Source organism: Stenella coeruleoalba (assembly GCF_951394435.1).
Source record: "Stenella coeruleoalba genome assembly, chromosome: X".
Classification (NCBI taxonomy): Eukaryota; Metazoa; Chordata; class Mammalia; order Artiodactyla; family Delphinidae; genus Stenella; species Stenella coeruleoalba.
In genome coordinates this window covers 26,653,403-27,806,835 of record NC_137152.1, presented here as the reverse complement: position 1 = coordinate 27,806,835, position 1,153,433 = coordinate 26,653,403, and the positions used below count along the sequence as shown (strand labels likewise).

At 38.0% G+C, this 1,153,433-nt stretch overlaps 9 protein-coding genes and 3 pseudogenes across 13 annotated transcripts; 10 read left to right on the top strand and 2 right to left on the bottom strand.

Annotated features, from left to right (window-relative positions):
• Positions 1 to 198,176: 198,176 nt before the first annotated feature.
• Positions 198,177 to 200,866, top strand: LOC307180284 (melanoma-associated antigen B16-like; the record flags this gene model as incomplete). The annotated part of the gene is given in 6 exon segments (XM_079910460.1): positions 198,177 to 198,276; positions 198,620 to 198,695; positions 199,684 to 200,324; positions 200,386 to 200,770; positions 200,773 to 200,829; positions 200,831 to 200,866. Coding segments are annotated over 6 exon segments (1,227 nt in total). The 5' UTR covers positions 198,177 to 198,244.
• Positions 200,867 to 206,414: 5,548 nt separating this feature from the next.
• On the top strand, positions 206,415 to 722,689 carry LOC307180283 (uncharacterized protein). 2 transcript variants are annotated; one of them, XM_079910459.1, is made up of 6 exons: positions 206,415 to 206,537; positions 213,966 to 214,068; positions 233,540 to 233,650; positions 409,897 to 409,939; positions 596,605 to 596,696; positions 721,431 to 722,689. In XM_079910459.1, exons 2-5 carry the CDS (start codon positions 213,973 to 213,975, stop codon positions 596,664 to 596,666), a joined length of 312 nt encoding a protein of 103 aa, XP_079766585.1. In that variant the 5' UTR covers positions 206,415 to 206,537; positions 213,966 to 213,972; the 3' UTR covers positions 596,667 to 596,696; positions 721,431 to 722,689. The 2 variants fall into 2 exon arrangements, 1 of the variants encoding a protein (XP_079766585.1); XR_013825714.1 differs by lacking the exons at positions 206,415 to 206,537; positions 213,966 to 214,068; positions 233,540 to 233,650; positions 409,897 to 409,939 and adding exons at positions 575,822 to 576,131; positions 576,838 to 576,956.
• Positions 554,585 to 555,063, bottom strand: LOC307180177 (ubiquitin-conjugating enzyme E2 variant 1-like; annotated as a pseudogene). Its single transcript has one exon. The product of its transcript is annotated as a ubiquitin-conjugating enzyme E2 variant 1-like (transcript).
• Positions 699,388 to 699,666, top strand: LOC307180825 (small integral membrane protein 12-like; the record flags this gene model as incomplete). Its single annotated transcript, XM_079911336.1, has 1 exon — positions 699,388 to 699,666. The coding sequence occupies one exon, from the start codon at positions 699,388 to 699,390 to the stop codon at positions 699,664 to 699,666; it is 279 nt and encodes a 92-aa protein (XP_079767462.1).
• Positions 722,690 to 761,234: 38,545 nt separating the features above from the next.
• On the top strand, positions 761,235 to 763,784 carry LOC307180725 (melanoma-associated antigen B16-like). The gene is made up of 2 exons (XM_079911115.1): positions 761,235 to 761,510; positions 762,319 to 763,784. The coding sequence occupies exons 1-2, from the start codon at positions 761,400 to 761,402 to the stop codon at positions 763,417 to 763,419; spliced, it is 1,212 nt and encodes a 403-aa protein (XP_079767241.1). The 5' UTR covers positions 761,235 to 761,399; the 3' UTR covers positions 763,420 to 763,784.
• A 23,473-nt stretch (positions 763,785 to 787,257) lies between these two features.
• LOC307180366 (large ribosomal subunit protein uL4-like) lies at positions 787,258 to 788,635 on the top strand (annotated as a pseudogene). The gene has a single exon. The product of its transcript is annotated as a large ribosomal subunit protein uL4-like (transcript).
• Positions 788,636 to 865,602: 76,967 nt separating this feature from the next.
• CFAP47 (cilia and flagella associated protein 47) lies at positions 865,603 to 1,147,504 on the top strand. Its single transcript, XM_079910450.1, is given in 28 exon segments — positions 865,603 to 865,695; positions 936,646 to 936,788; positions 938,892 to 938,944; positions 961,834 to 961,986; positions 965,672 to 965,787; positions 971,291 to 971,429; positions 973,616 to 973,844; positions 974,197 to 974,357; positions 976,368 to 976,492; positions 979,094 to 979,329; positions 1,047,893 to 1,048,082; positions 1,048,818 to 1,049,031; positions 1,051,908 to 1,052,060; positions 1,052,643 to 1,052,826; positions 1,052,927 to 1,053,023; positions 1,057,873 to 1,058,089; positions 1,058,389 to 1,058,396; positions 1,058,399 to 1,058,629; positions 1,069,717 to 1,069,847; positions 1,072,879 to 1,073,001; positions 1,074,274 to 1,074,405; positions 1,078,415 to 1,078,492; positions 1,081,718 to 1,081,862; positions 1,093,450 to 1,093,544; positions 1,105,853 to 1,105,994; positions 1,117,804 to 1,117,898; positions 1,123,538 to 1,123,697; positions 1,147,345 to 1,147,504. Coding segments are annotated over 25 exon segments (3,591 nt in total). The 5' UTR covers positions 865,603 to 865,695; positions 936,646 to 936,788; positions 938,892 to 938,944; positions 961,834 to 961,852; the 3' UTR covers positions 1,147,401 to 1,147,504.
• LOC307180277 (melanoma-associated antigen B4-like) lies at positions 980,365 to 994,555 on the top strand (annotated as a pseudogene). The gene is made up of 2 exons (XR_013831748.1): positions 980,365 to 980,683; positions 993,380 to 994,555. The product of XR_013831748.1 is annotated as a melanoma-associated antigen B4-like (transcript).
• LOC307180280 (melanoma-associated antigen B3-like) lies at positions 1,002,829 to 1,012,207 on the top strand. Its single transcript, XM_079910456.1, has 2 exons — positions 1,002,829 to 1,003,208; positions 1,010,991 to 1,012,207. Exon 2 carries the CDS (start codon positions 1,011,045 to 1,011,047, stop codon positions 1,012,074 to 1,012,076), a length of 1,032 nt encoding a protein of 343 aa, XP_079766582.1. The 5' UTR covers positions 1,002,829 to 1,003,208; positions 1,010,991 to 1,011,044; the 3' UTR covers positions 1,012,077 to 1,012,207.
• LOC307180281 (melanoma-associated antigen B4-like) lies at positions 1,018,808 to 1,019,631 on the top strand (the record flags this gene model as incomplete). The annotated part of the gene is given in 3 exon segments (XM_079910457.1): positions 1,018,808 to 1,019,379; positions 1,019,382 to 1,019,417; positions 1,019,420 to 1,019,631. Coding segments are annotated over 3 exon segments (612 nt in total). The 5' UTR covers positions 1,018,808 to 1,019,015.
• Positions 1,021,645 to 1,022,291, bottom strand: LOC307180282 (ubiquitin-conjugating enzyme E2 D3-like; the record flags this gene model as incomplete). Its single annotated transcript, XM_079910458.1, has 1 exon — positions 1,021,645 to 1,022,291. The coding sequence occupies exon 1, from the start codon at positions 1,022,011 to 1,022,013 to the stop codon at positions 1,021,645 to 1,021,647; it is 369 nt and encodes a 122-aa protein (XP_079766584.1). The 5' UTR covers positions 1,022,014 to 1,022,291.
• Positions 1,027,349 to 1,032,668, top strand: LOC307180278 (melanoma-associated antigen B4-like). The gene is made up of 2 exons (XM_079910451.1): positions 1,027,349 to 1,027,372; positions 1,031,123 to 1,032,668. The coding sequence occupies exon 2, from the start codon at positions 1,031,181 to 1,031,183 to the stop codon at positions 1,032,225 to 1,032,227; it is 1,047 nt and encodes a 348-aa protein (XP_079766577.1). The 5' UTR covers positions 1,027,349 to 1,027,372; positions 1,031,123 to 1,031,180; the 3' UTR covers positions 1,032,228 to 1,032,668.
• Positions 1,147,505 to 1,153,433: the final 5,929 nt, after the last annotated feature.

Here is a 1,153,433-nt window from a genome sequence, read left to right as displayed (position 1 = left end):
CTGTGGTATACAACAGGTTCTTATTAGTTATCTGTTTTATACATATTAGTGTACATACGTCAATCCCAATCTCCCAATTCATCCCACCACCTCCCCCCACCCCGCCACTTTCTCCCCTTGGTGTCCGTACCTTTGTTCTCTACATCTGTGTCTCTATTTCTGCGTTGCAAACCAGTTCATCTGTACCATTTTTCTAGATTCCACATATATGCGTTAATGTACGATATTTGTTTTTCTCTTTCTGACTTACTTCACTCTGTATGACAGTCTCTAGGTCCATCCACGTCTCTACAAATGACCCAATTTCATTGCTAGTTCTTATGATTATTTCTCCAAAGAACTGACCTGGCGTGTGTGTGTGTGTGTGTGTGTGTGTGTGTGTGTGTGTGTGTGTGTGTGTTTTGAGTCGCTTAAGAGATCATAGAATGTACTCTCTAAAGAAAGGGGACTATACAGCATAAAAGGAGGCCCCAAACTTCCTGGCAAATGTGTGTATCAGTTACAGTAGAGCCTCCCAGTCCTGCTCCTGCATTAGCTTCACTACTAAGGGTTTGGAGTCCTCCTAATGGGCTCCTGTGCTGTGGCTCCTACAGGGCATGTACAGCTCTACACAGAGAAATATAGTGAGACTACCATCTCCTTTTCCACCCAGGGATAACCATCAGTCATCAGATTAGAGTTATTTCTGCCTCCCAGGACACTGTAAATGTCCAGATGCCCAAAACATAGCAATGTTAGGGCCATGCTTTGAATGGAAGCATGTTGTATTAATATGAAAAACATATAGACATGCAAAAATTCCAAGAGATTTAGAAAACCTTAAGGAAAAGACCCAACAGTTGGGCTTCTGGATCAGTGGGAGGATTTAGAATTTCAAGTTTGTACAACTAACTTCAATATTATTATTTTTTTCTTTTTTGAGAACTTCTTGTGTATATGGTTATTTTCTCTCTCTCTAACTCAGATTGTAAAATGGATAGGAAGTCTTAAACAGAAACAAGTTTCCAAGAGCCGAAGGCACTTGGATTTAAAGCTGTGCTTTTAAGCTGGATTTTTTGTTCATTAGCACACTAATGCCTGAGGACTTACTGGGCTGGTTATGGCTAGATCAAGGAGGAGGCAGCAGTAAAATATCCATTTATCATAGGGATACGGTCTCCTTCCTGGTTCCCTTTCAAATGAGTTCAGAGATTGTCCCTGTGAACAGCACTCCATCCATCTATAGTCTCCAGAGCCTGATCCTTAATTTTGGCTAATCCCAGAAATATAGGTATGGAAGGTGTAGGTCCAAAATTGTTTCTATCTCATACGGAGGCAATGAGTTTTCAAATTCAAGTTAATCGCAGTCCTAAAATTCTTTTTGAGAAGCCAGTAGTGTCTGAAGCTACTCAAAGTATCTAGAGCTTCTTTGGGACCAAACCCAGTCCCAGATTTCCCCAGGCAAGGGTGTACATATGTTTGTTTTTGTTGGAAGAAGCATGGCAAGGACCTTCATGCATTTGGGCCAACTCCAGATCAATAAAAACTCTTTACTGTATATCCTGCCTGGCAGTAACAGTGGATCAGAGATGGTTTAATCATCCTGTGAGACATAATTAATAGATGTTGTTCTAAAGGAGTTTGCAGTCTCAATGCCTATTAGGAAAGTTTAATGCTGATGATAGGGGAGATAAGAAATTCTTTGGAAAATGGGCTAGAAAGCTAGATGATCTTTATTTTGAGATTTATTGGGATATATCTGAGTCTGAGGGAGTAGAAAGCCACCTTTCAATTTGAACAGCAGTAACTTTGGGAATGCATGTTAATCAAGCACAGCCCATTCATCGCAGGTTCTACAGCAGTTTTGGAAAACAATTTGGAAGCCTTAGTAAGCACTGTCCCAAAACAATAACTTTAGCCAATGCCCAGAGGCAAAAAACAAGACAATAGATGTTGCTTTAAAACAATTTATCTCTTCTTTTGGTATGAAAATAAGGTAATGAATGGGAAGATTTTCGTGAAATAGTGATGGACAGCTCTAGTCCCTTATGCATGCTGTGAGGAATCCCCCAACTGAGGAGTTTGATATTTCCACAAGAGGCCATACATTTTCATGCCCCATTTCAGGGAGGGAGGTGTCATGTTGGATATTCCCCACTTGTCCTTCTAGATCCATTCTCCTCCCTTCTCCACCATGCTGTGTTCTGGAGGCTGATCACAATGGACAACATCAATTGGGCACCATAGCTCTCTGGTAAAGAGAGACACCAACAGCAGATCAGTGAATTTATTCTCTCAGCCCCCTCCCTCCTGGGCCAAGAATTGGCAAGGGTTGCTTCCTCTCCCAGGGACTTCAGTTCCTGTTGGGTGTCCTTCCTCTATACCTATATGCTTTATTTATTTATTTATATTTAATTTATTTTTTTATACAGCAGGTTCTTATTAGTTATCCATTTTATACATACTAGTGTGTATATGTCAATCCCAATCTCCCAATTCATCCCCCCACCCCCCCACCACCCCCTGCCGCTTTCCCCCCTTGGTGTCCATACATTTCTTCTCTACATCTGTGTCTCTATTTCTGCCCTGCAAACCGGTTCATCTGTACCATTTTTCTAGGTTCCATCTATATGCATTAATATATAATATTTGTTTTTCTCTTTCTGACTTACTTCACTCTGTATGACAGTCTCTGGATCCATCCATGTCTCTAAAAATGACCCAATTTCGTTCCTTTTTATGGCTGAGTAATATTCCATTGTATATATGTACCACATCTTCTTTATCCAGTCGTCCATCGATGGGCATTTAGGTTATTTCCATGACCTGGCTAGTAAATAGTGCTGCGATAAACATTGGGGTGCATGTGTCTTTTTGAATTATGGTTTTCTCTGGGTATATGCCCAGTAGTGGGATTGCTGGGTCATATGGTAATTCTATTTTTAGTTTTTTAAGGAAGCTACATACTGCTCTCCATAGTGGCTGTATCAATTTACATTCCCACCAACAGTGCAAGAGGGTTCCCTTTTCTCCATACCCTCTCCAGCATTTGTTGTTTGTAGATTTTCTGATGATGCCCATTCTAACTGGTGTGAGGTGATACCTTACTGTAGTTTTGATTTGCATTTCTCTAATGATGTTGAGCAGCTTTTCATGTGCTTCTTGGCCATCTATATGTCTTCTTTGGAGAAATGTCTATTTAGGTCTTCTGCCCATTTTTTGATTGGGTTGTTTGTTTTCTTAATATTGAGCTGCATGAGCTGTTTATATATTTTGGAGATTAATCCTTTGTCAGTTGATTCATTTACACATATTTTCTCCCTTTCTGAGGGTTGTCTTTTCGTCTTGTTCATCGTTTCCTTTGCTTTGCAAAAGCTTTTAAATTTCATTAAGTCCCATTTGTTTATTTTTGTTTTTATTTCCATTACTCTAGGAGGTGGACGAAAAAAGATCTTGCTGTGATTTATGTCAGAGTGTTCTTCCTATGTTTTCTGCTAAGAGTTTTATAGTGTCCAGTCTTACATTAAAGGTCTCTAATCCATTTTGAGTTTATTTTTGTGTCTGGTGTTAGGGAGTGTTCTAATTTCATTTTATACATGTAGCTGTCCAGTTTTCCTAGCACCACTTATTGAAGAGACTGTCTTTTCTCCATTGTATATCCTTGCCTCCTTTGTCATACATTAGTTGACCATATGTGCATAGGTTTATCTCTGGGCTTTCTATGCTGTTCCATTGATCTATATTTCTGTTTTTGTGCCAGTACCATATTGTCTTGATTACTGTAGCTTTGTAGTATAGGCTGAAGTCAGGGAGTCTGATTCCTCCAGCTCTGTTTTTTCCCCTCAAGATTGCTTTGGCTATTCAGGGTCTTTTGTGTCTCCATACAAATTTTAAGATTTTTTTGTTCTAGTTCTGTAAAAAATGCCATTGGTAATTTGATAGAGATTGCATTGAATCTGTAGATTGCTTTGGGTAGTATACTCATTTTCACAATATTGATTCTTCCAATCCAAGAACATGGTATATCTCTCCATCTGTTTGTGTCATCTTTGACTTCTTTCAGCAGTGTCTTACAGTTTTCTGGGTACAAGTATTTTACCTCCTTAGGTAGGTTTATTCCTACGTACTTTATTCTTTTTGTTGCAGTGCTAAATGGGAGTGTTTCCTTAATTTCTCTTTCAGATATTTCATCATTAATGTATAGGAATGCAAGAGATTTCTGTGCATTAATTTTGTATCCTGCAACTTTACCAAATTCATTGATTATCTCTAGTAGTTTTCTGGTGGCATCTTTAGGATTCTCTATGTATAGTATCATGTCATCCGCAAACAGTGACAGTTTTACTTCTTCTTTTCCAATTTGGATTCCTTTTATTTCTTTTCCTTCTCTGATTGCCATGGCTAGGACTTCGAAAACTATGTTGAATAATAGGGGCAAGACATCCTTGTCTTGTTCCTGATCTTACAGGAAATGCTTTCAGTTTTTCACCATTGAGAATGATGTTTGCTGTGGGTTTGTCATATATGGCCTTTATTATATTGAGGTAGGTTCCCTCTGTGCCCACTTTCTGGAGAGTTTTTTTTATCATAAATGGGTGTTGAATTTTGTCGGAAGCTTTTTCTGCCTCTATTGAGATGATAATACAGTTTTTATTCTTCAATTTGTTAATATGGTATATGACATTGATTGATTTGCATATATTGAAGAATCCTTGCATCCCTGGGAAAAATCCCACTTGATCATGGTGCATGATCCTTTTAATGTGTTGTTGGATTATGTTTGCTAGTATTTTTGCATCTGTATTCATCAGTGATAGTGTTCTGTAATTTTCTTTTTCTGTAGTATTTTTGTCTAGTTTTGGTATCAGGGTGATGGTGGCCTCATAGAATGAGTTTGGGAGTGTTCCTTCCTCTGCAATTTTTTGGAAGAGTTTGAGAAGGATGGGTGTTAGCTCTTCTGTAAATGTTTGATAGAATTCATCTGTGAAGCCATCTGGACTTTGTTTGTTGGAAGATTTTTAATCACAGTCTCAATTCCATTACTTGTGATTGGTCTGTTCATATTTTCTATTTCTTCCTGGTTCAGTCTTGGAAGTTTATACCTTTCTAAGAATTTGTCCATTTCTTCCAGGTTGTCCATTTTATTGGCATAGAGTTGCTTGTAGTAGTCTCTTAGGATGCTTTGTATTTCTGCAGTGTCTGCTGTAACTTCTCATTTTTCATTTCTAATTTTATTGATTTGAGTCCTCTCCCTCGTTTTCTTGATGAGTCTGGCTAATGGTTTATCAATTTTGTTTATCTTCTCAAAGTACCAGGTTTTAGTTTTATTGATCTTTGCTACTGTTTCCTTCATTTCTTTTTCGTTTATTTCTGATCTGATCTTTATGATTTCTTTCCTTCTGCTAACTTTGCGGTTTTTTTGTTCTTTCTCTAATTGCTTTAGGTGTAATGTTAGGTTGTTTATTTGAGATGTTTCTTGTTTCCTGAGGTAGGATTGTATTACTATAAACTTCCCTCTAAGAACTGCTTTTGCTGCATCCCATAGGTTTTGGGTTGTCGTGTTTTCATTGTCATTTGTTTCTGGGTAGTTTTTAATTTCTTCTTTGATTTCTTCAGTGATGTCTTTGTTATTTAATAGTGTATTATTTAGCCTCCATGTGTTTGTATTTTTTACAGTTTCTTCCTGTAACTGATATCTAGTCTCATAGTGTTGTGGTCAGAAAAGACACTTGATGTGATTTCAGTTTTCTTAAATTTACTGAGGCTTGGTTTGTGACGCCAGATGTAATCTGTCCTGGAGAATATTCCATGTGCAGTTGAGAAGAAAGTGTAGTCTGCTGTTTCTGGAAGGAATGTCCTATAAATATCAGTTAAATCTATCTGGTCTATTGTGTCATTTAAGGCTTGTGTTTCCTTATTAATTTTCTGTTTGGATGATCTGTCCATTTGTGTAAGTGAGGTGTTAAAGTCCCCCACTATTATTGTGTTACTGTCGATTTTCTCTTTTATAGCTATTAGCATTTGCCTTATGTATTGAGGTGCTCCTATGTTGGGTGCATATATATTTATAACTGTTATATCTTCTTCTTGGATTGATCCCTTGATCATTATGTAGTGTCCTTCCTTGTCTCTTGTAACATTCTTTATTTTAAAGTCTATTTTTTTTTTTTTTTGTGGTACATGGGCCTCTCACTGTTGTGGCCTCTCCCGTTGCGGAGCACAGGCTCCAGATGCACAGGCTCAGCAGCCATGGCTCATGGGCCCAGCCGCTCCGTGGCATGTGGGATCTTCCCGGACCAGGGCACAAACCCGTGTCCCCTGCATCGGCAGGCAGACTCTCAACCACTGTGCCACCAGGGAAGCCCTAAAGTCTATTTTATCTGATATGAGTATTGCTACTCCAACTTTCTTTTGATTTCCCTTTGCATGGAATATCTTTTTCCATCCCCTCACTTTCAGTCTGTATGTGTCCCTAGGTCTGAAGTGGGTCTCTTCTTGACAGCATATATATGGGTCTTGTTTTTGTATCCATTCAGCGAGCCTGTGTCTTTTGGTTGGAACATTTAATCCATTCACCTTTAAGGTAATTATTGATATGTATGTTCCTATTACCATTTTCTTAATTGTTATGGGTTTGTTTTTGTAGGTCCTTTTCTTCTGTTGTGTTTCCCACTTAGAGAAGTTCCTTTAGCATTTGTTGTAGAGCTGGTTTGGTGGTTCTGAATTCTCTTAGCTTTTGCTTGTCTGTAAAGCTTTTGATTTCTCCATCGAATCTGAATGAGATCCTTGCCAGGTAGAGTAATGGTTGTAAGTTCTTCCCTTTCATCACTTTAAATATATCATGCCACTCCCTTCTGGCTTGTAGAGTTTCTGCTGAGAAATCAGCTGTTAACCTTATGGAAGTCCCCTTGTATGTTATTTGTCATTTTTCCCTTGTTGCTTTCAATAATTTTTCCTTGTCTTTAATTTTTGTCAGTTTGATTACTATGCATCTTGTCGTGTTTCTCCTTGGATTTATCCTGCCTGGGACTCGCTGTGCTTCCTGTACTTGGGTGGCTATTTCCTTTCCCATGTTAGGGAAGTTTTTGACTATAATCTCTTCAAATATTTTCTCTTGTCCTTTCTCTCTCTCTTCTCCTTCTGGGACCCCTATAATGCAAATGTTGTTGTGTTTAAAGTTGTCCCAGAGGTTTCTTAAGCTGTCTTCATTTCTTTTCATTCTTTTTTCTTTATTCTGTTCCGCAGCAGTGAATTCCACCATTCTGTCATCCAGGTCACTTATCTGTTCTTCTGCCTCTGTTATTCTGCTATTGATTCCTTCTAGTATATTTTTTATTTCATTTATTGTATTGTTCATCTCTGTTTGTTTGTTTCTTAGTTCTTGTACGTGTTTGTTCTTTAATTCTTCTAAGTCTTTGTTAAACATTTCCTGCATCTTCTCGATCTTTCCCTCCAGTCTTTTTCCGAGGTCCTGGATCATCTTCACTGTCATTATTCTGAATTCTTTTTCTGGAAGGTTTGCTATCTCTACTTCATTTAGTTGTTTTTCTGGGGTCTTACCTTGTTCCTTCATCTGTTACATAGCCCTCTGCCTTTTCACCTTGTCTGTCTTTCTGTGAATGTGGGTTTTGTTCCACAGGTTGCAGGATTGTAGTTGTTCTTGCTTCTGTTATCTGCCCTCTGGTGGATGAGGCTATCTAAGAGGCTTGTGCAAGTTTCCTGATGAGCAGGACTGGTGGTGGGTAGAGCTGGGTGTTGCTCTGGTGGGCAGAGCTCAGTAAAACTTTAATCTGCTTGTCTGCTGATGTGTGGGTCTGGGTTCCCTCCCTGTTGGTTGTTTGGCCTGAGGCGACCCAATCCTGGAGCCTACCCGGCTCTTTGGTGAGGCTAATGGTGGACTCTGGGAGGGCTCACGCCAAGGAGTACTTCCCAGAACTTGTGCTGTCAGTGTCCTTGTCCCCATGGTGAGCCACAGCCACCCCCTGCCTCTGCAGGAGACCCTCCAACACTAGCAGGTAGGCCTGGTTCAGTCTCCTATGGGGTCACTGCTTCCTTCCCTGGGTCCTGATGCACACACTACTTTGTGTGTGCCCTCCAAGAGTGGAGTCCCTGTTTCCCCCAGTTCTGTCGAAGTCTTGCAATCAAATCCCGCTAGCCTTCAAAGTCTGACTCTCTGGGAATTCCTCCTCCTGTTGCTGGACCCCCAGGTTGGGAAGCCTGATGTGGGGCTCAGAACCTTGACTCCAGTGGGTGGACTTCTGTGGTATAAGTGTTCTCCAGTTTGTGAGTCACCCACCCAGCAGTTATGGGATTTGATTTTATTGTCATTGCACCCCTCCTACCATCTCATTGTGACTTCTCCTCTGTCTTTGGATGTGGGGTATCTTTTTTGGTGAGTTCCAGTGTTTTCCTGTCGAAGATTGTTCAGCAGTTAGTTGTGATTCCGGTGCTCTCGCAAGAGGGAGTCCCTGTATGCTTTCTTGAGATTTGAGTGGCTGACTCCCCTTGCCTCTTCAGGCCTAGCTGCTATTTGTGCTCTCTTGTTACTAGTACTCCTTATTAGTTTCTCTTAACTCTCCCATATATTCCCTTAATTAATTCTCTTCAATTACCTTTTGTAGGGGAGCAAAGTTTGCCACCCCAAAATGTGCCACTTTGGCATGTGGATTATTTTGAGCTGCAAACAATCAAGGCCCAAAAGATTTAGGATTAACCTTTGGCTTTCTCCCTATCTGCCTAAAAGAATTTGGATAGAGGACCTGCTCCAGGAAGGGAGCTATCACCATAGATAACCATAGTATAATATGAACTAGGTGTGGTGGGTAGGGAGGAACCCAGCAAAATCTGATTGATAAAATTCCTCTCTGTGTCCCATTGTTTCTATATGACCCGGCAAACATTTGTTTACCAAACGTTTGCTTTTCCATCTCCCTTTCAATTGCCTTCCTCCCCTTTGAAGTCCCAGACTCCTACTGTGGCTCCTTAGCTCAGAATAGCATATAAGCCTCATTTGCCTGACTGTCCTTTGAGTCTCACATTCTTATGGAGCCCGTGTATGTACGTAAATTTGGTTTTTCTCCTGCTCATCTTTGTCACGTCAATTTAACTATTAGGCCAGGCAGAAGAACCTAGAAGAGTAGAGGAAAAATTTTCCTTCCCAACACCTTCTATGCATGTAACATTCACTTGCTGCCAGGAAACCTACAGATAGCCTTCATTTCATAGCACACTATATACCCCATAATCAGTGCTTAATAAATGCTTCTGTCTATTATTTTTTTTTTTTTTTTTGTGGTACGATGGCCTCTGATTGTTGTGGCCTCTCCCGTTGCAGAGCACAGGTCCGGACGCTCAGACTCAGCGGCCATGGCTCACGGGCCCAGCCGTTCCGCAGCATGTGTGATCTTCCCAGACTGGGGCACGAACCTGTGTCTCCTGCATCGGCAGGCAGACTCTCAACCACTGCGCCACCAGGGAAGCCCCTATTATTGTTTTTACATGCACAACATGGTTACTATTTAAATCAGAATTTGTCCATTTTCAAGCCAGGGACATTTTCACCTTATAGTATTTCCAGCACTGGATACTTTCTAGTTGTTTGTCTTTACAAAACCTCAGTTTAAAGAATATGATTATGAAGACTTGAGGGGCTGATATATGGTTGTGTTTCTGAAAGTTCAAAGATGAGAGCTGAAAAATCCTAAAAATCACATTCAAATCAATTCTAGTAAGTGTCAACATTTTATTATTGTAGCAAAATATATCAAAATCACTTTTACTGAGAATGTATGTCCAGTTGGCCAAGGTCTGAAATTCTTTGTATTTTCATTTTATTTGTTTCAGTGACATATTTATTGCTATAAGATCTAGCTTTGAGCTTCTAAGACCTCTGTCTATATGAGCCAGTAAAAGAGGCTTGGCCTTAACCACGGGCCAAAGTTGGCCTTTTATTCTATTATCTTCTGAAGGGCAGTGATGAAAGAAATCTTAGTTTCACCAACTTAGAAAATTACTTGACTTAGTTACACTTGGGGAAGAAAACTAGAATTTCAAGAATTGTTGCATGTAATTAGTCCATGTTTATCAAAATGCTTTCCAGAGACAGCTGACACAACATAATTTGAAGAGTTTTTCAAAAATGTATATTATCTGGTTCTAAGAGGACCTACTGAATCCAAATACTTGGGAGTATGGCCTTGGTAAACTAAATGTTAATTTTACTAGCTGCCCCAGGTTATACCCCTGTGTACCAAATTTGAGAACCATTGCAGTAATAAGCCATTTTAAAAGATCCTTTCTATGGGGGTGGGTCTTAAAATAGATTTATCTAAATATAATATAAGGGAAAGGCTAACATATAAAATGAAGTTAAAAAGTGCAAAAGATTTTGGAATGACAATTTTGATATACCTTGTTATGTACTTAGCATAAGTTATCAAATTTTAAATTAGCAATTTTTAAAGTTTGGGTTGATTACAATTCTGTAACAAATAAAATCACCGAGGGGTGATTTCAAGAAATTTAAGGAATGGCCCCTCCTTCTCCACTTACTCATCATGACATAGCACTTTCTACCTCCTGTTAATTTTTTTTGCATGTGCCAAATCCGTACTGATAAGTTGTGATCTCCTTGAAAGCAGGGATCATATCTTTTACATTTTATATGGTTTAGAGTTGTTAGCACCTGACCCATGGCAGGATGGTCATAAATATTTATTGAAATAATGAATGAGTAGAGAATATTGTATTTCGGGATAAGATTAAGAGTGTGTGTGTGTGTGTGAAATGTTTACGCAAAAATAAAAGATTCAGTAACAAAGTACTAAACTGTGTGGTACAGCGTTCTCAGGGAGAATGCTTCTTCGGAACTAGAATGGTCATATAGACATTAAATGTCTAAGGAAATAAAAAGTCAACCTTGGTGAACCTAAAACAACTCTAAAAAAATAGTCTATTAAGAAAAAGTCAACATTGAGCTGCACCTTGCAGTTTGTAGGAGATCTGGCTAAGAAAAGAGGTCCAGGCAGGGATTGACATGCAATTGCCTGAAGATGGTGGTTCCAGGTGAGTCATATGTAATGAAAAACGTGTGGAGACAAATAGCAATGAATAAAAGATGTGGGACTGAAGAGGAGAGAGAGAGAGTCGAATAAATGAATGTTGTTAGGGTTTGGAGAGTTCAAAGAGCCTGGGGAGTCTGGGCTTGATCCCCTAAGTGCCTGGCAACCACTGTAAGTGTAGGGGACAGGATGGCTGGGTTGTAGTTGTCTTGCCCCTTGATGGGAGGGCTGTAGGGCTGGGAGGCCAGAGAGGACATAATAAATTTAAGATAATACAGGCTGCACGGTCTCTTTTTCCATCGAGTCCAAATGAATCAGAAAGTTCTTCATGTCTGCCTTCTCATTATGGGCCCTGGGGCATAAACCAGGCTGTGGACCAGGTTTGGAGTCTAGAAACTCTGTGGGGAAGTAGAGACAGTTCGAACTAGCCTTTAGTCTGTACTACTTTGGAAACCCCTGTCTTCCTCTAAATCCCCACAATTCACAACTCTCTGTGGACAGAGACTTCTACAGAGAATGATTTTTTAACAAAAGAAAACCATTCAGGGACTTCCCTAGTGGTCCAGTGGGTAGGACTCTGTGCTACCAGTGCAGAGAGCCTGGGTTCAATCCCTAGTCAAGAAACTAGATACCACATGCACGCTGCAACTAAGTCTGCATGCTGCAACTAAGGATCCCGCATGCCGCAACTAAAACCCAGTGCAGGCAAAATAAATAAATAAATAATAGCAGTTACAATTGATAAAAAGAGGAAACCCTTTATTATTTTGAGAGAGGCACAGGGAGATTGTCTTTTGCCCAAATACATATCTCTACTTTATTTTAATCAAATGCGCGAAATGTGGTGAGATAGTTGCACAGAGGAAAGTGGCAGTGTTAAAATCATGATTTTTTTTTTCCCTCGATCAACCCCATCTTATGAGTAATGTGAGCCTGACTAAATGGCAAACACGTTCTCTTACTCGAGAGGACCAAGAGCATCACACATCTTGAATAGGAGCACAAGTTGTAGAGCAAGATATGCCACGGTGAGGGTGGGTGACATTACGGAAATAGAAAGTAGCAGTTATCTGCGTGGGCTTGCCACCCTAGCAAGATGTGATTGCCCTTCTTTCTGTCCTGCCTACTCCCAGATTTTCACACAGTTTCCACTGCACTCGCCAAGCTCAACTCCTAAGTCAGGCCCAAGATATTCTATTACTAAACTGTTTTCCGAACAACAGCATAACCACCTGCATGCTACAATGCTGCCTGTGCTGCTGTCTGGCTGATGGGAGCCAATAAACAGCCCAAGCACCTGTGTTTCCACAGTCATGAGGCAGGAGAACGACAGTATTTCCTAGGGGAAGAGAATAAAGGCAGAGGTGTCACCAATCCAGCTGTGAGTGAGGTTAAGTCCAGGAAAGGAGCCTTCTAGGGCCGCGCGGAGACTCATCTCTAAGGATCTCTGAGATCAGGAAGTCCCCTCATTCCAATTCGCAGCGATATCTGGTGACAGAAGTTTCTCGCATTCAGGCAGTTGAGGGAACAGTCAGCCAGACGATATGGGAATGCTCGCAACGAGACACCTGCTGCCGAGATAACGCCCAGCTGTGATTTTTATTTCTCTCTGTTTGGATAACACGACTCGTTCTTACTGCCTTCACTGAGAGAGACTGCCAAAGAAACGGCCAGTTTGGAAGAACACACACTGAAAAATCAACATTCCCGACTCATCTTGAGATCATGGCAGCCAACGGGAACGTATTTCCAAAGAGCCAGAATAAAACAGCAGCAAGTCGAGGAGAGATGTGGTCTTGCCAGACTGTGGCATCATCTCACACAAACACACAGAACTGAGAGGATGAGGGCGGGCATGAGACTTTCACCGCAATATTATGGATTTCTTGGAAATATCAAATGTCAAGCACAACACGGTCCCCACTGCAGCCACCGATCTTTCAGTAACTTCCGTTTATTCCTATTTCCCTCCTCTGTTCATTTTCCACTTGCACAAAATAAAAAGATGCCAAATTGGTTTCATTTTTAAATCCTAATATTAGTCAATATATATGCCCCTCAGGAAATGGGTTTGGCTCATAAATGCATAGCCTTGCTCATTTTTCCTCTTAATGTGGATGTGATTACTCAAAATGCAGTGTTCTTATTGTCATATATGTGGCAGAGCTGTTAGTGATTATTACACAGCTGATTCCTGCAACATAGTTTGCTTCTTTTTTTAGCGTGTTATTTCTGGCATGCCAATGTTTCAGGAGGGTGGATGACATGCAGAAGATAGGCAGAGACAAGGATGAAAAAACTTCAGGGTTTTCAGTGATATTTCACCATTTGAATTTCATCTATTTCTAAAGCATATCCAGTAGCATTAAGGTAGGAGATTCCTACACCAAAGCCTGGCCACCTATATCTTATCTTTAATATGAGCAAAATGATGAAGGAACCTTACTTAGGATACTCATCATTCCTTCATGGCATGAACCCCTGCAACCCTTCTCCCCACTCATTATTCATCTTTCAGCCATGGTTTTTGCAGATGAGGTATAACTTTTAAGTGCTCCACATATGGCAAGAATGTCATGCTTTTCGACCATGTAAAGGGTTTTTTTTTCCTGATCTTTTTCATGGAAAAAATAGGGAAAAGAAAACATAAAATGTGAATAATGAGCAGAAATATTTATGGTCTCTATACTGCTACTCAAATATTTTCTCACACATCCTCAACTAACTCTGTATTTCACGTTATCTGTCAGAAAGTTATAAATTTCCCATGTAAACAGAGAGAAAAGAAGATTAGCATTTCACTGTACTGAATTTGAAAATCTAGAATTTACATTTATGAATTGATATAATCTACCTACAAAGGAACAGGTTAACAGGTTCCTCAAAAGCAAAAGAATAACATGAAAAGGGAACACTAGTGTGGTTTATTTCTTACTCTTTTGAAGTATGACTAAAATATGACTCATATTTATAGCTCATAAAATATGGCTCATAGCATCTTACCTTGAGTTCCACAGAGCTGTTAACTCCTGGAGTTAACGTTCAGTAAGACTCTGAGGACAAGGGAAGAGGGTAAACACGTGACAGGTACAGGACTGTTTCTTCTCTTACAGCATCACTAATCCCTGACAGGGCAGTTACAGATCACAGCTGCCTCATTTGCACCCTTGTCATTTAAGCAGTGGGGACAGGCAGTTGACGAGAAGAAGGAAGGCTTATATCGAAGGGATCCTGGATAAGCATAAGTTTGCTTGATTCTAGCCTATCAATAGATTTTTTTTTCTCTGTTAGTAACACCTAGAAAATTTAGCACAGTGACATTTTAAAATCAGTGAATCATTTTCTAAAGCAACACGGATGTGCATTCAGTCACTGAAGATAGCAGTTTCCCCCATTAAAGAAAATCATCCTGCCTCTCTTGTTACTTTATTTCTTGGATGCTTCAGCTGGTGCTTTCAGTCTCTGTCCACTACTCCAGTGAGGGGCACCGGAGCTGAAGACTCTGGTTTGTAATCCAAGACTCCAAGCTCCAGCTGCTAGGGTAACCAAAGGAGGGTATAAGGATCAAAGAAACCTACTCATGCCTATTAGATGGGAATGAACAGCTGATTCCCAGAGCGAGAGCTGGGCCACCTCGAGCTGGAGTAATTCATCGAAAGAAAGAGCTGCTGTGTCAGCCAGGATAAGGATAATTGTAAAGATAAAAGGAATTCTCATGGTCAAGCTGAACAGGAGAGCAGGTACCTCCTCAGAACTGGGCGGAACTCAAAGGACAGATTGCAAACAGAAGGGGCTGTAGCTCCACAATGAACAGGTGGGTCATTCCCCACTGGGTGTTGCTGAAATAATCCTGGAGTAAAAGATTCCCCAAAATAAAATAGAAAAAAAAAAAAAAAAAAAAAAAAAAAAAAAAAAAAGAGGACATTAAGAGAATTCCAGTTATTCCCTCTGCTTCCTTATTTCCTTTTTTTCTTTGAAACTATCATGAAGGTATAATTCTTTCTCTGCCTTTTTTCTGCTTTTTTGGGTTGTTGGCTTCAATTTCCCCAATAAGGAAGAGCGAAAACTAGTGAAAAGGAATTCGAAAGGCTTTTGCCCAGGTAACTTTGGAATATTTTTGCCATCCATATATATTTTTCCATTTTATTCATTTTTGAAATATATAGACAGTAGAAATCATATTGTGCATTTCTAGGAATTTGACAAATGTATACAGTTGAATAACAATCACCAGAAATAAAAACAAGAGTTGTATCAACCCCACAATTTCCCTTGTGCTGCCCATTTAAAAATCAGTTCCCATACAGCCCCTAGAAAACCCTGAATTTTTAAATGTTTTTCTACATTTACCTTTTCCATAATGTCATATCAATGGAATTATACAGTTTGGAGCTTTTTACAATCTGGCATCTTTCACTTAGCACTTGAGATTCAGCATGTTGTTGTGCATATCAGAAGTTGTGTCTATCAAGAGATCATTCTTTTCATGGATTGAGTAGTATTCCATGTTAAGGATCACAGTTATTTTATTCATCTGTTAGTTGAAGGACATTTGGGCCTTTTCCAGTTTTTGGTGATTGTGAGTAAAGCCATTTTTTATTCCATTAAAATATTTTATGGTTTTCCTTGTGGCTTCCTTTCTGAATTATTTTTTAGGATTCGAAATATTTAGTCATTTCGTCCTATCTCTTTCTGTTACTCTTTTGTGGTTAATTCCATTATGATCAGAGGATGTACTTTGTTTTATTTTTGTATATTTTTTATCCTTACATAGTCTTCTTTATTCATGCATACTTGCACTTATCTACAATAGAGCAGAGGTAGAATTTTCCTAGAAGTGGAAATTAAAAAAAAAAATTATCTCCAGGGCTTCCCTGGTGGCGCAGTGGTTGAGAATCTGCCTGCCGATGCAGGGGACACGGGTTTGTGCCCCAGTCTGGGAAGATCACACATGCCGCGGAGCGGCTGGGCCCGTGAGCCATGGCTGCTGAGCCTGCGTGTCTGGAGCCTGTGCTCCACAACGGGAGAGGTCACAACAGTGAGAGGCCCGCGTACCGCAAAAAAAAAAAAATTATCTCCAAAATGGCTTTACTAAAAATACAGGAACTTGCCCATTTTTTCACCTTTACCAAAACTGGTTCTTAATATTAAAAAAAATTTTTTTCTCATTTTTTACTAAAACATTAAATCTTATTTTAAAGTTGTCTTAGCCTGATTCTTAGTGAGGTTGAAACATGTCCTTGTGTTTGTTGGCTAATTATATTCTTCCCTGAGTTACTTTTTCTTATTCTTTTCTCATTTTTCCATTGCATTGTGTTTTTCTTTTTGATGTATTCTGATTATAAATATTTTGACTCTTCAATGTGTTGAAAATTGTTTTCCTAGTTTGTGCCTTGCTTTCTGTCTTTGGCCATAATATCTTTTAAAATACAGAAATGTAAAAATTTGGCCAAATATATCAAATGTTTCCTTTATGGATTTTGGAGTTTGTCAGAAGCTTCATTTTTCTGTAACACATCTCTGTAACATGAAAAAGCAAATTATCTTAGTATTGTCTAAAAAACTTAGAAGAATAAAAGGGACAGAGTCTCAGCAAGAGTTAGCCCCATTAAGGACATTCAAAATAGGTGCTAATCTACAAATTCAGTGCAATCCCTATCAAACTACCAATGGCATTTTTCACAGGACTAGAACAAAAAATTTCACAATTTGTATGGAAACACAAAAGACCCCGAGTAGCCAAAGCAATCTTGAGAAAGAAAAGCAGAGCTGGAGGAATCAGGCTCCCTGACTTCAGACTATACTACAAAGCTACAGTAATCAAGATAGTATGGTACTGGCACAAAAACAGAAATATAGATCAGTGAAACAGAATAGAAAGCCCAGAGATAAACCCACACACATATGGTCACTTTATCTTTGATAAAGGAGGCAAGAATATGCAATGGAGAAAAAACAGCCTCTTCAATAAGTGGTGCTGGGAAAAATGGACTGGTACATGTAAAAGAATGAAATTAGAACACTTGCTAACAACATACACAAAAATAAGTTCAAAATGAATTAAAGACCTAAATATAAGGCCATTCACTATCAAACTCTTAGAGGAAAACATAGGCAGAACACTCTATGACATAAATCACAGCAAGATCCTTTTTTGACCCACCTCCTAGAGAAATGGAAATAAAAATAAACAAATGGGACCTCATGAAACTTCAAAGCTTTTGCACAGCAAAGGAAACCATAAACAAGACCGAAAGACAACCCTCAGAATGGGAGAAAATATTTGCAAACAAAGCAACTGACAAAGGATTAATCTCCAAAATATACAAGCAGCTCATGCAGCTCAATATCAAAAAAACAAACAATCCAATCCAAAAATGGGCAGAAGACCTAAATAGACACTTCTCCAAAGAAAATAGACAGATTGCCAACAAACACATGAAAAGATGCTCAACATCACTAATCATTAGAGAAATGCAAATCAAAACTACAATGAGGTATCACCTCACACCAGTCAGAATGGCCATCATCAAAAAATCTACAAACAATAAATGCTGGAGAGGGTGTGGAGAAAAGGGAACCCTCTTGCACTGTTGGTGGGTATATAAATTGATACAGCCACTATGGGGAACAGTATGGAGGTTCCTTAAAAAACTAAAAGTAGAGCTACCATACGACCCAGCAATCCCACTACTGGCATATACCCAGAGAAAACCATAATTCAAAAAGAGTCATGTACCACAATGTTCACTGCAGCTCTATTTACAATAGCCAGGACATGGAAGCAACCTAAATGTCCATCATCGGATGAATGGATAAAGAAGATGTGGCACATATATACAATGGAATATTACTCAGCCATAAAAAGAAACAAAATTGAGATATTTGTAGTGAGGTGGATGGACCTAGAGTCTGTCATACAGAGTGAAGTAAGTCAGAAAGAGAAAAACGAATACCATATGCTAACACATATATATAGAATCTAAAAAGAAAAAAAAGCTTCTGAAGAGCCTAGGGACAGGACAGGAATAAAGCCGCAGACGTAGAGAATGGACTTGAGGACACGGGGAGGCGGAAGGGTAAGCTGGGATGAGAGAGTAGCATTGATATATATTAACTACCAAATGTAAAATAGATAACTAGTGGGAAGCAGCTGCATAGCACAGGGAGATCAGCTCGATGCTTTGTGACCACCTAGAGGGGTGGGATAGAGAGGGTGGGAGGAAGATGCAAGAGGGAGGGGATACGGGGATATATGTATATGTATAGCTGATTCACTTTGTTATAAAGCAGAAACTAACACACCATTGTAAAGCAATTATAATCTATAAAGATGTTAAAAAAGACATCTACATAAAAATTATATGTACAGAATACATACATTGTACTTTAATACCTAAATGATGAGACAAGATAAAATAAGAATTATATTCCTGTTGAAAAAAAAATAGGTGCTAAGAATCCTAATGCTATCTGTTCTTTTTTTTTTTACTTTGTAGTTAATTCTGAATTATGCAGTTTTCCTTTTTTTTAATAGTTGATTTACATTGTTGTGTTAGTTTCAGGTGTACAGCAAAGTTATACATATACATATATCAGTTATACATATACATATATCCACTCTTTTTTGGAGGACATACTTTGGATGATTTCAATCCTTATAAAATTGTTAAGGTTTGTCTTATGACTTAAAAAATATGATCTAGCTTAGTGTTTGTTCCATATGACCGTGAAAAGGATGTGTATTCTGACGCTGGATGCTTTATTCTATAAATGGCAGTTAGGTCAAGTTGGTCGATTGTATTTTTCATATTTTCTCTATCCTTATCTTTTCTTTATCCTATACTTACTATTAATTATTCTGTTGAATGGAGTGGAGTGTTGAAGTTTTCAACTTTAATTGTGATTCATTTCTCTCTCCCTTCAGTCCTCTCAATATTTTCTTACTGTATTTTGAAGTTCACTTTTTAGGTTCATGCATATTTAGGATTGTTACATCTTTTTGGTGTATTGACCCCCTCATCCTTACTAATAAGAGATATATTCTGTATTTAAGTCACTTATCTTTAACAGAGAAGATAGTTATAGAGATACCATAACCAATGACGACATATTTTTAAAAAATCCTCACATGTAACATTATAGAAGTATAGAAAAGGACTATAAAAAAGGGGAAGCTGAGAATAAGTCACAGAAGTAATAGCATTTAAGCTGATCCTTAAAAGAATAGGATTATAACACCTTCAAACAGCTTAGAAAAGAACTCTAAGCGGAAAATAAAAAGAAAAGAAAAGAAAAATACCACATGAAGAAAGGAAGTGAGAACTCCCAGCATACGAATGTCTCTGTGTAAAACTATATGGAATATTTTCCTGTCATTAAAATTATTTTACAACACTTTTAAAACTATTTAATCATATGGAGAACCCATCATTTATAGAAGGAGGCAGGAACATAATTAGATGATTTTGGAAGTGACCACAAGAGGGTCGTTGTAGTAGGGAGGCAAAACTTGATCCAGTTGTACACTTCAAAATAGTTAAAATGAGAAAGTTTATGTTATACACATTTTACAACAATAAAAAAGAAGTATTTAGGAAATCAGATCCTCAGAACTTGGTGAGGTTTTAGTTGTGGGCAGTGTGAGACTAATTGAGAAGGGCACACAGATATGGGGTAGTGAGTAATTTCTAGAGCCACCCTTTGAAATATGGGGAATCAGAGGAGAGGCATATTTCAAAGTTTGAAAAAATTGAAGATTGAACTCTAATTTGCTTTATAATACTTCTTACTTTAATTATGTTTATTTTACTTTAGTTCATAATTGAGGAGCTATTGGAGTAATTCTCTAAAACTTGAATAAATATTTAGAAGGTCAAAGTTGTATCCTTGATTTTACTTCAAGACTGCTTTCATCATGTTGAGAATCATGGTGCCCATTTTTTTTTTGGGCATAACAAAAACTATCAGTAAGACCAAGTGTGTTTATGAATAATTAAATCAAATGTAAGGTTAGAAATGAAGGTGAGTGAGACTTTCAAAATAACTCAGTTTTCACGGTAACAGAGAATACAGACTCAAAGACCCAATGCAGCCAAAAATAAATACATTAATTAATTAAAAAAAAAGAATTGTAAAATATGCCAACATTGGAGATTAGATCATTATGGCAAGCTGATTATACACATGCACTTTTTTACCCATGTATTATTTCTTAAAATGATAGAAAATAGCAGACACCAAAGAATGCTGGTAAACAAGAATTGGTGGGATAGGTGGCTCATAAATTTAGAGAAATTTCTAGAAGTTGGAAAAAGGGAAGAAATTGATTAAAGAAGACACTACAGTATGTATTGAAAAAAATTCTGGGGAAATAAGAACAGATACTGAAAAATAGCAAAATCAAATTAAAAAATAAAATAATGCAGTAGATTCTCCAGGGCATTTACCAGGGTAATTAATTAAAGAACTGCATTCTGAATAAAGAGTGAAACCTTCCTTTTCCATCTTATATTGCAGTTCAGTTAATAATCTGAACCTTGTTTCTCATTAGAAATACTAAGATAGTTTTAAAAAATACTGATGCCTGGGCCCGTCTCCTAGAGATTGTGAGTTAGTTGTTCTGGATTGAAGCCTGGGCATTGGGATTTTCTTACAGTTTCCTAGGTGATTCCCATGCGCATCCAAAGTTGAGGTCCACTGCGCTAAAGGGAGTAAATCACTCTTCTGGACTTTTATTCCCCAGAGAATGTAGAGTTTGAGAGAGAGGAGCAGAGCAAGAGGTAATTCAGAAACCCCAAAACACATGCAGAGGAAGACTGAATGGAGAGGCAGATCTTCTCAGGAGGTATATGCACTGAATACCTCATGTGTCAGAGTAAGATGCTCCTTCTTGTAGCAAGTGAGGCTCTTCATGAAGTTCCCTACCAGAACCTTTGTCTGACTATTGACACTTTCTGCCTTTGCACACCAGGAGTGACGTTATCCCTGCAGGTGGGGAAGCAGACCTGTGTAGCTGCAGAAACCTATATTATTGTCTTTTACCACAACATAATCTTTAATTCATAAAAATTAATCAGAAGTCAAGAATCACGGGATATGGAGCAAAACCAACAGCATTAAAAAGAAAGACCTTGAAAAAACATTAAAAAAAAGACCTTGACTCTAAAACAGAGTTTAGATTTAGAATAGAAATTCTAAACTGCTTATTAATACTGTGAGAGCGATTTTAAGATATTGAGTGGATACAGGAACAAGCTGCAGTAAAATGAACAAAAATAAAAAAGATTTTCATAAAGTATATATGAGCAGGTATATGATAATAAGATTGAAAATACGATAAGTAGAATGAACATAGCTGAAAGAAGAGTTAGGAATATGAAGATAAAAAAACTCATAGCATGAGTAAATAGGAAAAGGCATAAAAATAAGAAAAAAAATCCAAAGTAAACAGACATGGAGAATCAGCTGTGGACTTTCAGAATATATTTAAAAGAAATTCCAGAAGGCAAAAACTAAACCAAGCCTAAACAAAACAAAATAAAGAAGAAATACTTTATTAATAAATAAGAGAAAAGCATTTACAAGAGCTAGAAAAAGGCAAAATCCAGGGTTTAAGAGTCAGTCAAATTAGGGTGAATGTAAAAAGACCCACTGCTAGTGACATAATCTAGCTAAATTTTAGAACTTCAAGAAACAGAGAAATTCTAAAAGCATGGGGAGGGGGTCAGGAAAAAGCTTACCTATAAAGTTGTGGAAACCCATTTGGTATCAGACTTCTCATCATTAACAATAGAAGCTAGCAGACAATTATCCAGCATCTTCAAAGTCTGAGATAAAATGATTTGGCACCTCTTATTCTATACCAAACCAGTTAAGCAAAATAATAGCATTTTTCATCAGGTAAATATTCATAAATGTTAAAACCATACACCTCATCTGTAAGAATTGCCCCAAACATGTAAACATTCAACATAAGAACAAAAATATGGGAAACAAGAAACAGTAGTGAGATACACACTGGTAATTAAATGTTAGTTAAACAATTACTGAAGCATGATGTTAAAAAATGACAATCATGAAACAAAAATCTTTTATGAAAAATAATGAAATTTGCTGGTGTGAATTTAAAGAGAGTGATAGTATACCATGACTATTGCAGTTTTCAGAAGGAAAAGATAGCTATTTATCTTGTCATCATTTTGATAGTACAAGTGGAAGATTAAATATTAGTTCAAAGTAATGACATAGGAAATGAAAACGATGTCAGTATTTGTTAAATCTAATTGGTGGATAAATGGTAATTTGTTGAATAATTTCATGTTAGTTTTTTTGCATAGTTTAAAATGAAAATATGTTAATTTTAAAATAAGAAAAACTGAAGAACAATCAAATAATAAGTAATTACTAGAAGAAAATAAGATACAAGAATTTCAACATAAAGAGCTCAAAATGGAAAAAGTTAAAATTGTTAAATATAAAAGAACCACAAAATATTTACTCTTGCTTGCAAAAGGAAGATGGATAGTACAATACTGATCTCAGAAAAGATAGAACTCATGGTGAATGCATTAAGTGGACATAATAGTTTATTTCACATTCATGAAAATTTCAGTCCAGGAAAGCACAGTGGTCTTGAATCTCTTTGTTCCTAATAATTTGTCTTCAAAATATTTAAGGCAAATTATGAATAATAATTTTAAGGAGAAATGAACAAATCTACCATCTTAGTGGGACATCAGTGTGCCTTAAAAAGATAAATTCAGTAGACCAAAGAGAATTAATGATATTGAAGCTTTAAATAATGCTAGTAAGAAGGATGAGTACTGAGAATAAGAAATTTTCATACATGTTTGGAAAAGTCAACTCTGCAGTAACTCAAAACAATCTCAAAAAAAATTAGAAAAAAGGAAAAAAGAAAGGAAAAAGGGAAAACCTCTATAAGTAACAATCACTAAATGTAATGCAATAAAAATGGAAAATACAACAGGATAGCTCTAAATTCTGAACTGTACTATATAAAGGTTAATAATTAATAATAATAATGACAATACAAAATTAAATATTTAAATTATTTATTATGGAAATTATAAATAATATGAAAATGAGAAAAAATGAGAATACTTCATATGAAAACTTTAGAGTGAAAGCAAAGAAAATTCAGGGAAAAAATGTATAACTTAAAACATATATTTTTTAAAATTGTAGCTTCAAATGCATATTAAAATATATTTCAAGTATTTAAAATATATATAAACAGAATGAAAACAAAAAAAACAAAATATTAAGACAACTAAATACGTTAATTATTGAAAAAAATTGATAAGGGAGCCAAAAGTTGCTTCTTTGGAAAGATTAATAGAATAGTTTTGTTAGGTTAATTTTGAGAGCAGGGATGAACAGAGAAAGAGTGAGAAGGGGTGAGAAGGAGAATGAGAGAAAGAAAGAACATGCACACAGAATGAGAAAGGACTCATAGTCAAATGAATTGAAGATACTATAACATTAAAAAAAAAGTTCCTTCTGTTACATCATCAAGGCATGTGAAAATTTAGAGAAATTATTTTATTTTCTGAGAAAATATAAATCACTCAAATTAGGCCAAAGTATTACAAAACTTGACTATGTAAGCCACCAGGCAATAAATGGGAAAAAGTTGGTAAAATATCTTCCTTATATAGACATTAAACACAGGCAGTGTTTAAAGATCGGTCCTACTAATCCTTTAATGAAGTTGATATATAAATTTTTTTCAGAGCATAGAAAAAGTGATTGACATTTGTCACACTTATTCTTTGAGACTTGACTGTAATTAAGACATCAAATTGATAAGGACAGATCACATACAACACACACATAAACACAAACACATGCACACTCAGACCTATACACCAGTCAGACAATGACAATAAAGGAAAAAATTTCCAAATTAAATACTAACACACTGCATCCTCTCTGTATTAAGATAAAAAAAACTTTATTCTTAGAATACAATACTGAATCAACATTGAGAAATCCATTAACGTGCATTATTACATTTTCAAACAAAAAGAGGGGAAAATAAGTGTTGAAAAGCATTTTATTAAAAATCCCTTATCTCTGTTTTTTGAAAAAAGTTTGGACAAATTAGCAATAAAGGAAACTTCCTTAATTTAATCAATGAAATCTACCAAATTTGATCAAATGACACTATTTTTTCAATATTAAAGGATGCTTCCCCATAAAAATCAGGAACAAAACAAGGTTAGCTCCTCATTAAGTATTACATAGGTAATCCATGGAAATAAAATATAATAAAGAAAGTAAAGAAGGAACATGCAGGTTAGAAAGGAAGAGAGAAAACTATCATCCTTTGTAGATTATATGATGTTCCATGTACAGTTTCTAAGAGAATTAAATGAGAAAATAGTTACAACTCTTAAAAAATTTATTAGATGCCTGTGTGCAAGATAAATTTACAGATCATCTTTTCCTATATACTAGCACCAGTAATTATTTTAAAATGTAACATGGGATAAAAATAATAAATATGATGTACATAAGAATAAATTGACCAAAATCTGTGGAAGACTTTTATAGATATATGGATAAAGCCCTAGTTTGGAGTGTAAAGGAAGAACTTAAAAGCAAACAGAGAAAACATAGCTATCTATGGGAGTCTTGCTGTAAGTAGGCTTACCCCACTGTCAAAAAGCTTCTTGGCTTAAATGTGCTGCAGACATCACGATTCTTATTAAAATGGAATGGAAGTGAAATAATTGAATCAGTATAAAATTAAATACAATTTTAATAAAAATATTGTACACAACTTGATAGGATTCTCAAATTATCTTGAAGAAAGATTATATAAACAGCTACAAACTCATATATATACACATATACTTGTATATATATATGTATAAATTTTTAAAAAACAATTTTGGCTGCATTGCACGGCATGTGGGATCTTAGTTCCCTGACCAGGGATCGAACCCGCACCCCTTACAGTGGAAGCACAGAGTCTTAACCACTGGACCATCAGGGAAATCCCTGAATGTATATATTTTAATAAATGGTTAAGATGTTACTTTATATCAGTGAGAAAAGGAGGGGATATTCAGTGGTGTTGTAAAAATTTGGCCATATACTTGGAAATAAAGTGTTAGCTATTTACCTTATCCCATATATGAGAATATATTTTAGGTAGATTCTAGGCCTAAATAATTTTTATTATTAGATGAACGTATTGGAGAATGTTTTTACAATTCTTGAATTTGATTTCTCAAGTGACATTCCAAATCTCAAAGACATTAGGAAAACCAAGAGTTAAACTTGATGCTATAAAAAGAATCTGTTTTTCATCAAAGTTAAAAATTATGTGTAAAATAGAAGAAAATATTTGCAACATATTCAGCAAAGAATATTCATAATATTGTTGATACATTATTGAATTACACTGGTGAAAACAGTACAATTAAATTTAATTTCATAAGGAAAAACAATATACAATTGGTTGAAGTATATGATCAGGAAAGAGATCAGCAGAAAGTTTCAAAGGGTCAGTATATCCCTGGGAAGATGTTTAACAACACAAGTAAGACCAGGAATGCATATTTATGTTTGCCTGTCACACAGTAAAGAGTTAACAGAAATAGAGTCACAAATGTAGAAAACAAACTTATGGTTACCAGAGGGGAAGGAGGGGCGTGAGGGATAAATTGGTAGATTGGGTCTGACATATACACACTACTGTATATAAAATAGATAACTAATAAGGACCTACTGTATAGCACAGGGAACTCAATACTCGGTAATGACCTATATGGGAAAAGAATGTAAAAGAAAAGTGGATATATGTATATGTATAACTGATTGACTTTGCTGTGTACCTGAAACTAACACAACATTGTAAATCAACTATATTCCAATTACAAAAAAAAAAAAGATTGACAGTGTGGGCGAGGGGACGAGTATATGCTGATTCTCATACACTGTTGATTTGAGTGTATCCTGGTACAAACCCTGTGTGGGAGAGTGGCACAATTTCCTAAAGTTTTAAATGTGTGTACTTTGATCCAGCAATTCCAGTTCTGGATACCTACCTTAAAAAGTCATTAACAGGGCTTCCCTGGTGGCGCAGTGGTTGAGAGTCCACCTGCCATTGCAGGGGACACGGGTTCGTGCCCCGGTCCGGGAAGATCCCCCATGCTGCGGAGCGGCTGGGCCTGTGAGCCATGGCCACTGAGCCTGTGCATCCGGAGCCTGTGCTCTGCAACGGGAGAGACCACAACAGTGAGAGGCCCCACGTACCACAAAAAAAAAAAAAAAAAGTCATAAACAGTGAGTTTGGTGATGCATAGGTTGTTTTTAATGATGTTCATCATAAGATTGTTGCAGTAAACATTTTGACTGAAATGCTGAGTTGTTACTGTGAAGAAAGTGTGATTTTAGATTTTCCCTCCATCCTTAATCTGTTCTAACTTTTAAAAAGCCTTTTGAAACAATTTGACATCTCAAAATACATCTGAAAACCTCTTATTATCTTGAGAATGTGCTCAAGCTGGATAAGTGGAATACAGTGGATTTCACCGATTTTATTGCTTTTCTGTAATTTGTTGCTGGCACTAGGGAAATCAAAGTAAGTGAAAATATTATCTAGAGTGCTAGATATTGACATTTATTAAAAGGATTATTTAAATGATACTATTTGTGCAGGAGTGTTGCAGTTTTTGGAAACGCCTTCTGTGCCAGAGAGAGATTCCTCCTTTGTCAAGTATGAGATCTTTTACTTCTGTTAATGTCAGAGGCTGCACAACTAGAGGTCTTGCTACGGTATCACACACAGAATGACTTTTAGGATGGAAATTAGAATAGAACTGAAAATGGGAAATGGTATCTTTGACAAGTGAATATTTCCAATTTATGTACTGTATTCTGGAACTAAAAGAAAAGTAATGGAAATTTCTTTCAAATTCAGATTGGTTTTTCAACCACGCTTATAAAATTACTACCATCATAATCAGTGTTAAGAGGCAGAATAATTTTGTAGATAGAAAGCAGGTTTAAGCACTTGTTTTAAGACCTAATTACATTCTATTCTGACTTGTGCATTATTATTGTAAAGTATGTGTGTTCATAACATTTAATAGTATTTTATGTTTTGGCCACATTATAAATACAAGGCGATCATAAATAAATATCACCTGATTATAAATATCAGGTGATTTGATTTTAACAGTAAAGTCTAAACAACTCTACTCCTCACATTCACAAGTGTAAAATTGCTAAAGGAAAAGAGACCTCAAGAGAAGGCTGAAAGTGCAAGACCAGAATACTACCTAATATTATCTTGTGTAGCAAACAAAACAAGAAATGTATTTATAAATCATTCTGATTGATATCTATATCTTAGAATTATGAAACTTGTATTCCCTGCTTTATAAGAACCTAATATTTAATTTATGACTCAGAAGGGAGAAGCAGATCTTCCCTGAATTTGGGCTATAGATTTTATAGAACCACCATGTTACATTCCAACCAATAACGTATGGGAATTTCTCGGTTGCATTTTCCTGCCAACACTTGGTAATATCAGACACATAAAGTAGTGGATATGATCCATTAAGTAGTGGATCATATGGATATACAATGACATGAAAATTTTATTATAATTATTATTTTTTTCTGGTTAGTGGGGAAGTAGAATATCTTTTTTATGTTGTGAGCCATTCAAGATTTTTCTTCTGTTAAACACACGCACACACATACAATAAATATTATCTACATATATATCTACGTCTTTGTTTTGTATACTAATGCTGAGTCCATTAGAATTAGAATCACTCCAAGCATGTTTTCTTACACTGTGGCTCATATTTTAACTTTATTTATGGCATCTTTTGGAGGAAGATTATAATTTGCTAAAGATAAATGCATAGTTTTTTTTCTTTCTCATTTCCTCTTTTGGGGTCTTTTTTCTCTTCTCCTTTACTGCTCCAATGTCATAACATATTTCCTATATTTTATTTTAATATTTTAATTTTTTTCATCAGGTTTCAGTTCATATTTGATTTGTGTAGTGTATGCAGTGAAACAAGAAGTTTTTCCATATGAATGCAAGATGTATCAGTGACTTTTATAGAATCAAATAGCACATTCTCTTCCTCATACGTTCATAATCTCTCTTATACCAAATTCTTGGTGTGTATGCATATGCATACATGCATGTTAACATACTTATAGACTCGATTTTTGATGTTGTTGTATTGATTATCCCTAAATTACTGTCAACATCACATTTAAAAAATGACTATATGCTTTTAATAAGCCTTAATGTCTTAGAGTATCCCTCCTAGAGTTCTTCAAAATTATCTTACTATTATGGCCCTGTTAAATTTCCACATGCATTTTTGGATCAGCTACTCAATTCCTAAAAAATATTTGTTTGAAATCCACTGAACTCATAGATTAATTAAGGAAAGGAAAGGTTGACATCTTTACAACATGTGATCCTCTTATCCATTGTAGATAGATAATCTGTGCATCTAAAAATGTTAGCTCTTCCCTTGTCTATAACAATAAACTTTTATTAATTTCTCCATTATTTCTGACATCTTGTATTAGATTTATTCCTGGGTGCCTCTCAAATATTATCGTTTATTTTTTAAAAGAAAATAATAAGCCCAGTTGGTTGTGTACATTTTCTAATGCTATAAAATGGCAGTTGATTACTTACAAACTTGTAAATATGCTTTAAGCAAAGCAACATATGATTGTGCAGTACCTCTGGGCTAGAGTGGGGAGCTCATACTGCCACAGGCTTGAAGGATATGAATACAGCTACTTGAGAGGAGCTGTGGATTCCCATAGAGGAAAGCAGGAGTCAGTGGGAGGGAGGTTAGGGGGGATGATTCAGGAAAATCAGTACTCTGCTTTCATACTTCTTTTGCTTTTCAGTTTCTTACTAGTATCTCTCATTGACTGTACTCAACTCAGAGCCTGAGGGCTAGGGAAGCTGTGAATTCAGTCTGTAAAGAATAGCCTCTTAGGGCACAGAGTAGAATGGGAAAGGATCTAGAGTAGATCTTGGGGGCAAACAGAAGATATACAACACTCTTCTAGCTATTTTTATTAGTTAGAGTTCTCCAGAGAAGCAGAGTCAATAGAATATAAGTATTGGCTCATGCAATTGTGGAGACTGAGAAGTCCCATGATCTGCTGTCTGCAAGCTGGAAACCGAGGAAAGCTAGTAGTGTAGTTTGAAAGCGTGAGAGTCAGAGAGCTGATAGTGTAGTTCTAGTCTGGGTTGGAATGCCTAAGAACCAGGTCAGACAGTCAGGCAGAGAGCAAATTCAACCTTCTTCCACCTTTTTCTTCTATTCAGGCTTTCAATAGAATGGATGATGCCCATCTACATTGGGGAGGGCCATCTGTTTACTATGTCCACTAATTCAAATGCCAGTCTCTTCCAGAAACACCCTCCCAGACACACCCAGAAATAATGTTTAGCCAGCTATCTGGTCATCCCTTGGCCCAATCAAGTTGACATAGAATTAACCATCATAGTAGTTTACACATATTAACTCAATCTTTACAACACCCCTATGAGATAAATGCTTTTATATTCATTTTATAAATGAAGAAGTTGAGGAACAGACAGGTTTAGTAATTTTACTGAAGTCTCACAGTCAGTAAGTGGTGGAGCTGGGCATTTGACCCTAGCTGACTGATTGCCAAATCCGTACTCTTAAACATATTCCCCTTATGTTTTATCTGGTAATGGTGAAATAACATTAATAACATGAATAAATATGGTACTATTCTTTCATAGCAGATGAAATTTTGATTGAAATTAAGTTGAAACTATAAAATAATGTGGGGATAATTTACATATGTCTTCCAAATCAGTCTATCTAGTCATGTAGGTTTTCTTTAATAATAAGCTTGGTAATTACCTCTAAAAAAAACTTGCACAACTTTTATTAGATTTATTCTTAGCTATATTTTTGTTGCTATTGTAATGTTTTTTAAAAAAGTAACTACATGATCTATCTGTGTAGATTGGGTTCCTCTTAATTTTTGTATATTAATTTTTTCTAGCAAACTTGCTAAACTCTCATATTAATTATGTAAATTTAACTGTAGTTACTTTTTGGTTTCTATATAGACAAATATCTTCAGTGAATAATGACAATTTTGTGTATAGCTTTCCAATTATTCTATTTTTAATTTGTTTTTTCTTACATGTCCTCCATTACAATGCTAAACAGAAGTGGTGATAATAGATATTCTTGTCTTATTCATTATCTTAAAACAAATATTTCCTTCATTTCACCGTTGAGTTTTATGTTCGCTTTTTTTTTAGTTTTTTAAATTAATTAATTAATTTTTATTTATTTATTTTATTTTTGGCTGCGTTGGGTCTTCATTGCTGTGCATGGGCTTTCTCTAGTTGTGGCGAGCAGGGGCTACTCTTTGTTGCAGTGCGAGGGCTTCGCATCGGGGTGGCTTCTCTTGTTGCAGAGCACGGGCTCTAGGTGCACGGGCTTCAGTAGTTGTGGCACGCGGGCTCTAGAGCGCAGGCTCAGTAGTTGTGGCACACGGCCTTAGATGCTCCACGGCATGTGGGATCTTCCTGGACCAGGGCTCGAACCCATGTCCCCTGCATTGGCAGGCGGATTCTTAACCACTGTGCCACCAGGGAAGTCCCGCAAGTGAATTTTTGAGAGAGTTGTCTACAGGAGGGAGGGGGACAGATTCAAATGAAGATGTAGTCTCAGGTACAGTTTGGTCTTGGAGTACCCCTCCAGAGATTTCCTGCTTTGAGGCAAATGGGCTAAGCTTTTGTAATTAATATCAGTTCATCGGTGGCTGCTCCCAGTAGGACAGCACATGTGTAGGGCATGCAGATGAGGTCAGTTCTCCAGAGAAGCGTTACAACAGCTGGAGGATGTGTATACCGACTGGTAAAAGGGATCTGATCAGGATACCAAAAACAATCTATACAATTTATTATTATTTTAGTTAGAATTGTTTGTATCTAGATCAGGGGTCTGAGGGCCAAATCCAGACCACAGCCTGTTTCTGTACATAAAGTTTTATTGAAACACAGCCATGCTGTTTCATTTACATATTGTCTATGGTTGCTTTTGTGCTACAAGAGCATAGTTGAGTAGTTGCAATGGAGACTGTCTGGCCCACAAAGCCTAAGTTTTTGCCATCTGGCCCTTTACAGAAAAAGATTGCAAACCTTTATCTAGATTCATGTTGAGATTGGTCATTCTTTTAACACTTCCTTTTGTTTGTTGGTTTGTTTTATGGTATCAAGTTTATAATAATTTTGATTATTATAATCAAATGCACTGTTCTACATTTTTCTAGACGTTGGAATATTTTGAGTAAGTTGGTAAAATTTTTCTTAGAGCTCACTGGTAAAACTTGCTAAGTGTGGAATCTTATTTGTGGGAAAGTTTTAAAGATCTGATACAATTTCTTTAACTATTTAGCTATTTTAAAAGGCTATTTATATTTCCCATATCCTTTTTTATCAATATTATTTAACAATATATATATATTTTAATTTATTTTAATTAATTAATTTATTTTTGGTTGTGTTGGGTCTTCGTTTCTGTGCGAGGGCTTTCTCTAGTTGCGGCAAGCGGGATCCACTCTTCATCGTGGTGCGCGGGCCTCTCACTGTCACGGCCTCTCTTGTTGCGGGGCACAGGGTCCAGACGCGCAGGCTCAGCAGTTGTGGCTCATGGGCCCAGTTGCTCTGCAGCATGTGGGATCTTCCCAGACCAGGGCTCAAACCCGTGTCCCCTGCACTGGCAGGCAGATTCCCAACCACTGAGCCACCAGGGAAGCCCTAACAATATTTTTATAAATATGTTTACATGAGCTAAGTTTTATGTTTCTTGATGTGTAGTTGTTTATTTCATCTTCTCAACTTTTAATTTTCTGTGACATCTTTAATATTCCCCTTTTTTATCATGTTTTATTTTGACTTTCCTATCTTTTTGTCACTTTTATTAGTCTTTTCAAATAATCAATATTGCTGATTTTTCTGTTTTTTCACTGTTTTCTTATTTGTTTCTAATTTAGTAAGTTGTGCTTGTACCTGTATTATGTCTTCATCTTACTTCCCTTAGATTCTATTGTTCATTTTCAAATCTTTTCCGTTATGTTTGGTTTATAAATTTCAATCTTTCTGTTTCTCAACATGAATGCTTATTTTAAGTATTTTTCTATGTATCTGTCATCTATGTATCTTTCTAGCCTGGTTAAGTCATTTAACCATGAGTTATCTGAAATGGGTTTTATAATTTATAAATATACAAGGCCTTTCTAATTATCATTTATTACTGATTTTAACTTAATTGCTTTGTATCAAGGAACATATTGTGTACGATTGCAATTTATTAACATTTTTGTTTGCTTTATGATAAAATGTATAGCCATTAAAAAGTGTTTCATGTATAATTGAATGACTTTAAGGTTTAGTATATTTCCACAATTCTGGTAAGTTCTCTGCTAGTAGATCTCTAATTGGATTTCCAGCAGGAGAGGATAGAGAAAATGGAAGATTGTTTTTCAAAGATATTAGTCCTTCTTAATCTATCTTCCATTTCTCTCTTTTTTTAACTTTTAATAAGTTTAACATTTCTCTTAATCTCTAATATACTTGCTACCATTTTTCCTCTATTATACATTCTGGATAATTTCTTTGTATCTATCGATTATTCATTTTTCCTCAGTTCTATTGAATCTGTTGTTTAGCTGAACTTGTGTATTTAATTTCTCAACACACACAACACACACACACACACACACACACACACACACACACAGATGGTAAATATGTGAGGTAATTGATGTGTTAACTTGACTGTGGTAATCATTTTGCTGTATAGTCATATATCAAATCATCACATTGTATACCATAAATATGTACAATTTTATTTGTTTTACCTCAATAAAGCTGAAAAAATAAAGAAACGTTAACTTGATTGATTAGATCTCGGCCTATATAACACATGAACTGATATTGCATATCACCCAATTTTTTAAAATAAAGATTCCATAATCTATTGTATATGTATATTTAGAGGCAGAAAATATACCCTCAAGAGAGGTACAGTTCATAGTTTTAGATACTTTAGTAGTAAATCATGACTGTATGACCTTAGCAAGGTGAATTAGAAGCATGTAGATATTTAGATATCAAGTCAGCCGCAGCCCTTTATTTAAAAAAAGGCTGTGTGGTACATTTTGAGTGTCAAGGATTAATACTTTTCCATATGAACTACATCTGTTGGGAGAACACATTAGTGGTTGAATACTAATAAATCAGCTATTCTTTTGAATGTATTTTGTTCTGTGTTGCATTTATAGAAGAATAATGTCCACATCAGGGAACTGATGATTCCAGAATGCTCAGTATTTTGTCAGGCCATGTGTGGCATGTTGAGTTCAGTTCCGGATACCACATTTTAGGAGGCTCTTTGAAAGACTGGAATATGTTCAAAGGAAGCTGAGTGGGAAGGTGAAATGGTGACTTAGGAGGAATTAGTGAAAATTTGGGAAATGTTTAGCTTGGAGATCAGTACACATAGAAAGCATGTAAGAGCTGTCTTTAAGAATTGGAGGGAGGACTTCCCTGGTGGCTCAGTGGTTAAGGATCTGCCTGCCAATGCAGGGGACATGGGTTCAAGCCCTGGTCCGGGAAGATCCCACATGCCATGGAGCAACTAAGCCCGGGCATCACAGCTACTGAGCCCGTGCGCCTAGACCCCATGCTCCACAACAAGAGAAGCCACTGCAATGAGAAGCCCACGTACCACAACAAAGAGTAGCCCTGGCTCGCCACAACTAGAGAAAGCCTGCGCACAGCAACGAAGACCCAATGCAGCCAAAAATAAATAAATAAATAAGTTTATTTAAAAAAAAAAAAGAATTGGAAGGGTTGTCAGTCATTCAGTTCACAGTCCTTGAGCAAATATCCCACATCAGATATTGAGTATGGGGCCCTAAAGGGAGCAATTATGAATAACAAGGGGGTAATCTTTTCCAGAAATACACAGGATAATTATAATCCATATTATAATTATGTAAATTCAACCAAAAATATCACCCTGAAAAGTGATAGGGCATCATATGAGGAAGGAATTATTGAACCATATTTTAGATTGCTTCAGATTTTATAACTAGGGACAACGGGTTAAAGGAATAAGACATATATTTTCAAGAACAGTATAAGGAAAATCTTTCTGATGATTGTATTAGTTCGTTTTACAGAGATTTTACACTGAGGTAAGCCTTATTAACTCATAGAATCATCACAATCATTTCAGTTGATAGTATCATTTTCACAGATGAGGAACCTGAGGCACAGAATGTTTAAGCAACTTGCCCAAAGGTCACACAACTAGCAAGTAGATTCACAGTTTGAATCCAGACACTCAAGCTCCAGAAACTATGCTCTTAACCACTAGGCTACACTGCCTCTCCAGATAGATTATTGGTCTCGATCTCTGGAAAGTTTCTTGCACAGTCTCCATGAATATCTGTCAGAAGTAATACTGCCTAGATTGAGAGACTGTTCTAGTGATCTTTGAGAACTTTCTGTTTGTTATGAGTCTGTGATGCTGCTGAGATAAACTAAGAGCAGTCAGTAGTCATTAGTTCAGAAGCTAAGAGTAATACATTGGACCTTTATTTTAAGCAGAATCAGGAAATTCTATTTTTTGTTTTGTAGTTAAGATAGATAGCTGTATATCCCTATTGCTTGGCAGTTAGTCTTTTTATCTTCTAGACAGCACAGCCTTTCTATGATCAGCGAAAACACTGCGTGTCTTAATATTCTACACCCTGAGAATAAACTCCTCATGCCACACAACAATGCTGCACTCCTCATTGTTCACCAGTGTGCTTTCCTACAATTTTCCTTTTACTCCATGTGTTAACTGAAGTCTCTAAGAGCAGCTGTTCATGTAGATTCCTGACATTCATCTCCTAAAGGAATATGTTTGAAATTCATTGAGCCTGGTTGCAACAAACTTTTTCTTGTATATTGATGGACGAGCACTCTTTTTATTTTTTTAAATATTACTGAAGGAAATTAAAAAAAAAATTATTTATTTATCTATTTATTTATTTTTGGCTGCATTGGGTCTTCATTGCTGTGTGCGGGCTTTCTCTAGTTGTGGTGAGCAGGGGCTACTCTTCGTTGCGGTGCACGGGCTTCTCATTACCGTGGCTTCTCTTGTTGCGGAGCGCGGGCTCTAGGCTTGCAGGCTTCAGTAGCTGTGGCGCGCAGGCTCAGTAGTTGTGGCTCACGGGCTCTAGAGCGCAGGCTCAGTAGTTGTGGGGCATGGGCTTAGTTGCTCCGCAGCATGTGGGATCTTCCCGGACCAGGGCTCGAACCTGTGTCCCCTGCATTGGCAGGCGGATTCTTAACTACTGCACCACCAGGAAAGCCCAACACTCTTCTAAGGACAAATCACTGAAAGATTTTAGTCTTAAAAGGGTGCTTTGTTTTACCTGCTTGGTGAAGTTTATAAAAATATTCCATGTGACAATTCACAGTGGCAGATCCATGTGTCATTTGCAGAAAGGATGCCCCATCACTGCACAGGAAGTTCACCAGTTTGTCCTGGAGCTTATATGGTTTTGGTGCCCTGCTCAACTCCTCCTCCACAATGGTTGTCAGCTGAAGACCTTGTTTCCCATTTCAGTAAATGTGAAAAGTCACTTCCACAAAATCCCGTCGCCATTATTGACATCTGTGCTCACATGCCCTGATTTCCTTTTGGTCACTATGAACTGACTGTTCGCCCAGCAGAGATTAACATTCAGTGTGTGCACTAGATCTAATTTTCTTTCTGCTTATTCGAGGACATTGATGCAGTAATCTCTCCCCTTTTCTGCAACTTAAATTTATTTATTAAGGTTGGAAAGTGTTAGGGAGGAGCAGTTATGGTACAGGGTGAAATCAAGAGTTCCCTTTTGGTGGGAATTCCCTGGCAGTCCAATGGTTAAGACTCTATGCTTCCACTGCAGGGGCACGGGTTCCATCCCTGGTCAGGGAATTAAGATCCTGCAAGCCTTATGGTGTGGCAAAAAAAAAAAAAAAAGTTCTCTTTTGGAATGTTCTGTGAATTGCATGCCCAATGCAATATCCAAGTGGTTATATCAAATTGCTAGATGTATACATAAGTCTGGTATACCAACTAGGTAGGTCTCAATCACAGGCAGTAATTTTGAAAGTAGAAAGTACATAAATGGTATTAAAAGCTGGAAGTTGTGACTGAGTGGATACAGAAAAGCAGAAGGTCACTGATTGAGTCTTGGAGACGTCATAGAGAAGCCAGCAAAGTAGAGTGAGTTGGAATGGCCCATGGGTCAGGAAGAAGTGCAGTGTAATGAAGGACAGAAAAGGGAAGTGTTTTAAGAAGGAAGAGGTGGACAACCATACTGACTACTGCTAAGAAATATACAAACAATAACAGATATGAATGTTGGATTTAGCCAACGAGCAAGTCATGTTCCTTTGACAAGTGAATTACTGAGGAGTATTAATGACACAAAGTCCAAATTTTTCCAAAACTTTTCTGTGAAGAGGGAAAGAGAAATTGCGTGGTACATAGAGGGGATATCTGTTGTCAAGGGAAGGCTAAGGAATGCATATGTTTGGAAAACACTACAGAAGTTGCAAAGCAGTGAAGAAGTTACACACGATATTCAGATGGCAAACATAGATGACATTGTTAAAGGTAATACTGAAAGGACTGGGACTTCCGTGGTGGTCCAGTGGTAAAGAATCCGCCGTCCAATGCAGGGGACATGGGTTTGATCCCTGGTTGGAGAACTAAGATCCCACATGCTGTGGGGCAACTAAGCTCCGCGCGCCACAACTACTGAGCTCGCGCGCCTCAATGAGAGAGCCCTCTTGCTGCAAATTACAGAGCCCACGCACCTTGGAGTTCATGCGCCACAACTAGAGAGAAGCCTGTGGGCTGCAACGAAGAGCCCACACGCTGCACGGAAAAGATCCCGCACGCCTCTACGAAGATGCTGCGTGCCACAACTAAGACCAAAAAAAAAAAAAAGGGGGGGGGGGAAGAAAGAAAATACTGAAAGGGCTAAAAAGTAAAATAAAATATCACACCTAGATTAAGATAGCTTTAATAAGTCAATCTTTATAAAATTGACAGAATTTTTCAGAACTATGGACAGAGAAGTGATCTGAGTAATATTCCCTGAGATAGGTAGAGACAGACTGGTTTTCTACAAGGACATCAGTATTACTGATGTCTCTAAAATCTATCTTCAGCACATCTGTTACTAAGGAATATTATGTCCTTTAATTTAACTTTGGGAAAGGATAAATACCTTCTTAGATCAGACATTTATTTCCAAAATTTAAAAAAATGTACTGGGAGTTTAACATGAAAAATTCATAGAATGGATTCTTCCACCACTATTTTCTTTAATGGAATTCCAACTACTGATAATGAAATAAAACTCCCACTGGTTCATCTGTTGGACTTCAAAATTTGCAATGATCACTGCAAACTACTTAAGCCACTATTTTCTTTTTCACTATAACCTGCAATTATTTGCTGATGAAAATTTTCCCTACTTCATAGCTACAAGTTAAAGCCATATCAAACATCATGGGAAAAGTCAAGATTCAGTAGATCCCAAGGTTAGATGATAAAACTTAATTTTATCCTAGTTTAGCTAATTATGAACTTTGATATAATAATCAGGAATTTATACTATTTATATTGTTAATTAACATTATTGAAACCCAACAATGATGGTGATTATTATTGTGTGAAGGACAGTTCTTTGTCCTACATAATAGATGAGCAATAAAGATCTATCATTTTATTTCAAAGGAAGTACTTAGAGTTCTTGCAGAGACATTTTATGTTCACTTATTAGGAAACACTTATTTGTTGCAAGTTAGGCCTCTCTAAATAGTGAACTATTTGGGCTAATGTAAATGTTAGAAATTGTCTTGAATATACAAGAAGTAGGGTGAAACCTATTTTCTACTCATACTTGGAGAGCTTCCTGGGTTAAATTGAATAGTGAAGGATGGAAGTTGATTAGTGAGGTAGTTATAGAAATGTAACTAAAAGACTCTGCATTGATATTGAGCTGCATGAGCTGCTTGTAAATTTTGGAGATTAGTCCTTTGTCAGTTGCTTCATTTGCCAATATTTTCTCCCATTCTGAGGGTTGTCTTTTTGTCTTGTTTATGGTTTCCTTTGCTGTGCAAGAGCTTTTAAGTTTCATGAGGTCCAATTTGTTTATTTTTGCTTTTATTTCCATTTCTCTAGGAGCTGGGTCAAAAAGGATCTTGCTGTGATTTATGTCATAGAATGTTCTGCCTATGTTTTTCTCTAAGAGTTTGATAGTGTCTGACCTTACATTTAGGTCTTTAATCCATTTTGAGTTTATTTTTGTGTATGGTGTTAGGGAGTGTTCTAATTTCATACTTCTACATGTACCTGTCCAGTTTTCCCAGCACCACTTATTGAAGAGGCTGTCTTTTCTCCATTGTATATTCTTGCCTCCTTTATCAAAGATAAGGTGACCATATGTGCATGGGTTTATCTCTGGGCTTTCTATCCTGTTCCATTGATCTATATTTCTGTTTTTGTGCCAGTACCATACTATCTTGATTACTGTAGCTTTGTAGTATAGTCTGAAGTCCAGGAGCCTGATTCCTCCAGCTCTGTTTTTCTTTCTCAAGATTGCTTTGGCTATTCAGGGTCTTTTGTGTTTCCATACAAATTGTGAAATTTTTTGTTCTAGTTCTGTGAAAAATGCCATTGGTAGTTTGATAGGGATTGTATTGAATCTGTAGATTGCTTTGGGTAGTAGAGTCATTTTCACAATGTTGATTCTTCCAATCCAAGAACATGGTATCTCTCTCCATCTGTTTGTATCATCTTTAATTTTTTTCATCAGTGTCTTATAATTTTCTGCATACAGGTCTTTTATGCAGCTCAATATCAAAAACACAAACAACCCAATCCAAAAATGGGCAGAAGACCTAAATAGATATTTCTCCAAAGAAGATATACAGATAGCCAACAAACACAGGAAAGGATGCTCAACATCATTAATCTTTAGAGAAATGCAAATCAAAACTACAAAGCGATATCATCTCACACCAGTCAGAATGGCCATCATCAAAAAATCTACAAACAGTAAATGCTGAAGAGGGTGTGGAGAAAAGGGAACCCTCATACACTGTTGGTGGGAATGTAAATTGATAACAGCCACTATGGAGAGCAGTATGAGGTTCCTTAAAAAACTAAAAATAAAACTACCATATGACCCAGCAATCCCACTACTGGGCATAGACCCTGAGAAAACCATAATTCAAAAAGAGTCATGGACTACAATGTTCATTGCAACTCTATTTACAATAGCCAGAACATGGAAGTGACCTAAGTGTCCATCGACAGATGAATGGATAAAGAAGATGTGGCACATATATACAATGAAATATTACTCAGCCACAAAAAGAAACGAAATTGAGTTATTTGTAATGAGGTGGATGGACCTAGAGTCTGTCATACAGAGTGAAGTAAGTCAGAAAGAGAAAAATAAATACTGTATGCTAACACATATATATGGAATTTAAGAAAAAAAAATGTCATGAAGAACCTAGGGGTAAGATAGGAATAAAGACACAGACCTACTAGAGAATGGACTTGAGGATATGGGGAGGGGGAAGAGTAAGCTGGGACGAAGTGAGAGAGTGGCATGGACATATACACACTACCAAACGTAAGGTAGATAGCTAGTGGGAAGCAGCTGCATAGCACAGGAAAATCAGCTCGGTGCTTTGTGACCACCTAGAGGGGTGGGATAGGGAAGGTGGGAGGGAGACGCAGGAGGGAGGGGATATGGGGATATCTGTATATGCATAGCTGATTCACTTTGTCATAAAGCAGAAACTAACACACCATTGTAAAGCAATTATACTCCAATAAAGATGTTTTTTTAAAAAAAGAAGACTCTGCATTGTACTAATCCTCATCTTCCTCTTACTATCCTCTATTTCTATTATCCGTATAGTCACTGTACCTGGAAAACAGGGCTGGTGTGAGAGCCTCACCCTCCCCTCCAGTCTCCCTTTCCTCACCTTTGGAGTATTTATGAGGGTAAGGAACCCCTTTATCATACACAAATTACACCAGAATTTCCAGGAATACTAGTTTAGAGCATCTGCTGGGCATGTGTGGGCTTAAAAGATGACTATCTGGGAGATGGTTCCAATTTCTTCTGAACATGTTAATTTGGGGAGACAGTTGTCCATCCTTTAAGGTAATGTCAACAATTACAGTCAGCTCTATTTGTTTATACTTCTTTCATAACAGTGATGTGAAAGCAAGTGAGTGTACTTGCAAGTACTTTCTAACATATAGATAGGAAGATATATGATTACATAATTACCTTAAATTCTGTTCCAATTTCCTCTGGAGCCGAGTGATACAATTTTCATACTATATATTACAAGTAATTCCATTCACAGTTCTGTAACCTGACATTGATCATTGGACCAGATATCAAAGACTAGTTTTTTGGTTATTCCCGTTCTCCTTTTTAATATGTGTACTTTGGGGAAGTTATGACATTTCTCTTAGCTTCATTTGCCCCATCTATGAAATGGAGATAACATACGTGTTTTAACTAAGTCTCGGAGTTGTTGTAAGGCTCAAACAAGTTACTTTGTGAAGAGGTGATTTATAACTTATAAAGCATTAAAAATATAAGGCCCTATTTTTATTAACACTAGATGGGTTTAGATTTTTCTCTATTTTACAAATTGCTTTAAGATGTTAATCTTATGAAAGATGAACTTAAGCTAGTTTGCCTAGCTTTTACATCCGTTTATTTATTGTGAGGCAAGTGATGTTCTGTAAAAGAGATTTAGGGTCACTGCATTTTATAAAGGTGAGAACACGTTGTAGAAGCATCATAATATTAAACAACCATATAAAAGATTTGGAAGTATCTACTGAAATACATTGCTGTGTCTCTGAAACACCCCTTACCATACTTTGAATAATTAATAGATGTTTTAGAAAAAATCCTGACAGCAATGTGAGGCTCATTTATGCCTTTGGAGTTCCTGGGGATAAATGAATGCAATTCTAAAGAAGTATTAGAAAAAGGAACTCATGCAGTTTTCAGTAAGTCATCACTTTGTAGGTGAGAATATTTCATTTTTGTCCCAAGGAAAGGTTAATAGGAATATGGTGTGCAGAAAAAGAAAAAGCAGCAGTGACCAAGCCATGCACTTATTCATGATACCACATGTGAGTGCAAGTTCACTGGATGAGTTATCTTCTCAGGAAAGGTTTTTCATTTCTAGGAATGAGGATGACATTGAGGCTTAACGGAAAAGATCTATTTGACTTTATCTGATGAAAAATCTTCCTTCTCACCCTCCACAAATAGGTATCAATTATATATTAGTGCAAATACCATTATTTAGTTATTGCTAAGCTGCAAGTAATAAGAAATTTGACCAATGTAGTAGAGAAGGAAGGGATTCCAAAAGAGGAAGCAGCCCTTCCTAAAGGGATAAAAGTGACCAGAGTGAATGCAGAAAAGCTGGAAACCTCAAGCAAGTCACTATTTAATTTAATTATGCACCTTCACCATGGAGAAGATGAAGTGCTATAAGAACTGTCAATGGCCATGCATTTTAAATCCCTGCCTTTTGACTATGAAGTATTATAGTATTATCCCAGTGTTATAGATGAGGCAGCTTAACTAAGAAGTGGTTGGAGTCCCAAGTTCACAAATTAAGTGATGGAATGTAAAGTGATGAAGAAATCAGCCTATGGATGTTTAGAGAGAATCTGAATTCAGTAGTTGGAGATACGCTGTGAAGTGTCAACTAAGGCAATTAAGGATTTCCCGCCCTGGGCAAGTAACGCCCACCTCCTAGATCCTGATGTTCTACTGGACACATACCATGAGCTCTACACATGTATGTTATTGGCTCCCTTTAAAACAGTCTTTTGAAGTTTTGCTTCCTTATGACCTACATAGTTCCAACCTCTTTTCTCCTGCTGAGTATTCAGAATATCCTCTCCTGGTCTGAGTCTCAGAAGAGATCCCCTCTACTGCTGACCACAGGACCAGTCTCCGGCCATCTTTCTGTGCGAAGTGAAACCTGTGATTTTGGTGTGTTAAGGATTGGTGTGTGGTGGGTCCAAGCCTATGGCTGGAACAGTCGATCTCTTTTTCCTTCCTACAATGCAACTTCTTTTTTTTTTTTTTTTAAGATGACTGTATAATCTATTATTTTAATAGCTTTATTGAAATATGATTGATATAGAAACTGCACATATTTAATGCATACAATTTGATGAGTTTGGATATATGCATACCACACTGTGAAACCGTCACCACAGTCAAGGTGATAGACATATCCATTACCTCCAAAAGTTTCCTGTGCTCTCCCTCCTTTTTTTTGGTGATAAGGATGCTTAACATGTGATCTGCCCTTTTTATATGCAATTTATTTTCTTAATAAACTTTTTATATTTTGGAGACTTATTATTATGGTAGTAGTAGGGTGTGTGGTAGGGAAGCTTTCTCTAATTCTGATTAAACCCTAGTTTTTGGAGTGTGCTATGGGCCTGTACCTAGGGGATGTGGCTTTTACAAGAGTTTCTGTCCCTTCCCTAGGGGTAGAGCTTTTTCACCCCACGCCCTCTAATCCTTCACCCTTGCAGTGGTTGTCCTGCAGTGTCCCCAGTATATATAATTGAATTTCTCTCCCCTGTACATTTAATTTTTCTTTTTTTTTCTTTAAGTGACACAGGGAGGCTGTGGTAGACCAGAGTTCCCTTCACCCAGCTTGAATGAGATTTCCCTGATGCCAACTGTCAGTGTCAGACCTCTTGGAGATTAAGCCTTTTGTTGCCTAAGAGAAGGGTCTGGGTGGATTTCACAATGGTTACTCTTCCCTTCCACCAGCTAGGGTCCTGTGGCTAGGGGAGGAGCTTTCTTAGGATTTTGATTCTATGAGAGCCTGGTGGATTCCTGTAAGAAAAACCTTTAAAAATGTAGGCCCTTCCCCATGACTTCAGCTCCCAGGATCTTCTCAGTCTCATGATAGCCTATACCCAGCTTCTAGCAAGTCATCAAATTTTCTAGTTTAATGTACCTTCCAGTTTATATGGCATCTGCCCAGCGGCTTCAACTCCAGATAAGTAAATGACAGAGTTATCTCCCTGGAAAAGCTCACGTCTCTAGATTTTGGGATGGTAATTTGATGTGCAATCTCAGTTCTCTGATCTGTCCAAGAAAAGTTGTTGATAATCAGCTTGGCTATTTCTTATTGTAAGGATGGGAATGATGATTCCAAGCTCTTTATACGTCTGAGCTGAAACCAAAGTTCCCGTGATACCGTTTTAATAAATGATGTCATGTTATTTTAAAATTGTCAGTGGTTCCTTGTCTAATTCAGATTCTACTGTCCTCTAAGATTCAAACATTCATTATTCCAAACATCCACATTTGTTTATCAACGTTTGTATATACATCCACGTTTGTATATAACATTCACAAAATATTTACCTGTCATCAGATTAGTTATTATTAAGTTGAAAAGTGAAACAGATTTAGAGATTATTTCTCCCATCCCTTTCATGTTAGAGACTTTCAAATTGATTTAGGCTGTAAGACCCACTAAAGGTCATTCAGAGTTCATGACATAGCTGAAAGTCTGACTTACTTCCTGGTCTACTAATGGTAGGGAAGACTAAAAAACACATTACCTACCATTTCCATTTATCCCCAGAAGTTGTCATTTTAAACAAAATTATGTTTAGCTCCCTTATCAGCCTTCTATTGTACATAGGAATTATTTTAATAATGATGTCTTACATTCATATAAAAACACTTTTATATATGCTGTAATTTTTTATCCTTTTATAATCCAGCCATAAAGAATTATTATTTCCAGTGAATTTTGAATTCCTCTTGGAATTCAAAAAAGGTAAATGATTTGTCCAAGCACATGAGGCTGAAACAGAGGAAAGCATTAGGACTAAAACTCAGTTTTCAGAGTTAAACCTCATAAAGACTCTTCAACACTTGAGAAACCAGCTGCCATTAGCATGATGCTGACAATTTGATGTAACTGCCTGCGCTATTCTTAGTACAAAAGAATGCACACCTGCTTCTCAGCTTTATAAGGTGTCCTTCCCAGGGCAGCCTCCTGCAGAAAGTGAGTGCTCAAAAATGTTGTCCATTGATCAACTGTGCCCTTCACATGCAGTTACTTTTAAAAGCTGCAGCTGCTAAAAACAATAGGAGCAAGCAAGAATGTATTTTGTAATATTTAGTATCATTGGGCTTTTTAAGAGTAGTAGACAAATATTTATTGGAATTAACTATGTGTACTAAGTTTTATGTTACCCAGTTTGGACATAATTACATTTCCTTTTTTGCTCACCTAACACATCATTTGTTCTTCTACTACAAATTTGTCATCTCTGTTTTGAATTGTGGTTAATTGTGGACATAGTTACTTTCCAGGACTGGAGATACTTTAAGGAAAGGTATCATGTCATATTCATAGGGATTAATAAAGTGACTTACTCAGCATGGATATTCACTAGTGCTGTGGCTTTGGGGAAAATGTGTTAATTTGTATTATATTTAATAGATGCTATTAAGTCTTAATTCTCAAAAAGCTGCTTCTGACAGTGTAAGACCCTTTCAGCATTAAATGCTTGAGTTAATTTCTGCCCAGGTAAATTCTGGTACAGTAGGGAAAAAAAAGTACAGAAATCTTGAAAGTTTCATTTCTTGCATATTTAGCTCAAAGACTTAAGGGAGTTAGGGTAAACTCACCAATGCACGTATTCAAAGAACTCTGGCTTTTCTTCATTCTGTTTCAGATTTTTTTTTCTCCAGCGCACACTGTCGCTTCCCTTATCAGCTGTCATCTGATAAAACCCTGCAACTAAATAGTCTTATTAATCTTATTCCTCCCCTTTTTCCCCAGAAAATATGTGACCACTTTAATTTCATGCTTCACCTGTAGCCCTGGCATGGAGTGGGATATTGTAGAACTGAGGTTTTCATATTAATTCAGTGGGAAAGAGCACCTGGAAATCACAACACTATCTGCAGAACACCATGGAATATTCTTCTACTAAATTCCATTAGAGGAATTTAAATAGTTTCACTTTCTTAAAATATTACTTTGCACACATAGAACATATAAGAAGTGTTATTATGTATATTTAAGAAATATTTTTTCAAAGTTTTGCCATTAATATGCGTTCATTACTTGTTTATTCAGTTTTTTTCACCCACCTTTATACTATGATGCATATCCAGACCAAACTATATAAGGGAGCATAAGTACCTGGATTGCCCCTTCTAATAGTCATCCAAGTCTACTCATTTTAGGAATCTTTATGTAGGAATACTTACAACAGTTTTTTTTTTTTTTTTTTTTTTCGGTACGCAGGCCTCTCACTGTTGTGGCTTCTCCCGTTGAGGAGCACAGGCTCCGGACGCGCAGGCCCAGCGGCCATGGCTCACGGGCCCAGCCGCCCTGCGGCATGTGGGATCCTCCCGGACTGGGGCACGAACCTGTGTCCCCTGCATCGGCAGGTGGACTCTCACCCACTGCGCCACCAGGGAAGCCCTACAACAGTTTTTTAACTCAATATTTATTTAGCCCTTGAGGGTAAGTTTTTATACACACACACACAACTATACAACTTTACATGAATGTGAATGGTATATATTATTATACGGATTTTTAGTGCATTCTTTTTTCTTTTGATTTTTTGTTTGCTACTCATTTTCTTCTCTTATTTTTCTTACCCCCATTCTATTCTCCCAGGAAAGTAACCCATGTTAACAACTTTGAGTCCTTTATTTTTCGCCACGTTAACCTTAGTATATATTAGGGTATATATACTGCTATAGGAATTCTGTTTCATTGCTTTAGAAAATTAGGATCATACTGTGTGCAAAGTTTTCTGCATCTTGCATTTCTCACTCACTATCATTTACTTTGTAGAGCACTCTCCATGCCAACTAGTCCAACTATAATTCATTATTTTAAAATATTTTAATCTGTGCATGTAGTGCATGGTGTGGATGTACCACAATTCCTCAATTCATGTCATTCAGTTTGTTTTCAACATTAAAATAAACATTAAACATTATATTGAGTTAGCCAAAAGTCAATTTGGGTTTTTCCGTAACATCTTATGGAAAAACCCAAACGAACTTTTTGGCCAACCCAATATATGTATATATACAATCTTTTATATCCTAAAAATAGGGCTTTTATTTTTATGGGGGAGATTTCCAGAAGTGGGATTGCTGAGCCAAAGTTCATGTGAATTTTAACTTTTAATATATTGTTATGGGTTGAATTGTGTCCCCTAAAAAAATATGTTGAAGTCATAACCTGTCTTTGCAGATATAATCAAAATAAGATTAGGTCATACTTGAATTAGGGCAGGCCCTATTTCAATGACTGCTATTCTTATAGGAAAAGGGATATATGAACACAGACACAGAGAGGAGAAGGCCTTGTGAAGATTAAGGCGGAAATTGGACTGATCCATCTACAAGCCAAAGAACATCAAGGATTGCCAGCAGCCACCAGAAGTAAGGAGGTCTTGTGAGAGAACACGGCCCTGCCAATACCTTGATTTCAAACTCGTCCCCTCCAGAACTGTGAGACAATACATTTCTGTTGTTTTAAGTCTGTTTATATCGTTTGTGGGACTTTGTTTTAGGAGACCTAGACAACTAACACAGAGATGTTGTAAGAGTAGTTTTCCTAAAGACAGATGCTCTTATTTCCTAATTTATAGTGGCAGTTGTTTCAGTGACTAGCATTTAGTATATATTTGTTTTGGTTTTTGGTAAGAAGTCTACCATAAGTAGTTTCCTTTTCTTCCTGTTTTATGTGGTACTTTTATTAATAAGGCTCTGAGTTTTATCAAATGGTTATTTAGCATTTATGGATACTATCATGAGGCTTTCCTACTTTACTTTTTAATAGGTTGGATTTTGTTGATATATTTTACAATAATTGACCCATCCTTGCATTCCTAGAATAAACCCTACTGGGACATAATATGCTATTCTTCTGACTTTATTTCCTAATATTTTATTTTGAATGTTTCATCTCTGTCCATAAGTGATGTTGGGCTATACTTTTAATGGTTATTATCAGGTTTAACATTAAAGCCTTGTTGGCTTTATAAAATACATTAGAGAGCTTTTCATCTTTTTTCTATTCGTCCGGCATACTTTAGATTAAATTGATATTAACTTTTCCCCTCTTAATGTCATATAGAACTCACCTATAAGCCACTCTAGTTCTTTTTCTTTTTGATTTTTTAAATTGAAGTGTAGTTGATTTACAATGTGTTAACTACTGCTGTACAGCAAAGTGATTCAGTTATACATATATATACTCTTTTTTAAATATTCTTTTCCATTATGGTTTATTATGGGATATTGAATATAGTTCCTTGTGCTATACAGTAGGACCTTGTTGTTTATCCATCCTATATATAAAAGCTTACATCTGTTAACCCCAACCTCCCACTCCATCCCTCCCCCAACACCCTCTCCCTTGGCAACCACCACTCTGTTCTCTATGTCTGTCATTCTGTTTCCGTTTCATAGATAGGTTCATTGTGTCACATTTTAGATTCTACATAAAAGTGATATCATATGGCATTTGTCTTTCTCTTTCTGACTTACTTCACTTAGCATGATAATCTCTAGTTGCATCCATGTTGCTGCAAATGGCATTATTCCATTCTTTTTTATGGCTGACTAGTATTCCACTGTATATATGTACCACATCTTTATCGTTTCATCTGTTGATGGACATTTGGGTTGTTTCCATGTCTTGGCTATTGTGAATAGGGATGCTATGAACATAGGGATGCATGTGTCTTTTTGGTTTTGTCTGGATATATGCCCAGGAGTTGGATTGCTTGGTCATATGGTAATTCTATTTTTAGTTTTTTGAGGAACCTCCATACTGTTTTCCACAGTGGCTGCACCAACTTACATTCCCACCAACAGTGTAGGAGGGTTCCCTTTTTGTTATTTGTAGACTTTTTAAAAAAAATTATTTTATTTATTTGTTTATTTTTGGCTGCATTGGGTCTTTGTTGCTGCACATGGGCTTTCTCTAGTTGTGACGAGCAGGGCTACTCTTCGTTGTGGTGAGCAGCAACATTGACTGTGAGCAGAGTGATGATGTAAGAAGCTCTACAGCTCTTAACATAGAGAGCATTTCTCTATCTGAGCAGAATAATGGCATTTATTATGTAACAGCATTACATACCCACCAAAAAGCACTAGAATTGGGCATTTGTGTTTTGAAATTCAGTGCTCAGTTTGTTGTAGGCTACATTGGTGCAAGCCAGCAAACACGTATCATGCCAAAAGTTAATGGGAAAAAATCACATGGAGTTAAAATATTGAGAAAATATTGATTAACATTTTTTATAATTAGTCGTGAACCTCCTCATTCCAGCTTATAGGAGCCTACATTGAAATCTGTGTGTGTGGGTGTGTAACGTGGCTCTATGTGGGTAAGTGCAGACTGTTTAAAATATATAAGCAGATATATTTTGTTCAATATATGTATATCAAGGAAGTAAATCAGTCAGTTATGTGGCTATTGTGGATACAGTAGTTGAAGATGGGTAAGGGAGCCCAAATTTGGTATGAGGGGAGTGGAGTATTTTTAGTAATTTGACTTTTTTTCCCCTAAACTGCCTACCTATCCCAAAATATTCTCAACGGTAATTTACGGAAGTATCAGAAAAACCTGATAGCTTAACAAATTGACATCAACATGATTCTTTAACTCTGTTATTATTATTTTATTTAATTTTAAAATTTAAGCCCCTAACTCATCAACATTAAGTTATGTGGTCCAATTATTCTGTGGACAGTGATCAGATGGTCTTTTGTCTACAGCATTTATTTGGACTGAAAGGAAAATTTACAATACACATGAAAGCATTTTGCCTACATCCTTTTGAAAGCTCATTATTAAAGTTTGGCTGTCTATTCCTCACCCTTGTCCTGGAATTTAATGGTTTAATTATGTCACCGATCAATTAAATCCGTATTAATATTCTTTTCAAGAATCCCTAGAATCCTCAACAATGCTAAAAGGACAAGCGAGACTGATAGGACAAAGATGTTGTATACTGACCCCAGGAAACACAGTATTTGCATTTTGTATTAAGCATTTCAAGGGGAAAAAAATAAAGCCAATGCCTTTAATTATCTAAACTAGATGGGTATAGATGATAAGCCAAATGGAGAATGGGATCTGTAATCCCTACCAAAACGTTGGATGATGTAAAAAAATGAGATTCTCAGGCTAAGCATATTGTCAAAAGAACACACGTTTATTACCTCTTTGCAGCCAATTTAATAGAAGCATTCTGATTAAAAAAAAACCAGAAAAGTTACAGTAATAATTGCGTATACAAATGCTGCTCCTAGAAGCTTCACAGGTCATGCAAATTCCAATGTAAGACAAATTGATAAACATCATGTCTGGCATTTGAGGCACATTTAAATTTCTAAGAGGAAAAATGAGTTGGATAAATTATTTCAAAACACTCCATTTGTCCCTAAAGCAGCAGTTTTATTTCATGAATAGTGTGGATGAGCCTTGGAGACACAACAGAGCTATCTTCATTGACAGATTTGCTTCAAATTTGATGTTTACAATCATGCTCAAATTTGGGCTCCTTCAAATAAAAGAGAAAGGAGTCAAGAGGAGGGAACTGGAAGAAAGTTTTGGAGTGAAATACAGTGGATTTAGAGCCTAGTGATTGGTAAGTACAATTAATCTCAAGGCCAAGAAGTTCTTTCAGAGTATACTATGTATGGCATGTACCAAACTAGAAATTGGAGAATCAAATGTAATGTCCTCTGTGTGCCCTGTCTGTTCTTTGAAACCAGAGCCATAAAACTATTGAACTGCTACATCAGGAGGAGAGCAGGAAGGTACAGCATGATTGAGAATTCTCCCAAGGGCAGTTCACAATTGGCCTTCAGATTTTTCTCCAGGTACATATCTTCCTGCAGGATGTGATCATATCTTTGTGTCTGTGGTTTTTGATTTTTAATTTTATTTAACATGATCTGAAATGGCTTTAATAATAATTCTGGTCCATGTTCTTCTAAAAAATCTGGATGGAACCTAGTAAGAGTGATGAAGGACATGTTATAATTGCAAGTCAGCAAATATTTAGTAATCACTTGTAATGAAGAGGAAGGAGGTAAAAATCTAATATTTATGGAGTGTCTAATTCATGCTGGGCTTTTCCAAAGGAATTCTACAATATACCATATCAATTACTCCTCACAGCAACCCGTGGAGACCTGTATACGGGTCCTCATTTTAACAGTTGAGAAAAATGAGGTTTAGAGTCACAGGCTGAGAAGCAGGAACCACTTCTAGTGTGATATAATATAAGCACTTCCCCCAACCCTCCTCAATGAATGTGTAGACTGATTGGAGAGAAGAGAAACATGTATTTGAAATAAATGATCTATGTCAGAGGGGACATTTTACTACAGGGAGTGCTTGACATATCATCTTGGCATATCATATGGTCATTATATTGTATTTGGGAGAAACGGGAGTTCACAAAGAACTGTTCTGGTGTTCAGGAAAGATACAGTGGGCAAAGGTGGAATTCAGACTCAACAAAATGTCCTTGAAAGCTTAGAAGAATTAACATTGCCAGTAGTGGAACGTTCACGTCCAAAGGTCAATAGGTGGATAATCAAAGGCGAGTTAGGCGGGAAATAGTTGACCAGTGTGATTGTGAGGGTTTAGTGGGAGGAAAAGCTAACAGTAAAGTTAAATTTAATCTATAGATGTTATATTTCAGCTTGTGTTACACTTTTGTTTAGTATCTGTATAGTGTTTTTAGAAGAATCAACTGAAGTATTCTATTAATCTGACGCGGAGAAACAGAGAGTAAGAAGGATCATGGACATGAGAGAGGAGACAGTGTGGGTGCTGACAATAAAAATTTTGTAAACCAGATTTTTTTTGGGGGGGATTTAAGATTTGGAAATGGTTTTGTATTATACATATAATTAAAACTATCCTATTGGGGCTTCCCCGGTGGTGCAGTGGTTGAGAGCCCACCTGCCAATGCAGGGGACATGGGTTCGAGCCCTGGTCCAGGAAGATCCCACATGCCGCGGAGCAACTAAGCCCGTGTGCCACAGCTGCTGAGCCTGTGAGCCACAACTACTGAGCCCACGCACCACAACTACTGAAGCCTGCACACCTAGAGCCCGTGTTCCGCAACAAGAGAAGCCACCGCAATGAGAAGCCCGCACACCACAACGAACAGTAGGCCTCACTTGCTGCAACTAGAGAAAGCCCACAAGCAGCAATGAAGACCCAACGCAGCCAAAAAAATAAATAAATAAATAAAGTAAAGAAATTTATATTAAAAAAACTATCCTATTTTACCTCCTGTATTAGTTACCACTCTCGCAAATTACCATAAACCTGGTGTCTTAAAACAACACAAATTTATAATCTTACACTTCTGAAGGTTAGAAGTTCAAAATGATTCTCATCAAGCTAAATTCAAGGTGTTGGCAGAGGTGCATTCCTTCTGTGAGATCTAAGAGAGAATTCATTTCCTTGTCTTTTCCATCTTCTAAAGGCTGCCTGTATTCCCTGGCTCATGGCCTCCTACCAACAATCCCATGCTGACCTCCACTTCCCTAATCACATTTTCTTTTCTGACTGACTCTCCTGCCTCACTAGTTCCCTTATTAGGGCCCTTGTGGTTACATTGGGCCCTCCCAGATAACCCAGGATGATCCCCCCATCTCAAGACCCTTAGTCACATCTGCAAATCCTTTTTGCCATGGAAGGCAACATATTCACAGGTTCCTGGGATTAGGACATCTTTGGGTGGCCGTTACTGTTCCTACCATGCCAACACATGGCAAGAATACTTACCGCTGCTTTAGATCCATCCATCCATCCATTCTAAATTGGGAAATACAGCATATACATTGATGTGATTTAACTGTGCAGTTGAGTGTCTTGACTGTGTCACTTTCACCATCCATTAAACCCTCTGACCTCAACATTATCATTTGAAAACTGAGGTATTTTACCCATCTCTAAGTTCTGTTGTAGAAATTAGTGAAATAGTGTAGAGGAAAATATATAGAGCAGTACCTATTACAAGCTATTAACTAAAGTAGTAATATAATAATAATATTAATAGCATTCTGTGATAAGTGCTAAAAATTTTAATAAATACTAGTTGTACTGAAGTGCATAGTATAGACACAGAGCTAGATTGAACAATTGTTATTAACTTAAAGAGAATTACTTTGAAATACAATAAAACCATTGTTGAGAATAATAGGGTTTCTTTCTTTATTCAGGTTTCTTTGTTTGTTTGTTTGTTTGTTTTTGCGGTACGCGGGCCTCTCTCACTGTTGTGACCTCTCCCGTTGTGGAGCACAGGCTCCGGATGCGCAGGCTCAGCAGCCACGGCTCACGGGTCCAGCCGCTCTGCAGCATGTGGGATCTTCCCGGACCGGGGCACAAACCCGTGTCCCCTGCATCGGCAGGCGGACTCTCAATCACTGCACCACCAGGGAAGCCCTATTCAGGTTTCATATCAGTTGTGTCTCAACTTCATGTGAAGGTTCTAACTTTCTTTTTAGTATTTTCATGACAGAGAGTGAGTTAGGTGGACCAGATATTTCCAGTGTTACATTAAATCGTGGAAAATTTTATATTGATTCTGGCATTTGTATGCTCAGTGTCAATCTTCTAAGGGTGCCTTTTGGGTGAGTACAGTTTGCTTTTAGCTTGGGCTGATCCTCTTAAAATTATACCATATCAGTGGGGAAGATGTTTGGTAGCTTAGACATATCCTAAGGTTTACCTTCAGTGACAGCCATAAGACTCTTACAGCATGATTCATACTCATAAATACTTTTTTCTTTTTAATTAACTTTTATTGTGGTATAATTGATACATAACATTTTATAGTTTCAGGTGTACAACATAATGATTCAATATTTGTATATATTGTGAAATGATCACCACAATAATTCTAGTTAACATTTATCACCATACATGTTACAGTCTTTTAAAATAAATCCTGAATATCTTAAAAAATTCTAATATAATTCCCACCAAATAGTTCTAAGATTCTTTAGATTCCTTTGATTTCAAGGCATTTGGTAATGGGAAATAAATGCCATCTCCACATGTCATCTGCTGCATCCATTGTGTGAATAAATAACCACTCTCTCTTATATTCCTGAATATTCTTTTAAACTTAAAGCTTTTAGTTCAACCATCGAATGGTTGACCAATGATTCTCATCTGTGACTGCACATCGAATCTTCCAGAACCACACCAGGATCCCATTTAAGGCCAGTTCAGTCAGACTGTGTGAGCTCCTTAGGTGATTCTAATGTGCAGCCAAGGTTGAGAATGCCTAGGTAACTAGATGAGTATCATGACACTTGGTGTACACACACATGTACGCATGTACTCGCATGCTTCTTCTAGCTGCAAATTTCAAGGTAAGAAATTGAGTGGGATTTTGCAGGGAGAATGAACAGGTGTGAAAAAAAGTCAAGATGTTAGAAGAAGACATTATGCTAAGTGAAGTAAGCCAGACACTGCATGATTTCACTTATACATGGAATCTAAAAAAGTCAACTCATAAAAGCAGAGAGTGGAATGGTGTTGTCAAGGGCTTGAGGGATGGGGGAAATGGGGAGATGTTGCTCAAAGGGTACAAAGTTTCAGTTATATGCAGGATGAATATGTTCTGGAGATGTAAAGCATGGTGACTATAGATAATAATATTGTACTGTATAATTGAAATTTGCTGAGAGTAGATTTTTCCAGCTTTGTGGAGATATAATTGACATACGACATTGTATAAGTTTAAGGTATAAAATGTGTTGGTATGATACACTCATATATTGTAAAATGGTTACCACTGTGGGGTTAGTTGACATCTCCATCATATCATATAATTACCATTTCTTTTTTCTAGTGAGAACATTTAAGATCTACTGAGTTAGCAACTTTGAAATATAGAATGAAGTATTATTAGCTACAATCACTGTGCTGTACATCAGATTCCCAGAACTTACTTATAACTGTAAGTTTGTATCCTTTGACCAACATCTCCCCATTTTTCCTACTGCACCCCAGCAACTGGTAACCACCACTCTACAAGAGAGTAGACCTTAAGTGTTCTTAACACACACACACACACACACAGAAGTAACATATATATATGTTACATATATATATGTCACATATATGTTACATATATATATGTCACACATATATACCTGTACACACACAGAAGTAACTATGTGAGGTGATGGATGTTAATTAGCTTGATTGTGGTGAGTTGACAATGTGTATGTATATCAAAACATCATGCTGTACACCTTAAATATATACAACTTTCATTTATATTTGTCAATTATACCACAATAATACTGGAAAAAAATTAAAAATAAATTACATTATATGCCTAGAAAAAGGTGTTACAAGTGGCAGAACACAGCCTTTGATGTGCAGGACTGATGAAGTGACTGCAGGAATAAATGATGACTTTCATTTTCATGGCTGTGGTGCCATTACTAGGTTGAGGAACACAAAATAGGAAAAGGATTTTCTGAAAAACAGTGAGCTCTCTTTGAGATGGTAAATTTGAGGCTTCTCTAGGATATCTAGGTAGGAATGTTCATTAGGCAGCTTATGTACTAGGATGGAGCTCGAGAGAGCTCTGAGCTAATAATAGGCATTTGAGAGTCACCATGAGCATGGATGAGATTGGATAGGGAATGTGTGTATGGTGAAAAATAGAGCCAAGAACAGAACAATTTGTCTAATGACACTTTAGTAGACTGAGCTAGTGAGACCTGCAAAGGGAACTGGAAAGATATGATCAGAGAGGTAGAAAGAAAATCAGGACATACAGTTTTTAAGGAGGTTTCAAGTGGTGGGTTGACTTGAGGGTTATTACAGTTTTAGGTGTGGCAAGGTCCACTTTGAGGCTATAATAGACTAGTGGTTGAGTACCCAGGAAATCAAGAAGCTTGGTAAATAGGAAATTGGATAGGAGATCCATATGGATATAGAAGCCCTCTAGGCTGATGCTGGAGCTTGGCATAGAAAACAGAACTACTACTTAGGTTCTGAAGTCCATACCAGTTCAGAGAGAATGATAGAGGCCTATTTAGATGTATCAGAAGACATTTTTGTGCATTAAAGTGGTGCATATCTCCCTTGGGGTTGTTACAAACCTGTCAGTATTTATTTTACATTGGAGATAATGAAAACTAATTTTCTCTTGGGGAGAACTATTGATATAAACACAAGAGAAGCAAGATTGTCTAGCCATTGGACAACATCCTTGTAGTTCTCCAAACTTATCATATAGTTTCACACCTTTGTACCTCCAGACATACTGTTCCTTCTCTGTTCCTACTATTATTTCTTGTCCAGGTTTATTTATTGACTAATTTTTTGTTTATAGCTTTTATTAAATTTTAAGATAAAATTTACATATAATGATGTTCAAAAATATTAAACATACACTTGAGTTTTTGACAAATGTACATATCTCTGTAACCCAAATCCCTATCAAGATATAGAATATTATCATCACTGCATAAAGTACCCTCATACTCCTTCCCAGTCAAACCCTACACATACACCCCAGAGGAAACCACTGTTCTGATCTTTTTACCACCGCAGATTAGTTTTGCCTGTTCTGAAAATTAATACCATGAATAAATCCATTATTTTATGAATAGACACTGGGGCAATTTCTAGTTTGGGGTTCTTACAAATAAAGCTGCTATGAACATTCATGTAAAAGTGTTTTGGTGGATATTTGTTTTCACTTAACTGAGGTAAATAGCTAGGAGCGGAACTGCTGGGTCAGAGAGTAGGTGAGTGTTTAGTTTCATAAGCAACTGCCAGAGCCTTTACCAAAGTAGTTGTACCATTTTGCGCTGTCATCAGCAATGAGAGTTGTTAGCTTCTCCACCTCCTTGCCAGTACTTGGTGTTGTCAGTCTTATTAATTGTAAACATTATGGTGGGTAACTCCTTGGGGTTTTAATTTGCATTTTTGGAAGACTAATGATGTTGAGCATCTTTTTATGTGTTTACTGGCCATTCATTGGGTTGTCTTTTTACTATTGGGTTGGAGGAGTTCTTTTTATACCCTGGTTACCAGTTCTTACCTGATACATGTTTTGGGAATACTATCTCCCAGTCTGTGGCTTACCTGTTTTAAATTTTTAAAATATTTTTATTTAATGAAATTTTTATTTTAAAATGTATAAAATATGTTTATTTAAAAAATTGTAAGAACACTTAACATGAGATCTACCTTCTTAACAAATTTTTAAGTGTGCAATACATTATTTGTTGGCTGTAGGTACAATGTGGTGCAGCATTAGTGCTCATTCATTTTGCTTCACTGAAACTATGCCCATTGACTTGCTAGTTCTTGAAAATCAAATTGAAGTGTCAACTCCACAGAGAAGACCTCATGCCCTTGTTCAAGAAGCCTTTCTTTCTATCATTGCTTCTTTGTTGTAGTACTTATCACATGTTATTGTAATTGTTGATTCCTTGAGTATTTCCACTATTAGATGGAAAAATTGTTGAAAACAGGAGCATGTCTTGCTCTAATCTGTATTTCTTATATCAGGCATGGAGTTGGACTCATAGTTGACAATCAAAAATTTGAATAATAGAATTTGTGTCCTCTAATTTCTTGTTTTGTCTCTATGGTGTACCAGTATACACAAAATGTAAATCTAGAATATCATTTCTAATGTAAAAATCAAGATACTCTTACATATATAGCCAAGTGTGTACCATCCTCTTCAAAACTCATTCTCTTAAAAGACTATTTCCTATTCCTCTGGTGAAAATATTCTTCAGGGTTCTCTTTGGTTTTGCAGAACTGTCTTCAAATTGAAGCAGTAAACTGTTGTTTATTCTTTTTCTTTTTGAGGTATAATTGATAAACAGTCGTTTATTCTAGCAGTATGTAATTGGATCTTTGTTTTTCATCCAGTCTGAGACTCTTATTTGGAGAAAAATGGTGATGCCAGAGCATCAGATAGGCAGCAGGAGAATTTGTTTTAGGAATAGAATTTCAATTTTCTGAAGACCACATCACCCCTCTTTCTCCAACCCCTTCTTCAAGTAGAACATCTTAGCTTTGATCTGTGTGTTTTACATACTAGGCTTCTGACTACCTTTCATTTAAAGAAAAGCTACCCCAGCAAAAGAAACTGTATAACAGGATACATGTGTTTCTGTCTTCCCTTCTCTTCCTTGGGCTGGTTTTGCATCTAAGAAGATACTCTGAGGCTTTTAGGCATTGAGGGTGCTGGGATGGGGAAGATGGAGGGTTTTGACTCTTTTCAGCAAGGGAGATTGGTTTTGTGTATCTCTGTGTCCTGTGCCAGGATCAGACATGGACATAATGCAGAGCCTTTTCAGATCTTTATGGCCATTTTTATTTCTATTGATCTGGAGGTAGAAGTTTCAAATCCCTGGACGCTCCTTCTCAATCCAACCCACAGTTAGTGGATATTCCTTCCAGGTTTAGACTGTCTTTTTCTCATCCTTCATTTCCATTGCTATTTCAAAAGTTAGCCTTTCATATTGCTTCACTTTAATGATGTTTTTATATGTTTTACTGCAAAAAAAGTGCTCACTGCAGAAAAAGAGAAAATAACTAAAAGAAGAAAATAATAAAAATTACATATCATCCTACCACAACGCAGAGGAATATTTGGGCTGTTATTATTTTAAATTTTTAATTACTTTAAATTCTTAATGTGTTTATATATATATATATATATATATATATATATATCAACTATATATGACTATCCAATAGCTTTTGATGTGTAATAAACTATCCCAAATGTTGTGACTTAAAACAACAACCGTGTATTTAGATCATGTATTAGTCAGCTCCAGCTGCTATTACAATACCACAGATTCAGTGGCTTAAAAAACTAAACTTATTTTCTCACAGTTCTGGAGGCTGAAAGTGTGAAATCAAGATACCAGCATGGGGGTTTCTGGTGAGAGCTATCTTCTTGGCTTGTAGGTGGCTGCCTTCTACCTGTTTACTCTAATGGCCCTTTCTTAATGTATGTGTGTGCGTGTGTGCGCATGTGCGCGCGCACACACACACACACACACACACACACACACACAGAGTGTCAGAGAGAGAGATGTTTCACTGGTGTCTCTTCTTATAAGCTCTCTAATGTCTTTCTATTCGAAAGCCTTATGACCTCATTTAAACTTAATTACTTTGGTAAAGGCCCGATCTCTAAGTACAGCCACATTGGGGGTTAGGACTTCAACATAAGAATTTCAGGGGGATACAAACATTTGGTCCATAACAGATAATGATTTTGCAGGTTGGATATTTGAATTGGGTTCAGCTGTGTGGTTCTTTTGGGCTGAGCCAGGCTTGGCTGATTCCGTGTGTCTGTGGTCAACTGGCGGTGACTGGGGCTGGCTAGTATATGATGGCCTCGTCTGGCAAGGCTGGGATGACATAAGCCTCTCCCTATGTCTCTCATTATCTAGCATGCTAGCTCAGGCTGATTTACATGATGTTTGGAGAGCCCTAAGAGCAACAAGAGGGCAAGTCCCAATACACAAGAACTTGTCAAGTCTCTGCTTGAGTCATATTTGCTTCTGTTCCATTGGCCAAAGTAAGGCCACAGTCAGTATAGGAGGGAAATATCAAAGGTCTAGGATATAGGGAGGTGTGAACTGCAAATCATTCCACCACATATATGCAATATGCATATATAATTTTTCCCAAAAACAGGGACAAACTTTACATACTGTCTTATAACATTTTTTTTTACTTAATAAAAATCATATCCTTCTATGTCTTTAACATTCTTCTGTAGTCACATTTTATTGCTTTATGGACAAAACATGGTTTTAAGGAGCGTTACGTAAACAGAAATTCAAAAAATATTCTGCCTAAATCATTAGACTGCATTGACTTCTAAAATGAGTATTTGGAAGGGAACAAAAGTCTTGGGATACATATGTTATATAACATTTCTTAAGGACCAGTCTCAGTCACTAAGCTAGTGCTAAGAGGATGCTTGTAATTGAGTAAGGTACTGGATCTGTGGAAACTCATCTCACTTTAAGTGGTACTCTTCTTTTATTAAATAGAAAGGCAAACATGTTCATAAATTGCAGATGATAACATGAAGTGATTGTGTGCATAGGTCAGAACCAGGAGGAATAGAATGAGATGAAGCACAGGCCATAGAAGTCATTCTTGACTATATGTATTTCTGTATTTCTCATACCTACATTTGATCTGTCAGCAAATCCTATTGGATATACCCTCAGAGTAGCTCAGCTTAGGCATGTTGGGATATCCTTGTCATCCTTACAACTTTGCCTAATACCACTGCTTCTATAATGCCACTGATCCTCTCTGTTGAGCTACCTTCATTGTCTCACTGCCTGCCTATCAACAAGCCATACGTACTGGTTCCAAGGGCACTGTTACCAAATTGTACCCATTCTGCCCATGGCCCTTTAACAATAGATTCTTGTGCCTAACCTGCACACCATTGTGAACACAGGAAAGCTCTCCTCAGTGAGCTCCATGTTGACAACGACCCCCATGAAAAACAAAAGCCATTTCTCAGCTCTCATCTTATTTAGCAGTAGAATTTACCACCGTTGGTCACAGTTTCCTTCTTGTCACAGTTTCTTCTTTTGGATTCCAGGGCAGTGTACTTTTATGAATTTCTTTCTACTTTTCTAACTACTGCTTTTTGGTTTCTTTTACGGGTTCTTTCCTTATTCCCAAGACATCTAAGTGTTAGAATGCCCTAGGGCCTTGTCCTTGAATCTCTTTTCTTTTCTATCTATGTTTAATTTTTAGGTGATTACATGAAATTTCATGACCTATGACTACTAAATTTATGCCACTAGCTTGTATTTCTCCCTGGAACTCCAAACTGGTGTATCCAATTGCTTAATGTGTCCAAACTTAGTATGTGTCGAACTGAACTTCTGATAGTTCTCCTAGTAAACAGAGACTGCTGTAGTCTCCTCACCATGGTTAATAGCAATGCCTTTCTTCTAATTGCTCAGACTACAGCCTTGCTGACTCCTCTATTTTGTTCATGTTCCACAACTAATCTGTCAGGAAATTCTGCTAGCTCTTCTAGTTTGGGGATATTAAAAATGTTACACTGAATGAACTTGTTCATGTTGTACCTTATCATAAATTCCTAAAAAGAATAACGTGAACAAAGGCTCTAAGTTTATTTTACTGCTTTTGACAACTGCCTAATTGCATTTCATACATTCATTCATTCACTCAATAAATATTTGCTGAGAGCATGTGATGTCCAAGAAGCTCTTAATTGGCAGCAATAGAGTTGAGGCCTGAGCCTTTGTGATACTTACCTGCTTGTGTGGAAGACAGGAAGTCAACTAAATAATGACAAACTCTGGTAAAGGTTATAAAATAGACTAACAGAGACTGATAGAAAATATAACTAGGAGAATATTAATATTATAGAGTCATATTAAACACCTCATTATCCTGAAACTTGTCCACCTTGAGTATTAAAACTGTGTCTTTTGTTTATTCTTTGTTATTTTTAATTACCTGGTTTGAGAGATGAAAGGAAAAAAAATAATACCCCGCAAATGTGGATACTTTGACATTCTTCACTCTCAGTTTTGGTAATCTAAGATTTAGCCCTAAATTCTAAAGTTTGAAAACTGATTAAATACAAAACAATACATATAACCTTATAAATATTGAGGCAACTATGAATGATCGGAGAAGAAACAGTGCTGCTATTCTTGGGACCATAAGATAAACATTTTCAAAAGATATGAATAAATATGAGAAGGAGACAGTTGAACTACAGGTGACATGTAAAAAACTACAGGTGACATGTAAAAATAAGTACTGAAATTGCTCATGCTTTAGTGAAAAGGCAGGATTCTCCAGCCACCATTGAACCTGTGAGTCTCAGCAGCAACCTCAGATCTTCATTATCTACAACTGCTCTGTATCTGATTTTAGAATGTGGAGAGAATTTATCACAGTCGAGCTAGGAAATGGAAATTTCTAAGGAGAAGACAGATCTAATTGGGTCTTCTCATGGGACATATGCTTTCACTGAGGTGACAACAACTACATCCCAAGGAATGAAAGCTAGTTGTGTTTTCTATTTCTTCTAACAGTGCAGGATTGAATTAGACTATCAATCCACAAATTACACATTATGAATAAATCAATTTTTAAAAAGAGTCTTTTCTGGTTCTTAAAATTACATAAACAACTTTGCCTTTGCTATGGAAGGGATATCAGTTGGCTGAAAACATCCTTTTTGTCAGATGTGAAACCTATACTTGACAGTGACTCAGGGAAACCCTGGCTGACCCTGGCTGCCCCTGCTACTCTTTCTCCCTTAGCTCAGTTTCAAGGGTGAATTCACAAGTGGGGATGGATTTGGTATAGTCAAAAGTCACTTGAGCCAGATGGTTACAAGCAGGCCAAGTGTCCTGTGCCTGTTCCGCTCTTCATTTGGGTCTGAAATAAAAGGCTTGCTGGCTCAGTGCAAAACAAAACTTAATGAAAGGGAGGTCAAACACTCAGCCATGCCACCTGGCACCATTAAAAGAATCAGCTTGAGCAGACCATGTTCAGATGAATATTTTGAGTGTAAAATCAACAGAACTAAAAGAGAAAGAGAGAGAGGAAAAAATCCATGTCATGAAAGAGACAGTTAAAATAACCTCAGTAGAGGTTGACAGTGTTGTCCACCTGGGATTATAAATGCCAAAAGGGTGACTCCTTCTCTTTACGTCCCTTTGGAGCAGGGCAAGACAGGGCAGAGGTAGATAAGGTCTTAGTAAATAACTTGAAAAACCCAAGGGTGAATGAGGAAAACTAATATTCTTGAGGTGTGCAAGTCCTTCAAGGCCTGGTGTGGCAGCCACGGTTCTGGATTCAAGTTGGAGTTTTAACTGGTAGGGAAAATGCAGCACCAAATGATTGGAATTTTCTTTTTATAACTTTCAGGCTATTAATAGATCACCATTCCTTTCCAAAGTCTATGTAGTTGCGTACATATCAAGTTGTAATAATCTGTGACTCCCCACTTGTCTCTTTAAGTAAGTCCATCAAACATTAAGTAGACTGCTTCCTTCTAGGGCAGAAAGAAGTATGTTTTGTGTCTAATTATGGGTAAGCAAAACTAGAATTTATATTATTTTAAACATTTTCTGTGATTCAATTTTGAGACTGGGGAGAAGAATCCAGGAAGCTAGATTCACTGGGATGCTTTGGGGCTGAATAAATGGGGTCAACTCAGAGAATGTGGATTAATACAAAAAGATGCCCTCACTGATAACCTAAAGGCCAGATTGGAGACAGAACTCTTCAGTGGTTAAGGACATGATTAGGACATGACAATTTCTAGTAAGAGTTGGGGGAAAGTTTTTTCTGCTTTGTCTACAGAGGCATCATCTTCCTTTTCAAACTTTCTGAGAACCAGTGCATAATCTCCTCCCCGCAAATGATGGGTATCTCAGGTACAACTATTTTCTGTGTAATTTTAATTCCATATATTATATTTTTTATAATTATTTATATATAGGGCTTTTGTTTCATGCCTAGAAAATGAAAGGCTTTATCTTTGTTAAGGATTAATAGATTTCTATGGTCCATTAAAAAAAGTTCATTTTGAAGCTCAGAGCAACCTTACTGGATAGAAAGGATTGAAAGGGAAAGTAAATGGCCTGGGTGGCTTGGAGGTGGTAAAAGGGCATTAGATGGAATAACTTGGAATCTACCATTTATGTCAAATTTTGCATCTTTGTTTCTCTAGACCCCATTTTCTCATTCTGTTTTCCCTAGCAATAGACCATATTTAGCACAGAAAGTAGGTGTCATATGCATCTAGTCTTTTGTTATGTGTGAAATTGAGGAGGTGAAGGATTATTTTCATACAGATAAATAGTACATGGAGAAAGGAAAATTAAAATAAAGAAAATGAAGCAACTAAAATTTAAAGCAGGGAAGAATTAAAGAAGGAAGATTGGCAGAACCTTCCCAAATACTTGAGTGCAAATTTTGGAATCATAGTTGTTATGCAGTAGTTGCTTTTACCTGTCAGAGTAGGGGACAGAATACATGGAAGAAAGTTTGTGTCTCTTCAAGGAGAAGAATGAGTGCTCCCATTTTCATGTTTATTATGACAGCTATTTCTGGTAATTCTAAAGCTATTAAATGCTATGAAACATAAACTAGTTCTAATACACTCAGTTTACGCAACAGCTGGGAAAGAAAATCAAAGCCACTCCGTTGGACCAGCTGAATCGTGAGAAAGGCATTTCATACCCCTCCAGCTGACGCAGCACACAGATCAAACTGCCAGCTGTATTTTAGGGAAAATATGTCACAACAGACAAATGTAAGTAAAGGACAAATCCCCAAAAAGGATTTTCTGCATATGAATCACACTAGTAGGAAAACTTCAGAATGAGTAAGTAAAAAGTTAGGCATCATCCCCTCAATATTTAGAAAGCCCCTCATACCCACTGCAACCACCATGAGATAAAATAAGTTTTTAGAATTATTTCTCATAGAAACAAAAATCATGAGCCAGCATCTCCTAAATATATTCACCATTGGTCTCTTTGTGCTGACTTTAGATGTAAAATTCTCACAGAATTGTCAATAATGGAGTCCACATAAAAGCCAAAAACATAAAAGATAAGGGAAAAACCCATCAGGTATATATTTTTTGCATATAGCTAGTCAGGGATTACTACAACTTCACACTTTAGAAATGTGCTCAATATAAACAGTTGTCAAAATGATCTTGGCATATTTGCCAAGTGATGCATTGTATTGAGCCTGTCATGTGGCAAGCATTGTTATCTGTGAACCAAGTACCTTTATTTGTTCCATTCACATTGAGGAAGAATGGTCACGGAGTGCGTAAGTAGCTTTCCCAAAGTCACACAGTAAGTGGCAAAGCTTGACGTTTGAACCCAGACCATTGAGATTCGAAAGGCTGGATTCTTTGCTTCATTTTACTCTGCCTGGTGGTTGCCTAGTTTTACTTGAAATTTCCTGTGATGGAGAGATTGCTGGAGAGTTCCCGGTTCTCTAAGGCAGAGTGTTCAATCTTGAGCAGTTCAAAATATCATCCTGTCTCCTCCACTCATTGTTCATGGCAAGAAGTTTTGGAGCCATAGGGATCCAATCTATTCCCTCCTTTGGATGACAGTCATTCATACAACCTGATTCCATTTTGAATCTTCGCTTCTTGTTACTGAATCCTCCAACTGTTTCTCACATGATATGTATTGGGTCTCTTCAACTTTCTGGCTATTGGGAATGTTACATATTCTGTCTCTGCAACTGTAAAATGGGGACCATAATATGTCTTACCACTCAGCTTTGTTGAAAAAAATTAATACTGAGTTAATATATGTAAAGCTCTTAGTACCTGGCACATAGCAAGTACTCAAAAATGTTTGTCATTAATATTATTATTGCTGGTATTATCATTGCCCTTAGGGCTGTTGTGGTGATTAAAGTGTGATCACATAGGTAAAGCCTCTAGTACAGAGCATGGGTCAGTTTAATCACTTAATATATGTAAAGTTCCTCAGCCTTTCTGTAAGCATCTAAGGTTTGGGTAGCCTTCATGACTCCTTTCATCCTTGTGAGAGTTTATTTTCTAATTTCTCACATTTGATGGTTTGTTGCTACAATAGACCAGTCAATTCCATCTCTGTATTAGCAATAGATTTTTGTTATATATCTTCCTTTCTTAGACAAGTATGACCTCTGACTTTAGAATGACTGTCATTCCATTTTGATACACGTTAACTGCAAAAAAAAAAATCAACAATCTGCTGCAATGCCTTGATAAATGTGTCTTTCCATGGGGCCAGTCACAATGATTCTGGGATGTCTGAAGAATGTTCTTGAAGACAGTGGTAGACATTCTCCACACTCACTAGTGGGCTGGCACCAGGGTCTTGGCAATGAATGTCTGTCATGGTACAGATACCCTGGATTTTCATTTGGTTCCACAGCTGCAGCATTTCAAGGGATTCTTTCTCAGGATAAACATAATGATGTGAGCATCCATGCTGAACAGTAACACATTTTACTGAGAATTTTCCTAATGCAGTTCTCTAAGCTACTTTTTCTTTTGCTTTGTTCATTGATTTGATTAACTGAATAATGCCTGAAACTATGTCATATATATATGCACAGACCTAATCAGTGTGGGAAAAGCAACAGCAAAAAACACAGGGCATCTGCCTTGTCTATTCAATAATTTCCATTAAGCATGTGCATGATAGGAAGGTAGGAACAGCCAAGTGTTGAGTAAGTGGTCTGGTAGTACCAGGTGTAAGGAGGCCTACATCATGGCTACTGTTAAGCATATAAATGCATTATAAATGGTCTTTATTCAAGTAGGTCATGGAAACTATGGCCATGTTTCCATGTTGGGAGAAGGGAGATTTCTATCATCCATTCTCAAAATAAAAATCTTCTTTATTTTACTGTTGCTCTTTCTGTAAAAAAAAAAAGGAATTCAGTCACCATTTCATAATCATAAATGTATTTCTAAAGAGTAGGCAAAATGTAGTTTAAAATATTGAGCACACTGAGAGCATTTTAACAATGTTAATTAATATTGATTTTTGGTTCCTAAAGTATATATGACTGCAAAACTTTAATTCCTTAACATGGTTCATTATTTTCATAACTATATAAAAATTATTCAATCCTGGGTTCCATCTAATCCTTCAAAGCACAAGTACTTTCAACTACCACCATCAGGATTTTCTGACCACAGATGTTTTCACCCATGCTGTGAAAAACGTTGCCACATGATTTCTGAAGAATGAATGAAATGAAAATGATAAATACAGTCTGGCCTATGTGGATGAACCATCTCATTCCTTGAAATTTATTTGGAGGTTGACACTTAGCTTTATCTTTAAAATGCTTCTAAGTTATTGCCTTTCATACACTGGACATAACATGAGATCTAGTTTTCTTGAATTCATTTCATGGCCTTTTCCTTCCTTTACTTATAGGGAATTCATAACTCATCTAGCTATACATTGTAGATGCTTACTGCCTTGGTCATGCACCCTCATGCCCCCCACCAACCCCAAATTATCTCAGAACCCTTAATTGAAAGCAAATAATGGTTTGGTAGAGTTATGTACAAAGGGTAGCCAGGATTTGTGTTAATGAGGACTGGTAAGACACTCAAAGACATTCAGACACAGACATGACTGTCATGAAGGAAAAAGTTTGTTCCACTCACAGGTCCCTAGAAACACAAGGCAAAGGATGCCATGCCAGGCCACGTGGGGGAGCACCAGGGTCAGTCAGGAGGTAGAGTAAGAGGAAAACATGGTCACAAGCTTATGTTGTGGTTTCTATGGGAAGGAACTGGTGAGACAGGGTCAGCAAGTTTAGGATTAGGTAGTTTGAATAATTTCAGTGGGGTCTGTGGCATAGCAGCTGTCCCTAGTTGTCTGGTACCTGGCTCTGGAGTAATTAGGGCAAGGGGAATAGTGGCCTGGAGTGCAAGACCCCAGTAAAAGAGGTGGCTGGAGGAACGGGCTCTGGATTGGTTGGTTTGCATATGAAAGGCACATTTTCCAGATGAATTGTTTGCTGTCTCTAGGAATTGGCTAACCCCGGGAGGGTCAGTTTCTCCAGGGTCAGCAAGGCCACAGGATGTCAAAGCATGAGAGTATAAAAAATAAAAGTCATGATTAATACAGGTTGGTGCCCATGGTGAGAGAGATACCTCGCCTGTATGACTGATTTTTCTGTCATTACATGCCCAGTCAGACCTCAGAGCCCGGCCCATAGGAACTGATAATAGATATTTGGTGTATTCTAGGGCCTAGGCTGCACTACTTAGTAAGTTTTGCTTGCCTCTTGAAATTTATAAAAATATTTGGGAGGAAAATAAAAGATCAAGATAGAACCCTATTTTATTTATCTAATAATAACAGTAATCTGTAACACTTTTTTTGAGTGTAGCTCAGCTTCACTAATTCCCTACATATGTTTCCAATAATTGACGGACATGAATTTCAAATGGCACATAGAACTCAAGTGTCTCAGCCCTTTGATGAGCCCTAACCTCCTCCCCTGCCCTGCCTTGCTTTCTACATCCATGAACTATTCCCTTTCAGCATCTGTGTATCTGTTTGTGCCCACTACTGTAGTGCTGAGGAGATCAAACACATCTGTCAGTCCAGCAGCAACCATTTATTGAGCACCTGGGGAGTACACAACCCACAGTGTGTATCTGAGTAGATAACAAAAACTAAGCTAAATTACTGTTGTTGAAATGAGTGGAAGCAACAGGCTCCTCTTTAAGGATGAGCAAATTCACGTTGTCCTTATTTTTTAAAGGCTATTTTGGGAATCATAAAATCAAAAGATGTTTTTCAAGCATTCTTCCTTAACTTTTTAAAAATAAGAGTATCTTGAAAGGAAATCGTGTGCATTCAATTTAAGTTTATTTCATATTATACCATTACGTTACGGGTTTATAAAAACTGCTTTACATTCTGTAAAACCCTTTGAAATTTTTTAATACAAAGTTTTCTTTTTTAAAAGAGGGGAAAATTACTGGAAGTTAATGCTAACATTTGAACCTTGATAATTATTTAATACACCTCTTTTATATGTTAGGGTCCAGGCAACCCTTATCTTTATCAAGAAGGGCACTAAAGTTTGAGGTTTGCTTTGAGAAGGAGTTTTGTTTGTTTTCTGATTACAGTGCTTAAACTCAGCTGGCTGGCATAAAAGTATGTTTTCTACATCAAATTTACTGGCACAGTAACTATATATTGTAACGAGTCCTGGGTCCCACATTTTTTTTATTGAAGTACAGTTGATTTATAATGTTGTGTTAATTTCTGCTGTGCAGCAAAGTTATTCAGTTATACATATATATACATTCTGTTTTTTAATATTGTTTTCCATTATGGTTTATCATACGATATTGAATATATTTCCCTGTGCTACACAGTAGGACCTTGTTGATCCATTCTATATATAATAGCTTACATCCGCTAACCCCAACCTCCCACTCTACCCCTCCCCCAACCCCCTCCCCCTTGGCAACCACCAGTCTGTTCCCTATGTCTGTGAGTCTGTTTCTGTTTCGTAGATAGGTTCATTTGTGTCATATTTAGATTCCATATATAAGTAATATCCAATGCTGTTTGTCTTTTTCTTTCTGATTTACTTCACTTAGTATGATCATCTCTAGTTGCATCCATGTTGCTGCAAATGGCATTATTTCCTTCTTTTTTACAGCTGAGTAGTATTCTATTGTATATATGTACCACATCTTCTTTATCCAGTCCTCTGTTGATGGACATTTAGGTTGTTTCCATGTCTTGGCTATTATGAGTAGTACTTCTATGAATATGGGGTACATGTATCTTTTTGGATTAGAGTTTTGTCTGGATATATATCCCACATTTTTAATCTCCATTGTTTGAGGGTGGCCTTTGAACTTACATTTTAGGACTGGGAAAAGCTGTATGGCATGGTCAAAAACTTTGAAACTAAATCAGGAAACCAGCATGTATAGATCTGCTTGCTCTGTCCTAACCCACAGTGTGGTTTGGGGCTGATCACTGAACCCCTTGGCATCTCTGAATGGAAGTGAGATCAATACATTACATGTAAGAAGCATCTTTTTTTTTTTTTTTTGCGGTACGCGGGCCTCTCACTGTTGTGGCCTCTCCCGTTGCGGAGCACAGGCTCTGGACGCGCAGGCTCAGCGGTCATGGCTTATGGGCCCAGCCGCTCCGCGGCATGTGGGATCTTCCCGGACTGGGACACGAACCCGTGTCCCCTGCATCGGCAGGCGGACTCACAACCACTGCACCACCAGGGAAGCCCAGAAGCATCTTTTTTTTGTAGTTTATTGATTTTATGTAGTTCAGAAACCAGTCTTATCTAAATCATGATATATTTAACCTCAGTGAAGTCTTTCAGTCCATGCATACCCTTAATATCTCATCTTATACCTATATTAACGTTCTTACTTATAATCATTATTTTAAAACAAGAAGCAGCTATAGAGATAATTGAGTCTGGATCACTTCCCTCCTAGAATATAAGCTCAAGAAGTCATGATTAATGCCTGGCTTTTTGAAGGGATATATCCTAGTGGCTTAGCACAGCATCTGCTATGTGATATGTGCTCAGCAAATGTGCTGCAATATATTAGTAGCTGTTTTAAAATCTCATCTAGGTATTTAGAACTTATGAACACTACCTAATGATTTGTGAGGTAAAGCTAAAGAAGGGAAAATTTTAAGTCCTTGTTATTACTCTCTAGTCCCCTATAGTGGGGGGATGTAGACATAGAGAAAAACAGGATTGATGAGTGTGTGTGTGTGTGTGTGTGTGTGTGTGTGTGTGTGTGTGTGTGTGTGTCTTTTGGAGGAGAGGCAGGAAAGAGATTTAGGTAGACGACACAGATACCTATGACATTGACAAATGACTGACACAGAGAAAATATAATCATTTGCTATTTTTAAGAGCATATAACTACATTTAGTGAGTTATACACACAAATGAAAGGCCAATTTACTAATGGCTGAAGAAAACGGACTCTAAATCTCAAGGAAGGAAAGATAATTACCTTATTTTTATTTATGTTTTATTTGCTGTTTACTCTTATATGCTGTCTCTTGAGATACTTATTTTCTTTAGTCAACAAGTAAGGCTTCTACTGTGATATCAAAATGAAGCGTTTTTTAAGAACTTTGTGTGAAAAATGGTTTATCTCTGGGATGTTTCTCCCACCAGAAGTCTGATTGGTCACACTTACTTAATAGCAGCTGTTGGCTTCAGGAAATGTCAAGGAGACTAGAACACGGGGGCTGCTGATGTTGGGTAAGGGAGCAGGAGAGTGTGAGAAGGAAGGAATTGACTCTTTCCAATTTACTCTCAGAACAGGCTGAATCGAAGATGCAGTCATAGCCAGTTGTGTATGGATGTACACTGCACATCAGCCCGTCCATGCTTAATGATTATGAGTCGCCTGTTTGTATCGTCCAAACTCAATACTCAGACTCCGAGTGTCTGCACAGTGCACAAAGAGAAAAATCGATTTCATCAGAACTGTCTCATTTTCTATCTCAGTGATTCCCCAATACCTCTCCAGAACTGGGTGCATCAGAACCATGTGAGATGGTTATCAAAAATACAGAATTTGAGCCTTGTTACAAACCTCTTAAATCAGAGTCACCAGGTTTGTGGCCTAGGAATATGCATTTTATTAATCTCCCTAGGCAATGCTGATTTGGACTAACAGCTCTCATCAACATATTACTGAGTGATATCATTGATTTTCTAATAATTTTTGGATCATTTATTGTTTTCAAGTCACATATGAAAAGTCAGAAACCCTATATTCCAGAAATTTATAAACCAGGAGATTGACATCCTAAAAATACAATGTAGTGACATGAAAAGAGAACAGAATCTGGTTTAGTAGACTTCAGTTCTAGTGGGGTCTTTGCTTCGTTACTAACACTGTGACTTTTGGCCAGAATAGACTGAATATGAAACTACTGATATTTGCATTTTTTTGACCCACAAAAATGGTGATTTTATATGCTTCAGCCCAATGATTTAACTCTGAGCGTTGTTTCCTGTGTTTTAAATGGTATCATATTATTATCAGAAGACTATTTTTAGGATTAAATGAGCTTTTATAAGTAATACCTCTCTAAAATTATAATGTGAGCTGTTCTTTCATCTCCTTTAGAGACCACACTACTGGTAAATGCTAGTCGTTATGTTTGGGCATTGTACACTGTTGGATTATGCCCTGCAGTACTTTTTGTTGTGTATACACATAAAATCTTCTCCACACTTTGGGAAATTTAATGATGACTGTTAAGTCCATGCCATCATATGAGAGTTCTCACAAAGAGCTGCGGCTTCTTCTATACCTTGGCTAGAATGGCTTCTTGTAGTTGTTGCCTTTCTATATGTCCTTATGCCATTCCTTCAGCCCTGGCTCCCTCCATTTTCTTGACTGAGAAGGCCACAGAGCAACTGCTTAGTTATGTTGCTATCACTCATTGTTAGCTTCATCCAAGGAAGAGATGTTCAATTCCAGGAAGAGCTCTCCAATATTAGCATGCTGGCCAAACTCCAGGACTTCAGGATGGTGATTCCAACCAGCTACTTAAACTAAAAGGGGGATTCATTGCCATAACTAACCGAATTGCTGCCAGTAATCATTGAGCAGTTATTGATATGAAAGTGGTGTTATTTGAAAGAAGTGAAAAATGTTCTGATCTTCAAAAATGTGAAGATTATAGGGACTTCCCTGGAGGTCCAGTGGTTATGACTCCGTGCTTCCACTGCAGGGGGCATGGGTTCCATCACTGGTGGGGGAACTAAGATCCCGCATGCCACATGGCGAGGCCAAAAAAAAACCTGTGAATAGTATAACTTTCCAAGAAAAGATTGGTGGATGAGTTTTCAATACCCAGAAAACCTTAGGAAATGATCTTGGCAGAGATGAATTGTGGATACTGTGACAGGGAATTGGTGCTTTGGGGGGAGCCAAAATTAGTTTGCCAAGAACAAGTTGAAGGATTTATCAGCTGAACTTTCTTTTTCTAGGTAACTTTGACTTGTAACTTAAGACATTTAATTATGTCTCTCATAATGTCCTTCTGAAAAAGCTTGGAAAATAAGTGTTTGTGATTGAACAGGTGGAATCATAGCCAACTGAGAATTGTGCTAAATGAGAGTGTTGTTCAGAAGAGATCCTAAGTGGTCTCTGTGCAGTGATGTGCTGGAGCCATGCCAGCTCTTGAGATCTTATTGTACACATCTCTTCCTAATGCCTCATTTGGTGATATTACATCACTAGGTTGAAATCGGCCATGGTGGGACTATTCATACCAAGGAAATTGGTCAACAGTACAATCTGGGTTTTATTTTTCTCTAGAGATCAGTTAAACATTTACCAGCACACCATTGGGCCTGTTTTTTCCCCAGTTTTGAATTTTAAGTCACAAAAAAATACTGTATTTATGAGTCAATGTGCTAGAGTTAGGGGAGAAAAGGATGTCACTTGCCCTATGCTGAGGTAGCTTCTTGTCTAGTATGAGAGAAGGACATTTGGCATGCAAAGCCCTACATATCATACTCCCTTGATTTCTCCTTTGCTTTCTTCTTTGCTCTCACCTTGTACGAATTTCTCTACTCAAATGCTATGTTCTTAGCCTCACAGGTATTTTTGCTATTCCTTAAACACCCCAAGCTCATTCTTGCCTCAAGCTTTTGCACCTGCTATTCTATCAGGACTTCCCATCCTCCAGAACTTTGCATCCCTCCTCTGTCCAGGTTCAAATACCACTTCTTCAGAAAAGCCTTCTCCGACTACCTCCAGACTAAAGTAAGCAACTCGCTCTGCCTCTCAGTCACTCTTTTTTCACAAAATCCAGGTCTTTACTTTAAATAAACTGTTACACTTAGAATAGTTTTGATTTACAGAAAATTTCTAAAGATAGTTCAAAGTTTCTATTATATCCCCTGTCCAGTTTTCCCTATTATTAACATCTTGTGTTACTATGATGCATTTCTTAACAACAGAAAAGCCAACATTAGTATTTTACTATTAACTGAATTCCACATTGTATTTGGATTTCACTTTTTTTTTTAGCTAATGTCCTTTTCTGTTCCCTGATCACAACAGGATACCGCATTATGTTTAATCAACATGTTTCCTTAGCCCCCTCTAGTCTATGATAATTTCTCAAATTTTCCTTATTTTCGATGACCTTGACAGTTTTGAGAAGTACTGGTTGAGGCATTTTGTAGAATGTCCTGCAACTGAAGTTTTTATGAAGTTTTTCTTATGGTTAGAACTGAGGTTATGGGTTTCGGAGAGGAAGACCACAGAAGTGAAGTGTCATTCTCATTAGATTATATCAAGGGTATGTGCTATCAACATGAGTCATCACTGATGATACTAACCTTGGTCAGCTGGCTGAGCCGACAGTGTTTATCAGGTTTCTCCACTCTCTTACTCTTCCCTGCCCCACCCTTTCCATCAGAATTCTCTTTGGAAGAAAGGCATTAAAGGCAGCCCACACTTGGGGGGCGGGTGGGGAGTTAACCTCCATTTCCAGGAGGGGAGAGTATCTACATAAATTATTCTTCTGCACCAGAGATTTGTCCACCCTCCCCCATTTATTTATTTATTCAATTATTTATTTATATTGAGCACTTACTAGCACACCACCATGTCTATGTTTTTATATGGACTCATGGATATTTATTTAATATTTTGAGTTATAATCCATCACTTTTTATTGTTGTTGTTGCTCAAATTGTTCCAGCTTTGGCCAATGGTAACTCTTTCAGATTGGCTCTTAAGTCCCTTTGATATAACTTCATCTTTTTTGTTTTTTGAATACTTCCTTACTTTCTGGTACTATAAGATGCTCCAATCTCATCTTACACATTCTCTGCCCCAATGTTTCTCCAAGAAACCCCAGTTCCTTTAATTGGAGAATGGTATTAGAAAGCATGATCTGAGCACTGAATGTGCTTGTTGCTATAGAGGTATGCTTACTTATAAACCCTCTCAGTGAACAGAGGTAGAAAATATATGTATGCATATTAAGCCATGTACACGCGCTTATCTAAATTTTTTATCTATCCATCTGCATTATAATAAGCTGAAGATGAGTTTATACTGATGTCTCCAACTCTAATCCCGTATCAGAGGGTTTATTCTACCTCCTTGTTTATCTATAACCTCCTACTCCAACAGTGAGAAACCTGACTCCCACCATCTGCTATCCATTTACTTGTTTGTTCAGTCCCAGTGTACATGTGTAGCAACTACAGAATTGTTAACCTGTACTCCCATGAGAAAAAATTTACCAAAACTAGATTACAGTGTTCATATTCATTTTCTCTTGCCTTTAGTCTTACAGTTTCCAGTCAAAAAACCATTTTCCAAAATCAAAACACAGTTTTAAAGCATCATAATATTCATCATCATCTGGAATTGTCATATTTATTTATATGTTGTTGGTTTTCCCATATATATATATATATATATATATATATATATATATATATATATATTATAAGCTCCAGAAGAGCAGAAGAACTTGGTCTGTCCATCTTGCAAAACATTCTTAACCTCAGCCAGTGCATCAAAAATAATGCCAAGCATAGTTATTATTTATTACATGCAAGGACAAAGTCATTCACAGCACAGCATATTTTTATCACTTGATTCTATTCACTTGGCCAAATGTAATTAGGTACTAGGTGAACGATACATTCCTTGAAAACATGGAAAAATGTTTGATAAATAAAATACCAATGAATTAATTTGCACTGAGAAATAAGGCTGCTAACAGACATGAGTACTCATACCAAAAGATCTGTTTCTTTGTTCTCTGTAGGAAAGTACTATCTGAACCATACTTATTGAGCAAAATCAAATGAAGGTAATGCTAACCACCAAGGGACTGAGCTGTGGGGCAGAACCCTGGGGCCTTGGTCACCCAATCCTCTATAAATTACAGTTAATTCAAACTGGTTATTGAAGGGAGCCTGCCCCTTCACGTAGATATGCCCCAACCTCATTCAGCTCTCCTCAGAGAGTGAGGATCCCTTTATTCCAGATGGATCCATATTCTGGTTTCACAAAATAAGGTTAAATCAATACTTTTACATTGTTACTGATAAGACCTATGACTCTGGACTAATGATGAACACTTAATAACTACATTCTAGACAATTACTAGAAAAAACAGTCTTATCCTCACCACCAGTCATAATTTGTTACCAGGTCAATTAATAAAAATAATACTTCATGAGTGTTGTTGTTTGAACATGTGGTACATATTCTTTTCCAGATATTTTTTGATGAATTATTAGATTGTCATAACAGAAAATGTGATAACTAGATCACATTATATCACCTCCCTCCCTGCTACTCACACATACAGAAATGTTTTACCATCAGCCTTATTTAAGGACAGTCTGAGAAACAACCTTGCTAATCTGTGTGGTACTGTTGCAGGAATAAACAAATTTATGAAGTTTAATAGAACTGAAAATTTCTTGTTTGATGAAATTGACATTTCAAATTGGGTGGCAGGGATGGGGCAAAAATAAAGGGGTATTTTTCATCGTTTAAAGTATATAGCTTCATGTTATTTGCTTATTTTTAGTAAAAAAATTTGCTAAGTCAATCACAGACTCCCAATTCATCCCACCACCACCCCCCGCTTTCCCCCTGTTTGTTCTCTACATCTGTGTCTCTGTTTCTGCCTTGCAAACCAGTTCATCTGTACCATGTTGCTAGATTCCACATATATGTGTTAATATACGATATTTGTTTTTCTCCTTCTGACTTACTTCCCTCTGTATGATAGTGTCTATGTCCATCCACGTAGCTACAAATGACCCAATTTCATTCCTTTTCATGGCTGGGTAATATTCCATTGCATATATGTACCACATCTTCTTTATCCATCCGTCTGTCAATGGGCATTTAGGTTGCTTCCATGACCTGGCTATTGTAAATAGTGCTTCAATGAACATTAGGGTGCATGTGTCTTTTTCAATTATGGTTTTCTCTGGGTATATGCCCCATAGAGGGATTGCTGGGTCATATGGTAATTCCATTTTTAGATTTTTAAGGAACCTCCATACTGTTCTCCATAGTGGCTATATCGATTTACATTCCCACCAACAGTGCAAGAGGGTTCCCTTTTCTCCACACCCTCTCCAGCATTTGTTGTTTGTACATTTTCTGATGATGCCCATTCTGATTGGTGTGAGATGATACCTCATTGTAGTTTTGATTTGCATTTGTCTAATAATTAGTGATGTTCAGCAGCTCTTCATGTGCCTCTTGGCCATCTGTATGTCTTCTTTGGAGAAATGTCTATTTAGGTCTTCTGTCCATTTTTTGATTGGGTTGTTTGTTTTTTTAATATTGAGCTGCATGACCTGTTTATATATTTTGGAGATTAATCCTTTGTCAGTTGATTTCGTTTGCAAATATTTTCTTCCATTCTGAGGGTTGTCGTTTCATCTTGTTTATAGTTTCCTTTGCTGTGCAGAAAGCTTTTAAGTTTCATTAGGTCCCATTTGTTTGTTTTTGTTTTCATTTCCATTACTCTAGGAAGTGGGTCAAAAAAGATCTTGCTGTGATTTATGTCAAAGAATGTTCTGCCTATGTTTTCCTCTAAGACTTTTATAGTGTCCAGTCTTACATTTAGGTCTTTAATCCATTTTGAGTTTATTTTTGTGTATGATGTTAGGGAGTGTTCTAATTTCATTCTTTTACATGTAGCTGTCCAGTTTTCTCAGCACCACTTATTGAAGAGACTGTCTTTTCTCCATTGTGTATCCTTGCCTACTTTGTCATAGCTTAGTTGACCATAGGTGCATGGGTTTATCTCTGGGCTTTCTATCCTGTTCCATTGATCTATATTTCTGTTTTTGTGCCAGTACCATATTGTCTTGATTACTGTAGCTTTGTAGTATAGGCTGAAGTCAGGGAGTCTGATTTCTCCAGCTCCATTTTTTCCCTCAAGATTGCTTTGGCTATTCGGGGTCTTTTGTGTCTCCATACAAATTTTAAGATTTTTGTTCTAGTTCTGTAATAAATGCCATTGGTAATTTGATAGAGATTGCATTGAATCTGTAGATTGCTTTGGGTGGTATAGTCATTTTCACAATATTGATTCTTCCAATCCAAGAACATGGTATATCTCTCCATCTGTTTGTGTCATCTTTGACTTCTTTCAGCAGTGTCTTACAGTTTTCTGGGTACAAGTATTTTACCTCCTTAGGTAGGTTTATTCCTAGGTATTTTATTCTTTTTGTTGCAATGGTGAATAGGATTGTTTCCTTAATTTCTCTTTCTGATCTTTTGTTGTTAGGGTATAAGAATGCAAGAGATTTCAGTGCATTAATTTGTATCCTGCAACTTTACCAAATTCATTGATTAGCTCTAGTAGTTTTCTGGTGGCATCTTTAGGATTCTCTATGCATAGTATCATGTCATCTGCAAACAGTGACAGTTTTACTTCTTATTTTCCAATTTGTATTCCTTTAATTTCTTTTTCATATCAGATAAAATAGACTTTAAAATAAAGAATGTTAAAGAGACAAGGAAGGACACTACATAATGATCAAGCGATTAATCCAAGAAGAAGATATAACAATTATAAATATATATGCACCCAATGTAGGAGTGCCTCAATACATAAGGCAAATGCTAACAGCTATAAAAGAGGAAATTGACAGTAACACAATAATAGTGGGGAACTTTAACACCTCACTTACACCAATGGACAGATCATCCAAACAGAATATTAATAAGGAAACACAAGCTTTAAATGACACAGTAGACCAGATAGGTTTAATTGATATTTTTAGGACATTCCATCTGATAACAGCAGACTTTCTTCTCAAGTGCACATGGAACATTCTGCAGGATAGATCACATCCTGGGTCACAAATCAAGTGTCAGTAAATGTAAGAAAATTGAAATCATATCAAGCATCTTTTCCGACCACAACGCTATAAGATTAGAAATAAATTATGGAAAAAAACGTAAAACGCACAAATACTTGGCAGCTAAACAATACGTTACTAAATACCCAAGAGATCACTGAAGAAATCAAAGAGGAAATCAAAAAATACCTAGAGACAAGTGACAATGAAAGCACAACGATCCAAAACCTATAGGATGCAGCAAAAGCAGTTCTAAGGGGGAAGTTTATAGCAATACAGTTGTATCTCAAGAAACAGGAAAAATCTCAAATAAACAATCTAACTTTACACCTAAAGGAAGTAGAGAAAGAAGAACAAACAAAACCCAAAGTTAGTAGAAGGAAAGAAACCACATATCTTGCTTTTTGATGTTGGTTCTTATTTGTTTCAGATGACTGTATGTCCCTCTCTAGGACCCCCATACTCTAGTGGGGTGCTCTCCACTGAGCCTTTATCTACCGACAGGTTGACATCACCACATAGCATGCAACCTGATGCCCTAGAACTGCATGTCTACTTGTCATTGCATTCTGTCTCTAAAGTAATGCATCATTGCTGAATTCTGCCTTTATTTCTTTTTTCTTTTAAAGATTTTTGTTTTGATATGGCCCATTTTTTAAAGTCTTTATTGAATTTGTTACAGTATTGCTTCTTTTTATGTTTTGGTTTTTTGGCTGCAAGGCATGTGGGATCTTAGCTCCCCAACCAGGGGTCGAACCCACACCCCCCTGCATTGGAAGGCCAAGTCTTAACCACTGGGCCGCCAGGGAAGTCCCTGCCTTTATTTCTTTATGCTTAAGGGGACAATGTATTATGCTCAGATTAATTAATAACAACTTGCACTCTTTGTTGCTGGGTATAGTCTAAAATTTTAAGGCTTCTCTGGATCTAACAGGTACTTTGAGTAGGGCTTATGGACATTTGTAATCATATTAGTTCCCTTAGTTAACTCAGCAAAGTGGGACACAGTCTCCAGTGTGTCTTATTGCCTTTATGCATCAGTCAATAGCAGCACCTCATAGACCATTTCATGTTTTATTCAGTTGGTGATCTATCTGGTTGAGTAGGGTTAAATCAAAAGACCAATTTATTCATGACATGGTTCCAAATATTGAAAGGTTTGTTTCTTCTGTAGGCACATGAGAATCAAAGGATTGGCTTTTATGACTCTTGCCCCTATATATCATGCTTCCTAGAAATTACTGCCTGGAACAGTACTCCCTGCCCTTTGAAATGTAAAACCTTGAAAACATTCCATAGTACAATCTTGCCATTAGTCAAGGCAAGACTCAGTGTATTTCTACAGTTAGAGAAGTAATGAGAATTATGGAAATTATAATACTTACAGTATTTTTATTAATTGGTATCTATGATAGAATATAGTGAATATTTTGCAGGGTTTTTGCATATGCATGTAAATAGGTTTAATGAAAATGGAGCACATTTGCTAAATCAGTACTACTCTATGGCATGTGTGTATAAATCAGTCATTTCCAAATGCATGTAACTTGATCCCTTAACTGATATTAAGATGATTATTCTATTTGTTACTCTACAATTTAATGTCTTATTTGAAACAAGAGTGATTTTTAACCTTTGAGCTACAAAATTTTAAATCCGGTTGGCGTCCTACAGTATGGAATTTAATTTACTTTACCTAAATTAATACGTCCAATTTGAAAGACAACTCAATGTTTTTTGCCTAGCACAGCTGTATTAAATTTCCAACAGAGAAGGAACTTCCCACTGTGTTTAAACTTTGAATGTATTTACAGAGGATTAAAAATACCAGCACTTTACAGTCACATGCTGGAGAAAATTGCCTTTGAAATAATTCATGAAGTAGGAAAAATGGAATTTTAGTAATGTAGAATATAAACCAGTTTTGGTTAAGATTTAAGTATTTGTATGACATTAAGGGATATTTAGTGTGTAAATATGTTTAATAGTATATTCTGTGTTATGTTAGCATTTTTTATTACAGACCCCAGAGCATTTTAAATAGACTTATTAAAATCTTCACTTCGGGCTTCCCTGGTGGCGCAGTGGTTGAGAGTCCGCCTGCTGATGCAGGGGACACGGGTTCATGCCCCGGTCCGGGAAGATCCCACATGCCGCGGAGCGGCTGGGCCCATGAGCCATGGCGGCTGAGCCTGTGCGTCCAGAGCCTGTGCTCCGCAACGGGAGAGGCCACAACAGTGAGAGGCCCGCGTACCACAAAAAAAAAAAAAAAAAAACAACTTCACTTCTCTGCTCTGGTTAGGGAAATGCTTACATCTTATGCTTGGCCTTTTCATCGTAGTTCTAAAATAGTCACAATAGAGAATTATAGAGTAAGCAAATCAGATAGTAGATTGGAAAAATGGAATCATTCATTGAGATGACTATAGGCAAAGTTTCTTAAAATAAATCCAAAATACACATATAAAACATATATTACCACCATCTGTTGTGCTTATTGACATTAAAAGAGAGAGTAAATTTCTTGGAATGTAAAAATTTTGTATAGTGCTGTCTCTTTCAGAGTTATGCATCAAGTGTTCCTCCAGCAACAGAAAAAATCAGAGGACCCCAGCTCACCCTGAACACTCAAACCCATATGACATGTCAAGATGCATAATGTCAGAAACCCTAGAGCTCTTCTGGTTGCTGTTTTGCTATCACAGATTTACAGCATCTTTACAATTTCTTTATCAATCAGTTCTCCTGAACTAACAGGTTGGTTTATTTTTTACTTCCTCTGTAAACTACAATTGACTTAGTTTTCCCTAGGCATCCATCTTCCTGAGAGGTAACCGTGACTGGTTGCAGAAGACCTAGGTAATAGGTATTCTAAATTGGATTATGACACTAAGTGGCAGCCTTGCAAGTCCAGCATTGTCTTTAGCAAGTGTTTTCTAAATCTTAGGCTATGAAGCATCAACCTAATGAAGCCAGTTTACAGTTATTCCTTACCCCACCCATGTAAGACTTTAGGCTCTTAAACTTACTTCCCAGTGGTACAAGGAAAGTAGAGCATAGGGGAGCTCTAGAGAAATAGTGCCCATTTCTGGCTAGGAAATGATGGAAGGGGGAGGAAAAGGAGGGAGAGAGGGAAAGAAGGAAGCAGTCGCCAATTTCTCAGCTTGTGGCTACAGATATAGGAAGGACGTACTTTTGATAAATAAGGGTAACATTAATGGCTGAGAAGGAGGTGGTTGCTTTTACTATCCACTGAGAGAGCTAGGGAAAGCTCACTTCTCCTTTCACTTCACTCTCACTTCACTCTCCCACCAACCCTGAACAAGACTTGAGGAAGTTGGCCTATAAAGGGATCTGACAGAAGGAAGACCTACAGTTTTCCTTTCCTGAACCAACCCCAATTCCCATATGGCACAGGCATTGGGTTGAGAACTGGCTGGCCTGATGAGGGGCTCACTGTAGCTGTTGAGCCAGCAGATGTGATGGGGCGATAAGTTGCAGTCAGTAACCTGCTGCCAGTGGAGAGCAAGTTGAGGTTCAATTGTTCTGACCAAGTTAAAAGAGACCAGATCACTAATTGAACCGATCATGAATTTCAGCCATACTGTTAGCAAGGCTAACCACACCGATGTTTACAACAAATCTTGTTACAGAGGCCGGAGGAATAGAGAGCGTCACACTTGAGGACCTTTTTCATGTCAGGAAGATCCTTAAAACCCTTCTGTCCATATTCCCTGATACCACCTTAGGGAGAGAAGTAGGGAAGGCCTTAGGGAGGCTCTCTGAAAAATTAAGTATTTTACTCTAAATCTGATAACCTGCATTTTAAAAGATGCTCCTCAATATTATTTCATCAGAATAAGTTTAAACTATTACAGATTGGATATTTAATATTTATTCTCCATTGATGAGTTGGTGGTTGAGGGTAGTATCTGGATGACAAAATAAATGAATTTCATTTAATTTATTTTACTTTGTAAGAGAGGAGAGAAAGTGATCCCTTCAGCTCCCCTCTTTGGCCAGGGAAACCTCATCTCTTCCCTACCATGTCAGTGGAGAAAGAAACACTACAGTGTCCTTTTGTTTCTGACATACTCTCTGAATCTGAATTTATGTGCAAAGTCTACTCATCTTGAGATCAAAGAACTTGATCTAAGCTCCATGTTTAAAATAAACATTAGTCTTCAATCAGTAGAGTCTACTGATTGCAAGGAACTGTGCTTGAAGCTATAAGTAGTAAGTGCTCAATACAAACTCTCATCATCATAGCGAATCTGTCCTCTCTTTATGTTCCCTGACCATAGTCTCTCACAGTCTAAACCAATTCTTCACCATTGTTGTGAGTTCTATCCACATCTTTTAATCTATCAGCTACTTTCTGGTTTCACTTGTGCCCTCACAGCTTGTACTTATGATTAATTGTGCTAATGGTGAAGGTGCTAACTTTTGTACCCTATGTTAATACCCTCCAGCAAGGGACCACTAGGAATATCTATAGTCAACAAAGTTAAATTTATTTTTGCAGCCAAGGAGACTAAACCATGAAGAACAGTGGGACATTCCAATAAGAAGGAGTTGGGGAATGTTCTCGGGTTTGGGTTTATGCTAATCAATTTTAAGGAGGTTCCAAGGAAGTGAATGTCTGTTTTGGAGTACATGTTGCAGAAAGTGAGAGCAGTTTTTTCCAGGTGACAGAAGGAACTGAGCAGGGCTGGAATAGTCACTGGGCAGTAGGTAGTGATCACTCAAGTCAGCAGAGAAGGGGGAATTATTGGTCATTTTTGTGGTTGCCCAGGGACTTTGTTTTTTGTTGTTGCTGTTTAAATTTCTGTTGCAGCATGATCAGAGTAGTCTTGCTTTTATCACTATCACCGAGAAAATCCTTGTCAGATGTTGATGTTCTGTGAGATTATGTTCAGCAAGAATCTACTATAGCCTATCTGATAGCAACAAGGGCGACTACCAGTTGTCAGTGCTCAGGCTCTTATTTTCTTTCTCACATAGAAACTTCACTCTGAACCACTGGGTCAGCCTTGCCAGTTACTAAGCTTTTGCTGTCACGAGTTGATCTGAAGAAAATTATGATCATTTGCTTTGAAAATCCACTACAAATTAATGTTTTCTAATCCCAAGTGCTCCTTTACTGCTCCTCAACAATAAAAATATATACTTCTTGTTGAATTTCTATTATAATGACCATAGAAGCCATTTCAAACTCTTCATGCACTCCTCAAGGGTATAATTTAATCACAGCATCTCTTACTCTTGATAAATGACTATATCTACAAAATAGCTGAAAGACTGAGTCCATATAATTAGAAAATCCACTTTCTAATCACCTCCCCTCCTCACTACCTCTAAGAGCCTCTGTGAATGTAAGCCCTCCCCCTCCTTGCAGAAAAGGATTCCCACTTTCCTATCAAAGCTACTAGTATTTCTGATTCCATGAACTCTAACCACCTCTATGATATTGTCCAGTTAGTCCTTTCTTCTCGGTCTACCATCTTTCATTTTTATCTTCATGTACTCAGTGACAACTTCCCCTTATTTACATATATTCTAATATTTTTCCAAATTAGGAATAAGCTAACCTATTCCTCCTTGAGCTCTCATTTCTTTCTTTCTTTTTTTTTTTTTTTGTGGTACACGGGCCTCTCACTGTTGTGGCCTCTCCCGTTGCGGAGCACAGGCTCCGGACGCGCAGGCTCAGCGGCCATGGCTCACGGGCCCAGCCGCTCCGCGGCATGTGGGATCTTCCCAGACCGGGGCACGAACCCATGTCCCCTGCATCGCCAGGCGGACTCTCAACCACTGCGCCACCAGGGAAGCCCCTCAAAACATTTTTGATGTTGGAAGATAATACAAGAGAGTCAGGGAATCTTCAATTGTAGAGTGGATCCCATCTCTCTCAGTGTATGGATGGTGCTAAGGCCCAATAAATTAAAAATGTCTTCTTGCTGGTCAGTCATCATAAGTTAGCAGCCAACATTGGAAACTTTGAAGAACTATCTCTGTAGCATAGCCTAGAGCTTGTATAGCTATAATAAAAATAAAAGCAGTGCGTGTTTAAATATCTAAGCAATACATTCATCAAGAAAGCTTGGTAAGTTCCTTCTAAGAAAGGTACTGCTTAGCCACAGATCTCTCCTAAGTGGTGATCTTCTTTGATGTTGATATTTCATTTTGTATTTGAATGTACAGTCCCAAGAATATGAGTTCCCATGCAGCGTTAGATCCTCAACACAAAGAATTGTTTCTATTTCTGCTGGCTGTATCCCAGTTCCTTTAGTAATTTTCTCCACAGAACCATAATGAATAATAAAGTGTGTTCTCTGTGCTACTTGGCTCGTACATATCTCCACCCACCTATCTTCTGTTCCAACCCCCCCCAAAAAAAACCCCCCAAAACAAAAAACCCTACATACACTTTAAAATATCTTATTGTAGATTTTATTTAGAATTCCATACCAGGATGTTAACATTTTTATTATTTGTCAGTAATATGCGTCATTGCCAAAATTGGCCTTTCTCCTAAAACTAGTCAGAAAATCACTTTCCCTTTGTAAATTAATTTGATATCACTATAAATATTACTTATCACTTGAGATAAAATTGTTCAAACATTGTGGATTTGTATTGTTGCAGTTATCCTCATTTTGAGTACCTTAGTATTCAAAAAGAAAACAGTGTACTCTCTCTGACAGGTCAGTGTATAAAATGGGAAGCTGTTTACCATGAGTCAGGGAGTTTGAGTCACCTATGTGTGCAGAAAATAGATAATACTCAGTAGTTCAAAGATTGGAGCCACCTGTCAAGGTCAGCATTGAGAGAGAAGCATTAGGAGCACTAGGTCTTCACAGAATAGAGTGAAGTGTGGAGAGAAATTAGTGCTATTTCCCTAAATAGCATTTAGGAACAGTAGAGAACTTACAGGGCCAGAAACTATGAAAAACATCTTGGGGTAACCCTTGCAGAGATAGAAAGCTTCCAGTTCATAGGATAGTAATATTAGAAAAGGTTTCAAAAGAAACATAGATTCCTAAATAAGCATTGCTCATTTGTCATCTAAGGTATGGTACCCTACCCAATTACTTATCTTTTGTTCCCTTACCAATAATAATTTTAACTCTGTTGTATTAAGTTGAATGATGAGAGGGTGAAACTCATGGCAAACATTATAATACATTCTCTTGCTAAAGTTAAGCAAATCTCTGACTCCCAAGGACAAATTAGGACCCAAATCAGCCCAGTTAGTCAGATTTTCTTTATACTCATAGCTGTTTGACAGAGAACAGATTGTAATGTATGTGTTTGTGGGAATGAGTTCATCTTCACGTTGTGGATGGCATAAGCCTTGTCTCCTGGGAATCTGACACTACTGCATTTGTTGGCCTGGGGGAAACACACACCAGGGTAAGCAAACTTTCTTGTGGATGCCTTCATTTTCACCTATGATACCATGCCAATTCAGTTCAACCACTAGTCTTAGAGATTGGCAGGAAACCACGTTCCTTTGCATAGGTTCATTCATAGTTTCTATCTAATTATCTAAGTTTCAAAAGGCAGTGTTACTCACATAAGAGATATGGAAGGTAGAATAATGGAAATCACTCAATCAAAACAGCAAAAAGAAAAACAAATTTAAAAATGAGAATAGCTTAAGAAATCTCTGGGGTAACATTAAGCTACTAACATTTGCATTACAGGGGTCCCAGAAGTAGAATAGAGAGAAAAGGGGGTAGGAAATGTATCTGATGGAAGTATGGCTGAAAACATATCAATCCTGAAAAAGGAAACAGATATCCAAGTACAGGAAGCACAGAGTCTCGAACAAGATGAACCCAAAGAGACCCACACCAAGTCATATCATAATTAATATAGCAAAAGTTAAAGAGAGAATTCTAAAGGCAGCAAGAGACCAACAAAAAGTCACATACAAGGGAACCCCTCCCTAAGGCTATCAGCTGAATTTTCAGCAGAAACGTTGCAGGCCAGAAGGGAGTGGCATGATATATTTAAAGTGCTGGAAGAAAAACCCTACATCTTAGGATACTCAACTGAGCAAGGTTATCTTTCAGAATCGAAGGAGAGATAAAGAGCTTCTCCGAAAAGCAAAAACTAAGAGTTCATCAATTCTAAACCGACCTTACAGGAAGTGTTAAAGGATCTTCCTTAAGTGAAAAAGAAAAAGCTACAACAAGACATAGGAAATTATAAGAAGGGAAAAATCCCACTGGTAAATGCAAATATATAGTAAAGGCTGTGAATCAACCACTTAAATAAGCTAGTATGAAGGTTAAAAGACAAAAATCGTAAAATCAACTATAACTACAATAAAGAGTTAAGGGATAGACATGAAGATGTAAAATATGACATCAAAAACACAGAATGTGGGGAGGGGGAGTAAAAAATGTAGAGCTTTTAGAATTTGTTTGAACTTAAATGATTATCAGCTTGAAACAAGGAGATATAGTTATAGGTCAACATATATGAACTACATGGTAACCACAAGTCAAAAACTTGAGGTTTTTTTTCCCCTTCCTTAAGCGAAGTAAACCATCAACAAAATGAAAAGACAACCTACTGAATGGGAGAAGATATTTGCACATATCTTCTGATATGTCTATTAAGGGATTAATATCCAAAATATATAAATAGTTCATACAACTGAATATCAAAAAAATCAAAGAAGACAATTAAAAATGGGCAGAAGACCTGAGTAGACATTTTTCCAAAGAGGACCTTCAGATGGCCAAGAGGCATGTGAAAACATGCTCAACATCACTAAGCATCAAGGTAATGCTAATCAAAACCACAATGAGAACCTCACACCTGTCAGGATGACTGACCTCAGAAAGAGAAGAAATAATTAATGTTGGCAAGGATGGGGAGAAAAGGGAACCCTAGTGCACTGTTGGTGGGAATGTAAATTGGTGCAGCCACTATGGGAAACCATATGGAGGTTCCTCAAAAATTTACAAATAGGACTATCATATGACCCAGCAATTTCACCCTTGGGTATATATCCAAAGCAAATTAAAACACTAATTCAAAAAGATACATGCACCCCTATGTTCATAGCAGTACTATTCACAATAGTCAAGACATGGAAACAACCTAAATGTCCATCAAGATGTGAATGGATAAAGAAGATGTGGTACATGTGTACAATGGAATACTACTCAGCCATAAAAAAGAATGAAATAATGCCATTTGCAGCAACATGGATGGACCTAGAGATGATCATACTAAGTGAAGTAAGTCAGACAGAGAAAGACAAATAATGTATGTTTTCACTTATATGTGGAATCTAAAAAATAAAACAAACAAATAACTATGACAAAACAGAAACAGACTCGGAGGTGCAAAGAACAGACTAGTGGTTACTAGTGGGGAGAGAGGTGGTAGGAGGAGCAAGAATAGGGTAAGTGGACTAAAAGGTACAAACTGCGGTATAAAATAAATAAGATGTAATGTATAGCACAAGGAAAATAACCGATATATTATAATTTTAAATGGAATGTAATCTATAAAAATATTGAATCACTATTATGTATACCTGAAACTAATATATCATTGTAAATCAACTATACTTCAATTAAAAAAAAGGTTGTGTTACTTTAATATGTTTTTACCAACCCAATTTCATATTGGTAATTTTCCAATTTAACTTTACAGATGTTCTCAGTCCTTAACCTAGATACAAAATACAGAATATTAACACAACTTCAAACTTCTAAGGCAATTTCATTAACTCTACACCAGAAACATTAAAGAATTAATACCTACATAGGAACTAGAAATATGACACTCTCTCTTCAGAATTATTAATAGCCCAAGGCTTATATATCCACGAATGAATAAATATTCAATTGAAATAGCACTAAGCATCACTGTTATAGTAACCCAGTGTCATTATGCGGACATACATTGTGAACATGTTTATTGTCTTGGTTTCAATGACTTGCCATACACATCTATCCCAAAAGGGCCCCTTCCAAGATTGTCCTCAAATTAACATGATTGAAATTCTTGAAAATGCTGAAAATTACAAAATCAATAATCATTTATTCAGTTGATCAATAAATGTGGGCGTTTTGTGACACGAATGGGTCATCAGGGGCAGTGTGGATAGGGAGAGGGAGAAAAAAAGCTTATAATCAGCAAATAAAGAAAACATGTAAGTTCAAGGTTTTAGTTACTTTAATGGATATAGTCATAATTTATTTTCTCCTCTCAAACATTTTGTGCTTCATTATGTAAACGGAAATTAATACAGTTATATAAGAGAATACCAATCTCATCCTTCCTAACCAGGGTCAGACACACAAGTTCTCAATCCCTTAGATGGTAATGCTCTGAAGGTTTTTTCAGGTTTAAAAAATCCAGAAACTGGTAGAGAAAGTGAAAATGATTTAGATTAGATGAATCTTTTATTGCCTCTGTGGGAGGGAAACACAAATGACTCAACTATTTTAATAAGATTTAAGATTCATTTAAAGAATCTTCATGATTCATCCACATTTAGTTTTTCTATCACAAAACCACTTATAATACTGTTCCCCAAAGAAGAGACAGAAATGATAATGAGGATACCAGCATATAAATATAATGACTGGGAAGATTATTTTTAAAAAAGTTAACCAAGGCATGGATTTCAGACAGTAAATACTAGTCTTGGATTGTTATATATATTTTTGTAAAGATTTTCATTTTATGGCAATAGCATATGTTGCTTAGCTGGAATTAAAATCATTTCTCAACTTTCAAGATGGTAAGTTACCTCTGAAATAACCCACAGCCTCTTAAAAATAGAACCATTGTAAAATTTTTAAAGTTGAGAAGTGAAAGTATTTTTTTCTCTAGTTCAGTAAGTTGATGAAAACTATACTCTTTTTATCCATTTGTTTTCTTTTTCTTTTTTTTTTGGTTATGTTATTGGACCAGAAACACTGATTCATTAGCCATTGATGATTGTAGTGCCTGCAAAGTGCCTCACTTAAACAGTTTGTCTCAATATATTTATTTACAAGTGAGAAATATATGTAAGTGAGATGCTCTGTCACTGTTGCTTATGAGAGATCTTGATGGACAAGGTCAGTTCCTCCTGAATGCAGAAATCCAACAGTGGAAACGCCTGCTCAGGGACACTTCTTGTTTACCCAGCATCATCTTTGCTCTTTCAAAAGACACTGCTGAAAATGACTGACCCCCACACACTCCTCAAAATTTCTGTTTTAACTACACAAACAGACAAAAATGTTGAGGAGTTTTTGACAGAGAAAACACTGGAAATTATTTTACTTCCAGCAAACTTACAAGATAACTGAGTATAGTTTTGAGTAGGCTGGACTTTTTTATAATTCTATTTTTCCGACTTATGCAGTACCTTTACTATCAGTTTGGACATTTCTCAAAAGAAATTTTCTCAAATGTGGCATAGCAACAGTGAGTGTGTAAATAAGCAGGAAAGAAAAGAATTGGTATGTTTGGCCCAGGCTGGATCTGTATCTCCCACCTCTTCAAGTTCTTTTAATATCCATCAAAACAAAAAATTGCAAAGGAGCACAGCAAAACTGGCATTTGGAAATGTGTCTGTCCAATGAAATATGGACCAGAAATGCCAGGTTATATTGGTTTCATCTACGTTCTTCCTCCCATTATTCTGTCTTGCTCTTCTGACCCATTCTTATCTTCTGCCTACTATGTCTCACATCTGTAATCAGGCTCCTTTTGAAATCCTCCTGTCCCTTCACCGCCTCTTCTCAATTTTATTATTTCTCATATTCTGCCCAGTTCCTAACCCAGATTCTTGCTCCTCATCTCTTTGCCTGGACAACACAGAGATGAGTGATTGCACTCTGGTTGTTGTTCTGTTTTCAATTTTCTAGTTCAAAGAATTCACAATTCTGATCCAACCCCTGAGACAGGGAGCCTGCTTGGAGTCTTGTGGTCTGAGGACCAGCAGCTTTGACGTCTCTTGGGAGATTTTTAGGGATGCAGAATCTCCGTCCTCACTGCAGACCTACAGAATCAGAACCTGTTTATCTGCATTTTAAGAAAATCCCCATGGTAATTTTGTATGTACATTAAAGCATGGGAAGCACTTGGCTAGATCACTGGTCCCAAACTAATTTTTTTTTTTTGCGGTACGCAGGCCTCTCACTGTCGCGGCCTCTCCCGTTGCGGAGCACAGGCTCAGCGGCCATGGCTCACAGGCCCACCCGCTCCGTGGCATGTGGGATCTTCCCAGACCGGGTCACGAACCCGTGTCCCCTGCATCGGCAGGCGGACTCTCAACCACTGTGCCACCAGGGAAGCCCCCAAACTAATTTTTAACAGCAAATGCTTCTCAGTAAAATAAGTGCTTGGCACGTTTACCCCAAAATACTGTAGTCTCCCCCTTATTTGCTGTTTCGCTTTCTGCAGTTTCAATTTCCTGTGGTCAACCTCTGTCAGAAAATATTAAATGGAAAATTCCAGAAATAAACAATTCATAAAGTTTATTTTTTTTATTGGGGTATAGTTGTTTTACAACGTTGTGTTAATTTCTACTGTACAGCGAAGTGGAGTTCCTTGTGCTATACAACAGGTTCTCATTAGTTATCTATTTTATAAATATTAGTGTATATATGTGAATCCCAATCTCCCAATTCATCCCACCACCTCCACCCCTGACCCCCTGCTTTCCCCCCTTGGTGTCCATACGTTTGTTCTCTACATCTGTGTCTCTATTTCTGCCTTGCAAACCGGTTCATCTGTATCATTTTTCTAGATTCCACGTAAAGTTTGAATTGTGTGCCACTCTGAGTAGTTTGATGAAATCTCTTACCATCCCGCTCCATCCCCCTCAGGATGTGAATCATCCCTTTGTCCAGAGAATCCTGCCTGTTAGTCATTTAATAGCCTTCTCAGTTATCAGATTGACTGTCCCGGGATCACAGTGCTTGTGTTCAAGTCACCCTTATTTTCCTTAATAATGGCCCCAAAGCACAAGAGAAGTGATGCTGGTAATTCAGATATATCAAAGAGTAGCCATAAAGTGCTTCCTTTAAGTGAAAAGGTGAAAGTTGTCGACTTAATAAGGAAAGAAGAAAAATCGTGTGCTGAAGTTGCTAAGATCTAGGTATATCTTCTATCCATGAATATCTTCTATCCATGAAATTGTGAAGAAGGAAAAAGGAATTCGTGCTGGTTCTGCTGCCACACCTCAAACTGCAAAAGTTAGGGCCATAGTGCGTGATAAGTAATTAGTTAAGATGGAAAAGGCATTAGATTTGTACAATAAGTTACTTTGAGAGAGAGAGAGAGACAACATTCACATAACTTTTATTACAGTGTATTGTTAAAATTGTTCTATTATTAGTTATTATTGTTATCTCTTACTGTGCCTAATTTATATATTAGACTTTGTCATAGGTATGTATTATGTTTAGGAAAAAAACAATATATATATAGGATTCAGTACTATCCATGGTTTCAGGCATCCATTGGAGGTCTTGGAATGTGTCTCCCGAGGATAAGGGGGGACTACTGTGTGACTATAGCTGACTGTCATGGTGAGAGTTTTGACTGAGGCACCAGGATACAATAGATATATTCCAAAGTGTGCTTGCTGTACTAAATTCGAATTTTCAAAAAAAAGTTGTTAATTTTTCAAATCTTAAAATCCTTTAGGAGTTGAGCAGATTTTGAAGAATGGATTTGTGAGGAGATTTCTTTGGAGGAAGCTGTTACCTTTCTGTGGTCTCACCCATTACCCCATACCAATCCCAAGGTGGGGATGGCTGGATTCCACCTCAAGCTTAAAGAGAAGTGTTTTAAGGGAGCAAAGACTCTCATATATGTTCCTTGAGGTTGTCAAGTGACAGTGGACTGGAATGTCACTACTGACTAGGAAGCCGTGAAGGCAGGTCAGGCAGGAAGGTGAGCTCTTTCTTTGGTGGCAAAGCAAAGGAAAAGTGACTATATTGGAATCAGCCTGCACTCTAAGAGTTTCACAAGGGGAAAGAATGTGTGAGTGTTTCCCACAGTTTACAAGCAAGAGAGAGCTGGAGCCATCCTGACTCTTGCCCAAGAAACCCAACTGGGAGAGTAAGGGGACTACCAAATGTGGATTCTAAGAGTCCACCAGAAACATCTGTTGATTACTCAAAGCTTAGTTTATCAGACTCACTGCAGTAAGAGAGAACACCTGCAAATCAAGCAAAGCTAACTTTATTAGACTCATTTTAGAATTTGACAGAGTCTTAGTTGTGTCTCAGAACAGGAGAAGTCAGGAGAGAATATTTATAGGCGTTTAGTTTAGAGTCTGGGATGGTGATTTTAAGGCTGATCTTGTGAAGTGGGGAACTGTTTAAGTTTGGGCATAGTTTATGGTATAAAGGCTTTGGATTATCTTAGTTGATTTAGTCTTATATTCCAGAAGAAACCATTTTCTGGAGCAAATTGGTATGTTATTTTTGCTTATTCTCAGTATGTGGTCCTTTATGACCACATTGTCAAGGGCTGGGAGTAGGTGGGAATAGGAAGTTACTGATAATATGTATGGGATTCCTTCTGGGGTGATGTAAATGTTCTGAAATTAGATTGTGGTGATGGTTGGATGACTGTGAATGTGGTAAAAACCACCGAATTATACACTTTAACAGGGTGAATTTTATATGTGAATTGTATTTCCATAAAGCTGTTGCTGTATATATATTTGACAGATTAAATGTGAGGAATGTGTCTATGTCTTTAAATATCTGTAAGGTAGAGACTGTTGAGTCACTGGTCATCTCTGAAAATTAGCACCTCTCTTTTGTTTAAAAAAAAGAAAACATAGTAGCTTTAATTTCAACTATGCGTTTTTGTGCTTTACTAGGAGTTAACCAGTGAACCTCTGTGAGGGAATAAAAGATTTCTGTGAAAGACATTGAAATTCCACTGAAACTCTTCCTTTGGGAGATCTTTAAATAATTTAGAAAATCAAAGTCTAGTTTTCAAGGTGACTAGATCTCAGAGTTTTTATACACGACACATCTTTTTCAGTAACAAAACTTCCTAGATATGGGAACAAAATCCCTCAGATTTTTTGGTATTATACTCTCTACAAAGCATTAGTTATTTTCAACAGTAACTATTGTCTTGTTCCTTATAAAAACCCACTTAATATTAAAGCGACCGGTTATATGTGTTTGCGTGTCTTTAAATGCCTGCGAGGTAGCAACTACTGACAGTCATTGGTCATCCCTGAAAAGGTCAGCAAATTAATCATTTTGTAAAAGAAAAAGTTGATATCTCTAATTTCAACTACTTTTTTGGTGCTTTGCAAGGAGCTAGCCAGTGAATCTCCATGGAGAACAAAAGTTATTTTGCTTATACCCCATTCCAATAAACAAGGTTGTGAAGATTCTATGATTTAAGATGGTAAAATCACATGTCTGAGTACGTTTAAGCCACCATACGTTGCAATATGTCGAAAGCAAAGGAACTAGTAAAGTCACAGCTGTGGACCAGCTTCAGGTTTTCCTCAGGACACAGTGTGACACTTGAACATCTGGCAGACAAACCAAGTGTGAAAGTCATATATGAATCATTAGCAAACCTCATTGTTTTCCATTTTTAGATAGAACGCTATTGCTGGAAGGTCTAACACTTTCCTCCAGCACGCTGTAGGGTCACCTGGAATACCTCCAAAAGATATGTTCTGAACTTTGGTGACAAGGGACCCGAAGCAAGCCTAGGTAGGAGGCAGAGAAGTTAAGGAGGCCAACACCATGAGCCTGCCAGATCCCTGGTGCCAGGCCTCTACCTTTACCCAGTTTTCATATTCCCAAGAACTGCCTTGATCAATGTCTATTGTGCATCTCACTATAGAGCCCTGGCTCTGAACAGTTAGTGGACCCCGTTTCTATACAAGGAATCTCATCAACGTCCAAGGCTGGCTGATGTGTCTGTACTGCAACATTGGTTTTCCTCAGCAGAACTTCAACAACTCCTAACAGACTAAACATGATCACATGAAATGAAAACAAAGAGCACAACCAAGAGAACTTCTCCGAAGGTTACACAATTGTGCATTTTACACATTGTAAATTAATCCCACAAGTGATTAAAGTGGGGGATTTATCTCTGTGGAGTGCCTAATTCAATGCCACCAGCACGAGGGTGCTTACTAAGTGGTTACTCGGTTTTGACACTTTAACACTAATGAGAACCAAAAAGTAAACAGCGAGATGTTACTGGACTACTTTTACAATGCCAGTCAGCAGTGTTTAATGCATTCGCTAAGAAAATGAACTATACATCCCAGGGCTCCTTACACATTTATACCAACTTGCACACCTTGAGATCACTGTGTTATTCTACTATCCTGGTCATTCAGCTTTTCATAATGGAGTGAGTTTCCAGAGGAAATTTTTAACTACCTTATTCCACTTTACAAGTGATATTTTGCCTCTTCAAGAAATGCATATATGTTTATGTGTGTGTATGTGTGTATCCCTAAACTGATACACTGTAGTGCAGAATTTCTCAACCTCAGTGGATTATTGACATCTAGTGCCAGATAATTCTTTGTTTTTGGGCAATGTAGGATGTTTCCCTGATAACAGTATATCTGGCCTCTACCCTCTAGATGCCACTTACACACACCCTCCCAAGTTGTGACAACCAAAATACCAAATGTCCCTGGGGAAGTAAAATTGCCCTCAGTTGAGAACTACTGATACAGAGCTGTAGAGCTGTAGAGCATGCCCACACAATTAATCACCAAAACAAAGAAAAAAATGAATGCTGCATAAATTAGCAAAAATAATTATTACTTATTTTTGCTATATAAGTACTTCCTTGACAGATTTGAAATTTACCCTGGTTGTGAGTATATTTTGGAGTTGACTTGCAAGGCTATATGGAGCACTTTGTCAGTTATTCACTGTTGATTGGCTTCTTCTCTCTCCCCTCTTCACTTCCAAGGTCTTTATAATGGGACTGATTGGTTGCACCGTGTACTTGACACAGAACGACTGCCAAGGGAACAGAACCTCCTAGAGCAGTGAGTCTCAAACTTTAACGTGCATAAATATCACCTGGAAAATCTTGTTAAAAAGGCAGGTTTTGATTCTCAATGTTTGCGGTGAGGTCCAAGATTCTTCATTTCTAACAAGTCCCAAGTGATGGTCCCAGAACCACTTTGACAGTTGCGGGGTCCGAGCATGCTAGCAGTAGAACTGGGCATGCCTTTATAATCATCGATATGCCCCCAAGAAAGCAGTTTTCTTTGTTGTTTTTGAAAGAGAAATTCCTTACTTGCTTCCATTCTATTCATCAAAGAAAATGCAGTGATACAGAGAGGGCTGAAAGGGACAGTGATTCCCACTCTTGGCTGCACATTAAAATCTCCTGGGGACTTCTAAAATTCCCAGTGTCCAGACCACTTCCCAGAGCAATTAAATCAGAATCTCAGGGGGTGGGACCCAGACACTATTTATTTTAAAGCCCTGAAGGTGATTCTAATGAGCACTCAAGTTTGAGGATCACTGTGCAGTTCCTTGCTACACAAATCATGGTTCAGGGATCAGCTGCAGAAGCATCACCTGTTTGTCAGAAGTGAAAAATATCAGGCCGCAGTCCAGACCCACTGAATCAAAATCTGCATTTTAGGAAGATCCCAAGTGATTCCTACGTACACTATAGCATAGAAGAGCATTGTTAGACTCTTAAAATGAGTTTTTAAGTCTCTAGTGTAGATGACTTTCACTTTAGAAAGTTCTTGCAGAAGAACTACCTTAGCCATGTTTAACATGTCATGGGAATGAGAGAGATGTCAGAACACTAGTTCCTAAAGGGAAATGGTAGAATTTGGCTTCTAACGATAAGTAACTTTGGTTTCTATGTACAAATCATCTCCAGAATAGATTATCAGGCCTATGGTTTGTAAACACAAGAACAAGAAAAAGCATCAGTGGTCACCAGGAACCTTTCGGCTTTATTAAGAAAAAGTCACACCACCAAACTGACTTCATTCCTTTTGTTCACAAGAGTCCAAAAAAGTAGGTTAGGAAAATGTTGCCACAGATCTCTATGGTTTTAAGTTGCAGCTAAGTCTTTTCCAAGGCCAATCCAGAAAATTTAGAAAAATGTAGGATAAGAGAAAATATATTTTCTGTTGAATCATTATTTCCAAGAAGTATTAACAGGTATAAATAGGCAGCTACAGTGTGTGTGGTGGGGGGGGGGGGGAGGAGAGAAAGAGAAAGAGAATTGGTTAAAGACAAAGGGCATGTGTGAGTTTTTTATATGCAGACCACTAGGGCTTAGGGCATAACTAATAGTTTGGATGATAACTTTTAGCATTTACATTCAAAAGATCTATTGTATGATAAGGAAGAACTACCTTAAAATTCATGTGCAACAACCCAAACCAAACCAACCAACCTATAAAATAAACAAACCCCCAAGTTCAGTTGCCTAAGAGCGCAATATAAATCAAGCATAATTTGGCAACTGAGAAACTCTTAGACTGCTGTAATAGTAATATAGAAGATAAATTAGGTAAGCTTTGTTGAGTCTATCCTGGCATTAGAATTAGGATAGTGATTCGCTAGCAAACCATTGAAAGGAGTTTTATTTCTGTTGCCCAAAGTGTGTTTCTTTTTTTTCTCAGTGTACAGGAGTTCATATATTTCTGCCATTATTGAGTCAAAAGACATCATTACATATAATTTGATGTCCATAAAAATATTATTAAAATATTATTAAAATATTGTGCAGATTTTTTTCAGAAAAGGCACGATACAGATCCTGAAATGTGAGCCTAAGTGTATATTTTCTTACTCATCTTGAACTCAATACCTTATTCATGCTTAAAAATATATGTAAAAATTATGCATTTCCTTATTTTCTGATGAGTGAAAGAAAACTATTACTCTCATTAGAAAAAATAATTCCATTACAGAAGAAAATAACCATTAAACCAAGGAAATCAATTGTATTTTAGAAACGATATGAAGTTGGAGGAAATGATTCAGCAGATGATAACACCATGAAACCCTGGACATCCTATTATGGGAACGAGCAAACAGCTATATAGCTGCCACTCTTAACTATGTAAATTTGTGAGGAATTGTTGCATATCTGTTTTTGATGGTAGATAAATGTGTTTTTATTATTTTGTTGAGCTGGTTTCCTAATTTCCCAACCACAGGGTGATGATCACCAATGAGTAGTAGATAATATATACAAAAATGGAAACAACAGAAATCAGATACGAAAAGGATGCAGGATAGGAAAATTGGAGGGTGAGAGTCCTAAACTAATAATATTATTATTAAAAATAATATCTTTATTTGTTTTGAGCAACTATTATTTGCAGACACAAAGCTGAGTGCTGCTTTCCTTTTGTATTTCGATAAGCATGATTTTAGATGTTGCCTATACTATGGTCCAAAAGCAAATATTCTGTGTCTACAAGAATATAAATTATCCTAGATGCTTTTACAGACAAAAAGAAGTCCAAAGCCTTCTTTTAGAACCTGTATTACAGACGGGTCTTTCTAATGTGGATAAAATGAAAAGAGAATAACCAACTACCCAGTGAAATGTCTAAAAGTTAAATTTGCAAATCATTTTTGTAAATGATTATAAGAACTGATTATAAAATTTACATTTGATTAAAATTAACTATAAATCACAGGGCTTGGGAGAAATTATCTGTATATATGTAACTGATGAAGAACAGGAAAAGATGTTCCCATCCATGTGACTTTGTTGTGTTCACTAATGTGCAGCGTGAGGCAGCCTAGTAAGTACAAGGATCACTGAACTAAAAGTCAATATTCCTTGCTCTCTACTGGATGTTTGAATTTGGGGAAGTTATTTTTCCTCTTTGAACCTTAGTTTTGTCATTCATAAAATAAAAGAGTTCAAATAAATGATGTTTGAGGTCTCTTTTAGCTCCAAAATGCTACAACTTAATAACTAAATGTATTTTTATTCTATGCATTGCATTCAGATGTTACACATTTATTTTGAAATATTAATTTCTTTATTACAGAATTTTGGCCTACCCCAAGATGAGGGGAATTTTTTTGACTTTTTTTTCTTTTAAAAAAAATTTTATTTTATATTGGAGTATAGTTGATTAACAATGTTGTGATAGTTTCAGGTGTACAGCAAAGTGATCCACTTATACATATACATGTGTCTATTCTTTTTCAAATTATTTTCCCCTTGAGGCTATTACAGAGTATTGAGCAGAGTTCCCCGTGCTATACAGTAGGTCCTTGTTGGTTAGCTATTTTAAATATAGCAGTGTGTAAATTTCAATTCCAAACTCTCAATTTTTCCCTCCCCCCATCCCCCCTGGTAACCATAAGTTCATTCTCTAAGTCTGTGAGTCTGTTTCTGTTTTGTAAATAAGTTCATTTTTATCATTTTTTTAAAAGTTAGATTCCACATATGAGTGATATCATGATATTTGTCTTTCTCTGACTTACTTCACTTAGTATAATAATCTTTAGGTTCATCCATGTTGCTGCAAATGGCATTACTTCATTCTTTTTAATGGCTGAGTAATATTCCATTGTATATATGTACCACATCTTCTTTATCCATTCATCTGTCAGTGGACACTTAGGTTGCTTCCATGCCTTGGCTATTGTAAACAGCGCTGCAAAGAACATTGGGGTGCATGTATCCTTTCGAACCATGTTTTTTCTGCCCAGGAGTGGGATTGCTGGATCATATGGTAGGTCTAATTTTAGTTTCTTAAGGAACCTCCATACTGTTCTCCATAGTGGCTGTACCAATTTACATTTCCACCAACAGTGTAGGAGGGTTCCCTTTTCTCCACACCCTCTCCAGCATTTATTGTTTGTAGACTTTTTGGATGATGGCCATTCTGACTGGTATGAGGTGATGTCTCGTTGTAGCTTTGATTTGCATTTCTGTAATAATTAGCGATGTCGAGCATCTTTTCATGTGCCTCTTGGCCATCTGTATGTCTTCTTTTGGTGGAGTAGAAGAAGGGGAATTTAATTAATCAATACTTTAAATTATTAACTTAATAATGAATAAAGGGAATGGATTCAATGCTTTTAGACTTGCTTTTCATGCAGTCCTGAAACTAGCAACAATAGGTACTCCTGAAGCAGATGGGAAGGGTCTACCTCTCTCATGATTTCCCTCCTTCTCTCTCTCTCTCTCTCTCTCCCTCTCTAACACACACACACACACACACACACACACACACACACACACACCTCTACCCTTATTCTCCTCGTCATCTTGATTATTTTCAGCAACCAGAAACCAGTTTCAGCGTATATACCAGTCACGACCTCGTATTACTTTCTATTTGTATGCCATTATGCTGCCCAGGAGTCAAAACAATGAAACAGGTCAGCAAGAATGTACTAAATGCCTGCTGTGAGCCCAACCTATTTCAGATGATATGAAAGATAAATATTTCAACAATACTTCCTCTTCAGGAGATTATATATAACCTATGAGTTCTACAGATCTGAGCCCAAGGCTCTTCCTTATCTGTGACCCCACTACAACTCTCTTTAAGCATCTGGTGAACACAAGGGTGTCGATATCTCTAAGGACTATGGTAGACCTTGTTCACAGGGATTAAGTAATATTCTTAGTTCCATATGCCTCCTGCAGAGGCATCCAGTCACCATAAGCACCTTGTAGCCACATTGTATTTGATTACTGGCTTGAGATAGGGGGGCAGATCAATATCTTATCACCTGAAGCTGAAAACTGAACAGCCTTAGCTTTCACCAGACGCAACAGTAGCTCGTGATTCAGCGTTCTAAATCAAAAGTCTATCACTCCTTGGAACATGTTCATACGTAATAAAATCACCAGTTAGTGGTGTGTTTTCATTGATAAATGGAATAATACTCCTGCCTGACCTGGCAAGAGTATAGGTAGAAACGACTATTAGAATTCAGTAACTGGATTATTGGAGGTGGAGTGAGAGTAACAGAGGGATTCTGTATATTGGGAACAAACTTAAAGGCATGGTTTTTCCAATTTCCCTGGTAGACGATTTTTATATAAGCCGATGAGGAAATTAGTGGATCACTCACATAACATGTCCATCTAACCTTAAATGAAATAGATTTCTTCCATCAGCATAGTAGAAAATGACAATTGTGGTTAATGAATTGTGACTCCACTTTGGAAATATTAATTTCACCTACCTTCCAGCCACTAATTTAAATGTTTATCAATTAGTTATTATGTACCTTTAATTTTAGTCAGTGTGATTTACTCCACATATTCAAATTCAAAACAACCAATAAGTATTATTTGAGAATTATTTTAGTAACGTTTTAGGAAAAGTAATGGTTATTTTAGACATGATACATCGCTTATAATTTTGGTTTTTCAATTTATAATTGCATCTGGACAGGCACATAAAATATCTGACAGTAAAAATGAAACTTGTTAATGCAGTGTCATCAGTAATTTTTGTGAAAATAGCATTAGAGAGCAACAAAACTAGACAGTAAGGTATTTTGCACTGTCTCTTAATCCATTGAAACTGGATTTTGTTTCTATAACCTTGAGGAAATCTAAAAACTTAAGCATTCATCAAATAATACCTTCACTGCAGCCTTATTAAAGCCTCGTATATCAAAATATATGACAATCAATATTGTGAGTACCATTTTTGGTCATATTTTCAGGATTTTCCTAATTTTACTTACTTCATGCAAACGTTCGTGCACCGTTAGAGAGAAGTCCACTATCCTACATGCTTCTATTAAACATTACTTACCATAATGTTATCACTTAAAAAGATATTATTCAACCCCAAATATTTTAACAACATAACTAGCTCTATTTTTGTTCCCTTAATAAGTTCTTTTTTCAAAAGAACTTTCTTTTATGTCCCTTAAATCACAAGCCATATAGCTCACAAAAAATCCAAACCTCAAGAAACAGTGACGTGTAAAGATGAATTTAACACCAAATCATCCAAAACCTGCAGCACTGGATCAATGTACAGGGGATGATATCACTTGACCGCCTTCCAATTTCCTTTTCATCATGACAGGAGCTTGGTAATTCTCTGCTAAAGTGTGCTGAGCCATGTTGACAAATATTATCATTGATGTTTCCATCTGATTTATTGTGTAACATAAAGTTTCTTTCAAACTAAAAGCAAGACCCTCTTGGCTGCAGCTCTGGAATTAATGTTTTTCATCACAGAAGTATGTGGTCTGGCTTACGCTTCACACATTTACCAAAACTCTGTTACTTCTCAGGCTTGTGTAGGGCAAGGTTCATTATTTGGTTCATAGAATCCAAAGAGCTGGAAAGACCAAATGATCATTTGGTTCAATATTTCATCTCAAGCAGAAATCTATTATACAGTGAGAGCAGGAGGAAGATATAGGGGGAAGATATTTATTGCTGTTGTTGCTGTTGCATGAATTGAGTACCTGTAAGAGATGTTATATTGGGTGCTAGATGTGTGAGACAGATCCAGTTTCAAATCCCAGCTCTAGAATTTACTATCTCCATGATTTTCGTTGATTTCGTAGCTTTTCTAAGGAAAAGACTCAGTCTAACTCCTTCCTTTCAGGGTTATGAAGGATTAGCTGAGAACGAGTGTAACAGCACTGGGCACAGTTATTGGCCATGGTTATTGTTCAATAACTATTATCTGTGATGATAAGTATGATGATGGTGGTGCTGAAGACTGGTGTTGATTGTGTATTCAAGGAGCTTTAGAAACTTTCTTCATTCCTGAAATACTATGGCAGGTTGCCGTTAGCAGGTAAGAAAAGGGTGTTGTCCAGTAAAAGTATAAGGAGCCTCTGTCTAGTACAAATTATTGGGGTTCAGATAGTTTTTGTTGTGGTTACTAGAGAAGTTTTTTTGGGAAAAACTGTATGCTAGTTTAAATTGAGACCCTTTGAGTCTGCGCTTTGAAGAATTTATCCCAGTGATCCATGGGGCATGTTTGTCTCCATGACTAGGTTTATCAAAATTGATGTGTTGGAATCATGGCTAGAAGAGAAGGTGAAAGCACTCAAGAAGCTCCCTGCTTAGATTATTGGGGACACTGGGAGTTTTCTGCTGAGCAGTATGATAAAGGAGAAGGGGACCTAGATGATTCTTCAAAAGAGTGGGCTGGAATCAAACCATCATGATGTACCCTTTAAATATCTTATTATTTTATTTGTCAGTTATACCACAATAAAGCTGAAAAAAACACGTGTTGAAGAAACGCTGTTAAAAAAGACTGGGCTGCAGCTCAAGCTTCATGATAAATCAACTGTGACAGCTTGATTAGTATTCTTAACATCCCTGAGCCTTAGTGTCTTTCATCTGCCAGGAGATATTCCCAATCTCCCTGTCTATTTAAATAAAATGACATATAAAGATTGCTTAGGGACGTCCCTGGTGGTCCAGTGGTAAAGAATCCGCCTTACAATGCAGGGGACGTGAGTTCGATCCCTGGTCAGGGAACTAAGATCCCACAGGCCGCGGGGCAACTAAGACCGCATGCCACAACTACTGAGCTCGTGCGCCTCAACTAGAGAGCCTGTGTGCCACAAACTACAGAGCCCACACGCTCTGGAACCCGTGCACCACAAGTACAGAGCCCACGCGCCCTGGAGCCTGTGCGCCACAACTAGAGAAGAGAAAACCCACACACCACAACTAGAGAGAATCCCACATGCTGCAACGAAGAGCCCGTTTGCCTCAACGAAGATCCTGTGTGCCTCAACTGAGACCCGATGCAGCCAAAAATAAATATAATAAATAAATCTTTAAAAAAAAAGAGATGTGCTTATAATCTACAAAACTCTAAGCAAACACAAAGTGGGGCTAACATTTGTGCTAGTGTTACTATATAACGAGAGGTAAATCGGACACAATACAAGGAGAAAAGAGCTGAAGGATATGAGGGGAATCAGAAAAAAATTGTGATGCAGGAAAAGCTGTGCCTCAAAGAAGAAAACAAAAAACACTTCATGGGAGTTGCACGGTATTTAATGTAAAGTGATTCCTTACTCTGATTCTCCTGAGTGGACTCGGTTGGCTTATACCTACAGACTTGGAGCATAACCCAGGTCCTGAAGATAGACTTGCTCTAATCGTTGGCAATTTAAGATGCAACACTAGGTGGCCCCACATGAAGTTATATAATCACAGCTCTGTTAAATAAATAGTATTCAATGTAAACACGAAGCAAGATTAATGCAATGACAATTGATTAGTGCATAATCAGCCACTAGATGGAACCAGAGGGAAACTTAGGAGCAACAACACTCCCCTGAGGGCTGCCAAGTCCATAGGATCTATAGCTACTTACCAGGGTATCTGGCCCAGGTTAACTTTGATACATTAACTAATACTCTTTGGATCTGGCAGTTCAACCAGCTGTAAATCTACCTAATTATTTTTAGTCCATGTTTCTCCACTTTCTCCATAATGATTCTGAAAGTTACATTTAATGACTCTTATTGAAATCAAGAAACACTACCAACAACATTCACTTAGAATACTAACATACAAATACTCACTAAGAAGGATATGAAATTCTTTTAGTCTTACTTGTTTTCAGTGAACCCACGTTGTCTCCTTGTGGTCACTACATTCATTCCATACAAGATTTGGCCAATTTCAAAATCTCTTATTTTAGATTGTTTCCAGGGATTTTCCCATTTCTCAAGACTTATAATAATAAATTTTTTCATTAGAATTCTAGAGATTACCATTTTTATTATGAGTATATTTGAATCTTCCTTTGAATTTTTTCTGTAATATCGATTAATTTGGGCAGGAAATGTACAAGAAATTACCATAATAAATATTTTAAATCATCCTCTATCTTTCCTACTCTCATGTTAAAATCAATTAAAATATTCTATTATTGAATTTAAGCTTAGAATATAGATGTGTTTGCTGGCCCTAGAAATTGTGAATGAGCATAGCATTATGAAATTTCATTAGTTTTATGAATGATCATTACTATTGTACCTCATGTAGACTCAACCACAAGTTCCTCTGAGCCTAATGGTAAGAAGGTGCACTGGGACTGTAATAGTAGGTAGAGGAGAGTGAACAGGAAATGTGTGGTGTGCTTGCAGAAAATAATGTCCAAAAGATCATAGCATGCCCCAGCAGTGTTTAGTCCGATACAGTTCATTGGTATAACAAGAGTCTATGGGAAGAGGGCACATTTGTGGTCAGATATTTTTATTTGAACTAGGAACAGCAGATGAGAACACAAAGATGGAGATCTACATTCTGGGGTAGAAGATGAGAGGAGTTTGGTTGTTTTGCAGAAGTCAAGGCCCAAGTAAGGTTTTTCTCATACTGCAGAAATTGGAATGTTCTCTGTATACTAAGGCAGAAGACCTTTAGGAGAATGGATATAAGCATAAGGGACTAGGTGACAGTGTGTTAGTCATAAAGGTGCCAAAGCATACTAATATTCAGTGTTTAGACTTTCAAGTGACCCTTTCCTCCTCCCATATCCCCATCTTGGGATACCTCCATCCCAGATCCCTGAACGCATCTTCTTGGACACAATGGCCTACAGACACATGTTGACCCATGCTAGGTGTACACACCTGTGCTGAGAGGCTAGCCCCACAACTATGCACAAACCCACATCTAGCTCTCACCAGATGCCTACAGATAAACTGGCCATATATAGGCCATTATACAAACAGTATGTACATAAATATGTATACCTACAGTCATGCCACACAGGCATGTTCATGCAAATACATACATATTTACAGTCACCACACATATCTACATCATACATTAATCATTTTGGCCTATAGCAGAAAACCTATTGGTGCTGGTGTGCATGAGATTCCCATGTTCTGTTAGCCTTGCTTAGCTTTGGCTCAGCCATGAGCAACATGTCTCTGAAAGAAAAAAGATTTGCTCTACCTATAGGTGGGTGAGTCATTGTGAAACGTGATGATTTGAGGTAAATGCTGCCATTCCCTACATGCGAATAATCCCTATACTCTTGAAAAAGCTTTGGTTTATATTCTCTTATTATCCATTCTGTTTTCTAGAAACACGCTAGTTAAATAATTATGTAATAAATTCAAGCAAAATGAAAACTTTCTTCATCCTAGAAATAGATTTATTTTGTGCTATTTTTAGGAAAATAGCTTGGTCGGTTGGGAATTGTAACGCCATCAGTGAAAATACGGTGGCTGGGGAGTTCCATTTTCAGTTATGGTAGCATAACTTACATCAGAAGAGCCCTTTCACTGAGAACAACTATAAAAGCTGGATAAAATACAAAGAACAGTTGTTTAAAGGCATCAGAAGGCAATAAAAGAAGTCAGGACTTGTGAGCCAAAGTCCTGAGGGTAATAAAATACATTGAGATGGACGTGACCTTTTCTGTTTCTCCCCCCTTAAATCAAATTGTTATGAATGTATAACTGAACCTTGCTGGGATTCTGATTGGTATTGAATAACATCATTAATAAACTTGACCTAATTGATATATGCAGAATACTGAACCCCAGTACTATAAAATATACTCTTCTCAAGTGTACTTGGAAAGTTACCAGTATTAACCAATGGACCATGAAACAAGTTTCAATAAATTTCAAAGGAGATTATATTCTCTGAAGAAAGTAGAATTAAGCTAGAAATCTGCAACAAAAAGATAAACAGAAAAAGAACTCCCTTAATATTTGTTATTAATCTATATAGTTATAAATAAACCACTGATCAAAGAATCACAATGAAAAGTAGAAAATACTTGGAAATGAATGATAACATATTTGATATATCAAAATATGCAGGATGCAACTAAAGCCATGCATAGATAAAAAACTTAGACCCACATGCATGTATTAAAAAAGAATGCTGGAAATCAACACTCTATATATCTATCTGAAGCAGCTATAAGAACAGCAAATTAAATCCGAAGAAAGTAGCAGAAAAAATAATAATGATATATACAGAAGTCCAATAAATAGAAGACAAACATAAAATTAATCAACAAAACCAAAAGTCAATTCTTGAAAATATCACAAAATTGATAAACCCCTGGATCAAGGAAAAAATATAGAAGGCAAAAATAATATCAGAAAATTTAAAAGGGATGTTACTATAGATGCTATACATGTTGAAAAATTATAGGAAGATATTACAAACAATGTTATGTCAGTAATTTCAAAACTTAAATGAAATAAATACCTTGAAAACATCATTTAACAAAACTGAGTAAGAGTAAATGGAAAATCAGAATTATTCTATATCTAATAAAGAATTTGAGTCTGTAATTCAAAACCTACTCTCATAGCAAACTCCAAGTCCACTGAATTCTTCTAAATACTTAAGGAACAAATAAAATGGCACTTATAGTATACTCTCTTCCATAAAAAAAAAAAAAAAAATTCCAAGGTTCTTCTACAAAGCTAACATAACCTACTGTCAGAATCTGACAAGGGCACTACAAAATGATAATTACTGCCCAAATTCATCCATTAGCAAGATGCATAAAAAATAATATATTATCAAATTCAGTGATATATGAAAAGTCAGAACCAATTGTGCCAGGAATGCAAACGTGGATTAACATTCAAAATTCAATTAATTTAATTCACCAAATTAGTAGATTAAAGAAAAAGCGTATGGTCAAACTAAAAGGTGAAAAAGTATCATTTGATACCTTTAAAAACCAGTTAAATGTGCTTGAAAAAAGGAAATAAAAGAAAATGAAAAATTCTTAGAAAGCAAGGAATAGAAGTGGATAGATGGGAATACTCTTAATCTGATAAAGAACATCTATAAAAACAAAACAAAACATGGAAAATCATATTTAATTATGATCCTTTTAAAACTTTCCTTCCATCTTCAGAAAAAATAAGGCTACTTGTAATTACCACTTTTATTTAACATTGTATTGGATGTCCTAAAAGGGCAATAAGGTGAGAAAAATATATTAAAAATACATGGACTGAGAAGAAACAAATAAACTTATAATTACTCACAGTTAGAGCAGGTTGTACACACAGAAAATGCAAGAAATCTATTAGAAAAAATTATTGGATGCAATTCAATATACAATAACCAATTGATTTCTATTTAGCAGCAATAAATAGTAAATTAAAATTTTAAAGTATTCATAACAGTTTAAAAATGCATCAACTACCTAATAATATTCTAACAAGACGTGTAAAATGTCTACTTTACAAACTACACAGTATTCCTAAAGAAATTCGAACAGTCTTAAAATATACTCATAGTTTGAAAGACTCAAGAATGAGCAAATTGAATCAGAATCCCAGCAATCAGTGGTGGGGGACCATATCTTAGTCTGTTTGGGCTGCTCTAACAGAATACCATAGACTGGTGGTTTATAAACAACAGACGTTTATTTCTCACGGTTCTGGAGGCTGAGAAATCCAAGATCAAGGTGCCTGCTTCCTGATTCATAGACTGCCTTCTCCCTCTGTCCTCACAAGGCAGAAGGGACAAGGGAGCTCTCTGAGGTCTCTTTCATAATGACATTAATTCTTCATTATCTAATCACTTCTAAAGGTCCTACTTCCAGATACCATCACATTAGGTATTAGGCTTCAATATATAAATTTGCCCTGGGGGGCTGGGGGCGGACACAAACATTCATTCCACAGCAAAGGGGCAGTGCAACAAGCTAATTCTAAAATTTATGTGGAAATGCAAAGGATCAAGAGTAAGTGAGACAATCTTGACAAAGAATAACAGAGTTGGGAGATTTGAACTGCTTTTTAAAAGTAGCGTAATTAGCACAGTGGGATAGACAAATAGAGGACTGGAACAGAATATAGTTCAGAAATACCCTCATACATGTCCAGTCACCTGATTTGTGATAGAGATGACGTTGCATTGGATCATCTTGTTAATAAAGTGTGTTGGGATAGATGGATATTGATGTGAATAAAATGAAAAAAAGAGAATCGTGACCTCTATCACATATCATTTGGACAATCTATTATAGATGGATTGTTTGTAGCCCTAAATATGAGAGGTACAATAATAAAACTCCCTGAAGATAACATCATATAATAAATTCATAAATTTGGTGGTAGGCAAAAATTTCTTAAACAGTATACAAAGAGCAGTAATCATAAGGAAAAGATTGATAAAATAGACTTAATTAAAATTAAAGCTTCTATCCATCAAAAGACATGTTTAAGAGAGTGAAAAGTCAAGTAAAAACGGCGAGAAAGTATTTTCCATATGCTGGTGGGAGTGTAAACTGGTACCACAGCTGCCTTGGAAATTATTTGGCATAATCTGTAAAGTTGGACTTTTATAACCCAATGTTACAACAGGTTTACCTCTAAATACTTACCCAGAAGAAATATGTATATGTCTTCAAACTGCATTCACAACAACATCCATAGCAGTGTTATTAATAAAAGCGTCAAGTGAAGAAACCCAAATGCTCATAAATAGAAGATAAATGTATTGGGTGTATTCATATGAATGGAGTAATACACAACTACAAAGATGGATGGATCACTGCTTCTTGCAACATGAATGCGTGAATGAAGCCAGACTCAAAAGAGCACATGCTGCATGGATAAAATTATATAAATTACAAAAACATGCAAAACTAATTCATGATGAGAGAAGTCCAAACAGTGTTAACCTATGGAAAATTAAGACTGTGAAGAGGTTCATGGGACGCTTCTGTGGTGCTGGTAAGGTTCTATATCTCTGTCTGGGTGGTTGTTTCTAGGTGTGCTTACTTGAAAAAAAATTGAGCTATGTATTTACAATGTTATATCATTGTAATTTAATATAAAGTTTACTCAAACAACCAACAACAATACAACCCCCAAAGATGGCATTATCAGTATAAAATATATTAGAAAAATAAGTTTCCTGGTAACATTACTCTCTTATATTAACTCTGAAAATCAAATGCTCCTCATTGGTTAAAACAGAGAGGGACTCCCACCTCTATGAAATACTACAATGGGATGATTATTTCAACAAAATTACACCTGAATAATATTATTCTCATATTTGCTTTTTGAAGAAAATTATTTTACTTTCCTCTATTGTAGGAAGGTCAGGTCTAGGGCCCCAAAACTAGTATGGCTATCCCTCAGCAAGACCTTGTCATGAAAGTCAATGAATTCTGAAAAAGACATAAGTCTAATTGTGCCTTGGACACAATGTGATACAGGTCTTGCCCTATATACCATCCACCTTCACCACTAACCTATTGCAAATGCAACCTGGATGTCAAATCTAATGACCTTTTCTTTTTTCCCTAAATACAATATAATGTGAATTTGTGTAAATTTTAACATTATTAAAATATGTAACATAGGTAGTGAAATTCCCTGGTGACCTCATGTCCAGATCATTAAGAATGGCTTGGTAATAAAGTCCGCAAGCTTTTTCTATACATATATTGGTATACAGAAGTACTATACATATGGTAGTCACATCAGAATGTTCTGCAATTTTTTTTCATACGATATATCTCTGTCATTTTTCTATCAGCACATACAGATCAACCTTATTCATTTTAATGTCTTTATGTTATCCCAGCATCTGGATTTGAAAATCATTTATCTGTTCTTCTATTGATGAACGTTTTGGTTGCCTGCAATTTTCCACTATGAAAAACAAAGCTATAATGAACATTCTTGTATGTATCATTTTGTGAGTGTGAGAGAACATATCTTCAGATTAAGTTACTTGAGGTAGAAATACTGCATAAACTAGAATTAATCTTTTAAAAATTATTATTTTAGTATTTCTTCCGTAGGTTTTATGACTTTCACTTCTGATCTTTAACTTTCTTTCTGACTGTGGCTTTGTCAAACTGTGTACAAGACATTTTAACATCTTGTTAACATTTCCCAATTATATCCTTAATTATAACCTTCGCATAAGTCAGGTTCACAAACTTGCCAGATCTCAAGCTGTGTTCTCACAGAGTTGCTGATGAAAATACTTTAAACATCAGTCACAGAATTATTTTCAAAGTCAGGAAGACTTTTTCCCCCAGCACTTATATACATGCTGAATGTGGGAATCAATTTCGCTGGATATGGCATAAAATATGAATCATTCTGTTCCAGATTATTGGATAGGATATTGAATGTTAAATCATTAACCCCTAATTCATTTATTAAAGAATTCTCTTAGTACACTTTTTTTTTTTTTGGTGTGAGAGCATTATTTCTAGTAATGATCTAAGCTACAGTTCCAGGAGTCTCTATCAGAAGAAGGAGACAATAAAATCTAAAAGAAATCAATTTAGGTAATTTAATATGGGGATTTTATGTTCAATGAGAATTATAATCACCTTATTTAAATATTACATTTAATTAAATAAAAATGTTTGATTGCAATACCAAAATGATGTGGCTTTGTTTCTCTTGTTCTTACCCTCAATTTAATGGGAAAGTTGTGATATTCTCCATGGGTTCATTGGGGCTAAGATTCTGCAATCAAATTTCTGTGCGTAATTTAACAGACAGATAATGTATAATATTGACCTTATTTTTGTATCTGTGGTGTCCCAATCTACCTCTCAGTGACTTTCCAGTCTAAAAATATATTGTCACTGGTGTCCTTTGAACACAGACTCTCGCTCATGTTTGTGCCTATGCCTGGTCTTTTATATTTCTTACCCATGATGTTCAGAGTCCCACCTAGAGGTACCCTTCCTTCCCTAACTCTGTCCTGAAAATAGTTCCACTCTTTCCCCTCAGAGCTGCCAGTGCTTTACCTTTCCATTTTGATCTCTGCTCAACAGTACTGGTCTGGGGAGGGATCTTCGCTGGCTGGACTGGTGAAAACAGGGGTGATAAAGTGAGCAAAAGTGAGAGTGGTCCTATAGAGAAGGTCTTTCCTCTGATCTCCACCACGTACTTTATTTTATTTATTTTATTATTATTTTTTACATCTTTATTGGAGTATAATTGCTTTACAATGGTGTGTTAGTTTCTGCTTTATAACGAAGTGAATCAGTTATACATATACATATGTTCCCATATCTCTTCCCTCTTGCGTCTCCCTCCCTCCCACCCTCCCCGTCCCACCCCTCCAGGTGGTCACAAAGCACCGAGTTGATCTCCCTGTGCTATGCGGCTGCTTCCCACTAGCTATCTACCTTACGTTTGGTAGTGTATTTTATTTTATTTTATCTTATTTTATTTTTAATTGAAATCTATTTGACATATAACATTGTATAAATTTAAGGTATACAGCATGTTGATTTGATACATTTATATGTTGTAATACAATTGCCATTGTAGCAGTAATTAGCACCTCTATCACACTACATAATTATAATTTCTTTTTAGTAGTTGGAACAATCAAGTTCTAGTCTCTTAGCAAGTTTGATGATTATAATACAATACTGTTGTCTATATTCTCTATACTGCCCATTAGATATCCAGGGCTTATCCACTACTCATTGTGAGTTTATACCCTTAAACAACATCCATCCTATTCCTCAACCCCAGCCCCTCGCAACCATCATTCCACTCTCTGTTTTCACAAGCTTGCCTTTTTTAGGTTCTACATATAAGTGATGTCATATAGTACTCGTCTTTTTCTGTTTGACTTATTTCACTTAGCATAATGTGCTCAAAGTTCATCCATGTTGTCACAAATGACAGAATGTATTTTTTTCTCATGGCTGAATAATATGCCATTGTATATATATACCACATCTTCTTTATCTATTCTACCACTTTCGTTTTGCTGAGCCCCATTTCCCATATGCCAAGCACAGACGTTTTTGCCCAGCCCATTCTTTTAAATTGTAAATAAATCTCAGTTCAGTGTTAGCTACACCCAAACACCCATTTATTTCACATGTTTTCCCCACTTAAATAGTCTGTCTGAAAAAAAATTTAGGGGAAAATATAGGAGGATATGTCTTTCTTATCAAAGACAAAAAGACACCGACTCCATAGATTTTCTGCACAGTTAACTATGCTTCATTTATTATGGTGCTAATAGTGAAGAACCTCAAAACTCTAGTGTGCTGGTTCCAACATTGGCAGAAAGGTAGCTTGAAGGTCTAAGGTTTTTAGAGGTCCAGGGAAACAGAAACCCATATACAAAAGAACAAACCTTCATCTTGGTGATTTATAATTCCTTCGCCTATCACATGTGGGAAAATACTTTCTCACTTTATTATTTATCTTTTATCATTGTCTTTTTATTTAGTTTTCTACTTTTCAGAAGTTTAAAATTTATGTATAGCAAAATTAGCCTATTTTTATCATGAAATCCGTCACATATATACAGAAAACTGCAGAGAATACAAATGAATAACTCAATAATTTATCACAAACGAATCACCGATTTATAATGATAGCACTAAGAAGTCCTCTCATGCCCCATCCCATTCATTACTCTCTCTTTCCCTTCTCTGCAGAGGAAAACCCCCATCCTGATTTTGGTAGTAATAGCTCCTTATTTTTATTTATGGTGATTAAACTTGCATTGCCAACATTAATTATGCTTGTTTTTGAACATTTTGTATTGATTCAGACAGTATTTTGTGTCTGACATATTTTGCTTAACTGTAAGTCATCCAGGTTGATTAATGGAGTTTATTCACATTCATTGTTATATACTGTTCAATTGTATGACAAAACCACATTTGAATTATCCATTTGGTTGTTTCCATTGATTTGTCATTAAATCATTAGTGCTGTGAACGTTCATGCATATGTCCATTGTACATGTGCAATGTCTTGACTTTTTTGCCCCTTTGCATTTCCATATAAATCTTAGAACATATTGTCAGGTTCCATTACAAAATGTATATGTATTGATTGGGATCACATTATATCAGTAGATAATTTGGGGAGAATTAACATCTTCAGAATATTGAGTCTTTGAACCCATTAACAGGGTATATCCCTCTACTTATATAGATCTTAAATTATTTCTATAATCTATAATATTTTATCATTTCCTCCATAGAGTTTTCAAAGACCTTTTGTTAAAATTATTCTTAAATGTTTTCATATTTGCGATGCTATTACAAATGATATTTTTTATTGAAAATTTTATTTCCTAGTTGTGTTGCTTATTTATAGAAATGCAATTAATTCTTATGTAGTATTAATATTATAGCATATAAGTATTAATATGATAATATGAGTATTAATTCTTATAAAGAAATCTTGACAAATTCACAATGATTTTAATAATTTATCTATGGGTTATTTTGGACTTTCTATATAATAATCATGTTGTTAGCAGTGATATTTTATTTCTTCCTTTGAAATCCTTGCAACATTTATTTTTCTTGTCTTAATGTTAAGACTTCATGTACAATGTTGAATGAAAGTGGTGAGAGTGAATATCCTATTCTTTTCCTGATCTCAAAGGGAAAGCTTTCAACATTTCACCATTAAGTATGTTTGTATAGATTTTTTGGTAGCACTGTTTTTCTGATAATCAAAGTTTTCTTCTGTTTTTAGCTGGTAAAGCTTTTTTAAAAATCATGATTGGATATTAAAATTTATCACATGCTTTTCCTGTATTAATTGAGATGATCATATACTTTTTCTCCTTTTTTTCTGTTAATGTAAGAATTTTATTGATGGGTTTTCTCTCAAACCAATATTAAACCAATGTTCCATGCTCTTTAATGGTGCTCAGAAAATATACCCCAACTCCAAGATGACACTTCTAGAAAACCCTCCAAGTTTTTTTAGTGCTTGAATTGTCTCTTTCATCTTTTTCTCCTTTTTTTTTTTGTATAAATGTCTTATTCTTCTGGAATGTGTTTTGGTGTAAGGAAAGAGGAAGGAATTTGGCCTGTTATCTCATCCCATTTATTAATATGTCTTTTCTCCACTGATTTGACATGAAATTTTTATGATACAGTAAGTGCCTATATACACACAACTCTATTATTACACTATATTCTGGATAGCTCTTTAATATGTGGTTGGGCTAGTCTACCTTCATTATTTCTTTTTCACGGTTTCCTGGACATTCTCACTCATTTACTTTTCCACATCAACATTATAAAGAAACAGAATATGGCTGATTTTCTTTGCTTAATAAATCATTCCTTGTAACTCATATCCATGATGTAGCAAATACTTTGTACCATGTGAGATATTTTTGGCTATAAACAATAATAAGTAGATCCATATTGTACCATATAACAAAACCTTGCATAGTAGGTGGTTTCAAGGTTAAGTCAGTGACTCAATTGTGTTAATAAGGATCCATCTTTCTTCTCTACCGTTGTCACCATATTGCTGCATCATGACAACATCAGTATCATATTCAGGTTAAATGTGAGAAGGAATTTCCCTGTCTTGTTTCCCTTTTTAAGGTAGATTAAAAAGTTTCCACAAATCTCTATGCATGTAGCCTTCATGTCTCATTGGCCAGAATTGCATCACATTATTGAACAATTAAGAAGCAAAAGAATACTATCACAATCAACTTAGAAACCGATCAGGAAACACCCTTTGGATCTGGGTAGGAATCCAATCTTTACCAAACATCATGGACATTTAAAATTGGGCAAAGAAAATCAAAATGCTTTCAGCAAAGAAGTGGCGAAATACCTATTGCGTGGGCAGTCTCCACCTATACAACTTCATATTAGAGAAACGTACATAATTGGATTTAAATCCAATTGTCCTTCAGTGCAAACATCATTCATAATCTTCAGTAAGTGCTTAATAAAGTGCTTCTTGTGGTGACCAGTGAGTTAATTTTCTTACATGCAGAAATTCTAAATTCCTGAATATTCATTTTATTGATTATATTGTAATATTCTATCTTTTTTTGGAGGTCAAAACAAAACAAAATGTGAATTACTATTCAAAACTACTATTATGGAGTAGGAATATCTTCAATACACAAAGCCAGCTGTTACTATAACGTTTAAAAGTTTGCTGCATTCCTCATCCCAATTTTTACCTACAAGAAAAGACCTTTTATTTCATATGCTATACCATCTTTCCCTCAAGTAGGAAATCAAAATATTTAGACCTATAGTTTTCAAGATTTTCAAAATTAAATCATTTTCTACATAAAATCTTCTAGCATCATGACATATAAAACATATGAAGCTATTCTGGTTTTTGAAAAGGTGGTGGGCCTTATAGCTCTACTTTGTTGCCTTCTTTCTCCTCTTCCCTTCCTCCCAACACTTAATCTCATTCCTCTGTGGTGGATTCTAAGACACCTCTGCAGAACTTGTGAAAAGACTTGATATGGGCCATAGAATAAAGGAAGTATTTTGGGGTAATAAACTTTGGTAGGTAGCCTCCTATCATTTACCTTCTTCCTTTGAAAGTAAAATAAATCATAGAAATAGTAATAAGGAAATAGTAATAGTAATAGTATTAAGGAAATAGTAATAGTAATAAGGAAATAGTAATCTAGACTCATCACTGGGTGTGACTCCCTTTCATGGTTTATTAAATGAATTTAGTTTGATTTCTTAAATACAATATCCTGGTCTGTTGCCAATTTTAGTGTATTGAAGAAAGGGGAAAAAATCTGCAAAATGATTCCTTGAACATTTTAGTTATCTTACTGAGCTAATAAGATTTTACTTAGGAAATGAATATTTCCTAAGTAAATAGGAATATTTCCTAAGTAAATATCACAGCAGAGTGATAATATCATAGGGAACATTTCCTCTTTTGGACTGATTTTGTTTAATGCAACTCAGTGTGTTTATGGATTGAACACTGTTATCACTAAAATGTTGCTTAAGAATCCGTGTGAAATTAATTGACAGTGTTGATCTAGGTGTTAACATGGAAAGCCTGTGTTGTCAAAGCTAACATTATTAGAGCTAGTCCCCTGTATCTTTTTGTACAGAGTGCAAAGGTTAATTTAACTGACTTGTTGACAGATGGTGCTCTGGCTGATACTGCTGGGTGAGTCATTTCACTAGAACAGGGTTGACCCTTACCATGAAAACCAAATGAAAGGAAAAAAATTAAAGGTCTTTGTGGATCTTTGTGTAATATTAGTTCAAAATTATATTATGCAATTTTAATTGACATATTTACTAAAATCAAATCATATTATGTCCCTCAGTGCTGTGATTTTCAATTTATGGACAAAGATGAAAACCCAAAAAATATTAGCATCTCTTCTGTTTAGTTGCATCATATGACTATTTCTTTTCAACAAAACATAATCTAAGCACATATGAGTAACTCTTTGAACATTGTAAACAATTTTAAAGAAATAGTATGATATGGAAAATACCAACAGCAACAACACTAGTAATACATGTATATTTCTTCCATAGAGATAAAAAAAAATTATGTAAATTATATCCAGTTGTTCATCTTAACTCAGGAAGAGTGTCAGGAGTAGGTCCTTTTCTGTAACTGGCTGAAGGGAATAATCATTCCTTGGTACTTCCAACCTTTACAGCTGAAAGATCTCCATTATTTTGCTCCCTCAAAATCAACAAAACCTTTCCACTTGTGTATAGGAATTGAGTTGCATCCACTGAGGTATCAGAATTGACTCTTGTGCAGGCAGTATTTCTACCTCCAGTATGCCCACCTTTAAAAACTTTAAGGTGGGACTTCCCTGGAGGTCCAGTGGTTAAGACTTTGCCTTCCAATGCAGGGGGTGCAGGTTCAATCCCTCCTTGGGGAGCTAAGATCCCACATGCCTTGAGGCCAAAAAACCAAAACATGGAAAAAACAGAAACAATATTGTAACAAAAAATCCAATAAAGGCTTTAAAAATGGTCCACATCAAAAAAAAAAACATTTAATCTAAACATATAAATATATGGAAAGAATTTTAAAAGCATAAACATTTGTAAAATTAAAAGTGAAGTCTTGGGCTTCTCTGGTGGCGCAGTGGTTGGGAGTCCACCTGCCGATGCAGGGGACACAGGTTCGTGCCCCAGTCCGGGAGGATCCCACATGCCGCGGAGTGGCTGGGCCCGTGAGCCGTGGCCGCTGAGCCTGTGCGTCCGGAGTCCGGAGCCTGTGCTCCGCAACGGGAGAGGCCACAACAGTGAGAGGCCCGTGTACCGCAAAAAAAAAAAAAAAAAAAGTGGAGTCTTAAGTATCCGTTGAGAAATGAATGGATGAAGAAAATGTGGTGTATGTATACAGTAGAATATTATTTAACCATAAAAAGAAGGAAATCCTGATTTTTGCAACAACTTGGATGACCTTGAGGGCATTATGCTAAGTGAAAGAAGTTGGGCAAGGAAAGACAAATACTGTATGAGCCCACTTATAAGTGGAATCTAAAAACAGACAAACTGGGACTTCCCTGGTGGCGCAGTGGTTAAGAATCCGCCTGTCAATGCAGGGGACACGGGTTCAAGCGCCGGTCTGGGAAGATCCCACAGCTTTCATAATGTAAACGTGTCCTTCTTGCAGTATATTTAATGCCTCGTTTTCCACATGTTTGTGCTTTTTGATGATTTTGTTGTTTAAAATGGCCCCTAAAGGTAGCGTTGAAGTGCTGTCTAGTGTTCCTAAGTGCAAAAAGGCCATGATGTGTTTGGAGAAAACACATGTGTTAGAGAAGCTTTGTTCAGGTGTGGGTTATAGTGTTGTTGACTGAATTCAGTGTTAATGAATTAAAAATATATATTAAATACGGTGTCTTTAAACAAACACACATAACACAACTTTGTGTATTTATTGGTTAACGAAAATGGGACCAGAGGCTCACGGAAATCCAATGCTGTATTTGTCCTAAGAGCAATGGTTTAGTATTCACTAATTCAGTGTTTTTGGTGACTTTATTGAAACTACCAAGGATAATGAGAATTGACTGTGTGTGTGTGTGTGTGTGTGTGTGTGTGTGTGTGTGTGTGTAATTCCAGGAAAAATCTGAAAATCTTTTCAATTTATTTTATAAGGCTAGCATACCTAGAAAAAAGCAGCATGAAACCTGACAAAGATAAAACTAAAATGAGCCTTACAAAACCATCTCATTTATGATTATTTTGGTAGATTAGATTGAATAGTTATTTACATCCCCCTTCTGTGTAAGGAGATCATATATCCCTGTCCATTGTCATGTGATGTGCAGTATCTTCCTGTGGGAGAAATATGATTCCTCAACTTATTAATAACAAGCTTGGCCACATAACTGGTTTGATCAATGAAATGTGAGTATGATCCTGTATAACAGTTCCAAGCAAAAGGTTTAGAGCTATTGCTGAATTTCACCAGCTCTTTTGCCCTTTTCCCTTTAATAATATAACATAAGGGCTCCTCTCTCAGCTTGGATCCCAAGATGATGGAGACATCGGAGTGGAGGCACAGAACTGCAGTCAACGTGTAATTTGCTGGGGAGTGAGAAGAAAAAAACATTCTTGTATGCCACAGACATATTGGAGTGGTTTGTTACCTCAGCTTTATCTAGTAATGGCTGACTCATAAAAAGATGGATGCAAAGATCCTCTAAAAATACCAATAACTTTAACAAAACATTTGTTTCATTCAATAAATTAAATATAAAATATTTATTTAATCTATGATTTGGAGATAAAGGGTGGAGATGCAAGGACCAAATTGCAACTGTAAGGAGATCTAGAGGATGGAATCTGTGATCAAGGACGTCTGAGGGACAGAATGGGTCAGGGACTGAGGACTGTTGCACAAGGCCTGGACCACTGTATTACAACTTCTAGCTTCATGAGAGAAAAATCATCTTCAACCTTGTTAAAATGATAATTAAGGTAGTTAAAAGACTATAAAACTAATATTCACCATGATTATAATCATGTTAGAATATATTTTAAAAATTAAGTAACGTACAAAAGGGAAATTAGTAATGTCTTTCTAGTTAAAATAAAAATGACTAAAAAAGTAAAATAAATAAATCTATGATTTTATTAAGCCATAATAAAAAATGACTTACGTAGATTTTGCTCCAGAATTTAACACTTAACAATATGAAAATTATTAACATAGTAAAGCAATAGGTACAATAAACAAAAAATCTTATCATGTAAATTGGCTATAAAGATCCATTTGACTAAATCCAAAAACATTTCAGAATAAAAATGCTTAACAAACCCAGATTGAAATGTACATCATTAATGTGATAAAAATTATTTCAGTAGTGAATTTTTAGAGGTTTAATGTTAAGGAACAATTTAAGAATTCCGTGGGACTTCCCTGGTGGTCCAGTGGTTAAGACTCTGCGCTCCCAATGCAGGGGGCCTGGGTTCGATCCCTGGCCAGGGAACTAGATCCCTCATGCTACAACTAAGAGCCTGCATGCTGCAACTAAAAGATCCCACATGCTGCAATGAGGATCCTGCAGGTGGCAACGAGGATCCCCGCATGCTGCAACTAAGACCCTGTGCAGCCAAATAAATAAATAAACAAACAAACAAACATTAAAAAAAAAAGAATGCCTGTTCTCACTGCTCTTTTGAACATTGGTCTGGAAACTAGCCAATACCTTAAGGCAAAAAAGTGTAATAATAGTGTTAACTTTTGAAAAGTAGGAGGCCAAATTATATAACACATTTAGGGAACTGCCTGGAACATAATTGGAATGAGCAATAATAAAAATATGATTATTATGGCCAAGAGATAGAAAATGAATCTACAGTAATCAGTTCCATTTATATATAACAGCAATAACTTATTCATTCAATGAAACAAAAGATACCATTTATAATAATAGCAAAAATATAAATTGTATAGGTCTAAATATATAGATGAACACTAAAATATTACATACATGCATTTCTAAAAATTGTGACTAGAATATTTTAGAATCTAAACTGGCATTAAAATCCAGTTTAGAAATTAAGTACTATGGACATACAGGTGTGGTATTCTCACAAACAATGCTCTTCTTTCTAAAGAATAAATTATTTTTATACTGAGCTATGGCTCTGCTTAATTCATCCTTCTTCCACAAATCAATATCTCCTTTTTTAGAACTGCAATTGCTCTTATTACTCCTACAGTCACTTAATCATTGGCATAGTTACATCCTTAAAAATAAGGTTTTTTTGCTGGGCTAAGGAAGTGAGCTAACCTTAAGCAAGCATCCTGTGCCAGGGTATTTACGTAATCTCATTTAATCCTCACCATATCCTAGGAAAGTAAGCAATACTATCCCCATTTAACTCTTGAAGATGTATAAAGCTCTCTTTCCTAGAAATGTTTTATGTTCCTAAAATATGCTGTGTCTTCCAGAGAAGTTAGCACAAGTACAGTGTTTATGTATACTGCAACTTTGTGCAAGACTAAGAGAAATTTAGTTATGTCTCTTAATTCTACCAGTGGGTAAAATTTTTTATTTATACATTACTAAATATTTATCATTTAGTTAGTATTACTCAAGTTAATTTATTTCAAAACTATGTACTTACAATTCAAAAAACATGTTTAAGTTTACTCCTAAATATTGACATTTCTTTCCTATAAGGGCTTTCATAGTTTGTTTGTGCGGGGGCAGGGGCAGTTGAGAACCTTATCAACTATGGTACACTGCTATCCCTCTCTCTAATCATATACGTATTTGTATCTCTCTATACGTATGTATAAATGCCTATATATCCATATTTATGTATCTGTGTATTTATCTTTCTATCTCTAGATTACTTGAGTGAGAATAATTTCATTCTGTGAAACTACATCTTTATAGACTTACTAATAAAATTAAGCATGCACATTCACACACTAGATGTCTACACTGTGTTTCTGGTCATGATCTATACTACATCTAAATGGGCAATTAATAAAATAATAGTTAGGAGTGTCTGATTTCTACCCTGGTCTTCATCTACCTTCATTGCCCTAGTATTTTTATCTTCTGTGGTCCTCTTCTGGGTCTCATACTTTTAAAAAATGGCTATGTTATTCAAGTTGATTAACTCCTTCTATCAGGAATAAAATATAATTGGCAAAAATTTGCGATCTCTTGCATAGGCTCAAAATAAAAATTTTACTGTACACAATATTAAAAACTGGACTCATGCAGGTCTTGCTGTGTATCCCCATTTGTTATTGCATGGAGACTCAAATGTAGAACCTAACAAAGTTCTGTTTCCCCTGATGTGTTTGGGCTCTAAAAATTGCCTGCTGCTGTTGCCTGTTAATAGATTAGTTTTTTTCATTTTCTCTGCTTTGGCTTTTAACTAATGACAAAACCTTCCAAGCTGTGACCTACCTCAAAAAGTTGTCCTTAAGCTCCCCACTTCAGTATTCTAATGTTAATTTCTATGTCAGTGTTACATATCCCATTAAGAGTACTCCACTGGGGGGCTGTGGTGTTTACTTGTGGTAAGTCATCCTCTGACTATGCTTTATATTTACATATCTGTCTTTCTCATTAGACCATTAGCTTCTCAAGGGTAATGGTTATTTCCTGTTTATCTCTGTGTCTCAATACTTAATATGATACAGAGAAGATGCCAAGTTGGCTGAGAGAACTAACAAAAAGGAAAATGCTAATAGCCAGGAGGAAAGAACCCAAGTTCTCAAGCCTACCACCAAATTCTATAACTTAGAGCAAGTCAGCTTTAGGCTCTATGCTCCATTCCCTCAAGTATGAAAAGGAGGTGGAGCCATCAGATAGTACCAATATCCTTTTCTTTTAAATATCTCCTACAATATTGGGCTCTGCAGGCATTCAATGAACACTTCTTGATGGATATATTATTACTTTGGCTTTCACATTTCTCCTGGTCAGGCAAAACCATTGCCTATAAATTATCCTTGATTGACACGATATTTACAGTGTTACCCATGAGCCAAATGTCATCCATGAACAGAATGGAATACTATTTTCTGACATTTGTTTTTGTGGGAATGGATATGTATTGATAGAACTATTTTTTGTGTGTGTCCTCATGTACTTTAGCATTTTGCTTTGAGAAACGTTGCTGTCCCAGAAATATTTTCCTTTGGAAAAAAATTAATTATCCCAGGGCCTTAGCCTTTAGTTCACGATACCTGAAGAGGAGAAATAAGATACTTAGCATTTTTGTGGTACAGGGGCAATGAGTGAGCTGCGTAAAAGGAAGACACTTTACACATGCAAAAGATTAGGTCTGTAGCTGCTGGAAATCAAGGGATGTGCATTAAATGTGGAGTGTTCAATGTTACATAGAACACAGGCGATTTTAACCACAAATAGCAGGAGCAAACATGCTGCCAGAGTTTCTTTCCTTTTTTCTTTTATGTATGTATGTATGTACGTATGTATGTATGTATGTATGTATTTATGGCTGCATTGGCTCTTCGTTGCTGCACGTGGGCTTTTCACTAGTTGCGGCAAGCGGGGACTACTCTTCATTGTGGTGTGCAGGCTTCTCATTGCGGTGGCTTCTCTTGTTGCAGAGCATGGGCTCTAGGCGAATGGGCTTCAGTAGTTGCAGCACGCGGGCTCAGTAGTTGTGGCTCACGGGCTCTAGAGCGCAGGCTCAGTAGTTGTGGGGCACGGGCTTAGTTGCTCCGCGGCATGTGGGATCTTCCCGGACCAGGGCTCGAACCTGTGTCCCCTGCATTGGCAGGCGGATTCTTAACCACTGCACCACCAGGGTGCAGGAAGCCCGACACTCTTCTAAGGACAAATCACTGAAAGATTTTAGTCTTAAAAGGGTGCTTTGTTTTACCTGCTTGGTGAAGTTTATAAAAATATTCCATGTGACAATTCACAGTGGCAGATCCTTGTGTCATTTGCAGAAAGGATGCCCCATCACTGCACAGGAAGTTCACCAGTTTGTCCTGGAGCTTATATGGTTTTGGTGCCCTGCTCAACTCCTTCTCCACAATGGTTGTCAGCTGAAGACCTTGTTTCCCATTTCAGTAAATGTGAAAGGTCACAACCACAAAATCCCGTCGCCATTATTGGCATCTGTGCTCACATGCCCTGATTTCCTTTTGGTCACTATGAACTGACTGTTTGCCCAGCAGAGATTAACATTCAATGTGTGCACTAGATCTAATTTTCTTTCTGCTTATTTGAGGACATTGATGCAGTAATCTCTCCCCTTTTCTGCAACTTAAATTTATTTATTAAGGTTGGAAAGTGTTAGGGAGGAGCAGTTATGGTACAGGGTGAAATCAAGAGTTCCCTTTTGGTGGGAATTCCCTGGCAGTCCAGTGTTTAAAACTCCATTCTTCCACTGCAGGGGCACGGGTTCCATCCCTGGTCAGGGAATTATGATCCTGCAAGCCGTGCGGTGTGGCAAAAAAAAAAAAAAAAGCAAAAATAAATAAATAAACAAATAACAGTGTCCCCTGCATTGACAGGCAGGTTCTTAACCACTGTGGCACCAGGGAAGCCCTGTTTTCTTTTTTTTTTTTTGCGGTACACGGGCCTCTCACTGCTGTGGCCTCTCCCATTGCAGAGCACATGAACATTTTGTTACATGACTCTTTTTGAATTATGGTTTTCTCAGGGTATATGCCCAGTAGTGGGATTGCTGGGTCATATGGTAGTTCTATTTGTAGTTTTTTAAGGAACCTCCATACTGTTCTCCATAGTGGCTGTACCAATTCACATTCCCACCAGCAGTGCAAGAGGGTTCCCTTTTCTCCACACCCTCTCCAGCATTTATTGTTTCTAGATTTTTTGATGATGGCCATTCTGACTGGTGTGAGATGATATCTCATTGTAGTTTTGATTTGCATTTCTCTAATGATTAATGATGTTGAGCATTCTTTCATGTGTTTGTTGGCACTCTGTCTATCTTCTTTGGAGAAATGTCTATTTAGGTCTTCTGCCCATTTTTGGATTGGGTTGTTTTTTTTTTTTGTTATTGACCTGCATGAGCTGCTTATAAACTTTGGAGATTAATCCTTTGTCAGTTGCTTCAATTGCAAATATTTTCTCCCATTCTGAGGGTTGTCTTTTGGTCTTGTTTATGGTTTCCTTTGCTGTGCAAAAGCTTGGAAGTTTCCTTAGGTCCCATTTGTTTATTTTTGTTTTTATTTCCATTTCTCTAGGAGGTGGGTCAAAAAGGATCTTGCTGTGATTTATGTCATAGAGTGTCCTGCCTATGTTTTCCTCTAAGAGTTTGATAGTTTCTGGCCTTACATTTAGGTCTTTAATCCATTTTGAGCTTATTTTTGTGTATGGTGTTAGGGAGTGATCTAATCTCATACTTTTACATGTACCTGTCCAGTTTTCCCAGCACCACTTATTGAAGAGGCTGTCCTTTCTCCACTGTATATTCCTGCCTCCTTTATCAAAGATAAGGTGACCATATGTGCGTGGGTTTATCTCTGGGCTTTCTATCCTGTTCCATTGATCTATATTTCTGTTTTTGTGCCAGTACCATACTGTCTTGATTACTGTAGCTTTGTAGTATAGTCTGAAGTCAGGGAGCGTGATTCCTCCAGCTCCGTTTTTTGTTCTCAAGATTGCTTTGGCTATTCGGGGTCTTTTGTGTTTCCATACAAATTGTGAAATTTTTTGTTCTAGTTCTGTGAAAAATGCCATTTGTAGTTTGATAGGGATTGCATTGAATCTGTAGATTGCTTTGGGTGGCAGAGTCATTTTCACAATGTTGATTCTTCCAATCCAAGAACATGGTATGTCTCTCCATCTATTTGTATCATCTTTAATTTCTTTCATCAGTTTCTTATAATTTTCTGCATACAGGTCTTTTGTCTCCTTTGGTATGTTTATTCCTAGATACTTTATTCTTTTTGTTGCAGTGGTAAATGGGAGTGTTTTCTTGATTTCACTTTCAGATTTTTCATCATTAGTGTATAGGAATGCCAGAGATTTCTGTGCATTAATTTTGTATCCTGCTACTTTGCCAAATTCATTGATTAGCTCTAGTAGTTTTCTGGTAGCATCTTTAGGATTCTCTATGTATGGTATCATGTCATCCGCAAACAGTGACAGCTTTATTTCTTCTTTTCTGATTTGGATTCCTTTTATTTCCTTTTCTTCTCTGATTGCTGTGGCTATAACTTCCAAAACTATGTTGAATAAGAGTTGTGAGAGTGGGCAACCTTGTCTTGTTCCTGATCTTAGTGGAAATGCTTTCAGTTTTTCACCATTGAGGACAATGTTGGCTGTGGGTTTGTCATATATGGCCTTTATTATGTTGAGGAAATTTCCCTCTCTGCCTACTTTCTGCAGGGTTTTTATCATAAATGGGTGTTGAATTTTGTCAAAAGCTTTCTCTGCATCTATTGAGATGATCATATGGTTTTTCTCCTTCAATTTGTTAGTATGGTTTATCACATTGATTGATTTGCGTATATTGAAGAATCCTTGCATTCCTGGAATAAACCTCACTTGATCATGGTGTATGATCCTTTTAATGTGCTGTTGGATTCTGTTTGGTAGTATTTTGTTTAGGATTTTTGCATCTATGTTCATCAGTGATATTGGCCTGTAGTTTTCTTTCTTTGTGACATCCTTGTCTGGTTTTGGTATCAAGGTGATGGTGGCCTCGTAGAATGAGTTTGGGAGTGTTCCTCCCTCTGCTATATTTTGGAAGAGTTTGAGAAGGATGGGTGTTAGCTCTTCTCTAAATGTTTGATAGAATTCGCCTGTGAAGCCATCTGGTCCTGGGCTTTTGTTTGTTGGAAGATTTTTAATCACAGTTTCAATTTCAGTGCTTGTGATTGGTCTGTTCATATTATCTATTTCTTCCTGATTCAGTCTTGGCATGTTGTGCATTTCTAAGAATTTGTCCATTTCTTCCAGGTTGTCCATTTTATTGGCATAGAGTTGCTTGTAGTACTCTCTCATGATCTTTTTTATTTCTGCAGTGTCAGTTGTTACTTCTCCTTTTTCATTTCTAATTCTATTGATTTGAGTCTTCTCCATTTTTTTCTTGATGAGTCTGGCTAATGGTTTATCAATTTTGTTTATCTTCTCAAAGAACCAGCTTTTAATTTTATTGATGTTTGCTATCGTTTCCTTCATCTCTTTTTCATTTATTTCTGATCTGATTTTTATGATTTCTTTTCTTCTGCTAACTTTGGGGGTTTTTTGTTCTTCTTTCTCTAATTGCTTTAGGTGCAAGGTTAGGTTGTTTATTCGAGATGTTTCCTGTTTCTTAAGGTAGGATTGTATTGTTATAAACTTCCCTCTTAGAACTGCTTTTGCTGCATCCCATAGGTTTTGGGTCGTTGTGTCTCCATTGTCATTTGTTTCTAGGTATTTTTTGATTTCCTCTTTGATTTCTTCAGTGATCTCTTGGTTATTAAGTAGTGTGTTGTTTAGCCTCCATGTGTTTGTGTTTCTTACAGATTTTTTCCTGTAATTGATATCTAGTCTTATAGCATTGTGGTCGGAAAAGATACTTGATATGATTTCAATTTTTTTAAATTACCCAAGGGTTGATTTGTGACCCAAGATATGATCTATCCTGGAGAATGTTCCATGAGCACTTGAGAAAAATGTGTATTCTGTTGTTTTTGGATGGAATGTCCTATAAATATCAATTAAGTCCATCTTGTTTAATGTATCATTTAAAGCTTGTGTTTCCTCATTTATTTTCATTTTGGATGATCTGTCCATGGGTGAAAGTGGGGTGTTAAAGTCCCCTACTATGAATGTGTTACTGTCGATTTCCCCTTTTATGGCTGTTAGTATTTGCCTTATGTATTGAGGTGCTTCTATGTTGGGTGCATAAATATTTACAATTGTTATATCTTCTTCTTGGATCGATCCCTTGATCATTATATAGTGTCTTTCTTTTTCTCTTCTAATACTCTTTATTTTAAAGTTTATTTTGTCTGATATGAGAATTGCTACTCCAGCTCTCTTTTGGTTTCGATTTGCATGGAATATCTTTTTCCATCCCCTCACTTTCAGTCTGTATGTCTCTCTAGGTCTGAAGTGGGTCTCTTGTAGACAGCATATATATGGGTCTTGTTTTCGTATCCATTCAGCCAGTCTGTGTCTTTTGGTGGGAGCATTTAGTCCATTTACATTTAAGGTAATTATTGATATGTATGTTCCTATTCCCATTTCCTTAATTGTTTGGGGTTCGTTATTGTAGGTCTTTTCCTTCTCTTGTGTTTCTTGCCTAGAGAAGTTCCTTTTGCATTTTTTGTAAAGCTGGTTTGGTGGTGCTGAACTCTCTCAGCTTTTGCTTGTCTGTAAAGATTTTAATTTCTCCGTCAAATCTGAATGAGATCCTTGCTGCATAGAGTAATCTTGGTTGCAGGTTTTTTTCCTTCATCACTTTAAATATGTCCTGCCAGTCCCTTCTGGCTTGCAGAGTTTCTGCTGAAAGATCAGCTGTTAACCTTATTGGGCTTCCCTTGTGTGTTATTTGTTGTTTTTCCCTTGCTGCTTTTAATATGTTTTCTTTGTATTTAATTTCTGACAGTTTGATTAATATGTGTCTTGGCGTGTTTCTCCTTGAATTTATCCTGTATGGGACTCTCTGTGCTTCCTGGACTTGATTAACTATTTCCTTTCCCATATTAGGGAAGTTTTCAACTATAATCTCTTCAAATATTTTCTCAGTCCCTTTCTTTTTCTCTTCTTTTTCTGGAACCCCTATAATTTGAATGTTGGTGCATTTAATGTTGTCCCAGAGGTCTCTGAGACTGTCCTCAGTTCTTTTCATTCTTTTTCTCTATTCTGCTCTGCAGTAGTTATTTCCACTATTTTATCTTCCAGGTCACTTATCCGTTCTTCTGCCTCAGTTATTCTGCTATTGATCCCGTCTAGAGTATTTTTAATTTCATTTATTGTGTTGTTCATCGTTGTTTGTTTCATCTTTAGTTCTTCTAGGTCCTTGTTAAATGTTTCTTGCATTTTGTCTATTCTATTTCCAAGATTTTGGATCATCTTTACTATCATTATTCTGAATTCTTTTTCAGGTAGACTGACTATTTCCTCTTCATTTGTTAGGTCTGGTGGGTTTTTATCTTGCTCCTTCATCTGCTGTGTGTTTTTGTGTCTTCTCATTTTGCTTAACTTATTGTGTTTGGGGTCTCCTTTTTGCAGGCTGCAGGTTCATAATTCTCGTTGTTTTTGGTGTCTGTCCCCAGTGGCTAAAGTTGGTTCAATGGGTTTTGTAGGCTTCCTGGTGGAGGGGACTAGTGCCTGTGTTCTGGTGGATGAGGCTGGATCTTGTCTTTTTGGTGGGCAGGTCCATGTCTGGTGGTGTGTTTTTGGGTGTCTGTGGACTTATTATGATTTTAGGCAGCCTCTCTGCTGATGGGTGGGGTTGTGTTCCTGTCTTGCTAGTTGTTTGGCATAGGATGTCCAGCACTGTAGCTTGCTGGTTGTTGAGTGAAGCTGGGTGCTGGTGTTGAGATGGAGATCTCTGGGAGATTTTCGCCATTTGATATTATGTGGATCTGGGAGGTCTCTTGTGGACCAGCGTCCTGAAGTTGGCTCTCCCTCCTCAGAGGCACAGCACTGACGCCTGGCTGCAACACAAAGAGCCTGTCATCCCCACGGCTCAGAATAAAAGGGAGAAAAAGTAGAAAGAAAGAATTAGTAGAAGTAGAAAGAAAGAAAGGAGGGAGGGAGGGAGCGAGCGAGGAAGGAAGGAAGGAAGGAGGGAAGGAAGAAAAAAAGAAAGAAAGAAAGAAGATAACGTAAAATAAAATAAAGTAAGATAAAATATAATAAAGTTATTAAAATAAAAAATAATTATTAAAAAAAAACGGACGGATAGAACCCTAGGACAAATGGTGGAAGCCAAGCTATACAGACAAAATCTCACACAGAAGCATACACATACACACTCACAAAGAGGAAAAGGGAAAAAAATCAGAAATCTTGCTCTCAAAGTCCACCTCCTCAATTTGGGATGATTCGTTGTCTGTCACCAGTGCACAGGTGGAATCTCAGGTCCAGTATTAAGTAATTCACTAAGTTTCGGGAGGAATCTCAGTCAGTCTTCTGAGCTGCTAGGGCCACGGAGAGGGCGCTAGGCAAGCGGGTCTGACCCTTCTTAGGCCTCCCGGGCCGCAGGTGGAGTTCCTGGAAGCAGCGGGACGCCTCGGCAAATCTCTTCCTTTTTATGGCTGGATAATATTCCATTGTATATACCACAATTTCTTTATCCATTCACCCATTGATGGACACTTAGGTTGGTTTATTTTCTGACTTCTTGAAATGACAACTGCTGTTTAAATTGTTTAGTTGGTAGAGACAAGGAGAGTAAGCCAATCCTGCTTTCATAATGTGTATTTGTAGCCATGGCAGATGTAAAATTGAGTTCAGAAATCCTAAGAGAAAAGAGCTTACACAGAATTGCATATGATGCACTAGTATTAAAAGGGAGCTTCACATAAAATATCTAGGTAAGAAGAATAATTGCTCCCATTTCTTACTTTGCCCGGGTGAGGTCACATAACATTCTTATCATCAATTGACAAACTCGCTAGAGGTAACAAAATTGCCCAATTAGCCAAAAGTATTTGCACCAAACAATAGATATTCCAAATAAGCTACCCTAAGAAGGTCATTTTCCCTGTCTAATTCTTTGAGCATTATGCTTGAAATATTGAAATGTAACACATTTCTGTCTCAGGATTATGGGTACTTTAGCAAAAAGGGCCAAAACTCTTTTCAACTGTACCCATGACTGTTTTGACAGAATATCATGGAGAAAACATCTTGCTTGATGAAGTAGATGCTCTTCTCTAGAGATGTTCCTACATCATTTGTAGTTTTATAAAATTTAATTATACTTTCCCTCCAAACCTTACTATATTAAACTTAGTGTCAGATATTTTTCAATAACTCCATAATTTAGGATTTATAGATTCAGCTTGAGAAGTAGATTGGGAATATTTAACTCAATATATCTCAGTATGTTTATCTCAGCTTAACATGTAGATGCTTTTTTTACATGTAAAAAATAGCAAAGAATGCAAAAAAAGAATAATTTATAAATCTGGTGAGCAAGCAATGAGCAGAATTTGTTTTTGTGGATGATAGGCAGGTGATATGAAATCTTAGAATTGTTTTAATATCCACAGTACTTGTGAGAGTATACAATTCCATGTTAGGTATTCCTGTCATTTTCTATACCCTATGCTTAGTCTCACCACAGCACATGGCATAGTATATTGATATGAGTCAGCTAATGCTGCAATAATTCTGCATAGCAAATCACTCCAAACTCAGTGGCTTAAAACAATAAGTACATTGATCTCACTTATTTTTCTTTGTGCCAACTGTGGTTTGACTTATATCAGCTGGACTTGCTAGACTCTGCTTCAAGCTGCAGGTGGGCTGAGCTTAACTGCAAGTAGTGGGTTAGATTGAGGTTGGCTCCACTTGACTTTTAACCTCTGTCAATAACTATGAAGGGTCTGAGATTTTTATCCCACTTTTAAACTAATGCGTTAGTTGCCACAATTCCATAGATGCTGGCAGAAAACTCAAGACCCCTTGGTCAGTGACAGGACTTTATTATTCATTATTACTGCTATTATTATATTACTGTATATTTTAAATTGTTCATACCATAGCAGACAGAATGAGATTTATATTTTCCTTCTTTTCTCTTGCTGCCTAAACTCTGTGAGGGTGATGGGGAGGCAGGTCCGGCTGTTTGCTATGCACTTAGTCGGTCTGTATCACAGTTGAGGAACTCTGAGTTTAGGAAACCCAATATTTTAAAAGGAGGCTCCTAGCAAACTTGGCCCCAGAAGGAGACATTATTGTTTTGGTCAGGAATCTTCCCTCTGTTTCAGAGGGAGACACAATCTCAAACTTCCATGAAAAATTGTTTCCAAATATCCTCCTTGGACCAATGGCTATCCAGGGTACATTCTTCTCATGTTGAATGGCATGAGCATATCTGCTAACATTCCACTGGGTAAAGTAAGTCATACCACTGAGCCCAAAGTCAGTGTGACAGGGAAGTATATACCTACCCATGTGAGAGAGAAGAATGGATATTTGCTGAACAATAATCCAATCTGTTACTCATAGAATACTGAAATGACTTAATTTCTCCTTCAAGCTAATGCTCATTGTGGATAAAGACTGTGTTTTATTCACCGCTGCATTTTCCATGCACTGCCAAATTATTTCAGTAGGTGATCAGTGTGTTTTGTTTTTGCTTAGTGAATGAATGTCCAAATCAGAATGTTTGATACAAGTAATGTAGCTTTAGGGGTTATATACTTTTTAAAGGTCAATCTGCATTTTATTAGGGCCATTTATGTCTGTATCTTTCACCAGTCAATTAGTTAGTGCCTAAGATGGTAAACCTTTGTCCAATCAAGTAAGAAGTTCACAATCTTTTTTTTTTTTTTCATTTCCCTCTTGAGTCAGATCATGGAGGTGAGTGTTTAGATGTCTATGCATGCTTGACTCTAGCAGAGCATGTGCTTTGGCTGAGCCTGGGAGATAAGAGTTTCAATAATGTGCTGCCATCTGGCACCTAATACCCTCTACATTGGTACTGGAACAAAGTCACATTTCCTACTTCATCAGAACATGCCCATGTATATATCACCTTGTACTTTTTTGGTCTGCTAAGCTGAGGTTGTCATCTATGCAGGTGTGCAAGAAAATGGGCATAGCTATGGAAGTTATTTTAAAACACCTTTGCTTTTTGTTTTAAAAGTTATCCATATATATGATGAGATTTATATATATCATATATATATGGTGAGATCACTTATAATGTCAATCCAGAAATAACCACAGTTAACATTTTAGAGTTTATTCCTCTTGACTTTTGTTTGTGTGTTTATATACAAATAGGCATGTATATATGGATATAGATACATATATGTGTACATACATAGATGTAGATGTAGATCAATATAGATTCTAATACTTACATTTTATTCAGTATATGTAGTACTATATCATGGGATTCTTTCTATGTCATCTTTGAAATGGCTGCTTAGTGTTCTCTTGAGCGTAGCGTAATTTATTTAACTAATTTACTTATAAATCTATTGGCTATGAAACCAAACATACAAATTTCAGTGATTTAACTCAATAAAACTTTATTTTTTCTTTGTGTTTCTGGTTAATGAAAGGCTTTTTACTTGATGACCCAGGCCCCTACTATCTTGTGACTCTGCTCTTCTTTAGGGTCTTTCAGTCAGCTGGAGGTTAGGAAAAGAGCATGAGAGATCACCCTTGGGAGATTTTTACCACTCAGGCCTAGAAATAGCATTCATCCCTCCTTTTTATAGCTAAAACCTTTTCATAATGGAAGAGAGAGATCAAGTCTGTGGCAGACAGCTAGCCATCTCTATCACAAAACTATATTTTTTTCTATAAAATAAACACCACCATGAAGAAAATCTTTAGTCTCCTGTGTTATTTTGAATTGTCCTTTTATTTATAACACACTTTGCTTAATATATTGCTATCTTGTAAAATTTGACCATTAGGTATTATTTGACCATTGTATTTATACTTTTTATCAATAGGAACAATCCCATTTGCTTTTTTTCTACTTGAATTTAACTTTTTCTGATACTAATTTTCACCTATTTCCTTTGTATTTTTGCCATTCGATTTACTTTAAAATTTTCAATTATAACAAATGTGTTCATGGTAATTCAAACAACAAAGTTGTATATATTACAAATTAATTTATCTCTCTCTTTGATTCTTTGTCATTCATGTATCAAAGATAGTATTCATAATTTACCCTATTTTCTAGTATAATTGTCCTACGATAAGCATACATGTATAATTTTGGGGGGTTTTTTAATTAAAATTATGATATTATATCCTATTTTGTAGTAATATGCAGGTTCTTTTCTTTGCTTAATAATGAAATGAATAACATCCCTACCCAAAATTTCTAGGTCTAATTCATTCTTTTAAATAGTGACCACCGAAAGTTTACGATGTTTTTTGCCTCATCAAATCATCAAGAACATTTTGGAGGAGGCCCCTGTTAATTACTGTGAAATAATAACTCTTTGTTTTTGCCTCCTTGCTTATTTGGGAGATTAAGTCATTGAGGGGGCCTTATTTAATTTCCCTCTCCTGTTCATGTCCTCTGACCACTTTTTTGTTGCTGATTTATAGGTATTCTCTATATATTTTGGATTATATTTTGTGCTGTATATGTTTTGCACATACCTCTTTCCATCTGTTATATGTCTTTAACATTGTAGGCTTTTGGTCATATAGATGTTGTACATTTTGATGCAGTTGAATTTACGAAAGCTACTTTTATGGCCTTTGCTTCTTCATTCTTCTGAAAGGTTTTGATGTTAATATAGTTACATTTATGAATCTTTATGAGTTGTATTTCATGTTTAATAAAGATATCCCTTCTCAATCCTAAAGTCATGAAGTGATTTCACTTTTTTATAATAGTTTTTATTTTTTTCACATTTAGTTCTTTAATCTGTATGAATTTTATGGAAAGCCAGTTGTCCTAGCGGATTGATTGAATAATCCATTCATCTCCCTTAATATATTTTCTGATACATATAAAGTTCCCAGACATACTTGGGACTCTTTCTGAACATCTTATTGTGTTTCATTGATTTATTTGTTTCTCTTTGCCAATGATACCTGTTTTGATTAATATTTGATATTTAGTAAGGTAATGTCTGCCTCCTTGTTCTCCTTCTTTAGCATTGCCTTCTCTCCTTTAGAGAGTCGTCTACTTTCCATATTAATTTTTGAGTCAATTTTATTGTTCCACAAAAGTAACCTACTGGGATTTTTATTGGAGTCATATTGAATTTATAGATTAATGTTAAGGAGAATTGGCACTTTAAAAGGTCGTGTCCTTTCTTTGTTTTCTAATCCTGCTAAATACTTCTATTTGATGTAGCTTTGTTTTTACTCTGGAATTTAGGGAAAGATGGAGTAGAGAGACAAATATTTCTCTTGAAACTAGACTTCTAAAATTATAGAACCCACTGTCCTTCAGTCACATAGTTTTTTGTCACAGGATAACGTATTCTATAAAAACACTGTGTTATTGTTTGTGGGTGTAAGTTTGACTCATGAACAACTATATTTCAATTATGTTCTATACTGCCGATTCCAAGTATGATTGGCCTCAGTGAAGTCTGATAGCACATAGGCAGCTCGAAAATTCTAAAGATGTACCTATGACTTATGTTTTTCCAGACCATTTCTTAGAATCCTGCCATTTAAACAGAGAGATCTAGTACCTGAGATTTCACAATTCTTTATTTTGGGGCAAAGTACTATAGTTCCAGGATCTCCTTTTTATATGGGAAATACACTTCCAGGGTAATTAATCATTGATGCTTTTTCAAAATCATTGTATATAACAGTTAGATAGGATTGTTGCCTAGGATACCAGGCATTGAAGAAAAGAGACAAAATGGGAGAAGCCTTATTTAGGGACGAGGAAGAGAGATTATGTTGTTTCAACTTAGAAAAGACTGTCTTGGATGGAGTAAATGTGGGATGCGGGGAGGAGGGGATGCCCCGCTTGGAGGAACAGAACTACACAGGATTCATTGTCCTGGTGAGGGGCGGGTGCGTGACTGATGTGCACAGAGTGATTTGGAAAGGAAAGATCGAATAGCGGCAAAAGCAAGCCGCACCCCTTTCCTTATCTGTATATTAACCGTTTCCTCGTCTGCTACAGGAGGTGAAGCTCTGGGCAGCCAGGGGATGTCTAACACATCTGTGGCAGGCACAGTGACTGCCAAATGTGGGAGAAGTGGATGTGGGAGAAGTCACTTGCAAGCTTGGGTGGAAAGAAGGTGGAAAACATGTGCTCAGTACACTCCTTTCACTCAGAATTTTAGAAAGATACCTTTCTGCATCTATTAAAAGCTGACATGCCATTTACTTAGTATGGAACCTCTGGAAGTATTTATAATTACGAATGGGGCATTTAGGTAGATGGAGCACCAACTCCATAACATGAGTTTGAGTGTGACACTGGCCTTAACTCTTCTACTCTTGGAAACATCTGGTGGGAATTTTAATCTCCACAGATCATCAGAATTGATCTCTAACGTTGGCACAAAATCCATTTCTGACTTAGGTGAGCGTGGAGAAAATAGAGCAGTTATTTTGTCCTTTCAGTAGTGACTGAACTTGATCCCCCTGATGTGGCACTCACCGTGGCGCTTGCTGGACTCCCCCGAGGAGACTCAGTGGCTCAGAGAAGGAGGAACTCCATGCCTGGGCAGCGGTTCCTCAGGTCTGTCAGCAGGCAGTGCGACCTGCTCCCGCAACTGCATCTGCGACAGGGCATCGTGTGACATGCTGGCATTTCAGTCCCTGCCTTCCTGCTGGGGGTTAACCCTTCATAAACGTTTAATGATATTGCAGAAGCGTGTTTATATAAACTATGGTAGAGTTATTGTAAAAGACACATCCATTTAAAACTTAGTTTAAAATTATTATTTCTAAAAGAGACAAGTGGAGGACACAGCTCCACTAGGAAGATTTAATTTAATCTCTTCTTATGGGCAACAGTGAAGAAACTGTGTTCCCCTGGCTCACAGGTTCCTCTCAGTTTTCACTGACAGCCTAGAGCTGGGAGAGGTTAAGAGCCACGGGGAATGCTGGTAGAATGAAGAAGATGCCTGTGGTCCCACCGCCCGCGCGGGTCTCCCTCTGCTTTGTTTCTGCTCCCCTCCAGGCAGCGGCCCCGGAACACCTGTCTCTCCTCCCTTCTCAACCCCACACAGGTTCCTGACCCTTTGTTGTCATCCTCGCTTCTTAGGAAAGGAGACCAGCTGGCTGCTGCGGGTCTGACTGTAAGACCTGCACTAGGAAAGCAGGAGACACGCCAAGGATGAGGCGGGAGCGGCTGCACGGCCGCCAACCCTGGGGCGCAAGTTTCCCAGTTTCTCTGTCCTTACCGTGAATTAGCTTGTCACGTGCTGTGGCACAGGTGCTTGGCGTGTCCTAGACATCACATCATTTGAAATTTTCGTCTTCCACGGTACTTTCACATGGTTTTAGAGACGTGAGTTAACTCAGATGAGCTGAACGTTATGCAAAGGGGAGAACAGTGTCACAAACAAGGACACTGGTTTTCCTGCCCAGGCATCACGCTGAGCACAGCTCGTGCATTAGACGATTTCACCTCACACAGTCCTGCCAGGAGGAGATTTATGACGACCATGCCCGAAGGACACGTGTACAGACTGAAGGTCACAGATGTCATGAAACTTACCCAAGGTCACACAGCTGGAGAGTTTGGGGCCAGACTCTGAATCCAAGGGGTATGACTCCAGATGCTGCTTCTAACCTCCCATGTGCAATGACCAGGTGCATTCTTCTTACAGACTGTTCCAGAACCTGTCACAGGTTTCTAATACAGGGGGAACTGAAGTAGATAGGAAGTGAATTCATCCTGTCAACAGACATTTATTTTGCTTACTCTGTTCCAGGCGCTGCTCTGGGCACAGCAGTTACAGCCACGAACAAGACAGAAGTCTTGGAGATGATATTCTTGTGGATGGATGAAAAGTGGTGAGTCCCCCAGTTCACCTGGTTTATTTGCTGGTACGTTAGTGAATTGCTTTTATAAATCAATGAGTGATGTGAATACTGCAAATTCAAGCTGTAAGAATCAGTGCTTTAATCATTAATTTTCATCGTCGTTGTGACCAGAACCGCATCTTATTCCTGTGAGTGTCCCCCTCACTGAGCACAGGACCTTGACATCTGCCTCTGGTGGCTCCTCAAAAATTGTTTGTTGAATAAGAGATTGTTATGGACATAAAAATTTATGTACATTACTTTCCATTTTTTAAAGAAAACATGGCAATTTGTTCTTGTGAGTAATGTAAACCAAGTCTGATTCTTAATAACTGGCTGTTGGTTTTTTGAGTAATTTTACAGCCAGTCTTGATTAGGAATGTGGAATTTGAAAAAAGTGCAATATTTAAACAAATGGTGGATTAACAGAAGTGTCTGAATGCTTTTCCTTAACTAAAAAATACTCTAGATTTATTTTTTTCAGTGACAAAAATAATAGCAGCCTTCATGCCCTGCTTTTCTGTTTGTTTGTTTGTTTTACCATTTGTAAGTAGGGGCTTTGTAGTCCGGAATCTCATTCTGCATGTCTCTGGAACACTTATTGACAGTTATTACTCTTCTCTTTATTGAGCACTGAACACTCCCTTCCACCACAGGGAAATAAATTTTCCATTGTTTATTTCAATTTTATATTTTAGATGTTTTAAAAGGTAATTGTACTTTTATCTGTTGTCATCGAATTTAAAAAAAGATGGAGTCAAACACTTGACAAATTGCCTGCCAGCCAGTGTCAGTGGGGGACATGATGTCAGGACACGTGCCCGAGAAAGCAGGCCTGCCTGCATTCAGATCAGTGGTGGGCAGTAAAGTAGACACAAGAACACAGCCTCCGTTTTTAGGGATGTAGACTTTTAGAGCTGGAAGAACCCCGGAGACAGGTATTCCCCTAATTCCACAGAGTAATTATCAAGATGATTAACCACTAAGGAGTGTGGTTTTCCTTGCCTTCTTATAAATATGGAGCTTGGAGTGAAGGCAGGACTAGAATCCAGACAGCCTGAAGCTTGTCGGTTGTTCTTTCAGTTGATTAATTCATTCTTTTACTTTATGCACTAAGCTGAGCTGGGTGTAAGCAGCTATGAAGTGATGAGGACGGAGCAACTAATGACCTGGGACAGTCAGGGGGGTGGGTCTGGAGAGGAGAGGGCACTGGAGCACAGTGCACAGTAGACAAGATCCTAACAACCAGACCCAGCAAGCTCTGTATTTTGTTCTGATTCCTTACCAGAAAACAAACAAACAAAAAACACAATTTATTTTTACTCAGAGCTAAATGAATGTTACAGTAATCACCAGGAATCAATGTGATCAGGAGTATGCAGAAAAAAAAAAGCCTGCAGTCATAGGATCACAGCTGCAGAGTTTCTTGGAACCCTTGGAACATAATGCCCAGAAAAATAAAATATATTTTATTAATAAAACTCAGAGAAATTTAACAAAAACATTTCTTCCTTTCAGGAAATCTTGCATTTCTGTCAAAGCACAGAACCTAAAATGATAATGGCATGAGGCTCAGACACAAGAGCCTAAAACCCACAATAGCAAATTAGAAGCCATTCCTGGCTCCTCCCAGGACTTTCTGTCATCTCTAAGGTCACGTCTACATTGAGTTCATCCCTCCAACATTCGATGCAATTCCAGTAGAATTCACCAGATGGGTTTGGGTCCTATCAGGCTACTACAGTTCTCAAAGACAATGTGTTAGCTATTGATAATCATTTAGCTTAACTAGATTCCCCCTCCTCCTTTAAGCTTATAATGTATTACACGTTATTTCAAATGCCACTGATTTACTATTTAAAAGCATATAATTGTTTCCAGCCATCTTCTGGGCAAAGAAATTTTTGTCTTTTCTAAAATTTAATATCATTAGAGAATTTATAAAACTAGACCAAGGTGCCTAAATAAATACATATTTAAACTACTGTTTACACCTGGCCTCTTAGCAAACCACTGAAAATTTATTTTTAAATGCCATTTAACTAATATAAATTTATCTCTGTTTAATAACATAGGCCCTGCTGTAATTTAAACTACAGACCTCCCTTTCCTCATGTTGAAACGATTAGTAGAAAAAGAAAATCTCATAGAGAAATACACCAGAATGCAGTGATATCGGGAATCATTTAGGCCCTAACCTTCAGATCTTAACCTTCAGATCACAAGCACTGATGAAGTGGAGCCTGTGAAAGGCATGGGGGAGGCTCTGGGATGAACACGGAGAAATCACTCCCCTCTTCCAAGCCCATGTTCCCATGTCCATCCCTATGATAATCTCCTTTATGCCAAATTCCTCCTAAAAATCAGTCACTTTTTATTTGATTCCTGATTGGAGCATTTATTTTTCCTCAGCAGAATCCACGGTACAAATGAACTATTATTGTTTTAAGCCATTGAGGTTTTGAGATTGTTTTTTCCTGGAGCACAAGCTAGCCTAGATGAATCCAGTCACTTTCCAGGTGCAAAAGATGTATTAATGAAACTAGCGTTCAAGATAAGGGAGGCTGTATTGGAAATCTAATTGAGACCATGGATTTCTTGAGTTGATTCCTTCCTATTTTGTCACTTATTCATTTCCCTGTCTTAAAGTATAATAGATTTTAATTATCATACACATTAATTTGGCCAACCTTTAATAAGATGTGGAAAGATTCTGATCTTCCCTCTCTAGGTCACTGCCTTGGATACAAACAGACTGCACATCTCTGTGATGACACCCATAGTGTCATTTCTCCAACAGATTCTCAATAGTCTATGAGAACCTAACCACTGGGCTCATTCCAGGCATCCATGTCACAAAATTTCTTGACAAAACTGACAATGATTGGCAGACTTGTTTGCAGCTGGAAATATGGGCCAGAACTAGAAGCTCCGGAGTTTAATGATTCTGCTTGATACTGGCCTTTGTGAGTAGAAAGAGGTGACAGATGCACTCACCTACTTTAAAAGGAAAGGACTCCTGCCCTACTACTTTTCCCATCTGAAATTCTTCGTCCAACTGAAAGTATACTCATCAGGAGTGGAAAGTTGTTATCTTTAAGGAAATATCAGAGCCCTTGTTCCAATTGCTTTCTGGCAACCCAGCACAGCAAGGTGCATGGGTTTGTAGGTAGGACTACCTTACCCCAAAGCCCTAAAGTGGATTCATGCTCAGCAGTCACATCTATATTTTGTTTGTCAATATCTGGTCTAAGTTGGTTTCTGATCCTGTGTGATTAGTATTAGTTGTGGATATTATCTTCTCAGTGGTTACATTATCACTTTTTCTCTAAGTTTATACTGGTATCCCCAAATAGAGCAGCTGCCTGCCCAGTAGTTTAGCTTTAGTGATTCTTTATGCCGTATAACTCCTTATGCTGTATAATGGGGTAATTGTAGTTAAGTATGTTAGAAGATGCATGGAACATAGTCTGTTCAAAAAACATGTGCTGTTTTTTCTGCCTGGGGTACTGAGGAAACATTTGTCTCAGTATGATTAAGTCATTATATTTCCCTTAAATCAATCCCTCCTTTTACATTCCCTGACTTGGTTAGTGAAGCTTTATTCCCTTCCAGTTAAAGGCTGGATTATAAACTATAGCCAAGTTTGAATTATTTTGCTCCCTTGCATACACAGCACAAAGACCCCTTCGTTGAAACTCTATAGTCTCTTTCAGGATCATTCTTCTTTCACCATTCCTATTGTCACTTTCTTCAAGTCTTCATTTATGGCAGTTAATGGATCCCTTTTCTATTTTTATATTGTCCTTGTACTGACCACATTGTATTTTAAAGGTCAGTCTCCCCTGCTGGACTGTGAGATTTTAAAGACTAATGTGCCTCAGTGTCTCTAGATCCCAGGACAGGATCTGTGAACTAATAAGTTCTCCATAAATGGCTGTTGAATGAAGAGTTTCTGAGTTCATCTGCAGCCACTAGTCTCCCCTCCTAGGCATCTTCACAAACCATGATGTTAAACTCTTAAAGTAGACCTCCATTCATAAAACTCTACTGGTCAAAAATGTTCACTGGCACTAGATTTATTAAGAAATAAGATGCAGGCTCCACAGCCTAATATTCAAAAGCCTTCTCAATCTGCATGAGTTCCCAAATCTTTCCTAAATCATTGTTTGAGAAAACTTAACAACAGAGTTCAGATGCACTCCTTGCTTTATTGCTTATATCAATGTCTCACCTGTGCTTTGCTCATATTTCCTCTACCTCAAATAGTTTCCCCTTTTTCTTCATCTTCATGTTCCAACTTTTTTTCTATTATTTTTTTAATTGAAGTATAGTTGATTTACAATGTTAGTTTCTGGTGTACATCAAAATGATTCAGCTATACATATATATTCTTTTTTCATATTCTTTTCCATTATGGTTTATTACAGGATATTGAATATAGTTCCCTGTGCTATACAGTAGGACCTTGTTGTTTATCTGTTTTATACGTTAGTAGTCTGTATCTGCTAATCCGAACTCCTAATTTATGCCTCCCTCACCCCCTTTCCCCTTTGGTAATGTTTGTTTTCTATGTCTGTGAGTCTATTTTCTGTTTTGTAAATAAGTTCATTTGTATCATATTTTAAATTCTACATATAACTGATATTATATGGTATTTGTCTTTGTCTGGCTTACTTCACTTAGTATGACAATCTCTAGGTCCATCCATGTCACTGCAGATGGCATTATTTCATTCTTTTTTATGGCTGAGTGTATTCCGTTGTGTGTACATACCACATCTTTATCCATTCATCTATCAATGGACATTTAGGTTGCTTCCATATCTTGGCTATCATGAATACTGCTGCTATGAACATTGGGGTGCATGTATCTTTTCGAATTATAGTTTTCTCTGGATATATGCCCAGGAGTGGGATTGCTGGATCATATGGTAACTCTCTTTTTAGTTTTTTAAGAGACCTCCATACTGTTTTCCATAGTGGCTGCACCAATTTACATTCGCATCAGCAGTGTAGGAGGGTTCTCTTTTCTCCACACCCTCTCCAGCATTTATTATTTGTAGACTTTCTGATGACTGTCATTCCGACCCGTGTGAGGTGATACCTCATTGTAGTTTTGATTTGCACTTCTCTAGTAATTAGCGATGTTGAGCATCTTTTCATGTGCCTATTGTCCATCTGTATGTCTTCTTTGGAGAAATGTCTATTTAGGTCTTCTGCCCATTTTTTGATTGGGTTGTTTGTTTTTTTGTTATTGAATTGTACAAGCTGTTTGTAAATTTTGGAGACTAATCCCTTGTCGGTCACATTGTTTGCAAATATTTTCTCCCATTCTGTAGGTTGCCTTTTCATTTTGTTTATGGTTCCCTTTGCTGTGAAAAAGCTTGTAAGTTTGATTAGGTCTCATTCGTTTATTTTTGCTTTTATTTCTATTTCCTTGGGAGAGAGACCTAAGAAAACATTGCTATGATTTATATCAGAGAATGTTTTGCCTATGTTCTCTTCTAAGAATTTTATGGTGTCATGTCTTATATTTAAGTCTTTAAGCCATTTTGAGCTTATTTTTGTGTATTATGTGAGGGTGTGTTGTAACTTCATTGATTTATGTGCGGCTGTCCAGCTTTCCAAACACCACTTGCTAAAGAGACTGTCTTTTCTCCATTGTTTATTCTTGCCTCTTTTGTTGAAGATTAATTGACCATAGGTGTGTGGGTTTATTTCTGGGCTCTCTGTTCTGTTCCATTGATCCATATGTCTGCTTCTGTGCCAATACCACATTGTTTTATTACTGTAGCTTGGTAGTATTGTCTGAAGTCTGAGTGTTTTATGCCTCCAGCTTTGTTCTTATTTCTCAGGATTGCTTTGGCAATTCTGGGTCTTTTATGGTTCCATATAAATTTTAGGATTATTATGTTCCATCTTTATGTATTCTACAACATAGTAATTGTACTCCTCCGGTCCTCAGTCATTCAGCAGGCCTTTAGGGCATTCCTAGCATGTCCCAGACATTGTGTGTAGCAGAGGACATACAGAAATGGAAGATGCGATTGTGCCCTAAAGGAACTCAATTCTGGGGAATGGACAGATGTGCAAACTCTTAAAATGCAGTGAAATGTGTGCACATGGTACTCTGGGAGCTCAAGGGATATGTACCTACCCCAGGTGAGGGAGAACCTACCCCAGGTGAGGGAAATGCACCATGGGGAGGCTGTAATATCTGGGTTGAGTTTCAAAACTTAGATATAAGTTAGCTACAAAAATGCATATAGTAGGAATATTATAAATGGAAAGAGCAAGAGGTGGCAAGATTCAGGGATTCTAGTATGGGTGGCACAATTGAAGCAGTCCCCGTAATTCTCACAGTTTGCTTGCCTTGAAACCATAGAATTGTGTCTATACCTCTCATGTACATACTAATTGTTGCCCTATATTATAGTTTTAACATGATAATCTGATCTTCATTATTAGACAAGAAAATAAGAACTATGCCTGATTTGTCTTCTTATCCTTAACATATCTTAAAAAATATGTTCTATTTACATAGTACATGATTGATACACGTTTGTTGACTATATGAATAATTTTAGTTTGCACAGTCCTGAATTTTCACTTCAGTAATACTGAGCATTTGGACTCTGAGTATTTGGTTCATTACTTTGAAAGAGGGGTTAGTACTATCTTACTTTTATTGTATCTACAAGAGAAATGCTGGGAAACTATTTAAATTTAAGGAAAAATCATTAAGGCTCTGATAATCATCATGACATATTCTTCTGACGTTATGATATTATATTCAATGTTATTGGTGTATGCTAGCAAAGCAAGTGCAAATTCCCTATCTGATAATGCAACCATTGCTCAGGCCACCTGTAATATTTGTGAGGCTTGTAACAAGAGAACCAATAAAGGCCCACATGTCATAAATCTGTGTATTTAAAATTTATAAATAACACTAAAAAACTAAGTAAAATATGCTCTAGGCTCCTACCTTGATAAGGTACCTTCCTAATCACCAGGAAGTGCAGGTTCACATTCCAAACTCTCAGACACTGTGGAGGTTGGGACTTAAAGATAGAAGCACAGGAGAAAAATATCATATCCCTCAGGAGAAGCTAGTGGTCCTCTCCCCTACTCTTCCTCGCCCCTTGCATCCTCCCACACTAGGAAGCCCTGGTACTCATGTGGACAACCCCATATACAGGTTAAAACTTTCTTATGGGTGGGGGGGATGAAATAGATGAAGGAGACCGAGAGGTACAAACTACAGTTATAAAATAAATAAATCACGGGGATGTAATGTACAGCATAGGGAATATAGTCACTAATATTGTAAGAATTTTGTGTGATGACAGGTGGTAAGTAATAGTGGTAACTATTTCAAAATGTATGTAAATACTGAATCACTATGATGTGTACCTGAAACTAATATGATACTGTATGTCAATTATACTTCAATAATAAAAAAAGTTTATTCATACCTCCCCATTAACATCTGCCACTTAGTTACCCCTCGGGCCCAGGGCTGCACGCACCTGAGGCAGGTCTGCTCTCAGCATGCTGGACCCAGGAAGAAGCCCACACAGCCCTGGAAGGGGACTCAGGGCCATTAGAGAATGGAATCCCTGGGACATGAGTACCCAGAGAGTGGGCTAGAAGTGGATTGCTAGTGGTCCAACCAGGAGCCCAGTCAGAGGCTTGGAAGGGGCCTGTGTGGTCTGGGCCTTAAAGCAGTATTTCTGCTTCCTAACATCTCCCTCAACACACTCTGTCACTCCCATGAAGATACAGTCACCATCATAGGCATTTAATAGCTTCAGATATATTTTAAGGGAAATTAATGTTTCTTCCTCCGAGAAAGATATAGTTAATGAAGAAAATATAATGAACATGTATAAAGGATCTCAGATTCTTCAAATATACAGCAGAATATTTTGTGAGTAGCTCAGGGGTACAAGTAATCAATATAGTGACTGTAATCATGTGTGAAACAGATTTTATCTTAATGGATTAACCAGGAAATAATGAAACAAAGGACTCTGGATAAATTGTTAAAGAAAACAATGAGAGTATCTATGAAAAATTAAAACCAAAAAAATCTGGTTGTAGAAAAGTCATCACCAGGATAGCTGATAACTAGAATCAGTCTGTCAAGAACATCTACAGTTTCCTGATGCATGTGAGAGCAAGGGGGTCTCCATCTGATAAGGTAAAATCCTTTGACAGAAAGACTTATTCTAACTTTTTTAATTTAGTTCAAAAATAACTATAAAATGGAATTTGGGAGACTTCCACTAAAATTATCAATAGAGCTGTGAGTTTGATATAAGCCTATACTAATTTCTGATGGCAGAAAATTGGTCATCTTTCTCAATGACAACTATGAAACTATGATCTAGGTTTAAAATACAAATGAATTTAATGAGAATTCTTTTTTAGGAATAATATTGCTTTGGAAAAGTTAAGATTTGATGTCTGTAGATGTCAACTGGCAACAGTGGAAAAACCACTAGATTCAGAACTTGACTCCAGTTGGAATGGCAGCAGTCAGTTATATGACTTTGAGTGAGATATTCAAACCAATTATTCAAACCAATTAACTGTTCTGAAAAAACAGTTTCCCAACATACAATAGGGACAGTGGTATCTAATATAATTGTTGTGAAGATTAAATTGGGCCACATGTGAAAGTGCTTTGTAAATGGCATTGTGTTGTTCAATTGTTATATACTAATATTAATATTATGTGCCCTAACTCTCTCACTGTGATTTCTGATATATTCATACCTAAAGAATGTATCCCCTACTAGCTGATTTACTTCTTTTTAGCTCAGTAGCAGTTAATTCCTCAAATATGAATCACTGCAGTGCTCTGATTTGGTCATTAAGATGACTAATCTGAATCAAGGTGTCATCTTGCTAGTTCTTGCTTTCATCTTAACAAGCAATTAGGATCAGTTATGTAGTCATCTATTTGATTGTTTGACAACTGAGACTTTCTGTAACTAAGTGACTATACTACCCAAAGCAATCTACAGATTCAATGCAATCCCTATCAAACTACCAATGGCATTCTTCACGGAACTAGAACAGAAAATTTCACAATTTGTATGGAAACACAGAAGACCCCGAATAGCCAAAGCAATCTTGAGAACGAAAAACGGAGCTGGAGGAATCAGGCTCCCTGACTTCAGACTGTACTACAAAGCTACAGTAATCAAGACAGTATGGTACTGGCACAAAAACAGAAAGATAGATCAATGGAACAGGATAGAAAGCCCTGAGATAAACCCACGCACATATGGTCACCTTATCTTTGATAAAGGAGGCAAGAATATACAATGGAGAAAAGACAGTCTCTTCAATACATGGTGCTGAGAAAACTGGACAGCTACATGTAAAAGAATGACATTAGAACACTCCCTAACACCATACACAAAAATAAACTCAAAATGGATTAAAGACCTAAATGTGAGACTGGACACTATAAAAGTCTTAGAGGAAAACAGGCAGAACACTCTATGACATAAATCACAGCAAGATCCTTTTTGACCCACCTCCCAGAGTAATGGAGATAAAAACAAAAATAAACAAATGGGACCTAATGAAACTCAAAAGCTTTTGCATAACAAAGGAAACCATAAACAAAATGAAAAGACAACCCACAGATTGGGAGAAAATATTTGCAAATGATGTGACCAATAAGGGATTAGTCTCCAAAATTTACAAACAGCTCATGTGGCTTAATATTATCAAAACAAACAACCCAGTCAAAAAATGGGCAGAAGACCCAAATAGTCATTTCTCCAAAGAAGAAATACAGATGGCCAAGAGGCACATGAAAAGATGTTCAACATCGCTAATTATTAGAGAAATGCAAGTCAAAACTACAATGAGATATCACCTCACACCAGTCAAAATGGCTATCATCAAAAAATCCATAAACAATAAATGCTGGAGAGGGTGTGGAGAAAAGGGAACCCTCCTACACTGTTGGTGGGAATGTAAATTGGTGCAACCACTTGTGGAGAACAGTATGGAGGTTCCTTAAAAAGCTAAAAATAAAGCTACCATATGATCCTGCAATCCCACTCCTGGGCATATATCCAGAGAAAAACATGGTCTGAAACGATACATGCACCCCAGTGTTCATTGCAGCACTGTTTACAATAGCCAAGACGTGGCAGCACCCTAAATGTCCATCAACAGAGGAGTGGATATAGGAGATGTGGTACATATATACAATGGAATATTACTCAGCCATTAAAAAGAATGAAATAATGCCATTTGCAGCAACATGGATGGACCCAGAGATTGTCATACTGATGAAGTAAGTCAGACAGAAAGGGAAATATCATATATTGCTTATATGAGGAATCTAAAAAGAAATAATACAAATGAACTTATTTACAAAACAGACTCACAGACTTAGGGAACAAACTTATAATTACCAGGGGGGAAGGATGGGGAGAAGGGATAGTTAGGGAGTTTGGGATTGACATGTACACACTGCTATATTTAAAATACATAACCAACAAGGACCTACTGTATAGCACAGTAACAACCTAAATGGGAAAAGAATTTGAAAAAGAATAGATACATGTACATGTTTAACTGAATCACTTTGCTGTACACCTGAAACTACCACAACATTGTTAATCAACTATACTCCAACATAAAATAAAAAGTTAAAAAAATCGCAATTTTATTTTTGTACTTAAAAATAGTTTATTTATGTCATCAAATACCCAGATAGTGTTAAAAATTGCAACCAATTTGTACATCATAATTTTTTAATATTGTATTTAATAAAGATATAAATATACCTGTATATTATAATGATTGATATGTATTTCATGCTCATTTAATCTATATATTTCATCTTTTCCCCTACCATTCAATAATAAAATAGTTGAGTACTTACTAAGTGCTGAGTTCTGTGGAAAATGAATCCTTCTAATGTGGCTTCTGTGGCTTCTAATCATTACAAAGGCACTGCAAGTTGGGCATTGATTTCCTCATTTTCTCTTGCCCATTACTGTGTTTCAGACATAGGAGCGTCTGACTACAAATTTGTATTCTTTCCATGATACCATGAACCCTCTGATTTCACCTCACAGGCACACAAATGTACCAACACCCGCATCTTTACTGATCAATGCCGTTGCCATGCAATTTTCTCTCATACTCATACCTTTCATCATACAAAGGAGGAAGCTAATGTGTTTCTTAAGATAAACTAATTTCTGTCAAGAACTTTAATGAGAACTTTGGTATGGAGTGGTACCTACCAAGCACCATTATGGATTAATTAATAACAAGTCAGTTCAAACTCACCTCATTTCATAATTTTGACAGGGTTCATTCTTCACTAGCACAGTGGATGAGGATAAGAGCACCGAAAGGTAGTGTATGAACCTTATTAAGAGATTCTATTAAACCTTTCACAATATTCTTTGGTAGTGGTAGAGAGTCAGGGGTTATATGTTAGTAAAATTATTTAAATTCAAAGAGCCAAGACCAATTAAAACAAAAATGATTGAGAGACTAATACTGAATGTAAATACAGTGCTAAATATTCAGCCAGATTTGAGAAACTGAAATAGCGAAAGATAGGGAATGTCAACATTTGAACAAAGAGAGTTCGGATAATAAGAGACCCAGACCAAAATATCTCATCCATTGTGGTGTGGCTGCTGCCTGTCTTCTAATTGTATTCTCTACATGTACCATTCTTAAGGACTCCTTACTGGTAATACAGTAGATTAATTGTTCATAGCTTCCTTAGCCTGATGGGGGAGCCACTTTGAGGTAGAGATTTGTTCAAAGGACAAGGGACTGCCATTTTGTATAAGAGATAAAATAATAACTTGAGATATCAACATATAACAGCATAAAATATAATATGTAAGTAATAACTTATGGAGGCTGTATGGTATAGTGGTAATGGATCAGGATTGTGATTATATTACCTGGGTATATGTCCCAGCTCTGCCACTTACTAGCTGTGTAACTTTAGGAGAAGTACTTAACCTCTCTGCTGCCTTAATATGCTAATCTATGCAATACTAGTGCCTAATTCACACAGTGGTAGGGAGGCTCCAGTGAGTTAATATAGGTAAAATTGTTTAACATAATGCTAGTACACAGTAAGCACTGCTTATGCGTAGGTAGTGTTTACTATCTATGAGAAATGGAATATATGGATATTTCTGTTGGGAGATATTCTCCATGGGTCTTTGATGTTTCTCTATACATCTTGCAAGCAGAGGCACTTGTTCAGAACTATCTTTTCTAAGATGTTTTCAGAGTGAACAACCTTAGGAGATAGAGAAAATGTGTCTTGAAATAATATGTGAACCTTAAACTTTAAATTGAAGTGGAATTATTATTATTTATTTTTTAGCCATGCCACACGGCTTGCAGGATCTCAGTTTCCCGACCAGGGATCAAACCTGGGCCACGGCAGTGAAATCCCGGAATCCTAACCACTAGGCCACCAGGGAACTCCCGGAACTATTATTTTTATATGTTGATATTCTATCAGTTAGTTGAGGTATACAGGTGTATTTATCACTCTAAGAATAAAATACTGCAACAAAATTATACAAATAGTTATATAATAGCTAAGTAATAAGGAAAATTATTTGAAAGTTAATGCAAATATTCTCAATGTACATTAAGTAGACAATTTACAAAGGACATTATAACCCTTTTAAGACATCAAATATATATAACAATTTAAATATATAACAATTTATAATAAAACACAGTAATGGTGACTAGATTATAAAATAATCCTTTTAGGTTTTTTTTCTTATTATACTAGCACTCATACCATAAAATCAAATTTAAGAACTGTATTTAGCACTGTTATTTCATTTCATTAGGCCATGAATCATTCAAGAGAAAAGGTCCTATTTGTGACATCTTCAAATCTTGAGAGGATGACTTAATCACAGCATGTTAACTTTACTACCACAAAATTACATTAGGATGAATAAATCTAAAGTCATATGCAATAGTATTCATGAAATTTATTAAATCCAGAAATAAAAATGAACATAGACTTAAAGAGAAGGTGTGGGGCTTCCCTGGTGGCGCAGTGGTTGGGAGTCCGCCTGCCGATGCAGGGGACGCGGGTTTGTGCCCTGGTCCGGGAGGATCCCACATGCCGTGGAGCGGCTGGGCCCGTGGGCCATGGCTGCTGGGCCTTGCACGTCCGGAGCCTGTGCTCCGCAATGGGAGGGGCCGCAGCAGAGCAATATATGAGAGATCTAATTTCTCTGCATCCTCACCATCATTTGATAGTCAATGTTTTCTATTTTAGCTGTTCTGATACGTGTGTAGTGGTATCTCATCCTGGTCTTTATTTTCATTTCTCTAACAGCTTACGAGTTGAACACCTTTTCACATGTTTGTCATCTATAAAATCTCTTCACTGCCATGTCTCTTAATGTCTTTTGGCCATTTTTAATTGAATGTTTTAAAATGTTGACTTTTGAGAGTCCTTTTTATATTCTAGATATGAGTCCTTTTGTCAGATATATGGTTTGCAAATATTTTCTCCAAGCCTGGTGTTTTCCTTTTCCTGCTCTTACTGGGGTTCTTCACACAGCAAAAGTTGTTAATTTTGATGAAGTCCAATTTTTTGATTTCCATTATGGATTGTGACTTTGATATCATGTCTAAAAATTCTTCACCAATTATTAGGTACTGGAGATTTCCTTCTATGTTATCATCTAAATGTTTTATAATTTCACATTTTACATTTAGTCTGTGATAAATTTTGAGTTAATTTTTGAGATGAGGTGTAAGATGCAGGTCTACCTTCTTTTTTGGGGGGGCTGTGGATATCCAGTTGTTCCAGCACCATTTGTTGAAAAGACTATCCTTCCTTCTTTGAATTGCTTTTGCACCTTTGTAAAAACTCAGTTGTCTGTACTTGTTCAGATCTGTTTCTGCATTCCCTACTGTATCATTGGTCTATGTGTCTAAACATCAATACCACACAGTCTTAATTACTGTAGCTATGAAATAAGTCTTGAAACTTGGTAGATGGCTTCCTCCCATTTTATATTATTTTTTCAAAATTGTTTTAGCTATTCTAGATTCTTTGCCTTTTCATACAAATTCTAGAATTAACTCATCTATACTTACAGAATATCTTGCTGGTATTTTGATAGGAATTGTGTTAAGCTTGAATATCAATTTGGAGAGAATTGTCATTGTTACTATGTTGAGTCTTCCAATCTTCCTTGATTTCCTCCACAAAGATTTTATAGTTTTTAAGAGTATAAGTCTTGTAACATGTTTTGATATATTTACAGCTGAGTATTTAATTTTTGAATGGTTGTTAAGGTATTATATTTAAAAATTTTTTCCATATGTTCATTGCTAACATATAAAAATACAATTAATTTTTGTATGTCAACCTTTTATGCTGTGGTCTTGCCAAATCCACTTCTTAGTTCCAGGAGATTTTTTTGTAGATTTCTTAGATTTTCTATGTAGATCATCATATCATCTTCAAATAGGGACAGTTTAATTTATTCGTTTTTGATCTATTTAACTTTATTTCTTTTCCTTGCTTTATTGTACTAGCTAGAACTTCCAGTAGCATGTTGAATAGCAGTGGTGTGGGTGAAATCCTTGCCTTATTCCCAGTCTTGGCAGAAAGCATTCAGCCTTTCACAGTTAAGTGTGATTTTAGCTGTAATTTTCTAATATATGATCTTTATGAACTTAAGGAACTTTCTCTCTATTACTAGTTTTCTGAGAGTTTTTATCATAAATGGGTATTGAATTTTGTGAAATGATTTTTCTGCATCAGTTGATGATTGTATGATTTTCTTCTTAGGCCTGTTAATGTGGTATGTTACAATGATTGATTTTCAAACATCAAACCAGCCTGGCATCATTGAAATAAACCCAACTTGGTCATGTTGTATAATTATTTTTATATATTGTTGAATTTTATTTGCTAATAATTTGTTACTGATTTTTTAATCTAATATCATGAGGCATATTCATCAATGGTTTACTTTTTTGTACTGTTTTTGTCTGGCTTGGGTATCAGGGTAATACTGGCTTCATAAAATGGATTGGAAATGTCTCTTCTCTCCTATTTTCCAGAAAAGACTGTATAGAATTGGTATTATATCTTCTTAAACGTTTTGTAGAATTCTCCAGTCATGCCATCTAGGGGATTTCTTTTTCAGGAGATTTTTAATTACAAATTATATTTCCTTAATAGTTATAGAACTATTCAAGTTATTTATTTCTTATGGTGAGTTTAGCTAGTTTATACTTTTTGAGGAACTGGTTCATATCATCTAAATTGTAAATTTATAAGTATGTATAGAGTTATTTGTTTTTTTTGTTTGGTTGGTTTTTTGGGGTTTTTTTTTTTGCGGTATGTGGGCCTCTCACTGTTGCAGCCTCTCCCGTTGCGGAGCACAGGCTCCGGACGCACAGGCTCAGCGGCCATGGCTCACGGGCCCAGCCGCTCCGTGGCATGTGGGATCTTCCTGGACCGGGGCACGAACCCGTGTGCCTTGCATCAGCAGGCAGACTCTCAACCACTGCACCACCAGGGAAGCCCTAGAGTTATGTGTAATATTACGTTATATCCTTTAATGTCTGCAAGGTCTGTAGTGATATCCCCTGTTACATTCCTGATATTAGTAATTTGAATTTTCTCTGTTTTTAAAAATCAATATTGCTTAAAGTTTGGCAATTTTATTGAACATTTCAAAGATCAACTCTTTGTGTCATTGGTATTTATTATTTTTCTGTTTTCAATTTCATTGATTTCTGCTTTTATTTTTACCACTGCCTTCTTTCTGCTTGGACTGGGTTTAGTTTGCTCTTCATTTTCTATGTTCTTGAGGCAAAAGCTTAGATTATTCCATTGTATGTGTATACCACATATTCTTTATCCAGTCATCTGTCAATGAACGTTTGAGTTGTTTCTGTATCTTGGCTGTTGTGAATAATGCTGCAGTGAACATGGGGATGCAGATATCTCTTTGAGATCCTGATTTCACTTCTTTTGCATGTATACTCAGAAGTGGGATTGCTGAATGATGTGCTAGTTCAATTTTTAATTTTTTAAGGAACCCTCCATAGTGTTTTTCATAGTGTCTGCATTATTCTAAATTCCTACCAATAGTGTATAAGGGTTTCAGTTTCTCCACATCCTCATCAATACTTGTTATATTTTGTGTGTTTGTTTTTTAATACCATTCTGAAAGGTGTAACATGATATCTCATTGTGGTTTTAGTTTGCATTTCCTTGATGATTAGTGATGTTGAGCACCTTTTCATATACCTGTTGGCCATGTGTATGCATTCTTTGGAGAAATATCTATTCAAGACCTTTGCTTATTTTAAAAATTGAGTTGTTGTTGTTGCTATTGAGCTGTAGGATATTCTTATATATATTATATATTCTATATCCAAAATATATTTTGGATATTAACCCTTGATGATATAGATGATTTGCGAATGTATTCTCTCATTCCATAGGTTGCCTTTTTACTCTGTTGATTGTTTTGCAGTGCAGAAGCTTTTTTGATGTCATCCCACTTTTTTATATTTTTGGTTTTATTGCCTGTGCTTTTGGTGTCAACTCCAAGAAATCATTTTCAAGCCCAATGTCAATAAGCTTTACCCCTGTTTTCTTCAAGGAGTTGTATGGTTTAAGGTCATATGTTTAAGTTTTTCATCCATTTTGAGTTGGTTTTTGTGTATTGTGTAAGATAATTGATCAACTTAATTCTTTTGCATGTGAATATCTAGCTTTTCCAACACCATTTGTTGAAGACTCATTTTCCCATTATGTGTTCTTAGCATACTTGTTGAAGGTCAACTGACTGTATATGCATGGGTTTATTTCTGGGCTCTCTATTCTGTCCCATTGGGCTATATGTCTGTTTTTATGCCAGTACCATATTGGTTTTGGTTTCAGTTTTATTGAGATATAATTGATATATAACATTGTATTAGTTTAAGGTATACAAAACAATGATTTGATATATGTGCAGGCATACCTTGATTTATTGTGTTTCACTTATTGGACGTATCCTCTTTGAAGATACGTTTTTTACACATTGAAGGTTTGTGGCAACTCTGTGTTGAGCAAGTCTATTGGTGCCATTTTTCTAACAGCATTTGCTCACTTTATGTCTCTGTGTCACATTTTGATAATTCTTGCAATATTTCAAAGTTTTTCATTATTACTGATTTTGTTATGGTGATTTGTGATCAGGGATCTTTGATGTTACTATTGTAATTGTTTTGGGGCACCATGCAATGCACCCATATGAAACAGTGAACTTAGTCAATAAATGTTGTATATGTTCTGATTGCTCCACAGACCAACCATTCCCCCATCTCTCTCCCTTTCCTTGGGCCTCCCTATTCCCTGAGACACAGTAGTATTGAAATTAGGCCAATTAATAACCCTATAGTGGCCTCTAAGTGTTCAAGTAAAAGGAAGAGTTGCATGTCTCTCACTTTAAATTGAAAGCTAGAAATGATTAAGCTTAGTGAGGAAGGCATGTTGAAAGCTGAGGTAGCCTGAAAGCTAAGCCTCTTGCACCAAACAGCCAAGTTGTGAATGCAAAGGAAAAAAGTTCTTTTTTTTTTTTTTGGCCGCACAGCATGTGGGATCTCAGTTCCCTGACCAGGGATTGAACCCACGCCCCCTGCAATGGAAGCACGGAGTCTTAACCACTGGACCACTGGGGAAGTCCCAGAAAAGTTCTTGAAGGAAATTAAAAGTGCTATTCCAGTGAACACATGAATGATAAAGTGAAACAGCTTTAGTGATCTAGATAGACAATCAAACAAGCCACAGCATTCCCTTCAACCAAAGTCTAATCCAGAGCAAGGCCCTAACTCTCTTCAATTCTATGAAGGCTGAGAAAGGTGAGGAGCTTCAGAAGAAAACTGTGAAACTAACAGAGGTTGGTTCATGAGGTTTAAGGAAAGAAGCCATCTCTTGCAAGGTGAAGCAGCAAGTGCTGATGTAGAAGATGCAGCAAATTAGTCAGGAGATCTAGCCAAGATGATTACTGAAGGTGGCTACACTAAACAACAGATTTTCAGTGTAGACCAAAAACAACCTTCTAGTGGAAGAAGATGCCATCTAGGACTTTCATAGCTAGAGAGGAGAAGTCAATGCCTGGCTTCAAAGCTTCAAAGGACAGACTGACTCTCTTGTTAGGGGCTAATGCAATTGGTGACTTTAAGTTGAAGCCAATGCTCATCTACCATTCCAAAACTCCTAGGTCCCTTAAGAATTATGCTAGATCTACTCTGCATGTGCTCTATAAATGAAACAAGAAAGCCTGGATGGCAGCATATCTGTTTACAACATGGTTTATTGAATATTTGAAGCCCACTCTTGAGACCTACTGCTCAGAAAAAAAGATTCTATTCAAAATATTACTGCTCATTGACAATGCACCTGGTCACTCAAGAGCTCTGGTGGAGATGTACAACGAATGAGATTCATATTTTCATGCCGCTTAACATCCATTCTGCAGCCCATGGGTCAATGAGTAATTTCGACTTTCAAGTCTTATTATTTAATAAATATATTTTGCAAGGCTATAGCTGCCATCGATAGTGATTCCTCTGACAGATCTGGGCAAAGTAAATTGAAAAGCTTTTGCAAAAGATTCACCATTTTAGATGCCATTAAGAACATTCGTAATTCACAGGAAGAGGTCAAAATATTAACATTAACAAGAGTTTGGAAGAAGTTGATTACAGCCGTCATGGATGACTTTGAGAGGCTCAAGACTTCAGTAAAGGAAGTAACTGCAGACACGGTAGAAGTAGCAAGAGAACTAGAATTAGAGATGGAGCCTAAAGATGTCACTGAATTTCTGAAATCTTGTGATAAAACTTTAACAGATGAGGAGTTGCTTCTTATGAATGAGCAAGGAAAGTGGTTTCTTTAGATGGAATCTACTCCTGGTGAAGGTGCTGTGAAGACTGTTGAAATGACAAGAAAGGATTTATAATATTACATAAACTTAGTTGATAAAGCAACAACAGGGTTTAAGAGAAATAACTCCAATTTTGAAAGAAGTTCTGCTGTAGGTAAAATGCTATCAAGCAGCATTGCATACTACAGAGAAATCATTAACGAAAGGAAGAGTCAATCAATGTGGCAAATTTCATTGTTGTCTTATTTTAAGAAATCGCCACTGCCACCCCAACCTTCAGCAACCACCACCCTGATTATTCAGCAGCCATCAACACTGAGGCAAGACTCTCCACCAGCAAAAAGATTTCAACTTGCTGAAGGCTCAGGTGATGGTTTGCATATTTCAGCAAAAATGTATTTTTTAAGGCATGCACACTGTTTTTCAGACATAATGCTATTGCACACTTAATAGACTACAGTATGTGTAAGCATAACTTTTATATGTGCTGGGAAACCAAAAAAGTCATGTGACTCACTTTATTGCAGTATTCGCTTCATTGCAGTGGTCTGGAACCAAACCTGCAATATCTCTGAAGTATGCCTGTATATATTGTGAGATGATTACCACAGTAAGTTTAGTTAACATCTTGCTGACATCACTCTTCTCATTTTAACACTTAAATCAGTAGATCAAGCAAAACGGATTCTCTTCCCTACCGTAGGAACAAATGCTGACCCTTTCCTGAATAAGAGGTAATTCCTCTTAACCTGGCTGCCTTTGAGTTGGGATATCAGTTTTTCCTCCTGCCTTTGAACTCAAACTCAAACATCAGCTCTTCCTGGGTCTTGAGCTTGCTGGCTTTCTGACTGAAACTATACCATCAGCTCTCCTGGTTCTCAGGCCTTTGAATTTGGACTGGAACTATACCACTGGCTCTCCTGGGTCCTCAGCTTACTGACTGCAGGTCTTGGGATTTGTCAGCCTATGTAATCACATGAGCCAATTCCTTATAATAAATCTCTTTGTGTATGTATGTGTATATATATGACTCCCTTCTAAAACTCTCTATATATACTTTGAGCCAATCATTAGTTTCAGCAAAGAATATAGATATTTTTGATAAGTGACTGGAATTTTACTTTCATATTAATTTATTTGAACTCTATTTTTTAACTTAATCTTTTCAGCCTCGAAGAAGTTATTTCTAAAATTATAACCATGTGAGGTGAGTGACCTTAGGAAAAATTGGAATAAAGACAAAGGCACTGGAGCAAAAACAGTGATGGAAAACATGGTGTATAGTGGGGAGGGTCAAACTATTCCTTGTCTATTAGTCCATGTGTAATATTTAGGCCATTATTGTAATATAAATTGACAACTACCGAATAGATTGAGGTAGTGGAATAACATGTCTCAATATGAACTTCAAAATTTTCACCCTGGAAAAATTACTGGAAGAGGGGTTGAATGGAAGAAAAGTGCCGAGGGAGAGATTAATAATATGCATTCAATATTTTAATAAATAGTTTAATTTCAGAGAAAAATATAAATGATTGAATTATGCTCCTGTTGATGCTTTTTGTTATACACATCTGGGGAAATCTTAGTTTATTGATTCATACATCTATAACCTGAGGCATAATTTCCACTTAGCTCCTTGATGTGCAGACATAATGTGTGGAAGCAAATAAGACATTTCTGAAGTGCTGACCTCACAAATCCAGACCTACACAGTGATGGAAAATATCACACAGAGTGTTAATAAATGTACAAAAGATCCAAATCAAATATCACTCAGAGAAGATGAAAAGATGCATGCTTTATCCTATTATATTTACAGAGAGCATAGGGAAGGAAGTTCTCTCAAAAATTCCCTTTAGTATATTTTCCAGGGGATCTCAGATTAAGGAAGCAAATAAAACAGGAATAAAATTATAGCTTTAAGAACTGCCAGACTAAATAGCTCTTTCTGAAAAGACTAGTGGTTTCTTTTGGGTACAGTTAAGTGCCAAAGCTATAATTTCCCATTTACTTTCCTTTGTCACTGTATATGTAGGGTATTTACCCCAATTTGATGCCATTTGCTCTTTGTCAGAGGAAGTTGTCCCGCAGATTCATATTAACCACATTTCTTCTCCTAAAGCATGTTATAAAAACTATCTCTGTCACTCTTCTTTTGACATCGACCATTTCCTCATATGAACTCAGTCATCAAATGATTGAAGGCCTGTGTAATTCAGCTCTAATGGATTGTGTTTTAAACTGCTCTAGTTTAAAATACCATAGGCCACGTATCTTAAAGTGCACACATTTCATATAGAAAAGATCAAATTCCACTGTCATTATTGCTGGAATAGCTAGCTGTGTGACAGCTTTTGATTTATAGGCGGTTTTGGGGGGAGGGGGTGCTTAATTTGAGCAAAGACGCATAAGTCATAGGTGAGCTGGAGGGCCTGGATGCGAGTTATTGGAAGTTGGGTAGTTTGAACAGCAGCGTAAGTTACACACCTTTTTGTTCTTGGACCAGATCAGTCTTTATCTACTCCACATCAATTTCTGTTAATACAATTTAAAAAAAATAAACCTATTGCTTAAAGATTGCAGCTTTTCACAGAGATATGACTATACCTTGACTATAATCATAATTGGAAGTAGATTTATTTTAATGCATAGTGTATTGTCTATTTTTCCCCAAAGTGCCAGATTATCTTATTCCAGTAATAGATACCACCTGAATAAACAAGTAAAACACTCTCTACCACCATTTTATTCCTTGTCCAAAATGCTGAATATGTACATTCTATGCATTCAGCAATTTTTGCGTGTTTTGTTCACTGTGTTCCCAGTATCTTGAACAGTAACTGGCATATGGTAATAATTCACTACATAAATGCAAGAATAAATAAATGAGTTAGTGAAGTGTCTGAATACACATGCTAGATTCTACCCCTAGATCTGATTCATTTTGCTCTAAATAAGGGTCTGAGCATGTGTTTCTCTCCCCCACCCCATCTTTCGTTCTCCTTCCCTCCCAATAGTTTATTAAACTATTTAAAATGTCTTTAAAGAGACCTATATATCAGACTGTAGGTGTTTAAAACTTTTTCTCAAGAAAACTTTTTTTAACTATGAAAAACGTATCCAGTGGACACACATCTCCCAGCTTTGTATGTTCATTAGTTGCCTACCTAACCTGAAACTTCTAAAAAAAAAATAGCATCCATATTAGTTCTGAATATAAGATGAGGGATGATGTGCAGTGTCCCTCAATACACTGAACATTTCTAATTAAGATAAATTCTACCCAGAGCTGTAATTATGAAAAAATGCTGTGGTGGAAACATCCTTTTATTTCAGTAATTAGTTTGTCATGCGTATATCTTGCTTAATAGCTGGATCTAACCTGCAAACGTTTAATTTATACTTTTCTCTAATTAGTACGTCAAATAGTAAATAGTTTGTATAATCATCAGAGACTTCTCACAAAATTAATATTGAACTCCACCTTCTCTTCCTGCCTCGTCACTGAAGCCACCTTAGCCAGCAACACTGCAGGTGCCCAGGCCCTAGGACCCAGGACAGCAACCATGCACACACCCACAGCCAGTCCTGGCCCTTGAGGCCATGCACATGCACATCACCAGCCAGCTGCCTGTAGCTGTACACATGTACACAGCTGGCCCCCGATGCCATGCATGCACCCACATATAGCTCCAGTAGCCATGAACATGAAGAGTGTCAGCTCCAGTCCTCAAATCTGCAAGTGCACCTACAATCAGCCCTGGCCTCTGCTGCTGGCCTCCACTCTTGCCAACATGTGTACTTGCAGCTAGCCTCTAAAGCCAGATGCATGCATACCATTTGCTCTGGCCCCCAACACTGCCTGCCCCAGTCTCCACTGCTGGACCTGGACGTGCCACTGAGGATTCCAGCAGCCCTTGTAGCTACCACGGACCCCATAAAGTTCTTGCTTCCAAGGACTACAGAGTTACTAACATCGTGAACCCCAGAAAACTGAGCTGATGATACACCATACACCCCCTGGACCCAGAGACATCATATGCCCCCACACACATCATCCTGGCCACTAGACCTGGTACCATAGTATGCTCCAGTGTACCCTCCACCAGGTGACAGCCTTTACTTACCAAAGCCAGTCCATAAAGCCTAGAAGAGCTGACTGCTTCTTCAAATGCAAACACACTTACACAAGGCTACAGAATTGATGAAGAATCAGGGAAACATGACATGACCAAAGAACACAATAAATTTCTATTAACCAACAGCTAAGAAATGGAGATCTATAAACTTCTGACATTAAAAATAAAAATAATTAAAATAATTGTTCTAAAAACACCTCAGTGACCTATAAAAGAAAACAGATTCAAAATTTAACAAAATCAGGAGGACAATACAAGCACAAAATGAGAAGTTCAACAAAGAGGTAGATAACATTAAAAAGAACCAAGGAAAATTTTGGAGCTGAAGAATACAATGACTGCAATAAAAAATGCAATAGAGAGTTTCAGTAGCAAACTTGATCAGGCAGAAGGAAGAATCAGTGAACTTGAAGATGTCATTTGAAATTATCCAGTCAGAGGAGAAAAAAGAGAAAAGAATGAAAAGGAATGCAGAAAGCCTACAGGAGTCATGAGACATCATCAGGAGAGCTAATATTTGCATTTTGAGAGTTCTGGAAGGAGAAGAGAGAGAGAAAGGGGCAGAAAGATTATTTAAAGAAATAATGGCTGAAAATTTCCCATATCTGAGGAGAGATATGTACATCTAGGTACATGACTCAAAGGTTCCCAATCAGATTCAATCCAAAGAAGACTTCACTGAGACAAATTATAGTCAAACTGTCAAAAATCAAAGACAGAGCTTTGAAAGCAGCAAGGGAAAGAAGTTCATCATATAGAAGGAAATCCCCACAAGGCTACAAGCAGATTTCTCAGCAGAAACTGCAAGCCAGGAAAGAGTGTGATGATGCTATATTCAAAGTGCTGAAACAGAAAGACTGCCAACCAAGAATACTTTACCTGGCAAAGTTGTTCTTCAAAATGAAGGTAAGATAAACACTTTCTCTGATGAACAAAAGCTAAAGAACTTCTTTGCCACTAGGCCTGCCTTACAAGAAATGCTGAAAGTTCTTCGAGCTGGAATGAAAGAATGCTAATTAGTAACATGAAAACATATGAAAGTATAAAACTCACTGGTAAAGGTAAATATACATTCAAATTCAAAATACTCTAATATTATATTACGTATAAGTCACTTATAATTCTAGTATAAAGGTTAAAAAACAAAAGTATTAAGAGTAAGTATAGCTACAATAATTTGCAAATGAATACACAATATAAAAAGATGTGGATTGTGACATCAAAACATAAAATGTGTGGGGAGGAGTAAAAGTGTAGAGCTTTTCTGTATGTAATCAAAGTCAAGTCATTATCAGTTTAAAATAGACTCTTAACTATAAGAGGTTTTATGTAAACCTCATGGTAACCACAAAACAAAACCTATAGAAGACAGAGAGAAATAATTAAAGCTTACTACTAAGCAAATTTATCAAATCACAAAGAAGACAGCAAGAGGAGAAGAAAGGAACAAAGGATCTACAAAACAGACAGAAAACAGTTAACAAGATGTCAATAAAACATCCTCATCTAGTAATAGTTCCTTTAAATGGAAATGGATTAAATTCTCCAATCAAAAGAGATAGAGTGGTTGAATACATTAAAAAAAAAAACAAGACTCAACTATATTTTGCCTACAACACTCTCAACAAAGATAGATTATCCAGACATAAAACTAATAAGAGAATGCTGGACTTGAACTACACTTTAGAACAAATGGACCTAACAGACATGTAAAAAACATGCATCCAACAGCAGCAGAATACACATTCTTCTCAAGCACACACAAAAAATTATTGAGGATAATCATATGTTAGGGTACAAAACAAGTTTTAACAAATTTAGGAAGATTTAAATCATATCAAACATCTTTTCTGATAACATTGGTATGAAACCAGAAATCAATAACAGGAAGAATATGGGAAAATCACAAATATATGGAGATTAAACAATACACTCCTGAAAAACTAATGAGTCAAAGAATAAATCAATAGAGAAATCAAATGGAAACACAATATACCAAAACTTATGGAATGCAGCAAAAGCTGTTCTAAGAGGAAAGATTATAGCAATGAATGCATGCGTTAAGAAATTAGAAAGATCTGGGCTTCCCTGGTGGCGCAGTGGTTGAGAGTCCACCTGCCGATGCAGCGGACACGGGTTCGTGCCCCGGTCCGGGAAGATCCCACATGCCGCGGAGCGGCTGGGCCCGTGAGCCATGGCCGCTGGGCCTGCGCATCCGGAGCCTGTGCTCCGCAACGGGAGAGGCCACAACAGTGAGAGGCCCGCATACCGCAAAAAAAAAAAAAAAAAGAAAGAAATCAGAAAGATCTCAAATAAAAACCTAATGTTACACCTCAAGGAACTAGAAAAAGAACTAAGCCCAAGCTTAGCACAAAGGAGATACTCAATATAAGAATAGAAATAAATGAAATAGAAACTAGAAAGACAATAGAGAAGATCAATGAAACTAAGAGTTGGTTTTTTTCAAAAGATAAGCAAAATTGACAAACTTTTAGCTAGACTAAAAGTCTAGCTAGTCTATCTGGATAAACTTTTTTTTAAGAAGACATACAAATAGCCTACAAGTACATGAAAAGGTGCTCACATCACTTATCATCCCGGAAATGCAAGTCAAAACCACAATGAGATACCACTTCACACCTGTACAAGTGCTGTTATGGATATGGAGAAAAAGGAACCATTTTTCATTGTTGGTGGGAATGTAAATTTGTATAGCCACGATGGAAAACAGTATGTACGTTCCTCAAAAAACTAAATATGGAACTACCATATGATCCAGCAATCCTACTCTAGGTATATATCTGAAGGAAATGAAATTACTCTCTCGAAGAGATGTCTGCACCCCCATGTTCATTGCAGCATTATTCACAATAGCCAAGACACAGAAACAACCTAAGTTTCTGTGGATGAATAAATGGATAATGTTATACACATACTGTTAGTGCAGGCCTGTTACTTATATTCCTACAAGAGTATCTGAAAAATTTTGCTTTACTTTGCTAGAGTGAAAAATGTCCTGACCAATTGTTTGAATATCTTCTTCAAGTAGGGATTTAACAAGAAGTAAAGTACATCTTTGCCAAAAATTTCAACAAATAAATACTAGATAGGGATGTTTGTAAAGTCTGTGTTGTATGTTTGCATCTTCCCCTGCCCTACTATAGTTTCCATTTCATGCATCCATAACTCTCTATCTTCTGGGAGAAGAAAATCGATAGAAAGTAATAGGTTAGGCATATGTGTAGTGTTTAAAATCTTATAATAATTACACATATTATGCAGACAATAGGGCTATGGAAATTTTGCATAAAGTTAGGTCAGGCTTCCAAATTTTTTATGCTCTCATTTCTTAAAACTCTTTTCCTAATCAATGAGAGTATGCCTGCAGAGCCAACATTGGTTGCTCACAACTCATTAGCCAAAAAAGTATGTGTTTCCCCTACAGCTGTAGGAAATCCTTACCTTGTTCCGTGACTATTGAAGCAATGCACTCCATTGTCTGGTGATCTTGGGTATCTGTTGCAAAGTTCTTAAGCTTATTCTGGTCAATTGCTGGGGGAAAAAATGTGTTACTGAGGCATTTTGGCCTGGAACTGGAGACATAACCCCAGGCAGAAACATGTTTGAAATATTGTTTTCTTTGTTCAGAAAAAAAATTAAATGCCAGTTCTAGAAACAAACTAAACTAAACCAGAAGAAAATTAAACAATGCTGCTCAGAAAGCAACTTGCAGTGTTTTGTGCCAGTGATCATTTGATTTGGCATTGTTTTCTGATTCCAACAGGGTCAGTCCTTTTGTGCTGCAGCTATCAAAGGCCACAGAAAACCCTTTATTTTCTTGTTTTTTAAGTGTAGCCTACTGACAGCTGTGACATGGAGCAGGGATATTTAAGCCACAATTTTGCACGGAGGTTTGGTTCCCTGCTCAGTTTCTTCCTACCTTCATGCAGTGACTGGTTTACTACAGTTTCCTTTTATTATTTTAAAAATCTCATGCTTTCTTTTGTTTATTAGCAACAGATCCCAATTTATATTGTGTACCCCGCAGGCCAGCAGTGCAGTGCAAACCCGGTACAAAGGCCTGTAACTCATTCCACCTGTTACAGTGCTCATGTCCTGCATGGCCGTGTCTAGAGTCCTTTAGCAAAAACACAACTCATCTACACTGTCCACTAACACAAGTCGGCGAGCCTCTTCTCTCTGCTGCTGTATTAGCCCCAAGGGCAGGTGAATTCTAATTAAATTGAAGACTCCTTCCCAGCATAAGCCTCTGAATCCTCAAGTCAATAAACCTGGGGCATGAAATAGATATTGTTGACCAAAAATCTGACCTGGAATACGTGGCAAATATATTGATCCCAAGTACTTGAGTAAGCAATTCTCACTGGTGTGTGGCTGTAAGACAGAATAAGTGTTAATTGTGAATTGTTTGCTAAAGTTTTCTGTTGAAACAATAACATTGGAATGGGGGGGGGGCAGTGTCAGCTTACTATGCTATTCATTGATCTGCATAATGAATAACTATCAAATATAGGTAGTTTAAATGGCTTTTCGGTAGTTTAGTTCAATAGTTTGCTGAGTCGGCTTTCTTGAGGGATAGTACAGTGTTCTTATTTCATCTTGAAATTATTCTTCTGGCTGTTTATGTTGATTAAATCAGGTATTACCTTTCCCTATTGCTATCTCTTGCCCAATCCTAGATATACTTGAACTATTTCTCATCCCCTTGGCTCAAAGTGAACCACTGTTACATTTCAGGTGCAAATACTTCTATATGATTAGCATTTTGAATTGGACTTTGAATGGCTCTACCCTCTGCCCCTATATGAAGAGCTGCAAGGCAGTGACAAACAAATTGTCTCTGAACATCAAGAGTCCTGAACACAGAATGCAGTCTGTGCAATTCTCAGTAAATGCAGAGTTAGAAAACCCAAACTGCTTGACCTTAGAGCACATTCTGTGGCCTTGTGGCTCCAGCTAAATAGACAGTCCCTATTTCTAAAGCACAACCTAACAGTACCACCTCGAGTTACCTTTTCAGTCACTCAAGCATTGGACACTGATGTGTGGGCCAAATTCTGTTCTACTTTAGTAGGTGTCAGCACTAAAGAGACATTTGACACCCTTCCCCAGACCCCTGCAATCACAGCAGAGAATTTGGTGTTGTCTCCATATTTAAGTAGAAAACCCATGGAGACCTACAAATCAGGGGCAGAAAAATGCATCGAGAGTGGAGCCTTCCTTCCTGCATTTTTACCTGAGTCAGGACACTGGAAGTGATTCAGGCAAAGAGCACACAGAGACAAAAACTTCAGGCAGGCTAATCCTCATTCAGAATATTCCCTGGATTTCATAGTTTCATTGTTTACTATCAGTCCAGTGCTATGGCTTAACTCAAACCGTATTCTATTTAAAAACATGAAGTTTTAACAATTATGAATCAAACTAAGAGTCATTAACTTAAAATGGACCCAAAGAGATTGATAAGTAAACTATATAAAAATGGATTTATGGCCTCAAGTTCTTATGGTTGTAGCTCTTTAGGGATTTCTCTTCAATTCAGTTAGTAGCACCAAAGCCCTTTTTTGAGTACAAGCCAGACGCTATCCTTGTCACTTCCTTACTAGTTGACAAGTTCCCTTTAACCATAATGTCTGTACCTGTGACATTTCCCAATGATTTCCCATTAAAGCTGCCTGATGCCTGACACCTGTGTGTTTGCTTTGAGATTTAACTATTGGGTGTCTTTAGAACTGTGCTGCATTTGCTCTCAGCCTGGTTGATGGCCCACGTATAATGCAAAGCGAGGTCCCTGGCTGTCTACAAACCATGAACATAAAGGTGGAGGAGGTGACTTGAAGCAGCTAAGAAGAGAGAGATGAAGTAGCTTTCAGGAAAAGAAAAGCTGGGATCCTGCTTCCCAGAAGTCCTGTGGCAATTAATGCTGGCCCTGAGTTTCTGGAAGCCAATTTACAGCATATAATCAAATGTGATTTCTCCCGATTACCTCAGAAGTAATTAGGGAGTACCTCCCCACCCAAGACCTCTACCTAATTATAGAAGTATTTGGTAAGGAGGTATTTCCATATGTTCAAGTCATATTACGTCACGAGGACATTTGAGCTGATGAAAACTGACATTTACTATAAAGTAAAAATGCATTGCATTGGGCTTCCCTGGTGGCGCAGTGGTTGGGAGTCCGCCTGCCGATGCAGGGGACGCGGGTTCGTGCCCCGGTCCGGGAGGATCCCGCGTGCTAAGGAGCGGCTGGGCCCGTGAGCCACGGCCGCTGGGCCTGCGCGTCCGGAGCCTGTGCTCCGCAGCGGGAGAGGCCACAACAGTGAGAGGCCCGCGTACCGCAAAAAAAAAAACAAAAAACAAAAAACAAAAAACATTGCATTGAAACCAGGAGTCATGAGAAACCCAGAACTGCGAGTTTGGGGACTATTTTAATTGATGAGACACAGCGGCTGTGCCTCATGAAGCAAATGAGAGCATGAAGCAGGAGGAAAGTAAATATGCAGAGGTCAGACCATCACCGCGGAGGCAGAGCTGCAGACACCACGTTTGGTGCAGGTCCCCTGACTGCCGTCTCCAGCTTTTCTCTTCTGTCTTCCCTCAGGATTTATGAAGTAGGATTTAGGCGAGAAGCTTCTATCATTTGCTCTCTCTCACTCTTGCTTTTTGCTCCGTTTTACCTTTGCTGTGCCATTTCTATTTATTAGAGAATTACCACCAAGTGCTCCTAGTGACAATGATTTTTGGACAGCAGAGAGGCCCAGAGAAAGAAGCCGTTTTGCAGTTGATTCCCAGGAACATACCATCATTTCATGTAACTGTGTTTGCCTTCCAATAACTACAAAGAGTAGCTGTTACAATTACAGCAATAACTGCTGCTCACTATATGCCAAGCATTGTCCTGCGTCCTTCACATGAATTCATTCATCTGATCCTTACAGAAGTCCTCTGAAGTAGGTGCTCTTTTTATCTCCATATTAACGGTTAGGAAACAGGGCCTAAGAGTGATGGAATAACTTGTTCTAAATCAGCCAGTTTGTAAATTGAATTCAAGATTCAAACGTGGCCGACCTGACTCTAGAGTCTAAGCTCTAAGCACCTGCAGTTTTGCTGCTCTTTCCTCAGAGTTCGAGTGTTCACATTCACACACACACACACACACACACACACCACAGAGGAGAGGGTTCTAAAGGGGTCATGGAGAGCTTTCAATGATACCCAAGTACATTTTTCAGTTACTCCCACCATATGTCAGAAAGAAATCCCACTTTATATCAATGGCCTAGGTTTCCTGAAATTCATTTTTCACTGTTTGACAGAAAGAAAAAAGGGTAAATAGATGGTTACTACATGTATTTGACATTTGTTCCTTTTTTCCAGCTTTATTGAGGTATAACTGATATATAACATTGTGTAAGTTTAAGGCACAAAAATGTGATGATTTGATACGCATTTATATTGCAAAATAATTACCACGATAAGATTAGTTAACACATCCATCAACTCACATAATTTCCATTTTTGCTGTTATTGTGACAGCAATTAAGACCTACACTCTTATCAACCTTCAACTATGCAATACAGTATCTTTTTTTTTTTTTTTTTTGCGTTACGCGGGTCTCTCACTGCTGCAGCCTCTCCCGTTGCCGAGCACAGGCTCCGGACGTGCAGGCTTAGCGGCCATGGCTCACGGGCCCAGCCGCTCCGCAGCACGTGGGATCTTCCTGGACCGGGGCACGAACCCGTGTGCCCTGCATCGGCAGGCCGACTCTCAACCACTGCGCCACCAGGGAAGCCCCCAGTATTATTAACTATAGTCACCATGCTGTACATTACATTCCCAGGATTTGTTCATTTTATAACTGTAAATTTGTACCCTTTGATATCACTTCCCACACACCCCAGCCACCAACCAAGCTACTCTCTGTTACTGTGAGTTTGACTTTTTAAAATTCCACGTATAAGTGGGTCATACACTATTTTTCATTCTCTGATTTATCTCACTTAGAATAATGCCTTCAGGGTTCATCCATGTTGTCATAAATGGCAGAATTTCCTTCTTTTTTATGACTGAATAATATTCCATTTTATATTTATATACATACAGCTGACCCTTGAACAGCATGGGTTTGAACTGTGCAGGTCCACTTATACTCGGAGTGTTTTCACTATATACATACTATAAGACTATACAATCCATGGTTGGTTGAATCTGCAGAAGTAGAATCGAGTATATGGAGGGCCATCTATAAACTTATACTTGGATTATCAACGGTGCGAGGGGTCAGCACCCCTAACCCTGTGTTGTTCAAGAATCACCCTTCTCTATATATACATGTATAGATAGATAGATATAGATATAGTGTATATACACACAATTTATAGTATATATCAAATTTTCTTTATCCATTTATCTGTTGGTGGACACTGATAGTTTTTATGTCTTGGCTATTGTGAATAATGCAAGAACATGGGGTTACAGATATCCTTTCAAGATAGTGATCTTACTTCTTTCAGGTATATGTCCAGAAGTGGGATTGCTGGATCATATGCTAGTGCTATCTTTAATATTTCAAAGAACCTTCATACTGTTTCCATATTTGTTATACCAACTTATATTCCTACCAACAGTGCACAAGGGTTCCCTTTTCTCCACATCTTCACCAACACTTATCTCTTGTTTTTTTAATAATAGCCATTCTAACAGGTATAAGGTGATATCTCACTGTGGTTTTGATTTGAATTTCTCTGATGATTAGCAATATTGAGCACCTTTTCATGTACCTTCTGGCCATCTGAATGTTTTCTTAGGAAAAATGTCTAGTGAGCCTCTCTGCCCATTTTTTAAATCAGATTATTATTATTTTCTTTGCTATTAATTGTATAAGCTCCTTAAATATTTTGGACATTAACCCATTATTGGATATATGATTTGCACATATCTTCTCCCATTCTATAGGTTACCTTTTCATTTTGTTGATATTTTCTTTTGCTGTGCAAAAGCTTTTCAGTTTGATATAGCCCCACTTGCTAATTTTTGCTTTTGTTACTTGTGCTTTTGGTGTCAAACCCAAAAAATCATTGCCAAGTCCAATGTTAAAGAGCTTTTCCCTTATGCTTTCTTCAGCAACTTTATGTTTTAAGTTTAAGTTCTTAATTCAATTCAATTTTTGTGAGTGGTGTAAGATAGAGGTCCAATTTCATTCATTTGCATGTGAATATCTCATTTTCTCAGCACCATTTATTGAATATACTGTCTTTTCCTCAGTGAGCATTCTTGGTTCCCTTGTCAAATATTAGTTGATCATATGTACGTCAGTTTATTTCTGTGCTCTTGATTCTGGTCCATTAGTCTATGAGTCTGTTTTTATGTCAGTACCATTTTGCTTTGATTACTATAGATTTGTAATATGGTTTGAAATTGGGATGTATGATTCCTCCAGCTTTGTTATTTCTAAAGAAACCTTTGGCTATTTGGGGTCTTTTGTGGATCCACAGCAATTTGGGATTGCTTTTTCTATTTCTGTGAAAAATGCCATTGGAATTTTGATAGGGATTGCATTGAATCTGTAGATGGCTTAGAATAGAATGGATACTAATCCAATCCATGAACCTGGGATGTATTTCCGTTTATTTGTGTCTTCTTCAACTTCTTTCATTAGTATTTTATAGTTTTCAGTATATGTGTGTGTGTGTGTGTGTGTGTGTGTGTGTGTGTGTGTGTGTGTGTGTATACACATATACATTTTTTTATCTCCTTGGTTAAATTTACTTCTAAGTATTTTATTGTGTTTGATGCTATTGTGAATGGGATGATTTCTTTGTTTCTTTTCAGATATTTCATTGTTAGTGTATAGAAATGCAACAGATTTTTGTATGTTGATTTTGGATCCTGAGATAAACTATATTTGTTTATTAATTCTAACAGTTTTTTCATGGAGTCTTTAGGATTTCCTATGTGTAAGATCATGTCATCTGTAAACAGACAATTTTACTTCTTTATTTCCACTTTACATGCTTTGTATTATTATTATTTTTTTACATAATTGTTCTGGCTAGGACTTCCAGTACTATGTTGAATAGGAATGATGATAGTGGGCACACGTATCTTTTTCCTGATCTTAGAGGAAAGACTTTCAGTCTTTCACTGTTGAGTATAATTTGGCTGTAGGTTTGTCACACATGGGTGGCCTTTATTGTGTTGTGGTATGTTCCTTCTATATCCAAGTTGTTGGGGATTTTTTTTTTATCATGAAAGGATGTTATATTTTTTTCAAATGCTTTTTCTGCCTGTTGAGATGATCATATGATTTTATCTTTCATTCTGTTAATGTGGTATGCCACATTTGTTGCTCTGTGTGCTTTGAACCATCCAGGCATCCCAGGGATAAATCCTACATTATCATGGTGTATGATCCTTTTATATTCTGTTGAATTCAGTTTGCCAATATTTTGTTGAGAATTTTTACATCTATATTTATTAAGGATATTTGCCAGTAGTTTTCTTGTACTGCCTTTATCTGACTTTGGTATCAAGGTAAAGCTGGCCTTGTAAAATGTGTTTGGGATTGTTCCATCCTCTTTTTTTTTTCTGAAGAGTTTGAGAAGAATTGGCATTAATTCTTCTTTAAAAATTTGGTAGGATTCACTCATGAAGCCATCTGGTTCTTGGATTTTCTTTGTTGGGAGGTTCTTTACTACTGATTCAGTCTCTTTACTCATTATTGATCTGTTCATATTTTCTATTTCTTAATCATTCAGCCTTGATAGGTTGTACATTTCTACAAATGTATCCATTTCTTCTGAGTTATCAAATTTATTGGCATGTAATTGTTCATGGAAATCTTTTATGATCCTTTGTATTTCTGTGATATCAGTTGTAATGTCTACTCTTTTATTTCTAATTTTATTTATTTTGAGTCCTCTTTTTTTCTTGGTAAGTCTAGCTAAAATGTTGTCATTTTGTTTATCTTTTTAAAAACCCAAATTTTAGTTTCGTTGAAATTTTCTGTTTTTTTCTTATTTCATATTTCATTTATTTCTGTTCTTATTATTATCTCCTTCCCTCTGCTAACTTTGAGCTTACTTTGTTATTCTTTTTCTGGTTCCTTCAGGTATAAACTTAGGTTGTTAATTCAATTTGTTTTTTTTTAATGTATACTATAAGCTTATCACTATAACTTCTTTCCTAGAACTGCTTTTGCTGTAGCCTATAAGTCTAGGTGTTTTGTATTTCTGTTTTCATTTGTTTCAAAATATTTTTTTATTTCCCTTTTGATTTCTTCTTCGACCCATTGGTTGTTCAGGGGTATGTTTTTTAATTCCCACATATCTGTGAAATTTTCCAGTTTTCTTCCAGTTATTGGTTTCTAGTTTCATACCATTATGGTCAGAAAAGATACTTGGTATGATTTCAATCTTTTATTTTATTTTATTATTTTTTAAAATTTATTTATTTTTGGCTGCGTTGGGTCTTCGTTGCTGTGTGAGGGCTTTCTCTAGTTGCGGCAAGCGGGGGCTACTCTTCGCTGAGGTGAGTGGGCTTCCCATTGTGGTGGCTTCTCTTGTTGCAGAGCACGGGCTCTAGGTGCCTGTGCAGGTTTCAGTACTTGTGGCACGTGGGCTCAGTAGTTGTGGCTCATGGGCTCTAGAGCGCAGGATCAGTAGTTGTGGTGCACGGGCTTAGTTGCTCCACGGCATGTGGGATCTTCCCGGACCAGGGCCCGAACCCATGTCCCGTGCATTGGCAGGCAGATTCTTAATCACTGTGCCACCAGGGAAACCCTGATTTCAGTCTTTTAAAAGATTAAATTAAATTTCTTAAGACTTGTTTTGTGGCCTAAAATATGATCTATTCTAGTGACTGTTGCAATGACTGTTCCATGTACACTTGAGAAGAATATGTATTCTGCTGCTGTTAGATGGAAGTTTCTATGTACGTCTGTTATGTCCCTTTGGTCTAAAATATAGTTCAAGTCTGATGTTTCCTTATTGTTTTTCTATCTAGATGATCTATCCTTTGTTGAAAGTGGAGTACTGAAGTACCCTATTATTTTATTGTTGTCTATTTCTCCATTCAGATCTGTTGTATTTGCTTCATATATTTAGGAGCTCCGATGTTGGGTACACATATATTTACATTTGTTATATCCTCTTCATATGTCTCCTTTATCATTAGATCATGACCTTTATCTCCTGTTGTTTTTGACTTAAATTCTGTTTCTTCTGATATAAGTATAGCTATCCTTGTTCTATTTTGGTTTCCACATGTGTGGAATATCTTTTTCCATGCCTTCACTTTTAGCTTATGTGTGTCTTAAGGCTAAAGTGAGTCTCTGTAGGCAGCATATAGTTGGGTCTTGTTTTTTTATCCATTCAGGCATTCTATGTTTTTTGATTGAAGAATTTAATCTGTTTACATATAAAATACTCATTGATAAGTAAGGATGTTCTAATGGAATTTTATTAATCTTTTTTCTGTCTGTCTCGTAGATCCTTTGTTCTTTTCATTCTCTTTTGCTGTCTTCCTTTGTGAATTGATGATTTTACATAGTGGTATGCATGCTTTGATTCTCTTTTCTTGTAGCTCTCTGAACACCTTTAAAACAATTATTTTTTGTTCTCTGTCAGGCAATTTGTGGATCTCCATTTCTCTGTGGTCAATTTACTGGAAGTTTTTGTATTCCTTTGGTGGTGTCATATTTCCCTGATTCTTTATGATCCCTGTAGGCTTACATAGGTGTCTGTGCATTTGAAGAAGCAGTGAACTCTTCTAGACTTTATAGACTGACTTCTATAAGGAAAGACCTTCCCCTGCGTGTTGGGCATGCTGGAGGATTCTGTGGCCCTGAATCCAGTGGTATGGAGCTCCAAGTGCGGGAGCCTGTGGCAGCTCCAGGCCCTGGAAGACGTGTTGTATTGTCCTTGAGGCTTCTTGGCTCCATGTTACTGACAACTGCATGATCCTTAGAGCTGCAGGAGACTTGCAGTGGCTGAAAATGCTGTTGGGGTCCTCAGTGATACCTCCAGGTCCAGTGGCTAGGGACGAGGGCAAGTGGTCCTTGTGGCTAGAGCCAGTGGTATGTATTGGCTTGGCCAAAAAGTTCGTTCGGTTTTTCTATAACATCTTACAGAAAAACCTGAATGATCTTTTTGGCCCACCCAATATATGTTAGCCACACGGGCTGGCTGCTGGTACCTGTGTAGTAGCAGGGGCCAGATGTAGACACATGAGTGGCAAGCACCAAGGGCTAATGCCAACCGAGGGCACATGAGCAGCTTCAGGGGCCCTGGCTATTGGCATGCATTCCTGTGGCTACAGAGGTTAGGCACAGGTGTGTAGCAGTGCAGGCCAGTGACAGGAGTAAGGGCCAGATATGGGCCCACAAGCAGCTATGCAGGCCTTGGCTGCTGGAGTGTACAGGTGCAGCTATAGGGGCAGCCACAGGTGCACACACAGTGGTGGTGATTGGCCACCGGGGCTTAAGCACCTGTACAGCCACAGAGGCCGGGGCTGTCTGCTGATGTGTATCTGGGGCTCTTGCAGGGCACTACGGAGGGAACAGGGGAAGAACACAGGTGGTAGGCATCTTTGAATGTGAACATATGTGGAGAGAAAAATCTCAGTGGTGACTTCTGCAGGGGGTCTGCAGCAACTTTGCTGGCCATTGGTTTCCTCAGTGATGAAAGCTGGAGGAGTCTGCAGTATCCCCAGGGGCTTCTGAGGTCCTCTGCAGAGCAGGGAACTATGGTCCCTCCTGCTGTGTGGCTGGTGGTCCTATACTTCTTCTTCCTTGTTCCTAGCCACATCTAGATGTCTCAGCTTGTTTGTCTCTAGTTGGAGTGAAACCAAAGTGGGTTCTTCATGCAGTGCCCTGAAAGGCTGGGGAAGTTGGTTGTTCACTCCACTGTCCTTTTCCCAGTGAGAGGAACTCTCAGGCTGGGAAGTTCCATCTTGGCAATGAAAAATACCATCCTGGTGGATGGGATGATGCAGGCAAAATGGAACTACAGTTGACCCTTGAACAACACAGATTTGAACTGCATGAGCCCACTTATACATGGATTTTTTTTTCAATAGTAAATACTACAGTACTACATGATCCATCTGCAGTTGTTGAATCTGTAGATATGGTGGAACTGCAGATACGGAGGAACCATGGATATGGAGGGCTAACTATAAACTGAAGCCTTGCTCCTTCCGGGAAGAAAGTCCTCCAGCTGGGAGCCGGGGTGAGAGGGAGCCCTGCAGCAGTCTGGAGTGGAATCTGTACCTCACTGAACTCAGAGGGTCTAGGAAAGGAGAAGACTTGGTTCAAATATTTCAATCTTACCTTTCTTATGGGAACGATTAGTGATTTTCTTGAATAGATGTTTCTTCATTTGCTGTTTGCCCTTAGAACCATTTCACCACTTGGGTATTTTTTAAATTATAGTTGTCACCAGTTTCATTGGGGAGTGAATCTGTGGAAGTGCCTCATGCTGGAAGTCAATCTTATCCCACTCTTTCTTAAACTTTTATAACACTATGTTCTTTTCCATCATTGCACTTATGACACTATTTACTGTTGTTTGAGTGGTAAACAACATTTGATGAATGTTGTTGTGGAAACAAGACAACAGTTTTAATTTTTAAGAAAGAATTGTGGTTTGGTAAAAACTGCATACAATTTAGTGATTACCACCCATTAGTTGGGTTACCTTCATACCTTGGTTTCTTAATGCATCAAAATTTCAGATTGTCTTTTATACGTGATACAACCCAAGACACTCTCCAAGAATTGCCTGTTGGTCAGAGGGGAGGAGGAACCTGTGGATAGTCAGGGAGAAGGGAGGAGAGTTGTGCTACTTTTCAGGAAAGGGTAAGGTAGATCATTGAATCTTATAGTCAATCTTACAGGTGGTCCTTGGCTATAAAAGCCATTGTGGGAGTGTGCTTTCAGCTCTTGGGGGGAATCTTGTGGAAAATAAGACTGTGTACTCATGATATAAAATTAGGTATGATTTACAAGGAATTGCATTGCAACACGGGAGCGGGGGAGGTGCTCAGAAGCCAGTGTCTGGGTGGCCACAACACACCAAATTTTTAATGTATCCAATTATAGTAAATTACTGTAAAACCGAAGAGCCCATCTGTCCTGTACATTTGGGCTGCTGTAACATAACATCACAGACTGGGTGGCTTATAAGCAACAGACATTTATTTCTCAGAGTTCTGGTGGCTGGGAAGTCTAGGATCATGGTGCTGGCAGATTTGGTGTTTGGTGAGGGCATCCTGCTTCAGAGATGGTGCCTTTTCACTATGTCCTCATGTGGTGCAAGGGGCAAGGGATCTCCCCGGGCCTCTTTTATAAGGCCACTGATCCCATCCATGAGGGCTCTGCCCTCGTGACCTAATCACCTCCTAAAGGCCCTACCTCCTAATACCATCACCTTGGGCTGAGGAATATTCAGACCATAGCACCATCCAAGAATTGCCTTGTGGTCAGCAGTGAAGTGCAGGAATCAGGTCCTCAGGTAGCACAGGGAATCCCTCAGGGAGACCCAGTAGGGCAGTGATACATCAGCAGGTCGAAGCTGGTAGCGTACTGAACAGAGTGACAGCATCTGCTCAGTACAACCCTGAGTATCTTGGTTTACATTGAGGCGTGCTTTTTTTCCATAGCTCCTGGCAGAAAGCACAGTCTTTCAGAGAAGGGGCTATTTTCTTCAGCAGTGTTTGTTAAGAAGCCTGGCTGTGCCTCTCCTGGACAGCCCCTGTGGCCACTTCTCAGGGATGCTGTGGCTTAGGGATTCTGAGACAGAGGAATTGTTAACATTCAAATAATCATGGATTCCAAGACGGGACTAAACTAATGCCAGCCAGTTAACAAAGTACCCCAGGAGATAGGGATGGGGGCTCATGGTCTCAGAAATTGAAGGGGGTTCCTGAGGGATGTTATTAGAGATATTTAACAACTATGGCACAAGTACTGACCAATCAGTAGAGCTGGAGAAGGTACTTATGGCCCCGGCCTTGTGAGGCACTGACTCAGCTTTCACTGGATCTCGGGCCAGGCGCAAGGGTGACCGGGACAACAGAGGACGGAGAACACGTAGGCCACCCAGAACAGTCTCGGTTTATCAACCAGTATGGGCCAGGACAAGGCGCACTAGCCGTACTGCATCGGGAGTTCCCCAGGCTGCCGCAAAACTCCAGCTCATCAGCAACTCACGCAGCGTCTCTGAGTATATTAACAGAAAACATTTTCTGCTCTCAGGCTGGGTGAGCAGATTGCTGCCTTCGCTGTGAGGGCGAAAGGCTCCCAGCAGGAAGAGATTTTAAGAAGCAAAAGGGTCCACCTGGGGAGACTTTAAGAAGCAAAAGGGTCTCCTCTGGGTGATGAAGTAGACAAAAGTAGCTCCTCAGAGTGAAAAGGTGCTCTCTCTAGGGGAATGAACTGGAAGAGCTCCCATCCCGCTGCATGAACAACGCTTCCCCCTGTGAGGAGAGGACTCAGAAAGCAGTGCCCCCTCTGGCAGATTCAGCCAGGGGATGGGGGTGCATCTGGAGAGGAGAATCCAGGCTAGATTTCAGCGCCCGCACCCACCCCCATGACTGAGCACTCTGTGCAGTGCACGAACTGCACAACTGTTCCAGGTGGCCCTGCCGAACCCGGCTGACAGTCCTTATGGTTAACCCACTCCATCCCCCAAACTTATTCTCCTTTCCTCCTTGAGCGCCACCCCCAGGTAAATATGTTTAAAAGTTTAGAGTTTCCAGGCTTCCCTGGTGGCGCAGTGGTTGAGAGTCCGCCTGCCGATGCAGGGGACACGGGTTCGTGCCCCGGTCCGGGAAGATCCCACATGCCGCGGAGCGGCTGGGCCCGTGAGCCATGGCCGCTGAGACTGCGCGTCCGGAGCCTGTGCTCCGCAGCGGGAGAGGCCACAACAGTGAGAGACCTGTGTACCGCAAAAAAAAAAAAAAAAAAAAAGTTTAGAGTTTCCAGTTGCCGCAATTGATTTGGCTTGTCTTTTTTCAAATTATTTTAACTTTGGCACATTTAATGTAGCACAGCCGTGTGGTGAGAGAGACAGTTGGCCAAAGAGAGGGCTCCATGGTGAACACCGTGCTTCTTCCCAATGTCAGGTCCACAACCTTGAACTCAAGGCAGCCCCTCCATTCCCAGAGCAGAAGGAGAAGCAGCCAGGAATGGTGAACCTTTCTGCATGTCATTCTGCTAATGTCCTGCAGCTCAGCCTGCAGGGATCGCCTCCAGGTGTAAGAGGATAATTCAGTGTTCACAGCCCGTTGATTTCCTGGCCACAGCTGCAGAAATGTCAATAAGGTGCCGACCGTAGCAGGGGTTGCTGTGTGATCCATTCTCTTTTCTGCTGAAACTCAGTTTGTCAGGGCTGCCAGATAGTCCAGGACGATGTTTTGTCACTATGGCCTGGGCTGGGTTTGGGTCATCGACTTGGTTCCCACATTAGTTACCTAATGTTCTAGAGTGTAACCACTGTGCATATTTATATCAGGGTCTGTATCTTGGACAATTACGATGTTTGGAGATTTTAGGCCTCTGCTTTCAGAGTGTTCAATGATATAGATTACAAGATACATGACAGGCTCTGAGCAGGACGGCAGGAGAACTGGTTTTCCAGGAACTACCTCAGTGGTGTCTGTCAGGTCCCATCACACGCTGGGAAGCAGATCGTCCATTGTGGATGAAATGCTTTATGACACTGTGACTGCAAATCACATCACACCATCTCGAAGGCATACGTGCAGTTCCCCAGGGGGCCCTGTAGAGCAGTGCTACAGCCCTTACTGACTCCGGAGGGGACTGCACTGCCTGCATCAGTGTCATCCCGGCTCCCCCCCAGGGGTCCAGGGGCAGGACCCGGGCCAGTCAGAGCGGGTAGGTAGGCGCCTCCCAGGGACTCCAACGAGTGCATGGGGCGGGGCTCCTGCTGGCTGCCTGTTTCCATATCCAGCCCAGTCTCCCCGTTGTACTAATGTTGAGGGGCTCCTATTTGCCTCAGAAGTGTCCCCTGTTAGACCCCAGCAGCCATGCTTCAGGGCTCCTCCTCTTTGCGCTGTCACACCCCCTCCCAAGTTACACATGGCCCCGGGGGTCCGCGCTGCTCCTATTCGCCTCGTTCACACCTTCAGTGGTTGCGCAGCTTCTACCTCCCGGGACAGGTCCACCATGGCCCTGAGGGGTCGCCCTCATCCTCTGGGACCTGGTCGCACCGGGTCTGGACCCATCACTGCTGTGAGTCTGGCTGTGCTCATCCTCGGCCCGGTCTCCCCTCTGGCCAAGCACAGTGACTGGGGGAGGCTCTTCCGCTTCGCTCTGCTCGCACTCCCTGTTCACTCACACAGGTGCACTGAGGACGAGCGGCTGCCCCTCCTGGCAACTCTCCTTTCCCTTTGCGTCAGATTAATCTCTAACCTGTTCACAGCCCGACCAGTTACGGAGTGCGGCGACTCTCCTCCTTGCGCTTTCACACGCCCCGTCTGTGCGCTCCAAGGTGACGCCGCCGCGAGGACGGCCCTTTGCTGCTCAGCACCCGCCTGCACTTCCCCCGCTGCACCGACCATGCCTTCCTCTACCTGGTTCACATCACCCGCCCAGGGACCATGCTGCAGGCTGCTGCGCACACACGTGTTCCGCCCCGCTCGCATCCTGTGCAGCGTAACCACCGTGCTGGTGCTGCGGGGTTCCTCCTCGTGGCCCCGTTCACATAACCCCGCCACATTACATGGCTTGCCCTGTTCACGGAGCCTGTCACCTTCCGCCTCGGCACGAAGGGTGTGAGGATTCTCCTGTTTCGTCTGTTCACGTCCCCATGGAGGAAGGGAGGAACTCCCCCTCTTTGCCCTTCTCACCTCCCATGTCAGTCCCATCTGTGCACGGACAGACCAGGGATCACCCTCTTTCCCCATTCGCTTTTCTAGTCCAGTTGTCCCAGTGCACCGAGCGTGTGGGGCTCTTTCTATTTGCCTTGTTCACATCCATGCCCACGGACATCATGGTACTCATGGGTGGTATCTCATCCTCTTTTGTTGTGTTCACATCCTCTGTCCACTGATGCTATTACAGTTATGCTGCAGGGCTACTATTCTTTGCACAGATCACATCCTCTGGTTGGTTACACCAGTGATATGAGCACATGGATGGGACAGGGCTCCATCTCTTTGCCCCATCTGAATACTCTGCTCAGTGACATCACCACACTGATGGTGCAGGAGTGCATCACATCCTCTATTCACATCCCCTGTCCAGTTACCCCACTGCACTGAGGATGGGGGCTCTGCCTCTTTGACAGATTTGTATGCTCTCTCTCCTTCCCCCAGGACTGACTGTTGAGGACTCCTCTTCGTGACATCCACAAACCAACCCAGGGCCATCAGAGCACCGAGGACACAGGGATGTGCCTCGTTACCACTTTTCCATCCTCTGCCCAGTTGCTCTACTGCGCTGACGCGTGGACACGTCCTCTTTGCCCGTTAGCATCCTCTGACTGGTGGTGCCCCGGACTGATTGCTCGAGCCTCCTAATCTTGGCCCTACTCTCAAAACCAGCCCAGAGCCCTCACTGCACGGAAGGTGCTGGGTTGCACCGCGGTGACACTTAGGCCTCCTCTGCCGGGTTTCTCTGCCACAGGGATGAGGCAGGGCCCCTCCTCTCACTGCGTTCACACGCCCTGTCCACCTACACCCCTGCACTGACAGTGTGGGGCTACTCCTCCGTGCGCTGTTCACATCCCTTCCCCCCACACACCAGTCCACGTTGCTTGGGAGATGCTCCTTCGCCCGTGTTTCACTTCATCCACCCGGTCCTTCAGCTGTGCTGACGATGCTGTACTCCCCCTCTTTGTCCATTCACACCGCTGCACTGATGGTGTGGGGTCCTCTTTCCCTCTCCACATTCCCAGCCTGGGAGCACCGGTTCATCGACATCGTAAGTTCCTCCTCTTCCTCCTCTTCTCCTCCTCTGCCCTGTTACACAACGGCGCTACGCATCGGGATGCGGTCTTTGCCGCACTCACATTCCGCACCCAGATACCTCACTGCACGATGGATAGGACTGCCCTTTTGGTCTTTTCTCTTCTGTCCAGTTGCTCCACTGCACAGGCATTTTGGTGCTCCTTTTCTTTGTCCTGTTCACATCCTTTGTCCCCTTACCTCCTTGCTGATGGAGTATGGCTCGTGCTATAATCTGTGATCTCATCCTCTGGCCAGTTCCACCACCGCATGAATGTGTGGGGTTCCTCCCTTCCCCGTCCACATGCCCTGGCTGCTTATACCACTGCCACGACAAGCAGGGCTCTTCATCCTTGTTCTCTTCACATCACCTACCCAGCTACACCAGTGCACTGGTGAATGAGAGTTTTGCCCACATTTTGCTCTTCTTTCCTCCCTTCATGTCCTTTGTCCAGTCACACTAGGGCACTGATGGTGCAGGGCTCCTCTTTTCATGTCATTTAATTGCCTGTCTAGTTGTACCACGTCACCACTGATGTGGGACTCCTCATGTTTGCCCTGTTCACAGTGGGAAGGTAGGGCTGGGATGGTTGAAGTTTAAAAAACTTATACTTTTATATCTGTTATAACGTAAAAAACACTGTAGTATTGGTATAATTATAATATAATCTGGGAGAAAGTTCTTCCCTGGTAGAAATCCACCTTAGTGATAAATTCCACTATTTGTCTAGCAGTGTTTCTCCATGCAAGGGCAGAAATGTTATAGAATCTACATCAGGGGCAGCAGCAGATTTTTATCCTTCTTGATGAAGATCATAGGTTTTTTTTTCCAATTAAAATACTTTCTTTTTTTCACAATATTTAGTTTTGTTCATATTTTACTCTCCTTCATTTCCAACTAATTTCTTTCCAAATTGTACTTTTTTATAAGAATTATTTCTTCATCTCCTCTTTGGGCATCTCAGACATACATATCACAAATTCCTTGTCAGGCTCTTCCATCAATTACTTTCACTGGAAATTGTATCATATTCTGAGTTTTTTATTTATATTTAGCATTTTATTGTATAACTTCGAATTTTGCTTTTCAGACGTATTTTTGAATGGGTTTTTTTTTGTTAGTTTGTCTTGTTTTTTTTCTTGTTTTCTATCTTGTTGTTTTCTTCCTCTTGCTCTGTGGTAGGCAGAATTTCTATGAATGGCCCTTATAGTGAGTGGGCTTTATGGTGACTCCAAAATATATATGCTCATATCCTAATTCCTGAAACCTGTGAATGTTATTTTATGTGGCAAAAGGTACGATTAAGTTAAGGATATTGAAAAGAGGAGCTTATCCTGGATTATCTGCATGAGTCCTAAATACATTCACATGCAATCTTATTTGTAAGGAAAAGGCAGATGGATTTTGGCAATAGAGAAGGCAGTGTAAAGCTGAAGAGACAGAGAGGTACCCAGAATGCCAAGGAATCCCAGTAGCCTCCAAAAGCTAGAAGAGGCACGGAATAGATTTTCTCTTTGAGCTTCCAGAGAGAGTGCCCTGCTGACACCTTGACTTTAGACTTCTGGCCTCCAGAACTGGGAGACAGTAAATTTTTATTGTTTTAAACCACTCAGCTTGTGGGGATTTGTTATAGCAGCTACAGGAAACTAATACAGCTCCAGAATTTCCGACCATATATCCTGGAACCTGTGCATGTGATGAGATAGCACTTCTGTGTTTGTGTTATGTTATTTGGCACAGTTGACCTCTAAAAGGGAGATTTTCCAGGTCGGCCTAATCTAATCACCTGAGCCCTGTCTCTAGCGGGTGGCTGAAGAGAAAGGCAAGAGAATAACTCAGAGCGATTTGAAGCATGAGAAGGATCTGACACACTATTCCTAGATGTAACAAGGGAAGGTGCCATGAGTCAAGTAATGCAGGTGGCTTCTGGAATCTGAAAATAACCCCCAGCTAACAAATAGGTATTGTTTTACACTGCTAAGTTTATGATAATTTGTTAGGCAACAGTAGAAAGTAAACATGTCCCCTCTCTGTGTAGCTTCTTGTTCTATTTAGAGATTTTACAGTTGCTTCTGCCTGGTCCACAGAGCCCTAGGGAACGCTTCCTTCTACCACCCTTTCCAGAACAAGATTGGACATGATCATCTTCGGTTTCCAGCCCCTCTGTAATCTTGGTATTGCAAACCCATCTCTCAGTCAGGTGGAAACTTCATGCAGTTCATCAGCACAGCAATAACTCCCCAATAGTGCTTTTGGTCTCCTTTTACAAGTGGAGGGAACACTCCTCAGCCTCTGAATTCAAGCATGGGATTTGAAAAATACTCCCATTCCCCAAAATACTTGTGTGATTTACCACCTAGAAACTGAATTGTTCTGCTCTTCCCTTTATGGTCCTTTTTTTTTTTTTTCCCCTGCCCCCATGGGATTTCCTTCTAGTTGTGGGTGAGGTTTGCAAGGAGACAAAGGGTAAATAAACAGGTAAATAGATAATGATGCATATGATTAAAATAAAATAGGGCTATGTGCTGGAGCAAGCCTGGGGGCTTCTCAGAGGAGGTGACATTTGGAGCTAAGATGGAAATGTTGAAAAAAGGCCAACCAGGCAGAAGGTGAGGGGAAAAGCATACCTGGCACTCGTGGGAGAGGAAAGCACATGTGTAAAGGCCCTGAGGCGAGAACTGGTTTGATATATTTGAGTCACAGGTCTGCGTTTCAGAAGCCAACGTGGAAAATAGTGTGAGATGGGTGTGGTCTTCCTTTTATGGTCCTTGCTGATTTTTATCTTTTTGCTTTTGGCCTGACTATACCACTGTTTTCTATTTTAAGCATTATCATTTACTATCTCCTTGGAGTGGAGACATAATGTCAAAGTGTGAACTCACTGTACCATCTTGATGAGAAATCAAGGACTTTTATAAAGGATAAGAAACTCATGTATACCCTCATGGTCAGGTCCAGAGTGTATTATCTGTTTCTTGAAGAATTAAACACAGAATTTGGGCTTGAAACGGGGTCTCCCTAAGGCTATATATAATAGCATATAACATATATAAAATTTTGGGAACATGCCGACAGAGGTATGTATATATGTGTGTGTTTACACATATGTATATCATTTGAAATGACTGCAATAATAGTATGAACTCGAATGGAGTGGTCCTGATCTGTGAATAACTCATGGCATCCAAGGCAAGTACAGTAGTCCTTGTAAACGTTCTGGAAAAGGAGTGTCTTGCTGTGGGTATTGCTAGTAGGTATCCTATACAAACATCTTTAGAATGAAGAGGAACAAAATATTTTCAAGAGAGAAGTTCATTTATATTCCAGCTATTATCAGTTCATTTCCCAAGACATCTTAATAACGACATTCATCACCATGATAACAATTTCATTTAATATATGCCCTTGAGTTTTCTGTGTTGCAGCATATAATAATGATAACTAAGGGGCCCTGTTCACTAAGAAATAACAGAAACCAAAACATGGCACAAAATCAAATAGAATTGATGATAGTTTCTCCATAGAGAAATGAAGTTTAAAAGCTTTTTTGTTTGTTTAATATCATATTTAAGTTGTATTTCTATCTATTTACTATTTTTTAACATTGGTAAAAGAAGACTATGTACAGATCAGGGAGACTGAGGATCTAGGGATGACTGAATGGTCTCTTGATGGGAGGAAATTTGTAGGGAGCTCTTTGGCATCCTATTAGCTCAATGCCATGGCTGATGAAATTCATGGTTAAAACAGCAGGTAAAGCCAGGACTTCTGAGACCAGTCAGGATGCCTCTTACTGTGAGCAAAGTCTGGGCCTTGGAGGCATGGGTTCTGTACCCACTTACCTCTTATCCAAGTGCCCTGATGTAGAGCACAGCCTTCACACTGACAGGCAGCATCCCTGCCAAAAAGAAGAGGGTAAAATCAGTCACACACATATCTGGAGGAAAAGCATTTCAGATAAAAGGAACAGTCAGTGCCAAATCTCTGATGCAGGAACTCACCTGGGGTGTCTGAAGAGGACACCAAAGTAAGCAGAGGGGAGATAGTGGGAAATTGAGAAATGAGGTTATAAAGGGACCAGATTATATAGGGCCTTGTTAAACATTTTAAATGTTTGAGCTTTTACTCTCAGAGAAATGTGGAAGCATTGGCAGATTTTATGCAGAGAAGTGACATGCTCCAATGGACTTTAAGAGGATCATTCTGGCTGCTGTGTTAAGACCAGACTGTAGGGCAGCAAGAGTGGAATCAGTGGGGAAACTGGGGGAGGCTACCATAGTAATCTGGGAGAGCAACAACAGTGACTGAATGGTAATTGTGTTGGAAGTATGTTTGTGACATAAATTGTGGTGATGGTTTCACAAGTGTATATTTATTTACCCAAATTCATTAACTTGTGTACATTAAATATGCACAACTTTTGTATGTCAGTTATACCTCAATGAAGTGTTTTTTTAAAAAAGAATTAATCAGATTCTGCATATATTTTGAAAGTAGAACTACTGGATTTCCTGACAAATTGGGAATAGGTGTAAGAGAAAGAGAGGATTGGAGAATAACATCAAGGAATTTGGTCTGAGCAACTGGAAGGATAGAGTTGGCATTAACTGAGACTGGAAAGAGCAGGTGTATAGGAAAGATTAGGAGTTCAATTTCAGACATGTCATTTTAAAAATGTCTGTTATATATCCACACAGGAATCATCAAGTAGGCAGCTGAACATTGTGAGTCTGAAGTTCAGGGGAAATGCCCATACTGGAGATATGATTAGGGATTCATTATAATTAGATGGTGTTCAGAACTCCAACTTGAAATTATATCAGCAAGAGGAGGAATGAAGAAATGAGAAGAGGTGTGAGGACTGACCCTTAGGGTACTACAATGTTAAAAAGGTAAGGGAGAAGAGGAGCAAGCAGCAAGGGGGATTGAGAAGTGATGGCCTGGGAGAATGAAAACCTAAGGACTGTGATGTCCCAAAAGCAAATGCAGAAGGTATTTTCATGAGACGGAAGAGATCAGCTGTAATCAAAATATGCTGACATTTCAAATAAGATTAAGACTAACTGGGACTTTTCCTGGTGGCGCAGTGGTTGGGAATCTGCCTGCCAGTGCAGGGGACACAGGTTCGAGCCCTGGTCCAGGAGGATCCCACATGCCGCGGAGCAACTAAGCCCGTGCGCCACAACTACCGAGCCTGTGCTCTAGGGCCCGTGAGCCACAACTACTGAGCCTGTGAGCCACAACTACTGAGGCCCATGCTCCTAGAGCCTGTGTTCTGCAACAAGAGAGGCCACCGCAATGAGAAGCCTGCACACCACAGTGAAGAGTGGCCCCCACTCGCCGCAACTAGAGAAAGCCCGCACACAGCGTCAAAGACCTAACACAGCCAAAAATAAATACATAAGTTTTAAAATAAATAAATAAAACTAAACTTACAAAAAAAAAAGACTAACTGTTAGCCGTTGGATATAGCAATATGGCAAGCAATAGTGACTGGTGGGGTTGTTTTGATTTGTTAGTTTGTCGATTGGTTCATTTACATAGACTAGAAAAATCATGCATGAATGACAATGAGACAGTGGGTGTTTGGGCTTAGCTGCAACTACTCATGTTTGGAAGTTGGCTGTGTTTTTAGAAAATCCTGACATTCAACAATGTACTCTGAAGGTGACAATATATTCAGTAGTCCCATAAATGGTCTCACTGCTGTGGCTTCTCCTGTTGCGGAGCACAGGCTCCGGACGCACAGGCCCAGTGGCCATGGCGCAAGGGCCCAGCCGCTCTGCGGCATGTGGGAGGAATCTTCCCTGACGGGGGCAGGAACCCGTGTCCCCTGCATCGGCAGGCGGACTCTCAACCACTGCGCCACCAGGGAAGCCCCTGTTTGCATTTTCTATCTCATGTGTTAAATAAAATGCATGAAAGTAAACTCAGCCATGACAAATTAAGCATTATATTGGGCTGGCCAAAAAGTTCGTTCGGGTTTTTCATACCATCTTATGGAAAACCCGAACAAACTTTTTTGGCCAGCCCAATATTACTAGAAGACTGACAAAAGAGCCACTTAAGAGTATTTTAATTTAAATTTTGTTGAAGTCTTTCCTTTTTTGCCTTTATCAGTAAAAAGTTGGAAGCAACCCAAATTCATGAACAGATGAATGAATACACAGAATGTGTTGTGTGTATATATGTATACAGTCAAGTATTATTCGGTCATAAAAAGAATGAAGTTCTGACACATGCTACAGCATGGATGAACCTTGAAAACGTTAAGCTAAGTGAAATAATCCAGACACAAAATGACAAATATTGAATGATTTTACTTACATGAAATATCCAGAATAGGCAAATTCAAAGAGACAGAAAGTAGATTAGAGGTTACAAGGGCTGGGGAGAAGGGGGAGTAGGCAGTTATTGCTTAATGGTTACAGAGTTTCTGTTTGGGGTGATGAAATAGATTTGGAAATAGATAGTTACAGCAGTGGTAGTTGCACAAGATTATGAATGTACTTAATGCCACTGAATTGTACACTTAAAATTATCTATTAAAGTCCAGGAGTGCATTAGTCTTTTCTTGAAAAAGTGGCTCAAAACACATTCTAACAGGTGATCAAGTTGAAGAATCGATCAACTTTCATACGTGAAAAACTCCACTTAGCAAATATCCCTCAAAATCACCTTCCATCAGGGTGAAAGGACCTCCCAGGATGTGAGCCAGAGATGTGAATCAGCTTCCTAAAGCTTATCCGAGGACTGCCCATGACTCTTCAGTTCATCTTCCAACTTAAAGTGCACAGTTTCATCATAGGGGTCACCTTGGCATTTGAAGTCCTTACATTCATCCTTGATGCTTTATGTAAAGTGATTCAGGGAAGGAATGTGATATATTCTGGGAACTACCTATCTTGCAGTTTTTCATATCACTATCTCGTCTTTTTCTTAAAAAGTATCCTGGGTATTGTGGATAAACAGGGTTGTTTTTTTTTAATAGCCTAGAGGAAATAACAGTAGAAGTGTCAACCCATGATAAACTCAATGTTATTAAAAGCCCACCAGAAAAAGTGATTTCCTGGTTGTATAAAAGAGTATTCTATCTCTCATAATTGATAACTTTTAACACTGAATCTATTTATGTAGAAGCACCACAAACTTCACTGTGTATCACTCTTATTGCGGATATCATTAATCATGTAATGAGACAACTTGGAGTTCAACCTGTAGAACAATTTGGCCCTGAGGCTGAGGACCAAGTCAGTCTTCCATTTGATGCAAGCAGAAAGTCTGTAGGGACCACAGAGTAAATGCCAGTTTGATTGGTTTCATGATATAATACATTTTCCCTTAAAAACCTTGCTTCATAAAGAATCAACCTTTTAAATTCAACAATGTCCAGTCTTTTCACAATTTATTTTTTTTCAAACATATGTAATTTATGGGTTTCAGTCCAAATAGTTATTCCAAAATCAGTGTGTCAGGGAAAAAAAAAAAAGCACTAGCATAAAAACAAATGCTTCATGTATTTGTTTCATCCTGAATAATATCATTGATAATAATGGGCATAACAACTTTATGAGCCATTTTGTGGCCTTACAATTGGGAAATTAAATGAAAAGCAAATGTGCATTCCTTAGGACTCAGTTTATCTGATGCATCTGATTACACTTTCAGAGTGTACTATTCACTACATAAAGGTTGAATACGATGTATGTAATTTTCATAACTGGCTATTGGAAATAATTTGCTAGAAATTAATCATGTAGAAAACTAAATGTGTAATTCTTACTTGAGGGAATAGAAGTATCTAAATATTTTTAAGATACTATGGACCATGACATAGACCATGAAATATATTATTGATAAAATGAGCAATGATCATAATGAGAAGGGTTGGATTCTTGATCCCTTTTTAAAGAAACTATGAGAACTAAAGTAGCATCCTCCATAAAAGCACCTCCTGCTGGTTCCTTATGTGTTGTGGGATAGTGTATTACTCACTTGGGCCAAGTCTAACTCCAAGTTAGGAAAAAATAAATTGAGTGAGTAGATGCATGTGAGAGTGGGCATAATCAAGTCTTTTACTTTTGCTGGTTCTAATCAGGAAAAAACCCTCAAATTATGAGATAATGCTTCTTATAATATCTGCCTCTTTCCCAAATGCAAGGCTGCATCAGATAATATTGCCCTGGTGCTTCTCCATTTGCATTAGAAAATTGGAGAGGTGGAATGACACAGAGGATCTTCTTATTTCTTTTCTGAAAAGACTGCACAAACAGTGCAATTTAGAACTAGAATGTGTGTGACTGCAATTTGGCTTGTTTGTTTAAAATATTACCCTCTTACCCTATAAGCCTTCATTTGGGTTTTGAAATAACAACTGGGAAAAGACTCACAGGAAGTAGAAACGCTTAAGTAAGATAGATCTATCATCCTTTCATTTTTGGTGAAGACTTCCTTGTGTATAAAACTCAAAATGTGTCTAGGTTTTTCATGGCCACATAATATCACAACAAAGGACTCCTCAATACCATAAAAGAATAATATTTGAAGCCTTTATTGTTCTTCTTTCATTTGTTTTATTGGGTTTATTTTCTTTTTAGGTAGGGGATTGGCATCACTAAGTATATCTAGATTTTCCAGGGTAAATAAGTATTTATTATGAACTTACAGGGAAACAAATTTCACTTCTTCTAAATAGTTATTATATCTACTGGGGAATTTCCCTGAACATTGCTGTAAGAGAAGGCTTTCAGCAAGAAGACATTTGAGGAAAATATTAGGGAAAATATTCTGTACTGCTATCTCTACTATATGCAAGTTTAAAGGTTGATCATAAGTATGAGATAAAATTTTCTTCAACTTCAGTAATAAATAGTCTTCCTATTCATTATTCCAGATTATAAGTCATTATAATGCCAGATTTTAGTCCCCATACTAATAATGATGATAATAGTATTTAATATATGTCAGGCATTTTGCTAAACATTTTACATGTGTTCTACCAATTAGTACTTCCAGCCCCATTTCACATGTAAGTACCTTGGATCTTAAAAGGCTATGTACTTGGCCAAAATCACACTGGTAAGAAATGGCAGAGCAGATCCTTGCTCTTAACTATGGAGTTACGTACTAGTCTGCAGGTCACTTAATTTCTGTGGGTCTCCATTTCTTCATCTGTAAAATAGACTGGACTGCCTTTTATTCTAAAATGTCACAATTCCGGGATTTTGGGAAGCCCTCCAAAATTATGCAGAACCAACAACATAGTTTGATTTACAGATGACTCTGATAAGAGAGTTGTCAGTTTGATTTACTGATAACTCTGGATTTTTGGCAGTATTTTTTGCAATACCTTTTATTCTAAGCGTCTCAGAGCCCTGTTACTTTTTTTGTTAAATTCCCATTAGAAAGTTTTGGTAAAGAATTCTGCTCTCCTGACTTTTCTTTATTTTCAGTTTTTCTATCTTTAATGAATTGTCCCGGCCCAGTGAGGAAACAGGCTGCCTCAGCCAGCAGAGATTAATTAATTTATAAAGGAAGCTCAGGCTGAAGAAGTGGACTTTGCAGCTGTGTTCAGATGCCAAGCTTTCTCCTTTCAGCAGGTGCTCTACCTCCCAGTTAAGAACTTAAATTCCCCATCCTATCCACAGCTCCTACATCTGATCTAAATATTCTTAACTCTGGTGGTGTGAGGAAATGGATTCAGACCTCACCTGATTAATTACTATAAAAAGGGTTAATAAGGACCACCAAAAACAAATGTAAACTCAAAGCAATAATCAGGAATAAGTAAGGATCAGAGGTTAGGATTAAGCACAGCTGATATTTTGTAATAACCTATAAGGGAAAAGAATCTGAAAAAGAATATATATATATATAACTGAATCACTTTGCTGTATACCTGAAACTAACACAACGTTGTAAATCAACTATACTTCAATAGAAAGCAAAACAAAACAATAAAAAATAAATAAAAATTTAAAAATAAATTAAAGGAAAAAAAGAATTAAGCAAGCCTGGGCAGCTAAGCTTTGTTTAAACTCCCTTGTTGCAAAACAATTTTAAGATGTTGATTATGAATAAATTGACCATTTCATACAGCATTTTCTAGCATTGCTTTGCTATATGTCTCTGCTTGCACAGATCCTGTCTCACTACTTGGAGTATAAACAGTTTAAGCAAAGGCAAAAGAGATCAGCCAGTATTGTTTATTGAGCTACTATGTGTTACATACTTCGCCACTTATTCTAATTTAATTTTCCACGCAATGTTGTGAAGACAGTAGTAGTGGACCCATTTGCCAGGTGAGAAAACTATGGCTCACAGAAGTCACAGAAAAGCAGAACTTAGATTTGAATGTGGTCTTTTTACTACAAAGTCTGTTATCTTTTCCACTGGGTCATGATATCTTTTCCTATATATAACCCTTTTTGGTGTTTAGCAAGATCCTGAGCCTATAGCAAATTTGTAAATGCAACATTAACATTCAAAGTATCTTAAACATTATCTAGTCCAATACCTTCCTTTAGAAATAGGGATTCTGAAGCACGAATCTAAGTAACTTACTCAAAATGGATATTTAACAAACACTTGTAGGATGACAGGAAAACAGAAAGCAAAAACAGAATTTACTTTATCTGCACTGAGACCAGAATTCATGAAACATCGCAACTTAGGTGTAAGCCTGTTGGGGGCAACTGAGATGAAAAAAAATCCTTGCAAGTTACTGAATACAAGGATTATTTCATTTCAAGCTGTGAAATAAATGCATTTTTAAGTTTTATTCCCATTCACTTTAACCACAGGTCAGACAGCCTTCATTAAAGCAGAAATGTTACACAAATGAAATCAAATATAAGTGAAAATTTTCTGTCTACTGCTAGAGAGCAAGGACAATATTAAACACAGCAGTTTACAGGGCATTTTCAGAAATCTCTGATGCATAAAACAAAATAAGTAATAATAGTAAATAGTAATCATAAAAAATAATAGACCTCATTTAATATTTCTCTCTCATCCAAAAAATAGATAAATAAAATACCATATTATCAGTCTTTGCTTCACACTCTATGCTAAAGAAGACATATCTTCCAGGTGAGGCTGGTTTGTTTGTGTGCTTGTTTTTTGTTTTTAAGTTGCAGACACTGGAAATTTCATAGTTCAACTATAATTTTCAATCCAGCTGTTTCCACGAGTGGACAACACAGGATAAAGCCAGGCAGTTAAGATTGCTGCCAGCGTCCGTGTGCTGTCTCCCAGAGTGGCTATTCATTACCAAACCTCAAAGCTAGACCAGCAAGGAGTGAAATCTGAGGTCTTGAAATTTCATTTTTCTCATTAAGGAAAAAAAAAAAGTCTGTACTTTTTATTCGAAGGCACTTAAAGCACACTGGCACAAGTTTGTGTGAAATTTTCTCTTATTAAAATTCATAAGCAGAACTGTAGCTAGTTTGTGTAAAATATTAGTTGAGAAAAGGTAAATGTAACGAGACACCTAGGCACAGATCTATGGACTGCACAGATCTGGGAATGCTTGTGTTTTTCTACTTGAAGTAAAATGCTTCTCCTATTATTACTATTGTGAGAAGAATGCACTAAGGATGTCCCTGAATTAGCAAGAGGGCGTGACTGGAACCACAGGACTCTAGTGTAACGGACCTGCTTTGCCTCGGAGGTTTTAGCCTTCTTTTTTGGAAGTGTGCTAATAAAATAAAAACATCCTGCACTGAATCTAAAATAAATAAAGACGTATTTAGAATGGAACAGTCTTCCTGACTTCCTTTCCAACTTTCCTGTCTGTCTAAAAGAGAAATATTTTTCTTTGTCGGTGGCATACAACCATGATTAATTCCTCCTAACCAAGAAAATGGAACAGCAACTCTATGGCTCTCAGACTTTGCAAAACTGGTCCTGTTCAAAAAGTCAGAGGAAGCTCAGAAAATGTCTCAGTATAACCCATGGTCCTGGCAGCAACAATTTTCCATGATAAATCTCAGTAGGAAATATGGCTTTCTGTCCTGTTTCTTTTACTACTCATGTAGCTTGTTGCCAGGACTAGCAGAATTCTCTTGTGCAGTCACCCCAGCATGGCCATGAAAATAGTGTTTCTACTTCACAATTTTGTTTGTATGAGAATGTAAAACAAGGTAACTGATGCTACCAATTCCCACCTTGACTCATATCCCACCTGTTTTTATTCCCTGTTTTCTTGACCGGAGCAAGGATGGTGGACAAAAACTGGGAACATGATGAATGTCCAGCATTAGGAATTAGATTGCCTCAACTAAATTATCACATGATATAAGCACAGGGCAGCTTGGGGCCCAGCTCAGATAAATGAGTGAGTCTTTTCCGTCTATAGTTGGTCTGTCAATATGAATTTTTATCAGTAAAGAACCTCAGTCTTGGGACAGATGTAATTCACAGATTCCACTTGTAATGCAGCGTGTGTAATGGGGTTCAGAAGCCAAATTCTCCTGTCACATTCTCTCAGCTGCCAGTGCAGGTGGTGTTTACCCCAAATCCATTTTCCCCCAGGATCACCATAATTAATACTTAGAAAGAAACCTTGCTACTTGGCTCAGATTAACACTTCCAACTTATAGGTCTGTTTTGTGCAGGATTTATATTTCTTCCTAGTATATTCCTGGCATTTTGGATGAAGTAAAGAGTTCCCCCATGAAGAGCAAGCCTTTCTCAAATGCCAGCTCTGAGCCAGTTTTAACCTCTAATTCAGTCCACTGAGACCCCGGTCTGATTTGAGAATTTGCATGTGTGCCTCTTCTGTGAGCCCAACAGCTTCTCATTGCTGACTTCTTTGCCCTCCTGTACTTGGTGCTGCTTCCTTTATCAATTCATGGAGTTTCTCATTCAATCATTACATACCCATATTATAGGCAGGGAAATTGTTTTAACTTATTTGTTAGTGAAAATGACATAATTAGGACTTGTCTAGTGCTCTATTTTTATTGAAAGGGACTGAGCTGCTAAAATAAAGTTGTTTAAAATCTGTCTTTTTAAAAGTAAATGCAAAGCTTTCTTAAAGCGTTTTGCTTTACTGTAAGAACCTCAATCCTCCAATGATTTGTTCAGATTAAGTTAACTCTTCTTTTGTGTCTGAGTCGTCCAAGTGGGGCTTTCAAGTGTTTTCACTGTGCAAACCCTCGTAATGATATTTCACAATAAGTGGTTGTGTCTGCTGGAGTTAGGAGTGAAGAATAGGTCAGTAGGATATCTTGAGAAAGTTACGGAGAGTAAAGGATTTTCTGATTTCTCTGGCTGGGGATGGAGGTTATATTAATTTAAGGAGCAGAGCCTCTGCTCTGTATTTTCATCTTCCCAGGTTTTAAAGTAGGCTGGGCTCCCCAAAGAGAACCATGAGTTCTAATACATACAGACTTTCAAACGTTTTTCTCCTTTTGGAAGCTGGAGCTGAGTCTCTGGCTTCAGATCGCCTGGTGTGAATCCTAGTTTTGCCTTTTCCTAGCTATATGCCCATGGTCAAGTTACTTAACCTCTCTTAGCCTCAGTCGCCCCATTCCTGAAACTGGGATGATTATAGTCTCTAACTCATAGGGTTGTATCGAGAATTAATGAGAAATGAGATGAGATCATCTTCATCACTGCACCATAAGCAAGTTATCAATAAACGTTTCTTGACATAGGAGGTTGTGAATTTCCCTATTAGGGTCACTGAATAAGTTTGAGAAGCACTGTCTTGGAGCCATCAATATCTAAAGAGAAACAAATGACCCATGAATTATAAGAAACAACCCATAAAAAAAGATTTGAGAGCAATCTAATAACAGGGAATTTTATAAGCTTTTCTGTGGCCTCCCAGAGTGAATGTAAGTTAAAATGTCCCTCATAATCAGCAATGAAAAATATATTCATAAGCTCTGATTTATTTTCCATGGCTTCTCCATTTAAGTCTGACCTGGTAGACCAACATTAATTATTTTAAGAAATAAAATAAGCTAATCAAATTTAATTTTTTTTCTTAATACCCTTATGGGGGAAATTAATCAAAGGTCCACAGTTCAAGTATGGAGGTTCCTTAAAAAACTACAAATAGAACTACCATATGACCCAGCAATCCCACTACTGGGCATATACCCTGAGAAAACCATAATTCAAAAAGAGTCATGTACCAAAATGTTCATTGCAGCTCTATTTACAATAGCCCGGAGATGGACACAACCTAAGTGTCCATCATCGGATGAATGGATAAAGAAGATGTGGCACATATATACAATGGAATATTACTCAGCCATAAAAAGAAACGAAATTGAGCTATTTGTAATGAGGTGGATGGACCTAGAGTCTGTCATACAGAGTGAAGTAAGTCAGAAAGAGAAAGACAAATACCGTATGCTAACACATATATATGGAATTTAAGAAAAAAAATCTCATGAAGAACCTAGGGGTAAGAGAGGAATAAAGACACAGACCTACTAGAGAATGGACTTGAGGATATGGGGAGGGGGATAGGTAAGCTGTGACAAAGTGAGAGAGTGGCATGGACATATATACAATACCAAACGTAAAATAGATAGCTAGTGGGAAGCAGCTGCATAGCACAGAGAGATCAGCTTGGTGGTTTGTGACCACCTAGAGGGGTGGGATAGGGAGGGTGGGAGGGAGGGATACACAAGAGGGAAGAGATATGGGAACATATGTATATGTATAACTGATTTACTTTGTTATAAAGCAGAAACTAACACAGCATTGTAAAGCAATTATACTCCAATAAAGATGTTAAAAAAAAAGTATGGTACTGGCACAAAAACAGAACTATAGATCAATGGAACAGGATTGAAAGCCCAGAGATAAACCCACGCACATATGGTCACCTTATTTTTGATAAAGGAGGCAAGAATATGCAATGGAGATAAGACAGCCTCTTCAATAAGTGTTGCTGGCAAAATTGGACAGCTACATGCAAAAAAATGAAATTAGAACACTTCCAAACACCATACACAAAAATAAACTCAAAATGGATTAAAGACCTAAATGTTAGGCCAGACACTTTAAAACTCTTAGAGGAAAACATAGGTAGAACACTCTATGATATAAATCACAGTAAGATCCTTTTTGACCCACCTCCTAGAGTGATGCAAATAAAAGCAAAAATAAACAACTGTGACCTAATGAAATGTAAAAGCTCTTGCACAGCAAAGGAAACCATTAACAAGATGAAAAGACAACCCTCAGAATGGGAGAAAATAATTGCAAATGAAGCAACTGACAAAAGGATTCATCTCCAAAATTTACAAGCAGCTCATGCAGCTCAATATCAAAAAAACAAACAACACAATCCAAAAATGGGCAGAAGACCTAAATAGACATTTCTCCAAAGAAGATATACAGATTGCCAACAAACACATGAAAGGATGCTCAAATCCCTAATCATTAGAGAAATGCAAATCAAAACTACAATGAGGTATCACCTCACACCAGTCAGAATGGCCATCATCAAAAAATCTACAAAGAATAAATGCTAGAGAGGGTGTGGAGAAAAGGGTACCCTCGTGCACTGTTGATGGGAATGTAAATTGATAACAGCCACTATGGAGAACAGTATGGAGGTTCCTTAAAAAGCTAAAAATAGAACTACCATACAACCCAGCAATCCCACTACTGGGCATATACCCTGAGAAAACCATAATTCAAAAAGAGTCATGTACTACAATGTTCATTGCAGCTCTATTTACAATAGCCAGGACATGGAAGCAACCCAAGTGTCCATCGACAGATGAATGGATAAAGAAGATGTGGCACATATAAAGAATGGAATATTACTCAGCCATAAAAAGGAAAGAAATTGGGTCATTTGTAGAGTCATGGATGGACCTAGAGACTGTCATACAGAGTGAAGTATGTCAGAAAGAGAAAAACAAATATCGTATGCTAACATATATATATGGAATCCTAAAAAAATAAAAATGGTTCTGAAGAACCTAGGTGCAGGACAGGAATAAAGACGCAGTCGTAGAGAATGGACTTGAGGACATGGGGAGTGGGAAGGGTAAGCTAGGATGAAGTGAGAGAGTGGGATGGACATATAATACACTACCAGATGTAAAGTAGATAGTGGAAAGCAGCCACATAGCACAGGGAGATCAGTTTGGTTCTTTGTGACCACCTAGAGGGGTGGGATAAGGAGGGTGGGAGGGAGACGCAAGAGGGAGGAGATATGGGGATATATGTATATGTATAGCTGGTTCACTTTGTTATAAAGCAGAAACTAACACACCATTGTAAAGCAATTATACTCCAATAAAGATGTTTAAAAAAAAAAGTAACAACAGTAAAACCCAACAAGCTGAATCCCACTAAAGCTATATAAAAATAGCTTTAGTGGTTTCATTTATTCAACGGTCTTTTCCTGAATGCCCACTATGTGCCAGGCATTACCACTGCGCCACCAGGGAAGCCCAATGTGCTTCTTTTTTTTTAGTATTTGAATCTATGCCGTGTCTCATTTTAAAACAAAGGTACTGGGCTTCCCTGGTGGCGCAGTGGTTGAGAGTCCGCCTGCTGATGCAGGGGACGCACGTTCGTGCCCCGGTCCGGGAGGATCCCGCGTGCTGCGGAGCGGCTGGGCCCGTGAGCCATGGCCGCTGAGGCTGCACGTCCGGAGCCTGTGCTCTGCAGCGGCAGAGGCCACAGCAGTGAGAGACCCGCGTACCGCAAAAAAAAAAAAAAAAGTGCATTAAAATTCTAGGTGTCATTAATTCCACTTAGTCCATGAATAATCTCTTCCTTCAAACACCAAACATCTAAGAAACAGAGGAATTAAATATGTTTTATGCTAATAATAACAGCACATGAGTGGATGAAACGAATTGAAATGAAGGCATAAATGGTGGATTCTGTCTTACTCTCATATTCCCGTCTCAGAAAAGGAATGTAAATAAACAAAATAAATCTAAAGGGCTTTAAAATGATTCCATATCAAGATGGATTAGGTGATGCAACCATTTTATTCAAAGACAGCACAGCAATAAAATTATAAGCTTTCAAAGAGCAAATGAAAAATCCCTCACTGGACCTTCTGTTGGAGACTTTGGGCCATTGGACCTCAGGATAGGTTATTGTGTTTTGCATATGCTTCATAATACACTACTGAGTATTTCATCACTGTGATCAATAAAGCTTTATGGACTGACCTTGCAGATCAAGAAATCGAAATGCAGAGGTAAGTCTATAAAAGACAGAAAGGTATAGTATTGCAGTACTCATCCTTTTAATTTGCTTCTCACATTTCTCCCGAGCCATGGAAAGAATGGCCTACAAATTCTCATGAGCAATACCTAACACACTAATTATTTATTTCAACAGTCTTGCCCTTCATGAATATATTTGAAGATAAATATGAATGAAAGTTTTAATTATAGAGGTAGCCATCTCTTTTACTTTTTAAATAAAAGAAAAATGGCAGATCTATATGTAATCCAGTTATAGAGTCTAGAAATATAGACACTGTAGAATGCTATCAAGGACATCTTCAATTTGCAAGTAACAATAAAATAATATCTGTTTTTCAAAATTTAGGAACACTCTGAAGATTGATATGCAGCACTCTTCAGGATGGATTATTAATTAGAGGAAAAAGCAAATAGCAAAACAATATGTACTTTATTATCACATTTATGTAATTTACCTAAATTTCATTTATGTAAAGCAAATGCACAATTATATCCATACAAAATTAATTCATAATAAGGTTATATGGTGGTGCAGGTAACAGAGAGGATTGAAAAGGCAAGACAGAATTTTGTTTTGAGTGTACTGTTTGAAATGTGTGCAGTGAGAACATAGTCATAGAGCACCACTTTAGTACTTTAACTCTCATCAGTAGCAAATCACTTGCAAAACACTTCAGCACCTCCCTATGCTCCAGGCTCCTCATCCATAAAATGACAATTTCTAAGGTTCTGCCCTGCTTATTTCAATTATTTATCCAGTGATCAGATGTCAGGGGGCAACTGGGTCCGGCCCACATTAACCTAGTGGGCCCATGCTGGTCCTTAGCACTCCTCCTCTACATGATTATATGAAGTGATACAGCATTTCCAATGGGAGTGGCAAGACCACTTAGCAATGTGTCTATACAAGGCTCTTTCCTATAGAAAGTTAAGTCTTTTAGAAAAGGTTTCCAACTGTCTGGAGAAGGGACCCAACGGGAAGGTGACTTTTGTTTTGTTTTGTTTCTGTTTCTGTTTTTTAAATTCACGGTGCTTCATCTTCACTACCCAGCATCCAGCCTGAACTTGGACTCAGGGACTCAGTCTGTATGAGGGTCACACAGGGGCAAAAGCATAGAGATTGGCAAGGCGGTGGCATCGTCTAGGAAGTAATTAATCAAAAAGACTAGAGCCAAGATATGGACCCTAAGTGAGAACTGTGGGAACCACTTACCCCAGAAGAGAGGGACCCCATAGAGCCTGCTCCTGTTGTCAACCTTGGAAGACTCCCAGCAGAGGTGGCTAGAAATGGCCTCGGGAATCTAAAGGTGGTGATAGAGGGCCTTGAGTTGAGGAGATGCAGCCTCAGGTTAACAGAGGGAGGAGCCTCAGGCCATGTAAGGCCCGGGTAAGACACTGAGTCAGAACTGAGGAATGGAGGGCACTCTAAGAGTTATGCCACCCCGTTGGCGATGGGGAGCCCGGGGATAACTATTAGAGGCTCCCTCTGACTTTGTCCTCTCGCGAGTTTGACCCGGGTGAGGGTCTTGGTGTATGGGGTACAACCTCAGCTCTGCGGAGGGAGGAATCCTTGATCCTGCAGTGATTCTGGGTGAAGACACCGAGTGCGTTAAGTACCCCAGAATACAAGGAGCCCCACAGAACCTCACTCCTGCTGTCGTTCCCGCGAGAACCAGGCACCACTTCGCGTGGGGGGAGGAGGCGAGGGGGAGCGGAGCGGAAGGGACACGCCCTGACGTCCGGGAGGGCGGTTGACGAAGGCAGATATTGAAAGCTGAGGGTTCTATTCGCGGAATGAGTAGCCCTGCGAGTGGTCAAGTGGCAAGGTGAAGACCCTGAACGAGGGAACTAACCACCCCAGAAGAGAGGGGCGGCCCGCTGAGTAAAGCCCCGTCCCTTTTGTCATCCCGGGGAGCCCCCGGAGTAACTAGAGCTTCAGGAATCTGAGGGCAGCATGGCCACTCGGGGCGTGGCCACGATTCAGCAGAGGGAGGAGGCCCTGGCACAGGGGAGTTTCAGGGTAAGGTGGGCAAGGGGAGTGAGGTGACCAGCTCCGCAGAGTAGAGGGGACGCTGCAGGTAAAAGTGCAGCCCCCCGTCTGCAGCCCTCGGCGCCGCGAGAATAACTGTCAGACTGAGTTGCCCCCTGACTTCCACCTTGGGTTTGCAGGAAAGTGAGGCCTGTTCTGAGGACTGCTGCCTCGGGTGAGCGGAGGGAGGAGTCTGAGACCCTGCCGGGAGTCAAGGTAAGATGTTGAGTGGGACTGAGGAGATTTCTTCCCCAGAATGGAGAAGGGTCCTCAGAATTCTCTTGTGAGTCCCAGGAGGAGGAGGGGCTGGCCAGGAGTGACTTCCTCTGACTTTCGGGATATGAGGATGATGATGATATTGTTCTGAGAGGTGTGGCCCCAAGTAATCAGGCCCTGCCAGAAATCAAGTTAAGATGCTGAGCAGGGACTGGGGGAATCACACCCTGGAGAACAGTGGGGGCCCCATAGAACCCTGTCCCTGTTGTCACACTGGGTAGGCCCTGGAATAGTTGTCAGACTTTGGTGCTTTCTGATTTTGGTTTTGGGAATCTGAGGGCTGTTGTCTCAAGTTAACAGAGAGAGGTGTCTCAGTCTCTGTCAAGGTCAAAAGTCCTGACCTTTAGTGAGGATTGTGGGGACCACACACATGAGAACAACAGAGCCCCAACAGCTGTGCTCCTTTGTCACTTCTGGGAGGCCCGGGCAGGTATGGCCCCATGAGCTGCCCCTCACTTCTCTCCCCTGTCTGTCTCCTCTGTGACTTCCTGGCTGAGAGGCTCTGAAAAAAGCTGTCAGTGTGAGTTACCTCCTTTCTTCTTCGTAAGTCAAGTGTCTCAAGAAGATTTACGCCTCTTTTTGAGGTGACAATCCTTGGGTCAGTAGAGGAAGGAGTCCCAGACACTCCCTGGGATCACAGTGAGGACTGAACAAAGACGGAGGGGACCACCCACTGCAGAACAGAAGGGATCCCACAGAGCTTGACCCCACCTGCCCTGTTATCAGCTTTAGGAAGCCTTGGGCTAGGTTGGCTGGCTGCACCCTGAAGAGCCTTCTCGCTCCCTCCTTTGCTTCCTACAGTTCAGGACAGGAGACCTGTGAGGCTTGAGTACTGCCCTAAGGAAAAGATGGATGGAAGCCACTCTTTTCAGAGCTGCCACAGTTGAGTTAACAGATGAGGCCACTCACATCCTCCCTTTCTCCCTAGGTGGTGGTCCTCTTTTACCCAATCTCCTGCCCACATTCCTGTCTGTTGCTGCCGACCAGAGTGAACATGTCTCAGGGTCAAGAGATTCCACATTGCACGCAGGAACAGCACCATGCCCTCAGTGAACCCCAGGGCCTGGAGGCTGCACAGGTCTCCAGGGCGCTGGAGGAGACCTCTCCCTCCTCCTTCCATACTCTAAAGCTTGCCTATTTGAATGAGGCTCTGGCTGCTGGGGCACCCAGTACTCCCCACACTCCTCAGAGTGCCTACTCATGTTACACTGTCATTACAACCATCTCATCAAGCAAATCAGATGAGGTCTCCAGCAGCCAGGAAAGGGAGACTGGGTCAACTTCTTCCAAGTCTCTGTCAGAAACTGAGAACTTGCCCACAGACCCTCTAGATGAGAAGGTGATTTTTTTGGTGCAGTTCCTGGGGCAAAAGTATCAAATGAGAGATCTGATCACAAAGGCAGACATGATTGATGATGTTATCAGAGAGTACAAGGATGACTTCCTTGAGATCCTCAGGAGAGCCTCTGAGTGCATAGGGCTGGTCTTTGGTATTGATGTGAAGCAAGTGGATCCCACCAGCCACAGCTATGCCCTCATCAACAAACTAAGCCTCACCTATGATCTGAGGCTCAGTGGTGACGAGGGCATGCCCAAGACCGGCCTCCTGATACCTCACCTATGATCCGAGGCTCAGTGGTGACGAGGGCATGCCCAAGACCGGCCTCCTGATAATTATCCTAGGTGTGATTTTCATGAAGGGCAATCGTGCCACTGAGGAGGAGATCTGGAAAGGGTTGAATATGATGGACTTATATTCTGGGAGGAAGCATTTTATCTTTGGGGAGCCCAGGAAGCTTATCAGCAAAGATTTAGTGGAAGAACAGTACCTGGAGTACTGCCAGGTACCCAATAGCAATCCTCCACACTATGAATTCCTGTGGGGTCCAAGAGCCCATGCTGAAGCCAGCAAAATGAAATTGCTAGAGTTTTTGACCAAGATCCATGAATATGACCCTACTTGCTTCCCATCCCAGTTTGAGGAGGCTTTGAGAGATGAAGGAGAGAGAGAGCCTGAGCTAGAGTTGCAACCAGGGCTGGCAATGCTGCCATGGCCAGGGCACTTTCCAGTGCCATATCCAGTAGCTCCTCCCAGCCCTAGTGAGGTCTGAGGCTGATTCTTCACTTTGTCATTGAAGAGAGCAGTTAACTTCCTAAGTAGTTGAGAGCTGGAGTGTGGCTGTTGGGAAACTATACTTTCTGTTTCTCTTCTATATAGTTAACATGGAGGTTTATTTTCTTTTTGGAGTGAGTTAGTTTTCAAATGTTCCTTTTAATATAACATTTCATTAGCTTCAGAATCTTAAGTTTATGAATGACATTGGTCATACATTTATTGCTATTTATGGAATTTAAGAATACAAGTTTTGTTTGTTTGTAAAACAAATTGTAAAACTGACCATCTTCTTTGTGATCTGGAAGAGATAACATGACATTAGAATAGGCATTTCCTTGGCAGTGTCAAAGAACTCAGCAGTAAAATAGTTGGGATCAAGAAAAAAAAAAAGCGAAAAGATGGTCAATTCTTGGCTTCCCTTATCCTGTTTAATCTTCTGTTCTGTAAAATTAGATGACATATATATGCCTTTGCTTATCTTGTTTAAGAATGTAAGAGAAATAAATCTTAATAAATTAGACCCCGTGTACAATGGCTCATTTATTCTCCAAACATTAAATCATCATGTGCTCTTTGGAAAGCACTGTGTTAATACTGGGCATGCCCAGATAAACAAGACTTACTACCCACCCATAGAATTTTAGAGTCTAGGAGCAGGAATCATGTAAAGACAATGGTGGATATCCTTTAATACCAAAAGAAAAATTAAAAAGGAATCAGGAGCTGGGGAGTCCATATGAGGGCTGTCAAATATAAATGTCCTGAGACAAGGCAGGCTGAGGCCTTGGGAAACTGCAAGTCCTCCACTGGGAGTTAATTTAATTTAATTTTTTTATTTTTATTGGAGTATAGTTGATTTGCAATGTTGTGTTAGTTTCAGATGTGCAGCAAAGTGAATCAGTTTTATATGTATATCTCCATTCTTTTTCAGATTCTTTTCCCATATAGGTCATTACAGGATATTGAGTAGAGTTCCCTGTGCTATACAGTAGGTCCTTGTTAGTTATCTATTTTATATATAGTAGTGTGTATATGTTAATTGAGCTCTATGATACACTAGATGAGGCTGGGGAAGTGGTGAGCCAGGGGTGTGTCTCAGAGTTGAGAGACTTGGAATGGAATGGAAAACTGTTCTTACCAGTTACTTTGGGATCATGGGTAAACCAGATCCCTTCTAGGATAAGAATGGAAGATATCCTGCATTATTGTCCAAATGCAGTTGAACATAGTACACAAATTAGGCATTTTATGATTATCATCTTCAAGGAGTTTGTGAGAAATAAAGGTGATACTTTCTTGAGCTGAGATACCTAGAAGCCACTGGGCTGGCACTCTTTGCCTTGGGCTGGGAGGTCCAGCGTCCACACCATTCAAGGGACATTTTAAATAGGTTATGTTCAGTAAAATTTGGCAAAATCTAAGTAACGTCTGTATTTTTGGAGGAGGCAAACGAATGAAAATAGGAACGGACTGTTGGAAGGGCAACTGGGAGGGAAGGAAGGAGTTGGTCCTTGACACAAGTTCTAGGATCCAGTTGGGAAATACTCCCCCAAACCCAAATTAAATAATGCATCCCCTAATAAAGAAGATTTAGTAAGGCTTTCTTGGTAAGCAGCAATTTTGGCTGATTTGGTGGGCCATGTCCCAGAGCAGGGCATATTCTCTGACATCTGCTGGATAAATAAATCCCAGAGGGGAAAGTGCTAGTTCCTGGGGTTAAAATAATCATAATAATAACTGCCATCATTAAAAACCCATTGCATACCATGCACTGTACCAGGGGCTTTACATACAATACATACATTCTAAAAGTCCTACATACAAAACCCTTTCACAGATGAAGAACACAAGGCTTGGAGAGCTTGGGAATGTACCCAAGTTCGCAGGCCTAATATGTGACAGAGTTGGAACTAGACCTCTGGTTTGAATTCTTCTAGAGCCCATGCTATTCCACTCCTCTTAGCCTGAGGTCACCATTCTGTCTGTTAACTCATTTCTTACTATTCCATAATGCCTCTCGGGGGATAAAAAGTACCTTGTAGCCAAAGTACTAAAAGTGGGTATAAAGAAGGGATGTGAAAATGAGAATCAAACACAATTTGGAGATTGTTTGTTGGATTCATTTACCCAGGGTGCTGTTACCTCAACACCAAGGTTCCTTGAGAGCTGCCTCTGATCAGTAGCTGGCATGTGTGTTCAGTCCGAACACTTTCCCACATTACAGCTCCCTTCCCCTGGGTCTTCCCCAGTGTGCCTTCCTGGCTAACTGTGTAACCTGATCTGCTGACCAGCTCTTCACTGCATCCTCCTCTGAACATTGCATCCTGATCCCAGTAGAGCAGACAGCCCAGAACCACCTTCCTTCTCCCTGACAGAGTATTCCAACTTCCTGCAGGCATTCTTGGCTGACATTTACTATGGGATCCCTCTGATAGCAATAGCCCCTTCTATGTAAAGTTCCCTTTGAACAGTGAAGTTTAGGTACATGGTCAATCTCCTATGGGCTTCTTGGCACAGAACATACTAGTTCCTGGGATGTAAACCTGAAGTAAGAGAAGTTTTTGAAACCATGTAACCATCTTGACGTTTGCAGTAGGATTTTTTTTTTTTTTTTTTTTTTGCAGTACGCGGGCCTCTCACTGCTGTGGCCCCTCCCATTGCGGAGCACAGGCTCCGGACGTGCAGGCCCAGCAGCCACGGCTCACGGGCCCAGCTGCTCTGTGGCATGTGGGATCTTCTCAGACCGGGGCACGAACCCGTGTCCCCTGCATCGGCAGGCGGACTCCCAACCACTGCGCCACCAGGGAAGCCCTGCAGTAGGATTTTAATGGGGTGCCATATTTGAGACTAGCCACTGAAAAGAGACAGCAATGAGTGAGCATATGTTGGTGGTCAAAAACCAAGGCTTCCCTCTTAAGAGGCAAATGGGGCAAGGTCATGGAGATCACTGTGTAAGCAAACAGCCAATGTAACTGGGCTGGGAACTATCTTTATGTCTCCTGGAGACAGATATTTCTTACCTTGTATGCAGTGTACCTCCTCTACTGAGGATGGGACTTTGTAAATAGATGGGGTTAGTGAATGACGGCAGACAGTTGAGACAGACCATGAGTACCATGCATAGTAGAAACGGATATACAATTTCAAGGAGGGGGAAATTGGAGGGGGGATGCCTTAGTGGCTAGTTAGCTCAGTGACTGTAAGAGGCTAGGTATGGACATGTCTTAAAAAACAATCAGGTGGTATCTTTAAACCCAGACTGCCTTCTATGCTTCCTGAATTTTTGGCATACCAGAGGTAAGTGTCCTGGGGCTGTGTTTGCTGGCATGTGTTGTGACCAGATAGGGGACTGGGAAAGGGTCAGACGTTTGCAGAGTGTGTGGTGTGCTTATAGAGATGGCACACTTCCTTATTAAACTGACAGGAGATTATGGAGATATGTGAGGTCCAAGGAGGGAAGCATTATGTACCATCCTGTTGGCAGCATCCCCACCTCCAAGATGAGGGTGTTAGGGCTTGGAAAGGAGACACCCATGGGAATTCTCAAGTTAGGTAAGGAGTTGTAACACTTTGGGTTTCCTCCGTGGAGGCAGAGACCCTACCAGGATTATTTTGAATCAGTCAGTGTTACCTCTGGTACTCTGAGTCATTCATTCACCTGGAAAGCACTTACTGAACACATGCTGAAGGCAAACACTAAGTAAACAAAACAAAAGGAGATGGCAAGGCACTTGATTCAGGCTGTAGATGTGAGGATGGTGAGGAGGAGACAGATTTGAGTTTTAGGAGTTGGGGACTATGTGAAAGGGTGAGAGAGAGTCTGTAATGACCCTGAGTTCTGAAGGTTAGCTGACTAGGTAGAAGCTCTTCCTCTTAGCTGAGACTGAGGATAAAGGAGGAGGAAGAGTTGGTGGCAATGTGAGTTGGAGGTAGAGATGAAGAAGGGTGTGGTGGATGAGGTCAGTGTGGGCCGTGTATGGTGAGGTTCTGCAGGCTGTCCAGGTGGAGACGTCCAGTGGGCAGTAGAAAACATAGGCCTGGCTATCGGGAGAGGGTCCCCAGCTGCATCTGGAGAGGTCATGTGAGGCCATGGGTGGAGGTAAAATCAAGTATTGTGCATATAGTGGCCTATATTCTGTCTCACCCCCTGCAAACACTGTTGGAAACCACAATTACACAAAACTTAATAAGTCCAGGGGAGAGTTTAAAGGGAGAAAGTACTCACCCAGAAAACCATCAGTAAGAGAAAGTTTTCCTGTGTTTCCTATAGCTCTCTTTTTTAAGCATGTACTTGTGCCTTTGCCTATAAATTGCCCATGCCTGTGTATTTGTGGCTTATAGTATATAAAAAGTTATATAGCATGAATTTTCAATCTCAGATCCGCCCTCTCAGGTGTCTTCTAGGATTCTACTCTTGATAGCCTTTGTTCAAGGCTAAGCTTACACCCACAATACACAGACAGTTATCTGCTCTAACTAATGTGTCTGTTCTAGGCAGCTGGCAACTCTGCAGTAGCTCAAGTTTCTCATGACATAGAGAGCAAAGGACTGGAGGCAGTCTTAGGCCCATGTCCCTGGAAGTTGGAATTTCATGACATATCTTTTATCTAACCGGGAGACTGTGATTGTCAAAATTTTAGATATGAGCCCACTCATTGCAGCTGAAGCTTTCCCCAGAAATCCAATCCATGAACATAAGGAAGGCCGAGCAGTCTGGGTAAAGTGGGGACTGCAAGCCCACAGCCCTTTCTTACCCTGGGGACAGTGGGCCCTGACACCCACAGAACTCTTGGCTGCTGCCTGAACACTGCTGGGAAAGCTTGGTGCTAGAAGACCCTGCCTCAGGCATGGACTTCATCTAGGGTTGCCAGCCGTCCTGAACACACAGGACACATCCTCGATGTGATTTTGTCCTGCATTCTATATTGGCTTTTTCAGGAAACCCTTAATGTCCTGTATTCAGCTTTTCTCAATAAGTTACAAAAATTCAGCAGTTAGAGCTGTATTAACCACAGTAATTGGCGATTAAGTCACTTAAGGCGACACTAGCTGAAAAGCATACCTCCACAAATAAAGATCTGGTCTCTCCTGCAGGTTTGGCTGAGGGAAGAGCCAAAGGGGCGCCAGGGGTGGAGGCGGGGGGGCTGTATGTAGAATTAAAGGAAATTTTCACTAAAGAAAAAGCTTTTTTTGGCCATAGTCCCAAGTTGTGAACAGGTAACCACCATTAATTACGTGTAGGATCAGTAGAATCAGCTGTCAGTGACTGCCTCTCTTGCAGTACCTAAGCTTCTGAAAGACAGCAAATCAACGACAGCACCAGGCTTCTGAAAATCAGCCAATCAGTGATATCCCCAGGAGCCCCATCCTGGGTGTCAGCCAATCAGTGATACCCCCACCCACACAGTCCTGAACATCAGCCAATCAGCAACAGCCTCACATTTCCAGGCAGCGTCCAATCAGCAAGTTCCTCTGTTGGGTAAGCCGCGCTTCTGGAAGTTAGCGGGCGCATAGCAGCCATACTTTAGTGACTACAGGGTCGCCATTGAAAGTCTGTCAGTGCCTAAACACTCCCGCTTCTAAGCGTTCGGCAGTGCTTGCGTCCCCAAGCTAACCAAAACCTTGTATAGGCTAGGCTCTAGCTTTGTTCTGGAAGACTGCGCCTGGTAAGTACTGCTCCCCCTATAAGGAAACGGGAGGGGTATTTTTTTTTTTTTTTTTTTTTGCGGTACGCGGGCCTCTCACTGTTGTGGCCTCTCCCATTGCGGAGCACGGGCTCCGGACGCGCAGGCTCAGCGGCCATGGCTCACGGGCCCAGCCGCTCCACGGCATGTGGGATCTTCCCGGACCGGGGCACAAACCTGTGTCCCCTGCATCGGCAGGTGGACTCTCAACCACTGCGCCACCAGGGAAGCCCAGGAGGGGTATTTTTGCATCAAATATCAAGTTCAGTTTATTCATAGTTCCTGAGTTCACAGCCCTTTCAACCATTCAACTCCTGTTACTAACTTGTTCGGACTTGTGAGTGACAAACACACTGACTGTGGCCCTGAGATTTTCAAATTAAGTCTTTTTTCATGTATTTTCATTTGTGTACATTTGAACCTTGAAATGCCCAAACACAAGTGTAAATGTCGTGACGAACTTTATGAACAGTGCACCTTTATTAAATGAGAAACAAGTCCTTTCAAAGATTTTTGTGCAGTATGCAGCTGTTCATTCAATATAGAAAATCGTGGAAAATCGGTTATAAACCAGTAAATATACTACAGCTGAGTATGCTAACTGTTTGATTCCCTCAACTAGTAACAGTGACATTAAAAAAAGATCATGTATTATTTTTGTTTGAGACATTCAGATTACAAAGATAAAATCACAGCAGAAATTGAAATGGCCTTCTACACTGTATATCATCATCAATCTTTCACTTAAAGTTGGAAGCAAATTTTCAAGTGTCACGATTAGATATACTACAATAATGAAAATAGCTTAATTTACATTACAGAGATTATCAAAGATTATCACCTTTTTACGTCATGGCCACAGATGCATGTAATAACAATACCTTTTTCCTTCGCTTATGAAATAGTTTTCTATTGTGAAAAAAGGCTTTCGTATAAAGTTATTGTGAGTAAAGTCCTTTGCAAATGTGACTTCAGAAACAGTAGCAAATTTTTGCAGTTCCTTTTTTTTTTTTTTAGTTAGGAGTTAATGAATTAAAGGGGCTAAAGTTGACATAAAGCATGCATGAGTCTATGTTGGCTGTGCTGCCCATATTCTGCATAATGCAATTCAAACAGCACCTGATGTCCTTTTTATTGAAATTGAAGTAAGAATCATAAAATGATGCTTACTTCAGCATTTATATTCTTTGAATTGACTTACTAAAGGATTTTGGTGATTTTGTTAGCATTCAGAATTCTTCAGTTTGCATTCAAATATCCACTGTCTCTCTTAAACAAATGCAGGTGAAAGAATCTTCAGTTTATTTGAAGCAGTGATACTTTAATTCTGAAGAAAGGGCGCCCCCCCATTCTTGTTGACTTCTTAAATAAGCCACAGAGCAAAGTCTACTTATTTCTTGTTCATAGTTATCAATATTTATCTAGCACTAGGATTATGTGCATTGAAAGAAGATCAAGCAGTTATTAAAGTACTCCATTGATTAAAGGAACTTGTTGAATGTGTTAGAGAAAGAATTGATGAAAAATGTTTCCTTTTGTGTGACAAAGCTGTTCTTAAGATTAACAGCATTACTTATGAACATGAAAAGAAATTCAGATTTGAAATGGGTAATTATTATGGAATTTGTCAAGACTATCATTTGGAATGGATCTCATCACTTGAAGAATTTGATTGAGTACCGTGGATGTTACTGAATAGTCTTCCAGCATAGGAACAAGAAGAGAATAACGACTGATGATTATGATCTTTTTTGTCAATGGATGACATGAAAAAAAGAAAAAAAGTTGAGATGCAACACAATCCTGAACAATGGAAAAGTGAGCTATGCTGTAAAGATGGTATTATGTGATTCGACAAAGCAAATTTGAAGAGCAGTTCTCAGAATTGTTAACTACGCTAGTACCTGTTTAGTATACCAGCTCATAATGCTAATGTTGAGCATATGTTCTCATTAATTAATTTTCAAAGGACAAAATAATGAAGTAAGTTGAAAGTGACCACTGTAAAAGCTATGAAAGCTATGCTACAATGTAAATGGAAGACACACTGAACCTGCAGGGAATTTTATAAGCAAATTTTGTAAAACAAACTCTTAAAGAGAGGTAGATCATCAGATCAGGGGAATATAACTAAAGAAAGAGGCATATAACTTAGGTGTTTGTAATTTAATTCCGATAAACAATAATGTTTTAGTATAAGTATATCCTATGAAATGTTTTTTTCCTTCAATGTGTATATGCATAGAAAATGTTACAGGTGGAGTTGTGTTTTCTCAAAATTCGTATGTTGAAATGCTAACCCCCAGTACCTCAGAATGTGATTGTATTTGGTGATAGTTTTTAAAAAGAGGTGATTAAGTTAAAATAAGATCATTAGAGTGGGCCCTAATTCAATATAACTGGTATTCTTGTAAGAAGAAGAAATTAGGACACCTATACTCAGAGGGAAGACAATTTGAAGACACAGGGAGAAGATGGCCATCTACAAGCCAAAGAGAAAGGCCTAACAAGAAACTAGCCCTTGCCACCACCTTGATCTTGGACTTCTAGGCTCTGAAATTATAAGAAAATAAATTTATGTTGTTTAAGACACCCAGTCTGTGGTACTTTGTTATGGTAGCCCTAGCAAATTACTACAGACAATTAAAATAATTCAAATTTAACTAGGTGCCCTGAGTTTTAATTCGCTAAATCTGGCAGCCCTAGGTAAGGGAGAACAAGAGGTAAAGCTGCCTCAACACTCACCCACCCTCAGGAACTGCAAGGAACACTGCCTGGATGATGAGCAAAAGATGGCTTGTAGTGCTCTCAAATGGTGAAGAACAAATGACTCTAATCTCAAGGCACTTTTCCCAACTCAGTTTCATGCTACCAGACTTCTGATGCAGAAACCTAAGGAGAAAAGTGCAAGAAGGCCAACATATAGATTGATCTCATTCATGAACATAGATGCAGAACTCCTAGATGTAATAATAGTTTATTTCATCTGCAACATATAAAAAGAATAAAACACTTGAAGCAAGCTAATTTATCATTAGAAAGTCAGGTGATGTAAATTATTGCTTTATTGTAAAAAGATTCATATAATCATTTTAATGAAAGAAAGCATTTGATCAATTTGAACATATATTCAAGATTTTAAAAAAAAAGGAAAAATCCTTTTAGCAGCCTAGTAATAGAAGGAAGTTCTTTAGCCTGCTAAAGATGATCAGTCATTGGTGAAATTTTGAGAGATTTTCATTTGAGATAATGATGTTCTGTGTGGCTATTCAACATTGTATGGCAGATCCTCACCTCCATAATAAAGCTAAGATAGTATGAAAAAAAATATTGAAATTGTACAGGATGAAACAAAATCGTCATTATTCACAAATGAAATGATTTTGTATGTGAATAATACAAACTTAATCTAAGGAAAAATGTATCAGAAATAAGGAAAAATGTATGAGAAATAATAAGAGTTTTCTGGATATTAATTCCTTATAACAAAATCAACTGTATTTCTACATATCAGGGAAAAAGCTGAAATATAAAATTAGAAACACCATCTGCAACAGGACTAAAACTTCCAAGTACCTTGGAACACATCCAAGACAATGTGTATATGATCTTTACAAAGAAATTTTGTATCCTTAATGAGGAAAATTTTTAAAGATTTAAATAATTGAGAAGATATGCTTTTTCATGAATTGAAAAGCAAAAAACAAAACAAAACCCAAAATGAACATTGTTATATGGTCTCCGTTTTGTATTTATTTTAATTCCTACAACATCGTATGAGATAGGTGTTATTGCCTCGAGTTTAAAGATAAAGAAACTGTGGGTCTGTAAATTTATGCAGTAAGTAGCATGGCCAGAAACTGAATATATATTTCTGTCTAAAGTCTCTGATTTTTCCACAGTACCACTGGAGTAGACACTGTTAATGCCCTACCCAGATACTCTCATACTTCTTACCAGCTTTGTGCATTCCTTTCCAGGCTTCTGCATGCTTTGCCACTGAGGTGTCATATATTTGACCTTCAGAGGATTACCCTTGGGCATTGGAGTCTCCTTGTTCACACAGAGTCAGGAACGTCTAGCAATTTTATATCCCTCCCATCCCCTGCAAAATTCCCAGACAATCCATGGCCTCCTTCCCAGTACAGAGAACTGGAAGTGCCTAGCAATTTCACATTCCCACATCCAATCTCCAAACAGTCCCTAGCCAACGACAGAACAGCTCCTTTGCTTCAAAGCTGAAATACCTTTGAGGTGTATTTTATGCTCCAGGACCCCCATAGAACTAGGGTGAGTCTAAGACCTCAACAAAAATTAGACACTTTCTGGGCCTCTTCTCCTTTTCTATCCTGCCTCCTTCACTCCCTGAGTAGTTTCTCCTGGGAGTAAATCCTTAAAAACACTTGGATCTGAAACCTTAGTTTATTTGGGAGAATATCATCTGCTAAACCTACATTATGAGAGAGATTTATTTCAAATTCACAGTCTAGATAGTAGCCCCCAAATTAAGTGAATATGCTTTTTACATGAGCTTTATAAAATATGAGTATAGAATTGGTTGTAATAATGTTAAATGATCATTCAGTTAGAATACTGTTCATATAATTCAGTTATCTTTGCCAAGTGGTTTTATCTACCTGGCTTTCAGTTTTCTCCTTTGATAAATGAGTTTATTGGATCAGATATTCTCTAAGGCAGTGGATCTCAAAAGGAGGCAATTTCATCCCCCAGAACACATTTGGTAAAATCTGGAGACATTTGAGGTTGTCACAACTGAGGAGGAGTGCTGTTGGTACTTCTCGTGGACAGAAGCCAGGGATGCTGCTAAACAACCTGAAATGCCCTGGACAGCCCCTACAGCAACAAATCATCCAGCCCAAAATATCGCTAGTGCTGAGGTTGAGAAACCTTGATCTAAGGTCTTACTGTCTCTAAAAGTCAGTGAACTATTAATTCTATCTTAGTTTATAGTATGTCAGTTCATCATTTTTGTAATCAATGCATTTTCTGTGAGAAACCAGTCAACTCAGTCAGCTTGATACTTACCAATTAGTTACTGGTCTGTTTATAAGCAATTGATGGTCAGTTAAGGTAGACTACTTCTGCATGGGCACATAGCCTTTGTAACCTAACATTCAGTGACCTACTTGCTGCTCTAGAAAATACTTTTTTAAAAATGTGGAACAGGGGATAGAGATTACCTAGTGAAAGCAAATAAAATGGTAATTTCTTTACATAAAGTGGCATGGGCAAATTAAATGAAGTATGTAACATGCCATTTTATGACACAGTAATCATAGACAGTTTAATTAAAGAGCTATATGAGTAGTATGCACTCTTGACTTTTTATATTAATCTCAGTAACTAAGAGAAACTTATTTAATACTCCTGATTTGCTGTTATTAATAGAGCAGGTTTCCAATGACATTTGCCATGTTATAGTTTTCTAGAACAGTGAGCACATTAAAAGTAGCTATGGTTAGAAGTTCATTGGTTATATTTACAAAAAAAGTACCTATTCCAATTTTTTTACTTGACATATATCATGGTCATTGTGAATTGCTTGTGTTTAATGTGCCATTAAAACACCCTAAATTAAATGACATAATGCTACACTATCTACTTCTGTATTTTATCCATTTTAAAGCTTAATTGCTTTATAATGAAGCATAATGTAGAGTCAAATACGGGAGCAAATGAAGAAGAAAGTATTAAACTTCCATGATGTAATTAATTCCACATACTTTATAAAAGATCTCTTTCTATGAAATCATCGTTGTGTAAGACATAAAGAAACATGTAGAAGGACAAAGTATTTTGGATTAATAACGAAGTACATGAGATGGATGAAGAAAAATGAAATGAAAACATAAAATCTGGACTCCAAAGGTTAGAGACTTGTTCTGCTGGCTGGCTTTACTCTTGTTTCTAGGTTCAGAAAAGGAATGTAAATACAATAAAATAAGCCTAGAGGACTGTAAAATGATTCCACGGTGAGATGGATTAGGTTAAACTGCTTCACCCAAATACAGCACAGCAATGATATAACAAGCTCCCAAGGGACAAATGGAAAATCCCTCACTGGTGCTGTGTTCAATAGTGGAGCATTTAAGCCTTTGGAAATCAAAACTACGGTATCATGTTTTGTGTGTCTTTCTCAAACTGCTACTTGATATTTTATTATCATATTTCTTTATGATCAGGATTTTGTGGACTGTACCTTGAAGATCAATAATTGGAAATGCAGAGATAAGTTTATATAAAACAGAAAGATATAACATAGCAGTGCTGTGATCTGTTTCTGTTCCCCCAAAATTCATATGTTGAAATCCTAATGCCAGATGTGCTGGTATTAGGAGGCAGGGCCTTTCAGAGGTAATTAGGCCATGAAGGTGGAGCCTAATTAATTGTATTAATCTTGTAGTGCCTCACAAAAGAGACTCGACAGAGGTCTCTGACCCATTCCACCATGTAAGGATACAACCAGGAGATACATCCAGGAAGAGGGCCCTCCCCCATCCACCCATGCTGGCACCCTGATCTTGGACTTTCCAGCCTCCAGAACTATGGGAACTAAATTTCTGTTGTTTATAAGCTACCCAGTCTATGGTATTTTGTTATAGCAGTTCCAACTGACTAAGATAAGCACTATTCAAACTATCTATTTTTTTTCTCATTTTTCTCATGACCCATGGGAAAAATAGCCTACCAATTCCCATGAACAATACGTAGCACATTAGTTATGTATCCACATACCTTTACAACTCAAGATAATTTTTTTGTTTTTTTTTTTGCTGTACGCGGGCCTCTCACTGCTGTGGCCTCTCCCGTCGCGGAGCACAGGCTCCAGACGCGCAGGCTCAGCGGCCATGGCTCATGGGCCCAGCCGCTCTGCGGCACGTGGGATCTTCCCGGACTGGGGCACGAACCCATGTCCCCTGCATCAGCAGGCGGACTATCAACCACTGCACCACCAGGGAAGCCCTCAAGATAATTTTTGAATGAAAGTACTTGTGAATGTTTTAATTAAATGTTTAGCTATCTATTTTAATATAAGAAAAAAGGTAGGTCTATTTATAGAGTGTATGTAAAGCCTGGAGATGTGGAAAAATATGTAGAATATAATCAAGGACATCTTCACTTTGTAAAATAATAATGCTGTCTGTGTTTCCAGACTTCATGAATACTGATATGGAACAATCTCCAAGATGTGTTATTAATCGGGGGGAAAGCAAATTGCAAAACAATATGTACTACTATATTATTACATTTATATAACAGTCAAATGCACGTTTATATCCATATGGGATGAGCTCATAATAAAATTATATGGTCGTAGGGATGAGAGAGGGAATTGAAGGGAATTCAAGAGAGAATTTTATTTTGACAGTATGTTTGAAATTTTTACAGTGTGAAAATGGTTATAGAGCACCAACCACTTCAGTATTTCAACTCTGATCAGCAACAGATCACTTTCAAGCACTTCATATCTGACCCTGATGCTTCAGTTACTGTGAGTATGAGGGTGAACTCATTTCACGTGAAGGGTCCTGGGCAAATTGTTGGAGATTTAGGTTATAATCCTCCCTCTGGTACAAACCACCTGAGTGATCTTGAGCTAATCACCATTTCCCTAAGCTCCAGTCTCCCCATCCATAAATAATGATTTCTAAGGTCTTGTCTTGCTTTACTATTTCAGCTGATCAGAAGTCAGGTAAAAGTATGCACCAATTCAGTGGACCTATGCTGGCTGGCTCTTAAAACTCCTCACTTCATGGTTGTGTCACACTATCCTTTTGAGAAAGTGAAAATTAGCACTGCTAGTAAAAGAGTGCCTCCAGTGGGACATGGACAAAGTCAAGTAAACAGTGTTTATAGACACAAGGACCCACCACAACTGAAAATAGGACTAATGACCCCTCTTTATAAGTGATTTTTGCTTTCTTATCAGTGATGTCCCCAGGCCAGCATTACTACCCTACCTCATGAAAAAAGATTACTGAGAATCTAATTGCTAAACTGTTCCTTCTTGACAAGACCCTGTCCAAGACGGGAGTCCATGATCTCCCTTGGGAATATCAAGCACAAGTCCACACCTATAAACAGCCCCTCTTAAATCACCATTATGAGGTGCCCCAAGGTTTCATGTGGGGTATGTCCTCGTTTGCTATAGCCTACTAAATAAATCTGACTTTGACTGCAGATGTGTGCCTGGCTCTTTGACTGCTAGGATTTGACACTTCCTTTTGACCATCAAAAATATCATTCATGTAACATAAACCGCATCTTTTGTCAAAAGATACTTCTTTTACTGAAAGAACACCCTTATTTTGAAATGCTATTGAAATAAAACGTACAAACAATAGCAAGAGGGGTTAATCTATATCCTTGAAGACAGTTTTATTTATATTCTCAAATTATCATCCCGTTCGTCATACCTACATCGCTTCATTAATTACCTAGGCCTTTCTTTCACTGGTAACTTTAACATATCCACAAATTGTAGTCAGTTACATTCTGAAACATGATGAACATCCTTTAAGAGATTTGTATTAGTTATATATTGCTGTATAACAAATTACCCCAAAATTTACTGACTTAAAGCAACAAACATTTATTATCTCACAGTGTCTGTGGGCTAAGAATTTGAGTGGCTTAGCTGGATAGTCCTGGCTGGTTCAAGGTCTGTCATGAGATCATGAATCTTTCCTGCAACCTCACAGAGACTAAATAGGTGGTTTGATGTAAATTAATTTCTGAGCAATCTATTTCCTTATTAACATGTGTGCCATTGAATAATTGTAATCCAGTCACAGACATTTTAGTATGTATTTTCCACACATACGTGTCATGTGAAGGCCTCATAATAACCCTGTGGATCCAGTTTTCAAATGAAGAAACTGAGGCTTGGAGAATTTAAGTATCTTACCCTGTATCGTATAGCTATGGGGAGATAGAATCAAGATACGAAAAAAATTTTTGTTTAACACCCAAGCAATACTTTTTGTACAAGATCAGAGCTTCTAGAGAAAATAATTTTTTAAAAATAAAGAAGGAGAGAAAGAAGTAGGAATATTTGTTAATTGGGTCCTTACTTGATAACATAAATGTTTACATACATCATCACGCTTAATCAAGTCCATTCTCTTGTTTAATCAAGTCTGTTTACAATTGCTAGTCCAGAAACCTCTCCCTTTTGGTAAATATTCCCTTCAAAATATTTTCCAAATAAGCAGTAAACTCATATCACCAGGAATGCCAAAATTCTCTCATCCATATTTGAGCACTGGGTACTTTTAAAGAGGAAGTTATTATATTTTGTCTCGATATCTTTTGCATCACTTTTCTATGTTCTATTCCTCCTGAATACTTTTCTATCTCATTTTTCTTCCTTCTGCGGAATAAAGATCAAATATGTTATTTATACCTTTCAATAAAATGACTACAGTGAGAAGAAGTTTCTGTCAAATATTTTATTTCTTCTCTGCTTTGGCATTTTGAGGCAGTTATTTCTAACTGGCTATTCAGAAGAGAGCAAGAAGGAAAGAATTTAGAGAAAGGTACATTGAGTAGGACCTAAGTCTTTCAATATTTAATGTGAAAAAGAAGATTAAACTGCACTTAATTTCAGATAGTAGTTTTCAACACTGAAATGTATAGATATCAGAGAAAGAGGAAATATCAGAAATACAGTAAAACTGTACTAAGCAGGGTTCCTTGTGGGCTCTCATATGCAGTTTGAAATATCTATCAAGTGAAGCTATGCATTTTCTTTGATCACAACATTAAACATTAAGCTAACAGTGCAGTGGAAATAATTCAAGATTTGGAGTCAGCAAGAAATGATTTCAGGTTGTAGTTTTACCATTACTGGTTATGTAACCTTGGACAACCTGTCTGTGACAGTTTGTGTATCTGTAAAATGGGAGTAATAATAGTGCCTATTTTTCCTGGTTGTGGTAAAGGTTAGAACTAACGTAGATAATTTGCCTAATACAGAGGAAAAGCTCAGGAAGTGGGGCTTTAATGAGTCTTAGTTTACATTTATTTATTTGCTTATAGAAAAAATGTGCTAATTTAGGAGAGCTAGAAAGAGAAATGTTTCTTCACCCCTTCCTAGCTACTCGGTTCTTAGATCTCCAGTACTTGGACCTCCACCTGTTCTTAGATCAATTTACCCTTGCCCAGTAAGTGCTTCTTCTGAAGCCGGAAGCTGCTTTGTGAAGCATACCTTTTAAGAAATAACTTCCTTTGTGCAAAGTTTCCAGATGTCAGGTAGGCTTACCTCACCTATGTTTCTGGTTAGTAGACTGCAGATTTTAGATTATTATTTTCTTAAATGTAAGCAAGACTTTCAAAATGAGTTCCCAATCAAAAATACTAAGGTTTTCACATTAGCTAGCTTGATAAAATGGATATGTGTGCTTGTGCTTCCAATCCTCGTCGAATCTGAAGTTGACAGACAAGAAAAATCCTTTTAAACTTTACAGATATAAACTTTTATTTGCTTAAAGCCAGAAAAATACCCCATAAGAATATGTAACTAATTCTTAATCAGTTTTTGAAATTCTTCTGTATAAACGGCTGCCAAAAATAAATGATATATTGATAGATCTTTATAGACTAATATTTAAATTACTTGCATGTGCTCAATCATGAATTGTGAGGAAATGAAGACCTATAAAAGACTGATTATTTCAAGTCAATACAGACTAGTTTGTTTTAGCAGTAGGAAAGTATAAAATCTGGCCTGTTTGGGGATACAAAATTTGAGAAACTTTAAAGGAATTTGCCCTCTCCCAGTTGTCAGTAGGAATTCACCAACCTATGGGGACTCAGCTCAGTTCCACACAGGCTTATGTTTTAAATTCCTTGTTTATTTGGTATAGAAAGAACCTTTTTACAAAGAGTGAATTTTGGTTTTCCCCAAATCCCACCTCTGTGGATTTCCCCTGCAGTTTTGGAGCTTAAAAAGTACATTATAGTCATCCACCTCTCTTTCTTCCTATAAACCAGTGTTCACAGTACACTGTACCAGGGAGTTCACCCTGAAACATTCACACTCCTAAACCTTCATTACCCAGGATTCAAACTAGGCTGAACACTGTCATACTCCTGACAGCTCTGCACAGTGTTGCTGTGAACATGCTCCTCATATTCTCTTGCATTTTCTGTGGTTATAATGTGTCCTCTGTATATTTCTGTGGGGATAGCACAATTTAAGCTAATCGTTGAATCAGGAATTTGAATCTTCACCTGAGTCTTGCACCCAAGAGCAGGGGGTAATGTTGGAATTACCTATAGCAAATCAATTATGAAAAATAAAATGGAGAAATGGAAATATAAATGAGATCTAAATAAAAAGTAATATAAATTGATGAGCTGGACTTCATTAAAATTAACAACTTCTGCTCTGTGAAAGAAGATATCAAGAGAATTAGAAGAGAAGCCGCAGACTAGGAGAAAATATTTGCAAAAGATACATCTGATTAAAGACTGTTATCCAAAATTACAAAGAACTCTTAAAACTCAACAATAAGAAAACAAACAACCTGATTAAAAAATGGACCAAAGACCTTAACAGATACCTCACCAAAGACATACAGGTGGCAAATAAGCATATGAAAAGATGTTCCATATCATATGTCATCAGGGAAATGCAAATTAAAACAACAGTGAGATACCACTGCATGCCTGTTAGAATGGCCGAAATCCAGAACCCTGACAACAGCAATTGCTGGTGAGGATGTTCTGCACAATGTACCCTCCTCAAAATTTTATTGTAAACCTAAAACTGCTCTAAAAAATAAAGTATTTTAAAAAGTAATATAAAAGAATTGAAGTTCTTGCTAGACATTAATGTTTGTTACATTTGTTGGAATGGAATTTTCTGAAGGTCTTATTCATAAATGTACTATCCATATCCCAATACTGTGGCTGGCATAAAATAGGGACTGAAGTGAATTGAAATTCTTTATCCAAAATGAATTCCTTTTCTAGAAAGGAAAAACTGACCAAATTCATGGAAATCTATGTTCAAATCTAACTTCTAATTTGGTACCAGAGCTGGTCAGATGTTTAGACTGAGTTTCTTGCCAAAAACTACCAAAACTGCCAGATGAAATATTAAAAGTACCTTCTTGAAAACATTGCCTACCTGATAAAACAGAAAGAATGATCTGGCCAAACTTAAGTGAAGGCTGGAACCAGATAATTAGCCTGAGCATAGAAGCCAGTTTTGCCCTAAGGGTATTTGCTGAATTTGACTTTAAATTTTCACAATCTTGGTTTAGGATAGAAAGGGCAAAATGCAGGCCTCCCAGAGGCTGGAGACAAGTAGGAATCTTCCCCTTGTAAATCTGATACCACAAGGGCAGGGTAACCGAAAACTAAGGTTAAAGCTGCCTACTCTGTATACACCCTCAGGAACTGCAAGGAATACCACTGCCTGGATGATGAGCAAAAGATGCCTTCATTCGAACTGCTCTGAAATGTTCAAGAACAAATGACTCTAATCTCATACGTACTTTTCCAAAGGACAGGACAGGGAATACTTCCCAATTCAGTTTCATGTTACCAGATCCCTGATACAGAAACCTGAGGAGAAAAGTACAAGAAGGCCAACCTCACTCATGAACATAGGTGCAAAAATCCTAGACACAATAATAATATAAGTGGAATCTTCAATGTATAAAAAGATGAATGTACTGGGGCAAGTTAATTTACCATTGAAAGTCAATTAATGTAAGTTATTGCAGTATTGTAAGATGGAAAATTCATATAATTAATGAAAGAAGGCACTCTATAAAATTTAACATACATGCAGAATTAAAAAAAGGAAAAAATATTGTACACTTATAATTTTGTTCAGGGCTAGATATCATGTTAAGTGTTTTTTCCATAATAAAAATTTTAAAAAGGGAAAAAAAAACTTGTTAACAGCCTAGGAGTAGAACAGAGATTCTTCAATCTGCTAAAGAGTGACACTTTGAAAGATTTCCATTTGAGATAAGGATGCTCTACACAGTTTTTCAACATTGTATGGCTGGTCCTCACTTCCACAGTAAAGCCTTAAGGTAAGTAATTTAAGAAAACCCATAAATGGAGAGACATACATTTTCCTGAATTGAAAAACTCAATATTGTCAATATATCAATTCTACTCAAGTTGTTTTATAGAGTCAGTGGAATCCCAGTCAAAATCTTGAAAGTACTTTTATGAAATATGAAAAGATGGAAAGTTGATTTTAAAATTTATATAGAAGAGAAAAGTGGTAAGGAAAGTCAGGACTCTCCTAGAGAAGAATAAGGTGCAGAAATTTTCTGACTAGATATTGTGGCTTATTATAAAGCTGCGGTAATCAGGAATGTGTGGAATTGGTGCTTGGATAGAAAATAGACCAAATAGAATAGAAAGAGAACACAGAAACAGACCAACTCATATATGGGCACGCTATATATGAAAAAAAGGACAAGGAATATTTGCTGATCAGCAGGGAAGAATAGACTACTGAAGAATGTTTCTGGCTTAATTTGGAATCCATGGATAAAAAATAAAAATTAGAAACAAGACAGGGATATCCTTTCTCACTACTATTCAACATTGTTCCGTAAATCATAGCTCATTCAATAAGGCAAGAAAAAGAAGTAAAAGTATACAGTTTGGAAAGAAAGAAATAAGAATATGTCTATTTGCAGATGACATAATTGTCTATATAGAAAACATGAAAGGGTCTTGAAAACAAAACAACTCCTGGAACTGTAAGCAAATTTAGCAAGGTTTCAGAAACAACATCAATGTACAGTAGTCAACTGCTTTTCTGTATACCACCAATAAATAATTTGAATTTTAAATTAAGAAATCTGTACTTTTTAAAACAGCACCAAAAAAACGAAGTGCTTGGGTATAAATCTAACAAAATATGTGCAGGGTCTATATGTGAAAACTGCAAAACACTGAAGAAAGAAACCAAAGAAGATACAAATAATTAGACAATCTGTGTTCATGGATTGGAAAACTTGATACAGTTAAAATGTCAGCTCTTCCTAATGTGATCTAAAGATTTAATGCAATTTCAATGAAAGTCTCAGTAAGCTTCTTTTATTAAAAGATATCTATAAACTGATTCTGAAATTTACACAAAAGGCAAAATTACTAGAATAGCCAAAACAATTCTGAAAAGGAAGAACAAAGCTAGAGAACTCACATTGCCCAGTTTTATGATCTACTATAGGGCCACAGTAATCAAGGCAGCGTGGTATTGGCAAAAACATAGACATAAAAATCATTTCCAGGTAAGTTTAGTTAATACATAAACTAAATATGTTATACAATGGAATATTACTCAGCCATAAAAAGAAACAAAATTGAGTTATTTGTAGTGAGGTGGATGGACTTAGAGTCTGTCATACAGAGTGAAGTAAGTCAGAAAGAAAAAAACAAATACCGTATGCCAACACATATATATGGAATCTAAAAAAAAAAAAAAATGGTCACGAAGAACCTAGGGCCAAGACAGGAATAAAGATGCAGACCTACTAGTGAATGGACTTGAGGACTCAGGGAGGGGGAAGGGTAAGCTGTGACAAAGTGAGAGAGTGGCATGGATATATACTACCAAATGTAGAATAGATAGCTAGTGGGAAGCAGCTGCATAGCTCAGGGAGATCAGCTCGGTGCTTTGTGACCACCTAGAGGGGTGGGATAGGGAGGGTGGGAGGGAGGGAGACACAGGAGGGAAGAGATATGGGGACATATGTATAACTGATTCACTTTGTTATAAAGCAGAAACTAACACCACTGTAAAGCAATTATACTACAATAAAGATGTTAAAATAAATAAATAAATATGTATTAGTTTTTGATTTCTGCATAACAGGTTACCACAAACTTAGCAGCTTAAAATGACATCCATTTATTAGCTCACTTTCTGTAGTTCAGAAGTCCAGACACAGCATGGCTGGGTTCTCTGCTCAGAGTCACACACATACATCAGGCTAAAATCAAGATGTCAGTCAGGCTATGTTCTTATCTGGAGCTCCGTCATCTTCTAAGCTTATGAGGTTGTGGTGGAATTCAGTTTCTTGCAGTTTAGGCCTGGGTCCCTGTTTCCTTGCTGGCTCTCAGCAGATGGCAATTCTCAGCTCCTAAAGGCTGCCTACATTACTTGCTGTGTGTACCCTCCATCTTCAGAGCCAGCAATAGGTAAGCTCCTTTGTATCACATCCCTCTCACTTTTTGAATCTCTTACAAGGAAGAGTGCCATCCTGAGGCAGGAGATAGATGGGCTCCAGGCTAGACATTTACAACTGGCCTCCTATTTCCTATTTACATTTCTTGGGGCGAGAAAAAGATGGGCTTCAGGCTGGACACTTACAACTAGCCTCCTGTTTGCATTTCCTGAGAAGGGATAGGTGGGCTCCAGGTTAGATATTTACAACAAGCCTCCTGTTTGCTCTCCGAAATGGAAGTAATAACAGAAACAGGGTAAATAGCCAGGCTTTGTCTCCTGTGGACACCTTAAGATAACAGTCATGGCAGGGACAGAGAGGGGCTAGACCCTGTTTGAGTAAAGGATCAAGAGGTCATATATTTCCCATCCCTGGGGCAAGGGAGACACTGCACATGCGCAGAAAGGCTCCTTGGGGGTCAAAAGTCCGGGGACAACGCCAGACCATAATGAGTCTTGCTTCTCCCAGATGTCTTTGCGTTGAGATCCATCTTGGCTGTAACGTGCATGCACACATAGGGGGAGGGTCCTAAAACAAATTAGCCAGGGGGGACAAAACAAGACGATTGGCCAGAAGGTAAACAAAGCCTCAGAAGAACTGGCCTATATAAATGACCTGACCGCCTCTTTACTGCACTCCTCATTAGGGAGGACGCCCACACCCTTTCTCTACGGGTGTGCATCTCTGCCTTGCTTCTGTCTTAAACTGTTTCTCTGTGTGCTCTCCCACTTGTTGTGCTGTGTCTCTAATAATAAACTTTGTACCTGTTTTTACAGTTTTTGCCTCCATGAGAAATGCATTTTTCACTGGGGGCAAGAGCCAGGGGGTCTGGTGGCTAGGATTCCTGGTTTTTATTCAAGCTACCCAGGTTCAGTTCCTGGGTAGGGAATTAAGATCTTGCTTCAAGCAACCGCTCACTGCTGCCTCTCCGAGATAATCCCTTTTAAGGGTTCAACCGATTAAGTCAGACCCGTAGGTATGAACTGACTTGTGTCATCCCAAAATTCATATGGTGAAGCCCTAACTCTCAGTGTGACTGTATTTGAGGATAGGGCCTTTAAGGAGATAACTAAGGTTAAATGATTTATAAGGGTGGAGTCTTAATCCAATATGCCTGATGTCCTTTATAAATGGAAGAGATGCTGGAAAAGCATGTGCTCAGAGGAAAGGGCCATGTGAGAACACAGCTAGAAGGCAACCATCTGCAAGCCAGGAAGGGAGGCCCCAACAGAAACCAACCCTGGTGGCACACTGATCTTAGGTTTCCAGCCTCCAGAACTGTGAGAAAATAAATTTCTGTTGTTTAACCCACCAAGTCAGTGGTATTCTGTTATGGCAGCCTGAGCAGACTAATATATCTGCTAAGAATAATCTCCTTTTCTTTACTAAATTGTGCCATATAAGATAAACTAATCATAGAGTTGATATCTCATTGTATTCACAAGTCTCTCCCACATAAGATGTGTGGATTATAGAAGGGTGTGGATCATTAGGCATTGTTTTTTAGTCTGTCTATTACAGCAGCTTCATTTGTTATAGCAAAAAAAAAATATGGAAGCAACTCAAATGTCCATCAATAGGAGGATGAATAAACAAAGTATGGTACATCCATACAACAAGTTACTACTCAGCAATAAAATGGAGGAACTGTTGATGCACACAACAGCTTGGATAAGTGCTGAGTGAAAGAAGCCAGTCTCAAAGGTTATATATTGTATAATTATATATACATACAATATGTAATTATATATGTATATATAATATGCATATATATGATATATAATCACATATAACTGTGTGTGTATATATATATATATATGTGACATGCATTCAGAAAAAGACAAAACTATAAGGATGAAGAATAGACCAACGATTGTCAGGGGTTTGGGTGGGAAACTATTTAACTACAGATAGGCTGTTTGAAAAAGTTTTCTGGGGGCATGGGACTGTTTTCAACCCTGATTATGATGGTAGTTACGCAAATCTAAACGTGTTAAAACTCATAGACCTGTACAACAAAAAGTCAATTTTACTGCATGATAATTTAAAAATAAGAAAAATAATTTACTTCTAAGGATATCTTATAAATTCCATGAAGTGACAAAATGACACATTTTGTAACTTTTAAATTTATTGATAATAAAAAGTAAAACTTTATAGCCACAATCTTGACACTTGAATTATTAAAATTCAGAAAATATTTAGAGATGTAGAGCCACTGGATTAATAATTTAAATTTTTTTTAAACCAAAATGCTAAATTTTCAGATGAATTCCTCAGGAGATTGTGGCCATTCCAAGCTACATTAAAATGTGGTCAACTTTACCACTCCAGAAAAGGGTGTCGACTTGTATCACATGTTACCTAATCACACCTGGAACTCCTTGTTGCAATGTGTTAATCCACCAAAGCAGTCATACTATTGTCTATTACTCTGTGTTTCACCATCACATCTTTACTCCACGCAGAGATACATTTTATTTCAATGCCTATGTCAAATTGATAACTGGAAGTGATATGTCACTCTAAAATGAGGAAAGCTGTCCACAAGCAGTTGCTCGAGAAGCTAAAAATACATTTTCACAGCTGACGTGTTAATGGGGAAGTTAACTCTGCCAGCAACATGAAATGAGAAACTCAAGGCATTTTGAGCATTTGAGAGGCAGCTGATCTCCATTTCACTGGTATTTACCCTTGCTGTGCTGAGACCTCTGGCTGGGGACCAGCCTGCTACCTCTACTGTGACTGTAAGGCTCCCAGTCCATCTCTGTACTGAGGGCAGAGGACTGGAGGAACCAGCAGGGCTTTCAAGATACATCTTTCCTCCTACCTACCACAGAGAGAGAAAACAGCACTTTTCTGTGAGGGGAAAACCTGCTACTCTATATATGAATGAGCTAGATGTTGTCAGTAAAGCCTTCGGAAAGAAGGAAGCCTAAAAATAATAACCAAATCACTTGGAAGATTTCCCAAGATATTAAAGCAGCATCCTCAGTTTCAAGGCCACCGTCTCCACCGATTTCTCCTGAAGTTCACTAGGTCAGGGAGCTCTAGTGCCCGGAGGAGCCGGTCAGGGAGGAGGAATGTGGGGGGAGAGTGAGGAAATGGCTACAGGACTCGAAGATACGAAGATACACGGGATAAGAGGCTCAGCCTTGCCTTCGAGTTACTACGGCTCTTTCTTCTTGGTCCTGAGTTCTCCTTTTTGTCTATTTTCATTGATTGAATAATGGCATCCTTGCAAAAATTCACTCCACCCATTGCTCTGTGATCACAGAAGGGCAGATGTACCGTAACTGGATCTTCATTCCTCTCTGAGGTGGAGCACACCACCGCTTTCAGAGTAAATGAATAGGATATATTGAATTCAGAGCGAGAGTCTCCTATAAATGAGCACACCATAGTCTGGAGCATTGCCTAAGTGTAGATTGAGTGTAAATGGCCTTCGGTGGAGTATGTAAATAATTCATTAGGCAGGAAATGAGAATCGGCCATTTTACTATTAGAAACATAGTGAGATTCTTTTTTTCTTTATAAGAAAGCTTTTCATGACCGATGAGAATCAATCATCTGATCAAATGCCTTTTCGGCCTTTTGAAACAGCAGAGTGCTAATGCATTTTCCCTTCTTCCTCTTCATAAATGTGAATTCTTATTACACACAATCTATTGTTGGTAAAGAGAAACTATCAGTCTGGCTTCAGAGTGAGCAGGACACTCTCGGAGGTTCATTAGAAGTATAGCAGATTATTATATATATTATATACACTAATTATATATATGGTAGATCATATATAGTATATACGGTATGGCATATATAGTATATACTCTGACCTTATGTGCAACAACTTAACCCCTTCTCTCAATATTTTTAAAAAGAATTTTAAAGTCCAATACTTCAAGAGTAGGATTCTAATTCATTACAATGAAGGATTTTTTTTCAGAGTATCTGAACTGGCAAATCTGTACTTGAGCAGCATCAACCTTCTGAACTCTTTCTCTAATTTCTCCAACCAAAAAACAGAAGTTTCCCTAAAATTCCCTGAGGTTAATTAGCATATAGGCATACACACACACACACCCCTACACACCTGTATTTGCTGTGTTGTATTAACACTTTTCGAATTTAAATCATTCCCAGAAGGGAAGGTTCAGTTACTTAATGATCAGTTATTACTCCTTTAACCTTGATTGGGAGGAAAAGGGGAGAAAGTAAGACAGAGACAGAGGAATTAGGGAAAGTTGGTTCGAAAAAAAGAAATTTGAGAGAGGGGCAGCAGGAAAGAATTTCCCTCTTTGGCCTACAGCGTTTACCACAAGTGTTGCTGATAAAGTCTTAGATGAGGGATTTCTGGGGATTTGGGGCTGGGAAAGTCCTGAGGTGTGAGCACTTAACTCAGGTGTCTGTGATTCACAGGAACCTCCTAGAATTATATTACAAGAAAAATGTAATGGTGTCTGTCTTGGATTTTGTGATTTTTACTATTTTCTTTGTGGTGTTCTATACATTCCACAATGTAGAAAATTTTCAAATATTAAATACTGTTAAAATGATCATTCACACAATTTTAGGTGTTATCATAGATTCAACTTTGGCTCCAAGCAGGACTCACCATTTAATGAGTTACTCCTCAGAATTGTTAGCACCTTAAAAAATAGCACATTGATTTTTCATGATTATATAAACAATATTATTAGGGAACTTAGATAAGCTAGAGGAGTAAAAACAAATTTAAAGGATGTACCTATAACTTTATTGTTCCAATATCCACAGTTAACCAAAGTTAATACTTTATATATTTTCATATTTTTATTATAGAACTAATGATGATAGTAATAATAATGGTTAAGTGTTTTCTTTGTGCCAGACCAGTCTTAAGTATTAAATGTATTAACTAATTTACTGTTTACCCAACCCCACTTGTATGTATATCATTACCTCCATTTTACAAGTGGGGAATCAGAAGCCTTGCACAACTGGGTAACTTGGCTAACTAAGGTCCTGTAGTTAGAGATACAGCCAGGATTTGGGCCCAGGGGGCGTGGCTTCAGAGTCTTTTTAACCACTCTAAGCTGCCTTAAATGCGTGCGTGCGTGTGTGTGTAAGTGTGTGTATATCTTGGGTGACTCATGAATTTAACCAATATACAACTTAAGGCTTGTAGCCAAAAGCTGCTTGAAAACCAGTCAAAAGGGTAAGTTGGGTAATCTTCCCTTGTCACCATATGGACATTTTGACAGATTCTATGACTTATTTGCATCTTCTCACCAAGAAAACCTCTCAATAGAAAGCCCCAACACTTACCATCTGATGGGTTAAAAATGTTCTCCTGTCTATACATCCCTAACCAAACCTGGATTTTATGTACCCATCTAAAAAGAGAAATTTGTATTTCAATTTTGTATTTCTTTCATTGTATTTAATTTTGAGCATCTTGCCACGTGATTGCATTTTTTGTGTGTGACTAATGTGACTGAGGAACTGAATTTTTAATTTTATTTATATTTTTTCCAGCTTTATTGAGATATGATTGACGTATAACATTGTATAAGTTTAAGGTGTACAGTGTGTTGACTTGATACAATTATATATTGTAAAATGATTATACAGCATAGCATTAGCTTACTCCATCACATCACATAATTGCCATTTCTTTTTTTGTGATGAGAACATGTAAAATCTACTCTCTTAGCAACCTTCAATCATATAATACAGTATTATTAACTATAATCACCATGGTGTACATTAGATCCCCAGAACTTACTCATCTTATAACTGGAAGTTTGTGCTCTTTGACCAACATCTGTCCATTTCCTCCACCCCTCAGCAACTGGTAACCACCATTCTAGTCTCTATTTCTATTAATTGGGTTATTTTATCATATAGTATTTACCTTTCTCTGTCTGACTTACCTCACTTAGCATACTGTCCTCAAGGTCTCTCCATGCTAGATACTGTACACCTTAAACCATATACAAAAGTCAACTCAAAATGGTTTGAAGACGTGAACTTAAGACCTGAAACCATAAAACCATAAAAAACCATAAAAAACCATAAAACCATAAAACCATAAAAAACCATAAAACCAAAAAAAACCATAAAACCCAAAAAAATAAACATAGGAGATAAAAACATAGGAGATAAAAAAAAACATAGGAGATAAACCAAAAAAACCATAAAAAACCATAAAAAACCATAAAACCATAAAACCATAAAAAACCATAAAACCAAAAAAAACCATAAAACCCAAAAAAATAAACATAGGAGAAAAGCTCCTTGACACTGGTCTTGGCAGTGATTTTTTGGATCGTCAAAAGGCAACAAAAGCAAAAATAAGTGAGACTACATCAAACTAAAAACCTTCTCAGCAAAGAGAACCAACAACAAAATCAAAATTCCATTCCTATGAAATGGGAGAAAATATTTGCAAATTATATATCTGATAAGGGGTTGGTTAATATCCAGCACATATACTTGTACCACCTGATAGCCAAAAATTAAACAATCTAATAAAAAAAAAGAGCAGAGGTACAGAATAGACATTTTTCCATAGAGGATGTACAAATGGCTAAGAGCTACATGAAAAGGTGCTCTACATCACGGAAATACAAATCAAAATCAGAATGAGATATCACCTCACATTTGTTGAAATGACTATCTTCAAAAAGACAGGAGTTAACAAGTATTGGTGAGGATGTGGAAAAAGGGAACCCTAGTGCACTATTGATGAGAATGTATATCAGGCAGCCACTATGGAAAATATTATGGAGGTTCCTCAAAAAATTAAAAATAGAACTAACTATATGATCCAGCAATCTCTCTTCTGGGTACATATCCAAAGGAAATGAAACTAAGATCTCAAAGAGAGATATCTCAACTCCCAAGTTCATTACAGCATTTTTCATAAGGAAAGCATTTTTCCAAGATACGGGGAAAAAACCCTAAGTTTCTATCAACAATGAATGGATAAAGAAGACATGATTTTATTTATATATATATAATTTATATATTTCATTTATATATTTTTTATTGGAGTATAATTGCTTTACAATGTTGTGTTAGTTTCTGCTGTACAGTGAAGTGAATCAGCTATATGTATACATATATCCCCTCCCTCTTGGACCTACCCCGCCGTCTCACCCATCTAGGTCATCACAGAACACCAAGCTGAGCTCCCTGTGCTATACAGCAGGTTCCCACTAGCTGTCTATTTTACACATGGTAGTGTATTTATGTCAAACCTAATTTCCCAATTCAGCCCACCCTCCCCTTCCCCGCCGTGTCCACACGTCCATTCTCTACGTCTGCCTTTCTATTCCTGCCCTGCAAATAGATTCATCTGTACCATTTTTCTAGATTCCATATATATGTGTTAGCATACAGTATTTGTTTTTCTCTTTCTGACTTAACTTCACTCCGTATGACAGACTCTAGGTCCATCCACATCAGATAAAGAAGATGTGGTACATATATATAATGGAATATTACTCACCCATAGACAGAAATGAAATTGGGCCATTGGAATTTTTATAAGGATTGCATTGAATCTGTAGATGGCTTTGGATATTATGGGCATTTTAACAATACTAATTCTTCCAATCCATGAGTGTGAAGTATCTTTCCATTTATTTGTGCCTTCTTCAATTTCTTTCATCAATGCCTTATGGTTTTCAGTACAGATCTTTCACCTCTTCAGTTAAATTTATTCCTAAGTATTTTATTCTTTTTGATACTATTGTAAATGGATTTGTTGACTTAATTTCTCTTTCTGATAGATCACTGTTAGCTTACAGAAACACAGCTGATTTATTTCCTTCCCGTCACCAGATCCTTCCTTATGTCACCAGGGTTTTGGCAATAGCTGTGTCCCTCTAAGGCCATGCCTCATTTCTGATAGCCGCTAGTATGCATGACTAGTTCTTACCAGACTCTCCTAACACCCTTTCTTCTCTGTGCCACCTCAGGCATAAGAAGTAATTCCTCTCAGCTGACATTAGTCTTTGGGGACTTCATAATTGCTTGTTTGTTCTTTAAACCTGCCCAAACCTATGAAAATTGTCCATTCATTATGTTAAATTTGACCATTTGATGGAGGCTTTTCTCTACTTCTGGAAGCCTATCTGATACTCTCATTTATCCAAATGTTCTTATAAAGAAATGTACAGTATAAGATATGCAAATAGAGTTATCATTAGTAGAATGTAGGCTTTAAAATATTCACTAATAACTGTCACAGAGAGAATACAGTAAATGCATTTAGTAAGAATTTTTTTCAAGGGGAGTAGACCCAGAATCTTCTATCTATACATTCCCTACCCTCTATCTTCAAGGGATCACCTACAGCCAGACATTCTAAATTCTGAAGCCCTGAGATCAGCTTTACATTTAATTTCTTTTCACCCACATGAACAGCCAGTTGCCAAGTCTAGCCGTATTTTCTGTGGCAGTGCTAGATTTCATGCAAAGCTCCTTGTCCAAGTCTTTACTCTGGCTTTCTCTAAACCACGACATAATTTAAAATTATTTTCCATTTGCCATTTTAGATACTTTGCATTGTCACTCACAGAAATTCAGGAGCACCCCAGGGTTGGATATAAACTTGTAACCTTCAACATTTCTGCCTACAAAGTGTCAATAACATATTTGTCCTTATCTCTCTTTATCTTTTTACCCTGAAAATTCTGTTTTTGTTAATCCCTTGAAATGAGGTCCCCCTTTTAAACCTAACAACCTTTGAATAAATCATTCCAAATTTTTGGGTACAATCCTCAATTCTTTTTTTTTTTTTTTTTTTTTTGGCTGCATTGGGTCTTCGTTGCTGCGTGCGGGCTTTCTCTAGTTGCGGCAGGCGGGGGCCATTCTTCATTGTGGTGCACGGCCTTCTCATTGCGGTGGCTCCTCTTGTTGCAGAGCAGGGGTTCTAGGTGCGCGGGCTTCAGTAGTTGTGGCACGTGGGCTCAGTAGTTGTGGCTCATGGGCTCTAGAGCGCAGGCTCAGTAGTTGTGGTGCACGGGGCTTAGTTGCTCTGTGGCATGTGGGATCTTCCCAGACCAGGGCTCGAACCCGTGTCCCCTGCATTGGCAGGAGGATTCTTAGCTACTGCACCACCAGGGAACTCCCCAATCCTCAATTCTTGACCAGAAATCATCTTCATCAATTCCTATATAGCATACATTTCTATAGAATCATAGACTCTAGAATACTTTGGAAAAATTAATGGTAGTTTAGTCTAACCATTAACTTTTTACTGTTTTCCCATTTAGCTTTCTTCCGTCAGTGTCAATTTTACCAACCAGAAGAATTGTTTCTCTAGGTACAGCTTGCTGACCAGGGCTACCTGTGAAGGACACTGCCTTTAAGGATAGGAATAAGAGGAGGAAGTAGCCAAGACCTGCTGCATGCTAAACGGGGTGTCACTATTTATAGTTTTCATTCCAGAGTGCTGTACCCCCCAAAATGATCCGAAATTGGGGAATCAGGAGAATAGTGTAGAAGTCTGGGCATAAAATTCAAGAATGTATCTTTAAGCAGTTAAGCACAGGCAGGAAAAAAGAAGCAGCAAAAAGGGAAACTCTGATAAGAGAGGGATGAACACTCCCTATTAAGTTGAGGAGCACACAGTGAATAGAATGATTATTGGTCAATATTCATTGGTAACCCAAAAGAGTACTACCAGCTTAATCACAGTGCGAATTCTCATTAATTTTTGGTGACTTACAAAAAAGCACCCTTAAGGGAACTTTTCATTCTTCCTATTTTCCGCTTGCATTTCAGTTTGTCTTTGGGCATATCAAGGTTGGGAATCCCCAAATGTTTCTCTTTGGAAAGAATTTGAGTGGCTCTGGACAGATGGAAAATGGACCATCTGGTGTTATCACTGCATGCGTTGTTAAGTCTAGATAACATAAGGGTGATTGGCCAACTGCCCAGATAACACCACCAATTCTCTGGATTTACTGATTTTTTTTTCCCAAGAACTACTCTTCATCATGGGAATTTATTTTCAAGCAGAGCATTGTTCTGATTTGCTCAGAAGAAGAAAAACAAATTTAAAAGAATGAAAGAGGAAGATTTTAAAATGCAGTATTTATTTTTTACTGCATGTCTCTGACTAACCTTTTAGTTTCCTAGAATTGTTAAAGTCAGCAACAGTGGGACCTTAACAGGATCAAACCTTATAGAATGATCCAAATACTATACACTACACTTGAGTGAATGTGATATGTCTTTTTTTTTTTTATTCTATTTGGTATATATTTTTCCAAACAAGGAGATTTCCTTTTGCAAGGCTGTCATAGTGGAATTCTCACTAGATGCTGTAACATACCAGAAACATTTTTTTCCTTTACTCTTTTTTTTTAAAATTTATTTATTTTATTCATTTATTTTTGGCTGCGTTGGGTCTTTGTTGCTGCACGCAGGCTTTCTCTAGTTGTGGTGACTGGAGGCTACTCTTCCTTGCAGCGTGCGGGCTTCTCATTGCGGTGTCTTCTCTTGTGGAGCACAGGCTCTAGAGCGCAGGCTCCGTAGTTGAGGCGCACGGGCTTAGTTGCTCCGCGGCATGTAGGATCGTCCCGGACTAGGGCTCGAACCCGTGTCTCCTGCATTGGCAGGCAGATTCTTAACCACTGCACCACCAGGGAAGCCCTTCCTTTACTTTCTTACCTGCTGAGTCCTCAAGAGGTATAAAAAATAAATAGCTATAACTACAGCAAAAAAGAAGTCTAATGATTCCAGAAAGGGTATCACTAATTGGACTACTGTTGTCAAGTCACCTTTAAAGAAATGTTTGCACAGTGACCTACAGGCACTTTGTGCCTTGAAAGAAACAGGTCTTCTGACCCTAATACATTGCTGAACCTGACGTTTAAGAGATGACCTAAGTAGGATCCCAAATAAAAGACTCACCCAAGGACTTGTGGACAGAGACCATAACTTTCTTGTCCATTAACTTTTCTGAATACTTAATATAGAGCTTGATATAGAGTAATAATTCCAAGAACAAAAGAACAAACTATTTTCCTATCTGACCCCACCTCTCTCCTAGCTTTATTTTTTCTTTTACTTCTCTTGTTTAAGAAACTTTTTTTTCATTTTATCATCATTTCTTTATCTTACTGTTTCTCCTGATATATATGGTCCCAAATTTCCTAGGTTTGACACCAACTTTTCTCTAGGTATGCTTCATCTGCCCATTTATGTTTGATGCATTTTTAGCACCCATAGGTAGCATATCCCTGGGCATGACAAGGTCCCAAACATATCCTTTCTTCACATGTTCCTTGTAGCTTACTCCCCCCAACAATCAAAAATTCATGTGCCAGGAACCACCTTATCTAGATTCATGGTTCCTAAAGAAGATTTAGTTCTTGTGATATAATTGATTGAAGAAGATAAGGCTTATTTTCTGAAAATTGTCTTTTTTATGACATAACTTCTCAACTGAGGCTGGACAAATATGATTGAGGCCAACTTTGATATCCAGTGCCATTTACTGGAATTGACTCCTAGAGCAGAACATGAAATGAGAAGTCAGCAACTCTTAATGGCCAACAATTTATGTCAGGGCATCTCCTATAGACTAAATGTTTGTGTCCATCCCATCCACGATTCATATATTAAATCCTAAAGCCCAGTGTGATGGTATTTGGAGGTGGGGGCTTTGGGAAGTGAGTAGGTCATGAGGGCCGAGCCCTCATGAACGGGGTTAGTACCCTTATAAAAGAGAACCCAGAAATCTCCTTTGCCCTTTAGGACATACGAGGCTACAGTGAGAAGACTGCTGTCTATGAACCGGGAAGTGGGCTCCCACCAGACACTGAATCTGCCAGCATCTTGATCTTGGACTTCCTAGCCTTCAGAACAGTGAGAAATAAATTTCTGTTATTTATAAGCCACCCAATCTATGATATTTGTTATTGTAGCCTTAGAAGACTAAGACAGCGTCCTTAATAATTTTTCTAATATTTCAGCCTAAATCATGTGTGTGTTAGGGGTGTGTGGTTTATGTTGATATGATGAGTTGCAGCAATCACAAACCAAACTATTTCCTTTTGACAGTTTCCTTAATCTCAACAGAGGTAGGTAAATTCAAATGCTTTTCCAAAAATGGTTGTATCTAGTGATGTTTTGCAAATAACGTAAAGGAGGGGTTGTAATAACAGATGCTTGATATAGAACTACCTGTTACCTGAGTCATTTTGAGAAGGGGAAATCTTATTCCCTTAAGATTGAATTGCAAATTCAGGCTTCTTACTCATATATGTACGGGTAGCTTAGTGTGGGCTTCACTCTTTTCTAATTTTTTCATTATCTACTAATCCCAGAAGATCAGTAGCAGTTTTACATCCATTTCTTTTTCCATACAGAAGGCTTCAGTATATGCTGCGTGTAATATAGCTAAGAAAATGACAGCTGTCCTCTTTCAAGTGAATGAGCTTTCCCCATAATTTTTTTCATTTTTAGAAAGGTTATTCATGTCTTTGATCTTGAACAGTTTGAATCCATACAGTGTTTTCTCCACTTTTTGCATTCTGTACACACATAAGATTCCAAGCAATTCATTTTGTAATGTAATCAGATGAAGGTGGGTCACAAATGCCTTCAAATTGTCAACATGCTCAGTAGCTGATTCCACTCATTGGAAGCAGTACTTTCAAAATTGTGAACAAAACCAAAGTCATAATTACTCTAGCAAAATATTCTGATTTCCATGCATTAAACAAGTATTTCTTGAATGCTTGTTCTACACAGGAGCCTATGCTAAGTGATAATCCCTTTATTATGTCTGTGTGTGTGATGACAGATTAATTATTGGCTTTTTATTTCCTACGAAAGAGTACCAAGAGAGATTTGTCATCATTATTAGCTACAAAAGCATAGGTAGTGAGGTAGTTGTGGAACCTATTGTTCCTGTTAAAATTGCAAGTGAGTCTCTGTCCTTTTGCATTTATATTCATCATATAGATAATACTTGTTTTGAGCAGTAGGCAGTTTACTTTATTATCCTCTGTCATTTTCTGACTGAACTCCATACCTTTAAGTAAACATCAGTGATAAAAAATGGTGGACTATGTTGATAATGTAGTGTGGGGGGGTGAGCCGAGGTTTCTCTGCCTCTCTTAGGCACATTGGATTTAGAGATCAGAGTGAAGCAATCTGGGCAGGATGCCCTTCATTAATAGTTAATACAAGAAAACTTATAACATCCCCAGATCAGGGAAAGGGGAAAAACTCTCTTAATATAAGAAGATGCTGTTTAGTTAGAAATCAGGTCAAAGTCAAAGTAGATAAGGAAGAGGAATTTCTTTTGTGACCCAGGTGGGAATATTTGAAAATTTGTCTCCTGCAAGTTGAGATATGAATAATTTCAGGCATATTTTAAAGAAAAAGAAATAGAGTGGAAGCCTTTCACTCTTTCAAACCCCATTCTTGGGACCGGAGGAAACCGCACACCACTAACCCTCTGGGCAAAACCAGCAGTAACTGGGCAGTTCAAACGCCATTCACGTTCATTGTAACCGAAGTCCCACATTTGCAAGTCTTAAGGGGCCAAATTGATTTCCTTAGGCTGAGATGATAGCCTGGAAGATTGGGGCAATTGAAAGCAGAGAAAGCCAATTGCTGAATGAGAGAAGATGAGGGAAAGAAGTTGGAATGAGCAAGTTAGGAGCATTGAGAAAGATCATGTATCTTCTTGAGGAGGCCTCTGGAGTGTCCCGACAGGGCCCTCCATTCCCATCCTCCACCCACGGCTCACGGCTCACAGCTCACAGCTCACAGTGACCCAGGCAGCATGGTGTGTCTCTGTGTGCAGTACAGCAGTGGTGCTAGACCCTTCCCCATCCACACCCCATCCCAAACTATTTGGTTTTGGAACAATTGTCTGATCCAGTTGTGACCCTCTTATGGCCTCATTAGAGTCAGTATATATTTTGATTCTGGGAAAAGCAGGCCAGACAGTACTGGAAATAGGCAGTAAGGGTCTCTCTACCCTTCTAAGCCATCTTCCTCTGTAGTCAGCTGAGCACCCAGATGGTGAATTCCAGGAAGTAGACCAAGCACTTCTTGCTATCCCAAACCATTTATTTTAAATGACGAGCCTACTCATTGTTCAAGCTGACAATCAATTCCAGTTTTATACCAATAAATAGTCTAAAGAGGTGACCATCTGTCACCAACATCCTTCCCGTGGTGCATATTAGCACATACAGTAAAAGTCCACAGAGGCAGGCGTCATTAGCAGTATGCTAGTGGAGTTGGGAGAAAAAATCAATGCGGCTCACTCACTGCCAGCATTGGGAGTATTTGATATTTAATATTCGCAGGAGTGCAATGCTGAAATGCCATTTTCTATTGATTTGGATTCCATGGAAAGGTAGCAGGGAAGCACAGCTGTCCTTTAAGAGCCCTCATAAACCCTTCAATGTGGTTTTCATGCCATTGTGGTATTTAGTGTTGTAACCGGTCTTAGTCATTTTATATTCCCAGATGCTGATGGGGGCAACGTATGCCAGTTGTTACTGGAATAGAAAATAAGAGTTTAGCTCTATTCTTCAAGAACCTGTGCACTTCTGTAAAATCTTTATTTCCCAAATCCATACACTTCTGAAATCAGAATAACTCTGGCTGAGACACTGAATTCTCCCAGGTGCTCACTTTGCCAGTCATTTCCTATTGCTCTTAGCTCTTCCTCTCCCTTTTTTCTTTACTTCTTACTCCTTTAAGTTAGTGTTAGGAAGTAGAGAAAGGGAAAGGGAAGGTATAACAGTATAGTTCTTACTAACAGCTCTCTTGAACAGTCACCATATTAAAGTCTGTTTAGTACATAAAACACTGATAAATTAGAAATTAAACAGTGCCGCAAGCCTCTAGAATTTATATATTAAAAGTACTCAAATCCTTACACTAGTTATTTTTAAGGAGTTCAACTTTTATTTTGGACCTACTTCTCATGACATGATTCAGAGTCTTAATAGATTATTGTATTAATTCATTTTGGGGAACCATCTTCTCATAAAAAATTGTATAAAACCGAGTCCATTCTCAAAATGAAAATGATGACAAAGCTATATTTGTGGAAACATTTACTCTTTGACTTGTAAAAGGCTAAAGATGTTAAAATTGGGTTAGAACTTCAAAGTGTAAATGATCTTTGATCGGTGCAGGTGAAATTTAAGTCAAAACACAGAAGATGTTTCTCAAGTCCGTGTTTCTGGGCCCATAGAAGTTCTTGGAAGTTATGAAAGGTGGATTGATTCAATTACTTATTCAGAATTACTCATTGAATGCCTGCTGTTTTCTAAAAATTGACCTGGGCATGAGGATTCAATATGTTTCCTGGACATTTCAAATAGAGAGAGGAAGAGAAATGTTTTAACAAATACACTCAGTTGGGACTGCAATGGCTATGTGTATGAGGATGCTATGGGACCATAGAAAAGGCTATGCCAAAGCTTTTGTGGGATACTCAACAATATCTTCTTTGGGAAAATTAGATTTGAATTGATTTTTGAAATGTAAAGAAGTTCATAGAAAGGAAAGGGATGAAGGAATTACAGGGAGAGGATAAAGCATATGCAACTACAAACAATGGAAGGAGCTTGACAAGGACTTGAGTCTCAGAGTGAAACTTGGGTATTGCAGGTCTAAGGGGCAGCCAGCACCTCAGGAATTAGGCTCAGGAGTCTGAACTTCGTTCATTTGGGAAATCACTGCAGGTTAAGGCATGGTCAGTTCTTCCATTTTTAAAGATAAATCTGACAGCCGCAGAGAGCTGGAGTAACCCAAAGGGGGACAGACAGTTTAGGAGGCCAAGGCGACAGTCAAAGTGAAGACCTGAACAAGGCAGTGGCCCTTGGTGTAATGAGGACGTGACAGACCTAACAAATTTAGTAGACTGAGCACCTGCCTTGGAGCCAAGTTGCTGGGTTCTGATTCTGACTCTGCTGCTGACTGACCAGTTTTGAGTAAGTAATTCTCCCTCTCTGGGCCTCAGATCTGTCCTCTGTAAAATAAGGAAGTTCTTTCAGCACAGGTGATCTCCATGGTCCCATCAAACTTGCAAACACCTAGGTTTCTATGACCAGGCTGCAGAATAATGACCCATCGTGACTTGGGGGCACATACCCACTCAGAGTGGCAGAAGAAGGAGGGTTAAAAGCATGTCAGGGAGTTGTAGATCTCATCACTGGTTCTCCTTGAATTGCAGCAATCAGGGCTTCTGATACATGCAAGACTGCCAAGGCTCACTTCTCCTCAGCTTTGCCCTGCTCCATTCACCCCAGCGTCAAACAGTGGGCCAGTGCATCTTAATTCATTCCTTTTCCATGAAGTCCTTTCCTGGCTACTCCATCTTTATTCATCTTTGTCCACTGGACTCCAACAAACTTCAGAATGCTCACATTGTAGCAAACATTTGTCATTTTTTGACTTCCCAGCACCCAGTTATCCTCTTTAGTTTGGAGGAACTGTCCCTAACTGGAATCTTTGTGAAGGACAGGACCCAAACTCCTACTGAAAAGACCAAATAAGGAGAATCTCCTTTTTTAGGCAACTTAACTGGTTAGAGAATGTGAATTTTGAGAGTGCCACAAATGTGAAGGAAAGGAACAATTAGGTGTATAGCTATGGAAGCATCTGGCACAAGGGGCTGAGTTCAGCAGCAGTGAAAAAAGCTTGTATCATTTTATTCTTATACAAACCTCCCAGTGCTTTCATTTTCTGAGCTTGGTTCTCCAGACATCCTGTCAGTTCTGTAAGCTGACAGATATCTTTGCCATACATTCATTTTCTGCTTAAGTAAGCCAAAGTCAGTTTCAGTTTGCAACACAAAACCCTGACAGATACATATCAGTTTTTAAGTATGCAATCAGCCCTCTGTATCCATGGGTTCCACATCTGCAGATTCAACCAATTGCAGATGGAAAATATTTGGAAAAAAAAATCCAGAAAGTTCCAGAAGGCAAAACTTGAATTTGCTATACCCTGGCAACTATTTACATAGTATTTACATTGTATTTACAACTATTTACATAGCACTTACATTATATTAGGTTTTATAAGTAGTCTACAGATGATTTAAAGTGTATGGGAGGATGTGTGTAGGTTGTATGCAAATACTACACCATTTTATATAAGGGACTTGAACATCCACAGATTTTGGTATCTGCAGGGGTCCTGGAACCAATTCCCCATGGATACCAAGGGATGGCTGTACTCTTTTCAGGTTCTTTGGGTCTTGAATAGCTATGTAATAAGGAATATAAGGGATAGAGACTATATGTTATATTTAACATATATATTCATCATAATGCCCAGAACAGTATAGAATATACAGGGATTTATTAATTCATATTTGTCAGTATATAGATTTATTAATTAATTTTGTCAATTATTGATGTATGGAGTGAGGAATTTCCATTTGCATATATCTGCAAAAACAACAATTGCAGATTAGATTTCACTTCTTTTAAATATTAGTCTTATTTGGTCTTATGACTCATGAAAGAAAAAATGAAAACCATTATTTTATTTCTGTAATTAATGGACTGAATTATTAATGATAGTTATAGCACATCCTCCTCTAAAAACGAAGCAGCATTTTTATTTTTAACTAAATTTGATTACAGTGCTTTGTTTTTGTCTAGAAATGGGTATTTTATAAGCCACAAGTTAAAATGCAACTGCTATACAGGATGGTTTCCAATTTTCCTATGACCTCAATATAGAAAAGCATTGTCAGGGAGACAATGAGGCCTAAAAATAGTTTCAAATATCTGAATGCACTCAGGGTAGCCTTTAAATGCTAGCTGTGGCTAAATTTCTCATCCTGATGTAAAATCCCCAGGTGGAAAAATCTCCCTTTATGTAAAAGGTTACTTCCTTATTTTTGTTACCTTTGAATTATTCAGAATGTTTCAAAATAATCTATGCCAGTAAGTTGTATCCATATGTTAACATAACCCTTGTTCTGTCAAACAATCAAATGGATTTTCTGTACTTGATAAATCTCCTTTCAAATAAACAGAAAAAAATGAGTACAAAAATACCTATCTTGGCCCAACTCGGGACATTTCTGAAGTGTTTTTCCCAGTGCCCAAGCTCCCAGTGGGAATGGTTGGGGTCTCCAAGACAGCAGTGAAGCTTGACTTTTCCCTCTACCTAATGCCTCTTCGTTCCCCTTCCTTCCCCAGCTGTTGATCCCCAGGGGACTCCTTACTAAACATCCTGTTTGCCAAACTCCATGTTAGATTCTGCAGCCTGGGTGAGGAACCTCGTCCACTACCCTTGTCCAAAATCAATGAGAGAGTAAATGGCAGAGCTAGAATTTTAAATTCATATCTGTTGATAACAAAGTCCATTTGGAAAATCTTTATACCAAATTACGACCAATTTGAGATAATGCTTCAACCAAAATTATTCAAGCTAATTCCCTGGTCCGAGAACTACCCGAAAGTCTTGTTTCTAGGAAACAGTCCAATAGATGTCTGAAGTTGATGCTTAACGATTGGCTGGGATGATGAAAAGACTGCTATTCAGTCAGTTATAGGTCTGACAAGGCTTTCCCAGATCTCAGAAGAAGTGTCTTGAATCATCCATGGAGCAGCATAATGGATAGTTGTGCAATTGGCAGGCTCTTCTAAACAATGGATTCCCTTTTCAACCTAGCAGGCTCCCTTATCCATCAATGGCTGCTCCTTTAAGTCCCACTCTCCTCTCCCATGCTTCACCCTTTTGACACCCCTGATCCTAAACGATGCTTTATTTTACTTCCTAGCGTTTAACATTTATTTATTCATTTTGTTAATTTTCCTTCTCCCCAACTGGACTGTTTGTGCTATTCCCTGCTGTGTTCCCAGCACCTAGAGTAATGCCTGATGTGTATTAGACCCTAACTAACATTTGTTGAATAAGTGATTGAACGAATGGTCACATCTTCTTTGCAAGAAGTACCACAGGCAGATTTGTTTCCCCCTATAAATTCCAAAGTATTTAGTGTAGAACTTAATTATAAGATCTGCCTCTTTATAACATAATCACATGTTTACTTAAATATCTCCCCATGAACTCATCTCCAATCTTTTCAATAGAGCTTTAAACTTCCAATCAAGTGTTCAAATGCATCAAATATCCTATCAGTTTCACCATTTTCTTGGATTTGTCTCTCCTTAAACATTCCATCCTTCTTCTCCAATCTGGACTAATTATTCTCTTGGCTTGCTTACAGCTGTCTTTCTGGAATTTCCCTTCAGCATCAGCCTCAGAGTTTCATTCACCACTCAACTGTGTTGTACCCCTATTTCCTACATTCCATTTCTTCCTCTTTCATCATTTACTTTCTAACTTTTGGTGCGACAGATCCTCCAGTAATTTTCCTTATCTATTAGAGAGTGACCATTGACATTCTAAAATACCTTTATTCTATCCTCATATTTGTTCATACGATTGGGTACAATATTTTAGGTTGGAAACAATTTGTCCTTAAAAATGTTAGGTGTTTCTTCATTATCCTCTCCTTAGTTCCAGTGTTGCCAGTGAGGTATCCAATGCCATTCTGATCCGTGATCTTTGTTCTCATACCCCCACCCCGTTATATTTTAAGATTTTTCTCTTTATTATTGGTGTTTTATAATTGTGTGTGTGTTTGTTTCCTTTTAATTTTCTGGTCACTGAGTGGGCCCCTTCAATTCAAGCAACTGATGTCCTTTACTTCTGGAAAGTTTTCTGGATCAATTTTCTTTTATAATTCCCTGACATCTTTTTTTTTTTTCTTCTCCATTTCTTTCTTTCCTCAACTCTTGTTATTCAGATTTAGTCATCCCAGATTTATCCCCTAATTTAAAAATTTTTCTTCATCCTATTTCGCAACTCTTTTTCTTCTATTTTGTGAAATACTTCCTTGATAATATCTTCTAAACTTTTTTATTGACACTTTTATTCCATTTCTTGGTCTCTCAACTTTTTTTAAAATTTGATGGCATTTATTACTTCTTCAATAGATTTAATATTTCCTTATTTTTCTAAAAATATTATTATTATTTTCTTTTCCCTGAATTGTTTTTAATAAATTTCTTCTTTATCTCTCCTTCCCTCCTTCTTTCCTCCCTCCATCTCTGCCCCCCCCCCACTTTTCTTGTTAGAGGTTTTCCCAAGTGTCAGAATCCTTGTTTGTCCATTTATATTTAGGAGTGAGATAAAAGTATGCTGATTGCATATATTTTATGCATGGATGGGCCTTAAAAAATATCAGTCTTGGGCTTCCCTGGTGGCGCAGTGGTTGAGAGTCTGCCTGCCAATGCAGGGGACATGGGTTCGTGCCCCGGTCCGGGAGGATCCCACATGCCGTGGAGCGGCTAGGCCCGTGAGCCATGGCCACTGAGTCTGCGCATCCAGAGCCTGTGCTCCACAACGGGAGAGGCCACAGCAGTGAGAGGCCCGCGTACCGCAAAAAAAAAAAAAAAAAAAAAAAAAAAAAATATATATATATATCAGTCTTCACAAATTAGTGGATTAGGGTTCCAGTCATTTCATCAGGGGCTCTACGAATGGCAGTATTTGTAGACCTTTGCTCCTGGGCTAGTTAGGACCTATTTTATAGTTTCTCAGAGTAAATGCAGAAGGGAGCTTGTGGGGAGTGGTGGGTTCTCACCATTCTATTAACAGGTCTCACTTAATTCCCATGTTTTCACTATAACATCTCACTCCTGTTGTCAGTTGTGCCTGGTATCCTGAAATGCGTATCCTCTCTGGCTTAACTCTGGAGAGAATAAATCTCTAGAACTAGAGTGCAGGGGTGGAGTAGTATCCACACTCTGTTGGCTAGGGCATTGGATTTGACAGTGCTGAATTAGAGCTGATTTCTGTGTTCCTGAAAAACAGTAAAGGATAAGGGAATCCTCCCTACCATTTTGTCATGGACAAGGGTTTACTGCAAAGAACCACCCTTCTCCATACGACTTAGGTAAGACGCAAGAATGCTCCCCTTGTTTACCTATGACAAGGCCAGGCACACACTCTCCAAATTCTCAAATTCGCATTCTTTGTCTCATAAATGATTAGCAGAACTGCTTATTCCTCCCCTTTGTCAATCACAACAAAATGCTTGTTGACCAAGCTGTTGGTTGGTCCCTGGACTTTGACCCACCCTCAGTCTGAGCTAGATACAGCCCCTCCTTAACAACATCTCCTGAGAATAGGCTGGACTCAGAATAAAGCATTCCCTGATCTGTTTGACTGCCACTTTTTCTTCCCTCTTCCCCATTCCCAATTTGTTTACTCCTCTCTATAGAAGAAAAGCTCCTTTTGCCAAGTTCTCAAGGTGCTTACAGACTTTATGGTCAGAACATTCTATTTGCAACAATCTCTTTGCAATAGTCCTTTTGAATAAAGTGTTTCCTTACCAAGTCTGGATTTATTTTGGATTTGTTTTCTATTTGACAGGTATAAGGTAAAATTGTCCCTTTTACAAACATACAACCGATTATTTTATTTTTTCTAATTAATTTTTTATTGGAGTATAGTTGATTTACAATGTTGTGTTAGTTTCTGCTGTACAGCAAAGTGAGTCAGTTATACATATACACATATCCACTCTTTTTTAGATTCTCCTCCCATATAGGTCATTACAGAGTATTGAATAGTGTTCCCTGTGTTATACAGTAGGTCCTTGTTGGTTATCTATTTTATATATAGTAGTGTGTATATGTCAATCCCAATCTCCCAATTTATCCCTCCCCCCCTTTCCCCCTTGGTAACCATAAGTTTATTTTCTAAATCTGTGACTCAATTTATATTTTGTAAATAAGGTTCATTTGTCCCATTTTTTTAGATTCCACATATAAGCGATATCATATGATATTTGTCTTTCTCTGCCTGACTTACTTCACTTAGTATGACAATCTCTAGGTCCATCCATGTTGCTGTAAATGACACAATTTTGTTCCTTTTTATGGCTGAGTAATATTCCATTGTATATATGTACCACATCTTCTTTATCCATTCCTCTGTGGATGGACATTTAGGTTGCTTCCATGTCCTGGCTATTGTAAATAGTGCTGCCCAATTATATCATTTTAAATTTACCTGGTGAGCGATGCTTTCAAAGACTTGTCTCCTTTTATTGAAGCTTTCCAGAGTTCTGTTGTTCCAATCATTCTGTTTCATGTTAGCTTCTCTCTTGCAGGTTTAGCATTTAGTTTTCTCTTGTATATTTAGTCCATTACTTCCACGTGTAGAAGTATATGACATATTCATGATTGCTCATTATTCTAATTAATAATAGTTTTACTATATTTAGTGAAATTCCTTCATTGTGAAGTTTATATATCTCACAGACATAGAAGGCAGAATGTCATGTTCCAAACCTCCCTTTCAGCTAGGAACATGCATGTGACCAGGAGCGCTATGGGTGAATTTGATGCAAAGGTGAGCAGTGTGAGAAAACAGGACCAGTATGGAGCTTCCATTCTATCTGGCTTTCGTGGCAGAAGAGGCATCTAGTTTTCAGAAAAGGGATGACTTGCTATCACAGAAATGGCACTGGTGCTGGAAAGTGGCTGTAAAGTCAAGTTCTTAGTCATTATTGCTGGTGGTGTTTGCTCTCATAGCTGCAGCAGCACTTTCCCGAATAAGACAATCCTGTTTCTCAGTTTAGAGCGCTAGCCCTTACACTTTCTCTCAGCCTTACAAGAGCTACCCAATATTCTCTAAGTTAACCAAAGTGAATTCTTTGTGCAGAGGTCATTATTTCTGTTACATCCTCTTTATCATGCCTTGTTTTGACCAAGCATAAGGTAAACATTTTTGTGAAGAATAACAGTGAATAATGGTAAATCTGTTTACTGTTAGAGACGTGCTTTCTTTGCTTAAGCAAACAAAACACAGGCTTGATGTGCAGCTTGTGATCTAGCAACCATTTTGTCCCCCTGTTTTAAAAGGGAGAGGACAGAAGAATAGCAGGCTGTCACTTGGCATGGATAGCAGTGCTACTTCATCAGTTCATTTCAGATCTATGTCAACTCTCATTCACTAAGTTAGTCCACAGGGACCTTAATTATCTTAAAATTTTTATGGGACATTCAATTAATATGCTATATTAATAATTCATGCTTATAAGGCCTAATAAGAAGGATATAGTAGGTACCATAGATGCTTTTTGGAAACACTTGTAACTTTGGTTTTCAAGGTAAGTGACTAGGAGAGTATGATATATCACTTTATGGTCAAACATATTCACCATGTCTCCTTGTACTTTGTTTTCTCTCCCACTGGAAAAATACACTTATCTGTACTGTGGAATTAAGCTTGGCCATATGATTTGTAAGTAGAAGTGAACTGGGTCACTTCTGAGAAGAGTCTTTGGCCAGAATGTACTGTACTATTCATATCTTTTTTATCTGCTGAAAGACTAGAAGTATCTTAGGCAGGACTCCTGGAATAAAGTCACATCAGACCCATAATAGATATGTAAACTGAGTGAAAAATAAATCTTTGTTATAGTAAACCACTGAGATTTTTCTGTTGAAAGTTGCTCTAGCAAAATTTAGCCTAAGCTGACTTATAAAAACTATTTTGTAACTTTGCTTTTATGATCAAGCAATTAGTTTTCATATGTTAACAGTCTTTAGGTCTTTAAAGTGACAAATCCATATAAAACTACAATATAGATAAAAGAATCTTTTGTTAAATTTGTATTTGTGTTGAGTTTTCTAGATAACCGTACTCAGTTGTGCTATAGGAAAATACTAGTAAGGATTCTTTTGGTCTAGACATCTTTCTTCAGCCTGGTTTAATCAGCACATTTATGATTCTTATCTTCTTTTTTTTTGGTTTTTTTTTGTGCGGTACGCGGGCCTCTCACTGTTGTGGCCTCTCCCCTTGCGGAGCACAGGCTCCGGACGCGCAAGGCCCAGCGGCCATGGCCCACGGGCCCAGCCGCTCCACGGCATGTGGGATCCTCCCGGACCGGGGCACGAACCCGTGTCCCCTGCACCGGCAGGTGGACTCTCAACCACTGCGCCACCAGGGAAGCCCCTGATTCTTATCTTCTTGATAGTAAATTTATGGATCTTCTTGAGTACACAAGGGCTCACATAACCAGTCTAATATAGACAGTATCCAAAGCAAACATGGAACTACCTTACCCTAATAACTTTAAAATATGGAAAATAAGGTAATTTTCTGAGAATTTAAGCATAAAACCAGTGAATGAAAAATTATTTGAAGATATAAAAAAAAACTTAAGGAGAGAGGAATGTCTCCACTTTGGTAAGACTTTAAATCTATCTGAGTAAATGTGCATCTGAAAAATGGTGTTTATGAGAATGGAGTTTATTCAGCTGATAAAGTATAGGAAAAGGAGAATGATTTTTAAAAAGCCATTAGCACTACCCATCCAAATATTTTGTAGGGAGAAGATGGTTCTATTGCCAAACATACTCCTACTTCAGACACAGAAGTTGTTAGCAAACTAAACTTGACATTATTATTTACTTGTATTTTTCGATTTCCTGCCAACAAGCAGACTGCTGATTATAAGTTTGCTTCCTGCATACAGAGAGAGGATGCCCTAGTCGTTTCAATTGCAAGTGCATGTGCATGTGAAAATTACTTCTGATTGTGAAGCCAGAAATTGGTATTCTGGTGTACACATCAGTTTCTACAAAAATGATGTGGTGGATAATCTCCAGTTGCTCCTCCAGACATACTCCTTTCATTTTTAGCCTTTTTCTTTGTTCTAGAAGACTGATTTTGTGGACTGCATTACCTGAAACCCTTGCTATTTGTCTTTTGCTTGCATATTTGACCAATGTGTGGTACCAGGAGGAGATCAAAAAGCAAGAGGAAGAGTGGGAACTCTGGAATGATAGAGGAAGGAAGACCAAAAAGCTGTAAAAACAAAAAGAACACTGGCCAAAATTGTCAAAATCAACCTTTTCAGAACCTTGACAATTAAAGTCCTACTGTAACCAGAGGAGCGTTTACTCAGGAGAAACAGTTGAATCTGGGAAAGAAAGGCGAATTTTGTGGTGATGGAAGTTTCGCTATCTTCCTCCCCCTCTCCACACCTCCAAGGTAATATTGACAACAGGCAGCTTCAGCACCTTCATAGCTGTGAAAAACAGTAGCCTAGAAGACACTTGAATAAGTAGAAAAGGTTTGCAGCTCCTCATAAAGCCCCCTCCCTAGAGAATTGCCACTATTTTATCCCTCTGGCAGCTCCCTGGGAAAAGCCCATTTACAAGGCTTCATGTAATTTGATCCATCTCAGAACACATTCAGTGGGAAAAGCCCAAACTAAGGGCATATGTCCAAAAACAAACAAACAAAAGAAATCAGTGGCAATGGATTAACACCACAGCTGCCTAAGAAGGCACTACCATTTGGGACAAGAGGCTGACCAAAAAACTTAAAAGGAAGATCTGGGTAAGGAGATACCCACAGTGGGCTTTGAAAAGCTCTGACATAATTGTGAGTATCTAGAGACCACATGCATGTGCAGGGCTGTGCACGTGCCCAGGAAAACCCTGAGAAGGTCCTATAATCTCTCAATCAAGACAACTTTGTTGAGCCAGATTCAATAAGCATATTTATGGTTTTCATCTCTTTAAAATAGCAGATTTTTGGATCCCCTTGAGTAACCAAGGTAAACTTCCCAAGGATGTATTAATGGATGTTTATACTATTCTCTAACCACTATATGTGTTTATGGCAAACAACCTTTATTTTTCTCACCGCATTTTTTTGTGAGGGCCATCCTCACCAGGACAAGGTATTATGGAAAGAATAGTGTGGTGGTTTGTGGAAAAAAGTCATCTGGGCTGAGTTGACTTTTACAGGAGCAGCAGGAGCAAAGCATCAGAAGAAGGAGCCTGACACCCAAAGGAAAGGCAAAGGTCAAGGAGGGCCTAAGTGTGCTCTAAGTGCTCCTAAGAAGATATTGGATTCCAACTACTTCTAGCTAGGGATTCCTAATGGTAAAAGCTAGGGAGGAAAAAAATGACTGTCTTGAAGAAAAAGAGAAAATGGGGAAAAGGCTTTTTTACTCTTCTTTAAGAATGACGAGAAAAATAGTTTTTTCTGACAGGATAGAGCCTGGCTATGGAAAATTTTATTTACTCTTGGGGCCAGTCTTTTGAACAGATGATTTTTCTTCATTTTCATGTCATAGGGGAGAGAAAACTAGAATTCTTAAGGTAGAAAAAGTAAGATAGCAGCAGGGAAAATCCTAGTCAAGCTGGGCTTCCAGAAATTTGAAATGAATATACTGATTTCATTCATTGTTTATCAGTATGGCTTGTGGCTCTAAGGTTGAGAACCACTGTTCCAGTGAGGCCTTGTTACTAATGACCAAGTGTCTATATCACTAGTGAGTGCTGAGTGAAAAGGCAACAACTGAGAATCTCTACTCCAATCACCTCTAACAGAATAAAATAAGATAAATAGCCTGACTGTGGAAGAATTACAGAGACACTGACAGCAGCTCAGAGAAACATGTCAGAGATATTTGAACACGAAATGAATTTCAAAACTGGAGGGAATAATAGTAATAGCAAACACTGAACATTTTTATTATTACCAGGAACTGTTCTACGTGTAAATGTCATGTAGGTATTAGCTCACTAAATTCCTACAACAATCCTACAAGATAGATACAACTCCATTTTATAAAGAAGCTATCTGAGGTAATGAGAACCTAAGTGACTTTTCCAGTTAGTATGGGAGTCTGTTCCCAGGACCCATACTCCCAACCTTAGATCCTAATTACATAGGAGGTTTTACATTTAATAAAATGGTTATAAATCCTTAGTTTCCTAAATATCTGAGTGTAATCTGCAAGTTAGATTAAGTGATAGTTGAAAATAATTAAAATATTTTAAAAAGTTTTGTAACTTACTATAAAAATATTCCCCATAAGACATACCTCTGTTACTAAGTAGTATTATGTAATTATGTTCACATGTATAATAAGGTTTGGAAAAGTCTTTGACAAATATAGACCATGGGTGTCTTGTACTATGCAAACAAGTCTGCCTTAGTATAGGATTATCTATTTGGATAAATGGTATCAGAGAGAAGAACATTACCCTAAAGTCCTCTAAGTGTTCCAAGTTCAGTTATAAGCAAATGACAAGTGTCTCATACATAGATATAGCAGAGCCAGGAATAATGGTACACAAAGCTGATGACCATGGCAAGGATTAATCAAAATAATTTTCTTTTTTTTAAAAAAATAAATTTATTTATTTATTTTTGGCTGTGTTGGGTCTTCGTTGCTGTGGGTGGGCTTTCTCTCTAGTTGCGGCGAGCGGGGGCTACTCTTTGTTGCGGTGCGCGGGCTTCTCATTTTCGTGGCTTCTCTTGTTGTGGAGCACGGCCTCTAGGCGCACAGGCTTCAGTAGTTGTGGCATGTGGGCTAGTAGTTGTGGCTTGCGGGCTCTAGAGCTCAGGCTCAGTAGTTGTAGAGCACGGGCTTAGTTGCTCCGCGGCATGTGGGATCTTCCCTGGCCAGGGCACGAACCTGTGTCCCTTGCATTGGCAGGCAGATTCTTAACCACTGCGCCACCAGGGAAGCCCAAAATAATTTTCTTGAAGCAGAAATACATAAAGGTGAACAAATTAAAACACTCAATTCTAGTGTACCACCAAAGTAAATCTATTAACATTAAGTGTATTTCCTTCCTATGTCTGCAGAGGTTTTTGTTTTACATAAGTATGCGTATATAGCATATACACAATTTTGTATCCTGATTTTATTCTTTACTTAGCATTATAACAGAAATCTTTTCCGTATTTTAAACATTCTTTAGAAATATCATTTAAATGACTTTATAATATTTAATCAACCAAGGTGTACCTGATTTTATTACCAATACTATTTTTAACTTTTTAGGTTTTTCAGTTTTTTGCTATTACAAATCAGATTTCACCTAACTTCATGCACGTACATTTTTAATATTTAATTATATTTTATATAGAAAAATTTCTAAAAATATAGTTATTAAATGAAGTATAATAATATTTTTATGATACTTGGTATATATCGTCAGACTGCTTTCCAAATGGATTATCCTACATTGCATTACCATCCTCAGTCTACTAAAACTACTATATCAAGTAAAACATATGCCATCCCTTATTTATGGAAGTGCCATTTGTGTTACACTCATATATATAAATGTCCTAATTTTAATATTTGTTAATTTGACTTATGAAAGCTGTTGTTTTTCTCCCTTTTTCTTTCTCTCCCTTTCTCACTCACTCACTGGAAAATCTGGATATTTCAGTAATATTAGCACATACTTAGGGGTCAAATGAGCTTGAATTGCTGTCTTTATTTTGCCACTAAGAAGCCATGTGACCTTAGGCAAATTATTTATCCCTGTTGAGCCTCAGATTCTTCCTCTACAAAACAGGGTTAATAATATATATCTTACAGAGTTGTAATAAGAAATATAGCAAGGTTTGAATAAATTTGAGTAATAGATACAGTAATAGTAATAGTTGCAGCAGTATTTAGAAAAAAATCAATATCAACAAATAAAATGGAATCATTTGGGTAAATATCTTTGGATATTTAGAACCGCATAACGGTGATATTCAAAATATGTAACAGCTGATATGTCCTCAACTCTGACCAATTAAAATGAATGCCTGCACCACTAAAAAAAAGTTAAAAAATAAAAGGAGAGTAACAGATATGCTAAGGAAGGAAAGAAAATGGAATCATATAAAATGCTCAGTTAAAATCATGAAAGCAGAAAAAGAGTCTAAGACAAAAATAGGAACAAAGAACAAGGTTAACAAATAGAAAGCAGCAACAAATACGGTAAATATTAATCCAGCTATATCAATAATCACATTAAACTTCAGTAGTCTAAATATACCAATTAAAAGATTAACAGAGAGGATCAAAAATAAGACCAACTAGATGTTGTCTAAAAGAAACCCACTTTAAATATAAAGTCACATATAAATTAAAAGTAAATGGATAGAAAAAAGTACACCATGCTAATACTAACCAAAAGAAAGCAGAAGTCGCTATGTTAATTTCAGACTGAGTAGACTCCAAGGCAAGGAGAGTCATCAGGGATAAAGAAGAACATTACATGATAGTAAAAGAGTCAATTCTCCAAGGAGACAACAATCTTTAACGTGTATGTGCCTAACAACAGTGCATCAAACTATGTGAGTCAAAAACAAATAGAATTGCAAAGAGAAATAGATGAATCCACTATCAGAGATTTCAGTACCTCTCAGAAATGGACAGATCCACAGTATGGTGACAGATGGAAGCTGAACTTTTGGTGGAGAGCACACTGTAGTGTATACAGAAGCCAAAATATAATATTGAATACATGAAACTTATGTTATAAACCAATAACAAATTTTAAATAAATAGGACAGATTCAGCAGGCAGAAAATCAGTAAGGACATAGCTAAACTCAAAACCACAATCAATCCACTGGGTATAATGACATCTATAGACTGCTTCATCCAACAGCAACAGAATAGTATACATTCTTCTCAAGCTCACATGGACTTGGTGAATACCAACGTAGACCACTTTCTGGATCATAAAACACACCTTAAAAGCTTAAAAGGATGGAAAGCATACAATGTCTGTTCTCAGACCACAATAAAATTAAACTCGAAATAAATAACAGATATTTGGAAAATCCCAAAATATGTGGAGAGTAAACAACGTACTTGTAAATAACACATGGGTCAAAGAAGAAATATGAAGAGGAATTTTAAAATATTTTGAACAAAATGAAAATGAAAGCACAACTTACCAAAATTTGTAGGATACAGTGAAAGCAGTGCTTAGAGGGAAGTATAGCATTGAATGTATATTAAAAAGGAAGAAAAGTCTAAAATCAATAATCTAAGCATCTACCTCAGGTTTCTGACTACTGTATGAATGCTAGAGTGCTTTCCTTGTGGATCTACCACTCCTGAGCTCAATACTTTCAATAGATAGTCACATTTTGTTTAATGATTTTTATTTTATATTTTAAAAGAAAATTTCTTCTTTTTATTACAGCTGCAAATTCTACATGATAGAAAAAACTGGAATTTAGAGATTCCTTTTTTTTTCAGGCTAAGTTACTTTATTTTTTTAAAGTATAGTTGCTGTACAATATTATATAAGTTACAGGTGTACAATATAGTGTTTCCCAATTTTTAAAGATTATACTCCATTCATAGTTATTATAAAATGTTGGCTATATTTCCCATGTTGTACAATATATACTTGTAGCTTATTTTATACCTAATAGTTTGTACCTCTTACTCCCCTATCTCTATATTGCCTTTCCTCTCTTCCCTCTCCTTGCTGTTAACCACTCGTTTTTTCTCTATCTCTGTGAGTTTGCTTCTTTTTGTTATATTCACCAGTTTGTTGTAATTTTTAGATTCCACATATAAGTGATATCACACAGTATTTGTCTTTATCTCTCTGACTTACTTCACTTAGCATAACGCCCTCTAAGTCCATTCATTTTGCTGCAAATGGCAAAATTTTGTTCTTTCTTATGGCTGAATAGTATTCCATTGTATGTATATACCACTTCTTCTTTATTCATTCATCTGTTGATGGACACTTAGGTTGCTTTCATACCTTGGCTATTGTAAATAATGCTGCTATGAACATTGGGGTGCATGTATCTTTTAGAATTAGTGTTTTCTTTTGGATATATACTGAGGAGTAAAATTGCAGGGTCATATGGTAGGTCTATTTTTAGTTTTTTGAGAAACCTCCAAACTGTTTTCCACAGCGGCTGCACCAATTTACATTCTCACCAACAGGGAACTAGGGTTCCCTTTTCTTCATATCCTCACCAACATTCCTTATTTGTGTTCTTTGTGATGATAGCCATTCTGAGAGGTGTGAGGTGATATCTCATTGTGTTTTTTTTTTAAGATTTTTTTTGATGTGGACCATTTTTTTTTAAAGTCTTTATTGAATTTGTTACAATATTGCTTCTGTTTTATGTTTTGGTTTTTTGGCCATGAGGCATGTGAGATCTTAGCTCCCAACCAGGGATTGAACCCGCACCCCCTGCATTGGAAGGTGAAGTCTAAATCACTGGACCTCCAGAGAAGTCCCTCGTTGTGGTTTTGATTTGCATTTCCTGGATGATTAGTGATGTTGAACATCTTTTCATGTGCCTGTTGGTAATCTGCACGTCCTCCTTGGAAAAATGTCTTTTCAGTTCTTCTGTCCATTTTTAAATCACATTGTTTGTTTTTAGGATGTTGAGTTGTATGAGCTGTTTATGTATGTTGGGTATTAATACCTTATTGATCATATCATTTGCAAATATTTTCTCCCATTCAGTAGGTTGTCTTTTTGTTTTATTGATGGTTTCCTTTGCTGTGGAAAAGCTTTTAAGTTTAATTAGGTCCCATTTGTTTACTTTTGCTTTTATTTCCTTTACTTAAGGAGGTGCATCCAAAAAATATTGCTGTGATTTGTGTTAGAGTATTCTGCCCATGTTTTTCACTGGAATTTTACAGTATCTGGTCTTACACTTAGGTCTTTAATCCATTGTGAGTTTACTTTTGTATATGGTGTAAGAGAGTGTCCTAACGATTTTTAAAAATAGAACTTCTGTAATGACACTTTCTTTTAGAAAATTTAGCTATCTTTAAAAGGAACGAAGATTAAGTTTTAGAGGATAAAATTATCATTCTTCATGATGTCATCATAGAGATATTGAAAGTTATGATATAGAATTTTAAATTTTAGCTTCATATTTGAAAGTGATCTTAAAGTTTAAACCTCCAAAAAGACCTCAGGTAATTAAATATTCATCAAAATCAGATATGAGTTATGAATATAAGAAGTTTTCAAATTATATTGTCTCATCATCCTCAAAGAAACTAAGTGTAAAAGAATAATTCTTGGCTCTCTGTTTCACTTTGTAAGCATTGCTATTATGTCATGTATGCGTTATTCTGTATATATAGTATGGTTACTTATACTTTAGGTAATCCGTTTGTCAGAAGATAAAAACTAAGATGCTTTGTGCTCATAATTTCTCTTTTTATTAAATTAAAACAATTGTTCATTGATATAAAGTTTTGAGTAAAAACGTTAGTGAATATTTTAGCCACATTTGATTTGAAGCAGCATATTTCATATATGCCTTCCTATTTTTTCTATAAGTTAGTGAATGTGTGGTCTTAGAACACTTTAAATAATTCCTGATTATAAGTCCAGAAAGCAGTTGTTTCAATTAAACACAGCGATTTAGCAATTTTGTCAAGAACTTGATATCTACAACTATAGTTCAACTATGGGAGCTTGCTATTTTCCAATTAGATAGAGAATAGTGGGACCAAATTTTGAAGTGAAAAATGATTTCATCAGCATAGTTCAAGAAGTTTTGTTAGTGCTAAAGGATCTTGGTAAGAAAGAGCTTATTAATCTTTTCACAGAATTTTGTCACCCAAGAGAGGTAAAAGACAACAAGGTCAATATCAAGGTCAATGAATGCTATTGTCAGAATAAAAATCAAGCAAGATTTAAAAAAAAGAAACAAAAAAACTTTGTTAAAACCAAAGTCAGCACAGCATCTGGGAGTTTTACTAGAATTCTATAGCCAGTGAACATAAGGAATATTCCTGGATTATCATCATTAGGAAGGATCAAAGTGTTCTAAGAGCACATCCTAAAAAGACTGGATCTCGGTATAAGGGAGAAGGAAACAACAGGTTTAATTTCTGCCCTCAAACAAGCCAGCTATAGACAGGAAAGCCATGCACCATGGGGTTGGCCTGGGAGTCTCAGTTTTCACATCTGCCCAGTTCAGTCTCCCTCAGTATAGGAAATGATTGTGGTAGTACAGGTGCCAGAGATGGGATCCTGACACTAATTCACAGATCTGTATCTGGTTTTCCAGCAGTAGGATGCTTATATCTTGAAGTAGATCAACATTGGTGCTGTTTAGAGAGCCAGAAAAAATAACCAAAACTACATTATTTCTTTCAAATGGCCTTTTCTCGTGTCTAGGAAGGTAGCATAGAGGTAAGCAGTGAGGTATTTTTGTGACATTCTGGTGCCTGAAGCAAAAGTCACCGTTTAAAATGATAGTTCTGGTAAGCAGAATTATTCAAAATTGAACACTGAGAGTTGGAGGGAGAAAGAACACGTGAGTGAGCAGAGACATAATTGTCTTAAGAGGGGAACTTTTCCTCAGTGGTAGAATTGTCAGCCTTAAAATAAGTTCTCTGATACAGTTTTTACAGGTAACTGAGAGTAATAAAAAGATATCAAATCTGGAAATACTTGTGGTCTTGAGCAATTCCTTTATTATTTCTGGGTCTCAGTTTCCTCAGATGGAAAAACCCAATAGTCTTTAAAATGTATCAAGCATTAACATTCTGAGACTCCTTTTTCTTACTGCTCTCCCTGCTTTCCTGTTTTGTGCTCAAACTCACTTTTGTATTCTTTCCATTCCATACTGAATACATCTCCCTGCTGTTTCTTGTCATCTCTGCCAAGAAGGAGACATCCCTAGAGACTGTTAGTCAGACATACTACACAATTATCATCAATACCAGACAACCGGTCTTCATCAGGGAAGAGAGATCACTGAACAAGCTTGAAAACAACAGTCATTGGACTGAAATGAAGGAACACGAAGTATGTATCATGAAGGCAAAAAACACTGCATCACTTTTGTTTTTCTTTATTTTCCTCATCCAGGAAACTTCCAGGGATGTTTTGCCCAAACTAGATAGGAATTGTGGATCATAACACCTTCTTGATTCCTCCTCTTCCTCACTTCCTAGCTTGGGAGATCCTAATTAATTCCCAACAAATCGATTAGCTGGCTACACAGTGTGCCAGCCACCTCCACTCTGTGCTGCCTCTAGTGCTTTCTGCTTGTGGTGCTTACATACGTTGTAAAATATGTGTGTGTATGGAGACACAGACATATGTACATTTTTTTTTTCTGTTTCAGTTTTAAGGAGAAGTCAAACCTTTTCCTGCCTGTGCTAAAAAAATGTCAAATGATGGATGATTTTGACATTTGATGATATTTAAAGATAGGAATTACCTATACTGGAGAGATCTAAATATAGCCAATTGTAAATTTAGTGTGGATATTTTTATCCTTCTTCTATAAAAGAAAAAATCCTCAGTGTGCTCTGTTGTCATTGAAATGAGATCTAAACCCCAACAGTGGTCATTTTTAGGGGGTTACCAGATCAGTCATTCCATTTAATGCCACATATTCACTGCAGATTATAGAAAGATGAAGAGAGAAAACAATGTAGCCAGTTGTTTGGTGGAAAGGGATTTAAATTTGCAAAGGGCAGCCAGTGAGTCAAACATCAGAAAAAGGGGGAGATGATAAAACATGAATTTATTGACCAGAAGATTGCCACCATACCCTACTGTTAGGCACAAAAATAGAAGATGGTGCTATGAATTGTTAGTTCCATGCCCTAAAAGCCTGGCAGTGCTTTTAAGGAATATTCGGCAGGCTATAGTGATATTCTGAAAATGACAGTTTCTCCAAGAGGCAAGAGTAACATAAATAGGCATTTATTAGGGCAACTTAGTGTACTGGGTAACCCAGTAGAGCACATGTTCAGGATCTCAGTGGTGCTAGATCTACAGTACCCTAACTACTTTCATCCTATCCAGTACACACTCTGTCGAACATGAGATATCAGGGCTCATTTGTCTTGTTGAAGGGCCTTTAATGAAATGGAACTTAAACATGAAATAAGGGAAAATTAAGGAAAACATTGCTTAACTCCATGGACTTGTCTGCTACTTGTATCTGTATAGAAAAATATATATTTTCAAATTACTGCTTTCGGACACCTTGTAGCGCTTTACCTTTTTAAAGTTGTTTGTGACAAAAGTTAGAGCTACGTTCCCCAGACTCCACCACTACCAATATAACTACTATTTTTAATGGGAAAAAAAAAAAAACTGTATTTGTGGTGGCACAGTCTAGGCAGTTAATGTTATTTTTTGTCACACACACACACACAAATCTGAGGGATTTAACATAATAATGGTTTAATTCTCATGCATACAAAGCCTGGTCAGGTGGCTCTCCTCCACAGGTGATGGACGTCCCCAAACTCCTTTCATGCTGAGTAACCACATCCTGAACAAATGATTTCATGATTGCCATTATAACCTCCAATCAGCAGAAGGAGTGGGTGTGAAGAGTGAACATGAGTCACACCCATTTTTAAATGCCTTCATTCAAAAGTAGCATACTACTGCCACCTTCTTTCCCTTGGCAGGAACTAGTCATATGGTCCCATACAGATTCAAGGAGGCTGGGGAGTTTAGTTTAGCAAGTAGAATATAGTTCCAGTTGCCTCAGCAGGAGTGGGTTTGGTGAGTGTCTAGTCAGTTTCTACAAGAGTCTACCCTTCTGGTGATCATGTGTATCTCTCCCTCCATCCCTAGAAAACATATTCCACTTTTCCAGGGAGAAACCTCAAGGTTCCACCAGTTGCTCTATCCAGTTCAAAGTTTAGGATCTCTGGGTGATGCAGAGTCCTATACGTGCAACACTGATGAGAATCCTTGTCTTATGACAACTCATGAGCTCAAAAGAGAAGTAGACTGCTCTCCACACCACATCTTCAAAAAATGTTGAAACAGGGACACAATCACAATAAAAAACATTCCTAATTATAAAGGAACAAATGGAAACATACAGCAGCGCTTTGTGCATTCAATTATAAAATTCCAATGAATAGACATTGTGAAAGTCCACATCCTCATCTGCGGGAAGAACTTCATAGTCCACTGTTCCTCCTAGCCCCTGGATTTACTTCTCTGAGATTCTTCTCCATCCATGATTCTTCTTGGTGACATCAAAATTAAGCTTTGGAGAGTATGCCTTCCTAGAGTGTGGTGCAACTGTTGTAGTTTCCTTCCTCTGCCATGATTATTTTAAGATTCTCTGGAAAGGTGCTTTTCTTTTGCAAATGAAAATTTTGGTTGATTTGGTGTTAGAATTCCCTCAAAAACCTGATAGGTTTCTGATCTGTATTTTTCCAGTCAGTTCCATGTGCTAGTGACCTCTTTCCCAATTCTTTCCTAGTCATTGTTTTCATATCTGCTTTACTTCTGTGCTCATTCACCCCTTGTATCTTTCTCTCAATGTAATGGAAGATACCTTGAGACTATCATGTTTGAGTGGCGTAGGGCATACCATTAATCTGACCTTTGGTTATAAGGTAGAGTCACTATGTTCAAATGAGAAATCTCATTAGATCTTTGTTGATCAAAGCCCTTTTTACTCTCATATACGTTTGGAATCCAGAAGCTTTTGTTTTTTTCCAAAACTCTAAGACTATCAATTGGGGGGGCATTCTATACTACTTCATTTATATTTAAAATAGACATTATTTCCAGAGCTCAGCCCTATCACATTTTTTTAAGCCAAATAAACCTACTAACAAACAATCTGCACTATTAAAGTTTTGCTTTTCACCTTCTTTCCCTCAAGCTATAAGCTCAGTGGTCTCTGGTCTGCCTCCTATTTTTTCAATCACCAATTTTACTGACTGTTTCTTAATATACAGCGTGCCATCTTTCTAGTCTCTGACGTTAGGTTCCTTGCCACCTCATTCCTAGTCTCAACATCCAAAGTTTAGTTTTGTTACAGAAACACTCCACTTCAGGCTTCTAATTTCTGCATTATTCATATTAGATTGGGCTTAAATATCAGTGGGAAATTGTTCCTCACTCATATCAGAGTTCAATAAGGTAAGCAATGGAAAGCTCCACTCTATTAAGTAACTCAGAGACTTAGGATTCTTCCATGTAGGGAGTTCACCTTTGCTTTGATCCTTCTTTAGAGATGAGATGGACCCTCACTCAGAATTTGGTTTAGAAGTCAAGACTGTTGAAAACACACACACACACACACACACACACACACACACACATATACACACACAAACACAAACACCCCCTCGAAGGATTTTCACTCACATATTGAGGCTTTATTGGGAAAGCTGGAAAGGCTCCTAAAGCAGGTTCAAAAGGACTGAGCAGAGAGTGGTGACTGACACAGGATTTTTAGGCAGTTAGAAAGTTAGGCTGGGTGAACATTTCCTCATGTGGGCTGAGCCAGTCATAGTTTGAATTTACCACTTGAATTAAAGGAGGGAGAACCCAGGTTTTCTTATCAGCTTGCCCCCAGTGTGGGTCAGAAGGAAAAACAGGAGGGGTGGAGCTTGAAAGCATTTAGCAGTCACACATGAAAAATTGAGTCAGACTCTTTATTACAGCTCTTCTCTACATGTGAACTCCAAGGTTGCTGTGAAAGGGGAAAAGACAAGAGATTCTTATATTAAATATGGTACATAAATTACGGTACAGGTCTAGAACTCATGTTCATAACTTCAACCTCGAGTCTGCTGACCATGACTAGTCATATATCCCACCCCTCTCTTCCAGCTTCCCCCAGATAAAAGGGGTAACATGTAATCATCCCATGGGCCCAGGGGAAATTTGAGGTGGCTTCATGTACTTTGGCACAACCCCAATATGCTTAGTTGTGTGATTTAATTATGTAGTATATGAAATGGACTATGTAACCAGGGGTGTTATACTCAGAGGGTTTCATTGAACTTGTATGACTGAGAACTATGCAATTTCATGGATACAAAGCAAATAAAATCCCTTCATAACTCTCAATTCTATTAATGTTAAGCCTTTAGCATATGCTACTGGGGCAGGGGAAAAGGGTATGAAGGTGAGGATGTAATCATATTTAGCACTTTAAAATCCCTAAATATACTTTCCTACACAATAAGTATCTAAGTTGGGTTTTCTATGTGAGAGATTAATCATGAAGAATAATAAGCAAAATTGCATCTTCTAAACGAGAAAATATTAAAACATGTTAAAAACATGGTAGATCTTCTCTTCTTGGCCTAATATGATTTTCTCAGAGCCTAGTACATTATTAATCGTAAAATAATATTTGTTAAATGAATGAATGAATGGTTAGGAGGATGTGTGGGGTGGATGTTATTGGCAAATATCTACCCAGTATAAAATGTTACTTTTATTTTCCTTCTGTTGGAGCATAGACGTACACTCTTGATGAGCTAGAGTTAGTAAGAAGGAAAAAACACAGCATTTGGTATCAAAACGACCTAAAGTCATGACAGTGCTTCTAAACTACTTCACTGTGTGATATTGAACAAGGTAGTGAACAGATATGTACCTCATTTTTCTCACGCATAACAGTTGAATTGGGGTGTTATATGAATTAAATAATGAAGTGGTATAAAATGTCTGGAATATAATACATGATAATGTGTATCAGTTTTTTATAATTACTTTTACCACAATTTTGTTTTATATCTTATTTTAAAATCAGATTGTTTGCTTTTTTGCTGTTGGGTTTTATGAGTTCTTTATATATTTTGGATATTAACCCCTTATCTGATACAGAGTTTGCGAATATTTTCTTCCATTCCATAGGCTGTCTTTCCATTTTGTTGATTGTTTCCTTTCCTGTACAGAAGCTTTTTATTTAGATGTAGTCCCACTTATTTATTTTTACTTTTGTTATTTGTGCTTTGGGTGTCTTATGCAAAATATCTTTGCCAAGACTAATGTCAAGGAGCTGTTTCCCTACGTTTTCTTCTAGGAGTTTTATGGTTTCAGGTCTTATTTTTAATTAATTCATTTTTTTAACATCTTTATTGGGGTATAATTGCTTTACAATGGTGTGTTAGTTTCTGCTTTATAACGAAGTGAATCAGTTATACATATACATATGTTCCCATCTCCCTCCTTCCCACCCTCCCTATCCCACCCCTCCAGGCGGTCACAAAGCACCGAGCTGATCTCCCTGTGCTATGCGGCTGCTTCCCACTAGCTATCTACCTTACGACCTACTAGAGAACAGACTTGAGGATATGGGGAGGGGGAAGGGTAAGCTGTGACAAAGCGAGAGAGAGGCATGGACATAATTAATTCATTTTGATCCAATTTCATTCTTCTGCATGTGGTTATCCAGTTTTCCCAACACCATTTACTGAAGAGACTATCCTTTCCTCACTGAGCATTCTTGACTCCCTTGTCAAATATTAGTTGCCCATATATGTGAGGGTTTATTTCTGGGCTCTTGATTCTGTTCCATTGGTCTATGTGTATACTTTTATGCCAGTACCATATTGTTATGGTTACTATAGCTTTGTAGTATAGTTTGAAATCAGGAAGTATGATGCCTTCATCTTTGTTTTTCCTTCTCAGAATTGTTTTGGCTATTAGGGGTTTTGTGGCTCCATAAAAATTCTAAGGTAGTTTTTTCTGTTTCTGTGAATAATGCCATTGAAATTTTGATAGGGATTACATTGAATCTGTAGATAACTTTGGGAAATATGGACGTTTTAACAGTATTAATTTTTTCAACCCATGACCATGGGTTAGCTTTCCATTTATTTGTGTCTTCTTCAGTTTCTTTCATTAATGTCTTATAGTTTTCTGTGTACAGATCTTTCACCTCTTTGGTCAAATTTATTCCAAAGTATTTTTTGATGCTATTGTAAATGTAATTGTTTTCTTTATTTCTGAATGGACAGTTTTCCAAGGATGTGCAAATGGCCAACAGGTACATAAAACGATGCTTTACATCACTAATCATCAAGAAAATGCAAATCAAAACCACAATGAGATCATCTCATACTAGTTAGAACAGCTATCACCAAAAAGACATGAAATAACAAGCATTGGCAGGGGTGTAGAGAAAAGACAGCACTTGTGCTCTGGTGGTGGGAATGTGAATTGGTACAGACACTATAGAAAACAGTATAGTGATTCCTCAAAAAATTACAAATAGAACTACCATATGATCCAACAATCCCACTTCTCGATATATATATATATATATATATCCATCCAAAGGAAATGAAATCACTATCTTGAAGAGATCTCTTTATTTCCATGTTCATTGCAGCATTATTCATAATAGCCAAGGTATGGAAACAACCTAAGTGTCTGTCAATAAATGGATTAAGGAGATGTGATACACACCCACACACACACACACACACACACACACACACACACACACGGGAGTATTATTCAGCCATGAGAAAGAAGGAATTCTGCCATTTGTGACAACATAGATGAACCTTGAGTTCCTTATGCAAGGGGAAATTAGTCAGTCAGAGAGTGACAAATACTGTATGGCCAGTTATATGTGGAGTCTGAGAAAGCCTAACTCATAGAAACAGAACAGAATGGTGGTTACCAGGATCTTGGGGGTGGGAGAAATGAGGAGATGTTAGTCAAAGCGTAAAAGCTTCCAGTTATAAGATGAATAAGTTCTGGGGATCTAATTTACCCCATGTTGTTATTATAGTTAACAACATTGTATTACACACTTGATAGTTGCTAAGAGAGTAGATATAAATGTTCTCATGACAAAAATAAATGGTAATTATGTGACATGATTGAGGTTTTAGCTAACTGAACGATGATAATGATTTTGCGATATATAAGTATCAACATGTTGTACATCTTAAATTTACACAATGTTATATGTCAAATATATCTCAATAAAGTAGGACAAACCTTTTTTTCTGTCCTAGGCATGATTGTCACTCCCCTTTGCCACACACACACACACACACACACACACACACACACACACAGAGGAAACCAGTACAGACACTGGGTAGAAGGCTTAAAATACATAAGACCACCCTGATTATGAGTCCTTGAAACTAACAAAAAATTTTTAACAAATCATTCCATAGGATGACTTAGAATTATTTATAAGAAATTTCTTCTCCATATTAATTTGTTCAAATCACTTTCTATAATTTTCTGGGTGAAATTAATCTTCCCTCTCTGGGCTCATAAATTCTCCCTACTCTTCCAAATCCTTTATATCTCTTCTGGAGACGGGTACTTTTTGACTCTTTTACTTTTCTGTTAAATACCTTTTAAATTTATGGATCCCTCCCCAATCCAGCCTTTCTTCTGCTTTGAAACAGGACTTTTTACTGCAGTAGCCAAGAGTTTGGGGTTTGGGCTTCCCTGGCAGCGCAGTGGTTGAGAATCCACCTGCCAATGCAGGGGATACAGGTTCAAGCCCTGGTCTGGGAAGATCCCACATGTCGCAGAGCAAATAAGCCCGTGTGTCACAACTACTGAGCCTGTGCTCTAGAGCCCGCGAGCCACAACTACTGAAAGCCCACGCGCCGAGAGCCCGTGCTCCGCAACAAGAGAAGACACCACAATGAGAAGACCGTGTACCACAATGAAGAGTAGCCCCCACTTACCGCAACTAGAGAAAGCCCATACATAGCAACGAAGACCCAATGTAGGCAAAAATAAATAAGTAAAATTTATTAAAAAAAAAAAGAGTTTTGGGTTCTCTGCAAATTGTCATTTGAGAAAAATGGAATATCCATTGTTTAGTTACTAAAGGCCTTTATGATTGAGTTAACTGTCATTAATTGTGGTTTCATGCATTTCTGTTTGTGGTTTTTCCAAAGGCCTTCAGGAGTTGGCAAAACTAGGGAAAGATACCCCAACAGTAGAGATAAAATGTGCATGAAATAAACAAAGACCATAGAAAAGTAACATAGAGAGAAAACATTACTGCAAATTAGAACAAAACAAGAGTATGTTCAGGCAAAAAGGAGTCATTCTGTTCTTTTATTTATGAAATTGGAATAATTTCAGTAAAAATGAAAAAAGAAGAAAAGAATTTCTTTGAGTGCATGCATTAGGGAAACAAATAATGCATTTCAGCATTGAGAGGACTTCAGGATTTTGTTCACAAGTCAGGGGAGATCAGAAGGCTCAGGATCTCTCTGTTGAAGGCTATTTTTCTATCATTTTTTGGCCTGTTCTATTTTGTTATTTACCTATGATGTGCCCTTGATATGCAACTGAGTTTTAGCTTCTGTGTATATATCTAAGAATTATAGAAAGGTAAACAACTCCCAATTAAAATTTTACACAATATTCTCTATAACAAAGTGAAATTTAAATATACTTGAGATCAATTGTGTGGGGAACCGATGTGGAAATTTTATTGCCAAAGGAATGCTCCCAAGTGAAAGACGCGACAAATATTTCTTTAGACCCTAATTTCATGTTCATTGTATTTTGTTTCTCAGTCTCTTCTTCTTAATGATTTCTTTATTATTCCCAAACTTTCCATTAAAAAAAAATCAACTTTGTCATTTTGCCCTTTATTGCTCCTCTCCTTTTCTTCTTTCCATTATCTTCTTTTTTCCCTTGATATTGATCTTGTATTTGAGCTAGAAATATCCTCATTACTTACAGATTTCTCAGGAAAGTGTCTAGATTTTGTGGCACATAAAGCTTATATAATTTGGGATGAGGGGACTCTTTAAGAAAAATTCTGTAAATTTATCATAACCAGACAGAGCTCTGGAAGGGACCTGTGCAAGTGAAGGGCCCTGAAGTTTGAGTCATGGTAAATCTTCCCATTATTATTAATCCGTTCCAGACTGTTCTTCCTTTCCATTGATTTATCATTATAAATTTACTGGAGGACAAAATGTAACAGGGCTTTGGCTATTGTTATTCAGTACCCTATTTTCACTAACTATGAGGCAGCCAGTTGTGTAAAGAGCATCTGTGGACTTGGTAGATACTCTCAGAGATGAAATTCTTATCAATGTACATCTGTCTCTGAACAAAATTGGTACTAGATGAGATTCTGAGCCAGGGAGGCCATTGTTTAGCAATGCAATTTTCACTTTGAAAGAGAAGAAGCTGAAGATAGGCATGGATAGAGAGTTGACATACAGGAAACCAGTTTTGTATTTCTATGGTGAAAAATAATATAAAATTTAAAAGAAAATTTGGAAGCAGTTGTCAATAGTGAGTTAAAAGCTATATCAACTTATTTATAATAATTAGTCCATCTTTAACACTCCTGTGCTTACTGCTGGGGAAGCAGTATGAAGTAATGGAAAAACTGCAGGCTTTGAAATTAAATCGACCTCAATGAAAACCTTGAGTCTGATACTTAATAGCTGTGAGATTCTAACAACTCTAAGGCTCTCTTGCATCGAATATGAAGAGGAGAATTACCAGGATGTTGTTGTTGATAAAACATTAGTATAAGGAACTTCCCTGATGGTCTAGTAGTAAAGAATCCTCCTTCCAATGCAGGGGATGTGGGGGTCCAATCCCTGGTCTGGGAACTAAGATCCCACATGCTGTGGGGCAACTAACCCCATGTGCTGCAACTACTGAGCTCGTGTGCCTCAACTAGAGAACCCGTGTGCTGCAAACTACAGAGCCCATGTGCCCTGGAGCCCGAGCGTCACAACTAGAGAGAGAGAAAAAAAAAACCCTGCATGCCACAATGAAGAGCCCATGCACCGCAGTGAAAAAAAAGATCCCACATGCCTCAATGAAGATCCCGCGTGCCACAACTAAAACCCGATGCAGCTAAAAAATAAATTAAAAAAAAAGAAAGGAAAACATTAGTATATCTATGTGTACTCTGATGCTTTTGCAAATATCTTCCTATAAAAGGGTTTTATCTTCAAGGAATTCATGGAAAAGACTGACAAGTACAGGTTTCTGGTAACTGACTATACTGCTGAACTGAATGAATAAGCATTTTCAGAACTCTAATGGAAAACTGATGAACTCATAAAAGTGCTAACAAAAGATCAAGATGAAAAAAAATTAATTACATGGGACTGAGTGAACTGATGAGGATAATTACAATTTTTGTGACTTTCTGTTTGAATAAAAAAAAAAGAAAGAAAAACAGTATATCTATGTGTGTACATAGAAATACTAGATAAATCATAGTCATCATTTTCATTATTAAATACATCTAATAGGTGTACAATATGTACATATAATGGATACAATTGGCATGTAAATAGGAATTAGAGACTAAATGTGTATAAAGATTCATATTCATATTAAAGATAGAACAATATGCATATTATTAAATGCTTTTAACTGTAATCTTTTATCCCTAAGTATTTTTCCAAAAGGATTTTGCATTTATTATAACTTTGGTAATAATTGTAAGTAGTCATGGATTAACAGATATATCTTTCTTTCACTTCTTGCACTCCACACCTTGAACTAGAGAACCACACTCCATCACTTTTCCCTCCAAAAGTTGCATATTAACACCTGTTAATTATCCCTATTTGAGATTTAGATTTACAAAAAAAAAACATTATCAAAGTAACAGTTTTTTCCATCTCCTTAAGTATTTTTCTGTTGAAAGTCATGAGCCAGCTGGAGCAGAAACTTAGTTGGGCTAGATGACATCAAAAGGAAATTTATTGGAAATCTTATTGAAAAGCTAGTCTGGAAGAAAGGACTGTTAGTATAGTACCTCAGTCACAAGACATGCAGAAATAAGAGAGATCTATAGAGAATTGTTCCTCAAACAAGCCAAAATCATGATCTTGCCCTGAAACTGTTCCCAAAATTTACTTTATTCTACTACAAATAAATAAATTATGTAATATTAATTGTTTAAGTTGTGTAATTTGCATGCAGAACATTCAACCTTTTAAAACTATACAGTTTGATGAGCTTTGATAAATATATACACCCATTTAAACCACCGTCCCAATTAAGATAATGAACATTTTTTTCATTCCAGAAATTCCCCCGCTTTAGTATTTTAAGAAATCTCTCAATCCAGACAGAGGCAAACTCTGTTGTCATCATCACTTATTTTTCATATCTAGAAATTCACGTGAAAGGAAGCATATAGTATATACTCTTTTGTGTCTGATTTATTTTCATCAACATTGTGTTTTGGAGACTCCTGTACATTGTTGTGAACATCAGAGGTTCAAATCTTATACCTTTTTAGTAGTGCATTTGAATAAATATGGTACAATATTGATAAACACGTGGATTGTTTCCAAATTCTGCTAAAGTGATTACAACTGTTATGAATGTCCTGTCACATGTATTCTTGTTGCTATATGTTTTTATTTCTCTTGGTTCTCTAAGAATACAATTGCCCAGTTATTACACTTCCAAACTGATATTAAAATTTTTGTTTTGTTTTGTAACTAAGAAACTTTCAGTTATTTTCAAAGGAAAGGCAAACCAGTGGGTCAACGATGTCTCTCACACACTGTTACTGAGAGTTTAAAATGGGATAAGTGATATGGAGGTAAACTGGGAAACCTCTAACCAAATTACATATTTTTTTCCATATTATTTTATACTTGTGAATGTACAATTTTAGATTCCTAAAATGTGATTAGCTTGAAGGGAAAAATGTTTATGAAGAAATTGGGATACTTATCTTACCTTAAATCAAGCCTTGCTCTAAATATTTACTAATTAAAATTATGTAATATTGGTACAGATATATAGACCTAAAGAATAAAGGTCACAAAACTGACCTGTATGGGTCAGTTGATTTATGACAAAGATTACTCTGTATTCATGGGAACAAATATGTCTGTTCAAGAAATGGTGTTGAGATAATAAGAAATTCATGAGACAAAAGTAAATGCAATCCCTGTCTCATACCATACACACAAAAAGTCAATTCCAGGTGTACTAAAGACTGAAATGCAAAAAGAACAGTTTAAAATATTTGGAAGATAAATTTGAAAATGTAATTTAGGACACCACAGTATATAAGACATAAAAAGTATGAATCATAGTGGAAGGACTAATAAATATAACTAGTTTACCTTAAGAAGTTCTGTTCATCATCCAGAAATGAAAATACAATTCAGAAACTGAGTTTGGATAGTTGCAAAGTATATAACCAACAAAACATTAGTATCTAGATTATATATTTTTAAAATCTTAAGAATCAATGAAAACAAAAACTATTCATTAGAAAAAAATAGTCAAAAGTCAAGAACAGTTATAGATAGAAATATCCTATTTACATATGAAGGTATACTTAATTTCATGAATAATAAAGACATCAAAATTAAAGCCCTAATTCAGGACTATTTTAGATTCATCAAATACTCAAAATTGGAGAAATATGATAACAAGTGTTGACAAGAATGAAGACCAATGGGAATGCTTATAAAGTGCTGCTGAGAATGCATGTTAGTTGCCATTTGGTTCTGCTGAGAGTGTCAGAAAACCTAAACTATCAGTGACTTAACCTAATTAGTGCTTTATTTCTCTCTCACATTAACATTAGAAGTCCATCACTAATATAGAGTTCTATTATCATCTGGGACTCCAGCTATTTCTATTTTTATTTAATTTTGTTCCCATCATCCTCAAGGGATAGTTATTTCCTAATGATCTAAGATTCCTCCCCCTCCAGCCATCTTTTCTTCATTACATCCAGAAGAAAATAAGAATGGGAAGGAGAGGACTGCTTTTTTCTCTTTTGAAATTGCATACCACCTCGGCTTGCATTTTATTTATTGGTCTGAACTCAGCCCATAGCTGAAAGTGAAACTGGGAAATAGATACTGGATATGCTTATAAGTCTCTCCTACAGGCAGGTAAATTTTATTGTCCTTTTAGAAAACAGTTTTATATGACCTGACAAATGGAAGAAGCATAAACCTTACAAACCAAAAATTACAATTCTAAGTGTATACGCCAAAGACACACATGTTTACAAAGAGACATGGACAAGAATGTTCAAAGCAGCATTTCTAGGAAAAGAAAAAGAAAAAATAGCCAACATATCCATAAGTGTTCATTAATTGAAGGATGGATAACCAGTTGCATATTTAGTGGAATACTGTGAAGGGCACAGGAAATTTAGAGGCATAATATTGAGCAAAAATAAATGGTATAGAAGAATGCAATCTTCCAGTGGTTATTCCACAATTGCTATACTATGCACAGTGTATCTGTAGTTGTAATATGATACCTCTCAATTGGGTTCACATAGACCTCAGGATTTGGCTAAAAACTGCTATTTGGTTTCAGCTTTGGTCCTGGAATTTGGAAGGCCGAAGTGCTAAACGTGTCTATCTACTTCATTGTTGTCTCTGGCATTCTTGAATTGTATTTGATCATGTGATTACCTACTTACTTCATTCTCATCAGTGTAATAATCAGTAATACACACAAGACATATCATACAGATTTATTTTTAACATTTAAATAGTAATTACTTTCAATGATAGGTTCTCATAATAAGTATAACTTGAAGCAAAAATCTTATGTTTTATGTTTTGAAATTTTGTCATTCAGTGATGTATACGTTTATATACACTTTTGCAAGAGTAAATTTAATGATATGAATGACACACAAAAACAGTTGTTAAGAATTTTCAAATAGTTAAAAAGCAGATAGATTACCAATATGAACATTTGCTAGAAAACTTTATGGAGGACACTACATGCAATTTGAGCTAATAAATTGTATTTAAATTTAAATATCAATTCCAGTTGTAATAGTAGAGACTATTGTGTTATTTTGCATACTTGCTTTCATAAAGAAATAAGCTTTATGAACATCTTTAGTTTTATTTATTTAATTCCAATCAGGCCATGGGTCGTTCATGTAAAAGTACCATTTCAAAACTCTTCGTATCTTATGAAGATGAAGAAAAAGCAGAATGTTAAACTTGCCACCCCATTTTTTTCCTAAGAAAAACTCCAAAATTATGTACTATACATAATAAAGAATAAAAAGAGGGTTAAAAAGAAGAAAGTGTGACATATTCCTCTAGAAATGCTAGTTGAATATGAATATGTTAGCATCACAAATTAAGCAATAGAGTGATTACTGGAGCAGCCCTGAAGTTTGCTATGCTTAAAAATGACTACCAAATTTTAATTATAATTTTATAATAAGTAGTAGTTTTAAAACAACACTTCCAATTTATTCTTATATCCCAGAGGTTCATTTTATGGTGTTGGCCAAATCTTGTTTTTAACTTTTGCTCATTTAGTGAAACTGTGTACTCGTGCCTTCTATTTTATCATTAAGGCCCACTGCCTTAAAGGGCAATTAGAAATGAAAGCATTTTCTTTTATCTTTTATATCTGCCTCACCTGGTTCTAAGTTCTTAAAGTAAATCTTTCTATATCAGCTTAATCTGTCCTTATTCCTTTATTTTTCTTTTATTTTTCTACTGCTCATATGCAGATAGTAAGTCTGAAGTATAGATGTCAAACTATCCTGGATCTTCCTTGATTTCTTGAATAAATTTGATTCTCTAAGACAGTATTGGAGGAACAGATATTTTTGTCCTCTAAACTTTTGGTACTTCAATTTCATTCAGGTGTTTCTTTACGTTAACAACAAAAAGTAGCATGTTGTCCATATTTTAAATATCTATTTCTTTCTAGTTTTTCATTAACAAAATCTGCCCTCCTTTTCTATGTGAAAAGACAGTCTGGGTCTACAAGCACTAAAACCTTGGACCAAATGTATTAATCACGGTTCCAGTTGAGAGGACGTGGTAATGTCTTAGACTTGAGCATATGGAAATGCCACTTAACTCCAAAAGATTGGACTATCCAGTTTTTTTTCCCCTTAGCCCTCAATATAGTTCAAAATAATATTAAGAGGAACTGAACTTGAGGCCTCTGAACTAGCATTACTTATTTATGCCTGACACAAAATATACACACTGTTCGCCTCTCTCCAGTGTGATTCTTTCTGCTATTGCAAGTTTAAAAATTCAATATTTCCTTCTTTCTCATGCCTGAGTATTATATGTGTGTGTGTGTGTGTGTGTGTGTGTATGTGTGTGTGTGTGTGTGTATGTATCACATCTTCTTTATCCATTCATCAGTTGACAGACACTTAGGTTATCTCCATATCTTGGCTATTGTAAATAATACTGCAATAAACATGGGAGTATAGATATCTTTTTGACATCCTGTTTTCATTTTCTTTGGATAGATACCCAGAAGTGAGATTATGATATCACTTATAAGTAGAACCTTAAAAAGCTGAACTTGTAGAAACAGAAAGTAGAATGGTAGTTACCAGGGGCTGGGGGGTGGGGTGGGATGGGAGAAATTGGTAGATGTTGGTCTAACACATTTTCAGTTAAAGGATGAATAAGTTCTGGGATCTAATGCACAGCATTGTGGTTATATTTAACAAGACGGTATTATATATGTGAAATTTTCTAAGAGACTAGATCTTAAATGTTCTCACCACAGAAAAGAAAGGATAATCATGTGACGGGATGGATGTGTTAGCTAACATTAAGGTGGTAATCATATTGCAGTGTATGTGTATCTAATTAACACGTAGTGCACCTTAAATTTACCCAATGTTATGTCAATTATATCTCAAAAAAATCAACATGTATATTTGCCTGAGAAAACAGCAAAAGTTTTATTTTTTTCCCATTTTACCCAACGCACAAATACTTGGAAAGCTCAAACACTTGAAAGCTCAGTGTGTTTTGATATAGGCCTTTAGGAATAAAAGTCCTTCTCCTTTGTTCATTTAATCCTTGTGTCAGCAGACCCTGCTTGGTTAAAAGCTAAGTCAGTGTGGGTCAGGAAAAGGGCAGCCAGAATTCCCTATTTTTTATGCTTACTGGGGCCTGTCCTGCCTGATCCAGTTTAAAACCTACTGCAAAATAAACTGCTGCAACCCACTAAGGTCAAAGCCTCACATGACATACATGCATTGAAACCTGATGCCTCTCACCCAGGCTGTACCAGAAGCCTGATTTTTTTTCTCCCCCAAATATCAGGTCAAGATTTCTAGTCAAAGACCCAAGATGTTGAGATACTAGGTGGCTGATGAATAGCATTCTTGTTCCCTGCACCCAAATTAGAAACTAGTTAAGAGACAGGCAAAAAAATCAAAAGGAGATTAATCAAAGTATAGTTTTATTACTGATAAGGTTGAATTGGTGACATCTACAGAGGGATTCCTAAAACTCTTTCTAATTTAGATGAACTTAACCTTAAAGGGTCATAAAGAAGCTCAGATATGGTAGAGCCAAGCATACACACAATCCTGATGGAATTGAAATTGTAAAACTCCTAGAAGAAAATATAGGAGGAAAGCTCCTTGACATTGGTCATGGAATGGTTTTGGGGATCTGACACCAAAAGCACAGGCAACAAATACAACAATAAACAAGAGGGACTGTGTCATAACTAAAAAATTTCTGCTCAGCAAAGGATGCAATAAACAAAATAAAAAGGCAGCCTACAGATTGGGAGAGAATATTTGCAAATCATGTATCTGACAAGGGGTTGATATCTAAAATGTATAAGGAACACTTACAACTCAACAGCAAAAAAAAAAAAAAAAAGAAAAAAACCCCAATAACCCAATTAAAACATGGGCAAAGGACCTGAATAAACATTTTTCCAAAAACATACAAATGACCAACAAGTATATTAAAAGGTGCTCAGCTTCATTAATCATCAGGGAAATGCAAATCAAAACCACAATGAGATATCAACTTATATCTTTAGGATAATTATCACTAAAAAGGATAAGAGATAACAAGTGTTAGTGAGGATATGGAGAAAAGGGAACCCTTGTGCACTGGTTGTGGGAATATAAATTGGTGCAGTCACTATGGAGAACAGTATGTTGGTTCCTAAAAAAACTAAAATAGAACTATATGATCCAGCAATCCCACTTCTGAGTATATATCCAAAGGAAATAAAATCACTATCTTGAAGAGATATCTACATTCCCATGGTCCTTGTGGCATTATTCACAATAGCCAAGATATGGGAACAGCTTAAACGTCCATCAACAGATGAATGGATAAAGAAAATGTGTTGTATGTATACAACAGAATATTATTCAGCCATAAAAAAGAAGGAAATCCTGCCATTTGTGACAACATGGATAAACCTGGGGGACATTATGCAAAGTGAAATAAGCCAGACAGAGAAAGATGACAAATACTGTATGATATCACTTATACGTGGAATCTTTTTTTTTTAAAAAGCTGAACTCATAACAACAGAGAGTAGAGTGGTGATTACCAGAGACTGAGGCTGGGGCTTGAGGGGAAAAGAGGAGATGAAAAGAAAAATAGAAAGTACAATGGTGGTTGCCAGGGACTGGGAGGAGGGGTTATGGGAAGTTACTGTTTAATGGGTACAGGGTTTCAATTTTGCAAGATTACAAGACTTTTGGAGATGGATGGTGGTGATGTTAATGCTTTATTTCTGAAATTCTCTCCCCCTCCATTTCATCTGATTTGCTCCCATGTTAGGACATTAATAAAGTGGACTTTACACACTCATTTCTGTGGCACTGTCTGATTGGCTTGCTCCGTCCACTAATAAGTAAAATGCCACCCATTCCATCCCCAAAAGAATCAGTTAATTTGTTTCATCTCCATTGGCACAGACTGTGCCATTCACCCCAATCAGCCATTCTATAGTCAGCATCACTGATCACAGGAGGACTGGACCAAAGAAGGTGAAACAGAACAGGAGAGGAAAAAATCTCTCAAAGCATCATGCATTTCTCATCAGTGAAGAGTTGGTATTATCAGTCACAGGACAGAGCTCCCTTTCATCAACTCCCAGTGTAAATTGTGTCAGTCAGTCCAAAGTATCTCAATAGTATTCCAGAAAAATGCTTCTAGAGGTAAAAATTTACAATTCTATTTTGAAGTTTCTTTCATATTTATATCAAAACTCGGACACTAAATTGACAGAAATGATTCAGACTTGGAGGTTGAGGTTACAGTAATTTACACAGTAGGAAAACCAAGAATCATTTTGTGAAGTTTCTGGTTCGACAGTAGCAGTGTTGGAATTCCTTTCCCATCTCCCCACAAAGAGGGCAGATAGGATTTCAGGTCGTCTCCAGTCCCACAGAGCGAGTCATGCAAAACATCATCTGAAGTGTCCAGGGAAAGTACCTGCTGGGTCATTTTCCCTCTCTGAACCACCTACAGATTTTAAAAAAATTTTTAATTGAATGAAAAGTTCTTTAACTCTTATACTGCTTTACAGTTTTCAAAAGTTTCACATACATGATTTCATATAATCCCATAATAACCCTTTCTTCCCTCCTACCCCTATATTGTCCCTCCCCCCCTTCCTTCTCCCCACTGGTAACTACTAGTTTGTTCTCTACAAGTCTGCTTCTTTTTTTGTTTTATTCACTAGTTTGTTGTGTTTTCTAGATTTCACATATAAGTGATATCACACAGTATTTGTCTTTATCACTCTAACTTATTTCACTTAGCATAACACCCTCCAAGTCCATCATGTTGCTGCAAATGGTAAAATTTCATTCTTTTTTATGGATGAATAGTATTCCATTGTATATATATATACCACTTTTTCTTTATTCATCTTTTGATGGGCACTTGGGTTGCTTCCATATCTTAGCTATTGTAAATAGTGATGCTATCTATGAATATTGGGGTGTATGTATCTTTTCGAATTAGTGTTTTTGTTTCTTTTGGATATATACCCAGGAGTGGAATTGCTGGGTCATATGGTAGTTCTATTTTTAGTTTTTTGAGAAACCTCCACACTGTTTTCCACAGTGGCTGCACCAGTTTACATTCTCAGCAACAGTGTACTAGGGTTCCCTTTTCTCCATATCCTCGCCAACATTCCTTATTTGTGTTCTTTGTGTTGATAGCCATTCTGAGAGGTGTGAGGTGATACCTCATTGTGGTTTTGATTTGCATTTCCTTGATGATTAGTAATGTTGAGCATCTTGTGTCTGTGGGCCATCTGCGTGTCCTCTCTGGAAAAATTGCTATTCAGTTCTTCTGCCCATTCTTTAATTGGGTTGTTTGTTTTTTGAAGTTGAGTTGTATAAGCTGTTTATGTATGTTGGATATTAAACCCTTATCAGTCATATAATTTGCAAATATCTTTTCCCATTCAGTAGGTTGTGTTCATTTTTGTCAATGGTTTCCTTTGCTGTGCAGAAGCTTTTTTTTTAAAAATATTTATTTATTTATTTCGTTGCCCCGGGTCTTAGTTGCGGCAGGCGGGCTCCTTAGTTGTGGCTCGCCAGCTCCTTAGTTGCAGCATGCAGGCTCCTTAGTTGCGGCTTGTGAAACTCTTAGTTGCAGCATGTATGTGGGATCTAGTTCCCTGACCAGGGATTGAACCCAGGCCCCCTGGATTGGGAGCATGGAGTCTTATCCACTGGCCACCAGGGAAGTCCCCTGTGCAAAAGCTTTTAAGGCATATGTGGCAAACCCACAGCTCACATCATGCTGGAATGCTGAAAGCATTTCCTCTAAGATCAGGAACATGACATGGATGTCCAGTCTTGCCACGTTTATTCAACATAGTTTTGGAAGTCCTAGCCACAGTAATCAGAGAATAAAAAGAAATAAAAGGAATCCAGATTGGAAAAGAAGAAGTAATACTGTCACTATTTGCAGGTGACATCATACTATACATAGAAAATCCTAAAGATGCCACTAGAAAACTAGAGCTCATCAATGAATTTGGTAAAGTTGCAGGATACAAAATTAATGTACAAAGATCTGTTGCATTTCTGTACACTAGCAATGAACTATCAGAAAGAGAAATTAAGGAAACAGTCCCATTAACTATCACATCAAAAACAAAAACAAAATGTAGGAATAAACCTACCAAAGTAGGCAAAAGACCTGTATTTGAAAAATTATGAGCTGATGAAAGAAACTGAAGGTGACACAAACAGATGGAAAGATATACCATGTTCTTGGATTGGAAGAATTAATAGGGTTAAGATGACCATACTACCCAAGGCAATCTACAGATTCAGTGCAATCCCTATCAAAATATCCATGGCATTTTTCATAGAACTAGAACAAATAATTTTAAAATTTGTATGGAAACACAGAAGACCCCGAATAGCCAAAACAATATTGAGAAAGAAGAATGGAGCTGCAGGGATCATGCTCCCTGACTTCAGACTATACTAGAAAGCTACAGTAATCAAAACAGTATGGTACTTGCACAAAAACAGATACATAGATCAGTGGAACAGGATAGAGAGCCCAGAAATAAATGCATATACTCATGGTCAATTAATCTATGACAAAGGAGGCAAGAATATACAATGGAGAAAAAACAGTGTCTTCAATAAGTGGTGCTGGAAAAACTGGATAGTTACATGTAAAAAAATGGAATTAGAACATTCTCTAACACAATATAAAAAAATAAACTCTAAATGGATTAAAGACCTAAATGTAAGACCGGATACTGTAAAACTCCTAGAGAAAAACAAAGGCAGAACACTCTTGGACATAAATCACAGCAATAGTTTTGGATCTGTCTCCTAAAGCAAAGGAAATAAAAGCAAAAATAAACAAGTGGGACCTAATTAAACTTAAAAGCTTTCACATGCAGATTTTATTCATAAATCCAGTGACCAAATCCACCTGGTTGTCATTTTTAGGGAGATTTTAAAGTGGACAAGAGCCTCAGATGAACCCTCAGAGTAACTTGACTTGTATTTGAGAAGTACATCAGAATTGAATATTATCCGAACCACTTCATTCTCAGTCTTCCAGTTCCTCTTGGAAGATCTTCAAGTTTCTCCTGGGAAATACATACCTTGGGCTGCTTCTTATCATTAATAACACTGTAGGCTTATAGCAGTCATTTTTTCTCAATTTATGGTCCCCAAATTAGTACTGTTAAATGTGTACCTTATTCTCCTTAAAATTATATAATACTTGTTAAATTAGTTAAATGCAGTGGAATGGAAGCACTGCAAACAAAGGAAAATAGAGAACAACAACAGAAAAGAAAAACAAAAGCCCTATCTTTAATGTTAGTAGCAGCTTTTATGTCTTTTCCTCTCAGACAGAATAGCTCCTGCATTAACTATTTCCAAGATGCTTCGCCACTTGGCTGTATGCCTGTTCAACTCCCCTGCACTTGCAAGATTCATTAGTGTCACCTAAAATTTCCCCCGTAGTAGCCAGTGACAGATTGGGCAGGTAGTGTACATTGATGCTATAATCTTCAGAAGGAATACGTGAAATCAGTCCTGTGCTAAAATGGATGTTCCAAGAGATATTTTTCTATTCAAATTACAGCAATAAGAGGAAACTAGACAATACTTTGGTTAGGTTATAAAAGCTGCAGTTAGTTTTAGTATGCATTAAAGGAACACCCCTTACAGACAAATAGGCATTACAGTATAATAAATCATTTATGTCACTTAGTCCAGGGCAGAGAGTGGTAGCAAGTTAGCCTCTAAGGCAGTTTTCTTTCACTGTTGATGGTGGGATGTTTAGAGCAAATTATCTTGCAGTTCTCAAAAACTATATATCAATGAACAGATTATATACTTGCTGTAACAACACAAAGCCATGATGCTTTTCAATGGAATGAGATATACATACATGCAAGCAAACTATTAGATTCTCACTCATATAAACACTCATATTTACATTTTAAAGTCTCTGGGTAGTATTTGCAATTCTAATAAGTAATTAGAGGAATAATGAAGCCTTACATCCAGAGTTTAAGAATAGCACCCATCAAGGTTAAGCAAGCCAGGAGACAGCCCTGAGGCTGTGTGTTATTCAATGTCTGGTTCTGTGTGACTAGAGTAGATACATGCAGTCATATTACCTGTTATCATCATAAAATGACAGCAGAGATTAGGGATTTGGGTTTATGACAAAGAAAAATGCATCTCTAAAAAGTAAAAGTCTATTATGATTTTTCTTCGAATTTGTTAACTTTCATATAGCACAGAAAGCAAAATCATCTCTATTTTGCCCCTTTGAAAATCCCTCATCACATCTCCATGAGCACTGCACTTCTTAAGAAGCTCTCCTAAAAAAATTTTTCAAGTTCCTTCAATATTATAGCATCTGCCAAAAAGCAAAAAGTTCCATCTAAAATGAATCCATGGTTCATGCCACTTCTTATTCACAACAGAATTCATGCACTTGGAAGGAACTGAATATAGAAGAGTATGTGTTGAACTTTGTCTCTTTCAATTAGCATTTGAGATTTGAGGGATTAAAAAAATAAATACATTCTTTTATGTATCTCTCTCCTCAAGGAAAACGTATAAAAAGAAATCAAACTTATAATCTTCCCTTTCAAACAAGGTTCTTCATCTCTATTTCTATAAAGCATGGAGCTATAATTCTCTCAATTTTACAAGCTCAAAAGCTCAAAGCCATCTTTCATTTTTCACATTGGTCATGCACTAGGATCTTGGGATATAAAGTATCAAACAAAACCACACTTTGGCAACCAGTCACCAAGATGTCCCCCAACCATTCTCTCCTCCTGGTATCTGTACCCGTATATACTCCCCTCTCATTTTGATTTATGGCTAACCTATGTGACTAATAGGATGTTGTAAAAGTGGCAGTGTGAGACTTCTGAAGCTAGATTATAAAAGATGTTACAGCTTCTGCCTTAGACTCTTCAGTTACTCACTCTGGGGAACGCCAGTCACCACAATGTGAAGACATACAAGCTGGCTTATGCAGAAGCCTTTGTGGGGAGCAACTGAATCCTCCTGCAAACAGCCAGCACTACCTTGTTACCCATATGAATGAGTCACCTTGGGAGCGGATGGTCCAGCCCTGGTCGAGCCTTCAGATAACTGCAGCCTTTGCCAACATCTGCCCATAACCTCTGAGATACCCCAAGCCAGAACCCTTCCCCCCAGCTAAATCACTCTCAAATTCCTGATCCACAGGAATTGTAAGAGATAATATATATTTTTGTTTTATGCCACTAAGTTTTTGGAGTAATTTGTTACACACAACCCTTACCACCATCTAATCAGATGCCAAATATTAGAAATTCTACCTCTGTGTCTCAAATGATCCCTTCTTTGCCATTCCCTTCATTAGAACCTTGGTTCAGAACTTTATAATTTCTCCCTTATTCTATCACTCTTATGCTCTCCAAGTGTTAATGATGAGCCTAGCCTTTCATTTCTTTACAATACTGTTGAGTTAACGTGCTGAAATTACAGCTCTGATTGTTTCATTCCTCTGATCAAAAGCTATGAATAGTTGCCTACTTACTTCCAAAATTGAGTCCCGATTCTTTATTTCTGTACATAAAGGCCTTATATGGTACACAGTCTTTTTTGCAGCTTAGCTTCCATGTTATCATTTATTTGCCCAATGCCAGAACCAAATTGACTGTAAGTCTTTCTTGCGTGTCTTTTCTTATGCTCTTCTGTCCCCAAACAGGTTCTCCTTATCCATTGTTGGTTACCAAAATGACAACAAATTCAATGTAATCTGTTCAAAATTCAACCGATTCAATGTAATCTCTGTCAAAATCCCAACTGCCTTTTTTTAAAATAGAAAAGCTGATCCTAAAATTCAAATGAAATTTTAGAGACTACAAACAGAAAAAAAAAAAAAAACAAAGAACAAAGAACACAGAAAGACTCACACTTCCTGTCTTCAAACTTACTACAAAGCTACAATAATCAAAGAAGTATAGTACTGACTTAAGGATACACATACAGATCAGTGGAATAGAACTGAGAGTTCAGAAATAAACCCATATATCTATGATAAATTGATTTTTAGCAAGACCATTCAATGCAGAAAGAACAGTCTCTTCAGTGAATAGTGGTGGGGCAGGTGGATATCCACATGTGAAAGAATGAAGTTGGACCAGTACCTCATATCATATGTAAAAATTAAATCAAAATAGATCAAATACTTAAATATAAGGGCTAACCATAAAGCTCCTAGAAGAAAACATAAGGGTAAATCTTCATGACCTTTGATCTGGCAATGATTTCTTACATATAACACCAAACAAACAAACAAACAAAAACAAGCAACAGAAGAAAAAAAATAAGTTCATCAAATTTTTTTTTAAAAATTGTGTATCACAGAACACTATTAAGAAAGTGAAAAGATAACCCAGAAAACAAAAATGTTTGCAAATCATATACTTGATAGGAATCTAGCAGAGAACATAGAAAGAACTTCTACAACTCCACAACAAAAAGACAAATAATGCAATTATAAAATAGACAAAGATTGAAAATATTTCTCCAAAGAAGATATGAAAATGACCAACAAGCACACTAAAAGATGCTCAACATCATTAGTCATTAAGGAACTACAAATCAAAATCACAATGAGATACTATTTCATACCCACTAAGATGGCTATCACTTTTTAAAAAGGATAATAACAAGTGTTGGTGAGTATGTGGAGAAATTTTAACCCTCATACACTGAATATAAGGATATAAAATGGTTCAGCTTCTGTGTAAAACGGTTCAGATTCTATATAAAACAGTTTGGTTGTAGGGAGTTTCCTGGTGGCCTAGTGGTTAGGATTCCAGGCTTTCACTGCTGAGGCCCAGGTTTGGGGAACTGAGATCCCACAAGCCACGTGGCCAAAAACAAAACAAAACAAAACCGCCGTTCCCTGGCGGTCCAATGGTTAAGACTCTGCGCTTCCACTGCAGGGGGAACGGGTTCAATCCCTGATCTGGGAACTAAGATCCTGCATGCTGTGTAGCATGACCAAAAAAATAAATTAATAAAAAAAAAAAAATAAAGCAGTTTGGTCATTGTTCAATAAGTTTAACATAGAATTATTGTATGATTTAACATTCATAGGTATATACTTCCAAAATTAAAAACAGATGTTAACAGATGTTCAAACAAAAACTTGTACATGAATGTTCATAGCAGCATTTTTTGCAAGAGCCAAAAGGTGGAAACAGCCCAGATGACCATCAATAGATGAATGGATAAACAAATTATGATATATTCATACAATAGAATATTAATCAGCTATAAAAAAGGAATGAAATACCAATAGATGATATAACATTAATGGACCTTGAAAACATTTTGTTAAGTGAAAGAATCCAGACACAAAAGACCATGTATTTTGTGATTAAATTCATCAATAAATTTTAAGAAAACCAATAGAGACAGAAAGCATGTTGGTGGTTGTCAGGGGCTGCGGGGGAAGGGATAATGGGGAGTGACTGCTTAGCGGGGACAGTATTTCCTTTTGGAGTGATAAATATTTTCTGGAACAAGATAGTGGTGATGATTAAACACACTGTGAACATACTAAATGTTACTGAATTGTACACTTTCAAATGGTTAAAAATAATAAATCTTATTTTATGCATTTTACTACATTTTAAAAAAAGAGACATTCTTATGTAACTATATAGAAAGTTACTTATGTTATATTTTCTTTAAAAAGCAAGTTTTAGAAACGAGTGTATAGCATGATGGGGCACAGATGCATACATGTGTGTAAATTAGAATGTATCTATAGTTTTAGTTAAGATAATGCTAGCTGTCGTAACAGATAAGTCCCCAAATCTCAGTGCCTTAAGGCAACTGAGGTTAATTTGTTGCTCATGTGGAATTCAAAATGTGTTTTTCTATTCTGAGTGAGCGTCGGTCTTCTAAGCAGTGATTTAGGGTCCTTTAAAGTATGACTCTGCCATCTTCAACATTGTGATTTTTTATCAAATGCAAGGGGAATGACATGAAAGTACACACGTGGGAATTTTTATGGATCTGGCCTAAACATGTAGCACAGCACTTAGGATCACATTTCCAAAATGCAGTTATATGGCCACATCTAACTGTAAGGAAGACTGGGAAATATAGTCTAGCTTTTTGCCCCAGAAGAAGAAAGAATAGGCTTAGTGAACAGCTTGTTAATCTCTTACACAAATATTTAGGAATATATTAACCACCTTACCTCTGGTAAGTGGGTCAGGGAAGAATATAACTTTCTGTCTATTTTGAATTATTTTCAGTGAGCATGACTACTCTTATGGGCCGAATTGTGCCTCCCTCTTTGAAAATTCATATGTTGAGGCCTTAACACTCAATACCTCAGGATGTGATTATATTTTGAGCTAGGCCCTGAAGGTAAAATGAGGCCATTAGGGTGGGTCCTAATCCAATCTGATTGGTGGCCTTAAAAGAAGAGGAAATTTGCGCACACAGAGAAACACCACCTGTGCACACACACAGAGGAAAGACCATGTAAGGACACAAAGAGAAGGCAGCCATTTATAAATCAAGGAGAGAGGCCTTAGAAGAAACCAAATCTGCCAACTCACTCCTTGGTTTTGGACTTTTAGCTTCCAGAACTGTAAGAAATGAAATTTTTGTTGTTTACGCCACCCAGTCTATGGTACTTCGTTATGGCCGCTCTAATGAACTGCCATATTTTTATATGACATATTTTTATAATAAAATAGAAATTAAACTTCAATATGATTACTTAAGTTTAATTTTCAAAAGTGAGAGAAACAGCCTTCCCATACCCTAATAACAAAATCTCTTTCCTTTCGGGTAAGTGCCTAAAATACTCTTTAATGTTTTTACATAAAAAAGGTTTATGAGCCACAGTTTTAAAACACCCCAAAAGTAGTAAGTACATCACTTTCTAACAACAATTAAGTTTCAAATTCATTAGAAGATTAATTGGCTCACTTAGATTCTAACAATGCCCGTATACTGCACTGAATTACCCTGTTTAAAATTTGCGAAGATGGAGAGTTGAATCCTTTTATATTTTTATTTTTTTAAATAGCTGTGTTTCTGCTTTTCAGTATTTTAAAATGTTCCTATTTTTATTGTAAATACTGAATATTATGATCGGAAGTTTTTTGTGTCCTCTGCATACTACTGTTGGTTAAGCAACAAGAAAAAATGTGACAGTTAACAAATATTTATTGAGCGATCACCACAACAGACAAGCCAAGGAAGAATCTATATATTGTTGACACATACTTAATGCAGGCATTTATATATATGCGACAAATTGCAAGTTAATGCAAGTCTAACTCTGTTGTGGCTGGAGTGGCAACTAACCACCACTTCTTTCTGGGATGTGGAGAGGACTAAGGTATTATCTTCAGGATTTTCTCCTTGCATTGCCCTGATACTGGATTGCCTTGTCTGACAGGAGGTATCAGATTCTTCATCCAATCCAGCTCCATGCAAGGTTGTTCTCTTACAGCTATCAGAAGCAACATGCTGATTATAGAATTCTAAATCCATAGAATCCATGTATTCTGTCTCCATCCTACAAAATTCAGCTACTGTATTTCACTTCTCTTTTTCTGTATCAATTTGAATTGCTGTTGTTCAAACCTGTGCCATGCATAATTCCACTAAGTAACATCATGCCCCCAAGTTCCAAGAAATGCCTTCTCTGTGCATCTTGCTCACACATACTTCTACAGTTTGCACATACTTTTATAGTTTTAGAAAGAAAAGTATCATCTCTTGTGATAAGCTCTATCATTCAATTGCCCTTTCATTTGTAGCAATGTACATTTTTTCTATATAAAGGAAATGAAGTAAGAGCCAGAGTTCCAAGGTTCAGTGAACTCTCTTCAGGTTTCAAAAGTGATATCCGGATCTAACATATCATAATTGAAGACATGAGTTCCTAGTCATACTAGTAATACTCGCATAATTCTGTAAATGTGATCCTGTGATCTTCACTGTTCTTTGAATTTAGTCCTGCAACTTTTCACATTTATTTTAAACAGTATTTTACTTTTCCTATGATCATTATTAGCATCCTTCTGTGAACCTATCTCTAGAGCAAGATGAGCATTCCAGGAGCTGAAGTGGGCAGCCAGGGAGCCCAGTGGTGCCTTTTTCTTAGAGAGAGAAATCTAATTTATCTGTGTGTGTGTGTGTTTCCTCAGAAAGTGTGTGATATTAAATTTGCTGACACAAGTTTTATGGCTTCCAAGATATAAAGAATGGAAAATTTTGGAGCTTCTTTGGAGAGAAGAGGAACATTGTTTATTTTTCTGTAAATGAAATCAAGGCTGCCTTTACCACATGCAGTGGCAGTCCAAGGCTGTGATTCACAGAGTGAAATTACCACCTTACCATTGAAGATTCTAAGTGCATCAACAAACAGCAAAATCTCTCTTTGTTGTGTGCCCAGAGAGGCTCTCCTAATTACCCAGTTCCCTCACCCCGAACACAAACACACACAAGAACCAAGAACTCCTAGGGTCCACCAACCTTGGCATTGTTATAAAAATCAAGATAGTAGAGAATGCAGTGCCTACTCTTGAAATAAATAAAATGATTCCCTTTGCGTGCAAAGGGAATTACTAAAAAAAATTCAGTCAGTAGAAGAACAGATTGAAGTGTTGTATATGGTTTTATTTCTATTTTCTTTATTTGACATGAGAGGTCAGTCAGACCATGAGTGAAATAGATTAAAAACCTTGGCTCTGCAATTTTTTTCTGAAAAGTAAATATATCAGAACTAATATAGTCATCTCAGGCTCTAATTTATACAACCTAAGACCTCAGTTATGTATTATTTTGCCCAGGTTTCTTGTAAAACTTAAAGTTCTCCTTTTCTCCACTTTAATTTACAAGAGCTTGTAAGAAATACACACCATCACTATACGTTGAGACCAAAAATACTACTGTGTAACCATAGTATTCATCATGAAACTACTAACTAGATTATTTTGTAATAATAGCTTAACAGTTAACTTTGGGGTTTTTTGTAGCGTAACTATCCTAAGTATTTTATTAAATTCTCAGAGAATAGGAAAGCAGACAGAGCAGCTGCTGTTGTTTTATAATCACATGCTATTATTCTGTTGCCAGTAACTATGGGATGCATTTTCAATGCGGTCAGTTAGGTTCAGATGGTTTATTATGTTATAGTGATTATTGCCAGTAGAATATTTGAATGTCAAGTTCTTATTTAAAAGTGTAAAACTTCTGATTTGAATGTGTTAGTGTAAATCAATGTGAAATCTCCTCCAGTATAGCATTCTGAGAATTAGAATGTAGACAGCTACCTGCTTGGGATGATCTAATCTTGATCTGGTCTGTGGACACAGAGGTGGGCAGGGCCCAAATCAACTATTTAAACAGAATTAATTTGTCAAGGAAAGCAGCTTTTTTGACCTTTATTTTCATGAAATTATCTTCATCAGTTCTTTGTTTCATATAATGAAAGGTTTTTCATGAAAGACCATTATGGGAAGTGTTTTAAAGATTTGAAGTGCATATAGATTCCCTTTTAGACCTTAATACAACAAAATAAAAGCTAATATTTATTAAATACTCCATATGTTATGTATATTTTAGCCATTGTATTTAATTACACCATTAAACTGAGTGTAAAATTTTTCTCTCTCTTTTCAGCTAGGTTAAGTGACTTGCCCAAAATTACACAGTAGCAAGTAGCATATTAACTGTCTAAATGAAGATCCTCAGTGTCTTAAAATGCCAAGACTGGTGCTAAGTAATTCTAAAACAAATGAATGAGTCAGTCAAATCAATGAAGCATTTAACTTTCTGCTTGTCATTAAGTAGTTTCTAATTTTTAAAATAGGCTTTATTAGGGATGGACTGGGAGTTTGGGGTTAGTAGATGCAAACTGTTACATATAGAATAGATAAACAACAAGGTCTTACTGTATAGCACAGGGAACTATATTCAATATCCTGGGATAAATCATAATGGAAAAGAATATATATATATATATATATATATATATATATATATATATATATGAGAGTCACTTTGCTGTACAGCAGAAATTAACACAGCATTGTAAATCAACTATACTTCAATAAAAATTGTTTTAGAAATAAATAAAATACTTTATTTTTAGAATAGTTTTTAGTTCAAAGCAAAATTGTGAGGAAAGTAGAGAGAGTTCCCATATATCTCCTGTCTCCACACTTGCACAACCTTCCCGGCTATCAATACCTGCACCACAGTGGTACATTTATTACAGTCCATGAATTTGCATTGATGCATTATTATCATCCAAAGTCTATACTATACATTAGGGTTCACTCTTGGCTTTATACATCCCATGGGTTTGGATAAATGTATAATGACAGGTTATACACCATTGTAGTATCATACAGAATAATTTTACTGTCCTAAAAATCCCCTGTGCTCCATTTATCCCTCCTCCCTAACCCTTCTTAACCACTGATCTTTTTATTGTCTCCATAGTTTTGCCTTTTCCAGAATATTATATAATTGGAATCATACACTATATAGCCTTTTTGTATTGGCTGCTTTCATTTAGTAACATGTATTTAAGGTTCTTCCATGTCGTTTCATGGCCTCATAGCTTATTTCTTTTTAGAACTGAATAATATTCCATTGTTTGGATGCACCACAGTTTATTTAACCATTCATATATTTTCTATTTTTAAACATATAAAATAGGCAGTGAATAAGTAACTCTAGAGTTACATCATTGGCTCAAGTATACAGCATTCATGCAACTCTTCATGGCTTGTCCTGCATGGGTTTGCTTCAGATCTCTAGAAACTCTTTGCCTACTATTTGAGCTCATGAATATAAATATACAAATATAGACTTACTTGGACCAAAATCCACCCAACAAAGAATTCTAACAGCAGTTCCAAAGGAAATTTTGTGAAATAACATATCTGTGCTTCAAGGTACCAACTGTAAAATATTAAGCCATGGTTGTGCAAACCCTAGTTTTTCCTCAGTAATGTAATAATCAACCACATAAAAAGAAAAATCCCTTGAAGTATATGCAAAGACAAAGCAGTCCTTCATTAATCAATCATATTATCAGGATTGTTCTTGGTTTATTGAGCACCAGAGGAAACTTATATCCGGCAATTGTCACATCACTTTGTTGACGGAAGGGGAACAGAGTAGATAATTCAAGGCTTAAAATAGATTTTAATAATTGATGTCCTTCTGCATTTTCTTTTGCTTTGGATGACCAATGATATTCTTTCAGAAAATAAATCTAAAAACACCAACATAAATATAGCAAAGCAGAAGTACATTCCTTTGTGTTAATTTTATTTCAGATGTTTTAGCCTATTAGTACACATTTATTAATGGAATTGACATAGTGCCAAATGAGTGGTTGCAGTCCACCGTATAAATAATGAGACCAATTCACTGTGGTTCTGGTTCTTTTATCTTCCAAATAAGAAGATTACATTTACTTTCTTATTATTGTGATAAAACACACATAACATAAAATTTACCAGTTTAATCATTTTCAGTGTACAGATCAGTAGCAGTAAGTACATTCATGTTGTTGTACAATCTTCCCCACCATCCATCTCCAGAATTTCATCATCTTCTCGAACTGAAACTCTGAACCCATTAAGTAATAACTCCCAGTTATCCGTTTCCCCCAGACCCTGGCAACCACCATTCTACTTCCTGTCTCTATGAATTTAACTACTGTAGATACTTCATATAGGTTGAATCATAGAGTATTTGTCCCTTTTTTGACTGGCTTATTTAACTTAGCATAATGTCTTCAACGTTTATCCATGTTGTAGGATGGGCCAGAATTTCTTTCTTTTTTAAGACTGAATAATAATCTACTGTATAAGTATACCACATTTTGTTTATTCATTTATCCATTATTAGACACTTGGGTTGCTTCCACCTTTTGGCTATTGTGAATAATGCAGTTAGCGACATTTGGTCCTGTCCAAAATGTCTGTGAGACATGTGGTCTGTGCCAATAGGTCCTTGAAATTTGGTCCTATCCAAAACATCCATGAACATATTTGGTCCATGCCAAATGGTTTCAGACAGGACCAAATATCTGAGACCTTTTGGTATGGACCAAATGTCTTATGGACGTTTTGGCCAGGACCAAATAAAAAGGACCTGTTGGAGTGGACCAAATGTCTTATGGATGTTTTGGGGTAGGACCAAATGTCCTTAAAGGAATAATGCTGCTATGAACATAGGTGTGCAAATATCTGTTTGAGTCTCTGTTTTAAATTCTTTTGGGTATATATCCAGAATTGGAATTGCTGGATCATATGGTGATTCTGTGTTTAATAAGGAATGTCATACTGTTTTCCACAGTGGCTGCACCATTATTACATTCCCACCAGCAGTGTACAAGAGTTTTAATTTCTTCATGTCTGTGCCAATGCTTTCTATTTTTTTTAATTTTTATAATAACTCTCTTAATGGGTATGAGGTCATATCTCATTGTGTTATTGATTTGCATTTCCCTAATGATTACTGATATTGAACATCCTTTCAGGTACTTATTGACCATTTGTATATTTTCTTTTTTTTTTTTTACAATTGACAAGGAAATTTAGTTATTTCTGAGATATACATTTTAAAGTAATAACTAGAATTATGACTTATAACATTATACCAGAACATATAAGATTTTTAGAAATTTCATGTCATGTCTGAAACATTTATATTAACATATTTCCATACAAATAACACAAAGAAAGTTTAGTATTAGTTGTTTTGTTTGTTTGTTTGTTTTTTTATACTGCAGGTTCTTGTTAGTCATCAATTTTATACACGTCAGTGTATACGTGTCAATCCCAATCGTCCAATTCAGCACACCACCATACCCACCCCACCGCGGTTTTCCCCCCTCGGTGTCCATACGTTTGTTCTCTACATCTGTGTCTCAACTTCTGCTCTGCAAACGGGTCCATCTGTACCATTTTTCTAGGTTCCACATACATGCGTTAATAAACGATATTTGTTTTCCTCTTTCTGACTTACTTCACTCTGTATGACAGTCTCTAGATCCATCCACATCTCAACAAATGACTCAAATTCGTTCCTTTTTATGGCTGAGTAATATTCCATTGTATATATGTACCACATTTTCTTTATCCATTTGTCTGTCGATGGGCATTTAGGTTGCTTCCATCCCCTGGCCATTGTAAATACTGCTGCAATGAATATTGGGGTTCATGTGTCTTTTTGAATTATGGTTTTCTCTGGGTATATGCCCAGTAGTGGGATTGCTGGATCATATGGTAATTCTATTTTTAGTTTTTTAAGGAACCTCCATACCGTTCTCCATAGTGGCTGTATCAATTTACATTCCCACCAACAGTGCTTTTCTCCACACCCTCTCCAGCAATTGTTGTTTGTAGATTTTCTGATGATGCCCATTCTAACTGGTGTGAGGTGATACCTCATTGTAGTCTTGATTTGCATTTCTCTAATAATTAGTGATGTTGAGCAGCTTTTCATGGGCTTCTTGGCTATGTCTTCTTTGGAGAAATGTCTATTTAAGCCTTCTGCCCATTTTTGGATTGGTTTGTTTGTTTCCTTAATATTGAGCAGCCTGAGCTGTTTATATATTTTGGAGATTAATCCTTTATCCATTGATTCGTTTGCAAATACTTTCTCCCATTCTGAGGGTTGTCTTTTCGTGTTGTTTATGGTTTCCTTTGCAGTGCAAAAATTTGAAGTTTCATTAGGTCTCATTTGTTTGTTTTTATTGCCATTACTCTAGGAGGTGGATCAAAAAAGATCTTGCAGTGATTTATGTCAAAGATTGTTCTTCCTATGTTTTCCTCTAAGAGTTTTATAGTGTCCGGTCTTACATTTAGGTCTTGAATCCATTTTGAGTTTACTTTTGTGTATGGTGTTAGGGAGTGTTCTAATTTCATTCTTTTATATGTAGCTGTCCAGTTTTCCCAGCACCACTTATTGAAGAGACTGTCTTTTCTCCATTGTATATCTTTGCCTCCTTTGTCATAGATTAGTTGACCATAGGTGCGTGGGTTTATCTCTGGGCTTTCTATCCTGTTCCATTGATCTATGTTTCTGTTTTTGTGCCAGTACCATATTGTCTTGATTACTGTAGCTTTGTAGTATAATCTGAAGTCAGGGAGTCTGATTCCTCCAGCTCCGTTTTTTTCCCTCAGGACTGCTTTGGCTATTTGGGGTCTTTTGTGTCTCCATACAAATTTTAAGATGATTTGTTCTAGTTCCATAAAAATGCCATTGGTAATTTGATAGGGATTGCATTGAATCTGTAGATTGCTTTGGGTAGTATAGTCATTTTCACAATATTGATTCTTCCAATCCAAGAACGTGGTATATCTCTCCATCTGTTGGTGTCATCTTTAATTTCTTTAATCAGTGTCTTATAGTTTTCTCTATACAGGTCTTTTGTCTCCCTAGGTAGGTTTATTCCTAGGTATTTTATTCTTTTTGTTGCAATGGTAAATGGGAGTGTTTCCATAATTTCTCTTTAAGATTTTTCATCATTAGTGTATAGGAATGCAAGATTTCTGTGCATTAATTTTGTATCCTGCAACTTTACCAAATTCATTGATTAGCTCTAGTAGTTTTCTGGTGGCATTTTTAGGATTCTTTATGTATAATATCATGTCATCTGCAAACAGTGACAGTTTTACTTTTTCTTTTCCAATTTGTATTCCTTTTATTTCTTTTTCTTCTCTGCTTGGCGTGGCTAGGACTTCCAAAACTATGTTGAATAATAGTGTTGAGAGTGGACATCCTTGTCTCATTCCTGATCTTAGAGTAAAGGCTTTCAGTTTTTCATCATTGAGAATGTTTGCTGTTGGTTTGTCATATACGGCCTTTATTATGTTGAGGTAGTTTCCCTCTATGCTCACTTTCTGGAGAGTTTTTATCATAAATGGGTGTTGAATTTTGTCAAAAGCTTTTTCTGCATCTATTGAGATGATCATATGGTTTTTATTCTTCAATTTGTAAATATGGTGTATCACATTGATTGATTTGCATATGTTGAAGAATCCTTGCATCTCTGGGATAAATCCCACTTGGGCATGGTGTATGATCCTTTTAATGTGTTGTTGGATTCTGTTTGCTAGTATTTTGTTGAGGATTTTTGCATCTATATTCGTCAGTGATATTGGTCTGTAATTTTCTCTTTTTGTAGTATCTTTGTCTGGTTTAGGTATCAGGGTGATGGTGGCCTCATAGAATGAGTTTGGGAGTGTTCCTTCCTCTGCAATTTTTTGGAAGAGTTTGAGAAGGATGGGTATCACCTCTTCTCTAAATGTTTGATAGAATTCACCTGAGAAGCCATCTGGCCCTGGACTTTTGTTTGTTGGAAGATTTTTAATCATAGTTTCAATTTCATTATTTGTGATTGGTCTGTTCATATTTTCTGTTTCTTCCTGGTTCAGTCTTGGAAGGTTATACCTTTCTAAGAATTTGTCCATTTCTTCCAGGTTGTCCATTTTATTGGCATAGAATTGCTTGTAGTAGTCTCTTAGGATGCTTTGTATTTCTGTGGTGTCTGTTGTAACTTCTCCTTTTTAATTTCTAATTTTATTGATTTGAGTCTTCTCCCTCTTGATGAGTCTGGCTAATGGTTTATCAATTTTGTTTATCTTCTCAAAAAAGCAGCTTTTAGTTTCATTGATCTTTGCTATTGTTTTCTTTGTTTCTATTTCATTTATTTCTGCTCTGATCTTTATGATTTCTTTCCTTCTGCTAACTTTGGGATTTGTTTGTTCTTCTTTCTCTAGTTCCTTTAGGTGTAAGGTTAGATTGTTTACTTGAGATTTTTCTTGTTTCTTGAGGTAGGCTTCTATAGCTGTAAAGTTCCCTCTTAGAACTTCTTTTGCTGCATCCCATAGATTTTGGATCATCGTGTTTTCATTTACATTTGTCTCCAGGTATTTTTTGATTTCCTCTTTGATTTCTTCAGTGATCTCTTGGTTATTTAGTAACGTATTGTTTAGCCTCCATGTGTTTGTGTTTTTTACGTTTTTTCCCCTGTAATTCATTTCTAATCTCATAGTGTTGTGGTCAGAAAATATGCTTGATATGATTTCAATTTTCTTAACTTTACTGAGGCTTGATTTGTGACCCAAGATGTGATCTGTCCTGGAGAATGTTCTGTGTGCACTGGAGAAGAAAGTGTAATCTGCTGTTTTTGGATGGAATGTCCTATAAATAACAATTAAAACTATCTGGTCTATTGTGTCATTTAAAGCTTCTGTTTCCTTATTTATTTTCATTTTGGATGATCTGTCCATCAGTGTAAGTGAGGTGTTAAAGTCCCCCACTATTATTGTGTTACTGTTGATTTCCTCTTTTATAGCTGTTAGCAGTTGCCAATGTTTTGAGGTGCTCCTATGTTAGGTGCATATATATTTATAATTGTTATATCTTCTTCTTGGATTGATCCCTTGATCATTATGTAGTGTCCTTCCTTGTCTCTTGTAACATTCTTTATTTTAAAGTCTATTTTATCTGATATGAGTATTGCTACTCAAGCTTTGTTTTCATTTCCATTTGCATGGAATATCTTTTTCCATCCCCTCAGTTTCAGTCTGTATGTGTCCCTAGGTCTGAAGTGGGTCTCTTGTAGACAGTATATATATGGGTCTTGTTTTTGTATCCATTCAGCAAGCCTGTGTCTTTTGGTTGGAGCATTTAATGCATTCACGTTTAAGGTAATTATCAATATGTATGTTCCTGTGACCATCTTCTTAATTGTTTTGGGTTTGTTTTTGTAGATCCTTTTCTTCTCTTGTGTTTCCCACTTAGAGAAGTTCCTTTAGCATTTGTTGTAGAGGTGGTTTGGTGGTTCTGAATTCTCTTAGCTTTTGCTTGTCTGTAAAGCTTTTGATTTCTCCATCGAATCTGAATGAGATCCTTGCTGAGTAGAGTAATCTTGGTTGTAGGTTCTTCCCTTTCATCACATTAAGTATATCATGCCACTCTCTTCTGGCTTGTAGAGTTTCTGCTGAGAAATCAGCTGTTAACCTTATGGGAGTTCCCTTGTACGTTATTTGTTGTTTTTCCCTTGCTGCTTTCAATAATTTTTCTTTGTCTTTAATTTTTCCCAATTTGATTACTATGTGTCTCGGTGTGTTTCTCCTTGTGTTTATCCTGTATGGGACTCACTGCACTTCGTGGACTTGGGTGGCTATTTCGTTTCCCGTGTTAGGGAAGTTTTCGACTATAGTCTCTTCAAATATTTCCTCTGTCCTTTCTCTCTCTCTCTTCCTTCTGGGACCCCTATAATGTGAATGTTGTTGCCTTTAATGTTGTCCCAGAGGTCTCTTAGGCTGTCTTCATTTCTTTTCATTCTTTTTTCTTTAGTCTGTTCCACAGCAGTGAATTCCACCATTCTGTCTTCCAGGTCACTTATCTCTTCTACTGCCTCAGTTATTCTGCTATTCATTCCTTCTCATGTAGTTTTCATTTCAGTTATTGTATTGTTCATCTCTGTTAGTTTGTTCTTTAATTCTTTTAGATCTTTGTTAAACATTTCTTGCATCCTCTTGATCTTTGCCTCCATTCTTTTTCTGAGGTCCTGGATCATCTTCACTATCATTATTCTGAATTCTTTTTCTGGAAGGTTGCCTATCTCCACTTCATTTAGTTGTTTTTCTGGGGTTTTATCTTGTTCCTTCATCTGGTACATAGTCCTCTGCCTTTTCATCTTGTCCGTCTTTCTGTGAATGTGGTTTTTGTTCCACAGGCTGCAGGATTGTAGTTCTTGCTTCTGCTGTCTGCCCTCTGGTCATTTGTATATTTTCTTTTGAGAAATGTTTATTCATTTTTGAATTAGGTTGTTTGTTTTTTTTTATTCTTGAGTTTTAGAAATTCTTTATACTGGATATTAATCCCTTACCAGATGTATGATTTGCAAATATTGTCTCCCACTCCACGGGTTACCTTTTCACTCTGTTCATAGTTCCCTTTGACATAGAAAAGGTTTTAATTTTGATGAAGTTCAAGTTATCGATTTTTTTTCTTTTTTTGTCTCTGCTTTTAGCATCACATCCAAGAAATTATTACTAAATCCAGTGCTATAAAGATTTTTCCTTATGTTTTTTTATCTCTTTATTGGAGTATAATTGCTTTACAATGGTGTGTTAGTTTCTGCTTTATAACAAAGTGAATCAGTTATATGTATACATATGTTCCCATATCTCTTCCCTCTTGCGTCTCCCTCCCTCCCACCCTCCCTATCCCACCCCTCTAGGTGGTCACAAACCATCGAGCTGATCTTCCTGTGCTATGCGGCTGCTTCCCACTAGCTATCTATTTTACGTTTGGTAGTGTATATATGTTCATGCCACTCTCTCACTTTGTAAAGACTATTTCTTAAAATAAACCTTAAAACTTTGGTTTTTATAACATCCAATGTATGAATGAGAATTTCAGTGGAGCAGGGGTTTGCATTGTTTGGATCTCCTGCCTGTTCCAAAGGAGGGAGCATCCAGGTTTTATTAGCTTTCCCAGATGTGGGGCCCTGGGGGAAGAAGGAGAGGTGAGTCATAAAAGCTGTTGGTAGTCAAACACCAAAAAATTATGTCAGACTCCCTGTGACATGCTTCTATCTACTGGTGAGCATTTGAGTTGCTTCTAGTGTTGTACTTTTAACAATAAAACTGTTGTGAATATTCTTGTACATGTCTTTTAGTAAACACATGTATATATTTCTGCTGAGTATATACCTAGAAGTGGAACAGCTGGGTCATAGGTATGCTTATGTGCCATTTTAGTAAATACTGCCAAGAAATTGTCCCAAGAGGTTGTACAAATTTGCACTCATATCCACAGTCAAATCAAATCCTGGCTGTTCTGTATCCTTACCAATGCTTGGTATTGTTCTTTCTTTTCAAATTTTAGTCATTATATTGTTGTTTATAGAATTAAAGAAGATAATGCATATTAATATCTACTAAGGTGCTTATCATATATTTATAGCTCTAAAACATTTATTATCATTACCATCAGAAGCATTTTAAAGGCACATTTTGAAAGAGATCTCATTGTATTGCAAATATCAAGGCACTATGCCTTATTATAAATAGAAAATTAACAAATAACCCATCACAGAACTAGAGTTACTAATTTCTGTGCTGCTCCGAGTTTTCTTGTCAAACTTCTCAAATATGCACACTCATAGTCAGGTTCTAATAGGTACATTACTTTGAATTTTTCCTCCTTGGGTCTATTTAAATGCAAATGTCATTATCTGTAATTTGAGCCAATCTCAATGCTCTGAAGTCAGACTGGACCCATCTGGCTATTCAAAGGCAGCCCAAGCACATGCATCTGCCAAAGGGCAGGTTTGCATATGAGCTTTTGTGCCTCCAGTGCCATCTTCAGCCTCTACCAGTTGCTTTCAGGACACAGGCTTGTGGTGTGGAAATTCTTCTTGCATATCAGCTTCTGTTTGGTTGATTCCAGTTAAGCAAGTCTGTTCTTTTTTTAGACTAACATTTCATCCATTCTTCCATGAGCCTGTCAGTCTGTTCTTGACCAAGAAGATAATCCTGCAAAGGACAAGATCTAAATGGAGCCAAAGCAATCAAGCTCTAAAATCTGTGAATAGACTTGTTAAATATAAGCAGTTTCAGAAATGTAACATTCAGCCACTGTTAATAATCCAAAACATGAACTTACTTGACACCAGGGCAAAGAAGAGCCCTTCTGGATGAAGTCCAATAACCCTGTTTCAAGATGCTAAACATCTGGTTCGTCACATTGGAATTCAGCCTTATTTTTGCCACCTTCTTTATGATCTGTCTTCCCTTTGTGACATGGGCACCTGCACTATCTAAACATCCATTACCGTGCGACTGATGGAAGGCCCAAGTGCTCAGTGTTTTTATCGGAGTGCTTTAACAGTTCCTCTAAGGATAAAGCCGAGAAGACTGAGATTTAAGCTAGAAATTTTGGAGTGTTTCCTAAGCCTGTCAACCGTTACAAATGCTGTTAAATCTTAAGTTCATAATGTACATGAATAAAAGTTCTTAAATATTCTGTCTTCATAATGTGGTATTTACGAAACTCTTGGGAGACTCTTTTTTTAAGTATAAAATATCACAGTGCCCTTACGTAAATGTTGACTGCAGCTTAAAAGCATGTTCTACTTTTAGCAGGACAAAAGAGAAGGGAATGGTATTTAGGCTCTTTTCAAGAAAAAAATAGCACCAATGATTCTGAAGGAAAGAAGTGATACTGTCTACTGACCAAGACTGTCTTATCATTCCCTTCAGCTTAACTAAGCTTTAGATATTTTTCTTGCTAATGTTGGGACTCTGACCTCCCTTTCTTAGAGTATTTACTTTAGAGAACTAGCAATTGTAAATTCCTTCTCTACTCCTTTGAACTGCATGTAAATCTTCTCCCAGCCTCATGCCCAGTTTTACAACCCAGGAAATATCTTGCTCACAGGACCTGGGAAGCATCTCTTTAAAATGTAAGCATCAAAGATGATAGGATGATTGCACCCCTATCTCCCAGTCTCTGTGGGAAGGTAGGAGCCTAACTTTGATGGGTGTCAGTTAGCAAACACAAATGCCCTAAACACAGTGAAGATTGTTTGCAAGGTCAGGAATAACTCAGTGTGTTCCACACATCCCATTGACTTACTTCCTCCCTAACATCCTCCAATACTTTTCTATTAGCTCACTCCAGTGCTTAAATACTCTCCCACCTTTTGTTTCAGCAGGTTCGAGTTCAGTCACTCTCTCTTACTGCAATAGCTGGTGTAAAGTCTTCCTTGCCTGTTGAACTTTGGTGCAATTTTGGCTTCAATGTGACATAAAAATGGTGATGCTAGCTTAATTCTAAAATTGTCAGCTAAGTATTTACAGAAGAGAAGCAGAAGGAAATAACCTTTCTTTGACACGTATAATATGTCAGACAGTGTGCTACTCACATTATTTTGTTAACTCCTACAAATGGGGGTGACTGACTGCCCCCATTTGCTCAGGACTGAGGCTTTCCCAGGAAATGAGGCTCTCAGTGCTAAAGGCAGGAAAGTCCTAGACAAACCGAGACAGTTGGTTACCTTACTCCCCTGTGGCATTGTATTATGCATCAGCACCAGATTTGCGGGGTTTAGGATCATTAGGTAGCCTAGTGATACAGTCCAGCTTCATAATCTGAATCTTAGGCTCCCCAGGTCCAGTCCTAAATTTGAGCACTTAATATGTTAAAAGCGTTGTTGGTAATGACATTGGAGCTACAAAGACATAAGTAACACGTCCTGCTATCAAGGAGCTTACATTATGAAATGGCAAGTGCTACAAGATCCCACTTAATACAAGTTGAAATAAGGATGTAGTCACTTCCCTGTAAAATAACAGGAACTACTTCAGAAAGGACATGGTATTTAGACCTGATCTGAATGAATGGTGTAATAAGGAATCCTTCCCCAAATTTCAAATAAATCCTAAAACCTGTCGGCAATACTGTGTGTGGAAATAAGTGAAGACAACCCCAATGAGAATAAGCAGAGGCTTTATTCAGAGCTTGCTATAGCTAGGGAGTCAGCCAGCATCACTTGGATTTGGCAGAGCCTCAAAGGCAAGGGGGGGAGTTGAAAAGCTTTGTGGTTTACAAAAAGAAAGGCTTCAAGTATGTTCTGATCTGAAGTTGTTGGCATGGAGAAGCCAAAGGCAGGCTAACTAGAAGCACGGTATCTTGTGTGTTTTGGGGAACATGTTTAGCTTTCTCTGGTTGTTCCTGACTTGGAAGCAGGTGAAAAATATAGGGAAGCTTCCAGTGATTGACCAAGTTATGACCAGTCTGGACTAATTGTCATAGATGTTAAGATTTGGCTTCCCACTCAGGTTGCTGCAAAGATTGTGGCTCAGAGTCCTGTTGGCATGGTTGGACTAACCAATGCCCCTTTTCCTTCTCTTGGGAACATGTTCTTTATCCTTAGAAAAGTAGAAAAATCATAGAGCACTTTCCTGTCCTGTTGTTTCACATGTAAGACAATTTGAAGTCACCATTAGTCCATCATTTCTGCCCCACACAAAGTAATAAAGTGAGTACCCCTCTCTCCCACCATGTCTTTGTAGAAACAGTACCTGCTGTAAGAAAGGGTATGCCTATGCCTTGTCATTGATATCTGACGGTACCATGACAGGTCAAGGACCCAGGAATGATCTGAATAATAAAATATCTCCTCCTGGAGATAAAAGTTAGCACCTCTGTGGGAAATACCTAGGTGTTTTTAGGCATTGAAACTAAGAAGGGAGTAAAGGACACTGATAAATCCTTTTTTTCAGTCTTTGTCCCTTATTTTCCTGAAGAATATATATCTTTATGATTTTAAAAATCATAGTGTGCTCTGGATCAGAATATGGAGACTGCAGAAACTAAATGAAGTTGATGTTGATATAATCATCCGGTTTGAAGCACATGGTGGTGTAAGTGGTATAGTGATATCACTATAGTGATAGTTGGAGACAAGAACCTAATGCTAGAAAGAAATCATTCTGTATGTGTATGGATATTGAGAGATACCCCTATCAGGACAGCATCAGTGCAGTTTGAAACTCATGAAAGCAAAAGGCATAGATAAATGCAAGGCAGCATCAGAATCTAAGGAGTCTGTGTAGAAGGCAGAGTATGGTGTGAGGAATTTCAGGGGGTGGAGTTTCCGGTATCATGTGAATAATATTGTGTCATAAGGAGGGAAAGAAGCAAAGCATGACTCGTGAGCAAACTCCGTGTACAAGAGAGCATGACAAATAAAAGATGAGACCAAGTTTAGTAAAACAATAGCAGCAAATATGTAATTGCATGCAAAGTGCAGTTAAACATTTAAAGGACCACATTATTTCACAAAATGTGTTATGTTGAGGTTAACCCATTCTTCCACATATATACAAGAAACATATAGAACATTTCATACAAAAGCATTCATGCTGTTATGTGTTACGTTCTCCCTTGACACTAGAGTTGTAGGAAATTGTCTGTAATAACTTGAAGATCAGGGAATTGGGAGTGGGTATGGATGAGACTTGAAAGCACGACAGAGGAAATCAGCACGTAGACAGAAGTATGCTCAGTCGTTTGTAAGAAGTTCCTCTGGGGAATTGTTGTTTTGGTTTTGGGTTAGCTAGAAGCATAATGTGCTCATCATGTTTGTTTCCAAATTAGTTTGTTTTATTTTCCAAATATTTTTGTTTTATTTTTGAGTTGAGTGACTCTTCCTTCCACTCTACAGACACATGATGTCTGTTTAGCATTTCTCCCTCCATCATGAGCTTTAGGTACCGACATAGAAGGATGGACTATTAACAAAAGCTTGGTCACTCTACCTATATGTTACTTGGACTATTGCAGAGTTCCTTAAATATCTTTCTTGAATGAAATTAAGGAAAAATTGATGATAAATTTGGGTTAGGACTTAGAATGAAAAGAACGAAAATAGTATAAAATAATAATAAAATATATTGACTATGTGCTGATGAGGGACAAAATGTAGTGCTCTAAGGCCAGCAGCAGCTTGGGTCAGCACAAAGATACATAGGGCAGGAAGGAGAGATCCTCCTGGAAGCTATAATAGTCATGAAAAAAGTGAATCCACAGATAACAGATGATGGGCAGGGGTACTTCAGGTGAAAATCAAAACAGCATAATAACTTGAAATATTAAAAAAATAATTAGAGGTCTTATTCCAGGATAGTTTAAGATGGTTATGTGCTTGTGTGAATAGAGGAGCTCTTTCAAATAACTGACTCTTAAGTGTAAGGTATTTGATGGCCTGGCCAGTGACTCATCAGTATTTGCTTATCATATGTGCCCAGCACAGTATCATATATAATGTGTTCAATAAGTTTTTATTGAAATGCCATCCATATGGAAATTAAACAGTAAACTTGTTCAGCCCTACAATAATTTATACTCAAATCCTACAAGAAATAACTTAGACTACAAAATGTGAGTCAGTACATTAATCTCTATTGTTCCTCTTGTAGCAATCTGAAAGCATATTAAGCCATTCTGTAGCATATTTTCCATAAAACATATTAATAGCAGTTAATTTCAAAATAATAATAGCCTCCATAAAATGAGCACAAAAATGTGCCAGGTATTTATTGCACTAAGTTTTCAATTTACATTACCCCTTTTACTGTTCACAAGAATTCTTTAAAATAGGCACTGTTTTTATAACAAGTGAAAAAAATATAGAACTGAGGGTAAGAGATATTCATTAATTTCCTGAGGAACTAAGATTTATACTCAGCCACTCATCAGGACTTTCATTTCTTAATTAAAATTCTAAACTGATTTAGGACACACTTCCATAGTATTCACGTAGATATCCCAGATAAACTTTAATAAACTTCAGCAATGTGCTCAAATCACTCAGCTAGTAGTGTCAGAAGTCAACTTAGATTTTGACATAATATGTGGAATATTAATAACTAAAAAGACATGGTAAAAGGATTAACAGTGTGGGGAGAGTGAAACCAAATAGAGCCCAGTGATCTCACTGAGTTGATAAGACAGATAGCAATGTACATAAAGATTGAGGTAGCTAGAATTTGAAGAGCAGAATATGGAAAAGGAGGGAACTATATAGAGACAGGGCTACAAAGGTCTGGGGAAAGAACTACCATAAACAGTTATCTAAAAGTTCTAGAGCTCATACAGGGATGAGAATAGTTTGTGTTTTCATCAGCCAAAGGGGAGAGACCTCAGAAGGATGTCACTATTTTAGTGAGATTTAATTAACCTCAGAATAATGACTATTCAGGACCTTCCTTACCAAAGTTTAAAATTAATTTCTGAAAGGATTATACTCATTACAAGTAATTTAACACTATGCCAGAAGAAAGTCAAATACTCTCAAAAGAAATGTAACAGAATCTATTATGCAACAAAATAAAATTCACAATTCCAGGCATCCAATCAAAAGTTGCCTGGCATGTAAAGCAGGAAATAAATATGACCCATGAATCAAAAGAGGAGCCCAGATTTTAGTGAGATGATATAAAAAATACAAAAATGGAACTTATACAGACTAAAATATAATATCTAAATATGTGGACGTATATCAAAGAGATAAAATAGAATCCCCTTTTAAAAAAAAGACTACTTAGTCTATCTATGAAAAACAACATTAGATATGAAGACACAGGTAAGTTATAAGAGATAGAAATACTATACAAATGCTAATCAAAAGAAAGGAGGAGTGGCTATGTTATTATTATACAAATTATTCTTCAGAACAAGGAAAACTATAATAGATAAAAAATATTTCATAGTGAAAAAAGTTCAAATTATCAAGAAGATATAATTTTAAATGTGGTTACACACAACTAGAGTTTAAAAAATATGAAGCAAAATAGGATTAAAATTAAAAAAGAAGGGGATGGGGGATATATAAACACATATAGCTGATTCACTTTGTTGTACAGCAGAAACTAACACAACATTGTAAAGCAATTATACTCCAATAAAGATGTAAAAAAAAATTTAAAAAAGAAATAGGTAATTCTACAGTTACAATTGGAGTTACAACTCCAATAAAGATGTAAAAAAAATTAAAAAAAGAAATAGGTAATTCTACAGTTACAATTGGAGACATCAATATTCATCTTGAGATGAATAATTGATAGAACATATGGACAGAAAATCAGTAAGATTTGAACAATACTATATACCAGTTTTGCTCTAACTGAAATTTATAGAGCAGTCCACTCAAATACAGCAGAATACACATTATTTTCAAATGCACTTGGAACATTTACCAAAATAGAACATATGCTGGGCTATGAAATATCTCTTAACAGACTTTAAAAGATCGTACAAAGTATGTAACATGCCCTGCCCGACCAGTGCCTGCTTCACCTACAACCTACTCACATGACTGACCTTCCCTCTTAATCACAGAGACATACTGGCCCCAGCCCCAGCTAGTGTTTGTTCTAATCTCTAGCTTAGAACATCTCCACCATGATAGTTTATCAAAGGGGCAGGGAGGGCAGTGCTCCTCTACTCGTTTCCCTGTCCCTGGTAACCAATGAGCCAACCTGACGTCAGTGTCAATTCCCCCATAACTGGTAACCTTCCACCCTCCACCATGTCATGCCTGCCTGCCGCACACAGTGGGGTGTTGCTGTGTCACTCCAGGACCTTGCTTCAGACATTTAAGAGCCCCCTATCCGTTAAACCATTGATGTCTTTGTTGATGACTCCAGGCTCGCTCTTCTGTCTAGAGGCTGGGAGGGTACAGGGCTTGTAGGCCTGTGGGGTGCGGCCCAACAGTATTCTAACCACAATGAAATTAAATGAGAAATCATTGACGGAAAGATATTGGATGATCTCCAACTATTTAGAAATTAAATAACAAACTTTAAGTTGTACATGGATGACAAATGAAATAAAGTTCAATGAGAAAATATTTTGTAAATGAAAATGAAAGCACAATATGTCAAAATTTGTAAGATTCAGCTAAAGTAGTCCTAGAGAGAAATGTATAGCTATAAATGATTGTTATAAAAGAAGAAAAATCTAATACTAATGATCTAAGTTTCCACCTTAGGAACTCAGGAAAAGAAGAGCAATTTAATCTCAAAGGAAGCAGAATGAAGGAAATAGTAAAGTTAAGAAAAAAAATCAATAAAATAGAAAATTGACAGAAATAGAGGAAAATTAGTGAGACCAATAGTTGGTTCACTGAAAAGATTAATAAAATTGACATACCGTAAGTCGAGTAAGAAAATGCTGGAAAGTGAAAATTACCAATATCAAGAATGAAAGAGCTTATATCACTAAAGATCCTACAGATACTAGAAAAGATTATAAATAAATATTATAAACAACTTAGTCCAATAAATTTGACAACTTAAATGGAAAAATGTATAAAATGGATGATAGTAAATGATGCAATTTACCACATCTCTCAAGAAAAAAAATAACCATTATAGCACTATAGCTATTAAAGGACAGTATTGATACTAAAATCTTTTCAGACAAAGAAAACTACAGGCCTACATTAGTTCCCTATTACTGCTGAAAAAGATTACTGCAACACACATTTATTTTTTTATTTTTTATTGAAGTATAGTTGATTTACAATATTGTATTAATTTCTGCCATACAGCAAAGTGATTCCGTTATACACATAGAAACATTCTTTTTATATATATTCTTTTCCATTATGGTTTATCACAGGAGATTGAGTATAGTTGCCTGTGCTATACAGTAGGACCTTGCTGTTTATCCATTCTGTATATAATAGTTTGCATCTGCTAACCCCAAACTCCCACTCCATCCCTCCCCCATGCCCCCTCCCCTTTGGCAACCACAAGTCTGTTCTCTATGTCTGTGAGTCTGTTTCTGTTTTGTCCATGAGTTCATTTGCATGATATTTTAGATTCCGTATATAAGTGATATCATGTGGTATTTGTCTTTCTCTTTCTGATATACTTCACTAAGTATGATAATCTCTGGTTCCATCCATGTTGCTGCAAATGGCATTATTTTGTTCTTTTTTATGGTTGAGTACTATTCCGTTGTATATAGGTACCACATCTTCTTTATCCATTCATCTGTTGATGGACATTTAGGTTGTTTCCATGTTTTGGCTATTGTGAATTGTGCTGCTGTGAATATAGGAGTGCATGTATCTTTTTGAATTATAGTTTTGTCTGGATATGTGCCCAAAACAGCACACATTTATTATCTTATAGTTCTGGAGGTGAGAAATCTGGAATGGGTTTCATTGGTCTGAAACCAAGGTGTTGGCAGGGCTGTGTTCCCTTCAGAGGTTCTAGGGGAGAATCTGTTTCCTTGTCTTTTTCAGCTTTTAGAGCTGTATTCCTTTGTTCATGGCCCGTTCCTCCATCTTCAAAGCTATCAGGGTAACATCTTTAAATCTCTCTCTCCCTCCTTCCCTCTGCTCTGCCATCGTGTGTGTATTCTAATCTAACTTCTGCCTCCCTCTTATAAGGACACTTGTGATAACATTTACTATCCACTTGTGTAATTCTGAATGACTTCTGCATCTCAAGATCCTTACTCACTTCTGCTAAGTACCTTTTATCATATAAGATAACATTCACAGGTTCCTGAGATTTGAATCTGGATATCTTCGGGGGTCACTAGCTACCACAGGACCCAAATGGCTTCACTGGTGAATGCTACCAGATATTTAATAAAAATTAATATTTATTCTGCACATATTCTTTCAGAAAATAGAGGTGGATCAAATACTTTCAACTCAACATATGAAGATGTCATTACCCTGATATCAAAACCGGACAAAAACAGTAAAAAAAAAATGTAAACATATTTTCCTCAAGAATATAAATGGAGAAATACTAAACCAAGTATTAGAAAGAGAATATAGCAAGATATACATGTGATAATATTTTATGACTAAATGAGGTTTGTAATAGGAATGAAAGGTTGGTTTGACACTCAAAATTAAAGTAATTAGTATTATTAAAAGAAACATTATCAGTTGATGCACAAAAAGTGTTTGCCAAAATTAAATACTCATTCATCATAAAAATTCTCCTAAAACTAAAGAGACATTTTCTCAAACTGATAAAGAAAATCTTTATAAAAGCTTTAGCTCATTATACTTAATGATAAATAACTGAGTGCTTTCTTCCTAAGATCATGATCAAGGCAAGAATGTCCATTCTCACCACTTCTGTTCAACATTGTTCTGGAAGTTCTAAGTGATGCAATAAGGCAAGAAGAAAAATATTAAAGGCATACTGATTGAAAGGGAAGGAGTAAAACTGTGTTTAATCATAGTCAACATGATGGCCTACGCAGGCATTTCTAAAGAATCTAGAAAATACTGCTAGAATTAATAATGATTTTCTCAACATCACTGGTCAAGGTCAATATACAATAAAAAGTAGCATTTCTATGTACTAGAATACAACCACTCGAAGCAAGATTTTTAAAAATGCCATTTATACCTGCATCCAAAATATGATATGTTTATGGATAAATTTAAGAAAACATATGCAAGAACTGCACACTGAAAGCTACAAAACATGGCAAAAGGAAATTTTAAAAGACCTAAAAATAGATATATACCATGTTAATGTATTAGAATATTTAATATTGTTATGATGTCAATTCTCCACATGTCAATATACATATTCATTGTGATCCCAGTGAAAATTATACCAGAATTTATTTCAGTAGACATTGACAGGCAAACTATAAAATTTATATGGAAATACAATGGACCTGACTGAACAGTTCAAATTCTTTCTAAAAGAAGAACAAAGTTGGTGAACTGTCTGCTTTCAAGATTTATTATAAAGCTATAATAATCAAGACTGTGTTATTGGCAGTTAGAAGAATTGGACAGAATACAAGACCCAGAAAGTGACCTCATTTATATGTTGAATTTATTTTTGACAAAGATGCCCATTAATTCAGTGGAAAAAGTATAGTCTCTTCAACAAATTGTCCTGTAATTATTAGATATTGCATGGAAAAAATATACACTGCCACTCTTACCTCTCCCCATACACAAACAAACTTGAAATGGATCATACATCTACGTGTAAAAGTGAAAACTATGAAACTCCTAAGAGGAAACATTTGTGACCTGGGTCAGGCAGCAATTTCTTAAGAAGACAAACAAAAAAAACATAAAAGAAAAAAACTAAAAGTTTTGCTTTTCAAAAAAATATCGTTAGCGTTGGTAAGAAAAGAAAAAGGAAAGAAAAGAAAAAGTCTATTTTTTCCATAGCCTGTGAGAAAATTTCTGAAAAGATATATGTCATAAAGGATTTGTGTATCTAGAATGTGTAGAAGAACCTTTATAGCTCATTAATAAGAAGACAGTTAAACCAATTAAAATGGACAAAAGATTTGAACAAACATTGCAACAAAGAAGCTATGTGAAATTCAAATAAGCCCATGAAAATATACTCAAATTCATTAGGCATTCTGAAAGCACAAAACCATAATGAGAGGCCACTATCACCCATTATTTATCAATCACTTCTAGGTATTTACCCAAGAGAAATGAAAAGGCACGTCTATTTAAAAAAAAAAAACTTATACGTGAATATTCATAGTACGTTTATTCACAGTAGCCAAAACCTTGTAACAATTCAAGTGTCACTATAGTGACAGAAATCAAATAAGCAGTTGCCAAGGACCAAAATGTCAGGTAAGGAGACTGACTATAAAGGAGTACAAAGGACCTTTTTAGGATGATGGAAATGTTATATATCTTCATTGTGCTGGTGGTTACATAACTGTATTACATTTGTCAAAACACACTTATTTGTGCATTTAAATTTGGTGAAATTGTATGTAAATTGTGATGATTAGGCTGATTTAAAGAAATCACATCTTCTTGCCCTCCAAAAATAAGATTTTAAGTAAAAAAGGTTTGGAGCCAAACTCTCTGGGTTTCCATCCTGGGTTTCCCAGTAACTATTTGTGTGACCTTGGAGAGGTTACATACCCTTTGAAATCTGCCTCATAGGGTTACTGTCATTTAACTATGCAAAGTACATAGGACCGTATCCAGCACAAAGTAAATGCTCAGTGAATGCTTGCTGTTCTCAGTTGTTGGTCCTGACTTTGCCACCTAATTATGACATTGATCAGATAATTTAAAGTTTATATGATTTTTTCTAACCTTAAACATGTTGTGATGACATGGATCCCTATGGTATTTCAGGCTTCTGACACCCTAAAGTCTATAAAGACATGGAATGATTTTTTTTACACTCTCTTAGGAGACATGCTTTGCAATATTGTTTCAGAAAAGGTTTCTAAAAGAAGCATCTGCACCCTGAAATTATAGGTTTGTCTAACAGGAATTTTTTTTTCTCGTTTGACAAAAGTGTTAAGATGGTTTGCACTTTTTCACCTTAAATAAACCAAGTTTCGCCAAAGAGGTAGACTAAAAAAACTTCTAATTTGATCAAAATCTATTGTTTTGAGTTTGCCAGCAGCACACTTTTTTTTGGTACAGTTTTGCTTTCATTACTGGTAAATCAAGTAAAGTTGTTTTTCAGGATTGATAAAAGCCTCCTGATTTGCTTAATGTAGTGCAATTTATTAGGTTTACAAGTTTCCCTTGATGCATACTATTAAGGGCATCAAACTCAGGAGCTTTTATCAGATCAGCACTTTTGTCCTAGGTACCTCATCTCCCCCTTTATTTAATGATGCTGTCCTTGATAATGTAGTGATGCTCAAGAAGCTGGAGGCTGTAGGTATCAGGTAGTAGAGTACTGACAGATATTTGGCAGAATTATTTGTTTTTCCTATTAAATATGTCTACCTCAATGTGATTTATAGTGCAACAAATTAGAATCTAATAGTGAAATGCCTGAGCACTTAAGAGTTATAGCAATCAGTTACTGTATAGAATTGTGGTGGAAGGTCCATTCTACTTGAAAATTCTATCAAAGTATCTTTCACTTCCTACAATAAGCAAGAGACCTACTTCAAGAGTTCAGCCAACTTGAAGTTCATACATAGAAATTATACAGTTTTCTGCAATAACAAAAGACAATCACTACTTTCACATCTCTTAGAAAGATGCATCAAGATTCATCTCTAATGGAATTTCCTGTCATATTTCTGGATTCTCCCTATGAAAATTCCTGATGATTGATTACATGTTTAATAAACAATATACATTACAGCTGTCATGTTCTTGCTAAAACTTGATTTCGCCTCTGGTCATTGTGTGAGTGTGATTACGCTTCTTGTCCGTATTTCCTTGAAAGGTGTTTTACGCAAAGACAGCCAAGCTCTTGAGCCTAATTCATTCATGGGCCTGCATCCAATATGAGCGCTTGGTGTACTGCTGGATGCCATTGCTCGCTTTCCTCCCTGAAGATGAAAATTCCACATGGTTGCTCACCCTCAGGACTCCAGGAGGCTCTCTGTGTCTGAAATCAAGGCTCTCTGACTACTAGGATTTTGTATTTATCTTCTTTGAGATGTTCCTATCTTTCCTGTGCTCTGAGGAAATATCCTTCACCTTGGGGCAGTGTTCCTTTAGTAGTGGAGTCATGCAGAAGAGTAGAGACTTCCCTTCCCTCCTGAGGCTTCCGTTATTTATCTTGTCAAAAGGAGAGCGTAGAGGTATTCCTACTGTTTGACTATGTGACATTAAAACTGCAATTCAAGCTCAGCTCTCTCATCTTCAGAAAATAGAGAATCGATCTTAATTAGTAAATCATTCAGAAACTACTTACTGAGTACCCACTGTATACATTTGATTTTTCTAGAAGCTAAATCTTCCAGTGAAATTTCAGTCCAGGAGGGGATATAACTAAAAGCACATGGAAGCAGCTATATGTGTGTGTGTTCATGTATGTGTGTATAATATGGTTTAAATGTATTTGATATAAATAATTTATAAAGTACTTTTATATACTTTCATTTGGTGAAATCTGGTCTTTCAGCTCCTCCTACCCTCCTGCCCCTGACTCTTTTCTTTAATACTGAATTTTGGCAAAGCAGAGAATCTAGGTCCTTGTGGCTGATGCCTGCTCTCTCCTTTGATACCAGGGGCAATGCCCTCTACCCACCTGGCTGCAGCTTACCTGCTGTAGCTAGTGTGGCTCCTGAGTTGTTCTCTCTTGCCTTGGTCAGGTCTTGTTGGTTCTCCCTGGCTGAATTGACCTCATCAGAGCTGGGGCTGGCCATATACCCATAAGGGTTAAGCTGTGATATCCATACAGTCCCTGTCCTGACTTTGGAGATCAGTCCCAGCCTCTGCTTAAGGGATCACCTCTCACTGCCTTCATGAACCACACACGAGACCAACCGGCCCTCAAGAAAATGCCCAAACCATACAAGGACCGAAAGTGGCTTGGAGAGATAAACTTGAGAACCTTATTCTGGTGAAAATTGATGCACAATACCTCTGCCCATTAAAATACCCATGAAATATATCTAGAGCCGCAAATTGACGACAGCAACTTAAGACAAAGATCAGAGAAGACATTGAAATAAAATCAAAGTACAGTTTCACTAACTGCATCTCCAAGGGGAATGAATTGAGAAACACATTAAAAAAATATAGAACAAGAGAGAGAACCCTAAGATGGTATTAACCTAATTCCAGAATTCCACGCTGCAGTGGCCAGAGTAATATGCCTGTTTCTCTACCACAAGGAAACTAAATCCTGAAGCAATCATAGCCCTCTCCTCTCCCTCCTTCTTTCATCTGTCACCTATTCTGAATTTAATCAAAATGGTACAATAGAAAAAGGACAGTTAAGGTGATGTCAGCAAAATGGAGGCCCCAGTACTTTTCTCCTCCAAAAAAGCAACAAAAACAATGAATAAACAAGCACAAACTAACGAAAATAGCTCTGGGAAAGGCTCTGGACTACAGTGAAGAAACAGCAGAAACACTGCAGGGCTAAAAACCAAGGATAGCCACATAGAAAAGCATAGGACACATTTTGCCTCTGTCACCCCATCCCCCAGTCCCAAGTAGCTCAATGCCAAGAGGGATCCCTTTGGAGGGATTTCATTCTACAGGGAAAACAAGAGTAGGAGAAGCCCAGAAAGCCTCACCACTGTGGAAATGTGCAGCCTTTGCTACCAAGGACCACCCTCATAGTCTTCACCAGTGCTGATTCCAGCTGATGGAGCTGCTCAGGGTGTGGCTTCTACGTCTCTTCCCAGGGTGGGAGTGATACCTGTGGTGATCCTATCCCTGGGGGGGGGGGGGTTCCAGTTGCTTCTGTGCCCCTGCTTTCTGGGATTGGGATGCCGCAGCACCTCACCATTTAAGGGACCAAAGTTGCCACTGCTCTGTGCACCACCGCCAAGTCCCAAGTCGTAGATTTGACCTGCCATTACTAGGTCTGTGCTGCTGCTGCTCTGCACACCCCTGGGTCCTAAGCGACGACTTTGACTTCTCATCCCAGGGGCTGCACTGTTGCTGTTCTGCACCCTGCCCCTAGGTGCTAAGGCAAGATTTTACCCGCCATCACTGTCCACTCTGCTGCTGCTCTGCACACTGCCCCACCCCAGGGTCTAAATTGTGGCTTTGTCTCAACAACCCTGTAATGGAACCTTTGCTGTTCTACGAATGTCCCCTGAGGCTAGAGTCAGGACTTAGACTCACCATCCCCAGGGTGTGCTGTTACTACAACCAGCACCCTAACAGACATATACAAAACATTCCATCTACAGCAGCAGAACACACATTCTTTTCAAGTGCACATGGACGCTCTGCAGGGTAGATCATATGTTAGGTTATAAAACAAGTCTCAATAAATTTTTAAAAATTAAAATCACAGAAAATGTCTTTTCTGGCCACAATGGAATGACACTAGCAATCAGTAACAAAAGAAAAACTGGAAAATTCATAAATGTGTGGAAATTAAGCAATAAATTTAAGCAAAGGATCAAAAACCTTACAAGTAAAACTAGAAAATACTTTGAGATAAATAAAAATAAAAACACAGCATCCTAAAACATATGGGATAGAGTGAAAGCAGTGCTGGGAGGGAAATTCATAGCTGCAAACACCTACATTAAAAAAGAAAAAAAGACCTAAAATCAGTAACCCAAGTTTACTTTGTAAGGACCTAGTCTCTCTTTATTCAGAAATTACACATCCTAACATGCAATTCAGAACAAAGTGTAGAGTAACTAGAAATGATCTTTTTCATATAAATATGTTTGGTTGCCTAAGAAGCAGCATTGTAAGCAAGGAAAGACATAGGGAAAGTTTGGGAGTAGTATAAGATAAAGAGTGTAATATTTTAGCTACTTCATTTTTTTCAAAAAAAGAATTGCAAATTGCATCTGAATCATTTGCTGATGTGTGGAACTTGAAAATCAAAGTAGGAGAAGATCCAGCTTCTCTGAAGCATACTCTCACTAAGTGTCTGACTTCCTCACTAAATATCCCACTTCTGGACATTCCACGTTGACCCAGGTAGCATGTATATCATCCTGATCTTCAGGTTTGGGTCTTAGAAACTGAAATTGCCCAAGTGTGAAATCAGTGAGCCAAAGCTTTTCATCTCAATTGAGAAAATCAGGGAATGAATGGTTCTCTACTGATTCAAGGTTAAGAAAACTAAACAAAACAAATATGAAACCAACACAGTGAATCCAATACAAAAGATACTGCAGCTTAAGGAATAAGAAACAATGCATAGAAAATTTTGGAAAATAGTGTACCTCTGAAAATGTTTTTCTATAAGAAACAAAAAATAAGGATTCTGACTTTTTGTTCTGAAATATATGCAGGAGGATGTATCTTCTATGAAATAGAATGGGCAGGTGCCTTAATGAAGAAAAAATAGTACAAAAAGCTGGACCTACAATGCTACATAATGTATTTTTCCATTTACATGACATGCTAGAAAAGAAAAAGCTAAGGGGACTGAAAAAAGACAGGTAGTTGCCCATTTTGTGGGGTGGGAAGAGGGTTTGAGTACAAATGAGCATAACAAGTGAAATTTTGAGGTGATGGAACTGTTCTGTGTTGTGAACACACAACTCTAATCATTTGTCCAAACTCATGTAACTATATACCACAAAGGATGAATTTTCATATGTAAATTAAAGATAATTAGGATATTATGGGAAATCAAAATGGAGTAGACTATGACAAATGAATCTCTATGTATTGTAAATGAGTGCTCTGACCACAGTGAATGAGACGGTGAAGAAATAAGCTGTACCACATAACTTTAAAAAACATTATGTTAACTGGTTACTGTAAGACTAAAGACAAAAAAATTGGTACACAAACTCTGTACCCTAATTTACAAATTTAAGTATGTAGGTTAGCAATTCTGAAATGACCCTACGTGTATACCAGGTTTGAACAAATAAGTAAATATGTGCCAGCCAGAGTCAATTTCTCAGTCAAAAAGAGGGGAGATGAAGCTAGAATGAACCATGTGTTACTGAATTAGAGGTAAAGGTATCATTCTGAACTCACATATACATAGAGAGATAGATAAATAGATAGATAGATGGAAATGAATAGAGATATGTGTGTATATATGGGTTTCTGTGCAAACAAGTATGGCCCAGCTTTATCCATTGAGAGAACATAGAAGCAGTGACAACTTGGTAGCAATGAGCATACCTAGTTCCCAGGTCTTTGCTTCTAAATGCCATTCTTTTTTTTTTTAATTGAAATATAGTTGATTTACAATGTTGTGTTAGTTTCAAGTGTACAGTAAAGTAATTCAGTTATATATATATATATATATATAATATTTACAGATACATATTATATATATATTCTTTTCAGATTCTTTTCTATTATAGGTTATTACAAGATATTGAGTAGAGTTCCCTGTGCTATACTGTAGGTCTTTGTTTTTTACCTATTTTATATATAGTAGTGTATATATGTTAATCCCAAACTCCTAAATGCCATTCTTTAATAACAGGAATGAGGGCTCCTTGGATCCCTGATCTAGGGCTGGTCTAGGGCTGGGAATGGAAAATGCAAGTCAAGCATAGAGCTTCTGGGGGTATTAGAGGGATGGGAAGTGCTAAACAACTAGATTGGGAGCATGGCAAAAGGACAAGAGGAATCAAATAAAAAGAGTTCCCAGTGGCCAAATCTAGAACAATTTGTCACAAAATAAATGAGTGTTAGACTCTTAACTCTGTGATGGTTAGTTTTATGTGTCAAAGTCATAAAAGACAAGGAAAGACTGAGGAACTATCTATCATCACAGATCGGAAGAGACTTGGGAAACAGAACTAAATGTAATCAGTGTGGTATTCAACATTAGATCCTGAAACAGAAAAAAGGACATTAGTGGAAAGAGTGGTGAATATGCACAAGATGTAGCTTATTTAGATGTAATTTAATGTCTTTTGTTAATTTCTTACTTTTGACAATCATGTTATGGTTGAGTGGGATGTTATCATTGGGGGAAAGTGGGTGAAGGGTGTATGAGAGTTCTCTGTACTATTTTTGTAACTTCTCTGTAAGCCTAAAATTACTGCAGATAAAAACCTGAAAAAGTAACATGTACAATCTATGAGAATTTCAAAACATCTCTTGAAAAATTCTATTCAGATGAAGCCAAATCTGAGAATTCTGATTTCAGCCTCTCTTCTTCAGGTTAAATCATTTCATTTCTTTAAACTTTCTTCACTTTAGACATATCATTCATCTTTGTTTTTGTGGTCTGCATTCTCTTCAGATACTCATCTCTCTTAAGCTTTGGTGAAGCAGTATCCTGACTGACATAGGCCAGAGCATGCCATATTAGCATCAATATTCACTTTACTTTGACCCAGGCTGGGGCTGTGTGAGCCTGTCTTGAAATACTAATGAGAGGGATGGTGAAGGAAAAAGCCTCAGAGTTCTAAAGTTCACATAAATGTAAACTACACTAGAAAGGTTATAAGAAAAATAAAATTTAAGCCTGGACAGACTAAACTGTTAAAAGTATGAATTATAATTAAAATTGTTGTTTATGAATTATTTTTTAAAATTTATTTTTTTAATAAGTAAAGTTGAATTTAAAGTCAAAAGTAAACTTTCTAAACATTTAAAATTTTACATCTAATCCCCAATTACTTGCAAAAACTATCAGTAAAGATATTACTCATTTAAAAAGATATTACTCATTTAAAATTGAATTTACACAATGGATACTGAAGGGATGACTTTACCTTGATGCAAAATCTGAAACTGTAAGAAAATTTTATATTTTAATATACTGTAAGTAGAAAGAGTTCTACCTTCTAGTTGGGTGCTGTGGTTAGCTGTATACATGCCTTTAGCTAAGTCACTTCAGCCTCTCCAAGACAGCTCCACGATGGTCACATAGGGACCTGCCACCTGTCATTGTACAATTCCAGCAAGGGCTGTTCACAAATTCACTTCAGAGTCTGTGGAATAGCACCCTTGGATTTTTACAAAAGAGTTCCTGGAGTGCAATTATTTGTCCTTTTAGATGAATAAATCAAGTTTCTGGGAGCTTCAGAAATGAATGGAAAAATGAGAAGGTGGCAGCTTGGATTCTAGAATTTGATAGGAAGGAGAATTTCTGGACAGGGATCTCAGTTCTGATTAGGGAAGACCATTCCTGGCCTGCCATGGATCTGCTGATTATCTTGATATCTTTCTTATGGCTATTTTTTCATTGGGGTAGAATATATATACAGCCAAATGCCCTAATGTGAAATATACAGCTCAACATACTGTCTTTGAGATTCACCCTTATTGTTGCATATAGCAGTGTTTTTATGTTGCTGAATAGAATTTCAGTAGAGAAACATGCCACTCTGTTTATTCATTCCACCCCGATGAACTTTTAACTGAATTGTTTAAAGAAGCAGTTGTAACTGAACTAAGGCAATTTGGTGATACCCAAATATTAGGCTGTCATGGTAGATCTGGGTAGTCTCCAGCAGTTAGAGACAAGAAAAGGTCTCTAGGTCTCTGCTCTCAGTATCTCACTGCCGGTGATCTACGTCATACCATATTTATGAGAAAGTAGTCATCGCTTTGTCTTTTTAGGCATTTCAGTAAACATTTTGCTTCAAATCTTTATGCAAGGCAGATATGGCACTATTCAGAATTCTCCAAAGTGGCTCCACACAAGATTCAGACATAACCAGAGACCTGGGGCTCCACTTGTAAAGGTCGTGGCCTCTCTAGACCTCTTATCCCAATTCATGCAAAGGCAGAAATAGAGACAATATTTCTAGCCAATCCACATATGTTGAAACCACTCAGGTCAGCAATTAAGATCAGTCCTTACATTATACTAATTAACAAACCATCTGGTGCTGATCAGAGATAAAGATAGTTGAAGGGCACTGGCAGAGCCTGAAATTTCTGAATACAAACTGTGAAATCCTAAGTAACAAGGCCCAGTAGCGAATGCTCTTGATTTAGGGGCTTCAAATGCTCACTGATGATCTCTAGGGTACAGATTGAAAGGCAACACACATATATATATATTACATAACATAATATTTAATATTAACATATATATTACATAATATTATATATATTACATTTTATATATATATATATATTACACAAACCACATTTAAAACATTTTAAAGAAAATTGCAGACAATATTAGAAATTTTCTTATGAACACCCTAGTCTAACTTGTCAAACAAATCTAATCTCTACATGAAGGAGTTTGCTCAGGGAGGCTCCTCTTCTTGACAGATTGGTGAATGTCTTTGGCTGTTCAGTTGGTTGACTCTGTCCTAGCTTCTCAGCCTCAGGCCATCTCTGAGGTTTGACTCTCTTTAAAAAATTAAAGGGTGGAAGCTAGTGAGCAAATCGTAAACTGTTATTATAGCATATTGTTGAATTAGACATTTAACTCTGAAAATAATGGGAGCATCTGCTCTATTCATTAGCTCTACCACAACACTCAGTGGCTTTAACAGAAATTTTTATTTTACTGGATCTGCAGTTGGATCGGATGAGTCAAATAACTGAGAGTCACACAATCTAGGCTGGGCTGACTCAGCTCTACTTATGTCTCATTCGGGGCCCAGGCTGAAGGTGCAGCACCTGGCGAAAGCTCTTCTCATGCTGATGCTTGAGGTGCAAAAGGGCAAGAAGAAACACAAGAGGCCTTGTAGGGTCACCTCCACCTACATACCATAAGCCACAGCAAGCCTGTGGACCAAGCAGAAAGTCAAGGGTCAGGGAGGCGCACTCTGCCCATGATGAGGCCACTGTAAGGCAGTAGGTAAGGAGGGCTGCAACATTCGAGTCTGTTCTTCAGCTACCATAGTCTCCCCATGAAACAAAACACACCCCTACCCATCACTGAGTTAAATATTTCCCTTTTCATTTTACCTATTAAAACATTATTGACAAAGAAGGAAGAGGTTTTGTTTTATATATATACTTTTTGTGTACAAGCCTCCTACAAATATCAGTAACTGATGTTGATCCATTTTATAAAAATGTGTCCATTCATTTGATAAATAGTGAGCACCTACTATATACAGACCATTGAGTGAAGCAATATGAGAAATAAAAAGATGGTTCAGATGTAGATTCTTTCTCAATGATCTTGGGGTTTGGGGCTTCAGGAAGGAAGCTTGGGGTTGGAGTAGCATCAAGTACTAAAATAGAATAGGGTGGTTAAAACAATTAGTTTTGAACTCAGGCAGACCTAGATTTGAGTCTCGGCCCCAACATTTCAGGCAAGCTATTTTCCTTCTCTTTTAGTTCTACCCATTGACAAATAGACAAAACAAGATCACATACATTATAGATGGAGGATTGAAAATATATAATTTATGCCTGGCATCTATAAATATTCAATTAATAGCTAGCATAGGGCATCACGTTACTTAGATCAGATTGGACACCACCTCCCTGCCAGGGAGCTCTAAATGCGTCTCCTCCTCCATTCTGTCGTCTCAACACTTCTGTGCTAATTTCTGTTTAACAGCTGGCTTTGGGGACAATTTTGTAGTAATGGGGTGTAAAACCCAAACCATGAGAAGTTAAATCTTTCCATGGATTCGTTCTGTACTGAAACCAATTATAAACTATACTCAATCACTTTCCCTAAAGCAATGATAAGGTAAATCCCGACTGGAACAGAACCAGGAAACCTGGATAGAATACTTATGTCACCAAACTGACCCTGTGTCATGTGATTCACAGCACAGTCCAGTTGGTTGTAAAACCATAGAGTTGATTTTTTGACAAGCAGTTGATTTTCTAGAATTTCACTGACTGAGAAAACACATTCTCAATATCAATCAACTAGGAGACATGATAGCTCCAAGCTGAAACAAAGCAAATAAGCAAGCAGCTCATGTGACTTTAGGCTGAGTTTGTATAAGCATTACTCCCTCTCTACACTAGTGAACCCTCTGGGGGCAATGGTCTGTCCCTGCTTGCCCCACCCTGTGAAGGGAATAGGAGGCGGGAGCAATGAAGCAGTTACTTACAAGGACGTTAGCATCATCAAGGGTGATGGAGGAGTTGGGATGGAAAAAAAGAAAAAAAGCCGGGTGGAAAAATCTTGGTAATTGGGCAGGATGAGCAGGAGAGTGAACGATGAGTGGTAGATAATGTTGTAGATGATCGAGATGAGGTTCAAAGAAGCAAAGGTGTTGTTGTTGTTGTTTATTCAAATCTAAGATTTTTTCTTCTCCAAGGATTGATATCCAAATCATTAAAAAAAATTGTGACTGGGCTTCCCTGGTGGCGCAGTGGTTGCGAGTCCGCCTGCTGATGTGGGGGACACGGGTTCGTGCCCTGGTCTGGGAAGATCCCACATGCCGCGGAGCGACTGGGCCCGTGAGCCATGGCCGCTGAGCCTGCGCGTCCGGAGCCTGTGCTCCGCAACGGGAGAGGCCACAACAGTGAGAGGCCCGTTTACGGCAAAAAAATAAATAAATAAATAAAATTGTGACTGAGAAATAGTTTAACAACTTGACTTGTTCTGGAGATCTAATATACAGCAATGGTGATGATAGTTAACAATACTGTTATGTATACTCGTAATTTGCTAAAAGGATAGCTCCTAAATTAAATCTTCTTAACACACACAAACACACAAATGATAACTATATGAGTTGATAAATGTTACTAGCTTGATTGTGGTGATCGTTTCACAGTGTATACGTATATCAGAACAACAAGCATATACCTTAAATAAATATAATTTTTATATGTCAGTGATATCTCAACAAAACTGGTAAAAAAAAAAATGGCCTGTAGGAAAATGGCTTTCAGAGGAAACATCAGTGAATCTGGAAAGGTGGGCTAGAGACCGGAGGACTTTGTGTAACGTGTTCAAAGATGTGTATGATCACAAATACATACATGTGGTCAAAACAAAAAAAGGAGGGGGTGAAAAATGACAATGTTCTGAGTTAGGATTTCCTGCTCTAGAAAGGAGTGAAGCCTGCTTCTGAAACTAAGCGTAGCTGATCCGAGAGAAATTATTCTCCAAATGTTTGTGTACATATCTATAAGAAATTAATAACTTTTTTATAACAAGGGATTTATAGTTTTCTTTTGGACATATAAAATGAAAATATCTGTATTATCAGATAAAATTTACTTATATAAGTGACCCCTATTTAGCATTAGGGACTCAAAAGGTTTAGCAAGGGGCACACCTTCTGTCAAAGATTCAGGAACAGAGCTACTTCCTGGCATAGTGGAAAGTTCCATGGAAGTTAGTCTCCTACCCTGGCCCAAATGTGGATCAAAGTGAACGGGAAAAGGACTTTCACTACTGTGTAGGAACATGGCATTTCTCTTTCAATTTTTTTAAATGGACAAAAAAGAGCATCCTTGTGATTTCTACCCAGTAAATCTTTTGGTTGTTACTGTTAAGTTGGATGGCAAATACTCATGAAAGAAGCTGAGGACTGGAAAACATTCATGAAGAGGACTCTCTCTGTGCAAGGTGGGCTTTATGAGGAGCAAGCAACTCTTGGCCATAACTTTGTACTCTTTTATCGGTCCCCCCAAAGCCACAGAGTCTCCCTGAATGCTACATTTGTAGACTTCTTAGGAGCTGGCCTGGACATATTCCATCGGACATAAGCTTTTTACTTCTGCATTACCCAGGTCCTTTCCAAAGTTAAAGAAGGGATGTCCCTTTCCTTGATAAAGATGATTTCTACTGAGAGAGTCACTAACTATTTGTTTTTAAACTTAGTAGATTGCATCAATTGATTAGTTGAACCAATGGGTTGGAATTATCAAAGACAATGGCATTTCAGGAAAAGTAACTGAATGTGATAGAACTAGTCTTAGACACAACTGGAAAGTGTAAATTTAGAAAGTGTAAATTCAGTCCTTTCTTCATTTTCTTTCTTGCTTTCTCTTCTCAAATCTCAAGTCCCAAGACCTGAGTCTCCCACTGGCCTTCCAGAAAAACTCTATGCTCTCAACTCATTATTTTTCCCTTCACCCTCCTCACCCATCCACATTCTCAATGCATTTGTGCCTGTTTCTCACTGACTTTTATAGGAAAACCTTCCTGATGTACTAAATGACAGTGTGTTTATTATGTATCAAAAAAAGGCTTTCAAATTAAGGTTAAACTGTGGGATAAGGGGTTGGGGGTAGGACTTCATGAGGTTGTATCCTTCAAGTCAGAATTTCTCAAACAATAGCATGCATCAGAATCACCTGTGGGACTGGCTTACAACACAGATTTCTGGGCTCCACCTCCAGATTTTCTGATTTGTTAAGTCTCAGGTAGGGACTGAGATTCTGCATTGCTAAAAAGCTCCCAGGTGATGCCATTGCTGCTGATGATCCAGGAACCACACCTTGAGACCCACTGCTTTAAACAATCTGAGTGACTGCCTAAGTTTTCTAGACATCCAAATACCATCATGAGCAGGACGCTGGCACATTCTACCCAAACATCTTGCTCAAAATTTGGGATTTTATATCTCTATTCATTCAATAGTAGAGAGTCATAAGCTACTCTTAGGAGAAAAATATAGAATTTGGAATAAGATTTGTATGTTGTCTGCTCTGCCACTGGCTGGAAATTTCTTTAAAATATCCGAGCCTCCCTTTCATACTATAAAAAGTAGAACAGTAATAGATAACTAATGAGAACCTACTATATAGCACAGAGAACTCTACTTAATGCTCTGTGGTGACCTAAATGGGAAGGAAATCCAAAAAAGAGGGGACATATGTATATGTATAGCTGATTCACTTTGCTGTACAGTAGAAAGTAACACAGCATTGTAAAGCAACTATACTCCAATAAAAATTAATTTAAGAAAAAGTAGAACAATAAACCCAGTCTTTCAAGTTCATTGTGGGGCTCAAAACACAAAAATATATGAAGATGCTTGGTAAGTTATCAAGTGCTCTACGAATGGTACAATTGTTCTAAAGAAAGTGGCTTCTCTGAGGTAGCTATTAAAAATGAAATGATGTAGGACCAAACCCTGTTTTCTGAACACTAGAGCTACCTGTGTTCCCTGTGTCACTAACAAAGCTAGTTTCCTCAAAACCTTTATATCATAGGTAAAAAGAAACACTGTACTAAGTTTTGACATAAGGCTTTTTATGCTCTGGAGAGTCACACATACAGTGCAGATCTTTTTAGAACAAAGGGAAACTCTCTGGCATCCTATGCGTTCCAGGAGGGGCCCTAGACCCTGTCATGGAAGATCCATAAGAAAAACACCTGTACAATCTTTCTTAGAGTCGATATATTCAGAAAGCATCAGGATAGAGCTGCATGGACATGATTCATTGAATGTATCCCATTCCATTTTTTACTCCTCATCCTTCACGTGGCACTTAATAATTAGGGGGAAAATATCTCCTGTGAATACAGCACACTCTGCCAAGCATTCCATTTGTTAGACTCAAATCTCATTCTTAAAATCTCTATGCTGCCCCCTCCCCTAGCACCTGAAAATATGCAGCTCTCAAAAGATACGGTCCCAGATCCTGGAACAGCTAGGAGGAGCCATTATTGTGTCACCGTAACAATTCTCACACCCAGAGCTAAGACAGGAACAGATGGTGTCTGCAGGGGACCATTCTAACCCCTTGAAGTCATTCCTTGCTGGCAGCAACCCTTGAAGAAGGCATAAGGGCTGCATATCAGGGGCTGGCAGTTTTTTTTTTTTCTCCTCAGCTGGTGAGGTCCCCAACACTCAAAATTTTTCTTTCGCTAACATAGGAGCAAGTGAACATTCAGGTGCTGAATAACGAGATACAGGATTCCATACAGAGCTGCAAAGAACTGAGATCGGGTAGTGAACTCAACTCATGTGATGCTATGGCTTCACCCACCTGTTGACACACCAAATGAGATTGTACGTCCCAACATGCATAGGGAAAGCTCAGAAAATAAGGGAGGAAGTGGGAGAGGAGAAAGCTACTATTTTGCTTCTTGTGTATTTCCTCATCAGAACCTCACCTTGCCCTCTGGAATTCTCTCTTTCAGAGGGGGCAACCCAAAGCGTCCAGGGTCAAACAGTGATGGGTGTCCAAGATTACAGTCACCCTAGATAGCTCTGTGAGGTCAGCAGAGTTGGGGGTGGGAAGTGGGATGGGGTCCACTATTCTTCCCAGCTTTTCTATATTGACAATTTTCTCTCCCTCCTGAAGTTCTAAAGTGATTTAGATTTTTCCTCTCTACTCCTGCCGCCACCCTCCTGTTCTCTGCAAATTCATCTGTAAATATTTTCTGATTATAACATGGCCTTAGAAGGTATGTTGGGAATGCAAGAGTAAGAGATATGATTTCTTTCCACCTTTAGTTCATTCATTAAGTCAACGAATAGTTTGTGTGCATCTACTATGTAAAAGCCATTCTTCCAGATACTAGGCGTGTATCACTGAACAAAACAGAAAAAAAAATTACTCCTGTCCTCTCAGAGTTTCTATTCTAGTGGACTTATAATCTGAAATTAAATCCAATCCTCAAATCCTTCTTTTACGCCAAAGTATAAGAGTGAAATGTGTTTATTTTCAAGAGGAATAAATCCTAAGAAGGCCAGTATTTCTCAAAGTGCCTTTTAAGGTTCACCTCCATCAGAATCTCTTAACATAATTGTCCAAACAAACATTAATGGGCTCCACATCAGGCCCACTCAGTTAAATTCTAGAGGGTGGGGTGCAGTAACTTGAACATTCTTAGCATGAATGTCCTCTAACCTTTGAGAGGATCTATCAAACTAAAGGGATTACGTTCAAATAGTGCAGGAGATTCAGTTCTTTTGTTCAAGTTAAAGTTTGAGATCTGCGCAAAAGAGATAAGCTCAAATGGTGGAGTTTTAGGCACCACCAGCTACAGCAATGTTTCCTAAACTTCCTGATAAAATCATCCAGAGGCACCTGTTAATATTGGAGTTTCCCAGACTCATTTCACACAGATTCAGATCTAGTGGATGTGGGGTAGGGCCACAGGTGATTCTTGGGTTAACAGTAAAGTTTAGGAAATACAGAGTTTCAGGATAAGATTGCAAATCAGGGACATCAGACCGATTCCATGCTCAAGGAAAAATACCCGAGAGTGATATATTAGTCACTTTTATTTTTTCCTCCATTTAGTGACTGCTCTTCCAACATGGATTTGCCCTTTTTGCTTTTCCATTTTCTTTCTCTGCTGGATATGTCTTTAAAGCTCAGCTGTGTGAGCCCTGAGCTTGAAGGAACAAGCTTTTATCACAAGACTCGTCAATGTTTACACCTGTTACCCTGGCCAGTCCCCTGCTAGATCATTAGATCTTCAAGGGTGGGGACTAACCTTGTCAACCCAGTACCCATCTAGGGCATCTCCTCAGTAGGTACTCAATAAATATTTACTCAATACTAGCCTGGTTAATAGTATTCTGAAGGATTAGAAGGTATTTGGATCTAATTTTTTTAAAATTTTTTTCGGTACGCGGGCCTCTCACTGTTGTGGCCTCTCCTGTTGCGGAGCACAGGCTCCGGACGCGCAGGCTCAGCGGCCATGGCTCACGGGCCCAGGCGCTCCGCGGCATGTGGGATCTTCCCAGACCAGGGCATGAACCCGTGTCCCCTGCATCGGCAGGCAGACTCTCAACCACTGCGCCACCAGGAAAGCCCTGGATCTAATTTAGACCACATTTTGCAATCCTCCTGTAGTCTCGCAGTCAGTTTTTCACCCTTCAGTAAATGAAGCACCAAGCATCAGTTTCTTTGCAGATCACCCTGATGTCTCCTCTCCTCCCTCCTCTCCAAGGACGACAGCAGAATAGAGCAATGTGGACTGATGAACAGAGATCAGAGCTGCACTTGAAAGAGATTACACCTTTTGATTTCTTTTTTGGCTGCTGACATCAAGCTGGGTAACTTCACCATTGCTGTGGCATTTTGGCATTAAATAAAAGTACAATGTATTTGTACTTTTGTACAAATGTATTTAAAGCAAATACATTTATTTTAAATTTTTCGACATTTGAATAAAATCTAATTACCATCCTTTTTTCATTTTTATCAGTATGGCCCATTGAGGTTTAAAACTAAAAAACAGATCATTTGTGGAAAAGATATATGATTAAAAATGGATTAAAATATGTTAAGTAGGTTTAAAGAAAGGAAATACCAAAGAAATGTGGTGTGAATATATCCTCTTTGAAAATCGCTCTGTATGTCTTTTCTGAGCAGAAACTGTGGCTGAGCATAGTGAGCCGAGAGGCAGCTCAGATAAGAAGATAAGAGCAAAGACAGTTTGCAAGATGGGGAAAGTGGAAAAGAGAACAGGCTTTAGAGGCAACTAAACCCAGGAAAGAATCCAGATTCTTACACAAAATGACCACATGATGCTGGGCAAGTCTCCAACCTCTTGAACAATAGCAAAATGTCCCTAAAGGGATTTTTTTAAAAGATTCATTGGAATAAATATGAACAAGACTTGGCAACCCAAGTTTCCTCCCTCTTCACTGATGTGATGTCAGATATCATGAGTTGTAAACTTGTCAACTGGCACAGAAAATACAGCTAATATGGGCCATTAACACTGATTTCAGCTAAGCAAGGTAAACAAATCCCTATCTCAGTTGAAACTAGTTCATCTATTAAAGTTATTATACATGTTAAAACAAAAAGCAGAATAGAAGAAACGAGGAAAAAAATTATATCACACAGGAGATTTTAAAATAGGTTCTTTGCAATTTCATTTTGAATTGAAGTTTAATTTGCATTTATCGCACTATTATGTCATTTGGAAACTGGGTCGACATTTCAATAACTTTTGCGTAGCTGTAAAGTAGGATTTCTTACATAGACTTTGAAGAGTCTATTAATCGCTACTCTGTGCCTTTGGGGTAAAAACTTCCCTACCTTTTTTCACAGAAAAATCATTAATATTACCAACTACACAGTTTATTTAGATCTAGTGATGGCAACAAAATATTGCTAAATCCCATACTTCTGCCCCAAATCCAGTTTGATGCTTAGTTTATGTTAGTAGATGGGGGCAATAAATAGTCTAGAAGTTGTTCAAAACCACACAGGAAATCTGTTTCAGTCCAATCATCTATTCCTGAATTTGTTACTTGGCAAAAAAAAAAAATGAGAACATAATTCTACCCAGTTTCCCCCATTTCTGTCTTCCCCAATACAATGATAACATGTAGCATGGACAGAGGTGACTACTGATTTGCAAAGATGAATGCTGAGGTGCTATGGGATGTAGACTTCAAAGAATTCACATGGATGCAGGGTGTTCCTAACATAAATTCAATGAATGTTCAGCTCTAGTCTCTCTTTGGTAACAGATATATATTCCATCTTCGCGTGTAAAACAGACTTTAAACAAGATTAACTGATTTATTATGAAGATCATTCATCTTCTGAAAAGAGATCTCATCCTTCTGAAAGCAGCATGTACAAATATGAAGTCAAGGCATGCATCAGTTAAGAAAAAATATGTTAAAACATCCTACGTGCCATTGAAAAGTAAAATCTTCCAGAAATTGGCCACATTAGAAATTACCTAGTTTGTATATGAAACATAAGAGCTAATTTAGATGAAAGACTGACATCAACAGATGCAAAAGTATCTCTATATTCAAAATGTGATTTCTAACTTGATAATGAAGCAGTGTATCTGCCCGTTACGCTACAAGGAAATTTGAAGCATGTCCTTGCTGAGGAAAGTGACAAAGGAAAGAAGGTAGAGACTTTTCAGCTAAATCTTTGCTTGATGTTATACTCTATTAAAAAGTAAAAATAAAGTATTTTCTTATTTGTTAATACTTTATAATGATAAGCACAGAGTTGTTAAGAACTAAAAATACTATTAGGGACCAAGTGGGCTTTTTTGGGGCTGCTTTCTTGTATGTGAATCTTCTATAATTAAGTAGGAGAGTGAGAGGGTCTTAAACGTGCCAGTTGCCCCATAGGCAGGGGGCAAATAATTAAGAATTCTAACCCTTGAGCCAGAAATCAGAAAATAGATTGAAGACTGCTTAATAAACAACTATTTTTTTTATTTTTTATTTTTATTTTTTTGTGGTACACGGGCCTCTCCCGTTGCGGAGCACAGGCTCTGGACACGCAGACTCAGCGGCCATGGCTCACGGGCCCAGCCGCTCCATGTGGGATCTTCCCGGACCAGGGCACGAACCCGTGTACCCTGCATCAGCAGGCGGACTCTCAACCACTGCGCCACCAGGGAAGCCCATAAACAACTATTTTAAGGATGGTACACCTATTTCTTACTCTCAATTTCCTCCAACTCTGAATTTATTGTATATCTTACCAAGGCAGATCTGGCTGTTGTTGATGGTGGCGGGCCAGGTTCCCTGGCTCTTTGGGGAGGCTCTGTGCTCATTATGTTGCTGCCTCTACTACCTCCTTACACGGATGATAAACCTGTATAAAGCTCTAACTGGGTAAACCCTAAATTCAATCCAGTAAAAAATGACAGTGGCTAACTTGGTGGTTATCTGACCTCGTGGTCTCTGACCCTGTCACCCCAGAACCCTCAGGCAGAGAAATGGGTTAACTTCCCTCCCCCCTCCAGAAAGTGGCTGATGTGTGACTCCATGTAGCACACCCCAGCTTTGCCTTGGAAGCCAGAAAAAATCGTGGGAGGAAATTCATAAAACCATGGACAATAAAATAATTATATCATAACATTCTTCCTCTTTTCTTTCTTTTCTTGTTCCTATCAGTGCAGAATGAGGAATTTGTAGAAGTGACGGGCCTGGGCATTTGGAGTGTTACAGCATGTGAAGTAGCATGCAGGATTTACGGTTTATTGATTTTACATGCGTGCTCCTGAAGGCAGGTGCCAGCTGTCACATCCCGTCCTCTGGCCCAGCAAAGTAGAAAAGGTGCCCAATTAGAGGGAAAGTTCACTTGGAGCAATCTGGGCACATTCATGAGTGACCGATGCCACAGCCACCTGTTGGGAAGCAGTTTTCCATGGACCACTCACGTTTCTGCCTGTCTTTTGAGCAGAGGCTCTGAGAGTTTTGCCCTGAACTCTCTTTTCAAGGATGTTTGTATAAGCAAATGGCCTTGGATGACAGAGAAAGTGTCTCATACCTTGGTCAGAAGGCAGATTTGTTAGCTCTCCAGGACCATATAGATAATGTCTTCCTTGGGGCAAAGCTTAGGCAGATTTGTTGGCAGTCCTCTGTAAAGGATTCGGGTTCCTCAGCTATGACACAGACCTACTGTGCGTGCACCATCCTCTGGGTCCCTCCATATAAATCCAGTGGGACTTGGGGAACAACGGGAACCAATGCAACTATGAAGTTCATGCTGCCTGCTGTGCAGTGGGTAATAAAGTCCTTTGTCTCTGACCCAGAAGAAGTTTATCTTCTGCCAACATCCATGAAAATACGGCAGACTAACTTGTAAGCCTGTAAGTAGGGTAAAATCTCACCACTGTGCCACCCCCCCAATATATTCCCTATGGGTTCCTCTTTTTTTTTTTACATCTTTACTGGAGTATAATTGCTTTACAATGGTGTGTTAGTTTCTGCTTTATAACAAAGTGAATCAGTTATACATACATATGTTCCCATATCTCTTCCCTCTTGCATCTCCCTCCCTCCCACCCTCCCTATCCCACCCCTCTAGATGGTCACAAAGCACCGAGCTGATCTCCCTGTGCTATGCGGCTGCTTCCCACTAGCTATCTATTTTACATTTGGTAGTGTATATACGTCCATGCCACTCTCTCGCTTTGACACAGCTTACCCTTCCCCCTCCCCATATCCTCAAGTCCATTCTCTAGTAGGTCTGTGTCTTTATTCCTATCTTACCCCTAGGTTCTTCATGACATTTTTTTCTTAAATTCCATATATATGTTTTAGCATATGGTATTTGTCTTTCTCTTTCTGACTTACTTCACTCTGCATGACAAACTCTAGGTCCATCCACCACATTACAAATAGCTCAATTTCATTTCTTTTTATGGCCGAGTAATATTCTATTGTATATATGTGCCACATCTTCTTTATCCATTCATCCAATGATGGGCACTTAGGTTGTTTCCACCTCAGGGCTATTGTAAATAGAGCTGCAGTGAACATCTTGGTACATGACTCTTTTTGAATTATGGTTTTCTCAGGGTATATGCCCAATAGTGGGATTGCTGGGTCATATGGTAGTTCTATTTGTAGTTTTTTAAGGAACCTCCATACTGTTCTCCATAGTGGCTGTACCAATTCACATTCCCACCAGCAGTGCAAGAGGGTTCCCTTTTCTCCACACCCTCTCCAGCATTTATTGTTTCTAGATTTTTTGATGATGGCCATTCTGACTGGTGTGAGATGATATCTCATTGTAGTTTTGATTTGCATTTCTCTAATGATTAATGATGTTGAGCATTCTTTCATGTGTTTGTTGGCACTCTGTATATCTTTGGAGAAATGTCTATTTAGGTCTTCTGCCCATTTTTGGATTGGGTTGTTTGTTTTTTTGTTATTGAGCTGCATGAGCTGCTTATAAATTTTGGAGATTAATCCTTTGTCAGTTGCTTCATTTGCAAATATTTTCTCCCATTCTGAGGATTGTCTTTTCATCTTGTTTATGTTTTCCTTTGCGGTGCAAAAGCTTTTAAGTTTCATTAGGTCCCATTTGTTTATTTTTGTTTTTATTTCCATTTCTCTAGGAGGCGGGTCACAAAGGATCTTGCTGTGATTTATGTCATAGAGTGTTCTGCCTATGTTTTCCTCTAAGAGTTTGATAGTTTCTGGCCTTATATTTAGGTCTTTAATCCATTTTGAGCTTATTTTTGTGTATGGTGTTAGGGAGTGATCTAATCTCATACTTTTACATGTACCTGTCCAGTTTTCCCAGCACCTCTTATTGAAGAGGCTATCCTTTCTCCACTGTACATTCCTGCCTCCTTTACCAAAGATAAGGTGACCATATGTGCGTGGGTTTATCTCTGGGCTTTCTATCCTGTTCCAGTGATCTATATTTCTGTTTTTTTTGCCGGTACCATACTGTCTTGATTACTGTAGCTTTGTAGTATAGTCTAAAGTCAGGGAGCCTGCTTCCTCCAGCTCCATTTTTTGTTCTCAAGATTGCTTTGGCTATTCGGGGTCTTTTGTGTTTCCATACAAATTGTGAAATTTTTTGTTCTAGTTCTGTGAGAAATGCCAATGGTAGTTTGATAGGGATTGCATTGAATCTGTAGATTGCTTTGGGTAGTAGAGTCATTTTCACAATGTTGATTCTTCCAATCCAAGAACATGGCACATCTCTCCATCTATTTGTATCATCTTTAATTTCTTTCATCAGTGTCTTATAATTTTCTGCATACAGGTCTTTTGTCTCCTTAGGTAGGTTTATTCCTAGATATTTTATTCTTTTTGTTGCAGTGGTAAATGGGAGTGTTTCCTTGATTTCACTTTCAGATTTTTCATCATTAGTGTATAGGAATGCCAGAGATTTCTGTGCATTAATTTTGTATCCTGCTACTTTACCAGATTCATTCATTAGCTCTAGTAGTTTTCTGGTAGCATCTTTAGGATTCTCTATGTATAGTATCATGTCATCTGCAAACAGTGACAGCTTTACTACTTCTTTTCTGATTTGGATCCCTTTTATTTCCTTTTCTTCTCTGATTGCTGTGGCTAAAACTTCCAAAACTCTGTTGAATAAGAGTGGTGAGAGTGGGCAACCTTGTCTTGTTCCTGATCTTAGTGGAAATGCTTTCAGTTTTTCACCATTGAGGACGATGTTGGCTGTGGTTTTGTCATATATGGCCTTTATTATGTTGAGGAAAATTCCCTCTATGCCTACTTTCTGCAGGGTTTTTAATCATAAAAGGGTGTTGAATTTTGTCAGAAGCTTTCTCTGCATCTATTGAGATGATCATATGCTTTTTCTCCTTCAATTTGTTAATATGGTGTATCACGTTGATTGATTTGCATATATTGAAGAATCCTGGCATTCCTGGAATAAACCCCACTTGATCGTGGTGTAAGATTCTTTTAATGTGCTGTTGGATTTTGTTTGCTAGTATTTTGTTGAGGATTTTTGCATCTATGTTCATCAATGATACTGACCTGTAGTTTTCTTTCTTTGTGACATCCTTGTCTGGTTTTGGTATCAAGGTGATGGTGGCCTCGTAGAATGAGTTTGGGAGTGTACATCCCTCTGCTATATTTTGGAAGAGTTTGAGAAGGATAGGTGTTAGCTCTTCTCTAAATGTTTGCTAAAATTCGCCTGTAAAGCCATCTGAGCTTTTGTTTGTTGGAAGATTTTTAATCACAGTTTCAATTTCAGTGCTTGTAATTGGTCTGTTCATATTTTCTATTTCTTCCTGATTCAGTCTTGGCAGGCTGTGCATTTCTAAGAATTTGTCCATTTCTTCCAGGTTGTCCATTTTATTGGCATAGAGTTGCTTGTAGGAAACTCTCATGATCTTTTTTATTTCTGCAGTGTCAGTTGTTACTTCTCCTTTTTCATTTCTAATTCTATTGATTTGAGTCTTCTCCCTTTTTTTCTTGATGAGTCTGGCTAATGGTTTATCAATTTTGTTTATCTTCTCAAAGAACCAGCTTTTATTTTTATTTTATTTTTTAATTTTTTAAATTTTTAAATTTTTTTCGGTACATGGGCCTCTCACTGTTGTGGCCTCTCCTGTAGCGGAGCACAGGCTCCGGACGCACAGGCTCAGTGGCCATGGCCTACGGGCCCAGCCGCTCTGCTGCATGTGGGATCTTCCCAGACCAGGGCACAAACCCTTGTCCCCTGCATTGGCAGGCAGACTCTCAACCACTGTGCCATCAGGGAAGCCCCAGCTTTTAGTTTTATTGATCTTTGCTGTCGTTTCCTTCATTTCTTTTTAATTTATTTTTGATCTGATCTTTATGATTTCTTTCCTTCTGCTAATTTTGGGGTTTTTTTGTTCTTCTTTCTCTAATTGCTTTAGGTGCAAGGTTAGGTTGTTTATTCGAGATGTTTCCTGTTTCCTAAGGTAGGATTGTATTGCTATAATCTTCCCTCTTAGAACTGCTTCTGCTGCATCCCATAGGTTTTGGGTCGTTGTGTCTCCATTGTCATTCTAGGTATTTTTTGATTTCCTCTTTGATTTCTTCAGTGATCACTTCGTCATTAAGTAGTGTATTGTTTAGCCTCCATGTGTTTGTATTTTTTACAGATCTTTTCCTGTAATTGATATCTATTCTCATAGCGTTGTGGTTGGAAAAGATATTTGATACAGTTTCCATTTTCTTAAGTTTACCAAGGCTTGATTTGTGACCCAAGATATGATCTATCCTGGAGAACGTTGCGTGAGCACTTGAGAAAAATTTGTATTCTGTTGTTTTTGGTTGGAATGTCCTATAAATATCAATTAAGTCCATCTTGTTTAATGTATCCTTTAAAACTTGTGTTTCCTTATTTATTTTCATTTTGGATGATCTGTCCATTGGTGAAAGTGGGGTGTTAAAGTCCCCTACTATGAATATGTTACTGTCGATTTCCCCTTTTATGGCTGTTAGTATTTGCCTTATGTATTGAGGTGCTCCTATGTTGGGTGCATAAATATTTACAATTGTTATATCTTCTTCTTGGATCGATCCCTTGATCATTATGTAGTGTCCTTCTTTGTCTCTTCGAATAGTCTTTATTTTAAAGTCTATTTTGTCTGATATGAGAATTGCTACTCCAGCTTTCTTTTGGTTTCCATTTGCATGAAATATCTTTTTCCATCCCCTCACTTTCAGTCTGTATGTGTCTCTAGGTCTGAAGTGGGTCTCTTGTAGGCAGCATATATCTTGTTGTATCCATTCAGCCGGTCTGTGTTTTGGCGGGAGCATTTAATCCATTTACATTTAAGGTAATTATCGATATGTATGTTCTTATTCCCATTTTCTTAATTGTTTTGGGTTTGTTATTATAGGTATTTTCCTTCTCTTGTGTTTCTTGCCTAGTGAAGTTCCTTTAGCAGTTGTTGTAAAGCTGGTTTGGTGGTGCTGAACTCTCTCAGCTTTTGCTTGTCTGTAAAGGTTTTAATTTCTCCATGAAATCTGAATGAGATCCTTGCTGGGTAGAGTAATCTTGGTTGTAGGTTTTTCTCCTTCATCACTTTAAATATGTCCTGCCAGTCCCTTCTGGCTTGCAGAGTTTCTGCTGAAAGATCAGCTGTTAACCTTATGGGGATTCCCTTGTGTGTTATTTGTTGTTTTTCCCTTGCTGCTTTTAATATGTTTTCTTTGTATTTAATTTTTGACAGTGTGATTAATATGTGTCTTGGCGTGTTTCTCCTTGGATTTATGCTGTATGGGTCTCTCTGTGCTTCCTGGACTTGATTAACTATTTCCTTTCCCATATTAGGGAAGTTTTCAACTATAATCTCTTCAAATATTTTCTCAGACCCTTTCTTTTTCTCTTCTTCTTCTGGGACCCCTATAATTCGAATGTTGGTGCGTTTAATGTTATCCCAGAGGTCTCTGAGACTGTCCTCAGTTCTTTTCATTCTTTTTTCTTTAATCTGCTCTGCAGTAGTTATTTCCACTCTTTTATCTTGCAGGTCACTTATCCATTCTTCTGCCTCAGTTATTCTGCTATTGATCCCTTCTAGAGTATTTTTAATTTCATTTATTGTGTTGTTCATCATTGCTTGTTTCATGTTTAGTTCTTCTAGGTCCTTGTTAAATGTTTCTTGCATTTTCTCTATTCTATTTAGCCTTTCAGAAGAAGGAAATCCTGTCATGCTATAACATGGATGGAACTTGATGACATTATGCTAAATGAGATAATCCAACCACAGGTGGATAACTACTGCATGATTCCACTTGTATGCGGTATCTAAAGTAGTCAAACTCTTAAAAGCAGAGAGTAGAATGTGGTTGTCAGGGACTGAGAATAGGGGAACAAATGGGGAGTTTCTGTTCAGTGGGTATGGAGTTTTAGTCATACAAGGTGGAAAAGTTCTGGAGATTTGTTCTACAACAATGTGCATATAGTTAACAGTACTGTCCTGTACACTTAAAAATTTAACAAGGTAGACTTCATGTTATTCTTTTCACCACAAAACAAAATAAAACTAATAGAAGAAAACATGTGAATATCTGGTTCCCTAGCAACCTTTTACCCAATGGCTGTACTCCATTTGTGGCTGAAGCAATTATTACTATGATCATGGTAAAATAATAACTTTCCAAATTTATCATTATTTCTAGATTTATTAATTGGAATTCTTCTGTGAAGCAGAGCTCTTTCTCCTCTCTTTTCTTATATCATTTTAGTATCACTATAGAATCAGTTTAATGGGCTGTAGTTTTTAATTGGTGTTGTTAGTTTTAATGCTCCAGTTTTCCCATATTTGGTCTGTGGAATCACATTCAAATTGGCTTCCATCCTTTTTTTAACATAACCCCATATGTTTGCTAAAGCACTTTCTTTCTTTATGGTGCAAAAACGTATATCAGTTTTTCCCTGTCCAGCCCCGGAGTCAGCATTGATTCCAGATCCCTGAGTCTTTTCAGTGGGGGAAGGGTGGTTATTACATCAATTATAATACACCTACCATGACAGGCCTCAGCTTTCTTTCCTTACTCCTCCCCCTCCTCTGCTTCATTTCAGTCTCACTGACTTTCTCACTGTTTACAAAACACTCAAACCTTATTCTCTACGATGGTCTTCCTCAAATGTTGACATAGCCTTTCCAACCTCCTTCTGGTCTCTGTTCAGAAGAAACCCCTTGTGGAGATTTCCACGGATACATCATCTAAAAAACATATTCTCATGTTTGTCATTCTTTAGCCCCCTTCTCTGCTTGATATTTCTTTACAGCATTCATCATTACATGGTGACACATTATATATTCATCACATATTTGTGAGAGCCTCGTGATTCATGGGATCCTTCTGCCAGGCATCTAAAAAGTACCTGGCACCACATAGGGATTAAATAAATGTGTGTTAAATAAATAAATCTCAAATATTTAATAATGTATAGGATTCTTTTTCATGCGATTCCAATTATACACGACTTCTAACATCTTTGCCTATTTCCCATTTCAGCCACTTTCTCTCATATAATAATTATAAATAGCATAACAGAGTTGAGACCAAATAGAGCAGTCTTATCAATAGGCATAAATGAGCTTCACTTTACCTATTAAATGAAAATGATTTTTAATTTGGTTTACAAAGCAAGAAAAATCTCTATGCTGTATATAGGGACACACAAAAAATAAAATGATTTAGAAAGACTAAAAATAAAAGGATAGGTAAAGAAAATATTCCAGAAAAATAGAAAATACAGTGGGAGAGTAGTGATACTGATAACAGACAAAGTAGAATTCAAAGCAAACATCATTAAATGTGAAAGATAAGTCTAATTTTATTGCTCAAAGGCAAAAATCGTAAATAAGATGAGATAATCATAAATATCACCAATTAGTAGAGAAACAAAATATTAAGCAAATTAAGCATAATAAGCAAAAAATGTAAAAGATGCAAGGAAACAGAAAAAGAAACGTAACAATAGAGTCTTTAACATACCATTATCAGTACAGATACATCAGATGGATGAAAGTAAGTAAGAACAGTCCAAGGACATCACCAAGATGGCCACATAGGAGACCCTGGCATTCATTTCTCCTCAACTCCCCTGAAAAGATCAACAATTAGACAGCTATCCACAAATGAAAACAGCTCTGGAGTCCACTTAAGAAACTTCAGCAACACAGTGGTACAAAAAATCCTGAGAATAACAGCGCAAGAAGAGAAGGAAGCTTCATTTTGCCTGCATTATCCCATCCCCCAAGATGGCATTGATAAGCCTGAAAAGGAAACTTCCCAGCTAGAAACAGGTCCCCTCACCAAGAAAGGAAGAGTGGGGTGAGCAACCAGCTTCCCCAGTCTTTGGGACACTGAACGAAGGTCCCAGTTTGGTTTTACTCCACCCAGATTGGCAAAACTGAGACATATAGAGATGGCTAAAAACACGGAAGAAAAGCAGAGTCTACAAAGAGCAGCCACACAGCAGTAGTGATTGTGGTTCATGGTGACCTGTTCTGCAGACAAACCAAGCAGACTTTGCCAGTGAAAAAGCTAACAGCCAGCACAGCTATCACAGACCCCCTACCAATTTCACCAGCTTTTCCCCCATCAAGTATTCATCTTTGATGATGCCAGCGACCTGAGTTCCTCCCCCACTCCATTACCGCCCCCCCCAGGAAAGGAATAGCACTGGCAGCCAGCCCAGGCCTCTTCAGCTGCATGAGTGAAAAATGCCAGCCTAGACCTCTGCATCTGATCCCCACTGTCATGCACACACAGAGCTAGCTCCTCCAGTTGTGCAACTGCACACCACCAGCTTGACACCTGCCACCAGTGTGCATGCCCAAGGGGAGACTGTGCAGTCACAGGAGAGCATGCTGACAGCCAGGGTACCTGTAGTTGGCCTCAGCCCTTGCCACTGCCCAGGTACCTGCTTCTGGCCCCCATACCAAGTGTGTGGACACCACCAGCTTCAGCCACCACTGCTGCCTTCAATGGTCTCTAGCCATTAAACCTGGAGGTGTTGCTGAGGACCACAACAGCCCTTGAGGCTACTGCAGACAACTTGCAATGTTTGCCAAAGACCACACAGTTGTCGATGCTGTGGACCCCACAGCCTGAGACAAAGAGACACCAGTCTGCCCCCCCCAAGACCTGGTGCTGCCACACAACCCTGCACTTTGTGCCCTGTACCACTAGAACCAGGGTCACAGCATGCTCTGGCATGGCCCCACCCAAAGGTGTAATTCTTCCTTTACTGAAGTCAGTCCACAAAGTCTAGAAGAGGTGATTGCTTCTTCAAATGTGCAGACACCTATGCAAGGCTACAGGGAACATGAAGAATCAGGGGGAACATGAATCCACCAAGTGTGTACAGGAAACCTTCAGTAACTGACCCCAAAGAAATGCAGATCAGAAGTTGCCTGACAGGAATTCAAAATAATTATTTTAAGATGCTCAGAGGGCTAAAAGAGAGAGCAAAGGTAGACAAGTTAACAACATTAGAAAAACAGTAAAAGAAGAAAAGAAGTTCAACAATGTGATGGAAAACATAAGAAAGAACCAATAAGAAATTTGGAGTTGAATAATATAATGACTCAATTGAAGAATTTAATAGACACCTTCAATATCAGATTTAATCAAGCGGTAGAGAATCAGTGAACTAGAAGATAGAACTGTTGAAATTATCCAATCAGAGGACCAAAAAAAATAAATAAATGAAAAGGAATAAAGAAAGCCTACAGGAATTGTGAGACACCATTAAGGAAACCAACAAACGTATCATTGGAGGCCCAGAAGGAGAAGGGAGGAAGAAAGCAGCAGGAAGTTTATTTAAAGAAATAAAGGCTGAGAACTTCCCAAACCTGGAAAGACATCTAGACATTCAAGTTCATGAAGCTAATAGGTCATCTAAAAATTTCAATTCAAAATTAATGTTTTCCAAGACACATTATAATAAAACTGTCTAAAATCAAAGAAAAAGAATTTTTAAAGCAACAAGAAAAAAAAACCTCTCATACAAAGAAACCCCCATAAAACTATCAGAAGATTTCTCAGCAGACACTTTGCAGGCCAGGAGAGAATGGCATGGTGTATTGAAAATCCTGAAAGAAAGAAAGCACCAACCAAGAATACTTTACCCAACAGTTTGTTCTTCAGAAGTGGAGGTGAGATAAAGACTTGCCCAGGCAAACAAAAGCTGACAGAGTTCATCACCGCTAGCCCTGTCTTTCAAGAAATGCTGAAGGAATTCTTCAAGCTGAAATGAAAGGATGCTAATTAATAACATAAAAACATGAAAATATACAACACACTGGTAAAGGTAAGCATATAGTCTGATTTAGAATATGCTAATACTGTAATTTAGTAGTGTGTTAAGTACTTAACTCTAGTATGAAGGTTAAAGGACAAAAAGTATTAAAAATAGTTATAGCCACAATAATTTCTTAATGGAGAAATAATATAAAAAGATGTAAATTGTGACATCAAAAACATAAAAAGGAGGAGTAAAATGACAGAGTTTTGTACAACATTGAAGTTAAATTGTTATCAGCATAAAATAGACTGTTATAAGATGTTTCACTTAAGGTTCATGGTAACCAAAAGCAAAAACCTACAGTATATTCACATAAGAAAAAGAGAAGGGAATCAAAACATACACTAAAGAAAACCATCAATTCATAAAGGAAGGCAGCAAGAGAGGAAAAAAGAAACAAAGGAACTACTTAACAGAAAACAATAAGATGGCATTAGTAAATCCTTACTTATCAATAATTATTCTAAAAGTAAATGGCTTGAATGCTCCAATGAAAAAACAGAGTGGCTGGATGGATTTAAAAAAATACAAGACCCAACTATATGCGGCCTATAAGAGATTAACTTCAAGATTAAGGACACACATAGGCTCAAAGTAAAGGGATGCAAAATGATATTCCATGCAAATGGAAACCAAAAGAGAGCAGGGTAGCTACACTCATATCAGACAAAATAGACTTTAAGGCAAAAACGGTAACAAGAAACAAAGAAGGTCACTATAATGATAAAAGGGTCAATTAATTAAGAAGATATAATAATCATAAATATATATGCACCTAAATATATAAAGCAAATACTAACAGATCTGAACTGAGAACAGTATGCAAATATCATAATAGTAGAGGACTTCAGTATTCCACTTTCTATAATGGACAGATTATCTAGACAGAAAATCAACAAGGAAATGTTGGATTTGAATCATATTTTAGACCACATGAGCCTAGAAGACATACACAGAACCTTCTATTCAACAGCAAGAAAATATATACATTCTTCTCAAGTGCCCATGGAACATTCTCCAGAATAGATTATATGATAGGTAACAAAACAGTCTTTGCAAATTTAAGAAGACTGAAATCATACCAACTATCCAGCTAGAGCGATTATGCAAGAAAAAAAAAAAATGACACCCAAATTGGAAAGGAAAAGTAAAACTAGCTATATTCAAAGATGACATGATCTTATTTAGAAAGAATCCTAAAGAATCCACAAAAAAATAGTAGAATTTATAAATGAACTCAGAAAAGTGGAAGATACAAGATCAACACATAAAAATCAGTTATACGTCTATACACTTGCAATGAACAATCTGAAAATGAAATTAAGAAAACTTTTATTTATAACAGTATGAAAAGAATTAAATATTTAGGAATAAATTTAACAAAAAAGGGCAAAACTTGTACACTGAAAGCTATAGAACATCTTTGAAAGAAATTAAAGATGACCTAAATAAGTTTGAAGACATCGTATGTTTTAGAAAACTTAATATTCTTAAAATGGCAATACCCCAAATTGATCTACAGATTCACCACAATCACTATCAAAATCCCAGCTGGCTTTTTTGTAGAAATTCATAAGCTTATCGTAAAATTAATATGGAAATGGAAAAGGCCCAATTTAAAAATTTAATTTAAAGATACAATAATCAAGACAGTCTGGTACTAGTGTAAGGATAGACATATAGATCAATGGAATAGAATTGAGTCTAGAAATAATCCCATACATATATAGTCAACTGATTTTTGACAAAGGTTTCAAGATAATACAAAGGAGAAAGAATAGGCTTTTCAACAAATGGTGCTGAGAGAACTTGATATCCACATACAAAAGAATGAAGTTGGACTCCTAGCTCACACCATATACAAAAATTAACTCAAATTGTGTAAAAAACCTAAATGTGAGAGCTAAAACCATACAACTGATAGAAGAACTATAGAATTCTTTGTGACTTGGATTCGGCAACAGTTTCTTAGATGTGACACCTGACTACCAAAATTAGAAATTTTTGTGCTTTAAAGGACACTATCAAGAAACTGAAAAAACAACCCACATAATGGGAGAAAATATTTGCATATATTATATTTGATCAGGATCTACTATCCCAAATATATAACTCTTACTCAATAAGAACTCAATGATAAAAAGACAGACCAATTTAAAAATGGACAAATTACTTGATAGACATTTTACCAAATAAGATATACAAATGTCCAATAAGCACATGGATGATCAATATCATTAGTCAATAGGGAAATGCAGATAAGAACTACAATGAGACAATACTTCACTCACACTAAGATGGCTATAATAATAATTAAATGAAGTTAAAAAAAACCACATTAGTGAGGATGTACAGAAACGAGATCCCTCAAACATTTCTGGTGGGACTGTAAAGTGGTTCATCCACCGTGGAAAACAGTTTGATATTTCTTCATATAGTTAAACATAGAGTTACTATACGACTCAGCCCTGCCATTCCCAGGTATATTCTAAAGAGAATTAAAAATCAAATGTTCACAGAAACTTCTGTACACAAATGTTCATAACAGTGTTATTCACAATAGCCGAAAAGTAGGAACAGCTCAAATCCCATCAACTGATGAACTGATAAAATGTGGTATAGTCTCAAAATGGAATGTTATTCAACCATAAAAAGGAATAAAATTCTGATATATGATACAAGATGAATGGACCTTGAAAATATTATGCTATGTGAAAAAGCCAGTCATAAAAGACCATATAATGTATGATTCTGTTTATATGAAATATCTACAGTAGGCAAATCTATAGAGACAGAATGTTGATCAGAACGCACAGGGCAGGAGGAGGGTTGAATAGGAAGTATTGCTAATTTGAAGGGATAAAAATATTCTGGAATTAAATAATGGTAATGGTTGTACAACTTTAAGAATATACAAAAAACACTGAATTGTGCACTTTAAAATATTGAATTTTACAGTATGTGAATGATATTTCAATTTTAAAAATAAATAATTATGTTTGAGTAGAAATCCCTCTGAATCTTAAGATGTAGACTTTGCTCCCTATAGAGTTTAGATTTCTAATTCTCCCCAAGGACTTTCTCTAACTAACTAACTTTGAATTGGAAATAGGTGTGATTCATGGAGGCAACAGTGTAAAATAGTAAAAAAAAGTGATAAGATTTTTGTGGCTTTTTGTTCAGACAGTTGACTAGTCTGAGTTTCTAATAATGATGAAATTAGATGCAGTAAAGAAAACTGACATGTAGACCAAAAAAAAGGTAGATATTTACTTCCCCCTACCTACTGATGTACCAGAGCCCCCTGATTTCAGCACTAAGGCTCTATGATGATAGAGCAGGAAAAGGAATAAGGAGGCCATTTGTGCCAGTGAAAGATGTCGGCAGATTGCTGTGAATCAACCTTTTAGACTGACATGCACAGTTCCTTTAAAGTTATAGACAGTAGTGGGTTTCTTCTACTTGGAGCCTTCAGTAAGACAGGATCTTATAGTCCATATGGGTTTTAGTGAAATAAATCTAATAGAACAGTCCATGTTGAGATGATATATCTTGTAATATAACAAGAACTTTTCCATGGGTTGTATAAAGACTTGCTTTGTGAGTTAAGTCTGGCTATAAAGGGAATTTAACAGTGGACTTTCTTCTGAAGTGAAACACACTCCCCCTATGTGTGTCTCTCTCAGGGATGTTTGGTTTATGCTGTATTCTAGTGTGGAGGCTAGTAGGTAAGGTCACACCTCTGTGAGAATAGGGCAGGCAGGGTCTTCCTAGAGGGGTCAGACATCCTAGATGGGTGCTCAGATAGAAAATGGGAACTTAGAAGGTGTGCCTTAGACAGATAACAGGAGAAAGTTGTTCTCTCCACCTCTGTCTCATCCTCATGTGTTTGGTATTGAGAAATCTAAATAAACATGCATGAAGACACTTCTTGGAACAATTATAATAATGACACCTGCCGTTTATTGTGTAAGTAAATTGTTCTAGTGACTGTGTTGAATGACTTTTATTTATATTAGAACATTTAGTTCATCCAGTAACTGTATAAGATAGATACTGAATTGTCTACACTTTGCAAATGAATGTACTAAAATGTGTGCCATAAACACTCAGACATTGAAAGTCTCACTTTCAACCCTATTTTCTGTTATCTTCTTCAAGCCATTCGGTCACCTAGGATTCTCTCTCAGCTTGTCTTGCCCACTGGGAAATAGTTACTCTGAAATTGTGATGCCTCAGGAAGCCACTACCTGGCCTGTAATATCTGTGATGATATTCATTCTTCAAAATTGCTTTTATATTAAGAAATAACTTGAAGTGCAGATTTCTTTGTGAGAACTCAGTTTTCGTAAGGTGGTTAGGTTAGCCATGAGGTGGACCTTAGTTTTCTTTTTAAAGTGTAATTAAGATTCTGTATATTTGTCAAATCCTAAGTCTGCTACTTATTAGCTGTGCAACTTTGGGCTAGTTACTTAACTAAATTTCTTCTTTCTACAAAAGAAACCATGATTTGTGATGATAACAGCAAACTGGGACTTCAAAGAACTGTTTTGAGGATAAAAATGTGTAAATTCAGGTGAAACTTCTAGAATAGTGTTTAGTAAAGAGGTAGTCCTTAAGATATGTGCATTTTTATTATTACCACTTGAGTAGGAAAAGCTTCTGATGGTTATGGGGCTGAGGGGGGGTGGGGAGTGCATAGCAAAGCAAAGGGGCAGGGAAATTATTAGAGCCTGAACTGGTGCCCACTGAGGAGAGATCTGGATGAGGTATCGTCGTACAACTCTTGGGAAGGCATGAGGAGCCATATGGTTGCTGGATAACTGAACAAAATGAGAAGCCCAGAAATAGAGATCAATAGGGAACATTAACAAGTAGCCTGCCCCCCAATCTTGCCCAGCCCTGGCCCTTTCCACCTCACTAGCAAAATAATTTCCAGTCATTTCTGTCTCTCTTTTCTTAACACCAAGCAGAGGTCTCAAATTTGGACCCAGATAGAAACAAATAGGTAATGGGAAATTCTTTTTAAAAAATCACCCTAAACCAGTTTGGAATTATTCCTTACACCACAGTTCAGCTTAACACCAACTGGCCGGCAGCAACTAACGCTGTTTGTTCTTTGAAATTGAGGTCTCTTTATTTGACCTTAACAGCTGTCCTCTTTTTCTGAAGTATCTTTGACTTTTCAATCCAAATTTCTCTTACTTGAGGAAAAGCACAAATAAGCAAAATAGAAGATATAAAGACATGGACAGGCCTTTCACAGAAGAGGAAACATATGTAGGGGAAAAACATGTGAAATGGTATTCAGCCACATTGGTGACCAAGGAAATGCAAATCAATGCCAGGATGAGATGTCATTTTGCCCCCATTTTATTGGTGAAAGGAAGAAATCTGATCATACCAAGTTGGTAATACCAAGTGTTGGAGAGGATCTGAATTTCTGTGATTTCTTAGATTGTGGGAGGAAGTATAAATTAGTACAGCCACTTTGAAAAACAGTTGGCAATATCTTGTGAAGATGACAATTCACATACCTGGCAATTTCCCTACCAGCCATATTCCCAGAAGAAACTCTTGCACAGGGAGAAATACATAGGAATTTTCATTATAGCTCTTTTGTAACAGTAAAAATCTAAAAACAACCATTAAAAGAATAAATAAATAAAAACAACATTTTCATACAATGGAATATTATACAGTGGTTGAAATGCCTGGACAGCAGCTACATGGAAGAATATTGATGAATCTTAGCAGAACAATTGGAATGAAAAAAGTAATGCATGAGATCACATAGACTTTATATCTTTTCTATTAAGATACAACTAAAGCTGATAGTATACATATTGGAGGGGTACTATATTTGCTTATGATAGAGTGATAAAAAAAAGCAGGGGTATTATGATTATAAGACAAAAGATTGTTAATGTTTCAAGTTGAGAGAGTATTGAAGTTATAAATTCCTTTGGTACTAATGCAAGAGAAAATCAAAACATAACTCTAAAAGGTGAAAAGAGAAGGTCAAACTTGGTCGGGACTCCAGAAATGGAGGAAAAATAAAAACATAACTGCTGGGAATTTTATGACTCTCCCACCCAACAGAAAAAGGTTACTGAGGCCTAGTATATCCTGACCCCGTAACTTAAGCTAGTAACTGAAGGCATCCCAGGTTAACACAATGCCCATGCCCACACATCCTTCAATGAACAGAAGTCCCACCAAAAACACCATGTGAAAATGGCAGCCCTGGCAAGGGGCGTAGTGGAGGGCCCCACTAACAACAAGTGGCTACTGGTAGCCTTCATTATTTGACCTATGATTGCTCTCTTCCACCCTGAGATACTGCATAGTAAAGATGTACTAGCAAAGGGGTATAACAGGTAACATGGCTCAGGAAACCTTCCCATTCCCTTAGGCCTAAAACTCCTCTCCACCACCCAGAAACATCAAGAGGGTGGCCAGGGGGGCACAAGGGCTTATTCATGATCATCCACCCCTTGGCTTCCCATTGTCCAAGCCATAGGGTTAATCCCTTTAGAACAGCCCAACTGTCAGTGCAAAGAGTTAACAACCGGGGCTTATGAGTGATCACCAGCCAAAGTACTCTGAGTTCAGCCCACCGGCTACTGCGGTTCCTTCCTGTTTCTATCTAGATAGTGTCGCTGTTGGGCTGAAGAGTGACTGCCGTCCATGTGGACGGATTGCCCCAACTAGATCCGTCTGTATACCCAGGCATCAGCGGAAATTCCCCTAGCTCCCTCTCTGCCTTGAGTCTTCCCCACAGCCAGTACCCTTTACTGAGATTTATCAGTTTCCCCCCTCCACATCAGCAAGGATTGCCCAACATCATCAATATCTTGTCCCGTGACTGGGCTCAGCATGGATATCAGTGCCCCATACCAGGTGCTTTGGGGCAGACTGGAGTATCTTGGCTTTCATTCCTGTAGTGAATGTGGCCCAACTGGGGCCTTCAAAGACAGAGGTGTAGATGGCCTGTCTCAATCCAAACTCCCTAAGAATTTGTTGTACCTCTTCTATAGATTTCCAGGGTCCCACATACCCAGGGAGAGCCCCCTCATTGGGCCACGCCTCCCTGTAGGCTGGAATAATCTAACCTATAAGGGAGCGAGTCCCTTGAACCCTCCCGAGCACCATGCAGGTGCAGCTAGAGGGCAGGATGTGTGGTGATGTTGCTCATTTTCTCTCCCTCCTACCCAGTCAGAGAAATGCCACCCCTTCCCCCCAACATTAACCACACCTGGATACTTTCCCTGGCCTTGTGCTGGAACTTGGCAACTATATCAATAAGCTCAATGGGAGGATATTCTCTCATGATGAAAATTTCCTTAACTGGGGGCTGCCTTGCTGGCTGGGGAGTTGTTGCTATGTTTTTGCTTTCCTTTATATTAGGGGTCAGATGGCATGGGGCATTTCATCCATTTCACTGTCAATCACCACAACTGCCTCCTCTTCACTCTCCTCACTCTCCCAGGATTCCTCCTCTCAGCGTCCCAATCAGGCTTTGTTACAAGTGCTCGAACCTTAATCCCTGGCAGTAGTTGTGCCCTCCTAGCTTTGCAAAATGGCACATTAAGTTCTCCAACTTAATTTGTTGCTCTTCTACCTTGTCTACTAGCCCTGAAGCTAGCAGGGTAGTGGACATCTGCATGTCCAGCTCTTTTTTTTTTTTTTTTTGCGGTACGCGGGCCTCTCACTGCTGTGGCCTCTCCCGTTGCGGAGCACAGGCTCCGGACGCGCAGGCCCAGTGGCCATGGCTCACGGGCCCAGCCGCTCCGTGGCACGTGGGATCCTCCCAGACCGGGGCATGAACCCGCCCCCCCCTGCATCGGCAGGCAGACTCCCAACCACTGTGCCACCAGGGAAGCCCTAATCTCAGCTCTTATTCTAATTTTCTAACTCAGATTTCAGCCTCTAGTCAGGCGTCAGTGTTCAGGCAAACTGCCCACAGGACGGGCCAGACCACTGCAGCAGCAACCATTCATTTCCCTTCAGTGCTACAGTGTGCTATGTGTAGCCCTTCAAACAAGCACATCAAACCAGCTGGCGTTTTCAGAGTGTCCTATACTCATGTGGCAGTCTGCAAGCATCTGACATTCAGACCACCCCTCCCCACATAGAGACAGATGGGCAACTTGGGATTTTCCTTGCAGATACCTCTTTCCCAAGACCCAATTATTCAGATTCTGGGCTGGCTTGCCAATTGTTGATTCGCAAACTGGCCCCCATGCACGGAGGGCAAAAGAGACTGAAGAAAGAGGCAAGAGAACATAACTTATGATGCTTATCTTGGGTAGCCACAAGATGAGCAGATCTCCGCCCCTGACCACCAGAATCTTAAAAGTCTATATAGAGGCCTTAATGGGGTTCAGTCACATGTACTATCCAGATGGTTGCAGCAATATATTAGTATCTCAAGGCAGTGTCCTTGGGGCAGCTTCTAGTGCAGGGAAGGCAAGCAGAAGGCACATTCTGAGGACAGAGAAGAGGGTGAGGAGCCTCTGATTGCCCGGGTCCAAGTCATGGGTCAACCAGTGGTCACATCCTCTCAATGGTCTCCTCTAGCAGTATATCATCTTTCAAGAAAATAACTGTAAACACTAAATTTTAGAGCAGGTGAAACTCTCTTTTAAGAATGAAGGGGAAAGAAAGACTTTCTCAGACTAAGAAAAACTAAAAGAATGTGTTGCTATCAGACCTATTGTTAAAGAATGTCTAAAGGAAAAATTTTTAACAAAAAGGAAACAATAAAATAAGGAACCTTGGAGCATCTGGCAGGATTTAAAAAAACAATGAAAAGAGAAGAAATATGACTATATCCAATTGATTACCCTTCTCAGGGGATTTATAAATCATATTTGATGACTGAAAGAGAATTGTAATAACATCTGATACTCAAAACAGTGATATTTAAAAGAAGGCAAGAAGATCCAAATGGAAGTAAGGTTTGCACACTTCACACAAAATGGTAAAATGTTGATACTAATAAACTGTTATGTCATAGATATTGTAATAACCAGAACAACAACTATGAAAAATATACAAAGAAACACACTCAAAGGCACTATAAATCATCAAGATGAAATCCTAAAAAATGTGCAAGTAATCTACCAGAATGCAAAACATAACAATCCTAAATGTGTATGTGCCAGAGACCCTCCAAAAAGTAAAAATGATAGCTCTAAAAGAAGAAGAAAACAAATCTACATTTATAGTTAAGAATTCAACACCTGCCTCTCGGCGACTGATAGAACTAGACAGAAAATCAGCAAATCCCATAACCACTAAAGAATTTGAATTTGTAATTTAAAGGCTCCCGAAAAAGCAATTTCCATGTCCGGAAGGCTTCACTGAAGAATTATTCCAAACATTTAAAGAATAATTAACACAAACTTTACATTATCTTTTCCAGATAATAGAAGAGTGAGAGATGCTTCTCAACACGGAACAGTATCACTCTCATACCAACACCTGAAAAAAGTACAAAAAAAGAAAACTACAGACTAATATCTCTCATGATCTTAGATGCCAAAAACCTCAACAAAGTATTATTAAGGTGAACCAAAAATGTATAAAAATAATTATATACCATGGCCCAATGGGGCTTATTTCAGGTATGCAAGTTTAGTTAATCATTTGAACATCAAGAGGCTAAAAAAAAATTATGTGATCTTATCAATTGATGTAGAAAAAGCATTTGACAGTAAAAAAAAGAATGAATGAATAAATTAAAAAAGCATTTTTATTTGTGATTCTAAAAGCTCTTAGGATGTTAAAATAGAAAGAAATTACATCAACTTAAGAAAGAACATGTAGGACTTCTGGGTTGGTGAAAAGGTGGAAGTCCTGGGAGAGTGGCATGCCTGGAGAGTTCATGGAATGTAATCACCCTTTTCCCAGACCTTGCCCTATATGTCGCTTCCATCTGGCTATTCCTGAGTTATATATGTCATTTCATAATATACTGGTGATCTAGTAAGTTAAAAAAAAAATTTACAAGAAACCTATAGCTAACTTTATACATTTGTGACAACACAGATGGACCCTGAAGTTATTATTCTAAGTGATATAAGTCAGATGGAGAAAGACATATACAGTGTGATTTCACTCATATGTAGAATCTGAAAAAACCAAAACAAATGAACAAACAAAATAAAACAGAGGACAGATTAGTGGTTACTAGAGGGGAAGGGGTAGGTGAAATGGATGAAGGGAGTCAAACGTATGGTGATGAATGATAATTAGACTTGTGGTGTTGATCACCTTGAGTGTATACAGATGTAGAATTATAATGCTCTATACCTGAAACTTATATAATAATAATAAAAACATTTGTGCTGAAATGGATGATACTGAATAAATTGGGTTTTTTTGTCTCCCTTTATAATTTATTCAGTGGGTGGAAAATTCTCCAGGCCCCTGAAATAAACATTGGAAATGACTTTGGATTGCTCTCTTAATAAAAGGTTATATGGTCATTAAAAAAAAAGAAAAGGAAAGAAATGAAGAATCTCAGTCCCTATCCCAGATTTACTGAATTTGAATCTGCATTTTAACAAGATTCTCAAGTAAGTTCTATACATACTAAAGTTTGGGAAGCACAAGTATAGCAGTAGGGCCTAATCCACTTAAACCTACTTCCCCTCTCTTCTAAATGGCTTCCTAAATACCTGGTTTCTTTTATTTTGTCAACCATTTCCAGTGAATGATCTGATTTTCCATGTCCCTCAGCCACCAGTAGTTGCAGATTACCAAAGTTTTTCTTCTCCTTGGGCCTCTAGAAATAGAATATTATCTTATAAATGTTCTCCCTTCTTTTTATCCCTAAAGAAATCGCTTAGCACTTGGGAGTTTTTCCTAAAAGTTTATACTATTAGCTATGATGGAACAATATAATAAAGAAGCCACTTTACCCTTTTCCTCCTTCTTCACTTTTCGTCTTCCATTCCCTTTCTCCTTCCTCTCTTTCTCCTTCTCTCCTCTTTGCCTCCCTCTCTTCCTTCCTCCAAAAGTTAAATTTGAAGAGGACAGTGTAAAAACTTGGATGTTATTGGTGGAATTCTGTGAATGAAGATACTGAAATGCGATTTACCTACATTTAGAAAAACAGCTGGATTAATTAGTTCCTGCCATTTAATTATAAAAATAAGGGCACAGAAAACATTTGGACAAGAGTATTTGGGGTAAGAAATGGGAGTGGGAAGTAAGGAGATACCACTGAGTCTGTTGGCAGTCTCTATACCTGAAAAATATCAATAGAACAGCCCATTTTTCTCATCACTTCTATTTCCCTTCACCATTACCAGACATCACCGTGTAGCCATCACTCTGGGCTAATCCTGGGGTATAATAAAAAGCTGGACCTGTGAGAGAGAAGATGGGATCCTCCTCAAGGACAGCAGAATGAAAACTGATACCAGCTATGTATGAAAGGAAAAGAAGTCCCTATGAAGAGAGACTGAGTTATCCATCTGATTATCTGTTTCTGTGTGGTCATTTATTCAAAGCCCATCAGCTGATCAAAGATGGGCTATTCATTAACATGAACAATGAGCCTTCCCTGGCATATTCATTTTGAAGACAGTGCCTTGCAGTGGGCCACTCAGAGACCAGAAGTCATTTTCCAGCAAGGATCTTAAAACAGCAGTAGTTGCTACATGAGTGAACTTAAATCTACTACAGATTTGCACCATTTAGTTTGGAAAATATTTTGTTTGTACATTTAAATAAGTATAGACAAAATATAGGTTCAAATCTAGTTTAAACAGGGTGAACTAAATGGTTGGCCTTTGGTTTTTTAATTTGCAGGTTTAGTCCACAGTGCAAAAAACTTTCCAGAGTTCAGCAAATTATTGTGGTCCATTCCAGTTTTTGACTCATGTTTCAGTACAATTACAGTTCCTGTTTAATACCCAGGGGTGGTATATTGTAGAGGATGGTTTATTTTTGTTATCTTGGTTTGGAGTACATTCTAATCCATAACATACGAGACCTTTTTTTTTTTTCCTTCTCACTAGCTTCCCGGTTAATCCAAAGAATCTAAACAGAAATACAAAGTTCCTTGTGTTGCCAAAACAGGTTCTAATCTTACATTTGTCAGGCATTCAAAAGACCAAGTAACAAAATGTCAAAGATTGGCATAATGTTTGGATTTTTATCTCAGTTGTGTTTTTTCCCCCAGAGATTCCATGAGGCAAACATTTCCAACTGAAGTTATCTGATGTTAAAAGCTTAGAATGTGTTGAGCAAAGACCTAAATGTGCCTTAGCAAATACCATTCACATAAATTCACCTGGATCCACTTTATTGGCTTGTTATCAATATCTGATTGCCTTTCTTCCTTTTAAACTTCCGGCAGCTCTAATTTTATTTTATAGGCTCTAGTTTTTGCTTTCCACCTGCTCGGACCTAATTTCTGCTGGACTTGGTTTAATGTCTTACATCAATCAGTCCTTCCCAAAGGAGTGCCTTTACTATGCACATTGCAGTATGTGTGAGGTTATGTCATTCTTAAGCTTTTTTACCCTTCCCCAACTTCACATCCACTACTTAGGTCTCTGATAGTGCCCTCTCCACCAGTCAGGTCTTTACATGATGTCAACTCCTCAGAGAAACTTGCTAACTCTTTCTCACCTGGCTTGGGTACTTTGCTTTGTGCTTCCTTTTCACACTGAAATAGCCATACTGAGTGTCTTATAACACAGGGTTATCATCACAGGTGCTATGATTGCACCTGAAAGGTTTTTGAATAATGAGACTCTTATCATTTACCATCGTATCCCCAGACCATGGTATCAATACAGTGGCTTTCGAAGTGTGGTCCCCAGATCAATAAACAATAGCATCACCTGAAGAGATGGAATATTGTTAGAAGATTAATACGGTTTAGTTGAATGAATAAAGGAATGAGGTTCAGTATTAGAATATTAAACCCCTGTTTACTCCTGTAAATAATTGGGCAATGATACCTGTAGCCACTATTTGGGGAGAAGCAGAGAGAGTACTCCTTGAACATAAGAGAAATAATAATGGTCCTTTGAATGTTATTCAAAGACACAATAAAGAGAATATGTGTTATTTAGAGGTAGAGCAGGCCAACAGTGGATGTGTAAAGCAAGGAGAGATAAACTTTGGCAATGATTATCAAAGCTGTATTCAGGGAAGGCACCATTTTGGCCCATGAACTTGAGCCATTAAAGTCCCATCGGCAAGTCTGTTACTTTTGTACACTATCTCAAACTGATGCATGCAATCAACTATTCATAGTATATAACTGCCTTTTGGGGTTCTGATAATTTTCTGTTCTGCTAATTTTTTATTTATCTTCTCATGCATGTCTATGTACTGGGGGAACCATCTCTCAGATGTCAGCTTCCTTTGCCTAGACTGGGCAAATGGAAGTTTGTTCTCACTATTCTTTTGAGTTGTACTCTTAGAAGCCTTTTTTTCATGTTTATCTTCATAACAATCCTATGAGATAAGTATTGCTATTAGCTGTGTATATGAGGAAACTGAGAATCAAAGAGGTTAAGTAATATAACCAAGCTACACAGCAAAAAAGTGGGAGACCCTGGACTTGAATATGGGCCAAGGAAGGAATGGGACTCATAAGTGAAGTGGAAATATAATGGGCAAGAAGGAATACTAGGTTAGAAATGTGAGTGGATTTAGGAAGGTGTGGTAGGAACTCAAGACAAGTAAAGACAACATGAAAGCAAGAGGAACCTGCATATTGAAGAGTCGCTATATTTAAAGTGGACCATAGCAAGTTGAAATATTTTCTTGTTCAGTTTTTAAATCTAATTTGCCTTTGAGTTGACCAGAGTTTGTTCATTTGAAACAAAGGGGAAGGCTATATCAATGATTTCCAACGGTAGTGGTATCACCTCGCCGAGGTGCTTGGGACATGTTGAATGACAATTTTGTTGCCAGAATGATCAGAAGGCACAGTTGGCAGTTAGTGGGAGGAATCATCAATGTTGTACACTGGGCAGCTCACACAACAAAACCTTTCCGCGTTCTCTACACAAATTTCAGTGGTCTTACTGAATATTCTTGCAGGTAAAAATCCAGTCTTTGACTACCTGAACCTAGAACCTAATGTAACCTTCTTCAAAGAAAGAATGTGTGCAGTGGTTCACCATTTTTGAATATACTGTCCATGAATATACCAATCATAATTAACTCACCCAACCACATAGCTGTTTCAGACAGTTGTATACACAGTGATTCTCAGTCCAAGAATAAGCATCTGACTACAGCCATTAGGTCTTCCAGTCTGGTTGTGCTGAGGAAAAGAAAAAATTGCTATGAATTTATTTTTCTTTTTACATTGCATTATGGTATTAACACACATATACAAGTATGTTGCAGTTAGATTGTATTACCTAAGAATTTTATTTTAAAGTGATAAAATATGTGTTTTAAATTGAGGAATTAGTTCTGATGGGATTGAAAACCTCTCTCTGAGATACTGTAGTAAAAATCATTACATCCAGCAAAATGTCTTTACATAATTGTGATTGTTCAATCGTAATTTTAAGCAAATAATATTTAAAAGGAAAAAGGCAGCTCTGCAAGAGAAAAAAAATCTCTATATAATGATATAAAGTTAGACAATCTCATATTTCTTGGTCAAAAATTCACTTTAGAATTGAAGTTTGTAGTTATGAGGATTAGAATTATTTTTCCTATATTTCAAAGTTAGTCCATGGATATTTTGTTTATAATCGAAGAAAGTTTTAATCTGGCAGCCCACCAGTACCTCAGACTAAGAGCTTTACGTGAAACATATCCACTTATATTCTCAGAATTACCATGTGCATGCTTCCAAAACACAGAGGTTTCAATTTTTCTGCAGTCCTCAATTTAGCAAAGTGAAATCAAAGTAATCTTTGTATGGTAAAAGACAAACTATGATGTGTGTAGGAGAACTCCGCCCTTCAGATCTTCAAATCCTCAAACTGTGGCTCAGGTATAATTCTCTGATGGACCTTGTTAGCCTGTTCCCCAGCATCAGAAGCAAAAGGAGGGTTTATTTAATGTTTTCAAGTCCTGATGGAAATGACTTAGTTTCCTTCTTCGTGCATATTTATTACCCTTCAGATCAGTGATTTGTAGTGCCAACACATGACTCCACCACAGGATGGAGCAGAGGAAATTCTTGTTCTGAAACAGATGATTAGGAAAAATCCACCAGCATTTGAAACAAGAACATGAAAATGAACAAGACCTTCTGAAATGACGTATCACAGAAAGTAGAGTAAAACAACACCAATACTGCTGATTACTGAGAGGGGAATTACGTCAGGTGAGAAAGTAAGAGCGTGAAATGCAGCAAAATGTTTGAGAGGTTCAAACCTGGTGTACCGTAGAGTCACTTGGGGACATGTGAAAACTACCAATACCTGGTCCCCAATCCCAGATAGGGCCCAGGTGTCAGTATTAGCTCCTTGGGTGGCCCTAAAATTCAGCCAGCTTTAAGAACCACTGACCAGCCAGTTCATCAGTATCCCTATGGTTCTGACAGAAAGCACCTGTGGGAGATTAGTACTAATTTGAGCATTGACCTTGATCCAGCTGTAGTTTTGCTGCATAACTTGGGGCTATGTGACCATTTTTTCCAATAGTAATAGTATTCTGTCTCTCCCTTCCTTCCTTTCTTTCTTTTTTTTTCTTTCAACTAATATTTATTAAGTGTTTTGCTGCTGTTGTTACAATGCCAGCCACTGTGCTTGCTAGGCCTGGGGAAATAAAATCTAAACAAGTCCTACTTGTTGTCTCTGAGGTGCTCACAATCGAAAGTTCTCAGAAATGAGCAGAGATGAATAAGGCTATATTGTTCAAAATCATATCTTAAGTCACTACAAATATTGAAGCAGTCCATCAAAACTAACAAATCTCCTAATCACATTTTGTCAGGAAAGCTAAGTTTTTGTACCCTGTCTCTTATTTGTAATATATCTTGATTGGCATTCTCTTATTTTTAACCTGAATTCATGTTAATTCTTGACAAAGAAGGAAATGTCTCATATATAACAGAAGGAAAACTTGGTGTCTGTATCTGTGATTGTAGGAAATAATTTAATGATATCTCAACATTTTCATGAGTAGACGTAGACTCCTCCCAATTAACTGGAAATTGTACATTTATCGTGTTCTATTAAAAAGAAATTAGCCTTGGATCTTTACTGAGGCTATATTCCATATATTATTTAAATGTTGAGATTATTTAGGAATAGTTATTTCAATTCATAAATGGATAGCTGTGCTTCTTTCCTCAATCAGTGCTTTCTAATTTTATTATGTATTAATTGTTGCCCTCTCTTCTCTCAATTTGCGTACTTTCCACAAATACAGAACTTCTTTGAAATTAAAAGACATTTCTATTACCTTGATTGTGGTGATGGTACACGGGTGTTTGCATATGTCCAAACCCATCAAATTGTACACATTAAATATGATTAGTTCTATGTATATCAGTGTTTAAAAAAAAGAAACCAACAAAATAGAAGACCATAAAAATGATACATAAAGGCAGTGATGGCAATGGAACTATTAGAAAAAATGAATCTCAGGTAGGGCAGAAACAGAGGTGTAACATGGATGAGATGATGGAAATAGATTTCTACAGAACCACATTAAGAGCAATAAGGAAAGCTGAGTGCTATCAGACCTTGAAGCTACACTTGTATCTGCTGCAAAGATTAGGACAAATGCTTTACCTAGGACCACTGTTCTGATATGTTCTCATGTGCTGGAGCAGAGCTAAGGTTATTAGGCAGGGGAGTTGGAATTGTGACCTAACTGCACCCAGCAATCTCCTAAATAAAATTCGACAATAATAAGAATCTAAATAAACTGCTAAGTGCCCTGAAAATGTTAAAAATTATTTGTCTCATCAGATAAAAACTTTTGAACATTCCCCTTAATATATTCTAGTTATATATACATTTACACACACACACACATAAAAGTATAAAAGGCATAAAAATTCATATAGAACTGTAAAAGACTGAGATAAAAGCTAATATAAATAGAGTTTTATTATTTGCCTTCTGCACTCCAGTAGATCTTCTTTTGCAGTCTCTACTTTGGATACCATTGCTCTAAGTTGGTCTGTTTCTGAGAATGCAGTGGTTAGGCTCAGATGGAAAGAGCTGAATAAGGCTAACTCCTTCCTTTCTAGACAAAAATAAATTTATAAATTTTAAGGAAACTTTTATCAATATTCCAAGGATATCACAAATACATATAAGACAAACTTTTTACTAGCAACACTTACTATGGCCTAGTCCTGTTTTACCTCCGCACTTCCATTTTTAACTGCTTTGTATTATTCTTTTTAAAAAAATTTTGTAAACATCTTTATTAGAGTATAATTGCTTTACAATGGGCTGTTAGTTTCTGCTTTATAACAAAGTGAATCAGTTATACATATACATATATCCTCATATCCCCTCCCTCTTGTGCCTCCCTCCCACCCTCCTTATCCCACCCCTCTAGGTGGTCACAAAGCACCGAGCTGATCTCCCTGTGCGATGCGGCTGCTTTCCACTAGCTATCTGTTTTAAATCTGGTAGTGTATATATGTTAATGCTACTCTCTCACTTTGTTCCAGCTTACCCTTCCCCCTCCCCGGGTCCTCAAGTGCATTCTCTACGTCTGCATCTTTATTCCTGTCCTGCCCCTACGTTCTTCAGAAACATTTATTTCTCTTTTTTTTTTAGATTCCATATGTATGTGTTAGCATATGGTATTTGCTTTTCTCTTTCTGACTTACTTCACTCTGTACAACAGACTCTAGGTCCATCCACCTCACTACAAATAACTCAATTTCGTTTCTTTTTATGGCTGAGTAATATTCCATTGTATATATGTGCCACGTCTTCTTTATCCATTCATCTGTCAGTGAGCACTTAGGTTGCTTCCATGTCCTGGCTATTGCAAATAGAGCTTCAGTGAACATTATGGTGCATGACTCTTTTTGAATTATGGTTTTCTCAGGATATATGCCCAGTAGTGGGATTGCTGGGTCGTATGGTAGTTCTATTTTTAATTTTTTCAGGAACATCCATACTGTACTCCAAAGTGGCTGTATCAATTTACATTCCCACCAACAGTGCAAGAGGGTTCCCTTTTATGCACACCATCTCCAGCATTTATTGTTTGTACACTTTTTGATGATGGCCATTCTGGCTGGTGTGAGGTGATACCTCACTGTAGTTTTGATTTGCATTTTTCTAATGATCAGTGATGTTGAGCATCCTTTCATGTGTTCATTTGCAATCTGTATACCTTCTTTGGAGAAATGTCTGTTTAGGTCTTTTGCCCATTTTTGGATTCATTTTTTTGTTTTTTTGATATTGAGCTGCATGAGCTGCTTGTAAATTTTGGAGATAAATCCTTTGTCAGTTGCTTCATTTGCAAATATTTTCTCCCATTCTGAGGGTTATCTTTTCATCTTGTTTATTGTTTCCTTTGTTGTGCAAGAGCTTTTAAGTTTCTTTAGGTCCCATTTGTTTATTTTTGTTTTTATTTCCATTTCTCTAGGAGGCGGGTCAAACTGGATCTGGCTGTGATTTATGTCATAGAGTGTTCTGCCTATGTTTTCCTCTAAGAGTTTTAGAGTGTCTGGCCTTCCATTTAAGTCTTTAATCCATTTTGAGTTTATTTTTGTATATGGTGTTACAGAGTGTTCTAATTTCATTCTTTTACATGTAGCTGTCCAGTTTTCCCCAGCACCACTTATTGAAGAGGATATCTTTTCTCCATTGTATACTCTTGCCTCCTTTATCAAAGATAAGGTGACCATATGTGCGTGGGTTTATCTCAGGGCTTTCTATCCTGTTTCATTGATCTATATTTTTGTTTTTGTGCCAGTACCATACTGTCTTGATTACTGTAGCTTTGTAGTATAGTCTGAAGTCAGGGAGCCTGATTCCTCCAGCTCCGTTTTTCTTTCACAAGATTGCTTTGGCTATTCGGGGTCTTTTGCGTTTCCATACAAATTGTGAAATTTTTTGTTCTAGTTCTGTGAAAAATGCCAGTGGTAGTTTGATAGCATTGCATTGAATCTGTAGACTGCTTTGGGTAGTAGAGTCATTTTCACAATGTTGATTCTTCCAATTCAAGAACATGGTATATCTCTCCATCTGTTTGTATCATCTTTAATTTCTTTCATCAGTGTCTTATAGTTTTCTGCATACAGGTCGTTTTTGTCTCCTGAGGTAGGTTTACTCCTAGGTATTTTATTCTTTTTGTTGCAGTGGTAAATGGGAGTGTTTCCTTAATTTCAGTTTCAGATTTTTCATCATTAGTGTATAGAAATGCAAGAGATTTCTGTGCATTAATTTTGTATCCTGCTGCTTTACCAGATTCATTGATTTAGCTCTGGTAGGTTTCTGGTAGCACATTAAGGGTTCTCTATGTGGCTAAATCTTCCAAAACTATGTTGAATAAGAGTTGTGAGAGTGGGCAACCTTGTCTTGTTCCTGATCTTAGTGGAAATGGTTTTAGTTTTTCACTATTGAGAATGATGTTGGCTGTGGGTTTGTCATATATGGCCTTTATTATGTTGAGGTAAGTTCCCTCTATGCCTACTTTCTGGAGGGTTTTTATCATAAATGGGTGTTGAATTTTGTCAAAAGCTTTTTCTGCATCTACTGAGATGATCATATGGTTTTTCTCCTTCATTTTGTTAATATGGTGTATCACATTGATTGATTTGCGTATATTGAAGAATCCTTGCATTCCTGGGATAAGCCCAACTTGATCATGGTTTATGATCCTTTTAATGTGCTGTTGCATTCTGTTTGCTAGTATTCTGTTGAGGATTTTTGCACCTATGTTCATCAGTGATACTGGCCTGTAGTTGTCTTTCTTTGTGACATCTTTGTCTGGTTTTTGTGTCAGGGTGATGGTGGCCTTGTAGAATGAGTTTGGCAGCGTTCCTCCCTCTGCTATATTTTGGAAGAGTTTGAGAAAGATAGGTGTTAGCTCTTCTCTAAGTGTTTGATAGAATTGGCCTGTGAAGCCATCTGGTCCTGGACTTCTGTTTGCTGGAAGATTATTAATCACAGTCTCAATTTCAGTGCTAGTGATTGGTCTGTTTATATTTTCTATTTCTTCCTGGTTCAGTCTTGGAAGGTTGTGCTTTTCTAAGAATTTGTCCATTTCTTCCAGGTTATCCATTTTATTGGCATATAGTTGCTTGTAGTAATCTCTCATGATTCTTTGAATATCTGCAGTGTCAGCTGTTACTTCTTTTTCATTTCTAATTCTATTGATTTGAGTCTTCTCCCTTTTTCTCTTGTCGAGTCTGGCTAATGGTTTATCAATTTTGTTTACCTTCTCAACGAGCCAGGTTTTAGTTTTATTGATCTTTGCTAATGTTTCCTTCATTTCTTTTTCATTTATTTCTGATCTGATCTTTATGATTTCTTTCCTTCTGCTAACTGTGGGGTTTTTTGGTTCTTATTTCTCTTATTGCTTTTGATGTAAGGTTAGGTTGTTTATTTGAGATGTTTCTTGTTCCTTGAGGTAGGATTGTATTGCTATAAACTTGCCTCTTAGAACTGCTTTTGCTGTATCCCATAGGTTTTGGGTCGTCATGTTTTCATTGTCATTTGGTTCTAGATATTTTTTGGTTTCCTCAATGATTTCTTCAGTGATCTCTTGGTTCTTAAGTAGTGTATTGTTTAGCCTCAATGTATTTGTATTTTTTACACATTTTTTCCTGTAATTGATATCTAGTCTCATAGCGTTGTGGTCAGAAAAGATACTTGATATGATTTCAATTTTATTAAATTTACCAAGGCTTGATTTGTGACACAAGATATGATCTATCCTGGTGAATGTTCCATGAGCACTTGAGATGAAAGTGTATTCTGTTGTTTTTGGGTGTAATGTACTATAAATATCAGTTAAGTCCATCTTGTTTAATGTATCACTTAAAGCTTGTGTTTCCTTATTTATTTTCATTTTGGTTGATCTTTCCATTGGTGAAAGTGGGGTGCTAAAGTCCCCTACTATGATTGTGCTACTGTCGATTTTGCCTTTTGTGGCTGTTAGTATTTGCCTTATGTATTGAGGTGCTCCTAGGTTGGGTCCATCAATATTTGCAATTGTTATATCTTCTTCTTGGATGGATCCCTTGATCATTATGTAGTGTCCTTCTTTGTCTCTTGTAATAGTCTTTATTTTAAAGTCTATTCTGTCTGATATGAGAATTGCTATTCCAACTTTCTTTTGATTTCCATTTGCATGAAATATCTTTTTCCATCCCCTCAGTTTCAGTCTGTATGTGTCCATAGGTCTGAAGTGGGTCTCTTGTAGACAGCATATATGCGGGTCTTGTTTTTGTATCCATTCAGCCAGTCTGTGTCTTTTGGTTGGAGCATTTAATCCATTTACATTAAAGGTAATTATCGATATGTATGTTCCTATTCCCATTTTCTTAGTTGTTTCAGGTTTGTTATTGTAGGTCTTTTCCTTCTCTTGTGTTTCCTGCCTAGAGAAGTTCCTTTAGCATTTGTTGTAAAGCTGATTTGGTGGTGCTGAATTCTCTTAGCTTTTGCTTTTCTGTAAAGATTTTAATTTCTCTCTCAAATCTGAATGAGGTCCTTGCTTGGTAGAATAATGTTGGATGTAGGTTTTTCCCTTTCATCACTTTAAATATGTCCTGCCCACTCTCTTTTGGCTTGCAGAGTTTCTTCTGAAAGATCAGCTGTTAAACTTATGGGGATTCCCTTGTATGTTATTTGTTGTTTTTCCCTTGCTGCTTTTAATATTTTTCTTTGTATTTAATTTTTGATAGTTTGATTAATATGTGTCTTGGCGTGTTTCTCCTTGGATTTATCCTCTGTGGGACTCTCTGTGTTTCCTGGACTTTATTAACTGTTTCCTTTCCCATATTAGGGAAGTTTTCAACTATAATCTCTTCAAATATTTTCTCAGACCCTTTCTTTTTCTCTTCTTCTTCTGGGACCCCTATAATTCGAATGTTGGTGCGTTTAATGTTGTCCCAGAGCTCTCTGAGACTGTTCTCAATTCTTTTCATTCTTTTTTCTTTATTCTGCTCTGCAGTAGTTATTTCCACTATTTTATCTTGCAGGTCAGTTATCCATTCTTCTGCGTCAGTTATTCTGCTATTGATCCCTTCTAGAGTATTTTAAATTTCATTTATTGTGTTATTCAACATTGTTTGTTAGCTCTTTAATTCTTCTACATCCTTGTTAAACCTTTCTTATATTTTCTCCATTCCATTTGCAAGATTTTGTGTCATCTTTTCTATTCTTCCTCTGAATTCTATTTCAGGTAGACTGACTCTTTTCTTTTCATTTGTTTGGTCTGGTGGGTTTTTACCTTGCTCCTTCATCTGCTGTGTGTTTCTCTGTCTTCTCATTTTGCTTAACTTACTGTGTTTGGGGTCTCCTTTTTGCAGGTGCAGGTTCATAATTCTCGTTGTTTTTGGTGTCTGCCCCCCAGTGGCTAAGGTTGGTTCAGTAGGTTGTGTAGGCTTCCTGGTGGAGTGGACTGGTGCCTGTGTTCTGGTGGATGAGGCTGGATCTTGTCTTTCTGGTGGGCAGGACCACATCTGGTGGTATGTTTTGGGGTGTCTTTGGCCTTATTATGATTTTAGGCAGTCTCTCTCCTAATGGGTGGGGTTGTGTTCCTGTCTTGCTCATTGTTTGGCATAGGGTGTCCAGCACTGTAGCTTGCTGGTTGTTGAGTGGTGATGGGTCTTAGCGTTGAGATGGAGATCTCTGGGAGAGTTTTCAGTGTTTGATATTACATGGAGCCGGGAGGTCTCTTGTGGACCAGTGTCCTGAACTTGGCTCTCCCACTTCAGAGGCACAACCCTGACACCCAGCTGCAGCACCAAGGCCCTGTCAGGCACACAGCTTAGAAGAACAGGGAGAACAAAGAAAGAACGAAAGGAATAAAATGAAATAAAGTTATTAAAGTAAAAAATTATTATTAAAAATAAAAACATTAAATAGTATAAAAAGAAAAAAAAGAAAGAAGAGCGCAATCAAACCAAAAAACAAATCTACCAATGATAACAAGCGCTAAAAACTATACTAAAAGAAAAAGAATAAAACAACAACAACAAAAGAAACAGACAGACAGAACCCTAGGACAAATGATAAAAGCAAAGCTATACAGACAAAATCACACAAAGAAGCATACACATAGACACTCACAAAAAGAAAAAAAGGAAAAAAACATATATATTGTTGCTCCCAAAGTCGACCACCTCAATTTTGAAATGATTCGTTGTCTATTTAGGTATTCCACAAATGAAGGATACATGAAGTTGATTGTGGAGATTTAATCTGCTGCTCCTGAGGCTGCTGGGAGAGATTTACGTTTTCTTCTTTGTTCACACAGTTCCTGGGGTTCAGCTTTGGATTTGGCCCTGCCTCTGCATGTAGGTTGCCTGAGGGTGTCTGTTCTTCACTCAGACAGGACGGGGTTAAAGGAGCAGCTGATTAGGGTTCTCTTGCTCACTCAGATTGGGGTACAGAATGGGGGTTGAGCCTGTGGCGGCAGAGGCTGGCATGACGTTGCAACAGCCCGAGGTATTCTATGTGTTCTCCCAGGGAAGTTGTCCCTGGATCGTGGGACCCTGGCAGTGGCGGACTGCACAGGCTCCTGGGGGGGTGTGGATAGTGACCTGTGCTTGCACAAAGGATTCTTGGTGGCTGCAGCAGCAGTGTTAGAGTTTCATGCCCATCTCTGTTGTCTGTGCTGATAGCCACAGATCATGTCCATCTCTGGAGCATGTTTAAGTGGTGCTCTGCCCTCTGTGGGCAGACAGGGAAGGAATCCCCTCTCCTCATGCACCCTGAAGCAGTGGTCTCTTGCCTCTTAGGCAGGTCCAGACTTTTCCTGGACTCCCTCCCGGCTAGCTGTGGCGCACTAGCCCCCTTCAGGCTGTGTTCATGCAGCCAACCCCAGTCCACTCCCTGGGGTCTAAACTCTGAAGCCCGAGCCTCAGCTCCCAGCCCCCACCCGCCCCAGCAGGTGAGCAGACAAGCCTCTCGGGCTGGTGAGTGCTGGTCGGCACCAATCCTCTGTGCGGGAATCTCTCCACTTTGCCCTCTGCACCCCTGTTGCTGCGCTGTCCTCCATGGCTCTGAAGCTCCCCCCCATCAGTCTCCGCCAGTGAAGGGTCTCCCTAGTGTGTGGAAACTTTTCCTCTTTCACAGCTCCCTCCCAGAGGTGCAGGTCCCGTCCCTATTCTTTTGTCTCTGTGTTTTCTTTTTTCTTTTGCCCTACCCAGGTACGTGGGGAGTTTCTTGCCTTTTGGGAGGTCTCAGGTCTTCTGCCAGCATTCACTAGGTGTTCTGTAGGAGTTGTTCCACATGTAGATGTATTTCTGATGTACTTGTGGGGAGGAAGGTGATCTCCACATCTTACTCTTCTGTATTATTCTTAATTAATATTTAATACTCTTAGTATGAAAACAAAATGACATTTGTTTGATTCTGGTAAAGAGAGAGATTTTTTATTGATAGATAAGAAGAGAGTTTTGAGAATAATATCATGTATAGTAGAAGTTCTTGAATAGAACCTTATCAGCTTGTGGGAAAAATGAGAGGGCTGAGTGAGGTTTTTCAGGCATGGGTGAATCGCTATTTAACTAATCTTCAAGTCATAAATATTTACCTGTAAATGTTTAAGCACTTCATTTATGAGACATTTTCATAGATACAATCATAACAATTTTTACACCGGACTCTTGTCTTCTAACATTCTCTTACATTCGCTAACAGGGAAAGTTAAATCCATATTATTCAATACAGCAAAAACTTGACTTCTTTGATTTTTTTTTCACAACTTCAGTTGCAGAAAGTAGTTTAGCTAATACATTTAAGTTATGGCATGCTACACTATCATTTGTCCACTTCAGCAGCATTTTCCTCTTGTTTCCCTATCTCGAACCCCAAAATCTCTTTCCTATTTTCCTCCATTAAACAAATATTCACTGTACTTTGACATCTTGAATATGCTTATAAAATGCATAGTGGTGATTTATGCTTGTATGACTTTTCTTTTATACATTTTGTAGAGTCTAGCTTTATTGCTCCCTAAAGACTGAACCAATTCAACCCAAACTAAGCAGACCATCACAAGCCAGACCAAGATCTTTGGTCTTAGCAAGCCTTTATACTTTTGATTGAGGCAACTAAAATTTATTTGTCCATGTGGGTTATAGCAGTATACTTTAAAACTGAAAATAATTATTTATAAATCCATTTAGAAATGTTTCTGACTTTTCAGGCCTCCCAAAGAAGTATCAGAAGCCCCCATGTTTTGGGGGACCAACCTTAAGAATCACTGAGGGCTTCCCTGGTGGTGGTTAAGAATCTGCCTGCCAATGCAGGGGACCAGGGTTCGAGCCCTGGTCTGGGAAGATCCCACATGCTGTGGAACAGCTAAGCCTGTGTGCCACAGCTACTGAGCCTGTGCTCTAGAGCCCGCAAGCCACAACTACTGAGCGTACGTGCCACAACTCCTGAAACCCACATGCCTAGAGCCCGTGCTCTGCAATAAGAGAAGCCAACACAGTGAGAAGCCCGTGCACCACAACAAAGAGTAGCTCCCACTCACTGTGACTAGAGAAAGCCCGCGCACAGCAATTAAGACCCAACGCAGCCAAAAAGAAATAAAGGTAAATATTTTAAAAATCACTAAACTAAGTAATCAATTCTATCTCCAGTTACCATATCTTACATTTTGAAACACAGGTCTGGTTATAAGCTCTCCTTTCTATTCCATTGATCTATTTATTTCTTGACCTTTGGTTGTATAGATGAGATGAGACAAACTATGAATTATGTAAAAGTTACAACATACCAAAATTGAACCCTATGTTTCAGAATTGTTATGTGACCACTGTGATTTACCTGTCGCCTCTGGGCATCAGTTCACTAACCTGTAAATTAGGAGACAAAGGAGATGTTTGTTAAATACTTCCCTGTTCTCTCATTCTAATCAACATCATAACTCACTGAACACTGAGCAAAATATTTATCTTGCCTTCAACTCACCAGTTGCCATTTCCTTTTGAATGTTAATTTATTCTCAACATTAATGTTAATTTGCCTAGATAGGTGTTCTGAGGATTAAATATATTAAGACATAAAACACTTAGAACAGTAGCTGGCAAAATAAGCCAGACACAGGAAGACAAAGACTATATGATCTCCCTTTAGATTCCACAATCTAAAAACGTTGAAATCATAGAACCAGAGAGTAGAAAGGTGGTTGACAGGGGCTGGAGGGTGGGGGAAATGGGGAAATGTTGGTCAAATGTGTAAGCTTTCTTTTATAAGATGAGTAAATTCTGAGGGTCTAATGAACAGCATGGTGATTGTAGTCAGTAGTACTGTGTAGACTTCGAGAAAAATGAACAATGTAAGGGTTATAGGTTTAAGTTTTATTCAGGGTCTTACTGAGGACTATAGCCTGAGAGACAGCCTCTGAGTAGCTCTGAGGGTACTGCTCCAAAGAGGTAGGAGAGAAAACATCTTATTTGTGATTTCTGGCTAGGGAATCCATGCAGTCAAACATGCATCTTGGTAAAAGATTACTGGTATTCACAAAGAACAAATATCTCAATTTAATGACTTTAGTGCTTTTCTATGTATGAGAAGATATAAGAATCTGGATTCATTAAAATTCTTCCTGAGATATGCATTGAACTATCTATGGGGTCTGTTTTTCATCTTGAATTCCTCTCAGAGTGCACTGTTGGTGGGCAACTGCAGTGGATTATGACTTAGTCCTTGTAGAACTGGGTCGTGAGCAAAGCTCTTTGTTTCTCTTTGTTTACAACAGTATTATATACTTTGAAATTTGCTAAGAGAGCAAATCTTAAGTGTTTTTGCCACACACACACACACACACACACACACACACACACACACACACAGTAACTGTGTGAGGTGACGGATATGTTTAATTATGAAGTAGAAGAACACACCACTATCACCAATTGAATATTAGGAAATACTCCAGTTCTTCCCTCCTATGTGTCTTTCTCCTTTAATTTACACTACTACCACACTCACACAGAACACTTCAATTCTGACACTTCTGGTCACTAAATGTGGAGTGTTTTCCACGCAATTCTCACAAGCAGGTTGTCTGCCCTACAATTTACAGTAAGTCCCTTACATACAAACAAGTTCCATTCTGAGAGTGCATTCGTAAGTCCAGTTTGTAAGTCCAACAAAGTTAGCCTAGGTACCCAACTAACACAATCGGCTATATAGTACTGTAGTAGTTTTATAATACTTTTCACACAAATAATACATAAAAAACAAACACAAAAAATAAACATTTTAAATCTTACAGTACATCACCTTGAAAAGTACAGTAGTACAGTACAGCAGCTGGCATACAAGGGCTGGCACCGAGTGAACAGGCAAGAAGAGTTACTGACGGGAGGAGGGAGAGGAGGTGGGAGATGGTAGAGCTGAAGGATCATCAGCAGTAGGAGACGGAGGGCAAGCTGCAATTTCACTCACGCCTGATGTTGATGGAACACACGTTCACATCTTTGAAAGTTCGCAACTTGAAGGTTCGTATGTAGGGGACTTACTGTAGCTAAATTCTGACACTATCTACCTAGAGTGGCTCACAGAATTCAGGAAAACTGTTGACTTTACTGTTTACTACTTTATTAAAAAAGGATTCGATAAAGGATACAGATGAACATCCAGATGGAAAAGATTCTTAAGGCCAGCCATGTGTGGAGGGGTGTGGAGCTTCCATTGCCCTCTCTGAGCACGCCACTGTCCCCAAACCTCCACCTGTTCACCAATCTGGAAGCTCTCCTAAACCTGTTCTTTTGGGCTTTTTGGAGGCTTTGTTACATGGGCATGATTGATTAAATCATTAGCCATTGACAGTTGATTCTACCTCCAGCCTTCTCCCTTCCCTGAAGGTCATGGAAGGTGGGACTGAAAGTTCCAATCCTCTAATTTTGGTTGGTTTCCTGGCAACCAACCCCCATTCCCTAGGTTACTCAAGGGCTTTCCAAAAGTCACTTCATTAACATAAGACTCCTTGATTGCTCTTATCATAGAAAATTCCAAGGGTTTTAGGAGCCCTGTGCCAGGAAAGGGGTTGAAGACCCAATACATGTTTCTTTTTACCAATCATAGTATCATAATTAACTTCATCGTGATAATCATTTCACAGTGTACATGTATATTAAATCATCACATTGTACATGTTAAAAAATCACATTGTACAACCTAGAAATATACAATTTTTATTTGTCAATCATATCTCAGTGAAGTTGGAAAAAAATAAAATAAGAACTATAATTGGCATATACTATGTTCTCAGGAGTGTAGGGGAGGGAAATTTGCTACCCCAGAATGTCTCTTTGGCATGTGAATTATTTCTAGCTAAAAACAATCAAGGCCCAAGAGACTCAGGAAGAAAATTTGACTTTTCTCCCCCTGCCTAAAGAATGTAGATAGAGGACCCGTTCCAGCAAGGGAACTGGTACCATAGATAACTATAGTATGAACTAAGTTTGTAGACAGGGAGGATCCTAGGAAAGTCTGTTATAATTCCTCTCTGTGTCCCATTGTTTCTGCATGGCACAGCAAACATTTGTTTACCAAACATTTGCTTTTCCATCTCTGTGTCTGTTGCCTTCCTCCCCTTTGAGGTCCCAAACCACTCCCCTCAACATCCTCTTTTGTCTTTAGCTGAATATGGTATTTAACATGAAGTTTTCAGCCACTGTGATGAGTTACTCAGTTCTCCAGGGTCTCTCCCATGTATACGTGCTACTAAATTTTTGTTTGATTTTCTCCTGTTAACTGTCTCATGTCAATTTAATTTTTAGACGAGTCATAAGAACCTAGAAGGGTACAGAAAAATTTCTTCCTCCTCCACAGTAGATATCAGATATTATTTTTGTTGTTCTCAATGATGTTATTATAATCACATAATTTGGAAATATCTGTCCAGGAGGGTGAAGTTAGAAGGTCTCACTCATGAACCTCACCATTTTTTAATGCATTATATAAATCAGTGATATTACATATTGTCAATTTCACAACTCAGTAGAGTCATATCCCCATGGTAGCTGTACGTGTAATTAAATTAAACCTAATTTATCTCTCACTGAAACTAAAACTATTTCCATCATGAAACAAAGGTCTTTTCCTTTAAATATTGCTAAAGTCTATTTGAAATAACATTTTTTATAAGTATGAACATTCTAGGAAATAATTTCTCAGCATGCAGTGAGATTTAATGAAAAAAAGAGTGAAATGTATAGCTTAGTTAATAGTGATATACCAATGTTAACTTACTAGTTTTTTTATGCATTATTTTTTAAAATTATTTATTTATTTATTTTGGCTGCTCCGGGTCTTAGTTACAGCATGTGGTCTCTTAGATGTGGCATGCGAACTCTTAGTTGCATCCCTTAACTTACTAGTTTTTGATAAATGTACCATAGTTATATAAGGTACTTACATTTGGGAAAACTGGGTGAAAGGTAGACAGGGAACACTGGACTATCTTTACAACTTTTCTGTAAATCTAAAGTTATTTTTCAAAAATCAATCATTATTTGTCCCCAGCCTCTGTGCCTGATATAGGTACTTAATAAAGATTTGAGGAATAAGCAGAAGTACACTTGGTCCTATTTCTTTATGTATACTCTTCTCTTTCCTCCCTTTTTAGGAGGTTCTTCCCTTCTATACCTTTAGTTTTTAGAGGCAAACAGAGAGGCAGTCATGGGCACTCCCAGTGGCACTAAAACTAAGGATGGGTCACCATGATACCCTCCTCCACCAAAGCTTGGTATATGAGAAATAGCATAGCTTTAGAACCACACATACATGGGTCCATGTTTCAGATTAGCCTTTTTTGTGTGATCATAAGAAGGCATTTAACTTCTCTGAGTCTCAGTTGCATTACCTTTAAAGACAAGAATTATATTTGTTTTGCAGAGCTGATGTGAAAATCAAATAAGATACATAATTGATTGGCAAATAGTAGGTATTAATGTTAGTTGCCTTCCCTTTGGGTTTTATGTTGATTCCAGGGAGATGGCTTTATTCTTGGGGAGGAATGACTGTTGTTCATTATGAGGCTAGAACAACGACAATGTGGATCTTTGGGAAACAGTGGATTCCCTCCCTGCCCAAGTATAGGAGATGGAATGTCAGCCTCCCAGCATACCCAAGCTAGATTAGCCAAATGAGGCAAAATGAGAAGGGGCTGCAGTGTTCCTGCATTGTGTTGTCCTGGTTCTATTAGTCCATTCATTACTTCGTTCATGAATCAAACACTCCATATACTTGGGTGCCTACTGTATCCAGGCCAGGGGATAGGTGCTGAGAGTTAGTGGTAAACAGACTTGGCCACTGCCCTCACAGAGCTTTCAGCGTAGTTTATGGATGGAGGTGGAGGGATAGACTGGCACAGATCACAGTAGCCCTAATTGTGATAAGGGCTGTGAATAAAAAGTGTGGGCTGTGAGAAGGAATAACAGGGGGATCTAGCATGTCCTGGGGGATGGGAGGGTTTCCCTAAGGAAGTGACATTGAAACTGATTTATAAAAGACAAACGGGAGTTGGCCAGATGTTAATGGATGAATTCTAGACATAGAGAAGATAATTTTATCCATTAAATACAATGGATGTCTTAGGACTATAAGGCTGAATTCTTTCACGAAACCCTGGTTGAGAAAGGCTGCTATAATGCAAAATAAATGGCACAATAATGATTTACCATGGATTAACCAAACAGTAGTTACTGGCCAGCATTTTGATCTCAACTTTACTATTAACCAGCCATGTATCATTAGACAACTCACCTAACCACTTTTAACCTATTTCCTCAACTGAAATATCAGTGAAATTAACAAATGACCATTAATAAATTTTCTAACTATGATCATTTATAAATGGGGGAAATAATGGTACTTGTCTCACAGTGGTATAAATTCCAAGTGAAATAACGTATAATAGTGTTTAACAAGGAGCCAGTCACATAGTAAGACTCAAATAATGGTTAACGTTTTCTTGTTGTCTGTTATTTATATTTCTGCAAAAGATATTTGATATCTCAAATATACCCAGGAGTGAATATTACATACTAAAACCAGAAAATTCTCCGAAGAAGCAGTTACTAAGATTTTTTTCAAGATAGGTATACCTGTATGTTCTTGTTTCCATACTTGCTGTCAGTCAAGCCCAGAAATTAAAGATTCAAAGGCAGTAATAAACTTCCTTATCAAGTTCAAAATTCTCAAAATGGGTTAAAATTACTCTTTCCTCACTTATGTATTACAGCACTCAAAGGGCTTTGTTCTTCAGAATAAGCACATTCATTGTTGATGTTTTGCATCTTTTCTTTTTTCCTTTCATGGTAGAACACATATTTTTAGCCCCAAGTGAGGCCTGTTTTTAGTAAAAGAAAAGAGCTCAAAAGAAAGAAAAGATGTTTTGTCCTTGATGTTTGCCTGTGATCTCACAGCTGCATAGAAGACAGCTTAATTCAAAGCACATCATCGGAGCTTTGAAAATTAAGTAGAAAATATTAAGTAAATTTAAGCTTCCTTCTTTTTTGTTTGTTCACTCTGTTTTCAATCTTTGGATGGTGTATTAGTAAGGGTTCTCCAGGGAAACAGTCTGAAGTCTGCTGAAGAATTCTCTCTTGCTCAGGGAGGTCAATCTTTTTTCACTATTCAGGCCTTCTGCTGAATGGATGACACTCATCAACATTTCGGAGGGCAATCTGCTTGCTCAAAGTTTAATCTCATCCAAAACCACCCTCCAAATTGACACACAAAATTAACCATCACAGGTAGTATGTAATAGGAAATACAGTTTGCAACATTTATTTCAAAGGAATATGCAGCACAGAATTTTGTAATGTAAAGCTTGATATTTCTTAATTCTTATTCCATTCTTGACTTGCTGAATGATGAAGATGCAGTCATATGCATCTTGGAGGATCCTCAGATATAGATGAGCATTTAAAGTTAGATTAAATGAGATTGCCAAGAGAGTAAGCATAGATAGAGAGAAGAACAGATCTGAGACCTGAGCTCCAAAGCTTTTTTCAACATAATTTAGAGATCAAGGAATTCCAACCAAGTTAACAGAAGCAGCAACAAATGAGGTAGTAGGATAAAATAAGGCTGTGTTGTGACCTGGTTGCCAAATAGTTTCAAGAAGGAGTGATCAATAGTGTGAAATGCTACAAGAGGAAAGATGGGAACTGAGTAATGGTCATTGGATTTAAAAATGAAGATATAACAACAGATAACCTGACAAGTGCAATTTCTGCGAGTGGTAGAAATGAGAGAACTGTGGAGTCATCCAATTCTGGGACAGTTGGTATCCCTATTCTTATTTGGTTTTCTCAATTTTATTTTTTGACCACCTGGCATATAAGAAGCTCCTTGACAGAGGGGTTAATCTCTCAAGATATGTTTAGAAACCCTGCATACCACATCTCTCCTTGGAGAGTCATGAAGCAAATGAGCATATTTAAATGACCTAAGAAATCCAAAAATAAACCCATTTACCTCCATGCCATCTAGAAAACTTATTTCCCATAAAGCTTGTGTGTGTGTTTATGTGTGTGTGTGTATTAGATCCGTGATTTTTGACCTATGAATGTGAGCTGAGAGTCAAAAAACATAGTTATCTTTGGAGTAAAATATCAATATTAGACCCAAAGAATGTATGAATTCATGCCATAAGAAAATAATATAGGTGCATGCTTTATAAAATAATATCAAATACAATGTTTATCTTACGTATTTTTCTACATATATAGACCATAATTTTTGGAGCAGATTTAGCTTCACAGCAAAATTGAGGAGAAAGTATAGAGAATTCCCACATATTCCCTCCCCTTCCCTCCAACACCGCCTCCTGTACCATCAACATCCTACACCAGAGTGGTACATTTGTTACAGTGAATGAACTAACACTGATTCATCATTATCACCCAAAGTCCATAGTTTACATTAGGGTTCACACTTCGTATTGGACACTGTGGGTTTGGACAAATTCTATGGGTTTGGACAAATGTAAAATGACATGATTCTACCAGTATGGTATCATACAGAATAGCTTCACTGCCCTAAACACCCCCTGTGCCCCACCTAGTCATCCCTCCCCAACCCCTTAAAAATTCTGACACTTATCTTTTTACTGTTTCCATAGTTATGCTTTTTCCAGAATGTCATAGTTGGAATCATACAGTATGTAGCCTTTTAAAATTGGCTTCTGTCACTTAGTAATATTCATTATTACTTCCCCCATGTGTTTCTATGCCTTGATAGCTAATTTCTTTTAGCACTGGATGTACCACAGTTTATTTAAGCATTCATCTACTGAAGGATATCTTGGTTGCTTCCAACTTTTGGTAATTATGAATAAAGCTGCTATAAACATCTGTGTGCAAGTTTTTGTGTGGACATATTTTAACTCATTTGGGTAAATACCAAGAAGTGTGATTGTTTGGTCTTGTGGTAATATTATGTTTAGTTTTGTAAGAAACTGTCAAACTGTCTTCCAAAGTGGCTCTACCATTTTGCATTCCCACCAGCAATGAGTGAGGGTTCCTGTTGCTTCACATCCTCATCAGTATTTGGTATTGTCAGTGTTTTGGATTTTAGCCATTCTAATAGGTATGTGATGGTATCTCACTGTTTTAATTTGCAGTTTCCTAATGAAGTACAATGTTGAACATCTTTTCGTGTGCTTATTTGCCATCTGTATATCATCTTTGGTAAGGTATTATCTTCTGTATTTTAAAAATGAAAACTATAAGTAACAGAAAAACATTGAAAAAATAATTTTGAAGACAAAGGTGCTTCCTCATAAAGACTTAAAATCAATAAACAATTACCAAATGTTTATTTCTTATGACACACATTTAGTGTTATGGGAGATAGCAACATAATAAAACAGCTGCTGTGAATCCCCTGGAAATGGTGGCTAATGGAGTATTCATTACTTTATAAATTAACCAAAGTAGAGCTCTACAGAGCCTCTAGTAAGAAAAGACTGGGTCATAGGTAAACCAGTGCCGATCGATTTATTGAACCATCCTATCTTAGGCTATTGACTTCATTCAAGTGAGTCAGTCAAAATTTTAAAAACTTAAAAAAAAATCCTTTCACTTTTTAAAAAAATTGTATTGGAGTATAGTTGATTTACAATGTTCTGTTAGTTTGAGGTGTACAGCAAAGTGAATCAGCTATACATATACATATATCCACTCTTTTTTTTTAGATTCTTTTCCCATATAGGCCTTAAACTGTCTCTCTAGATTCTATGAGACATTTTCCACTCAAATGTGATGAATTGACTCCACATTACAGTGAGATTCAACAGATACAGTAAGGATGTCTAATTTACTAAACAAGGACTAAGAGAGAGAAGTTTTACAGGAATCTGTGATGACTTTGGAAATAGCAGTTAAAATAACTTAGTCTCAGTGTACATGTGGCTCTGGGAGTGGTAGTGAAAAGGATGAGACTGGAAGGGGAGTAATGAGGGCCTCTAATTCCAAAATGAAATATATATATATATATATATATATATATATATATATATATATATGCATAACATAAAATGAAATGGGGACCTACTCACATAGAAGATATGAACCAGAAAAGTTGTATCACTGAGGACTTAGAACATGGGATGATAGAATGTCATCCCTTTGTTTTCTCCTTATTCTCATCATGTTTGCTATTGTGATCACATAACCTTCAGATACTCTCCACACTTAAATCATCTCCTTTAATTGGTGGTTCCTGGTGGGCAGAGTTTGTAAATAGTTGATGAAAGTTCTATATGACTAGTGATTGGTTCAGAGAAGCTTCAGGAGTCTTAGGGATGAGTCAGACAGAAGGTGAGATTATGAGTGGTTACGGGAAAGCCTGTGTATGGAATGAGCCTCCACTTAATATCAGGGCACTGCTTTAGAAGAAATAATCTGACATCAACACTTTCCTCAAAGGAAGAAGTTATGGAGATACCATACTAAAGTCTAAAAAATGCGAAACAGCTTTGAGAAATGTTTTCACCAACAATATGCTGTATGGGGTAATTATGCTCTACAGAGTAATTATGCATTTTAATGCTATGAACTGAATTTCATATCTGAAGGTAGTTATTGACTGAAGAGTGAAAGGACATTTGTATGGTTCCTTTTGTCACTGTTCTGTATTGTTCTTTCCTATATCTCAGGCTGCAGCCACATTTTTGTCATCCTTTGAATATGTGGCAGCTTCATGAAAACAATCTATTGAACTGTCTGAATCACATGTTGTCTTTCCTAGAGAATATTAGAAAAGGAACAGATACCTAAGTGCCATTTGGAAGACATACTCACTATTTAAATTAAGTTTGATAAAGTAATGAGCAGCTTGAAGGAAGAGTAACACATTTGTCAGCCCCCTTGGTACCCCAGAATGGCAATGGTATCCAGAATTGGTGCTGAGCAGGAACATGAGGGGAGTGGGTGGAGGAAGAAAGAGATGGTTACTCCCTGAAGCCCTTGGGATAGACAAGGGGCCTTTAGCTTGGCAAGACATCCCCTCAATTAATTCTTAATGTTATTCTAGGAGATCACCTTCAAGGCTGTATTTTCATCGGTTATACTAGAAATCACTTATCATTCATTTTTGGGTGTTTGGAGAGTCAAGAATTTTAAGCATAGAGGCTAGATCAAAAACCTTCAGACAATGGCTATTGACAGCTTGTTTCCCCAGTTAGTTTCTGAGTAGTTGAGCGGTGTTGTGGGAAGATCTTGGACCTTGGAGCAGGAGATGTGGTCCAAGAACTTGGTCCCCTATGTACTGGACCTGGTTAACTGGGACAAAATACCAGCCCTTGCTGAGACTCAGCCTTCTCGTCTATAAAGTGTTTCCCATACCTATCTCACAGAATTATGGAGAAATGCATGAGATGGTGTGAGAGAAAGCCATTTGTACAAGGTAAAACACCACACGAGCACTCATTAAAATTTGTTTTAAAAACTGCTATAAAGCAGGACAAAGATTTGACCAGTATACAGACCTGATCTGCCCAGAAAAAATTGAATTTAGACAGTTATGGTGCTTGTTTTGTAATTTTTGTTTCATCTCCTCTTTTCAAGGGCAAACTGATGGCTTTCTTTGCATACTATACTCATTCTCTATGCTAAACTTTAATTCACATTCTCCCAGGGACCCTAACTTCTGTAACTCACTGTCTAGACATCTGAATGACTTTCTTTCATCCTTGGTCTTCTAATACTATCAGTAAAATGTAATTGCTACCAAGATCTCAAGGAACAGTCTATAATCGATGATAAGTGATACCAATATTCACTGTCATTGTGTACGAACAAGGTGATGCTTTGCCAAAATGCCTTAAAAATGGAAGGAAATGCAATGTTAGAAGGCGCTTCAAGGATTCTTCCTGCTACTGCTTTGGCCTTCAGTCAAGAAAATATTTAAATCAGTCTTAAACACAGATGGTAATTTCATTTTGATGGACCCAAAAGAAAACAGATTACACACACACACACACACACACACTCACACACTCATAAACTTTTCAGTAATTAACAGTTCTACAGATTAAAAATTACAATGTTTATACCTAGATGATATGAAAATTATGAGGCCATGTATATCACTATACCTAAGAAATTATGTTAATTTTTAACAGACTTTACTTTTTAGAGCAGTTTTAGGTTCATAGCAAAATAGAGTGGAAGGTACAGAGATTTTCCATACAACCCCTGCCACCATATGTGCATAGTCTCCTCCCATTATCAACATCTACGTGGTATTTTTATGAACATATCGAAAGCAGAAAAATAGAAGGGATCATTTTAGGAAGGGATAAGAGATAATAGAGGGACAATTTGGGGGCAAAAATGATTGAAGGAAAATAAAAGGGAAGAAACGTTTGATAAATTATCAGAATGATAATTGAGCAGGGGTGTGGACAGGCAGAACGTTCTGTTTCATCTCCTTTTACACATGCGGTCTTGTGTTTTTCTTTTTTTTTTTTCGGTACGCGGGCCTCTCACTGTTGTGGCTTCTCCCGTTGCGGAGCACAGGCTCCAGACGCGCAGGCTCAGCGGCCATGTCTCACGGGCCCAGCCACTCCGCGGCATGTGGAATCTTCCCGGACCGGGTCACGAACCTGTGTCCCCTACATCGGCAGGCAGACTCTCAACCAGTGTGCCACCAGGGAAGCCCCGGTCTTGTGTTTTTTGTTTTTTTAATATATACTTTTTTTACATCTTTATTGGAGTATAATTGCTTTACAATGGTGTGTTAGTTTCTGCTTTATCACAAAGTGAATCAGTTATACATATACATATGTTCCCATATCTCTTCCCTCTTGCATCTCCCGCCCTCCCACCCTCCCTATCCCACCCCTCCAGGCGGTCACAAAGCACCGAACTGACATCCCTGTGCTATGCAGCTGCTTCCCAATAGCTATCTACCTTACGTTTTGTAGTGTATATATGTCCATGCCTCTCTCGTGCTTTGTCACAGCTCACCCTTCCCCTCCCCATATCCTCAAGTCCGTTCTCTAGTAGGTCTGTGTCTTTAGTCCTGTCTTACCCCTAGGTTCTCCATGACATTTTTTTCCCCTTAAATTCCATATATATGTGTTAGTACATGGTATTTGTCTTTCTCTTTCTGACTTACTTCACTCTGTATGACAGACTCTAGGTCTATCCACCTCATTACAAATAACTCAACTTCGTTTCTTTTTATGGCTGAGTAATATTCCATTGTATATATGTGCCACATCTTCTTTATCCATTCATCCGATGATGGGCACTGAGGTTGTTTCCATCTCCAGGCTATTGTAAATAGAGCTGCAATGAACATTTTGGTACATGACTCCTTTTGAATTATGGTTTTCTCAGGGTATATGCCCAGTAGTGGGATTGCTGGGTCATATGGTAGTTCTATTTGTACTTTTTTAAGGAACCTCCATACTGTTCTCCATAGTGGCTGTACCAGTTCACATTCCCACCAGCAGTGCAGGAGTGTTCCCTTTTCTCCGCACCCTCTCCAGCATTTATTGTTTGTACTTTTTTTGATGATGGCCATTCTGACTGGTGTGAGATGATATCTCATTGTAGTTTTGATTTGCATTTCCCTAATGATTAATGATGTTGAGCATTCTTTCATGTGTTTGTTGGCAGTCTGTATATCTTCATTGGAGAAATGTCTATTTAGGTCTTCTGCCCATTTTTGGATTGGGTTGTTTGTTTTTTTGTTATTGAGCTGCATGAGCTGCTTGTAAGTTTGGAGATAAATCCTTTGTCAGTTGCTTCATTTGCAAATACTTTCTCCCATTCTGAGGGTTGTCTTTTGGTCTTGTTTATGGTTCTCTTTGCTGTGCAAAAGCTTTGAAGTTTCATTAGGTCCCATTTGTTTATTTTTGTTTTTATTTCCATTTCATTACGAGGAGGGTCAAAAAGAATCTTGCTGTGATTTATGTCATAGAGTGTTCTGCCTATGTTTTCCTCTAAGAGTTTGATAGTTTCTGGCCTTACATTTAGGTCTTTAATCCATTTTGAGCTTATTTTTGTGTATGGTGTTAGGGAGTGATCTAATCTCATACTTTTAAATGTACCTGTCTAGTTTTCCCAGCACCTCTTATTGAAGAGGCTGTCTTTTCTCCACTGTACATTCCTGCCTCCTTTATCAAAGATAAGGTGACCATATGTGCGTGGGTTTATCTCTGGGCTTTCTATCCTGTTCCAGTGATCTACCTTTCTGTTTTTGTGCCAGTACCATACTGTCTTGATTACTGTAGCTTTGTAGTATAGTCTGAAGTCAGGGAGCCTGATTCCTCCAGCTCTGTTTTTTGTTCTCAAGATTGCTTTGGCTATTTGGGGTCTTTTGTGTTTCCATACAAATTGTGAACTTTTTTGTTCTAGTTCTGTGAAAAATGCCAGTGGTAGTTTGATAGCATTGCATTGAATCTGTAGACTGCTTTGGGTAGTAGAGTCATTTTCACAATGTTGATTCTTCCAATCCAAGAACATGGTATGTCTCTCCATCTATTTGTATCATCTTTAATTTCTTTCATCAGTGTCTTATAATTTTCTGCATACAGGTCTTTTGTCTCCTTAGGTAGGTTTATTCCTAGATATTTTATTATTTTTGTTGCAATGGTAAATGGGAGTGTTTTCTTGATTTCACTTTCAGATTTTTCATCATTAGTGTATAGGAATGTCAGAGATTTCTGTGCATTAATTTTGTATCCTGCTACTTTACCAAGTTCATTGATTAACTCTAGTAGTTTTCTGGTAGCATCTTTAGGATTCTCTATGTATAGTATCATGTCATCTGTAAACAGTAAACAGAAGCTTTACTTCTTCTTTTCTGTTTTGGATTCCTTTTATTTCCTTTTCTTCTCTGATTACTGTGGCTAAAACTTCAAAAACTATGATAAATAAGAGTGGTGAGAGTGGGCAACCTTGTCTTGTTCCTGATCTTAGTGGAAATGCTTTCAGTTTTTCACCATTGAGGACGATGTTGGCTGTGGGTTTGTCATATATGGCCTTTATTATGTTGAGGAAAGTTCCCTCTCTGCCTACTTTCTGCAGGGTTTTTATCATAAATGGGTGTTGAATTTTGTCGAAAGCTTTCTCTGCGTCTATTGAGATGATCATATGGTTTTTCTCCTTCAGTTTGTTAATATGGTGTATCACGTTGATTGATTTGCGTATATTGAAGAATCCTTGCATTCCTGGAATAAAGCCCACATGATCATGGTGTATGATCCGTTTAATGTGCTGTTGGATTCTGTTTACTAGTATTTTGTGGAGGATTTTTGCATCTATGTTCATCAGTGATATTGGCCTGTAGTTTTCTTTCTTTGTGACATCCTTGTCTGGTTTTGGTATCAGGGTGATGGTGGCCTCATAGAATGAGTTTGGGAGTGTTCCTCCCTCTGCTATATTTTGGAAGAGTTTGACAAGGATAGGTGTTAGCTCTTCTCTAAATGTTTGGTAGAATTCGCCTGTGAAGCCATCTGGTCCTGGGCTTTTGTTTGTTGGAAGATTTTTAATCACAGTTTCAATATCAGTGTTTGTGATTGGTCTGTTCATATTTTCTATTTCTTCCTGATTCAGTCTTGGCTGGTTGTGCATTTCTAAGAATTTGTCCATTTCTTCCAGGTTGTCCATTTTATTGGCAAAGAGTTGCTTGCAGGAATCTCTCATGTTCTTTTATATTTCTGTAGTGTCAGTTGTTACTTCTCCTTTTTCATTTCTAATTCTATTGATTTGAGTCTTCTCCCTTTTTTTCTTGATGAGTCTGGCTAATAGTTTATCAATTTTGTTTATCTTCTCAAAGAACCAGCTTTTAGTTTTATTTATCTTTGCTATTGTTTCCTTCATTTCTTTTTCATTTATTTCTGATCTGATCTTTATGATTTCTTTCCTTCTGCTAACTTTGGGGTTTTTTTTTATTCTTCTTTCTCTAATTGCTTTAGGTGCAAGGTTAGGTTGTTTATCCGAGATGTTTCCTGTTTCTTAAGGTAGGATTGTATTGCTATAAACTTGCCTCTTAGAACTGCTTTTGCTGCACCCCATAGATTTTGGGTGGTCATGTCTCCATTGTCATTTGTTTCTAGGTATTTTTTTATTTCCTCTTTGATTTCTTAAGTGATCACTTCGTTATTAAGTAGTGTATTGCTTAGCCTCCATGTGTTTGTATTTTTTACAGATCTTTTCCTGTAATTGATATCTAGTCTCATAACATTGTGGTTGGAAAAGATACTTGATACAATTTCAATTTTCGTAAATTTACCAAGGCTTGATATGTGACCCAAGATATGATCTATCCTGGAGAATGTTTCATGAGCACTTGAGAAGAATGTGTATTCTGTTGTTTTTGGATGGAATGTCCTATAAATATCAATTAAGTCCATCTTGTTTAATGTATCATTTAAAGCTTGTGTCTCCTTATTTATTTTCATTTTGGATGATCTGTCCATTGGCGAAAGTGGGGTGTTAAAAGTCCCCTACTATGAATGTGTTACTGTCGATTTCCCCTTTTATGGCTGTTAGTATTTGCCTTATGTATTGAGGTGCTCCTATGTTGGGTGCATAAATATTTACAATTGTTATATCTTCTTCTTGGATCGATCCCTTGATCATTATGTAGTGTCCTTCTTTGTCTCTTCTAATAGTCTTTATTTTAAAATCTATTTTGTCTGATATTAGCATTGCTACTCCAGCTTTCTTTTGGTTTCCATTTGCATGAAATATCTTTTTCCATCCCCTCACTTTCAGTCTGTATGTGTCTCTAGGTCTGAAGTGGGTCTCTTGTAGACAGCAAATATATGGGTCTTATTTTTGGATCCATTCAGCCAATCTGTGTCTTTTGGTGGGACCATTTAGTCCATTTACATTTCAGGTAATTATCGATATGTGTGTTCCTATTCCCATTTTCTTAATTGTTTTGGGTTCGTTATTGTAGGTCTTTTCCTTCTCTTGTGTTTTTTGCCTAGAGAAGTTCCTTTAGCAGTTGTTGTAAAGCTGGTTTGGTGGTGCTGAACTCTCTCAGCTTTTGCTTGTCTGTAAAGGTTTTAATTTCTCCATCTAATCTGAATGAGATCCTTGCTGGGTAGAGTAATCTTGGTTGCAGGTTTTTCTCTTTCATCACTTTAAATATGTCCTGCCACTCCCTTCTGGCTTGCAGAGTTTCTTCTGAAAGATCAGCTGTTAACCTTATGGGGATTCCCTTGTGTGTTATTTGTTGTTGTTCCCTTGCTGCTTTTACTATGTTTTCTTTGTATTTAATTTTTGACAGTGTGATTAATATGTGTCTTGGCGTATTTCTTCTTGGATTTATAATGTATGGGACTCTCTGTGCTTCCTGGACTTGATTAACTATTTCCTTTCCCATATTAGGGAAATTTTCAACTATAATCTCTTCAAATATTTTCTCAGTCCCTTTCTTTTTCTCTTCTTCTTCTGGAACCCCTATAATTCGAATGTTGGTGCGTTTAATGTTGTCCCAGACGTCTCTGAGACTGTCCTCAATTCTTTTCATTCTTTTTCTTTATTCTGCTCTGCAGTAGTTATTTTCACTATTTTATCTTCCAGGTCACTTATCCGTTCTTCTGCCTCAGTTATTCTGCTATTGATCCCATCTGGAGTATTTTTAATTTCATTTATTGTGTTGTTCATCATTGTTTCATCTTTAGTTCTTCTAGGTCCTTGTTAAATGTTTCTTGCATTTTGTCTATTCTATTTCCAAGATTTTGGATCATCTTTACTATCATTATTGTGAATTCTTTTTCAGGTAGACTGCTTATTTCCTCTTTATTTGTTAGGTCTGGTGGGTTTTTACCTTGCTTCTTCATCTGTGGTGTGTTTTTCTGTCTTCCCATTTTGCTTACTTTACTGTGTTTGGGGTCTCCTTTTTGCAGGCTGCAGGTTCATAGTTCCCATTGTTTTTGGTGTCTGTCCCCAGTGGCTAAGGTTGGTTCAGTCGGTTGTGTAGGCTTCCTGGTGGAGGGGACTAGTGCCTGTGTTCTGGTGGATGAGGCTGGATGTTGTCTTTCTGGTGGGCAGGTCCACGTCTGGTGGTGTGTTTTGGGGTGTCTGTGGACTTATGATTTTAGGCAGCCTTTCTGCTAATGGGTGGGGTTGTGTTCCTGTCTTGCTGGTTGTTTGGCATAGGATGTCCAGCACTGTAGCTTGCTGGTTGTTGAGTGAAGCTGGATGCTGGTGTTGAGATGGAGATCTCTGGGAGATTTTCGCCGTTTGATACTATGTGGAGCTGGGAGGTCTGTTGTGGACCAGTGTCCTGAAGTTGGCTCTCCCTCCTCAGAGGCACAGCACTGACTCCTGGCTGCAGCACCAAGAGACTTTCATCCACACAGCTCAGAATAAAAGGGAGATGAAGTAGAAAGAACAAATTAGTAGAAGTAGAAAGAGAGAAAGAAAGAAAGAAAGGAAGGAAGGAAGAAAGGAGGGAGGAAGGGAGGGAGGAAGGAAGGAGGAAAGGAAAGAAAAATAGAAGAGATAAAGTAAAATAAAATAAAGTAAGATAAAATATAACTAAGTTATTAAAATGAAAAAATAATTATTAAGAGGAAAAAAAATTACAAAAACGAAAATAAAACTGATGGATAGAACTCTAGGACAAATGGTGGAAGCAAAGCTATACAGACAAAATCTCACACAGAGGCATAGACATACACACTCACAAAAAGAGGAAAAGGGGAAAAAATCATAAACCTTGCTCTCAAAGTCCACCTCCTCAATTTGGGATGATTTGTTGTGTAAAGGAGGGAAGGAAGGAAAGAAAGAAAGAAAGAAGATAAAGTAAAATAGTTATTAAAATAAAAAATAATTGTTAAGAAAAAATTTTTTTTAAAAAAAGGACGGATAGAACCCTAGGACAAATGGTGGAAGCAAAGCTATACAGACAAAATCTCACACAGAGGCATAGATGTACACACTCACAAAGAGAGCAAAAGGGGAAAAAATAATAACTCTTGCTCTCAAAGTCCACCTCCTTAATTTGGGATGATTGGTTGTCTATTCATGTATTCCACAGATGCAGGGTACAGCAAGCTGATTGTGGAGCTTTAATCCGCTGCTTCTGAGGCTGCTGGGAGAGATTTCCCTTTCTCTTCTTTGTTCTCACAGCTCCTAGGGGCTCAGCTTTGGATTTGGCCTCGCCCCTGCGTGTAGGTCGTAGGTCGCCAGAGGGCGTCTGTTCTTCGCTCAGACAGGACGGGGTTAAAGGAGCCGCTGATTCGGAGGCTCTGGCTCACTCAGGCTGGGGGGGAGGGAGGGGCACGGAGTGCGGGGCGGGCCTGCGGCAGCAGAGACCGGCATGACGTTGCACCAGCTTGAGGCCCGCCGTGCGTCCTCCGGGAGGAGTTGACCCTGGATCCCGGGACGCTGGCAGTGGCGGGCCGCTCAGGCTCCCTGGAAGTGGGGTGTGGAGAGTGGCCTGTGCTTGCACACGGGCTTCTTGGTGGCGGCAGCAGCAGCCTTAGCGTGTCATGCCCGTCTCTGGGGTCCGCGCTTTTAGCTGTGGCTCGCGCACGTCTCTGAAGCTCCTTTAAGCAGCGCTCTTAATCCCCTCTCCTCGCGCACCAGGAAACAAAGAGGTAAGAAAAAGTCTCTTGCCTCTTTGGCAAGTACAGACTTTTCCCCGGACTCCCTCCCGGCTAGTCGTGGTGCGCTAACCCCCTGCAGGCTGTGTTCATGCCGCCAACCCCAGACCTCTCCCTGCGCTCTGACAGAAGCCCGAACCTAAGCTCCCAGCCCCGCCCACCCCGGCGGGTGAGCAGACAAGCCTCTCGGGCTGGTGAATGCCGGTCGGCATTGATCCTCTTGTGGGAATCTCTCCGCTTTGCCCTCCGCACCCCTGTGGCTGCGCTCACCCCTGTGGCTGCGCTCTCCCCCACGGCTCCGAAGGTTTCCCCCTCCGCCACCCGCAGTGTCTGCCCGCGAAGGGGCTTCCTAGAGTGTGGAATCCTTTCCTGCTTCACAGCTCCCTCCCACTGGTGCAGGTCCCATCCCTAGTCTTTTGTCTGTGTTTATTCTTTTTTCTTTTGCCCTACCCAGGTACGTGGGGGGTTTCTTGCCTTTTGGGAGGTCTGTGGTCTTCTGCCAGCGTTCGTAGGTGTTCTGTAGGAGTTGTTCCACGTGTAGATGTATTTCTGGTGTATCTGTGGGGAGGAAGGTGATATCTGCGTCTTACTCTTCCACCATCTTCCTTTAAGCCTCCCTGGTCTTGTGTTTTAATGGTTCTTATCTGAGGATGCATGTCCTCCCTGAGAATGTGACAGATATAAGATTCTAAATATACTAGCCAGTGCTCATTTCGTCCAAGCCCAGCTTACCGGTGCCAGTGACATTGCTTCTACCTACATCATAGAACTTAGTTACATATGTTGCATATTTATGTGCTCATATTTATGTATTCTTGGCCAAGCTCTGAAGTTGTGGAGGCTCAATGGTGTGTCTTATTCTTTTTATATTCCCCATTACACTAACTTAGCCTTCTGAATGAAGGATGCATCTAGAAATTTCCTGGGGAAATGGTCACAAGACTAGAAAGACCTATAAGGTATAGGAACTTGGAGGTCATCTTAGCAGAAGGAGAAGTGAAGGAGCCCAGAGTGCACAGGGAAGGATGCAGAAAGAGCCACCAGGATGTCTGAGGGGATGCTGGCCCTTCTCAGTGCATCCAAGCATGAGGAGGTGCAGGAAAACGGTATGTCTCATGTTAACCTAGATCCATTAGTTCAGGTGGTATCTGTCAGGTCCCATTACTGTGAAGGTACTATTTACTCCTTTTTGTTAATATGTATCTTGTGTAGAGAAACTTTAAAACTAGGCAAATATCCTGTTTCTTGTCATACTTTGTCCTATTAATTTTAGCATCCAATAATGATTTTCTGGGGCTTACCTAATGGATATTATCTATTTCCATCATTTCTTAGCCAACTATTAATTAGAATTCTACTGTCAAGAAGAGATAGTCCTTCTTCACTCTTTATTTTATGGTTTGGTTTCAAAGAAGGTAAAACATTAGAATTCATTAAACATGTTAGGAAGACCAATTTATAAAAATACTATATCAAACACTTTATAATAACTCACTTTCCTTGATTTCCACACGTGTGTTTGTTGCGGGGAGCAGCTGTGGCATATACATGTTCCTTGGAGATAAAGGACCGTTTGTTCTCATGGTCATGACTGACAAAGAAGAAATTAATGCCACAGGTTTGACATACCCAAGGGGAAGTACAGCACAGCAATACAGACCTCCTATTGGGTGACATCACATAGCACAGTGAGAGACAGAAGCCCAGCATGTTATATCCCAACACAGTCAGCAGGCAAAATTAAAAAAAAAAAAAAAAAAAGAACAGTTCTTTGGGAAAAAATAGAATAAAGTTAACTTTGGGGCTTCAGAAAATTGTTCTTTGAGTTCATTTATTATTTCATCTCTAAAGTAATGAATGACATTTAATCTAGGCCTTTCTTTCAAAAGTATCCATATTCTGAAAGTATGAATTCATTTCACAGAATCACATTTTAGTTGTCTTGGACAGAGAGTATTAAATGACCTTCAAATTTCAAATGAACTATCTTTGCTTCATTGAAAAGTGTGGCATTATGGGACTTGGTCTACACCTTCAGTTAGTTAAGAAACAAAAATACACACTTTGTGATGGTACAAATTGTCTTAGTATAAAACCTGACAGAAATTAGGCATTGAGCCAGAAGATTTTCTCACATTTCTGCCTCACAAGAACAGCACAATACTATGAGAATCTTTTCCTGGCCATGAACACACAGCCCATTCTAAAGATTTTGCTGTTGTGTAATTTTCTGAAAGGCACTAGTCCTTCTCAAGCTATTTCCTCAGGTGCCAAAACAACTAATTGATTTGGTTCTTTCAGCTAAACCTATCAATTATGAAAATAATCAAGTATGATTAATTGTGTCAGTTCATTCGAAGTGCTTTGAACTTGCTCTAACAGGTAAACACACAGCTGCAGATATTATGGACTGGCTACTCAAAAGCTGTTTATTTACAACCCGTTCTCCCTTGCTTCCTTCTACTAAAGAGACTGGAAAGCTAAATTAGTCACTGGTTCAGCCTCTCTTCTAGCCAGGGTGGCCAGATGAGAGGTAGTTTTGTTTGTTTGTGAGATGTATGGAGTATGCAGTTATCTTTCAAAAAAGAAGAGGAAGAGGAATAAGGAGGACGAGAAGAAGAGGAAGAAGAGGAAGGAGAAGGAGGAGGAGGAGGAGAAGGAGGAGAAGAAGAAAAGTTTTAGGAGGAGATTGTTTTGACCCCTCTTCTTCTTCCAGTCTGACACATGAGAGTAGGATAGTGGAGTAGGAAGATGGAAGGAGCCATGATTCCCTGATGGCTTCCTATTGCACAGGCTACCTCCTGACAGGTTAGCTGATAAAAATACACCCTGTGTATGTAAGCCACTGTTTCAGGTTTTCTTTCCTTTTCTTATCTTTTTTAAGACAATCGCATTCTTACAGATATGTACATACTATGAACTCTCCTGAAATATAACTAATAAATACATTCCACCAGAAATTCAACAGCTGCAATAATGCTCATAAGCTTCAGGTTATAGAGATGTAATGCAGATACTTTTTAGATCTGTTTTAGTTTCTACAGTTGGAAGAAAAACTAAGCTGAATCTGTTTAAGTGAATATTATGGAAAATATCATTTTCTTTCTTCTGTATCCACTAGAGAATAATATTCACTCTCAAGTAACTTAATGACTAGTAAAACTTTCTTTTTCTTCTATTTCAGTTCTTTCATCTTGGGGATATTTGAATGGATGGATGGGAAATAATTAAGTTACTTGGAAGCGCACACAACTGTAATCTAAGGCAGGGAAAGATGTAAAAACTCTAGAAATCCACCTTGTAATGTTTCCAGAATTGCTCAGTATTTATTTAGTTATTTATTTGTTTAATTTTCTGATTTAAAGATTGACGCTTGGCAGTTTTAATTGCTTTCGCAATATATATTGATACATGGTGATTTATTAAACAAATGGACAAGCTAGAGTGACACTACAATAAAAGATTCAAAATACTTCCCTTTCAACATGAAGTACGAGCTCTAATCATTAGCATCTGAGTTTTAATATATATTTTATCATCTCTAATGCATTTTATTTATAATATTTTGATAGTCAGTATCTGCTCATAAGCATTTTGCTTTGCAATTATAAGTCAGCAATTAAATAAATTCCTGTTTACTATTGATTTCAGTCAAGATTTTTGGTTGAAAACAGCAAAACACAATTTTGGCTCACTTAGGCAGAAAAATACGTTTTTAGAAGAGAAGCAGATACTCAGCTGGAAGGATAGAGAACTAGGCTCAGAAATGGGCAGGAACTGGCCAAGTACAGTCAAGATCAGATGACATGCTGTTACTGGTTCTATTGACACTAGACACCCAGTTTTACCTCCTTTGGCACTACCAGGTACTCAAAAGTGGGTTTCATCACCTTTGGGCACTCCGATTTATGTTGCAACTTCCCTTCAACAAAAATTAGTGTTTTACTTAGCAATTTAAACAATTTTCAAAGTTTACCAAAATACAAAATTTGAATTTAGACTGCAGAGGGCAGTACATATCACAATTTTTTTCTGTATAGATTTACATTACAGAAAAGCATTACATTACAGAAAAGTCACCAGGTGGTTTGTTTAATTTTCTGATTTAAAGATTAAAGCTTGGAAGTTTTAATTGCTTTCATAATATATATTGATACATGGTGATTTATTAAACAAGTAGACAAGCTAAAGTGACACTACAATACAAGATTCAAAGTACTTCCCTTTCAACATGAAGTATGAACTCATGTTGCAGTACGAGCTCATGTTGACTTCTACCAAACATTTAAGGGAGAATTAACAGCAGTTTTTCTAGAACTATTCCAAAAAATTGAAGAGGAGGGAACATTTCCAAATTCATTTTATGAGGCCAGCATTACCCTGATACTGAAGCCAGATGAAGACACCCCAAGAAAAGAAAACTGCAGGCCAACATCCTTGATAAATGTAGTCGTAAAAATCATCACCAAAATACTAGCAAATTGAATTCAACAGCACAATAAAAGGATCATACACCACAACCAAGTGGGATTTATCCCTGGGATGCAAGGATATGCCAATATACAAAAATCAATTAATGTGATACACTACCTCAACAAGATAAGGGATAAAAATCACATGATCATCTTAATAGATGCAGAGAAAAGCATTTGACAAAATTCAACACACTTTCAGGATAAAAACTCTCAACAAACGAAGAATAGAAAGAAAATATCTCTATATGATGAAGACCGTGTAGGAAAGCCCATGGCTAACATCACGCTCAATGGTGAAAAACTGACTTTTCCTCGAAGATCAGGAACAAGACAACGATTCCCACTCTTGCTATTTCTTTTCAACATGGTATTGGAAGTCATAGCTAGAGCAATTGGACAAGGGGAAAAAAGCATCCAAATCAGAAAGGAAGAAATAAGATTATCCCTGTTTGCAGATGACATGATCATATACATAGAAAACCCCAAAAATTCCATTAAAAAACCGGTAGAATTAATAAAAGAATTCAGTAACAATGAAGGATACAAAATCAACATTCAAAAATCAGTTGCTCTAGGGCTTCCCTGGTGGCGCAGTGGTTGAGAGTCCACCTGCCGATGCAGGGGACTCGGGTTCGTGCCCCAGTCCAGGAAGATCCCACATGCTGCAGAGCAGCTAGGCCCGTGAGCCATGGCTGCTGAGCCTGCGCGTCCAGAGCCTGTGCACCGCAACGGGAGAGGCCACAACAGTGAGAGGCCTGCATACTGCAAAAAAACCCCAAACTGATAGAAATGGGATAAATAGACAAATCCACAATTTTGTTGCAGATGTCAATGTCCTTATTTTAACAATTGTTTGAATAACTAGACAGAAAATCAGCAAGCATATAGAATAATTCAACAACATATTAACTCAACAATATATGAACTAATAAGATCGAATTGACATTTATAGAAAACCTCACTCAATAACAGTAAAATACACATTTTTTTCAAGCACCCATGGTACACATACCAAGTTGGACCATATCCTGGAATAGATACATAGATCAATAGATGAGCAAAATAGAGAACCCAAAAATAGCCCGCACATTTGTAACCAACTAATTTTTGACAAAGGTGCAAAAGCAAGTCAATCAAAGAAATACAGTATTTTCAACAAATAGTGCTTGAGCAACTGGATATACATAGGTAAAAAAATAAAAAAGAACCTTGATCTAAATCTCACATTTTATTCCAACTATTGACTGAAATGGAGCACAAATTTAAATGTAAAACACAAAACTATAACATTTTTAGAAAAAATATCATAGGAGGAAATCTTCAAGGTCTATGACTAGGAAAACAATTCTTAGACCTGACACCAAAATCATCATCTCTAAAAGATAAAATTGATAAATTGGACTACATACAAATGAAAAACTTTTGCTTTGTTAAAAGTCCGGTCAAAAAGATGAAAAAACAAGCTACATGTTGAAAGAAAATATTTGCAAACCATATATCTGACAAAAGACACATCTAGGGTGTGTAAAAGAGTCTTAAAACTCAACATTAAGAACAAAGCAAAAATTTAGTTATAAAATGGACAAAAAACATGAAGATTCTTTTCACTGAAAAATATATACATATAGCAGATAGCACATGAAAAGATATTCAACATTACTACATCTCAGGGAAATGCAAATTAAATCCATGATGAGATGTTATAACACATAGAACAACTAAAATAAAATTTAGTGACAATACTAAATGCTAGCAAGAATGTAGAGAAACAGGATGTCTCATATATTGCTGGTGGAGATGTAAAATGTTGTAGCCACTCTGAAAATTTTTTTGGCAGTGTCTTTAAAATATCTAAACATACAACTCATAGAACCAGCAATTATACTCTTGGGCATCTATCACAGATAAATAAAACATATGGTCTACATAAAAACCTGTATATGTTGTTCCTAGCAGATTTATTTGTATTACTCAAAAACTCAAAGGAGGCAAAATCTCTCTCGATAGGTGAGTGGTTAAGCAAACTGGTATATCCACACCATGAAATACTGCTCAACAATGAAAAGAAGTAGACCTTTGATATACACAACAGCTTGGATGGATCTCAAGGGTGTTATTCTGAATGAAAAAAGCAAGTCTCAAAGGTCATATACAGTAAGATTCCATTTATTAACATTCTCAAAATGGCAAAATTATAGAGCTTTGGTAACAGAGATAGAAATGGCAGGTGCAACTGTAAAGGGGTATCATGAGGAAGGTCTTTGCCATGATGAAATGCTTCTGGATCTTGATTGTGGTGTGGTTATACGGTTCTACACATGTTATAAAATGATGTAGAATTACACACAAATATTTTACCAATGTCAATTTCCTGTTTTTGATATTGTACTCTAATTTTGCAATATTTAACAATTTGGAAAAACTGAATAAAATGTATGTAATTATTTCAAAATGTTAAAAAATAGAAAAAATATAAATGGTCTAAATACCTAAGTTAAAAAACAAAAATTGTCAGTTTGGATAAAAAGGTAAGATGCAAGTAAATGCTGCCTACCAGAAATGTACTTAATTCTAAAGATACAAATGGATTAAAAGTAAAAGATGAAAAAAGTTATATGATGGTAGCACTAGTCAAAAGGAAATAGGAGTGGTGATATTAATACCAGAGAGAGGGCTTCCCTGGTGGCACAGTGGTTAAGAACCTGCCTGCCAGTGCAGGGGACATGGGTTCGAGCCCTGGTCTGGGAAGATCCCACATGCCGCAGAGCGACTAAGCCTGTGCGCCACAACTGAGCCTGCGCTCTAGAGCCCATGAGCCACAACAGCTGAGCCTACGTGCCACAACTACTGAAGCCTGCATGCCCTAAAGCCCGTGCTCCACAAAAAGAGAAGCCACCACAGTAAGAAGCCTGCGCACCGCAACGAAGAGTAGCCCCCGCTCACTGCAACTAGAGAAAGCCTGCACGCAGCAGCAAAGACCCAACACAGCCAAAAATAAATAAATAAATAAATTTATATATTAAAAAACAAATACCAGAGAGAATATCAGAGCAAAGACTGTTACTAGGGATAGAGATGGTGCTTTTACAATAATAAAGCAGTCAGTTTATCAAGGTGACGTCAGTCTTATATGTTCATACATCTAGTAACAGAACTTCAAAATACATGATGCAAGAACTGATACAACTATAAGGAGAATTAGATAATCCAAAAATGATAGAGCTTTCACTTCCGCCTTTTCAATAATTGAAAGAGCAAGTTTGACAGAAAATCAGTAAAGATATAGAAAATACAGCACTCTCAACAGATTTGACTTCACTGTCATTTATAGAACACCCCATTCAACAACAGCAGACTACACATTCTTTTCAAGTGTATAATGGGTATTTACCCTGGTAGACCACATTCTGGGCCATAAAACAAATTTTGGTATATTCACAAATATTCAGGTAACAGAAAGTATACTCTCTGACCACACTAGCTGAATTCAAGACTGACATATAGTACAGTAATCAACATAGAGTGGGATTGGCATAAAATTTGACAGATCAATGGAAGTGAATGGAGATTCCAGAACTATGCTCAGATATATTCCGAAAAATGATTTATCATAGAGGTACAAAGCTAATGTAGTGGAGAAAAAAAATCTATTCAATGTAGGGTGTTGGCACAAATGGATATCCATGTGCCAAAAAAATGGAATTTGATCCACACTTTGTGCTGTACATACACAAAAACAACTCAAAATGCATCATAGGCCTGAATGTAAAACTGAAAACTACAAAACTTCTACATGAAAACCATTGTGATCTTGGGTTAGGCAAAGATTTCTTAGACATTGCACCAGAGGTATGATTCACAAAAGAACGAATTGACAAACTGAATTTCATCAAAATGAAAAACTGTGCTCTGTGAAATATTTCATTAAGAGATGAAAATGCAAGCTACAGACTGGGAGAAATTATCTGCAAATTGCACATCTGACAAAGGGCTTGTGTCGCAATGTATAAATAAGTCTTAAAAGTAATTGGTAATAAATTTAAAAATCCGATAAAAAATGGGCACAGATTTGCATAGACACCTGACTAAAGAAGATATACAGAGGGCAAACAAGCACAGGAAAGACGTATATCTTCATAGTCATTCTAGAAGTGCAAAATAAAGCCACAACAATGTAACATTACACATCTATCATAATAGCTAAAATATTTATTTAAAAATTGATAATACCAAATGTTAGTATATGCAAGAACTTCAACCCTAAAGTATACTGGCGGAGGTGAAAAAAAATGACACAATCACTTTGGAAAACAGTTTGGCAGTTAAAAGTTAAACAGCTATCATATCTGTTCCACTCCCAGTTATTTATCCAAAAGGAATAAAAGTATAAATCCATATAAACACTTGTACATGAATGTTTATAGCAGCTTTATTGATAATAGCCCCCAAATTGAAACAATTGCAGGGTCCATCAATAGGTGGAGGAATAACCAAATTGTCATGTATGTATACAATGGAATACTACTCATCAATAAAATGAATAGATTTTTTCCAATAATAGTTTTAGATTTATTTTTAAAAGATAGTTCTCATATATCCCACACCCAGTCTCCTCTACTGTTTTTTAACAGCTTTATTGACCTATAATTGACATTTTAAAAAACTGGACATACTTAATGTATATAATTAGATGAGTTTGGCTATATTCAGGCACCCATGAAACCATCACCACAATAAAGATAAAGAATATATCCATCACCTCCATCGATAGATAAAAGAATAAACAAATTGTCATATATCTATACAATGGAATACTACTTGACAATAAAATGAATAGATTATTGGTACATGTCACAACATGGATGAATCCCAAAATAATAACAATGAGTGAAGGAAACCAGACAAAAAAAATTGCCCACTGTATGACTCCATTTATTATAATATGGTAGGAATTACAAGCTAATATACACTGATAGAAAGGGCAGTGGTTACTTGGCAATAGGAATGGGGTAAGGAGAGAAATGAGGGAGGGATTGCAAAAGGGAATGAGGAAACCTTTAGGGGTGATGGCTGTGTCCTTTATGTTGATTGTGGTGATGTTTTCACAATAGATGTCAAGACTTAGCAAATTGTATAGTTTAAATATATGTAGTCTGTGGTATGTCAGCTATACTTTAATAAAGCTGCTTAAAAATAACATTAAAGAATTAAACCAATACCACAATTTGGAGGAGGTTGGCTAGCAAAAATTGGCAATGAATAGACTTCTGAAAATGCAAGTGATTCAACAAAAACTATGCGTCTAGGAGCTGACTCTAATTTTCTGCCCCCAGGAAATAGAAATGATAATTAGCCCAATTAGTCTTATCAGGTAATTAGACATATGGGCTCCTCATTGCCAATTAATTCATTTAAGAAGTGAACTACAAAGACACTCTTATGATTTGAAACTTGCCGTATATAAGATTTCATTTACCGCAAACATGGATTTTAGCAGGAGCAAAGTAATGCTTGTATTTGGAATAATGATAGAATCTAAGAAGATGAGACCATGCAGAAAAAAGAAACAACTGCATATTAAAATTGTCATATTCAATAATGAAATAGTGTTTCCTAAATGTAAATTCTCTGGGAAGAACAGTGTGAAATGAGAAAAAGTAGGCTTTTGCCTAAGTGTAAGGATTTGGAGGAAAAAAAGAGGAGAAAGAACAAAATATATGCATAAGTTAGAATTTTAGATTTTTTTTTAATACTAGAGTTACCCAGAAGAAATATGTATTTTGGTGTTTGAGTTATTGACAAAGATAAATGTACTTGTACCATACTAAAAGTTTGTATAACCTAGAAACAGTCAATTAGAAAGTTTTCTAGTGCATAACCAATTATATCAAGTCCTAGAGATACATTAACCCAATAGAAAAAACTAGCTAAAGTTTCACATTGCTTCATGGGATTGACTAAATGTACCTATGCTATTTCAATGTTACTACTATGAAAAAGCTTACACTAAATATACTTTCTTTACATATTCAAATACTTGCTCAAAATGGACACTTCTACCATAAGGAGTTAATATGATACACTTGTCTCTCAATTATGATCACAGAGCAATTGTTCCAATTAACTGAACTGACCACAAATTGATCCCCCCAAATTAATTTAGGCACAAACAAGAATTTGTCTATAAGTTTTCCAGGAGTTTTATATGAATTCTTACAGCATATAATCTATAATTGATACGGAAGACAGAATTGAAAGATAAGTGTGCAGAATTGCCATAAATTAGAGATAAAAGTTGTATTCCTTTTCCTTTTTTACAAGTGAGAAGCTCTTAAAGTATTTGAGCTGTGCTCCCCTTTGCTTATAAACTCTATCCCTGTTCAAACTGAATTAATCAGTATTCCCTCTTCATGTAAAGAAAGACTAGCAAAGCACAGGAAGAACAGAACAATACAGAGACATGAAACTCAGTGAGGGCTCTAAGCAAGTGTTGACAACAATATTTATTGTTTTATCCAAATGAAAGAATTCTCCTATGTATCCCTTAAAAGGGGCATATTGCTTGTATATATAGTAAAAATCTGCTTTCTCTGAGGCATAGGAATACTTCTCAGTTCTCCTTTATATATTTCCCTTCTAGAAAATGAGTCACTAATATTTAGATTTTTAAAAAAAACATATCATTTAAGGAAAGGTTAAACAACCAATGGAAATTTAATAAGAACAACAGTAAGACACCAAATCTTGGCTGTTCAGATTCCATTGATCACAGGATGTCACGCTGTGCAAATGACCCCTTGAAAGAACCAAAAATACAACCTCAGAATTCACTCTTCAGAGTTGCTTTCCTTCAACTGTCCTTTAGTGGCATAATTTCCCCTGCCTGCTTATCATCCCTGGAGGCAGCACCTGCTGCACAACTTTTAAAGGCCCCTCTCTTACTACCACATTCTTCATTCAGTTAATTATTCAGTCATGCACACATCTTAAGAGTCATTTACTAGAGCCAGGCCCCCTTCCCTCTGAGAGTTCACAGCCTATCAGGAACGATAATTGTGGGGTCACAAAATGGAGTCAGCAAGTAATAATAGGCACAGCTAAATTGTTTAAAGCACTTCAAGTGTGCTGCTCACTCTGTTAACTGCTTAACTCAGTTAAATCTAGCCGATGGACTGTCTGGTAGGTGTGATCTGTGGCCTCATCTTACAGGTTAAGAAATTGAGATTTAAAGAAAGGAATTTGTTCAAAGAACAGATAAACTGTGGAGTTCCCACTGCAACCTGGGCCCTCTGGCTCCAGAACCCACATCCCCAGCCCCTGACCCAGGGGATGGAGCACGTGCCATCTGCAATCCTAGTGTTTTTGCTAGAACTTCAATAGGGAGTCACTTGAGTTGGGTCTAGAAGAAAGAGGAGAGATTTGTAATGGGTTTCAGGGCCACTAAAGTGGCTGAGAGTGTCTTCTTGGCAGGTGGAGGAATCAAGCTAAAAGGAATTTAAATGACAGCCTTGAAGGATGAAAGATGTCACTCAATTGTGGGGTGAAAGTGATCTTTGGAATGGGGAGCATTGTTGCCTGGGGAAAACAGAAGAGGAAGGGGAAGTTTGAAAGCCAACAGGTGGCTGCTTAGGAAAAGGATCCCTGGCCACCTAACTATCATCCTGTCTCTCCTGCCCTCAGGTGAGGCCCCTGCAGAGGCTGGGGTGAGCACTGCTGCTGCCTGATTCCTGCCTCCACTGCTTTGGTATTTTTGCCCTTCTTCTGGGCACTGTGGCTATGATCAGTGCCCGCGATGCTTCTGCTGGTTATCACTGCTGATGTTTTATGACCCCTGAGGTGCCAAATCTCTACTCTGTGAAGAATGTAGGGATCATTCCTCTTCCTTTCTCTGTTATACATGGGTTGGTGGGGTAGGAGGAGTGCAAGTTGGGGAGTGTAAAGGCCCACTGCGTTTTGCTTTCATTTCATAAAGAGGTTTTAGTGAAATTAGCTCTTTGGGTGTGTATTCACATTTTTTTCCCCTCAAGCTCAGACATGATTTCATAAAGGGCTGCTCATTAGACACATCTGAATATCATCCTACACTGGAATTAGAATTATTCCTCTGCCAACAGATGAAGGTTTAGCTGCCTGCTTGATTAAGGCTTCCTTTAAAAAGATGATCTCCAAGAAATTTCCTAAGTCCTTGTAATCAGGACTCTGGTGGCCCACGCGGCTAGTTGGTTAGACAGTGTGGACAGGCAGAAATGCACAAAACATAGTATTAGACATCTCCTGCCATGCCCAAAATTCATTCATTAAACCTGAAATAATGAAAGTCTGGACCATACCTACAAGCCTCTTCTCCCACTGTTCCTCCATCAAACATCCCCAGCCTCCCAGCACCCTCTGCTCAGGATTGAAAATACAAACATGAACATGTTACAGTCTTTGAGAGCAAAGACCTTACAAATACAAGAGGGACCAAAACCAATTATAATAAAGCATAAAATCCTAGGTGCACACTTGGTAGAGCATTAGCACTAAAGAGGGAATAATCAACTGTTAGGAGAGGGGCATGAGTGGATAGGAAAAGCAAATGTACTATTTAACCAGAGTCTTGAAGGATGAGTCAGAGATAACCTGGACATAGGTGGTGGGTATGGGTAGGGCCAGGGAGGGAGGAAGGATTGTCAGCGACCTGAGAGACAAAAGGGAAGGTCCAGAGGTGCATGGTGGATGCTCAATAAATATTGCATGGGTGAGGAATGTGTGAATGGCTAATAATTAACTGTATTTTAATACCATTTTAGTGCTTCTAAAATGTGTTTGCATAATTACTCCATTTACTCTTCACAATACTCGTGTATCAGTAAAAAGGCAGGGCTTGTAGGTCATATTTTACAGAGCATGAATTTGAGGTGCTAAGAGGTGGAAATGACTTCTTCATTGTTACAGGAGTGATGCAACTAAAATATAGCCCAGGCCCCATAACCATGCCATTGCCACTTCAATGATGGCAGAACATCAGTAATGATGTCCATCAGAAGCTGCAATGGGAAAGAAGTGGTCCCCTGACTCCTCAGTCCCTGTACTAGTGCTTCTACTTCCACTTCAGCTCTTAGTTAAGATACAAAATTGTGAACGCTTTGTTTGGAATGCCCTTCATTGTTAAGATTCCTGACATCACACCCAGCCACCTGAGAGGTCCAAGTAATTTGTTTAGACATTTTAACTTTGCGAGATTCCTCTTGGCCCCATCTGTGTGCCGAATTGCTGCCACGAAGCCAACAAGCTGTAATCTTAAACCAGATTCCAATACTGAAATCTGATGTGATGAAATAGGTTATTACCTTTCCACAAACTGATAATGCACAACATGCATACTCTACTGGCAGAGGTTAACATCAGTGTTTGCCTTCTGGGTGAGAACAATCCGCTTTGTTCTCTAATAGGTACCACTTTCTTTCCATTGGATAGTGGCACTGCTGCCCATTGTTGAACTTAAATCTCGCAGACATCTCCAGTGATTATGGTATTAACATCAGCAATAGCTGGCAACAAAGCCAACATCTGGGAGTTTGTTTGCAGAAAGGGAGCAGCGCACCTCAGGAAAGGAAGGCAGAGTAATTCGTTGTACAGGTCAAAATTTGCATCAAAGAAGGATGTCATATAGTAAATGAATGAAACCTGGGTCGACATCATTAATCAGAGGAGTTATCAGATTGCCTCCCAAATCCTCATGATCAACTCTGCCAGAAAAATACACATATGATACAGGAAACACTGATAAAAATGCTGTATGATCCTTGTCTCAATGTGTTTGGGATATAACATGAAGCCAGAAAATGTGAAAGTTAACCCAGAAGTCATTGCAAGTGAAGTGGGAGAAGACTCCGCTTAGGCTAATAAGTAGAATGGCAAAATGATCCATGTGACAATGACACAGAAAGGACTAACTTTTGGGGAGAGGATTGATGATAGGATTACTTTGAAATATCTCTACTTCTCTTCTACAAATCAATGCTTGCAGCTTCATAAAGTCTTTTACTTAACCTGAATGTATGATTAAAAAATCATACTTTTCTTTTTAGTTTTTTTGATGTTATAATAATGGCATTTATGCCATACCAATTCTATGCGCCATTGAATCTGTGGAATATGGAACTTCTCTGCAGAGGCGTGCTCATCAAAAAGAACAGGTCACTAGCCTTCTAGAACTGAAAGCATTTCCAGACCCATACAAAGCAATTTTAAAGGAAATACCACATTTTAAATTGGCTAATGTAGAATCAAGGAGTTATTTTTCGTGGAAAGGGCTTTCACAATGCTCCGCAAATTTCACTATGTCAGCAACCACAATCATTTATCTGCAGAAGACTGGATCTAATTAATTTGAAGCTGATGATGATGACAGTAATATTGGCAATGAAGTAATGAGTCTTGGCCTTGTCTTTGAAATGAGAAAAGTTAAGACAATGACAATTCATTCACTCATTTATCAAACATTTACCTTTTTTGTGTCCTGAGGTCAAAAAGAAATAAAGTATGTCCCACTCTAGCAAGAACAGAGCAGGATTGAGAAAAATGGGCACCCTGTAGACTTCAAATATTTACATCATTTCATTAGAAATGGGTCAAGCCAAGTTTTTGGCTACAAGCTTTTATTCTCATATTTATTTAAAGTTTTTAAAATGAGAGATTTAATACTGCATGCACACATTTTTATTAATTTGGAATTATCTCTTATTCCTGACACTTACAACTGGATGGCATTAGTTATTTTCGCCAAGGATAAAATCATCTTACATGGAGATAGTTGCAAAGTCTTGGACAAAGTATGCTTAAAACTTTTTTTTTTCCTGATTTTCCATTTGGCAATATATTTCTAAGTTTTACATAGGTTTTCTGATATCTAATTCTCCATTTTTATTTCTATTTTTCAGTTTTCTGAACTAGACACCTTAAAAACACATTAAAATACTTTGAATAAAGTAAGAAAATAAATCATTCATTTCCCCCCCCCAAAAAAAGAATTTTAATTTCGCATTACTTGATTTCAGAATTTCAGTGGCTGCAGCTATTGACTGCCCTCAACTAGTAGCTAATATCAGGGATGGTAAAATGTCATGAAGCTACACCATGAAGTCACATGTGAATGACACTAAATATAAGAATTACAAACTGACAAAGGTTTCTCTTCCCTCTCTCCCTCCCTTCCTTCTTTTTTCCTTTCTTCCTTCCTTTCTTCCTTTTCTCTCTCCCTACCATTCTCCCACCTCCCTCCTTACTTTTTTCACTTCTTTCTTTCATCTTTTCATTTGTAATTTCCACTCTGGACTGCAGTATACTGTTTATATCCCAGCATTTATGCAAGTAGTTTTGGGCAAGCCTGAATTAAGTAGCAAGCCAATTCTGTTTTTTACAGTAGTATTTTATTATGCCCTCATACCTCGGCATTCTCCAGAAGTATGTTTGGATGGACCATTCCTTGATCAAATTCTGAGCAGTGAGAAGCTACATAAATAAAAGACTAACTATAGTGCAGCATGCGAGTGCTCTGAGGGAGCTGTGTGCAACATGCTATGAGATGATAAGAAAGAAGACAATTGATCCTGAGGGAATTTGGGAAACTTCCTATAAGAGGTGATATTTGATCTTGCATGGAACAGTAAATAGGAATTTGCCAAACAAGATGGGAGGCAGGGTTTTCCATACAGAAGGGAGTAGGGAGAACTGTGGTTAATCCAGTCAGCATCAGCAAAACAAATTAGTTGATTATTTTTGTGAAACCTTATTCTTAATAATGTATAGCTATAGCCAGAGTCTAATCTTAGTCCCTGATGGGGTTAAGTGAGACATACAAAAGTTCATGTTGAGACCACATTCAAAGAATGCTATACTTAGTCTCAAGACAAGAAAGTGCTGTTGACCATCTCATAACGGTGTTCACATGGTGCTGTCAATGCCAGGGTAGCCTGGATTGCCCTCCAGGTGAAAGAAAGAGATCCTGGAAACGCCAGTGGGTCATGATGGCAAGATACTGGGGAAACATTCTGAAAATTGGCATTCATAGATGTATGTACTCAGTGAGATTTTTCAGAAATCTGAAACTGCTTTATCTCTGTCATACTATCAAATGGTTTGTGCTAGGTATTATTTGAGACATTCAAATCTTTTGTTACACTTCCACTAATATTGATGGAAACCCACAACTATATGTGTATTTTCTTTTAGGAGCAAGGGAGGGTATTCTTCATATCTATATCAGATGCTTTCTTTCACCCAGACTATTGGTATTTATGTCTAAATATTTTACATACCTCCCAGGTTGCATTCATTATGAGTTAATTTTTTGTATAAACGCATTTTATATACTATTGGTCACCTACTTTTTATGTCTTTGTAAATATAGACTGTAATTCTATTCACAGAACAGGTGTGTAGGTACATAAAATTGAGGGGGAAAAAGTGTTATTTATTGCTCTGTGTTTCCTTTACACTATTGACATGGAAATTGAAAATCATTAACTCAGGAGTAAAGTGATCTAAAACCATCTGAATGAAATGAGATCCAGATGTTTTAAAGCTGTACAATTTTATAGCTGAATGTCATCTTAGAAATGCTTTACTTCAGTCTCGTAATATTGAATATAGGAAAGTGAAGTTAAATGATGCTATAACTTCCTCCAGCTTCCTCAGTTATTTTAAAAATCTTGTGATTAGAATATCAGTTTCCTGACTCCCAGCCTCATGTTTCTTCCCCAGGTCTATTGTCAGGACCCCTATATAAGTTTCTTTTTTAAATATAATCATAAAATAGAAGTTCAGAAGGGCCCTCAAAAATCACTTAGTACTCCTGTTCTTCCAATGGATAGAACTCATTTTCTGCATAGAATTTAAGCTATTAACTTCTAAAGATATAAGTTAGAATATAATTCAAATGTCCTCAAATTGTCATCTTTCTCCTTAAATAAATGAAAGAGTTACATTCTTAAATGGAATATTATTACATCTTGACACAAACATTACTCTGATATTATATTAAAATTCAATTAAAATGGAATATAATGTACAGAAATGATATAGGGAAGTTTGTCAGCAACATAGTGATTCTAAAGTAAAGGAACCTCATTACTAACCTGGAAAGAGCAGTATCATTAAAGGATGCTTATAAATCATCTCAATCACCAAGGATTCATGTAATCCAAACAAGTCATATGTGGTATGTTTTTTCCTTGGGAATTTTGCTGTGGAAAATCAGCCTAGATATAGCCCTGCAAAAAAAGAAGCAAATTACTCAAAGATGTGGTGCCAGTTCCCTACAGTTCGTGAGTCAACTCACAAAAGCACTGGGAACAATTTCATCTATAAAATCAGACATTCAGCAGATAATCCAGAAGTCTGCTAGAGCTGAATTTGGTCGAATGCACATAGGCGGCATTGCTATGTTATTCAACAAGTATCTACTGAGACCATACTCTGTGGGGAGCACTGTACAATGCATGCACTTTTGCAAGCTGGGTTTCCATCTCCATTGGGCTTCATGGTGTCTTGGGCCACCCTCCGCTACATCTCAGAGGAAGGACTTCGGAGGCAGGGTGTCTGGGTTCCAATCCCTGCTCTGGCACGTGCTAGCCAAGCAACTCCTCTATAATCCTCAGTGTCCTTACCTATAAAAGGGAATGAAGAATACCTATCTCATAAGGTTTAGGGAAGATGAAATAAGATAATACTCTATATACCTAGAATATAATGGGGAATTAGACATATTTAAGCACCAAACATTGTGATTCACTTTGGCTAAAATAAAACCATAAACTAGATATTTTAATAATACTCAATGAGAAACCTTTAGGAGGGATAACTGTTTTTGACACAAGTGCTTTTGAGTATCCAGGATACAGGACTCTTCACTAATCCTTATTGAAAAGATAATACAGAAGGTTGAAAAATATTTATGGATCAATTACCATAAAAGTGGAAGGTATAAAGAGCATTAGCCATGTACTGATTTAGCTAAATCTATACATATTCTTTATCCTGCCATTGTAAAATTGATTTGGGGGTAAGTTTGTTACAAATGGAAGAAATTCTCTAGTAACATTCTGTTTGAATTCTCAGAGTTTTATTTTTATCTTCAGTGCAATGTAATCCTTAACCTCAAGACTATAATTACTCAGGGCTTGTTGTACATGCTTTTTTATAGAAAATCTTATCTGTTAGAGTGTTTATTATAGGAAATTGAATTTACTCACCAACATTTAAAGTACACACTAGCCCTCTGATGTTTAGTTCAATGTCTATACCCATCCTTGCTAAATGTTGTAATGCATCCACTATATAGTGGAATCGATTTACTTGTCCATCAGAAAGCTTTTTAATCTAAATTTTTTTCCTTTTGAAACTCTTTGTGAAAATAAATTTGTGACTCTTAACACATTCATCTCTAAACAAATACAGAGATTATTTCTTCTACAATGAACGATAAGTACAAAGCCAATGTTGATTCTGGCTAGTAAGATTAGTACTTTCATTACTTCTCTCTTCCACCTTTTGACAACTGCTCCAAGGCTGAAAGAATAATGAAAGTAGATTCATTTTGCTTTCTCCTAGGGGAAAACAAAGTTTAACACACCAGGGCTCAGAATTGAGTTAACTGTCCTGTTGCCACCTGGGTTTTTGTCTTAATCCTTCTTCCAACCTTCCCATAATAATTGCCTACAAATATTGAGCCCCCTCCCCGTTAGAATTTGGGGCCATATGTACTCTTGCTATTTCCCTTACTAAGTACTGGTGTCCTGACCAGAAACCCAAGTTTATGGCTGGTGTCCGGCACCTGCTAAGAGTTCTCCCCAAGTCCCAGTGTCTGCTTGTCTGTCTACATCTCTGAACAAGATCTTCTACAAGATTCCCTGGGCACTTGTCTGTAAAAGAATGACAACCAAACACCAGCTTTTGTTATATTGTACCTCGATCACATCCCACAGTGAATAAAAGTAAACATAAAATTCTGCAGTTTGAATCATGGATCTGGTGTTGCTTTTCCCTTTGAGTGTAAGGATCATCCTAGGTAATGGCATCAAGACTGAGGCTGTCAGTTTAGTAGTTGGTTAGCCTTGGGAACAGAAAGGTAAGGAGAATCTCAATTGGTGAATTTGCTATTTCCTTTTATCCTCACTATCAGAAACCAGCCAGAGTTTAACTGGGACATGAATAAACTATAATTAAAGAGCAAATACAGCCTAACTATTAACAGCAAGACTATGACTTCAGTGTCGCATTTCAGCAAATGAAGGCTAAATGTTCAGAAATGTTCGGGCTAAGTGTTCAGAAAATGGTTTACTGCAAAGAAACATCCTTCCCCATATGACTTAGATAAGACTCACAGATGCTTCCTTTATTTACCTAAGACAAAGTCAGACTCAGGCCTTCCAAATTCCTACTTTTTATCTCGTAAATGGATAGCTGAACAGCTTCTTGCAACTGATCAGTAGGAATCAAATGCTTGCTAATTAAACTTAGGTGAAGCATCTTTCCTTTTCCCAGGCTCCTGACATTTGACCCACCCCAGCCTGAGCCAGCACACAGCCCTCCTGAGAACAGAGTGGCCTCAAGGTAAAAATTTTCTGATGTAATATTTGTTATTTGTTCACACCACCATTTAAGCCCACTTCCCCCAAAGACCCCAACACCTAATACCATCACCTTGGGGATTCGTTTTCAACATATGAATTTTGGAGGGACACAAACATTCAAGACCACAGCACCCCAGAGCTGCCAAATCAAAATCTGCAGTTTTACAAGATTGTCAGAGGATTCATGTGCCTATTCAAGTCTGATAAGCAATGTTATAGTATTATCATATTAATATTACATTCTCTATGATTGAACCATGTATAAAAGTTCAACATTTCATTGAAGTGGGGAAACTGAAAGATAGTGGTTTGCATTGACTCAGGGTTAGCATATGAATTTAGGACCATGATGTTCCTTTATCATCTCTTTAGTCATTACGGGCCATTGGCATCTTCTTGTATTGCCACAGTAGAGTATTGTGTCTGGGAGTGGAGAAAGGATTCTGCCCCAATCCGTGGTGAAACCGGAAAGATGTTATACTACCCGCTGCCTCCTCTGTAGAAGAGGCTGACTCCCTGGCCAAGAATGTCTCCTGTCTAGTCAGGAGGAGCCAGAGAACACCAGAGGAAAGAAACCTTGGACCAAGCTGATTAGTTACATTTCAAAAAAGGCCACAAGTATACCCAAAGGACAGTTTTAAAGATGCCCAAGGACTCCTGGAGTCTACAGTTGTATAATTTTGAAATTTAGTCTTACCAGTTCATTCTCACTTCCAGGGCAGAATGCTATCTGAATAGACCATTTTCTATCAACACGATAATTGCATTCTATTCTTTTTTTTTTAAACTGTATTTTCATTGTAGAGACTAACATTGAGGGTGCAATTACTACACCCCAGATGCTATAGACATAGTAATCCTATTGGATCTTCACAGTAAATGAGGTATCGATGAAGCATTATTATTCCTTTTTATAGATGAGGAAATTGAGACTCAGAAAAGTTAATTTGCAGGCTTCCCTGGTGGTGCAGTGGTTAAGAATCCACCTGCCAATGCAGGGGACACAGGTTCGAGCCCTGGTCCGGGAAGGTCCCACATGCCGCGGAGCAACTAAGCCCATGTGCCACAACTACTGAGCTTGAGCTCTAGAGCCCATGAGCCACAGCTACTGAGCCCACGTGCCACAACTACTGAAGCCCACTTGCCTAGAGCCCGTGCTCCGCAACAAGAGAAGCCACCACAATGAGAAGCCCATGCACCGCAACGAAGAGTAGCCCCTGCTCGCCGCAACTAGAGAAAGCCCGTGCGCAGCAACGAAGACCCAACACAGCCAAAAATAAATAAGTTAAATTAAAAAGAAGAAAAGTTAATTTGCAAGACATTCTAGAACTAGCAGGCAGTAGAGCAGGAACATAAATTATTACAATTTATTATATCTGACTCAAAAAATCCTACTGTGAATATTATACCACAATGCTTTTTTCCACATACCTAAATATGTCCTCATCTCCAGTTTACACAAAACATTTGATTTTCATTTTTTTCTTCTCCTTATACACATAAATAATACTAGTTTAAAGTCATGTTACTTAACCATTTTATAAAGCAGATTCACATATTTTGTTTCATTAGTACTTCTCAACACACAAATGCAATGGGCACAAATGGTACTATTTACTCCATTTTAAAGATGAGCTGTTTGAAATTCAGATAGGTTAAAGAATTTTTGTAAATTGAGACAGCTATGAAAATGGTAATGCCCAGAACTGAACCTAAAAGTTCAGATTCCAAATCCATGACCCTCAAAAATATATCACACTGACTCAATCAGTTCTGTCTCTTTGGATATTGTGGTGTCTAAGGAAAGCATCATAATTTAGTAAAGAAATATTTCATTGTTACCAAATACATACTGGGGAGGGAGACAACAGAAAAATATTTATGTTATATTCAGCCAACAATGGGATGAGAGTTAAACTAGCGTATCCAAAAAATATTTGAAATAAAATCTAAGGTTATTATTTTTTACCTTCTCTGTTTTTATTACTATATTACTATACTGCATATAGAAAACAGAAAACATACATGTATGCTGTAATAAATAACCAAAATGTAAACATCTGGTCAAGAACTAGAAAGTGCCAGAACATTAAGACTACATGTACACCTCTCCAGAACAAAAATAAAAAAGATTCCAGATGGCAGGTCCAAGGTGAAAGAAGGGAGTAAGAGCAAAAAATAGTAAGGACATAGTTAGATGCACACTGTGTTAAAATATTAATAATTAGTGGATTTATATATAGAATAAATGCATGGCAATAATAATTTATAACTTGGGAAGGGATAAATTAAAGTACATTAAACTCCTTGTATCACTTGGGAAGAAAGTGAAAGTATTAATTGTCCTTTTTTTTTCTTTTTTTATTCTTAATTTAATTTAATTAATTTATTTATTTTACATCTTTATTGGAGTATAATTGCTTTACAATGGTGTGTTAGTTTCTGCTTTATCACAAAGTGAATCAGTTATACATATACATATGTTCCCATATCTCTTCCCTCTTGCATCTCTCTCCCTCCCACCCTCCCTATCTCACCCCTCCAGGCGGTCACAAAGCACCGAGCTGATCTCCCTGTGCTATGCAGCTGCTTTCCACTAGCTATCTACCTTACGTTTGGTAGGGTATACATGTCCATGCCTCTCTCTCGCTTTGTCACAGCTTACAATTCCCCCTCCCCATATCTTCAAGTCCATTCTCTAGTAGGTCTGTGTCTTTATTCCCATCTTACACCTAGGTTCTTCATGACATTTTTTTTCTTAAATTCCATATATATGTGTTAGCATATGGTATTTGTCTTTCTCTTTCTGACTTACTTCAGTCTGTATGACAGACTCTAGGTCTATCCACCTCATTACAAAGAGCTCAATGTTGTTTCTTTTCATGGCTGAGTAATATTCCATTGTATATATGTGCCACACCTTCTTTATCCATTCATCTGATGACAGACACTTAGGTTGCTTCCATCTCCTGGCTATTGTAAATAGAGCTGCAATGAACATTTTGGTACATGACTCTTTTTGAATTATGGTTTTCTCAGGGTATATGCCCAGTAGTGGGATTGCTGGGTCATATGGTAGTTATATTTGTAGTTTTTTAAGGAACCTCCAAACTGTTCTCCACAGTGGCTGTATCAATTTACATTCCCACCAACACTGCAACAGTGCAGTTAGGGTTCTCCACACCCTCTCCAGCATTTATTGTTTCTAGATTTTTTGATGAAGGCCATTCTGACTGGTGTGAGATGATATCTTATTGTAGTTTTGATTTGCATTTCTCTAATGATTAATGATGTTGAGCATTCTTTCATGTGTTTGTTGGCAGTCTGCATATCTTCTTAGGATAAATGTCTATTTAGGTCTTCTGCCCATTTTTGGATTGGGTTGTTTGTTTTTTTGTTATTGAGCTGTATGAGCTGCTTATAAATTTTGGAGATTAATCCTTTGTCAGTTGCTTCATTTGCAGATATTTTCTCCCATTCTGAGGGTTGTCTTTTGTTCTTGTTTATGGTTTCCTTTGCTGTGCAAAAGCTTTGAAGTTTCCTTAGGTCCCATTTGTTTATTTTTGTTTTTATTTCCATTTCTCTAGGAGGTGGGTCAAAAAGGATCTTGCTGTGATGTACGTCATAGAGTGTTCTACCTATGTTTTCCTCTAAGAGTTTGATAGTTTCTGGCCTTACATTTAGGTCTTTAATCCATTTTGAGTTTATTTTTGTGTATGGTGTTAGGGAGTGATCTAATCTCATACTTTTACATGTACCTGTCCAGTTTTCCCAGTACCACTTATTGAAGAGGCTGTCCTTTCTCCACTGTACATTCGTGCCTCCTTTATCAAAGATAAGGTGACCATATGTGCATGGGTTTATCTCTGGGCTTTCCATCCTGTTCCATTGATCTATCTTTCTGTTTTTGTGCCAGTACCATCCTGTCTTGATTATTGTAGCTTTGTAGTATAGTCTGAAGTCAGGCAGCCTGATTCCACCAGCTCCGTTTTTCATTCTCAAGATTGCTTTCGCTATTCGGGGTCTTTTGTGTTTCCATACAAATTGTGAACTTTTTTGTTCTAGTTCTGTGAAAAATGCCAGTGGTAGTTTGATAGGGATTGCATTGAATCTCTAGACTGCTTTGGGTAGTAGAGTCATTTTCACAATGTTGATTCTTCCAATCCAAGAACATGGTATATCTCTCCATCTATTTGTATCATCTTTAATTTCTTTCATCAGTGTCTTATAATTTTCTGCATACAGGTCTTTTGTCTCCTTAGGTAGGTTTATTCCTAGATATTTTATTATTTCTGTTGCAATGGTAAATGGGAGTGTTTTCTTGATTTCACTTTCAGATTTTTCATCATTAGTGTATAGGAATGCAAGAGATTTCTGTGCATTAATTTTGTATCCTGCTACTTTACCAAATTCATTGATTAGCTCTAGTAGTTTTCTGGTAGCATCTTTAGGATTCTCTATGTATAGTATCATGTCATCTGTAAACAGTGACAGTTTTGCTTCTTCTTTTCCGATTTGGATTCCTTTTATTTCCTTTTCTTCTCTGATTGCTGTGGCTAAAACTTCAAAAACTATGTTGAATAAGAGTTGTGAGAGTGGGCAACCTTGTCTTGTTCCTGATCTTAGTGGAAATGCTTTCAGTTTTTCACCATTGAGGACAATGTTGGCTGTGGGTTTGTCATATATGGCCTTTATTATGCTGAGGAAAGTTCCCTCTCTGCCTACTTTCTGCAGGGTTTTTATCATAAATGGGTGTTGAATTTTGTCAAAAGCTTTCTCTGCATCCATTGAGATGATCATATGGTTTTTCTCCTTCAGTTTGTTAATATGGTGTATCACGTTGATTGTTTTGCGTGTATTGAAGAATCCTTGCATTCCTGGAATAAACCCCACTTGATCATGGTGTATGATCCGTTTAATGTGCTGTTGGATTCTGTTTGCTAGTATTTTGTTGAGAATTTTTGCATCTATGTTCATCAGTGATATTGGCCTGTAGTTTTCTTTCTTTGTGACATCCTTGTCTAGTTTTGGTATCAGGGTGATGGTGGCCTCGTAGAATGAGTTTGGGAGTGTTCCTCCATCTGCTATATTTTGGAACAGTTTGAGAAGGATAGGTGTTAGTTCTTCTCCAAATGTTTGATAGAATTCACCTGTGAAGCCATCTGGTCCTGGGCTTTTGTTTGTTGGAAGATTTTTAATCACAGTCTCAATTTCAGTGCTTCTGATTGGTCTGTTCATATTTTCTATTTCTTCCTGATTCAGTCTTGGCAGGTTGTGCATTTCTAAGAATTTGTCCATTTCTTCCAGGTTGTCCATCTTATTGGCATACAGTTGCTTATAGTAATCTCTCATGATCTTTTGTATTTCTGCAGTGTCAGTTGTTACCTCTCCTTTTTCATTTCTAATTCTATTGATTTGAGTCTTCTCCCTTTTTTTCTTGATGAGTCTGGCTAATAGTTTATCAATTTTGTTTATCTTCTCAAAGAACCAGCTTTTAGTTTTATTTATCTTTGCTATTGTTTCCTTCATTTCTTTTTCATTTATTTCTGATCTGATCTTTATGATTTCTTTTCTTCTGCTAACTTTGAGGGTTTTTTGTTCTTCTTTCTCTAATTGCTTTAGGTGCAAGGTTAGGTTGTTTATGCGAGATGGTTCCTGTTTCTTAAGGTAGGCTTGTATTGCTATAAACTTCCCTCTTAGAACTGCTTTTGCTGCACCCCATAGATTTTGGGTTGTCATGTCTCCATTGTCATTTGTTTCTAGGTATTTTTTTCATTTCGTCTTTGATTTCTTCAGTGATCACTTCGTTATTAAGTAGTGTATTGTTTAGCCTCCATGTGTTTGTATTTTTCACAGATATTTTCCTGTAATTGATATCTAGTATCATAGCGTTGTGGTCAGAAAAGATACCTGATACAATTTCAGTTTTCTTAAATTTACCAAGGCTTGATTTGTGACCCAAGATATGATCTATCCTGGAGAATGTTCCATGAGCACTAGAGAAAAATGTGTATTCTGTTGTTTTTGGATGGAATGTCCTATAAATATCGATTAAGTCCATCTTGATTAATGTATCATTTAAAACTTGTGTTTCCTTATTTATTTTCATTTTGGATGATCTGTCCATTGGTGAAAGTGGGGTGTTAAAGTCCCCTCCTATGAATGTGTTACTGTCGATTTCCCCTTTTATGGCTGTTAGTATTTGCCTTCTGTATTGAGGTGCTCATGTGTTGGGTGCATAAATATTTACAATTGTTATATCTTCTTCTTGGATCGATCCCTTGATCATTATGTAGTGTCCTTCTTTGTCTCTTCTAATAGTCTTTGTTTTAAAGTCTATTTTGTCTCATATGAGAATTGCTACTCCAGCTTTCTTTTGGTTTCCATTTGCATGAAATATCTTTTTCCATCCCCTCACTTTCAGTCTGTATGTGTCTCTAGGTCTGAAGTGGGTCTCTTGTAGGCAGCAAATATATGGGTCTTGTTTTTGTATCCATTCAGCCAATCTGTGTGTTTTGGTGGGAGCATTTAGTCCATTTACATTTCAGGTAATTATCGATATGTGTGTTCCTATTCCCATTTTCTTAATTGTTTTGGGTTCGTTATTGTAGGTCTTTTCCTTCTCTTGTGTTTCTTGCCTAGAGAAGTTCCTTTAGCAGTTGTTGTAAAGCTGGTTTGGTGGTGCTGAACTCTCTCAGCTTTTGCTTGTCTGTAAAGGTTTTAATTTCTCCATCTAATCTGAATGAGATCCTTGCTGGTTAGAGTAATCTTGGTTGCAGGTTTTTCTCCTTCATCACTTTAAATATGTCCTGCCACTCCCTTCTGGCTTGCAGAGTTTCTGCTGAAAGATCAGCTGTTAACCTTATGGGGATTCCGTTGTGTGTTATTTGTTGTTGTTCCCTTGCTGCTTTTACTATGTTTTCTTTGTATTTAATTTTTGACAGTTTGATTAATATGTGTCTTGGCGTATTTCTCCTTGGATTTATAATGTATGGGACTCTCTGTGCTTCCTGGACTTGATTAACTATTTCCTTTCCCATATTAGGGAAGTTTTCAACTATAATCTCTTCAAATATTTTCTCCGTCTCTTTCTTTTTCTCTTCTTCCTCTGGAACCCCTATAATTCGAATGTTGGTGCGTTTAATGTTGTCCCAGAGGTCTCTGAGATTGTCCTCAGTTCTTTTAATTCTTTTTTATTCTGCTCTGCAGTAGTTATTTCCACTATTTTATCTTCCAGGTCACTTATCCGTTTTTCTGCCTCAATTATTCTGCTATTGATCCCTTCTAGAGTATTTTTAATTTCATTTATTGTGTTGTTCATCATTGTTTGTTTCATCTTTAGTTCTTCTAGGTCCTTGTTAAATGTTTCTTGCATTTTGTCTATTCTATTTCCAAGATTTTGGATCATCTTTACTATCATTATTCTGAATTCTTTTACAGGTAGACTGCCTCTTTCCCCTTCATTTGTTAAGTTTGGTGGGTTTTTATCTTGGTCCTCATCTGCTGTGTGTTTTTCTGTCTTCTCATTTTTCTTATCTTACTGTGCTTGGGGTCTCCTCTTTGCAGCCTGCAGGTTCGTAGTTCTCACTGTTTTTGGTGTCTGTCCCCAGTGGCTAAGGTTGGTTCAGTCGGTTGTGTAGGCTTCCTGGTGGAGGGGACTAGCGCCTGTGTTCTGGTGGATGAGGCTGGTTCTTGTCTTTCTGGTGGGCAGGTCCACGTTTGGTGGTGTGTTTTGGGGTGTCTGTGGACTTACTATGATTTTAGGCAGCCTCTCTGCTAATGGGTGGGGTTGTGTTCCTGTCTTGCTAGTTGTTTGGCATAGGATGTCCAGCACTGTAGCTTGCTGGTTGTTGAGTGAAGCTGGGTGCTGGTGTTGAGATGGAGATCTCTGGGAGATTTTTGCTGTTTGATATTATGTGGAGCTGGGAGGTCTGTTGTGGACCAGTGTCCTGAAGTTGGCTCTCCCACCTCAGAGGCACAGCACTGACTCCTGGCTGCAGCACCAAGAGCCTTTCATCCACACGGCTCAGAATAAAAGGGAGAAAAAGTAGAAAGAAAGAATTAGTAGGAGAAAAAAGAAAGAAAGGAAGGAGGGGGGAGGGAGGGGGGAGGGAGGGAGGAAGGAAGGAAGGAGGGAAGGAATTAAAAAAGAAAGAAGATAAAGTAAAATAAAATAAAGTAAGATAAAATTTAAAGTTATTAAAATAAAAAATTATTATTAAGAAAAAAATTTTTAAAAAAAACTGACAGAACCCTTGGACAAATGGTGGAAGCAAAGCTATACAGACAAAATCTCACACAGAGGCATAGACATACACACTCAGAAAAAGAGGAAAAGGGGAAAAAATCATAAATCTTGCTCTCAAAGTCCACCTCCTTAATTTGGGATGATTCGTTGTCTATTCATGTATTCCACAGATGCAGGGTACATCAGGTTGAATGTGGAGCTTTAATCCGCTGCTTCTCAGGCTGCTGGGAGAGATTTCCCTTTCTCTTCTTTGTTCTCATAGCTCCCGGGGCTCAGTTTTGGATTTGGCCGCGCCTCTGCGTGTAGGTCGCCAGAGGGCGTCTGTTCTTCGCTCAGACAGGACGGGGATAAAGGAGCCGCTGATTCAGGGGCTCTGGCTCACTCAGGCCGGGGGGGAGGGAGGGGCATGGAGTGCGGGGCGGGCCTGCGGCGGCAGAGGCCGGCGTGACGTTGCACCATCCTGTGGTGCGCAGTGCGTCCTTCCGGGGAAGTTGACCCTGGATCCGGGGACCCAGCCCGTGGCGTGCTGCTCAGGCTCCCCGGAAGTGGGGTGTGGAGAGCGAGCTGTGCTCGCACACGGGCTTCTTGGTGGCGGCAGCAGCAGCCTTAGTGTCTCATGCCCGTCTCTGGGGTCTGTGCTTTTAGCCGTGGCTCGCGCCTTTCTCTGGAGCTCCTTTAAGCAGCGCTCTTAATCCCCTCTCCTCGCGCACCAGGAAACAAAGAGGTAAGAAAAAGTCTCTTGCCTCTTCGGCAAGTACAGACTTTTACCCGGACTCCCTCCCAGCTAGCCTTGGCGCACTAACCCCCTGCAGGCTGTGCTCACGCCGCCAACCCCAGACCTCTCCCTGCGCTCTGACCAAAGCCCGAACCTAAGCTCCCAGCCCAGCCCGCCCCGGCGGGTGAGCAGAGAAGCCTCTCGGGCTGGTGAGTGCCGGTCGGCACTGATCCTCTGTGCGGGAATCTCTCCGCTTTGCCCTCCGCACCCCTGTGGCTGCGCTCACCCCTGTGGCTGCGCTCTCCCCCGTGGCTCCGAAGCTTTCCCCCTCCGCCACCCTCAGTCTCCGCCCGCGAAGGGGCTTCCTAGAGTGTGGAATCCTTTCCTGTGTCACAGCTCCCTCCCACTGGTGCAGGTACCATCCCTATTCTTTTGTCTCTGTTTATTCTTTTTTCTTTTGCCCTACCCAGGTACATGGGTTTCTTGCCTTTTGGGAGGTCTGTGGTCTTCTGCCAGCGTTCGTAGGTGTTCTGTAGGAGTTGTTCCACGTGTAGATGTATTTCTGGTGTATCTGTGGGGAAGAAGGTGATATCTGCATCTTACTCTTCTGCCATCTTCCTGGAAGCCCCTGTCCTTATTTTTAAATCAACTTTATTGTGAAATGTAATGCAATTATAGAAAAATCCATAAACACAAACGCATAGTTTAATAGAAAATTGAATACTTGTATAACCGTCCCATTTCCCTACCAATCACAGCCAACAGTGTAAAGCTTATTCTGTGCAGTGTAAGCACCTGACAATGAGTTTTTTTTTTTTTCCCCGGTACGCGGGCCTCTCACTGTTGTGGCCTCTCCCGTTGCGGAGCACAGGCTCCGGACGCGCAGTCTCAGCGGCCATGGCTCACGGGCCTAGCCGCTCCGCGGCATGTGGGATCTTCCCGGACCGGGGCACGAACCCGTGTCCCCTGCATTGGCAGGCGAACTCTCAGTCACTGCACCACCAGGGGAGACCACAGTGAGCTTTCTTGATTGCCTGACATTAAGCTTTCGATTGTTGAGGTATCCACTTCAAAGACATCCATCTCGAATAAACACATTGCCAGCTACACAACTAGGTGAAGTGCCAGGCTGCTCCAGTTCCCCTTTTTATTTATTTTTTATAAATTTATTTATTTATTTTTGGGTATTGGGTCTTCGTTGCGTTGCGGGCTTTCTCTAGTTGCGGTGCGCAGGCTTCTCATTGCAGTGGCTTCTCTTGTTGCGGAGCACAGGCTCTAGGCACGCAGGCGCAGTATCTGCGGCTCGTGGGCTCTAGGGCGCAGGCTCAGTAGCTGTGGCGCACGGGCTTAGTTGCTCTGCGGCATGTGGGACCTTCCCGGACCAGGGCCCGATCGCGTGTCCCCTGCATTGGTAGGCAGATTCTTAACCACTGTGCCACCAGGGAAGTTCCAAAGTTCCCCTTTTTAGAAAGCTCTGGTTGACCTTGTATTATGGACCAGTTTGACCGCTTGTTTTTCACTTCCTGCCCTTTAATTCCCACTCTTAGGTTTTAAATTTACCAATAAAGAATGAACCTGTGAAACCCTGAGCACCCCATACTAGATCCCAATAAAGGCAGAACCCAGGACTGTGCGTGCTCACTTACTTGTGCATGCTCACTCTGTCTCTCTATCTGCAGCTTCACTGTGTCGCCCAGGCATGCTGTGTACTCTCCAGGACTTGTGAGTAAATAAGCTTTGTTTTTTTCAAATTTCTGTTATGGCTGTTGCTGAGGTGCGTCTTGCAATCATAGTAAGAACCACAAGGGCCAGTCCAGGCAGGACACTGGCCCTGGTTGGCGAAGTGTCTGTGGGGCTCCCACAAGTAGTATGGGCCCTGATGAGAGCCCCAGGCATTTCTAGCCGATAACATCACTATGGACAGGCTGAGACTGATACAAAACATCCTGTCTGTTATGGTTGTTACTTGCTGCCTTTTTATTACTATAACAATTAAGTACATCAACTTTACGGTCAATATTTGTTAATATTCTCTGTGTTAATGAAAATAATGTGTATTGTGCTGTTGTTGGGTGAAGTGATTTACACACATATATACACACATAACTGTCAGGCTGTGTTTGTTAATAGTGTTCAAATCTTTTATATCCTGATTGATTTTTTTCTGTAATTGTTACCAAAGTAGGAGTATGCTAAAATCTCCCACACCTATGAGGTTTATCCATTTCTTCATTTCTCATTGTAATTTTGTATATTTTGCCTCTGTGTGTGTGTGTGTGTTGAGCTTATGCTGTTGTTTTATATTCCTGATGAAATGAGTCATTCAGCTTTTTGAATTCTCTATCTCTTGTAATGCTTTTATGCCTTAGTAAATCTACATTAGGGCTATTTACGGCATACGTTAATTGATTTTTTTTCTCTCTCTTCTCTCTGCTCAGTGCCAAGATAACTTTCCTGTATCTTCTGGGGATAAGTTAGTCCTGGTTTTCTCTAGTACTAAAGATGTAGCCCTTTTTGATCACAGATTCCCCTCCTTGGGCAGACCATGAATCTTGCCTTCTCTATTCCCCTCCTCCTTCCTTCTTTCCCTCACCCCTACTCAAGCCCGAGAATCTAACTTCCAAAATGAAGGAAGCAGAAAGCCTCTCAAGGTTGAGGGGGCAGTGACATGAGACCAATTGCTTTGCTCTCTGCTAAGCTTCCTGGGTTCTCACTTTATAGTACAACCTTGGCCTGGGATTTTTCCATGATCTTACCTGCTCCTTGGTGTATTTAAAGTGATGTCTCATAAATTTTATCCAATGTTTTAAGTTATTTTTAGTGCAAGATTGATCTAAATAATTTAGCCCACCTTAACTAGAAATTAAAATTCAACAAATGTAGCATTTTAGCACAAAACAAAAAAGTTAACTCCATTTCCAAAGAATTTTAGAACTCTTAACAATATTCTTGATATCCAAAGTTTTTTGAGTGTAAGAGTTGAGCTGCTTGAGGAAAGAAAACGTTTATTGACTTCCAAAAGCTCTGCTTTGAACACCGAGAGGTAAGACCCAAAGTGCTGAACAATACTTTTGAAAGGACCCATAACTATGAAAGAGTTGGTCTTTTCTACCCCTGGAATGCAGCTCAGTGGGAGAGAAGGGAGAACTGGGAGAGGAGAGAAAGAGAGTCATTGAAATACATTCTGAAGAAAGGGATGCTGCTAGGTAGATCCAGTTTATGATGAAATAAGATCAGACATGATTTATTGACCACTTCCCATTTGGAACTCCAAGAGTGCAACCTCACAGTAAAAATGGCCACAGGAAAGGTGTGATTATAAAGCAATTCTGTTTTGTTTTGTTTTTTTAACATCTTTATTGGAGTATAATTGCTTTACAATGGTGTGTTAGTTTCTGCTTTATAACAAAGTGAATCAGCTATACATATACATATATCCCCATATCTCCTCCCTGTCCCAAGTTACTTGCATTGCCAAATTTCTTACAGTATAGTTGGCTCTCTGAGAATGAGACAGATTTTGAATATCCAGAGATTCCTAGTGTCCCTGAGAGGAGACAGTTTGAGGAAGTCTCAGTGGATTTGAAGGGACTCAGTGTTTAGATAAGGAGGATGGCATACCTTGCATAGATCTGGCATCAGAGAGCAGTCAACAAGGTGGGATTGATGACAAAGTTAGAAGCATCTCAGCAGAGGCCATAGAAAGCAGAAAGTGGCTGTGGACCAAACACAAACCCTAATGTGACAATATAAAATACTCCACCAACAACAGTATATGTAGCCCAGAGAAAAACAGATGGCAAAGATGAAAATCCGGAATTTCCTTCCTAAGTAATACTGAGAAAAATCCAGAAATTGCTGAGTTTACCATAAATGTTCAATTTATGTATCATTTGCTCTGCAAATTGGAAAATAGTAAAACTTGGTACTTTACCTGGTAGCACAAGTTATATCTCTGCACGCCAAATGTTATGATTGTGCTAATGTAACCTAAGTGGGGGGCTGGTCTGATAATACAAAGATTTTTCATTTTTATGGAGGTGAGATTTACATGACATAAAATTAATCATGTTAAACTGAACGGTATTAAGTGATATTTAATATATTCACAAAATTGTGCAACCACCATCTCCATTTAGTTCCAAAACATTTCAGTCACCCCCAAAGGAAACTCTGTAGGCATTCAGCAGTTGCTTAGCATTCCTCTCTTTCGCCAGCCCCTGGCAAACACCAATCTTCTGTCTGTCTCTATGGATATACCTATTCTGAATTTTTCATGTAAATAGAATCATACAATATGTGACCTTTTGTGTCTGGCTTCTTTCATTTAGCATAATGCTTTTGAGGTTCATCTGTATTGTAGCATGTGTCAGTACTTCATTCCTTTTTACGGCTGAATAATATTCCATTGTATGTACATATGTTAATCCATTTATCCCTTGAAATATATTTGGGCTGTTTCCACATTTGGTTATTGTGAGTGCTGCTATGGACATGTAAATACATGCATTTGTTTGAGTATTTGCTTTCAGTTCTCTTGGGTATATACATATCTAGGAGTGGAATTGTTGGGTATATGGTGGTTCTATGTTTTACTTTTTTTTTTAAATGTTTTTGGAGAACTGTTTTCCATAATGGCTGAACCATTTTATGTTCTAACTAGCAATGCACAAGGATTCCAATTTCTCTTCATAGAGGCCAACATTTGTTATTTTCTGTCTTACTGATTACAGCCATCCTAGTGGGTGTGAAGTCACACCTCAGAGTTGTTTGATTTGCATTTCTGTAATGATTAAAAATGTTGAGTATCTTTTCATGTGCTTGTCCATTTGTATATCTTCTATGGAGAAATGTCTATTCAAGTCTTTCAGCCATTTTAAAAATTAGGTTATTTGACTTTTTGTTGTAAGAATTCTTTATATATTTTGAATACTAGATTCTTATCAGATACATAGTTTGCAAATATTCTCTTCCATTCTGTAGGTTGTCTTTCACTTTCTTGATAAGGTAAGTTTTTAATTTTGATGAAGTCTGACTTATCTATTTATTTTGTTGGTCATACATTAGGTATCTTATCCAAGAATACATCAGCAAATCCTAGGTTATGAAATTTATTCCTATATTTCCTTGTAATGACTTTATAATTTTAGCTTTTGCATTTAATTTTTTGTCTGTTTTGAGTTAATTTTTGTATATGAGGTGAAGTAAGGGTCTAATTTCAATTTCATATATTGTTATTCAATTATGCCAGCAGCATTTGTTGAAAAGAATAATCTTTCTACTTTGGATAGTGTTACGGAGTGAATTGTATTCCCACACAACCCATGTGTTTAAGCCCTAACCCCCGCCCCCTGTGATTGTATTTGGAGATAGAACTTTAAAGAGAGGTGAGGTTAAATGAGGTCGTAAGTGTGAAGCCCTGATCCAATATGTCTGGTATCTACAAAGAAAAGGCTATGTGAGGGCACAGCAAGAAGGCACCTATCTCCAAGCCAAGGATAATGGCCAGTCCTGATGGGACCTTGATCTTGGACATCCATCCTCCAGAACTATGAGAAACAAATTGCTGTTTTTAAGCCACTCAGTCTGTGATATTTTGTTATGGCAACCCTAGCAGACTAAGACAGATGGTCTTGGCATCATTATCAAAAATCAGTTGACTTTAGATATATAGATTTATTTCTGGACTTTCAATTCTGTTCCTTTGGTATTTATGCCAGTAGCACACTGTTAGAATTACTATAGTTTTTCAGCTAGTTTTGAAATCAGGAAGTTTGAGTCCTCTTTGTTATTTTTTTCAAAATTGTTTCAGCTGTTTGGAGCCCCATGCAATTCCATATGAGTTTGAGGATTGGCTTTTCCATTTCTGCAAAAAAAAAAAAAAAAAAAAGGAATTTTTATAGTAAGGACATTGAATTTGTAGATTACTTTGGGTAGCTTTGCTATTAAGTCTTCCAAACCATGAACATAGGATATCTTTCCATTTCTTTAGGTCTTCATTAATTTCTTTGGCTCTAATTGATGAATTGATCCATTTGTCACAATATAAAATCTTCTTTGTCCCCTATAATAGTATTTTGTCTAATATTAGTATAGCCACTCGAACTCCCTTTTGGTTACTATTTATGTGTAACATCTTTTTCCATCCTTTCAATTTCAAGCTATTTGTGTCTTTGGATCCAAAGTGAGTCTCTTGTAGAGAACATGTAGTTGGATTATGGGTTTTTAAGAAATCTATTGTGCAAATCTGTTTATTGCTTTTAGAGTTTAACCCACATACATGTAATTATTGATGAGGAACGATATACCTGTGCCATTTTGCTATTTTTTTCTGGATTTCTTATTCCCTTTTTCCCTCATTTCCTTCATCTGTGCCTTCTTTTATGTTTAATTTTTGAAGTGTACTGCTTTGGTTCTTTTCTCATTTCCTTTTGTGTATATTTATAAAATATTTTCTTAGTGGTTACCATAGGAGCTTCAATTAACATTGCTAAATTTAAAACCGTCTAGTTTGAATTAATACCAACTTAGCTTCAATAGCATGCACAAACTCTGCTCCTACACAGCTCTTCCCACCTTTGTTATTGTTGTCACAAATTACATCTCTATGCATTGTGTGCACATTAATATAGATGTATAATTATTGTTTATACATTTGCATTTAAAATTATGTAGGAAAGAAAAAAGAGGAGTTACAAACAAAAAATTCACTTATACTGTATGAGCTGTTTTGCATAAAATAGTCACTGTTTGGGGTACTATATTCTGGACAGAAACTTAATTAACATATTCATCAGAATAGAAATATATGATAATAAATAAATAATTTTTCTTTAATCAGGAAAGCAAAATTGTCCTAGGTAGAGTGTAGTCACCAACCACAAAAGGGCTAATATGTCTTTATCTTTTTGCCTGAACTAAAATTAGATTTTGAGCTTCCATTTCAGCTCAGTAGTGAAAACTGTATTCTTTTAAATTGAAGGTAAAGTCTGGATTGAAACTCAACTTCTTTTAGGGTAGCACTCTCCTAGTTGAGGAAATTCCTGTTTCTCCTTTCCTTCTCTTTGTCCTGGAGGTGATCTATGTTCCAAGGGGATTTATAAATAAGGTGGCGCTTGGGGAGTATATGTCATTTATTATGTATAACTTAGCATTGGAATCAACTAAACACTGATGTCGGCTGAAGTGAATAAACTTAAGTGGTATTATTGGTTGACATCAACTGCCTCTGTAACTCAAACGTCCATGCCCCTCTGCTCTGTGGTGCCCAGTTTATTACAGCCCAATATGTGTGTTCATTTTTCTTCATTTTGAGGTCTAACCAAGTTGCCAGTGTACTTTCAGCCATTTTTATGTCCCTCTGAAAGGTGTAAGCCACTTTTGGATGCTCCTCCAATCACCACATTGAGAACATATACTTATAACTTAACTACTCTAAATTGAAGTGCCAAAGTAGCCATGGGACTTCTCCAGGGACCTTTCCCTAACACCTCTTATGTTTGGGTCCCACTAACCCTAAGCCCTAGGAAACAGGCTGGGGACATTTAATCCACAATTTAACTTCCTTGATCAAGTCTGTCAATTATTTTTCTTTCCCTAAAGCAAATACATGGATTGTTTATCAGGATAGGCTAGGAAACTGTTCTCACATCCTTATACAACCCTTTGAATAGAATACATATAGCATAAACTCTAGTTCTGCTTCCTTCAAGGCTGAGTTTACTGGAGTGCCAGGTTTTCATAACTCATATATTCTACCAGTTTAAAATATCTACTCAGAAACTCAATTTCTTTATTCCCAGGTGGATAAGCCTTCCTCTGACTCATGTAATGCCAGTGACCCAGTGGGTGAAGGATCTCAGATTATCAAGAAAGTGGGAGAAAGAAAAGCCTTGGTTATCAAAATATTGTCTCCTGCCACACCTGCAAACAAAACTTTGTGGCTAACTAGATGACTGGAATCGGGATAATATTTTATCAGGGTATCTCTATTAGTGTATTTTCTTGTGAGAAAACTGAAGTTCTGATATGTTAAATGACTTGCCTGAGAACCCAGTGATAATTAATAGCAACTCCGGGTACAAAAAAATGCAATATTTTTCTATTGCTGGAAGCTTCTAGAACTGGAGCAGGAGAAATGGAAAGGGACTTTTGGCTAGCTCAATACCAATGGTTCACAAACATGCATTATAATTGATCACAGAGATTTTGAAAAATATATATGACTCTCCCACAGCAAGCATGCAGATTCAGCATGTCGGGGGTACGTTCCATAACCCTGTATTTAAAAATAATCTCCTCAGATACTTTCTATGCTTTATAAGATAAACAAGCTCAAGAGCATGTGTAATGCACCTTCAATCTGCCTCAAATGTTGCCTTCCCTGGGCGTCCTTCCAGCAGTTCTTTCTGGGTCTCTTCCAGCTCCCGGAGACCAAATGGGAGGCAGCTAAGGCGAGAATCGTCTCTGATGTATGCACAGCTTGAGGCAGTGGTTTTAACACTGTTGTGTGCTTCAGGATCATCTAAGATGCTTGTTAAAAATGCACTTATTAGGTGCCACTCCCAAGTTGCCTGAACTGCTTTATGGACACTTGATAATGGGTAATTAATAAATGGGTATATGCTGGAGTGTGATTCAAAGCTGGCTTTTAGTATGTGACCTGGAAGAGAGGCTTTGGGGCTTCTTCAGCCATTACCCACATCAGAATTGTGGCTGCTCTTGTTGTGTATCTACCAAAAGCAAATTAATAGCTGTGCATGAACAAATCAGTTTAGGTTGTAGGGTTTATTTATTCAATTGCTTGTCTCTAATAGTTGAACCTTCCTTCCTTTGGAGGCTGTAAACAGTCTGTCTCCGGTCTTGGCTTTGAAACATAGTCTGGCAGTGAGTAGGAAGTGAGCATTACTTGTCTCTTGGGGGATTTGGCGGGGTGGCATGTGAAAACATTTCCCAAAGTGTTTCTGAGCCTGCTCCTGGAAGCATGAATTGTCTTCCAAGCCTGCAAAATGAGCTGTGATGTTTGCTCAGTGGAGAGTTTGAAATCACTGAATTTGCTGATTGATAGATGCCTGTTTGGAGAATGGAGAATGCTTTCCAAGCATAATCTGTCTCACAATAATTCTCAGAAAACACAGATGGTAAGAAAGTTTGGGCCTCAAAAGCCCTGACATCCCAGGGGTTTGTATAGAGTTTAATTCCTTTGCAGGTAAATAAAACAGGAAACAGATGTATTTCACCAGGTCCAGCAGTAGGGTGAATCTTGGTATCAGCCCAAACCATCTCTTCTTGGCTCCTTTTATGGATCCCTGTGAATACAGAGACAGGAAGCCAAAAACCTGTGTGGTGAGCTCCATAGCCTGTACTGCCAGATGAGGCAGGTGAGAACCATTAGGAGAAATGTCCGAGTCAGGATTACTATTGGCGCAGCCTCCTGAGGCCCAGCAATCTGTGTATCTCTTTATATATATTATGTGTATATTTTGTGTGTGTGAGTGTGTTCAGGAGTCTCAAGAACTATTTAAGTTTGAAAGAATTTTTTAAATAAAATTTATTTTGGAATAATTTTACGTTGATTACAGAATGGTTCTGTATCCCCCATTTTCTAGATTCTCCTATTATTAACATCTTAAAAACTGTGATACACCTTCCAAAACTAAAAAAACCAACAGTGGCACATTATTGATAACTAAATTATGGGCTTCATTTGGATTTCATTAGTTTTGCACAAATGGATTTTTTTTTTCTGTTCCGGGATCTAATCCAGAATACCACATTACATTTGTCATGTCTCCTTGGTCTTCTCTGGACAGTGACAATTACTCAGACTTTCCTTGCTTTCTGTTGAAGTGCCAAAGTAGCCGTGGGACTACTTGACAGTTTTTTGGAGTACTGGTCAAGTACCTTGTCGAATGTCCCTCCTTTTGAGTTTTTCTGATGTTTCCTCATGATTAGACTGGGTTATGGGATTTTGTAAAGAATACCACATAGGAGAAATGTCGTTCTAATGACATTATATAAATGTGTGCATGCTATCAACATGACTTATCATTGGCGATTTTAACCTTGATCCCTGGACCCAATTTGCTATGCTAGGTTTCTCCATTGTAAAGTTACTCTACCTCGCATCCATACCGTTCTCTTTGGAATCAGGTCACTAAGTCCAGCCTACACTCAAGGGAAGTTAAGAGAGTTTAGATGCACTTTCTGGGTCATATTGACATAAATTGCTTGGAATTATTCTGTAAGGAAGATTTGTCTTCCTCCAATTAATTAATTTAATTATTTATTTATTATATCAGTATAGACTTTGGTACGCTTAATATATATTATAATATATATATGATTCTTTTTTAGTTAAATTTTGGATTTCTTTCATCGGTGTTTTGTAGTTTTTCACGTATAGATCCTGCGTGTATTTTATTAGATTTGTACCCAAGTACTTCATTTTGGGGGTACAATTATAAATGGCATTATCATTTTTTAATTTTAAATCCAATTATTTTTTGCTGGTATATAGAAATACAATTTATGTGTACTGACGTTGTATCATGTGACCTTGCTAAACTCACTTATTAGTTCTAGTTTTTTAGTAGATTCTTTGGGATTTTCTACGTAGACAATCATGTTATCTGAGAATAAAGTTTTATTTCTTCCTTCCCAATCTGTATATCTGGTATTTCTTTTTCTTGCTTTACTAATCTAGATAGTACTTTTAATAAAATATCGAATAGCAGTGGTCAAAAAAAGGCTTCCTTGCCTTATCTTAAGGTGAAGGCAATCAATCTCATACCTTCTGGTATAATGTTAGCTATAGGGTGTTCTGTGGATACCTTCAATTAGACTAAGGAAACTCCCCTCTGTTACTAGTTTTTGAGCGTTTTTATCATGAATGAATGTGGAATTTTGTCAAATGATTTTCTGCACCTATTCATAGAATCATACTTTAAAATTTAGTGTTTTAATATGCTGAATTAATTTTTTGTATGTTGAATTGGCCTTGAGTTCCTGTGATGAACCCCACTTAGTTGCGATGTATTTTCATTTTTATACGTTGCTGGATTCAATTTGCTATTATTTTTTTATGGATTTTTGCATCTTTGTTAATTAGAGATATTAGTATATAGCTATATTTAATTTTAATGCCTTTGGTTTGGGTATTAAGGTACTGGGATTTATAAAATGAGTTTGGAAGTGTTATCTTGGTTTTTGGAAGAGGTTTTGTGGGAGTGATCTTACTTCTTCCTTAAACTTTGGTGATGATTCTATAGTGAAACCACTCGAACTGCAGGGTGTTTTTGGGGGGAAGAGGAGGAGGGATTTTAAACTACACATTCGATTTCTTTAATAGAGTTGGGACTATTCAGGTTACCTATTTCTCCTTGAGTGATTTTTGGTAGTTCCTGTCTTTCACAGAATTAGTCTATTTCATCTAAGTTACTGACTTTAAGGGCATAGAGTTGTTAATACTTTTATGCCAGTGGAATCAGTAGTGTTTGCTTTTTCATTGCTGATATTGTTGATTTGTATCTTATCTCTTTTATTCTTGGTTATTGTGGCTAAATGGTTATTAATTTTGTTGATCTTTTCAAAGAACCAGCTTTTGTTTTCATTGATTTTCTCTATTTTCTGTTGATTTCTGCACTAACTGTATAATCTTCTTTCCTCTTATTACTTTAGATTTACTTTACTCTTCTTTCACTAGTTGCCTAAGGTAGAGCTTGCATTCTGTATTGAAATGAGCCCTCTGATGCATACTAAAATTTTAGAATGGTTGGATTGTGTTATCAAATCCCTGTTTTCCTGCTAGGCTGTCCTCTGAAGACTAATCTTCCTCCCAAATTTATTCCACACCAATGTTTTTTAAGTACTCATAGATGATAGGACCTCCTTCTACTTGTACGGGATACCCACACGCCCTCAATCTCATATGCACAGGATATTCCAGTGAAAAATGAATCAAACCATTACTGAATTACTTAGTTAATTGTTTTATAGACTCTGGTTTTCTAAAAAAATATCATCTGGATGTTTTCTTCTTCCTTAATTCTCCCCCTTTCTACCTCTACTTTTGAGATCTCTTTCCCTTTACATTTTTTTCCATCTACAGTCCTCATTCTTTGCTCCCTTACCATAGATACCTCACTCTTGTAACAGAAGGGAGTCTCAGTGCCCATTTCCTCCATCCCTGCAAGTCATGCCATGAGTCTTGAAAAGGATATGACCTCAGACAGCTGCTGAATTTCAACGATACTCTTCTTGGTATTGTTGCTCCTGGCTTTGCGGAGACAAGGGCTTCACACTTCTCTGTCTTAGTGTCTGTGACTCCTTGAGTGGAGGATGTGATTTGTTTAGCCACTCCCTTTTTGATGGACATCTAGATTCTCTATTCTTTTTCTTTTTTTGCCATTACAAATAATGCAGTAGTGAGCATCCTAGTACTTATATTTTTGTATATATGTGTATTTATTTATTTATTTATATTTATGGCTGTGTTGGGTCTTTGTTGCTGTGCACAGGCTTTCTCTAGTTGCGGTGAGAGGGGGCTACTCTTCATCGAGGTGCATGGGTTTCTCATTGAGATGGCTTCTCTTGTTGTGGAGAATGGGCTCTAGGCACATGGGCTTCAGTAGTTGCAGAACACAGGCTCACCAGTTGTGGCTCACGGGCTCTAGAGTGCTTGCTTAGTAGTTTTGGCGCATGGGCTTAGTTGCTTCGCAGCATGTGGGATCTTCCCAGACCAGGGATCAAACCTGTGTCCCCTGCATTGACAGGCGGATTCTTAACCACTGCACCACCAGGGAAGTCCCGTGTGAGTATTTTTAGAAGGATAATTGCTGGGCCAAAACATATGTGTGTTTAACATTTCAGTAGGTATTGCAAAAATTGCCTGTTAAAATTTTCCTGTTACACTCTCACAAGAGTATATGGGAGTGCCCTTTTCCTTACAGCTTCACCAATAATTGATGACAACAAACTATTACACTGTTGTAAATCTTATAGGTGAATAAAACTCTTGTTTCATTTTGAATTTCCCTGATAATCAATGAGGTTGAATATATTTCATATGGCAATCTATCATTTATATTTGCTTTTTGTGAATTTCTTGTTTATAGTCTTGGTCATTTTTCTATTGAATTGTATGGCTTTTCCATTTAGTTTGTGAGTATTTACATATCGCTCATTCTGGTTATCCATCCCTGTCTGCTGAACATGATTAAAAATAGCATCTTACAGTCTTTTATCTTCAAACTTTATGAATTACTTTAGAATACAAAAGTCTTTTAATAAGGCTTGTTCTGTCAATCTTTTTCTTTATGGCTTTTAGATATTGTGTTTTGCTTTAAATATGTGCTTAATACATATACTCACATAAAGATCCAATAAATAAAATAGAAGGTTACACATCAATTTGTTAATGGTGGTTATATCTAAGGAGAGAAATATAGGGGGAAGCATGAAGAGAGACTTTTAAGTTTGCTTTGTGTCTCATTGTGGTGCAATGCATATATATTTTATAAAATACTGTATCTATGGATTAGTCATATAACAAAAACCTTTAAAAGCTGGCTGAAAAAAATCAATTTTTCCTTTCCCATTTTCTTTATTCCCAATGTAATTATTTTTCTCTCATGACTCCACTGTAATTGGTCTTGCCTGTATTATTAATGATTTCCTAATTCTCAATGCAGTGGACACAGTTGTCATATTTCCTGACCTGTTCTCCACTTGACATCAGAATCCATTCCCTTCTTGAATGTTACTGACCTTGATTTCTTGGGGTACCATTTTATCCCAGTTCTTTTCCAGCTCCTCTAACCACTTTTGATTTTTTTACTGCTTATATCTGAAGAGTTGATTTCCCTCAGAATTCCTCGGACAACCCTGCACTAATTGTTACTCTACAAAGTCTCATTCAGTGACTATGTCTACATTAATGTTATTAATAGCCACTTATACCTGGATGACTCTTAAATGTAAATCTCTATCACAAATATGGGTCCTGGGTCCTTGATATCCATAAATCCCACTGCCAAGCAGATAGGGCCCACCCCTAGATATAAGTGCGTTGAACTCAGCATGTCCAAACCTGAGTTGATTAGTTCCATCGTAAATCCATTATAAAACAATATACCTTATTCTCCTTGAGGATATCATCATCCAAGGAAGCTTTACTTCATTCTGCTCACCCTTTCTATTTTTGTTTTCTTTTTTTCACCCTTTCTGTTTTATATCAAGTTCTAAATTCAATTTTCCTCTTTTTCATCCTTCACATCCATACTGTTCCCTCATTTGTGCTGATCTTTCCCTAATTGAAGGCCTGATCATTTCTCCCTTGGCCTCTTTACTTTCTAACTGCATCTACCTTATTTCACTTCAGTTCTTTTCCATACTACTTCATCCTCCATAATACCTTGCTAAGATAAAAATCTAATCATATTACTTCCTTACTTAATATTTTCTCTTATGCATCATTGCCTGCAAGAGAACTCAAAGGGTGGCAAAATAGGCCATTTATGAATAGATTTTTACCTCATTTCCTACTCTATACCTCCTTTTGAAAGCTAATTAATTTATTTATTTTTGGCTGTGTTGGGTCCTCGTTGCTGCACGTGGGCATTCTCCGGTTGTGGTGAGCTGGGGCTACTCCTCGTTGTGGTGCGCGGGCCTCTCATTGTGGTGGCCTCTCTTTGTTGCGGAGCATGGGCTCCAGGCGCTTGGGCCTCAGCAGCTGTGACACACGGCCTCAGCAGCTGCAGCCCATGGGCTCCAGAGCGCAGGCTCAGTAGTTGTGGCACCCGGGCCCAGTTGCTCCGCAGCATGTGGGATCTTCTGGGACCAGCAATCGAACCTGTGTCCCCTGCATTGGCAGGTTGATTCTCAACCACTGCACCACCAGGGAAGCCCTACCTCCTTTTGAATCCAAGAATCTAGCGTCTACTGACCTACTTAAAGTTCTTCATGTTCCTCTCTTCCGTATTTTGAACATTTTCTTTTTCAGAGGATCACCATTCTTTAGCTCTTCCATGGGTGAGATCTTACTCCTATTCCTGATCCAAATCGATAATTCTCTTATCTACAGTGTTTATACCCTACTGCCTCCAAACCTCAGACACAGTTGAATTCTCTTCTTTCTAAGCAATGACTGTACTTAGAATACAACACTTTATTGTAATGATTTTATCAGTTATGCTACGCTCTGAAAACTTGAGTGGAAGTATGTTGTCACATTTATCATGTTATTCTCAGCACAAAGTGTGCCACTTGGCATATAGTGCTTAATAAATGCTTGCTGAACAGATGAAGAGATTGCATGTATCTTGTTTCTGTTTCAGTGGATATGTTGAGTGAAGCAGAAAATAATATATGAGTTTTATGTGTTGTTATGAGCTGAATTATGCCCTGCTGAAATTATTGTGTTGAACCCCTAACCCCCCATACTATACGTGACTGTATTTGGTGATAGGCCCTTTAAAGAGGTGATTACGTTGAAATAAGGTCCTTAAGGTGGGCCCTAATTCAGTCTGGCTGGTATTCTTACAAGAAGAGGAAATTTGGACACAGACATTAGGGATGCACACACACAGAGGAGTGATCATGTGAGGACACAGCAAGAAGGTGGCCATTTGCAAGCCAAGGAGATGGGCCTCAGAAGGAACCAAATCTGTTGACACCTTGATATTGGACTTCTAACGTCCAGAACTGTGAGAAAATAAATTTTTGTTGTTTAAGCCACCCAGTATATGATATTTTGTTATGGCAGCCCCAGCAAACTAATCGTAGTAAATAACAACAATAACAACACATTTTTACCCCTTGTTGTATTCACTTCCTATGGCTACTGTAACAAATTATCACACACTATGTAGTTTAAAACAATAGAAATTTATTTTCTCACAGTTCTAGAGACCAAAAGTTTAAAATCAGTATCCCTGGGCCAAAATCTAGGTGTCCACAGAGCCATGATCTCTCCAAAGGGTCTAGAAGAAAAACCATTTCTTGTTTATTCCAGCTTCTGGTAGCTGTTGGAACTATTTGGTCAATACTCCAGTCTCTGCTTTTGTGGTCACACTTGCCTACTTCTCTTCTGTTTGTAAAATCCCCCTCTGCCTTTCTCTATAAGGACTTTTAGGCCTGCCTAGATAATCCAGGATAATATACCTTTCTCAAGATTCTAAATTTAATCACATCTGCAAAGTCCCTTTTGCCATATGAAGTAACATGTGCAGGTTCCAGGATCTGATCTTGGTATTTTGCGGGGCCATTATTCAGCCAACTATGCTTGTCTTATTTCTCCTTTTCTTTCTTCCTCCCTCCATTATTTTATTATTTTCTTTCCTTCCCTTCCCTTTGTATGTTCCCTCCCTCTATCCTTTTCCTCCCTTCATTTCTTTTTGAGCTTCCTTACCAACCTCCTTCCCTTCTGCCTTCTTTCCCTTCTTCTGAAATTGACAAGGCAGAAGAGGCTGGAAGGGACTAAATGATATTTTTTACATTCCTCCACTAAGGTGATGACAGAGCTGTGACAAGGAGACCACCCAAGCCAGGTCTCTTTTTCAATACATTACATGCACTGTCTCTAGTGTATGTAAAATCAAGGAGAGCCAAGCTGTCACCATGATATGAATGAAACTGCTGTTACTCTCTATGCACTGCTCTGAAATTATTACATCTTAAGAAATTAGTTGCATTTCACACCCTGCTGTATCTGAAGCATAGGAAATGCTTGACCATGATGGTCATTAAAAGGACATATAGGAGTGATAGGAAACAGGTTTTGTTAATAAATGTGTGTCCAAAAGTATATGTGTGGATGATCAACATAATGAGTGTTTTTCAAAATTGGCTGCTCTGAATTTCAATTGCTAACTTAGTGTTTGTCACATTTCAGCTGTGTCCTCACAGCACCAAAATCAAAATATTAAAAAAAATCAGTTCATATGTTTGACAATACAATGCCATAAATGTGCATATGCTTTTTCCCCAGCTGAATCAATCTGCTATTTTCATGTAATGTAGACATATCCATAGTTAAAATTTTATTTTTGTGTTGCCAAGTGAATATTTTGGGAGGTAGAAGACTTGAATGCTCTTATGTTCTGACAGCCTCTCTGTAACCTGGAGATGAGTTACTTAGCCATAGTCCTACCTGCTAAGATTAAGGCTAAAATTAGATTCCCTTATAATATTTCACAGGGTATTATGAAGGGAAGTTAAATGGCACTCAATAAATAGAAAATATTTTCCAAGAACCAGTGAAAAGCATTTATTCATTTTATTTTTAAGAGAAATGGGTGAAATGGTAACATCGGCTAAGGGAGTGGGAAGCAATGCAAGCAGTTAATCAACTTGATCTTCCCTCATGTATATTCTTGCTTTTCTTCTAAATTAATAAGGTCTGCCTCTGTTCAGAAACAATGAATAATCACATCTCAGGTTGTACTCAATTTTTGCTATAATGTTGATTTTTTGAAAATGTTATCCATATAAATTTACTTGCTTATATATATGGTGGGATTATTAGAAACTGTGCTTTAGGGAACATGTTTAACTTTTTTCTTTACCTTTAATAATGATTTTCACGTTATACAATTTAATTTGGAAGATTGGAAGAGGAGGGGCTGCCGGCAAGGAGGGTAACTGGGGGGCTACTAGCTTGTGCTTAAGTTCTTCTTGAGTGGTAATCAAAAAAGTGGTAAATTATAAACAAGAAACATAATGCTAATTTTTAAAATTCTGACCCAGAATCATCTATTACACTTTTCATGATTTTTCTAATGCATGAGAAATGAGTTGAATATTTTCTAACTCTGGGAACTTTAGATGTGGTATTTGGAAAAAAAGTTACATCTAATGAAAATATCGGGCCAATGCCCATCAACCTTCTCCATTTTATAGGAACAGCTGAAATTCTAACAACAACAAAAAGAGATAGCAAAATGAATAATAAAGAAAAAGGAGGTAGTTGAAGAGAATTTGCCAACATAATCTGCCATAGAAATTGCTCTCATGATTTGCAATAATTAAAGAATATAGCAAAGTTGAGTCTTGGAAGTGAGAAAGCTCCTCAAGTCATTGGGAACCACTCAGAAGTTGAATGAGCTGTGAGGAGGTGGATAAACCACTTACAGTGTTTCACTGGGTTTTGTAGGGTCCAACATGAAGTTATCCTGGGAGAAGCTAATATGCCTTAACCCTCTACATCTAATTGGGTTTGGAAAATTATCCCCAAGCATATACAGAAGTCTCCAATGGCCAAACAGACACAGGGCTTGTTAATAATGCTTTAATCAAGGCTCCTCTAATGGGCATCTAGGATTACTGCAGGAGACAGAACTATGATCCCATGCAGAAATTACTAGAAATCCATTTCTTTTTTAATATTATACCTACCAGATTTAATTCACCTTTAAGTTAAATACCTCTCCTTCTCTTCAATAAGTGGTGCTGGGAAAACTGGACAGCTACATGTAAAAGAATGAAATTAGAACACTCCCTAACATCATACACAAAAATAAACTCAAAATGGACTAAAGACCTAAATGTAAGACCAGACACTATAAAACTCTTAGAGGAAAACATAGGAACAACACTCTTGGACATAAATCACAGCAAGATCATTTTGACCCATCTACTAGAGTAATGGAAATTAAAACAAAAATAAACAAATGGGACCTAATGAAACTTCAAAGCTTTTGCACAGCAAAGGAAACCATAAACAAGACAAAAAGACAACTCTCAGAATGGGAGAAAATATCTGCAAACGAATCAACGGACAAAAGATTAATCTCCAAAATATATAAGCAGCTCATGCAGCTCAATATCTAAAAAACAAACAATCCAATTCAAAAATGGATGGAAGACCTAAATAGGCATTTCTCCAAAGAAGACATACAGATGGCCAACAATCCCATGAAAAGATGTTCAACATCAATAATTATTAGAGAAATACAAATCAAAACTAGAATGAGGTATCACCTCACAGCAGTTAGAATGGGCATCATCAGAAAATGTACAAACAACAAATGCTGGAGAGGGTGTGGAGAAAAGGGAACCCTCTTGAACTGTTGGTAGGAATGTAAATTGATACAGCCACTATGGAGAACAGTATGGAGGTTCCTTAAAAAACTAAAAATAGAATTAACATATGACCCAGCAATCCCACTACTGGGCATATACCCAGAGAAAACCATAATTCAAAAAGACACATGCACCCCAATGTTCATTGCAGCACTATTTACAATAGCCAGGTCATGGAAGAAACCTAAATATCCATCAACAGACGAATGGATAAAGAAGATGTGGTACATATATACAATGGAATATTACTCAGCCATAACAAGGAACAAAATTGGGTCATTTGTAGGGACATAGATGCACCTAGAGGCTGTCATACAGAGCGAAATAAGTCAGAAAGAGAAAAACAAATATCATATATTAACACATATTTGTGGAATCTAGAAAAATGGTACAGATGAACCAGTTTGTAAGTCAGAAATAGAGGCACAGATGTAGAGGACAAACATATGGACACCACGGGGGGAAAGGGGGGATGGGATGAATTGGGAGATTGGGATTGACATACATACACTAATATGTATAAAATAGATAACTAATGAAACCCTGCTGTATAGCACAGGGAACTCCACTGTACAGTAGAAACTAACACAACATTGTAAAACAACTACACCCCAATAAAAATAAATAGATAGATAAATAAATAAATACCTCTCCTTATCTATAGTCTAGGAACTTCTGAAAATGATGTTCTGTATGTATTATCATATTGTGTTATTTAATGTTTTATTATTTGTGACTTTTTAATTTCCTAAAATATTAAGCAATAAAATTCATGTTACCTCACTTAACTAAATCATCTTCTGTTTTTTATTTTGCTTTCTTTTGGTTTTTTTTGGCTTTTATCTAATCCTACAGTTTCTAATATTAAAGACTTTGAAGCATTTTGTTAAACCCATGGGCTGTGGACTTTACCTTGTGGTGACCCATTTCCACCATTGACTAGAAAGGCACCCTTAGGACACTTCGTTAAAGTCTCTCTTTCAGTTTTCTTATTTGCTAAATTGGGGCAGGGAATTGCTGTTTGGAATCCTTATTGATAGGGCTGTGAAAATGTCATTATATATCTTGTGTTGGGCTCATGGCAAGCATTCAAAAAAGGTTAGCTATTATTGTAGTCAGAATATAACACTTATTTCTCTTCTCCCAGTGACTTGATTCTTACCATAAAACAGAGAGTGTCCACATCTTGATGCAAGTTTCCTATCTGGATTTGTTTTATCTTTTTGCCTATTGCCTCTTTTGCCTCTTTGAAGCCTTCTCAAAGACTTCCCTTATCTTCTATGAAAATTTGCTGAAAGAGTAAAGAATATAAGTCTTATCTTCCTTTGTAAAGTTGAATGTCTCATATTCATTTAGAAGTAATTGTTTTATTCAGATTATTAGTGAATTTAGCATATCACTTTACCATGAATATTCATTCAAGAAAGAAGATGTGTAGGGGTCAGTATTCTAGGCTACTTTTCATTTTATTTTACTTTTTATGTTTTTGAGGTTCTACTCCATGCCAAACACTGTATTAGGAGCAGTAGATTAAAACAAGACAAAACAAAACTAAAGGAAAAACAAATACAGTTGATAATTTTATCTTAAAGATCCTAGTCAGGGACTGTCCTAGAAACTCAACTTGAATAAATTGAGGCACAAAGGGACTCGATCTGCTGCAGTAACCAAGGGAAGGTGGGCAGTGGTGCGGCCAGGCCTCTGAGACAGTGGGAACAGTGGTGCTCTCTCTGCCAGGCTCTGTTTCTCTGCGGTGGGCTCCTTTATCTTCTGTAAGCCAGTGTCGTCCTCAAGTTCTTCAGCCTGGCTCTCACAGCTCTTGTCCTCACAGCTTTACCATCATAGAGGGGCTGAGGAGAGCCCAAATCCCAGAGAAGCGCTCTGACTCCCTGGCACAGAGTCTGTACCCGTCATTGTGTCTAGGAAGATGCACGCCTGTGATTGGCAGCCTCCCCTAGGATCCTTTGTTGCAGTGAAAGAAGAAAGATGATTGTACCATAAGATTAGAGGTGCTGCTTCCAGATGATAGCAGTAGGGATGGGGACTGCTGGGGAAAAATGAACAATATATATATAGAGAGGTAGCTTTGGTGTCTGCCTGCCTGAATTTATGTTCTGAATTTCTAGTTTCCAGTCCACGCGACCATGGAGAAGTGATGTGTCTTCTCTAAGCCTCAGTCTTCTGATACGAAAAATGGGATATATAATATCAAGTGCCTCATGCATGGTGCCTGGCACACACTCATCTCACAATGAATGAAACCTCTTATTGCAATTACCGCGTCCTCTACATTCGCTAAATGATCCCAATCTCTATTCAGTGAAGCTAATATAACATTTCATTCTGAAAATAGAGGGCTGGATCAAATTCCATTTGGGGTTCCTGCTACAAGCTTTATAACAGGAGTTGAAGTAATGGCCATGATAATATGACAGTTTGTTGGTAGATGAGGGATAGTCTTGTTTGGTGGGAGTTAAGTTACCTCCCAAGGGAGGCAACATTTCTGGATTCCTGTCAGAAATTGAGGCCATATAGACAGTGTTGAATTCAGATCGGCAAAGACTTGTGGCCTTACCAGTTTTTACCATGAACCCTTAGACCAGGTGCTAGGGTAGAGTCTGGGGACATCAGAGAGCTTTTAGCCATTCTCATGTTGACCTTTTCCTGATGACTCTCTTGGAAGTCTGCTAGGGCAAGAGCTTGAGAGGAATTTAAGCCTTCTCCATAGAAGTTACCTGAGCTTGCTAGGAGTGGGGAGCCAGTGGGCTGGGAAGAAGACAGTAGGATTTCATCGTTGCACACTTCCCATGTGAGATAACCAAAAATATATATTTTCAAAGCCCTCAGAAATTTAAATTGCTCCTGGAATGTCTGCTGAGAACAGCTTTAGATATTTCTAGACTTGCAAAGGCTGGCAGGTTCATTCATGTTTGGCTGAATGCATCCTGTGCAGCCATACACAGCTTTTCTAATGCCTGGGATACTCAGAAGCTTTGGGATCCTCACTCTGTTGATAAAGGCAGCGAGCCTTCACTGCTTGCATCAGCTGAAGGGAAAGGGTGTTTTCCTTATTCTAAGCACAAAAGACTGCTGATTATGCTTTGAATGTTAATAGCAAGTATTTTGTGAGATAAAAATAGATTGGGAGGCAAGTCCCCCAAATCCACTGGGCCTATGTTTAGTTGAGGCAGAAAGGTGTGGATGGATTCTAATATCCTATGAAGCATTTCTCAAAATCATTTTTCACCCTGATACTATTCCACTTCAAGGAGAAAGTTTGAAACAGCCTTGTTTGGAGTTAAGTACATAGTTTTCTATCTGGGCATGGTCATTTTTCTTTGAAAGATCATTCACCTGGAAGTCCTTGGCTTAAAATGACTGCTTGGGCCCTGCAGTTTTCTCCCTCTTCTCGCTTCCATCCAATACACAGCTGAATCTTGCTTGTGATGTTTTCTATTTAAGGCATCTATTCAGGTCAGTTTGGTTAACTTATTCCCCACAGGCAGGATAAAACCATTTTATAGAATGGTGTAGGCTGCATTCATTCTCATTTCCATTTATATGATGGATTACAGATTTTTCTCTTCTTATGTAACATCAGTTTAGTGCTAAAATGAAATGTGAAGATTTACAGATCTCTTTCCAAAATAAATATTATCCATGAACTCTAAAGCAATAAAAGAAAAAAATCACTGGAGGATGTAGCAGAATGAGGGAGGAATCTTGATGGTGGGATGAAAAGAAATCCCAGAAATAGCATTTTGGTTTGTTTGACCAAAGGGGGATAATCCAAAATGGTGAGCAACACAGTGTGCTGAGGTATTTGCATGACGATACGGCACATGAAAAAATGAAGCTCCGTGTGATGGGTATTTGAACAGGTCATAAAGGGCCAACTTGGATGCCATAGATTGATTTCTGCATCATAGAAACATCCTCAAGGAGCTTGTGCTGAGGAAACATGCCATATAGGCTGAATCTGCAAATGCTTCACAGTTTTCACTTCTCCCCTAAGTATAATCTCTTGCAGCCAATGAATCCCTGTTTTCTCCCTGGTAATCACAAGTGGTTTAAACAGTGAGGTTCTGTTACTTTATTCTTGATTTGCTAAAGACGGTTGTGAAAAGATGAATCACTTGTGAGGGCAGTGAGGAGATAAAACTCAAGACTTCAGTGCCTGGTTTACTGATGACTGTACACCAAGTACAGCAGCCCCCAATGGCAGCAAATATCCATGAGTCCTTATGGGGAAGCAGAGAAAGCCCACTTCCTTCTCGGTCTAGTAGATGTGAAGCTATCATCAGATGCCAACTAACAGGCTCCTGGTGTCTGGTTAGGGTGGGAATTGCTTGTTCATAAGAAGCAATTGATGAATAATAAGTCATAAGAACATCCCTGCAAATACCTACCAATAAGTATGACCAGCAGATAAGGCTTCCTGTTACTCTCCTTACAAAGAAATTTAATGCTCTATTCCTGGGGAATAAAACTGGATCTAGGCCTTTCAATTCTGGAAACTTATGCTTTTACTTGTGTTATCAAGCCTTTTTTCCTGAAAAGGGTATAGAAATTTAGTGGACTATCCCAAGCAAGTTTATTCATTCCCTGTTGACTTTTTTTCTTCTTGTGGGCTTTCTGTTCCTTCATTCCAAGAGCACTTTGAAGGTTTTCCTAAACTTTCACCCACAGCCTCTCATTCCTGAGCATCACTGACTCATGCACTCATTTCATACATATTAAAGGCCAGGCACCGAACAGCCCTGACTTTCAAGATGCTCAGCATAGAGAAGAGGACATGTGGAAGAACATCAGTCATTGTCATACTGTACGATGAGATGAAAAGGGAGCATCTCCTGAGTTAGCCTGAGGACTGTGAAGATGCTTATGGGGACCCGTTAGCATCAAGTGAGGCGATTCTTGAGGGACAAGTAAGGATTAGCCAGAAAGATCAGCATACAGGCAGAAGAGGGGGAAAAGAAATTCCAGCAGATGTAACAGCATGGCCAAAGATTTGGAGGTTTAAGGGACCTTAGTACATTGAAAGAATTTAAGATAGACTAGAGGGTCTGAAGCAAGTTATGTGTGTGTGTACAGGTGTGTGTGCACACTTGCACACATGCAGCAGTGATGATATAATGGAATATAAGTCTGTGACCTTGTAGGTCACCTGGCTCAATACGATGTTCACGTGTTTTCAGGGCATAGGGGATAATCCCACTGCAGACAAGGCACATGAAACATTTCTATTCCCCCATGGATAAGGACATCAAACAGGAAAATAAAAAAGAACCAAGCATACAGGCATAAATCCAGAGAGAGATGGAAGAAGTTGAGGACTGAGGTAGAGGGGCAGTTTCTAAGCCCATCTTGTGCTAGATCTTTGCAGTGTGACTTCCTTATTATTTTTTGAAGTATTGCATGTTTATACTGCTCTCAGTGTCAACCCTAATGTTCAACTATAAATCTCAATATAGACTGACTCCAGCTTACAAATGCATTATGTCCCCAAACCCATTTCTAAGTTAGCTGTTCTGACTCACAAGGTGTTCACCCATAGAAGCAGTGTTACAGAAGGCAGCAATGGCATCCCAAACCCATGCCCTAAGCCCATGCGCCCATACTGTGCTTGAGGAACAGTGTTTCTGGGTCCCCACTGCCATGTATGTTTGGTTGACACTAAGTCAGCTTACCTCCCACATGTCCCAAAGGCACTTTAGCCAACACGTATACAACAAAGTCCCCATCTTCCCTTATGTTCCTGATCTCACACCTGCTCTTCCCTCTCTGCTTCTACCCTGACTCGCTGCATCTCCATCACCCAGACACCTGAGTTAGACCACTTGTAGCCATTCCTCTTCCATATTCCATGTTCCAACAGTCACTGAGTCCTATTTAAGGGCCACTCTAATCCATTCTTTTCTCAGTACCCCCACTGCCCTAACCCAGGCCCTCTTTTTCCTCCCCTGTTAGTGACCACAATAGCCAGGCTTTCTCACATTAGACCCAGGGTGATCTTACTAAGATGTGCTAACTCCACATCTTAAATCATTCCAATGGCTCTGTATTACCTTCCAGATGGAGGCCAGTCTCATTAATACCATGCACAATGTATCTCTGTGCACATCAACTTGTGCCCTGCATTCCAGTCCCATGGAACAGTTGGCTGCCCCCTGGATGCACTGGCTACACCATACCTCCTCTATGCCTTTGCAAGTCCCTGTCACATTACCTCCTATCATCTCCTTGTCCTCTTTCAGAAATCAGCCAAGACATCACATCTGAGAGGCTTGTATTTCTATTTAGTCATCATTAAAGGGTGATGTATTAAACACGTGATGCCAGGCACTGTGTGAGAATCCAGAGGTACAATGATGACCAAGAAAATAATCTCCGCCCTCAAGAGTTTTGATGGGATATAATTGAGCAAATAGACACTTGAACATAGGTAATTAGATTAGGGAAGGAGAGACTGTATCAGAGCATGTGGCAGTATTTAATCCAACTGGAGAGAAAGATTCTGAGAGGAAGTGACTTCTAAGCCAAGACCATGAAGAATAAATAGGAGTGACCACCAGGTGAGTGGGGAAGGGAGAATGAGGGAAAGTGGTACTGTAGGCAGAGAAGACAGCCTATGCCAAGGTCTAAAGATGGGTGCAGCAACATAATTTGCAGGACCCAGTGCAAAATGAAAATGTGAGACCTCTAAGTCAAAAAAAAGCAGGAAAGAAGTTCTCTTAATGTTATTAAAATATAAAATTTCCTTCCATGGTCTCTTTCTTAACCTGTCATGGTGTTTTTTGTTTGTTTGTTTTTCATTTTCTGTTAGTTCACGTCACCTTTCCTCCTGTAAGGGAACATGGACAGGGCAAGTGCAAACCTGCAGACCTTCATAGGCACTGGGGAGCCTGGCCAGAGGTTGGGAGCACATGTGGCCCATTGGCTTTCTGTTCCATCTCCCACCAGCAGCCAAAACAATGAGTCTTTTGAAAGTGGGGAAATTGAGCCAGGCCTCTAGCTTCCCATGGGTCACAGATGAGCAGCCCCAAAGGGATTTCAACCTCCATGCTGGGACACACTTGGTTATTGCTTGAATCAAGCATGGCTGAAGGTCTTGGCCCCTTCAGATTGACTCTAAATGGGCTGTGGCACTGTTAGCCTGGGTCATGGATAGCCACTGCCATGCCCTGTCCCAGAATGCCATGGAGCACAGTCACCTGACTCCAACCCTCTCTGTGCCTCTGTCCAGATCCGTGCCCCATGGGGTAGAAGGCAGCAGTGGTTGCCACATGGGTGGGAGGAAGGAGAGGCTTTGTGGAGCCCAGCGCACTGGAGATGGGGATTAGGCTCTACCAGAGAGGCCAGGAGGTGATAAGAGGTGGGGCAATATGAGTGGAGGCTTCAACCACTGTCACATCCTCCATTGACCCATGGGGCTCCACTTAAAAACACAGATTCAAAGATAAGCTTATTAAGAATTTCAAAATGACTTCTGGAATGATGACATGAGGAGATGAGTAGCTTTGTGGATCCTTTCTCCAGTGAAACAACCAGAACTGGTGAAAATTATATATTGTCTTAAAGCAACCATTTAACATCTCTGGAAATTGTTCTAAGGACATGTATCAAATTAAAAAAAAATTCAAGGACAACTACCAAATATCAATAAGTACAGTAAGAGTCTGTGGCATTTGAACCACAACCTCCTCCCTATATCCTCGTCCCAACTCAGAGTAATGGGAGCTCCACTTATGACAGAATACGGACAAGAGCACAGGGCTTTCTCTCCCTCCAAGTCCCAGTTCAGGACAGTGGTATCTCCCCCAGAGGAACAGGCCACCAGCATTTCTCAATCTCAGCATCTTGGAGTTGCAGAGGCTCTATTCCAGGCAAGACTAGGCTGAGAGATCTGGGAGATCTCTTCTTCTACCCAGCTTCCACTTCTTGGACAGAGCGTTACTCCAGCTTTGGCAGGCCAACAATACTGGGGCTCCAGTCACCATCACCCCAGCTCACTCACTGGGTGAAGGTTCTGGGCTGGAAGAAGCAAAACAAGAAGACCAGAGGATGGTACCTCAGCCCAGTACCCTGCTCATGAAGCAGAGGTGTCCCTGAGAGAATCAGGCCACATTTCATGCCCCCAACTCTGGATCAGCATGGTTTTACTCAGGAGAAGAGGCAGGCTGTAAGAACAGAGAGCTCTAAGCTCTTTCCAAGGGAAATTACTTCATTTGGAACAAAACATGGGTAGTTCAAGGCTAAGGGTGCTCCCCAAACCAATGGATGTTTTTAGTGGTACAATTACAAAAAAGCTGGTTGCTCAATGAGAACAGTAAGTCAAACTCTAAACCAACTAGATATATATCATAGAGAATCAGGGAAAGAGGTAGCTAAGAAGAGTCCTCCTAAGGTAGGAACAGACCTCAAAGACTGGCCTCAAAGATTATCTCTACAAAGAGATGACTGTTAATGGGATCAGACTGTGGGGAAATTTATGCCTCAGGGCAGTAATGAAATCAATAGCAACATCAGTCTAACAGCTGCATGTGAATCCAGCTGTAGCAGAGAGCCTAGAGAGATCAGGGAAAGAAACAAAGAGAGCAAGCTGAAGCCATTGTTACCCCAGGGCAAATGTGTGCGCGTCCAGGGCTATGCCCTATGAAGAGCTACATCACAGGGTATATCCTGCTAGGAAAATAGACTTCACTAAAACAGTCCAGCCAAGACACTAAACCAATAAGCAAGCAAACAATACCAGTGGACCCAAGAGGGGCTGTTAGTATCCAGAGCTACTACACTACGTTATCTAAAATGTTAAGTATCCAAGAAACGAAACAAAATGGGACCCATACATTAAACGTCCACATTAAACACTGTAATTAGTGTTAAATGACTGCATGTCTTTACGTTAAGATCGGAAACAAGACAAGGACGTTCACTCTCACTCACCACTTCTACTTAACATTGTATTGCCTCTGCCTAGGGCAATTAATAAAGAAAATTTAAAAAAAGAAATCCAGACCAGAAAGGAAGAAGTAAAACTATATTTCTTTGCAGATAACATGATCTTGTACATAGAAACTTATAAAGAATCCACTAAAAAAAAAAAAAAAACAAAATTAAAACTACTGGAATTCACAAATGACTGATATCATCCAGGTTGCAAGATCAATACACAAAATCTATTTTATTTCTATAGACTAGCAATAAAAAATTTGAAAATTAAGAAAACAGTTTCATTTATAATAGAATGTTGAAAAATATAATACTTAGAATAGACTTAACAAAAGAAGTATAAAACTGATACTCTGAAAACTCCAAATACTGTCTTTAAAAGAAATTAAAGAAGACCTGAATGAATGGAAGGACATCCCATGTTCATGGAGCAAAAGATTTAATATTGTTAAGATGTCAGTTTTTGAAGGGGGACCTACAAGATGGCAGAGGAGTAAGACGTGGAGATCACTTTTCTCCCCACAAATACATCAAAAATACATCTACATGTGGAACAACTCCTACAGAACACTACTGAACGCTGGCAGAAGACCTCAGACTTCCCAAAAGGCAAGAAACTCCCCACGTACCTCGGTAGGGCAAAAGAAAAAAAGAAAAAAACAGAGACAAAAGAATAGGGATGGGACCTGCACCTCTGGGAGGGAGCTGTGAAGAAGGAGAAGTTTCCACACACTAGGAAGCTCCTTCACTGGCAGAGACAGCGGGTGGGCAGGAGGGGAAGCTTCGGAGCCACGAAGGAGAGTGCAGCAACAGGGGTGCAGAGGGCAAAGCGGAGAGATTCCCGCACAGAGGATCAGTGCCGACCAGCACGCAACAGCCTGAGAAACTTGTCTGCTCACGTGCTGGGGAGGGTGGGGGCTATGAGCTGAGGCTCAGGCTTCGGAGGTCAGATCCCAGGGAGAGGACTGGGGTGCGCTGCGTGAACACAGTCTGAAGGAGGCTAGTGTGCCACAGCTAGCCAGGAGGGAGTGCAGGAAGAAGTCCGGAACTGCTGAAGAGTCAAGAGACCATTGTTTCGGAGTTTTCGAGGAGAGGGGATTCCTTCTCACAGAAGGCAGGGCACCATCTAAACCAGCTCCAGAGATGGGCATGAACTGTGGCTATCAGCTCAGACACCAGAGACAGGCATGAAACTCTAACACTGCTGCTGCAGCCACCAAGAATCCTGTGTGCAACCACAGGTCACTATCCATACCCCCCCCCACCCCAGTAGCCTGTGCAGCCCACCACTGCCAGGGTCCCATGATCCAGGGACAACTTTCCCAGGAGAACACATGGCGTGCCTCAGGCTGTTCCAACGTCATGCTGGCCTCTGCCACCGGAGGCTCACCCCACATTCCAATTATAACTACCAACCCCCTCCCTCCCCCCCAGCATGAGTGAGCCAGAGCCCCCTAATCAGCCTCTACTTTAACCCAGTCCTGTCTCGGTGGAACAGAGGCCTGAGGGCGACCTACATGCAGAGGTGGGGCCAAAACCAAAGATGAACCCCAGGAGTTGTACGAACAGAGAAGAGAAAGGGAAATTTCTCCGTGCAGCCTCAGGAGCAGTGGATTAAATCCCCTCAATCAACATGAGGTACGCTGCATCTGTGGAATACCTGAATAGACAACGAATCAACCCAAAATTGAGGCAGTGGACTTTGGGAGCAAGTGTAGCCTTGGGGTTTGCTGTCTGTGACTGACTTGTTTCTGATTTTTACGTTTATCTTAGTTTAGTATTTAGAGCATGTTATCATTGGTGGATTTGTTTATTGGTTTGGTTGCTCTCTTCTATTTTTTTTTATTTCAATAATTTTTATTTTTTTAACTTTAGTAATTTTATTTTATTAAAACTTTTTTTTTCTTTCTTTCGTACTCCCTTTTCTTCTGAGCCATGTGGCTGACAGGGTCTTCGTACTCTGGCCGGGTGTCAGGCCTGAGCCTCTGAGGTAGGAGAGCCAAGTTCAGGACATTGGACCACCAGAGACCTCCCTGCCCCATGTAATATCTGAAGCTCTCCCAGAGATCTCCATCTCAATGCTAAGATGCAACTCCACCCAATGGCCAGCAAGTTCCAATACTGGACACCCCATGCCAAAGAACTAGCAAGACAGGAACACAACCTCACCCATTAGCAGAGAGGCTGCCTAAAATCATACACTAAGGTCACAGACACCCCAAAACACACCACCAGATGAAGCCCTCCCCACCAGAAAGACAAGATGAAGGCCCACACACCAGAACACAGGCACCAGTCCCCTCCACCAGGAGGTATACACAAAGCCACTGAACCAACATTAGCCACTGGGGCAGACACCAAAAACAATGGGAACTACGAAACTGCAGCCTGCGAAAAGGAGACCCCAAACGCAGTAAGATAAGCAAAATGAGAAGAAAGAGAAGTTGGCAGCAGATGAAGGAGCAAGGAAAAAACCCACCAGACCAAATAAATGAAGAGAAAATAGGCAGTCTACCTGAAAAAGAATTCAGAGTAATGATAGTAAACATGATCGACAGTCTTGGAAATAGAATGGAGAAAATACAAGAAATGTTTAAAAAGGACCTAGAAGAACTAAAGAGCAGAGAAACAGTGGTGAACAACACAATAAATGAAATTAAAAATTCTCTAGAAGGAATCAATAGCAGAATAACTGAGGCAGAAGAACGGATAAGTGACCTGGAAGATAAAATAGTGGAAATAACTACCACAGAGCAGATTTAGAAAACAGAACGAAAAGAATTGAAGACAGTCTCAGAGATCTTTGGGACATTAAATGCACCAACATTCTAATTATAGGGGTCTCAGAAAAAGAAGAGAAAAAGAAAGGACTGAGAAAATATTTGAAGAGATTATAGTTGAAAACTTCCCTAACATGGGAAAGGAAACAGTCAAGTCCAGGAAGTGCAGAGAGTCCCATACAGGATAAATCCAAGGAGAAACACGGCAAGACACATATTAGTCAAACTATCAAAAATTAAATACAAAGAAAAAAATTAAAAGCAGAAAGGGAAAAGCAACAAACAACATACAAGGGAATCCCCATAGGTTAGCAGCTGATCTTTCAGCAGAAACTCTACAAGCCAGAAGGGAGTGGCAGGACATATTTAAAATCATGAAAGGGGAAAACCTACAATCAAGATTATTCTACCCAGCAAGGACCTCATTCAGATTCACCAGAGAAATTAAAACCTTTACACACAAGCAAAAGCTAAGAGAATTCAGCACCACCAAACCAACTTTACAACAAGTGCTAAAGGAACTTCTCTAGGCAGCAAACACAAGAGAAGGAGAAGAACTGTAAAAACAAACCCAAAACAATTAAGAAAATGGTAATAGGAACATACATATTGATAATTACCTTAATGTAAATGGATTAAATGCTCCAGCCAAAAGACATAGACTGGCTGAATGTATACAAAAATAAGACCCATATAAATGCTGTCTACAGCAGACCCACTTCAGACCTAGGGACACATACAGACTGAAAGTGAGGGGATGGAAAAAGGTATTCCATGCAAATGGAAAGCAAAAGAAAGCTGAAGTAGCAATTCTCATATCAGACGAAATAGACTTTGAGACAAAGATGGACACTACATAATGATCAAGGGATCCATACAAGAAGATACAACAATTGTAAATATTTATGCACCCAACATAGAAGCACCTCAATACATAAGGCAAATACTAACAGCCATAAAAGGGGAAATCAACAGTAACACATTCATAGTAGGGGACTTTAACACCCCACTTTCACCAATGGACAAATCATCCAAAATGAAAATAAATAAGGAAACACAAGCTTTAAATGATACATTAAACAAGATGGACTTAATTGATATTTATAGGACATTACATCCCAAAACAACAGAATACACTTTCTTCACAAGTGCTCATGGAACATTCTCCAGGATAGGTCATATCTTGGATCACAAATCAAGCCTTGGTAAATATAAGAAAATTGAAATTGTATCAAGTATCTTTTCTGACCACAACACTATGAGACTAGATATCAATTACAGGAAAAAATGTGTAAAAAATACAAACACATGGAGGCTAAACAATACACTACTTAATAACGAAGTGATCACTGAAGAAATCAAAGAGGAAATCAAAAAATACCTAGAAACAAATGACAATGAAATCATCCTGACCCAAAACCTATGGGATGCAGCAAAAGCAGTTCTAAGAGGGAGGTTTACAGCAATACAATCCTACCTCAAGAAACAAGAAACATCTCAAATAAACAACCTAACCTTACACCTAAAGCAATTAGCGAGAGAACAAAAAAACCCCAAAGTTAGCAGAAGGAAAGAAATCATAAAGATCAGATCAGAAATAAAAAAGAAATGAAGGAAACAATAGCAAAGATCAATAACTAAAAGCTGGTTCTTTGAGAAGATAAACAAAATTGATAAGCCATTAGCCACACTCATCAAGAAAAGAAGGGAGAAGACTCAAATATATAGAATTAGAAATGAAAAAGGAGAAGTAACAACTGACACTGCAGAAATACAAAGGATCATGAGAGATTACTACAAGCAACTATATGCCAATAAAATGGACCACCTGGAAGAAATGGACACATTATTAGAAAAGCTCAACGTTCTGAAATGGAACCAGAAAGAAATGGAAAATATAAACAGACCAATCACAAGCCCTGAAATTGAGACTGTGATTAAAAATCTTCCAACAAACAAAAGCCCAGGAGGACCAGATGGCTTCACAGGCGAACTCTATTAAAGATTTAGAGAAGAGCTAACACGTAACCTTCTCAAACTCCTCCAAAATATAGCAGAGGGAGGAAAACTCCCAAACTCATTCTGCTAGGCCACCTTCACCCTGATACCAAAACCAGAGAAAGATGTCCTAAAGAAAGAAAGCTACAGGCCAATATCACTGGTAAACATAGATGCAAAACTCCTCAACAAAATACTAGCAAACAGAATGCAACAGCACATTAAAAGGATCATACACCATGATCAAGTTGGGTTTATCCCAGGAATGCAAGCATTCTTAAATAAACACAAATCAGTCAATGTGATACACCATATTAACAAATTGAAGGAGAAAAACCATATGATCATCTCAATAGATGCAGAGAAAACTTTTGACAAAATTCAACACCCATTTATGATAAAAACCCTCCATAAAGTAGGCATAGAGGGAACTTACCTCAACATAATAAAGGCCATATCCACAGCCAACATCGTTCTCAATGGTGAAAAACTGAAACCATTTCCACTAAGATCAGGACCAGGACAAGGTTGCTCACTCTCACCACTATTATTCAATATAGTTTTGGAAGTTTTAGCTACAGCAATCAGAGAAGAAAAGGAAATAAAAGGAATCCAAATCGGAAAAGAAGAAGTAAAGCTGTCACTGTTTGCAGATGACATGATACTATACATAGAGAACCCTAAAGATGCTACCAGAAAACTATTAGAGCTAATCAATGAATTTGGTTAAGTAGCAGGATACAAAATTAATGCACAGAAATCTCTTGCATTCCTATACACTAATGATGAAATATCTGAAAGAGGAATTAAGGAAACACTCCCATTTACCACTGCCACAAAAAGAATAAAATACCTAGGAATAAACCTACCTAAGGAGACAAAGGCCTGTGTGCAGAAAATTATAAGACACTGATGAAAGAAATTAAAGATGATACCAACAGATGTTGAGATATACCATGTTCTTGGATTGGAAGAATCAACACTGTGAAAATGAATATACTACCCAAAGCAATCTACAAATTCAATGCAATCCCTGTCAAACTACTAATGGCATTTTTCAGAGAACTAGAACAAAAATGTTCACAATTTGTATGGAAACACAAAAGACCCCGAATAGCCAAAGCAATCTTGAGAAAGAAAAACGGAGCTGGTGGAATCAGGCTCCCTGACTTGACTATACTACAAAGCTACAGTAATGAAGACAGTATGGTACTGCTACAAAAACAGAAATATAGATCAGTGGAACAGGATAGAAAGCCCAGAGATGAACCCACGCACATATGGTCACCTTATCTTTGACAAAGGAGGCGAGAATATACAGTGGAGAAAAGACAGCCTCTTCAATAAGCGGTGCTGGGAAAGCTGGACAGCTACAGGTAAAAGAATGAAATTAGAGCACTCCCTAACACCATACACAAAAAGAAACTCAAACTGGATTTAAGACCTAAATGTAAGGCCAGACACTATCCAACTCTTAGAGGAAAACTTAGGCAGAATAAACTATGACATAAATCACAGCAAGATCCTTTTTGACTCACACCCTAGAGAAATGGAAATAAAACCAAGAATAAATAAATGGGACCTAATGAGACTTCAATGCTTTTGCACCGGAAAGGAAACCATAAACAAGACGAAAAAACAACCCTCAGAATGGGAGAAAATATTTGCAAATGAAGCAACTGACAAAGGATTAATCTCCAAAATTTACAGGCAGCTCATGCAGCTCAATTTCAAAAAAACAACCCAATCCAAACATGGGCAGAAGACCTAAACAGACATTTCTCCAAAGAAGATATACAGATTGCCAACAAACACCTGAAAGAATGCTCAACATCATTAATCATTAGAGAAATGCGAATGAAAATTACAGTGCAGTATCACCTCACACCAGTCAGAATGGCCATAATCAAAGAGTGTACAAGCAATAAATGCTGGAGAGGGTGTGGAGAAAGGAGAACCCTCTTGCACTGTTGGTGGGAATGTAAACTGTTACAGCCACTATGGACAACAGTATAGAGGTTCCTTTAAAAACTAAAAATAGAAGTACCCTAGTACCCAGCAATCCCACTAATGGGCATATACCCCGAGAAAACCATAATTTAAAAAGAGTCATGTACCACAATACTCATTGCAGCTCTATTTACAATACCCAGCTCATGGAAGCAACCTAAATGTCCATCGACAGATGAATGGATAAAGAAGATGTGGCACATATATACAATGGAATATTGCTCAGCCATAAAAGAAAGGAAATTGAGTTATTTGTAGTGAGGTGGATGAACCTAGTGTATCTCATACAGGGTGAAGTAAGTCAGAAAGAGCAAAACAAATACCATATGCTAACACATATATATGGAATCAAAAAAAAACCCAAAAATGGTTCTGAAGAACCTAGGGGCAGGACAGGAATAAAGATGCAGATGTAGAATAGACTTGAGGACACGGGGAGTGGGATGAGTAAGCTGGTACGAAGTTAGAGAGTGGCATATACATATATACACTACCAAATGTAAAACAGATAGCTAGTGGGAAGCAGCCGCAAAGCCCAGGGAGATCAGCTCGGTGCTTTGTGTACACCTAGAGGGGTGGGATAGGGATGGTGGGAGGGAGGGAGATGCAAGAGGGAGGGGATACGGGGATATATGTATACATATAGCTAATTCACTTTGTTATACTGCAGAAGCTAACACAAAATTGTAAAGCAATTATACTCCAGTAAAGATGTTAAAAAAAGAAATATCAGTTTTCCATCATCTGATCTATAGAGTCAATCAAATCCCTGTCAAAACCCCAGTTGACATTTTTGCAGAAACTGACAAGATCATCATAAAATTCATATGGGAATTCAAGGGATATAAAATGGCCAAAATGATCTTGAGAATGAAAAAAGAAATTTGGAGAATTCACACTCCCCACCGACAAAACTTACTATAAAGCTACAGTAATCTAGACAGTCAGGTCCTGACAAGGTTAGACCTACAGGTCAATGGAAGTGAATTGATAATCCAGAAATAAACTTTTACATTTATGGTGAATTGGTTTTTGAAAATTAAGCCAAGACAATTGAAGTCTTTTCAAAAAATGGCACTGGGTCAACTGGATATCTACATGCAACACAATGAAGTTGCACCTCCTTTCTTATACCATACACAAAAAATAACTCAAAATGGGTCATGGACCTACATGTAAGAGCTAAAATTATAATTATCTTAGAAGGAAAAGTAAATCTTTATGACCTTGAATTAAAAAAAGCCTTTTTAGATATGACACTAAAAGTACAAGCAGCAAAAGAAAAAAATAAATTGGACTTAGTCAAAATTAAAACCTTCTGTATTTCAAAGGACACAATAAAGAAAGTGAAAAGACAACCCAAGAATGAGGAAAAACATTTGCAATTCATAATTTTGATATAGTACTTATATCCAGAATTTATAAATAACTCTTAGAAACCAACAATTAAAAATCAAATAATGCTGTTAGATTAGTACAAGGACTCGTCTTTTATTGTCTACTGGAGCAGCTATTAGAAAATTTTGAAAGATGATTGATAGGATCTGCTTTTGTTCTTAAAGATCACCTTGGCTGCAATATGGAAAGCTAACTGTACAGCAAAAGTGGAAGTAGTGAGGCCATTTAAGAGACTATTGCAGAAAACTAAGGGGAGATGGAAGTATCTTGGACTAAACGTGATAGCTGTGGAGGTGCTGGGAAGTGGTCAGACTGAAGATGTGTTGGAATGTAAAACTGACATGCTGCTGGACAGTTAAGATTGGAATTTGCCTGGTAAATTTCTTGGTGTTAGTCACCTACATAATTACAATTTTTCAGAGTGTGTGTGTTTGTGTGTGTGTGTGTGTGTGTGAGTGTGTACGCATGTGCTTTTCTGAAATCTCTTGTATAATCCTATCTTGCCAGACCTTGTGAAGTAAAGCTAGGACATTACTTGTATAGAATAATTGCTAATGCCCCAGGATGCTAGATAGAGTACTCCAAAGAAGGAGAAACTATTCCTAAAACAGCACCTTGTATCCCTGTAATAGAATTGAGGATTGCCTAGGCAACTGGCTTTCTAACAGTGTCTCAGAAGATTGGATTTTTTTTTAATACATCTTTATTGGAGTATAATTGCTTTACAATGTTGTGTTGGTTTCTGCTGTACAACAAAGTGAATCAGCTGTATGCATACATATATCCCCATATCTGCTCCCTCTTGAGCCTCCCTCCCACCCTCCCTATCCCACCCCTCTAGGTTGTCGCAAAGCACTGAGCTGATCTCCCTGTGCTATGCAGCAGCTTCCCACTAGCTATCTATTTTACATTTGGTGGTGTATATATGTCAACGCTACTCCCTCACTATGTCCCAGCCTCCACTTCCCCACCTGTGTCCTCAAGTCCGTTCTCAACATCTGCATCTTTATTCCAGTCCTACCACCATCAGTACCATTTTTTTAGATTCTGTATATATGCACTAGCATACAGTACTTATTTTCCTCTTTCTGACTTTGCTCTGTATGACATACTCTAGGTCCATCTACCTCACTGCAAATAACTCAGTTTCATTCCTTTTTAAGGCTGAGTAATATTCCATTGTATATATGTGCTGCATCTTCTTTATCCATTCATCTGTTGATGGACATTTAGGTTGTTTCCATGTTCTGGCTACTGTAAATAGTGCTGCCAGGAACATGGTGGTACATGTATCATTTTGAAATATGGTTTCTCAGGGTATATGCCCAGCAGTGGGATTGCTGGCTCATATGGTAGTTATATTTTTAGTTTTTTAAGGAATCTCTAGACTGTTCTCCATAGTGGCTGTATCAGTTTACATTCCCACCAACAGTGCAGGAGGGTTCCCTTTTCTCTACACCCTCTCCAGCATTTATTGTTTGTAGATTTTTTGATGATGGCCATTCTGACTGGTGTGAGGTGATACCTCCTTGTGGTTTTGATTTGCATTTCTCTAATGATTAGTGATGTTGAGCATCTTTTCATGTGTTTGTTGGCCATCGGTATGTCTTCTTTGGAGAAATGTCTATTTAGGTCCTCTGCCCATTTTTGGATTGGGTTGTTTTTTTGATATTGAGCTGCATGAGCTGCTTGTAAATTTTGGAGATTAATCCTTTGTCACTTGCTTCATTTGCAAATATTTTCTCCCATTCTGAGGGTTGTCTTTTTGTCTTTTTTATGGGTTCCTTTGCTGTGCAAAAGCTTTTAAGTTTCATTCTGTCCCATTTGTTTAGTTTTGTTTTTATTTCCATTGCTCTAGTAGGTGGATCAAAAAAGATCTTGCTGTGATTTATGTCCGAGTGTTCTTCCTATATTTTTCTCTAAGAGTTTTGTAGCATCCAGTCTTACATTCAGGTCTTTAATCCATTTTGAGTTTACTTTTGTGTGTAGTGTTAGGAAGTGTTCTAATTTCATTCTTTTACATGTAGCTGTCCAGTTTTCCCAGCACCACTTACTGAAGAGGCTGTCTTTTCTCCATTGTGTATTCTTGCCTCCTTTGTCAAAGATAAGGTGACCATATGTGCGTGGGTTTATTTCTTGGCTTTCTATCCTGTTCCATTGATCTATATTTCTGTTTTTGTTCCAGTACCATACTCTCCTGATTGTTGTAGCTTTGTTGTGTAGTCTGAAGTCAGGGAGTCTGATTCCTCCAGCTCCGTTTTTCTTTCTCAAGATTGATTTGGCTATTCGGGGTCTTTTTTGTTTCCATACAAATTGTAAAGTTTTTTTTTCTAGTTCTGTGAAATATGCCACTGGTAATTTGATAGGGATTGCATTGAATCTGTAGATTGCTTTGAGGAGTATACTGATTTTCACAGTGTTGATTGTTCCAATCCAAAAACGTGGTATATCTCTCTATCTGTTTGTATCGTCTTTGATTTCTTTCATCAGTGTCTTATAGTTTTCTGCATACAGTTCTTTAGCGTCCTTAGGTAGGTTTATTCCTAGGCATTTCTACAAGTAACTATATGCCAGTAAAATGGACAACCTGGAAGAAATGGACAAATTCTTAGAAAAGTACAACCTTCCAAGACTTAACCAGGAAGAAATAGAAAATATGAACAGACCAGTCACAAGCACTGAAATTGAAACTGTGATTAAGAATCATCCAGCAAACAAAAGACCTGGGCCAGATGGTTTCACAGGCGAATTTTATCAAACATTTAGAGAAGAGCTAACACCTATCTTTTTCAAACTCTTCCAAAATATAGCAGAGGGAGGAACACTCCTGAACTCATTCTACGTGGCCACAATCACCCTGATACCAAAACCAGACAAAGATGTCACAAAAAAAGAAAATTACAGGCCAATATCACTGGTGAACATAGATGCAAAAGTCCTCAACAAAATGCTAGCAAACAGAATCCAACAGCACATTAAAAAGATCATACACCATGATCAAGTGGGGTTTATCCCAGGAATGTAAGGATTCTTCAGTATACACAAATCTATCAGTGTGATACACCATATTAACAAATCGAAGGAGAAAAACCATATGATAATCTCAATAGATGCAGAAAAAGCCTTTGACAAATTTCAACACCCATTTATGATAAAAACTCTCCAGAAAGTAAGCATAAAGGGAACCTACCTCAACATAATAAAGGCCATATATGACAAACCCACAGTCAACGTCATTCTCAATGGTGAAAAACTAAAAGCATTTCTTCTAAGATCAGGAACAAGACAAGGTTGCCTGCTCTCACCAGTATTATTCTACATAGTTTTGGAAGTTTTAGCCATGGCAATCAGAGAAGAAAAAGAAATAAAAGTAATCCAAATTGGAAAAGAAGAAGTAAAACTATCACTGTTTGCAGATGACCTGATACTATAAATAGAAAATCCTAAAGATGCCACCAGAAAACTACTAGAGCTAATCAATGAATTTCGTAAAGTAGCAGGATACAAAATTAATACACAGAAATCTCTTACATTCCTATACACTAACAACAAAATATCAGAAAGAGAAATTAAGGAAACACTCCCATTTACCATTGCAACAAAAAGAGGAAGATTGGATTTTTAAACCAAATCTGAGCTTTGCCGCTTGCTTGCTGAGTTATCTTGGGTAAGTGAATTAGTGTTTCTAGATCTAAATGTGTCTTCTGTAAAATGGATAAAGTAATAACTTTGCAGTCTTGCTGAGCGAATCATATGTTTTGGCCCATATATGATAGATGACATAAGTCATTCTAATGCATTACTACATGAAACATGTTTGGATTTTCAGTCACCCTCTATACAAATAAATGTGTACATATTGTGACACGTTGTGACTATTTATTTTTAAAGATCCTGTGAAATTGAGTCATTAAATAAAATCAAATAATAATTAGTTTTTGACCTGATTATTTCAACATTGTTTAAAAGTCTATTGTTCAATTCTTGGTGGGGGGAGTTTTTGGAAGCAAAATTACATTCTTGCCTTAAATGAAGGAACTTTAGAGATTTTTGGCTACAAAACAGGCAAAAACTATAAACTAATACTTTAAAAATACAATAAAATTTAAAATTTACATTCAATGTTTTAATATTTTAACTTTTTATTTAAAATTATATAGAAAATATAAAACAAAAACTTAAGTCTGAATTAGAAAATTCAACCAGATGATGTGGGAAAGTGAGCTGACAGAAAGGAAATAATATTTTAAAATATAAAGTGAAGAGTAAACCAAGAGAAACTTTAGTAAATAAGCACCATGCAAATTGCTTTAAAATAAGTAGAAGATTAAAAGGAGGAAATTTTTTTAATTAAAAAGAAATTAAGAAAGATATAATGAGTTTAGAGAAAGTGGTAGATACAGAAGATAAGAAAAAAATCCAAAATATAATAGGAAGAAAAAGAAAAAGCAATGGAATGGAAAAACAATGAAACTAATACAATTTTTAATTCAAGAAAAACTGCTTTAATTAAAGTTTTGAAACTACATATTGAAAGGGCATTCTACATATATGGGGAAACTGATACAAAACATTCAACACTGAGATATATTTTACTAAAATATTTATATTTTAAAGGAAAATGAATCATTTAGGCATCTAGGCGAAAAGATCAACTCACAAAGAAAAGACAATGAAATTGTCATCAAGCTTTTAAACAGTCCCCCTTTATGTCAGGAAACGGTGGAGTTAAGAAACTCAAAAGAAAGTAAAAAGATAGCAAAGGATTTTATATATTCATCTGTAGTGTGTTGAATAGTGGCCCCAAAAAGGTCCATGTCCTAACCCCCAGTACCTGTGAATGTGAACTTGTTTGGAAATAGGGTCTTTGCCAATGTAATTAAGTAAAAGATCTCAAGATGACATGATCCTGGATTTAGATCAGGCCCTAACTCCAATAACAAGTATCCTTTAAGAGACATAAAAGAAGACAAAGAGACCCATTAAAAAGAAGGTATTGTGAAGGTGGAGGCAGAGATTGTTTTTATGCTACAACATGCCAGGGAACTCCAAGAGCTACCAAAAATTGGAAGAGGCAAAGAAGGATTTTCTTGTAGAGCTCTGGAAGGAGTGTAGCCCTTCCTGTATCTTGATGTTGTACTTCTTGCCTCCAGAACTGTGACAGAATACATTTCTGTTATTTTAGTCTACCTAAGTTTGTGGTAATTTGTTTAAGGCAGCTCTAGGAAACTAATATAGATTTTGGTACCTGGAAATAGGGTGCTGTTGTGACAAATACTAAAAATGTAGAAGTGGCTTTTATATTAGGTAATGGGTAGAAGCTTCCAGAATTTTGAGGTACATAATAGAAAAAGCCTAGATTTATTGCCTTGAAGAGATTTAGGGAAATATGGACATTAAAAGTGCTTCTTATAAGGTCAACATGTTATTGTAAACTAGAGGAAAGGTGATCCTTGTTATAAAGTGTCATAAAACTTGGCTGAATTGTGTTCTGTTGTTTACAAAGCAAAACAAAAAACAAATTAGTTGAGATTTCCAAGCAAAATAGTAAAATGTGAGAGGAAATAACTAAATTGAGGAAGGAACTATTAAGCAAAAAGAAACCAATATTCAGTGATTTGGGAGGTTTTTGACCTATCCAGATTGCAAATGAAGCTAAAATTTAACAAACTCACTGCTGGAAAAGGCTGCCCTTAAGAGAGGGTCATGGGGTTGCCTGGACAACCTTTTCTGAGAGATTATGTATGTGACTAATGGATATACTCAACCATCTCCACAGAAGCCAGGGCAAGATACGGAGTTACCTAGGAAAGATTTGTGGAGGATCTTCTTGTCTAATGGCATAGATCTCCATGAAAAGCATGGGAGAACCACAGTATTTTTTTTTTTTTTTTTTACAGGTAAAGCAGATAACTTTTAATGAAATGGGTGAACTCCAAAATGGAAATTATAAGACTTCAAAAGATTCCCCACCCCCGCTTTCCCTCCTTGTGTCCATACGTTTGTTCTCTACATCTGTGTCTCTGTTTCTGCCTTGCAAACCGGTTCATCTGTATCATTTTTCTAGATTCCACATATATGCATTAATATACGATATTTGTTTTTCTCTTTCTGACTTCACTCTGTATGACAGTCTCTAGGTCCATCCACATCTCTACAAAGGACCCAATTTCTTTCCTTTTTATGGCTGAGTAATATTCCACTGTATATATGTACCACATCTTCTTTATCCATTAGTCTGTCAATGGGCGTTTAGGTTGCTTCCATGACCTGGCCATTGTAAATAGTGCTGCAATGAACATTGGGGTGCATGTGTCTTTTTGCATTATGGTTTTCTCTGGGTATATGCCCAGTAGTGGGATTGCTGGGTCGTAAGGTAGTTGTATTTTTAGTTTTTTAAGGAACCTCCGTACTGAGAAACACAGTATTTTTTGAGTATGTTGTATCAGCAAAAACACTGCCAGCTCGGACTGAAGGGGACAGAGATAGCACAAAGTGAAAGAGGGCAATCGACTTCAAAAATTCTATAGGCAGGAGTCAGGCTGATAGAGCTAATCAGCTACAAACATGTGATATCCTTCAAGAGAAGTGAACCATGTCTCCAAGGGAAGAACTGTGGATACAGAGAAAGAAGCCAGAGAGGTGGGCCCAGAGAGCTTCCATGGGCCCAAAAGGTAGAACTTCAAGGCATACAGGATTATTTTCAGGTCTTAAAATGTAATTGAATTTTCCCTGGTGGGTTTCTAACTTGTTTTGTTTGGAACCAATGACTCCTTTATTACCTCCACTTTTTCTGTATGGGAACTGGAATGTCTAGCCAATGAGTGCCCCACATTTTATTTTGGAAGCAGATAACTTGTTTTGTAGTTTCACAGGTACACAAATGGAGGGGAGTTTGGCCCAGAATGATCATACGCAGAGTCTCACCCATACCTGATTTAGAAGATGAGATTTGGCACCTTTTGAGCTGATGATATTTAGATGAGATTTTAGACCTAGACTTGATGCTGTAATAGGTTGAGACTTTTGGGGATGTTGAGATGGTGTGAATGTACTTTGCACATGGGACAGAAATAAAGTTTTGGGGGCCAGAAGGTGAATTGTAGTGATTGAATAACAGCCTTCAAAAATATGTCTAAGTCCTAAACTCTAGTACTTGGAAATGTGACCTTATTTGGAAAGAGGGTCTTTGCAGATGTATTAAGGATCTCAAAATCTTTAACTTAATTTAGAATGGACCCTAAATCCAATGATGTTTCTTTACAAGAAACAAACAAGGATGTGAGGGCAATCTGGCTATGACATCTGTCATACAAACAAGAAGACACAAAGACATAAAGGAAAGAAAGCCATATGAAGACAGAAGTAGAGATGATCATTATGCTGCCACAAGACAAGGAACACCAGGAGCCACCAGAAGGTGGGAGGGGCAAAGAAGGACTCTCTCTTAGAGGCTTCGGAAGGAGCTGCTGACATCTTGATTTCAAACTTCTGGCTTCCAGAACTATAAGGAAATATATGTTGTGTTAAGCCACCCAGTTTCTGGTAATTTGTTATCACAGTCCTAGGAAACTCATACACAACCCAAACTTATCTTCAAAAATAAAGGCTCAGAGAATATTATTTTCACAAGTCCTTCCTGAATAACCAAGTAAAGAAATAAGTTCAGGCAATCAAAATGACAGGAGCAATGTCAACACAAGCATTATGTTCATTTTTACCTATAAACATAAACCAAAATTGTGGCTATAAGGAAGAAAGGATGGTATGTAATGATTATATTGATACTTCCTGACACTGTAGATAGAGTATAAATACTAAAAATGGTAGGGAAATGAAGAAAGTGTAAATAAAATAGAATAAGTTCACTTATTGCCTTATAACTATTAACTGAATAAAAATATTTTACTTCATATTAGATGGTAGGGAGCAGATAATTTTAGCTAATTTCAATACTGCTCATAATACAGAACTAAAAGACAATAGCTAAAAATTGGATGGAACAAAAATATTATTAAAAAATTATATTTTAATGATATCAATTAGAGCAAAAAATATAAAATTTATACCAAAAGAATCCAAAATGTGTGCATGTGAGAGAGAGACAGAGAGAGAGAGAGCAAAATGGCATAGTGCCAAACTATATGTATATACGTGTATGTACTTTAAACAATGTAAAAATATTCAACTAGGCTTAACATGCCTACTTTAAAGAGAAAAAATAAGATTCACTTACAAAGTAAAACATAACACTATGATGTATAAAGAAAATACAGCTAATAAAAAATTTCAAATGCACGAGGGAGAAACATGTAAATGCAAATAAAAAGAAAGTAAAGGTCTTAAAGCTGATATCTGAGAAGGTAGACATCGAACAAAACATAAAAAGAGACAGATAAGAATACTTTATAGGGCTTCCCTGGTGGCACAGTGGTTGAGAGTCTGCCTGTCGATGCAGGGGACAGGGGTTCGTGCCCCAGTCCAGGAAGATCCCACATGCCGTGGAATGGCTGGGCCCGTGAGCCATGGCTGCTGAGCCTGCACATCTGGAGCCTGTCCTCTGCAGCGGGAGAGGCCACAGGAGTGAGAGGCCTGCATACTGCAGAAAAAAAAAAAAAAGAATACTTTATAATGCTAAGGTGACATTCTCAATGAATATAAAACAGGTGTTAATATTTATGTACCTAATAACTCAGCAGAACCAAATTCATAAGAAAAAACCCTAAAAATATAAAGAGAAACAGAGGGAAACTGAGTATCACAAGATTTACTTTTCACAAAAACAGATCAAGTAAACCAAAAAATGTTATGTCTGTAGGAGAATTTAACAACATAATAAATCAGGTAGATCTTATTGATATAAATATCAAATTCTGAGAATCAAGAATTCATGTTATTTCCAATTGCACATGGAAAATTCATGAAAATTGACTGTGATTTACTTAGGCCACACACACACACACACACACACACACACACACACACACACAAATCTCATTTATATAATTACAAACAGTATGCAAATAGCATTCCAAATCCACAATATGATAAAACCAAAACATTTTCACCAGCATACTTTCCTTGAGTGCCTAAAATAAGTTTCCTAAAAAGAAAAAAAATTATGAAAGAAGAAACCTTGGAGCATCAGGAAGGTTGAAAATGCATGATAAGCAAAAATATGAGTAAATACAATAAATCTTCCTTCTCCTCTTGAGTTTTCTATATTATGTATGACAGTGGAATCAAAAGCTGTAATACTATTTGATGTTCTGAATGCATGTAGAGGAAATATTTGATAATCATGTTATAAATGGGAGAGGATAAAAGATGTAAAGGGAGGTAAGATTTCTTTACTCAAACTGGTTAAACAGTAACACCAGAAGATTGTGATAAGTTATACATACGTAATATGATACTAAGAGCAATTATTAAAGAAACTATACAAACACTCAAAGCCATCACTAAAAATTAAGGAAGGAGGGGCTTCCCTGGTGGCGCAGTGGTTGAGGGTCTGCCTGCCGATGCGGGGGACGTGGGTTTGTGCCCCAGTCCAGGAGGATCCCGCATGCCGCAGAGCGGCTGGGCCCGTGAGTCATGGCCGCTGGGCCTGCGCGTCTAGAGCCTGTGCTCCACAGCGGGAGGGGCCGCAACAGTGAGAGGCCCACGTACCGCAAAAAAAAAAAAAAAAAGGGAAGGGGGACACTCCCAAACTCATTCTATGAGGCTACCATTATCCTGATACCAAAACCAGTCAAAGACACTACAAAAAAAAGAAAATTACAGGCCAGTATCTCAAATATAGATGCAAAAATCCTCAACAAAATATTAGCAAGCCAAATTTGACAACACATAGAAAGGATCATACAGCATGGTTAAGTGGAATTTATTCCAGGGATGCAAGGATTGTTCAGTATCCACAAATCAATCAATATGATGCACCACATTAACAAAAGGAAGGATAAAAATAACTTGATCCTCTTAATAGACACAGAGAAAGCATTTATTAACAAAATTCAACATCCATTCATTATAAAAACTCTCAACAAAGTTGGTATAGAGAGAAAATAATCTCAACATAATAAAGGCCATTTATGAAAAACTCAGCTAACATCATACTCAGTGGTGAAAAGCTGACAGCTTTTCCTCTAAGATCAGGAACAACACAAGAATAACCACTCTCGCCATTTCTATTTAACATAGTATTGGAAGTCCTTGCCACTGCAGTCAGACAAGAAAAATAAAAAGGCATCCAAAATGGAAGGAAAGAAGTAAAACTGTCACTATTTGTAGATGATGTGATACTATAAATAGAAAACTCTAAAGTCTCCACCAAATAAACTATTAAAACTAGTAAATGAATTCAATAAAGTTGCACGATACAAGACTAATGTACAGAAATATGTTGCTTTTCTCTACACTAATAATGAGCTATCAGAAAAAGAAAGCAAGAAAACAATCCCATTTACAATTGCATCAAAAAGAATAAAATACCTAGGAATAACTTTTAACAAGGAGGTGATAGACCTATATGTTGAAAACTGTAAGACATTTAAGAAGGAAATTGAAGATGATACAAATAAATGGAAAGATATCCCATGTTCATAGATTGGAAGAATTAATAATTAAATGATCATGCTACCCAAAGCAATCTCCAGATTTAATGCAATCCCTATCAAAATACCAATGGCATTTTTCACAGAACTAGAACAAATAATCCTCGAAAATTTATGGAGCCACAAGAGACCCTGAATAGCCATAGCAATCTTGAGGAAAAAAAGAACAAAGTCAGGGGTGTCATGCTCCTTGACTTCAGACTATACTACAAAGCTACATTAATCAAAACAGTATGGTACTGGCATATAAACAGACATATAGATCAGTGGAACAGAATAGAGAGCCCAGAAAAGAACCCATGCATATATAGTCAATTAATCCAGAACAAAGGAGGCAAGAATATACAGTGGGGGAAAAGATAGTCTCTTCAATAAGTGGTCCTGGGAAAACTGGACAGCTACATGTAAAAGAATAAAATTGGAACATTTCTCACACCACATACAAAAATAAACTCATAATGGATTAAAGACATAAATGTACCAGCGGAAACCATAAAACTCCTAGAAGAAAACATATGCAATACACTCTGACATAGACTTAGCAGTTTTTTTTTGGATCTGTCTCCTCAGGCAAGGGAAAGAAAAGCAAAAATAAATAAATGGCACCTAATCAAACTTAAAATCTTTTGCACAGTGAAGGAAACCATCAACAAAACAAAAGGCAACCTACTGAATGGGAGAAGATATTTGCAAATTATGTCTGATAAGGGGTTAATATCCAAAGTATAAAAAGAACTAATACAATTCAATATCAAAAATACAAACAACCTGATTAAAAAGTGGTCAGAGGACCTGAATAGGCATTTTTCCGAAGACATACAGATGGCCAACAGGCACATGAAAATGCTCAACATCACTAATCATCAGGGAAATGTGAATCAAAACCACAATGAGATATCACCTCATACCTGTCAGAAAGACAGGTATGAAAGATATCAGAAAGATATCACCTCATACCTGTCAAAAAGACAACAAACAACAAGTGTTGGTGAGGATGTGAAGAAAAGGGAACCCTCCTACACTGTCGGTGGGAATGTCAACTGGTACAGCCACTATGGAGAACAGTATGGAGGTTCCTCCAAAAATTAAAAATATAACTACTATACAATTCAGTAATTCCACTCCTGGGTATTTATTTGAAGAAAACAAAAACACAACTTCGAAAAGATATATGCACCCCAATGTTCACAGCAGCATTATTTACAATAGCCAAGTTATGCAAGCAATCTAAGTGTGCATCAACAGATGAATGGATAAAGAAGAATTGGTATTTATGTACAATGGAATATTACTCAGCCATAAGAAAGAATATGAGTTTGCCATTTGCAACAACATAGATGGACTTGGAGGTTATGATGTGTAGTGAAATGTCAGACAGAGAAGAACAAATACTGTATGTTTTCACTTATATGTGGAATATGAAAAGTAAAACGAATGAATATATTGGGTTGGCCAAAAAGTTCGTTTGGGTTTTTCATAAGATGTAACAGAAAAACCCGAAGGAACTTTTTGGCCAACTCAATAACATCTCCAAACACCTGGAAACTAAATAGCATGCTCCTAAACAACCAATGTGTCAGGGAGAAAATTCCAAGCAAAATTTTTAAAAATAATGAACTAAAAATGAATGAAAATACAGCATATCAAAGTGTGTGAGACACAGCTAAAGCATGGATACGACAGAAAGTGATAGCACAAAATGCATACATTTGGGAAAAGGGAAAGTTTCAGATCAATAATCTAAGCTCCCACTTAAAGAATGTAAGAAAGAAAGAACAAAATAATCCCAAAGCAAGCAGAGGAAGGAAATAATTGAAAAGAAATCAATGAAATTGAAAACAGAAAAATGATAGAGAACATCAGTGAAATAAAGTGCTGCTTCTCTGAAAAGATTAATACAATGGATAAACCTCTAGTAAGAATGACAAAAAAAGAGACACAAATTACCCATATCAGGAGTAAACAGGGGCTATTACTAAAGACCCTGCAGGAATCTGAAAGATAATAAGAGGATATGTGAACAATTTTGCACACTTAATTTTGACCACTTAAATGCAAATGACCAATTCCTCAATATGGGGGTTTGTCCTCTGGAGACTGTATGACCTTAGAGGATTATAAGAACATATGTTACAAGGAGATGTGCACATAAACCGCATTAGCATCAATGTTAATCTCCATTTACCTAACTGGCTTACTGAAAATCATCTCTGATATCTACATCTCTCTATCTTATCTTCTTTTCAAGGGATTTTATAGTCCAGTTATGATGGCATATTTAATTCAAAAGAAAAGTACATAGATTTAAGATACTATAGCCTTAAATGGGAAAAAAAAAAGAAAAAGAAAAATGCAGGAATGCATTATGAATGCATCCTTAAATAATAAAATGCAACACATAGTCTCAGAAAGCAAAGAATGGCACTCTATCAGAATTATAGAGTCTCCTCATTGTCACCATGACATGCATTGCCTACAACCTTCTGTGATTTGCATTAAATCAGCATGCTCTATGGTACCAGCACAAACAAATGTCTGTACTATTCTTTAAATCATTTATTCATTTGTTTGGCTTTCAAAGCTTGTACTCAGTTATTTTGTTTTTAACCTTCATATTGTCTTCCTGATCTTGCCCAGACTGGTATGCCATTTAGACAAAACATACACATCATTTGCTTTCAACAAATACCACAAATCTGAGCTGTCTCTGAGGACACTTAAAACTACCATTATCCCCATGCGTCTATTTCAATTTTCTTTTTTTCATAGCCTCATCTTCCCAAACCATATTTGCTTCACTTAGAAACCATACCAGGGATATTGATTTTTCTTGATAATTTAACACTGGTGCCTCTTGATTTTTATACTCTCTAAGAGTTCATCTACAGATCGTTTGCTAAGGAACACCATAGTGAAAAATTAAACACTCAAGTGCTTCCATCATTTAAAGGGAAGTTACATCTTCTTACTTCGTTTTTAGGAGGACACTTTTTGTTCTTCTTTGGTGTGTCAAAAAAAAAAAAAAATAGGACAGATATATCCCTAAGTGGATGACTTATCAAAGTCCTCTTCAGAGAAGAGCAATTGTGTCCCTGCCTCAGCCCGCATGCCACAGCCTGTGGCCAACTTAGCAGTGTCCCTTTCCTGCCCTCTTTTCATACTGCTGTCTCATGGAGTCTCTGGAAAAGTTAAAAGGGTAAAAAGGTTCTTAGAATTCTTGGCACACTCTGTGCTACTCCCTCCAGATGTTCCTTCTCTTAAATGGCCTTTAAATTATAAATTCCACAGCATGAAAGCCATTGGGATTGCATAGTGACAGTACTGGCCAGCCAGCCAGTGTAGTTACAGCAGGGTTTGATACTGGCCTTTGTGATGTGTCATGTTCAAGGCAGTTAAGCCTGAGCTCATTCTTTTCATCCATGGCCATGTTGGACACACTGCAAGGTTAGAAAGTAAATCTTCACTTGTCAAGTTCCATAGAGACATATTTCTCAGGTATCTAGTTTCAGATACAAAGTTTCCTAAGTATCTAGTTGAAGTGTTTTGAAGCTGTGAAATTCAGTCTTAGTCATAAACACATCTTATTTCACTAGAAACTTGGCAGAAATTCCAGTTATAAGTGAGCAAATGAAAGCCATAAAGACAAGAGCGCTTTTAGTGGAAAGGTGTGCATGTATGTTTATGCTGAAACTAAAAAAGTTGTCTTACTTTTTATGAATATTTAAATTTTAATAGCTTGTTAAATTTCTTCTTAGGTTACTGATAATGATAAAAAGAAAATACCTCAAACAAGGACAAATGAGGAATATTTTTTACACATCTTCTTTTCACTTCTGTTATTTAGAAAATTGAAGGCATAATGGGATGCAAGCTGAGTTATTTACCACCTCAACGCAGTGGACAATTGCCATTCTTTCACTATGGTTTGAGTTATAAAGATTTAGCATAAGGTAGACTACATCTTGCCAACCCTCTAATGAAAATGGACTTGTCTTTACGTTCAACTGCTTTGGTTTGAGCTCCCTTGCAGAACTCATATCTCTTTTAAAAGTATAGCTATCGGGCTTCCCTGGTGGCGCAGAGGCTGAGAGTCCGCCTGCCAATGCAGGGGACGCGGGTTCGTGCCCCGGTCCGGGAAGATCCCATATGCTGCGGAGCGGCTGGGCCCGTGGGCCATGGCCGCTGAGCCTGCGCATCCGGAGCCTGTGCTGCGCAACGGGAGAGACCACAGCAGTGAGAGGCTCGCGTACCGCAAATAAATAAATAAAAAAAATAAAACTAGAACTTCAAAAAAAAAAAAAGTATAGCTATCAGCAGTCTACGTATCATTTTTTAAATTCATCTTTCCTTGATTCGCTGATCTTTGATCACAAATTACATTGTTTTTAGGGTCTCTTCATCTAATCCCTAAACTTGAAGCATGTGACAGGAGAGTACAGAAAGAAATCAAACAAAAAAAATCAACGAGCCAACCAACAAACCCCAAAACCTCAAGCCGAAGCATCACCCCCCTTCATCCATTTTCCCCATCTTGCTTGCCGATGTGCCTCCATCATTTTTGATAGTACGTGACCTGTTCCATATTTCTACCTCTGAAATCTGGTGCCACTTTTAAAAAGCATCATCCTTTACCCTGCCCATTTTATCAATAGTCAGGTTAACCAGTTTGTTTCCTAAGTCTTAGAAATCACAGTCCTTCATTGCCTGATATTCAATACCTTAAGAATTTTCCTTCATGTATTTTGACCAGTGTTTTCAGTTTGTTCATGTAGGAGGGTAAATTCAGCCCATTAACAGATCTTGAATAGAGGTGAAAGTCTGTTTCCATTTTTGATTGTCATCCTTTAACCGTCTAATCAAGAGTAAGATTAACCTCACCAGTTCTTTTGTAATGTTCTTTGGATATTACCCTTCTTTCTGCATCTCTTTAGCTCTGTCTTGCATTTGCCAGAAGAGTAACTAGATTTCTTTGGCGTGTTCTCACATCTTTCTCTTTACACTGTCATTTCATGGGGTTTGACACTATCTCTCCCAGTGGAGAAAATAGAAAATGTTAATAAATAAGAGCTTGCTCTTTACAAAGTTCATTGTTTCATAAGTTTCCCATTTGACAATGAGATCCAGGACTACACTGTTACTAGCTTTACAATATATTTGAATTTTCAACTTTGCCTCAACTCACATTGTCAAAAAAATAGGTAATTTGGCTTTGCTTATAAAGATGCTGCCTGCAGAATATTAACTCCTGGATAGTTGAGCTCACAGATCAATTCCAGAAGAGCCTTGGGCAATATCCCCATTTTCCTAAAACATATTATAGTAAGAAACTCAAATATATAGCTCCTATATTCCCCAAATTCAAAAGCTATACTAGACCTAAAAGAAGGATGGTAGTGGAGAAAGTAATACTTTGGTTCTATACAGTTTCTCTACCAGGACTACAAATTCTCACATGATAGCCCTAAGACTATCATGTTTCTATTTCCTGATATTTATCAGGTATACAAACCTGCAGCCTGCGAAAAGGAGAACCCAAACACAGTAAGTTAAACAAAATGAGAAGACAGAGAAATATGCAGCAGACAAAGTAACAACAAAAAAATCAACCAGACCAAACAGCTGAAGAGGAAATAGGCAATCTACCTGAAAAAGAATTCAGAGTAATGATAGTAAAGATGATCCAAAATCTTGGAAATAGAATAAGGAAAATACAAGAACCATTTAACAAGGACCTAAAAGAACTAAAGAGCAAACAAACAATGATAAACAACACAATAAATGAAATTAAAAATTCTCTAGAAGGAATCAATAGCAGAATAACTGAGGCAGAAAAACGGATAAGTGACCTGGAAGTTAAAATAGTGGAAATAACTACCACAGAGCAGAATAAAGAAAAAAGAATGAAAAGAATTCAGGACAGTCTCAGAGACCTCTGGGACAACATTAAATGCACCAACATTCAAATTATAGAGGTACCAGAAGAAGAAGAGAAAAAAAAGGGACTGAGAAAATATTTGAAGAGATTAGGGTTGAAAACTTCCCTAATATGGGAAAGGAAATAGTCAATCATGTCCAGGAAGTGCAGAGTCCCATACAAGATAAATCCAAGGAGAAACACACCAAGACAAATATTGTTCAAACTATCAAAAATTAGCTACAAAGAAAAATTATTAAAAGCAGCAAGGGAAAAACAACAAACAACATACAAGGGAATCCCCATAAGGTTAACAGCTGATCCTTCAGCAGAAACTCTGCAAGTCAGAAGGGACTGGCAGGACATATTTAAAGTTATGAAAGGGAAAAACCTACAACCAAGATTACTCTACCTAGCAAGGATCTCATTCAGATTCAACGGAGAAATTAAAACCTTCACACACAAGCAAGAGCTAAGGGAATTCAGCACCACCAAACCAGCTTTACAACAAATGCTAAAGGAACTTCTCTAGACAGCAAACACAAAAGAAGGAAAAGACCTACAATAACAAACCCAAAACAATTAAGAAAATGGTAATAGGAACATACATATTGATAATTACCTTAAATGTAAATGGATTAAATGCTCCAACCAAAAGACATAGACTGGCTGAATGGATACAAAAACAAGACCTGTATATATGCTGTCTACAGCAGACCCACTTCAGACCTAGGGAAACATACAGACTGAAAGAGAGGGGATGGAAAATATATTCCATACAAATGGAAATCAGAAGAAAGCTGGAATAGCAATTATCATATCAGGCAAAATAGACTTTAAAATAAAGACTATTAAAAGAGACAAAGAAGGACACTACATAATGATCAAGGGATCAAACCAAGAAGAAGATATAACAATTGTAAATAGTTATGCACCCAACATAGGAGCACCTCAATATATAAGGCATATACTAACAGTCATAATGGGGAAATCAACAGTAACACAGTTATAGTAGGGGACTTTAACGCTCCACTTTCACCAATTGACAGATCATCCAAAATGAAAATAAATAAGGAAACACAAGCTTTAAATGATACATTAAACAAGATGGACTTAATTGATATTTGTAGGACATTCCATCCAAAAACAACAGAATACACTTTCTTCTCAAGTGCTCATGGAACATTCTCCAGGATAGATCATATCTTGAGTCACAAATCAAGCCTTGGCATATTTAAGAAAATTGAAATCGTATCAAGTATCTTTTCCGACCACAATGCTATGAGACTAGATATCAATTACAGGAAAAAATCCATAAAAAATACAGACACGTGGAGGCTAAACAATACACTACTTAATAACCAAGAGATCACTGAAGAAATTAAAGAGGAAATCAAAAAATACCTAGAAACAAATGACAATGAAAACACGACAGCCCAAAACCTATGGGATGCAGCAAAGGCAGTTCTAAGAGGGAAGTTTTTATAGCAATACAATCCTACCGCAAGAAACAAGAAACATCTCAAATAAACAACCTAACCTTACACCTAAAGCAATTAGAGAAAGAAGAACAAAAAATCCCCGAAGTTAGCAGAAGGAAAGAAATCATAAACATCAGATCAGAAATAAATGAAAAAGAAATGAAGGAAACAATAGCGAAGATCAATAAAACTAAAAGCTGGTTCTTTGAGAAGATAAACAAAATTGATAAACCATTAGCCAGACTCATCAAGAAAAGAAGGGAGAAGACTGAAATATATAGAATTAGAAGTGGAAAAGGAGAAGTAACAATTGACACTGCAGAAATACAAAGGATCATGAGAGATTACCACAAGCAACTATATACCAATAAAATGGACAACCTGGAAGAAATGGACAATTTCTTCAAAAAGCACAACCTTCCAAGACTGAACCAGGAAGAAATAAAAAATAGAAACAGACCAATCATAAGCACTGAAATTGAGACTGTGATTTAAAATCTTCCAACAAACAAAAGCCCAGGACCAGACTGCTTCACAGGCGAATTCTATCACAGATTTACAGAAGAGCTAACACCTATCCTTCTCAAACTGTTCCAAAACATAGCAGAGGGAGGAACACTCCCAAACTCATTCTATGAGGCCACCATCACTGTGGTACCAAAACCAGACAAAGATGTCACAAAGAAAGAAAACTACAGGCCAATATCACTGATGAACATAGATGCAAAAATCCTCAACAAAATACTAGCAAACAGAATCCAACAGCACATTAAAAGGATCATACACCATGATCAAGTGGGGTTCATCCCAGGAATGCAAGGATTCTTCAATATACGCAAATCAGTCAATGTGATACACCATATTAACAAATTGAAGGAGAAAAACCGTATGATCATCTCAATAGATGCAGAAAAAGCTTTTGACAAAATTCAACACCCATTTATGATAAAACCCTCCAGAAAGTAGGCATAGAGGGAACTTTCCTCAACATAATAAAGGCCATATATAACAAACCCACAGCCAGCATCGTTCTCAATGGTGAAAAACTGAAACCATTTCCACTAAGATCAAAACAAGACATGGTTTCCCACTCTCACCACTATTATCCAAGTTAGTTTTGGAAGTATTAGAGAAGAAAAAGAAATAAAAGGAATCCAAATCGGAAAAGAAGAAGTAAAGCTGTCACTGTTGTCAGATGACATGATACTATACAAGGAGAATCCTAAACATGCTACCAGAATACTACTCGAGCTAATCAATGAATTTGGTAAAGTTGCAGGATACAAAATTAATGCACAGAAATCTCTTGCATTCCTGTACACTAATGGTGAAAAATCTGAAAGAGGAATTAAGGAAACACTCCCATTTACCACTGCAACAAAAAGAATAAAATACCTAGGAATAAACCTACCTAAGAAGACAAAAGACCTGTATGCACAAAACTATAAGACACTGATGAAAGAAATTAAAGATGATAGAAATAGAAGGAGAGATACACCATGTTCTTGGATTGGAAGAATCAACATTGTGAAAATGACTCTACTATCCAAAGCAATCTACAGATTCAATGTAATCCCTGTCAAACTACTAATGGCATTTTTCAGAGAACTAGAACAAAAAAGTTCGCAATTTGCATGGAAACTCAAAAGACCCCAAATAGCCAAAGAAATCTTGAGAAAGAAAAACAGAGCTGGAGGAATCAAGCTCCCGGACTTCAGACTATAGTACAAAGCTACAGTAATGAAGACAGGATGGTACTCACACAAAAACTAATATATAGATCAATGGAACAGGATAGAAAGCCCAGAGATAAACCCACACACATATGGTCACCTTATTTTTGATAAAGGAGGCAAGAATATACAATGGAGAAAAGACAGCCTCTTCAATAAGTGGTGCTGGGAAAACTGGACAGCTACTTGTAAAAGAATGAAATTAGAACACTCCCTAACACCATAGTGTAAATTAAACTCAAAATGGATTAAAGACCTAAATATAAGGCTATACACTATAAAACTGTTAGAGGAAAACATAGGCAGAACACTCTATGATATAAATCACAGCAAGGTCCTTTTTGACCCACCCCCTAGAGAAATGGAAATAAAAACAAAAATGGGACCTAATGAAAGTTCAAAGCTTTTGCATAGCAAAGGAAACCATAAAAAAGACTAAAAGACAACCCTCAGAATGGGAGAAAATATTTGCCAATGAAGCAAGTGACAAAGGATTAATTTCCAAAATTTACAAGCAGCTCATGCAGCTCAATATCAAAAAAACAAACAGGGGCTTCCCTGGTGGCACAGTGGTTGGGAGACCGCCTGCCGATGCAGGGGATACAGGTTCGTGCCCTGGTCCGGGAGGATCCCACATGCCGTGGAGCGGCTGGGCCCGTGAGCCATGGCCGCTGAGCCTGTGCGTCTGGAGCCTGTGCTCTGCAACGGGAGAGGCCACAGCAGTGGGAGGCCCGCGTACCACAAAAAAATAAATTAAAAGAAACAACCCAATCCAAAAATGGGCAGAAGACCTAAATAGACATTTCTCCAAAGAAGATATACAGATTACCAACAAACACATGAAACGATGCTCAACATCACTAATCCTTAGAGAAATGCAAATCAAAACTACAATGAGGTATCACCTCACACCATTCAGAATGACCATCATCAAAAAATCTACAAACAATAAATGCTGGAGAGGGTGTGCATAAAAGGGAACCCTCTTGCACTGTTGGTGGGAATGCAAATTGATAGAGCCACTATGGAGAACAGTATGGAGGTTCCTTAAAAAACTCACAATAGAAGTAATCTATGACCCTGCAATCCCACTACTGGGCATATACCCAGAGAAAACCATAACTCCAAGAGTCATGTACCACAATGTTCATTGCAGCTCTATTTACAATAGCCAGGACATGGAAGCTACCTAAGTGTCCATTGACAGATGAATGGATAAAGAGGATGTGGCACATATATACCATGGAATATTACTCAGCCATAAAAAGAAACAAAGTTGAGTTATTTGTAGTGAGGTGGATGGACCTAGAGTCTGTCATACAGAGTGAAGTAAGTCAGAAAGACAAAAACAAATACCGTATGCTAACACATATATATGGAATCTAAAGGGAAAAAAAAGGTTCTGAAGAACCTAGGGCAGCATAGGAATATGGACGCAGATGTTAGAGAATGGACTTGAGGACATGGGGAGGGGGAAGGGTAAGCTGGGACGAAGTGAGAGTGGCATGGACTTATGTATACTACCAAATGTAGAACATAGCTAATTGGAAACAGCCACATAGCACAGGGAGATCAGCTCTGTGCTTTGTGACCCCCTAGTGGAGTGGGATAGAGAGGGTGGGAGGGAGACGCAAGAGGGAGGAGATATGGGGATATATGTATATGTATAGCTGATTCACTTCGTTATAAAGCAGAAACTAACACCCCTTTGTAAAGCAATTATACTGCAATAAAGATGTTAAAAAAAGAAAGTGCTAATATTCAAATATGAAAATCACCGGGTGGGAACACAACAGAGGAGTCTGGTTTGCAGAGGAGCCCTCATCCTGGGAACACAGGGTGAAATAAGGACGCTGGAGCAGAAGAGCAGAAGGTGATGTGATGTAATTGTGAAAATTCTCCCTGAAGCAGGATACAGATTTCTCCTTTCGCTTAGTCTGATGCTGTAAACAGGGTTTATTTCACCCAAACCGGAGTCTCATTATCCCTTCACACCCGGCAGACACAGCCTCTGAAACAGTTTTCTGTGGTGCTTGCCGGTCTAGACAGGCATGATTTGCTCGGATGTTGAGAGGTGAAGGGGCAGAGGCCGTAAGGCTCCCTCGTGAATTTCGCAGGCAGGTCTCTCTAATTCAATCACTTGCTGGACCTGCCAACCGAAATGGGCGTGTGAGAGAGAAAGTCAGCTGTCCAGCAAAGGGGCTGCAGTGCCGGCTTCATCTCGGCCTTTATCAAGTGCGACTGTGTTTTAATGCAGTGGCAGTAATTCCAGAGGGAAAGGTGGAGCTGTGGCAACTTGTTTGGATCTAACATGAGGCTTCAAGACGTGCCTGGAGAGACTCGTGCTGGGAGGAGCTCGCGTCTCTGGCCACGGCCTGTGGAGACGCTGCATTGGCTGCTGTCTGTGCATTTGAACATTCTCAGTTGTGCTTGTCAGCTCGTCATCCTCAGGTGTAATTGCCTCTTTTCTAGCTTATTCTCTGATCGGCATCACCTGCACTGCAAATCGGCTTCCCACTGCACATGCTCCGTCGGCCTCTTGGTGATTTCCACACCCCAGGCGCCTTGATAAACACACTCAGCACCAGCGTCCAGTTTCAACGCTGGAGAAATGGGTTCTCCTCATCACCTTTCCCTCCCCTCCTTCCTTCTCGTTTTGATGGGCTTCGTCCATACAAATACGGTCTACTTAAGGCTAAAACTACATTCCACAGCACACCTTCTGGCCCCTTCGGTATCAAAAGTGAATTATCTTTGCCTTAATTTTCCCCCTTTGGTAAGAGGTAGGAGGATTAGTATAGGGAAGCCAGGCAGGACAAAAAACCAAATTCTTCCACATTCCACATTTTCCTAAATGGATTACTAAATGCGTATTGCCAATCACACCATTTTGTTTAGGCAAAAGAGAGAGAGAATATCAAGCTGTTGTTATACACTACTAATTACGGATGAAAGGATTAAATTGGAAAGAATCTGACTGCAGGAAAATAGCAAAGGAAAAAAATAAAGAAGCCTAACATTGTTATTATTCAAAAGAACAACAAACAAATGAAAGAAAACAGTTTAACTCTTCCTTCAAAGGAATTATAGAGCCAATTTGATGGATTTTTACAATCCAATTTGTTTTTTTAATCAAAAGTTCAAATTCCACCATGAGTACATTTTTAAACAGAAAAACTTACGGAATGGCAAAATCTCCCCAGCATGGACAGGAGAGGAAAAGATCTTAATAATTTCATAGTAATGGGTTCTTTACTATGAAATCCCTGATTTCTGTCCTGTTTTGGCTACCTTCTGCCTAGCATCCTCTATTCCCTTCTAATATCATAAGCTTTACACAAGCCATCTAAACAGGCATACTTCCCAGTATGATTTTCAAACTTCGTTGGTCAGGCTAAATGAATCTTAGCCTACAATGTAGAATACATGTTCTCATGCCTCAGAAATGCATTTGTTCATTTTCAGGTGTTTCAAGGAATAAATTACTTTGCTGCTTGATGTAGCATAACAGTTCCATGCCTCAGTGTGCTCTTCATGCTGATTGAACTAGTCTGCTAAGAGAGGTTTTGAAAGTTAGCAGCCTCACACCTCCCAACGCAGTGAATTCATATTATCTATCACACAAACATGTGTAACCTGTGGAACTGACAAGGAAAAAACTTGGGCCAGTTGCCAGGTTTTCAATAGCCTTTCAATTTCTGTAAGTCTCCATCATTAAGGAATAAAATGACCCCTTTTAATTGAACTAACAATTTTATAGCGGGGTAGTAGAAAGTAAAATTTTCTTACATTTTTTTCAATTACATTGGCACACACACCTTGTGATTTATTTGATTCATGTCCTATAATGTATAATGTAGCTAGACTGTCTAAAACGTCCATTATCCATCAATGAATATATAAATACAACTAATTATGAATATTGACAAAAATGGAAGTGTTATTTCTTTAGAGAAGTTATGATGAGCTGAGTTTTGTGGGAAAATAAGCAGAGCAAGCTAAACGCTAATGTGATGTTATTTTGTCTGCTAATGCAGATCAGTCTGCCCCTAATAAAAGCCAGAGGTTTACTGCAAAAAGCAGTGGCAGAGGAAAGTTAATGATGATGTAAATGATATGATTTTAGCTCAGAGGGGAAGCATAGGTAATAGAAATCTGTAGATCATTTTCACACTTTAATTTTAGATATTTATCTCTACTTTTCCCAAAATAACTATTGTACCATATCTATAGTGTTATAACTTTTCCATATAAATCTAACAGCAAAAGAGCCACTTGGATTTAATTTTTTAGAGTTGGAGATTCATTGAGTCATTTATTTCAATTTAATTATTGAGCATCTACTACACACCATGAGTGCTAGGGGGGTTACAACTGTGATGGGACATTCACAACCTGAGCCCCAACAGAGATCACCGCTTAGCGGTTTTGAGTTTGCACTATTTCTCCTTCTTCCAAGGCCGACAGTCATCCCAACCTCCTTGGACTCATAGCTGCCTCCACACTAGAGCTGTGATCTTATTGGGGGTGAACGGCCAAGGCTGCCAGCGTCTCTACCCCAGAAACAAATAACACAGCAGATCCACCTGGGCAACTTAGAATCCAAAGACCACAGTTTGGGCTTCAATTTCTCCTGAAGTTGGTTTGCAGGTCAGGAGGAGGTGCTAATATTCTAAGGAAAACCAAAATGCGTGTGCATCTTCCTCTTCACTCCATCTCCTTTCCTCCCAGCTAGGCTGTGACGTCCTCCCCCAGTGTTCTGCTGCAAGGCTTGCTGAGTAAGGACCTAGGTTTCAGAGGTGAGACGGTAGAAGTACTGTTCTGTTTATGTTGTCCTAGACAGGTTATGTAGCATTCTGTTTGTTTTTTCCAGCTTCAGTGAGGTGTAGTTGACATAAAATAAACTGCAGGTGTTTAAAACATATAGTTTGATAAGTCTGGGCACATGTGTATATCCATAAGGCCATTATCACCATCCAGATAATAAACAAATCAATGACCTCAAAATTGTTTCCTCATGTCCGTTTGATACTTAGCATTCTAAGCCCCAGATTCTTCATCTGTAAAACCAGTATGAACATAGCATCCTCATAATATTGTAGCAAAAATTTACAAAATACAGCATTCTAAGAAATAAGCAGCACATCAGACAAAATTGGACTCAGCACTGATGAAAACCCTCAGGGAAAATGTATGTCTGCTGTGAAGTAGTCCCCCCAGATACCATTAAATTGTACAACACAAGTCTCATTTTATGAGTTTGGCAATGGAAAATCTGCTCTAACATTACATTAGATTAAGATATTTCCTGAATGCTAAATACAGCTCAGAACAACCAGGATATAGGACTTTAATGTAGAGAGAGGAGAAAGTAGGGTCTTCAAGAGAAAAATAGGTATCAGAGATAAAGTTTTGAATTTTGAAAGTTTAAAATATTGTTACTATACTGAGGTCCACACCTCCATTTTGTAGCTGTGATACAATTTCATCTCACTTGTTTTGCTGCAGACTTTGAGCAATGATTTGCAGATCACAAATGCTGTCTTCTAGTCAAACACCAAGTATTGGTTTTACCAACTGTTCGGCTTCAGCAAGTCATTCAGCCTCTTTGAACCTTAGCTTCTGTGGCATATTGTATTTGCAAAAGATGCCTGCAGCAATATCCCCATATCCCTCATGCCATTCTAGAACATTACCACTCCTATTTAATCTGGATGGGTTTGTGACTCGCTTGTAACAAATAGAATGGGATGGAAGTGATGCTGCTTGATTTTTAAGGCTCAGCCATAGAAAGCAAAGCTCCTTCTGCCTTTTCTCACTAGAACACGAGCTCTTGGATCCTTGAGCCACCATGTAAGAAGTCAAATTACCCTGAAACTGTCATACTGTAAGGATGCCAAGTGACGAGGGAGACCATGTATAGATGTTTTTTCTGTTGGCAGCCTTAGTCTACAAGTCCTGCCAGCCCAGATGAATGAGCGTCTCCTAATAACAGCCTCTGCCATCAGTTCATCCTCAGCCTTTAAGTTTCCCAGGCACTATGGAAAAGAAACAAGTATTCCCTATTGTGCCTTTTCCAAAGTTCTGACCCACAGAATCTATGTGCATAATAAAATGGTTCTTTTACAGCACTAAACTTTAGTATTTGTTGTGCATATCTGTAACTAGATGTAATTGTAACTAGGCCAGCCTTCATACAATGTTAAGGAAGTCAGATATGTTTCTGTGTGGGAAAACTTCCTAAATTGTAATGTGCTTCTCTCATATGTAAAGATAGTTCTCTTTTTCCTGCCTTATAACTCAAGGCCTGCAGGTATTACAGATATCCGCTTTGAAACAATTTCCAATTCCAAAAACCATTTTTTACTTAGTCCTATAGAAACTTTAGCTCCTTGGAAGAGCTTGTCATCAGTTTAAAACAGTAATTTCTGCATAATTATCAATATATATATGTATATCTACACAATGCATATATACACGTATGTGTATTTAATACACACACACATATATACACACACAGACATTCACATGCACATAATATATTTTCATGTTTAGCACTGACAAATGAATCTGATTACGAAAGATATTTACTAGAGAAACATTTTTGCAAGCATAGGTAGTCAGTAATACCCAATCTAGTATATACAGAGATTGAACATGAAAAAACACTCATGCATTTTTTTTATTGGATAATTTTTTTTCAAGAGAAAGAACTTAGGTTAATTTCAGTTCTGCTAATGTTTTTTCACTAAAACCATCAAACATTTTATAATTTTATGTAAAATTACATCTCTCCCAAGATACATTCTAAATGAATAGTCTTCCCTTGTTTCTTTGCTTCTCTGGCTGTGTCAGAGGTGCTAAGGCATATAAGGCCTCAGAAACGACTAGAATACAAATTCTTGAAAAGCTCAGGATCCCTCTTCAGTTTTTGTCCATAATTTAATTTTCTTTCTGAGTTGGCCTCATTCTTTCCTCTCTCTAAAATGAACCCTTTCCACATACAGAAACCTGAATCAGAAGTATACCCAAGAAGTTCATCTTATGGCATTAGTCACTGGTTGTCCATACATTCTGGGGAAATCTGTGATGGTGATGGTGGATGGTTGAGCAAGCTTAATTTGGGCCCAAGATACACAATATTTAAATGGCTTGGGGGAAGGGGAAACAGTTTATAACAACACAAGCCAGGACTTGACATCTTACATGATGAAAACTAGTCTTCCTCTTTACATTAATTTTTAAATCTGAATATTTTTTCTTATTTTAATGCATTTTTACTTATAGTATCACATAAGATAATGGAGAGCATTAGAAAATATCTAAGGGATTCAGGATTTGGCTTTTTATAATGGCTATCCCTCAAAGGACCTACTGTAATCATTTATTCTTAATCTATGCAAAGGGAGGTCTTTTTCTGACTGTCTATCATTTGCTGAGATATTTGAACAGTCAGGCAGTCATTTTCTGTCATTTCAAGTGCCTGACTTAGTTCAAGCTCTGAGTAGATTAAAAATAATAGCTATAATGAAAAAAAAGAACAAATATTTTCCAAATGTAGAATTATAATTTTTTTAAAATTCCTTTTAAAAAAATTATTGAAATAGAGTTGAGGTACAATATTATGTTGAATTACCATTTTTAAAAAGGTACCAATATCACTCCTTGCATTTTAGGTTAATCGGGTTCAGAATGATATGGACATGTTACCTATCATAGAAACTACACAAAGATAATTTGAAAATACACGTCATTTTGTTAATAAACCTCTACAAGCACACTATTAGCCATGGTCTTCCGGTATCCTTTGAGTTTATTTTTCACTATTATTGAGCTCTGCCAATTCTGCCAGTGGGCTCTGGTCCATGTGCATTTTTAACTGCATCCTACCTTAGTGCTGATCTATATGATACCATGCCTCTTCTGTAAAACCTACTCACAACCTTGGCCTCATTATTAGTGTCTAGATCGGGATCCTCCTGTGCTTTTCGTTTAAGTTAGAATGAGAGGCATTTAACATATAAGAACAAAGGAAGCTCAACTAGTTGTAGGGTGTCTTTCCTGTAGGTAGTTAAAGTGTAGCATTTCTAATGACATTTGCATGTTAGGTCTGCCCTGACTATAGAAGGACAGTTACTCTTCTGGGCCCACAGCAAAATTCATCCCAGTTTTCACTTAATTTTTTAATGATATCCAATAAAAGTGTGGTTTAGTGAAATTCTCGGGAAAGATGAGTGATACGATCCGAAAGAAGAAAAGGAGGCAGAGCTAAATACTATCTTTAGCTCTGTGGGTAGACATTACGTAGATTCTTACCTTGAGTCTTTCCATCCAAATTTGCAAGAACAGCTGATTGCCCAAAGCAATCATTTTGGATAGACACTTCAAGATTTAAAATAGAAGCATCCTAAAGAGGGCCCCCTTTTTTCCACTTATTCCATTGCTTGATGTCATTATTCTGTATTGATTACAACCATTTCACAAATGGTATGAAAACCTAATATTGGTGTACTTCCATTTCTCCTCTTTGCATGCATTTTATTCTTACACACATAACAAAGCCTACAATGTATTGTTGTTATTCTTGTTTAGAAAATGAGATTCTATACTCAAGCTTGATGGAAACATAGGACAGCCATTTACTTCAAGACTTCATCTTTGTCCCACTAATGCACCACCCTGTGGATATTCTAAGTTTTCATAGGAAGTGTTCTCCGATTCTGAATGTGGTTGCAGAGGAGAAAGAGAACTACTAGATGCAAGGACTTGTGCTCATGCATTCAAGAGTTAGATGGGTGGGGAGGCCACATGGGTATGTTCAGATTGTGAAATTCTTTGCACAGTGCATTTATAATTTATGAAATTTTTTGGTGTGTATTTCACAGTCCAATAGAAAGTTTCAAATTTTAAAAAGCTATATTTGGAAAAAGTTCAAAGAGATGAAAGAGAGAAGAAATTTTTATTTTTATCAACTGAGGTGTCCGACTTAGCAATTTATGATGATGTATCTTAACAACTAGTAAATTAACTCGTTGCATGAATTTATTTAATGGCAAACTCATTTTATTTTTTTAACATCTTTATTGGAGTATAATTTCTTTACAATGGGGTGTTAGTTTCTGCTTTATAACAAAGTGAATCAGCTATACATATATCCCCATATCTCTTCCCTTTTGCGTCTCCCTCCCACCCTCCCTATCCCACCTTCCCTATCCCACCCCTCTAGGTGGTCACAAAGCACCAAGTTTAAAAGCAAACTCATTTACCAAAAAAAAGTTCCATATCAGATCACAAAACAAAATTGGTTATAGGTATTCAAACTCTGACTCAATAAAGGGTCACATGATAAAGCAAATGGGAATTTGGGAATCAGATACCAAGATAACCTAAATAAATTGTTTGGTACAGTGAGAAACCTTTAAAATACAACGCAGTGTGACCCAAAGTCAAGGAGACTTAGTAGAAGGAAAGTAAAAATAAAATAGGAGATAACCTCTTTCAATATAAAATTCAAGGCCCTCCGCACCCTTTATAGTTGTCATGTGTGGGAAAGTAAAAGACATTAGTGGTGAGAAACATACTCTCTGACTTATATGGCAGAATGCAATCTGGATGCATTGCAGAGAGAAGATATTTGCATTTTAATCACTGGTTTAGCAGACTTGGTAGCAATATGAGTAGATAATCCATGTCACAATACCTGTAACTTATTGAGCTTATATACCAAATGTGGGGCTAAGCATCATCTCATTTAATCTTGCCAATGTTTCTGCAACATAAGAGATGTTATTTCCATATTTTAGATGAAGAACAGTGTGCACAGATGGACCAAAGGCAGCCCAGTGGAGAAAGCACAGGTCAACTGATCCTAGCATTGGAATAAGAAAAAGGAGAGGAAGGAGTAGAAGCCAACCACAGGGTAGGAACTGAGAGTCAAGGACTGAGAAACAGGAAAAGACATGTCCATGGCAGACCATAGTTGGTCCTGGCCAAATAACTCTCTGGGCCATGTTAGTGCATGCACATTCCCCACAGCCCTTTCTCTGTGACAGGATGAGGGAGGAAAAAGACATCACATATAGAAAGAAGCATTGGAACAATCACAGGACAAAACCATGGTGTGAAACACACTTCCTCCTTCTACCCTCTTACTTTACTTCTAAAAGGATTCTAAGGCTCAGGGGACTCACACAAGTAAACTGGCCTCTGACTCGAAAGTATTTTTAGCATCATCAGTTACCATAACAAGTGCTGAGTGTGCATCTTTAAACTACTGTTAAAAATATTATATCAAAATAGTCTCAGAGTCAGTTGACTATGTTGTCAGTACTTCCTACTATTTAAATCAAAAAAGCACTGCCAATTGGTTTAAAGAAGATAATTTGAAAAATGAGTTTCCTTAAAGCTCTTAAATGTCTTTTTCACTTAATAGGATTTCATTTCTGCAAGAGGATGGATATGACAATGTTTTGTATTATTATGGGACATTGAAAAATATAATGAAGGCATATATTTAAAACAATAAATTATACACCATTTTTTTTAGCTCTCACTTTTGGATGTTTCAAACTAAATGAGCATTTCCAAGTTAAATTCTGCATTGGTCAATTAAAAAGTAAAACATTTCTCTACTTTTCTTTAGGCCCTTGTCAAGGCCCTGGGCATCCGTTATAGTTGTGACATGCGAGAAAGTGGAAGACATTAGTGGTGAGAAACGCATGTCTATACTCGCTAATAAGAAAGGCAGAATGCAATCTGGATGAGTTGCAGAGAGAAGATAAGGCAAGGCCATGGACATATGTTAGCTCTCTGTGTTGCACCCTTGGTAGTCTTGCTCTGATTTGATGGTTTTGCAATTCGTAAGCTAAACATTTTAAAACCTCTACCAGACAAAATAATGTTATAAATAAAAATAAAGTTAATGGGTTTTCAATCCTCTGAGAGGTATTTCAAAGAGATTATTGATTTTTCATTCAACAGAAGTTAAACCCTAAAATCCCAATAATGCTTTACATGTGGCTCTATGTATTTTTCAAAATAGCATTACATAAATTATCCTGTTTGATTTTTCCAGCATCTGTGTAATGTAGGCATTGGTCAGCCTGGTTTCACAGAGGAGAGAATTCAAGTTCTAAAACGTATTGTGATTTACCAGCATCCCCATGGTTAATTGCCACAGAACTAGAACTAGAACTGAGGGCTGCATCCTGCAGGATTTTGTGCTGTTTTCTGTACCCCTTTGCCTGCCTTGAAACAATGTTGGAGGCATCAAAACAATCTGCATTGAGAAAAATCTGGTAATTGCTTTAAATCTAGAATTGCTATAATGTAAATGGTCATTGTGAGAGCTTACTGCAGACCAGTCTCTGGCAGAGTACTCTGCATGCTTCGCTTCATATTCTCTTCACTGTATCTCTAGAAAGGACTCTGGTTATCTTCTCTAATTTACAGATGAGGGGGATGTTTTAGGCAAATGAATAATGGACCAACTGTAACAAAAATGTCTCTGGCTTCAGTCATCTCTGAGGAAACAGTGAACATGACATATCAATCACAGGTAGATAAATTCATCATTTTACAGGCTTACTTGTCCACGGACAAATCTTGGAGCTTCTCATTTGAGGGCATGTGAACTAAATCCACTGTCATCCCTCATGGCAAAAAGGAAATGCCAAGGTGCTATTTTAAAATGTCGATATTGCGACCCATCATAGTGAAGGTGGGTACCTATGCATGGCCAGTTAGGAGCCCTTCTTTAGCTTTAAGGGTAATGGAGTCTGATATTTGCATACTCACAAATCCCTGCACATCCGTGGGTTAAGGCTCTTGAGGAAGTAGGTAGATAGAAAGTTAACAGAGGTTAACTGACAAGGAAAACTCTGAAAGTCTGAACAAATCTCTTAGTCTCAGGAAAGCATCCCACGCAAGTTGAAAACAACACTAATTTACTGTTGTCTTACTGCACAGAAGAAGTAGGTGGCTCTTGAGCATCAATTAGAAGAAAGTGCTATTAGTTTTATTTACTCAAAGTGGTTTTATCCGGTTAACCATGGAGCTTATGGAATGAACATTCCATTTATGTGGAGTTCACTGTTATTAGACAAGCTCCTAGTTCATCAACTCTTGTATGAGCTGGAAGCTCAGATAGAATCTTTATGTGTGGTGGATTTTAGAACCCCAAATGGCAACAGGATTAGTTTAGCCTGTAGTGTTATATGCAACCGTTACTCTGCAGAGGAGACATTTCCAAGATGGATACTTGACTGGTAACAAGTTGATATCTTAAGTTAATACCTCAAGCAGAATTGATAAGCCCACTGGCAAGGACTCCCCTTTGTTGTACACTCGATGCAAATTTTAGTTGAAGAAAATGCCATTTGAAAGTTCAGATCTCTTGTTTGCTTTGGAATGCCATGACATTCTTTGACTTTAAAAACGTTCATTTTATTTTCTTCCTCTGAATGTCATTGATCACCGTCATCACATATATCAGTTCAAAACATGGCATCAGGGTTTGACAAATCCAGTGTGAAATACAGTAATGCCTATTAGTGAGACATAAAAATGATTTTTAGAAGTTTACCTCCTGAATAGTTATTTTCCCAACCTGCCTGAATTTTTCAACTTATATCCTTTGGGTTAAAGTACTATTTTCTAGAAGGCTTTGTAAGAATGAATATATATTACATAGAGGGAATAACATGGATCTTGGCATACAGCAGGGGCCTAATAAACAGTTGCTGAATGAAATGTTCATTAAATGACATGACTCTTAAGCACATTAGTTTGGGTTAAGTCCTGAGTTCAAGATCATAAAAAAATTTCCAATGGGGATGGGACCCAAGGCAGAGGGATGTCAGTAAACTGAGGCAGGATATGGAACAGAAAGCATATGAGCACTGAGGGCTGTGAACGCCTACAAAAATTAAGCTTCAAAAATGGAAGAAACTTGGCTTAACATCTCCTTAAGGTGCCAGAAACAGTGTGTGGCAATCTACAAGGTGTTTAATATATATTTTTGGTATAACAGAAGATAAAATTCCTTCACATCAAAATTTGCATCTGTGTGTGTGGTGGTCGTGAAGGTGGATTACATGTAACCATTGCAGAGACAGAGAACTAGAAAGTGGGCCAAAGACTCAGCAGGAAATAAAGTTATTTCTGTAAAGAAAACCTAGCAAAGATTGAAATGGGCTAAACAGTCTGTAAGTGAAAAATGAAAGAAATGGTGAATAGTGAGAGAAGGCAAGCAAGATTTTCCCCTACTCTCTCCTGAAGGCTCAGATGTTCATCCTGTGTGTAGGCAGTATTTACCAGCTATTGGGTGAAGAACTTTCGTGCATTATCGCAATCCTGACAACACTTATGAACTACACCTATTATCATCTGCATTTTAGAGATGAGAAAACCAAGGCATTGAAGTCACACAGCTAATACGGGACAGAGCTGGGATGCTACTTTCAGAGGTTTGAGGATGTTGAACACAGAACAGAGGACAAGAGATACTTGTGTGTCTAAATAAGTTCTGAAGATGGTGACTGTGAGTGCAGTGCAGGTATGCAAGACAGACCCTTGAGTTCAGGTGATATTTTGGCTCTGAGGCATAGGCAGACCCTATGTATTTAGCACTAACAATGCAGAGAGGCAAAGGGCTTTGAGAACATTGTCATTTAGAGAAGTCAAGTTTACAAGGAGAGTTTTAGCTTTCACATATCAGCACTGTCTTCCTATTGGTTATATATTATTTTCCAATAATTAAACATTTCAGATATACCTCTAAACGTGCTCATTGCGGGGTGGTGGTGTCTGTAGCATGGCAGGTTAGGGAATAATATGAAGAAAAAGGGAAATCTGAAGAGAGACACAAACATTCCTAGGAAGCCCCTAGCACTAGACCATTGCATACTTTATTTCATTTAATCCTCAAAGATAAAAACTTTATCTTCCTGGTGGCGCAGTGTTTGAGAGTCCGCCTGCCGATGCAGGGGACACGGGTTCGTGCCCCGGTCCGGGAGGATCCCACATCTGCAGAGCGGCTGGGCCCGTGGGCCATGGCCGCTGAGCCTGTGCGTCTGGAGCCTGTGCTCTGCAACAGGAGAGGCCACAGTGGTGAGAGGCCCACATACCACAAAAACAAAACAAAACAAAAAAAACTAAAAAGAAAGATAAAACTAAAAATTAATAAAATAATGATTATTAGCATCATTGAGAGTTGAGATTTACTTTGTTTTACAAAGGTTAGGACATTTCCCCAAGGTCAAATGACTTGTAGATGGCAGAACCAGAATTGCCTTCTGAAAAATAAATATGAGAATAAATAACAATGAGTTTGTGTTGGGTCAGGTGATTGTGAATTTTCTTTTTATTTTCTTTTCTAAATTTTCTATAATGTGGTTAACTAACTTTAAAAGTGAAAAAGAGAAAAGAAAATATTAGATGTAGGTCTAAATAGAACCATCAGCACTGGCAACAGCCACATCATAACAAGTTACCAGATTTGTTCCCAGTTCAAACTATGGAGAAGGGATTATCACTCCACAGGAAATGAGTTTGTGAGCAGCTGCTCTCCGTTACCATGGCAACCCGCAGGTCCTGACTTCCCTGAGATGCAGCACCAAATACAATCTACCAAATCCATGCTGGGAAAATGTCTTCAATCCCTCAAATGCCCTTGTAACTGAATCACAGTTGATAGGTCTGCTCTCCCTGGGTGACACATGCCTCACCCCTCTGATCAAGCTGAGGATGATGAGAAGAGTGAGATGGGATACACTTTTGGTTTAGTGAGTTGGGCAGCAGTGGCACTGTGAACTCTTGAACATTATCTAGGGCCAGCACTGACCAGCTGTGGGACCTAGGATAACTTATCTGACTTCTCTGAACCTTGGTTTCTTCACCTGTTACCTGGGGCTCAGTTGTCACAAGGACTTAGGAACACAGCATGCAGAGTGCTTAGCACTGTGCCAGACCCTGAACCAGTGCTTAATGAATGCAGCTGTTTCCACTATGGACTTTTATAATTTCTTCCATTTCTTTGACAACCGTGTACTTATTGTCAACTCTGTGTGGGGCACCATTCTGAACACTGGGAATACAGCAGAAAACAAAACATAAAAATCATGGCGCTTATATGCTGATGGGGATACACACAAACAAGATTTTTAAATGTCAAATAAAATAAGTATATTAGGTAGTGATGTGTTAAGGAGAAAAAAAATCAAAGAGGGAGCTGTGACATGTCAGTGTGGAGAGTTGACTTTCAAGTTCGGGTGGCCAGGTAAGTCGAACTAGAGAGATGGGATTTTGGAGTAGAGACATGAGGGAAGGGATCAAGAAGCCGGGCAGGCATCTGGCAGAAGAGCATTTCACGTAAAGCAAAAGCCAAGGTCCTAAGTTGGGAGCTTGCCTGGAATGTTTGAAGAACAGTGAGGAAGCTGCCTTGTTGAGATCAGATGGAAGGGGGTGTGGAAGAGGTGGGGGACTCTGTTCAGGGACAAGAACTCGGGAGTTCAGACCAGAGGTGAGCTCAGACCAGGTTGGTGACGAGGGAGATGCTGAGCCGTGGTCAGATGCTGGGTGTCTTGTGAAGGCAGAGCTGACAGGACATCCTCATGGAACAGCATGAGCGTGAGATAAAGGCCAAGGCTCTTTGCTCGTCTGAATCCACTACAAGCCTGGAAATAATGACCTATTCATGGTAGGCACTTCAGAAATATTGAATATTATCAGAATTGGAAGATTCCTTAAAGCCTGCTAGTTAAGCCATGTTGTTAGTTCTTGTTTTTTCTCATCATCAACCACTAGCTGGCTTTAACCCAATAATACTTCAACAAATGCCAGAGGAAAGCACTGCCTTTCAGAGTAATCGATTCTACCCTTAAAATAGTTCTTAGTGTGTGTGTAACCTGTCTCTCTGTAGCATTAAAAAATAAATACGAATAGGACTATATTTAGGTCCATTTCACCTTTCCAACTTTCAAGGTTTTTTAAATGTTTATTTCTATTCTGATATTTAATATAGTGTATATCACACCAATTACTGTGATGTACACGTAGAAGAAACCTATAAGCCTTCATCAAAAGAACTGATACAAATAAAAAGGGAAGTGATCTCCCCAAGAGGGAGTTATACATATAACATATAATCAGTTATATGTATAACTGATTCACTTTGTTATAAAGCAGAAACTAACACACCATTGTAAAGCAATTATACTCCAATAAAGATGTTAAAAACAAAAGGGAAGTGATGAGGACAGAGATCTATGGAAATGGCCCCATGATAGATTCCTATCACAGCAATGCCGACTCATTTTGTTAGCATCAATTTAGTCACGCTAAATCCACCTGTTACAAAATCACCTAAATTTAGCCAATGGTTTTTCTATTCTCTTTTTTCCCCTAGGAGAATAAAGGGACTTTCTAATAGTTTCCAGAAAACCAGATATATTATGTATTCTTTATTTTGTTCATTAGTTTATTTAGTAAACACACACTGGGTCCTAGTGATTAGAGCTCAAGTTTTATTTTAATGAAATATTCTTGCATTAGAGTAATAGGAAATCAACTTTTCCCAACTTTTACAAAAATATAACATATATTTACATAAAGTCAAATTTACCTTTTTTAGTACATAGTTCCATAAGTTTTGATAGATGTACACAGTTGTGTTACGAAAACCAGAGTAAGATATAGAGCAGTTCCATCAATCCCCAAATTCTCTCAAACTCTTTTATATTCAACCTTACCCACACACCCTGTCTTCTTTTGGATTAATCAAGTATTTTTTAAATTCTTCCATTTTACCTTGATTATTGGCTCCTTGGTATGATTTCTGTCTTCTTGAATTTGCTAAGACTTGTTTTGGGGCCTATCATGGGATCTATCCTGGAGAATGTTCTATGTGCACTTAAGAGGAACTTGTATTCTGCTGCCATTAAAGGGAGTGTTCTAGAAATGTCTGTTAGGTCCATTTGGTCTAATGTATGGTTTGAGTACAACATTACTGTGTTGATTTTCTGTCTGGATAATCTGTCTGTCGATGAAAGGGGTATTGGAGTCCCCTACTATTATTGCATTGTTGTCTGTTTCTCCCTTCAGGTCAGTTAGTATTTGCTTAACGTATTTAGGTGCTCCAATGTTGGGTGCATATATATGCAATCCCCTTGAGTGTGGGTGAGACCTGTGAATATAATGGGATATTACTCCTGTAGGTTACTTTATATGGAAAGAGCAAAGGTATTTGTAGATGTAGTCAAGTCCCTAATTGATTTTAAATTAATAATTAATAAATAATGAGATTACCCTAGGTTGACCTGACTTAATCAGGTGAGCCCTTTTAAATAGGGTCCATAGATCAGATATAGGAGAAGTGAGAGAGATTAAAAGTAGCATACATGCTGTCCTATTAGCCTTGAAGAAGCAAACTGCCATGTTACAGAAAGAGGCACATGGCAGAGAATGGTGGCTAACCACTAAGAGCTGAGAATCTCATCCAACAACAACACAGAACTGATTTTGCCAACAACCAGTGAGCTTGGAAGAGGACTCAAAGCCTCAGATGAGATCATAGTTCTGGGTGGTACATTGATTTCAGCCTGGTTAGACCCTGATTAGAGAACCCAATTAACCTGATCCATGGAAAACTGTGATGTAACATATTTATGTTGTTTGCAGACTCTGAGTTTGTGGTAATTCGTTATGCAGCAATATAAAACCAACGCACACTCCCAGGCTGATTTAATTAGTATGGAATGGTGCATGGGAATCATGTTTATTAAAAGTTCCCATGTTGTTGTAATATGCAGCCAAGGTCAAGATCACTGGCCTAGACTTTTTTTACATGCTTCCTCTTGAATCATGGAGGAGAAGAGTTTTTTTTTTATGCAGCTTGAATTTTTAAGTGAACTCTACCTTATGATACAGTTGCTTTCACTGTAGTTAATCATCCCAAACGGCAACTTTTCAATGTCTGTTAGATTTCTGACAGATAGTCAGGGTGATACCTTGGGGTATCAGAGTCATTTTAAGAAAAAATCTTCATGCCTATAGAGTAGGAAAAAATTCATAGGACTACACAGAATGGCAACATCAATGCTAGCTGCTTATGAAACACCTTTCTAAAAATTTCTTTCCAACATTCAAATGAACTAAGTGAGAATATAATTTTTGCATTAAAGTGTAAAACTCTATAGGACACGATTGACCATAAATTTCAAATACATTCTGCTGACAGTCCCCATGGAGAATGTCCTACTATTCTATGACCATCATAGTTCTTAAAATTACATCTCTGACTAGGCTATAACATCACTCCTCCAAATAACATGGAACAGTGATTCTCAAAGTTTGTTCTTGGGGTCAGCAACGTCAGCATCACCTAGGAACGTGTTAGAAAGGCCAAATCTGTAGCTCTAGCCTAGACCTACCAAATCAGAAACTCTGGGGAGGGAGAGGCCACAGTGTGTTATAACAAGCCTCCAGGTGATTCTGACGCATGTAAAAGCTTGAGAAAAAATAATACAAAGACAAAGACACTGAATTATGTATTTACACTCTTGCCCCCAGAGAAATTTTTGCCTTTATTAGGCTATAAATAAAGTTTTGGAAATTAGTCTATCTATTGTTGTCCCTAAATCAGGATTCAAACAGACTTGTAAAGAAAACCCCTAAAAGGGCCAGGACCACAACACCACAGCGTGATGCTTTTAATATTCTTTGAGTTCCATTATTTTCTTTGCTTCTTGTTCATTTTACAAATAAATAGCCAAGGTCACACACCATGTTTTTTCTTTATCTCAACTTATAGTAACGTTGGCCTTGATATGAGTATCGTCATGGAATTCTAAAGAAGTCTACAAAGGTAAGAAAGAAGACAGTTTCCCGCAGCCTGCTCTCTTCTGGGAGTTCATTTGTTCTCTTTCTGTCAACAACAACACTCTTAATTTAATATCCCAAATTTGTTACCCTTCCTTGTCCCTGAAAGAAAATTCAAGGGACACTTAATCCTTAAATCTGGTGAGCAATTTCCCATCTTCATGCTACTCATATTTCTGGTTTTTTTCTTCTTCTGTTTCATGCATGTCACATCACTTCATTTCTCTTTGTGATTTTCTTTACAATTGACCTCCTGGTTACTTTTCATGACAAGAAGTCTCCCTCATCTTCCCAGGATTCCCTCTTATAGACAGTCCATTGAATGCATATGCAGAATCATTAAACATTCCTATCTCAACCCAAGTTCCTTAGAAAACAGAGCCGCTAGTAAAGATTAATACTAACATTTTACTGGTGGGGGGTTGGAAGAGCATGTGAAATTCCGGGGAGGAATAATTCATAAAAGGGAACTGAGGCAAGAAAAAAGAAAATACAATATATAAAATTATTAGATTGGCCATAGCTTTATAAGAAAACATAGTTATTTGATCAGTCGCATGGACCATTCCCTGAGAGACGATATGGAGCCATTGCACCTCAGAAAATACATGGGAAGAAGAAAAGGATGGGATTTATCTAACAAAATCTTCTTGGTTACCGTACACTGGCTCCAGCTTGCCACATAGAGCATTAACTCCCTAACCCTCCAGGTTGTGTTACTGAACTTCTCCAGGAAACTCCTGGGACAGTCAAATTCCCCTATTCATGATTGCAAGAGATCATCTAAACCCAGAGGGATGGAAGTAGCAATAGCTTCTATGGGTTGTAGGACAGGGTTGAATGAGCTGTGGTGGCTCCTGCTCTGATACATGTAGAAGCTTTTTATCACGCTGGGAGGCTGAGACAGATGGCAGTGTGAGGAGATGTGTCCATGACAGTGATGGATGAGGTTCTCCACTAGTAGGTGGTTAAGTCTTTAGGTGGTGGGGGTGAGAGGGTGGCATATAGTGCCAAGAGAATCTGAGGAGGTGCATAAACTGGGTAAACCAATCAAATCCCCCAGTATGCACCCTGAAAGTAGAGGTGAAGATTCAATCTTTGTCAGTTGTAATCTCCTAAAAAGTTACAAAGACTTTTAGGACTGTTGCTGTACCTGGTCCTGAGGCTATAATAGACATTCATCTTCACCACCATTGTAGATGACTATCACCCTCTGAAAGCATTTAGTCTCATTTGGGTTGCTTGCCTGGTAGGGTGAACCAGAAATTCATCCCCAAGGGCTAAACCCTTGCTGGTCTGGTGTTGCTAAAATTCTTGACCTATACTAATCTGGAAACATTAAAAGATGTCCCAGGGAAATTTCTAGGTGTGAGATATACTTCTCTGTTCCCATTGTGCAGTAGCATCCTTACTTTTCATTGTTAACTTCATAGAGTGTTTCCCGTCTGGAAATCATGGCCTCTAACCAATCAGAGGCTAAAATTGTGGATCAGAAATCATAAATTGCACAACTGGATCAGTGTGAGAGGTGATGAGATGGGCCTATCCTATATCCCACTTCTATTTCCAAACCAGTGTTTTCTAGCTATTAAGGATACACCACCATATAATCACATGTATGTTCAGGGCATATACTGCCCTTCATGGAACCACTATCCATCTATCTGGTAACACAGAAGCCTGCCAGTTTTGAGTGGCACCCAGTGCAAGGGAAGGCTCTGACTAGGTGCAGAGTGAGATACAAGCTATCCTGCCATTTTGGAAATATGACTTAGCATGTTCATTTGTGCTGGAGGTTCCAGCATGCCAAGGTTACTTTGTAGAGTCTCTGGCAGGCCTTGATAGGAGAGTCACAGAATGGACCCCTAATTCTGGGGAAAAGCTACGCTCTACACCTGTTCTATCTAATGCGGTAACCACAAGTCACCCGTGGCTACTTACATTTAAATAAATTAGAATTAAATAAAATTAAAAATTCAATTCCTCAGTCTCATTACCCACATTTCAAATATTCGATAGCCACATATGACCAGTGGCTACCGTATTAAGTGGTGTAGATGTAGAATATTTCCATTATTATAGAAAGTTCTATTGACCAGCCCTGCTTTACACAATAAAAAACTATTCTCCTTTAAGAATGATGCTAGTGGTGTGCTACTGGATCCTAATAAAGGCTGAACAACTGGTCGTGGGCATCAAGTTACCTTGTGATTAGAGCTGTTCATCATGAACTGGGTGTTATCAAATCCACTGAATTGTAAATTGGCTCTGGGTAAAAACAGTGGGAAGCTTATAAAATAGGTCCAGAAAAAAAAATCATGTAAGAAACAGAAAGCTTACTGATAGGAAAATATGGAGTATTAGTAATAGAAAGGATCTTTGAGAACTCATTGGCTAATTTTATAGGTAACTTGTAGAGCTCTTCAAAGTCTACAAAAATTATGAGGGAAAGAAAATCCCTGATGTCCCAAAGCTAGCTAATATTTGAATGAGGCTAACTCAGTGTCATCCCCTAATCCTCTTTCCATTAAGGTACCTGGCTGCATTTAAAGAATCTAGAAAGCTCCACTTCACAAAACTGGCTACTAAGAGAAGGGCAGTATTTATGATTCCGTTTAACATACCCTCCAGTCCCCCCAAGAATGCTACCAAGGAAGTTTCTAATGAGGTTACAAAGCATACAATTCATATCAAAATGTTTTCAAATTTATTTTCATGGAGCTGTGCAAAGTAGTCTCTTACAATTATTTTTACTTTCTCTGTATCAATAGTTATTTCTAATTCACATATAGTTTGTGCTTTCTTCCTCTTTTCTTGATTAATGGGTTTTTTTTCTGTACCACTGAATTTTTACATAGAACCACTTCTGATTTATTCATTTCATCTCCTATTTCTCTGTCCTTATTAATCTTTGCTTTTATATTAGTTCCTTACTTGTGCTTTCTTGTGATTTAATTTTTTATACCTTATCTAGCCTTTTAATTTGGAGATTTAATTAATTTTTATTCTTTTATTTTTACTGATGTAAGTGTTTAGGGCTTTGAAACTTTCTCTGATCACTGCTTTAAATTTGCCCCATATTTTTTTAAAAGATTTTTCGATGTGGACCATTTTTTTTTTTTTTTTTTGCGGTATGCGGGCCTCTCACTGTTGTGGCCTCTCCCATCACGGAGCACAGGCTCCGGACGAGCAGGCTCAGCGGCCATGGCTCACGGGCCCAGCTGCTCCACAGCATGTGGCATCTTCCCAGACCGGGGCACGAACCCGTGTACCCTGCATCGGCAGGCAGACTCTCAACCACTGCGCCACTAGGGAAGCCCTGATGTGGACCATTTTTAAAGTCCTTATTGAATTTGTTACAATATTGCTTTTTCTTTTTTCTTTTTTTTTTTTTTTTTTATGTTTTGGTTTTTTGGCTGAGAGACATGTGGGATCTTAGCTCCCTGACCAGGGATCAAACCCACACGCCCTGCATTGGAAGGCAAAAGTCCTAACCACTGGACCACCAGGGAAGTCCCCTGCCCCATATTTTTAATTGAGATATAATCAAGATATAATATTATGTAAGTTTAAGGTATACCACATGTTCTTTAGCTAACACTTCCATCACCTCACATAATTAGCATTTCTTCATTGTAGTGAGAATATTTAAGATCTACTTTCTTAGCAACTTTGAAGTATATAATATTGTTAACTGTAATCACCATGCTATACATTAGATCCCCTGAATTTATTCATCTTAAACTGTAAGTTTGCACCGTTTTACTAACATCTTCCCATTTCCCCCACTCCCCCCAGCCCTGTAACCACCATTCTACTCTGTTTCTTAAAACAGCTTTTTTTTTTAGATTCTATATATAAGTGATATACAGTATTCGTCTTTCTCTATATGACTTATTTCATTTAGCATAATGCCCTCAAGGTCTATCCATGTTGTCACAAACAGCAAGATTTCCTTCTTTCTCATAACTAAATAATATTCCACTGTGTGTGTATCACCTTTTCTTCATTCATGTGTGAATGGAAATGTAAGTTGTTTACATGTCTTGGCTATTCTGAATAGTGCTGCAATGAAAACAGGAGTGCAGATGTTTCTTCAAGATAGTGATTTCAATTCCTTCAGATATATAGCCTAAAGTGGGATTGCTTGATCATGTGATAGTTTCATTATTTATATTTTTAGGAGCTTCCTACTGTTTTCCATAGTGGCTGTACTAATTTGCATTGCCATCAAAGGTGCACGGGGGTTCCCTTTTCTCTTTTCTCCGTATATTCCTCAACACTTGTTATTTCTCATCTTTTTGATGCTAGCCATTCTCACAGGTGGGAGGTGATAGCTCCTTGTGGTTTTGATTTGCAGTTCCTTGATGATTAGTGATGTTGAGCATCTTTTCATGCGCCTGTTGGAATATCTTCTTTGAAAAAATATCTGTTCAGTTCCTCTGCCCATTTTTAAATTGGTCTGATTATTTGTTTGGGCTATTGAGTTATATGAGTTTTTTATATATTTTGGATATTAACCCCTTATCAAGTATGTAATTGGTAAATATTTCCTCCCATTCTATAGGTTGCCTGTTAATTTTGTTGAGTGTTTCTTTTGCTATGCATAAGCTTTTTAGTATGATTTTTTGTATATGACACAAAGTGCACAAGCAACAGAAGCAAAAATTAATAAGTAGGACTACTCCATATTTTTTATATGAAACTATCTTTACTGAGATTTTTATCTTTTTTAAAAGAAATTCTGTAGTTTCTGTTTGTATTTTTCCTGTAATCCAGGAGATGTTTAATAGTGCTTTTTTTTCCCCCCAAGGGAGGTAAACTTTTCTTGTTTTCTTTTATGTTTCATGTAATTATGCTTTATGTTTCCATTTTGATTTGTTTGTTGGCATTATAATTAGAGAATGTTGTTTTAATAGTTTTACTTTATGGAATTGACCAATGCTTTTTAATACTCTAATAGGCATTCCATTTTTGTGAATGTACCATGTGTACTTGAGAAAGTATAATGTCGATTATTAGGGTAGGGAGCTCAATATATAACCAAAATATCTACCTTATTAATTATGTTGTTTGTATCTTTATATGCTTACTTTTTCTCCTACTTAATCTTTCTTGTATGAAGAGTAGTATATTAAAATCTTCTGTATTAATTTGTATTTCTATGAATTTCCTTGCATCTCCTATACCTCTGTTTTATGTGTTTACTGTGTTATTTAATGCATAGATGTCCATAACTGTTATATCTTTGTTGTGAAATAAAACTTTTAGCATAAAAAAGTGTCTCTAGTTCATTTAATGATCTTTTTCCTGAAATCTGTTGTGTCTGTTACCAAAGTAACAACTTCTGCTTTTGTTTTGTTTTTTGTTTTTTTTTTGCGGTACGCGGGCCTCTCACTGTTGTGGCCTCTCCCGTTGCCAAGCACAGGCTCCGGATGCGCAGGCTCATCGGCCATGGCTCACGGGCCCAGCCGCTCCGCGGCATGTGGGATCTTCCCGGACCGGGGCACGAACCCATGTCCCCTGCATCGGCAGGCGGACTCTCAACCACTGCGCCACCAGGGAAGCCCACAACTTCTGCTTTTATATCATCTCCATTTACCTAGTAAATCTTGGCCCATCTCTTTAATTTTAACTTTTTTGGATCACTACATTTTAGATGTGTGTCTTATTTTGTCTCTTGGATTTTTCTTGAGAAACTAATTAAAACAATTTTTTAGGCAGTTTAAGTTCATTGATGTTTATTGATATAACGGATATGGTTGGTCTCAATTCTGTCATATTTTTTGCTTTAATTACTGTGTTTTATGTTATATACTGTTTCTCTCTCTATTTGGTGCTGCTTCTTGGCTCATTTCAAACAACATTGCTTTTGGTTTTTAAAAATATTTCTATTCATTTTTGTATTAAGGAAAAATTTTTATTAATAAAAAGTAGATACCACTATATTAATGCATTTTAAAGGGCCCTTAATCCATCTTTTCTTTCTTTTAAAATGTTTACTAACCAGTATTTCAGTTTTGAATCTTTTGACTCCTGCCTTTAACCTATATAACAGTCAATGGTCTTTCTCTGTTTTCCTTTTCTCCTATGTTTCACTTGAGTTTTTTCTCTAAGAACACACAGTTTAAATATTATCCTTCTATCCAAGTACTAACCTTTGTCTTAGTCTTAGATATATAATTAAATGTATGGAATTCTCACCATATGTCCTTTTTCAAAAGTTTTCTCAGTCATCTCTTAGTTGGATGAATCTTAGCCTCTAGTAGATTATGCAAGAAGGGGTTCTGAGTACAAAATTCCAGTATAATCAAAATTATTTTTTACAGGCTTTTCACATAACAGAAAGTTTGACTCTATGTAAAATTCATGATTTGTACTTTCTTAAGTTTTTGAAAGTGCCATTTCACTATTGCCTTCATTTGTATGTTGTTTTTGAGAATTCTAACAAGTAAATTGTCTTTTCTTTGAAACTTACTTCTTTTCTTTTGTTGTCTTTTTTTTTTTTTTTCCTTTGGCCTGGAGGACCAAGGGATATTTTTTTCTTCATGTTTAAACCTGAATTGTTGTATTAGGATATTTCTCTGTCTTGATCATTCCAGTTCAGTTTTACCCACTACATTTTAACATGGTATTCATGTTTTTTTAATTTGTTTGTTTATTTGTTTGTTTTGCAGGGGGCGGGAGAGATTGGGATTGTTATCTTAAATACTAGTTCCATTGCACTGTATTGAATTTCTTCTACAGGGACCCAGTTATAATATTTTGGAGCTCTGCTTTCTGTATTCCATTCCTATCACTTTCTCACTGACACTCTTTACTTCTTTCTTCCTTCTAATTTATTTTATTGGATTTTTTCCAGGTTTATTTCAATACTTTTATTAAATTTTCATTTAAATTTATTATTCCTTAGGTAACTTGTAATTTAATCTTCCTACCTAACATAAATTTATCTTTTACTTCTATTTCTTTCCTTAGTTTAAGCAACTCTTGTTTTATGCTTCTTTTATTTTATTCTTGTGTAACTGATTTTGTATTTCTGATTCAAGATCTCCTAATGTTTGCATGAGGATATTTAATTCAATTTAGAGGGCTGGGCTACACTTTTCTTCAATTTCATGAGTTTCGATTTTGGGGGGCAGGGGTTGTTGTTAGTGGAAAAGCCTCGCTTTGAATTTTCTGTTTCTTGCTATATTTTTTGCTGTGTGATTTTTTTCTATTTCTATTCATTTCATGAACAAGATTAATACTTTTAGACTGTCCTTTTACATTTTTTCTTCTTTTTTTATTGAAGTATAGTTGATATACAATCTTATATAAGTTACAGGTGTACAATATTAGTGATTCACAATTTTTAAAGGTTATACTCCATTTATAGTTATTATAAAATATTAGTTATATTCCCTGTGTTGTTCAGTATATCCCTGTAGCTTATTTTATATCTAATAGTTTGAACCTCTTAATTCCCTACCCCTATGTTGCCCCTCTGCCTTCCCTCTCCCCACTGGTAACCACGAGTTTGTTCTCTATATCTGTGAGTCTGCTTTTTTTGTTATATTCACTAGTTTGTTGTATTTTTTAGACTCCACATATAAATGATATCATACAGTATTTGGATTTCTCTGCCTGACTTATTTCACTTAGCATGATGCCCTCCAAGTCCATCCGTGTTGCTGCAAATGGCAACATTTCATTCTTTTTTCTGGCTGAGTAGTATTCTGTTGTATATATATATCTATACCACTTCTTTATCCATTCATCTGTTGATGGACACTTAGGTTGCTTCCATATCTTGGCAATTGTAAATAATCTGCTATGAACATTGGCGTGCGTGTATCTTTTCAAATTAGTGTTTTTGTTTTTTCTGGATATATGCCCAGTAGTGGTTGCTGAGTCATATGGTAGTTCTGTTTTTAGTTTTTTGAGAAACCTCCATACTGTTTTCCATAGTGGCTGCACCAGTTTACATTCCCACCAACAGCGTACAAGGGTTCCATTTTCTCCACATCATCACCAACACTTGTCATTTTTGGACTTTTGGATAATTGCCATTCTGACAGTTGTGAGGTGCCATCTCATTGTGGTTTTGATTTTCATTCCCTCGTGATTAGCAGTGTTGAATATCTTTTCATGTGCCTGTTGGCCATCTGTGTATTCTCTTTGGAAAAATGTCTATTCTGTTCTTCTGCCCATTTTTTAAATAGCTTTTTTTTTTTTTGATGTGGAGTTGTATGAGCTGTGTATATATGTTGGATATTAACCCCTTATTGGTCATATCATTTGGAAGTATTTTCTCTCATTCAGTAGGTTGTCTTTTTTTGTTTGTTTTGTTATTTTTTTAATTTTTAAAAATTGAAGTATAATTAATTTACAATATCGTGTTAGTTTCAGATGTACAACCCAGTGATTTAGTTGTACATAGTATATTGAGTATAGTTCTTTGTGCTATACAGTAGGTCCTTGTTGGTTATCTATTTTATATAAAGTAGTGTGTGTATGTCAATCTCAATCTCCTAATTTATCCCTGCTCCCTCCCTGTTTGGTACCCATAAGTTTGTTTTCTACATCTGTGAGTCTGTTTCTGTTCCGTAAATAAGTTCATTTGTATCATTTTTTTTAGATTCCACATGTAAGTGATATCATATGATATTTGTTTTTCTCTGTCTGGCTTATTTCACTTAGTATGACAGTCTCTAGCTCCATCCATGTCAATGCAAATGGCATTATTTCATTCTTTTTTATGGCTGAGTAATATTCCATTGTATATATGTACCACATCTTCCTTACCCATTCAGCTGGCAATAGACATTTAGGTTGCTTCTATATCTTGGATACTGTAAAGAGTGCTGCAGTGAACATTGGGGTGCATGTTTCTTTTCGAATTAGAGTTTTCTCTGGATATATGCCCAGTAGTGGGATTGCTGGGTCATATGGTAATTCTATTTTTAGTTTTTTAAGGAACCTCCATACAGTTCTCCATAGTGGCTGCACCAGTTTACATTGCCACCAACAGTGTAGGAGGGTTCCTTTTTCTCCACACCCTCTACAGCATTTATTATTTGTAAATTTTTTAATGATGGCCATTCTGACTGGTGTGAGGTCACACCTCATTGTAATTTTGATTTGCATTTCTCTAATAATTAGTGATGTTGAGCATCTTTTCATGTGCCTTTTGGCCATCTGTATGGAGATGTGTGTATTTGGAGAAGTTTCAATTTAGATCTTCTGCCCATTTTTTGATGGGTTGTTTTTTTTTTGATATTGAGCTGTATGAGCTGTTTGCATCTTTTGGAGATTAATCCCTTGTTGGTGGCATCATTTGCAAATATTTTCTCCCATTCTGTAGGTTGCCTTTTTGTTTTGTTTATGGTTTCCTTTGCTGTGCAAAAGCTTTTAAGATTAATTAGGGCGCATTTGTTTATTTTTATTTCCATTTCTCTAGGAGCTGGGTCAAAAAGGATCTTGCTGTGATTTATATCATAGAGTATTCTGCCTATGTTTTCCTCTAAGAGTTTTTTAGTGTCTGGCCTTACATTTAGGTCTTTAATCCATTTTCAGTTTATTTTTGTGTATGGTGTTAGAGAGTGTTCTAATTTGATTCTTTTACATGTAGCTGTCCAGTTTTCCCAGTACCACTTATTGAAGAGGCTGTCTTTTCTCCATTGTATATTCTTGCCTCCTTTGTCGTGGATTGACGATAATTGTATGGGTTTATTCCTGGGCTCTCTATTCTGTTCCATTGATGTATATGTCTGTTTTTGTGCCCATACTGTACTGTTTTTATTACTGTAACTTTGCAGTATAATCTGAAGTCAGGGAGCATAATTACTCCAGCTCTGTTCTTCTGTCTCAAGATTGTTTTGGCTATTCAAGGTCTTTTGTATTTCCATACAAATTTTAAAATTATTTGTTCTACTTCTGTGAAAACAATGCCATTGGTAATTTGATAGGGATTGCATTGAATCTGTATATTGCCTTGTGTAGTATAGTCATTTTAACAATATTAATTCTTCCAGTCCAAGAACACAGTGTATCTTTCCATCTGTTTGTGTCACCTTCAGCTTTTTTCGTTGGTGTCATAGTTTTCTGAGTACAGGTTTTTTATTTCCTTAGCAATAAAAGGAAATAGGTAGGAATAAACCTATGGTAAATGGAATTGTTTCCTTAATTTCTCTTTCTGATAATTTGTTGTTAGTGCATAGAAAGACAACAGATTTCTATATATTAGTTTTGTATCCTGCAACTTTGCCAAATTCATTGATGAGTTCTAGTAGTTTTCTGGTGGTGTCTTTAGGATTTTCTATGTATAGTATCATGTCCTCTGCAAACAGTGACAGTTTTTCTTATTCCTTTCCAATTTTGATCCTTTTATTTCTTTTTTTTCTCTGATGGCTGAGGCTAGAACTTCCAGTACTTCGTTGAGTAAAAGTGGCTAGAGTGGGCATCCTTGTCTTTTTCCTGATCTTAGAGGAAATGCTTTCAACTTTTCACCATTGAGTATGATGTTAGCTGTGGGTTTGTCATATATGGCCTTTATTATGTTGAGGTAGGTTCCCTCTATGCCCACTTTCTGGAGAGTTTTCATCATAAATGGATGTTGAATTTTGTCAAAAGCTTTTCAGCATCTATTGAGATAATCATATGTTTTTTATTCAGTTTGTTAATGTGGTGTATAACATTGATTGATTTGCATATACTGAAAAACCTTTGCATTCCTGGGATAAATCCCACTTGATCATGGTGTATGATCCACTTAATGTATTGTTGGATTCGGTTTGCATTTCCTCTTTGATTTCTTTAGTGATCCATTGGTTGTTTAGTAGCATACTGTTTAGCCTCCAAGTGTTTGTGTTTCTTGTAGTTTTTTTTTCTTGTAGTTGATTTCTAGTCTCATAGTGGTGTGATCAGAAACGATGCTTGATATGATTTTGATTTTCTTAAATTTACAGAGGCTTGTTTTGTGGCCTAATATGAGTTATGTAAAATAGTCAAATTCATAAAATCAGAGACAAGCATGGTGGTTACTAGAGGTTGGGGAGAGGAAGAAATGGGGAGGTATTAATCAAAAGCCTAAAGTTTAAGTTAAGTAAGATGAATTAGCTTGAGATCTGCTGTACAACGTTGTACTTATAGTCAACAATAATGTATTGTACCCTTACAATTTGTTCAGAGGATAGCTCTCATGTTAAATGTTCCTATCACAATAAAAGAAAAAAGAAAAACAGAGAGAAGATGCATACTACTAAAATCAAGAATGAAAAAGAAGGTACACTGTAGATCCTGCAAGCACCAAAAAGATAATAGTAGAATTCTTTGAACAATTCTACAAAAATAAATTTGCATGAAAGAGACCAATTACTTGAAATGTATAAACTAGCATACCACACTGAATCTGAAATAGATAATTTTAATAGCTGTATAACTATTAAGGGAAATCAATTTTTAATTTAAAAACTCCCTCAAAAATCTCCAGATTCAGATAGTTTCACTGGAGAACTTGACCAAATGTTTAAAGGAGATTTAACAACAATTATACCCTATCTCTGCCAGAAAAAAAATGGTAACACTTTAAACTCAGTTTTTAAGCTAGTATTACCTTAATAGCAAAAAAAGATAAAGTACAAAAAAAGAAAAAATATAGACCAGTATCCATCATGAATATAGATGGAAAAATTATTAACAAAATATTAGAAAATAGAATTTGGCAGTATATAAAAAAGAATTTTACAGGATGACAAATTTGTGTTTATTCCAGGGATATGAGGCTTTGTAGGTATTCAAAAAAACAATCAATATAATACTCCATATTAATAGGAAAAACAAGAAAAATCCCATGATTTATGTAATACAGAAAAAAATTTGATAAAATTCAACACCCATTCAGATTAAAAACTCTTAGAAAACTAGGAATAGAGGGGAGCTTCATCAACTTGATAAAGAGTATCTACAAAATAAATTACAGCTAACATACCTATTGATTTCACTTAGGTCAGTAAATAAACAGGACAATTCATGAACAGGTTGAAAATGTATACCCTAGAACTGTGGTTCTAGAAAGTATAGAATTTTTTATGGGAAAGGGACTATTGTGAGATTATTAAATCTGATTTATTTTCATGGGTTATACTGATGGATACAATTCAGAATTTTCAAAATTAATATAATCAACAAAATTGAATCCATTGTCACTTCCCAATCCCTTAAAACTGTTTTCCAGGATCACCTTCCATAATATTTATAGGCGATGAGTCACTACACTTGTCATTACACATTTAACTGTTTTCTGTTTATAAAACAATGCTAGAATAAAATTCATATTTTAGTAGCCAAAATATTAGTGAACCTGGTATAAAAATGTGTGTGAATTTTTAAAAGAGTCTTCAAATTGCAGAGAAATTACATTTACACGTTTATTGGATACCTAATTTTTATCAGTAAGAACACAGTGTTTTCTATGAGCTGAACTTTCTAATAGATTTTTTTTCTTGGGAAAAAAGTTGAAACCTATTTTCCCCAAAGGTCTAACCCTGATGGAAAATCAACTTACAAAGACAATAACAATAATGTTGGGAAATTTTCTCATCTGGCAGCGCCAGTGGGGGAGAAAACCATCCTTTTGGCTATTGGCAGATGGGGTTAAGCAGTGGACCATGGTACAGAATAATCACCTTTTACTGTGCACTAAGAGTGTGGCTCAGGAATTGGCACACACTGGAAATTCCCAGTGAGTCTATGAGATGTCAGGGGAAAACTTTACAAGCAGCAAATTTCCTAAAAGGGTATGTGTCTGTAGTACACTCTACAAATGGCAATACATTTTGCACAAGGTTGTGACTGGCCTTCGTCTCCCTTCTGTGTCATATTTGACAATTGGAAACACAACTGGCACATTTAATGACCTCACAGAAGACAAGCTTTCAAACATTTCATAGCATTTAGATTGTTCTGGGTGGGAAATGGAAGTTTTTGTGCTCTCAACTCATCTTTGGTTTGGGCCCTTTAGTTGATGCTGTTGGTGTCCTATGTCTCTACTGTTAGCATGCACCTCAACGTGAGAAAAGTTGCTTACTGCAAACATTTGCTACTCTCTTAATGAGGGCTTTCTTTGAAGCTAGCTGAGTCTCTGTAGTGGGCAGACCAAAGTGCTCAAGAGAGTTAGTACACCCAACAAGCAGCTCTCAACCAATGATGGGAAGGCCAGAGGTCCATCACGTCTATGGCCTGAGCTTTCACTGCTTGTGCACAGTAGTTACTACCATATTAACAGACTACTTATGATTTCTTCCCTTCCTTATCTCACCTCCTTAGGCCCTATGATGTTTCCTCAGATCAACTTCCAAATAAATACTTGTCTCAAGTTCTGCTCCCTTGGTGAATCCAAAGCAACACAGGATTTCATTGAGTATTTTTTTAAACCCCATAAATGAGAAAGAACATATCTCTAGACTGTCAGGTCCAGAGTAAATCGTATATGCACTATTTATAGAGACATTTGAAAGGGAGACATTCCCTCTTCCAGGTTGCAGACTGTTGACTTCTTGATGTATCTTCACATAGGAGAAAGAAGGCAAGAGAGCTCCCTGTGTTTCTCTTTATAAGGGCACTAATCCCATTCATAAGCATTCCATCTTCATGACCTAATTAACTTCCAAAGGCCCCACCTTCTAATACCATCACTTTGGGGGTTAGGATTTCAACATATGAATTTTGGGGGAACACACACATTTAGTCCATTCCACCTTCCATTCCTAGTACTCTGTAAGTTTTCATCAGGAATAGATGTTGAATTTTTTCAAATTTTTTTCCTCATCTATTGAAATATTTATTTTTATTTTTAGTCTGTGAATATGATCAACTATATTGACTAATTCTTGAATTTTGAATCTGTCTTGAAGTCCTGGGATGAACACCAAATTGTTGTAATGTATTATCATTTTTAGATATTGGTGAAATTTTTTTTTTTTTTAATTTTGAGGGATATTGGCTTATGGTTTTCTTTATCTGTAATGTATTTGTCTGGTTTGATATGAGTAATGCTGGCCTCATAGAATGACTTGTTATGTATTCACTTATCTTCTGTTTTCTGGAAGAATTCATGTAGACTTAATATAGTTTCTCCCTGAAACATTTGCTGAAATTTACCATAGAAGCCATCTGCTCCTGCAATTCAATTTGCAGAAATAATTTTAACTACAAATTCTATTTATTTAATAGAGTAAAAGTCAGGTTCTGTATTTCTTGAGTTGCCTTTGACAGTTTGTGTCTTTCAGGGAATTTGCCCATCATCAACTAAGTTGCCAAATTTATTGGCATAAAGTTGTTCTTAATATTCGTTTATTATCATTTTTAATGACTGTTGAATGTACAGTGATGTTAACTGTCAATTCCTGACATTAGTAATGTATGCCTTCAATTTTATTTCTGATCACACTGGTTAAAAACAATAATTTTATTCATCTTCTCAAAGAATCAGCTTTTACTTTCATTGATTTTCTCTATATATTTTCTGTTATATGTTTCATTTATTTTTACTGTATTCTGAGTGATTTCCTTTCTTCTAATTACTTTGAGTTTATTTGCTCTTTATCTTGTAGTTTTTAAGTTGGAAGATGAGATTGATTTGAGACCTTTATTCTTTCAAAAGTTAGTCATTTAATGTTATAAACTTTCCTCTAAGTTCTGCTTTAGCTTCTTGGATGTGTGCGTTTACAATTTTCATCAAATTTACAAAAATGAAACTTCTTAAAGATGTTCACTGATGATTTATTAAATTTTTTCCAGTCTTTCTTTTTTCCTTTGTGTTCCATTTTGTATACTTTCCATTGTTATGTCATCAAGTTCACTAGTAGTTTCTTCTGCAATGTCTAATATGCTGTTATTCCCATATAGTGTATTTTTCATCTTATACGTAGTCACTTTATATCTAGACATTCATTTTGAGTCTCTTATACTTTTCCATGTCTCTACTTCAGATGTTCCATCTTTCCTCTGGCTTCTTGGATATATAGAATGCGATTACAATAATTGTTATAATGTCCCTGTCTCCTAATTCTATCGTCTGTGTCAATTCTGGGTGTGTTTCAATTTTAAATGATTAAACAGTTATTCTTCTCAATAAGCGTTGTATTTTCCACCTTCATTGCATGCCTATTCATTTTTTATTGCATGCCAACATTGCAATTTTTACCTGGTTAGGTATTAGATGTATTTGTATATTTGTATTCCTTAACTATTTTTGATCTTTTATCCTGAATACAATTAAGTTACTTGAAAACCAATCTTATTAGGCATTAATTTTCAGATTTGTGGAGAAGGACCAGATGAGTGTTTAGTCTATGGCTAATTTTTAACCACAACTGGGGCAAGACACTTTTGAATACTCTGTGCCCCAATAATTATGAGGTTTTCTACTCTGGCCAGTGGGAATGGGAATCCTTCCTAGTCCTGTGTGAGACCCAGGGATTGCTGACTCTAATTTTAGGCAATTCTGTCTCTGGTCTTAAGGAGTTACTTCACATGTGTTTGCTGATCAGTATTTACCTGGGACTCTGCAGATCTCCAGAATTCTCTCTCTAGTACTCTGTCCTATGAATTCCAGCTGTTTTGGCCTCCTTGGTCCTCCAGCTCTGTCTCTTTAACTCAATGTTATGATGGCATCCACATTGCTTCCTGAGTCCTTTCCCAGGAATTGTAGCATGATCTATTTGCTTAGTTGGTTATATTATTGCCCCAAGGGGTTGCAGTCCTACTGTTCCTTCTCTCTAATGTTGGTTTAGTGAACAGATTTCATGGGAAACCAACCACATAACATGACCAAACAAAAGTGACACAATATCATTGCCTAATGGCAAGAGCAAGACTGGAAAGTCTGGGGCCATTGCCACTCTTTGGTATAATCTTATGCTGTGCATTTCTAGAGTTGAAAGAAATGATGTTCCCTGGTAGTTTGGACTCTCTGGCTAAGAGCACAGAAAATCAAAGCCATATGGTTAATGGACATTAGGAACCTGTTGGGATTTCCTAGTCAGTAAGTGGGATTTACTCAACATCCTTCATCAATGCACTAGCTGCTGAGGTTCACAAGAACCCTGTGGAGAACATTCTGTCAAAGCTCACACTTTGAAGAGTATGACTTCAAACAGATGGGAGCAGTGCTGGGCTCATATGTTGGTTATTACATTTCCTAGTTTTAACTGTATCACTGAACACATTAGGTGAATAGTATAAAGCTGTACAGAGCATAGAGAAAACAAACAGAAAAATACTTTCACAAGTTCCTGGCAATATATGTAACTAAGAATTGGGATTTTAAGAGGATCTTCAAGCCAATTTCTATTTTCAGGTGTGCAGGTTTAGGCAACTGGTATTATATTCATCATTGCTGACAAGAACAAGATACCCTTACTGCATTTGATCTCATTTCATGTGACACAGTGTTTGCAGGCATGACAGGAGCTCTGCCCAGAGAGAGGCCAGTGGTTAACAGTCCAGTCCAAGTCCTGACACAGAAACTCGTATTAGGAGAAAAAACACTTAGAACTAAACAGTGTGGTGAGAACATGGTGGACAGAACATTGTTTACATTTGTTTTAGCAAAATTCTGAATGATACAAATGAACAAATTATGAAAGATTCATAATGTTATTTTTAAACATGTATCCTTAAGTAGAATGGGATGTTTAGCTAAGTGAGATGATCCATCAGATTAACTCTTCTCAACTTACCAAAAAAAAGTGAACTGAACTTGGCTTATCTGTTCATTTCATGTAATGCTGCTTTGATATTTTTGGAGACAGTTCCTTTAGGAACTAGCATAATATTTTAGCATATTATTCTAGAGTAAAAAAAACTTGTAATTTTGGTTCTATCATTTATGAACAGTGTGACTTTGGGTCTCAGTTCCTTTATCTACAATATGGCGGTAAAAATAGTACCTCCCTCATAAGCTTCTTCTGAGCATTAAATGGTGGCTATAAACTGAATTATTTTAACTCTGATTGATATATTCATCACTTCCCCTCATTGAACTGCACTGCATACAGAATACGCAACACAAAATATTCAAATTATTCTACTTTTCCTGACTTTAGCCTTTGATTTACTAGTGAATTCTGTGTATTCATCACACATTACATAATTTCTATATCATAAGTATTTGTATCATGATTTTTTTCAGTTTTCCAATCAGATATATTTGACATTCAGTGACAGAGATTAGTTTAGTCAATGGAAATTCTTTAAAAACATATCTATTAAATATTGAGAACAATTCTAGGCACTGGAGATAAGCATGGACAAGTAAGATGTTAATGTCTCAGCCCAACAATCCTAGAACATACTGAGAAAGATGGGACTATATGAGGGAGACAGAAGCACAGAGGAGGGAGGCTAACCCCTTGGGGGAAGAACATTTAGATAACTTTTCTCAGAGAAGGTGAGGTTTGAGCTAAGTATAGCAGTCCCAGATTATTAGGAAGACAAGGACAAGATATTTCTGGCAGAGGGAATAGCATTTACAAAATCATGGTATTGTATGACGGCATGGAGGTTTGAAAGAACTAAAAGTAGAATGGAGCTTACAGAGCAAAAGATACACGAGGGCGTGTGAGGGAGCTGAGACAAGAGAAGAAGGGACCAATCACAATATCTTGAATACATATTAAAAACATTCACCTTTGTCAATCATCATCAGTATGAACAATAATTATCCATGACAGTAAGCTGAGATTTCAGTGGCAGAAACCTGAAAGTACATGAAAAAGAGGACCAACGTATTTGAAGTGCCCAATATGTGCCAATCTCAAGGCTAAGGAGTTTAAACATATAATCATCTTAAATTCACCTAACAGAATATTTAGCACATTCCATTCTCATCCACACTGCCCACTGCCACGGGCCAAGTCCCACACAAAGGTTCTGGGAGAAACACTGGAAATGCAGAGCTCTGCCTGTTGGCTGCTGTTGCTGCTTCTGCTGCTTCTGCTGCTGTTGCTGCTTCAGCTGTTTAAGCATATGAGTTCTGGTGTATTAGCGCTAGCACCAGGTGAAGATACCAGAGGTTATGTCCCTGCGGTTTTTGGCAGTAAGTCATTTAACCTTTCTGTGTATGTTTCCACTGCAAAATATGAAGAAATGAACCAGGTGATGTCTGGTATTGCTTCTTGCAAAAAAAAAGAAATGCTATTATCCAAACATACAAGTTGTGCTAAAACTACAGAGAAACTCAAAGGATGGACTCATTTATTTTTTGAGCAAAATGAATAACACTTAGTCCGTACTTCTATGAGGATTGGAATCACAAGGACATATAAGGAATGAATAGCTCTGCTGGAGAGACAGATAAAAATAGATTGCTCTACACCCACTCATCGGAACAATGGCAAAGAGTGAGGCAAAGCCCTTAGAGGGGCCCCAAGTCGTAACTAAGTGTACAGGAAATCAGTGACAACTTCTGAGAAGAAGCTATATGTAAGTTCAGAACAAAACACGTGTTCTAAGTTCCTAGTTAAGAAAGCAAGAAGACATTCATTCATCTGTCTCCCGGGGTAAAGTATTCATGCCTTCTGTGTCCCTGTGTTTCCAATCCCCTTAGGGGTCTAGACCAAGGATCATTCCTTTTGCTCACATAATAAATGAGTCTGTTCTTTGAGTTTCTCTGTGGTTTTAGGCATCCAAGCAGGGGCGGCAGCAAGTGCAAACATGGATGGTTAGAGAATCTGGAGTGTGCAGGGAAACTTAAGGTGCTGAGTAGGGCTGGAGCAGAGGGAACAACGGGATTCTGGGACATAAAAAATGAGTCTGAGGTTCGCAGGGGACAACTCATGAAAGACCATATTAAGTGATACTCAAGAGATGAATTTATTCCAAAGGTCATGGGGGCCATGGAAGGATATTTTTAAGCATGAAGTCACATGACCAGATTTGCATTTTAGAAGGCTCTCTCTTGAACAGTGAAGGGAATGGATAATAAAGGGATGAGGAATGAGTGTCAGCATGTGTAGAAATTGAGATCAAAATTGATGAGAGCCAGTACCGAGAAAATAACAGAGAAGACAAAAAAGGAAAATAAAAGAAACACATTTCATTTCAAGTCTAAGAGCAATTACATGGTAGTCTAGATGTAGTCTAGAGTAGTCTAGATGTGGTGTCTACTGCAGGAAAAAGAGAGAAGACCAAAGAGGAGACAGGTTCCACTCCCTGATTTCTGTTTTTGGCACTGAGGAAATGATGAGGCCATTTGCTGAGATAATGAATCTAGTTCAGTTTTTTCCTCCAGGGCGTGAACCTTATATCCTGTCCAAGATTAGTCCCGCACCAGTGCTTTCAATTCACTTCTCTTGTCTCTTCAAGTATCTCAGGTCATTACTTTTCTATACCCTCAATCAGTTTGCTATTTATCTTTTACACAGTAAAAAACAAAACAAAAACAAATGCAACAAGCTTCTTCAGCCTCATGTTCTATGCAATTATTTCCCTGTGTTTTTAAAAAAATATTTCCATTGCTTCATACTCAAATTTCTTGCATGAATGATCTGTCCTCTTTCTTACCATCTTCTGTTTGAGACTTTGCCATACTCCCTTTAATCTGATGCTTAATATCAACTAATCAGCCCTAATTCCTGGCATCCTTCCTCCTCTGTGACTCAGATTCACTCTTAGATCTTCTTTCTCCTCTGGTTTAATTCACCATATTCTCCAGATACAGAATCCGCCTCAGCCCAGACATTTATGAGACCATTTTCAACCCACTGCATTGTTTCATGCATACTGCATGCATTTTCTACACTAGCCCCTCATTTCCTACTTTCATCTGAAAGCTGATGACTCCCAAGTGTTCTCTCTTAAAATCACCTTTCTGAGTTAAAAGCCTGTATATCTACTTGCTTAGTGTCACCTCCATCCAAGTGCATGCACAGGAACTTCATATTCCTCATGTGTAAAATTAAATTTATAAGCATGTGAATGCACACACACATGCCACAGTATATTTTGTAAGGACTTACACATATGTAAAGACATATGTCAAACACATTAGCAGAGATGTTACAGAATAGAAGATAATGGGATTGAAAATAGGAGAAAAGGGAAGATTACAATTAAACTCCACCGATGGGGGAGGTTAATGTATTTTAAGCTGAGGAGTTTAATAAGCTACTCAACTCTCCATACCTGAGATTTTGGCTGGTGAAGATAGAGTCTGCAAATAATCTTAGTGAAATGGTCAACTGTCTGACGTTGCTTAAGATGACATACCAATGGAGCTACATTATGGGTCCATAACTAACACAGAAGCTAAACTTGTGACTTTATAAGTGATATGAGAAAGTCTTGGCCTTTGACTAAGATACTCCTAAGGGCTCACACATAATGCCTTAGTCCCTGTGCAATCAAACCCGAGGCAAACATATATATATATATATGCTATATTTCATAGAAATTATTGACACTGACATAATTTTGTAACTATGATGAAAGTTAAAATAAGAAAACCATCAGCAATGACCAAGTCTGAGTAATTCATGGTAAATTTAATACTGATGTGTGTGCAGGAGCTGGGAGCTGTATGTTCACTGTTTGGTGAACATAGTGTACACGGTGTGTGCCTTCTGCCAGCTGTGAAGGTGCCTAAACAACTCTTACACTTTCAGGAATCTTTGCCGCTCTTATCCTTATCCATTCTCAGTTTTGTTGGGGAAACTGAAAGAGCTTATTTGACCCTATTAGACTACTTAAAGGTTTTCTAAATATTAAAAGATATACTTTCTTTTCTGTTGCAAATCATTGTTACTTTGTCTTTTCTTTGCCTTAGCCTTTTTTTTCATAGTTCAAAATACAAATGGAAATGTCTGAAATATATGTAGGATGAAACATGGGTATTATTTTGCTCAGTGAGTTTTCATGTTTATTAAGGTTTTCTGTCTTGGTTTCTGCTTTCCTGACAAACAACTATAATCCCTTTGTTCTGTGCAGAAAAAATACGATGAATAAAATATAGTTGGTATAAATAGATTTTTAAAGGAATTTGATGACTCACTGTTTACAGGTTATGCATTTTTAAATTCAGCAAATCAATCATGCAGACTTTCATCAGTTGATATATTCTATTTGAAATCAAATGTGTCTATTATGCCGCTAATAAATTGAGAAAATTGTAGGACCTTCTTTTAAACAATGGGTAAAAGACCTAATAATAAAGGCTATTTTTACATGATAAAAGAGCTGTTATCTAAAGCAGTTTCAGAAGATGGCGGAGTAGAAGGACATGTGCTCACTCCCTCTTGCGAGAGCACCAGAATCACAACTAACTGCTGAGCCGTCATCAACAGGAAGACACTGGAACTCACCAAAAAAGATACCCCACATCCAAAGACAAAGGAGAAGCCACAGTGAGATGGTAGGAAGTGTGCAATCACAATAAAATCAAATCCCGTAACCACTGGGTGGGTGACTCACAAACTGGAGAACACTTATACCACGGAAGTCCATCCACGGGAGTGAAGATTCTGAGCCCCACGTCAGGCATCCCAACCTGGGGGTCTGGCAACAGGAGGAAGAATTCCCAGAGAATCAGACTTTGAAGGCTAGTGGGATTTGATTGCAGGACTTTGACAGGACTGGGGGAAACAGAGACTCCACTCTTGGAGGGCACACACAAAGTAGTGTGTGCATAAGGACCCAGGGGGAAGGAGCAGTGACCCCATAAAAGACTGAACCAAACCTACCTGCTAGTGTTGGAGGGTCTCCTGCAGAGGCGGGGGACGGCTGTGGCTCACCGCAAGGACACTGGCAGCAGAAGTTCTTGGAAGTACTCCTTGACATGAGCCCTCTCAGAGTCCAAGATTACTCCCAGCAAAGAGCCTGTAGGCTCCAGTGTTGGCTCACCCCAAACCAAGCAACCAACAGGGAGGGAACTCAGCCCCACACATCAGCAGACAAGCAGATTAAAGTTTTACTAAGCTCTGCCCACCAGAGCAACAGCCAGCTCTACCCACCACCAGTCCTTCCGATCAGGAAGCTTGCACAAGCCTCTTAGATAGCCTCATCCACCAGAGGGCAGACAACAGAAGCAAGAAGAACTACAATCCTGCAGCCTGTGGAACAAAAACCATATTCACAGTAAGAGAGACAAAATGAAAAGGCAGAGGACTATGTACCAGAGGAAGGAGAAAACCAATACTGTATGCTAACACATATATATATGGAATCTAAAAATAAAAAATGGTTCTGAAGAATCTAGGGGCAGGACAGGAATAAAGACACAGACATAGAGAATGGACTTGAGGACACAAGGAGGGGGACGGGTAAGCTGAGATGAAGTGAGAGAGTGGCATGGACATATATACACTACCAAATGTAAAACAGATAGCTAGTGGGAAGCAGCCGCATAGTATAGGGAGATCAGCTCGGTGCTTTGTGACCACCTAGAGGGGTGGGAGAGGGAGGGTGGGAGGGAGACACAAGAGGGAGGAGATATGGGGATATATGTATATGTACAGCTGATTCACTTTGTTATACAGCAGAAACTAACACACCATTGTAAAGCAATTATACTCCAATAAAGATGTTAAAAAAAAAAGTAAAACTGTCACTGTTTGCACATGACATGATACTATACATAGAGAATCGTAAAGATGCCACCAGAAAACTACTAGAGATAATCAATGAATTTGGTAAAGTTGCAGGATACAAAATTAATGCACAGAAATCTCTTGCATTCCTATACACTAATGATGAAAAAATATGAAGGAGAAATTAAGGAAACACTCCCATTTACCATTGCAACAAAAAGAATATAGTACCTAGGAATAAACCTACCTAAGGAGGTAAAATACCTGTATGCAGAAAACTCTAAGACACTGATGAAAGAAATCAAAGATGACATAAACAGATGGAGAGATATACCATGTTCTTGGATTGGAAGAATCAATATTGTGAAAATGACTATACTACCCAAAGCAATCTACAGGTCAATGCAATCCCTATCAAATTACCAATGGCAGTTTTTACAGAACTAGAACAAAAATCTTAAAATTTGTATGGAGACACAAAAGACCCCAAATACCCAAAGCAGTCGAGGGAAAAAAAAACAGAGCTGGAGGAATCAGACTCCCTGACTTCAGACTATACTACAAAGCTACAGTAATCAAGACAATATGGTATTGGCACAAAAACAGAAATATAGATCAACGGAACAGGATAGAAAGCCCAGAGATAAACCACACACCTATGGTCAACTCATCTCTGACAAAGGAGGCAAGGATATACAGTGGAGAAAAAACAGTCTCTTCAATAAGTGGTGCTGGGAAAACTGGACAGCTACATGTAAAAAAGTGAAATTAGAACACTCCCTAACACCATACACAAAAGTAAACTCAAAATGGATTAAAGACCTTAATGTAAGACCAGACTCTATAAAACTCTTAGAGGAAAACATAGGAAGAACACTCTTTGACATAAATCACAGCAAGATCTTTTTTGACCCACCTCCTAGAGAAACGGAAATAAAAACAAAAATAAACAAGTGGGACCTAATGAAACTTCAAAGCTTTTGCACAGCAAAGGAAACTATAAACAAGACGAAAAGACAACCTCAGAATGGGACAAAATATTTGCAAACGAATCATCAGGCAATGGATTACTCTCCAAAATATATAAACAGCACATGCATCTCAGTATTAAAAAAAACAAACAACTGTATCAAAAAATGGGCAGAAGACCTAAATAGACATTTCTCCAAAGAAGACATACAGATGGCCAAGAGGCATATGAAAAGCTGCTCAACATCACTAGTTATTAGAGAAATGCAAATCAAAACTACAATGAGGTATCACCTCACACTGATTAGAATGGGCATCATTAGTGAATCTACAAACAACAAATGCTGGAGAGGGTGTGGAGTAAAGGGAACCCTCTTGAACTGTTGGTGGGAATGTAAATTGATACAGCCACTATGGAGAACAGTATGGAGGTTCATTAAACAACTAAAAATAGAACTACCATACCACCCAGCAATCCCACTACTGGGCATATACTCTGAGAAAACCATAATTCAAAAAGACACATGCACCCCAGTGTTCATTGCAGCACTGTTTACAATAGACAGGTCATGGAAGCAACCTAAATGCCCATCGTCAGACGAATGGATAAAGAAGATGTGGTACATATATACAATGGAATATTACTCAGCTATAAAAAGGAATGAAATTGGGTCATTTGTAGAGACGTGGATGGACCTAGAGAGTGTCATACAGAGTGAGATAAGTCAGAAAGAGAAAAACAAACATCGTATATTAACATATATACATGGAATCTAGAAAAATGGTACAGATGAACCAGTTTGCAAGGCAGAAATAGATACATAGATGTAGAGAACAAATGTATGGACACCAAAGGGGGAAAGGGGGGGCGGGTGTTTGGGATGAATTGGGAGATTGGGATTGACATATATACACTAATATGTATAAAATAGGTAACTAGTAAGGACCTGCTGTAAAAAAAAATCACTAAATAAAAATAAATAAGTAAATAAAGCAGTTTCAGCAGTCTATGGCCAAATCCAGCACACTCTCTATTTTTTTTTTTTTTTTCTGGCTGCGTTGGGTCTTCATTGCTGTGCACAGGCTTTCTCCATTTGCGGAGAGCAGGAGATACTCTTCGTTTTGGTGTGCGGGCTTCTCATTGCGGTGGCTTCTCTTGTTGCAGAGCACAGGCTCTAGGAGCACAGGCTTCAGTAGTTGTGGCTCATGGGCTCTAGAGTGCAGGCTCAGTAGTTGTAGCTCATGGGCTTATTTGCTCAGCAGCATGTGGGATCTTCCCAGACCAGGGCTCGAACCTGTGTCTCCTGCATTGGCAGGCGGATTCTTAACCACTGCGCCACCAGGAAGCCCCCACTGTCTACTTTTGTCAGTAAAGTTTTATTGGCACACACCTATGCCCATTTGTTTGCATATTGTCTGTGGCTGTTTGCACACTACTAAAGTAGGGATGAGTACTTGCAAGAGAGACCATATGGCCCACAAAGCTTAAAATATGACTATTTTTATCATTGTTATTTTCTTGTATCTATCCTATATATAGAATTATACTTAAGGAAAATCATATAGTATATATGCATCTAGTATCCTCAACTATAATTGATAATATGATTCCAGTTTAATATTCCAGAATAATATTCCATTTTATGGATCCACCATGACTTTAAATGTTTCATTTTTTCCCAATGCTTTTGTTATTGAAAGTGATATGAGGTGAATATTTTTGAACATAAATATTTGTTCTTTTCTTCAATTACATTCTTTAACATTCTTTAAATACAGCAACATTCTTTAAGTTAACTTTATCGAGGTATAATTTACATAGAATAAAATGCACCCATTAAAATTTTACAGTTCAATCAGTTCAGTGAGTTTTGACTCATCTTTATTGAGGTATAATTGACATAAAATGCACCCATTTTAAGTGTACAGTTTGATGAGTTCTGTCAAATATTTGTACTTATATAGCCATGATTCCAATCAAGATATTGAGCATTTCTGTCACTCCAGAAAATTATCTTTTGTCCCGTTTGCTATCAGTACTCCTCTGTGAGCAACTACTCATCTAATTTCTAACTTTATAAATTATTTTTATCCATTCTAAAACTAAATATAGAATATAGTCTATTGTGTCTTGCTTCTTTCACTCAACATAATAGATTTGAGATTTATCTATTTTGTTCCTTTATTAGTAGCTTATTCTTTTTGTGGCTGTATAGTATTCCATTGGATAAATATACCAGAGGTTGTTCAGTCACTGCCATGTTGATGAATATTTGGATTGTCTCCTCTCATTAGCTTTTATGAATACAGATACCAAGAATAATAATGGACAAATATTTTTGTGGACATATATGGTCATTTATCTTGGGTAAATACCTATAAGCGAAATTGCTTGTTCATACAATAGATATAAATTTAACTTGGTAAGAAACTTCTAAAGTGATTATTATGGTGACTGTATCAATTTGCCCTAAAACCAGCAGTGTATGAAAGTTCCAGTTGCCCCACTTTCTGGATAAAACTTGGTATTGTTAGGTTTTGTTTGTTTGTTTGCTTGCTTTAATTTCAGCAGTTCTAGAGGGCAGAAGTTCATTTTGATTTTATTTTGTATTTCTCTGACAGCTCATGATGTTAAGGACATTTTAATGTGCTTTCTGTCCATTCTGTTTTGAGTGTCTATTCAAATTTTTTGCCCATTTTTCGTTACATTTTTTGTTGTCCTGTTATTGAGTTGTAAGATTTTTACTATATTCCAAAGATCAATTCTTTGTCAGATTTATGTATCACATATATTATCTCCCAGTCTGTAGTTTGCCTAATAATTGAATTTTGTTAAAGACTGATTTACCATTTTTTTTGTAGTTTGTGCTTTCTGTATTCTCTATTTTCCTACCCCAAAATCATGAGTACTTTTTTTCTCTTTTCTCCTACAGGTTTTAAAAATTTGGTTTTTACCTTTTTGTGTTTGTTTATAAGCCTCTATTCATTGATTTGTGTGTAAGGTGTGAAGCTAGGCCTAAGGTTCATTGTTTTTCCCATGGAGATAACCAGTTATTCTAGTGCCATTTATATAAAGGACTTTTTTCCCTATTGAACTACATTGGCAACACTGGAAAATCAATTGATCATCTATGTGTGGGTTTATCTCTAGGTGTTCAATCATGTTCAGTTTATCTATATATGTATCAATACCTTTACACCAGTAACACACTGTCTTGAATATTGTAGCTTTATAGTAAATTTTGAATCAAGTAATATAAGTACTCCAACTTTGTTCTCTGTTTCAAAATATCTTAGCTATTCTATAGGTACTTTACAAATTTCATATAAATTTTAAAATCAGCTTGTCAATTTCTATCCCCATAAAAGGCTCCTTCCTGGATATTTTGATTGGTATTATATTGAGTCAATAGATCAGATTGGGAAGAATAGACTTATTCAATTTATTGAATCTTCCACTCATGAAAATATTATAACTCTCCATTTGTTTTGATTTCTTAAATTTTTTTCAACAGTGTTTTGTAGTATTCCCTATAGAGTTGGCTTACCACTAAGGCAATTAGAAGAATTTTTACAAGTCAAATTAGGGGTTTGAGAAGTGAAGTTAGAAGTCTTGGATAACCAATGGAATGGACATGATATCACAAGAACAGTCAGTGCACATATTTAAAAAAAAATGAGTAGCAATAATGGTCTAGTTGAGGTTAGAGAGCATGCCTTTGATTTGGAACTAATTCCCTTTTGTCACTTTCTTCATGAATGAATGGTGGCTTGAAGCAATAGTAGATAAAATATATTATGGAGGTGAGCTAGAATTAGAAAATTATCAGCAGAAATTCTAGACAATGAGGAATTCTTGGGTGGTGATCATTTTCAAAGGGATGAAATGAGTGTCTGTGATTATTATTGTGGTCCAACACCAGAAGATTTAAAAAACAAAATGAGGAGAATAATTTTACAGATGTAAAAAATGGGGTAAAGTTGGGTGGATTAAGAGAGCAGAAAGAAGAGATGAGAAAGGAAATAGGCAAAATGAGAAAAGAGGAAGTTGTGTTTGTTGTATTTCATTTATATAGGTCAAAGATGCAATCTAGGTTAAACAGATAGTGAATATTTAACACTGGGCTCTTCATCAGGCTTTCACACCGATGCCATTTGTCCTGTAAGAATTCTCTTTGACTGCAGGGATGGTATTCTTTGTTCCTTTTACACATCAGCCATAGTTCCCTCTTTTACAGCAATGATAAGAATTTTTAATGTTGTGAAGTATGACTGTCTCCAAGATTAAATGACAATATTCTTCCTTTGAAAATAATGTTTGCAGACGGCTTGTTGAGTGTGACCGGTTTATTAGAGCTAGTACAGCTTTTAATCCAAAAAAGGGGTACAGCTTGTTGCCTGCTTTAGGAAGAAAAAGGAGTCTTGATCTGTGGTTATGGGCTTGCCAAAGCACCTGAGGGTAATTCAATTCCATGCATTGTAGAATTATCATTTAGATTTTGCTCTTCAAATGTAGATGCAGCTACATTGGCAATACTGTTTTCCTTCAGGCCATCCACTGATGCAGTATGCTGTAGGCAGTTTGAGAGTAACATTCTCAATTAATGTTTCTGGCATGGTCTTTACATTGTTTACAAATGGCCCTAGGCAGGGATAGAATGTACCATTTAATGTTGCAATATATTTCTTGTGAGTTTCTTGCTTCTCTCATTTGAAAGACTACTCCAAAATAGCAATGAGGAAGACAAAAGCCTATACATTTGGTAAACATCCATTTGGTTTCCACTCTATCAGTTTTTCCACTAATTTAATATTTCAAGTTCAAACAATTCTCAACACCAAAACTCTAACAAATCAGGGCTCACTTATGAAATCAGTGATATTGAAATGCTTTTATTTTCATCAGTTTAATTATCACAAACATTTTAGATACCCAGGCTCAGAGATTGGTGAAGAATGTGTAGTGGAATCTTCACTGTGCTATTAAAATAGCACAATGCTTAATTTTTTAAGTGAAGGAATAAATCTTTAGATAAATCGGGGCTTTGAGCATATAAATAACAATTCTACTTGACACTATTATCTTATGAGTTGATTTATAAGGAACTTGAGTACTGCAAAAATAAAATCAGAGGTTTTATTGGCAGCTGCAGTGATGATCCAAACAATAAGACAGCAATGTCTAAAGTAAAAAAAAAAAGCTTCAAGATTTAAATTAGGATAAAATATAAAATATGGATTTATTAAACCTTCTAAAAATGCCAGTTTTCAGTCTATGTACTGATTTTTCTTTCTGACAGATTCAACAGCAAACTAGGAGGCAGATTAATTATGAAAGTTCAAAATGAGTTTACCAAAAAGTGCCAGTGTGGGCTGAGCGTGAGACATATAACTAACAGGATAGAAGCATGCACTCTGAAACCAAAATGCCTGAGTGTGAATCTGACTCCACCAGATTGTAACTGTATGACCTTTGACAAGTGACTTAACCCCACTGTACTTTAGTTTCTCTGTCTGTAAAATGAGAGTGACTTAGTACCTACCTCGCTCAAGGTGTCATGAGGATTAAATTAGTCATTGTGCGTAAAGAATTTACAGCAGTTTAAGCGTCATGGAGTTGTTTGATATTACTATTCTTAAAATTATTTTGGCAATACTAATGTTGTAGTCATGGAAATTTGTCTATTTTTACAGTGGTTGAGCTATAATGCTGTACACTTGAAACATAATTTTAAAAAATCTATTTTGAGACATGTTTCAAATTTTCTATTTTGAGACAAGTTTCTGGCCTTCAATATGAGAAATCCAGAAGATGGTATGTGATCCAGCCATTTGAACTCGCATAGAATGATTTGCCTGTACAATTGTAAAGGGCATTTTTGTCTGCCAATTTCCTGGGGGACCAGGGAGGTGTGAATGGGAAAGAAGATGCAAATATTTTTTTTTACAGCTTTTCATATTTGATGGAGACAGAGCTTTATATAAATATGAGAAATAATATAGGTTTGGGCTTCCCTGGTGGCGCAGTGGTTGAGAATCCACCTGCCAATGCAGGGGACACGGGTTCAAACCCTGGTCCGGGAAGATCCCACATGCCGTGGAACAACTAAGCCCATGCACCACAACTACTAAGCCTGCACTCTACAGCCCACGAGCCACAACTACTGAAGTCCGCACGCCTAGAGCCCATGCGCCACAGCAAGAGAAGCCACCGCAGTGAGAAGCCCACGCACTGCAATGAAGAGTAGCTCCCACTCGCCACAACTAGAGAAAAGCCCATGCGCAGCAATGAAGACCCAACGCATCCATAAATAAATAAATAAATAATAATATAGCTTTGAGGAGACCCAAGTATGAGAAAAAGGCTTTTGCTGCCTGACTCTCCATTTACTTTAAATAAGTCATCAATTCTCAGTTTTTCTATTGATTATTTACTCTGACATCTAAATGTGCAACCTGCTAACAGCAAAGACAAATGCCCAGAATCCAACATAGCACCATTTTGAGGGAGAAGACAATGACCTACCTGGTGGCAAGTTGATTATAATTAATTCCTTACATCATTTAGGGAGCAGTGATTTGTCCTTCTACCATTACCACCATCAATGGATGTACAGAATCCCTCATTCATCAACATGGTATCCACACACACATTGTAAAATCTATTTCACAGCAAAGGAAGTAAAGGAATTTTGTCCTGTTCATTCATTGATTTTACCATGTTTCACAACACACAGAAGCAAGCTAAACTGTGAAGAGCCTATTGAAGGCTCAGTATGGTGCCCTTGGATGACAACACATTGTGAGTTGAGTATCTGCACTTAAAGGCTCAGTATGTGCTCTGAACCAATGACCAGTATAGGATGCCAATTGTTTCACAGCCAGAATTCCCAAGGTGATGTACCAAGAGGTAGAAATGGAAGTGCCCTCTCTCACTATTACCAGTGATAAGACATGAATAAAAATGTGGCTTCCTGCCACAGTAACTTTGTACTTCCCTGGTTTAGAGTGTTAGTTCCCCCTCCTAAAAGGAATACTTCCACTAGGGTCACAAGAATTCTTTTAGTAAAGTGAAAGCTGAAATTGCCACTGTCCTATTTAGGATTCAGCATTCCAGTTAATGGAAAGACAGAAAGATTTCTCTGTTGGTTCTGTTAGTTGATCCTGATTATTAAGAGGAAACAGGGTGGCTACTACACAGTTGGATCAAGGTGGATATGTATTAAGTGTGGAATTCAAATGATTCTTCTTTGCAATTCTGAATCTAGTGGTAAAAGTTAATGGAAGATATAGCAACCCAATGCAGGCAGAACTCTAAGGATTCTAACCCTTTAGGAATAAAGGTTCTGAGTCACATCTCCAGTTAAACAAATATGACCAGTGTGAGAGCAAAGGAAATATTGACTAAGGAAGAATAACATTATAAATGCCAACTATGACACTGTGACCAGTTACAGTAATCAAGACTTTAGAATGTAAGCAAGTTTTATTCTGCTTGCTTTTTAAATATATATACCAATTTATGTTTCTGATCTTCTCTTTGCCTACTATTTTCTATAATTCATTGTAGGTAAACAACATTTTAGCTTAAAATTTTTAAACATCAAAGGGAGTTTGTGACTGAGGTAGAAGAGGAAAAAATATCGCCCAGTAATGGACAAAGTTTATTGGGAGTTAGTGTTCCATTTTGGGGATAGAAGGGGAAAGCATTTTCTTTACATCAGATATAGTCACATCATGTTATGGGAAAGCAGGATCTGTTGCTATTTTTGTCATTTGAAAGTTAAATATGGGCAAAAGGGGTGTGTGCATATTGAATTGTCAAAGGAGTAGACTGTATCAGATTATCTGTGTCAGATCAGCATAATCCATACCCTGATTTATGCTTGATTCTACATCACAGGGGGAAACTTCAAAGCTATATTTCTGAGACTTCACTGACAACAGAGTTCAGGGTTAAATTTTGCCAGTAAGAAGAATCCACATGCTATTTGAAAGGCAGAAGTGAAGTAGAAGCCATTATTGCCCAGCACATTAAAAAGAGACTCTTGGGAAATTGTAAACATGAGTTTGCATTAGACTTAGAGTGAGGTCCTGTTAGTCCCTTGCTTTAGTCCTACTGGCAGCTTAGATTATCATCAGTGGCTTCCACTTGATTCTTATAGTTCCAGATTTCCTGAAAGCCAGGAGTGTTATTTCTTTGAATTTTACTTCTCCAGCACTTTCGATGATTATTACTCTAATTCTCTATATTAAACCACTTTCCACTTGACATGGGTAGGGGGGCATCTCTTCTATTTACTGATTTCTGATGGATATAGTCACAGATCCATACATTATGCTGAGGAGGAAGGATTTGGAGAGTTAGGAAGGAAAGTCATTGTTTTAAGTCAAAATGGTGCTTGAAAAATCCTTCATAAGGTAACACATTAGGGGCCAAAGTATTACCTAAAAGTTCAACATATGATTTTTCCAAAACATGGGAGCAGGTTGCTGCTTCTTTACTTTAGCACCAGATAAAGTGCATGGCTTGCTTTCAAAAGACATATTATATGAAAAATATATATCTTTAAACACTAGAATCACACTCAATACAGATAGCTCTTCACTTTATGGGAGGCATGCCGTAACTGGGACCAGCCAAAGTAACAGCAAGAGCCAATTCAGGTTTCTCACTTTATATTCTCTGTAGGCTGTATGTTCACTAACTGGAATGGTGGACTGAATTGCCCACATTATTTGAACTTTTATTCTCTCCCTGTCTCTTATTCTCTCTCTCTTTCCCCTTCTCAACTCATCCTCACTATCTTACTATTAATCCTTTCATCTCTCTCCTAAAAAGATAAAATTGAATTTATCGAAGTTAAATGTATAAGTACTTTATGTCCATTGATTTTCCTTTTGTTAATTGCCCTTCTATCTATGCCCTTGAATCATTCATTCCTAGATAGCAATATAAACATATTATAGCCTAGACATAGAATAATTGAACTTTTCTCAGGAAATTTATCACTCAAATTATACCTTATCCTTTATTTTCAGTTTAACAATTTGAATGAGGTAACAGTTCAACACTGTCATATGTAAATATTTAATAGAATAACATATAAGACATAGATTTTGAGCTCTTGGTTAGCAATAAAAATTACTTTGAACCACAGGGGGAATACCCTAAAGTGAAAGTGATTTAGAATCACAAATATGCTTATATTTGAGCTTTGGACTGTAGTTCCCATTGCAGCTGTGTCAATAACTGCAAAGGATCTCAGTTTTACATTGTTTATAAACTAATAAGCTAGCCTATTTTTATTTCATAGACACTGGCATAAAGCATAAGATTCCTGGGTTAGGGATAAATAACTTTATTACTCACAGCACTATTAACAGCATAATCATCACCATATTTGTGTCAGTTTTCCTTGCCTAAAGTTCCACAAGGGCAGCACAGATTAGTCCCAACCGTAAGCTTACTGAACCTGAATCTTTTTATAATAGGCAGTAAGCATGCCCTTCCTTTGGTCCAGATAAAGACCTTGTCATTATTATAGTGGAAAGTAAACCTCTCCTTTGATCCAATGGAAGACACTACATCTGTCTTGCAAGGCTGGTCACTACACAAGCATCCTTGAAGAAATGCAGTCCCTTTGCTCACAAGATATCCAGACACATGAGAGTCCCAGGGAAAATTGTCTCTCAACAGGCTGACTTTGCAGTGTAAGGCTAATCTCTTCATTGTGACTTGCTCCCCTCTGCCTGGGAAATGAATTATCAATGTACTGTCTCCTGAAATATTTTTGACTTGAAGTCTTTAATCAAAGGACTAGAAGAAAACATGCCCCATAATTTTAAATACTGTGAACTCACAGAAATAAAGTCAACAAAGGACCAATAGCTCTGACCTTCACTTCATGAATACACACACACACACACACAAATGGAGGAAACAAAAGCGCTTAGCCAAAATTCACTTTATCCTGAGAGAAAAAAATCCTATTCAAAAATAACCAGATACACAAATTGCCCTTCTTCTGGAACCAGGGTTATTTTTTCTTCCAAAAAACAAGTTATATAATGCACACCAGTCTGACCTCAGGGCAAACCTCGGTTTCTTGGTCAAAAAAAGATGGGTTTGGAAAAGAGATTACCCTACTCCTATTTTTTTGGAAATTAAGTAAAAGAGGTAGATTCTTATTTTGCCCTGGAACTGAGAAAGAGAGAAACAGAGACAGACAGACACAGAGAAACAGAGACAGAGAGACAGAGACAAAAAGAGAGTAAAGGGAGACAACAGTGTGGAACCTTGGAAGAACATGCCAGAACTTTATACAAAGATATACCTGGGTTTCAGTCATAGTTCTGCCCCTTACTAGCCATATGCCTTTTATAAACTGAGGTTCTGTGAGCCTCAGTTTTCTTAATTTTTAAATACAGTGCATTCAATAACTTAGAAATAGTTATATGAAAAACCTAGCCCACACTTGGTATTCAATCAGCGTTAGCTGCTAATTACAGGGAGTTGGTAATATATTACTGGAGAAGTCTGGTTAAAGAACTGAGATTCATCCCCATGAGGTGTTAGATAAGTTGTGGAAGTGGATGAGCCCTCCAAAGAAGAGAATATAGATGAGTCAGCATTGCCAGTCCCCAGAGATTAAACAAGGACATTGACGTAGTCTGTGATATTGGCTGTCCCCAGTGAATTCACACCTTTGGTCGTCTTCTCCCTTCTTCTCCCTTTGATCAGGGCTGGGTCAGTTTCTTGTTTCAATCAACAGAATGTGGCAGAAGTGATACTATTCCAGTTCTGGGCATAAGACTTGAAAGCTACTAGAGGCTTCTGCTTTTGTGCTCATGGAACCCTGAGAAGGAGTCCTGCAGGAGGTTCCATATGGGAATAATGTGTAGAAAAGCCATGTGGAGAGGTAGAGGCGCTGTGACTACAGAGAGAGGGAAAGAGAGAGAGACTCAGTCATCGTGGTATCTCAGCAGACCTCAGCCTTCCAGGAGCTGGATCTGTGAGGGAAACATCGTGGATGTTCCAAGCCACAATCTGGCTGAAGCAGCACAAGAGGTTTCAAGTGAGACCAGCAAAAGAATTGTCCGTTTCTCTAGGAGGTGGGTCAAAAAGGGTCTTGCTGTGATTTATGTCATAGAGTGTTCTGCCTATCTTTTCCTCTAAGAGTTTGATAGTTTCTGGCCTTACATTTAGGTCTTTAATTCATTTTGAGCTATTTTTGTGTATGGTATTAGGGAGTGTTCTAATCTCTTACTTTTACATGTACCTGTCCAGTTTTCCCAGCACCACTTATTGAAGAGGCTGTCCTTTCTCCACTGTACATTCCTGCCTCCTTTATCAAAGATAAGGTGACCATATGTGTGTGGGTTTATCTCTGGGCTTTCTATCCTGTTCCATTGATCTATCTTTCTGTTTTTGTGCCAGTACCATACTGTTTTGATTACTGTAGCTTTGTAGTATAGTCTGAGGTCGGGGAGCCTGATTCCTCCAGCTCCGTTTTTTGTTCTCAAGATTGCTTTGGCTATTCGGGGTCTTTTGTGTTTCCATACAAATTGTGAAGTTTTTTGTTCTAGTTCTGTGAAAAATGCCAATGGTAGTTTGATAGGGATTGCATTGAATCTGTAGATTGCTTTGGGTAGTATAGTCATTTTCACAAGGTTGATTCTTCCAATCCAAAAACATGGTGTATCTCTCCATCTATTTGTATCATTTTTAATTTCTTTCATCAGTGTCTTATAATTTTCTGCATACAGGTCTTTTGTCTCCTTAGGTAGGTTTATTCCTAGATATTTTATTCTTTTTATTGCAGTGGTAAATGGGAGTGTTTTCTTAATTTCATTTTCAGATTTTTCATCATTAGTGTATAGGAATGCCAGAGATTTCTGTGCATTAATTTTGTATCCTGCTATTTTACCAAATTCATTGATTAACACTAGTAGTTTTCTGGTAGCATCTTTAGAATTCTCTATGTATAGTATCATGTCATCTGCAGACAGTGACAGCTTTACTTCTTTTCTGATTTGGATTCCTAATGAAACTTAAAAGCTTTTTCACAGCAAAGGAAACCATAAACAAGACCAAAAGACAACCCTCAGAATGGGAGAAAATATTTGCAAATGAAGCAACTGACAAAGGATTAATCTCCAAAATTTACATGCAGCTCAATAACAAAAAAACAAACAACCCAATCCAAAAATGGGCAGAAGACCTAAATAGACATTTCTCCAAAGAAAATATACAGATTGCCAACAAACACATGAAAGAATGCTCAACATCATTAATCATTAGAGAAATGCAAATCAAAACTACAGTGACATATCATCTCACACAGGTCAGAATGGCCATCATCAAAAATTCTAGAAACAATAAATGCTGGAGAGGGTGTGGAGAAAAGGGAACCCTCTTGCACTGTTGGTGGGAATGTAAATTGATACAGCCACTATGGAGAACAGTATGGAAGTTCCTTAAAAAACTACAAATAGAACTACCATACGACCCAGCAATCCCACTGCTGGGCATATACCCTGTGCAAACCATAATTCAAAGAGAGTCATGTACCAATATGTTCATTGCGGCTTTATTTACAATAGCCAGGACATGGAAGCAACCTAAATGTCCATCAACAGATGAATGGATAAAGAAGATGTGGCACATATATACAATGGAATATTAGCCATAAAAGGAAACGAAATTGAGTTATTTGTAGTGAGGTGGATGGATCTAGAGTCTGTCATACAGAGTGAAGTAAGTCAGAAAGAGAAAAACAAATACTGTATGCTAACACATATATATGGAATCTAAGAACAAAAAGATAAAAAGGTCATGAAGAACCTAGGGGTAAGAGGGGAATAAAGACACAGACCTTCTGGAGAATGGACTTGAGGATATGGGGAGGGGGAAGGGTAATCTGTGACAAAGTGAGAGAGTGGCATGGACGTATATACACTACCAAACATAAAATAGATAGCTATTGGAAAGCAGCCGCATAGCACAGGGAGATCAGCTCTGTGCTTTGTGACCACCTAGAGGGGTGGGCTAGGGAGGGTGGGAGGGAGGGAGACGCAAGAGGGAAGACATATGGGAACATATGTATATGTATAACTGATTCCCTTTGTTATAAAGCAGAAACTAACACACCATCATAAAGCAATTATACTCCAATGAAGATGTTAAAAAAAAACATATACAAGATGTTTACCCATTTTAACAAATTTTTCAATTAACCGACCAACTTTTGCAGGCATTCATATTGAATAAAAGGGTTCTATTGTGTGGGTGAATTGCAATAAATAAGGAAACCTTAAAAAAAAAAAAAAAAAGAATTGTCCGGCTGAGTCCCAGTCATCCACAAAACAGTGAGAAATAGTAAAACATTGTTTTATAAGCCACTAAGTTGGACCAGTTGGTTATACAGCAACAGATAACCAAAACAGACAAGAAAATGCTAAATTAAGTTTGTCTGTAGTCCATCTGGCCCCAGTGGTTTTCTGCAGGGGACAGATTTTAAGAGCATGATAGCCCTGCCCATACTATTATTCTCAAAAATAAATGATATGTTGGCATCCTCAATTTCCCCATTATATATGTGATTTGCAGTGTATCTAAACCATTCCTGAATCTATGTATATCTTTCATATGCATAACTTCGGGCATAAATGATGCATATATTTAGAAACTATCATATTGATTGTTCATCCTATAAATTGTTCTCAAAGAAATTATTTTAAATACTAAGCAATAATTACATTTTGCCTTTTAAGCCAACATTCTCCAAAGAAAAAGCAAGGGAGAGAAATTGAAAGAAAATTAGATAATATATCTGTAGCATTTCACTAAACTATTCAATATCTCATGATTTATACAACTGAATTCAGCTCAATTTCTTATTGATCTTCTAGAATTCAAAAAGTAATATCCATGATGAAAGGCAGTTTGCCTACTTTTGAGGAACTTCTCAATTCGTTTATTTAGCATATTATTGGTGGTAAATTCCATCTAAGATAATTTTAAGGTATATACATTTAATCAGTTCTTAATCCTCTTACCCTAACTTCAGGAAAAGGAAGCCTCTCCCCATTTACAGGAGTCCATGCTATTGCAGAGATGTAGGTTTTTATTCTATGATTTCTTTGACTCTTTGTTAAACCTTTACGTACAAATATGTGGCTGGAGATGGGGAGGACCAGGGTAGAATGAGAGAGAAAAGGGTTAGAAAAGATAAGGATACTAAGAGCAGTTGATTTTGTCCTGAGATTTATTTACTGAGAATGGCCTGGCCTGAGAAGTTAGGATGTGACTCAGTGCGGCGTAGTTAGGAAGGAAAGCTAGAATTTCTGTGGTCCAGAGATACACATGTGAACCAAAGAGAGGATGAAACAAGAAGCCAGAAGTCTGGTGGACAGTTAGGTAGTAGGTGTGCATGTGGTGTCAAAGAACAAGGCAAACAGTGAGTCAAAGACCAAACCCATTCACTCTGGTGTCAAAAGGCAAACGTACCAACGAATAAAGAGGGGCTGATGGTCACTGATGGAGAGAGTCAAGAGATTAGTAGAAACCCAAGTAATAAATAAAATAAAATTAACTAGGAAAGATGAAGCAAGAAAAGAGACGGCTCTCCTGCTGAACTTTCTGACTCTCACTCTGCTCTCTTTCGTTAGTTCTGGGCCCCAAGCACAGTTTCCACTTTTGACTGACTGGCTTTATAAAGGGAGTATGGTATGACTCAATCTCTCAAGTGTTTTGTTCAGCTTTCATGGTAATAGACTCTGAGGGTTGGAATGCCCTGTCAGATGCTTATTTTTAAGGGAAATAGAGAGCACTGCTGGTGGACAAAGCAGTGTTGTGGAAGCACTTGCTCACCCTGCTCAGCCTCAGCACAAGAAATCATCCTTTGTTCCTTCCAAAACAAGGATGAATGGTGTTTTGAATTGGAATGAATTTTAAAAAATCATACTTTATATTCCATCCAAAGAGGAGATTAAATCACAACAGAAAGGTATCACACCATCAGCCAGAGGTGCAATCTAAAATCAGGTCTCAAGACTTGCTCCTTTTAATAAGTGAGAAAAACTACATTTTCCCCAGCAGTTACAGCCTCAGACCCAAGCATGACAAATCTGGGAGGGGAGGTCATTTCTTAGTCTTTAGCACACGGCTTAACCCAAAGTCTAGACACCTCCAAGGAGCTACACATGGGGACGAAGAAACTATACATATCATGTGTCATGTGTTGAAGTGTGCTTGGAGAGAATTTAGATGGTCACCATGACAACTGCTAGCCAAGGAGAATTTTTGGTAGTGGGGGTACAGAAATCATTAAACACCACATGCATGGGGTCATGTTAGTCATATGGCCAAGTGGACCTAAAGCAACTTGACTCCATTTATTCCCATTGTGAAGCCGTTTTATCTCAGTCTTACAATAAATGTCAACAGCAAAGAGCTCAATGGCAGTTACTACACAAATATCTTTGCAGATAATCTTGCCTCGTTCTTTTCCCAGCTTCAGACAAACATTTCAAGTGTGGCTTTGCTTAACTCAGCGTAATTAAGAAAAAACACAACTTATTAGTGAAAGCCATTTTGCATCTCTCCCTTCAAAAGTGTTTTTGCTCAACACTTTGTCACTTCCTTTTTGTTAAGGAAGGCTATGAATATCACGTTTCAAAGTTGTTGGCTGGTTTAACAAAAGATAAATGGTAAGAGAATTTACTCACTTGCTGATCCAGCTGAGGAGAGAGGAAGAGAGAGAGAACGTAATGTTGAAATTCCTAATGACTTCATTAAAAGCCCTTTTGTCCCATCTTCAGAAGTAAAACTCCATATACAAAATACACATGGTAGGAATTAATCCTGAATGCTATATATCAAATTCCAAAGCAGTGGTGAATCATTCTCATTTTCCTCTCATTTCCTTCCTTTACTACTCATATTGGACTCCCAAATCTCTGAATGCCATTCTATAATAAGTTACGTACATACTACATGCACTTTTGTAATTTTTCAATAGAGTATACTTGACAACCTCTTCTGAGTTACTTTTGGTTAACACCCAGTCTCAGCTGCGTTGAACAGTAACTAGGCATGCTGTTCGATGGATGGATTCCATATAAGCTGCAGCAACCTCCATCTCCCCTTCCTCGTGTACCAGCCTCTCTCCCCTTCACTATGGAATGCATTATGGAGTTACATATTCTGGGATATACATGTCAACCCTATTTACTGTCTTATGTTTATGTCAGAGAAGAAGCTTTGTATTAGAAGTATTGAAGGAGGGATAGCAATCAAGCTGATGTCCTAAATGAGATGCTGGGAATCTCTGGATGGGAGACTGGATGGAAGGCTAGAGTTGAGGCTTAGAATAGGAGATGACAGAGAACTGGAATAGGGACCAAAATGGGTTCTTATGGAATCTATAGCCAGTGGATTAGAGGTGGAGTAATGAGGTTAGTCAGAGGGATATTTGAGCACAGAGACAGAAGTCAACTGGGGACTCACACACCCAGGCCAGAGAAGAGGGCAGTTCAGAGGTCTACAGGTTGAGTTTAGTATACAGAATCCTTTTAAGCAAAAGCCAGAATCAAATGCTTGCATCCCACAAAAAGGACCTTTATTTTCCAGTGGCTACAGAGGCTGAAGAACATCACTGTACTGAACTGGCTGGTAATTATCAAGACAAGACAATTATTGTTAAAGGACTAGATTACTGGCTGGGTGCTACCCCTTCAGATGAAAGAGCCTGCAAACACAGGGTATTCTCTTAAATTAGTTATCTGAATAATATGAGACAGCTACAGTTATTTACCCATTCCATGAATTGCAAAATTCCTAGTGTTCATTGCTGTTATGAATATACATTTTAAGCAGTTCTCTGTGATGAACCTCAGTGGAAAATACAAGGAGTGAGATCCAGTGACACTTGGTTGATTATGAAAGCACCAGGCCCTTTGTTGCTTAAGTATTATCTATATTATGTCATGATCCCAGTGAACGGACAACACCCATGGCACTCACTGGCCAGGCCATGATTCATCTTTCTGATTACCCATTGTTGCCCATGGTGTTATCCTCTCCTGGACTCGAAATACCACAGTGACTTTATATGTTTCCATCTATAGTATCTAACTGCACATTATATCTAAATAAAACCTTTTAGTCTGAACTCCCAGGCCCTTCATGGTGTGACATCAGCCTCCCCTCCCCTCCCCATTACTATGACAATGACTTAATAATTGTCATTATCATCATCATCATTATCATTTCTAACAGTTATTCAGCATTTATTATGCACCAGACTCCTTTACATAATGTCCGTATTCATCATAACAGTGCTATAAAGTGGGCTATATTATTGTTCTTAGTTTACCAATAGGGGCTTAGTGACATTAAAAACCTTCCCCCAAACAGCACAGTGTGTAGTGGATCTGGGATCTATACCATGTCAGTCAGCTTTGAAACCTAGAGGTCTCATTGGAAATGCATTGAAAACACAAGGATGTTGTGACAGCCTGGAGGGGTGGGATGGGGAGGGTGGGAGGGAGGGAGACGCAACAGGGAAGACATATGGGAACATATGTTTATGTATGACTGATTCACTTTGTTATAAAGGAGAAACTAACACACCATTGTAAAGCAATTATACCCCAATAAAGATGTTAAAAAAAAAGAAAAGAAAACACAAGGATGATCTTTATAATACATTTATATATCTAGCCAATTTTCTATTTTATTTTATTTTATTTATTTGGCTGAATTGGGTGTTAGTTGTGGCGCATGCACGGGCTCTTTGTTGCGGCATGTGGGCTTCTCTCTAGTTGTGACGTGCAGGCTCCAGAGTGCGTGGGCTCCCTAATTGTGGCGTGCGGACTCCAGAGCACATGGGCTCAGTAGTTGCAGCCTGCAGGCTCTCTAGTTGTGGCACACGGGCTTTAGCGCACGCGGGCTCAGTAGTTGTGGCACATGGGCTTAGTTGCCCCACAGCATGTGGGATCTTAGTTCCCCAACCAGGGATCGAACCCACATCCCCTGCACTGGAAGGCAGATTCTTAACCACTGGACCACCAGGGAAGTCCCCCTCTAGCCAATTTTTAAAGCAACAGGAACTAAGGAGTGTCATAGAAAGTTAACCTTAAAAATTATAAACAAAGATGTATAAATCAGGATATTCTGATATAGAATAATCTTGCACAAAGATGGAAGGAATATGGACAAAGAAAGAACAGGCACTATGGTACCAAAAAGTTGTTTTGTGGTGTATGTAGTTCCAGTTAAAATTCTAGGAATCCCATTGGTTTCTGACCAGCAAACTAGCTTTTGAAATAAGAAATTTATTGAGGTGCATGTATCTTTTCAAATTAGTGTTTTTGGTTTTTTCGGATATGTACCCAGGAGTGGAATTGCTGGATCATATGGTAGTTCTACTTCTAGTTTTTTGAGACACCTCCAGACCGTTTTCCACAGTGGCTGCACCAATTTACATTCCCACCAGTAGTGTACGAGGGTTCCCTTTTCTCCACATTCTCACCAACATTCCTTATTTGTGTTTTTTTTTGATGATAGCCATTCTAACAGGTGTGAGGTCATATCTCATTGTGGTTTTGATTTGCATTTCCCTGATGATTAGTGATGTTGAGCATCTTTTCATGTGCCCGTTGGCCACCCACATTTCCTCTTTGGAAAAATCTCTATTCAGTTCTTCTGCCCATTTTAAAATCAGGTTGTTTGGTTTTCTGATGTTGAGTTGTATGAGCTATTTATATATGTTGTATATTAACCCATTATAAGTCATATCATTTGCAAATATTTTCTCCCATTCTGTAGGTTGTCTTTTGGTGTTGCTGATGGTTTCCTTTGCTGTGCAAAAGCTTTTGAGTTTAATTACTTCCCATTTGTTTATTTTAGCTTTTATCTCATTTCCTTTAGGAGTCAGATCCAAAAAAATATTGCTACAATTTATGTCAGAGAGTGTTCTGCCTATGTTTTCCTCTAGGAGTTTTATGGTTTCTGGTCTTACATTTACATCTTTAATCCATTTCAAGTGTATTTTTGTATATCATGTTAGAGAATGTTCTAATTTCATTCATTTACATGTAACTGTCCAGTTTTCCCAGCACCACTTATTGAAGAGACTGTCTTTTCTCCATTGTATATTCTTGCCTTCTTTATTGTAGATTAATTGACCATAAGTGCATGGGTTTATATCTGGGCTCTCTATTCTGTTCCATTGATCTGTTTTTGTGCCAGTACTATACTGTTTTGATTAATGTAGCTTTGTAATATAGTCTTAAGCCAGGGAGCATAATTCCTCCCGTTCTGTTCTTCTTTCTCAAGATTGTTTGGCTATTCAGGGTCTTTTGTGTTTCCATATAAATTTTTAAATTATTTGTTCTAGTTCTGTGAAAAACGCCATCGGTATTTTGATAGGGATTGCACTGAATCTGTAGATTGCCTTGGGTAGTATGGTCATGGCAGCATTATTTACAATTGCCAAGATATGGAAGCAACCTAAGTGTCCATCAACAGATGAAAGGATAAAGAAGACGTGGTATATAGAGACAATGGAATACTACTCAGCCATAAAAAAGAATGAAATGTTGCCATTTGCAGCAACGTGGATGGACTTGCAGGGCTTTATGCTAAGTGAAATAAGTCAGACAGAGAAAGACAAATACTGTATGATATCCCTTATATGTGGAATCTAAAAACTACAAATGGTGAATTTAACAAAAGAGAAGCAAATTCATAGAGAACAAACTAGTGGATACCAGTGGGGTGAGGGAAGGGAGGAGGGGCAATATAGGGGTAGGGGATTAAGAGGTACAAACTATTAGGTATAAACTAAGCTACAAGGATATATTATACAACATGGGGAATATAGCCAATATTTTGTAATAACTATAAATGGAGTATAACCTTTAAAAATTGTGAATCACTATATTGTAGGCCTGTAACATATAATATTATATATCAACTATGCTTAAAAAAATAAATTTATTTTGGACCTCATTTCTCTATATATCATTTGGACAAATTCTTTTCATTAATTGATAACAGACAAAGAGAGCTCCTACCTTCATATTCTCTCTTTTTCCCCACCCTTTCCTTTTAGAAACCCAACCTAGATCTTTCACTTGACCCTCTCTTGGGGCTGGATCCCTGAGTGCCAACATATAGGATACTTCTTAGGAATGCTTACTTCTTAGGAATCTAGGTTAGGATCCCATTCAATTGGCCTTAAACTTTCTCCCAAAGAACACACATGCAGACATCTTCCTACCCCTAAATCTTAGGAATCCTGCATCAGATGCCCTTTCACCATGCCTTTTCTCATCTGTGATTCCTTGAGTGCACATAAGGTGGCCACTTACCGTATGCTCTTCTTAGGAATCCAGTGTAGGATTCCCTTTCATGTGGTCTTCTCTGGGGACTAATTCCTTGAGTTGCACACATGCTGGCCTATTCAATCGCTTTTCTCTTATAAATCCTGCATAGGATTCCCTTTCACTTGGCCCTCACTTGGGGCTGACTCAACCACTGAGCTTCATCTCCGTGGCATGGAGAACAGAGAACTTGGAATACAGTTAGTGCTTTTCTGTTTTACAGTCAACTAGAATTGTTTACATAGTAAATCTTCGTGGCATTTTGCATAAGGAGGAGCCCCAAACGTCCTGGTGTTTTTGCATTCCCAGGAAGCAATCCTCTTATTTTATGCAGCACCCACTGACATCTCATTCTGAAAATTTGAGATCTGGATCTCTCTTGCTTGGTTAAGAACCCATCTAGTTCTTCTCTCTGCCTTAGGAATACTTTCAAAATTCAATTCAGGATGCCTAGAACTCAAATTCTAGAGCCCAATTTCTAGTTGTACATGATCTACAATGTCTACTCATGTCAACAAGTCTCAGAGGACAGAGACAAGGAGGTTCATTATAATAAATCAGGGCAGTCTCTTGAGCATCCATCGAGTTGTGAGTAGTTTGGTGAGTTATGAGAGGCTGGTTCTATAGAAATAGAGATCCTTATCCCATAATTGCTATGGAAAAATACAACTGTGAAATACTGGGGAAAGGGTAAGCAGGATATACAAATAAAAACTGACCTCAGCCAGATTTATTCTAGGAGATCCGTTGGCTCATCTTCCTTCTACCACATGGCCTTGGCAGCCTTTGAAACAATCAAAGGTAGAAGGACTGGCATGAGACAGTACCTCTAACATGCAGGGTACAAACTATGCTATTTGTGAACTCAAGCCTTCTTGATTCAGGGCTTTTTTTTAAAACTTTTTTTCCCCTCTTCTTCAAAAGACATTTTTGAAGCAAAGGGATAGCTTGTTTCAACAAGAAATGGGATCATTACTTTGCCAGCTGATGACAATGTTCAAGGTCAGTTTCTCACTAATAAAAGAAAGCCAGCCCCTGCAGACGTCAATGTATCGCTTCAGAGGACTCAGAAGTTATGAGGGAGTCACAACCCTGCCAAGCAAACATGCAAACTGTTGAAGTGCACAGCTACATCATTCTGAAGATAAAATTGGAGCATAAGTGTGATGATCCCTTTCCTTCTCCATGTAACAGGAAGCAGTAATTTTTTCTAGTTGTAACTGTACCAGAAACAGCCCTCTTCACATGCTAGGGGTGCAAATAAGGTCACAGTGGTTTTTAATAATCCACTCAGTATTTCTGTAAGTTCTCATATCAGCACTGCAAGGTTATCCATCCCTCTCCCTGTGGGCTCATCACCAGCATCATCCCACTTCTAGCGTATGGATCAGAGACCACACACTGGAATATTGTATTCTGTGGGAACTACCTCATGTTTGGAGTTGAAACCCAAATATAAATTGAGGAATTCTGCATCCACTACTGGAAGCAGATGCTAGTCAGCTCACAGCAAAGCCAGAGACTAATGCCCATGCACGGAAATCTGGGGAGACCATTCCCAAACCTCTACTGTCATGCCAAAGTGACTCACTATAAGCAGAACACAGAGGGCCAGATTTGACTCCAGACTATCTCCACCTCACAGTGTCACTGTTAAAAATCAGGTGGTTTGAACAGTGCCATGTCATTCCTGTTTACTGATATAGTTATACTTTCGCTGGTTTGTTTTTTCTTTGAGTTCCTATTGTTAGTTGGAGGTGAGGAGGGTATGAGAGTGTGGAGATAAAATGCTCTCCTCCCACTATCACGATCAGCTGTGGCTACCACATATAAACTATGTTATAACCTACGTTATAACCTGTTATTTTACTATTAATATGCAGCCATTAATCTCAGAGCCATCCCATGTGGTATTTGAGTTATTTAGTCATAGGAAATGTTTAGATTCAACCTATTTTGCTTGGAACTCCATGCATCAGAGATACTGGCTGGTTGTTTACCAAACCCATTTCCATTTCTTCACAGTCACCTTTTCTGACCGCCCTTGCAACAGGTGAGGCCATGTGGATGAAAGTGATGAACACCAACCACTTTCAGGTCCAACACAACAAAATATCTCTTGATCCTCCACTTGCCTATGGCAGACAGAAGAAGGAAAAAAAAAAAAAAAAAAAGCAGGAGAACCTGAAGTCCTCTGTGGCAGCAGTGCTATAAGAAGGAGGAACCTGGATTTGGAATCATTCCATCAAAGGCCACCTATCAAACACCCGTGTTAAACTATTGCATAAGCCAGCACTCGATCGGTATTATCTTAAGCCACTGAGATTTGGGAGCTGGTCATTGGTCATTACAGTTGTAACCTTCCTGGTCTAATACATCCTGGTAATTTAAGGCCAGATTAAGCCTTAGTTACCACTCCAAATTCCTTTCTACTGCTCTCTGCCCAGTTCATTTATAAAAAGATTTCTAAGAATGTGGGATCCCAAATGAGGAGTCATATCTTTTATAGGATAGATAGATAGATAGATAGATAGATAGATAGATAGATAGATAGATGTAGATATACCAAACAAACTTTTTGGCCAACCCAGTATATGTTTTCCCTGAAGAATATTTGGCTCCTTTACTTTGTCCATGTCTTTCCTGAAAACTGCTTCTTCCTCCAAAATGTATGGGAACCACAATTTCTGTGGCTGAATACTTCATCAGTTACTTAGCTGAAGTAAATCTAATTCTCTCTGGAAGATTGTACTTTGAAGTCCAAAAATTACTCCAGTTAAATTTGTGTGACATATAAGATCACAGTAATACACACACACACACACACACACACACACACACAGAGAAAGTACCATAAATGAATGTTGCTAAAAACATTAAACTTCAGTATCAGATCCACAAAGATTGCAGATATTGGAATTATCAGACTCATGTTTAATATGACTAAAGAAATAAATTATCATGATTATGACTATGACAAATTCTATATTGTTCGGCAAATATATTTCCCACCCCTATATGTGAATGTATATGAGGATGTTTGTTGTCTCTGGGCTAGGCTACTGAAACATGACTGAGAATTTTTAAGGGTTCCTCCTTGAGAAGAGAGTACTTCTGTATCTCCATCCCACTGAGGCTGGACTTGGTCACATGGCTTGCTTTGGCCAAAAGGAATGTGTGGAAGTAACAAGTTGCCAGTTCCAGACCTAGGTCTTAAGAGGCATTGTGCGTTTCCACCCGAACTTTGGGAAAATTTAGATTTCTTCCATGAGAAGAATATGAACTAGGTAGCCATTGCCCCTTCAACCTGTGTCCAAAAATGATACACAGGGGAAGACCTCAGTTTGACACACAGCCTGAAGCAGAGCTTTTTCTAATCACACAAAGGCATTGTATTGGCTAGCAATTGTATTGTTCACATCATTATTCTTTGAATATGTTTGGCGATTTTATATGTAATGTGTGATAGTAACGGTGATGATGATGATGATAATGATGACAATAAAAGCAGACATCTTATATATTTCAATAGCTATTGAGTCCATATTCTTTCATCAGTGCGTAGAATTTGAGGAATTTTAGGCTAAGTAGAGAAATCAGTCAATCTGTGTCAACAGCTATTTTATCAAAAGGAGTAGAGAGGAATACTCTGTGTATTAGTCCCCACGAAGGAAAGGATGAAAGTGACTATGATTATGTCAGCACAGCTCTGAGTTTAGCAGGGAAAATCATCTATCCATTTGGTGAGACTGTTTTAGATAGTTGTGGTGTTAGAGTGTGCATTTCCAAAAGAATTTACATAAAGGTATCTGTGGTACTCCTGGGTCAGTGTTCCAAGAATGAAAAAATAAGTATATTTCCAATGCTTGCTTAAAATAAATAGAATAGATGTGTTCCTATGTGTATGTGAATACATATGTGGACCTTTATTTTCTCTGAGCTAGGTTACTAGAATATGGCTGACAGTGTTTACTGGTTCTCCCTTAAACAGTTTCAGCTGAGTGTTTTAGAAACTGACAGATCAGTTACAGTCTGAAAATAAATATTCTTCTGGAACACTGTCAGGAAACGAAGGAAATTTGATGACCCGATTTTTGCCCACACAGCATTGCTGGGTAGTGACTTTCCCCTGAAAGTGCAAGTCTGTAAAACCCTAATTGCACTGCACAGTTCACACTGGAGGCCTTTGGATGGCTATTCCTCATTTCTTCTCATACCAGTGCTCTGACTCCAAATTAGAAAAGTTTATCTTTCTCTACTTAAAAACTGATTTTCTTAACTTGATATAGAGACAGTCATGGTTTTAAGACTGATTTTGAAAATCTAGGAAACAACTGACAAACTGCATTTATTCTACAGTATCTGACCATACAGTGCATAATGCCATGTATTTACCTCTACCCTTGGCATCAACATGCTCCCTTACCATCATCTGTCTTCTGAGTGTACACAGAAGTTAGCTTTGTGACTGTCAGTGGATTTGTATAATCAGAGGTACAAACTGCAAAGTGAAATGTAACTCTTCAAGAACAAAACGTAATGAGAATTGTGTGATTAAAATTAGTTTGTAGGATAATCTTGAAATCAGCAGGAAAGGTTATAATTGATGCATACATGGTATGACCTTGGACCTAGATAACTTGTGAATTTTTAAAAATTAAGCATCAATTTGAATATAATTCAGTTTTTATAATTTAATTTTTATTATAAATATACCTAACAAAATTTACCATTTTCACCATTTTATATATATTTTTTTTTAAAAAAAGGAAGAGAGCAACCAAATCAATAAACAAATCTACCAATGATAATAAACTCTACACACTAAACTGAGATAAACATAAAACTAGAAACAAATTAGATGCAGAAAGCAAATCCTCAAGTCTACAGTTGCTCCCAAAGTCCACTGCCTCAATTTTGGGATGATTTGTTGTCTATTCAGGTATTCCTCAGATGCAGGGTACATCAAGTTGACTGCGGAGATTTAATCAGCTGCTCCTGAGGCTGCTGGGAGGGATTTCCCTTTCTCTTCTTTGTTCCCACAGCTCCTGGGGTTCAGCTTTGGATTTGGACCCGCCTCTGCGTGTAGGTCGCCTGAGGGCATCTGTTCTTCGCTCAGACAGGACAGGGTTAAATTAGCAGCTGATTAGGGGGCCCTGGCTCACTCAGGCCGGGGGGGGGGGGGGGGGGGGGGAGGGAGGGGTACGGATGTGGGGCGAGTCTGCGGTGGCAGAGGCCGGCGTGGCCTTGCACCAGCCTGAGGGGCGCCATGCGTTCTCCCGGGGAAGTTGTCCCTGGATCACGGGACCCTGGCAGTGGCGGGCTGCACAGGTTCCCGGGAGGGGAGGTGTGGAGAGTGACCTGTGCTCGCACACAGGCTTCTTGGTGGCTGCAGCAGCAGCCTTAGCGTCTCATGCCCATCTCTGGGGTCCACGTTGATAGTCGGGGCTCGCGCCCGTCTCTGGAGCTCGCTTAGTGGGTGCTCTGAATCCCCTCTCCTCGTGCACCCTGAAACAATGGTCTCTTGCTTCTTCGGCAGCTCCAGACTTTTTCCCGGACTCCCTCCCGGCTAGCTGTGGAGCACTAGCCCCCTTCAGGCTGTGTTCACGCTGCCAACCCCAGTCCACTCCCTGGGATCCGACCTCCGAAGCCCAAGCCTCAGCTCCCAGCCCCCGCCCGCCCTGGCGGGTGAGCAGACAAGCCTCTCGGGCTGGTGAGTGCTGGTCGGCACGGGTCCTCTGTGCGGGAATCTCTCCGCTTTGCCCTCCGCACCGCTGTGGCTGCGCTCTCCTCCGCGGCTCCGAAGCTTCCCCCCCCCACCACTCCCCATCCCCACCAGGGAAGGGGCTCCCTAGTGTGTGGAAACTTTTCCTCCTCCACAGCTCGCTCCCACTGGTGCAGATCCCGTCCCTATTCTTTTGTCTCTGTTTTTTCTTTTGCCCTACCCAGGTACGTGGGGAGTTTCTGCCTTTTGGGAGGTCTGAGGTCTTCTGCCAGCATTCAGTGGTGGTTCTGTAGGAGTTGTTCCACATGTAGATGCATTTCTGATGTGTTTGTAGGGAGGAAGGTGATCTCCACGTCTTACTCCTCCGCCATCTTGAAGGTCTCCTCAATATTGCCTATTTCTGATGAGTTGTATACTTGCCCCTCATGTAGTCAATTTATTTATTCCTAATAATGCTTTTTACCTTATGATTTATTTTGATATTAACATTAATGAAGGGGCTTTCTTTAGGTTTGAAAATATCTGCTATATATTTCCCACTTTTTTAACTTTAATACTTTTGTTTCTTTATATGCATGTTTACTTTTTTAAAAATTTTTTAATTTTTTTTTTTTGTACAGCAGGTTCTTATTAGTCATCAATTTTATACACATCAGTGTATACATGTCAATCCCAATCTCCCAATTCATGACACCACCACCCCCATCCCCCTGCCGGTTTCCCCCCTTGGTGTCTGTACATTTGTTCTCTACATCTGCATCTCAATTTCTGCCCTGAAAACCGGTACATCTGTACCATTTTTCTAGGTTCCACATATATGCGTTAATAAACGATATTTGTTTTTCTCTTTCTGACTTAGTTCACTCTGTATGACAGTCTCTAGATCCATCCACATCTCAACAAATGACCCAATTTCGTTCCTTTTTATGGCTGAGTAATATTCCATTGTATATATGTACCACATCTTCTTTATCCATTCGTCTGTTGATGGGCATTTAGGTTGCTTCCATGACCTGGCCATTGTAAATACTGCTGCAGTGAACATTGGGGTGCATGTGTCTTTTAAATAATGGTTATCTCTGGGTATATGCCCACTAGTGGGATTGCTGGATCATATGGTAATTTTACTTTTAGTTTTTTAAGGAACCTCCATACTGTTCTCCATAGTGGCTGTATCAATTTACATTCCCACCAACAGTACAAGAGGGTTCCCTTTTCTCCACACCCTGTCCAGCATTTGTTGTTTGTAGATTTTCTGATGAAGCCCATTGTAACTGGTGTGAGATGATACCTCATTGTAGTTTTGATTTTCATTTCTCTAATAATTAGTGATGTTGAGCAGCTTTTCATGTGCTTCTTGGCTATCTGTATGTCTTCTTTGCAGAAATGTCTATTTAGGTCTTCTGCGCATTTTTGGATTGGGTTATTTGTTTCCTTAATATTGAGCTGCCTGAGCTGTTTATATATTTTGAAGATTAATCCTTTGTCCATTGATCCGTTTGCAAATATTTTCTTCCATTCTGAGGGTTCTCTTTTCATCTTGTTTATGGTTTCCTTTGCTGTTCAAAAGCTTTGAGGTTTCATTAGGTCCCATTTGTTTAATTTTGTTTTTATTTCCATTACTCTAGGAAGTGGATCAAAAAAGATCTTGCTGTGATTTATGTCAGAGAGCATTCTTCCTATGTTTTCCTCTAAGAGTTTTATAGTGTCCGGTCTTACATTTAGGTCTGTAATCCATTTGGAGTTTATTTTTGTGTATGGTGTTAGGGAGTGTTCTAATTTCATTCTTTTACATGTAGCTGTCCAGTTTTCCCAGCACCACTTATTGAAGAGACTGTATTTTCTCCATTGTATATCCTTGCTTCTTTGTCATAGATTAGTTGACCATAGGTGCGTGGGTTTATCTCTGGGCTTTCTATCTTGTTCCACTGATCTATGTTTCTATTTTTGTGCCAGTACCATATTGTCTTGATTACTGTAGCTTTGTAGTATAGTCTGAACTCAGGGAGTCTGAATCCTCCAGCTCCGTTTTTTTCCCTCAAGACTGCTTTGGCTATTCGGGGGTCTTTTGTGTCTCCATACAAATTTTAAGATTTCTAGTTTTGTAAAAAATGCCGTTGGTAATTTGGTAGGGATTGCATTGAATCTGTAGATTGCTTTCAGTATTATAGTCATTTTCACAATATTGATTCTTCCAATCCCAGAACATGGTATATCTCTCCATCTGTTGGTATCATCTTTAATTGCTTTCATCAGTGTCTTACAGTTTTCTGCATACAGGTCTTTTGTCTCCCTAGGTAAGTTTATTCCTAGGTATTTTATTCTTTTTGTTGCAATGGTAAATGGGAGTGTTTCCTTAATTTCTCTTTCAGATTTTTCATCATTAGTGTATAGGAATGCAAGAGACTTCTGTGCATTAATTTTGTATCGTGCAACTTTACCCAATTCATTGATTAGCTCTACTAGTTTTCTGGTGGCATCTTTAGGATTCTCTATGTATAGTATCATGTCATCTGCAAACAGTGACAGTTTTACTTCTTCTTTTCCAATTTGTATTCATTTTATTTCTTTTTCTTCTCTGATTGCCGTGGCTAGGACTTCCAAAAGTATGTTGAATAATAGTGGTGAGAGTGGACATCCTTGTCTTGTCCCTGATCTTAGAGGAAATGCTTTCAGTTTTTCACCATTGAGAATGATGTTTGCTGTGGGTTTGTCATATACTGCCTTTATTATGTTGAGGTAGGTTCCCTCTATGCCCACTTTCTGGAGAGTTTTTATCATAAATGGGTGTTGCATTTTTTCAAAAGGTTTTTCTGCCTCTTTTGATATGATCGTATGGTTTTTATTCTTCAATTTATTAATATGGTGTATCACATTGATTGATTTGCGTATATTGAAGAATCTTTGCATCCCTGGGATAAATCCCACTCGATCATGGTGTATGATGCTTTTAATATGTTGTTGGATTCTGTTTGTTAGTATTTTGTTGAGGATCTTTGCATCTATAGTCATCAGTGATATTGGTTTGTAATTTTCTTTTTTTGTAGGACCTTTGTCTGGTTTTGGTATCAGGGTGATGGTGGCCTCATAGAATGAGTTTGGGAGTGTTCCTTCCTCTGCAATTTTTTGGAAGAGTTTGAGAAGGATGGGTATTAGCTCTTCTCTAAATGTTTGATAGAATTTACCTGTGAAGCCATCTGGCCCTGGACTTTTGTTTGTTGGAAGATTTTTAATCACAGTTTCAATTTCATTACTTGTGATTGGTCTGTTCATATTTTCTATTTCTTCCTGGTTCAGTCTTGGAAGGTTATACCTTCCTAAGAGTTTTCCCATTTCTTCCAGGTTGTTCATTTTATTGGCATAGAGTTGCTTGTAGTAGTCTCTTAGGATGCTTTGTATTTCTGCAGTGTCTTTTGAAACTTCTCCTTTTTCATTTCTAATTTTATTGATTTGAGTCCTCTCCCTCTTTTTCTTGATGAGTCTGGCTAATGGTTTATCAATTTTATTTAACTTCTCAAAGAATCAGGTTTTAGTTTTATCGACCTTTGCTACTGTTTTCTTTGTTTGTATTTCATTTATTTCAGCTCTGATCTTTATGATTTCTTTGCTTCTGCTAACCTTGGGTTTTGTTTGTTCTTCTTTCTCTAGTTCCTTTAGGTGTAAGGTTAGATTGTTTATCTGAGTTTTTTCTTGTTTCTTGAGGTAGGCTTGTATAGCTATAAACTTCCCTCTTAGAACTGCTTTGGCTGCATCCCATAGGTTTTGGATCATTGTGGGGTTTTTTTTGTTTTTTTGTGTTTTTTTTTTGTTTGTTTTTTGCGGTATGCGGGCCTATCACTGTTGTGGCCTCTCCAGTTGCGGAACACAGGTTCCAGACGCGCAGGCTCAGTAGCCATGGCTCACAGGCCCAGCCGCTCCGTGGCATGTGGGATCTTCCCAGACCGGGGCACAAACCCGTGTCCCCTGCATCGGCAGGCGGACTCTCAACCACTGTGCCACCAGGGAAGCCCGATCATTGTGTTTTTGTTGTAATTTGTCTCTAGGTATTTTTTGATCTCCTCTTTTATTTCTTCAGTGATCTCTTGGTTATTTAGTAACCAATTGTTTAGCCTCCATGTGTTTGTGTCTTTTACGTTTTTTTCCCTGTAATTCATTTCTACTCTCATAGCGTTGTGGTCAGAAAAGATGCTTGATATGATTTCAGTTTTCTTAAATTTACTGAGGCTTGATTTGTGGCCCAAGATGTGATCTTTCCTGGAGAATGTTCCATGCACAGTTGAGAAGAAAGTGTAATCTGCTGTTTTTTGGATGGAATGTCCTATAAATATCAATTAAATCTATCTGGTCTATTGTGTCATTTAAAGTTTGTGTTTCCTTATTAATTTTCTGGCTGGATGATCTGTCCATTGCTGTAAGTGAGGTGTTATAGTTCCCCACTATTATTGCGTTATGGTTGATTTCCTCTTTTATAGCTGTTACCAGTTTCCTTATGTATTGAGATGCTCCTATGTTGGGTGCATATATACTTATAATTGTTATATATTCTTCTTGGATTGATTCCTTGATCATTATGTTGTGTCCTTCCTCGTCTCTTGTAACATTCTTTTATTTAAAGTCTATTTAATTTAGATCACTTGATATTTTTAAAAATTAAGCATCAATTTGAATAGAATTCAGTTTTTATAATTTATTTTTTTATTATAAAATATACCTAACAAAATTTACCATTTTCACCATTTTAAATGTACGGTTCAAAGGCATTAAAGTACACTCATTGTTGTACAAGGATTACCACTCTCTCTAGAACTTTTTTCATCTTTCCAAACTCTAACTCTGTATCTTTAAACAATAACTTCCCATTCACTCTTCATCACAGACTTTGGCAACCACAGTTCTACTTTCTGTCTCTATGAAGTTCATTGCTCTAGGTATCTCATATAAGTGGAATCATACAAGATTCACCCTTTTGTGACTAGCTTATTCACTTAGCATAATGTCTCCATGGTTCGTTCATTCATCTATGCTGTAGCATATGTCAGAATTTCATTTCTTTCTGAGGTTGAATAATATTCCATTGTATGTATATATTCACATTTTGTTTATTCATCTGCTGATGCACATTTGGACTCTTTCCACCTTTTGCCTTTTGTGAGTAATGCTTGTATGAACACAGGTGTACAAATATCTGTTTGAGCCCCTGCTTTCCATTTTTTTGCATAAATACCCAGAAGTGGAACTACTAGATCATAATGATAATCCTATGCTGAATTTTTTGAGGACTACCGTGCTGTTTTCCACAATGACTATGCAATTTTGCATGCCCACCAGCAATGCATAAGGATTCCAATTTCTCTACATCCTTACCAATACTTGTTTTTTTTCTTTCTTTCTTTCTCATGTTCTTTCTTTCCTTTTTTTCTTATAATGCAGTCTTTCTCTTTTTCATATGCAATCTTAATGGATGGTAACTGGCACCTCATTGTGGAGTTGATTTGCATTTCCCTAATGATTAGTGATGTTGGGCATCTTTTCGTGTACTTATTGGCCATGAATATCTGTATATCTTTTTTGGAGACATGGCTTTTCAAACCCTTTGTCTCTTTTTAATTGGTTTTGTTGTTGTTGTTATTGTTGAGTTGTAAGAGTGATATATTTTAGATGTTAATCCATTATCAGATATATGGTTTGTAAATATTTTCTCCCATTCTGTGGATTCTCTTTTCACTCTGTCGATAATGTCCTTTGATGCATACATTTTAAAAAATTTTGATGAAGTCCAATTTATCATTTTTTTTTCTTTTGTGGCTTGTGCTTTTGGTGTCAAATCAAAGAAATCATCACCAAATCCATTGTCCTGAGGATTTTTCCATTTTTCTTATAAAAGTATTATATTTTTAACTCTTATGTTTAAGGCTTTTATCCATTTTGAGTTAATTTTTATTTATGATGTGAGATAAAGTTCCAAACTTCAATGTTTTGCATGTGAATGTCCAGTTTTCCAAACACTATTTGTTGAAGACTCTCCTTTTCCTGTTGAATGGTCTAGGACCCTTGAAGAAAATAATTTGAGCATACATGTAAGGGTTTATTTCTAGATTCTCTATTCTACCCCATTGGTCTATATGTTTGTCTTTATGGCAGTACCACACTGTTGTGACTAGTATAGCTTTGTATCAGCTTTGAAAATAGTGAGTCTGAGCGCTCCATCTTTGTTCTTTTTAAAAATTATTTTGGCTATTCTTTGTCTTTTGAGATTCCATATGAATTTTGGAATGGATTTTTCTGTTTCTTCAAAATACATCATTACAATTTTGATAGGGATTATGTTGAATCTATAGATCACTTTAGTGGTATTAATATCTTAACAATATAAAGTCTTCTAATTTATGAATACCGGGTATATTTCCATACATTTATGTCTTATTTCTCTTATCAATGATTTTTAGTTTTCAGTGTATAACTCTTTTGCCTCTTTGCTTAAGTTATTCCTAGGCATTTTCTTCTTTTTCATGCTATTATAAATGGAATTTTTTCCCTTAATTTCCTTTTCGGGTTGTTTATTATTTGTGTAGAGAAACAAAACTAATTTTTTGTATTGATTTTGTGTCCTAAAACTTTCCTGAATTAATGTAATAGTTCTAAAAGTTTGCATGTGTGTGTGTGATCATTATGGTTTTCAATATATAAGATCATGTTATCTATGAACAGCGATAATTTTACTTCCTCCTACCCAATTTCAGTGTCTTTTATTTCTTTTTCTTCCCTTATTGCTCTGGCTAGAACTCCAAGTGTTATTTTAAATAGAAGTAGCAAAAACAGACTACAATGCAATTTTTAACATCGACCAATATCTATTTTCACTGAAGATCAAATGTACAGTCCCAATTTACATTAACGCTAATTGATTCATGAAAAAGAAAATAACATGGGAACATTTACCTTCCTTCCACTAATTACAAGTTGGGAGACCAACAGAAATTAAGTAGGATGGATGGGATGGAGAAAGGGTCTAAAAATAAATAGTAGAATTTGGAGCAAAAGCTAAGAGGTCAGTAGGAATGGCAGCTCTGGATTTTGTAGGATCTGATATTTATACAATTTTGGAGTACTCCTTTAAGGAAAAAAAATACAAAATTATGAATACAAAGTTAAGCAGGAAATTGAATATTTATTTAAAATGAGAAAATAAATAACAAATGTTTGTAGTCTTAGAAATTCAGGTTCTTTTCTCTGAGAAAATTTTGGAAATCCATCAGCAATAATTTTTTAAACAGGTTTCCTGATTGCAGTCTGGTTTCCTCTCCCCATCGACAATACTCTACAACTCCCAGAAACTCTCAGCATTATCAGAAGTCCATAGAATTGAGGGGCCCTGATGATGCTGAAGCATCATTTGCTTCCTGGGGAGTCCACCAGCTGATAGTAGAATGCCTGATTATAAATTATTTCCTCACATGTTGGCCCTGATGAGTAAGACTGGGAATAGTTACACTGTATCATTTTGTACAGTTGCTCTAGGACTAAAACTTGAAATACCTGTATTGCATCTGTATTTGATTTTTGCTTGAAAGGAAGGAACATAATGTATAGCCTTATTATAATGCCAGGGAATAAAAAGCATGATTTATTAAAGCAATTTATCATGAAAATTCTTGCCAAGGAAGCTTGATTATTGGAAATTCCAGAAGTATTTGCTGACCACTCAGACTCATCCATAGTATAATCTCCAGAATTATACACCTCAATATTGTCTGTAAAACTTTTTCAGTGTCTTTAAAAGCGGCATGTACGTATGTGAATGTGTGTGTGTGTATATGTGACCCCTACCAAGGACTCTGATTTTTAGTTCCTTAAAAATATCAGAGGGGGGCTTCCCTGGTGGTGCAGTGGTTGAGAGTCCGCCTGCCAATGCAGGGGACACGGGTTTGTGCCCCGGTTCTGGAAGATCCCACATGCCGTGGAGCAGCTGGGCCCGTGAGCCATGGCCACTGAGCCTGTGCATCTGGAGCCTGTGCTCTGCAACGGGAGAGGCCACAACAGTGAGAGGCCCGCGTACCACAAAAAAAAAAAAAAAAAAAAAAAAATCAGAGGGCTTCCCTGGTGGTGCACTGGTCAAGAATCCGCCTGCCAATGCAGGGGACACAGGTTCAAGCCCTTGTCTGGGAAGATCCCACATGCCACAGAGTAGCTAAGCCCGTGTGCCACAACTACTGAGTCCACGTACCACAACTACTGAAGCCTGCGTGCCTAGAGCCCATGCTCTGCAACAAGAGAAGCCACGACAATGAGAAGCCCGCGCACCACAACGAAGAGTAGCCTCCACTCACTGCAACTAGAGAAAGCCCGTGCACAGCAACAAAGACCCAACACAGCCATAAATCAATCAATCAGAAATTCTGCATTAGTGTTTTCACAAACTCAGTAATGTGATATATCCAATAAGAAGAAGAACAGAAAACATTGATATTGTGGTAGTCGAGTGTCAAGCCATATTCTTGTATTTACTTACTTGATTCTCACAACAACCCTATGGGGAAAATTCTGTTATTCCCATTTCCCATAAGAGAAAGCTGAGGCACAAAGAGGATTATTATCTTTCCCACGATAACAAATGTAATAAGGTATGTGCTGGCTCCGGAGACTATGAGCCCAACTGCAACATTTTACTACTTCACCAGGCTGCACCAACTACTAGTGAGTATGTTGTATTTATTTGTGATGTGGGGGTCCTCAATTATAAACGGTTATTCTTTCACCACCCCAGTAGAAGACCAATTATTTTACATCCTATGCTGTTAGTCACAGAACATGTGGCTGACGTGTATTTGCTTTTTGAACTCTTGCTCATCTATTTTCTAGGAAATCTTCCTTAGCTTGTGTACTAAGACTCAACTCTGTCTTCTTTAGTCTCATTTTGCTTTCCCAATTAGAGTTTGTGCTTCATGAGGTCAAGAACCATATTTTCTATTTCCTCTGAATCTCCCAGAATTAGGGCATGGTATGAGATTCATAGAAAGGTAATGATAAACACTGACTTATTTACTGATATTTTTCTAACGACAAGCCAGTGGTAAAACTCAGTTATCTGTAATTTGCATTAAAAAATTATGTGAACCACACATTCCTTCAAACAAGATTTATGGAGGGCCCATATGTGATAAGGATGCAACAAGAATGAAATACAGTTCTGCCATTGAGGGCCTTATGGTATAACAGGAAGATAAAACGTAAACAAATAGTTTAGTGATGTGTTACAGAGACATTGTTAAGATTCAGTAAATGTGATGAGTAAATAAATTAGCTTTAGTGGGGATGGAGTGATGTAATTCTAACCTTGGTAAGAGATACCTGACCCATACTCTATTAGAATTGAAGTAAAGTTTTAGGGATTATTTTTGTCTAATCCTTCATTTTATAGGTAAGAAACTGGAGCAGTAAGATATTGAATGGGATTTTTCCTGTTAGTCCAGGCTTGGCTATTAAGAAAAACATCTGGTAACAAAAGACCCTACAAATCCACTTCATCTGAAGAGGGCCTTTCTATGAACACCATCTTCTTGAAGGAATTTAGAGGCAACAGAATTAGCTCTACTACTACTGTGCACCCTCCCATCCCAGAATTAGCAGAGACTTAGAGACGGGAGGAAAGAGAGTTATGGTGGACAGTTTTTGGAGCGTGCAGGTGCCCAAAGAAAGGCTCTTTCCTTCCTTTTACAAGTTTTTCCTCCTGAATCCAAATGTTGACAGTGATGGGTTTGTATTAAGAGAATAAATCACACATTTTGGCTGAGTCTGCGAGAAGGAGAGAGTGAGATCTCTTTTCCTACTTTCTCATCTGGATGTCCTGGTACCGTACCCTAAGGGGGGTCAGTAACAAATTTTGGGAATAGTTTGATAAGTGTTCTTTGGAGGTTGGTGGCATATGGAAGAGAAAGATTGATGCCACTTTCTGATCTAGAGATTTCTGAAGATGAGAGTCCCATCGCAGGGGTCAAGGCCAGCAAGACTTTAAGAGATCATGGTGTAGGAAGGCTTGGAAAAAGTTTGGAGGCATCTTCACCTCACCCCAGTTTCCACAGTCCTTGGAGAAGGAGATAACACAGTTCCTATGGTTCCAAGAGGAGCTCCAGGGTTTCTCAAGCCACTGACAGGCCAAGCATTGGGATATTCAGCCCAGAGAAGGGATTGGGAGTATGGAGTATGGCAGGAGGCCAGGGGGAGATAAGGGACTACTGCTCTCTAGGGGTCCTCAGCGATGGAGTGATCCTGGGTAAGCATCACTGATAACCTGAGTATCACCATTCCACCTACATACCAGTAACCACAGAAAGAATTAGACCAAATCAAAGTGAGAAATGGGGCTCCAAAAGGCAGCAGTTACATACAAACATCACTACATTCCTGACTCTCCTGCCTGTTTCCAAACCTGGAGAAGCTATATGCTTAGGAGGGACGTAGAGAGAATATCCCACCAACATATACACATACACACACACACGCGCGCGCGCGCGCACACACACACACACACACACACACGGTGTCACATTGAGGGAAAGAAGTACGAGAAGAGGAACAGATCACAACCTCTACAACTCCAGTCCTTTTTAGATACAAACCCAGCATTAACTATAATATCTTTAGAATAACAACTGTGATATTAGAGTTTGAAAGAAGACTAGAGAAAAATTTTACTATTCAAAAATAAAGGATTTGCCCAATATTATAAAGGAGAATTTGAGATTTCATGGTTGAGAGTAGTTAAAATAAAACCATTTCACATTTACAATTTAAACAGTTCATATCAGAATATCAAGGTGGGGAGTGGGCAATAGGGGTGCAGTCTGCCTAGACAGGACCAGCGATTTTATTACTGACGTTGTTTAAAATTACTGAGCCCAGGCGGATAATAGAAAGCATACCTACTTTTCATTGACTTAGTTATTGTTTTTTTTTCTCCTCCACGGACAATGCACTCCTTGACTGCTTGGTCTTGGAGCAGTCCCTACCACACCTCCCTTGATACAGGACAGCCAGTTGAGACTCATCGAAAATTCATTTGCACTATGACCTGCCCAAAGAAATAAAACTTCTTTTCCTAGCAAAAGAAAATTTATTAAAGGTGGAGAATTTTGTAGACATTTTATAATTTCTGGCTTTAATTTAAAATCATATTTTTCTTTAAATTAGTTACAGGTTGAGGCAGATACAGTGGATCATTGGGGTTCTTTGGGAAGCAACCATGGAGACAGAGTTGTGAGCACAGATGATTACTGTGAATAATGCCTGAGAAAGATAAGGAGGGGGCAGGACTGGGCAGAGAGATCCTTAGTTTACAATGCAGATCTGACAAAGTCTCAGCCAGCCCAGTAGGGAGCTGGGAACAAGGATTACTTGTTAGTCCCCTGCATTGGGAAGAAATGGCCAGGTTCTAGTAATACTACTGCTCAGCCATTGACTGGGGGCTACCCAGGAAGACCATGACATTTTCTGGAAAGCCGAGGCGTATCCTGAAGGCAGTGCAGCTAGAGGCTGTCAGCCAAATACACCCCTTGCAGCTGAACAGCACTTCTCTCTTGAAAGGAGATCTAAGTAGTGCATATCCCTGGCTGCGACACCTGATCTCAAGTTAAATATCTGCATCCCCAGCTTTTCTGTTAATTTTACAAGTGTAATAAGTGCTTTGTGATGCCTCATTAGATATTCATCTACCACTTCTATACAGCCAAGTACCATCTGGACACCCAGCATGTTCAACTGTTAAGAAGAGTCAATTTAGTAAACATGGAACTGGAGGCACTTTGTGACTTGGCTCGATTCTGTGTCACATTTCAGCGTCTTTTTGATCAAATAAAGTGCTGATTCTCTGACAACAAAGGAGTATCTTTTATTCATATTTATATCTTCTCACCCCCTACACAAAAAAATACAGGGCCTGACAGGACATCTGTTGCCCAGGAGGATGACAGTAAATGTTGTATGTAATAGAATGACTGATTACAGAATGTTTTCCCTTCTTTCCTTTACTCCATGTCCATATAAACAGTCTATGTGTGACTTGATATTGCTGGTGGTTCTGAATCTGGTTTTGAAATCAATATATTTTGTCTGTCTTCTTCTTTATGAAAGAAGGAATAAAAATCCCCAATGGTAAGAGATAATTCAAATAAAACCATGCTAAGAAGAAGACATGCTGTATATAAAAAAGACTGAAGAGCCATTTTCCGGGACCTGCCACTCCAGTGACATCTCCAGCAAGGTAACCTTCCTCCCACCACACTGGAGAGCAAGGCTGGGAGCAAGATATGTTACAGATTGAGGGAGCCAAGCACTCATATGTCAACACAAATTCAGAAAAGAAGGAAGGGAAGAAAGAAGGAAGAAAAGGAGGACGGTTATAGAAAATAATTATTTACAAAAATATGCAGGTTGGAAGGCTCCTTTGTGTAAATTTAATAACAACTTTCATTTTATCAGTGGACTGAGGATAGTTTTATGATTGGGGGAAGCTTACTTCCATGATGAGGACATCTGACCACAACAGGGAGGTCCAGGTGGCAGCTAGGATGAAACGTGAATGTCAGAACCTTTAGTAGCCGCCAAGGAAGAACCTGTCCTTTTCAAGTCTGGCGATTCACGAGGCTGCCATTAAAGCTAAATAAGTGAACAGAAACAGTTGTTTCAGAGGATGTGGCTTCATCTGCAAAGGTGTCACTGATGGATGCCCTTCTGTGCTAGGAGACAGCCATTGATTCCTGACTTCCTGAGGGGAGCCGTGGAGAGCTGCAAATGGGGAAGCTGAAACAAAGCCACATGGGGGCTTCCTGGAAGGCTTTTTGATGCAACCGATTATGATGTTCTGTGGGATAATTTACTTGTTTCAAGTGCATGATGAATGGGATTATTATTCATAATTAGGAAATGCCCAGGAGAAAAGAACACAAACAATGTCCTGACTAGCTATCAGTAATTATCAGGCACACACGAATAATGCCCAGGAAATGAAAAGGCTCCAACATTTTCCTTTAATTTTGTTTAGGAATGTGATTTCCTAACAGCCATCGAGTGCTGTGGGCAGTGTATGTCCTGCCAATTATGTCACCTCAAAGCACCATTCCTCACGGCATCCCTTGCAGTGTACACAGAGGAGGCCCGTCGGATAGTATTCCTTAATTAATTACGGTCTTTCTTGTAGGCGTCTTTGTAAACAGTATCTCCCTCTTCTCTTCTCCTTCCTCATCTCTTCCTAAAATTGCATGTGCTGCCTGTCCCTTTAGGAGACACACTATATTGGAGAAACTGAATTCTGTTAGCTACCAGCTTAGCCTGTAATGAGAAAGCTTTATAAGGCCAATCAACTTGGTTTGTATGAAATGTCCTCTCTTCTGGTAGGGAGGGGGGAAAAAGTCTTAGCAGCTTTTTTTCTATCGGAACTGCTCCAGTTTTTCTTTTCTTTTTCGTTTTGTTTTGCTTTCTTTGGTACAACTAAATCAAAGTACTGTCATGCTCACCACTGAAAATTACTGCAAACTGCAATAAGCTGTAGAAAGACCCCGGTCAGAGTGAAGGACCATTTGTGGAGGCAGTTGCCAACTTCTCCAGTGGCATATCTTTGGGACTATAGCGATCAGAAAAGCCTGGGCTCCCCTGCGCAAATGTCCAAAGAAAATAAACAGCGATGTGAGGGAGGAGATAACGGGCCTCAAACACATTTCACAACTTGCTTCTCATTTTGAGTGTGTTCTGCTGGATTTTCAGAAGAATATATGGCTGCTGTGCTGGGTGCAGCTGTTTGAGTTCTTACAGTTCTAGGAGCAAGACAGGGAGGAGGCAGAGTGCATTAGCGTGGACCAATTCAAAGCAAGCTAAGTGCAAAAAGCTAAATGTGGCCAAACTCTCTGCAAAATTCACACACGCACACAAAAGATTATATTTGGTTCTGCCTCAGAGCACCTAAAGCTATAGTTGAACTGCACAATTTTATCCCAAAATGGGTCACTTTTGCCCATGCCAAGATGAAACAGAAAATGGAACGAGAGAAGGGTTAAGGTAGCTGGTTCTTACCAGGGCTTTGGGCACAATATTTGTCCCTTCAGTGTATCTAGCTGCTCGCTACTCAAACTATGGTGCTATTTTTAGAGCAAATTTTATATTGTTAGCCCCAGAATTACATGAAGTATTACAAATAGTGGGATTCCTCTTCTATGCAGTTGTGGCAGCAGACAAATTCATGGGTACTGCATATTTTATCTCCAAGGGTGCTGAAAATTCTTTTGATCACATTAAGAATAAATGGCCAGCACTCTGTTCTCTTTACCTCACTTGAATTTTTACTATTTTCCATAATATTTATCACCATAAATTTACTTATTCTATTTAGTGTTTGTTTTATGTCAACCATACCTCCCACTGCTCGAAGAACGTTAACTCCAAATAAGTAGATACCTTGCCTGTGACAGCACTTGGCATATCACAGATGCTCAATCAACTTGTGTTGAATAAGTGAGACTCTGTCGTAGGATAGAGATATTTCTTGGGTCCTTCCAATTATTAGGCATAAATCCCCGTAAACTGTTTTACTCACATTGTTCTAGGTTTATCCTGACAAAGCAAATTCATGTATACTTTGTCTTCCAGGATGTCTGGAGTGTGAAAAAGGAATCTATGGATTGGACAGTGTTGTTGTTGTGTGTGTGTGTGTGTGTTTTTCCTTTGGCTGCGCCACACGGCATGTGGGATCTTAGTTCCCAGGCCGGGGATTGAACCCGTGCCACCTGCAGTGGAAGCGCAGAGTCTTAACCACTGGACCGCCAGGGAAGTCCTGAAGCTATGGATTGTTGTTGAATACATCCCTCTGGCTTTATTAGACATGATGGTCTCTGGGGAAACTATTGCCCATTAACATTAACAAATTGGCTTCTCTTTCACATAATAGTTTTGTGTGATTTCGTGTGAATCCATTGCAGTGGCTAGTCTTTGGGTATATTAACTGCATTCATTTCTATGCCCGAAAAGCTGAGACCAGATGCCAGCACAACATGACTTACACAAGGTGATAATCCTGAGAGGGTGACCAGTTTGCAGCTTTATATGACATCCACCTCTGCTCCTCACCTCTACCTGGCCCCCACAAGCATGGCAGACACTGTATGCAAAGGGACTTAAGATTTCTTATTCTGCAGTGTAACCAAATGTTGGGAGTTTAAGCATCCCATATTGTAATTAATGGCACAGACCCACAGAGCATGCTGACACACTGAACAGGTTTAGAAAGTACCATGCAACCACGACGGGGTTCATGCTATATAGTCCTTTTCTGTTTCTTTCTCTTCTTTCTGCCCCTTAGCCTTGGAGTGCCCCAGGGTTCGGTCCTTGGTCCCAACTTTATATTCAATATTATACTCAACTCCTTCCCTGTCCCTGCCCCTGGTGAACTTAACTCCTATGGCTTTAAATAGTATCTAACTGCTAACTACACTGAAATGTATATCCTAGCTTTGAACTCCATCCTGGACTTCATAGTTATATATACAAGTTGTACATCCAACAATTATACTTGTTTAACATACATTTCAAATTGAGTGTGTTCTTTTTCATTTTGTTATTGAGTTATGATTAACATACAATATTATATTAGTTTCAAGTGTGCCACACAGTGATTCAGTATGTTTTATACATTATGAAATGATCACTGCAACAAGACCAGTTACCATCTCTCATTCCTTGTTAAAAATTTCACTCCCCAAACATACTTTACTCACAATCTCAGTTGAGGGCAATTCTGTTATTTCACTTGTTCAAGCCAAAAACCTTAGAGTTGCTCTTGGCTCTTCTTTTTCCTTCCCAAGCCTCATCAAAACTGCCAAGAAATTCTGTTAACTCCAACATCAAAATACATCTGCTATATGCCCACTTCTCTCCAGCTTTACTGCTATCCTGGTTGGAGCCACGGTTATTCTCTCTTGCCTGGATTATAATAACAACCTCCTAATTGACCTCTTTGCTTCCAATCTCAGGCCCCAATAGATGATTTTCAACAAAACAGCTGGAGATATCCTTTAAAAATTACAGATTACATCACTCTGCTCAACCCCTCCAATGCCTCCCTAGTCCATTCTGAGTCAAAACCAAAGTTGTTACGGGGTCTGGCCCTCTGTGACTGCTCCAACTTCATCTCCTTCTCTTCATCCTCTCTTACCCCACTCCTGTTGCCCTGGCTTCTGCGTTGTTCTTGGAACACACCAAGCACGCTCCCGCGTTGGGATTTCGCTCAGTGGTTTCTTCTGCTTGGAACATTCCTCATCCCAGACATCCACATGACTTGCTCCCTCACCTCCTTCATATCTTTGTACAAAGGTTACCTTTACATTGACCACCCCTTTTTGAGTTGCAACTCACTTTTCCCATGTGGTACTCCCATTGATTCTCTCTGCCCTCATTTTTAAAAATTATTTTTTACTGAGGTAACATTGGTTTATAACATCATATGTTTCACATGTACAACATTATATTTCTCCTGTTTATACTACAGCATGCTCACTACCAAAAATTTAGTTTCCGTTCATCACCATACAGTTGACTCCCCTTTACCCATTTCACTTTCCCCCTGCCCTTTCCCTTCTGGTAATCACTATTCTGTTCTCTGTACCTATGTGTTTGTTTTTGGTTTTTTTTTCATTTATTTTGTTTTGTTGTTTGTTGTATTCCACATGTGAGTGAAATCATAATTTGTCTTTCTCCATCTGACTTATTTAGCATAATACCCTCAAGGTCCATCTATCATGTTGCAAATGGCAGGATTTCATCTTTTTTTACGGTTGAATAGTATTGCATTGTATATATATATATATATATATACATGTCATTCATTGATGGGCACTTAGGTTGTTTCCATATCTTGGCTATTGTAAATAATGCTGCAGTGAACAGAAGTGTGCATATACTTTTTCAAATTAGTGTTTTTGTATCTTTGGATAATTACCTAGAAGTGGGATAGCTTGATCACATGGTAGTTCTGTTTGTAATTTTTGAGGTATCTGCATGCTGTTTTCCATAGTGGCTGCATCAATTTACATTCCCACCAACAGTGTATGACGGTTTCCTTTTCTCCATATCCTTGCCAACACTTGTTATTTATTACATTTTTGATAACAGCCATTCTAACAGGTGTGAGGTGATATCTCACTGTGGTTTTAATTTGCATTTCCCTAATAATTAGTAATGTTGAACACCTTTTCATGTGCCTGTTGGCCATCTGTATGTCTTCTTGGGAAAAATGCCTACTCAGCTCCTCTGCCCATTTTTTGATCAGGTTGTTTTTCTGTGGCTGAGTTATATGCGTTCTTTATTTTCTGCATTCCTTTATCATCGTTTAATTGTACTTAGCACTCCCTAGCATGCTACATAGTTTAGTTATTATCTTTATCGTTTATTGTTCATGTCTCGAAACCCAAAATGAAGCCTCATGAAATGCAGATTTTGTCTATCTGGTTCACTAATAAATGACAAGCATCTATAATGGGCTGGGTTACTTAGCAGGTGCTTAATCAATTTGTTAAAGGTGTTAATATTTACTAAGTTCCACTTTTACACTGATTGAGAATTTGCCTCCCTGCTATCCTGAAAAACTGACTCCTATTTTGCCCTCTAAAAGAACACAGGGAAAGCTTGCTCTAAGTTTCTCAGGATGACCCCTGGCCAGAGAGTAATATGTGGCTTTTCCCACATACAAATCAGATGCATTTTGCCTGGAACTTTTCATTTATTCCAATGATGTCTGTAATTTTATCGCAGGCCTACCCTGCCATACTTAAGGTAAGCAGTGATGCTTTCCTAACTTTATGATCAATACACAGCCTTGTGTTCATGAATATGATTATGATTTTTGATCCATTAATTTCTGGTCATTATCACCAAAGCCAGGAAGGACTGAACTATTTGAATAGTTTTGCCCAATTGTTGAGGCCATCAGAGACAAGTAGGCCCCAAATAACATTAAATCCAAGGGCATTTGCAAAAACCTTTTGAGTCGATATTTTAAAGCTCATATTTCCTTCTTCTCCGTCTGTAACTGATGTATGTAGTCAAGTTCCCTGTGAGTTGAAAGCTTACACCTAGCTGAAAATGACCCACTTGTAGAATCTTGGGCTTTGTCCAGAATATCTCAAGAGAACTTAGAGGGTGAGTTGAAATACCAGAAACAATTTTACTCATTATCAACTCAGCCTTACGTAACAGGCATGTCTGGGAAGGAAGCCGCCTAAACTGCATGTGGCCTGTACCAGATCATTAAAGGCTGTTAAAAAAAAAAAAAAAAAAAAAAAAAGGCTGTTAATGCCCAGAGTGTGTTTGCGTCCCAAATATTTAAAAGGTCCCTTTGAGGAAGTTAACTATTTGAAATATTATTTATATGTCACACATCCCAGTGTCTTAATTTGGGAATACAGAATAGAGTTCTGGAGGAGAGAAGTAACTGAAAGCTCTTGCTAGAGAAAATGATGATGCTAACTCTATTGCATCAAATATATATTTACAAATATTTATAAATTATAAACCTAAAAGTAGCATGGATAGTCATACTATCTATGAAGAAATAATTGCTTAAAATAGACTGAAGAGTGTTCTATCATATTATATCAGATTCATAGAAAGAGCAATGCCATTTCCACCTCCGAGCATTGTGAACTTATTTCCAGAATATTCTTATAACAAAAATCATTTAAGTTTTAGAGGTCTTTTACTTTTCAGTTGACACAGTATTTCCAAATGTATAGTTTCAGTAGTCTCATGGAGATGATTTCATCTTTGTTTTGCAGCTGAAGATAATGAAAGTTACAAAGTGAAATAACTTGCCTAAGACCAAATACCCAATCTGTAGCACACACAGTCTTGTTGTTCTTGGTCCAGTATGCCTTCCTCCATACCCAGGTGTCTTCATTTGCAAGTCCACAGTAGAGTTCTGGAGGGAAGAGGTTTCTGGAAGTTCTTGCTAAAGGAGGTGAAGATAATAAACTCTGCTACAGCAAATAATACTTATTTCCATATCTGCCTTTCCTATTAGATGGTAATTCTTCTTAAAGACAATACATTAAATCTGCGTTCCCCCATACCTTGCACAGTATCTAGAATGTAGTCAGTACTAGAAAGATTGAATTTAGAAAGGCTTAATGAGTACAAATGTCGTACTCTCTCAGGTATAGCGTGTCCTGTCACTAAGAACAGAGACCCGTCTCCAGACCTGGGAAGATGTTACAAGGTACATGGGAACTGAGTTCATTCATTTAAAAAGAAACTACTTACTGAGCATCTACTATGTGCCAGGCACTGTGTTAGGCAAAAGGCATAGTACCGCAGAAGACAGACAGACATGGTGCCTATACTCATAAAAGCATCCAGAGACTTGGAGCTGAGCCTTTAACTCTTGTTATAAAGTATGGACCAGTGATTCTCAAACTTGAATGTGTGTACGAATTGCCCAGGGATCTGGCATTCTGATTCAGTAGGTCTGGGGTGGGCCCAAGAGTCTACATTGCTCACAAACTTCCATTTGATGCTGATTATGCTGGTCCCAGGCTCACCTCTTGAGTAGCAAGGACCAATGTTATAAAATTTTATTCTCTTGAAATACTGTCCTGTATTACTTACCCTGCAAGATTTCCCCAGTATTACTTGTTCATGTGTGTGTGTTTAGTTTTATGCAATTTTGTCACATACGTAGGTTTGTAGATTCACCATCACAGTAAACATACAGAACAGTCTTATCACTGCCAACATCCCATCCCACAACATTGCTCACCTCTGGCAACCACTAATCTGTCATCTATCTCTACAATTTTGTCATTTCGAAAATGTTACATAAATAGAATCATACAGCACATAACCTTTTGAGATTGGTGCTTTCACTCTGTGTACTTTTCTTTTTGCCTGTATCGATAGATCATTCCTTTCTATTTGAGAGAAGTGTTCCACGGGATGAAAGTACCACAGTTAGTTTAACCCGTCACCAGTTGAAGGGTATCTGGGTTGTGTCCATTTTCAATTATTACAAATAAAACTGCTCTGAACCTTTGTGTACAGATTTTTGTGTGAACATAAGTTTTCATTTCTTTGGGATGAATAACCCAGATTGCATTTGCAGGGCAATATGGCAGTTTCATGTTTAGATTTATAAGAAGGTGCCAAACTGTTGCCCAGAGGGGCTGTAAAATTTTATATTCCCACGAGCAACGTTTGAGTGTTCCAGTTTCTTTTCATTGTTGTCAGCATTTGGTGCTGTCACTATTATTTTTTTAATATTAATGCACACTTCTTTTTATTATATTAAAATCAGGCAATGGTCTGAAAAATGAAAAGGCTGCTTATGGAATACTGTTACGTTAAACTTTACTTACAGGACGTTAAATCCTTAGAACTAAGGGTTTCCCCAGAAAAAGATTAATGGTAACATCAGCTGCTTTTCATACTTGATGGTTGCTGCTTCAAAAGGTGGTTTTATACAAACACTAAAAAAAAAAGAAAAACCCTTAGAATACAATGAATTGCTTTTCTTTTGGTATGCATCCACATCTCAGCATTTAGTGGTCCTGAACAGGAAAGTGGAAAAACGCAGCAATTTGCCAGGAAGTCAAGCCCACCAATTTTGGGGATCCACTTGGGGTACAAACAAGTTCTTTCTTATCCCTGCTGAGGACCGTGAGAAGCAGCAAAGTATGCATTGAATCTAAGGTTCTTTTTGATCCAGTTGTCAGATTCCAAACTAGACCCAAATGGATTGCAAGGATGACCCAGTGAGAGCCCTGTTTAAAACTTCTTCAAATTTTAAAAGCAAAAGCAATTACAGGAAAAGAAAACAGTTCATTCAGAGGGATTGTGTGTGCCTACAAGTGTCTTCTGTGGCCTTTCTCCAAGTTTAACCACCAAGGACTTTAGAGCTGGCAGGTCTCAGTAACCCTGGTGACTGTTCTTTTCACCTTATCAAAACCTGAGCTAAAAAAATGCATCAGCTGATGACGACAGCAGAGGGTGGCAGGGCTTAGCACCCAATATTCATTTCCCAGGCTGGTGGAGAGTAAAAAGTGTGGTTCCAAAACTAAATGAGGGAGGTCAGAGACGCTTTCCAACCTTAACTGATGGCTTCTGATTAAAGCAAGGAAGTGTCATGGAAAGTGCTGGGAGGTGATGGTGCCAAAAGGGACTTGAGGAGGAGGAAGGACAAAGCAGCATGCTCGATTAAGGTGGAGGGAGAAGATATGGGGAAAGCCCTGAATTCTTCACCAAAGGCCAATTTCAGAGGGGAGCTGAGGGGGTTACAATCTATGCTTCGGCCAAGGGTGGTAGTGGAGAGTGGGAAGAGGATGGTGGCTTGGAAGGGGGGCAGCATTTAAGACTTAAAGAAAGAAACCAGGTGTGCAGACGAAGCACCCACACACACCCAGCAGGAGTCCCACAGGCTGTGACCTGAAACCTTCACATCTACTCTAAGAAGCCACCCGCAGCTGGAGGGCTGTTGCAGGGAGGGAGGAGGCAGGGGGAGGGGAAGGGGAGAAGGCAGAGACCCCAGGCCATGTAATCAGCAGCAAGGTGATTGCGTGATGTGTCTTTTCACAGTTGAGTTAGATGTGCCCCACTGGTTATGACGGGAATCGATTTAAATACACTTTCTTGATCCCAGAAGTTCATATGTGGACAGTGGTTGTTACACTTGACAGGATGATTTGTTATGGCACAACTTATATATTTCAAATGGACAAAAAAATTAGTATCACATTTACAGTATCTTAAGATAAACTGCATTTGAATGGGAGTTTCCTTTCCAGTACTTTGAGGTCTACAAGACGTATCTAGAAAATTTACTACTGTGGAAAATGAAGACTGTTTAAATCAAATGGGGGGTAAGGGAGGGCTGGTGGTTTTTCTTTTTGATTCACTGCTGTAACGCTGTCCTTCAGGCGGCTGAGGGAGTTTCATATTATCTTTAGACATCATTAGGCGCTGAAGCTCTTGCAGGGCAACTGATGCTATATGAGTTCTGCCATACTGCTAGCACTGATTTGGCTCTTGGGTCCACCACTCCATTGGAACTATTAACTCCATTCATATTAATTTTTGTTACAAGTCTTACAAAGGCGGGTGCTTCTAGGTATTTAGCTCCACATTCTATTTTAAGGCTGTATACTTGGTTTTCATAAATTGTTCTTGGGGGCTCAATGATCATCCCTGTCCATCTTGTAAGTGTCATGTCTTCATCATCTTCTAGACCCCAGATAATTGTACCATCTCCTACTCCTTTCTGGCCTTCGTTGAGCTCTTCCAACAGTTGGAAATTGCGAGGGACTTTTAGTCGCGAGCCTGCTGTGGCTGCCACCTTGTGTTGCTGTCGCTCCTTCACTATCTTTTTTTTTAATTTTAGGAATTCTAATAGACATGTAGTGATATCTCAGAGTGGTTTTAATTTGCATTTCCCTAATGGCTAATGATGTCAAACATCTTTCTTATGCTTCTTTGTCATCTGAATATTATCTTTGGTTAAGTGTCTGTTTATGTTTTATCCCAGTTTCTAATTGGATTTTTCCTTTGTTGTTTCCATTGAGTTTTAAGAGTTCTTCATATGTTCTGGATACTACTACTTTGTCATATTCTTCTTTAGAAATATTTTCTCCAAGTCTTAAGCTTGTATTTCATCTTCTTCACAGGGTCTTTTGCAGAGCAAAAGTTTATATTTTTAGTGAGGTCCAATTTATCATTTTTCCCTTTTATGGATTATGCTTTCGGTATCAAGTTTAACAACTGTTCACCTAGACCTGATCCCAAAGATTTTCTCCTAGTATTTCTTTTCTCATAAAGGTTTTATAGTTTTAAGTTTTACATTTAAATGCATGAACATTTTGAATTTTTTTTTTTTGGTATAAGGTGTGAGATTTAGATCAGAGTTTATTACACCTGTTGAGGTGTAGCATGAGGTCCAGGTGGGGGTTATGTTCAGTTTCCCACTGGACCCGACCAGTATCACCCTTACAAAAGAGGAACAGAGCACTTACACCTCACTGAAGACAGTTGAGGTGGAAGTTCAGCCAGCCCTTCCCTCTGCTGACATCTTCCCAGCAAATGTGTGACACTGACTTTCACTGCCTTGTTGATGCTGAGTGAATGTGGAAGCTCAGCTCCCTGCTGGACCCCACTGGCACTACATGAGGAGAGGGAAATAGAGTGTCTGCCGGCTCCACCTCTCATCACCTCATCTACCTCATTGCTGGTGGTGGGGGGAGTTGAGAATCTGCTCCCCGTTGTGTTCCACAGACACAGGGAAAGGGCTATGAAGCCTAGTGGGGACTAGCTCTGCCTCATACCACCTCATTTAGTCTTATTTCTTCCAGGAAGATCTGGAGAGTCTGTTCACTGCTGGAGCCCACTGACACCATCCTGGGGGGGAGGGAGAATGGTAATAACGCCTGCTTCTGGCCGGTGGGGGAATGGAAGATCAGATCTCCACTCAGCTTCGCCAGTACTCTTCCTGTAGGGGAATTGGTGCACAGCCTGCCTATGCTGGGCAGAGGATAGATGACTAGCACCCCCCTCAGCTCTGCCAACTCCACTGGGCAGGGGAATCAGACGGCTGCCACCTCTCTGTGGTGCAGGGAGGAGTGGCAGAGTGAAAGATCTGCTTGTGTTTGGCTTCAGTGGAACTTTGGGGAAGGGGTACGGTTTTTCCAATGTTCCATGTATTTTGCGCTGCAGTAGGGTAGCTATCAACAAAAAGGATTCTGTTGTTAAGGTACCCATTTTCTGGGCCTTCAGCTAGGGAAAGCAGGTTTTTGTTTTGTTTTGTTTTAATCTGTGCTTGTTGGCAGTTCTGGGTTGGAAGCTTTTGTAGCATCCTGTCACAAAAATGTATGGAAGTGATAAAAAAAAAAAAAGACCCAGGAAACTCACTGCCATGTTGTTCCTCAAGCCCCCTGCAATCTAAACCTACAAATAATAGACCGCTCTGGGAAGGAATTGCCTTCCTCTGGATTCTTACTGAGGACTGACCCCTTTTCTCAGCCCTGGATATTACGTTCTCTGAACCCTGAGGGCCCAGTCACATGACGCTTTCTTGGTTTCCCATTAAATTGCTCTTTAATAATGATTGAAAGGAGCAAGGCTTCAATTCTGAGAGCGACCCTGGTGTCTTCAAGTCTCAAGAAGTGCTATCGGCATCTGGGGGGTTACATGGGATGACAGCAAAGGAAGCTCTGGCCTTCCTCCTTGTAGCCTGATCACATCTGGAAAAAAAAAGACCTCCTGGCTTCTCTCTGCTTCTGAATGTGGTCTTTGCTTATACCCTTCCAAGTCTAACATGCCTCATGTTCCTAATTACTTCGCTTATATTTTCAAATGCTCAGCTCCAGAAAGGTCCTGGCAATTGATGGTGGGACTTCATAGAATTTATTCCTAACCTCTGCCCCTCAGTTCATGTCCTCTCTGCCCACCCTAAGGATAACTCAGAGTGCCCCAAGTTTCATGACACTGTGCATTTTTACCATCTCTTTATGAAATAGAGGAATGTGGCAGACTTGCAGAAATATCTGACAAGCTTTGGTGTTTAAAATACCTTTAAAAACACTTTTAAGATTCATACTAAGACTTTATTAATAAATAGTTATAACTCAGAGCTTACGTGTAAATTTCTCAAATGTATTTTAGTTATAGACAGTATAAGTTCTCACTCTGTATCAAATATAATGCAGAATCATTAAAAACACAAGTAAATCAACCCAAGTCATCTAGACTTAATAGTAAAATCCAAACACCAATGCCCTTTATAATGGGAAATCTGAAATATTTTCTGTTTATGAAATGATATTTTCTAACTGCACTTGGAAATGAGGGCCCAAAAGATCACACAATCCAGACTTCATTTGGAGATGAGGAAGCAGGCTCAAAGAAGGCAGGTGGCTTGTCCAAGATCACAAACCCAATTAATTCTGAATTACAGTTCATATCTCTTAACTCTTGGACCAATATTATTTTCATTACATCAGTGGTTCTTACATTTTAGTATTCATTAGAATCACCTAGAGGGCATGTTTAAAAACAGACTACTGGGTCCCACCCTCAGAGTTTCTGATTGAGTTTTCAGGGTGGGACCTGAAGATTTGCATTTCCTACCAGATCCCACAAAGCTGCTCATGCTGCTGGTCTCAGGGACCACTTTTGAGAACCACTGAATTGCAGCATTTTCCTCTGTTTCTATTCTATTTTACTTTAATGAACATCTTTAACTTTATATTTTGGATAATTTTGAAAATACACAAAAGTGGACCCAAGACTATGTATAAGGAACTCATAAATCCATCGAACACCAACCATCCAACAATAGCCAATCTAAAGAACTTCTTAACATACCACTTTATTTTTTATGCACTTTTCTCTTGGGGACAGGTTTTCTTAGATGTCAAAAATGTCTAATGAGAACAAGGTCTTGTATTGTTACTCTAGAATTTTTCATTTTGTGGTTTTATTTAATGTAGATTATCTTTACAACTTTACGAAAAGGTAGCGACAGTTGTTTACCAGCTTCTTTATTACAATGAAGGAAAAGGAGGCTCACATGGTTCTTGAGTGATTCACCCAGGACTCATATGGAAGTCTGACTCCAGAATTTACCTTGTTGATCATCATCATTCAGTTGCATTAATTAAAGCCAAACTCATCTGATTTAAGGCAAAAGCACTCTCTTAGTCCATTCAGGCTGCTGTAACAGAATGCCATACGCTGGGTGGTTTAGACAACATTTATTCTCACAGTTCTGGAGACTGGAAAGTCCCAGATCAAGGCTCTGGCAGATTCGTTGTCTTGTGAGAGCCTATTTCTTGGCTCATATACAGCCGTTTTTCTGTCTCAAATGGTAGAAGGATGAGGGATCCCTCTAGAATCTCTTTTATAAGGGTACTAATCCCATTCGTGAGGGCTCTACCTTCACGACCTAATCACCTCCCAAAGGCCCTACTTCCAAATACCATCATACTGGGGATTAGGATTTCAACCTACGAATTTTGGGAGGATGCAAACATTCAGTCTTTAGCAAGCACAAAATTGGCTGCACTTATTTCTATATATGTAGCCAGTAACAGTGACACAGTGTTAGTACTTGTGGGCCAATGTTAAGCGGTTAGTTGCCCAGTAAGATTCAGACCTTCTGGTGGAGTGGAGGTGGCTGTATTTTCAGTCAAACTTCCAGTGACATTAATTGCCATAAGGATTTCAACATCACTACCTGATTCAATGTTCATGCTAGAGTATGGAGTTCTTCCTTCATTTATGACCTAAGTCTCACTGAGACTGTCTCTTGCTTTCAGAAATGTGGATAGTCTTTGTCATTTATGTGCCGCCAACAAACTGTGAAGTTTAATGAACTATCAAGAGCTTTTTAATTTATTTTTTTTTGGGGGGGGGGTTACGCGGGCCTCCCATTGCTGTGGCCTCTCCCGTTGCGGAGCACAGGCTCCGGACACGCAGGCTCAGCGGCCATGGCTCACGGGCCCAGCCGCTCCGCAGCATGTGGGATCTTCCCGGACCGGGGCACGAACTAGCGTCCCCTGCATCGGCAGGCGGACTCTCAACCACTGCGCCACCAGGGAAGTCCTCAAGAGCTTTTTAGATGAATATTCATATATAGTACCATGTGTCTCTAAATAGTTCTCTATATTATACATTTATGGGTAATTCACATGCAGTTATGCTCCAGTACTCAGAAATATAAAAGTATAAAATACCTACATGTGTCAAATAAAATGCCACTTAACATTGGCATCTTATGAAATTTTATCCTAAACTCCAAACCCTTACACTGCTCTAACAGTTATCACCTTTTGAGATATAACTGATATACATAGTGTGATAATGTACCTCTCTGATTATTTGTGACAAACATTATACCCTGGATTTTCTATGATTAGCACAGAATAAAAAACAAAAAGAGAAAAGCTACCTGAGATGAAACTTGGCAGTTATAGTACTTTCTTATCACTGACCTGTGGCTTTTTAAAATGTGATTCTGGTTTCTTTTCTTCAAGTTTATTAATTTGGGATAATAATGAATAGTTTTAGGAAATTTTGTGAGTTGACAGCTGTTTTTATCTAAGATCTAGAAGAAAAATAAAAACATCTACTTCATGGTACTTTTTATATTAAAAGATTTGCATCCAACACAGATTGGTTAGCATAAGAAAAGTTGCTCAATATTATTAGTCATCAGAATTGCAACTGCAAACCTCAATGAGATATCACCAGAATAGTTAAAATTAAAAGGACTGACAATGCCAAGTGTTGACAAGGATGTAGAGTAACTGGAATTCTTTCACACTGCTGGTTGGAAATAAATTGGTAAAACCACTTTGGAAAAATGTTTAACAGCAATTGGCAAGGCTAAAATACAAATATCCTAGGATCCAGTAATTCCACTCTTGGCCACATACACAAACATAAATGTGTACACATGTACCAAAATGCATGGACAAAAAATGATATTCCCAGCCAAAACCTGAGAACAACACAAATGTGCAACCATGGATGAATGGATAAATACATATGATATATTCATACAATGGGATATAACTCAGCAATAAAAAGAATACACTACCGATATATGCAAATACATGGATGAAACTCACATACATAGTACTGAGCAAAAGAAAGTCAAACACAAAAGAGGACAAACTGTATAATTCCTTTCATATCAAGTTCAAAAACAGCCAAAACTTTTGGGAGTATTAGCTAGGAGAGGGCATAAGGGAGCTTCCTGGAGTGCTGGATATATTCTATATCTTGATGTCAGGTGCTGGTTTCAAGGGGTAAAAATCCATCAAGCTTTACCCTTAAGATCTGTTTGCTTACTAAAATATTTTTTAAAAATAGAAATAAAAAGATTATGCAAAATTGTCAAAATGCCCTGTTGAATGAACACTTCCAGACAGGCTCATTCATTTCAAAGTGTGTAAACTTGGTCCCAGAGAATGAAAGCTTTTCTGAGTCATCAGGTCATATTTCTGGAGCTTCTCCATGGGCAATATATTTTCAGTGCTCTGCTCAGGAACAAGTGATGCTTAAAGGTAGATTTAGTGTCATCTCTTTTTATTGTACAGTGCCACATGGAAGCAGCAACATCTCATGACCCACATTTTGAGTTGAATACTCAGTCATATAACTAATAATTTTCTACTCATAAATACACAAGTTAACAACTTAAAAACAATCAATAGCCATCACAACTTACACAACTCCTTAAAAACAACCATTTAAATAACTATTAGCTTTATCCAATGCTGGAAACATTTTGCTGAACAAAATAGGCATCTTTTTTTCCCTGAGATTTAGGAAAAATTGTCTATATATACGTTATTTCATAATTTTTTCCAGACAGATGTCTTTTTTTTTTTCCCTACACATATTCTATCATTGTATGCAGACCCAGAAAAAAGGCATGGCCTCCATTTCCAAGCCATACTCTGAATGGGAATATTAGCTAGGAGAGGGCACAAGGGAGCTTTCTGGAGTGCTGGATATGTTCTATATCTTGATGTCAGGAGCTGGTTTCATGGGTGTAAAAATTCAAGCTTACTATTATCTACCTGGAAAGGACTATCCTACAAAGGTACACAAGATAGGATGGTGCTCTTGACCTGAAGAGATTCCGGCTATGAAGACATCTGCTGAGGTGTTGCATTTTGCTTTTGCTAAAGTACTGCACCATCCTCTGTTGCCCCAGATACAAAATGACACAGGGAATTAATTCCCAGGAATGAAGCTTAAGTCATGGCTTTTGTTTGTCTTTGGAATTCTTTTTCAACACTGCCTTTCTGATCTTTGAAATGGAGCAAACCCTTGGAATTAATTTCTGGAATTAATTTCCTGGAATTAATTTTTACACCAGAGGACATTCTTGAATACCATTTTTCTTTTGAGAGGGGTCTGTCCTTCATATTGTGGTCATGACATCTTACTAAATATATCATCTCTCCCAGTTAGAACAGACTGTTACAAACCAGGTGCTACTCTTAGGATAGAGAGAGTAGCTGAATGGCTGAAACAAGGTAGAATATAAAAGATGTTTCATGTCCATGGAAGTGGTAGAGGCAGAAAATGAATTGGATTCCTTTAAGATGAATCTTTTATGGATCAGCAGATTTATTTGGAGTTACTTAAAAAGGAGTTATTTCATTAGCAACTAACTCTGATCTATGTCAGCAATAAGGCATCCTTAGGTCATTTATTTCAGTATAAGAAGTCACTGCAGAAGAAATGTGATTATTGACTATCTAAGATGGAAATAAATATTGAGGCAAAACTAAGACTTTTTTTTACAGAATTATGGGTATTACACTTGATTTTAAGCTTCATTTAATCAAAGCATTTGGCTATTATACTTTGGTGAGTAAGTTTATGATCAGTAAAGATGAAATAATTATTTGTTAAAGAACACTAAAGCTAACACATTTTTGTAAAGTTTTTAGCAATGATTTAAGTACAATGCTTAGAGCTATTATATAAAGAGTATGGGAAATGCTGGTTGCTCAACTGATTTTTGACAAAGATGCAAAAGCAATTAAATGAAGAAAAAGTTACCTTTTCAACAAATGATGCTGGAGCAATTGGACATCTACAGACAAATATATAAAATGAACTTCAGCCTAAATCTCATACCATCTACAAAGATTAACTCAAAATGGATTACAAATATAAAATTTTAAACTATAAAACTTTTAGAAAAAACAAAGGAGAAAGCCTTTGGGGTCTAAGGCTGAGCAATGAGTTCCTAGACTTAACATGCTCAAGGACAATCCATTAAAGAAATTCATTAAAGAAAATACTAATAACAGATTTCATCAAATTTAGAAACTTTTTTTTTATAAAAACACTATGTTAAGTGGATGAAAACACAAGCTACAGGCTGAAAGAAAATAGCTGTAACCAAACCACATATCTGCCCACAGGATTACTATCTACAATATATTAAAACTCTCAAAACTCAACAGTAGGGCTTCCCTGGTGGCCCAGTGGTTAAGAATCCGCCTGCCAATGCAGGGGGCATGGGTTCGAGCCCTGGTCTGGGAAGATCCCACATGCCACGGAGCAGCTAAGCCTGTGCGCCACAACTACTGAGCCTGAGCTCTAGAGCCCATGAGCCACAACTACTGAGCCCACATGCCACAGCCACTGAAGCCTGTGTGCCTAGAGCCCGTGCTCTCCAACAAGAAGCCACTGCAATGAAGAGTAGCCCCCGCTCACCACAACTAGAGAAAGCCCGCGTGCAGCAACGAAGACCCAATGCAGCCAAAAGTAAATAAATAAATTTATATAAAAAAACTCAACAGTAAAACAACAACCAGAAAAAAAAAATCTGACTAGAAAATGCTAAAAAGATATGAAGAGGCACTTCATGAAGAGGATATAGAGGGAAAACAAACATATGAAAAGATGTTCATAATGAGATGTTACAACAATGCAAATTAAAACCACAATGAGATACCACCATGCCTCGATCAGAATAGTTACAATTAAAAATATTGGCAACGATATTTCTAGAGAGGCTGTGGAGAAACCTGCTCATACAGATGTTGCTGGAGGAAATGTAAAACGGCACAGCCTTTCTGGAATCAATTTGGCAGTTTCCTATAAAACTAAACATACAACTGCCATACAGCTCAGCATTTGCACTGTTGGCTATTCATCCTAGAGAAATGAAAATTTTTGTGCACACAGAAACCTATACATGAAAGTTCATAGTAGCTTTATTTGTAAGTCAAAACTGGAAACAACTCAGATGTTCTTCAACAGGAGAATGGTTACACAAACTGTGGCACATCCCTACCATGGACTGCTACTCAACAATAAAAAGGAACAAACTGTTGATACAGTAGCGTGATGAATCTCCAAAGAATTGTTCTGAGTGAAAAAAGCCAATACCCAAAGGTCACATACTGTATGATTCCATTTATGTAATATTCTTGAAAAGATGTAATTGTAGAAATAAATGGAGAATAGAATAGTGGTTGTCGAGTTTGAAAGAGATGGTAAGAATGAGAATGAGGTAAGCTTGGCCATTGAAGAGCAGCATGAGACATCTTTGTAGTGATGGGATTAGTCTGTGTCAATGTCAATATTCTGGTTATGATATCATACTATAATTTTGTAAGATGTTACTGTTGGGGAAACTAAGCAAAATGTATATGTAATCTTTCATTTTTACCACTGCATGCAAATCTACCATTTCCTTAAAATCTTTTTTAAAGTTTATTTTAAAAAATCATATTCACAATGCGTTTGTAAAGTGTGTCAGAAATTGCATTCAGAAATATTATGAATGAGTAATACTGAGATTCTCTTGGATGAAGATACCATAAATCTCCACTAAAAAGCATTTCTCTCAGATATAGAAAAAGGACATTACATAGGTATTTGTTCTATGTCTGGTTATATACTTGACCACCTCACCCCAGATTGTCTGACCCTGGTGTGGTAAAAGTGGAGGCCATGAACCTTCTGTATCCCTTATCCATATCCTAGTACTCTTGTGCTTCTTCTTTAAACAGATTCAGAAGGAAATCCATCTGGTAAGCTCATTCAGAGTAAAGAATTAGTGCCTGAATTTTAAATGTAAAGAAGAAATCTGTCAGAAGGATCCAGGAATAATACATCAAACCCAAAGATATGCAATACAGACAGACATCCCCAGTGATACGAACAAGCCACTAGAATGGTATTAGTAAGCAACACACATCATAGCAGCTGCAATTTGTCTCTCTCTGTACAGTTACCTTATTTCTCTGTCTGAAGTCGGGCCTTATTGATGGTTTTCATCATTTATTGATGCATACATTGCCGTCTCACAACTCCCAAATTTACCCAACTGAATATTTGGTACCAAAATAGATTCTCCCATCACAATGCCAAATTCCTACAAAAGAATCTGATGGTTTTTTCCAACGTCAGTTCCCTGCCCTTTATCCAGTTAACTATGGGGTCATGCAGGAGGATGAACGTGGATATTGAGGACTTAGATCTAGAGTCCAGTGACATTTAGCTTTTGAAAGCTATGATGCACTACACAAACAAATTGGTAAGAAGAGAATCACAGGCATGAATGAGGCACATAACTATAGATGAACCCTTTCTTGGAGTCTGAAAAATACCACTTCCTGGATAGCTTATACATGGAGTGGGGATGCCCTCATCTATGTGTTGTATAGATGGCAAAAGTTTCTTTATCAGTAGTAGGGGATGAAAGTCATTCATCAGCCTCTGTTAGTATCTCCCCTGTACTCCCTCAACAGTCAGTGTCAAGCACGTGACAACCATGCCTCACTGCAAACTTCTGCCTAAAGACTTTCTTTCACACAAGTGTAAGTTAATGCCCCTAGAAAGATAATGCTACTAGGGAACAGCCCTAAGCCATGACAAATGAGAAGCGGAGGATAAATACTAGACCTAACTCAAGGGAGGGGGGTAACTCTGAGATGTGTTCTATTCTGGCTTCCAGACACACCCCCTACCCCCAGCAAAAGTGAGCCACAGTTGTACATATTACTAACGTCTAAGAGCATATATTTCCTTTGGCTTCGTCCCTTCCTGTGTCCTGTCTCATTTCCCCAATGGCACTTCCTGTCATCAATTACCAAATAAACTACCTGCCCTCAAATTCCTGCCTAAGGGTTTTCTTCTTTGGTATGCAATGTAAGACAGGGGCATAGGACATAAATTGCCAAATGGCTATCTTCAGGGCTGGCATGATGGAGGGAAACAGGAGAGGCCAGTCGTTGGCAAAGGTAAGAGAGAGAGGCAGGAGCCGTGAGAAAGCTTCAGGTCCAACATGGACCTGGCTGAGTTAAGTCAGGGTGCAGAGTGTGAATACAGCTTGAACACTGGAGGAAGATCTAATCTATGCAGAGAAGGAAAAAAGAAGCATTGGAGAAGAGGGGGTAACGTCCTCAGCCAGATCATGGCGCAAGATCAGTAACAGACAAGCTAAGTAAGGCTCATCCCCTTGAAATCTCAGCAGATGGAAACACAAAGGGAGCAGGGCCCCGCTGGCTGCCTGGAGAAATGGGATTCATGTGGTCAGGGACCTGAGGTCAGGGGAACCTTTGAGGTCCAGGGGTGTGAATTAATCCATTAATCATACAGTCATCCCTCCCCTCAGTATCCATAGGGGGTTGGTTCTAGGACCTATTCCAGACACGAAAATCCAGGGATGCTGAAGTCCCAGAGATGGCCCTCCGGCCAGCCCTCCATATCTGCAGGTTCTGCATCCACAGATTCAACCCGCCATGAGTCATAAACGTAGTAGAACCGGTGCGTGCAGAATGCCCAGAGGGCCAACTGTAGTCTTAGTTCATTTGACTAATTGCTAACCTCTCTAAGCATTAAAATGCAGCCTTACCCACAGCCACATTAGATTACTGGCTAATGTTTTGCTTTCGATTAATGAAGAGCTTTTTATAATAGAGAAGAACTGTCTCCCTGTAGATATAATTTTAAATAAGGCCCTCAGTTTAAAAACTCTATAAAACACAGTATTTTAAGTCTTCACAACAGAGTTTTACTCAGGAACATGTTAATTTATAAGCAAAGATATAAAGATCCAACCATTTGATATTCAGTGAGGATATGCTAACCCTGGCAGAAAAGGGCATAGCAAATTACTTAGCTAATCCTAAAATGTGGAGACCAAGTCTCTTCTCAGTGATAGCTGATGAGGAGGAACCAGTTCCAATATCCTTAACTAGTTGATTGAATTGGAAAATTTTACATAGCTCATTAAATGTTAAGCATCTCCTAAAACAGAGCAAAAATAATTTTAGTAACTGATTATCATCTATATGTGTAAAATTCTGGAAACTCCATAGCCATTTTCACTTGAAAGTGGTTGGATTTCCGTCATCAATTAATTTGGCAAAACTTGAATAGAATGTGTAGTTTAAAATTATCCCAGAAACACCAGGAAAAATGGCACACATTCTGTCATTGATGTATCCCCTTTTACTCTACAAACTTGTCAATGAAAGATAAATTATAAAAATAAAAAAAGAGGGCTTCCCTGGTGGCACAGTGGTTGAGAGTCCGCCTGCCGACGCAGGGGACGCGGGTTCGTGCCCCGGTCCGGGAAGATCCCACGTGCTGTGGAGCGGCTGGGCCGGTGAGCCATGGCCGCTGAGCCTGCGCGTCTGGAGCCTGTGCTCCGCAACGGGAGAGGCCACAGCAGTGAGAGGCCCGTGTACTGCAAAAAAAATAATAATAATAAAAAAAGAATCAGAGAACCTCAGATAAGATAAACATCCTCATAGACCAGAGACAAAACAGAAAGCTGGAATTATAAAGTGAGGCTGAAGATCCATATTCCAAAGCAGGCAGCGGGAGGTATAAATTCACCTCCTTTGGGAAAAGAAGGACTAGAAGTCTTCCATGTGAAATGGAAAAACGGAGTCAGCTTCACTGCATAAATCCAGGGGCTATAAGTCATAAAAGTAAGGTGAAAAAAATACTGACAACTGCTGCCTGGGGCTACAACTTACATGGAGCTGCCAGGTAATGTAACCCTGAGAATATGGACATAGCCTCAGGACAGAGCTGCCTGTGGCTCACTAACCATTTCTGTATATTCTTCATACCCCTACCAGGGAGGAGGCCCAAGCCTTCATTATGAGAGCTGTTTCTCAACTAATGGCCCCAGGACATTCATGGAAGCAGCCTCACAACTTCTTGTCAGAGAGAAAGGAACCTAGAGAGAGAAAGAGAAAACAATGCAAAGCAAAAAAAAAAAGAAAGTTTCCCTTAGATAAGCCTGTGATCTGGAACTCTAAAATGCATGAAGAAATCTAATGTTAAGGAAGAGCCAAAAAAAATAAACCTTAGAACAGGAGTTATTTTCTAATGATGTAAATGTTATGAAATAGACAAATGTTTTAAAATAAGCATGGTTGGGATACTCAAAGGTGTGAGGACCTAACATCCATAAAAAGAACAAGCAAATATTACACAAAAAGTTACATACATAAAAGAGGGTGGGTGTAAAAAAGAATTAAATTGAAATATGGGAAACAAAAATATAATAAAAATAAAATTAATAGACAGGATAAACTCTAAACAGAACACCACTGAAAAGATTAATCCTGGCTGATAGCACTGAACACTTCACCTACCACATAGTAAAAAGATAAAAGAGATACATGCAAGAGCAGTTTAATATTCCCACAAGATCTATTGAGTTCTTTTAAACTTAAACTTCACTAATCTCTTTGAAAACATGTCCTAGCATACAGACAATACAGACAATGGCATGAAAAGAATATTTGATATTAGCTGAGAATTTTCTGACATTGAAGAGAGACAAAAGTGTTCAAATCAATAATGCACTTTGACTATCAAGTAGAAGAGTAAAAATAAAATAATAATAACAGGGACTTCCTTGGTGGCACAGTGGTTAAGAATCCACCTGCCAATGCAGGGGACACAAGTTTGAGCCCTGGTCCAGGAAGATCCCACATGCCACAGAGCAACTAAGGCTGTGTGCCACAACTACTGAGCCTCTGTGCGCCTAGAGCCCGTGCTCTGCAAGAAGAGAAGCCACCACAATGAGAAGCCCAGGCACTGCAACGAAGAGTAGCCCTCCCCCTCCGCAACTAGAGAAAGCCCACGTGCAGCAACGAAGACCCAACGCAGCCAAAAATAATTAAAAATAAATAAATGAATAAATGTTTTTAAAAAAATAGATCCACAGGTAGATACATAATAGAGAAATTTCAAGAAATCAAGGATAAAAGAAAAAAATTTAAAAGCTAGAAGAAAAATCAGTTTATCTAAATGGTAATGGCAATTTGAAGTGTATTTCTCATTATCAACAAGAAAGGACAGAGAAAATGGAATAGTAGCCTCAAAGTTCTGAGAGGAAAAACAATTACTATATGAACCCAGAGTTCTATACCCAGCAAATTGTAATTCAAAAGTAAGGGCAAAAAGAAGACCTTTTTAGAAATAAAAAGACTAAATGATGATGTTGCCACAAACAAACCTTATAATATTGACTTTGGTTAGAAGGAAGACCCTAAATAAATGCCATTTTTTTCTTAGTGCAAGTAAATTTCAGTAAGATATTTACAGGGAGATTAGATAAATCTCAAAACTTTCCCCAGACTCTCTATAATCCCCTCTTAACCTTTTCCTTCCCGGGGTGGGGGGAGGGTTGGGGGGGGGCAGGGAATACTCCATGTTGTCCAGTCTGTTCAGCATCTATGCCTTGCTGTGGTTGGCTTAATGGGGACAGGACCCCTGACTGATGTACCCTCACCCCAGAAGCAGAATCTAGATATTTCTCATTCTAACCAGTTTCTTCTCAGTTTACACCACTGCCTCTTTTTCTGTCTGTTCACTGCTCTTTAAATGTCTGTTTTTCAGGGTTGTATTCGTGCCCTATTTCTCTTGAATATTTTGTCCCAACATGTGAACTTTCGAATCACCTGGAGAACTTGTTAAAATATAGATTCTTTAATCTAGCCCCACATACACTGAATTGCAATGAAAGAGGGTGAACCTTATACCTGCATTTTTAGCAATCAACTCAGATAATTCTAATGCATACTAGAGTTTAAGAACCACCACTTTTATAACCTTTCTGTAAGCATTATCATGTATAGCTTTGCTTTTGACTCATAACAATTCACCAGTAAGTCACAAAATTTATGTCAGATTCAAAGCCATGTTCTAAGTTCCACCTGCTAACTGGCCATTTCAATATAAATGTCCTATATTTACCCATCTTCTAACCCCTTTATTTCCTGAGCTAAGAATGTGAATTACCTTAAGCTCCTCTGTTCCCACCTACATTTTTTCCCATGTTTTCTGTCAATCTCCAACGCATTTATCCTGAGCTCCAACCATTGCTTTACTGGTTCCTGGACATGCCAGTCTGAGAGTTCACAATCCCTTCTACATATGGAAGACTTCACATCCAGGAATATTCTTTTCAAAAGTAATCTGTACCTTGAAGTCTTTTCTCATTCCCCAGTCAAGCCCCCACCTCCGTGTTTCCACACCAAGGTCTCAACCACAGCACTTTCCATATGATCTGGAAACTACCTGCTTACACCTGTTTTCCCCACCAGTCAGGGAGCACTTGCAGGAAAGGTTTGATCAGGGCTCACTTGTTTTTATATCTCAAGGTTGAGTACAGAAACTAGCTTGGAGTAGTACTTAACACCTGTTTTTTAAGTAAGGTATAAACACATGAGCAAATTGATAGATACCTGACCAAGGTTCATTGAATCTACAAATTCCAAATCAGCATATGTGTTTTCTTAAAGGATAGTGTACGTTTCATGTGGATAAGATTCCCAGAAAACTGGTATCTTCCATTCTGCAGGAAATTCACATAGTAATGAACAAATTAGTGACCCTCAAATAAGAAACTCCAAGTAAAACCTTTTATTGCTTTTTCAGATTCCTTTTTCTATATGAAGCAACCAACATCAACACAATATAGTGTTCTTCTTGTCCTCTTGAGATAAGAAGTTGTTTGTGGACATGGGTAGACCTCTTCCTGGTTACTCCCCCTACTCCCCGTGTAACTGCTCTAGTCTCTGAATTGATTTGATGCCCTTTGATTTTAAGAGCCATTGATAGTCACAAGTGTTGGACAAAGAAATAGTGACAATATACAATGCAAAGCTTTCCTCTCCCTGAATCATTTCCCAACACCACTGGATTCTTAAAGTAAAATAAAATAAAACGAGGACTGGTCGTGCTTGAAGACTCTTTAAAGTTTTACTGATCTCATGTTGCTCCATAGGTTATCATAAGAACTAGGACCATAGCTATATAAAGACAGACATTCTGAACAACATTTCTATAGGAAATTGAAAAAAGTAAAACTGCCAAAGGAACATTTTAAACTCGTGATCTAATTTCAAATCCCTTACAATATTAAAATAATCCACAAATGATGGGTGAGCAGAGAGCATTTGACACTATGACCTTGCCTCTTACGTCTTTGTGACATTTTTGGTGCCTTGTGACATAGATCCATAAGTCTTGAGGATTCAGATATTTCTTGCTGTCTGGCTACACTGGGGACCATTTCAGATATTCAGATAAATATCATATTTCTAAACTAGGCAAAATATGAAGCTCAAATATCATAAAACAAATAAAGATTGAGAGTTATTTGCTATATGGTTCTGACAGTGAATAGGACTTTGGGAGATCACTTGACAATAAATATTAACTAGAATAGCTTGTACTTCAGATGCCTGCCAGTGGAGAGAGGAATCCAGAATCATCCTCCAAGTCCAAGAGAAGTTTCCACATTTAAAAAATTATGTGGCACTGTTGGTGGGAATGTAAATTGATACAGCCACTATGGAGAACAATATGGAGGTTCCTTAAAAAACTAAAAATAGAACTACCATATGACCCAGCAATCCCACTACTGGGCATATACCCTGAGAAAACCATAATTCAAAAAGAGTCATGTACCAAAATGTTCATTGCAGCTCTATTTACAATAGCCAGGAGATGGAAGCAACCTAAGTGTCCGTCATCGGATGAATAGATAAAGAAGGTGTGGCACATATATACAATGGAATATTACTCAGCCATAAAAAGAAATGAAATTGAGATATTTGTAGTGAGGTGGATGGACCCAGACTCTGTCATACAGAGTGAAGTAAGTCAGAAAGAGAAAAACAAATACTGTATGCTAACACATATATATGGAATCTGAGAAAAAAAAATGGTCATGAAGAACCTAGGGGTAAGACGGGAATAAAGACACAGACCTACTAGAGAATGGACTTGAGGATATGGGGCGGGGGAAGGGTAAGCTGTGACGAAGTGACAGAGTGGCATGGACATATATACACTACCAAACATAAAATAGATAGCTAGTGGGAAGCAGCCGCATAACACAGGGAGATCAGCTCAGTGGTTTGTGACCACCTAGAGGGGTGGGATAGGGAGGGTGGGAGGGAGGGAGACGCAAGAGGGAAGAGATATGGGAACATATGTATATGTATAACTGATTCCCTTTGTTATAAAGCAGAAACTAACACACCATCATAAAGCAATTATACTCCAATAAAGATGTTTAAAAAAATACAATAAAAATAAAATAAAAACAAAAAAATAAAATAAAAAATAAAATAAATAAATAAAAATTATGGTATTGATTTACTTCTCTCCCTTACTGCTAGATGCTATTTACATTGACATAGGACAAATCTCCCCACCCCAGTCATCTCAATGGACTGTTTTGGGATTCAAGAACAACTCTTGCGTGTTACCTTTTAGAAAACAGCAAAGAAGTAAAATATATATATATATATATATATATATATGTATATATATATATACACACACACACATATATATAGTATATTGAATATGTAGCAACAGTGTGTGACTGTTAATTCATCTTCTTGAAAATTCCACGTACACATGTACCAAAATCACTTTTACAAGATATACATCACAACCAATTAAACTACCCTAACATCCTATGTTCTTCTCAATGCAACGTGACTAAAACTTGATTGATCATCTCGTGTCTATATAATAATCACTCCCTAGTGTATACATAGAAGGGTTCATTAGTGTCAGATTAAAATTCAAAGACCACCAGTGGTGATAAAAACAAGAATTAACTGCCCTCCAGGCCAGTGCCTTGAGAGCCAGGAATATCACTCAAGAGATGGGTTCAGGCTTCCCTGGTGGCGCAGTGGTTGAGAGTCCGCCTGCCGTTGCAGGGGACACGGGTTCGTGCCCTGGTCCGGGAAGACCCCACATGCCGCGGAGTGGCTGGGCCCGTGAGCCATGGCTGCTGAAACTGCGCGTCTGGAGCCTGTGCTCCGCAACGGGAGAGGCCACACAGTGAGAGGCCCGCGTACCACAAAAAAAAAAAAAAAAAAGAGACAGGTTCACAGGGTCTCACCAAGTTAAAAGCAAGGCTGGATACAGCATAAAAAGAGAAAGATTTTCACAAACTAAGGTTCTGAGGGTCATGATTTGAATGAATAAGGAGAAGATGGTAAAGTCTCTTTGGGTTTGGTCATGGCACTGGTTTACATCACAAAAGTGTGGGCCCAGAGATCATACATTTACATTAGCAGAGATAATCTTTTTCCAATTGCATGTCAGACTACAAGTTCATGGGCCAGGACTTTGTTTCAATTGGTTCTGCACACCAACACCATACCCCTTGTGTCATGCTGGGCGCGTAATGACTGTAAAAAATAATTTTTGAGTAAATGAATGCAAGCACATAGGTTATGCAGATGCCACAACTTTGTATCATCCTCAGAAATATTTGCCTCCATGAATGATTATTTCCAAGTTGAGCACAGTGCTACGCTTTTCCATGTCAACGCTTTATCTCCAGGAGATTTTCTACTTTGTTATGGGTATTTGCATGGTTTATAACGGATTCTTTGTCTTCACTTTATTTTCACACTGTGTTCTCTCTGGACCCATATATAAATACAGTACAAAAAGGCCTTTTAAATGAAAATGATGTCAGACACTGAGAGAGTGTTCCCCCGAGGATGTACCTTCTAGTCCACTGGATTAAGGCTAGAATTTCACTCTGTTTTTATCTCTTTGTCTCAATTCTCATCTTGTTTCTGTTTTTAGTCAAGGATGTTAAGGCTTCTTCATCTTTCTCTCATGTGTTCATATAGCAAACTAAATTAAATACCCACTATTAATCCTTTTGTCTCAGCAGTTTGTCTGTCGAAGAGCCGCTTAAGCAATCCAATAAATACTTTAAGGGTGCAGGGCTAAGTACAGGTCTGACTGATGCTCTTTGGCTTAATAAGAACTTCTGATACATCAATAATTCTTATCTAGGTCTCTAATAATAATATCATCCCTGCATATGATAAGAAGATTCCTCCCTCTTTTTAATGTGTCATCTCTCCTCCTAAAGAAGCATGGGTGTGTGGGGAGTAAACCACAGTGTGGCATAAAGGAACAGTGAAAACTGGGGGATGATGTCAGAAGGAGAAATAAAATCAAGAGCCAGGTGGAATATCAAGGTGTCAGTTGGAAGAGGCTATTCAGAGGGCAGAACAGGTGAGGCCTGACAGCAACAAAAGCATCAGAGAATCCAGACAAGAGCAGCTACTTGAATTCCTTGCACGGGTGAGCATGGGAGCGGCTGGGAGTTCGATAAAGGCGGTCATTCTCAGAGAACTGCCTGAACCCCTGAGGCAGAGCTGTGGACTCATCTCATATTGTGATTGTAGCCCAACCAAGGAAAAGTGAGGGTGGACAAAGAAACAAACTATGGAGGGCATTGTCCCGAGCTGTATTACAGAGTGGTGCTTTTGATAAACATATTTAAATCCATGGTAATGTCTTGGAAACTGCTTTTACTGGTCCCAAATGTATGGTAGGTAGAAAAAGCCCTGAACTACTAATAGGGAGACAGATTCCAGGACTGCTTCTCCTACTCACTTAGGGCTTTTGATGCAAATGTTAAATTCACTTCAGATAACAAAACAATTAATGATCGCTATGCATAAGGAATAGCAGTAGGTAATGTGGTGGATACAAAGATGATTAAGTTCCTATCTTCTAAGGGCTCAGAAATAAAGTGAGGGAAACATTTACCCCCAAGTGATAATGAGGCACAGTGTGACAAGAACTGCAATGGTATAAAGCACAGAGAGAAAGAACTCGGATAGAAAAGTTAATTCAGATGGAAAACATCTGACATCTAAAAAACTTTCTGCTGGAAGAAGAATTTGAGCAGAGTTTTGAAAGACGGAACGTATGTTGCTGGGCAGGTATGAGACAGAAGTGTACTTTAAGCAAAAGAAACTGCACAAGCTAAGTTACTGGGCAAGAGATTCACTGTGACCTAAGCTCTGGCTTTAAGGCAGAAGAGGGCACAACATTGTGGAGATAAGACAGTGCACGGAATGGGGGAAGACTGTTGAATGATTTGGATTTCAGGCTGAGGAAGATGATCTACACTGTAAGTGATGAGAAAACCTTCACAAGTTTGTGAATATGACGGATATTAAAAACAAAAACTGTGAATGCATTGGAAAGTGACAAGCTATAGCAATTCAGACACGCCATGGTGTCTGACCAAGGCAGGTGCAATGAGCCTAGGAAGAAAGGGATCGTTACTCATGGTGCTAAAAAGGATGAATCAACAGGATCTGGAAAAGAAAAAAAAAATCAGAAAAGAGAAAAAGGAACTTTTTGGACCAGTTATTAAGTCTGTGGCTTTTAAATCACCTGTGGAGGGCTAGGTTCCATCTCTAGTCTCATGAATCAGATTGGCTTGAAGAAAAGGCTGAGGGGCGGGCTTCCTGCTCGAGTGCAGAATGCAGTCAGCAGGTAGTGGGTCCCTTTAATGCTCTCAGATATTGTTATCTGCTTCTTTCCAGATCTCACCCTCCCCTGAGCCATGGAGGTCCCGCCTCAATACCCTGGGTGCTGCAAGAGTGAAATGGGTTTCTCCAGCAGCATGGCACACAGCTGGGGAAGCAAGGCACCCTCTCACCCCCTCACCAACTTCCCTTTCCTCCCCCCCAGGAGAAGTCAGGGTGGGCAAGTTCAATCTCGCTGTGCCACCTTGGGGGAGGGGCGGCGCTGTCAAAATTCCACTTACCTTGTCTAATGCGTCCAAACTCGTTACTTTTTTTTTTTTTTGCTGCAACGAAGTGCTGGAATCTCTCTTTAGGAAACCAGGACTTCTACAAGGCTCTCTCGTAGTCCATAAGTCAGTGCCCTCCAGGTATTCCGGGACCACAGCCAAGAGGGGCTGAAGCGGGTTCATAGGCTCCTGCTGGTTCCACGGCCTCTGTCAAGGTCTGCCTGCCTGTTACCCGATTCCCCCCCGCCACCGTCCCCGCCTAGTCTATGGACATATGGTCTGCATCTCACAGCTGCCACAGAGGTACTTTTGTTCATAGATGGATGTCGTTTTAGTTGCTAAAAGGGGGGAGGGGGGCAAAAAGCTGGACGTTTTACACCACCATCGCTAATGACGTCACTCCACAGTTCCTGTTTTAAATATTTTATTAGGGCTTGACCTTTCTTTGAACTCAAATAAGTATTGTGAAAAGATTTCGACCTCAAATGGATGGAACCGGAGAACCTCACGCACGCGCCCTCAGAAGAATGGAACTTAAATGAGACTGGCTTCCTGCAAATGACTGATTTACCCAAGACCGAGACTTATCTCCTGACCAATGAACATCCGCCGTGAATCTCTCCCCATCCCCAAGCCAATGAACTTACAGCTTACTGGCTGGACTTCCTGCACTTTGCGCTCCTTCGCGATAAATACAGCTCATCCTGAACTCTTCAAACACTGGCCTGTAACTTGCAACATTGTGGCTTCTGGAATTCCAGTTCCTCTGCGACTCCCGAGTAAACTCAAGTTCAGGTAATTGGAGCTTGCTTCAGTTTACCTCTTTATTTAGGTTGACAGTACCTTATATTCCCTTAAACAAGTTAATTTTTTTTTTTCTTGCGGTACGCGGGCCTCTCACTGCTGTGGCCTCTCCCGCTGCGGAGCACAGGCTCCGGACACGCAGGCCCAGCGGCCGTGGCTCACGGGCCCAGCCGCTCCACGGCATGTGGGATCCTCCCGGACCAGGGCACAAACCCATGTCCCCTGCTTCGGCAGGCGGGCTCTCAACCACTGCACCACCAGGGAAGCCCAACAAGTTAATGTTTAAGTAATGGTCATGTGACAAAAGTAAAGGCCGATCTCCGGATTTTTCTAGGAAAAGCTTGGAAAAAAGGAATGTTCCTTTTAGGCATTAATCATGATTTTATTTTCTGTATTTTATGATGTTTTGATATCTTAAAAATCTCGCTGGCTGGAGAGTGACTCGCCCTCCCAGGGGAGATAGCAAAGCGCTCTAGCCAGGAGAATAGCTTTTATATTACAAACCAACCAGCCCTGAGTCTGTAGCCCCAAACACCTCCTTTATCTGACTCCCACTGACAAGCCGGTATTTCCTCTGCCTCATCCTAGGGCCAGGTACAGATAGCTAGAGACCACCCTATAGCCCAGATGCTGCCATAATTATTCAGACTAATCAATTCTAAACAACTTTCTCTGCTTTCTCTCACTTTTCCTTCAGAAACCCCATTAAAGGCTCTTGCCTAGAGTTTCCTCTTGCTTCTGTCTTTGCCACCTGACCAAAACCTGGAGCTTTCTCTTTGGCCCTGCACGGCATGCAGTGACTCCCCTCCGGAATCTGTGAGTATTATAAACTTTTTCCTTTCAAGCCTGGTTCTCATTTCCTCCTGTGGCCACACTCACTTTTCTGTACCATATCCAACATTTACATTCTTAGAATGCTTTACCCATCTACTTGAAGCTGAAAGGATGGAACAGGTGTACTAAAATGCCCCATGAAGGAAGAAACTGGAACTGCTAGGCAATCGAGTGTAATCTTGAAATGGAGCTTACACGGAGCAAGAGATGAAAAGAGATTCGGTCTTAATGACTTTGCTTTTATTCTAAATCTAACCATGGTTGAAGCTGCTTCTTGAGTTTTCAGTAATGTGAGCTGAAAATTCACTTTGTTATTTAATCCAGTCTGAGTTGGGTCTGTTGCCAATTGCACCACAAACAAACCCACCTGAGGGAGTGCTGAATGTGATGGATCCTACATTATTCAATTAGCTAAGCAGAAGTTAGGTGGAAGCCATTAGGAACTGATATTTTGCTTTGGTATTTGGTACTTTTTAAATATAATAGTAAGACAGTAGGTTAACATGTTACCTGTTTTATTTGGCACTAAAACCATGCCAGTGAGGCTGCAGCATCTGGGGTTTGGAAGTAAAAATTCAGGATACACCTTGGAAATTGTTGTGTAGGTTTTTTTTTTTTAAATCAGTTTCACGTGGAATGTACGGTGAACATTCAAGCTATAAATATATACATACATATATATTTTAATGTAAAACTTTAGTTCTCACTTGTTGTTTGAGCCCAAGCCTGCCAGATATATTCTCCTGGATATATATATCCAAAAATGATGTGGACAAACTGTAGATGAACAGAAACAAAATCATTATCTACTTCTCTGTTTCCAGTCTTTATTAATGGTACCAGCACTTTACAACTAGCCTGGCTTAGAAATGCAGAGACAGGTTTGACTGATGCCTCATTATGTTGCCTCTAATGACCTATAAGATGAAATCTCTATCTTTATTTGGTGTCTTTTTCTTACATTGATAATATCCTCATGTCGTAGCCATATTAAAATTCCCTAATGCCCAATTGCTTTATTTGCTCTCCTGTTCAAACATCTTTTAATATCTCCCCACAGCCAATAGCACCAAAAAATCAAATATGTACATTGTAGTCTGCCAGTTGAGCTTTTGCATAATATGACCATATTTGAACTGAATTGTCTCCTACTACTCTTCCACGCATACACCCGAAGAGAACTATTCACGGTTTGACAAAATCACCCCAGACATTTCCTGCTTCTGTGTACACTGTTCCTTCTGTCTGAAATGTGTCCCCTTTCATCAGTCTTTTATCCTTCAATGTCTAATTCATGTTTTATCTCCACTAGGAACCCTGTTCCATTTCTGTCTCAACTTTTTTTTTTCTTAAAGAATCTGAGAGGGGAACAGCATTGATTTATTTTTCTTTTTAATTCAGTCATTTATTTATTTATTTTTTGGCTGCATTGGGTCTTCATTGCTGTGCACGGGCTTTCTCTAGTTGCGGCGAGCAGGGGCTACTCTTCCTTGCGGTGCTTCTCATTGCAGTGGCTTCTCTTTGTTGTGGAGCACAGGCTCTAGGCACACAGGCTCAGTAGTTGTGGCTTGCGGGCTATAGAGCGCAGGCTCAGTAGTTGTGACGCACAGGCTTAGTTGCTCCGTGGCATGTGGGATCTTCCAGGACCAGGGCTCGAACCCATGTCCACTGCATTGGCAGGCAGATTCTTAACCACTGCGCCACCGGGGAAGTCCCTCTGTCTCAACTATTAGTGGCAATTTGTACCTCTCCCAATGTTGGTTGTCACATTCTGATTTGTAATTAATGTTATTTTTTATTTTACTCCCGCAAACTATAAATAACTATAGGATAAGAACTATAGGAGCTATGTCTTTAAATATGCTTCCCAACTCCAAGTTAATGCTTTAGAATTTTAACGAGTTGTTTCCATAATATTTTATAGGCATATTTAAATAATGTAGGCTCTTGACAATTTCAAAAATAAGTTAGGACTATAGCGTACTCAGTTTAATGTGTGAGTGTGTGTGTGTTTATATTCATATGTGTGTCATAAACTGATTCTGAATGTCAATTCAAAAAGTGAAGCTACATATAGTGTTTTGAACAACTGAAATATTACTGTATGTATTATTTCTGAGTGTATAGCAAATGCAATGTCAAAGAAGATAAAATGATTTGCAGCAAAGCTTCAAAATTAGAGTACTCAAACAAGGCTTCATTGCTGAGGTGAGCCTTGAAAAATCAGTAGGCTTTGGATAGGTAGAGTGGAAATTGGAGGAAAAAAAGTCAGGGGAAATAGGAAAGGCATGAGCAAAAGTACAGAAATGAAAATAAATGACGATGGTGATTTTGAAAAGGAATAGGAGGAGCCATGTCTGCTGACAACAAAGACTAAATGTGAAGGAGGAGGCATGGTAAATAATGCTGGATGAATAGCACGAGGTCACCTTTTAGAGGGCTTTGAAAAATGGTAGAGAGATTTGGACTTGATGTGATAATAATTGGTTATGCTTGTAAAATGACTTATAGTTTACAATGCACAATAGATTTTTTTCATTTAAACTTTAATTTGTGACAGGCATGCTGTATTACAGATGAGGAACTATAACCAGAGCAGTTAAGAATCTGCTGAAAATCACACAGCTAATAAAATGCAGGACACCTGACTTACTACTCAGTGTTATTTTTGTGTTTACACCATGTTATCTTCTGCATTTTTAGGCAACAGATAGAAATAACTGGTATTTTAGGAAGTGTGTTCTCTCTATATTGGAGGTAACTCTATTGGAAATATCCAGTTTACAGTATAGAGGCTAAAGATATTTTCTATGTCTGTAACAAAATAGAGGTTAATGGGGCAGGAGAGTGACCACAAAGATGGTAGAAATTGATGAATGAGATTTTCGTGGGAGGTATCACTTGGAAACAAGAAACAGTTTCTTGTGGTGGCTACTTCAGTGGTGATAGCAAAGCAACATTCCTCTGCATATCACAGTCAGAATGTGTAACTACGTTTTCTTTCTAGAATAGTGATTAATATCAAAAAGATAAACCCTATCCTGTTAAGAAAGCAGATATCAGCACTTAGGAGAGGAAGAAGGCATTCCATAAAATCTGTAAGTCAGATATCAGTGTGGCTTTGATGTAGCATTGATAGAAAAAATAAAATATTCCTGAAAGTTTATGAGACTTTTGCTGGGGTAAAATATGTTCCTCTATATTGGAAAAGACAAATGAACTCTTCCATCAGACACTGAATCAAATGCAGGTAATGAGCAGTTGAAATATGAAGAGAGGGCAAAGGGGAGACAGGGTGCTCTGGGGAGCATAGATGGGTCAACTTTTCCACAGCAATAGCATTGCTACCAGTGACAATAAGCAGAATGTGTCAGAGGACTCAAATGGCAGCCTGATATTGACAGTCCCTATCAGAGAGTTATAGCAATAAAATGGATTAAATAAATAAAAGTAAATAAGATAAGATATTTTAGTGCCGCTAGGATCAATGAGTGGGCTCGTTTGTTAACTTTGTTTTTTTGGTTTTTTACTTGTTAGTTATGAAAAACTTTTAAAAGTGAAAATACATGTCTAGAAAATAAAATAAATGAGTATTAAAATGATTATAAGGAATACAGAATTCAAAGTTACTATTACAAGCCAATTTTTTTTTTACATCTTTATTGGAGTATAATTGCTTTACAATGGTGTGTTAGTTTCTGCTTTATAACAAAGTGAATCAGTTATACATATGTTCCAATATCTCTTCCCTCGTCTCCCTCCCTCCCACCCTCCCTATCCCACCCCTCTAGGTGGTCACAAAGCACCGAGCTGATCACCCTGTGCTATGCGGCTGCTTCCCGCTAGCTGTCTGCCTTACTTTGGTAGTGTATACATGTCCATGCCTCTCTCTCGCTTTGTCACAGCTTTCCCTTCCCCCTCCCCATATCCTCAAGTCCATTCTCTAGTAGGTCTCTGTCTTTATTCCTGTCTTACCCCTAGGTTCTTCATGACATTTTTTTCCCTTAAATTCCATATATATGTGTTAGTATATGTTATTTGTCTTTCTCTTTCTGACTCACTTCACTCTGTATGACAGATTTTAGGTCTATCCACCTCATTACAAATAGCTCAATTTCATTTCTTTTTATGGCTGAGTAATATTCCATTGTATATATGTGCCACATCTTCTTTATCCATTCATCTGATGATGGACACTTAGGTTGTTTCCATCTCTGGGCTATTGTAAATAGAGCTGCCATGAACATTTTGGTACATGATTCTTTGAATTATGGTTTTCTCAGGGTATCTGCCCAGTAGTGGGATTGCTGGGTCATATGGTAGTTCTATTTGTAGTTTTTTAAGGAACCTCCATACTGTTCTCCATAGTGGCTGTACCAGTTCACATTCCCACCAGCAGTGCAGGAGTGTTCCCTTTTCTCCACACCCTCTCCAGCATTTATTGTTTCTAGATTTTTTGATGATGGCCATTCTGACTGGTGTGAGATGATATCTCATTGTAGTTTTGATTTGCATTTCTCTAATGATTAATGATGTTGAGCATTCTTTCATGTGTTTGTTGGCAGTCTATATATCTTCTTTGGAGAAATGTCTATTTAGGTTTTCTGCCCATTTTTGGATTGGGTTGTTTTTTTTTTTGTTATTGAGCTGCGTGAGCTGCTTATAAATTTTGGAGATTAGTCCTTTGTCAGTTGCTTCATTTGCAAATATTTTCTCCCATTCTGAGGGTTGTCTTTTGGTCTTGTTTATGGTTTTCTTTGCTGTGCAAAAGCTTTGAAGTTTCATTAGGTCCCATTTGTTTATTTTATTTCCATTTCTCTAGGAGGTGGGTCAAAAAGGATCTTGCTGTGATTTATGTCATAGAGTGTTCTGCCTATCTTTTCCTCTAAGAGTTTGATAGTTTCTGGCCTTACATTTAGGTCTTTAATCCATTTTGAGCTTATTTTTGTGTATGGTGTTAGGGAGTGATCTAATCTCATACTTTTACGTGTACCTGTCCAGTTTTCCCAGCACCACTTATTGAAGAGGCTGTCCTTTCTCCACTGTACATTCCTGCCTCCTTTATCAAAGATAAGGTGACCATACGTGCATGGGTTTATCTCTCGGCTTTCTATCCTGTTCCATTGATCTGTCTTTCTGTTTTTGTGCCAGTACCATACTGTCTTGATTATTGTAGCTTTGTAGTATAGTCTGAAATCTGGGAGCCTGATTCCACCAGCTCCGTTTTTCGTTCTCAAGATTGCTTTGGCTATTCGGGGTCTTTTGTGTTTCCATACAAATTGTGAAATTTTTTGTTCTAGTTCTGTGAAAAATGCCATTGGTAGTTTGATAGGGATTGCATTGAATATGTAGATTGCTTTGGGTAGTAGAGTCATTTTCACAATGTTGATTCTTCCAATCCAAGAACATGGTATGTCTCTCCATCTATTTGTATCATCTTTAATTTCTTTCATCAGTGTCTTATAATTTTCTGCATACAGATCTTTTGTCTCCTTAGGTAGGTTTATTCCTAGATATTTTATTCTTTTTATTGCAGTGGTAAATGGGAGTGTTTTCTTGATTTCACTTTCAGATTTTTCATCATTAGTATATAGGAATGCCAGAGATTTCTGTGCATTAATTTTGTATCCTTTCACTTTACCAAATTCATTGATTAGCTCTAGTAGTTTTCTGGTAGCATCTTTAGGATTGTCTATGTATAGTATCATGTCATCTGCCAACAGTGACAGCTTTACTTCTTCTTTTCCAATTTGGATTCCTTTTATTTCCTTTTCTTCTCTGATTGCTGTGGCTAAAACTTCCAAAACTATGTTGAATAAGAGTGGTGAGAGTGGGCAACTTTGTCTTGTTCCTAATCTTAGTGGAAATGCTTTCAGTTTTTCACCATTGAGAACGATGTTGGCTGTGGGTTTGTCATATATGGCGTTTATTATGTTGAGGAAAGTTCCCTCTATGCCTACTTTCTGCAGGGTTTTTATCATAAACGGATGGTGAATTTTGTCAAAAGCTTTCTCTGCATCTATTGAGATGATCATGTGGTTTTTCTCCTTCAATTTGTGAATATGGTGTATCACATTTACAAACCAATTTTTAAGGAAGAAAGAACATAACAGTAGGGGTGCACTGTGTGTTGTTTTCAGATCAATAATTTTATTTTCTAATTTCTTATTTAAAAGATGGGACTCGCATAAAATACCAATATCTGAAACTTTCTGAGGCTATTATCAAAAGTGACAGCAATAATAAAGTCACTTCTGATACATTTTAATAGAAGAAGAGTCACAGTTGGAAAAACTGTCAGGCAATTTTGAGATCCTGATTTTTAAAGCATAATCCTTGATCTGAAATTCTATGAATTAACTGCTTTTCAGCAGCTATGCACCAAGTTACTAAGCATTTAAAGCATACTGCATAATTTCACTGAAAATCAAGCCAGTTTATCAGTTGCCTGTCTTCATTATTTTGATTGATAATGACCAGAAACAGTGTTAATATGTGATATCATAAAGAAAGATAATTTTCATTATTTGATACAAACATGTCAAAAAGCATCAATAACTATAATCTCTGAGTGAGTTCATGTACTTTTTCCCTCTCTCTGGATTCTGAAGTGTGTGCTAAGATAATCAATTCCTTGATTACGTCTTTCGTATCGTAGATGCCAGACGTTGGCAACTTAAAAGGCAGATCCTAAAATATGATGAATTACTGACCTCTGACATGGCATTTTCATTGTCTCAAGATAAACAGTATCTAATAGGGACACTAAAACTTTGTTATTTAGGGGAATAATCTCTGATCCATCTTCCAGAAATCACTATCAGCATGTAAGGAAAAATGGTAGGCTACAGTTTCTAACCTAATATAAAGTTTTTTTGATGAACTACATTTTGGGGGAAAATGAATACATTCAGAGTTACTGCCATAAAACTACTAATAGCTTACATCTCAGTAGTATAGATGTGGGGAACATTGCTGTGTGCACGCAGATGACACCTCAATGAAGAACTTAATGCTGCAACTGGTAAAAGTGCTGTAGAAAGAATGTCTTTGGCTGTCAGTCCCTTAAGGAATTGCCTCAACTGCAGAGAATGACCTCCTCTAAGGTTGCATCCCTTTCCAGATTGATCTACATCAAATATCAGGTCATTATAACGGTGTAAATTCCTGGCCATATCAGCCCTACTCCAGACAACTCTAAAGGTATATTCTAGCAGCAGAGATCCTCACGAGGTTGGTCAACGTTGTCTTTGGGTCTGTATTGCATCCTAACTTCTTCCTTTATCTAGTCCTGCTTCCTTCCCTTTACTTACACGTGTCTTGAGTCTAAAGGTACTCCTTACTATCTCCTGCATGGTAAACCCCATCTCAGTATCTGCTTTCCACAGGACTCAACTCACAGCAATTGTCATTAAAAAATAAACTTTATCTTCCTCAAGAGTTGGCTAGTTACCTTAATAACTGAAGCAGAAATTGAAATACATTTTTCTTTCTTCTATATGTGAGAACAAATTTATGTGATTAAAAGTTTAAACCCGAGAGGACATTCAAGATGGCGGAGGAGTAAGACATGGAGATCACCTTCCTACCCACAAATACATCAAAAATACATCTACATGTGAAACATCTCCTACAAAACACCTACTGAATGCTGGTAGAAGACCTCAGACTTCCCAAAAGATACATTTTTTTTTCCTTTTTCTCTTTTTGTGAGTGTGTATGTGTATGCTTCTTTCTGTGATTTTGTCTGTATAGCTTTGCTTTTACCACCATTTATCCTAGGGTTCTGTCTGTTTGGTTTTTGGGGTTTTTTTTAGTATAGTTTTTAGTGCTTGTTATCATTGGTGGATTTTTTATTGGTTTGGTTGCTCTCTCTTTTTTATGACTTTAATTTAAAAAATTTTTTTTATTTTAATAATTTATTGTATTTTTTATATTTTTCATTCTTTTTTCTCTCTTTTTTTCTGAGACATGTGGTTGACAGGGTCTTGGTGCTCTGGCTGGCTGTCACGCCTAAGCCTGAGGCGGCAGAGCCAAGTTCAGGACATTGGACCACCAGAGACCTCCTGGCCCCACGTAATATCAATTGGTGGGAGCTCTCCCAGAGATCTCCATCTCAACGCTAAAACCCAGCTCCACTCAACGACCAACAAGCGCCAGTGCTGGACACCCCGTGCCAAACAACTAGCAAGACAGGCACACAACCCCACCCATTAGCAGAGAGGCTGCCTAAAATCATAATAAGGTCACAGACACCCCAAAACACACCACGGGAGGCGGACCTGTGCACCAGAAAGACAAGATCCAGCCTCATCCACCACAACACAGGCACCAGTCCCCTCCACCAGGGAGCCTACACAACCCACTGAACCAACCTTACCCACTGGGGGCAGACACCAAAAACAATGGTAACTGCGAACCTACAGCCTGCAAAAAGCAGACCCCAAACACAGTAGGTTAAGCAAAATGAGAAGACAGAGAAATACACAGCAGATGAAGGAGCAAAGTAAAAACCCACGTTTAACGTTTAACAAGGACCTAGAAGAATTAAAGAGCAAACAAACAATGATGAACGACACAATAAATGAAATGAAAAATTCTCTAGAAGGAATTAATAGCAGAATATCTGAGGCAGAAAACAGATAAGTGACCTCAAAGATAAAATGGTGGAAATAACTGCCACAGAGCAGAATAAAGAAAAAAGAATGAAAAGAACTGAGGACAGTCTCAGAGACCTCTGGGACAATATTAAATGCACAACATTCGAATTATAGGGGTTCCAGAAGAAGAAGAGAAAAAGAAAGGAACTGAGAAAATATTTGAAGAGATTATAGTGAAAACTTCCCTAATATGGGAAAGGAAATAGTTAATCAAGTCCAGGAAGCACAGAGAGTCCCATACAGGATAAATCCAAGGAGAAACACGCCAAGAAATGTATTATTCAAACTATCAAAAATTAAATACAAAGAAAACATATTAAAAGCAGCAAGGGAAAAACAACAAATAACACAGAAGGGAATCCCCATAAGATTAACAGCTGATCTTTCAGCAGAAACTCTGCAAGCCAGAAGGGAGTGACAGGACATATTTAAAGTGATGGAAGGGAAAAACCTACAACCAAGATTACCCAGCAAGGATCTCATTCAGATTTGACATAGAAATTAAAACCTTTATAGGCGAGCAAAAGCTAAGAGGATTCAACACCACCAGCTCTATAACAAATGTTAAAGGAACTTCTTTAAGTGGGAAACACAAGAGAAGAAAAGGACCTAAAAAAAACCCAAAACATTTAAGATAATGGTAATAGAAACATACATATAGATAATTACCTTAAATGTGAGTGGATTAAATGCACCAAGCGAAAGACACAGGCTCGCCGAATGGATACAAAAGCAAGACCTGTATATATGCTGTCTACAAGAGACCCAATTCATACCTGTGGACACATACAGACTGAAAATGAGGGGATGGAAAAAGGTGTTCCATGCAAATGGAAATCAAAAGAAAGCTGGAGTAGCAATACTCATATCAGACAGCATAGACTTTTAAAAAAGACTGTTACAGGAGACAAGGAAAGACATTACACAGTGATCAAGGGATCAGTCCAAGAAGAAGATATAACAATTGTAAGTATTTATGCAACTAACATAGGAGCTCCTCAGTACATAATGCAAATGCTAACAGCCATAAAGGGAGAAATTTACTGTAACACAATAATAATTGGGGACGTTAACACCCCACTTTCGCCAATGGACAGATCATCCAAAATGAAAATAAATAAGGAAACACAAGCTTTAAATGGCACATAAAATAAGATGGACTTAATTGATATTTATAGGACCTTCCATCCAAAAACAACAGAATACACTTTCAAGTGCTCATGCAACATTCTCTAGGATCATATCTTAGGTCACAAATCATGCCTCGATACATTTAAGAAAATTGAAATCGTATCAAGTGTCTTTTCCAAACACAACGCTATGAGACCGGATATCAATTACAGGAAAAAAACTGTAAAAAATGCAAACACATTGAGACTAAACAATACAGTACTAAATAACCAAGAGATCACTGAAGAAATCAAAGAGGAGGGTTTCCCTGGTGGCGCAGTGGTTGAGAGTCCACCTGCCAATGCAGGGGGCACAGGTTCGTGCCCCGGTTCGGGAAGATGCCACATGTCGCGGAGCGTCTAGGCCCGCGAGCCATGGCTGCTGAGTGTGCACGTCCAGAGCCTGTGCTCTGCAACGGGAGAGGCCACAACGGTGAGAGGCCCACGTACCGCAAAAAAAAAGAGGAAACAAAAAATACCTAGAAACAAATGACAATGAAAACACGACAACCTAAAACCTATGGGATGCAGCAAAAGCAGTTCTAAGAGGGAAGTTTAAAGCAATACAATCCTACCTCAAGAAACAAAGATCTGAAATAAACAACCTAACCTTACACCTAAAGCAATTAGAGAAAGAAGAACAAAAATTACCCTGAGTTAGCAGAAGGAAAGAAATCATAAAAATCACATCAGAAATAAATGAAAAAGAAATGAAAGAAATGATAGCAAAGATCAATAAAACTAAAAGCTGCTTCTTGAGAAGATAAACAAAATTGATAAACCATTAGCCAGACTCATCAAGAAAAAAAGAGAAAAGACTCAAATCAACAGAATTTGAAATGAAAAAGAAGTAACAACTGACACTGCAGAAATACAAAGGATCATGACAGATTACTACAAGCAACTATATACCAATAACATGGACAACCTGGAAGAAATGGACAAATTCTTAGAAAAGCACAAGCATCGAAGACTGAACCAGGAAGAAGTGGAAAATATGAACAGACCAATCACAAGCACTGAAATTGAACCTATAATTAAAAATCTTCCAACAAACAAAAGCCCAGGACAAGATGGCTTCACAGGTTAATTGTATCAAATATTTAGAGAAGAGCTAACACCTATCCTTCTCAAACTCTTCCAAAATATAACAGAGGGAGGAACACTCCCAAACTCATTCTACGAGGCCACCATCACCCTGATACTAAAACCAGACAGAGATGTCCCAAAGAAAGAAAACTACAGGCCAGTATCACTGATGAACATAGATGCAGAAATCATTAATAAAATACTAGCAAACAGAATCCAACAGCACATTAAAAGGATTATACACCATGGTCAAGTGTGGTTTATCCTAGGAATGCAAGGATTCTTCAATATATGCAAATCAATCAATGTGATGCACTGTATTAACAAATTGAACAATAAAAAACAAAACCATATCGTAATCTCAGTAGATGCAAAAAAAGCTTTTGACAAAATTCAACATCCATTTATGATAAAAACTATACAGAACGTAGGCATAAAGGGGACATACCTCAACGTAATAAAGGCCATATATAACAAATCCACAGCCAACATCGTTCTCAATGGTGAAAAACTGAAACCATTTCCACTAAGATCAGGAATAAGACAAGGTTGCCCACTCACCACTGTTATTCATTATAGTTTTGGAAGTTTTAGCCATAGCAATCAGAGAAGAAAAAGAAGTGAAAGGAATTCAAATTGGAAAAGAAGTAAAACTGTTACTTTTTGCCAATGACATGATACTATATAGAGAGAATCCTAAAGTTGCTATCAGAAAACTACTAGAGCTAAACAATGAATTTGCGAAAGTAGGATACAAAATTAATGCACAGAAATCTCTTACATTCCTATACACTAACAATGAATAATCTGAAAGAGAAATTAACAAAACACTCCCATTTACCATTGCCACAAAAAAGAATAAAATACCTAGGAATAAACCTACCTAAGGAGACAAAAGACCTGTATGCAGAAAACTATAAGACACTGATGAAAGAAATTAAAGATGATACAAACAGATGGAGAAATATTCTATGTTCTTGGATTGGAAGAATCAACATTGTGAAAATGACTCTACTACCCAAAGCAATCTACAGATTCAGTGCAATCCCTATCAAACTACCAATGACATTTTTCACAGAATTAGAATAAAAAATTTCACAATTTGTATGGAAACACAAAACACCCCAAATAGCCAAAGCAATCTTGAGAAAGAAAAACGGAGCTGGAGAAAGAAAAATCAGGCTCTCTGACTTCAGACTACACTACAAATCTACAGTAATCAAGACAGTATGGTACTGGCACAAAAACAGAAATATAGATCAATGGAACAGGATAGAAGGCCCAGCGATAAACCGATGCACAGATGGCCACCTTGTTTTTGATAACGAGGCAAGAGTATACAATGGAGAAAAGACAGCCTCTTCAATAAGTGTTGCTGGGAAAACTGGGCAACTGCATGTAAAAGAATGAAATTAGAACACTCCCTAACACCATACACAAAAACAAACTCAAAATGGAATAAAGACCTAAATGTAAGGCCAGACACTCTAAAACTCTTAGAGGAAAACATAGGCAGAACACTCTATTACATAAATCACAGCAAGATCCTTTGTGATCCACCTCCTAGAGTAATGGAAATAAAAACAAAAATAAACGGGATCTAATGAAAATTAAAAGCTTTTGTACAGCAAAAGAAACCATAAACAAGACGAAAAGACAACCCTCAGAATTGAAGAAAATATTTGCAAATGAAGCAACTGACAAAGGATTAATCTCTAAAATTTGCAAGCAGCTCCTGCAACTCAATATCAAAAAAACAAACAACCCAATCCAAAAATGGGCAGAAGACCTAAATAGACATTCCTCCAAAGAAGTTGTACACATTGCCAAGAAACACATGAAAAGATGCTCAACATCACTAATCATTAGAGTAAAACAAATCAAAACTACAATGAGGTATCACCTCACACCAGTTAGAATGGCCATCATCAAAAAATCTAGAGACAATAAATGCTGGAGAGGGCGTGGAGAAAAGGGAACCCTCTTGCACTGTTGGTGGGAATGTAAATTGATACAGCCACTATGGAGAACAGTATGGAGGTTCCTTAAAAAGTTAAAAATTGAGTGATCATATAATCCAGCAGTCCCACTACTGGGCATATACCATGAGAAAACCATAATTCAAATAGCATCATGTACCGCAATGTTCATTGCAGCACTATTTACAGTAGCCGGGACATGGAGGCAACCTAAGTGTCCATCGACAGATGAATGGATAAAGAAGATGTGGAACATACATACAATGGAATATTATTCTGCCATAAAAAGGAAAGAAATTGGGTCATTTGTAGTGAGGTGGATGGACCTAGACTCTGTCATACAGAGTGAAGTAAGTCAAAGAGAAAAAAAAATACCGTATGCTAACACATATATATGGAATCTAAAAAATAAATGGTTCTGAAGAACCTAGGGGCAGGACAAGAGTAAAGATGCAGAAGTAGAAAATGGGCTTGACACAGGGAGAGGGAAAGATAAGCTGGGAAGAAGTGAGAGAGTGGCTTTAACATATATACACTGCCAAATGTGAAATAGATAGCTCGTGGGAACCCGCATAGCACAGGGAGTTCACCTTGGTTCTTTGTGACCACCTAGAGGGGTGGGATAGAGAGGGAGGGAGGGAGGCGCAAGAGGGAGGAGATATTGGGATATATGTATATGTATAGCTGATTCACTTTGTTATATAGCAGAAACTGACACAACATTGTAAACAATTATACTCCAGTAAAGATGTTAAAAAAAAAAGTCTAAACCCAGGGTTAATTTGACAGTATGATTCATTGAAAGCATCGAGATGAAAGAATAATCTGGCCCTCTGGTTGATTCATAATTTTAGCAATTATTTGGAAATGCTGAGCAAACACTTGCTGGAGTGTATTTATTTTGTTATGTGTTGAGAAATACTACCCTGTTAGAGTTATGAAAGTAATTGGCTTTATCGAGGAATCATAGCCCTTAAAATCTCTCGGGTATTAGTTTTCTATTGCTGTGTAATAAATTACCACAATTTTACCAGCTTAAAACCAAATACATATATTGTCTCATAGCTTATGTAGGTTAGACGTCCAAGCATATTTTAATTGGGTCCTCTGCTCAGGGTTTCACAAGGCTGAAATTAAGCTGTTGTCTGGAATGCAGTATTATCTGGAAATGTGACTAGTGAGGAATCCATTTCCAAACTTACTCTGGCTGTTGGCAAAATCACTGCCATGTGGTTGGAGAACAGAGTCCCCATTTTATTGCTGATCGTTGGCTGGGTACCACTCTCAGCTGCTATAGATTGCCTTCAGGTCTTTGCAGTCTGGCATCTCCACAGTCTGCTCACAATATGGTATTTGCTTATTTAAAACCAGCAGAAGAATCTCTCTTACTTTGAATCTTTCTTGCTCTGAATTCCTCTCTTGAAAGAAGACCTAGATCCTCTTTTAAAGGGCTCCAGGATTGAACAGTATGGAGGTTCCTTAAAAAAATAAAAATAGAACTACCATATGAGCCAGCAATCCCACTACTGGGCATATACCCTAAGAAAACCATAATTCAAAGAGAGTCATGTACCACAGTGTTCATTGCAGCTCTATTTACAATAGCCAGGACATGGAAGCAACCTAAGTGTCCATCGACAGATGAATGGATAAAGATGATGTGGCACATATATACAATGGAATATTACTCAGCCATAAAAAGAAACGAAATTGAGTTATTTGTAGTGAGGTGGATGGACCTAGAGTCTCTCATACAGAGTGAAGTAAGTCAGAAAGAGGAAAGCAAATACCGTATGCTAACACATATATATGGAATCTAAAAAAAAAACATGGTTCTGACGAACCTAGGGGCAGGACAGGAATAAAGATGCAGACGTAGAGAATGGACTTGCGGCCACAGGGAGGGGGAAGGGTAAGCTGGGACGAAGTGAGAGAGTGGCATGGACGTATGTACACTACCAAATGTAAAATAGCTAGCTAGTGGGAACCAGCTGCGTAGCACAGGGAGAGCAGCTCGGTGCTTTGTGACCACCTAGAAGGGTGGGATAGGGAGGGTGGGAGGGAGATGCTAGAGGGAGGAGATATGGGGATATATGCATATGTATAGCTGATTCACTTTGTTATAAAGCAGAAACTAACAAACCACTGTAAAGCAATTATACTCCAATAAAGGTGTTAAAAAAAAAAGCAAACAAACGAACAAAAAGGGCTCCAGGATTAAGTCAGGCTCAGCCAGGAAAACCTCACTTATGAAAGACAAGTTATTAGGAGCCTTGATTACATTTCACATACATTTCACGTATGCTGATGTATTCCAATGAGCATATAATGAGGCTCAAGCTCTACTGGAAGTTGAATATTCCTCCATCTTAGACCTGGTTATTTCTGACCAGTTTATGTTGTGGCCTCAAAAACTATGTCATTCTTTTAAAGATTGTGCCCTGCCTCCTTCCTGTCTCACGTAGGGAAGCCAGTTGAAAAGATATCTAGATGTTGGGCTTGAAACATCTTTAAATGGTGGTGTGAGGCATCAGTGTCACAGTCATGGTTATTTCCCAGAGCAGAGCATGGAAGATGTGGACGATCTGATGAACTTCTTAAGTGGCCCAAACTGTTGTGTTGGTAAGTCATTTGAAGTCTAGATTGCCTTGTAGCTGCCCTTTGCCTGAAGGCCTACAAACTGAAGCTACATGACTTGATATAAACTTCAAATGACTCAGTAAGGATCTGGGAAGTTAGATTTCATTTTTAGTGACACCAAGTCAGGAGAGTGGGAGGAAAAATTACAATCAATTAATTACTGACAAAATGTTGCTGAACGCAAGTTTATGGGTTCTATGCACAGTGAGGCCAAACAAACAGAAATGTCAGAGTTTGGAGCAGAGAAAGGTGTATTGCAGCCCAAGCAAGGAGAATGGATGGTTCGTGCTCAAAAGACCTGAGCTACCAGATGGTTTTCAGGGAGAAGTTTTTATAAGCAAAATTTGGGGTGAGGGCTGCAGGGTGTGTGACTTTCTTCCGATTGGTTGGTGGTGAGGTAACAGGGCGGTGCTCCAGGAATCTCATGCTCAGCCTGAAGTTACCATCCTCCACCTGAGTGGGGTCCTTAGTTCCTGCAGAAGTACTCAAAGATATTGTTATGTGTATCCCTTGAGGAGCAACTAGGACCCTGCCCCATCTCTGCACTATTGTTTCTTCTCTGCTTCTCCTTTGTTTCTGTGTCCCCTCCCTTCCCTAATTAGCAACTGTTTGAATCTGCATAGGGAAGGTCTAGGAGGCTGAAGCCTTTTTCCTGCAAACCAAAAAAATGGGGACACAGAAAGGCTTTTGTACCTAGGAGGGCCCCACAGGGTCTTGCTTAGTTTCAAAACTGCACAAGACAGTGAGATTAAAATGAAAGATTGTGGTGATCATTTTGTAATGTATTGAAATATTGAATCACTATGTTGTGCACCAGGAACTAACATAGTGTTATAGGTCAATTATACTTCAAAAACAAACAAACTCATAGAAAAAGAGATAAGGTTTGTGGTTACCAGAGGCAGGGTGGAGGAGTGGGAATTGGAAGGTGATCAAAAGGTACAAACTTCCAGTTATAAATAATGCCAGGGATGTCATGTACAACATGATACATATAATTAACACTGCTGTATGGAAATAGTTAAGGATAAATACTAAAAGTTCTTATCACAATGAAATTTTTTTTCCTTTATTATGTATCTATATGAGATCATGGATGTTCACTAAACTTGTGGGGAGGAAGGTTATCTCCGCGTCTTACTCTTCCGCCATCTTCTCAAATCTCTCCTCACTAAACTTATTGTGATAATCATTTCATGATGTATCTACAACACAATACTATGTTGTACACCTTAAACTTATACAGTGCTGTATGTCAATTATATCTCAATAAAATTAGAAGAAAAATAAGGATTATAATATATACAGTAATATTCATTAGATAGTGATTTAGTTTTTAAATGTGTGTTCTTTGTCTTCTGAGACAGCATGGTATTGTTAAGAGCAGGCTTTAGGGTCAGACAAACTTTGAACCCTGATTTTTATGATTCTTGGTTTTGATATACATAATAACTTGAATGAATTTCAAGGGTGGTATGTTTAGTTGTAAAAAGCTAATCTTAAAAGGTTACATAGTATATGATTCCATTTATATGACCTTCTCAAAAAGACAAGAGTATAGAGATAGAGAATAGATTAATGGTTTCTAGGAATAGGTAGGCAGTTACTGGGTTGGATTGGACGGTAAAGAGTTAGCACGAGATAATTCCTCTGTGGTAATAAAATAGATCAGTTACTGAATGAAAAACTTGGGTCTGCTTGCCCTTGTGCAGTAAAGCTAATCTGCTGACACCGGGTTGTGGTGAAGGAGAGTGCAGTGTTTATTGTAAGGCATCATACAAGGAGTCCAGGACAGCTAATGCTCAAAAAGCCCAAACTCCCCAATGAGTTTTAGGGAGGCCTTTTTAAAGGTGAGGTGATGGAGGGAAGTCACTAGTACGCAATCACCTCATACACAATTCTCTGATTGGTTGACGGTAAGGTAACAGGGTGGTGTCACAGGGGTTTGGGGGCTAGGTCCTCATGGTCATCAAATAGTTAACGTCTTCAAATTTGTGGGGGTTTTAGCATCTGTAAAACAACTCAGGAAATGTGCATCAGATACTATTATCTAGGTACTTCAGAGAGGAACTAAAGCAGAGGACATGGAGGGGCGGGAAGGTCCCATAGGGTCCTGCTCTGTTACAGTTCTGTATCTCTGTTGTGGTTGTCATTAAACAGATCCATATGTGAGTTCAAATTGACTAGAAACACACGTATACACTCACAAACAAATGCATGTAAAAAATGATGAAAATGGTATGAAGTCTGTAGTCCAGTTAATGGTATTTTACCAATGTAAATTTCCTTGTTTTGGTATTGTACTACAGTTATACAACATGTCACCATTGGGGACAACATTAGGGTAAGAGTTCACAGGACTCTACTATTTTTGCAACTTCCTATGAGTCTATACTTATTCTAAACTGAAGCTTAAAAAATGTGAGAATTATAAAACAATTGAAAATGTGAACACTAAATGTGTATTTTATGTGTTAATATTAAGTAATTATTGTTCATTTTTAGATGTGATATTGGTTATGGTTGTGATTTTTAACTTTTAGAGATTAGGAAATTTTTGCAAGTGATAGGATGTCTGGGATGTTCTTCAAAATAATATGGAAGGTAGGGAAGGGAGTGGGTATCTGAAGCAGGATTGGCCATGAGTTCATAAGTATTCATACTGGATGATTGGTGTTTGGAGATTAATTATTTCTGTACATATTTGGTTTTCCATAAAAAAATAGAATCAACAAAATAGTAATTCCTTAAGCATGTTTCAGTCTCAATTTTCCCCATGTAAGCTTTTTTCAAATTGTTCAACTTCACACTAACTGCAAACGTCATGTTCTCAGTCAATACCATATACCAACTTACTGTCTCACAGGAAACCTTCATTTCTGCTGCCGGTGATTTAATTGTCATATCAATACAGGGAAGCCAGGAACATATTAATAAATCCTCATAAGTAGTTAATTTTAGAAATGTCCATTGTGTGTTAGATAAAATAAACGTCACTTTAATTTGCAAATCTATCTTTAAGAGATTATTTAAGCTCCTTAGAAGGAAAGTATATCCTCTTTTCTTAACCACCAAGTACAACATGATCACTTTAAATCAAGTATCAGTGCAGGCAAAGGGCTATTTGCAACAAGGCTCCAGAGGTTTTATATTTTTATTACCTGGTTTGTAAGAACTCTTAGAAACATGAAAAACAGCAATAATTTTCTCAAGCTATATTCAACATTTTTCTTTTCTCTGTTCATGAAAACAGTAACAACATATTTTTCTGCCCATGGCACTGCCTAATTAGTGTCTAACAGTTCGGTAATCACTTTGGCACCAAGAGTTATATCCTGAAACATGTCTTTTGTGCCTATGCTACTGAAAGTAGACACAGGCAATAGGCATCTTTTCAGAATTAATTTGAAAGTTATCTTTAACTTAAAAGTTCTTAGTAGAACATATGTGGGAAATTTTATACAGACATTTTGCCCACTTGTGGAATCTGCAAAACTGTATTTTCTGGGCTTCCCTGGTGGCGCAGTGGTTGAGGGTCCGCCTGCTGATGCAGGGGTCGCGGGTTCGTGCCCCGGTCCGGGAAGATCCCACATGCTGCAGAGCGGCTGGGCCCGTGCGCCATGGCCACTGAGCCTGTGCGTCCGGAGCCTGTGCTCTGCAACGGGAGCGGCCACAACAGTGAGAGGCCCGCGTACCAAAAAAGCAAAAAAACAAAAAAAACCCCTGTATTTTCCTTTGCTATTAATGAAATGATAGTTTATCAGACTTTTATATTAATGGCTCATTTTATACTTATTATTTCAATTCAAAAAAATTTAATATTGTATTTAATTTTCCTCAACATTTCAGACTCAGTTTTTTGCTTACAATACCCTATGCCTTAAAAAAAGATTCCAAAATCTATATCTCAAATCACCTATACTTAATAAAGTCCTTGAAAACATATGTTATAGAAAGATCATATTTTAATATTAAACCTTTCCCCCCTAGTTTGTTTAATGCTTTTAGTGACATCAAACATACTTGACTATTGCCTTTATAGAAGTCCCCTGTATTACTAATGTTGCTTTGTATTTTCTATTGTACATTCAAGGTTTAAAACCCACATTGATGAGAGTTCCTTCAGTGTCAAATGGAAGAAGTTCTCCAACCTGAGGCTTTACCAAAACTCCAGATCGCTACCAGGTAGGAAGTTTGTGGTGAATTGCTCAGCAAGTCTATAAAAAAAGTGTAAATATTGACCTGTTAGATTTGATCATTACCCCATTCTCTTTGTGAGACCTTGATGACTGGAGACTGTATCCTGCTGCAGCAGCTGTGAGCCTGATACTTGTTACTGATGCCGAAAATTCAGCCTCTGTGCATCAGTGCCAAGTTGAATATCAGATACAGAGTTTTGGGTGAAGTAGAAAAGAATAGCTGTATTGCTTTGCCAGGCAAAGGGGACCTCAGCAGACTTGTGCCCTCAAATTGTGTGTCTCAACCCAGGGGGATTTGGTGAGGAGTTTTATAGCAGTGGTTCAAGGGTGGGGTTACTGATAAAGATCGGGATGTGTGCAGGGCCTGCATTCCTTTAATCTGGCCTCAGGTGGTCTCCTGATGAGCTTCTGTGGTTCTCGAGGTTATCCGACTGTGACCTTCTCTCTGGAATGAACAATGCTTCATCAAGTAGTTAACATCTTCCATTTGTTGGGGGTTATAGTTCTGCAGAAGAGCTCAAAGTTACTGTTATGTGTATCCCTTGAGGTGGAACCAGGATCGTGTCCCAAGGCTGCACTATAGTTTCTTGACTGTTCCTCCCTTGTCTCTGCATCCCCTCCTTTCCCTGATTAGCAACTGTTCAAACATGCCCTTTGGAACTCAGGGAAGGTCTTGGAGGCTGGAGTCTATTCCCTACACACAAGAAATAGGGGACAAAGAAAGGCTTCCATGCCCGGGAGCCCCAGAGGGTCCTGCTTGGTTTCATTACTTTATGGGATACTTACAGAATAACAGTCAAGAGGCATTTTTTAAATTACTGAAAGGTGTTATTCTTGCCAGAGTAACAAGATGGAATCCTAAAGATTTTTTCACGTACTTATAGTGTACAGAGAAAAAATGTCCCTGTAAAAGTGGGAAGAACTCAATGTCCTATATGAAAATTCAGTCATTTGTGAATTCATATATAAAATGACTGACCACAACAGCTATTGTAGTGTTGCCAAACACAGTTCCTGTGCCCGACGCACGGTGAGGCCAAACAAATGGAAGCATTCAAGTTTGGAGCAGAGAAAGATTTATGGCAGGGCTGAGCAAGGAGAATAGGTGGCTCATGCTCCAAAATCCTGATCTCCAGGATGGTTTTGAGGGAGACGTTTTTATAGTCAAAATCTGGGGAGAGGACTGCAGGGTGTGTGACTTTCTTCTGATTTGTGGGTGGTGAGGTAACAGGGCAGTGCTCTAGGACTCTTGTGCTCAGCCTGAAGTTACCATCTTCCACCTGTGTGGGGGCCTTAGTTCCTGTAGAAGAACTCAAAGATATATCTGTCATGTATATTCCTTGAGGAGGAACCAGGATCCTGCTTTAATGGCTGCAGTATTGTTTCTTGACTGCTCCTCCTTTGTTTCTGCAGTCCCTCCCTTCCCTGATTAGCAACTGTTTGAATCTGCCCTTTGGAATTCAGGGAAGGTCAAGGAGACTGCATGAAGCCTGTTTCCTACAAACAAGAAATGGGACCATGGAAAGGATTGGTACCCAGGAAGGCCCCGCAGGGTCCTGCTCAGTTTCAATAAGGTTTTTGTTTTTACTACTATTCCATTGTGATATTTACTCACTTCCCTTTAGCTTTCCATTTGCTAACTGAGATGGAAGCACTTTACAGGCTACTTGAGAATTCTTGGGCCTGAAGATAGGTTAAAATGATCTGGAGTGAAGTGAGTGACATTTAAGACTCAAGTGACCATCTTCATGCCAAGGTTAATTACATTTGGGATGAAGACTGTGAAAGAAGTTGAGGAACTTCTTTGTCAAATAAAGCAGGGGAGGAGCATACTGTGTGGGAGGTTGTACACAAAGGAACTTAAAATTCAAACTAATGGGAGATGTAGGTAGAAGGTAAAGTGCAGCCTTCAAGAATGGGTACAACAGTGAAACATAGAAAGAGAGACAGAGGACATTTATGTTGGGACTCTCTGATCCATTGAGCAAATGTGTGTTGAGTATTATGGCAGAGGTTTTGATAGTGGACTGTGGATATGGATGGCCTGGATTGGAACCCTAGTTCTATCAAGAGGCATGACTTCAGGTCATTTACTTAATGTGTACCTCAGTTTTCTCGTCTGTTAAATGAACTTAACAACCCATGTAAAGCCATCACATTAGTGCTTGATGTGAAAAGTATCAAGGATTAACCAATATTACTATGGTCATTGTTGTTATTGTTTTAACATTTCATTACCAGTGCTAGGCAATGATGCATGATCTAATAAATGAGAGATGAATAAGACAGAGTGTCCATTCTCAAGAAGCTCAATCTAGTGCAGTATTTTAAGTCATTGATTTAAAAGCAAATGACCAAAAAATTTCTTACATACATATCTAAAATGTAACAGATAAATGTAAGGTATGTAAAGTATAAGTGAATTGTTGCCATTAAAGTTGTAATAGGGATCCAATCAGGAGATGTTGTTGTAATGTTTATTTGTTTTCTAGTTATCTAGTCATTAAGAATAGAGTTTGTAGCTTGGTGTAACCTAGTGCTTCCTAGTATTTTGCTGAGATGTTTTCATAATCCGGGTGTAAGAAGTTTCCTGTCTCTGACTAATTTGACTATGTGTGATTTCCAATCTTTTACAGTCCAACAGAAAAATATGCAAAATATCCAAGAAACTTAAACAAATAAAATCTTAACTACAAAAAATTAGGAACTGAAAAGTCCCATAGATCTAGTACATAAGTATTAGTGACATAAGAATTACTGATATCAGAACTATATTCAGATACCCATGGGTTCTATAGCGCATCTCTATAATAGGTTCATGAATAATAAGGCTTCTTTATTAACAGTTTTAAAAATTAACATGTTAACGTGCAGGAGGAAAAGTAATTTTCCCTCTACCCTTCTCGGTTATTGGCTGAGACACCCTGTAGTAAAAGATTAAAAAGAGAAAAGCAGAAGTTTAATAACATGTATACCTCCTGTATACATGGGAGAGCCCTAGGAAAACTGGGTAACTCTGAAATGGCCCAGGCCACCACCTTAAATACCATCTTTAGCTAAAGACAAAGAAGATGGTGGTGGGGGCGGGGGAGTTGGGGGGGGAGCCAGTTTGGGGAGGTAACCAGGAAAAGCACAGTAAACAAGGGTAAGAGTCACCCCTTTCTTCCTGGTACAGAGAGGGAGATGCCCTTACAAATGGACATTTCCCTTATAAATGTAAATGTCTCTTACAAAATGGGAACTTGTACTCAGTTTTCAGATCTTATCCTGTATCTGCTAATTTTTTTTAAAGTAATCAAATTACCTAAAGTAATCCTCATACCAAAAAGGCATATTTTGGAGTGATATATTTTCTTCCCCTTCATTAATAAGGAAGCTTTGTGTTATTTTAGCAGAAACTTAAAATTCGGTATAATTCTAAAAAGCAACTGTTTTTAGAAAACTATGACCCATTCTTCTGTATTTCTTAAAGTTGAGGCACAGAAACCAAGTCCAGGATCTTCAGGAAAAAAATGTTTATGATGTTAAAAACAAAATTCAGCTGAGTAAATCTGAGGATCTAATTTGCTTTATTCAACAATATGTGAATCAGGAAGTATTACATCTAGCAAGTAGATAGGTGCTCCAAGGAGCTGTACAAAATGAAGATTTTTAAAGGCAGAAAGGGAATGGGGCAAGAAAGTAAAAACAAAAGAAAGGACTATTTCAGGCAAGGTCACCTTCCTTTGGGGGATGGGTGGGAGTCTGTCATGCAGATTACCTCACTAGTGTTGATTAGGAAATTCCAGACTGATTGGTTTAAAATTTCACTTGTGTAAAGACTAAAACTGCAATTATGTTAGGTATTAAGTTGTGGTTTGCTGACATGGGGCTTAGCACAAGTGACTCCATTTGGGCCCTGTGGTTTCTTTTTTTAAACAATGGACATCAGTGAGCTATGCAGTTTGTTCTTCTTTAATACATTCTGCTATTTTGTTTTTTAAACAAAATCCAAGCAGAACGTTAAGGCTGTGCCTGGAACTGAGAAAAAACATCATTGATGAATGGCTCTATGCATGGATAATAAAAGTAATAGCCGTCATTTATTAAACTTCTGTCACATCAGATTTTAATCACATCTCTTAAATGAACTTGGAAGAAAGCTTTAACCTGAAATGGGGACAATTTAGACTGGTTTTCAGGAGGGAGAAGGGCAGACAGAAGCCTGGGGTCTAGAACTATATTTCCTAGGGGAATAGAAGAAACTACAAGTATACTCTCTTGATAATGAGTGAGATGGGCTGATGGATTGGGAGATTTAGCCCCAGGCTAGATGCGGTTGTCCGCCCTTGACACACAATAGCACCTGCTGGTTGTGAAAGCAGTCATCACCACTTGGGGAGAAGTCATTACCTAACAGTGGTAGCACAGTGTTCCATTACTCTCTCCATTATTGAACTGAGGTTCAGCTGCTTGCTGCTGGAAAGCCAATACTCAAGAGACAGGTGTTGCTTGGAAAGAATGTTTGCTTTGTTTAGGAGGTCAGCAACCAGGGAGAAGGTGGACTTGTGTCCAAAACCCAACTCTGAAGATTCTGCTTGACTGTGGAAGTTTTTAAAAGGGAGAAAGGGGAAGTTAATTGCAGTTAATCATTTGGGGAGGGTGTCAGAATCTTTGTTATCTTACAGTGTGTGCAGACTTTCTTCTGATTGGTTAGTGGTGAGGTAACAGGGCAGTGCTCTAGGGATCTTGTGCTCAGCCTGAAGTTACCTTCCTCCACCTGGGTAGGGGCCTTAGTTGCTGAAGAAGAGCTCAAAGATATTGTTATGTATATTCCTTGAGGAGGAACCAGGATCCTGCTTTAATTACTGCACTATTGTTTCTTGACTACTCTTCCCTTGTTTCTGCTTTCCCTCCCTTGATTAGCAACTGTTTGAATCTGCCCTTTGGAGCTCAGGGAAGGTCAAGGAGGCTGAATGAAGCCTATTTCCTACAAACAAGAAACAGGGGACATGGAAAGGATTTGTACGTGGGAGGGCCCCACAGGGTCATGCTTGGTTTCCTCTCCTCTGTAGTTATGCATGTATGCAAGCTTCTCCAGGCTCCACTGGAATCCTTGGCTCCTGTCAAATGAGGAGAAAGCCTGAGCAGGGGTGGCATTGGCCTTGAGGAAGGCAGAAATATGAACAGACAAAGGACTCTTCAGGAAGCTCACAGGGCCTCAGAGCCATGTCCATCCCCCAAAGGCAGCATGGGAAGGGGAAGAGGGTGGCAAATATGAGACACCTCAAAAATCCCCTCCCTTTTAGAGCTAGAGAGAAGAAACAGAAGGAGCCCAGACTCACGAAAATAGATGTGTTATAAATATATATCCAGCCTATAATCTTAAATTCAGGTTTTACACAGATCCCTGTCACACAGACAGCTACCAACATATTAGTTATTATTATAGTTTTTCCATTATGATGTTCAGACCTAGTTGCTTAATGATAGAATTATCTAGATTTCCTTTGTGAGACAAATCTTTTTAAATACATGCTTTTAAACTAACTTCCCAATTTACACACATTTGTTCCCTAGTACTGACAGATATGGTTTGTGTAGTCTCAGGGATTCATGAGCAGCATTGACATTGTACTAGCAGAGTGATGTGAATAGAGACAAACATTTGAATTATACAGACTGAGGGAAAAGTAACAAGTCACTGAGCCTGTCCTATCCTAGAGCAACCCTAGCAAAATAATGTTCTGTCTTAGTCGTCCCATATGCAATAATAAATCAGGGTTTTATTTTGAAAGTACGTCAAAAATTAAAGATGTCAGCTATTGCCGATGATGGGAGAGGGTAAAAATCGAAGCAATTAGTCAAATTTGACTTTTAGAAGAAATACAGAAATGCTGGTTGCATTAGATAATGCAGTGTTGAAGCAGTAGCTTCAACTTGTTATGTATGATGTGAATGGGCCTCCTGCAGTTATAGTGAGGAAACAAAAAAATAGGGGGTTTTCTGAAATGACTTTGGTGGATGCTCTGGTCTATGCAAAATATGCTCATCCAATTAAAAAAAACAAAGCATTAAAGAAAATTGGAGAGTCATTTTAATTGAAGTTCGAGAAATGTATAACTTTTCAAGAGAAGTACAATTCCAGAGACACTCAGCAGGTATTCCTCTATCATCATTACTTCCACTTCATTACAATCAGCTAAGTTCATCTTTAACCTCACTAGAGTTATAATATGCTATAAGATTGGGTGTGAAAGTGGCAAAATTCGTTTCAATCGATTTACAGAAAATGTATCGTATATTTATAGAATCATTGAGAGTTTTCAGAGATTGATTTTTTTTGTTTGTTTTGCTTACATGTTACCATAATTTATGGGGGAAATGATATGCTGGAGTTATGGTCACAATATTGGAAATGCAAGAACTTAAGACATCCGCATCTAGAATATTAAGGGCATGTATTACCTCTAGTTATTTCATTTATTGCCAAATATACTGAGTCCCTACATTTGTTACATATCCCTAATGGGGGATAGTAACAAATAGAAGTGTAACAAATAGTTCCTATATTCAAGTAGCTTGGACTCTACTTGGGAAAACGAGCCATGTAGACAAATACCTATAAAAAAAGAACCAATTAAAGTTTGAAAAGATACCATATATCAACAACTAAATAAATGCTATAGAAAATAAGGATTTTAGGAACTCACAGGGGAAAGGAATCTATGAGGTAGACTGGTCAAAGAAATAGTAGAAACTTATACTTTAAAAGAATCACTCTGGCTATTCCAAGAATAGACTAGGTAGAAAAAGAACAGTGAAGAAACTTTGCAGTAATACAGGCTGAAGATGTTGGTTGTTAGATCAAGATGGCAGTAGTAGTAGTGGTGAAAAGTACTTGGGTTTCTTGTCTATTTTGTAGCTTACGTCGACAAATTTGCTAATGGATCAGATGGGGAGTATCAAAGTTTGCTCAAAGTTTCTTAGAATGCAATAATAAAATTGCCATTTACTGAGATGGGAGGACTTTTTAAAAAAAAATCACTTTGGGGAAAAATTCAAGAATCTGTTTTTGGGCATGTTATTGATAAAGATGAATATTAGCATACAAATAGTGATGTTGAATAGGTAATTGGTTATATGCGCCTGAAGTTCAGGGAAGAGGCCTAGACTGCAAGTAGGATTTTTTGTTTCTCCAGAGTACAGATGGTAAAGTCATTAGACTGGTGAAATCACCTAGAGAGGGAATGTGGATAAAACAAAAGTCTGAAATTAAGCTGTGGGGCATTACAAATGTTACAAAATTAGGGAAATAGGAAAGGATAACTGATGGAATCTGAGAAAGAGTGGCAGTAACAGAGGAGGAAATCCAAGAAAGTGTGATGCTTTGAGGGTGATATGAGCACAGTGGTTCAAGAAAGAAGGAGTGGTGAACGGTACCAGATGATGGACACAAGTTAAGTGAGATGAGGAGTAAGAATTGATCTTTTATTGAAGGCGTGGAGAGAGTACAACAGCCCAAGAGGCAGTGGTACTTGGATGCCTCATCTCAGGGGATGTTGAAGTCATGGAGAACCATGCCAGGGATGGTTCAGGGGAGTGACATTGAACTAGGTGCTAAGAGGGAGTTATTACAGTGTCTTTAAAATGACAGTATCAAGAAAGAGTAGAGGTGGGAGACAATGTAGAGTGAAGTTACCTGCCCAACACCAGGCCCAGTGATCTTGGAGTCATGGGGATGGGAGGTTTAATACTCCTCCTCCAAGGCTTTAAATGTTTGTAATACCCAACCAAACACTCTCCCATGAATTTTTAAGTACCCTCTAAGAGGGGTATAATGACCCCTGGTTGAAAACCACGGGACCTAGTTCCAAAGTTCATTTGCTCGCTTTTTGTTGGCGCTGCCTCAGCTCTGTGACCTTTTCAAACTTGTACAGTTCTGTGCCCATCTACACCAAGATTATTTTTACATAGCAGCAACAGTCTGTTTTAATTGGGGTTGGCATGGTTTCCGGGAGATTCTCCTTTTTTCACCTGGTGTTTTGCAAGACTTCTGTTTTATTGATTTACGTTTTTAGCCATGGACTCCTTTGTTCAAACAAGTTATGTAGAAGACAAATGAATAAAACAAATGAAATAGTGCTTTTATTTTTGAATACTAATGGTTTGTTTGTGTTTTGGTGGTGGGGTTGGTTGGGGGAGAGAATAGGGTAGCAGTTTTTTAAAATAGCAACCTTAATACAAAAGATTACACTCCGAAAGAAGAATTGCAGACACAGTATGTGATGACAGATACTTATAGAAATTATCCCTTCCTCTATGTGATATTCCTTAAATTATACTGCTCAGCAGGATACCTGTTCTGCCAACATCTGCCAAAGCTAATGCTGGAGATACCTCTAATGGAACAGGGATGCTAAATAGCTTTCTCGGTGATTTTGGTATTGAAAAGATAGCTGGCAGATCTCCTGTGTTCTTTAGTCTACTACAGATAAGAATGGTCTGAATCTGAAATTCACAGAACACTAAGCTAGAGTAGGGATGTGAATAGGGGTGTTTCTGTTGAAATGGAGCTGGAGGGAGGTGACAAAGACAGTCCTTGACCAAACTTTAGACAGGTTCCTCTGTGCCCTCTTCTCAGCTAGGACTTCACCTTGGGCTTCCACATCCATCCTTGCTGAGTCCAATCCTAGAAAGAATCCTGCTAAGTTGGTTTAGAGAGAATCTTCCACCCTTGCTATCTCATCACCTTGGCCTGCCTTCAGTAAGAATCCTGTTAAGTCAATTTAGCAAAATTCCCCATACCCTTGATGTCTCCTCTTAGTAATTCTTCATCCACTGACCCTGTCACCTTGCTCTTTGTCTATAAATTCCCACTTGTATTTGTAATTGAGCTCATTTCTATACCAAATTATCTTTTTCCCTATTGCAATAGTTTCTGAATAAAATTGGTCTTTACCACTTTAACTAGTATCTAGCTCCGGTTCTCTTTAACAATTTCTTGGTGTTGTGACTCGGATCTGGATTGGAACCACCATTGGACCCTCAGACATGACAACCAGACCTCCCAGCATGCACCGAGGCCTTTTGTCTCCAGTCTGCTTGCTTATTTCGGTGTCCGGTGGTGAATCTGATTCCAAATCCCAGTGTTCCAGATAAATATCCATCCAAGCATGGTGAGAACAGATGGATTTTAAGAATCAAATATGCTCTAGAAGTTGCATTAGAGTCTCAGGCAAATAAAAGCTAGTCCTAGGCCTCTCTGTCCATAAGCATAAAGATATCATTAGTCAAGAACATGGAATATTCTTAAATTATTAAAAACCACCCCCCCCTTCTCAAACTCTTGCTGACTATATGCTTAACCACTACACTCTAATACTATCCACTTTCTTTCTCCCTGGCAAAGTTTACTAGACACTCATTTGAGCTGCAGTGGCCCCTCTGGGGTTTCTGGGATATCTCCAAATTAATCCACCTGAAAGGAGCCCTAGAGTAAAAGGTACAAAAATCTTGGACACAAAATGGTCTGCTTATTTCTCTTGGTATGAAGAAGCTGAAAAATGGCTAAATAATTCAAGCCTCCCTCAAACTATTGAAATTTCTACAGAAAAAAGTTTTTCTGACCCAGTAAGCTGTCTAGACTCCCTTCCCCTTGGCACCCAAATATTTCCCTCCTAGTTCTCCTCTGAATCCTTCTTTTCCCCAGAATATCCTCCATCATTCACACTCCAGCCCTTCAACTCCCTGTAACCATGAAGTTCACAAGGCCCCCATCTTTTGCACATGAAGCCTAGGGACCTTGGTTTTGCTTTGAATTACATGCCATCACCAAAGGCTTCTCTGACTTCCGAAAGGAAAGGGAAAGATTTACTGAACAATTTAGAATTGTTCTAGGAACATGTTCTCCTGGATTCCCCAATTTATATCAACTTATACACCTGTTGGTTGGACCTGGAGATGCCTCCCTTTGGTTTAAAAAGCCAAAAGGCCCACCTTTAAAGACCTTCAGAGGTCTCAGACTACTTGATTCCCATTGGAAACTGAGGGAAGTAAAAGAAAAATTACTAGGGGACATTCCACAACAAAGAGATAAAACTATGGCTATCACCATTGATTGAAGAGAACATGGAAAGGCATTCAGAGCTAGAAATGACTTCCCAAACAGCCTCTGACCACAAACTTCATAAATGGTGTCAGACCAGAGCTCCATGGCACATTATAGGAAGATATTAACTGGCAAAATGCAAACACATCTGAGGTCCAGACATTAGCCCAGCATTACGAAAACAGTGTTTCTGAAAACAGAGAATAAACACAATGCAACCTTTTGGCCTTGCAATTAAAACAGTCAGAAAAACCTGAAAAATTTAATCTATGGCAAGCTGCAAAATCACAGTTTCTCACTGATCAAGACACTTCCCAAAATTTTAAGGAAAGAAGACACTGAGTCTGGGATTGTCTAGACCTCAAGAGGAGGGGGAAGCTGGAGTCTTTTTCTCATCAGAGCATGATTGACTGTCCTCGGAGGAAGTAAGTGCCCACTGCCCTCAACTATCACTAAACTTGCAAGAGAAAAATAACCCTGCAAGTTGAAGGGCACCCCGCCAAGTTTCTCATTGATATAGGAGCAGCATGTTCCACTTTTAACATCACTTCATTTCCTGCCCCCCTTCCTCAGAGTCCAAAACTTTAACAGTGATGGGTTTGATAATTTACCTCATGATTTCTTCTGTTGCAACCTCTTAATATTTCTACAGGACCTTTTAAAGCTCAAAACAACTTCCTTCTCAGTTCTACCACCCAAGTAAATCTGTTAGGGAGGGATCATCTAATGAATTATGGTATCAAAATTTATTGTGCCTCTAAAAGACTCCTTCCTACAGGTCCTCAATTCCTCCCCTTCCTGTGTATGTCCCCTAAGGGCTTTGTCCAACTTGCCTGAGTTTCTTTGCCCCCTTCAACCTAACTTATTTGAGCGAAGATTTAAATCAACTGTTAGATAAAATTCCTTCTTATTTATGGGCAACAAATTCCACTAGTATTGGACACATACAGGATGCAGAATCCCTCAAAGTGGAAATATATTCTTTCACACTCTTCCCCAGGATTCCTTAATATCATCTAAAACCAGAAGGGCTTGAGAGGCTTTGCCCAATATTCCAGACTTTATTACACAAAAAACTTTGTCTTCACTTTTGGTCCATGCAATACTTCCATTTTGGCTATTAAGAAAACTAATGGGAAAGGTTGTCAGTTAGTTCAAGGTCTAACCTCTGTCAATAAAATCATCAAATTTAGATTTTCCTTGTTGCCTAATGCTAACACCATCCTCTCTGCTATCCCTTACAGCACCCAATATTTCACAGCCGTTGATTATGTTCAGCATTTTTTGTATTCCCTTTCACAAGGAATCCTAACACTTGCTTGCCTTCACTGGGGAAACCAACAATATACCTGGCCTGTTATGCCTGAAGAATTTACTGAGGCCTCTACCTTCTCTTGCATACCCTAAATGTCAATTTGAAAGACTTGAAAAAAAAATCCCAGGAGACTCCACAGTAATCCAGTACATAAATGACTCCCTTATATGTTCTGACAGTTATGACAGGTCCCTTCTGGACACTGAATACCTTCTTAAGACATTAGCAAGAATGGGTCACAAGATGTCTAGAGACAAAATTCAGTTATGCTCTCTGTATGTCTGATATCTTGGCCATGACATCTCAGCCACAGGAAAAACTATCTCCGCAGACCAAGAATTTACCATCCAACATTTTTTTTCTCCCTGAAAAAAAATGACATCTGAGAGATTTTGGGGGTCTTGTGAGATATTATAAGGTATAGATACCTAATTTCCCTATGATTGCTTCACCTCTCTATGCTGTGACTAAGGAATCATCCCCAGACCCAATAATCTCGAATCTCCTATCCGAAGATGCTTGTGAGAACCTTATGGGATCTCTGCTTTCACCTCCCACCCTTGGACTTCCCAGTTGCTCTCTGCCTTTTCCCTTGTTTGTTGATGAATGAGAGGGTCATGCCATTGTAGTATTATCCCAGAGGCCAAATGGATACCAGAGACCCATGGGGTATCATAGCTTGGCCTTAGACCCAGTAGCTGAGGCAGCCCTCTTGCCTGTGAGCTGTGGCCACAACTGCCAAAATTGTCCATGCTACCTCTGATTTAGTATTAGGTCATCTGCTTGACGTAAGTGTTCCTCATGGTATATAAACCCAATTTCTTAATGAATATACACAGTACTATTCCACATCTTGACTTACTATTTCTTCGTCTCTGTCATCACCATACATTCCTGTTAGAAGCTTAACCTTGCCACCCTGTTTGCTTTACCCACTGACAGAACCTCCATGATTGCTTCACTAATACCAGATAATTATCTTATTGTAGGCTAGATTTATCAGAAAATGTCCCCCAAGTTGATCTCATTATTTATGTTCGTGGTACTTCCCTCCAGAATGAATATGGGACCTTCCAGGTTGGGTATGCCCTCAATGATCAACACAAATCTCTTGAATATAAAGCCCTGCTAAATGTTAAATCAGCTCGGATGGCTGAATTAATTGATATCACTCAGACTTGCATAAAAGCAGAGGGAAAGAAGGTTCACATTTATACTGACAGCCGCTATGCCTTTAGGGTAGTTTATGATTTTGGTATGTTATGGAAACAAAGGATTCATGACAACAGCTGGTATCCCAGTCAAAAATAGACCTGAAGTAATAGAACTTTTAGAAGCCTTGTTATTACCCCAGCATATTGCTATGGTTAAAACTGAGGGGCGTGGTATAAAAAACTTAGACAAGGCCCAGGAAAACAAATTGTCTGATAAATATGCTAAACTAGCAGCCTCTTCCCATACCACCTAAGATATTCAAGTGGCTTCCGACTTGGGACTATGCCCCTGGAGTCTGTTTCAAGGCCCTGCCTGGTGGAATTATTCACCTTTCCTTGAGGGAAACAAATTCTTTAGAATGACTCCCAAGGAAATAATAGCAGATATCTGCATGACTCATATAACAGCTTCAGCCTCAAAAAGAACTGGATGGGAAAAGTGGGATGTTCAGTCTACTTGGATAGGCTTTGGAAACACCAAGATGGCCACTGGATGGCTCTTAAGTCTGCTGCGCAAGTCGTTGTGTATAGTTTACGTGATATGACTCACCACGGAAAGGACAAAATGCTGGATGTATTAGACAAACAATAGTTTGGGCCATTTAGCTTTTATTTGAACCAAATGGTTGCCACTTGCTTCATGTGGCAGAAGCATAATCCTGGAAAAACTGTGTGTCCTTTGTGGAGCAAGGAAGGGAAGTAGATCTTCCCCCACCAGACCTTCCTTCATTTGCAAATAGATTACATCAAATTACGAAAAGCACAAGGCTACCCATGTATACTACTCTAATCTGCATGTTTTCTAAATAGAGGCTGTCCCCTGCCACAATACCTCAGCAACATCAGTTGCCAAAGTTTTTGTAGAATGAACCTTCCCCTCTAATATATCTAGTGACAGAAGATCCCATTTCATTGACAGAATTATACAGGAAATTGAAAAGGCAACACGCATTAGTCAAAGTCTCCGCTGCTCTTACCATTCTCGGTAATCAGGCACCACAGAAAGAGCCAACAGTACCTCGAGACCAAACTAGCTAAAATATCTGAAGAATGGAACTTACTATGGCCATGAGAGCTTCCTCTTGCTCTTATGACTCTCAGAATTTCACCCCTATCTATGCATAAACTATCTCCTTTCGAAATTATCATGGAAAGGCCCATGAGGATGCCTTATTCATTTTGGCCTGCAGAAGATTCTATCTTGACACAGTCTGTCATCCTTAGATACTCTCAAGGGTTAATAAAATATACTCAATCCTATATCAGCAAATGAAGGCTGCCTTCCCCTTAGAATTTCCTGATTATCCTTTACATGACTTACAAATAGGTGATCTGGTATTCTTGAAATGCCACCACTGGAAAACCCACCTTGAGCCCAGATGGAAGGGATCTTATTCCAGTTTACTCTGCTAAAACTCCTGTCAAATTATCAGTTATTCAACCTTGCATTCATGTTTCACAGTTAAAGAAATACAAGAGCTATTCAGACTGGAGAAGTATTCTAACCAGAGACCTGAAACTGAGGCTATATCAGGAGTTCCAGAAGCAGACAACAGCCAGAAGCGGTCAGTCATCCCAAGAACCTCCGAATAAGTAGACTGATATCATAAGGTAGTCAGCTTCTGCCCAAGGTCAGAGAACAAGACTCACCTGGATTCCCCTTCCGTATCCCCTGCTTCTTTTTCCTTGTCATTTGCCTAGAGACTCTCCTGCTCTTTCTAACTCTTTTATCAAGATGTGTTTCTACCCACAGTAACTTTCTACCTTCAACATGACCTTTCCTCACCTTAAACTTCATTTTTCTGCCCCTAAATTTAAGATTTTCTGCTCCTCCCTCTACTCCTTCCCCTTTTCCTACCTCTCAGTAAGACTTTTTCATGCGCAGAATCTTTGGCAACCCTGGGCCAAACTTCACTAAAGTGAGCATACTCCATTGTAGCAGGCCTGCATATCCTTAACTCTTTTCTCATTGAAAGGTGGGCCCTATGTTCCTTCTCTTCATTGTAACTAATAGAATGTGGCTGAAGTGATGCTGCCTAACTTCTGTGTCTAGGTCCAACAATGTCCTGTGTCTTCTACCTGGTTCTCTTAGGAAATATACTCTATGGGAAACCAGTCATCATGTAGAAAATGCATCTACCTGAAGGATGAAATACATGTTAGACTATATGTAGGCATTTTTGTTGACAGTCCCAGCTGAGCTGGCAGCCAACGACCAGCATAAACTTCCATTCATGAGAGTTAGCCAGTCAAACCTTAACCTAACTGTGGACATGACCAACAAGGGATTGCAACCCTAATTATGAAAGAACCTCAATAATGAAAATGCACCAAAAATGCACCCCAAGCCTACGCATTGAATGTAGTTGATGAGGAAAATCCCATTTGCTACTGAATATTTTTTAGTCTACCAGTATCACTGTGTATAAGGCTTGCATTATTACATTCTCAGAGCCAAAGTTATACAAAATTAAAGTCTTTATAAAATATTCTGCTGGCACTCTGGATTACTTCGTAATTCTAAGTAATTCACTCAGTATAAAAGGATTATCAGAGTTCAGGGCAGAAGAAACAATTTTCTTTCATATTTTGAACTCCTTTGACATACATGATTTGATATCATAGAATTCCTGATAAATGCATTCTTTCCCTAGGAAAATTTTTATTGAAAATTAATGAAGTAGGTCTATTTCATATTTCTTTTGAGAGTGTTTTAAAATTAGCACTTGCATAAATACCCCAGAATAAAAGATAAAAGTTGCTTCTAATTTGAAACAAACACCTCACAGTATATTAGGGATATTAATTAAAAATGAACTCAGCCATTAAGTATGGAACAAAATTGTTGCTTTCTTTTTGTTTCTTCCATACAAATATTTTGTCATACTTGCTTCTTTTATTCTTTTAAAATGATACCAAGGGCATAAGGAAGCAGACGTTATTGCATCAGAAACTGAATCTTGTGTCATATATTTTCCAGTGGTACCCATAACTAAGGTACCACAAGGACATTAAAAACATGAAGATATTCAGTGAAAATATAAAATTAAACCAAATGCCAATCTGAAGAAATTAATTTTTAATTGTCTTAGTGTTCTCTTAAAGGCTTAGGGAATGTAGAAAGGTAATCCGAAAATCAACTTAGAATTGGATTGAGAAGAAATGAATAAATGTAGGAGAATAAAGAAAGCAAAAGTTGAGCTTCTAATTTATTACTCTGAAAAAACTGATCAAGACATGGATTCAAAATTATCATTTATCATAGAAAATAATATGTTCAGCATATCTGTAAAATATTAACATCAGTATTATTACTACTACAGTAGAGTCTATCGAAATTAGGATGATACCCCCCTAAATTGAAAGCAAGTCTTACTGGAATCTGAATTAAATTATATATTCAATAGGATGTGATATGCCCCCGTTCTTCCTCATCTTCTTTCGAAACCTAAATATGGGCCTGTGTTCTATGTCTCCAGTTAACTAACTCCAGGCAGAGTTCCCAGTCACATTTAAAGACAAATTAGACTAATGAATTTTTTTCAACTTAAAAATAATCACGATAGCATTCTTGCAGAAAAAAACATTTCATTTCAAATCTTTATTGAGAGTTTTCCTTTGTGTCAACCAGAATTTTGAGACTTGTGTTGATTGTAATCTCTTATCACTGATGATTGAGTTACTTAGTTTTATCTGTCAAAAGCAATCACAAGGAAGCAATAGAGGATGGAACTTGTGTTATTTTAATAGAAATTATTTGGTTGCTCTGTTTTCATCAAATTACATGCAGTATACTATTACAGGATGATTAATTAACAAGGACACAATATAATAGCTCAGTTACTCTGAACTCTATGGATTATTTTCTACAACCAGGAAAGAATAAAGAAATTTTTACTTGTTAAAGACCCATAAAAGTTATGAAATCAGTTTATTTTATTATATTTTAGGTGGAATACATCTGGTATATGTTTAGTTAATTTTCACCTACACTAGAAACTTGTGATATAGAACATCTAAAATACACTCCTACTAGCAAACTCTCTGAACAAAATCCCAAGTGTTATGTAGGCCAGATGAACATACAGAACTGAATGAAGGAAAATCGATTTCCCACCCAAGAGGCATATTTCTCAGAGTAAACAAGTATAGTACAATCTACTGACTGCCAAATAAGTAGAAATTCATTTTTGCACTCCTGATTGCAAAGGGAATATTTTCAACCTGAACAAACTGGGAAAGTTATGCAGAACATTTCATCAGTTAGTGAAGGAGCAGAGCTCTCATTCATGCCCATAGCTGTGTTTCTTTGGAGCTGATTAACCCATTAAAAAATCCTGTTGTTTATGATAAACAATATACTTTGAAAAGACTTCATATATATAGATGTACTGGCTTTATCCAGTAAATAAGGATAAGGGGTTGCCACAACATAAAACAAAACAAACATACAACTGCTTTTTAAAAAATACTTGAAGTTTTTCAAAATCTCTGATTAGAAAAAGTCATTAATTATATATGTCAGTAAATTCCCAGAAACCCAAGAAATATACCAAGGCTCTCTTTTTTCCCAAGAGTACTTCAAGGCAGATTTATATTCCAGGCAGATTTATATTTAACAACAATTAGCATCACCAACTTGTTTGTTACTTATTGTGGAAACCAAGGTGCTTGGGGATTTTCATTCTTTCTAGGTATACTTATTAAGCATCTCTTACATGCTTCGCACTGTGTTGGTTGTTGAGGATACAGTGGTTGAACAGGGTGACCATGGTTCCTACCCTCATCAAACCCAGGTGCATGATGATAGCAGACATTGCACAAGTAAGGACAACAACATGGATCATTACGAAAGAGAACGATGGTGTGGTGGTGTTATAGGAACATACTTCTAGCTCTCCAGTATGCTTCCAGAAAGAAACAACATTTAGGTTGAGACCTGAGAAATGAGTAGAAATCAGTTGGTGCCGGGGACACTGATGTTCTTTCTGCCCGGGTCACCTTTCATGAATGAAGGACTTACTCCCCCAGCTGGTGAGAATGTAGCACAAAGCTGTCAGGCCTCTCCAGGAAGTACCCTCATCTGAAGAGAGTTACTTTATCCAAAGGCACTCCTCCTTCCTTGGGAGACTACCTGCTAGTGACTAGCCAAGGGAGAAAGAGAAAAACGAGGCCTTCTTACTCCAAACTGGGATAAATTAGAAGAGTTAAGAGCCTGGATGAATCTCTGTTGGGTTTGCATCATAGAGCAATTTCTCCCTCTGGTAAATCCTGCATTTTTTTTCTTTCTCCAACGTGTGTTGATTCCCGAGAACACTCTTTGCACCATCTGGCTCTGACTGGCCTCTCCAGCAACTTGCTGCCTTTGACATTTCCTTAGCTTCGTTCTCTCAGTCACACTGGCCTTCAGTGGTCCCATGTCCATGTCCTACTCTCTCCCCACCAAAGGACCTTTACCCATGTGGCTTTTTCTGCCTGCAGTCTTCTCCTCTTCCTTCGCCTTCTTATCTCTCTACAACCCTCAAATCTCTTTTCCTGGTAGAGTTTACCTGACCTACACGGAGGAACCAAATTTCCTTATTATACGTATTCAGAGCACGGTTCACTTCTTGTCTTAGTTATCACAGTTAAACTTTCACATTCTTTGTATGATATGTAGTTAATACATTGATTGACTAAATTAATGAATGATAAAATAATTAATGGCTCACACAGGACAATTTTTTAAAATTTCTTCTTCTGCCGAACCTGGGTGAGATGATTTTAACTCTCCTTATTTGCTTTTGACGTGTTTCTAGATGCCTTAGAACTTTTCAGTGACCTTCTTACAATGCACAATTCAGAATGAATCAATTATTGATATGTCTGAGCAGCAGTGTTGAAGCTACATGCTTCAAAATATCCAGATTTTTCTTCCTTATTGTTACGGCCATTTTTTCCAAATACTTGTGATTTCTACATAATTAAGTTCTTCCTTATGGGATAGAACTAACTGCAGAGGCTAGTAACCATTCTGAGTATAAACCCATCAGCGAGACAGTTAATTTAAGCAATATGGATAATAGTTGTTACTGCTCTGTCTTGCTTCCTGCCATTTATTTTATTAATTTATTTATTTTTGGCTGTGTTGGGTCTTCATTTCTGTGCGAGGGCTTTCTCTAGTTGTGGCAAGTGGGGGCCACTCTTCATCGCGGTGTGCGGGCCTCTCACTGTCGCAGCCTCTCTTGCTGCTGAGCACAGGCTCCAGACGCGCAGGCTCAGTAGTTGTGGCTCATGGGCCCAGTTGCTGCACGGCATGTGGGATCTTCCCGGACCAGGGCTCGAACCCGTGTCCGCTGCATTGGCAGGCAGACTCTCAACCACTGTGCCACCAGGGAAGCCTCTTCCTGCCATTTTTTATTATCAGCACAAGGAAGTTACGTCCCATGGCTTATGACCTGCCAAGTGACCTATAATGTAATTGCTTTTCTCATTTCTTAAGCCAAACAAGTTGAGACCTGTTACCACACAAAAAAGTTATGCCTTATTATCTATTCATATATATTTGCCTGTTCTAAATATTACCCATTATTTTCGAGAAAAATCTTATGGTTTGAGGTTCTGTTTGTCGCATGTGGTATAAATTGATCCAAAGTATGTTTTTGAAAAAAATTAACATAATTCCTACTATAATCTAAATTAATATTTATATCCTGTTCTTTAATAATGACAAAGGCTAATAACTTTAAATACTTCTCAAATAGATGAATGATTTTTTTAACCTAAGAAATGACATTCTTCCACCGCGGTCTCTTTTTTCTCAGGTAACCACAATGATTCAGACTTGATTATACTTTTCGGGGGAATATTAAGGTTCCACACAGCTGTCAAATGTCTACCAGCAAATTACATCTCACCAGTGAAATTGCCTCATTTTTGTTGTTCTTCTCTAAAAGCACACAGAAAGTTGATCACATGTTCATTTTGCTGTGAAAATTTTCAAGGTGCAGAGAAATCTTACCCACTTACAGCCTTCTCACAGTTCCAAATAGCCATTTTTAATTTACAATTTATAAAATAGTTTTTAAAAAATCAACAAGTACCCAGATATATACTGAATCTATAAAGCAGAAAGAATTGAAATATATGAAAAAAGTTATAAACTGTGTATAAATATAGGATATATGTATGTTTCCTTCCTTTTGTGATTTTTAAATACCTGATTAGGTTGATCCTCAAGAATGATCTCTTCATTCTAATTTCATAATTTTATTTGTGAACTGACTAATCAATATTTCCCAAATCTTAATATGACTCATTTATTCTACTAGGTGTTAGGTCTTGTGCTCTAGGAACTCATATTCTTATCAGTGAGAGAAATAAGTATGATAACAGGTAATATTTGCTGTAGCTATAACAAAGACCTTATGGGCACAGAGGACTAGAACAGGAGTATGCGTAATAGTTCTTTATTGAATAAATGAATGAAGAATATTGCCAAAATCAGTTGCCTTCTTACCAGGCCTGAAAAGTGAACTAATCACAGACTCTGGGGGCCCATATACTCATGTTGTTAAGGACTTCTCAATTAAAACTTATCCAGGCTCATCTGCTCCCAGTTTCATTGTGGTAAATAAATTCCAATAATTAGAACTCTTTGTGGTTATTCAAATAGAACATATTGTTTCATGTATCTTATGTCATATGTACACACTGTTCTCTCATCCTGAAATTCCTTCATCATCCTCCTATATATGCCTTGCAAACAACTATTTAATCTTCAAACCTGAGCTTTAAATGTCTGTTGACTGAAAGAATATATTGAGAAAGTAGGTGGTGAGTTTGCAGATATGAACAATATATAAACCCAGTGGAGCTCACATTCTATGGAGTTGTGACAGATTATTTTTGCCAAAGCTGGCTGTAATAATTTTTCAACATGCTCTTGCACAGTATGATTTGGGCACCTCATCCTTTGAGAAGAAGAGTCTAAGACTACATCCCTTGAATCTGGGCAACCTTGTGACTATTTTGACAAATAAAGTATGGTAAAATGATGCTGTGTGATTTCTGAGGCTGAGTAGTAAAAGGAAATTCAATATTGAGATATTCATAGAACTCTGATACACTATGTAAGAAGTCTGGCTACCTCAAGGCTTCCATGCTTTGAGGAAGCCTGGGTCACATGGGGAGGCCACAGGTGATGATGTGGTAGATGCTAAAATCCCAGCTGACAGCTAGAATCAGCCACCAGATATGAGTAAACAAACATCCAGATGACTTCAGCCCCAATCATCAAGTCACTGCCAGCCTTTCAGTCTTCCCAGTTGAAACCCCAGACATGGTGGATGGGAGATGAGTCATCTGCACTCTCTGTTCAATCTCCTGACAGAATAAACATAATAGAACAATTCTTTTTAGGGCACAAAGTTTTTAGCGGTCTGTTATACAACAATAGTGATAACACAAAGAGTAATATATATTATTATTGTTCTTCCTTCTTGTCTGATTTTCACAAAGCTTCGTCTTCTTTGTATTTGTCTTTAGTAACTAGCATAGTACCTCAATTAAATTAACATCTATTGATTACCCACTATAAGTCAATAACTTACAGATATTTTTTAAAACATAAAGAATTGCATAGTTCTTTAAATTAATGGCCATATCATAGTTTTGATTTTGGTTTATTTTCTGATATTAAAGGAGAGTGACATCTTGTGTTTCTTATACATAAATATAGCAAATTTTTCTAATATTAAGATTATATTCTATTTGACTAAGTAGAACTTTTATCTTGGAATTTTGTTGAATAAATCAAAGAATGAATTATTTCTAAATTATTTTTCATGTATTGATTTCAAATGCTAGATGATCTAAGATTACAAAAGATAGTGATTAAATTACAAAGAGAAATTGTATCTGTTGCCTAAGGATTGTTTCTAACTGGCTGAGGATATAAGTCATAGTCATTAAAAGAAAAGAAAGAAGTTTTCATTTCAGTTATAATAAAATAAGTAGATTCAAACCTCTACTCCAACTGAATGCAACTAAAAACCCTGAGTTCATTAAGAAGTTATTGAAATAATCTGAAAAGTAATCATAGCAGGTAAATTGGGGTAGGAAACCCAAACTCGAAGTAATAGAGTTTGCTATTTGTTTTTTGACTCCATTAGGCTTAGCCCTGGAGCCAAAGACAACCAAAAACCCAGAATTAAGCAGCACTTCTGAACAGAAATAGCTCCAAGGAATCCTCTCTTTTTCTTGTCCAAGAAATGAGCAAGAGTGCCACTGAGGGTTAGAAAAAGTGGAGAAGATGTGAAGTTTTATTTTAGTTTTTTTACCACTCTTTTCTATCACCCATGCAATCCTAAGGCAGCAAAGGAGGTGGCAATGGTGAGATCATTGGCACAAGACAGGCCTTACAACTCAGAAGGAAGGGAACCTTTTTCTGTGACCAGAGGAAATGTGATGACTATGGGGAAAATCCTCATTGCTTTTCCCTCACTCTCCTCTCCCAGTCCTTGGAAACAGAGGTAGACACAAGACCATAGAAGTGTATGAAAGAGTCCCAGTTTCTAACTAGACAGCCACAGAAGATGGCCACTTTGAGCTGGGAAATGATAGTGAGGAAGGAGTTCAACAAAGCAGTGACACAAAGTTTGGTATAAACTCAAGGACTCACTACAGAAATGCTATCATTTCAGTATGATTATAAACAGTATATCAAAGGCTTTTAGATTGTACTATGGGATAGATGACCAGCCAGGTCCAGACTGTCCACTGGGTGGTATACAGAACTGAAGATCACTGCAGGCACTTTGAAAAATGAACTGACCTAAGACTATCAGTCCATAGAATACAGTTTGGAAGTTGCAGTCTGTACTGAAATAAAACATCCCACTAAAATGGCAACAATAACAACAAACAATTTCTATAGAAATTAAACTAGACCTATAGACTGATAACATAGTATTCAAAATGTCCAGGATAAAAACTAAACTGACTTAACATAAAAGAAACAGGAAAATTTCAAAAACTTTCAAGGGAAAAGACAATTAACAGAAACCAATACTGACATGAAACAAATGTTGAAATTAATAAAGAGTTTAAAGCAACCATTATAACTGTACTATAAGTGAGAGAAGATACTTTTGAAATGAATTTAAAGGCAAGACATCTCAACATGCAAGTAGGTGTAAAGCAAGAGAACAGTAACAAAAATTCACTCGAAATCCTCAAGAGCAGGATGGAAATGACAGAGTAAAGAACCAGTGAACTTGAAGATACATCAATAATAATTGTCCAGTCTGAATAACAAGGAGAAATAAATTGAAAAACAAAAACCAGAGCTTCCAAAACATGCAGGGCAACACAAAGACGTCTAACATTTGTGTCATTGAAGTCCTAGGAGGAAAGGAAAAAGAGTTTGCTTCATAAAACATATTTGAAGAAGTAATGCCTGAAAATTTTACAAATTGGGAGGAATACAAAAACTTACAGGCTCAAAAACTCAACAAATCTTAAGCAGAATTAACCCACAGAAACCTATGCCCAGGACAATTTATAATCAAACGGCTGAAAACTAAATGAAAATAAAAAATCTTAAATGTAGCCATAGAAAACTGATGCATTGCATGTAGGGGAATAACAATTTGAAGGACTGTAAACTTTTCATCAGAAACCATGGAGGTCAAAAGGCAGTGCAGATATATTTATGAAGTGCTGAGTGAAAATAAATGTTAACTCATAATTCTGTATCCATAAAATATAAATGCCAGGAATTAAGCTCCATTAAAGACATTCTCAGATGAAGGAAACTAAGGGAATGCTATAAGAAATTTTTCAAAAGAGAAGGAAAAAGATACAGGAGAGAAAATTGGAACATTATGAATGAAGGAAAAGTGACAGAAATGGTATATATCTGGGTAAATGTAGTAGACAATTCTTCTCCTTCTGAGTTCTTTAAAACATGTATTATTGTTAAAAGCAGAAGTTACCACTGTGCTTGATGTAGTGTTCAATGTCTGTAGATGTAATTTATATGACAGCTACAATATAAAGGGGAAGAGTGAAGGGATATATATTGTGGTAAGGGATCTATATTTCAGTTGAAGTGGTAAACTATTCTATGGAGATTATGAAAAGTAAAATGCATAAAGTAATCTCTAGAGAAACTAGTAGTGTTTTCTTCAAAAATATATAGTGAAAAGGATTATATATTTTTATATATAATATAAAAGGATACACTAAAATATTCAACCAATCTAAAAGAAGGCAAGAAATGGGAAACAGAGAAAGAAGAAAAGAAGAAAGAAGAGGAGTAGAAGGAGGAGGGGGAGGGGAAGGGAAGGAGAAGAAGACCACCACTTCCATGACCACCACAACCAGTAGCACCTGAGGGATCAAACAAAATAAATATTAAAATGCTAGACCTAAGTTCAAATACTGTGATTATATAAGTGTAAAATGTCTAAACAGACCAATTAAAAGACAGAAATTGTTGGAATTAATTCTAAAACTTGTTATCTATAAGAAATCCACTTTAAACATAATGCTATATGTAGGATCAGAGTAAAACAATAGGAGAATGTACCATGCAAAAGCTAAAAACTAATTAAATTAAACTTTGTTGGAATAGCTATATTAAAATCAGACAAAGTAGCCAAAGGCATTGCATAACAAAAAAGGGTTAATTCACCAAGGACATAATAATATAAAATGTGTATACATCTAAAAACAGAGCTTCAAAATACATGAAACAAAAATTGATAAAATGAAAAGGAGACTTGGACAAATTCACATTATATTTGGAGACTATATCAACGCCCTCTCAGTAATCAATATAGTAAACAGAAAATCAACAAGGATATATTTGAACTAAAAAAGATTATCAAACACTAACAATGAATCATCCTAAAAGGAAATAAAAAAAATTCCTTAACAATAGCATCAAAAATAATAAAATACTAACAACGAATTTAGCAAGGAGGTAAAAGACTTGTACATTGAAAACTACAAAGCATCCGTGAAAGAATTTAAAAAGACATCCTAAAATGGAAACATATCCTGTTATCAACAAACTCCAACTAGAAAAAACACAAAGAAATCTACACCTAGACATATCACAATCAAATTGTGAGAAGACAAAACAGAATCTTGAAAGCAGCAAGAAAGAACTGACTCATCAGATACAAGGGTTTTAACATAAGATGAATAGCTAATGTTTCACCAGAAATAGTAGAGGCCAAAATGCAATGGGATGATGTATTCAAAGTGGTAAAAGAAAAAAAAAGATTGTAAACCATGAATTCTATTTCCAGAAAATCTACCCTGCAAAAATGAAGAATTTAAGATATCCCCAGATATACAAAACGTGAGACCCATCACTAGTAGGCATGTCCTATAAGAAATACTAATGGCCTGGGGGGTGGAGGGGGTTCCATGCAGGCTGAAATGAAAGGACATTGAACAGTACCTTGAATCCACATGAAGAAATAAAGAACACTGGTAAAGGTACATACGCAGTCAAATATAAGATGCTGTATAAATGTATTTTGTATTTTAATTTTTTCTCCTATCTCATTTAAAAGACACCACATAAAGCAATTATAAATCTTTGCTAATGGGCACACAATCTATAAATTTTTATTACAATAACAGCAGAAAGGAGGGGAAATGGAGGTACACAGAAGCATTTTTTTTGTACAGTATTGAAATTAAATTGGTATTAGTCCAAACTACATTGATAAAGGTTAAGATGTTGATAGTAATCCCTAGGGCAACCACTAAGAAAATAGCTCAAAAATACATAGTAGAAGAAACAGCAACATTTAAATAGTACACTAGAAAGTATCTATTTAACACAAAACAGAACAGTATGGAAGAATGGAGGGTAAAGAAATACTAATCATACAAGAAACAAATAGCAAAATGACACATATAAACTCTAACTTGTCAGTAATTAAATTAAAAGGATTTAAACACACCGATTAAAAGGCAGATAGAATTGATTTTAAAAAGGATGATCCAGTGGAGCGGAATAGAAAGCCCTGAAATAAATACACTCATTTGCAGTCAACTGGTCTTCAACGATGGTGCCAAGAACACACAACTGGGAAAGAAATAGTGTCTTTAGCAAGTGGTACTGAGAAAACTAGATACCCACAGGTAAAAGAATGAAGTTGGACCCTTTATCTATTACAGCCATTTAATTTCTAGTAATAAAAACGTCCTTTCCCACCCCCAGAATACTTAAGGCTAGATAGTTTCACTAGTGAACTCGTCAGACTCAAAGAAGAGATAACACAGATTCTACAAAATCTCTTCCAGAAAAGAAGAAAAGGAGGGAAAACTTTCCAACTCATTTTATGAGGCCATAATTATCCTGACACTAAAACCAAAGACAGTATAAGAAAAGTAAAATAAATACCAATATCATTCATGAACGTTGACACAAAAATCATCAAAAATATATTACCAATGAAAATATGTGAATGGCAAATAATCACATCAAATGAAGTTCACCGTCATTAACAATTAGGGAAGATACAAAGTAAAAACCACAAGGAATAACCCCTACGTACCTATTAGACTGCCTAAAATCCCCACCACCATCATCATCTAAATAACTGACAATACCAAGTACTGGGAATGATGTGGAGCAACTGGAATTCCCACACTTAATGTTGAGAATGCAAAATGATAAAGCCACTCTGGATAACAGTTTTTTTTATAAAATTAAATGTAAACTTACCCAGAAATAGGGTCAAAACTAGAGTGAAACAAGTGAGGCATTCATCTGAAGAACAAAATTTAAGGGCATGTCAAAAAACGCAGTAATTGCAATAAATATTATTTTAATATAATATTTTAAAATATCAAAATTAATTCCAAAATGCATAAAGAACAAAACATCAAAATTTGAACTAGAGAAAGGATCAGTGTTACTGATTATCCCTTAGGCCTCTGGCTCCAGTGTGTCTCAGCATAGCCCTGCCCAGCAGTCTCACACCCAGGTAATTATCCCAGAAAAATGAAAATATGTTTACACATAAACCTGTATACAAATGTTTATAGCAACTCTAGTCATAATTGCCAAAAACTGGACACAATACAAAAGTCCTTTAAAGAGTGAATGGATAGATAAACCACGGTAAATCCATGTACTGGAATACTACTCACAAATGAAAAGAAGCAAGCCATTAATACATGTGACAATTTAGATGAATCTTAAAGGCATTATGAGGAGTGAAAGAAGACAGTCTGAAAAGACTACATGCTATATAATTTCATTTATATGCCCTTCTAAGCAAAGCAAAACTATAGGGATTGAGAACAGATTAGTGGCTACCAGATATTAAGGATAGGAAGAGTGTTTACAAATGTGTAACAGGAAGGAGTTTTTAGCAGTGATGGGATTTTTCTGTATCTTATTCTGGTGACAGTTACAGGAATATATACCTTTGTGAAACTCAGAACAAAGCAACCAATAGTAAATAACTGAGCTATTCAGTAAGTAACTACACACATACATACATACATACATAAAACAAGTTAACACTATATTGGCATTTTAAAGTGAAGTGTGAAACTTGAAAAATAGAATTTAAGTACCAATAGATGGAAAGGAGGTAAGAAGGGAATTTTAGGAGCCTAAAGAAATGAAGGTAGCTGAGAGGTAGTGATGCATGAAAGAGGCTCTGGAAATAGTGACCCTTTGCATAGACTGAAGCAGAGGGTCTGTCTTAAACATTGGAGAGGAAACCTGGAAAGTCTGAGTAGCCTGGTACTATAGACAGCATTTATAAGTGGAACACTACTCTGCGTAAGTGACAGGGAAACTTTGAATGATTTTGATAAGGGAAGTGACGTTATAACAACGTACCTATAAGGGAGATTAGTTTTATGACACTCTGTAAGGTGGATTAGAGGTGAAAGAGAATAATTGCATTAGCTCAAACACGAAGAGAAAAGCATCCAAGCTAAAATGATATTATTGTGATTGAATTTTTTTTTAAATTAGAGTGACAAATAGTTTCAACATCGGATATAATTTTAAAAATATAATTTCTTGTGACCTGTTGCAACTGTTCTTTGTTAATATTGATATTGCAAAATGTTTCTAACATTTGTTCTGAGGATCACAATGATTATTGGTAAAACCAGTTGAAAATATTTCCCTAAGCCTGAAAAACTCTTTTGAAGGTAGTAAATATATTTGGATTAAAAAACCTAATAATTTGCAATATTTGTAGCTAATTGAAAGAAAATGGTTTAATGACAATACGGTAACATATTCAAAATGGCTAACTGAGAGCCTTTGCTATCAAAGATGAGAACTCCAGTTTTAATATTGATAGGCGATTGGACATTTCACGGCTCATTATTTTTGACCTAAGTCCATAGAATGCATTCATACCTACCCAGTGCCTTTGTAAAGTTCATTTCTATGGTAGATAGAGACCATCCTGAGATACCACAAAGCACAGACAGGCAAGTCATGCCAAAACCATTCTTCTGGCAGTTGTAAAATGAAGAAAATCAATAAATTAGGTACTGCCCTCCCAAACTCATACATCTCCCACCTTGTCTGGCACCAATGAAGGAAGTATTCAGTTATGACTTGGGGACATGAACCTCTTATTTCTCCACCCACTAAAGTTTAGCAGTCTGTGTTGAGTGGACACAATTAAACCTCATTAGGGAAAAATCTGCCTTATTCAAACAAAATACCATTTCTCTAGCATGTGGCAAAGAAACTTAAAATAATTAATACCAGTTCCTAGTCAGCATTTCAAATATAACAGAGAGCATTTATAGTCAACCAAAGTGTACTTAAAATATACTGTACATGTGCACGTGAGACGGGCTGAAATGTTGTCACGTAGCGTATGATATTACAAGTGCAATAAGGACAGTTATAGTAAAACAGGAAAATAAGATAGAAAATGGAATTAACGTGTCACCCAATCATCTCCACTTAGTTAAAGCATTTCATAAGATAACACTTTTAAATCTTACTGGAAAAAAGCCCACATATGTTAAAAAATAAAATGCATTGGGTTGCCCGTTGAAAACCAATAGAAAAATTTTCCTAAAGAATCAATATCTAGTTATTTCCTTTTGCCTCCAACTTTCTTTGGTATTTACTTTGAAGACACTATATTTTAACACATATACTAAATGTATAAAATTTGAGCATAGAAGCCATGCTGCTCTGGCTTAAATTAAGCAGGAAAAGAAGACATAATAGGATTTTCCATCTTAAATTTTGTTTCACAGTTGAGTGTAAATTGCATTAGCAAAAATGAGCCACATACTTTTTCTTGATATATTACCTTCTCTGACTTGTCAGCCTAGAGCCAGTAATAGATTACATAAAGAAGCCGAGCCTTTCAGTGTCAATGACACCATCCACTTCAAGTTCAGTGACGACCAACATTATGGGAAACTTCCAGATCGTATCATGCACTCTATTATCAGTGTGACTTGAGACACTGAATAAAATAAGAGATGTGTAAAAAATGCTTGTGAGGAAAACAAAGCAAACCATAGCATGTTAAATCAGTATCCACGGTGAAAATGTAAACCTTGAGATTTTGGCATAGCCATTGTGAGTTTTCTTTAAAAAATGCAGGTGACTATAAACTTGATTTCAGAAGTAATTTTTATGCTACAGTTTAAATTGTTATGTTCCCTTCAGGGTAATCATTTTGTAGGGCATCTTATCTAGGCTCCATTTGTTTACTAAGAGCTGGTAGCTTGTATCTAATGGGTGCCACAAGTATAACCAGCAGAAACTTTTATAAAGAATACAAGGAAAGATTTGGAAAATAAGGCCAAGTATTTGGATAATAGGCAGGATATATGAGTGTTTTTTGTTTAAAATGGCTAATTGTAAAATAGTCATTTTAACTCTTTCATCTCTTCACATAGAAAATGCATATTTTCTGTGAATACTTGCAAAGCCTCGTGACATTACCTAAGAAAGACTTCTATTTTTTAAATTAAATCACAATGACTGATGACCACAGACACATACTAGCATAACACCCTATTGTTAATATCACTTCAATGTGTTAAGGGAACTGAGAGTAGAGCCCACTGTACAGTAGGGCAAGACATTGTTTACTTCAATTTGGCGGTTATGGAAAAAGGGGAAGAAGAAATGTGTTTGTTGACTGGTACCAGCTATGGAACTGATGGCTTTCTGCAACATCTTTTTAGGGACAACGTTCTTATCCTAAGTTCACATTCCTTTGTGGACTTTCATACACATACTACTGAGACACAGATCCCCAAACATGGACAGTAGTCTGTGATGTCAAAGCCTAAGGGCATGAGGGGAAGCTGCAAACAACATGTTTGGCCTCAGATGCAAACAGTACTTTCCCTACTGATCTGTCTGCCGTGGAAAATTGCCCCAAGAACTCTCATCAGTGTGGCAGGTTGGGTTTTGTGTAAAGTAAGTGCTTCAAGTACTGGCTTAGCCTAGCCAGGTATTTAAGGTTTGCCAAGATCTCCCATCACATCTTTTAAGCCACACTTAAAAGAGAATCCCTTTTATAGTGACATTTTGTGATCGTCCTTGTAACTTCTCTGTGTCTTCTGTGGGTGAACTGCTAGTCATGTCAAGGTTGGGAGGAACTAGAATTTGAAATTAGACAAAGATGGATTCTAGTTTTTGACCTACTGTATGCACCCTTAGAAAAGTTACATAATTCCATGCAGTCTCGGTTTACTCATATTTATATCAGAGATTTGTATGCAATTAAGTGGTATATGTAACACACACACACAATGTTTGGCATATCATGAATTCTCTAGATATGTTAGCTTTCTTCTCTTTCTCATATCTTTTCTAGTGACAAAAAACAAAATACATCAAATTGTAAGTAAATGTGAAACTTAATTTCTGAATATGTAAATGAGTACCATCTGTGTATCTGTGAATCAAATTATGAATTTGACCTCAATCCCAGGTTATTGACGTTCCTGATATAATTAAAATGGCTTTGGCAAATGGATGCCTTCCTTAGCTACCTTTCTCTTTCTTTCTTTCTTTCTTTCTTTCTTTCTTTCTTTCTTTTCTTTTCTTTTCTTTCTTTTCTTTCTTTCTTTCTTTCTTCTTTACTTTTAAAAACTGAGGTACATTTTGCATCCACTGAAATAAGTTTCTTCATGCCCCTCCCCAGTCAATCACTCCATCCACAGGCAACCTCTCTTCTGATTTCAATTATCATGATTTAGTTTTGCCTGTTTTACAGCCTCATATGAATGGAACCATACTCCTCTATTTTTTTTCACACAGCATGAAATGTTTGAGATTCATCCATGTTGATCCACATAACACTAAGTTATTGCTTTTTATTGGAGAGTGGTATTCAATTGCATAAATATATCAGAATTGTTTATCCATTCCCCTCCATTTTTGCACTTATTTCTTTGTTAGTGTTTCAGTTTGGAAAGTACAGTTGATCATTTGAGCAGGTAAAAAGTTACAGGGATTGTTAAGATAACTAGTATTTCAGAATATATTCCAAGACAGATGATATGTATGGGTCAAATCTGGCACACCACCTGTTTTTATAAATAAAGTTTTATTGGAACACAGCTATGCTTATTCGCTTATATATTATTTATACCTGCTTCCATGCTACAATGGAAGCATCCACAAAGTCTAAAGTATTTCTATTTCACTCTTTACAGAAAAAGTTTGCTGATCCCTGTTCTAGAATGATTATCAGACTGATTAATGCTATATGCATCTGCACCTAATCAAAATGTTTTCACTGATTTAGTTATAATATTACGTCTTTGATTTTTATTTAAAATCAATATAAAATGACCAAAGGCCATGGAAATAATATTCCTCCATCTTTAATTAAAAAACATAACTTTAGGTCATTGACCATTATTATGTAATGGTATCTTAAAATACTCAAACTAAAAGTTACCTAGAATTTATCAAAGAGATACATTGTCCTGAAGCAATGGTACCTTTTCCTTTACCAAACCATAAAAATATGTAATGCATAGTATTTTCTACCTTGCCATTCAAGAAGAGTTAAATTTAATACTTTATGCTGAGGTTTCATTATAATTATTTATTCTGATTCTTTCATAATTTTGAGCTATCACTTTTATATTTACTGGTGTTATTTATGTGTATCTCTTCCAGTGAAGCAAATCAAATACATTTGCAACAAGGAATGACAGAAATCAATTAATATGTAAATATATGCATAAAATAGAATTGTTAAAATACATCAAACCGTCACACAACACTCATAGAAAATTATGAATCTCATGCACACAAATTGTCCTAACTTGGTTTCCAAATTCTTACCAAGGAGCTGTAAATCCAAAAAAATTTGAGTATAAATATGGGCATTGACTCTGCCCATATTTACCAATATTATCTCCTCCTCTTCTAGTATTTGCTGGTGTTTTTTCATCTCACTAAATTAACACAATTTTTAAAAGTGTGAACAAATACTAAAAGTTAAGCACAGAAAACTATGAAAATCAAAGATAAAATGGGGATAATATTTCAGGTGTAGAGCAAAGTGATTCAGTTTTTTGTGTTTTTTTTTTTACATCTTTATCGGAGTGTAATTGCTTTACAGTGGTGTGTAGTTTCTGCTTTATAACAGTGAATCAGCTCTACATACATATATCCCCATATCTCCTCCCTCATGCGTCTCCCTCTCACCCTTCCTATCCCGCACAACGTTGTAAATCAGCTGTACCCCAATTACAAAAAAAATATGTTGGGGCTTCCCTGGTGGCGCAGTGGTTGAGAGTCCACCTGCCAATGCAGGGGACACAGGTTCGTGCCCCGGTCCGGGAAGATCCCACATGCCGTGGAGCGGCCACTGAGCCTGTGCGTCCAGAGCCTGTGCTCTGCAATGGGCGAGGCCACAACAGTGAGAGGCCTGCGTACCAAAAAAAAAAAAAAAAATTTCAAACTTAAAAATAAATTAATTAAATAAAAATAAAATTTTAAAAATGGGGGTAATACTGATATTTATAACTTAAGTTCTTTGTGTGTGTGTGTTTGAATTACCTATTTTCTGAAAGAGTGTGATTCACAGAGTGTTAGAACAGAAAGACATGTTAGAAATTCTGCAGTTAATCCCCTCATTCTATTAGATGAAGAAGACAAAGCCCGGCAGATGTTCCCTGGCGCACCAAAGTCAGTGGGAACACCAGGGGCAGAATTAGAGCCGGTTTGTACTGTAATAGTTTATTATTATACCTTGTTGCCTTACCCTTCCTTCCTTCCTCCCTCCTTCCCTCTCTTCCTTCCTTCTTGAAGTATAGTTGAGTTACAGTGTTTCAGATGTACAGCAAAGTGATTGTTATATATATGTGTAACATTCTTTTTCAGATTCTTTTCCATTACAGGTTATTATAAGATATTGAATATAACTCCCTATGCTATACAGTAGGTCCTTGTTGGTTATGTATTTTATATATAGTAGCGTGTATGTGTTACTTCCAAATTCCCAATTTTCCCCCCTCTGTCTTTTCCCCTTTGGTAACTACAAGTTGGTTTTCTATGTCTGTGAGTCTATTTTTGTTTTGTAAATAAGTTCATTTGTATCATTTTTTTTAGATACACATATAAGTGATATCATATGATATTTGTCTTTTTCTGTCTGACTTACTTCACTTAGTATGATAATCTCTAGGCTCATCCATGTTGCTGGAAATGGCATTATTTCATTCTTTATTATGGCTGAGTAATAATAGTCCATTGTGTATATATATATATACACACACACACCCCCCACATCTTCTTTATCCATTCATCTGTGGATGGACACTTAGGTTGCTTCTGTGTCTTGGCTATTGTAAATAGTGCTGCTGTGAACATTGGGGTACATGTATCTTTTTGAATTGGAATTTTCATCTTTTCCAGAAATATGTCCAGGAGTGGGATTGCTGGCTCATATGGTAACTCTATTTTTAGTTTTTTAATGAACCTCCATACTGTTTTCCATAGTGGCTACACCAGCTTACATTCCCACTAATAGTGTAGGAGGATTCCCTTTTCTCCACACCCTCTCCAGCATTTATTATTGTAGACTTTTTAATGATGGCCATTCTGACTGGTGTGAGGTGATATCTCATTGTGTTTTTGTTTTTTTTTAAATAGTTATTTATTTATTTTGCTGTGTCGGGTCTTAGTTGTGGCATGCAGGATCTTTAGTTGTGGCATGCAGACTTTTAGTTGCGGCATGTGGGATCTAGTTCCCTGACCAGGGAATGAACCCAGGCCCCCTGCATTGGGAGTACAGGTCCAGTGGTAGTGGGAATCTCAGCCACTGGACCACCGGGTAAGTCCCCTCATTGTGGTTTTTGATTTGCATTTCTCTAATTATTAGCGATGTTGAGCATCTTTTCATGTGCCTGTTGGCCATCTGTATGTCCTCTTTGGGGTAATGTATGTGTAGGTCCTCTGCCCATTGTTTGACTGGGTTGTTTGTTTTTTGATATTGAGCTGTAGGAGTTGTTTATATATTTTGGAAATTAATCCCTTGTCAGTTGCATCCTTTGCAAATATTTTCTTCCAGTCCATAGGTTGTCTTTTCATTTTGTTTATGGTTTCCTTTGCCATAAAAAGCTTTTAAGTTTAGCCCCATTTATTTTTGCTTTTGTTTTCATATAATTTATATTCTTCTTGAAACTTGATTTTATTGCTGCTTTCTAAATATTATTCTGGTATCATTTAGTAATTAGGTGTATATATTCAAAGCCATTTTAAGTACATTCATGACCACATTAATAGATACTTTATAGTCATAATTGAAAAACACAATAGATACTTTTGATGTTTTAGGGGATAGGAAAGTTCTTGCCCACCAATCCTACCACTTACTTTTCAGAAAAGATAAAATACCACATCACAAAATATATCAGGGCATTATGCTTAGTGAGATAAGTCAGACAGAGAGAGACAAATACTGCATGTTTTCACTTATATGGGGAATCTAAAAAATGAAGCAAATGAACAAATATAACAAAACAGAAACAGATCACAAATAAAGAGAACAAACTAGGGGTTACCAGAGGAGAGAGGGGTAGGGGTAGAGACAAAATAGGTGAATGGGATTAGCAGGTACAAACTACTAGTTATAAAATAGCTGAGTTATAAGAATATAATGTACAACACAGAGAATATAGTTAATATTTTATAATAACTTTGTATAATGTGTAATCTATAAAAATATTGAATTATTTTGTACACCTGAAACTAATTTTATATTGTAAGTAAACTATACTTTAATTAGAGGAAAAAAAAAAAGTACAGGTGAGAATGAGTTCCCTCCATTGAACAGGTCAGGAAAGGTCGCATATCCCTGAGCCTGGGGGACAAAGCTACCAGAAATTCTTCTGCTCTTGGAGGAGGAGGGTTCTGAGAAGAAAGGACTTAGACATAAATGATAATTTTGCACCCAAAGAAGTCCAGATGCATCCATGGATCTTTTCATGACACCTAAAGTGATAGAATGGCTCAGTAATGGAGGGCAGCTTGCCATATCCTGTGACACTCTGTAGGAAAGGCAAAGGAAATCACACAAGTATCTTCCTTAACAGTCCCATATTCATGTTGTCTGTGGTGATTAAGTGTTCACAGTGTATCATTGGCTATATTAAATTAGGGTTCTTAATTTGAATGTTTTGGTTTGGTTGTTTTCTTTTTATTGAATTCATAAACTGATTATTTTTATAGCCGCATAAAAGCTGTAAGCTAAAGATATGCTTTTTTAATATATTTGTTTGAACAAATTTAGTAATTGGCTAGTAAAAATAATTGAAGCCCACAGAGGGAGACGAAAATAACTTTTTTCTTTTCCTTAAATTGTCTGAACAGTGACCAAGTTTGAGAAACGTGGCTTTCAAAAAGTGACAAATGCTATTAAGATGGTCCCCTTGACAACAGAATAATAAAAAATTGTCCTGCTAAAACAAGCTTGAAAATACAAATGAAAACAACACTGAGACATTTTCCCTCACCTATCAGATTGGCAAAAAAATAATCAAAGTTTGACCATTCACCTTTCTGTGACATTATGAAGTACTAGGCACTGTCCTACATTGCTAGTGTCAGTGCAAAGTGGTACATCCCTATGGAAGAAAATCTGTCAATATTTATCAAAACTACCATTTGATCCAGCAATCCTACTTCTAAAAGTCTACCCTACAGATATACCTGCATATGCACCAATTGACAGGCTTTTAGCTAGATCAATAATTCTGAAAGGAGGGGGAGGTGATTTTTGCCTTCCCCCAGGGAATATTTGGTGAAGAGTGGAGACTTTTTTGGCTGCTACAAATAGGGGAGGGGGTGCTATTCGTATCTAGTGGGCAGAGGCCAGGGCTGCTGCTAAACATCGTACAATGCATAAACTAGCCCCCCGAACAAAGAATTATCTGTCCCAAATATCAGTAGTGCCAAAGTTGAGAAATCCTGATATAGATCAATCCTTTTATTTATATGATAAACTATGCTACTTTCTATAATTCATATCTTCTGTTTTGCTTTCAGATTTTAGGGACAGCTTTTACGGTTCTAGTCAGCATTTATGGTTTAGGTTTGTTTTGCTTTGATTCCTCTGTGATAATGGTGAACTTAGATTAAAAATATCTAGTAAGGGACTTCCGTGGTGGTCCAGTGGATAAGACTTCACCTTCTAATGCAGGGGGTGCAGGTTCAATCCCTGCTCAGGGAGCTAAGATCCCACATGCCTCAGGGCCAAAAAAAACAAAACATAAAGCAGAAGAAATATCTAGTAAGTTAAAATATTTTAATAATTACAGCATCTCAAGGGGGAATAAAGTCTACGTGCCAAAACAAAAGCAATTGTAAGCATTTACTTGCTGCCTCTTACTTAGCTTTTTGTATCCCTGCACTGAAAATCTAATTTAGAGCTTTGAAATCAGCAAAGTACAATTAGATTTTCATCAGATACACAGTCTAAAGGGTACTATGTTACTATATCAGAGTTTTCTTTCTGTGAATATTTAAACATTTCTGGAGGGTTCCTTGATACAAATGCTGCCTAAACAAAGTGACAGCAGCTTGAGGCAAAGAGGTCATGTACCTTCACTGAAAATTGTGAGCTGTTTGATTTGCACATGTGATCACTGTACTTGGAGCCCAAAATCTTTTCAAATGTTTATGAAAAACAGCTAACACATAAAACATCAGAAAAATATAAACTGTTTTATGAAAGTACTGTGCCATGATAACTAACACATAAAGTTTACATCTCTGCTTCTCAAAGAATGTGTATATATTTTATACTTGAAAAAATTTTAAGATCCTTTATCTTTGTTTCTCCAAAAATGGATTGTACAAAATCCTGTTTTTAGGAGATAACTTTCTCACTCTCTATAGAAAAATATTTTGAAATTGAGAAAACCTCCACAAAAAAATCAACCACTCCCTCATTTTCTTCCTCTCTCTTACTTCTGGATCTTTCCATTTCCTTTCAGCCTAATATTTCTATTGGATATACTAATTACTTCCAGAGACATAAGTACTTTATATAGTTGATATCTGCATGTATTTCTGTTTAATTATTGAAGCCTTTATGGGCCGTGTCAAAATGAAGCTAAGAAATGAGAAGCTAATTTTAGTTTCAGAAGTATTGAACCTCCTGTGGGGATCTGTCTCTATGGCTGTAATAATTCTGATTATAAGAATATCCACTGGCAGAAGTAGAGATGTGATTGTCAGCTGCGGGCAGAGGGTGAGGCAAGTAATAACCAAGCGAGTATATTTTCATGATACATACATCCCCCTTGTCTATAACTCAAATATATTGGATATAAGCCCCTAAGAAAGGACAGCATCACAATTGATAAAACTTATGATAAACTGACATTTCACATTATGTTTTAAAATTGATCGTTACAGAGTTTCAGTATTTTATTTGAAAAGTCATATTCTTACTTAAGATGTATGCCATTCACTGTATTTCTATTGGGCAGAATCTATATAGTGTGTGGATTGGGTTGATAACAGCTGTCATTGAATTATCATCTGGTTGTTAGATAAAATCAATCTTTTATGATAAACATAGCTGACAACTTTAAGAGAATAAATGTAGGTTTCTAAAATAGTACTTTTAAAATTCAATTACAAGTGAACAGTCCTTAGTACTACTGTTAACGAACCTTTTAATATTGGAGAAAATTTCTGCCCATCTTTAGCAAATCCTTAGAAAGACACTTCATGAAATATGTACTCAGAATAAGTATATATTTAACCTCAGTTGTGTTTGAACAGGGGTATAAATATTTAACAACTTCTTTGTTTTTCTATCTTACAATATAGAATGATTAGCACTGGCTTCTCTCCTCAAAGCACCGCCCATTGTCAGTTGTCTCCCATTCTCTGAAGAGCTTTAGGAACCACTGACTAAGACCTATAGATTCCACCACAGTTAAACTTTCTTATTGTAGCTAAATTCATAAATATGGGATAGGTAATTCTGTTTCTACAGCCAATATCTAAACATACTTTTAAAACATATTTCTTATGATTTATATTTTCATTCCTTTATTCATTCAGCAGATAGTAATTGAGGGCTTTAATTGAAATGAGAAGTATCATTCTTGCCCTCATGGAGCTTATGATCACTAGAAAAGAAGTGACAATAAACTGCCAGTAACGCAACTTGTTTTAGAATGATTACTGTGGAAATAAATAAATAAATAAAAAGATGACTGTGATAACTGTTACCATGAACAAGTCAAGGAGGCTATGAGAGCATAGGTCCTGGGATGCTGACTACTAAAGATCCACCATGAGAAGACCAATACACCAAACCTGAAGGGTGAGTCAGAGTTAGCTGGATATAGAGACAGGAAAAATAGCCTTCTAGGCATCAGAGAAGCATGTGGGAATTTTTCATGGTGGAAACCAGCTTGGCCCATTTGAGCAAGAACTTATGTGGGTGGAGCAGAGGGAATAGAAAGAACTTGTCAAGAGATAAAGTAGGCAGGGACTTCCCTGGTGGCGCAGTGGTTAAGAATCCGCCTGCCAATGCAGTGGACATGGATTCAAGCCCTGGTCTGAGAAGATCCCACATGCCACGGAGCAACTAAGCCCGTGTGCCACAACTACTGAGCCTGCACACCACAACTACTGAAGCCCATGCTCCTAGAGCCTATGCTCCACAGCAAAGAGAAGCCACCGCAATGAGAAGCCCGTGCACCGCACGAAGAGGAGCCCCCACTCGCCGCAACTAGAGAGAAAGCCTGCGCACAGCAACGAAGACTCAATGCAGCCATAAATAAATAAATTTATTTTTTTAAAAAAGAGAGAGATAAAGTAGGCAAAGTTGGCAAGACCACGCAGGGTACGGTAAAGATTTGGGACTTCTAATAATAGTGGGGGCCACAGAATGTTTTAAATATGAAAAATAATAGGTTCTTTTAATGGTAAATTGAGTAAAGGAGATTCAAGGAGAGAAGTTAATGAGGTTTCCACAGTAGTTCAGGCCAGGTAGTGGCTTGCACAAGGGTGAGAGGAACACGTTAATTAAGATCAAGTAATGCCCTGCTGTGTATGAAGCAGGTGCTACGTGAGCAGTCATGACCGGTAACTAGAATCATCAATCATCATAAACTTATCACTTCAGTACTGAATTCACGCCCTTTATATATATATATTTTTTTTAATCAAACAGGTTTCAGAGAATTGCAGAGTTATGTATCTACCTATCTATCTAACAAAATAGTGTCATAAAACAATAATGGTAATAATCATTTGGATGTGCCAGCCAACTCATTATACTGCACAAAAGGGGTAAGTCTCCCACCCAGATATTGTCCCTGCATAATTAGTATTCAACCTAATGTGTATATCATAGTGCCAACATATCATGCAGTAGGAGCTATATTGGCCAATATATATATAAATATATATTTATATATATATATTTATCAATACAGTAAAATATTAGTAATTTTAAAAAACAGAGTACTTGATTAAACATGATAAATGATTTTGTTAACTTTTATTTATTTATTTTTAATTTATTTTTGGCTGCTTTGGGTCTTCATTGCTGTGCACAGGCTTTCTCTAGTTGTGGCGAATGGGGGCTACTCTTCGTTGTGGTGCACAGGCTTCTCATTGCTGTGGCTTCTCTTGTTGTGGAGAATGGGCTGTAGGTGTGTGGGCTTCAGTAGTTGTGGCACTTGGGCTCAGTAGTTGTGGTGCACAGGCTTAGTTGCTCCGCAGCATGTGGGATCTTCCCAGACCAGGGATCAAACCCACGTCCGCTGCATTGGCAGGCGGATTCTTAACCACTGCGCCACCAGGGAAGTCCCTGTGATAAATAATTTAAAATTCTACTGAATTATAAAAAAAATATTTACAAAATCACTAAACATTTTAATCTGTAATAAATACTTTTTATGGCAAACAACAAAAATATCTCAATGATGGAGAAATAAATGTCAAGGTGTAATGGAAATTGTTATCCATGTAATTTCCCTGAATTTCTGTTGTTTTCTATGCTGTAATATAAAGCATATACATTTGTTTAACAGGAGAACTTAATAGGCATATAAGAAAAGAATGGAATCACTGAAGGCACATTTGAAATAAGATAAAGATTACAAAGTATTCAGAGAAAATAGAGGATGGTGGATGAACTACAAGAAGTTATTTTCTTTGAATATATAATTAAGTAATGCCACCTATATACTCTTATTATCTTTACAAAGTTGTGTATCTTTTTCAAGAGGTATTTCATTTACATGTTTTTACTTCACTTTCATAAGGTCATTTGAAAGACCAGACATTTTGATTAACTTAAAATAACTACATTTTCCTCAGCTATGGCTGTAAGAACAGTAAACAACAAAATAAAAATTGAGAGAGAAAAGTTGCTACACATCTAATGCTCTTCTTACATGTTTTCTTCTAAAAAATGATACTAGAAATGAAAGATACGGGGACTTCTGAAACATAAATATTTTATCTGAGCTTTTAGCGATTAGCATCCAATTTCAGACTCTATCCACGACTTAGGCTTCATGTTTTGTACTTTATTTTCATAGAGTATTCTTTTGTGTAATTCTGAGAAAACTTACCAAAATTGGAAGGTGGGCACTCTACTACATCACTGTCACAGATTACCAAACTAGAGCTTAAATGATAATAATGGTAATATGTAACACTTAGGGAACACTCACTGGGAACCAGGACTTTCTAAGGATTCCATATGCATTTGTACCTTGAATATCCAAAAATAATCTTTGTAACAGATTCTATCATCATCTCCCCATTACAGTTGAAGAAACTGAGTTTATAGTGAAGAAATTTTCTTAAGGTCCTACAGAGACCAAATGGAAGAACCCAAGGCGTCTGACTTCAGATGTCACAACCTAGGATACCAGGCCTGTCATATGGCACAACTGCTAAGAAGATGCCATCAGCATCATCATTAAATGTGCAGGATGTAACCTGTAACCTGTGCAATGGAGCATGGTGGCTCTCAGGATCAGATATCAGAGGAAGAGGTCTGAGATCAGAGGAAGAGGAATAGAAATGGAGAAGGGACAGCCAGGGTGATAATTAATAAAGCTAGTCATGAAAGCCAAGAACAGAAAGAACTTCAGCTGGTCCAACAGTAAATACTGCTGATGGGTTGAGTGAGCTCAGAACACAAATCTGACCCTTGGATTAGAGGCATAATAGACAAAGTTGGCAGTCTTGTCAAGGGCAGTCCTACTAAAATGAGGAGGACGGGAGCCTTAACAAAGTGAATTGATGAGAGGAAACAACGTGAGGGGGAGTGGAGCAAAGGGTCACAGTCTGGAGGCCAATGTGGGGTCATGGGAGGACCAATGACAGGTTTCTCAGGAGCTGTTTGTGATTACAGACCAAACCCGATGTTGGAGATTACATTCAGCTTGCAAACAAAGCACAAGAAGATGACTGGCCTTGAGTGAAATGAGACCAGCATGACTCATAAATCAGCAAATCAGACGCAAAAAGAGACAACAAATTAGTCAAAGAACAATGTCCTCAAGCTACAGAACACCTGGGAAATGAAAGAAGAGTCATGAATCTGACATACAGTTAAACAGTAAAACCACTCCCACAGAGAACATCCCACAGAAAAAAGTAACTGAACTAATCCCCAGGGAGGCACAAAGAACACCTGGACCAAGAGTTACTTAGGAAGAAGAAATACAAGTATAGGGGAAATTTTGCCTGCAGAGAATGATTTGTAATCTTAAAGAAGTGACATGGCGAAACAAAGTCTAAATGTCTACTGAGAATAATATCCTGGCAAGGAAATGCCAACTGATTTAAATAGAACGGACGCATAAGTAAAACATGTTGGAAAGATGTTCATCAAACCTCTTGACAACAGAGTCTGTGTTTTGTTCATTTTAGCATCTGAGACTGAGCATAGTATCTGGCAGCAAAGATGCACACTCAACTGTTGTTGAATGATAACAGTGTTAAAATGATCTATCCTGGTTAGTGCAAGCACATGTGTGTGTGGAGTGGGGATGGAGAGAGAGAAGAGGGGTCCTGGCATTTTCATTAAATGAGGCTTGATAGTTTTACTGGACAGATGGAACAAAGATGATGAAGATAAAGGGAGGCTGATGGAAAAGGAGTGGTGAGGATTCTTATCTCCTGCTTACCACGTTTACATATAAGAGCCTGTTTGCTCAGGAGGGGGAAAAGTATAGCAGAAAAAAAAATCCCGGCTTCAACCTGCCTCCTCCCTCATGATTCCCCATGGGAGAAAAAGCTACATATCAGTTCAGTGAATTTGGGTGAAGGAATGAAACATGAGCAGATGATCGGAGCCTTCTATTTCTTTCCCAGTAACTTGAATCCAGGAATCTATCTTTTCTCCTCCTCCTCCTTCATGTGCAGGTTTTTGTTTTTGTTTTTTTTTCCTGCAAGAAGTCTACAACTGGCCAGTTTGGTGTGAATACTTTCAATTTTGGTGGAAAGTATTAAGAAGCCAGTTGTGTCCAAAGTGCCAAACCACCATCCAATTCATCTTTATAAGTAATTAGCTGACATTTTAATCTTCCCCTGCCTTATTTCTACATCTACTTCTCAGTTGGTTTTACGCTCAGATGAGGTAAGGGTGTCATTAGTTAGTCGTAACACCTAATCACAGTCCAAGCCACAGAGTGAAGTATTTTAATTTCTACCATAAGGCATTTAAGAGACTATAAAAAGTACAAAATTGCATAGACAACATTACCCTTTTGGACACTAATGTGCTGAATAAACTGTAATTAAGTTATACTCAAGGGGGAGTATAGCTGGTTTGCCTCTACATATACTAAAGAATAAAATCATATTTAGAGTTGTGACCAAACTTGTCCCTTCATACAAAAAATAGGTATTTTAGTTTCCACATCTAAGCAAAAATATACAGTATTTGTCTTTCTCTGTCTGACTTATTTCACTTAGCACAATACCCTCCAGGTCCATCTGTGTTGTTGCAAATGGCAAAATTTCATTCTTTTATGGTTCATGGGTTTATTCCATTGTATATATATATACACCATATCTCCTTTGATCCATTCATCTCTTGATGCACACTGAGATTGCTTCTATATCTTAGCTATAGTAAATAATGCCGCTATGAACATTGGAGTGCATACATCTTTTCTAATTAGTGTTTATGGTGTTTTGGGGTTTTTTTTGATATATACCCAGGAGTGGAATTGCTGGGTCATATGATGGTTCTATTTTTAGTTTTTTGAGGAACCTCCATAGTGTTTTCCACAGTGGCTGCACCAATTTACATTCCCACCGATAATGTAGGAGAGTTCTCTTTTCGCCACATCCTCACAATGTTTGTTATTTGTGTTCTTTTTGGCAATATCCATTATGACAGGTGTGAGGTCATATCTCACTGTGGTTTTGATTTGCATTTCCCTGATGATTAGTGATATTGAGCGTCTTTTCATGTGCCTGTTGGCCATCTGCATTTCCTCTTTGGAAAAATGTTTATTCAGTTCTTCTACACATTTTTAAATCAGTTTGTTTGGTTTTTTGATGTTGTGTTGTATGAGCTATTTATATATTTTGGATTTGAACCCCTTATCAGACATATTATCTACCAATATTTTCTCCCATTCTGTAGGTTGTCTTTTCATTTTGTTGATGGTTTCCTTTGCTGTGCAAAAGCTTTTAAGTTTAATTAGGTCCCATTTGTTTATTTTTGCTTTTATTTCCATTACTCTAGGAGACAGATCCAAAAAAATATTGCTACGATTTATGTCAAAGAGTGTTCTGCCTATGTTTTCCTCTATGAGTTTTATAGTGTCTGGTCTTACATTTAGGTCTTTAATCTATTTTGAGTTTATTTTTGTGTATGGTGTTAAGGAGTGTTCTAATTTCATTCTTTTACATGTAACTGTCCAGTTTTCCCAGCACCACTTGTTGAAGAGACTGTATTTTCTCCATTGTATATTCTTGCCTCCTTTGTTGTAGATTAATTGACCATAAGTGTGTGGGTTTATTTCTAGGCTCTATCCTCTTTTCCACTGATCTATGTCTCTGTTTTTGTGCCAGTACTATACTGTTCTGATTACTGTAGCTTTGTAAAATAGTCTGAAGTCAGGGAGCATGATTTCTCCAGCTCTGTTCTTCCTTCTCAAGATTGTTTTGGGTATTCGGGGTCTTTTATGTTTCCATACAAATTTTTAAATTATTTTTTCTAGTTCTGTGAAAAATATGATTGATATTTTGATAGGCATTTCCCTGACAACATGAATGGACCTGGAGGGTATTATACTAGGTGACATAAGGCAGACAGAGAAAGATAAATGCCATATGTTTCCACTTATATGTGGAATCTAAAAAAAAAAAATTTGACAAAATAGAAACAGACTCAAAGATACAGAGAACAAAAGAGTGGTTACCAGAGGGGAGTGCAGTGGGGGGACGGGAAAAATAGGTGAAAGGGATTATTAAGAGGTACAGACTACGAGTTACAAAATAAATAATTTACAAGATGTAATGCACAGCACAGGGAATATGGTCAGTATTTTATAATAACTTTGTATGGAGTGTAATCCATAAAAATATCAAATTACTCTGTTGTACACCTGAAACTAATGTAACATTGTAGGTCAACTATACTTTAATTGAAAGAAAAAATAGGGCTTCCCTGGTGGCGCAGTGGTTAAGAATCCACCTGCTAATACAGGGGACACGGGTTCAAGCCCTAGGCCAGGAAGATCCCTCATACTGTGGAGCAGCTAAGCCTGTGCACCACAACTACTGAGCCTGTGCTCTAGAGCCCAGGAGCTGCAGCTACTGAAGCCCGCGTGCCTAGAGCCCGTGCTCCACAACAAGAGAAGCCACCACAATGAGAAGCCCGTGCACCACAACAAAGAGTAGCCCCTGCTCGAGAAAGCCCGCGTGCAGCAACGAAGACCCAGTGCAGCCAAAAGTGACTAAATAAATAAATTTATAAAAAAAAAAAAAGAAAGAAAAAGTAAACCAGTTGGTGGGGGGTGGGGATCATAAGGAAAGGGTAGAAGGGGGACTTACTAAGAGTGCAGGCAAGTTGATCACACCCTTAGAATAAGGGTAGGGAAAGGAATCACATTATTTCCAAGTGCCTTTAAGGAACGCAGACGAGGCAGAGGTCAGCTGATTTATCAAATATTCAGGTACCATAAAGACAGAGAAAAATAATAAAGTCAGGTGGGGACTGATCAAATCTACTTCCATATGGCAAGACATAATTTAGGAGAACAAAAACAGTCACAAATTAAAGTGTCTTTAGCCATAAAATAATGAGCTTGTTGAATTTGGTAGCACCAGGCAGAGAAAGAAGTATTTCAGAGGGAATTATGGGTGAAGATATGCCTGTACTGTTTCCATATAGTTATTTTTAGCATTTAGTATTATTTTTCATTATGAAAAGCAATGAAGCAGTAAAATTAGGACATCAAAACATGTATTTTCAAGAGCTATTTGAGATTATTTTTCTGTTTTGCCTTTCAAATTTTCAAAAATGATATTGGAATTTTCCTTATAGATCCTGTTATCTAGGAGAAAGTCCAGTGTTTTTTAGGTAGTGACATAAAAAAAATTTTTTTTAAGTTTTATTGAGATTGCTGGGGAGGGAAAAATTTCCCCATTTCCCCTCTTGAGTTCTTGTGGTTGGACTAATAATAAAATTGACACAAGACAGATTAACAGAAGAAAAAGAAACAAATTTTAACACATGAGCATGGAGGTCGATAAAAATTGGACCAAAGAAGTGACCAAAGCAGACAGGTTTTATACTTTTTAGACAAAAGAGTTTGTGATGAAGTGACCAGACAAAGAAACTTAGGTTTTGGGTGCTTAATTAGTGAAGAATCTAAACAGAGTTTGGGTTTGGGGTAGTCAATTAAAGAAGTAACAAGGTTTGTATATATAGGCTTCTCAGCCCGAATTCCCCATCTCTGGTGATAAGGATGTTCTTTTACCTGCAGATGCAGGGAGTGCATCTTTCACATGAGAAATTTTGTTTCCTGCTTTCAGGGAGACAGAAGTGTCAGAGTGTCCTTCTTGCATTGGCCATTTCTTCAGTAACTGTAATTCAAAATAGTAAATATGCCATTGAGGTACATTCGGGGGTGGCCTACCGTGGGCCCCAACAGAATATAATTGATATAGAGTAATGTGTAAGTTTAAGGTGCACAGCATAATGATTTGAGTTAAATATATTTGCAAAATGATTACCACAGTAAGTTTAGTTAACATCGATCATCTTATATAGTTACAATTTGTTTTTCCTTTTGATGAGAACTTTCAGGATCCTACTACTCTCTTAGCAACTTTCAAATATTTTAGGTAGTAACTTTTAATCAATTTAGCAGATTTAATATTTCTTTAGTTTACAACCTGAAAGTGTACAAGGCAGTAGTGAGTTACGATGGTTCCTACATACAAACATTCATTCTACCTTCCTTTACATATAGAACTGTTTTCCTTCATCAGGATAGGTTTCCAATAGAAATAAAGCCTTGAACACTTAACCCCAGTTAAGTTTCTATAATGAAATTTAATCAACCATTAAACTTCACTTAGGTGTAGCAGGATGACACAAAACAATCTTTTCACATCTGAATGAGACTGGTCATTCCTGGGGTACTATAAATGTCGTTTGTCTGCTTATTAAAATTTGTTCCATTTTAATCATGAAATACTTAAATTTGTTTTAGCCTGTATAATTGGCAGTCAAGTGTTATACATTTGAACTAGGAGGCAATCCACTCTAATATCTGCTTCCCTGATTTGCCTATTAATCCGTTTTTGGTGTTAGTTGAAGAAAGGAAGGCTTATAGGGTTCCATTTATTAAATGTTGTATTTATAAAATTTCTCTAATTATTTTACTAAAGCCAGTTCTGGATCCAGGTTATAATATTTCCAAGATAGGAGAGATTGGTTTCTATCTGTCCAATTTTAATTTGAGGAAATAATTCCATACATTAAAGAGTAAGTGAGAAAGTTGGCAATAGAACAGTCTGTACTTTCCATCTGCATATAGTCCAATTTTATTTATAAATTTAAGCCCTATGTGATTAATTTGGCCCTATTTACTCAAACAGATTAAAAGAAATAACAACTATTAAAATTTAATTGTACAACCTAACAATACTGTTTCCTTTTGCAAAATGTGTATTAGTATTATCTAGTTGGTAAATAAAAAGAATGTAATTTGTGTGAGTTATCAAACTTTTTGTGAAATTTCTAAGAACCTATGGGTTATAATTGGGTGCATATAATAGGAGATTTTCATTTCATGATTCTTTCTCCACTTTTAAGAAAAAATAATTATCTGTTTCAGTAAAGATGGGAGGAGGATTATTCTGACAACTGTTTTCATTTATTTACCTAACGAAATTTAATAGTTCCTAAACTCTACCATGTGTATTGTCAAGAGTATAGTTTGCAAGAGACAGCACCCACTGAAAGTTCTGTGTCCTGGGAAATGTTTTATTCACGAGGAAACTGGGATTACTAGTCACCCTATTCCTATTCCAGTACACTGGAGCTTAGAAAAGATTTCTTATCTCAGTAGGGGTTTTGACATACTGACCAGAAACTGACTGGGGCTCTATCCTAAAGAATGGGGACACCAACTTTGATGGTTGGAACGAGGTGGGAGTTTGTGAAGGCAAAAGCTTCCCTCACCATCATGTCACCAGGCACAGAAAAATACTTCATGTATAATAGCTTCTTAATAAGTACTTTTGGATAGATATATAGATTTTATAAATCCATAGTAAATAAAGTATGACAGATTCTGCTAAATGTTTCCCCAATATTTATTTCCTTCCTTCCCCTTTTTAAATATAGAGGGTCCCTCTATATTTATATATATGAGGGCATGCCAAGGGACAACATTTCCCAGCCTCAGTTGCAGCTAGGAGCATCCATATGACTGAGTTCAGACCAATGGGATGCAGGTAGAAATGATGTATGCTTCTTCAGGTCATAGTTTAAAGGGAACCAGCTTGCTCTTCACTGCAGATGTGACTGTACAATTGATCATGTGGATGAGGACAACTTAGTAGGTGGTGGAGCAATACGAGAAAAGGAACTAGAATCCCTGAAAATCTCAAGGGGCAGAGGCACTACATTCCCTAACCCATGCACAAGTCCAGGCTTTGGTGTGAAAAAGAAATAAGCCTGTCTTATTTGTCACTGGTTTTTGGTCACTTAAAATAGCTGAAGTACATTCCTAACCAACATGTACCGTGACTTATTTGTTTTCTGTTTAAAAAATGTTCCTGCCTCTCAAGTATTCATGGAAGCATGGAAGATCATGTGCCTGATTGTTTATGGTGTAACATTATCTGAGTTGGACTGGATTGAGTTGGGGGAGGAGGGAGCTATCCATATTACTTCAGCAACTTCTGGAATTGTTAAAAATGAAAATTTTAGTAAAGTAATAGAAGTAGCCATTATTATAAAATATTAAAACTACTATCTCTTATAACTCCTTCAGTTATGTCTCATTTATTTTCTTTTATCATTGAAATACTTAGAGACAGTGTTAATAAAACTAAGGTCAAAGTAAAACAAAATAGATACAAGTGAAGCAAAGTAGGGAAGATACTTGTGTTCTTGCAAGGAATTGTATGTTCAATTTTATGGTCAGCTTGCTTTTTACATAATATATAACCATAGATTTTTTCCCCTTGAATTTAATGAAATACTGCTATAGGAATATCCCTTTTGGTGTGGATTAGGCTCATTCCAGTGTAGTTCATCTGGAAATCAATTGAAAAATAAAGTTTGCATCATTGGGATTTGATTTTGCCAGATGATTATATTAACTTTTTGAGAAGTCTTAAGACTAAATGTCAGAGGGATTATGGGGGACCAAGTTCGCTGTCTGAAATGCAAATCAAGATGGTTTTGTCTTTCTGTACTCGTGTGTGGTTTCTGTCATTACTAAATTCACTTTTAGTCAAGTTTGGTCAAAAACCCTGAATCCTAAAGCTGAATTTGTTTAAAACAGACCTTTAACTAATTAGTAGCTTCTATCTGTAGCTTAAAAACAAATGCTGCTTGCTGAGCACTATACAGACCTCAGAAGAAAGATCACTTTAGATACCAGAGGGAGAAAGTGATTGCCTTGCTGGTATCTTAGCACTTTGACTTTTATTTACCTTTTTACTGGTATTATACTAAACACAAACATTATTGTATTAAGCTTGACTTCCTAGCAGGCATCAGGCACATCTAGCAATAATGACTTCCACAAACATAAATCACTCCACTACTCCCAGGGTCAAAACATTTCATTACCAAAATGCTTACCTGAAAAGATGAAGTGCCCCAAATCAATATCTTGATATATATTCAAAAGTACAAAACTTATAAGAGCAATCAATAGCTTGTTCAGAATGCTTTGTCTTCCATGTGGTTGGTGGTATATTTTTTTATTTCAAGTGAAAAATCTCATATTTGGAAAATTAGGTAAAGTATTTCAAATTATTTACAGTCAAAATTAGATACCAACTTTATGAGTAAAAAGCTATAATTTAAATGTAATGTATGCCTTATACTTAATTATAAAAAATGTTTGGGCGTTATATCTCATTTGTGTCCATTTTTCTATTTCGTTAAATAAGAGGCATTTTATCCAAGCTTGTACTTCTAAAATTAAGGCTGCGACATATGGCCTCAATCATGTTCCTTAAAATCAAAAGGAAATCACAAAGAGAAAGGAAGAAATTAAAGTAGGCTGGAAGTAGAAATTGCAGTTATTAGATTTTCCTCTTTTCACTGCTGACAGAATCACAGTCTGTGTCTAATAAACCTGTTAATAATTTTAATTGCTGTCATTTGGGGGTGTGACCATGAAGTGAAGACAGCAAATGTAAGAACTGAGCACTCATTAAGCACTACTCAAATGATGTATTATATAAAAAAAGTAAATGGACAGCACTCTGCAACTCAAGCAAACTGTGTTTTTAATGGCTTAAAAGAAGATTCATGATTGTGATTCTCTTACCCTTGACATCTTAATTACAATTATCTGAACTCCTTTAAAAAACACTGCACAATCTGTCAGTTCTGAGATAAAATTGTTCAAAAAAAAATTCACCAGTGTGACTTCTACAGTATTCTCCACCTGATTCCTAGAGAGAAATTTTTCCAGTTACTTTGACTCTTAGTTTATATGATCATACTTGAGATATCAGAAAATAAACTATGTCATGAAATATAAAACTTCCTTGGTATGTGTTATCTGGACATTTCCTGTGGTATTTATACATAAATACACAAATAACTATTATACAAGTATAATAGTGGGCCAAAAGTTTCGTCCAGTGTTTTCTATAAGATGGCTCCAGTAGTACTTAGTTGTCTTTAACTTCAGTCAAAACAATTTTATTAGATTGTGTGTGACAGCTGTCATATCAAAATGCATTTAGAAAAAGACTTATCAAAATTGGTGAATCTTTGTGTAGCCATTTTAATATTGAAGTTGGAAGAAAAAAAGCAACATTTTTGGCGTATTATGCTTTATTATTTCAAGAAAGGTGAAAATGCAACGGAAATGCAAAAAAAAGATTTGTGCAGTGTATAGAGAAGGTGCTGTGACTGACTGAACCTGTCAAAAGTGGTTTGCGAAGTTTCGTGCTGAAGATTTCTTGCTGGATGATGCTCCACGGTGGGATAGACCAGTTGAAGTTGATAGCAATCAAATCAAGACATTAATTGACAACAATCAACATTATACCACACAGGAGATAGCTGACATACTCAAAATATCCAAATCAAGTGCTGAAAATCATTTGCACCAGCTTGGTTATGTCAATCACTTTGTTGTTTGAGTTCCACGTAAGTTAAGCGAAAAAAACCTTCGTATTTTCGCACGCGATTCTCTACTTAAACGTAATTAAAATGTTCCGTTTTTAAAATTGTGATGGGCGATGAAAAGTGGATACTGTACAACCATGTGGAATGGAAGAGATGGTGGAGCAAGCGAAATGAACCACCACCAACCACACCAAAGGCCCGTCTTCATCCAAAGAAGGTGATGTTGTGTATATGGTGGGATTGGAAGGGAGTCCTCTATTATGAGCTCCTTCCAGAAAACCAGACGATTAAATCCAACAAGGACTGCTCCCAATTAGACCAACTGAAAGCGGCACTTGACAAAAAGCGTCCAGAATTAATCCACAGAAAACGCATAATCTTCCATCAGGATAACGCAAGACTGCATGTTTCTTTGATGCCCAGGCAAAAACTGTTACAGCTTGGCTGTGAAGTTCTGATTCATCTGCCATATTCATCAGATATTGCACCTTCAGATTTCCATTTATTTTGGTCTTAACAAAATTCTCTTAATGGAAAAAATTTCAATTCTCTGGAAGACTGTTTAGCACCTGGAACAGTTCTTTGCTCAAAAAGATAAAAAGTTTTGGGAAGATAGAATTACGAAGTTGCCTGAAAAATGGCCGAAGGTAGTAGAGCAAAAGGGTGAATGTGTTGTTCAATAAAGTTCTTGGTGAAAATGAAAAATGTATCTTTTATTTTTACTTAAAAACCGAAGGCACTTTTTGGCCCACCCAATATATATATAAATATAAATTTATATATAAATATATGAACACACACACACACATTCTGCCTGCAAAAAAAGGGATAACTGGTAACTGGTAAAGAATATACAGGATTATGGAGATGAATACTAAATAATATATAAAAAAGATGCTACTACAAAAAATATGTATGAAAGATATGGACTAGATTAAAGAAGACCAGATTAGTACATAGGAAATCTGGTCCAAAAATACAATTATATGACTAATTCAACTGGTCACTGTGAACATATGAATTTTGTCATTGTGAAAATAATAACCTCTATTTTTATAATAACTTTGCATTGCTTAGTGTGACACTATAACAAATGTGCTTTATGTTTTTATGCTTTAAATATTTTTCGTATTCAAATAATTCCTTACTCAAACTACTTATTCAAATGCAACTTATTAATGTTTATTTAAACTAATTTTGTAAAATATTTTAACTTTTTATTTTTTGAATTGCTCTTCCATTTATAAAATTAACAGACTGTTATGTTTTTAATTGTGAAGAAGCAAATATAGTTGTAATTAATTATCTCAAAAGTAAGCTTACATACAAGATTACATTTTCCGTTTTTTGATTTGTCTTGTTTTTTGGCTGTACCTTGCAGCATGCGGGATCTTCCCTGACCAGGGATTGAACCCATACCCCCTGCAGTGGAGGCACGGAGTCTTAACCACTGGACCGCCAGGGAGATCCACAAGATTACAGTTTTAGGGAATGCATATATATATTTCTATGTAGATGGAGGAGAAATTGTCAGTGATCTTGTGAGAAATAAAAACATAATTTATCTGGACAGACAGTAATTACGCAAAGACATGGTATTAATATTTTCCTTGTGCCTTAGCTCTCAAGTATTCTGGAGCCATGTTAGAGTTCAAATAAATAAGACTATGGTTCCTCACCAATATGTCAGGTATACTTTTATTAAGTCAGATGCACAGAAAATATAAATTCATTCTGTGGGAAAAGGGGAATTATAATACAGATAAGAGATTTTGAATTTATTATACTATGTTTTGTGGCATAAATAATCATATATCCATCTAAACTGCAAAATTGCTAAGTGTGCTCAAATTTACGCGTGTTTGCAATATGTAGCACATTTGTAATATAATATCTAAAATTTATATTTATTCTAAAATTTACAGGTTGATATAGAACACTCTAGACCTAGATTAAATATGTGAAATAAACAATAAAGATACAGTTATATGTAATTTGGGAGGATTGGAATGACTGAGAATATGTATAAGCTTTTCTGATTATAATTAGCTTCACTGGCTTAAAGCATTAAATTGAAAATTAGTGTGATGAAAGTTACAGTTAGTATCATGTCACTGATCTTTTCCTGTAAGTCCTTAAGAAATTAGTGCCCTGACAGTGAAAGCATCCACTCAGTCATAATGAATTCTTGTTTCATTGTATTTCCACTGTGACAGGCAATAAGTCCTTTTCCAATAATCTCTCCCATTGGGCAGAAGGTAAGAATGCACAAAGAGAAAAGGTGGCTCACAAAACAAAACGAAATAAAACCAAAAATGGACCTTGGACCCCATGTTTGCAGATAACATACATGATAGATACATAGAAATAAATAAATAAATAAAATATCAACAGATGATCCAATTGAAAAGGAAAAGTACACAGCTAATCTCCAGTGATCTACTAAGTAAATACTGGGGACTGGACTCTACAGAATGTCTATGATACATATCTGTACAGTTACATCAGTGTGCTTCTTAAGGACATTTGTAGATTAAAAATTAATAATATATCTTTCAGTTCTTTGATAAAATGATTTAATATCTAGTACACAATCTATTTCACAACACTGCCATTAATGCTTGTTTTTGCTACTATAATCCAGCATAGCCTTGATAAAGACCTCACGTTTAATTTTATAATCAAGTAATTACCAAGCCAAGTGAGTAAAGGGAACATGTCTACATTACCTATAACTTTCTGGACCTTGTGCTGAAACTTTAATGTAAAATGATGTGCAAGAAATTTATACTTTTGTGTTCTCATTGGCCTTGTTTTAGATGGAAATTTTCTCGTTTCATTTTTAATATGGGAAAAACAGTGTCTGCAGAAGACACAAGCAACATTACTGTTAAAATTCCAGTAGAGCTATAGCTAGGGTCTATTATATCACTTTGATTAGATGACTCAGTATTATAAATTTAAAACTTCTCTGTGGAAACTATACAGTTATCTTCTAGAGAAAAAAGAAAAACATTCTGACCTGTTTCTGAAACATCTTGAAAATAATCTAGTAGTTATGAAATATTTATATATGCTATATGTTTTTTTAGCCCAAAAGTAAGAGTACTACAAGTAAAAAAAGTGATATTATTGTCAAAAGTACTGCTAGAAATGTGGATTTTCACTCCATTTGTTAAAATTAAAACTATATAAGCAATGGTTTTGGCTTCCATCCACGCTGGCTTTTAGAGAAGTTGAAAGGAGTGCTGCTTCCGGAAACCCTTACAGTAAAAAAGAGCCAGAACAACTTCAAATTACAAGGCATTTCTTGAGTTACCAGAAAGCTGACGTCACTGGTCGCAAATACAAGGAAAGACCATGACTGCAGGGAAAGAGAAGAGATGAACATGCACTCACCTGGGGTAGACATAATCAGGTCCCAATAAGAAGAGTTCAGCTACGAGCAAGGACAATTGGTGAAGACCAAGTGTGGCCTGTTGAGACAGTGTGAAACCCCTGAGAGCATTGGAAATTGGAGGAGTCCATGTCCCCTTGCATGTCCTTTCTCAACAGACCCCAACAGGTGCTTGCAGAAAAGATTGGAAAGAGCCCTGAGGAATATCCACTGCAGTGCAGGCCCTAGAGGGAAGCAACAGTCATATGGGAGGGGCAAGAAACTCTACCAGAGTTTTTTTCCTGGAGCTGCTATACAGAACAATAGCCTGCCTCTGTGAGGAGAAGGACAACAAGCACCGTTGATCTTAAAGAACTGGTGGACAGTGATGACATGTGGAATAATTGAATAGGTGTAAAAACCCTACTCACGGAGAAGAGGAATGATTACACATTCAACTTATGGCTGCAATTTGGAGACAGGCAGGATAACCAAGAAACCACATCCCTGGCACTCGAGTAAATTGTACATGCCTCTGACCCTTAGTCACAACAGCACCACCCCCATTGCCACGGTAAGACATTTTAAGTAACAAGTGACAGCGGACTACAGCTGGAATAGGACAGGAGAGGAATAAGTGTGCAAAGAAACTTTCTCTGAGTCACAAAGTGACACAGTATCCCCTAGTCATGGCAGTGTTTCATTAGGATTTCCATCACTTGGTGAATGCCAGCATCAGAAGTCTTATACTTTTCCCAGACATACCTGTTTGAGGTTGTTCTCTGGATACTGATTATTTATTGTCTTAGTAGACACTAATATCCCAATTTAAAAGGAATCTTCTTGTATGTCTCTGACTATGATTTATTGGGAATGATACTGACAGTTGAACTTGTTCATCACTTCAAACCTAAAATCAGCAATGGAATATACTATACTCAAAATAACATATTTTCCCCTTCTGAGAATATAAATCTCATCATTTAAGACATCATGAAATAAATTCATCACCACAAAATCATGAATTTTATATTGTATATGCATAGCATGTAAAAGAAACCAATCAGATCAGTGTTAAAATAATTTCACCTCGATATTCTTAGTTAAATGTTTTATCTCTATATCCAGTTCATCACAATTGTAAATTTACCATTTGCACTCATCATCTGAATAACTACCAGTGTTTTGTATAATTTCATAAAGTTGGAGCTAAATAATACCAGAGTATCTGTATTCTTGGAGGTAGTACATTTACATCTGTAAAGCATTAAAAATTAATTTTAATGTGATAAATATTTGCGGAATACAAATCTAGCAGCAGTAGTAAGTAATCTACTTCCTTTAGAGATTATCAATGTATCAAAATCACTTTTAGATTCATCTGGATATTTATCCAAAAGAATAGAAATCAGGATCTTGAAGAGATATTAGCATGACTATGTTCATTGCGGCACTATTCACGGTTGCCAAGGTATAGAAACAATCTAAATGTCCATTGATGGATGATTGGATAGGGAAATTGGGCTATATACAACAATGGAATAATATTCAGCCTTAAAAAAGTAGGAAATTATGCCATGTGCACCAACATGGAGGAACGTTGAGGACATTATGCTAAGTAAAATGAGACAGTCACAGAAAGACAAATACTGCATAATTCCACTTATATAAGGTGTCTGAAATAGATTCATAGAACCAAAGTGTGAAATGGTTGCCAGGGGCTGGGAGAAGGGGGAAATAGGGAGTTACTAATCCATGGGCATAAAATTTCACTTAAGGAAGATGAATAAACTCTAGAGATTTTCCATACAATGATGCAACTGTAGTCAACAATAATAATGTATTGTGCACTTAAAAATTGGTTAAGAGGGTAGATCTCATATTAAGTATCCTTACCATAATAAAATAATATTTTTTTAAGAAATTGGTTTTAAACAAAAATTACAGTATGATAAATTGCAGGTGTTCTGTTACCATTTTATCTCAAAAGATATCAATCAGCCCTATTAGAAAAGAGTCAACCCTTATTTCTCTGGGAAATGTCATAAGGGACAGCTGGGGCTTCTGAGATAAGGAACCGTAAAACTCATGAGTCTGTCTCGCTTCACAGAAAGAGAAATTTCATCCAAATGCATTAAAGAAAAAACTTTCGTTTCTGGTGTATGTATTTCCACTCTAAAACAGGTCTGGGTCTCCATTTGAAGCCTCAAAATTGCTGTCAGTATCACTGTTCATTTCCTTGACTGATCCAAGATGGAGATCAAAGGTTATTTGTAGGGCTTCCCTGGTGGTGCAGTGGTTGGGAGTCCGCCTGCCGATGCAGGGGACGCGGGTTCGTGTCCCGGTCTGGGAGGATCCCACGTGCCGCGGAGCCTGCGCGTCCGGAGCCTGTGCTCCGCAGCGGGAAAGGCCACAGCAGTGAGAGGCCCGCGTACCGCCAAAAAAAAAAAAAAAAAAAGGTTATTTGTAAAAGAAAGAGGAAAATTCTCACTCTTGTGAAAGCCAGAAGGCAGAATGATTGATAGCAGTTTCTTATGTCGTACTAGATTAAGGTTTCTTAAACTTTACTATGTATAAAAATCACCTATGGAGCTTGCTAAAAAGAAAGCCTGATGAGTCCCACCTCCTGAGATTCTGATTCATTCAATCTGGCTGGTGTCCAGGAAGCTGCCATTTTTTTAAAAATTTTCTTTACTTATTTGTTTTTGGCTGTGTTGGGTCTTGTTTTGCTGCGTGCGGGCTTTCTCTAGTTGCAGAGAGCAGGAGCTACTCTTCGTTGTGGTGTGTGGGCTTCTCACTGCGGTGGCTTCTCTTGTGGAGCACGGGCTCTAGGCGTGCAGGTTTCAGTACTTGTGGCACACGGGCTCAGTAGTTGTGGCTTGTGGGCTCTAGAGCGCAGGCTCAGTAGTTGTGGTACACGGACTTAGTAGCTCTCTGGCATGTGGGATCTTCCTGGACCAGGGCTCTAACCTGTGTCCCCTGCATTGGCAGGCGGATTCTTAACCACTGCGCCACCTGGGAAGTCCCGAAGCTGCCATTTTAAGGCGCAAATTTAATTACAGGCTAAGAGATTCAGAATCAAATGATCATGGGGGCGTACTGTGAAAAATAACATGTTTTTGACAGGTATTTAGAGGTTGCAGAAGTTAGGAGTTTTTTTACTGTCAGTTAACAGTGGGAAATTAAAAAAGAAGGACATCTTCCTTCATGATACTAAAGTACTGTTGGCTGTATTCTTCTCTTATTCTTTCTAATAAGACATACGGTATTCAGAGACATTTCACCAAAGGTGATACCTTTTACTAAACCATTAATAAAGTCAAAAAAAGAAAGAAAAATTTTCCCCAACTTAACATTCTTATAATCCCCCTAAATGTTAACTTTATTCCTTAATAAATGCGAATTTATCAAGTTCACTATTACTAAATATACCACAGATAGTAATTAATAGTAACTAATTATTAAGTCCTTAATTTGTGCTGGTCTCTGTTCTAGGTATTTGACTTATATCATCTCATTTAATTATCAGAAAACTTCGTATGAGTTAAGTGTTATAATTATTCCCCTTTTATAAATAGGAAATTGAGATAGTAAGATTAAAACATTTGCATAATGTCACAAATCTTGTAAGATACAATAATTATATAGTTTTTTCAGAGATATCAATAAAAGAGTATGAGGTTAACTAGCATATCTATATAAGGCTTTTTATCTTCCAATTTGTCTTTATAAGCTCTATATTTTTCATGAATCATTGTTTTGTGAGATACCATACAGTTAATAAAAAGGGAACATTTTTTTCTGAAAAATAAACATGGTATAAAATAATATGTTTGTCATTAAATTATACATGCACTAAAATCTTGGTATAGATCTGTAAGACCCATTTGACTCTTAAACCTTTTTTTTCCATTTTCATCAACATTTTACTTATGATTCTTGATCATTCATAGCAAAATAAGAAAGACCTTTTGTTAATAATTTAAAGTCTATAAATTCCCTTGTAGAGTTATGAAAGAATAACGTAGTTGACTTCATATTTCAAAGGTCACAAGTACAAATCTGATGGAAGTATATAGTTTGTGAAAAAATCCGCCTCTTCTTTTTTCATTATACTACAATAATCGGTTCTTTTTAAAATATTTTTGGAACACAAAACAGCAAGAGCTGATTCAAGTAAACCATGCATCTCAAAATAATCAAGTTTAGAAAATATCATTTAAACTGACAAGAGCTATTTTTCACTAAAAACATACTTTGACATTTATTTAATCTAAGGAGACAAAGCATAGATAAGAAGGTTATCCATTCTTTATACCATGCTTGCTTGTAATAGTTTAATTAAAAAGCAGGATATGATGATGTCAAGACAAATAAGCTCATTTAAGTAAAAATCCAGTAACATGTTTGTGCCTATATCTATTTGCCACATCTAAAAGGAGAATCATAGTTTTCCCCTGAATTTACCATAAGACTTCTTTAGTTTTAATTATACTCTTAAAGGGTAAGAGTCAGTCTTCTTGCTAACCTGTGAAACTGTAGTTCAATGTTCATAACTTCTGAGAAATAATAGTCTTAAAATTGAAGATAACTTTGAGATTTTATCAAATTCATTTAATATCTCACTAATAAATATTCCATAACATCTGTGTATTTTCTGTTCTTCTCTTGGCAACATTCTGAACAGGAAAGTGGAGATGGGGATAATTTTGATGTAATATAAATGGAAGAAGTCAGTAGGCATGCATGTGTTCTAACAGTGAATAACAAAAGCAACAGGACAACATGGAGATCCTGAAATGCTATTTGAAAGACATTGAAAATTGTAAATCAAAGAGATTGCAAACTAAAAAAGAGTTGAAAGAATTAATCTGAGATATGTTATGATTTTTTTTTTCAAAGTAAAATATGCTTTTTCAAGGGAAAGCATGTCTTCTTAGCTGTTTTAAAGTCTTTCAGTTCAGAGTATGGCACATAGTATGCCCTGAAAGAATAAATGGATGAATGAATTCATGAGAGCTCTGCCTATGTGAGATCAACCTGATACTGGCAGAGTTTGGAGAATAAATTGGAATAATATTTGGAAATTTCAGAATGCTTTTGAGATCTTTCATTATCTCATCTTCATCATTATGAACATCGTTTAGATTGTACTCCTAAGAAGACAGATGCATAAAAACTAATTAAGACCTGGTAAAATAGCAAATAAACTTCCTAAATTATAAATATATATTAATGTAATATGAGAATGGAGGATGTAGATCACCACACAGTAATTACACAGGCAAAATTCTCATAATAAGTGATGTTTACATTCTACCTGGCTTGAAAGTCACACTAAAATAAATAAACTCACTGTTGAGCATGGTTATTATCTCCAGAAAACCACGGTCACAATGAGAATTACAGGAGTGAATGAAGATCCTGAAAAGTGTCTCTTCCTCTAACTTTTACTTTAAATATGAATGTATTTAAGTTGTTTCACCTTAAGAACCTCAATAAAACTGGAAGGAAAAAAAAAGAATCCTTGGGTGGAGAAGACAGCAACCAGAAGTAAGGGAGGCTCACCTACATTTTGGATAATGCACATTAATCTACCTACAGTAATACTGTATGCCTGGCTTTATAATTCCAGGCTTGGGAAGGAGACTTCAGGGAATTGAGGAAGTACTATTGGATAGGAAAGTAGTCTGCATGCTGCATGCAAACTGTGGAAATTGGAATGAAGAAATTAAATGGAAAGAGATGAAATGAACAAATCAAAATGAAGATTGTCAGATGGGATTTAAAAAAACACAACCTATATACTGTTTACAAGAGATACATCTAACATATATGGATACAGAAAAGTTGAAAGTCAATGTATAGGTTAAAAAATTCTCTGTAAATATGAACCAAAAAGAGTTTGTAAAGTTAAATTTATAGAAGACAAAATAGACTTTAAGGAAAAATGATTACTGGAAATAAATGGGACTATTTTATAGTTATTAAAGATTAAATTGATGAGGAAGATATAATTCTAATTTATTAAAAAATCAATATCTGTAAAAAACTTAACAAAACTATCAGGATACACTGATACATACATAATGAGGTTGGAATATATTAACAAACCTCTCAGCAGGCTTTCCTGGTGGCGCAGTGGATAAGAATTGCCTGCCAATGCAGGAGACATGGGTTCAAGTCCTGGTCCAGGAAGATCCCACATGCCGTGGAGCAACTAAGCCTGTGGGCCACAACTACTGAACCTGCACTCTAGAGCCCGCAAGTCACAACTACTGAGCCCGCATGCCACAACTACTGAAGCCCGTGCACCTAGAGCCCATGCTCCACAACAAGAGAAGCCACAGCAATAAGCCCATGCACCACAACAAAGAGTAGCACCCTCTCACCACAACTAGAGAAAAGTCCACGTGCAGCAACGAAGACCCATTGCAGCCAAAAATAAATTAAATAAATAAGTTTATAAAATTTTTTAAAAAAACCTCTCAGTAGCACATACAACCAGCAAGTTAAAAATTACTAAGGGTTGGGACTTCCCTGATGGCACAGTGGTTAAGAATCTGCCTTCCAATGCAGGGGACATGGGTTTGATCCCTGGTCAGGGAACTAGATCCCACATGCATGCCGCGACTAAGAGTTCACATGCCACAGCTAAGGAGCCCATGAGCCACAACTAAGGAGCCCACCAGCTGCAACTAAGAAGCACACGTGTCGCAACTAAAGGAGCCGGTGAGCCGCAACTAAAGGAGCCGGTGAGCCGCAACTGAAAGAGCCGGTGAGCCACAACTGAGGAGCCCACCTGCTGCAACTAAGACCACCGGCACAACCAAAATCAATACTAAAATAAAAATTTTTTTAAAATTACTAAGTGTTTAGAAGATATAAACAATGGTATTAAGAAATATAACCTAATATATCTGTATGGAATACCATACCCAACAATTCCTGAATTCATGCTTTATAAGCACATAGGTAGTATTAACAAAAATTTGTCATATATGTCTCCATATAGCAAGTCTCAAACAATTTCAAGAGATAAAACTCAGAGTAATTTTCTGATTGCAGTGCAATTGCAGTAAGAATCAGTAACAAAATTAGAGGCAAAAATCTCCAAATGGTGATTAGCAGGGGCTAGAGAGAGAGCAAAAAGAGGAATTGTTTTTAGTTGGGTATAGGGTTTCAGATTTGCCAGATGAAAAAGTTCTGAGGATCTGTTTCATAACACTGTGAATATACTTAATGTTAAAGAACTTAAAAATGGTTAAGATGATAACTTTTATATTGTATTTTTTACCACAATAAAAAAATTTGTGGGATAAAACTAAATCATAAATTAAAGACTATTAATTTTATGTGAGAAAAGGAAGGCTGGATATTTTTTAAAAAATCTGTTGCCACAGGACAGGAATAAAGATGCACACAGAGGGAATGGACTTGAGGACACAGGGAGGGGAAAGGGTAAGCTGGGATGAAGTGAGAGAGTGGCATGGACATATATACACTACCAAATGTAAAATAGATAGCTAGTGGGAAGCACCTGCACAGTACAGGGAGATCAGCTCGGTGCTTTGTGTCCACCGAGAGGGGTGGGATAGGGAGGGTAGGAGGGAGATGCAAGAGGGAGGACATATGGGGATATATGTATATGTATAGCTGATTCACTTTGTTATACAGCAGAAACTAAGACACCATTGTAAAACAATTGTACTCCAATAAAGATGTTTAAAAAAAAATCTATTGCCAAATCTAACGTCTTGAAAATTTACCCCTATATTTTCTTATAAGACATTTGCAGGTTTAGCTAGCTCATTTGGGTCTTTGATCCATTTTGAATTAATGTTTGTACATAGTGTGAGCTAGAGGTCCCACTTTATTCTTTTTCATGTGGATATCCTGTTGTTCCGGTGCCATTTGTTGAAGAGACTATTTTTCCCCCATTGAATGGTCTTGGCAGTATTGTCAAAAATCATTGTATGTATGGATTTATTTCTGGACTCAATTCTATTCTGTTGGTCAATAGGTCTATCCTTATGACAGTATGAAGCTGTTTTTGTTACTGTAGCTTTGTAGTAAGTTTAGAAGTCTGGGAGAGTGAGCCCTCCAAATTTTTTCTTTTTCAAGACAGTTTTGGATATTTAGGATTCCTTATGAATTCTATATGAATTTTAGGATCAAGTTTTCCATTTCTGAAAAAAGATCATTAGGATTTTATGGGAATTGCAAAGAATCTGAAGATAACTGTGAGGAGTATTGCTATCTTAACAATATTAAGTTTTCAGTCTGTGAACCCAGGGTGTCTTTCAGTTTATCTAGGTCTTCTTTAATTTCTTTCCCATTTTTTGGTAGTTTTCAGTGTACAAGTCTTACATCTACTTGGCTAAGTTTATTTCTAAGTACTGTATTTTTTTGGTTGCTGTTATAAATAGAACTGTTTTGTTACCTTCCTTTTCAGATAGTTCATTGACGGTATACAGAAATGCAACTGAGTTTTTATGTGCTACTATTATATCCTGCAACTTCACTGAATTTATTTATTAGCTCTAACGGGTTTTTTTGTGTGTGTGCATTCTTTAGGATTTTCTATATATACGGTCATATCATCTGTGAATAGAAATAGTTTTCCTACTTCCTGTCCAACTTGGATGCCTTTGACTACTTTTTCTTTCCTAATTTCTCTGTCTTGAACTTCCAGTATAATACTGAATAGAAGTGATGAGGTGAAGTTCCTCATCTTGATCTTAGAGGAGAAGCTTTCACCGTTAAGTATGATGTTAGCTGTACGTTTTTCATAAAAGCACTTTATCATTTTGAGGAAGTTCCCTTCTATTCCCTAGTTTGTGGACTGTTTTTATCAAGAAAGAGTTTTGGAGTTAGTCAAATACGCTTTCTGCATCAATCTAGAAAACATCATGGGTTATTTTTTCCCCTTCATTTCACTAATGTAGCTCTAGAGTAAAAGAGATGATCATCTGTGAAGTAAGATAAGTATGATTTAATAATTGAATTTGCCAACATGGGAATCATAGTGACCTTAACGATAGTTGGTTTGATGAAATGTAACAAATCTTGACTGAATGCAGGCTCAACAGGAAATGAGAGGTGAGAAATTAGAGCTCTCAGCTCTTGAGGTCTCTTCAACTCTTTTGAGGAACTTTGCTGTAAATGAGGGGTTAGGAAATGAGGAGGTATCTTGAAGGAGATGCAGTGGGTATGAGTTCTTTTTAAAGATAGGGGAAATTATAGCATTTTATATGCAAATAAGAATGATTTAGAAGGGGGGGAAATTGATGAAGCTAGTGTTAAAGGAGAATCACTGGAACCAGTAAGGATGGTATCTAGTGGACAGGTCGAGAGAGTGACCTAAACAGAAGTTCTGAAAGTTTCTCCACTATAAAAGGAGAAAGACCATATGATCACAGGTACATGTGTCTGAGTTACTGAGATTGTGAGCATTTTTAGATGTTCTCATTTGATTGCCTCTGTATTCTCAGTAAGTTAGAACTATCAACTGTTGAGACTGAGGATGTGGGAAGAGGTTTTAGCTGTATGAGGAGAGAGGAAAAGGTGTGAAATGGTCAGAGGGAGAAAGCTCAGGAAATGTGATATGATTGTAAGGTGTCATTTGACACCTGATACATATTATACAATATATACAAAATATATTATATACTTTATAGAATTCTATGTATTATGTATATAAAAATCTATATAAAAATTATGTATATACATATAGAGAAATATGTGTATATATAATATATTATGTAATTATTAATAGTTCTATATTTTTTATATATATATATATATATATATGTATGTGGAGAGTTTGCTAATGTACCCAGGAATTGAGTGCTTGGTACAAGATGAATGTCTCACCATTTGTCCTTTTCCTCCTATCAATTTTCCTTATGATAGAATTTGTGGTAAATATCAGCACATCATTTACATGTGGTAAAAAGATAAATATAACTCAATGATTACTCTGTCTACATCTAACAAGGAGGCAGGGGTCCCAGTACCTGCCCAGTTTCTATAGGAAAGGACATCTATTTTAGCTACCATAATTAAGGAAGAATAAACAGGAACAAAAAGTCATGAGTCGTTGTGCCCATAGGAGGGAAATCTGAGAATAGATTTTTAAAAAATAAAATGTATTCACTATTTCCCTTATATGAGATGGCTAAAAAAATGTGAAACTAATCCATTCTGTAAGATTAAATTGACTTGCTCACAGAGCTGGTGATGGTCGAATTTTTAATTTGTGTGAATTCTTAGATACGACACAAAAAGCCAAACCTCTATTATCTAAACCCCAGCTAACCCACACTTATGGGTTAGTGTAAAATCTTGTCGTTCTAAATCACAGTTTTAAGGTGTTTTTAAAATTTTTTGTAGCACATTTGTAGCAATAACTGATGGAGCCACTGGGAGGACATGATCTTACTATTGAGATACCTACAGTATTCCATACACAGTGCTCTTCTGTAGAGGCCTGATGACTAAACGAATGAACAATTAAAAAATTAAAACTTAGCTTCCACTTAACTAACACCAGTTGTGATTCCAGGAATCACATCTCTAATATAAATAATGCCCTTGAATTGTACCTCAGCTACAATGTTCCTTAATTAAATACTATTCATGTCCATTACGTAAGTATCTGAGTTAGAAAATGTTACCCTTTTTTATCTGATAATTTTGTACGTATATTACTGGCTAACTTTATTTTTTGTTTTATTAAACATTTATATTGAGCTTATATATTAGATACTCTTCTAAGTAACCATAAAAATATTGATTTCCTCCTCGTAGAATTGTCTGTGTTAGGTGTTGTTATCATTTTTATTCTAAAGATAATTAAACTGAGGCTCATAAGTTTAAGCAGTTTGTCTAAAGTAATCAGATATTAAGTATTGAAGCTGGGTTTGAGTACAGGCAGTCTGGCTTCAGGATCTGGGCTCTTACCCAATAAACAATACTGTTATAAATAAAATATAACAGTAAAAGTGGGTAAATAACTAATAAAATAAAAATGTAAAACATCAGTCTGTGTATCACTCAGAATTATCTTAATTAACACTGTTCCATGTCAGGGAGCATGCACTGAAAAGGAGATTAGTTTCCAAGAAGTTTATTAAGGAGCAGCACCTGTTGGGGAAGAGAATGAAACAGGATTAAGCAGAAGGTGGTCTGTGATGCAGTCACACGCAAAAAAGTCTTAGCTGACCTCACGTGAAGAAGCTCTGAATGTACAAAGACTCTTCAAAGTAGTCCTAAATTGAGGTGTTGGAATCAAGATTTTATATCCCTGCCTCAACCAGTCCTTGGATACAGTCTGCCGGCGGAAAAAAGTCCTAACCTTGTGCAAGGCTGCTCTCTTCAATCAAGGGCAATTCTCCAAAAGGGCTGACAACTGCAAGTTCTCTCTCAACAGATAGTACTTCCCACTAGCTGGGTTTCCATTTTGAAGAGTTTGCTGGGTGGTACATAATAGCCTCCACTACAACTTCCTCAGGTATAGGAAACACATTTTGGGTAGCGTTGGCCTAAGCCATGATCTTTTAGAACACTATATCACACCAGGTCAAGAGTAATCTGTATTTTGTTAACCACCCTTTTTTACACGGGGGTAGTGAGTTTGAGGGATTTCGAGGCTGACCGAAAAGGATCTGACCAATAGGTGGCAGCAGCATATAAGGAGCTGTATTCAGGCAGCCTTTGGATAGGTTGGATTCAAGGGGAAGTGCCTTACTGCAGGCCACCTTCCAGAGGCAGCAGTGCAAGGGCTGCCCCCAGAAGGGGAAAAGGACATGGGAACTCCTGGGGGAGATGGGGAATCAGGAGGTTTATGTGTCTAGGTGATACTAATTGCTCAGCAGCAAGGTGGGGAGTCTTTCACTCAGAGAACTCTGAAGGCAGCAGTGACTAGGGTCTTCTAGAGCTACAGAGCTTATCTAGATATAACAGATGTTGGGTGCAGTTTTGTGGAGGTATGCAAAACAGGAAAGCTCTCAATGGCTAACAGTCTGCTTTATTTGTGGTATTTTAAAAATAATCAGATGTATAAAAATTTAAGTTTGGTGCCGATAGGCTTTTGGCTACTGTAAGAAGCAAACAATGTAGAGCTAAGGCGCATAAGCCATCTTTGACTCATTTATATAATACCTGCCATGGCCTTTATCCAGGTACTAAAGCCTATATAACAAGACCACCATATGTACGACATTCAACTTAGTGGAATATAATTCCTGTATTTTTAAATTTAATATGAAAATACAACAAATGTAATGACATCAGAATATTTTTTAAAATGCTACAAATGAATATTCCATGTGGCTTAAGTTGTATTCTTTATTATAAAGTGTGTAATATATCCATATGATCTACATTATTGATTTGGTGTTTCATGTACTAGAGCCTTATTGAAGTATTAAAGTATCATAATATTAGTGTGTTTTTATCTTTTATTTTCTCCTCGTATCCCCTGTAGTTGCTCTGTTTTTAGTGCATAGTTATTCATAACTATTATATATACAATTTGATTGTGACTTTAGTATTAAAAAGTGCCATTCTTTCCCATGAATAATGCTTTTGACTCAAATTATACTTTATTTGATATCAGGTATTAAATCTTTGATTGCTTATTGTTTCCTTTTGCCTAGTACATCTTAGTATATTCCTTTATTTTGGCCTTTATGAATCACTTTGTTTAATACAGAATATACTTGTATCTTAGATTGTAAGTCAGATTGGATATTATATTTAATACATGTGTTAAGCCCATAGTGTTTCTGACAGAGTTGAATTTGAACATTTTTTGACTCCTAGTCAAGTGCTCCTTGTAACTCTATCAGTGGCTTCCAGCCCTGGATCCTTAGAACCCTGGATGTCTAGGGGTACTTGAAGGAAGAAATATGGGCATTATTTTAAAAGCTCAAGTAGAAATCAGTTATCCATTTCCCCATAAAAAGGCCATGTGGGTAAATGAAAAGGTGAAGTGTGGCAGCTGGAATTACAGGAACTCAGTGAGGAACATAGCTATTCCCTTACTCTTGAGAGAAACTCTATTGAATGATTTCATATTATAATAAGAATAGGTAAATGAGGATTAATCAGTAAACACAACTTTTTTGAAAGCCAACATCTTTCAGAACACCAGGAAAAATCAAAATAAAGGTCATCTTGGTTGAAAAAGAGTTGTGAACTGTTACACTGAAATATGCAGACCATTTTATACATTTTATTTTTACTGTCATGAAATATATATATAACATGAAAATTGCCATTTTATCCATTTTTAATGTACAGTTCAGTGGCATTAATTACATTCACAGTGTTGCATATTTATTATCACTATTTTCACCTCAAACATAAATTATGTAACCATTAATCAATAATTCTGATTCCCCCTCCACCCAGCTCCTGGTAACCTCTAATCTACATTCTGATTATATGATTTTTTTTCTTTTCCAGATATTTCATATAAATGAATCATATAATATTTATACCTTCGTGTTTGGCTTCACTTAGAGTAATATTTTCAATATTTGTCCATGTTATAGCATGTATCAGAACTTCATTTTTTATTATTTAGGGCTGAATAATATTCCATTGTATGTACATCCCACATTTGTTTATCCTTTCATCTGTGGATGAACATTTAGGGTTTTTCTACCTTTGCCTATTATGAATGATGGTACAAAGAACAATGGCACACAGTGTATGAGTGTTTTTAGTGATTTTGTGTATGTAACTAAAAGTGGAATTTATGGGTAGTATAATAATACTATGTTTATGTTTTAAGTATTCAAGTCCTTTGCACATTTTTTTAGTTGAGTTGTTTGTCTTTTTGTTGAATTGTAATATTGTTTGTGTATATATATATTATAAAGCTGTATATATATATACACATACAAACATGTATGTTCTAGATATTAAAACTTTATCCAATACATGATTTATAAGAATTTTCTCTCATTTTGTGGGTATTTTCACTTCCTTAATAATGTCTTTTGAGGGACAAAAGCTTTTAATGAAGTCCAGTTATCACTTTTTTCATCTTGTGCCTCATGCAGATTTCAAAAATAGTTCAGCAGATTCAATGACAGAACTTTAGTTAGCAATATTGTTGTAATTCTGAAGTTGCACAGGACTGATAATGCTATCTTATGCTTTTAATTGATGTTCAAATCATGACTTTTCCAGTGCCAGATTATTTCTATGGGCCCTAAGGGCCTATGTCACTGTGAATCAGCATGCTTGGCATGCCATAATTAAGCACAAAATATGACAAATAGCTGTCATTCATTTTTACCAAAATATTTTTCTGCATACTGCTGACTTCATAAATGGGGATACAATTTAAAACCCAGGAAGGCAATTACAGAGAAACATAAAGTGATAAAGTTGTGATGGAAGTATTAACTAGTTTAAAAGTAATATCTTGTACTCTGATTGGCACCCTGTACATTACGTCTGTTAAAATCAGACTGGCAGTTAGAATTTAAGAAAATAGGTTTGACAGCATAGCCAAATGCTCACCGATTACACAGATGACTCAATGTGTAACTTCCTGGCATTTTGATAATTGCTGAGATTAATAAAGCACATCAGTGATTACCATAAATAATATAAGAATGTATTTTGAGCACTTATAGCTAGCTAGATTATCAAAAATTATTATACAGCTATTATAAACAAAGTTCTGTGCTGTCTACCCAGCCTATTTTCGGGCCTGTAAGTAGGCACACCCTTATAACTTGATGTATACACACAAACGCACATGTACACACACACACCCGCACTAAGAACATACTTGAATAACATAAGATAAAATGAGGTTTATGCACTTAAATGATTACACCTAGTGGTCATCCAAGAGCAAGAAGCTTTGCATGCATTCTGTCATGCTTCAGCACCACAACCAGCTTGGAAGCGAAATCCCCCAAATGGATAGTCCAGAAGATAAATATTTGGTTATGGCTTATTGATTCGTCCTTGAATCTCCATCCAGGCACCCCATCCCATTCATGTTTTGTGGTTGGTAGGCATTAAGGCATGTGTGGACCCCTGAAACGTAATATTTTCTATACATTGCCTTGCATAATGCTCAACTGAAATTTCTTTCAAGAGCTTGCTATGTTTCTTTTGCTTTGGTTTGTACATGTCCTTGCCTGGCATCTTCTGTTCCTAAAGTGAATAAGACAGGAAAAATCCAAAAGAAGTTGAGAGCTGCAGTCCACTCCTATTGGTTTATCATGTCATGGGTAGGATATTTCCGCAGCAATCAAAAGTTTTGAAATAAACTGTGGTGCTTCTTGGCTCATATATGCATTTACTTATGCTTCATCTGTTACAAAAACTTTTAAAGGTATCACAAAGATATAAAACACAAGAAAAAATGAATTACAAGTGATTTTTTAGGAAGTTGAAACAAGATTAGAGACATCACGTGCAGTCAGGGATGAGATATAGTATGGTCACGTCACTTGCTCTGGAGAAGCCAAAATGGAAAAATGAAGAGTGGCACAATCATGCTCCATGGGATAAAAACCAACTAATTGCTTCGAACAGTCAACTACTCTTCCTGACACTAACATCTCAAAGCCATTTCTCCCTAAGTTTTCATTGAAAAGACTGGAAAGCCTTTGATAACATCCTTACCTAAACATCAAGATGAATCCCTTAGAATATTTCTGTGTCATCTGAAGTTGTGGGTAGATGACATCACAACACAGTATTCACTGAATGAAATCTTAGTGTGGTTGGGAGAAGACATAGTAGATTTTAGGTACAGGGCTTTTGGCTCAGTTGATGTAATCATTGAGTAGATTTTAGAGCACCTAGAGGAATAGATTGCAAGACTTTCCTCTAATCATTTACTAGTATTACTTTTTCAGTAGAGATTTTAGGTTTTGTGTATACCTAGGTGAGCAGTTAGTGAGATAGTGTGCTGTCTGTTTACTGAGAGACCATGTGCAAAGTGATTCAGAGACCCAGCTTTAAAGTCTTGGGTTTTTATGCCAGCAACATCACTTGATACCTCTGTGATCTTGAGCCAGTTGTTAAGCCTCGCTATGCCTCAGTTTTCTTATCTGTAAAAACAGAGATATTGCCTATTGGAAAGGGTTCGTGCCCTGGGTAGGCTGAGCAGGCTTTGACATCCTGAGAAAGCTCCTAGGAAATGAGTTGTGGTTCTTGGCAGTTGGAAGATGGCCCAGATAACTTCCATGCAGGAAGCCAAAAATGTCCTAGGATGAAAATGAAGGGCTCTGTAGAGTGCCTGTCATAATTCCCATCTTAAATATCAGCTATTGTATATCACCTAAATTACAGCCGTTCAGTTACATGTAAACAATATATACCGTAACTAACAGTTGAGTTAGAGGTTGAGTTCACATCCTCCTGTGGAAATTGAGGCGCATAATAAGGATTTATGCATAAGTGGAAGGCAACCCATCCCACTCAGGAAGTTCTTGTGAATGGGGTCAAAATTCTCCTTAGGACGTAATTGTGAGCCTGCTTTAATGCACAGACCAGTGTGTGACCAAGGTCTCCAATTTCTGCTCCAAAAGCATAGCCAGGAAAATGTTTAACTTGGATATTTTTTTTTAATTGTGGTGAAATTGACATAACATAAAATTAACAATTTTTAAAGTGTACATCTGGTTGGTATTTAGCACATTCACAATGTAGTACAGCCACCATCTCTATCTAACTCCAAAACTGTCACTTCTACAAAAGGAGATCTTGTACCCATTAAGCAGTTACTCCCTAAGGTCCTCTCCTCCAGCTTCCGGCATGCACCAATATGCTTTCTGTACTATGGATTTACCTCTGCTAGACATTTCATATAAATGGAATCATACAATATCTGATCTTTTATATCTGGCTTCCTTCACTTAATGTTTGCAAGGCACGTTTATGTTGTAGCATTTATCAGTACTTCTTTTCCTTCTATGGCTGCAAAGTAATGCCACACTTTGTTTATTTATCCATTGATGGGCATTTGGGCTGTTTCCACCTTTTGACTATTGTGAATAGTGCTATGTGAACACGTGTATCAAGTATTTTTTTGTGTATCCTTTTTTAATTGTTTTGTATTTAAACCTGGAAGTGGAATTCTTGGGTCATATGGCATTCTATGTTTAGGTTTATAAGAGCAGCTAAACTGTTTTCCCAAGTGGCTGCTCCATTTTACATTTCCACCATCTGTTTACAAGGGTTCCAATCTCTCCACATCCTCACCAATACTTGTTATATTCTATTCTTTTTAGATACATGAAGTGGCATATCATTGTGTTTTTGATTTGCATTTCCCTAATGGCAGTTGACATAAATCATCTTTTCATTTGCTTGTTGGCCATTTGTATATCTTATCACATATATGATTTGCAGATATTTTCTTCTATTCTTTAGGTTGCCTTTTCACCTTCTTGCTAATATCTTGTGATACACAATTTTTAAAAATTTTTGTTAAGGTCCAATTTATCTATTTTTTTCTTTTTTTGCTCATGTTTTAAGGTCTTATCTAATAATCCATCACTAGGATTTCTTCTAATATTTTTATATTTTTAGCTCTAATACTTAGGTTATTGGTCCATTTTGAGTTATTTTTTTGTATATACAGTACTATAAGGTAGAGTTCTAAATTCATTCTATTGCATGTGGATATCCTTTTCTCTCAGCACCATTTGTTGAAAAGACTACCTCTTCCCCATTGAATGGTAAATTCTCTCTTTCTCTCTCTTTTCCCCAAATGACCTGTGCATCTTTCTCATATACCTACTCATGCTCTTCTTCTGCCTTCAGTTCTTTTCCCCACATTTTCATCTGCCTAACTTTAGTCACCCTGTCTTCAGGTACCATCCTGTCTTCAGGTACCATCCTGTCTTAAGGTACATGACATCTCTCTCCAGATCTTCTCTGCATCTGCTAAGCCTGGAATGATTACTTCCCTTATTGGAATCATGTGGCAGCTGATACACACCTTTATTGCAATATTTGTCACTGTTATTATAGTTAATGTTTGTCTTTCCCACCATATTGTGAGATCTTTTGAAGGCAGGGTTTGTGTATTAGGCACTTGTATAGCAAATGGGAGAGAGCAGTCCTTCAGTACTTCTCTGCTGGATGACTGGACCATGAATAAAGTATTATAAATATCTAGAACTTAGAGTTAACAAAATAGAAATAAAGTGAAAAAGATTACTTGATTTTCAAAGGGCAGTATTTCTGGGACAGGTGATAAAAGTGGAAATAGCCAAGATGTCAGGAGGAAAAAAGATGTTAGAGAAATATGGAATCTAAAAGTTTGATAATGAGTTTGCAACTCCAAAAATTGATTTCTTGGAAAAATAGTGGTGTGTGTGTGTGTGTGTAGAAGGGGGGCAGTCAGGCAAGATGCAGGATCTGAAGTACTGTGAGATCACTCACATCCACAAATTTCCCATTTGCTGCTATATCATGAACCTTACTATCAACCTGCCACTAACAGAGATTCTGTGATTTCTGTACCATCTAAAGGCACATTCATATTGTCTGTTGAAAGACAGCAACAGAGAACATAGTCCTCTCTTGAAATAATGTTAAGACATTTACAAGTATTTAAATGAGAAATGATTAATTTAGTAGCTTTTGTAATGAGTACATTTGGCATATATGTTAAACATGTTTATTCTTCCTGGCATCATGTTTCCCTATAGCCCTTTGACAATGCAGGCCACATTATGAGGCTTTGTCACCAAAGAATATGAATACAACACGATATGTAGTTGGTGCCTAAAGAAAAAACAAAAGACAGAAAGTAAGTTATTAGAGAGAGGGAGATATCATTACCAAGAAAAGGTAAGGAAGATCCTTTTCATATAGAAGAGAGAGAGAAGGTACCGGAGGTTGATGTCTTTCTTTTCTCCCATTCCTTATAGTGAATTTCAGAGGGGGAAGGCAAATGAGAAGATTAGAAAACCAAGATAACTGTTGCAGAAAAACAGACCTCAGAGGCAATTTTGTGCCACATTGAGTTTGTGAATCTAGGTGAGGAGCACCTCACGGTGAGCACCCTGTGAACACATGGTACCCACATCAGAGTGAAAGTAAAGTGTGAAAAGTAGAATTTCAGGCAGAAGGAAGATGAAATAGAACCGAAGGGTCTCCTGTGGCAGCTGTGTGCAATTGATCCATGAGTTCCTTATTGCCATATTGAGGTCATATTAAAATAGCTGATGGTGTAGGCTAGAGGTGCAGGGAGATCAACAGAGTGCGTCAAAGAGCCCATCTGTTTGAAAGCTACTGGGCCAGTTCATGCCTGTTCAGTGGTTCCGATGCGCGTTATAGTCAACCTCATGGGATTTCTCATGCTGAGATAAAGCCTGCTCAGCCCTTAGAACTTGTCTATGACAAGGGAATAACTCAAACCTTTCACCAGCCTTGGATTTAAAGAGAGAAGACCACCAAGGACCACAAGAATAGTAAGAGGATTCAGCTATGAATCTAGAGCTACCTCTCCCATCACCAGAAAAACACTCCAGCAGTACACTGTTCATTCCTACCCACACCACTATATGAAGAAAAAGGGAGGAGAAACTCTGGGAGTCTGAGCATTTACCCTAGAGATAGTGAGTTTACTGGAAAGAAACTTTTGAACTTGAAAAGCATTGGTATTCTTTTGATTGGCAAGTTTACTCTTTTTTCTAGCTATGAAGTAGAAAGCAGTTTAAACCAATTGTGAGAAATTAAAAAGACAAACTATTTCCCAATTTATTTTTAATGTTAACATACTGATCCAACTGTATTTTCATAAATTTCATATCCGTATAATGCTTTATTAAGTATTTGATCTCTTTGTTAGAAGTTTCCCCACAAAACATCTAAAACATTTAAGATAGTAAATCGTATTTGGTTACGATCAGATAGTTTAAATTATTTGTGTATATGATGCTAAGTGTGCATTTATAAAGTAACATGTATAAGTGAGATGTCCACCATCAAGAGAATAAGGAAGGAGCTGGCACACTAGGGCCCAGGGGTCAAATCCAGCCCACTGCTGGTTTTTGTAAATAAAGTTTTATTGGAATGTAGCCATGATCATCTGTTTAAATATTGTCTATGTCTGCTTTTGCACTAAAACAGCAGAGTAGTTGCAACAGAGCCCATGTGGGCTGCAAAGCCAAAAATATTTACTATCTGTCCCTTTACAGGTAAAGTTTGTTGAGCCCTGGCATGAGGAATCAGTCATTGCAGATATTTGACATATTTTTATTTTATTGCAATACCAACAGTCTGTCTCTGCAGCTTCTATTTGTTAAGGAGCCTTAACTCACAAATATGTTAAGATATTTTTAGAAGCACACTGAGTATCTGCATAATTATGTAAAGGCTTAGGTATAATTAGATAACAAATGGTTACTTACTTTTGGGGTATTTTATGAAATAAATCCTGTATAACAGAAATCACGTAACTTGAAACCATCACAATGACAAGCTACAAAAAGAAGAAAGTCATGTTTTCTTGTTTCCCCAAGTGTCCTGGTATAATGGAGTTTTTCTGTGCTTCTCTGCTAAGACACATTCTGCAATTGAACACAATAAGCAGTGGAACACTAATATCCACTAATGCCCTAGCCATTGCTTAAATTATCCACTTGGGTGTAGAGAAGAAAATTAAAAAGTAGCCCGGTGAGCATGTGCATTTTTAAAAAATCAAGTAACATTTTTAGCCCATCTTAATTGCAGTCTTCTAAAGGAGAGGCAGTAAAATCTTTAAAGCTTCAATTCCATTGTTTCTAAAAGCTAAAACAAGTAGAGGCAGAGAGAGCAAATCTGGCTTACACATTGAGCAGAGCTCCAGGATGTCAAAACGTGCTGAAAATCAACAGAGCTTTGCATAGACACAGGCTGTGAGGACCATAGACTCAAGCTGGGTTATCAAAACACTTTGATTGTATATCTTCTTCCCTCATTTTTGCTATTCTGACCTTTAGGTGAAGAGAGTGAAACAATCAAGTAAGAATCAAATAAATAATGCCAACTCTTTGGAAATTAAAAATGGAACAACTGAAGACCAAGAAAGAAAATATCAGAATATAGTGTTTCAGACCAAAGAGAGCCCCCAATTCCCACATTTGTTGTTTATTACTGTTCCTTTTACCCTGTTATGCAGTAATGCAGTCTCATTTAGAGACTCTGGTAGCATAATAGGAGTTCATGATATTTGCACTTGTGATATCTTAACCAAATTAATTTCAAGATTCAAAATCTACACAAAACAACTCTAGCCTAAAGATTTTGCAATGCAGACATCTTTACATGAATCCAAGCCAGAAACAAATGAAGCGAATAGTAATCCATAGCCATTTTCCCTAGTTCAGGCAAGAGGCATGATCAGAAAAAGTTAAAGCTTATCCTATAAGCACTGCCATTTGTTGATTTTAGATTAGTCAGTGATTCAGATGTATGTGTCAGTTCAGATGCATTTAATCAGTGAAATCAAGAGAATACAATCTGAATGAGTTTTTTTTTATAATGGCTAAAAGTTATTTCAGACTCTTAGATCTAGAAAAATAAACCCTGAAATTTTATTTTAAAAAGCTCCATTAGATGTCTGCACTACATGATATATACTATATTTTCAAAAGTTCATTCAGTTAACACTTTGCAATGAACTGCTTTTTGTTTGAAAAGAATGCCAACTAAATGAATTAAATAAAAGAAGAAGACCAGAATGATTCAGGGATGAAAAGGGCAGGACAGATTGCAAAGGTTAGAGCAATACATTGAAAAGGTTGAAGGAGTTTGCATACAGCAGCTGAAAGGATAAGTTATTGATTCAAGTCCAGCTTCAGATGAATTGTTGGAGATTCGTTACAACTCATGAGAAGATACTCAGAATGAAATCAAGTACCAGTACTCAACTGGTCCACAAAAGATTTGAGTTGATTATTTACTTGTTTGATTTCTTTTGTGTTTGGTAGAGAATTTCAGCTTCCAGATTAGGATCTCCTAATGCTATTAATATTCAGAACTGATAATCACCCTGCTGATCTATCTATTTGTATAAAAAAGTAATCTCTTCTATATTTTCCCTTCTGTATGAGGATTACTGTTTTATTGTTTTATTTTTTGAACAATCAAGAATATTTCTAAAATATTTGGTTGAGGTCATGTATAAATCAGTTATCTGTTAGTCTCAACACAATTCTTCTAAAACATAATTTGGAAAAGGCAACATTTCAATTACCCACAAGCTGTGCACTGATTTTAGGACTCCTGTATTATATTTGATTGCACTGCCTCTCAGATGTCAGAGTTATTAGAGTTCTTTGGTGTTCTCCGAGATATAAAGTGCATTCCTCCATTGACTTTCTTCCCCATTAAGATTTAAAGAAAAAAATGAATAATAATACCTTTAAGTACTGTCTACATTTTTCATTAGCAGTAAGAGAGTTACAATCGCTTGGCAAACTGTAGGTACCTGTGAAAAGTAGCCGTGAAAACAAACTTAAGTAAGATATCCTGAGTTCAGGTCTTGGCTCAGACTCTTACTTGCTGCCTGATCTTAATTTCTCTGTGTCTCAGTTTCCTGATCCATAAAATGGGGTTGAAAACAATACTTCCAGTATAGGAGTATAGTGAGAACGCACTGAGAAAATTCTTAGGCTGGTATGTAGCACCTTTAGAGATGCTCAAAAACTGATTAACTATTGTTGTTTTTAAAAATTATTATTCAAGCATACTGTGCAGAAGAAATGGAGTGAAAGGGCTTCCCTGGTGGCGCAGTGGTTGAGAGTCCGCCTGCCGATGCAGGGGACACGGGTTCGTGCCCCGGTCCGGATAGATCCCACATGCCCCGGAGCGGCTGGGCCCGTGAGCCATGGCCGCTGAGCCTGCGTGTGCGGAGCCTGTGCTCCGCAACGGGAGAGGCCACAACAGTGAGAGGCCCGCGTACCGCAAACAAAACAAAAAAAAAAAAGAAAGAAATGGAGTGCAAAATCATACTCTCTACATTTTTATATTTATGTTCATAAAAAGTTGAATAGTAAAACCCAAGCCAGAAAATTAACATAAATGCCAGCAATTTTGCATTTACATTATAATACCTATCTTTTAAATCTGAGTATAGATTCTGGTTGATTCAAGCAATCTAGTGATACAAATATTTATTTATTTTAAAATTTAATTAATTGACTTGGTCTAAGAATACACTATCATATCTTAGCATAGTGGAAGTTGATTGGAGCCTGATGAATAACCTTCCTGAGTACAGAAAGATGAAACTGAACAGATACCCCCACAGCGAAGTGAAGAGGTATGAGCAACTGTGCAACTATGGAGAGAAGCAAAAGAGAACACAAATCAATACTTTTGTTTGTGTCAGCATCTTTGTGTACTAGGTATAGGCAAGGTTGATGTTCATGTGATTAATGTCTTGCCTTGCACACATTCTTCATTCTCAGCAGGCCTGCTCAGGATATTGGTAAAGCAGCCCTTGGTAAACAGTGTTCAGTGGTGTTCGAAGCACACTGACCACCCAGAATTACTGGATATATAAAAGGAAGTCAGGATTAATTTTTTAAGCTGATTCAGAGGCCCCGATAGAAATGTACCTTTTATTTTGAAGCCCATAGTGCACCGCTGGTTCTTCATATCCATGGGTTCTATGTCTGTGGATTCAATCAACAGTGGGTTGAAACTATTAAGAAAAAAAATTGCAGAAAGTTCCAAAAAAGCAAAACTTGAGTTTACAGCTAGTTACATTGTATTCACAGCTATTTAAATAGCATTTACATTTTATTAGGTATTCTAAGTTATCTAGAGATGATTTAAAGTATACAGAAAGAAAAGCATAGGCTATATGCAAATGCTACAGCATATTATATAAGGGACTTGAGAATCTGCAAATTTGGTATCCTTGGGGGTCCTGGAACCAATCCCCTGTGGATACCAAGGGATGACTGCATCATTCATCCAATGGTACATATCAAAGCACTGGGAACCAAAGGCTTGATGAAGTCAAAAGATTCTAAGCATAGATATGACTTTCATTTTTACTATGCAATGAAGTTTTCCTTATTCTCCTATCACATACACATTCAGGGTGCAAATGTGATCAGCTGGAATAAATTGAGACTGTATGGTGTTAAATTAAGTTACCACTTTAGAAGTTGTGAAAGAAGCCAGCAACTCCATCACAACATAATGAGAGCGAGAGTATCTTCTGTCATCAAAATGCTACAGTGGGGGGCTTCCCTGGTGGCACAGTGGTTGAGAGTCCGCCTGCCGATGCAGGGGACACGGGTTCGTGCCCCGGTCCGGGAAGATCCCACATGCCGCAGAGCGGCTGGGCCCGTGAGCCATGGCCACTGAGCCTGTGCGTCCAGAGCCTGTGCTCCGCAACAGTAGAGGCCACAACAGTGAGAGGCCCGCGTACCGCAAAAAAAAAAAAATGCTACAGTGGGCATAATATAATATTTAATATGAACATTTACAGAATGAGTGATACATGTTTGAAAAGTAAGCCAATTATTTTTCACTAATGTGTTTTGTCAGATAACGTTTCAAAAAATAAAATTACAATTTAGCAGTATAATTCAATCTTTGTAAAATATAGCACTTGATACTCAAGAAACTTTGATAATTATCATGAAATACAAAGAAAACTAAATTTTTTATTTATAGCAGTGTCATTATGTATATGAGTGGTTTATCTACAGCAAGTATTTTTACCTCATGCTAGCCTCCCTCTGACACCTAAAATACTACAGGGTTATCAGTTAGTATACACTTCAGGAATATAAATTAATTTTCATATCAGTCTTAGCCAAAAAAAGTAAATAAGAAAATAATTGCACTCCATATATTCTTGCAGCTTAGCTAATATGAAAAAGAAAGTTGTGTGTGTAGGTGTGTTTCTCTGTCTCTATCTCTGTCTTTTTGTTTTTCTGTCCATATCTATCTATATTTACTTATAGAGAGCCATCTGTTTCATTGCAAAGAAGATAAATCACTACATGAACCTGTATTTTATTCTAGTTCTGCCACTTGTCAACCATGCAGTTTAAGTACTTTACCCTCTGTGGCCTCAAGTGCCTCCTCTATAACTGTATGTGAGAGGCCTATGGTGTAGATTAACTGAAGTAGTGTATATAACCCATCAGTAGTTCAATCAAAATCCTTTATTTTTGCTAAAAATTCATTGAAATTCACTGAAAATATATCTTCCATGGTTTCAAGGAAAGAAAGGTAAATACCATTGGCAGCAAACTACTGGATTATTGAAATGGGCTATATTTAAGGTGCTAAATGTAGGAAATTTTTAAACCTTTAAAAATATTTTATTAAAAATAAGTGTCAAGAAGTGACATCAATAGATGGTAGAGTAAGAAGACCTGGACCCTCCTTCCTCCCACAAACATACCAATTCAAGGGCAGTTCCCTTTGGAACTTTCTCCCTTCTGGAAAAATCCAGAATTGGATTGAAAGGATCCTACATCCCAAGTGAATGCAAAACCAGTCTTCAAAGCCAGCAGAGAGATTCAGGACACCCCCTCACTTGAGTCCTTTCCCCTGGCATAGTACCATACAATCAGGAAGACACTCCCTATCTCCCAGATTCACCAGGGGAGGAGGGGGGTTTGTTCACATGTCCAGTACCCCAACTTTTCCCAGAGGGCTCCCTAGAGGACTGGCGTATGTTTTGCCAGTCTTGGGGCTCTGATGAGTGCAGCACAGTCTAGCCACTCAGGGTAGAATATAGATGGTGGCTGGGGCTGGTAGATGTCATAGATCACCCCTTTCTCTGCTTAGAAAAGAAAGAAAAGATGAAAACTCCCATCTCTCAGCTTTTCCCTTGGGAGGGAAAGGGTTGATCTAGATGTCCTGTGTCCCAATTTCTCCAGAGCTGCCCAAAGAATTGTCTGCTGGCTTGCATCTGAACTGGCATCTTGAAACTCTGATACATATGGCAAAATCTAGACACCTGGGGAGAACATAGATGATGGTTTAGACAGGTAGATGCCATAGGTCCCCAACCACTGGATCAGCACAGAGTGAATAGACATGACCACAGCTACCTGCTTCCTCCTGGAGAGGGAAGGAGTTTGGAGGGGGTGGGCAGAATCTCTGGCTGGACTGATTGGTGAAGATCTTGTCCTGTATGAGGCCAGGACGGCTGGGAGAGGTGCCTGTTTTGTGTAATTTGCAGAGATCAATACAGAAAGTCAAGAAAATTGAAGAATCAGGCAAAAATGTTCCAAACAAAGGAACAAGATAAATCTCCAGAAACCAATCCAATGAAAGTTATGATGTACCTGGCAGAGAATTCAAAATAACTGTCATAAAGATGCTCACTGAGGCTAAGAGAACAATGCATGAACATTGTAAAAATGTCAGCAAATATATAGAAAATATTAAAAGGTACCAAACAGAAATCATGGAGCTGAACACGATAATTGAACTGAAAAATTTACTAGAGGGGTTGAGCAGCAGACTAGATGGATGGACCTACCTTAAATGAAATGCTAAAAGTTCTTCAGGTTGAAAAGGAAAGGGCACTAAACAGTAACATGATAGCATAAATGAGTATAAAGCTCACTGATAAAAGTAAGTATATAGACAGATACATAATACTGTACTAATGTAATTGTAATCAGTAAATGAGTTTTAATTCAAATTTAAAGTTAAAGCACAAAAGTATTAAACATTACTATAACTAAAAAAGTATATTAAAAGATAATATGAATAGTGTAAATGGTGCCAACAATAAGATAAAATATAGTTGGGGGAGAAGTTAAATGCAGAATTTGTATACAAGATTGAACTTGAACTTGTTTTTTTCAACTAAAGTAGATTGTTATAACTGTAAAGTATTTTATGTAAGCTCCAAGGTGACCACACACACACACACACACACACACACACACACTCACACTCACTCACTCACTCAGTCTTATACATCTGGTAAATGAGAAAATACCCACATCACCCACATCAAAATGGAGAAAAAAGCCTAAGACACTCACCATAAAACCCTTTCTCAGCATAATGCCATAAAATTGACAGAAGACTCCCAACTCCAAGTGCCTCCCCAAGGAGTGAAGAATTTTGGGCACCACATCTAGAGAGGCCCAACTTTTAAAACTCCCATCTTAGGGACAGGACCCCAAAGCACTTAGCTCTGAAAGCCCATGGGGCTTGTGTCAATGAGGCCCACAAGGCTGTAGCAAACAAAGAAACAGTTCTTAGAAGGGCTCATGAGGACTTGCTGGGGCTCTAACCTCAAGGCTCGGAGCGGTCTCGCTGAAAGAGGCCTACTTACATGCCTTAAAAGCTACTGCCTGAGGCTTAGACTTCTAATTTAATATGCATCTAGGGACTAAGCGTGATTCTCCCAAGAAACCGAGGAAGACAGCGAACTCCACCTTTGCCTTCTCCCTTGAACCTGCCCCAAGTCTCCAATATCTTTCTGGAAGGAGCTTGCACACATCTGGCAGCCCAGCTTTTGTACCTGCTGCCCAAAGGATGGACCCCTAGATCACCTGGCTCTGATAGCCAATGGGGCTTGCATTCACCGGTCCCATAGGACTATGGTAAACAAAGAGAGTTCTTAATCAGCTATCCTCACAGGGCTTGGGAGAGGGAACAGTCTTTCCCTGAAAGAGACCTATTTGCATACCTTAAACTGAAACTTCACTCCTAAGGCGGGAATCAACCCAGCCAAAACTCAGTTTGGGGCTGGGACTTGAACCCACCCGCACCTCAGATTGGGACTTGAACCCAGGATCCTGACTTAGGAGGGGACACAAACCCACTGTCTTTTTTTTTTTTTTAATATTTATTTATTTATGGCTGCATCGGGTCTTTGTTGCTTCGCCTGGGCTTTCTCTAGTTGTGATGAGTGGGGGCTACTCTTTGTTGCGGTGCTCGGGCTTCTCAGTGTGGTGGCTTCTCTTGTTGTGGAGCACAGGCTCTAGGCGCACGGACTTCAGTAGTTGTGGCACACGGGCTCAGTAGTTGTGGCTCGCGGGCTCTAGAGCACAGGCTCAGTAGTTGCGGCACATGGGGTTAGTTGCTCTGTGGCATGTGAAACCCACTGTATTTTAATGGAAAGTGCTCATCTGTTGTCAGGGCTTACTGAAGCTCAGGTACTTTTTGTCTAATTGCAGAAAGAATTCAGCATGAGGCAAAGTGGCAGGCAAAGAGTGAGTTTATTAGCATAGGACACTAGTGAGAGATTCAAACGGACAGCTCTGTGCTGAAGACTGAGAGGACTTTATTTTTTGTATCTTTTTTTTTAGATTCCGCATATAAGCGATATCATATATTTGTCTTTCTCTGACTTACTTTGCTTAGTATGATAATCTCCAGGTTCATCCATGTTATTGCAAATGGCATTATTTCATTCTTTTTTTTTAACTTTTTATTTTATATTGGAGTATAGCTGCCTAACAATGTTATAATGGTTTCAGGTGCACAGCAAGCGACTCAGCCGTACATATACATGTATCCATTCTCCCCTAAATTCCCCTCCCATCCAGGCTGCCACATAACATTGAACAGAGTTCCCTGTGCTATACAGTAGTAGGTCCTTGTTGGTTATCCTTTTTTTTTTACATCTTTATTGGAGTCTAATTGCTTTACAATCGTGTGCTAGTTTCTGCTTTATAACAAAGTGAATCAGTTATACATATACATATGTTCCCATCTCTCTTCCCTCTTGCGTCTCCCTCCCTCCCACCCTCCGTATCCCACCCCTCTAGGTGGTCACAAAGCACCGAGCTGATCTCCCTGTGCTATGTGGCTGCTTCCCACTAGCTATCTGTTTTACATTTGGTAGTGTATATATGTCCATGCCACTCTCTCGCTTTGTCACAGCTTACCATTTTAAATATAGCAATGTGTACATGTCAATCCCAAACTCCCTAACTATCCCTTCCCCCCACCCTTCCCCTCTGGTAACCATAAGTTCATTGTCTAAGTCTGTGAGTCTGTTTCTGTTTTGTAAATAAGTTCATTTGTTAATTTGTATCATTTCTTTTTAGTTTCCACATAAAAGGATATCATATTTGTCTTTCATTGTCTGACTTACTTCACTTAGTATGATAATCTCCAGTTTCATCCATGTTGCTGCAAATGGCATTATTTCATTCTTTTTAATGACTAATATTCCATTGTATATATGTATCACATCTTTTTTATCCATTCCTCTGTCAATGGACATTTAGGTTGCTTCCGTATCTTAGCTATTGTAAACAGCACTGCAATGAACATTGGGGTGCATGTATCCTTTCAAACCATGTTTTTCTCTGGATATATGCCCAGTAGTGGGATTGCTGGATCATATGGTAGCTGTATTTTTAGTTTCTTAAGGAACCTCCATACTGTTCTTCATAGTGGCTGTACCAATTTACATTCCCACCAACAGTGTAGGAGGGTTCCCATTTCCCTACACCCTCTCCAACATTTACTGTTTGTAGATTTTTTTGATGATGGCCGTTCTGATGGGCGTGAGGTGATATCTCATTGTAGTTTTGATTTGCATTTCTCTAATAATTAGCAATGTTGAGCATCTTTTCATGTGCTTCTTAGCCATCTGTATGTCTTCTTTGGAGAAATGTCTATTTAGATCTGCCCATTTTTTGATTGCATTGTTTGTTTTTTTGATATTGAGCTGCATGAACTATTTGTAAATTTTGGAGACTAAATCCCTTGTCAGTCGCATTGTTTGCAAATATTTTCTCCCAGTCTGTGGGTTGTCTTTTCATTTTGTCTATGGTTTCCTTTGCTGTGCAAAGGCTTTTGAGTTTCATTAGGTCCCATTTGCTTTATTTTTGTTTTTATTTCCATTGCTCTAGGAGGCGGCTTGAAAAAGATATTGCTGCAATTTATGTCAAAGTGTTCTTCCTATATTTTCCTCTAAGAGTTTTATAGTGTCTGGTCTTACATTTAGGTCTTTAATCCATTTTGAGTTTATTTTTGTGTATGGTGTTAAAGATTGTTCTAATTTCATTTTTTTTACATGTAGCTGACCAGTTTTCCCAGCACCATTTATTGAAGAGACTGTCTTTCCTCCATTGTGTAGAGAGGACTTTATAAACAAAAAAATGGGGAGGGGGAGAAGACCACCTTCTTCCTTGTTCTTGGGTAAATGTCAAGGCTCATATCATTAGTTCCTCCTTTGACCCTATATGGTTTAGCCAGGACTGTCTTGTCGCTATTTAAATCATATGTAAATTAGCAGAAGGGTGGTAACATATACTAAAATATGGTAATTCATCTCAGGATTTGGTATAATGTCCCCTTTCACCTAATTTTTTTCCCCTTTCACCTATATTTTTGTCTTGGCTACGTGCAGAAATGCTACTCTTCAAGGACTATTAACTCCCTGACTTCATGTAACAAGAATCGGACCACATATCTGTTGTCTTGTGTTTTAACTGTCAGGGTTTGTGGCTTGAATGTGTCTGGCACTTGGATGCACCTGGTCTTCCTTCAAGGTAGTATAGATTGTTGCTAGGTTACTGGATTCTTTTCTTGAGTGGTCATTAGCTTACAACAGTCTCCCAAACTCCCTTAAAATTCCCTTTCTGTCTTTAATCCCCTAGTGTGATTTCAAAACTGACTATTTAATTATCCTACTCTATCCCTATCAAAACTGCTACCTGAGGGTTTGGCTTCTAATTTAGCATACATCTACTGGCTCACTGTGATACTCCCCAGAGACTAGGGAAGCCTATGCACACCTCCCCTGCCCTCTCTATCTAGCCTGGTCCAAGTCACCAGTTTCTCCCTGAAAGGAGCTTATACATGCCTCTGGTGCCCCAGCTTTTGTGGATATATACCCAGAAGTGGAATTGCTGAATCATTATGCTAAACGAAATAAGCCAGTGACAGAAGGACAAATACTGCCTGACTCCATTTATATGAGTTATCTAAAATAGTCAAATTCATAGATGCAGAGAGTAGAATGGTGGTTGCCAGGGGCTGAGGGAAAGGGAAAATGGGAAGTTGTTGTTCAAAGTGTATACAGTTTCAGTTATACAAGATGAGTAAATTCTAGAAATCTGCTGTAGCACATTGTGCCTATAGTTAACTATAGTGTGTTGTACCCTTAAAAATTTGTTAAGAGGTAGCCATTTTTTAGTTTTATTTTATTTTATTTATTTATTTATTTATTTTGCGGTATGCGGGCCTCTCACCGTTGTGGCCTCTCCCGCTGCAGAGCACACGCTCCAGACGCGCAGGCTCAGCGGCCATGGCTCACGGGCCCAGCCGCTCCGCGGCATGTGGGATCTTCCCAGACCGGGGCACAAACCCGTGTCCCCTGCATCGGCAGGCGGACCCTCAACCACTGCGCCACCAGGGAAGCTCTAGACATTATTTTAAGTGTTATCTCCACAATAGAAAAAAATGAAAGTCAAAAGTCACTTGCTCAGAGAAGACTGTCTCATTGGCTAATAAATAAAGAAAAATCCTTTTATTCACATTTCTTCGAGAAACATGATTAAATGAATGAAAGCAACATTTTAAGCCATTTTTCCTTTTCATGTTTTTATTGATCCTGAAAGTAGCAACTGGAAAACTAAAGTTCAGTGGAACTTTCAGCTAACTCATAAGTCTGTGGCGTAGGGGAAGGCATGATTTCAGGGTCAATCATGGAGGATGAATCCTAGAAGCGACTTCAGACTTTCCACTGGAACCATGAAATAATCCCCTCTGAGATTAACAGTATAAACTTCAAAGCATCTCAATTCCTGATTGGATTTATGTGATTTGGACTGCTGGCTCACCTCTCTTAGCTGATTGCTCTGTTGCATTATTATTTTTTTTTTATGGCATGAAAAGAAACTATTCTCCAAGGTCACAAGTTACTTCTGGTATTGTGGTTGGTTGTCGTATTTCAGGAGTCAATCTCAGTAAATATCTCAACTCTAAACCTTCATCAGGCTGAAAACAAAACTAGAGGAGATACATGTATATAATCTTCTCATTACATGTAGTTTTCATAATAATTTTGATATAAAAATGAAAAATTGTTAGAATTATATGGTTTAAGGTACACTGTTGGTAAATGCACTGTGACACGGTGCTCACTGTGATGTATTTTTTAACATTTATTTTATGGTGAGGAGATTACTTCATCATTTCTTATTTAAGAAAAATAGTGAACTTGGCATTAACACTTGTTAAACTTAAGGAATTTTAATGTATTGTCTGAACTAACACAGGAAATGTAATTAAATCAAATTTGGTTTCTTGAATTGAATGCATGTATATGCATTTATGTGAATGTTATCAAGTGACATATATTTCTGGAGGGCTCCATTTATAATCAACATGTGTTCAGCTCAAGTGGAGAGAGCCTGTGACACACTAAAATCTTAACTGTGCTGGTATCCCAGCTCCATCACTATTTATTTGTACAAATTTGGACAAGTAAATTAAGATCTACAAGCCTCAATTCCGTCATCTATAAAATGGGATGATGCATTCATACCTCTTATGAGTGCTGTGGGAATTTTCTGTGTGTGTATGTGTAAAATATGTGCCACAATGAAGATAACAGAGTAGACAGTCGATAAGTATTAGGTAAAACTGTATCTTAATGTAGGCTGATAAAGAAAATACAAGATTTGCTCTTTGCTCACAAAGTTCATACAATCACATTGGGGAGATGCAGTTGAAAGCCCCTCCCCCCAGCCCAATGATATATCTGTGTCAAATTCCTGGAACCTGTGAATGTTACCTTATTTGGAAAAAGGATATTTACAGATGTAATTAATTTAAGGTCTTAAGATAAGGAGATCTTCTTGAATTATCCCTCTAGGCCTTTAATACTATAAGAGTCCTTATAAGAGAAAGGCAGAGGGATATTTGAGATTGGAGGGAAAACAGAGAGAAAAGAGGTTGAGGCAGTGTGACCATGAGACAGATTGGAGTGCTGGAGATGCAAGCCAAGAAATGCCTGCAGCCAACAGAAGCCAGAAGCAGTAGACTCTCCCTTAGTGCCTTCTGAGGGAGTGTGACCCTGCTGACACCTTGATTTCAGACTGTTGGCCTCCAAAACTGGGAGAAAATAATTTTTTTAATTAAAATTTTTGTTTTGAGTTAATTGTTGATTTCCATGCAGTTGTAAGAAATAATACAGAAAGATCCTATATACCCTTCACCCAATCTCCCCCAATGGTAACATGTTAACAAAACTTTAGTATAATATCACAAACAGGAAACCGACATTGATACAGTCAAAATATAGACCATTTCATCATTCCACATTCCATCACCATGAGGACCCCTCATTGGGAGACAATAAAGTTCAGTTCTTTTGAGTCACCCAGCTTGTGGCAGCTCTAGGAAACTAATATGGGAGATGAGACAAGGCTATATTTCTAGTGGCAATTTATCAGAGTGCCCATTATAATAAGTTATATCCTTGGGTGTTTTTTTTTGCTTCAAATTACGAGCTAGTTTTAGCCTTTAAAACTTGGCAAATTAAGTCATTTATTCGTGCATTTAAGTGGTAATTACATGGTTCTGATAATATGACAGATCAGTGCTAGGGGAATAGATATGAATTATTATTATTCTGAAAGAGCTTATAAACTAACAAAGGGTGTTTTCGTGGAATAAAATTAAATTCAATGTACAAATCATACCTAAGTCACTTGTGGACTTTAAAAATAGCAGTAACTAATTTAGAGATTAATTTTGAAACACATATCATAAAGTTGATTTTATTAAAGTAATTGAATTACTCACGTGTATATACACACATATATATGTGTGTGTGTCTTTTTCACAAGTAAATTTTTCACAAACAAATTATATGCTGAAAGATCACCTGCTAACATTTTTTATTTAAATTTTTTTTTGTTCTCTAAACAGGCACTGTCTGATTACAGGAGAATTTAAGTGGAAATTAATTTTCATTAAGGGAATTGAATAGTCTCATCCTTCTCATATAATAATTTTCATTTGGTTCTATTTTTCATTCTCAGAAAGTGAAATGGAAAAAAGGGGGGCATAAATAGAAATTTAGGAATTATTTAATTCAGTATTCCATAAGGCTATTACTAGGCAGAAATCATTTTAATTTTAAGAAAGACCAGTTGTACATAAATAACATTTTAACCTAAGAAATAAAGAAGAGTGGCATTTTGGATATAAATCAGAAGTGGTAATGGATATAATTTAGAACAAAGAGATATTTTGACATTTATCAAATAACATTACAGAGGTGACAAGATAACTTTGATAATAAGGTGGTGACAGAAGAGATATTCACAAAGCACATCTTCAAAATGACCATTACAGCTTGGTCCGTAGGTATTTCAGAAGGCCCAACTCCCAGAAAATGTGCTTGGTTACCTCTGCAAATAAATAAGTGGGCGAATAATCCGTTTTAGGAGATTAGAGACAAAATTTAGGGCAGTGAATAACATCTGGCGAGGAAAGATGGAAATCAAGAATACACACAAGTTTACAATTCAACTTGAGCAATTATAATTTATTATAAATAAGTTTTAATTGTAAAAACAACGGAAAAGTGCTTTCTATAATAGTTATGGGTGATATTAGAATCATGGGTTCATAAGATAAATGGGCACTCAAAGAACTACAGTAAAATATTCAATGTTTATAATTGTAAAGAAGCAAAAATAAAACTATAAAAGGCAAAACACTGGGCAATGACTAATTTCCTCGTCAACATAGCATATTTTATAAAACTGGTATAGGATTAGGCCTCCAAGGAGTATTTCAATGGTCAAGCAAATCAACAACTAAAGCAAAGGAATATGCCAGAATAACAAACACCATCAACCATATATTGCCCTAGAAACTTTGCCTGGGGTTTAAGAGAGAAAATGAGAAAATTAAAATGATATATTTGTGCCTAGGCATTTGTTCTGGTTTAATATTCAGATATTTATTAGAGAAGAGCAGTGTCAGTTCAAGAGAATGCTACAGCTTCTTCACGAAAGTGAAAATGCCAATGATTTTCAAAATGTTTTCACCCCAAAAGTATCACAAAATAATTCCTACCCTTACCACATGTGATGTTCTCTGATATTTTCTATTCTCTTTTACTGTAGTCTATTTCTTCAAAAATAATGCTACTTGTGATTCACTCATGAATTGACACCTGCATATTGTAAAATCCTCGTCGAAAGAGGAATAAAATACTGGAATATAGAATTGACTTAGGTCTTATCATCACTTTTATAAGCCTTGAACACAAAATAAAAGCACTAAAACCTACTCTTTTCTCTGTGAGCTGCAACCTATTTAATAGGAGCATGCCCTCATGGTACAAAGGTGTTACAACATTCTATGGTTGGCTGAATCTTAAGAGTAGGAAATGGGGATAGCAACTATGGGGCACTTATGTCACAGCTGTTCCTTGGCATCCTTGCCACATCCATGGCAAACATCACTAACTGATCACTCTAATCAGTAGGTCTGGTTACCCCTTCAAAGTCCTTCACACAGCAGCCCTTCAGATAGCCAGTGTTGATTATTAGAGCTGCCAGCACAGCAATCTCTTGGGAATCCCTGGAATCTAATTCTCTAGGGTTTCTAAATAAGAAAGAGACTCACTAGAAAGAAAATTTTTCATTATAATTAAAAGTTGGGCTTCCCTGGTGGCGCAGTGGTTGAGAGTCCACCTGCCGATGCAGGGGACGCGGGTTTGTGCCCCGGTCCAGGAGGATCCCACATGCCGCAGAGTGGCTGGGCCTGTGAGCCATGGCCGCGGAGCCTGTGCGTCCAGAGCCTGTGCTCCGCAACGGGAGACGCCACAACAGTGAGAGGCCCGCGTACTGCAAAAAAAAAAAAAAAAACCAAAACTCTACATTGGGCTTCCCTGGTGGCGCAGTGGTTGAGAGTCCGCCTGCCAAATGCAGGGGACACGAGTTCGTGCCCTGGTCCGGGAAGATCCCACATGCCGCAGAGCAGCTGGGCCCGTGAGCCATGGCCACTGAGCCTGCGCGTCCGGAGCCTGTGCTCCGCAATGGGAGAGGCCACAACAGTGAGAGGCCCGCATAATGCAAAAAAAATAAATAAATAACAACAAAAAAGTTTAAGCTTGTAATTACAGTGACGTCAGCATTTGGTAGAATAGGAAGCTCTCTCCCCATGGAAACAACAATTTAACAACAATTTAACAACAATGCTAATCGCCTGTAGGAGAAATCCAGTAACCGGTTAAGAAGTTCCTGCACCTCAGGTGACACATAGACAAGAAGAACCATATTGGGTCCAGTAGGAAAAGTTGTGACATTTACTCTCTATAGTGCCTCACCACAGAATAGCACTACATGATTGGGAAGAAATTCCCAATTCCCAGCTTCTCACTGGAGAGGGAAAGAGAAGAGTGGAACATACATCCAACATTCAACATTCTTACTTTTTGAGTGCCTGCCTAAGGGACTAGTTTCAGTCTTGCCTGAACCTAAGTGCTGACAGGAACATGCAACAGGTTGGGGGCTTCTGAGGAATAAGATCATTGCACCTTAGACTAGCACCAGAGAGCCTGCAGTACCACAGACACACACTAGCCAAAACAAGTTTGAAAAAGATGATAGTCGGAGCCCTCACACTTCCTGTTTTGAAAACATACTACAGAATAACAGTAATCAAGATGGTGTGCTACTGGCACAGATAGGCCAATGGAACAAAACAGTTCAGAAATAAACCCTTGTGTCATGTGGTTAAATGATCTTCAACAGGGGTGCTATACAATGGGGAAGGACAAATGGTGTTAGGAAAAATGGATATCCACATGCAAAAGAATGAAGATGGACCCTTATCTCAAACCATATACAAAAATTAACTCAAAATTTTACATTATATGCAAAAATTAACTCAAAATGAATTAAAAACCTAAACATAAGGCCCCAAACTGTTAAATTCATAGAAAAAAAGCATAAGGAAGAAGCTTCACAGTATTGGGTTTGGCAAGGATTTCTTGGATATGACATTAAAAGCATAGGCAACCAAAGTAAAAATAGATAAATAAGACTACATTGAACTTAAAAACGAATTAGATCAAAGGAACAATTGATAAAATGAAAAGGCTCCCTGTGGAATGGGAGAACATATTTGCAAATCATAATCTGATAAGGGGTTAATAACCAGAGTATGTAAGGAACTCCTACAACTCAACAGAAATTTAAATAACCCAATTAAAAAATTGACAAATGACTTTAATAGACATTTCTCCAAAGATGATATATAAATGACTAAAGAGCATATACAAAGATGCTCAACATGACTAATCGTATGAGAAAAGCAAATCAAAACTGCAGTGAATATCACCGCATACCCATTAGGATAGCCACTATCAAAGGAAGAGACAATAACAAGTATTGGCAAGGATGTGGAGAAATTGGAACCCATGTGCACTGTTCCTGGGAATGTAAAATGGTGCAGCCATTATGGAAGAAATTAAGGCATTTCCTCAAAAAATTAAAACTAGAATTACCATATGATCCAGCAATCCTACTTCTGGGTACATATCCAAAAGAATTTGAAGGAGGATCTCGAAAAGATGTTTACACACCCATGTTTTCTGCAGCATTATTCACAATGGCCAAGAGGTGAAAGTAACCCAAATGTCCATCAAGGAACAAATGGATAAAGAAAATGTGGTATAAACATACAATGAAATATTATGCAGCATTTAAAAAAGATGAAAATAATGTTACATGCTATGACATGAGTGAACCATGAGGACATTATGCTAAGTGAAGTAGTAAGCCAGTCATGAAAGGACATAGACTATATGATTCCACTCATGTGAAGTATCTAAAAGTCAAAATCATAGAAACAGAAAGTACATAGGTGGGTGGGTGCCAAGGGCTGGGAGAAAAGGAGAATTAGTGTTTAATGGGTATAGAGCTTCAGTTTTATAAGATGAAAAATGCTAGAGACCTGTTGCACAACAATGTGAATATACTTAACGCTGCTGAACTGTACACTTGAAAATGTTTAAGATGGTTGTTGTGATTTTGTCAAATTAGCACTTATTATTATGTGAAGCATAGGGTACCAGATGGTGAGCTGTAGTTCAGTAATAGACCACAAGAGGAATTGAAATAGAGAAATTCACTATTCACAATACCTGGCAACCTCTAGGGCCCACACAGGGAAGTCAAGACAGAGGGCAGACAGAGAGAGGCAGGACCTGGAGCATATGCTTTTTTTTTTTTTGAGCATATGCTTTTATTAACGTCCATGGGTGGAGTGCTCTGAGGTTTCTTGGCTAAGGCTGGACTAGTCAATTCAAACCAAAAGAGCAGGGTTTTGGTAAGACCCATAGGGCTCTTATCTTAGGGATGCATAAGGCACATAGGTGCCAGAAGGCTGGGGAGACTGTCGATCACAGTGGTTGTTGGGGAAGTCATATCAGAAACATATTTACTTGTGACTCTTCTGGCTGCTACATAGGGCATGTGCTTGTATGAGGGGCTAGTGCCAGCTTAAGGCCATTGTAGGCCGCTTGACCAAACAAAATGGATGCTGAAGCAGCAATACCATGGCGTAGCTTAGCTAAACTCTTGACAATGGTAAATATGTAATGCGTTTTCTACAATTAGAAAAAAAAGTTTATTCCTTCTAACTAACCTTAATGAATCTCTATGAGGCTAAAACAAAGTCAAACTTAACTATAATATTATAAAAATAATTTCTAAATTTAATTATGGTTTGACTATTATTTTCTTCCAAGTTTGAATATGTAAACGTATCTAAATCACACTTTTAAACTATGTTATTATACTAATAACTTTTATTAAATATCCATCTGCCAAAACGTTCTCACATCAAAACTAATTTAGGCAATGTTAGTTTCCTAACCGACAATATTTTTAATTCTAAAAAAATAGACCCTTTAGTTTAATGTATTTATTAGACTCAGTAAGTAAATGAGAATGACATTTTGTTATTCATCATTTTATGAGATGGCCAAAATATATATAAATTCATTCTTGGAACGTCTCCCTTATGTTAACTCATTCCAGAAATGCAGAAGTATCTTGAGCAAACACCATGCAAAATAAAATTTATAAAGAAAATTCCATATGCAAAAACAGTTTATCTTGTTGTCTAAGGTATCCTGCCTCCACCCCATTTAAGAGAAATGGGTCTCACACAGGAAGTACACCAAATACAGTCTTTTGAATTTCTGTGAAAAGTTTAATATGTTTGAATATTTGGCTAGTATCTTGGCTCACTTTGATGAGTGGGCTTTTATTCTTCCATTTGATGAGTGGGCTTTTATTGTTAATTTATGTTTATGACTGTTAGACCAATTTTTTTTAATACAGGTAGAATAATAATGACTGTACGTGGTGACTTCAGAAAGTGTATTTCATCTTCATATGGACTCCTTTAGGTTCAATGATAGAGTATGTTGGGGCTCAGGGTGGGCTGCCCCAAAATATGCTGCAATGACATATTGATTATTTTGAATTAAAGTTACTTAAGAAACGACCAGTGCAGAAGGGGCACGCTGATTCTCCTTTGTCTCCCTGAAAGCAGGAAATAAATCTCCCATGTGAAAGGTGCACTCCCTGCATCTGGAGGTAGAAGGACACCCTTATTGCCAGAGATGGGGAATTCAGGCAGAGAACCCTGTATAAACAAACCTTGCTACTTCTTTAATTGACTACCCCAAGCTCACACTCTGTTTAGATTCTTCACTAATTGAACACCCAAAACCTAAGTTTCTTTGTCCTGTCAATTCCTCATAAATTTTTTGTTTCTTTGTTTGATAAGTATAAAAGCTGTCTACTTTGGCCACTTCTTAGGTCCTATTTCTATGAGACCCCACTGAATTTGAATTAAAATTTGTTTCTTTTTCTCCTGTTAATCTGTCTTGTATCAATTTTATTATCAGTCCAGCTATGAGAACTCAAGGGGGGGCAGAGGGGGAAATTTCCGGCTCCTCATCATGAACATTCCTTTGTAAAGCGTTTTTCTCTTACATGTACTTGAAGAGTAAATTAACCAGCATAATGACTTAACATTCTGTGTGAAAGAATTTCTGCTTGTTCAAAGAAATTGCCTCTATTTCTCATAATCCTTAATTAAAGGACTATACCATGTATATTCAGTCTTGTGGCATAGAAGGGCAGATTTTAAAACAAGGACATTCAAAAGATATTGAAATTTAGAAAATTGAAAAAAATTCAAGTAATCAGAAAAGATTGGGATACTATTTTAAAATATGAACAGACATGTATCAAACTTTGCAAGCTATAAACCTTTTCAGTAGAAATTTTAATACCTTATACATTTTTAAATAGATGTAAGGTATTTGCAGCAATTAAAATAGTATAATTTTTGTTATTATTTTCTTAAAGACAAGAAACATTTGAGAAGTAGCAGACTCTAGACACATATTGAATTAAATTACCCAGCTACAGTTCCAGGGAACACAGTTAAGGAAATCCTGTGCTAGGATTTTTTTTTTTTTAAGTTGAGTTCATTTTAATAGAAGTGAATGTGACTTCTTGATCATGCAAGTTTTTTGTACCACAGCCAGATTAAAACCCAGGTTCCTATATTCCCAGGCCAGGGATCTTCCTGCTACTCCACATTGTTTAAAAGTTTTAACAAAGAATTCTAAGCTGTTAGAAGAGCAGATTGGAATTCTCATCTGTGGCAAAACTGCTTTTGGTATTTCACATTTATTTTCTGCCATTTTATCACTTTGCTAATTACATGTAATTGCTCTTTCATGCATGATGATAAATATTGTTACATAACCATGGTTATGTGGACATATAAATTATAATTGTGTTATTTTAAATATATTATCATATTTATTCATTTGTTTAGTCAGTAAATATTTATTGAATTCTGCTCTGTGCAAGGTGTTGTGATAGACACTCAGAATAGAGCAAATCAACTGGACAGTAATGACCCTGTGTTAGTGGCACTTACATACTAGCAAGGGAAACATTAAATATAATGATTAGTTTAATTATAATTGGAATTATTTAACTAGAGCAGTGATAAATTACAAAGGAAAAGTGCAGGCTGGTATGAGGGCATTCAACGGGGGATGCTGAATAAGCTGGAGAGTTAGGAACGGCCTCTTTGAGGAACGGACCTCTAAAGGATGAATAGTAGACAAAAAAGTAGTAGGGAGGGCTTCCCTGGTGGCACAGTGGTTGAGAGTCCGCCTGCCAATGCAGGGGACGCGGGTTTGTGCCGCGGTCCGGGAGGATCCCACATGCCGCAGAGTGGCTGAGCCCGTGAGCCATGGCCGCGGAGCCTGCGCGTCCGGAGCCTGTGCTCCGCAGCGGGAGAGGCCACAGCGGTGAGAGGCCCGCGTACTGCAAAAAAAAGTAGTAGGGAGCAGGGAAAATTAGAGCAGAGTTAAGAAGAACATTCATTTCTAGGAAAAGCTTCATAAAGGTGCTGTGGCTAGAGTTGGAGACAAGGGGGAATGATCACAAGATTTTATGTTGGTGAGATGGGCAGGGGCTTTTAGGAAATATTAAAGAGTTTGATGTTTATCCCAAGAACAATGCAAAGTCATTGCAGTGTCTTAAGGAGGAGACCCTCATCATTAGATGGATTATCTTGAAGCAATATAATGAATGCTACATGGAAGATGAGTTGGAAGGAGGCAAGACTGATTTGATTGGATGTAGATGGTCAGGACAAGGGTCCAATTCAAAATATTTAATGATTGGTCCATGGGTGCTACCAATCAGAACAGATATCACCAATAAACAATAATCATGGCAGCATAAGTGTGAACCTCCTGGATATAAGACCAGGCTGGTGAACTTCATTGCATAGCTGTATCTCTTGCCGAGATGGGAATAGTGGGAATAATTTTGAGGAAACAGGTAAAGGCTTAGAATAATGACCATTTTAAAAGCAAGTTAAAGAGACAAAGTAAAAGTATAACTGAGTTCTCTATTCATTCTGCTATGAAAATTCCAATCAAGGAGGACACTGAAAGGCTGAATAAACCATATTCCATAATAATCTTGTTTTTAAAAGGAGACGCTTCTTCTGAAAATTTCTGCTTGCTTAATATTCACTTCAACTAATTAAGCCTCTTGAGAGGGGATATTTTTCCTAAAAAAGAACTTAATCATTTTTGCACTAAAAATATTATGTCTATTATTTTTATAAAATTAAACAAAGCTATATGAAGCCATATTAACACTGAGTTTAACAATGACTTTAGAGGTCACTGAAGAAGTCATTTCTAATTAAAAATTACAAGTTTAAAAATTACAGCATAGGATCCAAAGAAAAGTAAAATTTCAAACTACTTTGCTTTAAAAAATTAATATCCCAATATTATATCACTTATAGTTCCATGAAGTTTTCTCTCCCTTTCTAAACATTTGTTTTCCTTAAAAATTCTATTGTATGTTCAGATAAATTCATGTTATCCCTAAAATAGCCAATTTGGTACTCTATAAACATTTGACAAATAAATGAAGCAAATGTGTTTTTTACACTATTTTTTTCTCCCTCTAATAAAAACAACGTAGAACTCAAAGCATAGCAATCACACTCAGAAAGCCTCAGTAACAGTAGTTGCACAGTATATGTGAACCACAGTTTCCTGATTTGAACACAATACCTACCTTTAAGGGATATTAAGCTGTACAGATCTTTACAGAATATTAATTTTTGTTATTATCCCTCCAGATGACTGAAAGGAATTATATTTACTGGTGTTAGTACTAAGCTCTCAAAGAACCATTGTTCCCACTCCAAACTGTTACCCAGAAACTTGTATAGCCCTCAAAAAAGGTAGCTACATGTTCAAGTTGGAACAGTAGAAAAATCACTTTGATTTTTTGCATGTGGACGTTGGTAGAGAAAGTAGAGCCAATAAACTGTGACTCCTCAAAAAATAAACAAACACACACATTCAGGGATTGTTTTACCTTTTTTAAATTGTTGGTAAAGATCATAAATTCTGAGCATGTGCTATCCAATACTATAGCCATATGCTCTGTTAAAATTGAGACAACAGGCCCAAAATGGAGTCACTTATGCTAAGCCCCATATAACCAAACCCAGACAACGTAATTACAATTTCAGCTTTCCCAGAAATGGAATCTTAAACCAGTCAGTCAGGAATAGCCTGATCAGCACTAATTAGGTAATCTGCCTCATAGACACCTGCCATCCCCTAAAGGAAAGTAACCTTGCAATAACTGACCTGCTTTTTTTTCCTAGTGTAGCTTCCCTATTTTTGCTCCCTTCTGTCTATAAAAGTTTTTCATTTTGTATAGCTCCTCTGAGCTCCTTTCTGCTGTACTAGCTGCTGCCCAATTTGGATTGATTTTTGCTCAAATAAAATTTTTAATATGCCTCAGTTTATCTTTTAATTCTTAGCATTTGAAACATGACAAAATTGAGATGTATCATAAGTCCAAATACACACTGAATTTCAAAGACTTAGTATGAAATAGGAATGTAAACCATCTGCTGAATAATTTTAATGTAATCAACATCATATTGGATTATATTATTAATATATATTAATATAGTGAAATTATAGCAGTGTTATATTGAAATTATAATATTTTGGTTATGTTGGGGTAAAGTGTTTTTTGAAATTAATTTCACTTGTTAATTTTTACTTTTTAATTGTAGCTACTAGAAAATTTAAAATTACATATTAAATTATATTTTTATTGGGTAATACTGTTCTAGAAGGCACAAAGGATAAAAAAAGAGGCCCCTACTTTTCTTCAAGCTGTGCCTTATACACCATCATGCCCAATTGTTGGTTTATACTAATGCTCTTACAATGTTTATATACATACATGAAGCATAATAAATGCATCTACATGAATTATGTTAATACCTAGAGATATTTTTCATGAAAATGTCCTCTTCAAAATTATGTATATTTTAATTCTGATAATAATCCCAAGAGTTTACCATTTTATCTTTAAATATCTCCTTGATTCGAGGTGAAAAGAATATGTGTGCAAACAGAATAAAATGCATATTTTAGTTAATAAATTGTTCGCACAGATATTTTAATTAGGAAACTTTGTCATAGCTTTTCCAATGCTGAAGACTTTGTGTACTTTTCATTCTGACTGTTGGGTAAATACTCTAACAAAGAATGTGATAGTAGAAATGATCTCTCGTAACATAGCTGTCTCTATGTTGCTGTGATGGTAAAGAAGACAGTCTGATCCTGACATCAGAACTCCTTTGACAGATGTATGATCTTACCAATATTAATAAAATGACCTTGGTCAACTCATCTCACCATCTGATACATGTGGATACATTAAGCTTGGTAACTTCTCTACCTTTGAGTTTATATGGCCCGCTCCTATGCAGAAGTAAGGGAGTTTTTCATGCAGGTAGTAACATTATCTGGGGATCTCAATTTTCATAATAGAATGTCAACCCTACACCTGGCATAAAATTCTTCAATAGAAGCTCCCATCAAGAAGTACAATCTCAAATTCTCTGCTATTCAGCCCCCATCAAAAGTTTGATACAGGAAAGTAAAACTTAGACAACTTTATATAAAGCACTAGTTCTCAACTGCATATATTTTATGAAAAAAGTATAAGAATTATTATCGTTAATTGATAATAGCATACACCAATACTGCTGATAATAATATTTATTTCTAGAGTTGCTAAACATAAAATAATTTTGTTGCCAAGGAAGTTTTTTAAGAAAATCCATAGCCTGTAGTTCTGTTTTACTCAATCTACTACCCAAGGCTATTGCTAATACGCCATGATGTACTATGATAGGGTATGTATGAGAATTGTTTGAGTTAGTAAACGTGTGAATAATTTGTACATAAGATCAAACTGTAGTAATGACAAGTATAAAAATAGTTTGTCATGGGGATTCTTGTTTTTTTGTTTGAATTCTAAGGATTTTTGCTTCAGACCAATGCTTTTAATGTCAGTCAGGTGATCCATGAGTATATAATGAGACAAGAGAGAGGGACTTGGTGAGCTGAACAGAGACAGAGGGAATTATGTCATAGTAAAATTTCTAGTTCTATTAAAATATCAGTTGAACCTACACAGTAACATTTAAAAAAATTTTTTTTACATCTTTATTGGAGTATAATTGGTTTACAGTGGTGTGTTAGTTCCTGCTTTATAACAAAGTGAATCAGTTATACATATACATATGTTCCCATATCTCTTCCCTCTTGTGTCTCCCTCCCTCCCACTCTCCCTATCCCACCCCTCCAGGTGGTCACAAAGCACCCAGCTGATCTCCCTGTGCTATGCGGCTGCTTCCCACTAGCTATCTACCTTACGTTTGGTAGTGTATATATGTCCATGCCTCTCTCTCGCTTTGTCACAGCTTACCCTTCCCCCTCCCCATATCCTCAAGTCCATTCTCTAGTAGGTCTGTGTCTTTATTCCTGTCTTACCCCTAGGTTCTTCATGACATTTTTTTTTCTTAAATTCCATATATATGTGTTAGCATACGGTATTTGTCTTTCTCTTTCTGACTTACTTCACTCTGTATGACAGACTCTAGGTCCATCCAGCTCATTACAAATAGCTCAGTTTCGTATCTTTTTATGGCTGAGTAATATTCCATTGTATGTATGTGCCACATCTTCTTTATATGTTTCTGCTTCCATCTGTTTCTTAGAAGTATCTCAGAATTAATACAACAGTACCTAAACCTGTATTTCATTTCCAGTTAGAATTTGATAAAGAGTGAATTGAATGATCTCCAAGATTTCTTTAATGACTATGATTCTAAGATTTTTCTCTAAAGATTTGATTCTCCATTCCTATTGCTACCCAATGCATAAAGTGTCTCCAGAGAATTCTTGCTGATGGCCCTTCCTCTGTATTTCTCCTTCCCCTTCTATTGTCCAGTTTTTGACACATAATGTAGTGAGGACTTTACCTTGATGTCATTTTGAGCTTTTCAATTAAAATTACTCCAGGTATTCCTGTTGCCAGAAACTCTTCCCTTAACCAAAGGGTCTCTTATTCTACTTGATTTGGGACCATCCAGCTCTTACTGTATTTGGCAGTACTGCAAGCCAACCCCCATATAAACTGTCCTCTCTTTGGCCTCTATATCACTGAGTATGCCACTTAATTTGCCTAGAATGTCATCCCCATTTTGCAGTGTCAAATCATCTGCCTCACTCATTAAAAACTTTCTCAAGGCCAATGATCCTAATTATACAATGAAACCTCTTTATCCTTCCTTTTCACCAGTCTAAACACTTAAGCACTTAATGGGAACATCTATAATTGGCTCTATAAATGTTTTCTACATATGCATAATTTTCTTTGGTTCTTGTATCTCTCTCTTTAAGCCAAACAACTGACTTCAGGAAACTTATCTTTTATTTCCCTTGAAACTCTTCACTGCATCCAGCAAAGGGTTCAGCATTCAGAAGATGTCTAACAAATATGTTGCCTAAGAAAATCAGCACTAGACCTTGATAAACTATGGCTCTCTGTGCTTCAGTTTGTTTTTGCAGTTTACAAAAAAGAATACTGTGAAGGTAATTTACCATTAGAAAAGTGTTTTGAAATCCTTGAACAGAGAGTACTCTTCAGCAATTGCATGAAATACTGCTGCAATTACAATGATTTCTGGATGTCACTCTGCTACAAATCTGCCACCTCAGAACAAAAGAAAATGCCGCTCGAAGAAAACTGGTTAACAAAGTGCTGTGCAAGGCCAACTGCCACCTCCTCCACCCTACATCAAAAGTAGACTTGGCTTTAGTTTCCTGATACTAGAAAGAAATAATTTTAAGAAAATTTTAGCTAAGGAAAAACTCTTTGAAAAAAACCAAAGTATTCTCTACAAAGAACAACTTGGTTCCAGCCTGGAATGCCTATTTTCTTTTTTTCTAGATAATCTGATAGAATTTTAAAATTTCTAACAGATGGACTCTCTACTGTAAATCAGTTTAAATAAGTGGTCACTTAACACTATAAAAGTCTGTAAAATTTTTTGAATGAGTAGCTAGGAAGACATTGTACTAATCTAATGACAAGGAAATAATTAGAAGAGAAGATTTCAAGGGCTTCCGTGGTTGCGCAGTGGTTAAGAATCCACCTGCCAATGCAGGAGACATGGGATTGAGGCCTGGTCTGGGAAGACCCACATGCTGCGGAGCAACTAAGCCCATGCGCCACAACTACTGAGCCTGCGCTCTAGAGCCCATGAGCCACAACTACTGCGCCCACGTGCTGCATCTACTGAAGCCTGCCTGCTCTAGAGCCCATGCTCCGCAACAAGAGAAGCCACTGCAAAGAGAAGCCCGCGCACTGCAATGAAGAGTAGCCCCTGCTCGCAGCAACTAGAGAAAGCCCACGTGCAGCAACGAAGACCCAACACAGACTAAAATAATAAATAAATAAAAATAAATATTAAAAAAAGAAGATTTCAATATTAAATGCTAACTCAAAATTGAGCAAATGATGCAATCAATTCATTACAATAAAAAAGGCCTGATTCTTGATTTTATAAAGAATACTTAAATAATATGATGGTTTAATAATAAAAAAATGTTGACAGATTCTTGAAAAAACTACTGATTTCCATTATTTAAAACAATTCTAATGCCCTGTAATGCAAAATATTTGGATAATACCTCTGAATTGCTCTTATTATCAAATTGCTTTTTTTTCTTTCTGGAAGGTTCCATATGTTTCACTCTTCCCCAGATTAACTCCTTCTCATCTTTCTGATCTCAACCTGTTGTCACTTTCTCAAATTGGCATTTTTCTTAGCCCCCAAATATAACCATTTTTTTCCTGATATCCTCTTCCATTGTATATTCTTTCAAAACACTTATTGCAATTTATGATTCTGTATTTATTTTGTATTTATTTCCTTATTGAATTTCTCTCCAACTAAACCTTAACTTCCATGAAGGTATCTGTTTCACTTTTTTTTTTTTTTTTGACGTTCCAGACCATCTAGCACAATGCTCGGCTCTTAGTTTGTGATCAGGAAATACTTGTTGAATGAACTGAAGAATAAAAAAGTGATAATCCCTCACCTTGTTATCTGATATTTCCAAAACACTAATTCATTTTGAGAGGGAAAAATGTAAATTAAAAAGAGCAGTATCATATGATCCCGCAATTCCACCTCTGGGAGTATATCCAAAAGAAACAAAAACACTAACTGGAAAAGATATCTGTATCTCCATGTTCACAGCAGCATTATTTACAATATCCAAGATCGCGGGCGCCAGTGGGCGGGGTCTGGGGCGAGGCCCTGAGGGCCGCTGGGACTGGCGGCTTCGGTGCTCCGGAAGTTGGAGCACAGGCGAAGGGTGGGGGCCAGACAGCGGGGTGTGAGCTGCGGCGCAGATGTCATGTGGCCTGTGCTTTGGACTGTGGTGAGTACCTATGCTCCCTATGTCACCTTTCCCGTGGCCTTCGTGGTTGGGGCTCTGGGCTACCACCTGGAATGGTTCATCCGGGGGAAGGATCCCCAGCCTGTGGAGGAGGAGAAGAGCATCTCGGAGCGCCGGGAGGACCGCAAGCTGGATGAGCTGCTAGGCAAGGACCACACCCAGGTCGTGAGCCTTAAGGACAAGCTGGAACTTGCCCCTAAAGCTGTCCTGAACAGAAACCGCCCGGAGAAGAATTAATGGAGGACACAGGGCCCTATGGGTCCTTCTGGGGGCCAAGACTGGTCCTGCCACCATGTCGACCCAGCAACCAGAACCCACATCTGATTTGCTTTATTGCTTCTTCTGGCCCCTCCCGTCCCACACAGCCACACACATACTGGCTGCTCTGCTATGGCCAGGCAGACACACTAGTAGCTGAGGGGCCAGTGAAGAGGAAGGCCCGTGAGGGTTCTGGCCTGAAGGCTGCCTCTGCTCGATGGTGGCCACAGCTGCTCAGGCTTCTGCGCTGCTAGGTGCACCACTGGGAGGAGAGTGATGAAGTGAACATTGGCCGTCAGTCCCTGTGGGGAGGCAGTTTGGCCTCAGGTGGGAGTGGCTGGGATTGGGGTGATGCCTTTAGGAGGGGTACCTACATGCCTGGTTCTAGTTTGCACTGGGAGGAGTTCAGAAATCTACCTGGCTCCCTTAACTAGCTTGCTTTGTCCTTTGTGCTCATTCTCCCTGAAATCCTGTCAGCTCAGGAAGGGGATTCCCCTGGGAAGGAAAGCAGTTTTCTGTTCTTGGGAGCCCAGGCTGTTCACCTTGGGGCAGGTGAATTTGCTTGAAAACAATCACCGTCTTTCACCCCCACCCCATTACTGTGTAGTGCAAAACTTGATTAAAGTTGCGTCTGAGAACCATTTTGGTCTAATCCTATCTTCCAGGTGGTGCTGCGGTCTCCTAGGAGTTATGCAAAGCAGTCATCTACGGGTAGGATAAAATTGGCCTTTAACTAAGTACTTTGGGGCCCTGGAAGCTTTGTTTTACTAGCGTGGCTGCACTGGATCCTGGAGGCGGTGAGTCCTGGAGGCGCAGGTTCCCAAGGGCCTTTTTATCATGATAACATGAGGCTTATATACTTTCGAAGTCTACATTAAGAGTAGACCAGGGAGCTTAACAATTGCTATCAAATTTTCCAACTTCATACACACATGTACACATACTTTTCCCTATAAAAGTAGTATATGTATGTTAAATTTGGTAGGGGTTTAAAAAAGGTTACCCACACTCTGAGGGCTCTAGTACAGATAAAATGTTAACATTTTGGTATCTTTCAGTAATTCTTGGACTAGTTTTTTTAGATATTTATTACTGTACATTTAATTTTATATTCTTCTTTTTACATAGTGTTTCATATCATAATCACTTTCCTATCTTATCACATGGCCTTCATAATTCTAATTGTTTTCATTAGCTGTATAATTGCCCATCGAGTGGGAATATAGCATAGTTTGTTTTTAACAGTTTCCCTATTGCTGGACATTTGGGTTGTTTCTGGTTGTTCACTAGAGAAATATTGCAGAGTATCTTATATAAGGATTTTCCTGCATTTTTGGACTAAACGGTAGGAACAGTAAATGGCATTTTGGATGAAATGGGACGAACGGTTTTAAGGGCCTCAATGCATAATACTAAATGTCTTTCCTGAAGGGCAGTAGGAGCTTATACTAAATGCTGCCACTAAGGATGTTTTCGGTGAGGTTGGAAGGGGTGAGAGCAGAGAGCAGACCTGTTGCCTCACGAAGTCAACTGACCTTTAACCTGAGTGAGCAAAGGCAAGTAATGAGTATTTGATGAAGAATGAACCTGCCTTAAAAGGGGGAGGCTGTTTGCCCTGCCGCTTACCTCAGGATCTGAGGCCCAGTGGTGTTAACAGGTGGGTGAAGGTAGAATTACTGAACAGGTAGAGATGCCGGCTGTGGAGTGGGAGGAGTGGGGGGACGTGGAAAGTGGTAGCCAGAGAAGGAGGGGCAAGTTGAGTCGGTGGCTTCCCCTCAGTCGCCGAGCCGTGCTGGGAATGTTGAGATGAGCTGCTGTTGCTTCTCAGGGCATATATCCAATGGGGAGTGTGGGGAAGCAGGGTCTGCTGCTGAAGTGAGGATGAGGTTTCTGGTTCTGAAAGGATGTGCTAATAAGCTTAGCTTGGTCATAGGCTCAGGCTGACGCAGGCCTCATGGGCAGACCAGTGCTGCCCCCCTGTGGCAGTCCTGAGGACGACCAAGCCTGGGATCCCTTCACTAGGCGAAACCACCAGTAGCAAACTCTCTTGCCTACAGGGGTCAGTCAGGTGGCTTAAATGAGCGGCCAGGCCAGGTACTAGAAAGCACAGGCCTGCCTAAAGTGGGCAGTGGCTGTGCAGCTTCTTCCAATTTGTGCTGCTTGCCCAGAGATACCAGATTGAACTTCTGATTTTTAAATGTTGACAATTTATTTTTAAAAAAATTCTAAGCATGCTAACATACCCATAGGGTTAATTTGACCCAGTGGCGGCCAATATGCCACCTGTCAAGCTGCCCCTTGCCTTCTTATGAAATCTGAGAGATATGCTTTGTTTTTAAGCAATCTAACAACTGTGGCAAACATTAGATCCCAGGATTGGTTTCCCTCGAAACACTTTTGGGCATCCTGCACATATGTAGTTTAATATCAAGCTAATCAAAACATTACAGGACAGAAAACCTACAGAAATAACACACAAAAAGTTTTCCCACAGACTAAGACATTTTTGGGTTTTCAGATATTTTAGAATAACCCTGCCACCACTGATGTATGTCCTCCCAGTGCCTGATGGAAGAAGCACTATCTTTGGAAGTCCAAGTTGCTCCCTTTTTCTAGTCTCACTTTGTGCCTCTTTTAAATAATTTTATTTCCTCGGGCTTGCCCTCACTGAATTTTTGCCTCCAGCAAGTCTATTAGTATTCTCAGCTGGCTCTTTCTTTCGCAGGGCTGGCTGAGCTCTGCTGCTACCGTGGGGCTATGAGATAGAGCGTGCTTTCTTGCCTCTGCTCAGGTGTCATCAGGCAGCAGGGTTTCTGTGGGTGGGGCAAAGGTGGGCCAGGCTTGCTGGGACCAACAAGGCATGGACTGGTTTTCTTCCACTCTTGCTGATTCGCCTTGGAGGCACGTGACCCTCTTTTGGGTTGGCCCAGCAGTCACGATTCGCTGAAACACAGGAGTAAGTAGATGTGCTTGGGGCTTGGGGCTTTTACCCACCCCTCCCGCCCCTGCCCCGGGTCTTTTCCCAGCCTGGTGATAGTAGTGGCTTTAGAGCTGCATTATCCCGTCTGAGCATGGCCGGGATCACTTCTCTGCCCTCAGTGGCCCAGGGTCTGGTGCTTTTCCACTCTCTCTCGAGCCTTTCCTGTGCCTGTTGCTGTGTTAGCTCAAGTCAGCTGGGCAGCTGCCAGGACAATCCTGCCAGGGGGCCCTTTGACTCCTGTCAGCTTCCCAGGGCCCCAGGCTGGTGAGGCCGTCGGCCGAGTGAAACACCATGGGATCAGCGTCCCCAAAGTCGCTTGGGAGCCAGGCAGTGAAAATGAAAAGGCTTGTGCCTTGCCTCACTTTTCCTTTTCCACTCTGGTGTGGGTCTCTAGGCACTTGTAGAGTGGTGAGCCAGGGCGGTATGGTACAGTGAAAATAAAGTGGATTCTCGAGCCTGACAGACTTATGAGTACTGCCTCAACCACTAGCTGAATGACCTTGGGCAAGTCACATAGCCTTTCTGAGCCTCAGGTATCTGTTATCCTCATCTGTAAAACAGGGATAAGAGTACCTATTTTTGCTGGGTTGTTGCAAAGTTAAGGTAACATATGTAAAGTTCTTAGCAGAGTCCATGGCAACAAGTAGGTGCTCAATAAATGTTGGCTGCTGGAGTTTTATTGCAGGAAAAACAGTTCCATGTAGCCTTGTGATCCTAGTGAGCTAGGGATCCGGAGGGGAGAGCAGCCGTGGTTGGGAGGGTGATCACAGGGACCCACCCTCACAGGGACCCTCTCAGGCCTGGTGGTTGAGGGCTTCTTAGGAGTATTTTACAGGAAAGGCTGCCTTGTCCAAGAACCAGGCTGGCCACGGGGGTGCAGACTTCAACCTGTGCTGCTAAGTAGTAGCCGCGTCGGTGCCGTCTCAGGGTCAGAGACAAGACGGGCGGAGCGAGGTATGGGGGAACGCCCGAGAGTAGCATGCGTCCAGATGGGTGGAGGTGAGAGCCTTGGACTTGGAGGCAAGAGACGGGTGGCCTGGGACATGCCCCTTCATCTCTTCTGGCCTTGGAAGAATAGGGGTACTGATGTCCTTCCTGCTGTAGTGTAAAAAGAGTGAGAAGCCAGCTTAGAGCTTCAAAAACATGCAAGTGCTGTTCTATCCCAGTAAAATCTCCCTTTTATCGAATCAGGATGGCAGCCAGTCTGAATAATGGAATAGACCTAAATGCTCCTTTATTCTTTTTCTGAGCAGTCTCTTAAAGTATTTGCTAAGTAGAAGTCTTTGGGGAATCAGCTTTAAGAGTAAAGAGGAGTAATTAGTGTGTATCATTTTGCATTCTGTTCCAGTGGTACCTTGATGTACTTAAAAACAGTCTATTCTTTTATAATTAAATTGGTTAACATTAGTTATCTGTTTATCAAATCCCTTTTACACAATGAAGAGATGAACCTTGGCTTTGTTTTTTTTGTTTAAAAATTCCAAATGGGTCCTCCAAATCTTTTTGAGATTTTTAAACATCTTTACTGGTGTCCCAGAAAGGGAAGTTCTTCTCTCTAGAAGAGTCCAAAGTCCCTTGTACCCTTATTCCCCTCTCTACTGCCCCTTTTCCTTCACTTCCAACCCCAGGTCCACTGTCCATTTCTGTTTGCTTCTGGGCCTGAACTGCCCAGTGCAGCTAGAGAATTTTGCATAACTGTGTGGCCTGACACTCTCCGTATATGGGTTCAGATGCAACCTTCAAGGTGATTTCTTATTTATTTGTCTTTTTTGGCCATGCCACATGGCATGCAGGATCTTAGTTCCCCGACCAGGGATCAAACCCGTGCCTCCTGCATTGGGAGTGTGGAGCCTTAACCACTGGACCGCCAGGGAAGTCCCTGATTTCTTTTTTCAACCAAGGTTGTCAAGCCCTCAGCCCCATCCCTGCATTCCTCTTAGCCCTTGCTGCTTGCTCTCCGCTTCCACCACTAAAGTGGTGAAGCCAGTTTGGCTAAAAGCCTTTGTGATTGCAAATGTGGCATCCATTCCCAGTCATACTAATGCTTTGCAGTGTCTGGCACTCTTGACTGAATTCTGTCTTGACTTCACCACCACCTCTGTTTCCTTTTCCAGCTGTCTCCTCTGCCACTGGCTCCTCCTGTTCTCCTAACTGTGAGTGCTCTTCCAGTTTCATCCTTGGCTATTTTCTTGCTGCACAGTTTTAGCCTCACCTGTGGCTTCAACCACCTGCTGATCTACCAGAAGTCTTATCTGTAGTCATGAGTTTCCCCCCAAGCTCCGAAACAGCTCACTATATATCTTTGTCTAGATGTGTATGACAGTTAAAGGTGTTGACCTGGGTTTGAAGCTTAACTCTGTAATCTAGTTGCGTGACCAGAAAAGTCACTTAACTTCTCTAAGCGTCATCTGTACAATGAGGACGATTCTTGTGAAGATGGAGAGTGTTTGTAAAATACCCGGCCTGGTGTTTGGCATGGATTCCGTCTCCTGTCTCCTGTTGCTCAACTTGGTTCTGACTCCCTCTTCCCCCAACCTGTGGTGACCCACTTCTTCTTCATCTGGAATTCATCCTCTGTTCTCCATCTCACCTCCCTGCCCTCTTATTAATCTCTTTCCTAAACTTTTGGTCTCTTCCTGAAAATTCTTCCCGTTTCTGGCAGCATTTTCTCTCTAAAACACATCTTTAATAAGCTCACTCCTTAAAGACCTCCATGGCTTCTCTCACCAAAGCCCCTTGTGTGCCATGCAGATTCTTTCATCATCTTGCCCTAGCCTCCCTCCCATCATCCCCAGGACAGAACCTACTTTGTATTGATACCATTTCCTGAACACGTTATGCTCGTTCAGATCCTGATGCTTCCGGGTGCACTATGCATCGGGCCTCCTTGGCTGCCTGGTGAACTCCATTACACCACAAGACAGCCTAGGTAGCTAAGCAGAGACTGCCATTCCCTCTGCCTCTCTAACCCTGTGTCTGCTCTCCTACTGCAGCATTTACACAAGGCACTGTGATGGTCATGTGTCTGTTTCCCTAGACTGTGAGTTCCTTGAGGGCAGGGACCAAGCCTTGCACAGAGTCATTTCTAATACATGTTAAATGAATTAAGAGAAAAAAAAAATAGCCAAGGTGTGCAAAAACCTGTGTCTATAGATGTGTCCACAGATGCATAAATCCTTCAAGAAATTGATATCGATATATATAATTCAGCCATAAAAAATTGAGAAAATCGTACCATTTGTGACAACATGGATGGACCTTTAAGGTATTGTGCTAAGTGAAATAAGTCAGACAGAGAAAGACAAATATTGTATGATCTCACTAATATGTGGAATCTGAAAAAAACCAAACAAACTCATAGAAAAAAGACCAGACTTGTGGTTACTAGAGGTGGACGGTGGGGGGAAGGGGAATTGGAGAAAGATGATCAAATGATACAAACTTCCAGTTGTAAGATAAATAAGTACTAGGGATGCAATGTACAATATGATGACCATAGCTACCACTGCTATACAATATATAGGAAAGTTGTTGCGAGTAAATCTTGAGTTCTCAACACAAGGGGAATTTTTTTCTCTTTTTTCTCTTCTTTTTTTTTTTTTTATTGTATCTGTGTGAGAAAATGAACGTTAGCTGCACCTATTGTGGTAATCATTTCACAATGTGTAGATCAAACTATCATTCCTTAAACTTATAGAGAGAGGTGTGCCAATTATTTTTCAATAACACTGAGAAAAAATGTATAATTTGAACTCTGTTTCTGATTTAGGAAGGATTATTCGGGCCCTAAGATAGTCTCCAGTGAATGGTACCAATTAGATGGGCAACCTGTTCCACTTTCCCTTCTCATTCTTTTCAAGCCTGTCATAAATTGCATCATAAATTGGTTTATAGGGTGACAGTTTTAGCTATGCACTTTTTATATAAACCTTTAGAAGCTGGATTTTATTTATCACAGAAATTTTCCTCTGGGAACAGGTAATGCAGTATTCTTACTGACAATTTCCTACCCTCCTCCTGGGTACTCCTGTAAAAATAGGAAAAATGGATTTCAAGGTTGAGTGAAGCCACTACAGTACTATCTAGGCATTGCATCTCGTGCTTTGCACTTTCGTAATTGGCACTATAGCAGTTGCTATGCAGAGTCCAAAGTTAAGTAATCGGTGATATTCTGGGAAGCTTCAATATTATGCAACTCAGTTCTCTCAATCTAGTATATACCAGTTCAGTCCAACCTTTCATGTTTAGCCTATTTTTTTCTCTCCTCTAATACCTGGCTCATCTAACTAGGAAGAAAAAACAAGCAGGGGAAATAAACATATATTTTCTAATTTCCTACTATCTCCTCACTTTTGCTGTTTATTTTGATAACATTTTTATTTAGAAGCCTGTGGGATCAAAACATTTGCAAAAATGGCTAGGATTTACCATATATAAATACACACATTGACATTTAGCATGTAGAAGATAGTTTTTTTAAAAAATCATCAGGATTATAACATATATATATATAGAGAGAGAGAGAGAAAAGGAGATATTATTCGATATTATGTTACGTTGGGTAGTGGGAAGCCCTTTCACTTAATACAGTTGGTAATCATCAACAACGTTTTCTAGATTGCTAACAAAAATTCTATACACCATGAAGATTAGGAAATATAATTTAAGTTTTAAAACATAATTTTAGTTGACAGAGATCCCCATGATTAATATAACAAATGATTGAAAAGTAATATAAGAAGTAATGAATGCTATCGTTTCAAAATAAAGGAGTACCAAAACTAGACATTTATAGTACTTAACCTTAAGACAGTTTCAATTAATGAAACATAGTTTGATATCTGTAAGGATTTCACTCAGTTGTTTACAAACACATGTTCTAACTTGCTCACTTTTTTTTCTTAAAATTAATCAGTACATTTATAAGACAAAATTCTAGTCTCCCTATATGTCCTATAGAGCTGTACTGTCTAATACTGGAGCCCCTAGCCACATATAACAATATACATTTAAATTAATAAAAATAAGTAAAATTTAAAATTCAGTTATTCTGTTGCCTTAGCCACATTTCAGGTGCTCAATAGTGATAAGTAGCTAGGGCAACCATTTTGGTGATACTGTATTTTTGTTGTTGTTTTATATTTTTTATACAATTTTAAAGGTTACTTTCCATTTACAGTTATTACAAAATATTGGCTATATTCCCCATGTTGTATAATACATCCTTGTAGCCCATCTTACACCCAAGAGTTTGTGCCTCCCATTCCCCCACCCTATCTTCCACCTCCCTCCCCTCCCCACTGATAACCACTAGTTTGTTCTCTATATCTGTGAGTCTGCTGGTTTTTTTGTTATATTCACTAGTTTGTTGTACTTTTTAGATTCCACATATAAGTGAGATCACACAGTATTTGTCTTTCTCTGTCTGACTTATTTCACTTAGCATAATGCCCTCCAAGTCCATCCATGGTGCTACAGATGGCAAAATTTTGTTCTTTTTTTTGCGGTACACGGGCCTCTCACTGCTGTGGCCTCTCCCGTTGCGGAGCACAGGCTCCAGACGCGCAGGCTCAGTGGCCATGGCTCACGGGCCTAGCCGCTCCGCGGTATGTGGGATCTTCCCGGACCGGTGCACGAACCCGTGTCCCCGGCATCTGCAGGCGGACTCTCAACCGCTGCGCCACCAGAGAAGCCCAAATTTTGTTCTTTTTTATGACTGAGTAATGTTCCATTGTGTATATATACCACTTCTTTATCCATTCATCTGTCAATGTACACTTAGGTTGCTTCCATATCTTGGCAATTGTAAATAATGCTGCTATGAACATCGTGGTGCATGTATCTTTTCAAATCAGTGTTTTTGGTTTTTTTTGGATATATGCCCAGGAGTGGAATTGCTGGGTCATATAACGGTTCTATTTTTAGTTTTTTGAGAAACCTCCATACTGTTTTCCACAGTGGCTGTACCAGTTTATATTCCCACCAACAGTATACAAGGGGTTCCCTTTTCTCCACATCCTTACCAGCATTTGCTATTTGTGTTCTTTTTGATGATAGCCATTCTGACAGGTGTGAGGTGATATCTCATTGTGGTTTTGATTTGCATTTCCCTGATGATTAGTGATGTTGAGTATCTTTTCATGTACCTGTTGGCCATCTGCATTTCCTCTTTGGAAAAATGTCTATTCAGTTTTTCTACCCATTTTTTAATCAGGTTGTTTGGTTTTTTGATGTTGAGTTGTATGAGCTGTTTATATATTTTGGATATTAATCCCTTATCTGTCATATTATTTGCAAATATTTCCTCCCATTCTGTGGGTTGTCTTTTCATTTTGACAATGGTTTCTTTCCTGTGCAGAAGCTTTTAAGTTTAAGTCCCATTTGTTTATTTTTGCTTTCATTTCCTTTACTTTAGGAGATGGATCCAAAAAGTTATTGCTGCGATTTATGTCAGAGAGAATTCTGCGTATGTTTTCCTCTAGCAGTTTTATAGTATTTGGTCTTACATTTAGGTCTTTAATCCATTTTGAGTTTAGTTTTGTATATGGTGTTAAAGAATGTTGTAATTTCATTCTTTTACATGTAGCTGTCCAGTTTTCCCAGCACCACTTAACAAAGAGACTGTCTTTTCTCCATTGTATATTTTTGCCTCCTTTGTCAAAGATAAGGTGACCATATGTGTGTGGGCTTATATCTGGGCTCTGTGTCCTGTTCCATGGATCTGTGTGTCTGTTTTTGTGCCAGTACCATACTGTTTTGATGACTGTAGTTTTATAGTATAGTCTGACATCAGGGAGCCTGATTCCTCAAGCTGCATTCTTCTTTCTCAAGATTGTTTTGGTTATTCAGGGTCTTTTGTGTTTCCATATAAATTTTAAAATTATTTCTTCCAGTTCTTTGAAAAATGCCATTGGTATTTTGGTAGGAATTGCATTGAATCTGTTGATTGCCTTAGATAGTATGGTGATTTTAACAGTACTGATTCCTCCAATCCAAGAACACCATATATCTTTCCATCTGTTTGTGTCATCTTTGGTTTCTTTCATCAGCATCTTATACTTTTTGGAGTACAGGTCTTTTGCCTCTGTAGGTGGATTTATTCCTAGGTATTTTATTCTTTTTGATGTGAAGGTAAATGGGATTGTTTCCTTAATTTCTCCTTACAATACTTTGTTGTTGGTGATAGAAATGCAACAGATTTCTGTATATTAATTTTGTATCCTGCAACTGTACCGAATGCATTAAAGAGCCCTAGTAGTTCGCTGGTAGCATCCTTAGGTGATACAATGTTTTATGTGAACATTTTCATCATCACAGAAACTTCTGTTAGAAAGTGATGCTGTAGAGTTGATTTAGTGATAATCTAGGCATATGAACAATATGTTTTAATGCATGTTTATAGCTATTAATAACAATGTAAGATTTTTCTGATGTATTGCTGTTTGGATCAGTACTCAATTCTGATGTGTGTGTGGGGTGCCCTCACACCACCAAACAACTCAATTCTGACACTATTTACCCAGAGATAGCATCAGATTCCACAGGTTAAGTGCTCAGTCCCAGCAGACTGCCCACCCCCCTGCGCATTTGTGTGCGCACACACACACACACACACACACACACACACACACACACTTCTGACACCACTTGCAAATCCAGGTTGTTATCTGTACTTCTGACTGGCTCTAAAGCTGAGGTTCCCACAGCCCCCTCCTTGGGTTTGATTAATTTGCTAGAGTGGCTCACAGAACTCAGAGAAACCTTGTACTCACTAAATCACTGATTTATTATGGTTTATTATAAAAAGATATAACTCAGAAACAGCCAGGGTGAAGAGAGGAGTATAGCAAGGTAAGGTAAAGAGCACGAAGCTTCCATGCTCTCTTTGAGTGCCACTCTCCTCAAATCTCCACGTGTTCACTAACTGGAAGCTCTGGGCTCAGTCCTTTTGGGTTTTTGTGGAGGCTTCATTATATAGGCATGAATGATTAAATCATTGACTATTGGTAATTGATTCAACCTCCTGTCCCTCTCCCCTCCCCAAAAATCAGGGGGTGGGACTGAAAGTTCCACCCCTCTATTTGTGGTTGGTTCCCCTGGCAGCCAGCCTCCATCCATCCTTAGGTGCTTTCCAAAAGTCATTTCGCTAACATAAACCCAGTTGTGGTAGAAAGGGACTTGTTATGAATGATAACACACCTATTTCACTTTTATGGCTCTGAAGGGATTTTAGGAACTGAGGGCAAGAGACCAAATATTATAACAAAAGATATTCCATTGCTATTTTCTCAGGAAATTCCAAGGATTTTGAGAGCTGTGAGGCAGGAACTGTGGATGAAGACCAAATATATATGAGAAATAGAATTTGGTCATCTGAATGACCAAATATATATTTCTTATAAGTCACAATATTACAGTTGCAGAGTATAGAATTCACAAATTTCCATTACTTGGGAACATAATTTAATTTTACAGGTAAAGTTTTATACAAGCTCTTAATGGGACATCAGATTTTATTATAAATAATACGAGAGTCTTGACAAAATATATTCACTCTTATAAATACATTGATTCTTTCCTCCAAAGGAAGTTTAAGAAACTAGTTGTGATCCATCAAGAAAAAAGAAAAAAGGTATTATATCCATTTTTAGGTCCTGTGTCTACCTACCAAGGACAACATCTCAGGTAACCAGAACCTTCAAGATACTAGTAAATCTCAAACTTGGAAGTTTGCCAACAGTCCACAGCTTTCAGCTATAAGTAACATAGTGTCAAACATTAATTTGGATGATTTTATACAATTGTAGGCATAAAACCATAGTGATAAATATAGTGGTGGTGTACTTATGAATTAATAATATGGATCTGAAAAACAAAAGCATACTTAAAAGTAGAATAAGTATCTATTCTGGAAACCTGAAAGTAAAACAGTTGAAAAACTTTCTTTGCCCATGAAGAAAGGTAGATGTCCAGTTTCCAAAATGCCTCATGATATATCTTTATCTTGGTGAATTAACTACAGTATTACCTATGCCCCTTGGTTTTACAACATATAAATATTTAGACTCACTATAGAAATATTTAAAATCACAGAGACTAAATTTGCTAGGTCAACTCACAAGACTCTGATGGCAATGAAGGGGAACAGAATTTTTCCACTCCAAAATATGCCACATCCCACATCGGCATGAGATTTGTTAATGCAAGTTCGTGTACCGGATGCACAGTGAGGCCAAACAAACTGAAACGTCGGAGTTTGGAGCAAAGAAAGGTTTATTTCAGGGCCATGCAAGGAGATGGATGGCTCATGCCCTGAAAAGCCTCAGGCTCCCCTAAACGTTTCAGCAAAACATTTTTAAAGGCCAGGAGAAGGAGGGTCGCAGGGTATAAGATCAGCTTGTGCACAATTCTCTGATTGGTTGATGGTGAGGCAGCAGGGTGGCATCACAGGGGTTAACATTACCAGTCCTTAGGCTCCAGGAGGCCTGGGGCTATGTACTCATGGTCATCAAGTAGTTAACATCTTCCATTTGGTGGTGGGGTTTTCACATCTGCAAAACAACTCAGGAAATGTGCATCAAATACTATTATCTAGGTACTTCAGAGAGGAGCTAAAGCAGAGGATATGGTGGAAGGCCTGTCCCAGGAAGGCCCCATAGGGTCCTGCTCAGTTACAGATTATTTTGAGCTAAAGACAATGAAAACCCAGCACATTCAGGAAAAATCCTTTACCTCCCCATCCTCAACTGCCAAAATTTGCATTGGAAAGGGGGCCTATACCAGGGAGAGAATTATTAGAAATACCTTTTTACTTAAGAAACTTATCTGCATAACAGGGCAACCTTTGTTTTCCAGACACCTCCTCTGCCTTCCTGTGAATGGCCTTCTTTTCTTTGTATCCCCAGACCCCACTCCTTTTCTTATTAGCTAAGGATGTTATATAAGCTTCAATCACCTGGCTGCCTTTTGGGTCTCTTATTTTTATGGGAATCCCATGTGTATGAAATTACATTTGTTTTTTTCCTGTTAATAACATTTTAATTGTTTGACCTTCCACAGAACCTGGAAAGGTAAAATGAAAAATTTTCCTCCCCAGCAACATATTATGAGGAAAAAGAAACTGTCCAGTGAAACAGAGATTTGCACTGAATGATAAGATTAGCACATCCCCTTTCTTTAGATGGAAGGCAAATTGTCTGAAGGTTGCTTGATTGATACAAGATCAAGTTCAAGAGGAAATAGTGGCTTGATACAGGCATTTGATGACATCAGTCTCTGATAGATTAATATGCACATCTTTAGTCAGGCCAGCTGGGATTCTGTATCCACTTGCTGGAGGGGGCGGGGGGAGAGGGGCATCACCTTGTGCTTTGATAGACACTGTGATCATCTGATTCTTGTCAGAATTCTTGTCAGAATTCTCTGCCTTTTGAATGGAATAGTCTTTCTCTGTGCAAGCAACTTTGTTATTTTGGTTTTCACCACAAACACATTTTCTTTCTTTTGTAGAACTTTTTCTATCTCTAATTTGTTTTATGTTGCCTTTATGCTACCTCTCAGAACAAATGCGTGGTTGCTTATAAAACTCCTCCACTTCTGCTCTGCATACACATATACCCAAATAACTTCTCCAGTGGAAAGTATAATAAAAGTGTCAATGCTGCCCAAAAGAGGGATGTATTTATAAAATCAGTATCAAACTATAAAATAGACACTTCTGAAAAATTTCCTTGAGATCTGGTATTTCAACTAAGATCAACAGTCTGTGTTTCTTAATTGTAAGATCGGATCTTAACAAACGGCACCGCGAAACAGAGGAAAGCTTCAAGTGAGCTTTATTAGGGAGCGCTCCCGGGCGAGGTTCAGTGGTCCAAGAGAAAGGGGCCAGAGAAGTCACTCCCGGGCGAGGGTTTGGGCAGAATTTATAGGGGAAGAAGGGAAAGGGGTGTGGTGAATCCGGGAGGGCGCAGGTTATTCCTTATTTCGTGGTCTCTTCGGGTATCCTGGCAATATCCGGTGCCGCTTGCATCAGTCTTGGGACCGTTAGTCCCGCCCCTCGAAAGGCGGGAAGGCTGGGCCGGGTGGAAAGTGCCCAGGTCAGTTTCTGGAACTGGGTGGTCCGGAAAGTCACCAGGTCAGTTTCTGGAACTGGGTGGTCCGGAAAGTTTCGGTCTGATGCAACCTGTGAGTCTGATTGCGTTCCCCTGCCTCGGGCCAGTTGGCCTTACGTTAATAAGTCAAATATAAAACTACTGATGTTTATTCCATCAACACCATAATTAATTAACATTTGTGAATATTTTATATGTGCATATATTTTTGAAACACACCCTTCTCTCACCAAGGAGTTTATGTTTGAAGATAAACATGTCATGATTAATGGGAGATGTTTACTGGACAGAGCACTGGATTGGAAGCAAGGGCTTTTGTTTCATTAGATGTAAAATGAGGAAGCTGGGCTTCATTATTCTTGTCACAGCTTCTAACATTATGATGTTGTAACCTTAATAAGAAAAAGAGACAATCACAAGACACAGGGTTAGAAAATCAAAGTCAAATCAATAAAATGAGTGTTATTGTACCATCACATAATTCTGTTCCATCTTGAGGATTTTAGTCTTTGTAGTATCTTCTAAGTAAATCCTAATGAGTAAATAAATCAGACTCCCTTGTGAGCTAAGGTGTTCTGCTCAGTGTGTTAATCTTCTTTCAGAACTCTAGGGAATCATTTATTCAGGAAAATAATGTTCTAGGAGGGTAAATGATATTCTAGTGGCCTTAATCTGTACAATCAAATTTAAGTGTGGAGAAATGTCATTGAGGCTTATGAAAACAGTCAGCAAGAACATTTAAGGAGGAAAGCAATTTTTTTTTCTTAAAATAATGTATAGAAAAACTGTTGATAAAAGAATAAAGCTGGATAATTTATTTTAGAAAATCTAAGCCTTTTAATAAGAACTTTTGCAAATAAGAACACTGACATATGAAGGGAAACAGAATACACCACCCCCAAAATATGCCACTTTGGCATGGGGATTATTTTGAGCTGAAAGCAATCAAGACACTGCAGGTTCAGGAAGAGGTTTTTAGCTCTCCTTTAACATCCTAAAAGTATTTAAATAGGTGGCCTGTACCAGAAAGAGAACTATTACCAGAGATTTTTTTTTTTTTTTTTTTAGAAATACTTACCTGCATGGCATGGCAAACATTTGTATACCAAACATTTACTCCTCTCATCTTCTTGTGAATTGTCTTCCTCGCCTTTGAAGTTCTAAAACCCTACCCCCCTTCTCCATAGCTCAGGATGGTATGTAGGCTTCAATTACCAGACTTCCTGGGGGTCTTATATCTTTGTGGGGCTCCCATAGGTACATAGTTAAATTTATTTTTCTCCTGTTAACCTTTCTTATGTCAATTTCATTATTAGACCAGCCAATGAACCTAGAAGGGAGGAAGGGAAAATATTTCCTCCCCAACACATGTTATAAAATCCACAAAAGCATTTTGGGGCAAGGGGAGTTAGTCTGGAAAATAACTCCTTTCAGTTTGACAGTTCTCCTAGCTCAGCTCTAGAAACAACTGCAAAATTCTTCTCTCTCTGACTGGCTCTACCAAATCCTTATACTGGTGGAAATTTTGACTAACCTATGAAGGCCTAATATTCACACATGATTTGAATGGGCAAATGACTATTGAATCTGCTGGCTTTCCCTTCTTTGTCATTCATTTTTCAGATGATACACTCCAAAACCTCGTAGTAGTTCTTATCCATTCTCTTTGTTACAAAAGCCTTTCTTGGTCACAGTGTTTCCTCATCAAAGGGCTGTGACATGGACTTAAAAAGTCTTAAAAGGCACATGAAGGCATCTAGAAGCAACTGGTACCTAAATAACTTAATCACTTCTGTGGAATTAGGACTCACGAGCATCCCTGAAAAGTGTACTTTAAAACCCTCCTCTTCAGCTTTTCCTTACAAAGGACTGCTTATTGTGGAATGTGGGTTGTCATGGTGACTGAATGAGGTAGGATTTAAAGATTTTCAAGGCATTGTTAGTAGCTAAGAGCACTGACTTCTGACTTCAGAGCCAAGTTCCCTGAGTTTGAATCCAGGCTTAGCCATTTACTAGTTGTGTGACACTGATCAAATCACTTAATTTCCCTGTGCCCCAGTTTTCTCATCTGTAAAATGAGGATAACGGTATTACCTCAAAGGGTTAGTGTAAGAATTAAATGAGTTACTATTTGTAAAACATTTAGAATAGTGTTTGGCATATAGTTAGTGCTGTATAAATACATATTAAATATTGATAAAAACTAAAAATTGGAAAAAACATACAAATATACAAAATAAATTGGAAAAAATATACCAAACTAAAAATTGGAAAAAATATACAAAGTTATATTCCTTCTCTGAATGTAACTTGAAATGGGGCAGAGCTTGATTTCATGGTCCTGGAGAGCATTGAGAGCAATAAAGCATCCTAAAATTCAGTGTGCCTAATGTCCGTTGTTTTTTTATTGGATATCATAGAACATTAAATGATGATGGCAAGGTGGGGATTGAGGAAATGATTTGGTCTTATTAAAAATTTATACCTTAGATTAGATAATAATATTTTTACAGAGAACATAAATTTCACTCCTACATTTACAAGTTATCACAAAGCATAAATTAATGGAGTCCAAATTAATGAGGTTTAGCTGAAATATTTTAAGCTAGCAAGATCCGACACATTAAATTGAAATTATACATAAAATTAAAGCACACAGAACTCCTTTGGGAAATGATTCATTCTTTTTTTGTGTGTTGCCAAGGTTCTATTTAGCACATCAAAGAAGACTTTGTCAATTATTAGACTTTGGGAGAATTACTCAGATTATCTAAAGTCTTTTCTTCATCAGTAAAATGGAGTTGACAACAACTCCAGAGCTTGTCCCTCAATCCCCACCACACCCTACATCTCTCAGAGGGCAATTAGGAGCATAAAACAGTAGAACTATATGCATTAAATTGAGTGTGTATCTTAGTTTGGATCTTCCTAACAGCAGAGCATGCAGCAATTTGAGGGAATAGGATATTTATTTGGCAGGTTATCCATAGAAGGATAAAGGAGAGAGCAGGGAATGTAATGTCAGACTGGAAGACCAATAAGGAGCCGGTTTTCCCCATGAACAAATATGCTGTCTCCCTGTGTACCTTATGAGGAATTATATAGAATTCCCTATGGAATTGGCTTCCTGCATAGGAGTGGAGGCTGGAGCATTTCACTACAGACTCCCATCCTACGCTGGTTGATGTGTTTCCTTGAGAGCACTAAAACCCTGATTGGACTTATCATCAGTCAGGAGGAAACCTTGAGGCAGAAAAGTAGAGAGACAATGGTGCCCTTAAATTGGCATCCTGGGAGTTTGTAAAGTGTAGTCCACTATAGCTTTAGATGAGGTGAGAGGTGAGCGGAGGAGATGTGGTCCAGACAGTAACAGTATCTGCCACAGTGTGTATTACTATGCCCTTGTGAGTAGAATTAAATTTGAGGTATGGCATAGGGGGTAATAAGTCACTCCGGTCCATCAGTGCCTTTTTGTTTGCTGGGTTCTATTGCAACAAAGTGCTTACCCACTCTATTCTTCAGAGCAAGGCCAGGCTTCTCTCATCAGTTCTATGATCCTTTAATTCCTCTAACTTCTCAAGACAGATTCTTCCACCCTAACATGCAGGACACCAAATTTAACAAGTCCACGTCTGCTAGCATCTGCCTTGCCCTGGCCACCATTATTAAAACTGGGATTTGGCATTATGTATTTACCTAGCTTTCCTCTGTTTTCATGATATTTATCATATTCTACTGTAGAAAGATATTTGAATTTCTACTTTTTCTTTCCCAACCTCGATCCATATTAGACTGTGAACTATTAGAAAGCAGTATCAATTAATTTTAAATGCAACCAACTAAATTTTCTACAATCTTCAGAATATTTTAAAAATCTATGTGGTGGTTAATTTTAGCTGTCAACTTAACTGAGCCACAAGGTGCCCAGATAGTAGATTAAACATTATTTCTGTGTGTGTCTGTGAGGGGGTTTCTGGATGGGATTAACATTTAAATCAGTAGGCTAAGCAAAGCAGATTGCCCTCCCCAATGTGGGTGGGACCCATCCAATCAGTTTAAGGCCTGAATAGAATACAAGGCTAAGTAAGGAAGAATTCTCTCCCTCTGCCTGACTGTTTCTGAGCTGTAATATCAGTCTTCTCTTGCCTTGGGACTCAGTCTTGAACTCAGCTTGGAATTTGCACTATCAGCTCTCCTGGGTCTGGACTTCTCTGCTTCCATAATCAAGTTAGCCAATTGCTTTAAAAAAAAAAAATTATACACCCACACACATTCTATAGGTACTGTTCCTCTGGAGAACCCTGACACATGCAGTCTACTTTAATTTCCAATAAGATTGAATAAGTTCCTCACTGACCTATAATCTTTTATGGTCCTGGTTTTATTTTGTGAAAAATACCTATGGGACTCTAAGTAATTCTGCTTTATACCAAAAGGAAATATGTCTATATCTCCTAAATACTCCTTGATTTTATGTTCTTTTTTACCCTCAAAATAGCCCATTCAGGGCTCCTCTGGTGGCGCAATGGTTGAGAGTCCGCCTGCTGATGCATGGAACATGGGTTCGTGCCCCGGTCCGGGAGGATCCCACATGCCACGGAGCGGCTAGGCTCGTGAGCCATGGCCGCTGAGCCTGCGCGTCCAGAGCCTGTGCTCCGCAATGGGAGAGGCCACAACAGTGAGAGGCCCGCGTACAGAAAGGAAAAAAAACAAAAAATAACCCATTCAAAATGAATGGGGAGTGTTAGAGCTGCTTTTATATATTAGCTAAAATTCCCAGCCAACAACTTCATTTCTTTGAATAAACAAATACCTCTGGGACCTTTAGCAGGAAGGTGGAGAATATATTTCTTCTTTTAATATTTTTATAGCACAATATTCTGTTAAAAAAGCATGATAAATATTCAAACAAATACTCTGAAGTTATAAACTCATGATGTAAGTGTAGAAAGAATTAAAATTTGGAAAATTACTAAATAAAATACAGTCATTAGTTGAAATTATTAGTGGACATCTACATAAAAGCAGGGATGCTATTTCGTGTTTCATAAAAAACAAGAGATGTCTGGCTGGTGACTAAATAAATTGAAGGTGAGTTATAGATGACCAGTGTCTTCTTTGTCTAATTTCATATTCATGTTGTATATTTCAAAGTATTACAGGGAAGTGAAACACTTTGGGATCAAAATTGTAAATACTTACCTGGAAATCAAATATTAATTTAAAAAAAATAAATGTCATATTTTAAAAGTATCTTCAAGACATATGGTAATGATTAAGATCACAATGTTAGCTGCATCCAGTCAAGAATTTTTCCTTTGAAAGATTACCAAATATTTCATCATTAAAATATGTTTAAAGGTAGAGCATCTATCTTTTTGTATGCTATATTACCCTCCAACAGATATGCAAAGTTTATAAACACTATAAAGTTTAGATTTATTACTCTTATCTTACCATAAACTCTGATAATTTTAAGCATATAAACATGAGTGAAAACATGGATTACAAAACCATTCAAATACTATTATCCTGGATGGTGTGGCAAGTGGAGTAATATTCCCCCAAAGATGCCTATGACTTAGTCTCCCAAACCTGTAAATATGTTCCTTTATGTGGCATATCTTTCAGATATGATTAAGTAGAGGATTCTGAGATGGGAAGATTATCCTGAATTATCTGACTGGACCCAATGTGATCGCAAGTTTCCTTATAAGAGAGAAGCAGAAGAATCAGAGTTAGGGAAGGAGATGTGATGATGGAAGTAGAGATTGAAATGATGCTGCCCATGCCAAGGAATGCAGGCAGCCTCTTGAAACTGGGGGAGGCAAGGGATGGATTCTCCAGAAGGAATGCAGCCCTGCTGACACCTTAATCTTAGTGCTATGAGACCTGTTGTGATTTCTGACCTCCTGAATTGTAAGATAATAAATTTCTGTCGTTTTAAGTAACAAATTTGTGATAATTTGTTACAGCAGCAATAACAAACTACTATAGATAGAGGAATTAAACCTTCCATATTACAGTAGCAGTTTTTAATATTTCTAAAGATATCTTGCTTAGCTTGATTCAGACCCTGTACAGATATGAAATATATAATTGTTAGAATTCTAATTAGCAATCACATGGTTATAAAAAACACTCACTCAAACTACTTAAAATAAATAGGGAATTTATTTTACTCTCTAGTAGGAGGAGAATCTTACAGGGCCCAATATTTGGAAGTGTAGCTGAATTTTACAGAAACTAAAAAATCATCAAGCATATAGTCTTACACTTACTCTTTCACTCTCTGGCTCTTTTTCTTGCTCACACTCCCTTATCATCTTCCCTCTCTCTCATCCACAGTGTGCCATACCTTTGTTTTTATTCTGCAAGCCTACCCCAGCCTCCTTTCTGAACACTGACTTGCCCTGAAGATACTTAGGATTTGCTACCCCATTACTTAGGTTTGTATAGAGCTTTAAACTTCTATACTGCCAAATCTAGTCTTGATTCATTATGGCGGGTCTGATATCTGCAGACACAGCCTAAAATGTTCTTATTCCAAATTCCCCAGAGAGGTATTCCGGTTGTCAAGTGTCCACTCTTGATCCAATCAGCTGTAGCCACAGAGATAGAATCATTTACCCCAAATATGGCTAAGACAGAATCTTTTATAAGAAGGGATGACAGTTGAGCCAATGGTATAAGTTTGACCTACAGATATTTTATAAGCGTATTTACACGGTAAGTATATTTTTATAGGTACAATGTGTATTGTGTTACTCAGCTACAGCTAATTCATTGAACCTTAATTATGTGAATTGATGCTAAGCTATTGTGAATAGCAGCAAGCACTGGCCTGCCAAGAATAGGACAGTAGTACATACCATAAATCTTTTAGTATAGAAGCTAGTCATCAAAACAATGGTGCAACTTTAATTGCTTATCATGTTACAAGTTATTCTAGTTAGATGATCCTCTCACAATGTCTTCTTCACTGGTAACAACATAAAACTATTTTCTAGGACAAAGGTAAAAGAATTATTTGGCAGCCTACAGTAAGCAAACCTTTGCTTCTGCCTGTAAAGTAGGGACATCCCCTGCAGATACAAAGTAATAATAAAATGACTCACTAATTCCATGATGGAAAGAATCTTTGATAATAGTAACACCCAGAACGTATACATCAGTGCCTATCATGGGTCACAACCAAGCAATGGAATCATTTATAAAATCTCTTTTAACATTCTCAACCATTCTTTAAGATAGCTATTTTTTAGTTCACATTTTATAGAGGATAAAACAAAGGCTTGGGAATAAAACAACTTGCTCAAAGCAAAATGAGTAAGAGGTATAACCCAGTTCTGAACAAGATCTGCCTGATTCAAAGCTAATATTCTATCCCGTATATTAAAATACTCAATGTTTGTCACTGTACTGATGAGAACATAATAGATTCTCCTTGTTGGTTATAAAAAATAACATACACAGCTTAAAATGTACAGATTGTCATTCAATGCTATTATAAATGTATTACAAAATGGACTAAAATAAAAAGTAAGATCAAGATCAACATTTTTACAAGATTTACTATGGTATAGTTACGCTACTCTCAAGTCACTTACTTAAATTATAGACTTAAGTACACCATCTCTCTTTGCTTTCAGCCTAGTTCCATCCTTGTCCCAGCAGTGGCAATGAAATGGCTACGAGATGAAAAGCACAGTATGTATCTAGAAAATTGGCAGTTCTGTTTAGGAGCTTAACTATGCAGCGGATGTTATAACAAAGGTAAGTAAGGCTGTTCTCACACTTGTAATCAGGCGCAGTCGGGGAGAAATTCAGGTTTTGTGGCGCTTGAAACTTGTATGATTTGCACAGCTTCTTTAAGAGAAGAGAATATAAAATTGAAACTAAAAAATTAGGTATTAAAAGGACTATGAAAATGGGAAAAGAAATCACAACGAATTATAAATTTTGAAAGGTGATAAATACTGCAAGCACCACAAAGTTCAGAAAAATAATATAACTTGATCAACTACTTGAGATACCTGTGAAATGCTTTTATATTTGTTATTTCTTATCTGTGTACTTTTTGATTCCCATGGCAATGGTTTTGTGGTATCATTTTCTAAACATATTCCACTTGTGCTGGTTAATTTTATATGTCAACTTGAATGGACTAAGAGATGCCCAGATAGCTGTTTCTGTGAGGGTGTTTCTAGAAGAGATCAGCATTTGAATTGGTAGCCTGAGTGAAAGAGATTGCTTTCACCTTTCTATGTGGGCATCATCCAATCCACTGAGGGCCTGAATAGAACTAAAATTTGGAGGAAGGGTGACTTTGGTCTCTGCTTGAGCTGGAACGCCCATCTTTCCTGCCCTCAGAAATTGGTGCTCCTTGTTCTCTGGCTTTCCTGGAACTGAGGCATACACCACTGGCTCCTCTGGTTCTCAGGTCTTCGGGTTTGGACTGGAACTACACCGCCAGCCTTCCTGAGTCTCCATTTTGCAGATGGCAGATTGTGGGACTTCTCAGCCTTCATAACTGCATGAGCCAATCCCTCATAATAAATTTCTTTCTGTATATCTATCTATGTATATCCTATTTGTTCTGTTTCTCTAGAGGATCCTGTCTAATACACCAGTCATTCCACTAGCATGACTAACTTGTCAAATATGTTTTAGTCAGGTATATTTCATGAGTATTGAATGCAATAGTGCTCATCTGTTTGGAGCCCCACTGCACTGTGGTGATGGCTTCCTAAGCTTCCATGTAAAGTTTTAAAGTTTCAAAATTGTTGAAGAATCTTCCAACCTTACTGATTCCAATAGGCTATGTTTAATTTCTCATGTATTAGGAAAGCATTTTTGAAGAGTGCTTTGAATTTGAAAGAGTATCTAAAAAAAGGATGATGTATGAATAAAATAGTTTATAATAAACCCCTATATCTGAGATTCTTAAGTAAATGCTTTACATCAGAAAAGTTTATCAAATCACATTTTCATTTAACTGTAAATAACTGGTCACAACATAAAAAACTCTTTTTTTTTTCAGATCGTTTTCTTTTACAGGTTATTACAAGATATTGACTATAGTTCCTTGGGCTACACAGTAAATAGTTGATGCTTATCTATTTTATGTACAGTAGTTTGTATCTGTTAATCCCATACTCCTAATTTTTCCTCCCCCCTTCCTCGTTGATAACCATAAGTTTTCTATGTCTGTGAGTCTGTTTCTGTTTTGTATAGAGATTCATTTGTATTATTTTTCTATGTCTGTGAGTTTTCTATGTCTGTGAGTCTGTTTCTGTTTTGTATAGAGATTCATTTGTATTATTTATTAGATTCCACACATAACTGCTTTCATATAATATTTGTCTTTCTCTGACTTCCTTCACTTAGTATAATATAATCTTAAGTCTAGCCATATTGCTGCAAATGATAATATTTCATATTTTTATGACTGAATAATATTCCATTGTGTGTGTGTGTGTGTGTGTGTGTGTGTGTATTTTTTTTTTTTCCGTAAACCAATCACCTGTTGATCGGCACTAGAGTTGTTTTCATGTCTTCGCTATTGTAAACAGTGCTGCTATGAACACTGGGGGTGCATGTATCTTTTCAAATTAGAGGTTTTGTTTTTTCTAGGTACATACCCAGGAGTGGGATTGCTGGATCATATGGTATCCCTATTTTTAGTTTTTTAAGGAACCTCCATACTGTTTTACATACTGGCTGCACCAATTTACACTGCTACCAACAGTGTAGAAATGTAACAGAGGGTTTCCTTTTCTCCACACCCTCTCTAGCATTTATTATTTCTAAAGTTTCTGATGATGGCCATTCTGACCAGTGTGAGGTGATACTTCATTGCAGTTTTGATTTGCATTTCTCTAACAATTAGCGATGTTGAGCATCTTTTCATGAGCCTGTTGGCCATCTGTATGCCTTATTTAGAGAAATGTCTATTTAGGTCTTCTGCCCATTTTTTGATTGGGTTGTTTGTTTTTGTGATATTGAGTTGTATGAGCTGATTATATATTTTGGAAATTAACACCTAGTTGGTTGTATCGTTTGCAGATATTTTCTCCCGGTACGTAGGTTGTCTTTTTGTTTTGTTGACAGTTTCCTTTGCTGTGCAAAAGCTTGTAAGTTTAATTAGGTCCCATTTGTTTATTTTTTGCTTTTATTTCCATTGCCTTGGGAGACTGACCTAAGAAAATGTTGCTATGATTTATGTCAGAAAATGTTTGGCCTATTTTCTCTTCTAGGAGTTTTATGGCATATTGTCTTATATTTAAGTTTTTAAACCATTTTGAGTTTATTTTTGTATATGGTATGAGGGAGTGTTCTAACTTCATTTGTTTCTATGAGGCTGTCCAGCTTTCCTAACACCACTTGCTGAAGAGGCCGCCTTTTCTCCATTGTATATTCTTGCCTCCATTGTCGTAGATTGATTGACTGTAGGTGTATGGGTTTATTTCTGGGCTCTCTATTCTGTTCCATTGATCTGTATGTCTGCTTTTGTGCCAATGTCATGCTGTTTTTTTTTTTTTTGCTCTTTTTTTGGCGGTACACGGGCCTCTTAGTGTTGTGGCCTCTCCCGTTGCGGAGCACAGGCTCTGGACGTGCAGGCTCAGCGGCCATGGCTCATGGGCCTAGCCGCTCCACGGCATGTGGGATCTTCCCGGACAGGGGCATGAACCCATGTCCCCTGCATCGGTAGGCGGACTCTCAACCACTGCGCCACCAGGGAAGCCCCATGCTGTTTTTTTGTTTGTTTTTTAAAAATTTTATTTTAACATCTTTATTGGAGTATAATTGCTTTACAATGGTGTGTTAGTTTCTGCTTTATAACAAAGTGAATCAGCTATATGTATACATATATCCCCATATCTCCTCCCTCTTGCATCTCCCTCCCACCCCCCCAACCCCCCCAGGTGGTCACAAAGCACAGAGTTGATCTCCCTGTGCTATGCGGCTGCTTCCCACTAGCTATCTATTTTACATTTGGTAGTGTATATACGTCCATGCCACTCTCTCACTTTGTCCCAGCTTACACTTCCCCCTCCCCGTGTCCTCAAGTCCATTCTCTATGTCTGTGTCTTTATTCCTGTCCTGCCCATAGGTTCTTCAGAACCTTTTTTTTTTTTTAGATTCCATATATATGTGTTAGCATACAGTATTTGTTTTTCTCTTTCTGACTTACTTCACTCTGTACGTCATGCTGTTTTGATTACTGTAGCTTTGTAGCATCATCTGAAGTCTGAGAGGGTTGTGTCTCCACCTTTGTTCTTTTTCCTCGAGATTGCTTTGGCAATTCTGTGTCTTTTGTGGTTCCATATAAATTTTAGTATTATTTGTTTTAGTTCTGTGAAGAATGTCATGGGTGTTTTGATAGGGATTGTATTAAATTTGTAGATTGCTTTAGGTAGTATGGTCATTTTAACAATATTAATTCTTCTGATCCAAGGACATGGGATATCTTTTCATTTCTTTGAATCATCTTCAGTTTCCTTTATCAATGTTTTATAGTTTTCAGTGTATAGGTCTTTATCTCCTTGGTTAAGTTTATTCCTAGGTATTTTAATTTTTTTTGACATGATTTTAAACAGGATTTTTTTTTACTTTCTCTTTTTGATATTTCATTGTTAGTTTAAGAAATGAAACAGATTTTTGTATATTAATCTTGTGTACTGCTACGTTGCTGAATTCATTTATTAGTTCTAATAGTTTTTCTGTGGAATTTTTTGGGTCTTTTATATAGAGTATCATGCCATCTGCAAATATAGTGACAATTTTACCTTTTACCTTCCATTTTGGATACCTTTTATTTCTTTTTCTTGTCTGATTGATGTTGCTAAACTTCCAATACTATGTTGAATAGAAGTGATAAGAGTGGGCATCCTTATCTTGTTCCAGAGTTTAGCAGGAAGGCTTATAGCTTTTCACCATTGAGTATTATGTTGGCTGTGGATTTGTCATAACTGGTTTTATTATGTTGAGCTATGTTCCCTCTATACTCATTTTGATGAGAGTTTTTATCATGAATGGATGTTGACTTTTTTTTTTAAAGGTGTTGTTTCTTTTTTTTTTTTTTAATTAATTTATTTATTTATTTGGGGCTGTGTTGGGTCTTCGTTTCTGTGCGAGGGCTTTCTCTAGTCGCGGTGAGCGGGGGCCACTCTTCATCGCGGTGCACGGGCCTCTCACTGTCGCGGCCTCTCTTGTTGCGGAGCACAGGCTCCAGACGCGCAGGCTCAGTAGTCGTGGCTCACAGGCCTAGTCGCTCCGCGGCATGCGGGATCCTCCCAGACCAGGGCTCGAACCCGTGTCCCCTGCATTGGCAGGCAGATACTCAACCACTGCGCCACCAGGGAAGCCCGGATGTTGACTTTTATCAAATGCTTTTTCTGCATCTGTTGAGATGTTCATGTGGTTTTTGTCTTTTCTTTTATTAATGCGGTATATCACATTGATTAATTTGCGTATGTTGAACCATGCTTGCAACCCTGGTATGAGTCTAACTTGATCACGGTGTATGATTCTTTTTATATATTGTTGGATTTCGTTTGCTAATATTTTGTGGAGGATTTTCACATCTACATTCATCAAAGATATTGGCTTGTAATTTTCTGTTTTAGTAGTGTCTTTGTCTGGTTTTGGTACCAGGGTGATGTTGGCTTTGTAGAATGACTTTGGGCGTGTTCCCTACTCTTCAGTCTTTTGGAGAAGGATAGGTATAAGTTCTTCTTTGTATGTTTGGTAGAATTGCCCAGTGAAGCCATCCAGTCTTGGACTTTTGTTTGCAGGGAGTTTTTTTGGGGTTTTTTGGGTTTTTTTCGATTACAGATTCTATTTCACTTCTAGTGACCTGTCTGTCTGTTCAAGTTATCTGTTTCATCTTAACTCAATTTTGACAGGCTGTTTTTAGAAACTCGTTCATTTTCTGTAGGTTGTCGGTTTTGTTGGCATATAACTGTTCATAGTATTCTCTTATGATTTTTTGTATTTCTGTGGTATCAGTTATTATTTCTCCTCTTTCATTTCTTATTTTGTTTATCTGGGTCCTCTCTCTTTTCTTCTTGGTAAGCCTGACTAGAAGTTTGTAGATTTTGTTTATATTTCAAAAAAACCAGCACTTGGTTTTATTGATCTTTAGTATTGTTTTCTTGATCTCTATTTTATTTATATCCTCTCTGATATGTATTATTTCCTTCCTTCTGCTGATTGGGTTTTATTTGTTCTTCTTTTTCTAATTCTTTTAGGTGGCAGGTTAGGTTGTTTAGATTTTTCTTGTTTTTTTGAGGAAGGCCTGTATCGCTACGAACTTCCCTCTTAGAACTGCTTTTGCTGCATCCCATAGATTTTGTAAGGTTGTGTTTTCAGTGTTGTTTGTCTCAAGATATTTTCTCATTTCCTCTTTGGTTTCTTTGTTGACCCATTGATTTTTTAGTAGCATGGTGTTAGTCTCCATGTGTTCATTTGGTTTTCCGTTTTTCTTTGTGGTTGATTTCTAGTTTCATACCATTGTGGTCAGAAAAGATGCTTGAAATAAGTCACAATTTTTTTTTGGATTGGCTGTGCAGGACACACACACATACACATATACACACACATGCATGCATGCACACACACACAAACAGTTTTATCTACTCAATATAATTGCAAAACATATATTGGCAGTTCAACATTCCGATATAAAGACTTTAAGCAGAATGTCTGGGATTGAGTCATCAGCCACTAGAACCTTCTTCCTAAAGCAACCTGAATTTATATTCAGTAGAGCATCTACAGCCTGCCTTGCACTCCCAAGATGAACTATGTCCCTAACACATGATCAAGAATTACAAATTAATAGTGTGCCAGTTAAATGTGGGTTTCACAGTAAACACTAGAATTGCAGGACTGTCTTTCCCTTCAGCTGGACAGAGTAGATGCAGTTGTCAAATTTATGCTTTTCTCCAAGTTTACAAATCTTCCTTGATCGTGTTCTTGTATTTTATTGCCCTCCCATTACTGCACTACTGAATACATCTTTTAATATTTAGAAACAATTTTATTTTTGAACTGTATTTTTTCTTTCACTTAATATTGACTGGATACCTGCTGCTGTATGCCAGGTGTTGGTCTAGAGGCCAATGCTGGACTAGTAGATAAAGGACAGATCATCTTATGTAAAAACAGAAACTGCAGGATACATCATCACTCACTGATTTATTAACATGAATGAATTTATCTCTAGCTGGTCATCTGAGCTGAAGTTGGGTTACAGTTGGTATACATCTTGATTTGATGGACAAGGGCAGGAGGAAAAGTTCTAGTGCTCACAAGCTCTGGAGGATAACACCATCATGAAGGTGGCTAGAGCTATCATAAGACATCACAGCCACCTGAGAAAGAAGAGATGGTGAAAGCAAAGAGGAGGGTCCAGAGGACCATGGCAGGATCCAAGCATACCTATTCTAGTCTCTCTGAAGTTCTTCAAAGCCCTGCTTTTGCAAACCATTCTTGTCCTCTACAAAAGCATGAAATGGTTTGTACCAACCGGTACTTCAAAGAGTAGTGGCACCTGATTGGTTTTTATGCTCCTACATCTATGTGACAGACCACACTGGTAATAGGGACAATACAGCAAAATACAAATTTGATTTCAGCCAAATCTTGACATTATGCTTCCTGGCTTTCTTATTGAGACAAGCTAGGAGAGGGTGGAATACAAATGGAGTCCAAAATCTACCATATACTTATATCATGTTAGAGAGTTTTCATAAAAGGGATGTATAGCCATCTGGCCATACCTTTTAGGTGTTTGTTTGCCAAACTAAGAAGAGAATAGTGAGGAGAAGAAGACAGAAAAAACAGAAGTTTACATTAGATAATACCTTATCATTTTCTGTGGTCTGTGGTCACTAGCTTTCTTTCAACATTAAAGAGAGACAATATGGCACATAGATGCAGAGCAAAGACTGTGGAGACAAACTGCCATGGTTCAAATCTTTTTTCTCCCACTGATGAGTTACGTGAATGTCAACAACTCACTTAAGCTCTTTTGTGCCTCAGTTTCATCCTCTTTAAAACAGTGGAAATAATCTTACCTATATCAAATGTTTGTGGGGATTAGTAAGGTAGATAAGATACAGATATAGTGTTAGTAGTTATTGTTAATAAAGGAGCCATGTGTTGTTCAAATAGTTAGTTATTAGAACACATGAAAAAGTGAAACTGATCATCATAAGCAGATTTCTCATGAGCTTCAAATGATACACAGAGTTTTTTTCAGCGGTACAAGTAAGTGGTAGTTTTACATTTGTACCATTCATCTTCTAAGCCAGTTTCCAAATAGATTTTCTCTAGGGCTTACTTTATTTAAAAATTAAAGAATAAATTTCAGTTAACCCAATGTTAGCATGCAAAGGATGTCCCCTACATGATTTTTTTTTCCATGTTGAAAAAGACTGTGTTACCAAATGTGAGGGCCAGAGATGGGGTGGAGATGGGAGTTAGCATGTTAAATAAGAGTGATAAACATTAATTGAGCCCTAGTAGTTGTGTGCATTTCACTTATTCTCATTTACTGCCCATACCCATCCTGAAAGGTTAAATATTATCTGTATTTGACAAATAAGAAACCTGACATTTAGTGAGGTTAATTAGTAACCCAAGGTCACACAACCAGAGAATGATATAATTGGGAACTGAAGTCATGTTTATTTGATGGTGTAAAATAATGAGGAGACCTAGCATTTATTTAGTACCTTCTGCATGTTCTGTGTTAGGGGCTTCATAGCACTATCATCCATAGATGGTATAACAGCTGATTGACGTAGGGAGTATTTATGTTATCATTTATGTTATCAGGTCCCAGAGACAGGAAGTAGTAGGTAGGAGATTCAGAGTCTGTTCTTCACGTAACATGGAATTATAAAAAGTGATCATATTTTGATGATGTCTTTTGATTTTTCAAAAGCTACATCTTTGAGACAATACTATATATTCTTATGATACATAAAACAAACTAAAACTAGATTTTATGTAAAGTGACTCTTTGTTGTTATAATATTGTTGGAAACCTTGAAGTAGCTGTATGTCAATTTAAATGACAGAAATCAAAGGATGGCTTGCTCAAGATATAAAAATTAGTGTGGCTTATATTCAAGAGAGAAATCTCTCATTAAAAAGAAAGTTTACTGATTTATTGATATTTTATAAAATATTTAAAATATATTTTATAAAAGTAAAAATGGAATAAGCCTATTATATATGCTTTATGTTTTTTAAAAAAGCCTTTCTCAGGCCAACTATTTTGGTTATGGAATATTGTCTTAAGAAAAAGAATAAGGCTAAAAATCGATTGGAATATATAACCTTGGCTTTACCTTGAAATGTTTTCAAAGGGATATTTTAAGGCATTGAAAATGAATTATTTGACTTCTGAATAAGTTATTTTTGCAATAACAGTTAAATAGGAAATTGTGAAATACAAGATGTGCAATTTTCCTGTTACAATGTGGTGGATAGAATAAATATTCCTTCCGAAAGTTAAATGAAAATGCAAAATTAAATGGTAATACTTTTGTTGGCATTGCTTTCTAAAAAAGTACAGGGCAAGTAGTACTTCATATCACACATAATACTAGAAATCAAATTTTGAACTGAATTTGTCATTTTAAAGATGGCAACTGGTAATAACTGTGTTTCTGGAAAGTGTATTATTTCAGAGAGTGGCAGAATGTTGACTATAAAAACTATTTCTATCTTGCTTTAATATAGGCCTAACATAAGAACAACTTTTTTGTGCTCACATTAAACATTTTATTTAGACATTAAACAGAAGTTTTCTGATATCGAGGCTTTACCAAAGCTGAATAAAAGCTTGTTTGCAGTGGTTTGGATGAGACTTTCTTGTGCTACTGTCATAAAAGATTTCTTTCCAGTGTGCTAATTTCTGAATTGCAAATTTTTAGAAATGTGTCTTAGCTATAATTCACACTTGTAAGAAGTAAATGAATAAAATCACTTTCCAGCAAGTAAAAAAGCACTTATAGCTGCTATTGAGCAGAAATACAGTGTATTTGTTGATGATGTTAAAACATCATTGTTACTTATTTTCTGGAGCTACAAGCTTAATTGACTATTTGTTACTGTCAAAGGTCATGAATAATAGGATTGAACTTCAGACTAGAAGAATGTTCAGGGTAGAGATTAAATTTACTAATATGACTAGAAACCACCTTAATTGTAAATTCTCAGTATTTAGTTTTCTAATGAGGAGTAAACAGTTAAAGCACCTTGATGACTGCATTGAACTATGTCCATGTAATGTTCTGTAACATCTAAAGATTTGCCCCTGTAAGTAAATGCTATATAAAAATATTCTTGTTGTTCAATGTTTGGAAATTATTTTAGGCCACCAGCCAATATCAACATATTAAATTCTTAGAGTCTGTCCTTTTCCAAAATAATCTACAGGTTCAGTATAATCCCAATCAAACCTAAGCAAGTTATTTTTTGGATATCGACAAACTGATTCTAAAATTTATATGGAGAGGCAAAAATCCAGAATAGCCAACACAATATTGAAGCAGAACAAAGTTGAAAGACTGACACTGTGTAACCTCAAGACTTACTATAAAACTACAGTAATTAAGACAGTATGATATTGGTGAAAGAAAAACAAATAGTTCGATGGAATAGAATACAGAGCCTAGAAATAGACTCATGTAAATATTGTCAACTGATCTCTTATGAAGGAGTAAAGGTAATGCAATGGAGCAAAGACAGTCTTTTCAAAAAATGGTATGGGAACCACTAGACAGTCACACACACAAAAAAGAATCTAGACACAGACCATACACCCTTCAAAAAAATGAACTCAAAATAGATCACAGACCAAAATGTAAAACACAAAACTGTAAATCTAGAAAATAACATTGACAAAAACCTAAATGACCTTAGGTATGGCAATGACTTTTTAGATAAACACCAAATGTATGATAAACTGGACTTCATTAAAATTAAAAACTTCTGCTCTGTGAAAGCAAGTCAAGAGAAAAAGACAAGCCACCGACTGGGAGAAAATATTTGCAAAAGTCACATTAGATGAAGGACTGTTACCAAAAATATAAAAAGAACTCTTAAAACAATACAGTAAGAAAACAACTGAGTTGAAAAATGGACCAACGATCATAATAGACACCCCACCGAAACAGAAATACAGGGGGCAAATAAGCATACGAAAAGATACTCCACATCAGTTGTCATCTGGGAATGCATATTAAAACAATGAGATATCATTATGCACCTACTAGAATGGCCAAAATTCAGAACACTGACAACACCAAAATACTGGCAAGATTGTGGAGCAACAGGAACTCTCATTGCTGGTGGGAATGCAAAATGGTATGGTCACTTTGGAAGACAATTTGGCAAATTCTTTGTCTTTTTTCCCAGCTTTATTGAGATATAATTGACATATAACATTGTGTCAACGTAAGGTGTACAGTGTGATGATTTGATATACGTATATATTGCAAAATTATTGCCACAATAAGGTTAGTTAACACATCCATCACCTCACATAGTTACCATTATTTATTTTCATGGTGAGAACTTTTAAGATTTACTCTCGGGTAATTTTCATGTATACAATACAGTACTATTAATTATAGTCACCATATTATACATTAGACCCTAGAATTTACTTATAACTGCTTACCTTATGTGAAACTATGCTATTACTTTGTCTCTTGTGTTTTGGGATTTTCTTTCACTACTTCTCTGCTCCTTCTCCACGTAGCACTCCCCCAAAGTTTTGTTTTTACCTCTCTGCTCTTCGCTCACTCTGCACATTGTCCTTCAGACGTCTTACCACACTCACTCACAAATCCAAATATCATCTTGTTCCATATAATTCCCAGTCTCCCACCCAGAACTTCAGTTCAAGACTAACAAGTACCTGTTGGACATTTCCTCAGCCATGATAGCAAATAGTGAACATTTAAAATAAAAGACATAATGTGTCCTCCCCAAATATATTTTGACTGACTTCTCTGCTTCTGTTTACATTGAAATAATTTTCATATTGCCTGACTAGAAAACATTATTAATGAGAACTTTGATTCTTTATCCAAATTCCACATTCATCAAGTCTTGGTAATACATCACACTACCTGGTAATTTACCCCTCCTTCTTAAGGGGGGACAGTGACAGTGATAACGCAACCCATACTTCCTTCTCACGCTTTACTCAACCCCCGCCTCAGTTTCAAGCCATCTTGTTCCCCACTAACAGGGTTATAAAGCTAAACCACTGCTCGGATCATACTAGCATGCTATCAGAAAAGTATCAAAGGCTGGAAAATGTCTATGGATTGAAGTCTAAGCTTCTTGTTCTCGAATTTACATTCCTTCACTATCTGGCCTCACTTACATCAAAGAAATGCCCTCAGGGGAAGGATTTCATCAAAGTGGACTGTGCAGAAGAACCACTGGACTGACTTGTCAACACCAAACTCACCACACATGTGGCTCTGGCAGAGGGCAATAGAGCAGGGTGTGCCATGGGTTTCTCACCTAGCAGCCATGGTCCCCCAGAGGTTCCCATGTATAAAATTCAGGGGATGGGGAGGATGAAGAACTGGATGGAAAAAAATGACTTTTATATTTTCATGAATGCCTTACTGAAATGTGTCATTCCCTTCAAGTATGAATATGGGCAACCAACCTAATAGGTAAGAAGTACCTATGACCAGGTCACCAGTAAACATCCCAGGTATTTTTAAACCATGCAACAGTCATATCACACATATTGAGATCATGAAAATTATGAAATCACCCACTATATCTTGTTGCTCAGTGCATTAAGGAGCATATATGCTCCTACATCACAGATGCATTTCATAGTTATTTTGACAGCACTATTTTAAAATTACTGGTTTCCTTTGCTATCTTTTTAAAAAATTTTATTTTATATTGCAGTATAGTTGATTTACAAAGTTGTGTTAGTTTCAGGTGTACAGCAAAGCGAATCAGTTATACATATATATATATTAATTCTTTTTCAGATTCTTTTCCCATATAGGTTATTACAGAGTACTGAGTAGAGTGGGAACTGTTATACAGTAGGTCCTACTGCTATACAGTAGGTCCTTATTGATCATCTACCCCATATATAGTAGTGTGTATATTGTTAATCTCAGCCTCCTAATTTACCCCTCCCCTACCACCTTTCCCCTTTGATAACCATAAGTTTGTTTTTTAAGTCTGTGAGTCTGTTCCTGTTTTGTAAATAAGTTCATTTGTATTATTTTTTTAGATTCAACATACAAGTGATATCATATGATATTTGTCTTTCTCTGACTTACTTCACTTAGTATGATAATCTCTAGATCAATCCATATTGCTGCAAATGGCATTATTTCATTCATTTTTATGACTGAGTAATATTCCATTGTATATATGTACCATATCTTCTTTATCCATTCATCCACTGATGGACATTTAGGTTGTTTCCATGTCTTGGATATTGTAAATAGTGCTACAATGAACACTGGGGTGCATGTATCTTTTTTTTTTAATAAATTTATTTTTATTTATTTATTTTTGGCTGCATTGGGTCTTCGTTGCTGCACACAGCCTTTCTCTAGTTGCAGTGAGTGGGGGCTACTCTTCGTTGTGGTGCACAGGCTTTCTCATTGTGGTGGCTTCTCTCATTGTGGAGCACGGACTCTAGGCGTGCAGGCTTCAGTAGTTGTAGCACACGGGCTTAGCTGTTCCATGGCATGTGGGATCTCCCCGGACCAGGGCTCGAACCCATGTCCCCTGCATTGGCAGGTGGATTCTTAACCACTGTGCCACCAGGGAAGGCCACATGTATCTTTCTGAAGTATGGTTTTCTGTGGATATATGCCCAGGAGTGGGATTGCCGTATCATATGATAGCTCTATTTTTAGGGTTTTTTAAGATTTTTTTTTTTTGCTATCTTATATATTATTATTTATATACAAACAGTATTCTGAGTATATTTTTTTAGACTTCCAAAGGTGTCTGTGTCAGAAAATAGGTTCAAAACTGCTACACTCTATACGGCATGGTCTAGAAGTAGGTAACTGATAACACACAAGAGTGGTTCTGGAGGTGGTTCTATAAATTTAAACCCATTAAATTTATCTGATTGTTGTTATTAAAATTTTATTTTTAAGGATATATTATGGACCTGATATTCACAAGCTGGAGGGCCTTGAGCAGATTGGAGTGACATCCTCCTAAGAAATTTAGAACCGTCATGCCAGAGATACACCTCAGACATATGGCTTTTATATATATTATTAAAGAGCAGCTAGAAAAAATTATTAGAAAAATGATGTGCAAGTTATACCACATTATACAACCTTTAACTGGTACAAGTTAATTTTCATAATACTGCATTAGGAGTGAGTTGTCTCTATCTTATGAACATGCATGTTTTATAGCTATCTCTAAATTTTATTTATGAATCGTATTATTGCAATCAAAATAAATTTAAGAATTGCTGTTACTAAAATATAAGTTAACCACTTAGGACAAATTATCTTCATCTAAATTTCAGTCTGTGCAAAACAAACTTCTTCCTGAAGAAAAGTAGAAATGTACTTGCATATTTCACTACTTCATCTAAACAACTGGTCACAGCATTGCATTTCTACACTTTGTTACATATCAATCCTGTAATAATGTATGGTAAAATGAGCTTTTCAAATTATAATTTTTATCCAGACCAGAGAGCTATCTGTGTGGTTATGCAGGAAAGAATCTTAACTTTCATCATGTCTCAAAGCATGATATCATTAACATTATTTCTATCATGACCTTAAGAAAAATAGACTTCACACATAGTGTATTTGTTTGCTTGCTTTTGCTTCTTTTTCTCATGGAGATAATGTTAGGTTTATAAAATTAGTTTCCATATTCTCATGTCTAGATCAACTTACTTAATTTTTTTTCTGAAATGTGTTGGCAAAAAAGGTAATTTTGATCTCAACATTTAACTGGGTTTTTAATCCCTTTTTCCCTCTTTATATTGTGTCACCTTCCTAGGGTTTCTCAATATCATTATCATATTTACCTCTTTTTTCTTCTTCATCTCCCTATATCCAATTATCACCAAATGTACCTGTGGTGGATACTCTCAGCCATCAACCAGGAATTATCTCCTCAGCTGGTGGGGTCCTGTGGAAAGATAGCTTTTGGCTGTCAGTCTTCTCTCAGGGTTTCCTTAGCTGAAGAAAACTGCTTCACCCAAAATCATGCTTCCTTCCAAAGCTAACCAGCTTCCAATAACCAAACAACAGAGGGGTATAAAGACCTGACCCCCTTGCCCCAGCTCAGGATAATCCTGAAGGGTCAGCTCAGCTATAGCATTCCCCATGAGGTTGGCTGAGCCCTTTATTGAGGCTGCATCACAGCTCAACATTTACTTTCTCCAGTTCTATGTTACACCCTTTTCCCCCAACACACATACTTGTTGATACCAGTAGCACTTCCTAATAAACATCCTGAGTGCTAAATTCCCATGGAACCCAACCTGTGACAGAACCATTTTACCTTTTTATTTCTCTTGAAATTCTCTTCCTTTTTCTCACTGATCTAGTTCAATCTACCATTAACTTTCATTTTGAATGGTCATTCTTTAATTTTATTCCTTGCCAAGTGGGCTTTAAAATAAATATTGGTCCCACAGACACATGAATTTTGACTGGAGCTCACTGAAGGCATACATTTCAACTTCACCCTTTTCTTAAAACATTTCCCTACTCACCTATATGGCATTACACCCACTGAAGCATATACAGTTGGTTCTCTCTATCCATGGGTTCTACATCTGTGGGTTCTGCATCTGCGGATTCAACTGACCGTAAATCAAATTTTTTAATCCAGAAAGTTCCAAAAAACAAAACTTTTTGCCACAGGCCACAACTATTTATATAGCATTTACATTGTATTTACAACTATTTACATAGCATTTACATTGTATTAGGTATTATAAGTAATCTGGAGGTGATTTAAAGTATATGGGAAGATGTGTGTAGGTTGATGCAAGTACTATGCCATTTTATATAAGGCACTTGAGCATCCAAGGATTTTGATTTCCATGGGGGTCCTGGAACCAATCCCTTGCAGATACCGAGGGGCAACTGTACTGTTCTTAGCCCATATATCCTCCATAATGGTTCCCATACACACTCATGTCTTCCTGCATCTCTGCTTGAAGGCATTGTTTGTCATGGGAACATACTTAGTCTGTTTATGTCAGAAACATCTGGGAGATAATATCTCAAGAGTGTTTCTCAAATAATGAGGCATGGATATAGTGAATACATACCCAGCTTCCTCACCCTACGATGTGACAGTTCTACATAGGGATATTCTACATAGTCTCTAACAAGGTCCTCAGTGAGGTACCCCACGTTTCAGTAGCAATCTGTTTGTAATTCTATCCTTTATTGTCTTTCACTCTTCACTGTCTTAATTTCCCACTTCAAAGGGTTTCCTAAGATTACCTTCCAGATAAACAGATCCTTGTTTCAGAGTTTGCTTTCTGGGGAAACCAAATAAGTTACTTATGTTGATAAATGATGACCTAGGACAGGAGTCAACAGGCCTGTGTGCCAAATCTGACCTGCCACCTATTTTTGTAAGTATTGGAACACAGCCACTCACATTCATTTAGGTACTCTCTGTGGCTGCTTTCACACTATAACAGCAGAGTTCAGTAGTTGCATATGAGACCAGATGACCCACAAGCATAAAATATTTACTATCTGGGCCTTTACAGAAAAAAAAAAAAAAAAATTGTTACCTGATCTGAATTATTGCCAAAGGGCCCTAAATGATCACCCAGATCTAGCTGCCTTACTTCTCCCAGCCCATTTGTTTTATATATTACCTATAGATTTCTCTTTCAGAAACTATTGACTCATGCCTTTTGCCTCCTCCAAAATCTTCAATGGTTCCCAGTGCATTAAGAAGTAAAACAAAACTTCCCTACAAATTCTGCCTGTATTCCTAACTGTATGTCACTCTGCATTCGCTACCACACACACACTCCAGATGCACCCTTCTAGTCATTATCTATAGAAATTGTTTTCTCTGTAATTGTAATAGAAATTGTCTTATTCTACAATAAGGTTGTTTCATCTGCTAAAATGCTCTCCTCCACCCATATTGGCTCATCATTCAAGGTCCAGATAAAACCCACTATCTCCTAAGAAGCCCTCTCAGACCCCCACTGTTGTGATTAATCTCTTTCCACCATGCTCCACAGCATCATGTTGAAATTTTCAGTCTATCGGAGTGTACTTTGTATTCAGAAGATTTATGGATGTCTGTTTCCACCACCAGATATGAATTCCTGGGAGGCAGGAGCCGTATCATATCTATCTTTGTATCCATTGCTAATATTTGAAATAATTAACAAACATAGATTAGAGTTCTTACCAATCTGAAAGGATGCCTGATCAAAGTCCTGAGACTCCCTGATATACTATGTGTTAACTCCTTAGCTGTCACTGAATTATTGGGAGATGCAGGGGGCTCTGGGGGAGGGGACAAAGTAGTTAGAGGGCCAAGGGTTATACTGTAGTAAAAGCCACTGTTATGATATTTTAACAAGCAGAGCATAATGCTTGAATGCCAGCCTTGTTTATAACTGCTATGCTTATCAAGGATTTCCTAATTATAGGCCCTCAGTAAATAACTGTTGTATACTTAAGAACAGAACTGAAAATGAGCACTTTTTTTTAAAGACTGCTCCCCCCCCCCCACACACACACACACAAGCTGATGCATATCTTTGACCAGCATGAATAGGGAAAATTTCACATATGTGTGAAAAATTTATAGTGTAATTTTCCTTATATTATTTCAGAGTAGTTAACAGCTGTTCAAAAACAATTACACTTACGGTGTTTAAAAACTTGTACAAGTCTTCCAATGGTAACATCAATAAAAATGGAATTAGCCCTTCCTTGACTAGCTCTCTTTTTCCAGAGCATAATGGCAACATTAATTCAACTCTGAGGGAAAACTCTGGGCACAGCCATCATAAACATGTTTTGCAAATGTTTTTCAAAATGATGAAGCCTGTAAAACCTCTTATGTAACCACCAGCACTTACCCTAATCCACCCTCACTTTGCGTTGGGCCCTGATTCGCCTTTAGTTCCCTAAATTCCTTGTAAAATCTTTCATACAATTATGTTAAAAGAGCACATATTTGCTTACTGTAAATATATCTTGAAATGTATAGCCTCACAATTGCTGGTAAGGCCAATACAAACAAGGTTATACAAAGGAAAAACATATTAAATCCACTTATTTAATTCCTCTATTTATTTCAATAACTCCTAGCCCAGGAGTTTCTTTCAAGGTTGTCATAAACATTCCTAATTCAATAATGTTCCACAGTTCACGATGCCTCTTATGTTTCTTCTCCTAAGTAGCAGACCTTGCTGCCTTATATACAGTAGGATACTGAAGTTCATTCACTATGTTTTGTCTAAAAATAGTCATGCCAATTCTGAGGGACATGTTGTTCATTACAAAAGAATAGTTAAATTGCACAGCTGTCATTTGATGATCAAGATTAAAATTGAAATACAAGTTAATTTTTTTTATTCTTATAAAATATTCCTTCATTTTATTTTATTTTATTTTTAATTAAAACATTGGATAAAATATTTCTTTGTAATTAAAAAATACATTGTACTATTTACTAAGTGAAAAATCTTCTGAGGCAGAAAACCAAGTGAAAGAGAGAGCAGTTTCCCTAGAGTCACTTGATGAATTTTCTTTTTTATACAAAAAAGTTTGTTGCATAGTGAACCCTGAGTTTTGAGTTTTGCTTTTTTAAACTTTTTTTTTATTGAAGTATAGTTGATTTACAATATTGTGTTAGTGTCAGGTGTACAGCACAGCAATTCAGTTTTATATATATATTGTTTTTAATTTTTATTTATTTATTTTGGCCACACCTTGCGGCATGTGGGGTCTTAGTTCCCCAACCAGGGATTGAACCCATGTCACCTGCATTGGAAGCACAGAGTCTTAACAACTGTACTGCCAGGGAATTCCCCTATATTGTTTTTTAGATTCTTTTCCATTATAGGTTATTACCAGATATTGTAATAATTGCATCTATATTCATCAAAGATATTGGCCTGTAATTTTCTCTTTTGGTAGTGTCTTTGTCTGATTTTTGTATCAGGGTGATGGTGGCTTCATGGAATGACTTTGGGAGTGTTCCCTACTCTTCAGTCTTTTGGAAGAGTTTGAGAAGGATAGGTATAAGTTCTTCTTTGTATGTTTGGTAGGATTCCACAGTGAAGCCATCTAGTCCTGGACTTTTGTTTGCAGGGAGGTTTTCCCCACACACACACAGATTTTATTTCACTTCTAGTGACCTGTCTGTTCAAATTATCTGTTTCTTCTTGACTAAGTTTTGGCAGGTTGTATGTTCCTAGAAACTCGTTCATTTCCTGTAGGTTGTCCATTTTGTTGGCATATAATTGTTCATAGTATTCTCTTATGATTTTTTGTATTTCTGTGGTATGTTCTTTCTCCTTTTTTCATTTCTTATTTTGTTTATTTGGGTCCTCTCTTCTTTTTGGTGAGCCTGGCCAGAGGTATGTTGATTTTGTTTATTCTTTCAAAAAAACAGCTCTTAGTTTTATTGATTTTTTTTCTATTTTTTAATCTCTATTTTATTTATATCCTCTTTGATCTTTATTATTTCCTTCCTTCTGCTGATTTTAGGTTTAGTTTGTTCTTCTTTTTCTAATTCTTTTAGGTGGTAGGTTAGGTTGCTTACTTGAGATTTTTCTTGTTTTTTGAGGAAGGCCTGTATTGCTATGAACTTCCATCTTAGGACTGCTTATGCTGCATCCCATAGATTTTGTTTTGTTGCGTTTTCATTGTAATTTGTCTTGAGGTGTTTTTTGATTTCCTCTTTGACCAGTTGTTGTTTTTTTTTTTGGTAGCATGTTGTTTAGTCTCCATGTAATTGTTTTCTTCTTGTTTCTCTTTCTGTGGTTAATTTCTAGTTTAATACTGCTGTGGTCAGAAAAGTTGCCTGAAATAATTTCTATCCTCTTAAATTTGTTGAGGCTTGTTTTGTGTCCTGGTATGTGGTTTTCTTCTTGTTTCTCTTTCTGTGGTCAATTTCTAGTTTAATACTTCTGTGGTCAGAAAAGTTGCCTGAAATAATTTCTATCCTCTTAAATTTGTTGAGGCTTGTTTTGTGTCCTGGTATGTGGTGTCTCCCAGAGAATGCTCCATATGCACTTGAAAAGAATGTGTATTCTGTTTTGGGGGGGATATCGTGTCCTGTAGATGTCAATTAAGTCTACCTGTTCTGTTGTGTCATTTAGGATCTCTGTTGCCTCATTGATTTTCTGTCTTGAAGTTCTGTCCATTGATGTCACTGGGGTCTTAAAGTCTCCTACTATTACTGTATTCCGGTAAATTTCTCCCTTTATGTCTGTTAGTATTTGTTTTATATATTTAGGTGCTCCTATATTGGACGCATATATGTTAATCAGTGTAATATCCTCTGCTTGTATTGATACTTTTATCATTATATAGTGTCCTTCTTTGTCTTTCTTTATGACCTTTATTTTGAAGTCTGTTTTGTCAGATATTAGTATTGCTACCCCTGCTTTCTTGTCATTTCCACTTGCATTAAATATCTTTCTTCATCCTCTAACTTTCAATCTATGTGTGTCTTTCACAGTAAAGTGGATCTTTTGTAGGCAGCCTATTGTAGGTTCTTGTGTTATTATCCAGTCTGCCACTCTGTGTCTTTTGATTGGAGCATTTAGTTCATTGACATTTAAAGTAATTATTGGTAAGTATGTATTTACTGCCATTTTAAATTTTGTTTTCCAGTTGATTTTGTGTTTCTTCTTTGTTCCTTTCTTCTTTTTGTTTTTCCTTTTGTGGTTTTATGGTTTTCTTTTGTACTATTCTTGAATTCCTTTCTTTTTGATTTTTGCCTCTTTGTTGTATGTTTTTGATTTGAGGTTACCCTGGTTTCCAAGTATGTTGACCCATTACTATGTCTAGTTGTTTTAGACTGGTAGTCATATAACCTCAAGCACATTCTAAAAGGTCTACATTTTCTTACTCTCCTCCCCTGCATTTTGTGATTTCAATGTCCTATTTTACATCTTCATGTTTATCTTTTTGCTGTTCATTGTAGGTATAATCACTTTCACTGAAATGTTTTTAATTGTTTTCTTAATATATGTGCTGGCTTATTTAAGTGATCTTCAATCCTTTTATATATTTGCCTTTACTATTGTGATTTTCCCTTTCCTATAGATTCTTGCTTCTTTTCCATTTAGAGAAGACCTTTCAATATTCTTTTAGGATAGGTTCAGTATTGCTGTATTCTTTTAGTTTTTGCTTATCTGAGAAATTCTTAGCTTCTCCTTCTATTCTAAATGATAATCTTGCTGGGTAGAATATTCTGGGTTGCAGTTTTTTGTCTTTCAGGAATTTGAATATGTCCTGCCACTCCCTTCCGGCCTGCAGAGTTTCTGTAGAGAAATCAGCTGATAGCTGTAAGGGGTTCCCTCGTAACTGACTCTTTGTTTTTCTCTTGCCATCTTCAGAATCCTCTCTTTATCTTTAACTTTTGCCGTTTTAATTATGATATGTCTTGGTGTGGGTCTGTTTGGGTTCATATTGTTTGGGACCCTCTGTGCTTCTCATACCTGGATATCTGTTTCCTTTTTAGGTTTGGGAAGTTTTCAGCCATAATTTCTTCAAGTGCGTTTTTGATCCCCTTTTCTCTTTCTACTCCTTCTGGGATCCCTATTATGTGTAGATTGGCACATTTAATATTATTCCGTAGGTGTTGTATATTGCTTTCTTTTTTTGTTTTTTTTTTTTTTAAGTCTTTCTCTCTGCTCTTCTGATTGGGTGATTTTCATTATTCTATCTTCCAGATGAGTTATCCATTCTTCTTCATTATTTAGTTTGCTATTCGTTGCCTTTAGCTAGGATTTATTTCAGCAATTGAGTTGTCTAATTTTGATTGGCTCCTCTTTATAGCTTCTAGTTCCTTGTTCCAGTGATCTGCATTTCCATTGATAATCTTTTCTAATTCTTTAGCATTTTTATTACCTCCGTTTTGAACTCAGCATGTGGTAGACTGGTGAAGTCTATTTGATTGTTTGTTCTTTCAGGGTATTTCTCTTAGTCTTTTAATTGGGAATAGTTACTCTGCTTTTTAATTTAACTTATATTTCTTTGACTCTATGAATTGAGGAAAAACATTTATCTACTGTGGTCTTTTTTTTTTTTTGGCCACACCACACGCAGCTTACGGGATCTCAGTTCCCCGACCAGGGATTGAACCCGGGCCACAGCAGTGAAAGTGTTGAATCCTAACCACTAGACCACCAGGGAACTCCCTACTGTGGTCTTGAAGGGCTGTTTTTATGTGGGAGCATCTCTATGTAGACTGTGTGAGTCTGAAATATTTGGTGTGAGAACTGTTTTTGGTATGGACGCCTCCCATGTCTTTCCTTATCATGTGCTGGCCATTGTCCCCTTGATAGGGGTGTGTTTATTGTTGTGGTTATCAGAACCTGTACTGGATATTCGGTGGAGCCTCCTCTTTGCTCTGTGCTTGTCACAGCCCTGTTGGGGACAGGATCTGCTTCCCAGTTCTTGAAGTAGAAGCCCCAGATCCAGTTCTAAGCTACAGTTGAGGTAAGCAGGACTGGAGCACTCCCACTGAGAAAGGAGCTGCTGCATATTCCTCCGCAGGAGCTGTCTACAGGGACATGTGCCTCTGTGATATCACCTGCCACCTGGTGTGTGCATCCACAAAGTCCACTGTTGCTGTGGGAGTGCTGGTAATTGGCTCAGGTATGTGTACACTCCCAAAGTCTACTGGTGGGAAAACCCACTGAAACCACGCCCCTGAAGCCACCAGGGGAGCTCTAGTAGTCGGCTGGTATTTCAGCCCCACATCCACACATGCACTCCCAAAACCCGCTGCTGTCAGAACCATGCCCTGATGTGAGAATGCTGACAGTGAGACTGCTGTGGTGGATCCATGCCCCTCCCTTCACACGTTGATAATTGGACTTCTGTGACAGACCCATGCTGTGTCCTCTTGTACCCTCAGTTTCAGCCCAGACCACACTCCCAGCCCTTCAGTCTGTCTCCATGCAGCCAAACTGAGTCCTCTCCCCAGGTTTGTCCAGTGAGGCCTGAGTTTCAGCACCCAGCTGTTTTGAACACGAACAGGCTTCCAGTGAAGCCTGAGTTTCAGCACCCAGGCATGTGTTTTGGTCTGGGAAGTGTGGCAATGTGGCAAGGACTGTCGGTACTGGTCTCTTTGTACACTGCCTGGCCAGAAGCCACCTCTCATACTGTCCTCTTAAGCCTCTGAAACTCCCTATCTATCCCTGCAGACCTCCCAGCCAGTGAAGGAGGTTCCCAGGGTGAGGGGACCTTTCCTCTTTCACAGCTCCTTCCCAGGGGCACAGGTCCCATCCCAATTCTTTCTTTTTTTCTTTTATCCTACCCAATTACATGGGGATCTTTCTTGCAGCTTTGGTTGTATGAAATCCTCTGCCAGCTTTCAGTAAGTATTCTGTAAGAATTGTTCAACGCGTCGATATATTTTTGATGTATTTGTGGGAGGAGGTGAGATTCATGCCCTTCTACTTCACCATCTTGATCTCCTCCCAAAATATGGGTTAATTTAATTAATTTTATATCCCAAATTATATGCAAAATGGTGAAATATACTACTTCATTGAAATATTTGGAATAGGTTTACTATAATCTATGATGAATTCTTAATGGACTTTGTAAAGCAAAATTCTTAAAAGTGATGGGAAGATTTCAGAAGATGCTAATGACTATTGCTGTGGTGACGTTTGACGTCAAGCACACTAGAAGCTGAGGAATGAGCCAGTGGACTCTTCCATCACAGTATGTTTTGTTGCAGTGGCAGTGAATCATGGAGTCAAGCAGAGCTCCAACTTTATGCCAAGTTTATGCCTTTTAAGAATTTCCTTTCTACTTGCTAATAGTATTTAGATTCAGTCTGCTATCTTTGCACTTCTTTCTTTGCTCTGGTTCTCTACACCTTTTATACCAGGTGTGGACTGTGCCCTCAAACAATCTTTGGTTCTCCCATTCTTACCTAGTTCAGTTCCTCAGTTCTCTGGTATCTTCCTGCTCATCCTGCTCAATACGCCATGTAACTTTGTTCCGAGTCACCCATATCTTCCCACTTAAGCTTGAACTGCTATTTCCTCAAACATTTCCTCAGTCCTCTCCAAAATATAATCTGTTTTCTACCCTTCCAGACTCAAAAGAAGGCAAACAGGATATGCATGGACCTTCATAGATAATTTCAGACCATTATTCCTCCACTGTCATTCATCAAAGACTTTAGAAATTCATAACCTGAGATTATCCCTTTCTTTATCATGTGTTTACTTCTCTACCACTCATTTTTTTAAAAAACACAAAATCCAAGCCCAGAATCAAGGTTTTCCTTGACTTGTCTCTTGCCATCATCCTTGGAAATTCAAGATAATGTAGTAATAAAAATTTCTGACAAGTCGCCTTGATAATTAACATGGATCTCATGGCCAGCTATTCTAAAACTGCCCTTAAATCTCCTACTTATTTGATCTGTTTCATTGATGCCATGGAACTTATCTAGTCTAGGCTGACCTTACCCTCCCATTGATTTTTTCATAATTCCTACAAAATGGTAAGGAAGTCACAAATAGGGGTTAGCCCTAAAATTTGGGGTGCTCTAACTGCCCTTTTTACTCCTGCTTAGCCATATTTTATCAATCTCATATTGCCCTAACGTGGCATTTTCCAAAGGGCTCTTCACATCTTTCCCTAAGGCCCTTTAGTTCCCAAGTGCCATCTCTTCTCATCATGTTGAAGAAATGGTTTTGCTACCTATTTTCTGTAGTAATTACAGATATGCAAGATTTTGTACGTGAATGTTTACCTGGCCTTAACTCTGGACAGTTGGTTTAAAGAATAAGAAGTTCCCTTCATACACACACACGTTTCCACAGACTAGACCCGATCTCTCTCAGCATGGGTTGCATTAACCCCCAAGCTGGTGGACCTCTGAGAAACTCTGAAAACCTTGAGGAAATATTTATACTCATATTTGTATCCTCAATCCAGTTTATGTCCTTTGAATTATTTAACTTATGTGAAAGTAAAACAAACTTGGTTTAAGTAATCATTTTGAGAGTCTTTATAACTGGATTAGTGTTTGTAGGCTGGCCTGGCATACAAGTCCTACCAAATATACTTTTATTGATTGATTTGTTTGTTTGTTTGTTTGTTTGCCTCTGCCCCTATTTGTCGATATCTGTCCTCACCACTCTTGTCCATGACTTTGTGACTTCATGGCTAGACTACTGAAAACATCTACCATATCGATTCCATAAACTCAAAATAGTTTCTCTCTAATGTTAGACTGCTATATTAACTTCTGGAAAAATATTTTTATGTTATACTGCCACATAAAAATTTCCTATGACTCCTCACTATTCGTTGAATGATGCAAAAAATCACTGACACAAGCCTACCTTTACAGCCCCAACTCCCCAAGTTTCCCAAAGGCTCAGTGTCCCGGTTAATTGGGAAAACTCCATATTCTGAGAATTTGCTTTGTCGTCCACCTTCCCTGAATTTATAACCACATCCAAGTTTACGTATAAATGTACTACTCATTCTCTAAGTCTCAGTTACGATGGTAGCTTTTTTAGATAGTCTTTCCCTAATAGTCTAACTAAAAGAGATTCATCATCTTATGGATTCTTAACATTTATCACTTCTATGGTACTTGCCTTTTTCTAGGGAGCTTCAACAGAACAGTACTCTAAAGGACTCTTGGCCACTTATTCTGGTGCATAAAAACAATATTTGGACTTTAACAAATATTCAGGCAAGTGGGGATGAAGAGACAGCACTCACCCGGAATTTGCTGCTAGATGTGTGTTTCTCACATTACAAGTTTGCCTGTGTTAACCTTGACCAGCCTTTGATCTCAGTCCCTAAGGCTCTTTCAAGGTTATATGTTTTATTGCATTACTCACCTAACCAACTTGCTTTCCTCTGAAGCCATCAGTGCTTTAATCCAAAGGAAACATGGACATTTTAAGATCTCTTGAAGCTTGTTGGAGAAGTAGATTTATACAAAGATGTTTTGGTAACACTGATATACGTACTTAAGACAGGCTGTAATATTGGCTGGCCAGAAAAGCTCGGTAGTTTGGCACTTGAACTCTCTATTTAGAAATATAGTAATATAGTTTACTGGAGCATGAGCATCCCTGAGAAGCATTTGTTATATTTCTTTAGTTAGCATAAGATAAAAAAATTGCATTACTATTGGAATATTCGAAGTCAGCTCAACCACTGATGCCTGGGGGAAAAGTAACCTGTGAAACTGAGGCTGAGAGAGGGCAAGTAAATTGTTTCAAATTATATAACTAGTATTTCGCTCCGAGGTCAGTGCTTTGAAATCTTTGTGATAAATCAAATACAGCATAGTATCCTTTCTTATATGCTTAGGTGTTTTCTTTTTACTCTGATGAATTAGTAATAATAACAGCAGCAACAACAATAATAACATTGAATTAGCATTTATCATGGTCCAGACGCTGGCTTAAGTGCATTAAGTATATCATCACATGTTCTTCATTGAACAATCCCTGTCCCCATATGAGAAAACGGACTTGTCCCAGGGATAGTAAGTGCTGGTGCTCAGGTTTGAACCTTTTCCTGCTTCTGTTCTGCTTTACTGTCTGCCAAGCAAAAGGAAACATCCTGCTGTTAGCTTTTATGAAGTTAATATTCTCCTTGTTTGCTCTCTCATTACATTATAAACTTGACGCAAATTTAAAAGGAGAACAGTTACATTACTAATATTTCAACTTTATTAGGTTTCACATATTAGGTTTAACTATCTTCGAAATAAATTGCTTTGTTCTCTCATAAGCTCAAGATTAATGATCTGTTAATTTGAAAATTATTATTTTATCTGCTTTTGTTGAGCAAAATGTTATACGTATTGTGGAATGTTATTTTAAGTATGTCGTTTTTTGCACATAATTACTCTTAATTAAAAAATTTACCTTTAACCAAAATTCATGAGTATATTTTCCTGTATGCAGTTTCATCCAATTAGAGTAGTACAGGAAACACTAAACATGAGCACCATACTCAAATTTTGCTTCAGTGTGTGCGTTTCATTTTAAAGAAAAAATTTACGGTGTTATGAAATTCACCATGTGATGACATTGCCCTGTGTTTAAAATTAAGCATATAGTTAAATGTAGTCAGATAAGATAAAGAAAACATGTTTCTCTCGAAGAGGAAGAATAGAAAATGTTATTAAATAGGTACACTAGAAGGGGTGTTTGAAAACTCCAAACATTTCCTTCCTCACCAAATATGATCTTTTTTCATCGTCACACTCTTGAGTTTCTTCGTATTCTTCTTCCTAATTGCAGGATGCGCATCACTCAGTTTGCCATCTTCAGTTCTTAGTTCCTTCTTTCCCTAGAGAGAATATGGAGAATTATTGCGTACCTTTATTGCCCCTGGATTAACCTATCATAATTATACAGTTTAGTTTCTTGAAAGTGCTTAAAGTTCAATATGTCTGACTTCTTTTTAATCTCCCATCTGTGCAGCAAAATCTTGGCAATTGCTGTTTTCTCAGACACAATTTCTGATTCCCACCATTTGTCCTCATTGTACATTTTGGCATGTCTAGTGCCAAACACAGACTCTGGCACATATAAGGACTCACCAACATTAATTGAATGAAAGAATAAATAATGAATGAATGAATAGTTGATTTTCAGCATTTTAGCACTGCATTCAGAAATTTCTGCCCCCTGGTCTGATCTTTGTTATACAATTTTCTAATTGGACTGTGGCCCCAAAGGATCCTCCAGCACCTGTAAGATAAACCCTTTCTACAATTTCCCAGTGACTTTGGCATTGATCTCCCCCAGCCCGCCACTGTCCTACTTTATCTTCACCATAATATCTTAGGAGATTTTACTTTTCCTCCACTCCAGATTCTTGTTTTCCCTCTTATATCTATGCAAACTATACTTTTGAGTATAGCACATAAATAATTTAAAACGCTGGTTTAATCCAACTGAGAGCAGGAGACAAGAACAATTTAATGATCTATTTTTATTAAAGTGTGCTATTATTTATTTTAAGGAGAAACTCTGTCTTCAAGTCTCACTTCTAGACCACTCACAGGATGTCCAGTCTCTGCAGACATGAGTGTATGTATTCTTTCCTCCAAATATATCTTAACTAATACATAATTTATATCCAGTATGTATCCAGAGATACTCAAATGAAGTTCTTCCTCCTTGATAGTTTTTTATATTTTGTATTATCTAATTCCATACTAAGCAAGGAAACTGTCAAAGGATTTATGGCAAGAAGCCAGTAAGCCTCCTCCATTTAAGTAACTGTTATTCACCATCCTGAAGCACTCAGAAACATGCATACTTGTTAAGCCCAGCTAAGCTGCTGAGCTGAAATATGTTAAATCTTGGATGATAGAGAATGAAGCGTATAAATTTGGACATAAAAAGTGCTTTGTTCACTTTCCAGTTTTCTTCAAGTCTAAGTCTACAACAGACTATCTGAATGTCTCAGATTACTGAATAATGATCCCTTTCCTTTAACGAACATGGAATTTGCCAGAGGGAGTGGAGCATGTTGCTAAAAAGGGTAGAAGGTGTAACAGCTGGACAACATAACTATAAAAAGTTATCTTGCTCTACTGAAGACTTTTTTGTTACCCTGCTGTTTATCCATGGAGAGCTTTCCTGTTTCTTTAAGGCCCTGGAGCTGGTTAGGCAGGCTATCCTTTGTTTCATTTATCTATGCTGGTCTTTTCCTTTCAAGCAATGTCACTTTTCTCTGAAGGTTTCCATTTTTCTAATCTTAATGAAATCAGAGCATAGTTATAAAAACCTTCTCAACCCTAAGGTAGGATACAGTATAAAAGCATAATACAAATTTCACTGTTGCACTTATCTTTCCATTTGTTGCCAATATACGTAAGTAATCAATACATAACAGCAAATAAGAAAAAAGTGTCCTAAGGCTTAATTCCATGTAAGGAAATTCTCCAGAAAACTAGAAAAACAAGTCAAGCATATCAACCAGACAAGTAGCATGACAATGAAACTAAATGGATATGATTTTAATTCACTACTGTGAGAAGCATTTAACAAATCAAATTTTAAAGATGGCACCTTTGTTTTCAAATGCACTGAAGTCTATGTGTCAAGAAAATAAGTCACTCCTGCAAGAATATTAAGTATGTTAAATCCTTTGTAAGACAAATTGAGGGTTTCTGTGTGTTTATGTTTTATATATGTACTATATTTTATCACAAATTAATTACATTATACACATTAATTATACATTATATAGCACATATTATATATGATGTGCTGCTATATACATATTCCACATTCTAATTTTATATTATATACTAAAACACATTGGCAGTGGACCATAGTTGAAATTCATACTGTGTCTAATCAAAACCCCAAGACTCTCAGCTGGCTATGGGGCAAAGAAAGAGTTACTCTCAAAGATTGTCAGAATATTGCTATTTTTATTCCATCCTACTCAAGTATAAATATAATTTTAGGATATAATTTTCTCTTGGCAAAAAAGGACTCCAGGTACATTTTGTCATCTTTGTTCACTGATTACTTTCATTCTCAGAGAAGTATTTGGGTTGTGGCAATCTCATTAGAGCAAATCAGGAGAAAGAATTGTTTGATCAAAATGTGTTGTTTTATTAGTAGAAATCTAGGGGAAAAATGCCTGATTTTTCTTGTGCTTGAACAGTTTGAAAAAAACATTCAGAATAGGAAATTTAAATAAAATGAAATGTTTAGAATAGGAAATTTAAACAACTCAACAGGAATTATTAATGTTATCAAAGACAAAGAATCACTAGCTTTTTCATAGTATACAAAAATAGAAATGTACAAGTTCAAGTATAAAGTCTCTGTCAAAAGCTTTATGTTATACACTATTTCCTTTTCCCTGAAAATATTCATTTCCTAATGATATGGAATCTGAAAGTGAAAGCCAACGATCTTCTTAAGTGTACATTTTCCAACTCATGAAATGTTCGTGAGCAAAGACCCAAAGGAATGCACAATGCCAGCCCCCTCCGTTACAAGTCCATAAAGAAATCCATCGGGCTTCCCTGGTGGCGCAGTGGTTGGGAGTCCGCCTGCCAATGCAGGGGACACGGGTTCATGCCCTGGTCCGGGAAGATCCCACATGCCGCAGAGCGGCTGGGCCCGTGAGCCATGGCCGCTGAGCCTGCGCGTCCGGAGCCTGTGCTCCACGACGGGAGAGGCCACAACAGTGAGAGGCCCGCGTACTGCAAAAAAAAAAAAAAAAAAAAAAAAGAAATCCATCATAATAGTGGAATTCATGGAAAAGATGGTTCTGTCTTTGACGATGTATTGATAAAACAATATTTCTTTTCTTAAAATCCAAAATAATTTGATTCACATAAAAAACATAAATAGGAAGATTTTCATATGTTATAAATCAGAAGCCACTTCTGGGTTAAGAGGTTCATCAGCCAGTATCCACATCCCCTCAGATGTAAAATAGCAAAGGTAGAAACTATTTTGATCCTTCGAAGCTTGGAAATTTTTCCTGGCCACATTGTGCCACCATACCATCATCTCTTTTAGGGACATGTTTTCTCAAAGTTCTTTCCAATTCTGATCTGTAGCAGATGTCATCCATGCCCTGCCATGTCCTTTCACATTTAAATCTTCCCTGTAGGTCAGTGGCTTCATGAAAAACTGCTCCTTTCTCCTTGAGGGCTTTCTCTGTTCTCAGGAGGGTGCTCAGTCCTCACAGGCCTCAGGCCAGAAGTTGCAGTTAAAGCCCGTAGGAGCAGTCCTCAACCAATGATGGATGGAAATTGGTGGAAAAATAACCCATCTTCCTTGCCCTTTGGTTGGAATAACTCTGAGGTGAATTATTCCAGAGGTCCACAATGGGAATAAGCCCCAGCTGCCCACGGTGGTAACCTGCTCATTAACCCCCATTGAATTAGTCTCTTCTCTTCACTCTTAGTACAGAATGTCTACCAGTTCACATGGCGGAATAAACTTTTATTGTATTAAGCTCTTTATATTTCAAATTTTGTCTGTTATATCATTTAGCAGTCACTTTTTCTGGCTAAAACACAGCTACTCTTTCTGGTGTTAGGCTTATTTAATATTTTAATTACTAAGGTAACTGTAAATACATTCTTGTTGCAAGAAATTCTAACAATTGTCTCCCTTTACAATTGTAAATTCTAACAATTGTCTCCCTCAAAAATTCTGTTCCTTCCTCAAAGGTAAACACATTTAACATCTGAAATATATTAATTTAAAGCTCATTCTAGTTATTTGGTTTTTCATACATAGATATGCCATAAAAATATGTTGTGCTGTTTTTCACATACACGGGTTCACTGATCCTTTTTATTGTTTCGGTATCCAAACCAATGTATACTTTTATCTCAGACACAGTAGCTTTACCTCTTCACATTCATTCTGAATCTTCTCGTATCTTCTGTGTCTCCAACCCACTTAATTTTTATGTTTATTGGGCATATGAAATATAGTTACGATAACTGTTTCAATGTCCTTGTCTATGCATTTTATCACGTGTATCATTTCCAGGTCAGTTTTGATTGCTTAATTTTTTCCTAATTATTGGTTATATATTCCTGCTTCTTTGCATGCCTGGCGATATGTGATTGGATGCCAGACCTTGTGCAATTGTGATTTTGCCTTGTTTACACTTGTCCAGAACAAATGCACAGTTTTTTTTTTATTTCAATATATCAGTATTCTTAAGCTCTGTTTTGTAGTGAATATTAAGTTACTTAGAAACAAAATAATCTTGTCAGTTCTTGCTTTCCAGCTTTGTTAGTTGGGACTAGAAGAGCATGAACCATGGCTTACCTCACCTCACTTCTGAGTACTCTCCCTGATGCCCCATGAATGATAAGGGTTTATCACTTTGACAGGAAGTACTTCCTGCCCTGTGTGGGCTCCACAGTTCTTTCTCTGTGTAGCTCTCTCCTCTCTGGTACTCTTTCTTAGGAGCTCTAGCTGCATCGTCCTCTCACCACTCTCAGATTCATCTTACCAACTCAGAGATCCCACAGGCTCCACTTGAGCTCCAGGTAGCAAGCTGGGGTAATTGCAGGCTCAGATCCATTCTTTCTCATGTCTCAGGGATCAGTGTTTTCATGGTCTGAAGTCCAGTATATTGAATAATGTTGTCGTGTATTTTATCTATTTTTTAAAATTGTTTCAGACAAGTGGGAAAATCCAGTCCCAGTTACTCCATCTTCAGCATACTAGAAGTTGTAAAAGTCATAAGTAAGATCTAAATTGTTGCAGCACACAAATGTCATGAAAAAGTAAACCAGCATTCCAAACACATTAAAATTAAAATTGGAATATGAAAGACTGTGGCAAACACACAAACACATATACCTATATAATTTTAGCCTTTTGAGAATTTTATGTAAATGAAATTATAGAGTAGATAAGGTTGACCTTTAAGATTGGCTTTTTTCATTCAGCATTATTTCTGAAGATTGATTCCCATTGTAATACGTATGTTTGTCCCCTTCTTTTTTGTTGTGGTATAATATGAATCACTGTCTTTTATCAATTCCTCATCATAGGTTGTTCGGCTTGCTTCTGCTTTTTGGCTATTACAAACAAAGCTTCTATAAAAATTCAGATGCTATTTTTTTTGTGTGAGTGTAAGTTTTCATTTCTCCATGAAAATATCCAGAAGGGGCCTTTTCAGACTTAAGTAATAAGTTAGTTTTATCAGAAACATCCAAATGGTTTTCCAAAGAGCCTAGCTCATTTTGCATTCCCAAATCAATGTATGAGAGATCTGATAGCTCCACAACCTCACCAGGACTTGGTATTTTTAGTATTGTCTTTTTTAGCCATTCTAATAGATATGTAGTGGCATCTCATAGCAGTTTAAATTTACATTTTCTTTAAGTGTAATGATGTTTAATGTATTCTCATCTCCTTATTTGGCAGCCATAAATCCTCTTTGGTAAGCATGTATTCAAGTTTTATGCCAATTTTCTAACCGAACTCTGTCTATTACTGTTGAGTTTAGAGAGTTCTTTCTATTTAGGGAACAAGCCCTTTTTCAGATATGTGATTTGCAAATATTTCTCGCAGTCTTTGTATGGTAATTTCTTTTTCTTATCATTGCCGTTCACAGAGCAAAAAATGTTTTAAATTTGATTAAGTCTAATATAGTGGGATGAATTGGGAGATTGGGATTGACATATATACACTAATAGATAACTAATAAGAACCTGCTGCATAAAAAAATAAATAAAATTCAAAAGTTCAAAAAAAATAAGTCTAATATAGATAGGTTTGATTTTATGGATTAAAGTCAGGTGTGAGAACTTTTCACAATGGATGGACCGGGCATGCTATGCAATTGTGGTGAGTCTGTAATCTACAATAGAAGAGAGAAGACAAGATAGATTAGAGGGAACATTTTAAAGTTCCCCCTTAGTTATTCCAAGTGTGACTTGGTTCAGTGGATTTCTATTGCTTCACTGCAGGAATCTGAGGTGGTACCTGAAACCACAGCTGCCATCAACCATCAGTAAGGTCATTTCAGTAAAGCATAAAAGTTTGAGTTGCTTGAGGCGGTATGACTCCGGAGTGTACAATAACCACCTAAAGCCTCTTTAATGGGTGAGAACTGGCCATTATTTTTATTTTAATAAAATGTAAAGAATAGACTAGGAATAGAATTGAGGATATCAGAGTAAATCGCACACAATAAGGCTAGGTCTTTTTTTATGAAACTCAGATAATATATGTATACATACACACACAGACAAACTCTTGTTAGACATTGCTTAATAGTTTATATTCTCATTATGAAGGATGGTAAAAAAAAAAAAAAAAAGTCACTACACTAGACAATGCAATGTAAGATAATGCCCAAAATTTAGGGGCTCACAAAATCCTGACTATCAGATTCTTCCATATAGTAAGTACATCTTTAAGAACTGAAGGTCCTCAAGAGGCTAATTCTACAGGGTAAATGGAAGGAATAGATCAGCCTGTTTTTTCTCTGACAGCCCATCCTCCATTCTAAGGCTCCTACCCTGTGCTGCAGCTCCTCCATTGTGCTTAGATCCTGATCCATTTTGTGTAAGAGTTGGGCAAAAGTCTCAGAGCAGGCAGGAAGGTAATATTATCAACAGAATAAACTAATTAAGGAGCCAGAATTCCAAATACAGATATAGACCACCCTGAGAAAGATCTGAAAGGACCACGTGCTCCAGAACTTGGGTAGCAAGGAGCAGAGATCTGTTCCTGCTTTCAGTCTGGAGAGGCTGTGGGCTGCTCCAGAAGCTGTAGGCTTCCTAGATATAGCTGAAGTGACATGTAGAGTTTGGGTGGCGGGGGTGGGTTTCAGACTACCACTGTAGCTGAAGAAGAGTCCCACTCTTCTGGCTCTTATCTTTTCAAGGGTATTCCCCAGACTTACCTGTTTTGGGGACACCTGTGATTCTCCAGGGCCCTCCGAGAGCCCCCATCCACCATCACTACTGCTGTAGCTGTATCATGCACAAGAAGCAATAAAGGAGCTAACAGAGTCAAGAAAAGGAAAATTCTAGCACCTCATAGGCCCTGCCTGACAATAAGTGCTTGTGTGCAGACCCTGTATCTAACAAGGTGACTTTTTTAGTGTCGTTTCTGTTGCTCATTGATAAAATGAAAGCGCCCATCACAAAGACACATATGCTAACGAATGTCAACAACAGGACCACTTCCCTGAAATCAGGATAGCTTCTGAGTAGATGGAACTGGGTTTTATCACTGATTTGAAGAAAGTTGTCTCCATGGAGTGCTTCCATGCCCTTATTAGCAAAATGGACCTCACCTTTGATAGGAAACTGAGTAATGACAAGGACGTGCCCAAGGCCGGCCACTAGATTACTAAGGACAACTGAGTCACTGAGGAGGAAATCTGGGAAGAGATTAATGTAATGAAGGTATGTGTTGAGAGGAATCACTTCTCTACTAAGAGCTCATGAATCTCATCTGATTCATGGATGGAAGAAAATACCTGATGCGCTGGAAGATTCTCAGCAGTGATCTGCATGCTGTTGAATACGTGTGGATTCCAACAGTCCATGCCGAAATCAACACAATGAAAGTCTTGGTATTTTCCACCAGGGCCCATGTTATAGTCCCCACTGCACTCCCTTCCTGATATGAAGAGGCTCTAAGAGATGAGGAGGGGAAATCCCAAGGCAAAATTGCAGCCAGGGTTGGCTCTACTGGCATATAGTCAGTGTACATTACAGGGCAAAGTTCAACAGCTTCTCCTGAGGCAGACTTTTCATTTAGTGTTTAAATACTAAGGTCAATACTCTTAAGTAGCTGAGGTCCAGCATAGGGCTGGAGGGAAAATTTTATGTCATTTTTGTATTCCTGATTTATGTGGTAACTTGGAGTTTTTCCTTCCTTCCTTCCTTTCTTTTCACACTTCCTCCCTTTCTTCCTTTTCTCCTCTCTCTCTCCATCCCTACTTCCCATGTAGCCTTGCTTTCTTCTTTCATTTATTTTTCAAGTGCTGTTCTTTTTATACATGTTTAAATAGCTTTAGAACCTATGTTTATGTATAATTTTGGTTGAATATTTACTGCTTTGTATCAAGATTGAGTAGGACTTTTGTGACTGTAAAACGATGTTTGCAATCCAGAACAGGGTAACCTGGTATTGCAGTCCATGTTTCTTAGGAAATCTGAAAGAACTCAGTAGTAAAATCATTTACCCCAAGAAATTGATGCAAATAAATTAAATGTTGGTCAATTCTTGTCTTTCCTAAAGCTTTTTACTGTCATTTTGTAAAACCAAAGGCATCTATTTGTATTTAGTTATAAAGAATATTGGAGAAATTAAATATTAATAATTAGATGCCAAGTTCATTCGTTCATTTATCTCTAAAACATTGAACATCTGCTCTTTGGGAGACACTGTACCATTGCTTGAGTTGCTCAGATTTTTGTGTGTAGAAGTTGGAAGAAGTGAGGTAGCACGGTAAACCAGAGGGACAATTTTTAAAAAGGAGTTAGGAGGCATGAGTTCAAGTTAGAATAGTCATCTATAAATGTCCCATTGCATGGCCTTTTGCACATTCAGTAAGCTGCATGTCCTTTGTGAGAGTGAAGTTTAAATTTAGCTTTGGAGTGGGCAAATCAAAGGTGTTGGATTGTTCAACAGATAACAGGTCCCTCAGATGGTATCTCACAGTTGAGAGACTAAAGCCTGGAATGCAAAATGGGTCTCAGCAATTAGTCTTGAATCCTGGATACACTAGGGGGGTAGGAGTTTGGCCCCTGTCTCTATACATTTGAGGACAGTTTGCAAAGTAATTGCATTGGATAATCAGTTATAAACACATATTCCCTTCCATAACAAATGAAGGATGACTTCAAGGAGAAACCTAGAACCCAGAGAGTGGCATTTGGAAATTTATCTGAAGGCCTTAAAATCTAATCAAGGAATTCACAATATATGCCCAACAGGCTTTCACAATGCTATGGGCCAGGGAATGTTTATACCTTCCACTTTTCCTGTTTTGAATAAGAATGTCTATAGTTGCTGTCCTTTCCCTGTCCCACTATTATATATAGGGTGTGTTGGGGCCTGATAATTTGTTTCTTTTATTTCACAGGTCCACAGAGAGAGGAGTATTGTGCCCCATTTGGTATACTTAACTGTATGTTCCCCAAGAGCCTCATCTGCATAGGAGCCTATTTTAGGTGATGAGATTTAGATTTTAAATTGCTGTTGTAGTAGATTCAGATTTGGGGGAATCTTGGGAGAATATTAATGTATTTTGGATGGGGAAGAGACTTGGTTCATGGAGTTCAGAAATAAATTGTGGTAGACAGAGTCTAAAGTAGTTACCATGATCTTGACCTTTTGGTATTCACGTATCTGTATACTACTCTTGAGTATGGGCAAGGCCTGGGACTTGACTGTAACCAACAGAATATGGAAAACTGATATGTCACACCCATGATTACATTACATTTGATGCCAAAAAAGATGGGACATCATTCATTTGATTACAGATACCATATATGACTGTGTTTTGCTAAAGACTTGCTCTCACTTTCCGGCTGGCATTGAAGAAGAAATCTGCTATGTTGAGAACTTCCTATGGAGAGGGTCACCGGCCTGGAACTACAGGCTACTTTTAACCATTTAAACTGATTTTGCAAGAGTTTTTTTTTTTTTTTTTTTAATTAAGCTGTTAGTTCTTCAGACAAGAGGAAATGAATTCTGCCAACAAACTGAGTGAGCTTGATACTGGATTTTTCTCTAGTCAAGCCTTCAGATTAGAGCAGAGCTCAGTAAATATGTTAATGTCAACTAGGAGAAACCCTGAATCACAGAAGGCAGTTGAGCTATTCTTGGACTCCTGATACACAAAAACCATGAGAGAATTAAATTGTGTGTGTTTTTTTAACTGGTATGTTTGTGGTAATTTGTTACGCAGCAAAACAGAACCAATGCATGAAGAATAGTGTATGATATTCTTCTGGATATAAACTCTTCTTTTTTCTCTTTCTTCATTCCTATATTTCATGTTTCAAACCTAAAGTGGTTATCTCGTGACGAGCAGAAATAGATTCATATAATGTTTGAGTAAGTAAGGATTGTTCCTTGATCTCAAGGGTGAAGGGAGCTGGAATGAAGTGTGTGGAGTAGAGATGGGTGTGTGCCTTGCTCTGGGCTAGTAATTATCATGATTGACGATGATCTAGATGGTGTCCCTCCTCTTCAAGTTCCCCTCAGCTTAGGACTCTGTGGAATTATTTCTTGGAGTCCCCTTTGACATTTCAGCATTGACTGTCAGACTAAACTCTCAAACCAGGAACCCAGAATACCATTTAGATGGTGGAAGTTTCTCATTTAGGCACTTTCAGGACCTAGCCTGTCAGGAGTGGTGATAATTTACTTTATGGATGAAGAGTCCCTCCCTCTGGGTTCACTAAGAGCTGCCTGCCCATTTTGGAATTAGCTCAGGGTTCCTGAGTCCTGCCCTCTCTTAAATCAGACTCTCCTTAACGTCAGCAAGTAGAGAGACCTGTGCCTTTCACATTAAAATACTCCATAGCCCAGTCAGGGGCCTCTATAAGGGGGTCTCTGTGCTAAACAGCAGAATCTTCAGGACACTTTCACTTGGAAAATAAAGGAGAGAAGCCCAGTCCCCCAAATTCCTAACTTCCAGAAGGAACACTCATCCTGGTGGAACAACAGGTGGGATTCTATTCCCATCATATCTGGACACCCTGGCGTGGCACTGCATCTAGGTCAGTAGTGACCTCTTGGTTCTCAGTGTGTCTGTAATCAACAGGCTATCCCCTGGTGTCTCTCTTCTCTGGAACAGTACAGTTCAGAGCATATAATTCTTGGAGGTGCAGAGCAACACAAGTCAGCATGGGGGATGATGTAGTGGGAGGTGAAATGAACATATCATTGGCTCAGATAGCATTCTCCCAATGCAGCATTCTCCCAAGTCCCAGTTGTCACATTTTGAAAGTAAAGGCCCAAGAAGAAAAACTACATGTGGCACATGAGGAAGGAGAGCTGGCATTTCTTCTTCTGTCCAACTCATGTCATCTCACGTGCTTATGTTACTGACCTGATAGATGTTCCCAGACTTTTCATTCTTTCTCCTCCAGATTTATTGATGTGCTCAATGACCAATGTTGCCGGCTCTTTACTTGATAGAACATGTGAAGATTTTGTATGTTGTTTCTTCTGTTATGTAAGATCTATATGACCAATAATTTATAAGTATTACCAATTACAAAAGAAACAGAAATAAGTAATAATAGTTAAAAATAGTGTATGAAATATAGGTGCAGAGAGTTAAGTATTTTAAGAGAACACTAACAGTATTTTAAAACAATACCTCAGCAAAAAGTGGCAACAGGGAAAGGTTTATGCCTATAGAAAATTTCTGTTAATAATTTAAAGATATGGTAGAATGAGAAAATTACCATGCTAGCCCATAGTGGAGAATGGAGAATGGTCATAATTATCAGAGTGTGAAGATCACAAAAAAGGAAGACACATAGACATTTTATATCTCCTAATGGAAGTATAAAGTATCACCTGTGGAGTGCTCTTGCCAAAAAAACAAACACATTGACCAAAAAAATACTGATATGATCAGACTTATAACTATTGATGATGGTTATGATGAGTGTCAGGGAAACAGGGTTCATAGTACTGTTTTGTGTAGTACACTAAATGTCAGAGAACTTCTATGCAAAATTATTTATTATAAATATCATGCCTTTAACTTTGAATACCCAAGAGAAATGAAGAGAAATGCTGTTTTTCAGCAAAACATATACTGCAAGGGAGGCCCATTAATAATAGAAAATTGAAATCAGCAATCACAAACTGAAACAGTAGGCTAAAGCCACACAGATCACATAAGGCTTAGAGGCTACTTGCACCATATAATCAGGGAAAACTAATCAGCATGTTCTGTAAACTTTTCCAAATCACACAAAAATATTTGAAATTACTCCACACATTTTAACAAGCAGGCTCCCCTTGATACAAAAACCAAATAGATGAGGAGACTCAAGAAAAGAATATTTAAGCCACTGTTTTAAACTGGACTAGAAAACAAAGCCACAGAGATAAGAATAGAAAAATAAACCAGAAGTATAAAAATGCAAATAGATAACATTCATCATCTTCATACGATTACTGCATGTTACAGGTGTGGAACAGCGTCATAAAACAGGGGCTTTCAAAATCATTCGTCTCAGTTCCTCCATGTACAAAGTAAACTTTTTAGTGGATAACCTATGAAAGTGGCTAAGTCTGCCTGGTGAAAGCAGGAATAGATGGCTATGACTTTTCTCTGACAGCTCACCCCCCTGTCCTGCCGCCTTCCTGCCTTGTGCTCCAACTTCTCCATTTTCCATTTAGGCTGGAACATGACCCATTCTAAGCGCTGCAAGGATTGCAGTAAGTGAACTCATCAAGGCTTTGCTGGGATCAGGCATTTCCCTGAAAGCCTGAAGTCATGAAAAAGGAGCCAAAAGAGAACCCCATAAATGAGGACCCAGGAGAACAACAACAAAGAATAAAGGGGTGGGGGTGGGGGTCACACGAAGATGGGCTAGCGGCTGCTTTTCACCTTAAAGGCCAGGCAGGTCTGTCTGGTTGAGATACGCCCTCAGTTACTCTTCAGGGTTCTCAGTGGCAAGAGGACCTTGCCATGAGCGTCAAGACCTCAGCGCAACAGAGGGAGGCAGCTAGAGCTTGGCAACCGAAGTGAGGGCTGGGAGCCGGACCAGCAGGCACCACCCCTCTGAAACTGAGCGCTACGTGCACAGCGTGACCTCGCTACTGGTGACCCCGGAAAGACCCAAGCAGTCCTCACTGGATGCCACGCCCCCTGACTTCCACCTCCGGAGCTAACGGCTGCGAGGGCTTCAGTTTGAGGCGCAGACTCCAGTCAGCAGTGGGGGCAGCCCCAGGTGCCGCTCGGTGTCAGGTGAGACTCTAAATGAAGACTGAGGGGGACCGCCGGCCCCAGAAAGGGGGATGCCCACCTGGTCAGAGCCCCACCCCGACCCCGGGAGGCACGGACAGGTTCAGGCTGACTTACCACACGCTACCTGTTGGGCCGTCTGATTGAGGTGGTGGCCTTTGTGCGTGGGGCTCAGGGTCCCCGACCTACGAGTCTTCAAGCAAAGGCCCGTGAGTGAGATCTGAGGGGACTGTCTCCCACAATAGTAGCGACTCACTGAGCCTCGGCCGGGAGGTCGGCCTTGGGAGGCCCCGGGCAGGAGCGGCCGGAAGTGGTGCTAATGACCGCGGCCACTGGAGTCTGAGGGAGGGGAGGCCTTAGTCTGGGACAGGCGTTGTCATGTCACCAAAGGAAGGCATCTCAGGCCCTGCAGGAGTCCTGGTGAGGACCCCGAGTGAAGCCTTAGGAATCCTCAGACCCCAGGACGGAGGGTGTGCACAGCATTCGTCCCTGTTGTCAGCCGTGGATTTCCCGTCATGAGGTTCTCCTCACTTCCATTTTGGGGGTCTCACAGAGATGCGGCCTTGACTGGAGGGGGGCCTCAGGCAATAGATGGCGGCGGGCACCTTACCAACCAGAATCTAATTTGAGAAGTGTATGTGAGGATTGTGGGGCTAACCAACCCATGGCAGAGGGGGCTCCACAGCCCTGAGAGGTCCAGGGAGTGAAGCTGGCAGAGGCCACCCCTCCCTTCCTCCTCTGGGTCTCAGGAAGAGCCGCCACAGTTAAGTTTACTAGCTGAAGCCACTCACATATGCCCTGTTTATCTTAGGTGGTGAATCTCATTGCCCACCCTCCTGTCCACGTACTGCTACCCACAAGAGTCATCATGTCTCAGCGTCAGAAGCGTCCTCAGCACTCATATGATCAATGCCATCAAACCTTCAGAAAGTCCCAGGGCCTGGAGGTTGAACAGGTCTCCAAGGCTCTGGAGGAGACCCATCTCTCCTGCCATCCTCTAATGCCTGGCGATTTGAAGGAGGCTCCTGGGGCTGGTATATCCAGCACTCCTGAGGGTCCTCAGTGTTTCTACTCCTCTTCCATTGCTATCAAAGCCACCTCACCCACCAAATCGGATGAGGGGTCCAATAGCCAAGAAAGAGAGTATACTCTGAGCACCTCACAGGCTGTGCTAGGCCCCAAGAATGCGCCTATAGATGCTCTAGATAAGAAAGTATCTATGTTGGTAAATTTCTTGCTATTCAAGTATCAAATGAAAGAGCCAATAACAAAGGCAGATATGTTGAAGATTGTCATCGAAGAGTGTGAAGTCCACTTTCCTGAGATCTTCCTGAGAGCCTCTGAGTGCATGGAGATGGTCTTTGGCCTTGATTTGATGGAAGTGGATCACACCAATCACCACTATGGCCTCTTCATCAAATTGGGCCTCACCTATGATGGGATGCTGCACCGTGAAGTGGGCATGCCCAAGACCGGCATCCTGATACTTATCCTGGGTGTGATCTTCATGAAGGGCAACTGTGCTACCGAAGACGAAGTCTGGAAAGTTCTGAATGTGAGCGGGATATATGCCGGGATGAAGCACTTCATCTCTGGGGAGCCCAGGGAGCTCATCACCAAAGAATTCGTGAAGGAAAAATACCTGGAGTACCGGAAGGTGACCAACACTGATCCTGTGCAGTTTAAGTTCCTGTGGGGCCCCAGAGCCCACGCTGAAACCACCAAGATGAAGGTCCTGGAGTTTCTGGCCAAGGTTCATGGGACTGACCCAAGTTCTTTCCCATCTCAGTATGAGGAGGCTCTGCAAGATGAAGAAGAGAGAGCCCGAGCCAGAATTTCAGGCAGGGCTGTCTCTCCTTCTGTAGCCACTGCCAGTTCTAGTGCCAAGCCTAGCAGCTTCTCCCACACCTAGGGGAGTCAGGGATACTTTCTTCATGCATTGTTGGAAGACGCAGTTAGTGCTGGTAGAATTTAGTTCTGAGGTGGGGGCAGAAAGGAAGACAGTGTATTTGCCTGTGTGTTCCTGTTTTGTATGTATAACTTGTAAGTTTATTCTCTTTTTTGATGTATGTATTACTCATATTTTTTAATATGAATTTAACTGTTTCAAAATATAAAGATTTATGAATGATACTGATCATACATTTACTACTCATGATGTTTAAAGCAAGAACTTTGTTGTTTTGTGAAACAAATTGTGAAACTATCCATTTTATCTTCTGGAATAAGAAGATGGCATTGCTATAGGCATTTATTTCCTTGCACACGTGAAAGGTCAGCTTTAAGATAGCTGGGATCAATAGAAAAAATCAAGAATCTCTAAAAGATATTCAAAATTTGCCTTTCGTATTCTTTTTAGTTCTTGTTCTGTAAAATTAAATGATATATGCGTGGATTTGCTTAAGCTCTTTAAAGAATGTATAACATGTTAATGAATTAGACCTAATATTCACTGGATCATTTATTCCACAAACCTTTATTGAACAGCTGCTCTTTGAAAAGAACTGTAGATAGTATTGGGAATGCTAGGATTAATAACTCAGGGCCTGCTCATAGCGTTTTAACATATAGGAGGAAGAATCCTTCATGGACAATAATGAGATCTTCTAATTCCTAAGGGACAAGTAAAATGAAGAAGTGAGTAGGTAGAGGTGGACAGTCCTGTGAGACTGTCAGCGTGGTAATGCAGTTAGGCGTGGCCATTTGGGGCTTTGGGAAACTTCAAGTCTTTCAGTGGGAGTTAATTTTACATGAAACTGGGTGGTGAGCAACATGAGGCTGAGGGCATTATGAGAGGGACCAGACCCTCTAATGGTCTGTCTGAGTTGAAACCCAAATGTCTGGAGTGGTAAACTGCTGTTAGCTGTTACTTTTGGATCACAAGTAAACCAGAGAGAAATTCTCACCTGGAACAGAAATGGAAGGTTACCTGAATCTTATTCCTGTGCAGCTGAACGCATGCACAAAGTTTTTTTGTATATGTCACCTCTAAGGAGTTTCTGAGAAAGATAAATACTTCTTTGAGATCAGACACCCAGAAGCTACTGGGCTGACAGTTGGCCATCGCCTAGGAGAGCCAGCGCTTACTTCATTCAAAAGAAAATTTAATTAAGCTGTCTTCAGTCTAATTTGGAAAAAAATAAGCTAAAGCTTAATTTTTGGTGGGGATGAAATGAATGAAAAAGTGGGGCAGGGTTGCAAGCAAGGTGTAAGGGAGGAAAAGTAATTTTCCCTCTATCCTTCTTGTTCTTGGCTGAGACCCTCTTGTAATAAAAAGAGTAACAGGGGAAAAACAAATTTAGTTTTCTATGTCTGTATGGGAGCCCCACAAATATATGAGACTCAAAGAAGTACCAGAGCAGGAAGCCTTTTATACCTTTTAGACAAAGAAACAATGAATTGAAAAGAACTGACAAAGGGGTTTAAACCGGGGCAAGTCAAGAGTGAAACAGTAAGAGGGTTTGTTTATATAGCCCTATTGGCCCTAAATTCTCTGTTTCTGGTGGTAAGAATGCCTTCTACCCTCTTGGTGCAGGGAGGGTACCTTTCACATGGGATATTTATCTCCTGCTTTCAGGGGAACAAAGGAGGGTCAGAGTGTCCTCCTTTCACTAACTGTTTCTCAAGTACCTTTAATTCAAAGCAACCTGTATGCCAAAGTGGCATATTTGAGGGTGACATACAGTAGCCCTTCCTTACCCCAGTTTTGCTGTCCAAAGTTTTACTTACTGCAGTCCACCATGGTTTGAAAATATTAAATGGAAAATTCCAGAAATAACAATTCACACATTTAAAATTTTATGCTGTTCTAAGTGCTGTGATTAAGTTTCTTGTGGTCCTGCTCCATCCAGCCTGAGATGTGAATCATCCCTTTGTCCAGCGTATCCCATCTGTTAGTCACTTAGTAGCTTTCTCTTTTATGAGATTGATCAAGGTTTTTCAGCACTTGTGTTCAAGTAACACTTATTTTATTTAATAACAGCCCCAAAGTACAAGAGAAGTGATGCTGGCAATTTGGATAGTCTCTTACTGTGCCTAATTTATAAATGAAACTTGATCATAGGTATGAATGTATAGGAAGAAACGTAGTATATATGGGGTTCAGTTCTATCCACAGTTTCAGTCATCCACTGAGGTCTTGGAACATATCCCACTCTGAGAAGGGGGGACTGCTGTATTATGAACCCCTACAAACAGCAGCTGGGAGGGAGGCAAGGAGTTTGTCCTTGACACGGTATCTAGGACATTTGAATTACATCCAGATGGGGAAGACATTCCAACACCCAAATTCAAGAACATAAACTCTGAGGGTAAATTTTTACAAATTTTTTTTTTTTGCTGAGGAACATTTTTGTCTGATTTGATATACCATAGCACTGTATGTTTTCTGAGAAAGTGTAGATTTAGAGAAACACTCATACACACACTTACACAGGTGAGGGGGTAGGATTTGGAATCAACAGTCACAGCAATAACTCTCATTCATTAAAGCCCTGTGATATGCCAGACACTGTGCCATGTGTTTTGTATACTTAATACACATTACAATAGTCCCAGAAGACAGGACTTACCAAACCAAATTCACATAAAAGAAAATCCTCAGGCTCAAAGACCTTGTGATCGTACCTGATTTCACATGACTAGACTGTGACAGAGCTGCCACTAGACCTCTTCTCTGAATTCATCTGGAACTCACTAGGTTCCACTCTTCCCAGCCTGAGTCAGACCTTCTGACCCTTTATCTGTCTTCTCACTACTCCTTAGTACCTCTCAGGATACAGAAAGAATGTAGTAGGCAGGAACTTAAAGCAGGTATAAAGAAGGAAGTTTGAAATAAGAAACACAATTTGGGGATTGTCTCTGAGCTTCATTTACCAATGTCTTGAGAGCTGACTCTGCCTAGGGGCTGGCATTTCTATCAGCTTCTGCTCTCTGTGCAACATAGTGCCTTTCCCCTGGGTCTTCTCCAGTGAGCCTTCTTGTTCACACTGGAACCTGACCTGCTGGCTAGCTCTGCAGTCCTCCTCTGAAAGCTGTACCTGCTCCCATTGGAACAAATAGGGCAAAATTCACCTGCCTCCCCCTGACTTGGAGCATTCCAGTTCCCTGGTGGTCCCCTCCCTCACCTGTACCCCTGTGATAGCAACATCCTGTTCCACATAAAAGGTAACCTGATGTTGAAAGTTAGACCTGGCCACCAGTTTTGAGCATCTCTGCCTCAGTCCCAAAACGTTTTCCAAAGTGCTGGTGAATTTAGTCCAATTTGTCATAAAATCTACTAATTTGGGGGATAGAACCCTGAAGTTGGAGAAGGAATTTTGAAAGTACCTTTATATTGCAAAAGAATTTTGATGAGTATATATTTTTTTACGACTGGCCATTGAACACATACACATATGTAGTTACCTATGTGGTTAATAATCAAAGCTTTCTTGGGACTTCCTTGGTGGTCCAGTGGTTAAGACTTTGCCTTCCAATGCAGAGGGTGCGTATTCGATCCCTGGTCAGGGAGCTAAGAACCCACATGCCTCGCGGCCAAAAAACCAAAACATAAAACAAGCAATATTGTAACAAATTCAATAAAAACTTAAAAAATTGTCCATATCAAAAAAAAAAGTTCTCTTCGTAAGTGAGAAGTGCAAGAGAATTAAAGACCATGGAAATCACCGCAAAGCAAGCATCTACTGAGGATTAACTTCCTTAAAGACCTGCAGTCCTTCCAGGAGGTGAAAAATTGTTTACTGACAGACGTGCTAACTTTGGGTGGCAGAGATAAAAATAATTCAGCATCTTTCTACTGCCTCTTGTCTAACTGCATGATCCGCGAGAAAATTATGGTTTTTCCTTGCGCCTAATGACACTTGTACAGTGTTGAGTTATATTCAGTCATCTTGAAGGTGGCAGAAATTCATAGATTTTGACCAGGCACCAACAGGAAGAAGAAAACTCTCATCCCATTAAGATTTTAAAAGTTAAGTTTTATAGAGCCTGTCATACAGAGTGAAGTAAGTCAGAAAGAGAAAGACAAATACCGTATGCTAACACATATATATGGAATTTAAGAAAAAAAAAATGTCATGAAGAACCTAGGGGTAAGACAGGAATAAAGACACAGACCTACTAGAGAATGGACTTGAGGATATGGGGAGGGGGAAGGGTAAGCTGTGACAAAGCGAGGGAGTGGCATGGACATACATACACTACCAAACGTAAAATAGCTAGTGGGAAGCAGCCGCATAGCACAGGGAGATCAGCTCCGTGCTTTGTGACCACCTAGAGGGGTGGGATAGGGAGGGTGGGATGGAGGGAGATGCAAGAGGGAAGAGATATGGGAACATATGTATATGTATAACTGATTCACTTTGTTATAAAGCAGAAACTAACACACCATTGTAAAGCAATTATACTCCAATAAAGATGTAAAAACAAACAAACAAACAAAAAAGTTAAGGTTTAGGTCAGTGCAGGAAGGTACTACTGAGTGAAGAAGGCAAAATCTTTCTTCTGGTATTCTACAGGATCCTTTTTGAAAATTTGATGTGAGTCTGTGTCTGGAAGCAACTGTCACATAGTAGGACCTCAAAAAAGTTGAAGAATTTCAAGGAAATTGGGCCTCCTCAGAAACTCTAACAGGAAATGAAGAGGGCCGTTGCATAAATTTTACTAGTTGCATTTCTTCTATTGAGCACTTACTTTGTAACACTTAATGGGGGAGACTACAAGTGCTTATCCATATTTTGCCTTCCTCTCCTTCCTGGGCTCCTCAGGAGATTATATTACCAAGTGCACTTGTAGTTATAAAGGATCATGTGCCCTAGCTCTTGCCATTGATCTGTGAGCAGAAGCAGTATTTGTCAATTTCAGGCCAAACATTTGATATCCACTTTACCACTTTCCATGTTTTTCCTTGCATTCATCAGTAAACGTGGAAATCATGGGTTTATGGGTGAACGTACAAGAAGGACATAGCCTGGACCCCTGCATCACCTGTTAGTACAGAACGTCTGCTAGTCTACATGGAGAGAGAAATGTTTATTGTATTAAGTTCATATTTCAGGCTCTGTTATTTATCAGTCACTTTCCTGGCTAAGACACAGCTACTCTTTCTGGCGTTGGGCTTATTCAAATATTTTAATTACTGCAATAACTGCATATGTTGTTATTGCAAGAAATTCTAACAATACTGAGAAATCACAGTTGTCCCTCTTTATAACTCAGAAATTCTGCCCCTTCCTCAAAGGTAAATATAACTAACATCTGGTATATATTATTTTAAACCTGATCCTAGTTTTTATTCCATACATATGTGTACTATAAAAATATGTTGAGTATTTTCACATACATGTCTTCACTAATCTTTTTTATTGTTTCAATATCCAACATAAAAACATATCTGAGACGTTGTTTTCACCTCTTTAGGTTCACTTTGAGTCTTTTTATATCTTCTATGTCTCTAACCAGTTGAAGTCTTTTTGTTTTTTGAACATATGAAGTACAGTTATAATAACTGTTTTGATGTCTTTATTTACTCATTCTGTCAACTGTGTTATTTCCAGGTCAATTATGAGAGATTAATTTTCTCCTAATTTTTGGTTACATACTGCTGCTTCTTTGCATGCCTGGTAATATTTGATAGGATGCCAGAGATTGTGAAATTGTGATTCACCCTGTTCACATTTGTCAAGAACTAATACACATTAAACATTTTTTTTAATCTGAAATATGGTTTACATACAATATTATGTTAGTTTCAGGTGAACTACATAGTGAGTTGACATTTACATATGTTAGGAGGTGATCACCATGAAAAGTCTAGTAACCTTGTGTCCTGATAGAAAATTATTACAATATTGTTGACCATACTCCTTATGCTGTAGATTATATCTCTGAGGCTTACTTATTTTGTATTTGTTTTTTTTGTTTTTTTTAACAAGATGTTGGGGGCTTAGAGGGCTTAGAGGGCTTAGAAGACGTTTTTCCAAAGACATACCTATGGCCAAGAAGTATAGGAAAAGGTGCTTAATGTCCCTAATCATCAGGGAAATACAAATAAAAACCACAATGAGATATTACCTTACCCCTGTTAAAATAGCTATTATCATAAAGACAATAGGTAGCAAGTATTGGTGAGGATGTGGAGAAAAGGCAACCCTTGTGCAATGTTCGTAAGAACGTAAATTAGTATAGTCACTAGGGAAAAAAGTATGCAAATTCCTCAAAAATTAAAAATAGGACTACTATATGATTGAGCAATCCCACTTCTCGGTATATACCTGAAGGAAATGAAAACACTTATCTCGAAGAGAAATATCTGTACTCCAATGTTTATTGCAGCATTATTTACAAGAGTCAAAATGTGGGAACTACCTAAGTGTCCATCAGTGCGTGAGTGGATAAAGATGTGGTGTGTATACACACATACATATATAGACACACAATGGAATATTATTCAACCTCGAGAAAGAAGGAAATCCTGCCTTTTGCGACAACATGGATGGACCTTGAATACACTATGCTAAGTGAAATAAAGAGTAGAATAGTGGTTGCCAGGAGCTGGGGGTGTGAAGGAAATGGGGAGATGTTGGTCAAAGGGTACAAACTCCCAGCTATAAGATGAATAAGATCTGGGGCTTTAATGCATAGCATGGTCACTATAGTAACTGGTGCTGTGTTATTTACTTGAATGTTGTTAAGAGGGTAGATCTTAAATGTTATCACCACACACACAAGAAAACTGGCAATTATGTGATGGGATGGAGGTGTTAGCCAATTATTTTAGTAATCATTTTGCAATATATACATGTAACTAATCATCACATTGTACACCTTTAACTTACATATGTTATCAATATCTCAATAATCTGAAAAAAATAAAGAATATAAGAGGAGGTGGGATCGGTCAGAAATAGAAGTTGGGATGAGGCATGGGAATGATTGAGCTTTTCAATCAGTGGTATCTCAGTGTCACCCTCATCTCTGTTGTTAGCTGTCTTAAATATAACTGAACCAAGTAGGGACAATCAAGGCTACTGACTTTTTGACTCTTGTGAGTCCTGGAAACAGAAATGCAGATGTATTGTCTGAATTATGGCTTTCACCTGCGGGCTTCCAGAGCAACTTCTATTTGAGGATACTGTTGGTCACAAGGTATAATCCCATACTTCCTAAGACTTCCTGCTGCCTTCAAGTCACCTGTACTGGTTACTCCACTAACGTGGCAGCCTATGCTGAAAGTACAGACCAGAATTCTGTTCTCAACTCTTTGTTGCTCTCACCACAGGGGCACATGTGGATGTCAAAGGGAAGAAAGTGGAGCTCCAGTCTTGAAGTCCCTTTCACTCCCAGGTAAAGAGTATGTATGGAACAGATGAACTCTCTGATCAAATTGGACTTAACTTCTGGACAAAACATGAAGCAGAGCTTGTCTGAATGTCATTTCGTAAGTACTGTTTAAATAAAGCAGCTGTTTCAATTAGTGATGAACATTTGGGGATCAATAAAATTGCTCAAAGCATTAGCACACAAGATTAAAAGATGATACGTACATTTGTTAAAGGAAGTATCGGTGACCCCAGCTCAACTTTTAAAAGAATGCATAATGGCTACCCTTATTAAAGAATTTCATTACAAAGAGAGCTTGACTGTGGTTAAAAATTAGCCAGTTAAATACATAGCAAAGGAGTCACCAATGAATCTTCAATTTTTTTATGTACTATAATAGTTCATAGTACAAGATATAATGGAAAATTTGAACTGGAAATAAAGGACTGTTCTATGTCTTAGTATATACATACACATCTTTGGAGTGGTTTGAAAATATATCCACAATTTCTTTAATACTGCCTTGAATGTGGTGATATGCTGGGCTAGCTTTAGTGACAAATAGTATGCTAGAACATCCTAACAAATAGTATGCTAGAATTCAGCAGAAGTGAAGCAATGTGATTTCTGGTACTAGGTCAGGAAATTTTACAAAATTTCTGCCTAGTCTTCTATCTTTTTGGCTTACTTGACTTTAGAACCAAATTGCCATCCTGTGAAATAGCCCGGGCTACATGGAGAGGCCACCTGTAAGTATCCAGGCAAACAATCCCTGCTTGAGATAATTTGCTAAGTAGCCATAGGAGACTGATAAAATCTCCAAAGCTCAGTTTGTTCAACACTTGCAATCTCCATTACTTCAATCTTTTCTATCATAGTGAGTAGAAAACCAGACTAACTTAAGCTTTATCTCCATTACTTTTCTTTACCTATTTTGTTGGCAAGCAGCTAATGAAAGTGGTTTTTTAAATAAATCAAAAAATTGCTTCATCCCCAAAGGAGCCTCTCAAACCCAGGAAACAGAATTAAGTGTACTATAGCAAAAACAGGTTAGAAAATCTTTGAGAACCTAAGAATTTGTATTTACCTGTTTACAAAGCTAATTATTATCATTAGTGTTACTTAAGAGATGCCAGAATAAAACTTGATGAAATATTTTGTTTTGGGAAAATTCTGTTTTTACTTGATTAATGTTCCTGGGTCTAGAATGTCAGTAATGAACATATCTTGTTTATAAAGCCAGTATCATATGTACCCTGAAGGTGAAACAGAAAACACCTTCTTGAATAGTGATATGAGATGAAGTTTTAGATTCATCCCATCTTTTACGTGTCCAAGAGTTCAGAAAAGAGACAAGTAGCCATCTAGAGGACAGTAAAAATGGATGTTTCCTGCATTTTGTACTGCTTTACCTCTAGGAAATTGAGGAGTATCTTAAGCAAGGAGCCCTAACCTGTAGTCTAAGAACAAAGTGGATATGTGAAATTCCAACTTTATTTTTACTGACTTTTAATTGCATTATAGCATTCCCAAACCACAGTATTATTAGTTGTACCTGTAACTTGGCCACCGTTTATATCACATTTCTGTTGTTTGAAATATTGTTTATATTCATCACTACTTTGAAAGTACGACAGTCATTAGATCCACCATTAGATCTTATGCATTGTGTTAATGAAGAAGTCTACATTTTATATATTTTTTTACTTTTTGATAGTCTATTGGAATATTAGCTTCTTCCATAATTCTTGCCTCTTATTTTATGTATTTTAAACACCCTATACTGTGAAGAAGCATAGGCTTCATCAAACTACCAAAGAGGCTGATGGCATAAAAAGTAATTAAGTAACTCTGATCTGGAGTGAGAGGATCAAGGCAGCTTACCACTTAGTATATACACTTGCCTGTGATTTGTTCTGGTTAACTTAGAGACTTGCCTAATTCAAATTGCTAACTCAGTGCAATAGAATGAAATATTTTAAAATTGTGGCTCTCCAGGATCCAGCTTTTGGTGAGGCTTTAGTGAGGATCAGGACCCACGAAAATATCTCCATGAGGGCCTTTTTTCAGTTGACTGAGTATTCTGGATCAACCTACTCTGGGATACAAGCCTGAATGATGAAGCCCCTAAGTTCATGTACCATACTGTCTGCCATAAAATGCAGGCCTGCAAGAAATAATTACAATGCAGAATGATAAATACTTTAATATCTTTTCAACCTTCATTCACACTCTCCTATGTTGACCCTGTGGTCCATATGTACACACATATGGCTTGTGCTTCCCTTTGGCTACCCCCAATGCTTCTGTCATCCCCTGTTTCCATGTTCCCTTTTATTGTATGGAACTTATTCCCCTTCTCTAGACTATGACCATCAAGAGCTTATTTGTTTTTTGGAGCCCGATTTGTATATGATAAATAAAAGGAACGGAGTACAGTGTATATGTGAGAAAAAGGCTTAGTACCTCTTAATTCTTCTTAAATGTCCTCTCCTCTTCCATGAAGTTCTCTATCAGATCTAAATAGTGATATTCTTCTCCTGTCAACTCATAGAGCATTTTTTTTTCATATAACGTATGATACCAAATGCATCCTGCCTTGTACAAATGCAAACATTGTGTAATTGTTTTTCTACTTGATGGTGGGCTATTTGAGGACCAGATCTGACTTATTCATCACACTATATGTTTCCAGTACTAAAAAGAGTGCTTGGGGTGCCAACTAGTATGTATCTGTTGAATGAGTACATAACTCAATATTGCTGGTAAGAACAGCAGATCGTATCAGTGTGGGAAATAATTTTCAAAGGATTCATTTCTGAGAACAGCTCATCCATCGATCAATTTTAAATTGTGGCTAAAACCAGTCTTTTATACTGATCCTTGCCAGCCAGTTCTTTGGGGATTAATTAGAATAAGAATTTGCTAACTGTTCTTGCTTATGCTAATGCTTCATATTCTCATAAAGTAAAATGTGTGATGACTATAAAGTTTACCTCTCACACCATTTAATAAAGAACAGGTTACAGATACTTTAAAATTTTTCTTAATAATGGCTTCTATTATATTTGTAACAGCACCTGAAAGATAACTTCAATACCATAAGGCTCATTTGGGAAGAGAAAATTTATTCTTTTGAGACACATTATGTTGCAGTAACAAACAACACCCCAAATCAGTGGATTTGCATAATAGTTGATTTCTTCCTCATACTACATGTCCATTATAGATGGAGAGGGTACAATCGGAGACCTATGCTGAGGGAGACTCAATTTCTGCATGTGCTTCAAAACTCATTACAGCTGGGGAAAGGAATCTGAAAAATTGCCCAGTGGCACTTAAACGTGGAAAATAATGTACAGCACTTCTCACATGTTTTTGGCCAAATAAATTTTATGTTCACACATAACTTGAGCATTGGTGAGGAAATGCAATATTACCATGTGCCTAAAAAGAGAAGAACATGAATATTTTTTAAAAGCACCAGAAGCAATCCAGTCAGTTTGTGGGGAATTTTTTTTTAACCTTTTCTTGTCTCCCAGCGTAACCCTGCTGGTTAAACCTAGAGACCAGACCTGGGGTTATTAATGAGACAATGTCATGTTATTACATTTTAGATTACGTAAGAAAGTTAACTATAGAGGTACTATGCAGGACTTCCATTCTAATTATAATTTTAAATGTACGTTCTTATATTTTATTTGTGCCTGGAATTCTCTTCAAAAATAATAATGAGAGCTTTGAGAAAAATGTGATATTGTAACGTTACTGTTATTTTATTAAGAAATATTTAAATATCAGAAGGTCTCATTATGCCTACATGACCAGATACCCCACTAATCATTTTACCTTTCCTCCTCACTGACAAAACTTTGACTTTATTTAGGCATGTGAGCATAGGTTCAGTCATCTGATTAAGATTTAGCCCATGGGCTACAAGCAGAAGGGCTGTGTTGTGTTTCTAGAGAGAAGGCACACTCTTTTCACTGCCCTTCCTATTTTTCTGCTGTCTAAAAGGTGGGTATTATTGTTGGAGTTCTGGAAAGTTTCACTGAGCCTTGAGTAGGTGCATAGGACTTTTCCTGTTACATGACCCAGAGCCTGGAGGTGCCGTAAAAAAATAGTCAGGATCCCAGAAAAAAAAAGAGACTCTTTAGCCAGCCTTTTTAGTGAACTTGTGACTACTCTATTTTAATTCATCATATGGATTTCGGGCTCAGCAATCTATGCCAGTTGCCAAATCAAGGATTTGTATAAATTGACCAACGCCTTTTCCTTGAGAAATCCTCCTGTGGCTTTTGCCTTTGTAAGTCCCACCCTTGCCTTTGATCTGGGGGACAGTCTTCACAAAGGTATATGGAATAAATCCTCAATCCTTTAAACTAATGGCTCTGACTTATTCTCTGGGGGTTATTTTGCAGAATAATGACTCCTCTGTGTTGGATCATGTTCTTTCTGACTTCTGTTAGATCATGACTCCTTCACTCAGTGTTTCAGCAACTTTATGTTTCTTTTGTCTCAGGGAGGGTTGAGAGAAGAACTGAGATATTCAGTATTATCACTGTAAATGGAAGAGACTATATGAGAAAGAATAATCAATAAATCTTGAGACCATAGTAGATGCACTTCTTAACCTGTACTTTAAACTGAGTTTGTAATTATTTTAGATAAATACTTCTAAGGTTTCCTTTCCTGCCAAAATTACATTATAAATGTTTTTATACTCCATTTTGGTTTTGACTTGGCACATATGCCATAAAAAGAAACATACCTCTGCCTGTAAGTTTACTGTCTATGGTTTCAATAACTTTGGACTTTGGATCTAGTCAAACACATTCCAGAACATTATGTAAAGAAAAAAAAAAAGTTACAGTCTGTGAGACAGAATTCTTATATTGCATTCCAAATTTTGAAAGTAGACTCAATTTTGCTGTTCATTAAACTGAGTCAATTTTTTTGTTACTTGTGCTCACAGATACCTACAGCGTTGCTTTGAAGTTCACCTCTAGTTTAATAAGTGATATCATAAATTATTCAAAATAAAAAGTAAAGAAAATCTTTTGAGACAATTCAGGCAAAATCTACATGACAAAGCAACTGTTTAATCAAGAAGATGCAAGGGACTAAAAAGTTAGATTTCTAGAAGAACTGTTTACTAGTGTTTGGGAATAATAATATTTGATATCTACAAATAAGTTAACATAAGATGCCTAGAATTGCCTGGTATGATATGGTATGGTATGGTATGGTATGGTATGGTATGGTATGGTATTATAGGGGCGGAAGGCAGGCTGCCCCACATGTTGCCTCAGTGGCATATTAATCATTTTGAATTAAAGTTACTTAAGAAATGGCCAATGTGAGAGGGACACTTTGACCCTCCTCTTTGTCTCCCTGAAAGCAGGAGATGACTCTATCAGGTGAAAGGTGCTCTCCCTGCATTTGGAGGTAGAAGGACACCCTTATCACCAGAGACAGGGAATTCAGGCCAAGAATCCTGTATAAACAAACCTTGTTACTTCTTTGACTACTCAAAGCCCAAACTCTATTTAGATCCTTCACTAATTAAGCACCCAAAGCCTAAGTTTCTTTGTCCTTTGGGTTTCTTTGTCCTGTAAATTCCTCACTTTATCATTGCTTTGTCTAAAAAGTATAAAAGTTGCCTACTTTGGCCACTTCTTAGGTCCTGTTTCTATGAGACCTCAGTGTGCACAAATGAAAATTTGTTTCTTTTTTCTCCTGTTGATCTGTCTTGTGTTAATTTTATTGTTAGTTAGTCCAGTCACAAGGACTCAAGAGGGGTAGAGGGGGAAATTTCCTCCTCCCCAGCAATGTGGTATAGTATTAAAGGTCAGCTCATCAATTAGTGTTGTACTGATTATTAAAGCTGAGTGAGAAAACAAGGCTTTGAATGCCCAAGTTAAGCATAACATGACCATTGATAAAACAAATACAGTGAGACCAAATGGCATCTTCTTTCACAACTTTTCTCACAGAACAACCAATAAGGAAATCAAACATAATATATATAATTTTTTTTTTTTTTTTTTGCGTTACGCGGGCCTCACTGCTGTGACCTCTCCCGTTGCGGAGCACAGGCTCCGGACGCGCAGGCTCAGCGGCCATGGCTCACGGGCCCAGCCGCTCCGCAGCATGTGGGATCCTCCCGGACCGGGGCACGAACCCACGTCCCCTGCATCGGCAGGCAGACTCTCAACCACTGCACCACCAGGGAAGCCCTATATATAATTTTTATACTTTCTTAAAAATATTGGCTTGAGTACACTTCACTTTCGGAAATTAAAATACATTTATTTCAATCTTAGCAAGATTGGCCCAAGCATTGTAATGATTTCAGATAACTTTCACAACCCATGTTGTCAAAATTGCCCCAATTTTTACCTGCTGAGCCTTCTTTACACCTAAAAGGATCACACAGACAGAGGCAAACAAAAGTGTAATGTAAACTAACAGTATAGCAGTAAAGGTTAATATATAAATCCATTTCATTAATATAAATCTGCATTATTTTCTTTTGCCCTGACATTCCTTAACTGTCATAGCACTACTTTTTATTGCTTTACTGTCAATAGATTTCTGTAGTTTAAAAGATGTTAGAATTAAAAGCAATCTAAGTTTTAAAAACTTCGCTTCTATATCCTGAATTCAGACTCTTTAAAAAAATCTATAAACATTGACCTCACAAATTAGATGGAAGAAATTTAAATATTAATGCTGTCGAGTGCATATTTATTCAATTACCATGCACATGAACCTAGTAACACATAAAGAGATATATTTGAATAAAAATGTGAATAATATAAATTAACCATTTTGAATAAATTAAAACAAATATGCAAATTTATAGTAAATTTATTCAGTGCAAATTATAGTGAATTCCCTCTGATAATTAAGAATTTATAAAATACAAATATTTACAGTGGTTCATGTGGTTAACTAATTGGCCAGGTTTAGTTAATTGTTATAGTAAAGTTAAAAACGTTGAGGATTCCACCAAAATGACACCAAAATAAACGAAACAAGATTAGACGCAAGAGGGAAGAGATATGGGAACATATGTATATGTATAACTGATTCACTTTGTTATAAAGCAGAAACTAACACACCATTGTAAAGCAATTATACTCCAATAAAGATGTTAAAAAAATTTAAAAAAGAATTATTTAGAATTCTGCTTCACAGAAATCCACACAACCACAAAAAAATTCTTCCCTTTTTTTCCACCATTCATGAAAACTAATTATAGTCAGAATAAATTACAGTTTAAGGAGTCTAAGTCTTCTCATTCTACCACTCAAAACTTATGTTAGAAGAAGAGAAAGCACAGATTCCCAGGCCCCTCTTCTGGGAAGTCTGATTCAATTGGTGGAGAACGGGACCTAGAAATTTTTTTAAAAATAGACATCAGGACTTCCCTGGTGGCGCAGTGGTTAAGAATCCGCCTGCCAATGCAGGGGACATAGGTTCGAGCCCTGGTCTGGGAAGATCCCACATGCCGCGCAGCAGCTAAGCCCGGGCACCACAACTACTGAGCCTGCACTCCAGAGCCTGTGAACCACAGCTACTGAGCCCACGTGCCACAACTACTGAAGCCCGTGTGCCTAGAGCCCGTGATCCGCAACAAGTAAAGTCACCGCAATGAGAAGCCCGCGCACCGTGACGAAGAGTAGGCCCCACTCGCAGCAATGAAGACCCTATGCAGCCCAAAATTAATTAATTAATTATTTGTTTAAAAAGCCATATCAGCTTCTTTAAAAAAAAAAAAAGTAAAAATAAAAGATATATCGTAAAATAGCCTTATCAGAGAAAGTTAAGAAAAAACGAGCCAGCCTCAAGAGGACGTTCTGGGAAAACCCATAATCTACCTGACCCAGGATTCCAAAAGACAAGCTCCCCCTGTGCTTAGAATGCCAAAGCCACCTCTGTGCCTCAGACAATCACTCCTCGCCTTGTTCACTCCTGCCAGAAGAAAGATCTAAGGGTAAGTGGAGAAAGTTGCTTTTTCCAGCCAAGTTTCTCATAGTCATTTCACTATTCCTCAAGCCAGTATTCAAAGAAAAAGAAAAAAGAAAAGAAAACGGGGAAGGAGAAGCAGTAACATATATATACATGATGTTATGCTATACCAAGACGCTTAAATGTTGAATTACTCATATCACCAGTTTATATTGTATATTCTTTAATAGCTGTACTAGCAAACATTTAGAATAAGTAATATGATGACTTCTGAATGTAGAAAAATTGAATCAAAAACCAAGCCAGTAATAAGGTTAAAGATTTTTTCACCCTTCTTAACACACACATGTGCATGCACACCCACACCTGCACAACTGCAATATTTTTGTATATCCTGACACTTGAAAACTAACATCAGATTCTCTCCTTTTGTTTTAACTTGATATTTCTAATGCTTTCCTATTTGACTTGTAAGATGTACCAATAGTGTATACCAGAAAATGTCCAATATATAAAATTAATCATAGTAAAAGGCAAGCTATGAATGATGCAAGACACATGACAGAATTTCAGAGGTACCTATATCACTGTAAAGTTACAGTTAGGCAAATATATAAGGAAGTGATCCTCTCCACAGAGTAATTTAAATTTAAAACCAGGCACTGAATTCTCATTTAAATTTCATAAAATTATGAGGCAAAAAAAGTCTCCAATGCTTCTCTTGATTTAAAAAAAAAACCTACTTGATGACTGCAGTTTCTAAGGCAGTAGTTCTCACATTTCAATGTACATAATAATCACCTGGGCTGCTTGTTTAAAGTTCAGATTCCCAAGGTTTTACCTGACAGGATTCTGATCAGATAAATCTGACATGGGTCCCAGGACCCTGCATTTAAAACAAGCTCTCAAGGTGCTTTTTTTTTTTCTTTTTTAACATCTTTATTGGAGTATAATTGCTTTACAATCGTGTGTTAGTTTCTGCTTTATAACAAAGTGAATCAGCTATATGTATAAATATACCTCCATATCTCCTCCCTCTTGCGTCTCCCTCTCACACCCCCATGGCACCCCTCTAGGTGGTCACAAAGCACCGAGTTGATCTCCCTGTGCTATGCGGCTGCTTCCCACTAGCTGTCTGTTTTACATTTGGTAGTGTATATATGTCCATGCCACTCTCTCACTTCGTCCCCGCTTACCCTTCCCCTCCCCGTGTCGTCAAGTCCATTTTCTATGTCTGCTTCTCTATTCCTGTCCTGCCCCTAGGTTCATCAGAACCTTTTTTTTTTTTTTAGATTCCATATATATGTGTTAGCATATGGTATTTGTTTTTCTCTTTCTGACTTACTTCACTCTGTATGACAGACTCTAGGTCCATCCACCATCACTACAAATCACTCAATTTCATTTATTTTTATGGCCGAGTAATATTGCATTGTATATATGTGCCACATCTTCTTTATCCATTCATCTGTGGATGGACACTTAGGTTACTTCCATGTCCTGGCTATTGTAAATAGTGCTGCAATAAACATTGTGGTCCATGTCTCTTTCTGAATTATGGTTTTCTCAGGGTACATGCCCAATAGTGGGATTGCTGGGTCATATGGTAGTTCTATTTTTAGTTTTTTAAGGAACCTCTATACTGTCCTCCATAGTGGCTGTATCTATTTACATTCCTGCCAACAGTGCAAGAGGGTTTCCTTTTCTCCACACCCTCTCTAGCATTTATTGTTTGTAGATTTTTTGATGATGGCCATTCTGACTGGTGTGAGGCGATACCTCATTGTGGTTTTGATTTGCATTTCTCTAATAATTAGTGATGTTGAGCATCCTTTCATGTGTTTGTTGGCAGTCTGTATATCTTCTTTGGAGAAATGTCTATGTAGGTCTTCAGCCCATTTTTGTATTGGGTTGTTTGTTTTTTTGATATTGAGTTGCATGAGCCGCTTGAAAATTTTGGAGATTAATCCTTTGTCAGTTGCTTCATTTGCAAATATTTTCTCCCATTCTGAGGGTTGTCTTTTCGTGTTGTTTATGGTTTCCATTGCTGTGCAAAAGCTTTGAAGTTTCATTAGGTCCCATTTGTTTATTTTTGTTTTTATTTCCATTTCTCTAGGAGGTGGGTCAAAAAGGATCTTTCTGTGATGTATGGCATAGAGTGTTCTGCCCGTGTTTTCCTCTAAGAGTTTTATAGTGTCTGGCCTTGCATTTAGGTCTTTAATCCATTTTGAGTTTATTTTTGTGTATGGTGTTAGGGAGTGTTCTAATTTCATTCTTTTACATGTAGCTGTCCAGTTTTCCCAGCACCACTTATTGAAGAGACTGTCTTTTCTTCACTGTATATTCTTGCCTTCCTTGTCAAAGAGTGACCATATGTGCATGGGTTTATCTCTGAGCTTTCTATCCTGTTCCATTGATCTATATTTCTGTTTTTGTGCCAGTACTCTTCAGGTGCTTTTGATGTTACTTGTCCACGGATTCACCCCTGATAAATCCTGCCCTCGACCTGCCCCTCTCTAACTTAATTCTGCATAAAAATCCCCTGGGGATGTTGTTATTGTGCAAGTTCTGATTCAGTAGTTCTTGGGGGAAGTGTCTGAGGATTCTAACATGTTCCCAGGTGAGATCAATGCTTATGGTCCGTGGACCACACTTTGAGAAGCAAGGTTTTAAAACCTAAACCTTTGTTAAACATAAACCAAGACTCTCAGAGATATGAGATATGACAGCTATAATACTTACCAGTAAGTAAATTAACAAAGTACTGGTGGTGGTGGTGGAGGTGATTTGGAGGTTTTTAGCTAGAAAGGGGGTTACTTAGTGATTATGCTAATTAAGGATTGAAAACTAACACTTTAGAGAGGACTTGAATTGTCCATAGGTCTGTATGTATTTTGGGTAAAAAATAAATCCTGCTATTTGTTGGACAGAAAAGCCCCTTCAGTTAGGTCCAGTAAGAGTCATTAAAAGATAATGGTATTTTTTCAGCTTCAGCTGGTTAGAACTTTTGATGAACCACAGTGTTCAGTTTTATACCACCTAGACAAATGCTGCTACAGGTAGGGATTTTTCCTTTTAACACTACTAGTGGAGAATTTGCCCAGCAAAACAGGGCAGATAGATGATTATGAAGTCATAAAAGTTTGGTTAGCAGATTTATTTTCTCAAGTGCCTTTTTTCCAGCATTATTAATTCTGTTTTCATCTTACATTAAGTAATAGATTCAACAGTTGCTAGAATTCAGTGTGAGTCCCCGGATTCAAACAACAAACAGACTTAATGCTGAGTATTATGTGTACGGTAGAGAAGGAACTCTCAGCTTACCGTTAATTTCCTTAAGTTGCACCAAGCAGACATGTTTAAAAGACACTTAAGTCTTTTAAACATGTTCAGTTGCCAGAGTATGTGAAATCCATGGTTCTTTTGGAAATCCATGAAATACAGATGCTAAGTTTAACTAATAATTTTATGCAATACCAAGGACTTTAGCAAATGTTAGTAAACATAAGTTTTGTTGTGTAGTGATAGTTTTTCAGCAAAGTGTTCTGCTGACTCTCTTAGCCAATATCAATCCTGGAAAAACTATAAAGAGTAGAAACATGTATTTCAGGAAATTAACCATCACAATAAACCTGGAGAGAGGGAAGGTTGCTTGGGACTGTTTGGGGATGGAGGGTCAGGTGAGAGGCTGCAGGTGGGAAGGAGGAGGCCATGAGAGGAAAGGTTGGAAAATCATATTAAGTTGTGTTCTTTGTCTGTCCCCTGAGTTGTCTAGGCACAAATGCTCCTGGTGAATGTAAGGTTCTTGTGCCATCACAGAAAGAATTCAGAAGCGAGACAGGGAGGTCAAGAAAGTAAAGTGAGGATTTATTTAAGCAAGAATACACTCTCAGAAGGAGAGTGGGCAGACAGGTGAGTAGCTGCCCTGGGTTTCTTTGGCAAGCCGGGTATGTGGGGCATATAAATGAAGGGATGGGAAATGTCAAATACCAAGTATTAGATATATGTGTAACTTCCAGGTCTCAACAAAAGTATTGATCTGAGGATCTGATTTCTGAAGCTGAGTGAAATAGAGTTTATAGTATTAACATTTGATATTTTCACTTATAATCTATCTTATCCCTCAGCATGTAAAACTGTAGGAATTTTGACAAATTCATTAAGAATAGATAAGTTATTTTCTACATTGTGTCCATAAATAATATTCAAGCATTTTATTTTTTCATCTCAAATCTATTGTTTTGTTGTTGTTGTTAATCTCAAGACAGGCACATGTACATTGAATGTGCCGTACTAATTAATCATGATGCCCTAAGTAAAAGTTCATTTCCTGTTTAAATCAATATTTCAGTTTTCATGTTTAACAGATGAAGTAAAATTAGAAGAAAAAAGGCTATTAGTTATAAAATTTTAAATATTGACAGAACGCTGAATCTCAGTTAGCAGAAAGACACAATTTATAAATCTGAAGTAGTCTGCTTTGTACAGATCAAACAGCATTTCAAGGAAAATTGATTTGCCATGATTGTTTATTCATTTTTATCTGATGATGCTTATAAGTTTATAGAGCTATAAATACATATAATTTCTTTTCAAAGAGATGAAGAAAATTACATATTTCTCTTAAGAGTGAAGAATGCTAATTTCAGTGAGTTTATACCAAGACAACTTAAGTCCTCAGCAGTTTGGAAGGGGTTTTGACATTCACAGTGATTTCTTTCCATTGTGGTGTTTTGCATTTTATAACTTCCCAAATAACAAATGATTTCTCGCAAATTGACGTCCTTTAAAACTGATTTTGTTAATGAATGAACATGATTTTGAATTTGTAATTAATCAAGCATCTATATCTATATATCCCTAATATGTATGACATAAAAAAGAAGCTGGTGTGTGTGTGTATGTGTATGAATACCTCTGTGTGTGAGCATGGCATGCCCGTGCTTATAATGTGGCTACACTGGCGTATTTGTACTGTAATAAAAGCACAGATATAAAATTAAAACTTCAGATTACCCAAATGACTTCCATGGAGGGAAACCTTTGAGGAATTCTGTATTTTTAGACTGATCATGTCTAAAATCTTCAGGTGTCATCTTCAGGTGTCAGCTTTTCTGCCCCAGAACCATGTTAATGACAGGCTAAAATCAGCTATGTCTCTTAGCCACATGTTGCAAAGCAACGTCTTGTTTCAGAGAATTTCTTAGAGAGGGTTGAGAAGTATAAGTGTTCATTATTCAGGAGGAAATCAGAAGATCACAACACATATCTCAGTAACAATCAAATGCCCACTTCCGGTTCTGTCATTATCTAATCAGACAGTCTGCTCACATGAGCATTTTGACACTTTCCTCACACATCTGGCCTACTCAACCCTCCCAGTGTCATCCTCTCTGTTTCCCATTCTTGCACCTGCCTACCTAAAATTCTTTATAAATCTATATGAGAATCCAGTAACATAATGAATTTACTTGTTTTTTACCGTACACATCCATGGTAGAAAATAATATTTAGACAAGATAATGGCTACAAAAGTCAATCATGATAATGTCACAGTAATTTTATTAAGATTTTAAAATCCACCCCTCCTTGAGCTATAAACATTAGAACTCTGCCTGGAACATCATCACTTCTGCCTAAATGCCAGCATTAGCATTATATTTATAATGGATTTGCTCTACAGGACACTCAAGATAAATTGATGAACGCTCCTGTCAAAGAAGAGAGAAGTCTTCTTTTCTGCGTAAACCTCCAACTCTTAATCCAAACAAAAACACAGACAGGCTCAGGGACTGCTTTAACTTAAATCATAAGTCTCCATGACAAAAGGAAATATAAGTTGCTATGTGTATAGTGAAAGACTCCTTTATGAAAAGCACAAATGTAATCCTAAAAAGCTGACTTTAAAATAACACTCAATGCAAGTTCTTTTTTTTTAAATATTTATTTATTTATTTATTTGGCTGCACCAGGTCTTAGTTGTGGCATGTGGACTCTCTTAGCTGCGGCACACGGGATCTAGTTCCCTGACCAGGGATCGAACCCAGGCCCCCTGCATTGGTAGCGCAGAGTCTTAACCACTGGACCACAAGGGAAGTCCCTCAGTGCAAGTTCTTTCAACTTCTTTTATAAAACTGGAGACTTATTTCCACAGGAAGAGTAGCAGAGTAAGAATATCAGAGACACAAAAGCCAAGAATTGTGCACATGTAGGTATGTACTCATCTATGTGTCTGTACACGCACACAGACACACACACACAGACACACACACACACATACATCACATCTTTATCCATTCATCTGCAGACAGACACTTAGGTCACTTCCATATTTGCCTGTTGTGAATAATGATGTGATGAACAAGGGAATGCAGACATCTCTTCAAGATAGTGATTCCATTTCTTTACATATGTGCCCAGAAGTTGAATTGCTGGATCATATGTTAGTTCTATTGTTATTTTTTTCTCAGGAATCTTCATACTGTTTTCCATAGTGGCTGCACCAAAGTATATTTCCACCAACAGTACACAAGCGTTCCTTTTTCTCCACATCTTTGCCAACACTTTTATGCCTTGTCTTTTTGATGTTAGCCATTCTAACAGGTGTGAGGTGATACCTGATTGTGATTTGTATTTCCCTGATAGTGATGTTCAGCACCTTTTCATGTACCTGTTGGCCATGTGTATGTCTTCAGGCCTATTCAGGTCCTCTGCCCATTTTTTAATTGGAGTGTTTATTCATTTGCTATTGAGTTGTATGAGGTGATTTGTTGTTAAGCTGGGTGGTGGAGAAGATACAGCTATGAGAGAGGTGAGCGGGAGCCACATTCTCAGATGGTATAACTCAGCGTTCAGAGATAAAAACCTGGAGGGAGAATTTCTAGCCGTTACTTTGAGATCATGAAGAAAGGCAAAAATGGAAGGTGTCCTGTGCTTTTGTCCCAGCACAGTTGAACACATTGCAACCTAAATGTTTTATGCACATTATCTCCAAGGAGTGTTTGAGAAATAAGTATGATAGTCCCTTGAGATGATATGTGCAGAACACACTGGGCTGGCACTGTATATGTAGGGCTTGGAGGGCCAGAGTCCACTACATTCATAGAACATTTTAATCAGGTTATCTTGAATGTATGTTGGCAAATCTAATCTGGGGCTAGATTTTTGGTAAGGGTGAAATGAATGAAAACGGTGGTTTGCATGGCATGCAGGGAAGGAGTTAGTCCTTGACACAAATTCTAGGATCATTGAGTTTCATCCAGTTGGGATGACACCTCCACACCTAAATTATATAATAGACTATTTGAGGGGAAATTTTTATTTGATTTTTACTTGCCAAGTAACAATTTTTATCTGATTCGATATTTCATGTCCTACAGCGATTCATGTACTCTGACACATCCTTGACTAATTTTTTAATTAAAAAAATAGGTAAAGGTGGTTCCGTTTGTGGTCAAAATAACCAGAGTAATAATTCCCATTCATAAAGATTTAAGATATACCAAGCACTGTGCCAGGCGTTTTACATACATTACATGCATTCCAACAGACTTTTGACATATTATTAGACCAACTTCAGAGATGAAGAAACTGAGGTTCATAGAGCTTGGGATGTGCCTGAATTAACAGAATAGTTTGTGACTATACTGGGACTAAACCCTTGATCTGAACTGGTGTACAGCCCACACTCTTCCACTCCTGCCAGCCAGAGGTAAACCTTCTGTCTTTTATCAATAATTCATTTATCTTCCCACTATTCCATAATGTGTCCCAGGTGATAAAAAGAAGGACTCTATCACCAAAGTACTTTATGCAGGCTTAAAATAGGAAGATGAAAATGAGAATAAAGTATAATTTAATGGTATGTATAGTTTTTGTCCCCATCACATGTCATTGGACTAGCCCTTGCTGCTGACATATGAGAAAAAGCAGTTTGCCACTTTCAGGCCAAAGAATATGGGAGTCAGTATGCCACCTCTATGCTTTCTCTTTCATTCAGCAACATCCCGGAGAGTTTGTGTTGTGATGGTGGAACTAGAAGGTGGAACAGCCTGGATCCATGGGTCACCTGATAGTAGTGTGGCCAGGACAATGTACATAAGGTTTCATCTTCACAAAAATAAATATCTTTGTGTTAAGCCATTCAAAATTCAGGTTTTGTGTGTTGTATCATGCAGCAATCATTCTATCTTATTAACATACTCTATCTTATTAGCTACTTTCTTTGTTTGACCTATTTTAATATCTTAATAAGAAAGCTACTGATGCATATATTTTTGTGGCAAAAGAGTTTTAACAATATACATAAATCAAAGTTCTCTGCTTTACAGTATTTCTCCAAAATTCATGCCCTCACTGAGAGGTTACCACAAATGAGAGTCTAGTGTGTATAATTTAAAAGATGACTCTAGCTTTTCCTGTGGGAGCCGCCGGGTTGAGAGGAGCGTGGCCTTGTCCTCTCCCCGCCATGGCGTGTGCTCGTCCACTGATATCAGTGTACTCTGAAAAGGGGGAGTCATCTGGCAAAAGTGTCACTTTGCCTGCCGTGTTCAAGGCCCCCATTCGACCAGATATTATGAACTTTGTTCACACCAACTTGCGCAAAAACAACAGACAGCCCTGTGCTGTCAGTGAATTAGCAGGTCATCAAACCAGTGCTGAGTCTTGGGGTACTGGCAGAGCTGTGGCTTGAATTCCCAGGGTTCGAGGTGGCGGCACTCACCATTCTGGCCAGGGTGCTTTTGGAAATATGTGTCGTGGGGGCCGCATGTTTGCACCAACCAAGACCTGGCGACATTGGCACCGCAGAGTGAATACAACGCAGAAGCGATATGCCATCTGCTCTGCGTTGGCTGCCTCGGCTTTACCAGCGCCGGTCATGTCTAAAGGTCATCGTATAGAGGAAGTTCCTGAACTTCCTTTGGTGGTTGAAGATAAAGTTGAAGGCTACAAGAAGACCGAGGAGGCTGTTTTGCTCCTGAAGAAACTTAAGGCTTGGAATGATATCAAAAAGGTCTACGGCTCGCAGCGAATGAGAGCTGGCAAAGGCAAAATGAGAAACCGTCACCGTATCCAGTGCAGGGGACCCTGCATCATTTATAATGAGGACAATGGTATCATCAAGGCCTTCAGAAACATCCCTGGAATTACTCTGCTTAATGTAAGCAAACTGAACATTTTGAAACTGGCTCCTGGTGGGCATGTGGGACGTTTCTGCATTTGGACTAAAAGTGCTTTTCCGCAAGTTAGAGGAGCTGTATGGCACTTGGCGTAAAGCTGTCTCCCTCAAGAGTAACTACAACCTCCCCACGCACAAGATGCTCAATACAGACCTTAGCAGAATCTTGAAAAGCCCAGAGATCCAAAGAGCCCTCTGAGCACCAAGCAAGAAGATTCATCGCAGAGTCTTGAAGAAGAATCCACTGAAAAACCTGAGAATCATGTTGAAGCTAAACCCATATGCAAAGACCATGTGCCGGAACACCATTCTTCGCCAGGCCAAGAACCACAAAATCCGGATGGATAGGGCAGCAGCAGCACTAGAAGCCAAATCAGTTGAGAAGGGGATTCCAGGCAAGAAGCCTGTGGTGGGAAAGAAGGGAAAGGAGGCTGTTTGCGTTAAGAAGCTGAAGAAGCCAAAGAAGCCTTTGGTGGGAAAAAAGCTGCAGTGACCAAGAAACCAGCAGCTGAAAAGAAGCCTGCTAAAAAGAAGCCCACAGAAAAGAAACCCACCACAGAGGAAAAGGCTGCTGCATAAACTTAAATTTGTTTATTCGGTAAAGGTCAAATCATTTTGGACAGCTAATTTTGAATAAAGACCTGATCAAAGAGGCAGTGAGAAACATAAAAAAAAAAAAAAGATGACTCTAGGATTTACAATATAGAGATGTAGTATAGAAATACGTTCTATTTTTAATTTAATGGATAAAAGTAACATGTTTTTCTTCTTGCCCTTGCCACTTAATAAAATGAATGTGGATCTTTCCATGATAACACATATAGATAACCTCACTTATCTAACTATACCCAAAGCAAGTATGTGTCATAATGAGTTTAACTGTTCTCCTACTAATTGGAAACTAAGTTGTTTCCCATTTGTTAATATGATTTACAGAACTGAAGTCAACATTTTGGAAATGCATTATAGGGCCCATGTGCATGCTTTCTCAAAGGAAAGATAATACAAAATGTAAATTGGGTTAAAGTGGAGAAGATTGTATATTTTTATAAATATAGCCCAAATTTATTTCTAACATTTTTCTTCTAGTTCTGTCTCACAAATTAATGTATTTTAATACCCTACACATTTACGGACACTTTAATTTACCAATCCTTTAAATTATAGTCAAACTTAAGAGTGAGAAAATATTGTCTCACTAATATTTTGTATTTCCTTGTTTTCTAATTAAGTTTAGCCGAAAATTATATTACAACCTCACTCATATTAAGCTGGATTTATACAGTGATTTCCTGAGTAACAGGATATTTCTTGGAATGCTTTAAAATTCTGTTATGCCAACATGGTATTTCTCCTTCATGTGAGAAGCAAGGATTCGATCAGAATGACCAAGTGTCAAGGAATAGGGCCAGACAGGAAAATCTTAGCTAGTGAGGATCCAAGAGGACAGCATTATGCAGGGTCCATGAGAGTCACATACAAAGCAAGTACAGGGACCCCAGTGTAGGATAGCTGTCAGGATTCTGAATCCAGAGCTCAGCATTATGTGGAGAAAGCACAGGAAGTAGAGAAGATGGGGAATTTGGGGGCAGGGGGGTGGGGAGGGTCCAGGACAAATTACATGAATAGGTTTGGGAAATATCACCATTGCCAGCTGAGCAGTAGGGACATCTCAGTGTGGTGAGTCTACTGGATGAAAGGAATAGAGACATGAAAGACAGCCACCTTACCTTAGAATACCCCCTACATACTGGGAGTCCAGTGCACCCCTCTTGGTGTTCCAGGGCTTGTGGCTGTCGTGTGTGTGTGTGTGTGTGTGTGTGTGTGTAATAATAGCACTTAACGTGAAATCTACTGTCTTAAAACATTTTAAAGTGTACATTATTTTTTGATTATAGGTACAATGTTGTACAGCAGATCCTAGATCTTATCATCTTGCTTAACTGAAACTTTATGTTTGTTGATTGGTAACTCATTTCCCCTTCCCCTCAGCCCCTTGCAACCACCATTCCAGTCTTTAATTATGTGAATTTGACTATTTTAAATAACTCATACAAGTGGAATCATGCAGTATTTCTTTCTGTAACTGGTTTACTTCACTTAGCATAATATCCATGATGCTCATCCCTATTGTTGCATTTGGCAGAATTTTCTTCTTTTTTTAAGGTTTAATAGTATTCTATTGTATGTCTATACCACATATGTTACTGACCCTTTAGAGTCGGGCCCCAACAAGGGCCCTTCTGCCTAGTGTCCTTCAAGTCAATAGGAGGCGGAGTTCAGTTCAGAAGCAAAGGAAAGCTTTATTCTTTAATCAAAGAGTGGAGAGGTGTGTGCTTGTGCTCTAGAGCACCTGCTCTCCCTGACAGGCCAGGGGCGGGGCTGCTTTATTGGGATCAGCGGGGAGGGGGCGGAGTTCGCACGGGAGGCGCAGACGTGTTGCTCATGCTCCAGATCCCAGCGTGGGCGCGGCGTCTCTGCACACGGCCCGCTGAGCTGAGGTGTCCGGTGCAGCCATCTTGAACTAAGAATCTGGTCTGAAGTGCCAGGTACAAGACCTCTGCACGTAGCACCATATGAGCAAGAGAGAGAAGACGAAGCACAGAGGAAAAGAAACAGAAAAAAAGGTTAGACTTTATTGTATTACCCAGATTCTATTTCCCAGAAATTGTTAATAACTTTGCTGGTGACAATTCCCTCCTCTGCCTTTTGGCCGGCTTCTCATTCTCGAGGGACGCTGAGGGGCGACGGTCTGTCTTCTGTGACTGTTTTCTGCTGATTTGGGGGGTCGTCATAACCCCAGGGAGAGGAGCAGAGCTTCCCACAGCTGCCTTTAGTTATTTTTGATTTTCCCCAGGCCTTAGCCCTGTTTGCGTTCCTGAGCGACCACCCTTGGACATTTTATAGATTCTAACCTTTTGGAGACAAAAGACGCAAGACAATTTGATACATGGCCCACGTGTCAGCAAGAGAACAATGGTTATTAAGGGGCCCAGGAAAAGTAGAAACCGGCGACCCAGGGGAGGCCTTGTTTTACCCGGCTCCACATTTGTTCGGCCGGGTGAGGCTGGCTGCCTTCTGTTTGGCAAGTTGCTGTTTCCGGTAGCCTGTCTGCACTTTCTTCAGTCAGGCCACTTGCACTGAAGTAAAAGCAACATGACGTATTGGCCAGCACACAGACCCTTCCCTGGTCAGCTAAGAGATTTTCAAATGTCTGCTGCTCAGCAAGGCATATAGGGTTACTTATCGTTTGCCGTTTTTCAGAAAAGGAGTTTTAGGTTGGAGAAAGTTTCAGAAGAGGAGTCAGAAGGGTCTATTGTCTTGGCTTGTTTACTCTCAAGTGATGTACCCACGGAGTAATCCCCTGCAACAGAGTTGCGAGTCTCCATGGGCTGTTAGTCCAGATTCCCTTGCCGACCAGTTGACATTGGAGGGCAATAGGCAGTAAATGGGCTTGCGGCCAGGCCTTTTTATTCTGACTTTTTCTCCTCTGTATCTCAGTTTTTAAACAGCCAGTGGGCAACCTTAACGAGGCAAGAGGTAGTGGTATCTGGTTCTGTTTCTTTTCCATTGTCTCCGTGGTCCCAGGTGGGTTCGTTATCTGGGACCACTTAATTCCCTGGTCTGAAAATAACACAAACTACATTGTGTTCTCTTTGTTTGCTTCCTCTCTGGCTTTTAAAAAGACCTTGGCCTTTTCTTCCCCCATTAAGAGTACATTGAGGGGGCTCTACAGGTCAGCGCAGGTGGGGTCATGGGTCTGAAAGATTCCCATAATCAGATTCAGGAACTCCTCTGGATCTTCCATCAGCCCCTTACTGTGACTTTTCCAGTGTTTATACAGATCAACAGTGGTAAATGGGACATATACCTGGATGAGTTCTTCTTCTCCATCAGGGACCTGACTCAAAGAGAGTACTTTTCTTGGTGGGTTGTTGGACCTTGGCTGGTAATTAGTAGACCCATAGACAGGCCAACTTTACCCATCTCTCAGCTGGTATTGGAGGCAGGCTATATTACGTAGGAAGATTAAATGTTTTCAGTTAGGGGGTGATACCTGAAAAACTTCCATTTCTGCAGGATACACCCTAATGGGCTACCCTTCGACATGGGAGATGTTTGGTTCCCCATACCTTAGGTGTTCTGTTTTGGATTTGTTACCGGTTACCGAGGGGGCGGTTGGAGTGATTTGTTGGCACACAAATGCCCCAAGGTTTGACCCAAATAAATTTCTGGTTTGGGAAATTTGGAACCAGCAACCAAACCATTATTGGATTCCTTAAGAGACCCAAATAGGCATGGGATCTGATACAGTTGGGGGTTCCCTTTGAATTCATAATGGCCTGTGCTTGAAATACTCAGTCCTTCCTCAGTCAGAATGTCCCACAGGAGGTTGGACAGGAGTGCCTCCAGGCCAGAACAGCTTAGCCATGTTGGCTCCTGACCACCTTAGTCCCTTAGGGAGTGGCACAGATGTCTGAGACGGGGCTCTTCTCTTTCCTCCTTTTGGCTGAAGAGGAGGAGTTTTCAGGCTTCTTGCCGGGTGAGAGCTAAAAGCATGAGGGATTCCCACAGCGTACTCACCAGATCACTGGAGTAGCTGGTATTCTGTGCTGATACCAGGAGGAGAGCCCGTGGAGCCTCAGTCGGTAAAGAATCACCCAAGGTTCGCCTCCCAAGCAGAGTGGGGGGGAGAGGTCGGGCAGTGGGTGTTTCCTGTTCTTGCCAGCAGCTCACAGGGCTTCCCAGTAATGGTCTTGTGAGTGGCTCACAGGGCTCCCCATCCCAGTTCAGACAAACTAGCACTGACCAGAAGAGGTCAAGACCCCGGTCGCATACCTACCTTGGGACCCGTTTGCATTTGGGCGTCTTCGATGCCTTTTCCTGAACTCAGATCGAGCATCCTCATTCTGTTTTGTCAGGTGGTTCTTATTACCTGGGCCTTGTTCTGGTCTCACCTCTTGGCTCACGGGGCTGCCCACTTTCCCTTACCAAACTGAATGTGACTATGGAGAATGCTACTGTTGACCCCTGGAGGTTTGGGAGGAGGGCAAAAAGCCCTGGTGTTACTGCTACTGCCTTGTACAGGGGTCAAGAGGTCAGCACTACTGGTGAGACAGCAGGCAAGACTGCCGTGGTTCCCTCTAGTCCACAGATCCTCACCGTCCCCAGGCGTCCGGTACCAAGGTAAGGCCAGCCAGAGGCAGCAGGAAGATACTCATTATTGAGTTTCAGTCTCTGATCCCCAAGGATGCCAGAGTATGATCCCCTCAGGGGGTCACAGTCTGGATTACTCTGGGAGCTACGCTGTGTGCACCCCACATCCGGCTATTGGTTTGCTGGGCAGAGTTGTTCTGGATTCGGCCAAAGGCTACCGCCATTTTACCCCATCAGAGTGTAGTCAAAGATCACACAGTCATTCATCCTCACATGAACCTCCCAAAGCCTCTGCCTTCCTCCCACTGGAGCTGGGATGAGCCCAGAGCCTAGTGGATAGGTGGAGGCAAAAAGGCCATGGTCCATCCCATCTGGATCACCAAAACTTGTTACTGACCCTTTCGAGTCAGGCCCCAATAAGGGTCCTCCTGCCTGATGTCACTTGCTCCAATAGAAGGAGAGCAAGTTTGGTTCAGAAACAAAGGAAAGCTTTATTCTTTGATTAAAGAATGGAGAGGTGCACTCTCACTCCAGATTACACACTGTCCCCAAAAGGCCATCAGTAGGGCTGCTTTATAGGGTTCTCATCTGTGGAGGGAGGGGCAGAGTCCTTGAGGGTCAGGTGCAGCTGTTCTCCTCATGGCAGTTCAGACTGAAGCACTGGGTGCAGCATCTCTGCACACGGTATGCTACTGCCATCTTGAATTGACGTGTCCTGCTCAGTACTTTTGCACACAGCATGCCAATTGGGGTATCAGGCATGAAGGTTCTGTACTAGGAGCTCTAATCCGACATGTTAGGAGCAAGGCCTCTGCACATGGCCCTCTACTGGCAAGTGAAACTAGACTAAGCACAAAAGAAGTTAAACTTTATCTTATCACCTAGATTCCATCTTATTTTTCTCAGGGACCCCAGTGGGCATTGCTGGTGACACATATTTATCCATTCAGTTTCAGTTGTTGCTGGGGATTGTCTTATTGCCTGCTGGAGATGGGTATTTCTTCTCATGTGGACAGTGGCCCTCCTCCCCTGATGCTGGGGCTATGTAATAGTTGATATTGGTGAGTGATGACAGGGAAGACAGGCCAGGAGTCCCATGAGTAGTGGAAGTGGGTGTGCAGGTTCAAGTATGTCTTGTTTTTCCACTTGGAGATTAGAAGGGGAGATACATGGGTGCTAATTACCTCAGTAATTCAACAGAAGAAAGGCTGGATGTGGAAGACATGTCTTCTGAATCAATCCAGATGGTGTCTTCAGCTCAGACTCCTTTCCATGGTTTCTGAGAGCTTGGCACACTACAGAGTAGGTGTTCTGTGGCTTTGATTGCTGGCCTACATTGGCACCAGTTACTGCCTGGAGTAGGAAGTTGGCTCAAGGTGTAGACTTTGCAGGTTGGATGCAGAACCCATGAAGATGGCACATGTTCTTCTTAAATTGACTGGGGTAACAAGGATGTGTGTAGTGAAATGCAGGAAGCATAGTATATCATCCTGTTGTGCACACTCCCACCTCTAAGATGAAGAGTTTAGGGCCTGGGAATAAGATGTCCATTATGATATTCAGTGTGATAGTTTCACATGGGAATTCTCAAGTTAGATGAACAGCTGTGTTGCAGGAGAGGGAAATGTCACATCCTGGGACCTGTGGGAGTCCTTAGGACAGAGAGCCAAGTGAGGCTTTTTGGCTTCCTGCAGAAAAGAATTCAAGAGCAAGCCAAAGAAAAGCGAAAGCAAGTTTTTTTTTGATAAAATAGAGGGATACACACTCCATAGGCAGAATGCAGACCTTCTTAGAAGGTGAGAGCAGCCCCAGGGCATGGGGGTCATCTCAGAAAGTGAGAGCGGCCCTGGGGTATGGGATCATTGGTTTTTATGGGCTGAGTAATTTCATACGCTAATGAGTGGGAGGAATAGTCTTGCTATTTCAGGGAAGGGTGGGGATTTCCCAGGAATTGGGCCACTGCCAACTTTTTGGCCTTTTATGTTTCATTTCAGAACTGTCATGGCATAAGGGGGAGTAATTTTGAACATTACAATGAAGGTATAATGAGCTAAATCTCAATGGCAGGACTCTTCTCAAAGCCACCCTGGTTTCAGTTGGTTCCAGCTAGTTGGTTCTAGGATTTATCGCATCCCAACAGCTGCGCCCCTTCTTCATTTACCTAACATTTGTGTCCTGCCCCCTTCCCTCCTATCTCAGCTGTAGCACTTTGAGTTTTTTCAGTGGAGGCAGAGGTAAGGCTCTACATTTTGAATCAGGTAATGTGACCCTTTAGTAATTCGATTGACTGATAGATTCATTCATTCAGCAAACACTGATTGTATGCTGAGAGTGAAACATAGACAATGTGATCAGCAGGTGTAGAAAAAGGAACTTAACTACTTTCTTAGTTGCACAAGAATGCTGGCAACTTCCGAAAAAAAAGTGTGTTATCAAAATTTCTACCTTCATTTTCTTGGGGATTTGGGCATCTTAGGCTGCTCACTTGTACATATCAATTAAAAAGGGGACAAGGCTACCCCAGCAGGGTTTTCCTTTCAGTTAATTAACTATTTATTTTTCTCTGGTGTTCATTAAGAGACCAAGTAATTTTAAGCCTCAGACATTTATTTGCAACATTATTTAGGTTGCTAATTTCTATTTTCAGGAAGTTTTGGTAATCATACTAAACCCATAAATCATACTAAACTGAACTACTGCTGTTGGATAGTCCATAACCACTCCTAAGACCTTAAGGAAGCCACTCTGTCTGATTGTGTCTGTGACACAAAGGTATTGTGCTCACCTCTCTTCAAACTGTTCCATCAGGTTTTTTTGGGTTTTTTGTTTGGTTTTTTTTTTACGGTACACGGGCTTCTCCCCACTGTGGCCTCTCCCGTTGCGGAGCACAGGCTCCGGACGCGCAGGCTCAGCGGCCATGGCTCACGGGCTCAGCGGCCATGGCTCACGGACCCAGCCGCTCCGCGGCATGTGGGATCTTCCCAGACCAGGGCACAAACCCGTGTCCCCTGCATCGGCAGGCGGACTCTCAACCACTGCGCCACCAGGGAAGCCCCTGTTCCGTCAGTTTTAATAGCTGTTACTTGAGGTTTCTTTTTAATCTGTTTAAGGGGTTTGAAAGTGTTGGTAAGAATGACATTCTGTGATTTAGGCACTACCATCTCATGATATTGGTTCACAGAGGTAAACTGTGCCAAAGAATCTCAGCAACTGAGGTTGCTGTGAGGTAAGGATTAAGACACACATGGACACTAAGTGAGCCATCATCTCTCTGCACTTCGATGAAATGAAGATTTGCTATGATTTAAAAGCATACTTTCAAATTAGCAACTGAAAATGATCTGGGCCTAGCCTGGAAATGCAAATGGTAAAATGTTAGAGGAGACCTAAAGTGCCATGTGGAAGAATGCACTTGATAATGATGTTTGGTAGCAGTTATTAGAGAATAACACTATTCTCCCTGATAATCCAGTATTTCACACATTCTTATAAACTCCGCTCCTCCTTGTGAAGACGGAAAGAGTTCTTTCACTTTTTTTTTGTCAATAAGCAGTAAGGTTTACCAATAAAAGTGCCTGGGGAAAGGATTGTTAGTAAATAAATAAATAAATAAATAAGGTAGCTGGCCTGCCTCAGCAGAGTAGAAAGCTGTTTGTGATTATGGTTTGAGAAAAACTAAGATATATACCAGGACCCCAAAGTTTCTCATCAGTATTCTGGGATTCCACATTTTTCCAGTAGAGACAATATTAGGCAACAGACATAGGGAAATGATTGCAGAGATGAACAAAATCAAAAACAAAATAAAAGAATTTGATTCTGAAGTTCACTTTTGTAGCCTAAGCATGTAAATTTCAAAATGAAAAATATGTCCCTGCTTGGCCCAGTGTGATGGACCAACCTATAGGTTTGATCCTAAGAGGTCTGTTTGGGGTGATGGGAAAAGTGTTTATTGGGGAAATGGGGAGAACCAGTAGCAGAAAACTCTGGGCTCAAGCCTGGGGCTAATAAAATTCTTTTGAAACTTGTCTTAGTATACATGACTTAAAATAGATAACAATATAAACCTTAGTTCAAAAATGAATCTTTGAAAAGATATATATTGTGAGCATGCAGTAATTTGGTAAATGAAAGAAAAGTTTATCTTAAAGGAAAAATATACTTGATAATTAAGACTATACAGTGAATAACCAGATAAAACTCTTTAAATGAAAGAACATTCATAACTTTCCTTATGATACATTTCAATGAAAGAAGAAAAAAATTACATTTTTCTCCTACATTTAAAAAATATTAAAATAAACCCAAGTTTCTCCTAAACACAATTCGCTCGTGAATTATCTTTCGAAGCATAAAATTTCCCTATCTCTCTTTATCCAAAAAGAAGTTCTTTATCCAAAAAGAACTAAGTTGTTTAGATCTTTGATTTTTTTCTTCTTGAAGATAGTGTTTTGCTGCTGAACTAGTGAAAGACAGAAAATTAAACCAACAAATGAGGGGGAAAAAATCTTCTTAATAGAAAAGATGCTGGAGTCAAAATCTGGTAAACTTGAAGCAAGTCCTACTACTACACAGTACCATGACCTTGGATTGGGTGGTATTGAATTGGGTTTCCTAGGCCTCGATTTCCTCATCAGTAACTAGAAAAGGAAAGATGATCATGAGCTTCATGGTGGATTTAATTTGCTATGATTTCATGATATCACCAGCTTTCACACTTTACCTGAATTATAACTACCAGTACCCACTGATATACTGTAATCCTAGAGAGGACTCTGTTGATTGCCTTTTTTTTTTTTTTTTTTTTTTTTTTTTTGCGGTACGCGGGCCTCTCGCTGTTGTGGCCTCTCCCGTTGTGGAGCACAGGGTCCGGACGCGCAGGCTCAGCGGCCATGGCTCACGGGCCCAGCCGCTCCGCAGCATGTGGGATCTTCCCGGACCGGGGCACGAACCGTGTCCCATGCATCGGCAGGCGGACTCTCAACCACTGCACCACCAGGGAAGCCCCCTGATTGCCTTTTTAACAGCCATTTCTCCTTTCTTCTTCACTAATAATCCCACTTTTTGTAGGTGTACCATTTCCTTTGTCAAAGCCTGTTTTTTCCACAGACATGGTAAACAATTCTGAACAGTGAGATGCAAGGGGAACTCTGCTGCATGGCTACTGGGAAAGGTTTGCCTTCTGGAAAAATAGAAGCACAAGGAGAGATGCCGTTTGTCTTTCCCTAGGAATAGCTGAATGAAGGTGTTATGTAAGAACTTTGGTAGATTTTTTTTTGATTTATTAGTGTATGTATTTAGAACAAAGCCATCAGTCTGGGAATAGCTGGACAAAAATAAATCCCTTATTTTTATGATAAATTAAATACTCGCCTGATTTAATGTACTACAAAATATTGAGTTTTCCTTATTTTTAAACCACTTGTAATCATGAGTTCTGCTATTTTGGATGAAAAATCCTAAGTGACAAAAACAAAAATAGATCTTTAAGGGCAAAGTTAGAGTATTTAAGTATCTACCTTTAACAGTACCCAGTGATCAACATGTGCTGTGTACTAAAATCTGTGTAAATGTTTATTTATTTTTATATCTTTCTTCATGCATTTTGTGTATCCATACCTTCTGTGGTGAATCAGAATATTTTGATGAATTTTTTTCTCTTAAAGTATGAATTAGCAGTGAATAAGTGGAATTTGAAATTAAAAATCCAGTATCATTTACAGGAGCACCCTCAAAATGAAATACTTAGGTATAAATCTAACAAAATAAGTACAAGATTTGTATGAGGAAAGCTACAACTGTGATGAAAGAAATCAAAGGAGAACTAAATAAGAGGAGAGATATTCCATGTTCATGGATAGGAAGACTCAATAATGTCATGATGTCAGTTCTTCCCAGCTTGATCTATAGCCTCAATGCAATCCCAGTAAGAATTCCAGTAAGTTATTTTGCAGATATTGACAAACTGATTCTAAAGTTTATATGGAGAGGCAAAAGATAGCCAGCAAAATATCGAAGGAGAAGAGCAAAGATAGAGGACTGACACTAACTTACTTCGATTACTGTGAAGCTACAATAATCAAGTCAGTGCAATATTGATGAAAGAATAGTCAAATAGATCAAAGGAACAGATTAGAAAGCCCAGAAATAGGCACATGTAATATAGACAGTTGATCTTTAACAAAGAAGCAAAGGCAATACAATGGAGCAGAGATAGTCTTTGCAACAAATGTTTCTGGAAAAACTGGACATCCACCAAAAAAAAAAAAAAAAATCTAGACGACCCAGGCCTTATACCTGTCACAAAAATTTATTAAAGCTGTAAAACTCTTAGATGATAATATAAGAGGAAAGCAAGATGGTCTTTAGTGTGGTAATAAAATTAAGATACAACAGCAAAGGATTGATACATGAAGGAGATGATAAGCTGGACTTCGTTAAACTTAAAAATTTTTGCTCGGGGGCTTCCCTGGTGACGCAGTGTTTGAGAGTCCGCCTGCCGATGCAGGGGACACGGGTTCGTGCCCCGGTCTGGGAAGATCCCACATGCTGCGGAGCGGCTGGGCCTGTGAGCCATGGCCGCTGGGCCTGCACGTCCGGAGCCTGTGCTACGCAATGGGAGAGGCCACAACAGTGAGAGACCTGCGTACCAGGGGAAAAAAAAAAAAAATTTTTGCTCGGTAAAAAACATTGTCAAGAGAATTAGAAGATAAGCCACAGACTGAGAGAAAATATATCCTCAAGACTTATCTGATAAAAGAGTGTTATCCAAAGTATTTAAAGAACTCCTAAAATTCAACAAAATATACTCAATTTTTTAAATTTAAAATGTTGGCTACACAATAAAATAAACATATCTTGATTCAACATATCTGCAGAAATTTTATTAAAAAGCAAAGGAGTACACCATTGTAAAGCAATTATACTCCAATAAAGATGTTTAAAAAATAAAATAGAAAATAAAAGAATCAAAAAACTAGTAAGACACATAGGTCGCAAACTGACACCTATAGGTGAAAAAAAAGCAAAGGAATGAAACACAATGCAGCATATTTGCAATGAGTTTTCTCTTCCTCAAGGGAACAGCTTATTGTATATCATTGCATTAAGGGAAAGTAAAAAAGTAGATGGCTCAAAATACAGTAAGTATACAAAATATTTTAGGTCATTGCAATTGTGTACTGGATGTGAAAGCCCAAATAGAATTATAACTCAGAGGCCCAAATAAAATGAAACATACTATTACTGTAGAGATCTCCACACATTTTAGCTTAAAAATATAAATGAGAAAACTGATATTTTAATTTTTTTCTACTGAATTAGGAAATAATTTTAAAATCTATATGTGTACAGCTCTGCTCTGTAAATTCATTCATAGAGTTGTGTTAATGTTAATAAAACACTCACACTTCATTTATATGTTATATGATACCTGGACCTTTCAACAGAATGGCTTCCTTATTATTTACAGTTGAGTAAATACACACACACACATACATACACACACACACATTTTTTGTAATGCAGTCAATTTCTATGGAATCATTTTTCAGTATCTATACTATAGTAATATCCTATTGAAACCAATAGGTGTGGTCTTGGGGTCTCCAAGGAGCCTGGTCCTTTATGTCTCATGGCAGAAAGAATTCAGTGAGAGGCAAAGTGATAGATAAGAAGTGATTTATTACAATAGGATGCTTGTGAGGCTTACAAACGGGCAGGCAAGCATTGCACTGCCCCGAGTACTTAGTGGGTCACATTTTTATAATCAAAGGAAGAGAGGGGAGGGGAAGAAGACCTTCTTTGTCTTTCTTGAGTAGACATCACATTTCCATCATCAGCTGCTCCTCCAGGGTGGACAGGGGAGTTTTCTTGTTCCCTACATGGTCAGGCCAGGACTGTCATGGCACTTTGGAAAACTTATTTCAGGTCTCAGTACAATCAGGGTCTTTCACTTTGAAATGTCACCTTTCCATAAATGACTGTTTTTTGGTGTGTGTACACAGAGCATATCCTGGGGGTCATTAACTTGATGACACCACCGGCAGGTTGTAGGCCTTATTCTCCACTATTGTTTTATTGTTTTGGGGGCATTGTGCAAAGAGCATGTTCTAGGGGTCAAAGAGCATGTTTTGGGGCTCATTAACTTACTGAGCTCACTGGGCAGGATACAGGTCTCATGCCACCATTGTTTTATTGTTTGGGGGCATGTCTCATGCTTCTGTTAACATGGTTTTGTTGCTAATCAAGTTGGCTTGATTTTGTTGTTAAGCAAGCCAATCTGGCTTTGATGCTAACCAACTTGTTCTGCTTTATGAGTCAAGCAAGCCCACATTGTTTCAGGATTTTCCCATTACTTTCTTGAGTGATCATTAACCTTATTGTGGTCTCCCAAAGCCCCCTAAAGTTCCCTCTCTATCTACAATCCCCTAATGGGGTTTCTAAGCTAACTATTTGATTATGAAATATGTTTCAATTCAGACTTTTGCAGTTTATGAGCAAAGTATTATTGTAAAGAAAGAAAGTAACAAGATACTCATAAAATGTTTATAGATTGCATGATATAAACAATACACCTGTATGTCTGTGTCAAAGTAAATTTCACATAGAGTGTTCACACTGTGGGGGAAGAAAAATAATTTTCCCTTCTAGGGTTCTTGGACGAGACACCCCAGTAATAAAAAGACAGATTAAATGGAGAAAAACAGAAGTCTAATAATATGTATACCTGCAGTGTACATGGGATATACAGAGGAAAATTGAGTAACTCTCTGAAATGGCCCAAGCCACCACCTTAAATATTACCTCCAGCTTAAAACAAAAGATGTTGGGGGTTGGGCAGGTCAGTTATAAAAGGTTACCAGGAAAACACAGTAAACAACGGTAAGGTTGTTATGCAGATTTAGGCCCACACCTCCTGCATAAGTAAATAGGTCTGTAAAGATTGAGTCATCTCCCTCTTCCTGTACAGCAAGGGTGATACCCTTACAAATGGAGATTTCCCTTATAAATATCTCTTACTAAAGGGTAACTTCTCTGTGGTTATCAGAGCCTCTCTCATGTCTGCTTTTTAAAAAAATGATCAAAAAAAAAAATCAGCTTAAAATCATCCTCACGTCAGAGAGGCGTATTTTGGGATAAATTCTGCTCTCCGTACAATGATCAGGCAATTGTGCAGATACTGTTTAGGACAGTTCAGCCTTTTGCATATATCTACCAAATGAGAGTCTGGGAAATACAATATTCAGTCTTTTAGTAATAGAAGCAAATTGCTACTTCATTAGCTTTCTTTGTAGTTCATTGAAAAGGTATTTGAAGGTTAACACTCAAGCCATTTATTGATACATTAAATGCAAAATGCAAAAATAAATTAAAAAGCATTGATAGCATAGTTTGAGAAGAACTGTGTGTTTGGTAGAATTCACCTGTGAAGCCATCTATTCCTGGACTTTTGTTTGTCGGGTTTTTTAAATTACTGATTCAATTTCATTACTGATAATTGGTCTGTTCATATTTTCCATTTCTTTTTGGTTCAGTCTTAGGAAACTTGCATTTCTAGGAACTGGTCCCTTTCTTCTAGGTTGTCTGTTTCATTGGCATATAACTGTTCATAGTAATCTCTTATGATCTTTCATATTTTTGTGGTGTTGGTTGTAACTTCTCCTTTTACATTTCTGATTTCATTGATTTAGGCCTGATCTCAATTTTTTTTATCTTTTCAAAGAATCAGCTCTTAGTTTCATTAATCTTTCTTTGTTGCAAGTTTTTTTTATTTTTTAAATTTATTCAAGTGTAGTTGATTTACAGTGTTGTGTTAATTTATGCTGTATGGCAAAGTGATTCAGTTATACATATATATACATAATTTTTCATTTTCTTTTCCATTATGGTTTATCACAGGATATTGAATATAGTTCCCTGTGCTATATAGTAGGACTTTGTTGTTTATCCATTGTATATATAATAGTTTGCCTCTGCTAATCCCAAACTCCCAATCCTTCCCTGCCCTACCCCTGTTACCCTTGGCAACCACAAGTCTGTTCTGTATGTCTGTGAGTCTCTGTTTCATAGGTAAGTTAATTTGTGTTGTATTTTAGATTCCATATATAAGTGATATCATATGGTATTTGTCTTTCTCTTTCTGACTTCCTTCACTTAGTATGATAATCTCCAGGTCCATCCATGTTGCTGCAAATGGCATTTCATATTTTTTTTATGGCTGAGTACTATTCCATTGTATATATGTACCATATCTTTTTTATCCATTCATCTGTTGATGGACATTTAGGTTGTTTTCATGTCTTGGCTATTGTGAGTAGTGCTGCTATTTTTTTGATGTGATTTTAAAAGGGATCGTTTTTTTACATTTCCTTTCCGATATTTCATCGTTAGTGTAAAGAAATGCAACCAATTTCTGTATGTTAATCTTGTATCCTGCCACCTTCCTGAATTCTTTTATCAGTTATAGTAGTTTTTGTGTGGAGTCTTTAGGGTTTTCTATGTATAATATTCTGTTATTTGCATATAATTGCAATTTTACCTCTTCCCTTCCAATTTGGATACCTTTTATTGCTTTTTCTTGTCTGATTACTGTGGCTAAGACTTCCAATACTATGTTGAAGAGAAGTGGTGAGAGTGGGCATCCTTGTCTTGTTCCAGATTTTAGCAGGAAGGCTTTTAGCTTTTCACCATTGAGTATTATACTGGCTGTGAGTTTGTCATAAATAACTTTTATTATGTTGAGTCATTGATCTTTTCTCTTTTTTTTAGTCTCTATTTCATTTATTTCTGTTCTGATCTTTATTATTTCTCTCATTCTACTAACTTTGGGTTTTGTTTGTTCTTTTTCTGATTCTTTTAAGTGTAAGGTTAGGTTGTTTATCTGAAATTTTTCTTGTTTCCTGAGGTAGACTTGTATTGCTGTAAGCTACCCTTTTAGAACTGCTTTTGTTGCATACCGTAGATTTTGGATCATTGTGTTTTCATTTTCATTTGTCTCCAGATATGTTTTGATTTATTTGATTTTTTTCGGTGATTCGTTGCTTCTTTAGTCATGTACTGTTTACCCTCCAAATTTCCAGTTATAAATAAGTACTTTGGATATAATGTACAACATGATAAATATCATTAACACGGCTCTATGTTATATATGAAAGTTAAGAGAGTAAATCCTAAGAGTTCTCATGACAAGGAAAAACATTTTTTTGTTTCTTTAATTTTGTATCTATATGAGATGATGAATGTTCACTAAGCTTATTGTGATAATCATTTCATGGTGTATGTAAGTCAAATCATTTTGCTGCATACCTTAAACTTATACAGTGCTGTATGTCAATTGTAACTCAATAAAACTGGAAGAAAAAATGTGTATGGAGTCTCAGAAAGGATGAGTTACTTGTAACTCTAAAGTTTCATTGTCGATTTCCCTCTTTGTTGAGCAAATTTTCATATATGTAGAGTAAGTATATGGAAGGCTTGGCATAAATAAGAGAAATTTTATGGCTAAAAGAAGGCAGAATTATTTTACTTACAAAAGACAAGGCAAAATTAAGGAAAATAAAAGGAATTTTCAATTACAGAAAGTATCACTACATAGAGATTGGAACAAAAAATGAAACCTTCTGAATATTAAATAAATATCTGAGTGGAGGGAGGGTAACTTAAATAGTGGAAATTACTGCCGAGTTGAGTGGGGGCATCTCAGTAGTTAAAGAGTTTCCAAATTAGCCTAGTTTCTCAATGGGATGAGATGGTTTCTTATATGAATGTGAAGGAGACAAGTGGGTGATCTTCATATATCCACACAAATCCCATGAACCCTACTTGCTGTGACGGAAAAACGATAGAATATACTCATTCCATGTTGTGATATTGTGATTTATAAGAAATACATATTTGGTCTTCATTGGAGTTCCAGGCTCACAGCTCCTAAAACCCTTGGAATTTCCTGAATGATAAGAGGAATGGGAACATCTTTTGTTAAAATATTTGGTCTCTTGTCCTCAGTTCCTGAAAATGCTTCAGAGCCATGAAGGTGAAATGGGTATCCTGTTGTTCATAACAAGCCTCTTTCCACCAAAACTGGTTTATGTCAATGAGATGACTTTCAGAAAGCACCCAAGGATGGGGTGGAGGGGGGAGGGCTTGTTGCCAGGGGAATCAACCATGTGATTAGAAGGTTGGAACTTTCAGTCCTACTCCTTGAGGGGAGAAGGGTTGAAGGCTGAATCCATCATCAATGGCCAATAATTTAATCATTCATGCCCATGTAATGAAGCTCCACAAAAATCCAAAGGGAGGAAGTTCAGAGAGCTTCTGCACTGGGGAACCAGAATGCCTCCATGTGCCACCATGCCAGGTCTCACACTCCATGAGGACTGAAGCTCCTTTGTTCAGGACTTTGCCCTATGTATCTCTTCGTCTGGCTGTTGATTCCTATCCTTTAATATCTTTTGTACTGAATCAGTAATCCAGTGAGTAAACAGGTTTCCTGAGTTCTGTGAGCCGCTCTAGCAAATTAATCAAACTCAAGGAGGAGGTCATGGGAACCTCCAGTCCGTAGCTGGTGGGTCAGAAGCACAGATAACAACTTGGCTTTGCAATTGGCATCTGAGGTGGAGGGCAGTCTTGTGGGACTGAGCCCTTAACCTGTGGGATCTAATGCTGTCTCTGGGTAGATAGTGTCAGAAATTAGTTAAATTCTAAGATACCCAGCTACTATCAGAGAACTGTTGGTATTTCCCCACACATTGGAAACTGGGTGACCAGAACCCTTACATGTGTATTAACTTCACAAATGAGGATTGCTTTACCCCTGAAATTTGAAGATTTAGTTTTCTCTAGAACCCCAAATGTCTTGGATGCTTCCAGAAGCAGTACTGGTTACTTTTTCATCTGAGGTGCCACACCCTTGAGAATTTGTATAACATATCATTTCAAAATCAGTCTACTCAAATAGAAGTTAAAATAGATAACCAACAAGACCTACACAATAGGGAACGCTGCTCAATATTCTGTAATAACCTAAATGGGAAAAGAATTTGAAAAATAATAGATACATGTATATGTATAACTGAATCACTTTTGCTGTACACCTGAAACTAACACAACATTGGTAATCAGCTATACCCCAATATAAAGTAAAAATTAAAAAAAAACACTAGAAGTCTTCAGCTAATATACAAAATTAGTTGAAATTCTATACTTTCTGTGTTTATAATTTTTTCCTGCTAGAAACCTATTAATATTTTTATGTCTAAGATATAATGCATCTCAAAGGAAATGATTTTAACATTCTTATTTCTATTTGGCCTAATATCTATGAACTACATGTTTCTTTTAATGTGTAATCAATATCCATGGCTTTCAATAACAATTGAGAGTTTCACTGTGTAGCCAACATTCATTTTCTGTATACTGAAAACAAAAATGCCTTTTGATTTGAAAAGAGCAATTTACTAGCTTTTTAAGGCCTTTACATATGACAGGAAGGTGATAGTGAATGTTAGCAGTAGGTATAGACTGTGTCCTCAAAATGTACCATCCCTGCTTGCTGTCATCATTGTGTGAACCTAAATAATATTGAACCCAGTTCTGTTAGGATGAAATGTAGGTTTGTAGGTATTAAGCAATTTATCCTCTCTCTTCTTCTCGCTCTCTCTGTTACCTGTATCTTTCAGTCACTTTTGAAAAAGTATTTTATAGTCCCATGTATTTGTACATACCTCAGAGTTTATTGGTGTATATATATATATGTGTGTGTATATGTGTGTGTGTGTGTGTATATGTGTGTGTGTGTGTATGTGTATATATGTGTGTGTGAATGTATATATATATATGTGTGTGAATGTATATATATATTTGCCTCCACTATTCTCATCGCAGAGGAATATTGGAAACTTTACTATAAATCAATGAAGCTAATTTTCAATTGTGGTTATATGATTATTCTTATTGTTTTGAAGTCACATATAGTATATTAATGATTTTTTTTTCAGCCTGAGGAGCTCAAAATTCAAAGATATCATACAGTAACTTAACCATTCTTGTAAGAACCAAATCCTATCCTTTTTGTAAACAGTTTTTTCAAGCACTTTCGCATCACTTCACTGTCATGATGGCCTCCTTAAGAATCCTAATTTAATCTGAAAACAAATATTTTTTGAGTGCTTACTATGTATCAGGCACTCTTTGAGACTCTAGAATTATAGATAACAATCTCTGTCATCAGGTTGCAGATAGACTAGTGAGGAAGGCAGGTAAGCAAAGAGTTACACTAGTTGTGTGTAAATTCTAAATGACTGACTACATACAAAGTCTCGTGGGAGCAGAGTGGCACCATGCCTAATCTTACCTTGATCTTATCTGTGTTCGTTATTTATAGCTGTGTAACAGTTAACACAAATTTAGCATTTTAAAACAATGCACTTTATTATCTCACAGTTTCCTTGGATTAAGAGTCCAAACAAGACTTGGCTGAGTCATCTGCTTAAGATCTCACACATTTTCAATCAAAGCATCAGCCAGACTTACCTAGTATATAGAGGATCATTTATACATGAAAAATAATACAGAATATTAGATATGTAAAATAAACTTTAATTTTACACATACAATGATGTTGTATGGTAATAGTAAATCTTGTTTATCTTCTCCTTTAAAGTAACATATGACTTAACTAAATTCTCCTATATAAAACTTTGTGAAAAAAATAAACTACAATGTGATCAGTGGTTTAATCAGACGCTTCTGAATCCCCTTGTTGTGTTTATTCATAATATAGCCTTAGAAAAATGCTAATAGCTTAGCTAATGCTCAGTGGCATAGTAATGAAGTCAATTTTATTCTTTCAGTTAGACAATTGGAATATTAATATTTTACTCCCTAACTTTATATCAGTCAAAATATAATTACACTTATTTTGGCATCTAAATGTATTAAAACATGTCTTGATCACATATACTTTGTCTTGGTAGAAAAAATATTAGGAAAAAGCGACAATCATAAAATTATATTGCTGTCAAATAAGAAATACTGCTCTCAATCTAATGGATTATATTGAACTACAAATACTTATGTGGGAAATGTATCTACTAATGTATGTACTCAATTATATTGGTAAGCACATTGAAAAATGCAATAATGCACTTAAATATATAATCAAATCAACATCTAAGTCCACCTAGTTGGCTCTTATTCTAATTAAATGTGCAATAACTTCTTTGCTATTAAGAACCACATGTTGAAACCTGTAAAGTAATTAGGCCTCTTTTTGATACCTTTACATATGTATAACAGAAACATTTCTACTTTACACTGCTCTAAGGAAAGGCCATTTGTTTCATTTTAGCTCTTCTATTTGAACTTTCAAATAATATTGAAATAATTTATTTAAAAGCTCTTTGAAAATAGAAATGGTTCTACAGAACTCCCACTGAGATTCATAGAAATTCTAAAATTAAGGGAAAACCTACAAAAGCCCTGAAAATTCATACTCTCAGATGCTACAAATCGAAACAAATTTCTGCTCATGTGTAGACAGGGGCAGATTGAATAGAGGAACCTGGAGCAGAATCATGACCCAGTCCCTGAGGAAATGCACTTTCTGGGAGGAGGTATTGACAGACCCACACACAGAGCACACAAACACTGCACAGCACAAAGCCATGTACTGGCACAACCCTGGGACTCTGTCCTCGCTTTTGGTGCCCATGGAACGTCTGCTCTGTGTAGTCCTGGTTTCCAGAGTTGGAAACCACCCGCATTGCTGGGCTTATCTCTATGGGGAAGGTAGAGGGATCAAGTATGGGCATCAATTATTATCTGTATGTGGGGAAGGCAAGGGATCCTTGAGTTTGGGCTGGGTTAAGAGAGGGTTCCAGTTTGAGCCATTTGCTGTGGCCTAACCAGCCCTTTCCCACCAAATCTTGGGCCTATCTTTGAGGTATAACTAGACTCGCCTTTCCCCCTAGTAGATTTCTCTTCCGTGCCTTTTCTGTCTACAAATGGTTGTCAGAAACAATTCCATTATATTCTTTGCTTCCATGAATTTGACTATTTTAGATACTTCATATAAGTGGAACCATACAATATTTGTCTTTTTGTGACTGGCTTCTTTTACTTATCATAATGCCCTCAAGGTTTATCCATGTTGTCTCATATCCAGCATTTCCATGTTGTCTCCGATTCTAGCATTTCCTTCTTTTATAAGGTTTAATTCTTATTTTTAAGGTTTCCTTCTTATTTAAGCAATAATATTCCGTTGTATGAATATACAACATTTTCTTTATCCATTTATCCATCAATGGACATTAAGCTTGTTTTCACATCTTGGCCATTGTGAATAATGTTCCAGTAAACATAGGAGTGCAGATATCTCTTTGAGATCTTGATTTCAATTCTTTTAGATATGTACCCAGAAGTGGGATTGTAGGATCAGTGGTAGTTCTATTTTTAATTTTTTAAGGAACCTCCATACTGCTTTCCATAACGGCAGTGCCTCAAATACCTTATACTAGATTAAAGAACATTAGTTCCTATTTTCCCACACTGGTGTTAATTTTATGGACCCATGTACTCTTGAAGCAAAGCATAGAATATGGGGAAAGACTGCTGCAAATTTTTAAGTTTGCCATTTCAAGTTGAATTCTCAATAAATTTATCATTGTGTTCACTCCTCCCAACAAAATTTAATTAATTAAATAGAGAATGTTAATGAATGAGAAAGAGCATGAACCCTGCGCTTAAGTTTGTCACAATCAAGTGAAGAGGGCAAACTTAGACAGTGCTTCCCCATGGAGTAGGTGCCTCCTCCAGGTGGATGAGAACAGCTTGCTGAGCATATATCAAATTTGCAAGAATAAGAAAAATGCATCTCTTGTTTCGGTGGATGGAGCCTTGTGCTGGGACAACCTTGCCCTCAACAAGATGTCCCTTGTTAGGCATAATCTTTACTAGTGTACATGGCATCCCAGAACATGGTTACTAATTTCTGTAATACAGTCAACCAGACAGACTGACAATTTCTGGAATAGAAGAATGCATTTCTGTATGATGGTAGAGATGGGGATAGTTGATTAACAGAGGAGTTTGATCAAGGAAGATGAGTAGAAATTTGCCAATAAAATACTGAGATGGCAAGGGGCAGATGTGCTTGGGAGAAGACTGTAAAAAGAGCAGCTAAGCATGAAATTCCATGGACACTTGAGTGGATAATTCTGAGAATGGTTTACAAGAAGTGTCAATAAATTGGTTGCATGGGTAGGACAAAATGGAATTGAGGAGACCAGTAAATTTTAAATTGAATAACAGGTTTTGTTTTACTGAAAGCAGGAACTCAGTGGAAGGTATTGATCACAGGCAAAATCTGTGTTTTAGAAAGGGTCTCTGGATCCCATGTTGAGAGTACATTAAAAGTTTGGAGAAAGAAATCAGAGTCAGGCATACTGGCTAAGAAGCTCAGGCATTCTATTTCTACTTCCCTTTGGTTTTCCTTCTGTGATTCTGGCAAGGGCCACAATTTGATTACTAGCAGTAAAAACAAAGAAGGATGTGAGGAACAATAGTGAAAAAAGCAGTGACAGTATTGCACTTGGAGAAAGGAATAGGAAGAAGGACAGAGGAACAAGGGACAACTGTAAAGATGAATCTGGATATAAAGATTGATATTCCATAAGACCCAGCAATCCTACTCCTGGGCATATACCTAGAGAGAACCATAATTCATAAAGACACATGCACCCCAGTGTTCATTGCCGCACTATTTACAATAGCCAGGACATGGAAGCAACCTAAATACCCATTGACAGACGAATGGATAAAGAAGATGTGGTACATATATACAGTGGAATATTACTCAGCCATAAAAAGGAATGAAATTGGGTCATTTGTAGAGACATAGCTGGACCTAGAGACTGTCATACAGAGTGAAGTAAGTCAGAAAAAGAAAAACAAATATCGTATGTTAATGCATATATATGGAATCAAGAAAAATGGCATAGATGATCTTATGTGCAAAGCAGAAGTAGAGACACAGATGCAGGGAACAAATGTATGGATACCAAGGGGGAAAGGGAGGGTGGGATGAATTGGGAGATTGGGATTGACATATATACATTATTGATACTATGTATAAAATAGATAACTAATGAGAACCAACTGTATAGAACAGGGAACTCTACTCAATGCTCTGTGGTAACCTAAATGGGAAGGAAATCCAAAAAGGAGGGGATAGCTGGGACGAAGTGAGAGAGTGGCATGGACTTATATATACTACCAAATGTAAAATAGATAGCTAGTGGGAAGCAGCCGCATAGCACAGGGAGATCAGCTCGGTGCTTTGTGTCCACCTAGAGGGCTGGGATAGGGAGGGTGGGAGGGAGGGAGACGCAAGAGGGAGGGGATATGGGGATATGTGTATACGTATAGCTGGTTCACTTTGTTATAAAGCAGAAACTAACACACCATTGTAAAGCAATTATACTCCAATAAAGATGTTAAAAAAATACGGGATATATGTGTACGTATGGCTGATTCACCTTGCTGTACAGTAGAAACTAACACAACATTGTAAAGCAGCTATACTCCAATAAAAATTAATTTTTAAAAAGATTAATCTTAATATCGGTTTGGTTGATATGCACAGTTGAAAGAAAGCAAATTTTAATTTACTTGCAGAGCAAATTGGTGGCATTTTTAAAAATAGAAACTCTTTTTTTTTTTCCCCCAAGAAATGGCAACAGTGGGGAGGAAAAGTATTAATTTTATCACCACGATGACTTCTGTAGTCTAGACACAGTTTCCTGGTATTTGCTGAGATAATGTCATACAGCACACTACATTTTTATTAGGAAACCCATTTGTATGTTTTTCCATTTAAGTATACATTACCTTCTCAAAATGTCTGTGGAATCATCTCTGACGCATGCAATTAAGTTGGGTTAAGATTGTGTTCAAATTACTGAATTTTTCACTGCACGCTTACAAATTTTTTTATGAATCTTTCACCTGCACTGAGTTTTCCAACACATTCCCCTGAGTTAATTATTATTAATAATTCAATTACAATTATTCTTTTCAAAATAATAGCAATTATTCTGCCCTGGTCATGTTATATATAATTTTTTAAAGTCAAGTAGTCATCTTGAATGATTAATGGCCTTTTTCTAGAGTACGCAATTTAAAATTTTATAATTTCAGTTTAGCTCTCATTTGCCTATCTAGCCTTCAGACTCATGTAATTTGCCCACAGGATCTAGGCTCAAGGTAAGAGAATAAGTAGAATTTAAGATCTGTAAGACAATATGGATATCTGTCTAGGAGAGTATCTTTTTATAAAAGATTGACGTTATTTGTATCTAGAGGGCATTCACAACATGTCCAAGGTTACCCAGATAATTAGTTACAGAGCTAGGATTAGACCTTTTCTGCCCATTAAATTTTGTGTCCTTCCTTTCTGGGTCATTAATAGTTGGTCTTCTTGCAAAGTTGCATGCAGCTATGCTATTTGAGGAATGCAGTTACCTAGATACACAGAATGAACAAAATATTTTCTGAGTGTTTCTTAGCTTCTCCCCGGATAATATAATTACAATAATCAAGTACAATAAAAATATGAAATTAAGAGCAGGAAGGAGTTTGTACAGATGACTCTAAGGACAGCTCACAGTGGCAAGTGTCTGCTATATTTAAGAGAATTTCATTTCTCTGGCCATGATCTCTAGACTTATAAATTAAGGAACTTTTTTCCCAGCATTACTGAGATATAATTGACATGCAACACTGAGTATGTTTAAGGTTTACAGTGTGGTGATGTGATAAATTTATATCTTGCAAAATAATTGTTATAGTAAGATTAGTTTACACATCTATCACGTCACATAGTTACAATGTGTGTGTGTGCGTTGAAAACTTTTAACATTTACTCTTAGCAACTTTCAAATATACAATACAGTATTTTTAAAAATTTTTTTATTGAACTATATTTGATTTACAGTATTATGTTAGTTTCAGGTGTACAGCTTCAGATTATTTTCTATTATAAGTTATTGCAAAATATTGAATGTAGTTGTCTGTGCTATACAGTAAATCTTTGTTGTTTATTTTATATATAGTGGTGTATACCTGTTAATCCCAAACTCCTAATTTATGCCTCCCTCTCCTCTTCCCCCTTTGGTAACCATAAGTTTGTTTTCTATGTCTGTGAGTCTGTTTCTGTTTTGTAAATAAATTAATTTGTATTAGTTTTTTAGATTCTGCATGTAAGTGATACCATATTTGTCTTCCTCTGTCTGACTTCACTTAGTATGATAATCTCTAAATCCATCTATGTTGCTGCAAATGGCATTATTTCATTCTTTCTATGGCTGAGTAATATTCCATGGTATACCACACCTTCTTTATCCATTCATCTGTTGATGGATACTTAGGTTGCTGCCGTGTCTTGACTGTTGTGAATAGTGCTGTTATGAACATTGGCTGCATGTATCTTTTCAAGTTAGAGTTTTTGTTTTTTCCAGATACATGCCCAGGAGTGGGATTGTTGGCTCATATGGTAGCTCTATTGTTAGTTTTTTAAGGAACCTCCATACTGTTCTCCATAGTAGCTGTACCAATTTACCTTCACACCAACAGTGTAGGAGAGTTTCCTTTTCTCCACACCCTCTCCAGCATTTATTATTTGTAGACTTTTTGATGATGGCCATTCTGACTGGTGTGAGATGATATCTTGTAGTTTTGATTTTCATTCTTCTAATAATTAGCAGTGTTGAGCATCTTTCCATGTGCCTGTTGACCATCTGTATGTCTTCTTTGGAGAAATGTCTGTTTTGGTCTTCTGCCCATTTTTTGATACAATACAGTATTTTAAACTATAGCCACCATACTGTACATTACATCCCCAGAACTTTTTTTCTAATACATTAATTAATTTATTTTATTTTTGGCGGCATTGGGTCTTTGCTGCTGCTCACAGGCTTTCTCTAGTTGAGGCGAGCGGGGGCTACTCTTCATTGCAGTGCACAGGCTTCTCATTGCAGTGGCTTCTCTTGTTGCAGAGCACGGGCTCTAGGTGCACGGGCTTCAGTAGTTGTGGCACACAGGCTCAGTAGTTGTGGCTCGCGGGCTTAGTTGCTCGGCGGCATGTGGGATCTTCCCAGACCAGGGCTTGAACCCGTGTCCCCTGCGTTGGCAGGTGGATTCTTAACCATTGCACCACCAGGGAAGTCCTACATCCCCAGAACTTATTAATCTCATAACTTCCAACTGTCCTTTATTACATTTGCATTCCCTTCTTAGTCTGATCTTATTTCAAGAATAGTAGAGAAAAATAATTACGTCAGACTACAGATTAAAGTTGCCTGAATAACTTCTCTAGCATAAGCAAAACAAGAATTATTTTCATTTATTTTAAGTGTTGTTATACAATAAGGAGAACATATTCAAGATGAACAAGTTAGGTAAAATAATTTTTAGAGAAATGGTAATATACCATCTGTGTAAGAAATGAAATTGAATGGAGACTAATTTATTGATATCTTCATAAAAATTGGCTAATCAATGGCTGGGAAGGAGTTTATCATTTGTATTAGATTTTGGAAATAACAGTTTACTCCTTTTATATAGACAGTCATGGTTTGATACTCATTTGCATGAGGTAGACAAACTTCAGGTTTCATTCAGCCACACACAAAAACACTGAAAATTAGGATAATATTTTAATCACTGAGTCTAAATGCTTATGAATAGTATATTTTGGAGAAAAACAACTGAACTTTAAATTAGAATAGGGATGCCATGACAATTCAAATAAAAGTAAAAGAACTATTTCTTGTTTTCTCAAGCCTCTGCTTTGTTGAGCTGATACTTCTCTATTCTAATTACTATTGAAACTTTTCCATCATTAGCATTGATCAGTCAGCTGTATTTGTACTTTAAAAAAATGGTTTTTGTACCCTGCAAAATACATGGCTGCTTAGGAAATATTCTATATTCAAATTATATAAAAATACTGTGTATTTCCTGGAGTAGCTGAACTGAAGACAAATTGTGTATCTTAATTAATGAAATTCTAGGAAACTTGATCCTATGTAAGTAGACCACTAAATAAATTATAATATCAACAAGTATCAGTTTGGGAAGAAGGTAAGGAAGCTAGGAATATGACCTTACAAACAAATTATTTATTTTCTACATTGTCTTCCTATTTAATTTTCAATTTCCTGTGTTTTACTTCTTACCTAATATATTTATACTATTTTGGAATATTTAAAAATAGATTGCAGGGCTTCCCTGGTGGCGCAGTGGTTGAGAGTCCGCCTGCCGATGCAGGGGACACGGGTTTGTGCCCCGGTCCGGGAAGACCCCACATGCCGCGGAGCGGCTGGGTCCGTGAGCCATGGCCGCTGGGCCTGCACGTCCGGAGCCTGTGCTCCGCAATGGGAGAGGCCACAACAGTGAGAAGCCCGCGTACCACAAAAAAAAAAAAAAAAAAATGGATTGCATATTTAAAGATATCCATGGAATACTCTCTCAGGCATGCAGTTAATAGTGTTTTAAGATTGCCTCAGGGCACTTCAAATGAGTTAAAAGCCCTCCTCAGAGTTGGATTTGATACTCTGTTGGTTCCCTCCTATAATAGTTATTTGTATGCCTGTTACAAGCCCATGTAGTTGCAAGATTCTACACTGTAGGCCCAAACGTAAATTTTCCAGCCTTTATTTTCATTGATCCTTTCTAATCTTGGTCCTTCTAGACCTTGTGTGTCAGAATCTGCATTTCACAAGATCCCCAAGTGATGTGTGTGCTCATGAAAGTTTATGAAGCCCTGCTCTCAAAGAATGGTTCCAGTCTATTTAAATGGATCCCTAAATACCTCATACGTGCCTGGAAAAGGGTTAGGTTTCTAATATGTGTTACTTCATGTAGTCCTTACCACATCCTTTCTATAATTCTATTATAGCTCTATGGAGAGCTTCTGGGTTGTAGTCCTTACCACATCCTTACTATAATTCTATTTCTTAAGATTTAAGGATTTTTAAGTTAATTATTGAAAATATAAAATATATATAATTGTAGAGATAAAATAACAAGAAACCTCTCTTGTATCCTCTACCCAGATTCCACTGCATGGCCACACATTTTTCATGATAATTTGAAGCAAATCCTAACCATCACACCATTTTATCCTTAAATAGTGCTGTGTTTCTAAAACAGTCTCTCTGTTTTTGACACAGCCATGATGCCATTACTACTAAAAATATTTAAGTTATTCCTTAGTATCCTCAAACATCCAGGCATTGTTCATACCTCCCTAATTGTCTCATAATTGTGTTTGTCTTGTTGCTGATGCTTCTTTTTAAGTAACTGTTTCAATTAGCATCTAAATAAAGTTCATCTACTGTGATTGTATGTTTTGTCTTTGTCTCTGTCTCTCTCTGCAATATGGTGATTTATAAGAAATATACATTTTGTCATTCATGTTTAGCAGAAGAGAGTCTGGGGACCCCTCCTGCCAGGGCCTCTGTTCCTGGTAAGGTCTCAAAGAAGAATCTGAGGTCTTACCGGTTGGAAGAGAGTTTATTGAAGATAAGGAGAGAACGGAGAGAACACCTCAAGAGAGAGGTGGGCCAGGCCAAGGAAGGCAGTGGCCCTGGAGGCTGGGATGTAGAGTTTTTTTGGGTTTTTTTGCGGTACGCGGGCCTCTCACTGTTGTGGCCTCTCCCGTTGCGGAGCACAGGCTCCGGACCCGCAGGCTCAGCGGCCATGGCTCACGGGCCCAGCCGCTCCGCGGCATGTGGGATCTTCCTGGACCGGGGCACGAACCCGTGTCCCCTGCATCGTCAGGCAGACTCTCAACCGGTGCGCTACCAGGGAAGCCCTGGGATGTAGAGTTTTTAAGGCAAGGTCTTTGATTGACAGTGACAGCTGCAGGTTATATAACAAGAGGCTCTGCTGTGCATGTCCTTCCCATAATTGTCTGTTATAATCAGATGTATGTATTCATAGAATATTTATGAACATTTAATGAGCCTAAAGGCCACCAAAGGTTATCTATGAACATGATAGCGTGAGGTGTGTGCATGTGCCAGAGTGGGGAAGTCCCTCCAGTCGGCCATTGGGAGATTTTTCTGGTCCCCTGACCATGTTGGTTACTGATGGGGGTGTGTTTGGGGCGGGGTTGGCAAATAGCTTGGCAGGATTTAGGCGGCTACTGGATGTTCAGCCGACGGGGCCGCCTCTTGTCGCTCATGGCTAACTTCCTGCCTAACGTTCAGATGATCAAAATCTATTTCTCATATATATTTGGTCTTCATCCACACTTCCTGGCTCAGAGCTCCCAAAACCCTTGGAATTTCCTGAATGATAAGACGAATTGGGAACATCCTTTGTTAAAATATTTGGTCTCTTGTCCTCAGTTCCTCAAAATGCTTCAGAGTCACAAGGATGAAATGACTATCTTATTATTCATTATGTAGGGGAGGAAAACTTTTCCTTTTTTCCCTTCTAGGTTCTTTGGCTGGTGTAATAATTAAATTGACATAAGACAGGTTAACAGGAAAAGCCAAGTTTAATTTTGTATGTACAGGAGCTCATAGAAATAGGAGCTCAAAGGAGTGACTAAAGCAGGCAGCTTTTATACCTTTTAATGAAAGAAACAATTTTTTTGTGAAGAATTGACAAAGGCATTTGGACTAGGGGTAGTAAATGGCGAAGAATTAACAAGGTTCGTTTATACAGTCTTCTTGGCTCTAAATTCCCTGCCTGTGTTGATATGGATGTCTTCTACCCTCCTGGTACAGGGAGGGTACCTTTCACATTGGAGATTTATTTCCTGCTTTCAGGGAGACAAAGGAGGGTCAGAGTGCCCTTCTTGCACTGGCTGTTTCTTGAGTAACTTTAATTCAAAATAATCAATATGCCAAAGTGGTGTATTTGGGGATGGCCTGTCCTGAACCCGATCAATAACAAGCCCATTTCACCACAGCCAGGTTTATGTTAATGAGGTTTGGAAAGCACATAAGGATGGGGGCTGGTTCCCAGGAGAACTAGTCATGAATAGAGGGGTGAAACTTTCAGTCTCACCCCCTGACCTCCTGGGTGGGGAGAGAGGCTGCAGGCTGAATCAGTTGCTAATGGCCATGACTTTATTAGTCATGCCTATGTAATGAAGCCTCCATAAAACCCCCAAAGGACAGAGTTTGGAGAGCTTCTGGGTTGGTGAACACATGGAGATGTGGGGACAGGGGAGCACCTAGAGAGAGCATGGAAGCTCCAAGCAATTTCCCTATACTTTGCCCTAGGCATCTCTTTCATCTGGCTGTTCCTGAGTTGTATCTTTTTATAATAAACTGGTAATCTAGTAAGTAAAATGTTTCTCTGGGTTCTGTGAGCCACTCTAAATTAATCAAACCCTAGGAGGCGGTTTTTGGAAGCCCCCCATCTATGCTTACCCAGGACAAGTGACAAACTGGGCTTTCCACTGGTGTCTGCAGTATGGTTGTGTTTGGGGGTGGGGACAGTCTTGTAGGATTGAGCCCTTAACCTGTGGAATCTGATGCTATCTCCCAGTAGATAGTGTCAGAATTGAGTTAAATTTTAGAATGCCCAGCTGGTGTCCCAAGTATTTGCTTGGTGTTATGGGGGAAAACACCCCCTCCATACATTAGAATTGGGCATGTAGAATCTAAATACTCTCCCTAAATCTCATTTAATTTCTGGGTTACTACAAAGGAAGGCATTTTTTATTCCAATTTACAGAGGACAAAACTGGAACTCAAATTAACTACATTGCCTGAGATTAAGTAGCTTGTAAATGGCAGTGCCAGAATTGAAACCAGGCCTGTCCGCTTCCATTAATTCTTCTCTACATCATGTTACTGCCCTTACATTGTCCCAGTTTTATTTCTTCACTTTCATGTAGCTCATTGACTTCTTGCCTTTTCATTCTTAAAAATTGTTTTGTATCCACACATGTCCATTTAGGAAGTCCACAGGTTAAAGTCTAGTTTCCTGGGAAATCAGACACACGCTGAAATGATGTCACTACCCTCCAACAATAAGTTACAGAATGAGGAAAAAGGGCTGTGTGTGTGCGTGTGTGTGTGTGTGTGTGTGTGTGTGTGTGTGTGTATGTGTATGTTTTGGTTGCTTTCTGGATCATTAATTTTTTTTTTTACATCTTTATTAGAGTATAACCGCCTCGCAATGGTGCGCTAGCCCCTGCCCCACAACAAAGCGAATCAGCTACACGTACACATATGTTCCCACATCCCCTCTCTCTTACGTCTCCCTCCCTCCCACCCTCCCCATCCCACCCCTCCAGGCAGTCACAAAGCACCGAGCTGATCTCCCCGAGCTACACGACTGCTTCCCATTAGCTATCTACCTTACATTTGGTAGCATATATATGTCCATGCCTCTCTCTTGCTTTGTCACAGCTTACCCTTCCCCCTCCCCATATCCTCAGGTCCATTCTCTAGTAGGTCTGTATCTTTATTCCTGTCATACCCCTAGGTTTTTCATGACATTTTTTTCCTTAAATTCCATATATATGTGTTAGCATACGGTATTTGTCTTTCTCTTTCTGACTCACTTCACTCTGTATGACAGACTCTAGGTCTATCCACCTCATTACAAACAGCTCAATTTCGTTTCTTTTTATGGCTGAGTAATATTCCATTGTATATATGTGCCACATCTTCTTTATCCATTCATCCGATGATGGGCACTTAGGTTGTTTCCATCTCCGGGCTATTGTAAATAGAGCTGCAATGAACATTTTGGTATATGACTCTTTTTGAATTATGGTTTGCTCAGGGTATATGCCCAGTAGTGGGATTGCTGGGTCATATGGTAGTTCTATTTGTAGTTTTTTAAGGACATCCATACTGTTCTCCATAGTGGCTGTACCAATTCACATTCCCATCAGCAGTGCAGGAGTGTTCCCGTTTCTCCACACCCTCTCCAGCATTTATTGTTTCTAGATTTTTTGATGATGGCCATTCTGACTGGTGTGAGGTGTTATCTCATTGTAGTTTTGATTTGCATTTCTCTAATGATTAATGATGTTGAGCATTATTTCATCTGTTTGTTGGCAGGCTGTATATCTTCTTTGGACAAATGTCTATTTAGGTCTTCTGCCCATTTTTGGATTGGGTTGTTTGTTTTTTTGTTATTGAGCTGCATGAGCTGCTTGTAAATTTTGGAGATTAATCCTTTGTCAGTTGCTTCATTTGCAAATATTTTCTCCCATTCTGAGGGTTGTCTTCTCGTGTTGTTTATGGTTTCCTTTGCTGTGCAAAAGTTTTGAAGTTTCATTAGGTCCCATTTGTTTATTTTTGTTTTTATTTCCATTTCTCTAGGAGGTGGGTCAAAAAAGATCTTGCGTGATTTATGTCATAGAGTGTTCTGCCTATATTTTCCTCTAAGAGTTTTATAGTGTCTGGCCTTACATTTAGGTCTTTAATCCATGTTGAGCTTATTTTTGTGTATGGTGTTAGGAAGTATAGTAATTTCATTTTTTTACAAGTAGCTGTCCAGTTTTCCCAGCACCACTTACTGAAGAGGCTCCCTTTTCTCCACTGTATATTCTTGTGTCCTTTATCAAAGATAAGGTGACCATGTGTGCGTGGGTTTTTTCTCTGGGCTTTCTATCCTGTTCCATTGATCTGTCTTTCTGTTTCTGTGCCACTACCATAGTGTCTTGATTACTGTAGCTTTGTAGTATAGTCTGAAGTCAGGGAGCCTGATTCCTCCAGCTCCGATTTTGTTCTCAAGATTGCTTTGGCTATTCGGTGTCTTTTGTGTTTCCATACAAATTGTGAAATTTTTTGTTCTAGTTCTGTGAAAAATGCCAGTGGTAGTTTGATAGGGATTGCATTGAATCTGTAGATTGCTTTGGATAGTAGAGTCATTTTCACAATGTTGATTCTTTCAATCCAAGAACATGGTATATCTCTCCATCTATTTGTATCATCTTTAATTTCTTTCATGAGTGTCTTATAATTTTCTGCATACAGGTCTTTTGTCTCCCTAGGTAGGTTTATTCCTAGATATTTTATTCTTTTTGTTGCAGTGGTAAACGGGAGTGTTTTCTTGATTTCACTTTCAGATTTTTCATCATTAGTGTATAGGAATGCCAGAGATTTCTGTGCATTAATTTTGTATCCTGCTACTTTACCAGATTCATTGATTAGCTCTAGTAGTTTTCTGGTAGCATCTTTAGGATTTTCTATGTATAGTATCATGTCATCTGCAAACAGTGACAGCTTTACTTCTTCTTTTCTGATTTGGATTCCTTTTATTTCCTTTTCTTCTCTGATTGCTGTGGTTAAAACTTCCAAAACTACGTTGAATAAGAGTGGTGAGAGTGGGTAACCTTGTCTTGTTCCTGATCTTAGTGGAAATGCTTTCAGTTTTTCACCATTGAGGACGATGTTGGCTGTGGGTTTGTCATATATAGCCTTTATTTTGTTGAGGAAAGTTCCCTCTGTGCCTACTTTCTGGAGGGTTTTTATCATAAATGGGTGTTGAATTTTGTCAAAAGCTTTCTCTGCATCTATTGAGATGACCATATGGTTTTTCTCCTTCAATTTGTTAATATGGTGTATCACGTTGATTGATTTGCGTATATTGCAGAATCCTTGCATTCCTGGAATAAACCCCACTTGATCATGGTGTATGATCCTTTTAATGTGCTGTTGGATTCTGTTTGCTAGTATTTTGTTGAGGATTTTTGCATCTATGTTCATCAGTGATATTGGCCTGTAGTTTTCTTTCTTTGTGACATCCTTGTCTGGTTTTGATATCAAGGTGATGGTGGCCTCGTAGAATGAGTTTGGGAGTGTTCCTCCCTCTGCTATATTTTGGAAGAGTTTGAGAAGAGTAGGTGTTAGCTCTTCTCTAAATGTTTGATAGAATTCACCTGTGAAGCCATCTGGTCCTGGAATTTGTTTGTTGGGAGTTTTGAAATCACGTTTCAATTTCAGTACCAACTTACATTTCTTCAAAAATCCCTACTTCCACCAGCCACTCCCCAAAGCCTAAATTTCTTTCAGTTTTCTCTATAGTTAGCATTTACCATCTGAGAGTAGTATATTTATGTGTTTACTGTTTATCTCCGGCAAGGGAATTTGTGAGAAGATATTTGTTTAGTTAATTCTCATATCACTAGTGCCTAGAAAAGTGTGCACTGTGCCAAAGGTAGTCACTAAATCTTTGTTCACTTAAGAAATAAATAGTGATTTTAAAACTCCTACTAGTTTTACGTTAGCCTTAATCTATATAGGTTACAACAGAACCCTTGGCATCGTAGGCATAGTTTCTTTTGTATTTGTGAGAATGCCAGAATCAGTACAGGGGGAAAACAAGTTTACCAACTATTAATGATGGCTTTTTAAGAGTGTCCCAAAGCATCAAGGCCTCAGGTTCTGATGCCCTCTTGATTGATCCATCCATTCTGTGCTTCTAAGAAGCTGATGGCTCTCTTCAGCTTATATGTAAAAGCCTACTTCTACTATAGAATAGTGCATTTGGGAAGGTTTATGTTCAACTTTCAGTGCACTATTACAGTAAAAATGTTCAATGAGTGGCCATTTTAAACTTTAAGCCTATCTTAGAGTGCTTTCTCACCTTTTAAATTCATTTTCTTCATTCTTAACTCTTTTCAAGAGATTTTATTGAAATGGAAAAGGGTTGATGGAGATAATTTTGTACAAGGACCAACTTTCTATGATGAATGTACTTACACTCTGAATTTTCTCACTCTGTCTTTGGCTCTCTCCCTGGAACCCCGTACACTTATTGTGTTAATTACTGTGTCATTGCATTGATCAAATTATGTTTTCTGTTGATTTGCTTTTACATTTACCTGTGCTGCCCACCAGGTTGTGAATTCCTAGAAATCTAAAGAGCTTTTCTTACGTATTTTTTTGTCTCTCTCTCAATGTTTTGTGCATGATATGTGCTCTGTCATTGTTTAATTGAATTGAACATATGCCTGAACAGAAAATGGCTCTTTTAACCTACTTGACTCATACTCTTTGGGCTGGATTTATCTGCAGTGTCGGAACGTTTTTGAACCAGATTATGTCTAAAGAAGGATTATGCATGGGGGCATTATGTGGATGGAAGTAAAAATGGTGGATGGAATGGTGGACAGAAGTTAAAATGTCTAACCTAGATAAGAATTTTGAACAGCTATGGAGGGGTGGGAACTAGTTGCTTTTACATATTTATAAAATTGTCATTAGTAAAAGAGGGGGACTCACTGTGTACTGCTAATAAGAATATGTCTGTTGGGTAGATATTAAGGAGCACAAGTTTTACCTCAAGCAAGAAAGCACTTTCACAGTACCATTCATCAGTAGAATGGTTTCCTCCCAAGTCAATGAATTCCTCAACACTGAAAACATTAGAGCAGGAACATTAAGCACCTCTTGATAAAGCGTGACTCCATTAGTTCTGTGAAATGTGTTGGTGTTATCTTCCAATAATCAAATAAAATTTTGGCTAAAGAAATTAACCAGTTTAACCTCTTGATGGACCTTTTCTCCAAATATGAAGTCTAAATACATAATGCTCTTTGTTTTGTAAGTAAAAGTTAAGAGAATTCCATTCTGATTTTACTCTGTTTATTTGCAGTCCTTTATCCTCTTTAATATCTCAAAGTTGAGGAAGCCTAAGCTCATTTTATACATGATAGAACTGAGCCTTCTAGGATATTTCAGTATCCCCAAGAAAATCTACATCCCTCAGATTCTGGAAATTCAAGCTGCCTTGTCTCAATACCAAGGAGTTAAACTTCAAAGAAAACAGGTTATTAGTAACATGCATAATGCAGTACCTAGTACTGTCCCTGGTACTGCAAAGTACTAAGAAAGGAGAGATTATCTTCACTAACAGGAGTTCGTAATATAATTGAGGAGAGATTCAGCTACCTGAATGCCAGTTATTTATTATTATTATTTTTTGCGGTACGCGGGCCTCTCACTGTTGTGGCCTCTCCCGTTGCGGAGCACAGGCTCCGGACGCGCAGGCTCAGCGGCCATGGCTCACGGGCCCAGCCGCTCCGCGGCATGTGGGATCTTCCCAGACCGGGGCACGAACCCGTGTCCCCTGCGTCAGCAGGCGGACTCTCAACCACTGCGCCACCAGGGAAGCCCTGAATGCCAATTACTGAATGATATTTTGCATTATAAATAAGCAGCACATTACATCACAATAACCTAAATTATATACTAAATTTGAGTGCTAAATACTGGTATTAAAATTTAAAGATTTGTCTTGCTTAGAGAATAGTTATCTGATAAAGACCATGAGTACATTTTTGAGAAGTGAGTTCTTGATCTGACAGGGAACTTGGTTACAGAAGTTGCGCTGGAGTTCAGGCTTAGGCTGGCTCTAAAGGATAGGAGGGATTTTGATGGCAAGAGTATATCAGAGGAGAATGATGGGTTATTTTTGAGTAATTTATCTTTGATCTGGACTAGAGCTTTTATTTATTGATTACTTACTTATGGTCTCCTGGGGCCCCTTTATTCTGTTTTTTGTAATCTAGAAGGAATAAGCCAGATTTAATATAAATGTTGATACATTATTAAATACAAGTGATAATACATAAACAATGTGGCCAAATATTTTTAACAATTCAAAATTCCTTTCTTTTTTCTGACACTTCCTTCCAGACTGCTGCATAATAACAGAAACATAATTTATTCTCTTGGGCTACTCGTAGACTGTACAGTATATATAATGTTATGGATTCTAAGCTATGTTTTCGCTACATTTGGTCTTGTTAAATTTTCATTTGTTATTCTAGGATGAGTTATGTTAAATATAGTATAGTTTCTAAGTCTGAAAGAGTGAAGGCTACAGATTATAAGTTACAGGGTATTCTGTTCACTTGAACTTCCCAGAGAAGTGAGATCCTAGATTCAAATGCTAAGTGGCCAGGTAGATAACAAAGATGTTAATATTAGGTCTAGTATAAGCAATAGGGGTGATGTAGCCTAGGGCAAATGGCAGATTGGAAAGTAGATGCCCTGACTGAATGTTCAAATTAAAAGAAAAACTAAAAGCTTGGGCCAGCCAAACAATGATGGGGTCATATTTAGCTCACCAGCTGCCAGTTTGGTATCCCTCATCAGTTGGTTTTTGTTTGTTTGGTTTGGTTTTATTTTTGGTTTTAAACTTGAAAAATGTAAAACTGCAGTTGTCCTACCAGACTTTGTCTGAGTTCTGCTACAGGCCTCAAATAGACTAGACTCAAGAATTAGGGAATGCATCCAGAAATATCTACTTGACTAGGATAACAGGGATTCCTAGATATAGAGATAAGATTTGTGGAAAGTGTCCTAGTAAATAATTTACTCTAATTGTAGATAACATTGGTGTGAACATGTTGAATGTCTCCAGGTGGCCTTCAGTGCCTCCTTAAAAATGAAGTCATCAATATAAAATAACTAGGGAAAAGGTATAGTTTGGGAAATTACATTATGTCTGTAATGACAGGTGCTTTGGATAAGTGATGAACATTTAAACTGGAGCTGAATAATAAGAATGTCCAGGTGTTCAATTCAGCACAGCCTAAAGTCAAGAGCAACTTTAAACATTGAATGCAAGTTTCCAATTCAGTCACCCAAATCTCTTTACTGTAACACTATTCTCAGTTATTAATCTGAAATTGTGGATAAATATTTGAGTCATTTATTCATTCAACAAATATTTATCGTGTATTGTGTGCCAGACTGTGTTTTAAGCACTCAGATTACATCAGAGACCAAAACAAAAATCCCTGCCCTGTAGAGTTTAGAGTCTAGCAAAGGGGTTACAGACAATAAACAGTACACATAATAAAAGATAAATTTTCTTGTATGTGGGAAGTGATAAACACCAGAAGAAAAAAGAAAAGGAGCAGTGTAAGGTAATGGGGAGTGCCAGGGAGTGGGTGTATTTGGCAGTATGATGTAGAGTGGTAAGGCAGGATCCCTTAAGAGGATGGGAACTGAGGGATGTGAAGAAAAGGAGTAAGTTAGTTAGATATCTGGTGGAAGTGTCTTCCAGAAAGAGGGAACAGTTGTTATGAGATCATCAAGGGGGATGTTATAAGGAGGCCGGTGTGGCATAAGTGGAATGAGCAAAGAGAGAGGAAAGTAGGAGAAAAGGTTAGAAAGGTAACTGAGCATTGGACCCTGTAGGGACTTTGAGGCTGGCTCTCTTAAGGATTTTTTTACCATGAATGAAATGAGGAGCTATTGCATGGTTCTGAGCTTGAGAAAGAATGAGGCGGCCACCAATTTATATCTATATCATCTATATCTATATCTATATAAGTGATTACTTAAAAAAATTAACTGCTTTAACTTAAACTGTTGTCTGCTGATTTATTGAGGGGTAAGTTGTTTAAAAATGATTGCATGATTCAATAATTACACAAACACAATTTACATTTAAAAAGTAAAAACTAGAATCCTAAACACATGCCAGACCCACAGAAGGTCCAGTAGATACGGGTAGGGCAGGCGGGTGCCAGGTGTGGAACACTCTCAGGCACAGAATTGATGGCACCCGCACACTCAGTGCCTAGTCATGGTAAGTGCACATGCTATACAGTGTTGCCAAGAATATGTCAACCAGTTGGAGAGCAGAAAAAATCTTAAGAAAATACAAATTTAAGAAAATGACACCCCACTGTCCTCACACTTGCTCAGAGGTCCTGAGGCCACAGATAACAAGCTGTGTCTGCTGGCCACAGTAAATTACCAACTTTTAATGAGATATGGTAAAAAATCTGATTACTAAACATGTAATACATGGAGGGATGATATTAATACATGTGCAGAATATCACTGCTGACCAAGGGCTGTGGGGCAATATAAAGGAGTATGTTAGATGATTCCACATGGTCAGTGCTGGGTTACCAATCATGGCATCTTCATTCACGGCCAGGGAGCAGTGTGGGTAGTGAAATGTCCCATCATCTGCTTCATGGCTCCCTTGGGCTCTGGCCACCTTCTAGCCCCAGGAGTCCTCTAAGACCCCTGGGATATTCATTGGCTAAGAATGGGTATTTTTATGACAGAAATCAGAAGCTGTGGGAGTGACTGAGAAGCAGAGAATGCAGCCAGACTTCCCAATAGCAAGGAGTAGTGAAACTTCCTGATTGTGATGAAGGATGGACAAATACACGCAAGGGACCCGGAAGAGTGGGCTAGGAGGTAGGGATGACTATAAAGCCCACTGTTGGTGGGCCTCTACCCATGACTAAAGAATTGTTAGAAAGACTTCTGCAGCTTAATGTGCAATAGCTAAGTGAATAAAAATACCACAGACTAACCTCTATTTTGCTCTGTCTTCAAAATTCTGGTGTTCATGAGAACAGTAAACACTTTCTTATTGTCCTAAGACTTCAGGAAAATAGCTTCAGAAAATAGGAAAAATTATATTGTCTGAGGCATTATCCAGAGAGGTCACATTGTATATAAAAAAGTTTCCTTCAAATGAGACGTGGAATCATCCACAGGCATAGTTGAGCACAAGCCCTAATAGGTATCTCAGTTTGTTCTGAATAGGAGGTAGACTGAATGGTGGCCTTTTAAGGGCAAACGTAACAGTGTTGCCTCGTAGCTGTGCAGAAGAATGGATCTTGTCTACCACTATTGAGCAGTATGACCTAAAACTGATCATTACAATAATATAATAAATATTTTCTTCCTTTTCATATTTACAAATCAATTCCACATTTCCTTAAACAATAATAAAGGTTCAGCATCAGCCTTGGCACTGACCTGGCCATGAGGGGCCATAGATCAAGAAGCTTCAGGTGTCACAGGACAACTGCTGCAGGCCTTCTAGTGGGAGCTGGCTCTTCTAGGGAAGGGTGGACCTCAGTGGGCTGCTGAGGTTGGAGTTGAGTGTTTGTTGGAATATGAATGAAGCTCTTCGTCAAATTCCTGGTCAGGATTAGACTGCTTCTCAGAGGTGTGGACACTCCCATCTCTGAACCATTCAATGAGAACCTTGAAATGTACATCTTGTTTTTTTCTGGACTGAGCCTACTGAGAAGGATTGGCTGGAGCAGGACCTAGCCTTTCCTCCAGTGAGGGAAGCAAAACATTCAGAATGAGAGGCATGAGGACTTGCATTCCATCTCTAGGCCGCATGTGAGTCATTTAATTGAAATTGGCTAGGTTGATATAGTTTTGGAGCTCATTTTGGGTCTCTAGGCATTGCTCACCCACATTGTAATCTCTCTTGCTCTGGAACTTTTGCAAGTATCTGACACCCTTAACATCTCCAGAGGACTTGTTGTTAAAATAGATTAAGCATGGAAGCTCACAGTTGAGGAGGTTTGATGGTACATAAAGAGTTTAGTGGTCTTATCTTTCTCAGACCAGTTATTTGGACCCATTCCATAGTCTTAACATCATCATTAAGGTGTATTGATATCACACTCACTGTATACTGTGACATGGAGAGAGCAGTAACTATAAGTAACTGTAGTTTGAGGGCCATATTAGCTCCTGCATGCTTGACCTTTGATGTGAGTCTATGTGCAATCCCATATGGCTAAAGCAAAACAGGTATTCCTCATTATTGAGCTCCACAGAACAAATGTCATCAAAAGATTACAGTGAGAGGAACATAACTGAGGGGCTGCTGGAATTTACCAGGCTTAGACATTGCCCATCTTCATGGATACTCAACAGAGAGAACCCAGAAGAGTAGCCAACACAGAGCTTTTCCTTGAACATTGTCATGCACTGTACAGTTCCTGGAGCCACAGTTTCATTGAACTGTCTGTGAGAAGGTTTAGTTCTATGGATTTCGTAGCGAAAGATCAGGCGTTTCACTGCTACAAGCAGACAGGTTGAAGAACTCTTCCTATGTGTTGAACTTAGGATGTCTAGGCAGCCCTTTATTTCTGGAAGCTTGATGTCAGACTCCCTTCCACTGCCTCAAAGGAAGAGTATGGATAAAATGGAGCATGGTCCTGATAAATGGAATATTTATAAATGGAATATTTCCTGCCATATCAATAAACAAAGGATGTCACAGTCACCAATGATTGCAACCCTCCAACGTGAGCTGGTGAGCCCTGAGGAAACTCAGGGCTGAAAAGAATACCTGCCATCTAGCAACCATCAGACTGCAGCCACTCCCTGCAGTGAGCCCTGAGGAAACTCAGGGTGTGAAAATACAGGCCCTAGATAGCTAAGGTGCATATCAGAGAAATGATTTCAGTGAGTCCAGGCCCTTGCATCTTCCCATACATAGAAAAGCACTAAATTCCTTAACTTGAGATATCTGGTTTTCTTTATTTAACAGTAATCGTTTGACCTTCCCAATTACGTGCTCTTTATTGCAAAACTCCTATATATCCTGGCCCCTCCCTTCGCCTCCTGGGCTGCAGCCCTCATTTTGCCCCAAATAAAACTTAACTCACAGCTCTCACGTTGTGCATTTTTTAAAAGTCAACAGTCCTAGCAACAAAGCTATTCCAATAACAGAAAAGCGTTGTAGTTTTCTTTTTGGGGAGAGAAAGTTCAGTATGGTACACTTTCTTACAAACAGTAGCTTGAATGATCACATCACAGGTAATCTCTATTATGTACACACTTAGCTTTAAACCGACTGCAATCTTAGATGATTTTCCATAACAGGTGTCAGAATTGCTTTAATAAGAGACAGTATCCTGTCATAGGCTTCTAGTGGAATATGCACAACATGATTTTTCAGTCTGTTTCTATGTAGGATAGATTGGAGTCCTTCTAGAAACCTAGCCAATTTCCTCTTTTCTTTCTCATTTTCTGTTAGAATTAGTAAAGAACTAGTCTTTAAGTTGTACTTAAGAGAGAAGCTGTCACCCTGAATATACAAGGAATATCAGCTCGGATCACGTATAACAGCTAAAGCGAGGATAAAGCTCATCAAAAAATCCTCACCTCTAAGATGCAAGATTGGCTCACAATAACTCCAGGCTGGGTGGGTTTTCCTTCAGGCAAATCATACAAAGAGTAGACAGTTATATACCAATACATAAATCTTTGTCATCCTTTCTCCACACTGGTATGTTTTGCACCTTAAGGTAAACTTTGTAGGGTGTTCCTAGGCCTTTCTGCACATCTACTTTAAGAGGCCCCTGGGACTGCCTAGAGGTTGTACAGACCTTGGGAGCACTGTCTTTGTGGGATACACACCTCCAAGCGATAGCCTTGTTAAATTAGTCCAACCATGAGTGAGGTGCAATGGCTACAGCAAGTAGGACTGGAAAACAACTTGATGCTAAATCAATGACCTTTTGGCTTTGGTTCAACCAATAAGACGGCCTGTGTGGTGACAGTGGCACAGCAGCTGGCCTTTGCTGCAGCTGAGACATGTCTTCTTGCTGTTCTGGGCTTATGGGCATGAAAATTGATGGGGACACTTCCGGGTTTGGAGTTTGTGTTTCTTACTAGCTCAGCTAGTTCTAAGTTTCAAATCAGTGCAGGAGATGCAGTGTTGAAATAGTTAAAAATAGAATCACAAGAATCTAGAGTTTTGAGTTCTGTATTTATTCTAAATTTATCTCGTTTTATTCAAAATTTCCATATCATCTAATAATTCTCTCCTTGTTGCTTCAGAATCCTTTAGTTTGCTTCCAGAAGAGAGGTTTGTATTTAAAAGTTTCTCAGTTAATTTTGAACAAGTTCCTTGGCCTGGTTGCTTACCTCAAAAGCAGACTGAAAGCCCTGCAGACATGCTCAGCTTCTTACTATGATGGCCTTTCCAAAGTGGATCCAGCATTCATGATGCCAAACTAGACCTTTTCGGTTTCAAACTCTTTGGTCATTTTAGAAACAAGAGCTTCAAAATACTGCTGGACATCTTTCTCATTGCTGATCCAATTCATGGTTTCTGCAATCTAAGCTTCCCAGCAGGCCGCCTACTTGTAGCTGCCAAATCCATAACCTCAACTTCATATTGTGTATTTTGAGCTCTTAGGTTATCCGCAACAGGTCAAAGCCTTTCATTTTCACCAGTAATTTCTTGTTTTCTTCGCACCTCATTACACTTTCTTTTTCAAAAATACATCTTTCACCGTGTCTTCTGCCTCTTCCATTTCATTATGACATTATTGTTTTTACTTTTGTTATTTCTCTTTTAATTTTTTTTTTTTTTTTTCTGCAGGATAAGCTGATGGCTCTCTGAATCACACACCTTGTTTTTTTGCATTTTTTGCTTGTTTGGTTTTTGTGGGTTTTTTGTTTTTTGTTTTTTTTGGCTTCTAAGACATAGAACATTTCATGTCCAACACATTCCTTTATATAAAACAAGACTTTCTCCTCAAGTTCAGATTTTATTTCAGAAATCTCTTGCTGGTATTCTGAAGTGGAACCTGGAATTTAACCTCCTTGGCTCGTTAGGGGGACCTCAAGCTCACTTTCTGTTTGTTTAGAGAGGTTCTCTCTGCTTTCATGAGGCTTGTGTTCCTGTGAAGCCTCAACAAAAGTATCCTCAAGCTGAGCTTCCAGGTCTTTCCTGAACATCTTGGTTTCAGAGATTTCCTGTTCCATGGAGTTACTTTTCGACATGGCCACTTCCATCTCTTCCTCTTTGTCATTAAGCTTTCAGGAAATCTTCTGCTTCTGTAAATCATGCATGCTTCTATCTCTGAGAATTCCTGCAGGGTCAGCTTTTATTGCTGATGGGTATCTTTGTGGTTTTTTGGCTTGGGATTTTGGACTGTCTGAAGGTTCAACCAATTGCTTCTAAAAAAATCTTATTTTTCCTGCCTCATGATGTGGTACTGGTTTTCTAGGCCTTTCAGTCTAGGTGTGGATCTTCATGTTCTTGGCAAAGTGTTACTATATTCTCAAGTTGTTGCTTGAGCCTAGTTGAATCAGCTATTTATCCTTTAAATATATACTTTATTCATTTAATTTTTTAATTTCCTTTTTCTTGGTTTGAATTTCTATGGCATGAAGTGAACAATGTAGAGTCTGTGCATTCTTGTAACTTCCTATTCAGTTCCAGTTTCTCTTGGTCTAGTTTTCATACTCGTCTTTCATCCTTCTATCTTTAATTCTTGACTGCTATAGACCTGGCTGGTTTTTTTGGCACTGAAGTCAGGGCAATAAACAAGAGAGAGGAGCCCCTGCCCTCATGGAGCTTCTGTTCCAGTGGCTATAACAGAGAAAACAACAACAAATAAATAGGTAAATAATATGATATAACAGTCTAAAAAGGAAAATAAGTGAGTTCAAGGAGAAAGAGAGTAAGGGATAGCTCTGTGTGGCAGACAGATAAGGCATCCTGCGGATATATTTAAGCAATTGGCTATTGTGAAATTTAATGAGAATTCCTTTAAAAGTGCTATTAACAGTCCCTGGCTAGTTGTAATAACTGAGTCAATGTTCTAATATTGTCATTAGTAATAGAATTAGGATTTCAGCTTTCCAGAATGATCTCAGTGGCTACTATAGAGATATGGGCTTTTTACTATTGAGAGTATTATTGGGTCCACCCTGGATTATAAGAGACACTGTCATAGGGACAGAGAGTTTGGGCAGGAAGGGAAGAAGGGGCAGAGGCAGGAATGCAATTCATGGGGAGTGAGGAGTGCTTTGGATAACCTCCAAATCATTTACATTGTGTTTCAGAATTTGTTTTTATGTTGGAAAAATGTATCTGATTTGGGAATGCACCAAGATCACATGGTTTAACAGATGCCAGAGTGTTGAAATCCCCGATTTTGCACTGTGGTTTCCACTAAAGACAAGGGAAGGAAACATTATATCCTGAAGGAGCATGTAATGATCAGAATGAAGTCTTTCTGCCTCCTCCTATTTTATAATAAGTTCACTGCCTGACTGGTACTTTGGTTAGACCTTACAAAGGACTCAAGTAATATCTCTGGGTGATTATTTTTAGCAGAATTCTAAAAATTCCAAAGAAAGCATAATATTTTCTGATAATTAACCCCAAACCTAGGGTGTTTTCACAATTTTGAAAAGTCAAGAGTTGATTTCAGCTGTGTGTTTCAGGTACCATGAGGGTAACCTGAATTAGGAGTGCCTCCATGTTAAAATGCAAGCACAAGTCAAGTGTTCATAATTAGCAGAGGGGAGGTAAGAACACGAAGGTTTACAATTCATTATATTCTTCATTCCACAGACTTTTAAGATATATTCATTATATTGAAAACAGCTTATATAATCCCTACATTTTAGTACCCAGGTTTCGAGTGAGTAAATGTAGACCAAAAGAAAAATTTGAGGTGTGTTTTAAGAGAACTAAATAAGTTATTGGAAAATAAAATTTAAAGTAAATGATAGAATTCTGGATTATTTGACTAGATAATATAAAACATATATATGGGATGGTTGTTCAGATAATAACTGTTTTCCCATTCTAGAGAAATGGTCTCAACTTTGGCTTGGCTGGACATTGGAATCACCTGGGGAATTTTAAAACTACAAATGTCGGGCTTCCCTGGTGGCGCAGTGGTTAAGAGTCCGCCTGCCGATGCAGGGGACGTGGGTTCGTGCCCCAGTCTGGGAAGATCCCACGTGCCGCGGGGAGGCTGGGCCCATGAGCCATGGCCGCTGAGCCTGCACGTCCGGAGCCTGTGCTCTGCAATGGGAGAGGCCGCAACAGTGAGAGGCCCACGTACTGCAAAAAAAAAAAAAAAAAAAAAAAAAAACTACAAATGTCTTCTTGCTACCCCAAAATGCTGATATTAATGATCTGAAGGGTGACCGAGAGTGCTGAAAGTTTTAACTGCTTCCCAGATTTTTCTAATGGAAAGCCAAAGTTGAGAACCCTTGCTCTAGAACACTGGTTCTCAAACTTTATCATGCATATGACTTACCTGGAGGGCTTGTTAAAACAGCTTCTGAGTCCCACCTCCTGAACTCCTGGTTTAGCAAGTCTTTGGTGGGACCTGTAAATTTGCCTGCTGAGATAGCTAGTTTGAGGAGAGACTTTGAGCTTGTTTGAAAGAGAATTTCAGGTCCTACTCCAGATCTAAGGAATCAACAGCATCTGTATTTTAAAAATATCCCTGGGTGATTCAGGTTCTCAGTAAAGTTAGTGAAGCTTGGGGACCTAGAAAGACTGGATAAGGGAAAATGCCATCAGGAGGGATTAGATTAAACATTTTGGCAGAAAATGACATTAGAAATGATGTTGCTCTGGGACTCTTTAGGCTTGATACATATCTTTATAACATTAGAGTAGATTTTGTTTCTGCTACTCATAATTCTGTCTTTGTATATAAACTAATGAAATACAAAAGCAAGTATTACTTAACTTTACCCTTCAAATAACTCCACGTTGTAAAGCATATAGTCCCCAAATTACAGAGAAAACAGAAACATTATTAGACTATTTACCTCTTATACTTTCAACCAGCTCTTAGATGAGCGAAGCTAGATTTGAAATCACGTTATTATATCTAGTACAACATTTTGCCTCCTTCTAACTTTTTTATCTTAATAAAATTTTATAATAGCTTTAGATGTGCAGAAAAGTTTTAGAAATCGTACAGAGAGTTCCTATACCCCTCACACCTAGTTTCCTCTATTGTTAGCATATTACATTAGTATGGTACATTTGTCATGACTAATAAATGTATATGGATACATTATTGCTAACTAAAGTTTCTACTTTTTCGAGATTTCCTCAGATTTTTCCCTAATGTTATTTTACTCTTTGAGGATCCTTACTGGGATCCCACATTACATTTAGTTATCATGTCTCTTTAGACTCCACTTGGTTATGACAGTTTCTCAGATTTACCTTGTTTTAGATGAGATGACCTTGACAGTTTTGAGGAGTACTTGTCAGCTCTTTTGTACAGTATTCCTCAATTTGGTTTTGTCTAATGCGTTTCTCATGATTAAACTTGAGTTATAGATTTTGGTGTAGAAGACCACTGAGGTAAAATACCATTATCATCCCATCATATCAAGGGAACATGCTATCAGCAGGACTCAGTGTTAACATTGATCACTTACCTGAGATATTATCAGGTTTCTCCACCAGAGTTACTTTTCCTCACTTTCTATACTGTACTCTTTGGAATGAAGTCATTACACTCTGCCTCCAGTTAAGGAGTGGGATTTAAGTGCTACCTCTTTGAGAGCCCTGAGTATTCACATAAATTATTTGAAATTGTTCTGCAAAGGAGATTTGTCTATTTTCTTTAGTTTACTTATTTATTTGACCATTGACTATGATCTTTCTTTATTTATCTGACCATAGTCCATTGACTGTGGACTCTTGGATATTTATTTTATACATTGGATTATAATTTTATACTGCTTTCTGTATTTTCTTGCTCAAATTGTTCCAGCTTTGTCTATTCAGAACTCTTTATTTTTTTGATTCCTTTGTCCCTTTGACACATCCTTATCTTCGTGTTTGTTTCTGAGAATTTCTATAATTTCTATCACTGCAATATGGTCCACAGTCACTGTGTACATTTCTTGTCCCAAGCCTAGAGTTGGCCATTTCTCCAAGGAGTCCTGGTTCCTTTTGTTTGAGAATGTTTTTATTTTTTGGAGAATGGGTGCCAGGTGTGCTTATTGCAACTGGTGTGTCAATGCTTCTAGGCCCTCTCAGCTGACGGAGCAAGGAAATATATGTGTATATACGAACCCCTACACATATACATCCCTATAAATACTTGTGTATGTATCCATCCATATCTGTATTAAGCTAAAACATGAGTTCTTTCTGGTATCTTCAATTCTAATCCAGTACCACGAGTCATTCTAACCTTTCCCCATTGCTTTTCTGTAACCTCCCAGTCCAACAATGAGAGACCTGTATCCATCATTTTCCATCTGTTTATTTAATTGTTAAATTTGGTTTACATGTATAGTACTTTCAGTGTTGGTAACCTGCACCACTATGAGAACCAACTTTATCAACCAGATTTTTTACTGCTTTTACATGACCAGTTTACTAAGAAACTTGTATAAAATTATTTTTGAGTTGTGAAAATCCATTACTTATATAGTAAGGCTTCAGTGTTTTAGTGGATTATGTTCCAAATGAGGGACCAATTAGAGATGCACAGTAAGAATCATATAGGCAATGTTTGGTAGATGACAGTGAACTAAACTCAGGGATGGTTTTCAGCTGACACAAAATGATATATATTTGCCAGTGGATAAAATCTTGACATACTTCTTTGTTAGGCGGTAACTAGCCTCTGTCCTTAGTGCCCACACCTTATGCCTGGGCTGTCTACCCACTCCCTCTGGACTTCATACCTACTCAAGACCTAGTAACCAAAGGCTTAATACCTGGCATAGTCAGGATTCTTCGGGGTCCTATGCTATTTATCTATTTTTCTATAGTTCCCTTTTACATTGGAGGATTTATTAGCATTAGAAGCTAACTATTCTGAATATGACCCTTTTCCATATGATACATGATCATGTTTCCAAAGACATAGTAGTTATATTTCTAATGCCATCAGGAGCAGTGGCCCTGCACATTCGCAGTTGGCTGGTGTGCAGTAGCTTCAGTGTCATTGACAGCAAAGCTGTCACTAAAATGTCTCCTCTATGAATTTCTTGCCACACAACTCTTGGGTTGTGCCTAATTTAATTACCCACTCTAAACTAATGTCATTAGTGCTTTCCCTATTCATGGGTGAGATATATTTTAGCAGAATTCTTGGACTTTTTCTTAAAAAAATATATGACACAATCTTGTTCATTTTGGAGTTGCTGGTGTTAAGGTACTGGATTATATAAATTTTTTCTGACTTTAAAACACATGTAAATGGAACTTTGCACATATATTTTAATATGTTAATAGGGAGTTTAAATGATAAATAATTAAATTATAATTTAGACTTCATTTGTTGATATGATAATTAAGTATTCTGTTCTGGTTTTAAAGTTAAAGCAGTGCTTAAAAGTCTTTATCATAAAAGTGTAGAATATTATGTTTATGAGAAGTATATTTTAAAATATGTAAATCTGACGTTAAAACTGAGAATGTAAAGCTCTTAATTATATTTACTGTTTTCTTATATGGCAGACATTTTGTCATCCTTGTTATAGAATCATAAAACTTCTGGATGCATAATAAACCTTCTTATGCTTGTCTCATTAATATGATAAGGCATTGCCACTCAAATGGAAATTATGCTATTAAAAAAAATGTCAGTGCATACCATGGTATTTCTGCAGGGTGCATATGGGTATATTGGATTGGATTCTAGTATTTATTAAAGTATTTTAAGCATTCCTCTTCTAGATACTTTACTGTTTTTGAAAGAGGAGGAGCCTGCATCACATAGAGCAGACCAGCAGAAAATGAATCAGACCCAGATTTAAACCACTTGGAATGCACTCAGGTGGGCAACAGCATAGTAACTGTAATGTAGGTAAAGTAATATCTAGTTCCTGGGGAGGAGGTCAAGATGGCAGAGTATAAGGAGGTGGAGCTCATCTCCCCCCACAAACACATCAAAAATACATCTACATGTGGAACAATTCTCACAGAATACCAACTGAAAGCTGGCAGAAGATCTCTTATACAACCAAAGCTACAAGAAAGATGCCCACATAACTGTGTAGGACAAAAGGAAAAAGAAGAAAAAAAAGGTATCAGGATGGGACCTGTGCCCCTGGAGGGAGCTCCAAAAGAGGAAAGGTTCCATCACCCTGGGACCCCCTTTGCTGGCTAGGAGGTCTGCTGGAACAGATAGGGAAATGGAGTGGCCTGGGCTTTGCTCGAGAGGAATGTGCAGGTGCTAGCTTGCTGGCAGGTGGGATAGAGAGGGATCAGCACTGATGGCTGCCACATCGTTGTCACTCTTCCCAGGCCAAGACATGTGCCTGCTGGTGCACACAGCAGCTGGGTGCTGAACCTCAGGCTTCAAAGGACAGATCTGTGGAGAGGACTCGGTTTGGCTGCATGGAGACAACCTGAACGGCCTAGTGTGTGGTCTGGGCCACCATTGCTGGTGCACACCAGATAGAGTGCGGGTCTGCCACAGAAGTGCCATTCTCAGCATGCTCCCAATGAGGTGCAGCTGTGGCAGTGGTGGGCTTTGGGTGCCCATATACACTGGAAGTGGAACTGACAGCTAAGGCAATTATCAGGGCTCCCACAGTGTGGGCAGGTCCAGGGGCGGTGCCAGCAGCAGCAGACCTTGTGGACACACACACTGGGTGGTGGATGATATCACAGAATCACATGTCCCCAGTGGACAGCTCCTGGGAAGGAATACACAGTGGCTCCTTTCCCAACAGGAGCACTGTGGTCCTGCCTACCTCACACCACAGCTTAGAAGTAGATCTGGGGGCTTCTACTTCAAAAACTGGGGAGCAGACCCTGCCCCCAATAAGACTCTGACAGCCACAGACCAAAGAGGATGCCCTGCCCAACATCCAGTGCAGATACCACAAAAGCCAAACACACCCCCTATCAAGGGGACAATGGCCAGCACACTCTGAGGAAAGACATGGCAGGCATCCATACCAAAAACAACCCTCTCACCAAAAATATTGGACTCACACAGTCTACACAGGGATGCTCCCACATAAAAACAGCCCTTCAAGACCATAGTAGGTAATTGTTTCTCCTCAATTCATAGAGTCAGAGAAAGTTCAATAAAATGAAAAAGCAGAGGAACTACTCCCAATTAAAAGAACAAGAGAAGTACCCTGAAAGAACAAACAATGAAACAGACCTCTCCAGTATACCATACTCTGAGTTCAAAAAGGAGGTAATAAAAATGCTAAAGGGATTAAGAAAAACTCTTGATAGCAACGCAGATCAGGGAATTCCCTGGCGGTCCAGTGGTTGGGACTTGTATTCAGCGCTCTCACTGCCGGGGCCCATTTTAAATCCTTGGGGAACTAAGATCCCACAAGCCATGCAGCATGGCAAAAAAAAAAAGAAAGAAAGAAAAATGCAGATCACTGGAACAAGGAACTAGAAACCATAAAGAGGAACCAATCAAAATTAGTCAAGTCAATTGCAGAGATTAAAAACCAAGCTAAAGGCAATCAATAGGAAATTAAATAATGAAGAAGAATGAATAACTCGTCTGGAAGATAGAATAATGGAAATCACCCAATCAGAACAGACAGAAAGACAGATTTTTTAAAAATGAAAGCAACATATGAGGGCTATGGGATAGTATTAAGCGTGCCAACCTATGCATAATAGGGATCCCAGAAGAACAAAAAAGAGAAAGGGGGATTGAAAATGTACTTGAAGAAATTATGTCAGAAACCTTCCTAAACCTAAGGAAGGAAACAGATATCCAGGTACAGAAAGCACAGAGGGTCCCAAACAAAATGAACTCAAACACACCCACACCAAGACATACCAAATTAAAATGGCAAAAGTTAAAGATAAAGAGAGGATTCTGAAGATGGCAAGAGAAGAGTCAGTTACAAGGGAACCCCCATAAGGCTATCAGCTGGTTTCTCTACAGAAATTTTGTAGGCCAGAAAGGAGTGGCATGATATATTCAAAGTCCTGAAAGAGAAGAAACTGCCACGTAGGATACTCTACCAAGAAATATGATCATTAAGAGTAGTAAGAGAGAATACGAATTTCTCAGATAAGCAAAAACTAAAAGGATGCAGAAATACTAAACCTGTCCTAAAAGAAATATTGAAAGGTCTTCTTTAAATAGTAAGGAAGCAGAAATCTATAGGAAAGGGAAAAACACAATAGTAAAGGCAAATATATTAAAAGATGAAGATCACTTTAATAAGCCAGTGTGTGGATTTAAAAACAAAATAAAAAAATTTTTGTAAAAGGAATTATAACTACAATGAACAGCAAAAGGATAAACATAACGATGTGAAATAGGACAGCAAAATCACAAAATGTCAGGGGGGAGTGTAAAAAATGTAGATGTTTTAGAATGTGTTGGAACTTATATGATTACCAGTTTAAAGCAAGTAGATATAGTTATGGGTTAACATACTTGAAAATCAGGGTAATCACAAATCAAAAACATAAAATAGATTCACAAAAACCAAAAAGAAAGGAATGCAAGCATAATATTGATAGAAAAGAAAACCATCAAACCACAAAAGAAAAAACAAAAGAAGAAAGGAACAAACTACAAAATCACCTGGAAAACAAGATTTAAAGTGGCAGTAAATACATACTTATCAATAATTACTTTAAATGTCGATGGACTAAATGTTCTGATAAAAAGAGAGTGGCAGATTGGATAAAAAATAAGAACCTACAATATGCTGTCTACAAGAGACCCACTGTAGGGCAGAAGTGACACACAGATCGAAAGTGAGTGGATAGAAAAAGATATTTCATGCAAATGGAAATGACAAGACAGCAGGGGCAGCAATACTCATATCAGACAAAATAGACTTTAAAACAAAGTCCACAAAGGAAGAGATCCATAAAGAAAGACAAAGAAGGATAGTATATAATGATAAAGGGATCAATACAAGAAGATAATATTATACTTGTTAACATATATGCACCCAATATAGGAGCAACTAAATACATAAAGCAAACGCTAACAGACACAAAGAGAGAAATTGGCAGGAAGAAAATAATAGTAGGAGACTTTAACACCCCACTGACATCAATGGACAGATTTTGCAGACAGATCAATAAAGCAACAGAGATCCTAAATGACACAATACACAGTTGATCTTAATTGATATCTACAGGACACTATATTCCAAAAACCCCAGAATACACCTTCTTTTCAAACATGCATGGAATATTCTTTAGGATAGACCACATAGTAGGACATAAAACAAGCCTTAACAAATTTAAGAGCATAGAAATTATTTCAAGCATCTTTTCTGACCACAGTGGTATGGAACTAGAAATCAACCACAGAAAGAAAAACGAGAAAAAGATTATGGGAGACTAAACAACATGCTACTATAAAATAAATGGGTCAATGAGGAAATCAGAAAATATCTGGAGACAAATGACATTGAAAACACAACCTCACAAAATCTATGGAACACAGCAAAACCAGTTCTAAGAGGGAAGTCCATAGCAATACAGGCCTTCTTCAAAAAACAAGAAAAATTTCAAATAAATAACCTAACCTGCCACCTAAAATAATTAGAAAAATAAGAACAAACAAAACCCAAATTCAGCAGAAGGAAAGAAATAACAAAGATCAGAGAAGAAATAAATAAGAGATAAAAACAATAGAAAAAATCAATAAATCCAAGAGTTGGTTTTTTTAAGGGATAAATAAAATTGACAGACCTCTACCCAAGCTCACCAAGAAGGAAAGAGGAACCAAATAAAATAAGAAATTAAAAAGGAGAAATAATAACTGATACCACAGAAATCCAATAACTGGACAAAATGAACAACCTAGAAGAAATGTACAAGTTTCTAGAAACATAAAGTCTGCCAAAACTGAGTCAAGAAGAAACAAATAATTTGAACAGACTGATCACTAGAAGTGAAATAGAATCTGTAATTTAAAAAAACTCCCTACAAACAAAAGTCCAGGAGTCTATGGCTGCACTGGGGAATTCTATCAAACATACAAAGAAAAACTTATACCTGTCCTTCTCAAACTATTTCAAAAGATTGAAGAGGAGAGAACATTCCCATAATCATTCTATAAAGCCATCATCGCCCTAATACCAAACCAGACAAAGACATTACAAAAGAAGGAAATGACAGGCCAATATCTTTGATAAATATAGATGCAGAAATCCTCAACAAAATATTAGCAAACCAAATCCAATAACACATAAAAAGGATCATAAAGCATGATCAAGTTGGCTTCATCCCAGAGTCACAAGGATGGTTCAACATATGCAAATCAATTAATGTGATACACCACATCAACAGAAGAAAAGACAGAAACCACATGATCATCTCACTAGATGTAGACAAACTATTTGATAAAAATCAACATCAATTCATGATAAAAACTTACCAAAGTGGGTATATAAGGAGTATATCTCAACAGAATATAAGCCATTTATGACAAACTCACAGCTAATATAATACTCAAAGTTGAAAAGCTGAAAGTCTTCTGACCAAATTCTGGAACAGACAAGGATGCTCACTTTCAACACTTCTATTCAACATAGTATTACATGTCCTAGCCACAGAAGTCAGACAAGAAAAAGAAATAAAAGACATCCAAATTGGAAGGGAAGAGGTAAAATTGTCATTACATGCAGATGACAGGGTACTTTATATAGAAAACCCTAAAGACTCCACACAAAAACTATTAGAACTAATAAATGAATTCAGCAACATAGCAGAATACAAGATTAATATACAGAAATCTGTAGCATTTCTTTACACTAACAGTGAAATATCAAAAAGAGAAAGTAAAATAATCCATTTAAGAGAAACTAAAATAATCCATTTAAGATTGACCAAAAAAACAACTTAGGATAGGAATAAACCTAACCAAGGAGGTGAAAGACTTATACACTGAGAACTATAAAACATTGATAAAGGAAATTGATTCAAAGAAATGGAAAGATATCCCATGCTCTTGGATTGGAAGAATTAATATTGTTACAATGGCCATAATACCAAAAGCAATCTACAGATTTAATGTGATTTTATCAAATTACCCATGACATTTTTCATAGAACTAGAACAAATAATCCTAAAATTCATATGGAACCATAAAAGACCCAGAATTGCCAAAACAATCCTGAGGAAAAAGAACTAAGCTGGAGGCATAACCTCCCAAGACTTCAGAGGATACTACACAGTAATCAAAACAATGTGGTATTCGCACAAAAACAGACATATAGATCAATGGAACAGAATGGAGAGCCCAGAAATAAACCTACACGCCTATAGTCAGTTTATCTTCAACAGAGGTGGCAAGAATATACAATGGAGAAAAAGTCTCTTCAGCAAGTGATATTGGGAAAGCTGGACAGCCTCATGTAAATCAATGAAGTTAGAACACTCCCTCACATCATATACAGAAATAAACTTAAAATGGTTTAAAAACTTAAGTATAAGACACTATGCCATAAAACTCCTAGAAGAGAACATAGGTAAAACATTCTAGGACATAAATCACAGCATTATTTTCTTAGGTCAGTCTCCCAAGGCAAAGAAATAAAAGCAAAAATAAACAAATGGGACGTAATCAAACTTACAAGCTTTTGCACAGCAAAGGAAACCATCAACCAAATGAAAAAACAACCTACGGACTGGGAGAAAATATTTGTAAACGATGTGACCAGCAAAGGGTTTATTTCCAAAATATACAAACAGCTCATACAGCTCAATAACAAAAAACAACGCAATCAAAAATGGGCAGAAGACCTAAAAAGACATTTCTCCAAAGAAGGCATACAAATGGCCAACAGGCACATGAAAAGATGCTCAACATTGCTAATTATTAGAGAAATGCAAATCAAAACTATAGTGAGGTGTCACCTCACACGGGTCAGAATGGCTATCATCAAAAAGTCTACAAATAATAAATGCTGGGGAAAGTGTGGAGAAAAGGGAACCCTCCTACACTGTTGGTGGGAATGTAAATTGGTACAGCCATTATGGAAACCAGTATGAATGTTCCTTAAAAAGCTAAAAGTAGAGTTACCATATGATCCAGCAATCCCACTCCTGGGCATATATCCAGAAAAGATGAAAACTCTAATTCAAAAAGATATATGCACCCCAATGTTCATAGCAGCACTGTTTACAATAGCCAAGATATGGAAGCAACCTAAGTATCTATCAACAGATGAATGGGTAAAGAAAATGTGGCATATACGTGTGTGTGTGTGTGTGTGTGTGTGTGTGTGTGTGTCTGTCTGTGTGTCTGTGTCTGTGTCTGTGTTTGTAGTGGAATATTACTCAGCCATAAAAAAGAATGAAATATTGCCATTTGCAGCAATATGGATGAACCTAGAGGTTATCATAAAGAGAGAAATAATTCAGACAGAGGAAGACAAATATATCACTTACATGTGGAATCTAAAAAATAAATACAAATGAACTTGTTTACAAATCATAAACAGACTCACAGACATAGGAAACAATCTTATGGTTACCAAAGGGGAATGGGGAGGGGGATATATAAATTAGGAGTTCGGGATCAACAGATACATACTACTATATCTAAAATAGATAAGCAAAAGGATTTACTGTATAGCACAGGGAACTATATTCAATATCTTGTAATAACCTATAATGGAAAAGAATCTGAAAAAAATGTATATATGTATAACTGAATCACTTTGTTGTACACCTAAAACTAACACAGTATTGGAAATCAACTATATTTCAATGCTTAAAATATTAGAAGACAAAAAGTAAACAAAGCCATACCTGGTTCTTATGTGCCATTCTACGATATGTGGATTAAAAATACATTTTTAAAATATGTAAAGTGAGCTAAGTACATCTAAGGAACACTACCCCATAGCTATAAGCAACTTTTGAGTTATTCAGAGCTGGCTTAAGGATTAAGAAGAGCAATACTCTGGGATGTTTTCATCTTTTGGAAACTCCATTCATTCATAGTGCAAACCCAGAATGTATTGAATATTTATATTTGCTTTTAAACATATCCTGGCTTCTAGGTTTGTTCATTCTGCATTTCAAATTCCTCCAGATGTGTTACTTGGTTTTGTTGATCCATTATTAGTAAAAAAAAGAGTCAGCTTTGTTCGGATACATCAGGTAGGGCCTATTGGGGTCTTCCTCCATTGACCACTGAGATTAGCTATAAACCTAATGTCTATGTGTTTTGTCTATGGCTTTTGATTATAATCTTGGTTTAGGAATAATGTAGGGATATATTTATGCTAAAATCCCAATTCTAAACTCTCAGAAATAATTTCACATTGGCAAAGAAATTTCCAATCACTTACAAATTTATACTTAGTGGAAACCATACTAATTTTAATTTTCTACTACAGAGGAGTATGAATTAAGGACATCTTGGTTTACTGTCCGTCTGTTGAATTTTTTTTTGCTTATTTTTAAAAGTTTTTTTCCTTGAAACAACATAGAGAAAATGACTCAAAACATTTTAACAAATCATATTGTCAAATAAACCCTCCCGTATCCACAACTCTTGTCAGGAAATAGAACATTACTGGCACCCCATATCTCTACTGTATATCGCTTCCCCATCAAACATGCTTTAAATTCTATAGTCATTGATTATAATTATTTTTTCTATAATTTGGGGCATTTCACATTAGAGAGGTAATGTATTAGTCAGGATTTGATGGATACGTGTCATATATTTGTCCAAGCTCACAGAATGTATAACACCAAGTAAATAAGATAAACTATGGACTTTGGGTGATTATGGTGTATCATCATAGGTCTATCAATTATAATAAATGTATCCTTTGGTAAGAGATTTTGATAATAGGGGAGGGTATACATGTTTGGAAGCAGGGGATATATGGGAAACCTCTGTATCATCCTCTTAATTTTGCTGTGAAGCTAAAACTGCTCTAAAAAAAATGTCAATAAAAACAGAGTTCATTGGCATTTTGTGCAGAAATAGAAAAAAAAATCCTAAAATTTATATGAAATCTCAAAGGATCCCAAATAGCCAAAAGAATCTTGAGAAAGAACAAAGCTGGAGGCCTCCTACTTCCTGATTCCAAAACATATTGTACAAAGCTACAGTAATCAAACCAGTATAATACTGGCATATAGACAGATAAATAGACCAAAGGAACAGAAAAGACAGCTCAGAAAGCAACCCTTATATCAAGCGAGCTTTGAAAATGCTGCCATTGACTAAACAATTGGGAAAGGATAGTCTTTTCAACAAATGGTGTTGGGAAAACTGGGTAAACATGCAAAAAAAATGAAGGGCTTTTATCTTACGCTGTATAAAAAAATGAACCCTAAATCAACTGAAGACCGTAAGAATTGAATGTAAGATTTGAAACTATAAAACTCCTTGAAGAAAAATAAGAGAAAACCTTCATGACATTGGAGTGTGCAATGGTTTCTGAGCTATTACTCCAAAAAGTACAGACAACAAAAGCAAAAATAGACAAATGGGACTACATCAAAATTCATAATTTTTGCACAGCAAATGAAGTAATCAACAGAGTGAAAAGTCAGCCTAAAAAATGGGAGAAAGTATTCACAGACCATCTACCAGATAAGGTGTTAATATCCAGAATATATGTTCAAAACTTCTGCAAATCAACAACAGAAAACCAAATAATCTGATTTAAAAATTGCCAAAAAATTTTAATAGATGTTTCTCCAAAAAGGATAAACGGCCAAAAAAATATGAAAAAATGTTGAACATCACTAATCACTAGGGAAATGCAAATCAAAAGCACAATGAGATATCACCTTACACCCATCAGTATTGCCACTGGTTTAAAAAAAGAAGTTTCATTGAGGACGTGGAGAAATTGGAATTGTGCACTGTTGGAGGGATTGTAAAATGGTGTAGCCACTATGGAAAAGAGTATGGAGTTTCCTCAAAAAATAAAACTACCATATGATCCCACTTCTCGGTATGTATCCAAAAGGATTAAAAACAGAATTCTGAAGGGATATTTGTTCACCCATATTCATGCAGCATTATCCATAACAGATAAGATGTGGAAGCAACCCAAAAGTGCATTGATGGATGAATGTATAAAGAAAATGTGGTATATAAATACAGTAGAATGTTATTCAGCCTGAAAAAAATAATTCCTGACATATGCTACATGATGGACGAAACCTGCAAACATTATACTAAGTAAAAAACTCAATCACAGAAAGACAAATAATGCATGATTGCACTTCTTTAAGATATCTAAAATAAACTCATTGAAACAAAGTAGAATGTTGATTGCTAGGGTATGGGGGAAAGGGAAACAGTTGTTCAATGGGTATAGAGTTTGGGTCATGCAAGATGAAAAAGTTCTAGAGATCTGTTGTACAATACTGTGCACAGAGTTAACAGTACTGTACTGTATGCTTGAAAATTGTTGAGGGTAAATCAGTGTTATGTGTTTTCTTTCACAATTAAAAAAAAGTTGATTAGTGTGGAAGACATGAGCTGCACCTCCCAGTGCCTCTTCAAGGTAGGACATGTTGTCCAACTATGTGGAGTGTTGTCAGCTGACTGCCTCTATTTTTCACCTCCTACAAAGTCTGTCTCAGCCACCTAGCCTGAAGTTACGTCCTACTCATGCAGCCTCCTGTGAGGCTGAAGGTTACACTTTGGGGGGGTCCTTGCTGATGACTACAAACAATCTTTTCTGGTATTTCAAATTTTTCTTAAATGAGGGTGTCAACGCTCTCTTCATCTGTCTGTCCATCCTTCATGCATCCTTCCATCCATCCATCCATCCATATATCTAATTCCAGATTGCATTCAAAATTTCCAAGTAACTTTTATGTGCTGTGTGCTGGTCTCTGCCTTCAAGGAATTTCTAACCAGATGGAAATGATAAGATTTTGAAGAACAAAGTGACTATGAAGGGAGAAAATGCAGAAGTCAGAGCAGTAAATAAACTCTACCAGATTGATGCTGTGAAGAGGTACAGGATCTACAGGAGTGGGAGTTAGAATGAATAAAAATGGGATGGATGGAAAAAAAGAGTCTTTTTAAAATTTATTTATTTTTGGCTGTGTTGGGTCTTCGTTTCTGTGCGAGGGCTTTCTCTAGTTGCGGTGAGCGGGGCCACTCTTCATCGCCATGCGCGGGCCTCTCACTGTCGCGGCCTCTCATTGTGGAGCACAAGCTCCAGACGCGCAGGCTCAGTAGCTGTGGCGCACGGGCCCAGCCGCTCCGTGCCATGTGGGATCTTCCCAGAGCAGGGCTCGAACCCGTGTCCCCTGCACTGGCAGGCAGACTCTCAACCACTGTGCCACCAGGGAAGCCCAAGAGTCATTTTTGATAGAATAAATAATAGGATTGATGACAATGTAGGACATCTAAACTCCTCTGAAAGAACTAAAAAAGCATCATATATGCATGTGAGTAGGACCCTATGCATTCATAGACCAATCTCTGTAGCTGGCTTTAAACCTCTGAAAAATTTAGTATTTAAAAAAAAGACCTTCAAGTCTTGATAACGCAAGTCACGTTCTGTTTCTAATCAGTACATGGTTTCAAAAATGGTAGGACTTTTTTCTTGTTTGTTGTGATTAATGAGTATTTCTTATATTTTTTTTGTTAATAACATACCATATATCTTACTAAATTCCTAAAAAAAACCGTTGTAGTGAGTAGTAAAACTTCAAACCTTATCTTTCAATTGTTTGAAATGGGTGTACAAATTGATTTTTTGTTGTTGTTTTGCGGTACGCGGGCCTCTCACTGTTGTGGCCTCTCCCGTTGCGCAGCACAGGCTCCGAACGCGCAGGCCCATGGCTTACGGGCCCAGCCACTCCGCGGCATGTGGGATCTTCCCGGACCAGGGCACGAACCCGTGTCCCCTGCATCGGCAGGCGGACTCTCAACCACTGCGCCACCAGGGAAGCTCTGATTTGGTTTTATATTCTTTTTGATGCCTCTCTTTCTCCCACCTGTACTCTCTGTTATTCTCTTGATAACTGTTAACTTCAGTGTTTAAGTGATTATTTTCCAATTTCTCAGTTCAGCAGTAAATCTTAGCTCCATGATTTTAATAACCTATTCCCTGTAGCCATGAGAGTCAGTCTCCAACTGGATTTTGTAACCATTGATCACTTGGGTGTTTGTAAACTTTCACATCTGACCTTTTTCAGTGACTTGCTAGACTTAGTGCTTTCTTATAATTATCAGAAAGGTCTACCAAAAAAAAGCATCAATTGCCGGAAGTTAAATTCATTTCACCCCTGTTGAGATGCAAAATGTAGTTAAGAATTCTAATTTTGGGCTTGAAGGTACAGTGATCTTCCATGCACTTTAAATGATCTTTATCTCAGTCTTACATAAACTAATGGGATCCTCCTGTGCTCTATCCTAGCCTTCATTCCAACTGAAGAGCAGTGGTTTCATACTTTTCAAGTACTGCAGACTCTTTTAACCTCAAACCATTTACCAGATCCTCTACATGAGAAAACATATGACCAAAAGTTACTTTAAATTTAGCATCTCTTTAAAGTAAAAATTTCATTTTATTAACTATTAGAGCATACATTGACATCTGTAAGATTATGTTTAAAAACATGTGTTAGGAGAACTTCCCTGGTGGTGCAGTGGTTAAAAATCCGCCTGCCAAGGCAAGGGACACGGGTTTGAGCCCTGGTCGGGGAAGATCCCACATGCTGCGAAGCAACTAAGCCCGTGCACCACAACTACTGAGCCTGTGCTCTAGAGCCCACGAGCCACAACTACTGAGCCCATGTGCCACAGCTACTGAAGCCCACATGCCTAGAGCCTGTGCTCCACACAAGAGAAGCCACTGCAATGAGAAGCCTGTGCACTGCAACGAAGTGTAGCCTCCACTCGCCGCGACTAGAGAAAAGTCCGTGTGCAGCAACGAAGACCCAACACAGCCAAAAATAAATAAATAAATTTATTTAAAAAAAAAAAGTTTTAAGCAAATTGTTTGTCAGACTGTTTGATGTTCATAAGGCAATACAGAACCAAAACTGTTTGCTGTGTTTCCACTGCCCCTCAGGTATCCACAGCCCAGGGATCAGGAACTGTTTTCAAAGATGATGGAAATCTGCTGATAATTTTACCATTGCAAGTCTATAATTGACATTGAGCAGAGATATTTTGGATACATGTCACTGACCTCTTATTGGAAAGCAACAAAACAATGCAATACAAACATAGTTTGTCTATTTTCCTATCATTGGCCTTACATCCAACGGGAATAGTCTGGAAAAGATCATTTATCTTTTAAAAATTAAGTGAGATAAGGCTGCCTTATGCTATACTTGGCACATCGTAGTTCCCAGTTAATTTTATTTTTTAATCTCCCTTCTAAGCCACTTCTATATGGTCAGGAGTCCCTGGGTAATCCCACCATCTGCAATTGTAGTCCCTCTGAAACTGATGCCAGACCATCTTCTGGCTTCTCAAGCTGACCAAGCTGCTGGAGTCATTTGTTACAGCCTAACTGATCTCATTCCCTTGCTTAGGCATCAACATTTAACCTTCAAGCTACAAATTTATAATCAATACATCTTTAGCATTGCTCTAATCAATGAGAACACACACATGGTGGGATTTCAGAGACATTTGACTGAATGGTTGGGAAATGTATTTTAATAGGGGTTTCTATCAGGGGGAGCTCTATTATGACACAGAAGTCAGTGACGACTTGCTTTAATAACTTGTAAAGCCTGCTCTGACCTTAGCCTGTGCTACTGTTTGTTCCTAAAAGCTTCTTCAACAAAATAGCTTGATTCCAGGTATTTCAGGTGTAACTATGACTTCTTTTTGTTATGTTCATTAAAAAATCCAAAAATCTTCTAAGAGATAAAAGGGGGATATTCTATAAGTATTACCTAGCCTGTGTTTTAGCTAGATCATGCCTGCCTTAAAATAAAATGCATTATACATATGAAGGAATAGTTTAATGAAAATGAGCTTACTGTGTTCATATGAGTTTATGTCAGCACAGAGGGAGCCTTAGTTTTAGGTTACCAGCAGGATACTGATATTGATTCACATAATATATTTACTGGCTTTTGCCTGTGCTCAGAATTCTTTGGGATTAACCATTAAAGATGTAAGGATGCAAACAGAAGAAAAGCTATTGGATCATACAGTTTACAAATAATTTTCAGACTCAGCTTTATTAGGTGTCATAAGGCTGATCATGTTACCAGAGCAGTCTACCATAGATCACATTTCTACTCTTTGGGCATGAAGGCAGTACTATTTAGTACTGTCTTAAAGTATTCTATATAGCTTTCCAAATACTTAAAGTTTAGATTTTGCCTTTGTATCTCTCTGTAATGATAGTTATTTACAGACAAAGAAAAAATTTGTAAATTTAGAGTGTACACATACACCTACATAAAATACATACACATACATATGGGGTTTCGCCCAAACATAAATATGTTTAGGGATTGGCAATTTCTCCTTTTTGTCACGTTTCATTCCTAGAAACTACATTTTGAACTTTGTTAACAATAGATTATAGTATTTTTCTCCAGGAACGCTTTCTTGAAAAGAAAATATATATTGGTAGATATTAATCAAAGGTAATGTTTTAAAATACTTAAAATAGGCTCTATGATATCCAGGTTTCTCAAATGTTTTATAGAAATTGCAGTTTATGCTTATTTTACCAGATTATTGGGTATCCAGCAACTGAGATGATTCATGTGAAAATAACATAAATTTAAGTTATTGCTAAATGGATATATATTTCTATACTTGATGAATATCTACAGATCTCTTATGTGATCTAAAAAAATAATTCTCTGCCCTTATTTTGCTGTGATACAAATCAATGGAAGACTTTCACTTATGCAACATACTTCAGTGGATTTAGGAAGTTTTAGATTAAACCAAAAATCTATATTGAGGCACTAAATTAGTTAATGTATATTAGCTAGAATTAGTAATTTTCATAAATAACAGTGACTTTATGGCCTGCAGATAACATATATTCTGAGTTATTGCAGTACCTAGAAGAGTAGCTATAGCTCTACTCTGTTTTTTCCTCCCACTAAAGAAGGGATATAGAAAGATAAATGAGTGAGAGTCACATTATCATCAGGAATATTTGAGCCTGCTTTGATTCTTGAAAATAAATGAAAGAAATTAAAACTCTGGGACTTCATTCCTCATTAACAAAATGAATTGTGATAGAGACATTCTAATGTTTTACATCATGGATGAATTCTATCATTATAAATATACATTACTGCACCCAAATTAAAATTTACTTGTCTCATCAATTGACCTAACTTAAATATACTATCTATAGTAAGCATTACATATTTAAATAAACATTAACACTTTTGTGTGAAAGTAATTTTGCATGTGCATATTTGCTGCTAGTTATTAAACTGAGAAATATCTTAAATAAATGTGAGTAGTACAGTCTGCTTTAGAAAGCTTCCTGAACAAAATTTGTTTTCTGTAATAACTTTCTCTGAAGCAAAGACAGTCATTCAAAATCATTCCATTAATTTTACATTTTTACTTAAATAGTAGATGGATAGTAATAAGCATTTGTTTTGGATGGTGATGTTGGTGGTAGTAAATTTCATAATATAAAGCATTTTCAAAGGGTTGACCCAGAATTTTTTCTTTTCCTTCTCCTATTTATGAGTTTATTTAGCCCTATAGAAAAACTTGTGGTGTATCAATGAAGCAGTGTTAGCAGTGAACTCTCCATTAACCATTCATTGCCACTGCTGGTTTTGTCACCCTTAATTTTTGGTTGAGTTGCCTTGTGGAGAAAGTTTAGACACACAATCATATTAAGACTAGAGGTTTGCTCCTAGAAACCACATCCTGGAGCCTTGCCCCTTCCTCTTGCTCTGACCCTATTTCTATGAATTAAAGCCACGTTCAGTTGAACTTCTTTTTGAACACAAGATCTGTCTTTCATTAATTTGTATAGGAACAGAACTGTAGTTAATAGCAGAAAGATATAAAGAATATCACAATGTTATGATACATATTTTCAGTAGGCCATCACAGTACTTTATATGCTATTGGAAAGCAATAAAATACTGCAGTTACTAAGCCCTTTATCAGAAATATTTACTATAAAGCTTCAAAATTTCAACCCTAATCCTAACATAATTTGGAAAGACAAGGATAAGGGTCATTATCTTCACTAATGATGGGGAAAGACAGATATAAAATTTGAGTGTTATTGTTACCCAGTTAATGACTGAATGATAAATGGTGAGACTTTACATACCTTCTCTAATGTGTTACATATACTCATCATGTCATTAAACTTCAAAATCATGGTGCTTAAAATCATCATTGGCATTGTATCGGTTATTCTCTACTGTAAATTAAAATTTTTTGAGTGATTGATGTTTGTTTTTACCTTTAAATGATGTTTTTGTTTGTTTACTTTCCCCTCATAGGAAAGATAGTGACTTCTTTCCTACAATCTGGCAATGAGGAGAAATGGAAAATAGAATTAAGACAGTATTGTGTGCCGGGGCCTGGGGAGAGGGATGTGGTATTTATGTGTGCATCAAGTCTGTGTGTGTGTGCAGTATATTGGGGAGACAATTGTATTAGATGAATCAAATTAAATTGCCATTTACACAGTTGGCAATTTCATATGGTTCAACCCAATATTTAAACATTCATTTGATGCAAACAGCCTTAGCACTGATGTAATAAGTACCACTGCAGCTTCAGGGATAGTTCATAATTGTAGTATCCAGAAGTATCATTTTTTAATAAGAGGAAATAGAAGCCGAAAATAATATCATGAGGGTATTAAAATACAAGTGAATGAGAGTTGCACTATTATCAGGAAACTTTTGAGTCTGCTTCAATTCAATAAAAATAAATACTTCAAAAACTCATACTTTATTACTGACTAAAAAAATGAATTGTGGTACCATCAAGATTTTGAGATGTGTTTGAATATTGCAACAATCAAAAACTATTAATACTTACCTAGGATTAAACTGATAAACTGATTGAAAGTAAATATTAGTATCTCTATATATCAGTTTTGGTTAAAAATTACACAGACCTTAGAACAATATATTAAATAACTGAAATCTTTACAAATAAAATTGAAGTAAATACATTTTCACTTTCATAGTAGTATTTTTAAATGATTTACTAATTTATATAGCTCTTAAATTTCATTCAGAAACTGTGCTAATAAAGTATTCTAATCTGAAAAAGATCTGAATGATCATTCTTTAATTACTTTATTTATATAAAAGAAACAACAAAACACTCTAAGGCATGGGAATTATAAAGGCAGTGTCTCATAACCCTGATTTTCTGTGTTTAATAGGAGATTGAAAGCATCCATGCTATGGAAATGTAGTCATTAGAAGTGTATATTTTTAGAATCATGATATTAGAACTATCATCCCAACTGTAAATCAATGACATCTATTGAGTACTGATTTATACTGTGATTTTTGTCATAGAATCTTTAGCAGAAGTAGCCACATGATTTTGTTGGATAACTTAAATCCTATAAAATGGGAACTGACAAAAGATTAATACAATGTTTTTAGAAATGAAGTTATATAAAAAGGATGCATATTAAAATTATTAACATAAGAATAATTGATTTGTAGTGAATAAGATGAATTATCTCATAATTCTTAGTTTCATGTGGTTCTGAAAGACTGCTATTCTTAATCCCTTGGAGGAGTGTAAAGGAGGTGATTTCCTATAGTTCTCCACCAGAGGACTATGTGCATGGCCTGAAGTATGTAGAAAAAGGCAATAATTTCTGACTGTGTTACTTGAAAGCAGATATACTGGTTCTATAAATTTGTATTTATAGGACATAGAGCCAGTTTACACACTCACTTCCTCATACTGCTATAAAAAGCACCTGTTTTCTTTTCCGTCTTCTGATGCTGCTGTCCTGCACTGCACTTTTCAGTTTGGGGATCTGGCTCAGTAGTGTTTAGCCCTGAGAACCACTGACCTAGCTGCTTGGAGGAGCCCTTCCAAAGGGTTTTATACAACCCAAACACAGAGTGTATACTTTATATGCAGACTACTAAGGAAAAGGCTGATAAGGAAATGAATGTTCACACAGTCTCAAAGTTTCACGTAGAGGTTAGTTATTAACTACTGAGGGAGAAAGCTAGCTTTAACATGAAGACATCTGGTGGACACCACCATAACCAGATGACCAAACTTAGCATCCCAAATAACTTGGCACTCTGACCTGCTGTGCTTCTGGGACACACTGAGAACTATACCACAGTACATATACAGTTTTCTTGCAGAAAAGTTTAAACTCCTCTAGTCATGAAGGGACAACCAGAGATTTCAGATAACTGGCCTCAACTCTTAAAAAATGTCAGTGCCATGAAGGACCCAAACAAGGTTGGGGGACTATCCTGGATTAAAGGAGCCTAAATTCAGTGGGTAATCCTGACATTATTGGGACTCTTGAACATGGACTGTAATTTAGATAATGTTGTTATGTAATTGTTAAATGTGTTGGTTGTAATGATGGAATTACTGTTATATAGGAGACTTTTTTTTCTTAGAAGATGCATGCTGAATATTTAGGGGTGTATGTGCCTGTGTGTGTGTGCACGTGTGCACATGCACACATGAAAATACCTTAAGAAAATAAATCACAAATGAAAGAAGACGAGAGAGTAAGGGAGAAAGTAGATATGGCAAAATGTCAACTGGTGAACTAATGGAGGAATATGTGTTTCCTGTTCTAGTCTTCAACTCTTATGTAAATTTGGAATATTTTAAAGTACAGAGTTGGGGTGGGAAGAAGAAATCATTAATAAGTATTGGATGGGTCTGAACATGAAAAGCATAAAAACTAAATAGTGCATTCTGGATATGTCTTCCTATGTATTATGGTATTTATCATTTCATTTATTACACTGAACTATCAAGAGTTTGTACGTGAGAATCATATGTGAATCAGCATTAGACAGAAATTGGCCAGAATATCTTCTCATAGTCACATTTTATAGCATTTCTTAGTACTTCGAGAACTAGAGTACCTTTTGTTCTTCGAACTTTGTAAGAATTTTGTGAGAATTTATCATGTGCTCCATAGAAGTATTTGGTCAAGTCAGTTTTGTAAGTATTGGTTATTCTTTCCTCTGGGGAGCATTTAAATCAAATGTGTTTTCTTCCTGGGAACCAGGAGAATATTTATAGCTTCCAAAAAATGCTACTGTTTAAACTACTTTTTACTATGAACATATACAGTTGCATATTTTTAGAACAGCTAGAAATTATTAAAATGCATGTTAGTTAATGATAAAGTTGAGAAAATAAGTTAGTGCAAAAAGGTTATAAGTGTTGACATTCATCATTGTCTATATGGTTTTATTCAGACCTCCTAAATTTAAGCATCTGTGCAGCCACAGGTCTGGAAACTAACCATTTTCATGCAGTGACTAAGAACATAGCTTTGTTTCAGGCAGGTTGAACTTGAACCTAGCCCCACAGTTTTCTACTTGTGGGACTTTAAACAATTAATGACTTTTCAGGGCCTTGTTATCATAAAGTCCGAGGAAGATATTACCGTCTGCTCTCTGAGACTGTTAAGAGGATTTATAGAAATGAGATAGTGCACATTATGTATTCAAAACAGTATCTGACACAAATAGTACAAGCACATTACCACCACTTTTATCTACATCCACGCCAGATCATCCTCCTTGTTGTCATCAGGAATGTCCATCCTGATTTATGGCGAGTAGAAACAATCTAAATCATTTATGCCAGAAGTGTTATTTAAATCCCAGAATGGAGTTGAAAACCATGGTGTCATGTGCCTTTTAATTTTACTGTCACTCTAATATTGAGTATTTTTGGAATAAATTCCTTACCACTAATTGCTCCTTTCTGTACAGATTGGCATAGGAAATCCATAAATGTTACCATTGTTTCCTGATGAGGTACCATAAATTATCCTATATTCCAGGAAATACTTTTACTAAAATAAAATATTTTACTTAACTTTAAGTTTTTTAAATTTAACAATATTTATTATAATTTATAATGATATATTATGGCATAATATGTAAAATAAATATAAATTTATTTTTATTTAATAGAAATTAAATTATAATTCATTTAAAATTAAAATATAATATTAAAACATACAGTATTAGTATTACCATCTGCATGTCCCTTTTCTTTTTTAACATATTTTTAATAATGCTACCAATGTATAAAGTGCCCATGTAGCCATTCAGTATAACTTGTTAAATTTCTGTATCATGTGCTTCATGGAAGAATGTGATCAAGTCAATTATGTATGTGTTGGTTATGAAACTGAGCAGGACCCTGTGGAGCTCCTGGGCACGGAAGCCTTTCCGTGTCCCCCATTTCCAGCCAGCCTCCATGACCTTTCCTGAATTCCAAAAGGCAGATTCGAACAATTGCTAATCAGGGAAGGGAGGGATGCAGAGACAGGGAGGAGACCACCTGAGGCCAGATTAAAGGCGTGCAGGTTCTGCACACACCCTGATCCTTACCAGCAGCCCCGCCCTTGAACCATTACTATTAAACTCCTCACCAAATCCCTCCAGGTTGGGACACACAGTTTTTCAGGGCACAAGCCCTCTGTGTCACCCTTTGCCTGGCAAAGCAATAAAACTATTCTTTTTTACTTCACCCAAAACTCTGTCTCCAAGATTCAATTTGGCACCAGTGCACAGAGGCTGAGTTTTTGGCATCAGTTTTTCTTACTCTGAGGAGCATCTGAAATCAAATGCTATCTTAATTAATAAACCGATTTTGTGAAATTTTATTCTCACAATAAAATTTTCAACTTTTTTCCTTTAGTCCTTTACCATTTTGTATCCATTCAATAGTGCTTCTTCCATTCATTCATTTGATAATTGTCATGGGTAGCTGCTTGTGAATTGTTGCTAAGTGTTGGAGGATTCATGGGTATGTGGTTTGTTAAGGAAATGATCCCAGGGGAAAAAAGAAGTAATGGAGTAGGAGAAACAGAACAGAGAATCAGTCACCCTAAATAAAAGTGACATTTCAGTCAAAGCTCAAGCCTCACCCTCATACTTGTGGTTCTCAAGAACTGAAATTGCACCACTGAGTTTTTAGACTATTTGAGGCAATGGAGCTAGACTTTTAAACTCCCATACTACATGGGCATTGGCTTGGACTTGCTACAGGGCACATAAACTTTCAGGCACTTCAGGCTTTGAACAGCTACAGTAGCCCAAGGGAAGTTCTCTGAAGAAGGTTAGAGGTACCCACTTAGGACTGTCGACAAAAAATTAATCAGTCAATCTAAGAAAGAAATGAAAATTTTATTCAAGCCATATTAGGATTATAACCCCAGAACAGCCTCTCAGAAAGCTCTGAGAACTGTTCCACCATTTAAAAGTCAAAGCACATTTATATAAGTTTTTGAGACAGAGGGCTGTACATTAAATGACTTACTATTGACAGTGTACACAATCTAGGGAGTGGTGGGTCATGCGTCATCATGGCCCCTTTCAAGATTCAGAAGGAATGTTGTTTGTTTATGGTTGAGCAGGTATTCCTGCCGATGGGGGAGGTTTGGTCGATGCAGATACACAGTGCACAGTAGAGGGGAAAGAGGAGGCCAAAGAGCAGAGAAAATTTTTTATGTTTAAATTTTATTTCTTCTTCTGCCATAAAATATTTTATTTTATAGGGCTAAGCTTGTGGAAGCTGGAGGATAGGAGCATATCACAGGTGATCTGGGCTGAATATTGATAGCATTTACTAGAGTGCTCTTTTTTTTCCTGAAATTGGTAAAACAAAATTTTTTGATTCTATGATAGCAATGATGATGATGCCATGAATAAAATATTTTATTTGATCTAGATAATTATGGTTAAAAACATGCTCAGGTAGTAGAATGTTTAATCATTATGTTTAGCATAAATATACAGTAAGCAAAAGTAGTAATTCCTGATGTCAAGGAACTTTAAGCTTTATTTGTAAAGAGGACAACACATGAAATAATTACATATATTTGTTAGTGTCCTATTGCTACCATACCAAATAAGCATAAACTCAATGGCTTAAAACAATGCCCACTTACTATCTCACAGTTCTATATGTCAAAAGTCCAATAGAGCATGGCTGTGTTCTCTGCTCAGGTCCCACAAGCTGAAATCAAGGGATTAGCTAAAACTACAATGGTTATCTGAGGCTTGGGTAGGTCCTTTACTAAACACAGTGGCTGTTGCTAGAATTTGTTTTCTTGTGTTTGTAGGACTGAGGCCCCATTTTCTTGCTGGCTCTCAGGTAGAGGTGGCTCTCATCTCTTAAAGGTCTCATACTCATAAGTCATCCCACAACATGGTACTTTATTTCTTCTTCCTTTAAGCCAGCAGGAGCACATCTCTCTCTGACTTCTGCACATGCAGAGAAAGTCTTCTGTTTAGCTTCTCACCTGATTGAGTTGGGTCCACCCAGATAATCTCCATATCTTAAGATAAACTGACTTGAGACTTTAATTACTTCTGTAAAATCTTCACCAGGAGGACATAAATTAGTGTTTGACTGAACAACCAGTGGACTGGAATCTTGGGGGACCATCTTTAGAATTCTCCCTGTCACAGTATACAAATGCAAATTAACACAACAAGGAAGTTTGATGTATGTGCTTAGGATGCAGAGAATAGAATGAATGGTTTGGCTAAAGGGTTTTAAAAAAAATTGAGTTTGTGGATTTTGCACAAAATTTTGAAGAATTTTAAATGTTAAAGATAAATGGATAGGGACTTCCCTGGTGGTGCAGTGGATAAGAATCCGCTTGCCAATGCAGGGGACACAGGTTCGATCCCTGGTCCGGGAAGATCCCACGTGCCGTGGGGAAACTAAGACCGTGCACCACAACTACCGAGCCTGTGCTCTAGAGCCTGCGTGCCACAACTACTGAGCCCACACACCTAGAGCCCATGCTCCGCAACAAGAGAAGCCCCCGCTTGACTAGAGAAAGCCCGTGCACAGCAACGAAGGCCCAACGCAGCCAAAAATAAATAAAATTAAATTTTTAAAAAAATATAAAATAGAGTACATCCTTTAAAAAAAAAAGATAAATGGATAATGCACTTTGTAAGGAAGAAATAGCATATGTAGGACCATGAAAGAAATAACAATTTAGTTATATGAAGCAGATGTATAGGTTGAATATCCCTGAGAACTTATATTTGAGCTAAGATTTTTTTTTTTGGTTCTGTGATGGGTGACTTTACGTAATGGTAGGAAGTTGGTGAGATTAATTTAGTTTTAAAATTGATAAAATAAGTTTACATCACTTTCCTTCTGCAGTATGTGTACTGACTTCCTCTTTTCTTTCCCACATATGCCAATCATATGTGCATGTGCACGCAAATGTGGATAGTGAAATGCCCAAGGTCGCGAGGCCCCTCCACAAGACCACCAGAGTCGAGAGTCAAAGCCAAACGGCAAGGGTCATTTATTGCAGGTTCGAACCTGGACCTCCGCGCACTCCTTTCCCGTGACGCTAAGAGGCCCTGGCGGAGTTTAGTACAGCTCTTTTATAGACCGGTACAAATATAGTCGCCGATTGGTTGACTTTTAAACAAAGACACTAGTCGCCGATTGGTTGACTTTTAAACAGAGACGCTAGTCGCCGATTGGTTGACTTTTAAACAAAGACGCTAGTCGCCGATTGGTTGACTTTTAAACAGAGACGCTAGTCGCCGATTGGTTGACTTTTAAACAGAGACGCTAGTCGCCGATTGGTTGACTTTTAAACAGAGACGCTAGTCGCCGATTGGTTGACTTTTAAACAGAGACACTAGTCGCCGTCTGATTGGTTGGACGGTTGCGGGGGGGGGGGTCAGCAGGCGTAATTACAGAAGCGAGAGCGGCTGGTTAAGTTTCGGTTTCCTGAGGTTTTGTTTCTTAATTAGAAATACTTAAGGCGGGGCCATGGTCGCAAAAAGAAATAGTGCAAACAGGAGGACTGATACAACCCTAGCAGTGCTGCGGCCTCCACCAGCCCAACGGCAGGGCGTCGGGAGGCTGTGCGCCCAACTTCAGGCGGCGCTCCCAAATGTGGCAAGCCCAGCGCCGCGCCCTGGAATGGTCCTTTTTTCGGCCCTCCCCCTCCGGAAAGAACAGAAAAGAAATTCCAGGAAAAGCACAAATTGAATGCAGGGCGTCAACTCAGTCCTATTCTCACCAAACTAGAATATAGCCCCCTCAATAGTTGCATACATCTGTACACACATACACATTCACTAACTGTAACACAAAAGAAGTTTCTTAGTCCATTGATTACACATCTATCACAAGGCATCCAGTTGGAAAGTCATTCAGTGAAATATTTCAATAAATAGATCGTTTATCTGCTCAGTTACAAAATTTGTCAACCAGTGGATGGCATAATCCACAACTGAAAAAAGATTGTTCTTATGTAAGGAAAAAGAGGAATGATAGGAATCAAAGGAAAGTTCTAGAGGAGCAACGTAAACAGAATTTGAAATTTTTCATCATGGCAGCAACAACATTGTAAATATTTGAAAGTTGAATGATGTTTCTGAAGGGTATCAGAATATGCCACCACAAAATATGCCTCTTTGGCATAAGGATTATTTTGAGCTGATTGTTTTGAGAAATTGCAGACACAGGAGAAGCTCTGAAAACGGTAGAATTTACTCTTTTGTAAGGGGAATCTACATTTATAAAGGAAATTTGCATTAAAAGGGGGGAATTACTGGAAAGAGTTATTATCAGAGATAAATTTTTCACCTGAGAGACTACCTGCAGGGCAGAGCAACCTTTGTTTACCACACATTTTCTCCTTTTACGTTTCCATGAATTGCCTCTCCCCAACCCCCAACAACATATTTCTTTTGTCTTTAGCTGAAGATGGAATTTAAGGTGGTGACTTCGGCAATTTGAGGTAGTTACTCTGTTTTCCTGGGTATCTCCTATGTATGCAGGAGGTATACATGTTAATAAACTGTTTTTCTCTTGTTAATCCATCTTTATTACAGGGAATCTTAGCCAAGAATTCAGAAGGGTAGGGGGAAAATTATTCAGCAAATACTTCATTCAGCAAAGAATTTTTTATCATCCAATGAGTATGAGGACTGGAATAAAATCTGGCTTAAAATTAAGGACAAGATAATGGCAGGGGAAACAACCATCAGTTAATTGGAGGAGGGCAATGAAATTACTAAAATGTCAGTGAATTTTTTCAGTCTGGCTAATGTATCTTATGTCTTAATGTAAATTAGTTTATAGACCAATTACTGTAAAATTCAGTGGACTGATTGGAAGATACTGGAGGACAATGGTGAATCAATAATTGTTTTCGAGTCCAGGTCCCTGAGCCAGACACACAGTGAGGTCAAACAGACCTAAATGTTGATGCCAAAAGCTCAGCTTCTCTGTACACCAGTGCCAAATCAAATCTCAGAGACAGAGTTCTGAGTGAAGTAAAAAGGATAGCTTTATTACTTTGCCAAGCAAAGGGGGACACAGTGGGCTCCTGCCTCGAAAAACTATGTGTCCCAACTTGGAGAGGATAGTCAGTTTTATAGTAATGGTTCAAAGAGGGGCGTAATCAGTTCATGGACATTCTTCTGATGGGTTGGTGGTGAGGTAAGTAGGAGTCAGCATCATCAACCTTCTGGTTCCAACTGGTCTGGTGTCTATGTGCTTCTGGGCAGCACGTTAATTTCTCACCCCTGGAGGGGGTTTCATTTTCTGCAAAACAGCTCAAAGATATTGTTGTGTGTATCCTTTGATGGGGAACCAGAATCTTGCCCCAAGGCTGCACTATTGTTTCTCTTGACTGTTTGTTTCTCCCTTGTCTTGTATCCCCTCCCTTCCCTAGTTAACATCTGCTTGAACCTGCCTGTTGGAACTCAGGGAAGGTCATGGAGACTGCATGAAGCCTATTTCCTGCAAAGGAATGGGGAATACAGAAAGGCTTTGTGCCCAGGAGCCCCACAGGGCCCTGCTCAGTATCAATATCTGAGTTTGGAGCAGGAAAAGGTTTATTGCATGGGCCAAGTAAGGAGAATGGGCAGCTTGTTCTTAAAAGACCCAAATTCCCTGATGGTTTTCAGGGAAGAGTTTTTAAAGTCAACATTTAGAGTTGTTACCAAATGCAAGTTTGTGTGCCTGATGCACAGTGAAGCCAAACAAACCAAAACCTCAGAGTTTGGAGCAGAGAAAGGTTCATTGCAGGGCCATGCAAGGAGAACGGGTGGCTCATGCCCCCCGCCAAGCCCCAAACACCCCCAAGGGTTTCAGCAAAGCTTTTTTTTTTTTTTTTTTTTTCCTTGTGGTACGTGGGCCTCTCACTGTCGTGGCCTCTCCCGTTGTGGAGCACAGGCTCCGGACGCGCAGGCTCAGCGGCCATGGCTCAAGGGCCTAGCCGTTCCGTGGCATGTGGGATCTTCCCAGACCGGAGCACAAACCCATGTCCCCTGCATTGGCAGGTGGACTCTCAACCACTGCGCCACCAGGGAAGCCCTCAGCAAAGCATTTTTAAAGGCAAGATGAGAGAGGGGCATCCCAGGGTATGTGATCAGTTCATGCACAATTCTCTGATTGGTTGATGGTGAGGTAGCAGGGCTGTGTCACAAGGGTTAACATTATCAATCCTTAGGTATCAGAAGGTCTGGGGGCTATGTGCTCATGATCATCAAGTAGTTAATTTCTTCCATTTGATGGTGATTTTTAGCATCTGAAAAACTCAGGAAATATGCAGAAGATACTATCATCTGGGTACTTCAGAGAGGAGCTTACAGCAGAAGATATGGGGAGAGGTCTGTCCAGGGAAGGCCTTATAGGGTCCTGCTCAGTTACAGGGTGACTGCTGCAGGGTGTTACGACTTTCTTCTGATGGGTTGATGGTGAGGTAACAGGGTGGGTTCCAGGAATCTCAATCTTCTGGTTCTGGGTCTCAGCATGTAGTTAACATTCTCCACCTGGGTCGGGGCCTTAGTTCCTGCAGAACTCAAAGATATACATCAGATTGTTATGTATATCCTTTGAGAAGGAACTAAGACTGTTTTTATCGCTGAACTATTGTTTCTCGATTGCTTTTCCTTTGTTTCTGCATTCCCTCACTTCCCTAATTAGTAACTGCTTGAATCTGCTGTTTGGAACTCAGGGAAAGTCTAGGAGACTAAAGTCTGTTTCTACAAACAACAAATGGGGGACACAGAAAGGCTTTTGTACCCAGAAGAGCCTCACAGGGTCCTACTGTTAGAAGTCAATAAAGCCATAGTATAGACTTAGAATTGGGTTGTTAAAAGAGGAGGCCCTAGAAAAGAAATGACTGATTTTATCTGTTGTGATAAGTCTCTGTTTCCGTGATCCATCATATTAATTACATTTTTCTAACCAAATCATTTTATTTCATGAAGTATAAAGTTCTCATACATTATAGCTTCCTTAAGAAATCTGAAGTAAAGATAAAGCAAGGGCAAATAAATTTAGTTGACTAAAAACAAAAAAAAATAGATGTCAAACAAAAAAGCAAATAGACACTGTGTGATGCAATTGCATCCAGAGGTTATGACAGCAAAGGTCAGGAATAACACGTTTTGAATATCCGGGCTAATTCTGTAATAAGTAATGTTGACAAGCACTCAATATCCTGAAGATTATTAAAATACCAAGATTGAGTTTAAATGAGTAGCTTTCAATGATTAGACTGTCCCCATATCCATCCCAATGATCATTAAGAAAGAAAAGTGTTTTTATAAAGTACCTGAGTTGACTGGTCATGTTTATTAGCTGATGGATGACTTGGAATATTTAAATCATCAGGGTCTTTGGAAACTGGAAGTATGCAAAAAAAAATCAATTAGGTTAACCAAAAGATGCAGATAATTTATGATTTATTTTGTAATTATAAATACAAAATATAATCCATTCCTTGTATAATTTAAAAGTTCATATAGATGTTTTCCACTTGGATGGCATTTATCATATATCTCTACATGGCTAATGTTTGTTATGTCCATGGCTTCCCTTCATTACGAGCCCCCATTGCATGTCCCCAGCTCATGGCTTCATTCTCAGCTCTGAATAACTTTCCCTCTACATCCATGACACATTTGGTGGGATTCAGTCTGTTAGGTTCACGTAAGCGATCTATTCTCAGAAAACAGCTCTGCAAAGAATATGAGTAAGTTTTGTTTCCATAAATTACTTGTCAGGGACCACGGACCTTTAGGACTTCCTACAGATAGTCAAATCAACGGTTTGTTAATTAATGCCAAGGCTTTTGTGATATATTCGCGTGTGTGTCTGTAAATGTGTGTATTTATATTGTAGTTATATGTCTACTGTATGGCAAGCAGGCTAATAAGAGTGCCAGTCGGAACCTCTACTCCAGCACTTAGTAACTTAAGAGCTATGTGATACCAGGCAATTTTTTAAATGTTTCTGTGCTTCAGTTTTCTTTTAAACATGTGGATGCAAATATGCTTATAATGAGGGTTAAATATGCAAATGTACATAAAGTGCATGTTCTTAATGTTCAGTATGCAGTAAATGTTAAATAATAGATATTAATGTGTATATATAACATGTTGTCATGTGTGTATATGCATATACGTATGTGTAATAAACACAAATGTACATATAAAAGGACCAGAAAGAAATTAACCAACGTTAGTACTACTATGTTTATCTGATGGGAGTTTTCATTCTTTTTTATACTTTGCTGCAAATTTCAAATTTTCAACAGTGTGCATTTATCACATTTATAATCAGAGAAAAATGATCAATATTTATTCACTTGGAAAAGAATGCTCTGACACATCAGAGAGCTGGTGTGGTTATCAAGAATAATTTCTTCATAACGAGATCTTTTAAATACTGGAATAGACTACTAGGTTTATGGAGTTTTGCTTTTTGGAAACCTTAACACTCTTCTCCTTTTTAATCCTAATTGAAGGAGGAAGAGTACATCTCAGGTTTTCAAAGCCTTGACAGCATGACAAATAGTTCTGTGGTTACAAACAAGTTAACTTCTGTTACAAAAGGTATGTTTTGGGACTTCCCTGGCGGTCCAGTGGTTAAGACTCCCCTCTTCTACTGCAGGGGGCATGGGTTTGATCCCTGGTCGGGGAACCAAGATCCAGCATGCCACATGGTGTGGCCAAAAAAAAAAAAAGTTATGTTTTATCAATCAACACATAAGGAAGCAGAACTACTAAAGTACCTGGGAAATTGATGTTCTTTTTCTTTTTTCCAAGGAGTTTTCTTCAGAATTGATTGATAATAAGGAAGCAGGTGAACATTTTTTTCCCCTCATATTTAACTCAGAATGGATATACTTCCAACCATGAATATTCAGATTTGATCATATATATACCCTTTAGCAGGGAGCATTTACTGAAGAAAACAACCACAGTTTAAAGACACAAACCAAGAAGATCATTTCAATTGGATCCTGGGTATTTCAAATATAATTTAAATAAGCTTGACCCAATCCAATAATTTCTGCATTTGATCTACTATAAGTAATAAAGATTACAGTTTAGAAATAAATAGAGCCTAATATATAAAGACCAAAGAGACAACTAGGAAAAGTACTTTTTTTCCCCCATTCTGTCTTTTTGAACTGGTAAAAATAATTGAATGCAAAAAATTCTAAAAGTTACAACTGGTTAAAGGTCATAAGTGCTTATGAAATTTGTCAACTCTTCTGGTACTGACACTGCTTGTATTATTTAAGAAGAGTATTTGTCATGTTTAACATCCATTGGTACATCATTTGGGATTTATTGATCCTGGAAGGAATATATATTTTGCTCATATTTATATAAATATGACTATTCTCTGGGATTCTTATGCATACTTTATTTTTTAATTTATTTGATTTTTATTAGTTTAATTGTATACATTTTGCATTTTTATGAATTTGCTCTTTTGTTGCAACTTATGAAATATTTAAGACACAAATACATATACAGAATAATTTAATAAGCACCTGTGTAACCAACACTAAAATTAAGAAAACATTGCCAATATTATTTAAGCACCCACTGTACCTCTCCCCAATAATACCCTGTCCCCTGGCCACCTTGTCAAAGGAAAGTATTTTCTTGGATTTTGTGTTAAATATTCCCATTGTATTTTTATACTTTTACTATATGTGAAAATGTCCATAAATTATACATAGTATTTGAACGTTTCTATACTCTATTTTTCTGGGGTTTGACTTCTCCATTGATATTATGTTACAGCCATCATCCATGTTGACTGTGGGTGCTCCAATTAATTAATTTTCTCTGTATTTAATATCCCATTATATAATTGTAGCACATTCTCCATATAAAGGATACTTACTTTGTTTCCAAGTTTTTTAGTATCACAAAGAGTGCTGCTAGGAACATTCTGATACATTCTCTATGTGCACATATGCCATAATTGGTATACATACCCCAAAGCGAATTTAATATGTCATAGGAATTTGCATATTCAAATGAACATGTTATTGGCAAATGTTTGTATCAGTTTACTCACCATCAACAATATTCTTTACCAATACCTATTATTATCAGACTTGCCATTGGGGTTTCTTCTTTGGTAACTGACCATGTCTTTAGCCTATTTTTTGCTATGGGATTGTTTGTCTTTTTCTGAATTGATTTTTAGATCTTTGTATACTTTGGCCATCAAGCCATTTTTAGTTATATTCATTAAAAATAGTTTTTCTTGGACTATGACTTTTCACATTATTCATAGCTTTTTTAAAAAATTCATTAAAAAATAGACTCAAGAGATGTTGCAAAAACAGTACAGAGTATTACAATCACTAAGCTTAATCCATCTCTCAGCTTCTCTCAGTAGTATACAATCACCCAGTTTCCCTAGTAGTGACATCTTATGTAACTATAGTACATTTATCCAAACCAGGAAATTGATATTAGTATAATGAAATTAACTACACTAGAAATGATACACACAGTTTGCCAGTTTTTGCTTGCAACTCTTGTTTTGGGGATGTGTTTTTGTATAATTCTACAATGTATGTCTAGGTTCGTATGTATATCTATATATGTGCTAATTCATATAACTCCCACCACATTCGAAATACAGAGCTGATCCACTGGTACAAAGAAGCTCCCTCATATTATCACTTTATAGTCACACACTCCTTCCTACTTTACTAACTCATGGCAACAACTGATCTGTTACCCATCTCTGTATTTTGTCATCTCAAGCATGTTATATAAATAGAATCATACTGAATGTAACCATTTATTTTGAAATAATTACATATTATTGCAAAAGAAATTGCAAAGATTGTAGAGTTCTCAGGTAAATTTTACCCAGTTTCCCCCAATGGTGTTATCTTACATAACTGTAGTACTTCAGTATAATGTATTGGTTTAGACCTATGTCCTTTTATCACGCATGTACATTTGTGTGACTATCACTGCAGTCAAAATTCAGTACGGTTACCTAGTGTTACCCCTTAATAGTGGTGCCAACCCCCTTCACCCAACCATGCCTAATACATAGCAGCAACTAATTTGTTCTCCATTGCTATCATTTTATCATTTGGGGAATGCTATGAAAATGGGTCATATAGTATGTGACCTTTTGAGACTGATTTTTTTCTTTCACTCAGCAAGTATGGCCTTTAGATCCATCCAAATTGTTCCATGTATCAATAGGGTTTTTTTCCCCTTTTCATTCCGTTGCATAAATGTCCCAGTTTTTTTTAAACGTTTACCTACTACAGGACATTTTGGTTGTTTTGCGTTTTCAGCTATTACAAACAAAGCTGCTATGAACAATTGTGTGCAGGTTTCTTTGTGGACATAAGATTTCATTTTCTAGGATAAACATCCAGTTGTGCAATTTCTAGTTCATATGGTGAGTGTATGTTTAGTTTTTTTTTTTTAACTTTCCAACTGTTTTTTAGAGTCACTGTGCCGTTTTACATTGTGTTGACAGAAATAATCAATAAACCAATATATAGTAGGAATAGAAAAGAGTTTTATTTGAGCCAAACTGAGGCCTATAGCCCAGGAGACATGATTCAAGAAGTACTTAAATTGTGTTCCACCGGACTACAAATGGGGGAGGCTTATAAAGGCAAAAACTCACGAAATTACATAAGTTGTTTGTCATGAATTATAATTGGAGCTGGCAAGAAGTAACGGTGCTTGTTAAGCAAGGATTGGGGTCTGAAATGGTTGCATAGTTACACGGGGAGACCCTGAGACCACAAAGTTGCAGCTGGAAGCTGCCAGCAGATATAGTTTTGAGAATGGCTGGTGGTGTCCTTGAGTCTGATACAGTCCAGAAAATTCAAGTTCTCAATGATGCAGGAACGTGTCTGAAACCACATCCACAGTGGCCACTCAGCTCCATTTTGGATACCCGAACCACAGTTGCTCCATTTTGATTTTTAAATGCGTTCTTTTCTTTAGTGGTTAAAAAGGATGTATATTGTATGTTTGATAGGCCACAAAGCAGGCTGTTCTAATTATCATAAGTTTAGGTTAAATCATGTATAAACCTGAACAACTTCATACCTCAACATGTGAAAATTTCTTCCATCTATTTCCACCAGCAATGTATGAATGATCCAGTTTCTCTGCATCATTGCCAACATTTGATGCTTTACTTTTTTTTTTTAAGCTGTTCTGATAAGTATGTAGTGATATCTCATTGTCATCCTTAATTCACATTTCCCTGAAATCTAGTGAAGTTGAACTTCTTTTAATGTGCTTATTTGCTATCTCTGTGCCCTTTTCAGTGAAATCTTTCTTCATGTCTCTATAAGAAAAAACTCAGTTTTCCACCTCCTTGTGTGAGGAAAAACCCTGTTTGTTCCTACTGTGTGTTTCTTTCCTATGTGTCTCCTTTACTACTCACATAGAACACTCATACTTCTGACATTTCTGGTCACCAAACGTTTGGAAGTTTTTTCCCCCTCAAAAAGCAATTCTCTGTGATGACACCAGCTAGGTATCCTACAGTTTAACTAGGACACTATCTACCTGGAGAGAGCATCAGATCCCACAGGTTAAGGGCTCAGTCCCACAAGAGTGCCCATCCCCGCAACTCCAGATGCCAGTTGCAAGCCCAGGCTATCACTTGTGCTTCTGACTAACCGGCTATAGATCAGAGGTTCCAAAGACCCCTTCCTTGGATTTGATTAATTTGCTAGAATGACTCACAGAACTCAAGCAACCACTTACTTACACTTACTGGTGTATTAAAGGATTTGATAAAAGATCTAGATGAACAGCCAGATGAAAAAATATCAGTACATAGGGCAAGGCCTGGGAGGGTCCTGAGCATAGGCACTTCTGTCCCCATGGAGTTGGGGTGCATCACCCTCCCAGTGCAGATGTGTTCTCCAGCCTGGAAGCTCCCCAAACCCTGTACTACTAGGATTTTATGAAGTCTTCCTCATGTAAGCAGGATCAATTGTTAACTCCATTTACAGTCCCTCTCCCCTCTCTGGAGGATGAGGGATGGGGCTGAAACTTCTAAGCTTCTAATCATGGCTTGGTCTTTCTGGTGACCAGCCTCCATCCAGGAGCCCCCCAGACTCACCTCAGTAGCACAAACGATGCTTCTAGTGCTCTTATTACTTAGGAATTCACAAGAGTTTTAGGAGTCCTGGGTCAGGGATGGAGTCAAAGACAAATATTAGAACAGGAGATGTTCCTGGTGTTCTTACCACTTAGGAAATTATAAGGGTTTTAGGAACTCTGTGCCAGGAACTGGGGGCAGAGACCAATATATACATATACATATATATATATATATATATATATATATATAATTTATTTATTTATTACTTCATAATGTCTTTTGTCCATTTTCTAATTGTTTCCTTTTTTAAATTTTTTCAGATGGCTTTAGATATTCTACATATGAATGCTTTGTACATATTTGGTTTGGCAAATATTTTCTTCGGCTTGTATTTTCATACTCTTGAAAAGATTTTTCATGAATAATTTCTTTTTATTTTGATGAAGTCTAATTTATCAATCTTTTCTTTTATGGATGGTGTTCTTGGTATAATGTCTGAAATCTTCAGTAGATCCCCAAAGCTTGCTCCTACATTTTCTTCTAAAAGTTTTATAGCTTTACATTTTATATTTAACTCTTCTGTAACATTGAATTTATTTTTGTATAAGATCTGAGATTTAGGTCAAAATGCATTTTTTCCCAGTGGATGTTCAATTGCTCCAGCACCAGTTTTTGTAAAGTCTTTCCTTCCTCCATTTAATTGCTTTTGCAACTTTGTTGAAAATAATTTCCATACTTATATGGGGGTATTTCTGTGGTCTCTTTTCTGATCTATTCGTCTGTATGTCCACCCAACCACCAATATCACAGTCTCGATTACTACAGCTAATCAATGTCTTGAAATCTGATAAAGAGATTCCTCCCATTTTTACTCTTCTTTTTAAAACATTGTTTTAGCCATTCTAGTTCCTTTGCTTTCCATATAAATTTTTAGATGAGATTAACTAGACATGGAAAAAATCTTGCTGAAATTTTTATAGGTATTATGTTAAACCTGTTTTATCAATTTGACAAAAATTGAGATTATTACTATATTGAGTCTTTTAATCCATGAACATATTATATGTCTCCATTTATTTAGATATTCTTTTATATCATTCATTAGTGTTTTATACTTTTCTGCATACAATGCCTGTACATATTTTTTTAGATTTATACTTAGGTATTTCAGAGTTGTGTTGTTTTTTGAGTGTCAGTGATATTGCATTTATAGTTTCCATGTGTTCATTACTACTATATAGAAATACAACTGATTTTTGCATATTGATCTTAAAGTCTGCAACCTTGCTGTGTTCACTTACTAGATCTAGGAGTTGTTTTGTAGATTTCTTGGGTTCTTAAATATACACAGTCATGACTTCTTCAAAGAGGGAGAGTATTATCTATTCATATATGATTCTTAAGACTTTTATTTCTTTTATTACCTTATTGTGCTGGCTAGACATTCTAGTACTATGTTAAATAGCAGTGGTGAGAGTGAACATTCTTGCCTTGTTCCTGATCTTATGGAAAAGTCATTCAGTCTTTCACCATTAAGTATAATGTCAAATTATACTTATACTTCACATTAAGTATAATGTCAAATTCAGGTATGTTTAGATGTTCATTATCAAGTTGAGGGAATTTGCCTCTATTATATCCTAAGAGTTATTTTGTTATACATAGGTGTTGAATTTTGTCAGTAATAATAATTATCATCATCATCATTTTCTGTATGACATTCTGCTATTCATTTAGGACTTTGGTAACTTCTGTCTTCTCTCTTTTTTTCTCTGTCAGTCTTACTAGAGGTGTGTCAATTTTATTGGTCCTTCCAAAAAAAAAAAAAACCACACCAAAAAAACACAAGCTTTTAGTTTCATTGATTGTCTCCATTTTTTTTTTTGTTTACAGTTTCATTAAGTTCTGCTCTTTATCATTTTCTTTCTTCTCTTGCTTCTGGTTTAGTTTGCTCTTCTTTATCTAGATTCTTGTGGTGTGAGTTTAAATTACTAAACTGAGACTTTTCTGCTTATTTAATTTACTATGTTAGTGCTATAAAGTTCAGTCTCAGCACTGCTTTAGCTGTGCCCTACAAATTTTGAAATATTGTATTTTCATTTTAATTCAGTTCAGCATATTTTTACATTTCTTTTGAGACTTCGCTGACCCATGGATGATTTAAAAGTGTTTTTTAGTTTCCAAATATTTAGAGTTTTCCTGTTGTCCTTCTGTTATTGATTTCAATATTGGCTCCATGATCATTAGAGAGTGCACTCTATATGATTGTAATTATTTTCAATTTGTTATGGTTTGTTTCATTAACTAGGATATGGTCTGTCTTGGTGTATGTTACATGATGTCTTGAAAAGAATATGCATTCTCCTTTTTTTGTGTAGAATGTTCTATAAATGTTTATTAGATTCTATTGGTTGTTGGTTCTTCTATATCCTTGCTGATTTTGTACCTGGTTGTTTTATCATTTGTTGAGAGAGAAGAGTGTTCAACACTCCTGGTATATCTTTGTTAAATTAACATATGTTAAAAGGAACACAAGTTAAGGGTGCTGAATGGTGAGCGGTGGTCCAACAACAGACCACAGGAGAAATTGAAATAGAGAGGTTCGTTACTCACAGGTCCTGGGGGAAGTACATCCAAGCCTTCAGGGGCCACATGGGGGAGATCAAGGCAGAGTGCAGACAGAGGCAGAACCTGGGACACATGCCTTTATTAGGGTCTGTGGGTGGAGTGCTTTGGGATTCCCAGGCTAAGGCCGGATTGGTCAATTCAAAACAAAGGAGTAGAGTTTTGGTAAGTTACATGGGATCTCATCTAAGGGACATATAAGGGGGTGGCCCTGGGAGGCAGAGGAGACTGTTGATCACAAGGACTATTGCAGGAGTCATATCAGGAACTTAATTTGCTTGTGACTCTGTGGGATGCTATCTAGAGCATGCACGTGCATGAGGGGCTAGTGTCAGTTTAAGGTCTCTGCAGACTGCTTGGCCAAACAAAATGGATGGCAAGGCAATAATACCATGGAATAGCTTAGCTAATCTTTAATAACTCTAAACATAATTATAGATTTATCTATTTTTCTTTTCAGTTGTATCTGGTTTTGTTTCACATATTTTTCAGCTCTATAGTTTAGTGAATCTACAATGAACACTGCAGTATCTTTTTGGTACATTGACCCTAAAACTTGCAGAAAGTAATGTAGTCCTGTCAACACATTGATTTTTGCCTCACAATACTTATGTCAGACTTTGGAACTACAGAACCATAAAATAATAATTAATGTTGTTTTAAACTGCTAAATCAGTGGTATTTGATAAAGCAGGAAAGGAAAACTAATATGCTAGTATAAGCAATTAGTGCTATAAATTCTTCTAATCACTGCCTTACTTGCATCCCATAGATTTTGATATATTGCATTTTAATTTTCATTGATTCATTTGAACATATTTTTTAAATTTACCTTGAGAAATCCTCTTTGACCCATATATTCTTTAGGGTTATGTTAGTTAATTTTCGATAATTTGAAGAGTTCCCTGTTGAGTTTCTGTTATTGATTTCTAGTTTCAGTCCATTACATTCAGAGTCCAATCACACTCTGTGTGATTTCATTCTTTTACCTTTGTTAAGGTTTTTTTATTACATAGGGTCTAGCTTGTGAATATTCTATGTGTGCTTGAAAACAATGTGTGTTCTGTTGTGTTGGGTCGTGTTCTATAAACACTAATTGTATCCTGTTAGATTATGATGCTGTTCAGTTCTATATCCTTTATACTATATTTATATCCTCTAAATCCTTGATGAGTTCTTTTCTACTGTTACTGTTGATCCCTTAGGGAAAGGTGTTTAAATCCCTGACTCTAAGTGTGGATTTGTCTACAAGTCCGTCCGTTCAGTTCCCTCAGATTTTTTTTTTTTTTTTTTTTTTTGCGGTACGCGGGCCTCTCACTATCGCGGCCTCTCCTGTTGCGGAGCACAGGCTCTGGGCGCACAGGCCCAGCGGCCATGGCTCACGGGCCCAGCCGCTCCGCGGCATGTGGGATCTTCCCGGACCAGGGCACGAACCTGCGTCCCCTGCATCAGCAGGCGGACTCTCAACCACTGCGCCACCAGGGAAGCCTCCTCAGTTTTTGTTGTAGTTTTTTAAGCTCTTCTTTGAGGGCCTATTAGGATTGTTGTGCCTTTATAATTTCTGTGGTCAGCCCTTGAAGACCCTGGGCCAGACTGTCAGGCTAAGCGTCCTATTCACTTCTTTATATCAGGTCTAAGGGGATGATGGTGTAGCCATTGGTCACCAAATGGAGTAGTCCCAGGAGCCAAGGTGAGGATGCTTCTTCAATAATTAGGAACCAAGTATCCCAGGACAAGGACAGAGAGGGAACAACAGAATAGTCAGTACTAGGTATCCCATGGTAGGGGTGGTGGCTGACACACCCCTCACTTTCTTTTCCTGGGGCCCTATGGAAGTTAACTGCTTTGGTTTGAAGTGTCAACTTCACAGCAGCAGAGAGGAGGGGACACAAGCCTAGTTAATAGTTAATATGATGATCTTGAATGTGAACTAAGAGTGACTCACTCTAGAACAGAGGGTCCCTGAATGCCAGCCCCTGCTCTCACCCCAGTGTACCTCAGGCAGGGCTGGAAGGCCTCATCCTAAGACTCCGTGTAACTTCCTCCCTAGGTGTATTAGCTTCTAGGACTGCCAAGACAAGTACCACACATTTGGTGGCTAAAATAACCAGAAATTTATGCAAGAGTGAGTAGATATGGGGATATATATATATGTATGGCTGATTAACTTTGTTATGAAGTAGAAACTAACAGCAACAACAAAAAAACAAAGGCCCCTTACTCACATTAGCAGTGGTCTCTTTATTAAATAGAACGTATGTTTTGACTTTTGCCACAGTTAAAACAAATCACCACATGTTATGAATTTTGAAACATAGACTAGGTTTTTAGTGTTTTTTTTCTTATTTATTTGTTTCTTAACATGGTTCCCAGCAACCATCTGTAGTTAGGAAAGAAAATTTATCCAAAATGGATTTGACTGCCTGGTACCTTGTGCTCTTGGGCAAGTCCACGGAAGGCTCAGGACTAAGATATTTCAATTGGTTCTCAGTTCAGCTGCCAGCTGGAACACTGGTTCTATCACAGTCTCCAGCTCATTCATCTCCCATGACTTTTCAATGCTGATATTTTAACAGTTGGTTTTCTTTATTTAGAAGTAAACAGTTTGCTTAAAATAACTGTAGGTCTATGAGTTATTCTTTGACATTCCAAACTATCTTTTCTTTTTTTTAGATGTACTTCTCAACCCTTCTCTTCAAGAGACATCCTCTCAACTTTCTTATCCATACTGATCATCTCCAATCTTTAGATTTCTTCAGTGTTTATCATTTCTACCACTTGCTTTAGAGACTTAACAAATAAACAGCCCTGAGCGACCACTTATCTCTGTTTCCTGTGTACAGTTAAGTCCCTGATTGAATTGCAAACAGTGGAGACCATATATTATTATTTTTTTAATCTATCTCTACAATTTGAAGTGTTATTCAAAATAAATCTAAGATCAGGATTTTTGATGCAGCTGTTTTTGTTTTTAATAGTCACCTTCCTCAGCCTGTACTCTTCTTTTTTGACACATTATCTCTTGTGTCCTATGAGACTACTCTTCCCTTCCCTTCCTCCTTCTACCACTCTGTCTTTTCTTTCTTGCTCCTTCATGGAATTATCCTCTCCAGCTTTTCCATTCTCACTCTATATTCATCCTAGAATCTTTCCTTGGCGTTTATCAAATGACTCCCAAACCCATCCCAGTAACTTCAACCTCAGTCCCACCTTTCAAACTGTTGCTGCATGGCTCTAGCTCCAATTCAACATAGTCCAAATGGAGCTCATCATCTTCAGCCCCAAGTCAGTTCCTTCCTTTCACTCCTTCCAGTGACTTACTCCAGATAGCTCAAGCAAATCTTTGACTCTCCTTCATATTCTGCCTTCCAACAGTGGTGATGTTCCATAGATCTGGACTTAACAACCAGGTCCATATTTGTTTTCTCTTTCCTGTCTCTAGTTCCACCATGAGCCCTCTATCAATATGCTCACTTATGTAATAGTTGTTGAGCTGATTGCTACAAGCCCCATCCAAATGCTCCTTCTTACTGCCAGTGGAGTAGTTAACCTATAATATGACTCTGATCCTGTACCTTCCTAATGAGTTAGTGAAAAAAATCTCTTTAGCAGTCTCCATAATGTAGTCTTAACTGATCTTTAAAATCTCTCTCACTACTTCCCATATTTGTGAAATGATTGAATCAATCTGTATTCTAAGCTGCCAGTTAAATGTGATGCAACTTCATTTACCACCTGCTCTTTGCTTATACTTATTTTTCTACCTCAAGTGATTTCCATGTAATCCCCGCATGTCAAGATGCCATTGAGGCTCCTTCCAGATATTTCCACATCCAGGCGTCTCTCCTTTAATCCTATAGTTCCTTGTTTCTACACTTTCAGCAGTCATTGTGTTTTCTGTATATTTCCCAGGTAAATACTTTATCCTGGGTTTTTATTTTTCTGATAGGGGTGTTTGGGGACAGAGACAAACTTACTCATTTTTCTAGACTCTGGAGGACCTTGCATATAGTTCCTCACATATGGAAGATTTTATTATATTGAAATTGAAGATACTAAAAGTGTACTAGGAGAACGGATGATGAATACCCTGTACTTCAAAAGGAAAATGAAAGGCTTTTTGTCAGAAGGAAGAGTTAGAGGCAAAAATTAGAAGGCATAGGGCCATAAAGTGTGTCACTTGGCCTGCCAAACCAAAAGCTCATCTAAAGCAATTATACCATTGCATGTTTAAGGCAAGTGAGAGATGGTGAGAGAATCATGTAGCAAAAGTAGGTTTGTTAAATGTGGATCGTGCTTTGTTCTTTAGAATGCACTTGTGATCAAGAGTTCCTGAGTTTTCAATCATTAAAATCTGTCCTTCTAAGCAATGATATCTTGGCACACAGTTTTTTTTTTTGGTTTGTTTTGTTTTGTTTTTGCCGTACATGGACCGCTCACTGTTGTGGCCTCTCCTGTTGTGGAGCATAGGCTCCGGATGCGCAGGCTCAGCAGCCATGGCTCACGGGCCCAGCCACTCGGCAGCATGTGGGATCTTCCCGGACCGCGGCACGAACCCGTGTCCCCTGCATCGGCAGGCGGACTCTCAACCACTGCGCCACGAGGGAAGCCCTGGCACACAGTTTTAATCCTGGCTGTTTCTAAGCAAAAATATATTCTAGTCCTAAAAAAAAAAAATCACAGTGATTTATTCCTTCTCTTCACCAGTCAGAGTTAGCCTGTTCATAAATTCTTTTCTAAAAATTAATTTTCTACAGTGAGAGACTGAGATGAAAGATTTTGAAAGCCCCTGATGTTTTGAGGTTATTTGAAATTGAATATGCATCCACTTTTCTTCTCCAGTACTATGTGGTCTCAGTTCATTTAATAAGAGTACCACTGTATACCTTATTTTAAAAAACATCAAAACCCTTTCTCCTAAAATTATTGTAAAAGAAAAGATAATAATTTCCTGTTCTGCCATGAAATCTGGAACATGACCACAGGTTAAGGGAGATTATCAGCAGTGAAACCAGTGGTAACATTAGTGACTGACTGAAGATAAGGAAGGGGCGCTGAGAGAGAGAGAGGGAGAGAGAGAGAGAATGGGGGAGGGGTAGAGAGAGAGCACATGAGAGAGAGAAAGAAAGAATGAGAATGAATGAGAATACTGTCACATCTGGGGGGAAAATGGTTCTCAGGGTTTAATGTACATTAGTAACACAATGGTAAATTTGTTAAAAAGGAGATTACCAGGTGATAAACCCAGAATGTCTAATTTAGACCGTCCTGGGTAAAGCCTCAGAATTGCATTTTAACAAGCATTCTCAAGTGATTCTGTGCGTGAAGTCTGTGGTGCATATTTTGAGTTAAAATTATTTTAGGTTCTGGCCTTGCACTAATTCCCACATCAGCACCTCCTAAGTCCTAGAGGCATAGTTCAATAACAGAAACCATTCCATTTACATGAAGATATATCATAGGTTTAATTTTTTAACCTGGACACTGAATATTCTGATGAATTTATTAAAAATGTCTCCATTTGTGTGCTCTAAATCACCTTCAGTAATTTTGCTCTAAAATGAGCAAGAGGTACAGCTAGTGTTGGCCACAGACCTGATTTGGGGCTTTTTACTTTATGTCATTGGAACTATTTGGTTTTTGGCCATGGAAAAATGTTCAGAAAGAACCAATTTTAATATCATTCCATAACATTTTAAAATGTCCACTGAACAAGAATTCTGAGCTACCTAATCATTTTATATTGTAATGCAGTCCATGGTACCTCCACTGGCATCTAGCCAACACACCCAGGCTCTTTAATCAGTACATAGTTAAATATATTTTAATGACGTGTCTATTGAAACTGTTATTATAAAATATAACTGCAACAGTTCTGGCTGTGAACAAATTTTACCTAATATATACTACATGGCCTATGTCAAAATAAAGTATTTGACAAGGGAGAGGAAAAAAGAGAGAAGAAAGAGAGAGATTGACTGAGATTTGTTCTGACTTTAAAGAAAAGGTCAGAGTTATTTGATCTTGATCTCCAGATGGGAAACTACAGATTTATCTCTTATTACATGTACTTATTTTTCTGCAAAATCTGTGATGAATGAATTTTTGTGAGGACAGTCACATTTTAAGTTCACAAGAATGCTATCAATGGCTTCAGTAAAGATAATAATTATCCTAATTTTATATCTGTTAACCCCTTTATATATAAATCCACGTTTTAACTGTCAACTTTTTTTTTTTTTACAGCTAAACTTGTTTGTAATATTATTCTTTATTTCCTGCCATTTGTAGATATTCTCAACAAAGATAAACCATAATTTCACCATGGCAATGCCACCTTCCAAATTTGCCTGTCTGCCCATAACACATCAAATTTTACTCCATTACTTTCTCATCAGAGATACTGTGCTGGTGCAATACCTTGCCAAATAATATTGACTTGTTTAATGTTTGTTATCCTCATAGTATTTTTTTAAAGGAGGGACACCCAGGAGATGTAAAATTGTTCTTTGAAATTTTTGATAATTTATTTTAACTGAGCTAAAACTTACCTACAATTCACTATTTTAACAATTTTAAAGTACACAATTCAGTGGCTTTTAATACATTCAAAATGTTGTGTAACCATCATCACCTTCCAATTCAAGAATATTTTCATCACCCCAGAAAGACAACCCATACTCATTAAACAGTCACTCACTATTCCTCCCCTCCCCTCAGCTACTTGTGACCACTAATCTGTATTCTACATCTGTGAATTTGCCCCTTATGGACATTTCATATAAACAGAATCATAAGTTATGTGTCCTTTGGTCTTCTGGATTCTTTCACTTAGCACAGTATTTCTAAGACTGATCCATGTTGTACCATGTATCAGTACTTCATTCCTTGTTATGGTTGGATAATATTCCACTGTGGGAATATACCACATTTTGTTTATTCATTTATCAGTTGAGTTGTTTCTACTTTTTGGTTATTATTCATAATGCTGCTATGAACATTTTTGTTTGAGCTCCTGTTTTGGGGTATATACCTAGAAGTAGAGTTTCTGAGTCATATGGTAATTCTCTGGTTAACCTCTTGAGGGAATTTCAAAATTTGCAGAGCACTTCACCATTTTACATTCCCACCAGCAGCAATGCATTAGTGTTCCAATTTCTCTACATCCTCACCAGCACCTGTTATTTTCATTTTATGTTTTTAATTATTGTAGCCACCCTAATGGGTGTGGAATAGGATCTCATTGTGGTTTTGATTACCTGCTTTTCCTCAATGGCAAATATTGTTGAGCATCTTTTTATGTGTTTTTGGGCAATTTGTGTATCTTCTTTGGAGAAATGTTTATTTAAGTCCTTTGCCCATGTTTAATTAGCATTTTTCTCTTTTTTTTTGAAATTTTTATTGGAATATAGTTGATTTACAATGTTGTGTTAGTTTCTGCTGTACAGCAAAGTGAATCAGTTATACATATACACATATCCACTCCTTTTTAGATTCTTTTCCCATATAGGTCATTACAGAGTATTGAGAAAAGTTCTCTGTGCTATACAGTAGGTCCTTATTAGTTATCTCTTTTATATATAGTAGTGTGTATGTGTCAATTCCAGTCTCCCAATTTGTCCTTCCCCCCACCCCCTGCTTTCTCCCTGGTAACCATAAGTTTGTTTTCTACATCTGTGACTCTATTTGTTTGTCTTGTTTTTTAAATAAAATTTAATTGGCATTTTTGTCATTTTAAAAATTGAGGTATAACTAATATACAAAAAACTGCACATATTTAATGTATACAATTTTATGAGTTTGGATGTATGCATACACCTGTGAAACTATCACCACAATCAAGGTAATAGACATATATATCACCTCCAAAAGTTTCCTTGTGTCCCTTCGAATTTTTTTATCATAAGAATAGTTAACATGAAATCTACCCTCTTAACAAATTTTTAAGTGCACAGTACAGTACTGTTGACTACTGCACTATGCCATAGAGCAGATTTCGAGAAAAATTTATCTTGCATAACTGAAATTTCATACAAATTGAAAAAAACAACTCCCCATTTCCCCCTCATCCCCCCGTTCCTGGTAATCATGGTTCTAATCTCTGCTTTTATGAATTTGACAATTTTATGTACCTCATATAAGTGGAACCAAGCAATATTTGTCTTTCTGTGACTGGCTTTTGTTGTTGAATTGGAAGAATATTTATTATATTCTGGATACTAGATCATTATCAAATATATGATTTGCAAATATTTTCTCACATTCCATGGGTTGTTTTTTCACTCTCTTGATAGTAGTATCCCTTAATGTACAAAAATGTATGATTTTGATTAAATCAGCAGATCCATTTTTACCTAGTTTTCTTTAGTCACTTGTGCTTTTAGTGTCATATCTAAGAATCCATTGTCACATCCATTGTCTTGAATATTAACTCCTATTTTTTCTAAGAGTTTTATAGTTTTAGCTATTACCTTTATCCATCTTGAGTTAATTTTTGTATACGGTATGAGGTAAGGGTCCAACTTCATTCTTTTCCATGTGAATATTGGTTGTCTCAACAACATTTCATTAAAAAGACTATTCTTTCCCCATTAAATTGTCTTGTCACTCTTGTGGAAAATCAGTCAACCATAGATGTATGGCTTTATTTGTGGGCTCCCAATTCTTTTGATCTATATGTTTACCTTATGCCAATACCACACTGTTTTGATTATTGTAGCCTTGTAGTAAGTTTTAAAATTGAGAAGTATATGTCATCTAACAGCATTCTTCTTTTAAAGATTATTTTAGTTATTTGGGGTCCCTGGTAATTCCACATAAATTTTAAGATCAGCTTGTCCATTTCTGACAAAAAGGCAGTGGGATTTTTGGTACAGATTGCATAGAAGCTACAGATCAGTTTTGGAGTGTATTACCATTTTAACAATATTAATCGATGAATGTGGAATGTCTTTCTTTTCATTTAGTTCTTTCATTTATTTCAACAGTGTTTGGTAGTTTTCAGTGTACCAGTTGTGCACATTCATTGTAAATGTATTCCTAAGTATTCCGTGCTGTTATTGTAAATGAAATAGTTTTCTTCATTTCATTTCAGATTGTTAACTACTGTAGAAATAAAACTTATTTTTGTATGTTGATCTTATGTACTGCAACTATGCTGAATTTATCTATTATCTCTGACAGTTTCTTAGTAAACTTTAGGATTTCCTCTATATGATATCATGTCACTTGCATATAGAAATTTTTTTACTTTCCAATTTGCTAATGACTTTCTTTTGATTACTTCATTTACCTGCCTAAAACTTCCAGTGCAATGTTGACTAGAAATAACAAAATGGACATCCTTATTTTGATCCTGATACTAGGGAGGGAACTTTCCATCTTTCTCAATTTAATATGTTGTTAGCTGTGGGTTTTTCAGAGATGCCTTTTACTGATTTAAGGATGTTGCCTTCTATTCCTATTTTATTGAGTGTTTTCTTATCAATAAAGGGTGTCACACTTTGTCAAATGTTTCTTCTGCAGCAATTGAAATGATCTTTTTTCTTTCATTTTATTAATACGGTGTATTAAATTTATTTTCATATGTTAACTCACCCTTGTATTCCAGGGATAAATCCTGCTTGGTCATGGTGTATAATCCTTTCAGTATGCTGCTGGATTCAGTTTGCCAGTATTATGTTGAGGATTTTTTCATCATATTCTTAGGGGACATTGGTTTGTAGTTTTTTGTTTGTTTTTAATGATGTCTTTGTCTAGCTTTTGTACCAGGATAGTACTAGTGTCATAAAATGAGTTAGAAGTAATCACTCCACTATTTTTAGGGAGAATTTGAGAAGGATTGATGTTAGTTCTTCTTTAAATGTTTGACTAGAAAAGCCATCTCTCTGGTCCTGGGTTTTTTTTTGTTTGAAATTATTTGAATGCTGAGTTAATCTCTTTGCTTATTATAGGTTTGTTTATGTTCAGTTAATTCAGATCTGTTTTGTGAACAGGCAACTGATGGGGTTCAGGGCAGGCTGCCCTAGAATGTGCCACTTTGGCATGTGGATTATTTTGAGCTGAAGGCAATCAAGGCCCAACAGACTTAAGAAGAGCTTTTTACCTCTCCCTTAACTGCCTAAGTAGACTTTAGAAAAGGAGCTTATACCAGAAAGAGAGCTATTACCAGATGAAACTTTTTACTTTAGAAGGATTTAACCTCATGACAGGGCAAACATTTGCTGTTCCCATCTTCCTGTGGATTGCTTTCTTCCCTTTGAAGTTCCAGATCCTTGCCTGCCCTCTTCTCCTTAGCTCAGGGTGGCATATAAACCTCAAGTGCCTGACAGGGAACTTTATATTTTGGGTGCTCCCATACATACGAAATTTAATTTGTTTTTCTCCTTTTAATGTGTTTTATGTCAATTCAACTATCAGGCCAGCCAAAGAGCCTAGAAGGAAAGAAGGGGAAAAGTTTTCCTCCCCTACACAAAGAAAAAAGATGATAATTTGAATCTTTGCATTGTCAAAAAAATCTCTACTTTTACTTAGACTATTTAAGTAGCTGGCTTGATTTTACAGTATTATCTTGAATAGTCTCATTCTGGCCAGAGGAAATGATTAATTGCCAGTTTGTGACCTTTCTTTTAGACTTGGGAATGCCTGAGGGCTTGGCATTTAGTTGGAATCTCTTTACACCTTTAACTCCAGGAACTTATACGAGTATGCCAGATCTAAGTTGAGAACCCAGTTGAAGATTGTGTACTGGGCCCAGCAACCATACCTCATTTTCAAGATTGTTTATTGAGTAATGGATAATTACTCATTACCCCAAGGGTGTTGCTTGACTATGTAAAAATAAAAACTGAAAGGATGTCAGACTTGAAGGCATTCCTGAGTTGAAATGATCCATGCCCCCATCTCTTATGATCATTTGTGACTTGAGAATGGAGTGAATAAGACCCTGAAAGCTATGCCTTGAGTGAAGCACACTCCACTTTTCAATTGTTGTGCATTCTGTGTGGTTACCAAATTGTATAACCGTAGGTCACTTAATATGCATTCAACAACCACAGAGATTGTCAATTTTGGTAATTAAAACAAGATTCAATATAATTTTAAATATTAGGGAAAAGCATTATTATAAAAATAGTGATAATAATAATAATGGCTTCATATCAGTGGGAGGAATGATATTGTTAGAGTCTCAGAACATATTTATTTACCTAGGTGGTGGATACATTGAGCTTGTAGATCACTCTACATATTCAATGTTTATGTTTCCATACTCTATTTCTACTAAGCATGAGAAAATACTCTCTCACAATTATGGGTTAACAAAATTGGTGGTTCTGGAAGATAGTTCTGGATATTCAAATGAAACATGAAGTGAAGAATTCTGTGGAGGCTTCTCATGGAAATCTACTATCCAGATTCCATCAGATGCTAAGCTGTGATGACAAGCTCAATAGCAGAAGGTAAAATAGAGCGGGATAGATAAAATAGGGATAGAGTGGCAAAGATAAGAATAATTTTCAGTGTTATTCAAAGTTTCTTCAGATTCTGTTACCAGAACTTTATTAACCTGTACAAAACCCTTATATAATTTTTTTTAATGTGCCTCAGTCCTCTCAGAATTGCCATAATCCTGTATTTACAGTTGACCCTTGAACAACACAAGTTTGAACTGATGTGTCCATTTATATGTGGATTTTTTTCAATGAATACATACTGCAGTACTGCGGGATCCACAGTTGATTAAATCTGCAGATATGGAGCCATAGATATAAAGGGCTGACTGTAAAGTAACATGCAGATTTTCCATTGTGCAGAGGGTCAGTGTTGCTCAAAGGTCTATTGTACCTGGTTTTACCTGATGGTATCTTTGTGCAAAGAAATATTCATCTGTTCCTCTAGTCAGGCACAGCTTTAAATATGTTTATTGACTTAGCAGGTAGCATGTAGGCTAGATATCAACATTTATAACCTCAGTTGTGAATGAATGACATACCGATAAATAACAGTTATGTCCGTTAAGTATTTGGAATTTGTAACCTATATCTTCAAAGAGCAAATGAAAATATGTAACTCAGTATTCTCAATTTCACCATTTCATTAACACCAAATAGAGAAAACTAATTGCCAACATTTTCCTGTGGATAAGGTTTCAATTGCAACCTCCCTTATTCACATAAACACTCTCTTCCTTTCTAGCCTCATGGTTCATGCTCTATCGTACTTATCCCGAAGTCTCTTCTCTGTATCGTGCGTTCATTTTTAACTTCGTGACAGAAATGACTGGTATCATATGTGAATAGTTGTTCTTCCACATTGTATGTCAATAGTATTGTGGAACATCTTACAGAGACATTTAAGAAAATGCTTTCACCAATTTCATCTTCTTCAGAATTATATTTTGGAATTGATATTGCAATATGAGGCCCATGTGTTACTTTTATTTTATTTTGCTTCATTTCATTTTTGCTGCATTTTTATAAACCTCAGTATGCCTCTGTAGTTTTGTTACCGAGTCCAAGCTCGCTCTGCTTGCCTCTCGACAGGCTAATGAATCGAAGACGAGGTGTTGTTGATGCAGGGAATACGACTTTATTCGGAAAGCCAGCAGACAGAGAAGATGGCAGACTAGTGTCTCTGAGAAACCATCTTATCAGGGTCTGGATGCTAGTTTCTTTAATAGCACAGAGATGGGGAGGAGATGAGGAAGTAAAGTAAAAAGGCCATAAGTTTTGCAAGTATCCCCTGGAATGGCCAGCCTCGGTGAGGGGATGTGTTACTTTCTTCTTTCTTGCAGCCATCCACAGGTGGGCGAGGTCAGATTGTCTCCCTGTGAGCTGAACAGCAGAGGGGCAGGGTTCCCTGAGGCAGGCCATTATGTATGATTAGAATAACCAAAGCAATGTAAAGTAAAGGTTAAAGTCAAAGAAACAGATCCAACGTGGAGTCCGATTTAGCTCTTCCCTGTTAGAGTTTTTGTCTCATCTCCCTATGTTCAGCAACAAAATGCATCAATTTAATTCTATAAAGCATAATTTAATACTGGTTCTGAGGAAATTTCGTTGATTTACCGGAAGGATCCCTATTCTTTGTTTGAAAATATCTAACTTTACGATGGAATTGTGCCACTATTTGACAAAACTTTATAACAGACAATACGTGGAAGAAATTAGTCAACAATCTAATTAAACCTGGCTTTCAGATATTTATTGCTATATTCCCTATCACATTTTTCTTTTCTAGCTCCCTCTGTAAAATCATCAGAGGCACAGATGCTCTTCTTTAATCACATGCAGATTTATCCTTTGTATTCATGTGGTAGCTCTATTTACATTCTGAATTCATGTGTTTCTATTATCCTTTTTTCATCTCACTTGTGCTTCATGAAAAATTTTTCAGTTATCAAGGTGCTTTTTGATGAATTCTAGAATATAATGCAAGACAATGGCTGTAATTGAACAAGCAAATTGAACAAGCAAAAATAACCAAATGACACAGAATCAAATTGGGTGAGACAAGCTGTATCCTGTTATCTAAACTATTAGTCAAGGAGAACTGCAAAGACAGCCCTGGAAGGCATGCATGATCACTAGGAAAGAGACGGTTAGAACTTAAAAGGATTTGTGTCAAAATCACAACATTCCATGTCTTTTTCTTAGAATCACTTATTGAAGTGTGATATGCAAAAACTTGGACATTCGATGTATACAACTTGATCCATGCAATCGTCATTACAGTCTATGCCATAAACATATCCAACACCTCTAAGTTTTCTCCAGCCCTCTTTATTTGTAATTATTTTTGTGTGTGATAAGAAAACGTAAGTTCTACCCTCTAGCAGATTTTTAAGTGTACAATACAATATTGTTAACTACAGGCACTATGCTGTACACAGAATAAGTTCCATAGGACTTACTCATCTTGTGTAGCAAACTTTGTACTCTTTGATTAATACCTCCCCATTTTTCCCTCTCCCAGGCCCTGGCAACCACCATTCTACTCTCTGCTTCCATGAGTTTGACTATTTTAGATTCCTCATATAAGTTCCTCATGTAGTATTTTTTTGTCCTTCTGTATCTGGCTTATTTTGCTTAGTATGAGGTCTTCAAGATTCATCCATGTTGTCACAAATGTCAGGATATCCTTTTTTATGACTGAATAATATTCGTGTGTGTGTGTGTGTGTGTGTGTGTGTGTATATATATATATCACATCTTCTTTACCCATTTGTCTGTTGATGGACACTTAGGTTGTTTCTGTGTCTTGGCTATTGTAAATAATGCTGCAATGAACCTGGGGTACAGATATCTTTTCAAATTAGTGATTTCATTTCCTTTGGATAAATACCTGTAAGTGAGATTGCTGATCATATGGTAGTTCAATTTTTAGATTTTTGAGGAACCAACATACTATTTTCCATAGTGGCTGTACCACTTCACATTCCCACCAACAGTGCCTAAGAGTTCCTTTTTCTCCATATCCTCACCAACACTTATTATCTCTTGTCTTTTTGATAATACCCATTCTAACAGGTATGAGGTGACCTCTCATGGTTCTAATTGAGCATTTTATATGATTTACTTTTTTTCCTTTCTTAGCATATCAACTGTACTTCTTTTATTTTTTAACTTTTTTAGTGTTTGCCTTGAGTTTGCAATACACATTTATAATTAATCCAAGTCCGCTTTCAAATAACACTATACCACTTTACAGGTAGTGCAGGTACATTATAATAATAAAATGTTTCTAATTTTTCCCTTTCATTCCCTGTATTAGGTAAATATATATATATATATATATATATATATATATATATATATATATATATATATATATATATATATATAAAGTGATTTTTTTAAAAAAGACTCTAAGTCACAACTGTTGGGTAATGAATTCTGAATGCCCAATGAATGATTTCCTCCAAAATGAAAGTACATTATTAAAAGCTACTTAAAATATGTTAAAATTTCAATAAATCAAACAGAAAATTGAAGTTAGAATTAATTCCTGGGGAAAAAATTCCCAGATTAAGGTATTTTTATTATCAAGTATTCAAATTTTCAAGATATTTGCTGGTTAAATTTCCCACTGTATAGAAACTTGAAATATTAGTTCATTAAATCCATGGAGCTGGGTTTGTCTTATTATTCAAAAATGGAAAAGAATAATATATAAGAAACATATAGAACTAGCTCAGTTTAGCTTGCTCCTGAATATAGATGCAGAAATTCTAAATATAGCCATTCTATTTATAGTGATCAAGACTCACATCTAATGTGTCAGCAGATTACCTTGGTGGTTAAAATTATGGTAGAGAATCTCTGACAACCCACCATACCTGCCATCTTGTAACTATCAATGGGACCCAAATTCCTATTTAAATTAACAATAAATATACATGGCTTGATGTAACTAATACAATGTAATTATTTTTGACATGCTAAGTAATAAAACAACACAATTAATTAATTAATTGAGGTAAATATATTGTCAAAAAGAAGATAATATCAAAAAAAGGACTGCTCCCTGTTCATTAATACTATTATGTGTCTACTTGACTATATGCTAGATTTAAGGTGGATATTTTATTTCTATAGAAATGTGCAGCTTCTAAATTTTGCATGTTTAAATGGACTTTTCTTAGTTCTAGTTCAACTTTCTCATTTTACAAGTGAGGAAACTGAAACTCAATTTTTCATTGCTTGCCTAAGTCACAAGATGTTTAGAAAAAATGAAAAGTATGTGGATATTAAACGATTTATATTTGAAAATTTTTGGTCTTCTTAACTCCCTCATAATTTATAGTTTAGCACAGAATAAATATAGAATAGAATAATAAAAAGAAAAGAAAACAATATATGTTTAAGGTGATTCCAAAGGATACACTATATTTTATTATATGACACAAAGCAAGAGATTCGGAGAAAGGTGTAATAGTCACCTTCTTATTGGCTCTGGAATAGAAAGGGAGTGGAGTCTTTGGGGCCACCTTAAGTGACTAAATCAAGACTGAGCTGCATCTACAAGATTCTGAAAGAAATTATATGCCTTTTTTTGTCTTTTTTCTCCACCTCTTCCATAGATCTGTCACCTTCTTTCTTTGATGATTTATTTTCCTCCAAATTTAAATTTTCATTTAATATATCAACAACTAAGTACTCATAAGTATTGGTCAAATAAGTTTCCTTGAATATTATAAAATATTCTGTTATTACTACTTGTATGTGACAAATAGATCCCATTATACTTATTCTATGTTCTTTAAGAAGAAATTCTAAGTCAGTTAGCTGTATCTTAAAAGGAATATATCTCTTTTCAAAGATCTAACAGAAATGTCCAGAAAACAGGTTAATTTTAACAAACAAAACCATTTAATTTTTCTTATCATCATAATAGTATGTAGAAACATCCCCTCCAAAATATTCTTTTACATTCAAGTACTTTCAAAACATCTTGAAACTTCCTAGCATTCTTAATTAGCCTGAATAAGACTTTAGCTGCAGACATGACAGAGGCAAAAGCAGCTTCAGATTCAAAATAAGTTTATATCCAAATAAAATAGTTGAAACAGAACATTTTCTGAGTTAACAATATTTTCTAGACCAAAGTATGATTTAATCACAATGTACATGCACACACACACGTATGTCCATCTCTTCACAAGACAAGCAGTCTCCTATGTAGCTAACTCATAGTAGCTATAAACATAAGCTTCTCAACCTCTCTAGGATGTAGTTTCTTAGTCTGTAAAGTGGGATCAATAAGGTCATCTAATTCAGAGCTGTTGGGAGGGCTAAGTGGACCAATAAATGTAAGGCACATAGCAGAGCACCTCATACCAGGAAAACACTAAATATATATTAGTGATTATTATTACATGTATTTCTAAAGTTATTTTAAAATATTTAAGAATCATCATGTCCATCTTTAGAAGTATTTCTCCAAATGGATGCATTATTTTTAACCCCTAGACTTCTTTCCCAATAATCAAAGAAAAAGATTTTATCCATATAAGAATATTATTTATTGTAGTGCAATTCCTCATTTGTTTTTGTGGAAGCATCTTATGAAAAATGTAACAGTAAAAAAGCAATAATAATAACAGTTATAGCAGCAATAATAATAAACTTATAGTAATAACACCTTCCAACTTTTTACAGTCTATGAGTTCTCAAAAAAGCCTTCAAATAAATGAAACAAACATTAAAAATATCCTGTTACTCTACCTACCAATGTGCACATTTTGTTTTAATAGCAGATGATAAATTTGAGGCTCTAAGGGATACAGATAAAATTATACAGCAGATTGGTGAGGTGAGCACACAAAATAGAATTTCCATCCAGATTCTGTAACTCTTCATCTATTGCTCTTATCACTGTTACCTGAAATCTTCCTTCTAGTATATTAGAATACAACATTAGGATTAGTCAGAAAATCCTTTTTATTTTGACAATGTTTGTAAAGTTGTGATAGGAATAGATATATAGATATAAAAGTCCCCTCCTGCCAGCAGGATTATTCAATAAATTACTTTAAAATCAATGTCCTATCATTCAGAACACACTATTCCACATAAAATCCACTCCCTTATGAAACTGCATTGCTAAAATATTCCTTCCTGGTAGTCCATAATTCAGACTATCCATTCTATAGCATTGATTGAATACATTTTATGTGCTGGGCATGGTGCTAAGCACTATGGATACAAGGGAGAAAAGGGGAGATACGGTTCCTGCTGTCACTGAACTTACAGATTTCATTATTTAGAATGGATATGGATAATAGGACGGTTAAGTCACAATGTGGTTAAGGGCCATGACAGGAGAATTGCAGAGCTATGAGGGTGCACCAGGGAAACATAAGACCCCTACGTGCAGAGGTATGGTTCTCTTGTATATGTATAGGTTGTGGTAGGGGGAAATGCCCCAGTTATAAGAAAGACCATCAGCAAAAATATAGATGCTGGAAGAACTCAGTGAAGTATAATGTGGCTTCGACATAGAGGAAGGTAACCCGAAGTGAGAATGAAGTCATTGGCTGGGGCCATGCCATTAGGACCTTGTAGACTTCATCCTATTAGCAGTGAGCTTCTGTGGACAGATTTTAGGCGTGGTAATGACAAGACTGGATTTCAATTTAGAAAGGGCACTGTGTCCAGAGTGTGAAGGATGGTGTGGGAAATGTGGGGAACATCGTAGATGGCAGTAGAACAGTTTGGAGACCTTTACAGTGATCCTGGCCTGCCTAAATGTGGGGAGTTGCAGTGGAGAGGGAGAGAAGTGAATGCATTTGATAGATATTTAGGAGACAAAAGGGATGGGAATTGTGGACTGGAAGTGGAGTGGGAGAGAGAAGACATTGTTTAGGATGGCACTCAGCTTTCTGGATTGGATACCAGGAGGGATAGTAGGTATAAACACAGGGTTGGGGTGTTTGGAAGAAGATGGTTTCAGAAAGTTTCGTTTTGTTGGTTTCGTTTTGATGGTTTCGTTTTGTGCCATGTTGTTGAAATGCCTGTGGGAATCCAAGGAAAGATATCTAGAAGGCAGTTGACTATAGATTCCTGAATCTCTGGATTGGGATCTAGGTTGGAGATATAGCCCAGGAATTATAACTGAGATCATGGAAGGGAGAAGAGAAAAGGAGCTAGGAGAGAATTCACATTGACATAAAGAATTTAAAAGGGCAGGTAGAGAAAGTGGATCCCATGAGGGATGCTCAGAGGAATAGTCAGAGAGATGAGAGAAACCCCAAGGCAGTATGATACGTGGAAGCCCAGAGAGATTTTGAAGAAAGAATAGTCACAGTATCAAATGCTGCTCGGAAGTCAAGTTATAATGGAGGGATGTGTTATCCTTACCTCTAACATTTCCTTCCAGTTAAAGGGGAGCTAAAGTATGTACTCTAACTGCCTCGTTCCTCTGCTAGCTTCCTCTTTCTTCCTGGGAAATACAGTGATTTATTTGATTGGTAAATTTGGAAAGAGTAAATTGGGCATGTATGGTTTGAATCAGCCCCCTTTCCTGTCTGGGCATGAGCCTGTCCACCGAGAGAAAAAAGTCACTTCTGTCCTTCCTGCTGCTATATCTGGACACTCTCCCAAAGAAGCCTAGATGGAAGCAGAAGTTGAAAGTTAAGAGTAAGCAATGATTTGAAACGAGGGCTTTGGGTAAAGGGATTCATTCCATTAGGGGAAGGAATGGCCTAGGGCAACAGACAGTTCAGCTCCCTGCTTTGTGACAAAAGCCAAAGGACAGATCATAGGTTTCAATTTGTATTTGGTAGTTGAAAATTCAGAGTATTCCTGCCTAGTGGTCTTTATTTGTTCTAAGATTTAGAGAAAAGGGCATCCCCTAAGCTTGAGGAAGAAGGATGAAAGAAATTTCGTAAGAGTGGTAAAGAGATGAAGAAAGTATGGACAATCAGAGAAAACTGGATAAGAATACAGACACCTTCCAATCAACACTGAACATTCAGGCCTTGACAATCTACATTCTCAGCAGCTGGGAGAAGGTCTAAATTTTCAAAGATCCATGGGTGGAGTTTTACCAGACAAATGTGAGTAAAAACTGTGAAGAAAGGGGACTCATGTACTGTAAAGAGAGACAGTAAAGTGATAGGCAATGGAATCTAACTTGGCAAGAAATGGTGTTAGAAGCGAGGAATTCATAGGTAAGAGAACTGGAAAAATGGGAATTGCCCAATGAGAGTGAGAGGACAAGGGTTTGGAGTCATAAGTATGAAGGTATAAAGTATGGATGTAGCCTGTCATACAGAGTGAAGTAAGTCAGAAAGAGAAAAACGAATACCGTATGCTAACACATATATATGGAATCTAAAAAAAAAAACAAAACAAAGGTTATGAAGAACCTAGGGCCGGGACAGGAATAAAGATGCAGATGTAGAGAATGGACTTGAGGACACGGGGAGGAGGAAGGGTAAGCTGGGATGAAGTGAGAGAGTGGCATATATACACTACCAAACGTAAAATAGCTAGCTAGTGGGAAGCAGCTGCATAGCACAGGGAGATAAGCTCAGTGCTTTGTGACCACCTAGAGGGGTGGGATAGGGAGGGTGGGAGGGAGGGAGACGCAAGAGGGAAGAGCTATGGGGGATATATGTATATGTATAACTGACTTGCTTTGTTATAAAGCAGAAACTAACACACCATTGTAAAGCAATTACACTCCAATAAAGATGTTAAAAAAATAAAGTATGAATGTATGATGTCAGAAATAGAGCAGTTCTGGGGAGAGGTGTGATCTACGATACAGCCATGGAATTGGTGGTGAAGTAGAACATTGACAGTTAATAAATTGAGGAACTGTGTTTAGAGTCCTAAAAGTTGCTGTCATCTGGAGTGTGGCAGGAATCAGCATAAAGACACAGAGCAAATGTACAGCTAGTCATTCAATGAATGGAGTGAAGAGACTGAGTTGGTTGAATCCAGGAATGAGATTTGTAGAGGGCGATAGAGTCAGAGGGCTTGAGACAAAATGCAACAGGAGAATTTAGATAACATTAGAGGTGAATTTGTGTGGAAGTAGCAGTGGAGTTTAAAGGGGAAGCTGATCCCACTTCGTGACATAAGATATCTGAAGTCTGGGAAACAAAATGCTCACCTCATGAAAAGATGGCGTGTGACTTTGTAGAGGAACTGGGGGAGGGGCGTGGAAGGAGCTTTCCATAAAAATTGAGGACCGAGTTGGTTCGCACACACATGTATATTTTAAAATTCAATAGCTTTGTGTGCCCATAGGCACTGTATATGTAGATAACTATATACAGATAGGCAGAGATAATCCAAAATACTAAAATATTAACAGTGGGTATCTTAGAAAGGTGGTGTTATGGTGAACTTTTCCTCTATACTTTTCTATAACTTCCAGATTGTTTACAATGAATATATACTACTTTTACAACCAGAAAAGTAATGCCAGGGTTTTTTTTCTCAGTTTATATTTATGAATTTCCATAGCAATATCATGAACAAGATCGGTTACTTTAAATTTGTTCTAACTAAATCAAAAGTACTTGATTTGGATGTGGTTTACAAGAGGGTGTATGATAAATGCCATCCAAATAGTACAAATCTATATATACTTGTAAATTACTCAGGGAATATATTACATTTAATATTTATAATTACAAAATAAATCATTTGCATTTTTTGGTTAACCTATTCTTTCTCTTTGCATACTTCTGGTCTCCAAAGCCCTTAATGACTTAAGTATGCTAAGCCATCCTTCAGACATAAACATGACCAGTACACTTCAGGTGCTTTATAAAAATATTTTTCATTTTTTATGATCACTAGGATGAAGATGGGGATGCTCTCTAATTAATGAAAACCATTCATTTAAACTCAATATAGATGTTGTAATTGTGTCTGTAGAGTATCGAGTGCTAATGAACATAGCTTATTACAAAATTCACCCAGAAATTGAAAACCTGTTATTCCTGACCTTTGCTATTATAGCATCTGGATCCTAGCATTTTGCTATTATATCACCAAATTTCCTATTCTCTTTTTCACGTATGACATCTATTTTTTTTTCTTTTTCTGTCAACTGAATTAAATCACCCTGGCTTTACCTTTCCATTAAAGATTTGTTCTTAAGAAAGAAAAAAAATGCATGAGAATTTAAATTTATATTTTATGGTAATAATATGTCTTGGTTAGAAAAATAAAATTAAACAGTTGGTTCACAGAAATAGAACCTACCACAGCAGATCAAAGTAGTCAATTATTTTGTAGGGCCTCCCCTTCCTTTAACAACCAAATTCTTAATTCCAACAGTTCATCTTGTATCCCTGATTCAATATTGTCTTCAAATCCCCTCCAATTACTACTAGTCCATTGAATTTTGCAAGAATTGTTTTATTAACTAGTTTACATTAAGACATAGGCTTACACATTAGCCAGATTTCACACCATCATAATTATTTGAAAGAAGCAGTTCACACTGAGCTTTTAGTGATTTCATTGCTCTCCTTTATTTCCCTGCCATTTGCTTGTCCTCAGTTTGGAGACAGGTTCTATTCCATTCCTCACACTCCTTTGGATGATAGCTAGTAAGTTCCTCTTTGTTGAATAAAGAATCATTCAGCTTCCAAATATTTTAAGAGATATTGATACTGTCACGATGAAAAATGTTAAATTCTGTTCACACTGTCCCTCTAGAGCATGCCTTTGATACCTCTCTTTCCTCTTTCTCCTTATGTGAGCAACATCTGTTTTGCCAGTACTGGAGTATATCGGGTACTAGCTGATGGATTTTGTAACTGCACATAGAAATAATGTACTTATTAAAATGGTTCACTGAGTGATTCTGCAACTGGATGTCTTACTGTAGTTGTATAATTGGTGGGCTAAGAAACTTCCTTTGTGTTCCAGTTAGTGTAGGTGTATGTGTGTGCATGTGCATGCACGTGTACGCATCTATCCACATATATGTGTACATACACACACAACTGGTGTATGTCTGTGAGAAAGAGAGGAGGAGAGAGATTAGTACACATAATACAGAAGGAAAGTGATTTAAGCTTATTCTATCTAATAATTTAAAAACTAAATTAATCTAATTTCCTAGCACTATATTAAGCCCACCTATCACAGAACCAAGAAAAATATCTTAGCTCAAATATAAATAGTTCTCAAGGATATTAAAACTATACATGTATTCCATATAACTGAATTGTTATTTCCCCCTTGGTCTGGCAAATATTTCTTCCTTGTAGAATACATTATTCATTTATTTTTAACATTTAAAACTCTTCAAAAATCTTTGCAAAATCCGCATACTTAAAGTTTTCCTTTTAAACCATTTATCCAAACCAATCATTCTATTCACTGCAGCCTAAGCACATACATCAGATTTCGTTGTTGAGTGCTAATTTGCATTTGCATACTTTAATAGGAAGAATTCTAAAGATGGTCCCCTAAGATTCTAGTCCCCTGGCTATTCAATCAGTGATGTATATCCTGCTGGAAAGAGATTTTATAGATATAATTAAAGTCCCAAATCAGTTTAGCTTAAAATATGGAGATTATCTGGGTGGGCCTGACTCAATCAGGTGAGAGGCTAAACAGCAGAGTTTCTCTGGATGTACAGAAGTCAGAGAGAGATGTGCTCCTGCTGACCTAAAGGAAGAAGGAATAAAATGCCATGTTGTAAGATGGCTTGTGAGTAGGAGGCCTTTAATAGCTGACAGCCACCCCAGCTTGACAGCCAGCAAGAAAATGGGGCCTCAGTTCTACCAACACAAAGAAAAAATTCTGGCAATACTCACAGTGTTTGGAAAAAGATCCAAGCCTCAGATGAGCATTGTAGCCTGGTTGATAACTTGACTTCAGCCTGTGGAACCTGAGCAGAGAATGCAGCTATGCCACACTGGACTTCTGACCTACAAGAACTGTGAGATAATAAGTGGGCATTGCTTTAAGCCATTAAATTTGTGCTAATTTGAAAAAAAAAAATTGTGCTAATTTGGTATGGAAGCAAAAGAAAAATAATACATATGTGTAATTATTTTGTGTGTTCTCCTATTTAAAAATGAAACTTGAAATTCTTCGATAGCAGGAATTATTGCTTAAACAAGTTGTGTGTTTATGCTAAATACTGATAGATCAAAAATTCTATTAACTGGCCAACTGTTTAACCAATAATTACCTCGATTATATACAGTTTCTTATTCACAGACATCATCATCATTGATATCGTAGACTCAAAAGTATTATTTTGGTTTTAACAGTGATTCCAGAAGAGGGGGGGGAAACAAGAAGGACAATTTTAGTAAATGCTTTGGATACTCTGCTCTTATACGCTTATCCCCTGGCATCCAGTTTACTTGTGCTGTCCTTTTATTGGGGAGGAAGAATTTTCCTCTACCATTCAAAGGTTCTTTTGGCAGGTCTAATAATCAAACCAACATGAGACAGATAAACAGAAGAAAAACAAATTTAATTTTATATGTACAGGAATCCCACATGCATGAGAGGGTCAGAGACAGAAGGGTAAAATGAGATATATATGTCATCCCAAGCTAAGGAATGGGACAGGGGCCTGGGGCTTCAGTGGTCCCACTGCGCAGGTACTGAGTAACTCTCCAAAATGGCCCACATCATCAACTTAAATACATTTGTCCCCCAGTACCTGCAGGAGTTTGTTTTCAGGACCCCCTTGGAAACCAAAATCTTTGAATGCTCAAGTCCCTTATATAAAATAGCATAGTATTTGCCTATAACATATGCACATCCTCCTGTATACTTTAAATCATCTCTAGATTACTATATAAATAGTTACCAGAACAAGGCAAATTCAAGTTTTACTTTTTGGAATTTTCTGGAATTTTTTTTTTTAAATATTTTTGATCCATGGTTAATTGAATTCACAGATGCAGAACCTACACATAGGGAGGGTCACCTGTACCATTTCCAGCTGAAGACTGGGGGAAGTGAGGAGGCCAGTTATGGAGGTTATCAGGAAAAGCACAGTAAACAAGGGTATGTTTGTTCTGCAGATTTAAATCATTGCCTTCTCCATTGATAAGAGTATTTAGAGATTTAGAGTCATCCTCCTCTCCCTGGTACAGAGAAGGAAACACCCTTACAACTGGGGATTTCCTTTGCAAATGTCTCTCACAAAAGGTCAACTTCTACTGTTGTTTTCAGAGCTTCTCCTGTGCCCGCTGTTTATTAAAAATAATCAGCCTAAAATAATTCTTATGCCAAAGAGGCATATTTTGGGGTGAGAAATTCTGCTCCCCTTTAGTGGGTTACCTATAACTTTCTTCAGGGAACTATCATTGCACTGCTGAGGTTGCTCAAAACCAGAAGTAGCTGGTAGTTGATGTCTCCTGGGGCACGACCAGAACCAAAGGCTATGTGGGGTGGGAGTTTGAAAGCCCAGCTCCCTTGCCTCTAACAGAAAAGAAAAAACAAAAAAAGAAAAAAAAAGCCACTGGTGTCGTTTCAGCTCCAGAGAACACAATGGAATCAGGCTAGGGCTGATACAATGCCTTAAATCCCACATTTCTTTGGAATATCTGATTTGCTCTTCTGCTTCCATCCCCACTTACTTGTTTTTCCTGGAATCATTTCCTTAATAAATCACGTATCATTGAATCCTCATCTAAAGATCAGCTTGAGGACAATCCTGTCTAAGAAAAATACAAAATGAGCAAACAAAAGAAGCATTGGAAATTCAATCATTTATAAAAAGTTAAAGGATTAATGAAAATAATGGTAAAAATAAGAATTTATTCTGAGTATCAAATGGGGAGTAATATACTAATATGTTGTTTTGGTTTTTGTAGAAAACTACTTTCTTGAAGATGATTGCATTTGATTTCAGATGCCCCCTCAGAGTAGAAAATGATTGACATATACAAAATTGACTTGGCCCTATTCTTCCATGTAGCACATGATACAGAAATTGAACAAGTTATACAGCATGGCTATATGGCCACTTTATACATTGGTGTCATTAGTATTAATAATATATTAAAACAGAAAAGTGACCTGTAGTTGGTAATACTAATATTCTATATTTAAATAAAAATATTTCCTGGAAAATATATGATACCTCATTCAGGAAACAGTGATAATATGAATGGATTCCCTTTGCCTTTCCAAACAGATAGGAACACTAGCAGTATGGTCTTTACTGTAAAAATACTCAATTTAGAGTGACAGTGAAATAAGAGGATACTCTGACACTGTGGGTTTCAATACCATTCTGGAATTTAAGTATCAACTTTCAACCATTAATGATTTAGAATGGTTCCACTGTGCATAAATCAAGCTGGACATTTTGGGTGACAAGAGGGTTGATGATTTGACAAGATGTTAATAAAAGTGATGGAAATGTGCTTGTATGATTCATGTCAGGTACTGTGCTGAGCACTGAACATATATTATTTCATTCATAAATCCTCTCAACAGTCTTAGAAATTATGTATTATTATCTTTCTCAGCCTTTAGTTATGATACCAAGGTCCTGAAAAAGTCAGTCACACAATAGAAAGGAAGGAAGGGAGGAAGGGAGGAAAGAAAAAGTCACACAATTAGAAAATAAAGGAGCCAGGTTCAGTATCAGCCTGTTTGAAAGAGTTTATATTCTTAACTACTGCATGGGAATGGTAAACTACCAGATCTGTCTTGTGCATCTGCTCAAATTTAGGAAGTCTGTACAAAGCCGTATAGACGATGAATTTAAGCACTTAAAACTTTTCACTAACTTATCAATTTGTCATTAAACAAAATACATTTTAATAATTTATCCCTGTTCTAATAATGTACAATCTTATTTGTTCATATTAGAAAGTAGTTTAAATTAAAGCTTCATTTTTGGAAGCTATAAGTATTGTTCTAGGTGCTCAGGAAGAAACATATTTGATTTCAGATGCTCCCCATAGTAAACAGGAAGTGGCAAATACAAAACCGACTTGGCCAAATATTTACATGGAGCACATGATACATTCTTACAGAGGTGGAAAGTTTGAAGTTTTATACAGAAAAAGAGGTACACCATAACAATACAGAACATTGTTAAATAAATACAGAGGAAATCATGGCCAATTCCCATGTCACACTGCTTCAGATACAATTCTCATGAGCCAGTTACTGATATTTTAGCATAAAATTCAAAGAACAAATACTGTAAAAAATAGACATATATCAAGCGCACTATTTATTTTTTATTCTTTACCATTTAAGCATACGCAACACTTGTTATTAATATTCCCCCATCCCAGCTATGTAGTTTAAAATACTCCAAACTTAAAGAAAAATTGAAAGAGTAGTATAATAAACACACATATATCCTTCACTAGTACACCAATTAACATTTTGCCACATCTGTTCTCTCTCCTCTCTCTCTTTTATTTGCAGTTTATTTTCTTAATGTATATGCAGGTGTGCACATGCACGCACACAGATTCACACCCAAATATTCAGCATGTATCTACTAAGAATGAGAACATTTTCCTATATAATAATAATCCCATCATCACAACCAAGAAATTTAACAATGATATGACAACATTGTCTAATTTATAGTCCATATTCAAGAGACCCAATTATGTCAGGGTCCAAATTAGAATCACCCTATAAATTTAGTCTCCTTTTTTTAGCTATGTATAATATGCTTTCTTTTTTCTTTCAATTTTATTGAGATATTATTGACATACATCACTGAACAAGTTTAAAGTGTATAGCATAATGATTTGACTTACATACATTATGAAATGATTGCCACAGTAAGTTTAGTGGTTATCTATAATCTCTTACAGACACAAAATAAAAGAAAGAAAATTATTTTTTCTTGTGTTGAGAACTCAGGATTTATTCTATTAACAAATTTCATATGCAATATATAGCAGTGTTAATTATATTAATCATGTCGCATATTACATCCCTAGTACTTTTTTCTCCTATAACTGGAAGTTTGTGTCTTTTGACTACCTTCATCACCATACAAAGATACTACATTTTTAAAGTTTATTTTAAACTTTTTAAACTTTTTATACAATTTTTTTTTTTTTTTTTTTTTTTGGCGGTACACGGGCCTCTCACTGTTGTGGTCTCTCCCGTTGCAGAGCACAGGTTCCGGACGCGCAGGCTCAGCGGCCATGGCTCACGAGCCTAGCCGCTCTGTGGCATGTGGGATCTTCCCAGACCGGGGCACGAACCTGTGTCCCCTGCATCGGCAGGCGGACTCCCAACCACTGCGCCACCAGGGAAGCGCTTTTATACAATTTTTAAAGATTACTTTAAAGTTATTACAAAATATAGCCCTCCAAGTCCATCCATGTTGCTGCCAATGGCAAAATTTCATTCTTTTTTATGGATGTAGTATTTCATTGTATATATATACCATATCTTTTTTTTTATTGGAGTATAATTGCTTTACAATGTTGTGTTAGTTTCTGCTGTACAGCAAAGTGAATCAGCTATATGCATACATATATCCCCTCCCTCGTGGACTTCCCTCCCACCCACACCCCCCCATCTCAACAATCTAGGTCATCACAAAACACCGAGATGAGCTCTCTGTGCCATACAGCAGGTTCCCATTAGCTATCTCTTTTACACATGATAGTGTATATATTTCAATCTTAATCTCCCAATTTGTCCCACCCTCCCCTTCCCTGCCCCGCCCCCCATGGCCACATGACCATTCTTTACATCTGCATCTCTATTCCTGCCCTGGAAATAGGTTCATCTGTACCATTTTCTACATTCCACATATATGTGTTAATATATGATATTTGTTTTTCTCTTTCTGACTTACTTCACTCTGCATGAAAAACTCTAGGTTGATCCATGTCTCTACAAATGACCCAATTTCATTCCTTTTTATGGCTGAGTAATATTCCATTGTATATATGTGCCACATCTTCTATATCCATTCATCTGTCTGCATTTAGGTTGCTTCCATGTCCTGGCTATTGTAAATAGTGCTGCAGTGAACATTGTGGTACATGACTCTTTTTGAATTATGGTTTTCTCAGGGTATATGCCCAGAAGTGGGATTGCTGGGTCATATGGTAGTTCTATTTTTAGTTTTTTAAGGAACCTCCATACTGTTCTCCACAGTGGCTGTATCAATTTACATTGCCACCAACAGTGTAGGAGGGTTTGCTTTTCTCCACACCCTCTCCAGCATTTATTGTTTGTAGATATTTTGATGATGGCCATTCTGACTGGTATGAAGTGATACCTCATTGTGGTTTTGATTTGCATTTCTCTAATAATTAGTGATGTTGAGCATCTTTTCATGTGCCTCTTGGCCATCTGTATGTCTTCTTTGGAGAAATATCTATTTAGATCTTCCACCCATTTTTTGATTGGGCTGTTTCTTTTTTTGATATTGAGCTGCATGAGCTATTTGTATATTTTGGAGATTAATCCTCTGTCCGTTGCTTCACTAGCAAATATTTTCTCCCTTTCTGACAGTTGCCTTTTCATCTTGTTTCTGACTTTAGGAGGTGGGTCAAAAAAGATCTTGCTGTGATTTATGTCAAAGAGTGTTCTGCCTGTGTTTTCCTCTAAGAGTTTCATAGTGTCTGGCCTTACATTTAGGTCTTTAATCCATTTTGAGTTTATTTCTGTGTATGGTGTTAGGTAGTGTTCTAATTTGGTTCTTTCACATGTAGCTGTCCATTTTTCCCAGCACCACATATTGAACAGGCTGTCTCTTTTCCATTTTATATTCTTGCCTCCTTTGTCATTGATTAGGTGACCATAGGTGCATGGGTTTATCTCTGGGCTTTTATCCTGTACCATTGATCTATATTTCTGTTTTGGTGCCAGTACCATACTGTCTTGATTACTGTAGCTTTGTAGTATAGTCTGAAGCTAGGGAGCCTGATTCCTCCCGCTCCGTTTTTCTTTCTCAAGATTGCTTTGGCTATTTGGGGTCTTTTGTGTTTCTATACAAATTGTAAAATTTTTTGTTCTAATTCTGTAGAGAATGCCACTGGTAATTTGATAGGGATTGCATTGAATCTATAGATTGCTTTGGGTAGTATAGTCATTTTCACATTATTGATTCTTCCAATCCAAGAACATGGTATATTTCCCCATCTCTTCGTATCATCTTTGATTTCTTTCATCAGTGTTTTATAGTTTTCTGAGTACAGGTCTTTGGCCTTCTTAGGTAGGTTTATTCCTAGGTATTTTATTCTTTTTTGTGTGTGTGTGATGGTAAGTGAGATTGTTTCTTAAATTTCTCTTTCTGATCTTTTGTTGTTAATATATAGGAATGCAAGAGATTTCTGTGCATTAATTTTGTATCCTGCAACTTTACCACATTCATTGATTAGCTCTAGTAGTTTTCTGGTGACATCTTTAGCATTTTCAATGGATAGTATCATGTCATCTGCAAACAGTGACAGTTTCCTTCTTCTTATCCTATTTGGATTCTTTTTATTTCTCTTTCTTCTCTGATTGCCATGGCTAGGACTTCCAAAACTATGTTGAATAAGACTGGTGAGAGTGGACATCCTTGTCTTGTTCCTGGTCTTAGAGGAAATGCTTTCAGGTTCACCATTGAGAATGATGTTTGCTGTGGGTTTGTCGTACATGGCCTTTATTATGTTGAGGTATGTTCCTTCTATGCCCACTTTCTGGAGAGTTTTTATCATAAATGGGTGTTGAATTTTGTTGAGAGCTTTTTCTGCATCTATTGAGATGATCATATGGTTTTTCTCCTTCAATTTGTTAATATGGTTTATCACATTGATTGATTTGCATATATTGCAGAATCCTTGCATTCCTGGAATAAACCCCACTTGATCATGGTGTATGATCCTTTTAATGTGCTGTTGGATTCTGTTTGCTAGTATTTTGTTGAGGATTTTTGCATCTATGTTCATCAGTGATATTGGCCTGTAGTTTTCTTTCTTTTTGACATCCTTGTCTGGTTTTGGTATCAAGGTGATGGTGGCCTCGTAGAATGAATTTGGGAGTGTTCCTCCCTCTGCTATATTTTGAAAGAGTCTGAGAAGTATAGGTGTTAGCTCTTCTCTAAATGTTTGATAGAATTTGCCTGTGAAGCCATCTGGTCCTGGGCTTTTGTTTGTTGGAAGATATTTTATTACAGTTTCAATTTCATTACTTGTGATTGGTCTGTTTACATTTTCTAATTCTTCCTAGTTATGTGTCTGTTTCTTCCAGGTTGTCCGTTTTATGGGCATATAGTTGCTTGAAGTAGTCTCTTATGTTCCTTTGTATTTCTGTGGTGTCAGTCATAATTGCTCCTTTTTCATTTCTAATTTTATTGATTAGAGTCCTCTCCCTTTTTTTCTTGGTGAGTCTGGATAAAGGTTTATCAATTTATCTTCTCAAGGAACCAACTTTGGGTTTATTAACCTTTGCTATCGTTTTCTTTGTTTCTCTTTCATTTGTTTCTGCTCTGATCTTTATGATTTCTTTCCTTCTACTAACTTCGGGTTTTCTTTGTTCTTCTTTCTCTAATTGCTTTAAGTGTAAGGTTAGATTGTTTATTTGAGATGTTTCTTGTTTCTTGAGATGAAACTGAATTGCTATAAATTTCCCTCTTAGAACTGTTTTTCTGTGTCCATAGGTTTTGGGTCATTGTGTTTTCATTGTCATTTGTTTCTATGTATTTTTTGTATCCTCTTTGATTTCTTCAGTGACATCTTGGTTATTTAGCAGAGCACTGTTTAGCCTCTAAGAGTTTGTGTTTTTTACATTTTTTTTCCTGTAATTAATTTCTAATCTCATAGAGTTGTGGTTGGAAAAGATGCTAATACAATTCCAATTTTCTTAAATTTTCCAAGGCTTGATTTGTGACCCAAGGTGTGATCTATTCTGTGGAATGTTCCATGTGCACTTGAGAAGAAAGTGTATTCTTCTGCTTTTGGGTGGAATGTCCGAAAATATCAATTAAATCTATCTGGTCTGTTGTGTCACTTAAAGCTTGTGTTTCCTTATTAAATTTCTGTCTGGATGATCTGTCCATTGGTGAAAGTGGGGTGTTAAAGTCACCTACTATGATTGTGTTACTGTCGATTTCCCCTGGTATGGCTGCTAGCATTTGCCTTATGTACTGAGGTGCTCCTATGTCGGGTGCATAAATATTTACAATTGTTATATCTTCTTCTTGGATTGATCCCTTGATCATTATGTAGTGTCCTTCTTTGTCTCTTATAACAGTCTTTATTTTAAAGTCTATTTTATCTTATATTTTATCTGCTACTCCACCTTTCTTTTGATTTCCATTTCCATGGAGTATCTTTGTCCATCCCCTCACTTTCAGTCTGTATGTGTCCCTAGGTCTGAAGTGGGTCTCCTGTAGACAGCATATGTACGGGTCTTGTTTTGAATCCATTCAGCCAGTCTGTGTCTTTTGGTTGGAGCATTTAATCCATTTACATTCAAGGTTATTATCGATATGTATTTTCCTATTACCATGTTCTTAATTGTTTTGGGTTTGTTTTTGTAGGTCTTTTTCTTCTCTTGTGTTTCCCACCTAGAGAAGTTCCTTTACCATTTGTTGTAAAGCTGGTATGGTGGTGCTGAATTGTCTTAGCTTTTGCTTGTCTGTAAAGGTTTTCATTTCTCCATCTAATCTGTATGAGATCCTTGCTGGGTAGAGTAATATTGGTTGTAGGTTTTTTCCTTTCATCACTTTAAATATATCCTGCCACTCCCTTCTGTTCTTCAGAGTTTCTGCTGAAAAATCAGCTGACAACCTTATAGGGAATCCCTTGTATGTTCCTTGTTGCTTTTCCCTTGCTGCTTTTAGGATTTTTTCTTTGAATTTAATTTATGTTAGTTTGCCTACTATGTGTCTAGGTGTGTTTCTCCTAGGGTTTATCCTGTATGGAACTCTCTGCACTTCCTGGAGTTGGGTGGCTATTTCCTTTCCCATTTAGGCTCATTTTCGACTATAATGTCTTCAAATATTTTCTCAGACCCTTTCTCTTTCTCTTCTTCTTCTGGGACTCCTATAATTCGAATGTTGTTGTGTTTAATGTTGTCCCAGAGGTCTCTGAGACTGTTCTCAATTCTTTTCATTCTTTTTTCTTTATTCTTCTCCTCAGCAGTTATTTCCACCATTCTTCCTTCCAGCTCACTTATTCATTCTTCTGCCTCAGTTATTCTGCTATTCGTTCCTTCTCGTGTGTTTTTCATTTCAGTTATAGTGTTGTTTATCAGTTTTTTTGTCTTTAATTATTCTAGGTCTTTGTTAAACATTTCTTATATTTTCTCAGTGCATGCTTCCATTCTTTTTTTTTTATTTTTTATTTTTTTCATTTTAACATCTTTATTGGAGTATAATTGCTTTACAATGGTATGTTAGTTTCAGCTTCACAACAAAATGAATCAGTTATATATATACATATGTTCCCATATCTCTTCCCGCTTGCGTCTCCCTCCCTCCCGCCCTCCCTATCCCACCCCTCCAGGTGGTCACAAAGCACCGAGCTGATCTCCCTGTGCTATGCGGCTGCTTCCCACTAGCTATCTACCTTACGTTTGGTAGTGTATATATGTCCATGCCTCTCTCTCGCTTTGTCACCGTTTACCCTTCCCCCTCCCCATAGCCTCAAGTCCATTCTCTAGTAAGTCTGTGTCTTTATTCCTGTTTCACCCCTAGGTTTTCATGACATTTTTTTTTTCTTAAATTCCATATATATGTGTTAGCATACGGTATTTGTCTCTCTCTTTCTGACTTACTTCACTCTGTATGACAGACTCTAGGTCTATCCACCTCATTACAAATAGCTCAATTTCGTTTCTTTTTATGGCTGAGTAATATTCCATTGTATATATGCGCCACATCTTCTTTATCCATTCATCCGATGATGGACACTTAGGTTGTTTCCATCTCTGGGCTATTGTAAATAGAGCTGCAATGAACATTTTGGTACATGACTCTTTTTGAATTATGGTTTTCTCAGGGTATATGACTAGTAGTGGGATTGCTGGGTCATATGGTAGTTCTATTTGTAGTTTTTTAAGGAACCTCCATACTGTTCTCCACAGTGGCTGTAACAATTTACATTCCCACCAACAGTGTAAGAGTGTTCCCTTTTCTCCACACCCTCTCCAGCATTTATTATTTCATGCTTCCATTCTATTTCTGAGATTTTGAATCATTTTTACTGTCATTTCTCTGAATTCTTTTTCAGGTAGGTTTCCTATTTCCTCTTCATTTATTTGGTCGTGTAAGATTTTGCCTTGCTCCTTCATCTGTAACATATTTTTTTTTGTCATCGTTTTTTTTTTTTTTTTTGCGGTATGAGGGCCTCTCACTGTTGTGGCCTCTCCCATTGCGGAGCACAGGCTCCGGACGTGCAGGCTCAGCGGCCATGGCTCACGGGCCCAGCCGCTCCGTGACATGTGGGATCTTCCCAGACCGGGGCACGAACCCGTGTCCCCTGCATCGGCAGGCGGACTCTCAAGCACTGCGCCACCAGGGAAGCCCTCATCTCGTTTTTTTTGATGGGTGGGGCTGTGTTCCTGTCTTACTGGTTGTTTGGCCTGAGCCTTCCAGCACTGGAATTTGTAGGCAGTTGTGTAAAGCCAGGTCTTGGTGCTGAGATAAGGACCTCCAGGAGACCTCACTGTGATTAATATTCCCTGGGGTCTGAGGTACTCTGTTAGTCCAGTGGTTTGGGCTCAGCACTCCCGCCACAGGAGCTCAGGCCCAGCTCCCAGCCTGTGAACCAATATCCTGCAAGTTGCACGGCAGAACAATAACAAAGAATGAAAAATAAAGTACAAATAGAAAAATAAAAATATATTAGAAAAAATAAAAATATAAGTGAAACAACAGTAGCAAGGTAAAACAGAGTCACGATAGCAAGAAAAAAAAGGCCGGAAAAGGCCTTGGCTGTGAGGGGGTGGGGCTTAGGCGGGGGTGGCGTTTACATAGGTGTGGGGCCTATGTCAGGACCCACAGAGCTGGAAAAGACCCTCAGGGGTGGGGCTTAGACCCAGTGTGGCCAGAGGGGGCCTTAGACTGCGGATGTTTAGGCCCGGGACCCCAGCAGGCTCACTGGGGCCCAAGTGGGCATTCCCTTCCAGTCACTGCTGATTCCCCTCACCCTGAGTGGGCCCTTCCTGAGTGTGGCCCCTCCTCTCCCCAAGATGCTCCTCAGGGTCAGAGATCTGGTCTTGCCTCTACTTTTCCTCCCGCCCCCTCCATCCCTCCCACTCCCGCAGTACCCTTGCAGCTGGAGGGGCCCTTGGAGGGTGGAGGATCAGGCCTGGGACCTCAGCTGGCTCCTCAGGGCCTGAGTGGGCAGGGGAAACACTGGCCATGTTCCCTTCCGATCCTCTGATCCCCCAAGGGTCTCTCCCTGTCCCTGTTGATCCCTTCACTCTAAGTGGGTCCCTCTGAGCATGGGAACCCCTCCCCTCCCCTAGCCACCCCTCAGGGGCGCCACTCCCATCCTGCCTCCACATCTCCTCCCCTTTCACTCCCTCCACATCCTACCTGGTCGCTCAGGGGTTCCTCCTGTCCCCTTAAGTGTTCGATGTCCCCCACCAGCCCCTAGTAGCTGCCCTAGTTGTGAGGAGATGCAAACTCCATGTCATCCTACTCTGCCATCTTGACTCTGTCCCCTGTACCACATCTTTATCCATTCATCTGTTGATGGACACTTAGGTTGCTTCCATATCTTGGCAGTTGTAAATAATGATGTTGTGAACAGTGGGGTGGATGTATCGTTTCGAATTAGTGTTTTTGTTTTTTTCGGATATATACTCAGGAGTGGGATTGCTGGGTCATATGGTAGGTCTATTTTTAGTTTTTTGAGAACCCCCCACACTGTTTTCCAGAGTGGCTGCACCCATTTACTGACTATATTCCCCACTGTACGTTTCATCTTGGGACTCATTTATTTTATAATTGGAAGTTTGTACCTCTTAATTTCCCTCACCTATTTCACTCACACCCCCCCTTGTTTATTCTTCGTACCTATGACTCTATTTCTGTTTTGTAATGTTTATTCATTTGTTTTATTTTTTCAATTCCACATATAAGTGAAATCATATGGTATTTGTCTTTCTCCGTCTGACTTATTTCACTTAGCATAATGCCCTCTAAGATCCATCCATGTTGTCAAAAATGGCAGGATTTCATTCTCTTTTATGGATGAGCAATGTTCCATTGTATATATGTACCACATCTTTATCCATTCACCTATCAATGGGCACTTAGGTTGCTTCCGTATCTTTGAATTTAGTTTCCTTTAATCCAGTACAGTCAATTGTTTGATCTTTCATGGCATTGACATTCTTGAAGAGATGAAGCCAGTGCTCTGATTTTCCTCTCATGACTGGATGAGTTTAAACTTTCATGGCAAGAAAATTCCCTATGGGCTATGGTAAAATTCACATAGCATCTCATCAGGAAGTACTGCAGGTCAGAGTGCCACATTATTAGTGATGCTGAGTTTTGTCATGAGGGGAGCAGAATTTGCCACCCCAAAATATTCCTCTTTGGAATAAGGATTATTTTAGGCTGATTATTTTTAATAAACAGTAAACACAGGAGAAGCTCTGAAAACAGACTAGAAGTTTCCCTTTTGTAAGAGACTTTTATAATGTATTTATAAAGGAAATCTCTATTTTGTAAGGGTGTCTCCTTCACTGTACCAGAAAGAGAAGGGTGGCTCTAAATTGCTAGAATCTCTTATCTGTGGAGAAGGCTGGGACTTAAATCTGTATAACAACCTTACCCTTGTTTAATGTGCTTTTCCCAGCAACTTCCCATAACTGGCATCTACCCCACCCCACCCCAGCATCTTCTTTTGTCTTTAGCTGGAGATGGTATTTAAAGTGGTGGCTCAGACCATTTCAGGGAGTTACTGTTTTCCTGGGTCTCTCCCATGTATACAGGAGGTATACATGTTATTAAGCTTCTGTTTTTCTCCTCTATGAAAGGATTTCTATCTAAAATGGAACCACAGGATTTGATATGGAGAATGTCACGCATGCATCCTCAGAAGAATAGAGTTTAAGAGCTGAGAGACTGATTTCCCATTAACATCTGATTTACAGAAGACTAAGCCTTATCTCTTGACCAGTGAACATCCACCAAAAATCTCTCCCCATCCTGAAGCCAATGAACTTACTGCTTACACTTTGGCTGGACTTTCCCTTCTTTTTGCTCCTTGCCCATAAATACAGCTGACCCCAAACCCTCAACAGACTTGCCTGTTACTTGCTACAGCACGCTTTTCCCAAATTGCGATTCCTCTGCTCTTCCCAGATAAACTTGATTTCAGGTCATTTGAGCTTCCCTCAGTTTACCTCTTTGTTTAGGTTGACACCTGTTAACTTGTCCTTTATTACAAGGGTGTCTCAGCCAAGAACCTAGAAAGGTAGAGGAAAAATTATCTTTCCTCCCCCACAGTTATCTGGTTATGGTATAAATAACAGATACCTTCATATTAAAGCTATCTTTTCTCTTGGTAATTAATAACTAACATGTGGATGAGACTTTGAGACTGTGTGAACATCTACTTCCTTATCAACTTTTGCCTCAGTGGTCCTGCATATAAAGTATATACTCTGTGTCTGGGTGGTTTAAAGCCTTCTGGAAGGGTTCCTCCAAGCAGCTAGGTCAGTGGTTCTCCAGGCTGAAAACTACCCAGTCAGACTCCAAAACTGAAAAGTACAGGACAGCAGCATCAGAAGATGGGAAAGAAAACAGATGCTTTTTGGGAATTCCCTGGCGGTCCAGTGGTTAGGAATCTGTGCTTCCATTGCAGGGGGCCTGGGTTTGATCCCTGGTCAGGGAGCTAAGATCCCACAAGCCCCACAGTGCAGCCAACAAAAATAATAAATTAATTAAAAAAAAAAAAGAAACCAGATGCGTTTTATAGCAGTGTGAGGAAGTGAGTGTGTAAATTTATTTTATGCATTATAAATTTACAGAATCATGCTTCCCTGGTGGCGCAGTGGTTGAGAATCTGCCTACCAATGCAGGGGACATGGGTTCGAGCCCTGGTCTGGGAAGATCCCACATGCCGCGGAGCAACTAGGCCCGTGAGCCACAGCTACTGAGCCTGCGTGTCAGGAGCTTGTGCTCCACAACAAAAGAGGCCACGACAGTGAGAGGCCTGCGCACCACAATGAAGAGTGGCCCCTGCTTGCCACAATTAGAGAAAGCCCTCGCCAGAAACGAAGACCCAGTGCAGACTAAATAAATAAATAAATAGCGTTCCCTTAAAAAAAAAAAAAAAATTTACAGAATCCGTACATCTTTTAAGTAAAACAGCCAGAAATTATTATTACTCTTTTTATGAACTTCAGGCCCTGCATGTAGACCCTGCAATTTCTCTACTTTCCTCCAACAGGTTGTCTAAGAATACTAATATTTTAGAACCATATAAAGCTGAGAATTATCGTGATAATTGATCTATATCTATGCAAATCAATTATTCTTATGTTAACACGTTTACTATGATACATCCTTTCTGTATAACTTCACTTCCAAATATATTGTGTTAATCTTTTGCTGGTTAATAGTTTATAGGATCAGAGTTAGTTCATGCAACCAAATCATTTGGCTAAGTTCTGCTAAGAATTCATTGACAAGAATCTGTTGATTTCCAGTATAAATCAGTACACAATAAATGACATTGACTCACAGTTGGGATGATAGTTCTAATATCACAGTTCTAAAAATGTACTTTTATAATTCTTACTTTTTCACAGCATGGATGCTCTCCATCTCCTGTGAAACTCAGAAAGTAGAATTAATGAACACTGCTTTTAGAACTCGTATGCCTTAAAGTAGTTATTTTTTTTTACATAAATAATGCAAGAAGAAATTAAAATATGAAAATACAAATATATTTCAAATAGCATCAGTAACACATGGTTTCTGAATGAAATTTAAGAGCTATATAAATCAGTAGGTCATTGTATACTGCTATTATGAAAATCTGATTTCTTTGCTTCATTTTTATCTATAGAACTTACTGTTTTAACATATTGTTCTAATGTCTATGAAAATCTTTACCAAAAACTGTACATTTTTAAAGTTTATTTCCTTTTTAATTGAAGTGCAGATGATTTACAATATTATATTAGTTTCAAGTTTCAAATATTAGATTCAGTATTTTTATAGATTATATTCCATTTAAAGTTATTATAAAATATTAGCTATACTCCCTGTGCTGTACAATATATCCTTGTAGTTCCTCTTAATCCCCTACCACTATCTTGTCCCTCCTGCCTTCCCTTTCCCCACTGGCAACCAGTAGTTTGTTTTCTATATCTGTTTTGTTATATTCATTCATTTTTTGATTTTTTAGATTCCACATGAAAGTGATATACTTTTATCATAAAAGTGATGTCTTCCTCTGTCTGATTTATTTCACTAAGCATAATACCCTCCAGGTCCATCAAAGTTGTTGCAAATGGCAAAATTTCATTCTTTTTTATTCTGAGTAATATTCCATTTGTGTGTGTGTGTGTATATACCGTTTCTTCTTTATCCATTAATCTGTTGATAGACATTTAGGTTGCTTCTATATTTGGCCTTTTGTAAATAATAATGCTATGAACTTTGGGATACATGTATCTTTTCAAATGAGTGTTTTCATTTTCTTCAGATATATACCCACGAGTGGAATGGCTGGATCATATGGGAACTCGATTTTTAGTTTTTTGATGAAGTTCCACACTGATTTCCATAGTGGCTGTGCCAATTTACATTCCCAGTGTACTAGAGTTCCTTTTTCTCCACATCCTCCCCAGCATTTGTTATTTGTGGTGTTTTTGGTGATAGCCATTCTGACAGGTGTGAGGTGATATTTCATTTGGTTTTGATTTGCATTTCTTTGATGATTAGTGAAGTGAAGCATCTTTTCATGTGTCTGTTGTATATCTTCTTTGGAAAAATGCCCATTCATATTTTCTGCCCATTTTTTAATTGGGTTTTTTGTATCTTTGATATTGAGTTGTATGAGCTGTTTATATATTTTGGGTATTAACTACATACTGGTCTTAGCAGTTGCAAATATTTTCTCCCATTCAGGAGGTTGTCTTTTCATTTTGTCAGTGGTTTCCTTTGCTGTGCAAAAGCTTTTAAGTTTAATTAGGTCCCGTGTGTTTATTTTTCTTTTTGTTACCATTACTCTAGGAGACAGATCCAAAAAATATTGCTACAGTTTATGTCCAAGAGTTTTCTGCTTTTGTTTCCTTCCAGGAGTTTTGGGGTTTCCAGTCTTACATTTAGGCCTTTAATCCATTTTGAGTTTATTTTTGTATGTAGTGTGAGAGAATGTTCTAATTTCATTCTTTTACATGTAGTTGTCCAGTTTTCCCAGCACCACTTATTGAGGAGACTGTCTTTTCTACATTGTATATTCTTGCCTCCTTTGTTGTAGATTAATTGACCATAAGTGCATGGGTTTATTTCTGGGCTCTCTATCCTGTTCCATTGATCTGTGTGTCTGTTTTTGTGCCAGTACAATACTGTTTTGATTACTATAGCTTTGTAGTATAGTCTGAAGTCTGGGAGGGTGATAACTCCAGCTTTGTTTTTATTTCTCAAGAACACTTTGACAATTCTGGATCTTTTGTGGTTCCATATAAATTTTAGGATTATTTGCTCTAGTTCTGTGGAAAATGTCATGGGTATTTTGATAGGAATTGCAATAAATCTGTAGACTGCTTTGGGTAGTATCGTCGTTTAGCAATATTAATTCTTCCAATCCAAGAGCATGGGATATCTTTCCATTTCTTTGTATCATCGTCAGTTTCCTTTATCACTGTTTTATATTTTTCAGTGTATAGGTCTTTTACCTCCTTGGTTAAGTTTATTTCTAGGCATTTTTTTGGGGGGTGTTGTGTGTTTTTAAACGAGATTTTTTTACTTCCTCTTCCTAATATTTCATTATTAGTATCAAGAAATGCAACAGATTTCTATATATTAATCTTATATCATACTTTCTTATGGAATTCACTTATTAGTTCTAATAGTTTTTGTGTGGAGTCTGTAGGGTTATCTATAATAGAGTATCATGTCATCTGCAAATAATGAAAGTTTTACCTCTTCCCTTCCAATTTGGATACCTTTTATTTCTTTTTCTTGTTTGATTTCTGTGGCTAAGACTTTCGATACTATGTTGAATAGAAGCAGTGAGAGTGGGCATCCTTGTCTTGTTCCTGAGTTTAGTAGGAAGGCTTTCAGCTTTTCACCATTGAGTATTATGTTGGCTGTGGGTTTGTGTAAATGGCCTTTATTATGTTAGGATATGTTCCGTCTGTACCCACTTTGATGAGAGTTTTTATCATGAATGGATGTTGAATTTTGTCAAATGCTTTTTTTTCTGCATCTATTGAGATGATGATGTGGTTTTTGTCTTTTTTTTTTTAATGTGTTGTATCACATTGATTGATTTGCATATGTTGAACCATCCTTGTGACCCTGGAATGAATCCAACTCATTCAAGGTGTCTGATCCTTTTTATGTATTGTTGGATTCAGTTTGCTAATATTTCTTTGAGGACTTTTGCATCTATATTCACTGGAGATATTGGCCTGTAATTTTCTTTTTGTGTGGTGTCTTTGTCTGGTTTTGATAATTGTGGCCTCATAGAGTTAATTTGGGAGTATCCCTGCCTCTTCAATTTTTTGGAATAGTTTTAGAAGGATAGGTGTTAGCTTTTGTTTATGTGTTAGGTAAAATTCTCCTATGCAGCCAAGAGGTCCTTGATTTTTGTTTGCTGGGAGTTTTTAAATTACAAATTCAATTTTACTACTAGTGATCAGTCTGTTTATATGGTATGTTTCTTCCTGACCCGGTCTTGGAAGATTGTACTTCTAGAAATTTATTCATTTCTTCTAGGTTATCCAATGTCTTGGCAAATAACTCTTCATAGTACTCTCATGATTTTTTGTATCTCTGTGATATCGGTTGTAATTTTTCCTCTTTCCTTTCTTATTTTGCTTATTTGGGTCCTCTCTCTTTTTCTTCTTGATGAGCCTGAATAAAGGTTTATCAATTTAGTTTCTCTTAAAAGAATAAAAAAAAAAACACTTCTTGTTTTCATTAATGTTTTCTATTTTTTTGGTCCCTGTTTATTCATTTCCTCCCTGATCTTATTATTACCTTCCTTCTGCTGACTTTGGGGTTTCTTTGTTCTAATTTTTCTAATTCCTTTAGATGGAAGGTTAGGTAGAGATTTTTCTTGTTTCTTGAGCCTGTATTCCTATAAACTTTGCTCTTAGACCTGCTTTTGCTGCATCACATAGATTTTGGAAAGTTATGTTTTTATTTTCATTTGTGTCAAGGCATTTTCTGATTTACTCTTTCATTTTTCATTGACCCATTGTTTTTTTTTGGTAGCATGTTGTTTAGTCTCCACGTGTTTGTGTTTTTTCCCCCCTTTTCTTCCTGCAATTGATTTCTAGTTTCATACTGCTGTGGTCAGAAAAGATGCTTGATATAATTTCTATCCTCTTGAATTTGTTGAGACTTGTTTTGTGGCCTAGCATGTCATCTATCCTGGAGAATATTCCATGTTCACTTGAAAAGAATGTGTATTCTGCTGTTTTTGGATGGAATGTTCTGTAGATCTATTAAATCCAACTAGTCTAATGTGTCATTTAAGACCACTTTTTCCTTATTGATTTTCTGTCTGGATGATCTGTCCATTGATATAAGTGGGGTATTAATGTCCCCTCTTACTATTTTATTGTTATCAGTTTCTCCGTTATGTCTGTTAATATTTGTTTTATATATTTAGGTGCTCCTATATTTGGTGCATATATGATAATGTATGTTATATCCTCTTTATCATTATGTACTGCCCTTCTTTGTCTTTTATTGTAGACTTTGTTTTAAAGTTTATTTGGTCTCATATGAGTATTGCTACCCCAGCTTTCTTGTTTTTACCATTTGCATGAAATACATTTTTCCATTCACTCACTTTCAGTCTGTGTGGTATGTCTTTAGCTTTGAACTGAGCTTCTTGTAAGCAACATATAGATGGGTCTTTTATTTTTTTTAATCCAATCAGCCCCCCTCTATCTTTGAATTGGAACATTTAGTTCATTGATGTTTAAAGTGATTATTGATTGGTATGTAGTTATTTTCATTTTGTTACTTGTTTTCTGGTTGTTTTAGTCCTTCTTCTGTTCTTCTTTTAGTTTCTTCCCTTGTGGTTTGATGATTTCCTTTAGTGGTATGCTTGTGTTCCTTTCCCTCTTATTTTTATATATCCATTGTAGGTTTTTGATTTGTGGTTACCATGGGGTTCATATATGTTGACCTATTACTATATCTACTTGTTTTCAACTGGTAGTCATTTAAGTTCAAACACATTCTAAAACATCTACATTTTTTACTCCCCTCCCACACATTTTGTGTTTTTGATGTCATATTTTATATCTTCATCTTTATCCATTAACTGTTTGTTGTAGTTTTAGTTGATTTAACAATTCCCTCTCCCTCTCCCCTCCCCCTGAGGGGAGCAGGACTGGAGCAAGACAGACTCAGTGTGGGCCAGGTCACACCAGTTAGCGCTTGAGACAGCTCCCAATTCAACACCTCTGTACACACAAGTGTAATGGCTGCTCTCACTCTGTTCAGATGCCATATCAGGTCATAGCCAGCTCTGTCCCCTACAACTGTGCACTCTCTTCAGCAACAGCAGCCTTTACCATGTTAGGGAGCTGCAGTGGAGCAAGAAGGCCTGGAGTGGGCACTCAGCATGGGCCAGGTCGTGTGCTGGGGCGATCCTGGTACATCATTCAGAGTTCCATACCACTCCCAATTGTCACCTCTGTGAACTCCAGTAATGGCTGCCCTTACCCCATTTGGATGCTGTGCTGGGTTCAAGCCAGCCCTGTGCCCCACAGCTACGAACTCTCCTCAGCAGCATCAGTCTTTGCCTTCGTGTGTAGCTGCACTAGAGCTAGAGGGGCTGTAGCAGGCACTTAACATGGGCTGGGGCATGCACTGGAGCAGTTGCAGGAAACCCACCAGAGTCCCAGACAATTTTTTTTGTTTGTTTGTTTTTGTTTATTGATAGAGAGCCACTCACTTCTGTTTAACTACAAAGTTTACCTCTTTCAAGGAGTCTCTACACAGTCCATTAGACATGTTTCTGTTATAAATTTTTCCATTATACTGATTTAAAATCTTCAAACTTTGATGTCCAGACTAGAGACAGAGCCTCATAGTGGCATAGGACAGAATAATCCATACATTAGTGGACTTTCATTCAACTTTTCTTTCATTATTCTTTTAATGCCCTTTAGTGAAAAGAGCTAACATTTGAGTGTGGACAAACTTGAGTTTGAATCCCCAGCAATGATACATAAAAGCTATATGTTCTATAGGCATATAGATATATATGCCTATATATATCTGTATGTAGGCATATAGGCATATAGGCATATAAGCATATATGTAGGCATATAGGCACACAGGCTTCAGTAGTTGTGGCACACGGGCTCACTAGTTGTGGCTCATGGGCTCTAGAGCGCAGGCTCAGTAGTTGTGGCACATGGGCTTAGTTGCTCCGCGGCATGTGAGATCTTCTGGGACCAGGGATTGAACCTGTGTCCTCTGCATTGGCAGGCGGATTCTTAACCACTGCACCACCAGGGAAGTCCCAGAAATGGAATCTTAAACCAGGCAATCATGAATCACTTGATCAGTACTAGTTAGGTAATCTGCCTGATGGACCCCTGCTATACCCTAAATGAAAATAACTTTGCAATAATCAATTTGCTTTTTGCCTAGTATAACTTCCTTGTTCCTGCTCCCTTCTACCTATAAAAGTCTTTCATTCTGTACAACTCCTTGGAGCTCCTTTTTATCTGCTGGATTAGATGCTGCTCAATTCATGAATCATTGAATGAAGCCAATTAGAGCATAGAGAAAACACCACAGCGGCTCATGTATAGACAGCCTTCATGCCCATTGCTGTGTGGGCCACTCAGAATGTTCACTGGAACACTGGATGACATCACCAGAGGCATTCAGACTGGGTTTATACTTTGCTCCAAACCTTAATCTTTGTTTTTCTTTTGTTTCCATAGAAATATCTCTTATTAAATACCTCACTGCTAGCACCATATAGGCCTAACTTTGGGAGCCCACCTGTAATACTGCCTTCTGAAATGAGACACAACTGTTTAACTGAACTGACCTATTTTCTCAAGACTAAGAGAATGGTTTAATGAAAATATGGAGTGATTTACCGACTCAGCTTCTGTATTGTGAAACTTCTTGGGAGTTTCAGAGGTGGAAATGAGGGGGAACAGAATATGCCGCCCTTAAATATGCCTCTTTGGCTTGAGGATTTTGGGGGGCTGATTATTTTTAAGAAATAGCAGACACTGGAGAAGCTCTGAGAACATAGTAAAAGTTACCCTTTTGTGAGAGACATTTACATTTATAGGGGAAATCTCCATTTGTAAGGGTGTCTCCCTCTCTGTGCCAGGAAGAGGAAGATGATTAAATCTCTAGAAATCCTTATCAGTGGAAAAGACAGGGACTTAAATCTGCATAACAACCATGTTTACTGTGCTTTGCCTGGAAACCTCCTATAACTGGACTCCCCTTCTCCCTCCATCTTCCTTAGTCTTTCACTGGAGATGCTATTTATGGTGGTGGCTTAGGCCATCTCAGGGAGTTACTCAGTTTTACTGGATCTCTGCCATGTATATGGTGTGTATACATGTTATTAAATTTCTGTTTTCTCCTGCTAATCTGTCTTTTTATTACAGGCAGGTCTCAGACAAGAACCTAGAAGGATAGAGGGAAAATTATTTTTTCTCTCCTATGTATAAAACATTACAGAAATCTCATAAAGTGTCTCTATTCATCACTTCACTCATTGCCAGAGGAATACTAGCTCTCTAATCTCAAATCTCCCATCCTTTCTTCATGATTAGTGAAGATAAGAGACTTTGTCTTTGCAAATTATTTTAGGGATGGAATTTTGAAGTTTTATATTGAATTTCTATGATAAATGGCAGTTACAATATCATATGAAGTCCTGTGATGTACTGCCCACAATATGCCAAGTTCCATAAGATTGTTTGGGTATGTTTATCTTTCTGATCTTAACTAAGTTTATTCTCCTACATATACTGTTAGAAAACAGATCTTGTGTTCAAAAAATAGTTCTACTGAAAATGGTTTTAATTCATAAAAACAGAGAAAAGAAAGGAACAGGGTTTCATGGTGCAGCTTCTAGAAACACATCTCTCTGGTCTTAATATGATTGCCTGTATAAACCTTTTTCCTCAAGGCTGCTAAATCAAAAATTACATGTTGGCAGAATTGCCCGTGGCTGTGAAGGATTAATGAAAGAGTTTACTGCTAACACTGCTTTGGATTAATAATTTACAACTCTATTTATGGAATTGAAAACAGTGAAAAATTGGAAAATAGAAAAAATGCTGGGTCAGCCCTTTGAAATTGCTATTCACTGTGAAACCCACTGCTACCAACAAAACCATCTAAAAAACAAGTTGCTTTTTAGTATCCATATAGTTTTAAGTAAAGACTTACAATCAATGGAATGATTCTGAATGGCTGTACTTACTTAAGGGAGTGTAATTACATTAGACAAACTTTTTTTAGCAAGCTTTCTAAAGCTTCTTTTATATCTATACCTATCCAAATTTCTTACTTTAATAACTGGTGACAATATTATTTGCATCTAACTTTATTTACATAAAAGAGCTCATGTTTCTTTAAATATTTAATGTAGCTAGTATATTTTTGTTGGTTAGGTCAATCTATGGGACAAGTGAATTTTAATGCTGATGATGTACTTTTTATATTTATAACTGTACAGCTCATCCACGATGTTGTAACGTGCAAGAGTGTACCTATCATGTGTAAGGACATCAAAACTTGTTTTTTAGTCAGTGATAATCTTTCAGAGTTTCAGTACGTTTATTTCTTTTTAATGCATTAAAGACACTCATAAGATTCCCTGTCATAATGTAACTGTTACTCATTTGTGTTTCAGTATCCTTGCATGAGGGAGATAAGAGTAGAGTTACAGCTACTCTTCTAGGCATTACAATAACCCAGACTATATGTTATGTGGAGCCCAAAAGATCACTGTTGTTCATGAACATGAACATTTCTTGACTAAATGTTAATGTACTAAGTTAGTGGCCTAAAATTGTTTTTAAGTTTGATCTAAGTGTGCCTAAGTCCCTGCAAGTGAAAATCTTCCAATGACTTCATTTAAGTCCCTGAAAGTGAAAATCTTCCAATGACTTCATTACAGCAGAAAAAGATCTTAGAACATGTCTTTAAACCATCTACAAGTTCCATAAATATTCACCATGTATAGTAATATATGTCCACTTATCAAAACTATAAATTATTTTCACACAAATCATCTCTTGTGTTGGATACCCAATAACCTGATAAGAAAAGACTACAATTTATGTAAAACATTTGAGAAATTGTAAAATCTCTGTTAGGGCCTACTTTCACTATTTTTTTTAAAAATAAATATTATTATTTTTTTTGGCTGCGTTGGGTCTTCGTTGCTGTGCGTGGGCTTTCTCTAGTTGCAGCGAGCGGGGGCTACTTTTCATTGCGGTGCACGGGCTTCTCATTGCGGTGGCTTCTCTTGTTGCGGAGCACCGGCTCTAGGTGTGCAGGCTTCAGTAGTTGCAGCATGTGGGCTCAGTAGTTGTGGCTCGCAGGCTCTAGAGCACAGGCTCAGTAGCTGTGGCACACAGGCTTTTAGTTGCTTCGTGGCATGTGGGATCTTCCCGGACCAGGGATCGAACCTATGTCCCCTGCATTGACAGGCAGATTCTTAACCACTGTACCACCAGGGAAGTCCCTACTTTCACTGTTTTAAATTATTACCTTTGATTAACATCTATCAGTGCATATTTTCTTTCCAAGAGAGTATACCTATGGGAAAAATTCGTAATCTATTGTTAACAGTTTAAAATAGTTTCCAGGAATGAATTGTGGCAAAACTGGAAAATTACCATTTCTTAAACATACTTAAGTTTGGGCCAAATCCTGTACATGTGTGTATGTACTTGTATGTATACTCTAAATTTATAAACTTTTTGGCTTAATGTAATGGATATTTATAAATAAATATGATTACAAAAATATGCAAGGGCAAAACATATTCAGAAAGACATACAGATTACTGCAAAACAGTAAATATCATTGCCTTAGCTCTCAAAGAGTAGAACTTCTATATATGGTAGATTGCTCTCGTAATGCAATCAAACTTATAACATCCAATAAAGCTGAGTCGAAAAGTTATTTGTAAACCATATGAACCATTAGCTGTTCTGCTGTTTACATCTTTAATGGTTAATTCCAAAGAATTCTGAGCAGAGGCAGCAGCCTTTAAATATATTATGTGAATCAACATCCTCACCCTGCTGATAACAAAAAGCTGAAACTTCCACTGTGATGGCATGAACACATAAACACAGCAAGCTCATTTTCATTAAGCTATCTTTAGAAATATATAATGTACTTTAATTTTAGAAGACAGCCATGAACTAGCTAAAACATAGACTAGGTACTTTTCATAGTTTATTTTCATCTTACCTCTTAGGTTTCAGGATGTCTTCAGTAAGCACAGAAGAAGGGATAGTTATGTTTTGAAATACCTGGAATCAGTTTATTCTAATGCAGAGATTTTTAGAAACAGGTAGTAACACAGACTAATGTCAGAGCTGGACTTAAAGGAGACCAGCAACAAGGTGTTAAGATGGAGTTCCCTCTGATGGAATCCCTTGTTAAAATGTATTTCCTTAATCAGCTGGGCAAATATCTGAAATATCACCATAAAATGTGTGTTCTCATTAGTTAGAGCAATGCTAAAGATGAATTTTTAGTTGACTGTAAATTACTAGCTTGAAGGTTAAAATGTGAATGCCTAAGCAAGGGAACAACTGGGCCATGGTGAAATGAGCACAGGGACTTGGGAAACCAGAAGACTGTCTGGCATCACTTTCATAAGAAGTATGATTGCAAAGGATGAGGGCAGCTGGGGACCCCTCATAACAGAGGAGTGGCTCACAAGGAAAGGGAAAAGGTAAATTAAGCACGAACTATGATGTACCAAGACATTGGCATAAGACACAAGCATAAGACATTCTTAGCTTATTTATCAATAATATTTCAAGTTACATGATCTCTTTCAGAATACTCCCATTGTATGTAAGTCCAATGTTAGGAAACTAGACAAATTCATTTGTATTGCATTGTTTTGTACATTCCTAATAAGGTGTCAATGAAATCCATCCAAAATGTCTCTACTCAATAACAGACTTGTAATGGTAAAATTACCAACAGGTTTCCATCATCTATGAATATGGAGCCCTAACTCTAGACTGCAGACAAATGAGGGGCAATAGAAATATAACCAGTTGAGGATCTGTATGTCCTTAGTTAGGCACAACAAATAGTCAAAAAAATAATTTATCAAATACATGTTTTTAAACATGATGTTACAAAATGTCAGTGCCTGCTCTAATAGTTAATAAAATGAAAATTTTAAGTGCTGATGAATTTAGAGTAACTTTTGGCCTATGTTTCTTCAAACAACAGAGTAAAATGGAAGCATTCTAATGTAGAGGGTCCAGTAAATGATTTGAGGCTAAAAGTGCTTATAGAACTTGAAAAACATGGAACCACTGCTCTTCAGTGTGAATCTAGTCTAAAATAAAGCACTATAGGATTCCACTAATTTACAGAAATGTGAGATAAAGATCATTTAGAGTAGAATGAAGATAAGTGTCATCACAAGGATTAATGTGGAATTCTGAACTACCTTTTGTATTTTAGTAGGGGAGAGATGAATTCAACTTCTTTCCATTGAGGTTTCTTTCTGACATATCTAGTAGTAACAGGAAAGCAGTACTATGTCTAGCAAGTTATTGGGAAAAGTCAGATTCCGATATCTACAAACAATTATGTGCTGGCTACAAAATGCAGTTGGAGACTGATACCCACAGTTACAGGGGATATGTTTTTTAACATCAGGGAGCTAACTTTTGCTGAACTTGGATACTGGAGACTAAAACCCTTAAAATATAATAAACTCTGAGGTTAACTACCACCACTGTAGTTCTGTCCCTCTTTCCAGCATCAGTCTGGTTTATTTGCTATCAATCTTGCTTATTTATTTACAGATATCTCTACTACTGCCCTTTGTCCTTTCTTAGTCAACTTGCACTTAAATATCTCTTCCATCTGGCTGAAAGCTCCTTAAAGTGAAAGACCAGCACAAGATAAAGATATTTGCAAAATGTATCAAAGGTGGATGGATGGATGGTTGGAGTTTGACATGGTCATTCAAGATAAATTTGAGCTAGTAGAAAAGACTGCTTTGTAACCATCAGTAGGGAACCCCAAAAGTATAACATCTAATCCCTAATTGTCACAAATTGAGTTTACTGCAAGCAGAGAGAGTTTGAGGTGTAAGAAGTTTATTAGGGATCCATTTCTGTGTAAGGAGTAGAGAGGAAGCAGATTGGGGCAGATTAAGAAATAAAACAGGGGCTTTCCTGGTGGCACAGTGGTTGAGAGTCCGCCTGCTGATGCAGGGGACACAGGTTCATGCCCCAGTCCGGGAAGATCCCACATGCCACGGAGCGGCTGGGCCCGTGAGCCATGGCTGCTGAGCCTGCACGTCCGGAGCCTGTGCTCCGCAATGGGAGAGGCCACAACAGTGAGAGGCCCGCATACCGCAAAAAACAAAAAACAAAAAACAAAACAAAGAAATAAAACAGCTACACAGACCCCACGAGGCCTTGGCCAACATGACAGGGAGCTCTGGATTGCCCTTCAAAGTATTTGGCACCAGTCTGAACTGTCTGAACTTCTAAACCCTGACAGTCAGGCAGAGGATGCAGGCTTGCATGGTGGGGTGTAACCTGGGGCCAGGTGGCTGAGACACCCACTGTTGACAAATGGAGGCAGTCATCTGATCACACCCCACATGGCAGCATGTCCTACCTTGAAGGAGCTCTAGAAGGTACAGCTCCATGTCTTCCATACTAATAAACCCATTTTTATCTTGATTTCCAAATCAGAAAAATCTAACCCATGAGATGATCATCTACTATATTATTTTTCCTCCCCCACATAAGTCAGCCCCACTGTATATGTCACATATCACTCAGCTATTACAGTAAGTATTATTTGGATACTTAATATCTGAAGTGGTCCAGTATAGTATTTTAAACTGATGGTTTTATTAAGTGGGAAAAAACTTATGCAAATAGAGAATACTTTTATTCTGAAAGTAAGGGCATGAATAAGTCCTCCGAGGTTCTTTAAATTGACATTCATCTTTGAGTAAAATCCAAGGATTTAAATAATGAATTTTAAGTAGTCTGCTGAAATTCTGAAACTCTTTTATTAAAGCATTTTTTGTATTGATTTCTATTCAGTTGGAATGCTGAAACTGTTCAGGCTATAGGTGAAGGTGAAACAAAATTAAACACTGTTATTAAATAAAATTAAAAGTTTTAAAATAAGATAGTTCAATATCCTTAATAAAAGTAATTAAATAAAAAGTGAAATACATTGTTTTATATTGAATAGATACTTATAAATAGAGCCAAATATTTCTTTCAGTTGTATCATATTCTATTTTTATTTTTAACCTGAGAGAAGTAAAGAAAAAATTGATTTCCTATAACACTCTCTTTTTAAAAATCAAAGTATAGTTGATTTACAATATTGTGTTAGTTTCAGGTGTACAGCAAAGTGCTTCAGTTATACATGCATATATTATTTTTTCAGATTGTTTTCCATTATAGGTTATTGCAAAATATTGAATATAGTTCCCTGTGCTATACAGTAGGTCCTTGTTGGTTATCTGTTTTATATAGAGTGGTGTGTATATGTTAATCCCAACCTCCCAATTTATCCCCCCTCTTTAACCCTTTGGTAACCATAAGTTTGTTTTCTATGTCTGTGAGTCTGTTTCTGTTTTGTAAATAAACCCATTTGTGTTATTTTTTAGATTCCACATATAAGTGATATCATATATTTGTCTTTCTCTGTCTTATTTCACCCAGTATGATAATCTGTAGGTCCATCCATGTTGCAGCAAATGGTAGCACTTCATTTTCTTTATGGCCGAGTGATGTTCTATTGTGTGTGTGTGTGTGTGTGTGTGTGTGTGTACACACACACACACACACACATATATGTCACATCTTCTTTATCCATTCATCTGTTGATTGACACTTAGGTCGCTTCCATGTCTTGGCTTTTGTAAGTAGTGCTGCTATGACAATTGGGGTGCATATATCTTTTTGAGTTATAGTTTTTGTATTTTCTGAATATATGCCCAGGAGTGGGAGTGCTGGATCATATGGTAGCTCTATTTTTAGTTTTTGAGGGAACCTCCATATTCCTTTCCATAGTAGCTGCTCCAATTTACATTCCCATTAGCAGTGCAGGAGGATTCCCTTTTATATATACCCACTCCAGCATTTATTACTTGTAGACTTTTTGATGATGGCCATTCTGACGGGTGTGAGGTGATAACCTCATTGTAGTTTTCATTTGCATTTCTCTAATGATTAGCAATGTTGAGCATATTTTCATGTGCCTGTTGGTCATCTATATCTCTTCTCTGGAGAAATGTCTATTTAGCTCTTCTGCCTATTTTTTTGATTGGGTTGTTTTGTTTTTTGATATTGAGTTGTATGAGCTGTTTGTGTATTTTGGAAATTAACCCCTTGTTGGTTACATTATTTGCAAATATTTTCTCCCAGTCCATAGGCTGTCTTTTTGTTTTGTTTGTGGTTTCCTTTGCCTTGCAAATGCTTATAAGTTTGACTAGGTCATGTTTGTTTATTTTTGCTTTTATTTCTTTTGCCTTGGGAGACCGATCTAAGACAATATTTCTGTGATATAAGTCCGAGAATGTTTTGCCTATATTCTCTTCTAGGAGTTTTATGATGTTATGTCTTATATTTAAGTCTTTAAACCATTTTGAGTTTATTTTTGGATATGGTGTGAGGGAGTATTCCCTATAACACTCATAATAAACATAAAACTTTAGGGGGGGAAAATAATTTTTCCTTTACTCTTCTAGGTTCTTGGCTGAGACCCCCCTGTAATAAAAGACAGATTAATAGGAGAAAAACAAACAGAATTTTAATAACACGTATACCTCCTGTGTACATGGGAAATACCCAGAAAAACTGAGTAACTCCCTGAATGGCCCAAGTCACCACCTTAAATACCATCTCTGGCTAAAGACAAAGGAAAATGAGGGGGAGACAGGGAGACCAGTTATGGAAAGTTACCAAACAATGCACAGTAAATTAGGGTAAGGTTGTTATGCAGATCTAAGTTGGTACTTCCTCCATTGATAAGACTTTCTAGAGATTTAGAGTTATCCTCTTCCTGGTATAGAGAGGGAGACACCCTTACAAATGGAAATTTCCCTTGTTAATATAAATGTCCCTTACAAAAGGGTGACTTATACTTTGTTTTCAGAGCTCCTCCTGTATATGTTGTTTCTCAAAATAATCAGCTCAAAATAATCCTATGCCAAAGAGGCATATTTTGGGGTGGCATAGTCTATCATCCTTCAGATTTTAGAAGACCAATAATGGAAATATGACAGGTTCAAAGAGCATATGCAGGAGGTGGTATTCCAAATATCACTTCAAAAGTAAGCCTAACTATGAAAAATAACAAATAAGCTGTTATACCACTCCTTTATGTATAAAAAAATAGTCTGAAAATGGCATTTAATATGCTTATTCTGGTATGGGCTATAAACTTTTAAAGGATTGAGGAAGATGCTTTAAATAAAAGATACATACCAGTATGGACTTCATCAAAAAAGAGGAAAAAAACTCTCCTAGATGCTTTTTCCCAGCTACTTCCTCCTGCTCTTTTGCTTTGGTTTGCTTAAAGTAGCTAGTTGTCAATGCTGTCACTGTCTGAGGATTATTACATGGGAAATTCTGTATCTTTATGTAGCAGGATTTCTCAGCTTGAGAATTTTCTAAGCTATATGCACCCTAGGTGTTTGGCTTGTGAAACATTGGGGCTATTTACAAGAGAACTAAGAAGCTCTGAGAACAAGCTTTCCAAGGGGTGTGAAAGTCTAGCCACACAAATGTGATTCAAGAACAATAGCTCAGAAATGGAAGAGGTTGGAGATTTGGATACAGCTCAAGGTGGGTCATATAGGGGTTCATAAGAAGCCTCCCCAAAATGTGTCACTTTTACATGAGGATTATTTTGAGCTAAAGGCAATTGAGACCTTGTGGGTTCAAGAGAAACTACTGCCCTTCCCTTAGCTACCTAGAATTTAAATTGGAAATATTTTCCAGAAAAGAGTTATTACCAGAGATAAATTTTATCTAAGTGCTCCAGCTATATGGCAGGGCAAATATCTAATTACCAAACATATGCTCTTATTCTTATCATCCTGTGAGTGACACTGCTGTCCTTGGAAACTCCAGTCCCCTATCCCTTTCCTTAGCTTTGTGTCTCTGAACTTCTTGTATATGTGGGATTCCCATACTACAAAATTAACTTTGATTTTCTCTTACTACTCTGTCTCATGTCAACTTAATTCTTAGACCAGCCAGAAGAACCCAGGAGGGTAGAGGAAAGTTTTTTCCTTCCCCACAGTCACATATATATCCCTGTCCCAGCATTCTGGCCCTCATGGGAATCCAATGAAGGGGCAAGAAAGAAGGAGTGAAAAATAAAACCTACCACAGTTAAACTCCTGAAAGGCCTGAGAGTATAAGGCAGCCCTGCTTGGTGGCCAGTCTAACAGTCTAGTCAAAGTGGAGATAAAGTGTATCTGGCCCCCTTAAGGATAATATTAATGGCAAAGGTTGCATCTACATAGCAAAGGTTGTGTCTACAAGGCAAAGGAAATGGAACATTTCCATTTAAGGGGACATCAAGGCCTTGATCATGGCATGGGACAGGAGGTTCACATCACAGCCAGATTAGGAGAGGAGATAATGGCAAAGCAGAAGCGTAATCACTCATCAATACATGCCAGAGGGAAATGGCAGATGATATATGATAGCTCAAAGAACAAGGGTAAGACTCCACCATGTGTAAGTGGAAGGAATTTTTAAGTCAATTAGAGACGCACAGTTCTCAGTCACAAGGGGAAGGGAGAAAATACACAAGCTCTTTTCTGTGCTATTTATGACACTATTTTTACTCCCAGGCTCTTGTGACCTGGGAGTGAAAAGACAAAGTTATATTCATAATATTATTGGAGTCATGGTTTGAACACAAGTGGGATGTCATGTAAAGGGACTGGGGAGGGATGAGATTAAGGGAACTGGAAAACTGAATTTTAATTTTAAAAAGTAAAATGGTGCTGTTGAAGGTTGTTAAGTAGAGAATTGGTCTAGTCTAAGAGCTTTGGTTCTATTTCCCAAAACAAACAATTGGAAAAACTTTGATTCATCTGAGGTGTGCAAATGCACAGAAATATTTCTGGTTTCTATGCTTTTTACAAGGGAATGACTGCTCCAATTTGTAACATGAAAGATGATGCATTTTTCAAAATCCTAAAGTGAGTTATAATTACATGTTAAATAAAAAATTAATGTTCAGGTTGTTCATCTATGGCAATAGTACAGAGTTTAGTGAGAAAGGGCAACACCCAGGTCACTCCATCCTGAATCTAGGATGTATCCTTGCCTTGCCATCACCATGGTAACCAAGGTAGTTTATTATGACTGCTTCCACCAGTGCCCCTGCCATCCTGTTCTCTGCCCTATTTCTCCAACACTTCAACTACCAGACTACTTTTCTGAAAGCATACCATGAATCTTTCAGTCTCTTGCTCAAGAACTTGAAATGGCTCCTAAGTGCTTACTAATCAATTATGGCAAATAAATGGCTTGATAATTCCTAATCAAATGTATTTCCCATTTCCTAGCCCCTTATATTCATTTCCACCAAGTCCATTGCAAAGTTGCTTCCACCTATTCCACTTTTAGGACTGTTTAAAAACTTGCCCAACCTTTTCCCTCCACCTTCTAAATCTTGTCCAAACCTCCCTTTTTTCAGTGGATCATCTCTGATAAGCTGGGCTCTTTATACTGTAGGGGAGCAAAATTTGCTACCTCAAAATGTGTCTCTTTGGCCTGCAGATTATTTTGAGGTGAAAAAAATCAAGGCCCGAAAGAAGCAGGAAGAAACTTTGACCATCCCCCTAACTGCCTAAAAGAATTTCCCAGAATAGAGCTATCACCAGAGAAATATGCAAAGTACATGGGCTAGGTATGGTGGAGAAAACTCAGCAGGGCCTAGAGATGAGAGTCCACCCTGTGTCTCATTGTCTCTGCATGGTCCAGCAAACATTTGTTTACCAAACATTTGCTTTTCCATTTCCATGTGAATTGCCTTTCTCCCCTTTGAATCCCCAAACCACTAACCCCAACATCCTCTTAGGTGAAGATGGTATTAAAGGTGAGGATTTCAGCCATTTTGGTGAGTTAGTTCTCCTGGGTCTCTCGCATGTATATAAGTTATTAAACCTGTTTGATTTTCTCCTGTTAGTCTGTCTCATGTCAACTTAATTCTTAGACCAGCCAGAAGAACTTAGAAGGGTAGAGGGAAATTTCTTCCTCCCTGACACTTCCCTGTACTTCCTCTGTGGTTATGAGGAAATACCACACACAATAACAAGTAAGTAGTCTGAGTGTTTCGAGTTTACTTGGTTACGTATGCACCAATTTCTTTAAAAACAATTGGAGGACAAGGACAAAGACTATTGTAAGGCCAACTGGCCCGAGGCAGGGGAACACAATCAGATTCACAGGTTTCATCAGACCGAAATTCTCCGGACCACCCAGTTCCAGAAACTGCCCTGGAGACATTCCAGACCACCCAGTTCCAGGAACTGACCTGGGGACTTTGCACCCGGCCCAGCCTTCCCGCCTTTCGAGGGGCGGGACTAACGGTCCCCTAGGATACCCGAAAAGACCACCAAATAAGGAATACCCTGTGCCCTCCCAGATTCACCACACCCCTTTCCCTTCTTCCCCTATAAAATCTTGCCCAACCCTCGCCCGGGTGCGACTTCTCTGGCCCCTTTCTCTCGGACCAGTGAACCTCGCCCGGGAGCTCTCCCTAATAAAGCTCACTTGAAGCTTTCCTCTGTTTCGGGGTGCCGTTTGTTAAGATCCGACCTTACAACTATATCTTACACGTTTGTCACAATCTATATGAAACCCAACACAGTGCAAGATCCACTGTATTGAAGGGGAGCAGAATATGTCACCACCAAATATGCCTTTTGACCATAAGGATAATCTTGAGCCGTTTATTTTTGAGAAATAGCAGGCACAGCAAACGCTGGAAACTGAGTAGAAGTTGCCATTCTGAAGGAGACATTCACATTTAAAAGGGAAATCTCCATTTGTAAGGAAGAGGAGGATGACTAAATCTCTGGAAAAGCTTTATCAATGGAGAAGGCAAGGGATTTAAATCTACATAACAACCATACCTTTGTTTACTGTGGTTTTCCTGGTCACCTCCCATAACTGGCCTTCCCTTTTCCCAACATCTACCCTTGTCAATTAGCTAGAGAAGATACTTAAGGTTGAGTTTCTCCCATGTATACAGCAGATATACATGCTATTCAACTTGTTTGTTTTTCTTCTGTTAATCCGTCTTTTATTACAAGGGGGTCTCAGCCAAGAACCTAGAAGGGTAGAGGGACAATTATTTTTTCCTCCAGTATAAGGTACACATAGGAAATAATCATTTTTCTGGGCTTTCATTCCTTACAGACCTGGCACTTGACTTTTTAGCTTCTTCCCTTTTAGTGGTGTTATGTCTTCCTCATAATTAAAATGGGCATAAGACCTATTCTCATCTGATGATATAATGTGACACTGTATTCCTGACAAATAATGAGTGGTCAATAAATGTGCTCTTAGTAGCCTATAAAGACACAATTGAAACATTGTTTTTAAAAGCCTGGTCCAGTTGCAGGTGAAAAGAGACTTTTACCACAATCTCAACAGGTAATACATACCTACTGCTTTGCTCAAAGATGCTCTGGGGACAGAATCTGACAGATGTGAGAAGAATGGAGGTGGTTATATGGATATATGTAATCTGATATCAGTAAACCCTCTCCACTGAAAAATTATGATTCTCACAAGCAACTCCAGCCTGCCCTCCACATTGGGGGAAATATTTAGAAGGCATTTATTTGCCACAGTCCTGGTCAAAGTTGTCAAGAACTGGAACACAGGAGATAACTAACATTAGGAGTAGACATAAGGAATGGAACCAAGAAAGTCAACAAAGGAAGAAAGGACAGGACTTGCTGTTCCAGAAGTACTGCTTAGCACAGCTAAGAGATTAGCACTAAGCTAAGGGAAATATATCTTCTCTTGATTAGAAAATTGGAGAAGTTTCCCAGAGTATTACGACATTCAAGTCTTGGACTATATTCTAGAAATAAAGGACAGTGTTTACAGCAGTCACATAATAGTAATAAAATTATATTTCATTGCTGAGCTATCACTCTGTTCCAGATCTGTGCAATGTCTCTGAATCCTCACAACACCTCTAAGATGCAGTCACTACTATTACTCCCTATTACAAATGAAGAAACAAAGCCTGGTTTACAGAGGTTTAGTAATTTTCCTGAAGTCACATAGCTGGTAAATATTAGAGGCAGGACTTGATTCTGGGTTAGTCCTCCTCCAAAGCCTGTGCGTTACACTGCAGTTATTACACTTGCCAAGTTGTATCAGGTGATTGGCTCAAATGGAAATTGTGATGCCCCACTGCTCATGGTTTCTTCATTTTTCTCATCTTTATCTATATGTGACTTTAAAGGCTTTACGTTTATGCAAGTTTTTCAAGCAGCAATAACAATAACAAACATTTATTGAGACTTACTGTGTGCCAGAGATGATAATGTTACTGAACCAAACTTGGGTCCACTCAACCGCACAAAGTAAAACCAATCTACTAATGTAAGGTCGGATCTTAACAAACGGCACCGCGAAACAGAGGAAAGCTTCAAGTGAGCTATATTAGGGAGCGCTCCCGGGTGAGGTTCACTGGTCCGAGAGAAAGGGGCCAGAGAAGTCACGCCCAGTCCTGGGCGTGGGAGATTTTTATTGGAGTGTAAGGGAAGGGTGGTTTGCGGGGGGGGGGGGGGGGGGGGGTTTGCTATACAGGGTAATTCCTTATTTGGTGAGAATACAGCAGGGCCAGGTGTTGGTTGGTCTGTTGTGGGGCGTAAGCCCATTTCCCCTTCCTGTCAGCCCCATTGTTTTCTGGGCAGGAAGTTAGAGTCTCTTGTTGATTCCCAGAACAGGTGAGGTCGTTATGTCCCAATGCCTCTCCTTCCTCATACTGGTCGATGTTTTCTCTTACCCCCCGGGCCTCCTTTCACCCGGGTTGACAGACCTTACAACTGACACCAGGTTGTGGTGAAGGAAAGTGCAGCATTTATTGTAAGGTACCATATAAGGAGTCCAGGAGACCTAGTGCTCAAAAAGCCCGAAATCCCTTATGTGTTTCAGCAAAGCATATCTAAAGGCAAGGTGAGAGATTGGGGGGGGGGGGTGCAGGGTATGTGACCAGCTTGTGCACAATTTTCTGATTGGTTGATGGTGAGGTAACAGGGTGTTGTCACAGAGGTTAACATTATCAATCCTTAGGTTCAGTAGGCCTGGGGGCTACGTGCTCACGGTCATGAAGTAGTTAACATCTTCCATTAACATCTGTTAAACAACTTAGGAAATATGCATCAGATATTATTATCTAGATACTTCAGAGAGGAGCTAAGCAAAGGATATGGGGGAGGCATCTATCCTGGGAAGGCCTCATAGAGTTCTGCTCTGTTACAATTATAGGTACTTTTTCAGTGTTCTTTTTTTTTTTTTTGCGGTACGCGGGCCTCTCACTGTTGTGGCCTCTCCCGTTGTGAAGCACAGGCTCTGGACGCGCAGGCTCAGCGGCCATGGCTCATGGGCCCAGACGCTCCGTGGCATGTGGGATCTTCCCGGACCGGGACACGAACCCGTGTCCCCTGCATCGGCAGGCGGACTCTCAACCACTGCGCCACCAGGGAAGCCCCTTCAGTGTTCTTTTGTTTAATCTTCACAGTCAACCTTCAATGTAGGCATCACCATGCATCATTGTTAACGCCATCATTCACACTCAACAAATGAAGAAACTGATGCACAAAGAGATGTGTCATTGATAAGGACTCATTGTCAGATAGTGTTAGCACCAGTATTCAAACCCTGTCAGACTGATCACTAAACCTGTACTCTAACACACAAGACAAAAAATTATCTTGCCAGGATTTTGTCTTTTTTTTAAATTCAATTTTGCCTTGTTAGTTTCAGTCCGTTATTCCAGTCCATCAAGAAGATTTGAATCTTGATTCTCTCATCCATCTATTTTATTAGGTAGCCTGCCAAGCTCTCCAGCATCTGCAAATTTGAGATTTAAGTTGCACTTTTTTTCCTTAGCTTTCTTGAGGTATAATTGACAATTAAAATTTATATATATTTAAGGTACACAGCATGATAATTTAAAATATATATACTGTATTGTGAAGTAACTACCACAATCAGGTTATTTAACACATCATCACCTTACATAGTTAACATTTGCGTCTGTGTGCGCACTTAGTAAGAATACCTAAGATTTACTCTCTTGGGACTTCCCTGGTGGCACAGTGGTTAAGAATCTGCCTGCCAGTGCAGGTGACACGGGTTCGATCCTTGGTCTGGGAAGATCCCACATGCCACAGAGCAACTAAGCTCGTGCAGCACAACTACTGAGCCTGTGCTCTAGAGCCCACGAGCCACAACTACTGAGCCTGCGTGCCACAACTACTGAAGCCCTTGCACCTAGAGCCTGTGCTCCGCAACAAGAGAAGCCACTGCGATGAAAAGCCTGCATGCAGCAGTGAAGACCCAACGCAGCCAAAAATAAAAAATAAATAAATAAATAAATGTATATATATATATAAAAAGATTTATTCTCAACAGATTTCAGGTATACAATACAGTATTGTTAGCTATAGTCATCGTAGATCCCCAGAACTTATTCATTTTATTACTGAAAGTTTGTACCCTTTGCCCAACATCTCCCCATTTCCCCCACCCCCCAGTCGCTGACTACCACCATTCTAGTCTCCGGTTCTATGAGTTTGACTTCTTTAGATTTTACATATAAGTGAAATCATGCAATATTTGTCCTTCTGTGTCTGGCTTATTTCACTTACCATAATGTCCTCCAGATTCATCCATATCGTCACAATGGCAGTATTTCCTTCTTTTTTATGGCTGAATAATATTCCATTATATATCATATTTCTTTTTTAATAAACTCATTGATAGACACTTAGCTTGAATTGCATTTACTCTGCCTAGCAATAGAATTGAATTATGAACATTAATAAAGCCAAAATAAAATTCTCTCTCTCTCTCTCTCTCCTTCTCTCTCTCTACACATACACACAGACCCCATACTTAGACACTCATACACATGCACACAACAAACTAAACAAATCACTGGACACTATAAGGTATAAGTGACTAAGATCTTGGATAATTTATCATTCACAATAATCACAAATTAATTTTATTCTATGTTTATATCTGACAAAATTTTGTATTAGAATCTAACAAACTGAGTTGCTAATGGGTTCCAAAATTATTCAGGTATAAAGCTACCATGACATCCCATTTCCTAAGGCTGAGAACGTATATTTTATATTTGACTTTTTGCACTTAAAGTATCTTCATTGCATCTCTCTATATATCATTAGGTTATTTGTAATATCTCTGTGATTTGGGCATTTGTTAGAGTATCTTAAAATAGATGATAGTGTTTAGTTTTGAACATATAATGATGTTCAAGTGACAGTTGCTATGGCCTGAATACATGAACAAGCAATATGCTTTTATTTTTAAAATTTTTATTTGGAAATAATTATAGACACACAAGAAATCACAAGAATAATACAGAGGTCTGTGTACCCTTCCTCCCTCCAGATTCCCACAATGACTATATCTCACATGATTATAATTCAATATCAAAACCACAAAATTGACACTGGTACCATGCAATTAAGGACACTACAGGTTTATTCAGATTTCACCTATTTTTACATACATAGATTTGTGGTATGTGTGTGTATGTATGTATGCATTTTTTCAAATGTATAGATTCATAGAACTACGATAACAATCAAGATTCAGAAAATCCCATCATGACAAAGAAATTCCCTTTTACTACCCCATTATAGTCATATTCTTGCCTACATCCCTAACCCCTGGCAACCATTAATCAGTTCTTCATCTGTAAAATTTTGTCATTTCAAGAATGTTATATAACTGTAATCACACAGTATTTAACTTTTTGTCTGTAGCCGTTGGCTTTTCTGGGCTGTGAACTTCTCTAGCACCCTGTCTGGGGGACACAGGAGGCAAAATGAAAATGAAAACCCAGGGAGCTCCCTGCCATAATGTTCTTCAAGCCCCAAGGACCCTAGCAAATTTGCCTCAGTCTCCCCAACATTTTGGAAGGTCTTTTTATGTTTGTTTTATGTATTATATATAGGGGTTTTAGCTGTAGGAAGAACAGAGAGAAATAAGTCCATTTTACCTTTTCCAGAATTGGAAGTCCAAACTTGCTTTTAGAAACAAAATTATATTTTCCCTTTGATGACAGCTCACACACACACAGATGCACGTAAGGAGAGCTGTTAACAGTGGTTTTGTTAGAGTGGCAAGATTATTCTTCTCTTTTACCAACGTTTTACCATGGCATTTACATTACTTCAAAGAAGACAAAATTAAATTTCTTTTTTTAAAAACCACTTTATTAAAGTATAATTGATGTATAGAAAACTGCACATATTTTAGTGTATATAGTTTGATGAGTTTGGACATATTTTTAATGTGCTTCCAAAGTGTGTTTTATGGTTTTTATTCATCTAAATACTCTTTAGCTAGACTCAGCTTTGCTTACTTTCCTACCACCGGTGCCAACTTCTCTATTTAGCAGCTCACAGCTGATTTTTCTTTTGAGAACATTGATATATTTAAAGAAGTAAAATACTCCATCTTTTCTGGTGTGTCAGTCAAGGTCCAACCAGAGAGGCAGGACCAATAGGAATTAATGTTAAGAGATTTATTGCAAGGAATTGGCTTACACAGTTGTGGGAGTTGGCTTGGCAAATTCGAAATCAAAAGGGCTGACCATTAGGAAAGGCAGACTGAAACTCTGGAACATGACCTGAAGCTGCTATACGCAGGCAGAATTTGTTCTTCTTGAAGGAAGGCCGAGCTCTGCTTTTAAGGCCTTTCAGCTGATTAAATCAGGCCCATCCCAGTTATCTTTGCTAATCTACATTATTTAAAAATCATCTGTTTATGGACTTAAATCACATCTACAAACTACCTTTATAACAACATCTAGATTAATGTTTAGATAAATGGGGACATTAGCCTAGCCAAGTTGACACATCCAAAAGACAACACAATGAATAATCTAATACAAAATTTGCTGCTAATAAATATTTTGTTTCAAATATTTCAAAGCCAAGTATCAAAATTGTATCAGAGAATAGATCATGTTGAAAATGTTAGTTGAAAATGAAAAATGTTATTTAATCATTGTGTGTGTACAAGATGGGGCAGAAATTGAATTCTGGGATAACATATCTTATGGTTTTGAGATTTTTTAAAAACAGGAAAATGATATTGTGAAAAATGCCTACAAAATTTTCTTTGTAATCAATAATATTGTCTTAGCTATCTTTTTATCAAAATTAGAGTCTTATGTAATCTATGAAATTCAGTATTTTTAAAAAATTAATTTTAAACAATTACATTTAGGAAATATTTTAAATAATAACATGATTTTCAGTTAAAAATATAAGATGCAAAATTTTATACATATGTTATGAACTCAATGCTGATAGTAATGTTAACTATTGCTAAAACCCCGTAATCAACACTTTATATTAGGCCTCCTAATATGTGCCAAGTACTCTAATAAGTGTTTTATATAAAATATATCTAATCCTCATAATAGCCCTATTAGGTATTATCATCTCCCTATTGAAGAGGAGAAAATTGAAACTCCAAGAGTTTCAGTAGCTTGATGGGATTAAATCTAATCCTTTCCATGTTATATGTTCTGGTGCCGATTATCAATTTATTACCTCTCAGTTCCAGATGCACCATTTTAGACTGCTCTGGGAAAATGAATGTGGGCAATTTTTCTTTTGCCGGCTGACACAGAATCTTTCTCAACAGAGGGCGCTAGAGATACACTGCAGGAGGAACCGTTTTGCTTCCGGGTTCCAGTGTGCTGGGTCCTCTGGCTCCTGTAACTAGAGCACAGGCTGTTTCTCCAGCGCCCAGCTCTTGCAGTATGTGGTGGGCAGCAGAAGGCAGCAGTAAGTAGTTCCCCGCACCCTCCCTCAAGCAGTTGTGTAGCAGAGTGTCTGAAGAGCCACTAAGCCATGAACTACTTTTCTCCTCACCCTAGAGGGAAGATTTCCAGCAAGTGTTTCTGCCAGTGTCCTACAACAGCAGATTCTCTGCCATTTAGTGACCCATGCCTGCACTCTCTCCAAGAAGGTCTGGATCTCAGCCCTGGGGGAGAGGCAACTTCCTGGTGTGCTCTATCTTAGCCTTAGCATAGTGGCTGATTTTTTTTTAGCATAGTGGCTGAAATTTATATATAAATTGTTATATTTTTTAGTTATCTTTCCTCTTTACTAGCTAATCCATCATCACACCAATCCTGTTAATGATTCTTTATATTAATCTTTCCCTGTTCAAATTACTGTCTTGTTTCCTTCTCTTGGTTGAATCCAGACTGATACATACTTGGTACTTGGTAGTGATCCCAGGAGATAGATCCTCAAAGATAGGATTTTGGTTTGGTCACGCCTTTGGGCTTGGGCACAGTGCTGAGTTCTTTGCTAGTGGGGAACAGGATGCTAGTAAAACAGCATGCAGTGGCTTCACAATTAATCCAGCTTTCGCTTGTGGTTGATTGTGATGAAATGCCAAATGAAACTTGTGCTTTGGGGGCTCAAGTGGCTGCTGCACTTGATTATTATGGGAGTAATGACTACTGAAGGGACTATGATATGGGATAGATTCTTTTGAGTTCGCTTGCGTGCTCACAAAGAGAAAATGATGAGAGTTTCCTTGTCATTCCTAAAAGAAGCTTTTACTTCTGTGGTCACAGGGCTGATGCTGCTTAAAATCAAATGCAAAATTTCATTGTGTGGGTTACTGAATCACACTGACAGTCAGAGGCTTACTAAGATTCTCATGTGAAAGTCTCGGCACTGATCGACGAAGAATGGGATCCTGAAACTTGGAGTGAAAACAATAGGCTGGATCCATATGAAACTGACCATCTTGAACCCCAGCCTTGGGCTTTCTAAAGCATCCATCACAAAACCTGTGGGCAAGAGCCAACAAGCCAGGCTTGGAGGTGCATGTGATGAAAGGGACCATAGGCTACAGACTTTACCTGTAATGCTCTTTCAACATTTTCAGAGGTGGAAGGTATCACCTTATAGGATCAGTTCCAGAAACTTGTCAGTGGATAAGAAAACTCTGAGAGAGCGCATCTCTCGTGAAGAGAAAAGAGACCTGTCCTCTGTGGGATAAGTGGAGGAAGAACCCTGAGGAGGGCAGAGAAATAAGATGAAATAGGAGAAAGGGGTCTTGTGGAAGACAAGGTAGGAGGGTGTTTACAAATCATAGAAGGGGTCAATGGTATCAAATACCGCAGTAAATTCCATTAGCGAAAAGACTGAAAAGTATCCCCTGGATTTGCCCTTGGTGACTTTTGCAAGAGTAGTTTGAGGAGAGTGGAGTAGAGGGTGGAATGAGAGATGAGGAGATAGGGATCCAGACTATAGAAAATTAGCCCAGCTGTGATAAATACTCCCTTTGAGTTTGCCACATGTTTCTTCAACTGGCACAGTAATTCTGAAACACTATAAGCATTTCCTTTCAGGAAGGAACAAGGTCAGGATGCCTAACATTAACACAAGGATTCAACATAATTCTAGATATTCTAACCATAAAGACGAAGCAGGAGAGAAGAAGGGGAAGAAGAGGCAGAATAAGGAGGAGGAGGAGAAGAAACATTAGTTAGTTACCATTTTATGAGACTGATAAACTGTTTACTTAGAAAACCTTGAAGAATAACTGAAAATATGCCAGAACTAATCAGAGAAGTTCAGTAAGAGAATCAGATGCACGATGAAATGGAAATAAATAAATTAAGCTGTCTTTTGGACTAGGAATAACTAATTTAAAAGAATAATGGAAAAATATTCTCTCAACACTTATGCATATAAAGATAAACTTAAATGGAAAAACATGCTTTCTTGAGTGGGAAAACTCAGTATTTTAAATATATCAGTTTTCCCAAACTTATACATACATAAGGTCATCCCAATTCAATATCATAAAGAGCCTTTTTTCTTGAAACAGGAAAAAATATTCTATTGTTTATCTCTTTCATCTAGACAAGTAAATGGGTGAGAAGAGTCAAGAAATCTGTGTAATGGATGTCTTTGAGGTAAGAATTTTTGTACCAAGTAGCGAAGAAGAGTCTAAAATTGCTGTAATTCAAAACGAAAAATTGAAATGCCAGGATTTCAGTGGACTGATAGATCAAAAGATATAATTAATTCAGATTCTATAAACAGACCTAAGTACATAAGAGAATTTAGTGTATCATAAAGGAGTCATTTTAAATTACTGTAGACACTGAATGTTATTCTATAAATAGTGTGGGAATATCAGAGAAAATTTAAGGAACAAATATTGCTAGATCCCCACCCCACAGCCTCCATAAGAATAGATTTCAATATTTCTATTATAAATGTGTATGTGTATGAGTTTCCTCTAAGTTCTAAGAAATTAGTCATAAGAAAAACATATAGAGAATTATGAAAACAAACGTCAATAAAAAGCTACTGATCGTGGTTCTAGTATAACACTAAATAGATGGAGACAGCCTAAATGTCCAAAGAGTGAATTGGTAAAATATATTAGGGTATATCTATAAAACTGAATAATATAGAGCCATCAAAATGATTATTTAGATATGTATATATACACATTTTTATACAAATGTATATATTAAAGTATGTTTAGAAAAAATTCAAATGCTGATAGTGATTACAATTCAGAATGCTGATAGTGATATAATGCCTGTGATATTTGTGCAATTTCTCCCTTATATTTTTTGATATAACTTTTCATTTATATGAAGTAACAAATTTATTTTATAAATGACAGTAATACATTATATAGAAACCATTTTTGGCCATTAACAAAAGCTGCATTTCAGATTATCTGTAAAGAAAATATTTGTATTCGTTAGATATTGCTGCATAACAAATTATCCCAAAATAACCAATTACTATCTATCATAGTTACTATGGATCAGAAATTCGGGAGTGGCCTAGATGGTCACTTCTGCATTTGGGTCTCCTATGTTGTCTCAGTCAGGACTCAGATTGCAGAGCTTCAGTCATGTGAAGGCTTGACCTGGACTGAAAGACCAGATTCCAAGGTGACTCACTCACATGGCTGGGAAGAGGGTGCCGGCTACTGGAAAAAGACCTTAGTTCCTTTCCTCATGGGATTTTCCACAGGGCTGCTTATGTGTCCTCCGTATATACCTGCCAGCTTCTCCCACAGTGAACAATCCAAGAGCACAAGGAAGAAGCTGCAATGCCTTTTATGACTTAACTTGGAAGTCACAGTGTTGTATCCAAAGTACCCCCTGGGTCACAGGTTTGCCCTAGTCAATACTGGAGGAGACTACATAAAGGCATAAATGTTGGGAGGTGAGGATTATTGGGAGCCATCTTGGAAGCTGACATAATTATATAAAGAAAAATAAAAATTAAAGAAATTTCTAAAAATCGTAAGATATAGAATATTTATGTTATACCAGCATAGCAAACTGATGAACCTTATGCATCAACTGAAATTATTAAAAGTGATAATTATAGAAAAAATATTTTAAAATTAATATTAGGTAAATAAACATACATATAAATAAATAATATATAGGCTATTACCTACTATTTCAAGTGATCAGCAGACAAAGATTGAGGTAAAATGAAGAAATTCAAATGATTATATTTGAGGGTGGGATTATGGGTAGATAAAAATTTTTCTTTTCTACTTTTTTTAATGTTGCATTACTATTTTTTAGTAAGACATGTATTTAAAACAAAGAAAATGAGTAAGTATTATACTAGAGTTTGTCATTAAATATTAATTCTGTTACTCTATAGTTGAAGTAATGGATTAGTAATTCAAAAATATATTAAAAATACTTTAAAATACAGAATACTAAAAATCAATGGCATCTAATTTATAAGAAAATCTTACAAACATCAAAGAGCAAACATAACCCAGTGATACATATGAAAAAACCAATATTGAGTATGCTTCTACAAAATGTAAGGATTCATCTCTAATAGCTCTTTAAAATGTGAGTTGGTCTCAATCCCCAAATTCTGACCGGAAATTCCCTCCCACACTCCAGGGTCCTTAGAGAAGAATTAATAATTGAGGAATTAGGCAGTCAGAGTAACAAAAGCCTATTAGTCTGCCTTGACACTGGGGGAAAGATGAAGGTGAATATTCTTTCTCTTTCTCTGTGTGAGGACTAGAGAGGAATTCTATCCCAAAATCTCAACTTTGGAAAGTTAATACCATTTACCAGACCCACTATTCTGGTGACTGACTTAATTTTCTTATGCATGTGCTAGTTTTATTTAAACCTAACACATTTAGGTTATGTTAAAATTAAGTTAAAAAAACCAACTCTGTAAGTCTTTCTTCATGGTTCCTTGGTCAGAGTCTAAAAGTAGGAGGAGGAAAATGAGAAAGAATGACACATATTTCAAGAGTGGGAAAAGGAAGAATAATAATACAGCTGACACACCTAAGCCTTCAAGATCATAATAAGCTTTGATGGGTTCAGAGATACATATAACTAGTGTTGTGCTATATTCATAAATTCTATGCTAACATCCTGAAAATTTTTTTAATAAAATGAAGAGCTAAATAATATAAAGGGAATACTTTCAGCTCCAGTCAAATGTATTGCCTACTGGGCAAAACAGTTGAGTTTTCATTTTTGTTTTTATTTAACATGAACTGGTCAATTCCTTCTCTTGTTATAGAAATTTTTGGAAATAGTTTGTTCTCATAATAGTTATAGAAACATAAAATATCAGTGCACTTATTACTAGTTATAGAGTTCTTAAAATATGGCTATTACAATGGAGGAACTACATTTTTTATTTCATGTAATTGTACTTAATCTAAGCTTTCATTTAAATTGTCACACATGGCCAGTGGCTACCATGTAAGGACGCACAACTCTATACACTGACCCAGGAGACATGCGAGTGGCCCACAAGGAAAGGAGGGGCTTGAGTAACTTAGAGTAAACAAGCCAGTCCAGCCACAATACCAAATACAACTGCAGTTGTCCACCAGTCCTTTTGATTGTACCCAAACCTGATGTAGCGTAGGAAACGAAAGGTTACAACGAGAAATAAATCAAGTCCTTTATTGCTGATGTGTCATTTTCCTGCTACACAGGTCAACCAAGAGAGCACCCACTGGCTATTTACACTTCCACAAGAAAACAACAGACAATTTATAGCTAGCTATAAATATAATGAAGGACATCTGAAACGACTAGAAACCAGATAATCAATTTGCCTCACTGGCACAAATTTAGTGAGCAAATTCTCACAGGGTGTGCTGTCTCTGCAGAATTTTTTATGTTCTTCTCACTGTCTGGCTGAATTACACTCTTATACATGAAGTAAATCTCCCTCTAGATGCACAACAAAAAATGGAATGATTTAGAATTTTGAGTAAAAGTGTGACACTTGCCATACAAAGTATTATAAACAAACGCATTGCGTTTCTTTATTTTGTTTTTACATCTCATGTACACTTTATCCAGATATCCCAATGGTAACATTTTGGGGTGGGGTAGGGAATTCCATAAAACTTTTACTTATTTGCATTTATTTAAAATTCTATTTTGTTTAAATTTTCTTTAAAATTTAAATTTTGTGTTAAGAGATTTGTAGAGTCACATGCAATTGTAAGAAATAATACAGAGATGTCTGTGTAATATTTTCCTAGTTTTCCTCAATGGTAACATTTTGCAACACTATAATATCATGACCAGCATGTTGACATTGATATAAGGCATTGATATTATTCAGATTGCCAGTTTTACCCATATTCATTTGTGTGTGTATGTGTGTGTAAGTGTATTCAGTTCTGTATAATTCTATCACCTGTGTAGGTTCATGTATCTACCGCTACAGTCAAGATATTGAACAGTTCCAACACCACAAGGATCCCTCCTCTTGCCCTTTTAGAACCACACCCAGCTCTCTTCTGCCTTATCCCATACCTAACCACTGATATGCCCTGTATTTCTGTTATCACTTTAAACATGTTATGTAAAGGTTACATATACTATGTAACCTTTTGGAATGGATTTATTTCACTTACCATAATCCTCTGAAGATTTTTCCCAAGTTGTTGTGTGTATCAATAGTTTGTTTCTTTTCACTGTTGAGTAGTAGTCCACAGTATGGATATATCAGAGTTTATTTGCCTGTTGAAGGCATCTGGACTGTTTCTGTTACGAATAATGCTAGTATGAACATTCAGTTATTGTGTGAGCCTAAGTTTGCATTTCTCTAGGATGAATGCCTATGAATGCAATTTGTTGGTCATATGGTAGTTACATGTTTAGTTTAATAAGAAAATGCCAGACTGTTCTCTAGAGTGGCTGTACTCTTTTATATTCCCACCAGAAATTTATGAATGATTCAGTTGCTCTATTCTCACCAGCATTTTGTGTTGTCATTTTTTATTTTAGAAGGTGATGATTTAGTAATCTCATCAACCAGCTCACCAGCACATACATATGCCATTTTCCTGATATAGTTATATTGTAATTTCGTTTGGATCAATATTCTTCTTTTATATTATTATATCTCAATAAAAAATAATCATTTTTAAGTAATATTTTCATTTTCATACTAAGCTTTTCATTTTTCCAAGTAATTAATGTTATTTTTATGTTTTTAGTTTGCTTCTATGTGTTTTTCACTAATGTATTCCTCCCAAACCTCCCCTAGTTGTTTAAATAATTTCTCAATACATTAAAACTCATCAAGCATTCTATTCATTCACTCTTCTTGGAGACATCTGTTCTGTTGCCCTCTGACCTTCAATCTTCACTGGATGCTTGCTAGGTTTGTTGCATATCTGTCATCTCCCTGAGGTTTTCTATCACCACTCTCTTAAGTTGGACACCTTATTTCCTGAATACTATTTTTGTTTTCCTTGGCCTCGTTTGAGTAGAACATAATCTCTTAGTTGGTTTCCTGGGAAAAGGGCCTGTGAGGTAAAGTTAACGCCTTGATTGACAGAAAATATTATCAGTTTACCCACACATTTAATCAGTAGTTTAATTTCGTATATAATTATCTCTTAAATCTTGAAGCTGTTGCTGCAGCATTTTCTAGTATTCAATATTCTGCTAAAGAAGACCAAAGCCATTTTGATTTCTTGTTCTTTGCATGTATACTTTCCCCCCTACCACCCACTTCGGAAACTCTTGGTATTTTCTCTTTACTTCTTTTCTTTGAAATTTCCACAGTTTTACCTAGTCATAGATGTGTTTGGATCCATGGTGTTGAGAAATAATGAGACCTTTCAATCAGGAAAATCATATCCCTAAATTCCATAAAATTGTCTTGAATATGCCTTTGATTATGGCCTTTTTTGTTTTGTTTTTCCCTTCTTGGAACACCTACTATGTGGCCATTGGACATATGGATGTCTTCTAATCTTATTGTGTTTTTCTGCCCATTTTTTCCATCCCTTAGGCTTTTGAAAGTATCTTCTAGGTTAAAGATTAGCAAACTGCGGTCCATGGGTTAGCCACCCATTTTTCTAAGTAAAGTTTTATGGGAACCCAGCCACATCCATTCTGTTATAACTGCAGAGTTGAGCTGCAACAGAGACAATATGCCTTGCAGGCCTAAAATATGTAATATCTGGTTATTTAATACAAAGTTTATTGACATCTCTTCTAAGAGATTTTTTTTTCTATTTTGTCTTCCAGATATTCTATCGAATTTCTCATATCTATGTTCATATTTTCAACTTCCATTAATTCTATTTATAGCATCCTGTTCTTAAGTCATGGCTATAATATTCTCTATTATCTTTCTGAAGATATAAATAATCTCTTCTCTGTTCTTAAGATTTTATCATCCAGTATGGTCTCTCTTTCCTTTAAGTTGTTTATGCCTTATGTCTTTGGTCTCTGTAATGTTAGCACTTTTAAAATGATTATAGGAGAGCCTTGACTACTTGCTCATATTTAAGAGTGAGGCACTAAAATGCTGAAATTTCTGTACACATAGATGAATTTTGTAAATTGTGAGCTTTCCAGAATGGCAGTCTAGTAAGAGTGTTTTCTTAGGGAAATGCTGTACTCAAAGGCAATGCCCAATGGCAGTATTTCCCCTTGGAATAGTCAGATACCTTCCAGCTTTTATAAGCTTGCTGCCATGATATCCAAATGAGGTAAGAGGACTGAGAGCTTTTAACACTCTTTTTAGTACAGTACTCTGCCCTCAGCAATGCCTGGTGCCCCTCAGTTGGGAAGTCTCTGTTTTATACTGCTCTGGAAATAAATATTCAATCTTATGCCTGAATACGGGTCAGGGTCAGGAGATCTAAATCTTGTAAATCTCTAGATTTAGACAAATCAATAGATCATACTTTGTTGGCCTGTTTTATTTTACCAAATTTTTTGTTAAATATTTTTTCTCCCATATTAACATTTTTCAAAGTATTTTATCCAGGTTTTAAGCTTATAGTATGTTAAACCTGAATGATGCTACCACTACCCTCCTAAACCAGGACACATTCAATTCCAAGTATCAGAAAATTCAATGCAAGCAAAATTAAACAAAGGGCACTACTGACCAGCTATAATATAGCCCTATTTTTATACATAATCCATGTATCAAAGAAGAAATCAAAAGAGAAATTAGAAAGTATTTTGACGTTAATAAAAAAAATGTATTATACTTGTGTGATGCAGCTAAACCCCTATTTAGTGGGAAACTTATTAAATTCCTATATTAGAAAAGAAAAAAAATGTCTCAAATCAATGTCTTCAGCTTCCACTTTAAGAAACTAGAAAAAGAAAAGCTAATGAATCATAAAGTAAGCAGAAGAAAGGAAATAATATCAGAACAGAAATCAATGAAATTTAAAACAGAAAAATATTAGAGAAAACCAGTGAAACTAAAAGCTGGTTATTTGAGATGCTTAACAAAAATGATAAATTTGTATCCAGGCCGATCAGAAAAATAGAAAAGACACAAATTTCCAATGTCAAGAATGAGAAAGGTGGCATCACTACAAACTCTACAGATACTAAAATGATAAGGAGTTATTATAAACAACTTTATGCTAATAAACTCAATAACTTATATGATTCTATAAGTTCCTGAAAGACAGAAACTACCAAAGCTCACACAAGAAAAATATAACCCGAATAACCCTATATCTAGGGTTATTTGTAGTTATGGAATTTGTAGTTAAAAAGCTTCCCACAATGAAAATCCCAGGTTAACATCAGTTCCCTGGTGAATTCTCAAACATTTAAAGAAGAAATAAAACCAATATCAATAATACCAATTATGCAAGAACTCTTTCCACAAATTGAAGAGGAGGGAATTCTTCTCAACTCATTCTATGAGGTCAGCATTAATCTGTTACCGAAAACTAGAGAAAGATACCATAAGAAAGAAAATTATAGGCCTATATCTCTTAATGAACTTACTTATTCATTCTTTAGCTTTCAGGAAAACATTAATCATCTCTTTAGGGCAGCCTTTGTGATTTCTTTGACTAGTTAAATCTCCTTAATTTATCGTCTTGTAGCAACACATACCTCTTCTTCATTAGACTTATATCAAATGTATTTATTTTATGATAATATATAATTAGAATCTTTCTCTCACACTAGACTGTAAAGTTTTATTAGGGTGAGAATGTTCCTAGCCTGCTTCTGAACATTTTTTTCACAACTGTTTAGCAGAGTATCAGGCACATAGAAAGTGTTCAGTAACATTAAATATATATTTTTGAATTAATGAATGACAAGTTGTTGATGACATGCTATTGCCATCTATTATGCATAGTGGTGATCTAGGGATGTGTGTAGAATGGGATGAAGGTAGTGAATGAGCTAGGGACATAACTGGTTGGTTACCATTTTATTAATTGGGTAATTAAATTTAATATATTGAGTGCCTGGGATTTCTTTGGTGGTATTGATTGCATATGTTTTCTGATATAAGTAACAGAAATCCATACTAACAGGGTCTTAAACAAGTGTGGGTTTTCTCAAGGAACATGAACTCTGGAGTAGGCCATGCTGGCATTGATTCATCTGCTAAACTATCCCATCAAAGATTCATGCAATTTCTATCTTTCTGCTTTCCCATACTTAGTGTATTCATCTTTTTTCGTTATGCTTGTTGACTCATGGCTGAAAGACGGCTATTGCATCTTCAGCCACTGTACCCCATCTTAAGGCAGGAAGGATGAGGAAGAGTGACACCAGTCAAATTTGACCCTTTCATAAGCAAAACTTTCCCAGAGGCCTCTATATTTCTTCCAGATTTACTCTTTTTTTTTTTTTTTTTTTTTTTTTTTTTTGTGGTACGCGGGCCTCTCACTGTTGTGGCCTCTCCCGTTGCGGAGCACAGGCTCCGGATGCGCAGGCTTAGCGGCCGTGGCTCACGGGCCCAGCCGCTCCGTGGCATGTGGGATCTTCCCAGACCGGGGCACGAACCCGTGTCCCCTGCATCGGCAGGCGGACTCTCAACCACTGCGCCACCAGGGAAGCCCCCAGATTTACTCTTAAATGGTATTAACTCAAACTGGTCTCAAAGGTCAAGCCTAGATGCAAGGTAGACTGGAGAATTGATGATCTAAAGAATATGTTTGTCATAGTTGCACAGTCTATGACCAATCGTCATTCATTTACTAGGGCTTGGGAACTTTATCCCCAGGAAACTCTTCATCTAATTCTTTTTTTTTTTTAAGCAAATAAAAATTTAACAATGAAGAAGTTTGTTATCAATTAATAACTGTTTGGTAAGCAAATAACAATGTTGGCTACTTTTGCTCAGGTACTGAGTAGGGCTAAATTCCAGGGGCTTTCATAACTTTCACCTGGTTGGGTCATGGTAAGCGCAGACAAATATTTTATTCAAAAGTGGTTAGAGAAGGGAAGATAAATTCTTAACCTGGATTTGTGTGTATAAAATAAATGGCTTAAGTTACTCATGTTAATAAGTATAAAACATAATAAGTAATAATAACATATTACTACAATATGTTATCTTAACAAGCATCAAGTAAGCCTATTGTATATCATAAATAGTGGTCAAAACTTACATGTATTACATTTTATGACCTCTGTCCAACACAGTAAGACATGACATGCATAACATGTAATTCAAGGCAGGAAAATGTAGAAAAAGGTCAGTAAGATTTGAGTACTATTTCTGACCATAGTTTGGTGGGCTTGAGCTTTAATATATTAAAACCTTAAAATATCTAAGTAGGAACAAAGGCTGTTATAATCATGTTAAGTGATCAAGGGTAGTATTTTATATGTGTATATATATATATATATATATATATTTTTTTTTTTTTTTTTTTTTTTTTTTTTTTTGCGGTACGCGGGCCTCTCACTGCTGTGGCCTCTCCCGTGGCGGAGCACAGGCTCCGGACGCGCAGGCTCAGCGGCCATGGCTCACGGGCCCAGCCGCTCTGCAGCATGTGAGATCTTCCCCGACCGGGGCACGAACCCGTGTCCCCTGCATCGGCAGGCAGACTCTCAACCACTGCCCCTCCAGGGAAGCCCTATAATATATATTTTAATGCATAAGAATATGTATTAAGACTATGTATTGATATATGTATTGAGAATATACTTAAAAACATATTATGAATGCATATTATAGTGTATATATTTATAATGTATAAGAATATATTGATCTCTCCAACTGGTCTTATTCATCGGATAAGTGGCTAGCTACCTACATAGCATGATTTATGAGATTTTAATAGGATGCTCCTTCTCTACTCTGACATAGTGGTTGTCCTATGGTAGGCGGAATAATGTAGTGATTATGGAGAACAAAGTCTAGAGCCATACCATCCAGCTACCAATCCTGGCTTTGCTACTTAATAGCAGTGTGACCTGGAGCAATGTATTTAACCTCTTTGTGCTTCAGTTTCCTCTTCTGTAATATAGGGATAATAACAGTACTTCTATGGGGTTTTATGGAAGAGTAAAATAACTATTTTTTCATAAAGTACTTAAATAAATGTCTGATGCACAGTAGGTACCATATAAATATTTGTTAAAAGAAATAAAATTTAAAATTTCATTAAATAATTGGTGGCAATATTAAGGTATACAGTCAGTTATTCGGACCTCCTGGTTGTGTGCTTATCCCATTACCCACCTACAAATTGGGGTCAAATTCCAATTGAAAAAGTTGGCTTTCATAGGGTGCTAGCCTTAGAAAGAGACAGTATTTATTTCTCATTTATGTAGATTGCATTTGGACTATATTAGTGACTTGCCAAGAACACTAATTTCCTCAACTGATTGCGTTCATCTGCAACATCTCATTAAATAAGAATTAAAAGAATGTAGTGAACTCTCTTCCATGTCCTCCCAATACAACGGACATTTAAGTGGAATAACTCTTTCAGTCCACTGAAATCAAACTTATTAAAATGTTGTGGATAATCACCTTACTTATTCCCTAGATGTGAATTTAGGGTCTGAGAGGACCCCGGTTCTATAGGCCTTTAAGTTTATGTCTATGGCTGAAAAATTCCATAAGGGGACAGAGGAGGTGAAGGGAGGGCGATCTGGGAATCTCAGGAGGATCATTAGCTAAAGACATATGACATGACATATATACTCTTTTTAAAGGATAACGAAACCAATGAAAATTTATATCAAAATTATCTTAGTGCATGTGCATGCATTCACACACACACCCCAAAAAGAACCCAGTTCCCAGAACATAGCCACTTGTTTAATGTGGAGTAAGAACCTAAGCTAAGACAATTTCCTGTAAAAGTATCTCTTCTCCAGCTTTTTTTCAGAATTGACAAGTATACTGCCTCCTATGCTCCCAAACAATGTCTTAGTTTCTTTTCCTAAGGTCTTGCTTCCATTCCTCTTGTCAAGGTTGAGTATAACTCCAAGAGAGAACAGCTGGTGTGTACTGTACCTACTCTGAAGACCTGAAGGAGGAACATTGCCATAGGTGATATTTGGAATATTTAACTGTGGTACAGAAAGTTTACCAATCAATCAGAATGGATGCCAGTTGGAATGAACCCCCTATGGGTACGTGAAGACTGAAGTTTAGTTCCAGATAAATTAATTCCCAGCAGCACAAAGGAGATCCAGGCTGTGTTTTTAACTAGACTCTACTGAAACCTTATTGTTAGTGGAGATTGCTTTCCTGATTTCTTAAAAGAAGCCACTTTTAGGGCCCCAAGAACTGGTCTTGTTCTTAAGCTTCAGCCTCATTCCCTCAGGTCTTCACACAGGGTGCTGGCTCCGCTCTCACACATGGGATTCTCCAGGAAGCCTCACCCATGTGGGAGGCCAGGTGTATCTGTTCTTTGGCCCTACAGAAAGATGTAAATTCTTCCCTCTCTGCTGTCAGAACTCACCTCCTCCTCTATACTAGGATTATAAATGTTTAAGTACATCTCACTCTTCAGTGGGATGTGGCTTGGCCCATTCATGGGTTGACCAGGTCAGTCACAATGATCAACAACGCATTTCCAAAAATCTGGCTTATTCAGCTTTAAATGAAACCATGTGCGGAACATCAACAGTTCAGAACATGATGTCCTGTGGCAAATGAAGTGAAGTAACTTGTCAGAAGATTCCCTTCATCATGAGGAGAGAGAACATGAAGTCTGATAATATCAAATTGCTATTAATGTGTCTAAACTCTTCCTTTCAATTTCTGTACTTATCATGGACCAGGAACAAAATGTTCATGGACTGAGGCCCTTCCATGGACCATACTTTGAAATGCACTACTCAAATATCTTTATCTCTAATCAAATAGTTGGATAAGAGCACACACACACACATACAAGTTTCCCAATAATGAACAATTTTTCAGGTAAAGGACTGATTATAGGGGAAAAATTCCATTTTAGGAGGGGCAGATCCACCTAATTCCCATCACTAAATAAAGAAATTAACATCTCAGTTTGAAGAAGGATTATTTCACTGGTTCAGAAATTCCCTGCAAAGAGGCTTTCCAATCTATTTTCATATTGTGGCACACATAGAAAGTACTATCTGTAAGTCACTTTGAGATGTGATACCCTGAATAAAAGCATTCTTGTCAGTGGGTAATTCGACTCCCTCTCCTCTCCCCTCTTCTCTTTCTCTTTGTGTGTGTACATATGGACATGCAACACATACACACACACATATGTTTCTGTGGAACACTGGAGATTGAGTGAGAACTAAATTTTAAAACTTCTGAACCCAGAAACATCTTTCTCTTTTTCTCTTTTTCCAGCAGCTTTTCTCTTATCAGAAATTTTAAAATTATTTTACTTAACATGTATCATAGGATCCCTTCACATTACATCAAGAAAGTCTTGGTATCATAATTTCTTTTTTTATTTTATTAATATAAAAAAATGTCTGTCATTTGTGAAAACTGCATGTAACTCTGGTAGCAAGAGAGATTATTGAAGGTTAAGCTAAAAAAGCAAGGGTAATAAGGAGGAGAAGGGGGAGTGGGAGGGTTGGGGAGATGAGGAAGGAGAGACAAAATAAGAAAACTTTCAAAAGCTCCTTCATGGGGGTGGGAGGACAGAGGAGAGAGTTTCTGCTATATGCTTACAGGGTTGAAAAAGGTAGTTTATACAACATTGACTTATATGATGGATACACTACAAGTTATATTTTCTCCAACTATTTAACAGGAACAGAACTTCCTTTTCTCACCCTCACCTCCCCATGCCTGCCCCAAAGTTGTAATTGCTGGAATTCCTGGCAGACTTTAGTCTCAAATGGTTCCTTTTATTTATACATATTTTTAATATTTATTTATTTGGCTGGGCTGGGACTTAGTTGCAGCCTGCGGGATCTTTGTTGTGGCATATGGGATCCTTTAGTTGCGGCATGTGAACTCTTTTTTTTTTTTTTTAACATCTTTATTGGGGTATAATTGCTTTACAATGGTGTGTTAGTTTCTGCTTTATAACAAAGTGAATCAGTCATACATAAACATATGTTCCCATATGTCTTCCCTCTTGCGTCTCCCTCCCTCCCACCCTCCCTATCCCACCCCTCCAGGCTGTCACAAAGCACCAAGCCAATATCACTGTGCCATGCAGCTGCTTCCCACTAGCTATCTACCTTACTAGTTTGTTAGTGTGTATATGTCCATGACTCTCTCTCGCCCTGTCACAGCTCACCCTTCCCCCCTCCCCATACCCTCAAGTCCGTTCTCTAGGAGGTCTGTGTCTTTATTCCTGCCTTACCCCTAGGTTCTTCATGACATTTTTTTTTTCTTAAATTCCATATATATGTGTTAGCATACGGTATTTGTCTTTTCCTTTCTGACTCACTTCACTCTGTATGACAGACTCTAGGTCTATCCACCTCATTACAAATAGCTCAATTTCGTTTCTTTTTATGGCTGCGTAATATTCCATTGTATATATGTGCCACATCTTCTTTATCCATTCATCCGATGATGGGCACTTAGGTTGTTTCCATCTCCGGGCTATTGTAGATAGAGCTGCAATGAACATTTTGGTACATGACTCTTTTTGAATTTTGGTTTTCTCAGGGTATATGCCCAGTAGTGGGATTGCTGGGTCATATGGTAGTTCTATTTGTACTTTTTTAAGGAACCTCCATACTGTTCTCCATAGTGGCTGAACCAATTCACATTCCCACCGGCAGTGCAAGAGGGTTCCCTTTTCTCCACACCCTCTCCAGCATTTATTGTTTCTAGATTTTTTGATGATGGCCATTCTGACTGGTGTGAGATGATATCTCATTGTAGTTTTGATTTGCATTTCTCTAATGATTAATGATGTTGAGCATTCTTTCATGTGTTTGTTGGCAGTCTGTATATCTTCTTTGGAGAAATGTCTATTTAGGTCTTCTGCCCATTTTTGGATTGGGTTGTGTGTTTTTTTGTTATTGAGCTGCATGAGCTGCTTGTAAATTTTGGAGATTAATCCTTTGTCGGTTGCTTCATTTGCAAATATTTTCTCCCATTCTGAGGGTTGTCTTTTGGTCTTGTTTATGGTTTCCTTTGCTGTGCAAAAGCTTTGAAGTTTCATTAGGTCCCATTTGTTTATTTTTGTTTTTATTTCCATTACTCTAGGAGGTGGGTCAGAAAGGATCTTGCTGTGATTTATGTCATAGAGTGTTCTGCCTATGTTTTCCTCTAAGAGTTTGATAGTTTCTGGCCTTACATTTAGGTCTTTAATCCATTTTGAGCTTATTTTTGTGTATGGTGTTAGGGAGCGATCTAATCTCATACTTTTACATGTAGCTGTCCAGTTTTCCCAGCACCACTTATTGAAGAGGCTGTCCTTTCTCCACTGTACATTCCTGCCTCCTTTATCAAAGATAAGGTGTCCATATGTGCGTGGGTTTATCTCTGGGCTTTCTATCCTGTTCCATTGATCTATCTTTCTGTTTTTGTGCCAGTACCATACCGTCTTGATAACTGTAGCTTTGTAGTATAGTCTGAAGTCAGGGAGCCTGATTCCTCCACTTCCTTTTTTCGTTCTCAAGATTGCTTTGGCTATTCGGGGTCTTTTGTGTTTCCATACAAATTGTGAAGTTTTTTGTTCTAGTTCTGTGAAAAATGCCAGTGGTAGTTTGATAGGGATTGCATTGAATCTGTAGATTGCTTTGGGTAGTAGAGTCATTTTCACAATGTTGATTCTTCCAATCCAAGAACATGGTATATCTCTCCATCTATTTGTATCATCTTTAATTTCTCTCATCAGTGTCTTATAATTTTCTGCATACAGGTCTTTTGTCTCCTTAGGTAGGTTTATTCCTAGATATTTTATTCTTTTTGTTACAATGGTAAATGGAAGTGTTTTCTTGATTTCACTTTCAGATTTTTCATCATTAGTATATAGGAATGCCAGAGATTTCTGTGCATTAATTTTGTATCCTGCCACTTTACCAAATTCATTGATTAGCTCTAGTAGTTTTCTGGTAGCATCTTTAGGATTCTCTATGTATAGGATCATGTCATCTGCAAACAGTGACAGCTTTACTTCTTCTTTTCCGATTTGGATTCCTTTTATTTCCTTTTCTTCTCTGATTGCTGTGGCTAAAACTTCCAAAACTATGTTGCATAAGAGTGGTGAGAGTGGGCAACCTTGTCTTGTTCCTGATCTTAGTGGAAATGCTTTCAGTTTTTCAGTATTGAGGATGATGTTTGCTGTGGGCTTGTCATATATGGCCTTTATTATGTTGAGGAAAGTTCCCTCTATGCCTACTTTCTGCAGGGTTTTTATCATAAATGGGTGTTGAATTTTGTCAAAAGCTTTCTCTGCATCCATTGAGATGATCATATGGTTTTTCTCCTTCAGTTTGTTAATATGGTGTATCACATTGATAGATTTGCGTATATTGAAGAATCCTTGCATTCCTGGAATAAACCCCACTTGATCATGGTGTATCATCCTTTTAATGTGCTGTTGGATTCTGTTTGCTAGTATTCTGTTGAGGATTTTTGCATCTATGTTCATTAGTGATATTGGCCTGTAGTTTTCTTTCTTTGTGACATCCTTGTCTGGTTTTGGTATCAAGGTGATGGTGGCCTCGTAGAAGGAGTTTGGGAGTGTTCCTCCCTCTGCTATATTTTGGAAGAGTTTGAGAAGGATAGGTGTTAGCTCTTCTCTAAATGTTTGATAGAATTCGCCTGTGAAGCCCTCTGGTCCTGGGCTTTTGTTTGTTGGAAGATTTTTAATCACAGTTTCAATTTCAGTGCTTGTGATTGGTCTCTTCATATTTTCTATTTCTTCCTGATTCAGTCTTGGCAGGTTGTGCATTTCTAAGAATTTGTCCATTTCTTCCAGGTTGTCCATTTTATTGGCATAGAGTTGCTTGTAGTAATCTCTCATGATCTTTTTTATTTCTGCAGTGTCAGTTGTTACCTCTCCTTTTTCATTTCTAATTCTATTGATTTGAGTCTTCTCCCTTTTTTTCTTGATGAGTCTGGCTAGTGGTTTATCTATTTTGTTTACCTTCTCAAAGAACCAGCTTTTAGTTTTATTGATCTTTGCTATTGTTTCCTTCATTTCTTTTTCATTTATTTCTGATCTGATTTTTATGATTTCTTTCCTTCTGCTAACTTTGGGGGTGTTTTGTTCTTCTTTCTCTAATTGCTTGAGGTGCAAGGTTAGGTTGTTTATTCGAGATGTTTCCTGTTTCTTAAGGTGGGCTTATATTGCTATAAACTTCCCCCTTAGAACTGCTTTTGCTGCATCCCATAGGTTTTGGGTCGTTGTGTCTCCATTGTCATTTGTTTCTAGGTATTTTTTGATTTCCTCTTTGATTTCTTCAGTGATCACTTTGTTATTAAGTAGTGTATTGTTTAGCCTCCATATGTTTGTATTTTTTACAGATCTTTTCTTGTAATTGATATCTAGTCTCATGGCGTTGTGGTCAGAAAAGATACTTGATACAATTTCAATTTTCTTAAATTTACCAAGGCTTGATTTGTGACCCAGGATATGATCTATCCTGGAGAATGTTCCATGAGCACTTGAGAAAAATGTGTATTCTGTTGTTTTTGGATGGAGTGTCCTATAAATATCAATTAAGTCCATCTTGTTTAATGTATCATTTAAAGCTTGTGTTTCCTTATTTATTTTCATTTTGGATGATCTGTCCATTGGTGAAAGTGGGGTGTTGAAGACCCCTACTATGAATGTGTTACTGTCGATTTCCCCTTTTATGGCTGTTAGTATTTGCCTTATGTATTGAGGTGCTCCTATGTTGGGTGCATAAATATTTACAATTGTTATATCTTCTTCTTGAATCGATCCCTTGATCATTATGTAGTGTCCTTCTTTGTCTCTTTTAATAGTCCTTATTTTAAAGTCTATTTTGTCTGATATGAGAATTGCTACTCCAGCTTTCTTTTGGTTTCCATTTGCATGGAATATCTTTTTCCATCCCCTTACTTTCAGTCTGTATGTGTCTCTAGGTCTGAAGTGGGTCTCTTGTAGACAGCATATATAAGGGTCTTGTTTTTGTATCCATTCAGCTAATCTGTGTCTTTTGGTGGGAGCATTTAGTCCATTTACATTTAAGGTAATTATCGATATCTATGTTCCTATTCCCATTTTCTAAATTGTTTTGGGCTCATTATTATAGGTCTTTTCCTTCTCTTGTGTTTCTTGCGTAGAGAAGATCCTTTAGCATTTGTTGTAAAGCTGGTTTGGTGGTGCTGAACTCTCTCAGCTTTTGCTTGTCTGTAAAGGTTTTAATTTCTCCATCAAATCTGAATGAGATCCTTGCTGCGTAGAGTAGTCTTGGCTGCAGGTTTTTCTCCTTCATCACTTTCAGTATGTCCTGCCACTCCCTTCTGGCTTGTAGGGTTTCTGCTGAGAGATCAGCTGTTAACCTTATGGGGATTCCCTTATGTGTTATTTGTTGTTTTTCCCTTGCTGCTTTTAATATGCTTTCTTTGTATTTAATTTTTGACAGTTTGATTAATATGTGTCTTGGCATATTTCTCCTTGTATTTATCCTGTATGGGACTCTCTGTGCTTCCTGGACTTGATTAACTATTTCCTTTCCCATATTAGGCTCATTTTCAACTATAATCTCTTCAAATATTTTCTCATTCCCTTTCTTTTTCTCTTCTTCTTCTGGAACCCCTATAATTCGAGTGTTGGTGCGTTTAATGTTGTCCCAGAGGTCTCTGAGACTGTCCTCAGTTCTTTTCTTTCTTTTTTCTTTATTCTGCTCTGCAGTAGTTATTTCCACTATTTTATCTTCCAGGTCACTTATCCGTTCTTCTGCCTCAGTTATTCTGCTATTGATCCCATCTAGAGTACTTTTAATTTCATTTATTGTGTTGTTCATCGTTGCTTGTTTCATCTTTATTTCTTCTAGGTCCTTGTTGACTGTTTCTTGCATTTTGTCCATTCTGTTTCCAAGATTTCGGATCATCCTTACTATCATTATTCTGAATTCTTTTTCAGGTAGACTGGCTATTTCCTCTTCATTTGTTAGGTCTGGTGCATTTTTATCTTGCTCCTTTATCTGCTGTGTGTTTTTCTGTCTTCTCATTTTGCTTATCTTACTGTGTTTGGGGTCTCCTTTTTGCAGACTGCAAGATCATAGTTCCCGCTGTTTTTGATGTCTGTCTCCAGTGGCTAAGGTTGGTTCAGTGGGTTGTGTAGGCTTCCTGGTGGAGGGGACTAGTGCCTGTGTTGTGGTGGATGAGGCTGGATCTTGTCTCTCTAGTGGGCAGGTTGACGTCTGGTGGTGTGTTTTGGGGTGTCTGTGGCCTTATTATGATTTTAGGCAGCCTCTCTGCTAATGGGTGTGGTTGTTTTCCTGTTTTGCTAGTTGTTTGGCATAGGTTGTCCAGCACTGTGGCTTGCTGGTCGTTGAGTGAAGCTGGGTGCTGGTGTTAAGATGGAGGTCTCTGGGAGATTTTCACTGTTTGATATTATGTGGAGTTGGGAGGTCTCTTGTTGACCAGTGTCGTGAAGTTGGCTCTCCTACCTCAGAGGAAGAGCCCTGACTCCTGGCTGGAGCACCAAGAGCCTTTCATCCACACGGCTCAGAATAAAAGGGAGAAAAAGTAGAGGGAATTAGTAGAAGTATGAGGAAAGAAAGAAGGAAAGGAGAGAAGGAAGGAAGGAAGGAAGAAAGAAAGAAAGAAGCAAAGAAGGAAAGAAGGCAAGAAGGAAAGAAAGGAGGGAGGGAGGGAGGAAGGAAGGAGGGAAAGAAGGAAAAAAGACAGAAAGAAAGAAGATACAGTAAAAATAAAATAAAGTATAATAAAGTTATTGAATTAAAAAATTCTTATTTAGAAAAAAAAAGGGACAGATAGAACCTTAGGACAAATGTTGGAAGCAAAGCTATACAAACTCTTACACAGAAGCATACACGTACACCCTCACTAAAAGAGGTAAAGGGGGAAAAATCATAAATCTTGCTGTCAGAGACCACCTCCTCAATTTGTGATGATTCGTTGTCTAAAGGAGGGAAGGAAGGAAGGAAAGAAAGAAAGAAAGAACGAAGGTAAAGTATAATAACGTTATTAAAATTAAAATTGATCATTAAGAAAAAAATTTTTTAAAAAACCATGGACGGATAGAACCCTACGACAAATGGTGGAAGCAAGACTATACAGACAAGATCTCACACAGAAGCATACACATACACATTCACACAAAGAGGAAAAGGGAAAAAAAATCATAGATCTTGCTTCTGAAGTCCACTTCCTTAATTTGGGATGATTGGTTGTCTATTCAGGTATTCCACAGATGCAGGGTATATCAAGTTGATTGTGGAGATTTAATCCGCTGCTTCTGAGGCTGCTGGGAGAGATTTCCCTTTCTCTTTTTTGTTCTCACAGCTCACAGGGGCTCAGCTTTGGATTTGGCCCTGCCTCTAAGTGTAGGTCGCTGGAGGGCGTCTGTTTTTTGCTCAGACAGGACGGGGTTAAAGGAGCCGCTGATTCAGGGGCTCTGACGCACTCAGGCCGGTGGGGAGGGAGGGGCACGGAGTGCGGGGCAGGCCTGCGGCGGCAATGTCCGGCGTGACTTTGCACCAGCCTGAGGCCCGCCGTGAGTTCTCTCGGGGAAGTTGTCCCTGGATCTCGGGAACCTGGCAGTGGCGGGCTGCACAGGCTCCGGGGAAGAGGGGTGTGGATAGTGACCTGTGCTCGCACACAGGCCCCTTGGTGGCGGCAGCAGCAGCCTTAGCGTCTCCCGCCCGTCTCTGGGGTTCACGCTTTTAGCCGCGCTTCGCGCCCGTCTCTGGAGTTCCTTTAAGCAGTGTTCTTAATCCCCTCTCCTCACGCACCAGGAAACAAAGAGGGAAGAAAAAGTCTCTTGCCTCTTCGGCAGGTGCAGACTTTTCCCCCGACTCCCTCCCGGCTCGCCGTGGTGCACTAACCCCTTCAGGCTATGTTCAAGGTGCCAACCCCAATCCTCTCCCTGTTCTCCGTCCGAAACCGAAACCCGAGCCTCAGAGCCTCAGCTCGCAGCCCTGCCCGCCCCGGCAGGTGAGCAGACAAGCCTCTCGGGCTGGTGAGTGCCGGTAGGCACCGATCCTCTGTGCGGGAATCTCCCCGCTTTGCCCTCCGCACCCGTTGCTGTGCTCTCCTCCGCGGCTTCGAAGCTCCCCCCTCCGCCTCCCGCAGTCTCCGCCCGCGAAGGGGCTTCCTAGTGTGTGGAAACTTTTCCTCCTTTCCAGCTCCCTCCCACTGGTGCAGGTGCCGTCCCTATTCTTTTGTCTCTGTTTTTTCTTTCTTTTTTTTTTTTTTTTCTTTTGCCCTACCCAGGTACGTGGGGAGTTTCTTGCCTTTGGGGACGTCTGAGGTCTTCTGCCAGCCTTCAGTAGGTGTTCTGTAGGAGTTGCTCCACGTATAGATGTATTTCTGGTGTATCTGTGGGGAGGAAGGTGATCTCCGCGTCTTACTCTTCCGCCATCTTCAAGGTCCCCCCAGAATCATTCTTTATTGATTTTTGTGTGTACAAGTTTTAACAATAGTGATGTGTTTATTTTGTAATAAAAGTGTACATCACAGGACTATTAACTACTCTTTAAATCAAGAAGTACCTGATTACTCCAAACACTGTAAAATTCGGGGAAAAGTTTATTATTTCATTAACTCACTACATATTTATTGAACAATTGAATGTGTATCTGAAAATATTTTCTTTTAAAACTCAGGCTGGAAGCAGATCCCAGATGTGGGCAAACACTAGTTTATGGATGTCCAGGAGGCACTTGGATGGGTGGTTTTTATGCAGTCAGAAGAAAAATAATATAATTAGTTTTACTGTGGTTTTTATTTAGACCACAGGTCTTGACATTGGCAAGAGAATGGCCAGACAGGTTTACTAGTTAGAGGCCAAGGCCATGAGTTCAATATGTGTTGCAAGATCATGATATGCACTCCTGGTCCTTCACAGGCATAAAGGGAATTAGGGAAGGGATAGATTAGCAAAAAGTATATTAACTGTCTTGGAGGAAGAAAGAGAAAATAAAAACGGTGCTACGTAAAGGGCATTGTCATCATCACTATTGTAATTATTTAGGAAATGATTCTCTTAACACACAGCAGTGCTTGTTTTCCACCCCGTTTTCCAAGATCCTGCCTTGCCTATGTATTGAGTACCCACTATGTGCCATATGCAGTGCTAATGCCACCTACTGTGGGTTGCTGTTAGAAAATTAAGACACAGTCTTTATCTTCAGTGTTTTGCTGACTTGTGTGGTCTTTGGTTCTGTCAGGCCAGTCTTGTAATCGTCCTCTTACCCCCATGGGTCAGACTTCCTTTTCTTTTGACCCATGTTTTCATTCCTTCCTCCTGCAAGAATCACCGCCTTCCAAATCCCACCTATCTTTTAGGGTCAAAGTGAGTTCTCATTTTCTGAAACAAGTCTTCTCTTATATTATCTCCAAATTATTTCTCCCCTACTGGATACTAATTGCATTTACAGACATTCATTATAGCTTGGACTTGAATCCAGATGGCTCCTGGTAACTGTTACTTTCACCTCAATGGTCAGTTCATAAGCTCCTAAGAGAAGGGGTGGTGCCTTACACACCTTTGCAGACCACTCAGAGTGCTGAGAAACTTGTGGTTTGGGCACATGCTGCTGAAGTACTAGTTGCCCTTCTTATTTAAAGGAAGACGGTCAAACCTGTTATGTGGACTTCCAGCACCCAAAGACCTATGTGGGGAATAATCTATTCCTTGTTTTCTTACTGTTTGGTGATGGATGGGGGTTGAGAGTTGGGCTGTGGTAGTTATGAGATGTCAGAATCATTGTTTGCTGGAAGTATGATGCTTTCAGACCAGTGGTATCAACACATCACTCCAGTTCTCTGTAGCTCTCATTGCTGGAAAGCCCTGCTTAGACTCAGTCTGACATTAAAAGCCCTGAATAATTAATTTCAACTTGACCTCCATTGTTACTCATGGAAGCTCTTTGCCCAGCAAGGCTAGCTTATTAGCTGCCTGCTGAGAGATTATTTTGCTTATTCTTTTCTCTGCGTGTGCCTGAGATATTCCCGCCTCCATAGGGAGCACCTTTCTTGCTTCTTCTCTACCTTTTACATCCATCCTCTAAGCCTGGGTTGAGTGTACTCCTTCTTAGCCCACAGTAATCATGTTCTCTCATGGATTTTCATGATACTTATGTCTGCATCACTCATATGACACTTGATTAGTCCCTGGCTTACATTATTTAATTTTCAAGGGGTATATAGTCTGCTTCTTTAAAGAGATTATATACTCAGGAGATTCTTTCTAGTTGTGGGGAAAGAGCTTAGTTTTAGAGTCAGACAGATGTGTGTTTTGAGTCCTCACTGACACAGTGACCTTAGGTATTAATTGCACCTACAGGTCCCAGTTTCTCATCTCTACACTGGGATCCTTAATATCAGCCTTACAGGGCTGTAGAAGTGTATTAAGTGAGCTAATAGACATCGAATGCTTTACCTACCAGACGTACTCAACACAAAGCAGTTCTTCTCTTCCCCCTTCAGATTTTTCCTGGAGTCTAGCAAATGTTTTTCAAGAACAAAAGTTCTTTTTCCTCATTGGTCTATTCCTTTTTATATTTCCTCCAAGTTATGAAGTCCAAGTCCTTATGCAGAAAGTATATAAAATGATGTATGTATTTATGATTGTATGTATGTTTATATTGTGTATGTATTTAGACTGAGTAACATTTTCATTAGATTGCTCTTCCCTTTTTTTCTGTATTCTAGTACCTCATACTTCTAAAGGAGCCCACAAGCATTTACATATTTCTTGACTGACTGCATTTTCAGTTTCAGTTTGTGTACCATTAAAAGCATATCTGAAGCATCTAGAATCTGATAGGTATAGATATGGTCATTAAGTCTTTGCCTTTAGGGCAGGAATATTGCCTATGTCTTGATATATCTCTTGAAACAATGTATACTCCTAACTACAGTTGCTCATACTATTTTCTTATTAGGACTTAAGATGTATAATTTGATTTTTTTTTTCCTCCCACTGAAGTTCAAACTGATTTTGACCAATGTGGATTAAAGCACTTGCTTCTGGCCTTCAGACGACAGCTATGGTGGAATATCATCCTGATAAGAATGAAGACACCTTTGACCAACTTCTTATTTCAGTAGGAAATAAAACAATAGAGATCCCTCTAATTGGGTATGTGTTCTTCATATTTCATGCTAATATTTTGAGCACTCTTCAAACATTAAGGGTCATAGTAATATTTGGTATTTTCTATGACTAATAGGGCTTTTTGTATCTACAGTTTCCTTACAACTGAACTTAAAGAACAAATTTTTAGCAAATTGTAGTGTTCAAAACAAATGGAAGACTAGTTTTCCATTATTTTTTTATTAAAATCATTAAAAAATGTCCAACAATTGCATGTTTTCTTTTTTTCCTCTTGAACTCGCACCCTATTTTATTTCCACCATATTTTCTGTACCTTTTGATAGCAAGATTTATTAAAGAATGCTATTTTTGCTGTCTCTACAATCTTACTTTCCATTCTCACTCCAGCAAACTCCAGAGGGGCTGTTTTCCCCAGCTTTCCAGTGAAGTAGCTCTCGCATATTGCCAGTCTGTTGGTACCTCCTTTGCCTTTATCTTACTCCATTTCTCAGAAGCATTAGACACAATTAACCATTACTGCCTTCGTGGGCCACTTTATTCTCTTGATTTCCTTGCTACTACACCTCTTCAATGATTGTTCCTTCTTATCCTATGTTATTTTTTTTAATTGAAATACAATTGACATATAACATTGTGTAAGTTGAAGGTGTACATGTTGATGTGATACATTTATATATTGCAATATATTACTACCATAGGGTTGGCTAACACCAGTATCACATTACATAGTCATCATTTCTTTCCTGTGGTGGGAACAATTAAGATCTAGTCTGTTAGCAACTTTGAAGTTTATAATACATTTTTTTTTTATATATAATACATTTTTGTTGCCTATGATCACTATGCTGTATGTTAGCTCTCTGGGACTTATTTATCTACTAGTTCCCAGTTTGTACCCTTAAACAGTATCTCTCCAATTCTCCTACCCTCCAGCCTCTGGTAACCACCCTTCTACTTTCTGTTTTTATGATGGATGTATTCCTAAATGAATTATTGTGAACCCATATTCACATTTTAATTTAATTTTAAATTATTGTCATATTTACTTCACAGAATTTTAAATAATGCAGATGTTTGGCTTCAAAAAATCAAAATGGTGTTTTTTTGAGATTGGCTGAAAAATATGGACTGATATAATGAATATAATACAGAACTAAGTAACTGGTTTGCAGATTAACTTTAATACAAATAATTTTTTTTTAATACAAATAATTTATTTGACCAGGACATTGTGCTTTTCATTTTATATTGAAATAAGTATAGTTCTGTTCATTATAAAATTACCCGTTAGAGCTGCTGTTAAAATTTTTGTTTTTTTTTCACATACATACATGCATGATCCTTCTTTTCCCCAGCAAAATATGATTCCATAGGTGTTATTCTTTTGTCTCTGTTTATCCGGCACCAGCAGAATTAATATTAGAATATTAATATTTAACATTAATATTGGTATTAGATATGTCTTTTTATAATTTCCCTTGCATTTTTTAATTTTCATAAACTAAATTTAGATGTGCAATTATTTGGGTTCTCAGTGTTGTTGAGAAGTTCTGCTTTCTCTCAACATCCCATTCTGCATAGGAATCAAACAGCTGACACATGTTAGGAAAGGAATAAGCTACTCCTTTGCATCATTGGAAGGTATTTATTTAGCTATCAGAGCATCCCCGAGTTTGGAGACCACTGGTACTTGGCATGAGTGTGTTGGTCATTCCCCTCTCCAGAATTTCCTTCAACTCTGATCCTTAGTCAGGGTTCAACTGGTAACTCATCTTGCAGAAGGCATTTGGAGTCAAGAGGCACTTCTTCTGATAGGTGGCTAGATACTTTATTGTCCTCAGAGGTCAACTGTCTTGACGTGTTGTGGTGCATATGGGGCCAGAAAATGTTTTTTATACAAGGAGAAGAGAAACCAGTAGGAAAGCCAGAGAAACTGTTATATATTGCCATTTTACCACACCCTTACTGCTAAGGTTAAACCATATATATGTGTATGCATGTATGTACATGTATATGTGTGTGTATGTGTGAAGATTCTTAAGAAATTCTTCTTAAGATACTTTTCCACATCTAGCTAGAGAAAAAGTTTGAAAAAACGTTCAGCTTCACATCTTATGTTGTTTGTGTAACTGGTTCCTCTTTTAGATCCTGTAAACTATTAATGCAATTATGTATACACATATAAATATATTGTAAGGAGATGTACAAGGTCATTGATCTTTTCCTGTCACAAAATTACAATCTCTATGAGAAGAACATGGGTATTTCTTAGACTATGCAGCATAAGTAGGACATTCCTGGCTGATCTCTGGAATGTCTGTACCTATCCAGTAATACACAAACACATATAAACACAGATCCCAGAAAGAAGGCCCAGACCACCAATGTATAGGCAGTATTTGTAAATGTTTTGTTCAGGTATTTTTATTTATGAATTTTAGTGTGTTTGTATGTATATATGATTGTATGTATGTATGCATTTATGCTTTGGAGGTTGTATCCTAAGTGGAGTAAATTACTTAATTCATGTGTCTGGCACATAATCTTAGGACTCAATAAAGATTAGTTATTACTATATTTATTACTGATGCTGTTGTTATCGTTGTTAGGTTTCTAAGGTAATGTACTTGAAGTCTAACAAAATGGATTCAAGTTTAAGTTCCCCAACGTTATATCCAGATAATTCCTTAGATAAATCATTTAAGCTTTTTAAGTCTTTGGCTTTTCATCTGTAACCTAGGAGCCGTAATATTTACCTACCTTTCAGGAAATTTGTTAATATCAAACAGGATAATATACTTAATGGTGCTTTATAAACTATAAATTATTATCCAGATATAATATATATGTGTATATATATATCATTATGAGATGTGTATTTAGGATTAGAATGGATTTTTTAAATGCTTATGAAAACATGCTACAGATACGCTACAGTGAGTCCTTTAAATTGGCGACACACATGGAAAATCAATTGTATCCTTTTGTTCTTAGGCCTTGTTTTAGTCCCCAAGCGATATTTTATAGTATCATAGCTCCTTTTATTTCATCAGATTTGGACCATCCAAACTAGTTTACTTTGTTCAGATAACTTGCACCCTTTTGGGGTTGGGGGGGGGCAAAAGAATGTATTATAGGCTTAGTAGGAGATTCCAAAACAGAGTTCCAAATATATTTTGAGCTACAAAAATATTGAGATGTGTGGGTAACCTCTCAAGGTGAGTACTTGGGAAGGCATACCATGTACTTATGCATAAAGTCTGATTTCTTTATTTAAAATGTTCTCATTATCTTTTTTTCATGTCTTTATTTTACAGTTTGTTTTACTGACAGATGTGCCACCAGCAGACCTATAAGGAAACTGAAATATCTTTTTAGGAGTTAAGGTAAAAATATCTATATATGTCCCCCTGTGGATTTGACCATGAGGTTATAGTTGTTAAAATTCATCATATGGGGCTTCCCTGGTGGGGCAGTGGTTGAGAGTGTGCCTGCCGATGCAGGGGACACGGGTTCGTGCCCCGGTCTGGGAAGATCCCACATGCCGCGGAGCGGCTGGGCCCGTGAGCCATGGCCGCTGAGCCTGCGCGTCCGGAGCCTGTGCTCCGCAATGGGAGAGGCCACAACAGTGAGAGGCCCGCATACTGTAAAAAAAAAAGAAAAAAAGAAAAAAAAATTCATCATATCATCCTCTTTTCTCCTCTTCTAGGTTGATTCTATCCTGTCAACTGGAAATTGAGTCAGAAGTTAATTTTGGGACATTGGTTGCCAATAGTAAAGTATATTGTAAAGAGATTAATATCATTAACCATGGCAGAGTACCAGGTAAATACTTTCTGTCATATAAATTAACTTAGACTTTTGGAAGAAAATTGGTACTGTTTGAAATATATACCTTCTGCAATTAATGGATTCTCTGATTCACCCTACCCCTCCAGAAGAATTATGTTATTTGAAAAGGCTCAAAACTGAAGGTCCTTAAGTAGGATGACTGTAAAAGACTGATAGGTAATATCAGGAAAGATGAAGCTACATCCTTATGATTCTTATTAATACAACCTGACTCTCAGATGACTGATGATCTCCCTGAGGATAGAAAGCAAGGTGGTGTCGTGGAAGTGACATAGTCCTTAGAGCTTTCCAGAGATAGAATCAGGACACAGTGCCTTACTAGCTGTGTGATCTGGGGCAAGTATCTTTAAGGACATTGAACTTCAGATTCCTCATTTATAAACTGGCTAATAAAATATACTGTGGTTAATTATGTATGTACTTAAGGTTGTAATATGGTACTTGACTTATCACAAGCACTCAGTAAATATTTGTTCTTTTTCTCGATCATATTCAACTTTGAATTCACATGATGATCCCTAGAAGGCTCTTACTAACATTTTGTTGAAAGGAAAAGTACTTCTCTCTTCTCCATACTGGATTATTTCTAGACATTCTTACTGTGACCTAAGAGTTTCCATAAAGGGATAAGTGTGCCTGTGTCTGTGTGTGTGCACATGCATGTGTGTATGCACACTCTTCATTGATGATATACTGTAGGCATAAAATCACTTGTCCTTTCATTCACTTGATTGGATGGTCAGCATCTGGGATGATAAGACTCACATTTTCCCCAAGCTGAGAAGAGGACTAGCTCCAGACAGGGAGGGCATTTCTCTCTGAGACTGCTTGTTGGATACATAAAACAGGTCTTAAATCCAAACCCGTTTTACAGTAAGTGAGGATGTTCTTTGGGGTTGCTTGAATGAGCAGTGGGAATTATTAAGACAAAGGCAGTCTGTCACTTTACTGATTTCTTCTGGGATATGAACAAATAAAACTGATAGTTGTTCCTCACTGAATGTTATTCATTTCACTTTCCATGCTTTGGTTTTTAAATGGCTGAATTTCTGATGCCTGTCAGACTGTGGAATATTAGGCTCATTTGTGGGCTGACTCCAGTGTTAAGGATGAACTCTCTTATGGTGATTGACTATAGGCTGTATGGTCCTTTAGATTGTCTGGTTATAGAGCAGTGATATGTAATTGAGAGAATTTTATTTGTATTCTTTTACTTTCCAAAATCTCTCTTAACTGTTGTCCATTCCAAAACCTTTAAAGTTTTGATCATATCCTCTCTTTATTCTAAAATCTCACCAAATTGTACAGTTTTATTACTTATAAAAACTCTCTATAAGTAAAAAATACATAATTTTAATTGAATATTTAATATTATTTTACTTAATAAAAGTATATGTGTGGACCTGAGTCCCTGCATTTTAAGAAAAGTAATCCACATTGACTTTTAGTATTGTATTAATATTTTGTGTGTGCATAGTATTTGTAGTTAATACTATATTGGTAAATTATAATTGAGTATTATGAAATGTTAATTACTCTTACCTTACTAACTGAAACAAATTGTTATCAATGAAACACATTTTCTTAGTGCTGACTTTGTCCCTCATTTTTGGAGTTGAATGATATTATTTTTTCCACCCTTACCAAAATTGATAGTATGTTTTATATTCACAGTAGCAAGTGGCCGTAAAGTGTCATAAAGTCCTCATTACCCACAAGCACAATATATAAATATTCATGAGAATTATAATGCATTTTCATGAAGAAAAACACTTAGGCAGAAAATAGATTCAGCAACCAAAGATGATTTTAATAAAATTTTCAAAAAGGATTTTATGTGACAAATATTTTATAGTTTTAGAGTCAAACATCAAGAGTTTACAAACGTATATGTGTACTTAAGAAGACATTAAAAAGCCACATTCAGCAGATTCATGATTTGTATAGCTTTGTTTTCTCTCTCTGGTAGTGTCACTGAGGTTATTATCTTCAGTTTTATAGAAGCCAAAGTTTATGTAACAACTTCATGATGTTTTATTTTAATAGTCTATTATGGAGTAACCATCTCTAGATTTAGCTGAAAGTTGTTGAATACATTTTGTTGTCTTGCCCCTTATAAGAATGTTTCCTAAATTTACAAAGTAGTGCTTGTCTTTTCATCTTGAAAAGACATGGTTTAATCTTTAAGATGTTTCTAATATTAGTGTTTTGTGAGCTGGGGAACTCCATGTTCTCTTTTATGTCTTTATTGTTTCTCAGTTTTTATCATTGAAGATTGAAAAAACATTATTTTAGCATGCCTTGAATTGCACACATTTCCCTCTTCCCCTCTTGAATCTTTGGGTACTTTTTCTACTACTGTGTTATGATGTAGAATAGTCTTTAAAGTCTCTAGTGTGATCTTTACATACCATTTCTGGGTTTGAACAGCTACCTTAGGACTCCTTTAGGTTTTGGGGGGTGATTTTGCCCCAAATATATGACCTTTCTCTTGCTCTTAATGTCTGCTGTCCTCCTTCCCCTGATCATCAGCATCATCTCTCTGCATCACTGTCTAGAAAAGCCTGGCATCATCTGTAAACCAGAAAATTTGCTAAATTGGACCAGACCCAGGAGTGGTCCTCAGAATCCTGTCTAACTACCCAGAGAAGCACCCACTACTTATTGTCAATGCATTTTTTTTGTTTTGTTTTCATGGAAACTGATGTCATGAAATCTCAACATACTTTTCATGCATAACACAATGTTAGGCATATACCAGGCATTCAGTAAGCCTTCATTTAACTGATTTGACCTGGAGCGAGGTGTTCCAGGTCCCAAATCTTGGTTACAATATTAACTGGCTGGGAGGCCCCAGACAAGGAATTTACACTTCCCGAACATTCATTGCCTCCCTTATACATTAAAGATAAACATAGCGCCTTCCTCCTATAATTGTGGTGATGATTAATAAAATGCTTAGCACACTCTCTGACATATATTAAGTGTTCAGTAAATATTCATTATTGATGTTAGAATTATTCTTCTTCTCCCTCCTCCTTAATTCTCTTTTGTGGACTGCTGTCCCTTTTTTCAGTACATTAGAAGTGAGTGTTGCTTAGGATTTGTCATAGACCCTCATGTTTCCTCAGTCACCCTGCTCTCCCTAGGCAATCACTTCCATTCCTGTTACTTCACTGAAGTCTGTACAAGACTTTGCATTTCCTTCAGGTTTTTCAGAGTTAACACGTCTAAAACTAAACTCCTCAATGTCTCCCCCAAACTTCTCCTTTTCTGTTTTTCATTGAATGTCACCACCATGTATATGGCCAAGTCAGAAATTTGGCAAATCCTTGACACCTCCCTCCTTTTCACCCTCTACCCCCTTACTCAGTCAACTATTAAATCCTGTCTGTTCACTTCCTTATAGTGTGAGTAATCCTACTTTTCTCTGTCTCACTGTCACTTTTTTACAACAGTCCATAATCTTCTCTTCCCTTATAATTACATCAACCTAAATTATTTGTCTGGAGTCACCTCTTATCTCCTTCTAGTTCATTCTCCACACATCAGCCAGTTTCACATCTGAAAATAAATGAAAATTTGATGACAAAAAATTCTTCAATGACACCCTTCTCCTAGGATGATGTTCTTGCTCCTGTTGTGAGCAATTAAAAAACCAGTCAAATATTTCATTATTACTAATGATATTAAAGTTACATAAGACACAGTAATGTTTGTGAGCTCACTGTTTTAATATATTTAAAAGATTGAACAATGTTCTTTTGTTAGGGGTTGTTCCTGAATAAGCTTTTGTGCCATTCACTTAAAACTCTTTTGTCAAACTACAGAAAACTCTTTTCTCAAACTACAGAAAAGTGGTTACAGTATAGAAACTATTTCACTGACTCAGACTTAACTGAACTCATATAGTTTTCTTTTCCTGGAGAATTGAGTCAATAATATTTATTCATAATGGATATAATTTTACAGAGTTTTGTTTTATATTATGACAGAAAAAAATAAGCCTTAAATATTATGTCATTAGCAAGTCTCTAAAAATGATTGGATTAACAAATTTTGTTACTGTTTGCCTTTTTCATCTGGTCATCTCTGAACCTAAAGTTTTATTATCTTTTATATTTTCAGTACTTTTATTACGCTAATATTACATTCTCCTAAGTTAACTGAATAATTTTGGAAAATGCCATCAAATGTGATTTAAAACTGGTAAATTAGGAATTTTCAAAGTTGTTTATGTTGGCAGCATGCTCATTTGTGTTAATATTGTATAATGATATCAAAGAAACTCATGACTGGTTACCTCCCATTTATTGGACATTTTGAACACTGCTTGCTGCTAGGCACCATGTGGGGTGCCAGGACCACAACGATGAAAAAGAGATAGTATCTGATCTCACCTGCATGCTCTAAGATAGGCACCAAACATTACCATAAATTATGGACCATTTCTGCTTTCAGAACAAGAAATTTTTGTGGCCTCCTCATATGCTATTTGAGTCTAGAAACCCATTTCTTTCACCCTTTCCATATGTGAACTGCATTAATTCGTTTATAGAGTAGTGGTAGTGGCTAGAAGTGTGAGCCCTGTGGTCAGAAACATCCAAGTGAAAATCCCAGCTCTATTAGTTAGTTACTAGCTGTAGTAGTCAACTATTGCTATGTAACAAACCACTCCATAATTCTATATCTTAAAAAAATAATTATTTTTTTAGTTTCTCATTTTTATGCGGATTAGCTGGAATTTGACTAATCTAAGCTGCATGACTCTGCTTCAAGCTGAGGCAGCTGGGGCCGATCTGTTACTCACTGCATGTTTCTGAGTCAGCTGGGTGGCTCTGCTTCACATTTGCCAATGCTGAGGCACAGGCCAACGGGACAGCAGTTTCTTAAAAGAAACACTTTCCATGGTAGAATAGCAAGAGAACATCTGGGGATGAAGCTGACATGTTGTCACTTCTACTCCCATGCTATTTGCCAAAGTAAATCACGTGATCAGGCCCCGTCAAGGGGTAGGAAAACATACTTAGTCCACGGGAGGGTAACAGTGGGGATGCAGAGAAGGTTAAAGAATTGGAGTTGATGATCTAATCTATCATAACAGTTGTGTATTTTTGGACAAGTTACTCAACCTTTCTAAGTGTCTGTTTCCTTATTTATAAAATAGAGGTAATGATTGAGCCAGAATCATAGATTTCATTATGAGGACTAAATAGAATAACATATGCACAGCTCTTAGCATAAGTGTCTGAACACAGTAAGCAGACAGAAAATTTTAGCTATTGATGAGGGTTGAGTCCTAACACGAGCCTCACATTTATTGGATGACCCTAGAGACAGGACTTACAATCAAAGCTGTGATTCTTGGTCCACAATAGACCATAAACTCTGTAATGTGTCTCTGTCCTCTACTAAGAGTGTGAACATTAACATTATAAGGATCCAAATGTAAACCATCTGCTCTTGTTCTCCTTAGGTATGTTTAAAACAGAATACCAGGGCCAGTTACCCATTGTCACTTTTCCAGCCAGTGGTATTGTGCAGCCCAAGTCATCAATGGTTATTAAAGTGGATTTCTGTGCAGACTGGCCCATAATTGTAAATGAAGTGGCAAAGTGAGTATATACTATGGTTCTTAATTCTAGTGTAGTGCTTAATACTTTCCTGTTTCACTTTTCATATATGCCTGTTGTATTTGAATGTATGTTAGCTTCTTCTTTCAGTCAGCATTCATTTATTGAGTATCTACTATTTGCCAAGCACTAGGGACTGAAAAATGGGAAGAACCAGAGAATGGCATATGGGTACACCTAACAGGAGCTCCTAGTTTGGATTTTGTTGGAGTCAGGGAGTGGATCAAGAAAGAGCTCCACTAAGGAGGTGACAGTTGAACCAAACACCTGTGGTTGAGTAGAAATTAGCCAGGCAAAGAGCAGTGGTGTGATTTGGGCTGAGTGTGTGTGTGTATGTATGTGTGTCTGTGTGCAGGGGAGGTGGGTATTGGTGATGAGAGTGGGTTAAATGAGTGATTTCAGGCAGTGCAAGTAGAAGACTTGAATTCCTACAGGTTAATAGACAGTGTTACACATCAAGAGATCTGAGGCAAAGAGATGGAGGTGAGGAGTGATGAGAGATGAGACCAGAAATACAGAATGGTGCAGGGTCCAGTTAAGGACCTCATAGGACAGCATTTTTTAATGCTATATGTCTCTGTTCATTAGCAGAATGTGCAGTCACTATAATGGGTCACCACCAGTATTAAAACAATGAAATAGAAAACATCAGAATGCATCTCACATGGTAAGGGCAAGTGGCGTTTTGTAAAATTTGTTTCGTGTGTGTGTGTGTGTGTGTGTGTGTGTGTGTGTGTGTATGTGTATGTGTCCTGCATTGTAATGTAAAATGCATTTCTAACTGAAGGTCACAATTAAAAAAATGTTTGAGAAACAGTTGTGAGCCCTGATAGGAGCTTAGGTTCTATTGTAAAGGCTGTGGAATCTCAGGAAGGTTTTAAGATGGGAGTGTCTTGATTAGTTTGCTTTTTAGAAAGGTCATGTTGATAGCAGTGTACAAAATCGAGGAGTACAGATGTGGAGTGGATAGCCTGACTAGAAATTCTAACAGTAAAGCAGAAGAGAAATAATGAAGGCCTCATTTAAGGTACAAATTAGGAGTATGGAGGGAGAGAAGTGTGCAGATTGGAGATATGTTATGGAGGTAAATTTGACTACATTTAGTGACTGGTTATAGAAAGGGAAGGTAAGAGGAGGTTCAGGTCTGTGAGAGAAGATCTTGAGTTCTGTTTTGGAATGCTGGAATTGATTTGCTTTGCAGAATCCTGTGGAGCCTATTATATTTACTTATCTTGAGTCCCAGAAAAAAATTTGGTCTAGGTATATTGGTTTGAGAGTTGTCAGTTCATAAGTTGTAGATGAAGCATGAAATGTTGAAAATAACTTTGAGGAGGGTAGAGTATAAAACAAGTAGGAGAGAAACAGCATTATTCATGGAATTTACAAAATATCCAAGTCTTAGAAGAATGAGAAGGCAGAGTCTAAATAAATTAGAAGGAAAGCCATGAAAGTATGGTGTCAAGAAAGCTAAGGGAGGGGAGATGTGGAAAGAGATGGTATCAACCGTGCCCAATGTGACAGAGATACACAGAGATACAAAGTTAATGACTTTGGTGATGGCTGTGAATTGGTCAGTGATCTGTGGTATCTGACAGGGTGAGATTCAAAAGGATTGCATTTATGCCAGAGAGGGATAAATGCGGGATGGAGAGAAGTTGCAACAGTGAATTCGAATTAGTCTGGAAAGTGAAGTTTTATGAGGGAGGATATTCATTTCAGCAAAGAAGTGGAGTTTTGCTGAGATACTTTACTTTGTAGGGAATTGGGTTATTAGGATGGGGATGAAGTTGGCTGTTGGACTTGGGGGAATGGGATGAGTTAGAAAAGAATCTCAGAATTCTAGAACTACAGGTGACCATGTAAATCATTGGTGATATGCAAATATCAGTAAGTGATTTTTGGGGTCAATTCATGCAGTTGTTTTCCATCTTTGTTGTTCCCTGGAGACAATGAATTAGGTTGCACATATGCTATTCTACTTTGCAGATTCAGACAGACAGAAGGACATGACAGTCTCTGGCACATACGTGAAAGGAACTGCTCTTAGTCCTTTGAATTTTAATTATTATGTGATTTTATAAAATTTCTGTTTATATAAACATTTAGGAGAAAAATAAAATATATAGAATTCTAATTAAAATATGTATGTATAATTCATTATCTTGTAGAGTGAGTTTGCGGGATCGTCCAGACATATTCTTGAATGTCAAAGCTCATGTTGTTGAGCAGATTATTGAATTGTTAAACATGAGTAATGATAAAAAGTTGGAAGGCATAAGCTTTGGTCCTGTTTTCTTTGGAATGTCAAAGATTGAACATGCACTTCTATACAATAATAGCCCAGAACCTATAAATTGGGTAGCCATAATGCAAGATGATTCTGTTGGAGAAGAATTGGTAAGTAAGTAGTGCAACTTACTAATAACCAACAAGCTATTTAATTTTTCTAAATATGTTTTAACATGAAGATAGATATGATTTCATTTCATGTGTCTCCAAGGGTGACCTAAAAAAGTTCAGTAAATTCAGCTGACATTGATAGTAATCTATATCTGTTCTTATTCATTTTTCAATAGTTCTTTTAATTTTATGAGGTGCCTTGATCAAATTTATGTATGTTACTGTTAAAACATACATATTCTCTATATCTAGACTCTGGAATTTCAATAATTATTTTATGACTTAATCTTAAAATATTTTATTTTGTGTTTTGCCTGAATATTCTTTTATTTCTGATTTTATATTACAGGGTACAAATATTCAACAAAGAACAGATGTTGCTTTAAATAATCTAACCTACTTAAGGAAAATAAAGAAAATAGATATTACCACATTTATCTCCTATGTTCCTAATGAAGGGAGGTTACAGCCTTATCAAAAGATTTTAATTACATTTTGTTTCAGCCCAAAGTAAGCAAAAATTAATTCCAATATGATGTTACTTATTAATGGAAAGTATATTAACCATACATTCATCAGATTGATTTTAATAGTAAAACTTGGTGGGCTTCCCTGGTGGTGCAGTGGTTGAGAATCTGCCCGCCAATACAGGGGACACGGGTTAGAGCCCTGGTCCGGGAAAATCCCACATGCCACGGAGCAGCGAGGCCGCCACAGCTGCTGAGCCTGCGAGCCACAACTACTGAGCCCGCGTGCCACAACTGCTGAAGCCCGCGTGCCTAGAGCCCGTGCTGTGCAACAGGAGAGGCCACCGCAATGCGAAGCCCACGCACCACAATGAAGAGTAGCACCTGCTCGCCGCAACCAGAGAAAGCCCGTGCACAGCAGCGAAGACCCAACACAGCCAAAAATAGATAAATAAAATAAATAAATTTAATTAAAAAAAAAAAACTTGGCAGAAGGCACAAATTGGGTTTTTCTTATTATGGTTCTAAATATTTCTAACATGGTTAATATTATTTCCAGTATTTAAAAATGTTTCTAAATACTTCATTTTAAATTAAAAATCTCTCCAGACCTTGTGGAAATGAGGTGATGCAAGTTTTGGGTTGCTTTGGATTTTGGCTGCAAACCAATCTGTTCAACCAAGACCTTGTTGTCCCTGCAGAAATAGTCAGGTGATGGCCAGGGGCATGCAGTATGTTCTAGATACCTCCAAAGAGGATGCAGTGCTCCTGCCAGGGCCAAATGCTTACTGAGTATCAGGAATATCAAGCCTATAGCAGCTGCTGGGATCAACCACACTTGCTTGCTGAAACTCATACAGACGTTTAGGACTTTTGCCAATGTATATTTTTCCCTGTACTTGGTTTGATTATTTAGTTTGAAAATATATTTGGCAATGCTGTTTTAAATATATAGTAGCAATTTCAGCTACGCTTGAGAGGTTGCAGTGTGTGACAGTAACCGATCCAATTGTCAGTATGCTTACCCTTGTTTGTAAGAAGGCAATGTTTAATGTACTTCTCTCTGTGGCAGCAGGGTCACTTGGTGATACCAACTGTCCGATGAAGATTGAGTTGTGGTTTAATTTAAGGAGGGTAGTAAATCAAGTAATTGTTCTATTTGTACAACCTATAATTGCCTTGTTAATCATCTCTTCATGTAGGAAACTTCTTTGGTGAATCTGTAAGAGTCTGTTTAAGACACAATCTTTGAAATTCTAAATATTCTTTTCATGGCAACATGTTCATTTTATTTGAGAGTCTAGCATGAACACATAGGAATAAATATGATTTGTAGTCTTAGTTAAAGATGTTCTCACTATGCTATTTTGTTTCCTATGTAATATTTCACATCAGCCTTTTGTGTGTATGTTTGAGTATCTGCTGCTAAAAAGCTGAGCTCTAGGTAAGGCAAGTAAAGATTGCTAGTGCACAAGCCTGTGATGTAACCCATCTCTGTCTTTGGTCCTACTTCCCTTCTTCTCATCTTTCCTTTGCTTTTCTCCTCTGCCAAGGTTTGGCTGTTACCAAATCTTGTTCTCCAAATTACTTGTTCTCCTCTAACAAGAATGTGGCTAGCAATATGTGCCTAGTCCATGGGAGGAGACAGGTACATACGAGAGGTTTGCAGTTTCACCCTGGTGTAAGAAGGACTATTGTAGAGAATTGAACAGAGACCTTAGCTAGCAATGAAGTTTGCCTGGAAAGAAAATCCTTTACATAGAAAGTGGCATTGGAGGCAAGACCTTGACAACTTAGTATATTTAAATTCCTCTTATCTTACAAATAACATCATGAAGTCATTTTTTGGATCTTCACATAATATGAGTATGGTCTTCTTTTTGGCAAGTCTCAATGTCTTGTGCAGTAATTTTGGAAAATGGATCGCAGTCACCTTTTTATTCCTGAATTTCGTCTTTTTGCATAGATTTAAGTATTGGGTTGAAATTCCCTTTTGAGAGATAATAAAGTTATCATCTTTGCTTTAGAAATAACTGACTGTGATTTTTTACAGGCTAATCATTAATGGTCAAAAGGATGATCCTTCACACAGGCAAGACTATGCTCTCTTTTTGAGATTTGAGTCTGTAGGAAGTAAAGATGGATTTTTGAGAGACGATAACAATAAAACCATCAAAAGTAAGTACGAAATGAACATTATCATCAAATGTATAGCTGTTTAAATTGTTTAAAAGTTTGGACAGCAATATTTGTAGAGGCAGTTTAATAAAAATGTATAATTCTGGACTACAATAAAAATGCAAACATTTGAGAGACCTTAACATGTCTTCTGTGGCACATTGAGAAAAGTCAGCCTCAGCATCATTTACATGATAATTTTCCAAGTTAGAATTTAGATGACTTTATTATTTTATTTTATTATTATTTTTTTAATTATTTATGTATTTAGTTTTGGCTGCATTGGGTCTTGGTTGCTGCACACGGGCTTTCTCTAGTTGCAGCGAGCGGGGGCTACTCTTCGTTGCTGTGCGCGGGCTTCTCATTGCGGTGGCTTCTCTTGTTGTGGAGCATGGGCTCTAGGTGCAGGGGCTTCAGTAGCTGTGGCACATGGGCTCAATAGTTGTGGCTCGCAGGCTCTAGAGTGCAGGCTCAGTAGTTGTGATGCATGGGCTTAGTTGCTCTGCGACTTATGGGATCTTCCTGGACCAGGGCTCGAACCTGTGTCCCCTGCATTGGCAGGCAGATTCTTAACCACTGCGCCACCAGGGAAGTCCCAACTTTATTATTTTAAAATAACATTAGATAAACATGATGATGTAGAGTTAAGGGAATAAAAAAAGAAAACACACAAAAAAAACCCTGCCTTCTTTTCTTTGTAAGCCTAGGTTATCTGTTAGAGATTAATATGGGAACAAATGACCTATTTCATCTTTACCAAACCTTTTGCTCTGTTAGAATCTATATAAAGAGACAGTCACTTTATTTACTAGTCACCCTATTTACTAGAGCTCTAGTAAATAGAGCGTAATATCCTGCTATAGGATATTGATAAGTGCATGTGCTTTGCAGGCCACACGTAAAGATGCAAGACACTTTTTACATTTTTGGGTAACGTTGGATGCGTTGCAGTGAGAAAAATGGAATTGGACTTCAGTTTAGCAAGAAAGATCAAAGAGAAAAATAATAGGCAGATGACAGATGAAATCCAGAAAGATGAGCCATGGCAAGTCAAGAGTCTAGAAGATTTACATGTTGGTACAAGTGATGTCATTGAGCAGAGTTGAACTGTGTTCCTAGGGCAGAAATTGATTGCTCTGTTACTATTTATGCCGCGGTTCGTGATATGGAGCTCTGTCTGCTGATCATAGACAGAACATTTATTCTAGGCTTGCAAGTTAATCTAGTTTTCAATGGCTAGAGATACAGATGCTAGGTTTTCCTTAGAGTCTAGGATTGGCTAGTAAGACCAAGAGTGAAGAAATATAAACTCTGTTTATGGGATTATAGTTACATTGCTTTCTCTGCAAAACAGTTCTTTCACTTAATTAGAGCTCACAATTCATAGGTACTAGCTTCTTTCTAGTATCTCCTAAACTTCATATTTATGTTATTGCTCAGCTTATATTCCATCATCCATTATTTTAATCACCTTTTCCCTAGTATATGTAAATCTCTTGGCTCAACTCCCATTTTGGCTGAGTGGAAAACCTCTAATCTGATTAAATTCAACTCTTAGCCTACTCTAGCGCTGCACCTGGGAAGCTAATTGCGCTGGCGACAAACACAAAACCAGGCTGTGAGGTTTCACTTTATAACCACTAATCCCAACTGAGTCCTGGTGTTTGCCATTCCTGCTGTGTTCCTGCATGCATTCACTTTCTTTCGATTTGAGATTAGTGTCACACAGCTTCTCTTCTCCCCTCAAAACTCCAGTCCTTCCTCCTTCATCTTCACTCTAAGGTTACAAATATATTAAGTGACCTATTAAGACATTTCCACTTGGATGTCTACTAGACATCTCAAACTTAACATGTCCAAAAAAAGAACTATTGGTTTCCCTGTAACCTATCCCTCCTGAAGTCTTTCCTGTCTCAAGAAATGAAAATTCCATCACTTCAGTTGCTTATGCCAAAAACCTTAGCATTATCATTTATCGTGTTCAATCTCCTATTCTACATGCAATCCGTCAGCAAATTTTGTTAACTGTACCCTCAAAAGTATATGTTAAGTCTGATCATTTCTCACCATTCTTCTACTGCTCTTCCCGCAGCCATACTTCGTTCCTGGGGGTTTTTTTTTGAGCATGCCAAGCCATTCCTAACTTAGAGTCTCTGTACTTGCTGTTTTCTCTGTTTAGAATACACTTTTTTCCTGGATTTTTCACATGATTTTCTTCCGGAGTCCCTTATATCTTTGCTCACACGTCTCCCTATCGGAGAGGTCTTTTGGGACTTCCCCATATAAATGAGCAGCCCCAAAACATTGTACGCTGTCTTACTCTACCTTATCTATTTATTTTATTGTCAGTGTCACCTCACTAGAATGTAAAACCCATGAGAGGAAGGACATTGTCTATTTTATTCACTGCTGTACCCCCAAGGCCTAGAAAAATCCCTGGCACAAAGAAGGCCCTGGCACTCAATAACTTTGCTGAAGGAAAGATTGAATGAGCTACCCATGTCTCATCAAGTCTTTCAGATGACACTATTTGGACTGAGCAAATATATTCTGGAGTCCCAAAACACTTTTAATGTTAAAAAGCTATTATTGCTTTTACAGGTGATCGATTTCAGAAAGTGGAATTAGCCCTGACAGGCTCAGGACTTCCTGTCTTATTACAGTTTGATCTGGGAAGGGTCCTTAATTTTGCACCTTGTTTCATGGGTGGACGTTCAGAGATTCAGTGTATTATGCAAAATCGATCCAAATCACGTCCTGTGATGTACCGCTTTAAAAAAACTGCACATTTTAAAGTTGATCCTCAAAAGGGCAAGATTGATGAAGGATGTATGCAGGTAAGATAATCATTCTGTGCTTTCACATGCTTTAAATATTTTAAGGTTGGCTAAAAAGCCATGCAGAGGATTAAAAGCTACATTTGTTGTACCAGTGTTTATAAATTTTATCTCTTTTGTGACCTAGTTATGAATACTTTTGTATTGGTACCTATACAATACCCATAATTATTTGTTAAGTGCCTTTCATATGCCAGGAAAAGCACTTGACACTGTAGGGAATGTAAAGTACAAAACATAGTTACTGCTTCTAAGAATTTTTTTTTTTTTTCTGAGAGAATATTTATTTACCTATGTGCCCAGGAGTTTGGCCCCTAAACTTAAATATCCAGCATGGAGCTTTGGCCCTCCCACACGAGGGTGGATGCAGGAATGGGTCCTGGAGCCCTTGTCTGGGGCAGTAGAACCCAGGAACCAGAGATGGGATGCACCTGAGCCAGCGGCTGCTGATAGCAAAAGGTGAAAAGGTGGTGGGAACCAGGAACTCATCCCAACCGGAGAGCTGCCGAAGGTTGGTCAAGCTTGGGTGCACACATGTGGGAGAATTGGAAGTCCAGAGCCATGTGCAAAGGCTGGAACCCAGGTGTCCGCCCCAGTGCCAGCTAACTCAAGACAGGAGAGAGGGGGTGGTGGCAGTTTTGCCATCAAGAGGCCCAGGTCTTAACACTCCTGTGAGGTGAAGTGGTAGGGGGGAAAGCGGGCACTATAGTCTGAGTACTTGCTTACTTGCTGAGGGATGTATCCCCCAAGGCCAGCTCTTCAGAGGCTGGTGTGGAAGGCGCCCTGCAACCACTGGTCATGGGCATAGTGCGTCTGGGGCACAGTGAAGGGTGGCGGGTTGAGGGGCAGGCTGGTATCAGGAGGCTCGTCGTCATTAGGGCCAGTGTCGGGTGGGTAGGAGCTGAGTGTAGGGAGGGCCAGTCTTGTCACAGGTGCTTTCAATAGTTCAGGATTGACTCGTACAGCGCCCCCAGCTGGCACAGCAGGGACGCGTCCGCCCACCGCCGCCTAGGGCAGCGCGGCAGGCGGGGTCAAGGTGGGCGGCGTACAGGGGCTGGTCCCGGACGCCGGAGGCTTGGGCCCGCTGGTTGCGGCTGCGGCTGCGGCTGCGGCTGCGGCTGCGGCTGCGGCTGCGGCTGCGGCTGCGGCTGCGGCTGCGGCTGCGTGAGCTGTGGATGCGCCCCAGCTCCGGCCACGAGCCCCGCGCGGTGAGCAAACCTATGAGGCCGCGCGGTAGCGGCGGGAGCCTGGCCCGGACGCAGCTCGCGCCGACCGGCGCCTCGGCCAGGAGCAGCCCGTCATGGCCCGGCGGATGAACTTCTATGCCGCCTCCTTCCCTCCAGCGCTCCGCCAGGTAAGAATTTTTTAATGCATTAAGGAAGCGTAAGACATACAAACAGGTAGGGTTCAAGAATGCAAGGTATCTTAAAACAAATCTGTAACAAGGTGATATAGAAACTCCAGCCAGGTAGAAAGGTCTTCCATCATAGTAACATATGAGCCAGACCTTGAAGGTTCAGTAGAATTTTCTAATTGGAAACAGATGATACTTAATTGACCGAGGCCTTGTACTGCTGGTGCAGAGCAGAAAAGTTGACTGACGAAGCACACCTGTGAGCACCAGGACAGCTTGTGGATGTCAGAGTCTGCTTTGCTCTTTCTCACTACTCAGACAGCTCTTTCCCAGATCCTCTAAACCAGGGGTTGGCGGACTATGGTCCACAGGCGGCCTGCCGCCTGTTTCTTTTTTTGTTGTTGTTGTTTGTTTGTTTGTTTTAAGTAAACTGCTATTGGAACGTAGCCCCTCTTATTTGTTGCCTATTGCCTATAGATGCTTTAATGCTACAAGGGCAGAGTTGAATAGTTGTGAGAGTTGTATGGTTTCATAAAGCCTAAAATATTTACTGTCTGGTAATTAACAGAAAAAGTTTGCTGAGCCTTGCTCTAAACAGTAGCAAACATGAGTGCCTTCAGTTTCACCTCAGGTTCTTATGTTACCATCTTTCCTCCAATGCATAGTGATATGGTTCATAAAATTATTGATGGAAGCTTTCTCCCAGTTGCAGTTAAGAACTGTTGTATACATGTTTAAATGCATGCAGTTCATATGTATAACTCTTCCTGCTTCATTAGAATGACACTCGTCCCACAGTTTTAATAGAGCTAATTAGTCTTCACAGAATAACAAGTGTTAACCACTTTATGCAAAACGCTTTCTTTTTAATGGTTTCTTAGACTTTAGTCTAAGTCTCTTAGTCCTACCAGCATAATTCATTTTCTCCAGTAACCTGCATATCTTTGAAAACATAGCTGATTTTCTCTGATCAGAGAAACTGACAAGGATCACAGGAATCTGGTCAATTTCTCTTAGCAGTCAGCTCCAAGTGTTAAAGACTTTGAAAGACACGATTACCAATTTCCTACAGAAGCTCTTCACACCACAATAAGAGAGTGGAGGTGGAAGTTGAGAAAGAAGTGGTGAGAGGAGCAAAATGAGTGAAAGACTGAAAATAGCAGTGCTACAGAAAAGATGGGAAATAATAGCACAAAGGAAACAAAGGCTAAGGTGAATTTATAATGTGGAAGGATATGTCCTACATCCTTTGTGTTGCTTTACTTTTGCTAGCTAAAATGTTTCAGAACCTGTTGTGGCATCCAACCTCAATTTGATTAGCATTATCTTAAGAAAGGGCTAAGTACCCAGGAAACGAGAAAATTTACAGCATGAAATATATAGTGGAAAATGATAGCAATAGGATGTTTTTTAATATATGGTAGGCATAAAATTAGTAACAGTAGATTAGGGATGGGCTGTTCCTAGTGGTTATGTTGAGAAAATGTGTAGGATGGCCAACAATTTAAGTGGACATGATATGAAAAGGTTAATTCAGTTTGAGTGTAGAGGGGGAGTCTGAGTGTTTAGAGAAGATACATGGGTGACAGCTGATAAATATGTGGCTGAGCAGATAATGAATCACTGTTGAGAAAGGAACATTTAAAGAGGGTATAATAAAGGGTCTTTCCTTTCATTATTAAATGAAAATTGTTCTGTTCACAAAGGTTTTTAATTTCTGTAATGCAAGACAGACCTGAAGTATATTTGCCACTTAAATTTAGGTCAGCATATAATCTTCTGGGCATAAAAAGAAATATATACTTTTGTGCATCTCTGAAACCAATTTGGGAATTTCACATTGAGAGGGGCTCCTGGGAACACCATATGCTATATAAAATTTTCAAACTCAAAAAAGAACTCCATAAGGGACTTCCCTGGTGGTCCAGTGGTTAAGAGTCTGTGCTTCCACTGCAGGGGACATGGGTTCAATCCCTGGTCGGGGAACTAAGATATCCTGCATGCTGTGTGGCTTGGCCCAAAAAACCCCAAAATACCAAAAAACCAAAAAAAAAAACCCCATAGCTGATAGTTAATTTCTTAACATAATTTTTAGCCCTCTACATTTCTGGATTTCTTGAGCACTTGTAAGTTCCAAATTACTAAAAAGTGAATGTAGGGAATGTGGGGGACACTGGAGAACTATGACTTCCACAGGCTGGTCAAATAGCCTTTGAGTATTTGGAAGTGTGGTAAGATTATTCTTTTCTTTTAATACCAGCTTTATTGGAGCATAATTCACACACCATAAAATTTACACATTTAAAGTATACAATTCAGTGGTAATTAGTATATTCACAGAATTGTGTGGCTATCAGCACGAATTCCACAACATTCTCATCACTCCAAAAAGAAACACAATGTCCATTAGTGGTCACTCCGCTTGCTCCCCATTTCTTAGCCCCTGGTAACCACTAATCTATTTTCTATCCCTCTAAATTCCCCTGTTCTTGACATGGCATATAAATACAATCATATAATATGTGGACTTTGGTTTCTTTGATTTAGCATAATATCTTCAATATTCGTCAATGTTGAAATAGGTATCATTACCTCATTCCTTTTTATGACCAAATTATATTCCATGGTATGGCTATACTACCTTTTGTTTATCCATTCATCAGTTGATGGCCATTTGCATTTGTTCCACCTTTTGGCTGTTGTGAAGAATGCTGCTATAAACATTCATATAGAAGTTTTTGTATGGGTAAGTTTCCTTATGTATGTATGTACGTAGTTTTTACTATAGAAAAAGTTACGTAATAAAACAAAAGGAAACGTTAGAACTTCTAATACAGATCAAGGTGCTCTGAAGGGATGTGGCAGTAAATATATAGATTATAATTGCCCCACACTTCCCCAGTCTTATCCTCAACATTTTTTTTTTTTTTGTCCTCAGCTTTATTGAGGTATAATTGACAAATAGGAATTGTATATATTTAAGGTGTACAACTGTTTGGATATATGTGTACATTGTGTAATCATCACCACAATCAAGCTAACTAACATATTCATCACCTCACATTGTTACAGTTTGTTTTTAACCTCTTACCAAATTGCAGGTATACAATATAGTATTGTTAACTATAGTCATCATGCTCTACATTAGATCTGCAAAATTTACTCATCTATTTTTTTTTTTTCTTTTTTTTTTTCCGGTACGCGGGCCTCTCACTGTTGTGGCCTCTCCCGTTGCGGAGCACAGGCTCCGGACACACAGGCCCAGCGGCCCTGGCTCACCGGCCCAGCCGCTCTGCGGCATGTGGGATCTTCCCAGACCGGGGAATGAACCCGTGTCCCCTGTATCAGCAGGCGGACTCTCAACCACTGCGCCACCAGGGAAGGCCTACTCATCTTGAGTAACTGAAACTTTGTACTCTTTTGACCAACATCTCCCAATTTCCACCCCCTCCCTGCCCCGGCAGCCACCATTCTACTCTCTCCTTCCATGAGTTTGACTATTTTAGATTCCATGTATATGCCACATATAAAATTCATGTACTATTTGTCTTTCTGTGTCTGGCTTGTTTCACTGAGCATAATATCCTCCAGGTTCATCCATGTTGTCACAAATGGCAGGATTTCCTTCTTTTTTAAGGCGGAATATTCCATTGTGTGTGTACTATATTATTTGTATTCATTAATTGGTGAACATTGAGATTGTTTTTGACTCTTGGCTATGGCAAATAATGCTGCAATGAACATGAGAATGCAGATAACATCTTGGAGATACTGATTTCATTTCCAGTGGTTATATACTCAAAAGGGGGATTGCTGGATCATAAGGTAGTTCTATTTCTAATCTTTTGAGGAGCCTTCATACTATTTTCCCTAATTGCTGTATCAGTTTACATTCCCAATAACAGAAAATAAGAGGTTCCCTTTTCTCCATAATCTCACCAACCTTTGTTATCTTACTTTTTCGATAAATGACCATTTCAACAGGTGTGAAGTAATAGCTCATTGAGGTTTTGATTTGCATTTCCCTGATGCTTAGTAATGTTGAGCACCTTTTCATATACTGTTTGTCATTCTTATGTCTTCTTCAGAGAAATGTCTATTCAGGTCCTCTGCCCATTTTTTTTTTAGTGGATTTTTTTTTAACATCTTTATTGGAGTATAATTGCTTTACAATAGTGTGTTAGTTTCTGCTTTATAACAAAGTGAATCAGCTATACATATACACATACCCCATATCTCTTCCCTCTTGCGTCTCCCTCCCTCCTACCCTCCCTATCCCACCTAGGTGGTCACAAACAACCAAGCTGATCTCCCTGTGCTATGCGGCTGCTTCCCACTAGCTATCGATTTTATATTTGGTTTTACTATATTTACGTTTGGTAGTGTATATATGTCCATGCCACGCTCTCACTTTGTCCCAGATTACCCTTCCCCATCCCTGTGTCCTCAAGTCCATTCTGTAGTAGGTCTGCGTCTTTATTCCCATCCTGACCCTAGGTTCTTCATAACCATTTTATTTTATTTTATTTTATTTTCATTCCATATATATGTGTTAGCCTACGGTATTTGTTTTGCTCTTTCTGACTTACTTCACTCTGTATGACAGTCTCTAGGTCCATCCACCTCACTACAGATAACTCAATTTCGTTTCTTTTCATGGCTCAGTAATATTCTATTGTATATATGTGCCACATCTTCTTTATCCATTCATGTGTCGATACACACTTAGGTTGCTTCCATGTCCTTGCTATAGTAAACAGAGCTGCAATGAACACTGTGGTCCATGGCTCTTTTTGAATTATGGTTTTCTTCAGTGATCACTTCGTTATTAGGTAGTGTATTGTTTAGCCTCCATGTGTTTGTATTTTTTACAGATCTTTTCCTGTAATTGATATCTAGTCTCATAGCGTTGTGCCTCAGTTATTCTGCTATTGATCCCATCTAGAGTCTTTTTCATTTCATTTATTGTGTTGTTCATCATTGTTTGTTTCATCTTTAGTTCTTCTAGGTCCTTGTTAAATGTTTCTTGCATTTTGTCCATTCTGTTTCCAAGATTTTGGATCATCTTTACTATCATTATTCTGAATTCTTTTTCATGTAGACTGCCTATTTCCTCTTCATTTGTTAGGTCTCGTGCGTTTTTATCTTGCTTCTTTATCTGCTGTGTGTTTTTCTGTCTTCTCATTTTGCTTAACTTACTGTGTTTGGGGTCTCCTTTTTGCAGGCTGCAGGTTCGTAGTTCCTGTTGTTTTTGATGTCTGTCCCCAGTGGCTAAGGTTGGTTCAGTGGGTTATGTAGGCTTCCTAGTGTAGGGGACTAGTGCCTGTGTTCTGGTGGATGAGGCTGGATCTTGTCTCTCTAGTGGGAAGGTCCACGTCTGGTGGTATGTTTTGGGGTGTCTGTGGACTTATTATGATTTTAGGCAGCCGCTCTGCTAATGGGTGTGGTTGTGTTCCTGTTTTGCTAGTTGTTTGGCATAGGGTGTCCAGCACTGTAGCTTGCTGGTCATTGAGTGAAGCTGGGTGCTGGTGTTGAGATGGAGATCTCTGGGAGATTTTCGCCGTTTGATATTATGTGGAGCCTGGAGGTCTCTTGTTGACCAGTGTCCTGAAGTTGGCTCTCCCACCTCAAAGGCACAGCACTGACTCCTGGCTGCAGCACCAAGAGCCTTTCATTCACACGGCTCAGAATAAAAGGGAGAAAAAGTAGAGAGAGAATTAGTAGAAGTAGGAAGAAAGAAAGAAAGGAAGGAAGGAAGGAAGGAAGGAAGGAAGAAGGTAAAGTATAATAAAGTTATTAAAATTAAAATTATTAAGAAAAAAAATTTTAAAAAAATGGACAGATAGAACCCTAGGACAGATGGTGGAAGCAAAGCTATACAGACAAAATCTCACACAGAAGCATACACATACACACTCACCAAAAGAGGAAAAGGGGAAAAAATCATAAATATTGCTCTCGAAGTCCACCTCCTCAATTTGGGATGATTCGTTGTCTATCCATGTATTCCACAGATGTAGGGTACATCAAGTTGATTGTGGAGATTTAATCCGCTGCTTCTGAGGCTGCTGGGAGAGATTTCCCTTTCTCTTCTTTGTTCTCACAGTTCACAGGGGCTCAGATTTGGATTTGGCCCCGCCTCCGCGTGTAGGTCGCCGGAGGGCGTCTGTTTTTTGCTCAGACAGGATGCGGTTAAAGGAGCCGCTGATTCGGGGGCTCTGGCGCACTCAGGCCGGGGGGCGGGAGGGGCACGGAGTGCGGGGCGAGCCTGTGGCGGCAGAGGCTGGCGTGACGTTGCACCAGCCTGAGGCCCGCCGTGCGTTCTCTAGGGGAAGTTGTTCCTAGATCCCGGGACCCTGGCAGTGGCGGGTTGCACAGGCTCCCCGGAAGAGGGGTGTGGATAGTGACCTGTGCTCACACACAGGCCCCTTGGTGGCGGCAGCAGAAGCCTTAGCGTCTCCCGCCCGTCTCTGGGGTCTGTGCTTTTAGCTGCGGCTCGTGCCCGTCTCTGGGGTCCGCGCTTTTAGCCGCGGCTCGCGCCGTCTCTGGGGTCCGCGTTTGTAGCCGCGGCTCACGCCCATCTCTGGAGTTCTTTTAAGCAGCGCTCTTAAACTCCTCTCCCTCTCCTCGCGCACCAGGAAACAAAGAGGGAAGATAAAGCCTCTTGCCTCTTCGGCAGCTGCAGACCTTTTCCTGGACTCCCTCCCGGCTAGTCATGGTGCACTAACCTCTTCAGGCTGTGTACGCACAGCCAACCCCAGTCCTCTCCCTGCGCTCCGACCAAAGCCTGAGCCTCAGCTCGCAACCCGGCCCCCTCCGGCGGGTGAGCAGACAAGCCTCTCGGGCTGGTGAGTGCCGGTCGGCACCGATCCTCTGTGCGGGAATCTCCCCGCTTTGCCCTCCGCACCCCTGTTGCTGTGCTCTCCTCCGCGGCTTCGAAGCTCCCCCCTCCGCCTCCCGCAGTCTCCGCCCGCGAAGGGGCTTCCTAGTGTGTGGAATCCTTTCCTCCTTCACAGCTCCCTCCCACTGGTGCAGGTCCCGTCTCCATTCTTTTGTCTCTGTTTTTTCTTTTTTTCTTTTGCCCTACCCAGGTACGTGGGGAGTTTCTTGCCTTTGGGGACGTCTGAGGTCTTCTGCCAGCCTTCAGTAGGTGTTCTGTAGGAGTTGCTCCACGTATAGATGTATTTCTGGTGTATCTGTGGGGAGGAAGGTGATCTCTGCGTTACTCTTCCGCCATCTTCCCCTCCACCTGATAAAGAGAAATTTTATATCAGAGGATAAGTTCCTGATAGTTCATGAGTTTCAACATAGTTCTGGAGCACGTTTATCTCGCACCATCTAGAAAGGCGATATGTAGTACGGAAGAGCATGAGATTCCTGAACCAGACACCTGGTCTTTCACTCCCAGCGCTACCATTTACTAGTTGTGTAATCTTGGGTAAAATCCGTAACCTCTTTGTGCCTCTTTTCTTATCTGTAAAATTGTGATGATAATAATACCTAATTATAAGATTATTTTGAGAATTAAGTGTAGGGCATTCAGCACGGTGCCCACGAATTCATAATCGTTATATATGTGTTAACTATTATTTTATTATCAAAGCATTTTGCTGAGTTTTCATTGAAGAATTAATTGACATTTAATACAGGAAGAATATGGGCCCTATAGATAACCTTAACACTTAAAAACTACAATGTAGAAATCCTAACCTTCTGAGAGGGAATCTGTCACATCTGTAGTCCCTAAAGCACTATCAGATGATTTCCATTAATATTAATTAGGTCAATAAAAAGTATTAATGTTTAAATACAAGCCATGGTTATCAGAAAAAATTATTAGCCTTAATACTTCACTCCCCATTTGTATAGGATAAATGAGGTAATTCAAAAGAGAGAGATTTTATTTTTTATCATTAGTAAATAGCTAAGCAGTGAAGAACTGAGGAACTCAGCTTTGACCACATCTTGGACTAAGTGAGATTTAAGGATTGTTTGGTATCCAAGGATACGTCTTTTTTTTTTTTTTGCGGTACGCGGGCCTCTCACCGCTGCGGCCTCTCCCATTGCGGAGCACAGGCTCCAGACGCGCAGGCTCAGCGGCCATGGCTCACGGGCCCAGCCGCTCCGCGGCATGTGGGATCCCCCCAGACCGGGGCATGAACCCGTGTCCCCTGCATCGGCAGGCGGACTCCCAACCACTGCGCCACCAGGGAAGCCCCAAGGATACCTCTTAATGTAATTTCTATAAATCTGAGAAGAAAAGAGATTGTGATGATCTCATTAGAGAGTAATATGTGGAAGAAGGACCGGAATACATTGGAAATGCTGCCTAATCAAAGCGTTGTTTTCATGTATATTTTATAGTTTTTAAGTGATTTTTTTAGCTTAATGTTTTCTAGCTGGAACATTTTATGTCATAATTACTAGTCTCATCAGAGATTTCATTTTTATTTATACAGATATGTGGAATCTATGATTAGATGTGTGCATTTAGGCCAGTTGGACCTCCTTTATTTTACATCAATGTACTTTTGGAATTTGGAATTCTCCTTTTTCAAGTATAATGCATATATATCTGGCACAGCTTCCTGCTTGACTCTATTGTTGTGCCTTATGTAAAATGACATTTAGTTTGCTTCTCATTGATTAGAATCAATAACATAAGTCATAATTATGTCCTGGAATAATATGCATTTCTAGTCTGGCTGCACTGTAGGTGGTGGGATATGGCCTGGGAAGCTAATCATCCTTTATCATTTCTTTCCACTTGTGAAAGGGCACCCAGAACGCTAAACAATCAACTTCGTAACTGAATATATAGGATAAAGTTGTTTATAAATTGGGGTCTCTTGTACTAAGGGGAAATATTGAGACCACTCTTTTTGCAAAACATAAATGGAGAACTAAGGCAAAGATAATTCAATCAGAATTTATGTCATCACCTCAAGATTTCAAGCCAAACCACAAGACTAGTACACTGAAATGTGTATATGTGTTGTGATGTCAATGTCCAATTCAAGTTAACTCTACATTTTATTGATCTGATGAGCACATTTGTTTGCTAAAGCCAAAAGACAATGCAGGTTCCCTGTCAGACTGTTATGATTGAGAGACCCCCTAAATTGTTTGGACTTATTGGCTTAATTATTCCACATTTGGGAATCCATAGAAGGGTCTCTTTTCTGGAACACTGATGCATGTGAGACTGTTGTGACTGTTCTCTCCTTTGCAAAATATTCTACTGCCTTGGCTTCTGTATTAGTCAACATAAGCTAGGTTATGTTAGAGTGTCAAATTAATCCTGAAATCTCAGTGTTTTACCATAACAAAGGTTTATTTCTCAACCACACTACATGTTCAATGGGTATGGGGGAGGGAGGGGCATTTGGGGGTTTTCTCTGGGGCTTACCTATTCACTGAGGCAGGGGAGAGTGGACAGAGAGTCTCTAAAGGGCTCTTCTCTGATTCAGCCAAACCCATCACTTCTTCTCCCATTTCATTGGCTGAAACCAGTCATAAATCCTCGGTTAGCCTCAAGGGGTCTGAAAAATGGAGCTCTCCATGTGCCTGAGAAGAAGGAATATAGAATTGGGTTTGGCGAGCACAGCCCTGTCTGCTACAGTTTTTAAGACACTGCCCTGTCCTGGTTCTTCTATCTCTCAACCTGTTTTTTCTCTGCCTCCTCAATGGACTTCTTTTCCGTCACCCCTTGGGGAACTGGTGCTCCCCAAGTTACCATATCCGGTCCACTATTTTTTTTCTCCCCACATCTATCCCCAGGTACCTTCATCCACTCCTCCAGTTCTAACTGCAGACTATCTGCTGCTAACTTCCAGATCTATTATCCCAAGCCCTGACCTACCCACAAAGCTTTAAACATAAATCCAATAATGACTGATTCAAGGATGTCTCAAACTCAATGTGAAAAAATATAAACACATGATTTTTTTTCCAAACCTCATTCGTCCTCTTCCTGTATTCTTTGTCCCAGTTAGTGGCAGCATCGTATTTCCAAGTCTAGATTCCTCCCTATTATTCCCACCTCTTAATTTTGTACACCATCTTAGCTAGGCTGTGCTGCACAGTTGTTTAGTCAGTTATCAGTCTAGATGTCCACTGTGAAGGTATTTTTTAGATGCGATTAATAGTTAAATCTGTAGGCTCTGAGTAAAGCAGATTGCCACCCATAGTGTGACTGGGCCTCGTGCAATCAGTTGAAGGCCCCAAGAACAAGGACTGAGGTTTCCTGAAGGAATTCAGCCTCAAGAGTGCAACACAGGGACTTCCCTGGTGGTCCAGTGGCTAAGACTCCGTGCTCCCAATTCCGGGGGCCCTGGTTCGATCCCTGGTCTGGGAACTAGATCCCACATGCATGCTGCAACTAAGAGTTCCCATGCCGCGACTAAAGATCCCGCATGCCACAACGAGGACCCGGTGCAGCCAAAATAAATATATAAATATTTAAAAAAAAAAAAAAAAAAGACTGCAACACAGAAACCCTGCCTGAGTTTCCAGTATGCCTGCCCTGCTATACAGACCTTGGACTCAAGACTGTAACATCTGAGTTTCTAACCTACTGGCTTGCTCTATGAATTTCAGCGCCCCGACTTCCCCCAGCTAGGGCCTCAGGGAGGTGAGGGCTTTGTTCGGAGGCTGGAGGACTCGGGACCATAGAGGGAGGGGTCCCAGGCTCTGATAGACGGCACCAGCAGGACGCAGGGACCGCTGACCCCTGACCCCTGACTAGTGGGAGTCCCCGCAGAGTCCCGCCCCTGCCGTCAGCCCTCGGAGACCCCACGCCGCGCCGGATGCGGCTCCCCCGGATTTCCGCTTCGGAAGTGAGGAGCCCGACCGGGAGCCGCGGCGTTTGTTCGTCCGAGCGTGGGTTTTAAGGACTTGTCCGGAGCCACGGTGAGGACCTGAATGTAGCCTGAAGGGACCTTCCCTCCCCCCTCCCCGCATAACAAAGGTGACCCACCTGCATCCCACCCCTGCGATCTTGTTCTTCGAGGCCCCAGCCGAGCTATCGGGCTGAATTCGGCCTAGGATGTCTCAGGCAGAAGGCCTTGGTCTGTGAGAGTAGCGCTGATTCTACAAATGGAGAAGATCTAAGTCCTAGATGAGGGCCCTGAGTGCTAGTGAGCAGACCTCGACCCCCAAAGCGGGCCACAGGAGGCCCTAGCAAGGTAGACAGATGTTGAGTGACCTAAATTCCCCTCTAGTGACGAAGGGAAATGAGGGCTACCTCATGGCTCCCAAACTCAGGAGAGGAGGCTCCGGGCGGAGCTGGCAGGCTGTGGTGCCCCCTCATCTCCTCTGGAGATGGTCTCAGGGAGATGAGAGCCTTGGTCTAATGGAATAAGCCCAATTCCGCAAAGGGAGCTAGTCCTCAACAGCATTCATGGTTGTGACACCGAGTGGGGATGGGGGCCCCTCCCACAAGAAACGGGGCAGCATAAAGCACCAGCCCTGTTTTCAGGCTTGGGAGAATTGGGTATTTTGACATGAGTTGCATTCACTTATTCCCAGGACATCTCAGGGAGGTGAGAGACCAGGTCAAAGGGGCAGCCTCGGGTTGGCAAGGGAGGATTTCAGGTTATGCCAGGTGTCATGGTGAGAACCTTGAGGACTGTGGGGATGTCCCACATGAAAGCATTCAGGCCACAAAGAATCCTCACTATTAGCATCCCTGGGAGACCTCAAGCATAGATGTCAGGCAGAAATGCCCATCAGTTCCCACTACAGGCTAACAGGGAAATAAGGGTCTTGGTCTGAGGAGAGTGGTCCCATGTCAGCAGAGGGAGAAATCTTAGACCCTATCAGGAGGCACATTTAGACCTTGAATTGGGATCTTGTGTGGGACCACAAGGACTTCAGCCTGCCTGCAACAGCTTTCATTCTTGGGAGACCACGTTTAGTTAGATACGGTCATCTTCGCTTCCTCCTATTGGGACACAGGGTGGTTTGGCTCTTACTATCATATAGGCATCAATTCAGGCAAAAGTTGAGCTTCTCTACCAGGAGCCCAATTGAGAAACCTGAGTTAGGACTCAAAGTGTCCAGCCCAACCCTTGGATTTCAGCCCAAGAAATCTCTGGGAAGGACTGTCAGGTAGAGCGTCTGCTTCACTTCTTTATATCACGTCTAAGAGAGGTGAGGTCCTTAGTCTGAAGGTGCATCCACCAGTCAGCAAATGGAGAGTAGTGGTTCCAAGCCTTTAAAGGAGCCAAGGTGAGGACCTTGAATGATCATCGCAACGAACTCAGGATAGAAAGGACCCTACTGAACTCGCAGCTCTGGTGTCCCCTGGCAGGGAGGTGGACTGAGGCACCCCTTTACTTCCTTCTCCTGGATCGCAGGGAGGTTTGAGGTGTCAGCTTAAGAGTAGCAGCGGGGAGGGTGCCCAGGCTCTGCAGAGACCTGACATGATAATATTGAAGATGAACCGAGAGGACCCCACTGCCAGCACCTGTTGTCACCTGAGTAAATCCAAGGCAGGGCTGATAAGATGTAGAGTAAAACTCTAAGGCCTCTGTGTTTCCTCTATGGGATTCTGGGAGGACAGGCTGACCGGGAAAACAGGAACCTTGTGGGTTCCCAGAGCAGTGCCCTCAAGGAAACTTGCAGAGGCAGCCTTTGATAAAGCCAAGGTGGAATCTCCCTACTTTAAGGTGCTCACGTCATCTCATTCTCCAGCCTCCAGGTGTCCAAATCACCTGTCATTGGCCCACACTCCTGTCTGCTGTCCCTGACCACAGCCACCATGCCTCGTGGTCAGAAGAGTAAGGTCCGTGCTCGTGAGGAACGCCGCCGTAACAGAGGTGAGACCCAAGGTCTTAATGCTCAGGCCACCACAGCAGGAGTAGAAGAGACCACTTCCTCACCCGTTTCTGTTTCTCAGGGTACTCCCCCGAGCTCCGCTGCTGCTGGCACTCGCCAGGAGCCTCAGGGAGCCCCAGCCGCTAGCTCTCGTGATGCAGGGGTTTCATGCCCAGGATATGATGTACGTGCCAAGGGCCAAGTTGAAGAAAGTAAAAATTCCTCCCAGGCCTCAACCTCCAGTGATCCTGGAAAGGATCTTGTAACCAGGAAGGCAGGGATGTTGGTGCAGTTCATGCTGTATAAATATAAGATAAAGGAGCCCATTAAAAAGGGAGAAAAGCTGAAGATTGTCAACAAAAGGTATAGGGAGCACTTCCCCGAGATCCCCAGGAGAGCCTCCGAGTGCATGGAGCTGGTCTTTGGCCTAGAATTGAAGGAAGTCAAGCCCAACAGTCATTCCTATGCCCTTGTCAGCAAACTAGATCTCACTGATGATGGGCGTCGGAGCAGTGGTGGGCGGTTTCGGAAGAATGGGCCCCTGATGCCTGTCCTCGGTGTGATCTTCTTGCATGGCGACCGCACCTCTGAGGAGGAGATCTGGGAATTCCTGAATGTTTTGGGTGTTTTTGATGGAAAGAGGCACTTCATCTTGGTGGAGCCCAGGAAGCTTATCACAGAAGATTTGGTGCAGGAAAGGTGCCTGGAGTACCGCCAGGTGCCCAGCAGCGATCCGCCATGCTCTGAGTTCCTGTGGGGCCCGAGAGCCCGCGCTGAAACCAGCAAGATGAAAGTGCTGGAGGTTCTGGATGCGGAACCAGAACCGTATCTCCATGGATCTGGAGATCCACAATACAGTCCCCACTGCCTTCCCACCCCACAATGAAGAGGCTTTGAGAGATGAGGGAGAGAGAGCCCGAGCCAGGGCTGCAGCCAGGGCTGGCACTACTGCCACAGCCGTGCGCGTTCCAGGGCCACATCCAGCCTCTCCTCACACCCCTAGTGAGGTCTGAAGCCCACCCATTCTTCACTTTGTGGTTGGAAAAGCCTGTTAACCAGTGTTCCTGATATGCTTAAATAACTTGTTGACTTTTTTCCTGCATTTTTAATTGGTGTTCCTTTCAACAGAAAGTTTATTTAGATTCAGAATTATAAGTATATGAATGACATGGATCACACACTTATTGCTGCTTGTCAGATTTAGGAGTAAGAATTCTGTTGTTTGAAATACAAATTGGAAATCCTTAAATCACTTTTGTGGTCCAGAACAAGAATAATATCACTTTAGGATAAGAATATCCTTGGAAACATGAAAGAACACCATGCTAAAATAGGATCAGAAGATAGCTAGGTAGCTAGATGGAGAGATAAGATAGCTAAGACAGATAGAGAGCTAAAGTCAAAGTTGATGAATTCTTGGTTTGCCTTACTCCATTTAGTCTTTCTTTTGTAAATTTAAAAGATATATACTGGATTTGCTTATGGTTTTCAAGAATGTTTGAGAATACAAATTATAGCAAATGATTTGTTCATGACTCTTATTTTACACAAACATTAACTGAGCATCTGCTCTTAAGAAGTCTCTGTGCTCGTACTGGGGATGTTTAATCAAAAAAGTCCTAGCCTCTGCCCATGCAATTACAGTTTCTCAGAGAAGCTATTATTGTATGGAAAAGGGTGAGATACTCTCTACTTCAAGAAGAGCAAGTAAAAAAGCAGGGTAAAGAGAGGGTGGAGAGAACATATTCCTTAGTTTTCATTGTTAAAAGCAGAATTTTGACTGATTGGGAGGATTTTTTCCGGCTAGAATGCTGCATATTCTCTGACATATCTTAGATGTAAAAAAAAAAAAAATCCCAGCTGGATTGATGGTAACGTCTGAGGTCAAGATAATCATAGTAATAACCGCCATTCCCTAGCGTCTCAATACAAGACAGGCACAGTGACAGCTGCTTTCCATACATTACATATATTCCACCAGTCCTACAAGACAGGTCTTATCAAACTCACTTCACAGTGAAGATCCTGAGGCTCATAGAGTTAGAGTTTGGTCATGTGCCAAAATTCATAAGGCTAGTAAATGACAGGGGTGGGACTAGACTCCTGGTCTAAATTACTGTAGAGCTCGTACTGGTCTACTCCTCCTACCCTGAGACACATCCTGTGTCTTTTATTTCAGTTGTTTTCTCAGTACTTCAAACTTTGTCTTAGGTGATAAAAAGAATGGCCTTGTGCTCAAACTACTGGATTGGAATACGTAGCCAGAGCAGTACGAATACCAAAATACTTGAGAGGTATAAATAAATAAATAAATGAAAGAGACAATACTCGGTGACAGTATAAGCATCTACATTTGCGATGTTAGATAACCTCAAAAGACTAGGGGCTCTCAAAATCATCCTCACAGTCTCTTCCCTGTAGAAAGTAAATCTATCAGAACAGAAGTGACGTGGGAATCTTCATCTGGCTGATGAGATAGAATAGATCAGTGTACTTTTTTTCCCTGACAGGCTACCACCACCTGTTCTGCGACTCCTGCCTTGTGCTACAGCTTCCCCATCTCACATTACTCCTGGGCCAGGGACCCATTCTCTGTAAGGTTTGCAGAGCGAAAACTGCTCAAGAGTTTGCAGAGATGTGGAATTTCCTAAGCAGGCTTTAATCCAAGAGATAGAAAGCAAGATGAGGGCCCCGTGTAGGAGGACTGAGGAGACCAAAGCCCAGAATATTGGGGGGTGGTCATTGGGACACCAGTCCTGTCTGCTATCAGACACAGAGGGTCTCAGGCAGACCTGTTAGGCTAACCGTACCCTCACTTATTCTTCAGGCTTCTTGGGGCCATAAGAAATTTGTCTAAGGGCAGAGTTCTCAGGTTGGTAGAGGAGAGAGTGTGAGTCTCTCACAGAAATGACAGTGATAAACCTGAATAAAGACCCAGCCAGAACAGTAGGATCCCATAAAGTCCCATCCCTTTTGGCAGCCCCTTGAGGTCCAGAACAGTCCTGGCTGCTTGTGACTAACACTTTCAACTCAGGTCGTGGGAAGGTGGGGACTCTGGGGATCAGCAGAGCCCTCAGCCTTAGATCAGCAGAGAATGGAGCCCCAGGAAGTGTGCAGAGTCATAGTGAAGACCCTGTCTGTGGACATGGGGACCACTCAGTCCACCACTGTCAGGGCTACACTTAGCCCCTCCTCTGCTGTTAGCCCTGGGAGGCATAGGCAAGAGCTGGCAGGGTCAAGTGCCCCCTGACTTCTGCCTGGAGGGTGTCAGGGAGGGGAGGACCTTGGTTTATAGGCTGGCTGTTCAGCAGAGAGTGGAATCCCAGGCGTGACAGTGTCAAAGTAAAAGTCCTGTATGAGGAGTGTGGCAACCAACTACCCCGTTACAGATACATCCTTAGAAAGTCCCGTGTCTGTAATTGGCCTGGGGAGGCAATAGACAGGGCTTTCAGACTAAGTTTATCCCTTATTGCCTGAAGGAGGATGGTTTCAGGGACTTAAAGTCCTTGGACTGATGGGGGAGGCCTCATTCAGCAGAGGAAGGGTACCCAGTTCCCAACAGGAGTCAACATGATGACAGTGACTGACAATGAAAGGATCTCTCCCAGAAAGAAGGGGACCACATAGAGCACTGTCCCTGTTGTCAGACCTGAGGCTATGTCACTTAGGCATGGTGACATGATGCGTCATACTCACTTCCTCCCAGAGCTCTCATGGAGGTAAGGAACCTCATTAAAAACCAGTGTGCTCAGTGGCTCTCCTTAGGATCTCAGGGAATTGTTCCCTGTACATTTTGTTGACAACCTTCAGCATGTCTGCCTCCATAATGGGCTCTTTTATATTTCTGCAGTAGGAATTGCCTGCCGATGCAGGGGACATGGGGTCTTGCCCCTGTCCAGGAAGATCCCACATGCCGCGGAGCGGCTGGGCCCGTGAGCCATGGCCGCTGAGCCTGCACATCCCGAGCCTGTGCTCCGCGACGGGAGAGGCCACAACAGTGAGAGGCCCGCGTACCGCAAAAAAAAAAAAAAAAAAAAAGCTCATATTTTGTTTTATTTGGGGTTGTAGTCTGAGCATAGTGCATAATATACAGTAGGTACCTTATATTTAATCAATAAAGGCCGAAAGAAAGACTATAAATAAGGGAAAGATCGTCAATTTGTGGTTTGCCTAAATCCTTCTCATGTTTCTTCTCGTAAAAGTAGAAGTCATACACCTGGATTTGCTTAGATTATTCAGGAATGTAGGATAAATTAAATTTTAATGGATTAGGCCACATGCTTACTCCTTTTTAATTTCCCAATCATTAATTGAGAATGAGCTCTTAGGAAGGCATCATACTAGTACTGTGGATGCTTCCCCCCGCCACCCCCCAGAAAAAGCCCCCAAACAACAACCACCACAAAAACAAGATCTAGCCCCTGCCCATTGAATTTTAGAGTCTAGGAGCTGCTATTATATAAAAAGATGGTGGGATGCGCTCTACGACCTAAAGAACAAGTAAAAAGTAGGGTTAAAGAGGGCAGGCAGTTGGAGCTGAAAGCACTCAAGTGTAAATGGCCTGAGGCAAGGCAGTTTGGCGCCTTAGGAAAATGCAAAGCCTTCAGTGAGAAGTAATTTTAAGTGAGGTTGCCTGGTGGGCTAGATGAGACTGTGGGAGTGGTGAGCCGGGCCAGAGCCTCAGATGGAGGGCCTCAGAGAATCCAGAATCCACTGGGCTGGCAGTCTTTACCCTGGGTTGGGGGAGCCAGAGACCTCGCCATTAAAAGCGTACTCAATTATTCTATCTTGTGTGTAATTTGGCAAATTCTAGGCAAGTTCTAGATTTTTGTTGGTAGTTAAATAAGTGGAAATAATGGTTATTTAGAAGAAAGCGTAACTGGTAGGGAAGATACTGGTCAATGACAAAAATTCTAAGGACTTTGAGTTGTTTCCAACTAGGAAAGATTCTCCCACAAGCGCATTATGTATTATATCCTCTGGTGTGGATATTACATGATTGTCCTTGCTAGGCAGCATTTTAGTTAATTGCGATTTCTTTGTCTTGCTGTTTGGTTAATGTGCTCAAGCTCACGGGGCTAGTGAAACAGCACGTAAAACAATTGATCAGCTTAAACTGGTTTTGCCTCCTTAAATAGGTTGCTGATTAATCAAACCTTGTGTTATTTTACAGAGACAGAACTGCACATCTCCAGGAAGCAACCCATGACCCCAGAATGACCCTGGAACCAAGATCTTCAGTCTGCAGAACTCAGAGAATAGAAATGTTGCCTGGAGAGCCCGTGACAATCCTTCAATTAAGGAAAATCTGGCCTCCAGCAGCATGAGTAGCTTATATGGACTAATTCAAGACTAGCCAATTAGCTTCCAAGTTTGAAATTACCCTGACCCCTTAAATTTCACCCAGACCGCTGGATTGAGGTGAGATTTGAGAGCCTTGTCTCCTGTGTTAGTCGGCCTTGCAGTGAAGCTCTTTTCTCAAAAACTGTTGCCATAGTGTTGGCTTCTGTGCACACAGGGCAGTGAGCCCTTGTTCAGTAAGTTTTGGCAACCCAGGTGAGATTTAGGTCTTGTGACCGCCTGCGTGAGGCACTGTAGCCCCTGGCAGAGTGTGGGCCCTCAGCACCAAGCTTGCGTAGCCACCTAGACTGAAATTGTCTAGAAGGTCGGCTCTTGGGTTCCTGCTTCCCCGCCATGGCACTCCAGGCTCCTCGGGCTACTTTCACTTTTGAGAAAAGAAACAGCTCCTGGATCAGTCGTCTTTTGGGTGAGTAACCTTGTTAAAATGTGCCTGTACCTAAATTGTCTAATAATCTCATCGGAATTGTGGGTTAGAGTCCTGCCTGGGGGAGTTTTTTTTTGCTCGGGATAGAGTCCAGGTTAGAGTCCTAAGGCTAGGATCCTGGGCTAGAGTTCCACCCTAAGAGAGTACAAAAGGTTACAGCTGCTGAGGTACTCAAAGGATTGGGTTAAAGTCCCAGGCCTTTGGATTTGTTTGCCTATGTTTGTTTAGGTCTGACTGTTATATCTGTTAGGATTGGCTAATGGGAGTTGGCTATTGGATGACTGTGGCAAAACTTTATTAAACCTGATTGATATTAATGAGGGTCCTCTGACTCAGGAGATAAAAGACCTTGCTCCTGGACTGGAAACCTTGCTTTACAGGGTGATGGGGTTTTTCACCCATGCCTAAGATGATTGCCCAGAGGTGGTGTTACACGTGTATATTCCTTTTTTGTTTTTTTGTTGCTTTATTGGAGAATAGTTGATTTACAATGTTGTGTTAGTTTCAGGTGTACAGCAAAGTGAGTCAGTTATACATATACATATATTCGTTCATTTTCAGATTCTTTTCTCATACAGATTATCACAGAATATTGAGCAGAGTCCCCTGTGCTATACAGTAGGTCCTCGTTGGTTATCTGTCTTATATATAGTAGTGTGTATGTTAATCCCAAGCTCCTGATTTATCCATTCCCCCCTGCCCCACGTTTCCCCTTTGGTAACCATAAGTTTGTTTTCGATATCTGTAAGTCTTTTTCTGTTTTGTAAGTAAGTTCATTTGTGTCATTTTTAAAAATTAGATTCCACATATGAGTGATATATGATATTTGTCTTTCTGTCTGACTTATTTCACTTAGTGTGATAATCTCTAGGTTCGTCCACGTTGCTGCAGATGACATTCTTTCTTTCTTTTTTTTATGACTGAGTAATATTCCGTTTTATATATGTACCACGTAGTTTTTATCCATTCCTCTGTCGATGGACATTTAGGTTGCTTCCATGTCTTGGCTATTGCAAATAGTGCTGCAGTGAACATTGGGGTGCGTGTACCTTTGCAAATTATGGTTTTCTTTGGATATGTGCACAGGAGTGGGATTGCTGGATCACATGGTATTTTTTATTTTATTTTATTGGAGTATAGTTGATTTACAATGTGTTAGTTTTAGGTGTACAGCAAAGTGATTCAGTCACACATATATGTATATTCGTTCATTTTCAGATTCTTTTCTCATACAGATTATCACAGAATATTGAGCAGAGTCCCCTGTGCTATACAGTAGGTCCTCGTTGGTTATCTGTCTTATATATAGTAGTGGGCGTGTTAATCCCAAGCTCCTGATTTATCCATTCCCCCCCGCCCCACGTTTCCCCTTTGGTAACCATAAGTTTGTTTTCGATATCTGTAAGTCTTTTTCTGTTTTGTAAATAAGTTCATTTGTGTCATTTTGTTTTTCAACACATTTTTTTAACATCTTTATTGGAGTATAATTGCTTTACAATGGTGTATTAGTTTCTGCTTTATAACAAAGTGAACCAGCTATACATATACACATAGCCCCATATCTCTTCCCTCTTGCATGTCCCCTACATTGGCAGGCAGATTCTTAACCACTGCACCACCAGGGAAGTCCCGGAATAAAGTGTTTATCTCAGAAGGCAGTGTGATAGTATTGGCTTCTATGCATGTCAGGCAGTGAGCCCTTGCTGGGTAACACTAGTAAATGACAGGCCTGGGACTAGACTCCTGGTCTGAATTCCTCTAGATCTCACACTGTTATACTCCTCTTGGCCTAAAGCAGAGCTTGTATTCCTTGACACTCAAATGTATCTTGGGATAAAGATAAGGACTGTGTGGCTAAAGAACGGGATTGGAATCTATCCAAAGCATTGAAGAATACCTCAGTAAATGCCAGTTAGGAATAAGAAGGAGGAACAGGAATAAGGAGAAGAAACAGATGCTGCTCAGTGACAATAGGATCATCTCTATATGCAGTGTCACATAACCTCAATCAGGGGAAGCACAAAACCATCCTGGACAGCTCCTTTCCTTTAGCAGTATGCGTATATCTCGGACACTGTGGGTTGGGTTCTAGGTCACCGCAATAATGCGAATATTGCAATAAAGTAAATCGCACGAAATTTTGGGTTTCCCAGTGCTTATAAAAGTTGTTAATCCTATTGTACACTTACTAGACAGTGTCTAAAAGAAATGTACACATCTTAATTTAAAAATACAAAACAGTGGGCTTCCCTGGTGGCGCAGTGGTTGAGAGTCCGCCTGCCAATGCAGGGGACACGGGTTTGTGCCCCGGTCCGGGAAGATCCCACATGCCACGGAGCGGCTGGGCCCGTGAGCCATGGCCACTGAGCCTGCGTGTCCGGAGCCTGTGCTCTGCAATGGGAGAGGCCACAACAGTGAGAGTCCCGCGTACCGCAAAAAACAAACAAACAAACAAACAAAAAACAAAAACAGTTACAAGAATAACAAAGATAACTGAGCAGAGAACGATAAGAAAATAATGAAAAAGTTTAAAATATTTCAAGAATTAACAAAATGTGGCACAGGGACCCCACGTGAACACATGGTGTTGGGAAAACGGCACCCATTCACATGTTCAATGCACGGTAACCACAAACTTACAATTCATAATAAAACAGAATATCTGTGAAGCATGATTAAGTGAAATACGATAAAAAGAGGTATGCCTATAAATCAATTAAAACAAGTCACAGAAGAGGCTAATTCTGGCTATTGAAAAGGACAGATTAGCATTATTTTTCTCTGGGAGCCCACCCCTGTCCTGGGCCCCCTGCCTTATGTTGCATTTTCCCCATCTCACGTCAAGTCTGGGACATGAAACTACAAGGTTTGCATTAGGTACGCTGCTCAAGAGTTTGCAGGGATGTGGCATTCCCCAGGAACCTTTTAATCCAAGAGATAGACAAAAGGAACACCCCTCCCCCGAAATGAGTGAGGACTGGAGAGACAACCACGCCAAAATATAGGTCATTCAGAGACCTGCCCAAACGTGCTCTCAGACCTAGAATGCCCAGGCAGGGCATCCTCTCTTATAAGTCTCATAGTTTTCAGTGAGGTCAAAGTCTTGGTCTAAGAACAGCCTCAGTTCAGTAGAGGGAGAAGCTCAGGTTGGAGGGTCAGGGAGGATCCGGTCCCAGGACTGGCCAGGAGTATGGTGGGGTCCCTGAGTGAGGAAAGAGGTATCACTAGACCCACAAATGAGGGGGCTTTACAGACCCCTGCCCCCATTCTTAACCACGAGAGGCCCCAGGCAGAGCCATAGGGATGAGAAGCCTCCTCATTTCTGTCTGTCTGGTCTCGGCGAGGGAAGGGCTTTGTCTATCAGGATCAGGTCCCAGTTCTGCAAGGGAAGGGGTCTTGGCCATAACCAGACAAACCAGGGTCAAGGTAAGGACCTCAGTGCTAATGAGAGCGTCTCTCTCCCAAGGAGGGAGGCTCACAGGGTGGCGCCCTTCTTGTCAGGCAGAGATGGTCAGAGCAACGCCCTGCCTTCCCCACTAGGGACTCGGGGAGGTGAGGGCTTTGTTTGGAGGCTGAAGGACTCGGGACCACAGAGGGAGGGGTCACGGGCTCTAATAGATGGCCCGGAGAGACCCGCGAGGGAGGATCATGGGACGGCTGACCTCTGAACTCCGGGATCCCATAAAGCCCTGCGCGTCCCGTCAGCCGTTGGAACCCTGCACGAGGCAGCCGCAGCCGGTAGTGGCTCCCACACTTCCGCTCCGGGGGCGGAGCCGGACGGTTGTCAGCCGTTGGAACCCCGCACGAGGCAGCCGCAGCCGGTAGTGGCTCCCACACTTCCGCTCCGGGGGCGGAGCCGGACGGTTGTTCACGGCGTTTGTTCGGCCAAGGGCGGATTCCCAGGACTGCTCTGCAGTCAAGGTGAGGACCTGAATGCGGACTCAAGGGATCCTTCCCCCCTCCCATAACAAAGGTTACCCCCACAAATCCCGCCTCTGTGATCGAAAGTGGAAGGTTCCTGAAAAACTGTTAGTCTGAGTTCTGCCTGGAAATTCTCAAGGGGGCAAGCCTTAATCTAAGAGAATTTCCTGATTCTGTAAATCAAGGAAACCTAGGCCCTAACTGAAGTCAAGGTGGCGGGTGGGGTGGGGGCCGGGGGTGGGGCGGGGCCTGAGCGCTAATGAGGGAGTAGAGATGGCAACAAAGCTGCACCCATGCACTCAGTTCCCGGAGCCTCCAGGCCGGGGTGGTCATATATAGCAGGCCCAGACTTCCCCCCACCCCCAGGAGCTCAAGGAGGTGAAACTTGTGGGCACAGTTCAGTAAAGGGAGGAGTCCCAGGCTCTGACAGATTCCAAGATGGGCACCCTGTATGTAGGACCTAGGGACCACCGGCTCCAAACACTGGAGTACCACAGACCCCCGCCCCTGCTGTCAGCTGTCAGAGACCCTGAGTAGTTGTGGCCGGATGTGAGTCATCCTGACTTCGGCTTCAGAGGTTCCAGGAAGTGAGAACTTTCATCTGAGGGCCATGCCTCCGGCGGCCAAGAGAAAATTTCCAGTACTGGTCTGGAGTCAAGGTGAAGACTTTGAGTGGGGAGTGAGAGGTGCCACTCGGCCCATAACAAACTGCACTAAGTCTCGCTGCTGCTGTAGGCCCTGGGAAGCCCCAACAGAGCCATCAAACTGAGTTCTGCCTGAGATGTCTCTGGGCTGGGAGGGCCTAGGTCTAGGGAGTAGCTCCATCTTGCAGATGGAGGATACCTAGGTCCTAACTGAGGTGAAGGTGAGGGCCCTAAATACTGATGAGGTGGCCTCTCCCCATTCAGGGGTGGCATCACAAAGCAGCACCCCTACACTTGTGGGAGGCTCCAGCCAGGGGTAGTCATATATGTAGGACGCTGACTTCCCCCTCTAGGGACTCAGGGAATTGAGGGCTTTGCTCTGAGGCTGGACTACCCAGGTTATTGGTGGGAGGAGTCCTAAGTCCTACACAGAGTTCGGGTCAGAGACCTGAGTGAGGACTAAGGTGAACACCGACTCTAAAATGTAGGGTCTCATAAATTCTGCACGTGTTCTAAGTAGAAACCAAGAGTATCTGTCAAGCTGAAGCACTCTTCTCATTTGTCTGGAGAGTTCAGAGATGTGAGGGTGTTGGACTAATTGAATAGCCTCAATTCTGCAGAGGGAAGAAACCCAGGGCTTTATAGGAGTCAGGGTGAGGACCCTGAAAGAACAGTGATGATACCACTCACCCACAAACAGAGGAGACAACAGGGAGTGCCCCCCTCCTTGCTTGTAGTGCTGGGTAGCCCAGGTATGGAAGTCAGGTGTATGTGAGCCCTCCTTTATTTCTTTTTTTTTTTAAATATCTTTATTGGGGTATAATTACTTTACAATGGTGTGTTAGTTTCTGCTTTATAACGAAGTGAATCAGTTATACATATACATATGTTCCCATATCTCTTCCCTCTTGCGTCTCCCTCCCTCCCACCCTCCCTATCCCACCCCTCCAGGCGGTCACAAAGCACTGAGCGGATATCCCTGTGCTATGTGGCTGCTTCCCACCAGCTATCTACCTTACGTTTGGTAGTGTATATATGTCCATGCCTCTCTCTCGCTATGTCACAGCTCACCCTTCCCCCTCCCCATATCCTCAAGTCCGTGCTCCAGTAGGTCTGTGTCTTTATTCCTGTCTTACCCCTAGGTTCTTCATGACATTTTTTTTCTTAAATTCCATATACATGTGTTAGCATACGGTATTTGTCTTTTTCTTTCTGACTTACTTCACTCTGTATGACAGACTCTAGGTCTATCCACCTCATTACAAATAGCTCAATTGCATTTCTTTTTATGGCTGAGTAATATTCCATTGTATATATGTGCCACATCTTCTTTATCCATTCATCCGATGATGGGCACTTAGGTTGTTTCCATCTCTGGGCTATTGTAAATAGAGCTGCAATGAACATTTTGGTACATGACTCTTTTTGAATTATGGTTTTCTCAGGGTATATGCCCAGTAGTGGGATTGCTGGGTCATATGGTAGTTCTATTTGTAGTTTTTTAAGGAACCTCCATACTGTTCTCCATAGTGGCTGAACCAATTCACATTCCCACCAGCAGTGCAGGAGTGTTGCCGTTTCTCCACACCCTCTCCAGCATTTATTGTTTCTAGATTTTTTGATGATGGCCATTCTGACTGGTGTGAGATGATATCTCATTGCAGTTTTGATTTGCATTTCTCTAATGATTAATGATGTTGAGCATTCTTTCATGTGTTCGTTGGCAGTCTGTATATCTTCTTTGGAGAAATGTCTATTTAGGTCGTCTGCCTATTTTTGGATTGGGTTGTTTGTTTTTTTGTTATTGAGCTGCATGAGCTGCTTGTAAATTTTGGAAATTAAGCCTTTGTCAGTTGCTTCATTTGCAAATACTTTCTCCCATTCTGAGGGTTGTCTTCTGGTCTTGTTTATGGTTTCCTTTGCTGCGCGAAAGCTTTGAAGTTTCATTAGGTCCCGTTTGTTTATTTTTGTTTTTATTTCCATTTCTCTAGGAGGCAGATCAAAAAGGATCTTGCTGTGATTTATGTCATAGAGTGTCCTGCCTGTGTTTTCCTCTAAGAGTTTGATAGTTTCTGGCCTTACATTTAGGTCTTTAATCCATTTTGAGCTTATTTTTGTGTATGGTGTTAGGGAATGATCTAATCTCATACTTTTATATGTACCTGTCCAGTTTTCCCAGCACCATTTATTGAAGAGGCTGTCCTTTCTCCACTGTACATTCCTGCCTCCTTTATCAAAGATAAGGTGTCCATATGTGCATGGGTTTATCTCTGGGCTTTCTATCCTGTTCCATTGATGTATCTTTCTGGTTTTGTGCCAGTACCATACTGTCTTGATTACTGTAGCTTTGTAGTATAGTCTGAAGTCAGGGAGCCTGATTCCTCTAGCTCCGTTTTTCGTTCTCAAGATTGCTTTGGCTGTTTGGGGTCTTTTGTGTTTCCATACAAATTGTGAAATTTTTTGTTCTAGTTCTGTGAAAAATGCCAGTGGTAGTTGGGTAGGGATTGCATTGAATCTGTAGATTGCTTTGGGTAGTAGAGTCATTTTCACAATGTTGATTCTTCCAATCCAAGAACATGGTATATCTCTCCATCTATTTGTATCATCTTTAATTTCTCTCATCAGTGTCTTATAATTTTCTGAATACAGGTCTTGTGTCTCCTTATGTAGGTTTATTCCTAGATATTTTATTCTTTTTGTTGCAATGGTAAATGGGAGTGTTTTCTTGATTGCACTTTCAGATTTTTCATCCTTAGTGTATAGGAATGCCAGATTTCTGTGCATTAATTTTGTATCCTGCAACTTTACCAAATTCATTGATTATCTCTAGCAGTTTTCTGGTAGCATCTTTAGGATTCTCTATGTATAGTATCATGTCATCTGCAAACAGTGACAGCTTTACTTCTTCTTTTCCAATTTGGATTCCTTTTATTTCCTTTTCTTCTCTGTGGCTAAAACTTCCAAAATTATATTGAATAAGAGTGGTGAGAGTGGGGAACTTTGTCTTTTTCCTGATCTTAGTGGAAATGCTTTCAGTTTTTCACCATTGAGGATGATGTTGGCTGTGGGTTTGTCATATACGGCCTTTATTATGTTGAGGAAAGTTCCCTCTATGCCTACTTTCTGCAGGGTTTTTATCATAAATGGGTGTTGAATTATGTCAGAAGCTTTCTCTGCATTTATTGAGATGATCATATGGTTTTTCTCCTTCAATTTGTTAATATGGTTTATCACATTGATCGATTTGCGTATATTGCAGAATCCTTGCATTCCTTGAATAAACCCCCCTTGGTCATGGTGTGTGATCCTTTTAATGTGCTGTTGGATTCTGTTTGCTAGTATTTTGTTGAGTATTTTTGCATCTAGGTTCATCAGTGATATTGGCCTGTAGTTTTCTTTCTTTGGGACATCCTTGTCTGGATTTGGTATCAAGGTGATGGTGGCTTCGTAAAATGATTTTGGGACTGTTCCTCCCTCTGCTATATTTTGAAAGAGTTTGAGAAGGATAGGTGTTAGCTCTTCTCTAAATGTTTGATAGAATTCCCCTGTGAAGCCATCTGGTCCTGGGCTTTTGTTTGTTGGAAGATTTTTAATCATAGTTTCAATTTCACTGCTTGTGATTCGTCTGTTCATATTTTCTGTTTCTTCCTGATTCAGTCTTGGCAGGTTGTGCATTTCTAAGAATTTGTCCATTTCTTCCAGGTTGTCCATTTTATTGGCATAGAGTTGCTTGTAGTAATCGCTCATGACCTTCTGTATTTCTGCAGTGTCAGTTGTTATTTCTCCTTTTTCATTTCTAATTCTGTTGATTTGAGTCTTCTCCCTTTTTTTCTTGATGAGTCCGGCTAATGGTTTAACAATTTTGTTTATCTTCTCAAAGAACCAGCTTTTAGTTTTATTGATCTTTGCTATTGTTTCCTTCATTTCTTTTTCATTTATTTCTGATCTGATTTTTATGATTTCTTTCCTTCTGATAACTTTGCGGTTTCTTTTTCTTCTTTTTGTAATTGCTTTAGGTGCAAGGTTAGGTTGTTTATTTGAGTTGTTTCCTGTTTCTTAAGGGGGCTTGTATTGCTATAAACTTCCCTCTTAGAACTGCTTTTGCTGCATCCCATAGGTTTTGGGTCGTCGTGTCTCCACTGTCATTTGTTTCTAGGTATTTTTTTATTTCCTCTTTGATTTCTTCAGTGATCACCTTGTTATTAAGTAGTGTATTGTTTAGCCTCCATGTGTTTGTATTTTTTACAGATCTTTTCCTGTAATTGATATCTAGTCTCATGGTGTTGTGGTCGGAAAAGATACTTGATACAATTTCAATTTTCTTAAATTTATCAAGGCTTGGTTTGTGACCCAAGATATGATCTATCCTGGAGAATGTTCCATGAGCATTTGAGAAAAATGTGTATTCTGTTGTTTTTGGATGGAGTGTCCTATTAATATCAATTAAGTCCATCTTGTTTAATGTATCATTTAAAGCTTGTGTTTCCTTATTTATTTTCATTTTGGATGATCTGTCCATGGGTGAAAGTGGGGTGTTAAAGTCCCCTACTATGAATGTGTTACTGTCAATTTCCTCTTTTAAGGCTGTTAGTATTTGCCTTATGTATTGAGGTGCTCTTATGTTGGGTGCATAAATATTTACAATTGTTACATCTTCTTCTTAGATCGATCCCTTGATCATTATGTAGTGTCCTTCTTTGTCTCTTCTAATAGTCTTTATTTTAAAGTCTATTTTGTCTGATATGAGAATTGCTACTCCAGCTTTCTTTTGGTTTCCATTTGCATGGAATATCTTTTTCCATCCCCTTACTTTCAGTCTGTATGTGTCTCTAGGTCTGAAGTGGGTCTCTTGTAGACAGCATATATATGGTTCTTGTTTTTGTATCCATTTAGCCAATCTGTGTCTTTTGGTGGGAGCACTTAGTCCATTTACATTTAAGGTAATTATCGATATGTATGTTTTTATTCCCATTTTCTGAATTGTTTTGGGCTCATTATTGTAGGTCTTTTCCTTCTCTTGTGTTTCTTGCCTAGAGAAGTTTCTTTAGCATTTATGTAAAGCTGGTTTGGTGGTGCTGAACTCTCTCAGCTTTTGCGTGTCTGTAAAAGTTTTAATTTCTCCATCTAATCTGAATGAGATCCTTGCTGGGTAGAGTAATCTTGGTTGCAGGTTTTTCTCCTTCATCACTTTCAGTATGTACTGCCACTCCCTTCTGGCTTACAGAGTTTCTGCTGAGAGATCAGCTGTTAACCTTATGGGGATTACCTTGTGTATTATTTGTTGTTTTTCCCTTGCTGCTTTTAATATGCTTTCTTTGTATTTAATTTTTGACAGTTTGATTAATATGTGTCTTGGCGTATTTCTCCTTGGATTTATCCTGTATGGGACTCTCTGTGCTTCCTGAACTTGATTAACTATTTCCTTTCCCATATTAGGGAAGTTTTCAACTATAATCTCTTCAAATATTTTCTCAGTCCCTTTCTTTTTCTCTTCTTCTTCTGGAACCCCTATAATTCGAATGTTGGTGCATTTAGTGTTGTCTGAGAGGTCTCTGAGAGTGTCCTCAGTTCTTTTCTTTCTTTTTTCTTCATTCTGCTCTGCAGTAGTTATTTCCACTATTTTATCTTCCAGGTCACTTATCCGTTCTTCTGCCTCAGTTATTCTGCTATTGATCCCATCTAGAGTCTTTTTCATTTCATTTATTGTGTTGTTCATCATTGTTTGTTTCATCTTTAGTTCTTCTAGGTCCTTGTTAAATGTTTCTTGCATTTTGTCCATTCTATTTCCAAGATTTTGGATCATCTTTAGTATCATTATTGTGAATTCTTTTTCAGGTAGACTGCCTATTTCCTCTTCACTTGTTCGGTCTGGTGCATTTTTATCTTGCTCCTTCATCTGCCGTGTGTTTTTCTGTCTTCTCATTTTGCTTATCTTGCTGTGTTTGGGGTCTCCTTTTTGCAGGCTGCAGGTTCGTAGTTCCTGTTGTTTTTGATGTCTGTCCCCAGTGGCTAAGGTTGGTTCAGTGGGTTGTGTAGCCTTCCTGGTGGAGGAGACTAGTGCCTGTGTTATGGTGGATGAGGCTGGAACTTGACTTTCTGGTGGGTAGGTCCACGTCTGGTGGTGTGTTTTGGGGTGTCTTTGGCCTTATTATGATTTTAGGCAGCCTCTCTGCCAGTGGGTGGGCTTGTGTACCTTTTTTGCTAGTTGTTTGGCATAGGGTGTCCAGCACTGTAGCTTGCTGGTCGTTGAGTGAAGCTGGGTGCTGTTGTTGAGATGGAGATCTCTGGGAGATTTTCCCTGTTTGATATTATGTGGAACCTGGAGTTCTCTTGTTGACCAGTGTCCTGAAGTTGGCTCTCCCACCTCAGAGGCACAGCACTGACTCCTGGCCGCAGCACCAAGAGTCTTTCATCCGCACGGCTCCTCAGTTTGGGATGATTTGTTGTCTATTCAGGTATTCCACAGATGCGGGGTACATCAAGTTGATTGTGGAGATTTAATCCGCTGCTCCTGAGGCTGCTGGGAGAGATTTCCCTTTCTCTTCTTTGTTTGCACAGCTCCCGGGTTTCCCCTCCTTTATTTCTGATGGTATCAGATTGGTGAGAGCCAAGGCAAGGACCCTGAATGAGGACTGAGGACCCCAAGGAGCCCAGGACAGAGTCCCATAGAGCTGTCAGCTGTGGGTGCTCCCTGGCAGGGGTGCTAGGCTGAGGTGCCCCTTCACTTCTTCTTAAGGTATCCCAGGAAGATGAGGATCTGGGTCTGAGGTATAAATTTAGAGCAGCACGGAGGAGGGGGCCCAGGCCCTGCCCAAAGTTGATATGATGGTCCTGCATATGAACTGAGGGGACCCCAATGCTCCAGAGTAGAGGGGGCTCCACAAGGACTAGATAATTGCCCACTGCTGCTCTCAGCCCCAATAAGCACCAGGCAGGGCTGGCAGGCTGCAGCCTGAGGCTCACTTTAATTATTTCCACAGGGTTCTTAGAGGATAGGACAGGGTGATCAGAACAGGAGTCCTGTGTGTTCGTAGAGCAGGGCCCACATGGAAACCTGAAGAGCGGCCCTCTTAAAGGCAGGGTGGTACCTCCCTGCTGTAGGCACTCACAGCCTCTCATCCTCTCGCATCTCTGCCAGATCACCCCGCTGTCCTACCTGCGCTCCTGCCTTTTGTCCCTGACCACAGTCACCATGCCTCGGGGGCGGAAGAGTAAGCTCCGCACCCGTGAGAGACGCTGCCAGGCCCAAAGTGGGACCCAGGGTCTGACGGGTGCTCAGGCCACTGCAGCTGAGGAGGAAGCCGCCTCGTCTTCATGTCCTTCTCTTGGGGTTACTACTCGGAGAAAGCCGGGTGCTAAGTCACGTAGCACTCGCAAGAGTCCTCAGAGGGCCCTAGCCACCACCACTAATCCTGCAGGTGTTTCTCCCGCAAGATCAAACAAAGGAGCCAAAGGCCAAATGAAGAAAAAGCACAGTTCCTCTCAGGCCCCCGTCTCCGCCATGCGGTCTCGAAAAGGCCCTCTAAGGAGGACAGCGAGTGTGTTGGTGCGGTTCCTGGTGCACATGTATAAAATGAAAAAGCCTGTTAGGAAAGCACATATGCTGAAGTTTATCGCTAAGAAGTACCAAAATCAATTCCCTGAGATCCTCAGAAGAGCTTCCTTCAGCATGGAGATGCTATTTGGTGTTGACTTAAAGGAGGTCGACCGTACCAAGCATACTTATACCTTTGTCAGCAAAATGGCTCTCCCCAACGATGGGACCATGAGCCGTGGCAGCGGGTTACCCAAGACCGGTCTCCTGATGTACATTCTGGCTGTGATCCTCATGAAGGGCAACTGCGCCACAGAGGAGAATATCTGGGAATTCCTGAATAAGATGAGAGTCTATGCTGGGAAGAGGCACTTCATATTTGGGGAGCCCAAGAAGCTTATCACCCAAGATTGGGTGAAGCTGAAGTATTTGGAATACCGGCAAGTGGCCAACAGTGATCCAGCGCGCTACGAGTTCCTGTGGGGCCCGAGAGCACATGCCGAAACCAGCAAGATGAAAGTCCTGGAGTTCCTGGCCAAGGTCAATCACACCGTCCCCAGTGCCTTCCAGTCTTGGTATGAAGAGGCTTTGAAAGATGAGGAAGAGAGAGCCCAAGCCAGTGGATGTTCCAGTGTTCTGTCCAGCTCCTCCCACACAGAATCTGAGGCAAATTCTGCACTTTGTGGCTGAAGAGAGCATTCAATATTTCAAGTAGTGTAGGGCTGGGTGTGACAGAGGGAACACTGTATAATACCTTCGTGTTCCTGTTCTGTATGGGGAATTTGGAAATACGTCTTTGTTTTTTGCTGTTTTTCAAACGTTACTCCTAAATGAAATTTTATTTAGCGTTAGAATGTAAGTTTATGAATTACATCAGTCATACTTACTGTTGTTTATCAGGTTTAAGAATAAGAGTTTTGCTGTTTTGTAAAACATATTGGGAAAACTTCCATCTTATTTAGTAATTTGGTGGAAGATAACATGGCATTGCAATATGCAATTCCTTGAAAATGTGAAAAAGTTAAGTATAGTATAGTGTATGTAGTATAGTATAGAAAAAGTAAGATGGTCAATATTTGGTTTACTAATTCCTTTTACTCTGTTTTATAAAATTAGAAATAACAGTATGTGCTTGGCTCATTCAAAAATGTAGAATTAAATCATAATAAATTAGACCTCATGCTCACAGGCTCGTTTATTCCCCAAACATTAATTGAGCATCTGCTCTTAGAAGGCTCCTTGCTAGTACTGTGAGAGCTGAGAAGAAGGAGACCTAGCCACTGACCATAAAATTATAGAGCCGAGAAGCAGCTATCATATAAAGAAAATGGTGATGTATACTCTAAGACCAAAAGGACAAATGAAAAGACAGGATAAGAAAGGAGAAGGGGTGGTTTCACATGATAGCAGTCAAATGTAAATTCCCTGATGCAAGGCAGTGGTGGGCCTTGGGAAAAATGTAAGTCCTTCAGTGGGAGGTAATTATAAGTTAGGTGCGTGGTGGGCTAGATGAGACTGATAATTTTGAGCAGGGGCCAGATCCTCAGATGGTGGGCCGTACAGTTGAAAGACAAAGCCTGGAATGGGAAACTGCCCTTAGCAGTTACAGGCACACTTCATTTTGTTGTGCTTTGCTTTATTGTATTTCACAGATAGTGCTTTTTCTTTTCTTTTTTTAACAAATTGAAGGTTTGTGTCAACCTTGCTTCCAGCACGTCTTTCAGCGCCATTTTTCCAACAAGGTATTCTCACGTCGTGTCTCTGTGTCACATTTTGGTAATTCTCACAATATTTCACACCTTCCACCAGCAAAAAGATGGACTCGCTGAAGGCTCAGATGATGGTTAGCATTTTTTAGCAAAAATGTATTTTTTAATTAAGGTATGTACATTGTTCCTTGACATAATACTATTGCACGCTTAATAGACTGCAGTATAGTGTAAACATAAATTTTGTAAGAGCACTGGGAAACCAAAAAATCCTTGTGACTCACTTTATTGTGCTATTCACTTTATTTTGGGGGTCTGGAACCAAACCTGCAATATCTTCGAGGTCTCCTTTTACTTTGGGGTTGTGGGTAAATCAGAGAGAAATCACCTGAGGCAGGAATAGAATGTGTCCTGTGCTCTTGTCCCAGTGCAGGTGAACACTATGCAAATTAGATGTTTTATTCATGCTGTCATGTCTCCAGGGAGTTTCTGAGAAATAAGGGTGGTACTCCCCTGAGGGGGGATGCCCAGAAGCCACTGGACTGGCACTCTTTGCCCTAGTTGGGGGAGCCAGAGCCCACTCCACGAAAAAAAAATCATTCAAATTAAGTTATCTTGATTGTAATTTGGCAAACTCTAGGCAAGGAATAGATATTCGTGGGTGGTTAAATGAATGAAAGTGGGAGTGGTTTATAAAGAAGGGCAACTGAGGGGGAGGTAAGTTTTAGGTCCGTGAAACATTTTAGAGCTTCGTGTTGCATCTACTGAGGAAGTCTACCTCATGTTGACCTTGAATGACATACTCTAACAGGGAAATACTAGTTTTCCTTGCTAAGCAGGATTTTGCCTGATAGGGGTTTCTTTGCCCTAGAGCCCTGCTTATTCTCTGGCATCTCCTGGATTGAAAGTTAAATCTCAGTGTAGTGGGTTGAAACTCCAGGGGACAAATTAACCATAGTAAGAACTGGCATCCTTGAAAGTCTCAGTACTGGCCAGGCAATGGGCCAGGCACTTCACAGGCATTATATAAATTCTATCAGTCCCCAAGGCAGAGCTTCTCAAAGCCATTTCACAGATGAAAAGACCGAGGCTCACAGAGTTTGGTAATGTGTTCAATTTCACACAGCTGTTAAGTGACAGTGTTGGAACTAGACTCCTGGCCTAACTAAGTCTGACGCCCACACTTTTCCATTCCTCCCAGCCCGAGGCCAACTTTGTGTTCCTTAATTCAACTTACTTCTCACTCACTACAAAATATATCTCAGGTGATAAAAAGGAGGACTCTGTGCCCAAAACACTGGATGGGAATACGTAAGCACAGCAATAATCGTCTCAAAATAGTTGAAAAGGGTGAAGAAAGCAGAGGAAGATATTTAGTGACAGTATGATCATCTATATATCCAAAGTCAGATAACCTCAAAAGATCTGGGGCTCAGAAAATCATGCTGGACAGCCCTTTGCATTTGGAAGTTAAATCTATTCAAAGAGAAGTTACATAAAAGGCTAAGTCTTGCTGGTAAAGAGAAGGGAAAAACCAATGTATTTTTTTTCTTTGACAGCACATCCATCCTGCCTTGTGTTACAACTTCCCTACTTCACATCACTCCTGGGACGGAGACCCAGTCTCTGAAGGGTTTGCAATAGGGAAACCAGTCAAGAGTTTTCAGGGATGGGCCTTTTCCCAGGAAGCCTTTAATCAAGAAACAGGAGCCACGATGAAGGGCCCCTTACGGGTGGCCTGGGGAGAGCAACATGCCAGGCAAAGTTGTCAGCCTGAGCATGCCCTCACTTACTCTTCAGAGTTCTCAGGGACTTGTGAGTCCTACCTAGGAGGATGAGCTCAGGTCAGTAGAGGGAGGAGTCCCAGTCTCTGCCACATGTGGTGGTGAGGACCCTGAATGAGGAATGAAGGAAGCACACCCGCTACCCCCGAACAGTGTGTCCCATGGACTCCTGACCCTGCCGTCAGCCCTCAGAGTCCCCAGACAGCCTTGTCAAGATGTGGCTGAACCTGATTTCCACGTAAGAGGTTGAGAAAGTGAAGACTTTGGCCTGAGGTTGGCCAACTCAGGTCAGTAGAGATAGGATTTCCAAGGTGCGCCAGGAGGAAGGTGAGCACCCTGAAGAGTTCAGGGCCCACCAAACCCATATCAGCGGAGACCTCACAGAATCCTCCCTGTTGCCGTGACAGATCCTGGTGTAAATGTCAGGAAGAGACGGCCTCATATCCTTCTCGGGGATCACAGAAAAGTGCGGAACTTGGTTTGAGGGGGAGGTCCCAGGGCAGCAGAGGGGGGAATCTTAGGCCTTCACGTGAGTCAGATTTAGGGTACTAAGTTAGAACCCTGAGTGGGATCACCATCATATGGTCTCAACCTGCCTGATACAGTTGTCACTCATGGCATGGCAGGTGTGGCCAAGTAAGGCCACCCTCACCTCCTCCTATTGGATCTCAGGGAAATAAGAGCCTTTCTCTGAAGAAATGTCCTCAGGTCGAGAAAGAGGGGAGCCTCAGGCCCTGCCAGGAGTCAAATCAAGGAAACTGAGTGAGGACTGAGAGGCCCACCCACTCTTGCATAGAGGGGAAAACTGGCCCTCCACCTGCACTCAAGACTTAAATCCCCAGGGAAGGGTGTGAGGCTGAGCAACAACCACCACCCCCCATCAGTTTTTTTTTTAGTTCACTCTATTTTTTTTTAAAGCAGTTTTAGGTTCACAACAAAATAGAGCAGAAAGTACAAGGAGTTCCCATGTACCCTCTTCCCCGACACAGCTCACACCTCCCCCACTATCAACATCCCCCATCAGAGTGGGCCGTTTGCTACGATCTATGAAGCTACATTGACACATCATTAGCACACAAAGTCCAGAGTTACATTAGGCTTCATTCTTGGTGGTGTACACTGTGTGGGTTCCGACGAACGTATGATGACTTGTATCTACCATTATAGTGTCATACAGAGTAATTTCACTACCCTAAAAATTCTCTGTGCTCTATTCATCCCTCCCTGCCCCCAACCCCTGGCAACCACTGGTCTTTTTGCTTTTTCTATAGTTTTGCCTTTTTCCAGGATGTCATGTAGTTGGAATCACGCAGCATGTAGCCTTTTAAGATTAGTTTCTTTCACTTAGTAGTACACATCTAAGGTTCCTCCATGTCTTTTCATGGTTTGATATTTATTTCTAGCACTGAACAGTATTCCATTATTTATCCATTTACCTGCTGAAGGACACCTTTGTTGCTTTTAAGTTTTGGCAGTTATGAGTAAAGCTGCTATAAACATCGGTGTGCAGGTTTTTGTGTGGATGTAAGTTTCCAACTCATTTTGGTAAATACCAAGGAGCATGATTACTAGATTGTATGGTAAGGGTATGTTTAGTTGTTTTTTTTTTAAAAAAAAACAATTTATTGAGGTAGGATGGACATACAAAAACCGTACGTATTTAATGTATACAAATTGATGAGTTCGGAGATAAGTATCCACTTGTGAAACTATCAGTCACCACAGTTTATGCCATAAACATATCTATGACCTCCAAATGTTTCCTCCCACCCTTTTTATTTTGTGTGTGTGGTAAGAACACTTACCATAAGATTTAACCTGTTAGAAAGTGTACAATATAGTATTCTTAACTGTAAACTCTATGCTGTATAGTAGATCCCTAGGATTTACCTTGCATAACTGAAACTTTGTAACTTTTGATTAAAACCTTCTCATTTTCCCCATCTCCATAGCCCCTGGCAACCACCACTCTACTCTCTGCTTCTCTGACTTTGACTATTTTAGATTCCTCATATAAATGACATCATGTAGTATTTGTCCTTCTGTGTCTGGCTTATTTCACTGGAACATAATGTTCTCTAGATTTATTCACGCTGTCATAGCTGGAGAAGTTTTAGCTTCTTTTTAAAGCTGAATGATATTCCATTGTATGTATACTTTATACTTTATCCATTCATCCATCGGTGGACATTTAGGTTGCTTCCATAGCTTGGCTATTAGGAATAATGCTGCAATGAACATGGGAATGCAGATATCTCTTCAAGGTCCTGATTTCAATTCCTTTGGATAGTAGTGGGATTGCCGATAATATCATATGTTATTTTTGATTTTTTTTTTTTTTTTTTTTTTTTTTTGCGGTATGCGGGCCTCTCACTGCTGCGGCCTCTCCCGCTGCGGAGCACAGGCTCCGGACGCGCAGGCTCAGCGGCCATGGCTCACGGGCCCAGCCGCTCCGCGGCACATGGGATCCTCCCGGACCCGGGCACGAAGCCACGTCCCCCGCATCGGCAGGCGGACTCTCAACCACTGCACCACCAGGGAAGCCCTATTTTTGATTTTTTGAGGAGCCTCCATACTGTTTCCCATAGTGTCTGGACCAATTTACATTCCCACCAACAGTATAGAATATGTTTAGTTTACTGAGAAGCTTGCAAACTGGCTTCCAAAGTGGCTATACCATTTGCATCACCACCAACAATGAAAGCGTTCTTGTTGAATCCCATCCTCACCAGCATTTGGTGCTGTCAGTCCTCTGGATTTTGGCACGTAGTGGTTTCTGGTTGTAATTTTAATTTGCAGTTCCCTAATGGTACATGATGGTGAGCATCTTTTCATATGCTTGTTTGCCATCTGTATATCTTCCTTAGTGAGGTATCTGTTCATATCTTTTGTCCATTTTTTTAATCGGGTTGTTAGTTTCCTTCTTATTGAATTTTAAGAGTTCTTTGTATATTTTGGATAAAAGCCTTCATCAGATCTGTCTTTTGCAAATATTTCCTCTGAGACTGTAGCTCATCTTCTTGTTCTCTTGATGGTGTATTTTTGCAGATTAGAAGTTTAAGGGAATGAAATCTAGCTTATCAATTATTTCTTTCATGGATCCCCATCGCATTTTTTATGAGTTCTGGAAGGAGGTGAGATCCTTGGTCTGAAGGTCCAGCCCCCAGTCAGCAAAAGGAAGAGTCCATGACCCTGTGCGGTATCCAAGTGAGGACTCCAAATGATGACTTAGGATCTAACAAGCTCAGGACAGAGAGGTACCCACAGAGCTTTAACTACTGGGTTCCCCCTGATAAGAGTGGTGGGCTGAGGTGCCCCTCTCACTTCCTTCTTGTGGGTCCTGGAGAGCTTTGGGGTGTCACCTTTAGAGTAACAGAGAGGGGAGTTTCCAGGCCTTGCCAAGAGCTGTCATGATAATCCTGAAGCTAAACATAGAAGACCCCCTACACTGAAAAACACAAGTGGCCCCACTATCAACCATGCTGTCACCCTAGTCAGTAAAACACAGGGCAGGCAGGCTGCAGCCTAAGGCTCACCGTTTCTCCACTGGGTTCTCAGGGACAGGTTGACCAGGAGAACAAGAGCCCTGCAGAGTCCTAGGGCAGTGCCCTCAAGGAAACCTGCAGAGATGGACTTGGTTAAAGCTTACGTGGAATGTCCCTGCTGAAGGTCCTCACATCATCTCATTCCCCCTCCTCCTCCCTCCTCCAAGTGCGGGCATCACCCACACTCCCGCCTGCTGTTCCTGATCACACTCATCATTCCCTAGGGTCACAAGAGTAAACTCAGTGCTCGTGAGAAATGCCAGCATGCCCGGGGTGAGACCCAGGATCTCCAGGGTGCTCAAACCACTGAGCAGGGAAGAGTCCCCCTTCTCTTCCTCTCCTGTTTTGGGGATGTTTCCTTGGACTCCCCAGTGGCTGGCATTCCTAGGAGCCTCAGAGATCCACATCCACCATCGTTACCTCTCAGCTATTTCATGCACAGTGTCCGAAAAAGATGTCAAGAGCCAAGATGAGAAAGTGCACGTCGCTCTAAAGCCTCAGCCTCCACTGAGAGCTTACAGAAGGACCTTCTAGCCATGAAGGCAGGGATGTTGATGCAATTCCTACTGCAGAAATATAAAAGAACCCATCATGAAGGTAGACATGCTGAAGGTTGTCAACAAAATGTACAGGGAACAATTCCCTGAGATCCTAAGGAGAGCCACTGAGCACATGGAACTGGTCTGCGGCCTTGACTTGAAGGAAGTCAAGCCGGGTGGTGATTCCTATGCCCTTGTCAGCAAGCTAGATCTCACCGATGATGGCCGTCGGAGCAGTGGCGGGCGGTTTCGGAAGAATGGGCCCCTGATGCCCGTCCTTGGTGTGATCTTCTTGCATGGCGACCGCGCCTCTGAGGAGGAGATCTGGGAATTCCTGAATGTTTTGGGTGTTTTTGATGGAAAGAGGCACTTCATCTTGGTGGAGCCCAGGAAGCTTATCACAGAAGATTTGGTGCAGGAAAATACCTGGTGTATCATCAGATGCGTGACAGCGATCAAGAGCCCAAGCTGAAACCAGCAAAATGAAAGTCCTGGAGTTTTTGGCCAAGGTCGATGATAGGGTCCCCACTGCCTTCCCATCCTGGTATGAAGAGGCTTTGAGAGATGAGGGAGAGAGAGCCCGAGCCAGGGCTGCAGCCAGGGCTGGCACTACTGCCACAGCCAGTGCACATTCCAGGGCCACATCGAGTCGCTCCTGTCACCCCTAGTGAGGTAGAGGCCGATTCGTCACTTTGTGGTTGGAAAAGCCTGTTAACCAGTGTTCCTGATATGCATAAATTCCTGTTGGCTTATTTTTTTGGTAATTTTCAAGTGATTTTCTTTTCAAAAGAAAGTTTATTTAGATTCAGAACATAAGCTTATGAATGACATGGGCACACACTTATTGCTCTTTATCAGATTTAGAAGTAAGAATTTTGTTTTTTGAAATACAAATTGAAAATTTTTAAATCATCTATGTGATCCAGAACAAGACTGCATGGAATTGGAATAGGGATATCCTTGGTAATGTGAAAGAACTCCACAGTAAAATAGGATAAGAAGATAGAGAAAACAAATTAAAGTTGTTCACTTATGGGTTTGGCGTACTCCATTCAGTCTTTCTTTTCCAAAATTTAAAAGATATACACCTTTTAAAGTTAGGAAAAGATATATACCTTTTACATTTAGAATGTGCTTAAATTATTCAAGAAAATATGATTTTATGGGACTGTAAATTGATGCAGCCACTATGGAAAACAGTATAGAGGTTCATGAAAAAATTGAAAATAGAACTACCGTGTGATCCAGCAATTCCACTCCTGGAAATTTATCTGAAGGAAAAGAAAACAACAACTTTTTTGAAAAGATATCTGCACAACCCCCCCATATTCATTTATTTACCATAACCAAGACATGAAAACAACGTAAGTGTTCATTAATGGGTAAAGAAAATGTGATACACACACACTCACACACACAGTCATACTCTCACTCTCCCTCGGATATTATTCAGCCATTTAAAAAAAAAGGAAATCCTGCCATTTGCAATAACACAGAGGGACAAAGACAAATACTATATGATCTCACTTATATGTGGAAATTAAAAAAAAAAAAACACCCAGAGAACAGATTGGTGGTTGCCACAGGTGTGGGGTGGAGGATGGATGAAATGGGTGTAAATGGCCAAACGGTACAAACCATTTACAAAATAAAGAAGTCCTGGGGATGTAATGTGCAGCATGGTGACTATAGTTAATAATACTGTATTGTATATTTGAAAGTTGTTAAGAGAGTAGATCTTTTTTAATTGAGGTATAGTTGATGTACAATATTTCATAAGTTTCATGTATACAACAGAGTGATTCACAATTTTTAAAGATTATATTCCATTTACAGTTATTATAAAATATTGGCTATATACCCTTTGTTGTACAATATATCCTTGTAGCTTATTTATTATTTTTTTATTTTAATTTTATTTTTTTGCGGTACGCCAGCCTCTCACTGTTGTGGCCTCTCCCGTTGTGGAGCACAGGCTCCGGACGCGCAGGCTCAGTGGCCATGGCTTACGGGCCCAGCCGCTCTGCGGCTGTGGGATCTTCCCGGACAGGGGCACGAACCTGTGTCCCCTGCATCGGCAGGCAGACTCTGAACCACTGCGCCACCAGGGAAGCCCGCTTATTTATTTTATACATAGTATTTTGTATCTCTTAATCCCCTATCCTTCCCCTGCCCCTCCCCCTTCCCTCTTCCCACTGGTAACCACTAGTTTGTTCTCTATATCTGTGAGTCTTTCATATTTCCCTAGTTTGCTTTATTTTTGACATCCTTCATATAAGTGGTATTATACAGTCTTTTTCTTCCTCTATCTCACTTATTTCACTTAGCATAATACCCTCCAACTCCATCCATGTTGTTGCAGAATGGCAAAAGTTCGTTCTTTTTTTGTGGCTGACTAGTATTCCATTGTGTGTGTGTGTGTGTGTGTGCACGTGTGTGTGTGTATGAAGAAGATGTGGTATATACATCTTGGCAATTGTCAGTAATGTTGCTATGAACATTGGGGTGCGTGCATCTTTTCGAATTAGTGTTTTTTTCCTTTTTTAACAGTAATTTAAAGTTTATTCTGGCTATAATGCAGGTTATTCTGACTTTAAGGTAGCATACCTGGCATACTTCTGAGTCCGTTCCTGAGAAATTCTTTTGTACTTCTCTCTCTCTGTTTTATAGATTCATGCAGTCTATGGCACTGGGGGGGGGTCATCTGGGTTTGGATCATATAGCAGTGAACAAATGGATGAAAGAACGTTAGAAACAATTAAAGGAGGAGACCACTGTGATCTTAGAATATTGAGACAAATGCTGCCATTAGTGTTAATGTCTGAATGATAAATTCTTGTTGCAAATGCAACCTTAGGTAGTTTGAAGGGGTAGTCTGTAGGAAAATGAATTGTCAAAAGGAATACACCACCTTGATATGGGTTTTCATTAGCTTCCATAATTGTGGCTTGCCAATGAAACATATTATCCCCAGCTGGACCTGCAGAGCAGCGTGCTGGAGGGTCACGGGCCAAATCACGAAGTTCCTTATTAATCCCTTTCAGCACCATAGTCTGTGCTTTTCCTCTGGCCCCTCACAGTCCTGGTGTGTGCTCAAAGATCCGGTCAAAACTCTTGATTATCTGGGCGGCTGGGAAGGACTGTCTCTTCATCCTATCCTGGCTCTGCCAGACACAGGCACCTTCTTACTAAACAGAGAGGTTGGACTGGGAGGGTGGGGTCAGAGGCATGTAGACGAAGCTGGGGGGAAGGGTAGATGAGCGGTGGAAACCCTCAGGCTCAGAGAACCATCGAGAACCTGAAGGAGACCATCCAACTTAGTGAGGGGGTGGGGTTGTTGTTTTTTGTTTGTTCGTTTGTTTCTTTTGGATACATACCCAGGAGTGGAATTGCTGGGTCATATGGTAGCTCTATTTTTAGTTTCTGGAGGAACCTCCATACTGTTTTCCACAGTGGCTACACCTATTTACATTCCCACCAACAGTGTACAGATCTCCACGTGCTTGCCAGCATTTGTTATTTCTGTTCTTTTTGATGATGGCCATTCTGATAGGTATGAGGTAATAATACCTCATGGTAGTTTTAATTTGCATTTATCTGATGATTAATGATGTTGACCGTCTTTTCATTTGCCTGTTGGCCATCTGTATGTCTTCTTTGGAAAAATGTCTGTTTACATCTTCTGCCCATTTTTTCGATTGGGTTATTTGGTTTTTCTTTTTTAACTGTTGAGTTATATGAGCTGTTTATATATTTTGGATGTTAACTCCTTATTGATCATATCATTTTCAAATATTTTCTCCCATTCCACAGGTTGTCTTTTCATTTTGTCAATGGTTTCCTTTGCTGTGCAAAAGCTTTTAACTTTAATTATATTCCATTTGTTTGTTTCTGCTTTTATTTCCTTTGCTTTAGGAGACAGATCCAAAAAAATATTGCTATGATTTATGTCAAAGAGTGTTCCACCCATGTTATCTTCTAGGAGCATTATGTTTTCCACTCGTATATTTAGGTCTTCAATTGGTTTTGAGTATATTTTTGTATGTAATGTTAGAGAATGTTCTAATCTCATTCTTTGACGTGTAGCTGGACAGCTACACGTCAAAGAATGAGATTAGAACATAAACAGAATTTGGCGATACAACAAAAGGAAATATGCATTTACATTTGAGCCAGTAACTCCAATTTTTCAGAAATTAACCCCGAAGACACATCCACAACAATGTGAAAATACTGCAATGTCCGTGAATATATTAATTGATAAAAACATGGTATATTCACAGAGTGGAGTACTATACTGTGTAGCTATGAAAAAGAATGAGCATGATCTTTGTAAACTAATATGGGGTGCTTCCAGGATAGTTATGGATATAGATATATAAAAGAATGTGTGAGTTTGGGGCTAATGTCAGTGATACCAAGCCCAGTGCCTTCCCATCCTGGTATGAAGAGGCTTTGAGAGATGAGGAAGAGAGAGCCTGAGCCAGAGCTGCAGCCAGGGCTCATACTGCTACGCTGGCCAGTGGGTGTTCCAGGGCATGTCCCAAAGCTCCTCCGGTCCCTAGTGAAGTCTGAGCGGATACTTCACATTGTATTTAAAGAAAGCAGTCAGTCTCCCAACTAGTGGAGGGCCAAGGTGTGGCTCATGGGAACACAACATATAATATATTTGTGTTCCTAGACAATATGCACAAATCGGAGATTTTTCTTTTTTCTATTTTTAAATGTTGTTCCTTTCAATTAAAGATGTGTTTAGCTTCAGAGTCTAAGTTTATTAATGATATGACTCACACATTTAGTGCAGCTTATCAGGTTGAAAAATAAGAATTTTGGTATTATGTAACACAAACTGGAAATCCTCGAATCATTTCTTGTCATTCGGAACATTGGAATATGGATTTTTTGTGAAAAAGGAAATTATTCCACAGTAAAGTCTGTGTGATCATGAGATACAGAAAAAAAAACTGAAGAGGTATTCACTTCTTGTTTGTTTATTCCTTGTAGTCTTTCTTTGTAAAATGGAAGTATATATACCTGGATTTGCTTACTTAAGAATGTGGGAGAAGTGAAATCACAGTATTTTGCCTTCTTGCACATGTGCTCTTTTTTTTTATTTTTATTTTTTTGATTTATTAATTTTTAGCTGCGTTGGGTCTTGGTTGCTGCAAGGGCTTTCTTTAGTTGCGGCGAGTGGGTCTACTCTTCATTGCGGTGCGTGGGCTTCTCACTGCGGTGGCTTCTCTTGTTGCAGAGCACGGGCCCTAGGCACGTGGGCTTCAGTAGTTGTGGCACGTGGGCTTCAGCAGTTGTGGCTCGCGGGCTCTAGAGCGCAGGCTCAGTAGCTGTGGCACACGGGCTTAGTTGCTCCGCGGTATGTGGGATCTTCCCGGACCAGGGCTCGAACCCGTGTCCCCTGCATTGGCAGGCGGATTCTTAACCACTGTGCCACCAGGGAAGCCCTGATCTTTAATTGTTCAAATATCAATTTAGCGTCTGCTCTTCAGAAGGCTTTTGGATGGTACTGGGGATGCTAAGAAACATAGACCCAACCCCTGCCTGTAGAATTCTAGAGTCTAAGAGCAGCATTCATAGAAAGCAGCTGGTGAACGAAGATCTAAAGGCCCAATAAAAATCAGGGGTAAGAAGTGGGGGTTGAGGGGTTCCTCATGAGGAGTCTAGTGTAAATGTCCTGATGCAAGGCACTTTGAGACTTTAGGACAATATAAAAGTCCTGCAGTGGGAGATAATTTTAAGTTAGGCCGTATGGTGAGCCAGCCAGTGAGGCTGTGGAAACACTGAACAGGGGTCAGACCCTCAGATGGTGGGTCTCAGAGTTGAGAGACTTAAGCCTGGAATGGAAAACTGCCCTTAACAGTTACTTTGAAATCATGAGTAAACCAGAGAGAAATCTCCACCCAGGGCAGGGATGGAACGTGCCCCGTGCTCCTGTACCAGTGCAGGTGAACACAATGCACAACCTAGGTGTTTTATGCACATCATCTCCAAGGAGTGTCTTTGAAATAAAGGTGACAGTAGTCTGAAACTGGAAACTCAGAAGCCAGTGGGCTGATACTCTTTGCTGGGGGACAAGGAGTCAGAGCCCATTCTATTAAAAGGGCATTCGCATTCAGTTTTTTTTTTTTTTTTTTTTTTGGTTGTAATTCCGCAAAGTCTACGAGAGGTGTAGATTTTTGGTGACGGTAAAATTAATGACGATAGGGGTTGTTTAGTTTAGATGAAAGGGCAGCTTGGAAGGAAGAAAGAGTTAGTCTTGGAAGCATATTCTAGAATATTTGAATTTCATTCAGTTGGAAGGAAAATATAATTTTCATATTTGATTTATTGGGGAAATTAAAGATTCTTTGTAAACAGCATGTTGGACTGATTTGGTGTTCCATGTCCTAGAATGCCACATATGCTCTGATATCTCCTGGATTTAAAAATTCCTTCAGGGTGGGTGGTATCGTCTGCAGCCAAAATAATCATAATCATGGTAAAAACAGACATTGTGTAAAGTCTCAATGTGGTCCAGGCGCTGTGCCAGGTGTTTTACATACATTACCTGCATGCCACTAGCCCTGCAAAATAGGGCTTAACAAAGCCACTTCACCTGAGGCTCACAGAGCTTGGTGATGGACCTGAGTTCACACAGCTAATAGGTCACATGGCTGGGACTGGACCTCTGGTCTGAATTTGTCCAGAGCTCGCGCCATTCCACTCCTCCCAGCCTGAGGCTGATCATGAGTCAGTTAATTCACTGTCTTCTACCACTTCAAAATGTATCTTGAGTGATGAAAAGAAGGACTCTGTGACCAAAACACTGGATTGGAATACATACCCACAGCAGTACGAATACGGAAATAAACAAGAGATATGAATAAAGGAGAGAAAGAGATAATGCTCAGTAACAATATGATCATCTGCATGTGCAAAATCAGATACCCTCAAATGATCAGGGGCTTACAAGATTATCTGGCTCTATCCTTCTATGTAGAAAGTAAATATTTTAGAACTACCCTAAGTCTGGCTGGTGAAGAGAAGGAATATATCAGCTTTTTTTCTCTGACAGCGTAACATCTGTCCTGAGGTCCTTAATTTGTGCTGTATTTTCCTAATCTTACATCACTTTCGGGACAGAGACCCATTTTCTCCCAAGATTTGCAATAGGGTAACCGGTCAAATGTTTGTAGGAATATGCGTTTCCCAGAAAGCCTTTAATCAAGAGACAGAAGCTGATATAAGAACCCCCATGAATGAGGACCGAGGAGACAATCACCCCTGAATATAGGAGTTATCCAAAGACTAAGGAGAGTGACCTCAGTTCTGTAGAAGGAGGAGTGCCAGGCTTTGTTAGATGTAGTGAGCATGTTGAGTGAGGAATCATGGAAGGACCCAGCCAGAACAGTGAGGTCCAATAGAGTTGCATCCCTGCTGCCTGTTCTTGGAGGACCCAATGGACTATGGTCATATGAGGATCACCCTGACTTTCAACTTGGAATTCTTAGGAGAGTAGGACCTTGATGTAAGACAAGCAGCTTCAGGAAAGCAGAGAGTGGAGTTACAGGATTGATCATGTGTCAAGGTGAGGATCTGAATGTGGACTAAGGGTAGCACGCACAGCATAAAAGGAGGCCCCGGAAAAATCTCTGATGCTGTCATCCCCGGGAAGCTCTGGCCATAGATGTCAGGTTGATTTCAGCCTGGAAAGTCTCAGTGAGGTGAGGGTCTCTGTCTAATGGGGTTGGCCTCAGTTTTGCAGAGAGAGAGATAGAGACCTGAGCCCTAACAAGAATTCATGTGACGATGCTGAGTGTTATGAGGGGACCCCCAAAAGCAGAGGGGGCCAAATAGAATTCTGTACAGTTCTTAGCCCTGGGAGACCCAGAAGAGCTACTGCTGAGTCATCCCCTCATTCCACCCGAGTGATCTCAGGGAGGGAAGGGCCTCATCTAGCAGGATCAGACTCCAGTTCTGCAGAGGGGGACGTCTTGGCCATAACCAGAGTCAAGGTGAGGACCCTCAGTGCTAATGAGGGGGTCTCTCCCCCAAGGAGGGAGGCTCACAGGGTGGCGCCCGTCTTGTCAGGCAGAGATGGTCGGAGCAGCGCCCTGACTTCCCTCCACTAGGGCCTCGGGGAGGTGAGGGCTTGGTTCGGAGGCTGGAGGACCCGGGACCGTAGAGGGAGGGGTCCCGGGCTCTGATAGACGGCACCGGCAGGAGGCAGGGGCCGCTGAACCCCGAACAGTGGGCGTTCCCGCAGAGTCCCGCCCCTACCGTCAGCCCTCGGATACCCCACGCAGCGCCGGATGCGGCTCCCCCGGATTTCCGCTTCGGAAGCGAGGAGCCCGACCGGGAGCTGCGGCGTTTGTTTGTCCGAGTGTGGGTTTTCAGGACTCGTCCGGAGCCACGGTGAGAACCTGAATGTAGCCTGCAGGGACCTTCCCTCCCCCCTCTCCCCATAACAAAGGTGACCCCCCCGCCTCCCGCCCCTGCCTGCCATCAGCAGCATGAGACCCTGATCTGACCTATATGCCAGAGGAGTTGCCGTCTGGAGGGCCTCAGAGAGTGGAGGGCCTTTGTCTAGAGGGGGCGGCTTCTTAGGCAAAGGGTGTAGTCTTGTCCCCAGCAGGTGAAAAGTGGGACCTTCAGAGCTGACGAGGGTTCCTCCTTCCGAAAGGCGTGACTGCACGGGGCCCCCTCCCGCCTTCACTCGCGCGATGGCCTAGAGTAATTCAGGCTGAGAGAACCCCTCATTTCTGCCTGGGGTGGGAAGTGGGGTTGGGGACTAGGGAACGTTCGGGTAGAGAAAGGCCTTTATGGAAAGGGGGCAGGACTTCCCTGGCGGTCCAGTGGTTAAGACTCCTCGCTTCCACTGCAGGGGGCGCACCTTCGATCCCTGGTAGGGGAACTAAGATCCCACGTTCCACATGGTGCGGCCAAAAAGAAAGGGCGGGGGCGTGGACCAAGAGGATGTTCTGTACGCTAAGTGAAATAAGTCAGACAGAGAAAAACAAATACTGTATGATTTCACTTACACGTGGAAGCTGAAAAAACAAATGAACAAACAACAGAACAGAAACAGTTATAGATACAGAGTGCAAACGTGGTTGGGGGGAGGAGAGAAATTAGGTGAGGACAGTTAAGAGATACAAACTACCAGTTACGAAGTAAATGCGTAATGGGTGTGAAATGTAAAACAACGGGTGGATGGATGGATGGATAGATAGATAAGGCAACCCCATTAAGCTTAGGGAGGAGACTTGGCCCTAAAAGAAGCAGAGGTAGGACCATCAGTGTTAGTAAGCAGACCTCTCGTGAAAACAGGGAACTGCACAAATCAGCAGCCCTGCTCTCAGACCTGGGAGTCCCCAGATAAGGTAGCCGGGATGTGGAGCCCCCGACTTCTCTTCTAGCTACTCAAGGAGGTGAGAGCTGCGGTCTGAGGCATGTAGATTCGGGTCAGTGGAGGGAGGAATCCCAAACCCTACCCGGACTGGACGCCAGAGTCCTGAATGAGGACTGAGGGAGCCACCAACTCCAGAACAGTGGGGTCGGAGAGTCCCACCCTTGCTGTTACCAGGCGTAGCCGAGCCCCAGATCAGCTTTGGCAGAATGAGGCTCACTCTGACTGTAAGCTCAGGTCCCAGGAAGATGAGGACCTTTTCTGACGGTCATGGGCTCACGTCAGCAGAGGGCAAAGTCCCAGGCAGGGTGCAGAGTCAAGGTGAAGATCCTGAGTGAGGAAATGGAGACTGCTCCATACACAGTGGAGAGAGCTGCATCTCATGCCGCCCCTGCCGTTAGCCCCGGGAGGCCCAGGGCAGAGCTGGCAGGCTCAGGTGCCCCCTAACTTCTGCCTGTGGGGTCTGAGGGAGATGAGGGCCTTGCTTTAAGGGCTGGCTGCCCGGTTCAGCAGAAGAAGGGGAGTCCCAGGCCATGATCGATGTCAAGGCACAAATTCTCTGTGAGGAATGAGACAACCGACTCCCCCAGAACAGAGGAGACCCCACAAAGTGCCACCTCTGCCTTCGCCCTGGGAAGCCAGGTTTAGAGCTCTCAGGCTGAATTGCCCTCTCAGTTCCTCCAAGGGTGGTCTCAGGGACGTCAGGGTTTGGGTCTAATGGGAGAGGCCTCATTCAACATAGGGAAGAAGCCTGGTTCCTAACGAGAGTCAAGGTGGTAACACCGAGTGAACATGCGGGAGCCCCACCCAGAAAGAAGTGAACTACATAGAATCTCATTCCTACTCTCAGACCTGGGAGGGAGACTCAGGCATGGTGACCTGATGAATATCACTCACGTTTTCCCGGACCATGGCAGGGAGGTGAGGAACCTCCTTGGTGGGAGTATGGGCTCAGGTGAGCAGCCGGAGGATTTCCAGGTAATGTCAGGAACCAAGGAGAGGACCCTGAGAATTGAGGGGACCACCTACACCACAATAGTGAGGGCCACAGAATCTCTTCCTGCCTGTCAGCATTGCAAGTCCACACACAGTTGTAGCTAGAGAGACAAGAAAATTTTCTTTCTAGCGGGTCTTGGGGAGTTGGGGGCCTTAGTGTGAGGGGATAGACGTCAAGTCAAGACACAGAGGATGTCCAAGTCCTGCTGTGCGTCAGGGTGAGGACACTGAGGGATGATGTAGATGCACACCCACCCAAAGCAGTGGGGGCCCACAAACTCCCACCCCCCTCAGCCCTGGGACACCCCAGGTAGAGGTAGCCTGATGTGTCACCCCTCACTTCGGGCCCCAGGGACCCAGGCAGTTGTGGGCCTTGATCTGAGGCCAGAAGACTCAGGTGGGCTGAGGGAGGAGCGTAGATGCCGTCTGAGTGAGGGCGAAAGAGGCCAACGATGCCGCAACAGTGGGGTCCCGCGGAGTCCAGCCCCTGCTACCAACCCAGGGAGGGCATGGACGGGGGTGACTGGCAGTGGCTCACCCTTTCTTTCATCTTGGGGATCTCAGGAAGGTGAGAATCTTAATGTAATGCAAGCGAACTCAGATCAGCGGAGGGAGGATTTCCGGGATTTGCCAGGACTCACGGAGAAGATGCTGAGGACTGTGGGGGGAAGTCCACCCCGTGCCAGCGGGGACCGCGCAGAGTCCCTCTCCACTGTCGTTCCTAGAGGCGCCCCCAGGCACAGATGTGAGGCACAAGTGCCCATCAGTTCCCCACTCGGAACTCACAGGGAAGTCAGCATCTTGGTGTGATGGGTCAGCAGAGGGAGGAACCGTAGACCCTCCCCTGAGTGAGAAATGGGGACCGTGAGGGAGGACCACACGTTATAGGGCCTCAGCCTGCCTGCTGCAGCTTTCAGCCTCTGGAGACTAGGGGCGCTGTGGCCAGGTAAGGCCATCCTCACTTCCACTGTTAAGTCTCAGGGAGCTGTGGGCCGTACTGTGAGGAAATGTCCTCAAGTCAAGAGAGAAAGGAGCCCCCAGATCCTCCCAGGAGACCCAGTGGGGACTGTGATTGACGACTGAAGATAGCACACCCCCCTTCCACCGAATCAAAGGCATAATAAAGAGTCCTGCCCAGGCCTCTGCTCAGCCCTTGAAGGCCCAGAGCATGGTTGTCAGGCGGAGGCTCCTCATTTCTTTGTATCATTTCTAAGGGAGACGAGATCCTTCGTCTGAAGGTGCCGCACCAGGGGCAGCAGGAGGGGTCCCAGACCCTTGGTATCGACAAGATGAGGACGCTGAATGGTTGAGGACCAACGAGTTCAGGACAGAGCAGGCCCCACACAACTGTCAGCGCTGTGCACCCCGACAGTGTCCATGGCTCAGTTCCTTCTCGTGGGCCCCAGGGAGCTTTGAGGTGTCACCTTTAGAGCAGCACAGGAAAGAGGTCCCGGCCCTACCAAGAATCAATGGGACAATCCTGTTTGTGAACGAAAGGGACCCTTGGAACCCAGAGAGGGCCTACCCTACCAGGATCTGTGGTCACCGCTGTCAGCCACAGGCAGGGCTGGCAGGCTGTAGCCTGAGGCTCACTCACTCTCGCTTCTTACACTGGGTTCTCGGGACAGGCTGACCAAGAACAAGAGCCTAGTGGTTCCTAGAGCAGTGCCCTCAAGGAAACGTGCAGAGCGGCCTTCTTCAAGTCAGGGTGGGACCTCCCTGCTGAAGGTGCTCACACCCTCTCACCTTCCCTCCTCCAGGTTCCAGCATCACCTGCTCTCCTGCCCACTCCCCCGCTTGCTGTCCCTGCCCATAGTCATGCCTCGGGGGCAGAAGAGTAAGCTCCGTGCCCGTGAGAAGCGCCACCAGGCCCGGAGGGAGACCCAGAATCTCGGGGGTGCTCAGGCCACTGCAGCACAGAGAGAAGAGTCGCCCTCGTGCCCCTCTTCTCCTTCTCGGGGTACTCCCCCGAGCTCCCCTGCTGCTGGCACTCGCCAGGAGCCTCAGGGAGCCCCAGCCACTAGCTCTCGTGCTGCAGGGGTTTCAGGCCCAGGATCTGATGTGCGTGCCAAGGTCCGGGTTGAGGCAAGGAAAAATTCCTCCCAGGCTTCAGCCTCCGGTGAGAGCTTTCAGAGAGATCCTCTGATCAAGAAGGTGGGAATGGTGATAGAATTCCTGCTGGAGAAGTATACAGTGGAAGAGCCCATTATAAAGGCAGACTTGCTGAAGCTTGTGAACAAAAGGTACAAGAGGAAGTTCCCTGAGATCCTCAGGAGAGCTGCTGAGTGCGTTCAGCTGGTCTTTGGTCTTGAGTTGAAGGAAGTCAAGCCGGGTGGTGATTCCTATGCCCTTGTCAGCAAGCTACATGTCAGCGATGATGGGCGTCAGAGCAGTGGCAGGCGGTTTCGGAAGAATGGGCTTCTGATGCTTGTCCTCGGTGTGATCTTCTTGCATGGCGACCGCGCCTCTGAGGAGGAGATCTGGGAATTCCTGAATGGTTTGGGTGTTTATGTTGGAAGGTGTCACATAATCTTTGGGGAGCCCAGGAAGCTTATCACAGAAGATCTGGTGCAGGAAAAGTACCTGGTGTATCGTCAGGTGTGCGACAGCGATCTCCCGTGCTATGAGCTCCTGTGGGGCCGGAGAGCCCACGCTGAAACCAGCAAGATGAAAGTCCTGGAGTTTATGGCCAAGGTGACTGGTACCGTCCCCAGTGCCTTACCAGATCTCTATGAGGAGGCTCTGAAAGATGAGGAAGAGAGAGCCCGAGCCCGAGCCCGAGCCAGAGCTGCAGCCAGGGCTGGTACTTGTGTCAAGGCCAGTGCGCCTTCCAAGGTCATGTCTAGCAGTTCCTCCCACCCTTAGTGAGGTCTGAGGCAGCTTCTTCACTTTGTGTTTGACCAACGCTGCCAACCTTTTCAGTAGTGAGAGGCTAAGCTGGGGCTGGAAAGATCATAATATATATCTTCTTTGTGTTCCTGTTTTACAGTAGTATCTTTCAAATGTTGTTTCTTTCACTAGAATGTTTCTTTAGATTCAGAATCCAAGTTTATAAATGACATGGATCACATATTTGTTGTTGTTTATCAGGTTTAAGCGTAAGAGTTTAGGTACTGTGTAGTACGATGTGAAAACTCCTTGCATCTTTCTGGGGTTCTGGACTGAGATAATATGGCATTGGAATAGGAATTTTGTTGGAAATGTGAAAGAATGCTGTGGTTTTAAAATGAAAAGCAAAGTAAAGTTTAGTCAAATTTTGGTTTGTCTTATTCACCTTTGTCTTTCTCTTTGTAAAATTCAAAGATATACACCTAGATGTCCTTAGCTTATTCAAGAATGCCGACAAAATTAAATAGTAATAAGTTACATTCCTCACTCAGTGCCTCATTGATTCCCATCTGTAATTGAGCATCTGCTCTTTGGAAGGTTCTGTGCTGGTAGTGATGATGCTAAGATAAAAAAGACCCTGCACCTGCCTGTAGATGTTGAGAGTATAAGAGCCGCTATTATATAAGGAAGGTGGTGTGATGGAAAAACTCAGTGAGGATGGTGGGGAGAGAGTCCAGATGAGAGCAGTGAAGTATAAATTCTCTTAGCCAGAACACTTTGAGGTTTAGGTTATTTTGCAAATCCCTCCTTGGGAGGTAATTTTAAGTTGGCTGCATGGTGGGCTAGATGAGGCTGTGATAATGGTGAGCAGGGGTCCAGTGCTTTTGCCCCGGTGCAGGTGAACACGGTGCCCAAACAAACCAGGTGTTTTATGCAGATTGTCTCTTTGTGGTGGGATGCTGAGAAGCCCCTGTGCTGGCACTCTGTGCCCTGGGCTGGAGGAGCCCCAGCCCGCTCCATTAATTAGTTATCGGGTTTTTTTAATTGGAGTATAATTGCTTTACAATGTTGTATTTCTGCTGTGCAACGAAGTGAATCATCTACACGTATACATATATCCCCTCCCTGCTGCACTTCCCCCCACCCATCTAGGTGGTCACAGAGCACCAAGCTGAGCTCCCTGTGCTGTACAGCAGGTTCCCACTAGCTGTCTATTTGACACATGGTAGTGTACATAGGTCAATCCTAATCTCCCAGTTCATCCCACCCCCCCCTTCCCCCGTGTCCACATGTCCGTTCTCTATGTCTGCGTCTCTGTTCCTGCCCTGCAAAGAGGTTCAACTGTACCAGTTATCTAGATTCCACATATATGCGTTAATATATGAGATTTGTCTTGAGTGTAATCTGGCAGAACTCCTAAATGGGCCCAGATTTTGGTGGTGATGAAACACATGAAAATCGGGGGGGTTTTGGGAGGCAGGGGAATTATTGGTCCTTGACACAAATTCTATAAGGTTTGATTTGCATCCTGGTGGAACCCCTGCCTCCACAAATGAAACAACATTCTCTGCTAGGGAAAATGTACTCAGGGTTACTTGCTAAGGAGCACTTTGGTTAATTCAGCTTTCTTTGTCCTAGAGGCCCGCATAGTCTCTGACATCTCCTGGATAAAATGAAAAATTCCTAGAGATGAGGGTATCTCTAGGACAGAGAAGACCAGTCTCTTCTGGTATGAAAATAAGCATCATAATAACTGCCATGCATGAAAGACCCAGACATCGCCAGCCACCGTGCCAGGTGCTTTACATATATCACATATGTTCCGACAGTTCTATAAGATGAGGCTTATCAAACCCACTTGGCAGACAAAGAACTTGCAGTATTCTCCGGACTGGTAAAGTGACAGAACCGGGAGTACAGCCCGGTCTGAATTCCTCCAGAGCCCATACTGTTCCACTCCTCCCAGCCTGAGGCAGCCCTTCTGTCTCTTAATCCATTTCTCCTCTCACTGCTCCGTGACGTCTCTCAGGCAATAAGAAAGAGGAACTTGTAGCCAAAATATTAAAAGCAGGCCTAAAGAAGGAAGGTGAACATGAGAATCAGACACCATTTGGGGATTGTCTGTGGGCTTCGTTTACCTAGGATCCTCCTGCCCCTCGCCGCAGGCTTCCCTGAGAGCTGATTGCCCTGGTCCCGGCACGGGGGTCCAGTCCCAGCACTTTGTGGCATCACAGCGCCCTGACCCTTGGTCTTCCCCAGTGTGCCCTCGTGTCCAGACTGGAAGCTGACCTGCTGGCCAGCTCTTCTCTGCATCTTCCTCTGGAGGCTGCACTCAGCTCCCGGAGGAACGGACAGCCCATATGCCCTGCCCTCCCCTGACTCGGAGCATCCCGACTCCCCGCAGATCCCGTTCGTCACCGTGGACCCCTGGGACAGCAGCTGCCCTTTCCATGTATCTGTTCACTTCAGACAGTGACGTTTACACACCTCCTCATCCCCACTGGGTGCCTCCACCACATTCTCAGTGTTTGCAAACCTGCTGGTGACGAGACTCTGATTTGGTATGGACTCTACAGGGCCTTGGCTTATAACCCCAAGGCTAGGGAGGCCTTGTTTGAAACAACGTGATATTTGCAGTAGGATTTTAATGAAGTGTCTTCTTTGAATCTGGCCACTGAATCCATACACTGATGAGTGAACTTAATTAAGGGGTCCAAAACCAAAGCCTTCTTCCTAAGTGGTAAAGGAGGAGGGACCAAGGAAATCACTGTGTAAACAAACATCTGCTGAGGCTGAATTCCTAAAAACCCATCTTGGAGTCCTTCTTGGAGGTGGAAAATGGTTCTTTGTCAGACATGCTAGCTTTGAATAACAAGGAAAAGTAATTCACCATCCTCCCAGTAATCCTTGTCTGTATCGGCCCCAGGGGAGATGCTGTTTGTTCAATATGCTTAATGGCACCTGTTCGGGTGTTCAGGTATGTTCAGTCAGGTGGTGGGTGGCTATGATTTTGACCATGCAACCAAAAGTTAGGAGAAAATTCCCAGCCTACTGAGATTACACAGGTTATTGCAACTGGCAATGCGGAAAGGTACTGGTGAAAGCCCTCTCTGCTGAGATGTACAGGGTACTTTTGGAAATTAGATGGAATCCTGTATTTGCAAACATGTCTTACATAGTATGCACAAGAAAAACTTGGTGAATTTCAAGGTAAATTTGGCCTTCTCAGAAACTCCTCCAACTAACTAAGAGGGTTGTTGTCATAAGCAATTGCAGTAGTTGCTCTTTATTGAGCACACACTATACACCAGTTTATGGGAGACTGCAAACCTCATCCACATCCTGTCTTGCTCTCCTTGGGTTCCTGGGGAGACTATATTCCCAGTCCACTTGTAATTAGGAAGGGTCACCTCCAGACCAAGGCACGAGGGAGTCAGTACGGCACCTCTGTGCTTTCTCTTCCATTCAGCAGCAAACAGAGAGAGCCCGTGTTGAGGTGTGGAGCCACGCGACGTACATAGCCGGGATCTCGGAGTCATCTGTGAGCGGTGAGCCTCTGCCAACCTTCATCAGATTTTATGTGCACAAGAAACAGACTTTTGTTGTGTTAAGTCATTCAGATATCAGGTCTTCTCTGTTGCATCAGTTAGCAGTTACTTAATCCGAGTGATACACAACTACTATTTCTACTCTTAGGCTCATTTAAATGTTTTAATGACAGAGCTAATCATAGCATATATATTCTTCTTATAAAAACTTCTTACACACATAAATCACAAACTCCTCCCTTACAACATTGCTCGAAAATTCAGCCCCTTTTTCAAAAGTAACCACAATTAACTGTCTGGTGTGTGTCATTCTAAAGCTGATTTGAGGCTTCTTTGTACATAGATGTGCTACAAAAATATGTTGAATTTTTAACACACAGGGGCCACAGTGTACATATTGTTCTGTGACTTGCTCTTGTAACTTAATGGAAGTGAATGCAAGATCTTTCTGTGACAGCACTTATAAGACCCACCTCACATTTTAAAACTGTCATCACCATTAGAAAGGGTCCCAGCCAGCCCTCTGGTCCTAAGCTACAGCGTGAAGTAGAGCCCCTCAGCCAACCTGTAGATCTATGAGAACAAACAGTTGTTGTGTTAGGATGCTACGTTTTGTGGCTCTTCATTGGGCAGTGGAAGTTTACTAATAAGTACATTAAGGGCTAGCAGTTCATATTTTAATTTTTTATGTTCTTTGTCTTCCACAGGGAACACATACTATTCCTAAAAATATTTTTAAGGTTAAGAAAAATAAACTTCAAAAGGCATGGGAAATTCTAATTACAGATGTTAGGGAAGCCTTTAAAATGGGAAAAATAAGCAAATAATTTACAAAAGAAGAGTGAAGTGACGCATGATTATTTCTCCTACAGAATGAAAACAAAAAGATTACTTATAGACTATTCTCTCTCCAGATGGTGGATTGATAAAGAGAATTTTTTTTTAAAACATCTTTATTGGGGTATAATTGCTTTACAATGGTGTGCTAGTTTCTGCTCTATAACAAAGTGAATTAGTTACACATATACATATGTTCCCATATCTCTTCCCTCTTGCGTCTCGCTCCCTCCCACCCTCCCTATCCCACCCCTCCAGGGGGTCACAAAGCACCGAGCTGATATCCCTGTGCTATGGGGCTGCTTCCCACTAGCTATCTACCTTACGTTTGTTAGTGTATATATGTCCATGTCTCTCTCTCGCTTTGTCACAGCTCACCCTTCCCCCTCCCCATATCCTCAAGTCCGTGCTCCAGTAGGTCTGTGTCTTTATTCCTGTCTTACCGCTAGGTTCTTCATGACATTTTTTTTTCTTAAATTCCATATATATGTGTTAGCATATGGTATTTGTCTTTCTCTTTCTGACTTACTTCACTCTGTATGACAGACTCTAGGTCTATCCACCTCATTACAAATAGCTCAATTTCATTTCTTTTTATGGCTGAGTAATATTACATTGTATATATGTGCCACATCTTCTTTATCCATTCATCCGATGATGGACACTTAGCTTGTTTCCATCTCCGGGCTATTGTAAATAGAGCTGCGATGAACATTTTGGTACATGACTCTTTTTGAATTATGGTTTGCTCAGGGTATATGCCCAGTAGTGGGATTGCTGGGTCATATGGTAGTTCTATTTGTAGTTTTTTAAGGAACCTCCATACTGTTCTCCATAGTGGCTGAACCAATTCACATTCCCACCGGCACTGCAAGAGGGTTCCCTTTTTTCCCCACCCTCTCCAGCATTTATTGTTTCTAGATTTTTTGATGATGGCCATTCTGACTGGTGTGAGATGATATCTCATTGTAGTTTTGATTTGTATTTCTCTAATGATTAATGATGTTGAGCATTCTTTCATGTGTTTGTTGGCAGTCTGTATATCTTCTTTGGAGAAATGTCTATTTAGGTCTTCTGCCCATTTTTGGATTGGGTTGTTTGTTTTTTTGTTATTGAGCTGCATGAGCTGCTTGTAAATTTTGGAAATTAACCCTTTCTCAGTTGCTTCATTTGCAAATACTTTCTCCCATTCTGAAGGTTGTCTTCTGGTCTTATTTATGGTTTCCTTTGCTGTGCAAAAGCTTTGAAGTTTCATTAGGTCCCATTTGTTTATTTTTGTTTTTATTTCCATTTCTCTAGGAGGTGGGTCAAAAAAGATCTTGCTGTGATTTATGTCATAGAGTGTCCTGCCTGTGTTTTCCTCTAAGAGTTTGATAGTTTCTGACCTTACATTTAGGTCTTCAATCCATTTTGAGCTTATTTTTGTGTATGATGTTAGGGAGTGATCTAATCTCATACTTTTACATGTACCTGTCCAGTTTTCCCAGTACCACTTATTGAAGAGGCTGTTCTTTCTCCACTGTACATTCCTCCCTCCTTTATCAAAGATAAGGTGACCATATGTGTGTGGGTTTATCTCTGGGCTTTCTATCCTGTTCCATTGATCTATCTTTCTGTTTTTGTGCCAGTACCATACTGTCTTGATTACTGTAGCTTTGTAGTATAGTCTGAAGTCAGGAAGCCTGATTCCTCCAGCTCCATTTTTCGTTCTCAAGATTGCTTTGGCTATTCGGGGTCTTTTGTGTTTCCATACAAATTGTGAAATTTTTTGTTCTAGTTCTGTGAAAAATGCCAGTGGTAGTTTGATAGGGATTGCATTGAATCTATAGATTGCTTTGGGTAGTAGAGTCATTTTCACAATGTTGATTCTTCCAATCCAAGAACATGGTATATCTCTCCATCTATTTCTATCATCTTTAATTTCTCTCATCAGTATCTTATGATTTTCTGCATACAGGTCTTGTGTCTCCTTAGGTAGGTTTATTCCTAGGTATTTTATTCTTTTTGTTGCAGTGGTTAATGGGAGTGTTTTCTTGATTTCACTTTCAGATTTTTCATCATTAGTGTATAGGAATGCCAGAGATTTCTGTGCATTAATTTTGTATCCTGCAGCTTTACCAAATTCATTGATTATCTCTAGCAGTTTTCTGGTAGCATCTTTAGGATTCTCTATTTATAGTATCATGTCATCTGCAAACAGTGACAGTTTTTCTTCCTTTCCGATTTGGATTTCTTTTATTTCCTTTTCTTCTCTGATTGCTGTGGCTTAAACTTCCAAAACTGTGTTGAATAAGAGTGGTGAGAGTGGGCAACCTTGTCTTGTTCCTGATCTTAGTGGAAATCCTTTCAGTTTTTCAGTATTGAGGATGATGTTGGCTGTGGGCTTGTCATATATGGCCTTTAATAGGTTGAGGAAAGTTCCCTCTATGCCTACTTTCTGCAGGGTTTTTATCATAAATGGGTGTTGAATTATGTCAGAAGCTTTCTCTGCATTTATTGAGATGATCATATGGTTTTTCTTCTTCAATTTGTTAATATGGTTTATCACATTGATTGATTTGTGTATATTGAAGAATCCTTGCATTCGTGGAATAAACCCCGCTTGATCATGGTGTATGATCCTTTTAATGTGCTGTTGGATTCTGTTCGCTAGTATTTTGTTGAGGATTCTTGCATCTATGTTCATCAGTGATATTGGCCTGTAGTTTTCTTTCTTTGTGACATCCTTGTCTGGTTTTGGTATCAAGGTGATGGTGGCCTCATAGAAGGAATTTGGGAGTGTTCCTCCCTCTGCTATATTTTGAAAGAGTTTGAGAAGGATAGGTGTTAGCTCTTCTCTAAATGTTTGATAGAATTTGCCTGTGAAGTCATCTGGTTCTGGGCTTTTGTTTGTTAGAAGATTTTTAATCACAGTTTCAATTTTGGTGCTTGTGATTGGTCTGTTCATATTTTCTATTTCTTCCTCCTGGTTCAGTCTCACAAGGTTGTGCATTTCTACGAATTTGTCCATTTCTTCCAGGTTGTCCATTTTATTGGCATAGAGTTGCTTGTAGTAATCTCTCATGATCTTTTGTATTTTTTCAGTGTAAGTTGTTACTTCTCCTTTTTCATTTCTAATTCTGTTGATTTGAGTCTTCTCCCTTTTTTTCTTGATGAGTCTGGCTAATGGGTTATCTGTTTTGTTTATCTTCTCAAAGAACCAGCTTTTAGTTTTATTGATCTTTGCTATTGTTTCCTTCATTTCTTTTTCATTTATTTCTGATCTGATTTTTATGGTTTGTTTCCTTCTGCTAACTTTGGGGATTTTTTGTTCTTCTTTCTCTAATTGCTTGAGGTGCAAGGTTAGTTTGTTTATTCGAGATGTTTCCTGCTTCTTAAGGTAGGCTTATATTGCTATTAACTTCCCTCTTAGAACTGCTTTTGCTGCATCCTCTTGGTTTTGGGCCGTCGTGTGTCCATTGTCATTTGTTTCTAGGTATTTTTTTATTTCCTCTTTGATTTCTTCAGTGATCACTTCGGTATTAATTAGTGTATTGTTTAGCCTCCATGTGTTTGTATTTTTTACAGATCTTTTCCTGTAATTGATATCTAGTCTCATGGTGTTGTGGTCGGAAAAGATACTTGATATAATTTCAATTTTCTTAAATTTACCAAGGCTTGGTTTGTGACCCAAGATATGATCTATCCTGGAGAATGTTCCATGAGCACTTGAGAAAAATGTGTATTCTGTTGTTTTTGGAGGGAGTGTCCTATAAATATCAATTAAGTCCATCTTATTTAATGTATCATTTAAAGCTTGTGTTTCCTTATTTATTTTCATTTTGGATGATCTGTCCATTGGTGAAAGTGGGGTGTTAAAGTCCCCTACTATGAATATATTACTTTCGATATCCCCTTTTATGGCTGTTAGTATTTGCCTCATGTATTGAGGTGCTCCTTTGTTGAGTGCATAAATATTTACAATTGTTATATCTTCTTGGATCGATCCCTTGATCATTATGTAGTGTCCTTCTTTGTCTCTTCTAATAGTCTTTATTTTAAAGTCTATTTGTCTGATATGAGAATTGCTTCTCCAGCTTTCTTTTGGTTTCCATTTGCATGGAATATCTTTTTCCATCCCCTTACTTTCAGTCTGTATGTGTCTCTAGGTCTGAAGTGGGTCTCTTGTAGACAGCATATATATGGGTCTTGTTTTTATATCCATTCAGCCAATCTGTGTCTTTTGGTGGGAGCATTTAGTCCATTTACATTTAAGGTAATTATCGATATGTATGTTCCTATTCCCATTTTCTTAATTGTTTTGGGTTTGTTATTGTAGGTCTTTTCCTTGTCTTGTGTTTCTTGCCTAGAGAAGTTCCTTTAGCATTTGTTGTAAAGCTGGTTTGGTGGTGCTGAACTCTCTCAGCTTTTGCTTGTCTGTAAAGGTTTTAATTTTTCCATCAAATCTGAATGAGATCCTTGCTGGGTAGAGTGATCTTGGTTGCAGGTTCTTCTCCTTCATCACTTTCAGTATGTCCTGCCACTCCCTTCTGGCTTGCAGAGTTTCTGCTGAGAGATCAGCTGTTAACCTTATGGGGATTCCCTTGTGTGTTATTTGTTGTTTTTCCCTTGCTGCTTTTAATATGCTTTCTTTGTATTTAATTTTTGACAGTTTGATTAATATGTGTCTTGGCGAATTTCTCCTTGGATTTATCCTGTATGGGACTCTCTGTGCTTCCTGGACTTGATTAACTATTTCCTTTCCCATATTAGGGAAGTTTTCAACTATAATCTCTTCAAATATTTTCTCCGTCCCATTCTTTTTCTCTTCTTCTTCTGGAACCCCTATAATTCGAATGTTGGTGCGTTTAATGTTGTCTGAGAGGTCTCTGAGACTGTCCTCAGTTCTTTTCATTCTTTTTTCTTTATTCTGCTCTGTAGTAGTTATTTCCACTATTTTATCTTCCAGGTCTCTTATCCGTCCTTCTGCCTCAGTTATTCTGCTATTGATCCCATCTAGAGTCTTTTTCATTTCATTTATTGTGTTGTTCATCATTGTTTGTTTCATCTTTAGTTCTTCTAGGTCCTTGTTAAATGTTTCTTGCATTTTGTCTATTCTGTTTCCAAGATTTTGGATCATCTTTAGTATCATTATTGTGAATTCTTTTTCAGGTAGACTGCCTATTTCCTCTTCATTTGTTAGGTCTGGTGGGTTTTTATCTTGCTCCTTCATCTGCTGTGTGCTTTGCTATCTTCTCATTCTGCTTATCTTACTGTGTTTGGGGTCTCCTTTTTGCAGGCTGCAGGTTCGTAGTTCCCGTTGTTTTTGATGTCTGTCCCCAGTGGGTTATGTTATGGTTCAGTGGGTTATGTAGGCTTCCTAGTGGAGGGGACTAGTGCCTGTGTTCTGGTGGATGAGGCTGGATCTTGTCTCTCTAGTGGGCAGGTCCACGTCTGGTGGTATGTTTTGGGGTGTCTGTGGACTTATTATGATTTTAGGCAGCCTCTCTGCTAATGGGTATGGTTGTGTTCCTGTTTTGCTAGTTGTTTGGCATAGGTTGTCCAGCACTGTAGCTTGCTGGTCGTGAGTGAAGCTGGGTGGTGGTGTTGAGATGGAGATCTCTGGGAGATTTTCGCCGTTTGATATTATGTGGAGCCTGGAGGTCTCTTGTTGACCAGTGTCCTGAAGTTGGCTGTGCCGCCTCAGAGGCACAGCACTGACTCCTGGTTGTTGCACCATGAGCCTTTCATTCACACGGCTCAGAATAAAAGGGAGTAAAAGTAGAGAGAAAGAATTAGTAGAAGTAAGAAGAAAGAAAGAAAGAAAGGAGGGATGGAGGGAGGGAGGGAGGAAAGGAAGGAAGGAAGAAAGAAGAAAAGAAGGAAAGAAGGAAAGAATGGAGGGAGGGAAGGAGAGAGCAAGGAAGGAAGGAAGGAGGGAAGGAAGGAAAAGAGAAAGAAAGAAGATACAGTAGAATAAAATAAAGTAAAATATAATAAAGTTATTAAATTAAAAAATAATTATTTAGAAAACGAAAGGGACGGACAGAAGCTTAGGACAAATGGTGAAAGCAAAGGTATACAGGCAAAATCTCACACAAAAGCATACACATACACACTCACCAAAAGAGGAAAAGAGGAAAAAATAATAAATTTTGCTCTCAAAGTCCACCTCCTCAATTTGGGATGATTCGTTGTCTATTCATGTATTCCACAGATGCAGGGTACATCAAGTTGATTGTGCAGCTTTAATCCGCTGCTCCTGAGGCTGCTGGGAGAGATTTCCCTTTCTCTTCTTTGTTCTCATAGCTCCCAGGTGCTCAGCTTTGGATTTGGCCCCGCCTCTGTGTTTAGGTCGCCGGAGGGCATCTGTTCTTCCCTCAGACAGGATGGGGTTTAAGGAGCAGCTGCTTAGGGGGCTCTGGCTCACTCAGGCCGGGGGGAGGGAGGGGTACGGAGTGCTGGGCGAGCCTGTGGCGGCAGAGGCCGGCATGACATTGCACCAGCCTAAGGCGTGCCGTGCGTTCTCCCGGGGAAGTTGTCCCTGGATTATGGGACCCTGGCAGTGGTGGGCTGCACAGGCTCCCGGGAGGGGAGGTGTGGAGAGTGAGCTGTGGTTGCAGACAGGCTTCTTGGTGGCAGCAGCAGCGGCCTTAGCGTCTCATGCCCATCTCTGGGGTCCGCGCTGTTAGCCTGTCTCTGGAGCTCCTTTAAGCAGTGCTCTTAATCCCCTCTCCTCGCGCACCAGGAAAGAAAGAGGCGAGAAAAAGTCTTTTGCCTCTTCAGCAGCTCCAGACTTTTTCCCGTACTCCCTCCGGGCTAGCCGTGGTGCACTAGCCCCCTTCAGGCTGTGTTCACGCAGCCAACCCCAGTCCTGTCCCAGGGATCCGACCTCCGAAGCCCGAGCCTCAGCTCCCAGCCCCTGCCCACCCCGGTGCGTAAGGCTCTCAGCCTGGTGAGTGGTCGGTACCGATCCTCTGTGTGGGAATCTCTCCGCTTTGCCCTCCGCACCGCTCTTGCTGTGCTCTCCTCAGCGGCTCTGAAGCTTCCCCCTCCGCTCCCCGCAGTCTCCGCTCGCGAAGGGGCTTCCTAGTGTGTGGAATCCTTTCCTCCTTCACAGCTCCCTCCCACTGGTGCAGGTCCCGTCCCTATTCTTTTGTCTCTGTTTATTGCTTTTTTCTTTTGCCCTACCCAGGTACGTGGGGAGTTTCTTGCCTTTTGGGAGGTCTGAGGTCTTCTGCCAGCATTCAGTAGGTGTTCTGTAGGAGCTGTTCCACATGTAGATGTATTTCTGATGTATTTGTGGGGCAGAGGGTGATCTCCACCTCTTACTCTTCCGCCATCTTGAAGATCTGTCCAGTAGTAGATTTTTATAGAAAGACTTTAAGCCATCAATGTCCAGAGGCCTATCTCTTGCTGAGGTTGGCCATCCTTAATGCAGTAGGAGACGGCTTATCAAACTGTGGTCTTGTACCAGGACTCACCACTACCGAGGCACACTGTAGGTGCAGTGGCGACGCGGAGCTGCTCACTCCCTACCCGCCACCTAGTTTCTGCTGCACCTGCCCATTTTTTTAACCAGGTTATTAGTTTACTTTTGATTTGTATGAGTTCCTTATATATTTTGCATATTAACCCTGTATCAGTTAGATGATTCACAAGTATTTTTCCCATTCTGTAGGCTGTCTCTTCACTATGTTGACTGTTTCTTTTGCTCAACAGAAGGTTTTTAGTTTGATGCAGTCTTGTCTATTTTTTACTTTTTTTGTATGTGCTTTTGAAGTCTAATCCAAAAAATTCTTCCCAAGACCAAATATGTGATGTTACATGGCAAAGGAGTTTTACATAGTTTTACATAGTTTTACATAGTTACATAGTGTGGATAATCCTTTGTATGTGTTGCTGAATTCAATTTGATAATGTTTGGTAGAGTTTTGCATATATATTCATAAAGGACATTAGTCTGTAGTTTTATTTTCTTGAATGTCTTTACTTTTTACATTAGCCTAAAACTGGTATGGAAGGATTTGGAAAGTGTTCCCTTTAATTTTTGGAGTAGTTTTTGTAGAATTGGTGCTAATTCTTTAAATGTTCAGTAAAATTCATCAAAGCCATCTGGTTCTGGACTTCTCTTTGTCAGAAGTTTAAAAATTCCTACTTTAATCTCTTGTTATCCTAGGCTATTCAGATTTTCTGTTTCTTCTAGAACCATTTTCAGAAGTTTGTGTCTTTCTGAGGATTTGTCCATGTCATATAGGTTATCTAATTGGTTGGCATATGATTGTTCATTGTATTCCTTCATACTCCTTTTTATTGATGTAGAGTTGGTAAAGATGTCCTCTCTTTTATTCCTGATTTTAAGAAATTGAGTTTTTGTTGTTGTTGTTGTTGGCTTGGTTTGTCTAGCTCAAGTTTTTTTTCAATATCATTAATGATTTCAAAGACATACTTTCAGGTTTGTTGATTTTCTCTGTTGTTTTCTATTCTCTATTTCATGTATTACATGACAAAGGCCTTTGTCTTTTTTAATATAGGTGCTTACTGCTATAAATGTACTTCTAATCAGTGCTTTTGCTGCATTCCATAAGTTTTGGTATGTTGAGTTTTAGTTTTTCTTCATCTCAAAGTATTTTCTAATTTCCTTTGAGACTTCTTCTTTGACCCATTAGTTGCTTAGGAGTGTATTGTTTAATTTCCACATACTTGTGAGTTTCCTACATTCCCTTGTCTTTATTTGTTCTTTTTAACAATTTCTGTACTTTATTGATATGCTCCATTTTGTGAGATGTTGTTCTCATGTTTCCTTTAAGTCTTTAGACATGTTTTTCTTCAGTCCTTTGAACATATTTATAGTACTGTACTTACTGTCTTTGTTTAATAGGTCCAACAGTTGTTTTTCCTCAGGGACAGTTTCTGTTTATTGCCTCTCTCTTGTGTGTTGGCCATAACTTCCTAGTTCTTTGAGTGTCCAGTAAGTTTTTGTTGAAAACTGGGCATTTTAAATAATATAATTTGAGAGCTCTGGAAATCAGATCTCCCATAGGATTTTTGCTCTTTGTTGTTGTTGTTTTATTTGTTTAGTGACTTTCTAGACTAATTCTGAAAAGGTTGTTTTCTTTGCTGTGTGCAGACTATCAAGTGTTGCTCAATTAATTTAGTGGTCAGCTATTGATTGGGCAGAGACTCCCTTAAATTCCTTGATTCCATATGTCTCACAGCCTTTGCTGAGTACCTCTGTATAAATGTGTTGAGTGGGCCATGACTTCAGTGTTCTACCAGGTAGTTTACAACTCTTTCTGGCTTCAGGTCCTCCTTGTACCGAGTCCCAAAGTCAGCCAGAGGTGACAGATTAGATCTTTCTCAAATCTTTCCTGGGGATATACACTCTCTTGCACGTGTGTGTGGCAATCTAGATTGCCAGGAATATGTCAGAGCTTTTCTAATACCCTCTGAACATTTTTGGCTTTGTTTTTTTATTCTCTTATTTCTTATTAGCCTTAAATGCTAATGCTATCTCAGGTTGCTGTGATGTTCAACAGTTGCAGCTGATTCTTTTTCAAGGGGAGGGTGGCAAAACCCTAGGGAGAGAGTTGTTCACACAGAGTGAGCTCTGAATCAGGTCAGTTAAAGCCATGCTCTCAAACTAGGCTTTTCAGCTAGCTTTCAGACAGAACACATATGAGCACTTCTCTGGGGATGGGGTTTTCGGAGAGTTTTAAACCCATTCTCCCTCGATGGCTGCTAGGCTAATCATTTTCACAGTTACCATAGTTGCAAGGCTGTTGTTTTTCAAGGAGAGCACGAATTTGGAATAAGAGGATGTGATTACAGTAGGTAAAAATGCCACAAAGCCTGTTCTTTGTTTAGAATTCAGCCATTTAAAAAAAATAAATACTCTTTGGACTTTTGCAGTATTTTAGGTAATTTTCAAACATCCGAGAAGTTGATTTTGACAATTTTCCTAGTGTTCTCTTTCTGTTTGTGGATGAGTAACTATTTGGAGGTCTTTAATCTGCCGTTCTGGAAGTGCTTCAGTACCATTAATCTTAATTTTTTCTTAGATAATTTTCCAGTAATGTGTATCTTGAAGGTTTGTCAATTCTGTATATGATATTTCTAAAGACTTTCATATCACCACGATAAATTAGCTTTCCTTAAAGTTTTATAAGCAATATTTTTTGATTTGCTTTTTATTTTGTCCTAACAGTACAATAGTTTTTCTTAATCCATTTGGGCTGCTGTAAGAAAATACCATAGACTGCACAATTTATAAACAACAGAAATTTATTTCTAACAGTTCTGGAGGCTGGATGTCCCAGATTGGGGTGCCAGCATGGTCAGGTGTGGGCCCTCTTCCTGGTCACAGACTTCTTGTGGTATCCTCCCATGGTGGAAGGGGCTAGGGAGATCTGTGGACCCTCTTTAACAAGGGCTCGGATCTCCTAATTCTATCCTATAGGGCAACGGTCCCCAACCTTTTTGGCACCAGGGACCGGTTTCGTGGAAGATAATTTTTCCACGGATCAGGGTAGGGAGGATGGTTTCGGGATGATTCAAGTGCATTACACTCATTGTGCACTTTATTTCTATTATTATTATGTTGTAATATATAATGAAATAATTATACAACTCATCATAATGCAGAATCAGTGGGAGCCCTGAGCTTGTTTTTACTTGCCACTCACTGATAGGGTTTTGATATGAGTCTGCAAGCAATTAATTTATTATGGTCTCTGTGCAGTGAAACCTCTCTGCTAATGATAATCTGTATCTGCAGCCGCTCCCCAGTGCTAGCATCACTGCCTCAGCTCCACCTCAGATCATCAGGCATTAGATTCTCATAAGAAGCCTGCAACTTAGATCCTTCGCATGCGCAGTTTACTGTAGAATTCGGGCTCCTATGAGAATCTAATGCCGCTGCTGATCTGACAGGAGGTGGAGTTCAGGCGGTAATGCGAGTGATGAGGAACAGCTGTAAATACAGATGAAGCTTCGCTTGCTTGCCCGCCGCTCACTTCCTGCTGTGCGGCCCGGTTCCTAACAGGCTATGGACCAGACTGGGACTGGTACTGGTCTGTGGCCCAGGGGTTGGGGACCCCTGCCATAGGGCATTAACATATGAGTTTTTAACATGAGTTTCAGGGACTTCCTTGGCAGTCCAGTGGTTGAGACTCCACAGTTCCACTTCAGGGGGTGCGGGTTCAATCCCTTGTTGAGGAGCTAAGATCCCGTGTGCCGTGCGGTGCGGCAAAAAAAAAGGCAAAAAACAAAATATGAGTTATAGGTGTTCACAAACATTCAGCCTATAGCAATTGGTCACTTTTCTTCTTTTTTCAGAATGTGGCATGTTTATTCATTCCACATCAAGTTGGAGTCTTTAAAGTGAAGCAATTTATAGAGATTATTGGCTCAGTGACAGATGAAAATTTGCAGTCTTTGTCCCTGAAGCCTTTCCATCAGATACGTTTATATTTCAGTAGTGTCTGCAAACCTTCCACCAAGAAAGTTGTGATGAAAATTAATCCTGGTATGCTATTGGGGGTGCTTACCATTTATTTATCTATTTTTGGTTAATACAGGATTATCTTAACATACTAATGCTTAGCTGTATATATCAAATGTGGTCTAATCTAATGGTTCTCAACTTCTACGTGCATCTAGGCCTGTTAAAACATATCACTGTCCTATGTCCCAGTGTTGATTATTAAGTAGGTCTTTGTTGGAGCCCAAAGATTTGTATTTCTAACATGTTTCCAGTAGATGCTGATGCTGCCATTTTGAGGATCTAACTTTGACTAGCACTGGTTTAGTGATCTATAAAATTTATTAAATATTTTAATGGTTTTTATATTTTATTCTTTTACTTCTTTGTTTGAGTCTATATTGTAAACTGGTTTTGACCATTCCGTGGATTTTCTGGTTGCTGCTGTTTCAACTAATTCTCAGTTATCTCTTATACATTGACCCATATGAAATTGCTGATATTCAACTCTCTTTAACGTATAAAAATTTCAGTTTCATGTGTGCCAACCCAGTCCTTCAAGTTACCATGTTTTAGTTTTTTTGCATGCATTTTTATTACTTATGCATGCATTATTTTGCTAAATTGTTTTATGTAGATCCATTTATTAAATGAATTATTCATATTTTCTGAATTTGCTTAGGGATTTAGCTTTAAGTTGGAACCAGTGGTCTAGTGTAGTAATTAATTCATGGAAATTAAAAAAAACATATTTACACTTAATATTCAGTTCTCTAAAAGGTATATCCCCTTTGATCAGTAACCCTGTGGGACAGTTTGTGGTGAAAGACTTGGCAAAATACAAGGACCATGCACTTGTTGCAATGCTTCAATCAACCACGACACACATTCACAATCATAACACAAGTAAGGAGTTAATAAAGGATGCTCTGATAGCCTTTCCCAATGACCGAGCTGCAAGTATCCGGTCTGGAGAAGAGCATAAACATTTCAGGTAATGTGCTATATTAAATACCTGAAATTTTGTAAGATACAATAACCAGCATGACATGCAGAGATCTTATCAGATCCTGCTGTAACAAATTAGTGATCGTAATAATAATAATAGCAAAATTTAATTTTCTCTCTCTTTTTTTTTTTCTTTTACATCAGAGGAGTGGTTGCTGAATGCTATCATCTAACCTCTCATCTCTATTGCGTACTTGCCAGGACTTGTGAATGGTTTACCAGATGATTCTTAAAATATGCTGTCAACAAGTAGAGAAGAAGAATAGAAATAATCACTTTTGGAAATGTATACAGTCCTCAGAGTAGTCATGTTCATTAATTATGGCTGAGAGCCTGAATTTATCTAAGATTAAAAATTTTAAACTGTGATAAACAAGTTGTTCTCGTCTTCATTGTCATTATCTTCATCCCTATGCTATCATCTTTGTTCAGTCCCCTCAAAGTCACATTTTCAATAACCTTTACCAAAGTGAACTAAAACCTCCCCAATTATAAGGACTATGAGTGATAGTAAGCCTCAATTTAAAAATTACCCCATTTTCAAAGAAATTACTACCATGTCAATGCTTAGTGAGAATAAACCCAGTCAACCTGACATCTTTATTTGGGCCATTAGCTCAGGAATGGTTTTTATACATTTGAGGATGAACTGGGTTTCTTTTCTGCCTGCTTGTTTAACTGTCTAAACTTGACCATGTCCCTGGGCTTTCTCTACTTGTCTCTTTACCTTTGGTGAGTCTTCAAGTTCACTTACTTTTATAGTCATTTTCTTAAAATACCATTTGATTTTTTAGTCTATAATTGTTTTATTATCCACAATTGGAAAATTCTGGGTTTTTATATAGTCTATTTTATGATTTTATTTTACAGATTCCATCAACAGCAGTCTTTATCTCTCTTTTTTTACTTGACAAGTACCATAAAACACACACGCATAAAAATTATGCAGACTCCATTTTAAATAATTATACAGTATAAAAAAGAAAACTCATCCCACCCTGCAGAGGTAGCTGCTGGAAATAATTTTTAAATGTATCATTTTCAATTATTCCTTATGCTTATACAAATATATCTATATAGAGATATAATGTGTTAATTTAACATTAACATTTTGTTCCTGTCTAAGTATTAATCAGATGATCTCAAAATGCCAGGATTTTTTTGAAGAAGGCTAATGTAAGCATCCCATGGTCATAATTATTTTTCTCAATTTACTCTTTTCCATGCTAATAGAAATACAAAATTTAGTCCAGTTATTTTCTGGCTAGCAAATAGTAATGAACATTTAAGTAATGAAATTTTATAGTGTATTAAGTTGTTGTAATTATAATTGCTGTTTTATTTTATTTTTTTTTTTTTATTTTTTATTTTTTTGCAGTACGCGGGCCTCTCACTGTCGCGGCCTCTCCCGTTGCGGAGCACAGGCTCCGGACGCACAGGCTCAGCGGCCATGGCTCACGGGCCCAGCCGCTCCTTGGCATGTGGGATCTTCCCGGACCGGGGCACGAACCCGTGTCCCCCGCATCGGCAGGCGGACTCTCAACCACTGCGCCACCAGGGAAGCCCGCTGTTTTATTTTTTAATGCTTTTTACCTTTTCAATTTTTGAGAAGAAAATAAGGTAAGAATTTTTGTCTAGTTTTATTTAATGCAGTATATGTCTTGTGTTCAGAATAGTGTGTTATATTAGGCATTCAGTAAAAATTTTTTTTAATAAATAAGTGAGGAAAAATGCTTTATTTACATAGTAATTTTTGTTGTCTGTACTTTGCACATTTAAAAAAAATCACCTACTCAAAGTTGCAGAGGTATTTCTTAAAGTTTATTCTTTAAGGAGCTGATAAGCATTTAGATATGTTAGTAAGCAGCTCTGTGTCACTTTAGGCACCTCCTGTACTACTTCTTTTTAAGTCCCTCCTTTTCTCCTTGTTACAGAGAGAGGGACTTCAGATATAGGAATTATTTCTAGGTTCTAAAGGTGGTTAAGGATCCCAGAGCCTGAAGGGAGATTTAAATATATCAACAACTATCTGAGTAACAAAGCATTTGTTTCTCTCTTATTGCCTCACTCTCTTAAAGTCTTTAACTCAGTTCAAGCTGTATTACTGTTACCACTGAGGAATTATCAAAAACAGGAAGAAATATTAGATATTAGATTAAATTTCATTTGACTGTATATGACTACTAGGTTTATACTTAGGAGTTAATTATTAAGGGTGAGAATCTCAATGATTAATAAAATTTGCTGAAGACTGAGGTAGCCTAAGGCCAAAAGATGTGAATAATTGTACTTTTTGTTTTTATGGAAAATATGTGGTAGGTGAAAGGAAGTGCATGCACCAGTTGAGTGAATGTGAGATGTAGAGTAGTTTGCAGTTCTTCTTTGGATTTTTTTTATCTGTATAGATTTATTGCTGATGGTTATTTCATAAGCTCTGAGATATTAAGAAAGCATGATTTAACAAAAGGATTTATTATTCTATATATTCTTTTATGATTTTGATCACAGTGATCTAAAAGTAATTAACTATTAGGAAACACTAATCAGATTCAGATCTAGTTCCATCTGTAATCTAGAACTGCCCAAATTGCCTACTTGACTAATACTCCCCAAGAGTGGGTTTAGGGTAGGTCCTACTTCTTCCCAGTGACCTTAGGGATTTCCTGTGATTAGGTTAAGAAGAAGATTAGATGTCATTCTATTTCTACATGTAATAATGTCTTGGTATATAAAAGGACTAGAATCTGTCCTGTTCACCGTTCTGTGCCCAACTCCTGGCATAGGAGGCACTCAGTAAATACTGATTGAATAAATGCATATATATATACACCTAAATATTAACATGTGTTGCTCATATTGTAGGACGATTTTCACAAAGATTCCAAGATATAACTATGTGGATCCTGATTTTGCATATACTAAATTTGAAAAAATAGAAAAGAAAGCACATGAAAAGCATTATGCAGGATACATTAAATATTTAAGAAATGTGCGCCTGCAGAAAGAAGAACAGAGGTAAAGTTCACTTCCTCAAACAGTATGAAACAGAGCATGGTGCCTGTAGAGCCAGAATTTTTTTCTTTACTCTTTAGGTTCTTTTTAGTGATTTAAATGACTTTTCATGTATGAAAATAGCAAAACATTGAACTACTTTAACTGCATTTATTTCCTTTTTTACTTCTGATTTGGGAATGTCTTGGGTGGGCTTCCCCAGAAGCAGATTCTGAGACAGGAATTCCAGCACATGTGATTTTTGGAGAATGTTCTTTTGGGAGAAACCTGCACAATATGAGGAAAGCAGGAGAGGGCAGAAGAGAGAACTCAGAAATAATGTGTTTCAAATAAAGTTTACTCTCAGCCTGATACCTAGGGTCTTTTGAGCATAAATTATACCATGAGCATAAATTAAACACCTTGAGGAGGTGTTTGAGAATGGGGTCCCTTAACAGACGGCAATTTTATGCAGATTAGTGCTTCCGTCTGCTTCAGTGGATCTGAGTGGGTCAGTAACAGCATGTACTATGGGGAATATTTGGATTTACTGATGTATTTTCTAAAAGACCTAGCCTCAGTTAATTATTATTATGATTTCACTAGGAAACACATGTACTCATATAATGATACAGACATAGGATTACAGCCAGCATCGGGTCTAAAGTCACCCACATTCTCAGAAGCGGAAATAGAAGAGTTATCTTCAGCACAGCATTGGATCAAGTGTAACCAATTGCTAAGTACCAGAAATATAGCATCCACGGAGACAAAGTCTTTGAGAAGAAAGGCATGTGCAATATTTTACATTTTATTATACCATGAAAATTCTTAAAATACCTTTTGCTAATATTGAACAATTAATTTTGGAATAATGTGATTTCTCACAGGTTCTCAAAGGACTTAAATCAGACCCATCCTCACCCCATGAAAAACATGATTGCAGCTTAATCTTGACACCAAAGCAAATTCATCAAGTAATTGTTGGTAAGAATCTATAAAAACCTAATGAACAATTTTTTAACAGATTTATTGAAGTATAATTTATATTACATAAAATTCACCAGGTCAAAGCATGAAAATCAATGAATTTCAGTGAATTTACAGGTTTATGCAACTGTCATCACAATTCAGTTTTACAGTGCTGCCATCACCCTCATGTCTATATACAAGTTACTCCCAATTCCCAGCCCTAGCCCCAGGCAACCATTAATTAGCTTTCTATCTGTATAGATTTGCCTATTCTGAACATTTCATGTAAAAGAAATCATAATATGTGGTTTCCCTTATATTGTTTCTTTAGCTTAGCATAATGTTGGTAAGGTTCATCCTTGTGGTAGTAGGTATAAATATTTTGTTCCTTTTTGTATCTAAATAGTATCTCATTTTATTAGGAATACCACATTTTGTTTATCCATTTACCAGTTGATGGACATTGAGCTATTTCCAGTTTGAGGCTATTGTGAATATTGCTGCTATAAACACTCACATATAATTCTTCGAGTGAACATATGTTTTTATTTCTTTTGGTTAGATTCCTAGGAGTAGAATTGCTGAGTCATATGGTAAGTTTGTGTCTAACTTTTAAAGAAATTGCCAAAAATTTTCCACAGTGACTGCACCAAGTTACAATCCCTCCAACAGTGTATGAGGGTTACAGTTTCTCCACATTTTCACCAGCAATTATTATTTTCTGTCTTTTTGATTACAGCCATCCTAGCGGGTGCGAAATGTTCTCTCATTGTGATTTTTATTTGCATTTCCTTTTTGACTAAGGTGTTGAATATATTTTCATGCATTTACTTAGAGGTACAACTATTTAAATTGTATATCTTGGAGAAATGTCTTTGCCCAATTTTTAATTTGAATATTTACCTTCTTATTACAGAGTTGTAGGAATTGTTTATGTATTCTGAGTACAAGTTTTTTTTATCAGATATATGATTTCCAAATATTTTCCCTAAGTCTGTGGCTTTTTTTTTCTTTTCATATTCTTAATAATGTTGTTTAAAGCACAGAGTTTTTTAATTTAAATGAAATCGAATTTACTAAATTTTTTACTTTTATAGATCATGCTTTTGATATCATGCCCAACAATCTTTAGCTAGCTCAAGGTCACAAATATTTTCTCCTATTTTCTTTTAAACAGTTTATATTTTTAGGTCTTATGTTTAGGACTACAGTTCCTTTTTTTTTTTTTTTTTTGTGGTACGCGGACCTCTCACTGTTGTGGCCTCTCCTGTTGCAGAGCTCTGGACGCGTAGGCTCAGCGACCATGGCTCACGGGCCCAGCCGCTCCGCGGCATGTGGGATCCTCCTGGACCGGGGCACGAACCCGTGTCCCCTGCATTGGCAGGTGGACTCTCAACCACTGAGCCACCAGGGAAGCCCCTACAATTCCTTTTTATGTTTTAAAAATTTTTGTTTATGGTATGAGTTGAGTCTAAATTCATATTATAACATATGGATATTCAATGGTCCTAGCACCATTTGTTGAAAATACTATCATTTCTCATTGAATTGCCTTGACACCTTTGTCGAAAATCAAATGACCAAATGTGTCAGGGTTTGTTTCTGGATTCTTAATTCTGTTCCATTGATATGTATTTCTATCCCAATGACAATTCTATACTGTCGATAAGTAGCTTTATGGTAAGTTTTGAAATCAGTAAGTGCAAGTCCTCCAAATTTGCTCTTCTTTTTCAGGATTGCTTTGGTTATTCTAGGTATAAATAGGATCTTATTAGACCCACTTTGTCTGTCTTGTTCTTGTATCTCTGTCTTAATATTTCTGGCTCACCTCTGTATTGCTTGCCTCAACCAGTACTGAAACCTCATAATTCATGGGACATTGAGGCAGAGTACTCAGGAAGTTCTTGCCTCAGTAGTGGAGAATAATTATTACTATTTAGAGCACGGCTCTGGACCTGGGTAACATTCATAAAAGAAAGATCTGGAAGGACCAGTCTGTTTTGAGGTAACTTCCTTCCAGAGCAGAGCTCAAGAATATTATAGGAATATGAAAAAATATCCCATACCTAATGAGGTAAAATTTACTATATTGACATCCAAACAAAGATTACAATACATAAGAAGCAGGAAAATACAACCCATAATAAAGAGAATTATTAATCAGTTAAATCTGATAAATACTGATACATAGGTTAGAATTATCAGACAACGACACTAAAACAGTTATTGTACCTGTATTCCATTTATTCAAAAGGTTATGCAGAGCAATTATACTCCAATAAAGATGTAGAAAAAAAAAGTTATGCAGAGACATAGAAGATATGCAAAAACGATCCATATAATCTACAGATTCACCACAGTTCCAACCAAAATCCCATCAGGATCTTTTGTAGAAATTGACAGGCTCATTTTAAAATTCATGTGGAAATGCAATGTAATTAGAATAGTCAAAACAGTTTTGAAAAAGGAAAAACATGTTGGAGATAAAACACTGCTTGATTTCAAGATTTATTATAAAGCTATAGTAAACCAAACCGTATGTTATTGGCATAAATATAGAACAATGAAACATAAGTAAGGTTCAGAAATAGACCTATATATATTGGACAAATGAATTTTGACAAAGGTAAAAGGCAGTGAGGTTCAAAAAGGTGCAGAAAGCATAGTCTTTTCAATAAGTAATGCTACAGACCTACTAGAGAATGGACTTGAGGATATGGGGAGGGGGAAGGGCAAGCTGTGACAGAGTGAGAGAGTGGCATGGACATATATACACTACTAAATGTAAAATAGATAGCTAGTGGGAAGCAGCCGCGTAGCACAGGGAGATCAGGTAGGTGGTTTGTGACCACCTAGGGGGTGGGATAGGAAGGGTGGGAGGGAGGGAGATGCAAGAGGGAAGAGATATGGGAACATATGTATATGTATAACTGATTCACTTTGTTATAAAGCAGAAAGTAACACACCATTGTAATGCAATTATACTCCAATAAAGACGTTAAAAACAAAAACAAAAACAAAAAACAAAAAAAAACGAATGTGACCATGTACAAAAATTAACTCAATATGGATCAAAGATCTAAACTTAAGAGCTAAAACTATAAAACTCTTGGAAGAAAACAGGTGAAATTTTTCATGGCATTGGGTTTGGCAATGATTTCTTGGATATGATACCAAAAGCATAGGCAACAAAGGAAAAAATAAACCAGATTTCATCAAAATGAAAAACTTTTTTGTGCATCAAAGCACACAATCAATAGAGTGAAAAGACAACCTTCGTAATATGAAAAAATATTTGCAAATAGTATATTTGATAAGTGATTAATATCCAGGATGTATAAAGAACTCCTACAACTCAACAACAAGAAACACAATTAAAAATGCACAAAACTTGAATAGACATTTCTCCCAAGAAGACATAAAAATTCTCTGTAAGCACATGAAAAGATGCTCAATATCATTAGTCATTAGTGAAATGCAAATCAAAACCACAATGAGATACCACGTCACATGTGTTAGTATGGCTGTGATTAAAAAAAAAAAAAAAGTAGTGCTAGTTACATCATGTGCCAAAACTAAATCAAAATAGATCATAAGCCATGTGCTTCCTTCCTTATAGAAGATACAATGACAAATAAGCACATGGAAAGATGCACAACATTGTTCATTGTAAGGGAAACACAAAATAACACCACAATGAGATACTGCTATAAATCTATTAGAATGGCTGAAAAACTTACCATTTCAATTATTGCTGAAGATGTGAGGAAACTGGGACTCTTGTACACTGCTAGTGGGAATATGAAGTTATACAACCACTTTAAAGCAGTTTGGCAGTTTCTTAAACATTTAAACACACATGTACCATATTACCCATCCATTATACTCCTAGATATTTATCCAAAAGAAATGAGGGCATATTTTCAAACAAATACTTGTTCGCAAATGTTTTAGCATCCTTAATTTTAACAGGCCATACCTGGGAAGAATCGAAGTGTTAACAGGTGATACATAAACATTCACCTATAATAGACTACTACTTAGTAATATAAAGGAATGGACTGTTGACACATGAAACATCTTAAATGGATCTCTAGAGAGTTTGCTGAGTGAAAGAAATCAGAGAAAAACCATACATGCTATATTATTCCACTCATATTAAAGTCTAGAAAATGCAAACTGATTTATAATGACATAAAGCAGATGAGTGTTTGTCTGGAAAGGGGGAATACAGAGGATTGTGGTAGGGAGAAACTATAAAGGGGCCAAGTATATTTTTTGGAGTGATGGATGGTCACTCTCTTCATTGTGGTGATCGTTTCAGGTATTTCACCTGTATTTAGGTGTATACATATGTCAATGCTTATGAAATTCTGTACTTTAAACATGTACAGTTTGCTGTATACCAGTTAAAATTAAATTAAGCTGTTAAAAAAGAAGGATAAGACATAATTAAGATTGTTATGATATAAAAACTTCTGGCATTTAAAGAGGAAAACTTAAAAGTTAAACAGTGAGTCATGGGAAGTTACCAATTTCTGTAAGTTCTGGATAAGTGAACATAAATGCATTTATGGGAGTGGAGAGGGTGTAGGAGTATGCAAATTCATGTACTGAGTTATAATTAGTGCTAATAATTTTGTCATGAAATTTTCCATATAATCACAATATGTATTGAATTTTGGCCAATCACCTCAAATTATGGACATTTAGATAAAAAGCTCTGTTAATAATTTCTGATATATAGTAACTATTTTAAGTACTATTTTTAACGAATTAATCGATCAGCATATAGTATGAAAACTTAAATAAGTCAATGAACACGTTTGTCAACATTAAGCTTAGTAACTCTTCATTTTTTCAGGGCTCTCTGTCCTTAACTTTGGTGATGTTTGTGTGAACTCAACAAATACTCGTCTATTACATGTTATTAATATGCTACCTATTCATATTTTGATCCAGTTAGATGTCAATTTGCAAGAACTTCGGAAGACCAACCAATTTTCATATGTGATTCCACCTACAGCTAGTACTTCTGTTTCAATGATATTTGAATCTCCCACCATTGGAAAATTTTGGAAGTAAGATTTATTTTCAAATTTCTGTTTGCTAGAATCAAAATGTCGTTTTGTATATTTACCCCAATTATTGTAGTATATATTATGTTTGGTCCCCAAACATAGAAACTATATGTGCAGCAATATGTAGATTTGTAGATTCATATTTCAATGGTAGTCTAATTACCTTTCATAATTATTTTGATATTGTTTACTAAGAATTGTTGATGTCAATCAATAATATATACATTTTACATGTAACTGAATTCTACCATTCAGTTAAGAGGTGTTAGTTAAATTTGGATGCCTTTGCTGTGTTACAGGTCTTTCACCTGTCAGTCAACAATATGCCTGGTGGGCACATCCTAGTGATGGCAGTTGTCTTGCCAGTAAAACTTGAGCTATCTGCTAATGAGCTAGTACTGAGACCACAAGGCTTCTTGGTGAAAACATGTTTTAGGGGGATGGTTAGGTTGTATAATCATCAGAATTATTTTGTCAAATTTGAATGGCAACTGATAAATACAGGAAAAGGGATGGCATTTTCCATTTGTCCAGCTAAAGGTAATAGTTTATTCTGTTGTTTGATTTAGACATTCATTTATTCATGTATTCAGGCATTAATCATATCTGGAGTGTGTACTGTATAATGGTGATAAGAATGTAGAAGTAAATCACAAATGGTCTTGGGACAATGGGACATTCCTTCCCTCCTTCCTTCCCTATGTCCTTCCCTTCCTCTCCCCCTCCCTCCCTCTTTATCTCTAACTTAGAGATAGTCTTCATTTGAGATCTAAGTAGACTATACTTCAGGTCACAGAGGAGTCCTGGTTCATTGAATTCTTGCCTTAGGTGCTTTTCCTGTGAATATCAGTCATTTCCAAATCGTGACTTCTATATAACTCTACCAGTGTTGGTACCAGGGAGTGTTATAAACAAGCTCGAGTATTAATTTAAGTTCACTTAATTTTAGTGCAGATATAGGTGGAGATGTTGACAAATTTAACAAGTGGAAGTGGAGGACTGTCCCTTTATTATGGCTGGAGATCATTGATATAACCATATTTAATCGTTTTATTAATCTGGATAGATTTAGCACAATCCCAGATTATAATTTATTAAGCATTTGAGGTATACTTCTATCAATATTTAGCAGATTCATTTGACCAAGCTCTTTTTTGTTGTTGTTGTTATTAATACTGAAAATACTGGGTCCCGCCCCAAACTAGAAAGAAGTGGAGTAAATGATCAGAGAAGAAAAAGAAAATATTTCTGCAGATTTCAGAGATTCTAGATAAACCTTCTCCAGTTTTTTTGAACAGGAGGTATCAGTTGTAGTTACATTATCTGCATTCCAGCTATAGGTTCTGATCAAGCACGTGATATGACACTAAGGGTGTCAGAAAAGCACAGTGCACAGGTACTTTTCCTTGTATTTCTGCATCCTAGCCAGTGTTGAGTGGCTGGGCTTCCCCCTTGTGGCTGCCATGGAAATGCCGTGAAAATGCTTCATTTGTCAAAAGTGTAATTACAATGTTATAAACTTCTCATGGTTTTTAGTACTCTATTTTTACAGGGAGATTTTAGTATTTACTTTTCTTTTCTTTGGGTTTCTCATAACACCTCTTACATTTTTTAAAATCAAAGCAAAAAACACAAAGACATTTAATTCCGAATATAGTGTTAGTATGAATACCATTAGCCTTTAAGTACATTTTTTTTTTTTTTTTTGCGGTATGCGGGCCTCTCACTGTTGTGGCCTCTCCCGCTGCGGAGCACAGGCTCCGGATGCGCAGGCTCAGTGGCCGTGGCTCACGGGCCCAGCTGCTCCGCGGCACGTGGGATCCCCCTGAACCGGGGCATGAACCCGTGACCCCTGCATTGGCAGGCGGACTCTCAACCACTGCGCCACCAGGGAAGCCCATCCTTTAAGTACTTTTAATTTTTTTAGAACACAAATGATACAATACTTGAATCTATTTGATATAGCATCGAGGAAAGTATGCATAATTTATATTATATACCTAGATTTCTCTAATGTCATTTTCCTTCTGCTGCTCAGAATATTCATATAATAATTACTCACTTTTGTTTTTGCCTCTTTGTATAAATCTTTTTCTTTTAACATCTTTATTGGAGTATAATTGCTTTACAATGGTGTGTTAGTTTCTGCTTTATAACAAAGTGAATCAGCTATACATATACATATATCCCCACATCTCCTCCCTGTTGCGTCTCCCTCCCACCCTCCCTATCCCACCCCTCTAGGTGGTCACAAAGTATGGAGCTGATCTCCCTGTGCTATGTGGCTGCTTCCCACTAGCTATCTATTTTACATTTGGTAGTGTATATATATGTCAATGCTACTCTCTCACTTCGTCCCAGCTTACCCTTCCCCCTCCCCAAGCCCTCAAGTCCATTCTCTACGTCTGCGTCTTTATTTCTGTCCTCCCCTTAGGTTCTTCAGAACCATTTTTATTTTATTTTTCTTAGATTCCTTATATATGTGTTAGCTTATGGTACTTGTTTTTCTCTTTGGGACTCGCTTCACTCTGTATGACAAACGCTAGGTCCATCCACCTCAATACAAATAACTCAATTTCATTTCTTTTTAAGACTGAGTAATATTCCATTAAATATATGTACCACATCTTCTTTATCCATTCATCTGTCAGTGGACACTTAGGTGGCTTCCATGTCCTGGCTATTGTCAATAGAGCTGCAGTGAACATTGTGGTCCCTGACTCTTTCTGAATTATGGTTTTCTCAGGGTATATTCCCAGTAGTGGAATTGCTGGGTCGTATGGTAGTTCTAGTTTTAGTTTTTTAAGGAACCTCCATACTGTTCTCCATAGTGGCTGTATCAATTTACATTCCCACCAACAGTGCAAGAGGGTTCCCTTTTCTCCACACCCTCTCCAGCATTTATTGTTTGTAGATTCTTTGATGATGGCCATTCTGACCGGTGTGAGGTGATACCTCATTGTAGTTTTGATTTGCATTTCTCTAATGACTAGTGATGTTGAGCATCCTTTTATGTGTCTGCTGGCAATCTGTATATCTTCTTTGGAGCAATGTCTGTTTAGGTCTTCTGCCCATTTTTGGATTGGGTTATTTGTTTTTTGATATTGAGCTGCATGAGCTGCTTATAAATGTTGGAGATGAATCCTTTGTCTATTGATTCATTTGCAAATATTTTCTCCCATTCTGAGGGTTGTCTTTTTGTCTTGTTTATGGTTTCCTTTGCTGTGCAAAAGCTTTTAATTTTCATTAGGTCCCATTTGTTTATTTGTATTTTTATTTCCATTTCTCTAGGAGGTGGGTCAAAAAGGATCTTGCTGTGATATATGTCATAGAGTGTCCTGCCTATGTTTTCCTCTAAGAGTTTGATGGTGTCTGGCCTTAAATTTAGGTCTTTAATCCATTTTGAGTTTATTTTTGTGTATGGCATTAGGGCATGTTCTAATTTCATTCTATTACATGTAGCTGTCCAGTTTTCCTGGCACCACTTATTGAAGAGGCTGTCTTTTCTCCACTGTCCATTCCTGCCTCCTTTATCAAAAATAAGGTGACCATATGTGCATGGGTTTATCTCTGAGCTTTCTATCCTGTTCCATTGATCTATCTTTCTATTTTTGTGTCAGTACCATACTGTCTTGATTACTGTAGCTTTGTAGTATAGTCTGAAGTCAGGGAGCCTGATTCCTCCAGCTCCGTTTTTCTTTCTCAAGATTGCTTTGGCTATTCGAGGTCTTTTGTATTTCCAAACAAATTGTGAAATATTTTGATCTAGTTCTATGGAAAATGCCATACGTAGTTTGATAGAGATTGCATTGAATCTGTAGATTGCTTTGGGTAGTATAGTCATTTTCACACAGTTGATTCTTCCAATCCAAGAACATGGTGTATCTTTCCACCTTTTTTTTATCATCTTTAATTTCTTAGATCAGTGTCTTATAATTTTCTGCATACAGGTCTTTTGTCTCCTTAGGTAGGTTTATTCCTAGATATTTTATTCTTTTTGTTGCAATGGTAAATTGGAATATTTCCCTAATTTCTCTTTCAGATTTTTCATCACTAGTGTATAGGAATGCAAGAGATTTCTGTGCATTAATTTTGTATCCTGCTACTTTACCAAATTCATTGATTAGCTCTAGTAGTTTTCTGGTAGCATCTTTAGGATTCTCTATGTATAGGATCATGTCATCTGCAAACAGTGACAGCTTTACTTCTTCTTTTCCAATTTGGATTCCTTTTATTTCCTTTTCTTCTTTGATTGCTGTGGCTAAAACTTCCAAAACTATGTTGAATACTAGTGGTGAGAGTGGGAAGCCTTGTCTTGTTCCTGATCTTAGAGGAAATGGTTTCAGTTTTTCACCATTGAGGACGACGTTGGCTGTGGGTTTGTCATATATGCCCTTTATAATGTTGAGGAAAGTTCCCTGTATGCCTACTTTCTTCAGGGTTTTTATCATAAATGGGTGTTAATTTTGTCAAATCTTTCTCTGCATCTGTTGAGATGATGATATGCTTTTTCTCCTTCAGTTTGTTAATATGGTGTATCACAGTGATTGATTTGTGTATATTGAAGAATCCTTGCATTCCTGGGATAAAGCCCACTTGTTCATGGTGTATGATCCTTTTAATGTGCTGTTGAATTCTGTTTGCTCGTATTTTGTGGAGGATTTTTGCATCTATGTTCATCAGTGATACTGGCCTGTAGTTTTCTTTCTTTGTGACATCTTTTTCTGGTATTGGTATCAGGGTGATGGTGGCCTTGTAGAATGAGTTTGGGAGTGTTCCACCCTCTGGTATATTTTGGAAGAGTTTGAGAAGGATGGGTATTAGGTCTTCTCTAAATGTTTGATAGAATTTGCCTGTGAAGCCATCTGCTCCTGGGCTTTTGTTTGCTAGAAGATTTTTAATCACAGTCTCAGTTTCAGTTCTTGTGATTGGTCTGTTTATATTTTCTCTTTCTTCCTGGTTCAGTCTTGGAAGATTGTGTTCTTCTAAGAATGTGTCCATTTCTTCCAGGTTGTCCATTTTATTGGCATATAGTTGCTTGTAGTAATCTCTCATGACCATTTGTATTTCTGCAGTGTCAGTTGTTATTTCTTTTTATTTTCTAGTTCTATTGATTTGAGTCTTTTCCCTTTTTTTCTGATGAGTGTGGCTAATGGTTTATCAATTTTGTTCATCTTCTCAAAGAACCAGCTTTTAGTTTTATTGATCTCCGCTATTGTTTCCTTCATTTCTCTCTGATCTGATCTTTATGATTTCTTTCCTTCTGCTAACTTTGGGGCTTTATTGTTCTTCTTTCTCTAATTGCTTTAGCTGTAAGGTTAGGTTGTTTATTTGAGATGTTTCTTGTTTCTTGAGGTAGAATTGTATTGCTATTAACTTCTCTCTTAGAACTGCTTTTGCTGCATCCCATAGGTTTTGGGTTGTTGTGTTTTCATTGTCATTTGTTTCTAGGTATTTTTTGATTTCCTCTTTGATTTCTTCAGTGATCTCTTGGTTATTTAGTAGTGTATTGTTTAGCTTCCATGTGTTTGTATTTGTTACAGATTTTTTCCTGTAATTGATACTTAGTCTCATAGCGTTGTGGTCGGAAAAGATACTTGATATGATTTCAATTTTCTTAAATTTACCAAGGCTTGATTTGTGACCCAATATATGATCTATCCTGGAGAATATTCCATGAGCATTTGAGAAGAAATTGTATTCTGTTGTTTTTGAATGGAATGTCCTATTAATATCAATTAAGTCCATCTTGCTTAATGTATCATTTAAAGCTTGTGTTTCCTTATTTATTTTCATTTTGGATGATCTGTCCTTTGGTGAAAGTGGGGTGTTAAAGTCCCCTGCTATGATTGTGTTACTGTCAGTTTCCCCTTTTGTGGCTGTTAGCATTTGCCTTTTTTATTGAGGTGCTCCTATGTTGGGTGTATAAATATTTACAATTGTATATCATCTTCTTGGATTTATCCCTTGATCATTATGTAGTGTCCTTCTTTGTCTCTTGTAATAGTCTTTATTTTAAAGTCCATTTTGTCTAATATGAGAATTGCTACTCCAGCTGTCTTTTGATTTCCATTTGCATGGAGTATCTTTTTCCATCCCCTCACTTTCAGTCTGTATGTGTCCCTAGGTCTGAAGTGGGTCTTTTTTGGACAGCGTATATACGGGTCTTGTTTTTATATGCATTCTGCCAGTCTGTGTCTTTTAGTTGGAGCATTTAATACATTTACATTTAAGGTATTTATCAATATGTCTGTTCCTATTACCATTTTCTTAATTATTTTGTGTTTGTTATTGTAGGTCTTTTCCTTTCTTGTGTTTCCTGCCTAGAGAAGTTCCTTTAGCATTTGTTGTAAAGCTGGTTTGGTGGTGCTGAATTCTCTTAGCTTTTGTTTGCCTGTAAGGGTTTTAATTTCTCAATCAAATCTGAATGAGATCCTTGCTGGGTAGAGTAATCTTGGTTGTAGGTTTTTCTCCTTCATCACTTTAAATATGTTCTGCCACTCCCTTCTGGCTTGCAGAGTTTCTTCTGAAAGATCAGCTGTTAACCTTCTGGGGATTCCCTTGTGTGTTATTTGTTGTTTTTCCCTTGCTGCTTTTAATATGTTTTCTTTGTATTTAATTTTTGACAGTTTGATTAATATATGTCTTGGTGTATTTCTCCTTGGATTTACCCTGTATGGGATTCTCTGTGCTTCCTGGACTTGATTAACTATTTCTTTTCCCATATTAGGGAAGTTTTCAACTATAATCTCTTCAAATATTTTCTCAGTCTCTTTCTTTTTCTCTTCTTTTTGGGAACCCCTATAATTCGAATGTTGGTGCGTTTAATGTTGTCCCAGAGGTCTGTGAGACGGTCCTCAGTTCTTTTCATTCTTTTTTCTTTATTCTGCTCTGCAGTAGTTATTTCCACTATTTTATCTTCCAGGTCACTTATCTGTTCTGTCTCAGTTATTCTGCTCTTGATTCCTTCTAGAGAATTTTAAATTTTGTTTATTATGTTGTTCATCATTGTTATTTGCTCTTTAGTTCTTGTAGATCCTTGTTAAACGATTCTTGTATTTTCTCCATTCTATTTCCAATATTGTGGATCATCTTTACTATCATTACTGTAAATTCTTTTTCAGGTAGACTGCCTATTTTCTCTTCATTTGTTTAGTCTGTTGAGTTTTTACCTTGCTCCTTCATCTGCTGTGTGTTTCTCTGTCTCCTCATTTTGCTTAACTTACTGTGTTTGGCGTCTCCTTTTCACGGGCTGCAGGTTCTTCGTTCCCATTGTTTTTGGTGTTTGCCCCCAGTGGCTAAGGTTGAGTCAGTAGGTTGTGTAGGCTTACTGCTGGAGGGGACTGGTGCCTACGTTCTGGTGGATGAGACTGGATCTTGTCTTTGTGGTGGGTAGGACCACATCTGGTGGTGTGTTTTGGGGTGTCTCTGACCTTATTATGATTTTAAGCAGCTTCTCTGGTATTGGGTGTGGTTTTGTTCCTGTCTTGCTAGTTGTTTGCCATAGGGTGTCCAGCACTGTAGCTTGCTGTTTGTTGAGTGGAGCTGGGTCTTAGCCTTGAGATGGAGATCTCTGGGAGAGCTTTAGCCATTTGATATTTTGTGGAGCTGGGAGGTCTTTGATGAACCAGTGTCCTGAACTTGGCTCTCCCTCCTCAGAGGCACAGGCCTGACACCCGGCCGGAACACCAAGACCTTGTCAGCCACACAGCTCAGAAGAAAAGGGAGGAGAAAGAAAGAAAGAAAGAAAGAAGGAATAAAATAAAATAAAGTTATTAAAGTAAAAGAAAATATTTTAAAAAATTAAAAAGTCAGGGCTTCCCTGGTGGCGCAGTGGTTGAGAGTCCACCTGCCGATGCAGGGGATACGGGTTCGTGCCCCGGTCCAGGAAGATCCCACATGCCGCGGAGTGGCTAGGCCCATGAGCCATGGCTGCTGAGCCTGCGTGTCTGGAGCCTGTTCCTCTGCAACAGGAGAGGCCACAACAGTGAGAGGCCCGCGTACCACAAAAAAAAAAAAAAAAGAAAATTAAAAAGTCATTAAAGGAAGAAGAAAGAGGAGAGCAACCAAACCAATAAAAAAATCCACCAATGATAACAAGCTCTAAAAACTATAGTAAGAAAAAAACAACAAAACACAGACAGACAGCCCCCTAGGACAAATGGTGAAAGCAAAGCTATACGGACAAAATTGCACAACTAAGCGTATGTATACATACTCCCAAAAAGAGAAAACGGAAAAAAATATATATAACTTTTGGGAGGTCTGAGGTCTTTTTCCAGCGTTCAGTAGGTGTTCTATAGGAGTTGTTCCACATGTAGATGTGTTTCTGATGTATTTGTGGGGAGGAAGGTGATCTCCACGTCTTACTCCTCCACCATCTTGAAGGTCTCCTGTATAAATCTTTTTATTGAGTTATTTTTCTTACATCCCTTTTGTATATCGTGTTGGAAAAGAAGAAGTTTTCTTCTACCCTTAGGTTCTTCTAGTTGGTATAAGCATTAAACTGACATGGGACAGATTAACAGGAGAAAATCACACAAAAGTTTAATAACATGTATCCGTGAGACAGACCCAGGAAAACCCCATAACTTGCCAGAGTGGCCAAATCCTCACCTTAAATGTCGTCTTCAGCTAAAGACAAAAGAGGATGTTGGGGGTAGTGGATTGGGGCTTCAAAGGTGAGAAAGGGAATTCACATGCAGATGGAAAAGCAAATGTTTGGTAAACAGATGTTTCCTGGATCATGGTACACAGAGTAGACTTGATCTCTAGGCCCAGCTGAGTCTCCCCTATCATAGCCAGCCCATATTCTTTGCATGTATCTCTGGTGATAGCTCTATTCTGGGAACTAGCCCTTTATCTAAATTCTTTTAGGCAGTTAAGGAAGAGGTAACAAGAAAAAACTTCCTGAGTCTTCTTCTATTTCTTAAAAATAATCAGTTTAGGGCTTCCCTGGTGGCGCAATTGTTGAGAGTCTGCCTGCCGATGCAGGGGACACGGGTTCATGCCCCGGTCCGGGAAGATCCCATATGCCGCGGAGCGGCTGGTCCCGTGAGCCATGGCCGTTGAGCCTGCGCGTCTGGAGCCTGTTGCTCCGCAGTGGGAGAGGCTACAACAGTGAGAGGCCTGCGTACCGCAATAAAAAAAAATAATAATAATAATCAGCTTACATTAATCCTCATGCCAAAGAGACACATTTTGGGGTGGCAAATTTTTGTGCCCCTAGAATTGGTTTTACATCCTACATAATGCATTTAATCATATCCCTCTCTATTGTTTTGTAAACTAAAGTGAAGAGTTATAATTTAAATTTTATGTTGTGATTGTCCTTCTTTCCTGAGGCATGATACATTTTGGATTTGTATTTGGATAGTGGATATTATAAGGGGAGAATGGAAGAGTGGATTGATGTTTTCTAAGGTAGAATTGGTTTCTCATATGACTTTTTCATTAGATATTGTTTATGTTTCTGCTTGTTTTCTTATGTGTTCATCCTTGTTGTCTTTAACCATACTGAACTCTTGAGTCCACTCAGTCCTCAGCCTTGTCTTCAGTCAGTTCACTCTCATTGTCTTTCTCAATTCTGTCACTCCTTGGCCGTTTGTAGTACCTTCCCTGCCAATCCCAGCCATGCTCAATTCAGCCATCCAACTTATTTCTCCTGTCCCATGATATACATAATATTCCTAGAGAAAAATATATAGCCATGCTGGTTGAAGGGAAATTATTGACCTCAAGCTAACCCTCTCAACATGGATCTATAATCCTTGTGCTGCTCTCAACTCTTCTCTGAAAGCTTAGGTGTCTTTATAAATAGCATTGACTCTTCTTTGTCAGAGTTACTTCCCATCACAGTCTTCTCTACACATCACTCACTTCTAGTGCCATCACTTGACTTCTACATTTCCCGCAGACTTTGTCCTCCTGCAGAGTTCCTGCTCATTCTTCAGTCACAACTCAAATGCCATCTCCTTATGATGAAGTTTCCTCCACTTTCTTGGGCTAATTTAGAACTCCCCACCCAACCTCTTTTCCACTCCCATTGTGTATTTGTTACATCACCTACAGTTATTTGTTTATGTCCATCTCCTGTTGTGGTAGATGTTACTAAGCCCAGATTATCTGATATCCATTCCCCTTCCTTACGGGACCCTCATTTTGTTTGGGGAAGCAGTGTTCTTATTTACGTATCTCTTTTCCCCAGCCTTTCTTGCCAATGAGATATGGACAGAAATTTCTTTTAGCTTCATCCCCCTTCTATATGCCAGGTACTGTTTGAAGTACTTCTGCTTATATTAGCTTATTTATTCCCTTTATCAATTCTCTAAGAAACAGTTGTTATCCCCACTTTATGTATGAGGAATCTGTGTTACATAGGTTTAGTAAATCGTCCAAAGTCTCAGCTAGTAAGTGTCAGAGCTGAAATTTGAACCAGGGAGTCTGACCGGAGAATTTGTGCTCTTTTTAACGACTGTGCTTTGATACCTTTCCACACAGAGGAAGGCCACGTGATAAGGAATGGCAGTGTGGGAAGCTAGGAGCATTGCTCCTTCAAGGCATTGTCAACCTGTTAAGGCAGCCCTGGAATACCTGCCCATGGACTTCTGATTGCATAAGATAAATAAACTCGTATCTACCTAACCTACTGTAACAGGACTTATTGTTACTTATAGACAAATATAATTCTGATGGATCCCAACTAGACTGTTAGCTCTTCCACGAGTAGTTTCTCCTCTTTTTATAAATTATTGTGCCAACTATAGTATTGGCATTCAAGAGTATTAATAATAATATCTGACACTGGGTGCTTTCTGGGCATTACACACTATGTTAATCCCTTTATGTGTGTTGTTATCTCCCTACGTGGCCACTGCAAAACTAGGAGGTAGGCACTATACCTTTTTCAAGGTTGAGAAAACTACTGTTGCATGTGAGTCAGCCTGACTCAAGGCAAAGTTTGTTGTGATGGTCACGCATGTCTCTGTTCAGTATCCTGTGCCTTTGAATCTCAGATGATCCCCTCTTCCTGAGGGAAGAGCTTCTAAGTCATTCTTTCCATCAAGTATTATTTTCTTAGACCAAAGGAGATGATGAATTTAAACAGGTAAAGCAGCTCACAGTAAATGTGCCTTATACCCTCCTGGGTTCTAAATACATTTGAATTATAGAAATGTGCTAATTGCTAATACCTACATCAGAAGTTATATCTCTAGGGATTTGAACATTAAAACAAACAAAAAAAAGCCTCTGGTAATGATAATTCCTTCCTCCAGAAACTGAATGAGTGTCCGGTGTGTTTCAGAGTGTTGAGAAATGTGGAGGGGACATTTGATCAGGGATCGCAGATGATTTTCTACTGTCTAGATGTAAAGTTATCTCTAATCCTAGAGTGTTGCTTCATTGATAAATTTAAATTTTTTTTGCTATATATTGGCATACTTTTTGTCAGATATTTTGATCTGCCTATTAAAGTTGGAGCATAAGGTATTCCCTGTATTTTGTTTAATTTAAATAATTTGTTATAAAATGTCATTACATGTTTATGCCATCTCTTATTTTGGATATTAAAAAATAAATATAGTTAAAATGTGGTAAATTTCTTGTTCTCTCTAAATTCTCTGTAGGCACTGTTGAGCCATACTCCCTATTGGAATGTGAAGTGACATGGCAGCTGGGATTTGATTCTCCAGAAAGGGGAGAATTTATTCTTCACATTAATGAAGGAAACACGCTGACACTGAAATGTCTTGCACATGTAATGATTTCCCTTGAATATTATTTTTATTTTGAGGGCTATAGATTGGTTGAGTATGCATATGCGTATATAGTTGCGTATATATACTATGTTAGTAAAAACTGATTTTACATGTAATACTTAGTTAGCTAAAGTGTCTTAACATCTTCTTGGAGCCACTTCTCTACCATAAATGAAGACTTTGCTAAAAAATGTGTTGTATTATCTAGAATTAACTCAGAAATCCAAAACTTTTGTGCCAACAATACTAGATTGTTATTAGAGACTATAATACCATGGGAGCCACTTGAAATTAAATTATTTCTTTAATAAGTGCCAAAGAAAACTAGAGAAAATTATATTATTGCATTTTTTGTATTTAGTTGTAATTAATAATTCAGTATGAAATGGATCATGTGATTTATATAGCAAGGAAATATAGAAAATTCTTCCATATTCCATATGGAATATACTTATAATAAAAATGTAAGTAAAGTGAAGGCTGCAATATGTAATTTTAACTTTCTTTCTGTGGTAGAACCCAGAAGACCTTAACTTCATGGCTCTTAATTACCAAGGATATGCTTTACATGTGTACCAAATTCCCTTCCCAACATTCTTAGTAATTTAACACAACCCAATGCTGTTTTACTAAATCCCATCTCTGTCTCCAGGCCATGATCATGTTCTTACATATTTTAGCTATAAAGAAGCTTATAGCCTTAAGATATAAGAGATCCATCCACTTTTATGATGGCAAGTGGCAGTCAGAAATCAATAGGGTCTTTCCTTTGCCCCAGGCTTGAAATAAGCTGCTGCTTTCACTATGTTTAAATCACTTATTAATTCTTTTTACAACTTTGTATTGAAGTATAGTATACTACAGAAAGGTGCACATATTATAAAGTATGTATCACTCAATTATTTTTTATAAACTAGTAACACCCTTGTAACTCACACCCAGATCAACCTGATCAAGAAACAGAACATGACTAGCATCACAAAAGAACCCCCCTAGTCCACACTTCAGTCACTATGTGTCCCTCCCAGGATCATCACAATCGTTACTTCTAAGAGCATAGATTAATTTTGGCTTTAAACTGTATATAAATGTCATCACACCATATGTTCTCTTCTATGCCTGTCTTCTTTTGTTCATAATTAGGTTTGTGGGATGCATCTATGCTGATACATGTGGTGACAGATTATTCATTCTCACTCCTGAATAGCATTCCATTTGGTTAGACTATACAATCAGTTTTCCATCACACAGCTGATGAGGGTTTGGATTGTTTCAGATTTTTGGCTAATGTAATAGTGCTTCTATTAACATTCTCTGTCTTTTGGTGAACATATGTATACAGTTCTTTAACTGTTATTTACATAACTGTGTTTGACAAGTTTACTAATATAAATTTGCTCATATACTCACCCCATGTGTATTTTTTCTAACAAATAAAAGATGAGCAATTTAGTAATGTAGACTTAGCATTAATAATAAGTATCATTTTTTTTAAAAAGAATTATTGGAGTATAGTTGATTTACAATGTTGTATTAGTTTTAGGTGTACAGCAAAGTGAATCAGTTATATGTATACATGTATCCAGTCTTTTTTTTTTAAGATTCTTTTTCCATATAGGCCATTACAGAGTATTGAGTAGAGTTCCCTGCACTACGCAGCAGGTTCTTATTAGTTATCTGTTTTATATATAGTAGTGTGTATATGTCAGTCCCAGTCTCCCAATTTATCCCTCCCCCCCTTATCCCCTGATAACCATAAGGTATCATTTATTAATTATTGTGTCTCAGGTACGATGCAAAATGACGTTCTTGTATTATCTCATTTAATCCTTACAGCAACTCTATAAGGAATGTATTAATAACTCAATTGATGGGTGAGAAAATGGAGCATTAGAATGGTTAATTATCTAGTACAAGTTCACACGTGCAGTAAATGCCCTATTGGAATTTATATCCAAAGTGATCTGCCTCCACAGCCTTTGCCATTACCCTCTCATAAAATTTGATTTCCACTTTCCCTACACTAGGGTTGGTTAAGAATTAAACTCTGAGATGTCAGTGTACTGAACTAGATTATTTTTGGCCAATTTTTCAAGCCCTTGAGTTTAAGTGAACTTACTTAAGAGTAAGTGAAGTGTTACTCTTAAGAAAGGAAAGAAGGGGGAATGTGAAACAATTAAATAAAATGTTCATTTAAGTTTTTTCATTAATTATGAAGGACTTACTTGACCATTTCATCTTTTGTTAGCTTTGTTTGAAAGTTTATTTTTCCAGTTATCCGAATCATGTTCTTCAACTAATTATACGAATGTATTAAAATCTCCTAAGACAATAAGAAATAATATGTATTATTTATAGTAGGGTCTATTGTAAAGAGCACTGAATGAGGAATTAGAAATCTTGGGTTCTAGTTCACCTTGGTTACTATTTGCTTTCCTGTAAAATGGGAGAGGTGGATAATATCAACGTTTCCAAAAAGTGTTTTATGTTGCTGTAGTTCTATGAAGTGGTTTGTGTAGGACAGGGCGAGGGAGTCCTGTGCCTAAGTAATTCTGTGAATCACAGTGTACTACCTCCCCATTCTCAGATAAGCAAAGTGTACATTATCAGCATATTAAGCCCTATGAGAAGACTTCTAGTAGAAACATGCCTGGATAATCTCTCTTGGCATGTTATTTCCCATACTTACATGACCCTTGAACTTTTTCCTTTTGTGTAGCACATGGTAACACCTTGTATGTAGTGGGGCAGATGGTCTCTAGTATCCCCTTCAGTGACTAATCTACATCATTCTCAGTCATGGATTTACTTCGTCCTTAGAGTTATCTTACTCTCTCTGCCTTCCTCAGTTTAGGAGTACATTGTAAATATTCCACTCTTTTCCTTTCTCTTAAGAACACCATAAAATCTGATAACGCTTCGTATTTTAGAAATTTCTATGAAGCTGAAAAAGTTTGAGTTATCTTGTGGGGGATTAAAAAAATGTTTACTGTTATTTCAATTTCATGTTCCCTTTCTTCCTCTTATTAGCTTGGTCACACCAAGGTCGTTCTTTTAGAGCCAAGGATACTCTTCAGTGATAGCCCTCAAGGTTTAACAACTTGGAGAAAAGCCATTCTTCACAATGTAGGACCAAACCATGCTTATTTCAAGGTAATGTAGAATCTGGAAATCTTACTTGGATCAGATCACATTATAATTTGAACTATTTATTGCCATGAGTTCTATGCCATGAATACTTTAGTCTTTATAGATTGACTAATGCTAATATTTAGGTATTTCATATCAGATTTATCTGAATACATTTCATCTACTTTATCCTTTTAGTTTCCCATAAAATTTGTCTCTATCTCTCCCTTCCTTCCTTAATCTCTCCCTTCCTTCTCCTCTTACCCCTCTTTTGCTTTCTTTCTGTTATTTTGTTTTATTGGGAAAAAAAGATGATTTCAAAAAAACTAACATTTAAAAAAATATGCAGTGTTTATGTTACATTCAGTATTTAATTACATGCTTTTCCTTTTTTTCCTCGTTTTCACTCTGTCATCAAGACTGTTATGGTAGCAACTGGGACCTAGATCAAGACCATTCTAAAGATATTCTATTTATAGTTGTTACTCCTGATTTAAATTGTGGGGCGGGTGGTGTTTAAATTGGTAATAGATGTTTTTTTTTTTAACTGAGAAACATTAACATCTCCTAATAGTGACAGTAGAGGTTAGCATTTGAGATCTTTCTTTCAAGCTTGTATTTACATGTCTTCTGCCCAGACAAGCAAAGGAGGGTACCCTTTTCTACTCTGTTGCTTCAGAATTAGTTCTGAAGTCTGTTTGTTCCCTCATCCCCTAAAATATGTTAACCAATTTCCCTTCAAATTATTCTGACTTAAGGCATGATAGATAAGCCTAAATTGGCCTCTGACAAACCACACCTTAACTCTTGTGGTAAGTTACTTTTTTGAAGGTCAAAATGATATCTTAGACATTAGGCTATAAAGGAAATAATAAAGAAGAGTAGGTTACTTTATCATCTTGCCTCCCCACTAACTTTGCTTTCAGTTTTTTAGGATCAGGGAAAAGACAGGCTATCAAAATAGTATCTAGAATTTTGGCATCTCTCCAACAGATACATCTCATCCTTTCCTTGTAAGTTTTGCAAAGGCTTGAAAACACTTCAGATAATAACCTTCATCGTCCTGTTTGAATTGGAAGATGCCATTGCTAAAAGTTCTGTTTGCTGGGTTAGGGGTGCAAATCCTTGTTGAAGTTCAAATTGTTTCTCTGGTGTTTGAAAATCTATTTCAAAACCATCTCATGCTGTGTGCCTGTAGGTCCTCTCTCTATGTACTGGTCTAGAAGTTTTCCTATGAAAGCTTTGGAACAATAACTTTAAAGGATAAGTGACATTTCTGCAAATTTTTGATTATAGGTTTGTGACCAGAGTCTTTTGTCTGTGATTGATGTTGTTCCATCACAAGGAATCATTCCATTGGGGGCGCTAACTGTTCTCAATACCTCCTGTACTCCTACTGTAGCAGGAAAATTTGATACAGGAGCAAAGGTATGTTTATGCATATGTGTGTTTGCTCCTTATATATGTGTCTGTGGATTTGTTTGGTTATGATATTTATAATAGTAGGTATAATTCTATAAAATGTTATATACATGTTTATTCTTAGAAAGCTTATTTTAATGATTTCTTCTAATGGGGATGGGTTTTAATATTATGACACTAAAGAGTAATTTAAAAAATTTCTGTTATTTTTCTATTCTAAATTTCTAATTGAGTTAGCTCTACAGAGGTGCAGTTTTTAGAAATCTAAAAAATAAACAACCTTACTTATACATCGGTTGTAAAAATGGTTAGCAGAACTTGGCAAGAGGATTTGTAGAAAATATTTTTGGTGAAAGTTGCTAATGGAAGTTTCTACTATGTTGAAATGGATACATTTCATTGATATGAGGCATTTTTCACATGAACTTGGAATATTTGGCATCTCTAACTTGTGACAAGCCCTCACTAGTCACAGAGCAAAGGATTGTTTTTTCCATGGTGTTAATTAGATACCTAAGGAAAAAATAATCAGTTTTGGAATGCTAATTTTAAATAGCTTTAATGACTATAGGAATCATAGGAAAATTGTATATGACGTTAATATCTGTATTTTATAGCACACATAAAATGTTTTACTATTTTATGTTCTGGGAATTATGTAAATGAAAAGGTATTACCTTGATTTTAGGGACTTCTCTAAGTGTTCATTAAACAGAATAAATAAAACATGTAAGACCAGTCTGTAGTAAATTTTACTTATTATAAACTCATGGAATGGAATGCTCTTAATCTTCAATTTGATGATAAACTCTGTGCATTTACTCACATTAAAAAAGTAATATGTGCACTATCATCAGATCAAAATGAACGGCTTAAGAGATATCCTCCATTTTATCCTTCAATTTCCCATAATCATTAGTTCTTAAATAATATTTAGCTTAATATAATAAACACCAATTTACCTGGCCCCCAAATAAACAACCTAATAATTATATCTTACTTTTATAAAGAAGTATAGGGGGCTTCCCTGGTGGCGCATTGGTTACGAATCCGCCTGTCAATGCAGGGGACATGGGTTCGAGCCCTGGTCTGGGAAGATCCCACAAGCCACGGAGCAACTAAGCCCGTGCGCCACAACTACAGAGCCTGCGCTCTAGATCCCACGCGCCACAACTACTGAAGCCCGAGAGCCTAGAGCCCCTGCCCCACAACAGGAGAGGCCACCGCGATGAGAAGCCCGTGCACCACAAGGAAGAGTAGCCCCCACTCGCCACAGCTAGAGAAGGCCCGTGCACAGCAACGAAGACCCAGCACAGCCAAAAATAATTAAATAAAACAAATAAATTACAAAAACAAAAGTATATATTGAAAGATGTTTATAAAGTGTATATTGTGGTATACGGTCTGATATTTAGGCAGAATTTTTGTATATTATTTTGGAAAAAATAAAAAACATAGCCACTAAAATATAGGTTTTACTGAGATTAGTTTCCACTGTATTTTAGAGAACCATTCTGTTTTTACAAAGCTTACCTTTTTAACAGTATATTATAATGAGATTCCTTTATTCATCCATTCCATGCGTACTTACTGGGCACATATTATGTGTTAGGCTCTGTTGCGTTGCTAGGAATGCAAAATTGAACAAGATAACTAGGGTCCTTGGTCTCTAAGAATGTACAATATTATGGGGGATGCAAACAACTCAAAATTAAAAGATAGTGTAATAAGTACTATGATGGAGAAATACAGTAGGCTGGGGGCGTACACGGGAGAGGTTTGCAACCCATGCTTAAATGGTCAGGGGCAGTTTCCTAGGGGAAGATAAATCTGAAAGACACCAGAGTTAAGAATCAGCCAGAGGAAAGGGGTAGTAGTGGGGTGAGGGAGGAGAGGAGGAAAGAGTATTCAAGGAAGACAAAATTGAATGTGTTCAGGCATATGGGAGGAGAGGGAGAGCTACAAGGCAGATATGAAAAACTTAGTTTAACATGACTTGGTTATAGATTGAATGGATGATAGTGGGGAAAGATGTATTTAGAGGCCTGTATAAATTTTAGTCATACAGGTCCTTAGCAACAACTTAGGAAGTCAAAATTTCATCTTAAGAGCTTGGAGTTTTTAAGCATGGAGAGTTTCACACTCAGATTTGCATTTTTCAGACATCACTTTGGTTATAGAGCAGTGTTAAACTGCGACCAGTGCAGAGTTATTAGTCTGCTGATGATGTCCAGGCAGGAGAAGATTGTGTTCTCGGGAGGTAGGAGTCTAGACAAATTCTAGTCAAATTTAGGAGATGAATATTTAGGGTTTGATGATTGAAAGGGGTCACATATAAATAAAACAGGTAAGTCAAGTGTGAGACAGGTGGTAACAACATTTGAAGAAATATTAGAGGATGAGTAGCATATTTTAGAGGGAAATCATGAGTTTGAGGCACCTTTTGCATCCCTATGTAGAGATGTCTAGTAAAGAGGCCATTGCTTATACATGTTGGTCTGAAGGCTAAGGATTAATCTTAGAGATGATAGAGGTTATTTCTGTTACCCCTGTGAAAATCAAGATGAGTATAAGTGGATCGAATATATTGATGAGAAGTTGGAATGATAAACTTTGTTGAATAACGGAGAAAATGGAGACAGGTTAATTGGGGCTGATCAGGGAAACATCACACATGTGACATCGTGGAACTCTATTCTCTGAAAATGGGTGAGAAAGCAGGGATGAGAGAGGGTTGTGAGAAAGAGAGGGACAGATGAATGTATGGTTTCTGAGGCCATGGATTTGTGACGGGTGATATTGTCCAGGGTACAGATTAAGTCTCAGGAGATGAAAAGGTCAAGTGGGCAATTGGTGAGGGTAGTAAATGGGTTATGGCAGCCTGGAATCTTCAGTTACCCACGAAAGGAGAAGTGAGTAAAAGGCAGCCATGGGGGTGTTGAGACTTACATATGGCGTTCTTCAGTGAAGCAATATATTGATTTGTAATTACCTCTGAAGCATTAAGTTATGCTTCTTATGATTTTAGTCAAGTATTTTAGGTACTATGTATTCTGTAAATAAAATATAGAAATCATATAGTAGTATGAATTAAGCAGTTCGGTTAATAAGATTGTCTAGATGACACTCACTTTCCTTAATAATTCTGAAAAAATGGTATTTTGTGGTTTCTTTACCTATAAACAATGCCACTGATTCTATCAAAAGAGTGAAATACACTCATATCTCTTTTTTTAATATACATTTAGATTTAAATCTCGAAGTTGACTGCTAACCTGTTCTTGTACAGGTAGGACTTTCAGGGAATGATATTTTTGTGCTTCTGAGATTTTGATTAGACAATTATATGTTCATGTAATCTATAGTTCTTATTTTGTAGGAGTTACATGACTAAATTCTTATTTCACTGTCTTAAATTTCTTGGAAGAAATTGAGTGCTCAGGCAGTTCTTGGTTCAAGTTTAGCCACTGCTGCTTTCAAGTTTTGTGACCTTAAGCCCCAGTTTTCCTCACTTGGAAATTAGGGTATTAACAGAATACTGAAGATTAAAAAGGAGATAATGTATTTAGCAGTATACTTGGGCCATATACTCAGCAATTTTTAGCTGCTCTCATTAGAATTATGGTTGTTTTGGATATTAGTATCTTTCTGTGTTTGCACTCAGTTTCTTGCTTGTTTTAATTTTGAATATTCCTTTGGAATTAGGTAAATACAAAAGGCTCACACAGAGTTTGAAGCAATAATGTCAAGGCAAATGGGTAGAACTCTTCAGTCAAATTCACGAGGTCCCATTTGTGATGGAAGTTTTTAAGAGTTGAAAATTCACTCCTTTAGGAATATCAATTCTACATCACAAGAAATGGGATGATAACTCCCAGAATAAATCTTGTGACATTTATAATAAGTTATGATTATTTAAATTATAAAATGTTATATAAATGCCAGGTAATACTTCAGCAGTATATGAGTCTATTTTAGTGTGGTTTCTACAGAGTTTTATGTTTTTCCTAAATAGATTGCTATTCACCGTGCAAAAGACGTAGATCTTAGGACTGGTGGATCTATTGAGATTGCTGATGTTGAAATCAATCCTGTGAGTATGTTACCTATTTGTATAATCAATTTATGAGTGTGGTGATTTTTATTTATGTGTCCCTAGTCAGCCCATTTAGGTTAAAAATTTTTTATTATGTAGTAATTTGTCACATAGAAATTAATATATGTAATATAAATATAAGTGATGAAGCAAAGTATTAAGCCAATTAATGAAAGTTTAAGAATTCACCACTGAACTTAAGTAGCAGAACAGTACCAGTACCGTTAAATTATCTGAAGGCTTCATCATGATCCTACCCCTCTTAAGAGATAACTACTTTCCTGAATTTTGTCATTGTTCTCCCTTTACTTTTTCTAATTAGGTTACCACATATGTATGAATTCCTTATGGTTCATTATTTAGTTTGTTCATTTCTGAGCTTTATAACAAAGATATATTATCTTTGGTGGGTTACTTTTAATTGAATATCATGTTTTTAAACTTCATCTAGGTTATGTGTAGCTGTATGTTATTCATTTTCCCTGCTGCTTAATAGTCCATTATGTAGACATACTGTAATTTGTAGACTCATTCCATTGTCCATCCAATTAGTGTCTGTTTTTTTGGTATTACAAATACTATAGCTATGAACATTTATGTACATATCTTCTAAGGTACTTATGAAATAGTTTCTTTAGGAATGGAGTTGCTGAGATGCAGATAATGTACATATTTGACTTCACAAGATAATTTCCATATTTTCTTCTCATGTTTCCATTGATCCACATTCTGTTGCTCCATAAGTTGTATTATAAGACACAATGTTTGCCAATCTTTTGAGTGTAAAATACCCCACTATGGTATTGATTTACATTTTCTGAACTATAATCAAATTTATTTTTTGAATTATTGTTCTGTACCCTAATGAAATTTTGTTCTACAGTTGATAGAGTGCACATACATGCTATTTTTTTTTTTTTTTTTTCTGTCCAAGCTTTCAGAGTTAGATCTGGTCTTACCTACCTAAAGAAACTTTCCCTGATCCTTCAAAGCAAGCCCATATTCCCCTCTCTTGTGACATTTACTAGATGTCACAAACATCTTAAACTCTGGGAACATCTCCATTGTAGCAATTGTCATATTATTTTCAGGTTATCTGCCCTTTTGTTTTTCTATCCCCAGTACCTAGTACCATTCTGGTGCTGAACTAAATTGAGTAGAAATTGATGAGGCTGCTGGTTGCCTCAGGTAGGGCCTTACCACTAGTCTGCACTTTAACGGCATCACCACAATTCTAGGCTTTAAGTTACAATTTTCTAACCTTTCTTTTATTCAGTGTTGAAGGCATGGTAAGTCCAGATAGACTGATGGATACTAAGCTAGCTTGTCCAAGACAGTGGTGATTCCTGTAGTATCCAGAGTGCTTTTTTTCAGTTGATATGGTGTCCCTCCTTGAACAATGTTAGACAAAGATGGAGACTTTAAATACTGCATTTCCTAGTCCTAAAGATATTTGTGGCAGGCTTTGCATGTTATGGCATAACTGAGTAATTTATAGGACTTTAATATATATTTATCAATATTTCTTAATTATGTTGGATTTTTAAACATTGATGCCCAGTTACCTTTTAAAAACAATATTCTAGTATTACCAGATATTGTTAGCAATATATCTAATAACTGTGTGGCATTGACTGTGTGTCTTAATAACAATTAGGAAATTTTATCCAAATTAACCTATGGGAAAGACCAGAAATGGGATAAGAGGAGTGATTTTTTGCATACGAAGCATCAAACTTTCACTACCTGTTTTGGATTTCACAAATTTCACCTGTAGAACTGGGTTGATATTTTAAGTGAAGCAAATAGTGGACAGTTGACCTTAATGCCATGTTTTTCTCAGCATTAGGATACTGTTGCCTCTTTCTCTTTTAATGGTGTATGTGATTCTTTTACTAAGGAACTGTAGAGTATATATAGTTACTCTACCAGAAGAGGAATCCTGCAGAGTTTTGTGGGGTACACATGCCTGGCATATAAGCTAAAGTTAAGATACATTCAGTAAACATTCCTTATGTATTTAAGCTAGATGTCAGATAGGTGCTAGAGATGTAAAAATGAATGAGACTTAAGGTCCACTAGAAGAGACATAAAAAGACAAATAAACGGACATTATGATGTCATAATGTGAATAAACATAAGCAACAGAAGTAGTCCCGATCATATTGTAATTAATTGTGGCTTATCCAACTGGTATTTGAAGGATGCTTAGTATTTTATCAGGCAATTACAAGTTAGAGAAGGGCCTTCTGACAGAAGAGACACCTTGATAAAGACACAGAAGGGAGAAGCGCCAGGTACTGGTTGGAAATGACAAGTCATACAGCTTGCTGAAATATGAAGTCATAGGGGTGAGAGTGGAGCTAGGTAAGGCTGGAACATGAGGCAGGGGAAGGTCATGGTGAACTTTATGAGCCCTGCTAACAAACTTGACATTGTCCTGTAGATCTCCTGTAGAGGAGAATCATCAAATTTTAAGACAGGAAATGATGTGGTCAGATTTTTAATTAGTTTAATTGTGACTTAGATGTGGAGGGGAGAATTGGAGAAAGTCAAATCTAGCAATGAAATGAAAAGTGATGAGTTACTGGGCTTCCCTGGTGGTGCAGTGGTTGAGAGGCCACCTGCCGGTGCAGGGGACGCGGGTTTGTACCCCGGTCCGGGAAGATCCCACATGCCGCAGAGCGGCTGGGCCCGTGAGCCATGGCCGCTGAGCCTGCGTGTCTGGAGCCTGTGCTCCACAACGGGAGAGGCCACAACAGTGAGAGGCCTGCGTACAGGAGAAAAAAAAAAAAAAAAAAAGTGATGAGTTACTAACTTTATACAATTACAATAAAGTTAAGAGGTGAAGAAGTCAGAATTAATGGGATTTGGTAACTGATTACATGTAAGAGGGAGGGGGAAGAAGGAAAATTTAACTGATTTGTATAGAATACTGCTATAATAATGTCCTTGATAAACATGAGTGTATTTTTTTATTGAGGTATAATTGACATATAACATGTTTCAGGTGTACAATATAATGATTCAATATTTGTATATATTGTGAAATGGTCACCATGGTAAGTCTAATTATCATTGGTCACCAAACATACTTACCAATTTTTTTCTCATAATGAGGACTTTTAAGATCTACTGTTTAGCAATGTAATTTTTCGTTTACATTATTTTCATAAATTGTTACTCTACCTTCTAATTATGATTTCTTTTTTTATGTTTTAGGATATATTTAACTTCAGTGGCACCTATGTTGGCGTTACCCAGATTATTCCATTTTTAGTAAAAAGCAAAGGTATAACACGTGCCAGAGCAGAGTTTAATCTGCAAGACTTTGAAGGTTTTTCTATGGATTTTAAAGACAAATCAGGTATATATTTTATACCATTATGATATTATTGTAAAAGTAAAGCAGTTTTAAGTTTGCTCTAAGGAATAATGTTAAGCAAATACTGTAAGTCAAGGGCAATTATTCTTAAGTATTTTTGACTTATGACTCAATGCATATTTTTCTTTTTTTTTTTTTTTTAAAGTGCACTTCCTTTCACATCAAGCATATAAGCGACTAAGAACTCATGGAAACAGCTGCCCGCTTCCCTTTCTGCACGGCTACTAGGGGCCTAACCTGAAGGCAAGTTTTCACGTTGAGATTCCCTTTACCTCTATAGCTTGTCAGGCGGACCACAACCGCGGCCGCGGAAGCACCTGGTTTAGACAGAATAGACTCATAATTTTCCCCGAAGCATTCTTACAGGGTTGACAGGCCTGTCAAGAGCAGGGAATGTCAGGTAGCTTCAAGGCAGCATGAATGCAGCCTTCAAAATGGGAAAGCAAGGCTAGTTCCAGCAGGCCCCTGTTTCCATGGGCACACTCAGCATACACCCCTGTGGTTTCTTTTTTTTTTTTTTTTTGTTTAAACATCTTTATTGGAGTATAATTCCTTTACAATGGTATGTTACTTTCAGCTTCACAACAAAATGAATCAGTTATATATATACATATGTTCCCATATCTCTTCCCACTTGCGTCTTCCTCCCTCCCACCCTCCCTATCCCACCCCTCCAGGCGGTCACAAAGCACCGAGCTGATCTACCTGTGCTATGCGGCTGCTTCCCACTAGCTATCTACCTTACGTTTGGTAGTGTATATATGTCCATGCCTCTTTATCGCTTTGTCACCGTTTACCCTTCCCCCTCCCCATAGCCTCAGGTCCATTCTCTAGTAAGTCTGTGTCTCTATTCCTGTTTCACCCCTAGGTTTTTCATGACATTTTTTTTTCTTAAATTCCATATATATGTGTTAGCATACGGTATTTGTCTCTCTCTTTCTGACTTACTTCACTCTGTATGACAGACTCTAGGTCTATCCACCTCATTACAAATAGCTCAATTTCGTCTCTTTTTATGGCTGAGTAATATTCCATTGTATATATGTGCCACATCTTCTTTATCTATTCATCCGATGATGGACACTTAGCTTGTTTCCATCTCTGGGCTATTGTAAATAGAGCTGCAATGAACATTTTGGTACATGACTCTTTTTGAATTATGGTTTTCTCAGGGTATATGACCAGTAGTGGGATTGCTGGGTCATATGGTAGTTCTATTTGTAGCTTTTTAAGGAACCTCCATACTGTTCTCCACAGTGGCTGTATCAATTTACATTCCCACCAACAGTGTAACAGGGTTCCCTTTTCTCCACATCCTCTCCAGCATTTATTGTTTCTAGATTTTTTGATGATGGCCATTCTGACTGGTGTGAGATGATATCTCATTGTAGTTTTGATTTGCATTTCTCTAATGATTAATGATGTTGAGCATTCTTTCATGTGTTTGTTGGCAGTCTGTATATCTTCTTTGGAGAAATGTCTATTTAGGTCTTCTGCCCATTTTTGGATTGGGTTGTTTGTTTTTTTGTTATTGAGCTGCATGAGCTGCTTATAAATTTTGGAGATTAATCCTTTGTCAGTTGCTTCATTTGCAAATATTTTCTCCCATTCTGAGGGTTGTCTTTTGGTCTTGTTTATGGTTTCCTTTGCTGCGCAAAAGCTTTTAAGTTTCATTAGGTCCCATTTGTTTACTTTTGTTTTTATTTCCATTTCTCTAGGAGGTGGGTCAAAAAGGACCTTGCTGTGATGTATGTCATAGAGTGTGCTGCCTATGTTTTCCTCTAAGAGTTTGATAGTTTCTGGCCTTACATTTAGGTCTTTAATCCATTTTGAGCTTATTTTTGTGTATGGTGTTAGGGAGTGATCTAATCTCATACTTTTACATGTAGCTGTCCAGTTTTCCCAGCACCACTTATTGATGAGGCTGTCCTTCTCCACTGTACATTTCTGCCTCCTTTGTCAAAGATAAGGTGACCATATGTGCGTGGGTTTATCTCTGGGCTTTCTATCCTGTTCCATTGATCTATCTTTCTGTTTTTGTGCCAGTACCATACTGTCTTGATTACTGTAGCTTTGTAGTAGAGTCTGAAGTCAGGAAGCCTGATTCCTCCAGCTCCATTTTTCGTTCTCAAGATTGCTTTGGCTATTCGGGGTCTTTTGCGTTTCCATGCAAATTGTGAAATTTTTTCTTCTAGTTCTGTGAAAAATGCCAGTGGTACTTTCATAGGGATTGCATTGAATCTGTAGATTGCTTTGGGTAGTAGAGTCATTTTCACAATGTTGATTCTTCCAATCCAAGAACATGGTATATCTCTCCATCTATTTGTATCATCTTTAATTTCTTTCATCAGTGTCTTATAATTTTCTGCATACAGGTCTTTTGTCTCCTTAGGTAGGTTTATTCCTAGGTATTTTATTCTTTTTGTTGCAATGGTAAATGGGAGTGTTTTCTTGATTTCACTTTCAGATTTTTCATCCTTAGTGTATAGGAATGCCAGAGATTTCTGTGCATTAATTTTGTATCCTGCTACTTTACCAAATTCATTGATTATCTCTAGTAGTTTTCTGGTAGCATCTTTAGGATTCTCTATGTATAGTATCATGTCATCTGCAAACAGTGACAGCTTTACTTCTTCTTTTCCGATTTGGATTCCTTTTATTTCCTTTTCTTCTCTGATTGCTGTGGCTAAAACTTCCAAAACTATGTTGAATAAGAGTGGTGAGAGTGGGCAGCCTTGTCTTGTTCCTGATTTTAGTGGAAATGCTTTCAGTTTTTCACCATTGAGGACGATCTTGGCTGTGGGTTTGTCATATATGGCCTTTATTATGTTGAGGAAAGTTCCCTCTATGCCTACTTTCTGCAGGGTTTTTATCATAAATGGGTGTTGAATTTTGTCAAAAGCTTTCTCTGCATCTATTGAGATGATCATATGGTTTTTCTCCTTCAATTTGTTAATATGGTGTATCACGTTGATTGATTTGCGAATATTGAAGAATCCTTGCATTCCTGGAATAAATCCCACTTGATCATGGTGTATGATCCGTTTAATGTGCTGTTGGATTCTGTTTGCTAGTATTTTGTTGAGGATCTTTGCATCTATGTTCATCAGTGATATTGGCCTGTAGTTTTCTTTCTTTGTGACATCCTTGTCTGGTTTTGGTATCAGGGTGATGGTGGCCTCGTAGAATGAGTTTGGGAGTGTTCCTCCCTCTGCTATATTTTGGAAGAGTCTGAGAAGGATAGGTGATAGCTCTTCTCTAAATGTTTGATAGAATTTGCCTGTGAAGCCATCTGGTCCTGGGCTTTTGCTTGTTGGAAGATTTTTAATCACAGTTTCAATTTCAGTGCTTGTGATTGGTCTGTTCATATTTTCTATTTCTTCCTGATTCAGTCTTGGCTGGTTGTGCCTTTCTAAGAATTTGTCCATTTCTTCCAGGTTGTCCATTTTATTGGCATAGAGTTGCTTGTAGTAATCTCTCATGATCTTTTGTATTTCCGCAGTGTCAGTTGTTACTTCTCCTTTTTCATTTCTAATTCTATTGATTTGAGTCTTCTCCTTTTTTTTTCTTGATGAGTCTGGCTAATGGTTTATCAATTTTGTTTATCCTTTCAAAGAACCAGCTTTTAGTTTTATTGATCTTTGCTATCGTTTCCTTCATTTCTTTTTCATTTATTTCTGATCTGATTTTTATGATTTCTTTCCTCCTGCTAACTTTGGGGGTTTTTTGTTCTTCTTTCTCTAATTGCTTGAGGTGCAAGGTTAGGTTGTTTTTTCGAGATGTTTCCTGTTTCTTAAGGTAAGATTGTATTGCTATAAACTTCCCTCTTAGAACTGCTTTTGCTGCATCCCATAGATTTTGAGTCGTTGTGTCTCCATTGTCATTTGTTTCTAGGTATTTTTTATTTCCTCTTTGATTTCTTCAGTGATCACTTCGTTATTAAGTAGTGTATTGTTTAGCCTCCATGTGTTTGTATTTTTTACAGATCTTCTCCTGTAATTGATATCGAGTCTCATAGCATTGTGGTCGGAAAAGATACTTGATACAATTTCGATTTTCTTAAATTTACCAAGGCTTGATTTGTGACCCAAGATATGATCTATCCTGGAGAATGTTCCATGAGCACTTGAGAAAAATGTGTATTCTGTTGTTTTTGGATGGAATGTCCTATAAATATCAATTAACTCCATCTCGTTTAATGTATCATTTAAAGCTTGCGTTTCCTTATTTATTTTCATTTTGGATGATCTGTCCATTGGTGAAAGTGGGGTGTTAAAGTCCCCTACTATGAATGTGTTACTGTCGATTTCCCCTTTTATGGTTGTCAGTATTTGCCTTATGTATTGAGGTGCACCTATGTTGGGTGCATAAATATTTACAATTGTTATATCTTCCTCTTGGATCAATCCCTTGATCATTATGTAGTGTCCTTCTTTGTCTCTTCTAATAGTCTTTGTTTTAAAGTCTATTTTGTCTGATATGAGAATTGCTACTCCAGCTTTCTTTTGGTTTCCATTTGCATGAAATACTTTTTTCCATCCCCTTACTTTCAGTCTGTATGTGTCTCTAGGTCTGAAGTGGGTCTCTTGTAGACAGCAAATATATGGGTCTTGTTTTTGTATCCATTCAGCCAATCTGTGTCTTTTGGTGGGAGCATTTAGTCCAGTTACATTTAAGGTAATTATCGATATGTGTGTTTCCATTCCCATTTTCTTAATTGTTTTGGGTTTGTTATTGTAGGTCTTTTCCTTCTTTTGTGTTTCTTGCCTAGAGAAGTTCCTTTAGCAGTTGTTGTAGAGCTGGTTTGGTGGTGCTGAACTCTCTCAGCTTTTGCTTGTCTGTAAAGGTTTTGATTTCTCCATCAAATCTGAATGAGATCCTTGCTGGGTAGAGTAATCTTGGTTGCAGGTTTTTCTCCTTTATCACTTTAAATATGTCCTGCCACTCCCTTCTGGCTTGCAGAGTTTCTGCTGAAAGATCAGCTGTTAACCTTATGGGGATTCCCTTGTTTGTTGTTTTCCCTTGCTGCTTTTAATATGTTTTCTTTGTATTTAATTTTTGACAGTTTGATTAATATGTGTCTTGGCGTATTTCTCCTTGGATTTATCCTGTATGGGACTCTCTGTGCTTCCTGGACTTGATTAACTATTTCCTTTCCCATATTAGGGAAGTTTTCAACTATAATCTCTTCAAATATTTTCTCAGTCCCTTTCTTTTTCTCTTCTTCTTCTGGAACCCCTATAATTCGAGTGTTGGTGCGTTTAATGTTGTCCCAGATGTCTCTGAGACTGTCCTCAGTTCTTTTCATTCTTTTTTCTTTATTCTGCTCTGCAGTAGTTATTTCCACTATTTTATCTTCCAGGTCACTTATCCGTTCTTCTGCCTCACTTATTCTGCTATTGATCCCATCTAGAGTACTTTTAATTTCATTTATTGTGTTGTTCATTGTTGCTTGTTTCATCTTTAGTTCTTCTAGGGCCTTGTTAACTGATTCTTGCATTTTGTCCATTCTATTGTCCATTTTATCTCCAAGATTTCGGATCAACCTTAGTATCATTATTCTGAATTCTTTTTCAGGTAGACTGCCTATTTCCTCTTCATTTGTTAGGTCTGGTGGGTTTTTATCTTGCTCCTTCATCTGCTGTGTGTTTTTCTGTCTTTTCATTTTGCTTATCTTACTGTGTTTGGGGTCTCCTTTTTTGCAGGCTGAAGGTTCGTAGTTCCTGTTGTTTTTTTGTGTCTGTCCCCAGTGGCTAAGGTTGGTTCAGTGGGTTGTGTAGGCTTCCTGGTGGAGGGTACTAGTGCCTGTGTTCTGGTGGATGAGGCTGGATCTTGTCTTTCTGGTGGGCAGGTCCACGTCTGGTGGTGTGTTTTGTGGTGTCTGTAGACTTATTATGATTTTGGGCAGTCTCTCTGCTAATGGGTGGGGTTGTGTTCCTGTCTTGCTAGTTGTTTGGCATAGGATGTCCAGCACTGTAGCTTGCTGGTCATTGAGTGAAGCTGGGTGCTGGCGTTGAGATGGAGATCTCTGGGAGATTTTTGCTGTTTGATATTATGTGCAGCTGGGAGGCCTCTTGTGGACCAGTGTCCTGAAGTTGGCTCTCCCACCTCAGAGGCACAGCACTGACTCCTGGCTGCAGCACCAAGAGCCTTTCATCCACAGGGCTCCTTAATTTGGGATGATTAGTTGTCTATTCAGGTATTCCACAGATGCAGGGTATATCAAGTTGATTGTGGAGCTTTAATCCGCTGCTTCTGAGGCTGCTGGGAGAGATTTCCCTTTCTCTTCTTTGTTCTCACAGTTCCCAGGGGCTCAGCTTTGGATTTGGCCCCGCCTGTGCGTGTAGGTTGCCGGAGGGCGTCTGTTCTTTGCTCAGACAGGACGGGGTTAAAGGAGCCGCTGATTCGGAGGCTCTGGCTCACTCAGGCCGGGGGGGTAGGGAGGGTCGCGGAGTGTGGGGCAGGCCTGCGGCGGCAGAGGCCGGCGTGACGTTGCAGCCTGAGGCGCGCCGTGCGTTCTCCCGGGGGTGTTGTCCCTGGATCCCGGGACCCTGGCAGTGGCGGGCTGCACAGGCTCCCCGGAAGGGCGTGTGGCTAGTGACCTGTGTTCGCACACAGGCCTCCTGGTGGCGGCAGCAGCGGCCTTAGCGTCTCATGTCTGTCTCTGGGCTCCGCAGTTTTAGCCGCGGCTCGCGCCCGTCCCTGGAGCTCTCTCAAGCAGTGTTCTTAATCCCCTCTCCTCGTGCACCAGGAAACAAAGAGGGACGTAAAAGTCTCTTGCCTCTTCGGCAGGTCCAGACTTTTCCCCGGACTCCCTCCCGGCTAGCCGTGGTGCACTAACGCCCTGCAGGCTGTGTTCACGCCGCCGCCAACCTCAGTCCTCTCTCGGCGCTCCGACAAAAGCCGGAGCCTCAGCTCCCAGTCCCGCCCGCCCCGGCGGGCGAGCAGACAAGCCTCTCGGCTGGTGAGTGCCGGTCGGCCCGATCCTCTGCGCTGGAATCTGTCCGCTTTGCCCTCCGCACCCCTGTTGCTGTGCTCTCCTCCGCGGCTCCCAAGCTCCCCCACTCCGCCTCCCGCAGTCTCCGCCCGCGAAGGGGCTTCCTAGTGTGTGGACACTTTTCCTCCTTCACAGCTCTCTCACGCTGGTGCAGGACCCGTCCCTATACTTTTGTCTCCGTTTAGTTTTTTCTTTTGCCCTAACCAGGTACGTGGGGGGTTCCTTGCCTTTTGGGAGGTCTGAGGTCTTCTGCCAGCGTTCAGTAGGTGCTCCGAAGGAGTTGTTCCACGCGTAGATGTATTTCTGGTGTATCTGTGGGGAGGAAGGTGATCTCCGCGTCTTACTCTTCCGCCATCTTCCCGGAAGTCCCCCATATTTTTCTTATATCCTATAAACCATAATGGTTCTATTTCTAGAAATACATGTATATATATCAGAAGACTTTGATAATGCATGACGTATAACTGTGCTTATTAATTGATATAATATAGTAGGTTAAGTATATTATACATAAGTATATACTATAAATGAAAATAAAATTATTAATTGCTAGTTTTAATTGCTTAAGAATTTCAGGTGAATGTTTTGGAGAGTTCTCTCTCTGTGTTTACCTATATATTAGGTATCTTTATGTTAAATTAAGTTTGAAAAAAATGCACTTTTATAAAGTATTTCATTTGTTTACTCCAGGTGTTGGCAAACTAAAGTCTGTGGGCCAAATCTGGCCTGACACCTGTTTTTTTATAAAGAAGGTTTTATTAGAACGCAGTCACACTCATTTGTTTGTATATTGTTTCTGGATGCTTTCATGAATGGCAGGGTTGAATAGTTGTGACAGAAACCTTATGGCTTGCAAAGCCTAAAATATTTACTATATAAACCCTTACAGAAAAATGTTTGCCAACCGTTGGTTTAGTCATTTCTTCAGTACGTATTTGTTGAATACCAATTATAGGCCAGATACTAGACTTTGAATGTATAAAGATAATAAGACATCTTACTTGTTCTCTAAAAGTTAACAGTAAGTTTATCAGTTAGGGTCTTAGTAGTAAACAAATGACTCAAAGCATTTAACTGAAGATGATTTAGTGAAGGAATTATGTATGGACCTGGGAGCCAGGTTAAAAAAAACTGACAAGGGATGGAAGCTGCTTCTACCTCTAGGCCGGAAGGAGCAAGAGGAGGCAAGATATTATTGAAGCCCTGTGAGTGGTGAAACTCTGAAAGAGGGGCCATCTAATAAAAGCTATAACTGTAAAAAAAAAAAAAAAAAAAATGCTGTCCTTGCCAGAATTGCAGCCAAGGCAGGGAAGACATGAGGGCATAAATACCTCCTACTCTCTGATATCTTGCTGACATTTCCCTGTGGTTGAACCAAATCAGAGACAGAAGAGCAAGGGACCTAGATAAATCAGTCTGTAGAGGTCAGGACAGAGGAGAGCAGAGAAAGATGGCTATTGGATCTAAATGACAAATGGAGACCACCTATATAACAGTAGGAGAGAGAGACAAAGAATTGGGTTAGGGGCTTCCCTGGTGGCGCAGTGGTTGAGAGTCCGCCTGCCGATGCAGGGGACACAGGTTCGTGCCCTGGTCCGGGAAGATCCCACATGCTGCGGAGTGGCTGGGCCCGTGAGCCATGGCCGCTGAGCCTGCGCGTCTGGAGCCTGTGCTCCGCAACGGGAGAGGCCACAACAGTGAGAGGCCCGCGTACCGCAAAAAAAAAAAAAAAAAAAAAGAATTGGGTTATTACCACATAGCATGTGGATGCTACAAGACAGGTCAGTACCTGGTGCTAAGGAAGCATATGCTAAGGGAAACTAGCTGAGAATCACCAACAGGAAAGATTTCTTGGAGAAGTTGATGCCTAATCTGAATTTAGAAGAAATAAGGAGAGAAACAGAGAAGGTGATATGAAAGAATGCAAGTAAAGGCCTAGAAATGAGTCAGTGTGGCAAGTAGTTTGGACTATCTAGAGTATAGAGGGGCAAGTGAGACCCAGGTAACTAATAGTTTTTTCTGGACATTTATCCTAGAGGTTAGGCAGCACAATTAAAGGATTGATATCCAGGCAATGGTATGAGTAGGCTTGCACTTCACTAATTTTCCTTTTGGAGCAAAGTTGAAAATGGGCTGGGGGAAAAGGTGGGTACGGGAGGGGCAAAAACAGAGACAGGGGGATCAGTTAGGTATGGTGGCCATACAGGTGAGAAGTGATGAGAGCCTGAGCTCAGACATTGATACCAGGGACGGGAAGGAGGAGAGTACAGAGGTGCTGAGAAATTAGCAATGCCTCGATGTGGTTACCAAGCGGACATCAGTATTAAGGAGGAGGAGGAAGTCTTGGATCGCTCCCAGTTTTTGACTCTAAGACGTATGTGATGGGAGGGACTATTCATAGTTGATATAATGTGAGGGAAGGAATAGATCTAGGCAAGCATGCTGTGTTTGAGGGGACTGTGGAATAGCCCAGGAATCACAACAGTAGGCAGTTGGAAATCCATATGAGATTTATATTCTGTTTTGGAAAATCTGGATGTTGAAACTTTAGTTGCATTAACACTTTACTCTGACTGCCTCATATGCATTCATGCACCTTGTTAATGAATCACAGGCTCTTCCTGGTTATTCTGCAGAGCTACTCGGCAAGATGCATTTCTTTCCACAATTCTGCCTTAGCCCTAGCTCAAGCTTCCCTTCTAGGTCACTGGATCATCTTTTAAAATGCTTTCCTTGCCTCCAAGCCTTTATCCTCATACCTATACCAGAGAGTGATCTCCTTCAAGCAAAGATCTTATCCCATCTGCCCTCTGCTTGAAAAGCTTTGTTGGTTTCCTGTTACCAGTAGCAGTGGTTCTCAGCAGCAGGCTGCTGACACAGTCTAGGATGTATATAAGTTGATCTTAACAATTATTAACAATTTGCAATAAAGTTTATACTTAAAATGTCCTGAAAATGTATTTTATTATTATGAGTATGTTAAAACATAAATGTCCTTCTGTGACAAATTAGACTTGGTTTTTCACATTATCGTTTCAGGACAAGAATGACTTAAGGGGGAGGAAATACTGAGATCTGTTTAGCTATGATGCCACCTTTTCTTTCCAGTCACCTCTCCCATTGTAGGCTCCATCAGCTGTCTCTACTGCAACCAGATTGTGTTACACATTTCCTCTGGCACTGGGCTTCCCTCCTCCTAGGCTAGTTCCTCCTCTTCTGTCCCTGCTGCCTGAGATTCTACCCTCTTTTATAAATTAGCATCAACCTCCTGCATTCCTATGAATCATTAGCCCCATTCGTACCCCTGTCCAATCGGTTGAAATTATTTTTTTTGCCTTTGCTCCTTTAGGACATTAGGTGAGTTTTATTATAGCACTAACCAAATTGTACCTTGTATCAAAAAGAGCTTTGTACTTGTTTGTCTCCCTTACTACGCTGTGAGCTCCATGAGGTCAAGGACTATGGTTCCAATTTTTGTTTTCTGCTAGAGTTGTCTGACATAGTTCTCTGCACATTATAGGTGCTCAAGAAATATTTATTGATGCTGTCTTGGATTATTGCATTTCACAATCTATATGTTTATATATACTTCAAATATACTTAAGAATATCTATTTTTATTATATTTTATGTATTCGAGATATATAGCCATTCTAGGTGGATATTCTTTGCTGTATAATATATGTATTTTTTCCCACACCACAAACATGTTTGTGTTAATAAACACTTAATGGATCCTTTTTCTTCATTTGTTTAATGGTTTTTATATCATACATCAAGTTGAGAGAAATTGAGTAGGGTGAAGGAGAATGAAATGAGTTATTTAAGTTTATTTTGAGACAGGGTAATTGAAATTATTATCATTCCTTGGATTAATCAGAAAACTTTAGGGAGAAAAAAGGATTTTTAGAATTGTTTAGATGAGGGCAGAGGTTCTATTGTAGCTAACATTTGATCTTTCAGGAACTTATTTTAGAAGTTTATTTAAGTGGTTATAATTTTTGACCCTGAAGTTTGTGTTACTATTTGACAGTTGTTTCTGTATCTCCACCCAATGCCTTTGTATCTGGAGTGATACCATTTTGTTGAAAAGTTTTCTTGTACGAAATTGTGTTTATCTTCTTTGTGAACTCCGTAAGGCATCAGAGGAGGTCTGGATTCTCCCTGTTCCATCTTCACTGGAGAGGGAGTCTCAATTTTCTCAGACATAAGATTCAGTCAGTTATTTGATCTTGACCTTTATACCTTTTTATATTCATCTGAATATGACTGTGATATCATTCTTGAACTTTGGAGATTTTAAAAAATAGGTTTATCCTCTCTGTTTTGCTGATTGAATATATATTTGTTCCATTTTTGGGTACCAGTTTTGCTGATTAGCATCTTGGCATTAAGAGTGATTCCTTAACCTAGCAACCTTATGCAGCCCCGCACAGTTGTTTTAGCGACTGTTTTTTGATTGTTGTGAACATTTTGATGAGGTTTCTCAAAGTTTCATTTCCACATTTAACAATAGCATCATAGATATGTATCTGGCTTAAAAAAAAAAAGTGTCCTTTTTCTGCTCTTATAGGGGAATTCACAGACACTGCATTTCCTGACATATATTCCTTGGAGTTAGAGAGAGAGACATCTCTGGAGTGTGGCCTAGCATTTTCTCCCAAAGAAGTAAGTTAAGTTTTCTATTACTCACATTACTGGAGAGTTGTGGAGTTAAGATAATCCTAACTAAGAAGCTATTGAAGATCACCTAAGTTCTTTTTGTAGTGGGTCTTTTTCTACTTGTGAGCATGTCTGGGTATACCCTTTAATTCAGTAAAATGATCGTGGAGTTGTCTGGCTTCATGCTTGCAGTGTATCTCAAGAGGTGCAGAGGGCACACACAAGGAGCCTTCGTGGTCTTGTGGTCTCAGTTATGCTCTCTAGAAAATTCAAGATATGACATGTTGTGAAGGAGAGGAAAGTTGAGGCTAACCCCAAAATCACTTATATTTGAGCCAGCATGTGCTTTCTACTTATATTTGAGTGGGGTATGCTTGATGTTCTTAGAATCATCACCTGAAATCACCAAAGACATGCTGTGAAGATTTAAGAGGGGTTGCTATAACACTGGTTCTTGGGTAGTGTCCCTCGATGTTTGGTGATTTAAAAACACCAACAAAAACAACAAGCAAAGAAAATCAAAGAAAAAAACCTTTCCTAGAATGTGCCCAGGAGGAAGGGATACCACTGGCAAAATTTCAGGGGCAATCTCTGATATGCTTTTGCTTTGAAGGCAATAGAAGTAGAATAATTGGGTCAAACTCTGTGCACATATTTTAGGCTATTGATATGCGTTGTCAAATTGCTCTTCAAAAAGGTTATACCAGTAGTATTAGCCACTAGTAACAATGTAAAATGTTGCTTACTGTCGTCTTTCTTTGTACAACTAGGTTGCATCCATTATATATGTATGTGTATGTAATATTCTGCCAGCCTCAGAGGTGAAAGGTGAATTTTAAATTGCACTTAAAATTCTTTGATTCTTCTTGCATAACAAGCCACCATACAACAGTAATGATTTATTTGCTAACAATTTGGCCTGGTTGGTACTATTAAAATTCTTTTAATTCTCTGGTAGGATAACTGTATTCTTTTCCTTTTAAAATACCATTGGCCATTTTTCTTTTAAATTTTATTTATTTATTTATTTTTGGCTATGTTGGGTCTTCATTTCTGCGCGTGGGCTTTCTCTAGTTGTGGTGAGTGGGGGCCACTCTTCATCGTGGTGTGCGGGCCTCTCACTGTCGCAGCCTCTCTTGCTGCGGAGCACAAGCTCCAGACACGCAGGCTCAGTAGTTGTGGCTCACGGGTCCAGTTGCTCTGCGACATGTGGGATCCTCCCAGACCAGGGCTCGAACCCGTGTCCCCTGCATTGGCAGGCAGATTCTCAACCACTGCACCACCAGGGAAGCCCCTTGGCCATTTTTCTTGATGAACTTTAGAATCTTTTTCTTGAGTTTATAGCTAAAACTTCTATGGTAATTTTGGTTTGTGTTGCATTAAATTAATAAAAAATTTAGAGAGAAGTGGTTTCTGTATAAAATTGAGCTTCATATTCAGAAAAAAGATATGCCGTTTATGTTATTAAAGCATTTTATACTGCTCAGCAAAAGTTTGAAATATTTTGAAATAATTTTTCTATGCTGTTTTGTGCAGTGTAAATGATTGGGTTTTATTATTTTTATGCTCTCATCAATATTTTGAAAATAAATTATGTTAATGAGGTGTAAAACTGTTTATCTTACTTTAAGCATCAGTTACTTTTAATTATCCTTCAATTTATTTTAGATTTTTTTTAGGAATACTGTAATAGATTGCAGGGCTTCCCTGGTGGTGCAGTGGTTGAGAGTCTGCCTGCCGATGCAGGGGACACGGGTTCGTGCCCCCGTCCGGGAAGATCCTACATGCTGCAGAGCGGCTAGGCCCGTGAGCCATGGCCGCTGAGCCTGCGCGTCTGGAGCCTGTGCTCCGCAAAGGGAGAGACCACAACAGTGAGAGGCCCGCGTACCGCAAAAAAACAAAAACAAAACAAAACAATAGATTGCAAATATTATTGTCTCTTCTATTTTAATAATGATAATTTTTACCACTTTTTTCTTATCATACTACCTTGTTTAGAATTTCTAGAACAAGATCAGTTATTTTTCTTGGCTTATCTTATTCCTAATTTCCTATGAAGCAATATGCTTTAAGGCCATGTTGGGAAATATCTTTCACATACTAATTTAACACACGTTTTAACCCAGGATAGATGTCGTTTCTTAATCTAGTCAGATATCTGTATGTCATCAATCATATTATTATTCAAAGGAAGAAAACAGTATGATATATAGTTCAACATTATATTTGTAGCATTAATATATTTTTTGGCACATATCAGACAATAAGTATTCGACGAGTGACTTAAAGTGCAGTGAATAAACTGGCATGTTCATTTCTGAGGACTTGTTCTGTTGTTTCTTTTGGATATTTAGAATTGGAATTGGTGAGGAAAGGTTATGTGCTTTTTAATTATTGGTACATATATCCACATTATCACCACGAAACTTGTATCAGTTTATATTTCCATCAATCATCATCATTCAACAAATGTTTATTGGGCACCTACTAGGTATCCTGCATTATTCTTTTTTTTTTTTCTTTTTTTTGTTTTTTGCGGTACACGGGCCTCTCACTGCTGTGGCCTCTCCCTTTGCGGAGCACAGGCTCCAGATGCACAGGCCCAGTGGCCACGGCTAATGGGCCCAGCCGCTTCGCAGCATGTGGGATCTTCCCAGACTGGGGCACGAACCCATGTCCCCTGCATCGGCAGGCGGACTCTCAACCACTGCGCCACGAGGGGAGCCCCCTCCTGCATTATTCTTGACTTTAGGATTATAGTAGAAAGCTTACATCCTAATGTGGCACCAAGCTGTATTTTCTTCACATTGTCTTCACACTGGGTATTATCATCTGCTAATATAAAAGACACATGTGACAAAAGTCCCATGTATCTCTTTTTCATTTGTCACTTGTGCTTTTTGGTATCATATCTAGGAAGCTATTACCTAACTCAAGTCATGAGATTTCTATATTTGTTTCTAAGAGTTTTGTTTAGAGTATTAGCTTTTACATTTAGGTCTGTAATCCATTTTGAATTATTTTTTGTGTATGTGTGATATGAGTCCAGTTTCATTCTTTTGCATGTGATGTCCATTTGTCCCAGGACCATTTATTGAAAATATTATTTTACCACATTAAATTGCCTTCACACTCCTGTCTAAAATCAATTAAACATAAATATAAAAGTTTATTGCTGGACATTCAGTTATGTTCCATTGATCTATATGTCTGTCCTTATTCCAATAACACAAGGTCTTGATTATAATAACTTCGTAGTTTTTATAATTGGAAAATGTGAGTCCACCAATTTTGTTCTCCAGTAGTATTTTTGACTACTTTGTGTCCCATGCATTTCCATATGAATTTTAGGCTGACCTTGTCAATTACTGCAAAAAGTCTGGGTGGGATTTTGATAAGGATTATGAAGAATCTTTAGATCAATTTGGGGAGTAGTGCCATGTTAACAATATTATGTCTTCTAATCCATGAACATAGGATGTTTTTCCATTTATTTAAATCTTTCTTAATTTTTTCAACAATGTTTTGTAGTTGTCAATGTACAAATTTCCTCTTTCCTTATTAAATTTATTTCTAAACAATTTTTTTTGATGCTCTTGTAAATGGAATTGTTCTCTTAATTTTATTTTCAGATTATTCATTTCAAGTGTGTAGAAAAACAGTTGATTTTAAACATTGATCTAGTTTTTCTGCAACCACGTTTAACTTATACATTAGTTCTTATGGTTTGTTAGTAGATTCCTTAGAATTTCCTATGTACAAGAACATGCCATCTGCAAATAGAGCATTTTATTTCTTCCTTTCCAATTTGGTTGCCTTTTACTTGTTTCACTGCCTGATTTCTAGAATCTTCAGTACAATGTTGAATAGAAGTAGCAAGAGCAAAGATCTTTGTCTTGTTCCTCATCTTAGGAGGAAAGCATATGTCTTTCGCTTTTAAATATGATGTTAGCAGTGTTATTTTAAAAAATGTTTTGTTGATTCCCTTTATCAGGTTGAGAAAGTTCCCTTCTATTCCTAGTTTGAGTATTTTGATCATGAAAGAAGGTTGCATTTTGTCAAAAATTTTTTTGCATGCAGTTTGATGATCACATGATTTTGCCCATTATTCTATTAATGTGGTACATTATATTGATTGATTTTTGTATGTTAAATCAACCTTACATTCCTGGGATAAGTCTCCCTTGATCATGGAGTATAATCCTTTTTATACGTTTCTAGATTTAGTTTCCTAGTGTTTTCTTGAGGAGTTTTGCATCCCTGTTCATAAGGAATATCGGTCTATAGTTTTCTTCAACTGTCTTTGTCTGGTTTTAGTATCAGGGTAATACTGACTTCTTAGAGTGAGTTGAGAAGTGTTTTCTCCTCTTCTGTTTTTGAAAGAATTGTGTTAATTCTTCTTTAAATTAGTGATCTATTTCATCATTGAAGTCATCTGATCTCAGGCTTTGCTTTGTCATATGTTTTCTAAATTACTAATTCAATCTACTAGATCTATTCAAATTTTATATTTAAAATTATAATAACAATCCTTTAGTTGATAATTATATAGTACTTAGAGTTTGTAAAGTGCCCTAATATCCAATGTCACTTAATTTCCATATGAATCCAATAAGACAGGCATTGAGACCTTAGATTTTTCTCCTTTTTCCAATTGTAGAAGCCAGTGCACAGTGAGGCCAGGGGACTCGTCAAGGCTAGCTGCTGGTGATCTGCAGAGCTTAGACCATAAATGTTATGTCCTCAGCCTCCTGGCTTGTCATGATGCCATCTTAGGAATCCAAACATGATGAAGAATAGTATATATTTCTTTAGCCTATAGACACAAAATTTTCATATCCTTTCTTTGAGGCTTATTACTTTCCTTCTAGTCATTAGCATTCAGAATCTTCAGTTTCATAAGGTTGCCATCATCAAAATGTCAATGACCATTTTTATATAGTCCCTTTTTTTCTGTTCCACTTTGCATATCCATAGGGGGGAAATTTGCAGTCACAGTTTGTTTCTTCTGGGATTAAGTTTGGTTGGGGGATAATTACCATATGCTTAAGCCTTTAATTACATATACAAGGGTATTTGTAGAAACTAATAAAATATAACCCATAATAAAATGGAAAGAAAGAAAAGAAATTGACAGAAATTGTCAGGATTTTGTAGAATATTGGGAAATACTATATTGAATTAAAAAGATACACATCTGAACAAGACAACTCAAAAAACCAAGTCTATATCATTGAAAGTGGCATGATTTTATTACTTGATACAGTATATCTGTCATCCCAGTCCTTAAACATGAATAGCATTTCTGTGTCAGGTCAAATCATGGGTAGCCTTTTCTGTTTTCAAGTTTTGCATATATTTCTCATAGTAAAAATTTATAGCATCTGCAACAAAAGGAGAGTTCTTCTTCTTTCTCATTTCTCAACTCTTTCTTTGTCAGTATTGCCTCTTAGATTTTATATAGATTGCACATGAGTTTCTTCTGTCTAATGTCCTGCTTTGGATGGAGCCCAATGAATGTTGGTTTAATTTCCTATTACTCATTCTGATATGACCTGATGTTCCTTTAGTATTTATATTTTCTCTCTTGGGAACTTTCTGTTTTGCTAGAATTAGTACTCTGACTTCCCTTGAGTAAACTAAGGCCAATAGTTCTTCCCTACTCCCCCAACCCCCAGCTTCATCTATATTTTAATAGTTTTCTCTATACTTCTTCCAGGTGAGTTTCCATGTTTCTTTCTTTCTTTCTTTTTTAATGAGACCTATAATTATGAGACTAGTATTTTCTTTCTTTTTCCTAATAATTTTATTTATTTATTTATTTATTTATTTAGGCAGGCAGTACCAGGTGTTGTGGCCCTCAGGATCTTCGTTGCGGCATGCAACCTTCTTAGTTGCGGCATGCAACCTTCTTAGTTGCGGCATGCGGACTCTTAGTTGCGCCATTCAGGCTTCTTAATTGTGGCATGCATGCGGGATCTAGTTCCCTGACTAGGGATCGAACCCAGGCCCCCTGTATTGGGAGTGCGGAGTCTTACCCACTGGACTGACATGGAAGTCCCTCCATGTTTCTTTTTTTTATTGAGATATAATTGACATATAACATGCATTAGTTTTAGGTGTATAGCATAATGATTAGATATATATATATATAGTGAAATGATTACCACAGTAAGTTTAGTTAACATTCATCACCACATATAGTTACAGTATTTTTCCTTGTGATGAGAACATTTAAGATGTGCTTTCTTAGCAGCTTTCAAGTATACAATACAGTATCATTAACTAGAGTCACCCTGCTGTATATTACATCACCAGGGCTTATTTATCTTGTAACTGGAAGTTTGTACCTTTTGACCACCTTCTCCCCACTTCATGGGTAAAGGTGATCAAATTTTCTATTTCTTCCTGAGAAATTTAGGCTACGTTATCTAATTTAGTGGCATACAGTTATTCATGGTGTTCTCTTACTATTTTTATTTCAGTAAGGTAGGTAGTAAAGTTGCCTATTTCATTTCTGATTTTATTAAATTATCTCACCTTTCATCCTAGACTATCTAAAGGTTTGTCCATTTTGTTGGTATTTTTAAGATTCAGCTTTTGGTTGATTTTCTATACTGTTTTTGATTTTGTTCATTTTCACTTTATCTTTTATTATTTACTTCCTTCTGCTTTCTTTGAGTTTAGTTTACTTTTCTTTTTTCTTGTTTTTTAAGGTAGAAGGTATTGATTTGAGATTTTTCTTAATTTTTTTTTTTTTTTTTGCGGTGCACGGGCCTGTCACTGTTGTGGCCTCTCCCGTTGCGGAGCACAGGCTCCGGACGTGCAGGATCAGCGGCCATGGCCCACGGGCCCAGCCGCTCCGCAGCATGTGGGATCCTCCCGGACCGGGACACGAACGTGTGTCCCCTGCATCGGCAGGCAGACTCTCAACCACTGTGCCACCAGGGAAGCCCTCTTAATTTTTTGTATAGGTTTTACAGCTATAGATTTCCCTCTAAGCAGTGCTTTACCCATATCCCAAAAGTTTTGGTATTTTGTGTTTTCCATTCATCAAAGTTTGCAATTTCTCATGTAATTTCTTCTTTGACCTATTGGTTATTTAGGATGTTACTTAATTTCCACATATTTGTGAATTTACCATATTTCCTTCTGTTATTTATTTTTAATATAATTACATTGTAATTAGAGAATATTCTTTGTATTATTTAAATACGTTTAAATTTATTGAAGCTTGTTTTATGACACTCTATGTAGGTTATTTAGCTGTGTTGAGGTAAATCCAAAAGAAATAACTAGGAGAGTCGAAAATGATTGCATCTGGATTTCTGTGTGTGTGTGTGTGTGTGTGTGTGTGTGTGTGTGTGTGTGTGTGTGAGAGTATACATCGGTGGAGGGAAGGGAATGCTGATTTTCAAAATAAGCTTTGTAGGATTATTTTTATTTCCTCAAGTATGTACTCTTATAATTTTGATAAAAACAAAACCTCAAAATTAAAAGAAAATAATCCTTTTGTGACAGATTATTTTGAAGCATTGAAGTCTATCATTCTCTTATCCAGTGCCTACATCTGCATCTTTCATGTGTACAGAGGTATGCAGACAGACACACACACATACACACATTCTTCAATAGGAAAATAAATGAGTTTCAGCAGTAATTTAATCTATAGGTTTTTAATTTTGCTGAGATCAAGTTATATCTTGTCTTAATAAGTCGATATTGTGATTTTATGTTTTCATACAGTGGAACTGTGTTTTTAATTTCATCCTTTATCCACAAAAGCATTTAGCTTAAGGGTCACTAAAAATTAGAAAAAATACGTAATCCAATTTAAATGTTACATGACTTTTGGGGAGGATGCATATGCAATTTGATAATTTTTCAGTCCAGTTTACTATTTAACACTTTCAACAGTTAAAAGCTTAGAAATCTATTTCTTAATGTTTGGACTGTGGCTCTTCTAGTGTTCTAAAATTGATTATAAAATTAAAATAAATTATATATATTTATAGTTTTCTGGAGTGCTGCACATTGCTTAAGATTTTGAATTGTTCAACATTTACTAGGTAGTTTAAAGGGAGATTTACCTAGTGTATAGAAGTGTAATTCAATCCGACAATAAGAAGAACATAAAGAACCCTGCAGAGACAGCACACCCTGTGAGATTTTGCTCACTAAATTTGTGCCAGTGAGGCATTTCAGGTGTCCTCCACTATATTTATAGCTACTTGTAAGTTATCTATCTTTGTGTGTGTGTAGATGTAAATTGTCAGTGGGTGCTCTCTTGTTTGACCTATGCAGCAGGAAAATGTGAAATCAGCAATAAAGGACTTGATTTATTTCTAGTTGTAACCCTTCCTTTCCTACGTTGCACCAGGTTTGGGTACAATCAAAACTGCTTGTGGACAATTACAATTGTATTTGGCATCCTTGACTAGACTTGTTTGTTTACACTAAGTCACTCAACCCTCTCCTTTCCTTGTGGGCCACTCACATGTCTTCTGTGTCAGTGTATAGCATTACTTGAGTTTAAAATGAGTTCATATTATATATAAAAAAAGGAAAGAATACAATAGTAACCTAAAAAATAATATAAATACTATTAAAATATGTGTGAAAGTATTGATTTCTATTAATATAACAAGTAAAAAATGAAAAAAACAAACCAGAAGAGGAAAAATAGAAATGAGACAAAATATAACTGGTTGTTGATGACTAACAATGAGAAATTCCAGGAGAAATAAGATCAAACAAAGTTTTGTTTTGTTTTGAGAAAGATATAAAAGTGTAGTATTTGGACATGAACTATATCTTTTTTCAATTTACTCCTTGACACCTGTGTGCTGGTATCACTGCAGAAATAGATTATCATGGGAATGAGTTGCTTGCTCTGATTTGTCAAGACAAATGAAACATCCATGAAAATAAAACATGTTACAGTATTTTTATGCTTCTATAATTCTGTTATGGGAACAGATTATTTGCAAAAGATTCTATGACGGGAGATGGAATTGGCAGTGACATGGCCATTGTCTTAGTCTGTTCAGGCTGCTATAACAATATACCACAGGCTGGGTGGTTTATAAGTAACAGAAATTTATTTCTCACAGTTCTGGATCCTGGATGTCTAGGATCATGGCACCAGAATTGGTGGGGTTAGGGCCGCTTCTGAGTCGCGGACTTCTTGATGTGTCCTCACAGGATGGAAGGGGCCAGGAATCTCTCTGGAGTCTCTTTTACAAGGCACTAATTATAGTTATAAGACTCTAATCCCAGTCATGAGGACTCCATCCTCATGGCTTAAGCACTTCCCAAAGCCCCACCTCCTAATTGTATCATCTTTGGGGGTTAGGATTTCAACATATGAATTTTGGGGGGATATTTTCAGACCATAGCAGCCAGCTAATACTGAAACAAAAAGCCCAAGAGTTTGCCTAGTAGGGTAATATGCATGGCAAGCTGTAACTATATGCTTTTTATTATTTAGCTCTTCATTTTATTTAACACATATTTTTTATTTCTGTAGAATCTTGAGATCATCACATGGTAGATATCTGGGGAATTCCTGGAAACCTCTGATTGATTTGTCCTTCATTTATTTTTTAAAAAAATAATTTATTGAGTGTCAATTTCTATAACATAAAATTAACCATTTGGAAGTAAACAATTTAGTGCCTTCACAATATGGTATAACCACCCCATCTATCTCATTTCAAAACATTTCCGTCACTCCAAAGTAAAACCCTTTACCCATTAAGCAGTTTCTCCCCAGCCCTCTTCCCACCAGCCACTGGCAGCCACCAATCTGCATTCAGTCTCTATGGATTTATCTATTCTGGATATTTCATAGAAAATCACCTCTCCTAAATTTTTCTTGTCCTTATTTGTAGTCACCTTCTCCCCCACCTTCAGTTCAGGGCAAACACTGATCTCATTTTTTTTGTATAATTTTGCCTTTTCACTTGTATATGATATGAATGAAATCATAAAATAGGTTGCCTTATCAATCTGGCTTCTGTCACTTAGAATACTACATTTGAAATTCATCCGTATTATTCTGTGTAACAGTAGTTCATTCCATTTTATTGTAGAAAGCTGTTGGATGCATTTACCAAAGTTTGTTATCCGTTCACTATTGGGAGGGAATTTGGCTTGTTTTCAGGTTTTCACGATTATGAATAAGGCCACTAAAAACATTTGCATGCAGGTTTGTGTATGAATAAGTTTTCACTGCTCTTTGGTAAACACCTAGGGTTGGGAGTTCTGGGCCTTATGTTAAGTATGTATTTAATTTTCTAAGAAACGAGAAAACTTTTCCAAAATGACTATAAAATTTTGCATTCCTATCAGCAATTCATAAATGTATCAGGTGCTTACATCTTTATCAGCACTTGGTAATATCATTTTTATGTAAGCATTTTGATAGGTATGAAGTGTTATCTTCTGTGATTTCAAATTGCACTTCCCTAATATCTGATGATGTTAAACACCTAATTATGTGGTAATATGTCATATGTACATTTTCTTTTCTGAATTGTCTTTTCAATACATAGTTTTTCATTGGGTACTTTGTTTTTTATTAATCTTTGTATGTTCTTTATATATTTTGGATGTAAGATGGATTTTTTTGTGAGAAATATGTTTTTGGCTTGTAATTTTATTTTTTAACATTATCATTAACAGAACAGATATTTAAAGTTTGAGAGAGGCTTCCCTGGTGGTGCAGTGGTTAAGAATCCACCTGCCAATGCAGGGACACGGGTTTGAGCCCTGGTCCGGGAAGATCCCATGTGCCAGTGGATAAACTAATCCCGTGTGCCACAACTACTGAGCCTGCGCTTTAGAGCCTGCAACCCGCAACTACTGAGCCCACACGCTGCAGGTTCTGAAGCCCATGCACTTAGACCCCGTCCTCCACAAGAGAAGCCACTGCAATGAGAAGTCCGTGCACCGCCGCGAAGAGTAGCCCCCGCTTGCCACAACTAGAGAAAGCCCGTGCAAAGCAGCGAAGACCTAACACTGCCAAAAATAAATAAATAAGTAAATAAATTTAAAATTTGATAAAGTACAATTTATTTTTTTTATAGATGATTATTTTTGTATTGCACTTAAGAAAGATTTTTCTCCTACATTTTCTTCTACAAGGTTTATAGTTTTAGGTTTTATATTTAGGTCTTTGGTCCATTTTGAATTAATAGCAATTATTTTTAATATTTTTATTTTTTATTTTTAAGAATTATTTTTGGACTAATGAAAAATAAGCCAAGTCTTATTTTGAAAAAAAAAATGTTCTTTCAATGTCATATGATAATTTTCTTTTTGAAACTGTCTTTTTTTTTAAACTGCTGTTTTGCTAAATCCATAGTATCTCGTCAGATCTCCAGGACTTACTCATCTTGCATAACTGAAGCTTTGCACCCTTTGACCAACATCTCCCCATATCTCCCTTCCCCCCAGTCCCTGGCAACCACCGTTCTACTCTCTGCTTCTATGAGTTTGACTGTTTTAGATTCTACATGTAAGTTAGACCATACATTATTTGTGTTTCTGTGTCTGGTTTATTTCATTTAGTATAATGTCCCACAGGTCCATCCACGTTGTTGCAAATGGCAGGATTTCCTTCTATTTTTAAAACTGAAAAATATTTCGTTGTATGTGTATACCACATTTATTTTTTTATCCATTCATGAATATGTAGGTTGTTTCCATATCTTGACTATTGTGAATAATGCTGCAGTGAACATAGGAGTGCAGGTATCTCTTTGAGATCCTGATTTCAGTTCCTTTAAGTGAACATCCAGAAGTGAGATTGCTGGGTCATATGTTACTTCTGGTAACAATATTGTACTTTATACTTGAAATTTGCTAACTCTGTCTCTCTCACACACACAACAAGGTAACTATGTGAGGTGATGGATATGTTAATTAGCTTGATTGTGTTATTTCATTATGTATATGTAAATCAAATCATCAAGTTGTAAACTTTAAATATGTACAATAAAAAATAGTATTGGTTGAAATAGGTGAAGGGAATAAAGAGATACAAACCTCCAGTTATAAAATAAATAAGCCACAGGGGTGTAATATACAGCATAAGGAGAAAATGGTCAATAACGTTGTAATAGCTTTGTATGGGGACAGTTGATTACTAGACTTATCATGGTGATCATCTCATAATATATGCAAATGTCAAATCACTGTGTAGCACAACTGAAACTAACATAACGTATGCCAACTGTATTTGAATTTTTAAAAATCACAATTTTTACAGCAAAAATAGTCACATTTATAATGTATTTTTTGTCTGTCAGGTGGCAACTTACAACTTTAGCATTCAAGTTCGAATTAATTTCTTCGCAGCTTCAGAACTTTACACTCAGTGTTGTTTGTCAGACTCTCCTATGATTCCAAAAACAGCACCACTTATTCGACCATGTTACGTTCAAGCTACTGGTATGTAATATGAAATTGATGTGCATAAACCAAATATTTATGCTTAAGGAGCTAGAAGTTTAAAAAATTAAAGTTAACTTAAAAATTAAGTTTAAAAAATTAGAGCATGATACTTATTTTTTAAAAATAGAAATGTTAGTAAATTTACGATACGATTCTTGTGTGTTTGTGAGTCTGTGAGATTGAATTTTAATAAATAGCCTGGATATAATCTCACATGATTTACCTTTGCTTAAAAAAATAGGATAGGGTTTCCCTGGTGGCGCAGTGGTTGGAAGTCTGCCTGCCGATGCAGGGGACACGGGTTCCTGCCCCAGTCTGGGAGGATCCCACGTGCCGTGGAGCGGCTGGGTCTGTGAGCCATGGCTGCTGAGCCTGCGTGTCCAGAGCCTGTGCTGCGCAGTGGGAGAGGCCACAACAGTGAGAGGCCCGCGTGCCGCAAAAAAAAAAAAAAAAATAGGATATAGGGACTTGCCTGGTGGTCCAGTGGTTTAAGACTCTGTGCTCCCAATACAGGGGGCCCAGGTTTGATCCCTGGTCAGGGAACTAGATCCCGCATGCCTCAGCTAAGACCCCGTGCAGCCAAATAAATAAATATTTTTTGAAAAACAAGATATAATAAAAAACAAAGGTCAGGTTAGTACTTTGTTTATTGTGTGGGCAATTTAAATGATTAAATCAAAATAGAAATTATTAAAATAAAATACATTGGTTATAAAATGATGAAAATTTTATTTAAGGAAATGTTTTTCACCCCAAAGGGATGGGTTACTAAAGAACTAAGTACAAGTAAAGAAGGATAAGTATATTAAAATTTTGAATTATTTATTGAATATTTATTCATTTTCTCCAAGAGTTCAAGTATAAAACTGATGCCCTCTGTAAACCATACTTTTGACTGGCTTTGACTTTGCATAGTATTATATGTGCTTAAGTATTTTTCTTGAAAAGTTAAGTCTAGTTTATATTATACTATGTTTTTATGGTTCTGACATTAATTGTCTTTAATAATAAAATAGTGATCAGTTAATAATTGTACTTGGCACCTAGTAAGAGAAGCCTCATTAAAGTAGCATATATAGTATAGAGATTTATTTCACTCCCATTTAAAATACAGAATTAGAATTTTCACTACTGGTGGAGAGGCTCCATGAAGTTAAAAATTTCTCCCTTGTTTTAAGATATCTTTTTAGGGAAAGAAAATAATTATTGTGTAATTTTTCTGAATTAGGTAAGTTATTTTAATGAAAAAGAAAATAAAATTCACAGATTTTTAAAAAATTAATGTATCATCATTAAGGAAAATTGGAAAGTGTAGAAACACAGAAAACATCATCTGGAATGTGAATATTTAGAGCATACTCTTACTAATATTTTGGTGTCTTACTCTTATTCTCTATTTTGCTTTTATTAGCTTATTTATAACATACTTGGGATCTTACTGCCTATGTTAAGTTGAAATCTGATTACTCAATAGAAACTTTTACTTGGATGCTGTAGACTCTTATTAATTATATAAATTAACACTGACAACTATTGTAGAGTATTTCATCCAGTAAGACACTCTTATAGATTACTTAAACATAATCACAAGCATAGGTTGTTTCCTTCTTTTATTTTCTTGTTAATGTAAATACTGTAGTAGTGAACATTTTTGTGTATAATACTTTTTCCCTATTTAGATTTTTTTGAAGGTGAGAGTCTCTGAATTGCCTGCATTTCTTCTAAAGTATGTATCAGTACATATTTGCAAAAGGGCTTTTGTAAAGAGGTGTGTCAGTGTCATTTCACCCCTCCTCCAGTGTCACCTCTAACCAGCATTGAATGAAAGAAATTGGATCTCTTTCTTTGTGATTAAAAGTTCTTCACTTCAATTTTCATTTTTTTGATTGCTCATGAGAATTAACATTTTGTATCTTTGCTGTTAATTATATATATGTTATATAAATTATCTGTTCATGAACCTTGCCTTTATCACTGAGGTTTTGTATTTATCCAATAGATGTCAGTGACCTCTTTATTGATAATATTTTTTTTTCATGTTTACTGTCAATGTTTTTTAAGATTTGTTGTTTGCCTTTAGTTTTATTCATTTTTCAGTAGATCTTTTAAATAATTTTATGGTTAAATCTATCATTTCCTCTGTGATTTCCAACATTGCTTTAAAGATTAGATCGTCTTCCCCATCTACAGGATTGGTAAATATGTAATTCTGGTGTTTTCCCCTATTTTTTTTTTTTTTTTTTTTTTTTTTTTTTTTTTTTTTGTGCGGTACGCGGGCCTCTCACAGGCTCCGGACGAGCAGGCTCAGCGGCCATGGCTCACGGGCCCAGCCGCTCCACGGCATTTGGGATCTTCCCAGACCGGGGCACGAACCCATGTCCCCTGCATCGGCAGGTGGACCCTCAACCACTGAGCCACCAGGGAAGCCCTCCCCTATTTTTAATGGTTTAAAATTTATTCAGTAATTTTTATACTTACTTAATTTATAAAAATATTATTGTATTTACACCGACAGTTGAAACGTCAAAGCAGACTTAATTATATCATATAACTTATCAACACCAAAGTTTGCTAATGACTCAAATGATACAAGTAAAATGAGACAAAGATGTAATATTTCTTCCTGTAGAACTTGGCATCTTCCAACTTGTCCTTTGATCCCACTGTAGGATGCCTTTGGTTTTGAATTAACAGATGACTTTTGAATGATATTTGTAGAAACCTTGTTCTCAAAGGATGCCGTTTTTGTTTGGAGCTCTGCATTGTTTTTTAATCTTCATAGTTATACAGATAATGCCTATGTGATAAATACCCATTCTCCTACGAGCAATGCCCCATAAATCCCAGATATTTTTAATTGGCTATTTGGACAGATAATGCATGTCAAGTTTCTTCTTTGAATAAGGCCACTGGTCAATACCATTTTTATGTTTACAAGGAGGTATGATCAAATCCGTTACTCTCTCAGCCATCACCTCGGTAGGATGATGATACCTAAGTAAGAGCTCACAAGCCTGCTGTGATCTCTTTACTCCCAAATTACATGCGTTCATTTTTGAATTAAAATGTGCTAATCCAGAATTGCAATCCATTATCTGTCTCCTCCTTGAGGCTTATCCTGCACCCTAGAGGCAGTGATTTTCCTCGTTAATTATCTAATGAAAACACTTATTTGATGATAGGCAACTTGACTCACTGGAAACTCTAACTTCTCTTATCCATTTTCCTAATATACCTTTAATTTCAATTAAACTTTTTATCAGATTTAATTATTATGATGATGGATTGTACATTGTTTAGCCAAGTAATGCATCATGCATAGTTATTTTATTTCCTTTATTTCAACTTTTTTTTTTTATTCTGGAGTTAATAATTGCTTAATTGTCCTTAGGTATTTTACTAAATCCTTCCATGCTATAAAGCTCTATAATATGCTTGTCAGGACAGTATTCCACATAGTCTAGTCTGTCAGATAATATGTCTTCTTGTTCTCTTCAAGCAGCCCTCCTGGAGCACATCAACTTCCTGTTCCAACATGGACTAGATGCTTTCTTCCCCTGTGGCAGAGTTGGAGACTTCCCTTCATTCTACTTGTAGGGATTCCTTTTGACTCTTCTTTACCTTGAATATCCCGTTTCTTCAAATTCCCACCTTCCTATTTCTTGGTTTACTTCATTGTACTGATAGATTACATCTTCCAGGAGCTTCCAAAGAAAGGGTGCAAGGGAGTTACCTTTTTAGAAAATCCATGTCTGAAAGTATCTTTGTTTTTCCTCCCACACTTGAATGATAGTTGAGTGTGGAATTCTAGATTCAAAATAATTTTCCCTCAAAAATTTGAAGGTGCTATCGTTATCTTCTAACTCCCATTGTTGCATTTAGAAGTCTAATGCCATTCTTCTTTCCCATCCATCATATATTACCCTCTGTTTTCCCTTTAGAAGGTTTTAGAAACTTTTTTATCCCTGTACTCCATTATTTCCCATTGATGACTTTGGTGTGAAGCTTTTATCTTTACCACTGTCCTAAGTTCTTGTGGAGCTTTTCACTCTAGAAGCTTATGTCCTTCAGTTCTATAAAGTTTTCCTAAATTGCTTCCTTGAAAAACTCCTTCCCATTATTTTCTTATTTCTTTCTCTGACTCATATTGGTTAGATTTTGTACCTCTTTGATTATATTATATATTTTAATTATCTTACATATTCTCCCTTATTATCCTTTTTCTCATCTTTTCATTTTATTTCCCAGGATATCTTTCTGAATTGACTATTTTATGTCTTAAAAAGTTATCTTGGTGATTTCAAACTGACAAGATTTTTGAACTTTTTTCTATTTCTTTACTTATAGACTTTTTTTTTAAATGAAAGCAACACTTTTTTTTTTTTTTTTTTTTTTTTTGTGGTACGTGGGCCTCTCACTGTTGTGGCCTCTCCCGTTGCGGAGCACAGGCTCCGGACGCGCAGGCTTAGCGGCCATGGCTCACAGGCCTAGCCGCTCCGCGGCATGTGGGATCTTCCCGACCGGGGCACGAACCCGTGTCCCCTGCATCGGCAGGCGGACTCTCAACCACTGCGCCACCAGGGAAGCCCGAAAGCAACACTTTTTATCTGTATGTTATAAATTATTTGAACTTCTGTTGACTACATTGTCTCAATTTTTGCTGAATCATTTTTCCTTTATTTCTGTCTCCCTCATGTTGAGGAGTTCCTTAAATGTCTGTTGATTCTTTCCTATTACGTTTTTTAGTGAGTCTCACAATGCTGACTTCAGCATCAACTATTACATCATTTCCTGACAATCTGGATGCCAATGAATGTTTTAATTTAGGGGGGGAACCAAAATATTAGTATGTGAGACTTTAATCTTGAGAAACAGTTTCTCCAGAAACTGTTTCTCTAATAACGTGTTGGGTAGAATGTAGCTTTATATAAATGAAATAGAGATATCTAAATGGTGTCATAATATGGCAAAACAGTGCTTTGTTTTTAAAGATATAACCAATCTATTATTTCAGTGATCTATCCCCAGTTGCCAGTTTGCAAATAGGCAGAACATCTTAGATGTGCTATTTCTTGTAGTGTGCCATAATATTGTCTTTTCCTAGGATTTCTCATGACAAGAGTTGGGGGTGACACAATGATGAACACTATCTACACATTTCTCCTATTCCACATGTCCTAACTTCCTGCCAAAGCATCTATTAATTCCACTGGTATAATAAAAGCACTTGTAAGATACATGAGTTTTTGCATCAGAAATTGGTTTCTTTCCAGGGACTTACACTCCCATAAACTTGTAAGATTCTTGAGTTTTCATTAAGGATTACAAACGTCTCCAAGGTAAGTTTCAAAAAGTATAGATTTTCAATTCTGGTTTCTGGTTCACTGTGTAAGAGGCTTGAAAGTTACTGCTCCATCCTTACAACAAGTACAAAAGCTAAACAAACTGAAAAATCAACAAATCTTTTTAGATCTATAAGAGAAGTGAGGTCACAGGGCAGATTCATGCTCCTGAAAATGGAAAGAGTCATGGGCAAATACAGAGAATCACAACTTGCTGGAATGGAAGTTACTTCAGGAATCAATGCCTGAGGACGGAAACCTGTATTGTAATTGATGAATTGCTGGAGGTTCAGCATGGACAAGTCTGAGAGAAAATCTCCATGGAGCCCCAGTCATTAGGGGCTCTGATAGTTTTGTGAATTTTACCTCCAGGAGCTTGACTTGATTCTCTCAGTGAATATAGGAGAAAGATCCCCTCATGTTTCTGGCAGGGGTGAGGAAAAGGAATAATTTTGAAATATGCCAGAACATTCTGTTCTGCTTAACAGGGTCTGCCCTCAGGAGAAACTATTTGACCAGGTCCTGCTAGGGTTTTATCAGACCCTCACTGATCTCAGGGAAGGGAAATATCCAACTCCAGCGTCCTGTAACCTTCTATGTGGGAGAAGAGAAATACCCAACTCAGCCCACTCTAGCCATTTAGTCCCAGATTGGTGGTGGTGGGGCACAGATTGAGAAGCACATGTAAAGTTCATGTGCTAAAGTCTAGAGACACAGGCTCACCTAAAGACTGAGATCTAATCATAGCATTATAGAATGTTTCCCCTCTCCCCACAACTTACTACCACATTACTAAAGGTCTGTTTTCAGCAGTTCCTTTTACCCAGTACATCATGTCTAAGGATCAAGAAAAAAGTACAAGACATACTAAAAGGTGAAAAACACAGTTTGAAGAGACAGAACTAGCATTGAAAACCAGATGCTGATATGGCAGAGGTGTTGGAATGATCACATTGGGAATTTAAAGAAACTATGATTAATATGCTTAGGACTCTAATGGATAAAGTAAGCAGCATGCAAGAACAGTTGGGCAATATAAGCAGAGATGAAAATTCTAAGAAAGATCCAGAAGAAGTGTTATAGATCAAAAAACACTGGAACAGAAATGAAGAGTCATTGATAGGAGTATTAGTAGATGGGACATGGCTGAGGAAAGAATCTATGAGCTTGAGGATATCTCAATAGATATCTCCAAAGAAAAGCAAGGATAGAAAAGACTGAGGAAAAAAAACAAAAAAAAAAAGACAGACTATCTACATACTGTGGGACAACTACAAAGTATGTAATATATGTATACTGGAAAGACCAGAGGGAGAAGAAAAAGAAAGTAACAAGAAATATTTGAAACATAATGACTGGAATTTCGTCCAAATTAAAGTCAGACACCAAACCATGGATCCAGTAAGCTCAGAGAATACCACACAGGATGAATGGCAAAACTACACCTAGGCATATCACTTTCAAACTGCAGAAAAATCAAAGATTAAAAAATCCTGAGAATGCATGCACCCCGATGTTCATTGCGGCACTATTTACAGTAGCCGGGACATGGAAACAACCTAAATATCCATTGACAGAGGAATATATAAAGAAGATGTGATACATATATACAATGGAATATTACTCAGCCATAAAAAGGAATGAATTAATGCCATTTGCAGCAACATGGATGGATCTAAAGATTGTCGTACAAAGTGAAGTAAGTAAGAAAGAGAAGGACAAATACCGTATAATATTTATGTGGAATCTAGAAAAATGGTACACATGAACTTGTTTGCAAGGCAGAAATAGAGTCACAGATGTAGAAAACAGACTTATAGTTATCAAGGGTGGAAGGGTGTTGGGATGAATTGGGAGATTGGGATTGACATATATACACTACTATATATAAAATAGATAACTAATGAGAACCTACCGTATAGCACAGGGAATTCTACTCAGTGCTCTGTGGTGACCTAGATGGAAAGGGAATATAAAAGAGTGGACATATGTATATGTATAACTGATTCACTTAGCTGTACAGCAGAAACTAACACAACATTGTAAAGCAACTATAATAAAAATTAATTTTAAAAAATCCTGAAGTAATTCAGAGGAAAAAACACCATACTATATTGAGGAGCAAAGATAAGAATTATATGTGACTTCTTCTCACAAACTATGCAAGCAAGAAAAGAATGGAGGGAAATATATAAAGTGTTGAGAGACAAAAAAACACCAATCTAGAATCCTGTACCTTGAGAAATTATCCTTCAAAAGTGAAGGAGAAATAAAGACTTTTTCAGAAAAACAAAAATTGAGGGGATTTGTTGCCAATAGACCTGCCTTGAAAGAAGTAGTAAAAGAAGTTCTTTAGTGAGAAAAAAAATGTTATAGGTGGGAAACTTAAGTCTATATAAAGAAAAGAGCACTGGAGACAAAATAAATAAAGGTAAAATAAGATTTTTTATTTTTCATATTCTTGATCTGACGTTTAAGTTTATTCAACATAATAACACAACGGTATTTATTTATATATATGTTTATGTATACTTGTATGTAAGTGAAATTAATGACAATAATGAAACAATGACAGTAATCAAACAATTATGCTATAAGTATCTTAAGGAAGGTAGGGAGGAATTAGGATTATTTTGTTATTAAAAAGGTCCTTGCAGATAAAGACAAATACTCTGTTTTCACTTGTATGTGGAATATAAAAAATAAATGAATATATTGGGTTGGCCAAAGAGTTCATTTGGGTTTTCCCATAACATCTTATGGGAAAACCCAAATGAACTCTTTGGCCAACCCAATATATAACAAAACAGGAACAGACTTACATATATAGAGAACAAACTAGTGGTTACCAGTGGGAAGGGGAAAGAGGTATAGGGGTATCTCATGTATGCAAGGCTGGTTCACATTCAAAACTCAATTAACCAGTTTTCTTATCAGTAAAAAAAGGACAATTGGTAGCTTCCTTGCATACTTGGCAAAGCGGAAAGCACTGTGCAAAGTAAAAGCACTAGAGGAATTGAAGATATATTTTAAATAAGCAAACTATAACTTAAACCAGTGAAATATATATTATAGATACAACCCCCAAATATCAGTTTTCTCTGTTAAGAACATTCCTTAGGAATTTATCCTAAGAAAACAAAGGAATATATAAAGATGTTCATTAGAGCATTACCAATGATGGTGAAATACTGGGAGTAACCTAAATGTCCAGCAATAGGGGATTGGGTAATTAGATTATACTATGAGTTTATTAAGGAATGCTGTACTTCTAAGAAAATTCATGATATCTTGTTTAAAAAAAGTGCAGATTACAAAATGTGGTTATATGGCCCCACTTTTGGGTTATGGAAATATATATGTGTATATGAAAAATTGTATGTAGACAAAACATAAACGGTAATGATTTCTGAGTGGGTAGAGTATAGATAATTTGGGGTGATTTTTTGTGTTCTTACAGTTTTCTTTATGAAGAACATACAACTTTTTTTATTAGAAAGAAAAAAAAATTAAGCCATCACATTAACAGGCTAAAGAAGAAAATATCACATGATCATATCAGTAGATGCAGAAAAACATTTTACAAAATCCATTACCCATATATACATTTAAAAAATTCAGTAAATGAGTGATGGAGGGGAACTTTCTCAACTTGACAGAAAATATCTATGAAAACCCCCCACAGCTAACGTCATTCTTAATAGTGAGAAACTTGAAGCTTTCTCACTAAGAACAGAAACCAGGCTAGGATATCCCCTCTCACCACTATTTCTCAACATTGTACTGGAAGACTTAGCTAACGCAATAAGACACAAAAAGGAATTGAAAGGTATACAGATTAGGAAGGAAGAACTAAAACTGCCTTTGTCTGTGGGTGACATGATTGTCTATAGAAAACCTGAGTAAATTAAAACAAAACTAGAACTAATAAGCTATTATAGTAAGGTTGCAGGATACAGGCTAATATACAAAAGTCAGTTGCTTTCCTGTATACAAGTAATGTAAAATGGAATTTAAAATTAAATACAAAATACCATTTATATTAGCACCCAACAAAAATGAAATACTTAGGTATAAATTGAACAAAATACTTAATAAGAGCTATATGAGGAGCACTACAAAGCTCTGATGAAGGATATCAAAGAAGAATTAAATAAATGGAGCAATATTCCATGTTAATGCATGGAAAGATTCAGTATTGTCAAGTTGGCAGTTCTTCCCAACTTTATCTAGAGATTCAATGCATTCCCAGTCAAAATCCCAGCAAGTTATTTTGTGGATATTGACAGACATATTGATTCAAAGTTTATATGAAAAGGGAAAAGACTCACAGTGGCCAACATGCTATTGAGCGAACAGAACAAAGTTAGAGGACAGACACTACCCAACTTCAAGAGTTACTACAAAGGTACAATAATCAGGAGAGTTTAGTATTGACAAAACTAGACAAATAGATCAATGGAACAGAAAAAAGAGCCCAGAAACAGGCCTGCATAAGTATAGTCAACTCATCTTTGACAAAGGAGTAGAGGCAGTACAATTTGGAATAGCCTTTTTAAAGAATGGTACTGAATAATTGGACATCCACAAGCAAAAACAATGAATCTAGACACAGACTTTATACCCTTCATAAAAATTAACTCAAAATGGATTGAAGACCGTAATGTAAAATGCAAAACTATAAAACTCATGGAAAATAACATAGGAAAACATCTCTAAAATGACCTTGGGTTTGGCAGTGACATTTTCGGTACAACAACAAAGGCAAGATCTATGAAAGAATAAGCTGGACCTAATTAATATTAAAAAATTATGCTCTGCCAAAGACAGTATTAAGATACCAAATGACAAGCTGCTGAATGGGAGAAAATATTTGCAAAAGACATATACAGAGAATTCAAAATGCAACAATAAGAAAAACCAATTAAAACATGGGTCAGAGATCTGAACATACACTTTACTAAAGGAGATATACTGATGGCAGATAAGCACATGAAAAAATGCTCCACATCATATGTTATCAAGAAAATGCAAATTAAAACAACAATAAGATACCACTATACACCTATTAGCATGGCCAGAATCCAGAACACTGACAATGCTAAATGCTGATGAGGATGTGAACAACAGGAGCTGATGTGAATGCAATTGCTAGTGAGATTGCATTGCTGATGGGATTGAAAGATAATATTGCTTCTTTGGAAGACAGTTGGGCATTTGGTGGTTTTTTCCAACACTAAACATACTCTTATAATACGATCCAGCAGATCACTCTCCTTGGTATTTACCTAAAAGAGTTGAAAACTCATATTCACACAAAAACCTGCATGTAAATTTTATGGCAGCTTTGTTCATAATTGCCAAAATTTGGAAGCAACCAAGATGTCCTTCCAAATCTTGTTTATCCAAGTAGGTGAATGGATAAACTGTGGTACATCCAGACAGTGGAATATTATTTAGCACTAAAAAGAAATGAGCTATCACATCATGAAAAGACATGGAAGAACCTTAAATGTACATTACTAAGTGAAAGAATCTAATCTCACAAGCCTACGTACTGTATCATTCCAACTATAACGTTTTGGAAGATGTAAAACTATGGAGGCAATAAAAAAGATCAGTAGCTTCCAAGGGTTGTGGGGAGAGAGAGACAAATAGACCACAGAGGATTTTGAGGGCAGTGAATCTCCTCTGTATGAAACTATAGTGGTGGATAGATGTCACTATACATTTGTTCAAACCTAGAGAATGTACACCATGAATGATCACTAATGTAAACAGTGGGCATTAGCTTATAATGATGTGTCATTGCAGGTTCCTGTGTAACGAATGTACCGCCGTGGTAGAGGATGTTGATAATGGAAGAGGCTGTGTGTGTGGCAGTGGTGAGGGGGTTATATGGGAAATCTCTGCTCAGTTCTGTGAATCTAAAATTGCTCTAAAAATCTATTAAAAATATAGGGGTTTCCAGCAGATAATATCTTCTCTAATGTATTTTTACATATGATTCCATTCCTAACCTTCCATGAATAGCCATTTTCTCCATAGAGCTTTTCTGTTTCATGTATAGAATGTTTTTTGATATGCCATCTATATATTTTCCCTATATTCCAATAATTTTTCCTTCTATATTTCTTTTCACTTCTGTACTTCTGCATTGGTGAAATTTTACTGTGGACATCATTTTAACTTTGTCTATTTTTTTCCTGAGATTAATATTTAGTATATTTTAGACTCTTATTGACTCAAGGGTACATTTTATATTTTACTTGTAATTAACTACCATTACAAAATGGGAACTTACAGATGTGATAAACCAAGATATTCCTGAAATGTTTTTAAACATAATTTTATTTTCTGGCTGGAAATACAAAAATAGGTAGAAAATTTAAATGTAAAGTAAAAATTATCTGTGAGCTTATGTCTATTAGTATTTTAACAGTGTATTTGCTTTCCTCTCACAGTGTTGCAAGCACCAGTGACATTTTCCAGCACTGATTTTATATTTGAAATCCCATTACATACTATGGATCCTAATAAAAGTGTCACAAAAACTCAGGTGTGTATAGAGAATTGTTGCAATTTACATTTTTTTTCTGATTATGGTTTTCAGTTTATTAAGGTGATTATTCTGAAGGATGTGTTTTAAGAATACTTTCATTGTCGAGAACTTGCATATATATATATGTATATATAGACCGTATTTCTCAGAAGTAATAATCAAAGTATACAAATGTATAAAGCCACTTATTTTATATATGTATATTTTAATAGGACTATTCAAAATATATTAAATTGAATGGTTATCCCTCTTTCTTTATACAAATGGAAGCTGTGATTAAAATTAACGTGAAATATGTTCCATACAGGTGAGGAAATGGGAGAGGCAATAATAAAAATTGAAAAAGTCCAGATATATAATACAGTCACTTCTATGATAATCTACTCTTTATTTCTTATCTTTCTGCCTCTCTTCTAATTATGAATCCATCTGGAAAGAAAAAAAAGAGAGACTTGCATAATAAAGAAGCTCAGGCATACATTGTAGAAATTTGTATTGGTAGTGCCCCTTTTTTTGTCTTTTATATCAGTTTTCCTGCATTCGTAAATACAGTCCCTTATATTGTAAGAGATACTTTGCTGATGTATAGTGTAATTAGAATAATGATCCTGAGCATGGGAAATTGTCTGAGATTATGTAGGTGGTCCCAGTCTAATCACATGAAGAGTTAAGAACAGAGAACTTTTCCTGACAGTGGTCAGAAGGATATGTGATGATAGAAGAGGGGTCAGAGAGATGTGATGTTGCTGGATTTGAAGATAGTGCAAGGAGGCCACCAGCTAAAGAATTTGTCTGAACTCTAGAAACTGAGACTGGCGAGGAAACAGATTCTTCTCTAGAACCTCCGGAAAGTATCACAGTTCTTTCTAACACCTTGGTTTTAGTCCAGTGATATCTGCATTGACCTTCTAATCTACAAGACTGTAATGAGATAAATTTGTTTTGTTTTAAACCACTAACTTTGTGGTAATTTGTTATGGCAGCAATAAAAATCCTAAAGTAAGCTATATCAGTATCACATTTAGAATAGGCTATAACTGTTAGAGAAAATTGAAATAAGAATTGGTTAAAATTGGTTGCTTCTGGGAAGCAGGACTGTTGATGAGGAGGAGCTGAGTGGGCCAACTTTTTTTTTTTTTGGGGGGGGGGTGGTATGCGGGCTTCTCACTGTTGTGGCCTCTCCCGCTGCGGAGCACAGGCTCCGGACGCGCAGGCTCAGCAGCCATGGCTCACGGGCCCAGCCACTCCACGGCATGTGGGATCTTCCCGGACCGGGGCACGAACCCGTGTCCCCTGCATCAGCAGGCGGACTCTCAACCACTGCGCCACCAGGGAAGCCCAGGCCAACTTTTTTGTAAGTGTATTTTAACTATTGGTGTAAGCTATGCACATGTATCATTTTGATGAAATTATAAAGAAAAATAACCATACTACACATGCTAAACTAATTAAACGATGTCTCTCCATAGATGACTGGAACAGTTCAATTCTTAGGATATAGAAAGTGGATAGTATGTTAGAGATCTTATACCATTTCCTCAATTTCAGAATGAGAAATATGAGGCATTCATATAACTGGTATGATACCATGCTCACCTTCTGTATTAAAAGATGTTTTCTTTATTAGGTGCAAATGAACTTCGTTATAAAGTACACAAATATTAGAGCTAAATAGGTGTCTCAGTACTTAGAGACATCTGGGAGTAAAATTGCCTCATTTTTTTATCTTGAATATTTTAAATCAATCATGCTTTAGAAAGAAAGTGTGTTATTTTGTTGTGGTGACAATTGCATGGATCATTCTACACACTTCCAATTTGGAAGAATAAAGTTTAAAAAAACCTGGTTGAAGCTTTTATTTTCATAGCGAGTTGCACTGGAAAGATGAGTTTGCACACAAGTCATGTACATAGCTCCCAGATTTATAGGAACATCATCACAAAGAGAGTGCAGGGACTTTCTGCATACACTTTACACAACTTTCCCCAATGTTAACACCTTATACAACCAGAGAACAATTTTTTAACACTAAGAAGTTAACATTAGTAAAATATTATTAACTAAACAACAGACTATTCACATTTCACCAGGTATTTACTAAGGTCCTTTTACTGTAATAGGGTCCAATCCAGGATACCATATTGCATTTAGTCTCTTCTAATGTATGACAGGTTCTCAATCTTACTAATTTTTTATGACCATGTTAATTTAAAAAAAATACTGGTCTGGCTTTTTTTTTTTTTCTAGAATGTTCTTTAATTTCAGTTTGTCTTATATTTTCCACCTTGACTAGGCTCAGTTCTTATTTTCCATGGACTTTGGGGAAGAATGTCACAGAGGTGAAATGTGCTTTTTGTCATATCATGTGAAGGGAGGACATGGTATCAGTATACATGCCAGGTTTCTCCACTGTGAAGTTGGAGAAACTATTTTTCCCTTTCCACACTCTATGCTTTGGAAGTGAGTCATCTATTTCAGCCCAGACTCAAGGGGTAGGGGACAAGCTCCATCTTCTGGAGGGGATATTTACATATATTATTTGGAATTTTTCTGTAAGAAAGGTTATTTCCTCTCTCCATTTATTTATTTAGTTAGTTAGTTACTTAATATATCGCTGTGACCTCACATATATTTATTCCATACTTTTAATCCAATGTTACATTTTTTATTTTGTTGCTAAAACTGTTCCAGCTTTGGCCATAAGGACCTCTTTTAGATTGGCCCTTTGATATACTCCCTTCTTTATGATTTTAAAGCATTCTCTTACTTCCTTTGCTACAAAATGGTCCAGGGTCACTTTTTTAACATCTTTATTAGAGTATAATTGCTTTACAATGGTGTGTTAGTTTCTACTGTATCACAAAGTGAATCAGCTATACATATACATATATCCCCATATCCCCTCCGTCTTGCGTCTCCCTCCCACCCTCCCTATCCCACCCCTCTAGGTTGTCACAAAGCACCGAGTTGATCTCCCTGTGCTATGTGGCTGCCTCCCACTAGCTATCTATTTTACATTTGATAGTGTATATAAGTCCATGCCACTCTCTCACTTTGGCCCAGCTTACACTTCGCCCTCCCCGTGTCAAGTTCATTCTCTATGTCTGCATCTTTATTCCTGTCCTGCCCCTAGGTTCTAAAAAACGTTTTTTTTTTCCCTTAGATTCCATATATATGTGTTAGCAGACAGTATTTGTTTTTCTCTTTCTCACTTACTTCACTCTGTGACAGACTCTGAGTCCATCCACCTCACTACAAATTACTCAGTTTCATTTCTTTTTATGGCTGAGTAATATTCCATTGTATATATGTGCCACATCTTCTTTATCCATTCATCTGTTAATGGACACTTAGATTGCTTCCATGTCCTGGCTATTGTAAATGGAGCTGCAGTGAACATTGTGGTACATGACTCTTTGAATTATGGTTTTCTCGCGCACCAGGAAACAAAGAGGGAAGAAGAAGTCTCTTGCCTCTTTGGCAGCTCCAGACTTTTTCCCGGACTCCCTCCCGGCTAGCCGTGGCGCACTAGCCCCCTTCAGGCAGTGTTCACGCAGCCAACCCCAGTCCTCTCCCTGGGATCTGACCTCTGAAGCCTGAGCCTCAGCTCCCAGTCCCCACCCATCCCGGCGAGTGAGCAGACAAGCCTCTCGGGCTGGTGAGTGCTGGTTGGCACCAATCCTCTGTGTGGGAATCTCTCTGCTTTGCCCTCTGCACCTCTGTTGCTGCACTCTCCTCCGTGGCTCTGAAGCATCCCCCCTCTGCCACCCGCAGTCTCCGCCCGTGAAGGGGCTTTCTAGCGTGTGGAAACTTTTCCTCCTTCACAGCTCCCTCCCACTGGTACAGGTCCCATCCCTATTGTTTTGTCTCTGTTTTCTCTTTTTTCTTTTGCCCTACCCAGGTACGTGGGGAGTTTCTTGCCTTTTGGGAAGTATGAGGTCTTCTGCGCACGTTTAGTATGTGTTCTGTAGGAGTTGTTCCGCATGTAAATGTATTTTGGATGTATTTGTGGAGAAGATGGTGATCTCTCTGTCTTATCCCTCTGCCATCTTGAAGGTCTCCCTCCCAGGGTCACTTTTATTTTAGTTGTTCCAGCTCTTGAGTCAACATTTTCTCGAAGAAACCTCATTATCTTTTACAGGAGAATGGTATTTAGAAACCAAGATCTGTACACTAGGTGTGCTTGCTGCTACCGTGGTGTCACGTGTTCTAGGCCCTTTTGGCCTAGAAAGGAAGTATTTGTATGTGTACTAATCCATGAGTACACATATATTGGAAATTATCTATCTGTCTATCTGCCTGTCTATCATCTATTTATATGTCTTTTCCTGTTTGTTTATCTAAACATGAATTCAAACTGATAACTCTGACTGTAATCCAGCACCACAAGGTTCATTTCAGTCTTTCTCCCTTGTCATTTTTAACTCTGACAGTGAGAAATCTGACTCTCTTGTTTATAATATATTTACTTATTTTTTAACTCTGGTGGACTTAGTAAAGAAGTTTCAGAATTTTTAACCTGTACCCTTTTAGAATTCTTAACATATTTTCCAACTAGGGTACAGTGTTTACAAAGAGTATCTTTTTGTCTTTAGCTTTATAGTTTCCAGTCAAAACACAGTTTTCCAGAATTAGTTAGGACACTCCTTACCACCCACACTACCTTTGGTGAGGTTATTTCCTACATTTGTGATATAACTTGTCACAGTCTACAGTCCATGCTGGGATCCCCAGCATCTTGGTTGATTGTTTTTAATTTACATACCTTTAAGTTCACTCTTTGCAGTATACAGTTGTATGAGTTTTTAAAAATGTATAGAATAATTTATTTACTACTTCAGTGCCATACAGAACAGTTTCATTACACTAAAAATTCTCTGTATAACCCCTTAGCAACCACCTACTTCTCTTTCCACTGACACTTGGCAGCAATTGATTTTTTTTTTCCACCCACAAAATTGTGCATTTCCAGAATGACAGGTAATTTAATTATACAGTATGTAGAAATTTGGGTCTGGCATCTTTCACTTAACAAAATATATTTAATCTTCACTTATGTTTTTGCATGAATTAATATTTTACTTATTTTGTCACTGAATTTTATCCCATTGTATGGATGTACCACAGTTTGTTTATACATTCATTTGTTGATGGAAATCTTGTTTGTTTCTACTTCCATTGGTTGGTGATTATGAACAAAGCTATTATAAACATTCACATACAGATTTTTGTGTGAACATAAATTTTCAATTTACTTAAGAAAATACCTAAGAGTAGGATTACTGGGTCACTTGGTAGACATATGTTTAACATTATAAGAAGCTGTCAAACTGTCTTCCAAAGTGACTGTACCAATTTGCATTCTCACCATCATGAATGAAGGTTCTTGTTACTCTGTGTCCTTGCTAACTAGCATAGCTCCTTTGAGTACTTTTCATAGTTGTTGACAGGCTGTGAACATATTTGCATACCCCTTTGTTTGCCTAACATCACTTTTAAAACATTTTATCTATGATTACCACATTTAATTGCTTGACTTTGTGCCTAGGACTATCAAGTTGCTACAGCAATACAAACTAAATTTTATATTGCATATTATAATCTTTATAAATCTCTTATTTTTTATGTGTGAACAGGATCTTGTTTTACATAATACTTCAAAAAAAGATTTAGAGTGGAATTTGGATACTAGTAATACTGGTAAACTTTTCGAAGATGGCATATTCAAATTTAGCATACTCAGTGGGACTCTGCGACCAATTGAAGAGTGTAATGTTTCTATAAATTTCTGTCCAGGTAGGTACTTTTTTCTGTATTTGTTGTTGTTTCTGTATCAGTTTATCCTTCACATATTTTATTTTATCAAGTATATAAAAGTTTAGATTATTTGTTATATGTTCTTAAAACAGTTTTAAGAAATTTCTTACTAAAATTTTGTGGTAGCTGTTATTATAAATGACACCCAATGATCCTTACCTCCTGGTATTCATGCTGTTATGTAGTCCCCTCCCACATCAAGTAGAGCTAATATATGACCCATGGGATATTATGGATGTGATGGTGTGTGACTTCTAAGGCTAGATCAGAAAAGGCACTGCAACATATCTGACTTTTCCTCTTGGATTGCTTGCTTTTTAATAATTGGTATGGCAAATTTTCTTTCACTAAACATATATTTCAAAACTTTTTGGCAATTCTTATACATTTACTTTTCTAAATGAACTGTAGGTTATTTTTTCCAGTTTCTAGAAAATGGCATATAATTGAGTTTTTTCACTGCAAAGAATAACATGCTTTTACAGTAATTAAGGTGTCATTTTATATGCATCATTATGTAAAGAACAAGAATATCTTTTCCCCACTAAATTATCTTGGTACCTTGTTGAAATGCAGTTGACCGTAAACAGAGTTGTTTATTTCTGTTAACCTGGTCTTAGAGAATGGCCTGTGAAGTATTCCCTCCATTTCTGTTTTTGTGAAGATTGATATTAATTCTTCATGAAATGTTTGGTACATTTCACCAATGAAGTTGTTTGGGTTTTGGCTGTTCTAAGTGGGAAGTCTTTTGATTCCTTCTTCAATCCCTTTCTATAAGTCTATTCAGATTTTATATTTCTTCTTGGGTCAGTTTAAGTAATTTGTGTCTTTCTAGAAATTTGCACATTTCTTCTAGGTTATCTAATTTGTTTGTATACAGCTGTACATTGTATTTCCTTATAATCCTTCTATTAAATTTCTGTAAAGTTAGTATTTATTTTACCTTTTTTATATTCATGACTTTGGTAATTTGAATCTTCTCTCTTTTTTTTTCCTTGGTCATTCTTGCTAACGGTTTTAAAAATTTGATAATGTTTTCAAAGACCAACTTTTGATTTCCTTAATTTTTTCCTATACTTTAATTTCTGTTCTAATATTTATTATTTTCTCTATTCTACTTTGTTTGGCTATAATTTTTTTCCCCTTGTCTCTTATGGTGCAAGGTGTTAGGTATTGATTTAAAATATCTTTTAGATGGAGGCATTTATAGCTATAAATTTCACTCTGAGCACTGCTTTAGGTGCATCCCATAAATTTTGATATGTTTTGTTTTCCTTTTAATCTACAATTATATTTAAAAATTTACTTTGCCATTTCTTTTTTTTTGTTTGTTTTCTTCACTCTGACGTTTGCTGGTCAACAGTGTGTCCTCAATGGTATTATTCTGAGAACCCACAACTACTGAGCAAGGGGCTTGGGAGCAAGGGAGAAAACATCGTACAGTGTATTCAGTTCTGTTCTCTCCATCTGGAGCTAGCCTACAGGTTGATTATATTTTAATACTTTTTACATAATATTAGAATGGCACACATTGTCATCATTTTGATGGGAAGATTCACTAATCTGGCAGCTATTGTGTTTACTCCTTGTATTTTTCCCTTTTAGTTCTATTCTTTTCAGCTACAAAGATGAAGTGTTTAATACTAAATGTGGGGGAAACATAATCATTTTTGATCTATTTCTTCCTCCCACCCATTGCTTTCCTTTCAAAAATATTTTTGTATTTTCTTTTGCTTCTATTTTCATGACAATATATTGTATCTAAGCTCTTCCTGCTGTCTTACATTGTTTGTCCTTAAATCATCTGAGATTTGCTCCCAAGAGCAAATTTATTTATTTTATGGCATTTGCTTCCAATAGCAATTTGTTACATTTATCCATTCCATTGTTAAGCAGTTCTTATTAATAAGAGATTCTTTTTTTTTTTTTTTTTTTTTTTTGCGGTACGCAGGCCTCTCACTGTTGTGGCCTCTCCCATTGTGGAGCACAGGCTCTGGACGCGCAAGCTCAGCGGCCATGGCTCATGGGCCGAGCCGCTCCGCAGCATGTGGGATCTTCCTGGACCGGGGCACGAACCCGTGTCCCCTGCATCGGAAGGCAGACTCTCAACCACTGCACCACCAGGGAAGACCAGTGAGAGATTCTTAAACTTAATGTTTTGAAGGATGTAGGGATCCTCTCACAATTCAGACTATCTTAAATGTAAAAGTTAATTTATTTGACTCATCTAATGCAAAAACCTAGGAATAGATTTCCTGTCTTTAGGCATGGCTGGAACCAGGTGCTCTAAAGATTACCTGGTTTCTTTCTTATTTTTCAAATCTGCTAAATCATTATCAGAGTCATGTGGTCATTTAAAATAGGCTTCCATTCTCTCATGTGTAGATCTGTTGAAAAAGAGATTGCTTCATTCTCACCAGTTTTAACAAAGGTATTGGGCCTGGTTACATTGGTCCAGTGGGTGATATGCCAAGCAATAGGTATCATTTGAATTGCTGGACCTCACTCAAATATCCACTACAAAAGCTTCATCCTTCAGATTGTTGTAACTTTTCTCATTGAAGATGTAGGCTTTCCAGCAGTTATCCAATAATTCTAGATAGGCTTTCTTTAAGTCCACAAGTAGATGGAAGCTGCATCAGCAAAGGCTTGATTATACTATAATATACAATACACATAGTATATTATATACTATAATATACTGTACTATAATATTTGAGGAATAACATGTGCACATTATAATCTGCTTTTGCCTTATGCTCTTATATTTTTGCATTTAATATATCATAAATGTCTTTATAATATTAATGATAATTGTAAGCTATTTTTTAATTGGTAAAAATGGCTGACTACCTTGTTTCATCATGATGTATTCTATGGGAGTCCGAACACTCTCTGGATTCAGACTTTTGAGAGTCAAATTTCAGAGTCAAACAAATCTGTTTGAGAGTCAAACAAATTTCTGTTTGTTAAGCTCCCTAAATACCTGTCATCAGAAAAATGGACACAAAATTATTGGAATTAAATCACTAATTGAGATGGTGACTGAAAAGGATCAACGTGGTGTGTATAATTTTCTGGCTTAGATTTTATGCCATGCTTCCCAATGACCATTCATCTACTTTGCATACATGAATTTTTCATAGTTTCCACTTTATAACCAGTATAGATATCTAAGGTACAAATCTGAATCAGATCAAAAAGTTTATAATTCTAGAAAAATGTTCATGGTTGAGTAATGTATACTTATGCTGTTCTTTGTGATCATCTGTCTTTGCAGTGTATTCTGTTTTGATTTTTATTGGATTTTTTAACACCTTTATTGGAGTATAATTCCTTTACAGTGGTGTGTTAGTTTCTGCTTTATAACAAAGTGAATCAGTTATGCATACACATATGTTCCCATATCTCTTCCCTGTTGCATCTCCCTCCCTCCCACCCTCCCTATCCCACCCCTCTAGGTGGTCACAAAGAACCGAGCTGATCTCCCTGTGCTCTGTGGCTGCTTCCCACTAGCTATCTGTTTTACATTTGGTAGTGTATATATGTCCATGCCACTCTCTCACTTTGTCACAGCTTACCCTTCCCCCACCCCATATCCTAAAGTCCATTCTCTAGTAGGTTGGTGTCTTTATTCCCGTTTTGCCCCAGGTTCTTCATGAACTTTTTTTTTTTTCTTAGATTCCATATATATATGTTAGCATACGGTATTTGTTTTTCTCTTTCTGACTTACTTCACTCTGTATGACAGACTCTAGGTCCATCCACCTCTCTACAAATAACTCAATTTAGTTTCTTTTTCTGGCTGAGTAATATTCCATTGTATGTATGTGTCACATCTTCTTTATGCATTCATCTATCAATGGATACTTAGGTTGATTCCATGTCCTGTTTATTGTAAATAGAGCTGTAATGAACACTGTGGTACATGACTCTTTTTGAATTATGGTTTTCTCAGTGTATATGCCCAGTAGTGGGATTGCTGGGTCGTATGGTAGTTCTATTTGTAGTTTTTTGAGGAACCTCCATTCTGTTCTCCATAGTGGCTGTATCAATTTACATTCCCACCAACAGTGCAAGAGGGTTCCCTTTTCTCCACACCCTCTCCAGCATTTATTGTTTCTAGATTTTTTGATAATGGCCATTCTGACTGGTGTGAGATGATATCTCATTGTAGTTTTGATTTGCATTTCTCTAATGATTAATGATGTTGAGCATTCTTTCATGTGTTTGTTGGCAATCTGTATATCTTCTTTGGAGAAATGTCTGTTTAGCTCTTCTGCCCATTTTTGGATTGGGTTGTTTGTTTTTTTGATATTGACCAGCATGAGCTGATTGTAAGTTTTGGAGATTAACCCTTTCTCAGTTGCTTCATTTGCAAATATGTTCTCCCATTCTGAGGGTTGTCTTTTGGTCTTATTTATGTTTTCCTTTGCTGTGCAAAAGCTTTGAAGTTTCATTAGGTCCCATTTGTTTATTTTTGTTTTTATTTCCATTTCTCTAGGAGGCAGGTCAAAAAGGATCTTGTTGTGATTTATGCCATAGAGTATTCTGCCTATGTTTTCCTCTAAGAGTTTGATAGTGTCTTACCTTACATTTAGATCTTCAATCCATTTTGAGTTTATTTTTGTGTATGGTGTTAGGGAGTGTTCTAATTTCATTCTTTTACATTTGCTGTCCAGTTTTCCCAGCAAGTTATTGAAGAGGCTGTCTTTTCTCCACTGTATATTCTTGCCTCCTTCATAAAAGATAAGGTGACCATATGTGCATGGGTTTATCTCTGGGCTTTCTAACCTGTTCCATTGATCTATATTTATGTTTTTGTGCCAGTACCATACTATCTTGATTACTGTAGCTTTGTAGTATACTCTGAAGTCCAGGAGCCTGATTCCTGAAGCTCCCTTTTTCGTTCTGAAGATTGCTGTGGCTATTCGGGGACTTTTGTGTTTCCATACAAATTGTGAATTTTTTTGTTCTAGTTCTGTGAAAAATGCCAGTGGTAGTTTGATAGGGGTTGCATTGAATCTGTAGATTGCTTTGGATAGTAGAGTCATTTTCACAATGTTGATTCTTCCAATCCAAAAACATGGTGTATCTCTCCATCTATTTGTATCATCTTTAATTTCTTTCATCAGTGTCTTATAATTTTCTGCATACAGGTCTTTTGTCTTCTTACGTAGGTTTATTCCTAGATATTTTATTCTTTTTGTTGCAGTGGTAAATGGGAGTGTTTTCTTGATTTCACTTTCAGATTTTTCATCATTAGTGTATAGGAATGCCAGAGAATTCTGTGCATTAATTTTGTATCCTGCTACTTTTCCAAATTCATTGATTAGCTGTAGTAGTTTTCTGGTAGCATCTTTAGGATTCTCTATGTATAGTATCATGTCATCTGCAAACAGTGACAGCTTTACTTCTTCTTTTCCAGTTTGGATTCCTTTTATTTCCTTTTCTTCTCTGATCGCTGTGGTGAAAACTTCCAAGACTGTGTTGAATAACAGTGGTGAAAGTGGGCAACCTTGTCTTGTTCCTGATCTTAGTGGAAATGGTTTCAGTTTTTCACCATTGAGGACGATGTTGGTTGTGCGTTTGTCATATATGGCCTTTATTATGTTGAGGAGAGTTCCCTCTGTGCCTACTTTCTGCTGGGTTCTTTTCATAAATGGGTGTTGAATTTTGTCAAAAGCTTTCTCTGCATCTATTGAGATGATCATTGGGTTTTTCTCCTTCAGTTTGTTAATATGGTGTGTCACACTGATTGATTTGCATATATTGCAGAATCCTTGCATTCCTGGAATAAACCCCACTTGATCATGGTGTATGATCCTTTTAATGTGCTGTTGGATTCTGTTTGCTAGTATTTTGTTGAGGATTTCTGCATCTATGTTCATCAGTGATATTGGCCTGCAGTTTTCTTTCTTTGTGACATCTTTGCTTTTGGTAGCAGGGTGATGGTGGCCTCGTAGAATGAGTTTGGGAGTATTCCTCCCTCTGCTATATTTTGGAAGAGTCTGAGAAGGATAGGTGTTAGCTCTTCTCTAAATGTTTGATAGAATTCTCCTGTGAAGCCATCTGGTCCTGGGCTTTTGTTTGTTGGAAGATTTTTAATCAGTTTCAGTTTCAGTGCTTGTGATTGGTCTGTTCATATTTTCTATGTCTTCCTGGTTCATTCTCCCCACGTTGTGCATTTCGAAGAATTTGTCCATTTCTTCCAGGTTGTCCATTTTATTGGCATAGAGTGGTTTGTAGTAATCTCTCATGATCCTTTTAATTTCTGCAGTGTTGGTTGTTACTTTTTCATTTCTAATTCTATTGATTTGAGTCTTCTCCCTTTTTTTCTTGATAAGTCTGGCTAATGGTTTATCAATTTTGTTTATCTTCTCAAAGAACCACCTTTTAGTTTTATTGATCTTTGCTATCGTTTCCTTCATTTCTTTTTCATTTATTTCTGATCTGATCTTTATGATTTCTTTACTTCTGCTAACTTTGGGTTTTTTTTTTTTTTTTCTTCTTTCTCTAATGGCTTTAGGTGCAAGGTTAGGTTGTTCATTTGAGATGTTTCCTGTTTCTTAATGTAGGATTGTATTGCTATAAACTTCCCTCTTAGAATTGCTTTTGCTGCATCCCATAGGTTTTGGGTCATCATGTCTCCATTGTCACTTGTTTCTAGGTATTTTTTTATTTCCTCTTTGATTTCTTCAGTGATCACTTCGCTATTAAGTAGTGTATTGTTTAGCCTCCATGTGTTTTTATTTTTTACAGATCTCTTCCTATAATTGATATCTACTCTCATAGCGTTGTGGTCGGAGAAGATACTTGATTTGATATCAGTTTTCTTAAATTTACCAAGGCTTGATTTGTGACCCAAGATATGATCTATCCTGGAGAATCTTCCATGAGCACTTGAGAAGAATGTGTATTCTGTTGTTTTTGGATGGAATGTCCTATAAATATCAATTAAGTCCATCTTGTTTAATGTATCATTTAAAGCTTGTGTTTCCTTATTTATTTTCATTTTGGATGATCTGTCCATTGGTGAAAGTAGAGTGTTAAAGTACCCTACTATGATTGTGTTACTGTCGCTTTCCCCTTTTATGGCTGTTAGTGTTTGCCTTATGTACTGAGGTGCTCCTATGTTGGGTGCATAAATATTTACAATTGTTATATCTTCTTTTTCGATTGATCCCTTGATCATTATGTAGTGTCCATGTCTCTTGTAATAGTCTTTCTTTTAAAGTCTATTTTGTCTGATATGAGAATTGCTACTCCAGCTTTCTTTTGATTTCCATTTGCATGGAATATCTTTTTCCTTCTGGTCACTTTTAGTCAGTTTGTGTTCCTGGGTCTGAAGTGGGTGTCTTGTAGACAGCATATATATGGGTCTTGTTTTTGTATCCATTCAGCAAGCTTGTGTCTTTTGGTGGGATCATTTAATCCATTTACATTTAAAGTAATTATTGATATGTATGTTCCTATTCCCATTTTCTTAATTGTTTTGGGTTTGTTATTGTAAGTCTTTTCCTTCTCTTGTGTTCCCTGCCTAGAAAAGTTCCTTGAGCATTTGTGTTGTAAAGCTGGTTTGGTGGTGCTGAACTCTCTCAGCTTTTGCTTGTCTGTAAAGGTTTTAAGTTCTCCATCTAATCTGAATGAGATCCTTGCTGGGTAGAGTAATCTTGGTTGCAGGTTATTCTCCTTCATCACTTTAAATATGTCCTGCCAGTCCCGTCTGGCTTGCAGAGTTTTTGCTGAAAGATTAGCTGTTAACCTTATGGGGATTCCCTTGTGTGTTATTTGTTGTTTTTCCCTTGCTGCTTTTAATATGTTTTCTTTGTATTTAATTTTTGATAGTTTGATTACTATGTGTCTTGGCATGTTTCTCCTTGGATTTATCCTATATGGGATTCTCTGTGCTTCCTGGACTTGATTAACTACTTCCTTTCCCATATTAGGGATGTTTTCAACTATAATCTCTTCAAATATTTTCTCAGTCTCTTTCTTTTTCTCTTCTTCTTCTGGGACCCCTTTAATTCGAATGTTGGTGTGTTTAGTGTTGTCCCAGAGGTCTCTCAGACTGTCCTCAGTTCTTTTCATTCTTTTTTGTTTATTCTGCTCTGCAATAGTTATTTTCACTATTTTATCTTCCAGGTCACTTATCCGTTCTTCTGCCTCAGTTATTCTGCTATTTATTCCTTCTAGAGAACGTTTAATTTCATTTTTTATGTTATTCATCATTGTTTGTTTGCTCTTTAGTTCTTCTAGGTCCTTGTTAAATGTTTTTGTATTTTCTCTATTTCCAAGATTTTGGATCATCTTTTCTATCATTATCTGAATTCTTTTTCAGGTAGACTGCCTATTTCCTCTTCATTTATTAGGTCTGGTGGGTTTTTACCTTGCTCCTTCATCTGCTGTGTGTTTTTCTGTCTCTCATTTTGCTTTACTTACTGTGTTTGGTGTCTCCTTTTCACAGGCTGCAGGTTCATAGTTCCCGTTGTTTTTGGTGTCTGTCCCCAGTGGCTAAGGTTGGGTCACTGGGTTGTGTAGGTTTCCTGGTGAAGGGGATTAGTGCCTGTGTTCTGGTGGATGAGGCTGGGTCTTGTCTTTCTGGTGGGCAGGTCCACTTCTGGTGGTGTGTTTTAGGGTGTCTGTGGCATTATTATTTTAGGCAGCCTCTGTGCTAATGGATGGGGCTGTGTTCCTGTGTTGCTAGTTGTTTGGCATAGGGTGTCCAGCACTGTAGCTTGCTGGTCGTTGCGTGTAGCTGGGTCTTGACATTAAGATGGAGATCTCTGGGAGATTTTTGCCATTTGATATTACGTGGAGCTGGGAGGTCTCTTGTGGACCAGTGTCCTGAAGTTGGCTCTCCCATCTCAGAGGCACAGCACTGACTCCTGGCTGGAGCACCAAGAGCCTTTCATCCACACAGCTCAGAATAAGAGGGAGAAAAAATAGAAAGAATGAAAGAAAGAGAATAAAATAAAATAAAGTAAAATAAAATAAAGTGTTTAAAATAAAAAATAATTATTAAGAAAACAATTTTTTAAAGTAAAAAAGAAAGAAAAATGGATGGACAAAACTCTAGGACAAATGTTGAAAGCAAAGCTATACTGACAAAATCACACAGAAGAATACAGATACACACTCACAAAAAGAGAAAAAGGGGAAAAAATAATATACCTTTGCTCCCAAATTGCACCTTCTCAATTTGGAATGATTCGTTGTCTATTCACGTAATCCGCAGATGCAGGGTACATCAAGTTGACTGTGGAGTTTTAATCTGCTGCTCCTGAGGCTGCTGGGAGAGATTTCCCTTTCTCTTCTTTGTTTGCACAGCACCGGGGGTTCAGCTTTGGATTTGGACCCGTCTCTGCGTGTAGGTTGCCTGAGGGCGTCTGTTCTTCACTCAGACAGGATAGGGTTAAAGGAGCAGCTGATTCGGGGGCTTTGGCTCACTCAGGCCTGCAGGAGGTAGGGCTACAGATGTGGGGCGAACCTGCAGTGGCAGAGGGCAGCATGATGTTGCACCAGCCTGAGGCAGGCAGTGCGTTCTCCCGGGGAAGTTGTCCCTGGATCACGGGACCCTGGCAGTGGCCGGGTGCACAGGCTCCCAGGACGGGAGGTGTGGAGAGTGACCTGTGTTTGCTCACAGGCTTCTTGGTGGCTCCAGCAGCAGTCTTAGTGTCTCTTGCCTGTCTCTGGGGTCCACGCTGATAGCCGCAGCTCGTGCCTGTCTCTGGAGCTCCTTTAAGCAGTGGTCTTAATCCCCTTCCTCGCGCACCAGGAAAGAAAGAGGGAAGAAAAAGTCTCTGGCCTCTTCGTCAGCTCCAGACATTTTCCCCGACTCCCTCCTGGCTAGCTGTGGTGCACTAGCCCCTTCAGGCTGTGTTCACGCAGCCAATCCCAGTACTTTCCCTGCGATCTGACCGAAGCCCGAGCCTCACCTCCCAGCTCCCGCCTGCCCCGGTGCGTGAGCAGACAAGCCTCTCAGGCTGGTGAGTGCCAGTCGTCACCGATCCTCTGCGGGAATCTCCTCGCTTTGACCTCCGCAACCCTGTTGCTGCGCTCTCCTCCGCGGTTCCGAAGCTTCCCCCCTCCGCCACCCACAGTGTCCACCCACGAAGGGGCTTCCTAGTGTGTAGAAACCTTTCCTCCTTCCCAGCTCCTTCCCACTGGTGCAGGTCCCGTCCGTATTCTTTTGTCTCTGTTTTTTCTTTTTTCTTTTGACCTACCGAGGTACGTGGGGGCATTTCTTGCCTTTTGGGAGGTCTGAGGTCTTCTGCCAGCATTCAGTAGGTGTTCTATAGGAGCAGTTCCACAGGTAGATGTATTTCTGAGGTATCTGTGGGGAGGAAGTTGATCTCCGTGTTTTACTCTTTCGCCATCTTGAAGCTCCTCCTGCCATTTCTTAATAATTAGTTTTTGGGGAGTGTGTTGTTTAATTTTCATGTATTTGAGAATTTCCCAAATTTCACTTTATTATTGATTTCTATTTTTGTTCCATTGTTGTTGTAGAACATACTTTGTATGGTTTCAGTCATTTTTAATATATTGAGGCTTACCTTACACTCTAAAGTATGGTCTACCCAGGAGAATGTTCCACATGCACTTGAGAAGTGTATGTATTTTGCTCTTGTTGGGTGGAATGTTCCATAGATGTGTGTTAGGTCCAGTTCATTTATAATGTTGTTTAAGTCTTTTATTTCTTTAGTGATCTTCTACCTACTTGACTTACCCACAATTGGGAGTGGAGTATTGAAGCTTTATAGGGTTATTATTTAGTTATTTATTTGTCCTTTCAGTTCTACCAGGTTTTCATCATGTACTTTGTGGTTCTGTTAAGTGCATATATGCTTAAAATTGTTATATCTTCTTGATGGTTTGTCCTCTTATCAGTACATATAATGTCCTTCTTTATCTATAGTAGCAATTTTTTTCTTAATATTTATTTTTTCTAAATTTATCATAGCCACCACAGCTCTCTTTTAGTTTTTATTTGCATTTATATCCTTTCTCCATCCTTTTACTTTCAACTGAGTTGTGTTTTTGAATCTAAACGTGTCTCCTGTAGATGGCATGAATTTGGATTATTTTTTAAAGTTTATTTTACTTATCTCAGCCTTTTCATCACTGTACTGAATTATTTTATATTTACTGATTAATTACTAATGAAGTTAAGGAAAGATTTACATCTGTCTTTTTGCTTAACATTTAACTTCCCTTTTTGTTTCTTTCCTAATAAAATTCTGAGGTATTTTCTTAGTGACTTCCCTGGAAAATACTAGTAACATCTTACTTTTTAAAATGTAATTGAGAGTAATACCAAGTTCATTTCAACAGTATGCAAAAACTTTGCTCCAATATAGCATCCCCTTTCTTTGTACTATTATTGTCATGCAAATTACATCTTTGCACAATATAATCCCATCAACACAGTTTTATACTACTTTCTTATACTTTTTTTCTGTGTAGTTTTAAGGTTTTTTTTCCTTTTACTGAAGTTTAGTTGTACGATATTGTATAAGTTACAGGCATATAATATAATGGTTCACAATTTTTAAAGGTATACACCATTTATAGTTATTATAAAATATTGGCTATATTCCCCATACTGTACAGTATATCCTTGTAGCTTATTTTATACCTAATAGTTTGTACTTTTTAATCCCCTACTCCTATATTGCCCCTCCCCCCTCCCCCCGATAAACACTAGTTTGTCTCTATATCTGTGAGTCTGCTTCTTTTTTGTTATATTCACTAATTCGTTGCATTTTTTTTTCATATTCCACATATGAATGATATCATACAGTATTTGTCTTTCTCCATCTGACTTATTTAAATTAGCGTAATGCCCTTGAAGTGCATCCGTGTTGCTGCAGCCACTGTGGAAAACAGTATGGAGGTTTCTCAGAAAACTAAAAACAGAACTGCCATATGACCCAGCAGTTCTACTCCTGGGTATACATGCGAAAAAAATAAAAACACTAATTTGAAAAGATACATGCACCCAAATGTTTGTAGCAGCATTATTTACAATTGCCAAGATATGGAAGCACCCTAAATGTTCATCAACAGATGAATGGATAAAGATGTGGTATATATATATACAATGGAATACTACTCAGCCATAAAAAGAAAAGAAATTTTGCCATTTGCAGCACCATGGATGGACTTGGAGGGCATTATGCTAAGTGAAATAAGTATGCATTTAAAAAAAATCAGATAGTCAAGGAAAATGAAAATAAAACTACTTTTATATTATCATTTATAGTTACTCATATATTTACCTTTACCTCTTTATTTCTTTCTGTGATCCAGTTTACTGTCTAGTTTCCTTTTATTTCAGTTTCAAGGGCTCCCTTTAGTATTTCTTCTAGAAAAGGTCTGCTGGTGATGAAGTCTATCATTTTTTGTTTATTTGGGAATGTCCTAATTTATTCCTCATTTCTGAAGGATAATTTTGTTGGATTTAGAATTCTTGGTTGACAGTCTATTTCTTTCAGTACTTTAAATATGTCTTCATACTGCATTCTGGCCTTCAAGGTTTTTGGTAAGTCAGCTGTTCACATTATTGAAGATCCCATATATATAATGAGTCACTTTTCTTTTTCTGCTTTGAAGACTCTCTTTCCTTTGGTTTTTGGCCATTTGACAAATATGTCTGAGAGTAGATCTCTTTGAATTTATCTTACATGGAGTTCATTGAAATCCTTACATGTTTCATTTAATGGTTTTCATCAAATTTTGTATGGTTTTGGCCATTATTTCTTCAAATGGTCTTTCTACTCTCTCTTTCTCTATCTCTGGGCTTCTCGTTTTGTGTATATTGGTTTACTTGATATTGTCCTGTAGATCTTTGAGGCTCTGTTTAGTTTTCTTCATTCTGTTTTCTTCTGTTCCTCATACTGGAGGAACTCAACTGACATTTTTTTCATGTTGGCTGATTCTTTAGTCAGTTTAGATCTACTGGTGAAACTGTGTTGAATGAATTTTTCATTTCATTTACTGTACATCAACTCTGCAATTTATGTATATATATATTTATATATAAGTATGTGTGTGTATGTGTAATGTTTGAACTTTCTCAGGGACAGGTTCTACTGACAATTTTTTTTCCTGCGTATAGATCATTCACTGTTGGTGTTTTGTGTGTGTCAAATTTTATTTTTGAAAATGGGGCATTATAAGTAATGTAATATGGCTACCATGGAAATGAGAACTTCACTTCCACTCAGTAGTTGTTGCAATTTTTGGTTTGTTGTTATTATTGTTACTGTTTGTTTGTTTAATGACATTACAGAACTAATTCTGTAAGATTTGTATTCTTTTTCTTATGTGTCCACTGAACTCTCAATTTAGAGCTCATCTAATGATTAAACAGTGATTTCCTTAAATGCTTTAAATCAATAAGTTGCCCATACTTTGCCGAGGGATTCTGTGCATGTGTTGGGGCATGTCACTGACGGATGAATGGACAAAGAAGATATGGTATATCCTTACAATGGAATATTATTCATCGTTAAAAAAGGGGACTTCCCTGTCTGTCCAGTGGTTAAGACTCTGCACTTCCACTGCAGAGGTTGCGCGTTGGATCCCTGTTGGGGGAACTACGATCCCACATGCTGCAGGGCAAAGCCAAAAAAAAAAAAAAACGAAGGAAATCCTGTAATATGTGACATGTTTGAATCTTGAGAACACTATGCTAAGTGAAATAAGCCAGTCACAGAAAGACAAATACTGCGTGATTCTACTTATGTGAGATACTAAATTAGTCAAACTAGGAGAAACAAGGAATAGAATGGTGCTTTTCAGGGGCTAGGGAAGGGGGAAATGGAGAGTTGCTAATCAGTGGGTATAAAGTTTCAGTTATGCAAGACGAATAAGTTCTAGTGATCTGCTGTACAACATTGTGTCTACATATAAAAATACTGTAATATACCTTTAAAATGTGTTAAAATGGTAGATCTCATATTAAGTGTTCTTACCACAATAATTTTTTTTAAATGTGGGGATAAGAGGTATCTCTCTGCATCTGTACATTTCAAATAACTAAAAAATTCCTCTAGTCTTTTTTTTTTAATCAGAAAACTGTTAGGACAAGTTAGTCTCCTTTTGGACAAGTTACAATGGTAGCATTTTGATTTTTGACTGAAAGTCTGTTTTTCTGTCCACCCCTGGCCCCGACCGAATCCCTTTGTCCTAAATCTGATCCACTGTCTAACTTTTTTACACACACACCCCCACTTATGTGCAAACCATGATTCCAATAATCTTATTAACATAACTTCTCACCCCCCAGGTCACAGGGCTTTGGAAGGACAGCGTAATAAGCAGCACAGAAAGCAACTTGTTTACTTTTCCCAGCCTCTTGAGAGATGTGGGTCTCTAATTAACTTAAGATTTCTTTTAATCACACCTAGTGAGATCTTGTCCTTGTTCTTTGTGCTATCCTGTAGCATCTGCCGTTTTATTCTAGCAGGCATTGGTGATTGATTACACTTTTGTTCTGCCATTTTCTCTTCTTGTAATCTGACTGTGGTATAAGCCTTTTATTTCAAACCATGGTCAGGGCTTTTATGTCTCCTATTTCCTTTGCCTTGTAGATGGAACCTTTGCCATCAATATCACTTAAAGTAGGGCAAATATATTTTATCTCCACTTTGGGTAGAACCTGTTATACTGCTAACCAAGCAGGGCTCCTTTATACTGTCAGGGCTTTCAAGAGTTTGAGTGAGGTGGGTTTTAGTTTTCACTCCCCCTTTATTGCTCTTCCTTGGACTGCCACAGGGATAGAGGCAGGGCTGTGATAGTATCTGTTATCCGCACTGGTATGTAGGCAAATCATCAATCCCTTCTGAATCTTAACCACTGTTCTTGAATCTAATTTGTGTGGCTAGACTCTCACTCCCCTTGGATAAGATTGTTCTTAGTTCTCATGTAAATAACCTCAATGTTTCCTGAGCCTGACACCCAGGATGTGCATATCTTAGAAGATTCTCAACATGAGAATCCATGAAGAAGATTCTCCACATGAGAGTCCGTGCTACATTAAAACATAGAATTGTTCAGATAATGAGCTTTAGGAAGTGAAGGTATGGCAACTACCTTTTTTAAGCAGACAGGAGCAAAGGAACAGCAGGAAGGTGCTTGTAAAAACATCTATGCACATTTTTTTTTTTTCTCTCTCTTTGAGGAAGTCTATACTACTATTTGTCTCTAATTGAAAGCATCTGCTTAAGTACCTTTATAGTTTATATACTATAACTAAAGCATACCAAATGTCATTTCCAGACTATTTTTCTATTTAAAAGGGTATTATAGTAACTTACCTGTTTTTCTTCCTAATTATTCTTACTTATGAAGCAATGTTAAGATTACAGGCTCTTGTATATGCTATTTGGGCCTATCCAGATTCCCATTACTGGGCTTTTCCATCCCTCTCTCAGTTGTGGGTGTTGGTTCCTGGCAGGTTATGTTTGTCCCTTTCTCCAGGGGATTGCCCTTGGCTGGAGGAAGATACCTCATGAAGAGATACCAAGGAGATTAAGTCTAACCACCACTACTACCTCAGGTGACCCAACCCACTCCCTCCCACCCCCTCCCCCTGCTCTGTCTGATATCCCAGAGCTCCCTGTGGAATCAGGTTGAATCTGGATTCTAAAACTACAGCTTCTCATAGCTTCTTGCCCTGCCCTGTTCTGCTTCCCTCCTTTACCCACGGGTTCCTCCTGAGAGCACTCCCTCAGTAAATCACTTGCATTGGGATCTCTCGGACACTACTATGTTTTACACATGTGGCAATCTAATAAAATACCCGCGGCTAGCTATGTTAACAACAGAAAAGGCAGGATAAGAACCTGTTACCGCTTTTAAGCTTTTTAGAGAGTTCATTGAGCTGTGTGTTCGCTTTCTCCATGATATTCTGTTAGCACAGTATTGCATTAAGTCTATGTCCAGCACATCTCTTAGCCTGGCCTTGTATATGCACTTTAGATTTATGTGTGAGAGACAGTACATAGGATATCGTGATTAGTAGATTTTTTAAATGTTTCATCTTTTATTACCTCTGTTTAGAACTCTGAAAAGATGATAGAAAACATCAAATATTCCCTGCATTCTGAAGTTTACTTTATAAAAATTATTAGGTTTCATTATATATTTCTTTGTATTTCTTCTTAGTTTCTAATGTGTCTGGTCCTAAAAGAAATAGTATAAAAGGTAGTCCAGCTAAAGCCACCACCTGTATTTCTATACAGAGCTTCTCCTTTATGTCCTTATCAACATTTATATCCAGATGAAATGGACTGAATCATCTAGAAGGAAATAAGAAACATTTCCATTTGCCTTTTCCTGCAGTATGGGGCTGAACCCAAGCAGTCAAACCTATAGGCTCCTTCCTTAGGATCTCATCCTAACTCTTAAAAAAAAATTAAACATGCCTATAACACCTTTATATAACTTACATCTCAGATGAGAGAGAAGGCATACCTGAGCTTAAAAACATGTGTTACTGAATCCCCAGTAGTCTTAGTTTACACAAGGAACCCCTTCTCCATTATCCCAGAAACCTGTAACACTTCTAAAACCCAGGAATAATCTCAAAGCAATCCATTCAAAACTCAGAATTCAGTAAGTTTTTGATTTCTAAACTATAACTTTGAATTCATACTCATGAGATCACATTTTTCTGCCTGTGAGACTTACGTTTGGGGATTTGGGTCTTAAAAGGCATTGGCAGCTGGCTCTGATGGCACCTGTTGTCCGAGACCAGCCTGCTGCTTCTGTGCTGAGCCTTTTTCTCCTACACAAACTGCCTTTCCTCCTGTGAGTTGCCATGTGGCAATTTCCTATCTTTTCCTACCAGGTGAAATTGGCCAGTCGACCCTGACAGCCTTACATAAATCTAAAAATCTGCAAGAAAGCACATTCCTTTCCTCTCAGCATATCCATTTCTCAGTATTCCCTGAGATCTTTATGGCAGTTATCTGACCTCATCTTCATGCTGCATATACTAAAGGGATGGGCAGCTCCTTTTAAGGCATGGAAAACAATTAGAAAAAGAAGTCCTGTTGTACTGTTTCCCCAAGGTATATGTATTTTCCCATAATAATGAAAATCTACTGTAAGGAGACATACTCTATTTCTAGACAGAGTGCACTTTAAAAGATTTTTATTTCAATGACACCTCATTACAAGTCTTAAGTTCCTTGGCAGGATAAATCCAGTTTCTGGGTAATCTATTCTGCTCTACTGAGCTGTAACTTCATAGTACATCTTAATATTTAGTAAGGTTTAAATTATGTAAATGTTTTTTGGTGTGTGTGAACTAATCTAAAATACTTAAAAAATGTTTTTCTTTCATTAGAACAGCCTAGAAAATACACAGCTGATATTCCTATACATTTAAATGATAATCCAGTTTGCTATCGAATGTTATGTCTGGTTGGAGAGGTAAAATTACCCAAGTTATTGTTTGACCCTCCTTTCATATTTTTTAATCCTGTTCCTTTGGATGTAACAACTGTGATGGATGTCAACATTTTACCTCAAAACTATTTCAGGTAGATGCCTAATGTGAATTGACCACATTTTCTTTAGGTGCTTTTTTCTTTCTGTCTGTGTTATATGAGTCATGAACAATGTCTGACTTGTTTCTATAGTTGGAGTGAACTACTAAAATATTTAACTGTACATTTAAATTAAAAATGCCCCCCAAAAGCCCATTTAGTTGTCTCACCGTTAGTCGTTTAATTTTCTGGTAAAAATTTTTGGTATATCTCTTTATGTGGTATGAGAAGCAAGCTTAAAAACTCAGTGTATTAGTTTTCTTTTGCTGTGTGACAAATTACCGCAGACTGAGTGTCTTAAAACATGAATTTGTCCTCCCAGTTTTCTTTGGGGGCGTAGGTGGTGGGTGGGTCAGGAGTCCAGGTTAGTTTAGTGTCCACTGCTCACGGTCTCAGTAGGCAGAGCTCAAGGTGTGGGCTATAGCATCAGTCTCCTCTGAGACTCAGTCCTCCTCCATGCTCTCTGGTTGTTGGCAGAACTAATCCTTGTAGTTGTAGCACTCAGACGTCGTTTTTTTGCTGGCTGTTGGCTCGGACAACTCTCAGCTCTTAGAGGCCACCCTCAAGTCCTAGACATGTGGTCCCCTCCTCACAACATGGGATTTAACTCATTCAAAGCCAGAAGTACACCAGCTCTCTGACTTTTCTCTCTCACCTGATTAAATTGGATCTGCCCCTGATTATCTCCCTTTGCTTATTCAAATTCCATTGACTAGGGACCTTCATTACCTATGGAAAGTTCCTTTACTATTGCCATATAGCATAACTTAATCACCATAGTGATATCTCATCATATTTACAGATCCTGCCACCCAAGGAGTGGGAACTGTGCAGTTTGTACACTAAGGAACAGGACCCTTGGTGGCCATCACAGAATTCTGCCTATCATGTGCACATACCATAGAGAATGCAATCTGTTTTCATTTTTTAAAAAATTTATGAAGAGCTCAAATTCCCAGGACTGTATTGGCCTAGATATATTATGAACCCTCACATTACAAAACAAATAGAGCTTGTGTTTGTGTGTGTGTGTATATATATGTATGTATGTATTAAAATATATATAATATAAAACTGCTGGGCTGCTGAGAAGTGTGGGAGGTCTCTAAAGGGTATCAGATCAAGCCAAACCAGAAGAATACATTCTTATAAGCTGAAACTAGAGTAGGAGTGGTGAACTGTAATAAAATGCCAAATACAAGCTTGTTCTTAAATTGGGACAACTTCAAGATAGGAAAACTTAATCTCTGATTCCTGGATTAATCTGGAGGAGGCTAAACTCGTTCCACGTGAGTAAGTCCTTCTATCTTTCAGCAGAAGCAAGCAAATCTTCTCTAGATCAGTGGTTCTTAAACTTTGGTGTATGTTGGAATCTGAATTTCTGTATAGGAAATTAAAAGAATGTATATGTAGATATTTAAAACTATGAAGATCATTTATCAAGATAGACAAATATAAGTCCAATATTTAAAATTCAATAGCATTTCAGCTTACAACATTTAGAACGTGCAACCGTAAAACTACTATTCATAAAAACATTAACAATTAAAGATAATAGGAAGAATTGTATGGAACTGTATGGAGAAAATTATAAAATTTAAGTCAAAGAACTCATAAATAAATGAAGATTTACACATATTCATGAATTGGGATATTTAATATTGTAAAAAGGACAGTTTTCTACAAATCAATTTAGATATTTCATGCAACTGAAATAAAAATTCAAATAAATTTTTTCATAGAGATTGACACGTAAAATTCTAAATTTTATATGAAAAAATCAAGGGTCAAGAGTAGCCAAGCCACCCCTGAAGAAAAAGAATAAGGTGAGAAGGGCTTGGCTTCCCAAATATCAAGACTAATAAATCAATGTGATAGTGGTGCAGTGATAGAGAAAATGTGCAAAGGAGTAGAATAGACTTGAAAAAGGCCCACACATGGATGGATACTGAATATATAACAAAGGTAGTATAGATCTATGGAGCAAAGAGATTACTCTTCAATAAATGGTGCTGGAATAATCGATTGTATGGAATATTTCAAACTGGATTCCTGTCTTAATACATGAAAATTCATTACACATGGATTGAAGGCTTAAATGTGAAAGGTCAAATGTAAAAAATAACTTAGAGGACTTCCTTGGTGGCACAGTGGTTAAGAATCCACCTGCCAGTGCAGGGGACACGGGTTCGAGCGCTGGTCCAGGAAGATCCCACATGCCATGGAGCAACTAGGCCTGTGCACCACAACTACTGAGCCTGTGCTCTAGAGCCCATCAGCCACAACTGCCGAGCCTGCATGCCACAACTACTGAAGCCCGTGCGCCTAGAGCCTATGCTCTGCAACAAGAAGCCACCGCAATGAGAAGCCTACACACCACAATGAAGAGTAGCCCCCACTCACCACAACTAGAGAAAGCCTGCACGCAGCAACAAAGACCCAATGCAGCCAAAAATAAATAAATAAATTTAAAAAAAAAGATAGGCAATTTGAATATAGGCAAAAAAAAAATTAAAACAATTTTAATGTCTGTGGGTAGAGAAAGATTTCTTAAGCCTTAAAATCATGCCAACAATAAAATAAATAACTGATACAAATTAATCAGAAAAATATCAAGTAACTCAACAGAAATGTTGACAAAAAGTTTCAATCACTTTCACAGATAAAACGGAAAATAAACACAAGAAAACATATAATTGACCTCTTTGTAAACTTGGAAGTAAAAATTAGTGACTGCAATAAGATAGTATTTTGCTTGTCCTAGGTAGGCAAACATTAATAAATCAGGTTACTAGTTACAGTGTCAGTGAGTAGGACCACACTGGATAATACTATGTAAAGTGTAACATCGGCATATTTCATAGCCCAACATTTACACTTCACAGTATATACAAGAAAAACTCATCAGGGAAATGCAAATCAAAACCACAATGAGATATCACCTCACACCTATCAGAATGGCAGTTATCAAAAAGACAACAAATAATAAATGTTGACGAGGATGTGGAGAAAAAGGAACCTTAGTTCACTGTTGGTGGGAGTGTATATTGGTGCAGCCACTATGGCAAACAGCATGGCAGTTCCTCAAAAGATTAAAACTAGAGCTATCATATGATCCAGCAATTCCAGTCCTGAGTATATATACAAAGAAAATAAAAACACTAATTCAAAAAGATTAATGCACCCCAGTATTCATAGCAGCATTATTTACAATAGCCAGTGTATGGAAGCAATTTAAGTGTCCATCAACAAATGAATGGATAAAGAAGATGTGTATATATTCTACATATTCAATGGAATATTATCCAGTCATAAAAAATAATGAAATTTTGCCATTTGCAACAACATGGATGGACCTGGAAGGTATTATGCTTAGTGAAGTAAGTCAGATAGAAAAAGACAAATACTGTTATGTTTTCATTTATATGTGGAATCTAAAAAATAAAACGAATGAATATAACAAAAGGGAAACAGATTCATAGATACAGAGAACAAACTAGTGGTTACCAGAGGGGAGAGAGGTAGGGGGAGGGTCGAGATAGGGGAAGGGGATTAAGAGGTACAAACTACTATGTATAAAATAAATAAGCTACAAAGATATATTTTATAACACAGGGAAGATAACCAATATTTTATAACTGTTTTTTGAATTTCTTTTTTTCATACAGCAAGTTCTTATTAGTTATCTATTTTATACATATTAGTGTATATATGTCAATCCCAATCTCCCAGTTCATCCCAGCAACACCACCCCCGCCCCGCTTTCCCCCTTTGGTGTCCATACGTTTGTTCTCTACATCTGTGTCTCTAGTTCTGCCTTGTGAACCAGTTCATCTGTACCATGTTTCTAGATTCCACATATATGCGTTAATATACAATATTTGTTTTTCTCTTGTGACTTACTTCACTCTGTATGACAGCCTCTAGGTCCATCCATGTCTCTACAAATGACCCAATTTCGTTCCTTTTTATGGCTGAGTAATATTCCATTGTATATATGTACCACATCCTCCTTTTCCATTTGTCTGTCAGTGGGCATTTAGGTTGCTTCCATGACCTGGCTATTGTAAATAGCCAATATTTTATAATAACTAATATTGAATCACTGTGCTGTACATCTGAAACTAATATAACATTATAAATCAACTATACTTAAATAAAATAAAGTGCACGTGTTCTACAAGGTATGTTTGAAATTAGTCATAGTTGCATTATTCAGAATAGCAAAATCTGGGAACTGCACAAATGTTCAGTGACAGGTAAAGGGATAAATAATTTGTGATATATGTGTACGTGAATATTTCTATACCTGTGAAGTGGAGGAACTTCAACTAATGAGACAATGTATTATGAATCTTAGAAAACAAAATATTGAGATTAATAAAAAGTTAAGGAAGACTACATATATTGATATCCTTTATATAAAATGACAAAAAGGAAAGTGAAACAAATTTTTATTTAGAAATATATGCCTATATATACAAAGAAATAGATGTAAAGAGTGGCTGGTTTACATCTTAAAATTATATAAATTGTGAGGATTTGCATACCGATGTGAATTGCCTATTAGCATTATTTTCATAAACTACCAGATCTTGGACCCACCTCAGAGCTTCTCTAGCTCAATACCTTATTTTACAGTTAAGCATTCTGAGATCCAGAGAAAATGGGTTCCATGTGTGATGTAATGGTTGGAAATAAATGAAAATTGTCCAAGTTGAGGAGCATAGAACGGCCTTTAGTTTCTAACATTTCGCCTGCAAGATATGATGAGTGCTTACTTATACCTCGGGGACTTGCTTTAAATGCCATTTTGTGAGAGAGTGTAGTTCCTCAACCTTAACTTTACAACTTTGGGATTCACAGTTTTTCCAAGTCCCTATCTTGTAAGTAGACTAAACTTTGTTGCTTAAATAGGAAATAGACATGACTTGAATTACATTGTACTAGAAAGTACTTTTTTTTGGTGAAGAAACGTCTCATATATGAATTAATCTTTTAATCTTTCAGCTTTTAAATTAATGTATAATGGTATCAATTTTAAAAATACCTCAAGTTGAAAGCTGAGTCTTACAAAACATGGTATAATGAAATGAGCATGTAAAAGGGACTGTAGAGATGATGTAACCTATTCTCATTATATATACAATAAAATCAATAGCATTAATGACTTATCTGATGACAGTTAATTAGCAACAGAATTGGATTCAAACCTGATTTATAAACTGCTTTTTCATGTTTTATCCAGTGAACCATATGAGTTTAACTAATTCAAGTTGAGAGCTTTCTTTATTTTTTCTAGTTAATTAGCTGAATAATCTTCATTCTAATTAAAGTACTAGGGAAATATGATTCCCATTTGATAGCACTTCTTATTTGCTGTAGGAACCTACATATATAATAAAACAAAGTAATATGGTGAAATATTTATTGACAACTAAAATTTACCAAGTATTAATTAGAATTGAGGTGAATACTACATACTATGCTACTAAAAATCACAAACATTTTAGATTGGCTAAATAAATTATAGTATATAATGAAATATGCAAACATTTAGTAGAATTTTTTTGATAGTAATGATTGAAAAAATATTCATGATATATGTGTACAAGTGCTTAATTGTACCCAAATTAAAGAAAAATATGTGTATATGCATTTGTTAATATTTAGTCTACATGCATTAAAGCTTTAGCTGTTCAAGCAGTAATTTCTAGTAAATTTTTGTCAGGACATATTTAAGGACAATGCTTTTAGCATGGCTGTGGTTAAAAACACATTGCACTTAATCAGGCATTTTAACCCTGTTATTTTAATCCTGACAGGTCAAAAGGAACTTTTGATCACCTCATGTAGTTCTTGGTTAAATCAACATATTATCAATTTTACTTATATTGTGACCAGAAAACGAGAGATGATACAAAAATATCTTTAGTAGTTGGGCATATTATTGTAAATATTTATTGTTTTAATTTTTCTAATGATTCAAAAAACAGAGGAAACCACATTTAAATCCAATTACTTGTGCATGTTTTGAGCTAATTTTTTCTTTTAATTTTAAACAGGGATTCAATGTTCAGTGTCCAGATTTCCCCAACAAGGCTTCTTGATGGTGACGTGATTCAACCTCTTTCTGTGAATTTTCCAAAAGGCAGAGTCGTTATGTGCTCTCCCAGTGGAATTAATGCTGCGCTCACCTGTCATCTCAGCTTCAAATCATCTAAACCTGTGTCATTTTTCACCAGTGTTCTTTTCTGCGATAGCAGGGGTAAGTGGTAAGGCATTTAAATGTAGATTCTTTTGTATCTGACAGTGAAGAATAATAGATTTATATTCTATACTATTATAAAATGTTTAAAAGAGGGACATCTAAAATAATGACTTTGGACATAAAGGTTTTTTAAGAAAGTTCCAAATGCAGTGTTGCTTTCACGAGAAACAGGGTGATAGTGGCTGCCAGCCTATCCTCTGGGACTAGGCTGCCTGGATTTGAATCCTGGCTCTGTTAACTTTGGTGAAGTTATGTCATCTTCTGAGCCTCTCAGTTCCCTCATCTGTAAAATGGGGGTCATAGCAGAACCTATCTCATCTGTAATAATGAGAAATTCATTGAGTTAATTTTTATTGAGTAATTGTACAAGAACTGGCACAAAGGAAATGCTAAGTCAGTATTAAATGAAAATGAGAAACATCAGCACAATGAGTTTCCAAACAATATGATTTTGTTACACGTTCCTTTGACAGACTCAAGGAAATTAAAGGACACCTTGGTTAAACCATGTTTCTGGATTTCTTACCTTTTAGGACCAGAAATTTCACTTTTACATTATACCCTGAGATGATTTGACTCTCCAAAGGGCAAGATGTGAATGTATAGAGCAATAAAGTTTGTTAAAAATGTTTATAGTGTAGAGTGAATTGTATACTAAAGATGAATATGTACTCTATGTGATAATTTATTAACTTTTAGTGAGGTCATTACTATATAGCATATTTATAGTCTAAGGATTGATTTATGCATTAGGAATTAGAAGAGTGAGAGAGACAGATGGTACTGGAATGTTGCATCCAAGGCAAAGCGTGGCTGTATCCGGGACACGGTTCATGGATTTCTGAGCTCCAGCTTCCATGTCCCTTTCTCACATATGTTGATGGATAAAATTATCTAAATTATACCTCTCAGACTCCTATTTTTCTCTTTTGATGCTCACAGTCCATCTTTTGTTGACATTAAAAAAAAAAACCCTTTTTTTTAATGGCGTTGCTTTAGGCTCCTCTCAAGAACTGAACTCCATGCCTCCATCCTGGGAGGTATTCTGTCCTTTTGTATGTTACTGACCTTGTTCATAGAAGTTTAACTTTACTTCCCTCTAGTCCACAAATTCAATGCCAAAAGCACTAAGTAAGGTGTACCTTTGAGCTCACCAATAAAAATCATGAATAACTTATCCATGAGTGTCTTCAAGCTAATGAAGGCTCAGACCACGTTCACAAGGTGAGGAAGGAAGTAGCTTCAGTAAATGTTGTGTGAACTAGATGGCTTCTTGGACAGTGGTACAGTTGCCTCTAAGAGAGGCATAAACAGGTTTCATTGTTACAGTGTTGACGTCTGGTCAGCAAACAGGATGTAAGGAGACCTGACAACAGTCTCCAGAAAGAGGAGGGTCATATATTTGATGATTTTCTTGTCTTTTTGTTGTTGTGTGTTTCCTTTCAGCCTTGAGACTCATTTGCTCTTCAGTAGATTTCCCCACCCTTCTTCCCTTACCCTAAACTCCAATTCAACATTTAGCAGGTTTGGGATAAGGTAGAGCTTTTGGAACTAATTTAGAACCTTTGGAAATCATAAATGGGCTACAAAAGACTTTTCCATGTACAAGGAAACATTCCCTGGAACCTTAATAGTGACAAATCCTTTTACTGATGCCTTGTTAACTCCTTATCTGGTTTCCCATAGTGCATATGATCAGCTCTTCCTTCTCAACTCTCCGAAACTGTCTTTGCCTTTCTCTCACTACACGTTTTTGATCCCATTGAGATAAATGAGGTGTTCCAGCAAGAACGTCCTCAAAAGCCTCCCTTTCACCTCAGCCTATTTGAAATAAATTTGATTCTTTTGATTCTTTTATTGCTTTTTATCAGTTAGTTTATATTTATTTGTGAGTAATCCTTGTGAGCTCTGCCCAAGGTACTGGGTAAGCAAGGATTAAATAGAAAGTGGCTTTTCCTTGATGGAGGTCAATATAGTAGGGAAGGTAGACTTTAAAAAAGTGTTTGGTACCAATAGAGGTAAAGAGAAAATGCAACACAAAAGGAGCAACTAATAATGTCCTGGGGTGGGGTTGGGACTGGGGACGGCTGCATGGGTTTCTGAGTAAAATCTCAAAGGACAAATTACACTTGCTGATGTTTGTCCTAAATTAAAGACTTTATTTGCATCTGGTGTGTCTGTGTTGAGGCGCATGGTGCAATGAAAAAATGAAACACTCATTTCTTCATGTTTTGGGTTTTTTTTACTTAGGTAAGACCATTTCATACCGTGGCTCACCTTGGAAGTGAACATGCTTGGCTTTTTTATTTTGTTTTCTTCTTTTGACTTTGTCACATTTGGTTTGGCTCGCCTGGCTGTAGAACTATTAATTATAGCCTGCTAACGTGGCTGCTGGTATCCTCCACACTCATGTGTCTTCAGCTTGGTGGTTGCACATCCTGCTTTTCTTTTCCCTAAATTTCCAAAAAATCTGGGGTTTGAGGTTGTATATATCTATGGGAGGGATGGTGATGTGGGCAGAGTATTACAAGTTGTAAAAAAAAAAAAAAAAAATGCACTGCATATGGAGGCTGAAACAGGCTTATATTTGGGGAATATTTTGGGGTTTTTTTGGTTTGATGGATACTGGCCAGGCAAAGCTGAGAGATGAAGGTGAAAGAATAGCAGGAGCAGATTGTGAGAGTCTTGCACACTCTCTTTATTATCCATGAGTAAGACATAGGACGAGAACGGGGAGAGGCTGATTTTATGGAAATCAAAGCTTGGATAAATACAGGAATCATGAGGTCAACAGCTATCAATTAACACAGGTCAAATTCTAGGTCATAGGCTGGATATCATGGAATCCACAGGACAGCCCTGAGATGTGGATGTTTTTAGATCTTCATCTCTGTTTTACAGAAGAGATATAAGGCCCATAGTGTGAGATAACTTGCCCAAGTTTACTCACATATTAAGTGGGAGAGCCAGGAATTTGAACCAAATTTCTGTTTCCAAAGATTATGCACTTAATCACCTTGTTTTAACACCACTTAGATTGTATAGAATCATATAGAAATTTTATTATAGGTACAGTCTTTTGAGAATAACACTGTCATATGTCAGGTATAGACTTTACAAAGAATAAGAAAAGGAAACTCTACATTTTCGTCTTTTCCTATTTCTTTGCATCTCTCATCTTTCTCTCTCTCACACACACACACCCCTATCTTATAAGTACCCTTATATAATAAATTTATTTTAAAGTAAATAACATTTTAGTTTCTATATTGCCTTTCAGTACCAAGAAATTTAGTTTATAATTAAGTGCATTTTGAGTTGCAGGTCTTAAATAGGCTATATGTTCTAGAATTAGGGAAGTGATCAAGAAATATCCCCTGAATAGAATACATTAATAAATATTCCATGTTTGATACATAGTAATGATAGTAATTAAAGTTACTCAATAAAAACTGAGATGTTATTCATTTATTTTTATTGATATATTAATTTATTGATGAGGCAAAAACCCATAAATTGTCTCCATAGTTATAGGATGAAGTGAATGTTTATAGTTTCAATGAAGAAGCCTGTTTTACAACTGCCATCAGTAAACTCTACAGAAGATATTTAGCTAAAAATAAATGTAGGGCTTCCCTGGTGGCACAGTGCTTGAGAGTCCGCCTGCCAATGCAGGGGACACGGGTTCGTGCCCCGGTCCGGGAAGAGCCCACGTGCCGCGGAGCAGCTGGGCCCGTGAGCCATGGCCGCTGAGCCTGCGCGTCCGGAGCCTGTGCTTCGCTACGGGAGAGGCCACAACAGTGAGAGGCCCGTGTAACCCAAAAAATAAATAAATAAATAAGTAAATAAATAAATGTATTATATATGGGTACTTGTAAGATATCATATAACTATTTTAGATATTTTAAATTAATAGTGTTTACAAAAGGCTTCAAATCAACTTATGAAATTGAAACCCAATACCAAAACCAATGCTAAACTGCTCTTTTGAAATTGTACATTTCACATCAATAAAGTTTCAAAATGAAAAACATATTCCTCGTAAAAATTAAAATATTTTCTTTTCCTACAAAAAATGCATGTACTTATTACTGAAACAAATTTATATCTTATTTTAGAAGTTTATGGTTTTATGTGGGATTTTTATGTCCATTTATAGTTGCTTAAATGATATGAAGAATGGTTTTTGTGATTTTCAAAAGAAACAAAGTCTTTGTTTCCAGAACCAGAATGGATATTCCTAGCCACTGTGTTTCTAAGATAAATTATTTAGAGTTTTCTTTAGTTTAACATCACCTAGATATTGGGTAGCACCAGTAAAGTAATGTCATTATTTATGCTGAATTATCTGATTAGCTATGATATTCTAAATACAGAAGACACTGGTTTGTTGTAATTTCTGTCTTCCAAAATTAATAACTAGCCTTTCCATCTATTTCCTAAGTTATAAAAAGTATTATTTTATGGTAAAAAAAAAAAAAAAAAGAATGGTTTTTGAGGGAGTCAAGGAACCCAGTAGTAAAATACAATTCCTTCCTTGCTGCTTTTCGAATTAACCTCTATTTTAGATTAACTGATTATCTTCCTTATGTGCTCATCACTTCAATTTTTTCTTCTTGACTTTCCTTATTTTTACTTTTGGCATATGAAGTAATACTGTAGGGGTACGTGTGTGTGTGTGTGTGTGTGTGTGTGTGTGTGTGCGCTAATGAGAGAGACAGAGGGAGAGAAGCAATATATATATATATATATATATATATATATATATATATATATATATATATATATATATATATATATATAAAATCTCCATTAGTTATCTGAGTAAAATGGCTAGAATATGTTTTCTTATTTTTGGGTTTTGGTTTTTTTTTTGAGTATCTAGAATATATTTTCTTTTTTTTTTTTTTCTGAACTTAACATTTTAGTTTCTTTATTGCCTTTATGTGCCAAGGTATTTAGTTCATAATTATATGAAGTACATTCAGAGCTACAAGTCTTAAATAGGCTATATTCTCTAGAATTAGGGAATTAATCAATAAATGTTCCCTGAATAGAATAACAGGAAGTCCCTTACATAGATAAGACTTGTGGAAACCATACTGAGAAATAATCTGCCTTGAATAGGAGGCGTTTGTTAAATGTTGATGAGTGAACTTACAAAATGAATGCAGGTGACTGCTCAGCCTCTTTATTTATTTATTTATTTATACAGCAGGTTCTTATTAGTTATCTATTTTATACATATTTTACGTATTAGTGTATATACGTCAATCCCAATCTCCCAATTCATCCCACCCCCACCACTTTCCTCCCTCGGTGTCCATACGTTTGTTTTCTACATCTCTGTCTCTCTTTCTGCCTTGCAAACCGGTTCATCTGTACCATGTTTCTAGATTCCACATATATGCGTTAATATACGATATTTGTTTTCCTCTTTGTGACTTACTTCACTCTGTATGATAGTCTCTAGATCCATCCACGTCTCTACAAATGACCCAATTTTGTTCCTTTTTATGGCTGAGTAATATTCCATTTAATATATGTGTACCACATCTTCCTTATCCATTTGTCTTTCAGTGGGCATTTAGGTTGCTTCCATGACCTGGCTATTGTAAATAGTGCTGCACTGATCATTGGGGTGCATGTGTCTCTTTGAATTATGGTTTTCTCTTGGTATATGCCTGGTAGTGTGATTGCTGGGTTGTATGGTAGTTTTATTTTTAGTTTTTTAAAGAACCTCCATACTGTTCTCCATAGTGGCTTTACCAATTCACATTCCCACCAACAGTGCAAGAGGGTTCCCTTTTCTCCACACCCTCTTCACCATTTGTTGTTTGTAGATTTTCTACTGATGCCCATTCTAACCAGTGTGAGGTGATA

What these genes read in the sequence shown, in the direction of transcription:
- LOC307180283 (XM_079910459.1), top strand. Translation starts at nt 213,973, where the DNA reads ATGGTTATAGAGCACCAACCACTTCAGTATTTCAACTCTGATCAGCAA. An exon ending in ACCCTGATGCTTCAGTTACT is followed by an intron (nt 214,069 to 233,539) that starts GTGAGTATGAGG and finishes TTTGCCCTTTAG; the next exon opens with GACATACGAGGCTACAGTGA. An exon ending in ACTTCCTAGCCTTCAGAACA is followed by an intron (nt 233,651 to 409,896) that starts GTGAGAAATAAA and finishes CTCTATCTGCAG; the next exon opens with CTTCACTGTGTCGCCCAGGC.
- LOC307180278 (XM_079910451.1), top strand. Translation starts at nt 1,031,181, where the DNA reads ATGCCTCGGGGGCAGAAGAGTAAGCTCCGTGCCCGTGAGAAGCGCCAC.
- LOC307180725 (XM_079911115.1), top strand. Translation starts at nt 761,400, where the DNA reads ATGCCACGCCCCCTGACTTCCACCTCCGGAGCTAACGGCTGCGAGGGC. An exon ending in CAGGTGCCGCTCGGTGTCAG is followed by an intron (nt 761,511 to 762,318) that starts GTGAGACTCTAA and finishes TGTTTATCTTAG; the next exon opens with GTGGTGAATCTCATTGCCCA.
- LOC307180280 (XM_079910456.1), top strand. Translation starts at nt 1,011,045, where the DNA reads ATGCCTCGGGGGCGGAAGAGTAAGCTCCGCACCCGTGAGAGACGCTGC.